Raw genomic sequence first — 1,111,379 nt, forward strand, 5'->3', positions numbered from 1 at the left:
GACTCCTGCTATTGGACAGATTCTACTCCTGGCCTTCTGAGTCCTTCCTGTGTGACTACAAGCAGTAATAATGCACAGATGGTTGGATGTCCCTTCATCTGCCTCTGGCAGGGCTAACCTGAAATTAGACTTGCCAGAGGCTGGCACACTTCAGGCAGGCACCCAAAACCTTGTTCTGCATCTGTAACTCGGGCTGCCTGCAGCCCATGTACTTCAGTGATTTAGAAGAACTGGAAAAGGCTCTGCTCCAGCAGGAACAGTTCCCCCATGACATATCAGCCACACTTGGCAGTAACCTGCAAAACATAATCCATATCTAGTTACTATAGTGTTGTCATTAGTGGGTCTTACTACTTCTGGTACCCTGTGGACTTATGAACTGCCATTTTTCTTTTAAAGGCGAAATTGCAAGATGAAGAAAATAGTCACATTGTATTTATGTGGGGCAAAAGTATCCATGATGGCTGTTCAACCCGGATCAGACCTTTCCTGTTTTAATATCTATGTGCTTTGTGTAAATTCTTGTGTAGGCTGCATACCGAATACCAATGGCATTGAAATAGCCATGGCATGGGACATAGTGTCACATGCACTTAGCACCCCCAAGGCATCAAGTGCACAAAGTGCAGTCAGCATTGGTAAAATTAAGATGTTCAACTGATCACTATATCCTCCTGCCTCTTTTATCTCCTCTACTGTTCTGAAGCAATGGGCCCTGGAATCCTCAGTCTCCTTGCTGTCAGGAGATGAGGACAACCGTGGTTCCAGGAAAGAGGTGAGGATGCTCCATTTAATGCAGAGGGTTTTTTGTTTTTACTGTTTTACAGAAAATTAATGATGTGTAGATATCAAACACCATTTAAAGCAATGTGGGGCATGAGGACATCAAATCTGTGACATAGACCAGCAACACTGGGTCTCATTTACCACCTCAAACTTGTGGAAGCAGAATTTGGGGTCTACTGCACCAGACCAAAGCTGGTTCCCAAATGAGATCCTTTACTCTGGATCACTCAAAGCCAAGGACTTCTAGACCTTCTAGACCTGTGGGAGCTACAAGTTCTAGCAAGTCCATGAATGGATATGGAACCAGATGTCAAGAAAAGGAACTCGAGGAACATCCTATATGTTCTTAAGAATACACAGCCCCACGAACAATGCAGTTCATGAAAGATTTTTCTTTTCAAGATTTGGATTCAAAGTAAAGTAAATAGACAAAGGGTGCAGAATAGAAAATGTGAACTGCAGTTGCGCATTAAACAAATCCCAGGTAAGCGCCTTCATTCGTGGTCAGAAACTAATTGGGGGTTAGAGCTCTGAGACAAATTAATTCTGTTTGAAGAGCAGGTATGAGATGGTTTGTGCTAGAACTCACACATATGGGTATCTGTTGTGCTGAATATCTTTGGTGGGGAGGAGGAATTGTGTTAGGATTATATTAATCCAATTTAACCAAACTTCAAAAACATTCTCAAAAAGAGCTTCTTTTGGATCAAAGGTTTATTGTGAATGACAGAACACTGAAAAACATATTAGTTTACAGATGATTTCTTGATACATGATACATTATATACCTTATTTTAAAAGGATCTGTGATGGTGTGCTGCATAAATACATATAGTGAAAATATATTGTTTCTGTCCTTCTTAGATATTTTTTGTTTTCATAATTCAGCCAATTAAAGTATAAATTAGCATTATAACCACTCTATCCACACAATCTCAAACTATTGCAGCTAGAAATAGAGGAGACTGAGCCATGCCTTCCAATGTTTTAGCAGCAATTATATGATGGTTATAACTGTTCATCTCAGAATGAAAATTTCACATTACAAACACAGATACTGTATAACGTTTTTGGCAATGGAGCAGCTAGCTTTGTTTTGGAACAAAGCTATTTACTGTAATGCCAGACCTTGTAAGAGCAATGCATCTATTAATGATACTACAGAGTCAAAGAACTATAATGGAAGGTAACATGTTAATGCATATGTATCTGTATGCACTTATATACACACAAGCATATATGTGTATATATGTTCAAAAATAACATTGAAAAACTTTGCAGCAGTTCATTTTTTTAAACACAACTTAATTTGACCTCATTACTAAAGGATTACTAGTAAAATCTTCTGTAGTGCAGCAAGTCAATACAATACACTTAGTGCAGAGAAGTTAAGGTTCTCGTAGTGAGGAGGCTAATTTCAGATTTCATGGGAAAGGATCAAATACAGGATCACCATAGCTCCGACAAAGCACAAACAAACCCGTTGCCACATACGTGTGAACGAATAAGGACATTTCTCTTAATACATTTTTTCATATACTGCTTCAGACAGTGCTAACTTAATTGTTTGCATTCATGCTCATTTGATGTGTTTCACCAAGCTTTGTCTGGCACCAGTCTGTAAACCATTAGCAGTTTAACTACAAAAGTGGGTTCCTGTGTTTCAAAGAGATTTTAAAACCTACCAACTGAGCTTTTATAACACTGTTATGCCTGAGCTGAGAACTACTCCAAGGGCTTTGTGAAGTTCTCTGGGAAAAGTCCCTTATAGGTTACTGCATCTCTGTACTGCAGCCAATCAGATTCTTTAATGCCTGTCAGCCAGCCAGCCTCCTGCAAGGTAAAAGGGAGAGTTTATAGGCAGACAGCATTTTATAGGTGCAAAACTGGAGGATATGTTGAGGTCCTTTTAAAATTCATAGTGTTTAATATTAGGGGTGTGTTGGGGGGAACCTTCTAACCCCAACAAGTTAGAGAAAATACGTGTTTTTCCTTTCCAAACACCCTAAATTCTCCTCTTTTTATGCAGGATAGTTCACTGTGGTTCCTATAGTGGAAGTTGGTGATGGCAACAGTTCCTGGGTCTGCCACTATTAAAGTACCTCTAAGATCCCAAAACCATGTAGCCATTACTTGAAACTTTTCCAAAGATTCAGGCTGAGGCAGACACCTGGCACTGAAAACTTCACACCAAATTATTACAGTTTGGCAATTAACTAACTGAAAGCAGGGTCTTTCAGGGACCAGTGTTGGGGAAACTTAACTTTCTGTAGTGCTAACCCACTCTCCTTATAATATTAATTCAGCATCTTTCAAAATATATCCTCTGCTCTCAGCTCCAGATCTTTTTGGCTAGGTCAGTGCTGCAGCTGGGAGTGAGCCTCCCAGCCTGGGTAGACATCATACTTTAGGTGTGCTTCAGCTAGCATGTTAAATAGCACTGCGGATGTTGCAGCTCCAGTGGAGACTTGGCCTAGCCCCCTGAGCTGCAGCGTTCACACTGTGAGCTAACATGAAGCAGTTCAATTGACCACAAAGAGGTCCATGAAATACAATATATTGAACTGCTCCTATAACTTAGGGCAGCAGAGATTGCTAAGCAAATAGAGAGGAGATGTTGAGCATCCATGAAAGAGACAAAAATAGATGGAGTTGGGTGGGGGGAAGAAGAGAGTGGGCCAAATTTTCAGTGTCCTCAACTAACCTATAACTTTGCAACTACACTGTTGTTGTTTCACATGTTAGGCACTGCAATTCGACGTCTTCTGTGCAGGTCTCATCGTTATAGTCTAACTTTAGGCATCCTTCTGCCAAGTGGAATCCACAGCCCCTAGTTAGGCACCCAGGCTTCCTATACAATGAAGGAGGAGAGCCTAACGCCTAGGTTGGCTGGTGAGTCTTGCCACATGCTCAGGGTTTAGCTGATCGCCATATTTGGGGTCGGGAAGGAATTTTCCTCCGGGGCAGAGACCCTGGAGGTTTTTTGCCTTCCTCTGCAGCGTGGGGCATAGGTCACTTGCTGGTGGATTCTCTGCAGCTTGAGGTCTTCAAACCACAATTTGAAGACTTCAATAACTCGGACATAGGTTAGGGGTTTGTTATAGAAGTGGATGGGTAGGGTTCTGTGGCCTGCTTTGTGCAGGAGGTCAGACTAGATGATCATGTTGGTCCCTTCTGACCCTAAAGTCTATGAGTCCTTATGAGTCTATGAATGGGATTCACAAACACCAGCATGCTGACTTCCCTAAGCCAGCCAGTAGGAAATGCCAAGGAGGGGTGCGTGGCTAAGCCCTAGCCCTAGCAAGGGACTAAGAGCTAGTCTACACTAGAATCACTACAGCAGCGTAGCTCTGCATGCTTTCACAAAATAAAAAAAGGGAGAGAAGAGGTTGTCTCTTATATCCATAGCTCAGTGGTGTGCCTGATTTGGAGTAGAAACTTGAACACAGGTCTCCCACCTCCCAAGAGAGTGCCTTCACCCAGGGCTATTGGATATTCTGGGCTGGGGGTCTCTCTGTCTCTTGTATAAATAAATAAATATTCATTGGGCCAGAGAGTGACTCTACATGCCTCAACCACTGGCTTTAGGTGGGAGATGTGGCTTCAAGTGCCTGCTCCACCTCAGATAGGGACAGGTGAGATCTGAACAAGATTATTCCCATATTGTGTGGGACTACGCTAACCCCTGGGCTATGGGCTATAAGAGGACAATATCCTCCTTCTGTGTTTTGTATGGGGTCCAATCCAATAGACATGCACTTCGGCAGCCTCTGAGCAAGTCCTCCAAATCAGGCCCTTCAGGCGAAATTGTGGCTGTGGGGATTAGGCAGTGGGTGTCAGGTGATTGTGCACACAACCAGAAATGTAGGTACGTAGGGGACTTCAACTGACAGAAACCTAAGTGCCTACAAGGTTAGCAGGTTTTTTGGGCTCTAACATCTGGACTTTAAGATTTAGGGCTAGATCCACAAAGGGACTGAGGTGCCTTATCTGAATATGCAAGTGTCTGTATCTGGGCCATTTAATTTTAATCATTTTTGCCTACAAGTGACTGTACTTGCAAAACGGTGGGCACACTTAACTGAATCCAGAATAGTGTAGGTCCCAAATTAGAGGCTGTTTTTAAGAATATGATCCAGACAGTCACAAAATAAGGAGACATGGTGGAAACTCCTGACATTGCATTGGGATTATTTTCGCAGGGTGTACATGTAGAGGTTGAATGCTTTTGATAAAACTTCAACACCATAAAAAATTACATCCAATTATTCAATGGCTTTCTGAAGCTTCTAGTCAGGGGTGAAATGGCTTTCTAATTTAATCAGAATTGAGTACCACTGAAGCAGGTAAGAATGACAACATTTTAGACTGGTAGTGAAAGAAACCAGGATAAATTTAACTGAGAAAATACCTTTCAAGCATGTGGCACGATTGAGACAGAAGGGGCAGTAGTAAATGACAGTTTCCTGATCATAGAGGGAGGCAGATTCTGCTAGGAACAGGTGCTGACTAGAACTTATCTTAATCAATTCAACTCAAGTATATTAGAAAAACTGGAGTCACCAGGATCAAATAAGCACGAAGTGTGCTTGTTTGATATGATCTGAAACTATGAATCAATACTACCAAATATACAAGAAATATGGCTTTAGATGGGCCACTTTCAAAAGAGGAAAAGTGAACAGCTGAGATGAAAAAAAAGAAACAACTCAATCTTTTTTGTCCGTCACTAGGGTACGTTGTGGTATTATATTAAGTTTAACGATGATGATAAACATGAAGGGTAAATGTGCACTGAATAATAAATGCTAACTGAATTCAGAAACACGAAAATATAAAAATCTATTTTCTCCCTCAATACACACAATTTACTCCAATTAATGCTAATAGGATTTTTGTACAAACAATAAGAGAATAATATACCTTTATAGATTAACCCAGAAAAGACTAAGCTTATACTTAATACTCCAAGAAAAAAGAGTTAAGGAATATGGCCCAGACCCTCAGAAGTATTTCAGTGCCTAACTTCCATTGACTTCAATGAAGCTAAGGGCCTAAGTAGCTTTGAGCCTGATTCTGTCATCCTCACATTTAGTACCTTACTCTGAATAATGCCATTGAAATAAATGGGACTGCACATGGAATAAGGTACTACTCAGTTTGAATCAGGATAGCAGAATCTAGCTTTATAGGAAGAATGTAGGGTCATGCTGAAAAACTATCCAGTACAGTATACTAGAAATGTAAGAGAGAGAAATTATCCTGTTCGTATATTAAAGCAAGAAATCAGTTGATAACATTAGCACTTCTTAAAAGGAGTATTACGAGGACGCAATGTTGCAAACGTGCTTTCAGGAATAGTGCTCAGCATTCTGAATAGTTCCACAGAAGATAATAGGATTATTTAACGTTGTAAGGAATATTCCCAGTACTATTTACTTGCAGGATCAGGCCTCAAAATGACAGAAATATGTTCTTCATATCTTCCCCTACCAATGGGAAACTACTCAACAATAAGAAGCTTGGTAAAATAGGTGCAGTACCTTCCTTGAACCCTTTGAAAAGTAAAATCATTTCTCCACTGCCTACGGAAGAAGGGGTATGTGTGTGTGTGTGGATCCATGTTTCAAGCAAAGCTGAAGAATGCTTTTTGTTCAAATCAAATTGTGATCTGGAGCTATGATCTCATTCGGCCTTATCCTTTGGGAGTCTTTCTATTGACTTCAATGGGCATTAGATGAAGCCAAAGTTTAGAGTACAAAAATTGTATCTGCTATTTAAAAAACATTTTATTGTACTATTGCAAATGTTTGGCATTTAAATGAAATTAAAACATCTTTGCATGTTCCAACAAAATGAAAACTCTGTTGCCAATCTTTTATCAACAACATGAACACTTTTTTGGGGCAGGGGGTGGAGGAGGGGAGCTTATCCTCCACAGTTTATACCACTGGAGAGTTTCGTTGAAGCTGCCAGGTCTTTTGCCTGGGTAGGAAACCGCAGGATTAGTAGAAGTTGATATTTCCAGAACCAATATTGTAGGAGATTTAGACTTCCAGAGGGAAGAGTTAAAACTACAGAGTTACTATGCATAAATTGGTTGTAAGGTTACACAATTTGTGAGCATATTGCTCTATGGCCTAATTTGTATTGATCTAATCTGTTCAAATCTATATGAAAAATGCCAGACACTAGACTACCAATTTTGCTGCAATGTTAAAACAAGATTTATAGTGATCTAATGCACTATATGTATGCATCTACTATGTGTAAACGAGTGTGTGTGTGAGAGAGAGAGAGAGAGAGAGAGAGAGGTAAAACCATGATTTAAAGCAGCCCAATGAAATCTAGAAGAATGTTGGTCCATAATGAAGGTTAAATCATACCATCAATACATCTACTGCATTTCCAGGTTATAATCAACATTGCCTTTTACTCGTAGATGAAAATGAAGTAAAGACAGTTTTAGTCTTACTATGCTCTAACAGTGACATTTTAAATGACTGCATTTCTTAACAACTCTAGACAGTTAGAAATATCTCCAGGAAAAGAAAAATAGCAAAAGAAATGGTTCCTTGGTTGTTTACCTGGTCATCTGTGGCCTCAGAAGGGATTACTAGTACAGTATCTCCTCGTTTTAAGTTAAGCTCATCAGTATTAGCTGCCTCAAAATCATGTAGCACTTCAACCTAAAGAAAAGAATACAAAACATGAGGATGTCATCTAGGGAAAGTACTAAGAAAAATTAAGTAGAAACAAAAAATCTCTTTCGCAACTCACATTTAACAATGTGCACCTGTACTGTGCTTTCAAACCCTTAAACACACTGCCATGGCATTGCCTCTCTTTCAACTGATATCACTGCACATACACTCCATTTTTTTTGTTTGATAAGTCTGTTAATTCCATGTTTTTCTATCTCTTCCATGAAGAAATTCACATATTAAATATGAATGTATTCACTCATTCCTTCAATGACAGGTGGATCCCCTCAGCTCAGAGGGCTCTGGAGGATTGGTGATGCTGCAACATCCCATAAGTACTGCTGCTTGGACAAATCCTGCTGTCCTTATTCATGGAATGGCATCACTGGAGGCTTTCCCGAGGAAGGGTGAAAGGATTTGGCCACCCTATCTTAGGCAAACTGAATAGGGACTTAGAGTGATGCTAATGCCCTAGTGATATCTGCTGTTCTGGGCTTTTGATCTTTTCCTGAAGCAATCCTCCTTGTAAATAATAGTGAGGAAAATGGTATAATTCCAGTGGTCAGTTAGAGGTGTGGACTGGAAAGCACTCTTGTTTTCTGGTAAATTAGGGCTATGATATTTCTCACTTCAACTAGTAATTATTGACAAGATGATCCATTTGCAGAGCTAAACTGTTTCTTTAATTAAATAATTCCATCTCCATAAGTAGATACCCTATTCTAGTTTCTTTGATGGCAACTAATCCCATGGCATCACTGCAGCAAAGCCAGGAATAGTAATGTGCAATCTCACATAACTCACAAGAGTTTGGTGAAAAATAGAGGAACACTGTCAGTGTGTCTTAAGTCATAGTCACATGACATGTCTCACTCTGACCGTTATTTTTGAAGTTGGCAAAGAACGTTTGTGTATGAGAACAGAAAAAAACAATCCAGAATAACTTGGCATGACCATGGCTTGTTATGGGACAGACTGAACTATCCAAATTATAATACAGAGCACATGAACTTCATTCATCTTTGCTCAGCTTATCTACTAGTCAATCATTCTGAAATAAGAAACATCAGATACCTGGGAACCAAGAATCACAAAGGTTCTTGGCAGCCAACAAACACTTAGGGCAGAATTTCTCAGACCTGCCCACTGAAATATTATGCTTTTCAGCACGATCACTTTAAAAGCTACTCTAATAATATGTGGACTCCTGGTTGCATTGAAGTCAATTGCAAAAGTTTCATTGACTTCAATGGGACCATGATTGCACTGGTAGATTTTCAGGCCAGAAAGGAACACTTTGATAATCTAGCCTAACCTGCTGCATAATGCAGGCCATAGAAATTCTCCCAACATATTAAAATATTTTCATTGCTCTGAATAGATTGGTGCACTTGCATATTTGATTGAACGCCATAATTCTACATGGATCACGTTTGCACATAAAGAACAGTGCAAGTAAAAGTTTTATTTCCCCCTTTACATAAAAAAAACAATTCAAGGAAAAATAGCTTGACATTTTTGCTATTTAACCACATAGCTGTCAGGCTAAATAAACTGTGCCCCTGGATATACTTACTTACACTTGATGCTAGGTTTAAAGGAATGTTTAAAATAAGAGTGACTAAATACTCAAGTAGACCTTAAAGAGAAAGCCAGGTGGCATTCCATGGGCTGCATCATCTGCTGACACAGGCTGTTCTTCAGAGGATGTAGTTTGGATTTCTTCAATGGTTTTCTGCTCAGTTACAACCTGGGAAAGTTCACTGGCATCACTTTCAATGCCCTGAGTGCCAACATCTTCCACAACATCTTTGGATTCATTCACTATGATTTCATGTTCCTCTCCCTCCCCTTCGTTGTTTGATGCTGGCTCTATTACTAGTGAAGGGATGCTGCTGACTTTCTCCTGGAAAAAAAAAGAAAAAGAAAAAAGAGAGAAATGCTATGAACGTGATTAATTAGCCTCGTTAGCACTGACCCTCTACTTGGTAAGGCAACTCCTATCTTTTCATGTGCTGTATATTTATACCTGCCTACTCTATTTTTCACTCCATGCATCTGATGAAGTGGGTTATAGCCCACAAAAGCTTATGCCCAAATAAATTGGTTAGTCTCTAAGGTGCAACAAGGACTCCTCATTTTTATTTCTAAAAAGTATGAAACAACATTTTATTTATTTGCTTTTCTGTTTATAAGAGAAAATACGGATGTATTTTCCTCTCATGCACAGCTGATCTTCTCACTGATGAGAGCTATGCTAGTGCATCTAGGGGATAATATCCTCCCAGTTTGTGACTGGTGGTCTCTATTCCTCCCCATGTCAATTTCTGTCTTACTCCCCATGGATTATAACTGTCACCATAGCAGACAATAAAACACTCTGCACCTTATTCTGTTTTCGCTTAGCCCCCTGTCCAACTTCCAGTGAAATTAATGGGAGTACTTCCACTAACTTCAAAGTTCTTTGGATCGGGCCATAACACTGCCGTAAATCAGAAGTAAATCCACTTATGTCAGTGAAGTAACACTAATGTAAACTTTGTGGGAGATCAAAATCAGGCACGCTATATTCACTTGCAATAGTTTAAACACCAATTAAAGTTCTCCCTGATTTACATCAGCATAAATGAGAGAAGAGACCACGAGAAGCTCATTACAATCATGTTAATATAAGAGCCCTATTCAGACAGGATTTTAGGCAGCTGTCTGGGGTGTGCAACCCTCTAACGGCTGCATTGGCCAGCTATTCACCTGACCAACATATCAATACAGCCTGGTGCTCATGGGAAATAGCTCTCCCCCAATTCTGTAACATTGGTCATTAATGTGTGTGTGTGGTCATTAATGTGTGTTGTGTAAATGAGTTTCCCAAATCTCAATCTGTATCTCTTCTCCCAACCCCCCATCGGGAAGCAGGTAGAACAGAGAATGACCAAGTCTATCAATTGTTTATTTTACATAGTCTGGGTTAAATATATCCCCAAACCCTACATAAAGAGAGAATTTGTATTGATGGGTCACAACTGTTCTGATTATTATTAATTATTTGTACTGTGGTAGCACCTACAGGCCTCAACTTCATTGTGTAAGGCATTGCATAAGCACATAACAAAAAGCAATCCACAACCTGAAGAGCTTGAGACAACAGGAGGGTGATTGAAACAAACAGATGTGAAGAGCCTAAGGTAATCGTGACATGAAAGTCTTCAATCCCTAGAGTGCCAGAGTAACACCTGGGGTCTTTTCTTTGGTCTCCAGTTGCTGAAAAGCTGGAAGCTGGCCTGACCATACACATCCTTGCAATTTATTTCTTCTAGAGTTGCATAGGATTCATAGACTCATAGACTCCAGGACTGGAAGGGACCTCGAGAGATCATCGAGTCCAGTCCCCTGCCCTCATGGCAGGACCAAATATTGTCTAGACCATCCCTAATAGACATTTATCTAACCTACTCTTAAATATCTCCAGAGATGGAGATTCCACAACTTCCCTAGGCAATCTATTCCAGTGTTTAACTACCCTGACAGTTAGGAACTTTTTCCTAATGTCCAACCTAAATCTCCCTTGCTGCAGTTTAAGCCCATTGCTTCTTGTTCTATCATTGGAGGCTAAGGTGAACAAGTTTTCTCCCTCCTCCTGATGACATCCTTTTAGATACCTGAAAACTGCTATCATGTCCCCTCTCAGTCTTCTCTTTTCCAAACTAAACAAACCCAATTCCTTCAGCCTTCCTTCATAGGTCATGTTCTCAAGACCTTTAATCATTCTTGTTGCTCTTCTCTGGACCCTCTTCAATTTCTCCACATCTTTCTTGAAATGCGGTGCCCAGAACTGGACACAATACTCCAGCTGAGGCCTGACCAGCGCAGAGTAAAGCGGAAGAATGACTTCTCGTGTCTTGTTTACAACACACCTGTTAATGCATCCCAGAATCATGTTTGCTTTTTTTGCAACAGTATCACACTGTTGACTCATATTAAGCTTGTGGTCTACTATGACCCCTAGATCTCTTTCTGCCATACTCCTTCCTAGACACTCTCTTCCCATTCTGTATGTGTGAAACTGATTGTTCCTTCCTAAGTGGAGCACTTTGCATTTATCTTTATTGAACTTCATCCTGTTTACCTCAGACCATTTCTCCAATTTGTCCAGATCATTTTGAATTTTGACCCTGTCCTCCAAATCAGTTGCAATCCCTCCCAGTTTGGTATCGTCCGCAAACTTAATAAGCGTACTTTCTATGCCAACATCTAAATCGTCTAAATTGATTCAAGGCCTAACTTTCACAGGTGCCCGGGGGGGAGGGATTTTCAGAGGCATGAAGGGCAGTTTGGTACCCAACTCCCAATGGGAATAAGTGGGAGTTAGGCCTTTGCTACCCTGTGTGCCTCTGAAAATCTCCCCCATTGAGCACTCACCACTCCTATTGACTTCAATGGGAATTACGTGTGCTCAGCAGCTCTGAACACCAGTGCACTTGATCTTATTTATCTCCAGGGAAAAAAGAGCAGTTAGATAAAAACACATCTGAAGGGTCACAGAGCTCTGTTTAACAAGCCACTGCTCTTCAGATTTCTAGCTAATGGAATGAAACAGCTTCTGCTTATCTTTAAGATTAATTGAATTTGTTATAAACCCCAGAACACATCTGAGAAGTGTCTATCAATTGTAAAGTCATCAGAAATGATTTATGGCACACTGGGCCAGATTCCCAGCTGGTATAAATTGGCATAGCTCCATTGAAGTCAGTGGTGCTACTCCATAGCAGTGTCACTTAAAGCAGAATGGAGGCCAATATGGACAGATACGTCATCAGCTCTCCTGAGAAGGAGTGTTGTGGTAACTCAGGCCAGGAGACATGGACAGTCCAGTATTTTCTTTTGTGTAGTGCTTCAGAAAGCATCTCAACATCTTACCTGAGCCACCTCTGCTTCCTTCTCTTCTATTTTAGGTTTGTCACCTTCATCAGCTGTTTCAGCTGCAGCAGCACCTTCACTGGCTTCAGTTACAACAACATTTTCAACTGCACCTGCATCTTCAGTTACAGCCATCTACAGCCAACAGAAAATGGAAACCGTTCAGCCACAGCCATCATTCCGGACAACAGCTATTCACCAACTGCACCCAGGCCACTTTAAAGAGCTCCAGTCTTTGATCAATAGATAGATAGATATAAAACTGGCATCAATTTGCTTATTTAGATCCACTAGATAATAATAATAATGAGATATACCTCATAGAACTGGAAGGGACCCTGAAAGGTCATTGAGTCCAGCCCCCTGCCTTCACTAGCAGGACCAAGTACTGATTTTTGCCCCAGATCCCTAAATGGCCCCCTCAAGGATTGAACTCACAACCCTGGGTTTAGCAGGCCAATGCTCAAACCACTGTTGGCTTTATTGTGATCCCACACTGGTTTTATACCAAGGTAATGCCACTGATTTCAATGGAGTGTTTCTGTATTTACATCAAAGTAAATACAAAGAGAATCATGCTGTTAGATGCTATTCTGCACCTTATGATTAAAGGTGGGAAAAACCTGTTATGATGCTTCCTTAGTATATTTAGCGGCTTCAACAAAAGTTACTTCTTCAGGGACAGTTTCCTAAGGCATTAGCTAAAAGAAAAATGGATTAAAGGCATACGGCTGCATATTGGGACAGCTCCTTACTGGGCACAGATATAAAACACATTCTACAATTAAAAAAAAAGTTTTAGAGTAGAGTTTGAGGGCTCATTTGCCTTAAAGCTGCATTGCTGGAGAATGTGCCTCTAGGAGAGGGCAGAATGGGTCTGCACTGCACTTTACACATGGGTTTGGCTGGAGAAGGCCATGTTCAACAGGGCTGCAGCTCTATAGGAACCCAGCAGCAGAGGCTCTCCATGGAACATAATGAATGGATGCCCTGGCCACATCCCCTCCCCAGCTAGTGTCATCTGCTAAGGGGGCTCAGCAAAAATGAAAATTCATACTCCACATCCAAGCAGCTTCATTATGATATTTCTGTTTATCATGCCATAGTGAAATTGGGGGTAAAAATGATTCCCTTTCCCCTCCACCACTGCATCTAACAAGTTGCATTTAGCAGAATAGGCTTTGGTGGCTAAGAGCCTGATAATCCTTCTTACTTCAGATCAGATAGCTGCTTCATGGATAAGGCTGATCACATCCAATCTGAGTTGGCTGCCATCATTGCTGGACATTACACTGGTCCCTGCCATCGTTAACTCTTAATGACGCTGGTAAACAAATCTTTCCACTTTTCTTTACAGAAGATAAGAAAAGCTAAAATATATTGTGTGAATTTATAGAGAGACTTTAATTTTAATTGCATTTGACACAGAATCAAGTATACACCGCTTTAATGTGCAACCAGATCAAATTACACCAGCATACGTCATGGGACTTGTGACTAAAGACATCAGGTCAGGCCTTCATTGTACTACTGATTTCAGCAATCTTGCTTCAATAAGAGATTTAAATAAACAATAGTTGTAAAAACCCAGAGAGAAGGTAATGTGGAGAGATGGGGGAGGCAGTGCATATTAGATTGATTTTATACACTATGCTTCTAACAAAATTCTATAGAAATTGATCCTGCTATCTGATGTTATCAGAATCAACACTTCTTTTCTATTTATTGGATTTGTGCAGTCCATTTTCCATGAAGGAAGCAAGTTCTAATTTTACAAATATCAGTCCTAAAATACAGTACACTGAAACAGTCAGACTCTGACGGCCCTTTGTCATAAGTCTCCGTATGTCAGCATGCATCAAAATAGAATGATAATTCATTCTTGTGACAGACTATAACAAGAAAAGATGGGGGTTTGTTGATATTACCAGAGTAAGTGGCAAAAACGAAGCCATTTCTCTCTATCATATCTCAAAATTTTGGATTAGCCCCTTAGCTATTTCGGATGAAATCCTACCTCCATTTAAGTCAATGGCAAAATTCCCATTTACTTCACTGAGACCACTAGCAGTGGTGCATAATACAGGTATTTGTATATCTACATATGCTACCTGATTTCATATTGTAAACAAGCCCTTCTGTATACAAGAAAGGTGTAAGTGAGAGGAGAAACACTGCCCAAAGTATTTACTGCTGAGAGAAGTCTATGAGTTAATAGGATCTAGTCCATAATGTTTGACTTGAATAGTGCATGCCAGTTTTCACTAACTTAAGATTGGTCTCAATGGCTGGATTTAAAAAGGGACTGGATAATGTTTATGATCATTAATTATACTTGTAGCTAAGTAAGCTAATATAATGCTATGTGGAACTAAAGCTCATGCTTTAGGGAATAAATCCATTGTCTGCAGACGTCTGGATGGATTTCCCATGTACAGAACTGCACAATTGGCTAAACAAATAATGGTGAGAGTGTGTGGGTCTCTCTCTCAAGCATCACATACCACCTTCTGCTGCAGGCAGGATACAAGACTCGATGAATAGAGTTTGGCAGCTATTATGCATTGAACAAATATTGCCAATTTAAATATGAGATTTGATGCATATGTGTGCAGGGCGAATGTGCCATGCAAGAGAGGTTGAGTTTACATATACACTATATTAGAGAGCTTGATGAACAGTTACATTTTGAAGACATTAGTCAGCTTGCACTTTGTGGACAGTAAGGGATTTCTTGAATACAAGGTGCTGGAGCAGACATATCAAGAGTGACAAGCAAAATGCTCTAAAAGAAAGATAGTGTTATATTTGGTATTATTTCAACCCTCAGATTTAGAGAACTGAGGCTTGATTGACCACTATATTACTCCATTGTCATGCCTATGTAACTATTGATTTCAATGCAGCTATGCTGGCATAAAATTGGAATAATGCAGTGGTGAATTGGGCCTAAAATTTTCTGTTTAAATGGGGGAAAAAAACAGCATTACACTTCAGGGCTTGATTCTCCATTCACGCCGATGTAAAGCAGTAGCAACTCTAGTGAAGTCAGTGAACCAAATTCTACCTTCAGTTACCCTGGAGTAAATTTGGAGTAACTTTACTGATTGTAGCAGATTTACTCCAAATTTACACCAGCATAACTGAGAGCAGATTTTGGCCCATTGGAGTTACAATCATCTAAAACCAGAATGAGCAGTGAATCAGTCTATGATATTTTAGCAAATACTTACATACCAGAGTACAGAAACTTATAAAAAGAGAGGTAGTTAGCATCTTGCAGGATTGGACCCAAATTGAGGAGTTACCAGAGTTCACAGTTTCCTTATTTTTCAATCCTTTTTCCTATTTCTGTATTTAATTTCCAGTCACTAGTGCTGAAATCCTCATGTTACTCTCACCATAATTTAAAATGCATTGTCAAGGTTGCACTTTAGTAAACAAGGATCCAGAATAAATAGTATATGTTCTCTCACACATATGAGAACATAATCTAAAACAAACAGTTGAGCAGAGGGTACCTGGTCTTAAAGAGAAATTTAATATTTCATTAAACTTTGTAGTTGTTTTTAACTATATCTAATGAAATGCCCAATTTGTGCTTTAGAAAATAAAGTTGTAAGATAATTATATTCTAACTTCTGTTGCAGTTTAGGGCTTAGCATTCTAGAAAAATGGAATGATGAATGAAAGCAATTTTTAAAAAAAAAAGACACTATTAGGAGCTCAGACAAATAAAGCCACAGGAAGTGTTAAAGCCATGCAAACTCCATAGCAGCATATTTTCTGTTGATTCTGAATGTGAATAGAAACATGTCACCTTCTACCACATAATCACATTCATACCTGTCCTAAAATATTTATGAAGTATACTACTGCAACAGATAGGTTCTAAAATAGGTCTCAGTTGAACTGACCAGTTCTATTGGCCTGCATATTCATAACACGGAAACCAAAAACCAACACACACAACTTTGTGACATTTTTCTTGAAATATTAAAGAACATATACCCTCCTACAGCTGTTCATATTTACCTCACTCCTTTCCTCAGCAATCCCAGTTGCCTCCTTTTCACCTGCTGTAACAGCCTCCTGCTAAAAAGGAAATATGGTAAGCACATTAATTTAGAGTTTTTGGTAACAGAAAAGTATGCATTAATAAAATGTAATGGCAGCAGGGCATGTACTGGATGCAACAAAATGAATAGCTGAAGCTTATTCAGATATTGTCTGGCAAAACAAACCATTCTTATTACAACGCAGCATCAGAGCAACAAGTCAGCATGGCTTAGAACTAAGAAAATTAATCGTTTTCTCCCTCTTCATTGCCATTATCATGCTGAGAATTTGAAGAGCTCCATTATTACTTTTTTATGGTTATTCTCACAGTAATGTTAGCTTTGAAAATTTTTTGATAAGTACCTTCCCCAGAGAACTGCTGACCTTCTGGATTACAGGAATCTCAAACTTTTCCTACAGCTGGCTACAACGGTCGTCGTCCCCGCTCCTCGTAACCCAACAACATTTAATTAATATTTTCCTCTTGGGATTTCTCAACAATGAGACATTTCTCAACAATCTTTTTGATGCTCGTTGGACAGTGATTCATTTAAGTGAACTATGCAGAAAGCAATGCTGTTGCACAGAATGTATTGTTTTTCCCAATTAACCAAGGACTGGTCTGCACTACAAAGTTAGGTTGGCTTAAATACATTGCTTAGGGCTCTGAAAAATTTCATGCCCTGTGAAACATAATTAAGCCTCTCAGAAGAACCTCTTCCATTGCTGTAGTAACTGTCCACACCCCAGCAGCACATCTGTAGCCATGTTGCTGTAGTGTTTCCAGTGTAGACATACACACAACCTACTTTAAGGTCTGATTCAATGGGGCTCAAACACATGCCTAAAGTTAAAAGTTAAGAATGTGATCAAGTGCTTTGCTGAATAGGGGCCTCAGATCTTTTCACAAGGTACTCAGATGTGTTAGGTTTTAACTGAGTTAAAAAACTACTATGATGTAACTGGCTCCCCATACCTGGTATTTTCTTCAGTGTAGATGGGATTTAACACTAAGGCCCTCTAGACAGGAGGAGTAAAACTGTACTAACTGCAAGACCTGTTGGAAAACACATGACAAGTACATTTCTTCCAGAACTTTTCTGGACAACCATTTCCTAGCTGTTTTCCAGTTCTATTGTAGCATGCACAGTTTTAACACCAAGATAGACACAACTGTGGACAGGCTATATAATCTACCTTCACAGAAAATTTTTAGCCTGCTTTCTGAATGTGGGGCTAACACAGTCTGCAACAGTATTGTGTATGAACACAAAGCATGTTACAGTTGTGTCTGGCTACAGCCATAGCCGAAAATAGTTTACACAAAACAATGTAGACAGAGTCTCAATTAGCAATCTTCACAAGCCTGTAATTGTCACTCCAGAATTGCACAAACTTCATTGGAAATGGTTGTATTTTTTCTTAACAAAAGGATGCTGTGTTATTTCTGAACTCCATATCAATCATGTTTTTTAATCTAATCTTCTAGTATTGCCTGCAGTCATAAGCCCTAAACATGTCCAGATGCCAGGGCAAGTCAATTGCTATCAGCTGTGTTACTATGGAAACCTCTTACAGCTTTAGCTTGTTAAAATTACAGTGTTATATAACCCTTTTTTTATTATTAATTCTCCTTTGAAGCTACTAAAGCTGACTTCTTGAATTTTTTTTATCTATTTACACTGCAATCATGAGTGAGAATTTAGATGCATGAATATATGAACAAAGCTTGATTATAAAATTATAATTTCTTATAAGAAGTAAACACACACACATGCACCAAGTGCAATTTTCTGCTGAGTTGACTTACACATTTTTTTTATATTGATTATATAAAAACGGGCTCTCTCAAACTGGCACTTTTGCTGATTAGTACCCTGCCTTTTTGCATGCTTACTGGGAAACTTATAAATGTATGCCATAACATACATTTTTAGGTCAACTTACCTTCAGAGGTGCCAACCTTAAACACCACTGTGCACTCATCTAGAGATGTGAGCATGTCAGACTTGACCCATTTCTTTATTTTAAAAACATACTGCACTATTATATAGTCATAATCCCAAACGGCGCAGTTCACAATAATTATTGCATTAGTGTAGAATACTCTAGCATTTTTATAATGAAGTGTTCACAGAGCTTGCCTTATTTCACAACTCTTACTATTCAACTGAAAGTTTGTGGCCTAGTGGGAGGAAGGAAGTGTTTAAGAGAGAATGTGTTGGTGGGAACCCATTATGACAGGTTAGATCACAGAACCCCCCCTTGGGAGCTGACACCTGATGTGCCAAGACCACTTCTACCCCTGCCTTCCCTGACAGCTTGGGGCCCCAGCAACCATGTTTTGCTGAGCCAGACACTCCCGTCTGCTCCAACAAGGACCCAGGGTCTGAATTACTTGCCCCACAGCTGCAGGTTTACCTGAAAGCAGCTAACAGAAGTGTTCTGGTCTTTAACACTCAGATGCCCAACTCCCAATGGGGTCTAAACCCAAATAAATCAGTTTTACACTGTATAAAGCTTATGCAGGGTAAACTCATAAATTGTTCACCCTCTATAACACTGATAGATAAATATGCACAGTTGTTTGCTCTCCCAGGTATTAATACATATTCTGGGTCAATTCATAAGTAAAAAGTGATTTTATTAAATACAGAAAGTAGGATTTTAGTGGTTCTTCTTCGAGTGCTTGCTCATATCCATTCCAGTAGGTGTGCGCGCGCCACGTGCACGTTCGTCGGAGACTTTTACCCTAGCAACACTCGGTGGGCTGGAGTGGCGCCGTTATGGCGCTGGTTATATACTCCTGCCGGCCCGCCGCTCCTCAGTTCCTTCTTACCGCCCATGTCGGACGTTGGAAGTGTGGAGCGCAGCGTGCTGTCCTCCACCTCCCTAGCGATTCACTCATCTTTCTTATTGTATATAGTTCGTTTAATTGTAATTAGTTAGTCTATTTAGTAGTTCAATTTGTGTAGTGTAGATAGTTTGACGGGATTGGGGATTAGCCCCTTTCCCCACCCCGGTGCCGGGCCCATGCCCGGCTCACTGGGCTTCAAGCCGTGTGCGGTCTGTCGTCGGCCGATGCCCACTGGTGACCCGCACGAAGCCTGCCTTAAGTGCTTGGGCGAGGCCCATCTGACAGACAAGTGCCGGATTTGTAAGGCCTTTAAGCCCCGAACCAAAAAAGAGCAGGACGTTCGCCTCAGGCAGCTGCTGATGGAGGCAGCGCTAACTCCCCACTCCTCGGCACCGGCACCGGCACCGAGATCAGCCGCTTCATCGGCACCGGAGCAGACCTCAGGGAAGACTTCGAGTCACCGGCCTTCTCCGGCACCGGCTTCTACCCAGCACCGCTCGAAGTCACCTACGAGCAAGAAGCGCAAGCCTCCTGCGGCGGCCGTGCCCGCACCGCAGTCAGAGCGCTTAGCCAGACCGGACCGCTCGGCACTGCCATCTGCCGCGACGTCAACTTCCGCTGCACCGTTGACTCCGGCCCCAGAAGAGCAGTCGAGTCCAGTGCATACCAGCTCCCCGGCGAGAGCCGCGGTTGAGCTTGTCGTGCCATCCACTCCGGAGGCGTTCTCCGCAGCACAGGACCTGATCGCGCTAACGGAGCCTGAGCTGCCTCGACCCCCGGCACCGCCGGTGCGGGTCATCCAATCCACAGGCAAGCCAGCCCTTGTCAGACCTTCCTCGCCCGGCACCATGAGACTTCGCCACTCTTGGTCCCGATCCAGGTCCCCGGAGACGCTCACGGTCCCGCCATCGTTCTCAATCATGCGGCCACTCGCAGTCCCGGTACCGCTACCCATCACGGTACCGGTCGTACTCGTGGTACCGCTCGAGGTCCCGGTCGCCGTCCGGACACTACCGGCACTGTTCCAGGTCCCGTCATCACTCACGGCACCAGGATTCTCGCAGCCGCTCTCGACACTACGGCTCCCGGCACCAGTCGACCTCCCGGCACCGAGTTGGTCGCAGGTCCCGGTCGCAATCTCGGCACCGTAGAGGGTCCCGGCACCGCTCTCCGGCACCGTGTGGAGACGGTTCCAGCGGACGCAGGCACCATCACTTCACGGTCTCTGCACCGCCATGGCCATCTCGTCCACCATCAGTCTCCTCTCATGCCAGATCGGCGTTGTACAGGGACTCGGACAACCAGCAGGACCCTCAGCAGTGGTCCTTTTGGACGCCTTGGGCTTACCATCAAAGCCAAGGTGCCCCATATCCACTGCCGTGCTCGAGGCCCTCTGAACATAGGGCGCCAGAGGCCACGGTGTGCAGAGCCCCTCCAGAGGATGCAGAACATCTCCCAGCTCTGGGCTTGGATGTGCAAGACCCACCCCAGGACATCCCACAGGACCACGACTCACTTCAGGACCCAGTGGTCCCTGGGGTCTCCTCCTCTTCATCACCAGATGAGGCAGTAGTGGGGACGTCCACATCTGGACCGCCACCAATTGATCTCCGCTCGCACCAGGACCTCCTTCGCCGGGTCGCTCTTTTTAATATAAACCTGCCAGCGGAGGAAGTTCCTGATGTGGAAGACCCAGTGGTCACCATTCTGTCAGCGGAGGCTCCGACAAGGGTTGCCCTCCCCTTTATTCGCACCATACAAGCTCGAGTGGATACAATCTGGCAAACCCCGGCTTCCGTTCCACCTACAGCCAAAGGGGTCGATCACAAATATATGGTCCCTTCCAAGGGGTACGAGTACCTGTATGTACACCCTCCCCCTTGTTCGTTAGTGGTTGAATCTGTTAACGAGCGAGAGCGCCATGGTCAACAAGCCCCTGCGCCTAAATCGAGGGAAGCCAGGCGCATGGACTTGTTGGGAAGGAAGATCTGCTCTGCAGGGGGCCTCCAGCTCAGAGTGGCGAATCAGCAAGCCCTCCTGAGTAGATACAATTATAACACATGGGAGTCGGTTGGGAAGTTTATCGAACTAGTCCCGCAGGATTCCTGCCAGGAGTTCTCGGCTCTCCTGGAGGAGGGGAAAAAGGTGGCTCGAACCTCCCTGCAGGCCTCGCTAGATGCCGCTGATTCGGCAGCTAGAACAGTTGCCTCAGGGATCGCCATGAGGTGCATATCGTGGTTGCAGGCGTCCGGTCTGCCACCACAGCTGCAATACACTATTCAGGACCTACCATTTGATGGTCAGGGCCTGTTCTTGCAAAAGACAGATCCGCGCCTCCAAAGTTTGAAAGATAACCGCATGATCATGCGGTCCCTCAGCATGCATACGCCACAGACCCAGAGGCGACCTTTCCGCCCTCAACCTCAGCGTCACTATCCCCCGCCTCGGCCAAGACAGGACTTCTCCAGAAGGAGAGGCCGTAACTCCTGCAGACGCCAATCGGGCCCGCAAGGGGGTAACAACTCTGGACCCGCCAAACCACCGGAGGGACCGAAGCCAAACTTTTGAGGGTGCGCTCGGGAGCACCGTACCAATTACCTCCCAGGATCCTTTTCAGTTCACCAACCGCCTTGCTGCATTCTTCCCTGCATGGTCCCATATAATATCGGACCGATGGGTTGTCAGCACGGTCGAGTGTGGTTACCGCCTTCAGTTTATTTCGTCCCCTCCTTCCCACCCTCCCTCCCCGTCCCTCTTCAGGGACCCCTCTCACGAGCAACTCCTTCTGCAGGAGGTTTCGAAGCTCCTTGCGTTGGGAGCTATAGAGGAGGTTCCGGAGCACCTAAGGGGAAGAGGGTTCTATTCCAGGTACTTCCTAATTCCCAAGGCGAAAGGGGGCCTCCGGCCCATCCTGGACCTGCGAGCTCTGAACAAGTTCATCACGAAGTTCAAGTTCCGCATGGTGTCCCTGGGAAACATTATACCCTCCTTGGATCCCGGAGATTGGTATGCTGCTCTCGACATGAGGGACGCATATTTTCATATTGTGATTTACCCCCCACACAGAAGGTTCCTTCACTTCGTGATAAACCGCCACCACTACCAATTTGCGGTCCTTCCCTTTGGCCTCTCCTCGGCCCCTCGAGTATTTACAAAGTGTATGGCAGTAGTCGCCGCCTACCTCCGCCGCCATCGAGTTCACGTTTTCCCGTATCTCGACGACTGGCTTATTCGAGGGACCTCCAAGGCTCAGGTTGCCGCACACGTAAGCGTCATCAAGGACCTATTTTCCCATCTAGGTCTGATCCTCAATCTGGACAAGTCCATTCTGCTTCCTACGCAGAGGATAGAATTCATCGGGGCCATGCTGGACTCCAATCTGGCAATGGCCAGTCTACCTCCACAGAGGTTCCAGGCTATAGTCTCTCTCATCCAGAGGCTACAAGCCTTCCCAACAACCTCTGTCCGGGCCACTCTCATCCTACTCGGCCACATGCCAGCGTGCACTTTCGTGACAAGGCACACAAGACTACGCATGCGCCCTCTCCAGACTTGGCTTGCCTCGGTTTATCGTCCGCGCAGGGATGCCCTGGACATGGTAATCACAGTCCCAGCAAAAACCTTGGACTCCCTCAACTGGTGGCTGACACCTTCCCTGGTGTGTGCCGGTCGCCCGTTCCACCCACCGCAGCCTTCGGTGTCGTTAACGATGGACGCTTCATCCCTGGGCTGGAGTGCACACTTAGGGCACCTTCACACCCAGGGCCTTTGGTCCTAGCAAGAGATGATGCTGCATATCAATGTTCGCGAACTGAGTGTGGTCCGCTTGGCATGCCAAGCCTTCCAACACCATCTACAGGGCCATTGTGTTGCGATTTTCAAGGACAACACAACGGCCATGAATTACATAAACAAACAGGGGGGCACACGGTCTTCTCCCCTTTGCCAAGAGGCGATGCGACTGTGGGACTTCTGTATAGCCCGCTCGATAGACCTCGTAGCCTCCTTCCTTCCGGGAACCCAGAACTCTCTCGCAGATCGCCTAAGCAGATCCTTCCTGTCCCACGAATGGTCCATCCGTCCAGACATCCTCCTTTCTGTATTCCGGAAGTGGGGCTTTCCCCAGATAGACCTATTTACCTCCAGGGAGAACAGGAAATGCCAGGTGTTCTGCTCCCTTCAAGGCCGCTCCCGGGGCTCTCTCTCGGACGCGTTCCTGATCCCCTGGAAGGGACATCTTCTCTATGCCTTTCCACCCTTTCCCCTAGTGCACAGAGTCCTGCTCAAGCTCCGCAGGGACAAGGCCAGACTGAAACTAATAGCCCCCGCATGGCCAAGGCAACACTGGTACCCCATGTTGCTCAATCTATCCCTAACGACTCCGATACCACTGCCACTCTGCCCGGATCTTATAACGCAGGACTTCGGCAGGCTTCACCATCCAGACCTGCAGTCCCTGCACCTGACAGCGTGACTACTGTCTGGCTGAACCAATCCGAGCTCCGCTGCTCTGCCCAGGTCCAACAGGTCCTTTTGAGAAGCAGGAAACCCTCCACAAGGACGACATACCTCGCCAAGTGGAAGCGGTTTTCTCTTTGGTGTGCACAACGTTCCCTAGTTCCAGAGGCCGTTTCGATCCCTCTTGTCCTGGAATACTTGTGGTATCTCAAGGAGCAAGGTTTGGCACTCTCGTCAATAAGGGTGCATTTAGCCGCCATCTCTACCTTCCATCAAAGGGAGGCGAACAGTTCCACCTTCTCTCACCCAATGGTTTCGAGATTCCTTAAGGGTTTGGAGCACCTATACCCGCCGGTTAAGCCTCCTTCCCCTACCTGGGATCTCAACCTTGATCTGGCTTGGCTCACAGCCCCACCCTTTGAGCCCTTGGCCACTTGCTCGTTGCTGTACCTGTCCTGGAAGACGGCCTTCCTGGTGGCTATCACTTCGGCCAGGCGGGTTTCGAGCTCCATGCTTTGATGGCGGACCCCCCGTATACCATCTTCCACAAAGACAAGGTGCAGCTACGCCCGCATCTGACTTTTCTCCCCAAGGTGGTCTCGGCCTTTCACATTAATCAGGACATTTTCCTCTCGGTCTTCTTCCCGAAGCCGCACGCATCAAGCAGGGACCAACAGCTTCACACCCTGGATGTCCGTCGAGCCCTCGCCTTGCTCGCCCGTTATTTATAGCAGTGGAGGAGCGTATGAAAGGTATGCCTGTATCGGCGCAGAGGCTCTCATCATGGGTAACGTCCTGTATCCGGACGTGCTACGACTTAGCCCACATCCCGATTGGCCGTCTTACCGCCCACTCTACTCGGGCTCAAGCCTCGTCGACCGCCTTCCTGGCACACATCCCCATCCAGGAGATATGCCGCACAGCTACCTGGTCGTCAGTGCATACATTCACCGCTCACTATGCGCTCGTGGCCCAATCTAGAGACGATGCCGCCTTTGGCTCAGCGGTTCTGCACTCCGCAACATCTCACTCCGACCCCACCGCCTAGGTAAGGCTTGGGAATCACCTACTGGAATGGATATGAGCAAGCACTCGAAGAAGAAAAGACGGTTACTCACCTTTGTAACTGTTGTTCTTCGAGATGTGTTGCTCATATCCATTCCACACCCGCCCTCCTTCCCCACTGTCGGAGTAGCCGGCAAGAAGGAACTGAGGAGCGACGGGCCGGCAGGGGTATATAACCGGGGCCATAGCGGCGCCACTCCAGGGGGCGCCCTGCCGGCCCACCGAGTGTTGCTAGGGTAAAAGTCTCTGACGAATGTGCACGCGGCGTGCGCACACCTACTGGAATGGATATGAGCAACACATCTCGAAGAAAAACAATTACAAAGGTGAGTAACCGTCTTTTCCAAGTAGTAACAGACAGAACAAAGTCAGTCACCAAGCAAAATAAAACGCAACGCGCAAATCTATGTCTAATCAAACTGCATACAGATAATCTCACACTCAGAGATGCTTCAGTAAGTTTTTTCCTCAGACTGGAGACCTTCCAGGCCTGGGCACAATTCTTTCCTCTGGTACAGCTCTTGTTCCAGCTTAAGTGGTAGCTAGGGGATTCTTTATGATGGCGCCTCCTCCTTTGTTCTGTCCACCCATTTATATAATCTTTTGCATAAGGTTGGAATCCTTTGTCCCTCTCTGGGGTCCCAACCAGTGATTTCCCTACACCCCCCCTGAATTTCCCCAACAGCCCCCCCCCCAGTTTTGTGAGCTAGTTACATACCAGTTTAGTGACTGTTTGTATAAGCTTTTAAAGTGTGTATTAATGTTTCAGTTTAAATTCAGATTTCCAGTGTATGATAAAATATGTGTAACTGAAAAAGTATAATAGATTTGAAAAGTATGAACATAGACTAGCTTCCTTATGCAGCTGTTGTTTTTTATGATGTCAGTGCATTCATTTCGGTGATGTTGGCCAACCTAATAATTTCAAATGATGATTTGTAAGCGAAGTCTAAATGAGCTCTCTCTGACAGCTAGTGATGAGCTGGGGCTGCATGAAAAGGCTTCAGGGCCAGATCATATTTACATTCACACCTAATCTACCGAGGTATCCAGCAAACAGAGCTGTGTTGTCCAAGTGATAGATTCTGCCTGGGGTTGGGTTACAAACCACTTGAATGTGGGGGGAATGAGGGATGAAATGTTGTTCTTGTTGTATGAGTAAAGGGCAGTAGAACTGTACTTAGCCTGTGATGATTTGAAGGCATCAAGAGAGAGGGTGGGGACCTGTCCCTCTCCACGGTTTAAAGACAGAGCTGATTAGGCTCCATAGTCTTTTGTTCTGTTAAGTGACCACTGCAGCTGAAATCACTGACAATCAGGTCTAAGTGCTTAGTCCTGTTGTGCGGACAGTGTTCCTGTGGTTACAGTGTTTTTGTGTAAGAGACAGCCTTGACTGCACTAGCAGTGAACGAGGTTCCTGCACTGAGAGCTGGTGGAACCTCAAGAGACCAACTTGCAGAGGTCACAGTGGCAGGTGGCAGCAGAAGGTGACTGCACAGGGCCATTGGCAAGAGAGCGGTGGAGTGAACAGTGGCACAATGAACAGACGTGGCCAAAGCAAACAGTGAGCAGCTGGAGGAACAAGCAAGGTGCCTTCTCACTCCCCACCTGGGAGATGAACTCATGTGAAAGCACCTCTGAACTCTGAGTCTCCACTGACCAAGGACAACACCGGTGAGTGGAGTGCAGTGGAGGGAAAAGTGAGGGGCATGTTACATAAACATTTGTTTGTTGGACTATATTTTAGTCACTTTGCTCCAGAATGCTAGATTTGTGACTGGGAATGGAAACTTATATAAATATGTTTCCTATAGGCCAAGATTTTTAAAATGCATTATTTGCCAAAGTTGTTAACTCACATTGTTGCTATCTTGAGAGGTCATTATGTTGGGGAGTTTCTGCACTAAACATTTTTATTATAATTAATTTTTTTACATAAGAATGGTCATACTGGGTCAGACCAATGGTCCATATAGCCCAGTACCCTGTCTTACAACAGTGGTCAAGGCCAGGTGCTTCAGAAGGAATGAACAGAACAGGTAATCATCAAGTGACCATCCCCTGTTGCCCATTCCCAGCTTCTGGCAAACAGGCTAGGGACACTCAGAGCATGGTGTTGCATCCCTCCCCATCCTGGCTAATAGCCACAGATGGACCTGTTCTCCAGGAATTTATCTAGTTCTTTTTATAATCCTGTTATAGTTTTGGTCTTCACAGCATCCCCTGGCAAAGAGTTCCCTGGGTTGACTTCATATTGCGTGAAGAAGTACTTCTTTTTGTTTTTTTAAAACCTGCTGCCTATTAATTTCATTGGGTGACTGCTAGTTCTTGTGTTATGTGAAGGATTAAATAAAATTTCCTTATTCACTTTCTTTGCACCAGTCAAGATTTTGTAGACCTCTATCATATCCCCATTAGTCCTGACTAATGGGGATATGGTGCCTGATGCAGTCCTGCTCTGTATCAGTGGCACCAGGCCAGACAGGACTGCATCTCTCATTTCTGAGGTGGTTTGTTGGTCACACAGAGCCCAGGAAAAAATAATTACAAGTGTCTTTCCCACCAGAAGCAAGTTTCAGTAGCGCACAAAGTTCTGTCTGAAATGCGGACAGGCAGGTTAAAAGGGTTCCATTAGTCATCTCTTTTCTAAGCTGAAAATTCCCAGTCACTTTAATCTCTCCTCCTGTTTCATACCCTTGATCATTTTAGTTGCCCATCTCTGTACCTTTTCCAATTCCAATATATATATTTTTAGGATGGGTGACCAGATCTGCACACATTATTCAAGGTGTGCACGTACCATGGATTTATATAGAGGCAATATGATATTTTCTGTCTTATTATCTATCCCTTTCTTAGTGATTCCCAACATTGTTTGCTTTTGTGACTGCTGCTGCACATTGAGTGGACGTTGTCAGAGAACTATCCACAATGACTCCAAGATCTCTTTCATGAGTGTTAACAGCTAATTCAGACTCCTTCATTTTGTATGTATAGTTGAGATTGTTTTCCAATGTGCATTACTTTGCATTTATCAACACTGAATTTCATCTGCCATTTTGTTGCCCAGTCACCCAGTTTTATGAGATCTCTTTATAATTCTTCGCAGTCTGCCTAGGACTTAACTATCTTGAATAGTTTTGTATCATCTGCAAATTTTGCCACCTCACTGTTTACCCATTTTTCCAGATCATTTATGAGTATGTTGAACAGTAATGGTCGCAGTACCGACCCCTCAGGGATACCACTATTTATCTCTCCATTCTGACAACTGATAATTTATTCCTACCCTTTGTTTCCCATCTTTTAATCAGTTACTGATCCATGAGAGGACTTTCCTCTTACCCCATGATGGCTTACTTTTCAAAAGTCAATTTAAATTAAATACTTTTTTTTAAAATGTATATATTTTTAGAAATCGAGACCTGTCGTGTTTTGGTGTAACTTGCATTATTCCTTTGTTAAATTTGCATAATCCTAACAACATTTACTTTAGTCATATCTCTTTTATATATCTCATTGGCCCTGACACCCCCCTTGTAAATTCGAACACCCCTCCTAATTTCAATTCCTAGGGAAACCACTGGTCCTAACTCCCTTCTTCTCAATGGAAAGACACCAGGTTAAAGATGGTGACATAATCACAGGGCTTGTCTACATCAGAAAGTTGCAGCGCTGGTGAGGGAGTTACAGCGCTGCAACTTTGAAGGTGTACACATCTGCAGGGCACCACCAGCGCTGCAACTCCCTGTTTGCAGCGCTGGCCGTACTCCCGTTTTGTCTCGGGTGTAGAGGATCCAGCGCTGGTGATCCAGCGCTGGTAATCCAATGTAGACAGTTACCAGTGCTTTTCTTGACCTCCGTGGAAGGAGGAAGCCTCTGGTAATCAAGCTGGTTTCCTTTCCCGGTTTGCTCTCTCGGTCCCGGAGCCACCCAGCAAACCGCAGGGAAGGAGACCTGCTTGCTCGGTTCCGGGACCGAGAGAGCAAACCGGGAAAGGAGACCAGCTTCGCCGCGGTTTGCTCTCGCGTTCCCGGAGCCAGCCAGCAAACCGCAGGGAAGGAGACCTGCTTGCTCGGGGTTCCGGGACCGAGAGAGCAAACCGGGAACGCCGCGGTTTGCTCTCTCGGTCCCGGAGCCAGCCAGCAAACCGCAGGGAAGGAGACCTGCTTGCTCGGGGTTCCGGGACCGAGAGAGCAAACCGCGGCGAAGCTGGTCTCCTTTCCCGGTTTGCTCTCTCGGTCCCGGAGCCACCCAGCAAACCGCAGGGAAGGAGACCTGCTTGCTCGGGGTTCCGGGACCGAGAGAGCAAACCGGGAAAGGAAACCAGCTTCGCCGCGGTTTGCTCTCTCGGTCCCGGAACCCCGAGCAAGCAGGTCTCCTTCCCTGCGGTTTGCTGGCTGGCTCCGGGACCGAGAGAGCAAACCGCGGCGTTCCCGGTTTGCTCTCTCGGTCCCGGAACCCCGAGCAAGCAGGTCTCCTTCCCTGCGGTTTGCTGGCTGGCTCCGGGACCGAGAGAGCAAACCGCGGCGAAGCTGGTTTCCTTTCCCGGTTTGCTCTCTCGTCCCGGAACCCCCCTTGAAGCCGCCCAACAGCGCTGCAGTGTGGCCACATCTAACACCACTTGCAGCGCTGGTTGCTGTAAGTGTGGCCACTCTGCAGCGCTGGCCCTATACAGCTGTACTAATACAGCTGTAACAACCAGCGCTGCAAAATTTTAGATGTAGACATGGCCACAGTCACTGCAAGACTTCATTACTCACTTGCCAGCACACACACATACAGGAAGACTTACAGGTAAAACAGAGCAGTCTGCAGTCAATTGTCCTGGTTAATGGGAGTCATCAAGATTCCAAACCACCATTAATTGCCCACACTTTGCATAATTACAATAGGCCCTCAGAGTTATATTTCACATTTCTAGTTTCAGATACAAGAGTGATACATTTATACAAATGGGATGATCACACTCAGTAGATTATAAGCTTTGTAATGATACCTTACAAGAGACCTTATGCATGAAACATATTCCAGTTACATTATATTCACTCATTAGCATATTTTTATAAAATCACATAGACTGTAATGCCACACCCATAAAAGCCCATTTGCTAGGCACAGCACCTTAGCAAGAAAACATTTAAAAATAATGGACCAGATCCTCAGAGGGTGTAAATCATCTTAGCACCACAGAGCTTTTCCAATTTACACCAGAAGAGGATCTGCCCTAACATTGCAGCTGTTTTCTTGTCCCACAATCATATCAGGCCCTGAAGTTCAAGAATGAGTTTGGTCACTTGTACACGGTCCTGTGAAGGGCTTGATCCAATGAACATCCTTTTACTTGCAATGTGATGTTCAAAAGCATGATGAGGTGTTAAAGCCTACTCCCAACACAACTTGTAGAATATATATCTTGGTCCCATCTCTATTGGTTTTCATTCCTGTGGAGTATCTTGTCCAGAATCTCATGATAGCAAATGTTATTTTCAAAGATGCTTTAATATTAATTTATTGATATTTTATCTTTTGACCATTTATTTCAGCTAATATTTTCCTTGATAGCATGTTAATATCCTTGATGCTGTCATTCCTATCTGAGTTTCTGATCTTCTAAGTTTGGCTACCTCACTGCTATATATTCCAACATGTGATGGAATCCATTGAAAAAATCAATGTATTGCCTTGCTCTCTGATCCTCTGAACCTCCTTAGAAACTGTATTGTTGATAGCATTCCGATTTCTTGAAAAGGAACTGAGGATTGCTTCTTGCAAGTCAACAATCATGAGAACATCCACCTGTTTTTTTTTTTCATTTTTGAATGCACTGAGAATAGCTTTCATTTCAGCCATATAATTCAAATTGGTATCCTGACCTAATGCTCTCCCTTGTACTCTCTCCATTGAGGTTACCAAATGTAGACACACAACCACCATTCTTGAAGTATTTGTCTGACGAACCACTGGTGTATGCATAAATCTGTTTGCCTTGTGACTGACACTGCTGGATGGTCTTTTCTTCCATTTTCCTCAGTGAAACCAAGTCCAGGTGTTCCTTCGAGCAAGGTTTCAAAAGAAAGAGCTATTTACCAAAGTAAATAGGTTCACATGGAGGAATTAATAGGCATACAAGATCCTTCATGCCCTTTACCTTCCTATCATCATGAAATGCTGCTGTTTCTTTAATAGCCTTTAAGCCTCTTTTGAAACAAGACAATCCTTTCAGCCTTGATTTGGTTTTTCAGTTTCTCAACAATGACATTCAGGTAGAGAATGAAGATTATTTCCATACCAAATTAACTGTTCTTTGCCATGATTCTCAAGAGGTTGAACATCAGACTCGCAGATTGCTGTTGGAGTAGATGTTACAGATGCAGTTATCAGGTGAACTGCAGACGACTGCACAATGTCAGTCTTGGCAAGACTACTGGGGGCAAATGTGTTACTAGAGAGATGAGGCATATTCAAGTATTGGGAGATTATTGTTTTCAGAGACCTAATACAAGAACCCCAATTGGTACTGGAGTTACATCATGGATGTTTCAGTCTCTTCTTTGCTTTGACTGCCATATTTGTGGTCCAAACCTTAGTTCTGTGGCCAAGGTCATTCCAAAATATACAAGGTTCTTCTCCAACAGCAATACCTTCTCCATCCAATAGTATGGTAAATGGACTTTTTTTGGCTGGACTCAGCTGGAATATGTTCCTCTGCCTGCCTAATTACAATTACCAAGTTGTCATTCAGTTCATTCTCCATTACAGCTATTTCATACATGTATGCATCTGATTTCAAGCAGCCTGGCAGTTCAAAGGAGCTCAGCAAGAAAAGAAGAGGACTTAAAACTGAGGCGTGAGGAATTCCCACACTGACTGGTCTTGTCACAAAAAGTAACATTTAGTCTTACTGTTGTTTTCCTGTACCGTAGCAAATCTCTTATCCAGAGGCACGTTTAGCCACAAATTCCCATCTCTCTAAATCTCACTCAGAGCTTATCATGCCAGACTCTACCAAGTGCTGAACTGAGATTTAAAAAAAAAAAAGAGAGAGAGACTCTTATTGATGACTGTGGTGGCTTTAGTTGGAATCCATCAATAACAGGCTGACAGAAGGCCACCATCAGGTCCAAAAGTTGAGTGAAAGGCCTGCATGCCATTTGGGTACATTCTAGCTTCCCTTCTTTTAGAAGCCACCATAGGAACCTTGATTGTGCCATTCTTTATATTATCTTATAGAAGTGACTAGTGAAAGATACAAACTGCTAGCTTCCTGGAGAAGAGGGATCCCTGCCAGTCTTAAAAAGAGGAACAACAGTTGCTGACTTCCACTGTTTAGGTACTTTCAGTCGTTTATGCCATCCAATAACCTGGCTTTAGCCCTCTTCCCAAAGTGCTTTATCATATTCCATAGATAAGGTCCAGTCCTTGGGATTTGCTTGGTTCAAACTTCCTGGAGCTCACATATAAGAGAGATCTTTTTGAAGCTAAGATACTCAGTTGGATATGTAGCCATTGAAGGGTTAAAATCCATGTGCATTTTATATAACAACCTGGTATATGGATTGTGCCAGCTCTTTTCCAGACCCAAAGTCCAGAGTTTGGTCAAGAGACCAGAGGCCTAGTAAATAGTGATTAGCTAAGAGAAAGCTGGGGTAAACAGATAATCTGGTTTTGCTAAAATAGGCCTTGTCAGCAAATTGCCAGGTGTTGGAGCTAAGAACTAAATAATTGTATCTTATTCAGAGTTGTAAATTGAACAAAGAATCCCTGTTCCTATTGTGTCAGTCTCTTCTGTAAGGAACGTTCTTCCCACAGATCCAACCTTGAGTTTATGAAAATTGGCACATGTCAGTATAAGATATGGCATCCTTCCACCTCTCTTCCCAGGGACCAATGCCTGCCTTAAGACATAAAGGAGACAACCTATATTGCCATGTACTTTCACTGTTTCTTTGCTTTAACCCCTAGAAATGTACCTGTTGGACAGTCAAAGGAGTTGCTCCATTCTTATGGACCCCAAATCAGAATTCAACATATATATATTTTATACTAATAACATTTCATCAAAGTATTAATTAAATGTTAACTTGCTAACTTAAGACCATGGGCCGAGACATTATGTAAGCTTTTAATCATTGGCTAATGTGCTATCTTGTCTTGCTGTAAAACCTACGCCATCACTTTCCCCCGCCCATGGAAAATCTATATATTCTATTGTATTCAATTAATTAACAGCGTCTCTGAGCCTAATAAGCAAGGTAACACTCCGCCAGCGGTGTGTGTAATAAACTCCTATGCTTGGCCTCTACACAGTGTGGACTTATGTGCTTCAGCCATGATTTTAGATTCTCTTGGGTCTTTCCTCTTGAATAATCCATCTTGTGTTTTGCACCAGCTCTGTCCTCATCTTTACATGCCAGTATGCTATTTATCTGTCACAGTCTTTCTCACATATATGTCCCAGAGCCCTCCATTTTAAAAGAACCTCATGCTCCAATTTGGCAGCTGCAATTAGTTGCAAGCACAAAATTTTGACCAGAGTTAATTGCAGGTGCAGTCCATGGCACTTCTATACCTAACTATCTCATTGCACTCCCAAATCATAAATTGTGTCCACAACTAGATGCAGCCACAATTTTGTAACCTCAGATTGAAGGCTGCTTTTAAAAATGAAGCCCAATGTATATTGAACTCATTTTGTGCTTGCCAGGATTGTAACAGGTGAGAGTCTCATGCATAGTTGAACAGAACTATGTAAAAAATATAGAATTTAGTTTAGACTGACTAATTTAAGGGAGCGGGCACCATGCATGCAAGCATTACCAGGGATTTTCACAATGAAAATGTTGGTGGCTTCAGAGTGCAGCCACCAACTCTTGCTGCTGGCCACACTGACACTTTTTCCTAAAATATTTATTAACCTGAGGAAAAACAAATAAATATGCATGTATACACACATCCAGATCATTGTAATGTATTTATGTAGGTTATTTTTGTGGACTCAGTAAAAAAATTAGTGCTGTGAAAATTGATATTTGTATGTTTGTTAATATCACTTTTCACAGTAAGTCCTGGCAAGCTAAGACCTGGATTGAGGTGTGGGGAGTGAGGCAGTGGGCGCCAAAGAGGACGGATGGAGGGGTAGGGGCTGAGGAAGCAGAGGCCAGGGGAATGGATGGGTGCCCCTGTCACCGCATGGTTGGAGGTGTGGGTTGGCGCCTTGGGCTGGGGGGTCGGCACCCTGAGCCATCGCCCACTGGAGCCCAGGGTCAGCGCCCACAGTTGTGTGGCCTGGGCCGGGGATCAGTGCCCATGGCTGGGGATCAGCACCCACTGCCACACAGCTGGGGATTGGCACCGGGAGCTGGCACCTGCTGCTGTGTGACTGGGGATCGGTGCTTGGGGTCCACGCCTGCTGCCGCACAGCCAAGTCTAGGAGTCAGTGTCCTGGGCCAGCACCCGCCAGAGCCTAGGGATGGTGCCTGCTGCTGCATTACCATGGCTGGGGATCAGCACCTTCTGGAACCCAGGGTCGACATCCAGGAGCAGTGCCCGGGGTCAGCGGCCAGGGCTGGGGGATAGCTGCCTGTGCGGTTTGGGGTTGGCACTTGGGGTCTGCACCTGCTGCCGCACGGCCAAGGCCAGAGTTCAGCATCCAGAGCCACCACCTGCCAGAGACCAAGGCTAGTGCCGGGGATCTGCACCCAGGGCCAGCAGCGGCTGGAACTCAGGGTTGGTGCCCGGAGTCAGTGACTAGGGCTGAGAGCTGGAGCGCATGGCCTGGGACCAGTGGCCACCAGCGGAATTGGGGGTCAGTGTCACACAGCCAGAGCCAGGGACTGGACCCCCCACTGCACAGCCAGGGGTTGGAGTCTGAAGCCACATGGCTGGACCCCTAATCTGCAGCCAGGCTCCGAAAGTCCCCACCGCCCAACCACCTCAGGGCTGAAGTCCGAGCCCCGCTAAGCCCCTGATCCCCCTCACAGGTAGAGAACTCACCTTGCTCCTTCAGCATTGTGCCCCACCTGTCTCCAGAGATGTGCAGAGTGGCACATCTGGGGGCAACAGGGAGGAAGGGTAGGGGCTGATGCTTTGCCATGCGCCTCTCCCCCCAGCACTGCCCAGGATGCTGTTGTGGCCATAGGGAAACATCCTGGTGGCCGCATTAGACCCAAGGCACAGGAAAGCTCTCTCAGAACTACTAAATGTAACTAATAAAACAGAGATCTCTAAATAGCTCCCGCTAAACATCAGTGCGTTCCATACAACATACAAATGGCTAGGAAATGAACATAATAAGGTTAACTAACTTTTACATTAAGACACCACATTGTTGTCTTCTTCATTTCAAATCCAATCTCTTTTTCCCCTGCATGTAGCGGAGTGTCTTGAATATGAATTACTACTATATTTGGTGGCATATGCTGACGTTTTCAATTAATGCACCTCCTCCCCACATGTGCAGCAGAACATCTGCCCAAAGAGCATTCAAAACATACAGCCGTGCTCAGTGTTGTGGCTGGTGTTTGGCTGAAAATGTATTGCAGTTTGAATGTGAAAAATGGACACAGTGGAAGGAGCATTTTTAAACAGAAAAAGAAACAGTACAATGGCTAGTGTACCATGTGCTTTTTTACATGGTATTCTATTTCTATCTTTGACTAGGGCATAGAAATAGGTGGCAGAACTGTCTCCAAAGAACTGTATTAGCGATGAGACTGCCCTTCCTATACCAATGTAAGCTGATGATGCCTCTGCTTTCCCTGGTGCTACAGAACACTGTTCGAGGATAGCATTAGTGTACATATTGCACCTTAGAATGCCAACCACTTCCTTCCCCGCAAAAGTGAGAAAATAAACAACAGCTCAATTGTTGCCGACAACTAATAAAAACCTGCAGTTGGTCTATGGCACTTCAGCCCTGAAGGACAAAGGAAGGAGCATGAAGTAAGTTCCTGTACTGCACTGACATAATGAGACACTGGAATAAGGACACAGGGAAACACAAATGGATGAATGGCTTGGTTTTTTCTCCTTTCACTCCCCGCATTAAGTATGTTTGTTGAAGAAAAAATAGAGGATGAAAGAAAAAATACTCATGTATCTGACTGCAGAAAATACCAGACTGATTTTTCAAGAACTATTCACATCTAAGGGCCATTTGTGTTAGTAGGACTTATGCCTGAATAAATAGTACTTCAGGATTTGGCCTTTGGAAAATATACTCTTATAATATTACTGAATGAGACCGATTGGTATGAATCTGAAGCTTAGTATAAGTATCAGAGGGGTAGCCGTGTTAGTCTGGATCTGTAAAAGCGGCAAAGAATCCTGTGGCACCTTATAGACTAACAGACGTTTTGCAGCATGAGCTTTCGTGGGTGAATACCCACTTCGTCAGATGCATGTAGTGGAAATTTCCAGGGGCAGGTATATATATGCAGGCAAGCTAGAGATAATGAGGTAATTCAATCAGGGAGGATGAGGCCCTGTTCTAGCAGTTGAGGTGTGAAAACCAAGGGAGGAGAAACTGGTTTTGTAATTGGCAAGCCATTCACAGTCTTTGTTTAATCCTGAGCTGATGGTGTCAAATTTGCAGATGAACTGAAGCTCAGTAGTTTCTCTTTGAAGTCTGGTCCTGAAGTTTTTTTGCTTCAGGATGGCCACCTTAAGGTCTGCTATAGTGTGGCCAGGGAGGTTGAAGTGTTCTCCTACAGGTTTTTGTATATTGCCATTCCTAATATCTGATTTGTGTCGGTTTATCCTTTTTCGTAGTGACTGTCCAGTTTGGCCGATGTACCTAGCAGAGGGGCATTGCTGGCATATGATGGCGTATATTACATTGGTGGACGTGCAGGTGAATGAACCGGTGATGGTGTGGCTGATCTGGTTAGGTCCTGTGATGGTGTCACTGGTGTAGATATGTGGGCAGAGTTGGCATCGAGGTTTGTTGCATGGATTGGTTCCTGAGCTAGAGTTCCTACGGTGCGGTGTGCAGTTACTGGTGAGAATATGTTTCAGGTTGGCAGGTTGCCTGTGGGCGAGGACTGGCCTGCCACACAAGGCCTGTAAAAGTGTGGGATCATTGTCCAGGATGGCTTGTAGATCCCTGATGATGCGTTGGAGAGGTTTTAGCTGGGGACTGTATGTGATGGCCAGTGGAGTCCTGTTGGTTTCTTTCTTGGGTTTGTCTTGCAGTAGGAGGCTTCTGGGTACACGTCTGGCTCTGTTGATCTGTTTCCTTATTTCCTCGTGCGGGTATTGTAGTTTTGAGAATGCTTGGTGGAGATTTTGTAGGTGTTGGACTCTGTCTGAGGGGCTAGAGCAGATGCGGTTGTACCTCAGTGCTTGGCTGTACACAATGGATCGTGTGATGTGCCCGGGATGGAAGCTGGAGGCATGAAGGTAGGCATAGTGGTCGATAGGTTTTCGGTATAGGGTGGTGGTAATGTGACCATCACTTATTTGCACCGTGGTGTCTAGGAAGTGGACCTCCTGTGTAGATTGGTCCAGGCTGAGGTTGATGGCGGGGTGGAAGCTGTTGAAATCGTGGTGGAATTTTCCCAGAGTCTCCTTCTCATGGGTCCAGATGATGACGATGTCATCAATGTAGCGTAGGTAGAGAAGGGGCGTGAGTGGACGAGAGCTGAGGAAGTGTTGTTCCAGGTAGGCCATAAAAATATTGGCATATTGTGGGGTCGTGCGGGTGCCCATAGCGGTGCCACTGATCTGGAGATATATATTGTCATCAAATTTGAAATAGTTGTGTGTGAGGATAAAGGCACAGAGTTCAGCAGCCAGTTGTGCTGTGGCATTATCAGGGATAGTGTTCCTGACAGCTTGTATTCCATCTGTGTGTGGGGTGTTCGTGTAGAGAGCCTCTACATCTAAGGTGGCTAGGATGGTGTTTTCTGGAAGGTCACCCATGCATTGTAGTTTCCTCAGGAAATCAGTGGTGTCGTGGAGATAGCTGGGAGTGCTGGTGGCATAGGGTCTGAGTAGAGAGTCCACATATCCAGACAGTCCTTCAGTGAGAGTGCCAATGCCCGAGGATTTCCGCAAATGCATTTGTTGTTTCTAAGTGTTTACTAAACAATTTGGGCAATCAATTTTCAGGCAAAGGATGGTTTTTGAACAGTTCCCTTTGTCTATTTGTTATTCTTTATATGTGCGCAATTTATTATTTAAGCCATGTCAAACTGATTCTGTTCCCTCACTTGGGGACTGAAACATTTTAAAACATGAGAATAAGGATTAAAGAATCATAAGTAAACAACAACAGCTACTACTCACTATGAGTTCACCCTCCACAAGAAGCCCCTTTGACTTAAATGAGAATATTCAGATAGCAAATTTCCCAAGATATGCATTAAATTATAGAGGGACTTATCCATAAATCATATCTATTTAAGGTACCTGCATCGCCATTTTACAGATGGGAACTGACGTAGAGAGAGACTAAAGGCCAGATTTTTTAAGGGTACTGAGGTACCTGAAGGTTCAAATATGTGCCTAGTGGGATTTACAGAAGTGCCATTGAAATAATTGACTTCAGGTGCTTCTGTAAATCCCACTAGCTGCATATATGCATCTTTAGACATCTAAATAAATACCACTGAGAATCTGTTTCAGAAGGTACATCTGTACTGCCAGTGGACTGCTGGCAGCAGCGAGGCTCCCAGCCTGGACTGAGAGAGACAGGCTAGTGGGGCTTGCACTACCATTCTAAAAACAGCAGTGTAGACAGTCATGGCTTGGGCTGGAGCTTCAGAGCCTGAGACACAACTTCTAAATGATGTCTACGTGGCTACTTTTACAGCGCTAGTGCAAGCACTACTAGCCCGAATCTTCTGACACAGGTGGCTTGCTGATGTGAGTGGTGTCAATACCCTAAGCGACTTACCAAGGCCACACAGGAAGATTGTGGAGGAGCAGGGACTTGAATCCCAGTCTACCAAATCAGAGCTTAGTGTCCTGATCACTGGACTATCCCTTCCCTTCCTTCAAATTAAATGAGACCCACATTATTGTTGGGGGAGGGGGGTCAGGCCCCAAATAATTGGCAACATGGCGTGGGGTTAAAAGTTTACATTCTCAGGCCTGCCATCGCCCTCGAATTACCCCTTAGATGAATCAATATGTTCCTTTAAAGCTAGCATGAGTATATGTAATCATTTATCATTTTCTTTTGTTCTTTTGTTTATGGTATAAAATGTAATCGGGCAAAGGGGGGCTCTGTAGTGTGGGTAAAGGATATAGTTTAATTAAAGGATCCGGTACTTAATGAATTGTAAATGATGAATTGTGGCCCCTGTGAGCATCTTTGTAAACAAGTGGGGTATATAAGGTGGGGAAGAGGATAGTGATTCGTGCATGATCTGAGATTGTATATCTCTTTGCATCTTATTTGACTCAAATAAAGATACTTGCTTCTCCACTCCGGTGTGGTCATTGGGGATACGCACACCGGGCAAACGAACCCCAACTGTTGCCAACCCTGCAACAGCTTTGGCGACCGCGGCAGGACGTCAGAGGCTGAAAATTAGCCTTGCCCGGACCCTCTCCAGTGGCCGACGGACTGAGACAATCGCTGATGCCCAGCGCGTACCGGTTCTTTCACCGGTGTTTTCAAAGTCTGGTACGGTCAACCCCGGGAGGCACAACGGTGCAACGCCCCAGAAGGTGGAGAAGCTTTGGTCCCGAGTAACGGTGAGGAACCAGTCTCAGGGATAAGGTAGGATACAAGTTAAAAGGTTTAATCTGTCACCTGCTAAGACCTGGGAATGCCCAGGGTCTCCCGGTAAGGAATGGGACAGGGACAGGGACAGTCACAGGATAAGGTAGCGTGCACGCCTCTAGAATGCATTCTGGTTAATTGGAAAATCTTTGGAATGGATCCACTAACTAAGGGTAAACTAAAAAGATATTGTACAATAGACTGGCCTCAATATCAGCTGGAGGATCAGGAACGGTGGCCAACAGAGGGTTCGATTAATTATAATACGATCCTCCAACTTCTTTTATTTTGTCAGCGAACTGGTAAATGGAATGAGCATATGTATGGTCAGATATTTATGTCATTATGGAACAGAACAGTTATTTTGAAGCAGTGTAATTTGATTCCAACAGGCTTAGGAAAGAGTTGTGAAAATGTTCCAAACTCCACTGTAATGGCAGGAGTGGGGTCCCATTCGGCCACAGCACCCCCACCGTATGGTGACAAAGTCCCCTCACCCCCGCCAATTGAGCCCTCCACAGGTTTGTACCCTTTAATTACTGAAACGAGAATCGCTCGCAATGCTACGGGTACTCAGGATGCAACCACTATGCAGGTGTACTCTCATGTTCCTTTTAATCCTGTGGATCTAGCGGCTTTTAAAGCGCAGGCAGGGGAATTCTCTACCAACCCCTCCTGATTTATTTCAGTTTTTGAAGGCTGTCTGGTTAGTCATAAACCTGACTGGGATGACTGCCAGGTACTTCTGCGAACACTCCTCTCGGAAGTAGAGCGGAACCAAGTTTTAGCTAAGGCATGGGCAGAGGCAGAACGGAGACATGAGCAAGATCCAGAGGCAAAAGATCAGGTCCCTTTTACTGACCTCCAGTGGAACCCTAATAAGCCTGAAGGTATGGGTCCTTTAACTAATTACAAAGAACTGTTGCTGTTTGACCTATGTCACTCGGCAGTTCGCCATAACAACTGGGCGAAGCCTTATGAGATAGTACAGGAGCCAAAGGAGAGTCCGGTAGCCTTTCTGCAGTGCATCTGGGATGCAATTAGACAGCATACAACAGCCAACCCTGAGAGCCCGGAGATCGAGGCAGTCATAAAGGGTATTTTTACCAGTCGGGCTGCCCCAGATATTAAAAGAAAATTACAAAAGAAGGAAGATCTCATGGGTATGACTATGGCTCAGATCCAAGAAACAGCTAACAAGGCTTACAGTCTTCAGGATGTAGAGAAGGAGAAGAGGCAGGTAAAAATGATGGTCACGGCAGTTCAGGCTGGCCGAGGGCGGCCCCCTGTAGGTGGAAGGGGCCGTGGATACAGGGGTAGTGGTCGAGGGCGCCCTGGTTCCCAAGAAAGACGGCTGGGTTGAGAGCAGTGTGCACTCTGCCGACAGGAAGGACATTGGAAGAATGAGTATCCAAACCGGGAGTGTATCCCCCAGATAACAGCAGGGACCCTGACAGATTAGGGGGGTCAGGGGAAACGGATTACCCTACCCCCGGAGCCCCGAGTAAAAATGAGGGTAGGAAACACCGAAAGGACTTTTTGGTAGATTCAGGAGCAGCCCGAACTGCTGTAAACCAGCCCCTCCCCTTGCCCATAGAGAGCTCTCTGGTGGTAACCGGGGCGGTTGGAAAAGCAGCTTCGTGCTCGGTTTATGCTCCTGCTGAATGTGCTCTGGGGGAGAAGACTATTTCACACCGGCTTGTTTATCTCCCTAAATGCCCCACTCCGTTGCTAGGACGGGACCTCCTATGCCGGTTAGGGGCTACGTTGAACTTCTCTCAAGATGAAATTGTTCTCACTCTACCCCCTGAAAATGCCTGGGTTATGGTTTTGGAACCAGAATCTGAATCTACAATTACCTGCGCCTCAGAATGGGAGGAGTGGGAAGGCCAGGTGTACCCTTTGGTCTGGGCTTCAGGGACCCCAGGAAAAGCTGCTCATTTAAGTCCTATAACGGTGCAGCTCTTGCCAGGAAAGGGGCCAATTTGGATTAAGCAGTACCCGATCAAGGAGGAGGCCAGGGAGGAACTACAGAAAATCATAGATAAATTCCTGCAGTGCGGGGTATTACGGGAGTGTCACTCGGCTTGGAATACCCCTATCTTACCAGTCCAGAAACCTGATGGTAGTTATCGATTGGTGCAGGACTTAAGAGCAGTCAACGAGCGGGTTAAGACTCTACACCCCCTCATGACCAACCCATATACGCTGCTAGCCTCTGTGGGGGGACAGTATTCATGTTTCTCAGTTCTTGATTTAAAGGATGCCTTTTTCACGATTCCGGTGGACACACAGTCCCAGGAAATTTTCTCCTTCGAATGGGAAGACGCGAACAGGAATAAAAGGCAGCTGTGTTGGACGGTGCTGGCACAAGGATTTAAGAACTCCCCCACTCTCTTCGGCCAAGCTTTATCTCGGGACTTGGAAGAATGGGAAAATGAGAATAAAGTCCTTCTCCTGCAGTACGTTGGTGATTTATTAATAGCAGCAGTGGGACTAGAAGTATGTCTCCAGGCAACCGTAAGTCTTTTAAACTTTCTTGGGCTGCGAGGGTATCGCGTGTCAAGAAATAAAGCCCAAATTGCCCTCCCCGAAGTACGTTACCTAGGCTTCCAGATCAGACAGGGGGAATGCCAGCTCTCAAGGGGAAGGCTTTAAGCTATTTGTCGAGTCTCTACTCCCCGGAATCGCAGGCAGCTCAGAGCATTCCTGGGAATGGCAGGATTTTGCCGCATATGGATTCCAGATTTTGGACTACTAGCTAAGCCACTGTATGAATGTGTTAAAGGGACCGATCAGGAACCATTTTACTGGACAACAGAGGCAAATAATGCCTTTACCTTAATAAAAAGAAAACTGATGGAAGCCCCAGCCCTGGGTCTGCCCAATCTTTCTAAGCCCTTTCAATTGTATGTACATGAACGAAAGGGGGTGGCCCTGGGACTCCTTACACAGTTATTGGGCTCTTGGAAACGTCCAGTGGCTTATTTCTCCAAACAATTGGATCAGGTGGCTAAAAGGTGGCCGGCATGCTTACGGGCAGTTGCAGCTACAGCTCTGGTGTTAGAGGAAGCAGAAAAACTAACTTTGGGGGGGGGCTGTTCAAGTATACACTCCACATATGGTCCAAGCCTTACTGGACACAAAGCTCACCCAAGCTCGGGTAGCCCGGTATCAGGCTAAGCTCTTACAGAATCCCGAAGTTACCCTGCAGGCTTGCCCCTCCCTTAACCCAGCCACCTTGCTGCCAGAAACAGAGGGCCAAGAACATGACTGCTTGGAAGTTATAGATGCCCAGTATTCCAGCCGGCAGGATTTAAAAGATCAACCTCTTCCTAATGCAGACTATGAGTGGTACACGGATGGCAGTAGTATTGTTGTAAATGGACTTAGAAGGGCAGGCTATGCTGTTGTGTCTCTCCATGAAACTGTGGAAGCAAAAAGCCTGCCCCCTGGAACCTCAGCCCAACTAGCCGAAATAGTGGCTTTAACTCATGCGCTTGAATTGTCAAAAGGGAAAAGAGTTAATATCTTCACAGACTCTAAATATGCTTTTGGTGTACTACATGTCCACGCAGGTCTGTGGAAACAAAGGGGATTACTGACGGCTCAGGGCTCCCCGGTCAAGCACGGGTTACAAATTCTTCGGCTTTTGGAAGCCATACAACTCCCCTTAGAGGTAGCAGTAATGCACTGCAGGGCTCACCAAAAGGAGGACCACAGTGTTAATCGAGGCAACGCCAGGGCGGATAGAGAAGCCAAACGGGTTGCCACTTTAGAACTGGGACTAGCCGAGGGTGTCCACCTTCATGCCTTGATTCCATCACTCGGGGACCTCCCTACCTCGCAGTATACGAGGGAGGAGTTAGAATGGGCTGAATCTCTTGGGCTTCAGGAGGAAAAAGGATGGTTCCATTCCACGGAGGGAAAGGTCCTGTTACCAAGGTGTATGATGCGACCAGTATTACAAAAACTACACCAGACCTCCCATGCAGGCAGGGAAGCTTTGACCCAGCTTGCACAAAAGTATTTCATCACCTCAGGACTTCAGCCCCTAGCGTCCCAGATACCTGCGGAGTGCCTTACTTGCCAGAAAAATAATCCTCGACCAGGGAATCCAGTTATACCAGCTACCCTAGAACCCACTCCGGGCCCCAGGCTAATGTGGCAAATTGACTTCACTGAACTTCCTCGAGCCCAGGGGTATAGATACCTCTTCGTCCTGGTGGATCATTTCAGTGGGTGGCCTGAAGCTTTTCCTTGCTGAAATAGCACTTCTAAGACTGTGGCTCTTAAACTTGTTAAAGAGATTTTTCCTAGATTTGGCCGGCCTCGATGGATGGAGTCTGACCAGGGAACACACTTCACCTCAAAAATTGTCCAGAATGTCTCAGATATCCTCCAGCTCAACTGGAAACTTCACACCCCTTGGAGGCCATAGGCCAGTGGAGTGGTAGAACGCACTAATCAGACACTCAAAAGGCACCTAGCCAAAATATGTCAGAAAGCGTCTTTAAAGTGGCCCGATGCCCTACCTTTGGTTTTACTCCGCATTCGAGCTCTTCCTAAGGGTAGAACTGGTTTAAGCCCCTTCGAGATTATGTTTGGAAGGGCATAGCCTATGAATGCTACCCCGATCCTACTAGGGGAATGGGAGGTTGGGTGTGGATATTTGTCTCAATATATGTGTTCTCTGTCTGCTGTTCTATGTTCTCTTCACAGGTACGTGAGGGACTCTCAGCCACTCCCTTTGGATGCACCTGTCCATTCCCTACAGCCTGGTGACTTCGTCCTTGTCCGTACCTGGAAGGACGAACCCCTCCAGGAAAAGTGGAAAGGACCCTATCGCATCTTACTGGTTTCCCACACGGCGGCAAAAGTAGAGGGACACAAGAGCTGGATTCACTATTCCCGACTAAAAGCTGTACCTCCACCGCAAAATCCAGACACTAAGCGGTGGACGGTTCAGCCTACCGGAGCCGGAGAATCGGAAGATTTGGGACTCAAGTTATTGTTTAAACGCCAATAACTCTAATTTGGCTATGTTTTTAGTACTTGTATGGGTGTTTACTGTTTCTGGACAGCTGGCCCCTTTATCCTTCCGCTCCCCGGAAAATAACTGGTGGGCCCTCTTAGCTGTCACAGCCTCTAATTCTTCCCACTTCTGTGTAGGGAGTGGTTACACTTTGGGGTCTGTATTTACTACTTGTTTTGTGGGGGTGGCTATGCCTTTACAAGAAATTCACAAATATACTGAACTTGCTGGTTTCAATATTAAATTGATACCTGGGCATCTGGTTAAGTTTGGCTCTACTTCAAATCCTAAGCCCTATACGAACCAGCATCGTCTTCAGATTAGGCTAATGGCCGTGTCCTCAAATGTTACTTCCTGTTTTACTATTGTAGGGGCACGGAAGGTTGATACTAATTTAACCAACCATGAGATGAATTGTTCTGTTTCCCCAACCCAGACTACTTATTTTTTCGCACACTTATACCTTCCCCGTGGGTGGTTTTTGCTCTGCAGACTAACTATGTCCCAGCTAACAGTTCGGGAGGCCCTTGTTCTCTCGGACGATTAACCATGGGGGTGTCCCTGGCCATGCTCTAGTTTTAAAGACACCTGGACCTACCCGAGCCCGGAGGGCTCGGCGTGGCCTGCCTCTGGACGAAACATGTGATTCTAAGGTAAATCTGGTGTCTAAATCTCAGGCTATAGCCCTTGCTACTTCATTGGTCGGAGTCCCAGGCCTGGCCTTAGATGCAGAGCTCCGGCTTGCTAAAGTGGCCTGTGCCCTCGCCAAGCCCATTAATCTAACTTCCACTTTAATCTCTGACTTGGCCTCGGAACTCACAGGAGTCCGAGAAGGGGTACTTCAAAATCGCGCTGCAATAGATTACCTCCTAAGGCATAATCATGGCTGCGAGGAATTTAAGGGTCTCTGTTGCTTTAACCTTTCTGATCACAGCCAAAGCATTGAAAATAGACTAGCTAAGTTGCGTGACATTGTCACTCACATAACGCAACATAGTGACAATGATTGGTGGGGTTTTTGCGGTTTTGGTAATTGGTTTGGGTGGCTTAAAAGCATTTTTAGCTCCCTGCTAGTAGTGATAGCGATTGGTTTGCTCTTCTGCTGTGGTCTGCAGATAGGAGTGCCTTGTTGTAAAAGTTGTCTGTCTGCCCTCCGTCAGCCAACAGAAATGTACCCTCTTAGGGCAGTCTCGCTACCAACATCGGGTGGCCTACCTTTTAACCTTATTCTAAGTAATGAATATGAGAAAACTCAACAGAAGGCCTTTGAGTATTCTCAAAGGGGGGATTGTTGGGGGGGGGGTCAGGCCCCGAATAATTGGCAATATGGCGTGGGGTTAAAAGTTTACATTCTCAGGCCTGCCATTGCCGTCGAATTACCCCTTAGATGAATCAATATGTTCCTTTAAAGCTAGCATGAGTACATGTAATCATTTATCATTTTCTTTTGTTCATGGTATAAAATGTAATCAAGCAAAGGGGGGCTCTGTAGTGTGGGTAAAGGATATAGTTTAATTAAAGGATCCGGTACTTAATGAATCGTAAATGATGAATTGTGGCACCTGCGAACATCTTTGTAAACAAGTGGGGTATATAAGGTGGGGAAGAGGATAGTGATTCGTGCATGATCTGAGATTGTATATCTCCTTGCACCTTATTTGACTCAAATAAAGATACTTGCTTCTCCACTCCGGTGTGGTCATTGGGGATACGCACACCGGGCAAACAAACCCCAACTGTTGCCCCCCCTGCAACATTATGCTGGAAAATTTACCCTAGCCCCACAAAGTGTGCAATACATGTCTAAGGTACATTTTTTGGCACAGCGTGGTCTGACAGGAAATATACTACAGGCAAATTGCACCTATTGATGCCGCCACTATAATTGGAGTGTAATGTAAAGCCAGAAGAGAGATGTAGTGGGAGAAAATTTACAAATATAACACAAATTTTAAAAAAATTCACACAGATAAACTGAATGCAGGACTGCTATTGAGGAATGTTTTCATCTATGGTAGCCTTATCGAATGTTGGCCTTTTACCTTTTATCTATTTTTTTCCATAATCTTAATCTTCAAAAACTCTTCTTAGATCACATATTAAAAGCTATTTTTCTAAAGTAACATTTGCTTCTCCCACTGGACCAGATTCCAACAGTAAATCTACTGCATGTTTTATTAACATCAGTGGTTCATTTCTTATTTCCCAGATGACTCCTTTTTTCAAATGAGCAAGAACTTAGTTTCATTTACAAAACAAAACAAAAAGGAGAAAACCTTAACAAAACCATTTACCTGCTACTTAATATCTATCATCTGTCTTCTGAATTGCTACTAAGTTTCCACACTCTCAAATTATTTGTCTCCCTCTTTCACAATAACACTGTAATTTCTGCCTCAGCAGTACCATATTCTAGCAGAACATGAATTAAAAACTGCATGTGACATTAAGCAGCAAAAAGGATTATGTAAAAGGGTCATTTCAGCCCACTATGAACGAGTGGTGACTGCAGTTACAGCCTGTCAGTTAATTAGCGTTCAAGGTGTATAATAGATTTTATACTTTCACTTTGCCTCAACTGAGGATAAAAAAGGGGTTAGCGATCTCTTCTTTCGGGAAAATAATTTATGCAAATATTATTTCCTTCCATGAAATCCCTGTAAAAAGACAAAATCAAACCAATTTTAGAAACAGCCTCTTAAGGTTCATTATAATCTGCTCTTCAAAACGCAATTCAGTTCACTGAAATGAAGAAGAGATCAGGGCTAATGGTTAATTTTCCCCCCTCCTCATTTATTCTAAACTATCACATTTATTAAGAGGATAGGCATCTTAAACCAAGGTTTGACAAAATGCTGTGTCTCAGAGACAGGCTGTTTCACTGTTTGCCTTTCCATAACATTGACACGTTATTACTGTGATTTATACCAATTCAAAAGAAAACACAGACAGGAGGAGCAGACACATACAAATTGCAGAGGCTTAATGTTTTTTATGAATAATTGTAAGCAGCTGATTCTGAGCTCACTCTGGTGAACATCTGGAGTAAATCCATGAAAACCAATAAAGAGTTAACCAATGTAAATAAAACTAGAATGAGGCCCTAAAGACAATGCAAGGGAGCATGGGGAAGTAAGGACCCACATGCAGCTACATTATGGCTACCAAGATTGTGACTCCAATTCTCTTGTAAAGCACAGCCCTTGCACTACCATAGACAAGTGGCCAGGGTAGGCATGGGTCAGGGAGGATGAATACATGGCTTCTGCACGCTCCCCCCAACACTAAACAGGCCACTGGACCCAGCCAGGTGCAAGGGGAAAAAAGTACACTAAACTCTTTTCAGAGTTGCAATAAGTTACTTGTTCTCCCACATCACTGAGCTTAAAGGGTCAACCTAGCTCTTAGTGAATACCAAGTATTAATCTGCAGTTGAGACTGTGTGAATCAAATAGAGCTGACATCCGGATTCTTGATCTTACACCACTGAGTGAAACTCAGGCCATAGGTACACGTGGTTGGTATGCAGTACCGGCCCTTCTCTCAGGTCCAGAGCAATTTCTGCAAAACGTAAGCACCTTGTTTTCTGGCTGTGAAGAACGCCTTCTGCATGTGAACTAAGGCAGTGATAAAATACATTTACATGAGTCTGAAGAGAACCTGCATGAAACAGTAGTTCTAAAAAAAAAGGTGGACCACCGCATTTTGACTATTTCAATATAAACAAACCTCCAGCTATTTTCTAGGCAGTGGCCAGAGTACGGGTTGGTAGCATGATTTTGAGTAGAGTCCTACAGCACATATGATAAGGCCTGTTCACTGCAGTACATATGCCATAAATAACTTCTGTAGATGATACCGTTTGTCTAGGTGCAGACAAGTGCTGTTGTGATTTCATATAGTCAAATAGGAAAAAGCAGATGTCCACTTCCTCTATCCCTAGTGAAATGGTGGATGAAGGAAGGACAAATCCTGCTTTTACTAATAAATACCTAGCTTTACAAAGTAGGTAGCACCAGAAAATGAGGCACAGAAACTTGACCATGTCACCTATCAGGCCCTCTGATTCTCCATCCAGTGTCCCTATCTCTGGATCAAACTGCTTCCTGAGGGTCATAAAAGGTGAATGAAACACTCATCGACTTCAGTGGCAGAACGACGGACCCATAAAACAATTCTTTTCCTGTCTAATTCTGGGTCATGTGTCTGCAACTGTCCACAGGAAGATTCCAAACTCAGTTATGGGCCTCAGTGAACTGGATTTTTGGAGCAGTTATGTGGAATATCAAATAATTCTTTGGATTATTTTACTAACTCTAAAAAGGAGTGATTAAAGTGCCTTCAAATGAGGGTAATACCTCAGATGGCTTCCAGCCAAAGTCTTCTCTTCCCACACATAATGTCTTACAATCTATCTATAAGTGAGTAAAAAGCAATGGTGATATAATCTGATTTAATAACCTTTAATGTGAGTTGTGGGAAGTCAGGATTTGGCCCAGTGAATACCTGTTCAGATTCTAACAGTGATAGACCACTAGTTACTGACCTGGAGAAAGATAATGGTGCCTGTGGAAGCAGATACACTATTACGCTGGCAGTCAACAGAAATGGATGCATTTTTCTTTAGACCATGGATTCTCACCACTGGGGTGAAACCCTCCTGGCCTTTCCATATTGCTAATAGCAGGGGTGCCCTGGATAGATGGAAGAGGCCCCAATGGGTGCCCCATTATGGAAAAAGGGAGATCCAATATGGAAAAGACTGAGAACCACTGGCTTAGAGTACCTCTTGAAATATAACAGCTTGGCTAGAGAGGAGAGGGAAACAGCTTAGGCAACCTTGCCGTGGTTCTCTTTGAGAGCCATCATCTTTTCCCACAATATTTGACTCCCATTTTTCTGAATGTTGACTTGTAAGATCTTCAACTGGATACCCTCAATTGGTTTTGAAGCTCAGTTCTCCGGCTGGCTTCTCACATTAGGAGATTTTTTATAAACCTGTGTTTTGGTTTCTATTAGGAAGCAGTTCATTGTTCAATCAAACAACATTCCAGATGTACATTAGCCCAGTACTTATCTCTCCACTTGATCCTCTTGAAAAGAGAAAAGCATTAATAGTGTCATCTATAAATGGTATCAATTCATTTCCCTGGTTATGTTTGTCTGACAGTTACAATATCTGAATCCACAGCAGTTCAGTTGAACTTCACTCTGAAACACCAGCCATAAGAGGAATTACATATTAGGGTAAAAAGGCACACATAGCTTTTGGAAAGCCTGTTCTGACATGGGAGGCCAGAACAGAAACCAGCCCTAAAACTAAAGAGGATAAAAATGGAAAGGATGGCTGTAATGAACGCAGTGATGAACAAAAAATGTCAGATGAAAGCTGCAGCATATGAGGTATTGGTCACTCACCACACATTCCTTTGCTGGCTCACTAGGTTCAGCAGGCAGAGCTTCCTGTTCAGGAACAGCCGCAACAATAGGAGCAGTGGCAGCAACAGGAGCAGCAACAGGTGCAGCAGCAGGGGGAGAGAGGGGTTCTTCAGCCTGGGGTTCCAAAGATGGAGCTTCTTCTGCCTCAATCTTATTTAGTATTTTTTTAAATGAAAAAATCATTCAAGAACATTTGAAATTGGGGAACGGGAAAGAGTGCACAACTACAGTTCTGTATTTATTATAATTCTCTTTCCGTGGTAGCTGTCATAACAGGCTTGATCCTGCAGACCCATGCTTCAGAGAGGATAGCAGGACTGGGCCTCGTAACAGTAATTAACCCCTAGCATTTTCATCTTCAAAGCACTTTATGTGTATTTAACTGATCCTCACAACATCCCTCTGAGGTAGGGAACTGGTATCCTCCCAGTTTTAGAGGTAGAAAATGAGGCAAAGAAATTAGATGACCTGAACAAGAATATTCTGAAAGTCTGTAGCAGAGCCAGGACCTGAACTCAGAGCTCATAAACCCCAGTCCAGTTTCTAAACCACAAGGCTATTGTAACTATGAAATTTTAAAACAACCCCTTGTTCTTTTATATGCAGTTTTGACTGTTCTGAAAATAAATGGTCCATGTTCTGTCTATTTATGCTGGCTGTAGTCATACCAGACAGCCGTTTATAGGAAGCAAATATCATGGACCGAAACAATTTGCATTCCTGCTCTTTTCCAGGTCCAGTGTCTACCCTTTCTCACATTAACATTTTATTTAAGTCTGGTAGAATTAAAATAACCAGTTAACTCCACACCAGTCACCTATGTGGAATCCATCTTCTGAGCTATGTTACCATGATTTGGATTCTGTCGAATTTTAGCATGCATTTGTTGTTAGCATAAGGATGCGTCCAGGAATACCAGTCCTGGCACAACCTCAATTCTGCAGCAAAGTGCCACCCCCCAAAAAAAGAGAAGGATTTTCCACCTTTCGTAAGACAGGTTCCAAGTAATTAACGTAACAGCGGTTAGTTTGTTAGTAAAAATACTTAGGGCAGGATTTGTTCCATCTAGAACGGGAGCTAAAGGCTGGGCTCACTTACACAGAATAGCTAGCTCAACCAGACAAAATAACCTTAATGGATTAGTCCATCATGAACAAATTACTCTGTACGTTGCAAAACTCAGAAGTTATTCAGTTCAGTCAAGCATTTTTCATTCACATTTAATAACACCACACACTTGGGTAGAAGGTCTCTTGTGATATAAAAGGTAGCCTCTATAAAAGTCTCTAAGAGATTAAAACATTTTCTTTTCCAATATTTTTCAAGTAAAATCAAGAGGTCTTTACTTATTTTTCACTCAGTCCTTAAATAGGCCAATTCCCACTGCAGTCAATGGAAGTTTGCCTACGTAAGGATGTCAGGAGTTGGCACGGTATAAAGACACATTCATTATATTATACCATGCTGTGCAGCACATTTCTATGTAATGAATTAATATTACGGTATTTCACAAAAAAGAAATCAGAAACTGGAATGAAAAACACTAGACAGTTCTACCTAGGGAGTCCACTAATAAGCTTCCTGAGGTTTAATACTATAAGTAAGACTTAGACAATTGTTATAATGCAGATTATATTGATTTTCTTCAAGTTGCTTGCACACAACAGGATTTATCAAGTAATCTGCAGTCTATTTGCCATGTTTGAACTTCAGCTAAATACTGCCCAGAGTACACTTATTGAATGATGGAAATACATTATTTGATTACGTTTCTGGATATATGCATACGTACTGTACAAAAGCTGCACCAAATAATATTCTCAAACTTTTCCTGTTTGGCAGTGGTATACATAGTGTATGTCTCTATTTCCTATTATGCTGACACTTCATATTTTTCACGTCGCCTTTAGCTAAATCAAGACTGCAGCAGAATATTGGTGAGAATAAATTGTCTACCAGAGCATGGTCACTTGCACAAACATTTCTAAACCCCTGTATGATAATAAAAATGAATGTGTCAGATTAAATATATGAAAAACCACTGATCAGAAGTAATATTTCCAGCTGGATAAATTATGACAAAGATAATGTATTATTGTAACAGAGAATAAAGTTGGTGCCATTTTGGGCCAGCATCTACTTGGTTAACATTGCACAGTGGTGTTTATTAAAACCCTTTCTTGATTGCAATGTCTGCATAAGTTATAAAAAACGAATATAAATTATGTGCAAACTGACCAGTGCTGTTATATTATAAAACTAAAATTCTAAAAATTAAATTTGGAATATTTAAAAACATCCCTTTTTAAGATGCTAGGTGCAGGGCAATGTTTCTGGTTGTTGTGGGTTTATTTTGTTTTGGTTTGCTTTTGTAGAAAAATGTTTGAGTGGGGAAAAGTTCACAGCTACACAGAATCCTTAGTCCAACTTTGCAAGAAAAAGCCACAAGATTTAAAAGATGGGAGCACATCAGTGCAATAGATGCATTTACAAAAACACAACACAATATTTTATGGGACATTTAAAAAAAGAAATAAAATCCACAACTTACCAAGTTATCTACCACATTCTGATTTGATTGTACTGTGAATAGAGAAGTGTCCTAAGGACATACAAGAAGGAAGCAAGAAAAAATATTTTAGTAGTCTACCAAAGGCTTGGTCAGGCAACGCTCTCATTGACTTCAGAGCTTTACGTAAGTAAGTGAGGGACAATCAGATACCAAAACAGATCATTTTAATAACTTTACCTCAAATGTAGACAATTAAACATTCTGGTTTTTTAGAAATACTTTATGGAAGAATGAAAATTTATTAAACATTATCCTGATGAAGGCACAGAAGTGTAGAACTGAGTTCACGGTCTCACAATACACCTAACTTAAAACAGCTCTATTAGAGAGACAAGGTGGGTGAGGGAACATCTTTTATTGGACCAACTTCTGTTGGTGAGAGAGACAAGCTTTCGAGCTTACACAGAGCTCTTCTTCAGGTCTGGGAAAGGCACTCCACGTGTCACAGCTAAATGCAAGGTGGAGCAGATTGTTTAGCATAAGTAGTTAGCACACATGTAAAGGACCATTCAAGGTAGAGGGATGAGAATCTGGGGGCAGGTCTACACTACAGCAGGGATCAACACTCTGAGATCGATCCACCGGCAGTTGATTTAGCAGGTCTAGTAAAGACCCACCAAATCGACAGCAGATCGCTCTCTAGTCGACCTCTGTACCCTACAGAGTAAGGTAAGTCGACAGGAGAGTTTCTCCCATCGACCCCCCCCGTAGTGTAGACTCTGCTGCAACTTGACCTAAGGTATGTCAACTCCAGCTATGTTATTCACATAACCGGAGTTGCATAGCATAGGGCGACTTACTGTGATGGTGTAGACATAGCCTATGATATGTTTTTAAGGACAGAAGCACAGAATTAGCAGTCCGGGGGGGGGAGGGGAGGAGACTACAACAAAGGTGGCTATAGCTCACCTTTATACTCTCCTGATTATGTGCTGTTCTGAGGCCTGGACTGGCTAAATTATGGCAGCCTGCCCCTATCTTTCTATGGGAGGCAGTACTGCTCAGAATCTCCACAATGTTGTCCTGTGGCCCTGCTTACCCCCAGACATGCTCCCAGCACATCCCCTATATAAAACCTGGATTTATGATGGGGTTCTTGGAGGATAATCTGAAGCCATCTTCCTCAGTTCCTGCACTGAAGGAATTCTCCCTCGGCTGGATGGGGTTGTTAGGGCTTCTTTCAACAAGAGAAGAGTCTGGCCAACATTCATTTGAAAGTCCCACCCTAAAATTTCAGTGTAAATTTAAAATCCACATGTAATGAGGCAGATTTTTAAGTATTGGCCTCCATTTTTGTGTTTGTAATTATTTGTTCTATTCTGTTCTACCCTGCTTAAGTTCTTTTCAGTACCCATCACATAGTTATCTTAGCAGGTGAAGATGCATAGATGTCCCTATGATGTTAACTGTCCCACCAAATAATTGTGGATGCAAAATTGCACCAATAATTTTTTCAGGTGCAAAGGTGGAAGACAGCTTTTAAAATCTGGTCCATTATATACAGTCAGGTCATTTACAAAATACTAAGGACAAATTCTGGTCCTACTGAATTCAATGAGAGCTCTGATTTATTTAAGTGGTACAAAGATTTGGTTCTGTAAGAAATTAATGGTGACATTTTCTTCCCCACTGATTTTCTTCCCCTTCCAGACCCATTGTATGGCTAAAAAGGCTAGAGCAGCATAAAGGGGCATTAAAAGCCCCAATTCCGGCTGTGGGAGTTGGAAGCTGTCATAAACAGGTAGTTAAGGGTTAATGTCTCTTTTACCTGTAAAGGGTTAACAAACAGGGAACCAAAAACACCTGACCAGAGGACCAATCAGGAAACAAAATAAAATCTCGGTGGAGGGAAGCCTTTGTTTGTGTTTTTTGGGTTTTGCTTTGTTCTCTCTGGGTCCTGAAAGGGACTAGACGTGCAACCAGGTTTCTTGCCAATCTCTCTGCTACAGTCTCTTATATATTCAGAATAGTGAGTATTAAGTAGGAAAGGCGGTTATAGTCTTTTGATTGTTTTTTGTATTTGCAAATGTGTAGTTTGCTGGAAGTAATTTAAATTGTATTTTGCTGGGGGGGGCTTCTCTCCAGTGTCTATAAGCTGAAAGACCCTGTAACTTTTACCATCTAAATTAAAGAGATAGAAAAAAAAAGTAAAAGTTTTCTTTTTATTAAAAGTTTTGCTTTTTAAGACCTGTGTGTTTTTTTCTCCTTGTTAAGGCTCAAGGGAATTGAGTCTGTACTTACCAGGGAATTGGTGAGAGAAGGGAGGGGGGAAGGGTGGAATCCCTTTGTTTTAGATTCACGGAGCTTGAATCTGTCTCTCTCTCCAGGATAGCCCAGGGGGTGGGGGGGGAACCTGATTTCTCTGTGTTGTGATTCAAGGAGTTTGAACCATGGTGATCTCCTAGTGTACCCAGGGAGGGACAGATCTGGGAGGAAGAAAGGAAAAGGGGCGGGGGGGAATGGTTTATTCCCCTTTGTTATAAGACTCAAGGAATTTGGGTCTTGGGGGTCCCCAGGGAAGGTTTTGGGGGAACCAGAGTGTATCAGGCACTCCAAGTCCTGATTGGTGGCAGCTTATCAGATCTAAGCTTAGAGGAATTCATGCTGGTACCCCAACTTTTGGACTCTAAGGTTCAGATTGGGGAAATATACCATGACAGAAGCTAATGTGCCTTCTGAGGGCCATATCACAGGACTTAGTGTAAGGGGGGTGAGTGTGGGAAAGGCAGGAGCAGAGGCACAGCACTGCAGAGATTCCATGCAGCACGGTGGTGGCCCATAGGGTTGCCCAGGGATGCTGCTGTATCTTAGATAGGACCCAGGGCTGACAAAGTTATGCTGGTGGCCCTGGAGCAGCCCAAGATTGTGAGGGTGCAAAGATCACTTAAAGCAACTTTTCCCCATCATATTCCACTTTTGCTGCACCTCTGCCCAGCACCGAGTAAACACCACTAGTAAATTTCTGTGGTTAACAAATAATCTAGAACTAACTTCCTTACTGGAAATCAGATTTTAAAAAATGAACACAAAGGTGTACACACAAGTGTAAGAGTTGGTGGAAGAATATGAAACCCACACTTAACATTTTGGGGTCTGAGTAAATTCACTTCAAAAAAATTCAAAACACAGTAGCTTATTGGGGGAAACCTTAGCCCCATAGAAGTGGTGGGAGTTTTGTCATTAACTTCCATGTTGCCAGGATTTCTCCTGAAATATTGGTGCTGTATCAGTGACATTTAGAATGACCAGACAGCAAGTGTGAAAAATCAGGACAGGGATGGGGGTGATAGGCGCCTGCATAAGACAAAGCCCTGAATATCAGGACTGTCCCTATAAAATTGGGACATCTGATCACCCTAATGACATTGGGTATGTCTACACTGGAGTCATGGGATGCGATTGCAGCTTGTATAGATATACCTATGCTAGCTTTACTCAAGCTGGACAAGCCCACCCAAAACCCTGGTTAATTACTCATGGGGTCAGCGTATCATAGAATCATAGAATATATGGGTTGGAAGGGACGTCAGGAAGTCATCTAGTCCAATCCCCAACTAAATCATCCCACCAGGGCTCTGTCAAGCCTGACCTTAAAAACCTCTAAGGAAGGACATTCCACCACCTCCCTAGGTAACCCATTCCAGTGCTTCACCACCCTCCTAGTGAAAAAGTTTTTCCTAATATCCAACCTAAACCTCCCCCACTGCAACTTGAGACCATTACTCCTTGTTCCGTCATCTGCTACCATTGAGAACAGTCTAAATCCATCCTCTTTGGAACCTCCTTTCAAGTAGTTGAAAGCAGCTATCAAATCCCCCCTCATTCTTCTCTTCTGCAGACTAAACAATCCCAGTTCGCTCAGCCTCTCCTCATAGCTCATGTGCTCCAGCACCTAATCATTTTTGTTGCCCTCCACTGGACTCTTTCCAATTTTTCCACATCCTTCTTGTAGTGTGGGGCCCTAAACTGGACACAGTACTCCAGATGAGACCTCACCAATGTTGAACAGAGGGGAATGATCACGTCCCTCGATCTGCTGGCAATGCCCTTGCTTATACAGCCCAAAATGCCATTAGCCTTCTTGCCAACAAGGGCACACCGTTGACTCATATCCAACTTCTCGTCCACTGTAACCCCTAAGTCCTTTTCTGCAGAACTGCTGCCTAGCCATTTCATCCCTAGTCCCTATGCTGAAATCCAAACTGGCTAGATTAAAGATAACTTGGGTATATCAACATGAATATGCCCATTATGTATGATGTTTGGGAATGGAAGGGGTAACTCATGGTCTGGTATTGTCCTCCACTCCTTACGCTTCTGGCAGTTTGAGACCCGCAAAGCTTAAGGCCAGTCCTTGTCCACCCTTGACAACACAGAAAATCTCTCAAACATGTTTATTTCTTACCTGTGTGAATCCATTAAATGTGCTGCTGGATGCCTAATAGAAGTGGAAAGCAGAACAAATATAATTAGTTTATTAACTCAGAGAATAATTTTCTTAGTTGAAAATTTAAAAAAATGCCAAAAATACATCAAAAATAATATAAAATAAAATAAAAAAAGATGAAGGGCAAGACAATTAGTGAGAGAAGCTACTTGGTAACATTTTAATAGGCTAAAAAAGACAGAATGATTGCTCTTAGGATTTTGAAAAGACTGTGGGTGTATTTTTTTAGAAAATATAAAATACAAAAATGGGCTTTGATGGTTTAGAGCTGAATCTTATTTTGGATAGTTGCATGAGAAATTTTCAACAAGATTAGCAAGGGGTTTAGAGGAGGCAGGGGGAACATGTAAATGGACTGTTTATAAAACACAGGGTTAAGCACAACCTAAGGAACTCTTTTTCTAGACTATGCTACACACTGGGGTAGGTACCTCTTCTTTATCAGCCTCAATTTCCTGGTACAATAATCCATATCTCCGGTTAGCAATTTCATCTTCAGATAAATCTGAGTTGTTGGTCTCATTGTCTTTGGGACTAGTTGAACTCTCAGTGCTAGCATTTCTGGAATTTCCCACTTGAAACAGAACCAAGGGTCTAGCTATCTCCTTTCTTGGTCCAGAGTTGCTAATGCTTGCCTGCTCCCCAGATAAGCCTTGTTTTAAAGATATCTCCTGATTTTTATTGCTTGCAGTTACACCCATATCTCCCCAGCTATTATCTATACTTCCCAAGTCTTGGGTAGACCATTTATCACTAAAGCTTGGCCAGGTGTTTTCCATATTACTTTCCTCTGAGTCTTGTTGCTTAGAGGAAAACGGCCAGTTATCAAATCCATTTGTTTGGCCATCTGACAGACTAGAAAACCCCCAGGGATCCTTATTTACTGTGGGATCCCAGTTTGCCAGCCAGGGATCTGTTTCCAAGGCTCCTTCAGGGACACTAATGTTACTACTATAGTCTTCGGTCACTGCAGGTGCTGACCTAACTACCAGTGGAACTTCCACATTATTTAAACCAGAATCACTGCACTTTGCATTAGCTTTGTCAGCTGACTCAGGCTGCAGTGCCAATTCTTTTTCAAAGGGTATAAAGTCAGCTTGACCTTCATCAGCAGCACTACCATTTTGGAAGGTGCTGAAGCTATTGTCTTCAGTTTCTTTAACAGACTCTTCTGCACTGAATGATTCAGCATCACACAGAACTTTTCCAACATCTGCAGTGTCCTTTTCACAGTGGTCTGTAACATCTAGGACAATATGTCCTGTAACATTTATGCACTCCATGGCTGTCCTCCCTCCAATAACACTGCCAGCATGGTCTAAGTCATCCAAACACTCTGTTTCATGGTCACAATTCCAGTTATCTAAGAGATTCTCAGGTTCAACATCAGCACATTCTACATGTTTACATGTGTTCTCTGCTATGTTAACCCCATCTTCCAACCCTGTACTCAAACTTCCAGGAACTATTTCATCTATCTCTTGAATGACATTTACCCCTTTAAATTTTATTTGCCCATGATTTTCCAGGTCAGTTTCCTCAAGGTAATTGTCAACAGTTGTCTCAGTTTGCTCATTATTATATTCTGACTCCCATACAGTTTCTATCTCAGTGTTTTCTAGGATTTCATGGTCTCGTTTTGCTAAGCCCCTAAGAGGTTCTACTTCACTGTGTTCTTTATTTTCATAATCTGTCTCTTCAAACTCCTTTGTATGTTTTATCTCCTTGAAGTTAACAGCTCTGGTCTCTACCTTTTCACATGGCTCCACACCTGCCCACAGAGACTCTTCTTCCTCTTGCTTCTTCTCCTCTGCCTTTTCCACATCATATGGGGATTCATCCAATAAGCTATTAGTTCCAATGATAGGCATCTCACAACTGGATTCATTCGCTAAAGGCTGATCAGTCTCCAAATCTTTGCATGGGATATTTCTAGCATCTGAATGTGCCTTCAGTGAAGTCCTCTGATTTTCATCTATAGAAGATGACCCTGGTGCCTGATCCTCCTGCTCACCTACAACAGGCCAAACACTAGCAGACAATGTACCAGGGGATTCTCTTGAGGTTTGCTCTGCCTCAGGGAAAGGCAAAGCACCACCTGCAGTGATCTCCTGGCTGACACTGGCTGTGCTAAGTTCTAGGCCCCAGTTGAGTGAACCTAGATCAGTTTGGGATCTGTTAATATCTTCTGTTGACCCATTGTTTGGGGTTTCCTCCATGACCAGGTTACACAGGGAAAGACTTTTTGAAGAATCAGGCTTTAGGCAAGCAGAAAAGCAAAGAAAAGAACAAGATGAAAAAGATAACGACGGACTTGATGAGACAACACAACATTCATATTATACTATAGTAATTTTAATTTAAAGATAAAGAATGCAAAATAAGTAAATCAGTTTAAGGAAAAGTTATGTGGTTTGTAATATTTAGAGACAATATCTAGCAATCTAAAGAATGGTATTGATAGATGAAAGAGAGAACTATATTACATCACATTGATTAAAAGATGAATCTAAAACAGTTAGAGGTTCAGGAGGTTTGCTTACCGGTTGCACCAGTTCACTGCTTGTCTGTATGGAAGAAAACCATATAAATAAATAAATGTAACACTAAACCCTGTGGTTTATCTAAACTGTTGTTTTGTTTTGTTTCAGTGCCATATGGATTACCAATGGTTATGGACCTAGCAGGGGCTGCTCAGAGCTGGCTGATCACATGGGTGCTGGCTCTCTTCCATGTTTCCAGCTGCTAACTCACATTAGTAGCTAAATGTATATTAAATAGTTTTCTAACATTGTTGTCCTATGTAAGTAATTTCTGTGCTTGTCCCAAGGATCTCATTCCATCACCAACAGAAAGGGAAATTGCTCTGCGTGATCATGAATGGGATGGCAAGTGATCCAAAAGACAATAGGTCTGGTCTATGCAGTGTAATTGTAGCTGTGTTGGTCCCAGGATACTAGAGAGACAAAGTAATACTAGAGAGACTGACAGTGGGTCTGATGTCATTTACACTAGGTCCCTTTACACAACTCCCTGGCAGGGGCCTTACTGTAAAATAGATCTGATTCTCTGTTACCATCCACCTTGCACAGACATTTGCATCAGTGCCAAATGGGTGTAAAATGCTGCCAAATTAAAATGCCAGCTATTTACAAACACTTTGCACTAGTACAAATGACTACACAAAGCGCAGGGCAAAGGTTAATCTGGCTCAGTTTGTCTGTTAAGAGGAAGTTCATAACATAATAAAGCTTGTGAAATCCCTGATCTAAACTATTTAACAGTGAAGCCCTTGTCAAGCTTGTTACTTGTTTTAACAGGAGTGGAGAGAACTAGAATTAGCTATAAAAAAGAAAAATATTGACAAGCTACAAAGGAAAAATGTGAGACACGCAGACTTACAAAAAACATCTACTATTCATTCAGTGCTATAACTTCAAGAGGTTCTCATGGCATTTACACTGGCTTTGAAATTAAAAGTAAAAAATTAAATTCTAACTAATATGTGTAAACGAAACCTTAATTTTTCTTCTGGACTCTGATTAATCCTCCCTAAGAAGCAGAGATGAGCATTATAAAAGCATCACACTTGCTATCTATTCATGCAACATGGCTGCAAAATTTTCCTACTTAATGGCTTGAGTCAACAGAAAAGATCCATAGATTTCTGCGCTACTTAAGTCTGCACAAGGTCACAGATTAGAGTTCTTTGGTTCCTCAGGCAGTCTAGACAGCCATCACTTTGACAGAAGGTAGGAAAAAAGCTCATGAAAATGAGCCCTCTTCTTCCTGCACATCATTATACCTGTTTCAGCAGCAGGAGATGGGAGAAAGAGCAATTGCATTTTTCTATAGCAGTGGCTGATTTTCTAAATACCAGCTGATGGTATGTCCACTGTTACTTTTAAATTTACTGTATTTAAAGATCAATTCTCTCTCCACCCCTGAATTTTGAAAAATAAAAAATTAGGTGGCTATTAAAAGGAAGTTCAAAGGAAACAACCTCAGCCATCTGAAAACAGATAACCAGTAGCATCCAATAGCTATTAAATACATGAAAATAAAAGCAGAAAATTGCTGTAATCAGCTTGACTGAGAGAACCCTCAGTACAATTTCTCAATATAAATATCTCCTCTTCATTAGCACTGCTCAGAAGCTGAGGGTCTCCTTCCCTTCATATAAAATTGCCTTCCACCTCTGTGACCAGATACCCTATTTCTGGCCCCAGAGCTCCCAAACCCAGTTTGGTTTCCCTGCTGGCCTGTAATGCACCCCAGGAGGCTTTGCATGGTGCGCCTGAAGCAGTGGACATGAGGCAAAACTTTCTGCGGTCTATTACTGCTGCTGCTGCTGCAGGGCAAACAAATGGAATCCTCAGGAGTGCTGAGGATATTCATGAAAAACTAGCACAGCAGGGACGTAGGAAAAAGATGTAAGGCCAGATGCTCAGCTCATATAAATAAGTGCAGCTCCAGGGAAACCAACTATGCTTACTGACACTGGTTGAGGTTCTAGACCATTTACTTTTGTCTCTCTTTGCTTTACACGGGATGGGTGAGGAAGAATTGTACATATGAATCCCCTGCATATGATACATCTGTTCAGCTGGTAATGCAAGACTTAGAGAGAAGGTTCACTTTAAATCATTTAAATCTGGGAGTTAATTTCATCCCAAGAGGGAAACACCAGCATGATAAGAACAGCCAAACCTTCCTTATACATGTCAGAAACCCTCTATGTGCATCTTCAAAGAGACTCCCAAATAACATTCCCTAATGGCTTTATATGGTATTCGGGATGGGATGAGCAACAGCTCTTGGGAGTGGAGCAGTGGCTGCACCAATGTCATAAATGTACATTATTAAAATAGGATTTTGGCTGATTAATTCGGCTATGGGGCTGTGGTAGATCTGGCTGAAGATCCTATTTCCTTTTAAATTAACCCCCCAGAAAGATTGGTTGTATATGAGCTAGATGATAAAGGTCATAAAACCTTGTTAATATACCGCAATTTGTTGTTTGCACTAATAGGCACAATAAATCACTTTAAATTACCTTGGTAAAAATGATTTTATCGGACCCTGAATCACCAGCATGGCAATTTTAAAGCCAAAAAATGTCACAAGTAGAAGAATCCTATTAACCTGGATGACTGTAGCTCTTTGTTTTTTGTTGGCCAAATAATAAAGACATTTTTTTCCGTCCGGTCCTAATGGTGTTAGGTGGGCTTCACGTACTTCAAAATATTTTGGCATTCTCTATAAATGCTTCATTTTGCCTTATGTGAAAATGAATACAAATCTTCTAGAGTGCTACAGAATCAGAGGCACAGAAACATCTCAATACTCAATGATAAATATTAATCTTACCGTCCATAAATCCCAGGGCAATGTCTGGAAAAAGGGGGAAAAAGATATTGTTGAAAATATTGTTTATACACTATATGTTAGAACTTCTCTGCATTGTGCTGTAACTATACCCGGTGCTTAAGCACAGCCTTAGGATATTTTTGAGGCTGAGGGAGGGCAAATTGAGGGTTGTGATAGTTCCTACTGCAACAAAACTGCACTTGTTCAGTGAGATCACACCACTATGCCTATGACTGGCATGCATGGAAAACTTCAGGTAGGGAGGATAGCTCCACCAATGGCTATAATCAGGGTAGGCAGGGATCCTGACTATAATCAGAGGCTATAATCAGAGGCCAGGGACACTCTGAGTGTCCCTGGCCTCTGTTTGCCAGAAGCTGGGAGTTGACAACAGGGGATGGATCACTTGATGATTCCCTGTTCTGTTCATTCCCTCTGAGGCACCTGGCACTGGCCACTGTTGGAAGACAGGACACTGGGCTAGATGGGCCTTTGGTCTGACCCAGTATGGCCATTCTTATGTTCAGAAATGGAGGCCAGCTACTTGGATCATCAACATAGTCATCAATAGGTACACAATTTTTGCGAGGGACAGTTGCTTGTATAAGCCAGAGATCTGGCTTTCCAGTCTCTGGAGAGTCTTGTCACAATCCCTGTGCAAGTCAGGGACGTATTGTTTTATTTTACAGATGGGGAAGCAAAAGCAGAAAGATTGTGAGTTGACCAATGCCACAGAGGGAAATAGTAACAGAACCAGGAATAGAATTTGGGAATCTCTTGCTTTCAATCCCTTTCTCAGCACACTGGATTTCTATACCTCTGAATCTATTAAAACATTCTTCCTTGTGAACAGAGATGATAAAAGTTAGCAGCTTATCAGAAGAAGGGCCAGCCCAGTTGCATGGCACAGAAGGGAGAAAGCTTGTAGTGACTTTAGCAACATTAGAGGCAGGATGGGTGTCTCTACCTCCCACAGCTATTAAATGATCAAGATTCCTTTCAAAAGATCAAGGGATATGTGGCCATGGTTCCCACAGACCTTAAAGAATAATTTTGTGTGGCTGTTGTAGCAACCCAGGAAAAACCTATGGCTTTAGGTGAAATCAAGTGGCAAACTTTAAACGCTCACAATTGGTTTGCACTGGTTTACATACTGAATGTTCTCACCATAAGCAAAAGGGCCAGCGATGGATGGAGAGACAGATGGATGAAAGAAAGCTAAGTTTAATCCTGACATTAATATTCCCCAAATCCAAAGGGTTTTCACTGGTCTCAAAGTGTGGCTGGGACACTTTACAATAGATAAAACTTATGCTCCAAAGAGGGTACAAAATAAAAACACAACTATCAAAAAAAAAATCAAAAACTGTTTTGAGAACTGCTACTAAATATTTGCCTAACTTTGAGGATGGAGCATATTGCATTTGCCTTCCTGTCTTGCTAAATGCCTTCACTCTAAATTTTATGAACGCCTGAAGCAAGTCTTCAGCTTATGTAATGAACTACTTCAATTTTTTATGACTACAAAACCCTTTTAATAAATCAAAACCAATTACTTCAGGATCCAGCTTTACTGTGGATGAACAACATCATCCAGTTCTCAATTAGTTTATTCCCAGATAAGTATTTCTTTTCTGGACATATCCCAATTGATAATTATCCGCATGCATCTTAATAGTCTATTAGCTAACTGTCAATACTTTCCTGAAAAATTATGGGCCCAGTTCTGCAACCTTTGCTCAAGGAAATGATCAGACCTATTGATGCTAAAAGTCCCATTGACTTTAGTGGTACTATGTATGTGAATGAGAAATAATTGTAAAGTCAAAGTTGGAGGGGTGCATCCCATGCTGGTGTCTGATGTTAGTACTACAATTAAGGAGCTACCAGTATTTCCATTAGAAACTCTGTTTTGAGTTGTGGCTTTTTTGTTAGTGACAATAGTGGTGTTTGGGGAAATTTCTTTGCATCCTTTTATCTCTCCTCCCCCACAATGTAATAATCTTTCCCAATCTTAAAACTCCATGGTGTGAAGGCAACACAACTCTGGCATGTCAGCAGAACTATTTCCCCCAATTCTACTATTTTAAAAAGCACAAAAATTAAATTCCACAACAGTGGTCTTTCTTAGGCTGATGGAGATGTCTGTAGACACACTCCAATAGCATTAACTTGACTGTTCAGATGCAAAATACCAACTGCCAAAAGAATTTAAAGTAACATTAATTCTAAGGGATGTTATCTCATTCCCATCTGAGGAAAAGGTGGATTTAAGATGTTAAAGTCAGGCACTTGTGGGTGATATGGAGATTTGACAGCTGGGTTGTGTGGCAGGACTGCGTGCTCTGGAAGACAGGATACCAGCAGGGCTCAGAATGAAGATCAGAATGTTTCTCTGGCTGGGTTTATTAGCTGGGGATGATAGAGACTAGGTGCTTGTGGGGTGCATGTGTAATAATTACTGTGGAGAGAAGGGACAGAACACAGAGGGTGGCCTGGACTGTGAGGTGTTGGGAGGTGGGAAGTTACTGCTGGAAGAGCTCGCAGACTCAAAGCTGGAATTTTCTGTCAACATTGAATGCATAAATCTAAATCCAAGGATTCTATTTTTTACAGGGAGGGAAATTAAACAACAAGCAGGAGGTGATAAAGCTCCATGATAATTAAACATTGAAAACTGCAATGAGAAATCTGACTTGGAGTTTGAAGTGCTGATACTGTGATGTTTTTCTGTCCCCATATGTATCAATGGAAATCATCACAGATCTATTATATAAACAGGCGTGCTCACCAAATAAATTAATTCAGAGAGAGAAAGATCACCAGAAAACCTGGATTGTCTCAATCACCTGCCTTGTCTTCTCGCTCCTACAGCACTGTTGAGCTCCTGACCAGTTGATTTAGACTCTAACTACATGACAGTTCAAACCATGTCAGGCCAGAATCACACTGAAACGTGGTCCTTGCTAGCAGTATGTTAACATGGTTTCTCTGTCTGCTGTACAAGAGGCAAGTCCATGCTGGCCAGAAAAATTCTTATCACCTGACTAGCAGTAAGTATATTTAGAAAGGATTCTATTAACATTATTTAGGATCAGTACAGACAGAAGCTTAAAATTGCAGCTTCACTAGGTCAAGCCAGCAACTCCTATATCACCCATAATTCTGCTGAGGGAAGCTACCTTCAGTCAAGATGGCAGTTCTAGATCATTGTATAGTACAGAATAATTCTTCCCTATAATATCCCACATGAAAACATGTGAGACCATTTTATTTTCTTTTTCTTATAGTCATAACTAAAACACATTTATGAAAAAGAAAGCCAGTCAGGTCGTATTCTGTACTTAGTACAAAGACTCCATCACAGCATAGTGGAAGTATGCTGTCCCTATAAAACTGAGCGTCTCCAGAGCCACATCAGTAATAGCTGGATTTATAAAAAAGAACCTGTTAGCAAAACAGGCTTGGGAAGATTACAACATTTCTTCTGAGTTATTCTATGGTTTGAGAAAAAGTATAATGTCAGAGTCAAAGCCATCAGTTACAGGTGGCTGCTCTCCTTAACTATAATCTCATGTTAGACTGACACTTCTCTCTCTCCGCTACCCTATCACCAAGTTGTACTGGTATTGCTGAAGTAGGAAGATGAATGGCTAATGAGAACTCAGGGAGATCAAGTTTTTCAGAAATTGTAAATCCATCATTCATTAATTTGTGAGGCAGATGTTTGTTACCAAATTCAGCACACACTATTCCTGTATAGCATACCTCTAGCAAAGAAATACCTGAGACATGGGTGAGTGGGTTAGGGTTATTCCTGTTGATACCACTTCTGGCTTGAAAGGGTCAAAGTCCAGATCTAGCAAACATTCCTCTTTCTTAGCTTCAGGAGCTTCATTCTGTTGGAGAAGAGAAACCATTGAGCTATCCCCCCTAGACAACTATAAGAGGTTGTCTCTACTACAAGCGCTAAAGCAGCACACCTCGTGCTGCAACTGTGCCACTGCAGCACTATGGTGTAGATACCTATGACAGCAACGGAAGGGACTTTTCCATCACTGCAGTAAATCCACTGCCTCCAGAGGTGATACTATGCCAATGCAAAAATTCTTCCACCGACCTAGTTGTGTCTGCAGTGCGGTTCGTCAACCTAACTACATCACACAGGACATGACATTTCTCACAGCCCTGAGTGATGTAGCCAGGTTCAAGGTGACCTAAGTTTAAGGTGTAAGCCAGGTCTAAATTAATGCTGTCTTCACCAGGTTAGAATCCTTGCGAAAGGTGGCACTGCATTTTTGTCAAGAAAATCGAAATATTACTTGAACTGAGTCTGGAATCTAATTTTGTTTTTCTTATTTCTGTTCACACCCTCTTGATCTTATATAAATGTAGGTGAAAATATTAACTCTCAAACATATACCACATTATTTCATACGTTTTATATTTGTACACAGCATACCAGACCTAGGCTCAGATTTCAGACCATTTGTCCCTATAATTGCCATGACTGTGCCTGCAATCACAATAACTAAGTGAAATTTATGCATGAACATTTTGCACAACTGATTTTTGTTATAGGTATTTGAACCTACACCATTTATTTTATTTTACAGTATAATTAGACTAAGAAATCAACTTATCTTGTACAGTGCACTGTTCTGTAATTAATATTCACACAGGTCAAAACCAGAGAAGGACCTGATTCAGTTGGGGATGCTTTGCATGAATACATGCAAATATATATTTTGCTTTCACTACACACAGTCATGGAGAAATCTGCACAAAATCATAACTGATATTGCAGAGTGTCACCCTCCCCTCCCACCTCCCCTTTATTTCCCTAGTCAGAATCAAGAGAGAAAGATTTTTTTCCTCCATGATTTTGTTGAAAGCCCATAAATTAGCCCAGGATTGCTCAAAAGTGTATTTTGGGATATTTGAAAGCATTAGGCTTTAAAAACAGAACAAGGCTGAATTTTTAATGAAACCTGAAATCAGATGAGTGTCGAGTTTAGTTACAAACATTTCACAGGCCTTTTAGTTGTAGCCATCTTCAGCAAATCATATTTCTTCTTTTTTTCAATATGCCATCGCTGCCAATCCTTTTGAGACTGAACAATATGTATAACTCATTCAGTGATACTATAAAAGATCAGCATTGCATGCCCTCTGCACTCAGAACCCCAACTGACATTAATAGTATTCCCCCTCTTGGAGAACTGGAGGATTTGCAAGATTAGACTCATGTTGTAGCAACCCATCATCTCTGAGACTGACCTGTGAAGGAGTCGCCACACTGATTTCTGGTACAAAGTTGTCCTCAAAGAAGCTGATGATATTCTCCTGCTGCAGCTCCTTTGTGGGTGTGAGTTTAGGCATCGGTGGGACAGGAGGCCCTTTCCTCAACTAGGCAAAGAGCAAAAATGTCACGAAGTAAAACCTTAAGGCAGGTATAATGGAATTACTTTTAAGTTCTAGGTAGGACTAAAATAAACAGTTCATCTTAAATATGTTGGGGTTAGATTCTGATATCAGTTGCTTTAGTGCAAATCTGAAGTAACTCCACTGACCTCAGCAACTCCACTGTTGTAATTCAGATCAGAAACTCACTGACTGTTCAAAATCATCTGGTTTGAAGGAAGAAAATATTTTAAAAAATAAATCTCTCGCGTCTACGGGGACTCCAGTTGAGAGGATTAATACAACAGCATTTCTTGGCTTAAGATTCAAACTATTAGGGTAATAGGCTGGAAAACACTTCACCTGCAACACAGTAGCATCATTTGCACTGCAGTGTTGCACAGAAACTTAACTCTCTCATTACTTGTTTGCTTAAACTTTCTTCAGTTTCTGTCACTTTTCTGACTCTTGTTCACCCATTATTTAAGGCTAGTAATGTTAAGTCGCTGGCAGGACTGGGAACTAATGTCTTTTTCCCTAAGGGTACGTCCAGACTACCGGCCGTATCGGCGGGTTAAAATCGATTGCTCGGGGATCGATATATTGTGTCTAATCTAGACGCGATATATCGATCCCCGAGCGCGCTTATATCGATTCCGGAACTCCATCAACCCGAACGGAGTTCCGGAATCGACACGGAGAGCCGCGGACATCGATCCCGCGCCATCTGGACGGGTGAGTAATCCGATCTTAGATATTCGATTTCAGCTACGTTATTCACGTAGCTGAAGTTGCGTATCTAAGATCGATTTCCCCCCCCAGTCTGAACTAGCCCTAAGACTAAGGGAATGTCTATGCTGCCCCGCAGTTTGGACCATGGAGGTGTGAATAGCAGTGTGTTCCAAAGCGCTGCGTTGTAACTCCCCTAGGTGGACGACAAAAGGTGCCAATCATCTATATCAAAACATTTTTCTTGACTGTGGCTTCTTATCCAATAGAAAATATGTAAGATTTTCTTTATTTAAAACTACAAGTAAGCAATCCAGAATGAAATCAACTAAAGGCCAGTGATTTAGCCTGAAGTTACCTAGACCCTTTTGGTAGGCTAGTTACAATACTGTATATATTACTGTTCAGGAGGAAACTTGAGTGCCTATAGAAAAATCTTATTTTACCCTTGTGCCATTATACTCTAGTTTGACACAAGCTGCATAATCCAGGCTTCACCCTGACACAGGATTTGTTAAATTTTGCAGTTACAAAAGTTATTTGCTGTGGTGACATGTTTCAATGTGAAATAATCTATTGGTAAATAAATATTTTGGAATGTTCTGTTTTCCAGGGAAACCATCCAGTATATTGTCTGGGATAGAGTACATTGCCACAAAACTACAATTTTTTTAAAAAAAGTAATCTTTTTACACTTATTAATTTTTTTAAAGTAATCTTTTTACCCTTATAATTAATTTTAGGGGGCTACAAATTTCAGATGCAGCCATCAAAGGCTTGTGCTCTTGAAACTCTCATATATGAAAGAATGAAAAATAGCAGGTCTTTTAGGACAAGTTTTTAATTTTTGTCTTGTGGGTCCTGATTCGAAGCTGAGTGAAGTCAATGGGAATCTTTCTACTGACTTTCTGGGCTTTGCCTCAGGCCCTTAGAGCAGAATCCCATCAAAGACAGGCAAACAAAAACAAAGATAGAACTCATGGTCCTGAATCAGTAAAGCATGCAAGCAATCGTGTCTCTAATCAGCAACAGCACTTAGTATGTGCTTAACTTTAAGGACACATTTATGTCCCATTGATGTTAATGAAACTACTCACCTATGTAAGTTAAACATAGGTGTATGAGTATTTGAAGGATTGGAGCTGATAGCATCACATGTATTTTAATCACATTTTCTCTCTTTTAAAATATATATAATATATTAATTTGTTCATAATTTTCTACAACCACTGCAAATTCCTACATAAACAACTATGGAGTGCATGGATGAGGCTTAAAGAGGAGAAGGTGTTATTTCAGGACAGAGGGGAAACTTTAGGTCAGAGAAAGTTTGTGGAGTGAAACTATATTAAGCATTTGAGAACAGAAGGATGGGGTAATATAGCAAACTATTTCCCCTCAGCATCCCATTAGCTCAGGGTTGAGCAAACCTTTTGGCCAGAGGGCCACATCCGGGTATGAAAACTGTATGGCGGGCCATAAATACTCAAAAATTGAGGTTGAGGTGCAGGAAGGAGTCAGGGCTCTGGCTGGGCCTACAGGCTCTGGAGTGGGGCCAGAAATCAGGAGTTCAGGGTGTGGGAGGGGGCTCCGGGCTCAAGTAAGGTGTTGGAGTGCGGGATCAGGGCTCCAGCTGGGGATGCAGGCTCTGGGGTGGTGCTGAGGATGTGGGGCTTGGGGTGCAGGAGGATGCTTCAGGCTGGGATCGAGGGGTTCGGAGGGCAGAAGGGGGATCAGGGCTTGGGCAGGGGGTTGAGATGTGTAGGGAGGCTCAGGGGTGCAGGCTTGGGGTGGCGCTTACCTCCCAGAAGCAGCAGCATTTCTCCCCTCCAGGTCCTACATGGAGGAGCAGCCAGACTGCTCTGCATGCTGCTCCGTTTGCAGGCACCACCCCTGCAGCTCCCATTGGCCACTGTTTCCCGGCCAGTAGGAGCTGCACAGGCAGCGCTTGAGGCAGGGGCAGCACGTGGAACCCCCCAGCTGACCCTAAACATAGGAGCCGGAGAGGGGATATGCCTCTGCTTCCAGGAGCTGTGTGGAGCAGCCACCAACCCCGCTTCACAGCTGGAGCATGGGAGCGGGACAAGCCCCAGGCCCTACTCCCCAGCGGAAGCTCGAAGGCCGGATTAATTCAGCTGGTGGGCCGGTAGTGGCCTGCGGGCTGCAGTTTGTCCCCCCCCAGCATTACATCCTCAAGTTTAGCTATCAACATGGCATTAACCAAATCAAACAGTGTTGACGTAATTGACAACAGGAATTTTTTTCAAAATGCCATTTTGCTGTGTGGCTGAAATGAGAAATTATGCAACATTTCTTAAAATCTGGTTATATTTGTCCTTTTTTTATCCTGATCGACTAAAGCATTTAACATACATGTGTAACTAAGTATTTGTGTAGTCCCATTAACTACCTACTTTCTTAAGTGTTTTACTAGATAGAGTCTTTAATGACGATGTACCCATGAATTCTGTGAAAATAACTGTGATAAACAGCATCAAGCAGAGAGGGAAGAAAAGATAACATTCAGGGTCTACAGTCAGGAACTAACAAAGTCTAAGGACGTCTACTGTACTGTGGGTCTGAACAGCATTGTTTCCTGCACTGAGGAGAATCTGGTGATAGACAGCAAGCAAGCTGTGATGACACATTTCTTACAACATGACACAGAAAAAGTGACAAAATAAATCAAATCATATTTATTCTTTAGGAAAGGAAACTATAATCCCTCTGAATCACAAAGATAAAAATAGTCATGGTAAATCCATAGTTTGGACTAATACCTAATATGATATCCATGCCTATGAAAATGTAAAAAACAGGCATATAAATCTTGGACAGACCCTTGGATGATGTAAAGCAATGTATCTCCAATGAAAACAATAGGGCAACACTGAATTACACCAGCTGAGGATTTGGTCCTTCAGTGCTGCAAGTAGACTCTGAGTTAGAGGCAAGCAGTGTGCAAACACAGTCTTCAGAGTCAAATAATGTCATGAAAATACAATTATTTTTTAACTGTTCCCCATATAAAAAATAGGGATTGCCCCATATACTGCAGTACCACTATTTTACATGTCAAACTATTGTCACATTTTTACTGTAATTTTAAAAAATGTAATTCCATACTCTCTTTCTTTTCATAAGGGAATTAGCTGTGTTGTGCTTGTTTTAATTCAACTTTAAATGCTGCCTTAGTATAGAAACTATATGCTTGATATATGTGTAAAGTATCATGTACAATTCTTACACTATTGAGGTTGCCATTAATGAGTCTGATTCTTATCTCACTTACACTGATGAGAATCATGCATGATTCCACTGAGATCAAACTTCTCACTCTAGTATAAAATCAGTATAACAGGACAATCAGGTCCAATAAGTATTTTACCAAAAATTACCACAATAGTACAGTATTTGAGCTACTATAATTATTCCTTATCCCAAGGAAAGGACAGATTATGGTATCTCAGCACTGTGTGGTGACAACGTTTGGTTAATGTTGACTTTTTAATGGCAATGCTGTGCGTAAATAGTCAATAATACAAGAAAATGTAATCTACAATTCTATTTTTGTATTAATACACATACATGTTTTTAAAAGTTTTTCATATGGTAATTTATGTGCTAGATAGATCTAATTTCCATGAAAACCCTGAATATGCATCCTTTTAAAGGTTCTATTCACAAGTATCTCAACACATACATAGTTCAATCAGCACCACTTTCTAGTCTCAATCCATTCTCCCATCACTTGTTATTAAGATCAATTTCAACAAGCACCTGCAACAGGGGAAACAACAGCTGGGGCAACTCCTGGTGTCACAGCCTTTCCTGACAAAGCTGCGTCAGTGCAGCTCACCATCACTCTTCATTTTAATTTAGAATCACTCCTCCTGCACTCCAGCACTCACCATCCAAATGTAAATCTCACCCGATTTATCTGCTATGGAACCTCCCACAATAGCTCATCTACATCTGTGTAAGAGGCCCGCTCTCCAGGTTAGCTTTGCTCCTACCTGTGAAGGTGATTTAGGCCGAGCTGGTGCAGGAGATGAAACAGGTGCCAGTGTATGACTGGGACTAGATGAAGGGCTAGGCAGGGGAGAGGCCTCCTCAGGGGGTGATGGTGTTTTCGCAATACGGAGTGGACCTGAGTCACTAGATGAACACAAAGTAACAAGTTCTGAATATATCATGAGGCTTCACTGACTCATGAGTTACATTTCCGAACCCTTTGAGAAATGTAGGTTTCTGACTCTGTAGCCTCAAATAATGATATTTTTGACACAATAGTTGAAATGCATCCCTGACATCAGGGATGTATTTGGACCCTTATATAATTAAATAACTAAAACAGTGATTAAATTAAATCTATCAATGAACTATAGTGTCAAAGGAAATCCTTATTTTCTAGAGGTTGTTTTCTAGAACATCTACTGTTCTCATGCCAACATCTTCAAAAAATAGAGTCCTTACATTCCAGAAGATTCTGTATTTGAAATGATTTCTCATGTCAGTTTGAAAGTACAACAAAATGTGAATGACAATTATTGTCATTAACTCATTAACCAATTTACTTTACACAGCTCACAATCTAAAAGGCTCCAGTGATATACAATCCCAGTTCAAAGCTCAAAAATAAACATTAGTAATCATACAGAACAACAGCTATAAGACGAAATTTAATCGAAAACCAAAGTGTACTACTAATTATAGGGCCACATTTTCAGCTGGTGTAAATCAGCATAGCTCAGTTGATTTTGTGAGTGCTACATCAATTTATACCAACTGGATCAGACTCAAAGTCTGAGGGACATTTTACTGTCTAGAGATTTCTAAAGTCTAATATTGAAGAAAACAGATTTTTTTCTTCTATAATTAATGAGCCTACAGTCTACAGGGTTCTATGAGCACAGTATTCAGTAAGAGGAGAACCGGCCGTACGTATCTTTAGGGAGAAGTGAAGCATTACATGATTGAGGAGACCAGCCACAATCATGTTCTTAACACTAAAGCAAAACAAATTTATTCTTGGCAAGAATATATTTTAGCTCACACTCACCACCTCTTTCTGTGGAAATATTAAAATAAAAAAAAAGGAATATGCAGTTATTAAAAAGCTCCTTCCTATCTATTTTATTTCCCTTCAAGGTAGTGTATTCAATGATATGCTGCTTTAAAAAAATTTTGTTTTCCTTCTCCCACCCTCTGAAGAAAAGCTCAAACTTCATTGCGTTCTTTATTTACTCCTTAATAAAAAATAACTCTCTTATCCTGAAATTACCCTTTCCTGAGTTCCTGAACAAGCTTTTGGAATGGCAGTAAAAAAACGCCCTCAAAGAATCCATCCAGATTTGACACAAGATCTAGTGCATGTTGGGACATAAGATATTTCAGAGTGTGCACTGTAGTTAATTTTATGCAGGCTTTCGGCAAAAAAGTTAGACTCAAGTAAAGCTGTTGTTTTTCAGCTTAATGCTGAATCTTAGTATAACAATAAAAAGTTTCCAAAGTAGGGTTACAACAGTATTCACACAACACCATAATGTAGTAATCCCCCCCCCCCCCCCCCAAAAATATTGTGTGTCATACTGGAAGGTCAAAAATACAAGGTTGTTTAAATAAATTAGAAAAAAGCCCATATTGCATTAACCACTCTCTCTTCTGGCAAGAGAAACTTGGCAAAGGAAGAGCAGGGGAAGCAAGGGTCTATTTGTAGGACCACAGCTGGCTAGAATACGGGTATATATTAATGCTAGTTTTAAAGTATTTTTATGAAAAATTCCTAACGGAAAGTGTGGTTTCTGTAAAATCAAAGTTTCTGCAAGTGCATCATGGGAGGTGTAGTCCAACCAAGAAAGTCCATAGGGAAGAATGGGGACATTAAGGAACTCCCATGAGGCACTGTGGCAGCTCACACAGATGCAGATTAATGTCGAACAAACCCAAAATGAAATGTTTGGATAATTCTGAATAGACATTTTTCTAACCTTTGCATTTTGTGAAAGGTTCCAGTATTTCAATTTTTCCTTCTGATTTAGGGTGAAAACAAATGTTGAAATATTGGAATCTCCGTTGGGACAGAAATTCTGTTTTTTGATCAGCTCTAATTAATGCTAATGTAACACTGTTTTAGGGGCAAATTAGCACATTGGTCAAAATTTAGTTCCACAATTGCTTATGCAAGGGATGATGGTTATAAATGCAGGAATTATATATTCTGTCTCTCTAAAACTTCAATTTTTTTCTATAGATCAGTACTATTCATTTTACACTTTGTGCCTTTTCATCCCATCATCATTATACAACTGAAAGCAGAAAACACATTTCTGTCTATGCCAGGCAGAGAGGCAGGAAATCATGCTGTGTGCAAAGTAAAAGTCAGGAGACAAAGGATCAGTATCACTAACCCCAAGTGTTCCAAAATCATGAGCTAAGCTCCCATAAAGCATAGAAATAATTTTGTATTTTATATATATATATATATATATATATATATATATAAAAAAGTTGGAGCGGGGATTATTTTAATTTGCCTTTCAATTTTTGAATCTTTAGGGGCACTTGAGCTGTGTACTCAGGCTTTCCTCAGCAACCATGAGGGTTAAAAACAGACTTGGTTTTTAATTAAATCTGAGATTCTCACCTACTCAACATGGCTTCAGGAGCCATGGCTTTAAGAAAAACACCATGTATTACAAGACTTGTGGTACAATAATTAGACAAGAGAACACTGTTGTATATTCCACGTATAAGAATGCAAGGGCCAAATCCTTGGCTGCTGCACATTGGTGTACATAGATGAAGATGTAGCAGTACCACATGCTATAGGTGGGTTGACTATTTTGGAAAGGTGAAAGCCCATTGTAATTTCATAAACAATTTATTACCTGGGTGCTCCTTGGATGGTAAAGGCCTTGTCAGCATGCTGATCTCCCAACTTGGTCATCACCTCATACAGTTTGTGGCATAGCTGAGAAGAAAAACATTTCTCTGTGAAATGTGATATTAGGTTAAATGTTACAGTATTAGATAAAAGTACAGATGGTAAGCTTGGTTTAGAAATTGCTGACTTCTCTAAAACAACATAGACCTCTTCAGATATACCATAGTGCCATGTTCATTTAGGGCCTGATTCAAAGCCTACTGAAGTTGTGATGATTTGGGGAGTCTACGTACAATTTATTCATTCTGTATGTGATTATGAATTCCATGTGTTACTCTAACCTGCATGTGTAGTGAGTGAGCCATGGCTGTCAAGGACACTCTTGCATATTCACACCCTATCTGGATGAAGCTATGGAACAAATAAAAAGTTGTTAACATGAATGGCTCCCATTCAAATGAGAACAGCGTAGGACATTGGGTTGTCTGAAGCCTAGGAAACCAAGTTTTCTTCAACTTCTCTGCAGTGTTCCTTGGTTTGAAGGAATGGAATTTTCCCAGAAGCAGGACAAAGAACCAAGTTACTAGTACTAGCTTTTAACAAACACAGACTGAGTGTTTGGGGTATGTCTACACTACGGGATTATTCTGATTTTACAGAAATCGACTTTTGGAAACAGATTGTATAAAGTCGAGTGCACACGGCCACAGTAAGCACATTAATTCGGCGGTGTGCGTCCATGTACCGAGGCTAGTGTCAACTTCCGGAGCATTGCACTGTGGGTAGCTATCCCATAGTTCCTGCAGTCTCCCTTGACCATTGGAATTCTGGGTTGAGATCCCAATGCCTGATGGGACCAAAAATTTGTCGTGAGTGGTTATGGGTAAATGTCATCAGTCAATCCTCCCTCTGTGAAAGCAACGGCAGACAACCATTTTGCGCCCTTTTCCCTGGATTGCCCAGGCAGATGCCATAGCATGGCAACCATGGAGCCCATTCAGCCTTTTTTCACTGTCCCCATATGTCTACTGGATGCTGCTGACAAACATGGTACTGCAATGCTACACAGCAGCATCCCCTTGTCTTTGCAAGTTAGCAAAGACAGTTACCAGCCCTACTGTACCGTCTGCTGCTGTCATGGGTGCTCCTGGCAGGCCTTGGTGAGGTCGGTCAGGGGTGCCTGGACAAAAATGGGAATGACTCCCCAGGTCATTCTCTTCTTTAAGTTTTGTCTAATGGAGAGTCAACCCTGCCTAGAATGTCAGGCAATCCTATTAAAGAACCAGAGAGGCAAAGAGCCACTCCAGGTCAGAGCCCCAGACATCCCGCAGAAATGATGAGCTGCATGCCATTCTAGGGGATGCCCCTGCAACAACGCCACCAGTTGCTTCCCTCCTTCCCTACCCCTCCTGGGCTACATGGCTGTTATCTCCTCATTTGTGTGATGAAGTAATAAAGAATGCAGGAATAAGAAACAACACTGACTTTATTGCCTCTGCAAGCAGAGATCAAAGGGGGGGAGGGGAGGGCAGTTGGCTTACAGCAAAGTAGAGTGAACCACCATTCTGCACTTGCTCAGCCTATAGCTGAAAATGGGAATCTGTGATAAGCACTAGGATAGAAGCACAGGCAGGACTGAATCTCTATTTGTGTGTGGGCCTTTGGTTGACACTGGTAAAATACAAAATGTCCCAGGATATGTATTTTGGGAGACAGTTCTAAACAGCAGCTTAATTTTTTTATTTGCAGCAAAAAGTAGAGGTCTAAGTATCTGATTGTGAGCCATGGGAGTACGGGGTAGGCGCAACCGCGCGGTGCTGCTGACTGGGAGAGCAGCCTGAGGCAGAAGCCTCCAGCTGCCACGATATTCCAGGCATGACTGAATCTCCATTAGACAAAACTTAAAGAAGAAAATGAACTGGAGTCATTCCTATTTTTGCCCAGGCGACCCCGGTAGACCTCACCGAGACCAATCAGGAGCACACACGGGACGACGATGATGGATACCAGTCTTACTGTACTGTCTGCCATCCGCAAGGCAAGGCAAGGGGATGCTGATGTGTAGCGCCGCAGCACCGCGTCTGCCAGCAGCATCCAGTAGACATACGGTGACTTTGAAAAAAGACGAGAAACTAGTTTTTTCCCTTTGTTTTCAGGGGGAGGGGGGCGGGGAAAGGCTGAAGACATATACCCTGAACCACCCGCGACAATGTTTTTGACCCTTCAGGCTTTGGGAGCTCAGCTCAGAATTCAAATGGTTTTCAGAGAGTGTGGGAACTGTGGGATAGCTACAGTCGTCAGTTGCCCCCCCTCTGTAAGCATCCATTTGATTCTTTGGCTTTCTGGTATGCTTGTCTCAGCTCCTTAAGTTTCATGCAGCACTGTATTGAGTCCCTGTTGTGGCCTCTGTCCACCATACCCTTGGAGATTTTTTCAAATGTTTTGGCATTTCGTCTTTTGGAATAGAGTTCTGAGAGAACAGATTCATCTCCCCATATAGAGATCAGATTCAGTAACTCCCGTACGGTCCATGCTGGAGCTCTTTTTTGATTCTGGGACTGAATGGTCACCTGTGCTGATCAGCACTCCACACTGGGCAAACAGGAAATAAAATTCAAAAGTTTGCGGGACTTTTCCTGTCTACCTGGCCAGTGCATCCGAGTTCAGATTGCTGTCCAGAGCGGTCAAAATGGTGCAATGTCGTATAACTTCCAGAGGCCAATACCGTTGAATTACAGCCACACTAACCCTAATTCGAAATGGCAATGTCGATTTCAGTGCTACTCCCCACGTTGGGGAGGAGTACAGAAATCGATTTTAAGAGCCGTTTATATCGAAGTAAAGGGCTTCGTTGTGTGGATGGGTGCAGGGTTAATTCAATTTAACGCCGCTAAATTCAAGATAAACTCGTAGTGTAGACCAGGCCTGAGTGTGTCAGGGAGACAAAGGAAGCTTAGGGCAAGCTTTTGAGGAAGAGGCTTTTGAGGGACAGGGACAAAGGGACAGGCTTTTGAGGGAGAGGGGATTTCTTTGATTAAAGAATCAGCCAACGAAGAAGGGAGCTGTCTGCAATACAGAGAGAGAAAGCAAGAGAGAGAGAGATTCCATGATTCAATAATTAATTGACATTTGTAAAGTGCTATAGGGTATTTCTTAGATGAAAAAGAGGCCAATTTTATAGCATATTTTGGTTTGTGTGGAGAGCTCCTGAAGAAAGTCTTATTAACAATAGAGTGCTGTTAATTACCAGACTCAATCCACAGGTTTGCCCTTAATCCACCCTGGCATACTAAAGAGATGAAGCAGAACTCACCCTGTACCAGTACTGTAGAAGGGTGTGGGTTTTACCATTGCATACAACTAAAGTGCATACCTCTGGAATTCATATTCAAAGGAACAGGCTATTTTTTAATTTTTGGAATATGATGGGATCTCCAACCTGTAAGAGGACAGTGGTTGGGGATTTCAAGTGTGAGGAACAGTCAAGGTTACGGTTGGACCCTTACCTGAAAACTTGGTTAGTTTCTAGCATTTCTTTAACTCTCTCTCTCTCTCTCACACACACCTGGTCTGCACACAGTTATTGTACCAGTTTAACTATATTTAAATTTAACTGATTTGGGGGTGTAGACAAGCTCTTAGTCACTGACTTGGTGAAGTATATAAGCGTATGATCATAAGTGTCTTACTGAAGTTACTCTGTTTGCTTGAGAACCATGGACATAATGATAAATTGCTGGCAGCGTAGGAATTCACAGAGGTAGCTCTTGAAAGAGGAAGCCTCTACCATGGCCTCTTGCACTCGTGGAGCTGATGCAGTTTTAAAGTTAATGCTAGCACAAGGTGCTCAGCAACCTTGCCCCATTAATAATGTGTAAGAGGACAGTATGAAGGAAAAAAAAAAAGAGAGGGAGGACATTCTACAAAGAACTTTGCAACTGCAGTTGGATTTTAATCCGACAATGTCAGGGACATTACTTTGGCATAGTGTGAAGAAGTGTAGTGAAAATTCATGTTAATACTACACTGTGACCAGGGATCAAGGCAGTAAGGACAAATTCTCAGATACATCGCTGCAATATTTTCCATGCTCCCAAAGACAACATTTGTTTGTTGCATAATTCACACAGCACATTCAGTTTTACTTACCAAAGCAATTTCCTTGTGAAATTTGGCTTCAAGGCTGGATATATTTTTGAAAGTGTTCACGTAGAAGCCAACTCGTCTGAGAGAGGATGACAGAGAGAAAGGAAAAAAGACGGGTGAAGAGAGAGAGAAAATGAGCTGTTCATTTCTTTCAAACAACAAGCAACATTCTTTATTGTGTCCTGACCATTACAGACTCATAGACTCATAGGTCAGAAGGGACCAATATGATCATCTTGTCTGACCTCCTGCACAAGGCAGGCCACAGAACCCTACCCATCCACTTTTATACAACCCCTAATCCAGGACTGAGTTATTGAAATCCTCAAAACTGGTTTGAAGACCTCAAACTGCAGAGAATCCACCAGCAAGCGACCCATGCACCACGCAGCAGAGGAAGGCGAAAAACCTCCAGGGCCCCTGCCAATCCGCCCTGGAGGAAAATTCCTTCCCGACCCCATATATGGCGATCAGCTAAACCCTGAGCATGTGGGCAAGACTCACCAGCCAGCACCCAAGAAGGAATTCTCTGCAGTAACTCAGTTCCCATCCCATCCAACATCTCCCCGCAGACCATTGAGCAGACTTATCTGGTGATAATCCAAGATCAATTGCCCAAATTAAACTATCCTATCATAACATCCCCTCCATATACTTATCAAGCTTAGTCTTGAAGCCAGATAAGTCTTTTGCCCCCACTACTTCCCTCAGAAGGCTGTTCCAAAACTTCACTCCCCTAATGGTTAGAAACCTTCGTCTAATTTCAAGTCTAAACTTCCTAATATCCAGTTTGTACCCATTCGTCCAATTGAACGGAATATTAAACAAAAAATTGTATCTTGATTCACTGATCATGTAACAATCCTGAAGCGGTACAGCCAGAGACCAGATTCTGCCACCCTTGTTCATGCTGAAGGTTACTTTCTTCCCCACATGGTCCCATTTATGTCAGTGGAAATACTTAGGGAGTAAATTAATACTCAGTGTGAATAAGGGTGGCAGAATCTGTCCCGTAGGCATCATCTCTGAAGTTAATATAATCAGTGCCCAAGATACAATGATAATTATGTACTGTACATAAGCTCCTACCATGTTAGCACAGAATCATTATTATTATATATTTATAGTAGAGTAGCCTCTACAGAGCTCCAATGGGAAGAGGGCCCCACTGTGCTAGGCACTGCACAAAGACATAGCAAGAGCCTTCATGCATGAGAGAGAAGAACAAAAGGGACAGGCTTTTGGAATTTAGGCCATGTCTACACTATGGGATTATTCCGATCATCCCATAGCTATCCCACAGTTCCCGCAGTCTTCCCTGTCCATTGGAATTCTGGATTGAGATCACAATGCATGATGGGGCAAAAACAGTGTCGAGGGTGATTCTGGGTAAATGTCGTCAGTCAATCCTCCCTCCATGAAAGCAACAGCAGACAATCATTTTGCGCTCTTTTCCCTGGATTGCCCGGGCAGACGCCATAGCACGACAGCCATGGAGCTCATTCAGCCTTTTTTCACTGTCACTGTATGTCTACTGGATGCTGCTGACAGATGCGGTACTGCAGTGCTACACAGCAGTATCCTCTTGCCTTTACAAGTTGACAATGATGGTTACCAGTCATATTATACCATCTGCTGCTGTCATAGGTGCTCCTGGCTAGCCTCTGTGAGGTCAGCCAGGGGCGCATGGACAAAAATGGGAATGACTCCTCAGGTCATCCTCTTCTTTAAGTTTTGTCTAAAGGTAGAGTCAGTCATGCCTAGAATATCAGGCAAGTCTACTAAAGAACCAGAGAGGCAAACGGACACTCTGGGTCAGAGTCCCAGACATCCTGCAGAAATGAGCTGCATGTCATTCTAGGGGCTGCCCCTGCAACAACGCCACCCATTGCTTCCCTCCTCCCGCACTCCTCATGGGTTACTGTGGCAGTTATCCCCCCATTTGTGTGATGAAGTAATAAAGAATGCATGAATAAGAAACAACACTGACTTTATTGCGTCTGCAATCAGAGATAAAACGGGGGGGAAGGGGGGAGGCAGCTTCCAGTTGCTATGATATTCCAGGCAGGACTGAATCTCCATTAGACATTAAAGCAGGGGGGAGGGGAGCACAGCCTCCAGCTGCTATGATATTCCAGGCAGGACTGAATCTCCAGGAGACAAAGCTTAAAGAAAGGAATAACCGGGAGTCATTCCCATTTTTGCCCTTTCGCCCCCAGCCAACCTCACCGAGGCCAGCCAGCCAGGAGCACTCACGGGATGACGATGATGGATACCAGTCATATTGTACCGTCTGCCATCAGGAAGGGAAGGGTTATATAAAGGGCTTCGTTGTGTGGACAGGTGCAGGGTTAATGCGATTTAACGCTACTAAATTCGATATAAACTTGTAGTGTAGACCAGGCCTTACTGTCTAAATAAACAAGTCAAAGGGTGGGAGGGGAAAGGCGAGGCAATCAGAAGTGAAGTAACTTGCCTTAGGCCACACTGCAAGCCAGTGGCAGAGCCTAAAATAGAACCAAGATCTCTTGGATCTAAGTCCAGTGCCCTATCCCTTGGACCACGCTGCCTATTCAAATTATAGTAATTTCAGATCCAACAGATAAGAAACATGTTCCCCAAATCTGGAATACCCATCTAGTTGCTGGTCTTACTGAAACAAGAATATATGTTGTTTAAAGCATTCAGGCTTTAAGCAAGCAAGAAAAAAATGGCAATGTCTATTTTTCACAAGTCTCATGCTGAGCTCTTTCAGTCTCACTACAGTAACACAGTGAGACAGGTAAGATTAGCAAATAATACTATGCTCCAAGACATTAGTCCAGCAGTATCTATCTCACATAGGGCTTCTGTGGTGGAGAACATTATAGTATCCGAGTGCTCACAAACATTAATGAATATATTTTCACAGCAACCCCATGAGATGAGGTGGCATTATTTCTATTTTACAGATGGGAAACTAAGGCACTGAGACATTAATGTCAAAAGTATACACTAAATACATTTCTACCACGATATAACGCTGTCCACGGTAGCCAAAAAATCTTACTACGTTATAGGTGAAACTGCGTTATATCAAACGTGCTTTGATCCACCGGCGTGTGCAGTTCTGTCCCCCTAGAGCACTGCTTTACAGCATTATATCTGAATTTGTGTTATATCGGGTTGCGTTATATCGGGGTAGAGGTGTATTGGGTGATCAATTTGAAAATCTAAGGGTCTTTTGAGGGCATTTAACATTGTATGGTTCTTTTTTGTTCGGAACATAGTCTCAAAGACTTCAGTTGCAGTCAGCACTTCTGCAAATCTGATCTCCAGGGTGTCAAATTGGGCATCCAGAAAATGAGGTATATACAGTTAGTGACCTCCTGTGAAAAGTTTGGTTCAAGTCACTTGCACAGAATTGCATAGGAACTCTGTGACAGAGACAAGGATAGAATCCATTTCTACAGACCACCATTCAACTGTCATAATCACAAGACTGTCCTTTATCTTCCTGCATTACACCTTCCAACTTCTGGAACAAATGAGCTTCATTCACTAAACAAACCTGATTCATTCTCCAACCACCATCCATCTCTTCACAGGCTGTATATGTACAAAAGTTGATGGCAAGCGATAAGTTTTAAAAGACAGATGCCTAAATAGAGCATGCAAAATATGCACACATATGTAAAAGAAAATAATTATGAATGCAAAATACACAACTGTACATGCATGTAGGTATTCGCATAAAGATGTTTGTAAGAGCAATTAATTCTTCTGTGTGTGTATGAACAGTTTTTGAAATTGTTTGAATTTTTTTTAATTTGGTCCTGAAAATGTGTCTTTGGCTTATATTAGTGCAGGGAAATCTGAATAACCCTAAGAGCATAAAAACTCCATTTCTCGCCTATTTGGAAATTCCACATGCAATTTCTCCAAATTTTCACCAACAAAAAAATCGCCTGTGGGCTGAGAATAAGCCTGAGAAATTTTATCCCAATAGGGCATTTTTTCTGGAAAGTGGTAAGTATCTAAAAAAATGAGGGCTTTGAATGAATGTGCTTCCTGAACCATGACTGTAGGCTCAAATGTATATTGAAATTCTATCAACCATTTAGTCTAGTTAGAAGGTAACAGACACACCGTAATGAAAAGGACATGTATGCCAAAGTGTGTGGTGTGGACTTTTGGTTCTGTGTATAGTTGGTTGGGGTTTTTTGTTTGGTTTGATGTTTCTTTTGGTAGCCTGTAAAACAAATGTATTGAGGTGATAAGTGCCTGAAAGTATGAACAGCACAGAAAAATGTGAACTCATCTCACTTTAAACAGAAGTGTAGAGGACAATAGTAGACAGAAATTCTGGCTGCCGCAAGCATCCTTTTTCAAGTCTCATTTGTTAAATAATGTAACACTCTAATGGGACGTTTCTCTATCATTCTTGTTCACCAGCCTATTAAATCTAAAATAGAATACCTGCATTTTATAACTATTTATCTCTTTCTGGTTCTTTTTAAATTGTAACTTGTAACACAGGGACTGCCATGCAATTTTAAAGAAAACAAGCTGCTAGAGATGCTCAGAAATTATGGTTCTGATACTGGTTCTGACACTGGGGAGTTGGACCTACTTCATTTACTGGGACAGCCATTCTGTGACACACATTAAAATTCAGTGGACGTTGGGAGACTAATTCTGTTAGGTTTTTTGAAAATTATGGCCTATATATGCAAGTTGTGCAATTACCTTGACCATAGAGATGGAAGCTCTTCTTGTAAATCAATATTAAAGTCTTCAAACACTTTCTGTGCTTTTTGAAACTCTTCTTCTGCCTATAACAAAGCAAGACATGTTGGCTTTTATTCTCCAAACACAGTGAAACTGCATGAATCTGTTTTTCTATTAACAAAAGAAGAGAGTGTAATTCAAACTACTGTTGTTTATGATAGCTGTATAAAATTCACTTGTTTCATTTTGCAAAGGCTACTGCAAACATTTTTGTATTGTTTGGCTTGCACAGGTTTGAATCTCAGGCATTTCTGGTTCCAAAGAATACAACCAAAACCGAAAGAAAAAGTCACCTCTTTTTGTGTCAAAATATGCAAAATCACAAGTTCCAGGAGGTTTCAGTGGAAACAATAAATTGGCCCAGCTTTACTGTAGAGGTTCAGAGCTTCTCTAAACCTTTGGGTGAACCTTTGCTGAGTCTTGCATTTGTAGCGAAACTGAAAACCAGCAATTTTCCAAAGAACTCACATTGTAACATTATTTTCTCAGTTTTACTATTTATACTCTTTCTTATTTATTTACAGAATGATAGACAATATTCTGAAGAATGTAATAATCCAGGGCAAGATCCTGCAACCCTCATTCACATTAGCAGATGCTGTTAAATCAGTGGGACTACACATATGATTATGGGCTGTAGGATGAAGCCATTCATGGTGGTCTCATCTCATAAAGGGTGCAACTGATCCCTGTACAAAGGGCAAGCACAAGGCCTATGCACCCCTTAAATCCCACTGCAACTCAAAATAGGACTTAAATGGGACTCACTCCTGCAAGATGTTGAGCACTCTGGCCCTGATCTAGCAAAGTGCATAACGTGTTTAAACATCAGCATGCGAGCAGTTCCATTTTCTGAAATGGAAGAGAACAGACTTTATGCTATCCACTGTGCAGAAATAAATGTCACCCGAATTCAGGACCTCTGCTGCCAGTAACATTATTATTTAAAGACATACCCTACCTTTGTAATTCTGCTTTCATCTCTTCTTTTTGAGCTCTGCAAGGCTTCCAAGTGATGTCTTGCACTGTCATAGTCCACCAGCTTTCTGCTTCGCTTTGCAATGCGAGTCTGCAAAAAAAATTCAGCACTGTTTTGCCACACATCCAAGCAACCTGAGAGGGAACTTTAATTTAATTAGCTTTAATTTGTCTGATTATTTACTCTCTCAATTGCAATCTAAACTTTATTTATCATAGTATTGCACAGTGAAAGCACATTTGGTGAAAGAGATAATTTAGGTAATTTATTATTTTAATAAGGAACCTATTTATTGAGAAATAAGGGTGTGACAAGAGATGTGTGCATGGAGAGTTTGCAGGACAGGAATCTCACATATCAATTTCATAATATATGAACAGCACTGTGAATGGACTCATTAAGCTATACTATAATGGCATCACAAACTAAGTTCCCTTTCATATTATACAGTGAATTTAATGATTAATATATATTAACTTTTTTCAGAGTTAGGAAAAATGCTGAAAACACACTTCTCAGTATGACTTATTTGAATACATAACAAATACATTTAATTTTGACATCACATAATGGGAATGCTAATTAAGTCACTGTAGGTATCATAGGACCTGTCATAATACTAAAAAAGGTGCCTTGGAAAATTGCTGACACTACAGTAATTCATATTGTATATAGACTCATAGACTTTAGGGTCAGAAGGAACCAATATGATCATCTAGTCTGACCTCCTGCACAAAGCAGGCCACAGAATCCTACCCATCCACTTCTATAACAAACCCCTAACCCATATCTGAGTTATTGAAGTCTTCAAATTGTGGTTTGAAGACCTCAAGCTGCAGAGAATCCACCAGCAAGTGACCCATGCCCCACGCTGCAGAGGAAGGTGAAAAACTCCAGGGCCTCTGCCATTCTGCCCTGGAGGATAATTCCTTCCCGACCCCAAATATGGCGATCAGTTAAATCCTGAGCATGTGGGCAAGACTCACCAGCCAGTACCCAGGAAAGAATTCTCTGCAGTAACTCAGATCCCATCCCATCTAACATCCCATCACAGACCACTCGGCATACTTACCTGCTGATAATCAAAGATCAATTGCCAAAATTAAGCTATCCCATCATACCATCCCTTCCATAAATTTATCAAGCTTAGTCTTAAAGCCAGATATGTCATTTGCCCCCACTACTCCCCTTGGAAGGCTGTTCCAGAACTTCACTCCTCTAATGGTTAGAAACCTTTGTCTAATTTCAAGTCTAAACTTCCTAGTGTCCAGTTTATACCCATTTGTTCTTGTGTCTACATTGGTACTAAGCTTAAATAATTCCTCTCCCTCCCTAATATTAATCCCTCTGATATATTTATAAAGAGCAAGCATATCCCCCCTTAACCTTCTTTTGGTTAGGCTAAACAAGCCAAGCTCTTTGAGTCTCCTTTCATAAGACAGGTTTTCCATTCCTTGGATCATCCTAGCAGCCCGTCTCTGAACCTGTTCCAGTTTGAATTCATCCTTCTTAAACATGGGAGACCAGAACTGCACACAGTATTCCAGATGAGGTCTCACCAGTGCCTTATATAACGGTACTAACACCTCCTTATGTTTGCTGGAAATACCTCGCCTGATGCATCCTAAAACTGCATTAGCTTTTTTAATACCCATATCATATTGGCAGCTCATAGTCATTTCCTTTTATAATACTGTGGACCAGATCCCAGGCTGCAGCTAAAGAGAACAGGTCACAGCTCAGGAACAGGAGTGGGACTTTATCTCACCTTGAGCACCCAAGACTCTAGGTTATCCTGGTGCTAATGTAGTCCCTGGTGTCAATTATAGCAGGGGCTGAATATGCAACCCTTACTCACCGCTGAAGATCATCCCTTCATAAGGAAGCTCTGGCTGTGTCCCCCTTTTCCTGGCTACTTTTCCTATGTCAGCAGCCTGGGGAGTCTGAAGTCACTAAGCTGGCTCTATGCCCAAGATGCCTCAGTACTACTGAAATCTTCTAGTGGCTGGCTAAAATGACTTCAGAGCAGCTTTGCACCAATGGCAAGACATAAAGTTGACCCAGCATATCAGAGGATCTGCCCCTGTGTCTCAAATGAGACTGTAAGTAAACTTGCCAGTTATGGTGGTGATTTTTGCAATATGGCTGCCTGTTTTATAGAAAGTCATTGAGTCCACTCTTTCCTTTCAAATAAGTGCTGAACAGCCCTTAGATGACAATTTTGAGAGTCACTATAAGCATAGGCCTGATTCAAACCAGCAACAGAGACGCAAAAGGACTAAATTAATCACAGGTACGAGTGGCTGCACCTCAGGCAGTCAATCATGGGTGTAAGCTAGAGATCCAGCTCCACAGTATCTGAAGCCATCCAATCTGGCTATGGCTTTTAAAAGAGATGGTGTTAACATAAGCTGGCTACAGCTTTGATGGTATCCATAAAAGTAACACATCAGGATGTTTGATTACAAAGATTGCTCCAAATTCAGTTCAATTCCCAATTTCAATACATTTTGAATAGCATTTCATTGTGAAAACAAAGCTGAACCTAGCATTTCTTGAAATATCAGAACACATGCCTTTAACAAGTACCACCAATAGCTGTAGCCAGTATTGACTGGCTTTAACTGAGTCCTGTTTTAGTGTTTACTTCAGCTGTCAATGCCACAAAATGGTAACATTAAATTTCAGCCAATCACAGTAGAAACGAAACATTTCTGCCCTTCTGAACAAAGCTGAAATCTTTATTTATTTTTTGATGCTTTGGAATAAGTATCCAACGGATGGCATCTGCCTGGCAACTAAATGTGTCAGCATTTGAAAATTTACGGTATCATTCAGTTATAACATTCTCCTTCCTCATCGTCTATTGGGTTAGTGGGCTGTTTTCCTTAAAGTCTCATCTCTTCTTTAGTCGTGTGCTTATTATGCACTCCTCCACTTTAACTGTTGATCATCACAGCCATGCTCCAAGGCTCCAGCCCAACACAGCACTTAAGCATTTGATTAACTTTAAGCATGTTAATAGTCCTATTGTCTTCAAGTGTTCAACTTTGTGATTCAGTGTTTTACATTATTGAAATTTCATATGATTTGGGTGCATGCTACTTTGAAATTCTTACAGGGAAGACAGAATTAAAAGGGGACTTGGGGAGTGTATGTTTTAATTTGTATAACAACAGTCTCTACTGAGGTGTATTGCAAAGCTTTTGTGATTGATCAAGCCACAGAAACCATTTATTGCTTCAAATTCAACAAAGAAAACAAGTGACTCAAACATCCAGAGGTGCATCTAACAAGAAAAGAATAATGACAGAATTCTTCTGATTCTAATAATTCTGCTGTAACACTTTGGGCTCAAGGCCTTGCTTCAGCACTGATGAAGTCAGTGGCAGTTATGCCATTGACTTCAGTGGGAGCAGAAAATCCCTACATAAAAGTCTGAAATACAAAGGCTAATTTAAGAACATTAAATGGTGCTACTGCATAATACTTAATTTTGTTCACTCAAGAAAATAGCATAGACTATGAATGGAATTTGCTTACAGAATTAGATGTGTTACATTCCATATGAGAGCTGGCTTCCTGTATATTCTTTATTTCATTTATCTCATGATTATGACTCAATAGTAATTGGTAACCTTTTAATTCTTCCCTCTATAAAAATGTATTACTGTACTTTGATATCAGGAAACTGTCCCAGGTATGTGTCCAGGGTCAACAATGATCCATCCACCAGCTTTTGATGAAAGTCTTCCCAGAGCACATCACATTTCTGTAAAGAAAGATATGAGATACAGAGAAACACAGCTGACAATCACTCAAAATTTAGGGGAAACACTTATGTAAATGGTAACACTTAATTCTCCTGGAATCTTATAAAGTTCTTCCTGCAAAAATCAGAATTTAGTTGTGAAATGGATAAAAAAAATTCAATGTGAGTTTTAATTTACAATAGAATAAATTTAACTCCAGTAATCAGTTTAAAATGTTGCAATCTTCAAAGTAATAGCAGTCTTGGAAAGTCATGAATCCAAGCTTTGCAGGGTTACTACTGGTTTTGATTTTTCAGTAAAATGTATGGACAACGGAGAAATTGGGTTTATTTTATTTTACAGTATTTTATTTTAACAGTTGTTTTTTGGTTGAGTATTCTTCCAGACCAGGGGAAGTCATATATTCCCCATATTTGTTTCTCTCTGCCTATCATTAATAGAGCATTTTGAAGGCAAATGCCTGGCACAAGTAGTTCTCCATCACAGAACTCAAAGGATCTGTAAGTCAGAAAATTTGGATTCAGGCTAGAAACCACTGCTACTCCAACGGACAAAAAGTCCCATTCTTCACATCAACTTCACATCACATCCATTCTTTGCATCAGCTGGGGGCTAGCTCACACCCATGTAAAGTCATGGGGGAACTGCCAGAATATGCTCCTTGGAATTCTCCTGTCATTGAGCATGTTAATGCAGCTGGACTGATCAGGATTACTATGGAGAATGAGTGACATCTCATGCCAGATGCAAAGTTCTGCTGCTGCTGCTACAGATTAGTGCTTTTAAAATCTCCTGGAACTTTGTTTCTCAATCTTGGGATTTGAACACGTGTCAGGGAGGTCACAATCACCCTGCTCTTCTCATGTTTCTAAATGGGAGGGGGATCCCACCTAGATCTCACCTAGATAAGAAGGAAGTTTTGTGGTAATCCTGGTATGGGAAGAGTGAGAACCACTGCCCTACAGGATCCATGGGCAAGCAGCAGTCCTGAATGCTATTTTCTAGTGACACTGTTTACTCATTCTGTGCCACAAGACAGATATATTGTAAATGCAGTATGACACAAGATGCCAGAATTTATTTTATCTATTTCCTACCTTAATTGCAGACTCATATGAATAATACTCCATTAATAATCCATTAATCACACTTAAAAATCCATATTTATTAACACAATATTTAATTACAGTTGTGTAAAAAGCAGCAAAGCATTAGATCATAGCAAGCAATAGCAATTATGGTACACTGGCATTTGAAAATAGTTTGCTGCAACACATTTTAGATAAATTAAAATCTTGGAGGTTTTCAAAAAGTTAATGGGACTGAAAAGCACTTGCTGAATAAATGATTAGTGCTTCAAATCACCTTCTCTCCTCACATAAAGATCAAGGTCATTTAGATGGAACAATTTAGGAATAATTGCCTGTGGACTTGACAAGGTAAGTGTATTCTCCTAAACTGTATTTTCAGCAATGCATAAATCCATAACATCACCTCCAAACTTCAGATTAAATTGGAAGAGACTCAGCTGTAGAAACTACAGTGTGTCATGTGTTACCCTGTTTGAGACCATACTCACACAGGTGGGGAGATAGAAGATTTATCCTGTATGTAACAGAGACCAAAACTTGGCTGTGTTCTCAGGTAAACTACTGGGACTCCAGGGTAACTCCTCTTAAATCAGTGAGAATACTTTGGATCTACACCAGTGTGTGGTGGATCTGCTAAGCAGGGGACTACAACTCGCATCACCCTCTCTCAACTGCACTTCCCTACCTATTTCCATTATTGGAGCTCAGGGGAAAACATATCAGAGGGGTAGCCATGTTAGTCTGGATCTGTAAAAGCAACATCTGATGAAGTGGGTATTCACCCACAAAAGCTCGTGCTCCAATACGTCTGTTAGTCTATAAGGTGCCACAGGACTCTTTGCTGCTATTATAGGGGAAGATCATCAGGGTTGTTCATTTCTACCCACCAAGTAGGCCTCGTACCTCTGGCTCCTGCCCTTTACATCCTGCCAGCCAAATTTGCCATTTGGAATCCCATTGCTGACACCAGTGTAAATTACGAGGGTTTCTTAGGACTGGCCTACACCAAGTCCATAAGGTTCCAGTGGCATGCCAGGTGCACCAAGATGCAGAGGCAAGCACTGCGGTCTTGTAGGTGTTAGCCCACGTGGGATTCAATAACCACTCAGACCCATGGCTAAGTGAACGGGTATTTTACAGGGCTGAGGGGCAAGGAAATGGTTGCAAATACCCTAGTTGTAGAGGCTTAAACAGTCACAGTTCAAAGTGAGCAATAATGGTTCTTATTCAGGTCCCTGGGGCAGTCTAACTGAGAGACTGGGCTCTCCATTCCTAGTGTCTGAGGTGCCATCTTCAGTTCAGTTTCCATTCAAGCAAACAGGAGCTTGCAGACTAGTCTCAGTCAGTGTCCCTCACTGAGACCCTTCTTGTCATGGAGTCTCTGGGCGATGCTCTAGAACTGCTCCCCACAAAGCCAGTCAGGACTTTGGAGAGCCTCCCCTCCCTTGGAGCAGACTTTTTCAGGGCAAGAAGCTCACATGCCTTTACCTCCTGGGTCTCCCCTTGGAGCATTTAGCATCTTCTGCCCCTCCGTGTGCTTCCCACAGTGAGCCCGTCCCAGTGGGGTCCTGGGGAAGCCGCAGGGTCCTGCACCCCCACTTTGCAGTCAGATGTGACTCTCAGCCAGCCAGTAAAACAGAGGTTTATTAGATCACAGGAACATGGTCTAAAACAGAGCTTGTAGGTACAGAGAACCAGACCCCTTGGCCGGGTCCATTCTGGGGGGCAGTGAGCCAGACCCCCACGTCTGCACTTCATTCCTCATCCCCAGCCAGCTCCAGACTGAAAACTCCTCCAGCCAGTCCTCCTCTGCTCAGTTCCTTTCCTGGGCCAGGAGGTCACCTGACCTCTTTGTCTCCAACACCTTCATTTGGCACCTTTGCAGAGAAGAGGCCTAGGCCATCAGCAGCTAGGAGATAGAGTGCCAGGCATTTAGGTGCACTGGCCCTTTGCTCTGTAGCAATCACACACCCTTATTCTACCACCTAGATACTTAAGAACTGCATAGGAGACACTGAGGCACCAACACAGTATTCAGAGAAAACATTAAGAACATTCCCAGTTTGCCACACTTCTGCACTGGCTTCCTGCCCAGCTGCTGCTGTTCTCCTATGCATACCACACTAACCTGCACCTGGCTGCAATATTAGCAGCCACAACCTGTTCCACATGCATTTCTGTATACAGTTCTTGAGGAATCTGCTCTGAATTCAGCTTCTCTGCAGCTCCCTTCTTGCCATGTGGCTACTGCCTCCCAGCAGAGCCCAGACAGCTTTTAGTTCAGGATCTTTCCCTTACCTGGCCAGGGGAAATGGAAATGCAGTGGGATGGGGGACTGATGTGAGTTGTAGTCTCCTGCTTAGCAGATCCATCACACTGGTGAATCCAGAGTAACTCTTCTGGAATCAATGGTAATACTTTGGATTTATAATAGCGTTTATGAGATAAGATTCTGTCCCCAAGTCCAAAATTAGCAATGATGTAAATGGTAATATAAGCTATATGTCAGATGTAAGTTGTTCAGACAATAAATTTAAGTGGGTATAAGCGGTGAATTAGTATAACTTACACTGATTTGGCATTGTATGTGTTTACAGAAATGTAACATATTCCATTGGCAGGGAGCAAGGTGGGAGAATAGCAGGAAAAGCAATTAAGAAGAGAGTTTGTATTTGTTTTTCCTGCTACAACTCCAGGGGTGGCTCTAGGGATTTTGCTACCCCAAGCACGGCAGGCAGGCTGCCTCCGGTGGTTTGCCTGCAGAGGGTCCGCTGGTCCCATGGCGTCGGCAGGAGGTCCACCGAAGCTGCAGGACCAGCGGACCCTGCACAGGCATGTCTGCGGGAGGTCCACCAAGCCGTGGAAGGCAGCCTGCCTGCCGCACTCGCGGCGCCAGCAGAGCGCCCCCCACAGCTTGCTGCCCCAAGCACGTGATTGGCGTGCTGGGGCCTGGAGCCGCCCTTGTACAGCTCCCACACTTAATACCAGATCAGTACAAATTAATTTATAGTATAATTTACATCAGTTTTCTGACCAACTTACACCCTCTTGTCATCAGTAAATTTGCCCATAGACTTCCATGGGATTTAAACTTGCTTACACTTGCTTCCTAATTTGGCCTCTAATATTTATTACACCCTAACAAAAGAAATTCAGTAAAACCACCATCACCACAAAGCCTGGTCCAAAGGTAAAAGGGTCATATTCTCCTCTCACATTGTTGTAAATCTGGAGTAACTCTTCAGTGGAGTTATTCCAGACTTGCACCACTGTAAACAAGAACAGATTCTGGCTAGAGAAAAGTCAGTACGCAATCAGGTATTATCTCTCTTATAATTAGTCCGACCATATCTGAAATACTACGGGATGATCATGAACATTCAAAATCTTATAAACATGCATATAAGATGCCTCGCAGTAGCTGGTCAAATAACTGTTATTGAGCCTCAGTCTGCTCTCACTTCCAGTACACTGAGGTAAATCTGGAGTAATTCCAGATTAATGAAGTTAACAGAATTACCTGGGTTTTAAATGAGCGTTAGACAGACAAGAATAAAGCCATTATTTTTTGAATGTCAACCAAGTTTTAAAAATAAAAATAATTATTTTGCTGCATTAAGATGTAAATATGGTTCATGGAGTGTTTTCTGATTACTATGAGATGCTCTCTAGGAGCCCTACAATTACATTCTGCACAAATACATTAGAACAGTAAATGAGGAACTCAGTGACTTAAAGTTAGTATTTCCATTCTTTGGTTCAGACAAATCTATTCTCAACCATGTTTCTTCACATTCACACCTCTTACCTCTCCAACCATTTTCACATCTTCCCGGCCATACCATTCGGGCTCATATACTTCATGAAGAGACTCTGTAAGCTTCTTAGAGGCCTCTTGCATGCCTAGGATTTTGCAGAAAAACAATATATTATTCTACGCAACACAGGGAATAGTGGGTCAAATTTTTATTTATTTCCACCTTTCTCCCCTTCTCTATAAATAGGACCCTACACAATTCATGGTCCATTTTGATCAATTTCATGGCCAGAGGGTTTTTTAATTCATCTATTTCAGATTTTCAGATGTTAACATCTAAAATTTCATGATGTTGTAACCGTGAGGGTCCCAACCCAAAAGGTAACCAGAGGTCAGACTGATCTCCCCCCACCTGAGAGTGGCCAGTCATGGGAAGGACAAGTCCTATCCCTCCTAGCCTGGCCAGGACTCACAGCTAGGAGCCCTCAGCTGGGGCTCTCCCAGAAGCAAGAGAGAGACAGGACCCACCTCCGCAAGCCTCCTCTGACTGCAGAACCTCTGGTGCTGCTGCCCAGCCCCAGAGCTTCCTGCAGCATGTGGAGGCACCAGAAGGTGATCTTCCTGCTGAGAGTGGCTGGGACTCGCAGCTAGGAGCCCTCAGCTGGGGTGTTCCCAGCAGCACAGGGGAGATCAGATTTCATGGGGAATGGCTTATTTCATGGTCTGTGACTTGTTTTTCATGGCCATGAAACTGGTAGGGCCCTATATATAATGCTTGTTGGTGTGGTAAGAATGTAGCTTTCAACAAAAAATAAACGTTCATGTTCAGGGCATAAACCAGCCACTAACTACCTGGAATTAACAAGAAATGTCCTTTATAGTCTTTTATGAGTGTGACAGAATAGGGTATCTTTGTATAAAATTATGAACTCCATTTTGTATTACATGCTGAACATGTGTCTAAACTGTTCCAAGGCAGCGTATTGAATTACATTCAGATAGAAGCTTTGCCCATTCAGATAGTGGCTCTGCCCAGGAAAATCACTTGAAAACTTGCTGAAGGACTGTCACTGAGAAGCCAACAAAATGGCAATCTGTAGCTATCAGCTTCGAATGCGCTCAGCCCCTGGCTCACCCTCATGGAACAACATTTTTCTATGCAGATGGTGCTAGCATGAATGGGGGATGGGGCTGAAGCATGCCAGGGGAGCACATGGCAAGCAGGCAGAGACACTGTTCAAGAGAGCATGCTGCTCTGTGCAAGAGGCCAGCCACTGTAACACCTAAGCAGGATGTGCAGGAGAGACTCTACCCAGCCTGAAACACCGACTCGCATCAGGGGTGAGATCAGACTGGGGAAGGTGACATTCCAAGACCTTTTGTCATTTTAAAAATCTGTAAGTCTTGAGTGCTTTGAAGAGTAAAGTGACTTTAGTTAAGAAATTCCTTTGCTAAACCTGTGTTCCTTGCTTTCTTGCCACATTGTCCCATGCTGCATTAAACAAGTAGCTCAGAGAGACCACAGCCTCAGCAGAGCTCTGTGGGAGCTTGTGTACATGACTGGTAGTTGGGAGCTTGGGCACAGGTTTCAGGGTTTAGGGTAGCTGCATTGCAGTCCCATGTCCCCAGGAAGGGATCAGACAAAGGGTCTGAGCCTGGAAATGTGTGTAACAAACCCAAAGCTAGAAGCAGTGACTATAATTCTGTCCAGACCCAGTTGGCTTGAAAGCACATGGGACTCAGTGAAGGAGTCCACTTGCAACAGACTGGTGGTCATACAGAGGAGTACTGTGCCAGGCTGTAACAATGAGATTCTAATACCCTCCTTTGACCATTGGCCACTACTGGTGAGAAGATAGTAGACTAGCTAGACCATTTTAATCACTCTGTAATATACAAAATGTCTGATTTCTTCTCACTTACATTGATGTAAGTAAGAAGCAACCTTCACTGAAGCGAGCAAAAGTAACATCAGTCTAAACCTGTGAGAGGAGAATCAAACCCAGATCAACTGGTCTGACTGAAGTAGATGGGAGTGTTGCTGTTGATTTTAATGGTGGATGAAATCCTGGCTCTATCTGCAGAAGTGAACTGACCCTTCTTGAGATGCCCTTAAGGGTCAGGCCAACATTATAATTACACACAAACTTTATTTAAACTTTTACATAAAACCTGCTGAAATGAGCTGAATTCCAATGACAACAAAAGGGAATGCTTGAAAAAAATTCAGCTTTTTAATTACAAAAAAATTGCCAGCCAGAATCTTTGTTTGCTACAGAACATCTGCTCTGCCTTGGAAATAGCTCTAGTGTAAGCTTTAGAATTAACCCTTAATTGACTGGATATCAGAATAGCAGTGAAATTTCGATATTCCCTGGAAAGAAATACAGACGTTACCCCCTAAATCTGGAATAGCCTGAAACTCCTGTTAGAATACTCCAAGGAAGGTATTTTGTGATCTGCTCAGTGACCCTCCCACTCATTGCTCACCGTTTAAAAAACACATGGGACACTAAAAGTAAAATGACAAAGTACTTTTCTGTTTACAAAAATGATTTTCTATGGGAGCTTTTGCATTCAATCTTGCACCATTAAATCCATGGGTGTCTTGCCGCTATATGAGCAGGCTGAGACCAAGGAATGCTGGAGCGCCTCAGGGCTCTGAATGCTAACAGAGGTTTGTGTGGAAGAGGGTAGGAGAGCAAGAAAGGGGAGAGAACAGGGCCAAGCCTCATCCCACCCCCGTGGCAGGCTGGTGGAGCTGGCTGAATGCAGAGTGGCACGTTCGCTGCATCCAGAGCAATAGGAGACACTGTGTACAATGCTTCACAATGCTCCGACTGGGCTTGGTGCATCACTCCCAGTGCAGGACTGTTATTTAATGCCACAATCTAGCCCAGAGTGTTCAAACTGATGGTAAGGGCTTAAGGAGGATTTCCCTCCCTCTGCTGGAATTCACTCTTCTCTCTTGATATGGCTACCCGATCCTTGCTAGGAATGATGCATCACTGGACCTTAAAGATATTACTGATTTTTTTAAAACGTGATTTAGAATCTACCAGACAAAATGAAGAGGATTTTCAAATATTTTAGTAGAGCCCTATATCAAATCCTCTTTCTACTGGCATAAATTAATTCAGCCAATAAAAAAAAGAAACAAAACAGCATTGTTGCTTTTAGGAATACTGTGTTCTGACCATTCACTCAATAAAAACGCATATGTCAGGGAGGGTCACACATCCTTACTCACACTTTGATCCACTCTGAAACATCATTCTTCTGCCCTTGTGCCCTTGAGCACACTGCGTACTACGCCCACAAAATATGTTCCTGCAGTACACACACCAACAAAGCCCTGATCTTTATATTTAGCTGCTATTCACATTCAACTGAGCCACAGATATGATACTGTACAAACAAAAATCAGTGCTGGGTATAAGATCATCTCTATTGACAAACACTTTCTTTTAAACATTATATTTTATATAAAAACAATAAAAAGCACATAAAACAATATATGTATAAATAGATGCACAAGAGGAAATAGCAAACAATAACAAATACCAATAACAAAATTCAACATTCATTATTTGTAAAACCTGAAAAAACAAAACAAAATGAAAACAAACCAACCAATCCTGAACATGTAGATATTATGCAGGGCATCAATTATTAAAATGACTAAATAGATAAATAAGTGAGAACATAACCTACGAGTATCGTGGATTAATACACACACAACTGCAAAACTGATCAGACATTCTACTATTTTTTCCAAGCAAGTCATTTTTTTCCATTAATGCAGTAGCAGAAAGGACAAATATTATTTAAATGTTGCAGATCCTAGTTATACTTCTGTTTAAAAAAAATGTAAAGGACTCTTTATCATGCTTGGCCTGTATCAAAAATACACCAGAAAAGTGCAAATATAATATTTTATCAATGTCCAATAATCTGTTCTTTCCCCTTATTGCTGTAGACCCCATAGACCAAATTCAGATGTAGCCTAAGATAATGGGAATTATACCTAGTTGCACCACAGTGCTAAATTTGGCCTTGTGACTGTGATTCTTGCCTCCTGACTATAGTTTTTATGCTATATTCATTGCTATATTCTTCGTGTGGGTCTATATATGTACAATGATCTACAGCCAGGCTTTCAGCATATGGCTTCCCATTTGAATATGTGCACACAACTGGCTTAGCATGAACTCACAATCTCTAGGGATTATTGATTTGTATTCACAATCAATATTTGTCATATACTGATAACTCTTATGTGTTATTCAATACTGAAATTAAGAGGATTAGTGACATTCCTAGGCTGTGAGCTGTCTCTCTCGCTCTCTCTCTTAACTGCTGTCACTGAGAAAGATAAATTACTTTTAAAAAGCTATTTAAGTTCTGAGGAATGGTAAAATAATTTGTACCAATGATGAGCGGTTCACAATTCATATTTAATATCAATTGTTTGAATTGGTATTGCTTGTTCTTGGTAATTGGATCACTTACTATTTAATCACTAGAAATGATTAAATAATTGAGTTACTTAGTAAAATAACCCAGCTATTGAGGGTTATATATCTTTCCTCTGAGAGCCTCGCATGGTTGAAATCTATTCCCTCTTTCCATGTAGAAGAGCCACCTTCCCTGGGTCTTGCAAGGGCTCTTAGGAAGATTAGGGATCCACACATGCAGAAGGACAAGCCTGAAGGCAGCAGGGCAGGCATGGGAGGGAACAAGTCTGCCCCTACCTACTCTAGAAGTAATTTGCTTTAAACATTATAAAGCATGAAGAAACGGAGACCTTCCAAGATGTGATGCTCCCATGGATGGGTGTTTCCAGAGGCAGCAGGGTATCATAATGGCACAGCATCCATGAAACCAGGCTGCCAGGGAGCCCAAAGCCAGCAGACAGCCATGGACAGGGTTCAGAGGAAAACGGTTGCTATGTGTTGGGCCCTGAACTCCAGTTGCTCCCTTGTGATCTACACATTCTGGGGCTGACCTCCTTGTGTTCCAAATGGAGAGCCCTGCTCAATCTATGAGAAATTTCTGTACCTGTAGCTTGAGCTGAGCAATCTGTCCTGGCTCCTAGTGTTTTATTACTCGAGTGGGGAGGGGTCTTTTCCAAGTGAGGTTCTCAGAGGAATTAACAGGGTTCTTTAGTAAATCTTATCCAAAAGACAAATTCTAAGAAATGCAATGACTAACCTGAAGTAATGTATGCTGATGTATGATAGGAGCTCATCTGTCAGCCACAGAATGTGAGAGCTTTCCTACAGCTCTTCTGAAGACCAGCTGTGATTTCCATGTCATATCAAATGATCAAAGAAAGACAGGGCTTGACCCCATCACTTTGCATCCACAAATAACTGCAGGTAAACGTCTACAGGCCTTTGTGTACCTTGCAAATAACTTAGGGGTGCAAAAGGGAGGTTGATTTAGGATTTATTTAAAATTCAGGACCATTAAATGCAACATTGATTAGAGCCAACTACAACATCTCTCTGGCTTTTGAAGAGCTCAGAGATAAAAATCCCAGAGAGCCCTGAAGGCATGTGATACTAGAGAGGTTTGAGGGAAGGAAGGAACCCAGCCATCAGATGAAAAAAGACGGTTACTCACCTTTGTAACTGTTGTTCTTCGAGATGTGTTGCTCATATCCATTCCAGTTAGGTGTACGCGCCGCGCGTGCACATTCGTCGGAAAACTTTTACCCTAGCAACTCAGTGGGCCGGCAGGTCGCCCCCTAGAGTGGCGCCACCATGGCGCTCCATATATACTCCTGCCGGCCCACCCGCTCCTCAGTTCCTTCTTGCCGGCTACTCCGACAGTGGGGAAGGAGGGCGGGTGTGGAATGGATATGAGCAACACATCTCGAAGAACAACAGTTACAAAGGTGAGTAACCGTCTTTTCTTCTTCGAGTGATTGCTCATATCCATTCCAGTTAGGTGAATCCCAAGCCTTACAAAGGCGGTGGGGTTGGAGTGAAATGTGGCAGAATAAAACTGCTGAGCCAGAGGCTACAGCCTCTCTTGACTGCTGAACCAGGGCATACTGCGAAGCAAAGGTATGGACCGAGGACCAATGGAGCTTCGCGACAGATCTCGTGGGTAGAAACACGAGCCAGCAAGGCGGCAGATGAAGCCTGAGCCCTGGTAGAATGCACGTTGATGTGGCTTGGGGAAATATGAGCCAAATCATAACAAGTGGGGATGTCCGGCCATCACCCCAGATGAGATCCTCTGAGAGGAGAACAAGCAAGCCCTCCCTTTGGCCCGCTACCGGGATAGAGCTGGGGCACCTTAGGAAATGGTTCTGTCAGCACAATATAATGCGAGCACTCCACAGATGTCCAAGGAGTGCAACGGTTGTGCCCATTGCGTTGAACTGTGGGTAACATGAAAAGCCAAAACCACCTTAGGGAGGAAAGCCGGGTGCGGTCATAACTGCACCTTGTCATTGTGAAACCTAGTGTACGGCGGAACCCCCGTAAGAGCTCTGATCTCAGAGACCCGTCTGGCCAAGACTAGGTTGAGGTCCCAGGTCGGGGCTGGGCGGCGCACCTGAGGGTGCAAGCGCTCCAAGCCCTTGAGGGACCTCGAACCCATAGAGCGTGAGAACACTGAACGTCCATCTCAGCCTGCTGGAAGGTAGAGATGGCTGCTGAGTGTATCCTCAGCGCTGATACCGCCAGGTCCTGCCGCTGAAGGCCAGAGGCAGGCCAAACAGAGGGGATCGAGACCTCAGCAGGAGCAAGATCGAGCGTATTGCAGCTGTAAAAGAAACGCTTCCACCTGGCCCGGTACGTTGACCAGGTGGAAGGCTGCCTGTCACCCCGACTCAGGTACGCAGCAGCCACCGTGAGGCGAAGAGGCTGCAGGTCCGAGTGACGAAGCCTGTCGTTGCCCTGAGTGATGAGGTCTGGGCTGACAGGCCGAGTAACGTGGTATGTCAGCGCTGCCTGGACCATTCTGGAGTGATCATGATGATGCACGCTCTGCCCCTGCGGAGTTTGAGCAGGACCTAATGAACCAGTGGGAACAGTGGGAAGGCATAATGCAGTTGGCCTTTCCACGGCATCAGGAATGCGTCCAAGATCGATTCCGAGGAGAGATCTTGGAAGGAGCAGAACACCTGGCATTTCCTGCTCTCGCGGTGAGCGAACAGGTCTGTGTGAGGAAACATCTCCACTTCCGGAAAGCGGGACGCCTCACATGGGGCAGAGTGATCACTCGTAAGGCAGGAAAGACCTGCTGAGGCAAAGAGTTAGGACGTTCCAAACGCCTAGGAGAAAGGACGTCGCCAGCTCCATCGAGTGGGCCATGCCAAAGACCCGGAAATGGATGGCCTCCTGACAAAAAAGGGGGGGGGACTATGTCCCCCCTGAATACTTATGAAGCACCTGGTCGTTGTGTTGGCTGTAAACACCGAGATACAACGGCCTCGCAGCTGCCGCTGGAACCCCTGGCATGCCAGGCGGACTACTCTCAATTTTTGGGGCATTGAGGAGGAATGCCAGCTCCCTAGAAGACCAAAGGCCTTAAGCTCAGAGGTGACTATGAACACTCGAGCAGAGAGATGAGGCGTCCGCCGTCAGGGGCAGTGAGCCGGACTTGGAGAGGACGGAGGCGGAGCTTGGCGTGTTTGGTTACAAACTTGCGGGCAACCATGGACCCAGGAGACTGAGACAAGAACGAGCTGAGGTCGTTGGGAAAGCCTTCAGACCTCAGATGATTGTTGCCATCGCCTAAAATCTCAGTTGCGATAAGCAGGCTCCGGCTAGGTAGGAGACCAGGATAGCCCCTAGGGAGCCCAACCTCTGCGTGGGGACCAGAGTGGATTGCTCTATAATAAACAGCAGGCCTTGACCTGTGAATAAGACCGTGGCGATGCCCACGCGCTGAGTGGTTTGTGTCTCAGAGTCTCCGTGGATAAGCGAATCGTCCAGATACGGAAAAAACGCATATCCGACATCAGCGACGGTAGGCGGCGACTATGGCCGTAAACCGGGAGTATTGACAGTCGGCTATAGAGCGGAGGCATCTCCCGTGCGGAGGGAAGATGGCATTGCGAAAGTACGCGTGCTTCATATCCAGGGCGGCACAGTAGCCCCCAGGAGGCAAGGATGGAATAATGATTCCCAGGGATACCATGCAGAACTCCAACCTTATCCTAACCCGGTTGAGTCCGTGCAGGACCAAGAAGGTCTGAGACCTGTGTTCGAGTGGGGGACTAGGGCATAACGGGGGTAAAACCCCTTACCCCTTTCGTCCGCTGAAGTGGGACAGGGCTGGAGCAAATTAAAGGTGGTACCTATGCTCCATCGTGCGCAGGACCCAGCGATCTGAAAGTAACTGGGGCCATGCCAGGAGAAAGCGGGATCGGGATCCCGTCCTGCGACTGGTACACCGCCCTCAGGTGAACCTTGGAAGGTCCGTCTTTGGTCCCAGTGGTAATTGCGAGGGACCTTGACTTTGGCTCTTCAGGGGTCCTGACGTTCGTCTGCGACCACCTTGGCCCTGCCGTTTGCCAGAGTTCTGCCTCTGGCTAGGCACAGAGTATGGCGGCTGGGGCCAGAAAGGCCTGCGTTTTGTCGCTGGCGTATACATGCTGAGACGCATTAGGACCCTATTGCCCACCAGATTTCGCAGTCTGGGGCTGTCTCTGCCGCGAAGATGCCTTTACCAACAAAGGGTAAATCCTGAATGGCATACCGCAGCTCCGGCCGGAGGTTTAAAACCTGAAGCCATGAAATGCACCTCACGGCGACACTCAAGGCCAGAGTGCCGGCCGCAGAGTCTGCTGCGTCCAACGAGGCCTGGAGGGACGCTCTGGGAACCTTCTTTCCCCCCGTCCTCCAAGACGGCAGCGAACTCCAGGTGGAAGTTTTGAGGGAGAAACTCCTTCACTCAGGTGCTATAATTATCGCAGCTAAGCAAGGCTTGTTGCTTTGCTACCCCGAGCTGCAGGGCCCCTGCAGAGTACACCTGGCGGCCAAGCCTGTTCATTCGCCAAGCCTCTTTCTGCTTCGGGGCTGGCGCCCGCTGGCCATCATATCAGGATCGTGGTCCTGAGCATAAAATCTGCGCATATGGGATGACACGGATGCGTGTCCGGACGGCCATGGAGGTACTAAAAGAAGGCACAGGCAGAGTCTCTGACTCACTCGGACCTTGCCCAACTCGGCACCGGGGACCGGCATCGGGAGGCGTATCGGTACCTGGAACGAGATCCAGACCCGCAACCAGAACGGTGTCGGGAGGTCGACCGAGATCTCGAGGCTCGGAGAAGGGCTACAGGAGTCAAGGTACCTGCCCCGGTGCCAGAGGTCGGAACGGTGCCGATAGCGGGTCGGCGAACGGGATACCGACCGGTGCAGCGAGTGTGACCAGTACCGAGGAAAACAGCACCGGGACTGCCAGTGGTGTCCGGCGTGCCGACAGGACTTGGAGTGTCTGCGGGACCGTGATCATGAACGGTGCCGCTCTGCTGTGCTGACAGGGGACAGTCCCCTGAAGAGACTGTATTACCCGTACCGGCGGTGCCCGGGACAGGCAGCACTGACTCTGTCATGGCACTGAGAGCCCTCGCCGTTGGTAACATCTCCGGCGTGAAGGGAACAGCAGGCTCAACCACAGTGCGTACTGGGGAGCTGTCAGGCACCGGATTCGACGGCCCTCGTGGGACCGGGATCCACGGTACCGAGGTCATCAGAGCTTCGGTAGGTGTCGGTGCCGGGCGAACCGAGTTAGATAAGCTGTCTGGCTGCGGTGCCGTCAGCACTGAAGCAGCGGGAGTAATACGCTCAACCACGGCGCATGCCGGGGAGCCGTCGGGCACCGGATTCGATAGCCCTTGTGGGACTGGAATCGACGGTGCCGATGTTGTCGGTGCCTCAGAGGCGTCGGTGCCGGGCAATCCGACTTAGACTAGCCCTCTGGCTGCGGTGCCGTTGGCATGGAAGCAGCCGGAGCAGGAGCTCAACCACGGCGCGTGCCGGGGAGCCGTCAGGCACCGGATTCTACGGCCCTTGCGGGACCGGGATCGACGGTGCCGACATCATCGGTGCCGCAGCAGGTGTCGGTGCCGGGCGATCCGACTTAGACTAGCCCTCTGGCTGCGGTGCCGTTGGCACGGAAGCAGCAGGAGCAGTAGCTCAACCACGGCGCGTGCCGGGGAGCCGTCAGGCACCGGATTCTACGGCCCTTGTGGGACCGGGATCGACGGTGCCGACGTCATTGGTGCCGCAGCAGGTGCCGGTGCCGGGCGATCCGACTTAGACGAGCCCTCTGGCTGCGGTGCCGCTGGCACGGAAGCAGCAGGAGCAATACGCTCAACCACGGCGCGTGCCGGGGAGCCGTCAGGCACCGGATTCTACGGCCCTTGTGGGACCGGGATCGACGGTGACGACGTCATCGGTGCCGTAGCAGGTGTCGGCGCCGGGCGATCCGACTTAGACGAGCTCTCTGGCTGCGGTGCCGCTGGCACGGAAGCAGCAGGAGCAGTAGCTCAACCACGGCGCGCGCCGGGGAGCCGTCAGGCACCGGATTCTACGGCCCTCGTGGGACCGGGATCGACGGTGCCGACGTCGTCGGTGCCGGGCGAGCCATCTTAGACGAGCTCTCTAGCTGTGGTGCAGTTGGCACAGAAGCAGCAGGAGCAGTAAGCTCTACCACGGCGCGAGCCGGGGAGCTGCCAGGCACCGGATTCCGTGGTCCTGGGGGACTGGAATCGACGGAGCCGAAGTCATCGGTGCCTCTGCAGGTGTCGGTGCCGGGTAACGCAACTTAGGCGAGCTCTCTGGCTGCGATGCAGGTGGCACGGAAGCAGCGGGAGCAGGGGGCTCAACCACGGCGCGTGCCGGGGAGCCGCCAGGCACCAGCAGGAATCGTAGGCTCTCTCGACCTCGGAAGAAGGGAGCGGTGCCGAGTCGACATCGGTGCCGGCGACGGTCGGTGCCGAAAGGCCTTGGTAGTTACGGCGGGGTCCGGTGCCGAGGAGGCGCTTCTGCCCGCCGCTTGAACATCGCTCGGCGCCCAAGGTGGAGGGGTAAGTGAAAGTCCCGCACCTTTTTGTTCTCGGCTTAAAAGCCTTGCAAATGGGGCACTTATCTGTCAAGTGTGATTCCCTGAGGCACTTCAAACAGGAGTCATGTAGATCTCTCTTCGGCCGCGGCTTCTGGCAGGCCGGGCCCCTTTTAAAACCCGGTGAGCCATGCATGGCTCCGGCACTGGGCTCATGGAAGGGGCTACTTCCTGAACCCCGCTAACTAAACTAACCATGTTAGCAAAGAAAACACGTATAACCATACAAATATATATATAAAAGGGTTATAACTGCATAATTATATATGAGAAAACGAGTAGCTAGGGAAGTGGAGGTCAGCTAAGCCGCGCTCCACTGTTCCAACGACCGACACGGGCGGTAAGAAGGAACTGAGGAGCGGGTGGGCCGGCAGGAGTATATATGGAGCGCCATGGTGGCGCCACTCTAGGGGGCGACCTGCCGGCCCACTGAGTTGCTAGGGTAAAAGTTTTCCGACGAATGTGCACGCGCGGCGCGTACACCTAACTGGAATGGATATGAGCAATCACTCGAAGAAGAACTATAGTAATCAGGGAAATTTTATCCACTCCCTTAATCCTCTACTCTATGGTAGTACTAATATAGGTTGAATAGATGCAGCGAAATGTAGTCACAATGATACAGAAATGCAGATGAGGTGTAGCATTCTCTTACTAGCATCTCATAAAATCAAATATTCTACACTTATTTAACACAATTACCTTATTCCTTCCAATGGTCACCAGAAAAGAGCAAGATCCATAGAGGGATAAGAAGGGCCTGGATAGGCTAAAGCCAAGAATTTAGGAAGCACCACAGAGCTCAAGGAGGAGCATGAATGCTGTAGAAACTCTTTTCTTTTAGGAATGTGCATTATTAAAATTCAGAAATGATCTTTTTCTTTACATTAAAATGAATGAACAAAAAATGGTCAAAGAAGGGTCATTTAACTACATATTGTTTGAAGCATGCAGTGACCTGCTACGGCTTTTCCACATTTAACTTCTAGAATCCTATGATTCTAATGTCATTGAGTAAAATTAAATTCATACCATGGCAGCTTTCTGCCAAATAAGAGAGAAAATCCTTTTAATTAGAGCTTCAGTGTTTCAGTTTGTCCACCTCCTCAGACTCAGATGCTGTTCTGCTGTATTTATATCTTTGAAAATAGCTACCAGTGTAATCTGTTCTGATAAAGATATCAGCCGTCTTATCAAAAATGTATCCATAATTAAAGAGCAGCAATTGATGCAGGCTATGTAATTCTGCTCAGAATTTCAAATGTCTGTTTCTGTCTACCACATCAACTAACAGTATTTCTGGACTACAGAAACGCCTCTAAATATGACTAATTATTAATTATTTATTGCTACTACTGTAGTACCTAGGAACCTCAGTCATGGACCAAAATCCCACTGTGCTAGGCACTGTGCAAACACAGAACAAAAAGACAGTCCCTTCTCCAAATATACTAAGTCACTGTATACATTCTCTCTGTTAATATGGTTAGAAAGTGCTGACTCATCTCCTTTGTATAAGTCCCTATACTAAAAGATAGTATAATTGTTTGTTGTTGTTATTATTTATTTGTTGAACTCCAACAATGTGTCAGCACAGTAAAATACATAAAATGAAGTTCTTCAAGGCAGGGCCTGTCTAACAATTCAAGAACAGTTGTTATACTATTCAGTAAGTGCAATTGTGAAAAAGTAGCAGAATTTCCATATATGCCTCAAATGTCAGCGTTACAAGATAATATTATCATTTTACAGTGAAGGCAGTGACCAGCTCAAGAACTATACACTGATCTATTATTTGCTTTGCAGTGAACACCCTCAACTCGTACTTGTGTGGGCTGGAATGTTGCAGTTTCAACTAATGCAAATTTTGACATTAGGTTGAAGAATGTTCAGCAGTTTCCTCATCACTGATGTGACTGGACAATCTTCCGATGCTTTTTCTAGGAGCTCATCTAAATCTTTCGGCACAGCTATAAGCATAGGGCAACACAGAGCACTACAGCCCTTGGAGGAGTACCAAGGCACAGGTGTCTCTGAAGTACAATTCCTCTGGTACTCCCTGTTCTCTGCGGATGGAGGAGAATAGTGCATCGGGTGGGGGGAAGGAGGGGGAGATGAAGGGAGGGGATTACTCCTGACTGACTACACCTTGTGCTCAGTTGCTCACTTTTGGATGAGCAGTCCCTGTTCCCCACCCACACCCAGAACAGGCTCCACATAAGTGCTATATGGCCACACTAGGGGAAAAGGGATTATTCCCCTTTATTGCCTGTGTGGCCATGCAGAACCCAGGCACAATTTAGTACAGTGTAAATATGGGGTGTTGTTACCTTCATGAAATAATATGGTTTATTGTTTGCATAATCTTAGCATAGTACATTTACAGCAATTCCTCATTACATATTCAATATCAGTGCCCCTTTGTGTAACATTTTTAACAAGAGCTGCTATATGTCTGCCTTGGCAAAATAGATCATTTTGTGCTAAATATTATTCCCAACAAGGACGCCATTTGATGCTAGTTGTGATTATGTTACTTTTCTTGAGATGATCACTGGGAAGGTAATGATCCACCCAAACTGATTTCATGCATCATATTAGTAATAAATTGAGTTCAAGAGATTTTCAAATTTAGACAACAAGCAATGTTATGAGAAACATTCGAACAGACCAGCATTACTGATAAAGCGAATCAAGAACTTTCACATAAAGTTAAAGTAAATTCGGTACAAACGGTAGTCTTCGTCAAATAATGAAGTAAATAAAGGCTGTTAAGGGGCAAAACATTAAAAAATAAATAGAGATGAAGAGGAGGATTGTTGTCATCAGCACAGACATCAAAGCACCGTGAAAATAATCAGCCTACATCGATGAAAAATGATCTGGCTAACAAGCAGCCACATCATAATTCTTTCACTAAATATATGGCTGGTAATGTTAGGTGTCTGAGTAATTATGACACAATACTAGCACCAGGCAGTGCCAAAAAAAAAAAAAAGGAATTCATATTCCTTCCAACTGTAAAATAGTTTGTTCTGATCTAGATACCAAGGAACATCACATGCCTGTTATATGACTTTTTTGAACAATGCCTTGCACAATTAGACAAACAATAAATGGTAAACAACAACTCGAGCCATTCTTTTTACTCCCATATTGTGATCCTCATCAACAAGAATTTCCTAGAATATCCATGTCCTCTGAAACTTTGTTATGACTTGCAGCAACTGCAATAAGAAATCCTTTGAGCACTGTTGCTAGCTGGTCCATGTTAAAGCATCTTGGGGATGGGGCCATATAAAGAATCAGGAAAACATTATCATCTCTCTAACAGCCTCCTCCTTTTGCTATCCCCAGAGAATCAGACTCCAAATATCTTCAAAGGTTTTATAGAAGAGGCAATTACAAAAGAGAAACCTATCTGCAGGGAGTAACTGTGTTCAATGGGTTGGATTTACATGTCCACTAGGATTTAAACAACTCGGCTTTATCCCTGATGTTTGGCTGATGTGCAGGGAACTTCTGTGGAGAGCATAGAAAACAACTCAGGTCCAGGTTTGATCCCAAAAGAAGAAATTATTTTTTCTTTGGTAGATGAAAGGTAATATATCATGGACCCAACAGTCAGAAAGGTGTGATAAACCTCAATGCAAAGACTTAGAGCCTGAGTCAGACTGACCAGGAATGAGAGGAAATGATCCACTGCTTGAGCAGAAATGTCTTCAAGCATTATGGCTGAAGAGGTCAAGTGCAGCATTCACGACTGGTAGCATGAACACCAGTGGCCTCTATTGGGGCATAATATTTTCTGGACACTATCAGTTGTGAAGTGAACAACAGAATGCAAGCTCTGGTTTTTGCTTGTTCTGCATGCTCAAATGGGACATGAAAAATATATCACTTATCTGCATAAGGAATAGCATGCAAAAAGTGTGTGCAAGGCTTCACGCATGTAAAGAGGGGCCACACATTTTGAAACTCAGAGCTTAGATCACAGTGCCAATGCAAGATACCAAATCAGAAATGAGGAACCATGATGAGAAAAATGATCTCTCTCACTTGACCTTTTCTGTTGGGCAAGCCACACAACTATACTCTGATTCCCAATTCTGTATTTAAAATTAATTCAAAACAGCCAATTTGTTTTGACATCTTTTTACAAAAACTGTTAAAAAATAAATACAAATATTAAGCCTCATAAAAAGTTACCTTTGATGGCAGCTAAATATCCGCGCAGCTCTCTCTGGAGCCTGGAACCTTCCGCCTGAAAAAAAGAAAGACATGAAAATAGAGGTTGTATATCTAGAATGTAGCTGAGCAAAATCCACATACCTCCAGAATGGGCATTTTCCACCAGTGTCTCATGTGCTTTAAAATACATCCATATAACAGTTATTTAAAATAACTGAAAGTGCCTCTAAAGCTTAATTAGCAATAAAAACCAATTTCAGAAAATATCCATCAGATCATGCCACATTATGACTTATTCTAAACATTACATACACCCTCTTTGTGCATGTGTGTATATGTACACACACAGATAAACACACGCAGACGTTGGCTCATATAAATCTTATGCACCACTTAAACTATCATTTGAGGTCTTAGTTGGGGGAATAGTCCTTGTGCTGGCCCTCCACACAGAGAAGAATTCCAATTAGCAAGAGGGTCATGTATTTCAAAGCCAAGGTCTGGTCGACATGTATGATATCCTATCTTTTCCCTAACAATGATGAACATGTAATTAATTAAAATCCAGAATCTACCTGCTATTGAAGTCAATGGAACTACGCCAGTTTATATAGCTGAAGATCTGGCCCCAATTGTAAATCTCATAATAGTTTGGTAAAGGGATTTCAAAAATAATTTAGAAGTTTTTTTACTGGCTATTGTAAAAAATAAAGTCATTTTACCCTTTACATTATTTCTAAAGGTCTTTTCAATCCTTATTGCACTATTGGCAATTTTTCAGAAAATTGCTGCCGTAATGGCACTAAATAACCACTGAAATGTTAGTGGAAACTTAATATTGTTCCAAAAGGATAAAGCACTCTAAATAAAAATACTTTGGCAATACAATCCTACAGTCTGCTCTGAAATCTTAACTGTTTCCTTTGCAAGTACATCAAGGGAATCTTTCTTTATCTATTAATATCCTTTGAGAATCCCAAAGATCATATGTAAGAATACTGATTGGTGTACTTTAGCTGTGATTGTAACACAGTTCATGCTTCATACTTCAGAGGAGTATATACAAAAAAGAAAATCTGTCATATTTTAGTGTCCTTAAGCATACTTCAGATCCAAAAAGCTGTTCTTTAGGATACTTTTCATATTCTGCAGAATTAGGAACACCTTTGATGTATATTACTGCCAATATCCTTTAAATAGCTCTTTTGAAGCTATCTTTTAAGAATATTAGCTTGCTGTCATATTTTCTCAAGTATGTCCGAGCTCTGCCTAACTGAAGCATCAGTTGTGTGTTCTGAGCTTTAATCATGTTTTTATTACGAAAGTTAGGCGCCACTTTTGGGAGCTATCTGAACGTTCTGGGGGGTGGGGGGTGGATCTCAGCTGGTGTACACTAAAATCAGTGGAGCAATGACACTTCACACCCATTGAGGATCTGCCCTTAGGTGCCTAAAGTGCGCATAAATGGCTGGGATGAGTATCTCTTGTGATTTTGTCAGATTAGATAAATACACAATTTAAATGGTTTAATACAAATTATCCTCACTGAAAAAGGTACTTTTGAAATGAATGTACTGTTGGAGTGTGAGCTATGTAGATTAAAGTTGTTTGTTTTCTGCAGAATTGGGCATTATGAGTGGCTGCAAAAGCACAATTTTCTATGCTGCCTGTAGACTGAAACTGGTGGGGAAGTTGTCATCACAGTATCAAGGAGGAGTAGGAGCTATGGGCCACTCTACTTACCTGACCCAGGGAGAGGAGAGGAGTTTCTCCTCTGCTTTTAGCAGAGAAAGAGGAGCTGTGCGCTCCCTCTGATTTCACCACACCACCAACCTGTCTGGTGAGAGGAGAATTCAGTTCCCATTCATAATTTCTTTACTGAGACAGTTAACATGGGTTCTAGTCCAATTGTAACAGTGAGATTTTAGATGTAGACACACTTCTACTATGAACCAGATTAAATCCCCCATCTCGTATCGCAAACAGACGGTTAGATTGTAAAGACTTTCAGTCGTTCATTAACTTGATGGATTTTACTCAGTGAGAAACAACTGGAAGGTTCCATAGCCTGTTACCAATCCTCTGAGCTATCCAGGTCCCATTTTAAGTACAATGTCTATGTACTGTTCAGAGGTAAACAACAGAATTGTATATGATATACTACCACAGTAGTAGAATAACAAGTACGCAACAAAAGATGCGGTAGTGACACAAGTTATTCAGGAAATAGTTTCCAATTCCACATACTATTTTAGGATAATATCACAAAAACTATGTAATATTTTATGACCAGTCAGTAAAGGTCATGAGTTGCCAGTGACCACTAGACATACAGACATATGAAAAAAGGTCATATTTGATCATATCGACTGTTAGCATTATCCTTCTGTATGAACAGTCAGAACTTAAAAGGTGCAGCTCTCTCAATCTATGCTATTTTAGGGCTCAAGTCACTGACGTATCTAAGCAACAAAGAACTCCACCAGCAAATATTCTATGAGACACAGCCAGTTCCAACTTTCATTAACACCAGTAGCAAAAGGCCCACAGACTTCAATGACAGGAGAATTAGGCCTTACTAGACAAAAAAGCAAATTTGCTTCAGAAATCCTCTGCCCTGTCAATTTTACAGTGTAGCTGTTGGTGAAGATATTTGATCAGCTAACAAACTGTTTTTTCACATAGTGAAATCAATGCACTCCTCTCTTGTCCCCACTATCATGCACCCTCTGTACTGTGAGCAATAAGAACAAAGAGAAATGCTTTGGCATCTTGTTTTTCAATTTTAACCACATCTCATATTTTTCCCCTCTGTTCTTTGAATGTTCCCATAGTCTTGTCTTTCAATTTTAAAGGGTTTTCTTTTCTATTCTTCCAGGTTACGCTTATGGTGCTAGAAGCCCTGGAACACTTCAACAACACCTCACATCAGACATGAAACTGAAATTTAAACCATGCATTTAAGGATGAAGTCTAGTGAAAGAAAAATACAACTATAGCAAAAGAAAAAAAACCCACTAAATTTACTGCTGTAATGAATGTGCTATGACGGATATATGCAAAGGATTCCCCTTCCTTTCTGAGCCATCACACTAAAGCATTCGCTAGTTCTGAAATCATTGTTGCATGAATTTGCATTAAGACAATCAGTCTATCAACTTTGTTAATTGAGATGTAGCTTCCAGAAGGAAAATAACTGGCATGTACCAGTCTGCTGCTGTATTCATCTGTAAAGAGTGCACCCAAAAGAGACTTTAAAAACAAATCATGTCTTATTTATTTGCAGACACTGATATCTATTTTACCATCATTGTATACAATAAAAACATGACAGCAAACAGAATATTAGTTTTATAATACATAAAAACAGACGAAGAAAAAAAACTCAAAAAGGATAGCAGAATCCTCACAATCCAGTAGTTTGATGTCAATCAGAATATTACCATTAGGCCACACATTGTCAAAGTTAATATATATGTTCAGCATAATCTCATAGGCGATCTCATTAGATTGCACATACTAGTGATATGGGATGCTCCACATCCAAAATAATACCATTTGACCTATCTCTTACTAAAAAAACAACACAAAACTCTACTGTGATGTCCAAAACAGTAACTTACAATGGTGTTTTGGACAATTATTGTATACAAATCCTTGGTCTTGGGGTCACACATCACTCTCTTCTTCTCTTTTATTCACCAACCCTGGTGTCCTATTTTATAATCAGCAATATCCTGTGGTCAACAAAGGCACGAGCACCTTGGGGCAGGGGTCAAGCACAGACAACATGTTGAGGGAGGCCAGGAAAATCCTTGACTATTATGGAACCCCTAACCCTCCATAGAAATGGGGCTCCATGGTCCCTTAAACCAGTAATGAGCCCTTTAAATGAAAAATATAAATATGGTACAGTAGGTAGGCATATTTTGAATCACAAATTAAAACACTAAGGGGCAAATTCAGTCACATGAGCGACAAAATTGGTGTAAGACTCTGGAAACTTTTCTAGATGTGGAGGAAGAAAATTAGAAATGGAGCTGCAACTGGAAGGTTCTGCCATCAGACACATTAGAAATGTCTCTTCCCCTCCCCCCTTTTAGTATGTGAATGTCACTGCTTCGTGAATTTAGGAAAATTCCTTAGTATCAGCTTACGGAACTGTTACAAAGCATCATTGTTTCACACTTTCTTTGAACAAGAAAGATAGGGACATGATTTTCTTAATCATTTCATTTACAAGATGCAGCTACAATGCAATTTATGCAGCAAGGCTGAAAGTATCACGTATTTGATATCTGAAAGAAATAAATCATCTGAACTTAATGAAAGTCAAGAGCATCGTCTACCACCTGATTGCCACAGGTGCAGATTCCTTGTTAAACTGTGAGGCAGAATTACAAAAGGGTTAATCAATTATCTAAGCCTAACAGAACATTGTCATTTTATAACTAAATATGTCTGGTACAACAGTTCAAATTAAGGCATTTCCTTTGTCAGTCAGCTGACATGCTTTATTGAAATATGCAGTTACTAGTCTTAGCAAAAAAAACTAGGCTGTCATCAAGGGCTTCAATTTGCATACATTTTAGATGAGGACTGACATTCTTTAGAGACATCAAAGTATGAATTTAAAGAATTGTTAACAGCAGGGAAAGCTTGAAAAATATAAAGGACTAAATCCTACCCATTGGTATGCATGGTAACTCAATGGGAGGCACTCAATGATATATTCTTCTGTCTCTTTTCCACCAGCCAGCAGAGACTGGATTCTTTTATTTTTCTTTGGTGATGTTACTGTGAGAAGTCTAGGTTGAAAGAGAGGTAGGATTTGAATGATAGAATCAGAGAGTTTAAGGCCAGAAGGGACCACCAGATGATCCAGTATGACCTCCCGTGTATCACAGACCATCGACACCACCCAGCATCTGCACACTGAACCCATCAACTGAAATTAGAGCATTGGGAGATGAAGCTATTGTGTGCCACAAGCACACCAATGCCCAAGCACCACAATGGCAGACAAATGATTAAGTGAGAGATATTCAGATGATCCTGGCAAGCAACCTGTGCCCCAGGCTGGAGACCAAGTAGAAAACCTGGCAAAGTCACTGTCAATCTGACATAGGGCAATATTCCCTCCTGATCCCACATATGGCAATCAGTTGAGCATGTGATCAAGAACTAGCCAAATGAGCAACTGAAAGAAAGAATTCTCAGTACCACCTCACGCTGTCCAGTGTCCCATCTTCAGTTAGGCCATTTCTGATGCTTCAGAAGAAGAAAAAAACAACAACAAACCACAACAGAACTCACAACAACAACAACCCACAACAGAATATTCGGGGGGGGGGGGGAGTATAAGATTTTAGAAACATAAGATATAAACTGGAAGAGACCTTCCAGGGCTGCTGAGCTCAGCCCTCCCTCTCCACAGGCAACCCCATCATACAATCATAAATTTGTCAAGCTCTCTCTTAAAACTAATTGTTTGCCCCCACAACTCCTACTAGGAGGCTGTTCCAGAACCTCACTCTTCTGATTATTGGAAACCTTCCTTTATTTATGGTCAGTTTGTATTTGCTCTTGTGCCAACATCATCTTTTAGCTTAAATAGCTCTTCTTCCTCCTTGGTATTTACCCCCCGATGTATACACAGAGATCAGTCATAGCCCCGCTCAGCCTTGATTTTACTTGGCTAAATAAAGTGAACTCTTTCAGCCTCCTCTCATAAAATAGGCTCTCTATTCCCCTGATAATCCTAGTAGATTTTCTTTGTACCTGTTCCACTTTGACTTCATCTTTCTTAAACATGGGTGAACAGAATTGTACACAGTATTCCAAATGAGAACTTACCAGTACCTCGTGTAATGGCATTGATACTTCTCTATCTGAACTGGAAAAACCTCACACAATCCATCCCAGGATCACATTCGCCTTTTTTGGTAACCACATCATATTAATGAGTCACAGCGATCCTGTGATCAACCAACATACCCAAGTCTCTTTCCTCCTCTGTTGATTTCAACTCACGAGCTCCCAGCTCATAGCAGACATTTTTATTATTAAATCTTAGATGCATGACCTTGCACTTTGTACTATTAAAATTCATCCTATGTCCGTTTCTCCAGATGGTAAAACTATCCAGATCTTACTGTACAATATTCCAATCCTCCTCTCTATTGACGATGCCCCCCAACTTAATATGATCAGCAAATTTCATGAGCGCACTCCTACTTCATTTGCCAATGTCATTAATAAAAATATTTAATAAATCCCAAGACCAATCCTGGAGGAACTCCACTAGTAACCTCCCTCCAGTACGTACACATCACAACCTTTCAGCACAATCCACATTGCTGATATACAAGACTGCCTTGCTACCTATACTTCTCTCTCTCTCTCTTTCTCACTTGAGCAGTTCATAGCCGTCAATACCTGTATTCCAGTCATGACTGTTATTCCACCATGTTTCTGTAATCCCTGTCTTAATGAGGAGAGAAGACACCCCCAGTAAAAGATGATCTTATTGTAGTGCTCACTTCTTCTAAGCATTACCTTCTCACCCCCAACATCACCTCAGACTTTCCAGTCTTGATTTTTGTAAAACGAACCTACACACAAAGTCTAATATTAAAGACGTGCCATTCACATTGCTTGCACTTCCCTTATCCATTATATCCCACTAATTAATTATCTCATAAGATTCTTATTTCTTTATTATATATGAATGGGAAATGTATGGTGCTTTACAGTGTAAGTCTGTGATTAGTGTAATGAAAGAAGTGGCAAATTCAGGCATCGAGAGGATGAGATGAGCTGATACAGAGAGAGCCTTTGTTAAAACACAAATATCTGGGCTAATTAACCAAAGTTTAAAAAAAAAAAGCACCTCTTCTTGACAATTTAGAAAAGGCACAAATGCACTAGTACCTCTTAGATTATGAAACAGGTTTTCCTTGATTTGTCCTGATAGAAGTCGACCACAGAAGTCAATTTTTTCACATCTTATGTTTACTGCCTACCATATACTGTTCCATTCAGGATATTCTACTCATGGTATTTTTTGGTCTCTAACGTCTATATCTTTTTCCTGTTTTCTAATGGAGATAACTAGAGGTCTGAGCCTGCATTATTTATATACCTCAATCTTACACTGGAGTCAAAGAAAATGTTGGGTATGTGAGGAATGCAGGATCAGACTCTAAAGTGTGTGCCTGAATATAATCTATATCTACATGCAGTGCTATATAGATCTACACTTTCTATAACTATACTTTGCCTCTGTATCTATACTTATATCCTAGCTATATGTGTACCTATATGCATTTATGATCTATATCTAAATGCTCTGTGTTAGTGGGCTTCTTAACAAATGTACTTTTTATGCTCATTTGCTTTAATATTTTTTAAAAAAATTAAAGAGTAATTGGGCCATGTTGGGGGGCAGTGTTAAAACATTCCATATCCACCAGGATAGATCTGCTGAACTGCATCCCCTCCATTTGTCAAAGCCCAGATATTGATTAAGTCTCGTGTCTCAGTGGGCAGATACTTGAAGTGTTCCTTAACTAAGATACAACAGTATGTTTGATAAACACTGAATGATAATTTGACTTAAAAAAAAATCACAGCAAGGTTTTTTCTTAGAGAAAGCAACTAACAGTCATTAAAAAAAGGCTGAAATATAACAGATATAAATCACACATCCAAGAAGTGTCAAGATGCAATCTAAATTAACCTTTATTTGATTAAGCTTTCTATTTAGATTTTGTAGGAGTGAACATCTAAAAAGCCCCACCCAAACCCAACCAACTACAGTCTCATGTGAATTGTGGAATTCATTAGAGAGTAGACAAGTATCTCCTGAAAAAATAAACCTATGAAAGTACAGATTCTCCACTTTCCTGAGATCACGCCTAGTTGGAAACTAGTGAGACTGATATGGGATTTAATTGTACACTTGGTCACCTAGTAGTCCTGGTGAAATGCACAAACAGGGTGCGTGTTTTTGAGCTTTCATGCCTATCAGTGTGCCCATCGTGATCATGCATACATTTTAGGACAAAATGATTCCCCGTGGCGAGCAGGAATGCATTCCTCCTCCTTCCCTGATGACTTGCAGTGTTTATTCCTATCCTCACTGGACTCAGTGGTCAGCATGCATCTCAGCTGTGCCATAGGCTTGCTCCAGGGCAGGTGTCTGTTAGCTGAACAGGGGACTTTCACTGATCATCAGTTTTGAGAAGAGGGAAAAATAGATTAAATATTCTTTGGACAGTCTAGCTTTCTGCAGAGTATCCACTGGGAATCACTTTTGGCATCACTCTGTTTTAGGAAAGAAGGCTATATTAACAGACAGAGATATGGGAACCCACATGTAAATCACATATTTTTCCTCACAAAATACTAAGTGTCACAAGTTCTCTGCAGTTTTATGCTGAGATTTTCAAAACTGTAAGGGAATAATACAAGTTAATGGGAATTAGACTTCTAAATCACTCTGGCAGCTTTGAAAAATCTTGTTTTTTGACTGGCCCCTTTTTCCATCCCAAGCCCAACCATAGGAGTGAGTGTGAAATGGGCTCTACCCTCATCATGATGCAGTACAGATTTAAGATCTATAGGTGGGGTGCCCAGGCATGCCAACAAAACAAAGGTTGCTGTAGAATTTCAGTTCAGATTAACTCCAGGTGACTAGAGTACATATTGGTGCCCTCCTTCACCTTCATACCTTTTAGTCTCTGACTGATACTGAGAAAAGGGCCACAAGGACCCTTAGTTAGCTACCAGGTGATAGTTTGTTACTCTTCATTCTCTTAATAAAAATTGTGGGTTAAGAACCAGATTCACAGCTGGTGTAAATCAGTGTAGCTACATTGCTTTTTCATCAGACGAGGATCGGGCCTTCATACTTTCACCAAATGATTTGTTTGAGAGCATTTTCTTACCACAGGGTGGCAGCAGCAACAACAAATGGTAGCATAAAGCACGTGCATGGAAACTTGGAGCTAGATCCTCTGCTGATGTAAACCACAGTAGCTCCAGTGTAGTCAATGGCACAACACAGAGTTACACTAACTGAGGATCTAACATTCCTCCCACACACATCGGCCCCCAACCCAAAGAATAGACCAACTAGGGACTTTTTGGGGATCCCATAATATATACATCAGCCAAGAACAGCAACTGCCCCAACCTGTCCCTCACGTGTATAATGTGAATTTTGTAAATCAACTAAAGGAGCAAGCTTTGCTCAGTGAAGAAAAGCCTCTTTATTTTCTCATAATTTTATAAACCAACAACCGGAACACTAGACATTCTACTTAATTTTCATCCTGGCAACATTTTATTTTCTAACAGTGAGTGGTGGATAGGCTATGTTTTATTTACAGCCTAATGAAATACCTGTAACTTCTGCAATGGAAAACAAAACACAAATGGTCTCACATACTGATGGAGCAACTGAGCAATTAAAGATGCACAGGAGACATTAAACAGAATATTGATCTGTTATGAATTATAATGCTGGCATTATTCTGATTAGAATACACTTAGCGACAAGGGAATCGCGGTTTAACTTTGCATAATATTAGTCAGCAAGTAATAAATTCTTTCCATGAGACTGGGATCAGAAAATAAAAATTAAGTGCAAGATGCACTTGCTTGAACAATAGAGCAGAGAAAAAATTTAGGCCCAAATCCTTCATCATGTTTATTAGTACAATCTCCCACTAGAATCAGTGATATTTTTGCCTGAGAGAGGAACATGCAAGATTTGACACTTGTTATTTTTACTTTAGGCTTGATTAAAAGGCTAGGCATGTTCACAATTAGCTTGTGCAGAAAGGAAGAAATAAAGCTTCAGGAATTGCTATCTTTTAGTATACAGAAAATTCTGTGTTCTATACGAACCTATTCACGGTACATGAGTTCTGTTTAATAGTGACAACTTCCTTGTGAGATGGGCAGTTTTCTTGTTTGCATATCAAAATAAAGATAAGATATAAATATGTTTTATGTATTGTTTAAAATCCAAATCTCGTTGCTCTGTGCGAAGAGATCCTGGGTCAGTTTTGGTATCCAGCTTCTTCTGATTCATAGGACTTGGAAACTATGTAAAGACAGCCTGCTCTGTGCCTGCAAAAAATGAACTGACTCATGTTAGCCTGTAGTGATTCATCTGGCCAATTCAACAGCTGGTTTGATAGGCCACAAAGAGGCTTCTATTCTGTAGTCCTCAGTCAAGAGGTGGATGGTGGTGGGTAAATCTGAAGGAATTCAGGAATTCTCAGAGATCCTAAATCAGATAAAATTGGGGGGGGCAGAGGGGAGCTCAGTTCAAAGTGCCTCCAGACACACCATACAGTTGACTTTTTTGTTCAACGACAGCTTTGTTTCATCAAGGTGCATAGGAGATTACTAAAATTAAGCATGTGGTGATACTCACATGGTTAAGTATCTTGCTGAATCTGAACCTGAAGGAGAGCTCTGTGTAGCTCAAAAGCTTGTCTCTCTCACCAACAGAAGCTGCTCCAATAAAAAGATATTATCTCACCCACCTTGTCTCTCTAATGTCCTGGATCTGACAGCGCTACAACAATGCTGCAAACAAGAAATGGCCTTGGCTAAAGACTGGATGACCCATATGTAGATTTTGATGAATGTATATATTGATGGCAATGAGGCTGCCTAGCAGATCTCAGTACAGGGGAGACAACTTCCTTTCCTGAGTCTGTCAGTGCTCCAAAGGACTGACTTTGATGCTTAATGAAAAGAAGATTATTTCTTCCATCCATTTTGAGAATCAACTCTGTGACAGTTGTGAGAACTGCTTCTCTGCGTTAAAACTAGTATACTGGAAGTCTTCTCTGAGGAGACCCAACTTCAAAAACTCATCTGATTGGAAATAGTAGCTATTGGCACACCTATTTTAATGGGTAGAAAGTATAGTGACACCTCCAGCAGGGGTCTGGGTAGTGCTGTATGGAGCAGAATGATGTCCCACGGCAGTTTTCCGTGAGCTTGTGAAAAAGGGTTGTTGCCCCAAGGAAACATTTAACGTTGGGATTCCTTTTCTTGAGCATGCTGATAACAGAAACTTGGCCTTTTTGCTTGGATATTCTTATACACCCACATTAAAGTCCTTCTGATGGAACTCAAGACTATGTTTCATTTGTTTACTACGTAGCTAGATAATGGACTTTGTGCCAACCTACAGAGTAAGTTATAATTTTTTTTACTTCCTTTTATAATTTTTTTTAATTCCTTTTTGGGTCTAGGAGAGTGAAATCACTTCATCCAAGTATTCATTTTGAACCTGTCTGGTCCAAGATCAAGAACAGTTTTTTGCAACCATAGATCTCTTCCATGAGACAGAGATTTCAAAAAGTCCAGTGCTAGGTTCTTCAGCCAGAAAGGAAAACAGTACATCCCTACTTTTATACTGTCCTGGGGAGCAGTGATGATGGTGGAGAGGCACAGAGCAAAGACACTGCCCAGTCTTATGAGAGGTCATTCACTACGTAGATCTTGACAGGGCACTTTACAGCTGTTTCCAAGTTGCAAGAAGATGAATCATCAGTTGATTAAACTGACTTACAATGAGAGAGGATACTTCTGGCTGCAGGTTCCACTCTGCTTAATCCAATCCTTAGTCATGTAAGGATTGGTGTTCATGTCCTCCTTTATGGGCAGTACATACAAAGATAGGAAACTTTGCTCTGCCAAGGATAGAAGTTGATTTTCTCTGTAGGATAGGGCTGATCATGTTCTTCCTTGCTTATTTACAAAAATGTCATGACCAGAACAGGTCTGTTATCCATGGAAGCAGCAGTGCCCTGAGACCTCGGTGCATAGGCTGTGGAGCAATGGGGAGACACCACAGCCTGACCACTTTGAATGGGAGTGGGGGATCTGGTCCAAAATTGTCAGGTCATAATGCCACTCACTCAAAGTTTTAGGGGATGAGCGGGTGGACTCATGTGCCTGGGGTCCAGGCTGCTGGGGGGGGGGGAGGAGAAGGGTTCCTGAGAGAGGTAGAAGGTCAGGCAGGATATCTGTGCCACCCCTTCAACATTAAATAGTACTCTGTAGCTCCTACCTCAGGAATCACTATGTTCTAGCTGGTGGATGCTGTGCTCTGTCTCTGGTACCCATTTCCTGGATTGAAATGGGATCTAAATGAACCTTCCTCCATTATCCCCAGTTGGCCTCTGACCTAAAGATCCCTCTGCCTGGTTTGCCAGTCAGTTAATCTCTTAAAAATATCTGATTCTCCGCATTCACCAGTTGAGGGAGGGGAGAATTTACAATGGGACTATGATCTCTGCCAATGGATGTGGAAGGAATAACAAATAATACTGGACAGGCCTTCTATGCACTGTAGTTCACTGAAGCATGTCTGTGTCTGAGATCAGAATTCCCAATAGGCTCCAATAGTAACTGGATTTTTGTTTCTGTTTATGGTTTTTGTGGCCATTTTCAGTTAATATTCATCTGAAACAAGACTTTGTACCAGATAGTATTCTTCCTCAGCCCAGCCCTTTGATGGACTTCCCTGGTACCATTTGTCTGTGTTTATTATGAATCCAACATATTCCAGAAACCATATGATTCCGTGGTTAGTTTCAACTCTCTCTGTACAGAGTTCTGATAAGAAAAATTATCCAGAAAGAGAGAAAAGTGATTTTTCTTCTTCTTTAAGCCATTATTAACACTAACACATTCCTGGAAGAAATGTTAGCATTGCCAGCATGTGCAGGACCTTAGGGTGTCATAACTAATCTTTTTTTTTTTCCGGCAGGTGAGGTGGTCTGTTGCCACCTGAGAATTTTCATGCCCACAAAGGGGACTGAGGTGATGTCTTCCTGGAACTGGCTATCTGTGATGGGCCAGTGTATTGAGAACGCCATTCTTTCAGTTAACATCTTCCCTAGCTGGAAACACTGGGTCTTCGACCATCAGAGGAGATAGCCACATTTACCTTCAGAAGTTACACGAGCTTGAATTTGGGCTGATGTTCACTGAGGAACATTCTAGCCTTATAAAATGTGGGCTAAGGGTTAGACGTAAATAAATGGTGGGCCAAGAAGAGATCCCTTGCTTGAGATGCCTGGTGCCTGCTTATGGAAACAAAGCAGGCATTGGAAAATGGTGCTGTGTCCAGCGCTGGCCATCTGCGGTTTATGGGGAAAATGGATGGGTAGGGCCATCAGAGGCATGGCCGCTAATGTAGGCTATAGGAACCCAGGCACAATCTTCCATCTGGCTTCATGCCTCTAACATAGAGAGAGGCAGGGGAGGAAGGAAAGTTGCTTGCCCCTGGAGCCAGTTCTTTCCTGTTAGGAAAGAGGGGTGAGATGACACTGCCTGGATAAGTAGAAGTATGGACTGCATTCTGCCCACAGAACTCATCAAGCTCCCCCAGTGAGACACGTGATAAGGGAGGGAGAAAGTGAAACAGACCTTTCTTTTATCCTCTGGCATTTCTCAATTTGGCTCTCTCGCTGAAGCCTGCATGGGCACCAGTGGCTGCAAATACCTCAGAGGGGAAGCAAAGCTGAAGGGACAATTTCCCCAGAACTCAAATGCAGCCCTAGGGCACAGCTGGGAATCAGATGGATGCATTATTGGGCCAAGTTGCTAGTCATAGATTTTAAGTGAAGTTTGGAATTTCCCTTAAAATATTCTCTGACAAGGAGGTTTGGTTGAGCTGCTTTGAAAGCTGAGAAATGCTACATTCATCAGAATGGGTGTTAATTCAGATGCACAATGATAATATTTTATATCTGAACTTTGTCAACTATTTCCCTGTTGATCAAAGCAAGGACAAACCAAGAGGAGGCATATTATGAAGACCTATGCAAATGGACAGGCTTTTGTTTTTCCATAATCAAGCACCAGGAACCAAGCAGAGCCTATTGGTACATCTGAACCCCACTGAGGGGGAATGAAGCCCAAGGAGCCCAATCGAGCTCAGAGAGCATGCATGATCAAATTTTGAACATCTGCACTATCTACTCAAAATGATGTCAATCTGGAACATCATGTGGGCAGGGCTTATTGTGTGGGTGGAGATTAGAAGAGGAATGCTAATCCTTTACCCCTCAGTTCAATCCCTTGCCCTATGTTATGGTTATGTCCTGATTTAGTGCTATCTAGATTCTGCTGTGCCCATGACTGCTCATTATTTACTGACTGTCCACCAAAGACTGAGAAGATAAATAAAATTAGCATCATCAGCCTTGTTTCCCCATTGCAAGACTTCCCATCAGGAAAATACCACTACAACAAATTCTTCAAAAACAAATTATTTTGAGACAAAATTTTGCTGAAATAGGAGATTCCCCCCATCCTTTCATCTCCTTTCTTAATTCTCCTTCTATTACTAGAGTTATTTGGCTAAAAATTACATCTTACAGGAACTTTGTTTCTTAACAGGGCCTCATTCCTCTCACCTTTGCTCCAACTAAAGAGAAAACATACACCTCTTTTTTTGACATCACAATTAATTGCCATGCAACTAAAATGATTATGGCTCCCCACTCAACAATAAGCAGCTACAGAGGAGGAAGTAGAAAAATGTCCCATGTTAATGTAAATGTCCCTGTTAAAAATACAAGATCCTTGCATGGCCCAGCAGCTCCCAGCACTGCTCTCTGCTTTGGGCCCAGTGGCTCATGGTACCTCCATCTCCCTCCGGGTCTCAGGAAGGTGAGCGAAGAACCACCCTCCCAGAACAGTGACTGCTACTGCCTCCCTTCCCTTCAATGGAGGGATGGAGAAGTGATGATCCACCTGGCCAAGAAATTCCTGAAGCCTCCTGTCATAAACAGATAGCTAAGGGTTAATGTCTCTTTCACCTGGAAAGGAGTAACCTGAAACACCTGACCAGAGGACCAATCAGGAAACAAGACTTTTTCAAATCTGGGTGGAGGGAAGTTCGTGTCTGAGTTCTTTGTCTTTGTGTTCTGCCTGTACTCTCTCTCAGCTATGAGAGGATTTCTGTCTCCTGCTTTCTAATCTTCTGTTTCCCAGTTGTAAGTACAAAAGATAAGATAGTGATTTATAGGATTTTTATTTTGTATTTACATGTGTATAGTTGCTGGAATGTGTTAAATTGTGTTCTTTTGAATAAGGCTGTTTATTCATATTTCTTTTAAGCAATTGACCCTGTATTTGTCACCTTAATACAGAGAGACCATTTTTATGTATTTTTTTCTTTCTTTTTTAAGACCTGTTGGAGTTTTTCTTTAGTGGGGGACTCCACGGAATTGAGTCTGTAGCTCACCAAGGAATTGGTGGGAGGAAGAAGTCAGGGGGAAAATAAAATCTCTGTGTGTTAGATTTACTAGCCTGACTTTGCATACCCTCTGGGTGAAGAGGGAAGTATTTGTGTTTCCAGGACTGGAAACAGGGAGGGTGGCATCCCTCTGTTTAGACTCATGGAGCTTCCTTCTGTGTCTCTCTCCAGGAACCCAGGGAGGGAACACCTGGAAGGGAGAAGGGAAGGGAAATGGTTTATTCCCCTTTGTTGTGAGACTCAAGGAATTTGGGTCTTGGGGTCCCCAGGGAAGGGTTTTGGGGGGACCAGAGTGCCCCAAAACACTCTAATTTTTTGGGTGGTGGCAGTGTCATAAACAGATAGCTAAGGGTTAATGTCTCTTTCACCTGAAACACCTGACCAGAGAACCAATCAGGAAACCGGATTTTTTCAACTTTGGGTGGAGGGATTTGAGTGTCTGAGTCTTTTCTCTGCCTGCCTGTTTTCTCTGAGCTTTGGAGAAGTAGTTCTACTTTCTAATCTTCTGTTTCTAAGTGTAAGGACAAAGAGATCAGATAGTAAGTTCTACGGTTTTCTTTTCTTTGGTATTTGCATGAAAATAAGTGCTGGAGTGCTTTGATTTGTATTCTTTTTGAATAAGGCTGTTTATTCAATATTCTTTTAAGCAATTGACCCTGTGTTGTATCATCTTAATACAGAGAGCACATTTGTATGTATTTTTCTTTCTTTTTATATAAAGCTTTCTTTTAAGACCTGTTGAAGTTTTCTTTACTTCAGGGAAATTGAGTCTATACTCACCAGGGAATTGGTGGGAGGAAGAAATCGGGGAGATCTGTGTGTTGGATTGCTAGCCTGATTTTGCATTCCCTCTGGGGGAATAGGAAAGTACTTTTTGGTTCCAGGATTGGGAACAGAGAGGGGGGAGTCTCTGTGTAGTTTCACAGAGCTTGTGTCTGTGTATCTCTCCAGGAGCACCTGGAGGGGGGAAGAGGAAAAGGATTATTTCCCGTTGTTGTGAGACTCAAGGGATTTGGGTCTTGGGGTCCCCAGGGAAGGTTTTTCAGGGGGACCAGAGTGCCCCAAAACACTCTAATTTTTTGGGTGGTGGCAGCAAGTACCAGGTCCAAGCTGGTAACTAAGCTTGGAGGTTTTCATGCTAACCCCCATATTTTGGACGCTAAGGTCCAAATCTGGGACTAAGGTTATAACATGGTGGCAGCCGGTGGGATCTAGACAGAATCCAGAGGCCAGTGGGAATATTGTATTTTTCTTTTCTCTGCTAAGGGCTTTTTAGCAGAGAGAGAAACAGTTGGTTTTAAAAGGGAACCAGAGAGAATTTTTTTTCTGCTCTCTCTGGCAGTTTGTGGCTTGCATGTTAAGCGAGAAGCCATTAAGAGACTGTTGAGGGTCTTTTGTCATGCAATAGCCCTCCCATTAGGAGGCAAGTACCAGCACTTATATGCATGCAAATAAAGTGGTTTTTCTGGTTTCCCTTCATTGAACATTAGCTAGAGAGAGAAAGGGAAAAAAGCACTGTTGCTAGGCAGACTTCAGGAGAGAACAAAGCCTGCAGTTCAGAAGATAAACACCGGAGGGCACCCCAACACAAGAAAACAGGAACCATGCCTTCTAAGGCAAAACTAGACGCCGGAGAACAAATCAAAGAAGCTGAACACAGGCGACAGATGGAGATGAAAGAAAAGGAAGAAAGCATCAAACTGGCAGCCTTCCAAAGAGAACAGGCAGCCCAAGAGGCAGCACACAAAAGAAAACCATAGAACTTACTATCTGATCTCTTTGTCCTTACACTTAGAAACAGAAGATTAGAAAGTAGAACTACTTCTCCAAAGCTCAGAGAAAACAGGCAGGCAGAGAAAAGACTCAGACACTCAAATCCCTCCACCCAAAGTTGAAAAAATCCGGTTTCCTGATTGGTTCTCTGGTCAGGTGTTTCAGGTGAAAGAGATATTAACCCTTAGCTATCTGTTTATGACAGGCAGCTTTACCAGGTCCAAGCTGGTAACTAAGCTTGGAGGTTTTCATGCTAACCCCCATATTTTGGACGCTAAGGTCCAAATCTGGGAATCGGTTATGACACCTCCACTGCTCCTGGGTCTCAGGGAGAGGGGAGTGCAAATCCTTTACCTCAGTGGCTCTCTGCACCACCCTCCACTAATTGCAAGGACACTGAGCAGGAGCCCAGCTGGGGCTGGCCAGCCTGGAGCAAGTGAGGTCAGGGAGGAATGAGCAGTGTCTGTATGGGAGTATTAGACAGCAAGTGTGAAAAATTGGGACTGGGGTAGTGGGTAATAGGAGCCTACATAAGAAAAAGACCCCAAAATCGGGACTGTCCCTATAAAATCGGGACATCTGGTCAACCTAGGGGGTATGTCTACACTACGGGATTATTCTGATTTTACAGAAACTGTTTTTTTAAAACACATTGTATAAAGTCAAGTGCACGCGGCCACACTAAGCACATTAATTCGGCGGTGTGCGTCCATGTACCCAGGCTAGTGTCGATTTCTGGAGCGTTGTACTGTGGGTAGCTATCCCATAGCTATCCTCCGCCCCTTGGAATTCTGGGTTGAAATCCTAGTGCCTGATGGGGCAAAAAACATTGTCGCAGGTGGTTCTGGGTACAGCCTCACCCCTCCCTCCCTGAAAGCTGCAGACAACCGTTTCATGCCTATTTTCCTGGGTGAACTGAGCAAATGCCATAGCACAGCAATCATGGACCCTGCTGAGCTCAAGACAGCAATCATGGATGTTGTAAACACCTCGCACATTCTTGTGCAGTCTATGCTGAACCAGGAACTGCAAAACTAGCCGAGGAAGAGGCGGCTACGGCAGCGCGGCAATGAGAGTGATGAGGACATGGACACAGAATTCTCTCAAACTGCGGGCCCCTGCGATTTGGAGATCCTGCTGGTAATGAGGCAGGTTCTAGCCATTGAATGTTGATTTTGGGCCCGGGAAACAAGCACAGACTGGTGGGACCGCATAGTGTTGCAGGTGTGGGAAGATTCCCAGTGGCTGCGAAACTTTCGCATGCATAAGGGCACTTTCATGGAACTTTGTGACTTGCTTTCCCCTGCCCTGAAACGCCAGAATATCAAGATGAGAGCAGCCCTCACAGTTGAGAAGTGAGTGGCAATTGCCCTCTGGAAGCTTGCAACACCAGACAGCTACCAGTCAGTCGGGAATCAATTTGGAGTGGGCAAATCTACTGTGAGGGCTGCTGTGATGCAAGTAGCCAAAGCAATCACTAAGCTGCTGCTATGAAAGGTAGTGACTCTGGGAAATGTGCAGGTCATAGTGGATGGCTTTGCTGCAATGGGATTCCCTAACTGTGATGGGGCGATAGATGGAACCCATATCCCTATCTTGGCACCAGAGCACCAGGGCACCCACTACATAAACCGCAAGGGGTACTTTTCCATGGTGCTGCAAGCACTGGTGGATCACAAGGGACGTTTCACCAACAACTATGTGGGATGGCCAGGAAGGGTTCATGACGCTCGCGTCTTCAGAAACACTACTCTGTTTAAACGGCTGCAGCAAGGGAATTACTTCCCAGACCAGAAAATAACAGTTGGGGATGTTGAAATGCCTGTCGTTATCCTGGGTGACCCAGCCTACCACTTGATGCCATGGCTCATGAAGCCATACACAGGCAGCCTGGACAGTAGTCAGGAGTTGTTCAACTACAGGCTGAACAAGTGCAGAATGGTGGTAGAATGTGCATTTGGTCGTTTAAAGGCGCGCTGGTGCACATTACTGACTCGCTCAGACCTCAGCCAAACCAATGTCCCCTTTGTTATTGCTGCTTGCTGTGTGTTCCACAATCTCTGTGAGAGTAAGGGGGAGACTTTTACGGCAGGGTGGGAGGCTGGGGCAAATCACCTGGCCGCTGATTACGCGCAGCCAGACACCAGGGTGATTGGAAGAGCACACCAGGAAGCGGTGCGCATCAGAGAAGCTTTGAAAACCAGTTTCATTACGGGCCAGGGTACGGTGTGACTTCTGTGTTTGTTTCCCCTTGATGAACCCCCCCCCCCTTGATTGACTCATTCCCTGTAAGCAACCCACCCTCCCCCTTCGATTACAGCTTGCTTAAGGAAATAAAGTCACTATCGTTTATAAAGCATGTATTCTTTATTAAAAAGTCATTATAAAAAGAGGGAGAGAAATGACAAGGTAGCCCGGGTGGGGTTTGGGAGGAGGATAGGAGGGAAGGAAAAGACCACTAAAAAAATTTCAAAATAATGACAGCCTTTTGGTTGGGCTGTCCACTGGGCTGGAGTGGGCAGGTGCACGGAGCCTCCCCCCACGCGTTCTTACACATCTGGGTGAGGAGGATATGGAACATGGTGAGAGGTGAGGGTGGTTAAACAGGGGCTGCAGCGGCACTCTGTGATCCTGCTACCATTCCTGAAGCTCCACCAGACGTCGGAGCATGTCAGTTTGATCACGCAGCGGGCCCAGAGTTGCACCCCACCACCTCTCATCTTCCTGCCGCCACCTCTCATCTCGAGCATCTCTCCTGTCCTCACGTTGGTCCCTCCCGTCCTCATGTTCTCTGGCATCTTTCCTGTACTTTGCTACCACGTCCTTCCACTCATTCAGATGAGCTCTTTCATTGAGGGTCACTTCCATGATTTCCGAGAACATTTTGTCTCGCGTCTTTTTTTTCCCCAACGCCTTATCTGAGATAGCCTTCAGGATGGAGTAGGGAGGCTTGAAAAATTTGCAGCTGCATGAGGGAGGGAAAAAAGGGAGAGAAGTATTTAAAAAGATACATTTTACAGAACAATGGTTATACTCTTTCACGGTGAACAACATTATTCACCTTACATAGCACATGTGATCTCACTACAAGGTCGCATTTTGCATCTTAATATTGAGTGTCTGCGGCTCTGGTGTTAGAGATCTCACAGACGCAGGTCCGGGCAGCAGAATTCGGCTTGCATGCAGCCATGGTAAGCCACTGTCTTTTGGCTTCTGCACTCTTCATATATCCAGCGCCCTCCTTTACCAAATAGCAAGCAAAGCCCGTTGAGTGCTGCTTCTTTCCTGTTAACATGCAGCAGCAGAAACGCCCTCCCCATCCAATTCTCTGGGATGATCGCTTTACCCCTCTCCCCACTGCGTGGCTAGTATCATGGAAGATCACTGCTAAACACCCCCCTCCCCCGCCCCCCACCGTGTGGCTGGTAGCAGGGAAGATCCCTGCTAGCCAAACGTGAAAAAGCTCAGTGCCAATCACCCCCCCCCCCTGCTTGGCTACCTGCAGGGAAGGATTTCTTTTAAGTCACAGGCAAACAGCCCATTAGGAATGGTCATCTCTGTCCCCTTAATTAAATTCCTGAATTTCAACCAGGTTACCATGAACGATATCACTCTCCTGAGGATAACACAGCAAGATAAAGAACGGATGTTGCTTGAATGCCAGCAAACACCGGGACCATATGCAGCTAGGCTTTATCATGCAATGATACCAGATTACTTGCTACATGCATGGCGTGGTCAAGTGTCCTACCATGGAGGACGGAATAAGGCTGCCCTGCCCAGAAACCTTCTGCAAAGGGTTTGGGAGTACCTCCAGGAGAGCTTCATGGAGATGTCTCTGGAGGATTTCCGCTCCATCTCCAGACATGTTAACAGACTTTTCTAATAACTGTACTGGCCGCGAATGCATCCCAAGTCCTCAGGGCAAATTAATCATTAAAAAAGACTTGCTTTTAAACTATGTTTTATATTTACAAAAGATACACTCACCAGAGGTCCCTTCCATGGCTTCATTGTCTGGGATAGCGGCTTGGGTGGGCTGGGAGGGTAATTCCGTCAGGGTGAGAAAAAGCTCCTGGCTGTTGGGGAGAACTAAGTGCTGTGTGCTCTCTGCAAACTCATCCTCTTCTTCCTCCTCCTTATCTTTCCCATCCGCAGAATCCTCAGGCATGGCTGAGATTACCACCCCCACCTTGGAATCCACGGACAGGGGTGGGGTAGTGGTGGCGGACCCCCCCGAGAATTGCATGCAACTCAGCGTAGAAGCTGCATGTTTTCGGCCCTGCCCCGGACCTTCCGTTTGCTTCTTTGGTTTTCTGGCAGGCTTGTCTGAGCTCCTTAACTTTAACCCGGCACGGTACTGAGTCCCTGGCGTGGCCTCTCTCCATCATGACCTTGAAAAAACATTTGAAAAAATTTCCATTTCGTCTTTTGGAACGGAGTTCTGTCAGCATGGAATCCTCTCCCCATATAACGATCAGATCCAGTACCTCCTGTGCAGTTCATGCTGGAGCACTTTTTTGATTCTCAGACTGCATAGTTACCTGTGCTGATGAGCTCTGCGTGGTCACCTGTGCTGGTGAGCTCTCCACGCTGGGCAAACAGGAAATGAAATTCAAAAGTTCGCGGGGCTTTTCCTGTCTACCTGGCCAGTGCATCCGAATTCAGATTGCTGTCCAGAGTGGACACAATGGTGCACTGTGGGATAGGCCAATCCCGGAGGCCAATACTGTCAAATTGCAGGCACACTAACTCTAATTCAAAATGGCAATACCAATTTCAGCGCTACTCCCCTCATCGGGGAGGATACAGAAATCGGTTTTAAGAGCCCTTTATAGCGAAATAAAGGGCTTCGTTGTGTGGATGGGTGCAGGGTTAATTCAGTTTAACACTGCTAAATTCGGTATAAATGCGTACTGTAGACCAGGCCTGGAAGATACACCAGTGAGTGGCATGGGGAGGGACTGATTCAGGGTAGGAATCACAAACATGGACAGTCTCATGCTCCCAAAACCAATTTTCAGTGCCATACTAAAATGTGGAGGACCAACCCTGATGCTCCCCTAGTCCTAGTTACATCTCCCATGAGTGAGTTTCTGGGTTGTAAGAGGGGGTATGAACAACCAGAGGTGATGGAGATACAAGTCAGTCCCTCATGGCTTCTCATTTAATGTGGCCATTTCACCATGTTAGCTCATTTCTAATGGGGTTGTTTTTATAGAAAACTTCTTGATACAGATGAACTTTTTAAAAAATAAATTTGTTATTTTCACTTACATATGAAACATTTTAGATGAATAAAACAGATCTTTTGTATCTCGAGTACATTCAACAACAGATCGAGAAATATAACTTATTGGGCCTTAACTATTTGAGTGTCTTTATATGTGAGCTAAACCGCATGCAAAGGAAAGGACAGAAAGACTATGGTTAAACCTCTGGAGACCTGGATTCATACTTATCTTACCTAACAAATGAAACAATCTTGGTAGAATTTATCTAATTCTTAATGGGCATTAATTCACACTAGAAAGCTGCCAGGGAATTCAGTATAATTAGTCACCTCTGATCAGTATAGCAAGGAGTAATAGAGGTTAGAATTTAGAGTACATTGTAAGCAGTGTAGATAATAAGGTCTTTGGGACAGACAGCATGTCATCATATGTGTACCGACAGCACCTAGCACAATGAAGCCCCAATCATGATTGGCTGCCTGGGCACTGTCGTGAAATTAATATTTATGATAATAATAATTAGTATTATTAATACATCAAGAGGGCAGTTCAGGAAGAATACACACTATAGTCTATAACATCCATGTTCAGCTCCAGACTTTGACAATTACTAAGTCTAATATAGCCAAGAAAACAAGCAAAGAAATCACACAAATATGTCTCCCCTTTTTAAAATACAATTACAGTTTTGCATTTGCAGTAATAATTTGGGTCAGATTCTGTTCTCAGTTACACTGTTGCACATCCACAGTCACTCCAGTGAGTTACATTGTGTTCAAGAGAGCACCTTCAGCTTCAGAATGGTGTTGCATGAAATCAGAACTTGGCCCTTTATTACAAATGTTGGGCCCAAGCCTGCAATCCCTTTGCAAGCAAAACTTGAACTGAGTTTTGTTTATAGGAAGACTGCTGTATGCAATCCTTTAGCTGTAAACAGGGCCAGCGCTTGCATTTACGCAGCTTAGGCAATCACCTAGGGCGCCAGCATTATTAGGGGGTGGTAATTTGCCGGAGGGGGAGGCAGGTGGCTCCGGTGGACCTGCCGCAGTCGTGTCTGCAGAGGGTCCGTTGGTCTGTGGCTCCAGTGGAGCTGCCGCAGGCATGCCTGCGGACTGTCCGCTTGTCCCGCACAGCTGCGGCAGCTCCACTGGAGCCGCGGACCAATGGACCTTCCGTAGAAATGGCTGCGGCAGCTCCACCGAAGCCGCGGGAGCGGCTCGCGGGGCGGCGAAATGGCCGTGCGCCTAGGGTGTGAGAAACTCTGGCGCCGGTCCTGGCTGTAAATCTTCATACAATGTGTCTGACCAGTTGCCCGAAAGCATGTTCATCATAATCAATGAATTCAAATACACCTCAATTTTTTCATGATATACAAACCAAACAAGTAACTGACCTCTTGTCGTTTGAAGTTTTGAACATATTCTTCAAACTGTTCATCTTTTGTTTCATCAGCTTTCCCCAGCTTTTGAAGTACCTAAATTGGAAAGAAGGGGAAAAAAAGAATAATTGCATTATGTCTAGTAAGGAGAATATTTAAGAGTCACAGTAGAACAACATCATGACTTTAACTGCCTCTGTTCTCACCAGAGCTGCTGTTATGTTTTAATGGCATTTTACTTTTTAGCTGTGGTATGCACTATAATATACAACTTGTCTCCAGAGTACATATATGATACTACTACCTTTGCAAAAAATAAAGGAAGATTATAGACACAAAACTCTACAACACTGGGGGGGAGGAGAATGTGTGGAGTGCTTGCACTCTTTTTATGAAGCAATACATATTTCTGACACTGAAATAACCCAAAGGTTCAAAGAAAGAAAGATTTTCTGGAACCATCAGCTTCAGTCAAAGTGTGATGGAGCAAAAATAAAAATTCATAGACCTATTCTACATCTTATGACTCACTCTGTGTTACACTATTAACATGATCCTGATTTGTATGGCTCTTAACAAGAAATACAGAGTGAAAAACTGAAAATCACAAATAATAATTATTTTAAACTTGTACTAGAATTGGTATTTAGTCCTCCCATTCATTCAAAAGTACTTATTATGAGTGTTATATATAATTGATTTGTAGCAAGGCTAGTCATGTGGTAATATTTTGGAAAACCATGCAATCCTACTATACTTTTCATCTGTTTGACTACCTACATGCACTCTATTATTAAAATCTCTCTCCTCAGCACTTATTTTAATATTCCAAACAAAAGTTTAATTCTTTCCCCCCAAATGTGGAATTTCTCCACAATGTATTTATTCATATACACACACGGGGTGAAATCCTGGCACCACTGAAACTGTTGTACCAATTATATTAGATCAGTAAAAATCAGCAGGATCTTATTAAAGGGGAAAAGGCAAAGATGCCACATTTATTATTATAATAACAATTTATTACTAATAACTAATATCTTAATTCTTATACACACACATTATACCTATTACCTATACACACACACACACATTATAATACCTAATACCTATACACACACACATTCACACACACACATTCACACACACACACACACATTCATCAGGTGTTCTGCAGCTGCTGCATAGTTACCAGTCCTGAAGATAGCTTAAGTTCATGGCTTGATTGTGCAGCTTGGGTTCGTAGTTTGTGGCAGCTAACTGGCCAGGAAAGCTGGGCACAAGGCTGAGCTGGATCTCTGTTGGGCAGGCACTGATGTTCTTCCATGTTGGCAGCAGAATATTACCCAGATTTTCTCATCTCACCCTTCTTTTTTTATAGGCTTTTAGTTTGGATTCGAAGTCTGTAGGTCTTGCTGTGTCCCGCTGCCTCTGGGTTTAGATTGATCACCCATCAATTGCAGGCGTGACTTTCAGCCTTGGACCTGGCTTTGATCTTCCTTCTGTTGTTCTGTTGTCCTTTTCTTTTTAGGGTGGATGCTTCTTACTTTGTTTAGGGCTGTTGCCTAGGTCTTCAGCCGCTGGTATTTGAACTTTATCTCATCAGGACAGGCTGGGGCTGGAGGTTGATTCCATCATTCATACATACCTCATTCACACATCTAAACTAAACTAATAAGATTACACCAGGGTTTGCAAAAATGAAGGTTGGAGGAAGCTTTTACAAAATGGAGTGAGTGTTTTAAAATGGGGTTTGAATTACAATATGGAACAGAAGTTACAGTGTAGGCAAGTGTAGTGAATGGTTAACAGAAGTTACATAAATAAAGTGAACAATTAAAAACAATTTCATTTATCAGTTCTACAAAACCAATGGTAAAACTGCATTGACTACAGAGAGGCCAAGATTTTACCCGCGGTATGTAGCTGTTGGTCCTGCCACTAAAAATCTTCAAGAGTTTCCTATATCAGAGGACAAGAACAAATGGCAGGGATGGGCAGAAATATAAACAATTAATTAGCAACATCTCCTAATCTGCAGAAAACAATTACTTTATGCACCTGATCCACTCATCATCATCATCTCTCTAATTTCTACTAATTATGCCTTGGACTGGTTAGAGGCCACAAAAACTGGGCAAGTAAAGGAGAACAGAAGTGCAGCATGGCTGGTAATGATAAAGGTGAATGCAATGTATGACAGATATGACAATACCCTGCAATATCCTGACAAACCTTAAACTTCATTCAATAAGTATTTTAGGAGTTCACTGTATTAAAAATGCAAATGTTCATGTACTATCGAGGGAGTGTATGTATTTCCATGGGGGCGGGGGATCTCAGCCCCCTAGGAACTAAGTGGAGGTTGGTCAGGTAAATGATTTAGGTGGGTGGTTAGGCAAATTCACTCAGAGCTACGATCACCTGAAGAGAAGCTCATCTATACTGGTTCAAATTGGATTTTCTGGGACCAATAGACAAATAAAGGATTTTTGGTTAAAAAGCAGAAGTTAAAAGTGACTCGGGGCCTTCCTTCTGATGCAGCAAAGAGACAGGAACCTCTGGTTCAATGGAGGGTATATCGCCCAATCCTTAGGGAAGGACTTTCAAATACTGAGACCCCATAAGGCTGATGGTGCTTGTTCTGAGCTGAGCTTGTGTGAACTTGTGACCACAAGAGAACCCATAGGTAGGGTTTGAAGGACTGTTCACTGGCCAGAGACCTTATTGGAGTTGGGATGATCTGTGGAAAGCTTATTAGCATGCGTGTAGGTTCTTCCATTGTGTTAGTAGGTTTTCTCTGAATGCTTTCATTTTAAGAATAAATGTGCTTGCTTACATACAGCTGTGTGATAACCTAACTGTGGCAACCACGCTGTGTACCATCTCAGAGAAGAGAAGTGAAGCAGGCCTGCTTAGGCAGTCTGTCTTTTGCTGAGGCTCACACAGTATAGTCAGGGAACTGTGCAGCCTGCAAATACCCTTAGGATTGGAGGTCCAGGTCTCCACCCAAAAGAGGTGACAGCTGATGAGCCAAGGGTCTAGAGTAGATGCATTCGTTGGACCACAGAGGTGGAATACAGGTGCAGCTACCCTGAACAGTGACACAATGATTATGATATCGCTAATCCACTGAAAGCAGTTTCTGACATCTCCACTATAGGCAGATGCTGAAGAGATGGCAGTAGGGGAAAATAATTTAAAAAGCTAGTAGTTTACTGGTCTTAAGCACATTTTAGATTTTTGTTCATCTCAATGGTCTTTTTTAGCCTGTTCTGACTGGTCACTGGGAGCATCAACTTTCCTCACCAAACACTCACCAACTTCTTGTGCATCACATCTTTATGCACGTTGACAGAAGAAAACTGAATCTTTGACAGATGGAGCAAATGAAGCCACTTGAATCAGATCTAGAAGGGAACCTGATAAAAGCAGCCACGTGTCAGCTACCAAAGGCAATTATATAGCCCACATTACTGTAGTATCTGAGTGCCTCAGTCTTTTAATGTATATATCCTCACCACAGGCCTGTGAGGAGGGGAATGGGAGAAGTATAATTATTTTAAATTTTACAAAAGGGGAGCTGAGGGATAGAAAAGCTTAATGACTTGCCCAAAGTCACACAAAATCTGCAGCAGAACAAAGATGCAAAACTGGATCTCCTAAGTCCCACACTAGAGCCCTCACCACTGGACCATCTATCCAATCTCTCTTTCTTCAGGATAACGATATTTTCCTGAAAACAAATGGTATTGCAGACAAATAGGAGAGGGAGCATGGGAGACCCAGAGGCACCAGAGAGGTACATTTTAGTGGGACCAGGTATGGGATTGCAAAGTTAGGGGGAAAATTCAAAATTTTTAAGAATATCTTGATCTATGAAAGAATGTCACATGGGACAGTCACATTTTCTATACAGCTCTGACTACTGACCAGAGTAATATATTCAAGTCATACGGACATGAAGTTAGCAGGTAGAATAATTAGAGACTCAGTTACTTGTAATAACCAAGTGAAAGCAAGGTTATTGCAGGGAATTGACTTGCCTATATAAAGAAAAGTGGGTATTTGCTTTAGACTGTATTTACCAAATGAAAGGTTAATAAACAATGAAAAAAATAAAGTGCATCCAATTAAAAATGTATAGCAAGGACATACCATTAAAAAAATGGGGGGGAAGGTTCATTTGCAATAAATACAGGAAGCAATCATGAGTGCACTGTCATCCAAGGCATAAGAGCAACCATTTTCTAAGTGTGTTGCTCAGCTCTGAGCATAAATTTCAATGAAATATAAAACCAAAATAGTTTCATTAACATACAGCATTGATGGTGAAAATGATGATATTCCAGAAACAGGAGTCATTACGTTGAGTCTCTTTGTACATTTACAAAACAAAGCAAGAGTCTAAAACAGATTGGTGTGTGAATCGGTAATAAATGAGCAAAAAGTGAATTTAAAAAAAAAGATATTAGAGTTTGCAATGTAATCTTAGGAAAAGTATACAAAATAATCAGAAAGTATCCAATTTTCTAAGGGGCACAAAAGGTGCAAAAGCAAAACCACACAGGCATGTCATATAAGGACAGATACCACTTCACAGAGTTTGGAACAGTGGAAAAGGAAGTCCTGGGTCTGCTCAGGTTAACAGCAATTTGCATATGCAGATGACCAAATAGGCATATAACTTGTAAAAACAAGGATGCAAAAGAAATTATTAAAATATTTGATGAGATGTTTAATTGACTAGGTTCAGGATATAGCTCCTTAATAGGACTGTCAAGTGATTAAAAAAAGTAATTGTTATTAACTACACTGTTAAACAATAGAATACCATTTTTTTTAAAAAATGTTTTCAAATATATTTATTTCAATTACAATAAAAAGTGTATAGTGCGCACTTTATATTTATTTTTATATAAAATATTTGCACTCTAAAAAACAAAAGAAATAGTATTTTTCAATTCATCTAATACAAGTACTATAGTGCAATCTCTTTATCATGAAAGTTGAACTTACAAAAAATAACTGCATTCAAAATAAAACAATGTAAAACTGCAGAGCCTACAAGTCAACTCAGTCGGACTTCTTGTTCAACCAATCACTCAGACAAACAAGTTTGTTTACATTTGCAGGAAATAATGCTGCCCACTTCCTGTTTACAAGGTTACCTGAAAGTGAGAACAGACGTTCATATGGCACTATTGTAGCCGGTGTCACAAGATATTTACATGCCAGATGTGCTAAAGATTCATATGTCCCTTCATGTTTCAACCACCATTTCAGAAGACATACGTCCATGCTGATAACAGGTTCTGCTCAGTAATGATCTAAAGTAGTGCGGACCAACTAACAGTGCCATGTTAATTTTCATCATCAGGGTCAGATGCCACCAGCAGAAGGTTGATTTTCTTTTTTTGGTGGTTCGGTTTCTGTAGTTTCTGCATCAGCGTGTTGCTCTTTTAAGTCTTCTAAAAGCATGCCACACACCTCGTCCCTCTCAGATTTTGGAAGGCACTTCAGATTCTTAAACCTGGGATCAAGGGCTGTAGAAATCTTACATTGGTACCTTCTTTGCATTTTTCAAATTTGCATTGAAAGTGTTCTTAAAATGAACATGTGCTGGGTCATCATCCGAGGCTGCTATAACATGAAATATATGGCAGAATGTTGGTAAAACAGAGCAGGGCATATATAATTGTCCCCCAGAGAGTTGAGTCACATTTAATTAATGCATTATTTTTTTAATGAGCATTATCGGCATGAAAGCATGTCCTCTGGAACAGTGGCTGAAGCATGAAGGGGCATACAAATGTTTAGCAAATCTGGCACGTAAATACCTTGCAATGCTGGCTACAAAAGGGCCATGCAAATGCCTGTTTTCACTTTCTGGTGACATTGTAAAGAAGAGGGCAGCATTACCGCCTGTAAATATAAACAAATTTGTTTCTCTTAGCAATTGGCTGAACAAGAAATAGGACTGAGTGGACTTGTAGGCTCTAAAGTTTTACATGTTTTCTTTTGAGTGCAGTTACATAACAAAAAAAACCCTACACTTGTAAGTTGCACTTTCACAATAAAGAGATTTTACTACAGTACTTGTAGGAGGTGAATTGAAAAATACTATTTCTTTTGTTTATCATTTTTACAGCGCAAATACATGTCATCAAAACGAATAATATAAACTGAGCACTATGAACTGTATTCTGTATTGTAATTGAAATCAATATTTTTGAAATTGTAGAAACATGCACAAATATTTAATACATTTCAGTTGGTATTCTATTGTTTAACAGTGCAATTAAAACAGTGTCTAATCATGATTAAATTTTTTAGTCATGATTAATTTTTTTGCGTTAATCATGTGATTTAACTGCAAGTAATCGATAGCCCTACTCATTAATATAGATATCAGCATGCCACATAAAGTCCCATTAGTACTGAGAATAAAGTAAAAGCAGAATTTGATCAGATAGTAAAACTAGACGTTAATGAGTGAACAAACACCAGTTTCTTGGATTAGCAGTATGGTCACCATGATAAAACTAAACAATTCAAGAATCTGTATAGACCCAGACAATTTGAATAAGGCCATCAAATGAGAATCCTTGCAAACAAACAAACAAAGAGTTATAAAGAGGACACATCTAGTCTTCAAAATGAAAGATTATTTTCATTTTTGGATGCAAGCCAAGGGTTTTCTCAGGTTTAATTCAATACAGTAATGTAAAATTCTGCATCTCCAACCGCCCTTTTGGTAGATATATGATTGAGCAACTGTCCTTCTAGATTCCCTGAGCAACTGAGGTCTATGAAAGCAATGTGTGTTCCAGACCTCTGAGGACCCAGATTGGACAGAAGTAACTGTTAATGACCTGCTGATTTGGGACACCACGAGAAGCCTGCAGAATGTATGTGGAATACAAAAGCAAGGGACCTCAAAACGCACTGAAACAAACGATAGATCAAACTGAATGAGATTAGTTCTGAAGGACACTTGATGACAGGATAGAATGACATTAGCGTAAATGGCAAGATAAAAATTTTTGAGAAGTAAATAAAGTTGTCACAGAAGCACCAAAATTTAGAGCCCAAGATTTCAGTTGATGCAAACTCACATTGGCTGGGGGCTGCCCCAATACAAAACATATTTCCAATAGCATATACTTTCAAGCACTGACTAAAATACAAAAGAATAAAAGAAATTCTGGCAATAGTTTTGAGCTGTGAGCAGTTTCATGAATATATTTATGCACAGAAATCGGTTAAGGTCAAAACAGACCATATGCAAGCCATTTGACAGAAACTGAAGTGAATGTATCACAAATACTGCAGAAAAAAATCATGAAACCATAAAAGTACTTGTTTGATGTGAAAAACAGGCTTGGAAAGGAGCTTCTTATAATGGACATGTTTTCAAGAATGCCTATTCCTTAGAAAAACAAGAAACTGTAGGAGAAGGAGTCTGAAGTAAATGTGACTGTAGTTCAGTTGTACCCATTGCCAAACTAATATGTGACAGCTCAGAAGGGAAACACAAAACACAGAATGACTCAACTTCACAACACCCTAAGAGTAACTCTAAACCAGTGGTCACTAACCAGTAGATCACGATCGACTGGTCGATCCTGGAGCCCCTTAAAGTCAATTGTGATCCCTAAAAAACTGGCAGCACAGTGGGACTAAGGCAGGCTTGCTGGCTGTCCTGGCCCTACGCTGTTCCTGGAAGCCGCCAACACACCCCTGAGGCCCCAGCGGGGCGAGGGATCTCTGCGCACTGTTCCTGCCTGCAGGCACTGCCCACACAGCTCCCATTGGCTAGGAATGGGGGACTGTGGCCAATGGAAGCTGCGGGGGCAGTGCCTGCGGAGAAGGGCAGCACGCAGAGCCATGTGCCCCCCGCCCTCCGGAAGCAGCATGGGGACGGGGCAGGCAGGGAACCTGACTTTGCTCTGCTGCACCACCAACCGGGCGCCACCCAAGGTAAATGCTGCCCAGTGGGAGCCTGCACCCCTCCTGCACCCAAACCCTCAGCCCTGAGCCCCCCTCCGGAGCCAGTACCCTGTACCCCCTCTTGTACCCCAACACTCTGCCCCAACCTGGAGCACCCTCCTGCACCCAAACTCCCTCCAGAGCTTGCACCACTCCCCCTCTCCCCCAGGCTCATCCTGGAGCCCCCCACACACACTCCGAACCATTGGCCCCAGCCCAGTGCCTGCACCCCCCTCCCGCACCCAATCCCCACCCCAGCCCGATGAAAGTGAGGGAAGGTGAGGGAAGGTAAGCAATGGAGGAAGTGGGGATGGAGTAGGGTGACCAGACAGCAAATCAGGAAAAATCAGCACGTGGGTGGAGGGTAATAGGAGCCTATATAAGAAAAAGACTCAAAAATCAGGACTGTCCCTATAAAATCAGAACATCTGATCACCCTAGGATGGAGTGAGTGGGGCGGGGCAGATCCTGGGTTGCACTTTAATTCAAAAAGTGACTTTGTACATAAAAAGGTTGGAGATAACTGCTCTAAACAGATGACCAACAGAACATCTTGAAACATAGTTATTTGGGACTATGGAGATGAAATGGTTTCATATGATTGGATTCTGCACAAAGGATCTAGTATCATAAAACCACAAAGAATCAAGCTAGAAAATGCTATGCATAATCCACAGTGCCAATGTGGTATTGATAAGCATCAGACTAAAGTCAAACATGGCCTGCTATAGCCAGGCATGAATGCTGTCTTTGAAGATATTCTATCCAAGCATGAAATCTGCAAAAGAACCCGATCCAAAGCCCACCATCTCTCATTTACATCAATAGTCATTGAATGAAGCCCTAAACAGAGAAAATAGAATGCAAAAGAGCCACTGAAATGACAGGAAAATCCTGATTTATGACAATTGACATTGGGGCAACTACAACAGAACTATACATCAGTAAACTAGAACAAAAGAAATATTACAACAAAATTGTCACACAGTTATCTCTACTGAAAAGGGGAGTAGGACAAGGCAGTTTGTGAAGTGCTTTGGTGAACCATGTTATGGTATCTAGATGTAAGATATATCTATGTATAGAGTGCAACAAGATTTATTTCAACTGTTGCTTTTCTGTTTGGCAAATTTCAGAAAAATGTCATGTGTTGACATGATGATTCCAAGAACAATTTTGTGTGGGTCTGTTAGGTATCCTGGCCCTGATTCTTTTTCAGTAATGATGCCTCTACGTGAAAAGAAAGGAAGGTGTGAGTTTCCTGATTGTTTTGCCTTCATTTATCTTTTAGGATTAAAAACAATTACACTACCATTATTCTATAGACTTAATAAAAAACAATCCCTTAGACATCGGCTTAAATTCTTCCTGCTATTGTTTATTGCAGACCTTATGTAGTATAAAATACAAAAATAAGTATACTTCAAATTTCTATAACAACTTCCACTGAAATATCTCAAAGCGTTTTTAAAGAATTATTGAACTAAGCCTCACAGTACTCTAGTGTGGGGAGTATTATTTGTTACATATAGGGAAACAGACACAGAAAGATCAACAAGGCCATATTTTCCAAATAGGTACCCAAAGAAATCAAGTCATTTATTTTAATGCCTACTCTGAGGCACCATCATTTAAAATTTTTGGCCTATTGGCTATATCACATAAGAGAGTATTAGCCTGCTTTTACTTCCAGCTAATCAACTTCCAGCTAATCAATTTAGCCTTTTAGCTTAAATGGTAGTCATGTCCTTTGGAGCGTGATTCAATTCCAGTCCTGGCCAAACCAGGAGGTCATACATCATGTTTTATAAAAGTTAATAACTTAATTAACTGGCTCTTAGTATCCAAAACATATCTAAATGAGTAAAAATGTTCATTATTTAATTAGGATAAAATAGACACATATGGAAATAGCATTTTATTTTCATTTCAACTATAAATGAGACGTCTTTGGTCCAAATATGGCCTTGGTTTCACCAGGCACAGCTTTCATTGCCTGCAATAAGAATTGTGTCTGATTATCCCAGGGCTGAATTTCATCCTTCGTTTTCTTCATTCCTATCACCTCCAAGAGCACAAGGTTATTCTTGGACCATATTAGTATGTTGCCATTGCTTTCTGGCAGTGCCATCAGCTGATGACTGCAGAATGTTTGTACAGACCTCCATTTTCATTAATGCGTGGCTGTGAAAAAATTCATTTGTCATTTATTCAAAGCTAACATCTGTCAAACCATTTCGAACACAACACATACACTTCAGTGTTTATCAAAGGAGGGCTGTGAAATGCTTGGAAGAATATCAAAGCAAACCTCTTTGTTGGGTCTAAACTTTTGGTGAACTTTGGAGCCAAAAAAACACCCAGACTGGCCGTCTCTGCATAATCCTTTCTGAACCTTTTTTTGAACAAAGCACTGACCTGCAAACTACTCATGACACCCCCTTCCTCAAGTAGCCATTAGCCTTTATCTCTATGCATTTACTTGTTAAACTTGCTCTTCCTGTAAAATCTTGATTGATTATGCATGACCATTATCTTTTATTAATCACTTTGTTTACTTCTGTGTATAAATATTGATGCTCACCCCTAATAAAGGGGCCACACTTATTCTAAAGCTTTTGGGGTAGTGTGTGCCCGTTGATCAACGCATTTGTGTCTGGTCTCTGACAGAATTGTGGGCCCATATTCCAACTCCGCACAACCTCGGGTGTTGGAGAGGTAAGTGAGGACTTGCTTTATTACCTAACAATTTGGGGGCTCGTCCGGGATTCCTTCTGGTGCGGTACCTCTGTCCAGTGGTCGGACCACTCATATATGAATTGGCAAGGCGCCACAGGAGATTTCTCCTAGCCAATTCAATATTGAGAGGTCGTGTATTGGACAGCAGGGTAAACGCCAGTTGGAGGGCTCCTGTCAGACACCATGGGTCAAGGGACTAGCGTGCCTCTTGAGAGTCCGTTGGGGATTGTAAATAAGTTATGGAACGAAGGGAAACTCCCAGTACAGACAGGAATGTCTAGGAAGAAGTTGTACACACTATGTGTAAGGAATTGGACTGGGTATACCGCGGTATTGGCCGACTCGGAGATGAGGTGGCCTTCGTATGGCTCTTTCGAACAGGCTGCCTTAGAGGAGTAAAGAGCCAGATCGAAAAAGACCATCCGGGACAGTTATGTTACTGGTTTTGTTGGGACACAGCAGCAGAGCTGTGGAAATCTTTAAAAATTATGGCAGTCAGGTACTCTCCCGAGAGTGAACCCCCTCCAGGTTATTTCGATGAAGGGTGTAGACCACGGCGTGTTTTGACTCGTCAGCTGGTCCCCTCTGCACCTGCCCCTATTCCTCCGCAGGGGGAACTCTCTCCTTGTAGCAGAGGGGAATCTGCAGGATCCCAGATTGGAATTTGTGCAGAAGGATGAGGAGGAATTGGAGGGGGCCAAACCTCGGGAGGAGTAGTTACTAGGCTTAGGTCCAAGCAGGTACAGCAGGGTGCATGCCCCCCCCCCTGAGGATAGCCCAGAGGATGTCTCTGTCAAATCTCTTGCGAATAATAAAAGTATGGTTATAGAGATGCCTTTACAGGTGCACGATCACCTTATATGAGCAATGATGGACGATTGCAACATGCTAGTATTGTGGAATATAAAGGATGGCTAGAATGGGATTTGAAAAGAGTGGGGACAGTTGTCAGGGTCTTTTGGGGAAAATCCCCGAAAGATCATAGAACTTCTAGAAAGATTGTTTTTAAGTTATAATCCTACTTATACGGATGTGGATCAGTGTTAAGTAGAGTTTTGACTGGAGAAGAACGTAGTAGATTGTGGATGGCAGAAAGGACATGGGGAGATAGCAATGCAGCTAATGTTACTTGGATGGATAGGCGGGATCTGGCCGCTGGCTGGAATCCCCTAGACTGGACTCAGCTAAGGCTGACTCAGCTGCGAACAGATAGAGAGCGATTGTTAGAGAGACTCAAGGAAATGGCTCGCCGCTCGCCTAATCAGGCTAAGTTCATGCAGATTTCGGCAAGGAATCTGATGAGCCGCCCAGAAAGTTCTGGTCGAGGCTATTGGAGGGGGCCCGAATGTTCACCTCAGATGGATCCTGAGAGAGAAGCAGACCACCCTACTCTTATTTCATTTTTTGTGAATCAGTCGGTGCCCCTGTAAGGGATTACTTCTTAAAGTTTCGCCCTGGTTGGGGAGGTGAGTCAGTCACTTCAGTGTTGGAAGTAGCTGATTTTGCCTGGGAGAAAGAAAGGGAAAGTAGTAAAAAGAAAGAGAAAAAGGAAGAATATAGCTGATGGCTTTAGCTTTTCACGGTGGTGTTCGAGGCAAAGGCCGTGGCCGTGGCAGGGGATTCCAGGGTGGCCCGGGGAAGAGGGTCCTGGCGACCCCAGCCATCAGGAAATTGTTTCAAGTGCGGACAGCCTGGTCACTTTAAACGTGAATGCCCCTGGGGACGCCCAGAAGGTCCTGGCTGCATCCGCAGATGCTTACACAAGTGAGGAATACACACCCTGCACCACCAACTCAGCCCATCCCCCAGGCCTGGATCAACTATGGAAAACAGCAGCAGCCGCAGCAAACTCAGCCTCCTCAATGACGGTACCACCGGGGGCGAAGGCAAACAATGTGATGGTCTTATTTCCTTAATGTTCTTTAGCCGGCTCCTTTCTCACTTTCTCTCCTCCCAGCGAAGAGCCTCGTTTAACCCTTTCAGTTCCAGGGACTGCCTGTCTCTTTCCTCATTGATACTGGGGCTACTTTCTCTCTTTTAAATCATGCCCCCTCTCCCTGGCTATCCTCTGAGGTTAAAACTGCGACTGGGGTGGAGGGCAACCCACAGTCTCTGGGACTCACTTTGCCTTTGAATGTTATTTATGCTGATAAATGTTTTTCTCACCGTTTTTCTTTTTTCCCCAGCTTGTCCGAATCCCTTTGATGGGCCGGGATTTACTCTGTAAGCTTGAGGCTACTTTAACCTGCACTCCTGAAGGGGTTAGGATTATTAATGACAGTGTTAGGAGATTCGGCCCCTACTCAGGGTAATTGGGGAAACACCCCCCTCTCTCTCTCCCCTGACCTCACTGACTTGCCTTCAACCCTCTGGGGAATTTCTGACACTGATGTTGGCCTGCTCCTTTCGGCAGAGCCCGTAAGGATTCAGGTAAAGCCTTCCTTAACCCCCCCCGTCAGTCCCTCAATACCCCCTGTCGCTGGAAGCCCGGGAGGGCATCCGCCCCATTATTGAGGGATTCATTGCACAAAAGCTAGTCCGCCCTCAGCGCACTCCCTGTAACACCCCTATACTGCCTGTCAAAAAGCCTCCTAAAAAGGACGGAGACCCTGTTCGTTGGCGCTTTGTACAGGATCTACGAGTTGTTAATCAGTATGTGGTCCCTCTTCATGCAGTAGTTCCTGACCCAGCTACTATCATCAGCCAAATCCCCTGGGATGCTGAGTGGTTCACTGTTATTGACTTAAAATCAGCTTTTTTCAGCATTCCTGTGCACCCAGACTCTCAGTATCTCTTTGGTTTCACCTGGGAGGGACAAAGTTATGTCTGGCAACGACTTCCTCAAGGCTACAGAGACAGCCCCACGATTTTCAGCCAGTGCCTCCGCCACGACTTGGAAGGTTTCACCAGTCCTGCAGGGATCCACATTGGTCCTATACGTAGATGACATCCTATTAGGTAATCGCGGAAGAGAAGCTGCCCTCCGCATCGATGGTAAGGCACTTTTATTATACCTACACACCAGAGGCCACAAGGTAGACCCTAAAAGATTCAGTGGGTCTCACAGAAGGTCCGATATCTGGGCTTCCTGTTAACCCCAGAAGGAAGACAGATGGACCCAGCCCGCATCAAGACTATTCAAAACTGCCCTCTACCGAACACCAAGAAACAACTTCGAGGTTTCTTAGGATTAATTGGCTTCTGTCGCCCCTGGTTGCCGTCCTGCGGGGGAGTTAAGCAAACCGCTCCACGACTCACTGCTAACCTTGCTCCTGACCCTTTGCAGTGGTCCCCGGACACTATTCAAGCCTTTCAGTTACTCAAGGACAGTGTGGCCTCCTCCATGTCTCTCCGCCCCCCCAATTACAGCAACCCTTTCACCTTTTTGTCCACGAGAGGGGCGGAATTGCTAGTGGTGTCCTTACCCCAGCTGAGCGGGCCCCACCATTTCCCGCTTGCTTTTTACTCTCAGCAAATCGACCCTGTCGCTCAGGGAACCCCATCCTGCACCCGGACTCTGGCAGCAGCTGCCCTGCTGATCACAAAGGCAAAGAGCCTAACCCTGGGTCATTTTACCACGGTTTGGACCTCTACATGCCTTGTCAGCCCTTCTGCGTAGGGGCACAACCCAAGTCTTTTCGGCCCATCGTCAGCAACAGCTAGAGGCCGAACTCTTAGAAGACACTAACCTAATTTTTGAAAGGTGTGGACCCCTTAATCCAGCTACCTTGCTTCCTGACCTGCCAGTCCCCCAGGACCAGCACGACTGTGTGGAAGTAGTTTACAGCATCTTACAGATAAGAGACAACCTGTTTGACGTGCCACTGGACAACCCCGATGCATCCTCTTCTCGGACGGAAGCTCCTCTATGTTGATGGCAAGCGTTTCACTGGTTATGCTGTCACCTCTGAATGGGACATTCAAGAGGCCGCCTCACTGCCAGGCAACTGGGGAGCCCAAGCCGCTGAACTCTATGCCCTGGCCCGAGCTTGCCAGTGGCCGCTGGTAAGACCGTTACCATTTTTACTGATAGCAAATATGCTTTTGGAGTTGTGCATTGTCATATCCACCTCTGGAAGTTTCGAGGTTTCCAGACAGCTGCCGGTAAACCCATTCAGCACCTCCCCCTCATCCACAAGCTTTTGGACGCCCTCCAAAAACCCTCCGTCCTGGCTGTAGTTCACTGCCGGGCCCATACTAAAGATAGCAGCCCCGTTACCCGTGGGAATGCCCTGGCTGACGCCTCCGCCAAGAAGGCTGCCACCTTACCTTTAGCCATGCCCACATTGGCTATTGCAACCTCCTCCTTTACTCCACCGCACCCCGTACCAGTACCCGCTGCTGAACTAAAATCATGGGAAAGCCTCGGGGCCACTCTGGTCAAAGGGACCTGGCTTATGCCAGATGGCCGAGCCTGCCTCCCTCGCTCCACATACCCTGTGGCAGTTCGCTGGCACCATGATAAAGGGGGGTCACTACGGCACGCACGCCCTCGTGGACACTATCGCTCGCTTTTGGTATGCTCCAGGCATTCAACCCTATTGCCTATCAATAGTGAAAGCATGCAGCACATGTCAGCGTAATGGACCTGCTCCACCTCTTAACAAAATTAAGGGTGGAAGACCCCGCCTGCTGCTCCATTTCAACATCTTCAAATTGATTTTGCAGATATGCCAAAGGCTTTTGGAAAAAAGCACCTCCTTGTTTTGGTTTGCCCTCTGACTTCCTGGGTCGAAGCTTTTCCTACTGCTAATTGTACTGCTGCCACGGTGGCGAAGATTCTCCTTAGAGATATTGTACCCCGTTTTGGCATCCCTCTTGTGCTCGACTCAGATCGCGGACCTCACTTTACTGGTCATGTCCTTGGCCATTTAGAACAAGGACTGGGCATTTCACACTCCTTTCATACACCCTACCACCCCCAGTCTAGCGGGAAAGTTGAGCGTATGAATAGGGAACTTAAGTTCACATTGGCTAAATACTGTCAGGAAACAGGATTAAAGTGGCCTCAGGTACTTCCCTTGGTCCTGTTTCACCTTCGTACTCGCCCAACCCGCGCATTGGGATTATCCCCCTTTGAACTGCTCTATGGACACCCCCCTTTCAAAGGCGGGGCGCTACCACGTGCTGATGTTTCACTATTGGGAGGGGATCATATGACTGCGTGTCAGTTTCTCTCCCTACAGGCTCGCCTCCGTACCCTTTGGAAAGCCTCGCAGTTTTCCCAGACCATGCCGCTGGAGGAACAAATCCACCCGTTCCAACCAGGGGACTTCGTCTGGGCCAAAAAGTTCGTTCGTGACGACACCCTCCAGCCAAGGTTTACTGGACCCCACCAGGTTCTTTTGACAACCCAGACTGCAGTGTTCCTGGAAGGACGCAAATCTTGATCCACCACTCCCACGTCAAGCCAGCCGTAGTGGACCACAGTGACGGACCAGCAGCTCTTGTCACCACTGAGGACACTGCCTTCGACCAGTGGACCAGCTTACCTCTCTCAGACATTAGACTTAAATTAACTCGAAAAAAATGAGAGGACCCTTTATTCTGACAACTGTATGTTTTTTATGCTTTTTCAGTTTATTTTCTGCTTATGAAGATAATGCTTTTATTAGATATTCCCATGAGGTTAAAACTCGTATTTTAGGAAATAGAAGTGATTGCTGGGTATGTACTCAATTTCCAGTAAATGCAGCACAGGGACTCCCCTTCACACCCATTCCCCTAACCACTGCTAATATGACTTGGATGCCACCGACTAGAATAAAAGATCCAGTCCAACCCAATCTTACATGGGACAAAACAGAAGTGCCAATTAACAAATATCTCAGGGTAACCAATCAAACAGGATCACTGTGTTTTGTTAAAGAAAAAGGGTCAACTTTTGTGGGAACAAGTAAATGCAACATATATTTTAATGGCACCGCCTTTAGTAAAATCTTGGCTTCAAGCCTTGCGCATCCCACTTATCCCATATGTGGATCCCTCACCCCGATCCAACCTTTTCAACTTTTTCATGGAGGGGCAGGTTTTCAGAGTCAGTTTTTAAAAAGCCCTGCTCAGAGCTCGAGGGTGTCCAACTAATTGTTAAAGGATACACAATTGCCTTCTACAACTGCTCAAGCAGTACTACACTGCCCTTTGAGGACAACACTACCAAATTGTGCCTCTGCAGTTCACACAACGACCCCTCTGCGTTACCAGGGGAACAGTGGTACAACGGGCGGTGGGTTACCTCCTACTTTGAGAAATGGAATACCCAAAACGCATTATATGGAACATACTGGGTGTGCGGGCCCAAGGCTTATTATTTCCTCTCCCCTGATTGGGCAGGGTCATGTTATTTGGCATGGCTAGCACCGCCTTCTCGCATCTCCCTCACCCCCCCTCATTTTCCCCACGTTCGTAACATCCGTGAAACTGACAGAGATATTAATCTCCGTGATGGTTTGTCCTGGCAGCGGTGGGCTGATCACACTAGCTTGAAGGGTGCTATCATCCGTCTACAGGGACTATTAGAATCTTTGACCAATGAAACTGCAACCCTATTTGAGAACCAGGCCGGGGAAATGTCCCAGCTGCGCCAGTTGGCTTTGCAAAACAGAATGGCTTTAGATATGATGTTAGCAGCCCAGGGAGGAACTTGCGCCCTCATAAATGAAGAATGCTGTGTTTTTGTAAATGACACCTACTCTGACACTTTTCAACGTACCAAACACCTAAGGGAAATGGCTAAAAACTACTCCTCTGGCCAGCCACTTATGAATTGGTGGGGAGCCTTATGGAATTGGCTGCCCGGATTTGGGTGGGTTAAAAAACCTCTTGGTGGGTGTTGTTGGGGCCATGGTAGTCCTTATAATACTGTGTTGCTGTATTCAGTGTGTCCCCTCCCTCATAAACTCATGTAAGTCAGTTTATTCTTTTCCCACTTCAGCTAAAAGCCTTACTCTCTTCGAATTGGCCCAGGCTGAAATTGCCAAGCGGCCCTTGAGATCTTGAAATAGGGTGTAGCTTTTTGATTAATAGTTATCTCAAAGCTACAAATGGAGGAATGTTGGGTCTAAACTTTTGGTGAACTTTGGAGCCAAAAAACACCCAGACTGGCCGTCTCTGCATAATCCTTTCTGAACCTTTTTTTGAACAAAGCACTGACCTGCAAACTACTCATGACACCCCCTTCCTCAAGTAGCCATTAGCCTTTATCTCTATGCATTTACTTGTTAAACTTGCTCTCCTGTAAAATCTTGATTGATTATGCATGACCATTATCTTTTATTAATCACTTTGTTTACTTCTGTGTATAAATATTGATGCTCACCCCTAATAAAGGGGCCACACTTATTCTAAAGCTTTTGGGGTAGTGTGTGCCCGTTGATCAACGCATTTGTGTCTGGTTTCTGACAGAATTGTGGGCCCATATTCCAACTCCGCACAACCTCGGGTGTTGGAGAGGTGAGTGAGGACTTGCTTTATTACCTAACATCTTCACTGACAAATAACTGCTTTTTGTCCCCTTGATATTTTATCAAGTGACTTCCTATAACAGAGCTACTTCAAGCATGCTGGAGGACTGCATTTAGCAACCCTACTAACAGAGTAGCTGAATCAGCAATGATTATGCACTGGACTGTTTTTCAAATATCAAGAAGAATCACTGACATGTAAAGCACAGAACCAATCTGGAAAGCCTGCTCCATATCACTAATGAACAAGCTATACCCTCCAGTCCAGACTGTGTAGGACACTTTTCTGATTCCCCTCCCCCCCCCCCCGAAATTATATGTTCTGAAGATGACACAGAGGAGAAAAGATGATAAATTTACACCTGCTCAGTCACATAAAACACAGAAATGGAAAACTGAAGAAAAGCAGCTAACCTCACATGCCCTCCTCCTAGACATCATACATGCAGAGCAAAAAAGTGCTCTAAGGCAATGGTTCTCAACTAGGGGTACGTGTACTTCTGGGGTTTTGCAGAGGTCTTCCAAGGGATACATCAACTCATCTAGATATTTGCCTAGTTTTACAATGGGCTACATAAAAAGCATTAGCGAAGTCAATACAAATTAAAATTTCATAAGACAACGGCTTGTTTATATTGCTCTATATACTATGCATTGAAATGTAAGTACAATATTTATATTCCAATTGATTTATTTTATAATTATATGATAAAATGAGGAAAGTAAACAATTTTTCAGTAATAGTGTGCAGTGACACTCTGTATTTTTATGTCTGATTGTTGTAAGCAAATAGCTTTTAAGCGAGGTGAAACTTGGGGGTGCATAAGACAAATCAGACTCCTGAAAGGAGTACAGTGGTCTGGAAAGGTTGAGAGCCACTGCTCTAAGGAAAACTCCCAATAACCTATCTTAACTGACCTGTTTACACTGAGCCCAAGGCTTCCAGTACAATTTTACTTGACTTTTAGCTAAAGATTCCTTCTACCACAGCACCAAGTTTGTTGAATTAATGCTGTAGAGAAAACCTGACTTCTTTTGATAAATAGCAGCAAATCCCTTTGCTACTGAATGTCGCAGTTCATGCTTGGCTCCTCTGAGCTTTAGGACACCAAACACTGCAGTGGCCATCAAGGAAGGAGTTATGCTCCTGAATAATTCACAGCAGAGGTATCTGCATTTCAGTGGTGTTGTATGGACATAATTTGCAGAGTACTATGGGAAGCTCCAGGATAAAAGGCTCTGTACAAATATAAACCTATTGGCTGATCCATTCTCCTGAGTAAGGAAGCCTGAAGACTTACTTTACTGATGGCTGAATTTCTACTGTTCATCTTATGTCACTCTTTGTTAGTGTTTTGTGTATCATAAAGGGCCATGGGAACAGTTAGTTAACAAACAAGAACAGTACTTCTATACTATCCATACAAGCATAAAATACTGTGAGGTTAATCAAAATGAGAACTGAAAATGTGAGCTTTGTACACAGCCCAAATGACAAAATGTGCAAATTATGCCATGGAAAAATTAATGACTATGATAACCTTTTTATAGGAATTACAGAACACAGTTATAGATCATTCTGCAGATGACATAAGGATGCACTAGGGAGCAAGACTGAACAAGTGTCAGCATAACAAACAAAAAGTAAGGCACAAGCTTTCTGGACTAGCGATTGATTGGTATATGAAATAATCAACGTCATTCTTTGTATGAGAGTGGAGCAGCAGTATGGATTCAGAATACTTTGGAAGACGGACTTGAGCCTGATTAATATTTGATGGTAATGACAATCAATACCTGTTGGTATTTTCAAAGATTTATTTAAGAGGTGTTTACGGATTTTTTTTTCTTAGGTTAAAGATGCATTTAAGGAAAGCAGTCACTTGTTTAAACACAACAGTGTATTGTTGGGCTGGGATGGATAGACCCCAAAACATATATGGCAAACAGGAGGTTAACACCTGCCCTGTGTAAATAGGCACTCTCATAAAATCTAACTGGATTATCCAGGACGGCAGCCACCTGCTAATGTGATTGTAAGAGATCCAGCAGGAGAGCACAGCTGGTCAGCAGGAATTCAAGGAGAATCGGGAAGGAGATGAGCCTCTGACCTGGTTTCCAGGTCAGAGGGCAGGGATACAAAAAGTATGGTAGTAGCAATGTCTCCCCAGCAACTTTTTCTATTCACTGTCTTTCTGGTGGCTGTCCCTCAATGTCTTTTTACAGCATTTAAAATAGTATTCGTCGCTCACCTGCTAATGTTTCATCAAATACTTATCACCTGTGTGCTGAAAGTATGCAGAAGGGTGCTGTCTACAACAAAAGAAGTCACAGAAGTTCTTCAGGGTCCTGAAATCTGCCGGGTCCAGTATGCACACATTAGGAAGAGAGCTGAATAGAAAAGAGAAGAGGAGGAGAAGCCATAGAGGCATCTCAAAGAACTGGAGGAGCTGCCTACTCTGCTTCCTTTTGCTACCGCTGTTTCTGCACCTGTAGGTGCTGCCACTTCACACAAAGACTGATCCGATCCTTTTTGACTGAACAAGAGCATGCTGTGATATCCCAAACCTAACTGCCCAACCACATAGCAACAGCATAACCAACTGCATTTCTATGCCTTTCATTACATCCCAAACAAATCACAAGTCCACTCCTGGGAATTAATGAAAATCCAAATAAATGATCTCACTCCTGTCTGATACTTGCTCATTTGGCTGAAAAGCAACTTGGATGTTTCCTATTAGTGTGACTACTGAAAGACTATGTAGATCAACAGTATATGTAGTCTTGCCACACTGATGTTTAAATCCATCCATCACAGCATATAGTTCTTTTATCCAAAAATTCAGTATCTGCCCACTTGATAGTCAGTACTGACCAAAACCAAGAACAAAAAACTAATAACCTAACCCAGCTACTCTGAATGGTCTTAGTAGCACATTTCCAATGCTTTGGACAGAGCACTCTATGGAAGAGCCACTACTGGCAAAATCTCTGTCAAAGACCACAGGAATATTGGCAGGAGGATGGAGTATATGATCTTTATAGAACTTGTCCAGCTCTGAGTTGCATGGGTCTATGACTAATAACTTCATAACGGAAATGAAATCTAGTACAAAGTTTCTTTTTTTTAAATATATATATATATATTATATATACACACACACACACACATACGCACAGCAGAGAACTATGAGGAAAAAATTAACAGACTGATAAATTGTGTCTCCTCCACAGTAAGGACCATGCAGTTTATCCCACTTAGTTAACTTAACTTAGTACAATTAACTCAGTACAATTTATCTTCCTGTGGTTCTGAATAGCAGTACCTGACTGGCAAGATGTTATCTCGAAATGAATCAAGTTTCTCTTGTGCCAAGAACAGATCATCACTTATACAGCCTTAATTTAATAATGGCAGGCACAGTTTTTTCTCTCTTAATTAGACATTCAACTTCTATTTGGAAAAAAAAAGAGAGAGAGAGAACTCAGTCATTTCCAAATTTTATTTCTGAATTTAAAACTTCAATGTACCAAGCATAAGAGGTTTCTTTATCTCAGTTGGGAGACAAATAAAACTGTTTCATTTGGTTTCTTTTTTTAAATCACATGTCAAAACTAAAGAATATTTTAATTATGATGGACCTTGAATTTAAAACTCCACTGTTGATCATATCAGTCTCTGCTGAATCACAATATCTATTTTGCACCTTCATGTTACTTTCTGCAGGTCCGCTGATATGGTTTTAGTGGACCAAGCAACCTGTAAGTAAACCAATCTTTAGATCTGAAGTCATGGTGCTTTTTAACATATTTCTGGCTTAAATCGACAATGTGGCATCTGGTTCTTAAACAGCCAAACCCTTCCCCTTGGTTTTAGGCAAGTCCACCAACCTGATCTAATTTATGTCCAAGGTTCCATGTAAGGGCTGGAGATTGTTAGGATGGTATTCACATGTTATTTAGCTGCTAGAGAAGGTGAGCTATGGTAACCTGGTGGTAGAAATGGTCAGAAAATTTCAGGAAGGTCAACATTTCTATGAAAATTAGCAAAAAAAATATTTTTATGAGCTGTAACTGATGGTGACTTTCCCATTTCCCAAGATAGTTCTCTATAAGGCTGTCTGCAAGCATTTGAGGGTCTGCTCAGATTTTTATATTATCAGATCAAAGGTTCATACTCTTGGACCCAACCAGATGTCCCGCATTAGCTGCTGTGTATCTACAGAATTGGCCACTAATTTTCATGGTGTAACAGTTTGGCTTGAAATGTAATCTATCAGTACAACCTGGTCTGGTGGTGAAAGCTAAGGCTGAGGCTATTAGGAAAGACACAGAATTGGATCCAGAATATACAGTAAGAATGTACTAATTCTGTTCCACCAAAACGTTGCCCTGTGCCCAGTGGCGATGGAAACTCTCAGCCAAGGACAGAGTTGTGTTTTGGAGATTTAGGGCAATCATTCCTGGCACCTTCCACATGTATATAGCTGAGGTACATAATGGACGTAGTAATTTTGTGAAAATGAAGGCAAAACTCTACAGCATGGTTTGGCAGACAGCTCTAGACTCAACAGTTAGCTGCATGCCATGCCAGCACAATCTGCCACCACATACAGATTTGTTCCAGCCAGGACATGTTGATTTCAGAGAGGTAACAGATGACAATTGTGTTTACTAGTTTGGGATACACATTCCAAATGCACTGAAATGTGATGCTTTCTCTACTTTACATCTCAGACTCTTAATGCTGCGTAACATCAGTTTCTCACTCACTGTGACTTATCAGGTAATGAGCTTCCTTTCACCTCTGAGAAGTTACCAAACCTTTTTTCAGAGTAACACTATCTGACGTACCATCTTTCTATGGTATCACTCACCACTGAATGAGATGGCACATTAGTGCAGCCTTTCAAATAGCCTGGGGTAAATATCCCAATCACAGTGAAAAATTAGATGGAGCACATCCATCGATTTAAAAATATAATTGATTTAAATCCATTGATTTAAAAATATAAGAAATCTTTGAAATCACAGGCCCAGATCCACAAAGGCATTTAGGCATCTAACTCCCATTGATTTCAATGGCACCTAAACTCCTAAAAGTCTTTGGGGATCTGGACCTGTGAGATTTCTCAGAGCATTCTCAAAAAATATATACTGATCCATATGAATGTTTGTTTATTTATAATGAGATTGTGTGGTGGAATATTTTCATAGCTATCCACAGGCATCTTGAGGCATAGTGCCTATGAAGCGGTAATTACAGTAGCAAACTTGTATTATATAAAAAAATATATATTTCTGGGAAAGGATTTAGTCTTCTCAAAGAGACATCAGACTTCACTTTCACTCCTTTAATAAATTCCAAACACTGAACAATTTTAAAGGTCAAATGAGACGTCAAGGAAACAACAAAGGCAATTGAAAACAGCTCCATTAAAATGTATTTATTACAGTTCTACTTTGCACATTACTTGTTACTAAGAATATTTTTGTCAAAAGAGTTTATGTGCTCTTGCTGCTACTCTTCACCTGAGATCATAACCTTCTGGGTATTGGAGAAATTATTAAAATGTTACAAGAAGGATTGTGACTTCAGGCAGGGAATAAGTAGCAAGAGTGGATTAATTGTTAAGAAAGATTCTATTTTCATACCTATGGCAACAACATAAAAAAAAATTAAGAGAGTAAAAACTATAGTTTTAGTAATAGACAATGTTTTCATAGAATATTTGTACTTGATGAACAAGACAGTGACGAGAGTCATAGAGAGAGGGTTGGAATCTTGTCAGGATGACATGCCTTGTGTTGTCTTGTTGAAGGCAGAGGGGGTGGAGGGCAGGGGTTGGACAGTGATAGGCAGAATGTCTTGAACATTGGCACCAAATGGGCACAAAACAGAATTTTATTGCAGGAGAGTCTATTTTTCTACCACAGCAGGCAATCTTGGGCATATACATTATGATTGACACCGTCTTTAATTAGGTGATGACCTCATTTTTTTCCCCCACAGGATCTTTGCTTCATTCAGTGCACTGTATGGACCTGCTCTTGGGATGAATCAGGTTTGTATGGTAAAAGACTGTTGTCTGAAGGACCCTTGACTCATTTGCTGCAGAAATAGGAATGTGAATGAGGAAGAGGACTGCAGGAAGAAAAAGGAGGAATTTATGGTTAAACTCATTGAATGATGCCTTGGAGAACCGAATTCTTTCTCTGCCTGTGTCACAGAGTTGGGCAAGTCACTTAAACTAAACTTTTCACTGGTTGTCACTAACTGTGAGTTCCTCATTTTCAGAGTGCTGAACTAGAGACCCTGAGGTCTGATTTGCAGAAAGGTTAAGCACTCACAGCTGCAACAGAAGTCAATGCAAGCTGAGCTCTGAGCATACAAGTGCTATGAAATGCCACATTATCTGCAAAATGTGGTCCTAGAGGTCTCAAATTGGGCACCTAAAATTAGTGGATACAGTTCTTAATCTCTGTGCCTCATCTTCCCATCTGAAAAGGGGAATAATCGCACCCTCTCATCTCACAAGGGGGTTATGAAAATAAACTAATATTTATGATGCACTCGGATACAACAGTGACAAGCACCATAGAAAAGTTTGCGAGGAAATAAATATCTTCAGAGCAAGGTTTGCATTGCACGCAGTAAATAAGACCTGGAGACACATACTGAACAAGGAGGCAACAAAACATTGATTATTAAGTGAGCACTGTCTATTCTGTGCAGTGAATGAGGCGGGGGTCTCTGGGGAAAAATTGTACGTATGTAATTCAAGACTGTATCCTAATGCATATACACAAGGGGGCTGAATTGAGCAGGTACCTTTAATTCTGGCATTTCCTAACTTTGGAGTGCTTGATTTTGCTACCCCAATAATGTTCTTTGAATGTGGAAATGGGTGTGGGGCGTAATTTAAAAAAATTTCTCTCTCACACACACACAGACGTTAATCCTTATCAGCTCAGCCTCCTGTTTCCTCACCTATTATTTGTAGCTCTCAGTTGCATGATTTCTGCATGATGGTTATTGTGGACAATTTCCACCATTTGCACCAATTTGTCTGTCTCAATGTAGGCGCCATATTTCAGTGGTCTTATTTAGTCAAGACTTTGGACTCTGGCTTTTCTTGGCCAGCTACATCCTAATGAAGTTGGCCCTCTTCTGTAACTTATGCTCTGGAGATGCAGCCTCAGAATCTATCCTTCTCTGGCTGCTTCTCTGCAGCCACCGTTGACATTGTGTTCCTGATTGATGAATGTGGACGTGGACAAGTTTAGGTTTGGATCAGTGGAATGCAAAAAATTCAGGCAGGTTCAGCTTTTCAACCAAGCTGATTATGCATCTAACAAAAAGGCTTTCTGTCCTGTCCAGCGTGTTTTTCTGAACAAAAACCTACTAACAAGCCCTCTGGTGAGGACACATTTTCTATAGAGAGGCATTATGAGGAGGGGTGTGTCTATCCGTACTGGAAAAATCTCTGCCATTCCATGCGTTTCTCCTTAGCTCAAACATGGCTTGTTGACGCTCTCACGGGGAAGAGGTCACCCTCCTCTACAGTGACCTTTCAACAGGCCAAGTCCTGAGGTTTCTACTTGGGTTTAACTATCCTTACTCACGCAAATTCCACCTGAGCTAGAGAGAGCTCACCTGAGTGAGAACAGAGTTAATAGGGAGCAGGGAGCTCCGGATTTGGCCCAATGTTCATGTTCAATAAACAGGGGGTTAGAGAGAGCTGGTGTATTACTGTATGTTTCTCTAAACAAAAACTCACCATTGTAATGATAGTTTGGTCTCTGATAGTTACATGGCAAGGATTTATAAACCCATTAAAACATCCTAAATTGTTTTAAAAAAAATAATGTACGAAAAATGCACAAAACGGATTCATTGTAATGCTGTCAAACAAAAATTCCAGCCATGGGCCAGAGAGTAACTGATGCATGACTCCATGGTTTTTAAAGCACTTAGGTTGGCCACCCCAGATGCCACTCCTTAGAAACAGCCCCAAATGTGAAATACAATAAGAAAGAAGTCTTTCATTAGCCACCCTAAACGTAGAGGTGCCTCTAACTGCTCAGCATACAATCTGTTCACGGTGATGCTGCAGCAAGGCTTGCTGTCAAAGTGCTTTGGCTGTTCTTCAATGAACAGAAGTCTGTAACAGACAGGTAATATCAAACAGCAGAACAAGACATCCTTCAATAAGAAGCAGCCACAGACAAGCTGTCACTGAAAATCAGTGGGAGTATGGTACATAGCTGGAGTCTATTCGTTAAATTAGACTGAAGGAGACATTAAATTAAAAGGGTTCTCCTCCTCCCCCACCATTTACTGAAACTGCAAGGTATCATGTTAAAGTCCCCCCTCCTTTACTTGGGGTACGTCCACACTACAGCTTAAAATCGATATTAGTAAAATCGATTTTATAAAATAGGTTTTATAAAATTGATTTTACGCGTCCACACTAGGGCACATTACTTCGGTGGTGTGCGTCCATGGTCCCAGGGTACCATCGATTTCCGGAACGGTGCACTCTGGGTAGCTCAGTAAAAGAATGGGACCAATAACTTCGATTTCCGTCCACACTAACCCTAAATCGATTTAGTAATATCGATTTTAGGGTTACTCCTTTCATTTAGCTGGAGTACAGAAATCGATTTTAAGTGCCTTGTAGTGTGGATGGTTACAGCGTTAAATCAATTTAACGCTGTTTAAATCGATTTAACGCTGTAGTGTGGACCTGGCCTTGGACACAGTGCTCTATTTATCCATAGCTCAGAACAATCTGAAACAATCCATGTATTTTGCATTCAGTAGTTAATGGCAGAATTGGGAGATAATTGCCACTTTTTGCTGTCTAAAGTTTTGTGTACACATTTTTGCCTTATAATGCTGCCCTCCTGGATTTTCAGTGGTTTTACAAATCAGTCATAATTTAAAAAAAAAAAAAAAATCTGTGGGACTTAATTCAGTGGTGAGAAAAACAGTGTCATACAGTGAAAATGAGGTTAGGTGTGAAGTGGGGTTAGGCATGTATAAGCTGAAAAGCAATGCAACCTGCATCAAAAGAAATATTTGTCATTTCTGCACACCCCTAATCAGAAGGTATTTGTTCATCCGTGACTAAACGCTTTTAATGCCTAATCCAGCAACCCTTCAGTATATCTAGGTACTTATATAGCCCCATCACTTTACCGGATCAACATATCCCATGTATTTTTGCTTACAAAATTCCCTTGAGGTTAGGAAATATCTCCATTGTACAGATGGGAAAGTGAAGTACAGGACAGAGTCAATGATTCCCCTCTCCAGTAAATCCCACACTAAATAATCTGGGAAATGAGCCCAGATCTCCTGTGTCACAGTTCAGTGCCTTAACCACAAGATCATCCTTACTCATTGAAGGACCAGCACTGTGCATCCTAAAAAGTAGAGGCTCACTCCCAACAAATAGTTCTCACTTGCACACACAATCCTGCTCAAGGCAATATGAGTGAGGACTATGTGAGTAAGGGTTTTCAGACCCAATCTCAGAATGCCCCAACATCTCTCCTTGACTTGACAAGCACCCAGCATCTCTCAGAAGGCATTCAACACCTCACTGGAGTGGGATCAAATCACCAGAGCTACATACACGAGTAAGGATTGCAAGATTGAGCTCTCTATGCATCTTTGTGAGGCCTGATCCTCTTTCTGCTGGAGCTGTGCCATTTAGTCAAGTGAGAGAAAGTTCAGAGACACAACTAAGGCTCAGTACTGCTCACTTCACTCATATGAGTAGATCCACTGAGTGGGTCTACTACAAGAAGGATTTAGTTTTATATAATTGCAGAAATTGTTATTAATAATGCTAATTCTTTAATTTCTGCTGACACGTAGCAAAAAGTTTAAGACCAATTTGATTAAAGTTATGAGTGCAAAAATAAATATAAGATTATAGGTAGTGAATATTGTTTTTGTATTTATGCAACTTAGCTTATTTATTAATTATTATTAATATTACTTTAAACTAATAGCTGAAACTTTCAACTGTGCAAAATGGCTCCTGCAGTAGGTAGCTTCATTGCAAAGACATTTTTTAAAAAATATTTTGATTATGAGCTTAAATACAGTATGCTTTTCACATAAGAAAACATAATGGCTTTGAAGGGCAACCAGAACTGTACCTGTTTTAAAATACTGATAAATACATTTTTAACCTCTAAGAACCACTAACAGATTAAAAATGCAGTGCAAATTCCAGCATTTTGTTAATTTATTCCTACATTTCCTTCCTGTAGGCACTGAAGCACTCAGAGGGAAGTACTGTAGGAAACATACCAGGCACTTATGTATATATAGGTTTTTATTTAAATCTATAAAGAAATCATTAGAGTCTGTCCTGTGATCACACCATACTCTGTGATATTACAAAGGCTTGTTTAATTGAGAGACTAGTTTATATACCTGTAGAACATGCTCCATCATGGTTCATATGACTAGGATGTATAATTCAAGAAACTTTCATATATTTCCTTCATGACACATAAGGTCCTAATTCAGTCAGGTACATGACTAACTTTAAACACAAGACCCACTGAAGTCAATGGGATTATGCATGTGGTTAAGTACCGGCTAAACTGAGAATTAAACCCTCCACAGAAGGATCAATACATCTGCTAACAGAGTAGAGTGTTTCAGGTAAATAGTGCCAGACTTTAAAAGACTGTAGATTAATACCCTGATTAGCCTGATTACATTGTTGCAAGATCAAGTGGTTTGGTACAAAAGAGAATAAGATCTAGAATTCAGTTATCAAAATGAAAACATGGTCAAAATAACATCTGCATAGGAAAGAAGGAATTTTTATTCTAAAAAAACATGGACTAAAACCAGATTTGGGTTGTATAATACAGAGCGGTCACTCGCAAGTTTTAACAATGTGAGGATCCACATTTGTCATTCACTGTATGTGTCTTGTTTTCCCTTACAAATTAATGCATTAAGCTCTGAAATGTTCATTCCAAAATGTGTTCTGAATGACCCTGCCTGACAGTGATCTTCAGGTGTAGGAGTGTGACTTCTGTAAGTAAAGACAGCTTTTTCCCTGGGCTCCCTCATTAGCTGGATATTGTGGGGTGTGATTTAAAAGGTATTTAGAATAACAGACAACAGTTTTTAAATATCAGGATGAAGGTGGATATATAGCCAATCTTGGTTTTTATTTAAAACAGTAATGATTTTAAGGGTTTGGAGGCCCCTCACAGCCCCACTTCAGCCCCTTTTGACCCTGGAAACCTAATCTCCTGGTGAGAGATATTATCAGCAACAAGAGCAGCAGAGTCTGTCTGCAGACAGAAAAGCGAGCATGGTGTCAGACAGAAAGCTTTAAGACAAGCAGCCCCCAGGGGAAAATTACTCTTTCCCTCAAAGAATCTGGCAGCTAGGGGATAAGATGACAATGCTGGAGGGTTACCCATTGGGAGAGACAGGAGGGGAGAGATGGGACAGGTCCCCCTATCAGCACCCTTCCCCATAGCCAGCTATTCCTACCTCCAGGCTACCTGATTCTTGCAAGGTGGGGGGAAGGGTTGATATGGATCTCCCCATTATCCCTGCAGTGACTCCTCTCTGAAGCAGCAGATGCTTATGGAATCTAAAGGAGTTTCAGCTTCTCCCCTTTCCTCATTTTATCCCCTTGCTGCTGATATTGGCATCAACCCTACGTTAACTTAAATGCAATCAGGATCACACCTATAGACAGCAACTCTTGGAAAGGGCTTTCAAGAAAATAGATGGCTAGCCTCAAAGCCCTACCATTAAAATTTTATGAATTATTGTAAAGTAAAGACCAACAGGATTCCAGCTTTTTTCAGTATTTATCCAGCTCACCCCAAAGTGAAGGTCTGGAAAGATCTCATCACAGCAATCCTTTTCAATATATGGTAGTTGTAGGAAGGTAAGGCTCAAAGGGATTTTGAGAAGTCATCAAGTTCAGCCCCCTGCACTGAGGCAGGACCAAGAACATTTAGATCATCCCTGACAGGTGTTTGTCCAACCTGTTCTTAACAACCTCCAGTGATGGGGATTTCACAACCTCCCTCAGAAGCCTATTCCAGAAGTTAACTACCCTTGTAGTTACCTAATATCCAACCTAAATCTCCCTTGTAGCAGATTAAGCAAATTACGTCTTGCTCCAATTTCAGCTGACATGGAGAACAATTGATCACCATTCTGTTTATAACAGTCCTTAACATAAACGAGCAATGAGGTGTCACTTTTTTTTGCAATTAGATTACCCAATTAAAAATGCAGTCTATTAAACTTTACATATAGGCTTTGCCATCTTTGTTATGTCTACACTATGAGGTAGGGCTGTGATTCCCCTACTTGTGTACATATACTTGCACTATTCTTATCCAACTAGTGCAAGTAAAAAGAGCAGTGTAGCCATGGTATCATGGGCATCAACAGCAGCAACATGGCTTAGTTCTGCCAAGTTTGTATTCACCAGTGGCAGACAGGTTTGTACTTGGCACAGCTAAATTGGGCCACCGCCACTCAAGCTATCATGGCTATGCTGCTACTTATATTATACTCACATTAGGTCAATTAGAGCTAGCGCAAGTATGTGTATACAAGCTAGGAATCACACCCCTACCTCATAGTGCAGACATAGCCAAATGGAATGTGAGGTTGTTGATACAACTAAAGTAATTATAATTCCACTGAAGAGGTTGGCAGGAGCAGGGGGAGAAAAAAAGAAAACACAAGTTTATTTCTGTTAATATTGCTGAAAGAAATAATCCTGGCATTTGTTACATAAAACTCTAAAGATCCTAGTCCCTTCCATGCCATCAGTTAATGAGGGATTGATTCCTGCAATGTCCTTTCCTAATACTACTTGGGGAAGGAGGTCTGGTTTTCCTCCACCTACATAGGCTATATAATTTGCGGCGAGCATTCCTGCCATATGTGCAATTTCACTACATTCAGACTATGCCTCTAGTTATAGAGAAAACTTTTACAAATCTGGCAGAGCAGTAACCCTTTAACGGGAAAAAAGTGTCAATTAGCAGGACTGCTTAAGAGGTGAACAAACAGGCTGATGACAAAAAATAACAGAGCTCGCCCTCCTTTATAAGCTCTTCACTCTATAGCAGGGGTAATCAATTATTTTTTGTCAAGGTACAAATTTCTTTGTCAAGGTCCAGACTCCAGAAAAAAATAATACAAAAACAATAAGAATACTGATAATAAGCAAATAACAAGATGTCGTGGTCCTTTCAAAAGCATTTGGTAACCCAGATTTGGCCCACAGTCCACCTATTGACTACCCCTGCTACACAATAAAGCTAAGGCAACAGTACTCTGACTCCCAGCTTCATTTGAAGTTCATTATATATAAACTATCTCTTTACAACAATTAACATCATGGGTCTCCAGTCTGGAGGAGGAGCTGGCCAATATATCATCATCAGTAAAAACTACAGGTACTTCAAATACATAAATCATAAATAGTCAAATGGATCATTAAACTGATGTTCAGCTCAAACCAGATTAACATTAACTAATTAACTGTTCTCATAATTTAACGCTAACAAATCTCTTCATCATAATATTCAACCCCTAAATGTGTGGAACATGCTTTAGCTGCCACAGACCTGAATGTTGTAGACTGTTTAACATAGGGCTGAGTCAAGTATGGGCCAAATGTGACCCATGGGATTACAGGGACCACAGTGCAATGATGCATCCAAGTGACCTAGACTTTGTCGGTTCCATTAAAGATTATGCTGTCTGCAGTCTACACTATTTTATGCAGATTCGTAATATAACAGGATCCTGAAGGTTGTAACTGATGTGGCCGTCCACTGGACAAGGTCTGGATGCCACTGGTTTATAACCTTAGCCATCCTCTCAATATCCTGAACTCAACAGTTTACATGGCATCTCTGCCACAGGTATAATCTAATGTAGTCTACGTTAACTTGCATGCAGTATAGGAAATAGCTGATGTGTTGCTTTGAAAGTACTCTAAGGAACCACTGATGGCCAGGGATTATAAAACTATAATTTTACCATTCACTTGCCTATCAAAGACTCTCCAGAGGTATTTATTTGCTCACCTCTAAATTATGATAGGAGCTGACATATAATTTACACACAATAGTGTCTTGGATGATCTCTTTTAAACCTGTCTGGCCCTTACCATTTATATACCAACTGTTCCAAAGTGAGGAGAAATAACCCTTCAGAACATATATCAAATGCATTGCAATTCACCTTGAGTTAACTTGTCGCAACCAAATTAACAGTCATTGGAAATAATCTCCTTGTCCCATTCTACACCAGGATGGTTAGAACACCTTTAGACATATGTCTCTGACAACGTTGCCACTGTCTTCTGCCCATAAGTATAACCTGCCCATAACTCTTTCTTTGTATAGGAATATATAAGCTCTGGTTCCAATATCAAACCAAGTTTTATCCCACATGTGGGGGGGGGGTCTCCCCAAGGTGTCTCCCAAAACAGTTTCACTTCTGCTCTTGAGGAACTTAGGCAAGTTCCTGTTTTTTAAAATTCATGATTATTTTTCCTCTCCTACTAACAATCAAATGCAAACACTGTCAAATACAAATCAAAACACGTCAAAAGCTACTGCATTTTTTAGGCCCCACATCAAGTTAAGCAGAAATTGTGAAAAACTCTTGAACACACAGCAGGACTTTTACATTGGCACTCCCAGCCCTTGTTCATTTTCCACCAGTCTCATGTCAGTCTGACTCATACTCCATGTGACTGACATTCAGTTCAAGCAGCTTTGAAGAAGGATGAGGAAAATAAAAGGAGGTAAACTACTATATTAGAGCAGCGTCACTCAACTTGCCAGTCAGAACAGACAATCACAGAAGGGTTGCAAGGTATTGCAAATTTTATTACCATCTAAAGCAAAGAAAATTTAGCTCTTCCATTCCCGCTATACCTTTATCCTTCAAGGTCAAGCCCTCCACCCCCTTTCTCTCTCTCATACAGAATTATATAGGCTTATCAATGTTATCACTGATCATTGTATAGTAAACGTAAGACTAAAAATATTTGACTTCAAAGAAAGACGTGGCAACCTGAAAAAGTTGACACACACTTCATTAGGGCACACTCTGTCCATCCTTCTGAGACAGACTTGCAGCCACACTATTTTATGCTGTGAACTTGTCAGACTGCATAACCTAAGCACGGTCAGGCCTGGTCAGTACTTGGATTGGTGACCTCAGAGGAAATCCTCAATGCCGCAGGAAATGGAACTGGTCATTTAGTAGATGACACTCTTGTTCAGAGTAAAACTGAACTCTCTACCTCGGCAGATTGTTAGAAAACTAACTCTATCAGTTAACTCATACGATTAACTCAAAAAAACGAACCATGATTTAAAAGTTTAATAACTAATCATGATTAATCACAATTTTAATCACACTGTTAAACAATAGAATACCAATTGAAATTTATTAAATATTTTGGATGTTTTTCTACATGTTCATATATATTGTATTCTGAATATATATTCATATATATTTTCATATATATTGTATTCTGTGTTGTATTCAAAGTGTATATTATTTTTATTATAAATATTTGCATTGTAAAAACGATAAACAAAAAGAAATAGTATTTTTCAATTCATCTCATACAAGTACTGTTGTGCAATCTCTTTGTTGTAAAAATGCAACTTACAAACGTAGAGGGTTTTTTTTATTACATAACTGCACTCAAAAACAAAACAATGTAAAATTTCAGAGCCTACAAGTCCACTCAGTCCTACTTCTTCAGCCAATTGCTAAGACAAACAAGTGTGTTTACATTTACAGGAGATAATGCTGTCCTCTTCTTATTTACAATGTCACCAGAAAGTGAAAACAGGCATCTGCATGGCACTTTTGTAACCAGCATTGCAAGGTATTTTCATGCCAGATATGCTAAACAGCCATAAGCCCCTTCATGCTTCAGCCACCATTCCAGGAGACATGCCTCCATGCTGATGACACTCATTAAAAAAATAATGCTTTAATTAAATTTGTGACTGAGCTGCTTGGAGGAGAATTGTATGTCCCCTGCTCTGTTTTACCTTTATTCCCCCATGTATTTCCATGTTATAGCAGTCTCGGATGATGACCCAGCACCTGTTGTTCATTTTAAGAACACTTCACTGCAGATTTGAAAAAACAAAGAAGGGGCCAATGTGAGATTTCTACAGCACTTGATCCAAGGTTTAAGAATCTGAAGTGTCTTCCAAAATCTGAGAGGGACGAGGTGTGGAACATGCTTTCAGAAGACTTTAAAGAGCCACACGTTGATGCAGAAACTACAGAACCCGAATCACCAAAATAGAAAATCAATCTTCTGCTGGTGGCATCTGACTCTGATGATGAAAATGAACATCGCACTATTAGTCGGTCCTCACTACTTTAGATCATTACTGAGCAGAACCTGTTATCAGCACGGACACATGTCCTCTGAAATGGTGGTTGAAACATGAAATATGAATCTTTAGCGCATCTGGCATGTAAATATCTTGTGACATCGGCTACAATAGTGCCATGCGAATGCCTGTTCTCACTTTTAGGTGACCTTGTAAACAGGAAGTGGGCAGCATTAGCTCCTGCAAATGTAAATAAATTTGTTTGTCTGAGTGGATGAACAAGAAGTTGGATTGAGTTGACTTGTAGGCTCTAAAATTTTACATTGTTTTATTTTTGAATGCAGGTTTTTTTGTATGTACTTCGACATTTGTCAGGTTTCATTTTCATAATAAAGTGATTGCACTACAGTACTTGCATTAGGTGATTTAAAATACTATTTCTTCTGGGTTTTTTACAGTGCAAATACTTGTGATAAAAAATAAATATAAAGTGAGCACTTTGTATTCTGTGTTGTAATTGAAATCAATAAATTTGAAAATGTAGAGAACATCCAAAAATATTTATATACACTGTATTCTTGTTTAACAGCATGATTAATTTTTTAAGCGATTGACAGCCCTAATTAAAATATCAGTGATTTAAAATAATAAAAAGAATCAGTGAAACAGAACATCAGGAAAAGAGGACCACAGAGATATCTGGGGTAGGCTATTCTTCCATAATGGAAATCACTTAAATGGAGTCTAGAACCCCATTTATATTTGTGCAAGTACCTAAAATTACTGTGTGTAAATCACATCAATCAAGAAGCAGCTTGATGAAAATAAAAAAAGATAAAAGCATTCAGTGTCCAGATCAGAGCAATATACTGAAGATCTCTGAGACACTGTGCCTTAATGAGCATTAAGAAATGTCAGCTGCATGGGAATCACAGCGGGAATACTCAATATGCCAGCTTTACTACAAGAACAGTTACATTCTAAAGTGTCTTGCAAATTATATGTGCTCCACAAAACAAAACAAAAAAAAAATCTAAATATGGATTTAGAAGTCTAGCCAACCATCTCCCCCACAATTTTAACTTTGTTTGCCATTGTCCCCTTTCTGGGTGTAATTTACCCCTGCACAGACACACCTTTCAGATTTTTAATTTGGAATTTGTTGTGGCAAAACTTGCCACTGCCAGAAAAAAATGAATAAGAAATTGAGCTTTGAGACAGAATAGCTTGCACAAGCATCAATCAAAATCCAACTGGGCCATTCTGAATCATAATTTAAAAATGAAAACTTCTTCAAACCATTACTATTCAAGAAGCTACTTACCTCCCCATCATATAATTCAGCTGCTCAAAGCTGCACAAATTCAACTACAACTTTCAAATACTTGAAAAGCCCTGGCAACATCTGGGGTTGGAAAATAAACTGCATTCAAACTTCAAGGATGTCATACTTACTTACTGCTTTGGACTCTGCAAAGTAAAAGGAATTATATTTTTGTATCCTAGATGACCCTTATTGCAGTTAAGTTTTCTCCTTACCATGCCACTTGAACATCTAGCTTTGTCATTAGTGCAACATCACTTATGAGTTATTTCTCCATCTTAAAGATCCTAGATTTCCATAGCTTACCTAATTTGCCTAATAAAACTGGCCACACCACCAAATAGCAACTGAGAAGCAGAGTGACTGTAGTAGCATCACAAGCTGCATTAGCAGCTGCTGAGTTGTGCTAATTCCAGCTGTAGCGTATACTCCCTGATGGGCCAGCCAAGTTGAGTTAAAAACACCACCACAGTTGAGTGAAGGGGTTGTGTGTGTGTGGGGGACTCAAGATATGGGGTAATACTTGAGTTAAAATTCAGGTTAAGATTGCAATGAAGATAAGCCCTTACTCCTTTTGGAATCAGATCTCCTCTCTTTGCTTATTATGAAGTACTGCAGAACGGCACATACACTGGCGAATCTAAATACAGTCAACCCAGCAAACAGCACATAAGGATATGGTGCTTCAAAAACATATGGCAGAACAGAATTTTCATTAAGCAATAAAGCATAACAGAAAGGGTGACTGGCTCCTAATCCATCCCAGAAGTACCACATTGCTAAGTCTTTATTGTGAGATCAAGGGAGGCTGTGTTCCATATATTGCAAGATGATGTGACAGTGGCATCTCAGAATGTTAACATTAATTTGAGGTGAGAACTGCATCATTCACAGTGATTAAATTATTTTGGGACAGACCAATCTGACCAGCCAACCATTTTAATACGTTTTAGTAATCTATGAGAGAATCCATGCAAGATTCTGTGACACTAATCATAATTCCCCTGTCAACCAAAGACATGAACATTATTTTATTAAAGCATAATTCTAGGGTAAAAATGGCACATTTTTACTCAACAGATCTGCTCTCTGTGCCTTTCAAAGTCATAGCTGCTTATTTTTCTCAATAAAATACATTTTCACTACATTACATTCCTCTTAGCACTGCAGTGCTTATACATCTACGGGAAGGAGTACACTGGATTCTATTCTGTTCTGCGATTGTTCACACACTTTAAGCAAGTTCCAATTGCAGGTTCTTTATTGTTGTTAATTGTAAACAGAAATAACCCATTCTGGTTTTCAGATTAAGTATGGCATGCTGTCAATTAGAAAAACTATTGTTTTTTTGTAAACTGAGTAGATTTAATCTGAAAATCATACAGACACAGCAAGCATGGAACTCAACTATGGCATTTTCACAGAGTGGGTTTTTTTTCAGAATACAGCCATACTTGGAAAACATTAGAAATTTCTAAAACTTTCTGCATGATCTACATCAGTGTGCAAGATTTTTATGCAATAACAGATATATGGCCCCAGTGAGAAATATACAGTTCTTCTGAAGCATATGCTGCTGTCTTCACGCAATTATTTATGGAGACTTTAAATTTTCCTTAACTCTCTCTCCACAAAATAAGAGGATAATGCTGGATGACAACAACACTGATCTGGAATTTGGTTAGAGTTTTTCATATCATACAAAATGAAAAGAGAATGATATAGAATCAAAGCTTTTAAATCTGGAAAAAATCTAAACCTATCATTCTTGACAATGTAGGATTGCTCCCTCCAGTATGTTGTCTGTTGTTCAGCCAGTCTAGTTTTAAATGCTTCAAGTGATGAGGTTCCTACCCCTTCCCTTGAAAGGTTATTCCACAGTCTTAGAGGAAGGAGAAACACATATTACTGCACCAGTGAGTAAACCATCATTTTGAAAATGTAGTTGAACAAAATGAATGCCTCAAAGCATCTTGAAGGAAGAAGCAGAGGAGAAAAGGTACCTTCAAAACAGAGGCTGTATTTTTAAATATGAAGCAAACACCACATCTGTGAGGAAGAGATTATATAAGAAAATAAAAACAAAATGTCTTAATGCCAAACAGTAGACCAACTGTCTCAAACACTGGAAGTGCTTTCTTATCTTGATTACATTGCCGTCATGTCAAACAAATGCTTCATAAATATTCCAGTAAAAGTTCATAATGCAGAATGGAATTTTTATTCTGTATCTAAGAGGTGCTTTCAATATTTTAACCAGGGTTTCCCACAACATTTTTTCCTTCTTTACTTGTGATAAACCTTATATAAAAGGGAGTGTGCTCTTGCAAAAGGAATGGTGAGGGACTGAGGAATCTATTCAATTGTTTTCCCATTTTACTGTAACCACTGAGAAAGGCAACATCATGTAGCAAACAAATATACTGTGTCTGTCTGTTTGGTGTCTGGGACTAGGACCCTTCACAGAGATACAGCGCTATTTTGCTGATTTACCGTAGTAACTGTACCAGGTGGGTTTCATTAGTTAGTCAGGAATATAAAAGGATTGGGAGTTTTTCAAAGACTGAAAGAACTATAGACAGAGGATTCCTTCAGGGAAGAAAACTTAGGAACAGCTAAATACAAACCATGGTTTATCTTCTTAATGTAAGTTAATTTAAAAAAGGCATACCCAGGAAAAGGATAAGTTTGGAAAATAACCCATATGTGAAAAGCAGCCTGGAACACTACTTATAGAGTTCTCTTGCTGGAAATGTGTATACTTTGTTCCTGGAAAAGGTACTGGCTATACTGATGGTGGAGCACAATGTTCAGTTTATAGAATATATTACTACAACTGATCATAAAATTGAGCCCAATTAACAATATATAGATTATAGAAAAAGACTAATTTGTACAGATGCAAGACTAGATTGTTGCTGAAAAACAGAGTCCAAAAGCAGATCTCCAATTATTTTTGATGTTTTAGGTAGTGTCCAGTGTCTATAGTTCTCACTTGCCTTCAGCATTTTTGGGCTTTTGCATTGGAGGAAGGTGACAGAGATGAGAGCTAAAAAAGTATCTTAGTTACATACCAGATCAACAGCTACAGAGACAAATCCCATGTCTATCTAGTTCAAAGAAAGGTCTTATTATGAAAACAGGACCATATTTTTAACTCAACTTTACTGAGACCTCTGCTTTGAACCTTCCAAGCTTCACTCATCACAGGACTGGACTGGAGGGAGATCAAAGATAGGTTGGGGCTATGGCACAACTGAGAGTAGCCTCAGAGCTATTATATCTTGTGCCCAACTACATATGACCTCAAGAGACTCCTTCAGCAGTTGGAAATTGCAGAGATGTAGACCACATCCCTCTTCCCCCTAGGAACAATCTTGTACTCTGGGGGCCAAGACAGGAAGATTATGTGCCACTGTGCCATAACTATCTCTTTAGGAGATAGGGTAAGCTAGTATTGTGCCCTGTTACCCCATCATCCCAGAGAATGGTCCAGACTCTTTGCGACGCTACGGATCCCCTTCACAACTGTGCTTGCAGAACAGGTATTTACGTGTCTCAGTGACATAAATTGTGCCCAGAGATTGAGGTCACAGAATGGAAGGCTAGCTTTTAAAAATCAGTGCATAATATCAACAAAAGTAAAAGAATGGAACAAACTGGGAAACTGTGTTATTAAAGTACTGGTAATAGAAAGTCAAAAAAGATAGTTAATGATAACTAGCGTTTTAGCTGAGACTTTTAGTAACTTTGGCCCTAATTCAGGAAAAGTATCTCTATTCAAGAAGGGTGCTTAAGCACGTGTTTAAAAGTTACGTGCTTTGTTGAATCAGAGCCTTTGTGATTAATAATCATGCAGACTTTATTCATACGAGTTATTCCACAGACTTCAAATGAGTTTGTACTCAATTTGCACATGGGTAAATGATTACACAAGCTTCCAGGCAGGGTAGAATCAGGCCTTAGGTGTAGTTTTTAAGATCATATATGTCATTGGGATACTTGTCTCATTCACATACATTACAAGCAACCATGCACATATATAACAGGCAACCTTTCAGAAGTGGTGTGCCAAGTTCATTCTAATTTAAGGTTTCGCGTGCCAGTAATACATTTTAACATTTTTAGAAGGTCTCTCTCTATAAATCTGTATTATATAAATAAACTATTGTTGTATTTAAAGTAAATAAGGTTTTTAAAATATTTAAGAAGCTTATTTAAAATAAAATTAAAATGTAGATCTTATCAGTTTAGTATGATCCTTCCCTTGTTTTTCCTTGCTGAGTTTTCCAATGTGGGCTACAGCAGGGGATGACTGAAGAGCGCTGGGTAGAGGCCAGGAGCAGAGCCCTGGGCTGGCTGCCGGTATCCCAAGCTGGCAGTGGGCTGAGCGGAGCCAGCGGCCGGAACCCCAGACCAGCAGTGGAACGAGTCGCTCAGCCAACCGCTGGCTCTGCTCAGTCTGTTGCTGGTGTGGGATTCCAGCAAGGGTGAAAGTAACTTAAATTTCTTACAGGTACTGTCATATTGCAACCCCCTTCGGGGGGAGGAACTCAGGGGCTGGGGATGTGTGGGTGTTGCGGGGAGCACTCAGGGCAGGGGATGGTGATGTGGAAGATGCAGGAGTCAGGGCTGGGAGCATAGGAGGTTCAGGAGTCAGGGTTGGGTGGCATGAGGGCTCAGGGCAGGGGGTTGGGATGTGTGTGTGTAGGGGGGAAGTCCTAGGGGAGTGGGGGCTTGGGGCTAGCCTGAGACAGTCCCGTTTGCAGCCAAGTTACCTGGATGGTGGATGGGTCCCTGCCCCCATGCTGTTGCTGTTCCTGTTCCTGCCAAGGGACCTGTGGGCCAGCTGTGTGGGTCACTGCATCTGCAGGCAAATGGGGGGCAGTGGCAGAAAACCCCCTGGGCCTGCCGCTCCCTTCCCCTTCCCCCTCCAGGAGCCGCAGCTGTGCACGCCGCAGGGACGGCATGTGCCTGCAGCACCCTGGTATCCAGCCACAGTGGCGAGAGAGGGGCAGCGGGACAGGCTGGGACGCGGACATCTCCACTGTGCCTCCCGCCAGCCCCTTTCACTTGCCTGACTGACTGCTGCTTAGCCTGGTGCATGGGACTTCCAGCGCCAGCCTGCAGGAGAGTTCCAGCAGCCAGCAGGACTGCAGCTGGGAGCGCGCCACAAGCCATGCCTCCAGTCACAGCGGACCACCCCAGCATTGGCCAGCTCCGAACGTGCACGCTCCGCCTTACTTTCACTTTTAGGTTCTGGCTGCCAGCCCCTTGCCAGCTGGGGTCCCGGCAGCCAGGACTCCATCTGGCAAGGGGCCGGCAGCCGAAACCCCAGAGCAGCTGCAGGCTGAGTGGGGCCAGTGGCTAGGACCCCAGAGAAACAGCGGGCTGAGTGGCTCAGCCCACTGCCGGTCTGGAGTTCCGTCCGCCGGCTCCTGCCAGCCGGGGTTCCAGCCGCTGGCCCCACTCAGGCCGCTGCCGGCTCGGGTTCCATCCATCCAGGCCAGCAGCAGGCTGAGCGGGACTGGCAGCCGGGACCCTGCGCTGGCAATGGCTGAGCAGGGCCAGGGCCCCGCTCAGCCTGCTGCCAGTCTATGGTTCCGGCCACCGACTCCTGCCAACGGGGTCTCAGCTGCCGGCTCCGTTCAGCCCACTACTGGCCTGGGGTTCCCTTCACCCAGTCTGGCAGCGGGCTAAGTGGGGCCGGCAGCCGGGACCTCGGCGTGCCATTAAAAATTGGCACGCGTGCTGTAGGTTGCCAACCCCTGCTACAGACCATGAAAGCAACCTGGTATCTGAGCACATAATGAAATGGACATTTTCAGCTCATGTAGAGATATTTCATTGGAAGAATGAAAACCACATAGCACAGGGATCAGCAAACATTTTGGCCCAAGGGCCATATCTGGGTATGGAAATAGTATGACGGGTCATGAATGCTCACAAAATTGAAGGTTGGGGTGCGGGAGGGGGTGAGGGCTTCGGCTGGGGTTGAGGGGTTGGATGTGCAGCAAGGTGCTCCGAGCTGGGGCCAAGGAGTTCTGAGGATGGGAGGCGGTTGGGGTGCAAGCTCCAGGCAGTGCTTACCTCAAGCAGCTCCTGAAAGCAGCAGCATGTCCTCCCTCTGGCTCCTACATGGAGGCATTGCTAGGCAGTTCACGGCTAATGGGAGCTGCAGGGGCAGCGCTTGTGACGGGGACAGCCAGAGAGGGAATATGCCACTGCTTCCAGGAGCCACGCAGAGCCACAGCACGCACTGAGCAGGGCAAGCCCCAGAAGCAACTCCCTGGCAAGAGCTCAAGGGCCAGATTAAAACATCTGATGGCCTGAACACGGCCTGTGGGCTGTAGTTTGCCTACCCCTAATATAGCACATCTCATACTGATTATTATGCAGTATATGGGGATGATGGTTAATATTGGTTGGAATAGCAATTAGTGAAAGAATTCAGCTGAAGACCTTAGTTTACATTAAAAAATTAAAAATTGTTGCAGAAATATCTAACCAGCTGATAGAGTTGTTAGCATGACTGAAATCTTTGGGCTTTTCTACACAGAAACTTAGTGAATGGCAAGCCAAAGTGTGAACACATTTGGATGCTCCCGACAGCAGATAGGTATCTCACCTTGGTGCTCTGATTTGTTTTGAAACTTGCAGGGTTCTAAATTAATAACAAAAAATACTATATTGGGCTTATCAACATGAAGACTTAGTGCACAACAAGCCAGGGCGCAAATCTACAGCATGCTAACCTGCTGCACGCTAACCTGCTGTGTGGACCCTGCTACGACTCACTAACACATATGTAGAGCACTTTGACATACTGCAATGGTTTAAATAAAGATGTGACTTTAAACTGATTTAGCTAACCCAGTGTCAACATCCCTGTGGACACACTTATTCCACTTTAAATCAGGCTTATTTCTGTTTAAATTAAAGTTGATTATTTGTTTAAGCTAAACCAAAATAAGACTGTCCACACACGGTGGACACAAGTTTACATAAACGGGTTTAAAAACCAATTAAAGTCAAACTGGTACAATTATCTCATGTAAACAGGGCTTTAAAACATTAAGCAACACAGCACTCAAGGAACATGGAACGAAGTTTGGACATTAACAATCTGTAGCTGGAGGAAACATTTTGAGGACTTAATTGAAAAATACATTTGAGTAATAAATAAGTGAAGAAATCACATATCTGATCAAGCATATTATGCTGGTGGAAAAAGACTATATTATTCACAATGAATTATTCACTCAGGTGTAATTAAAATACATATTTGCATTCTCCAGTTCTCATTTATACCTACTCTAAGGCCCATTTGCACTCTCAGGGAGGCTAATTTTGGCCTTAGTATAAACGAAAATCAGGTCCACAGAGAGGTAAAGGAAAGTAATTTCAGATTTCTATGGCTTCTCATGAGAATGATTCACAGCAGTCTCATATTCTTTGTACATTACTTCCCTAAAGTTTGGTTCAGTTAAGCTTCCTTTTCAGAAGGACAAGATATTGTTTTAATGTCTCTCTCCCCATCTTTCTCTCTCTCTCTTAACAGGGTCAAATGATCAATAAACTACAAGTTGGTAATATAGAGAAACATCTGAAAGAAAATGGCTTCAAGAGAGCAGGCCACTGATGCAAAATATGCCTATTCCAACCTTAGTAACAGCCAACAGCAAGAGTAACAATGAATTGATGATCTAGACTTTTCATATGGAATAAGTCTCACGTGAGAAATCACAATACTGTATAACATTTTACATCATACTTTTACCCCTATCCCCCCACATACCCATAAGGGGGTGGGGGAGTTATGGATTAAATACAACTCTGTATTGAAGCTCTTATTGTGGCATTAGGAAAGGCCTGAATTATCAAGGCTATTCATTCAACAGGCTTTTCAGACAACTCTCCACAGCCTAGGGTTGCCATCTGTTCAGGTTTTCCCAGCATTATCCCTTTTTTGAGGTAGCCATCCTGGGAAATCTGTAAAGGTGGTCAGTATACCTTCCCAGCGGTCCAGTTTTATGAGCTCAGGATGATCCCACATGTTCCAGGTTTTTTGTACTCAGAGGAGCAACCCTAGCCACTCACACTTACAGCATTCCATTAATGAGTTATGAAGTACTGGTTGCCAATGAATCCAAGCTAATGATTGCTAGCAAAAATTCAGATCACATTCAGTAACAGTAGAAAAGAAAACTGTTAAAATTTCTCTCTCTCTCTCTCTCTCACACACACACACACACACACACACACACACACACACACACACACACACACACACACGATGAAAGCGGTAGAGATTCACTGAAACTTTGAAGTCTTAGCATGGAAGGCGAAGAGGTGGAGGTGGGGGGGAAAGAGGAAGGAAATACCGTCTTAGGCAAAACCAGTGAATGAGCTCTCAGATCACATTTTTTCTCTCAGGGATTTATGTAATGGATGTGTGAATCAGAGCTGTGAAAATCTAAACCTTTCCTCAATCTCAGGGGTTTATATTAAACAGAATACATCACTAGTCACATCATTTAGCTCTAATTCAGCCACATATTGCAAGTGCCCAAAAAGAAAAAAAGTGTTTGGTTTTGGAGTTTCTCCTCCTCTCTCACATTGTCTCTCCCTCACAGGCACAAAGGCACACATTCCTCCTCTCTCTCTCAGTGCTCAGTAGGGTGACCAGATGTCTCCATTTTATAGGGACAGTCCCAATATTCTGGGCTTTGTCTTATATAGTTGCCAGCCCTATTCTGAGTTTTCACACTTGCTCTCTGGTCACCATAGTACTCAGTATGTTCTGAAATGGAACACAAAAGGTTTCTCCTTTTGGACTGAACCTCACAATGAAAAAATTCATAAGACGACTAAGAAGGGAAAGTGAAGATGCAAGCCCAAGCTTGCAATGAAAATGAACACCAAAGAAGTATGTTGTGTTTGAATTTAAACTTTCAGGGCATGCACGTGGCATTGATTCACTGAGGTGTCACAAATCTCTTGTTTCACAAAGCACTGCCCACCATCCATCCTACAGAAACTTAACTTGGGAAACAGCAGACAGCAAAATGGGTCAAGAAATCATACTGACTATGATTATTAAAATACTACTTCAAAGCAGAAATATACCATTGATCATTTGACTGTTATAGGCTTTTTCTTGAAGCTCTCAAGGAAATTAATAAACATTAAGGGCCAGATTCTGGTTCCTTCTGCTCAAATATGGAAGGCTGGGGTGGGGGAAGAGTTTGGAAGGAAACTCTCCTTCTTATTCATCCACACAAATGACAACTACACTCCCCGTGTTTGTGTTCCCTGGCTGCAAACACAAGGCAGTCATAGCAGCACAAGGGGCACTGGATAATCCAAAGGAGGCCTATGGGTCTGACCCTTTCTAAAATCAGCTGGTGGTTCTCAGGACTGGCACTGAGAGGTGAGGGGGAGGGAAGGCTTGCTGTAATTCTAACACACACACTCCATCTATGCCCCCTCAAGGCATGATGCCTCTCTCTCTCTCTCTCTCCCTCCTCTGCAGGTGGAATGCCTCCAGCTATTGATGTAATGATTGGTCACAATCCCTTTCATGCAGTAGTGGCTTTGCAAGCTGCAACACAGCCCTAATTAAGCCTCTCATCATCCTACAAAATATCTAAGTATTGTCATGACACTCATTTTACGGATGGGTAAGCTGAGGAGCAGAGAGTTTAAATGACTTGCCCAGAGTCACACAGCACATCAGTGGCAGTAGCAGAAACAGAACTCAAGGGTCAGTCTTCTGTCTTTTTCAGTGCAATCTACAGCCTGATTTCAAAGGATATTTCTGTGCTACAGAGAGTATGCCAACATAGCTATACCTCCCTCAGCAACAGCAGCTAGGTCCACAGAAGCATTCTTCCACTGACCTAGCTACATCTATGCTGCGGGTTAGGATTGTCACATTCCTGATCGATATTGACCTAAATTTTAAATGTAGACCGTGCCTAAGTAGATTTCTAAGTGCAATCTATCATACCTGAATAAAAGATTTAAATGGTGGCATTCCTCCACTAAATACAGTTGTTTATTAATGATCCTTTGATCTCCATTTTCTTTTCTCCTTAAAATGATCTATTCTAGCTGTACGTATTCTGTTCAAATCAGAACATTTTGGGAAAAAATTGAAGATGAAAAACAAATTAATAAAGAACTAGACATTTTAAGGTTAAATGATACTTAGTTAAAAGTACCACAAACATGTTTCTTAGACTTTTTTCCAACAAACTACCAAAAAATAAACCCATTAAGCACTCTTAGCTCTGTACAATCACAAACCTACAATTGCAATTTCCTGGCAAGGATTCTTCCTTTAAAAATAAATATGCTGCAACTGAGAAAACAAATCATTCTTTTAGGGATAACTTTTTTCAGAGGCGCTCTTTTAGTTTGAAATTGTATTCATTGGCTTTGCTTTGATGTTTTAAAAAACAAGGAAAAAACAGTTACAAACTACCTATCAACCACAAAAGCATATGAATATATTTCACTCCACAGTAACTAATACAATAAAAATTAAGTATGATGATGACATGCAGAATATGCACTACCTACATTCTTTTGGATAACTCTTTGTAATCTAACCTGTAGCACTCAAAATATTCGAAGACCTGTTAATTTTAGCCATTTACTTCAATAGTTCTGAATTAGCTTGACACTTCTATAGACATATATGATTAATTACTGCATTTTCATTCAGGATGGAAACATACTTGGCCAAACTCTGCCCTCATTTAAAGTGAGGTCAGGGAGATTGCAAAGACATCAGAGGGCACCCAGTCAGTGGCAGACTGGAGAGGAAGAGACATGGTTGGGGAGAGGACATGACTCGGTAAGGGGCACTGGTGTATTTATTCCTGGTGAGCACTCTTAGTTTTTGAGCTGGTAAGCGTTGGTTAAATTTTTCAATGTCTGGGGCCAAACCTGAGAGATGCTGAGCATTTCCTGTAAAAGTCATTTTGCACTTTCATGTGGTACTTATCAACTTGCATAATCAGGCCCTTCCAACTGGGCAACTCCATTGAGCTTGGCAAGGTTACCTGGGTGCAAGTGAGGGAAGAATTTGGTCCACTGTAACTATGTATTTTGTAATCAGTTAAACAGTTTTATTCTGCTTCCAGGAGTAGATGGGGTGGCTTAGTGATTTTACTACCAAAGGGGTATTTGCCAAATAAATGTCAAACTCTCTCTGCTGGAGATGGCTACAGGCCATACATTTGGGTACATCCTGATCTTGATGTCCACTCATAGGTTGTTTGGTTTAATGGGCGTCACACATGCATCAAAACAAGAGTGATATCCCTTGGATTCTGACTTCATGAACAGGGTTAAGAGGAAAACCTTCAGCACTAAACCAGCACACTCATGGCAGAATCAGTGGCATGCTATTTTTGCTATGCAAGTAGTAGTTTACACTGGACTAAATAGTTAAGGGCTCCATTGTGCTTTTAAGGTAGAGCCCTACATTGGGTGCAGCGTGATGATGCACCATCCTCGGACTGTCTGTTGCAGTTCCAAGGGATTGTAAATGGGGGTGGAGAGTGGTCCCTTTGAAAGGGTGAACGGACCACTTCCCTTTCTGCCCTGCCATCTCCACTAGTCAGTAAGAAGTGGTGTCTGATCACAACCTTGGCCCTTCTCTATCACAATCTGGACACTATAGATAAACTAGCTACAGCAGTGCCACACTGGGCCTTGTGAAAGGATATGAGAGAGTGGGGCACTGCATTGCACTGTCTTTGTGCTTCTCCAATCCCCAGTATAGAATGGTTTGGACCCCCAGCACAAGTCTGAGGCCAACTCAAGGTTAGGGTGGTTTCCCTATGCCAGTAGAATCCCCATCTGTCCAATTTGTGTGTCTTTATGGTACCTGTGCATTGCCAGAGAAGCACACAGTGACTGTATCTGAGGTCTTTCTATGGTTCTCTGTACCCTCCTCTCCATCTTTTCATAACAATGCAAACCCAGACCCAGAAATAGCCTTAACCGATCTTTTTTTTCTGATAGAGAAAATTATGGGGAGAAAAATACTTTTACAATTCATATTTAAATACTAGGTTTTGTTTACCAATTATGGTTAAAAAAAATTCTGATTGGAGAATATTATGGTCATTACAGAGGGTAAATTATCTCTCTGGATGTGAGTACACACAGCTTCCATTAGCATTAAGGGGAGCTACACAGGTGCACCCAGGGAAGAATAGATTCTATCAGATATGCAAAAGTCACACAGAGTTAAAAAAAAAAAAAAAGTATTTCATGATGTTTCCCTGCAGGGATCAATTATTCTAATGGTGTATCTCTTACCTAAAATGGGCACAAACATAATCTTGTTTAAAAACAAGTCCACAGTCATGACAACATTCAATTTCAAGAGTATGAGGGATAAATATTTATAGATTTTTTTTTTTTTACATTTTGCAGTATTCATGCTCAGACCTTCATTAGCAGACCATAATGTCAATGCAGGAAGAAAAAGTTCAACAGAGCTTCCAGAAAAAACAGTAACATCACATTTAATTTCACTAACACTTTAAAAGCTGTGTACTAAAAAGACAACTCTCAGAACACAGTCTTACTGGTGATATTTTTGGACCAATTCTTATCTCACCCCAGTTTTACACTAGTGTGACTTCAATGAAGAATTACTTCTGTTACCTGTGAGCACACACACCTGGCAGTTTCCCATCTGTACAATAAGATTTTTGCTAGCTCTGTACTATAGAATCATACAGTCCTTCACCATAATAGAGCAAAGACATGGGAAGGCTACGGGACATCATCCAACCTATAATCTTTGTCTCCAGAATAGTATTTTCCTTGTTGCAATTATTATTTGTATTACTGCAATGCTTGGAGGCCCCAGCTGAAATAGGCTGTCCATATACACAGTAAGAGATGTGAAGGCCTGTGGACAGGGAGTCAGGAGACCTGTGTTGTATTCCCAGCTTTGCCACTTACCTGGGCAAATCACGTTACCTTCTTCAATTTTCCCTTTCACCTTAGTTTCATTTCCAATTATATCAGCACATCAATAGCCTGAAATTGTTTGTTTTGTGATGTGATAGAACCTTGCTAGTCCATACTTGGCTAATCTTTACACCTGGACAAAAATATCGGTCCATCTTTCTTTACCTCTCAGGGAAGATTTAACAGAAATAACAGAGGCAATAGTGATTTGCTATAGCCCTACGGTCTCTCTCCTTTTTTTATGCAATTCATTACAAAACATTAACTTGTATATTATGAAGTTTTATAACAAATAATTAAAATTGGCCTATATTGATCAGAATCAGTTAAAGTACATTTGGTGATATTTATTAGCTTTGCTGTGTTATGTGTTGATGTTCTCACTACTTTGCAAAATGCATAATTTGCAGTGGGTTTACCTGTCTTTACTGCATAATAGTCGTGTTCTACTGAAATGCACATGCAATCTGCTGTTAATATTGCATGTTTACTTTTTATCAGCAGAGTGGGTCCAAATTCATAGTTAAGCTATTTGAGAGAAAATAAACTAGTAGGCTACAAAATGTCTTTTCTCCACAGTGCTCAGCTCCAGCTCTCCCACAGGAGAGCAGCCAATAGTGAGACTTCAATTTAAATAGGAACAAACATCAAAGTCAGGAAAAATACTTAAATAATTAAAATTTCTTCTCAGACATGAAGAGTATCATTATATATAATAGAACTAAGGACCAACAACAGCCTGGAGTACAAATTCTGTATTTGATGAAGGTTGCAAGTCCAACCTGTAGTGTCTATGGGAGGCATGAGATTGTTCTGCTCATAAAGCCTTTGCCCATTCAAATGGCCCTTTCTGCCTTCAGGAGGTGAAAGCCTTTGATAATACCTGCCTTGAAAAACAGTTTTTGATCCATTTTCCTAGTGATGATTTTGATATTTTCATCTCTCTTGATCTGGGGTGAAGAGTCACATGACAGACCATATATTTTCTCAAATTGTTTGTTGTTCTTATGGTATATAGCTGAATTCTGCCCTCACATCCATTCAAAATCACTGAAATCACTAGATGAATCAAAGTAAGTGAATCTAAGCCTGAGTTAGTGTAACATACCGTTCCCTCCCTCCCTTGTGTTACATTGACTCAGAAACTCACACATTTACCAATCTTGGCCCACTCTCACTGTGTAAAATGGGGTATAAATTGATGCAACTCACAAATAAATGGGGTCCTAAGACAGGCGGGCAGCTAGCAGGAGGCTCTAAGAAAGTGTATCTTACAATAATCCTCACCAACATGTTATTCCAGCACCTCAGATTGTAAATTACACCAAAATAGATTAGAACTCAGCTATACCTCAGTAACTGTAAGTGGATCTAAGAAGGTCTAATGTATACTAGCTTATACATAACCTTTGCATGTGGATCACGAATGCAAAAGTGAGGTAAATTTTGTGGTTTTGCGACTCTGCTAACATTGAGATTGTGCCCTGATATTTCTTTTTTGTGCTTCAGAAGAGGACAAAACAGGGAGCTCCTTATCTTCCACTATAGCAGAATATTGCATTCACCTGTAAAAGCCTTCAACACTGCTTTATCATTATCAAATATGCAAACCTTGGCCTAAGGTCATTCTTGGTGCTACTGACACCATTGTGAGTTGAGATCGGCCTATGATCTATCAAATGTCATAAAGGTAGCTCCAAAATTCCTCTTGCTAATATAACAGGTAAGAAAACGAATGTAAAAGGATAAACAATATTGGAAGAGTAACTGTATTGGTTCAGAGGACAGTTTAATCAGAGACTGAAGAAGTACATTCAGATACCATAAAAGGCAGTCCTGATTCTGGTGGCTATAATAAACTTGAAACCCCTATAAAACAAGTCACAGATGGGTGAGTCCAAATGGGAACTTCTCTGTCCACTTGAAGCACACAATTAAGGGGTAGATTGTGATCTACAGCTGCAGCCTGCATTGAAGAGAATGCAGAGGGGTGCTCTGCAGAAGCTGCCACCGCTCCTTCTGGGATTCATGCTGTAGCTGCTTCTCCACCACCTGCTTTTCATAGGTGTAATCATGAGAGACGGGGGTACAAAATCAGGAAGATGAGTCTCCCTTGTTTTTTACTGTTTGGCTTATGCCCTTCTCAGTGCAGAGTAGGACCCATGCATTCCCATTCTTGCCTCCTTCCCCATCCCCACTCAACTATTTTTGTATGGCTGCAACACTGCTCTCTTCTATACTGGATTTCAGAGATGTGAGGTGACATGGCTTACAGGAATCAGTGATGGTTTTACCTCTTGTGATATAAGATATTTGCCTCCTGGTATTCCCCCTCTTTCCTTTTGCACATAAGAGAACACTGTAAATATTTTCCAGCATTACTAATCCATGTGGTTGTAACATCTGAGAAACAGAGAAACACTGAACTACATTAACCGTTTATTCATCCCCAGAAAACCAATGCTCATTTTATTTTCCCTTTGATTCTAAGTTCCTTGAGCTGAAACGTGACATACATGAGCTCAGTAGTCTTTAAAACTGGAAAAAACTATGATAGCAATTTGCTTGCACAGTAACTGAAGGGAAGATTCTTCTGGTACATTGACTCATTTCATTTCAGCCTAATGACCATGCAACCTTATTTGGAAGAACTATACCAAATTCTGACGTCCTCTGTGGGGAACTAATAAGACAAAAGGAAGCTCTGAAGGAGGCACGCTTTTGCCCTTGATACTACATCTATGCTGAATACCATTGTGCCTGATGTACCAAGTGATATCTTGCTTCAGTATCTGACTCACTTTAACACATCTCAGAACTCCATAAATTCTTATGTCTGAAAGGCTCTATTTGTCACTCACTCTCTTCTTAGCCCATTTAACCTCCTGCTGTTTACTTAGGTGTTCCCACATCCCCTTGTCCGTACTGTCATATCCCCTAAAAGGAGCTGCGAAGGATCACAGTCCAATGCATAGTCCAACCTGCGGCTGGCCTGGGGATCATTTGCTCTTGAGGTTCCAAATTGTGGCTCTCGTGGGCAACTGGGATAAGAAAAAAATTGTTAAATTAAAAATGCACCCAAAGCAGTGCCTTGGATAGTTCAGCTGAAAAAGTTTGGGAAAGTTACAAAAAGTGGTAAAAGACAAGAAAGAGAGAGAGAAAAAGCAAGCAAATTGTGGACCTTTCTCACTCGGTTGCATTAAATGACAAAAAGGAAAAAGGGGGTGGGGGAGAGATTGAAAAGCCAAAGAAAGAAGTTTTGAAATGTCTGGTATTAACCAAAAAACTTGAAAAACTGGAAACTTTTCATAGAACTTTTTGGTTTTGAAAAAAAGCTATGTTTTCACTAAAAAAACAGATTTGAACAAAACATTTTGAACAGTTTCCAAGTCAGCTGGGCTCAGAGGCGTAGCGAGCGCCCTCCGTACCCTCCGACCAGAGGGGGCCCCGCAAGGAAGGGGGCCCCTAAAAGTGGCAAAAAAAGGTAAGGTATAACTAGGTAAGTGACATTTATTGACGCTATTGCACAATCCATGTTGGTTTTACTGACAAAACTGTGAAGTCATTATGATACATCATAATGCTATTGGCTATATCAGTTGTCTGTCAGTCAGTTTCGAATTTTAGTTGGACCCATTCAAAGAATGTGTATTTGCGTTCATAATGGCGGTCAGCGGATAAATGTTATTAATTTAGTTGTTTAGTTTTTTATCGTTTCCAATGCAGAAGCGTGCTTTGTGATGTCTAAGAGAATGTATAAGAGTGGAGCTAGTAAACGAAAGGCAGCAAAAGATGCCGAGAAGGAACTTGAGAAAATTCCAAAGTTGTCAACGTATTTTGCGCTGCAATCCAACGTACAGGTACAGGCACATGAAACGGACAGCGCTAGCAGCGACGAATCGTATCCAGAAGTGCTTCAAGTGAGGTCGAAGGTGAAGCCAGTTGTTCTACCAAACAAACTGTGACAGATATTCCAGCTGCTGCCGGGAAAGAAGTATCTGAATCTGAACCACTGACTGATGATCCAGGAGATTGGCCGTCTATAATATCGGACAGGCAAGTGTGTGACATTGTTGCACATGGCCCACTGCAGCAGAATGAAAGTTACAAATTTTCCATTTAACTAGGAAAGACGGAGGTTCACAAGTACTCATTTCTATCAAACCATGGCAAATGGCGAGAAAATACCAGAAAAATTACCTACAAAATCTCCACCAAGCATTCTCAAAACTACAATACCCGCACGAGGAAATAAGGAAACAGATCAACAGAGCCAGACGTGTACCCAGAAGCCTCCTATTGCAAGACAAACCCAAGAGAGAAACCAACAGGACTCCACTGGCCATCACATACAGCCCCCAGCTAAAACCCCTCCAACGCATCATCAAGGATCTACAACCCATCCTGGACAACGATCCCACACTTTCACAGGCCTTGGGTGGCAGGCCAATCCTTGCCCACAGACAACCTGCCAACCTGAAACATATTCTCACCAGTAACTGCACACCACACCATAATAACTCTAGCTCAGGAACCAATCCATGCAACAAACCTCGATGCCAACTCTGCCCACATAGCTACACCAGCGACACCATCACAGGACCTAACCAGATCAGCCACACCATCACTGGTTCATTCACCTGCACATCCACCAATGTAATATACGCCATCATACGCCAGCAATGCCCCTCTGCTATGTACATCGGCCAACTGGACAGTCTCTAACGGAAAAGGATAAATGGACACAAATCAGACATTAGGAATGGCAATATACAAAAACCTGTAGGAGAGCACTTCAACCTCCCTGGCCACACTATAGCAGACCTTAAGGTGGCCATCCTGCAGCAAAAAAACTTCAGGACCAGACTTCAAAGAGAAACTGCTGAGCTTCAGTTCATCTGCAAAATTGACACCATCAGCTCAGGATTGAACAAAGACTGTGAATGGCTTGCCAATTACAGAACCAGTTTCTCCTCTCTTGGTTTCACACCTCAACTGCTAGAACAGGGCCTCATCCTCCCTGATTGAACTGACCTCGTTATCTCTAGCTTGCTTGCTAGCACACATATATATACCTGCCCCTGGATATTTCCATTACATGCATCTGAGGAAGTGGGTATTCACCCACGAAAGCTCATGCTCCAAAACGACTGTTAGTCTATAAGGTGCCACAGGATTCTTTGCTGCTTTTACAGATCCAGACTAACACGGCTACCCTCTGATACTTGGCGAGAAAATAAGACGTTCATGGTTAATGTACTCAGTTCAGAAAGATGCCATTTTTTGTTTTTGTTGTAAATTATTTGGCACTGGCGACATACCGCTACGTCGTGGAACATCTGCTTGGAAAGCACTGTTCAGCAGCATGAAACAGGCAAAAGTCATCAAGACTGTATGGTGAAAGGTGTTTGACCTTCGTGTCAGGCATAGTAACCGTACATCTATTACCAACTCAATTGCAAGCTTTTCTGAAAGAAAGAGATTTCTGGAGAAATGTGTCAACGCAATGGTTGATGTCATTATTTTCTTGTCCGAAAGAAACCTGGCATTTCAAGGAAGTAATGAAAAGCTCAGCGATCCTTCGAATGGCAACTTTTTGGGACTGTTTGAATTGCTTGCAGAGTATGATACTGTCCTCAGTGAACTTTTACAGAGGATTAAGAAGGCAGAGACACATGTTCAGTACCTCAGTGCACAGATCCAAAACGGCTGATTCACTTGTTGCCAGTAACATTCAAGAGGCCAACATAGCGCAGCTATAAAAGGCAAAATATTATTCAGATTATTTGGACTGTACTCCTGACGTGTCACATGAAGAACAGATGTCTGTGGTGTTACCTTTGTTGAATGCAACGGTGAAGATGGTGTCAATATTCGTGAAGCATTGTTGGTTTTCTTAATGTTCATGATACAACTGCGAGGGCTTATTGGAAGCTTTTCTTGAAAAGGCAAACAACTTAGGAATAGACATTGCTGACATGAGAGGCCAAGCTTATGATAACGGTGCCAATATGAGAGGAAAGAATAAAGGAGTTCAAGCCCGCATCTAGAAATAATGACCGTGCCTTGTATGTACCATCTGGAGCTCACACTTGGAATCTTGTTGATCTCAGACGGCGGCAAAGTCATTGAAATATGCCGTTGACTTTTTCGGATCTGATTAACAGAATATATGTTATCTTTTCTTCTTCACCTTCACGTTGGGATACTACCTATCAAGAACATATGCCAATAGTCTGTTAAAGGATTATCGGACACTCGTTGGAAGTCGAGAAATCGATGCTGTGAAGCCATTGCGTTTATCACCATGAAGAATTGTGCAATACTTTGTCATCTTTGCGAGAATATGCGCTCGAAAAGAAGATGGCAAATACAGCAACAGAAGCTAGTGCGCTTTTAGACCATGTTACTACGTGGCCTTTTGTTCTGACTGTGTACATGTGGTACAATATACTATTTCACGTCAATAAAACCAGCAAATTAATTCAGTCACCAGAATGGTTCAATTGACGTACTGCAGGCAGAAGTCGGTGCTACAATGAATTTTTTGGAAGACTATCAAAATACAGGATATAACTCTGTGGTCAAAATGCACGTGAAATAGCAGAGCATATTGGTATTGAGCAGGTGTTTCCAGAAACCAGGGTGCGACGTAGAAGAGAATATTTGATTACGAATGTGCTGATGATTCGAGTTGTCTTTCTGCCAAAAGAAAAATTCAAATCGCAGGTTCTTTATTGTTCTTACTGATCAGGCCATATCTTCTGTTCGCACGATTTGACTAACTCGTGGAGCGGTGTAAGTTGTTTGGATTTCTGTACAACGCTAACAGCCTGAACAGTGTCACAGAGAAAATGAACTGGAGAATCACAGCAAAAATTTTGAAAGAAAAATGGAAGACACTGATGCCAACGAACTCATAATGGAATGAATCGTTTTATTTATGTCATCAAGAAAGAGAGAGGACTTGTCCACGGCAAACAATTTTTTAACATACATATACAAGAACAGCCTTCAGGAGATATATCCGAATCTTTGCATTTGCATCAGAATTCTTCTGACCACACCAGTTACTGTCGCTGGTGCTGAAAGGAGCTTCAGCAGAATGAAACTGATCAAGAATATCCTGTGCTCAACCATGGACAGATGACAGGCTTTCTGCGCTGCAGTTATCTCAATCGAAAACAAGATTGCCAGATCTCTGGACTATGACGCATTGATTAACCAATTTGCGGAGAACAAGGCTCGAAAGAAGCGCTTTGCGTAAATACAGAATACATGTACACTGTAGGCCTATGTATACATAATATGAACACTGTATATTGTATAAAATAAATACCGCATTCCAGTTTCTGCATTGTAAGGGGCCCCGGACATATGTTCGGAAGGGGCCACGTTCTTTGTTTGTACAGCCCTGGCTGGGCTACAAAAGTAGAAGTGAGGGCAGATGTAGGGGTAGGATTTTATATTTGTATTAAAGGCCAGAGTTTATTTTGCCAGCCACCCTTTTTGAATAGAAAAAAGGAATAACCCTCTGGGGCACTGGTAGAAACTGCCAGTATCTGCACTGATGTTAAGGCAGGGACAGACCAGAACAGTCCTTATGACTGATTATGGTCATCCTTTGTTTTAGAATAAATTGTATTATAAAAGATAGGGTCTTGTTTCCTATATGCATTATAAACTTTCTTCTAGTCATTTCTTTGTTTTAAGATTTAGTAAGTAAAAGACAGGGTCATATATTGTCTCTATGTTAATTAAATTAAAGGAATGCTGAAGGCCCGAGCCACAATGCAAACTGTTTTAATTATGAAATTTAGTAAGGTTTAATTTCTAATTGCCTTTTTTGCAGAACATAAACACTGATGTTGTACACCTTTGAAGGTGTCTGTAAGGACTGTATAAATGAGAAGTGCATGCATCAAAAAGGGGGTAAAGGCCATTGTCGGAGCCAGATGGTGAAAAAAAAGAAGTAAACAAATTTAGCAGACTTATCAACGCTAAAGAACCATCAATGCACATCCATGACTGAGGAGAGGCAAATTGATGACCCTGAGGTGGAGGCTGGCACTGCTAAAAACAAAACAATTAATTAAATCAAAAGGACAGAATGGCCCTCCTGGATGGTGCTTTGGAATGTTAACATCAAAAGATAACACCAATTAAGAAGTACCGGTCACAAAATGACACAAGCAAAATCCCTAAACTTCAGAAAAAAAAAAGAACTGTAAGAACACGATGCTTTTGCCATGGGACTTTGGTCCATCTTGCCACAACTCCAAAAGCATCGGATCATGATCAACAGAGCGCGGCTCCCCTCTGCAACCAATCTGGCTGGCCGCTAGATCAATCCAGACTCTGAACTGGTAACTATAAACATCGACTGGCAGGACTGTGTGTGTGTGTGTGTAATTAAAAAGCATATGCTAACTGCTGTATTCTCAATAAATGCGCGTGTTACCTTCTCCCCTATAAAGTCTCGTGTGCTTTGTTTGAGCATAACACAGAATCTTTCCCTTGTAAGCCATAAACATTGAAGAATGGGTTTTTCAATGAAAAAAACATTGATAACATGGAAAAAGCCATTTTCTTTAGACTTCTCACTGAAAAACCACAAAACCAGAAAATTTCAGCCAAAAACCAAAGCCTTCCCAGTTTGTGGTTTTTGTTCTCCACATAAAGCAGACACTTTTCATAAAAACTTTAATTGCATCATAAAAACAATTTTCTGTAGAAAAAGCAATTTCAACAGAAATTTTCCCCACTACCCATAACAATTAGGCTTTGTCTATACTATAGATCATACAAGAGACAACTGTATCACTGCAGCTGCACCACTGTACGGTCTCCTGTGTAGATGCTTATTGCCAGTGGGAGAGAACTCTCTGGCCAGCATAATTAAACCACCCTCATGGGCGGCAGTAGCTATGTTAGCAGGAGAGCGTCTCTCACCAATTTAGCGCTGTCCACACCGGCACTTTTGTTGGTGAAACTTATGTCAGTCGGACGGGGTGGGGGGGATTTCTCACACACACCCCCATTTGACAAAAGTTTTGCCAACAAAAGTGCTAGTGTAGAGAAAGCCTTATATTCATGTACTTCCAGACTTACCCCTGAGGAACTTTGGCTGTCCTGTCAATGCAGAGGAGTAACTTTACTTAGGTCAATGTCTATGGCCTGGTCTACACTACGCGTTTAAACCGATTTTAGCAGTGTTAAACCAATTTAACGCTGTACTCACCCACACAATGAGCCCTTTATATCGATATAAAGGGCTCTTTAAATCGGTTTCTGTACTCCTCTCCAAAGAGAAGAGTAGCGCTAAAATCGGTATTACCATGTCAGATTAGGGTTAGTGTGGCCGCAAATTGACAGTATTGGCCTCCGGGTGGTATCCCACAGTGCACCACTGTGACCGCTCTGGAAAGCAATCTGAACTCCGATGCACTGGCCAGTTAGACAGGAAAAGACCCACAAACTTTTGAATTTAATTTCCTGTTTGCCCAGCGTGGAGCTCTGATCAGCACGGGTGGCGATGCAGTCCCCAATCCAAAAAGAGCTTCAGCATGGACTGTATGGGAGATACTGGATCTGATCGCTGGGGAGACAAATCTGTTCTATCAGAGCTCTGTTACGGAAGACAAAATGCCAAAGCATTTGAAAAAAATCTCCAGGCTATGATACAGAGTCCACAGCACAGTGCTGCATGACAAGCGTAACGGAAAGCCAAAGAATCAAATGGACCCTCATAGAGGGAGGAAGGGAGTACTGAGCACTCCAGCTATCCCACAGTCCACAGCAGTCTCCGAAAAGCATTTGCATTCTTGGCTGACCTCCCAGTTCCTGTAGGGTCAAACACATTGTCCGGGTGGTTCAGGGTATAACTCGTCAATTTATCCCTGCCCCCGCCCCGTGAAAGAAAGGGAAAAAAAAATCCGTTTCTTGACTTTTTTCCATGTCATCCTATGTCTACTGAACGCTGCTGGTAGACGCGATGCTGCGGCAGTAAAGAGCAATATCTGCTCCTCTTCCCTCTCCGGTGGCAGATGGTACAATATGCTTGCTATCTGCTGAGTGCTCCTGGCTGGCCTCAGGTGAGGCCGGCCGGGGCACCTGGGTAAAAATAGGAATGACTCCAGGTCATTCCCAGTAGATGGTACAGAACAGCTGGTAACCATCTTCATCATAGCAACGAGGGGTTGAGCTCCATCAGCCCCCTCCCTTTCATGTGTAAAGAAAAGATTCTGTACTGCCTGGACTATCATAGCAGCAGGATGCTGGGCTCCTCTCCCGCACACCGCTTAATGTCCTGCCTGGACTAATAGCAGTTGGAGGCTGCCTCCCCGTCATTTTATCTCACTAACAAGTCAGTGTTTCTTATTCCTGCATTCTTTATTACTTCATCACACAAATGGAGGGGACACTGCCACGGTAGCCCAGGAAGTTTGGGGGAGGAGGGAAGCAACAGGTGGGGTTGTTGCAGGGGCACCCCCCATGAATGGCATCCAGTTCATCATTTCCGCGGGATCTGACACGGAGCAGCTGTGCTCTCTGGTTCTCTGATACACTGGTTCTCTAGTACACTTGCCCCATATTCTAGGCAGGACTGATTATTTTTAGATACCATAAAGAAGGGATTGACTCAGGGAGTCATTTCCATTTTTGTCTTTGCGCGCCCGGCTGACCTCAGCCAGGGGCACCCATGACAGCAGCAGACAGTACAGAACGACAGATAACAGTCATCTCAAATGCCGCAGCAGATGGTACAGAACGACTGATAACCATCTCTGCTGTCATGCAAAGGCAAATGAATGCTGCTGTGTAGCGCTGCAGTAACACCTCTGTCAGTGGCATCCAGTACACATATGGTGACAGTAAAAAAAAGCTGAACGGGCTCCATGATTGCCGTGCTATGGCGTCTGCCAGGGCAATCCAGGGAAAAAGGGCGTGAAATGATTGTCTGCCATTGCTTTCCCAGAGGAAGGAAGGAATGACGACATTTACCCAGAACCACCCGCAACAATGATTTTTGCCCCATCAGGCACTGGGATCTCAACTCAGAATTCCAAGGGGTGGGCGAGACTGCGGGAACTATGGGATAACTACGGAATAGCTACCCACAGTGCAACGCTCCAGAAATTGACGCTAGCCTCGGACCATGGACGCACACCGCCGAATTAATGTGCTTAGTGTGGCCGCGTGCACTCGACTTTATACAATCTGTTTTACAAAACCGGTTTATGTAAAATCGGAATAATCCCGTAGTGTAGACATACCCTAATTCTATTTGGGAACCTGGCCATTCCCCTTGTATTCACTTTACAGAGCCTGAAATAGGCTAACATTTCCTGACCAGTGAGCACTATGCAAGTACTTATCTCCAGTTCTATAGTTTAAGAATGCAATAGGTTCATGATGTTGCATGGTCCCTCTTTGTATTCTCCATAATGTGGTGGGTGCAATGGAATGCTTACCTATATAACACTGAGTTTTAATGACAGCAGGAGCACTCTTGTGTGCAAATTTAATTAAAAATAATAATTCCAAAATCTCCCATATTCCCAACGGGAACCCAATAGTACACTACAGAAATAAACCTCAGAGCTAGAATATTACCAAAATTTAAAAGACAAAAGCTTTTTTAAAAAATGGGAACTGAAGAAAGTTTCCTTCAGCCCCTTCACAGCAGAGGTGGAACTTTTGGCATTGGCAGAAGTTAGCATCTGGGCTGCCTGTGGTTGACAGCTTTGCACTACCTCTCCTTCCGCAAAGAGAGAGACGACGTCCCTATACTGAAAGATATCCGGATATGCACAACAGAAGAACAACTCCTTTCTTTGTCCATAACAAGACTCTCCACTGCGAACCTCACAATATTTCGAGAAGGTAATATTTTATTCCACAACAGAAAAAAACAGAGCAGGAACATTCTATTCTTATTCCAGCTGTCCTACCACACAGATAGCTCAGTGTTTTCAACCTGTCGTCTGCAGACCCCTGGAGGTCTGCAGTCTAGGTCTAAGGTTTCCATAGGGGCCCACACCTACATTTTAAACTTTTTAGGGGCCTGCAAATGAAAGAAAACCATTGCAATTAAAAGGCCTTTTTTAAAATAAAAAATATTATTTTTTTAAAGGAAGAGAGAACAAGAGGCATATGAATGTTAATTTAAATTCTGAGTGAGAGACCCTGAGTGAGACAGGTGAGAAAACTGGCTCTCTAAGACAGCTTTCCACTTCCATGGTCCTACGGCCACCTAAGGGCTACTCTCTATTACTTCAGCTGGAGCAATCTCCTGGAATGGCATTCTGCCACAGGAGGATTAGCCAGACTGTGCATTCCAATCCTGCTCCTGGCGAAACTCCCCCAACATCAGGGACATTGGTGTAAAATGAGTTGAGATCCTCAGTTTGAAGCGTGAACCACATTAAGTCCCTTTTTCACCACAAGCAAGAACCCAGTCCTGAATTGTTAATAACAACCACTGCATCTTACAGCTTTCAAAGCTACTATAATGTCGACCATAAATCATGAAAGTGCTAAATTCTGGTCAGCATGAGGCAGGTGCAGGAGGAGAGACTAGGGAGATTTCTTCTCCTTGTAAAAACCTCATAAAGCTTGATCAGAACTTCATTACAAACTGTGGCACTCACTTCAGGATCTCCAACTATAATGAATTAATCCAACCCAGGTGGATGTGCAGACAATAGTTGTATTGGGTTACAAGGCATGCCTGCACTGTAGCATCCCCTAACGGCCATGCATACTGTAGCAATTGCTCCCTGCTTCAATTTCTAGGAGAGGTTTCCATACTATAAACCAGTCATTACAATAGGCAGTAGCTGGCACAATTTCTGGCAGTCTTAGTGGACAAGATAAAGACTGAATAAACCCGCCCCTTGCACAACTCTCAATATGGGGACCACGAGGACTCTTGGAAAACAGAAGGGCACTCTGAGGACCTTCAAGATGTCAAGAAATGAACAAACAATCTCAATTCTCCCCACTCTACCAAAACAAAAAAAACTAAGACACAAAAGCCCCAAACTAGAAATACATCAGAGAAGGAAAATGAACAAACACGTGAACTGCTCCAGAGCATTCAGCTCCTGTAGACAATTCCTCCAAACAGAAAGGAGTGTGGGAAAATGAAAGTCTGCATTGCTCAAAATCATATCTGAATTCCTGCTCTGGGATGATGTTAAGAGGACAAACAGTCTCAAACACAAGTTGTATTATTCACAGGGGCTTTGTCAAATAAAACTGGTTTACTCTGAATAACAACAGCTCCCAGCAATTTATGGTATGTGTCAGTCATTACTGTACCCCCACAGAACATTGTGAGGATTAGTTAGTAGTACAGCATGTCTGCCAATGTAAGCATCTACATAACAGCTGCTTAGTTTTTATTATTATATATCCTGGTTACTGATGTTCAATTTATTTGAATTGGTGGAAGGAAGCGCTCCAAACACGATGCTGGAGACCAACTTATTGGTGCCAAATACATTGAAGAAATTCCTAACAAAAGTTAATCTGCGTGAAAATACCCCTCCTTGTGTTACTGACAGTCAGTGGGATCTTCGCTGATGTGCTGTGTTACTGCTGGTTTGTGACCACATTCTGACACTTCCATGATAAGAAATACCTTACTCCAGGAGTACTCCCACCAAACCAATGGAACTACTCATGAAGTGAGATGGTATTCAATAATGGCAAAGGTAAGGTTATCTGAAGCTGACCTTAGTAAGCTAAAACTCTGTGTGGGCTTCATTAACTTACACATTCAGTTAATAAAATAAAATAAAATAAGATAAAAAGTAGCAAATTCTGTTTTCAGTTACATTCATGTAACCTCACTGATTCCAGTGGACTTTTGCAGGTGAATCAAAGACAGAATTTGGCCTACAGTATGTATAATTTATTCATTGGCTCAAATTCTCAAGTTTTCCTACAACACTACTTCCACTTCCTTTTGAGCACACACCTCTTGTATCTGATATCCTTTTAGGGAAGCACATCAAATTTTATTCAGCAGAATGCCCACATTGCATAGCTTTAGTAAGGGAACACCAGACCAGCCTCTGAATTCCACTTTTTCAGCTCACTAACCTATCCCATGAGATCAGTGTCCAAGCCCTGGATGTCAAGTGTTATCAAGCTATCCAACAATTGTTTCCCTTTTCTAGTCTTTGGGCCAGATCTTCAATGGTATAATGTGGCATCATTCCACTGAAATCAGTTCCACTGAAATATGCAGATTTACACCAGCTAAACCTGACTTTTTTTTTTTTTTTAAACACAGACATATACACACAGATTAAGGAAAGCTGCAGATTCTTAGGATTTGGCTCAAATGCTGTACATCTCTGACTATACAGCAAATAGAATGCAACAAGTAAATACCATGGAAGTGCTTCTCAAATGACATGAAAAGGGAGCAATCAAACTACTTGTGTAGCATCAGGCAAGCACTATACAACTGATTGGTATAAACAGGCAAAGAAAAATTAGCAAGATTAAAAACAGTGACAGACGGCCCCAGACTGATCTGTTAAGCCCTCTGCACTTGTGAGTGGGCGTTTGTTGGGGTGGGGGAAGCAACCAATAGGCTGATGGGAGTGAGTCTGCTTGCAGTCCTTGGGAAATTTTAGCACAAAGTCAATGCTGGGCATTTTCCTGGATTTGCACGTTCACTTAAGTCTGCTGGCATAGGTACAATTAGCTGCATACTTCACGGTATCAGCAAAATATAAAACTGCTGATGAACAGAATGTGCATTTTGTCTTATTGTCATTGCCTGTATAAATCAATACTAAAAGGGGAGGTCAATTAGGAACTATTTAACCCTGAGTCAGATTCACAGCTTCTGTCACATCATAATTCACACAAGTTAGTAGAGCTCCACTAATTTACAACAGTTGAGGATCTGGACCCTTTCTTTTAACACTGACTAAAAATAAAATGCTGCTGACCTTAGTACATGCATGTATACACATTTGTAGGTATGTACTAGAGACAACTCTAACAATTAAAGGTTAAACGCGGCCCTGTGCAGAGAGCTAGCACAACGCCTATGCACTATTTAGATCTTTAATGGTCCATTGGTCTTGTGCGAGCTTTCTGCACTGGGCTAAATTTAACCCAAGGAAGCCTGATCCCACTGCCACTGAAGACAACAGGAGCAGAATCAGGCCTTTAAAAGGTAATCCATACTATAAATCAGGGGTAGGCAACCTATGGCATGTATGCCGAAGGCGGCACGAGAATTGATTTTCAGTGGCTCTCACACTGCCCGGGTCCTTGCCACCAGTCTGGGGGGCTCTGCGTTTTAATTTAATTTCAAATGAAGTTTCTTAAACATTTTAAAAACCTTATTTACTTTACATACAACAATAGTTTAGTTATATATTATACACCAGCATTTCTCAAACTGGGGCTGCCACTTGTGTAGGGAAAGCCCCTGGCAGGCCAGGTTGGTTTGTCTATCTGCCGCATCCACAGATCCAGCCGATCACGGCTCCCACTGGCTGCAGTTCACCACTCCAGGCCAATGGGAACTGCTGGAAGCAGCACGGGCTGCAGGACATACTGGCAAACAACAGCCAGTGGGAGCCGCGATTGGCCAGACCTGCAGACGGGGCAGGTACACCCCCACCAGGGCTTTCCCTACAGGTGGCCCCAGTTTGAGAAACACTATTATAGACTTCTAGAAAGAAATCTTCTAAAAATGTTAAAATGTATTATTGGCATGCGAAATCTTAAATTAGAGTGAATAAATGAAGACTCGGCACACCACTAATGAAAGGTTGCCAGCCCCTGCTATAAATACTACTAGACAACATCAAGTGCACTTCTATCTACCTTAAATGCAGTTTGCAATAAGCAAAAGCTTAGGTATTGTGATGGAGGTAACTATTATTTCCCTCTTTTCTTCAGACAACACTCCCATTAATTCAATGGAAGAATTATTCATCTGCAAGATCAGGTTATTTTTAAAAAAATGCAAAGCACAAAGGAAAAAAAAATATTCGCTGGCTGAAAAGTTAGTCTGGATCATATGCTGCCACTCTTACATTGAATAGCACCTTAATCTACATATAGATGCTTTTATTTCAATGGGACTACTCAAGAGTAAGATACCTCTCAATGCGAGTAAGGGTGGCAGAATCCAGCCATTAATGTTTAAAACTATAGAAAATGATCATTTATATGAGAAGACATTTTCCTGTCTTAACCAATACAAACAGATCACTGCCTTTGCTGATGAGTGAGTATGAAAAACAAGAATGCTACCAGTCCTGCACTAAAGGATCAAAGCCCAGATGGGAACACATGCATTTTATCACGTCTCTGGTAAAATTAACTACTGCAGGATTTTACAGAACGAACAGAAGTACACACCCACATATTCCAGATTAGAAGCCAACACATTATTGAAAATATCTCATGTTTACATAGTATGAGAGCGGAGTAAGTGGGCATGCATGACATTTGCAGTACATACAGATTCTGCTGACAGAGCTATTAGATATTAATTGTTGATATTTTTTTAAATGTGATTTTTTTCCAGGTACAGCAATAAAAACAATTTTACACCAGACATGTCAGCGTTGACCTATGTTCTAGAACATTAGAACTATAGGCCCCTTTTTTCTCATCCAATGGCCTATGCAGAGATTAACAAGAGACCAATGCACTAGTAGTCTTCTTTAGTCTTAGATAGCTTTGTAACTACTTCAGTGAATTCTCAGCCAGAGTATTTATATTTGCTAGGCCTCATTTGCCAGAGCATTATTCCAGTTTTACACTAATCTAACTCCACTTATATCAGACCCATCATCAACGCCTTCTAAATTTTACACGATTTAAGCGTCTTGTTTAATCATCATAGCATCAGATATTAAACAGCCACCTGTTCATATCTGACGTGTTATAAAAGTACATATTGTTATTCTCCATATCTAATACATAGAAATAGGGTAGAAATGTTTACAAGGAATTGAAGTATATGTGCTGTTCATAGACTTGCCAACCCAGTATTTATCCCTTTCATCCCAATTTCTAAAAAAAATTAAGGACATTCTATGATTTCATAAAAGCACACCCCCTGTTAGTAAAGGAATTGCACTTTGCCAGGGAGTCAGGAAGATCCGTGAAAAGTTTGGCCATGCTCCATCAGAGTTTGATTCCTCCTCGTGGCATGAGTGGGAAAGCTGAAGAATTTGGCTAGTGAGTTTATATCTTGTCAGTCTCTTGGCTGTCCACAAGCGCCCCCTCTTTGAGGGCCCAGTCCAGCTATGACTGCAGTCAGCTGGAGTTTTTCCATTTGCTTCAGTGGGTGTTGGATCAGGCTATATGTATATAAGCATACATCAGAAGGTGAGACATGAATTCCTCTTCCCTCCCTCCTTTTTATTGTTTTTATATGATTTAGGACATTTTTGTTGTTTGCCTCTTCATCCCTGAAACTTGTTGATTTAAAATTGCTGGTTCCGTAAGCTCCTGGCTGGTGTACAAAGAACTACCAGTTTGAGTATCAGAGAACAACATGGCCCCACAGCTTTCTTGGTTATTATTACATCACCAGAGCAGTTATGAGCTCTAGTCATGGACGAAGATCCGATTGTGCTGGGCACTGTAAAACACAGATGATAGATCCTGGCCCCCAAGAGCTTCAAATCTAAGTATACAACAAGGAGCCACAGATAGATACAGACAGACGGGGCAGTACAAGTAAACCATGACGCCATGTCGGTTAGCATGACAAGCAGTGGTCTCAGTGCCCCAGTTGCTATCACGGGTTTTGGAGGCATCATGGCAAATAAGAATTTTGAAGAGGTATTTGAAAGATGATAATGATGCAGTGCATATTTATGGAGAACTCCTCCCAAGTGTGAGGGGCACCCTCCCCTTACTATGAAGTAGGTATCATATGGTCTCAAATGCGAGCATTGGATATGTGCCCTGACTGAGGTATGAGATAGTGTTTTATATGGGCCTGAGCTGTGAGTTTTTTCCGGTGTTCCCCTCTCCATCCCCCAAACATTGCTTTTGGACACCATTCTGGCAGGTGTCCACTGCAAGATTGTAGCCGGTTAGCCTCATATCTTACCCCATACTCATGTGCAGAGTGAACAGCCTACAGATCACTGCGGTGGTGTGAGTATGAGCACAGTCTGCAATGCCTAGCCAGGCAAAACTAGCACTGAAAAAACAAATTTAAGAAAAATTATCAGAATGGTGTTGAGCACCCAGAACCGTAAATGAGATCAGCAAATATCTGTGGGGCCTTAGTACTTATGAAATCTGGGCCCTAGGTAAACAAGTTATGTAGAACATAAACGAAATATACTTGTCACAAACTTTGCAATATTGTGACAGACTGTTTCAAGGTAGCATAAAGCCAGCCATGTGATACTTCCATAACTAAACTGTGTTGTAGATATGGACATAGGCACCATAGGGGTGGTGTATTACAAGGCAGGAAGGAGCCCTGTGATTTGAAATTGTGACTCTTTGCTGAAAATGCAGTTTCATTTCATTTCCATTTTAAAAAAAACAACACCTTTAATGAAAACCAAGCGCACACATCACAATCCACCAGGGGTGGTTTGGATGAGGCTTAGTGACAATGCCCTGCCTGAAGCAGAGCTCAGAATGCTCTATTTCAGGCAGAGCAACAGAGGAATAAGGAATCCTTTGTATTTGTGACCAACTTTCTGCTTACAGAATGATTTTGCAGTGGATCTAATAAATGTCAGTCTTCAAGACACATTAACATGCAGTCAAAGCTGCTTCAGGTATTTCCACTAATCAGTGTTGTGTGAAACAGAACACTTATATAATGGAGGCGAAAATTATTTCCTTTTTCAAGTGGTGGAGAGAAGTGGTTACAGTGGCTGAACACTATGGCCTCCATCCTGCAAACAATTCCTTCTGGGTTTCGTGCTTACTACCAGGAGCAATCCCAGTGAAATCACTGAGACTACTTCCATTAGTAACTTCCAGACCTCTGAATCAGTGTTTTCAGGACAGGCCCTATGACAGGTATTAGCAAAGAGGCGCTACTCTGGTCACTGTGTGTCATCCAGGAATTTAAACAGTGTGAGAGAGGATTAGTTGCCCCAAAAAATGCATGTTTGTGATCTTGTGGTATCCCAATTTTAAGGGGGTTATAACAAACCTGATAGAATAGTATCCCCTTTAAAATACACATTTAAATGTTGCCCAGTTAATATTCATTCTATATTTTTCACATGCAGTTAAATTATATTTTTTCAAAGTAATCACTGTAACAACAATGAAGCCCTCACAGCACCCTCCAACCATGAACCTTTCTACTCCAGTATCACTCAAGACAAACCTAACCAAACAGCCTAGTTCTGTAATATGAGACAGAATGTTTTTCACTTGCAGTGTCGCTGACCATGGCCATGGCATGACCAAGTAAAAGTTTCCACATTGTGCTCTTCCACAGTGCTTCAAACTTGGAATCCCTATTAGGGTTAAGAGACCGATTCAGTTTCCTGCCCATGGAACACCTGTGGAGTTTGCCAACAAGGGATCCATTTTTGGTGGAGGTTCCTGAGTTGGGCATACCTGTTTACTAGGTAAGAAAGAATCAGACTAGTAACACATTTTACATAGGCCACCAAACAATAACCCATAGGCAATTCTCCTGGGTCCTGCAGTCACACTTAAAAATGACTCTTGACTTATGAAGATGTCATCAAAACCAACACCTGGGTGTGTGGAACTAACAACTGCTTAATGTCTTTCCTTAATTTTTATTCAATTTGGCAATCATTCTCAGCCAACTTATGAATCACCATTTGGATTTTATTCTAATAAGAAACTTCGCAACAAAAGATATAGAAACTATATTTCAGTGGTTCCCAAAGTGAGGTCTCCAGACCCCGTGAGTTATGCAGGGCTCTGTCCCTTGAACCAGGGCCAGAATGCGCCAAAATGGCATTCTGGCACTTTTGCCACATGAATGATGCCATTTTGTTCTCGAGTGGGAGCATTTCAGTAGTACTCGAAAGGAAAGAGATCTTGGATAACTAGGCAGATGGCATAGGAGTCCTTGGTGGAAAAAAGTTTGGGAACCACTGCTACATTTGAAACAAACAATGCTGGAAATCTTATGTAAAACATATCAGATCAGCAAAAGTTTCAGCCTGTTTACTGTCTTTGGAACACACTATTCTAAGCCCGGAATTAAGATCTCACAGCAACTTTTAATGGACATAAAATCAAAGGCTGAAAACAAATTCAAATGCTGTGGAACAGAGACTGCCATCTACACAATGTTCAGTCTGGGGAAATGTTGCCATTGAGCTAAATTCTAAGGTGCTGATCAAGAAAACTCCACTTAAATCAGCTGCACTTTTTCTCAATTTAGGACCAGACTTTAACCCCAGTTCACTGCTGAAAGCTTTGACTTATCTTTTGAACTCATTTCACTAACTTCCCCACTTCCTAGCTAACTTGCTCTCTTTTCGTTAGCTTCCCCTTCCCTTTCAGAATTCCACCTGAGGTATATGTGCATGGTAGATTTTCACATCATATTTGGCTTCCCATCCCTTTCCCAATTAGTGGACCTCTGACCACCCAAATATGAAACTGTGATAGCAGAATATCATGGGTCAAGAGAACCAGGAGCAACCAGACTTGCCAACTCTCACAAATTTAGGGCTTAATCCTGTATCCATTGCAGTTAATGGTAAAGCTGCCATTGACTTCAATGAGACAGAAGCAGGCACTTATTGCAAGTCTTATGGTATTTATTGTATTTCTTAAAGCCCCGGCTGCTGAAATCAAGAAATTGCATAAGAATCTCAGCTTTCATGGGGAAAGATGTTTTTAACTCCCATGGTTACAGAGAAAAGTTTGAAAATGTGAAGTAAGTGCACCTTAACAGACTGCAGAAAAAAAAACCCCAACATTTTAAAAATCTCATTATTTTGGGTGCCTGACATGACTTTTGAAGACTTAGGGTTGACCATTCTCCATCCAGCACAGAGCCGTTAGCGCAAGATAAATAAATAGCACCAAATAAGCCAGTTCTAGCTGTAAATGGATTCTGCATTTGAGCTAAGAAGTACTTTTGCTGCTAATCCTACAAAAGAGGAGTAAGAGAGAAGGAGAGACTCAAAAAAAGACCAAAGGATAGGAGAAAAGACAGACAGAGAAGACAGGATAGGAGAGACATCTGGAAGATGAAGAGACAAACACAAAAAGGAAATTTTAACAGACTAATCCTAAAAAAATGGGCATGTTTAATCACGAGAAAAGAAGCCTGAGTGGAGATCTAACTGCAGTCTTCAAATATGGTAAGGGCTGTTAAAAAGAGGAACTAAGAACATAAGACTAATGGTCCATCTAGCCCAGTATCCTTTCTTCCAACAGCGGCCAATACCACATGCTTCAGATGGAATAAACAGAACAGGAACCTAGCCCCTGTCATCCACTCCCAGCTTCTGGCAATCAGAGGATAGGAACACTCAGAGCACAATGTTGCATCCTGACCACCCTGGCTAATAACCATGGATGGAACCATCCTCTATGAACTTTTCTGGATCTTTTTTGAACCATATAAGTTTTGGCCTTCAGAACGAGTTTTACAGGTTGACTGTGAATTGTGTGAAGTACTTCCTTTTGTTTGTTTAAAACCTGCTGTCTATTAATTTCATTGGCTAATAGTTTTTGTGTTATGTGAAGGAGTAAATAACATTTCTATATTCACTTTCTCCACATCAGTCAAGATTTTTTTATAGACCTCGGTCACATATCCCCTCTTAGTCATCTCTTTTCCAAGCTGAAAAATCCCAGTCTTCTTAATCTCTCCTCATACAGAAGCTGTTCCATACTCTTAATCATTTTTGTTACCCTTCTTTGTACCTTTTCCATTTCTAATATATCTTCTTTGAAATGGGGCAACCAGTGGAATAGGCTTCTAAGGGAGGTTGTTGAAACCGTTCAATGGAGGTTTTTCAGAACAGGTTAGACAAAGATCTGTCAGGAATGATCTTGCCCTGCCCTGAATTAGATGACCTATTGAGGTTCCTTCTAGCCTTATATTTCTATGATTTTATTCTTCTAACCTCTGCCCACTCATTTTCACTGAGAATTATTTGGGGGAAAGTTTAGAGATGAACTATCAGAAATTATATTTTGGCAGCCTGTAGACTACGAGGTGATAAATAATTTGTTTGGTTTCTGCTAACTAATCCAAAATGAGTTTTAGGATATAGTGAGGGAACTATAGTATCTTTGTTTTCATCATGGGAATTCCCTTTGCATGATTAGAGAGAAGGTGGGTGAGGCCTCTCACCAACAGCAGATGGTCTAGTAAAAGACATTACCTCACTCACCTTGTGTCTGTAATATCCGGGGACCAACATGGCTAGAACTCCATTGTATACGACTATGCATGGTTACACTTTCAGGTATTTACACACCAACTTTTCTTGAAATCCAAGTAGTGACACTATTTTTCATCTTAGAGTTACAGATGCTGTTTCTGACTTCCTTCCAGATAACTTAATATGTGGATATAAAACTCAACACTTTCCATTCTATTTTGATGATTTTCTATCTGCCTTTTCCTCAGATAATGGATCTGTTCTTCTAGTATCATCCTTTTCTGACAACAGAATCTAGTACCCATGAACTCACTCTGGTTGCAGCAACCTTCTCTGTAGAATCAAGCATGCCATATCTGGAGTTCCAATTCCTTTAGTTATTAAGCCTTGTTTTCAAATGCCACTGGCTCTGCTGCTCTCTCAGAGTCTCTCAGTTACGCTAAAAGCAACTTTTAGCATAATTACCCGACCTTCCCTGTTTCTTCTTTTAGATGAGCCACAACTTTGGAAACAATAGTACCTAACCATCTCTGAAGTAACTAGCTTTAAGGTTAGTCCTTTATTCATCTTCTCTTCGGATCTGATGATTGAACAACCCATTTAGGTTTTCCTATTCTTTGCACTGACTTTGATCCTCACTCCTCAGTTTCCTCTCTGTTATCAGTATCTGTCTGATGCATATCTAAACATGATGTACATGGTATAAGCAATTCAATTCTTACCTCGATAAACAGGACCATCTACTTTCCCTTGTGTTTTTAAAAAAAAGACAAAGTTAATGTTTGTAATTATCCACCACTTCTACTGCAACAAAACAATGCCATGCTAACAATAGACTTGACTTCAGTGGAACTACTCAAGTGCTTAGAGTTAGGCTCAATCTACACGCATATGCCGCATCAGCTTAAACAAGGATGTAATTATTTTATTATTAAACCTGGTTTACAGGAACAAGTTAAACAACCATTAGCCAAGATTAAAACTATGAAACGCTGTCCTCACACAAAGTTGCACATGTTTAACCAAACATCCCACTTTTAATTATACAGGTGTGTATAGACAAGCCCTTAGGTACATAGAATCACAGAAGTATAGGACTAGAAAGGACCTCAATAGGTCATCTAGTCCAGCCCCCTGCACTCAAGACAGGACTAAGTAATAACTAGAGCATTCCTGATATGTGTTTGTCTGACCTGGTTCTTAACCTCCAAAGACAATTTGTTCCAATGCTTAACTACCCTGACAGTTAGGAAGTTTGTCCAAATGTCCAACCTAAACCTCCCTTGCTGCAATTTAAGCTCATTGCTTCTTGTCCCATCTTCAAGGATTAAGGAGAACAATTTTTAACTCTATACCTTGTAACAACGGTTTATGTACTTGAAAACTATTATGTCCTCCGTCAGTCTTCTCAGACTAAACAAACAGTTTTTTCAATCTTTCCTCATAAGTCATGTTCTCTGGACTTTCTCCAATTTGTCCACATCTTTCCTGAAATGTAGGGCCCAGAACTAGACACAGTACTCCAGTTGAACGCTTATAAGCACACAGTAGAGCGGAAGAATTACTTCTTGTGTCTTGCTTATAACACTCCTTCTACTACATCCCAGAATTATGTTGTGGGGGTTTGTTTGTGTTTGTTTGTTTGTGGGGGGGAGGTTGGAAACAGTGTTACACTGTTGACTCATATTTAGCTTGTGATCCACTATAACCCCAAATCCCTTTCTGAAGTACTCCTTTTGTATGTGTGCAACTGATTGTTCCTTCCTAAGTGGAGCACTTTGCATTTGTCCTTATTGAATTTTATCCTGTTTACTTCAAACCATTTCCCCAGTTTGTCCAGATCATTCTGAATTCTAATCCTATCCTTCAAAGCACTTGCAATCCCTCCTGGGTTGGTATCGTCCACAAACTTTATAAGTGTACTCCCTACGCCATTATCTAAATCATTTATGAAGATATTGAACGGAACTGGACTTAGAACTGATCTCTGCAGGACCCCACTCAACAGGCCCTTCCAGCTTGACTATGAACCATATGCTTAAGTACCTTACCGAATCAAAATCTATCATACTCATTTTACAGATGAGATAACAGATCCATTTCCCCCGAGACTTAAACATGATTATTCTCTGAAAAGTATCCTGTACAATGGAAACTTACTCATCAGTTCTGCTTCCCATGTGTATTCAGAATCATATCTGGTTACTTCATAGACAAAATCAGTTTTAATTATTTTGAGGGTATTTTCACTCATGTTAGCTCTGCAGAGCTAGCATATATATGGGACAGTGAAATGGACTGCACTATATGCAGGACTGTGCATTATCAACAGAATTAACTGTGGTTAACGCCACTGTGGACAAATTTCAGCCTTCAGTTACAGTTGGGTCATACCTTTGTCTTCTGTGGAGTTGTACAGATATAGGTGAAGGCAGAATTTGGCTTCCAGAATAGTGGTCCTTATTATTGAGGACAATGAGTTGGACAAAAAGAAAATAGGGCTCACTCTTCTTCAGAGAAATCAGTTTTTATTCCCTCAAAATCCTAATTTGTTAAAGATATTTATTTACTGAGGCAGAATTTTACAAATCAATACCTGGTAGTAGCAAAGTTGACCATTTCATAAAACAAAGAGAGAAAGAGAGAACTGGAAATATATGAACTGAAAAATGCCAGCTTCTTTTTGACCTATAAACGATAATAAATATAGCTGGTTTTATTAACAGTATCACTTTTGCACAAGCCTCCCTCTCCGTGTACATATAAAGTGTTAATTCCTGATTGCACGATTGAGTCACTGGACCTAGTGATGCTCTAAAGCACAGGTTAAAAGCTGCTGAAGCTACAAGAAAGGAAGTTTGACTATAGCTCCACGGGGGCGGGGGGCTATGTGTGCGAATGTGATTCAGAACTGAAGATTAAAGGGAATGGATAGCAATGAGGATGCCGAAGAGTTGGGGAGAACAGGGCAGAGGGTCACATCAGGTGAGTAAGTTACAAAACAGAAGCAACCAGAGAAGAGGTAGTGGAAAGGAGTGGGAAAAAAAAACAAAAAAAAAAGGATACCGAAAAGTGGTGGAGAGAGCAATGGACAGGGCACTGGACTGTGAGTCTGGAGACCTAGTTCTAATTTAGCCCTGCCACTGCCCTGCCATGTGACCTAGGGAAAGTCCCTTTATCTCTCTGTGCCCCTACTTCACCTGCCCTCTTTTGTCTGCCTTGTCTATTTTGATTGCAAACAAATAATAAGAATTATGCCCAAAGAGCTCACAAAGCACTTAGCATAATGGGCCCTGATCTTGGATATAAATAAATAATACAAATAATAAAGTTAATTAATGAAGAGTCAGAATCTCAGGACACTGTGACAAGCAAGAACAACAGAACATTTTGGTGTGTGAGTTTTCTCACAGTGCCATAGGTACTTTAGTAATGTATTACATGCATCTTTAGAGTATGCCTATGTTTTCTATATACAATCCCATTGGCTGAGAGGCTTATGTGACATAAGACAATACAGCATTATTGCCTTCCTAGTGGGTCAGTGGTTTCCGATTCTAGAAAGTATTGACCGTCTACCTGTTCTCTGAGACAGAATCAAATTATGTTGTGTTCAAAACCAGGAAAGGCTCACTATGGTACAACACAGCATGGTTAGGGAAAAGAGACCCTGTCTTTAAGATGCTGGATTCTCCAAGTCACTAAAGTTTACTTTTTGGCAGCACAAGTTGAACTACTTAACCCAGCTGGATATTCCCCATAGAGAATTTCCCTATATAGGGAGAACTCTCTGGCAGTGTAAAGCTGACAGAGGCAGTATTACGCCTCCTACACCAGCTGCTCCTCCAATCTCTGGTAAAAGTGGGAGAAAATGTGTGGGAGATACAGGTCAGGGTAATGCAAGGGTGGAATAGGGTATGGTGGAAATGAGCCCCACTGTGTCTGATCCCCCAATAGCATAAGCAGCACAAGTTAGAGCAGCAGGGGGCCTACTCTAACTGCTTTGTGGGGCTGAGCATCAGGGAGCCAGGTCATCTCCCTGTGGCCACCACTGCAGAGGAGAGCTGGGGTCTTAAAACGTATTCTGCACAATGATGCATTGGAGGTACATTACCCTGTTGCTTCTAATGCTTGTTAATCAAAGTGAGACGTGGAGGGCTGGGATGGGATTATGCCAAATGGCCTGAAAAAAAGATGTAACGAAACATACAGCACTAGCAGATACAAACAGCGATATTCTGAGCACACATGAAGGGCTCTGTTGGCGCTTTTACACTCAGACCAGTGGTAGAGGAGATGGCCCAGCTGCACTGCAGGAGTAGCTAGAGGCACACTGCCTACAGGGTGCGAAGCAGACAGAATGCCTCCACAGCCACAGAGGAAAGAGGCTCAGAAGCATCTTTTACACTTCCTTTTTTCCCAAATGCAGCTCATCTGCCCCTCCAGCACTAGCTTCTAATCACTAGCCAGTCCCTCTGGGATAATGGGAACTCTCTTGCTGTGCAAGCCCATCTCACTTGCGCTCACAGAGCCGGAGCACAAGCATTTTCTTTGCTCCCTGCATGCACACCCACCCAATCACACCTTCACCCCAGGTGTCACTCTGTCACCCATCCCAACTGAAATGTCACAGAGAAGCAAGTGATCAGCAAGGTTCCATTTACAGTTCATGTTCCTGGCTGCTGGGGGCAACTAAGGCTACTAAGAAGAGAGACTTATTCATCCTCCCTGCTTCCACTAATGGTTCCTTCACCTCACAGTATCTGTCAGTCCAGTGCAGTAAGTCAGGCAGTGGGGAGAAATGACCAGATCCCACTCTCAGGAGAAGAACGTTAGTGATTGGGGTTAGACAATATGTGAGGACAGGAGAGATGGAGTCTGATCGTGGAGGAGCCATATTTACCAGAGAGGGGAAAAGAGAGGATCTGGGTTGGACAAATTGGTGGGAGACAGACAGAAACAGAGGGGTGTCATTGAAATGCATGGGGAGCAGGGAAGACTGAGCGGGAGAGGATCAGTTGAAATTTTGTGGAGAAGAAAGACCAAGATGAGGGCAAAGAGGCAGACAAAGAATTAAAAAGCACATAATAATAGTACCCAACAACTTGTTCTCATTAAAAATCCAAATCACACCTTTAGGTATTAGCCTGGCCAAATCTGAGGTAGAGAAGAGATTCCCTGTACCCCAAAGGGAGGGTCTGAGGCAGAACAAGAAGGCAGCAGAAGCATAAAACAAATGTGGAGGAAGAGAAAACGTAAGTAGATGTTGAAGGCAGAATAGCTAGAGAGATTTTGTGAGGCAAAACACGGAATGGGTACAGTAGAAATCTGTGTATTTTAAGCAATAAAACTATATGCAAACCTTGAACAGAGAAGCAAAGACATATCTCTGTCTGGCAACATCATAATCTACTCTGGCTGCACTCTTGCACATTATGTTGTCACCAGACCCACTGATAAAATTCATTTCCTTGTAAACCAAAAATACATGGTATTATTGACATTATACACACATACACAAACAAACAACACATATGTTTTATGGCCCTGATTCGGCAAAGCACTTAAACAATTACTTAACTTTAAGTGTGTGCTTAAATTCACTACTGTATTGGACCTAAGTGATGGTGATATCCATTGATACACAGAATCATGAGATGAATTATATTTTTCATGCAACTCGGACCAAAACCTCTGAATAACTTCAAAACAGTGGCTTTCTCTATTTAAAAAAACAAAACAAAACATTGGGCCAAACTGCAGGATGGGCAATATTTACTACTAGACTAGTGACTGGTTTAAACCCCAATATCTGGGGGACTGATTGGGGACAGATATACAAGAACTTTATGCTGTTTGAAAGAGGAAAGTTTTAACAATAGAATACAGACTTGTTTTTAGCATGTGACGCCTCAGATAGTACATCCTAAAATGAGGACATTATTATATGTGGGAGTTTTCTACATTCTATCTGTGATACATTTTTTTCTCCCTTGAAGCTCTGTAGAGTTGCATACATGGTACAAAGAAAGTCGAGATATAGGCAGAGCGTTATGAAAAAGAGCATCAGTAAAATAATTTTTAAAAACTCCCTACAGCACTTACGTAAAACGCATAGCGAATGCAGAGAGTGTGAGTTAGAGGTTTTATTGGCATTCAGCTGGGATGAATTTGCCACGCACATGTAATATGGCTAGAGTAACCAGACAGCAAATATGAAAAATCGGGACATGGGGTGGGGGGTAATAGGAGCCTATATAAGAAAACGACCCAAAAATCGGGACTGTCCCTATAAAATTGGGACATCTGGTCACCCTAAATATGGCTGTCACAAACTCATGCTGGTAAAATCTTTACACTGCACTATGCCAACATATATTTTCTCCATATACCTGTATATGTTCATGCACAAATATTTTTTCTGCCCAAATTCAAGGTTTATATTTATATTTCCATAGCTGCAAGAGATTTAAAGCTGGAAAAAATTATATGGCACATTTATACTCACAGGGTTCAATTAATAAGGCTCAATTTGGATATCCTGCAATAACGACTCTTGCAAATTCCCTGTTAACTTCAGTGACAGTTTTCTCTGATTAAAGACTGGGATCTAAATCCTTTAACAACTGAAATGTAATTAGCTTCAGGGGTTTTCAGTGTCATGATGACTAATTTTTTTTTAAAAAATGAGGAACACGATTACATTTCCGAACTCCAAGCAATTGCTAATGAGAAAGCTGACATGAGCCCTTAAAGCAGTCTATGCTGTGGTCACTGTGGATTACTGACACAAGTGATTTGGATGGTAGCGAGAACCACCTCGTTCACAGGAAGGCTCAAGCTGCCAAGTGAACCTGGTGAGGAGGATCACTTTAGCTCAAGAGGAGCTTGGGAGGATATTAAAGGAAATACAATCCTCTTACAGTATTGAAAGTGTGCATGTGTGGAGGTGGGGAAAAGAGATAGCCAAACCTTTATTTCTGTGAACAGATCAAGGCGACAGATGTATTCCTTCTACTGTGCTGCATTCTACTAGGCAACCATTTGGCCTAAAATACTCCCGATATTTTGCCTCTCTTTAATTACAAGACCCATGGACCAGACCCTCACTGTAGTTCTATTGCCTTTGAGGGAGCCATAGTAGAGAACATGCACTGAGGATCTGGCCCAGTTGTGTTCTCTGAATGCCAAAGCAAGATTATTATCCAATAATTTTGCAAGTAGATGAAACCTTGGAATATTCAGTGTAGGGGGGAGGGAAACATTGGAGTAAAACAAAATAAATCCACTTTAGTCGCACAATATTTATTATGAGAAAACTAAGGTTGATTGATCTGCACAATGGTATAAGAGTATTTCAGTCAAGATGAAGAATAAATGGGCCAGTTATATTATATAATATCTGACCTCAGAAGCTTTCCTGTCCTTAAGGCAAGAATACCGTCTTGTTACTTGGCAGTTATCCAAAGTATTTGTTATACAGGCATTTAAAATTAAAATGATAATGGTTCCCTGGATTATTTTACATTCCATAATGAATCGAGATGCATTTCCCTGTCCCTTCTGTCATTATACACGAGTCAAAGAAAGCCTAATTGAAGAAGTCTATGTTAAAACAAAGGCAATTCACAGTATGTGTGTTGTAATTACTGACTTTGTTTCACTGGAAACACTGGAGTGCACACATCGATTAGAGTTCACACTTCCCTCCTGACCTTTAAGGAAGGGCACACAATATTGCCTCAGTCAGGCCACACAAACATTAATGGGGGCTGTCTTGTCTTGTGGATTTTTAGCCATTGTCTAGGGATCTTGTTTGCTTAAGACTAAAGAAACAGGTTCTTTCCTCTCTTGCCCTAAGAGGGTCAAAACAGACATCAATTTTTCCTCTCCTCTCCCTGCTTCTTAATTCCATCTCAGTAAAATGTACAAATGCATCCCACCCCCTAGCTATGAAACCAGAGGCAGCTGCAGCCCCTTCTCCTGCCCGCCACACGCCTATAGCTAAAGATGAGCGTTAGCAGCACAAAGGCGGGTGGGGGATTGACCTTTGCATGGGCAGCAGAGGGGGTGGACAACTAGAGTGACCAGACAGCAACGGGGAAAAATGGAGGCACTTTTTTTTTGGGGGGGGGGCGGAGGGAGGGAGAATAGTTTTGTATTCAAGACAAAGCCCCAATGTGGGGCTGGTCACTCCGTGGCTGAAGGAACCACCCAGCCACTAATGAACTGTCAGGGCGCAGCGTGGGGCTGCTGCAGCGGCTCCAGCTGTGTGTGCAGCTGCCTGGGCTGGCTTCTCCGGTGCCATTGCTTCTGCAGCCCCCACCCCCCAGCGATGCATTTCCCAGCCCCCAGCCTGGGAAGCTCAGTCGCAGCCCCTCGCTGCTGCTGCTTCCCCGCTGCATCCATCCCGGGAGGCGTCCTCCGCGCGCTGCCTCCTCCTCCGCCCCAGTGTAAACTGCAACCCTCCAATTGCACCTGTTCTCCCCCCCGCCCCGAGGCTAACAAGCCCCCTAGCTCCCCGCTGACCTTCTCCTGCGCCCTGTTCAGCCGTTTCTGGACGTTTTTGGCGAAGATGCCCGTTTTCATGTCGGCCATGGCTGCTGGTCCAGGGAGCCTGGCGAGGCGGCGAGTCAGGCAGAGCCCAGCGGCGGAGGCAGAGCGCGAGCGAGTGAGCAGGAGATGGGGAGGGGCTGGAGAGACAAGGTGGAGGAGGGGATCTTAAAGATACAGAGAGAGGGAGAGAGAAACTGGTCCCACGGCCCCCCCTCAGGGCTCAAGGGCAGCCGGAACTGAGCTCCAAGCACTTTCCCTGCCTTTAAAAATCTTCCTTCCTGATGCTCTCGAAGGAGAAGAAAATGGTAGAAAATATCGAAAGGCAGAATCAGCAGGCAAGGCCAGCATTGGGAATCTGCAGGTTCATTTAGTGAGGAGGCTATTTACTCCAAATGATATGCATTCTTCCTTAAACGGATGCTATTAATTTATACAACAAGGGGCAGCGAAAAAGAGGTGAGGTGAGGGAAGTAGTATATATAGCAGCGCTCCTGCTGTGGTGGCTGACAACACCATATACTAGAATAATATCATCACCTTCCACTGAATGAGAGCAAAGCACTTTAAAGAGATTGTTTAACTCATCTCCTCAACACCCTTCTGGGCAGCTGAATATTATCCCTTTTGCAGATGGAGAAACCAAGATAGAAAGATCAAGGATTCTCTTTTGAAAGGTGTCCCTCATTTTGGGTGTGTCCACTTTTTGGCCACCCAAAAGCGAGACACCACAGGATCCAATTTTCAGAAGTGCTGAGTGTTGGTCATTGATATCAAATGATGCTGTGGGTGCTCAGCCTTATAGCACAACATTTTCAAGCTTGGATTCCCATAGTGAGGCATCTAAATCTATATTTAGCCACCCAATGGCATCTAGTGGCCTCATTTTCAGAAGTGCTGGGCACTCAGTACTCTGATTGGGTGTATTCAGTAACATGAGCTTCCATTGCCTGTGCTCTGCATATCTGAATATCAGGGAACATCTCTAAGATAACTAACATGGGGCAACCAGGTTTGAAAATATTGCCTCTATCTAGTGTAACAAATATTTTTAAAAAATTAAGTTCTCAGAATTAAAGGCCACTTGTTGAAAATTGGGGCCTAAGTGGCTTGCCTAAGGTCAAAATCAAATATGTGGCAGAGCTAAGAATAGAACCTGAGTGTCTTCTGCCCTACCCACAAAAATATTTATCCTGCCCTGAACCAGTTATCTAAACAATCCTTAAAACAACACTACTCAGCACCATGACCTGAACATCAAAACTTGTCTTTTAAGTCAGAGAAGCCCCAGTCCAGGAAAGTACTTAAACACTGCCTCCGACCCTCTCTGCTAAGACTTGCTTAAATCCGTCAGTACTGAATTAAGCACATGCTTGCCTGACCTGAAACCAGAGCACAGCAACACAGTGGCATAGGGCAAGCATTACTGTGCTCCAGGCTCTGCACCTGTGTCCCTTTTTCTGCATCAGGGCCGGCGCTTCCATTTAGGCAACCGCAGATTTGGAAGGGCGGCAGGCGGCTCCAGTGGACCTGCCGCAGGCATCCCTGGTGCCACTCCTGCTCTGCATGAAGATGCTGTTCTACATTTGTAATGCTTTTCATTGATTTTTGAAATGTTTACACAAATACAAGCCAGAAGGTTGCCATCACCATAAAACAAATACAGAAATGCAGAGGTAAATGCCATAATCAAACATCTTTAACTACAGTCTCCTAGCCACTGAAGTAGTAAGATCATCCATGTCCCAGTAACTGCATACTTTCTCAATATCCATCAGGTGTCAAACTTCCATGACAAAGCTCCCATTAACTTCAGTGGGAGTAAGATTAGGCATTTTGGATGTACAGATAACAGCCCATTTATTATTTACTATCTTTTAGGGGCTAAGGCTTTCTAGACTCAGAGATAAACATAGTCCATGCCCTGAAAAGCAAATCCACAGAATACACCAGCAGAAACCAAAAAGAGTATATTTTATACAGTACATCACAGTCTACTAATGTTAGCCAGATGCAGAGATCAGAACAAAATCCCAATGTACTCAGTTCTCCCAAACAACTCTGAAGTAATTTTTAACATCTTCTATAAAATTTGTTTTTGTCTGGTTTTGAGTTTGTAAAAGGATTGTACAGCTCTATTAACTAATGGAGCTTGTTTTAACTTGAACTGTGTGTGTGTGTATTTTGCTTATTTAGTCATAACAGCAAGGTACAGCATAGGAGCACCTTGGAGAGGAAGTGCATTCAGATGCTAAGAACAAATAAACAGTTTTAGTTCCACATCTAACACTGGATCAGGCTGTTCGTGCAATACAAAGGACGGGGGTATGTCAAGTGCCACTCTGCAGCTGCTGGTATGCTTCTTTTGTGACCAGTTCTCTGCCGTGAGAGGAAAGACGTTTGACCTCAGGGCCCCACAGTATAGATCCTAAAACAACTCTCTGTGCTGGTTTGCAAGGAGCATGATGGTATGCAATGGGAGGAATACCTGCACAGATTTCTTTCCTTCTCACATAGCAGAACTGCATTGGTTTTCCTGCATCCAGGCACTTCTGTGGCCTTGGAGAGCAGGCAGAACGTGCCCTCCTCAGTATACAGTTTATTAAACTGCTATGTGAGAGCAATGCCTTCAATATACAACTGCCATTGTGGTTCTTTTTTAAGGGGACCTTGTCAGGGTAAAATAATTAAAAAAAAAAGCTATCTTCCTTCTTTAAGTTATTAACTCCTTTGGCTGAAAGAGAAAGAATTTGAAAAAATTAATAGACTGGTTTTTCTTTGTGGGTTGTTTGTTTGTTTACTATTTACACTGTTTACTCTTTGGCATTTATCTCAGTTTGGACAATGAAAATGCCATTCAATTTTATTTGTGTTTCCAGTCAGTTTTATATTTTAGCTCTCAGACACTAACACAAAATAACAAATGTTTAGGTTGCAAAAGTGGCACAGGATGTTTATTTGCTTTTTTATGTTTCCTTGGGAATTTTAATAAAAATGCATCCATTAAAATAAAATAAGTCTTGCTAGATGACAATCACGGATTCCTCAAAAGGGAGGTCAAAGACACTTACACATACTACTTCTTTCTTAATTCAATAAAAGTAGGGCCAGATTCTCAGCTGGTGTAAAATCAGCTGGTGTAATGAGAGAATCTAGTCCATAATTATCAGTTTTCTAATATCACATGAGAGATGGAAAATACTGCAGCACTCTAACTTTACATTTTGCAGCAGACCCCATTTAAATGTATATTGTTCTGCACAGAATGTCACTTTTCATTTCTGTAATGCCTTTCATCCAAGATCTCAGACCATATTACAGACACTGATGTACTAAGCTTCACAACATTTCAGTAAGAGGTGGGCAAAAGACATGTATTCATCATGTTATTCAACACCAGGATTGCACTTAACTGATTACAGCAGTGCAAGATGACAGTTTGAGACAGGACATAAAGAATACCGTATCTAAACGAAACTGCAGGATTACCTAGGTATTGAAGCTGCATTGAAATTGGGGGGGTTGAGAGGCAGAATATATTTATGAGAGTTAGATTCCTGTTGTGACCATTAGAGGAGCAGTTATGAAAAGCAACACAGGATGTTTAATGACCACAAGTGTAGATTACTTCAATTTTAAACTTTGTCTGACAAAGAGCATCTCCACTGCTCCCTAGCATTATACTAGCAGACTGGTTCAGCGGTGACTCAAAGGGAAGAGGGCTACTTGCAGAATCATAAATACTACTTCCTGCAGCACCTGGACGCTTCTTGCGGTTACACCATGAACGTATGACTCATCTTGTCAGGATCACAGCACAAGGAGGTAAGGCTATAGACAGTAACCTTGAACTAACCCAACAGTAACTGTAATGAAAGAAACTGAAATATTAAGGAATAGATGGGCTAATTACTTGAGAATCAGTCTATGAAATTTCTGATTACTTAAGGATTTAGGCAATTACTTTTTATTAAAACAATTATAATTTCAGCCAAATTTTTATACTTTTCTGCACTCATGTGTCATTTTACTTCACTCCTTACAACTTCAGATTCATATTTCTCTCTGTTTTAGTATGCAGGTATACACTGAACATGTATATAAATTCTGGAACAGAATACTGATTATATAAGTGGAAGGAATTTTATTAGAACTGACTGGGAATTTTTCAGGTTTTTTTTGCAAATTAAAAAATGCCAGTTCATCAACACTGAAAGCAAAATGGGGGCACTTTAGACAAATTCCTTGACTCAAAAAGTGTTGAGAATAAAAGTTTTGAAATTGTTGAGACATTTTTTGTTTTGACATTTTTTAAACTAAAAATTCCAGTTTACTGGTTCAAAACAACATTTTGTTTCAAAATTTAAGCTAATTAGACCCCCCCAAAAGCTTTTAAAAGAAAAGGCTGAAACTGAAACTAAACATTTTGAACTTAGCAAAATGAAATGTTTCGCCCTGAATTGTGGGGGAAATATCAGTTTTGCATCAGAAATATTTTTAAGATTTACACTTTACATCCTGATTCAAGGTGGGGGAAAACATTGAACTCTTGACAATAGTTGTGGTATAGGAAAATCATTTCCCACACAGCTGTATATTTTGTCTTATAAAGTGCTGCGTGTACCATTTTAACTAAACTTTATTAAATAATCATTTGAAATTATCTTCCTGCAGTGAGATACATAAAGCTATGAATTTGAGCAGGATTTTAACATCACTCAACATTGGCCTAACTCAGTTCCCACTGAAGTCATTTTACAATTAGCTTCAATGAGAGCAGAGGTAAGCCATCTCTGAGTGCTTCTAGAAATTCATCTATAATGTTCCTATCAGAGAAGAACTACTAGTAAAAGGGCTTGCAGCTCTTATTTACATGAGGAGTTCCATTGGTTTCTATTTCTATGGGATTCTTCATGGGTGAAATTTACCCCCGCACACAGGTACATAGAATGTGTCTCTGCCTTCTGCACAGAGATATATCTCATCCCTTCTGAAGAGTATGGGCTACAGGATTTGGCTTCAAATAAAACCGTCACTCTAGCTGTAGAAGAAAGAATACATGGATGAAAACACTATAGCATTAATTCGAACCCCTCCAAATACAATCCTGAGCAGGCTTTTGTATGTGACAAATCTGAGGAAGTCACAGATTGAAGTGTCACTAGAGGAGGTTTTGGAATTAATTGATAAACTCAACATTAACAAGTCACCAGGACCAGATGGCATTCACCCAAGAGTTCTGAAAGAACTCAAATGTGAAGTTGCGGAACTATTAACTAAGGTTTGTACCCTGTCCTTTAAATCGGCTTCGGTACCCAATGATTGGAAGTTAGCTAATGTAATGCCAATATTTAAAAAGGCTCTAGAGGTGATCCCAGCAATTACAGACCGGTAAGTCTAACGTTAGTACCGGGCAAATTAGTTAAAACAATAGTTAAGAATAAAATTGTCAGACACATAGAAAAACAAACTGTTGAGCAATAGTCAACATGGTTTCTGTAAAGGGAAATCGTGTCTTACTAATCTATTAGAGTTCTTTGAAGAGGTCAACAAACATGTGGAGAAGGGGGATCCAGTGGACATAGTGTACTTAGATTTCCAGAAAGATTTTGACAAGGTCCCTCACCAAAGGCTCTTATTTAAATTAAGCTGTCATGGGATAAAGGGAAGATCCTTTCATGGATTGAGAACTGGTTAAAAGACAGGGAACAAAAAAGATATTCTAGCACTAGAAAAGGTTCAGAAAAGGGCAACTAAAATGATTAGGGGTTTGGAGAGGGTCCCATACGAGGAAAGATTAAAGAGTCTAGACCTCTTCAGCTTGGAAAAGAGGAGACTAAGGGGAGATATGATAGAGGTATATGAAATCATGAGTGATGTAGAGAAAGTGGATAAGGAAAAGTTATTTACTTATTCCCATAATACAAGAACTAGGGGTCACCAAATGAAATTAATAGGTAGCAGGTTTAAAACAAATAAAAGGAAGTTCTTCTTCACACAGCGTACAGTCAACTTGTGGAACTCCTTACCTGAGGAGGTTGTGAAGGCTGGGACTATAACAATGTTTAAAAGGGAACTGGATAAATTCATGGTGGCTAAGTCCATAAATGGCTATTAGTCAGGAAGGTAAAGAATGGTGTCCCTAGCCTCTGTTCATCAGAGGATGGAGATGGATGACAGGAGAGAGATCACTTGATCATTGCCTGTTAGCTTCACTCCCTCTGGGGCACCTGGCATTGGCCACTGTCGGTAGACAGATACTGGGCTAGATGGACCTTTGGTCTGACCCGATACGGCCGTTCTTATGTCCTTATAATCAGGCACGAGACACAAGACTGAGACCTGTGCCATAATATGAAGTCCAACAAAGGACAATTAATATGTCTTGAGATGTTTTATTACTATGCTAATATCGGTAGGTTTACTTCTTAAAATGCATTCTTGAAATGTCATTAAAAATATATTTTAATAAAAATAATGAGGGGGTTAGGCAGCTCCCTTGGGCACTAAGAGTGCTTTAGATATAATCATTCAGATAGTACCAGTATCTTAGGACTTGTCTACTCTGGAAAGTTTTGTTGATGAAACTAATGTCAACATGAAAAATATCAACAAAATCAAAGTTGCCAAAGCAAGTCTACATTTGCTCCCTCTGTCAGCAGATAGTGTCCACATTCGGAGCACCATTGTCAACAGCTTTTGGAATTCACAGAGCAGCTGCATAAAGTAGACCATTGCTTTTGGACTAAGGAAAAAAGCACTGATTGGTGGGATTGCATTGTCATGCAGGTATGGGATGATGACCCATGGGTACAGAACTTTAGAGTGGCAAAAGCAACCTTCATGGAGCTATGTGGTGAGCTGGCCCCCGACCTGCAGCGCAAGGACACCAGAATGAGAGCTTTTGGTAGAGAAGCCCTTTTGGTAGAGAAGCATGTTGCAATCGCTGTGTGGAAGCTGGCAAATCTACTGTTGGGGCTGTATTACTCCAAGTGTGGAGGATAATAAATTGCATCCTGCTGCGGAGGACCATAACTCTGGGAAATGTGCATGAAATAGAGGATGGCTTTGCAGAGATGGATTTCCCTAACTGTGGTGGGCAATTGATGGCGCACACATTGCAATTTTAGCGCCAGACCACCTTGTCTCTGAATACATCAATAGGAAGGGATGGTGTTGCAAGCGCTTCTTGATTACTGAGGTAGTTTCACAGACTTCAATTGCAGGCTGGTCTGGAAAGGTGCATGATGCATGCATCTTCAGGAACAGTGGCCTGTACAGAAAGCTGCAGGCGGGGACTTTCTTTCCAGACCACAAGATCACAGTGGGGGATGTGGAAATGCCCATAGTAATCCTGGGAGACCCAGCTTACCCCTTACAGCCCTGGCTCATGAAACCTTTGTCATAAACAGATAGCTAAGGGTTAATGTTCTTTTACCTGTAAAGGGGTAACCTAAAACACTTGACCAGAGGACCAATCAGGAAACAAGACTTTTTTCAAATTGGAAAAAAAAAAACCCCTCCATGTCATAACATATTTCCCAGATTTGGACCTTAGCGTCCAAAATATGGGGGTTAGCATGAAAACCTCCAAGCTTAGTTACCAGCTTGGTCCTGGTAAAGCTGCCACCACCCAAAAAATTAGAGTGTTTTGGGGCACTCTGGTCCCCCCAAAAACCTTCCCTGGGGACCCCAAAGACCCAAATTCCTTGAGTCTTACAACAAAGGGGAATAAACCATTCCCCCCCCCTTCTCCCTTCCAGGTGTTCCCTCCCTGGGTTCCTGGAGAGATACACAGAAGCAAGCTCCGTGAATCTAAACAGAGGGACTCCACCCTCCCCGTTTCCAGTCCTGGAAACACAAGTACTTCCCTCTTCACCCAGAGGGTATGCAAAGTCAGGCTTAGTAAATCTAATACAAAGAGATTTTCCCCCTGACTTCTTCCTCCCACCAATTCCCTGGTGAGCTGCAGACTCAATTCCCTGGAGTCCCCACTAAAGAAAAAACTCCAACAAGTCTTAAAAAGAAGGCTTTATATAAAAAAGAAAGAAAAGGACATAAAAATGGTCTCTCTGTATTAAGGTGACAAATACAGGGTCAATTGCTTAAAAGAAAAATGAACAAACAGCCTTATTCAAAAAGAATACAATTTAACACATTCCAGCAACTCATAGACTCTAGGACTGGAAGGGACCTCGAGAGGTCATCGAGTCCAGTCCCCTGCCCTCATGGCAGGACCAAATACTGTCTAAACCATCCCTAATAGACATTTATCTAACCTACTTTTAAATATCTCCAGCGATGGAGATTCCACAACTTCCCTAGGCAATCTATTCCAGTGTTTAACTACTCTGACAGTTAGGAACTTTTTCCTAATGTCCAACCTAAATCTCCCTTGCTGCAGTTTAAGCCCATTGCTTCTTGTTCTATCATTGGAGGCTAAGGTGAACAAGTTTTCTCCCTCCTCCTGATGACACCCTTTTAGATACCTGAAAACTGATATCAGGTCCCCTCTCAGTCTTCTCTTTTCCAAACTAAACAAACCCAATTCCTTCAGCCTTCCTTCATAGGTCATGTTCTCAAGACCTTTAATCATTCTTGTTGCTCTTCTCTGGACCCTCTCCAATTTCTCCACATCTTTCTTGAAATGCGGTGCCCAGAACTGGACACAATACTCCAGTTGAGGCCTAACCAGCGCAGAGTAAAGCGGAAGAATGACTTCTCGTGTCTTGTTTACAACACACCTGTTAATGCATCCCAGAATCATGTTTGCTTTTTTTGCAACAGTATCACACTGTTCACTCATATTAAGCTTGTGGTCCACTATGACCCCTAGATCTCTTTCTGCCATACTCCGTCCTAGACAGTCTCTTCCCATTCTGTATGTGTGAAACTGATTGTTCCTTCCTAAGTGGAGCACTTTGCATTTATCTTTATTGAACTTCATCCTGTTTACCTCAGACCATTTCTCCAATTTGTCCAGATCATTTTGAATTTTGACCCTGTCCTCCAGAGCAGTTGCAATCCCTCCCAGTTTGGTATCATCCGCAAACTTAATAAGCGTACTTTCTATGCCAACATCTAAATCGTTGATGAAGATATTGAACAGAACCGGTCCCAAAACAGACCCCTGCGGAACCCCACTTGTTATACCTTTCCAGCAGGATTGGGAGCCATTAACAACTACTCTCTGAGTACGGTTATCCAGCCAGTTATGCACCCACCTTATAGTAGCCCCATCTAAATTGTACTTTCCTAGCTTATCTATAAGAATATCATGCGAGACTGTATCAAATGCCTTACTAAAGTCTAGGTATATCACATCCACTGCTTCTCCCTTATCCACAAGGCTCGTTATCCTATCAAAGAACGTTATCAGATTAGTTTGACACGATTTGTTCTTTACAAATCCATGCTGGCTATTCCCTATCACCTTACCACCTTCCAAGTGTTTGCAGATGATTTCTTTGATTACCTGCTCCATTATCTTCCCTGGCACAGAAGTTAAACTAACTGGTCTGTAGTTTCCTGGGTTGTTTTTATTTCCCTTTTTATAGATGGGCACTATATTTGCCCCCTTCCAGTCTTCTGGAATCTCCCCCGTCTCCCATGATTTCCCAAAGATAATAGCTAGAGGCTCAGATACCTCCTCTATTAACTCCTTGAGTATTCTAGGATGCATTTCATCAGGCCCTGGTGACTTGCAGGCATCTAACTTTTCTAAGTGCTTTTTTACTTGCTCTTTCCTTATTTTCTCTTCTAAACCTACCCTCTTCCCGTAAGCATTCACTATACTAGACATTCCTTCAGACTTCTCAGTGAAACCGAAACAAAGAAGTCATTAAGCATCTCTGCCATTTCCAAGTCTCCCGTTACTGTTACCCCCTCCTCATTGAGCAGTGGGCCTACCCTGTCCTTAGTCTTCCTCTTGCTTCTAATGTATTGATAAAAAGTCTTCTTGTTTCCCTTTATTCCCATAGCTAGTTTGAGTTCATTTTGTGCCTTTGCTTTTCTAATCTTGCCTCTGCATTCCTGTGTTATTTGCCTATATTCATCCTTCGTGATCTGACCTAGTTTCCATTTTTTATATGCCGCCTTTTTATTTTGTAGGTCACGCAAGATCTCAAGGGTAAGCCAAGGTGGTCTTTTGCCACATTTTCTATCTTTCCTAACCATCGGAATAACTTGCTTCTGGGCCCTTAATAGCGTCCCTTTGAAAAACTGCCAACTTTCCTCAGTTGTTTTTCCCCTCAGTTTTAATTCCCATGGGACCTTGCCTATCAGCTCTCTGAGCTTACCAAAATCCGCCTTCCTGAAATCCATTGTCTCTATTCTGCTGTACTCCTTTCTACCCTTCCTTAGAATTGCAAATTCTATGATTTCATGATCACTTTCACCCAAGCTTCCTTCTACTTTTAAATTCTCAACAAGTTCCTCCCTGTTGGTTAAAATCAAGTCTAGAACAGCTTCCCCCCTAGTAGCTTTATCAATTTTCTGAAATAAAAAGTTGTCTGCAATGCAGTCCAGGAACTTATTGGATAGTCTGTGCCCCGCGGTGTTATTTTCCCAACATATATCTGGATAGTTGAAGTCCCCCATCACCACCAAATCTTGGGCTTTGGATGATTTTGTTAGTTGTTTGAAAAAAGCCTCATCCACCTCTTCCGCCTGATTAGGTGGCCTGTAGTAGACTCCCAGCACGACATCACCTGTGTTTTTTACCCCTTTTAGCCTAACCCAGAGACTCTCCACCCTTCCGTCTCCTATGTCCATCTCCACCTCAGTCCAAGTGTGTACATTTTTAATATATAAGGCAACACCTCCTCCCTTTTTCCCCTGTCTATCCTTCCTGAGCAAACTATACCCATCCACACCAACATTCCAGTCGTGTGTATTATCCCACCAAGTTTCAGTAATGCCAATAATGTCATAGTTGTATTTATTTATTAGCACTTCCAGTTCTTCCTGCTTATTACCCATACTTCTTGCATTTGTATAAAGGCATCTAAGATACTGGTTTGATCTTGCCTCCCAGCTTCGCCCTGACCCTCCTTTCTCTCTGCCATTATAGCCCATGCTCCCTCCTGTTTCCAACCCATCTCCCAGGTCTTGTTCCCCACTTACCTGTGGGCTTTGCTCACCTGTCCCCGTCGAACCTAGTTTAAAGCCCTCCTTACTAGGTTAGCCAGTCTGTGCGCAAATAAGGCCTTTCCCCGCTTCGAAAGGTGAACGCCATCTGTTCCTAGCAGTCCTTCCTCAAATAGCATCCCATGGTTGAGGAAGCCAAAGCCCTCCCGGAGACACCATCTTCGCAGCCAGGCATTCACCTCCACGATGCATCTGTTTCTGCCCGGACCCCTACCTTCAACAGGAAGAATCGAAGAGAATACCACCTGCGCTCCAAACTCCTTAACCCGTACTCCCAGAGCCCTGTAGTCACTCTTGATCTGCTCAGCGTCACACCTCGCAGTATCATTTGTGCCCACATGGATGAGTAGCATGGGATAGTAGTCAGAAGGCCGGATAATCCTCGACAAAGCCTCTGTAACATCTCGGATACGGGCCCCTGGCAGGCAGCATACCTCCCGGGATGAACGGTCAGGGCGACAGATGGGTGTCTCCGTCCCCCTCAGCAGAGAGTCTCCAACCACCACTACCCTACGTTTCTTATCAGTGGTGGCAGCAGACCTCCCAGCCTTAGGGGTACGTGGCTTCACCCCCTTCACTGTTGGGGGTGATTTCTTCTCTCCTGTATCAAGAAGAGCATAACAGTTATCTTTTACCACAACAGGAGGGTTCGCAGCAGCGGTGGAGCACTGCCCGCTGCTAGAAGTAACCAGCGGGCTGTGTCCACCCTGAGCCTCCTCCTCCACTGGTGTGTCGGTAGTCCTGTCAACTGGGACAGCACCATCAGCTGTCTCCACATGAATACTGTCCAGGAATTGCTCATGGACATAGATGTTCCTCAGCCTGGCCACCTCCTCCTGTAGCTCTCCCACCTGCTGCCTGAGAGATTCCACCAGCAGGCACCTTTCACATTGGATGCCACCCCCAGCCTGGATATCAGTAAGTGGAAATTGCAAATTACAGTCTTTGCAAGCCCACACAAGAATCTGGGTAAAAGCATCCATGCTTTGGTGCTCTGTCTGGCTACAGGCGCAGGTGGAGGAGACAGAAGCAGTGCTGGCACAGGTGTTGCGGGTCCTCCTCACCATTGTAAGCTTCCCTCTGTCAAACTCTCTCAAATTCCCGTCTACAGTTCCCTGTCTGCTCCTCTCTGCTGTAAACAGAAAGATTTTTGATGTGGCTCAGGTTATGGGTTCAGGGGACCAATGGGTCACAGATGAGACCGACAAGGGACCCTCCCTTCCTACTCCCCTTCCAAACTCCCTTGCAAAACTCCCTGTTAGCAGCTCCTGTTCGCTAAACTACACACATGTAAATACAAAAGAAAACAATATAAACCTATGGTCTTCCTATCTTTGTACTTACAACTTGGAAACAGAAGATTAGAAAGCTGGAGATAGAAAAATCACTCTCATAGCCGAGAGGGTCAGACACATGACAAAGAACAAAGAATTCACACACAAACTTCCCTCCACCCAGATTTGAAAAAGTCTTGTTTCCTGATTGGTCAGGTGTTTTAGGTTACTGGTGTTACCCCTTTACAGGTAAAAGAACATTAACCCTTAGCTATCTGTTTATGACAACCTTACACAGGGCACCTGGACAGCAGCAAGGAGGATTTTAACAACAGACTGAGCAGGTGCCGCAAGGTAGTTGAATGTGCCTTTGGCCATTTGAAAGCTCACTGAAGGTGTCTCAATGGCAGGCTAGACCTTACCAAGGATAATACTCCCATGGTCATAGATGCGTGCTGCACTTTGCATAACCTGTGTGAATCTAAGGGTGAAATGTTTGCTCAGGTGTCACGCACTGCGGCAGAGCACTTGGCTGCACAGTTTGAACAGCCAGATGCTAGGGCTATCAGAGGAGTCCAGAGGGCTGCTCTTAATGTCAGAGAGGCTTTTAGGAACCATTTTGACAATGCGGGGCACTAACACAGGTCTGCTTTGGAGTTGCTTCCCTGGTGCATCCATGTACAAGCTCCATGCAACAAAATGCTTGAGAAGCTTGTTCCCAAGATTGAATTGATTGATATACACTTTTGTAGGACACGCAATAAAACGCTGCACCATTAAATACCTTAGCCTTTATTTATTGTTAAAAAGGGTAAAACCTCACAACTGTGTGTAGCTCCAACTATCATTGTGCAAGCTGTGAGAGGGGATGGAGTGATGAGGAAACTCAGGAGTGCTGTGAAGTGAAAAGGAATGTGTGGGCATATAGAGGGGTGGGGTTGGCAAAGAATTGTACATGTGCATGTGCTGCAATGGAGGTTAACCACAGATCTGCTCAGTTTGCAGCTGTATCAAAGACATGAGCTTCTCTGTTTGATCCTCCATAGCTTTTATCATCCGCTCTGTCGCTTGCCCAGCAAATACTGCATTGGCTTCCCAGCACTCTTTGCGTTTTCTGGTCTGTCTCTCATCACGCAGCAACACCTCCCAGAACATGGCTTCTTTGCTGCATCTCAGAGTCTTCCTTGTCTGCCTAAGCAGTCAGCAGGGGTGTGTGGTGTGTTCCTCAAGGTCTCTGCTGCTGTGGACGTTGCACAGAAGAGGGATTGTTACATTCCAGCAAACGATTGAAACATTTCAGTAACAATCACTTTCTCACTGACCCTAGGCAGGCACACAGCTCTGCGAGTATCTCAATCATGGTGAGGAAGGCGGTTGTGCATATGGACCAAATGGTCATGGCTTGCAGGACAGCAGGGCAGCTTTGCAGGGAACTCATTCTAAAATTATCACATACTTTTTCACAGGTGGCCAACCTGCTTGCTGACATCTCACTGCTGTGGGTGAGCAGGGAAAACAGGGCACAACTACTGCATGCTTGTGGCTCTCACCCCAGTCTATATGCAGCTCAGTTATGTGTTGCTTTGGTTCCAGCTCCAGTGATTGCTAAATGGCATGGTACAGTTTCCTACAATGGGGGAACTAACAAGGCTGCAGTCCCTTGGAATCTGCAGCAAAGTATTAAGTACCTCTTGGAAACTTTCCAGAGCCTCTCTCTGGAGGATTCCCAGCAGGTCTCGATGTCCATCAACACCCTGTTTGGCCATGCAGATTAGCTACACAGGGCAGTGTCCAGCTCACATAAAGCACTTCCTGCTTCCCACTTTTTCATTCCCTACTCAAGCCATGGCAACTTACCTGGAATCTCATCTGCTTCCTGTTCCCTGTAGAGCACTTCTGTAGTGGAGAAAAGTTCCTGGTTGCCTGCCTGCCCCACTGAGTGACCCTGATGGGAGCTCCACATCCTCTTCTAGCTCCACTTCTTCATTCAGAATTTCAACCTCCGGGTTACCCCCTCTTTCTGCTGCCTCCAAAGTATCCACGGGGCTATCGGCAATGGAGATGGGGTGACCGCCGAGGATAGCATTCAGCTCTTTATAGAAGTGGCAGGTCTAAGGTGCACCACCGGAGCAATTGTTTGCTCCCATGCTTGTGGTACACCTACGTCAGCTCCTTTCGCTTCACTCTGTCTGCTGCATGTCCTGATCATAGCTCATAAGCCCTGAGAAATTTGCCCATGTGTGTCCCAGTTCCTATGGGTCAATCACAGCTGTGACTGAACAGACTCCTCTTCCCATATATTGATCAGATCTAACAGCTCAGTGGTGGTCCAAGCAGGAGCACGTTTGGTGTGATAGGCAGCCATGTTTACCTGGGAAGCTACCTGGGAAGCTCACATGGGAAGCCAGCAAGCAGGAAATGAGATTTAAAATGCCCATGGCTTGCAAGAGGGAGGGGCAGGTTGGCTGCAGGGCCGCAGAGTTCAAACCACTGACCAAAGTGGCAGCATGAGAATTGTGGGACACTTTTGGAAGCCAATTTAAAAAAAAAAAAAGGCACACTGTCTGCCCTGGCTGTTTGTCAACAATAAAGGGAGAGGAAAAGTAAAAAGACTGTCACAGGGGTGGAAGTTTTTTGTCGCCAAAGCTAGGCCTTTTTCTTGACAAAAGTACCATTGCAGTGTGTACGCTATCGCTGTTTTGTCGCCAAAAACTGCCTATTGGCGACATAACTTGCCAGTGTAAACAAGCCCTTACTCTAGAGAGGCTGCATAATACACATCAAAGGATTCATAATGAATTCTGGATCAGGTGTTGACAATTTGATTGATCATTCAGAACTCATATTTTGGCTATGTGCTGAAATATCTGACTTTAAAGGAAAAATATAGGAAATATTCTAAAAAAAGTCAGAATGTTGTATGACATTCCTGACACCCTGGGTTTTTAACAGGACCAATGTTTTTTTAAAGTTAGGCCCAAATTGCTTGACAACAGGCTCAGATTGCATCCTGCTAGTGCAGAAACTCTCAGGCCAGAACTAGTGAGACCCAACCTTTGAATAAGGGCAGAGGACCTTGTGAAAGAATGTTTTACTGTGTTGTGGATCTACTGAGACAGAATAAACTAACTTCTTTTTTCAGAAGATTCCCCCCTTCTTAATAAACAGTCTCCTGCTGTTTTTGAGTGGGGGATCGGGAACTACATCTGCTTCACAGGGGAATAATTCCATTGGTACTTAGTCTCTGAAGCCAGATGCACATTAATTAGAAGGTGCAAATTACTAATTCATCCATCTGTACACAACTGGTGAACGAAACTGAAGATAACTCATACTGAAAAATGAACACTAACCACTTCATCATTGTAATTATGTGCTAACATGCCCATCAGGGACATTTCTTGCTAACCCCTAGTAGACAGTGGTCGGTTTATATCCAGAACTGTTAGGCTTATATTCCTTGTAAATGTTATCCTATTTAATATAACTCAAGATATTCCGTTTATATATTATACGTATGTTTAATCCTTTTTACAATCTTACCAAGCCCTTTGCTTCAGTAATATACTGCAGCAGAGAGTTCCCCAGGTTAGTTATGCATTCTGTAAAAAGCCTGTGATGCTAATTAATTGCATTGAGTGCCTGTTTGCTCTTGTATTTGGTAATAAAGATACAAGATAAGGTTTTCTTTTCTTACACATTCTATTATTATTAATACACATTTATACAGTGTAAACCCACCTTTGTAAAACCACATGCTTGCCACTGTGGGTCCCTTAATTGGGAGGACCTTAGGAAAGGAGAATCTCAGCTTTAACTAAGCAAAAGTAAGCTTATAGTTCCTTTCCTTCTGAAGATAGCCTTGACAGTATAACAGATGCAAACCACTGTAGACTGATTGCTAGAGTTGAAAGCTTGATATTGATTTTCCTAAAGAGCCGCAAGTTATTTATAGTCTTTTCATAGCCACCCCGAGTTGGGTTTATGGGTTTGGAAAAACCATGGGTCAAGATGTTCATTGACCTCAGCCTCATTGACTTCAATGGAGCTATGATAGTTTACACCAGCTGAGGATCTGCCCCTAGCTACAGGTATCATTGGGAGACCATAAATTGGTTCACAGATGTAGGGAAAGCAGTACTGCCCAGACTACCACTAATGGTTCTAGGACCACTACTAGCCCCCTCTGTTGAGAACTGAGTGTGACTTCGGACCACAGGAATGATAGTTTAATAATGAGAAGCAACATAGTCTAGTGGATTTAGCAAGGGAACAATCCCAGCTCTGACACTGATTCCCTCTGGGGCTTTGGTCAAGCCACTATGGGCAACACTTGCATGTCCATAGGGGCTCTCTACAGAGTCAAGTGTTGCAGCAATTATGCTTGGTTTATATTTTCAAGCTTTTTTTCTACATAGAGGCTATTTTTTCTTAATACAGCTTGTTCTCAATTGCTTCAACTTGTCCATAAATCTCTTCTGTGTCTTACAAAAATCTTTAAATAGGGAATCATGAGCTTCCAAAGAAGTCTACATGCATCAATTTTGCATTGCACTTCTGGAATATTTGTACTCAGGTGAATTTATTTTTATACATACACTTGCACTTATACAATACCTTCCATCGGAGGATCTCAATACACTTATATCAACATCAGTACATTGGACAGTTACTATGAAAATCTCATCTTGCACTCAGTCAAATCTTTTCTTTACAACTGCATCCACTGTCATAATTAAATCCCAAAGCCTCATGCATAATTCTGGCATGGAGCAGGCCCCAAGGCCGACCAATGAAGCTCTATTTGCTGATGGTCTAACTCAATCAATAGAATGCTGTTTAGTGTGGCTAGTTTCTCCTTTGACTTATTTTAAAGTTATTGTCCCAGTTTATTGGATGTTTGCTGAAAAACTTCTCTCTTCAGCACTTAAAAGTGCTATAAACAAATAGTCTTTGACTTAGTGTATGTGCAAAGTGTTGGACAGTCTATAAATAAATTTTTGAGTAAGAGGGAAAAATATAGAAAAACAGGAGTGCTAAGAAGCCCACAGGGAGAAATTACAGTTTAAGCACATGAAAAAATCCTCCTCTGATGAGATTTTAGTTTTAATTTACAATGTCACCTGAAAGTAAGAACAGGCATTCTCCTCAAGTGGAATGTGACCAGGATTCATCACCGAATTTGGTCCACTAGTTGGATCATTAGCTTCCCCAGCTTGGGTTAGGTATAGATGGAGTCCCCATGAACGCTGATCCATGCCTCCCAAACAAACAGTAAGAACTAGAGACAAGCTAGTACACATCCTTCTCCTAGCAAGGCTCTCTGGCATGCCTTCTAACAATTTCTGATCTGGATCACCCCAGCTCAGTTGTATACAGTGTACAACAGAAGTTCGCAAACTGTGGTCCGCAGACCACCAGTGGTCCATGAGCTCCATTCAGGTGGTCTGCGGATAGTTCCCGCTAAGGTGCGCGCCTGGGTAGTCACACATGAGAGAATGAAGGGCCACCCACCTAATCAGTGGAGCTGTGCAGGCATGGCTCCACTACTTAGGTGCCTGGATCCTGGAGAAGATGCACATGTAAGGTGAGGTGCTGGTCTGGGACACACAGGAGGTAGGTGGGAGGGGACAGTGGGGTGAGAAAAGGGGGTGAGGGGAATTTGAGACATGCAGGGCTGTGGCTGCCGGAGAAAGAGGCCACTTTCCCCAGGTCTAGGGCTGCGGCTGCCAGGGAGAGATGGCCCTCCCTCCCAGCATCAGCTCTGTGGCTGCTGTGGTGGGGGAGACACACTCCTCTTTCCCAGTCCCAGCTCGGGGGCTGCCATGGGGGGAGGGAGGAGAGGAGAGAGAGGGAGAGATGCCCCTCCTTCCCAGCCCCTGTTTGGGGGCTGCTGCGGCTGGGGAGAGGGGGCACATCCATCACATTAGAAAGGTAAGACTATGGATATTAAAATATGAGTTGTGTGCTTTTATTTGTAGAACAAAAAAAGTTAATTATAAAGTTTTTTTTTTAATATAGCACTTTTATCCAAAGCACTTTACAATAGTAAGCTAACGGTACAAACAACATTTGGAAAGATCATTAAGTGGTCCGCTGAAACCCTCAGCAATTTTCAAGTGGTCCGTGAAAAACAAAGTTTGAGAACCACTGGTTGAATAGCATATTAAATAGCTTTACTGAAAGCATATTTTTCTCTACTGCTATAACCATTAGCATCTAAAATACCTCTTAATCTATCAGAAAAGCAGTTCCAATAAGTATCACTATAGGAACCAAATTCTACAACTATATCTGGCTTCCTTGTAGTTATGTGAGATAGTGACTTTTCTCTTTCTCTCTCTCTCTCTCTGCAAAAATCTGTTCAGCTAATAATGTTTTACAAGTCTAATTTTAGAACCCTATCTCCACATCTTTCTTCAACAGTATTCATGGTAAAAGTCATAACTGTACATCATCTAAATTCAGTTTTGACAGTTCTCCCCTTTTCAAATCTTGTATTGAGGAGCTGTTCACACACTGTTACTGTTCTCTCCACGATACCACAGAAGTCATGCACAGCAGAAGACAAAAAATCCAGTTACACAAGAATTACATTTTCTAACCATATGTCTATTCCAAACAGTCCTTTTAAAAGGGAAACTACAGTAAATTCATAATTAAACCTTGAACAATTACATGATTACACACACACACACAAATTCAAAGACATTTTAAAATGCCTGCTCAATACTTTTTATAATGAATACTAATGCTTTGTACCTTTATGATCTCCCCAAAGATACAGTACTTCACAAATACCAGCGAATTAAGCTCCACAGCATCCTTGTGAAATAGGAAAGTACTGTTAATCCCATTGTACTAGGGGAAATGGAAGCACTGGGTCACACAGGAGATCTAGGACATTGAGAAAGAGAGCTCAGATTTCTGGATTCTTAATGATGTGCTTTAGGCATGATTTCCATTGGATGGGACTCTATACCATAAAAGCTTTAATGTGTGGTAAAAGCAGGAGACTAAAAACTGTTTTCAAGTACACTTCACTGTGCACTGAAATATTTTATCTGAGTATAGCATTGTTCTAAAATGATATATACTGTACATTTTCTTTTACCTTTTCTATTTTCTTCTAAACTTGTTCAAGTTTTTTTAAACTGAGGACCCACTCCCACTCCCTTTAAAGTCAATGGAAAAATTCCTATTGACTTTATTGGTGTAAAATGGGGCTTTAAGAGGGTTAATAGCATAAATGCAGAGTTAATAGTTCAAGGAAGTGGAACAGTCACTAGGCTGTAAGGATAAACTGGGTGTTAACTGGTTGGCAAATACAACTTACCAGGGAGCTCAGAAGGGATGATAGGGTATTAGTGAGTAGTTTCATGATAGAACAGGGATACATGTAGGAAAACAAATGTTTCAATACACACTGAAACTTACCTGGCAACAATTTTGGCTCCTGCTGTTTTTATCCATTAAAGTGTGGAGTAAGTTTCCTTTAGTCCTTCTCTGAGGCCATGTCTACATCTAAAATTTTGCAGCGCTGGTTGTTACAGCTGCAGAGTGGCCACACTTACAGCAACCAGCGCTGCAAGTGGTGTTAGATGTGGCCACACTGCAGCGCTGTTGGGCAGCTTCAAGGGGGGTTCCGGGAACGCGAGAGCAAACCGGGAAAGGCGACCAGCTTCGCCGCGGCTTGCTCTCGCGTTCCCGGAGCCACCCAGCAAACCGCAGGGAAGGAGACCTGCTTGCTCGGGGTTCCGGGAACGCGAGAGCAAACCGGGGAAGGAGACCAGCTTCACCGCGGTTTGCTCTCGCGTTCCCGGAGCCACCCAGCAAACCGCAGGGAAGGAGACCTGCTTGCTCGGGGTTCCGGGACCGAGAGAGCAAACCGGGGAAGGAGACCAGCTTCGCCGCGGTTTGCTCTCGCGTTCCCGGAGCCACCCAGCAAACCGCAGGGAAGGAGACCTGCTTGCTCGGGGTTCCGGGACCGAGAGAGCAAACCGGGGAAGGAGACCAGCTTCGCCGCGGTTTGCTCTCCCGTTCCCGGAGCCACCCAGCAAACCGCAGAGAAGGAGACCTGCTTGCTCGGGGTTCCGGGAACGAGAGAGCAAACCGGGAAAGGAGATCAGCTTGATTACCAGTGGCTTCCTCCTTCCACGGAGGTCAAGAAAAGCGCTGGTAAGTGTTTACATTGGATTACCAGCGCTGGATCACCAGCGCTGGATCCTCTACACCCGAGACAAAACGGGAGTACGGCCAGCGCTGCAAACAGGGAGTTGCAGCGCTGGTGATGCCCTGCAGATGTGTACACCTTCAAAGTTGCAGCGCTGTAACTCCCTCACCAGCGCTGCAACTTTCTGATGTAGACAAGCCCTGAGTAAATTTCTGCCCATTTTTATAAGTAATATTTTTAAATGATAGCTGTGTGTCAAACAAGATGAAATGATTCTGGAATTAAAACACACACACACACACACACACACACACACACACACACACACACACACACACACACACAAGTTTTCCTTTATAGTATAAATTCTGAAGTACCAGTGTTTTGTTGTTGTGTTTTGTATGGACAATGATCCCCAGTGCTCAGAGATCTATGGAGATTTATATAAGTGCTTTACAAAGGAGGTTAAATATCACTTTTCTATTTTTCAGATTCATACATGGTATGTCTACACAGCCTGTGGCAGCAAGCCTTCCAGTTCAGATCAACAGAGTTAGGCTAGTGAGGCTCGTGCTATAGTGCTAAAAATAGCTGGTTAGACATTGTTTTGAAGTTGAGGCTCAGTCTTGAGCTCAAGCTCTGGGGCCTAGGGAAGGGGGTGGGCTTCAGAGCCTGAAGTCCAGCTGGAATTACAATGAATACACAGGTTTCAGAGTGGTAGCCATGTTAGTCTGTATCAGCAAAAACAATGAGGAGTCCTTGTGGCACCTTAGAGATTAACACATTTATTTGGGCATAAGCTTTTGTGGGCTAAAACCCACTTCATCAGATGCATGGAGTGGATAATATAGTAGGAAAAAATATATATACAGAGTACAAGTACACCCCCATCTTTTCATGTACTCTGTATATATATCTTCCTACTATATTTTCCGCTCCATGCATCTCATGAAGTGGGTTTTAGCCCATGAAACCTTATGCTCAAATAAACGTGTTAGTCTCTAAGGTGCCACAAATGCCTACACAGCTATTTTTAGTGCAGTAGCATGATCCTGAGCCTGACTGCCCAGGCTGGGAGGCTCACTGCTGTGAGCTCCATAGAAGAACCTACAAGGAACTTGCATATATTATGAAACTGAACCATTTGTGACAGCTGTGTCAGCAATGGGCGCAGGTGAACTGATACTAAATGTGGTTCAACTGCAAATGTAGATAAGGACATACCATGGTCTTTTTTCAGCAACTGAGATTAAACCCTGTGATTCAATGGACAAAGAAATCAGGGGTGAAATCCTGGCTTTACTGAAGTCAATGACAAAGCTCCCATTAACTTCAAAGAGTATCTAAAAGGGTGTCATCAGGAGGAGGGAGAAAACTTGTTCACCTTAGCCTCCAATGATAGAACAAGAAGCAATGGGCTTAAACTGCAGCAAGGGAGATTTAGGTTGGACATTAGGAAAAAGTTCCTAACTGTCAGGGTAGTTAAACACTGGAATAGATTGCCTAGGGAAGTTGTGGAATCTCCATCGCTGGAGATATTTAAGAGTAGGTTAGATAAATGTCTATTAGGGATGGTCTAGACAGTATTTGGTCCTGCCATGAGGGCAGGGGACTGGACTCGATGACCTCTCGAGGTCCCTTCCAGTCCTAGAGTCTATGAGTCTATGAGTCCAGGATTTCACCCTAGGTCTGCTGACTCTTAAACTTTGTCTATACTGCTATCTTACCCACTGGGTAGCTGCACCAAGTGAAACTGGGGTATGATGCATAGGTGCAAACTATGTCTATACAAGGGGTATACACTGATGCAGCTACATCTGAGGCTAAAATTCTAGTGTAAATGTAGCTTTATTCCCATTTCCCGACCATTCTTGCACCATTACATTTAAATCATCTCCATCGTCTGAGAAGACAGGCAACAAGGAGGAAGTATTAACAACTCAACAGTGGCAGCAGCTGAATTAACAATGAAGTGCCAAAATCATTTAAAACATCTTAATTACACTGAGCCAAATTATTACAACTGTAGGGCCAGATCCTGACCTATTAAAGAAAATTGCAGGAAAAAAACATTGACTTTGGTGGAAGCAGGATCAAGGCCCTACTACCCAAAATTAAATATACCAGTAATACATGCAAGCATCTTACAACAACATGCAAGCATCACGGTAATCAACAACACTACAAATTATTGTAATATAACAAAAAAGTAAATTAATAACGATTTGATATATCCAGTTAAAACAATTACACCACAAAGCTCAATGGTCAGCATTTATTATTTGTATTGTCGTAGCTCCTAAGAGTTCCAGTCATTGACATGGTCCCCATTGTGCTAGGTACTGTACAAAAGGCCAGGGACTGGTTTTTTGGTCTGATGAGCTTACAATCTAAGTATAAGACAAGAGACAACAAATGGATATAGACAGACAGGGAAGTACAGGGAAATAATGACGCAATAATGATAATGAGCCAGCCTGTTGTAACGTAAATGTGAATAAATATTTTTCAGTTACACTACATAACTCATTGAAATACTGCAGAATACATGAAAGTGTATATAATACTCAAATATTTATGTATTTTATATATGTCATAAATGTTATCATAGTTTTACTCATATTGATTTAGAGATGGGGACTGCTAATAACAAGGTCTCCATTATGAAAACTGTTCATAGATGTCATAGGGCTTTTGTATTAGGCTATTCCAAGGCCAGTCAATGAGATGCATTTGTTGACAAGATACAGCGCACAGCTCTTTTGGAATATTTATTTCTTTTTTAAACTATTTTCATAAAGGGGTTCTGAAATTCTAAGCATAGAGATGAACAGTATTCAACAGGAAATAGGAGAAATGGAGTCTAACCTCATATTGACACCTACTTCATGGTGCAGATAAAGGTTATGAAAAGTAGCTACTGACCATCATGTTCATAAGTGAGATATTGTATGTATCTTTCAGGAACAGTATGACTAACTCAATCATGTTAAAAAAATACAAGAGGAAAAATAGCAAAAGGTGCTCGGGTAAAATCCTTCAGTCTTGTATCGGGATTCAACAGGAGTTAAGGACTGTAGAATTAAGCCCAAAAGGGTCCAAGAGCCTGCACAAATCTATTGTCCGGGTCCTTCAGTCAGATCATGGCAGCCATTTGGAGCCCTGTTCACATCATATTTCACTTCTACTATGCCATCTAAAGGAAAACGTCAACTGGTAATGGCTAGGTAGAAGGCCTGCTGGAATTGCTGATATTTAATCTTGTGTGTATTTTATTTTAAATTACAGTAATACCGAGCAATCAAGTTGCGCACATAGCTTATTTATGGAACCACTTGTTCTTTTCTGTTACTCTTATCCTCTCTAGTGTTTAACACACTCACTCATCAGGTCTAGAGGACCTGATCCAGCAATGAGCTCCATGTTGGTGGATCTTCTGAACCTGTATGGAGTGCTTTACAGGACTTTGGGGCCTATTCCAAAGCTCACTGAAGTGAATGGAAAGGCTCCCATTGACTTCAATGGGCTTTGGCTTGGGACTTCAGACTGTCAGTTCTTTGGGTCAGAGAATGTGCCTTCCTATGTATTTGTACAAAGGGGCCCTAATTCTGATTGGGGCTTTTGGTCACCAGATCAGTAGAAACAGCAAGACAAACAATATTTCTTGGTATGTGATTGTTTTCATTGCATTAATAAACAGTTTTAATCGCATTAATAAACAGTTTTAATCAGAAAGCTACAATGAAAACCAGATTAAAAGGAATAGTTGCTATAGAAGTTCGAAGTATTATTATTAGATAGATAGAGTCTATAATATGAGGCAGGAGAAGTCATCCAGCTTATAACCAGGAACTATACCAACCGTGCTGCTAAATGGACTTTCCCCCTTTACTTTCTTAATACATTTTAAGATTAGTTCCATCTGTAAATTTAGTACATCTGTTTGCTTTTTTATCATAGGGTTTTTTTATTTTATGTTGGAGACCAAAATACAATTTTGTTTCTTGTCCATTATAAAAGGAAAGTTTGAACTGTAACTGCAGGTGACATGATATAGGTACAAGAGGAGCATATAAATAGTGTAGTGATTCAAAAGTCATTATAAATCTTTGCCATAGTTTCTAAAATAATTGTCAAAGATAATGAACTGGGGTGTTTACAACAGGAATCAAACCAGATAAATGTTGTTTGGTGCCTAAAAGATAAGACTGAAACGGGAGGTGGGGAGATTTAGGATGAATATCAAATGATGCAGCAATATGCAGTTAAACTAGAATAGTTCAGACAGATGGCCAGAATTATGTGATGTAAGTCAACTGCAGTGAGAGCAGTCATGGTGTTGATGTCAGAAACTGGATGAATATTGTTCATAATTATAATTTCAAACATTTATTTTTTGTTTGTAATTTAAAGACGACACACAAAGAGTGGCGCAGAACAGACAGGAGTGGCGGAGCCTTGTTCATGACCTAAGTGACATCTGGTGGTGCAGGAAAGATTGAGATTCAGAATTTGCTTTGCACTATGTTTTGTCTGTTGAGAGCACAGCAACATTGGTCATTGATCAAAGATGAGGTGAAAAATTTATGTCTCTATATTCATAATAGATAAGTATCTCTCTTTGGTGTTTAGTAAAATCCTAACATTTTCATGTAATATCAAAATAAATCAGACTATAGAATTTATGACTATGCTAGAACATTTGTCATTGGAGCAAGATATTAGGAATGGTCATTTCTTAGTCCTACGAAATTCTATGCATAATGCCAAATGGAGCAAGATAAGACAACACTGGACAAGATTTGACATAACTCCAAACTAGACAATAGCCACAGAAATTTTCCCAAAGGATGTAAATAGAGTTCATTACATTTTTTTTGTCCTTGTTTCTTTCCTATTTATCTTAGCTATCTTGAGTTATGCAAGACTCAGAGAGACTTTGTAATGGACTGTTTTAATTTGCGTAAAGGGTTTGATCCAAAGCCCATGGAAGTCAGTGGAAACACACATTCTGACCTCTATGAGTTATGGTTGAAGCTCACTATTGACTCAAGTTTTAAACAGAATGTAGATGAGAATACACAATGCATGCAGCTAATCATAGCTAGTAGGGTGTACCACAGTTCTGGGCAACTGCACCTGTATTTCTCCTCAGTAGTCCAGTAAGGGCACCCACTCTCAGCTTCCAGCTCCCAGCTGTTGCCTCTCTTGGGTGCAGACCCAAATTTCTCTCGCTTCTGACTGGGGTATTTCCAGGCAGGACAATTCTCTCGCCTTCACTGTGTTATTCACAGCACAAACAGTCCTCCTATATAGACCGGCTTGCTTTCTCTTCATTGACTGATAACAGAGGGAGTACTACTGCTATAAGTTATCACACTATTCTTTCAAAGCAAATCTATTTTATTCTTAAGGTAAACCATTACAGAGAAAACAATGAAAGAACTTACAGTTCATACATGTGGTTTCTTTGTGATCACAAATTCATCATAGCTTCAGCTCTCAACAAGCACCCAGTTGTTGTATGAGGCCTCAGTAGGCCAAGTCCTTCCTATCCTCTGCTAAGGATTGGGGCCTTCCATGGCCCAAGGGTCCTGTCCTTTTTCTGGGTCAGAAAGCAGTCCCTGAGTCAGCCTAAACTCAAGGCTTTTTGTTCAAAAATCTTTCCTTTGTTGGTCTCCGAAGAATCCAGTTTGAACTAGTACATGCCTGTCTCCTCAAGGGGGTGGCTTCAAAGGCTTGATAAAGGAATCCCCTGTCCCTACTAGAGGAGGTACATACAAAGCCACAATAACACATAATTACATTTTTCATACATTGTACCCCAGAAATATTAACCCTAATTTAATAAACTTTATTGAGTTACATTAAATCTTATCTTAATTCCATAAAGTTCATTCAGGATATGACAGGATTTGTCGATTGATAACTATTAGTATATATATACATATATATATACACATATACATACATATATATACATACACACACACATACATATACACACACACATACATACACACAAAAATTTGGAAATATGTTGACATCCACTGTACTATATATATATATATATATAGAGAGAGAGAGAGAGAGTACAGTGGATGTCAACATATTTCCAAATTTTTGTATCTCACAAATGATTATTTCAAAACTGATGCACTTGAATCAGAGATTGAAAATGGTCAGTTAATTACTAGTTAATCCAGCAAGAAAACAGATCTGCCATCAACTCACTCTACACAGCCATGGTTGTACAGTTCCATCATTTATATTTGCTTAGTCTTTGGAGGAATCTTACACAATCAGGGATTATCAGAACATTAGAAAACACTATTCCAACTGTTAGCTCAAAGATGAGAACCCAAATAAAAGGTGGAGAAAACACTTCCCAGGGGAATAAAATCTATAATTCAAGAAACTATATTAGTGGCACTTCCTATCAAGGGTATGTTGATAGTTTATAATAAAAGTTTCAATAAATAATTAATAGATACAAGCAGAGCTGTGTAGAGCATGGAAGTTCCATTTAGCAAAGGATTTTGAGTTTAAAAATATGTCTGTTCTGAATGGGAACGAAAAGCAAAAATGTATAATGATGGGGAAAAAAATTCAATTCAAGTTGATCAAAATGTTTTATTTATAGGTTTATTGCTTCATTTTGCACATTATAATATTTAATACAAAATAAAACTCAAAAACAAAGATTGGCTTCAAAACAAAAGAAATTACATTTCATTTTTGACATTGTTGGAACTCTCCCTTCCCCTCCCCATTTCATTCCGATGATAAATTCTGGCAAAATTGGTCCAATTTCATGAAGCATTGTTCCTTAACCAGAACTAGATATTCTGACCGAATGGTGTTCTAAACCAGTGGTTTTAAAACTTTTTTTTTGATGGACCACTTGAAAATTGCTGCGGGACCATTTAATGATCTTTCCAATGTTATTATTGATAGCTAACTACTGTGAAGCACTTTAGATAAAAGCACTACATAAAAAAATCCTTAATTAACTTTTTTTGTTCTACAAATAAAAGCATACAACTCATATTTTAATATCTGTAGTCTTACCTTTCTAATGCGATGGATGTGCCCTTTCTCAATCGCTGTGGCAGCCCCTGAGCTGGGTTGAGAAGGGGAAGGGTCTCTCCCTCACCACAGCAGCCACAGAGCTGATGCTGGGAAGGAGGGCCGTCTCTCCCCAGCAGCCATAGTCCTGGAACTTTCTCTGGCCACCGCAGCACTGCACCTCCCAAATTCTCCCACCCCCTCTTCTCATCCCACTGCCCCCTCCCACCTACCCCCTATTCCTCCCAAGGCCACCACCTCACATGTACATCTTCTCCAGGGTCCAGGCACCTAATTAGCTGAGCCATGCCTGCGCAGCTCCACTAATTGTGTGTGCCGCCACCCAGGAGCGCACCTTAGAGGGAACTATCTATGGACCACCTGAATGGAGCTCACAGACTACTGGTGGTGAGACCCTCTGTTTTAAACTATTATAGCCACATTAGGAAATGGTGGTATGGATGGCTTCCAGCCACCTATTGACCTATGGGACTCTATAGCAACTGAATAACCATTTATTAAAATATCTATTGATTGTTTATTAATTCTTTATAAACTATTGATGAGTGTGTCCTTTATAGAAAGTGTGACCTTATATTGCATTATAGATGTTTTAAAAACAATAAGACTCCTGTTGTAGGAGACATTGAAAAGTGTTACTTTTCAGCAAGTTCTCAGAGTTGCTCATGGTACGAAATAATGTATTGGAATGCAAAGCTCCTGGAAATCCCTGCAGTGAAACACTGCATGTTATTTTCAGCAGCTGCCTCAGTCTGCAGTTATTGTTAAGATATGAAAGAGTTTGTTTCAGTTAGAATTCCTGCTGCCAACTAACTAATAAAACAAACAAACAGAGAGAATTACTTCTGTCAGCAACATTCAAGCTCAACCACACTCCTAGCAAAATGGCATTTACAACAAAATAAGAACATAACTAAAATCTCATTGAAGAGTTTTGGTGACACTGTATCCCATTATTAGAATCTTGCAGCAGTTCTCTGTTGCCAGAAACCCCAAATTGAGTTTCCTTGTATTGCATCACTGAGTAACAACAACTGAAGCCTGCACTACACGCAGATATGTACTGATGGAATTATGTCAGGAGTTTGGGAGTTTTACTGAAATAGTTATAAGAATACAACCCTTAATATGTATGCAATTAAACCAATTAAACGATATAAAGATGCCTAATACCTATGTAGTTTATTCCCCTTCCCATATGAGAATAAGCTATTTTTAAAAGTGCCTTTATTTTACTATAACTGCATCCATACTAGAAGACTGTTATAGTGATACAAATTTTATGTGTAGACAAGGCCTAAAGCTTTTTGTGTTTAATTGCAGGCTTGTTACAATATCTCATGCCACTCTGGTACCAACACAAACTCTGCAAAATCAATCAGCCATCTTAGAAACAAGCTGAGCTCTTTTCTATTTGCACATCTCCCCAGTGGAAAAAGACCTGGTCGCCAAGTTTTCCCACTCAGTGACACCCAGGCTACTTCATTGTCTTGAAATTGTTCCCTCGGTGACACCTTTGCAACACCACTCCCACATCACAGTGTTTGGAATTGAGTCAACAATTCTGTTGCTGATGCACACAATTCTAGCTCACTCTCTTAGCAACATTTGCTCTGCAGGTTTATCTGTCTACCTTTTTATGCTGTATCCATCAGTGTGGTAAAAGCAGACAAAAAACCTTATTTTTGTCTATAAAATAAGCAGATATGAGCAAAAGCACACAGGAGGCAGATCTATTGAATAAGAAAGTATCATTTTTCCAGTCACTTTTCAGAGCTGAACAGTAATGTCCAGCACTGCCTTGCCTAGCTGCTGTCCTCTCACAGCCATGTGCAGTGTTGCAGCACGTCTGACTCAGTTTCCCGCCAACAATCATTCAATTCTGTGCCTGGTTTTCTGCCTTCTGAGAACAGTGACCCTAGCAAAGATTTGACAGTCCCATGACCTCTTTCTTCTGAAGTCTTTACTGTCCCCTCTCCTGTAGGAAAAACCAGGCCCACCCCTCCTCTGGGTTTCAGCCCAGGGACTGCTGTATGAACCAGTTCCTCCCAATCCCTTGCTTCTCCTGTAGGCTTTTCCCAGACTCACATTCTGATTCTCTCACTTGAAGTCCAACTTCCTCGGCAGCGTCTTACCATTGCTGAAGTAGTCACCTGTCTGTGGTCTCTCTGGCAGCCCTGCCTGTCCTCTGTTCTGCAGCTTTTTTCATTCCCTCAGCTGTTACAAGTCCAACCAGTATTTCCCTCGGCCTGCGCCGCTTCCAGCAGCTCCCATTGGCCAGGAGCAGCTAACCGCGGCCGCTGGGAGCCATGATCGGCTGAACCTGTGGATGGGGCAGGTAAACAAACCGTCCCGGCCCTCCAGGGGCTTTCCCTACACAAGCGGCATCCCAAGTTTGGGAAACACTGCACTATAACTTTTATGTTGGTAAAATAAAATGCAGTAAATACCACTCTGACTTTCAGGTCCAACCTAGATTAGTTATGCAGTTGTCTTTTGTACATTCAGCATGCTTAACAAATGTTGTCAATGTATTATAAACACAAGCTCTCTTCTCAGCCCACTGGTTGGAATACTCCTTTCCATAATAGTAGTACCTATATGCTCCCAATTAAGATCAGTACTCTATTGTGCTAGACCTAGTAAAAGAGAGTTCTTGGTCCAAGGAGTTAATAATCAATGCAGACCAGACAGAAAAAGGAAGTATTTTTTATCCATTTAATAGATGGTAAACCGAGTCACAGATTGGCCCAAGGTCACACAGGAAGTGTGGCAGATCTGTATTTACTGCAAAACCATTCCTGTCCTGCTATTCTAGGAATGGTAAGGTGTCAGAAAGTGGAAGATTACATATAATCGAGTAGGTAAATCAACTAGGAAAGGTACTGAGGATAATAGCTAGTTATCTGCAAAATCAGTAAATAAAGAAATGTCTTTAATGGGGGAGGAGGGAAGCGATAGAAACTACAAAAATGTATCTAAGAAAGGAACTAGTTACTTTAAGTATCAGAGGGTAGCCGTGTTAGTCTGGATCTGTAAAAGCAGCAAAGAATCCTGTGGCACCTTATAGACTAACAGACGTTTTGGAGCATGAGCTTTCGTGGGTGAATACCCACTTCCTCAGATGCATGTAATGGAAATATCCAGGGGCAGGTAAATATATGTGTGCTAGCAAGCAAGCTAGAGATAACGAGGTCAGTTCAATCAGGGAGGATGAGGCCCTGTTCTAGCAGTTGAGGTGTGAAAACCAAGAGAGGAGAAACTGGTTCTGTAATTGGCAAGCCATTCACAGTCTTTGTTCAATCCTGAGCTGATGGTGTCAAATTTGCAGATGAACTGAAGCTCAGCAGTTTCTCTTTGAAGTCTGGTCCTGAAGTTTTTTTGCTGCAGGATGGCCACCTTAAGGTCTGTTATAGTGTGGCCAGGGAGGTTGAAGTGCTCTCCTACAGGTTTTTGTATATTGCCATTCCTAATGTCTGATTTGTGTCCATTTATCCTTTTCCGTAGAGACTGTCCAGTTTGGCCGATGTACATAGCAGAGGGGCATTGCTGGCATATGATGGCGTATATTACATTGGTGGATGTGCAGGTGAATGAACCAGTGATGGTGTGGCTGATCTGGTTAGGTCCTGTGATGGTGTCGCTGGTGTAGATATGTGGGCAGAGTTGGCATCGAGGTTTGTTGCATGGATTGGTTCCTGAGCAAGAGTTATTATGGTGTGGTGTGCAGTTACTGGTGAGAATATGTTTCAGGTTGGCAGGTTGTCTGTGGGCAAGGATTGGCCTGCCACCCAAGGCCTGTGAAAGTGTGGGATCATTGTCCAGGATGGGTTGTAGATCCTTGATGATGCGTTGGAGGGGTTTTAGCTGGGGGCTGTATGTGATGGCCAGTGGAGTCCTGTTGGTTTCTCTCTTGGGTTTGTCTTGCAGTAGGAGGCTTCTGGGTACACGTCTGGCTCTGTTGATCTGTTTCCTTATTTCCTCGTGCGGGTATTGTAGTTTTGAGAATGCTTGGTGGAGATTTTGTAGGTGTTGGTCTCTGTCTGAGGGGTTAGAGCAGATGCGGTTGTACCTCAGTCCTTGGCTGTAGACAATGGATCGTGTGATGTGCCCGGGATGGAAGCTGGAGGCATGAAGGTAGGCATAGCGGTCGGTGGGTTTTCGATAGAGGGTGGTGTTAATGTGACCATCACTTATTTGCACCGTGGTGTCAAGAAAGTGGACCTCCCGTGTAGATTGGTCCAGGCTGAGGTTGATGGTGGGGTGGAAGCTGTTGAAATCATGGTGGAATTTTTCCAGAGTCTCCTTCCCATGGGTCCAGATGATGAAGATGTCATCAATGTAGCGTAGATAGAGAAGGGGTGTGAGTGGACGAGAGCTGAGGAAGCGTTGTTCCAGGTCGGCCATGAAGATATTGGCATATTGTGGGGCCATGCGGGTGCCCATAGCAGTGCCACTGATCTGGAGATATATATTGTCATCAAATTTGAAATAGTTGTGTGTAAGTATAAAGGCACAGAGTTCAGCAGCCAGTTGTGCTGTGGCATCATCAGGGATAGTGTTCCTGACAGCTTGTATTCCATCTGCGTGTGGGATGTTTGTGTAGAGAGCCTCTACATCCATGGTGGCTAGGATGGTGTTTTCTGGGAGGTCACCAATGCATTGTAGTTTCCTCAGGAAATCAGTGGTGTCGCGGAGGTAGCTGGGAGTGCTGGTGGCATAGGGTCTGAGTAGAGAGTCCATATATCCAGATAGTCCTTCAGTGAGAGTGCCAATGCCTGAGATGATGGGGCGTCCAGGATTTCCGGGTTTGTGGATCTTGGGTAGTAGATAGAATAACCCTGGTCGGGGCTCTAGGGGTATGTTGATTTCTTCTGGTGTTAGTGTAGGGAGTGTCCTGAGTAGATGCTGTAATTTCTTAGTGTATTCCTCAGTGGGATCTGAGGGAAGTGGCCTGTAGAATTTGGTATTGGAGAGTTGTCTGGCTGCCTCCTTTTGATAGTCAGACCTGTTCATGATGACAACGGCACCTCCTTTATCAGCCTCTTTGATGATAATGTCAGGGTGGTTTCTGAGGCTGTGGATGGCATTGCGTTCTGCACGGCTTAGGTTGTGAGGCAAGCGATGTTGTTGTTCCACGATTTCTGCCTGTGCACGCCGGCGGAAGCATTCAATGTATAGGTCCAGGCTGTCATTTCGACCCTCAGGAGGAGTCCATGTGGAGTTCTTTTTCTTGTGCTGTTGGTGGGAGGGCACCCGTGTATCAGTGCACTGTTCAGTGTTGTCCTGGAAGTATTCTTTGAGTCGGAGACGGCGAAAGTAGGCTTCCAGATCACCACAGAACTGTATCATGTTGGTGGGGGTGGCAGGGCAGAAAGAGAGTCCCCGAGATAGGACAGACTTTTCTTCTGGGCTGAGTGTGTAGTTGGATAGATTGACGATATTGCTGGGTGGGTTAGGGGTACCACTGTTGTGGCCCCATGTGGCAGGTAGGAGTTTAGACAGCTTACAGTCCTTTTTCCTTTGAAGAGCGGTGAAGTGAGTAGTGTAGATCTCCTGTCTTGTTCTATTGAAGTCCGTTTGTATAAAAGTTTGGTTATTAATGAGAGTCTCCAGGTTGGAGAGCTCTTTTTTGATGTTTTCCTGTTTGCTGTATAGGATGCTGATCAGGTGGTTCCTCAGTTTTTTTGATAGAGTATGACATAATCTCTCACTGTGGTCTGTGTAGTATGTAGATAGCAGCGGATTTTTTACCTTTAGTCCATTTGGTATGATGTCCATCCGTTTGCATTTGGAAAGGAAGATGATATCTGTCTGTATTTGTGCAAGTTTCTTCATGAGGTTGATGGATTTCCATTCCATACGGCTAAATGCAGTGCCTTGCATGGTGTCAAGTATCAGAGGGTAGCCGTGTTAGTCTGGATCTGTAAAAGCAGCAAAGAATCCTGTGGCACCTTATAGACTAACAGACGTTTTGGAGCATGAGCTTTCGTGGGTGAATACCCACTTCCTCAGATGCATGTAATGGAAATATCCAGGGACAGGTAAATATATGTGTGCTAGCAAGCAAGCTAGAGATAACGAGGTCAGTTCAATCAGGGAGGATGAGGCCCTGTTCTAGCAGTTGAGGTGTGAAAACCAAGAGAGGAGAAACTGGTTCTGTAATTGGCAAGCCATTCACAGTCTTTGTTCAATCCTGAGCTGATGGTGTCAAATTTGCAGATGAACTGAAGCTCAGCAGTTTCTCTTTGAAGTCTGGTCCTGAAGTTTTTTTGCTGCAGGATGGCCACCTTAAGGTCTGTTATAGTGTGGCCAGGGAGGTTGAAGTGCTCTCCTACAGGTTTTTGCCATTCCTAATGTCTGATTTGTGTCCATTTATCCTTTTCCGTAGAGACTGTCCAGTTTGGCCGATGTACATAGCAGAGGGGCATTGCTGGCATATGATGGCGTATATTACATTGGTGGATGTGCAGGTGAATGAACCAGTGATGGTGTGGCTGATCTGGTTAGGTCCTGTGATGGTGTCGCTGGTGTAGATATGTGGGCAGAGTTGGCATCGAGGTTTGTTGCATGGATTGGTTCCTGAGCAAGAGTTATTATGGTGTGGTGTGCAGTTACTGGTGAGAATATGTTTCAGGTTGGCAGGTTGTCTGTGGGCAAGGATTGGCCTGCCACCCAAGGCCTGTGAAAGTGTGGGATCATTGTCCAGGATGGGTTGTAGATCCTTGATGATGCGTTGGAGGGGTTTTAGCTGGGGGGCTGTATGTGATGGCCAGTGGAGTCCTGTTGGTTTCTCTCTTGGGTTTGTCTTGCAGTAGGAGGCTTCTGGGTTCAGATCAGCCACACCATCACTGGTTCATTCACCTGCACATCCACCAATGTAATATACGCCATCATATGCCAGCAATGCCCCTCTGCTATGTACATCGGCCAAACTGGACAGTCTCTACGGAAAAGGATAAATGGACACAAATCAGACATTAGGAATGGCAAAAACCTGTAGGAGAGCACTTCAACCTCCCTGGCCACACTATAACAGACCTTAAGGTGGCCATCCTGCAGCAAAAAAACTTCAGGACCAGACTTCAAAGAGAAACTGCTGAGCTTCAGTTCATCTGCAAATTTGACACCATCAGCTCAGGATTGAACAAAGACTGTGAATGGCTTGCCAATTACAGAACCAGTTTCTCCTCTCTTGGTTTTCACACCTCAACTGCTAGAACAGGGCCTCATCCTCCCTGATTGAACTGACCTCGTTATCTCTAGCTTGCTTGCTAGCACACATATATTTACCTGTCCCTGGATATTTCCATTACATGCATCTGAGGAAGTGGGTATTCACCCACGAAAGCTCATGCTCCAAAACGTCTGTTAGTCTATAAGGTGCCACAGGATTCTTTGCTGCTTTTACAGATCCAGACTAACACGGCTACCCTCTGATACTTGACACCATGCAAGGCACTGCATTTAGCCGTATGGAATGGAAATCCATCAACCTCATGAAGAAACTTGCACAAATACAGACAGATATCATCTTCCTTTCCAAATGCAAACGGATGGACATCATACCAAATGGACTAAAGGTAAAAAATCCGCTGCTATCTACATACTACACAGACCACAGTGAGAGATTATGTCATACTCTATCAAAAAAACTGAGGAACCACCTGATCAGCATCCTATACAGCAAACAGGAAAACATCAAAAAAGAGCTCTCCAACCTGGAGACTCTCATTAATAACCAAACTTTTATACAAACGGACTTCAATAGAACAAGACAGGAGATCTACACTACTCACTTCACCGCTCTTCAAAGGAAAAAGGACTGTAAGCTGTCTAAACTCCTACCTGCCACATGGGGCCACAACAGTGGTACCCCTAACCCACCCAGCAATATCGTCAATCTATCCAACTACACACTCAGCCCAGAAGAAAAGTCTGTCCTATCTCGGGGACTCTCTTTCTGCCCTGCCACCCCCACCAACATGATACAGTTCTGTGGTGATCTGGAAGCCTACTTTCGCCGTCTCCGACTCAAAGAATACTTCCAGGACAACACTGAACAGTGCACTGATACACGGGTGCCCTCCCACCAACAGCACAAGAAAAAGAACTCCACATGGACTCCTCCTGAGGGTCGAAATGACAGCCTGGACCTATACATTGAATGCTTCCGCCGGCGTGCACAGGCAGAAATCGTGGAACAACAACATCGCTTGCCTCACAACCTAAGCCGTGCAGAACGCAATGCCATCCACAGCCTCAGAAACCACCCTGACATTATCATCAAAGAGGCTGATAAAGGAGGTGCCGTTGTCATCATGAACAGGTCTGACTATCAAAAGGAGGCAGCCAGACAACTCTCCAATACCAAATTCTACAGGCCACTTCCCTCAGATCCCACTGAGGAATACACTAAGAAATTACAGCATCTACTCAGGACACTCCCTACACTAACACCAGAAGAAATCAACATACCCCTAGAGCCCCGACCAGGGTTATTCTATCTACTACCCAAGATCCACAAACCCGGAAATCCTGGACGCCCCATCATCTCAGGCATTGGCACTCTCACTGAAGGACTATCTGGATATATGGACTCTCTACTCAGACCCTATGCCACCAGCACTCCCAGCTACCTCCGCGACACCACTGATTTCCTGAGGAAACTACAATGCATTGGTGACCTCCCAGAAAACACCATCCTAGCCACCATGGATGTAGAGGCTCTCTACACAAACATCCCACACGCAGATGGAATACAAGCTGTCAGGAACACTATCCCTGATGATGCCACAGCACAACTGGCTGCTGAACTCTGTGCCTTTATACTTACACACAACTATTTCAAATTTGATGACAATATATATCTCCAGATCAGTGGCACTGCTATGGGCACCCGCATGGCCCCACAATATGCCAATATCTTCATGGCTGACCTGGAACAACGCTTCCTCAGCTCTCGTCCACTCACACCCCTTCTCTATCTACGCTACATTGATGACATCTTCATCATCTGGACCCATGGGAAGGAGACTCTGGAAAAATTCCACCATGATTTCAACAGCTTCCACCCCACCATCAACCTCAGCCTGGACCAATCTACACGGGAGGTCCACTTTCTTGACACCACGGTGCAAATAAGTGATGGTCACATTAACACCACCCTCTATCGAAAACCCACCGACCGCTATGCCTACCTTCATGCCTCCAGCTTCCATCCCGGGCACATCACACGATCCATTGTCTACAGCCAAGCACTGAGGTACAACCGCATCTGCTCTAACCCCTCAGACAGAGACCAACACCTACAAAATCTCCACCAAGCATTCTCAAAACTACAATACCCGCACGAGGAAATAAGGAAACAGATCAACAGAGCCAGACGTGTACCCAGAAGCCTCCTACTGCAAGACAAACCCAAGAGAGAAACCAACAGGACTCCACTGGCCATCACATACAGCCCCCAGCTAAAACCCCTCCAACGCATCATCAAGGATCTACAACCCATCCTGGACAATGATCCCACACTTTCACAGGCCTTGGGTGGCAGGCCAATCCTTGCCCACAGACAACCTGCCAACCTGAAACATATTCTCACCAGTAACTGCACACCACACCATAATAACTCTTGCTCAGGAACCAATCCATGCAACAAACCTCGATGCCAACTCTGCCCACATATCTACACCAGCGACACCATCACAGGACCTAACCAGATCAGCCACACCATCACTGGTTCATTCACCTGCACATCCACCAATGTAATATACGCCATCATATGCCAGCAATGCCCCTCTGCTATGTACATCGGCCAAACTGGACAGTCTCTACGGAAAAGGATAAATGGACACAAATCAGACATTAGGAATGGCAATATACAAAAACCTGTAGGAGAGCACTTCAACCTCCCTGGCCACACTATAACAGACCTTAAGGTGGCCATCCTGCAGCAAAAAAACTTCAGGACCAGACTTCAAAGAGAAACTGCTGAGCTTCAGTTCATCTGCAAATTTGACACCATCAGCTCAGGATTGAACAAAGACTGTGAATGGCTTGCCAATTACAGAACCAGTTTCTCCTCTCTTGGTTTTCACACCTCAACTGCTAGAACAGGGCCTCATCCTCCCTGATTGAACTGACCTCGTTATCTCTAGCTTGCTTGCTAGCACACATATATTTACCTGCCCCTGGATATTTCCATTACATGCATCTGAGGAAGTGGGTATTCACCCACGAAAGCTCATGCTCCAAAACGTCTGTTAGTCTATAAGGTGCCACAGGATTCTTTGCTGCTAGTTACTTTAAGTTATTTCCTTTACCTAAACTCATTTTGTAACACCACTAGATTTGCCTTTTTAAACCCACAGTATTAGTATAACTTTGTAACACTGAAATTAAGCACATGGGACCATTTGAAAACAAATATCTACCCATTTAAAGGGCATTACAGCACCTGGGGTTATAAACTCTTTATATCAAAAGAGTATCTAAAATCCCTTGTATCTCTGTTTTGTTTTGTTTTAAAAAACCAACATGATTTGGAAGTAGATCTTAGTTTAACAACAACAGGTTTACTATTTCCTAGAATGATAGAAGAAATTCTTAAAATGTTTGCAGTGAATGCTATAAATGACCTCGCTGCAGAGCTATTAAAGTAACTTTGTGCACTGAATGAATATAAGCAGTTAGAGACAATCACAGCCACTCAAAAGGAAAACTAAAATCCAGTGGATTTTATACTAGTATTCCAACTATCAAGGGCCTCATCTGGAGTGAAATCCTGGCCCCACTGAAGTCAGTGGCAAAACTCTCAGTGATTTCACTGAAGCCAGGATTTCAGCACAAACTTCTGTAGCACCCATACTGCAAACACTCTTACCTTTAAACATGTGAGTGGTCGCACTGAAGTCAGTGTTTGGTGGATTATAGCCTAGAGCTCTGTCTATGCCCAGGAAATCTGGGAAAAGATTTCCACCTGCTGTATTCAAAGCTCTCATGGCTTCCAGTGGCTTTATGGCTTCATTAATGTGGTGTGTAAAGTGTTGAAACTTTGGACGCAGCAGGCTAGTACACTCATGCAGCTGCAGAGGTACTAACATCAGTGGGGATTTTCTGTGAAATTTCCTAGTGTAGACAAGACCTTTAACTCCTCTGTAATCACTGGTGGCTTCTTACACTACATAACAGTTGGCAAGCCCAGAAGGCAGCTCACATGCCAGGCAAGCCATTCATTATGCATTTCGCCAGATCACCATAACTTCATTTGTTTTTAAACATGAAAATGAATCGTAGAGTGGAGTCTTCACATCAGTGAGTGAAGCAAGTTCTGTGCTTTTATGAAGGTCTAAAAGAGCTGCATAAGAGCTTGTTTAAATCTGAAAGTGACTCATGTTTGAGACAGCATCTGATTGCTGGCACAAAGCAAATGCACAACAGCCTGGTCGACACACACTTTACTAGCACACCCTTGTGGGCTGGGGCATTTCTACTGAGTTAGTTATACCAGTGCATTCCCAATTTTGGGTGCAGTTAAACCAGTATAAAGGAGCCTTACACAGTATTACCAACTCAAAAACCATACATCAACCTCCCTATCATGAGATTGACCCCCCCGTCACAATTTTTTTTTAAAAAAAGATTATGTTGTGGGCTTTTTGGTCTGTCTTTTGGTTTTTGAATTCCCCTGCCCATCCCCACTGTGCATAACAATTAGTGCTGCCCATTCTCCCAAAAGTTTTGGGTCAGGTAATTTTGGCCCCTACTCCAGGAGTTCTCAACCCCATCTGCCCTCCCCCTGCTCAGCAACTAATTCTGTCCCCAACCTCCAAATCACTCCTGTCCCTGTTCCTCATCATTCCAGCCCCTGCCCCCAATCAGTTCAGCCCCCCTCAACTCCATTGGTTCAGTGCCCCCAAGTTGCTCCAGCCCCCCTCAGTTCAGCCCCCCAGCCTCACCTCTGCTCCTCCTGGGCTCTTCACCCTGCTCCCAGGCCTGGGGGAAAGAGAGCTGCAGCAGGTTCCTCTCTCCAGAGTTTTTTGTCTCATGGCGAGACAGGCTCCAGCCCCAGGCAGAGGCTGTCACTTGCAGAAAAAAATTGCAAGAGCATGTTTCAAACAGTAAAACTTTTCTGCACGGACAAAGCTTATAATTTCTTTCTTACCACCACCTTTTTCTTAAGATGCAATATCTTCTCCCTTCATTCCACTTTACTCTCTCTCCCTGCTCCCAAATATATATATATATGGGAACAAGTTTTTCAGGCATCCAGCTTCAAACTTCATCCCTCATCCTGTTCGTCATTGTTGTAAAAGGGGCCAATGGCCACTTGTTATTAGCCTGGTCTACACTTGGGGGATGGGGGAGGGTCAATCTAAGTTACACAACTTCAGCTACGTGAACAACATAGCTGAAGTCGACGTACTTAGATCTACTCACTGTGGTGTCACAGTGGGGCCTTAAAGGGATATCATGAGGCAAATGTCTCCAGTCATCTTGTCAGAGCTGTGGCCCAGAGTGTGATGTGGCACTATGGGGCTTTTCCTAGAGATTCCAAAGGCTGTGGGCAAAGGACTGGTTGCAGGCTGTGTGAGATGGAATGAATAAACCAGGAGATGTAGTTCTGAGAGACCCTGAAAGGAAGCAGAGGCAGGAAGCAGACCTTTCCTTAGGCTGGAGGGGCTCACTGAGCAAGGAAACTGCCTGAGCACTGTATATCCCTACCCTGGCTCAGGGAACCAGAGGTGTGGGTGTATATTTCTGGCTGTAACCAAGACATAACAAAAGTAAATGGACTAAGCTCTCATGTAGCAATATCTGTAACACATTCTGCCATTGCCAGTTGGCTTGGAGACTCCCTCCTATCCTGGTGAATGACGAGCAGGCCTCAATCGCACATGCCTTTTGATTGGACTACAGCAATGCAATATACTTGGGCATGACATTTTCAGTGTTTAGGAAACTGCAGTGTTTCTTCCCCCCACTACACAGGCTACCATAAGCACATCACACCAGTTCTCCACTCTATACTGGCTTCCCATAGAATTTTTAAGAGAGTTCAAGGTCTCAGTCCTTAACTTCAAAGCACTCCATGGCCTGCGACCAGGGTATTAATTAACACTCCAGTGTGAAGTCCCTAGTTGACAACTTCATTACTCTTGAACTGGAGCTCTCAACAATAAGAATAAAGCTCATCTGCACAGGAGCCCAAACTTTCTCTGCAGGATGGGCCAAGACTGTGGCATGAATTTCACCAGGAACCAAGCACCATCACACACCTCATCACTTCCTGCTCCAAGTGCAAGGTGCATTTCTTTGACCTCGCCTTCTCTAATAAACTTATAGCAGGATGTGTGTTTATGTATATGTAGATATAATTTTTTTTTAAATCCCCACAAGATAAACTACTGCATACACTTCTCCCTTGGGGACAGGATAAGAGAAAACACACAACAGATGTTAGTCATATTGCTTAATGCCATTCTGGAAGGTGTTCAATACTAACGTGATGTAAAAACCTATATAGAATAGAATGACACCACACACACATTTCCAGGCTCATGGTCACTCATCCAAAGAAAGATCACTACGCCAGGCCCCCAATTTTGTGTGCCTGTTCAGTTTAAGTGGCAACCTTTTTCTGCCCTGGTCTCCTGTGTGAACTCAACTCACGGATTAGTTCCCTGTTTGCCAGAAATTAGCCTTTATACACCTGGAAGTTGTTGCTAATATTTTCCACCATCGTGTAGCAATGGCGGCAACAGTTAGTGTGTAAGGATGGAGCACTTGAGGCTGCTGGCATTCCAAACTCCATTTCATGCAGTCTTGGACTGAACAGGATTACATGATGTAGGATTTAAAGTGCAGCCAGTCACCTGGCCCCTTTTTATGGTGTTCCTACCACTTATGTAGCTGAACAGGTGGTAACAATGGTGGGAAATGTGAGCAAAAATGTATTGTTTCAGACACAGCTAAAATGTGTTAGCTCTGCAAACCTAGACCAAATTCCAACTCAGGGACATTATGTAACATATTTATACATTTCTTACCGAAAACATCTAGTTTTAATGCGGAAAAAAAACTTTTATTTGATCTTGTTAAAAAAAATCCAAGGTTGGTTTGTGTTGCTGGTATAGACTAAATGCTTTTCCTCATAGCATAACACGCTTAAAATTTCACTTAAAATACCACAACTGATCAAAAAATCTAGAAACTAAGAACTATTGGTGGTATGTTTATTTGCTTTCAGTGGACAAAATGTTTCTTCCATCTACAGAGCTGGGATGATTGTAATTGTGCTGCACTGGAAATTTGGCCTCCCCACAAAACATGGGGACGCTGGAAATTAGCAGAATCTTTGCTTTACAGAGACCAATCTGATAAATGAGTGAAACTTGGATCATCAATTCATTGTGTTGTTAAAATGCAGAGACTGTCTGCTAATATATGAATACTTTGGAAAAAAGCATACACAATACTGTAATGGCTTTGGCTAAAGTGTGGCAAAATAGCCTTAATTCACATGAGCAGGCTCGACAAAATATCTATGTAGACATTTTTACAGCCACCTTCTCCCCAACGCAGGATTCCACAAACCACAATATTGGAACTGAACAAAATGTAGATGACATCACTATTATTATTATTATACTACAGAGAACAGAATCCCATTGTATCGGGCATTGTACAAATACACTGTCTGTGTCCTGAAGAGCTTAATAGTTTAATAGCCAATAAAGACAAATGGCTAATGCTTTTGAATAGTCTGAGTGGACTTCAACAGGTGCTAAAGTGGTTGAGTTGAACCGTAATCTCCACACAGGCTTTACCTCAACCATCTTAGAATTTGTTAGTTAACACATGTTCACTAACAGGTTCTAACAAAATGCCTTTTGCACTAATTTAGAGCCCTTGGTTTCCAGATTGCTCTGCCCACAGGATGTGCCTCTCTGCTACTAAATCTCACCTTAAACATCAGATTAGAAACCTGCATGGGAAAGCAAGTCTGTTGGGATTACACCCGGAAGGAGGCAGAGGGGGAATCATCATGGAGGCAGAGTGGAACAAAGAAGAGAGATGGACTGGCCACAGTGGTTAGGGGGGCAGAGAGACAGAGGGCATCAGCTACAATGGTTGGAGGACTAAAATGAGGATATGAAACCAAGCACACACAGGGTTAATGTTACTTAGAGATGTACACTAAAAGCTAGCAACTATATTTGAACATTTTATGTTAATTTGTCTCACAAACATGCAAATAAAATTCCATTCCCTTCTGACCTAGTCCTTTTCCATTTGGCAAACCCGTTACTTTGGCAGAAGTAACACTGAGTGGAAAAAATAGAGAGGTTCATTTATTTCTCTGATTTAGTTGGGGGTTGGTCCTGCTTTGAGCAGGGGGTTGGACTAGATGACCTCCTGAGGTCCCTTCCAACCCTGATATGCTATGATTCTCTGTCTGTGCATTGCTATTGGACACCAGTGCTAAATATGTATGAGTATGGGGCCCATCTGTGTGCTAGCAAACTCCTGAGCATTGTTTCGCCTTTGTATGTAGCAGGAGTTCACCACTACAAAACACTAGGGAGTGTTCTGGTAGGCAGGGCACATCTTATCATTGCAATATTTCCATGAACACGGCAGGAATTTATTCTTGGCAAGAGAAGTGCATTAAAAATAAAAGGAGAATCTGGCAGGTTATATTAATTCAAATACAAGTCAGAATTGGGGCTGAGAAGTTTGGGGCATCCCTTTTAAATATGTTATTAATGAACAAACACTAGCCCAAAAGCAGCCTTTCCCACTGTCAGCTGCTAGGAAGAAGGAGAATTGCAGTTTTCAGTAGAGCAGTCTCTGGAACCTGGTGTGGTGATGCTTCCCCGTTGCGAGGAGATTGCTCTGTGGTTAATAGATAATGGTCATCAGATGACACTCAAGAATATGTAACCTAGTTACTGAGTTTTGTGCAATCAATAAAACTTCCCACTGTGCACTAGAAAGGGCTTCCGCTGTGTGGCTCCTGACATCAACTCTTAATACCCATCATTCAAATCAACCTTTGCTGAAGTTAAAACTATCCCTCTGCCTCTAGGCAGATAGGAAAGAAAGGGAGCTTCATTCTTTTTCTCTTCTTGCCTCCCACAACTTGCTCTCCTTCCTCTGTGCCTGCTATCGAATATGGCAACGCTGCCTCTTGTTCCCACCCAACCTGATGGCCCTTTCCCACCTTAGAAGACTTGTCCACATTTGAAAACATGTGTCATGTTTAAACGCCATTGGAACCTTCGAGTCAATTGAGCTGATGTGTACGCTGACTGCGAAGCCTGCTCAACAAGGACAGATAATACAGTAGAACATCAGAGTTACGAACACCTCGGGAATGGAGGTTGTTCGCAACTCTGAATAAAACGTTATGGTTGTTCTTTTAAAAGTTTTCAACTGAACATTGACTTAATACAGCTTTGCAGAAGAAAAATACTGCTTAATTTAAATGAAAAGCACAGAAAGTTTCCTTACCTTGCCAAATCTTTTTAGTAGTTTATGTTTAACACAATACTGTACTGTATTTGCTTTTTTTTTAGTCTCTGCTGCTGCCTGATTGAATACTTCCGGTTCCACATGCGGTGTGTGGTTGACCGGTCGGTTCATAATTCTGGTGTTTGTAACTCTGAGATTCTACTGTATTCTTCTCACATCAGCTAATAGAATAAATCCTCCTTGGACCATAGGTTAACCAAGAATAGGAGCCTGCCAGTCATTCCAACACGTCTCTACTGTTAGCAAGTATTCCAAGCTACTATGAAATTACCCAAAATCTGGCACATTACAGGCTCTTGCTGCTCCATCACTGAACTGATCAGAAACAATCAGTAGTGGAGGCTGCTGAATGTAGTGGGAGATAGCAGTGCAGAAAGTATTTTCTTAACCTATGTGACTATGTTCCTCGTCAATTGCTCAGACAAAAACTGACCAGATTCTGGTCCATTTAATTGGTGTCCAGAATGCTACAGGAAGCAGCACTGAAATAGACTAGAATCTGATAATTTTAAACTCTATTGCTGTCTGAACTTTTGAGGAATGTTTCCCATGTCTTCCTGGTGGAGTGAGTGGATTTTTCAAGTCGTCATGTATACAGACAGATGGTAGGGGAGGGAAGGATTTGTTTTTGTAGCTAAGGCACTTAGATTGTAACCTCTATGGGGCAGGGACCATCTGTTCGTTGTTTGTACAGCACCTAGCACCAAGGGCCATGACTGGGGCTCCTAGGCGCTACAATACAAACAAGCAAGCAATAATAATGAGACTGGGAATTAGGATATCTGGATTCAGTTCCTGGCTTTACCACTGATTTGCTCTGTGATGTTGGGCAAGCCATTTAATCTCTCCATGGCTCAGTTCTCCATCTGTAAAACTGGAATATTTTTCCCCTCAGCCTGTGTTTTGGAGTTGCTGTAGTACAAATAACAAAAATCTATAGTAAACCCCCATTTTTCCACACTCCTTTAAACCATGTTTTCCTGTTATCCAAATTGAGGTGGTATTGTCATCACCTATCCAATAACTCCCTGAATTTTAGGAATCCCATTTTTTTGTATGTGTTGATGTCTTAAACTTTTCAGATTCTTCTTCAGTATAATTTAATTTTGCATTATAGCAATAGGAAACAAGCATTGACTTAAACAGCAAAAAACAAAAACAAAACGACCCCCCCCAAGCATCTAAGAATTTATCTTGTGCCAAAAAAGAAAGAAAAAAAAATCTTTCATGCCAATAGTCCATGGGAGTTACAAAAAGCAAGAGATGCAAGAATAAAAAAAGTTGGGACAAAATCTCTAATTTTAATGGCTTGCTCCACAAATATGATATTACCCCCTTTATAAATTTAAATTCTACTGGGAGTAGAGTAATTGATTTAGAGTCTGCATTCAGGAAATATCTGCCTCAATAAAGTATATTTCAGCTAAATACAGGCTGTGAGGATATGTGCATTATTTATAACTGTTCAGTGAAAAGCTATGCTGAACAGGGCCCTGGAAGGATCCAAGCCAAAGCTGTGGGGTAAAACAGGAAGAGGGACAAGGGCAGGGATAACCCTGTGTTCCTTATTCCATTCAAGTTCCATGTTCAGTGTGAGGAATTGTCACACTGAAAACAGTGAGTTAGGTACCTAAATGCCTTTGAGGATCTGGGCTTCTCTACCATTGTCACATGACACAGGGACATAGCTCCCTACCTTCAAACCTGCCAATAGGTGACATAATCCACTGAAGCATCTGACAAATGTCTGAAATATGGAACACCTGTTCTGTGTTGAATGTTGCATCATAGTGGATAGAATAAAATGGATTTAACATAAAACTTCTTTTTAAAAAAATGTCTCACTCTGTCAATCAAATATTCCAGCTTTTTAAACAGAAAGCTGGAAAAAACAAATTCCATTCTGTGCACCCATAAGGGCCCTCTCAACATACGTCACCAGCAGAACTCAAACCATGGACCTTCAGTTTTCCAGCACAGACCTCCACCCCTTCTGCTAAAGGAATAACTGTTGTTCTTTAGCTGGACCAGCCGTAAAGGATGATGCTCCACACTTCACCAATGGGTAACCGCAATTTAATATACAGTGTTAAAATATTGGGGGGGGAGGGAGGAAAATCAGGATTGCCAGGTTCTATTCCTTGCCTTGGGAAGGGAATGTCATGGACAATAAAATGTCCAGTGTTTCTGTTTGTTTAAAAAGTTTAAAATTATATGGTGCATGTCCCTATTAATGAAGAGCACTTCAGAAAACGGCCCCCTATATGGCTTGTGAGTTATTCTGTAAAGCATGGGTTGTTTTGCTGAAATCTCATTACTCTGGGGTTCTCCCTATTGGAATGTTAGCTGTACTGGAGCAACTACCCCCAGCTGGGATCATTCATCTTGGAAAGTGGAAGTGCTAACGTGTTAAATTAACAGCATAAAATGGTACTTTACAGAAACTAGCTATGGAACAAGCTCCAGAAGAGAGAAGACTAACCTAAATACGATACTCTCCAAAGCACACTGAAAGACGTGCTTAATTGCCAAAGCCTTTCTCATATAAAGAGAAAACAGAAAGAGCAGCAGGAGACAAAATAAAACAAAAACAGAAAGCAGCGATTCCAAGAATCAGGGAAAGGTGAAGAGGAGAATCCACTATGAAGTCCTCTACAGACACTGCTGAACAGATCAATATAACTGGGTTGAGCACTTGGATACTTTAGAAAGGGAAATCAAAGAAAATTAATATTAAAGAAAGATGAAATTGGGATAAAGACAGGCTTCACTTGGATACTATTTTCTAATTTTTCTGGATGTGATAGTACTGGACATGCAAACTGGAATGCGATAAAGGGCCACGAGATACTGCACTCACAAGCAAATTCCTGGGACTATGAAATCCAGAGAATGACACACACAATGTATGAGCACAGGATCTGGATATAAATACAACCCAGAGCAGTGGGAGAATGTCTGGCTAAACGTACTTAAAGTTTTCCAGAACGCTTATATTAAAACAATTCATTTCAATACAATGCAGAGAGTGCACACAATGCCACAACATATGAATGTGCTTCTGGCTTGTATAATGAAAAAAAAAAAGATGCTGTATTGTCGTTGCATATATATTTCTATTGTAAAAGAAATCAGAGAATTTTAAGAACTGGTAGAGCTGTCTGGAAGACGACAATTACGTTTCTCAACAGCTCTCAGGATTTCAAAGTTTGGTTTTGTTCCAGTCCTTCAAACACTTTTGCAAAATATATTGTGTATCAAAATAGTGGCTCGCACTCACTGATCAGATGTGACCAGACAGCTTAGTACATAAAGCACCTTCCCAGCAAAAGCTCTGTTGAAACCAGTAAGTCTCTGCTGGCTTTGACAAAATGCTGCGTTTTGACAAAATTTCATGTAATCCAACATGTTCTGATTAGCGCTAAGATTCTGCGGACAAATTTGGGTTTTAATATTATTATATAAAATATCTTCATAATCAAGGCTCTCACCATAGTAACCTGATTCTGATTTCATTTACACTAGTGTAAGTCATTAAAATTGGGCCATATCCTGCTTTCCTTGACTGTTTGGGGTGGCTTTCAGGACCATGATGGGACAGGAATTTTGGCTAAAGGCCAAGCAGTTTTGCCTCAAGATGATCTGATAGAATTTCTCTTGGCCTACACCTTTAGGGTAGGCTGCAAGGCCTATATATTTCCACTGACACTATCCTTTACTTTTTTCCAATCTCACTCCCCCATTTTGCCTCATTCCAGCTGTCAGTCTGGGAATCAATCCCTTTCATAGGTGGGGCAATTAACTTTTGGGGACAGAGGAAGGGAATGTTTCGGTTTCCATCATAGCCTGACAAGACAAAGAAAATGGGAATTTGAGCTGCACGACTGAGTGATTTCTGTTTTATACTTGTGTGGTCACTGGTGAGAATGTGGGAAGCTTGGAAACAAGTGCCCTAATAAATGGATGAAATTAAATAAAAATATACATACACATTAGCCCTATTCCTTTCAGGCATTACACAAATCACACAACTGAACAAATTAGGTGCTGAAATGGTGAATTTAGCAATATCTGCAAGTAAGCAACATATTGTGAAAAACTGGAAATCCAAATGAAACCTTTCATCTAACTAAATAAATTAAATTTCATCTGTATTGCGGTAGCACCTAGGAGGCCTAGTCATGGACCAGAACCCCATTGTGCGAGGCACTGTACATACACACAAAACAAAAAGATAGTCCCAAAGAGCTTAGTGGAATATCCTGCAGTGCAAGGTGGACAATAATCAACTTTGTTCAGTGGAAACTCAGTAGGCCACACCATATAATCTTCACAAAATATCAACATCAGCCAAAGTTTAACAGGCAATATTGCAGTGAGGTATCATATTACTAAAATATATGTATTATTACAAAACCTACCTTGCTTAGCTGTTGTCTGCCTTCATTTGTTTGACAAATTTGTAAATTAGGGTAATTTGCAATGAACATCCATGATAACATTTATTTCAAATATGACCAGGGTGTAGGTCAAAATGGCCCTAAAGGGATGGTCATTTTTGTACTTCAGAAGTATGAATCTGCTCTGAAAAGTGACTAAAAACTGAACATTAAATATGCACAAAGGCAGTAAATAAGAAGAGTCATAGCTGCTGACTTCAGTGATATAAAGTAATTGCCTTTTACTTCTGTTAGCCCTGTAGCCAAAATAGCTGGGTGGGCTGCATTCTGCAGCATCTTGTGTATGAACAGAATGCTAACTAAGTTCTAAACAGTTACACCTGTGTACTACACTGAAGACAACAGGACTGTAGATACCACTGAAGGTGTAATAAGATGAAGAGCATTGGGCACTGCACAGTGTCAAGCCTTTATCTTTAGCGATGATATGGGGAAGGAAAGACCCCAGCTTGACCTGTACAGTACAGGACTGGCATGTACCAAAACCTCTTTATTTATGAAAAGAGCACATCTGATATGGAGTCAGTGAACTAACAATAGATATGAAACCCAGGCTGTCATTTTTACAGTGACTTTAAAATCTTAGGGTGAAATCTTGAAGTAAATAGCAAAACTCCCATTTACTTCACTGGGACCAAGATTTCATCCCAGAGTCCAATCACAGACTTCACTGAGAATTGCCTGCATGCAACTGACAGGATGAACAAGCCTTTAAACCACTGATATCCCAAATGCGTGGTTCTCAAAATAAAACAGGAAGACTGAGAAAATTAACTGAAGCCTGATCATTACTGAAATACATTTCCCTGGACAGTCCACTTGAGTAAAACAGGCTGAGCCATCCCTGTCCACCCACAATGCAGTACTGCAAAATTAGGTGCATTACAAGGTCTGACACTTTCCTCTGAAGCACCCGGCCTTGGTCAAAAGCTGAATGATAAAGGACTAGATTGGAATTGTTGCAGTGGATCATTCCGATGTACCTTTATAAGTTAGCTTACCTTGGCCTGAAGTGGGAACTGCAGAGACATTGATAAATTGACAGCTCATCAAATTTCACTGGAACATCAATAAATATTTTCTAGTCTCTGCTGAAATGTTATGTAACTTTTTACAGCTACTTCTCAGCCCAAACCTGATCTTTAAAAGAAAAGCACCTAGGTTGCTGAGTATTTTAGGCCTTTTCAACCTTTTTTTTCATTTGCAGACCCCTGAAAAATTTAGAATAGAGCTACAGAACCCTTTGGAAAACTTAGACATAGACTGCAGGCCCCGAGGGTTCTGCGGACCACAGGCTGAAAACCAGTTTTAGACATTAACATGTTTTAGACATTTTATGATTTAAAAAGTTTTTAGAAAAAAAAAAAAGATGAAAAACCAGCACTGTGCATGTGAGAGGGCACCCCTCACTTAGGGAAGAAGGTAATGAGCTCTTCTGGGTTCAGCCAGCACTAACTAGATACACCTGCAAGGCTTGTTCTGTCTGGAGGGAGGAAGCTTAAAAAGTGAAAGCCTGCCACAGGAAGGGACAGTAACTGGGGAAGACTGCTGTGCCTCAGAGACAAGTGATTGCAGGGAGAGAGATCAAGGAAGAGGGAGACAGTTGCTGCCCCAGCCGCCTGAGTCTGCCTTTATCAGGTACAGACCAAATGTTAGCCCCCTCCTCCAAAAAAAGGGGGGGGGGAAGAAGTGCTGTTTAAGGACGGACTAACCCTGATTAGGACAATAAAAAGCCTACAGACAATCTGGGACCAAGAGGGGTGACAGAGATACTGGCCAAGAGGCTAAGCACCTTTCCTTCCACTTTCTTTACTTTGTTCCTCCCTGCCCTTAGAGAAGGGGAAAGGAACTTCTTTTTGGACAGATCTTATACACCCACAACAGGGGAAGGACTCTTGTGTCAGAGAAAGGAAGCAACTCAAATTGTGGTCTGGTGGGGACTCAATGGGCATCACCCACTACAGGGCATTTCTTAATGATTCAAAATTAGCACATTTATAGTTCTGCAACATGAAAAGGGTGGTCTCTGAATGAAATGAAAGTGAAAGAAGCTTTGGTCTTAGAGAACATTGTGACTGGTGATCTATGCATGGATTTAAAATTGCTTGCAAAATGTACAGTGTGTGCAAGTCTATAACACAAGCATGGTCTCAAGTGGCAGCAGACTAGCAATTCACGTCACTGAACACTACTAAGCCTTATGGTAAGACCAAGTTGCAGTAAATAAACAACTTCTTTTTTAAATTACGATAAAATTCTGATCTAAATGACACCATGCTGCATAAATATGGGAACAAAGGAAATGGACCTAGATTTAAAAGATCTATATAGTTTGCTTGAGAACATGTTCGAAACCTCTATTTCAAAACATACTGCAAAACAATTAGATGGCAATCACTTTGGGTGAAAATCACCACCGAGATCACAGGCCTCAGGGTGACGCCTCATCATAGTGTGATCAATTCCATAGGATCAATTCCATTGTTTACACCTTTGGCTTCTTTGAAGATACTAGTTTTAATGCAACACTTACAATTTTATTTCCAATATTAAGTGATATACAGCATTACTATCACCAGAGGTAACAAAGCCCATTTATAATGTACTTGTAAAGCATAAACGGGACAACAAAGAATGAAGCACTGATTTGTTAAATACTCTGGGCCACATCCTCACATGATGTAAATTAGCATTGATCTCAGTGGAGTGATGCCAAATTACTTCAGCTGAGGAGCTGACTCTGTCACTTACGAAGGTGAAAGAGTATAGACAAGAGTGATCAGCTGAAGAGCTCATATATACTGCACACATATTTTACATTTTAAGTATACTAGTAAAGTGGCAATAACTCTGAAGAGGTGGTGTCTGTATAATTTTTTCATCTTTTGAAGATCGATTCCCCCTTGGACCTATATGCTGTATGTCAATAATAAAAACAGAGCCTCAGAGAAACAAGAAAAATATCACTGCATTTTTGTTGGCATCATAAACTATAGTTATTTGACCTTCTCTCTTTTGATTTATGAAGCTCTTGGAGATATTTTCTTGTAAAGCCCAGATGTTTTTCTATATTTGAGCAACTCAAGAGAGATACTATAGATATAGTTATTAAGCAACAGACTAAAGATGCTCACTGGTAACATTTAAAAACTTTCCAGTTTAAAAAAAAAAAAAAAAAGGATTTGCTTAACATAGTAAATACCTATATAAATGAAAGTACCATGGAGGTCATGTCTGCAAATGACATAAAATAACCAGTTTCTAATGAGATGGGTGAAAATATACAGTTACTGGAACTTATTAATAACTTATTTATTTAGGTATCAATTCAGGAAGGTACTAACTTCCTAACTTTAAGTATTTGAGCAGTCTCACTGAAATCAATGAGAACTACACATACTGACCTTGCATACAAACATCTAACTGTGGTTTCGGATTTGGTTTCAAACTGTGGTACACGTATTCTGTAATACAATGTGCCAAGAATAATCTCCAAATTCAATTGTTTCCATTTAGGTTTATATTTTCATTACTTACTGAAGAACAAGGATATGACTGGTGAAATCTGCATTGAGTAATAAAGATATTTCAGATGAATATATATTGTTTTTGCCACTTTTCTTTCTGGAGATATAGAAGGAAATTTCAGTAAACTGGATACTTTTTTAAAATTTGTTTTAAATCACACTCAGAATTATATATAATCTCTTAACAGCATCATCATCAATGGCATTGCTTAGTGCCACAAAACGGTTCTCAGATGTGAGAGAGGATATGGAGCATGCTATTTTTTCATCTCCAAGATCGCACTGCCAGGTCCTCTGTGCTTAGCACTGCATATGTTGCAGAACTGCAATGGGGACATCTGGAAATTTAAAAGAAAGGTACGTTAGTTAGATAGTACTCTGTATTCTGCAACAAAACAATTGTTATATGAAAATTTACCTCAGAATTTGGGAAGGTAAATGTAAGTCACTCCATGAATCCTATAGCTTTCTAATGAGTGCATAACTCCTGTGCATGTTCGCACATACACATATATATAGGAAGGCAGTAAAACAGAATGTATTATGCATGAAATAATTATGCTTGGAGCCAAGAAGCAGTATATTCCTCCCTGATTTTGCATGTGCTCTAAAAGACACCCTTCAGAACGATGTGTATGTATATAACAAACATATACTGAAGCCCAATTCTGCCCTTATGAGGATTAAATACTTATGCAAACAGCTATGTGCAACAAAGACAGCACAAATTACTTGGCACGCTGTCCTCAGTCTTTTGAAGATCTGTGCTGGTGGATCTGGCTGAGAGTGGATTTCTGAGCCACATTCCCAGATGGTGTGGATTGGCATAGCTTCACTGATTTCAAGGGAGCTAGGCTGATTCGCACTAGCTGAGGATCTGGGCCAGAGTCTCTATGTTTTCAAACATTTTTTTAACTCCTGCTTTTTTACCCTCATAAGTTCCTTACTTTTGCATTATTCTTCCTCCAATATGCCCTACTATGCCTGTATGCATCTAACAGGCTTCCTATAACTATAACTGACATGGCACCAAACAGCAACTGCTCAGCAGAAACACCGAGGACCAACAGCTAAACACAAGAATATTAAGACTCCTACAGTAGCATTTACAATAAAAGTTAACTTTTTAAAACAAATCCCCGTAAATATTATCTAGCCTTCTTTGTCCAGGAACAAAATTTCAGACTGGCTTTTGGCATCCTGGCCTTTTAGCCAAAATTTAACTACTCTTCAGATAATACAATTCACAGTACGGTAATTATTGCTAGTAAATATTGTCTGGTCCAACAACAAATTGCCAACAAATAATTGCTTTTAAGAGAAATATTTAAGAGGCTTTATTATTATGGGAACATGCTAGTAAAATAAAGATCTCTGTGATAAATATTTAAATATACAATTTTTGATGGGCAAATACGGAGATGCCTTGTTTAGTTTGTTACATTTGCTAGAGGGAGTAGTTCTTTAGACAATGACTTCACAACAAAAGAGACAAGTAAAAATATCTAAAATTTCAATTGTTTTTCCTGTTTTATTAACTTTCTGAGGCTTTTATTTCCAAATCCCTGTCCAATTTATTTATTTTATATATATAAATAAAGTTATTTATTGTGTTTTCACTCTACAGCCAAAACAATGTAATTCAACAGATAAAGATAAAATTCTCAGTAAAAAAGTGAATATAAACAAAGTTATTTAAATATTTATTCACTAAAACATGAAGATGTTTTCCTCTCCAGATCTAATCAGTGAATGTAAGTTTCTTAAGAATTTATTATGGAAGTTAATTAAATTAAAACATATTTTAGAGAGCTGCTATGGAAAAGTTTAAAAAAAATCAAAGAGCTCTTTCACTAAGTCTCTGAAACGCATTTCGTATTCAGATGTGAGAAAAATCAAAATATTTTTCTTGTTTGAGAGCAGCAGTTTTCATTTAAAATTATATGTATTTTGGTTGCAGTTGGGTTAACCACCCTTCTCCTAGACACATACTGAGATATAGCCAGAAATAATTGTAATAATCATTTTATAATTCCCGATAAACATGTGCCCTTCTCTGTGGATGGCAAAAGCAAACCATTTGTCCTTGATGAAGGTGATCTCTCATACCCACAGAGATTAAGTTGGTTGCTTACTGTGCTAGGTATAGGGAGGCACTCTTTGTGAAACATATGCCTGCAATGGAACACTGTCACACTGAAGGATTTGGATGCATCTGGGGGAAGAAAATAAATGCATTACAAGGAGACAGTGAAACAAAGGAGCTGATGGTTATAATAATTTACCTCACCTATGCAAAAGATATTGATACATTCCATTATTTATGCAGAATAGTAGTAACGTCTTACATTTAGGTAGCGTACTTCAGCTTAATGTATTCCAAAAATTGTTTAGATTATTATAGGTGGCTCAGATAGTGCCAATAATTAATACTGCCCAACACTTTCCATCATGAAACACCATTTTTTAGTGCTAATAACTTTGTTAAACTTGATCCATTTGGGCTGAAATTTTCTTTACTGCATGTCTGCCTAAGAAAGATTTTTTTTTTTTTTTGGTGATGGGGAGGGAAAGAGGGAATGTCAGCTAAAACAGTTCAACCACTTCTGAGAACAAGGTTATGGAAAATACATTGTTTTGCCCGTGTTAAAAAAAAATCTACAACTGTTTGTTGAGAAGCTCTTGCACCTCTGTGATTTGGAGCAAGAACTTTTAATTTGGCAAAGGGCTGCTCTGCAGTCAAGGACGTGCCTTTTGATGTCCCCATGAAAATTTGCCAAGGTATAAGCCTCTGAATAACTCTTATAGTACATATTTTGTCCATAAATACATACAAGAATCACTTCATGGATCATCAATATGCAGTTTTTAATGTATTAAAAATAGGTGGCCAATCATCACTGGAACATCCTCCCCTTCCAGATTTTCTACCACCAGAGGCCTGTGCTAGGCTTGATGTTGGTGGAGGTGAACATAGCAGAACTACATTGTGAATCTAGTCTGACAAAACCATTTCAGTTTTACTTTCTCTTCTACGCCACGTCAACATCAATTTGGCAAATGATGAAAAAAAAAAACTGAAATGAAAGTGCTTCCACGAATGCTCTGTGCCACTGCTCAGTAGCTGGCTTTTTCACTAAGAAGAAAGTAATCTTAGTCAAATACTTAGCCATAAGTATTCTCATCTGGAGGGCTTAGGCCAACTTATTCTATTGAATCAAGCTATAACCTTCTCATGCTGAGGAACAAGCAAAAAAACAACTATACATATTTTTTGTGCTATTGCACCCTGCCAAAATATATATCTTTATAAATAATGCTTCACTGAATTTCTATTTTCAGGGCTAATCTCAGAAAATGTTTTAAAACTGCAATCTGTTATAAGATACAGTAACTCCTCGCTTAACGTTGCAGTTATGTTCCTGAAACATGCGACTTTAGGCGAAATGATGTTAAGCAAATCCAATTGCCCCATAAGAATTAATGTAAATGGGGTGGGTTAGGTTCCAGGGAAATTTTTTTTCACCAGACAAAAGACTATATTTTTTATATTTATATATCCACACATATTATATACATATATATATATATACACACACACACAGTATGTTTTAAACAAGCAATTTAATACTGTACACAATGATCATGATTGTGAAGCTTGGTTGAGGTGGTGAAGTCAAAGGGTGGGATATTTCCCAGGGAATGCCTTACTGCTAAATGATGAACTAGCTGAGCCCTCAAGGGTTAACACATTGTTGTTAATGTAGCCTCACACTCTACAAGGCAGCACAAATGGAGGGAGGGGAGACAGCATGGCAGACAGAGACACATACTCTGTGTGTGTGTGTGTGTGTGTGTGTGTGTGTGTGTGTGTGTGTGTGTGTGTGTGTGTGTGTGTGAGAGAGAGAGAGAGAGAGAGAGATGAGCATTGCTCCTTTAAGTGCACTGACCCCACTCTAAGTACATTGCCTTTTTCAGTATATCAGCACGTTGAGACAGCGGCTGCTGCCACCAGCAAGCTTCCTCCGTCCTGAGCCCTGTCATGTCCCCCTCTGGAGGAGACGGGGTAAGCACGGCGGGAGGGGGACACCCTGATATTAGTACCCTTCTTTACCCCATTCCCTGGGCACAGTGAGCAGGAGGCTCTCGGGAGCAGCTTCAAGGCAGAGGGCAGGAGCAGCACATGGCACTGGGGCTGAACTGCTGGCAATTGGTAGCCTGCTGGGTGACAGCTGCACAGGGAACTTAGGGGAGCGGGGAGCTAATAGGGGGCTGCCGGTCCACCCTTATTTCAAGCCCTAACCAGCTTGCTCCAATCAGCTGCTCTTTCTGCAAGCAGTGGACAAACAATGTTATAAGGGAGTATTGCACAACTTTAAACCAGCATGTTCCCTAATTCACCAGCAACATAACAACAAAACAATGTTAACCAGGGCAACTTTAAAAGAGGAGTTACTGTAAGTGAAAATATCTTAGCACTGAGTGAAGTAATATGTTTTCAAATGCTCAGATTGTAACAGGTTTATTCCACGAACAACAATATTTTTTTATTTAGATTTCCTAAAAAAGAATTCTCTCCTCATAGGATCTCTTTCCCTCCAAGCGTCCTACCTGAAGGAAGTATAGGGGAAAGACACGATTCACAGATATTCTCCTCTGTAAGAAAACAAATATTTAAAAATGAATGACAAAGAACATTATGTTATCATCATGCCTCAAGCAGACATGGCCCTGTCTTTACTATAGAAATTCCAGCATCCAATGCTGCATTTTGAGGAATTATTTATAATGCTCTATGCAGTCTATTAAAAATTTAAGTATGAAATAGAAGCAGCCTTATTGTCACCATGAAAATATGTAGTAAGGTGCTTAAATTCTGTGGAGAATGTACCATTTAAACACAGTCAGATCAGAGCTGTAAACTCACAGGAAGAGCTTTGAAAGAGGTTAAAAAATATATGGCTGTTTTTTCCATGTACAGTATGCTGTGTCAGAAGCTCTGATCCTCTGACTTTACAGATGTCAGGTGTCCTTGTGCTGGAATTATCCCTGCATTTCCTTGGAGTTATACAACGGCTGATTTTTTAATCATAGGTGCTTTTGAAATAGTTTTAAGTATCATTAAAAGCTGTATTGTAATTTCTTGTTTAGGTTACATATTCTGATTAACAGAATATTTGTGTAGCCAACAGATCCCAGGAGGCAATACTTTTTAGTTTGATCAGAGCAGAGACTACTTGGATCAAGATAAAAGTACTTACACAGGGACCTGTAGTTTCCAGAAGCTAGCAATTCCTCATTAAAGATGAGGGCTAGCAGCATCCCACTCCATTTTCTGTAAATTAGGTATGAGGCCCAGGCCCTTGGCAGGCTTCCAATATTATCCTTGGTTGGGCACCCATAGTCTAAAAGCAAAGAATACTGCTCAACAGTTCTGAAGATTACCGTATTTTGTTTGTACCCACCATCCACACGGACACCTTTCATTTGAGTTCGGTGCATTTTCTTCAATAGCGACAGTGAGTCTGCAACAAGTATCTTCTTGCATCCCTCACGTAGTAAAATCTATCACAAAGTACACAACCAGATATGATTAAGTCAAGTCAATTACTATACATGCAAACGGAGAAAACTGTACTCAGATCTTGTCATACATGATGAGGCCAACTTTAAAAACTTTTCATTTGACTAATAAGAAATGCCACCTCAGTACTTGAAGCATTCTCTATATCAGTGCTTCGCAATTCTAAACCTTGGGATTCCCTGTGAAACTAAGGCTTTTTCTACACTACGAGGGGAGATCGATCTAAGTTACGCAACTTCAGTTATGTGAATAAAGTAGCTGAAGTCGACATACCTAGATCTAGTTATGGCGATCTAGTCACCACACTATGCAATGTTGATTGGAGATGCTCCCCCATTGACTCCCCTTGCGCTTCTCATTCAGGTGCAGTACAGGAGTCGATGGGAGAGCAATCTGTGGTTGATTTAGCAGGTCTTTGCTAGACCTGCTAAATCGACCGCTGATGCACCGATGGCCACATGTCGAACCCCCGGTAAGTGTAGACAAGGCTAAAAAAGGTTCGATTACCTTCTCCCTGAAAATATCTAAGCAAGCAAAATTTGTAACCATAATCAAACCACAAGCAAAGCTCTGAAGTTTCAAAAGACAAACTTAATTAGAAAGGAGGGGATGGGAGGGGGTCAAAAATTGTAAATACCCACTCAATTCAATATAATGGATGAACTTGCTTATGATAAGGTTCCAATGGAAGAAAATCTAAGGGAAAAAGGAGATCAGGAGAGCTGGCAATTTCTCAAAGGTGCTACAGAACACTATCCCAACATGAAGGAAAAATATGTGGAATACTAAGGCCACTGTGGCTGAATCAGGAACTCTTTAATGACCTGAACATCCAAAAGGGATTCTACAAAAAGTGTAAATATGGACAAATTTCTAAGGATGAATATGAAAGAGAAGCATAAACATGCAGGAACAAAATCAGAAAGGCTAAAACCTAGACCTACCAAGGGACATAAAATGTAATAAGAGGTTGTATAAATACATTAGGGAGCAAGAGAAAGACCAATAAAAATGTAGGTTGTCTACTTAGTATGGATGGAGAACTATTAATAGATGACATCACAAAGGTTGAGGTATTTAATGCCTATTTTGTTTCAGTCTTCACTAAAGATGTAAATTATGACTAGATACTTAACACAATTAATATTAACAAGGGGAATGGAACATTAGGCAAAAGAGAGAAAGAACAGGTTAAAAAATATTTACATAAATTAGATGTATTCAAGTCAGTGAAACCAGATGAAATTCACCCTAAGGTACTTAAGAAACTAGATGAAACAATCTTGGAACCATCAGCAATTATCTTTGAGGCCTCAAGAGGGATGGGTAAGGTGCCAGAGGATTGAAGAGCAAATATAGTACTTATCTTTAAAATGTACCAGTCAGCCTAAGTTCGGTAGCTGGAAAGATAGTGGAACAAATTATTAAACAACCAATTTGTAAGCACCTAGAGGATAAGAGCATTATAAGTAATAGTAAACATGGATTTGTCAAGAACAAATCATGCCAATCAACCTAATTTCCTTCTCTGAAAAGGTTACTGGCATAAAGGATAGGGTGAAGTAGTAGAGGTAATACATCTTGGTTTTAGTAAGGCTTCTAACAGTCTCCTATGACATTCTCATAAGCAAACTACAGAAATGTGGTCTAGATGAGATTACTATAAAATAGGTGCAAAACTCCTTGAAAGACCATACTGAGAGTAGTTATCAACGGTTCACTGTCTAACTGGGGTGATGAATCTAGTGGCATCCTGCAGGGGCTGTCCTGGGTCCAGTACTATTCAATATTTTCATTAATGACTTGGATTATGGAGTAGAGCACATGTTTATAAAATCTACTGATGACTCCAAGCTGGAAAGGGTTGCTAACATTTTGTAAGAGGATTAGAATTCAAAACAACCTTGATAAATTGGAGAATTGGTCTGAAATCAACAAGATGAAATTCAAAACAGACAAGTTAGAAAGGAAAAAAAAATTGCTCAACTACAAAATGAGGAATAACTTGCTTGCTGGAAGTACTTCTTAAAAAGGATCTGGGGGTTACAGAGCATGAAAAATACGAGTCAACAATGTGATGCAGTTACAAAAAAGGCTAATTTCATTCTGGGGTGCAGTCACAAGAGTTTTATATGCAAGACCATGAGGTAGTTGTCCTGATCTGCTTAGTACTCGTGAGGCCTCAGCTGGAGTACTGTGGACAAATTGGAGTGCTTTAGGAAAAATATGGACAAACTGGAGAGATTCCAGAAGAGAGATAACAAAAGGATAAAAGGTTCAGAAAAGCTGACCTATGAGGAAAGGTTAAAAAAAATGGCCATGTTTAGTCTTGGGAAAAGAAAACTGAGGGGGAACTTAACAACAGTTTTCAAATATGCATAAGGTTGTTATAAAGAGAATGGTGATCAATTGTTCTTCGTGTCCACTGAAGGTAGAACAAGAATAATGGGCTTAATCTGCAGCAAGGGAGATTTGGGTTAGACATTAGGAAAAACTTGAAAACTATAAGCAGAGTTACGTACTACAATAGACGTTCAGAGTTAGGTTGGGGGTTTTTAAGAACAGGTTAGACAAACACCTGTCAGAGATGGTCTAGGTATACTTTGTCCTGCCTAAGTGCAGTGGGGGACGACGCTGGGGGGAGGGTGCTGGACTACATGATCTATTAAGGTCCCTTCCAACCCTACGTTTCTAGGATTCTAGAATCACATTGGAGCCTTCTGGCCTTATAATTTTTAATTTATGAATTCAGCTCATCTAGCTAGCAAGACAGGTTAAGTGAGCCACCCAAGATGAAGGTATCAGCAAGGGGACAACTCATCATTAAGGAAAATTTTCTTCAGCATGTTTGTCCACATGGATTCCCTTCTTGATGCGCACACTTCCCATGAGCACAAGATCAGATTCATTTGGTCACTGATGTCAGCTGGAGCCATGACTGCACCCTGCATGTCCTTGCTCCCCACCCTCCTCCAAGGGCATACAGGGCTGAGCAAGGCGATCAACAACCTGGGTGTATTCCTGAATGATTTTGTCCTGTTGATGTAAGACAACAATGCCATTACTACATTGAATGTGTGAAGCTAGCTTCCCCTGGGGTAGAATGAGGCTTAGGAAAGAAATGGGAGTTGAATGGATTGGTTTATGGGGAACTCTGACACAGCCTTGGGCAGAAACTTGAGGTGAAGTCTGAGAGTGACCTTGTCCTTATGAAACTGTATAAGGAGTACCTGTTATCTTCCCTACCCGTCAAGCTGATGTAATAGTTATTAACAACAGCCTTCGTAGACAGGTGGTATAAGGAACAGGTTGCTAAAGGAGGACCCATGGCCTTACCAGTACTATACTGAGGTTCTCGAAGAGGGAAGGGCCTCCCACATGGAAGGAAAAACATGAATGATGTCCTTAGGGAATCTAGCCCTGGAGCATGGGAAAAAATTAGTATTGCCCTGGATAGGAGGGTGATATGCAGATATTGCTACTAAAAAGACGGTTACTCACCTTTGTAACTGTTGTTCTTCGAGATGTGTTGCTCACATCCATTCCAGTTAGGTGTGCGCGCCGCGCGTGCACGTTCGTCGGAAACTTTTTTACCCTAGCAACTCCAGTGGGCCGGCAGGTCGCCCCCTAGAGTGGCGCCGCCATGGCGCTCTATATATACCCCTGCCGGCCCGCCCGCTCCTCAGTTCCTTCTTGCCGGCTACTCCGACAGTGGGGAAGGAGGGCGGGTGTGGAATGGATGTGAGCAACACATCTCGAAGAACAACAGTTACAAAGGTGAGTAACCGTCTTTTCTTCTTCGAGTGATTGCTCACATCCATTCCAGTTAGGTGACTCCCAAGCCATACCTAGGCGGTGGGGTCGGAGTGAGAAGTCGCGGCACGGAGCACTGCAGTTCCGAAGGCCGCATCCTCCCTCGACTGCTGGACCAGGGCGTAGTGGGAAGCAAAGGTGTGGACCGATGACCAGGTCGCTGCCCGACAGATTTCCTGGATGGGCACACGGGCGAGGAAAGCTAGCGACGACGCCTGCGCCCTGGTAGAATGCGCAGTCACACGGCCCGTAGGGACATGGGCCAAGTCATAACAGGTCCTGATACAGGACGTAACCCAAGAGGATACCCTCTGGGAGGAGATAGGAAGCCCTTTCATACGATCTGCTACCGCCACGAAAAGCTGGGGGGATTTTCGGAAGGGCTTAGTCCTCTCTATGTAGAACGCGAGAGCCCTACGGACATCCAGCGAGTGGAGCTGCTGCTCCCTGCCTGAGGAGTGAGGTTTTGGGAAAAAAAACCGGAAGGAAAATCTCTTGGTTGACGTGGAAGGCTGAGACCACCTTGGGCAGAAAAGCAGGGTGTGGTCTCAGCTGCACCTTGTCCTTGTGGAAGACCGTATATGGGGGGTCTACCACAAGAGCTCGGAGCTCCGACACCCGTCTAGCTGAGGTGATAGCCACTAGAAAGGCAGTTTTCCAAGAGAGGTAGAGCAGGGAGCAAGTAGCTAACGGCTCAAAGGGGGGCCCCATGAGCCGGGACAACACCAGGTTAAGATCCCAGGTTGGAGCAGGGGGACAGACGTTAGGGAATAAACGTTCCAGCCCTTTAAGGAATCTCGACACCGTCGGGTGAGAAAAAACGGAGCGACCGTCCGCACCCGGGTGAAAGGTGGAGATAGCTGCTAGGTGGACTCGCAACGACGATAAGGCCAGACCTTGCCCTTTGAGGGACCAAACGTAGTCTAAGATTTTGGTTACCGAAACTTCCATAGGGCGGAGATTTCTCTCTACGCACCAACAGGAGAAGTGCTTCCATTTCGCCGAATATGTGGCTCTTGTGGACGGTTTCCTGCTGCTCAAGAGCACCTCTCTCACAGGCGTGGAGCAGCGCAGCTCGGAACCAGTCAGCCACGCAGGAGCCACGCCGCTAGGTGCAGCGACTGCAGGTCTGGGTGACAGAGGGTCCCGTGGTCCTGGGTAATCAGGTCCGGATGAAGGGGCAGGGGAACTGGGTCGGCTATGGCCAAGTCCAGCAGCATGGTGTACCAGTGCTGCCTGGGCCATGCCGGGGCCACCATGATCACGAGAGCCCTGTCCCTGCGCACCTTCAGGAGGACCTTGTGGACCAGAGGGAACGGGGGAAATGCATAGTACAGGTGGGTTGACCACTGGATGAGGAAGGCATCCGCTATCGACCCCGGCTCCCTGCCCTGAAAGGAGCAGAACGCTTGGCACTTCCTGTTCCCCTTGGACGCGAAGAGGTCCACCCGGGGATAACCCCACCTCCGGAAAATGGAGAGAGCGACGTCCGGGCGAAGGGACCACTCGTGTGACAGGAAGGATCTGCTCAATCGATCTGCCAGAGTGTTCCGTACTCCAGGGAGGAAGGAAGCCCGGAGGTGAATGGAGTGGGCTACGCAAAAGTCCCAGAGTCGTATCGCCTCGTGGCACAGGGAGGAGGACCTGGTGCCTCCCTGCTTGTTGATATAGTACATGGTCGTCGTGTTGTCCGTGAACACGGCGACACAACGACCCTGAAGCTGATGACAAAACGCTTGACAAGCAAGGCGGACCGCTCTCAACTCCCGCATGTTGATGTGGAGCCCCACCTCCTCCTGGGACCACAGGCCCTGTGTCCGCAGGGTCCCTAGGTGGGCCCCCCAGCCTAGATCTGAGGCATCCGTTGTCAGGGATACCGAGGGCTGAGAGGGGTGAAAGGGAAGACCCGCACATAATACGGACTGGTCTAACCACCAGCCGAGAGAATCTAAGACCTTCTGGGGGATTGTGACTAACATGTCTAAAGGTTGCCTTGCCGGCCTGTAATGACTGATAAGCCACAGCTGGAGAGGCCTCATGTGGAGCCGAGCGTAGTCGGTCACAAAAGTGCACGCCGCCATGTGGCCTAACAGGGTTATACATGTCCTCACTGACGTCAATGGGGCTGACCGCAAACGTTGAACGATCGCCGCCATGGTCTGGAACCGTTGCAGAGGCAGCGAGGCCCTGCCCACAGTGGCATCCAGGACGGCCCCGATAAATTCCACCTTCTGCGTGGGCCTCAGAGTGGACTTGTCTGTGTTTATCAAGAGGCCCAGACTTGCAAACATGGCGGTGATCATGCGGACATGGCTGTTGACCTGCTGTTCCGACGTGCCCCGAATCAACCAGTCGTCCAGATAAGGGAACACGTGGACACGGTTGCGCCGAAGATGCGCCACGACAACTGCCATGCATTTTGTAAACACCCTTGGGGCCGTGGACAGGCCGAATGGGAGGACTGCAAATTGATAATGAAGAGCCCCCACAACGAAGCGGAGAAAGCGTCTGTGGCGCGGCCAAATGGCAATGTGGAAATACGCGTCCTGCATGTCGAGGGCGGCGTACCAGTCTCCCGGATCCAGGGATGGAATAATGGTCCCCAGGGATACCATGCGGAACTTCAACTTCACGAGGTATTTGTTGAGTTCTCGCAGGTCGAGGATAGGCCTGAGGCCCCCCTTGGCCTTGGAGATCAGAAAGTAGCGGGAATAAAACCCCTTGCCTTTCTCGTTTTCCGGAACCGCCTCTATAGCTCCTTTGCTGAGGAGCGTCTGCACCTCCTGCCGAAGGAATTGCTCGTGAGAGGGGTCCCTGAAGAGGGACGAGGAAGGAGGGCGGGAAGGAGGAAATGAAACAAACTGCAGGCGGTATCCCGTCTGCACCATGCTTAAGACCCAGCGGTCCGATGTTATTTGGGACCACGCCGGGAGGAAAAACGAAAGGCGGTTGGAAAATGGGAGGGAAGGATCCATAGGGGAAACTGTTACCGCGCCCTCGGGCGCACCTTCAAAATGAAGGCTTAGGACCAGGCGGGGGTTTTGAGGAGCCTTGGTTCTGCCCCCCTTGGTTCCCAGACTGCCTGCGCCTGCCGTTCCTGCCGCGGCACCTGTAAAGGTCCTGCCGCTGGCGGAACTGGGAAAACGGCCTACGTTGTTGCTGTTGTTGCGACCTAAAGGGTCTATGCTGCGTCACGGGGGTGTGCATCCCGAGGGACCGCATAATGACCCGGTTGTCTTTTAGACTCTTGAGTCTGGGGTCTGTCTTATCAGAAAACAGGCCCTGGCCTTCGAAAGGAAGGTCCTGTATAGTGTGCTGGAGCTCCGGCGGAAGGCCGGAAACCTGCAGCCAGGAGATGCGACGCATCGTAACTCCTGACGCGAGGGTACGGGCAGCCGAGTCCGCAGCGTCCAAGGAGGCTTGTAAGGCCGTGCATGCGACCTTCTTGCCTTCGTCCAAGATGGCCGTAAACTCTTGGCGAGCATCCTGTGGCAGCAGCTCCTTAAATTTGTCCACTGCCACCCAGGAGTTAAAGGCGTATCTGCTCAGCAGGGCCTGCTGGTTAGAGACCCTGAGCTGCAGCGCCCCAGCCGAATACACCTTACGGCCAAGGAGGTCCATCCGCCTGGCTTCTCTGGATTTGGGGGCTGGAGCCTCCTGGCCGTGACGCTCCCTATCGTTCACCGATTGCACCACCAGTGAACCAGGAGTCGGGTGAACATGTAGATATTCGTATCCCCTAGAAGGGGCCATGTACTTTCTCTCGACTCCTTTCGCTGTCGGAGGGATGGAGGCCGGGGACTGCCAGATAGTATTGGCGTTGGCCTGGATGGTCCGTATGAAGGGCAGGGCGACCCTGGTGGGAGCATCAGAAGAGAAGATGGTGACAATTGGATCCTCTATCTCCGAGACCTCCTCTGCCTGCAGACTCAGATTTTGAGCCAATCGCCTGAGGAGGTCTTGGTGCACCCTGAGATCCAGCGGGGGGGGACTGTTAGAGGAGGTACCCGCCACCGCCTCATCCGGGGAGGAGGATGATGAGACCCCAGGCACGAGAGTGTCTAACTGAGGGTCTTTCTCAGCCCTCGCCTCTGCCTCCGGAGCCGCAGCGGAGTCCTGCTGTTTGGACCCTTCCTCCCCTTCCGGGGAGGGAGGGGGGCGAGACAAGGAGGCTTCAGGGGCCCTACGCTCCGCAGTCGCCGGTCTAGCAGGGAGCTGCTGGGGGCCCTGGGCCTGATGGTATGCCCAGGGTGTCCAGAATCCCCACTGTTGTGGGCCTTGGTCTTGCAGCGGCGGATCACCGAACAGCGCCGCCTGCCGGTCGGTGCCCAGCGCATACCCGCTGTCCGTCTGGGAGGATACGGATGGCTGTCTCGAGGGCCATGGTGGGGCCGACCCCGGATGGTAAGGGTCTGCGCGGGCCGGCACGGAGGATCGTCTCGGTGCCGGGGACCGGTGCCGGGAGTCATATCGGTGCCGGGACCGGGATCGGGACCGGGATCTGTCACGGTGCCGGGATCCTGATCGGTACCGGGCGCCGCTTCGGTGCCGGGACCTGCCACCAGCTCGGCGCCGGGAGGTCGACCGGGACCTACCACCAGCTCGGCGCCGGGAGGTCGACCGAGACCGGGACCTGCCACCAACTCGGTGCCGGGAGGTCGACCGGTGCGGCGAGTAGCGTCGGGACCTGCTCCTGGAGTCGTGGTGCCGGTGTCGCCGACTGGAGCCTGACCGCGACCGCCTCGGTGCCGACCGTTGCCGCGAGTGCGACTGGTACCGCTGAGGGGAGCGGTGCCGGGACTGCGAGCGGCGTCGGGATCTGGAGCGCCCAAGACGTCGGGACCTGGATGGCGAACGACTGTCTCTGGGCGGCGCCGACATCATGGGCTTGCCTCTGGACACGACCCGCACCGGAGGTACCGGGGGTGGCAGCCGAGTGGGCTCAGTCAGGGCAATAAGGTCCCGAGCCGAGGCGAAGGTCTCCGGTGTGGATGGGACCACTATCTCAACCCCAGATCTCATGGGGGAGCTCGGCGGCACCGGACTCAACGGACCCGCCGGGCCCGGAGTCAACGGTGCTGACGGTGCCGGCGGCGCCGCGGCCGATGTCGAGGCCGGGCGCTCAAGCCGGGTCTGCCTGGCCGGAGTATCAGACTTCGACGGCCTTGGCTCTGACTCCAGTGCCGGAGAGGGTCGGTGCTGAGGAGTCTTCTCGGTGCCGGAGCGATCCGGTGCCGGTGCCGATACCACGGCCTGCGAAGCCGACGGGTCAAGTGCCGCCTCCATTAGGAGAGTTCGGAGCCTCTGATCCCTCTCCTTCTTTGTCCTCGGCTTAAAAGCCTTACAGATGCGGCACTTGTCGGATCTGTGCGATTCCCCGAGGCACTTCAGGCACGCTTCGTGGGGATCGCTGGTAGGCATGGGCTTCTTGCAGGCCGCACACTGCTTGAAGCCCGGCGAAACAGGCATGAGCCTGACGCCGGGTGCCGGGAAGGGCTAAGCCCCCGGCGAAGAACTACTTAACAACTATTTAACTAAACTATCTACTTAACAAACTAATTAACAACTATAATGGAACTAGAGATGAACGAAGATAAACGATAGATAACTAGGAGAGCTAGGGACGTGGAGGACAGCTATGCCGCGCTCCACAGTTCCAACGACCGACACGGCGGTAAGAAGGAACTGAGGAGCGGGCGGGCCGGCAGGGGTATATATAGAGCGCCATGGCGGCGCCACTCTAGGGGGCGACCTGCCGGCCCACTGGAGTTGCTAGGGTAAAAAAGTTTCCGACGAACGTGCACGCGCAGCGCGCACACCTAACTGGAATGGATGTGAGCAATCACTCGAAGAAGAATGGACCCTTATGGAGCTGCTGGAAAGCCCAGATATGTTTCATGACTAGCAAATAGTCCAATAATTGCTGGAACTGGTGATGTCAAGAGAGAAAGCTGATATTGAGATGCTGAAATAGAGAACCTCTTCTATTTAGCTTTGTAGGTCAGTAATTGTGGTTCTAATTAACACACACTGGCACAGTGTGCAGAGAAAAGGTGGATGCTGCAGGAGTTCAGTCTCATTTCCACAGGTGGCAAGAAAGATAGCTGAGCCTGCTTGGCCCTTTAGGCATTTGCTGGGGATGGGGAGGGCACAAGGATATCTAAGGTGCAGGCATAGCCCCAGCAGACACAATTGGCCAAAAGAAACCAATCTTGTACGATTGGGGTGCATGTGCTCCAAGAATGGAATCCATATGGACAATCAGTGGAAGAATTTGCACTTCTGCTCTAAATTTGAAGACTCAAGTTAGTATGTTACCAAGATGAAGGCTCCTCACTTCCATAAGAAAGAAGAGTTTGCTGAGAAGGGATAATAAATCCTATTGAAAATACTGATGGCTCCATTTCAAATCTGGAAACTCCAGGCATGCTCTGACTCAGATAGCCAACACTTCTCAACCAGGAGCAATCACCCACACCAAATGGAGAGCTGCACATTGTCTATTGCTGGCTCTCTCAGTCCTCTGCCTTTTATAAGTGACAGCAGAAGTTAAACCTTGTCATGGCCCCAAGATCATCCCACAATGTCTTCATGACCCCAGAAAACGACTAGAAGCTGCATCATGGGGCACCTTTTTAATCACCAAGTAAGATTTTGCTGTCTTCCCACAGAGAGCATAATTCTTTTAAAATACACCACCATAAGAGCTGTAGCCTTCCGCCTAGCTCCCTTGCTCCTCCTACACCTCACTTCTCACCCCTACAAAAAGGGAGATGGGCAGGCATTTTCTTACAGTGCCCCACCATTCCAAATCACTTATATCCTCCTTTCCCAAGATCCTTGTCTTTCTCCTCCCAGGGGAAACTTCCTTGGCAGTTTAATTCCCTCACCCCAGCCAATTTGTACCTCTACTTGAAAAAAAACAAAAACAAAAAACAAACAAAAAAACCCACCTAAAAATGGAAAGAGAAAAAGGGAACCAATCATGTTACTATGATTCCTTCTACATCCTCCAAGAAAAGACACTTGGGAACACATTACATGTAATAAATGTTTCCAAACATTTATACAGAAGCTTTGGGTGCCAAGAAAATTAATAAAAGCTTTAGCTTTCATTTCTTGTTAGTGAAAGTCTTAGTCCTTCTGAATTTCTCCAATGCACTTCATTAGATGGACATTATTGTTCAGCACTATTGTAAAATGCAAGCTTGGAATCAATGGTGCCAAATCATGTACAATATTATTACACAGTCCCTAACGATGCAGAACCAAGGAAAAGGACGTTTAAATTTCCACAACATGAAGCATATTTATGCAAATTTAACAACTCTGAATAAGTCACAGGTTCCCATTTTTCTGGATGGTTTGAAATAATTAATTTCCATGAAACCAGTTTTCAAACAGCACTCTTGGTCACAGTTTTTAGTTTGGTAACAAGAGAATGATTGCACCATTTCTTCTGATTATCTGTACTCTAAGAAAGAATGAACTAATCTGGAACACTCAGCTGTATATCTAATTGAAAGAATATATCATAGCAGAGTGAATTACAGCTAAGAAGTTTCCAAAAACTGAAATCGCATACTCTCAGGTGCAAATGAATTATGTAGGACCTCCCAAGAATTAGCTAATTATACATCTGAAATACATTTTTAAAATTCATAGACAATAAATCTCTAAACATTTTAAATTGGGCATGCCACTGGGCAACAGACATATTCTTCAATACTAAATACTTCAAACTGTTAAACAGGGCCGGCTCCAGACACTAGCCTACTAAGCACCTGCTTGGGGAGGCACCTTGGGACAAGGCGGTGCTTGGGGTTTGTTTTGGTTTTTTTGGTTCGGCTGGGTGGTGCTGGGGGGGAAGGGCGGTGCTCGGTGGGCTTCAGCGGTAGGGCGCTCGGGGAGGGCGAGGACTTGGGCGGCGTGGGGTTCTCGGGGGCAGGGTGGTGCTCTTTTTTTTTTTTGCTTGGGGTGGCAAAAATGTTAAAGCCGGCCCTGCTATTAAATCATACAACCTCGAAGCACAACGAACCAAATTAAGTTCTACACTGTATAAAAAGTTTAAAATAGTAACCTCTAACTTTTTAATATCTGCTTTATTTCTCAAGAGACATCTGATTCTGATCCTATGGTTTCTCCCCCCTCTTCCTCCAAAAAGGACCACAGTGAAAGACAAATTCCACTTAAACCATAGAGCAGTGGATTAAACTTTTAAAAAATGTTTGGAGGCTTTTTTGACAGAACAGCTGGATGAAACAATTTTGCAGAACAGGAGCGTTCCCCTATTTAAAATGTTATAAGTCTTCAAGCTACCACATAAGGATTCATCACTTATATTTCAGGTGTGTGAATGACAAAGCCTTAGGAAGTCTAAACTACTATATGTAGTCCATTCTCATTGCCAGAAGCAATTATTGAAAACAGGACTTTAAAGGAGTGTGTTTGCTTATGTAATAGAAATGAGTAAAACAAATTAAATCAGAAGAAAAAAAATCAAACTATTTGGTACCTAAAAATGTAAGCAGTATATAAGTGTTGAGAAAGAAGCTTTAGAATAGATGCAACAGTAGACATATTTATGGCTATGGAAAACCTGTAGAAGACTCACTGTCAGACCTTATTCTGCTAATAATTTAATAAAATAGGCAAGAAAAAAATCACAGTGCAAAGAGGTTCTATGTCAGAGCTCAAAATTCCACTGACACAGATTCAGGGAGTTTAAAGACAAACTTGATAATTTAATAACTACGGTATGTACAGAAAAGAGAAGCAATGGAAAAAATAAATGTTTTTAAAGAATCATTTGCCATTATTAGGACGAAAAGGGCATATAGGTAGGTCCCATTAGACAAGATTGAGCTACATTCACTAACAGTGAAATACGGGGAAAATTTACAAAGAAACCATAAATGCAGCAGGATCAAATTCTCTTAGAAGACAAAAAACGATTATTCCTCTGTAGCAAAAACCCCAGGAACTCTTAACTTCTTTTCTAGAAAAGGATGAGATTATTAAAAAGGAAAAAAAAGTCAGGAGAATGAAACAAGAAGAAAAATGTGAAACTGATACAGTACCTTTCACTTTATTTAATAAATAACCTCATGAACCAAGCCCTTTGAAAGTAATGAAAATTTCATCCTCTGTTTCGGTCACATTACACTGCATTAAGGTAGATACTATCAGATAATTTGATTACCAGCCACACCGACTTCCATTTAATTGATAAAGGTCTGATTCAGCAAAATAAAGATATCCTCAAGTCCATCCCTGTTCAGGAAAGCATTTAAGTATGTGCTTAAATTTAAGGGCATGATTAAATGCCATGAAAATCAATAAGCACATGCTTAAATTATTTCCTGAATTGGGGCCTAAATGAGTTTAAATCTCTGAATGAAATCATGGAAGAAAGAAGACCTGTCACAACAAAACACACACCATGTAGATACGTTATCAATAGACACAGGTAGGCTGCACAAGTTGTGATATGCCCTCTAGCGGTCACTCTTATTTATACTGTATTTAGGACAAAATAAGAATGAGGTGGATGGAAATAAACAGAAAATATCCAAAGTAATTTTTCCAGATGTTTTTTTAATCAGTATTGAACCAGTCATGATAGAGAACTTAGGTTCAGTCAACAGAGATAAGAAAAAAAGGTAATAGTACCTGAGTAGTCAGAGTTATTAAAAATACTAAATAAAAAAAAAGTGGTTATATATTTGATATAAACAAAACAAGATCATAGAGTAAGGGATGTCTTCTGCACTATTCTTCTGATACTTGTAGCAAAAAAAAGGGAATATGAATTAAAATTATTTTTAAAATCAGATATATACCATCTTAAATTTATCACAATGAGGCATATGCAACATTTGCTAATTTCTGTGATTAATGTAAACTAAATTCGGCATCAGTACATCCTGGAAGCTGAAGAAACTCCTTTTTTATCAATATGGAAAAAGAGATGTTTAAACTGTGCAACAAGTGACTGAATAAGAAGAATATTTTTACTGGTCCTTTCTACATCAGAACACTGTACATTCTAAAAGATAGGTCCACAAAATTCATGTCAAAATTTCCATATATGAGTGTTTAAAGTTATGCACATAAATTCTATTTAGGCACTTGTAACTTCCACCATCATTTCTAGTAGGGAAGAAACAGACCAAAGTTTGAGAATTTTGGGTCAAGAGACTTTGCTACAGGTGCAGAGCTAAGGTTATTTGGACTCATCCGCTGTGCAGGTCCACAGTTTCAAATGTTTGAAGTTCTTCAAAGAGTAACCTTAAACTTGAAGTTTTAAACAGAGGATTTTTAACAACAAAAATGTTCTTGTACTTTTAGAATACTTGCACGCGCTCCAGGTTAACCAAGTGTAGGTCTGGGAATTTACACTGTACACAAGATTTTAACCACAATAAAATACTTTATTCAAAAGAAAAATACTTGACATTGGTATTCTAACAGAATGTAAGGCTTGCTGCAATATAATAAATGACAGTGGGTTGATTGGCAGGGAAATCCTCTATGATACAAGTTAAAGTGTAAATTAGTTATCAAAGACATGCCATCAAAATTCTTCTACATACAGTGTTTAAAATTAAAGATTGTTTTGGCTATTTGTTGTTTTCCAAAAAGGACTGAATGTTTTAAAACAGCTGAAAACAAACCAGGAATTACAAATAGTAAATTATTGCTTTATTAACAGAATTTCAACGTAACTTCATGCAATTTGGTATGCCTGCCAGAGTTCTGACTGTGATTTAATTATATTTCAAATGCTGGCGGCAGAATAGCAATTTATTCTCTTTTAGATAAACCTCCGCTCGTAGGCCTGTCACTTTTGATGCATGAGTGGACACTTAATAGAATGCACAATTTTATGGCTATATAAATTAAAATGCAGTTGCCAGTAGCCAACTTGATTTATGATTTAATATTCATCTCAGTGAAGAGTTAGATTTAAAGAGTTAGATATAAAATACAAGAACTTGCAAGTTGTGGCTTTAGCCTACATTTTATTCAATTTAATACTTCTGGAAGAACCTGAAGAGCAGCTCTGTGTAAGCTAGAAAGCTCGTCTCTCTCACCAACAGAAGTTGGTCCAATAAAAGATATTATCTCACTTACCTTGTCTCTCTAAAGTACTAACTAGCAGATAAATACAAGTTTTAACATATCTGACTGTGAGTTTATTACATAGTAAGGCATAAAGATGGATAATATAGGATTGAACACTTCTGGTGGTGGTGATCATGAGGTAGGAAAGTGTCATTTAAATCTCTAAAGCTAGGGCTAACTAAATAAATCCCACTTTTAAGTTATCACTAGTTCATCTTCATCCATGATACCAACAGTGTGAGTGGCCACTGACCTTTTCAGTACACATCATGTAGGGCTGCTCAGGGTAGGTGCACCATCACTGTCCTTAAAGTACAAAGGACATCTGTGACTTGTTTATAACAATGCACACATCACTCCTATGGGTGGCACTAACTAGTGGTAAGAAGAGTGGGAAAATCTGGGAGGAATGTCTTATCAGACAAGGCTTCACTGTAGCTGAAGCAAACATCCTCTCTCTCGGGCTGGATGGGGAGAAAGGGGAGAGAAGTCAGCATTATTCCTCCCTTTCTGGAGGTGAGGGAGACTGCCCTTCCCACTATTAGATGACTGGCTAAGATAGACAGAATGGAAGGATGACAGAGACTGTGTCATACTGAAATGAGGTGGCATTAGGCAGAAAGAGACAGGTGTTTTGATGGAGAAGGAAAGGTAAAACTGGAGTTAGGAGATACAAAATATGGCTAAGGAAGAGAAATTGGCAGAGATTTTGAAAATACTAGGGGACAGGGAATCAAATGGGGGAATGAGGATTTTAAGGAACCTCAAAGTCAGCACCTCCACAAAGACTAATTAATCTTTTTTTTTTTTTTTTTTTTGGCACTCAGGTTAATAGAGTCCCATTACCATCATAAAAATACTAAAAGATGCAAAGGATTAGCAGCTTATCTGTACAAAGTAGTTCAAATTAACCTATCCTCACTTTTTCCAGTACCATACATACTGCAGTCCAGAAGAGGATTTTTCAGCTTCAACACTTGAAAAATATTTATGTTCATGATAAAAACAAAGAACTTAATTATGGATATGGTGCTCAGATATTACATCTTGCCACATCTTTTAGCACGTGTGCGCACACACACACGCCACACAGACACACCTTAGTTATCCATGAATAAGACTACCAAAAAAATTACTATTCATTCTATCACCAAATAATGGTGTGGTATAAAGATGCTTGCCCTCATAGTTGTGTTCCTGACTGCCACACAGTGAACGGCATGGCATTCAACTTATCTATCTCATCATATAAGGATGATGGGCTGAGTGGATCATGTTGAGATATGAACCGGTGTTTCCAAACAGACAAAGCTGGTCAAATCTGATGCTTAGCACTTATCATAACAAATCCCAAATATGTGTGGCCTCTGTACTAACTGAGCAGTGCCTGGACCAATCTCTGGCAAGGTTCTTCAGGTGAGCTGATTTATATTCCATTTATGTCCATCACTGACAATCTTATTGTGCCACTGACGCTTTTGGTGCTCAGGGGCTCACCAGCTGCATAGCGGCATTCCTTGGTACACAGACTTTAGAATTTATTAGTATTCCATTCTTATAATATGTCCATACCAAGAAAGTGTTGATGGAAGCAATTCCTGGGTTTGGCTTTGGATATGGGCACTTCCTTATCTTGTCCTGCCACTTCATATGGGGCAGCTGACTAACACAACAAGAACAAACGTCAATATGGTGTTCTTGTGCCTTGATCAGTGCCCACATCTCACTTCCACACCACAGAATTGGTATAACCGTAGTTCTATTGGATCTGCAGTTTTGGAACAAGTGATGTCACAACGTTCCTCACACAGGTTGCTGAAGGGCATGAAACATGGTAGCAGTTGCTGCTATATGAGGTCTATGAGTCTATGAGCATCCACATCTTTTGAGCATCCTCCAGCACTGTCTAGAATACTGCCCTAATATTTAACAGCTGACAGCTGCTTGATTTCCTACCCAGACAGGTCAATATTAGTTGTAATCTGGAGGCTAAATTTGGTGATAATGGCTAGAAATTTAGTTTTATCTGGACTAATAACCAGACCCATGCATGTTGCTTCTTACCTGACTGGATCAGCCATCAGTTGTGGCAATTCACCGGTCTGAGCCAATGGTGTATTCAAGATCCCAAAGCAGAATGGGTGTCCAGTTCAATGCCACCAACAGCTGCCTCCTCAAGATTATGCATCAACCAATCAATGCCGATACCAAACAATGATGACAAAATATAGCCTTGCCAACCTCTCATGGAAACAGGCAGTCATGCTATGTATCTGCCACTGACTCGAACACAGCTTCCTGTTCCACTGTAGAGCTCTTCTATTAGTGACACACTCTTCCCAGAGATGCTGAGATGTCTCTTGAAATCCCACAAGCTTGCTCAATGCACTGAAACAAAGGCCTGAAGGACGTCTATATAAATAGCATTGTGCATGACTTATTAAATGCAGCTATCTTCTCAAAATGATGTCTCAAAGTAACAATCTGGTTGACAATGGAACAACCAGACCTACAGCCACACTGAGTATCCTGGACTTTGCCACCAAGTGCATTGTTGATTCAATACATTAACATGGAAGTGAAGACTCTCCCTAGAACTGACAATAGCATAACACTTCTATAGCTGCTACTTTCAGCCTCATCACCCTTTTTGAACAGAGGTAGAATAACCCTCCTTCTTCCAGTCACTGGGGATGATACTAATATGCCTGGGAGAGCCTTTGCAGTTACAGCACAGGAATACTGTCACCGGTCTTCAGATACTTAGGAGTAATGCTACAAACCCTTGGTGTCTTCCCAGACTTCAGTTCATGGACTGCGATCTAGATCTCCTTTTGGTTGAAGTAGATGGCTCTATGGAACTTCCTGCCCCAAAAGTGGAAGAGGGACTGCAAGTGGCGGACATCTTCCAATTGAGGCAACTGATCCATCAGACTCTGACAATGTTGCCACTCTGATTCATTTTACTGAACAAGCTGGTGCCACCTTCCCTGGCAGACATTGTAAAGTTGAATGCAGGGTGAGGAGATAGTGACTGTCAGTAGCCTGTTCTAAAATGGCTGAAATGTGAGTCGACCATCACAATTCTTTATCTTTCGTACACGATTTGTTGACTTTCTGAAGTCGAACCCATTCAGCCTTAGCTTTTACACTCGACAAATGTCTTTGAACACCCAAATTGGAGCTTTGCTTTTTCTTTAGCTCCAGCTGGTGTGTACATCTCCTCACTGATCCATGGATGATGTTTGTAGGGCTGAAGCCCTAGCACTGAGCTTGCAGTGGCCACTAGTGACGACCTGAAACATCACCTTTCCTCATCAGATGACAGCGTGAGAGACTTAAATCTCTTATGCTTTAGGCAGTTCACAACAGAAAGCCATCCGATAGCTTGGTTGCCATAAGAACTTTTGGTTGAATGGGGCCAATTTTGGCCCTCTAACTGGTCATCTTCAAAGTTGGAGATGCACTTTTTGTCAGCAGAAGATGATGGATTAGAACACCTGACTATCTCCTAATTTCAAAAGATTGTGTGGGTTTGTACCAGAGCTGGTAAGGAAATCTAAAAGAATGAAGATTGACATTTTATACTTACAACTCAACACATACACTCCCACAAGTGCAGGAAATTCACTCATTACTCACTCATTTTTTATGTCAAGAGTCATGGGGGATAGAAAATAAGGGGGCCATTTAGTTAATACCATACAGATAAATACTATAGGAGTATGACAGTTTTTCCTTTTTGGAATCAAAAGAAGGTTTTGCCAAAGCCGGCATGGTCTCTAGGGTACCAGTGTGGAAGTCAGGAGAATGGGTTCTGTTCTCAACTATGCCACTTCTTGTGCGGCCTTTGAATAAGGTATTTCATCTCTGTTCTCTGTTTCCCAATTTGGAAAAATGAGAAATAATTGTGAGTAAACATCATTAACATGCTTTTAGATAAAAGGATGAAAAATGTCAAAGACCTGAGCATTTTTATTAATAATAAGGTATGGCAAACAGATAATTTGGTTTGCTACACAAATTTGAAGAGTCAAATACATGAGGCAAGATCCTCAGCTGTATAAATCAGCATAGTTTAATTGAAGCCAATGGAGATACATTTTCCATTGCTATAAACTGAAGTGACACATGGAATCCAGACCTTGTTTGCAAAGGTGCATTTTACACCATCAATGTAAGTCTTTTAGCAGCCGTCTTATTTCAAGCAGTAACTTATAGTGTTAGTCCCTGTATTGTTGTTATATTATTTTCTATACAGCTGTAATAGCACACGAAGTATAAATTTAATTAAGTCCCCCTAACCTCTATTAGCTCTATGTCACAGAGGTCCTCAAATCTTTTTCCTTCAGAGGACGCCACAACATGATATAAAAAACTCCATGGCCCACCTGTGCCACAATAACTGGTTTTCTGCATATAAAACCAGGGCCTGTGCTATGGGCAGCAAGCAGGGTAATTTCCTGGGGCCCCATGCCACAGGGGCTCCTGAGAAGCAACACTGCTCAGGCTTCGGCCTCAGCTGCAGGTGGCAGGGGTCAGGGCCCTGGGCTTCAGCTTCATGCAGTGGGGCTTCGGCTTTCTACCCTGGGTCCCAGTGAGTGTAATGCTGGCCCTGCTTGGTGGGCCCCCTAAAACCTGCTCATAGCCCCCGGTGGGCCCTAGACATCTGGTTGAGAGCCACTGCTCTATGAGATATATATATTTTAATCCTAGAACTATCTGGATCTATTAAAAATGAAATCACTTAAAAACCACAAAGCGTGTCAAGGCTAATAACATTTATCCTAAAAGAATTTATTTAAAAGCTATTTGAAGACAAAAATGAAAACAGTAAATTTCTTTTTAAAAATGTACCCAACATTTATAGCATATTAAATTAGCTTTTATTTAAGCCGCTTAACATGCCAGGTATGTTATGTAAACTGCATCTCTAGTGTTATTTATGGTACAGGTCAGGTCATCATAGTCCACTGTGACTTGAACAGAACGCTGTAACAACAGAATCAGCAGTGCAGGGTAGCAGAGAGTCATATCAGCAGTGAAGAGGTTACTACATGAATGTTGCATCTAGTGTAGTATTTAGAAGCTATTTACTTTAAAAGCAATTATATCCAATGAAATCAGTGCAAATCACTACAGATCATAAGTGACTATGTACCGCATATACTCGTTCATTAGCCGTTCGTTTATAAGCCGACCCCCACAAAACGGATAGGTAAAAATAGCAAAAACTGTATGACCCTTTCATAAGCCAACCCTATATTTCAGGGGTTGGAAAACTTTGGCTCCCAGCCCGTCAGGGTAAGCTGCTGGCGGGTTGGGATGTTTTATTTACCTGGAGTGTTCACAAGCCCCTCAGCTCCCAGTGGCCATGGTTTGCCGTTCCCAGCCAATGGGAGCTGCGGAAAGTAGTGCTACTTCCCGCAGCTCCAACTGGATGGGAACAGCGAACCATGGCCACAGGGAGTCAAGGGGTAGCAGGGGTAATGGCAATGGAGGCATGGCTGAGCCATGCAGAGTACATGGAAATCCACTGGAACCAGTGGGTTTCTACTAGGCATGCCTCTTTTCCTGCTACCAGTGTGACTGTGTCTACGTTGCTATTTACACTCACGCTAGCTCAGTGTCAGCTAGCACAAGTATGTGGACATGAGCAGGAGAATCACACCCTCAGCTCATAGTGTAGACATAGCCTGAGTCAAAATAATGCAGTGCCACAACCCAAGCATCTCAATCTAAGTCATGATTGTCTAATTTAGTCTGTGGCCATATCCGGCTGGACAGTGACAAAGTGGTTTTTCAGTTCCTTTGAAGCAGAATACCACAGCAGAGATAAAGAGAGCACGTGAGCTGCATTTACCTGTAAATTGTAATCCTGGAGAATTTTCACCAGTGAATCTCTCAGATTAGGAATCTCCATGCCTTCCTTAATGCGGTGAATCAGAAGAATGGGGTCAACGTGGGTACCAATGTTGTTTAACAAGCCAGTAATAAAAGCTGTAAAAAAAAAAGATGCAAAAAAGTTTTAAGATAAAGCCCCACTAAAATGCCCAATACTAGAGTGCTGTGATAACAGCCAATAGTCTTCTGCTGATTTTATGACAGCTCTTTCCTTAAAAGGCAATGTTAAGTCACATTCATATTTCTTTCACACATCTCTCGAGTCAGGCAAGAGGACATACTGTGATTGGCAGACTAACACGAAAGTCTTTGAGCCTCTGAAAAGGAAACCCAGAGTATTTAATTGGCCAAGTCTTCAAAAGACAACAAAAATAACACGCAAATTTGAAATTATAGTGTGCCCATAGCTGAATGTTTTTGGGCACCTGAACACATTGAACCAGAAAGTTAATTTCAATGCATGATTACTTTGGAAACATGGGATAAAGAATTAAATATTTTTCAAGCACTTCTCTGAACCTTTTCCCCACAGGCGTGAAATGCTGTTTCATGCAGTGCTGAGGGCCTTTTGCTCCACCCCCTTTGCTTTTTGGCCAATCAGCTGCCCAGATGGAGCTCTGGGAAGGAGTGCAACTCAAGATCTAGCATCTTCCTTCTGCCCAGGAATTGTGCAGGTCCACTTGAGTGGCTGCGTACACAGGCAAAGGAGGCTGGTAAAATTCCCAAGGTGATGTGGGTTTTTTCCTCCACTTGCTCAGGTGTTTAACTCCTGAACATTTCATCTTTAAAAACCTTCACTCCTCAGTAGTTAGTAACATACTTGATGATGGTTTTCTGCCCATCAAGTATCGGACTTGAGAACACAAAACTCATCTCTTGCAGGTTAAGAAATGGTAATGATTTCTGGTTACCTGGTACTGGTCTGAATTAGTGGCCAAGTGGTGTAAAGCTCTGTATCCCAACAATAATCTTATGAGACATTCATTGCCTGGGAAAAGGGTGCCTAATCAAGATAGTTTTATAGCCTTGGCTTTAGAAATTCCAAAAGAAGACACACTCATATATTGTAGATAGCTTTAAAGATTCCCCAAGTGATTTAAATTCCCAATGATATATTCTCTCCTGAATAAGCGCTCTAATAAAAAATGATATTGTGTTGACATTCTGTCAGTAATCTCGCTGAGCTGTAAACCCAGAGCAGATGCTCAGGACAGGGCAAATGGGAACCCCTCCACAAAATAATATTAAAAGATCTTTTGTTTTCACCAGACAAAGTAAAGAATTCAACACATTTAATCTGTTGAAAGAGCAGAAAGATCTAGGCTGATCTTTATTTTCAGAAATTTGCAAACTGACACATACACTATATGAAAACTTATAAAAAGCTCAACCTTTCTGTCAATGTAGCCTGAAGACCAACTTTTCAGGAGGTATAAAAATATACCCTCACTTCAGACCAACTTAAAAGAAATAAAATATTTCATTAATTTCTGTAGGTAATAATACACTTACTAAAAGTTGTAGGATGACATCATATGCTTAAATGCTTGCTCTTTCTCACCTCTAGATACTGCAATACTAGAGGATTTTTTCCTCAGGATGCAAATATTAAAAATTATTACATTGCAATACAACCTCTTGCACTAGGTAACCTGGCATGGCTCCAGAAAGAATTAGAACATATTCTTTTTGCCATGCACAGGGATAATTCAATTCCCCCTGCCCCAAGCTTACTGCATTTCACCAAACATACATACAAAGCTGCCTGTAGCTTATTCTGCTTACGTGGTTTGTCGATAGAATATAAAATGAGGTCTTCCCATAGTTCTCCATCATCTTGCTCCTTGGCAAATTCAATAGCCTTATCTACATCATACAATTCTTCCATTATCATCTTCAGTGCACTACGGCTATTCCCCATTCTGCCTAGAAGAAGAAAGGAATACGGGAATTATAAAAACCACAGAAGAAAAATGTGCAGAAAGCACCCTGTGATAAACATCTGTACAATTTATACTGTTCCTGGTTCACGAACAAGAGGGTGAAGTCTTAGACCCCAATTCAGCCAAGCACTTAAGCACAGGCTCATTTTAACCACATACTCAAATCCCTCATTATTCAACAATGTATTTAAGCATGTGCTTAATTAAAGCTTCTGCTCAAATCACATTATAGTAAATAGGATTGTAGCACATTTTAGTGCTTTGATGAATCTGGGCCTTAAAATTTTGTTATAACTACACAGAGGTGGGTTAAGCAAAGTGATGTTAATTCTCTCTCTCCTGCACTGCAGGTACATCTAAGGCAGAATAAGTCTAATTTTATTATATACATATACATACACACACGTTCTCTCTTTAAATGGACTTCATCTTCCAAAGATGCTGGACATTCATAGCTTCAATGACTATAAAATGGACTTGGATTACAGTGGACTGAACCATCTCTTGTATTGAGTAAACCTATTAGTTCTTTTCTGAAAGCAAGAGTTCCTCTGCACTTCCAGCATACATACATAACATTTTTCATAGTAAATGAGACCCATTAGGTAAATTTTCTGTTCTATTGTCAGTTCTGCCCACCACATTTTTAATACACACAGACTCCACGGCTGTATGTTACAATTCCTCTCATCCTGAAGAGGGTTCCCCACCCTGCTGAGAGAATTACATTACACGATAGAGTACTTTAAAAATATATATAAACAAAACAAAAGTCCAGTTTTCTTGCAGGATAGGAGGAATTTGAAGTTCCAAGACTTTAAGCAAAATTGGAATGAGCTTGGCGGAAGGGGCACAGCTGGGGTGGGGGTGGGGAGAAGTCGCTGCCAGCTTCAACCCCACTCTGCTCCCAGCTGAGGCTCACAGACCCCCAGAGAGCCACAGACCCACAGTTGAGAACCACTGCTCTATCATATCCCCCCTTAGTCGTCTCTTTTCGAAGATGAACAGTCCCAGGCTTTTTACTCTATCCTCATATGGAGGCTGCTCCATACCCCTAACTTTAATGTATCTATTTTGATATGGGGTGACAAGAACTGCACATAGTTTTCATGATGTGGGTTTACCAGGGATTTATATAGTGGTATTATGATATTTTCTGTCTTATCTATCCCTTCCTAATGGCTCCAAACATTCTGTTAGCTTTAACTGCCACTGGACCTTGAACGGATGTTTTCAGAGAACTATCCATGATGACTCCAAAGGTATGTCTACACTACCCACCGGATCGGCGGCAGTGATCGATCCAGTGGGGATCGATTTATCGCATCTAGTCTAGATGCGATAAATTGACCCCCCAAGCGTTCTCCTGTTGGCTCCTGTACTCCAGCGCCAAGAGAGATGCAGGCAGACTCAATGGAGGAGCGGCAGCAGTCGATTCACTGCGGTGAAGACACCATGTTAAGTTGATCTAAGTACGTCGATTTCAGCTATGTTATTCACATAACTGAAGTTGTGTAACTTAGATCCATCTCCCCCCACCCCCAAGTTTAGATGTCTTTCTTGAATGGTAACAGCTAACTTAGACCCCATCTTTTTGTTAGTATAGTTGAGATTATATTTGTGCATTACTTTGCACTTATCAACACTGAATTTCATCTGCCACTTTGTTGACCAGTCACCCAGTTTTGTTAGATTCCTTTGTAACTCTTCACAGTCTGCTTTGGTATTATCTTGTAAGTTTTATCATCTGCAAACTTTGCCATCTTACTGTTCACCCTATTTTCCAAATCATTTATGAATTTGCTGAACTGCACAGGTCCCAGTACAGATCATTGGGGGACCTCACTATTTACCTCTCTCCTTTGTGAAAACTGATTATTTATTTCTACCCTTTGTTTCCTATCTACCAGCTGTTGATCCATGAGAGACCTTTCCTCTTATCCCACAAATCCTTACTTTGCTTAAGAGTCTTTGGTGACCTGGTCAAAGGCATTCTAAAAATCCAAGCACACTATAGTCACCGGATCACCTTTCTCCACGTTTGTTGACCCCCTCAAAGAATTTTAATAGATTGGTGAAGCGTGACTTCCCTTTACAAAAGCTGCATTAACTCTTCCACTACATATTATGTTCCCCTACGTGTCTGATAATTCTGTTCTTTACTATAGTTTCAAACAACTTGCCTGGTATTGAAGCTAGGCTAACTGGTCTATAATTGCCAGGATTGTCTATGGTGTCTTTTTAAAAATCAATGTTACATTAGCTATCCTCCAGTCCTCTGGTACGAGGCTGATTTAAGTGAGAGGTTACATATCACAGCTATTAAGCTTTGCAATTTCATATCTGAGTTTTTTCCGAACTCTTGGGTGAATACCACCTGGTCCTGATGACTTATTACTGTTTAAATTTAATCAATTTGTTCCACAACTTCCTCTACTGACACTTCAGTCTGGCACGATTCCCCAGATTTATCCTAAAAAGCGAAAAAGGATGGCTCAGGTGTGGGAATCTCCCTCACTTCCTCTGCAATGAAAACTAGTGCGAAGAATTCATTTAGCTTCTCTGCAATGATACTGTCTTCCTTGAGTGCTCCCTCAGCATGTTGATCATCAAGTGGCCCCACTAATTGTTTCACAGGCTTCCTGCTTCCGATGTACTTAAAAATAATTTGCTATTAGTTTTTGTGTCTTTTGTTAGTTGCTCCTCAAATTCCTTTTTGACCTGCCTAATTATACTTTTACACTTGACTTGCCAGAGTTTATGGTCCTTTCTATTTTCCTCCATAGGATTTGACTTCCAATTTTTAAAGGATGACTTTTTGCCTCTAATAGCCTCTTTTACTCTGTTTAGCTATGGGGGCACTATTTTTTTCTGGTGCTCTTTTTAATTTAGGGCATATATTTTAGTTTGAGCCTCTTCTGGTGTTTTAAAATTGTTTCTATCCATCTTGCAGATATTTCACTATCATGACTGTTTCTTTTAATTTCTGCTTAGCTGCCCTCCTCATTTTTGTGTGGTTTCCCTTTTTGAAGTTAGATGCTTCTCTGGTGGGCTTCTTTGGTATTTTTCCCCTTACAAGGATGTTATATTTAAATATATTTTGGCAGCTACTACCTAATAGTTTGGCTATCTTTACCTCTTGGCCCCTATCCTCTGCTCCACTTAGGACTAAATCAAAAATTGCCTGTCTCCTGGTAGGAGATAGATATGTAAGGTAGTTTTACTGACTACACACCAACTTTGTCTCTGGGAGAATAAGTGTGTTAAATGACAGGACTTAATGCTGTGTGCATACTTTCACAGCACAAACTTTACGACAAGATTAAAATTATGTCGCAGTTTACTACAACGAAAGTTACTTACTCAGAAGATAGACGGTCTCTTCTACAAAGTTCCTCTGTTGGCAGATCTCAAGAGCCTTAAATTTCAGAGGGGGGGGGAAGAGAGAGAATATGGAGTACCATGCCATAATTTATCATCAACAAATGTTACAAAGGCCAAAAGATACTTTTCTATAAAGATGCATTACTCATCTGGACAAAAGAACAGCTCCACTAATATACATTGGCAGAGCCTTCAGAATTAATTAAAAGAAGAGACTTTTTGGCACATCTTTCCCTCAGATTTTTTTTTCATTTATCTGGAGGTGGAAGGGGTAGGGTTCTTAATGCTACAGTTTGGGTTATACCCAGGACTCAGACTGACAAACATCCTCAGGGCTCACATTTCTGGGGCAAGCAGGGACCATTTGCAACAGATCAGAGGAGGGATTCTCACTTCTTTTTCATAGCATGGATCACATCTTAGTATCATATCTTCCATTCCAATCACACAACATCCAAAAGGCAACTACAGTAATGGTTTACATGGAAAAGTAATATTAAAAATATTTTAGATGCTTTTATGTGATTTAGCAGCTGGATACAAGTAAGGAATTCTGTACCATATGACCAGCAAGCTCTCCATCAATGTTCCAAGTCTGGGAACTACAGGCCATTGGAAAGAAAGGTTCTGGCCAGAGGACACTCACTCCTGATCAACTAACAGAGAAAGTAGCTCCTCCTCTTCCACATCCTGAACTGGAGAAAGTCACCCTGAAACTAGTCAGCAGGTAGAATGAAGAGACCAACATTTGCAGGTACTCTAAAGAAGTTACATATAGTACAAAGAGAAAGGATGGGTAAGAAGACAAAAGAGGAAACATATCAAGTAATCTGTATTAATAGACTAAGCGATAATAAGAGTCAAGTTTTTTAAAATAAGGTTTTCTTTCATCCACCCAGGGAAAGTAGGGCAAAGGTTAGAAGATACATTAGTAGGCGTTTACTCAGACATCAGTAAGATTGGAGGATGAAAGTCAACATCTTTGCGGTGGTACCCTGGGGCAGCAATGCTGATGGCAATGGAGCTATGCCAATTTATACCAGCAGGGAATTTGATTCAGGGAGATGAAAAGGAGAATGATACATGATTAAATACAGATACAAGGGTGGATTAAGTCTCCCTCCCCCTCTCACATAGTTCTGTATGGACTGAAACACAGAACAGAGAGAAACAGACTTCCTGGCACACTCAAAGTCAAACCAAGAAGTTCTCCATACTATCTACAGATAAAAACCCAAAATAAACAAGTGAATAAGGGTATAAGCACAGCTGACCAGTCTTTTTCCACTGTGAAAGGAAATATAAGGTAAAAATAGCCAGGTCTTCAATATTACTGCATCTATAATGCTCCCTGTAGAGGGAAGCAGAGAACATAAATTCTTTTGCAGTTTCTCTCATACTACATCTGTGAAATTGCACTTGAATAACAGTGCTGTTTTCCTCTCTCAGAAAGGTTTTTAAGTAAGAAAATAATTTCCTCCTGGCCAATTTATCATTGATTGATAGTGAGAGATTGGATTTATGCATCTATAATACGAGTCTATGGAATTTATACAGGACATCTGGTTAATTGGAGAGGAAAACACTGGTAAATTGTAAGTTTTTGTTCCTCATGATTTCTCAGCAGTGTGAAGGGCTAGAGTGATGGTAAATTCAATAATGTTATTTGTAAACTGCTTTGGCAATTTTTCTCTTTTCCCTCTCCACTTTCTTATTGAAAATGTATTTAGTAAACGTAAACCAGATCTGTTGAGTTTAAGGGACTTTCATTCGAACGCAGCGTTCTTTTCTCACACTTAAAATCCACTCTTGCACTGCCCATTCCATGATCCTCCCAAGTCACACCATACTCCACCTGCAGCCAAGAAGCAAAGCAAAATGGCTTCAGTTGTGTACCTGCAAAATTTGTGCACAGCGTTTTTTTGCTGCATCACTTGTGTATACAGAGGATAGAATATATATAAATAAAATGTCATTTGGCCCAAAAAACTGAAGCACAAATGGATCTTGCACATTCTATGAATGTAAATTCTATCATCTGTATCTGTAAGTGGTGATGCACAAAATCATATGTGAAAATGATTTCTGTGCATACAAATGGAATCTCAGTTGTAACCCACTTAAAATTCATACTAAAGTATTTAAGAACTACAGCACCTATCAAATAGAACTTCAGACAGATCCAGGACTCCTGCAATAATGCACCAGGCCGTGACAGACCTAAAAGAACAGTTAGGTTTTTAAAAAAATATTTAATTTCATTTATTTTGTATACTAAGGCACTTCATTACCTTCAGACAGAAGGCCACATTGTGAGTGTAATTAGTCTTCTAGATTGACAAACAAGTCTGAGACAAGCTAATGTGGTATTTTTTTGTGTAACAACAACTTCCACCAGCTCTATAGTGCTGCTACTCTAAGGGCTTGTCTTCACTACCGGGGTAAGTCGACTTAAGGTACATTATTCACATAGCTGCAGTAGCGTAACCGGAGTCAACATAGCTTAGGTTGACTTACTCTAGTGTCTTCACTGTGCTGCATCAACAGGAGATGCTCTCCAGTCAACTTATCTTCCTCTTCCCTGAGAGCTGGAGTACTGGAGTCAACCGGAGAGTGCTCTGCTGTCAATTAAGCAGGTCTTCATTAGACCTGCTAAATCGACACCCAAGCAGTGCCCATCTCCATGGTTATGAAGACAAGCCCTGAGAGAATATCGCCCAAAGTCTCTGATGCGAAGGAAAAAGGGTTTTTTGTTACACAAAAAGTAAAGCAAGAACAGCACTGGCTTATGAGTTTATAATGTCAATTAAATGAAAGGAGAACTCGTAAAATATTTTGCTTAAAAATGTACAGATGATGTAATTATTACATGTACACACGCTGAGAGTAGGGGTACCAGATGTCCTGATTTTACAGGGACAGCCTCGATAATCAAGGCTGTGTCTTATACAAGCGTCTATTACCTCCCAACCCATCTCAATTTTTCACACTTGCTATCTGGTCACCCTAGTTGAGGGCCACTTTAGGGATAGGTGACCTGGGCAACCATCCAGGACCCCAAACACAAAGGGTGAAATCCTTACCCCACTGAACTCAATGGGAGGTGTTATAGGTGAATTGTTCCACAATTTCCCTTGAGAGAGTGGAAATGATTAAGAAAGCGGTACCATGATGGAAATATGGTCAAGCAGTTCAAGCAGTTAAAGCACAGGATGAAGAGTTAGAAGATCTTGGTTTTGTTTCAGGCTCTCCCAGTTAGACAAAAGCAACACTGATTAAGGTACTTAAAAGCTACCTGGGTCTCTGTAGTATGAGGATAAGAAGGACTTACTCACCTCAGATAGTGTGTTCTGTGGTTTTGTTCATGCATATTTTGTAAAGTATTTTAGAATTCTCAGACAGAAAACGCTATAGAAATGCAAAAAAATGGTTACCTACCTTTTCATAACTGTTGTTCTTCGAGACGTGTTGTTCACATCCATTCCACATTAGGGGTGTGAGAACCACGTGCACTAGCATTGGAAACTTTTCTCTTAGCGGTACCCGTCGGGCCGGTGGGGCTCCCGCCTGAATGGCACCACTGCACCGCGCTTATATATATCCCTACTGGTCTGACCCCCTCCAGTTCCTTCTTGCCGGTGATTCCAACAGAAGGGTAGAAGGGCAGGTGGTGGAATGGACGTGAACAGCCCATCTTGAAGAACAACAGTTATGAAAAGGTAGGTAACCATTTTTTCTTCGCGTGCTTGTTCACGTCCATTCCACATTAGGTGAATTACAAGCTTATCTTTGGAGGAGGGTGGGAGTCACGGAACAATTGATCGGAGGACCGCCCTGCCAATTGCTGCGTCCTCTCGGGCCTGCTAGTTGACCGCATAGTGGGTCGTGAAGCTATGCACCAACGACCAGGTGGCTGCTCTGCAGATCTCCTGGATCAAGACTTGTGCCAGGAAGGCCGCTGAAGCTGCTTGCACCCTGGTTGAGTGGGCCGTGACCGCCGGGGCCGGAACACCTGCGAGGTCATAACACACCTGAATGCAATCTATAATTCAGGAGAAGATTCGGTGTGCCAACACCAGGAGGCCTCTCATCCTCTCAGCCATGGCCACGAGCAGCTGTGAGGATTTACGAAAGGGCCTGGTGCACTCCAAGTAGAATGCCAACACTCAACAGACATCCAGGGTGTGCAGGCTGCGGTGACTTGGGTCTGCATGGGATTTGGGAAAAAACAGCGGCACACAAATGTCCTGGTCTCGATGGAATTGTGAGACCACCTTTGGGAGGAACTTGGGGTGTGGATGGAGCTGCGCCTTGTCTTTATGAAAACCGTATAAGGTGGCTCCGAAGTAAGTGCCCTCAGCTCAGATACCCTTCTGGCCGAGGTGATGGCCACCAGGAAAGCCACCTTCCAGGAAAGGTGGAGGAGGGAGCAGGGAGCGAGTGGCTCGAACAGGGGCCTCATGAGCTTAGAGAGGACTAAGCTGAGATTCCATGGAGGGACTGGGAGACGTGAGTAAGGGAACACCCTCTCCAGTCCTTTAAGGAACCACCCCACCATTGGGTGGGAGAACACCGAGCCCCCTGAAAACCCAGTGTGGAAGGCAGAAATGGCCGCCAGATGCACTCTGATCGAGGATGGGCCCAGCCCCTGCTGCTTGAGAAGCAGTAGATACTCTAAAATGGTCGGCACCTGAGCCTGGCATGGCTGAACGTGTTGGGGCCCACACCAGCACGAGAACCTCTTCCACTTGGCCAGGTAAGTCACCCTGGTAGAGGGCTTCCTACTACCAAGTAGATCCTGCTGCACAGGAAGGGAGCACTGGCTCTCCAAAGCATTCAGTCACAGAGCTTCCACGCTGTCAGATGCAGTGATTGCAGGTCAGGGTGGAGGAGCCACCCTCCATCCTGCGTGATGAGGTCCTGGTGCAGAGGCAGGGTTCCTGGGGCTTCCACCGACAGCTCCAGGAGCGTGGTGAACCAGTGCTGGCGGGGCCAGGCCAGGATGATGAGGATGACCACCACCCTGTCTGTGCGCACCTTGAGCAGGACTTTGTGCACCAGAGAAAGCAGGGGAAAGGAGTATTTCAATTCCCCTCCCCATGGGATCGCGAAAGCGTCTGCTATTGAGCGTGGGCTGCTGCCCTGGAACAAGCAGGACTGTGGGCATTGGGCATTGTCCTTGGTGACAAACAGGTCTATCCGGGGAAACCCCCACTTGTGGAAGAGCAAAAACACGACGTCCGCTCTGAGCATCCACTAGCGTATGCGGTACGGCCTGCTGAGGTGGTCTGCCAGTTCGTTCCACACCCACAGGAGGTATGATGCCTCCAGGTGGATGGTGTGGGCTATGCAAAAGTTCCAGAGGAGGAGAGCCTTGTGGCTGAGCAGCGAGGAATGGATTCCGCCCTGCTTGTTTATATAAAACATGGTGGTTGTGTTGTCTGTCAGAACTGTCAAGCTGTGACCACTCAAAGTGGCATGAAAGGTCTGGCAGGCTAAACGAACCTCCCTGAGCTCCTTCACATTGATATGGAGTGACCACTCTGCTCCTGACCACAAGCCCTGAGTCCTGAGGTCCCCTAGGTGAGCACCCCATCCGAGGTCCGATGCATCAGTCACAAGTGTCAGGTCCAGCTGTTGTGCGGCAAAAGGGATGCCTTCGCAAACCACTGTCTGGGACTGCCACGAACACAAGGAGTCTAGCATGTCCCCCAGGGCTGTTACTACCAAGTTCAGGGGGTCCCTGCCTGGGCAGTATACATGTGCGAACCAAGCCTGCAGCGTCCTGAGTTTTAGTCTAGCATGCTTGACCACATACGTACATGCTGCCATGTGACCCAGCAGCCTCAGGCAGCATCTGGCCGTTGTAGTGGGAAACTGGCACAGGAAGGTCATTGCCTGCTGGATGGCCAGGAATCATGATACTGGAAGGCTCGCCTTTGCCTGTACCGCATCTAGGGCTGCCCCTATGAATTCCACCTTCTGCACTGGAATGAGGGTGGATTTGAGCATGTTGACCACAAGTGCGGAATAGTCTCAGGACCACCTGTACGTGGGACCGAACCTCCTCTTTGGACCGGCCCACCAGGAGCCAGTTGTCGAGGTACAGGTAAACTTGAATCCTTTGCCTCCGTAAGAAGGCTGCCACTACCGCCATTCATTTTGTGAACACCTGTGGGGCCACAGCTAGGCCAAACGGGAGAACCGTGAACTGGTAATGTTCCTGGTTCACAGTGAAATGCAGGAATTGGTGATGCACCGAGTGGATGGCGATATGAAAGTATGTGTCCTTCATGTCGAGGGCAGTGTACCAGTCTCCTGAATCCAGGGAAAGGATGATGGTGCCCAGACAGACCATGCAGTACCGTGCCTTGACCAGGAACTTGTTGAGTCCGCGTAGGTCTAGAATGGGTTGAAGGCCTCCTTTGGCCTTGAGAATGAGGAAGTATCAGGAGTAGAACCCTTTCCCTTTTAGGTCTTTCAATACCATCTCTATCGCCCCTGCGTCTAGGAGTGTGCAAACCTCCTTTTCCAGGAGGTGCTCCTGAGAGGGGTCCCTGAAGAGGGAAGGAGGGTGGGGGGTAGGCAGGGAGGAGAACCGTTTCGCACCATGCGTAACATCCAACGGTTCGATGTAATGCTGGACCAGGCACAGGAGAAATGGGCAGGCGATTCAGGAAACAAGAGGAGGGATCCAGTGGTTGGTTTGGTATGCTGTCCTTGAGCGCACCTTCAAAAGCCTGGTTTAGGGCCCGGCTTGGATTTATTTTGGCCTTGGCTTTGGCCCGGCCTATTGGAGCTATTGTTGTTGTTGTTATTATGTTACCTCCTGTTATCCCTGCTTCACCTGCGGTAGGGCTTGTGCCTAGGACGAGGCTGGTAGTGATGCTGAGGAGGTGGTTGTGGCTTGAAGGGCTTCCTTTGAGTCGCCAGAGTGTGCATACTCAGCAACTTGAGTGTAGCCCTCTAGTCCTTGAGGCTATGTAGCTTTGCGTCCATCTGGTCCGAAAAAAGCCCGGACCCTTCGAAGGGGAGGTCCTGGAGTGAGTTCTGGACCGCAGGCGGCAGACCTGACTCCTCGCTCTGCTAAGTGTCGCATGACCACCCTAGACACGATTGCTCTGGCTAGCGTATCTGCCGAATCCAAGGACGCCTGGAGAGAGGTCTTCACTATGACCTTGCCTTCATCCACCAGCACCATGAACTCCTACTGGGAACCCTGCAGGAGGCTGTCCTTAAACGTCCCCACTTCCGCCCAGGAATTGAAGTTATGCCTGCTGGTTAGCAATCCTAAACTAGAGGCCCCCCTGAGGAATACATCTTCTTGCCAAACAGGTCCAGGTGCTTCACTTCCTTGGCCTTGGGGGCCGGGGCCTGCTGCCCATGGTGCTCTTTTTCATTTCCCGCCGAGACTACCAGGGAACATGGGCTTGGGTGGCAAAACAAGAAGTCACGCCCCTTTGACAGGGCGAAGTACTTGCGCTCCACACCTTTGGCTGTTGGAGTGTTGGAGGCTGGGGTCTGCCATATGGTCTTATAGTTCGACTGTATGCTCTTAATGGGCAGAAGCATTATTCTGGGTGGACTCTTGGGCTCAGGATGTCCACCTTGGGGTCCTCCTGCTCCACCGTCTCCTCGGCCTGCAACCCAAAGTTACGAGCAACCTTATGCAGCTGCTCTTGGTGGGCTCTGTGGTCTATTGGTGGAGGCCCTGCTACCGCTCTGCCTGCTACCGCTTAATCCGGGGATGACGAGGAGGTCAGCAGCTACTCAGCTTCCTCCTGCTGGTCTCCTTGGTCTCCTTCCCCCGCGGGAGGGGATTCCAGCTCGGGCCAGGACAGCTGACTTTGGGCAGCACCGGACTTGGTGCCAGTCTCTCCAGTCTCTCGCTCGGCGAAGGTGCAGGTGCTCTGGACACCGTACCTTCCTGCATGGAGGAGCGTTGATGCAGGGACCAGGACCGGTGCACCAAGTAGCTCTGAAGGGAGCCCTTTGCCACTGGGTGGTATGCCCAAGGGGTCCAGAAGGGCCAATGTCCTGGCGGTCCTAACTGGGGTTGCCACCAAGCCTGGTGTTCTCTGTTGTCCGGTGCACGTAACTGTATTGGCCCGACTTAGCGCTGGACTCCAGCAATGCCAAACGTGAAGGCCACAGCGGTGCCATCGATCTGTGCCAGTGGGAGGTCAACGAGCGGCTTCTTGCTGATCGGAAATAGTACTGGGACCGGTGCCCCTGCGACCTGGACCAGTGACTTCTGGAAACCTTCGGCGATGACCAGCTCACCTTTGCCCGGTACCGGTCTTTGGGGGGGCTGCTGGAGAGCGTCGGGTCCCTTGCACTAACCCTGTGCACTGACTCACCTCCGGTACCGAGACTTCTCTCTGCATCGGGGTAACAGAGTCCACAGACTAGGAGCTTGACTGGGAACAATGCCAGGAGTGATGCCGGGACGGTGTCCTCGAATGGTGCACCATTGCTGGCTTTCCCCTCGACAGCACCCCGGACCTGGGTGCCGGAGGCTTCTGCTTGGTCAGGAGGGGGCCCACTGTCAACAGCCCAATGTGGTCCTTCGCTGCCTCAAAAGGTGTCAGGCATGGAGGGTTGATCTATTACTCCCTCGATCCCATCATTCTCACTGAGTTCACTTGGCGCTGGATTCAGTGGGACTTGTGGTGCCAGCGCCAATCACGTTCTTCCTGGTGCCCAGTTCCTTAGATGGTGCCGGTCTCCTTTGTAGGGAACATCCGCGCCCTTCCTTTGGTTTAGTTTTGGGCAGCACCGGGGAGGATGAGCGGCTTGTGGTGCTTATCTGGCACTAGGTCTCTTGCCAACTCTGGGGCACTCCGCACCGAGGAGGCTGGAGCCAGTGTTGGGTGCTCCAGTCCCAATGGCTGTGGCACGGCCTCCATTAACAACTGCTCCAAATGAAAGTCTCTCTCTCTTTATTTCAGGCTTAAATGCCTTGCAAATCTTACACTTCTCTGTTTGGTGTGCTTCCCCCAGGCAATGTAGACAGGAGTCATGGGGGTCACTAATTGGCATAGGCTTGTGGCATGTGGCACAAGCCTTAAACCCGTGGCCCTGTGGCATGCCCCGCGGCCTGGGACAGGTGCTGGAAGCCTCCAAGCACCTAATCTGTTAAGTGTCCAAAACAAGGGAATGCTAACGACCTGATAACAGTTATGTACTCTAAAGCTAAGGGATTGCTTCTCAGAGCAAGAGGTTGTTCCAACACTGCCATGGACCGTAACAAGGAACTAGAGAAGTTGGGCCAGCAGGGATATATATGCACGGTGCAGTGGCGCCACTTGCGGGGGGGATGAGGGGCGTGGCAGCCCAATGAGAGCTGCTAAGGGAAAAGTTTCCGACACTCGTGCACACGGCACGCGCATACCTAACGTGGAATGGACGTGAACAAGCACTCGAAGGAGTAGTAATATTACATATATACCCATACTGTCTGGCCTTGAATTGAATATCACTTGTTTGACCTTCTTGTTGAAGAAAAGCTTGCTGATCACTTTTAAATGGAATATAGTATTGTGTATGCTACTTTATCTTTTGTGAAATAATAAGAAAAATATGGCAGAGGAGATCAGAGATTCAAACTGTTACAATTGTTATGGATATACGTATTTATACATCTTCTGAAGCAAAGATTATATAAACATTAATTTTCTCAAACATGGTTTATTACCCAAAATAGACCTTAACAGTTCCTGCTGAAGGAGCATTTATAATTTAAATCCACGTTCAGAGTACGTTATAAAAATGCAGACCATTTCACATGGCGAAATCGCTCATCTGGCATTGTTATGAACTCTTGTGCCAGTTATTTTCCTATGAAAAGCTTTTTCCCTTAACAGCTAGAAGTAAAGGATAACTATGAAATTAGCGTAATAGAGTTCAGTAAACTCTTGAGCCTAGATGCAATACAAGGGAGCCAGAACCAACAATAGAGTAACACTGAGTCTTACGCCCAACCCTATACCCTTCTGCTAGGCAAATTAGCATAACAGGGGTTTATTGTTATATTGTAATTAACTGTAAGCAATCAAATTATTTGTCTGAATTTTGTAAAACTAGTTGCAGTCATTGTACACCTACGTGTCTGCAAAGTTTTTGTATATTCATGATCACTGCACCTACAACCATGAAACACTTATGAATCATATGTTGTACATTATACAAAGTCACCTATAAAACTATAGGTGAAATATGAATCTCAGATGCTTATCTCAAAAATAAGGCAATATGTGCACGACATCATGATAAAAATCTGGCCCTATGAAGATGCTGCTGATATAAAAAAAAATGGAGAAAAAAATTATTATTGGTGCTCACAATTTTTAACTTTACTTCAGGGAATCTGTTCAAAATTAATTTAGCAAGAGATTTTTTTCTTCAAACTTCTTTCTCTAAAATAATGATACACTGAGCCATAATGGAACAACAATTACTTGCACTCCTCATAGGCAGGGCTGGTAGCCTCACCTGTTTATTGAGGTTGCTCAGCACTTTCCATTGTCAGAGCCTGTTTTGCTTATAACTTTGTCAAATTTTAACAGCTTGGGCTGAAATTTCCCATAATTATTATTATTTTTAAATTTCAGCCAAAATGATTCAGACAAGATCAAGGTTTTGGAAAAATGTTGTTTTGCCCTTGTTAAACATTCTAGCAATCTTTTCTTTAAAATGCTCTACAGGTCCCATACTTTGAAACAAGGACTTGAAATTTGGCACGAGAGCGACCTTTGTGTCATGGATGTGCCTTTTGCCATCCCAATGAAAATATGACCATATTTGGATAAATTAATTATAAGCCCTTGAAAAACTGCTGTTCGCACATGCTCAGCAGAGACTTGCTAGAGCTTCACAGCTAAACAGCTAAACACTGGGCATGCCCCAGCCCGGGGTGGAGAAGGACTTCACTTGCAACTGCAGCTCTAGACTGCTGCATGCCATGCTGGGGCTGAGCACAGTAACTGAGAGCAGGGAACCTCTCTCTCTTTGCTGTCAATGACCCCCTTGCGATGCCCAAGCAGTGCAAAAGCAGAGAGGGAGAAGAACCAGATGGAGGGGGGCAGAGAAGTTGGATTCCTGGGCGGGGGGGAATGCGTCAGGGGGTGAGGAGAAAATGGGGAACTGAGAGTTGGGAAGTGGAGCTGACGGACTGACTGGGCAAAGACAGAATGGGATAAGACTAGGTCCAAGAGCTGCAGGGGTCCAGAGAATTCACTGACTTTAATGTCAGAAGGGACCATTACATAATCTATTCTGTCCTCAGAAGACACTGAATGGCTGGGCAAGGAGAATGGGAATCAATGTGCGTGGTGGGGGCAAGGAGGAGAGTTCTGATGAGGAGAAGTCAAGGTGTGAGAGGACAACTGGAACTAGCTGCGCAAAAAGATGTGGACAAAAAGATGGGTCGGGGGAGGAGAGGCAAAGACTAGATGAGGGGCCCTTGGAGGGGGGACAGAGAGCCAGTAGGGACAGGAAACATAAGCATGTGGGCAACTAGAGGCCAACAGAGGGCAGAATTGAGCAAGGAAAAGAGGGAGACTAAAACTGGGAGTGGAGAGTACAGTCTGGAGGGGACAGGGCATAAGGGCGTCACACTTGGGGGGAAATAGGTAGAAAAGCCTATGCTAACTAGAGTACACTCTCCTCCACGAATAGAAGCAGGATTTCACAGTCTCCCTGTGAAATATGTATGTGATCATTTCATTAAAGACTATTATAATGCATATGCATAAGATGGCCAAATTAAGATTGCATGGACAAATTTAACAGTAGCATTTCCTTACTTTTGAGCACTTGACTTTATAACCTTGGTAATGTTATTTTTATATATTATTTAGATTACACATGCAAAAACGAAGATTCCAGGAAGGTCACTTTCTGTCTCACTCTGAAGCCTAAAATGTTTATAGAGTCAGTGTGAAGTGATGGAAGCAGCTACAAGCTCCTTTTGTTCAAAATATCACCAGACTGAACTGTCACTGGGTTCTGCAGTTTGTTACCATCCAATTTTTAAGTTCTCGCCATTTTGACCATATGAATTACACCCACATGTTGTTTAGCTACAGTAAGACATGTTTCTATGCCATGCCAAGGGCCCTAGACCATTGCAACATCAGAGGAAATTCAACTAATCATCAATCTTACTCCATAGTTAATCTGCATGCAACAATTTCATGGTTATATAAGGGAGAGTGCACAAATGATGGATTACTTGACCCAACTACCTAACCCATATGCCCAACCGTCACCAATACAAATCTACCAGCACAAGCTCCCCGACACAAATCAACACAACAACCACATAATCAGCATATACGGTAATCCCAATCACACAGTCCTTGACTGCAGCACTCCCGCTTCATTTGCCATCTGCACAAATCCACACAACTCTCCTAGCACAGCACAACCCATGCACAAATCAATACAACTCACCCACACCACCAAAACAATCAGCACATGCAGTAATCGCAAAACAGTCTGTTGAATCAGTGTGAAGCAATGAAAACAGCTACGAGCTTGATTGAAAGCTCTTTTCTGTTTAGAACATCACCAAAGTTAAATCATCACTTGGACCTGTGGTCTGTTACCATCCATTTTTTTAAGTTGTTAGCCATTTTTGGCTTTTTTACAAATGACACTATCAATTACATCCTGTGATAGCATGGGTTTTCAGATTCTAGTATACGAATGAAGTAGACAAGTACTGCACTCATTTTACAAATCAGCCAAGTGAGCCACAGAGAAAAAAGAGATATACCTAATGCCACAAAGGCGCCGATCCCGCAAGCAGGTATGCATGCGAGCAACTTTACTCATTTGAGGAGTCCCATTAAAATAAATGAGACTTCTGATGTGTGTAAAGTTATGTGAGCGTACACGAGTTTACAGGACCAGGGCCAAAGTAATCTGGGAACAGAAACTCTTGTCTCCCACTTGCTTGATGTAATCACAAGCCCGTATTGGCTCTCACAGGCCATGTGAACCTTTTGGAAAAGCAAAATAAAACAAAACTGAGGCATGATTAAGTTAAGTGAGGCATGCTGCAGCACCAGCCAACACTCTCAGCACCCCAGACCCTGCCCTCCTTCCAATGTTTCTTCCTGTGACAACTCCCACAATTCTTTGTGGCTAAAGGATTGTGCAGTTTGGTAGATCACAGGACAATTGTGTCTCTTTTGGGGTAGTTGAGAACTAAAGCTCAAAGCAAATGACATTTCCCACTCCCCATCTTCAGTTAATGACAGTCATACAATCCAGGCTTAGTCCTAGGCTGGGACTGTCGGTTTTCTCCCTGCATCTGCTCTGAGTCCTGCCACTGATAACAAAGAAATACCCTCTGGCACCAGCCTTCAATCAGGAAGTGAAATCTGGGGCTGGGTGTGTGTGTTTGTGAGGGGTGGGCTGGGGGAGGGAAAATCACAGTCTGGATCTCAATTTAAACAGTGAAATGAACTTTTGGTTTATTAATGCCATTCCCCTCTCCCTAATACACGTTAAATAGACCTTTACACATTTATAATAGCTAACTAAATACATCCAACTAAATTACTAAAACTACAGCTTTATGTGCCCTGCTTTCAAGCGATAAAACTAAGCCCTAAACTTTGCAATATGATCCTTGATTTCTTACTACAAGCCAGAGCTACATAAGGACTGTACACAGGCCAACAGCTAACCTATATATATTCAGCATGGAAAACAGAACTCAGGACCTTCTACTTCAAAAAGACATAAGCCTCTGTTTCTTGAGTATTGGAGAAACCGTTAGCTGTCAGTATCTTGAGCAGTTCTCTTTTGATCCAGTAGAGGGCAGTGGCACACACATTAACAAATTTGCAATGCAGCAAGCGGCTGACATACCAAGCCAAGAAAGACATCTCTCAGATCTCTGGCTTACCTTCTCTAGCGGACAATGTGTGCTGTCTCTGAGAAACGGCAGGAGGTTTGGACGATCGTATTCAGCGTAGAGACTGATCTGTTTTTCATGGTATTTCTGTCCTTTATGATGGTCTCTTTTGAAAAGCTTATGCAAATACTGCATGAACAAAAAGTATCAGAGCCAAACATTCATAAAATAAATTCATAATACACTGTGAAACTTTCACCACAACCATATTAGTAACTTCCTTGAGACTGAACCAAAAAGTGCATTGGACGATAGAATACAAATCTTTAGGTTTTTCCTACAGTACCTCCATTATAGCTGTATCCCAGGCCAGCTTTGCTAAGCAACTATTTCTGTCAGTACTTTGAGATAGGTGCTTTCTTTGTTACTGAGTATGACATTCTTTCATTCATAAAATTATTGCATTTTCTATTTCACCAAAAACCTAGGAGAAAAACATTATGGGAAGCTTTCTATTTTTCTAGATAAGCTCAATTGATTGGATGACCATGGGTCAAGTTTTGTGAGAGAGATCAAATGAAAAATACAGCATGCACGTAATGGGTAAAACATTAAATAAGGTATTTCAAACTATAAATTAACTGCACGTGGTAGAATGTGTGAAGCTCCTCCCCTCTGGAAAACAGGAATTATGAGAGGATTACTTTAAAAGTTATTTTTATTCGAAGGGAAGCAGACACAATATTTGAAACTGATGCAGCCTCTTAGCTGTTGGGCATGCAGTTAATCTTCTTTGCTTTATAAGGCTCTTTGACACCAAACTACACTTAATACATGTGTCTGCTATAATTAGATGTCCATTATACAACTCAGTTGACCCCATCAGGTTAAAGCTTTGACCCCCTCCTATCTACAGCAGCAACGGTTGCTAAATAGGACAAGCTTCCCTCCCTAATACAGTTTAAGGTTGATGGTGTAGTTCTGCATGAAATAAGACAAACACTTTATGGAAGTTATTGCTCTGGAAATCCAAATGGTTCACTTTTTCTATCAAGCAGGGAAATGCATCTGTAAATTACACTCATATTCCACTGTATTAGTTGGAAGGAAAGCATCATGCTGGGCAACACTTCTATTGTAAGGACGGGAGGAGGGATGCAAGGGAAAAAGTAACTGACAGTACAACTGGGCTGCTTTACAGTCCAGAACCATAGGTGACGGCCCTCAGTACGGCATGAGGAGGGCAGAAGAATTCATTTAAAAAGAAAATCATTTTACTGTTCTACAAATGTCTTTGGGTCAAAGTTAAAGTAGAATGGTCAGAGGAGCCAATCTGTGTCTCATCCACTCATGTAGCTCATCTCTGGCTAAAAGACTTCGATGTCGTGTACCTTCGTTCCCTGCTACGGCAGTAGGAGATGGATCTGCTTATCAACAGCTAACCGTATTTATAAAGGGATGCCAAGAGAGAGCTCCAGCAGAAAGTTTATTCAGCTCAAAAATAAACAGCAAACACTAATATTTACCACATGTTGTAACTCAGGTCTGTTTTCTAATTCTTCTACAACTCTGTCAATCTAAAAAAAAAAAAAGAAAAAAAAGTAAACACATGGGTTAGGAATCCTGACAGTTATCTGACCTACAGAACTGAAAGAAAGATGTGTAGCGCAGTCAGCTGATGACAACTCAGTGAAGTGTTTATACTCACTGAAATTTTATCTTCATTATCCAATAGCATGTCCACAGCTTTCTGTAAATGAAGTAAAAGGAGTACAGCTAAGAATGGGTATGCAAAAGCAGCATATGATATCCAGAAAGACTCTTATTGATCATCCGGATATTGTAGACACACACGTTTCATTTGCATTCATTTGGATAGCAGTCTGCAAAATGTCAGTATTTAAAGGGAGAAATTAATTTACTTCAAACTGGAATTTATCAAATATTCCACAGAATACTTTTCATAAGCTCCTGCATTCAGTGGAAGTCAACATTACATGATGTATGTCAAGTATGCCCACCACATCATGGTCCCCAGAAGACTGCAGCCCTATTGCAGCAGAATCATTGTAGTAACACTGTAAAAAGGGACAGGTTGGCTACAGATAAGGTATGTATAGGAAATCCACACCCCAGTGTGGCATGCAGGGGCACAGAATGCAAATGATCTGCATATTGCTGTGTCCCCCAGCACACAAAACCCCAAAAGAAATCGGGGGGGGACACACGCATCTCTTCACTGCCAGCGCAGGCAGCTCGTCTGTTCCAGCGTGCCTGGAGCAGCTTCAGAGATGCAAATCACTGCAGGCGGGGTGTGCGTGCCTGTGGGAGAAACACTGATCACCATCAGGGGGCGGGGCTGGCCAACAAGCAATAGAGACTCTGTCCCTCTCTCTTGACACTGCAGCTCAAGGGGAGTGGAGGAGGGTAGGTCTTTTTGTTATGCAGGAACAAGGCTCTGTCCCCGAGGCAGAAATGCAGCAGCCTGCCTGCCGGCCTGCCTAGTAAAATGTAACTTCTTGAGAATTGAAAAAACACAATTAAATATTAGTATCATGTTACTGAAAATTGTCTGTTTTCAAGTTAAAGAAAAAAGCTTTTGTAAAAAGACAAAAGCGACATTTTGTTAAAGTTGTGGTTGATGGTTAATTGATTATTCTCTGAGGCAGATATGGAGAAACCTGTCTACATAGTGACAAGTATCAGAGGGGTAGCCGTGTTAGTCTGGATCTGTAAAAAGCAACAAAGAGACCTGTAACACCTGTCTACATAGTAACATTGTTAATTATTCTATTGTTAGTTAACTGTTCTCATTCACAGTCAACTTCCCCAGCAGCATAAAAACCTGTACAAGTTATAAGACCCCTACATTGCCAGAGTGATGTAAAGCCCTATAAATGTCAGTAAGGGAATCAGCTAGGAGCAGCTATTCACTTTCTCACTTTTTTTTCCTGTGCCAAAGTGGCACAATGGGGTTAGATTTTTACCTACTCATTTTTTAAAACTAAAAGACTTCTGAGGGTAAATAAAACATTTACCAAGCAGTCAATAAAATGTCAGGACAATCAGAACCAAGCACTTCCCAAAGTACCCAGCTAGGCCTAATGATTAGCAAAACTGTATGACTTTCATGTGTGAAAGTCTGAGCAATTTAAAATGACATTCTTGCCTCCCCCCCATCCCCCGTTTGGTGTTCTGTGATGTAATTTAAATGAAAATCCAGGATTATAACTGGAATGCAGGGTAGTAGTTACCAAGTATTTTGTAACTTAACTTTCATGTATTTAGGAAATGCTGAATAGTTAATGTGACTTTTTTCTGTATTGTAGTTTTGGTAAGTTATTTAAACAATTGAAACTGGTGTGATTATATTGCATTATTTTGACAAATAAAATTTGCAGAATTTTGAATTTTTTAGTGCAGAAACCCCCAATAGTAAGGTGGGCTCCAGGCAGTACTTAATTAATAATGAAAGAGATACTGGGGCTCAAGCAATTAGGTGCCAGGGCTGATCCAGCAAACCCAGGGGTGTTGGGGCTATGAACTGACAAGTCAAGAGGTGCCAACGCTCAGTCCTGGCAAACCCTGGCACAAATTAACAGGATAACTTTATGTAGACCAGTATATGGGCAGGCATAAGCACATCGGGGTGTGGCCAAATGGATCCAATTTTGTTCCCCAGCACCACCACCACCACCGGAAATAATCTCATGTCAAAATCCTGATCTTCAGACATAACCTACTGTATCTCTCACGTGAAATCACAGACCCACTGTACTTAAACACTTGTAAAGACAGAACACCAAGAATGATACCAAGCATACCAAAGTCTCCGTTTCTGCCTCAAGGCTACAGCAGCAACAGCAGATGGGCTGCAGATTCAGCTCATGGATGGGGTAATTTTCATCCCTCAAAGCTCAAGTCATTCATTCACCAAGAAAAGTTCATCTGCCTGCATTCTAGCCAATTTCAAGGAAAGAATACTAACTTAGGTTGGGAATTAGGTTGATCATCTTGTACTTTTGCAAGCAAATTAGTCAGCAGCATACAAAGAAAAGTGGCAAGACTATCTAAAATGTGTGTGTGAGGTTAAATCCACTTCCCCAAATGTTTATTACTTTTTGGCTCGCTAACCTTCCTAATTTGATCGGAAACACAGCAATAGTCTTACAGCAGTCAAAGTCCTGGGTGATGCTTAATAGGAGATCTGCGGCTGAAGGAAAAGCAGAATACAGAAGCCAATATCCACGATGGCATTTTGAGAGAAGGATTTTGTTCTCAGGGATGTATGATGTTATTTTTGTTTTCCTGACTCCAGATGATGCAAATATAGTAAGTGCCTTCACGTCACCTCCAAATGCGTTTAGCCATAGAACACAATCCCATTTCTATAGCATTCTGTTTAACAGGCATTCACTTCTGACTTTGAGCCATAAATATTTCAGCAAGAGATAAAGTATCATTAAAAATCATCATACCTCTGAATCAAAATCCATGAGAAGAACAATTTTGTCTCTGATAGAACTGAAAAGATTATGTTTATGGATCAATTGGAAAACATCTTTATGTCTCAGTGTTAGGTAAATTTCAAGGGCTTTGCCATAGCGCTGGTCATAGGTGTATCTGAAAGAGATAACGTCATGACACACAAAGCCATCCACATTTGAAATTAAGAAAATCATGCACTAGGATGAAAATGGACACGTTACTTGTTTTGAGGAACAAAAATATTAATAGTTTAAATAATTCACTGAGAAAAAACATGGGCAATATGATTCTCAACAGTTTAGTAAACTAGTAGCCTGATGTGATTTTTGTTCCATCCCATTGCTCCCCTCCATTCAGTGAAGCCCCCAATTTCATCACCCCCAAGCCCCACAACCACAGCCCTGTCCTTTTGGTTAAGGACAACTAAACAGAGCTCACTGCAGAGGCCATCAGTGCTACTCCTTAAAAGGTGGGAGGGTGCATCATAGAGCAGTAGAGATATATGGTCCTCTGTTCAGAGGCTAAACATGCAGCACCTCTTAACCAGAAAGAGAAACTGGGTACGTAGTGCAGAGCCCTAACACTAAACCAGATCAAGTTAAAACATATTTTCCAGTCACACATTTCAAAGCTAGTCTACACAGAATTTAGTACATTTGAAATAGAGGACAAAGAAATGCCACTGCTTCTCTCTCTTTATGAAATACACACTGGTTACAAAAGATGCTTGTTCTAGTAACACAAAAGAGTGATGGGGGCTGTTTGTTTTGGCAAAGGAACTGGTAAATTCAATCTTGCACCAGAATTCCTTGACTTTATTTTTAACTCCCTTTATCGAATGAAAAGGAAATAGTAAAGAACTGCTAAGGATTGCAATCAATACCTCTATACAGAGAAGCTGGAACAGAAAGCGGTTGATATTTCAAAAAATGGATGATGGTAATTTCAATCGAGGTAGGCAGTCAAATGCTAACAGAATATATCATACCATTCAATAAACATGGTCTTGCACCGTTCGGTTTATATAAAGGAGTTTAAAATGCACTCACAATTCCGCAAGAGTTCTGAGCAAGGTCCTATTCTGTGGATCTTTCTTCAGGTGATCCACTACTACTTGAACTATGATCGCATTGTTATAAAGATCTCCAGGCCACTCTTTTATCAGCATTGCGAAACCCTAAAAGTGGAAGTGATCATTGATTAACAGAAATAGAAAGAGCTGACTAAATAATATTTCAGCGCAACGAAGTCTCAGCTAGACTTCTAAAATTGCACCAGCCATTTTTCACCCACTTGTGGGCATCCACAAAAATATGAAATTGAGGGCACAAGTTTTGCTTTTTTTAGGCCCTGATCCTGGATAGACTTGTGAACATATTTAACTTTATTCACATAAGACTTCGTAGGACGAGCGACAGACAGTTTCACCACCAGTATGCCAAAACAGAATCCCTCATGATGTACTAGGAGGCAGTTTACTTCGGACAAAACAGATAAATTTAAGTAATTAACATTGCTTTTAAATGTGGAATAACCAAAAAGATAAGGATAAATGTTCAGACTTCCACAGATACACTTTTACTGACAGAGACACACAGTCCACATTTTTATGCAAAAAAGGTAGGACCTTCATTTTTAAGGCCCATAGTGTACACACACATCCACTGAAAAAAAATGATTTGCATATTTATGTGCACGTCTACTGCGATTTGTGCACATGCAGCTTTCTGAAAATGTAGTCCAACACAACGTCGTAAAACATTCTCTGACCCAGGCAGCTTACCATGAAAGGTCTCTATCCCACAACTTGTTACACACAAGTGGATTGCTGTTTTGTCATAGAGCCCTCTCCGGTCAATGGGGCTCTGCATGGTCATAGCACTCCACACTGCATAAGTAAGTACCAGGATTGGGATGCAAGGGTCTGATCTTATGAGGCACTGAGTGACTCCTGTGAGGGACTGAGTGCCCTCAGTTGAAGACAGTCAGCACCTCTCAAGTTCCAGCTCTAAGAGAGAATACTGTCATTACTAATACCATTTTAAATAATTGGCTGTAGTTAAATTGCTACATTTCAGAATCACCAAACTACTTGGACTGAGACTGAAGAGATATTCTGGTTACTTCCAGAATACACAAATCACAATCTGTTGGCCATTTAGCATCCTTACTTTACCCTCCATTCACCCTTTTCCATCACCTTTGGGTTTTTTTGTCTTCACAAATCATATCATGCCATTAGACAGACAGTAACCTCTTTTGGACTCTATATGTTTTGTAAGGCTCCTAGCATACTTTTGTGTTGTTAAACAAATGAATAATAATGATTATTATTAACCAGACTCAACACTTGGGTCTCTAAACAAGTGCACCGATAAGTATTTCAATGTTTATTGCAAACATTATTGGCTTTCATTTTTGCTTTGTTGTTAAATCTAGCACCAGTGAGCTATTTGACTACTGTAGAGTTTGCTACCAATTTTCTAAATTGCTCTTTAATGATATTCTAGTAAAGACTATTACACATGGATGTGTTGGAACACAGTACCTCATAGTCACTCTCCAAAAATTCATGCAGGACCATTTCATAGATGAGAGGCTTCAGAATTGGATCCCGTCTTGGCAAATAACGGCTAATTGCCTACAGGAGGAAACAGAGTAGCATGGGGTTAAAATAAATTATTGTGCTTAAATATCCTCAGATAGATTTCACAAAAACGATTCTTTCCCAACAATTTGAAGTATAAAAGCAAGAATACCCCTTGGTAAACATTAAAAGTACTGTAAATTCAGATGTTAAGCAGTTTACCTTAAAATAGCCCCGATCTGAATTCCATTACTCACTTGAAAGAATTTTCATGAGAAAAAGATGTAGGTGAGATTGGAAATCTGCCCCAGTGTCACTAAGCTTTTCTTCATGTTGCAATGGGGCAGTGTGTCACAGATGCATCTAATTGTTGAGTTAGTACTGAGGATTATTTCTGTATTGGTTTACAACTTTTGGGTACACAAGCCATTTAGTCCAAGCTCATTGGCTTCAGCCATTTGAAAGGAAAATCCTATATGTTCAAGTTAGGAGTTAGCACCTCAGGAAAATCTACTTGGCTAAATGTGCTACCACATTTACTGAAAAGGTATTAAAGCACTCATCTGGCACAATAAAGTAAACTTACTTTTCAAGGTATCATCTCACCTGTCCAAACAAAGCTTAAGATGGGAATAAGTAAAAACAACTACTGAACAACTTGCAAAACTAAGTTATAATTCCAAAAATGGTCTTTCCACCAAACACTGAATACAGTGGTTCCCAAACTTTAACAACCTGTGAACCTCTTTCACTAAAATGTCAAGTCTCATGAACCCCCCTCTAAAAATGAATATTTCCAGGAGATTTGTTCCTTTATCTGAGTATAAATTATAAGAACAGTGATCTTGGAAATATAATATTTGTTTTTATGATATGCTTGTTACACACTACTTATTATTATTATCATTACAGTATTTTTATTACATTATGAAAATGGCAACACTCTTCCAAGATCTCACTTTCGTAGCTTGTATCACTTTGAATAAACCTGTTACAAGACAAGACTTCTATGCTTCATCAAGGAGTATCAGATGTGAAACAGCATAAAGGTATTTAAGAAACCAACTCAAAGAGTTCCTCCTATGCAAGCATTCAGATCTTGAGCAGTCCAGGCAAACAATGCACATTACAACAAAGCTTAAACTTGTTCTTCATAATAAGTTTAAAAACAATACTAGTTGTCTATCTAATTTTAAAAACAGCCAAAAATATTCACCTCCCTATCCATTTCTTATAAGGAGTCTTGAAGTTTAAATCTCCTCAGTGTGATAGATATGCTTGCTTTGATCTGCTTAGCTCTTGGAAGCCCAGGGGCTCTGAGCTGCTGGCCCCATGCTGCCCAGGATCCTTAGGGTCAGCTTTGCCCACCATTAGGGAATGTTTTCCCCGAGAACCCCTTGTAACATTTCACGAACCCCAGTTTGGGAACCACTGACTGAATAGAAGGGTTCGATCCTATAAAAGGTACTTAAGAAATTACATCCCAACAATCAAGAGACAGGAGCATGTTCCAGGCGTGAAATAAGTTCACGTCATGTAATTATAGCACAGCATATTATTATGCAATACAGTTCTATCTAAACATAAAGTGATATTATAGCAATAGGGTTTACATTAGCAGATTATCAATGCACAGTATAGATGTGTTGTGACTGTGAGGCACATGGCTGAAATACCTTCAAGTCACCAGAAAAGTTCACTTACAACCTGCTAAAACATCTGCTTAGGTACAGGTCAGAAAATGGGACATACCACACAACCAGGCACATTTTTTTATTGCCTTTTTTCATCAAAACTTAATTTTTGTTGCAATCCTCCAAACAGCACTAATGCTTATTTTGAGTTGATGGGACACTAGCTGGGGGTGGCTCTGAGTTACCACAGATAATTCTTTCCTAGGTGTGAGTCTTTCCCACATGCTCAGGGTCTGATCACCATATTTGAGGTCAGGATGGAATTTTCCATCTGGTCAGATTGGCAGAAACCCTGAGGATTTTTTGCCTTCCTCTCCAGTATGAGGCAAAAATCACTTGCAAGTTTAAACTAGTGTAAATGCTGGATATAACTTAAAGTCTCTAAATCATTATCTGAGGACTTCAGTAACTCAGCCAGGAATTAGGGGTCTATTATAGCAGTAGTTTTCAAACTGTGGGTTGTGATCCAGTATTGGGTTGCAGAATGTAAAGCACTGGGTCACGGTGGCTTTGATCAGCACTGTGACCGGGCTGTTAAAAGTCCAATTGGCGGTGCTACCCAGTTAAGGCAGGCTAGTCCCTACCTTCTCTGACACTGTGCTGCGCCCTGGAATTGGCCAGCAGTAGGTCCGGCTCCTAGGCAGGGGGCCCATGGGGCTCTGCGCGCTGTACCGGCTCCGCACTGCCACTGGCCGGGAACTGGTGCCTTTGTACAAGGCAGCAGCAATCAGGGCGCCCTGCAAAGTTTCCTTGCTTAGCCTTCAGGGTCAGCCCAGGTGGCAGGGCTCGGGGACCTGGGCTTCAGCCTCATACAGCAGGGCTTCATCTTCCTGCCCTGGACCCGAGCAAGTCTAATGCCGGCCCTGCTTGGCGGACTCCCTGAAAGCAGCTTGCGGTCCCCAGTGGGCCCAGAATCCTGGTTGAGAACCACTGTTCTAGATGACCTTTGTTTCTCAGTAGCCACTGGGAGCTCCTACTTTCTTTTGGAAAATCTAAGTTGGAAATGTTAACTATAACAAACTGGGCTCCCATCCTGCAAGCTGCCCTACACAGGCAAGCCCCAATACTCCTACAGAGACCCTGTGTAACAGAAAAGGGATCTGGAAGTAGCATGACAAAGCAGGTGTACTCGGGGTGGGGACTGGGAAGGGAGAGGTGATTTTAACTGCGCTTCTCATACTTCTACTCTGTTCTTCTCTACCCTGCAGCTGCCTCCTAAACAAGGGCTCTTAAAAACAAAAATAACTGATTTACATCTCAATACAATCCTTAGATTCCTAAATACAGACTCAGTGCAAAGCAGCCCAGCCACTTCTTTCTCCCTGCAGCATGGACACAGCACTAGAGCAGCACTTTTCCCTTTGAAGTCCCACTGTTATCGGAGGGACTTCAAATGGAAAATGCTGCTTCCTCCTTCAGTTTCGCTTCAGCACCCAACAGGGATAAAGAAGCAGCTGAGTTGCTTTAAAATGCACTTAAGCTGAACTAAAGGCTAAGTTAAAGTTCCTAAAGTCATTATTTTGTTTCAATTTGTTTCAGATCCCTAGTTGAGGTGGGGAATTTAGGGGGAAGTAAAGGACTTGGGGATGGCAGGATTAAAAAAAGAGACCAAGGGATTTGGATGTCTTAGTAGTCCTGCACCATTTGACCCATTACAGAAATGGAGTTTGCAAAAGGGGAAAATACACAGAAATAGTCTTCCTCCCCTTATTCCCTCTTTTAAAAGTCAGTATACGGCCATGACATCACCAAAAAGGAACAATGAGCACATCAGCATATGGAGGCCAGTCCTGCAAATTCTTAAAGCCCCTTAGGATCAGCTCAATTGCCTGGACAACAGCATCAGCTGTTAGCTAAACAGATTGTCAGCTAAATCATTAAGAATGCTTTCCCAGGACTCCATTAGAAGTTGATTGGCTTGTGAACTAGGGGTCTTAGCTCCAGCAAAATGCCTGACTTCAATACTACAGGATTCGTAGTCTCTGAATACGAGGACCAAGGGTCTTAGCTATGCAGTAGCATTCTCGGATACAGGTCACGATCCATGAAGAGATTCGCTGAGAGGAGACCTGGAGCCCCTTCATCCTATCTGCCACTGCGCCAGAATGGGAAGAGGTGCTCTGTGGGATAGCTGCCCATAATGCACCACTCCCAACACCACTGCAAATGCTGCAGATGTGGCATTGGTGACGCCTCCTGCCATTTCTGCCCTGCCTGCGCCCCAGCTCCTGGCGAGAGGCTGGTAGGGGCGTGGGGCCGTCTGCGGCCGAAACTGCCTGCGCTGGGTCACAGGGGTATGCAAGCCCAGTGAGTGAAGCGTGGCCCGCGAGTCCTTTAGGCTGTGCAGACGCTTGTCCATCTTTTCTAAAAACAACATCTGCCCCTTGAAGGGGAGGTCTTGAATGGTCTGCTGGACCTCATAGGGCAGGCCCGAGACCTGGAGCCAGGCTCCCCGCCGCATGACCAGGCTCTTGGCCAGGGTGCGTGAGGCTGAGTCCGCCGCATCTAGGGCAGCCTGAAGAGAGGCTCGGGAGATCAGCTTCCCCTCCTCCACCAGGGCCGAAAACTCTGACCTTGAGTCCTGGGGAAAGAGCTCCGTAAACTTTGACATGGCTGAACACATGTTGACCATATCGACTTACAACTGCCTGTTGCTTGGCAATGCGGAGTTGCAGGCCTGCCATGGAGTACATTTTTCTGCCAAAGAGGTTGAGTCTTTTAGCATCCCTGCTCTTTGGTATTGACCCCTGAAACCCGATGCTCCTGTTGGTTGGCCGCATCCACCACCAGGGAGTCCGGGGTTGGGAGGGTGTGGGTGTACAAGTGTTTGTACCCTTTAGAGGGGACGAAATAGCGCCGCTCCGTTCTCTTGGCAGAAGGGGCCAGTGAGGCTGGCATTTGCCATAAGGCGCGGGATGTATCCACTATGGTCTTTATCAGTGGGAGAGCCACCCGGGAGAGCCACCCTGGATGGCCCTGAGGGAGCCAGGATGTCTACTACAGGGTTCACATCCATCTCAATTTCCTCAGCTTGAATTGCGAGGCTCTGAGCTGCTCGCTGGAGCAGTTGTTGGAGGATTCGGGCGTCCTCCAGGGCCGGTGCCGCAGCCGTGCCCGAGACTGCTTCGTCCAGAGCGGAAGACTAGGAAATTACATGGATCGGCCCTTCCTCTGGTGCGTGCAGTCCTTCGGGGTCCTGCAGCACAAGGCACTGTGGTTGCGGGGCCAGTTCCGATTCTAAATGCGGCACCACGACCGGTACCGGGGTCGCCAGTGAGCGGCTTGGCATACAAGGCGGTGCCTGCTGAGCCTGAACTATAGCCATTGCTGGTGCCACTGCCCGGACAGGGGGTGCTGAACTTGGATATGGCACACCCCTGCCTGGTGAAGGTGCCGGTGGAGGAGGCAGCTGCGCTGGGGCCACTGATGCCAAGGAGACCGAGGCCGACCTTGATCGAGGAACAAACGCCTGGCCTACCAACTGGTGGTAGGCCCAGGGGGTCCAAAACGGCCACTGCGAGGGCGGATGCCATTGCTGCTGCCACTGTGGGTAACGCTGGTGGCTCACCCCCGAAACCGATCTCCTGCTTCGCGACCGGCTGGAGCGGTAAGAGTCTGTCTCTGAGTCTGAAGTCTCTGAGTACGAGGACCTGTGGGGAGCAGCACCCGGGGCCGCTGGAGAGCGGTGCTGAGGCAGTGGGGAGCCTCTTATCTGATCCGGTGCCACCTTAGCGCCGCGGTGCGGGGAGGGAGGTGACAGCATGGCCGGCTTGCTCCTCGATTGTGCTGGGGGATGGGCCAAGGTAGGCAACTCCCTACGGTGCGGGGAGGCCGGCGCCGGGATTCCCATCAAGTCTGAGGCCACCTTGAACACCTCCGGTGTCAAAGGGAGGCACAAGTCTCCGCTGAGGTCCGGGGATCTAGGCCGGTCTGGACTCGACTGCCCTCTCTGCAGTGCGGGAGTCGACGGAGCAGTCGAGGGCTGTAGCCCAGCCTGTCCGCTTGCACCCGCGGACGGCGTCAGCCTCGAGTCCTGGTGGGGTAACCGTTCCCTCACTGGCTCTCTCTTCTTAGCGGGCACCAGTGACGGCGAGCGGTGCCACACTGAGGCCAACTTCCTATGACCTGACTCCGTCCGGTGCTGGGTTTTAGACGACTTGGACTGGACCCTAAGTCCTGATGCCGGCGTCGGGGCGCTCCATACCGAGGAAGATATGCCGGGCACCGCCTTGGCCGGTTCCAGGTCTGAGAGAGGCTGCAGGGCAGCCTCCAACAGGAAGACCCAAAGTCTTTGAGCTCTGTCTTTGAGAGTTCTCAGGCGAAAGCCTCTGCAGATAGAGCACCGGTTCTTTGGTGGCTCTCTCCAAGGCACCTCAAACAAGCAGAGTGCGGGTCACTCTTGGGCATGAATTTCCCGCAGTCCTTGCAGAGTTTAAACCCGGGGGACCCGGGCATGCCCCAGCAGGCGATGAAACCTGGGGGGGGGGTGACCCCCCAACCACTAATAACTATATACAATGATCTAAGTAAACTAACTATAACGTAACTATATACACGGACTATACACAAGGATAGGACACTGCTAACTTGCTATGCGCAAGAGAAGTTCCAGCTAGCCGTCACCGGCGGTAAGAAGGAACTGAGGGGGTGGAGGGTCGGAGGGCCCCTTTATAGGGTGCTATAGTGGCGCCACTCCAGGGAGCGCCAGGGCCGACCCTATGGACACTGCTAGGGGAAAATCTTCTGGCTGGCGTGCATGCGGCGCGCAGACACCTACTTTAAATGGACATGAACAACCACTCGAAGAAGAATCTTAGTTACATTACCACTTTGCTCATTTGCACATGACATTAATTTGGAACATTTCTTATACTTCAGATAGCACCTTACACATGGAAGCATTTTATTTTTTTAAAAAGATACCCCTTTTTAAATTAGTAATTATATCATGACAGTAGACCATGTATATATTTCAGAGCTCAGAACCTAACACCTAAGGTGATTTAATTCCCTATTTAGTGTTGCAAAGCACCTTTGTCTCAACCTGTAAGCATAATGTCCCAAAATACATTAGAAATAGTTACATTTTGGATCAGCTATTTTATTCAATGTGTATTGATTACAATACATAAATCCTGACTGAAATTAATAGACAAATATTTCAATGAGACACAAGAGAATTCAAAACCGATTTCATGAAACAGTCCAGTTAGGATTGGCCAGACTTCATTAACCTTTTGTAGCAGTCAGGTACCATAAAAACCTGAGGAAGACCATATAAAATTGTAACGGGAAATGAAAAAAGGAATATGCTGGAACTGCAGCTTGAAGTCAAATAATGTAACCTATTACAGTTTATGTTTTTCTACAGTCTGCTTTCAGAGGAGTGAAAACAGCCAACTGTTTAGAAAGGCAGTAATTTAACAAAGAGGTTTTTGCAGCAAACCTGCAAATATTTTTATATTTTACAGTCTGCTGGATGACATAAGTGGAGACGTGAAAACATCCACTCTAGACATTCATGTCCTCTCTCCCCTTAAAAAAAAAAAAATCAAACCGGGGGGAGGAGGGGGAGAGACAAAGCATATCACCTGTACATGCGCTCAGGTCCCTTACTGGATTGAAATAAAGAGGGACAAACATGAGATTTCATCTTCCAATGTGGCAATGTGCACCAAACCACTAAGAACTCATAAAAACGGTGCTGTTCTCTTACTAGTATGACTCTACCAAAAAAAACCCCCAAACATTTCTAAGAACTGTAATGTTGAAACACCTTCATTCTTTGAACAGAACTAAATGGCTCAAAACCAGCAAAGAGCTGCATGCTGAGAGATCTTAATAATATGTCCTTTTTGGCTCATTGAGCTTGAATAGGAAGACATAAAATTCAGAAATAAGTGTGTATGTGTTATCAAAGGGAGAGCGCATAATGTTTTCTACTCGTTTGGGAGTGACTGCATTTCAGCCTAATGTTGTGGGCAATTTATTAACTGAGAATCTTACAGAGAATGTGTACTCTTACAGTAGTTTGCAATGCTAGTACTGGCAAGACACAAGTAGGGACAGAATGGTCTCCCTCCCCCTGCTGTTTTCAATGTCCAACAGAGGGGAAATCTGTCACTTTACAACTTAATTATTCTTTAGTGCTGCAAGGAAAAATCCTCTCAACAGAGGGGGCTCAGAATTTTGTGAAGCGATGGTAAACCAGCAAAGGAATTTCACTATGGATTTTCAAAAGGTCCTTAAGGGTGTTTGAAAATCAATGGGAATAACCAACCTTGGGCACATATGAAAATCCCACCCTCCATAAATAAATACCCCTTTATGTGGGTTAAAAAATATGTTGGTAGGTACATAATTGTGCTACACTTCAAACATTGCTTCACATATACGTATTAACCTGTACGAGAACCATACAACTGCTGTCCATAGATTACATTTTGACTTTAAGAACTAATTTGCAGCAGGCTACAGCATCTTGGGTGTGCATACTTGCATATTAGATACATACATAAAATTTTGGCTCAGTGGATATCACATGTGTTTGGTCAACTTCAGCCCCCATAGAATAAACATGGTCAGACCAAACACATCAGTTAAGAAATATGAGTTAACCTACCTTAAGTTGTCCTATTTCTTTAAACTTATAAACTTCAAATTCCCAGAGTTCTGTGCTTTTTCCTAGTATTTTCTGACATTTTCTGAGAGAAAAATGGCAGCAATTACAAATAAAGTTACATGTAGGGATGAACAAAAAACATGACTGTGTTGGCTGTGTTTACTCCCTCCACCCTCCAAACCAGGCACCTTTCAAGGCCCTGTGTTTTAGCAGTCATTATTCAAATAAGGTGTTCTGGACACCACTTTCTTCAGAGCATATCAACACTACTCCTTCAGCATCTAGAAAGGGTCAGTAGAGTAACAGGAGTGGTATTCACATCCTCTTTTCCAGTAGCAAAATGTGTCATCCCAGCTCTGGTGCCAGCCACTGCTGATCCAGGACCTGAACTTTATTCCCCAGATAATCGAAAAAACCTCAGGAACATTCTGCTACTGTATTCCATTATTTGGGTGTCATCAACACAGGTAACAAATCTGCTGTTTGTGGTCTCCTATGAGCATGAAGAAAACTTCATCAGTTACACAGATTGCTACCGTTATCAGCCCATCTACAGGTTAGTTCTCAATTAGTAGAGATTCTAAGCAATTGCAGCTTCCATTCATTTTCTGGTCTTCAGCAGTTCTAAAAACCAGAATTGTTTAAGTGCTTATATATGGATTTAGGCACTTTACTTCATGTAGCCAGACCTGAAACTTTTAGTCTAAATAAAGTGTAAAGTATAATTATTATTGTGAATTATTTTCTGAGCATGTAACAATACTGAACACCGATAAGTCTATAGTACTAATCAAGTGGATTCAAATGATAGTTTAAATAGCAAAGATATAATGTGGTCTAGAAGAATTAAATCCCACTCTTAAAATGTGTGTACTATGTTTCTAACAGCTAAAATGATTTATGTGATTAGAAAGATACAAATCAAAGTAGTAAACTTGCAGTTGTTTCTATCTATATAAATTAAAGGACAAGGGTAAAACAAATATCACAGGATTCCTATGAATCAAGGATTGCTTTATCTATTTCACACATGAATTATACATAATCATAAGTTCAGCAAAGACATTCCTAAATATATTACCTGGCAGCCAAGTCATACTCTCCTTTCTCCACTAGATGATTTATATAGGCTAAGCCTATGTCCTAAAATAAAGGGAAAAACGTAAAAATGTGACAAACTAGCTATAAAAGTTCCAAAGTCAAACATTCTTGAAGAATCAAGTGTTTAACTGCTGTAATAAACCTTTCAGCTCTGTTTACATTCAGTGGCTTGTTAGGTCAATCATCAGTGCTTATATCTCAGGGATCTCTCCTCCTAAGCCCCCATTCCCACTTAGAAATAAGCAACTGTACATAAATTACATTGAAAAAACTCACTTTAAAATCTCATCTCTTGAACTTATGACTCTCTTTTAAATAATTTCTCATGACTTCTCTAATCCTGAGTTGAATATACTACTTCCTGAGTCTTGAGTGGGGCTCAAAATACATATCTAGACATTCAACAGTTGAGTCACTTAGATCAAGGATGATAAAATGTTGACCCTGACACGGGACACTTGCTGCATCAACAAAAAGAAAGGTTTGGTGTATGGGGGAAGAGAAAAGCAGTGCATCCGCCAAGAACATAACTCCAAGCAATGCTCCATAAAGTAGTGGAATTACTGATAATTTAACAAGCTCCTCATTTTATTACAAAGAAGTAGGGAAAGGAAACTAGGTTACAGGCTTTATTAGCTAAAAAGCACAAAATCACACCAGTGCTATTCAAGCTACTTTAGAGATCTGTCTGCATTTACATAATAAATCCTATCTCAAGAGTTTATCCCATTAGTCAGCTGTCAGTTATCTGCTGTGCCTCAATTGAGACACTACTCGGTACTTTGGCCATTAAAAAAAATGCATCCATTTATTATCAGATGTGATCACATCAGCGCTCAGAAATGATATCATCAGAACTTTACACAGGTGAAGCCGATGGGACTACACACAAGGTTCACTGAACAACTTATGTCAAGCAATAATACGGAAAGGGGCTGAGGGTTCTAACCAGTGAAGGAACTATGTAAGGGATTCTACCATAGTCGTGCTTAGATTGGGGTGGCAAATAGAGGCCAGTACGGGAAAAGCGTATGGGGACTGGATTTGTACTTATGCAGATCAGGTGACCCTAGCATCCTGTGTAAGTGGTGCTGAAGGGGTGGGCCACTATGACAACCTACAGAATCCTTGGGAGGAGCTTACTGTTACATGACCCTGACCCCTGCTTAACTGTATATGCTGAATATATTTTGCCATTTAATCCCTGTGGAACTTTACCTGTTTTGGGCCTGATCCAAAGCCCAGTAAAGTCAACTGGAATTCTTCCATTGATTTCAGTGGGATCTGGATGAGGCCCAGCAAGCTAATAACTGTGGCTGCATGTGCATTAATTGGATTTCATCCTAACCTAACACATTTTACAAGCCATATATTAATAGAGCATTTCCCTTTTTATTTTCTGGCTAGGACTTGCTTTCCTGTTTCTATATTTCTTCTGAAAAGGCCACAGGCAACTAAAGTATGCAAGGAACTGAAATACCTGCCTGTTACATTCTGGTGATGCCATCAGCTCTTAAAGGGGAAAACAGACTTTTGCATTCATCTGGGACAAGTAAAACACTTTCAGGCTATTTCTAAAATGAATTTATTTGTAAATTTCAGGGTACACTTGCAATTTAACCAATAATTAAAAATCTCAATCAGTGCTTTGTGCTTATTCTTTAAATACCACATTTCACCTTTAAAAGGTCAGTCATCAACTCAATCTCTAAGTCAATTAAAAAAAAAGACTTTTTGATTGGACTGGTTTTGGGTGATTCACAGTATTTTCCTATTTTACAAAATATCGCTATTTCCCCTTATTGCTGTGTGTAAGACCACACAAGTAACAGGGAAAATAACTTTACAGGAGTAAAAAGTGACTACTATGCAAAAGGCAGGGATTTTAAAATAGCTTCTGGGAGTTAGTGCCCATTTCCCACTGAATTTAAACAGGATTTAGTGTCTACCACCTTCCATAGGTCCCTTTGATCATCCTAGCCAAGAAGGTATTGTCTTACGCAGAAAGTAAAGCTGAAAAAGAAATTAGTTTTTCTCTAATGACTTTCAGGTACTATAATATTAGTTGTTAGCCAAAACAACAGCAGGTAAAAAAAACAAAACAAAAAAACAGTAGTACAATTTTTAAGTTCACCATTTTGTGCTTCCATTCTGTGCTTTGGGACTGACCTCAGGAATCTGAACATTGGTTGGAAAGTGTATAATTATTGTCTGGAATAATGTGGACAGACAAATATAATAACCAACATTCCTGTGATGAATATAAAGCACCATGCAGTGTTCTAAAGAGAAAAACATTTTTATTTTGAAGATTTTAAACTTACCAAAATCCTGTGTTTTTTTATGGTCTTCTGACTGATCTCAGCAGCCATCAAAGCCTCCTATATTCATATGACAGAAAAGTGACATACAAGCCAGATATACAAAACTTCTACAGAGAAAGCTCTAGGACTGAATAAATCAAACCCTTTTTATTGTGCCTTGTGTTTGAAGCACTAGAATTTTTAATGCCATGGTTGGATGAACAGCTTAGAATTCATACTCAAACAAAAGCAGTCAACCAAAAAGAAAACTACTTTTGTTTCCATATGGGTTCACTCCACATTGGTATATTAGTATCAAATTTCAAGACTATGACACAATATATAATGCAATACCATTAGATAATGTTCAAACAAAAATTCTCTGCTAGAAAACCTATATGAAAAATCTGTTTGAGAAAAGATACAATTTTTTTTATTATACTCAACCAAAATACCTTCTCCAGTCAGAATGTTTTTTTCATTGTTTAATTTGTAATTCTTCCTTTAACTGCTTCAACGTGCAGAAACAGACACGGCTTTTTAAAAGCAAAATGAAAAAAGTGAAAGCTTAATTTAGATTACAACACAAGCCAGTCACTGATTATTAGCCTAGGAGGGCTTTCACCAAGACACACACAGCTATCACTTGAAAGGTGCTTGAGTCTTGTGGGACCCACTGCAGTGTTTTGCATAACTACAGAACTGCATTCCAAATTTTGAATGTATTCCTCAGGAGAAACAAATCCTATGGAGGTTTTCAAGATAATCTGCATCAGGGATATCAAAATTTAGTTAACCACAGAAATACATGCCGAATGGGGATGAGACTTATGTTCTTTTTTCCTAGATGTCTGTTTTGAATTTGACTTTAAAACACATGCATTCAGCTTATTAGTAAATTTAAATTAACCTTTGCAAATTTCTTTTAACAGCCTACATAGTCCTCTGATTCACTGCCGGAAATCAGAAACCAGAAAACTTGGGTATTGTATTCATATTGCCTATAAGTTTCCACTTAAAGACACACTGCAAATTCTGGAACCAATACTAGGTGCCTAAGATCAGTATTTAGGCACCTAAATAAATGACTAGATTTTTTCAAAGAAACTGAGCACCTTAGTTCATAGTGTAGTCACTTACCACTGCTGGTGTTCAGCAATTTTCAGAGTCTGGCTACTGTAGGCACCAAAAATTGTATATTTGGTCCTAAATAATTTAATACTTTAAAAACTGTGCCACATATAAAAGAAACTACATCTTAGCTGGAGCTGTATGTGTTACCCTAATATATCAACCCTCTTTCAATATCTAATGCCTCAGAACGGAGACTTCTGCTGCAACTAAAGTGAACCTCTTTTCTTCAATCAGTTTGGATGAATCCACAACACACAAAGAATATCTGATTCCCAAGTTCATTTCTTCAAAGCCAAATAGCATTGCTAGTTTTAGTGACATCTAAAACATTTTGAATTGGACACAGACATACCCTTTCCATCAACTACACATTTAGGCTCCAATCTTGCAAAGATTTACACAATGGAACGGTATTTGTGAGTAAAGCTACACACATGCTTATGTGATTGCAGGATCAGGAACTAAGGTTAAAATAAGGCCTTCCCAGTCATATGGGATGGCAACATTACTATGGAGAACAAGACTTTCAAACATAAGAAATTAAAGATAATGTGATAAAAATTACTTCGTATTTCTTCTTTTCAAGAAGCCAGTCAATGTGGTCATCTTGGTCCCGCTCTTTAGCCACAACAATATCTCTTGGACTAATAATGTAAAACAGCGATTCGCCCTCTGAATGCTCTGCAAACACATGACATTTTTAGTATTTTATTTTCCTAAAGAAAAGCCTTGCATTTTAGTTCATCTTTGGGAGAAAAAAAAATGAATAGAGATGCAACCAAGACAGCAAGAATATGACGATTTTGGGTACTGTATGCTCCAATAAATTAAAACTGATTTAAACAGCAAAATAGCTTTCAAAACTCACCACAGCTTATTGAAAATTCTGATTCATCCTTTATGTATAAATGTTATGATGGTTTAGAACACAGAGTTATACTGTCAGAGGACTACTATACGACTTAGTCTGCAATAAACCCACCTTCCCTATCAAAGTCAAGACCATCAAAAACATAAGTGATAGATGCCATAACCCCGGGGGACTTGGTACATCATTACAGCAATGCATTTGCAATGCTGTAATTTAAGAATATATATGGCATATATATATCTATAGGGAGCATATATATATGGCATTCACCAACAGTTTAAACCCTTAGTTTGATTAAGCTTCACGTAAAAATTCACTCAAAAAGGTAAAATCTTGCATAGAAGATGACTGCTCAAAAGGGCATTTCTTTCCCCAAAGCCTGGAAAAAAAAAATCTCCTCAATATTTTGTAGACACAGGGATGGAATTTGCCATAACGCTATCTATATCTACACACACAGGCACGCACTTATACACCTGCAGAACAATTTTTGTACACAGTATATTCTAAACCATCAAAAAGTTCATACATGATAGATGAATCAGAATATTCATTGAACAGTGGAGCACCATAGTGGGGACCAGTTTTGTGTTTGGGCACAGGTATAAAGCAGCCCCAATTCTGTGATGGGAACACAATGGCTTGGAGACTGGCAGAGGGTATACTGCTTTTGCAATTAGTTAAGGGTATGGATGTGCATTCAGGTTTGGCAGGCCTACTTTGATTTGAAGGTGACTGTATGAGATACTTGCTGCTGGCTAAGATGTTTAAATCAGACTTGGCTTTGGGACTCCAGAAGGAACCATTATGATCAGTGCTTAATTTGTAATGAAAGAGGGGCTGGGACTCACAATTTTTTGTATTTATAACTGATGCAGCAAGCCTAGAGATGCCAGGGCTCAGCCCTGGCACAAAGCACGCACAGATTATTATCCTCCTGCATAACATAGGCTATATAGTTTTACCCAATTGTTTCTGCATCAAGCCCATAACTTTTGTTTGAACTGGAGCATGCCTGTTTAGAAAGACAACCGATCTTGATCTGAAGACTTCAGGCAATGGAGAAACCACCGCATCCTTAGGTAAGTTGTTCCAATGATTAAACTGCCTAAAAAATTGTGCCTTACTTCTAGTCTGAATTTGTCTAGCTCCAGCTTTCAGTCACTGGATCTTGTTATTCCTCTGTCTGCTGGATTAGAGAGAGTCTTCTATCATCAAATTTCCTCTCTGTATAGGAGACTGTTAATAGTCCTTGTAGCTCTTTTTCTGAACCCCTGCCAAATTTATAAACATTCTTTCTGAAGTGCGGACACTAGAACTGAGCACAGTATTCCAGGAATGGGCTTATTTTGCCATATACCAAGTAATGATACCTCCCTACTCCTACTCCATATTCCCAAGGATCACTTTTAGTCCTCTTAGCCACAACATCGCACTGAGAGCTCATGTTCAGCTGGTTATCCATCAAGACCCCCACATCCTCATCAGAGGCCCTGCTTTCTATGGGATATCCTTCATCCTGGAGATCTCATATATGACCTTGGGCAGTCACCTAGGATGAGATTTTTAAAGTTATTTAGGTGCCCATAGATACAGATAGGCTGTCCATAGGATTTTCAGAAATGCCTAGTCATCTAACTCCCATTGAAATTAGGTGCATTTAGATGCCTAAATACCTTTAAATAGCTAGCCCTTAGTGTCTCTGTGCCTCAGTTCCCCATACGTAATATGGGGATAACAGCACTTGCCTACCTCACAGAGGTGACGTGCAGATAACACGATGGATAAAAATCTATGTTTTCAAAAATGGAATTTAAATAATATTTTTATTTAAATAAAATGCAATTTTTAAATAAACGTATTTAAAATTAAATTTGAAATGATCACAAAAATGATTACTATCCTGTTCTGTAACTATTGTTCTTTGAGATGCATTGCACATGTCCACTGCTCTTCAGCTGCGCGTGCGCCAAGTGCACCAGAGCCAGAGTCGTTTTTAACTTAGTCCAGGCAGGGCATGCGCCTTCACATATTCACATTGCTAACTGATGGTATAAAGAACAGAGCTGCCCCTGACCCCTCTCAGTTCCTTTTGACTAGATAGACTCCTACATCGCAGGTAAGGAGGGTGGGCTGAGGAATGGACATGTGCAAAATTTCTCAAAGAACAGCAGTTACACAACAGGTTAGCAACCGTTTTTTCTTCTTTGAGTGATTGCACATGTCCATTACACTTCAGGTGACTCTCAAGCAGTTCAGACTAGATGAAGGTTTGGGAGTCTAGCTGAACAACTGAAGAGCTACTCAACCAAAGTTGACATGGTTTCTGGATTGCTGGGCTATAGTAAAGTGCTTTGTAAAAGAATCCACTGATGACCAAGTTGCAGCTTTACAAATTTTCTTAAAGGTACTCGATCCAGAAAAGCTGCAGAAGCTGTTAGGGATCGTGTGGAGTGAGCTACAAACCTGCTTGGTGGGGGTACTATGGCCATGTCATAGCATAGACTTATGCAAAATGAAATCCACCATTATATCCTCTGCATAGAAACTGGGAGGCCTTCCATCCCCTCTATAACTGAAATAAACAGCTGGTTAGACCTTCTAAAAGATCTAGCCCTGTTCAAGTAAAACATTAATGCCCTTCTGATATCCAAGATATGAAGCCTCTTTTCATTCTTATGAGAACATGGCTTAAGAAAAAAGGATGGTAGGAATATGGCTTGATTAAAGTGGAACTTCCAGACTACTTAGTGAGGGACTTTGAATGAGGACATAAATATACTTTGTCCCTACAAAAAAACATGAATGGAGGGTCAGCAACCAGGGCATGTAACTCTGTCACTCTCCCCATGGAGGTAATGGCCACAAAGAATGCTACCTTCATAGACAGATATAACAAAGAAGTGATGCCCACTGGCTCAAAAGGCAGACCTATTAGCATTGCCAGTACCACACTGAAGTCCCGGAGAGTCGTGGGATCTGCTATTAGAGATGTAAAGCCTGACCAAACCCCTTAAGGGTCTAATGGTTATAAGGTTAGAAAACACTGATCCGCCCTCTGTCGGTGGGAGGAACGTGGAGATAGGAGCCTGATTGTCTTCATAATGGCTCAGGATCTGCTAGGTGACTTGGCAGCAGGAGGAATAGTGGAACATTTTGAAATGGGAGATACACCACAGAGATTCCAAAAAAGTCAATCGGGTGGCATAGGACCCAAGCCATAACTGTTCCATGGGTCTTGGCCTCTGGAACATCTTCCTGTCAGATAGGTACTAAGCTCTTCCTGATGGTGGCGATGACTGATGTGGCTTTCTGTCATGGAAAGGTGGTGCATACAAGGTAACCTTGGACTCCAATTTATATCCAGAGTACTCTGACTGCCACAGCGGTGCCGTGCCACTCTGTGCCAGAGACTGAAAACATCTGCCAGATAATGCCAGTACTGAGAACAACATACTAGGCTTACAACTGGGTTGGACAGGACAAGAGTTGGACCAATGACAGTGGGGAAAGACTTCAGTAAACAAATCCACGTGCTCAAACTACCAATCACTGATGAAAATGAGGGGGTCCACTGATCAATTACACCAGTTGGTAAAGGCAAATGCACTGCCCTGATGGATCTGCTACGGGAAAAATATCTTCTCTGGTGCACTGGGCACACATACACGTGAAACAGAATGGACATGTGCAATCACTCGAAGAAGAACCTACATTAAGTCTCAAACTTATAATCCACTAAAATAATTTACATTGTTTAAATTAAAGAAAAAAATTAAGCTGGACGTGCTTACCACCAAGTTTTTAAAAAAGCCACACCACTGAGCTTGTAGAAATCACTGGCTAAACACCTGGAAGATGAGTTTGTTGAAGTGCTAAAAAAGCTCTTGACAACAGTAGCACCTTCTACAGGTGCACAGACAACATTTTCTTTATTTCAATTTATTCAACTAGGTCAGTTTAACGACTAGTTCATTCAAAACTAAGGAACCAATTGGGAGTTGAAAAAGCAGAAAAGCTTGCTTTCCTCTTCCAATCTCCATGAAAAAAATATAGGTACAAGAGGGTAAGATCTACTAGTTTTAAAATCCCGAAGAATATGGTGACCAGTTCAATTCATTTACCACAGACAATACTTCCTCTGTTTAAGTAAGTCAGTTAGCTTTAAATGCAAAACATGTTTAATATGCTTTCTGATAAGCTTTATTTTTCTTATGTATCCAGCACTTAAGGTAGTTTTATTTAATAAAAAACTAAAATGCTGCTTTAGTGTATTTTTAATTTAATTTGAATTTCCTTCCACTCATAGCTTGACACATCATTCACCATTTTCTAACATTATAAAAAAAATATAATCTGAATAAAGGTAAATTAAGCTATATAAATCTGCATAGATATAGTGTATTCTCCTGGTTAGCAGGAAGAAATACCATATTTAGGGTAAAGACTATATTTAGTTTCAAATCAACATGTCTTAAAAGTTACCAACTAATGGGAATCAGTCTTTCTTTAGGAAAATAACTAAAAAGTACCAGTGTAAAACACAATTAAGATCAATGATTTAAATCACGGTTTCCTGCTTGCTGATGTAAATCATGATTAAAATAGGTGATATAAATTGCTTTGATTTAAAACCAATCCACCCTGGCGGTTCAACACATTAAAAATTACGAGGAACACAGATTCTATTGTAATGGGGGCCATAGAAGTATCTCAGATAGCCAGAGAATGCATTGTGGTACTAAGTCAAATGCCTTACAAACATTTAGGTAAGCTGTTAGTGCAGTTACCGCTAATCAGCCAAATGTGTAATCTCATCAATAAACTATATCAAGTTGTATGACAAGTCCTATATTTCTATTAAGCCTGTTGATTAGCATTAATTATGCTACCCTCCCTTTAATTCTTCATTGATGGCATCCCATATCCAGCATAGAACAGAAGCCCTAGTCATGGACCAGGGGTTCATTGTGCTAGGTTCTGTACAAATGCAGAAAACAATTATTTGACAAAATTAGTTAACAGAGGTCAACCCAGATGTTGCGGACAAACCTCATTGGCAGCATTGGTACAGATGGCATTATTTTGTGGTTAAATTATAATTTAATATATGTAATCTACGTAATTAAATATTCTCAACATATAATACCTACAGGATATCCAAGCAAATGCAACACAGTCCAGGGAATGTTATGTTGGAACTTCAATTTTTTAATATCTTGACATTTTGTAATTTTAATTTAGCAACCTTAGCACTGCATTAAGTCATATTTGTGCAGTATACAGAACAATTGCCATACATAGATATTGACAGAGGCACTAGAGGATAGGATAGCAAATTAATGGTCTGACTTCTACAAGAGTAATTAAGCAAGGCTATTGTTACCAAAAATAAAATAAAGACAACAAAAAACTAACAAGAGTCATTGAAACTTCTCACCTAAATGATAATCTCTACATTCGTTTTCTTGGAATCCTCTAACAGTCAGAGCATCAGAGGAGATCTCCTCACAAGACTCAGGTAGGGGTTGAATAATATCCAGTCTAGGTCTTGCACAACATTCCATTTCCTAGGAAAAATTCAACCAAAAAAATTTGTGTTATGCAATGTGTCTTCTTTATATCAACTGATGGTCACCTGAGAACAAGATTTAAATACAAATTTCTGCCACTGAGTTTTCCAGAAGGATACCCATTGTTGACAATAGACATGCCCAAATTGTCAGTATCAGACTTAACTTCCCAGTTCTCTGTAGCTATGACATGGTTATCACCACAAGAAACAAACAGCTGAAATCTTCCTTCACTGTGTTTAGTGAATGTATACAATTATGACACCATTGGAGGAGAGTGGAGTAAATTTTCTGTGAATGGAGAAAAGGGGAGTGGAAAAAACTTTCCACAAATATGCATTCAAATTTGAAATCAAATTTCAATTTAGCCATGTCTTACTATCCTTTCAGGTTCACTTTTTGCAAACAGAGCTTTGTGAAAAGTGATTTTAGCTCAAATATTCACCAGATATGAACATCAAATTGTGTGTTCAATTGTAAATTTTGCAGTTCATAATTTGTGAGCTGTTGATTAGTTTTGGAACATAAACCACATGGTAATTATCCTATTCTTTCTTTGGTTTTCCCTTAAGTTATGTAACCAACACAGAGCAAAATACATGTCACAAATGACTACATAATTCAAATTTTGCATTCTGTCAGCTACATAATTGTACATTAGTGATTCCACAGTTAAGGACACAGTGAGATTTGCACTTACATCAAAGATTAAAAATTGTTTGGTATGTATGAATAATACCCTGTACCTTAACCAGACACACAGCAATTATAGCATGGAATTAATTTTTTAAGCATTCAAAATTAAATCAGTTATCTCAGACTGATTAAACAGATTTTTAAATGGGCTCTACCGCTTTTTTGTGGGAGTGCATCCAACCTTATGTTTGGTTCTGTCTAGCAAATAAAATTCCTGATTTTTGAGATTGGAAAAGTAGCTTACTTCTAGATGATAGCAAACGTTACTAATGTATAAATTTGTGATTTAACAGCACTACTCATAATTCTAACGGCATCACAATGATTGTCACCTAATATATTTATCAACCAATGGATTTCGAGAATCTGAGTTTTCAGTTAAAAAAATAAATTAGTGGGCTAGATCTTTGGCTGTGTCCAATCCCTGCAGAGCACAGCCCCACAAAGGAGCAGGTTGCAGCAACCTGATTCTGGGCTTAATTGTATACTGGAGCCAGCCCCAGGGTTATTTTTTTTTTTTTGAAACAGGGTGGATTTCAGTCTAAATTTATCCTTCAAGCGTCCAGTCAAAGTAGGAGTATATTAATCTGAAAGTAATCTAGAATTCTTGATACACTGATGAGCTTGAGTAATGGGAACATAGGGAGTCTGTTGTGGATATTTTTAGGTGAAGTGGCATAAAGTTTGGGATTGGACTTTCACCTGTGATTAGTTATTCTCTGATTTTGGGGTTGGGGAAACTGCTGGCTTTACAGTCTTGCATTTTTAATTATGTCAAGGCCCCAGCACTGCCACTTAAACAAACAAATAATCAAACAATAAATAATGGAGTACTTAGTGATGATGCTACCTACGTTCTCCCATCAGCATAGATACTCCACATGCGTGAAAGGTGGCCCTCTCGCTGATGCAGCACTGCCTACACCAGTGGTTCAATCAGCATAACTGCATTGCTCAGGGTGTGGATCTTCTACACCCCTGAACAACATGTTTATACTGATGTAAGTTTGTAGTGTAGACCACAGCTAAGAAGTGGCCATCTTAAGTCACTGGTTCAAATCTAATCCCAGTTTGTAATGACTGAAAGATATTTGCCAGTCATGAAATGAGTTGGTGGGCTCATTAGTTCACAAAAAAACAGAATTCTACAACACAAATCATCACTGATGATAACTGTCACCCTTGCTGGCAATCACAGCAGAGACACTTAACTAATAGGTCCCTGAGATTGAACTACTCTATTACCCCTTAAAGACATGGCCCTCTCCAGGTCACAGCAGAGGTATATAGGCAGGACAGCAAGAGGAACCCTTCACAGCATCTGCTTGCCTTCTGTATGTTTGCTTTGGCCAATAAGAGAGGTTCAGTTTGATCAGCTTGGCATCTTTCAGATGCTCTGCATTCGTGTTTCCAAAACCACAAAACAAATGCAATTACATGAAAAAACTCTCTCTGCTATGATCTACTGTTGCTTTACCAGAAATTCTCTCTTTCCCTCCTTGTTCCCTAAAGCAGTCAGAATTTCTTTCATCTTTCCCATTTACTTCTTGCTTTATCCCAGCTCTTTTCTAATACTACTTTTTCATTAAGAATGACTTCCAATTTCCTTGCTTACTAGCATTTCACCCTTCCATTTCCTTTTTCATTTGTTACCTTGCTTTCTTTCAAGAGACTCTCTCTCACACCAGAGGAATTACTGTATTAGCTCTCTCGGGAAAAGCTGCTGTGGCATTTTTTTTGGCCTTAAAAATAAATAAACAAATAATCTGACATCCTGCAATAGGGCTAGAAGCTAACCCTATTGATTTCAATAGACTTGAGCATTAGTTTGAGCCTACAGCATTTCATTGCCTAGCAACATGTGCACCAAGTTGCTTAAGGTTATTATAGCGATGACTGTCTAACGCAGGCACACTATCAAAGAGATGATCAAGAACACCTGCCACTCTCATATGGGAGCTTCAAGGGCTTTCCTTTCCCCACTTTTTACTGTGTATTCTGAAACAAATATATGAAGCAGGAATGGATGTTTCCCTCCTGGTACTGATGTTAATTCCAAGTACTATATATTTATAAAAATATACAGTGCACAAAACAGATGTCTCAGAGGCGAAGGAAACAATCAACTGCTCTCCCAGTAATTTCCACTGCTCCGACCACACTGACTTCTATTGTTAGAGCTGATCAACTTCACTCTCTCATTCCTGAAAATGCACAGTGTCAGCAAGTTGCCCTTCCTTTCAGCTGGATGTATCCTTCATTCTTTCTCATACACAAACACCAGAAAAGATTGAGAGAGAGGCTTTCTTTGTCCTTCCCAAGGAACAAAGAAGACCAGACAGCAGGGCCTCTAAAAGATAAATACACCAGTCTTCAACATAACCTCTGTAGATCTTATTTTATAGGTCAAGGAAATCGATCCATTGTTCACTACAGACTAAGCTAATGAAGAATCATTTCACAGATAATCATTGTGTCTAACTTAAACCTGAGGAGATTTTGCACTGCTGTGCAACTCTAACACCAAAGTAATTACCGTTTTCTCAGAAACCTCCTTTACGTATGAAAGCACAACAAGCTGGTCGCAGAGAGGTGCAAGTCCACTGATGTAGAATTCAGTATCGAACTGGAAAACTGCAACACAGGAAAGACACAGATTTATAGAAGAGCATGATCCACTCTCCAAGAAAAACATGGAACTGATTTTCAGAGGTGGCCAGCTGTGCATGCTCAGCATCTCAAATAAATCCAGCCCAAGGTATATAACAAGCCTACAGTACCCCTTGTTAGACTCACTGGGTGACAAAAGATTGCAACTTGCAAACGAAACTATATTAAGGGTTAGGAAAAGAAACATCTTGGGCTCCATCATATGCTATTAATAAGACATTTGAAATAAGAGGGGTCATGTGGATTTTCAGTAGCTGATCGCATAATACAACAGGACGCAGAGCTAGAGGCAGAGTTAGTGCAGTTTACGCAAAGTAGTAAGAACATTCTCCTATGGTCATTAGATTGTGGAAACTCACTTAGTGGTGCCCCCTAAAGCTATCAGTGTGATATATGAGAATCCTAAGATTATTATATCATCATCAGCTTAAGCTTCAATGTGATATTTATAAGCAGAATCAAGATTTAAAAAAAAAAAAAGAAAGAAAATGTTAGCTGATATTTCCTTCTTTGGCCTGATGCGTAAAACTGAACATGAATTTCCAAGATCACTTCTGAACCCAGGGAATTTGAATGCTGATTGTAATTGTGCTCGGGGATGGGGTTTCGAAAGACAGTTGAATGTTTATTTTTTTAAAGAAGTTTTGTTTCAGTATACAGTGAACCACAGCAACATTTACCTCACCTGAAATTGAAATAAATTACCTTTTTCCCCCCTTACTCAGTTTACATTTGTAACATTTAACATTAGGGAGCATATTGCTGCTTATTCTCTCTTTGATCCTTGACCACCACATGGGTGACATAAATATACACAGAGAAGAAGATCTGTAAGTGATTGCATTTGGACTAGTAAGGTGCATTTTGTATAACCCTAGATGTAGATCCAGGGCACAGTGATTTTCATTTCCATTTTAGAAGAATCTGAGCATAGATAACGAATGTGTTACCACTAGTTACCACTAATTAAATTAGAACAAGAAGGAAATGCACTGTAATCTTGAGTGATAAAATAAAGAAAGGACCATAAAATAAATGGGGAGGAAAGAGGAGAAATAATCTTCCATTAAGTAAGAAAAACCGCTGTGAACTCAGAGTTAAATGTAACATTTGTCTCTAAAGGAATAAGCAAATATATACAGACACTGTGACATCATTGTGGGATGAATGCATCACATAAGGTTAAACATTCAAACAACAATATCCCTTGGTAGAATATGCTGACATTTTTAATCCTCTATGCAATTATTTTGTTCTGTCCTGCAAGATTGACAATGCTGCTCGGAATATATCACGTTTTGAGTGCAGATTTTAGAAAAGACGGTTACTCACCTTTGTAACTGTTGTTCTTCGAGATGTGTTGCTCATATCCATTCCAGTTAGGTGTACGCGCCGCGCGTGCACATTCGTCGGAAAACTTTTACCCTAGCAACTCAGTGGGCCGGCAGGTCGCCCCCTAGAGTGGCGCCACCATGGCGCTCCATATATACTCCTGCCGGCCCACCCGCTCCTCAGTTCCTTCTTGCCGGCTACTCCGACAGTGGGGAAGGAGGGCGGGTGCGGAATGGATATGAGCAACACATCTCGAAGAACAACAGTTACAAAGGTGAGTAACCGTCTTTTCTTCTTCGAGTGATTGCTCATATCCATTCCAGTTAGGTGAATCCCAAGCCTTACAAAGGCGGTGGGGTCGGAGTGAAATGTGGCAGAATAAAACTGCCGAGCCAGAGGCTACAGCCTCTCTTGAACCAGGGCATACTGCGAAGCAAAGGTAAGGACCAAGGACCAATGGAGCTTCGCGACCGGTCTCGTGGGTAGAAACACGAGCCAGCAAGGCGGCAGATGAAGCCTGAGCCCTGGTAGAATGCACGGTGATGTGGCTTGGGGAAATATGAGCCAAATCATAACAAGTGGGGATGTCCGCCATCACCCAAGATGAGATCCTCTGAGAGGAAAACAAGCAAGCCCTCCCTTTGGCCCGCTACCGGGGCAGAGCTGGGGCACCTTAGGAAATGATTCTGTCAGCACAACATAATGCGAGCACTCCACAGATGTCCAAGGAGTGCAACGGTTATGCCCATTGCGTTGAGCTGTGGGTAACATGAAAGGCCAAAACACCTTAGGGAGGAAAGCCGGGTGTGGTCATAACTGCACCTTGTCTTTGTGGAACCTTCGTAAGAGCTCTGATCTCAGAGACCCGTCTGGCCAAGACTAGGTTGAGGCCCCAGGGCGGGGCTGGGCGGCGCACCCGAGGGTGCAAGCGCTCCAAGCCCTTGAGGGACCTCGAACCCATAGTGGGACACTGAACGTTCATCTTAGCCTGCTGGAAGGTAGGGATGGCTGCTGAGAGTATCCTCAGCGATGATACCGCCAGATCCTGCCGCTGAAGGCCAGAGGCAGGCCAAATAGAGGGGATCGAGACCTCAGCAGGAGCAAGATCGAGCGTACTGCAGCTGTAAAGGAAACGCTTCCACCTGGCTCGGTACGTTGACCAGGCGGAAGGCTGCCTGTCACCCCGACTCAGGTACGTGAGGCGAAGAGGCTGCAGGTCCAAGTGACGAAGCCTGTCATTGCCCTGAGTGATGAGGTCTGGGCTGACAGGCCGAGCAACGTGGTATGTCAGTGCGTAACGAACCAGTGGGAACAGCGGGAAGGCATAATGCAGTTGGCCGTTCCACGGCATCAGGAATGCGTCCAAGATCGATTCCGAGGAGAGACCTTGGAAGGAGCAGAACACCTGGCATTTCCTGCACTCGCGGTGAGCGAACAGGTCTGTGTGAGGAACCATTTCCACTTCCGGAAAGCGGGACGCCTCACATGGGGCAGAGTGATGACTCGTAAGACAGGAAAGACCTGCTGAGTCAAAGAGATAAGACGTTCCGAACGCCTGGGAGAAAGGACGTCGCCAGCTCCATCGAGTGGGCCATGCAAAAGACCCGGAAATGGATGGCCTCCTGACAAAAAAAAAAAAGGGGGAAGGACTATGTCCCCCCTGAATGCTTATGAAGCACCTGGCCATTGTGTTGGCTGTAAACACCGAGATACAACGGCCTCGCAGCTGCCGCTGGAACCCCTGGCATGCCAGGCGGACTACTCTCATTTTTGGGGCATTAATGAGGAATGCCAGCTCCCTAGAAGACCGAAGGCCTTAAGCTCAGAGGTGACCATGAGCACTCGAGCAGAGAGATGATGCGTCCGCCGTCAGGGGCAGTGAGGGCTGGGGCGGATGAAACCGCATCCTGTCCACACCAAGGAGGGAGTTAGCCACCACTCTAGGGAGCCTAAGGCGTTCGAGGGAACGGTGACTACCATGACCATTGGCTCCCTGTCCAAGCGGTACGCCGAGGTGGGCCGGACTTGGAGAGGACGGAGGCGGAGCTTGGCGCTTTTGGTTACAAACTTGCGGGCAACCATGGACCCAGGAGACTGAGACAAGAACGAGCTGAGGTCGTTGGGAAAGCCTTCAGACCTCAGATGATTGATGCCATCGCCTAAAACCGCAGTTGCGATAAGCAGGCTCCGGCTAGGTAGGAGACCAAGATAGCCCCTAGGAAGCCCAACCTCTGCGTGGGAACCAGAGCGGATTGCTCTATAGTAATCATCAGGCCTTGATCTGAATAAGACCGTGACGATGCCCACGGGCTGAGTGGTTTGTGTGTCAGAGTCTCCTCGGATAAGCGAATCGTCCCAATACGGAAAAACGCATATCCGACATAGCTACGGTAGGCGGCGACTATGGCCGTAAACCGGGAGTATTCACCGCTGGCTATAAAGCGGAGGCATCTCCCATGTGGAGGGAAGATGGCATTGCGAAAGTACGCGTCCTTCCTATCCAGGGCGGCATAGTAGCCCCCCGGAGGCAAGGATGGAATAATGGTTCCCAGGGATACCATGCAGAACTTCAACCTTATCCCAAACCGGTTGAGTCCATGCCGGACCAGGGAGGTCTGAGACCTGTGGTCGAGTGGGGGACTAGGGCATAACGGGAGTAAAACCCCTAGCCCCTTTCGTCCGCTGAAGGGGGACAGGGCTGGAGCAATTTAAAGGTGGTACCTATGCTCCATCGTGCGCAGGACCCAGCGATCTAAAAGTAACTGGGGCCATGCCAGGAGAAAGCGGGATCAGGATCCCGTCCTGCGACTGGTACACCGCCTTCCGGCGAACCTTGGAAGGTCCGTCTTTGGTCCCAGTGGTAATTGCGAGGGACCTTGACTTTGGCTTTTTAGGGGGCCTGACGTTTGTCTGCGACCACCTTGGCCTTGCCGTTTTCCAGAGTTCTGCCTCTGGCTAGGCACAGAGTATGGCGGCTGGGGCCATAAAGGCCTGCGTTTGGTCGCAGGCGTATACATGCTGAGACGCATTAGGACCCTATTGTCCAGCAGGCTTCGCAGTCTGGGGCTGTCTCTGCCGCGAAGATGCCTTTACCAACAAAGGGTAAATTCTTTCCCCCGTCCTCCAAGACGGCAGCGAACTCTAGGTGGGAGGTTCGAGGGAGAAACTCCTCCACCCAGGTGCTATAATTATCGCAGCTAAGCAAGGCTTGTTGCTTTGCTACCCAGAGGTGCAGGGCCCCTGCAGAGTACACCTTGCATTCGCCAAGGCTCTTTCTGCTTCGGGGCTGGCGCCCGCTGGCCATGATATCAGGATCGTGGTCCTGAGCATAAGATCCGCGCATATGGGGTGACACGGATGCGTGTCCGGACGGCCATGGAGGTACTAAAAGAGGGCACGGGCCGAGTCTCTGACTCACTCGGACCTTGCCCAACTCGGCACCGGGGACCGGCGTCAGGAGGCGTATCGGTACCTGGAACGAGATCCAGACCCGCAACCAGAACGGTGTCGGGAGGTGGACCGAGATCTCGAGGCTCGGAGAAGAGCTACAGGAGTCAAGGTACCTGCCCCGGTGCCAGATGTCGGAACGGTGCCGATAGCGGGTCGGCGAACGGGATACCGACCGGTGCAGTGAGTGTGACCAGTACCGAGGAAAACAGTACCGGAACTGCCAGTGGTGTCCGGCGTGCCGACAGGACTTGGAGCGTCTGCGGGACCGTGATCATGGACGGTGCCGCTCTGCTGTACTGACAGGGGACAGTCCCTTGAAGAGACTGTATTACCCGTACCGGCGGTGCCCAGGTCAGGCAGCACTGACTCCGTCATGGCACTGAGAGCCCTCGCCGTTGGTAACATCTCCGGCGCGCAGGGAACAGCAGGCTCAACCACAGTGCGTACTGGGGAGCTGTCAGGCACCGGATTCGACGGCCCTCGTGGGGCCGGGATCCATGGTACCGAGGTCATCAGAGCTTCGGTAGGTGCCGGTGCCGGGAGAACCGAGTTAGATAAGCCGTCTGGCTGGGGTGCCGTCAGCACTGAAGCAGCGGGAGTAATACGCTCAACCACGGCGCGTGCCGGGGATCCGTCGGGCACCGGATTCGATAGCCCTTGTGGGACTGGAATCGACGGTGCCGATGGAAGCAGCCGGAACAGGAGCTCAACCACGGCGCGTGCCTGGGAGCCGTCAGGCACCGGATTCTATGGCCCTTGCGGGACCGGGATCGACGGTGCCGACGTCATCGGTGCCACAGCAGGTGTCGGTGCCGGGCGATCCGACTTAGACTATCCCTCTGGCCGCGGTGCCGTTGGCACGGAAGCAGCCGGAGAATTAGCTCGACCACGGCGCGTGCCGGGGAGCCGTCAGGCACCGGATACTACGGCCCTTGCGGGACCGGGATCGACGGTGCCGACGTCATCGGTGCCGCAGCAGGTGTCGGTGCCGGGCGATCCGACGTAGACGAGCTCTCTGGCTGCGGTGCCGTTGGCACGGAAGCAGCCGGAGCAATACGCTCAACCACGGCGCGTGCCGGGGAGCCGTCAGGCACCGGATTCTACGGCCCGTGTGGGACCGGGATCGACGGTGCCGACGCCATCGGTGCCGCAGCAGGTGTCGGTGCCGGGCGATCCGACGGAGACGAGCCCTCTGGCTGCGGTGCCGTTGGCACGGAAGCAGCCGGAGCAATACGCTCAACCACGGCGCGTGCCGGGGAGCCGTCAGGCACCGGATTCTACGGCCCGTGTGGGACCGGGATCGACGGTGCCGACGCCATCGGTGCCGCAGCAGGTGTCGGTGCCGGGCGATCCGACGGAGACGAGCCCTCTGGCTGCGGTGCCGCTGGCACGGAAGCAGCAGGAGCAATACGCTCAACCACGGCGCGTGCCGGGGAGCCGTCAGGCACCGGATTCCACGGCCCTTGTGGGACCGGGATCGACGGTGACGACGTCATCGGTGCCGTAGCAGGCGTCAGCGCCGGGCGATCCGACTAGACGAGCTCTCTGGCTGCGGTGCCGCTGGCACGGAAGCAGCAGGAGCAAGACGCTCAACCACGGCGTGTGCCGGGGAGCCGTCAGGCACCGGATTCTACGGCCCTTATGGGACCGGGATCAACGGTGACGACGTCATCGGTGCCGTAGTAGGTGTCAGCGCCGGGCGATCCGACTAGACGAGCTCTCTGGCTGCGGTGCCGCTGGCACGGAAGCAGCAGGAGCAATACGCTCAACCACGGCGCGTGCCGGGGAGCCGTCAGGCACCGGATTCTACGGCCCTCGTGGGACCGGGATCGACGGTGCCGACGTCGTCGGTGCCGGGCGAACCATCTTAGACGAGCTGTCTAGCTGTGGTGCAGCTGGCACAGAAGCAGCAGGAGCAGTAAGCTCTACCACGGCGCGAGCCGGGGAGCTGCCAGGCACCGGATTCCCTGGTCCTGGGGGACTGGAATCGACGGAGCCGAAGTCATCGGTGCCTCTGCAGGCCGGATAACGCAACTGAGGCGAGCTCTCTGGCTGCGATGCAGGTGGCACGGAAGTAGCGGGAGCAGGGGGCTCAACCACGGCGCGTGCCGGGGAGCCGCCAGGCACCAGCAGGAATCGTAGACTCTCTCGACCTCGGAAGAAGGGAACGGTGCCGAGTCGACATCGGTGCGGGCGACGGTCGGTGCCGAAAGGCCTTGGTGGTACCGGCGGGGTCCGGTGCCGAGGAGGCGCTTCTGCCCGCCGCTTGAACATCGCTCCGCGCCCAAGGTGGAGGGGCAAGTGAAAGTCCCGCACCTTTTTGTTCTCGGCTTAAAAGCCTTGCAAATGGGGCACTTATCTGTCAAGTGTGATTCCCTGAGGCACTTCAAACAGGAGTCATGTAGATCTCTCTTCGGCCGCGGCTTCTGGCAAGCCGGGCCCCTTTTGAAAACCCGGTGAGCCATGCATGGCTCCGGCACTGGGCTCATGGAAGGGGCTACTTCCTGAACCCCGCTAACTAAACTAACCATGTTAGCAAAGAAAACGCGTATAACCATACAAATATATATATAAAAGTGTTATAACTGCATAATTATATACGAGAAAACGAGTAGCTAGGGAAGTGGAGGTCAGCTAAGCCGCGCTCCACTGTTCCAACGACCGACACGGGCGGTAAGAAGGAACTGAGGAGCGGGTGGGCCGGCAGGAGTATATATGGAGCGCCATGGTGGCGCCACTCTAGGGGGCGACCTGCCGGCCCACTGAGTTGCTAGGGTAAAAGTTTTCCGACGAATGTGCACGCGCGGCGCGTACACCTAACTGGAATGGATATGAGCAATCACTCGAAGAAGAACAGCTAATGTCAGAAACATTATCTACATAATATATCTTGCTCCTGACATTCAATTTAGCATTTAAGGACTGAAAGGAATACTCAAAGCAGAGAGTAAGAACTTGAATAATACAAAATAAAATGGACAAAGAAAAACATTGGTTACAAGGAGGGCAGAGGAATATTTATTGACAACTTATCAAATGGTGGCTAAAGAAGAAGTCTACTGCTCTGAGAGACATTTTTAAAAGATAGGATTCAGTTTGAGGGAAGAACATGGCACTTAGTGACATCTTTAGAAGGAGAACGGGTAAAACATTCTAAATAATCTAAATTCCATTGACTTTCAAACGAGACTACAGTTCCTAGAGTAAATTAGGCACTTTTGAAAATTTTACCTGATTTGTCCACCAAGTGGTGAAGATGGGATAAACCAAAACAGCTGTTGGGCAAGAATGTTGCAGTAAGTTTTGTTCTCTGAGTTTCATTTTTCTGGTTTCAAGTTCAGCTTCTCTATAGCTCATCCTCCTCAAGAGACCTTGTTGAAATACAATGCTATAGTTCTCTTGCTACGGCCTTGAACAAAGAACATCTAGTACAAATGCTTCTTGTTTAGCTGATAAAAGGCTTTGAAACAGCTAATCAAAATTAGGAAGGAAATGAAACTAGTTTTTAACAGTACATGAGAGACCATGTATCAGAAAGCAAGGACTCAATGGGAACTCTGCCTTTTTGCGGAAGTACAGTGAAATAGTCCATATGAGAATCCTATATTTGTACTCAAAGGCAGCAGTGTGCCTCTACAGTTCACTGTAATTCTTTTCCTGAAGTTATATCATGTCCTATGGGAACAATAAAGAGACTATCTACTGACTGAGAATGCATTCAAATGACATTCTACTAAAACATTATTTCACTTGAGTTTCTATAGGAGGAGCACTTTATAGGATATAACTGAGACCAAATGTCAGCTCCTCTGTGTACTGCAGACTTGGCATCAGTATAAGATTTTGCATAGGATACACAAGATGGGTTTTCTACCTGGATCTCACAACCTCAAGGAGGGTTACAAACTGGTTCCATGGCTCACAAACACCACATAGGTAGGATGGGAGAGAAGGTGGTCTCAAAAGGTGGTTGTAACATGGGAAGGTTCAGAACTAGTGGGGCGTCTGACGAAGTGAGTATTCATCCACGAAAGCTTATGCTCCAAAATGTCTGTTAGTCTATAAGGTGCCACAGGACTCTCTATTGCTTTTCATAGATTAAAAAAATCACTAGTCAACCACTCTTAACCTGGCCTGAAAGACACAAACCAAAGGACTAAGGATTTTCACTATTTCAGTGTAGAATATGATTTCATTAGCTAGGGTTAGGGCTGATTAGTACCTGTCACTGAATTAGCTGGGTGTGATCAGAAAGCAAAAAATATAATGCTAGATAAAGCTAGGGTTCTATTAAACTCTTCATGATTAACAGCTGTCACTTTACTGGATATTGATGTAGAGTGGAATCAAATGGAAAACTTGCTCTTAAACCAAAACACTTGTCATTACTTTAGACTCTCAAATTAGAAATGGAAGAGAACAATTAGGTCCATCCCCTTGGCAGTGCAAGATAGTCCCTATATTAAAAGATGCAGTGCACAGTATAACATCAGCAACACTGAGATCTACTGCATAACTGTACTAGCCAGAATACACAGCATTTATGAAACATTTACATCACTTTCGTGGAACTAAGCAAATCTTTACCTACTTCTTTCCCAATACTGCTGAATATTTAACTTTGTGAAATGTAGCAACATATTGTAGTACTGCTGAAAACATTCCATACTTTTTATCTCACAGCAATGAAGTCATCAATGGGAACATTTCCCACCATTTACAGCATATATTTGTCCAGACAGAGGCCTATAGTTAGGGCCCTACCAAATTCATGGTCATGAAAAATGCCTCATGGACTGTGAAACCTGGTCTCCTCCCATGAAATCTGGTCTTTTGCATTCTTTTACCCTATACTATACAGATTTCAAAGGAGGAAAACCAGCATTTCTCATATTGGGGGCCCTGACCGTTGCAGGGGGAGGGGGGGGACGGTCGCAAGGTTAGTTACTTATCGGCTGCCTTCAGAGCTAGGTGGCTGGAGAGCAGCAGCTGTTAGCCGGGCGCCTAGCTCTGAAGGCAGCAACCCACCAGCAGCAGTGCAGAAGGGTGGCAATATCATACCATGCCATCCTTCCTTTTGCGCTGCTGCCTTCAGAGCTGGGTGCTGGAAATTGGTGGCTGCTGACTGAGGGCCCAGCTCTGCAGGCAACAGTGCAGAAGTAAGGTTGGCAATACCATACCATACCATCGTTGCTTCTGCGCTGCTGCTGGCGGCAGTTCTGCCTTCACAGCTGGGCTCCCAGCCAGCAGCTGCTGCGCTACAGCTACCCAGCTCTGAAGTAGGGGTAGCAGTACTGCACCTCACCTATAATAACCTTGTGACACCCCCCCAACTCCTACAATTACAAGAATGTGAAATTTCAGATTTAAATAGCTAAAATAATGCAATTTATGGTTTTTTAAAAATCCCATGACCATGAATTTGGTAGGGCTCTACCTATAGTCCTCAAGGAAATCACATAGAATGCTTGTCATCTTTTGCCGACAGATTAACAGAATTTTAACAGCTAAAAATGATAGCCTCAAAGGTGAGCTTTGCTTCACAAAAGTACATTGAATGGGAAACTATGGGCAACTTCAGCAACCAACAGGGGAAGAATATGGCAGCCTTCAGATCACAGTATTAGCCTCACTTATTTCATCAGGCATTTGGCTAATTATTAATATGGCTTTTTTATCATCATGTGAGGCTAAAAAGGGGTAATAGCAGTATTAGTCAACATGGGTTTATCATATGGGTAGTATTGTGTTTTGTTTATTTATTTTTATGGCTTAAGATGAAATGCTTACATAAATAAACAAACAAGTGTCCGGAGGTGTTATAGATCAGTTAGAACCTGGACTTGGAGTAAGAACCTGGGGTGAAATTCTGGCTATCATGAAGTCTTTAGGAGCTCTGCCACTGACTTTAAGGGGACAGGATTTCATCTTACATTTTACTCTCAAATACCACTGAATGACAGTGAACAAATTGCTTATCCCTTTGTGTCTCAGTTTACTCCTCTGTAAAACCAGAGCAATCCTTACCTACCTCAAACGGATTCAAAGAGAATTACTTAATGTTTATGATATGTTGTGTGATCTTTGGTGAAAGGCATTATGTAAGTGGAAAATATTAATTATTTCCTACTCTTTAAAATAAGCATCTTATATTGCCTTTTAGGTCTTTGCTGAGGAAAGGATCCCTATTCAGGTCAGTGCATAAGCACATGCTCAACTTTATGCATATTTAGAGGAATTAAACAAGTGCTTAAGTTCTTTCCTGAACTGCAGCTGTAGCATAAAAAAATCTATGTTTTTATGTATATGCTAAAACTCTAAATGAGTGTTAAAGGTTTTTTTTAATAAAAAAGTAATGCAGAAGCAAACGACAATGGGAATGGCTTAGTGCAGTGTAACAAACAGCAAGAACTCTGAAATCAGACGGAGTAAGCACTGAGATCAAAAACTCTTAAAAGCTCACAACGGTCTTTAGTCCAAGTTAAGCTTGTAATTCAAAACCAATACTTTCTAATCAATATGGTACCTTCACTGTGGTAACTGACAGAGCTTAACTGAGACAATCAGCTCATCTAATAAACAGTTACCCAAGCAGCAACATTTGTGGAGTTTATCTAAGAACCATGCAAGCAGTGAATTGCAGCATTTAAAAAACCAGACAAAAAAGATAAAATTATTACATCATCATTGCTACTAAACTGAAAGATACCAAGTTACTGCTGCAACATATGCCTGAACATCTGAAACCTGTCCAGATGTTTGATTTGATTTCTCTAAGGCATAAACAAGGCATCAGTATTTTAAAAGGAGAAGTACAGTTAGAACAGTTTAGTATCATTTTTCTCTCATAGTATGGGATAGCCTGGTTTAGAAGCAAGACAGATGCCACCTTTATTTCCTGACTGTACTACCATCAGGAAACAAACCATCACAGAATGGGATGACGAGAGAGAACTTGCTTTATAATACTTGGCATCTTTGCTTCCAAGGTAAAAGTTAAGGAGCAGGAGTTGTTCAGTTTCCTATTCAACAAGCTGTAAGCCACTGTAAAATGTTTACACTCTCTTGATGCCGATATAGTTTGTACTGTTACAAACACATGAACTTCTGATGCACTAGGAACATGACTCTAGAGTGGTGCAAATCTGAGCATTCTTAACCTTCAAGGAAGAACTGTTATCAGTCCTGTAGGTATCTTGAAGAGCAAAGATCCAAGTGTGATGCGTCATAGTCCACCTCTGGGATTCATTCATCATGTGAAGTTTGGGCGGCGGGGGAGAAGCCTCAACATGACAACAGTTAGTATGTTTGGTTATTTGGTTTGAGTTTTTACAAAGTAAGATGCCCAGATGTTAGGACGAAACTTGTCATTCAACCACTGATGGTAGTTTCTTGCTCACTGAATTTCATTTGCTTTAAGTTCTGTGCACTGAATGCACATAGTGTGAGTACAGTATCTTACTTGACATACTAATGTTTTCTGCCAAAAATCAAACTGGTTGCTGTGCTGTACACTGAGATTACCAGATCTCATTATCTAATACCTCAAAGTAAAATTTAAACTACAATAAAGCTGAAACTGATGCCACTGTATGATACAAGGTTCTTTAGAAAGATCTTCTAAAAGGTATCAAAAGCTATTGTAATCTCTATTGAAACTTGAACAAATGATGCTCCCCAACCTTATGCCCATATTTTAAGAGTGTTGTTCAGAGCATTCAGCAGAGCTATCTCAGTGCTGTGACCTGAAACCAGAAAGGAAAATCTCAAGCAGATTCTTAACAGGTAAGTGAGATAAAACACTGATCTTCAAATATATACTGAAGACACTGTGCTGAAAGAGGTAAAATCAAGAAGTTCCCTCCACAAAAATCTCTAGCCTTCAGACATGTGTCTAGGCAATTTGATAAGAGCCTAACTTTTTTTTTAAATGAAGTTCCAGAAGACAGAGTCAAGTAAGGTCAACTACCTGTGTATATATTACAGTCACACCTGAAAAACTGAAAGCTGTTTTTGATCATTTATCATATAAACTATCCCATTTTATTATTTTCTAAAGGGGAAACCCAAAAAGCTTTTGGGTACTGAAAGATCCAGATGATCTGAGAGTGGAACACAAGGTTAAACTTCTCCTTCTACTTATGATTTTCTCATAAATTATATAGTTCAGATGATTCTGTAGGGAAAATAGAACGGTGTCAATAAACATGTTTTGCAATCCTTGTAAGTCAGTTAATTTTCAGATATTCCATCCTCTCAAAGTATCCAGACTTCTTGCATCTGCAGATGGAGTCTGAGGATCATCCTCGTTAATTTTCAGAATTTTTCTTATAGATCTAACCCAATCAGTACTAGTTGGTAAATACAGTAATATATGAAATTATGACATTTGCCTGAAATCACTATCAACATGAATAGTACAAATTTATTTCCTGTGGAATCACTTGGTTCAGTGTCCTGAAGTTAGACAACAGACAGTGAAATCCTGCTCAATGGAAATCAATAGGAATTTTACTATTGATTTCAAACAGGGCCAGGCTGGAAACCAATTTTGTATGGAAACCAATTTTGTCTAATCCCATGCCCTCATAACAGAGAACCAGGTAAAAGCAGGGGTTCTCAAAGTGTGCATGCATTGCTTCCACATATCCACAGAGTTGGTTTTGTCACAATGGGGTGACAGCTTTCACTCTTTCAAGAGGTTATGCTTCCTGCTAGTCACAGTCCAGAATAGAAATATCTTCCAGGGACTCTGGGGGCTTTTTAGTGTTTAATTAAACAAAACAACCACTCCCTCAACCTTTTTTTTTCCATCCTGCTTTGTACCCTGCTTCATGCATCTGTTTGTCAGGGTTTTTTTCCATGTATATTCAATGGCGACCAAAGTTACACACATGACCAGAACTGAAAGGGTAGCAAAATGGAGGCAGAAGCAAACTACAAAGCAACCTGAGGACATTGGAGCATTAGAGGTTGCACAACACTGTGCCCAAGAGACAGAAAATGGAGGGTGGTGGTGAGCAAGGTAGTCAAGCAGCACATAGCTACCTGAGAAGATGTGGGATTGGGAAGTTTGGAGCTATGGCACAACCAATCTGTTTCAAGAAAAGGGCCACAACACGAAGTTTCAGACTCATGGGGTTACAGAACTCTGAGCGTTCCCAAAACAGAGTTAAGTAAACTTCACAGATTAAAAACAAGAAGGCCTTTGTGTTATTTCAAATTGCTACCTCCAAATGAGACACAGAGAACCTAACTGCTACTGCAGTTATTCATTCTGAAATGAGAAAACAAGCCTTCCAAAATTACATAATATTGACATTTATCTGTGAAAACCTTTTCTCTTATTTTTTAAAAAGACACAATTTGTGGGGTCATACTTATTTCTACATAGCGGCTGGGCAGGTCTCGCATTTCACTGGCATGCCGTTCCTTTACCGAACATATCTAGAAAACAAAGATTTTATTCAGTGCTATTCATCTCAAACTATGTTGCATTTTGAAGCACTTAGAGATATATGCATTATTAAAGCTTTAACATAGCCTGGGCTTTGCATTGTTGTAAGCTGGGCAATTACTATTTACCATTATCACTTAGAAGGAGACCATTAAAAACTGATGGAACTGCAAGAAAGTGCTACTGTAACCCACAGCCACACAAATAAACGTTGGAGGAGAAAGGAAAAATGACTCAATTTAAAGTCTGGTTGCTGTGGTTCATACAGATTAATAACTATGGGCTCAGTTTTTGTGTCACCTCCTTCTTCCATTGAGTGGCCCCTCAAGCTTTTCAGTGGAACTAAAGTACTGCTCACTCTGAGTAAATACGGCAGAACCAGGCCCTGTCCATTTGTTTAGCTGATTTACAAAGCATTCTTGGTCTAAGTGTATGAATGTTATGAAACTGATACAATTTGCAAATATAAAAACAGATGCAAAACTTTTAATTAAACCTCATAGTACAGAAAACTCTTCCAAGATTTTAATGTCACAAAAAAGCATTTTTTTTAAATTATGCGTTTCCCATCTCACTATATCCTCCCCCATACCATTTGCTCATACTAGCCATTTTTAAGTTTCCCACTGAGCACTAATATAGCACTCTGTTATTAGAAAGCATCTAACATGCTTGCAACAAACTTATCAGGTATGAGTCACAGCAAATCATACATGTCTCCAGTGCACGTGTTTAAAATGCAAGCTCCCTGCTAAAACAGGATTGAAAGAAAAATATTCCTTTCCACTTCCATGGCTGAAGGAAACTGTGTGTCCATTTCAGCAGTCACAAAAAACCCACCTCATGACAAGCTGTTTCTGCTTATGTTAATAAAAATAAATGAATTCGACAACTCTCTAGGTGCTTTCAAAAGAGGTAATCTCTTGAAGGCACAGAAGAGAAAAATTTCCCCGGGGATTATACACACCATATGTACAGAGAAATCTGTCCGATCACTGGTGTCTGTCATTACTCCTCCTCATGAGGGTCAGCCCAATGATATTTCTATGGCCACAGGAGTTCTGCACACAGTTGTCAAACCAAATTCCATTCTTTTCAATTGTCTTTGCTTTTCAAAACTAATCTTTTGTTTTTCTGTCTGTGATAACAGCAAGCATTTATTACAAGGACACGTAATTATACCTTTACTGAAGTTCCCCAGCCAATAATCAGTGTTAAATTATCCTTCCAGCAAAGGCTGCAGGGATACATATCTGGGCGAAGACTTATATCATCACGAGGCACATTGGTAATTCTTTGCTTGGAGATCATGTCAAGTATCTTCACACCCTGGAAGTTAAATACAATCCACTCTTACTTACTATGCCATCTCTCCTACAAACTGCATCTCAAAACATTTTGTGGTGTTCGGCATTACACGACAACATATTCAATCTATGGCATAAGTTATAGCTCTGTCAAAAGAATGTATGGAAGAAATATGTAAGTGTTCAATATTAAGACCAACACAACCTAGGAGAAGAGAAATTAAAGAGGTACAAGCAAGGGAGACATATTTTAACCCATTTAATAAGTGGTAGGATAGGATATAGAGACACAGTAATGAGGAAGAGAAAAAGTAGGCAGACAGCAACATCTGAGACAGAAGGCGCTCCAGAGCAGAAGGATCTTGTGGAATTGTGGGAAGGAACAGAGAGAAGGCAGGGGCTGGATGTGCAGATGGAGTCAGGAGACGAAAAAGAGGAGCATCAGCGAGGCATCAGCACCACTGAAGTAGAAGACAATGTTTTTTAAAAGCAAGCTAAACTCAAAATTTAAAAAAAACAAAAAAACGAAAAAATCCCTCCACAACCAAAAGAAATAGAACATACCTAGTAGAAAGCTGCAGTGTTTCTTTTACTAAGTTTGCTAGCAATTACCCACTCTAGACGGAGGAGCCTAGTGAGGTTTGCAAATTTGTCTGGATATTTTTGAGGAGAGCATGACCAGATACAGGTAAAAGGTGCTATTGGTTAAGCCTCTCCATAACTGTTGCTAACAGCCAAGGAGGAGACTCCACAGAGGTTAATGCTGTTTTAAGCAGCATTACCTCTCCCAGTGAGATCTCTTCGGCTTTATCTGCAGGCAGAGAAGATGATGATGCTACAAAGGACGGCCAATCCCCTGCTCCAGCATCTCTGAGACCAGCCCCACCTTCAAAATCTTGCTGAGCCACGCTGGGGAGCACTAAAAATTCCCTAGCATGTGTTAACATAGAACTGTTTGAAAAAGAACAAGTTAGTGCACCACACACTAATGAAGGCCAACATTTACACCCATCTGGTGAAGACTAAAGCACTGTGTAGACAAGCCCTTAGTCTTTTAGCTCAAACTGAAAAAGTTCATGCTCTTAGCTCTGGAGGTTCCCAGTAGATAAACCCTGTGTTGCTTAACTGTAAGCCTTGTAACTAGCTCATGCTGTCTGTGGCTCAGGCACAGAGAATAACTATAGATTCAACCTAGTGGCTATTTCAGAATATCAGAGGTCCAAAAGATTTGTACACATGTCAAAAAGAACACAAGGGGAGAAGACGACCAACATGGTAACACAGAGACAGTTATGAGGACACAAAAGGCATTCTATAAAGTGGACTCAACAGTACGGAACACTAACTGCACTGGATAAGGAGTACATTGGAAATTAAGAAGGAAAACAAAGGGTCAAGAGTCAAATATATTAATCTTCTGGAGGGCAAGCATCATTTCACTTTCAACATAAGGAAAAGCCTGGCTGTGACCTTTTTGTCTCTGATAGATGGCGTTCAGCATGTTATTAGCATTCCATGTTCCTATGTGGTACTCTCCAGAGACACCTCTCTTCAACTGTCAGATCTACTCCCAGCAGAGTCTCATAGAATAAATATTTTAATTGCATGGCTCTGAAAAGAATGGACCATCAGCAGTGGTCACGCAGGAAGGCGAAGCAGCCATTGAAGCTGCATTCTCCAGCGGTAGTTGTCCAGAAGAAGCATGTCACCAGTACATCCATGCAGCAGATCTGGCAGGCAATGCCTGCTGATTATATATAAATTAATTCTAAAAATGGATCAGAGCAACTACTGAAAGAAAGTCATTGAATACTTCAGCTTCAAAAAGTAACTAATAGAAAAAGGGTAACATATTCAAAAGGGCTAAAATCCCATTTTCATAAGTGATTTGGGTTCCTAAGTGCCTAAGTCACATTTGAAAATGAGACTTAGCAGCTTTTGAAAATGCTACCCACACTATTAGTGACTATTGGGCTTTGGCATTTTACTCAATTTAGGCCTTGACCTTGTAATTTGATATGCAAATGTAGGTGAAATTCCATGGTCTGTGTAATCCAGAAGATCAGACTAGATGTCTACAGTGGTTCCTTTAGGTCTTAATCTATGAAATTATTAGTAAAAAGAGCCGATTTTCTGCTAAATATTTTCCAAGGAGGACTCCCAAAGGCCTATCCCAATTAGGAATTTAAAATAAATACATAAAAAAAATAATAATAAAAAAGATTGCACCCATGGAACTACACTGATGTTACACTGGTGCAAACCTCAATGTAGACACCATTCATCGGTTTAAAGTAGGGCTCACAATAATGTGATTCAGTATGGCGGCTTCTCAGTGCAAACAGCACTGGTGTCAACCCTGCTTTCCACAGGGGCAGGGTGCATCTCTAATAGGGGTTTGCACAGGTATAAGTCTCTGCAGTCCTTCAGAAGAATACAGCAATAGTCAGTGTATTGAAGAAAGAGAGAGAAAATGTACACACCTCAAAAATACATTCTTCTCAATGTTTGACCGTTAATATTCTGAATAATGGAGACAAATGTTTTAATAGATATCAGAGTAGTTTATAAAAGGAGCATTCTGGCAAACTGACACTTTAAAATGCTTCAAGTATCGGCCAAACTTGATGCAACAATACCAGGTAATTTTCCATGTATATTTACCAGAGATGGCAGATACAGTAGTAAATACTTACCATATTATTGGCCCAAGCAATTAAGTGTCCTCTCCACTTTACATTTCTTATGTTTCCTTCTCCTTCATGTAAAACAGAAGGCTTCCATCTGTTCATCCAAGTCTTCTCATATAACAGCAACTGTGGAGGAGTATAACAAAACCATAGTTCTGTGAAGTAATGCTGTATATAAAATGAAACTTTTTTTTGATTAGTAAAAGTATTTCTAAATCTTTGTGTTTGAATTGGAAGAGAAAAAAAAGTGTCATCCAACCAAACAAAAAGAGAAGCAATAAGGTCAACTATTTTAAATAGTTTCCAACGTCAAAGCAATACATTTATTATTTCAGAATTAAATCTACTTTAATAATATTAATCAGCTCTTATATGGCACTTAAATGGCTTTGGAAAGGAAGGTGTAATTATACGTGTGTCATAAACAGATAAGTAAGAGTTAATAGAACAGAAGTACTTCATATCTCTTTTCCCTGTAAAGGGTTAACAAGATCTGTAAGCCTGGCTGTCACCTGACCAGAGAACCAATCAGGGGACAGGATACTTTCAAATCTTGAGGGAGGGAAGTTTGTGTGTGTGCTGTTAGTTTTGGTTGTTGTTCACTCTGGGGGCTCAGAGGGACCAAACGTGCAACCAGGTTTTTCTCCAATCTCTCCGATACAGGCTCTTATAAGTTCAGAATAGTGAGTACTAGGTAGATAAAGCGAGTTAGGCTTATGGTTGTTTTCTTTATTTGCAAATGTGTATTTGGTTGGAAGGAGTTCAAATTGGTATTTTGCTGAAAGGATTTTAATTTGTACTTGTATACTTAGACTGGGAGGGTATTCCCAGTGTCTATAGCTGAAAGACCCTGTACCTATTCCATTTTAAATTTACAAAGATAATTTTTACTGTTGCTTCTTTCTTTAATTAAAATCTTTTCTTGTTTAAGAACCTGATTGTTTTTTTACTCTGGCGAGACCCCAGGGGACTGGGTCTGGATTCACCAGGGACTTGGTGGGGAGAAAGGAGGGAACGGGGAGAGAGAGGCTAATTCCTCTCTGTGTTAGGATTACTGTCTCTCTTAGGGAGAATCTGGGAGGGGAAGAGAGAAGGAGTGGGGAAGGTGCATTTTCCTTTCTGTTTTAAGATTCAAGGAGTTTGAATCACAGTAATCTTACAGGGTAACCCAGGAAGGGGAAGCCTGGGAAAGGCAACGGTGAGGGAAAGGGTTTACTTTCCTTGTGTTAAGATACAGAGGGACTGGGTCTTGGGGTTCCCCGGGCAAGGTTTGGGGGGGGACACCAGAGTGTACCAGGCACTGGAATTCCTGGTTGGTGGCAGCACTACAGGTTCTAAGCTGGTAATTGAGCTTAGAGGAATTCATGCTGGTACCCCATCCTTTGGACGCTAAGGTTCAGAGTGGGGAATTATACCACGACAACCTGTCATAAAGGTGGGGAAATCAAGGCACAGAGGGATGTGAAGTGATTTGCTCAAGTGTCAGCATGTAAGCGAGAAAACAGAGAATAGAAACCAGATCTTCTGACTCCAGTCCACCAATTTAACGATGGGACCATTACTCCTTTCATCCAATAGGAGATAAGACATAGCTTTTTATATGTATGGCATAACTAGCACCACTCAAGCAATGATATGTAGGCTTCAATCCCATGATCTGATCCTTACAGCCATGCAGAACCATCTTTATTTCAATGGGGCTGTACATAGGTATATAGGTCCACCCATGCAGATTAGATTGCAAACTCTTTGGGAAAACAATCTTGCCTTCTGCCTATAAGAAAGATTTCTATTATATTTAAAAAACATATACAAAAATTTTAAAAGCAGCAAAGAGTCCTGTGGCACCTTATAGACTAACAGACATATTGGAGCATGAACTTTCATGGGTGAATACTCACTTCGTCGGATGCATGTGGTGGAAATTTTAAATAATTTTAAATAATTTCTGAAATTGGTAAGCACTTCACAACAAAAGAGAAATAATTCTCAACTAAATGAAGATTGTTTCCAGGGTAGCCCAACTCTTTATCCATTCCAGTGTACTCTCAGTACATTTGTATTTAATATGGTTTTTAACATTTCTGGAGGTGCTGTCAGTTTATTAGCAATACATGAAAAAGTCGAAGTCCCTACCCTAGAGAGTTTACAGTTTAAGGTCCCAATCCTACCAACATTTATTCACATGAGTAACTCGACTACTTCAATGAGTAGCTCATGTGCATACAACAGGACTACTCATATGTAAAGTTATTCCCTGCAACGACTCATGCATGTATTGAGGACTAACTCAACAAACTAAAATACCAAGGAAACATTTCAAATGCCAGAAACTATTACAGACAACCCTGACTACAGATGGAACATTTTTTCTCTAAATGCTTAAATGATTTGGATGATCAGAGAGGATTGTTTTAAAAACACACCTTTATCAGAAACAAGGCTTCAGGTGATAGCTATACAGACTGCATGTCTTTTGAATGACCACAAGATGGCACCAAAGACAGATATTTCCAGAAAAACTTTGATTGGAGGCAGAAAATGGAAGTTTTATCAGCTCGTTTTACATGTCAAATGCACTGCAGAGAAAACACTTTCTAACGTAACACATGCTTTACAATCTCTCCATCCTGAAAATGAGATAATTTCACTAACAGAGCCTACAAAGTAGTGACACCTGTCAATGTCTTTGGATAATTGTTTCTTTGTTCATATAATCTATGAACAAGTCACAAACAAAAGAACTTTAAGTGGTATGAATCATTTAGCTTGGCTGCTTTAATATAAAGTTAAGCTAAACTGAAAAATGACAAGAGAACTTTAATATAAGGAACTCAGAAATTGCTCCTATTGGTGGCTATATAAAATTGGAAATGTTTTTGCTAATTTACGTTATATTAAAGAAAGGCTTGATAGGAAAAAAAATAAAGTTATTTTTCAAGTTTTTTTTAATTCTTTTAAGTTAAAGTACTTCAAGTGTGTGATATTTATTTAACTAGACAAAAGAGTTGACTTTATTATTCATACCAGTATTAAAAGTGGCTACATTTATATTGAACAATATTGATTCCAAACTGAACCCATTTCTCTTTGTGAACAGATTGTGATCATTGAAAATATTTTGTTATTCATAAGTATTCATTGAGTTCCCTTGGAAGAACACTTTTAAACCTTCTCTCTGTTATATGTGGTTTTGTTAAGGCTCCCACAGTGTGACAAACTTTTAAGATTAGAGAATTATGAACAATCAACAGTAAACTTGTGTACTTTTGGTACAAGTTTTCAAGTGTTTATTCATTCACGGTAAATTCCTGGCACTTTCAGAATGTATGATCTTTAAAATACATGCTGCTGAATAAGAACAAACTGAATATATTTATAAAAATATGTACAAATCAGGGTTTAAGGACAGATACATCTCATTGTTTGGTCCTATATGTTACCTATTGTTGGCCAAACACACTGGAAAAAAAGATGAGGTTTGTAACAAGAAATTACAGTAACTCCTCACTTAACGTTGTACTTATGTTCCTGAAAAATGCCACTAAGTGACATGATGTTAAAAGAATCCAATTTCCCCATAAGAATGAATGTAAATGGGGGGGGGTTAGGTTCCAGGGAAATTTTTTTGCCATATATTACAGTACTATAGTTGGGAGGTGCCCCTGCCTTACCCCACACAGGCACAGTCCACTGGCACAGTCCACTGGCACTGGAGACAATGAGGCAGGCAAGGATGCTGAAGGTGTTGTAGGCTAGGAGAAGCACGTTGTGCAGCAGCAGCGGCAGCTTCCCCTAGTGTGCAAGCACCAGGGGCGGGGGGCTCAACTCTTGGCCCATCCATGACACCGCTTCCCCCAAGTCCCCACCTTTAACTTGCCTGTTCTTCCCCTCCCTCCCCCTTTACTCCACATGCCGCATCCTCGCTCCTCCCCACTCTCTCCCCGCCTCCTGCCCACGACAATCAGCTGGCTTGTCGCGTTCAGGAGGCAGAAGGGAGGCGCAAGGACACGGCGCGCAAGCTCCCCTGCCTCCTGAAAGCTGCAACCCAGCTGATTGCCGCAGGCTGGAGGCAGGGGAGGGACGGGGGAGGTGTACCGCATCTTCGCTCCTCCCCCACTCCCTCCTGCTGGCAGCAATCAGCTGGCTTGCAACATTCAGGGGCCAGGAGGGACAGGGGAGGAGTGAGGACTCGGCGCACAGTCTCCTCCGCTCCCTCCCAACTCCTGCCCACGGCAATCAGGGGAGGGAGGGGGAAGGCGGTGACCCGCAGGGTCTGCCAGCGGGCAGGAGGCGCTGGGGGGGAGGGGCGTAGAGGAGCTGATGGGGGGTTGCCAGACGTGGACAAAGCAGGCAGCCAAACAACGTTATAGTGAAGCATTGCACAACTTTAAATGGAGCATGTTCTGTAATTAAGCAGGGACGTAAGATCGAAACAATGTTAAGCAAGTGGACGTTTAGTGGGGAGTTACCATAAATTAAAACAAACAGCAAAGAACTGATGGCCATTATAACAAATGATTTCCAGAGTTTCTGAGAACGTCTCAATTCCAAGCCTCCAAGGGAACTGTGGGTGCCCAACACCTCTGAAAATTAAACTTAATACTTTAGAGAAATTTAAGATTTCCAGAATAAATGTGTCAAGCATCAGAGTGGTAGCGATAATTGTGATAATTTTTACTTATCAAAAAAAAGTGATAATTTTTGCTTACATTAATTCATTCAAATGGTGCTAAAAACTTTCCTCAATATAAATTTGGCAGAAAAAGTATTAATGATAGATTTGAAGTTCAACTAAATGCTATTTGAATGTCAACTACTTCCTAAACCATTATACAGAATAGGCAATGTTACATTATTTAGACCCACAATACACATCAACTTAGAATTATTATATTACGGTAGGCAATGCCTTTATGAATTCTTAATACCTATTTAAACCCACCTGCCTATAGTGAAGAATATTTTTGTGGGAAGAAAGGGGGAAGGAACATCTACATATTGCACCATGGAAAGCCTGTTTTGAAATCTCACCCCAAACACAACAGACAACCCCTGCCCTGAATAATTTATAGGCGTAAGCCCCAAACACTTACACATGTGCCTACCTTTGCGCACATTAATAGTTCTCCCATGAAATGCAAAACAAGTGTTTGCAGGATCAGATCCTACAAAGACAAAGGCCAGGAGAAAAGAAGAATTGCTATCCCCATTTTGCAGATGAAGAAACAAAGACCCTGCTCAGGAAAACGTCCCCATCCAGGACAGCACTTGCACATGTGCCCTGAGTTAAGCACATGCATATGGTGTTTTCCTGAACTGGGGCCAGAGATGAAGTGACTTGCTCCATGTCACGGAGTCTGTAGCAGAGGAGGGAGTTGAATCCAGTCTCCTAAATCTCAAACCAGTGTCCTAATCACCATTTCCAAAAGTACAACAGTAACTAATACTGGTGCCAACAGAAAGAACCCCTAATCTAGTGGCTTCAATAAGACAATATTCTTCTCTGAAAAATGTTATACTAATTTAACTGCAATAAAACTATACACCCTATTTTACTGACATTTAATAAAATCTCTCTCTCTTTTCCTCAAAATACAGCCACCGTGAGACTCACTGAACATGAATGTTCTACAAAGCATTTTAGGAGTTTGTAATCCATTCAGCATACTTCTCTTAAAAGCAGTTGTTAATTTATTTAGTTCATCTTCCACACAGCTACAATATTGAATTGTCATTATCACAACACCAAAAACAATTTAAACTCAATAGGAGTTATGTAGAGAGAGAAAATAAAAGTTTCCTAGACAGGGTTTCCCCTGCCATCTCTCTTTTTGGTTGAGGAAAGTATTTTAGGGCTTTACTTCCCATAAATCCACTTTCTGGCAGCTAGACTCTCAGTATTTATTTTTCAGCAGCAACAGCAGCAAAATCACTTCCTTGCATTTTCTACAATATCCTTCATTCATCTCTCTGTTTTGTACTGACAGATCTCTCTAGTTCTTTGTTACAGTATAGCAGTGTTTAAGATGCATATCCCAACATCTCCTACTTGTATAATGTATCACAATATAATATGGCTGCAATAAAACAAGCAAGCTAAACCTTCTTTGACATCATCACATTGGGTACGGGACTTGACCCCTCTTTCCTCACCGTTACAGAGAAGGGGTGTGCAAAGCTCTGCCACACTTCTTGGTTTCACCACTTTGTTTCTTTTATGGTGTTTTAATGAAAGACTCCTCAGGATTTTTCTAAATGTTGAATAAGGATCCATATGCCCATATTCAACCACTGTGCTGCTAACTGTTGCAACAGTAGGAGAAGCCTGCTGAAATGTATTTATTGGTAGCTTTTTCGATGGGATGAGCAGAGGACTTTTTTATGTTAAAACTGAGTCAATGTAATTCAACTGGATTACTGAACACCATTCTGTGTATCTTGCACTATTAATACATCAGCCTTCTTGGAGAGAGCTCAGAACTCTTCTGTGGAGTGCAGCCACTAAAGAGAATAGACTAGTGTTTTGACCTAATGGTGCCTGTCGTGCAATTAGCACTAATCCTAATTACATGTAATCCCGGTCTTTAAACTATGTATAGGAATCCTCAATCATCTGAATAAAGATATCAAAAAGACTACAGCAACAGCATTGTCAATGGGATGAAATTTAAACTGATTTTTTTCCAAGCTATCAAATACTATTTTCATAACAATTAAATGAAAAACACTTTTTCCACAAAAACCAAAAGTTTCAAAGGGAACAAATTGTTCTGTACAGCTAATTTATATATGCAAAATGTGGGATATTACCAGTATCTATCACATAAAAATAACATGTTCAATTTATGTAGTTATTTCTTCTTGAACATATTGAAGAGTTTTACAAACATTTGCACATTATATTTGACACTCCTGCAGTGGATGTAGGGAAGCAGCATAGCCATTTTTTTTCAGTATCAAATAAGAGAGGTTAAGTGACAAACCCAAGGTACGAACACACATTAATAACCCAACCTAATACTGTACACTAAGATTTATATTTAACAAGGAATCCAGAATCAGTGAATGTTATATATGTATAGTGCAAATAAACATTCTTGTTATAAATGGCAATGAGCTGGGTGGATTCAAAGAAGTCAGCAGAGGCTGTGGCCAATAAACAGAGGGCCGTTTCTCCCAAATAATCTGTAACTAATAACAACATAACTGTGAATAAATTCCATAGCTTCAAACCCAGGAGGATTCAGGTAGACTATTTCTACTGCATTAAATCTTAATTGCTTTAATTGGTGGATTCTACTTATCACCAGCACACAAACTGCCAACAGCACGATTTCACCTGAAAATCCAAACTTCTCATATTAAGTTAATTATCTTGTATAAATGCATGTGTATCTTTCTACACTTCATGTATTTTGATCCTTTATGTCTAGAATCTCAGGGACAGCTGTTAAATATTTTTATATACACACATACATGGATTAGAAATACGATTCACTTGCATACACTACACAAGTGAATTCTAATTCTCTCTCTCTCTCTGTGTGTGTGTGCCTGAAGATACATATTGTGTTGACTGAGGGGAAAAAGCCAGCAAGTTACATATATATAATATCTGTTTACTAAGTGAAGAAGACATCACTACTATTAGAGCACTCATCTATTGAATATCATTACATATATCGAGTACATTCAAAAACATCCTACATCCTTGTGAGTAAGTCATAGTTAGAAATTACTTTGGCTTGGTGAATGCTTCAGCCTGTACCCTGTTTAAGGTAAATTAGCCAGTGCCTGGACACAGATTGCTATAGTATCTGCTCTTACTTCACTTAAACTGGACCCCTCAGTATTTACTGACTGACATTTTACAGCTTACAAAGCAATCTGCCTTTCTTGTCTGGTACTCCTCTTCTACACAACAATGCAATGCCAAACAGCTGACTATCTGGTTTCTAAAAATGGACTATGCTGCAAACAGCATACTGACAATTTAATAATTTGTCAAAGTAGTCCAACCAGCTATTATGAAGTACATATTGTGGGTTCAGAGGTAAAGGTCATCTGATCACTCAAAACGCAAAGTTAAACTGTATTTGCTGACACTAAAAAAAACAACAGAATTAAAAATAAAAATATCTAAGACATTCTGTGGCAGACCTGCTTTTAACATACAAATTTCACTGCCATGCTTGTAATAGCAGTTGCAGCTTTATGAGAAGAATGCTATTTTTCTTCCTGTATGAGAATTGTTCAAGATCTCTATTCTATTTCTGTATTAGAGATTGCCATAAACTGGAAGTGAAACGGAATTAAGAATAACTTGTTTGCGATGTGTCAAGCAGTGGAGCCTATGAACGCTGCCCTGGAATTCTAGTACTGAAAAATTAGTTTGGGGGTTTAAACTAAGTGTTTGCCAAAATGCCAAAGACTTTTCGCTATTGTTATGGCATGCAAGATAAAGGATCTAGTGTTCAAACTTGGGAGCCTAAATTAGATGCTCTTTAAAAAAAAATGCTTAGAAAATGTATTGGGGACAGCCATGTTTGAAAATTATTCCTGGTATCTCCAGCCTCTCTAACAACAGAAATGTATGCCTAATTTTTTAAAAACTGACTAGCAATTTTGAGTACCCAACTTAAGACATCTTAAAGGGACATGATATCCAGAAAGAAGTTGGCACCCTTAGCCTAAAAATTACACTCCTTTAAAAGGTGTTTCCTGTTGGGCGCCCAAAAATTGTGGCACTCAAAATCACTAGTCACTCTGAAAATGTAAGCCCTAGAATTAAGTGATTGATTCCATGAGGTGATGAACACCCTTATCTCTTACTGTTTTCAACAGGCTTGTGCATCAGCTGGAATGTGCTAAGTGTCCACACCATCTAGTAAGATAGGCCCACAAAATCTTAATTAACAAACATATACTGGATCAGTGTAGGTAACAGTGGAAAGCATCGGTAACTAATCAATATCCTGAAAAGTGCCTTCACTAATCACTTTTTGATATTGGTCAAAGCACAAAGTGTAAAGTCTCATCAATGGCTTTACCAAGAGGAAGAGGTCAGAAGAGCAGAGCAATTTAAAGTACTGTATCTTTGAACAAGAAATAAGTACCCAATAACATGATTTGGAATTTACATATCTTTCAATCTTTCTTCTCAGTTCATTTTGCCTCTAACACTCTGAATACGCGGGATACTTGTGTTGTTCACTTAACCAGTAGGTTAGTAAACACCAGCATTCTAAGGGTTAAGTGAAGAATACCTTTATTTCAGCTTTACCACCCTCATTAGCTAGCTTGCACCCTGTTATTTGTAAAGATTAGACCCTTTTTTCCAGGCAGAAGTTTACTGTCTCCAATAGCACACTATTGGTCTTTTCCCCTTGCCTTGAAGCTCGACTGCCTGCTCTGGCCAGGCATGCCCTGTTATTTACAATATATTATTATTATTTCAGGGTCACCATCATTTGCCAAGTGCTCCATTCAAAACAGTACTGCACTTAATTGCAGAGTTAAGAGAGGACAATGTATTTAGTACCATACCTATCGCCTGTACTTGAGCTAATATCAGCACTTCCATAAAACATCTACACTTTTCAGGAGAAGAAAAAACATTCATTTCTAAAAACCTGTTCCTGGCTGACAATATGGGGGCAATTATTTTATCCACATTTTCAAGAATTCTGCATTTCTTATTCAGATGAATAGGTTTAACATTGTAGGATCTATATATTACAATTTGTGTAAGTAACAGATTGGCTTTGCATTTTAATTTGACCACAGCACAATCTTTTTTTCTTTTAAAAAATCTCTGAAGTTATTAAGTTCAGTAGCTTTGTAGAGCTTGCACAACAAAAATAAAACTTATTTCAATGTCTAATCACTTTAATGGCTTCTAGAGGAGCCACTGTTGTTTACTAAGTACACTGGTGTTTTTAAGATATGCTCATCCACAGCACCACACAGTGAGTCCCACAGGTTCTGAAGATCCACTCAGTGCTGGGATCAAGATTTTATAATTACATATCCTTAAACCCAGCACATTACATCTGCAGGTGTTGCCACAGCCTAAGTAGAGTGCCGGGAGTTAAATCAGCCTTCGGAGACAGCAGCAGGGAAAGCGCTGCCATGTGTTCACACTGTTAGCTTCAAGGGTAGTGGCATGGCTACATTAGCAGCTATTGCGACGCCACAGAGAGCAGTGCATTGTGGTAGCTATCCCAGTGTGCAAGTGGATGCAGTGTGCTTTTCAAATGCAGGGGTGGAGTGTGACAGGGAGTCTGTTGTGTGTATGTAGAGGGAGAGACAATGTGTTTTGGGGGAGTGTCAGCATGCTGTCTTGTAAGTTCAGATAGTGGCAGTGGGAAGGTGAAACCCTGACATCAGCCCCCACCTCTCTCTCTCTCTCTCTCTCTCTCTCACACACACACCTGCCTCGGCAGCAGCAGCATTCCACAGTAATGGTTTGCTTTGTGTCCTGGAGCAGATAAGCATGCCAGCTGTCAGAAACGGAGCTTTGAAAGGGGATATCTGTATGCCTGCAGCTAAGTTCAAAACAATGACCAGAGTGGCCACTTGACTTCAAGGGATTATGGGATAGTTCCAGAGGCCAATCACAGCGCAGTAATGTAACAGGTCATCCACACTGACACCCCGGCACTCCAGCCCTGGCACAGCAAGCTCTATGCTTCTAGTGGAGGTGGATTACCAGGCGTGCTCCAATTGCAGAGTCTAGGCGCTCTAAGTGCCTTGCTAGTGTGGACACCTCAGGAGTTAAGGTGCCTGGGGCTCATTTAATGCACTCTAACTTGCAAATGTAGCCAAGTCCTTAGATGTTTTTTCATGTCTATAATTTGCCCACAATATTCACATAATGGATTATAATAGCTCCTTGGACATTATGAGATATTATGCCATATCCTTTATGAAGGACTGATTTGTCTCAAAGCAAATAGCTTTAAGGAGGAGGCAATTAATAAACATAGGCGCTGATTCAGCGTATTAAGTGTAACACTAAAGCAGGTGCTAAACTTTAATATTAACAAAAAGGGATGGAATTAAATGCATATTTAAGTGCTTTTGAGAACAGGGGCCACAAACTCTACTAAAATAGTGGACAGTGGATAGACCAATGGAAGCAAAAAAATTCAAGGAAAAACCAAACAAAATGATTACATATTTGTTCATTAACTGTTGTTCTTCAAGATATGTTGCATATGTCCATTCTACTTCAGGTGTGTGCATGCCAGAGGACCAAAACCAGAGGTTTTTTTCTCATAGCTGTATCCATCAGGACCAGGAGCGGCTCTATGTTTTTTGCCACTCCAAGCATGGCAGTCAGGCAGGTTTGGCGGCAAGCCTGTGGGAGATCCGCTGGTCACGCGGATTCAACGCAATTTGTGCAGGTGATCTGCCGGTCCCGCGCCTTCGGCGTACCCGCTGCCGAACTGCCACTGAAGCCGCGGGACTGACGGACCTCCCGCAGGCGTGCCACTGAAGGCTGCCTGACTGCCGCCCTCACAGCGACCACAGGCCGGCCCTGGCGGCTTGCCGCCCCAGGCACACGCTTGCTGCGCTGGTGCCTAGAACTGCCCCGATCAGGACAGCACATGCACCATGTTCACATTTGCACTGCTAGCTGAGGGTATAAAGGGGTGGAGCCACCTTAACCCTGCCCTCCATTTCCTTCACACCCAAAGCCTGTATTTCTTGAGACTCCAGTATAGAGGAGATGGAGTGTGGGCCATGGAGGGATCAAGCAACATCTTGTAGCACAACCATTATCAAACAGTTATGTAACTTTTTTCTTTGAGTATTTGCACATGTCCATTCCATATCAAGTGACTCTCAAGCAGTTCAACATGGAGGAAGGTATCAGAGTCTACATAAACAAGGACCACTTTCCCAAATCTAGCATCATTCCTTGAGGCCTGGGACAAAACATAATGAGTGTTGAAGGTCTGAACAAAGAAACACGTCACAGCTCTGCAAATGTCACTAAGGAGTATGTGACCTAAGAAAGCAGTCAAGGCTGCTTGTGCTCTTGTAGAGTATGCTAAAACTCTTTGAGGCAGTGGAACCGTAGCAAGATAACACAAACGGATATAGGAAGGGATCCAGGAGAGCCTCTGCAAAGCGATTGGTTGTCCTTTTATCCTATCAGCAAAAGAGACAAATAACTGTGGAGACACTTGAAACTGCTCAATCCTGACCTGTTAAAAGGCTAATGCCCTCTGGACATCCAACTTATGGCATTTTTACTCATTTTTATGAGTGAGGTTTCAGGAAAAAAAGGTTAATAAGTATATAGGCTGATTTGGATGAAAAGTCAAACACTACTTTAGTGAGAAATGTAGGGTGTGGACACAAACTAACTGTATTTTTATTTTTAAAAAAATGTATTTGCATTTAAAGCTCGATGTTCTGCTGCTCCTGGCCAAAGTAATAGCCACTGGGAATGCCACCTTCTTTGAGACAAGAAAAATGGTACACGTAGATAAAAACTTAAAAAGGGGGGGCCCTATTAAAACCCCAGTACCAAATTTAGATCCCATGATGGTGTGGGGTCTTTTATAGGAAGGAAGAGCCTGTCCAATCCTTTTAAGGATCTAACAGTCATAGGGCTTGAAAAAACAGACCTTCCTTCCATAGGAAGATGAAATGCTGAGAAAGTTGCCAAATAAACTCTCAGAGAACTGGCAGAGTTCTTCTTTCCTTTGCATGAAGCAGGTAAAACAGAATACACTGTATGGGATCCTGTGAAGGAGAGGTACATTTGTATTGCGACCACAGAGAACCTCCTCCATTTTCTAAGTTAAGTGCTCATGCTAGTTAAGAGAACATTCTGAACTTCAAGGAAACAGTATACTGGGGAGTTAGCCACTGAGCAACCAGAAGTCAGTTGTAGGCTGAGAAGGCTGGAATGCAGAGTCTGCTCATGGTGCAGCAAAACTATGTCTAAGACCTAAAGAAGAGTTAAGGATTTTCAAAGGGAGACACTCAAGTGTTTGGCGAACCAATGCCATTGAGGCCAGCCTGGTGCTATAAAGATTAGAATGTGTGATCCTGTCTGTGTTTCCATATAAAATTCTTGCTACCAAGAGAATGGGGGGAAAGCAAATAGAAGTTTCCCCCTCCAGGAGACTAAAAAGACATTTGTCAATGACCTCAGGCTGTTACCTAATCTCAAACTGAAGAGGCAGCCTGCTCTGTTGGGAGGTGAACAGGTCTATTTCTGGCATTCCCCAGAATCTCTGCTGAATGTTCTGCTCAGACGATCTGCCAGACTGTTTTGGACCTCTGGGAAGCAAGCATAATTGCATTCTTAATGCAGAAAGTCCAAAGGTTCAATGCCTCTTGGCAAAGGGTTTTGATTTGTCGCCTCCCTGCTTGTTCAAATGGAACACAGTAGCAGTGGTGTCCATGATTACTCTACATTATAGTACAACTTCTGATGGGGGGAAGAAAAATCTGACAGGCCAAGTGAACAGCTCCAAGTTCTCAAACACTCACATGGAGAAAGATTCTGATCTGACCAGACTCTCTGAGTCTGGAGGTTCCCTAAGTGAGATGGGAGATGAAGCATCTGTGATGTCCTGGAGGGCACAGATGGGGCAAAGGGAACCCCTCTGCTTACACTGGCAGGGTCTAGTCATCATTCCAGCGATGACAAAACACTTACTGGTGTGCAGCAAAGAGTCCTGTGGCACCTTATAAACTAACAGACATATTGGAGCATGGGCTTTCATGGGTGAATACCCACTTCATTACTGGCATGGAAAGTCAACATCTCTGCTGGATTATGAGGGTAGTGATAGAACGACTTCAACCACCTCTGCATAACTTTGAGGTGAGATCTTGCATGTTGAAGCACATATGTACAATCTGCCATGTTGTCTAGAAGTCTCAGGTAATTCCTTGCTGCTGTATGGGGACAAGCCTTCAAGTCCCTGTACAGGTTGACTATCACCCAAAACCTGGCCTCACTGAAATATACTCTCGCTGTGATAGTCGAGAACCGCTCCTTGTTGATCAACAGCCCTAAGATGCACTACAATCACTGCCATGCACTTTGTGAAGACTCGAGGTGCTGACGAGAGGCTGAAGGTGAGGACCATAAACTGCTAATGAACAGCTGCTATAACAAAAACCACCTGCGACTCTGGTGAATAGCCACACAGAAACAGGCATCCTTTAAAGCAGAGGGCAGAGAACCAGTCACTGGGGTCTAAGAATGGGACAACAGATTCTAGTATAACCACACAAAACTATCTTTTTTATGTATTTGTTGGGGGTTTGCAGGTTTAAATTAGGTCTGAGGCTTCCCTTGGACTTTGGAATGAGAAAATAAACTGGAACCGAATCCATTTCCCTGATGTTGAGGAGGTGCTTTCTCTGTGGCCACTAACTGTATCAGAGACAGAACTTCTTGAATTGTAACACTCTCTTGAGAATTATCCCTGAAAAAGGATGTGGGTGGTGAGTGGGTGGTGAGAACAGAGGTAAATTGCAAGATACATGCCAGTTCCACTCACATTTAGAACTCACCACATTTAGAACTCACTTGTTGTAATGCGAGTCCAAGCACTTACGAAGCGGAACAACCTACTCCCAAAGGGAAGGGAAAATCAGAGTGAGCGGTATGCTGGTCTCAACTAAGGAATCAAATAGACTGTTTCAGTGCTACAGACTGTTTGTAGGTAGCAAATGGCAGAGGAGAAGGTGATTGAGTCATATGGCCTAGATAGGTCCAGCAAAGCTATCTATTCTATCCTGCAAGATAAGCTGGACTAGAGTGTATATGCCTGAAGACTTTAACGTTGCTGTAGAATCTTTAAGAGAATGCAGAACCTCATCTGTCTTTGAAAATAATTTTGGGCCTTCAAACGACAAATCCTCCTTTGTCTATTATGTTGTACTTTGGTTAGAATGCCAGATGATTATAGCTAAGGAGAACCTACCTGGAGCTGGCTTAGTTCTGAACCTGGTATCCATCTTCTTGTCTGATTCTGTCAGGGACTTAGCACTCAGACAAGAGAGCCTCTTCTTGTTAGAAGCATTCGACTTCTGCTGCTGCTTGTGCGGTAATGGAGACAGAGAATCATACCTTCTCAACAACACAGAGATGTCACCAAACCTGGCGTATGCTCAGAGCTGGAGTACACTCTGAATCCCTGTGTACCAACAGTTAGGTGCCAAGGATGGGCACCAAGCTGCCTTCATTAGGATGTGTTAATCAAACGTGCCTCCACTTTTTAATCCTAGTCTTAACCCCCTCCTACAGATAGCGCACTTATGTCTCATGTTCTTCTCCAGACACAAACCAGCGGGAGTAAGGATCACTGACAGGCACAGGTTTGTTACATTCAGAACAGAGCTTAAAACCCATGTTCTTAGGCATGTCCCAGATCAAGCTTAAAGCTCAAAAAAAAAAATGAAACAAAAATGTTCCTAAAATGAGTACCACTAATTACAACAATAAAATCTAGAAACATTTTATCTAACGGCAAAATGTGAAAGAGTACAACAAGGACAAATGCTCCAACTATCGACCGCAGGTGGTGAGAAGGAACTGAGGGTGTTCAGGGCAATTCACCTGTTTATGCCCTTAGCTAGCAGCATGGCCAACCACAGGGCACACACTCTGCCTCACTGGGAAAAAGATTATGGGAAAAAGATCTCTGGCTCTGCCACACTGGCTTGCAGACACCTTTAAATAGAAGGGACATGTGCAAACATTCAAAAGGTAAACATCCTTCACTCTTTCTGAAATGACTATATGAATAATCAGGCTTGGCAGAATTAAATTTTTAGGATTTTATCATTTATAATATCAGGCATGTTTGTATTTTTATCTATTTAAATTTTCAAAGCTGTGCAATATTATGGGTTTTAAGCATTTTTTCTATTTTTCTATTTTCAGCTATTTAAATTTTCACAGTTGAGGGAAATGATGAGGGTTCAGTCGATGGGTAGGAGGTCAAACAATTATTTAATGACAGCAGACACTGAGATTCAAAAAGTTAAAACTTTATAACCATTAACATACAAATGGTCAAAATCATATGTCAAAATATAAAAAATACATGGCCTGAAATCAAAATCTAATAGGTTCTCAACCATCATTTTTCTTACTTTGCCTTCCTGTAAATTTCAATTCTCTACGGAAATATTTTCGGTTTGCATGTGTATGGTGAAAACAACATTTATCAACATTTACTGATACAAATCTAATCCTTTCAAGCCTATGTATAATGTAACTAGAAGAGAATGAAAAAAAGTGGGAGTACTCCATGCAAAGTCTTTCTTCAACAGCTGCCTCTCTGCTCAAATGATCAGTAGTGAAAAAGTTAAAGATGTTAGCATATAAACTATTATTAGGTACCAAAGTTAAAATTCTGCAGGGATGGGTGGGGGTATTTCATGATTTTCAAAGCTATTATTTCTATATGCTACTCAACAGATAACACCGCAGTTGGTCATACTGAAATGGTTTTCCTCACATCTGAAAGGCTACATTTGGGGGTTGGGGGTAAAAGAAAGGTTCTGCCGAAACTAATGGGACTACTCTAATAGTGTTGGTAATGCATGCCATCTCTGCTCTAACCCGAACCTGCAATAGATTAAGATCCAATTGTGTAGGGCCTGTATGTTCAGAGCTCATTACAGAGCCGGGTATGATTTTGCAAAGACTGCATTTTTTGTGTTGGGCCACAATCTTAAATTTAATTACAGGGTTTTAAAAATAAATATATATATTAATGGACTAAAATTAAAAATTTCTAGGGCTTTTTTTTATTATTATAAATGTTAAATATAATATGCTAAGATGTCAGTTAAAGTTTTTCTGAAGAGGAAAGTTTTTTCTCAGCAAAAAATTAATAGGAAGAGGGGGAAAATGGGCATGCATTAGGAATCAGTATACCATTTCCCAGAGGGCAGAATAAAAAACAGCCTGTCAAGTAATCAAAGATAACCAAAGAGATGTGTTAAATCCCTGATGTTTTTTTCCGTTCGGCATCAGGTGAATCCAAGTTATTTTACTACCTGACAGAGCTTCCTCATTTCTATGAATTCCCAGTTTCTCTCTCTCCACATCACCATTAGCACCACTCAAACGCTTGGCAACTTGGTTGTTGGGAGAGACATTCAGTGATGTGCATTATCTAAAGCAGTGGTCTCTAAATGGTGGGTTGTGACCCATCAGTGGGTCACATGAAGGTTCTAAATGGTTTGTGGGCCCAGTGTGGACAGGAGGCTTGGGGGAGGAGGGGAGAGGGAAGAAAAGGTTGGAGACCTAGCCCACTCACACACCCACCACGCTGGGCTGGGCCTGGCTCCCCACTCTGGGCTGCAGCACCATTCACTTGAACTTGGCCTGAAGGGACAGCCAGGCCAAACCTGGGTGATGCTATGACCCCTTGCGCCAAGTTGCAATGCCCTGAGTGGGGAACCATGCCCAGCCCTGTGGAACAGGAGCTGCCGTTGCACGCTAAATGCCGAGGGAGCTCATTCTCCAAGCCTTCCACACACCCTGCCTCCGCTCTGCACCAAGCTGGGATTTGGGTTGAAGTGCTAGGGTAGAGGGTGCTGTTTGGGAACCACAAATCTTAAGGCTGGCTTAACCATTCATATCACAGCTATTTTATTTATTTTAAATATGAATAACAGTAATAAATTTTACTGCTGATGGAAAAGAGGTTATTAGCAGCACTAGAATTGCTGCAACATCTGGCAAGGCAGATACAGTTTGATGAATCTAAAACTGTAAATGTTCATTTTTAATTCAAAAGAAAGGGTCACAATAAATGGCTACATGAACGTAACTAATCACCAAGTTGCACTGTTTTAATATTTTTTTCCTAAAATGTACACTGAATGATATAGGGTCAATTCTGGAACATACGGACAATGATGCTGGATGTCAAAATTACATTATTTGGTAGGTGAGGAATGAAACATCTTAGTATTAACTTTAGAAAGACCAAATTGCCTGGAACCAAGGGGTACAAAAAACAGACAAAAAAGTCCATCCTTGACACACAAAGAAGTTTAAAACTAAGGGGCCTAAATTCTCTCTCACAACTGATTACGTACTCCATTAAAGCACAAAAATGAAAACCCAAGACCGACTTAAAGGACAAATGTATTATGACCCAGTTTGGCATACATTGTTTTTATTCATACAGGAAAGGAACAGAGCCAGAAAATAATATATACCACAGAAGATAACACTATGAGCCAAATTCTGTTTTCATGTCAAAGGGTTGGAGGTATGAAGAGAAATTGGCCCATGAAGTCCAATTATTCTCATCAACATTTTGTCAGAACACAAAACTATTTTTATTATTATTAGTCTTAGTCCTTGTTTTTAAATCATTGAAGTGTCCACATTTAAAGAAGAAGTGGTAATCTTTCCCTTTAAGGCTTAACCTTATGTATTTTTGTTTTGTTTTTCTGACAGAATGGATCAAGAGAAGGAAAAAATTGCTCCTCCCTTCTAGGTTTTCAAATTGATACACTTAGTAATTTTTTAAATATATTTATATATATTTATTTTAACAGAGGAATCCATAAATATAAGAGGAAGGGAAGAGAAGATGTAAAGTCATCTATAATATTGAGACAGCTTACCTTTTTTCCTCCTGTTACAAACTGTTTGCAGTGGGATCTTACAAACTGAGGGTGGACAGCAACAATCTTTAAAGGGGGAGAAAAAGTATAATTGCTGAAGTATTTGTTTCTCTGTTAAATTGCGACATTGATGCTGTATCAACTGTCACAGTATGCAACCTTCACCCATTATGGATTGTTACAGCTACACCTCTTTTACTAGGCAGAGAGATGAAAAATGGGTCTTTTTGCATTAAGATGCCATGGAAGCTCCCAACTGGCCAAAACTCAGTATTGTTGGAAAAATGTTATCATGGTTCTCTTCCATAAAACAAAATCTTACACCAAAAGAACTGCCCTCTTTCCCGCCAAGAAAAAGCCACCTGGCTCTTCACACAACCCTGCTATTGCCGTTCTCTGAGGACAGCCAATTTGTCTATGATAAGAGGAGCATAACTGAGGTTTCCCCTTACTACAGAGGGCATCATCATTGGGACACCATCATCCACCACTTGAGCCCAGGATAGATTTAAGATCCTAATCAATTAAAAAATATTGACCTAGCACTTATCACAACCATTAAAATTTATAATCGCAGATCTACACAAAGAGGAATAGGTTAAGACAGGAAACTGAATCCTGACAATTTCCCCCTCACACTTTGTTTTTTGTATTTTAAAAATGACAATACCACCCTAGACTGTACAAAATCTAGATCAGCTTTTCTCCAACTTAACCAGCTCAAAAGCTTTTGGAGTGGGACAGATGACTATTTTCTAGAGATTTAAACAACATTACGGCAAAGAACTAGTTTTTTTTTTTAAGCAAAAGAATCAGTGTGACCCTTATTTTATTAAAAGCACCAATAATGTAATTGTTAAGGATTAAATAAGTACTTACTTTAATAGGACAGTCAAATGTTTCATGAAATTCTTCTCCTGAATACAATCCAAATACCTGCACCTAAAGAGACAGTTAAAATCAAATAATAATAATCAAATAATAATCACTCTGACAAACACTGAGAGGTGAATGAAAATGCTAATGCTTAACATGCTTATTAAAACAATGCAGTACACTTAACAATTCAGAATTATCTGAAACTTCCTTGGATTCCATTAAGGTCTCTTATGAAACTAAACAGTACCAGAGTGCTTCTTTGCAATTAGGTTTTACAAGAACCACAAGAAATAAGAGTTCTTTTTGCTTTAGGCTGATCATTTCCGTTAAAACAGATACTAATTTAATAGATATGAAAAGCATTCACATATTCTTAATAAAACTCAATGGAACATACATTAAAAGCTTTTCTTTTCTGAAAAGCTAAGTGCCTTTAAAAAAAAAGTTAATACAGTTCAGCTTCAGAGATGCTTCTTAGAATCCTTCAAATCTTGAAAAATCTCCTCTGGACTATAAAGCAAAACTAGCATGAAATCTAAGGCCTAGTGTACACGATAGAGTTAGGTTGACATAAGGCAACTTACATCAACCTAACTCTGTAAGCGTCTACACTACAATGTTGCTGCCCACCACACCGACCTAATAACTCCACCTCTGCAAGAGGCATACCACTTAGGTTAATGTAGTTAGGTCAACACCGTGCCTATGTAGATACTGCATTGCTTACATTGACTGCTGCGGCCTTTAACAGCCCGAGCCCTCAGCTCTGTCATCCTGGACAGCCCGGCTCTGGAGGTCATCCTGGGGCAACAGCTCCAATGGTCAATCCTGGGTGGCAGGGCTTTAGTGGACAGCTTGGGCTGTCAGCCCCCACAATGCCCCTCTTAAGTTGGTGTAAGCGCTCCTGGTGAGGACGCACACCACCAGCAGGAGGAGGATAGTGTGAACACGAACAACTGATTTAATTACTATGTTGGCTGTAGGTCAACCAAACTTAAGTCAACTTAATTGTGTAGTGTGGACATGCCCTAAACACCATAATTTTCATGGCCTTTCCTAAAAGCATCCAGCCATACTATGTTTTTTCTCCTTACACTTAGGAATTCCTTCTATGAAAAGGTCCCTCTACTCTTCTAGTGAGTTGAAGTAACTGTTGGCAAATGCTATTTAGTAGTCACCACTGCAGTTGCAACTATATACAATAAATGTTCTCCTTCAATCAGAGCCAAGCACACTACGTACAGCTACGGCAAACAAAACTATATTCATGACAGTAAAGATGTTTAATAGATTTTAAGAACAGAAAAATGTTTTCTTCTCTTTAAAGAATTGATGAGAATGATCGAAGCCATGAATGCAACAGAAATGATTTTTTGCAATGAAGATAGAAGATTTATCTTTCTGTTTTGTTATATCTAAATAATGTCAATAATCATGTGAATGAAAGGTGAAAAATATTCCTGGAGAAATGTGGATAAAGACAACACAAAATGGAATGAATGGAAAAAGAAAACATTATCTTAAATCCTTGTAAGTGGCACTACCCCGGCCTAGCTAGAGAAAGAGGAGAAGGGTGCACGTGTACGTGGGGATACTTATTTCAGCTCTGTAGATCTGGGGGCTAGAAGCTATAACGGATTCTCCTCTCTGCTTCTAGCATGCATCATACACACTTGAGATCCCCAAACATTTCAAGTGGAGGAATGAAGGAGATGTTCAGGACACATATGCCAATGACAGAATGAGTCTTGGAGCTCTCCAGTAAAAATATATTTACCAGTCTGTTCAAGAGATGCTCTTCTGGACCATGGCATTTTCTTACATACTGTTTGGGCTAATTAATTTAGTCCAAATTTATTTAGCTCAGGGTGTGGTTATCTTGTAAACAAGGAGCAAACAACAGTAATATTTAATAATCACTGTGTAAGCAAATGAGCGGCAACAGTATACATACAGACTTGGACAACAAACACTAGTTTTCCAAGACCCACAACCCTCTCAACAGATTTATTCTGCCTATTCAAGGAAATGGACTCAATTCTCTCACTGGCTTTTTCATTTTTGTCTTTTATGACTGTAGTTGCCCCTCAGGAATCTTTCAGAAAAAAGTAACAAGATCTTTAGAATAAAGCTGGACAGCCACCAGTGATGAGCCAAAGAAACTTTAGTTCAGTATGTCTCCAGGAATATCTACTCATGCTACGAGACAACACTAAGAGCTAGAGTTGTGATTCCCCCGCTCCTGTACACACACTCGAGCTAGCTCTCATCAAGACACCATGAATATAAATAAACAGCACAGCTGTGATAGCACAGTCAGCAGCAGCAGAGGCATGGCTGAGTACATACCCACTGATTTCAGAGGAGGTTGTACTTGACACAGCTCAGCCGTGCCTGTTCTCTGCTACCTGTGCTACTATTTATACTTGCACCAGCTCAACGACAGCTAGCAGAGGAGCTTGGGCTGAAGGCAGAACTGGAGACAGAGAGGAAATGAGGCCAGAGCTGGCCTGGGGGTGGAGAAGAGGGCAGAGTGGAGCTGAGGCTAGGGCCGGAGCTGGGATGGGGGCAGAATTGGTTGTGGCTGGGCGCAGAGCAGGACTGAGTGGCGCCCCCGCCTGCCCCCTATGGGGGCTGGCCTGGGCTTTGCTGTGCAACCCCCCAAACATTCCTCCATGCCCCCTAGGGGATATGCCTGACAGTTTGGGGGCCACTGGTAGAGATGAATGGGTGATATTCAAATTGAGATTGACTGTACACCTACAATAATCTTTGGGGATGGAGGTTATTTTGGGGGTGGGGAGGGTATCTTTGGGCAATTGGCATAGCACCTCAGATTCAACAGAACAAAACAAAATAATCAGATGCAGGCAGAGGAAGGGAAGGAGACCAAGGAGAAGGGAGGAAAAATAAGCGGTTAAAACAAGAGAATCTCTTACCCATCTGACAAAACAGCCTGTATATTTCTTTTAAAAAGAACCACACACCACCACGCTTCTTAAATTAATTAAAACCGAATAACTAAAATTAACATCAGCACTAGCTGCTAGAATTATAATTGCTCCAATAAATATGTAGCACTGTGTTGTCCATGCACACAGTGATACGTTTTCAAAATTTATATTCGTTCAAAATTTGGAAGTAAAATGGATCCAGTCAATTAAAGGGAAAATAACCCCACATTATAAAACGTATATTATGTTTACTCAGGGACCCTATAGATAAGTTTATTACTCCTTAATGTCTTTTATTCTACAAAGAGAAAGTGATTCTTTTCAAATTACAAAGCTACATTGGATTTATCTAGTTCTACCTTCTGTCTCCATTCAGTTTATCACATTTTTAGGTAGTCTAAAAAGCATCCCACACTGGGAGACCATTTTGTTTCACAAATCCTCTGTATCTGATTTTATAGACACCCAAGAATCCTGTGGCACCTTATAGACTAACAGACGTTTTGGAGCATGAGCTTTCGTGGGTGAATACCCACTTCCTCAGATGCATGTAATGGAAATATCCAGGGGCAGGTATATATATGCTAGCAAGCAAGCTAGAGATAATGAGGTCAGTTCAATCAGGGAGGATGAGGCCCTGTTCTAGCAGTTGAGGTGTGAAAACCAAGAGAGGAGAAACTGGTTCTGTAATTGGCAAGCCATTCACAGTTAGTCTATAAGGTGCCACAGGATTCTTTGCTGCTTTTACAGATCAAGACTAACACGGCTACCCTCTGATACTATAGACACCCAGTATCTCTATATCTGATTTTACACTCACTTTCTGGGCCTTAAGTATCCCAATACATGGACCCTTATACTTAAATGGGTAAAAATGACTGGACTGACAATCCAGTGCTTCCAGATGTAGTTGTTCAGTTGGTTTATGTGGGGGTTTCAAGTCTGAGACTCTAGCTCTAGAATGCTCACTGATACCAGGTCAAGTGGGCCTGGAAATATTTCATTGCCCTCCCCTGACTTCTATGACTAACTCAGGGCCAGTGACCTTCCTCAGTCACAAAGGCTGGCCCAGTGCCAGGTTGAGGGTGGGAGAAGTAAAGAAGGAAAAATGGTTAAGAAAAATAAAGTGTATAATTTAGAGGAATACAGAAGCGACAGAGCAGCTCATCTCAAAGTCTTCCTTCAGAAAATGAATCATACTCTTCGACTGTGTGCAGATTGACTCATGTCTGGGGAAAATACATTCCTCACCTTATGCAAAGATCTTTACCAGGGACTGCCTATAAGACTATACCTGTTCATTAATTAATAAAGAACACTTGAGGCACTGTAGCTGGTTCAAAATCCACAGAGATTGTTCTTTGTTGCACTTTTATAGCTGAAGCAGATTCAACAGAATCAGATTTTTTGATACATATGTTTATTGACTTTATCATCTGCATATATGTTTTGTACCTACACAATTAGCAGTCAGGAGGAGGTGGCACTCTATAAGTACTTTCTAGCCAGGTCTCCTGTAAAGGTTGGTGCTATGGGAAACTAGCTGAAGCTTGACTGATTCAGGAAAACTAAGATGAATTTCCAGTTCTGCTACAATCTTCCTATGTGTCCTTGGGCAAGTCACTTTATCTCTCTGCGTCTCAGTTCCCCATATGTGAAATAGAGAAAACAATGATAAAAATTATTGTTAATTGTTATTGGGATAGAGCATAGGAGCCCCAAATGGACCAAGCTTCCATTATGACAAGCATTGTACAAACAAGTAACAAAAAGAAACTCCTTGCCTCAAAAAGCTTATTAAGTAAAAGACAAGACAGACATCCCTTTCTCTGTCTTGTCTACTTAGCTATGATCCTGCAAACACTGTAAAATTTTGCACAGTGATAGTAGTCCCATTGAAGTCAATGAAACAACTCAGTGTGTAAAGTTAAGCATGTGTATAAGCCTTTGTAGGATCAGAAACTTGGATAGCAAAGCCTTCTGGGAAGGGACTTTTTTCTGCTACATGTATGAACACCACCTAACTTTGGTTGAGGATTCTAAAAGCTAATGTCATAAAAATAAAATATTAATAGTAGTTGTATTTTCCATACTGCCCCACTGCTGAGGGACAAGAGTAGTGTTAAGTAAAATGGTGAAAAAGAGGCCAAGCAAGTTGCATAGATTGTCTATGGTTTGATTTATTTTTTTCCTGCGCACATTGCATTATTCACCCTATTGTTCTTTGGATTCCTTTACAGATTAATTACTCTTCTGGGAACAAGCTCAAAAACCTTTGACTTCTGAAGCTTCCTAACCTTGGAAGTCTCCAGATGGACATCTCCCTGCTCAATGTGGAGAGATATAATGTTCCTGGTCTTCAAAAAGAAAAAAGTGTTCAATATAGCACGCATACTTCAACACTTAACTAGAAATGTGCCCGAATCAGAACTGGATTGTGAGACAGAGGCTTATACTGTCTTTTATGTGTTGCATAATTGTATCTGCCAATGAGCATTTGGAGTCACAGGAACAAAAGCCTGACCTAGATTCCTGGTTAAAACATAATTCATTTTCCAAAGTAATAAACATTTTCTAAATAAAGCCATGTCTTACAATGCACATTAGAAAATAATTATTTACCGAATATTCAGACTACAGTATGTGCATTTCTGAAGATTCTTAAAATTTAATTTACAATTATTGAAATTAATTTAGTGAACCACATTTGTATGATTTAAGGCCGCATTATGTTATATTCTTATTTCAACTCTAATCCACAGACGCATCACAGGAGTAATTACAATGGTGCATTATTTTTTCTTTCCAAAAACATTTAAACCCAACAATACTAGCACAACATATATGATTACCTTTAAACAATTACTGACCCTTCTATTATCTTGCTTAGATTACATCACCCTTGCTGAGTTTCTCACAGGCTGCAAAATTCCACAACCCTTTTTGACAGGCACTAGTATCCCAATTACTGGGTCAAGATACTAACATCAAGATATCTTTGGGAAACACTAGGCTTGCATATATAAACTGGCTCCATGCATGAGAAGCAAAACTCATTTTTTTAAAGTAAATAGAAATTAAATGGGTTTGTTTCCTCTTTTTCCTATCACAAGAGCCAACATTAGTTTTAATTTACTGATCCTTAATGGATCAGCAGATTAGGATCACCAAACCCTGTCAAACTAGATTAGGGAAAACCAAGTTATACTCAGTAAGTGAGATAGATATTAAGAACTGATTTTTAATGCACTGTGTCTACTAGCAGTATTATTTTCAAGAAGTTTAAATACACCATGTGCATTAGAATTTTTTCACTGCAAACCAACATTAGAAGAGACGGCCACTGACTTAAAAAAAAAAAAAAAAGACATTCCTATAAGTGGAAAATCAATCACTAAAACCACTAAATGTCACAGCTCAACATTCCAGGGAAGCAATGATAATTGTTAGTTATATACTGTACGAATGAATGATATATGTCCACAGTCTAGGAAGTAGGTGCCAGTTTTTTAGGACAGTACATATATTGATTTTGCATTTATTTAATGTGGCCATTGTAAGACACTTTATTCTTCTGATAAACTATGATTGCTTATCAAAAGATTCTATAATTCAAGAGAAACATTCATAACGTGTGAAAATGAAAACTAGCAGCCCACAGAAATCATGCCACAAAATCCAATTTTGTGGATTTATAGCAGAAAGGCATTAAACTACTGTCTTGCAGGAGCAGCAGACTAGTCACTGAAGTATAACTGGCACAGCAGTAATGATTAAGGTGACATGTCCTCCTGCAACAGCTGTTAATCAGCTTAATACCGGTTACATTATTGACATTCTTGTGATTACTTTTCCTAAGGCACATTTGTGCAAAATATATTTGACTTTAATTATGAGTATTCATAGGTGAGTCCAGTTCCTGAAATGGAAGATCAAATTACTTCTAACACGGGTATTTACTGCATAGATATCATGTGGACCCAAAGTTTAGTATACAAACACTGCCTGGTGCCTCTTTAAATATGTAGGTGGTTTAGCTGTACCTTGCCATCTTCTGAGCATATGCCCATATGTTCTCCACTTTCATCCAGGCTGATCTGATTTATCTTCACTGGGCTCTATAACAATAACATGTAAACTTTAAGAAAAAGTTGCATCAATGTTCAAATACCTTGCTTCCCCCCACCCCCCAAGCATTTAAGCAATAAAAATCTCTCTAGTGTTTTAGTTACATGAGTTCAAGAAACAAAAAAAAGTCTTTCTATACCAGCGCTAAAACACATCTTTGTTTCTAGTCTTGTGCCTAATCCAGAAACTTGACATTTTTCCTTATTACCTACTGCAGGGACTTGGAGATGTATGTAAAATGCCATACCTGTACAACATACTCATTATGAGTCTCTCTTGGCATTGAGCAAATTTTTAAGAACACTTGAAGAATGTTACATCATAAGACTTCTCAGTTGTTCCAGTTTGGTCCATGGTGGTAACAGCAATAATTTTCTCCCTATAAATCTCTGTTCTTTTCAGTTCTACCTTTCACACTATCTTCAAATACACAGCACCACTTTGTATGTAATTTAACAGAAGCATCTGTCCTGCCCTTCCCTTCAGGAGTATTTGTTACATTATTTGAGTACAAATGTTTAACATCATACATATGCACCAGAGTATTTCAATCCAACAAGTAAAAGCACATCTGACTATACTCAAGTATGTAAAACTTTATTGTGCACTATGCCAATCACAATCCCATGTACTGCCTAAGTAACAAATAAAAAAAAAGTCTCATTTCTTCTCTTGTCACTTGAGGATCTTCACCTACCATTTTCAAGATCCCTTAGACGTTTTAAAAGACTCTGCAAAATTGTCATGAAAATTTAAAATAGCCCAAACACAAAATACACTCACTGAAACACTTACTATAATACTGAAATTGATATAAAAATGAACTGTATATTGTACTCACTTGTGGGGGGGAAAAAAAACACCCTACCTCTTAGCAGTGTCTACACTAGATAAGGGAACCATCTGTAATTGCACTACCAGGATAGCAGTAATATAGTGTGTCTAATGCCAGTCATGCTATTTCAGATACAGTGTTGTTGTGTGTCCACACTTGCTGTTATAATTATACTGTCTTGTATCACAGTTCCTGGCTCAGCAGTCTAGAGGAGATATCTTAAGGCCTTCTGGGAGCCTTTGGGAAGTTTAAAGGAATTAGGAGGAAAAGGAATCGAACTCTGGGATATTCAGTTCACTGCCCCATCCCCAATTCTCCATTATTACCTTGGAAAGCACCTGTACACAGTATTTCTGGTTAGGTCAGCATTTCCATTGTAGGCTGCTCTAAGTAACCGCCTCAGATTCAATTACTTATCTATTCAGCTATGCACAGGTAGCTGCAAGCCTCTCTGCCTTCTCACTCCTGTGTGCATAGAAGACATGATGACCTTTGGTTTCATATATGTTCTGCAAAATACTACAGGCAAGTATCACAATTGCTACATTAATCACTAACATGGTCATTCAAGGAGAGTCATCTCCACTGTCAGCTCTGTCTCCCAGAAATTTCATCACTATTCTGTATGTGCTGAGTATAGAGTTGAATCAGTATCTCTCCAGATTTATGTAATCTGGGAATGGTTTCATTAAGCGATATGCAATGATTCACAATGGAGATAAACACACCATTAATGTCAATGTTGTCAGGTGAGATCAGAGTCCCTTACTGCCTCTGTTTTCAAAAACTCTCACATTATACCTTTTGCTTGCCTACCTCATGTACATGTCCACCAGCCATTTTGACCTGTGAAGGCCCACATCACCCATCTTTGAGGGGCACTCATATCTATTAATATACAACTGAGCTAGGGATGGGAGGGGATACAGAATGGACAGATGGGTTCCATCAACAGCTTCAGCTAAGTTCAAGAATCCCAACTGTTTCAAAACCCTGAATGATCTCTGGCACGCTGGCCACCTTGAGCACATTCTCCTGCAGCACACTATATATTGCCATACAAACTTCCACCATGTCACTCCCCATGGGCTTCCTAAACCCAAACTGGTGCTCAAATCAATGAGCAACTATTCCAGGGAGCCAACCACCACTGGGCAAACTGCCACTCTTTTCCACAGGAAGCTGGGCTCCCAGTCTGGTAGATTGGCACAGGAATGATGGGGCTATCTCAGCACACAAAAGTCTCCTTTATCTTATATTATGCAGCCACTACCACTCATTGCAGGTCTCGATAACAACTTGGTCCCACCAGTGTTGTTGTGGTCCAGGCCCTAGCAGTACTCCTGCTGGTGAAAGTTATCCTCAAATATCACACATAGCTGATAGTCCCAGGTGTGGGAAGTGCAGAACCACTGCAGCAATCCTGTCAACTGCTGGCCTTGATCTCTCGCATCTTCACCAGTAAAGTAGGAACATCATCTCCATTCTTAACTCAGCCATGAGATTGCTTTTCTAAACTTCTCTTGCTCAGCTAGCAGCGAGAGTGGTCATCTTTTCTTCTGTTTAAAGACAAGGCCTAAGAAATGCCACTTCAGGCCTCCTCCATGTTCTGTGCTACTCAGAAACATGTCTGGCTTGTTGGAATTAGGTATTGAAGATTCAGTCCAGTGTGTTATGAAAGGGGCACATTTTCTGTTCTGAACTGGATCTACTGTTGTTATTGTCACAGCTTTCTTACAAAGGACCTTCAAGCCCCTTATCTCTTTGATGCTAGAATACCACATTGGCCATTGTCAGGCACATGGTCCTAGACTAAATTGTAATGAATGAATTCAGCTGTCCCAATATCTCTTCATCTTTATACATTGCCAAGTGTGCCCGCATGTCAGCCTCATGACAGCTGCCAACACATGGCCTACTCTTGGACATGCCACCAAACAGATTCAGAGGCATCTGACTATGTGAAAACAGCACATGACTGAGCCCCACAGTGTGCACAGCTCTATTTGTACAGGTACGTATCCTCCCTCTGCAGTGGAGTCCAGAAAACATTCCAGATACGTTACATAAGCAGTGACAAGTGCATTGTGGTAAGGAAACAATTCTCTGCATAGCTACGGAATCAGCAATTTCCACCCACATGAGCATGGCACTGGCAGAATATGGTACAGTGGAGTATCACATGATAATTAGCTTTGCTCAAAGCATACTGGTAGCTAAAAGACTTGTGACACATTTGGGTGGATGCGAGGCATGCTTTCAAGGGCACGCTTAGAGGGCACCAAATAGATGGTGAGCAAGCCAAATATCTTTAACATAAGGGCCTGGTGTGAATAGAAGTTTGCAAGCTAACTTTGCAGCATTTAGATTTTTCTCTCACTCAGCAATGTTCTCCACATCTTCACATTTTTACACTGGGCTTTGGAGCCATTAACATATTAATATAAAAGTGAGGTTATGGTTAAAGATGTTATTGTGTAAAACCAGAATCTAATCACTCAACTTGCCTGCTCTGTGTGTGTGTGTCTTATGATCAGTTTGCTTTCATGACAAAAAAGTTATTGTTATTTGCACTACAGAGAGACTACAGCTATAGAAGATCAAAGTGGATGTAATCAAAATCAGATATACTTGCTGCTTGTCAACCAAACTGGTAGCTAAGTTTCAACTGCAAAGACATTATAACTGGTGATGATGCACAAAGCAGAAAGAATGTGGACTGATTTTTTAAAAAGCTCAAGTTAAATTTGTGGTGTCGGCCAATGGAAAATTCTCCTTACTTGAAATCTCAACAACTGTAACCTGGAGGTCAATAAGCGGTGATAAACACGGAACCTCAAAACGTTGTATTCTTTTTAAATAGTCACATTTGACTATTAAACAAACTTCTTAAAATAAAGAATTACCCATAAGTTAAAAAAAAAAAAAGATATCCTACACAAGAAACTTGAGAGTCCAGAACCAAATAATAATCAAGGCTGCAATTGCCAAAGCTATGTTCCACCTGTCAACCATCCAAAACTTACATAGAGTTACCTAGCACTTCAATTCAGACTAGATAGCAAAAGGCTACATATGTTATCTAAACTGATGCACTTCTAAAAGTGACTCCAACTCATCTTTTTTTAAAATCAGAAGCCTTATAAACTGTATTAGTGTATCAACCAACCATGGCTCAGTTTGCATTTAGCCATATTCATATTCTGTCAGTTTGTAGAGAACGTTGGTTTTTCAGCAAACAAGAAACGCACAAAGTCATTGTACATTCCCCCCAGCCCCCCGCGCTTAGTCCTAAGTTTCTTCATTACATTTTATAGTGGAGTAAAAAAAGTCACATATGTAAAAGACCAGGAAATAAAATAAAAACACTATATGCACATGTCTTTATTTACTCAACCATCACCACACAGGTATAGCTGCCTTCCTTTATTTGTTTAAGCTTGATATCAACTGGTGCATGCAGCAGTTTTATTGGTCTGGCATTAATGACAGGTTTTTAAAGTAGAAAGGGAACAAACTCCCTATACAGAATCTGTCACCTTTACTCAACATAAAGGTTAAAGAGGAGGAGCTAGTCAATGGTAGGAAATATACATTTATTCATTAGCTTATTAAAATGTGAAAAAAAGATTGCACTACCCAGTGGGATCTGCAGTAATTTTTTTAAGTGGATGGATATCAAAGGAGAAGAAAATTAAACGAGTAATTTATGAGCTGCTTTTTATTTTTATAAATCCAAACATTATAAGGAATGGAAGCAAGGTTCAAATCAAAAAATCAGTAATACCAGTATTATTCAGTGAATAGTTATGGTGATGCTCGGGCCCTACACCGCAAACATACTGGGCACAATGTTTTGAAGTATGACAGATAAGTGTTTGCAGAATCAGGTCCTTAGGTTCTAAACCCTTTGGTACAGGAACCATGATTTGTTTGTTTGTGAAACTTATGGTACTATATAAATGATGTTAAACCAAATATTTAAAAACATGGAACAAAAGCAGTGTGCTTTAACTCTGGCAGGAAGAAGGATCCACTCCAGTTATGAAGGACTCAACTGAAATGATTAACCTCAGAACAAAATCAGAATCTCAAAGAAAGTGTGCTAGTTGCCGTGCAGGAAGGGGAAGTGTCTTTAGCTGAATTTCCATTAGCTACAGTTTTCTTTCTGATGGAGACATGTTTGGAATGCTAGACAATGTAAGTAAGTTTGACTGTTCAAAATCAATAATGCCAAGCTGACACTATGGAACAAAAAAAATGTTACCTCAATGGGAAAAAAAAAATGTTTAGGGGAAGGAAAAAAGACCAGTGAGCATCTTCTATATAATACAGGCTTTTGCAAAATCCTGAATTTGAAGGAAAGGAAGTCAAGTAACTGCCAACAAATGCTCCTCATGTGATAATCAATTACCTAACGTAAAATGCCTGAAATAAACACACTTAGTATGGATTATGTCAGCTCTTCAATTAGGAATAAATTCATGGCCATTCAGAAAGCCTCTTTTAATTGTGTTCTTTGTGGCAACTCCTTCTCCCTTGACACTCATCATCATCCCACCTTATACTATCAGTCCCCCAATGGTGAACCTGAGAAATCAATCTGCTAATGTATAATTTGTAAAGCTCCTCTGACTAACAAATGGATAATTGATTCTTTCACAAATGCTGCATCCCCATGGATATGAAATGGAATGAATAAAAAACATAAGACTGGCTTTCACTTGAATTCTGTGAGACATGCAATATTTACAAGCGAGAACCTAAATGTTTTAATAGTTGTCTGTGACTTCATGCATTTTAGCCACGGGTAGTGAGCAAGCAATACACACATTATGGGTGTGAAAAGCAATTTAGGGTTCGATCACACTTATGGAAAAGGAAAATGAGCTTTAAGAAGCCCTCACTGATAATATACCAGAGATAAGAAGCATTTCCATTCAGTCTTTAAAAAGACTTTTCTTAAACCATTCATAGCTTAACAAAGACACAACCTAACCCAAGGTTCAGTACCATATAAACACTTCCAAAAAAAAAGTATTCATAGTTCTTTCTGCAATGCAAGATGATCATCATTTCTGGGTTCAGGCATCAACTGCGGTGCTAACACAAGACTATTACACAGGCAAGAAAAAAAACAAACCCAAAACTGTCAGTTCCTGTATCCACAGCCAACCCTCAACTACTTGCTGAGATTTAATCTTCAAAAACAAAATCCATGTGTCTCCTTCTGGTGCTTTTGATTATTTTAATAGTTTATATCTGTGCCCATCACCATGGCATTAGGATGCATTGTAATACCAAATATGCATACATTTCCTGCAATTTACAGAAATCCTAATTCTCAGCCTGGTAACAGCCAGCCCACTTTCACACTGTAAGCTCTTTGGGATAGCAACCATTATTGGAAACTATTACAACACATAGTCAAACTTGGTTGAGGCCTGTAGGCACTAGCACAATGTAAAGGATTAATGAGGAACCCCTCCCTCCCCCCCACCCCAAAATGCCTCTGTAGTTATGATGCCATCAAGCAAAGCCCTGTCCAGAAATACAAACCTTGTGCACTGTGCAGGATGAAAAAGCTAGCTCTGGCAGGGCATTTCATGGAACTGCCTTGGTTTCCCCATTCATAAAGGAGACTGATATGCACTTCAACTAGTGTGTTGTAAAGATTAGTTAGTTCATGCCTTTAAGCAGCTTAAACATAAATATGGCTGCATAAGTTCTTTCTACTGGTGAGTCTTGACAAAACTACATAACCTCAATGGGGAGTGACAGAAGGAATCTCATTAAATCTACCTTGTCAGAAAGCTCTCTCCTTTTGGGTGCCTTTCCAGGTTGTGAAGTGATGGTGGAGGAGAAAAGGGAGAAAACCTGGACGACTCTCTCACCATTCCAAGAAATAGACCAACCATCTCATGTGTTAAAGTGAGAAAAGACGGTTACTCACCTTTGTAACTGTTGTTCTTCGAGATGTGTTGCTCATATCCATTCCAGTTAGGTGTGCACGCCGCGCGTGCACGTCTGCCGGAAACTTTTTACCCTAGCAACTCCAGTGGGCCGGCAGGTCGCCCCCTAGAGTGGCACCAGTATGGCACCAGATATATACCCCTGCTGGCCCGCCTGCTCCTCAGTTCCTTCTTGCCGGCTACTCCGACAGTGGGGAAGGAGGGCGGGTGTGGAATGGATATGAGCAACACATCTCGAAGAACAACAGTTACAAAGGTGAGTAACCGTCTTTTCTTCTTCGAGTGCTTGCTCATATCCATTCCAGTTAGGTGATTCCCAAGCCTTACCTAGGCGGTGGGGTCGGAGTGAGAGGTCGCGGCCTGGAGCACTGCAGATCCAAAAGCAGCAGCATCTCTGGACTGCTGGACCAGGGCATAATGCGAAGCAAATGTATGAACAGATGACCAGGTCGCTGCCCTACAGATTTCTTGAATGGGCACTCGGGCGAGGAAGGACAGCGAGGATGCCTGTGCTCTGGTAGAGTGAGCAGTTACACGGCCCGACGGAAGTTGGGCCAAGTCGTAGCAGGTCCTGATGCAGGACGTTACCCATGACGATAACCTCTGAGAGGAGATTGGCAGCCCCTTGACCCTGTCCGCTACTGCCACGAATAACTGAGGGGACCTGCGGAAGGGTTTTGTCCTGTCCATGTAAAAGGCTAGCGCCTGTCGGACATCTAGCGAGTGAAGCTGCTGCTCCCTGTGGGACGAATGGGGCTTAGGGAAGAAAACTTGGAGGAAAATCTCTTGGTTGACATGGAAAGCTGAGACCACCTTAGGAAGGAAAGCAGGGTGCAGCCTCAGCTGTACCTTATCCTTGTGGAAGACCGTATACGGTGGGTCCACCGTGAGGGCCCTCAGCTCTGACACCCTTCTAGCTGAGGTAATGGCCACAAGGAAGGCGGTTTTCCATGAGAGGTAAAGCAGGGAGCAGGTAGTTAATGGCTTGAAAGGAGGGGCCATGAGCCAGGACAGGACCAGGTTGAGGTCCCATGAGGGGGCCGGAGGGCGAATTTGGGGATAGAGCCTCTCCAGCCCCTTCAGGAATCTCGCCACCATGGGGTGAGAGAAAACAGAACAGCCGTCCACGTCAGGATGAAAAGCGGAGATGGTAGCGAGGTGAACTCGTAGGGACGACAATGACAGCCCCTGGGTCTTAAGGGACCAGACGTAGTCCAGAAGAGTGGTGACGGGAACCTCCATAGGACGAAGAGCTTTCTCTGCACACCAGCAGGAGAAGCGCTTCCACTTGGCTGTATAAGTCGCTCTGGTGGAAGGCTTTCTGCTGCCCAAGAGAACCTCGCGGACTGGGGTGGAGCACCGCAACTCAGAGTCAGTCAACCATGGAGGAGCCACGCCGTGAGGTGGAGCGACGGAAGGTCCGGGTGATGGAGCCTGCCGTGGTCCTGCATGATGAGATCCCGATGAAGAGGTAGGGTAACAGGGTTGGTCACTAAGAGGTCCAACAACACGGGGTACCAGTGCTGTCTGGCCCATGCTGGAGCAATGAGAATCAATTGGGCTTTGTCCCTGCGCACCTTGATTAGAACTCTGTGAATCAGGGGAATGGGCGGGAAAGCATAATGGAGGTGTGTTGTCCAAGGGATCAGGAATGCATCCGCGAGAGACCCGGGCTCCCAACCCTGGAAGGAGCAGAATGTTCGACACTTCCTGTTCACCCGAGATGCGAAGAGGTCTATCCGGGGACGACCCCACCTCTGGAAGTGAGAGAGGGCGACGTCCGGACGGAGGGACCACTCGTGTGAGAGGAAGGATCTGCTTAGCCGATCCGCGAGGGTATTCCGCACTCCGGGAAGGTAGGAGGCGGACAGGTGAATAGAATGGGCTATGCAGAACTCCCAGAGACGTATCGCCTCCAGACAGAGGGGAGAGGACCTGGTGCCGCCCTGCTTGTTGATGTAGAACATGGTCGTCGTGTTGTCGGTGAACACCGCAACACAACGACCGTGGAGGAGATGGATAAATGCTTGACAAGCAAGGCGGACCGCTCTCAACTCCCGTACGTTGATGTGGAGGTTGATCTCTTGCGGGGTCCACAAGCCCTGAGTTCTCTGAGTGCCGCAGTGAGCTCCCCGGCCCAGGTTGGAAGCGTCTGTGGTTAGGGATGCGGAAGGCTGGGGCAGATGGAACGGGAGCCCCGCACATACTACGGATCGGTCCAGCCACCAGTGTAGAGAGTCCAGCACTGCCTGAGGGACGGTGACGACTGTATCCAATGACCGTCTGGTCGGTCGATATTGAGTAATCAGCCATGTTTGAAGAGGTCTCATGCGGAGACGGGCGTGGGCTGTTACAAACGTGCAGGCCGCCATGTGGCCTAATAGGGCCAGACACGTTCGGATTGAGGTCAGCGGGGCCGCTCGCAACCGGAGGATAATGTCTGACAATGACCGGAACCTGGGGAGGGGTAACAAGGCCCTGGCGAGGGTAGAGTCTAGCACAGCTCCGATAAACTCTATCCGCTGCGTGGGGAGTAGAGTAGACTTGTCGGCATTGATTACGAGGCCCAAAGCAGCAAAGAGGGTGCTGATCCTGGTGACGTGATCTCTGACCCGTTGCTCCGACGTACCCCGGATCAGCCAGTCATCCAGGTAGGGGAAGACGTGGATATGGCATCATCTGAGGTGAGCGACGACTACTGCCATACATTTTGTAAATACCCGTGGGGCCGTAGAGAGGCCAAATGGGAGGACCGCAAATTGATAGTGCTGGCGGTCGGCCACAAAGCGGAGGAAACGCCTGTGATGGGGGGTGATAGCAATGTGAAAATAGGCGTCCTGCATATCGAGGGCGGCGTACCAGTCTCCGGGATCCAGGGACGGGATGATAGTTCCAAGGGACACCATGTGGAACTTCAACTTCACGATGTACTTGTTGAGTTCCCGCAGGTCGAGGATGGGCCTGAGACCGCCCTTGGATTTGGGGATCAGGAAATAGCGGGAGTAAAACCCCTTGCCCTTCTCGTTCTCTGGAACCACCTCTATGGCTCCTTTGGCCAGGAGCGTGTGCACTTCCTGACGGAGGAATTGCTCGTGAGAGGGGTCCCTGAAGAGGGACGGGGAAGGAGGGTGGGAGGGTGGGGGTGAGGAAAACTGCAGGCGATAACCGTCCTGTATCGTGCGTAGGACCCAGCGGTCCGATGTTATTTGGGACCACGCCGGGAGGAAAAAGGAAAGGCGGTTGGAAAACTGTGGGAAAGGATCCGTAGGGGAAACTGGTGCTGCGCCCTCGGGCGCACCTTCACAATGAAGGCTTAGGCCCTGGGGGGGGCCTTAGCGGAGCCCTGGCTTTGTCCCGCCTGACCTCCCGACTGCCTGCGGCGGTTGTTCCTGCCCCGGCGTCACGAGGGGTCCTGTCTCAGGCGGAACGGGGGGTATGGGCGCCGCTGCTGCTGCTGGTTTTGTTGCCTGAAGGACCTGCGTTGGGTCACCGGAGTATGCATTCCGAGCGACTTTATGATGACCCTATTATCTTTTAGGTCCTTCAGCCTAGGGTCAGTCTTGTCCGAGAACAGACCCTGGCCTTCGAAGGAGAGGTCCTGGATCGTGTGCTGGAGCTCCGGCGGAAGGCCGGAGACCTGCAGCCACGAGAGGCGCCGCATGGTGAGCCCGGAAGCCAGGGTTCGCGCAGCCGAGTCAGCGGCATCAAGGGAGGCCTGGAATGATGTTCTCGCCACCTTCTTGCCCTCGTCCAGGATGGTAGAAAACTCCTGGCGTGCGTCCTGTGGCAAGAGTTCCGCAAACTTCTCCGTCGCTACCCAGGTGTTAAAGGAGTAGCGGCTGAGGAGGGCCTGCTGGTTGGATACGCGGAGCTGTAGAGCCCCTGCCGAATAGACCTTGCGGCCCAAAAGGTCCATGCGCCTGGCCTCCTTTGACTTAGGCGCAGGGCCTCCTGTCCATGGCGCTCCCTGTCGTTCACCGACTGGACCACCAATGAGCAGGGAGTCGGGTGAACGTACAGATATTCATACCCTTTAGATGGGGCCATGTATTTCCGCTCCACACCCCGAGCGGTCGGGGGAATGGAGGCCGGTGACTGCCAGATGGTATTGGCATTATTTTGTATAGTCTTTATGAAAGGCAAGGCAACCCTGGTTGGTGCATCGGCTGCCAGGATGCTCACCACTGGGTCCTCCAGTTCCTCCACCTCCTCCGCCTGTAGGTTTAGATATTGAGCCACTCGGCGGAGGAGATCCTGGTGTGCCCTTAAATCCAATGGCGGGGGGCTGGAGGAAGAGGTACCGGCCACCGCCTCATCCGGGGATGAAGATGAGGAGATTCCGGGCAACAGAGTCTCCACAGAGGGTTGTGAAAGGGGCTGCACCTCGGTATCCTGAGGGAGCTCCGGGTCCCGGGAAGCGTCCTCCGTTTGCAGAGAGAGGGGTGGCCTGGACACCGTAGCCTCCGGTGGTCTACGCTCCGCCAATGGACGGGGGGTGATGTGATGAGGACCTTGTGCCTGGGCGTATGCCCATGGGGTCCAGAATCCCCACTGTGGATGTCCTCGATCTTGCTCCGGGAAGCGGTTTTCGTGCCTGTCGAGTGTCTTGTCATAGGCACTATCATCGAGGGAGGAGACGGAGGGCTCCGTAGCAGGCCAGGGAGGCGCTGAGCTGGAATGGTACAGCGCCGGTGCCACGAGTGATGTTCCCCTCGGTGACGAGGCTCGATGCCGTGACTCATACCGGGACCGGGACCGAGAGCGGCGTGAAGACCTGCGCCGATATCTCAATCTAGAGCGGGAGCGATGTCGATGTCCAGAGCGGGATCGCGACCTTCTGGAAGCCCGGTGCCGAGACGGCAATGGAGACCGGGACCTACCACCAGCGCGGTGCCGGGAGGTCGACCGGGTTCGGGACCTGCCACCGGTTCGGTGCCGGGAGGTCGACCGCGGTGCCGAACGCCGAGGTGAACGACTCCTGGAGGCTCGGTGCCGATGGTGTGATGAGGCTGATCAGGACCGGCCAGATGGTGATCGGTGCCGCGAGTACGACCGGCACCGTCTGGGCGACCGGTGCCGGGACTCCGAGCGGTGCCCCGAGCGTGAGCGGTCGCGCCTTCGGGGTGATCGGCGTCGGGACACGGGAGAGGACAGACGAAGCATCGGCTTGCCCTTGGATACGATGCGTCCCGTAGGTGGCAGCTGTGGTTGAGTTGGCTCCGTGAGAGCAATCAAGTCCCGAGCCGAGGTGAAAGTCTCCAGCGTTGACGGGAACCTTAGCTCGACCCCTGATCGTATTGGGGAGCTAGGAGGAGCTGGACTCGACGGACCCTCCGGGCCCGGAGTCGACAGTCCTGCAGGCGGTGCCACGGCTAGGGTAGGAGCCGGGCGGTCCACTCGGGTCTGCCTGGGTGTGGAGGCAGACGTCGAGGGACGTAGGTCTGTCCCCAGTGCCGGAGATGGTCGGTGCCGGGGAGTCTTGCCGGTGCCGGCGCGGTCTGGTGCCGGAGCCGAAGCGGTGGACTGCGCTGCTGGTGCCGGAGAGAGAGCCGCTTCCATGAGGAGGGCTCGGAGACGTTGGTCTCTCTCCTTTTTAGTGCGCGGCTTAAAAGCCTTACAAATACGGCACTTGTCACTAATGTGCGATTCCCCCAGGCACTTCAGGCACGCGTCGTGGGGGTCGCTTGTAGGCATCGGCTTCTTGCAAGTCGAGCACTGTTTAAATCCTGGCGAGCCAGGCATGGGCCTGGTGCCGGGGAGGGCAACAGCCCACCCACAGGCAACGTTCAATAACTATTTACAAAAACGTAACTAACTACAACTATACTGAAAAGGTAACTATAACTAACTGAGAAAAAAGGTTTTAGAAGCTAAACGACGAGGAGAGCTAGGGATGTGGAGGTCAGCGAACCGCACTCCACAGTTCCAGCAACCGACACGGCGGTAAGAAGGAACTGAGGAGCGGGCGGGCCGGCAGGGGTATATATCTGGTGCCATACTGGCGCCACTCTAGGGGGCGACCTGCCGGCCCACTGGAGTTGCTAGGGTAAAAAGTTTCCGGCGGACGTGCACGCACAGCGCGCACACCTAACTGGAATGGATATGAGCAAGCACTCGAAGAAGAAATAATACTTTCCCCCACCAGATCAGTATTTAATCCCAGAGTTTGGAATGTTGTCAACTACTTCTAAGGGCTTGTCTACATCAGAAAGTTGCAGCGCTGGTGAGGGAGTTACAGCGCTGCAATTTAGGAGGTGTACACATCTGCAGGGCACCACCAACGCTGCAACTCCCTGTTTGCAGCGCTGGCCGTACTCCCGTTTTGTCTCGGGTGTAGAGGATCCAGCGCTGGTAATCAAGTATAGACACTTACCAGCGCTTTTCTTGACCTCCGTGGAATAAGCAGGTATCCCAGCATACCTGAGGAAGCCTCTGGTAATCAAACTGGTCTCCTTCCCCAGCTTGCTCTCGCGCTCCCCGAACCCCGAGCAAGCAGGTCTCCTTCCCTGAGGTTTGCTGGGTGGTTCCGGGAACGCGAGAGCAAACCGCGGCGAAGCTGGTCTCCTTCCCCGGTTTGCTATCGCGTTCCCCGAACAAGCAGGTCTCCTTCCCTACGGTTTGCAGGGTGGTTCGGGGAACGCGAGAGCAAACCGCGGCGAAGCTGGTCTCCTTCCCCGGCTTGCTCTCTCGTTCCCCGAACCCCCGAGCAAGCAGGTCTCCTTCCCTGCGGTTTGCAGGGTGGTTCAGGGAACGCGAGAGCAAACCGGGAAAGGAGACCAGCTTCGCCGCGGTTTGCTCTCGCGTTCCACGAACCACCCTGCAAACCGCAGGGAAGGAGACCTGCTTGCTCGGGGGTTCGGGGAACGAGAGAGCAAACCGGGAAAGGAGACCAGCTTCGCCGCGGTTTGCTCTCGCGTTCCACGAACAAGCAGGTCTCCTTCCCTGCGGTTTGCAGGGTGGTTCGGGGAACGCGAGAGCAAACCGCGGCGAAGTTGGTCTCCTTTCCCGGTTTGCTCTCGCGTTCCCCGAACCCCCCTTGAAGCCGCCCAACGGCGCTGCAGTGTGGCCACATCTAACACCACTTGCAGCGCTGGTTGCTGTAAGTGTGGCCACTCTGCAGCGCTGGCCCTATACAGCTGTACTAATACAGCTGTAACAACCAGCGCTGCAAAATTTTAGATGTAGACATGGCCTAAGTAAGTTGAGCTGAACCCAAGGATGTACTCCTACCACCCAAATGTCTTGTACTGAAAATCTTGTGTTAGAAGAAAAAGAAAAATCCAAAGCCATGCATTTTATATACCCACACTGAAGTCTTGATGCACTGGGCTATCTAGAACAAATCTTACGTAGCTAGAGTGTCATTGACTTCTGTGACTGCACAGGAACAAGCAACCACTAGTGAATCCTGATACCACATCAGGGCTTAAGTATAATTTACAGAAAAGGGAGAACCTTGCATTCAATCAATAAATCGATTGATTGATAGAATCTGAGAAACTTCATGCTGTGGCATGAACTTTGAAATATGAGGATTACAAATATAAGCAGTTCTTCACTGGTAGAAAGTAGTATGTTGAATTTTTCAGATTCAAATTTTAATCTGAAATAAATGTATTAAACCCATATCCAATAATTTTGGAATTAAGGTATTGTAAAAAAGTGAAAATATTTGCTTAAGTGCATTTCTTGTAAAGTTCTTGCATCTTCATTCTCCAAATAAAAGCTCAGAAATTGTATTGTGAGAAGGAAAAAAGGAGTAGCAATGTTTGGGGCTTTGAATAACTCAATATAAGCCATTATTTCTTCTGCAGGGAGGGGAATTATCTGCAGACAGAGGGAGAAAAAGATCATGAACGTTTGTCTAAATCTAAGAGCGAGGATGAATAGGAAAATGTTTGTCTAAATCTCAGTATGTGTTAGGGGAGAGCAAGACAGATGGGAAAACCTATGGTGATTTCAATATTTTCCATTTCAGTGAATTCCTTAAATTTTGTTTGTCAACCATGAGCACAAAAAACTATCCAAAGAAAAATTAACAAGGAATCTCTCTAAATCTGGAGCAGATTTAGATAATCAGTATGTCTGCCTAGGAATGACAAAATAAGGCACTACTGTCAGAAATAAATCTACTTGGAGAGCCTGATGCTTGATTTCTAGCAGAGTTTGGCTTCTGTCTTATTTCTAACAGATCCAAAATGAAGTCCTTCATCTCTTGTAACACTGATGGCCTTAGGCCCATGTGACCTATACAATTGCATAGAGCCACATCTTTCCAGAAGCCCTGCGCCAAATAAAGACATCCAACTTATAAGCCCTGATTTACCATCCATGGTCTAAACTTTGGTGCCACCAGGTTGATTCAAAGATTAAATCCACTAAGTCTAACTCTACTTCTAGGCTACCCTATTTATTATACAGAAAAGTCACCAGAGGAAGCAAGGCCTCACAAACAGAGGTGTGATGAGGGGATGAGAGGCTTTGGTAACATCTGAGTGGAAGTTACTGGCTATCAAGGATATGAGCAGGTAAGATGACACAATATAGAGCAGGTGGTTATAAATTCTTAGAAGTTAGGAACAGTCCTGAATCTGCTTTCTTCTAATTATTTTCATTAGACTAATGCAGTGGTTCCCAAACTGGGGTTCATGAACCCCTGGGGGTTCACAAAATGTTACAGGGGGTTCTCAGGAAAAAATTCCCTAATGGCAGACGGAGCTGTCCCTAGGAACTCCAGGCAACACGGGGCCAGCAGCCTGTAGCCCCTGGACTTCCAAGAGCTAAGCAGATCAAAGCAAGCATATCACACTGAGAGGAGATTTAAACTTCAAGACTCCTTATAAGAAACGGAAAGGGAGGTGGATATTTTTAGTTGTTTTTAAAAATAAATCAGCAGTTAGTATTGTTTTTAAAATTATTATGAAGAACAAGTTTAAGTTTGTTGTAACCTGCATTGTTTGCCTGGACTGCTCAAGACCTGAATGCTTGTGTAGGAGGAACTCTTTGAGTTGGCTTCTTAAATACTTTCATGCTGTTTCACATGATACTCCTTTATGAAACATAGGAGCCTTGTTTATAACAGGCTTAAACAAAGTGAACAAGCTATGAAAATGAGATCTTGGAAGAGTGTTGCCGTTTTCATAATGTAATAAAAATACTGTAATGATAAATCATAATAAATAGTGTGTTTAATAAGCATGTCATAAAGACAAATTTAGTATTTCCAAGATCACTGCTTTTATAATTTATACTCAGGTAAAGGAGAAAATCCCTGGCAATATTCATTTTTAGGAGGGGGTTCACGAGACTTGATGGTTTAGTGAAAGGGATTAAAGTTTGGGAACTACTGGACTAATAGTATCCCACTATGGTCAACTTTAGTTAAATATTCATCTCAGAATGTTAATTTCCTGATCTGCTCTTGAATTAAGAACTCACTTTGAGAACTAGCCAAAGCTCAGCTTTAATACCTCTGAGGATGACTGAAGTTACTTGGAGAAATGGGCTAATGATCACGTTTGCAATCCTTACCCCATTAAAGTATTCCATAGAACTGTGTAGCATTTTACTGTGGGGGGGGGAGTGGAAAGTGTGAGAAGTCCTATGGAATCACAGTTTATCCGTAATTTGAAAAGTAACTGATGGTAGAGATATATGAGGTCAAAGTGCACATCACAGTACAGAATTTTTCTCCTGCTATTATTTTTTGGGTGCTCTGACTAGTCTAGTTTTAAAATGTCACCAAGTAATGGGGCTTCTACTCCTTCTCTTAGTAGACTGTGCAATCTCTTGCCAATTTTGCTACTCTGAAGGTTTTCAAGTGTATCTACTCTTTCCCCTTGTTTGGCCAAAGGAAAGTAGAAAGAACTCCCTTACAGAGCTTGCCATCCCTTCTTATGGATCATTTCAGCAACACAAAACACTCATCTCTCCCTAAACCCACCTCAGGAACTGCATCACTTGTACCTAATCCCAGCTCACAGCATACAAGAAAAACTAGATTTTTTTTTCTATTATGGTTTCTGTTATTCTCCATCATTGGAGATTTAAGAGCAGGTTAGACAAACACCTGTCAAGAATGGTCTAGATAATTAGTCCTGCCGTAAGTACAGAGGACTGGTGTAGATGACCTCTTGAGGTCCGTTCCAGTTCTGTGATTCTATGAAAAACCAGTTAAAAACAGAAGGACTATATAGAAAATCCTCCCCCGTCCCAATTCCTTAAAAAAATACATTAGAAATTGGAGGTCTGGGGAAGTGAGTTTGAAATATTTCTAAGTTTTAAATGTCTGAACCACTGGAAGAATCACTACTGGCTTAGTACTAGTTCCCTGATATTTTATATCGTTTTCACTAGCTAGTTGATAGTGATTGGAGGTACAAGAGAGAAAGATACCTTTTCCTGATCAGACTGTAAAAATGTTCCAAAACAACAAGAGGACGTGTTATTTTTGGAAGTCCACATTTGAGGAAGGAGAATAGCTATGCTGCCTCCCACAAAATGCAGAATGACAACAGAAATACATTTTTGTCAGACATGCATCTCTGATAAACAGGATAAAACACAAAAAAAAATTAAAATAGAAGCTTCAACATCCACCTTAAAAAAAAAAAATCAAAATAAAGTCCCTGGAAAGCAAAGACTATTTCGCGCCATTGGAGCTATCCATAGAGAATTTTGGCCAGAGCCTGAAGTGCCAAGCACCTCCTGTGAAGTGCTGAGTGCCCTCAAATCTAACCAACTTGAGTGGGACTTGAGGATGTTCCACACCTCACAGGACAGGAGACAGATTGAAACCATAGTTCTTTTTAGTTTAGCCAGCTCAGATTTTCCAAGAGTTAGTGACATCTGAACTAGAGGTTAGAGAGGGTGCAGTGTTGCACTGACATTGCCAACTACACAGAGGGCTTCAAGACTTCACCAACAGGAAGTTTTGAGACCCAGCAAAGAAAAAGAAACAAACAAACAAATCTCTCATGTAACCTTAAAATACAGGAGGATAGATTTAAGAAGGACTATCTGTGTAAGTCATTTTCTAAAGGTGAATTGCAGATTAGGAGCCTGCTCCAACGGTCACAGAAGTCAATGAGAGTCATAAATACTGGATCAGGCAGAAGCAGATCCACTATACAGAAATGAGTCTCTCTCTTACCTGAAAGGAAAATAAATAGAAATCCTCCTGATGTATTTCAAAATAAAAGCATTGGGGCAATACAACTTGAAGCTCAGGTCACTGGCTACAAATAAAATGCAGTTTCCCATGTACATTTTCAGTTATTGGCAGTTAGATATTTGCACAAATGAGCACTGAAAGGATACATATGAAAACAAATCTCAAGCTTCCTGCTTGTTGAATTCATAGGAATTCTACATTGTTTGGTCACCAGAGGACCAATTCTGGAGTTTCCTTTGGTTTGCAGTTATATCTGAAAAGCACAGACCATGTCTGGCAGAGAGATCCTAAGTGATGATCAACCCACCTTTCTCATTCTCAGAAGGATCCTAAGCTAAATATGCAAACCAAAAAGGTGGTGAAGAATGAGAGAGCACTCACATGAGAAGGGACTCTGAATCGTGCACTGTAGCCTACTGTATGTGGCATACCATATGCAATATCTTAACTGTGATAGAGAAAACTAAATATAAAGCTGAATTGATCTCAAACAATTTCTCCAATGCATTTACATACATATGCATCTATTTCAACATCAGGCATAGTAGGGAAAGGATCTCCACTATACTTCATTTAGCATTGACAAACCACAAAAACTAAGTCTCCATTTGTTTCCCCCTCCCCCACCCCACATATGTATCATCTATTTTTCTATCTTCAAAACTCCAGTGTCATACAATGCCTGCTTACTTTTAGTAATCCATACAAACTACTCTGTAGTTTCGAGACAAAGGATTGCATTTCTGAGGTGTGAAGATACAGAGTTCCAAAACTTTTCTCTCCTCTTTATTTCCTGGTGGGAGGGATCAGCCAACTCCTGAGTGCCACAGTCAAGGACTAATTTGAAAGTAACTACGGTAGCTATACAAGTCATGTTCAGGGCATTAACATCTAAGAACAATCTGAATTGTTTGAGTTTAGCATTCTACTGGGGCTACAATAAGAAACAACTATATACCCTGTCATGTCTTTTTAAATAAATAAGTCATCTTCCAGAAGGGAAACTGTATTAGATCAACAATACCTTACCTTCTGTGGGAATAACATTTTAGTTTTTCCTTCATGTTTTGTTCATTGTGTTATGTCCCTGTTATGTCATTATTTTTATTCTTAAAAGAACAGCATTTTTTTTTTAAATGGGGCTTCATCATTAATGTCACCTTAGATAACAAGCACTGTCCTCCAGGAAGGATTCAGTTCATTTTTACTTTCTAACTAGAAAAAACAGTTCCTAATGCAAATATTTTATTAATGCCAGAACTCTGAATAATTCTGACTAGGCACACAGGACCCTGCCTTATCTAGGCAGGAAAATGGCTGTTTCCAATATAAGATGCAGTTTAACAAAAGGAAAACAGTTCTGGAAATCAGCAGTATACTAGCTTCTTAAGAACCAATCCTGTCCAAATCCTCCCTATGCTTTTAAAGGTTGTTAGGATTTAGAAAACGCACATCTATGTAATAAGTATTCTCTTTGCTAAAAGACAGCATTGTGTGAGTCCTAACACTGTTCAACTCCTACTACAGCAAATGCTGTAGCTAAACTATTCCACTGGCCTGGTGGTCCAGCAGCACATAGATGGAGCTCAGGAAGGGGAGGTACATGGGGGTTCAAACAGGAGTGGGGAGAGGAGATGGTCACTCATTAAACAAATGCATTTTGCCAGTCAATTCTTGAATTCCTAAAAGAAGTTATGCTGGGAAGTGGTGGTCTCTCAAATATTAACAAATTGTAGATGTACAGCAACCTATTAGCAGCTTATATTTTTAGGAACTAAGCTTATTTGGAAAGCATAAGGAGAAGGGAGTGAAAAGATACATTCATAGTTATTATTTAACCTCAAAAATAACAGTTTGTTATTTGTAGTATTTATTTTAAATAAAGAGATTTTCAAAAGCTAAACTAGTACCCTCTGGAAATACTTTTCCCTCTAAAATCAAAACTGAAAGAAAAGGCAAAATAAAAGTATAAATACTCTTTGTGTAAGTTTCTTCAAAAAATTATAACATTTATAATTTCAAACTTAATTTTCTCCTATCATTGAAAAAATGTTGTAAACTGCCTAAAAGTTAAGTACAGTGTTTTTTAAAGTGTTACAGGATGCAGCATAAATCCAGGGAACATATGCAGTGAACCTGGATGATGATAATAAAAGAAAAGGTCTGATGGCTATTGTGCTTTCCGTACAACCTGACATTGTTATTTTTGTTCTAAGGAAATGAAATATCAAGAGACTGAAAAGGAAATATGTACATTTACTTATTAGAAGAGTAGTAAAGTCTTCTATCGGATTTAACATTTTTTGAGTTACTATGTGCTTTGCAAGCACACATACAGAGAGAGAGAGTTTTCTTTTATTAACAAACCTATATTAAAGATAGCATCTGTAATCTACTTACAATTTAGCATTATTTCATAATATGAGAATTAACTGTATTTCTGGGGGTAATCCTTAAAATGAAACTGGATTTTAATACATTTTCCACTACCTAGATCTCTTCCTATACTATGAAGCAGAAGACCAAATTCATCAAGACCTGAGTGGGAGCTGCCAGCTCATTAATAAATGGCATTAGCAAGTTCCCCTGACAGTCCTATTCAGCCATGTTGAGCTGTATGGTAGGCAGATCTAATACAAAGTCTCAGACTGGATCAAGAAATGACAAAGAGAGTTCAATTGCTATACAAGCAAGAAACAAGAAACCGACCCACTAGAAAAGTCAGGACTCAGTAAGATTAGAGCTCTAGGAAGGTGACATTGTGTCAGGAGAAGGACAGGGCGATGTGTGTTTGAGCAGTAACCAAATAGTTGTAGAAAGGCAATTTAGTCTTAGGAGGTGTGCAGTCTGTATAGACAGACATTGTGAGAGGGGTGTTAAAAGTATAAAAGGAGGAAATTATGGTAGAATGGAATCAATGGGTGAACAGACAAACTTCACAATCTGACTTGGATTAATTTAACCTATAAAACATATGCTACTATTTACGATGGTTGAGATTTCTGCTACCGCCACAAAAAAGTTGATACATGATGGCCAACAGTATTTAAGAGATGAATGTAGGCACACTACTAGATGTTTTAATAGCTGGCAAAAAACCCAGATGACACTATTTGACATCTTTATATACCAAACAGTAAAATTATTGCAAGCTGCAAGCTATGTATTTGAACAAAAGATGTACTTTACTTTTTGTTGTTTTACTTAAATTTATGAACTACTAAAACTAAGCATATAACAGCAATAATAATAAAAAGAACACAGAGTTTACTGTGTCAGTCAAGTTACATTAAAAAAACCTAAAGCATCCTGCTGATTGTAATTTGGCTTCCTTGTAAGGCTCTTTTTTTTAATCCATACTAGTACAGGAATACTGCACTTTGGCTTCAAATTAAAAATGCCATAAAACTGTGGTTCCGATATTTTCTTATATTGTGGACCACACTTTAAGTCAGAGGTACTCTCAAGAAACAGTTCTTCTACCAATTCTAATTTAAAACCTTGTCTGCAGCACACCCTCCCATGATTTGGCTCCTATTAATTAATTAATTGATAAATAAATAAAGGATGATGATGAGATTATGGGTGAAGGGAAAAAAACCACCTATCTGGTGCCAAAGTTCCAACATCTTTTGTATTGGTGCAGTTTATCTCCTTTTCTTGGACATAAGATTTACACATCCATAATAAATACTTCCTGTAGCCTGCAACCACCTCCATGTCAGTCTAACCTTTTTGCTTCTCCTACTTCCAACATTTATTCCAAAAGTATGTGCGAATTACATGAAGATGATATGCAGAATACCCATAAGAGCTTTTTTGTTTTTACCTTCATTGGTCAAAAGAACTTTAAACCCTAGAACAGTCCAGTGGCCATTAGCTGTTCTGTCTCATCCAGCCAAGATTCCCCTCCTATCTAGTAATATGAAAAAGGGCAGGGTGGTCATGACTTCTGCCCCGGAAGGGTTCTGCAGCGGGCCAAACTATCAGGAAGAATCACTTGAAAACTGAGAAGTTTCAACAGCTTTCCAGATCACTTGAAAATATTCCAATTCACCAGCAATAAACTGTCCAAATTTGGGCCAGGGACCATCTTTTTGTTTGGTATTTGTAAAGCGCCTAACCCAATGGGGTCCTGGGTCATAACTAGGGCTCCCAGGCACTAGGTAATACAAATAAGAACAAAATATGATCTATCACTATGTGTTATAGCACTGGAAAAAATCTATACTCATAAGAAGGTATATAAGTTACTCCTAGGTTTTTAGCAAACCTGAATGATCTGAAGTCACTACAGAAGTGTTTTAAATAGATGTTCTATACTATTCAGGTGCCCTAGTTATTATATAATTGATAGTCTTAAAATCAAAGTCCAAAAACATTTTCTTTAAAATCCAACAAGAACATCTCCTACATTAAGGGCCAATCCTAAATCACTCAAATCCCTAAGAGTTTTCCCACTGCTTTAAATGGGAGCAGGATGGGGACTTAAAGCTGTGACGTCCGAGGAATAAGAAAATAGAAAACTCAGCTTGAGCCAGATGCTTGCCCTTAATTCACATTAGAGAGGAAATAAAGTTGAGTCCTGGAAGGGCGATTAGTTTATGTCACAAAACTGTAATCTTGTTTAAATACAATACTTGTATTAATTTTCCTTAAAAAAATAAAAGGCAGATCACCCTTTTCTTTTTTTTTTTGGAAGGACAGATTAAGCATACATCCACATCTACACTGCCATGCACTGCAAAGTAGCCAGGAAATTCTGGTGGGCCCTGTACAAAAGACAGGTTTTCCAGCTAATTGGTCTTTACCTTTAATTCTGGTCTTTTGTTTCATTTCATTTCACTACTAAATCTTCTTTCACAGCCTGACAACGCAGACTAAAATTATAAAGTAATGAACAGAGACTTTTAAGTAGCCTATCAAAACAAGTGACACTCTGTGACTAAAACAAAACAATACAAAACTAAAACTAAAACAATACAAAAAGTTCCATTCAGAGTAATATCATCATGGGAAATGATTGCCTAGGAAAGAGTACTACAGAAAGGGATCTGGGGATCACAAGCTAAATATGAGTCAACAATGTAACATTATTGCAAAAAAAAAAAAAAAAAAACCAAACATCATTCTGGGTTGTATTAACTCTTCCACTGCTCTGCACTGATTAGGCAAGAGCATTATGCCACGTTTCAGGACAAATTTGGAGAAAGTCCAGAGAAGAGCAAAAAAAATGATTAAAGGTCTAGAAAACATGACCTATGATGGAAGATTGAAAAAACTGGGTTTGTTTAGTCCGGAGAAGAGGACTGAGAGGGAATGTAACAGTTTTCAAGTACATAAAAGGTTGTTAGAAGGCGGAGAGAGAAAATTTTTTACTCCTTAACTTCTGAGGATAGGACAAGAAGCAATGGCCTTAAATTGCAGCAAGGGCAGTTTAGGCTGGACATGAGGAAAAGCTTCCTGTCAGGGTGGTCAAGCACTGGAATAAATTGCCTAGGGAGGCTGTGGAATCACCATTGTCTAACCTGCTCTTAAAAATCTCCAAACACCTGTCAGGGATGGTCCAGATAATACTTAGTCCTGCCATAGTGTGGGGGACTAGACTACATGACCTCTTGAGGTTCCTTCCAGTCCTATGATTCTATGATTATACCATCAAAAGTTAAAAGGTATCTTATTCAGAGAAGAATGCTGCATTATGTCTCTTCAGCCATCGGCTGGGTTCTATTTCATCCCTAGCAACTGCATCTAGAACACAGCAAACACTGCTGTTTCATTGCAGAAGTTGGGTTCTCTGTTAATAGGAAGTTCTTTCAAAGCTGTGTCAAGACAACTGAAGCCTCAGGTTATCCTCAAAAGCCTTGGAATCATTTGTTCACAACCTACTGAGACATCAGGTACATTGGCAGGACATCTGACTTCTCTCAAAACAAGGAGGACAACCAGCTATTGGCCAGGAGATGCTGAATCTTTAGCAGGACTAAGTGCAACTATTCTAGAACTGTAAGAGCAGCAAAGAATCCTGTGGCACCTTATAGACTAACAGACGTTTTGGAGCATGAGCTTTCGTGGGTGAATACCCACTTCCTCAGATACATGTGGTGGAAATATCCAGGTCAGTTCAATCAGGGAGGATGAGGCCCTGTTCTAGCAGTCGAGGTGTGAAAACCAAGAAAGGAGAAACTGGTTCTGTAGTTGGCAAGCCATTCACAGTCTTTTTCAATCCTGAGCTGATGGTGTCAAATTTGCAGATGAACTGAAGCTCAGCAGTTTCTCTTTGAAGTCTGGTCCTGAAGTTTTTTTGCTGCAGGATGGCCACCTTAAGGTCTGCTATAGTGTGGCCAGGGAGGTTGAAGTGCTCTCTTACAGGTTTTTGTATATTGCCATTCCTAATGTCTGATTTGTGTCCATTTATCCTTTTCCGTAGAGACTGTCCAGTTTGGCCGATGTACATAGCAGAGGGACATTGCTGGCATATGATGGCGTATATTACATTGGTGGATGTGCAGGTGAATGAACCAGTGATGGTATGGCTGATCTGGTTAGGTCCTGTGATGGTGTCGCTGGTGTAGATACGTGGGCAGAGTTGGCATCGAGGTTTGTTGCATGGATTGGTTCCTGAGCTAGAGTTATTATGGTGCGGTGTGCAGTTACTGGTGAGAATATGTTTCAGGTTGGCAGGTTGTCTGTGGGCAAGGACTGGCCTGCCACCCAAGGCCTGTGAAAGTGTGGGATCATTGTCCAGGTTGGGTTGTAGATCCTTGATGATGCGTTGGAGGGGTTTTAGCTGGGGGCTGTATGTGATGGCCAGTGGAGTCCTGTTGGTTTCTTTCTTGGGTTTGTCTTGCAGTAGGAGGCTTCTGGGTACACGTCTGGCTCTGTTGATCTGTTTCTTTATTTCCTCGTGTGGGTATTGTAGTTTTGAGAATGCTTGGTGGAGATTTTGTAGGTGTTGGTCTCTGTCTGAGGGGTTAGAGCAGATGCGGTTGTAAATTCTAGAACTAAAACAAAATCACCTTTGAATTTTTAATATTGCAAGAGACAACCTGTTTACTATTTTGTTCTGTCACCTTGATTAAATAAAAATTGTTAGGTCAAGACATCATATATATGAGGACTTATAGAGGTGACCTAAAAATAATTACCGTATATACTCATTCATTAGCCCGTTCGTTTATAAGCCGACCCACTCCCCCCAATGGATAGGTAAAAATAGCAAAAACTGCATGACCCTTTCATAAGTCAACTCTATATTTCAGGGGTCGGCAAACTTTGACTCCCGGCCCGTCAAGGTAAGCTGCTGGCGGGTCAGGATGTTTTGTTTACTTGGAGAGTCTTCAGGCATGGAACCCCTCAGGTTTTCTATGGCTGCAGTTCGTCGTTCCCAGCCAATGGGAACCGCCACTTCCCGCAGCTCCCATTGGCCGGGAATGGCAAACCATGGTCACTGGGAGCTGAGGGGCTCCATGCCTGAAGACACTCCAAACATACAAAAACTACAGTGTATTAGATCAAGGATCAGCAACCTTTGGTATGCGGCCCCCGGGACGGTTTGTTTACCTGCCATGTCTGCAGGTTCGGCTGATCGCGGCTCCCACTGGCCGCGGTTCACTGCTCCAAGCCAATGGGGGCAGCAAGAAGCAGCACGGGCCGAGGGATGCGCTGGCCGTCACTTTCTGCCACCCCACTGGCCTGGAGCAGCGATCCGCAGCCAAACCTGCAGACATGGCAGGTAAACAAACCGGCTCAGCCTGCCATGGTGCTTACCCTGGCGGGCCGTGTGCCAAAGGTTGCCAATCCCTGTATTAGATATTCAATTCAATGATTCTATAGAGTTTAAAATCATCAGATTTTGGTGTAGACCCATTTATTGGCTGGGGGGAGAGATAGCTCAGTGGTTTGAGCATTGGCCTGCTAAACCCAGGGTTTTGAGTTCAATCCTTGAGGGGGCCATTTAGTGAACTGGGGCAAAAATCTGTCTGGGGATTAGTCCTGCTTTGAGCAAGGGGTTGGACTAGATGAGGCCCCTTCCAACTCTGATATTGTATGATTCTATAAGCCAACCGCCACTCTTTGATGCATCACTTTTTTACTGAAAATATTCGACTTAAGAATGAGTATATACGGTAAATTATATATAAAAAAGCCCGAGCCTGGAAGGGATGTGAAACAAATTTATAAAATTCCACAACAAAAGGGGTGTCTCTTAAATATTTCATAATTTTTAAAAAATTCCTCCTGTCTCGATGGTCTCAGAAATGTTACATGGTAAAAAGATTTCAATTCTTCCTACCAAAAGACTGCCTTAAAACATTATTTAAATTTGTTTTCTGCATTCATGCATCACCTTTGCAACATTAAATATTAAAAACCAACCCTACTTATAAAGTGGCTCTTAGAGGGGGAAAATATAGGCTGAGCACAGGACTTCATTGGCAAAGCCAAGACTAGTTACCATATTTGTTTTAAACATGATGTTTATTAAAACACCAGGGAAAGAGGGCATCTATTTTTGCCCCCAAAACGTTTTTTATTTGTTACTTAAGTAAATGTTTGCACAGCTTTCCTCATAGCTACAAGTCCTTAATCCACAAGATGTCAGCTGAGGCAATAATTATATTAATCAACTGTAGACAGACAAAAATAAAGATGTGGAGGCATTTGGAATTAAGAGGCTGCAAATTACTTCTGCACAATCCTTTGTCAGTGGAGTTATCAGGGTGGGTTTTTTCTTTTGTTTTTGGCATTTTAGTCATAATTTTCAAAGTAGTTGACAGATTTCATATGACTCAATGCACTGAACCTTAATACAAAAGAACTCCAGTTTGTCAAATACAAGTGCTTTGAGGATGCATATCAGTTAACCTTAAGTGCTTGTCACCAACTGAGGCCTTGGCTACACTTACAGTTCTGCAGCGCTGGTAGTTACAGCTGTGTTCGTACAACTGTGTAGGGCCAGCGCTGCAGTGTGGCCACACTGACAGCTACCAGCGCTGCAGTGTGGCCACATTTGCAGCATTTGCAGAGCTGTTGGGAGTGGTGCATTGTAGGCAGCTATCCCAGCATTCAAGTGGCTGCAACGTGCTTTTCAAAAGAGGGGGGTGGGGTGGAATGCGACAGGGAGCGTGGGGGAGACAGAGAGAGTGGATTTTTGGAGCTGACACTGTTCTCAGCTCCCTGCCTTGCAAGTTGTAAGGACTGGAAGATACACAGTGCCTACCTTCAATCATTTTAAAAGTTTTGACCTTTCCCCCACCTGTCTCTTATTCACTAAATGCTAATTATGCACTCCTAAATAGCCGTCAGACCACATAAACAGTTGCTCAACATTACCCCTCCCCCCTCTCTCCTCAAGCAAACAGTTTTGAACATTCCAAAGCAATTCTCCTGCCTTCGCTGGCTCGCTCGCTGGAGCACAGAGCAGCTGTGTTTGTTTTTTAGCAAGTAGCTACGGGGAGATCCGAGTTCAGCCATTCTTCTGGTTTGTTGTGGACAGGAATTCTGGGATACCTCCTTATACCCCGGAGGCCAATAAAAGCGCTGGTGGTGTCCACACTTGCTGACCAGCGCTGGAATCGCTACACCCGAGGCAGACCAGGTGTACAGCCAACACTGCAACCAGGGAGTTGCAGCGCTGGCTGTGCTTTGCAAGTGTGGCCACATCCTGAGTTGCAGCGCTGTAACCCCCTCACCAGCGCTGCAACTCTCCAGTGTAGCCAAGCCCAAAGACAGCTATGCTGGTGAGACCAAAGGCATCCTAGGTGACGAGAAGGGGTCTGTACCAGGATATTAGCATAGCATTTACAAGATCACCAAATTGCAGGGCCTAAACCAAGAAAACACATCTCATATAATCCTGCCTGCCTGAAGGCCTCAAAACCTGCTGGGGCCTAGTGGATTCCTTCTACTCATTTTTCTTAGAACACAGGATTTTCAAACTTGAATAGACCACTGGTTGACCTCAGGTATCCCATCACCAACAGTGGGCAGTACCAGATGCTTCAGGAAGATGGTGTAGAAAACTTCAGCCCTAATCCTGCAAAGACTATTAAACATATGCTTAAAAATTACACATTGTAAGTATTCCCATTGACTTCCATGGGATTACTCCCAGAGCATAAAGTACATTATATGTTTAAGTCTCCACAGAATCGGAGCCAACACATTCATGGCTTATGGAATAACCTGCCCAGAGGGAAAGTTTCTTCCCTACTCAGCACCTTACAGAATTAAGAGCCCTAGAGGTTAAAAAAAAAAAAAAGCATAAACAAGAATGCAAAGAGCCCAGCTACTTTCAAGAGCTGCCTGGTTTTAATTTACAAAGTATTATAGGAAGGTACTGAATTACTTCAGTTTTCAATAGAAAGCACACAATCAATATTAGTCAGTATTAGTCAGATTCTGCAAAGGTACTTTCCACATCTCTTGCACGTTTGACAAAGTTAAACAAACAGAAGAACTATACTGCAAGAGTCCAGTCTTCCAAAATCAGCCTCACATTTTGAATCAAAATCAATGTTATTCATTATGATACAGAAAAAAGTGTAATGTAGATAATTAGGCTCCCATATGTATATATTCCTGAGGTTGGGAAGGAGCGAAAGGAGAAAAATGGAACGGAAAAAATGGAAAGTATCAAGGGAAAACTGTGAGGAAACGTCTCGTTTATTTTGCATAACAATCACATAAGTTATCTGTCAGTTTTCAGAGGAGTCTAAGTGACAACAGCCTCTAGACTATTTTTTCCTCTTTCAACTCAGAAATGAGTTTTCCTAATAGTGGTTAGCTTAGTTAAACTAAAGGGCAGAGGTCGGGGGGTTTTGTGGTCCTAAAGCAATATAGTCAAGTCTCTGTCTGAAATATCTTTACCTACTATCATTCCCATCAACTCCTAAGATTACTATAAATGAGAGTACTGTGTGATTTCAAAATCTTGTCTCTCTCACCAATAGAAGTTGGTCCAATTAAAAAAAAAAGTAATCTAGATACACAAGGTGGGTGAAGTGTTTTGATTTTTTACTCCCCCCCCCCATTTATTTTTTGCATTTGACAATATTTTATCTATGGTAATTTTCACAGTCTCTCCTGATAACCAGTTTTCCCTGTTTGTGTAGGTCTTTCACATAGTGACAGGGAAAGAGAAGAATATTTTTAAGATACAGCCATGTTTTACTGTAAAACCACAAAAATGGCAGACACACTCAGGGGCACAGATATTACCTGAAATTACTTAATTTATTTCTTTTAAAACAGACAGACTTTGAGTTGTTGGTGTCCTTTTAACTATACTAAAAGGAGAAAGCTGAAGCTATGCTTAAAAAATATCAACTTTTTAAAAAGATGTGTGAAATTTTAGTCTTGAACTTCTTAATTTGCCAGGGTTGCAGATGATTCCAAGATTGTTACAATCTGAAGTAACATTTCTTTCATGAGGAACCTTATCCTACTTACCTGAACAATCTTTTTCTTCAAATAATAAATTCCACCATTCATTATAACAGGCCTTCAGCCTATTTACTCCTCGGAGACAGAACCCAGCAAAAGCCAAGCTTAACTAGCTCTCCTTACTGCAGACCATTTAAAAAAAATCTAAAGCCTTTGAAGGGTATGATTGGGTGTTACTGTGTGACTCTCTCCTTTCTGAAAAGATTTCTTCTCTTCACAACCCTGTGGAGGGCAAAATGGTAGACAAACGGAAAAAGAAAGGGGAAGGAAGGCTGTCCTGTTCCTTCTCCATCTGATGGTTATGTCTCTATATTCTGTAATCTAGCCATTTCAGACACAGTTTAGACTGGACGGCAGTGATTTTGGCATGGAAAGAGGCACATCAATGAGGACAAACTGCCTCAGTAGTTGCAGCTCTCCATCCTGGGAAACAGCATTCAAGAGATTGTACACTAAGCTTGGGAAGGGTACTTCAGAGCTGCGACAGTTCACACACATGCAGCCCTCTTTGCTTTAGAATGCCTGGTGATTAATAAAATGTATTTTATTACTCTACAATTTTGAACCCACATAACTCTGTCATATCAAAAACAATTTTAAAAGGAATCTTAAAAGGCACCTCTTCTCCTAAACCTTGCTTAACTGCAGCTTTTCTATTCTCAACTGCTGAAGCATTACAGCTGCTGAACAAAGTTGGAAAAAAAATTCAACATACTAAAACTGAACAGGAACAGTGTATTTTCCCCACACATACATACTGTTCTCAGCCCCAAGAGCAATACAACCGATTATCCTTACAAATAAACAAGACCTGGAAAACTTCAACCTGGAATAGTAAAATTTTAGGAGAGTTATAAGCAAGTGCGAAAGAGATTTTAGAATAGAAATGCTTAAGTAACCTACCTTAATTTTACTATAACAAACATAAAACAGTAGCTGTTGCTAGCATTCTGTGGTATAAAGCAAACGCACACACGCACGTTTTGAGGGACTGGGTTTTTTTTACACCTCTATTTCCTGGTAGGGCATCCATATTATTCTTAGTTTCTGACTCTGCCTGGGATCTGTGCAGAGAAGCCCTTATGCCCATGCAGTGCACTCTACTGAAATCAACAGGGCTTTGTGCAGGCATGTGGATCGCCTTGTAGGATTGGGGCATTAGCGATCACTAGTTGTAGGACGGGGAGGAAGTGGAGACTTGCAACAAGAGGAAGTGTTTCAGGCATGTAACACACAGAGTCCATCTGTGGGGTAGATAGAACTATCAGGCGGATGCATTTCAGGCCTGAATCTAGGGGAAAGACACTAACTGATTTTAATAGGCTTTGGATCAGTCCCTTAATGCGTAGCTTAAAAATGAAGATATTGGGATTTAGATAAAATTCTGATCTGCCTCAAATAAATCAGATTGGAGTAAAATTACAAGTGTGTGTCTTTGGCAAATTGCACCTGTGTAAAGTAATCAGAACATGGAAGAGAACCAGGCAAAGCCCTTCTTCCCCTGAAAGTATTTTGGGTAAGTTCTACGGCTTGTGTCATAAAGGAGGTCAGATTAGATGATCACAATGGTCCCTTCTGGCCTTGGAATCTATGAATCTATTAAATGCAGTCAGCATCTACCCTGCTGGGCTGATGGAGCACACACAGTTAACCTGACTTTCACTAATCTCAAGTAAGGTCACTGTCAATCTGACCACTATAATATATAAAATTTCCTTCAAAGGCTGTTCCTAGGAGATTTTTTTTGGTGGTTTTTATTTTTTTGGAAAGAATTGTGTAATTAGATTGTTCAAATATAAAAATATAACCTTTCACCTTTCATGTGCAGCTAGCTGTGTCAGCTTCAGAACATATGTTCTATTTTGCAAACATGTCGGCATCTTGTGATAGATACTTTGACAAGAGCTGACGCTGCTTTTGAAAAAGTGATGTCTGCCCACTGGAATTTGTGATAATGCTAGAAAAAAAAAAAACTTTACTAAAATAAAACAAAGCAAAAAGAAAGTAACACACACACACACTCAAACCCCCCATACTTTAAAAACGTGCATTCAATATCTTAGAACACAGCTTTAAATTCAACATTTCATTCATCCTCAATGATTCCAGGAACAACAATAAAAAAAAAAAGTCTGCCTCTTCTCCTTCAATCAATACAATCCCTTAAGAGAGTCTAAGCTTCAAAACATTCACATAAAATATTAGCTTTATATATTTGCAGTAGATAAACTGAACTAGCAAGGCAATCAATCAATTTTCAATTACTTTTGGCATCTTGATAAGATGATAGCACACATAGTAACAATCAACAAGAGTTGGTTAATAAGTCGGCTAATACCTTAAGGAAGTCAAGAGCCTCTAGAGGAGGTAGATGATTATCGTTAATTACAATCACAAATATGTATTTCCTTTTCTGTAGTAATGATGAACAGATCCTACATGCAATCTGAGATGTGTCCACATAAGACAATGTGTCTTTTTCCATGTTTCATATTCATCCTCTCATATCAGGAGGAGTTTTTTAAATGTATTTTTAAAATTTCAGGTGTACTGAGACCAATAACCTTATTTACTATTTGGTACATCACGATATTTTGCATCGCAATACATTTTTTCTAAATTATGTTTTACTTACAATATCAACCTTTTGGGTGATGTTTCCCTGGACATCAAGTAAATAAACCTTGCCATAATGTGTGCCGAGTGCCAAAAACTGTGATAAGAAAAAGAGAAAGAGACTGATTAAATAAATACATTGCAACTTTAAAAAAATCCCACCAGGTAAAGAACTCCAGGATATTCAGCAGATTAATTTTTTAACAGCAACCTAAAAGACAATATTCTATGGACGAAGCTTAATTTGGATGCAACTAAAGAATAAAACAAGGCTTGAAGCCCATATTATTGTGATCGTGCAAGTTAGCTGTCAGAATGAGTCATGGGAACCCTCATCTACTGACAACTAATGGTATGTCTGCACTTTATACATATTGCCTGATGGACTGTGGCAGCAAATTAAAAATGCAGTGTGAAAGCAAGGGTAACACATGCTTAAAAATAAAGCTATGGAAATGATTAAGAAGCTTTTTACTTTTAATTCTTCTTTGCCAATACAATAAATATTCAAAAACAAAGCTATCAACTATTAGGCCCTTATTACACAGAATCCCATAACATGGAAAGCTATTTAAAGATCCAATGCATTTAATATTATCCTGATTCTTTATTTTCTTTGACACTAATATTTTGACGTTTAATGATGCATGCATTCACCCGCCATTTTGTACTATGATAGTCTAATTATGACAAATCATTTCTCAACAAATACACATAACTACACATTTATCTGATAGATGTAAAAAAGCAAATGATTCCAGGAGACCCACAGTTAGTTGAACTGTGTGAACTAACCCTAAACAAATCAGCAGAAACTTCGGGGCTACTTGATATATGACAGATGGTTTTTCCTTCCCCCCCTTCCCACTTTTCTTTTTTTTCTATTTAGCATTACTCAAATGGCCTAGCCTCCTAAATTCTCTGTATTTCTCTGCATGTGAGCATGCTTCATTGCAACCAGTAATGAAATGCTCAAATTTACAAGCACTACTAAGCATGTCAGTCAAGCAGCACACTCTTTAAAAAATAACCTTACAGAAAGTCAAGGTTTAAAAGGATTTATCAAAATGGAATTGCTTAAAATGAAATTTCAGTTCAGGCACTTAAAATATGAAGCTACATTAAAGAGGAGTCAAAAAAAAGGGAAAGAAGGGGTTCATTAGAAATTCATCCCCTGCAATGCCTTTCACTCCTGCAAGGTTGCCTTTTTTCAGGAAGAAAAAAGTCCCCCGGGTAAAAAAATCAATACTGGTTAATAAAACATCAGGTGTGCAGACATAACTAGGTATGACTATTCCACTGCATAGGCCTGCTTGAATGCACCAGGTGCCAGGACGATTAGTCATCCAGTGCAGATAGCGAGCCTGGTGAAAATATGATGCTATAGCATTGAAAGAAAAAATAATTCCAAGGAGAAATTAGTCTGACTATATAAGCCAGAATTTGGGATTCCCAACAAAGTCAAATTGTTCTAATCAGAAGTATGCGTATAATAGGACTACAATTTCATTTATGCTAACTCTTTTGTATGGTTTTCCTTAACCTCCACTTCATCCCTGGGAGACGGGAGGAAAGCTTACACTCTACCTTTGCTTTTAGGCTCTCTGTTGTAATAGACCAATTCCCAAAAGACCAATCTCCTAGCTTCTAATAATATTGATCCTCCTCATAAATAGTGTATCTAGTTTGCTAGAAATCTAAGAGTGTTTGGATACTTAAAACAGCCTTACTGTAGTGTCACTCTTTGTGACCCTATAGTTAAGGTTGGTATTCTGGAAATTTCCATACATAAAATTCTATTTAAATCGGTTGAGTTTAAAAATTCACGTAAAATTGAAAAAAGATCCCAGACTAGGAGGAGTTTCTTTCCAATTTTCAAAACATCTGTTTGATTTTAAATCTTTAATGTTTAAGAGAGAGACTCAGAGTTTTTTGTTCATACAGTTAAATTTAAAATGTAACAAATTTAAAACAAGAACTTTCACTACCCTAAAAAGTGCCTCTTTAGCAGCTGCGCCAGTATTCTGAATAAAGAAACACTCAGCACAAGTCTTAATCTTGAATGTATAACAAAACAACATATCACAGATACCCCAATGATAGCTGGTATGCTGCCATTATGGTCTGCCAGAAAATATATACAAAAATACAACTGTAATATTACATTTTTAATATATTATAACACCTTTTTGATAGGAGTCATTAAAGTCATACACTTTCAAATGTACAACACCTTGTCTTTAATATTTTATAACAGCAAAAGAAAAAAATTGCTTAGTTGATGGACACAGAGTTACAAAAACCGTAGTTGAAGTTGCCACTCCATCTTCTTCTCACAAAACTGTACTTTTATTCTCATCAGTGCAAGCCCTTCTGTCTTCAGTGTTCTTTGGCTCCTGCGTCTTTTAGACTAATGTTATTAGTACAGGTTTTGAGTCGCACCCTCTGGTCTGAGTTTACTGAGCGTAGGTTGCTTGTAAAGGATTAGGAATAAATATATTTTAATTATTTTCCTGTTTTATTAACAAAATCTCAGTTGTCTTCTACAGATGAATACCTGCTCCCACAAAATCACTCCCTGGCAGGACTGAGTTTGTTTGAAATGATTCAAAAGATGCTGAATTCTTTACCTGATAAAGTATGGTTGGGACTGCATCTTGATACTAGACCATGATAAGTTGACAATTAGAACTAAATCTCACAGTAGCTCATATAAATATTCCACCTTACAAAATATGGAATTCTTACCTCTTACCCCAAGAGGGGAGGGGGAGAGGGAGAGAAACAGTGTCCAACAAGAGGTTACTATTAAGTCAGCTCAGCTTGTACTGTACTTAGCTGAGACGATCTTCAGATTTGTCAGTTCCTTAACCAAAATCTCTAACTTTTTTGATAAAGATAACATATAAACAGACAGATATTTAAAAAACAAGCAAACAGTTAGTTCATATCCACACTCAGAAAAAATAAAAAGGTACCTTTTCATGCACGGTCATGCAACTGGCTGCATCCTTTTGGAGAATTTCAGTCACTCCATTAGAAAGCCTTTCATACTTCAGCTTGGGTTCTTCTTCACTCTCATCTTCCTATGTTATTAAGAGTTTGGGGCAGGGGAGGGGGAAAAGAGGGGGGGTTTCAAGTTTAATTTAAATACCAAATACTCAGATTCCCCAAATACTATCACACAGCAACAGCCATAGATGGTTCTCTATGATCTCTCAACAAAACAGCCACTATACTTCACATTCCAATTACTGGTACCAGAGTTCTGGGTGCAACTAAATACAATACTGTAAATAAGTAAATTGATACAGTTCAACTGTAAGAGGCACTTAATTGATTTGTAACAAGCAGGAAAAATGTACATGGGTACTTTGTTAAATAATGTTACTCATTCCCAATTAAGAAAAAAATAAAGTATGGATATGGCAAAGTTGGTGATAACAAAAAAGTATGCAGCTGTAGCCACTTTTAGCTCCGAGTTGAAGCATGCACATTACAAGAAACCTGAAGACCTTTACAAGATGCTGCACCTCGGTAGGAAGGACAGACACAAAATGCTGTGAATAAAAATAAAAATATCTACTAGCAATGTGTTACCTGTATCAGACATGTCAATGGGTTTTATGTTCAAACAAACAAAAAGTAGAAATGTTGCTGCAAAACTGTTTGAGAAAAAGATCTGGACACAATAACCTTCATATGGATAAACTGTGATCTAGCACATTTGTAGGACCTCAAACCTACCCTATTGTTACCCTTTAAACAAACTATGTAGTTATCCAACCACCATTCAGGACTGAGGAAAGGCACATAAAAGTAACAAAGTGAATTGTTAGATATGAGAGAGAGAGAGAGCGCGCTAGCCGATCAAACCAAAACAGCCAGTCATTCTAGTTGTGTACCTTCTATAAATGAATGCTCAAGGTTCAATACAGAGTTTAGGTGTTTATACCAAAATGCCCTACTGCTGTTTTTAATATATATATTTATTTCAAATGGATACATTTTATGTTTAATAGCTTCATTTGATACTATATGTTCCAAAGCATCTTACTATGAAGTAGTATATCTACAATCACATCTCCCTATTCTCAATTAGAATGAGAACACCACTATCAAAAAGTACAAATTTAGTGTATACACACTGGATATAGTATTCTTTTTCACTTTCTGCCCTCAAACTGACGTGTATCATTGCTGTGCACTGTTAAAACAGCTCTGGTGTTCCACCCCACTGATGAGTGAAACGATTCTAATACTGACTTTAAAAAGGGGCGTAGGAGATTCAATTAATATTCATAAAGCATAATGAGAGCCTCAGACAAAAGGTGCTATAGATGTGCTTTTTTTTCATGTCTAATAATAAGTATAAACACTATATAACTCCCAATGGAGAAACAAAGAAAACCAACAGTATTTCATTTAAGCCTTTCACACCAGTCTTTTGCTATACTAAAAGCCAATATGATTACTTAATATACTTAACTACTAAGACTGTTTAAACTATTATCTCCAAAGTTATCATATATGTTCCTTTCCAGAAAACACAATTAAATATGAAACCATGATAGAAATTCAATATTTCATACCACCAACTTACTGTATACATGCTAGACTAAAAGGTTCTTTTAAAATTTGTTCGAGAGTTTTATGGCTGCATACAAAAGGAATTAATATAGGGATGTCAACGACCATGACATAGTTGTCTGAAGTGAAATGTCAAAATGTCCAGCAAGAAATAATTTTATTCAGTAAATCCAACATTGAACAAAGTTGTTACCAGTCAGAATGACAATGTCAAATTAGAGTGCTGTATATAAAAGTCAGCTAAGTTACCTGTGCTTCCAAATCCTACACAGATGAAAATTGTAATTAATATATTACTGTATTTCTTACATTATTACAAAAGACTACACTTGAAATGCATCAGTGATCTGTGCATCCTGACAAATATGTGAAGTACAAATTCAAATCTAGGCAAATAGTCTTTGTAATAAAAAATGTTGCTGAAGTCTGGACATCATATGTTCAACCAATGTGAAAAGTTAATTCTAGTCTCTCGAGTATTTTGCATACAAGCATTCACCCATGGGCTGTTAGAGAGAGTTACTGTAAATAAGTTTTGTCTGTCTTATTTATGAGTGGAAACTAAATATTTTTTCCTGCACATGCATATAAAATGTATATATACACTTTCAAAACTCAGTGTACTGAAGCATTCTCCCAGGCTTCAAGAAAATGTATACAAAATGAAAACTTCAAATTTTAGCCACAATGATGTACCCACTCCATGCTTTTCTTACAGGTATCTTTTATGTAAAGTAAAAGTCAGCAAAAGGCGAATTTAAGAAATTTTTGCCTCAATGTAAAAAAAGGAAATGAAAAATGATTTGTGAAAAAAATATAAGTTTACTATCACATTCTAAATGAGAGAGAAAATGTCAAACACATTTAAGGTATTTGAGCTTAACATCTTAGAAATATTTTCTTATCAGGAAAAGCTTTTATGCAGCCTGAACTTCTAAGGTAAACACAAGCCAGCATTAATAAAAAGCAAATCAATAATTTTTGTTAAATTTTAATAATCCTGCAAACCTACAAATAAAACCATCAGCAGCCTGAGTTGAGATGACAGTTAGCTGCGTTTCTATGACAACCTGGTGGAATAGTACAAGTCCTAACTCGCAGCAAAGCTAAGATACGAACAGAGTGACATTTACCTCATACAAGAAAACTCAGCTTTCCAAAAAAAATCAATCTCTCAACTAACATGGATTTTTACTAAGTGTATGACACTTTTAATTAAGACACAAGTCCTTTAAACCATCCTAGGACTCAAACATTTGCAAATAAATTTTATATTACTGTTACTTGTACTGTAGCTTGACATGTTTTTCACATTTTTGTTACCCAGAGAACTAATGTTTTATAACACTTACAGGGTTTTGAATTTTTTGTCAAATATATTTGTTTAGTATTATTCAAACAGCACTTGAAAATATCCAAAGTTAGAAGGTTTAAAAAAAAAAAAAAGTGCTACACAAGAAAATTTTTGAAGCTCTCTGCAAATGAGACATTTAAATCTTGGTTGAAGTAAAACAAAAAACGCTGGAACAGCCATGCTACAGTTTAACTAATTACCAATTTGTAAACCACAGGGAACATCATTTTAAAAATTATTTTCCGCTGGCTCTTCTGCTGTTCCATTTCCCTTAGATTTTCTAATTCCGAGAATGAAAACATCCAGTATATGCTGTAAAGATCTTTTCCTCTGTATATTTCCCACTGAAAGCCATACACAAAACTAACACTATGAATAAGATCAACAGAACTCCTGTTTACAGCTGTATCCTTTGTTAATATGGAGCTCCTTACGTGAAATGGGAAGATGCTCCTCTCTCCATTCTTCAAATCTATCTGTATATAGTAATCTACCAACTCTTCAAGAGTCAAACAATATAAAACTACAGAGAGCTAAAAACGTGGCAGTACGTCTTAAGAAGGCCAGTTTAGTTAGAGGAAGACACTACTCGGATTTCTCAATACTAGGTTCATAACCTAACTCTCTTGAGATATTCTGAATCAGTCTTTCCCAGCTTTGCCTACAGGAAGGACTGCAGTAGAACCCAATATACAGTGAAAACTGACATAAGGACCTTACAAAGATAGTCTCAAGAGAGAATCCGTGGGCAGTTTCTTGCGTTACTACATTAGTGTATATTCATTCCTGCAGCAAAGGGTTTGCCCAAAGGATAGTCTGTCACATGGACTATATGCTCTACTGGTTATGGATGCTCTAATTGTGTTATGGACACTGACAATGAAGTGCCATCCTTCCTGCATAATTTGTCATTATGAGTTTCAAAGCCTACCTAGCATGTTGCAAATAAAGCCTTTCATGGAAATAAACTTAATCAACATCCTTTGTCTTTGGTGCATAGCTTCTAATGGATCCAGTGGCCCCTTACAATTCTAGGCCATGATCCAGCAATGCATTTGAACACATGCATAACTAAGCACACAGCTCAGCTCACTGAAGTGACTACCATGTGACAATGCAAATGCTCAAAGTTACTTACTGAAAGGCTTTGCTGCAAAACACGGTTTTTAGCAGTGCACCTCAGACCAGAAAAAGTAATTTCTCACCACCAACTCTCGCCAGACTATCTTTCAAATAACTTCTGATTTCACAACATGTGAGCAACTTCAGTAAAATGCCATGTTTCAAGCTAGACAGGAGTCAACCAAAAGATGATTTCATACAGAACATTTGATTAATTAATGCTTAAAGAATATGAAGGAAGAGTTAGGCACTGCAATCCTATTAAAACCAAAAAGAAGACATCTGTAGACAAGTTTTGGACTTAAAATAGTGATCACTGTACCACAGAGAAAAGAAATTTGAGCTAGCTGGGTATTTTATTGACAGGATTTGTGCTACACTTCTGGCAATACTAGTTTAGGAGTTGCACCAAGATTCTAGAGTGAAGCCAATGGAGAATTACCACCTTCAATTATTCTCCCCACTTGTTCTCAGTCTAGCATAAATGTTAAGAGATCTTCTTATGGTTATGCAGAGTGCATAAAACATACCCTTTGTGAGCTGGCTCACAGTAGTTTCACTTGTCGCAAGAATTCTTCAACAGATAAAGAAAAATTACAAGACTTCTGTACTTTTAAACAGTATCCAGGGAGAATTACTTGCCTTCCTCTCTATACGGAAGTACAAGTTCATCTAAACACATCTAGCAGAATTCAGTTATCTAAGCAATCCATTACTTTTTGGTCAGCTCAAGGTCCCATATCAGGCATATTAATTTGAGTGGTCACCAACATATAAATAATTTCTGTACGCTCACTTCTAGGAAAATTATGCATTAGTTAAGTTTGCGTGTGTCTTTGAAAAAATTCCCACAGCTGATTTGGAAGGAGTAGGGTCCTATAATCACATGTACCACTTCTAAGAGCAACATTCACAGGAATTCAGATATCAGCTCTGCCAACAGTATTAAGAGCATAGCGTTAGCCTAGGCGGGATAGGCCTCCAAAACAGTGTTTTATCCCGAAAATTTAAAGGATTCCCAGCCACCACAAAACATGGCAGCAAACTCAGAGCTGGACAACGGATTGTACACACATCACCACTACATATGAGTATCTATCAGATTTGAAAATGCTGGAGTCCAGGTCTTGACCATGTGCACAGAGGGCGTCAGTACCAGAATTGAAATGAATCTATTGCTCTCAGCCCACGAGACCATGCTGTATCTCAGACTATTGTGTGTCACATTGGCCAGTCAGCACAGGACATGGCTCAGCCACAGTCGTGACACACCCACATGTAGTGGTGATAAGACTCTAATGTGAACTGTGGGTGCTCAGCAACACTGACATTTGGCAATGCAAGAATCCATAAAGAGCTATTTTCCACATGCCTCACTATGATGCTCGTTAGACTGGCTCTCACACCCAAGAACAGAGGAGGTAGTTGCAATGTGCAGCGGCAGTCAAAAAAACAAACAAAATGTTGGGAATCATTAAGAAAGGGATAGATAAGGCAGAAGATATCGTATTATCTCTATACAAATCCATGGCAGGCCCACACAATGAATACTGCATGCAGATGTGGTCACCCCATCTCAAAAAAGATATATTAGAATTGGAAAACCTTCAAAAAAGGGCAACAAAACAGGGCTATGGAATGGCTTCAGGATGAGGAGAGATTAATAAAACTGGGATTTTTCATCTTAGAAAAGAGACAATTAAGGGGGAATCTGATTGAGGTCTATAAAATCATGACTAGTCTGGAGAAAGTAAATAAGGACGTGTTATTTTCTCCTTCTTAAAACATAAGAACTAGGGGTCATCAAATGAAATTAATAGGCAGAAGGTTTAAAACAAACAAAAGCAAGTATTTCTCTGGGGTGAAAGAAATATTAAATTCTTACCACTACTGAGGCCAGCTCCAGCCTTGGAAATGGGTAGGGACTCGGGCAAAAGAGGCGGAGCTGACCCTTGCCACCAATTTAAAAGATCCCAAGGCTCTGGCCGCCACAATAGCAGCCGGAAGCCCCAGGCCTTTTTAAATCACTGGCCCTGGAGCAACTGCCCCTTTTGCCCTCCTCTGTCTGCAGCCGGAGAGACAGCAAAAGGGGCAATGATGTTAAAGCACTGCAGGAGCACTTTAATGACGTTGCCCCTTTTGCCTCCCCCAACAGCAGCCCTGACGGTAGGGTCCCTACCGGCAGGGCCGCCAACAGGTGGGGGGAGGAGGGAAGGGGCAGCAACGTGTTGCCGTGGCAGTGCTTTAACCTGGGCTGCGTACGGGACAGTACCAGCTTCTTACCGGTACATCATATCGGCCCACTTTCACCCCTGGTATTTCTTCACACAACGCAAGGTCAACCTGTGGAACTCTTTGCCAGAGGAAGTTGTGAAGGCCAAGACTATAACAAGATTCAAAAAGAACTAGATAAGTTCATGGAAGATAGCTAATCGATGGACCTATTAGCCAGGATGGGCAGGGATGGCATCCCTAGCCTCTGTTTGCCAGAAGCTGGGAGTAAGCAAAAGGGAATGAATGGATCACTTGATGATTACCTGTTCATTGCCTCTGGGGCACTTGGCATTGGCCACTGTTGGAAGACAAGATACTGGGCTAGATGGACCTTTGGCCTGACCCACTATGGCCATGCTTATGATAGCATTTTTACTTTTCTAGGTAAGGAATCGGATGATGTGGGTGAGGATATTGCACCTGTTCCCACTATAATAATTGGCAGTTTGGCTACTGAATTCAAAAATTTAACAAAATTGACCAGAGGTGAGGATGCCACACATAGTTATATAGTGATGTGGCATCGATATACATAGATTAATGTTTGTATAGGGATATGGAAATTAATTGATAGGTATAAAGCATTTTGTTGCACTAACTTTGCTATCATAGACAACCACCTCAAAAACAGCACTAGGATGTGCAACATGATTTTGAGGTTCTCTGCAACTCAGGGTGCATGGACACTTCATGCTGGAGATCAGAGATCCAGCTGGACAAGATGTATGCTCGCTAGCTAAATCACTACGTATCACCCTTTTATCGTCTGTCCTGTGTTAGGATAAAGCTTCAAGACTTTTTGTTCTTGTCCAAAAGACTGAGGGGCTTTCTCTGCTTATGAAGGGTGAAGCTGTGTTGTCAGGATTAAGATCATGATTTGTCAATTTTTCTCAATGCACTCAGAGAAATATTACTATGATATACATAAATACAAGAATTTTGGACAGGAAAAATAGACATTTAGTGGCCTTTCATGTTCAGAATCCTAATTTGCTGGACAGCCAAACAACAAATTGGACTAAGCTCTAAAGTAAGCTATTCTATTGCTCATCCAGTTGAAGCTAAAATGTTGAGAGGTAGTGGGGGGACCAGCCTGCAGATATATCAGTGTTACTCCCATATGTAAGACTATGCAAAACCCATTCACGCTGGTAAACTTATTTCAAAGAAAGAAATAATTCCTTCTAGTCAGAAGTGGGGGAAGAGAGATGAAAATCAAACTGTTGTGACTGGAAAATTTTAAAAAGCAGGGAAGGAATGACTGGACAAGTTAACAGGTTAACAATAGAATACAGAGACTTTCATCTGAATCATCAGTTCAAATTCAGATCAGGCTGATACCGGCAAAAAGTTATTACCATCTGATGGCTATTGGGAGGCTTACCAAAATGAATTTGTAGCTTCAGGCCAGTTCCTAGCTGACAGACGACCATGTTAAAGAAGAACTCCACCGCAGCTAACAACCTGGCTGGTAATTTCAGCAAAGATACAAAGGAATGAGTGCCCCTGAAGATTATGCCATCCTCTAAACACCAGAAGGGACTCTTTGGGCAAGCGCTGAGAACCACTGGCAAGATAGTTTGAAGAAATGTACTCTACTTCCCCAGTTATACCTACTCCACAGGCAAAGAAAGGACAACTTTCTCTCTTTCTCCAGGGCTGACGACATAGCACCTTTTTCATTGTGGACTAAGCTAGTTAAAAATGAAATTGAAATAAATATTAAAAACCCTTGCAAGCTTCTAACCTGTAGAAGAATAAGTTTGTATTAATATGACTACAATACACTGCTTTTCTGAGTAAAGAAATGAAGTGAATCACCTCCTATGCAACCCCAGTATGGTTCTTCATAAGCCATATCATCAAAAATATGCTGAACTTTGGCAAATACGGATCAGGCTATCAGGAAAATTGGTGAGAGGAATCTTTTCTTCTTTCTTTTCTTCTGATGGATTTTCTGCTGAGGATTGATTTAATCCATTGGCTTCTTTGGGGAAAATGTAGGTATACTAAAGCAAGGAATTACAATGATATGGCTGCCCATGAATGAATATTAAGATGGTTGCATTCTAAGGATGAAATATATAGACGAAAGGAAAAGCACACAGCATTTTATTTCTTTTCAGGACTGCCATGGTATAAAGAAAGTCTCACAATATGTGTGGAACACCAATTCTAGATTCACCCCTACAAGTCTAGACATAAGCCAAGCTGTGAAGTAGAAGTACAGAAGACATACTGCAGATGAACAATCCTCATAAGTAACATGTAAAAAAAATATAGTCCACAAAAGTATTTGGTTTCACTTCAGCTGTCTATTTGTTTTTTCTCACTTGAAGTTTTGTGTACCCCAAATCACTGGGAATTATAAAACCACTTCAACTGCATACAATAATCCTAGTCACTCTAATTACATAAGAGCAACATAAAATGGCTTGTTGTATTTTTGATATCCCAGACAAGTTCCAATAGGGAAGGAAAAGGCTAAGACAATTCAAATCTGAATGAAACTACACCTTTCCACTTGTATTTCCATTTGCTGAGTAAGGAATTTCAACAGAACCATTTGTTTCCCTTATGAACACTACTTGGGCACTAACTGTTGCCATCTTGTGATCTACTGCATATGAATACCCTACAGTGCAATTTTGGGAACAGTCATTTTTGAAGTTTCTTTTAACAACTCGCTGAAATGTGAAACAGGTTAGGAAATTATTGAAAAAGAAAATTCAGTGTTGCGCCATCCACATCAATGAATTAGTGTTTTGGGAAGGCCACATCTGCACACACTGTTGACACAGTAGCTTTTCAATTGCATTTAATTTATGTAACATGCAAGGCAGTATTTTCACCTTTTATATATTCTAAAACACACACAGACAGAAGAACTGGAACTTCTGTTTAATATTAATAGCTCATTAACTGAAGTATCTAATTTTCACACAAGAACAGCAGATTAGAAGAATATAGTAATATAACCAGTAACCCATTTTTCTTGGAAGTCAATCCTATAACGCTGCATATTATAATCTTTGTCACTGCAAACTTGTTTTTAAAATTAATGTATGGAAACATTCCATTTAAACGTCAATATATTATTTACAATGCTCATCCCACTGACTCAAACTGATAAATTATTTGCATGATACATTTTCTCATTAGCAGAGGAGTTTTTTTTATTGCATACCTTCCCTTTCTCCACACCCTATTTAAAAGGCTGGTTTCACTTTAGGTATGCAGGAAGAAGTGAGCTCTCTCTGGCTAGCGAGCATATATATATATATGAGAGAATGAGAGAGAGAGAGAGAGAGAGAGAGAGAGAGAGAGAGAATATATAAAACTTTTTAAGAAGTTCACATACAGTACTTTTTTACTTGTAGACCTCAAAGAACTCTCTCCTGGCCATAAAGCATGTCTACACTGCCCACGCTGTAACTTGGGTAGTGTAGGCATACCCTAAAATAGCCCCCTTTTACAGATGGGGCAGGAGAGGCATGGAGAGGTGAAGTGGCTTGCCAAAGGGGAGACAGCAAATTGTCAGATAAAAGGAGCTGAAATACAAGAAATAGTAAAGATGCAATCAAGGGGCTGACGTAGTATCTGAATCTACTTTTAATTCATTTTGTGTCAAGCTGATGGTGCCGCTTTAATGACAACAGTAGTGGAAGAGCCCATCTGTGCTTGATGCCCTGTGCTAAGGGAATATTTTAGTGGGGAATGTAGCAGGGCTAGGAAATCTCTCTCTCTCTTTTTTTTTTTTTTTTTTAAACCAGTCACTGCGTTTACTTGAAACATTTGTAATTAGGTCCGGATCAGTTAAGAGCAATTTAGAAGACTAAGGAGTTCAGTATAGAGGTACATCAGCAGCCCTCAGCTGTCCATTTTCTGAGTTTAGTGGGAAGACGTAAATATTAGCAGGCATGCACAGAATGTAGTCAAAGGTTTACAACACTATTGCAACAACAATTCCATTAAAAATAAAATCGGAAAAGAATCTGAATACACTTTAAAAAAAAATAAACATAGCCAAACTTCAAGAGACCAACGAACAGGAAGCTTCTAATCTCAGACACTGAAGTACTTATATGATCTTCATCATAGCAGCATCTGAGCATTTCATAATGATCACTGGATTTTTTTTTAATCCTTACAACACCCCTATGAGACTGGAAATTATTATTCTCATTTTACAGAGGGGAACTGAGACAGAATGTAGTTGAAGTGCTTGCCCAAGGTCACAGAGAAAGTCTGTGGTTAAGACAGGAATTGAAGGTCTCTTGAGCCCTAGTATGGTGTGCTCCAAATCATTCTTCCCACTCTATAATGTGCAAATCATCAAGTTAACTGACAAATCTCCTACTTCCCTTGTGCAGACCAGTGATAATTTATACTGATGGAAAAATATATGTAAGTTGGTGGATAAGCATAATTATTTTGTGCACCAGACATTCACTGAAGGGAGAAGTAACATTCACATTCGCTCATAAGATTTCACAACGATGCCATAGATTGCCTCATGACTATGTCATATTATGCAGATACTATGAGGCAGTTCAGCTAATAAGCCTTGTTACTGGTTGGCTATAGTGATACAATCCAAAACAGCACTGAGGTCCAGAGTGATAAACATCAGGGTACTGAATATAAACAAAGTTCAAGTAGGTGCATTGCACAAAAGAAAGCTTTTGAAATTTCCAAAAACAGGTGTAAAAAGACTCTTTGCTTAGAAGAGAAGATCCAAAAAAGATCTATGTGTGGGTTCTGCAATATAAGCTAGCAGCAGAACTACTGCAGTATTACAGTCTTTTTTTTTTTTTAAAAAAGCAACCCCCAAATGGTACATTACATCATTCAGTGCAACAGCATTTGCTAATAGAAAACTAAACTGCAAAGCCAAGGCACATCCTAGCTGAGTATTATGCTCAGCTCAAAAAGTCAGGGAAAATATATTTACCTCTCAACTTAATACTTTGTATCACAGATCTATTAAGAAGCATTGATATAAAGCTAACAAACATGTGAGAAGATTTACATCAATTAGGTACCAAAATCTAATCAAGATTTGGTTGGGAAAAAACAAGCTCAGTTGTAAAAGTAACCACTTACAGCTATAGGTACACTGCAGGAAGGAAGACTAATATTAAATCTGAGAAATCTTGCTTCATGCTGTACATAATTTATTCAGACTTTCTTCTCCACAGTTTATGATCAAAAGTCAGTCTACCTTCTTTTTTTTTTTTTTTTAAAGGCCTCATCAAATGTGACAGCACTCCAGGTGCTGTAAAAAACATCAAATACACCAACAAAGTAGCATCATATGTAGAACGTTTCTGTGAAACAAACCTGTTCAATCTAAAATGTAGCACGCTTGATTGTTTTATGGGTTGGGAAAAATGAAGTATATGTACATCATATGTGCCATTTTAAAAAATGGCAGAAGTTTAAAAAAAGTTAGTTCTTCAAGATTGCAGTGAAAATACTTTGCAGCTAAAGTACTTTTTTCTCTCGAGAATTAAAATACCATTTTAGATATATTGTTTGCCCACCATATCATGGAAGAATAAATAGTAGACTGTCTACATAAGTAAAAGCTCATAATACCCCATATATATATATAATATGAAATAAGAGTAAATTGTAGTGTAGTTACAAAGAAAGATCTGCTACAATTGCATAGTGTTGACACAAAAAACTACCACCATCATCACTGAAAGGTTTGCTGAATATGAGGATATGTACTACCTCTACTAATTTATACCTATATGCTTTAGACATTCTAATTCAAAACAACTGGAAAACATTAAAACAAATTTAAATGGCCTCAGGAATTCAATTTACGGGATCAGGGGAAACCAGATTTGCAATGAAGAGCTGTGTGACACCACACAGGCAAAACAGTTATTTTTGCAAAACATCACATCTGAGATCCATTGTGATGCTCTGCCATTGATTCTGGTCAAACAGCATCTTAACATTCATTAAGGAACAGTTAACTCAAAGCAGACCATGCAGGTGGGCAAATTATTAGCAGTATATTTTCATTTGTTAAGAGCGGACAATGTGTTCAGTTTTGACAGACATACAAAATGGAGAGAGTCCTTGTCTCAAAAGCTTACAATCTAATAGAAAAAAAAAAGACAGCAAAATGGTGCTGTGAAGTCATAGCATGGACTAACAGAAGAGAGTTTTCTTCCTTGTGTGCACACAATTCGGGGGAAGTGGAGGAGGAATGGTTCAAAGAGGGATTTGCAGTCCATTCTAACCCTATGATTATTCATTCACTCTTCCCACACCACAGAAGAAGATTTTTGCAAGAAGTTAAAGCTTAACATGGGTAATTACACCTTAATTCCTCTGATAAAAGTGCTAATCATTTGCAATTGCGCCTTACGCCCAAGAATCTCAAAGGGATTAAAGCTAACATCAATAGTCTGCCATTAATTTTGTAATTAATGTAGTGGTAACTGCCGATAATAAATCAATGTATAAACCAACATACAGAGAATTAAAATGGTTTTCCCTAGTCATATAGGTTAATCTTGCCACTGGTTCAATTAGTCCAGTCCTCTGCTATAACCACTAGATAACACTGCCTGTCAATCCCAACTCTAATCTCATAACAAGGTATTATGTTTAGTATGAAAAAAGAGTGAACACACAGGGACACGGACAAACTAATCCATGACCATACACATTTCACATCAAGAGAATTAAAGCAGAAATTCACCACACTTAGTCTTCATGCGTTTGAATGGCCAGCATATATCACTGATGATTATGCCGGAATGATCATAGGAAATGGTTTAGTCAAAGATGTGGACCTCTAGGCATGGACATGTTTCACTAGTTCACTCCAACACATTTTAGATATTGTTTCCAGGCTTCTTGTAACAGCTAAATAATTAAAGACAACCCATCACTTGTCTTTATAGAAAAGAACATAAGAACGGTCAGAGTGGGTCAGACCAAAGGTCCATCTAGCCCAGTATCCTGTCTTCTGACAGTGGTCAATACCAGGTACCCCAGAGGGAATGACCAGAACAGGAAACTACCAAGTGATCCATCCCCTATCACCCAGTCCCAGCTTCAGTCAAAGTGAGGCTAAGATACCATCCCTGCCCATCCTGACTAGCAGCCATTAATGGACCTATCCTCCATGAATTTATCTAATTCTTTTTTGAACCCCGTTATAGTCCTGGCCTTCACAACATCCTCTGGCAAGGAGTTCCACAGGTTGACTAGGTGCTGTGTGAAGAAATACTTCTTTTGTTTGTTTTAAACCCACTGCCTATTAATTTCATTTGGCGAAAGCATAATTCTTGTGTTGTGAGGAGTAAATAACACTTCCCTATTTACTTTCTCCACACCAGTCATGATTTTACAGACCTTTATCACATCCCCCCCTTAATCCTCTCTTTTCCAAACTGAAAAGTCACAGTCTTATTAATCTCGCCCCATATCCCTAATCATTTTTGTTGCCCTCTGAATATCCAATTCCGATATCTCTTTTTGAGATGGGGCAACTACATCTGCATGCAGTATTCTAGATGTGAGAGTACCATGGATTTATATAGAAAATATCATATTGCCTCTAGTTACTCCTTTCTTAATGATTTCCAACATTCTGTTCGCTTTTTTGACTGCCACTGCACATTGAGTGGATGTTTTCAGAGAATTATCCACAATGACTCCAGTATCTCTTTCTTGAATGGTAGACCCCACCATTTTATATGTATTGTTGAGATTATGTTTTCCAATGAGCATTATTTCGCATTTATCAACACTGAATTTCATCTGCCATTTTCTTGCCCAGTCACCCAGTTTTGTGAGATCCTTTTGTAACTCTTCACAGTCTGCTTTGGAATTAACTATCTTGAATAGGAACCAGAATTAGGATTTGATCCTTTAGGTTCTTTCATACCTTCCCAACAGGACTGAGAAGGAGGTGGATATTACTCTGTGTATTTATGGACTAACATAAAGGTGCACTGCCATAAACTGGTTGAAAGATTTTGATATGAGTAATTTTGACAATCGTTTGAACCAAATTTAACTAAGGGGAAAAACTGTGAAAGTATAGATAAAAATTGCAGTCTGTTTTTTGCCCAGCTCCATCTTCAACAATTATTAAGGCTACGATTATGTCACAGAGGTCACAGAATCTCTGACTTCCCATTGTCCTCCGTGACATTTTCTGTCCCTGGATTGGAGCTTCTAGACAGCCCCTTCCTGCCCCGAAGCTCCCAGCCCCCACTCCAGTGGGAGCATCCTGCAGCTGTCCAGCTGGGGTAGGGAGACACCCCCCCATAAAGCTAATCAGCTGTGACAAGCAGCTAGGGGACCCTGCAGTTCCCAAGCCTTGGTAGGCAATGGGAGACCCCCAAGAGCACCTTGGCACGAGGGGACCCCGTAGCCGCCCAGCCTCACGGGCAGAAGGACCCCGCAGCTCTGACTCCCCACAGCAGCAGGAGATCCCAGAGCTCCCACTGACTGCAGCAGTGGGGGACCTGGGAGCCCCAGGAGCAGTGAGTGCTGAACCTGCCTCTTCATTTTGTCAGGGATATTTTTAGTGAAGATCAGGGACAGGTCACAGGCTTCTGTGAATTTTTCATTGCTTGTGACCTGTCTCCAACTTTCACTAAAAATATCCCTGACAAAAACTTAGCCTTAATAATTATTTATGCAGTGCTGTAAACATGCATGGTGCTTTAGAAAAGTAGACAGATGAGATCCCTTTCCCAAAGAGCTTTAAAACAACAAAACACAAAAACACAGGCTAACAGTTCAGATTCAGGAGACTGAGAAAACAGCACTAGAGAGCAGGTTACTGTTGTGCATAATGGGTTGCATCAGCACATAGCTGAGCTACATCCCATGCAGCCCTATCTCCCATCACTATCACGGGCCAATCAGATCCAGGGGCGACAAAATTCCAGGAGTTTTGCTTCCCAAGACTGAGTCATGAAAGCCCTGTCTCAGGTAGCTGCTTCAACAGCAGCTGAAACTACAGGCAGAGGGAGCGGGACAGCAGAAGGAGGTACGAGGTTGCTGAAGTCAAGGAGTGAAAATACCACAGCATTCCCTTCAGCCAGGAAAGAAGGAGAAAATCCAGCCCAGGATAAATACAGCCATCACAGTCACCAAGGGAAGGAGAGTTCGGCCCAGCACAGGGGACTCAAGCCCTCCTGACTACAAACTCACTCAACAGGAGAGTCAAGACCACCAGCAAGATCCACTAAGGGACTTGAAAGCCTAACCACAGCCAGTGCCTGAACCCTAGATCCCAATCTCCAGTGTAGTTAACACCCCTAGGTGAAAAGCAATGTTTCTATCACCACCATTTCATTCTAGTTTTGAGCATTGGGAGCCACTTTAAGCTATCTAATCGATAATGGGTGAAAGTCATCCACATGCTCAGGCAATGGCATGATAGCATCTGTCCACCACCTTATGAAGTGAGCTTGGGAGAGCACTGCCACCTATTCCACTCACTTTCCCCGTCCGCAATTTGACCTTTGTGTCTACATACAATGCAAAAATTAGACTAAGTACTATACATTAGACTTCCACAGTCGCATCCAAGAACTAAGTTTGGATGTACTGCACTGGCATAAGGAGAAAAGACTTGGATTCATTTCAGCTCTCTTTCCTCTGCTCACCCAATAACACCGCCTGAATACTTACATTCCTTTGATGGTGCAAACATTTCAAGTCGATAGACCAATCTTATTTCAAAATATGATCTGACAAACATTTGCTGAATAAACTAAGACTAAATTTAGGCTCTGAAATCATTAAAAATCAGTTGCATTTCTTTAATGTAATATACTATATAGAAATGACATTGTCAATCACATTTTCATTTGTTTAAAGCAGAAATGCCTGAATTTAAAGTTTAATCTTCTAACATCATTCACTTTATTAAAATCTTGTGATCCCAGGCTTTAATATCAAGTTTTATTTTTATTTCTTTTTAAAGGGTACACTTTCACTATTAATTTGCCCACAGCTCAAACCATCTGTTAGAGAACAAGCACAGCTTCGCTTGCAAATAAGCGGCTGCCAAAATAGAAAAACAAAAAATAAAACAAGACCGAACCCCCCCCTGCATATTGACAAAAATGCAGTTTAAACACAACAACCGTGAGGCCTTACCTGTACACAGCCTTACCTCAGAATCATCCGTAGATTCTTCATTAGACCTGATTTCCTGAAAGCGATAAAAAAAAGCATGAAGAAGAAAATTTAACATATGTGCAGAGCAAATTATAATTATCTTTACTTTTTTAATGCTACAAGCCTTCTTATTAGAGGCAAAAAGTCAATAGAGTTTCAAGTGATTCTGAATGTGTCACAGATGAATGATTATCTTTTCTGCTTTTCTTGTTTATTCATACTCATTCTGTGTTTAGGACTTGTAATCTGGTGCCACACTGAGGGTATGTCTACATCTACAATTTTGCAGCACTGGTTGTTACAGCTGTATTAGTACAGCTGTATAGGGCCAGCGCTGCAGAGTGGCCACACTTACAGCAACCAGCGCTGCAAGTGGTGTTAGATGTGGCCACACTGCAGCGCTGTTGGGCGGCTTCAAGGGGGGTTCGGGGAACGCGAGAGCAAACCGCGGGGAAGCAGGTCTCCTTCCCCAGTTTGCTCCACTGTTCCCCGAACCCCCGTGCAAGCAGGTCTCCTTCCCCGCGGTTTGCTCTCGCGTTCCCCGAACCCCCTCCCCGCAAGCAGGTCTCCTTCCCCGCGGTGTGCTCTCGCGTTCCCCAAACCCCCTCCTCGCAAGCAGGTCTCCTTCCCCGCGGTTTGCTCTCGCGTTCCCCGACCCCCCTCCGTGCAAGCAGGTCTCCTTCCCCGCGGTGTGCTCTCGCGTTCCCCGAACCCCCGAGCAAGCAGGTCTCCTTCCCCGCGGTTTGCTCTCGCGTTCCCCGAACCCCCCTGCAAACCGCGGGGAAGGAGACCTGCTTGCTCGGGGGTTCGGGGAACGCGAGAGCACACCGCGGGGAAGGAGACCTGCTTGATTACCAGAGAGGCTTCCTCAGGTATGCTGGGATACCTGCTTATTCCACGGAGGTCAAGAAAAACGCTGGTAAGTGTCTACACTTGATTACCAGCGCTGGATCACCAGCACTGGATCCTCTACACCAGAGACAAAACGGGAGTACGGCCAGCGCTGCGAACAGGGAGTTGCAGCGCTGGTGATGCCCTGCAGATGTGTACACCTCCTAAGTTGCAGCGCTGTAACCCCCTCACCAGCGCTGCAACTTTGTGATGTAGACAAGCCCTGACAGTCAGTAGCACTGGTTAACTGTAATGCTACTGTTGGCTACCCTAAAGCAGACAGGAACTAATACCACATCATTCCAGAAATGTGCATCATCTAAGGCTCTAAGCAATAGTCTGGTGCTTGTGAAAGGTTTTCCTTCACCAGCACTGGGCAATCAATCTTGCAAAGCAATATCCAGCATCTCAGCCTGCGGGACAGAACTGCATGCTCAAATTATCCACAGGCCAACTTCTGTATTTAGCCACTATTTGGCCATTAATTCATTGGCTTATTCTTAACTGGTTAACTCTTTTAAACAGTTTCCCAGAGAATTCTAATGATGATGCATATTAAATAATAACTCTTCCACTTATGCACAATTCAGACATAGTGCCTTGCTCAGATCTGCCAAGAAACTGTGCCTTTAAAACATCTGCCTTTCAAGACAATGAATCTTACCATCCTACAAAAAAGAGAAGAGCCTACTCTTGCTAATCTCTCACCTGTCCACTGGTGAAATCTGCTGATGCCATGCCTCCTCAAAGAGGTCAGCAAAATGAAGATTTACTTAACGTATTTATAGTTATCAATAGCAATAAAAGGTTACAACTAATATGCTGACAGCAAACGTAAGCATTTTCACAACAGCCCATGATATAAACGAAGAACGAACAAAAGAGAAAAAGTATTTCAAATCTTATAAAGTAATATTTTGACTATAAGATATTTAGGTACAGCATTTCATGAGAGACAAAGTTACAGACAATGAGAAAAGAGATGAAGGGGAAAGAAAATCTAATTCTGATGATTACCAGTATTTCATCTTTAGTTTGTTGGTCACATATATTTATTTTCGTGCTATAAAAATGTGTTTTTGTAACCTTTAAGCACATAGCAAATGCCTTCTCTGCACGATTGAAGATCACTTTTAGTAACCAAGCAAAACAGTTTAGAGAGGGGAAAAAGTCACATTTCCATTTACTGTTAGTGACTCCATACAAGGCATTACCATGCTTACAGTCATCTGCCTTTCCAAGCTTTATTCACTACAGCCAGACTCACCACTAAAATATTGTTTATTTTCTGTTCAAGTCACGGCATGGGGAAGGGCAGAAACAACGTACTATAAAATGGGGGTAGAGGTGAAAAAAGAAAGGAGGAAAATCCTGACATTCCTTCAAGTGGAGGTTTGAAATATTTTTTGCCCATTGTCTCACGTCTCTTGGAAATGGTACAGAAAGCTCAATTCAAGGAGCAGAAATTCCAATCAAAACATTTAGTGAAAGCATTTTGCAAGTTACAGTCAGTATCTTAAAAGAAATTCCATTCAATAAAATATTTAAGTCCTAAAAATATAGAACTAAATTATGGTGACATGCAGAGCACTAAACAAGAGACATGAGTTGAACCACTGTACAGCACAAGGTGCAACACAGAATTTATATTGCACTACAGTATGTTATTAGATTTAGAAATGGAGGGACTGCCTTTGTTTCATGTACAGCACTAAGCACATCATCAGTAATTAATAAGAGAAACTATATGAGAGTCACAGTTCTGATATTCTCAGTATTCCCAAAAGGTTTCCCTCTTCCAAGAACAGAACTTATAAACCGAAGAAGGTATATAGTACAACAACAATGAACGACTGTGACTCTATGAATGAGAGTAACTAGGGCCCCAGTCACACAAGCAGTAAGTTCCACATGGGCAGATCCCTGTGCCCTCATGGGGCTTCATTTCAGCCAATGAGGTTCCACAAAAGCCCAGAAACCCACCTGCACAGCATAGCTCCCAAGATATGGGCAAAAAAATACCAGGACATATTGTGCTACATCACAAAGGACTTCAGAAGTTGACTCAAATCACTTATCTATGTAAATGCCATAAAAGTGATTTTACTTAGACGGGCACTCAGATACCATTGAGATGAATGCTATTAATAACCTAAACACACAGTACATACACAAGGGGAGGAAAGCCACACAAGCATATAGTCTACATCCAGGGGTGCAATATTATTTCTAAAATTTACAGCTCTAACAGTTTCTTAAAGGAAATGCTGAACAAAAATTAAAAAGGAAATCTTGGTTTGGGAAGCTAATGAACAGACTCTGCATCACCAGATGGGATGTTGGCAGTGTTTTGGGATGTTTAGAATTGACAGGTACTCTGCAAGGAGCTACTCTGAAAAGCTTTCTGCCTGACTTCTCCCATTCCCACAGGTAAAACTGGAATAGTAACCGCAATCATGACTACAATGGGGTTTTGTTGGGATGGGATTTTTAAATGATGAACCAAGAAGATTATCCCAAATTCTATTTTTTATTTTTAAAATAGTCTCCTAACTGTGAATAGAAAATCCCTGATGAGTAGGTGACCAGAATCCCAAACAATGACCTAATAACTATCACTGGCAGGCCTCTCACACTTTGGGGTGGAAGAGGAATGAGGGGAAGGTCGAGGAATTAGCAGTGGTATTGTATATTTCAGCCAATTGATTTTCAAGAAGCCTAAAAATGCAGAAATGATACACAGATGAGAAAACTGGGGAAATTTCAAAGAATTCCTAACCAGTATAGTTAACTTCTGATTTGGCAGGCTTGATAATGCATCTCATCAAATGCAGACTTCTATCTACATTGTTGTGGGAGGGTTTTCCCTTTGCACTACATGCCATCAACTGACTTTAGGCCTATAACTTAGATAGGCAGGGAAGGAGAATCACAAAACCTAAATTCCGATGAAAGTTCACCTGCATGCACACACTATTTATAGTTCCTCTCCAGTGGAGGGAAACCCAAACATAAATCACTGCATCTTCTACATGCGAAACTTACCTTAAGCAAAAGTGAAAAGACCACTCTCATATGATAGTCCATAGGGAGAGAAATGCAAACAATTAAATCAGACTGTTTTAATAATCAAAAGATGTTAATTAATAAAAAGTAAGGATTTTTAATATGATACTTTTATATTTGAATGTGCCTTCCTGGGGTGCACTAATTATAGATTTTAGTGACTGAGACAATGGAGAGAATACAAAGGAAACTGCCTCGACCAACAAAATTCACAATATTGTAGAGGAGGTGTATATCTGATATGCAACCTATAAATATCAACATTAGGACCAGCCTCCTTCAGATAATTTAAATTTCTCCATAGTTACGAAGTAAATCCCAGGAAAATAGTTCTCCTAAGCTTTATTATGCCCAACAAAAAGACACCAGTCACACTGCCTAATAAACTGACAAAAAGTGTGTGTGGCAGTGGAGAAGATATGGAAAAGCCAATTTTCTGAAGCCTTTAAGCAAATTATATTTATAGCTATGAAACTGCTATACTTGGGCTGAGAAACTTTTTCTTAAATCTATTTTATTCTTGTCTCACGTACGGGAACCACCCAACCCCAAACCATGTTCCATGGAGAGAGTCCTTCTGAGCTGAAAAGTACTATGTGTAACAGGTATATTAAAAGAAGGTCTAGAACAACCAAATTTTCAGCTGCCTCCCAGAGAATATCCCACCCTTCCCCATACTCATTCCCCAGCTTCCAGAAGAAAATCTCTCTCCCAACCAATTCGGATGAACTCATTTCTTTCTTCCACCTCTGCATTCTTGATCTTCTTCTGAAGTGAAACAGCCCGCATGCAACAATCAGCTGTGTGCTCACACATGCTACCCTGACATTATTACATCTGTCCCCAGATTCCAAAGATCCTGCCTTAAACCCTACCTGCCAGGGTTTATTGTAACATATTACATTAAAACTAGGCCCCACTCCTGCCCACATTTAAATGTATAACTTTACACAGGAGTAATCCCACTGACTATACACTTAAATGTTGACAGGACTGGACCCTACACATAGACTACTGCCTATTACACTATTTGAAAGGCTATTACTGAAATGATTACCACTTTTCCTTGAGTCACATACTAAATTCTAAAACTGCTGCACACACAGGCGGAGAATGAGGTTCTTCAGCCTCAATCTTGCCAGGAGCTCAGCACATGTTGACCCCTGGACTCACTTCAAAGAGGCTTCAGGCATGCAGAGGGTTTGAAACATTCAAATTGCTATTGTGGAGGAGACCTGAAATACATCTAGTCCAGAATCCCTGTCTGCCACTACTACTAGATAATTCTAAAGTGCAAGAACCCTGCAATAAGCAGGCATGGGATAATCTGCTTCCACCCCTCCCCGCCCCATTAGGTTTCATCCTGATATCCAATAGTTAGAGACTGCCTTAAATTCTAAGGCATGAAGTTTAGCATCTCTTACCCCCACCCCCCAAAAAAGTTATCAGTTAAGATAACTCTGGATATTCCGGTTATACATATAAATGTCCAATCCTTTATTGGATCTTGCTAAATTCTTGGATCTGTCAATACGTGCACTACACTGGATCAAGACCCTAATGACTATCAAAAGTTTGTTTTGTCATTTGAAGATTTAACATACTTCCTTCTTTGCCCTCAGAATATAAATGTTGTTTTTTTAAAGAAAAAGAAAAAACATTTAAAGGAAACATAGCTCTGGTCTACACCATGGAATGACCATGAAAGAGATTAAATTTTGGACAAACTCTAAAGACAGGTTTCCCTGTACAATACAGTTCCCAAGAAGAGGATTTTCTCATATAGGGTAATATGACCAATTATAAAAGTAATTTTAAACAAATTGTTGGTATATAATATTTAAGAATAGCTCCAACCCAAAAGTCACCAATAATCTTCTCTTTAAAATAATTTAAGAAACCATAATATTGTCTCCTCATACCCAACTGATTGAGACTGATTTGAAATATTACTAAAAACTTAAACAAAAGCATAGCCACCAAACTCAATCAATAAGAATTTGATATAACTAATAAATGAGTGGTATTTAATATCCAATAGCTTTATAGAAGTCAAACTAGTGCAGCGGGTGATTTCATGCTCATAAATCTGGGACTTTAAGCTATTTTTATGTGAAAATGAATGAGACTACAATATTGATTCTGAACTTTTGACAGAGATTAACAGGGTTTCAGCCTCAGCATTAAATGCACTCAGGACCACACTGTGCTGGCATCTTCAAAAAAAGATACAGAATCGCCTGCAAAATTGTGCACTAACCCTTTACACCTCTCCTGTAGCCACAAAGCCCTCCAGTTCTGCTTCCCACAAACATCCATTTCCCAATTCTACTCCTGCTGCTCCTCCCCTCATCCCCTCCTGCTGTCCCTGCCCCCCCCCACAACCCTCCCCATCCCTCCTGCTGCCTCTGCCCCCACAGCCCTCCTCCCCATCCCCATGCTGCCTCCACCCCCCATAACCCTCCCCCGAGTCCCCAGCCCTCCCACTGCCTCTGCTCCCCACAAATCTCCCCCAGACCTGTCCTCTCCTGCTGCTGCCCCCTACAGCCCTCCCCCAAATCCCCTCCCCCTGTTGCTGCCGCCCCCCCGAAGCCTCTCTCTTGCCCTTCATCGACTAGAAAACGCAGTAGTGTCTCCGCTCCCGTAGGCTAACTCCTCCGCGAACAGCAAACACTGGGCTCCCCCTGCGCAACTGGTAGTGCTCGCTGCGCCGGCACAGCCTTTACCTTCTTCTCTGCTTCCGCCATGGTGCAGCCACCTGACAGTCATGTGAGAGGCCGCTGGAAGTCAGAGGGCCGTGGAGGCAGTTTGGGTAATGTAGTTTTTCTACTTCCTCTGCTTCTGCTGGGGTTAGGGCTCGCAGGGAGGCCTCTGCACCTGTGCCTGCCTCACTGGTGCACAGGCAACACCAGACCTTAGTGCAAATGTCTTCACTTCTTGCACTGCTAGCCACAACCATTGAAAGATCAGGAGCTAGGCCCCAAGCAATTATGAGATTGCTTTAATAATTACAAGTGATTAGAACAATAATAAACCTGTTGTTATTTTGTTGTGGTTTTTAAACCGTTAGGGCAAACCTGGCATTTTCATTTTTTTCTCCTCAACCATGAAGGCTAGAAACTTCCTATTTTAAAATGAAAACTTGAGACCCTGATCTGTTGACATGATTTCAGAAGGTGGGAGTTTAAGAAAAACATCAATTAGGAGACTTAAAATTTAATGAAGCGAGCAGGAATCCTGCCCAGTTCAGCAGGGATTAAAAGTTGTTGCTATCTAACAGAAGTTTAGTAGCCCATATATGAGATGAGTTTGACAAGTTACAGCTCCCATATCACAAACTCACCCCCATGCTTTGCATTGGATTGCAAGTTCTTCAGGTCAGGGACCAATTTTTACTATGTGTTTGAACAGTGTCTAGCACACTGAGGCCCAGCTCTTAGTTGGTTTCACTAGTGAGAGCTCCTGAAGCTGGGACCAAAATCGCCTTCCTCCAGTATTGCCAACTCCCATTATTTTTTTTGCTAGTGATATGATTTTGGCTGTGCTAGAGGCCAGTAGGGAGAGAAGTGAAGCTCTCACTCTCTAGCAAATTTGAGTCCTGCCAGTGAGAGAGCCCCCTATAAGAAGCTATCTACCACATTTGCCCACTGCTTGGGGCAGGGCAACCAGTCAGAGCTGCTGTAGGAAGAGCACACTCTCTTTCTCAGTGACCACCTAACTGTGGTGTTTAGATGCTACATGTGATTATTAGAACTGGGAGCACTGGCTGCTGGGAGTCTGAAAGGACAGGAAACACAAAGGAGCGGGGAGCAGTTGAGGAGGCTGAGTGAGAGTTACAGAGGGTGCAGTAGTAGCTTGGTAAAGAGGTTTCTGCTGTAAAAATGAAGTCCTGTTGAAGCTTGTTAATAACTTGCCTGGTTGATAAAACACTAACACCATTCTCACAAGAGGGGAAGGGGGAGCAAAAAATCCAACAGCTCAGCATAGCTTTGCTGCTCTCTCTTTCCTCTCCCCACTGTGAGCAATGAGGACAGTCCCTCTGATCTCCCCACTTCCTGTCTGCAATACCTGGCCATGGAAGGCACAGTGGAGGGTGGTGAAGAGACCTTGGAGTTGACACACCCCCTCCAGCCTGGAAGGACTCAAGGGACCCTGCTGCAGCCCCCCTCAGTCCTGAGAGAGGGAAGTGAAGCATCCAGGAGGAGCAGAGGTGAGGCTGTGGGGGTAAACTCAGGGTGCTGGGGCCTAGATGGGACAGAACTGATTTAGGGGAGGTTGAACTAATGGGGCAGGGGATGAGCTGAATGGGTGCAAGGGGAGATGGGCTGCACTAATAGGGGAAAGAATAAATTTCTGAGCAGGGAACAGGCAGATGTCCGAGTGAGAGTACGTGCAGCAGAAGTCAAAATCACCTGACCAATAAAACTGGGTGAATGGGCAGCACTAATTGTCACACAGACTAGGGTGGACAGAATGTGTTCAAAAATCAAAAGAGCACAACATAAGCTTTTTTAAAATCCCATGATTTTGGTGCCAATCTCATGATATTTTGGAGTCTCACTCATGATTTTTGATCTGTTGAAACAACCTAGCTTCTGCAAATTTAGAGCTGCTGTGAAGAAATGCAGTGTCAGTTATCATTTTAGAGTTACTGTAAAGAACTTTATACCTTCAGTTGGCAATGCAAGAGTCAAGATGTCTCTTCTGTACCTGTATATATTTAAATAATTTTCCTCCTTAGCTATAAAAGTTAAATGTCTATTTTATTTTATTTTTAAAAGAGTTGCCTCTTTGAAACTTTTAAGCTAAATGCATCCTAGAATACTTAAGTATCAGAGGGGTAGCCGTGTTAGTCTGGATCTGTAAAAGCAGCAAAGAATCCTGTGGCACCTTATAGACTAACAGACGTTTTGGAGCATGAGCTTTCGTGGGTGAATACCCACTTCCTCAGATGCATGTAGTGGAAATTTCCAGGGGCAGGTAAATATATGCTAGCAAGCAAACTAGAGATAATGAGGTCAGTTCAGTCAGGGAGGATGAGGCCCTGTTCTAGCAGTTGAGGTGTGAAAACCAAGAGAGGAGAAACTGGTTCTGTAGTTGGCAAGCCATTCACAGTGTTTGTACAATGCTGAGCTGATGGTGTCAAATTTGCAGATGAACTGAAGCTCAGCAGTTTCTCTTTGAAGTCTGGTCCTGAAGTTTTTTTGCTGCAGGATGGCCACCTTAAGGTCTGCTATAGTGTGGCCAGGGAGGTTGAAGTGCTCTCCTACAGGTTTTTGTATATTGCCATTCCTAATGTCTGATTTGTGTCCATTTATCCTTTTCCATAGAGACTGTCCAGTCTGGCCGATGTACATAGCAGAGGGACATTGCTGGCATATGATGGCATATATTACATTGGTGGATGTGCAGGTGAATGAACCGGTGATGGTGTGGCTGATCTGGTTAGGTCCTGTGATGGTGTCGCTGGTGTAGATATGTGGGCAGAGTTGGCATCGAGGTTTGCTGCATGAATTGGTTCCTGAGCTAGAGTTATTATGGTGCGGTGTGCAGTTACTGGTGAGAATATGTTTCAGGTTGGCAGGTTGTCTGTGGGCAAGGACTGGCCTACCACCCAAGGCCTGTGAAAGTGTGGGATCATTGTCCAGGATGGGTTGTAGATCCTTGATGATGCGTTGGAGGGATTTTAGCTGGGGGCTGTATGTGATGGCCAGTGGAGTTCTGTTGGTTTCTTTCTTGGGTTTGTCTTGCAGTAGGAGGCTTCTGGGTACACATCTGGCTCTGTTGATCTGTTTCCTTATTTCCTTGTGCGGGTATTGTAGTTTTGAGAATGCTTGGTGGAGATTTTGTAGGTGTTGGTCTCTGTCTGAGGGGTTAGAGCAGATGCGGTTGTACCTCAGTGCTTGGCTGTAGACAATGGATCGTGTGATGTGTCCGCGATGGAAGCTGGAGGCATGAAAGTAGGCATAGCGGTCGGTAGGTTTTCGATATAGGGTGGTATTAATGTGACCATCACTTATTTGCACCGTGGTGTCTAGAAAGTGGATCTCCCGTATAGATTGGTCCAGGCTGAGGTTGATGGTGGGGTGGAAGCTGTTGAAATCGTGGTGGAATTTTTCCAGAGTCTCCTTCCCATGGGTCCAGATGATGAAGATGTCATCAATGTAGCGTAGGTAGAGAAGGGGCGTGAGTGGACGAGAGCTGAGGAAGCGTTGTTCCAGGTCGGCCATAAAGATATTGGCATATTGTGGGGCCATGCGGGTGCCCATAGCAGTGCCACTGATCTGGAGATATATATTGTCATCAAATTTGAAATAGTTGTGTGTAAGTATAAAGGCACAGAGCTCAGCAGCCAGTTGTGCTGTGGCATCATCAGGGATAGTGTTCCTGACAGCTTGTATTCCATCTGTGTATGGGATGTTTGTGTAGAGAGCCTCTACATCCATGGTGGCTAGGATGGTGTTTTCTGGGAGGTGACCAATGCATTGTAGTTTCCTCAGGAAATCAGTGGTGTCACGGAGATAGCTGGGAGTGCTGGTGGCATAGGGTCTGAGTAGAGAGTCCATATATCCAGACAGTCCTTCAGTGAGAGTGCTAATGCCCGAGATGATGGGGCGTCCAGGATTTCCAGGTTTGTGGATCTTGGGTAATAGATAGAATAACCTTGGTTGGGCCTCTAGGGGTATGTTGATTTCTTCTGGTGTTAGTGTAGGGAGTGTCCTGAGTAGATGCTGTAGTTTCTTAGTGTATTCCTCAGTGGGATCTGAGGGAAGTGGCCTGTAGAATTTGGTATTGGAGAGTTGTCTGGCGGCCTCCTTTTGGTAGTCAGACCTGTTCATGATGACAACGGCAACTCCTTTATCAGCCTCTTTGATGATAATGTCAAGGTGGTTTCTGAGGCTGTGGATGGCATTGCGTTCTGCACGACTTAGGTTGTGAGGCAAGCGATGTTGTTGTTCCACGATTTCTGCCTGTGCACGCCGGTGGAATCATTCAATGTATAGGTCCAGACTGTCATTTTGACCCTCATGAGGAGTCCATGTGGAGTTCTTCTTCTTGTGCTGTTGGTGGGAGGGCACCTGTGTATCAGTGCACTGTTCAGTGTTGTCCTGGAAGTATTCTTTGAGTCGGAGACGGCGAAAGTAGGCTTCCAGATCGCCACAGAACTGTATCATGTTGGTGGGGGTGGCAGGGCAGAAAGAGAGTCCCCAAGATAGGACAGACTTTTCTTCTGGGCTGAGTGTGTAGTTGGATAGATGGACGATATTGCTGGGTGGGTTAGGGGTACCACGGTTGTGGCCCCATGTGGCAGGTAGGAGTTTAGACAGCTTACAGTCCTTTTTCTTTTGTAGAGAGGTGAAGTGAGTAATGTAGATCTCCTGTCTTATTTTAGTGAAGTCCGTCTGTATAGAAGTTTGGTTATTAATGAGAGTCTCCAGGTTGGAGAGCTCTTTTTTGATGTTTTCCTGTTTGCTGTATAGGATGCTGATCAGGTGGTTCCTCAGTTTTTTTGATAGAGTATGGCATAATCTCTCACTGTGGTCTGTGTAGTATGTAGATAGCAGTGGATTTTTTACCTTTAGTCCATTTGGTATGATGTCCATCCGTTTGCATTTGGAAAGGAAGATGATATCTGTCTGTATTTGTGCAAGTTTCTTCATGAGGTTGATGGATTTCCACTCCATATGGCTAAATGCAGTGCCTTGCATGGTGTCAAGTATCAGAGGGCTAGCCGTGTTAGTCTGGATCTGTAAAAGCAGCAAAGAATCCTGTGGCACCTTATAGACTAATAGACGTTTTGGAGCATGAGCTTTCGTGGGTGAATACCCACTTCCTCAGATGCATGTAGTGGAAATTTCCAGGGGCAGGTAAATATATGCTAGCAAGCAAACTAGAGATAACGAGGTCAGTTCAATCAGGGAGGGTGAGGCCCTGTTCTAGCAGTTGAGCAGTTGAAAACCAAGAGAGGAGAAACTGGTTCTGTAGTTGGCAAGCCATTCACAGTCTTTGTTCAATGCTGAGCTGATGGTGTCAAATTTGCAGATGAACTGAAACTCAGCAGTTTCTCTTTGAAGTCTGGTCCTGAAGTTTTTTTGCTGCAGGATGGCCACCTTAAGGAGCTGACTGAGGAGATATCTGAGCCATTTGTAATTATACCTCTACCCCGATATAATGCTGTTGTCGGGAGACAAAAAATCTCACTGCAATATAGGTGAGACTGTGTTAATATCAAACATGCTTCCCCCCTCCATTCCTTGTTCTCTGACTGCCCCCTCCAGAGACCCCATCCCTAATCATCCCCAGGACCCCAGCCCCTACCCAACTCCCCTGTCTCCTGACTGCTCCGACTCCTAACCACCCCCCACCCCCACCCCGTGCCCTGACAGGCACTCACCAGCAGCGGTGGGAAGCGGAGCAGCCCCAGCCTGCTCCACTCCGCCACCTCCCACGCGCGGCACTCCGCTTCCCACCGCAGATGAATGTGGGGGGCGTCCTTTCCCCGACCTCCCCACACTCACTGGCGGGGGGAAGCGGAGCAGCCCAGCCCCAGCCAGCTCCACTCCATCAGCTCCCAGCTGTGGTGCACCACTTCCTGCCGGGCAGCTGAGTGCAGGACCTTTCCCCAGCCACCCCACAGCAACATGGCTGGGGCCAGGGCAAGGAAAGTGGAGTGGGCTGGGGCCACTTAGCTCTGCTTCCCGCTGCTAGTGAGTGCGGAGAGGTTGGTGAAAGGACGTCCCCCCATACTCACCTGCAACGGGAAGCGGAGCACTGTGGATGGGAGCTGGTGGAATGGAGCAGGCTGGAGCTGGGCTGTCCGCTTCCACCGCTGCTGGTGAGTGTGAGGGAGATCCCTTCCTCCAAGCCCCCTTCCCAGAGAGACACGGCTGGGATGAGGAAAGCAGAGTGAGCTGCTCCCGGCCCCCCGCTAATCCCCCGGGCACTCTGGGACTGTGGGTCCCATAAAAATGCCCTCCCACAGCTCCTGGCCCCCAGACCCTGGAGGGAAGAGCCCCTGACCACCTTGAGACCCTCTGCTCCTTATCAAACCCCTCAGCCCCAGCCTGGCCCAGCACCCTTGACATGCTGCTCTGAGCAGCATGTCAGAGCTTTACTGCCTTGTATGCAAACCCGCCTTATATCAGGTCGAGTTGTATTGGGGTAGAAGTGTATCTCTGAAAAGCGATGGAAGATGGGAGAGACTCCGGAAGACTGGAAAAGGGCAAATATAGTGCCCATCTATAAAAAGAGAAATAAGGACAATCTAGGGAATTACAGACCAATAATGGAGCAAATAATTAAGCAATCAATTTTCAAACACCTAGAAGATAAGAAGGTGATAAATAACAGTCAGCATGAAGTTGTCAAGAACAAATTGTGTCAAACCAACCTGATAGCTTTCTTTGACAGGATAACAAGCCTTTGTGGATGGTGGGAAGCAGTAGATGTGGTATATATGGACTTTAGTAAAGCTTTTGATACTATCTCGCATAAACAAACTACGGAAATACAACCTAGATGGAGCTACTATATGGCGGATGCATTACTGGTTGGAAAATTGTTCCCAGACAGTAGTTATTGGTGGTTCACAGTCATGCTGGAACTGCATAATGAGTGGGGTCCCGCAGGGATTGGTTCTGGGTCCGGTTCTGTTCAATATCTTCATCAATTACTTAGATCAGTGGTTCTCAAACTTTTTTTGTTCGCAGACCACTTGAAAATTGCTGAGGATTTCGGCGGACCACTTAATGATCATTCCAAATGTTATTTGTACTGTTAGATAACTATTGTAAAGCGCTTTGGATAAAAGCGCTATATTAAAAAAAAACCTAATAATAATTAACATTTTTTGTTCTACAAATAAAAGCACACAACTCATATATTAATATCAGTAGTCTTACCTTTCTAATGTGATGGATGTGCCCTCTGTCCCCGCCACGGCAGCCCCCGAGATGGGGCTGGGAAAGAGTGGGGTCTCCTTCTCTCCCCCGCCGTGGCAGCCCCCGAGCTGGGGCTGGGAAGGAGGACATCTCTTCCCGCCAGCCACAGCCCTGGAGCTGGGGAAAGTCACCTCATTCTCTGACCACCGCAGCCCTGCACATCTCAAATTCCCCACACACCCTCTTCCACTTCACTGCCCCCTCCCACCTACTCCCTATTCCCCCCAAGACCACCACCTCACCTTACATATGCATATCTTCTCTAGGGTGCAGGCACGTAACTAGTGGAGCCATGCCTGCGTGGCACCACTAATTACGTGGGTGGCCCTTCATTCTCTTGTGTGTGGCCGTCCAGGCACACACCTTAGAGGGAACTATCCGCACATCATGTGAATGCAGCTCACAGACTGGACCACAGTTTGAGAACCTCTAATTTAGATAATGGCATAAAGATTACACTTATAAAGTTTGCGGACGATACCAAGCTGGGAGGCGTTGCGAGAGCTTTGGAGGATAGGATTAAAATTCAGAATGATCTGGACAAACTGAACAAAATGGGAAATGACTGCCTAGGAAGGAGTACTCTGCGGAAAGGGATCTGAGGTCAGAGTGGATCACAAGCTAAATATGATATCAAGTATCAGGGGGTAGCCATGTTAGTCTGTATCCACAAAAACAAGAAGAAGTCCGGCGGCACTTTAAAGACTAACAGATTTATTTGGGCATAAACTTTCGTGGGTAAGAAACCTCACTTCTTCAATCCACAGTGTAACGCTGTTGCAAAAAAAGCAAACCTATTCTGGGATGTATTAGCAGGAGTATTGTAAGCAAGACATAAGAAGTAATTCTTCCACTCTACTCTGCCCTGATTAGGCCTCAACTGGAGTATTGTGTCCAGTTCTGGGAGCCACATTTCAGGAAAGATGTGGACAAACTGGAGAAACTCCACAGAAGAGCAACAAAAATGATTAAAGGTCTAGAAAACGTGACCTATGAGGGAAGATTGAAAAAATTGGGTTTGTTTAGTCTGGAGAAGAGAAGACTGAGAGGGGACATGATAACAGTTTTCAAGTACATAAAAGGTGGTTAGAAGGAGAAGGGAGAAAAATTGTTCTTCTTAAGTTCTGAGGATAGGACAAGAAGCAATGGTCTTACATTGCAGCAAGGGAGGTGTAGGTTGAACATTAGGAAAAACTTCCTAATTGTCAGAGTGATTAAGCACTGGAATAAATTGCATAGGGAGGTTGTGGAATCTCCATCATTGGGGATTTTTAAGAGCAGGTTGGACAAACACCTATCAGGGACGGTATAAATAATGCTTAGTCCTGCCTTGAGTGCAGGGGACTGGACTAGATGACCTCTTGAGGTCCCTTCTAGTTCTATGATTCTATGATAATATAGGCTAATAAGAGTAAAGTATCATCACTGGCACTATTAATAACTGCAGCATACTGTATATCATCATAATTCTTAGCCTCCTAGCATTGTGTGGTTGCAACTATGCTGCACTCTATGGTTACTTGGAATTTCCCAGCAATTGCAGTCACAGACTCTAATGCTGCTGCTCAAAAAACACAGGCCATTACCATTTGTTAGAGGAGACTCTCTGTTAAACTCTCTCTATTATTATAATCTATGATGCATAGTTTTACAATTATGTTACTGTACAGTGGAGGATGGTGGTGCAAAAACATAAGCAAGTTGACTGCAGTATAAAAACAATTTAAAAATATCTAAGATCTGGGACAACAAGAAAGAGCCTGCCCCATCAGCTTTCAACAACTGATGTTAATGCTTTTTCACAAGTAGCTTTATATTTTTAACTTTTTTTTAATTCCATATGCTGTGCTGACATTTTAGACCCCTTCCTTTTGGGTTGGTGTGACACATATGTGGTTTCCCCTTCATGAGGTTCCATGGCATAACTCAGGCCATTTACCTTATCTTGATTCTGGAATATATTTAACTGAAGTAAAACCAATTCAAGACTAAGAGCTGGAGCCTGAATATATATACAAATGTTCATTCGCTTCCAAGGGATGTATGTCCACATAATGGTTGCATACTCAGGCCCTAAATTGTCAGAAAACATTCTCCCTGACATATGTCAATATTTTAATAAATGCAATCTTTTTTTTCTTGTCTTAACATCAAGAGGGTCTTTTCTCGTATGTGGATTTTAAACTGATCAGTTGTGTCTACTGAACCTAGGAATACAGAGTGAAATCCTAGCCATATTAAAATCAGTGGCAAAACTCCTATTGTCTTCACTGGGGCCATGACTTCACCTTAATATCTCATGCTCAAGCTATCTTATTTACTGTTTGAAAGTTTGTTTACAGAGAAAAGAAACAGCCTCCAATATATTTTTCCAGATTTAGAAAATCGAAAGTTGCTTCTGGACTGAGACATTTAAAGCAAGTTTTAAAGTAGAATGAATATTAATAACTGACTTATAAATGCCTAAAAGTAAAAGTCTGCAATGAAATGACAGAAGACCTGGCAAATTTTTGTACTCTAGTTCATAAAAGAATATATTTGTCACAAAGAAAGCAGTTAAAGAACAGCTGTTCTTGTTTTGACCACACATAGAATAAGTGGTATAAACAATGCAATTTACTTACAATGTGCTTCTTTCTTATTTCTGGCAGAAAAGCACAAAACTAATTTTTGTTTGTTCAGACTTAAAGTATGAATTCAATCTGCCATGATTACAAGTGTTTATTGTGTCAGGAAAATTTAATATTTTAGCACCTGATTCTGCCTCTTGGGAGGTGCTGAGAACCATCAGCTCCTAATGTCATCACTGGGATTTGAAAGCCTTCAGCACCTAAGGCATTCAACATCCTGCAGAGTTCGGCCTTTATAGAGCATCTTTCATTTTCAATCAACATTTGGTAACAAAATACTTACCTACACTTTAGTATAGATGAAAATGCAGTACTGTATAGGGGGAATGTTCTACTGTGCTAAAACGTGCAGCAGAAACTACTGCTGCATACATTTCCTCTGTGTTGGAGGAGACACTACCTGACAAAGTGAGGGTGTGAAGGTTTGAGACAGCCATTTAGACAAGTATGACCATTTGGAATGCAGGTGTAGATTCTGAGCACATCAGAGTTTTGGGTTAGGCACATCTTTAGAATCAGAGTGATACTCTGGCAGTACTGCTAATAGAAAAGAAAGAATGCTTTTCATAAGATACTCAAATAAGGGTTTTAACACTATCACAGTTGGATTTTTTTAAGTTTGGACTATCTCCTGTAATACAGAATTTCCAGCTATATAGAGTTCTGTAGCAGTCACCTAAAAGGATGCTGATCCTCTGGTGTGCTGTCTACCAGGTATTCAGTTACAAATCTGGATTTCCAATGCTCTAAAGTTCCGAAGAATTTTGATCTGGATTTTTGATCTATCCTCTTATATAGATGGGAATTGTCATTGGAGTATAGGTTTGGATCCGTGTTCAAATTCCAAACACCACCAGAATGCAGATCTTGGGTTTTTGCTTTCCTTATCTCTGCCTTGAAACATGGCAGTAGCAAATATCCATACCACTTCCTAGATATTGATGTGTCTCAGGTGCTAAGAGCACTCAATCTCTTTCAAGTAGGACTGATTCAAATAAAGAACTTCAGCTGAGTTATCTCCCTCAATCCCTACCACCACTTACATTGTTAAGAAAGCATGGGTTAGTCTATGAGTTAATAGTGTTTTAAAACACTAAGCCTGATAAAATGTAGCTAATATTGTCATCGAAAGAATAGAAGTTCAAAGGCTTTTCTTGTTTTGTTTGTGTTTGGCTTTTACAAAGAAACTTGCAAAGTCTTTCTCTTTATCACATACCATCAAAGAATTATTTTTTGAGTCTATTCTCAAATTGAGCTGTAGCTTCTATGAATTTAACCTTGAGCTTCTTATAAAATGCCATGCTTCATAAAATGTTTGTATTTCACATGGTAGCATTATCTTGTTTTGAAACACCACCCACCCACCTTACTCTCTTAATACTTTTTAGTTCACTTTTAAAAATATGCTTTATGAAATATTTCTTTAAATTATTATTTGAAAAAAATGTAATAAACCTTTCAATTACAAGTGAGAAATATCATGCACTTTTTTTTTTATGTTTAGGGGTTAGATTGTGATACACTTATTGTGATTTAATAGCACCTTCACTCACAATTGCTCCCATTGACTTTAATGGGAGTATTCATGGGGTAATATTCTATGCAATGAGGGTAAAGCTATCGCAGTCTAGTCTGGCCCTAGTGAAATTCCTGATCCTGTAAAGATTTATGCAGATGCTTAACTTTGTGTACTTTGAGCAGTTAAGTTTCAGTCAATGTGACTACTCGTATGTATAAAGCTAAGCCCATATATAAGTCTTTACAGGATCACCATCTAAAGTTATACATAGTCATTACTTCATAATCACATAGTGCCATATGATACCATGACTTTCATACTGAAGAGCTTAATAATGTCAATCAAAGTTAATGTTCTAGGGTAAAATTTTCAAAAGTGCCTAAGTGATGTAGTAGACCTAGGTCTCATTGACTTTCACTTTAGTACTATTGGTATCACAGGTGTGTATGTATGTATGTTAAATGATATAAAATACAATGTGTGAATGTTATATTATTTGTATTCCTTAAACAGATTTAAAAGTAACTGTATCATTAAAAGGACCAGGTAAAAATGGGGACATTTATTACATACATATCCTGCCTTTACATGGTATTTAACAATTATACTAAATTATCAACACTTATCGCAAAAGTGAAGAGCATGGACAACAACATGACTTTTATTACTTATACTTTAAGCCAGTAGATTTATATTCTCTCTAGTTAAAAGAGTTTCCTCAGAAGTACTCTGAATTATCTTCAAATACTCAAGAAATAACATCCCTCTCTCTGATTTTTTTTTTTTTTTAATTTCTCAGACTAACTTTATTGCCTGGTACCCTCTCCTGCTAGGTAAAGCGTACAAAGATGAAAAAGCATGAAGAATAGTAAACAACATAAAGCCTGTACAATTATGTATTTATTAAAGACAAACAAGGGCTAAGTTGAAAGGGGCACTCTGAGACCTCTTAAAAGCCTAACTGTTCAAAAACATAAAGGATCAGGGAAACGGTGTGAGTCTGAGATGGAGAGATGATTGTATCACAAGATAAGGAATTGCTGCTGTTTAGTTGTTTGAAACTAAAATATATGAGATACAGATGAACTGTGACAGGTTCAAAAACCAGCAGAACCACAATAGTTGTATTATGTAATGGAAGTGGAGAGGCCTCACGAAGAAACTCTGAAATCCCTTGGGTTCATGGATCTACACACCCTGGTGGCCTTTTCAGAGAGACCACAGAGCAGAGATTTGTGGACAAGCCAAAGGACTGACAGAGGATATAGCTAGTGGATCCAAAATCAAGTAGCCACAAGCCCATTGTAGACAGGGGGTAACAGTGGCCCATAGCTGTAACTATCAGACCATGAAGTATAGTAACTACTAAATTCCAGAAGATGCCCCACTCCCTGTCTCTGGGTTGGTGGATTGGGTTTCTGTTCAAAACCTGTTATCTTACGCTTTGTGTAGGGGATCAAAATTTAATTCTAAGTGAGTGATGGGAAATAACAAACAAAATTGGGAATTACCTTCCTTCTGGATTTACTAAATTTTTATTGCCCGTGTTTCGGTTCCGTAAAACCCAGGATGGGTCTGGGACTCACCTTATCTGAAACCCAAGGACTGAGTAGGGGAATAAATGGTTTCAAGTTGCATCGGTGTCTATTTCAGATAGAAATTATTGATGAACAAAACCAGAAATGTTTCTGATTTTGCAAACCCTTGTCTTTTGTTTTATTGGGTCCAACAGAGTCCAGTTTTCTCTGAATTCCAAAATTCCTTATTTGTGAAAGGGATTCAGAAAACTGTTTCCAATTCTGGCCATCTGAGTTAAACAATACATGTAAATAGCAGCAAGTGAACCTGAGTCGACGTATAAGGAAATGTAATTTATAAATGGGCAGTGCTTACATCTGAACAGCTTATAAGTAATGTACATACAGTATATGAATCAATATGACGATTAGATGTGCTGAGCCTCAATGGAAATTTTGACCGAATGAAGTCTTTTACACTATTTTCTAGGGCTGCAGCATCTGCCACTTGTACAGAGGAACTATATAGTCATACGTGAGGCACCAAAGTTTGTCTCTAGAATAAGTTAGAACTAGAATAACTGCAACATCTCAGATATTACTGTGTAATAATTGATGGTAAATTTTAACTTTTTAATGGTTACAATTGTAACTGAGGAAAGTGTTGACTGTTCTCCGACAGGAAAAGCACATTCTGGGCCTCATTCTTATTTCCCTTGCACTGAATTTACTCTGGTGTAACTCTGTTCACTTCACTGGAAGTCTTTTTTGACAGAGGCATGGGCACTATCTGTTTGTATCTCTTTCACTTGCTTTGATTACAGAGAGAACCTACAGATCGCACATACATAGAGAAGAAGTAAACCCCAAAAAGCTATAAAGTGGGATTTCTAGAGGAACTAACCATTTATCTAACTTTGCTCCCACTGAAGCCCATGTTTGACTTCCACAGGAGCAGAGTTAGTTCTATGCTGAGCTATTTCAAAAATTCCATCCATTGTTCTTCAAACAGTTAGCATAAGAGATACCAGTATTAAAATGTTTGCCTAAAAATAAAAAATAAAATCATTTTGCTTCTGGTTGTTTTATCTCTTGTCTTTGACCCACAGGGGTCAGATCAATCATTGGTATCATTTTTTCTGTTCTTTTTCCTTCATAAGTATTATTTCTAATTTTTTCTCTGGTCTTTCATGGCTTATTCTGCTATTGCAGATTTTTAATGATATTAGTGTTAATGTTAAATAGATCATAGGAAAACAAAATATCTATAATTTGCAATGAGAAACATTTGATTTCTTCTTTTGACAGACACTTAACCTCAAAGAAAAGTACTTAGCTTTCCACTTACCTAAATATTGTATGTACGGGTTCTTATTTTTCCACACAGAAAATGATTGATGAGGTTATCAAAGTCCCTACCTTAAGAAGTACTGCTCTTTTTCAGCTCATAATATTATGGTTATAGATTTGGGCATATTATTCTAGTATTTTAAGATAGAGTAAATTTTCAACTTTACCATATTTTTCTACCACTTAACTGAGATTCAGAGAGTGAAAGAAAATAGAAGACTAAGGAACAAAAATGAAAAGAGTGGGTCAAGAAGCAGGATATATTGATTACTTAAGGCCCAGCAATACCTCTTCTCAAGTAGTTTGGTATTATTACACACATTAATATTCAGAGTGAAATATTACCTTCATTTTAGCTAATGGGAGTTTTGGCAAGGACTTCAGTGGGGCTAAAGTTTCACCTGGGGAATCCAGGATGCCCAATTTCCTGTTTATTTGAGCATTAACAACATTGAATGGGAAAGGAAATGACACTACCCCTTGCCTGTAGAAGATGTTCCTCCAAGTCAAAGTTGAGGCACATGGCTGGCTAGTGTGGAGAAGAAGTCTGTTCCATAGCTATTCTGTGGATATAAGGGTGACTTCATTTGCAGACATGGGAATATAACTGCTTTCACAAGCACCACATTCATTCTGAGCCCACTATGCTAAGCTGCACTCTGGGACTATCACTGAACTGCAGCAATGTCTGTACAGGACATGAATGTGAAGCAAGCTGGTCTGCTCTTGATTCAAATCCTGGCTTGTGATGTACTATCTTGCAGTGTAGACGAGCTCTAAGTAGTCTAATTAATATAATGTTGTGGAGTAAATGGAATTAAAGTGGTGTAAGATGTGGCATCCTGGCACTGGTGTGAATACTTGACAGGATACCATCAACTTGCAATGTCCCATTAATTTTAGTGCCACTACTTGCATAGTAATAAGCTTGATTACGAGTGAGAGAATCTAGTCCTTTATTATTAAAAGGAAGGAAACCTATATAACAAAATCAACACAGTTGTTCACTAATGCTAGTGCTAATGCTTAGGGTCAGAGTCTGATACCTTTACTCTTGCTGACTAGTGCTTTATTCCATGAGGAGTCCCACTAACTTTGATTAGGACTGAGGTCCTAACTCGATTGAACTGACCAGGATTACTCATGGAGTAAGATGCTACTCAACATGAATAAGTGTGGGAGAATCTAGCCTGGCCATTAGTAGCAGTCCTCAACTGCCACAGTGAATTCACTTTTTCTTTGCGCTCTCCAGTTATGTTAGCACAGAATTACCTCAGACACCATCTCTTTTGGGACCTCTGTCTGAGTGTGACCGACGTGTACAAAATTATTTACAAATTTCTAGAAAGTGTACAATATTTGCAATTGCTACATGTCAGCACTGAGAGCTTAATTTTTATTTACAGTAATGCTCCTTTGCTGTGCTCTTGCAGGGAAAAGGGGACTTCATGTGAGAAAAAATTACATTTATAGCTTCTTTATGCTGCCAAAGTAGTGGAAAGAGGCCCTTAGTGTAAATGAGAGTTAGGCCCTGAGTTTCTAATTTTTCTCCCTTAGTCATACATTCCCATACCTATGAGACACACTTTCAATTTACTGAAAGTACAATCCTCACTGAGATTTGTGTTTTGTGAGGCTCTAATCATAGCGTTGCTTTAAAAAAATTCTCATAAAAATGATTGCTTCCTTCATTACATCTTTACCCGCTTGTTTCAGTTCTTTCCTGTGCCTCATACAAATAGGTTTTCCTTCTTATCTTTTCCCCTCTCTTACATCCCCTCAGGATTTGACCCTAGACCACATAGCTGAAGTCTGACAGTTCACCCCAGGACAATCTTTGATTATGAAGCAATGTCAGAGTCAAAATCCAGATCCCTGGCGTGCAGGGTAGTGCCTTTAAGTGGCGCCTGAGGTAATATACAGACTATTTAAGTACTTCCTCTTGCCTCTGTCCACCCTCCGAGTGAAATATCTTTTCAGTGAAATAAATTTTGAAGGAATTCCATTTTGATCTGGGAGACTATCAAATACAGGTAATATATTTGTAGATTTAAGCTAATTAAAATATAAGAATATCCATGTTAATGATATGCAAATACTCCTGACTTAAAAAATACCGTACTGCTCTCCTACCCCCAACTCAGAAGTACAATTAATGAAAGGTATTAATGAAAGTCATGGTCCCTATTTAGGAAGTGATGCATCTTCAAAAATGTCAAAAGATACAAGTATTTTGGAGACAGAAGGCATTACAGCTTTTACATGAATACAAAACATTCCTGCCGCATATGGTTAGAGTATAAAAATGTTAATAAGATGATTGCTGTCTACAATATATGTGGATAAATACAGCTGCCACAAGGCAATAATAGGAAAATATGCCCAAAAAAACAATTTTTGAATTTGCAGTACACTTTTTCCATTCTTCTCATTCTTTAGATTAAAAGCAGGTATTTTGCAGATGATCAGGCTTTCCTGAACTCATGGGTCAGATACTGAGGGACAGTGTAACCATTGCATGCCAGGTGTTCAAAGCTGCCATTATTCACTCCACAACAAAATGAAACTTTGCATTTACTTTACTAAGACAGGCCATCTGTGCATCATTAAGTAGATTTTAATACAATGCTGAGGAACAGTCTTGGTTTTACATGTGGCTGCAAGTGTATCAGTGCTGTCTGTGAGAGGTGACAGGGCTACCAGAAACTGTCCTCTCCCAAATGCTTGCTACCATCCAGAGAGGCACCCAAAGCACTTGACAAACATGAATGTATTTTAGCCTTACAATGACCCTGTGAAGTAGATATCACAATCTCCATTTTACATATGAGGAAACTGAGGCATGGCACCATTGTGGGACTAGCACAAATTCACACCAGAAATCTATGGTGAAGCAGGGGCAAAACCCAGGTCACCTGACTCCCAATCCTATACTTCAGCCACAATACCTTCTTTCCTTCAGCATTGTCTTTTTCCATTAAGCAAATATTGATTTGCCTCCCGTGCTTGAAAATGGAATAGAAATTAACATAGCTCTTTTTTGGTTACTTCATTATTTGTGGATCCTGTGGGAACAGTATTTATTAGTTACCTGTCTTTGCTTATCCAGTAGGGACACTGAGAACATTTTTATTTGTTTATTTTTGATATGTGTTAAAGAGTGGCTATTAAAAATGTTTCTCTGTGACAAAGTGACAGCTTTTTTCTTTAAATATTTAACCTCAAGCAGATTTTCTAGCCTCCAACATTTGAAAAAGAAAATACACTTCAGAATGAACAGGACTAGTACACTCAGAGATTTTATTACTTGTTTTTTTGAGTATCCTGCTCCTTATTATAATTATCTCTTTAATTTATGATAGTGACCACAGTGTGTTAGGTGCTTTCCAAATACATATGAGAGGACACAGTTCCTGCTTGAAACCAAAAACTTTCAAAATCAACATGTTATCTAATTTGAAGTCATCATAATGCTTGAAGTAAGGAATGAGGAGTATCCAGGGAGAGACGAAAAAATGTAAGGGAGTCTCCATAATGAGAGCTGGAGGTGGAGCAGCATGTACTGGAGAATTACTAATATACCTAGTATTAGCCCTGAAAAATCAGCATTCTACTTATAGAATATGTACAGTCAAGAGATATGGGACATTCCTCAATATATTCTGCTAATTTTGAAGATTGGGACAAAATTACATGAGAGTATCCAGTAACAGACCCAAATGTTATAATCTGAAGTGATCTTTGTGAGCCCACATATTCAAGTAGATACTGAATGGAAGTCAGGAGAGCTGGAGTCTCTTTTCTTGACTTACTATGTGATGTAGAAGAAGTCACTTAACCACTCGACCTCGGTTTCCACATCTGTATAATGGGAGTATTAATACATACTCTCCTTTGCGTGAAGCATTTTGATATTTACAGAGGAAAAGTGTTAAGAACACTGATCCAAAGCCTTCTGAAATTAGTGGAAGGCCCCTGATTCTGCTTTCTTTACTTGCTGACTTACTTTTCAAGTTGCCCCACTGATCTCAATGGGATTACAGAAGGAGTAATAAATTACTTGACATAAATCAGTGTAGCAGAAACTATTCCTAAATTATTATTATCATTGCCGTTATATAAGACTGTTGATAAGATTGCAAATTCAGTTTGAATTTACAAAATAGCAATACAATATATGTATTTGTAATGTTTTACAAGATCAAGGTGAAAACTTAGATGATAGAGAAGAAAAAACCCAGCATGTTTCCTTAACACCAAAGAGCAAACTCTGACAGAAACAAGCTTTTAAAAAAAATCTTACTTCTCTGAAGATAGATGAAAAAGATCAGGAGTAACTATGTCTCATTAGTAGTAAATATAGTCTGTGGCAATCCATAGTAAATTTGAGGTTGTATCTTCTAAGAAAATATTAGGCATCAAAGGTATTTAGTTACACTGTTTTCCAAAATTTTTAAAAGTGTTTAATTTTTGTTCAGGCTAATAAATGAAATTACACTGACTTTTCTATGGAATTCTAAAACCTTTCTTTGTGAAATATAAGGTGAGAGAGGGTTGTAAGACGAATGACAGTTCGGTTCGTTATTCAACAAACAGCACAACAAATAAAAGGTGTATTTTCAGAGCACACTTCATTTTCTTTTGCTTGAGATTATACAGCCTCTTTTTGCTAAAAGACATATTTTTTATTAAGATAATATTTTTTCCTAATCAATATTTTTTTAACCTCTGGGTTATTACTTTCTCGAAGGCACTTTTTATTTTATTTTGTTCCCTAAATTGGTCTATGTAGTTTATGAGAAATCTGCAGAACAGACGTACACTAATGTTTACATTAAATTTTTCACATGTTATTTACTGTGGTTGGGCAATGTTTGTCTTCAGCATGCTTTGCAGTTAGGCATCAAGCACTTGAAATGTGTGTTTAAATATAATTGGGAGAGAAGAGAATAAGCCATTGGCAAAATAGTATCACATGCACTATGGACTAATGGTTAAAGCAAAAGAATAGGGGCCAGAAATGTGCATTCTGTGCCTCCTGCCTGTGCCACAGTTTTCCTGTATGATCTTGTGCAAGTCACTTAACCTCCTTGTGCCTCAGCTCCATCATCTGTGAAAAGGGGCTAATAACATAATGCCACTTAGCTATCTTTCTAAAGTACTTTGAGATCCTCAATTGAATGGCCTATGCACCTGCTAAATATTGGTATATGAAATTCTTCTGGTTATAGAAAATAAATTCGCTGCTCAGATTTTTCACCTTTCTTCTTCTTTTAGCACAGTAGAGCTGCAGAAATTCTAAATAATTATTTCCATATTAGTATAACCTATCCTAGTGACTCTTTCAAACCCATCCTTCACCCTTTCCAAGCTGTACTTTTGGAGCACACTACAGATGAAATTCTTAATGAAGCAAAAATCCTACTGACTTGAATAGAAGCTTTGCTGGCTAAAGAACTATAGCAGTGGCTCTCAAACTTTTTTACTGGTGACCTCTTTCACATAACAAGCCTCTGAGTGCAACCCCCCGTATAAATTAAAAATACTTTTAAATATATTTAACACATTGTAAATGCTGGAGCAAAGCGGGATTTGGGGTGGAGGTTAACAGCTCACGACCCCCCCGTAGTAAACTCGCTCACGACCCCCCCCCGTAATAAACTTGCAACCCCCTGAGGGTCCTCACTCCCAGTTTGAGAACCCCTGAACTATAGGACTTGGCCCTACAATGTCTCTTATGGAATAGCCCTCCTCCGTCTCTCATACTGGTCATCCAGTCCTGAATGTATATCCTTTAATCAGCTGGAAGCTGTACATCAAAACAGAGCCTTTGATGTTTTATTATTTCTTGTGCTCTGGCCAATACAGAATGATGAACACTATTTGAAATTGCTGATGCTGCTGAAAAAACATACTACAAAATATCTCTTGCTATCTTTTGTACTTGATTACCAAGCTAAAGGCAAGACTTCATAATAAATGGCAAATCATGATCACTCCCTTTTGTATATCTGTCATCTATCTTGTTAAGAAAAACTTGAGCAACTTTGACAGTGTTGAGAAACATAATTCAATCCAACTTGTAAAACTTTTAGTTCGCTCTCTCATTTGGATAACCTGCTATCAAAGTTATCCACAAATCCCCCAGCTTTTCAATGTGTGCATTCCTTTTTTCTCTGATATGCATTACTCTATTACTTCTTTGTATCGCTACCATAAACCTGAGCACTCATGTTAAAAAAACAGAAGCCTTGTTCTGATCTCATGCTATTTTCTATCCACTTGTGTTGTTATGCTGCACCCATTCCCTAAGCTGGGCTCACTTCCTTAACTTCAGTAGTCATTTCTGATCTACCTTTGTGTTAATTGAGCCCATTTTCTTCCTTTCTTTATTTTAAAAATGATTTATTTATAAATATTTGAAATTTTCCAAAAGTAGAATCATAGACTTTAAGGTGAGAAGGGACCAATATCATTGTCTAGTCTGACCTCCTGCACAATATAGGCTGCAGAATCTCACCCACCCACTCCCGCAACAAACCCCTAACCTATGTCTGAGCCATTGAAGTCCTCAAATCATGGTTTAAAGACTTCAAGGAGCAGAGAATCCTACAGTATGTGACCTGTGTCCCACACTGCAGAGGAAGGTGAAAAAACCCCAGGGCCTCTGCAAATCTGCCCTGGAGGAAAATTCCTTCCTGACCCCAAATATGGCGATCAGCTAAACCCTGAGCATGTGAGCAAGACTCACGAGCCAGACACTTAAGAAAGACTTCTCTATTGTAACTCAGATCCCACCCCATCTAACATCCCATCACAGGCCACTGGGCATATTTACCGCTAATAGTCAAAGATCAATTAATTGCCAAAATTAGGCTATCCCATCATACCATCCCCTCCACAAACTTATCAAGCTTAGTCTTGAAACCAGATGTCTTTTGCCCCCACTGCTCCCCTTGGAAGGCTGTTCTAGAACTTCACTCCTCTGATGGTTAGAAACCTTCATCTAATTTCAAGTCCAAACTTCCTGATGGCCAGTTTATATCCATTGGTACTGAGCTTAAATAATTCCTCTCCCTCCCTGGTATTTATCCCTCTGATATATTTATAGAGAGCAATCATATCTCCCCTCAGCCTTCTTTTGGTTAGGCTAAACAAGCTGAGCTCTTTGAGTCTCCTTTCATAAGACAGGTTTTCAATTCCTCGGATCATCCTAGTAGCCCTTCTCTGTACCTGTTCCAGTTTGAATTCATACTTCTTAAACATGGGAGACCAGAACTGCACACAGTATTCCAGATGAGGTCTCACCAGTGCCTTTTATAACGGTACTAAGATCTCCTTATCTCTACTGGAAATAACTCGCCTAATGCATCCCAAGACTGCATTACCTTTTTTCATGGTCATATCACACTGGCGGCTCGTAGTCACTCTGTGATCAACCAATACTCCGAGGTCCTTCTCCTCCTCTGTTACTTCTAACTGATGAGTCCCCAGCTTATAACAAAAATTCTTGTTATTAATCCGTAAATACATTATCTTGGATTTTTCACTATTACATTTCATCCTATTACTATTACTCCAGTTTACAAGGTCATCCAGATCTACTGGGATAGTGTAATATCCCAGTAGTAACTGCAATGAGAATTTATACAACTTAAAGGTTTTTGTGTGTGTTTGTATAAATAATAAGACATGCTTAAAAAAAGTGCTAGGCAGGTTTTTAATTGTGAGATCTAGGTTAAATAGAGTAGATAGAGAAGTCTCCAGCACAGTTCATGGCACAAAGGTTGGATCCGGATCCAAACTTTTCCAAAGTTTAGAAGCATTCATATTTGGAATTTTGGTTCAGCCCTCTATAAACAGAGGGACCTGCCTGGAAATTTGGCTCAGGTTTCAGAGTTAAACTTTTCCAAAGTCTGCTGTTTGTTTGTATCCAAGATTTTTATATGGGCTCATCTCTTAGAGCATGAAGTCATTGGAGCCATCAACTTCAAAGGATGTTGGGTCAGGCCATAAGATAGTATAATAATTAACCACATTCATAATGAAAATGATTGTGTGCCCCTCTTGCCACCCCTTTAAGGATGCTTAATTGTGTCAAACTTGAACAAATGACCAGGGAGTGAGACAGTCTGTTTAAAATTATCTCTGGGGCAGAATGAATTCATCAGTATAGCATGCGGTATCATTGGTATTCATGGCAGGACAAAGAAGTCACTAAATCACTAGTGGGCAAAGGTGGATTGATTGCTCCAAATTCAGGAAATTACAGTCTTCCCCAAACTTTCTGTGTTTCCAAATATGACTAAGCTCTGATCTGATGGAGAAAAAGCCACAGATTCAGGCTCCCACAATGGTCCTTCAGTTCTACATTACTTGTTGTATTACACAGCGTAGTGACTACTCTGAAGTGCTGGCAGAGTTACGGAAGCATTTAAAGGATAATGGCTTATAAGGTAAGGCTCTGATCCTGTAATGAACACTACACGTGAAGACCCTTTTATCTGTATGGAGCCTCCTTGAAATTAATGGTTCTCTGCATGGGCTCAGAAGTCTATATTGGACAGAGCTCCTTCCAGAACAGAGGCATCAGAGACCAAATTTTCTTAGCTCTATCCAGTCAACTCCTGTGTCATCACTGCCTGGGAGAGGTAGCCTATCTACTTCAGCCATTCCAGTTTCTGGCAGTAAAAGAGAGACTGACATTCTGAGCCCATATTTAGTAATGGTCAGTCCACCAGGGTCACCACTAGTAGATTGTAATATATGCTGGATACCAGTGGTTCCACCTGTCACAGCAGCCAGAGTTCACTAGGCTATAAGGGAACCTCAGAAGTGCCTCCTTTCCCCTGGCTAGGTGGAGTGGTGCAGGAGCTGCTATGGTAGCTCTGTGCCTTCCAAGGATCCCTCCTATCCCTCCCTCCTATCCCTTGGGTGACTGGCTGATCAGGCTTTAGTGCTGGTTTACTCTGCAGGAGCATTGCAAAGCAGCTCCTATGCACCAGACAATGAAGGCCACAACATTAAAAAACATGAATAAAGTTAAAATTATACCTGTTGTAAAAACTAGCAGTCTCATAAGTTAAACAAGATTTTCTCCTGTCTGAGGTTGGAAAGAATTTTTATAATGGTAATACTTCCTTTCTCCCAACATGTACCTGCCCTCTTTAAACTGTAAGCTCTTTGGAGCAGCAACTATCTCTCACTACATGTATGTACAGTGCTTAGCATAACAGAGGTCTGATCTCAGTCAGGGCCTCTCTTGAGGGTGTGTATTCTGATGGATGGATTCACCAGCCATGGAACAGAAATAATGCTCCAAGCATTCCTCCTTTTAAAGCCCTTTCCAGAAGGCTTTCTTTATTATACACAAAATGATCCCAAAACAAAATCGACTGAAAAACACTGGGCAATAATCCCCAGTGGCTTTCTCAATTCTATACAGCCAGTATGGGAGAAGGGACACTTTCTCTGTAGACCCCCATTTGCCCTTCCTTTTATAGTCTGCCAGTGCCTGTATCTTGTCACAAGGTAGTACTACAGTAATAATAATAATAATTAATAAGAAATCCTAGTCATTTTCTTTTCCCACTTCTTCCTCCAAGGCATTCTGTTTACTCTGTGTCTGTTATTTAGATTTACTCTTTGGAGCAGTAGTACATTCTCCAACTTGGAAGATGTGGGACACAGGCGTCAAGTTTAGCATCTACGTGTTCTTCTAAAACCTTTCTTTGAAGCAAATCAGTGTGTGACGTACCTTCCAAGGTCAAGTTCAACTGCAGGAAATCTCCAGCTGACAAAGGTATATGAGATAACCGATAGAGGCACAGGCTATAGAATGAGAGGCTGCAATCAGTGAACACTAACCTACAACTTTCCCTTTGAAGCACTAACGCAGGAAGCTTCTGCAGTCGTCTAGGCTTCTCAGGAATTGTGTGATGTCTGTGTGTTTTTGTGATACATTAACAGAGACTGAGCAATGAAGATACATAACAAGGGCCTGCTCTCACAATATGCTGAGCTGTTAAGGGCCATCAGCACCTCATAAGACTGGGTCCCAAAAGAAGACATGTTTAGGGATTATCTACACTTGAAAATGTACTGAAATATCTATTCTGGAATACTTATTTCAGTATAAGCCCACATAGAACTCATTCTGAAATAAGAGTACCTTTTTCTGATTTAACTTAATCCATTTAGATACTCTTTATCTTGGGGGGAGGGAAGCAGGTTAAAGAAACAGGGATGAAAATTTGAGAGGCCCTTGAGGAACAATCTTGTGCCTCTGCTGACGGGAGCACAACCACCATGCTGCTTCACCAGCATATGTCTGTCTTCCCTTTGCTCAAGTAAATAGAGTTCTGCTAGCTTGAGTTAGACAAGCACGATTTGGATTTTTCTTTGGGCCTGATCTAAAGCGCAGGGAATGTAAAGAATGCCATCCACTTCTATGGGCTTTGGATCACGCCCTTTGTTACTAAGATGTGATATTGAGTTGATCATGTAAGTAGAACTGGTTGGTTGGGTGTTTTTTACCAAATTCAAGCAAATGTTGAAAACAGTTAAATATGTTTGTAATCAGTGTATCAGTCTTTACCATTCTGTTACCACAAAAAGCCTTGGCTTGCTCAAAGGAGGTGAACTTTGAGAATGTAACAAATAACTTCCCCGTTCTATTTTTATGATATACAGTTTAACCCTGATGCACAGAAGCACTACTGTTTATCAGCGATAGATTTTTTTAAGTTGCACATTCTGTTAATTAATGTTTTTTTCCTGGACTTGTACTTATCATTTTGGTCCTTTGATAATTTAGAAAAGGGAGACAGAATAGCTCTTAATATGTCTCCAGTTAGACACCTAAATAATGAGGCACTCAAAGTCAGTGGACAGATGCAGCAAAAATTCTGCTTCTAAAAAAGTAAAATGACAATACGAAAGTCACAGTTATTATGAAAACAGCAAATACAGTCACTAGAAACTAGGACTCTCTTAGATCTAAAGATGGCTATTGTCCACAGGACAGGAAGGTCCATAATTCTTCTTTTGAAGTGGCAATACAAAAACTTTCTAGCAGTTTACAATTTGAGTTTAGACATCCTCTTTATAATCCTCTTTTCCCTCTGTACACAGTACAAACCATATTAAATGCAGAACCGGTTCACTGCAGATAATGGTGTTTTCAACAACCTTTAACCAAACACTACAGTTCAAAAAGCCTAAAATAATTGTGAATCTTGCACTTAAACTATTACAGATCTAGGAAGTAGAAATGTGAAACATGCCAATCTGTGTTTGCAGTGGAAAAAAATATTTAAATTCCAATCTACTATGCTTTGGTTAACAAAAATAATTACTTTATCTTACAAGAATAGCAGCCTGTTCCCTTCAAAAATCCCCAAAATGTCAACTTAGAGCAGGTCATTAAAAAGAATGAATAAATAAATAAAACAAACCCCACACACAATACACGCCATATCCTGTGATCTTGACTAAAGTGAGTAATCTTTACTCATACTGGTAAGTGTTGAAGGACCAGGTCCTGTTTCATTTAAATCTTATTTTTAATTTCAATCATACTTTTGTCTTTTGAACTTTTTTTCAGATGGCTTTCTGACCATCACAGCACACTTGGTGATAGACATAAAGATAGCAAAATGTTCTTTCAAAGTTCCTTGACTCTGCAGTTGACTTTTCATGCTACATGAAGTCCACTAGGGACTTCAGTATGACTGTTGACTTTACATGGAAGATGTTCAGATACTACCAGGGTGGGTGTCAGGATAAAAGCATAAGATCATTTTAATGTCTTGGTTTGGTCTGAAGTCAGCTTTGTCTTTTTGGTGTTAATAAAATCCCTTCCTGGCCACTGGCGTTACTACTGAGAAGTTTTAGGGTCTGCGGGTCAAACCAATATAGGATTATCAATGCCATTTCTCACTTTGGATGTCTCAAACAATAACAAAACCAAAAAGCTGCTGCTTCATTCAAAACACTTCAGGAAAATCCACTGAGTTGCTGGTCCAATAACTTTAGAAATGGTCATGTGATTAGTTCATCTTTTTCCTCAAGTGGTGGGTCATCATTTTTAAAATGTCCACCAAAATATTCAGTAGGTGGCTCATCTCTTCCTGTTGTTCAGATGATACAAATCTTTCCTTCTCCAAAGCAGGCAATGTAGGTGCCTTTTAAAACACTTCACTACTTAACTGAAAAAAACTGTGTAGCCCACTGAAACTTTTCTGAACCCTAGCAGAGTTCACTTCTTAATCTAAAGCAGAATTCCAAGGCTGTTGTGTTGGAAAGCCAGTCATTAGCTGCGTGTCACTCAGTTGACCAGTGGTAATAGTGATGTCAACATTGATTATGAATTCTGTTGCAGAAACAACTGTTTCTCCCACAACAAATCTGCCAACCATTAGGATTTATGAATGAACAATTGCAGGTTTCTGTTCAAATTTTGAATACATATATATATTTGTTTCTAAGTTATAAGTTTAGAGATAATCAAGGTAGGCTGGCAAAATAAGGAGGATTATACATGTCATCTAAATAAGGTTACTAAACTAGATCTCAGGAAATTCTGACTTCAGTGGGAATTGTGGGTGCTCAGCATCTCATCGGATTGGATCCATAATTCGAAAATCAACAAAGTTAATTTTGGGATTCTGAGAGATAGAACAGGATATTTTTATCCCTATTTTAACAGATGGAAATATACTTTATAATTTTTTGTATTGAGTAAAACATCATAAAACAGCCACAGTATTTTGAAGTCTGAAGCATCATAAGTATTGCCAAACTCCAGTTTTCAAAATCATGAGTTGGGCTACACCCCAGAACATCATGAGACTGACTTTAAAATCATAATTAAAGAACTATATATTGGGTTCTTTTATTTGTCTTCTGGATTTTGAGCCATTAGGTTTCTCTTGGGTCACATTGTCAAGCTTTTCTCTGTAACCATGAGGGCTAGAAAATCATTTTTTTTTCCAAATGAAAGATTAGAATTTCATGTAACAAGATGCATCTGACGAAGTGGGTATTCACCTACGAAAGCTCATGCTCCAAAACGTCTGTTAGTCTATAAGGTGCCACAGGATTCTTTGCTGCTTTTACAGATCCAGACTAACACGGCTACCCCATCTGATACATGTAACAAGATGATCTCCATGAGATGGAAATACCACTTATTTTGAAACCCTTGATAAAATCATTGGTAACACCATCTCCTCTTCCCCTCCTTGCCACACATACTCTCAACAACACTGTTGTGGCACATATGTGTCATAAGATTTTTTCCCCCAAGCCTTGTTAATGGGTCTTCCAACACTCCTAGAAATACTATTCACGGGTAAGCCAACATAAATATGTTATACTGTGTCACTGATATTTGTAAAATAATAACAGTCTGTACTTAATTAAAATAAAGGTCTAGGAGCCAGATTTTCCTGTTTGTCAATGCTCTAAATGACACAGAAGAGGGGAGGGCCATCAGGCAGCCACTTATAATTCCCTGATCCTGGGGGCTAGTCTGTGCTATCCTTGGCTGCTGTAAATTATGTCACTGGTGTATGGTCCCGAGGAGACCGTACCCCAGCTAAACATAGGTATTGCATAGCTGACCCAGCTGTATGATCCACACTTCCCCAGAAGCCACTTCATGCCAGCTGCATGTGTTTTGGAACTCTGCAGCTTTGGAGGGGATGAGGTCTGAAGGAGTGGAACTGGGAACTACTTTTCTGCATAGCATGAGCCCCTCAGGATTAGGCAGGTGGTGGAATTTAATGCAGGTAGAAGCTAGAGTGACTCCACCTCTGTTCTTTTTTACTCCTCAGAGAGAGTGTGGGGTGAAGGTAGTGCCAAGTACCAGGGGAATAGCCAGAGGAAGCATAAATACCTTAGTAGCCTCTCTTAATTCCAGTCACTTGTCACAGAAGAATGAGGATCCACCATTTTAAAAAATACACAGCGGTCTAGCTATTCTTAAGTCTAAAGTGGGTGGGAAATGCTGTCAAGTCAAAATGGCAACATTCTATACCACCTTTGCATTCACTTTATGCAGATATAAATGACTGCATGAGGTGTAAGGCAATGGAGACTTTCAGCAAGGCCTGTGCTCCAACAGATTTGTGTGCTGGGGTGCAGTTTATGTTCCTAAGTGCTTTTCATTTATTTTTTAAATTTTAATTTAACATGCCAGTGGATCAGAAGGGCTGATAGGAGTGATTCTCCCTTTATTCACCTTACAATGGTAGACGGAAGGAGGTCACAACGGACTGGCAAGAGAGCACTAGCCAGGCCTAACAGCCACTGCAGTGTTGTGTATTGACAGGGAGGTCCATTTATAGCAGTTTCTCTCCTTATGAGTGGTGTAAGTTTGCAGTAGATCACCGAGAGGAGTTCCCAGGAGATGAAGTAGGGCAACCTCCAGACCTCACAACTCTTTCCCAAAATAGCTATAGCTGAGGTTACTGGAGCAACCAGACTGGAGCCCAGAAGACTCTGTGGCCTGCCCCAAACTGGACCCACCCACTGGGCCCAGAAGACTCCTCTTCCCCATTCCAAATAGGGAACAACAGCAGAAGCAAGGAGGAGTCTTTACATCCTCCTGAGAAAATTATCAACTTAACTCTGATGCTAAGACACAGGACATTTCCCCTTCATTTGCTGAATTGCCATTGGATGATATTCCCTCTCCATCCTGCCCCTCTCTCAGCAGCACAACCGTTCAGTTGCCCAGCCTCACATTCCTTGCTGTACTGTTTCTCAGCCTCCCTCCTGCCTCTGTCTCCTCTTCCTTTTCTAACTCCCTTCTCTTCCACTTCCTTTACCACTAACCAACTCCAACATGCCTTTTCTCCACTCCCACTTTAGCTCAGAGCCCCCCATGCTATAACTAAATTTGGGATATAAATAAAACAAATAAAGCAAATATAACAAAAGTGCATCCAGCTAACATGACATGCTAATGACCACCCTGATCACATTACTTGAATGCTGTGTCCTTTCCACCTACTCTTCTTCTGATCCTTGTCTCTTTTGATGGTGAGCTCTGTGGGTCAGTGATTGTGTCTTACTGTGTCAGATACTGCAGCATCTGATACAATGGGGATGCAGTTCTAAATGGGGCCTGAGGGTACTACTATAATACAAACGCCATAGGAAGTGATGATAACAGTCTTGCTTTAACTGATTGATAGCATACATGGATTACACAGCCTCCAAGACTTAATTCTTTTTTCACATAGGTCATAGGGTATGTCTACACTGCACGTAGGCCTTGGCTACACTGGCGCTCTACAACGCTGCAACTTTCTCGCTCGGGTGTGAAAAAAACACCTCCCTGAGCGCTGCAAGATACAGCACTGTAAAGTGCCAGTGTAAACAGTGTCGCAGCACTGGGAGCACAGCTTCCAGCGCTGCAAGCTAAACCCCGTGAGGAGGTGGAGTACGTGCAGCACTGGGAGAGCTCTCTCCCAGCGCTGGCGCTGTGACCACACTCACACTTCAAAGCGCTGCCGCAGCAGTGCTTTGAAGTTTCGAGTGTAGCCAAGCCCATGCCAGCTGGCTAAGGGGCTATTTAATTACAGTGTATATATTCAGGCTTAGGCTGCAGCCTGAACTCTGGGCCCCGCCCTGAACATTTACACTGCAATTAAACAGCCACTTAGTCCAAGACCCAGGAGTCTGAGTCAGCTAGCACGGGCCAGCCACTTTTTTTAACTGCAGTGTAGACATACCCTTGGTGTCCTCTGCTGGCCAATTAATGTAGTTTCTATAGCCTTACAGGAATTATGTTCTTGCACTGCTAACTAGATCTGCCAGGGCAGCTGTGGGTTTTGTTGAGTCTTGTATAGTCAGGTGTGCAGATGTCTCAGGCAGATGTCCATAATCTGAACTTCTGGAGTAGAGCAGGAAGGTCACTTGATTGAAAAAATTGATGAATTTTCATTGAAATTTCAAACTTTTTGAAGTGAGTGAACTAAGGAAGGGAGCAAATTAGAGAGGGTTAGGCAACTATCTAGGAAGAAAGTACAAATCTGTATTAGGATAAGGGGAAAATCAGGGAAAATTGAGTGGCTGGCTGGTGGTAGGGCTTTTCTGGGCTACCAGTATGAAACAGTAGCCAGTCTTCTTCTTCTCCTTCTACTGCCTCAGTGATGGGGTACTGAACTCCAAGAGTTGAGGCCTTCTGAAGCTGCTCACTCCATATTTCTAATGTAAGCTTTTCTGGATGGTAGAAATTGGTAAGCCAAAAGCATATTAGTCAAATCCTACAAGAGAAGTACATTAAAATGGACTGGAAGTTAGTTTTCCATTAGGCTCAGGGGAGCACTGATTTGAGGGCCCAAACTCTAGCTAAACTAGTGGATGTCTTGGCATGCATGTTAAAAGACTCTGGTTCTTCTTTATACTAAGGCTGCTTTAACCTGCTCTGTCAGGGCAAAAGGGCTTTTTCTTGCATGTAAGTTGCATTAGTTTTCTCTTTAAAGCCTCTTTGTACTGACAGTGATGTAAAGGGATCTTGGGTGTAAATAAGAATGAGGCCCCATGTGTTTATGTTTATAATGAGATGAACCATCGTACTAAGAAGTAAGGGTTGTTTGTTTATTTTTAAACAAAAATATCCCTTTCACTTTAAACGGTTGTTTGGTTTTGTTGGGGAACGTATAATGAAAAGTATGAATTTGCTCTGCTACATAGATAGTATCAGTGTCTATCTCATATCACCTGCTTGTTTTCTTAACTCACAGAAGGCTACGCACACTAGGGTTGCCAGGTGTCCGGTTTTTGACCGGAAAGCCCGATCAAAAAGGGACCCTGGCGGCTTCAGTCAGCACCACTAACTGGGCTGTTAAGTCTGGTTGGCAGTGTAGGCAGGCTCCCTACTAGCGTCTCCTGGGAAGCTGCTGGCTCTCCCTCTGGCTCCTAGGCAGAGGGATGGCCACGGGGGCTATGTGCACTTTCCCCACCCTCAGCACCAGCTCAGCTGCTCCCATTGGCCAGGAACCATCGTCAATGGGAACTGAGGGAGCAATGCCTGCAGGCATGGGCAGCACACAGAGCCACATGGTTGTGCCTCTGCTTAGGAGCCGGAGGGAGATACCAGCAGCTTCGTGGGAGCCACCTGAGGTAAGCACTGCCAGGAGCCTCTACTCCCTCCTGCACCCCAAACCCTAGCCCCACCCCAGAGCGCCCTTCTGCACCCCAAACCCTAGCCCCACCCCAGAGTCTGCACCCCCAACCAGAACCCTCGCCCCCGCCTACACCCCAACTCTCTGCCCCAGCCTGGAGTCCTCTCCTGTACCCCAAACCCCTCATCTCCAGCCCAACCCCAGAGCCCATACCCACAGCCAGAGCCCTCACTGCCAGCCCCATGCCCCAGCCCAGTGAGAGTGAGTGAGTGAGTGACAGAGGGATGGGGATGGAGTGAGTGGCGGTGTGGCCTTAGAAAAGGGGAAGGACAAGGGGGTTCAATTTTCTGCAAAAAAAAAAAAAATTGACAACTCTATATAATAGTACTAGATTAAACTCAATAAGAAATTTAGGGACTGTTCCTGCATTGCTTACGTTCCCAAAACTTTCACTGATGCACAAGAAATGAAGAATTGGGCCCTGATTTCTTGTTTTGATAGTTTATAGTGGGAAATCCATGATGATACATTTGAACAATGGAACAACCTATAAGCCATTAGCAGAATATTTATCTTTATTCCTAATATGAAATTTTTTTCATTCAATTAAAAATTAAAACTCCACAGTAATCATATAGATATATATGAGTATATGTATTTGTGTGTACGTACACATATTACCAAAATCCGCTTGTTCTAATTGTATTCTTATTTGTTATGCATTTGTACTGCTATCTCCTGGCTAGAGTGAAATTGATGTAATGTGGTGTAGGACTCTCTATTTGATTACCAAATCTCATTCAAGCAGAGTCAGGTCACAAACCTCCAATGGACAGATATGTGTGAGTTTTCAATCAAATCTGACAGAAATTAATCTGAAGCTAACATTTCCCTCTGAGATATTTTTCTTGTCTGCTTGTGCACAAAACACTAGCCTTTTCCTTCTGGCACCTCTTAAAGAGGCCCCTGATTTTAAGGGAATAGCTTCTCCCTTGTTGTATAGTAATAGGGTTTGATTTTATATAGGACAACGTCTTTGAAACTTTCAGTATCCCACCAGTGAAAACACTTTTGTGTAAATTGGTTAGAACTGTAACATTGGTTGTCTTTTTTTTTAAATCTGAAGGCATTTACCTTGTGGCTGCAGTCTGCTTCAGACATTTTATTTTATTTCTATAACATCACATGGTTACCAATGCACAATTTCTATTGTTTTGTCTGATGTATCTATTGTAGGTGCTTATTGAACAGGGGCAAAAGAAGGATAAAGTCATACAGAGGTTTGGGACTGATGTGTGTGAAGCTTTAGTAAGCGGGGGAGATATGTGGAGAAACTGCAGTTATATAGATCCATTAGCCTGTGTAAAGGTAGCACAGAGGTGGCGAGGAGTGGTTATGGAGAGTTTTCATTGCTATTGTGTTTCCAGATGCAGATTCAGTTTCTCCCAACCACTACAGAGGATCTTCTGTTTACTCAGGTTGAGTACAGGGAATAAAGACTTGGTCCTTAATGAACAGTAATGATGCAGCAGACTACTAGTGTTTCTGGTGAAAAGACAGAAACCTGTTTGGCTTGATTCTACATTCTTAACTGAGAGGGGTTCATTGGGAGGGGTGTCTCATTCATCTGCATGGGAGGTGCTAAGTTACCGTTGTGCCTCCCTTATTCTAGGGTTGCTGGAGGCTGGATAGTGTGATGTCACTACCTCACTGTTGTTCTCCAAAGAGTCCTCCAATGCAGACAGATGTTAAGATCAATAGTCTTGGATATTTATATTCTTTTTAAAGCACAAAAATACATACAATAATAATCATCTTTATGCCCATCTTCATACATCAGAAAGGAGCAGAGAAGACCACAAATGTCCTTTTTTCTCCTTTGCAATTTGTTAGAACCTGCCCTCAGACTTGTGCAGAAGAATTAAACACCAGTTTCAGCATTTAACTTCTAATCAGTCAGTATCTGCAATCCTTCGAAATGCGTGGCTTTCCAGTATCACATCCCATTTGTTTGAGTGACAGCAAAAGAGGTGGTACTTTGACCAAAAGGAAGCATGTCTAGCAACTGTAAAGTTCTTCCTTCAGTGAACATAAGTTACTGCACACCTTAGCTAAGATAACACACCCTTCAGGTAATCTACTACCTTTGAACTTTGATGGAACTCCCTTTGATATTAATGGAGTTGCATGCATGGGCTGTTGAAAATAAATGATGCTTAAAGAGACACTGTCAAGTAGTTTGGGTCCTAAATTTGGCAGGGGGAAAGGGTTTTTGGGGTGTTTTTAAACAAAGTGTTTACAAAGCCTAATATAAACAAATGATTTTATTGAGAAATAATTGAATTAAAATAGTTCTTGGATGAATTTTATCATTCGCTTTCTGTGTTTCCAGTCCAAGTACTGCAGCATTGTACATTGGAACCTGAAAGAGAAACTGATTGGAAATATAGGGGACACTGACCAACCTATTTTTGTTGCCCAAGCTAAATGAAATGCAGCACCAACAGCAGAAACAGTGAGAATCAATTCTGATTGTTAAAAGTCTTTCAATTTTATTCTCTATGGTGGTTAGTAACACAAGAGAAATATGTTTTTAATACACAATTTTTTTAACCTGACAATATCCTTTAAAAACACAGACCTGCAACCCTTATTCATGTAAGCTCCATTCATGTGGTTGAAACTACTAGCAGTGCCAGGGCTTTGCAGGACAAGGATTCTGGGTCCCATAACCAAGTGACTGGATTACACAGTACCATATAGGTGTTTTAATTTGTGACACATACAGTCTTGGTACATTTCATTTTTGACAGTCTACGTATAATTTAGTCCAGGTCACCTTATAAGTTGTCTGATGTAGATGTCTCAGTGGATTTGGTTCTCTCTTCATTCAGTGATAGCCTCACAAAAAAAAACCAAACCCCCTCCCCCCAAAAGTTCATCCAAAATGCTTCCCACGTTACAGAAATTTAAACACTCTCAGTTAATGCAAATCAACATAAATTCATTGATTTCAATAGCATTATGCTGATTTACACCAGCTGAGGGGTTGGCCCTTATTCTTCCCATTTAAGCACTATTAATTTTATGTGATTTTCATAATTGTTGAGAAGTATAGTCCATTGATACAAAACACTTGTAATGTTGCTTTGTTTTCTCTAAATATGGCTGTTTCTTTTCATAGCAGTTTCTGTTGAACAGTTTGTTTCCCATTCACCAACTAAGTCCATTCTGTTCCTGAGTGTTGGTAAACAGACAAGTGTTCCAGTGTAAACGGGCAATCCATGTCAAACTCTTCTTCACTGCTTTTCCATTATGCCATTATTTGGGTTTGTTCTTTTCATGGCACCTCTTCATCTGATACAGCGTACCTCTCACTAGAAGTTTATTAGCATCCATGTCAAGAAAATGTGTAAAGTCTTCCTCATTCAAGACTGATGGATGCAAACAGGCAGAGAACAGAAGCCACAAGCAATCGGTAGCATTTCATTGCCATAGTAATACCTCTAATTGTAATTGACAGGGTAATTAAAACCTAAAGATATGCCAACAAAGCAACTTGGATAACTATGATCACCCCATGAAAGTGGCACGTCACACATTGTGTACAATAAGATTAAATTGGTTCTCTTCATTTTGTCTCACTTAAGCAACTGTCCCAATTATCTGCATCCTATTAAGCTTCCTTTGACTATAAAGATAAATTTAAAATAGTCTTTGTTTATATTTAACTGTTTTAGAGTACTGTAGCTTCCTCACCCCAGACCAGAGTCATGAGGACCAAGCTGCCTGGGGACACTGGGTCCCAGCAGCTTTTCCACACATACAGGCCATACTACTACTCCTGGGGTAATTTTGTGCCAAAAGATTAAAAATTGTGCACACCATATTTCAAAATTCTGCATATTTTATTTGTCAAAATAACAATATAATCACACCAGTTTCGATAATTATGGTAGTTTATTTCAAAATACCTGTCCGCAAGTATATGTATAACAATACAGACAATAAAAAAGATTAAGGAAATGTTTTTTAAATAAACAGATTCCTTATTAATACAGAACTTTGAGTAATAATTCATTTAAACGACAATACTGAAACTTATTTTCCACCCCCCTCAAAAGCAGCGCAAAGGCTTGGGGGAGTCAGGAGTAATGGAGGAGCTGAGGGAAGTAATTGATAGAAAGCAGCCTGGGAGTGAAAGTGCAGGGTTGTTGGGTGTGGGTGGGAGAAGCATGGAACATGGGTTTTCTTGGTGATGGGGTGGGAAGGGATTGTTAGGGAGCTGGGGAGCTTCCCTCATGCAGACCCTGGCTGACCCCTAGCCTCTCCCAGTCAGGCACATCTGCCCCATCCCTGTGTGTCCCTTCATCCCCTTCCCCCATACCCTTGTGTCCCTGTGCCCCCACTCAGGCACCCTCTCCCTCATGTGTCCCAGCTTCCCCACCCCCATTCAGCTCCTGGCTCAATGCTGTCACCCCACAAACTCCTGTACCCCTGCCCCAGTCTGTCCCACCATTAGCCCTTCTGAACCCCAGTCTGTGACCCCTCTGCAGCCCCATGTGTCTCACTCTGTCTGGTCCCCCCCCCCCCCGTGGGCAGGGCACTGTGAAGAGGGCAGCCTCTGACCACTCCCTCTCCGCTGCTGGCTGCTCCAGCCTGAGCCGGCTGCCCTCTCTTCTGGTGCCACAGCAGCCCCTGATGGGTTAAAAGTGTAATTGCAGCACAACCCCAGCAGAATCTGTTTTCTGCGAGGAAAAGAAATCTGCAAGGGACGTGAATTCTGCATGCATGCAGTGGTGCAGAATTCCTCCAGGAGTAACACCATTCACAGTCTCTTCATTACTCAGATCTTTTGACAGTTGAGCACTAGCTTCCCCAGAAGGCATCCACATCAGCAGCACAGTTGCACACTCCTCTTCCTTCTGGATCCTGGCCTGCCCCCACTTTCTGTTCCTGTTTCCCCCATCTCAGCTCTTTCCCTTATCCCTTCCTCCCCTGCTATGCTCAGTGCCACCCTGCTCCTGTCCTACACCCCCTCCCTAGTTCCAGTTCCTGTCCTCGTCCTCTCTGCTTCTCTCCCTCTTCACCTGCCAGTGCTACTTGGGCAGCAGCACAGGAGAGAGGCTCTCTGCTCTGGTCCTGAGCACCACAGGGTATGTCTTCACAGCATTTTGGAGCAAGCCTTCCAGCCTAGATTCACAGACTTGGGCTCACAGGGCCCACAGTAAACCACACTCTAAACATGTCTGTGCAGATAGTGCTTTGGAGTTGCAGCTCAGGCTCTGAAGCCACCCCTCTTCCCAGCCTTTAGATCCCAAGCTGCAACTTCAAAGTGCTGTCTATACAGCTATTTTAAGAGTACTAGTGCAAGCCCTGCTAGCCCAGCCTGGGAGGCTTGCTCCAAAATGCTGTGTAGACATATGCACTGTGGCCCTTGGTAGCCAAGAAGGAGCAACTGCAAGAAAGTCTTGCTCAGCCGTGGACCCCTATATATATATATAGAGGGATATACCTATCTCATAGCGCTGGAAGTGACCTCAAAAGGTCATTGAGTCCAGCCCCCTGCTTTCACTAGCAGGACCAAGTACTGATTTTTGCCGCAGATCCATAAGTGGCCCCCTCAAGGACTGAGCTCACAACCCTGGGTTTAGTAGGCCAATGCTCAACCCACTGAGTTATCCCTCCCTACATTCCTCCTTCCTAAGTTGGAGCATGCTCAGTCACTCTGTTGGGGTGGTGCACATGCAGTTCAGTTGCAATAGGAGTTGTGAAGACATGGAGCATATTAAGGGCAAATGGAATCTTCAGAAAACAGAGCTGTCAAATTCTAACAAGTCTCTACTGAATATATGCCAACTGCATATGATGGGGTCTCCTCTATTCACCACTCAGCAGCGCCTCCTCGTGGCTAATCTGGGAAATTAGCTCTGCCTGGTCTGATGCCACATCCTGCAGTTACTCAATCTGTCCTTTCACTCACTTATTGCATGGCCTCTCATGAGCTAGGAGCTGCAGCACTTTCCTCTTCATGGCCTAGCCCTTCAACTGCATCACATTCAAGTTCTCCCCCCTTCCAGGGTATCATCAAAGTCTGCTTCCAGACTGCTTCCAACCACGCTAGATGGGCTTGTAGGGGAACCCAGGCACACCCTTTACATTGGGTTCCAGTCCCAAAACCCTCACCCCACCAGTTCTGGGTTTTTACTCTCCCAGCCCTTACTGCTCCTTTCCTGGACTGCTTCCTACTCTGTTCTTACAGCTTCCTACCCTTCCCCCTTGTATCCAGGAGTAAGGCTATGGGGAGGAAACCTGCAGTTAACCAACTTCCTCTCTTTATAGAGCCCACTCAGCTCCTCCCCCAGCTGGCCTTCCTGAGCAATTAGGTCCTAGACACCCTGGGTTTCCTCCAGGTGCAGGCCAAGGTTAAGTGGCCTACTTCACCCATTTCAGGCCTGTCTGGGGTGACCACCCCATCACACTGCAGTTTTTCAGAGGCATATAATTTAAGCAAATTTGGGCAGATTTTCATGTGGGTAGTAAAAGGCACATCTGTGGTATAAGGGATTCTCCACCCCCTACCAAATTTAAATTTCTTGTTGCAAGGCCTAGGGTGGTGGAGCAACTCAACAAAATGGCTGTAATAATTTTGTAACAATGTTTTTCCCTTTGAGATGCTTTTCCCTAAATTCATTCATAGCAAGGGCTGAACTGTTTAAACTGAAACTTTAAACAAAAAGTCATCTTGAAGCAGACATCATGCATAGAAAATTTCAGCCTGAAGGTTCAAGTTTAGCTAAATTATAAGCAATTGAAAGCAGAGTCTTACAATGGAAAATATTAGATAACCTTCACTATAAGCATTGCTTCAGCTCTGACTATAATAATAATAATAATATAATTAATTAATAAACATTATCTAATGAAACACCTCGCCATGTGCAAAGGAAGATAACATACAGGTCACCCCATTGACAAATGATACCAAAACAAACAATGAGTAATATTACATAATTGATATTTCATAGCTTTGGTCTAACCTGTCATCTGCTCAGACCTGAAATTTAAAGTGCATGAGAACACTATGAGTTGACTACCAAGGAAGCACTTGTCTCTGTAAGATAACCCACTCTAATGTCGTGAGTTGCCTATTTGTACCTATCTGTGATATGTCTTTTTGTATGACTGGTGAAATATGCAGACCTGCAGCTTGAGGGACTTGGTGAATATTAATATGTATTGTTGTCTTCACCACACACATTTTTTTTGCCTATGAGGATGCCTTCAGTATTACTCCAATATGCTGTGTATTGTGTATGCACAATGTACCTCTGTATTGTTCAGCATACGCTACTGTGAGGAATGGGTATGAGAGGGGAAACAAATATGGAGTGATCATGGAGTTATTCATCAGTCAAGCATACTGTGAAACCACACCTATTTCCCCACATGCACACTGACATAATCACAACATTATCTCCATTAAGAGAAAGTTGGAGAGAGATATCTATGCTTGAAAGGTATTACTATTTTCATTTTAAGCAGAGGAATTCCAAACCTCTCCCATGTTTTTGGAAGAATACAGAATGGGAACTGTTTACACAAAAAGTAGTACAGTAAATATTGGTCAGGTGATTATATTGGTCACAAATAAAAATGTAAAAATAGTATCAGGGAATCATTCTATGCAATATAGGAATCACTTCTTGCTTGTTCATATGTTGGCTGAGTTGCTTGAATCCTGTTGTTTCAGCCAAGTATTGTTAATTCCTCTTACAATGAAAATCATAATTTCTTTTGTGATCTACATTATTTCCAGTAAAGAAATGGCTAAAAAGAGCATTGTCCCAAACACCACAGGAAGATGCCTGGAATATGGTTTAACTATTAAGTAACACATTTGGGAACAGTCCAGCAATAACTCATCCAATGCAGGTCATTCTTCCTTTGTAATCTGTAATCTGTTCCACCTGGTGTCAGCTCCCCTCACCCAGATAACCTGGTCCCAGCACTTTTATTTGGAAGCCATTGCCCTCCCCTCAGGTTAAAGGAGTGCGGAAGAAGGGTTTAGACTCATAGACTCATAGACTCTAGGACTGGAAGGGACCTCGAGAGGTCATCGAGTCCAGTCCCCTGCCCTCATGGCAGGACCAAATACTGTCTAGACCATCCCTAATAGACATTTATCTAACCTACTCTTAAATATCTCCAGAGATGGAGATTCCACAACTTCCCTAGGCAATCTATTCCAGTGTTTAACTGCTCTGACAGTTAGGAACTTTTTCCTAATGTCCAACCTAAATCTCCCTTGCTGCAGTTTAAGCCCATTGCTTCTTGTTCTATCATTGGAGGCTAAGGTGAACAAGTTTTCTCCCTCCTCCTGATGACACCCTTTTAGATATCCGAAAACTACTATCATGTCCCCTCTCAGTCTTCTCTTTTCCAAACTAAACAAACCCAATTCCTTCAGCCTTCCTTCATAGGTCATGTTCTCAAGACCTTTAATCATTCTTGTTGCTCTTCTCTGGACCCTCTCCAATTTCTCCACATCTTTCTTGAAATGTGGTGCCCAGAACTGGACACAATACTCCAGTTGAGGCCTAACCAGCGCAGAGTAAAGCGGAAGAATGACTTCTCGTGTCTTGTTTACAACACACCTGTTAATGCATCCCAGAATCACGTTTGCTTTTTTTGCAACAGTATCACACTGTTGACTCATATTAAGCTTGTGGTCCACTATGACCCCTAGATCTCTTTCTGCCATACTCCTTCCTAGACAGTCTCTTCCCATTCTGTATGTGTGAAACTGATTGTTCCTTCCTAAGTGGAGCACTTTGCATTTATCTTTATTGAACTTCATCCTGTTTATCTCAGACCATTTCTCCAATTTGTCCAGATCGTTTTGAATTTTGACCCTGTCCTCCAAAGCAGTTGCAATCCCTCCCAGTTTGGTATCGTCCGCAAACTTAATAAGCGTACTTTCTATGCCAGTATCTAAATCGTTGATGAGGATATTGAACAGAGCCGGTCCCAAAACAGACCCCTGCGGAACCTCACTTGTTATACCTTTCCAGCAGGATTGGGAGCCATTAATAACTACTCTCTGAGTACGGTTATCCAGCCAGTTATGCACCCACCTTATAGTAGCCCCATCTAAATTGTACTTTCCTAGTTTATCTATAAGAATATCATGTGAGACCGTATCAAATGCCTTACTAAAGTCTAGGTATATCACATCCACCGCTTCTCTCTTATCCACAAGGCTCGTTATCCTATCAAAGAATGCTATCAGATTAGTTTGACACGATTTGTTCTTTACAAATCCATGCTGGCTATTCCCTATCACCTTACCACCTTCCAAGTGTTTGCAGATGATTTCTTTAATTACTTGCTCCATTATCTTCCCTGGCACAGAAGTTAAACTAACTGGTCTATAGTTTCCTGGGTTGTTTTTATTTCCCTTTTTATAGATGGGCACTATATTTGCCCTTTTCCAGTCTTCTGGAATCTCCCCCGTCTCCCATGATTTCCCAAAGATAATAGCTAGAGGCTCAGATACCTTCTCTATTAACTCCTTGAGTATTCTAGGATGCATTTCATCAGGTCCTGGTGACTTGCAGGCATCTAACTTTTCTAAGTGATTTTTTACTTGCTCTTTTTTTATTTTATCTTCTAAACCTACCCTCTTCCTGTAAGCATTCACTATATTGGACATTCCTTCAAACTTCTCAGTGAAGACCGAAACAAAGAAGTCATTAAGCATCTCTGCCATTTCCAAGTCTCCCGTTACTGTTTCCCCCTCCTCACTGATCAGTGGGCCTACCCTGTCTTCCTCTTCCTTCTAATGTATTGATAAAAAGTCTTCTTGTTTCCCTTTATTCCCATAGCTAGTTTGAGCTCATTTTGTGCCTTTGCCCTTCTAATCTTGCCTCTGCATTCCTGTGTTATTTGCTTATATTCATCCTTTGTAATCTGACCTAGTTTCCATTTTTTATATGACGCCTTTTTATTTTGTAGGTCACGCAAGATCTCGTGGTTAAGCCAAGGTGGTCTTTTGCCACATTTTCTATCTTTCCTAACCATCGGAATAGCTTGTTTTTGGGCCCTTAATAGCGTCCCTTTGAAAAACTGCCAACTCTCCTCAGTTGTTTTTCCCCTCAGTCTTGATTCCCCTCAGTCTTGACCTTACCTATCAGTTCTCTGAGCTTACTAAAATCCACCTTCCTGAAATCCATTGTCTCTATTTTGCTGTACTCCCTTCTATCCTTCCTTAGAATTGCAAACTCTATGATTTCATGATCACTTTCACTCAAGCTTCCTTCTACTTCCAAATTCTCAACGAGTTCCTCCCTATTTGTTAAAATCAAGTCTAGAACAGCTTCACCCCAGTAGCTTTTTCAACTTTCTGAAATAAAAAGTTGTTTGCAATGCAGTCCAGGAACTTATTGGATAGTCTGTGCCCCGCGGTGTTATTTTCCCAACATATATCTGGATAGTTGAAGTTCCCCATCACCACCAAACCTTGGGCTTTGGATGATTTTGTTAGTTGTTTGAAAAAAGCCTCATCCACCTCTTCCACCTGATTAGGTGGCCTGTAGTAGACTCCCAGCACTACATCACCCGTGTTTTTTACCCCTTTTAGCCTAACCCAGAGACTCTCAACACTTCCATCTCCTATGTCCATCTCCACCTCAGTCCAAATGTGTACATTTTTAATATATAAGGCAACACCTCCTCCCTTTTTCCCCTGTCTATCCTTCCTGAGCAAACTATACCCATCCACACCAACATTCGAGTCGTGTGTATTATCCCACCAAGTTTCAGTAATGCCAATAATGTCATAGTTGTATTTATTTATTAGCACTTCCAGTTCTTCTTTCTTATTACCCATACTTCTTGCATTTGTATATAGGCATCTAAGATACTGGTTTGATCTTGCCTCCCAGCTTTGCTCTGACCCTCCTTTATCTCTGCCATTATAGCCCATGCTTCCTTCTGTTTCCGATCCATCTCCCAGGTCTTGTTCCCCGCTTACCTGTGGGATTTGCTCACCTGCCCCGTCGAACCTAGTTTAAAGCCCTCCTTATTAGATTAGCCAGTCTGTGCGCAAATAAGGCCTTTCCCCTCCTCAAAAGGTGAAGGCCATCTCTGCCTAGCAGTCCTTCCTCGAATAGCATCCCATGGTCGAGGAAGCCAAAGCCTTCCTGGCGACACCATCTTCGCAGCCAGGCATTCACCTCCACGATGCATCTGTCTCTGCCCGGGCCCCTACCTTCGACAGGAAGAATCGAAGAGAATACCACCTGCGCTCCAAACTCCTTAACCTGTACTCCCAGAGCCCTGTAGTCACTCTTGATCTGCTCAGTGTCACACCTCACGGTATCATTTGTGCCCACATGGATGAGTAGCATGGGGTAGTAGTCAGAAGGCTGGATAATCCTCGACAATGCCTCTGTAACATCTCAGATATGGGCCCCTGGCAGGCAGCATACCTCCCAGGATGAACGGTCAGGGTGACAGATGGGTGTCTCCGTCCCCCTCAGCAGAGAGTCTCCAACCACCACTACCCTACGTTTCTTATTATCAGTGGTGGCAGCAGACCTCCCAGCCTTAGGGGTACGAGGCTTCTCCTCCTTAACTGTTGGGGGTGATTCCTTCTCTCCTGTATCAAGAAGAGCATAACAGTTATCTATTACTACAGCAGGAGGGTTCGCAGCAGGGGTGGAGCACTACCTGCTGCCAGAAGTAACCAGCTGCCGGTGTCTACCCTGAACCATCTCCTCCTCCACTGGTGTGTCAGTAGTCCTGTGAACTGGGACAGCTACGTCAGCTGTCTCCACATGGACACTGTCCAGGAATTGCTCATGGATACGGATGTTCCTCAGCCTAGCCACCTCCTCCTGTAGCTCTCCCACCTGCTGCTTGAGAGATTCCACCAGTAGGCACCTTTCACATTAGATGCCACCCCCAGCCTGGATATCAGTAAGTGGAAATTGCAAGTTACAGTCTTTGCAAACCCACACCAGAATCTGGGTAAAAGCATCCATGCTTTGTTGCTCTGTCTGGCTACAGGCACAGGTGGAGGAGACAGAAGCAGTGCTGCCACAGGTGTTGCGGCATCGTAAGCCTCCCTCTGTCAAACTCTCTCAAATTCCCGTCTGCAGCTCCCTGTCCTCTCTGCTCTGCTTTAAACAGAAAGGTTTTGGATGTGGCTTGGTTTATAGGTTCAGGGGACCAATGGGTCACAGATGAGACCGACAAGGGACCCCCACTCCCTTCCTACTCCCCTTCCAAACTCCCTTGCGAAACTCCCTGTTAGCAGCTCCTGTTCGCTAAGCTCCCTGGTCGTTTGTCTCCTTGCTGCACTGGCTTCAAGATTCCCACCACCAGTCCTCACCTTCTTTAGGGGATGTCTTCTAATCTACTTCCAATTCCAGTTTATCAGGGAACTGAGCCCGTAATTCAGTGAGTATCTGCACTGGGCACCTGCCAAGTTGTAAAAAAATGAGTTTGACAACCTAACCTATCCACCAGTCTGGTCTGTGGCATGGAAGGCAAAAAACCCACCCTGCCCAGGTCATTCGGGCAATGAGGGGAAATTTTCTCCTTAGTCCCCAGAAGGCTACTAGCATGGTGCCAATAGCAAAGCCCAAAAAACTCCATGAGAGATGGGGATTTTCTTCCCAGTGCTTTCCCTTGGAGGTCTGCCGGGGCCAATAGGCTTATGCAGCACCCCTCTGTCCAACCAATCCACAGAGCCCCCTCCCGCCTTCTTTGCGCCCACGAATAGGTGGGGGAGGGGGTTGCAATACTTAAAGAGGCCAAGTGTTTTTTTTCCTAGTCTAGCTCAGACAGTCCCACCTCTATGGCTGGCTGGGCAGGGGCGCTGTGTGGATTAATCAGGAAAGAACTACATAGGACTGTAAAAGCCAAAATGAGGCACAGAAAAGTGGCACAAAGAAATAAAGTCCCAAATCCAGGAAAAATACTAACTCTGTGTACCAGATTGACATATACAGAAAGATTCTGTTCTCAGCCCCTGTAAATATGAAGATTAAGTTTAAATAAGAGGAGAATTTGGCCTATGGGGAAAACCCACCTCCCCGCTATATCTACAAACACAGATCAATGAAAATCAAAAGGCAAACTACAATATAAGTTGTGCTGCCCAGGCTGCACAGAGATCCACTGAAAATTTAGAGTTAAGCACATTTACCTTCAAAAATTAAAGAACTGGGCCTTATGTATTTAACCTATTAGCTCTGGAGAGTAAAGGGCCAGTGTTCTAATGGTAGCACAGCTTGTTCTAACAAAGTTGTGCTCCATAGTGGCAGACAGAGGAAAAATAGTCCCCTTAGTGTACTGTTGCTGTAAGAAGCATGAGGTATCTATTTTGATTCTCTAAGGAGAACTGCTGTAAGAAGTTCTGAGTTAGCATTTAAGTAGAGGCTTAAAAAGACTACAGTGAAACTAGACAAGCCTACAGTCTGCTTATCTATCAAAGGACTAGCAGTTCCCATTTCAGGGCAGGGCAAGAAAAGCAATAATACATTTTGAACAGAAGTGAATTTGTCTCTAAACCATGTTAATCATTACCAAAAAAATGATACTCTGCTGTAGTTTTTAAATTTATATTTGCCTCTTCCAAAACATCTATTCACCAGGAAGAAGGTACAGAGTTTATTAGACCATTGCTGTGTCAGTATCATCATGAGCAGATGTCGAAGAGTCCAGGAGCTGTGCTCAGAGACATTTTTCCAGCAGGTGCTCAATAGCAGAATTACTGCTCATTTTAAAAAATTCTTATTGTTTCACCTGAACAGAGGAAGAATGTTGCAGAGAATTTATCAGAAGATGAAAGGAAATAAACTTTTAAAGAGGGAGAAAATAAAGTTAATTAGAACTGGTATTGTTTTATTGTGTTTGGGGGCTGGGAGGTACTGCTTGTCCCAGATTTCATGGATCTCATGGGTCTACCATGTACATAGACTGTGCGGTGCAAAATCTCACGGGCTAAATTCTGCTTTCAGTTACACTGATGTAAATCCAATAAAGTGAATGGTCACCTTGGATTTATACCTGTGTAATTGAGAACAGAATTTTGTCAGTTGAATTGTATTAATGTAAAGGGAAATGCCCTTGAATGAGTCATTACAATTATTAATGTGTTAATTATTTATATTGCAAAGGTGACAATCAGGACTGGATTCCCTTTGTGCCAGGTATGGTACAAATATATAAGAATGCTGTGCATGGTTCAGCACAGCAATGGATTGTCATCACAACACAACAAATAAATTATTCTCTCAATTACACCCAGGGAATTCCATTGACATCAGTGGCATTAAGAAGTTATAACGGAGAACAGAATGTATCCATTATGTAAACAACACAAATTGTGCCGCATCACAGCATTGCAGAGTTTGTCATTTTTGTCCTTCAATTATATATATATATATATATATATAATTTTTTTTGCAAAGATGGGAATCTTAGCTCATTCTTCTAAATACTAACTTGAGCTCTGCTCCTCACCTAGGATCTGTACTATGGCATGAGCTACCTTGTTCCCTCACTTGTTATTTTCTTCAGTTTGTTTAGTGAGAATAGAGCTAAGTTACTATGTTGAGGAGAAAAGAGAATAGCAGTCAGGGGAGAAACGTATTATTCTGCCACCCCCAACCTCACCCCAAACACAAGAAGAAAGGGAAACACCATCAACAAGTGTCTGGGCATGGCCAGGGTTTGGCCTGGAGGTTGCACAGTGAAGTTGTGGGGGATGATAGCAATGGAGGTGCCGGGGTAGACCCTTCAGACCACAGGACAAAGTAGTCACATGTGAGTGGCAGATGCTTGCAAATGCAGGCAAACTTTGCTGAGGGAACAGGCCAAATGCATTACAGAAGTGAGAAGAAATGATGGATGGCAGAGGAGAATCTCCGGGCTGTTAGGGTTAATACTAATGTCAATAATGGAGTTCTACTCAGAGACACCTAACAAAGGACGTTTTTTAAATAGATTTTCATTTACTAGAAGAGTGAATTCTAATTTTCATCAGTCTTTGTAAGCTGAGTGGCAGCACATTTCCGAATTTAATCAAAGAGTTCCTCCTTGCAGGTGTGTATATACTTGTGAGTGTGATAGAGTCTTTGTGTGGTTTGCCAGCTAGTGTGTGTTTGCATGAAGAGGGTGTCTGTATATCGGAGGGGGTATCAGCTTTGTGTGTGTGTACAAAGTGAAGTGTTTGTATTAATAAGGAAGGTGTGTCTAGGTCACAGTGTATGCTAATAAAATCCCTGCAAAAGTAAGTGTAAGAGGTTTGTTTTCTTAGAGACGTTATGGAAATTTGAAATGAGTGTGTACATTTCCGCTGCAGAAAGGCTCTTCCTGAAAAGAAACATAAAACAAACATCTTCAACTTGCCTTTCAGATTCCTGTTTGCCTTTAACAAGGCTGTTTTTGTGGAGAATGCTCAGGCAGCCCCCTCTGCTCCCTTCCCCAGTCACCAGCTATAGTTTATTTTACTCACACTGATTATACTGATGATGATTATGCCCTTTACAACAATAACTATTTTTTGAAAGAATCATCTTGAAGAATGAAACCGCAGCAAATTCTAGATTGACTGAAAGGCAACGCATGGTATTAGTTTGATGAGTTTTCTTCCATGGATAAGGAGGAACAGATAAGATTTCAGCATGAGTGGTGTATTTTAATTATGTTTAGAAATGAAATGCAGAGCAGATGTTGGAAGTACTATTTCAAGTGCTCCTTTCCAGCTCCAAAGAGGAAATTTCCCGTGTTAATATTGCACATATCTTACAGTCCTTGATAGGAAGAAGTTTTTGTCCCATATTTTGTTTTTTTGATTCCTTGTATGTACCAAAGTCGAAATTCTTTTTTTGTATCTTCCACATTTTCTTTGAAATATGCTGGAAAACTTTATTTCTTCAGTGTTTACTTAGTAATTTTAAAATAACTGTTATAGAGGAACTGGAAAATGCAAAATCAAATTGGCACTTCTCTCTTATGTCCCCCACTTTCCCACAAACACTCACTGACATGCTGTTAAGTTTTAAGCATTCCTGGTGGTTGGAGTCTTAATTATAAATCATTAGAAAAATTAGACCAGCAAATTCAGGAAAAAGCAGGACCTGAAAATGTGATATTTATGCAATTTTCATCTTTCATGACTATATGTGTATTTTATGACTAACAAATTTATTTTGGAGATTTCCAAGTGGTTTTTCTTAAAGGCATAAGTGACATTACAATATCTTTTGAAAAAGAAAATTATTTACAAAAAAACTAGTAAGAACCTTGTTTTAACTGGAAAGAGTATGAGACAAATATTAGATGTAGGTACTGCTTTTTACTCTGACAATTATTCAAAACCAGCTTATTTACAGTAGTAATGTAACTGGAATTTTAGAATGAGGACAAAAAGATGAAGCTTATATTTATGTTGAACAGTTATACTGCAAAAACGTGTAAGGGCTGTTATTTTAATATATTGCCAGATAACTGTATTGATCCTGAAAGGGTTAAAGTGCTACTGGGTTACATTAATGTCACCCTTCAGCAATCACTGCCAATAATACATCAGCAATCAATGCTGTAACGTGTTGTTCATAACACTCAGCTTTTGGAGACAAGTGCATGATATATTTTGACAAGAAAGAAAAAAAATTGTCTTGGAAATTCTTGCAAATCTTAACTCAGAAAGGAAGATATATGAAACAAACTGCTTCCATTAGAAAAAATGGTAATGTTTGCCATCATAAGTAACAACATTTATGTCAGTTCAGCGGAGCAGTGAACGAACCAAAACTCTGCTAACCTTCAAAATGGAAAGGATTCTGTGAGTAGGATTTACATAGTTTGAATATTTTATATTTTTAGTGCTCATCACAGTTCACACAAACTCATACGTAAATATGTATTTCCAATCAGCAAATGTTCAATGGGTGATGGTGGGATACAATGGGGACTATTTTAAGCTTTTTGTTAAGGGCACCAGTTTCACAAACCCACCCCCCTTTTTTTTCCTTCTAGTTTTTACTGGTTTCAGATTACTTATATATGGACATAAGAGGCACAGAAAGACTGTTCACTTTGACAAAAAAGAAACTTAAAGAAAACCCACAAAAGAATAACAACGGAGAAGTAGAGAGAGAACACAAAGGGTTAAAGTTCTGACCACTGTATCCATACATAAAATTATATATCACATTATCTAGAAAGTTTAGGCTTAAAAAAGAAAGCATTAGTTTAAAATACCTCTAAGGTTTATTAAATCTTTAGGCTGAAGATTACAGCAAGTGTTTTGTCTTTGGTGAGTAGCTGTTTGTCTCACTTTATTTACTTGGTATTGGGTATTTGTCAATGTCATTTCATATCTGCAGAAAATTCATGCGTTGTATGGAAGTATGTATGTGTGTGAGTGTGCTGAAGGTCACATGACTATTTCATCCTATTTGGTGGAGCAGCTTGACTTTTTTCCCTTGCTTTTGGTGATGGTTGTGAGTGCAGAAGTTGATTGACAGATGCATGCCAGAAACCCCCATTCTCCTTTTCAGAGACTACATATGATGGATTGCGATCTTTCAGCTCAGCAGGACACAGGGACCATGCAAGCTGTAATTGGTCAGGTATGGAGTCAGCCATTTCTCAACTCCCCTTTTATTTTTTTCACAAGGGTCTAACCATATGATTCACATAATTCATATTTACAGTACCATCTTTCTATCTGTATCTTCAGCTACCAGCAAGTGTAGTGCTGAAAGTGAGAAAGGCAAAAGACCATATTAATTTGGCCAGGGAATCACTAGTTAAACCTAAAAAGGTGATGCTTTGCTTTAATAATCACAGTTTATAATTTAGTCTGAGCTTTGTCAATATTTATTTATTAATTTACCTTTGTATTTTGTCTAAATATACTGAAGTAGAAGAAGTGAACAGTGAAAGTATTATGTTTACTAATGAGTTGCTTCATATTCCTAATGCTGTTCATTATTTCTATATTGGCTGTATTTTTATACTAGAGGCTGTGGATTTTTTTGCTTTTACTCCTAACCCAGATAATGTGTGATTGAGCTTGGTAAATGTAGTAGTCTTTGCTGCTGCAGAGGGGCAGCCTGCAAATTAAACACTGCCACAATCTGAAAGGTCCAGGTGGTCTGCTCGTGCTTCCTAATGCAATCCAGCACAACAGCTTTAATAAACAGCTCTATTTAGTTCTCCCTCCCTGTATCCAGGGAAGTGAACTGGTCTGGGGCTGCTGTGATGAAATGCCAGAAGAATATCTCTCTGAGGCCTCACAAGCTGATTTTTAGAGCTTTTCCGTTTTGTCGTCTTTGTCTTCCAAATGGGTCAGTGAGTCCTTCTCTTTCTGTTTTGTGATTTCTGATAAGTCTAGTTTTATGTGTGTGTGTTTTAAATGTTCTGTTTTGAGCTTAACCAGAAGAGAGAAGAATCATTGTCTTTTCATTTGCCTTCAAATAATAACCTGGAGTGGTGATAAAGAAATGATAGTGTCCTGCTGTATAGGAAGGGCTGTTTCCCTATGAGTGCAATAGGAGTGGGAAGAGGGTGTCTGATTTTTTGCTAACAAAATGTTAAGTACTCAACACTTTCTCATTAACCATTGACTCATAAATCAGTTTCTGGTAAAGGATATTTATGAACTCTCAAAAGTTTGTTATTTTTTTGCATATGTTTCCAGCATAGTGAACACATGCTGCTGAAGTAATGACATAGTATTTGTGTTCCCTGTATGTTAATTCAGTGGTAGAAAAACACATATCTTACTATTTTCAACTAAATTAGAGCAAAGCACTGAAATCTCTCAAAGCATATGGTTTATTAATATAATCATATCCAGTAATGCACTTTTACATGGAAAATGTTAGATACGTAATACCATGTTTACCACAGACTCGTATTGCTTTAAATATTTTAAAAATAGAGAATACATTTGTTATTAAAGATCTTCCAAACATTAATAGGTTTCTGTTAGGCACTTAAAAAGTGGCACTTTTTTGGCAGTATAAGATTGCCTGAAAAAATATATTTTGGAGAGTGCTATTTACCTTTTTGTGGCAACTTGTTCAGTGTTAAATAAATATATTTTATGGTATTAAAGCAAATGTAACAGTAAGGATTTACATATGTACTGTTGACAGAAAATGTAACTTGAAGGCTTGAAGAATCGCAAAGCTTGTGATAGCTGCAGTATCATCATTAATGTAACTTTTTCCATGCATAAGTTAACTATATTTTATTTAATGCTTGTTATATTTATGAAAGTGATTTTTGACAATGGAATGAGTTTGTGCATATTACTTTTGTGTATAATGTTTAATTTTCCTCACTTAAAAACAAAGTTAGGTGAATGTTTGAAAAAATATTTATAGTGTGCTGTTGTATGTCATTTTCCAAAAATCAATAATGAAAGCATGCACTTAAAATAAAAATTTCACAATTTCAGGAGCTAACTTTCTTTTTTTGGTGTTAATTCAAGAGTATTTTTAATCAAGTAATTAAACAGCTTATGTTTGAGTTACAAATGTGTTCCAAGCATTTTTGCATATGTATGTGTGGATGTATGTGCATATAGGATGTGTACATTTATATCTATATATATGTCTGTTTACATACATATAGTATTTTCAAATCTATTTATTTTAGTTTTCATAAATTCTTCTCTTAATTTTTTTATGAATAGCTACATGCTAATACAGAATAAATAGTTACAAAATTTGAAAAGGTTTACCCTTGAGTAGAACTGCGGATATATGGTTTTGGTTTGTTAAGTAAAATACATTTAAATTAGGAAGCATAAAACAATCATGTTCTTTAGCTCATATTAATGAAAATAGAAATATTAATTTTCCTGTGTGTCTAAAACGTTCAGCTGATAAAAGGAGAAAATAACTATCAAATGATGTGACCTAAATTCCATAAAATCTCTCCAAAATTACATGTACCATATATCCTTTATTACTGATAAATCATAAAGCTATGAATATTCTATACATATCAATATTTTAAAAAATGAGCCTTTCATTTGCTCCAATCATAGTGCTGGAAAAAGTAGTTGTTATGAGTTCTTGTTAACTTTTGGGGACCCAAAATTAAAACTTTAAAGAAATGTTTACCATTAAATCTTTTCATTTTGGAACAATATTTTTCTCTGGCTTTAAGAACCAAATTCTGTTGGTGATGGCAATGCTAGGCATATTATTGTAGTGCTAATCATTATCTAGTAGCTGGGTTTACTGGCTCCCAGAATTGCTTATATACCTTCCCTCTGGATTTTTCCTCCCCTAAGCAAGCAATTAAGCAGCCAAGTACTCTGAAGAACAACCTCCTTGTGTAGTGTGTCAAGATTTAGAAGCTCATTGCTCATTGTGATTTTGATTCATAACTGGAGTGTTTGGAATCAAACCTGATCTTTGACAGTACCTTCCTTACATGCTGAACCATAATAGCAGTTTAAAATTATTCTCCATTTATCCTTATATAAGAACATTTAAGTAGATTCTGAACCAGTCTTCCCCCTTTACCCTGAGACTGCCATAACTGGTTACTAACTGTGTCATCATCTAATTAATTGTGCTGTATCTTTCTACCTTGTGTGTTCACTAAATCTTTACTGCACCTTCTTTTATTTTTTTCTTGTTTTGTTGCAGACCTGAGCTTGTGAGTGACAGGTTAGTTCATCAGCATTACAGCCCTCCTGTTTTTGTCTCATCTCATGCAGACAGGTCACTGTGTCCAATCACCCTTCTGGCTTTGTTGTCCCCAGGGGAACCAAGGCCAGCCTGCCATCTTGATCCAGAGGCCTGAGGGCCCAGGCTGGCTGCACATTTGTGTTCACTGTTTTTTGGAAATATAGTAGAACAGAGAGATATGAAATTAGATAGTAATAAAAACAAATGAAGTAAATTAGGTGAAAATCTTCAAATAGGCAAGAACTTGTCAATATTATTAGTATGTTTGGGTTGCCTTTCTTAATATCAATCATGTTTATATATTTCCGTTCTATCCTCCCATATGGTCTCATAATCTAACAAACACTGTATATGCAAGAGTAAACACATGCTCTTTTTCCATAGAGAGTTTGGCTCAGAAGACCAATTTATGAGATTGATATCTCATACATTGTACAGCATAGCTGGGTCCTCTTTAGTTTTTACTTTGTTTTTAGTTTGTTTGTTTGAATTATTTTAAGAAGTGGGATACCTTGGAAAAGAAGTCACTCATTTCAATGATTTACTGGTCACTTTTTACAAGATTGATCTAAGTGTCCAAATTAGTGGGTTTTGTTTTGTTTTTTAATGCTGATTAATGCAGGCTAATTTTTAACCAGTGAAGAGAATATCTATATTTTAGTTTGTCTTGAATATTCATTAAACAAGTCCTTGAGTACTCCTACAGAGAATCTTTTACTGGTCAAATGCACATTCCTATTTCTAATCTGAAGGACACATAAAACCTTATTCTTTTAACCAAAATAATCTTATATATTTAAGCATTATAAACTTATATTAAATACATTTTAGGAATAAACCCTTTTTCTACATTTTGGGCCATTCCTGTTCTCTCTGGCAAAATTAGTCCCATTATGGTGAGTAGGACTGCTTGCATGAGTAAGGTATCTGACCCACTGTCTACTCACTGACCTACTAGTGGAGAGAGACATTGTGGTCTTATATGGCTTCCAATAATTGAGTTCTGTCATTGGAGAGAGCAAGTGAGATGCTTATGGACAGGTAGACATTAAATCTTATTTTCAGTATTGCTGAAAACAATGTAAACAGAAAGAATCATGTCTAAAAAGATATTTTTAATATTTATGTACACTCTGGTACTCTGATAATGAAGCATTCCATCTCCACAGAAACACACTCTTTTATATGCTCTCCAGTACAGTGTGTCCTTAAGAATTATTGTTGTAAGGAGATGGAGGAATGTGGCTGTAATATTTTACAATATAAATATTTGTTGTAGAGGAGTTTGGATCTAGTTAATTTAATATATGTAAATTCTTTGGTCCTTGTCCTAGATTCCAGCAAAAGAATGCATTTCACTGTTGACTTTTCCTTTTACAGTGCAAAAGATGGATTTTTATCATTTTCTTTCATGTTTCAAATTATTTTCCTGCTTTCACACCAAAATCAGCTTTTAATTGATATCAGCCCTCTAAAAACGTTATCAGTATTATTTTCTTTCGTAGTGCATTTCTTTTTCTCTCTTTTTCATCTTGTGTTGTGTTGTCTAGCCTGTGACTTGGTGGTTGAACCCATTTATGAAGTCAAATGTTTAAAGAGCGGTGATTTAATATTCATCACTATTTTAACCGTAAAGAAAAAACAATGCACAGGATATGACCTTTAAATTGCTGGGCATGCTACAATCCTTCAGTTGTGTAGATGTTTATCTTCTGGGAATCCATTTACATTCAAGTCCCCTTGCTGTGGTTCCTTGATTCTAGCCTGATAAACTAAATACCAGTCTGGGCCACTTTTCCTATGTGTAGTACATGGAAGTGACTGTGTTGAGCCTCTTATCTTACACTGACCTGTAACTGTAACAAGGCTTTTATTTTTTGCCTCTGATCTGGACTAAAACTCAAATGGAAGAAAATAAAAGACAGTTGAAGACAAATGTATATAGCTTTTCCAACGCAAGAGGAGGGCATGGTAAAATATCCTCTCGCTGGTGAAGTACTTCTTTTAGTGGTGCCTGTTTTTGATGCCACTTATTACGCTATAATTACAACACCTGTGTTGCTGTGTCATTCTGGGGGGGTCTCACTCTGAGAGGCCTTGATTTAGCTTATGCATGTGCGTAAGTCTCATTGAAGTCAATGAGAATTCAGCACGTGCTTTAAGTGTAAAATGTGCTTAAGTGTCCTGCTGAGTTGGGACCCAAATCCTTACACACACGAGTAACCCTTAGTTGTTCAAGTAGTTCTATACAACAGTGAACTCAATGGAACTACACACAAGAATAACAGTATGCAGGATCAGGCGCTGGCTGCCCATTTGCAAACTGTCATTGCTCATAAATTCAGAGAAGTCTGATTTAAATGCCAGCTAAATAATTACAATACAAACTGTTGTATAATTAGAGGTGACTATTAGGATTAAAGAGAGTAATTTAAGGCTCTTGAACATTTTTATTTTTCATGAATGTCAGGGCTACAGGTAAATAGACTATAGCTTCAGGCTTTTTGTTTTATCGCTGGCTTTGAAACCTCTCTGATATGTAGGACTATGTCTTCAAAAGAGAGAGATTAGCTGTTGATATTTGCTACTGATTCTCTGTTGACTGGTAGTGCAGTTGCACAGGAGAGTTTTATCTAACTGTGAGATCAAAAGAAAATTTTGAAGATCAAGAGACTTTTCTAAATTCCTAGCTATTTTGAAAGTGACTGTGGGAGGGAGGGGAAAAAGCTTTATACCAAAGCACTCTTTTTTGTCCAATGGTATAAATGAATTTTCTTAAGCAATGTAAAATAAAGATCATAGTTATTGAAAATGGATAATTGCATATTAAAGATATATGTACTGTTCATGTCTTTTATACAACTTCTTGGCAAAATTAAGTCCTGAACCTGCAAGCTCTTAGGCACCATCTTAATTTTACTCTCATGAGTAAACCCATTGACTCCATTGGGACTACTCATGGGCTTGGAGTTAAGCTTGTATGTGTTTGGAAGGTTGGGGCCTTACAGCCAGATATTGCAAACCCTTACTCACAGTAGTCCATAGTCACAGCGGTAGTACCATTGCTGTCCTGCAAACTGTGAGAAAGAATTTACTCTGAAGTCCTGCTCCTTTTAATATCAATGATAGTTTTTCTTTCACTTCACTAAAGCGATCTACAGCCAGTTTGGAAGTAAAAAGTCTTGATCCTGCAAATTTGTATCACTTGAGTCATGTGATTAGTTCTCTTGAGGGCACTTGGACTACTTGCCTGATATTGTCTACTTGTAACTGCGGTATTGGGCTCTAAGTTAGGAGTAGCTCACAGATAACAAGGGGTATTCTAAAGAGAAACAGGTCCTTAAGCAAAAGGGGGAAAAAAGTTAAAAACAAACCATATACTATTTCACTCACTGCCTCCATCAAGTAAATTTTGTTTTACAAATTTCAAACATTTTCAGGTATCTCATGCTTGTGTGTTTAGGAGACACAGTCAAGCTCTGTAATGGCGCTTCCAAAAAAATAAGGGCACTAATAATAGACAAAAATGCTTTTTAGTAACCTCCTGCTATGGAAACAAGAGTTTCATGCAAGAGACAATAACAGAACATGAGCCTTTTCCAAGCAGATTAAGTGAACTGGTGATAATATGCAAAACAGCTGCTGTTAAACATATTACAGTAGATTATTATTGACATATCAGAATATTGTCCATTTTACTGAATTGCTTACTTCAACTGCATTTCTGCATATTGGGCCAGCTTTTGAGCTAAAAGCTAAGTCAGCTTTAGTTAGGCTTTAGTCAGGCCATACTCACACTGAAATAAATAGGAGTTTTACTGGAACAAAAATCTAATACGAACTTGACAATTTAGCCCATGTTTGGAAGATATATTATTAAAAAATACCAGATGGACTAAGACTAAAGCAACAATATTTACTATTAGTTCTTTGTTTCAGAGTGTGGCCTCAGTCTTGTTCTCATTGTCCAAAAATCCCATGGTCCTCAGTTGGAGCCAAATCAAGCCTATTATTGTTAACCCATAATATGATGCAGATGCTATCGGGCTCAATTTTCTTATACAGCTCACAGTAGAGAATTTTGCCTGAGCGTAGACCAAACCCTAACTGTAAAAGGTGGGTAAAGATGTAAATAACATTGATATTTGTTTAAGAGAAATGTTTCCTTTAAACAAGTATGTAGTAAAAAAAGATACAGTAATGACTCTTATATAGTTCTCTTATATACAGTATACAGATACAGATACAGTAATGACTCTTATATAGTTGGGATTGGCCCAAACCCGGAGAAGGACCGAATACTTACATAACACCTGCAGTTCCCATTGATTTCAGTACGAGTTGCTGTTGTTCAGCAGAGACTAAGTACTGAAAGTTCCTTAGTCCCTTTCTCAACATGATCAGGCCTTAAAATCTCAGCAGGGGAAGCTTTCATTTATTTTTTAATTTTGATACCACGTGATAAAGAAGGAAAAATAGAAATGTGTCTTATACTTAAACTAAAATTAAAGGAAATCCTCTCTAGAAGAGGAGTGGCTAGTACTGGTATATTAAACTGGTCTAGGGAAACACAACCACTGTAAAAAGAACAAGAGTACTTATGCTGAAATAGATTTGTTAATCTCTAAAGTGCCACAGGTATTCCTGTTCTTTTTGCAGATACAGACTAACACGGCTGCTACTCTACAACCACTGTAGGATTCCTTGCCTAATGTTTTACCTTCTCCACACCACATCCATCCCACTTTGTGTACAAAACGTGGTTCACGTTAATCAGATGGATTATACAAAGCAGAAATAATATCTGCAAACAAGACAATATACAAAACAATAATATCTGCAAACCTTACTCCTTTGGAGTAAAGGTTGAAAGTTGTGGCAAATGTAAAAATGGCTTCTAACATGGATGAATAAAGCAGAGAACATCAAACTCATTTCACTTAGTGTCGTTCATGACGATTTATCATTATAGTCAGGGCAAACTGTGGTCTCAGAGCTGAAACAATTTTATCCATTTAAAAAAAAAAAAACAACAGAATGTTCCAGCTTGGTTCTTATATCCTTAGGGTTGCAATATTGAATTCAGAATCAGGAAACTTAATCTTGCAGCCAGATTTGACAAGATGCTGGTTGAATGGTAGGCAGAAATGATGGTTTGTGGGGTGTAATGCCCAAGGTCAGACATGAAAAAAGGTAACAGGGTTTTTCCACCAGGTTTGAATGCAGTATTTACCTACCCTTTACCCCTGCCAAAAAAGGCAAGAATTTCTTTGTGCACAAAACAATGAGCAATGTTCAAAGGTTTCAGATCCAAGCTGAAGATATAAAGAGAGCAGTCTTTAAAACAAGTATATGAGGAGAGGAACTGCTCTGAACATTAAGTTGGCTATTTCTTTGTGGTATTACTTACATAGGCACTGATCCTGCATGCACTTAAGCATGTATATAATTCACACAAATAGTCCCAATGAGATCAGGGGGCTGCTCGCATGAGTAAAGCGACACATGTGCTTAAGTGTAGGCAGGATTGAGGCCTTGGAGACAAACTGGCTTCAATAGAATTTTCAGACAAACTGGGGGCCAAATTGGCCTCAACCCAATGTAACTCAGCATTTTAGGATTTGGGGTAGTTGTGAAAATGGATACATTATATCTGAAATATAAGATTAGTACTGGTAATTTATTTTTGGTGTTCCAAAAAAGTGTATCTAGTTTTTGAGTGGCCAAATAAAAAAAAATTACAAGATTCGAATTTCTTCCCTGCAAACATTGTTTTCAATTTACTATTAAAATCACAATGGATTCTGAGAAAAGGGGAAATTGAAGGTAATTCCAGAATTAGGGAATTAGTGTTGCTTTATAAGACACTTCAACTAACAGCTAGTAGAAACACTATGTTCTCTTCTGTTCAGGTTCTGATACCATGTGCATCACCATGGTTATTAGATCTCAGCATTTACATTCTGTAATCTAGTGTTTTCTAAACCCTTAAATCATCATATATTTCTTTAAAAGGTTATATCCAGCAATGGATTGTATTGTGAAGCACACTTTGTCTCTTTCATGAAGGACTGTCATAAACAGATAGTTAAGGGTTAATGTCTCTTTTACCTGTAAAGGGTTAAGAAGCTCAGTAAACCTGGCGGACACCTGATCAGAGGACCAATAGGGGGACAAGATACTTTTAAATCTTGGTCGAGGGAAGTCTTTGTTTGTGCTTTTTGTTTTGTTTGTTGTTTGCTCTTGGGGCTAAGAGGGACCAGACCTACACCCAGGCTTTTCCAATCTTTCTGAATCAATCTTTCACGTTTCAAAAGTGTAAGTAATAGCCAGGCAAAGTGGATTAGTCTTATGTTTGTTTTCTTAACTTGTAAATGTGTCTTTTTGCTGGAAGAATTTTTACCTCTGTTTGCTGTAACTTTGAAACTAAGGCTAGGGGGGGAATCCCTCTGGTCTATATGAATCTGAATACCCTGTAAAGCATTTTCCATCCTGATTTTACACAGATAATTTTTACCTTTTCTTTCTTTAATTAAAAGCTTTCTTTTTAAGAACCTGATTGATTTTTCCTTCTTTTAAAATCCAAGAGATTGAGTCTGAACTCACCAGGGATTGGTGGGGAGAAAGGAGAGGGGATGGTTAATTCCTCCTTGTTTTAAGATCCAAGGAGTTTGGATCAGTGTGAAGCCTCTCAAGGTAACCCAGGGAGGGGAAAGTCTGGGGGGAAAAGGAGGGGGATGGTTAATTTCTCCTTGTTTTAAGACCCAAGGGGTTTGGGTCTGGGTTCCCCAGGGAAGGTTTTGGGGGAACAGAAAGTGTGCCAGACACTAAATTCTGGCTGGTGGCAGCGTACCAGATTTAAGCTAGTAATTAAGCTTAGAAGTGTTCATGCAGGTCCCTACTTTTTGTACCCTAAAGTTCAAAGTGGGGGAAAAACCTTGACAAGGACACTGAAGAAATGCATGCTGTTGTTATAGTATTTCTTTCTTTCTTTTTACAAAGCCACACAATTTTTTTAAAATTAAAAAGTGCATAGTGTGTATTGAAAAGAGAATTTGTAGACTTACATCATGATGTCATTCACCAATAGAATTTATTTATTAGAAATTATTATAAGTTTATACATAGATGTCTACTCTGGCATTTAATAAACACAAAAAGACATCTGCCAGAGAAAAGAAAAAAAAAGAAAAAAAGACAATTTTCTTTAAAAAGTATTTGATGGAAGTATATTCTAAGGGTCTGTTTCTGATCTCAATTCTGCTGATATAAATAAGGAGTAACTCCACTGAAGTCAATTGAGTTACACTGGTGCAAACATGACCAGCATCAGTCTCTAAACTAATAGGGTCAAATTCTGCACTCTTTACTCATGGCTTGTCTACACAGTTCATCAATGCTCAATACAGGGGTGTGTCTTCCCTAGTTCATTTTAACATTAGAGGGTAATTTTAGTGAGCACCAGTGGGATCTACATGGATCAGTTAGTGCACTTCCAAAATCACACTCCTGTCATGTGCATTGCCCCTCTGTGAGGACAAGCCCTCAGGTAAATCTCCCACTGAAGCCCAGGGGACTGACTGATTATAGACTGTATGATATGACCCACAAACAGCCCAGCAAGAACCATCACCAAACAGGAGGATGGGAGATCAGAAGGGAACACCTTGTGCTATACCACTTAATTGATGTTAATTTTAGCAGATTGATAATCTCAATCAAATGCATTATGATTTTTAAACTATTATATTTTTGAGCTACCTACTCAACAGATTGCAATGGTTTAATTGATTACATTTGTTAACTCGCAGGCTTCAGTGTTGCTTTCCAAGACAACGAACAATGGTCTAGATTTTCAGAGCATTATTCTGTTAGTATTCCTGGATGTTAATGTTAATAAGAAACTTTTTAAAATTTCAGACCAAAACTGGAAATATATTGAAATAGCTATTTTTTTTGGGTTTGCAGTTGTCTTTAAACTTCTAAAAGCTCCCTATATTCCTTCTTTCTCCCTCATGATAAACCTCTTTCCAACAGACATGACTCCCTCTGGAACTGTTCAGTGCTGCTCCTTGTATGAGGCTTAAGAGTTTCTACAGAGTGCTATGAAAATCTCTCTTTGGCATTTTGAGAACACTGCCTCCACAGTGCTCATGTTCTCCAACAGTCCGAGAGAAAATTATAGGCTTGTAGCTTTGAACAGCTCTAACACCTCCATACTTTGGAGCAGGGACTTGATAATTGGCAGAGCGGTGTCCTTTTTTCAGGGGTATTACTTTTCCCTGTCATAATCCATCAAATTTGGCCAAGTTATAAACCTTTAAAAAATGGACTTTGTATGTGCTCAGCAGAGACTTCTTTGATTTACCAGCTAAAGTCTTTGAAGATTCCATCCACACTGAGCATGTTCCACCCCAAGATTGAGACTCCAGCCCACTACTTGTTTTACTTGCCTTTGAAACATTAATTTAGCCCCTTTCTGCACGTGCCTTCTGATATGTGCTTTAATTACATATTTACATAATATATTTTTCCCACTGGATCCTGCCTTATTCCTCCTTTGGGGATGAATCAGAGTTGTATAGTTAAGGACAGGGCTGGCTCCAGGTACCAGCGTAGCAAGCAGGTGCCTGGGGCGGCCAATTAAGAGTGGGACGGCACGTTCAGCGGCAATTCAGCAGTGAGGCTGTCACTCCCTCTCAGAAGGAAGGACCTGCCGCTGAATTGCCACCGTAGAAGAAGTGGCGGCTTTTTTTTTTCTTCTTCCTTCTGCTTGGGGTGTCAAAAATGCTAGAGCCGGCCCTGGTTAAGGAGGCTGTTGTCTGTAGAACTCTTGCTTCATTGGTTGCAGAAGTTGAAAGGTGTATAGTAAATGAGGTCATGCATTGCAGGAAGAGAAAGAAGACAATTGAATACTGCCTTGGAGTACTTGATTCTGTCTGTGTCTGTGCCACAGAGTTCTTACATGATACTGGAAAGTCACTTCAATCACTCTTTTCACAGGTGGTCACTAATTGGGTGTTCCTCATTTTCTAGGTGCGTGATATGAGTCCATGAAGCCTGATTTGCAGACATGTAGAATTAGGGTGACCAGATGTCCTGATTTTATAGGACAGTTCTGATATTTGGGGCTTTTTCTTATATAGGCTCCTATTACCCCCCCACCCCTGTCATGATTTTTCACACTTACTGTTCAGTAGAATGCTCACAATTGCAACTTTAGCCAGTGACAGCTTTGCTTTGAACATATAAAATGCTATGTAATGCTAAAGTACAATGAAAAATCAGGTCCTAGGTGTCTCAAGTTGTGCACCCAGCCTTAAGCTCGCTGCATCAGCTCCCAATCTGCAAATCTGAATAAGAATACCTCCTCGTCTCCCTGGGCTGTTGTGAAAATTAATTTATTAATATTTGTGAAGCACTCAGATACTAGCATTGAGCGCCTCAGAAAAGCCGATGGCTTCAGAGCAGGGTATGAATAGTGTGCAACGAACAAGAGATGTGGCCACATGTTGAACAGTGAGGAGAAAACAAAATATTGAATCGCTGTTGATTATAGCAGCACTGTCCCGTGTGTGAACTAAATGAAACAGGGCTTCTGTGGAAGGCTGCATAGGAAACCTTAAAGATAGCATTTCAGTCGTTTTTTATGGTAATAGTAGAGAAAGACGGAGAGAGAGTATTGCATGGTATCAGTTGTTTTTAAATCACTTTCAAATGCATTTGTTAGATATTCTGGTTTTGCTATAGTGGTTGACCTTAAAACTTTTCCACTTTTGCCTTAGATAAATAGATACGGTTCCTCCAGAATTTGCCAACACTTGGGTAACTCACTGTATTTTATCTGTCTTCTAATAGGATCCCTTACCATGGTATCAAAGGCAACTGGGGAGTTTTTAAGGGTGACCATTGTATACTGAAAGTAACAGTCATTACTCAGTCCTTCCCTCAGTAAAACTTTCATCTATTTCAATAGGAGTTTGCATGAGTAAGGATTGATGGCCTGATTCTCCGCTGCCTTGCACCTTTGCATAGTTATTTACATTCTTGTAAAATGTTAGGGTTTCAGGACCAGGTCCTTTATTTTCCAAGTATAGTAGCTAGAGCTTTGTGTTCACTGAACACTGCTCCTTACCTTCAAAGTAAAAGTTTCAGGTTATATAGACAAATTATCATTTTCAGTTGATTTTTACAGATATAATTGCTGCTTTCAGCAGCACCAAGCTACTTTTATTCTGACATTCTATCAGTTTCCACTTTCTTGGGGGTAATTTTCTAAGAAACGTACTTAGCTCTCTCCACTCAATGTTATTAGCAATTGCCATTGTAAACTGAGCATAATTTTGTAGGAATATATCATGATACTGAGGGGGAACCGGGAACAGACTATTAGCATGAACTGTGGGGGAGTGTATGGGGGAGATGTGTGGAGACCAGCAATGAGCTGTCAAAATCTTAATAACTGGTTCCCTAGCAGGTCTTTGGCAGCACTTCGGTGGTGGGTCCTCACTCACTGCGGCACTTCGGCGGCGGGTCCTTCAGTGCCGCTGAAGACCCGGAGCGACGGTGAACAACCGCTGCCAGAGTCCTGACGATGACCCAGTAGGGAACTGGTTATTAAGCGCTGCCCAGTGAGTACAAGCCCTTGTCCTCCCAGTGTAACTGCCCCCCTAGGGCCCCACCTCTACCCAATTCAGCCTGCTCCCTGTCCCCTGACTGCCCCGACCCGAAAGACCCCCAGAACTCCCACGCCTACCCAACTCCCCCCATTCCCCATCCCCTGACCGCCCCCCAGAACCCCGCCCCCTCCACCTGCTCCCTGCCCCTTATCCAACCTCTCCTCTTATCCCCGGCCCTGCCCCCTTACCATGCTGCTCAGGGCAGCGTGTATGGATTCCGCACGGCCTGCTGGAGCTCGCAGCTCCCCCCCCTTACCATGCCACTCAAAGCAGCAAGAGCTGCAGAGCTGCTCAGGAGCAGTCCAGAGCACTGGCGCCAGGCTCTGCGAGAGGGGGGAAGGAGTGGGAAGGGCCAGGGGAGCCTCCCCAGCCAGGAGCTCAGGGGGGCTGGACAGGACAGTCCTGCAAGCTGGATGTGGCCTGCGGCCCAGAGTTTCCCCACCCCTTTAACAACTAATTCTAAACCGACTTCTAAATTTAACAACCGGTTCGTGTGAACTGGTGCAAATTGGCTCCAGCTCACCACTGGTGGAGAGGGAAGGGGGTAATTGTCTGAAAGGAAATGTGAGGAGGATAGCACAAAGATAGGCTGGTAGTTGCTGGGTGGAGGGAGGATCAGGAGTGATTGGAAGGAGTGGGGAGTGTGAGAGTTGTACCTTGACTAGAATTGGGAATTTTAAAGATTTTTTTTTTAAGAAATACAATATTCTATCGTTTTATTACAGCATATTAGTAATGGGTTAAAAACAGATGGTGGCCTGGCATAGGCTGGGGAAAATTGGGACTAATAATCAAGATTAGGATGGGTGAAGGGCTGGATGAGACTACAGTAGGGGAAAATGGGCTAGGGATTATATTAGAAAGAACTGATGAGGAGGGAGATATTTTTGAAATATTTTTGAAATATGAGTTTTAATTTTGCAACTAAGGACGTTGGTGATAGAGAGATTCCTACAGTGATTTAAAATACTAAATGCTGGACAAGATGTGTGCCCCATGAAAATAAAGTTGAAGTTGTGACATTTGAAGAAAAGAAATGATGATTGATTCTGGAGTGCCATCGCTGTGCTTGGCACAGTCACAAATAAGGACAATCACAGTCTCTGTCCCAAATATGGGACAGTTTTGTGGCCAGACTTTTCCACCATTACTAGAGTGCACTCTTCTCTGTGACTAGTTCCCTAAATTTGATATACAAAATGCAGGTCAGAAACATGATAAATATGTAGACGGTTCAACCAGGTGTAGTTCAAGTATTTTGCGGGGGGGGGGGTGGGGTGCAAAGGGAGAGGGTAGTATCTATCTTTCCACTGAAATATTTAAAGGCTTCACTGGAGTCTTGATTTTCAAGAATGGATTTGCATAGGGGATGGAGGTTCTTTAGATTAAAATGGGAGATTGTACCACAGATGAAACACTAGTGTATATAACTTTTTAAAAGGATGAGCAAACAATGAAATTACTGTACCACATCATATAAGAATGTAGTCTTCATCTTTTTATTTTCTCAAAAGCATCATGAAGACTTTGAAATAAAAATAAATGATGATGTAAGGCAGGTTTTTAAAAGCACTGAGCATTGGCCTAAGTCTGCTCCCACTGATGTCAACTGTAAAATTCCCATTGACTTCAATAGGAGCAGAATTAGGCAAATATTGATTGCTCTTGAAAATCCCATCCATAATTTACTGAGTTGTATCAAGTAGTTTGCATCACAGTACAGCCAACATGGCTGGATTCTGAAGAGATGGTCTATAAGATCTGTTAATTTAACCATTTACCATTATTTGTAGAGCAGAGTCTCATTTTTAGATTCTTTGAATAATTATATAAACATTATATTATGTAATGATTTCCATCTTTTAAATGTATTTATGTATTCCAGAGTGATTAATTCACAAACATAACATACAAGGATCATTTCATCCACCACTGAGGTGAAACAATGCAAATGTTTAACAGCACACAGCAATTTTACATAACAGCTTGGGACAAGAAGTGAGGAATATCTTATCCAACTGCAACTTCTCAAGGAGTTTAAGCAGATTGTGACAATTTCAGCTTTGAATTTGGCCAGGACAGCAGGGCTAGCAGCGCTATTTTTGCAATCCAGTTGGGGGTTCCTTTTTCACTTTGAAAGGCAAAAAAAGAAAATGTTTCTGCAAGTCACACTTCCATGAATTTTTAAATCATATTTCTTATATAACAGTGGCTCACAAATCCATTATTGTTTATATGTATTAAGTAATTTTGCTAGCATTTTTAATTTGTTTGAAAATATGGTGAAATAGCTTACCCTGCTGCATTCACAAATCATGGGAGAAGAAAGAGGAGCCAATATTGGGGAATAAAATGTCATGTAAATCTTCTAATGTACTATTTTTTTTAAATAGAACCTTCACTTGTTCAAATCTTGCACATTACATGTAAAAAGAAATGCATGATAAACCAAACATTACAAATTTCACAGACATAGTCTGACATTCTGTATTGCTAATCATGCAAAAATTTTGGCACCAAATACAGACCCATGCCCTGAACACAGTCAGGGCCACTATATATACTGAAGGTCTAATCCAAAACTGTTGAAGTCACTGGGAAGTTTCAATGGATTTTGGATCAGGCCCAAGGTAAGTAATTAATTATTATTTTAGTAGTAGCTGCCTGTTGTATTCACAAATTACCTGTGCCATTTCTGAGAGACTCGACTGTTTCCTGGGAGTCCCTGAATATTCTAAAATAGTCCTGATTTCACCTAGCTAGAAATAATGTATTGTTCTTTTTAAACAAATTTGAACTGACTGCATTACATGAGTGACAGAGTAAAACACCACCTTGCTGCATAAAAGGACACCATACTGGAAATTTACTTCTATATATACAATCCAGTGCATTTATCCAAATCTAATGGGCTGTCAAGCTGAAAACTAAGGTAAGCCTTTCCCTAAGGCTCTGAACTAAAAGTAAAATCCTGGCCTCATTGAAGTCAATGGGAATTTTGTCATTGACTTAGTGGTGCCTGAATTTCACCCAAAGAATCTACAGTAGGAACTAGAGTAGAAACTCCATGATATCAGAGGGACTCTTCAGGGATCTGCTCTAGTGGATCCCAGTGTAGGATTGAAGCCATAGAGAACTTTGCATCTTCAAAGAGCTGTATATTAATTCATCCCAATGGCATACCATGAAGGACAGGACGTTTTAAGATATACTCATTACTTATGGTGTAAGGAACCTCAGTTCCCACAGAATGCATCTTTTCTCTTGTCCCCTTTCACTTTTTTATGTTGTAGTAGCTATGTTTTACAGCCATATTCTACATCAGCTGTGGCACTAATACTCCCATACTGTCTTACTGTTTAATAGAACTGGAACTAGTATATAAATTAAATATTTTTTTTAATATTTGTTTTCTTGAAATATTTTTATGTTAGGATCTAGTGACATTGAAAAGTTACTCCGCAAAGGAGTAGACAAAGATGCTGACTCTTCCAGTGGAGGAACATGGGCTGACTTTAAAGAGATTTGATTTACCATATTGAAAGGTTTTAGAGGTTGCTATATAATACTCTGCTCAAGATTGGATCCCAATAGTATCTTCTATTAACACTTTTCAGATCTCTTCATCTGATGCCATGGTTTACACTAGGAATCTTGGGACGAGGGGAATTCTATGGGTATGTCTACACTATGAAATTAGGTCGAATTTATAGAAGTTGATTTTTTAGGAAGCGATTTTATACAGTCGATTGTGTGTGTCCCCATTAAGCGCATTAAGTCGGCAAAGTGCATCCACAGTACTGAGGCTACCGTCAACTTCTGGAGCATTACACTGTGGGTAGCTATCCCACAGTTCCTACAGTCTCCGCCGCCTGTTGGAATTCTAGGTTGAGCTCCCAATGCCTGATGGGGCAAAAACATTGTAGCGAGTGGTTTTGGGTACATGTCGTGAGGCACCCCTCCTGTCAAGGTATGTTTCCCACTTTGAACTTTAGCGTCCAGAAAGTGGGGACCTGCATGTACCCTTCTAAGCTTAATTCCTAGCTTGGATCTGATAGCGCTGCCACCAACCAGAAATTCCAGTGTCTGCTACATTCCCTGTCCTCCAAAACCTTGCCTGGGGAACCCAAGACCCAAACCCCTTGGGTCTTAAAACAAAGAGAAATAAACCATTCCCCCTCCTTTCCCCCTCCCAGACTTTCCCCTCCCTGGGTTACCCTGAGAGATACACTGATACTTCTTGGATCCCTAAACAGAGAGAAATTAACCTTCCCCCCACCTCCTTTCCCCCGACCAATCCCTGGTGAGTTCAGACCCAATCCCCTTGGGTCTTAAACAAGGGGAAAAAAATCATTCAGGTTCTTAAAAAGAAAGCTTTTAATTAAAGAAAGAAAAAAGTAAAAATTATCTCTGTAAAATCAAGATGGAAAATGTTTACAGGGTCTTCAGCTTATATAGACTAGAGGGACTCCCTCTCCCCTAGCCTAAGATACAAGTTACAGCAAACAAAGGCAAAAATTCTTCCAGCAAAATACACATTTGCAAGGTAAGAAAACAAACATAAAACTAATCCGCCTTTTCTAGCTAGTACTTACTATTTTGAACATGAGAGACTGTTTCAGAAAGATTGGAGAAACCTGGTTGCACGTCTGGCCCCTCTTAGTCCCAAGAGCGAACAACAAACAAAACAAACAGCACAAACAAAGAATTCCCTCTACCAAGATTTGAAAGTATCTTGTCCCCCGATTGGTCCTCTGGTCAGGTGTCAGCCAGGTTTACGGAGCTTCTTAACCATTTACAGGTAAAAGTGACATTAACCCTTAACTATCTGTTTATGACACCTCCCTCTGTGAAAGCAACAGCGGACAATAATTTCGTGCCTTTTTTCCATGTGGGCGCCATATTGCTTTCAGCAGATGGTGCAGTAGGACCGCTAACCGTCCTCATTGAACAACCACTTCTGTGGCCACTCTGTTCTCCTGCTCTGGCCGCAGACGGTGCAATAGGTTGGAAAAACTGGTCTTCCAACCACCACTTCCGCTGCCACTCTGCTCTCCTGCTCTTGTCTCAATCGATAGCGAATTTCTCCATGTTGGCTGTCGTGGGTTCCCGCTTCCACTGCAACTCTGCTCTCTTGCTCTCCTGCAGATGCCATACCATGGCAAGCAGGGCTGGTGCAACCATTTAGGTGAATTAGGCGGTTGCCTAGGGCGCCAAGATTTGAGGGCGCCAAAAAGCGGAGCCCCCCCAAATTTTTTTAAATGGTTGCAGCCGCTGCTGCTGTAGAGGTAGTCTGAGCTGCCCGTGGCAGCAGCTGCCTGCAGCTGGCAGCCCAGGCCGCCCTGGGATCAGTGCGCCGCCGCGGCAGCCCAGCAGCCCACGGTGCCCCCCGGGTCCGGGAGCCGCCGCGGCAGCCCGGCAGCCCACGGTGCCCCCCGGGTCCGGGAGCCGCCGCGGCAGCCCGGCAGCCCACGGCGCCCCCCGGGTCCGGGAGCCGCCGCGGCAGCCCGGAAGCTCATGGCGCCCCCGGGGTCAGGGAGCCGCTGCGGCAGCCCAGCAGCCCAGGGCGCCCCCGGGGTCAGCGTGCCACCGCGGCAGCCCGGCAGCCCACGGCGCCCCCCGCGTCAGGGAGCCGCCGTGGCAGCCCGGAAGCCCGGGGCGCCCCTGAGGTCAGGGAGCCACCGTGGCAGCCCGGCAGCCCAGTGCGCCCCCGGGGTCAGCGTGCCGGCGCGGCAGCCCGGGGCGCCCCCGGGGTCAGGGTGCCGCCGCGGCAGCCTGGCAGCTCGGGGCGCCCCTGGGGTCAGGGCGCCGGCGCGGCAGCCCGGGGCGCCCCCGTGGTCAGGGAGCTGCCGTGGCAGCCCGGCAGCCCCGTGCGCCCCCGGGGTCAGTGCGCCGGCGCGGCAGCCCGTGGCGCCCCCGGGGTCAGGGTGCTGCCACAGCAGCCCGGCAGCCCGTGGCACCCCCGGGGTCAGGGCGCCGGTGCGGCAGCCCGGCAGCCCGGGGCGCCTCCGGGGTCAGGGCACCGCCGCGGCAGCTCGGGGTGAGCCCAGAGGTTCGGGCTGACGGCGGCTGCGCTGACCCAGGGGAATCCCTGAGCTGCAGGCAGAGGCTCAGAATCCCTCTCCCTCCCAGAGCAGGGGCTCCAGCCTCTGCAATTTTTCTCGTTGCCCAGCTGGGCAGAGCTGTGGAGGAAAGCGGCGGCTGCCCCCTGGCTCAGCCTCCACATCAGCCCCAGCAAGGGGCACGGAGAAGAAAAGAGCCTCAGCAGTGGTCTGGTGGAGCGGAGGAAGAAAGAGGACCCCAACGCTCATGCATTGGGCAAGGTAAGCAAGTGCCTCCCCACAGGTCAGCCTCAGGTGCCTGTGCTCCTGCCCTCTTGGTCCTTGGCTGGTCCCTGCTCCTGCTCCCCTTGTGCCTGGAGGGTTGGAGAGAACAGCAGCCTGCAGATCTGAGCTGCCCCAGTGCCCCCAGGCACCCCCCTGACCCATCCCCCCCACAGCCCTGACCCCCAGCTCCGAGCCTAGTCCTTCTGAGCTGGAAACCCCCTCGACCTCATCCCCCCCACAGCCCTTACCCCCAGCTCTGAGCCCAGCCCCTCTGAGCTGGACACCCCCCTGACCCTATCTCCCCACATCCCTGAGCCCAGCCCCTGTGAGCTGGGCACCCCTGAACCCAGAGCCCAGATCCCCACCCAGCTGTGGGCAACAACAGAACCACCCCCAGGCAGCAACAGCCCATTGGTACCAACTATCACAATCACCCAGCAACTGCCCATTATGTAATTGCAAATGTATACATACCATTACAGCTTTTAATGTTTTTAAATAATGTATTTAGTTTATTTTCAAATTATTACAAATTAATTTTTGAATGTATTTCACTAGTTATTTTTTACATGTCCTAATACATGTTACTATAGTATTGCAAATGTTTTATGGAAGGGACCCCCGATTTTGCTTTGCCCAAGGCCCCCTGAGTCCTCTGGGCGGCCCTGTCTGAGTTTTAAGCCCTGCTGCTGTGTTTTGCCTGCAACAGGCAGGCCTAAGCCTGTGAGTGACCCCCATAGCAGCTGCCTAAAGAAGGGTGGGGGAATCATGCAGAAGGAGCGTGATATTTGTTTGAGTTCTCTCCTCATGGAGGCTGTGCTCCACTTGGTGCAGGACAGCAGTCTCAGCAGGATTCTAGGCCCAGCACCTTGCCTCAGTTTGTAGATTTGTAGTGCACCCATTACCGGGCTCAGTCTGGCACCGCTACCCCTCACCAGTGCCCAAGAAGCAGTCAAAAAAGTTGGATGGACTGGTTAGGTTAGTTGTCGTGCTGTTGCTTGGCCAGTGTAGAGATTACTGAATGCATAGTATTCCTCTGTGATGTTCTGTCCTGAGCAAAATTGGCATGTTATGAGGTAATGCCTGTGAGGGATAGGTGTCTGTTTATGTATCCAGCCATCATGTCTTAGGTCTTCTTGGGGGGGAGCTTTTCCATCCTGCTTTCATTGGTGACATCTGTGATGCTCTGGGAGACATCTATGAAGACAATACTCTGACAGGATCATCTGGCAATACATCATGAGTTGATGCAAACGCTCTTACAAAAGCCATTTCTAGTTTCAAGTTTCTTGTTTCTCTTGTTTTGTGGTATGACATATTGCTTGAGATCAACATAACTAGCAAACAACTTCAGGCAAAAGAATTTGATATATGTGATGCCATTAATCAACTTGGAGAAACCAAGAAGTTTCTTGTGGGCCGCAGAAGTGACGCAGCCTTTGAGAAAACATTGGTAGATGCAGCTGAACTTGCGGAGCAGTTGGATGTACCGGCACTTTTTGAACCAGATCCAATCCGTATTAGAAAGAAGAGGAAGCAGTTCACATATGAAGCGGATGACGAACCTATTTATGATCCGAAAGAAAAATTCAAAGTGAACTTTTACTTTGCAGTCATTGACACAGCAATACATTCGGTTGAAGAAAGATTCACCTTGATGCAGCAAATTAGTTCAGTATTTGGCTTCATATATGATGTTTACAGTTTGCAAAATAAAACACCAAAGCAAATTATGGAACATTGCTTGAATCTGGAGCAAGCTTTGCAACATGGTGAATCCAAAGATATTGATGCCTTTGACTTGTGCAGTGAATTGCAAGCTATTGCAAGATGAGTCCAAAGGTGAGTCATCACCGCAAGATGTATTGAACTTCATATGGGAAAATAAGCTGACAGATAGTGTCCCTAACACAGTTATTGCTCTTCGCATCCTCTTGACTCTCCCAGTTTCTGTGGCCAGTGGTGAGCGAAGCTTCTCAAAGCTCAAGTTGATAAAAACATATATGCGAACATCAATGTTGCAACAAAGACTTGTTGGGCTATCTACCTTGTCACTAGAACATGACATTGCTCACAGCATTGACTTGGAGGAACTTGTTTCTAAATTTGCTAAACTTAAAGCACGGAAACATAAATTCTAAATTATAACATGTTACTCTGTGACTGTGTATTGTGTATAATGTATGTGATTTTTGGGGGGAGGGAAGGGCGCAAGATGGAAGTTTCGCCTAGGGCACAAAATATCCTTGCACCGGCCCTGATGGCAAGCATAGAGCCCGCTCAGATCACCGCGGCAGTTATGAGCATTGTAAACACCTTGCACATTATCCTGCAGTATGTTCAGAACCAGAACCTGCAAAAGCAGGCAAGGAGGCGGTGATGGTACTTTGTGACTTGCTCTCCCCTGCCCTCAAGCCCCAGAATACCAAGATGAGAGAAACCCTCACAATTCACAAGCGAGTGGCAATAGCCCTCTGGAAGCTTGCAACACCAGACAGCTACTGGTCAGTTGGGAATCAATTTGGAGTGGGCAAATCTACTGTGGGTGTTGCTGTGATCCAAGTAGCCAGCGCAGTCACTGAGCTGCTGCTATCAAGGGTAGTGACTCTGGGAAATGTGCAGGTCATAGTGGATGGCTTTGCTGCAATGGGATTCCCTAACGGTGGTGGGGTGATAGATGGAATGCATATCCCTATCTTGGGACCAGACCACCTTGGCAGCCAGTACATAAACTGCAAGGGATACTTTTCAATGGTGCTGCAAGCACTGGTGAGTCACAAGGGACGTTTCACCGACATCAATGTGGGATGGCCAGGAAAGGTACATGACGCTCACATCTTCAGGAACTCTGGTCTGTTTAAACAGCTGCAGGAAGGGACTTACTTCCCAGACCAGAAAATAACCATTGAGGATGTTGAAATGCCTATAGTTATCCTTGGGGACCCAGCCTACCCCTTAATGCCATGGCTCATGAAGCTATACACAAGCAACCTAGACCAGGGGTAGGCAACCTATGGCACATGTGCTCAAGGCGGCATGTGAGCTGATTTTCAGTGGCACTCACACTGCCTGGGTCCTGGCCACCGGTCCGGGGGACTCTGCATTTTAATTTAATTTTAAATGACGTTTCTTAAACATTTAAAAAATATTATTTACTTTACATACAACAATAGTTTAGTTATATATTATAGACTTACAGAAAGAGACCTTCTAAAAACGTTAAAATGTATTACTGGCACGCAAAACCTTAAATTAGAGTGAATAAATGAAGACTCGGCCACACTTCTGAAAGGTTGCTGACCCCTGCCCTGGACAGTAGTAAGGAGCAGTTCAACTATAGGCTGAGCAAGTGCAGAATGGTGGTAGAATGTGCATTTGGACATTTTAAAAGCTCGCTGGTGCAGCTTATTGACTCAGTTAGACCTCAGCATAACGAATATTCCTATTGTCATTGCTGCTTGCTGTGCACTCCACAATATCTGGAAGAGTAAGGGGGACACGTTTATGGCAGGCTGGGAGGTTGAGGCAAATTGCCTGGCTGCTGATTACGCGCAGCCAGACACCAGGACGGTTAGAAGAGCACAGCAGGGCACACTGTGCATCAGAGAAGTTTTGAAAACCAGTTTCATGACTGGCCAGGCTACGGTGTGAGAGTTCTGATTGTTTCTCCTTGATGATAACCCGCTCCCCTGGTTCACTCTGCTTCCTTGTAAGCCAACCCACCTCCCCCCTTTGATCACCACTTGCAGAGGCAATAAAGTCATTGTTGATTCAAAATCATGCATTCTTTATTAATTCGTCACACAAATAGGGGGCTAGCTGCTAAGGTAGCCCGGGAGAGGTGAGGGAAGCGGGAAGCATCAGGTGGGGTAGTGGAGGCAGGGCTGGTGCAACCATTTAGGCGACCTAGGCGGTTGCCTAGGGTGCTGGGATTTGGGGGGCGCCATTTTCTTCTGCAGCGACCGCGGCGGCCGGATCTTTGGCCGTCCCAGTCACCTCCGGCATTTAGTTAAGCAGCCATGGCATGCTCGGGGAGGAGGCGGGGCAGGGGTGAGCTGTTTCACTTCTCCCGTCTCCCAGGCTTGCAGCGTCAATCAGCTTAGGCACCGCAAGCCTGGGAGGCGGGAGAAATGAAGCAGCAATGGCGTGCTCGGAGTGCTTGTGCTCGTGTGTGGAGCAGGAGTGAGCTGGGGCGGGGCGGGTGCCTCAGGGCGGAGGGTGTGGATGGGGAGTTGCTGCGGGAGGTGAGCCTCAGGGCAGAGGGAGGGAGCTGCTGTGGGGGGGGCACCTCAGGGCAGAGGTGGGGGGGGTGCAAGGTGGAAGTTTCGCCTAGGGTGCGAAACATCCTTGCACTGGCCCTGGGTGGAGAGTAGGAGGGAAGAAAAAGGCCACACTGCACTTCAAAACTGATTGAATGCTAGCCTTCAGTTGCTTGGCAGTCCTTTTGGGTGCAGTGGTTGAGTGCCCAGATTCTGGGACTCCATGGTCACCTCTGCTGCTGAGCTCTGCATGGTCACCTCTGCTGATCAGCTTGCCATGCTGGCCAAACAGGAAATTAAATTCAAAAGTTTGTGGGGCTTTTCCTGTCTACCTGGCCAGTGCATCTGAGTTCAGAATGCTGTCCAGAGCTGTCACAATGGAGCATTCTGGGATAGCTCCGGAGGCCAATACCATCAAATTGCATCCACGCTACCCCAGATTCGACCCGACAATGTCGATTTCAGCACTAATCCCCTCACCGGGGAGGAGTACAGAAATTGATTTTAAGAACCCTTTAAGTTGACAAAAATGGCTTCTTCGTGTGGATGGGTGCAAGGTTAAATCGATCTAACGCTGCTAAATTCGACCTAAACTCATAGTGTAGACCAGGACTATGATTCATTCCAACTTTCTACAGGGCCTGTGGACACTGCTTACATAAGTACCATTACTCCTCTACTCCCAATCCCAGTTCAAGCCCTGTTTCAGATACAAATGAAAATGTTCCCTGGCTAAGTTACTGCAATTTGTGGTAGGAGGTTCCTGGAGAAGATCTTGTAAAACTCAAGGCTGCAATTCTGGTTTCTGTCTCCATCCTTACTGCTGTTTAAAAGGTCAGGATCCCATAACATTGCACAAACCTAGCATTTTGCATTACTGTATATGTAGTTAATTTTTGTACTGATGTGTTTGTGTGCATATGTGTTTTTGTTTGTGTCTGTATCTGTGTATGTGCACGCAGCCTGCGTGAGTTATTGTTGTTGCAGGAACCATCACTTTTGAATGTCCTAACGTATGTGGATTTCAGCTGTCAAATATATTTTTCCTCCAATACTGTGTTCTGCTCTGAAATTCTTTTTAGCTTTTTTTTAAAAAGTAAAATAAAATCACATGATGGGTAACATTGATTGATTACACTGTGTCTGACTGAAATTGGGAGAGAAATGGAGAAAAAAAGTGGCAATACAAAAAAAAATATCTAATTGATCACTATCAAAATGATCCAAAACATGGAGTGTTTATATATATTGTATGCATTTAACATACATATTTTCTGTGAAAAGTGTGTGCGTTCCCTTGTCTGATGGAAACTTGTGATTGAGAAAAAGTTGTAACACTTGAAGATAAGTATTGTGAGTGTGAAGAACAACTACCTAATGTTTTACTACAGCTACCTAATGTTTTTCCATAGCTATCATAGTATCTAAGGCCCAATGCAGAAAAACATTTAAGCGCATGCTTAGTTTTAGGCATGTGAGCAGCTCCATTGACATCAATGGGACTGCTCATGTGCTTCAAGTTAAACCTGTACTTTGCTGGATCATGGCCTAAACTCTGAACAGGGAAATTAAGTTGGCATAACATTCTAGTGTTCTTCATAGGGGAGTTTTGTTTTTGTCTTTCCAAGACTCTAGGTACATAATTTCCCATGTCAGCTTGAACACAAACTTTGTTGGGATCAGTGTTTAGTCATCCTAACCTGAGGTTTGATTAACATAAATATAAAAGTTCATTGGAATAAACACAACAGCACATTTGTTTCAGTGGGAGATGTAACAGATTTACATAAGTTTACTCTAGCTGGTCCTGTACCAGCCACACAAGCAAAAAGATATTCCATGTACTCATCTGAGATGCTGTCTGTATCTAAGCCTCAAGACAGGAAGACAGACAAACTTTTTATAGTCCTTACAACCTCTGATCAAATATAATAGAAAAGGACTATCATCCATCTAAGTCATACCCCTCACGACAAAAGGAACTCATAACCCCCGGCCTCTTTTTCAATCGAGGTTAAGACACCTTTGGATATATATTTTGGTAACTTTTGTCATTATCATATGATAAAAAGAATGTTGCTGCCAAGATGGAGAATGACATTCATCCTGATTCATAGGGATTTGTGTATTGAGTTAGCTGAAGGGGTTTAATCTGACCAAATAATATTTAACTCAATTTAATTTTTTTTAAACTGAGTTTTAAATTAATTTTTAAAATCTCATGTATAGAATGATCTAAAATTGTGCTGTGGCTATGGTGGTTGGAAGGATATGGTATTTGATTAAGTTCATCTCACTAGGTCCCTCTTGTACTGCTGAAGTCATAAACGGGTATTTCCTTGACTCAGTTGTTCAGCAAGCATCTCATGCCCCAGTGAGGTACTTTTCTAACTGTGAATAAATAAATACAAAGAAAATCTGAAGAATTTGCAGTTTTCTAGATGTACTGACGTATTTTATAAATCATTTCATGTGTTTTAATAGGTAATTTCCCCCAAACAGACTTGCAGTTATAGCAGGATCATTTTTATTTGTAGATATTTGTTGTCTATTGCTATTATTTTTAGTTGTGCTAGTAGCTGTTAATAGAGAGATTTGTTTAAAAAGCTGTCTCTGAAACTCTAGAAGATAAAAGCCAATTATCATAAAATTCCAAATGAGGTCCCATCACTTGCCATATTTTCGCTTAACTGGCTCCAATAAAGAGGCAGTCCCAACCAACATACTATATTCCATACATTTGCTAACCTTGAAAAATGACTAAAATTGAAGCTCAAGTCCTAAATTTAGATGGTCCCATCAAGGAAAGATAATCATTCACTAGTGTTTTAGTAGCAGAATATCTCACCTTTGAAGTTTGCCTCCAAAATAAAGTGCCTAAAAACTCCAAAATAGGATGTATTCATATACAACTCAACTCAATGTTATATTTATTCAGTGTTCATATCCTTTAAGAAAAAAATCTCTCTGAAAAACTGCACTCTGCAAGTATTGCATCCAGACAAGTGATCCTAATAGTCATCTTAACTCTGTAAGCTACATACTGTAGCTTTCCCTTGAAACAATGGAAATTGCAGGAAAGCAGGATCTTCTACTGAGGTAGGGCCAGGAGACAGAACTGTGCCTTTTCTAGGAAAATAATCACTAATATTTCTTATATCCCTCACTTAATTGACCATGAATATTTTGCTTTAAACATTCATAATACTTTGGTAAAAAGTATGCTGAAGTCTTTCTTAGAACACATCACTCACATGAAATTAACAAAATACAAATGGCTTAGCACCATTTTATGATGATTGAGATGAATAGATGGTAAGATATTAACATAAGAATGGCCATACTGGGTCAGACCAAAGGTCCATCTAGCCCAGTATCCTGTCTTCCAACAGTGGCCAATGCCAGCTGCCCCAGAGGGAATGAACAGAACTGGTAATCATCAAGTGATCCATCCCCTGTTGCCCATTCCCAGCTTCTGGCAAACAGGCTAGGGACACCATCCCTGCCCATCTTGGCTAATAGCCATTGATGGACCTATTCTCCATGAATTTATCTAGTTCTCTTTTGAACCCTGTTATAGTCTTGGCCTTTGGAACATCCTCTGGAAAAGAGTTCCACAGACTGATTGTGTGTTGTGTGGAGAAAAGATGGTTTGAGCATTGGCTTGCTAAACCCAGGGTTGTGAGTTCAATCCTTGAGGGGGCCCCTTAGGGATCTGGGGTAAAAATCAGTACTTGGTCCTGCTAGTGAAGGCAGGAGGCTGGACTCGATGACCTTTCAAGCTCCCTTCCAGTTTTAGGAGATTGATATATCTCCTGTTATTATTAAAGAGATTAAAAGTAGTGTTAACATTTTTTCCCTACTGGAAGTTGTTTAACTTGATTTTGTTGAGCTATCCACATTGTGAGGATGCAGCCTTCCCCCTCACCTCACCTCGCCCCACCCCACCCCACCCCACCTACTTAAATAAGAGGTCATTCAAATTGTTTTTTTCATGGCCTTATCTATGGGCCATGATGACTTGATTCTTGTGAGAGCTGAATACTACTGGGATGTGTTGCAAATGATCCCACCACCATCCTTGAGAATGGAGTTCTCCCTGTTTTTCATAAGTGAAACTACAATGCTAGAAAGCCTAAAGAAGGATTGGAGATTTGGGCCAAGATTTTCCAGCAGTGACTAGTGGGTTAGCGTGTTCCATTTTTGGATGCCCAACTGAGACCTAACTTTCAGAATGTGATGAGTGCCTCACCTCTAAAACTCAGTCTTTAAAGGGTCTAGAGTTGGGCACTCAAATTGAAGCATCCCAAATTACCATCCACTTTTCAAAATCTTGGCCCTAGAGTAGGAACTGATGAGTGAGTTTCCAAAATTTTACCCCAAGAAATGGAAAATACCAGCAAATTCAATAGGCCAGGACTGAACATCTGGGTTGTACTCAGACACCCTCCACCCCACCCCCATTTTTGAGAGCTCTGGAGTAAATAGAGTATTGAAGGCATACACAGCACATTTTCCCGAAAGTTTGTTCGTTTGTTATCAGTCGCCAGCAGTGGAGGCTATTATATATTTTACTGTTCATTCTTTTAGGCAAAGCTGCAGTGTGAAATTGAAGGTGTTGATTTTCTGATGCGGGGTTCACTGGGATGTGTAATGATGTCATAACAAGTACACTGAGGACAAAAATAACATATTTAAAGGTAGAGATGGTGAACATTTTTTTTAGCCATAGTCTATCAATTTAATAAATTTCTTCACAGCAGTAAAATGAAGGGCAAAATACTAATTAAAGTGAGCTGTAATTCTCTTCAAGTTTTTGGGTATTGTCTCTCCTTGGTGAAGTTATTGTGCGAGTTTCGCAGTTTTACCATAGCCTATTTAAAATGTATTGATTTTGTGTAATTGCAAACAATTCTTAACTCCTAGTCATAATCAAGTTAGAAACATCTGAACAGTACATTAAAATCTGTATTTTTAATTATTGAAGGTGAAATTCATCCCTGTGCAGTGGGACCTATGTACCACTTAAGTCCCTCTTAAGTCTTATTTTGAGCGCTTAAGTGGGACTCAAGTGGTTCATAGGCCTTGTGCTAGTTCCTTGCACAGGATTGGATTTCACTACATGTCCTGTAATGGGCAATGTGTTTTGTGTCTGGTATCTGAATGTGCTGCATAGCGAAGGAGTGCTGTGCTGAGTATGTACATGTTTATTTCTTAGATGACAATGTGATTACATGTTCTCAGTATGTTGTTTTTATATATATCAATCTCATGTAAAGTGGTACTCAGATATCTTTAAATGTTAGCATAAATTTCAGCAGCCGAAATGTCTAGCCTGAGTCTGTCACCTACATGCTGTATTGTGGATTTTAAAAAATGGTGGTTTTTTATAAAAAAGATCTCAAAACATCTAAGTGTAATTTAAGAAAGAAAAGGCTTTGGCATGTGTGAAACTTGCTTCTTACTTTGAGAAGGGATTAATTGAAATCCCAAGTGTCAGTTTGACACAATTACCAAACATATTGTCAGATCATGAACAATACTGTCAAGTGACAGACTTGTCTGTAGGGTACTCCCTCCCCAAAAGAAAAGCCCTTAAAACCATGGGTTGAATAAATATTTTGTGTTTTCTGTCTCACATCAGGACTGTTTTGAAGTGTGGATGGCAATTTGACAACAAGCCTCTCACAGCCACTTCTGTAAATATGAGACAAAAAGCAGAGATAATGTTGGGTGATTTTCTGAGTGTTTTGTAAATTAGAACAATTATTGTACAGAAAATAGTGCTTCAAATCCACATTGTCATTCATTTAAATACAATAGTCCAGGAGCGTGGCAGATGCTAAGACCCTGTAAAGGAGTACATGGCTTTTTTGTTCTAGTTCTAGGTTGTGGTGCTAAAACCCTGCATTAAAAATTCAGGGTAATTACTGTCGAGTCAAAATGGTAGATGGGTATATTTAGCTCCAGTTAGGAGGACTGCAGAGAAAATCTTAGGAGCTGCCAGGCTCAGGAAGTAGTACTTTAGGCTGAGATTTGTATTGTGGTATTTGGCTTTGGAGAAGCCAAATCGCAGGAGGCTTTTGAAGTTGGTTTAGCAGCTGTAGAGATTAGTTCAAGCAGATATCGCTCAACTGGGGAGGAGATAAAATGGAGCCTGGCTGCGGTCACCCATCTTCCCCAGCACTCCTGGATCCAAAATTGTGGAGGGCAGACCTACCTCTCAGGGGATGCTAGGACCCATGTATTCTATCCTTCCCCAGCCACGTGGCCATTGCAGGGGAGAAACTGTAAGGAAGAGAGAGCGAAAGACTGAAGCTGGCACAATAGATGCAGACAGCAGATGAAGAAGGGACAAAGGGACACACTGAGGATGCCATCAGACTGCTTTCTTGCAGTTTTTGCTCCAAATATTCTCTCCTGTGATGACTGGTTGTTTGCTCCAACCTTTCATGCCACTTCCCTCATAATCTCCAATGCCCTTCATCCGGCTTTCCATCTAGCGAATCCCCTCCTGCCATAGCAACATACCAAACCAAAAATAAAACATGCCATTTGCTGCTATCATATTGTTCACTCTGCTTGAGGGTAGGGATGGTATTTGGTCTGATAACACATGGTAATGTGTGTTGAGTAGTTTCTTCACTGTAAGGAATAACAAGTAATTTATTATAAGCACAGTCATATGTTGAGTTATTAGCTCTCTCAAGCAAGGCAGGGTTGTGCCTGGTCAGTACTATCCATGGAACTTTTTCAGAGTAGCAGCCGTGTTAGTCTGTATCCGCATAAAGAACAGGAGTAATTCTGGCACCTTAGAGACTAACAAATTTATTTGAGCATAAGCTTTTAGTTTTAGTTGGGGGGCTGAAGGTAACGGCTAGTGGCGTTCTGTTATTTTCTTTGTTGGGCCTGTCTTGTAGTAGGTAACTTCTGGGTACTCTTCTGGCTCTGTCAATCTGTTTTTTTCACGTCAGCAGGTGGGTATTGTAGTTTTAAGAATGCTTGATAGAGATCTTGTAGGTGTTTGTCTCTGAGGGATTGGAGCAAATGCGGTTGTATCTTAGAGCTTGGCTGTAGACAATGGATCATGTGCTGTGTCCTGGATGAAAGCTGGAGGCATGTAGGTAAGTATAGCAGTCAGTATGTTTCCCGTATAGGGTGGTGTTTATGTGACAATCGCTTATTAGCACAGTAGTGTCAAGGAAATGGACCGCTTGTGTGAACTGGTCTAGGCTGAGGTTGATGGTGGGATGGAAATTGTTGAAGGTGGCAATTTTGCAACAGAAAAGCTTCAAAAACGGACTCCAACAAGAAACTGCTGAATTTGAATTGATATGCAAACTAGATACTATCAACCTAGGCTTAAATAGAGACTGGAAATTTTCACCGTAGTTTTAATTATTTTCACTTCCTTTCTTAAACTCTTTTGATGTTTAGTGTTAAACGGTGCTACTTTTCCACCCTTGAAATGGTTGGTTTGGCACAACACGGGTGAATCTCAGAAGCAAGTTGGCAAGAGTCTGATTTGCTGGCCAAGGTTATCAAAGATTATGGCTGGAGTCAGTCTTCTCTGACTTCAATAGCTAGTATAAAGTCTGGAATCCATTGGAATGGAAACTACTGTAAGATATTGCCATACAGATTGCTGTTGTGTACACCTGAGCAAAATGAATGTAAAAATTCTCCTATTCTGAACTGGTAGCACATGACGCTTGTTTGCCTAGATGTAAATGACTATAGGAGGTGCAATGCGGTGGAGAATCGGGCCTCTGTCATTAATTATATCTCTTATTTTTTGCAAATCAAATTTTGTATATAGTACATGAAAGTTTTTAAGCATTTAGTAAAGAAATGTCCTGCGGTTAATTCTGTAACTACTATGGGGTGTCTTGTGAACAGACCACATAGTGAAGATAAGGCATTCTGTCCTGACTGAGGTTACTTATGATTTCTACAGGAAACTAGATACTTGTGCTGTAGTGTACAGCACTGAGCTAACAGTATAGTGTTATTAAAAAAGCAAAACTTTCTGCTCTCATCTTCATCTTCTACTTTATCCCATGCTAAAATGGAAATGTGAACTGACTGAACCCAAGGGACCATCTAGGTAAATCAGTGCTGGCGTAAAGCCAGAAAAATAGCATTACATTTCCATACAGGGTCACAGAATCTGACTTCCTGTCATAGGAGGTCCAACAAATATTGTAGCACATTTAAATTGCTAGGCTTACAGTTAAAATGTTTAATTATTGAAGCGATACCTAATCAGCTGAATATTGCTAAGATCTTTATAACACTATAATCTAATTTACAGTATTCAAGGCAGTGATATATTAATCAGACTAACTGGTGACTTTCTGATATTATGCACTCGTACTAAGGGAGGGTGAGATGTTGCCCTGATTTTGAAGCTCCCTGTTAATCCACAGGATAGATGGTAGCATAGATGCCTATAGATCACCATGCCCAGCCTGTTCAGTTAAAGGATTAAAAATGAAATCTCAAGTTTTATTTCACTGTGAACTTTTCCCCTACAAATGCTAATTGTTCTAAATGAAGAAAGAAAAGCAGTTCTTATGTTATCAGTCAAAACATATATATATCTAAGATGCCTTCCAGAAGATTTGCTTCCTTGCCTGAAAATGCCTGATTAACGTTACACGCTTAAAATACATTGTTGGGTGCCGTCTATGCAGACGCCACACAGACCCTCCCCCACCTCTCTTGATTTTTGTGCTCTGATGGTTTTCCATCTTTGTCTGCGACAGATGAGATTCAAGGTGAGAGAGAGAACAAATCCTGTAAGGTAATTCTGTCACTCACCTCATCTTCATAATCTTTCCTTAGCTTCCTCTGCCTTCTAACCCTGGTATTGATCGTGTCACAGGCTACAGCAGACCAAAGCAGGGGGCTGAAAACCTTTCCGAACAGCAGTTGCCAGTCTACCTGTTGCAGCTTGAAGAAGAAAAGCATGCTGTGAAAACAATCAGTGCATTTGCTTTAGATCTAAGTGATTCCAACTAGGTCGATGCTTCATGCTGATGTGTTGAAAACATTTAAAAAATTTCTCAGAGTTTGATTTCAACTGAAACATTTCAGCGTGTGTCTGACTCTCTGAATTGTTATTTCTCACTAATGTAGCAGACAACTGTTTTCCACCATAGCACAAATCAGTAGGGAAACTAGGCCTTTTGTCTAGATGGATTTTATTTTGAATGTTATTGTGGGAGTGGAAATTACTTGCCCAGTTTCACTTTTATGCGCTAAAGCTACTGTACATTGACCCTAGGGTAGTAGTATTTTATTCCATGAAGAGAAAAAGAGGTAATCACAGTTTTACTGTGTGTAAATGGGAGAATAGCTTCACTGCATTGCTTTTATCCCTGCATATGAATTTTCATTCAGAGGTAAACTTGACCATTCATAAAAACATCAGAAGTGTATTGTTTTCTTTAAAGCACATCATGCCTGCATTCAGAAATAATTGGCCTGATTCTCTCACAGTTTGGGATCAAGCAGCAAATGAGGCATTGCTAAAAAGAGCTATCCTCACCCAAATTAACATTTATTTATTCTCCAAGAGTGACAGGAACTCAGGACAACATTTAATAATAACAGGTTGTTGCACACTTAGTGTCTAAACGGCAGGAAAAAAATCATGAAGAAACGATCAGCTGCAGCAGGCCCCAATCTTGCATCCTTTGCACTCCCAGAACATGCTTTGGAGTCTGTAGGAGGTTTGAATATGAAGAATGATACAGAACTGGGCTCTTAAGTTTTGTTTCTTTGATGGGCTCCATGGGAGCAGATTAGTAGAACTCCAGCACAGATTCTACTTCATCACACCTCAGTGCACTCTCCTGTCATTTCATGTGCTCCCTTCAAAAAAAACCTTTTTCTTCCCTGGGCCTGTTGTTCTTTTTGGGACATCCTGTTTTGTTTTGATTTGTTTGTTTGTTTTTAAAATTATTATAATTTCCCCACCAGTAGTGAAATCTCCCAAGTGTTGTTGCCATCTCTCCTATTCACTGTCACACCACACAAAGAACATTCTTGTGTTTCAGCAGGAAATAGCAAACACTTACCTTTATGTATTTTATTGAGTGTCAGGATGCCATCAGAAAGGGGTGTTCTGAAAAATTAGATTTTTGTGTTCAAAGAAAATGAAGAAACAAACCAAAAATGCTGTACTTATATCTGGAGTGAGTGGTATTTCCCTCCTCTCTGAATCTACTTTCCAGAAGCAAAATTAATTTAGTCCCTGATGTATCGGGTACTAATGGATTTCATACTTCAGCACATATATTACTGTGCATTGTGCAATTGCCAAAAGTTGTCATTTAAGTGGCTTTAGTTTGCAACTGTGTTAGTTCAAAACAGTAAAACAAGTGAAGTCTATGTAAGTGAAGGTGAATTGAAGTGTCGTCTTGGCATAATTTCATTCATTTTACAAATGAACTCTGTGGGTGTGCTGTAGAAGTTCTAGTTGCACTTTACATATTTTACCAAGAGCCTATTTGTAAAGAATTGTTGTACTTAATTTGTGTATTCGAGTTGTCACGTTGCTTTGTTGTGTATTTCCCCCCAGAGCAGTGGGCAGAGTCTAAAGAAAAGATAACTGTAGGATTATCATAAGAAGTTTATGCTGGCTCATGAGCGAAGAGTAGCTAACTAAGAATTTTCTCCAGTGATCCAATATGGATATTGGGAAAATATCTTTCTTTGCCCATAGATGTACTCGATCCTGTAGACTTTCCTCATGAGAGTTGTTTAGTTGAATTCAATGGGAGTGCCCAAGTGAGTTAGGTTTTTTTAGGCTCAAGCTCTTAATGGTCTAGGTAAAGCTCTGAGTGGTTTAAATGAGCAGCCCTCCACTCCTGTTGACTTGGGTCCTGATTGTAAGAGGTGTTGAGCATCCCTAACATCATATTAAAGTAAATAGAAGTTGAGGGTGTTCAGCACATGTCATGAATTGGATTAATTGAGTCACTTTAGTATGACCTAGTACCTTAAAAGATTAGGCACTGTTTCTGGTCCTAGTCCACTGGTCCCAGTACCCTAACCCAGGAAAAAATAAATTTTGGTCCTGAAAGATGCTGAGCACTTATTGCAATATCAGTGGGAGCTGAGGATGACCAGCATCTTACAGGATTGAGCTCTTCCACAGTAGCTTGGAAAAATGAAACCCCATCAATAAAGAAGTCCTTTCTAAAGCACTCCTTACTCCAACAGTGACAAAAGGAACAGATGGCCAAACTGCTAAGGAAAGGCATAGAGCATGAGCAGCAGGCAGTAATTGCAGCTGAAAGCCAGCTTTACAAATCCCCTTCTTGCCTTCCAGAGATGATATTTGCATAGAAACTGGAGCCTGCGCCACTGGAGCAGGCAATGAGCTTTACAGAAAGGGCCCCAGAACAAAATGTGCTTTGTTACCTAATTCTAAAAGGTATGGTCGTTCGCAAGTCAGAAGGGAAGCTTCTTGGGAACTGGCAATAGAACATATTTACAGTTACTTAGCCTGATCCAAGGCACACTGAAGTCAACAGGAGATGGTTCAGGGAGAGTCTAAACTGGAGGGGTTATTGGTGTCGCCTGGCAGAGTAACCAGGCAGGTGGAAGCCAGGGTGAGGTCACTGTGCTAGGGTCAGGGCTCTGAACCAAAGCTGCGCAGCACAGAAGCACCCAGGATTACAAGGTAGATGGTGACAACCCCTTACTGATCTGAGTGAACCCCCACAGTGTTCCACCAGGTCACCAGGAGGGATTAAGGAATAGTTGGTGCCTCTCCCAATATCTCAGTTAGCCAAGAATATTCCCTCCAAAGTGAGAGTCGAGGAGACAGTAGGGGAGTTGGCTGACAAGCACAGGAGTTAGCTGAGCACTTTGGACTGAAGTTGTCACCCAGTAATGAGACCTGTTGGCCCAAAGACACCACTGTTGGGACAATTGGAGGTAGGAACGGGGGAAGAAAGGGGCAGCAGTGCCCTCTTGCAATCTTCCCCATGAAAAGAAGTGGTTTTGGGGAAGCTGTGACTGAGCACCTGATATCCCACAACTCTGCCCCCCTTTCCCTCAGACAGGGTTTCAGACAGGCAATAGCAGCTCCCACAGTGGGAGGCATGAGCTCCCTAACTCATTTTGAGCCTTCATGGGCCCCAGCTATGGGATGCCCCAACAGCTGTTTCACGCTCCCATGGTATTGGCCTGACAGGCCTGACGACTGTCCACAGGATTAAGAAGCTTCATTTTCTTTTCCCTGTGCTTCCATCCTTCCTTTTTACACAACCTGTCAAGCTGCAGGGTTTCAGTTAAAAACATACATTCTTTACTGTGGAAAAAGTTGATATAAATGAAGGAAATAATTTTCTTTATCCTTTAATCCTTTATTCTTTTGCATTTTTAAAAGTTTATTTACTTCCTGCAGTGGGCTGTCTTGAGCTTCTGCTTCTATGCTATGTCAAGACTTGCTTAAGCTTGAAGGTTTTTAGGCTCAACCAAGCACTGACAGCACTATAACAGAAGCTAATGCCTGAGTCTGCCAGTTTGATGAATTCAATAAACTTATTGAATTTATTTTAACTATTAAAAGAAGTTGAGGGCTATATTCTATTCTTGCTCTTTGTTTGAAACTCCCATTGACATTAATGGGAGTCTCGTGTATGGAATTAGAGTGGAACATGGCCCTTAATATTAAAAAGACTTGTCAATCTTATGCATTAAATAATTTGGAGTTGTGTCATGATGCTTTATTCGCAAGGTCATTCTCCACGTACCTCTTATGCATTGAAAATAAATTCCTTGCAGTAGCTGCAATGTTGCTAGCACCCTGATTTTTAAAAAAATGAAAATATTTAAAAAATCTAACTGTTCCCTTTTATGCCATCCACCTACTTCTGTATTGTATTTTGGTTGGTCAACAAAATAAGACAGGTCACTTTCACTTTGGTTTATAGTCAGTCTTGCTTTCCAGTGTTCATGCTAGTGTTATTGGATTCACAGTGCTTCAGAAGGAAACACTTAATTCCCCTTAAATGCCTTTCAGTTTATTCCATGTATGTTTTTAACTAAAACATGCGTGTTTATATTAGATCTCTTGCATTTTTAAAATTGTGATGCTAAGTCTAGTCTCTTGATCTAACTCTGCCATCACTAATATATGCACAAACTGAACAGTAGGTAACTGGTTAAAATGAATCTTAATTTGTGATCCTGTAAAGTTATATGAGTAATCAATCACTTTTCTTCTGTATTGAAAATCTATATTCAACTTACATTTCTGGAACATGAGCTCCGAGCCTGCGATTATACCTGTGTGATAGCCCCTAAGCCTTCAACGAATTGACGTGCTTCATCTCTAACTCTGTGTGTCTCACTGCACCTCCACATCCATGTCTCGCTCAGCCCCTTGCATTTCACCTACATGCCCTCTTGCCCCTTTTTCAGTTTTCCTCTTTGCTATCCAGTACCCTTTATACCCTTCTATGTCCTCCTAAACCCACCCTCCTTCTATCTCTCCGTGGCACATGCCTTCCTCTCCATTCCCCTCGTTGGGCCCCTGCATACCTCATCCTCTATGCCTCCTCTGGTACCCCTTCCTGCCTTCTTTCTTCTCTCGTTCTATGCCCTCTCCTTTATGCCCTTCTAATTCCCTGCACCACCTCTATAGGCAGCACCATATGTACTATCCTGCACTACCCTCTTCTTGCCTAGTCCAGAGCCTCCCATTCTTGAAGTGTACAGCTTCATTTCACCTTCTGTGTACCCTCTAGTCTATGTACCGTCTGGTTCTGGCCTCCATTTTTACCTCTCCCAAACTCCTCCCCTACCCCTTTCTCTCCCCACACTCTCTACCTCCACCTCTATTTCCCAGATAATGCTCCCCCGACCTTCAGCTCAGCTTACTAGCAGCAAAACCTGAAGTCCAGCAGAAGGTCAACTTACGCCATACCAATAGTTCTCTATAAGTCTTTTTATTTTATCCACCTCCCTCCCCTGATTTCACCTAAAGAAATAGAAACAAAACAAAAATACTACAAGGCACTTTTCCTCTGCTAAGGCCAACAAAACAAAACTGAGTTGCTAGGCCAAGACTGTTTGGAGACATAAAGACCCAAAAAAGTTAGGCCATTTTTCAAAAGTCAAGCACAGGGATGTTTTCAAAATGCTATAACATTAAAACTCCATTTCTGATTTCTATCAAACTTCTCAGAAAAGCACTACTCGTGGATGATATGTGGCATTCAGAATTAAACATAAATTGTCTCCTTTTTTATAGAAGTTGGGGGTGATGGTGTACAATCACAACCTTATAATGGAAAGCAAGTTTTGGCCTTAACTACAGCCCACAATGAGCTGTACATTCCCTCAGTATAATTTCCCAGAGCATAAATGATGCTCAGGCAGAGGCAGAAGGAAGTGTCATGATATACTTTCATTGGGATCGTGCAAACACTTCCAAATGTTCACTACCCCTCTGGAATCAGGATTTACCTCCATTGCTTTCTGTTCTTAGAAGACCATAGAAGTTCTATTGGCTAGCCAGAGGCTGGCTTCCCATTGAGAGTGCCATTATGTGGTTTTGACAGGACAAATTTTCAGATCCCAAAATTGGCAAGTAAAATATTGCATTAAACTGAGTTCCATGTACACTGTTTTAATATGAAAAACTAAACATATTTTGCCCAGTTCTTTATTTCTTTTCTGCCCCACACATCTCTAGTTAAACAACAATGCACTTATTTTGGGTAAGCAAAAATACAGCTTAAAGTACTGTTCACAAAAAGAATATCTTAATCAAATTTCAGACACAGAAGTATTTATTCTGAGATCTCTACTCCTGCTTCTGTTTCAGTGGAAAATGAAAATTCACTTTTGCTGATTAAAAACTATACTACTTAAATTCCAAGAGAGACTCTGTCAGTGCAAACCAAAAGGGGCCTGAATGCCTGTCAGCTCCTCCCCACCCCGAACTCTGGGATTAGGATCCAAACTTTGGAGGTTGGGCCTGTTTGAACAAATCCCTTCAAACTAAAACCAATGATTTTCATGCTGCTCTGGGTCAGAGTCCATCACACCCCTAACACTTGGCATGGATCAGAGATACGACTTTGGGAGGAAACAGTCATTATTGTATGCCACAAGAATGTACTGATGTATATTTTATAGAGTAAGAATTGTGGTTCAAAAACACGTTGCTTGTTACCACACTTACAGGGACCTAACATTGTAGATCATGGGTCACTGCCTGAAAGAGGGGAGGCTTATTGTAACACATGTAGGTATATGCTTGGATACATATTGTAATTCGCGATAGAAGTAAGAGCAAGGCTCCTTTTCCTGCCAGTTCCTATAGAGTACTTTTGGAATGTTATAGAAAGGTCATGATTGTTCAACCTGTTCTTGGTCATTTAGAATTTATATAGGGGCTATATTTTAATTAAAATATCCCTGTTCAAAAACATTTCAAATAAACAATAGAAAATGAGGAGAAGAAAACAGGAGACGTACTCATATGATTTTTTTGTGGGAGAGTCTAATAACTGGGGTACTTTTGGACAGACGATATTTTACATAACATTTCATCTGTCATTCCATTCTCAGCTATATAATATGGGCCAAAATCATCCCTTCATTGATTTAAGTGAAGTTACAGCAGGGCTAAAGTTGGCCTACATTGTCCATTTCAACATGAATCCGGCTGAAGTTGAACCCAATCTTACTAGTTCTCAGGTGGGTGAATAGAGGAAAATGGGGAGGTAGGACTTCTAGGTTCTGACATTGACTTGCTGTGTGGCTTTAGGAAAGCCATCTAGGTCAATATTTTCAAACTCGGGTACCTAAAATGAGGCATCCAGTTTTGAAAATGTTGGTTAAAAACCTTGGTGTACCTCAGTTTCCCATGTGTAAAATATGAACTATTTTTATCCTCTACCACAGTGGTTCTCAAAGCCGGTCCACCGCTTGTTCAGGGAAAGCCCTGCCAGGCCAGGCCAGTTTGTTTATCAGCCGCGTCCACAGGTTTGGCCAATCACAGCTCCCACTGGCCGCAGTTTGCCGCTCCATGCCAATGGAGGCTGCAAGAAGGGCAGCCAGCACATACCTCAGCCCGCACCGCTTCCTGTAGCCCCCACTGATAAGGTGCCTAAAATTGGAATGAACTTTTTTAATGCATCCACTGTACATATTACTACCAGTGTGGAATTCACAGTACAACATTTCTGACAAGATTCTCTTTTCCTCTGCAACATGAAGAAGCAGTTATCCACAAAACATTAGAAAATTCCATTGGCCATGAGTATGGCCCACCTTTGGCTTGGTTATATGGTTAGGTTGTCATTATGGGCCAAATCATCAACTCAGCACCACGAATGCCATTTCCATGTATAAATCAGACAACTGAGTACAGCACTACTACCCAGTCTGCAAGTGCAAATGCCAGTTGTGTGTGAAGCTTTGGCAAAGCTTCTGGGTACTATTATTTGTGTAAACAGCATGTTTCAGGTTTTTTTTTTCTTCTCAGCTGTGATGTTCTTATCAAATGGCTGTAAAGTACCTAGCACAGTTACAGGTGCTATATAAATTATAATTAACTTGCTATATTTGAAAATTTAGCTATATATGCACAGATGCATAAATGTATATAATTACACCTAGCATGGTAAATGTGTGTATATGGAGGCAAACTGCAGGATATATACAATGTAAGAGTGATATAGTAACAATCATATATGTGTTCATGGATGTAATGACATTTCCCTGTATCACATCTATCAGGTTACAAGCAGCTAATAATTTTCTTTTTCTACTCACAGCCAAGCATTATAATGGCACATACCCATAAATCAACATCAACATGGAACATTGCTTAGAAAATGTAAATGTATGTGCCTTGCAGAATGATCTGAGATTACAAAAATATATCAGAAGTCAAAAGTAGCTGGTGGAGAAATGCTGTGTCTTTAGTTTATTGAGATTGTTTGGAGGGTCCTAATGTACTGTCACTGAAAGAATAATTTTTCCTTTACAATCTACTTAGCAAAGATTTATCGATCCTTTTCCCCTTCATAGAGAATTACTGATCCATTTTAGAAAATCAGATTTTCACACCTTTCATGAGTATGTGCACAGCGGAGGTCCCTTGGGATTGCCAAGGAAGTTGACTTTGACATGAAATCCCTAGGTACTGGTGCACAACAGCCTATAGTCTCATCACTGATTTGTTACACAGGGTGGTAAAATACTTTTATACATTTATAGAGAAATGGTTGCACTGTAAGGACTTATTTTTCCATGCGAGTGGATGTATTCTGGGTACTATTATTTGTGTAAACAGCATGTTTCAGGGTTTTTTTTTTCTTCTCAGCTGTGATGTTCTGAACAGTAAGGTAAGATAAAAGTTGTTGAAATTCATGTTGCAAAGCAGTAGGGTACTGTAGAATTTTTCAGTGCATGTGTAAATAACTTTCTTCAAGATGTGTCTACTCTCTGTCCTCATTATAGTAGTATCCTAGGTAGCTAAGCATTAGACATGTTATATTGAAGTATGCATCATAATGAAGGTGATTTATTATAATTAAAACAGCATAGAGAGAAGCTTTTATTAGACATATTGTTTCACGGGAGAGCTTAATAAAGAGCATTATTATTAGTTATAGATCTGTGTGAAGGATGTTGTTTACTGAGAGTTATGTGAGTATTAGTCAAAGTCTGAAGTTGCTCATTTGAGCTGTCCACTGTAGGGGGAAAAAAAGCATTCAACACTGCAAAGGGAAGAATTTTAAGATTGGTGGGGAGAGAGAGACAGAGACAGAGAAAAGGAAATGCCGAGTGCATGAAGTGTTCTCTGCAGGAGCAGTTCTAGAATATTTTATTACATATCTACGGAGACAATGGCATGGACGGTAAGTAGCTCCTGTCTCTCAATATAATAATGCACATAAAGTCGGGGTCAGATTGGGTTCGCTCTGGGCTTTGATTCTGCAGAAGGTCACTAGGGGAATCGATGGACAAAAATGAGACCCGAGTTTCATGCAATCAATGAGATTTTTCTATTTAAAGTGGACACTGCTGGGTGTGAGTCTCAGAGCTTCAAATGTGGTTTTGCTCAGCTTTAATACATTAAGAGTAAGATGCATTGTAAATGTACTGTTTGTTTTAATAACTGTGCTGGCACACTGGGTGCATATCCAAACACATTAGTCTTGCAAACTCTATTGTGAAATTTTATGAACAGAAAAATAAACAGACAAATTAGCAGCTACTTTGAATGTTAATAACTATTAGTTTTTTCTCTGGCTGTGCAAAACTGTACCTGCCTGGGCATTTAGATAACATTTAAATAAATCTAAGAGCTACTAATTTATTTGACTTTAAAAAATAATACTCGGGCTTCAGATGTTATATAAAATATACTCTTGGCTGTTCATTTCTTAATATCATATGCTCCATAAAAACATATGTTTAGTTTCCTTCAGAAGATTCAGTTTTCCACAGATCACTAAAATTATTATTAAAATGCTACTTAAGAGGGAAAGTAGATACTTGTTTAAATTCTTGGGACAACTGTGTGTATAATTTGTGTCCTTTAAAGTTTCAAGCAGCTGAAACATGTTTATCATTTCCTCTTTATTGTATGAAATGATCTCTCCAGAATGAAGGAAGCAATCAGGAAGGGTGTGATCAGTGATTCTGACATAGTTGGAATAAGCAGGCAATAACAAATAATTGACTGATAGCAGGGATTTATGTCTGTTACTGAATGAATGAGAAATTAAGGAACATTATGGGCCAGTTTCTGATCGCTGGTGCAAGTCTGAAGTAACTCCACTCAAATCAGTGGTGTTATTATGGATTTTCACCAGTGTAACAGAGATCAAAATCTGTACCTGTTTGTTTCAAAGCACATCTGCTCTTGCCTTGTGTTTTGTGAATGAAAGAACTACTTATATCTGTGTTTTAAGTGAACTATTTATTTATAATTTTTATATTTTTCTTTTAGAATAACCCCCCACAACCGCTTTCTGGACTCCCATCCTATGCCCCATGAATCCAAATATAAAGGACAGTTCATGCCACAAATAAATATCCATCAGATAAATAAGAAAAATAAACCCAAACCCCTGTATCTCTGTCCCATCCCCCCACCTTCCCCAGTAGAATGGGATTTTTATATGAGATTAAAAAAAAGTTGTAATCAATGACTGCAGGTACAACCCCCAAAATAAACAAACGAGCAAAAGCCGTGACAGTCTTTTTCATTCAAATATTTTAAAATGAATTAATTGAATATTTTCAAGAAAATCATTGACAAGTGAAGGTTCTGTACAGCACAAGTCTGAATTTGTCTGCTAAAATTGGAAAAATGCCCCAAAGAAGACTCAGTGGACAGAAGTATATGCAAGAGAACAACTGAAGTTTCTGCTTCAGTGTAATTTCTGTTAGCAAGGTCATTTACAATTCAAGCAGAACATATGCTTACCTGAAATGATTTGTTTATGTTTTCATCTGTGCCCTTTGTAGGAACACTTCAGTTTATATTATTCTTATTTAAAACAAACACAAAACCTTTTAACTAGTCTTTAGTGTTGTGTTTTTAAAACATGTTACTGATTTAGACCCCTTTCAGATAAATCATTGACAATCTCTGGAATCAAATTCACTGACTGATTTAACTTATTTATTAAAATACACCAGCCACAAAAATCCCTTGCTGTAACCATATCCCACTATCAAATAGGTCCTGGGGAGTTAACAGGAGCAAGCAATCATAGGTGGATTGCATACACTCATAGACATAAAACAAAAATGAGCTGCTGGATATTGTATATAAAACCTAAAAATAAATGAGGAATCATTTAAAAACAACAACAACAAAACTCCATGTTTCACTTAATGGACCTCACTGACACTTACAGTGAATTATTTTTCATATTTTCCCCCACCCTAAAAACCAAGATGGGGATAGGACCAAATTCAGCCTGGATATAAGTGGACACAACTCCTATTGAAGTCATTGGAAATTGTACCAATTCACACCAGGTTTGATTTTAGTAATTAAGATTCTGGCCTTCTAGGTTCTTAGGCCTGATCCAACGTCCAGATCAGGTCCTCTGTTTTGCCCTCATTTGCATATCAGGAATGCAGTCCCATAGGTTCCCTCCTTTGAGGTGATGAGTGTCCTGAACTCTCTCAGGAGGTGCTCTGCTTCTTGCGAGATAAGGCCACAGATGGCCAAATCTTGTAGTCCTGACTCGGGCAAAACTTCATTAGATTTTATGCTTTGGGAGGGTCTGAAGCCTAAATCTGTAGCTACAGAATCCTCGCTGAAACAATTAGGCGTTCCATCCATGGACTAGCCACAGGACTGGGCTCTGAGTAAGTATGTTAGAATATATCATGAACAGACCTCATACGTGTGCCTAATAAAGAGAGTGGTGCTTGTGACTCTGTCGTTTAAAATACAATAAGTCTGTTGGATGTTTTGTTGTAGATTTTGGTTCGCTTTTCAGGAACGGCTGCCAGATGAAATGCCAAAAAGGAAACGGAAGAGTGTAAAAGTAAAGATGTTCTGTTCAAATGAGCAATTTCATATTGGTCTAAATTCAAGTGTAGTGCATGGGGATTTAGCTTTACAACTCCCATTAACATCCAACATAACATGCTAATGTATCACCCTGAAGAGTTACCTTGTTCTCTTGCTTTTATATAGTCTTATTTAAAATTTTGGAGTGAGGGAGGGAAGGGACACGTAAATTAAAGCTTCCCACAGGCATTTTTAACTTGTGCAACCAGCACTTACTCAACAGATCACTCTAGGTCTCGCTGATCTTAGCACCATTACAAGGGTCATATTTTCACACAGATGAACCATTCGTGAGCAATTTCTCCAATGTGTTTGACACAAACATTCTTTTCTTTGATATTGGAGATATAAGCCTTCTATTTTTGTCCTAATTTTTTTCCCCCAACAGACATATTTATCGAGGCTCTTGTAAGGAAAATCCTACTTTCCATTAATATTTGACTCTTTTTCTTTCTCCCTTTTCCAGGTGCTCTTGCTAATAAAGAGACTCAGGATCTCACTATACATGAACTTGTGTGTGCATATATAGATAAATATGAGTGTGTGTGTACACAAAGAGATAGAGAAAAAGATGTAGATATATAAAACATATACTTTTTTTAGTAGACTACAGATCAACAAGTAGCATTTATTGATCTGTTCTTACAACAGTTCTAGTTCCAGGGAAGATTTTGATTGATTATCCTCATCCAAACTGAGCTCTTTCCCCATCTTTCCAGAGTGTTCAGTGGCACCAGCAGCAGACAATATGGAGACAAACACTTTCTTTTTGACTGAAAAGACCATACAGAGCATAAACATAGGTCGATAGTGAAGAATTATTTCAAATGTCCATTTCCTATTTCCACCCAAGTAATTTCTGAGGGATCCCTGCTTGTAGGGACTTATTAGTCCACCTCTTGGGCTGAAGAGAATGTCCATCAGCTGTCAGTAGTAGCACTGATATCTTCAGGCCTTCATAATACAGAATGAGACAATTACAAATTAAAGCATTGAGCGTAGGGGAGAGGGAATACCTTTCTGTGACAAAAGAAGATAAGAAGATATTACATGTTAAGACTTGTGCTGTTCCTTTACTGTTTCACTAGACAAAAATCTTTACCTCTTAAGTTAAAACACTAGTTAATGTCGATGTCAAGAGAGTCATACCAAGATTCATACCAACATTTAAAGCTTGGAAATGATCTATTAAGGGGAAACAAATCAGTATTCAAATAGCCTTACAGTTCAGACAATCTTAATGTACACATTCCAATGCCTTCCCCCCTAAATTTTTCCTCATAGTCTTAACCTAGAGGCTAGAAATCCTCTTACATCCACTCACCTTACATTTTAATATGCAAGTAAGAGAGGCCTAACTCTCCCCAATTCCAACTTCCTGCTGTGGTCAGCAGACCACACAAATCACATCTTAATCTACTGTTTGATTACAAGATAAAAATAGAAACAGTCACCCCCAAGCTCCCTCTCTACATGGGCTGCAATTGTCACGAGAAGTCTTGAAAGATTTACTATTGAGTTCACTATAAACTCCCCTAGGGTAAGTCAGAGACCCCATTTTGTAGACCTCATATACTCCATTACTCAGTCCACTGTAGGCAGGTAGACTGCAGTTCTGAGTACCTTCAAAAATTCCATTTAAAGAATTTCATTGTACCCCTCAAAAATGCTTTTCCTGTGCAAAATTTTAGGACGGGACATGAAAAACAGAACTTCTAGATGATTTACATCTAGGTATTTAATACTGTACTACTCACTGTGATTTCTGAGGCCTTGGTACAGTATGGTTCCATAATCAGCATAATTTGTAAAGGCTGAGAACGTTTTGACAAATGTTCTTCAACTGAAGAAAAAAGATTGGGTATCCATTCTGCAACAAATCCATTGTTGCAAAGGAACAAACAGAACTGCTAAATAAGCCATATGTGCTTGCAGAGTTGGAACTAGCACATCAGTCCTACAGCTTCGTAAACACAGGCCTCTACCACTTGGTCTAAAGGAAGTTCTCTGTTAACTGCCAGTTACAAAGAACCCTTGATTTCTCTAAGCAGCAGCCAGCCTCTAGATGGCAATATGCTCACTGAGAACAGATGCGATCCTCATGCCTTTTCCTTATAAACGCCATACACAGTAGTCCGGTCCAGATCTGACCCACATCCCCACTAAGCTTTGCCTTCACTCTGTGACTTTACAGATGTACCATAAGAAATGAAGCCCTGAGGCAAGGCTTAACGCACAGATAGTTCTCCACAGACCCTCACTGAAACTGGTCTGTTGTCAAGACTTTTCACTGTAGCCCACTCACCTCAGACATGCACTCAGTCTTTTCTTTTTCTTTATTGGATCTAGTGCTACCCAGTTGGTCTAAGTCTATAAGCCTAAAGGTTTGTACCTCCACACAGAGTCCTAGTGCATATGAAAACCCCTCTCTCACACGCAAGCTATAACCATTATAATTAGACACAACACTTTGATCATAATCTCATAGTAAAGCCTGTGCTTTACTATTTCAAGCATTTTAACTCTGTGTCAAGTGTGGAGAGCTAGTAATAAGCTGTCTTGAGCTACAGGGAACCAGAGAGACATTAGTCACTAGTGGAAAATTTCAGATCACCGTAATTTTTTCACTACATGCAACTGAGAACAGTTTGACCAGTTTCCTTCAGACTTAGTGTAAAATTTCTCCTTGGTCTTCAGAGTGTATTTGGCATTTTCAGGACAGATCGATTTTCACTAGCCGAAGTAATGAGATTTGAGAGATTGGAGGGGCACTAAAAATAGGACTTAGAACCTTGACTGTAGAACCAGAATATGCTCTCTAATATGGTTGGAAAGAAGGAATCTCCACATTTGTACTTAAAGCGAGATTCTGCTTTGAGAAGTGTCTGTATAAAAGTGGTGCTCCTAACTCAGCAAATCTACTTTGTATATGTATTCAGATTAATGTGAACTTTTGACAAAGTAAAGTTTTACTACTGTCAGATCTGCATAACTAACAGAGCTCTGAGTGACTGTAATGGATTTTGTGGTGCAACATCAACAACAATCTACGTTCTATTTGATAGGCCACCTTTGCAATCTCATTGATTTCAATTGATGTGCTAAAATTACACTTGTAGAACCCCACTGAAAGGAGAAGTATTAGAATAAGTGTAATGTGGGGCATAATTTATTACTGGTACTGATATGGTTCATGAAGCAGAAAGGAACACAACTTGATTTTCAGATCTCAGGCTGAGTTTGCAAATGAAGGAAAAAACTTACCTTTTAACTTGTAAACTGAGCAGAATTGATATGGAGCTCCTGAGGCAAATTGATGCAGAAATTCACATCATCTTTTTTACACTTTCAAAGTAGCACCATAGAATATCAGGGTTGGAAGGGACATCAGGAGGTCTTATAGTACAAGGATTGAACTCAACCCTGGGTTTAGCAGGCCAATGCTCAAACCACTGAGCTATCCTTTCATTCAGTTTGCAGTGCAGAACTCTTCCATAGAATCATAGAAGTAGAGATGGTTTGAGTCAACTTGCTTGGGGGACTGCAAGAGATATCATTACCACTCTTGTACTTTGTCAACTCTCTCCTTTACACTCCCCATTGCTTTGCCCAGTCTGGTTTCAATTGACTCAAGTAATAGGGCTTGTGAGAATGTTCTAATCTAGTAATGTTTTCTTCCTCTGATATTCATCCTGCACTCTCCCTTTCTTAGTTCCATCCTTTTCCTTCTAGCTACCTCCATGGTCTACTCAGAACAACTCGGAACAATTAGGCCATGATCTTGTAAATTCTTACACACATGCTTATTTCTAATGAGTTGACTCATGTGAGTTTAGTTAAGCACATGTGTGAATGCTTAAAGGATCAGAACCTTATGTAGTTGAAGGGTATAAGCACTATAAATGGCTTTGATATATCCGTAAGCCATAATTTAGCCCAAATATAAATATTTACATTTTATTTATAGAACAAATCAGTCCCTTTAACTGCGTAACCAGTTTTGTTACTCTTTTCTGAATTCCTTCCAGTTTGCTGTCATCTTTCTGGAGGGAGGTTCCTACAAGTGCATGCAACATCTGAGGATCTATGGTAGAGCTGTGTAATTCTTTGCAGAGAGGAACAGTCACATGCCAAGTCTGTGATAGGACACCTGAACTCAGACTAATATATCACCTGACTTTTTTGCTATTTCTTTGCTATTTTCAGTATCCAGCTTGTATCCCAATATAATTTCTAGGTCTTATTTATTTGTATTTTTGCTTTGCAGTTTTATGTATCTTCTGCCTATCTGTGTGTGCGTGTATGTGCGCATGTGCGCTTTGGTTATTATTCCCCTATGTCCCTAGACTCCTTAAGTGATTTAGGTACTTTTGAAAATACGACTTAGGTTCTTAAAGGAATCAGGTGCTTTTGAAAAATTTGCTCCAGATGTATTAGCCATTATTTTTTTACATTGGTTTTCATTTTGTACTTTCTTGTCCTAATTTTTGGCATATTTCCCTTTGTATTTTTTCCTCACTGCATAAAAAATGCAGTGGGGGCCAGTGAAAAGGGACTTGGATTAGGGTGAGAAGATGGCTCTATTATATGATCATGGTTGTCACTTGAAAAGTTCTTTTCCTCAGTTTCCCCATATATACGATGGAGATAACAAATAATTTTCTTATTCCAAATCTGGATCAAATGTTAAAATCTGAAAAAAAATTCAGGTCAATTGAAAGTTTCATTTCAATAATTTCAAAACATTTCATTTTGATTTTGAAAATTTAAAATTTATTTCACTAATAATTGGCTTCACTTTAAAAACAAAAAAAATAGATTTTGAACAGGAAAAATAATTTTTTCATTTAGAAAATGTCAAAATGAAACACTGATAGTTTAAAAACTTTTTTCAAACATTTTTGAGTCAAAACAATTATCAAAGCCAACTCTATCCTGTGAAAAGTTTCACTTTGAACAAATTGGCATTTTCTGATTAAATAACATTTAATTGGAACTTCCCTTATCAGTTCTAATAATGATACTTAGTTTAGTTGTAAAGTGCTTTTAGGTGTATGGACTAAAAATGCTATGTAAGATTTAGTATTATCTCTGATATAATACATGTATTTAAATTGATTGTTGTGCTTTCCTTATAAAAGAAAAGGAAGCAAACTTGGCTTCCCTGGATTCCATAGTGCCTTCCTTCTAACACAGCGAAGCCTCCTTGCTAACCTCTGTGTGCTCCAGGTAGCGAATTCTGGAAGAGCCAATTGTGTGGAAAATGTTGAAAATGGAGGGCAGGGTCTATACTACAGCCCAAGTCGCTATAATTTATGTCTCCTGGAGGTGAGCCATAAGCTGAGACCCCAAGTGTTATGCTGTCCACACCAGCTTCCACTTCTCGGTGAGGTGCAGTAATTACATTGACAGGAGAGTGCTCTCCTGTCAGTACAGCATGTCTTCACCAGATGCAGCTGATGTAGAACTGTAGTGTAGACTTGCCCTGAGAAGAAGAATTGTTTTATGGTTAAGGCACTGGATTGAGTCTCTGGATGATTCAGTTCTTGGCTCTGCTACCTTGGGTAAATTACTTAATTTCTCTGGCCTGGAGAGATTCAAATGGAAGTTAGGACCCTAAATACCTTTGTGGATTTAGCCTTTGTTCCTTAATTCCTCATGTTTAAAATGGGGCTAACAATACTTCCTTTCTTCCACTCCTTGCTTGTATTTAGATTGCAAGAGCTGTCTCTTCCTACATGTATTTAGGTATGTGTCTGTGTCACCCACCCACTCACTCATGACCTGTAACCTCTGGCTGAAATCCTCAAATCATGATTTAATGACTTCAATTTACGAGAGTCCACCATTTACTCCAGTTTAAACTTGCAAGTGACCTGTGCCCCACACTGGAGAGGAAGGTGGAAACCTCCCAGGGTCTCTGCCAATCTGACCTGGGGGAAATTCTTTCCCAAACTCAAATATGGGGATCATTTGGACCCTGAGCATGTCAGCAAGACCAACCAGACAGACATCTGGGAAAGACTTCTCTATAGTAACTCAGAGTCCTCCCCATCTAGTGTTACAAGTCCCTCCTACCTCCATTGTGCTGTAACATGCCGCTAAAAAAGCTCAGGTTTGTTCTGCAGTTCCTAAGCATTGGAATTTACTGAAGAATGAACCCTTCCCTGCAGAATCTAAGCTTTTATTAAATATATATAAATCTTCCAAACATAAACCAGTGCAATGTTTTCTTTCTCAGTCTGCAGACTACCTGAAATAATAGCTGATGGGAACTCCCCATTCATCTAGATATGGGATTAACTCTAAAACCTAACAAGGGTGATTTAAATGTCACTCATTTCACTTCAGCTCCCTGTATTGGGAGCATTCAGCTCATATGTTTACCTCATGATCCCAAGCTACATCCTATACTTTCTCAAGTACCAAAGGTACACTTCTTTCTGCCAAAGAACAAACCAACAAACAAAGTAAAAAACCAGAACCTAAGGATTGTATGGAATTTAATTGCTCATATTGTTAAATCATGTATCTACATAATCTTATTACTTAACCTTTATCCTTCTCCTTTCCCTGTTTATTATCTCTCACTCTTAGTTGTTTTGTCTCAGCTTACTGGTGCTAGGGTCAGACTGGATCACTGGTGGAGAATCAGGAATGGTGCTCGGAGTGAGTGTAGATTGTGTGGGTATGTCTAGAGAGCTACACAGAACATATGCATCTTAGACCACTACTGCAAGGTAGCTTGCTAGCTGGTGTGAGAGGAAGTGAATTGGATCCCAAAATGGAGAGTTCAATTTAAGCACACATACCACTTTAATGGCTCCAGATTCCTAGCAAATTGCTGATTTGTCTCAATGGGTAATAGTATAACCCCCTCACTTACTTTTTGTTAGCTGTTATATTGACTGGAATTCATTACTTCCTTCATTTTTAATGTCTGATTTTATCAGCCGAGCCATTTTAGGAAGGTTGCTGGTTTAGACTCACTCTTCATTTTATTAATCATTCTCCTGTCTAGTATTTATTCTACCCTGATGTATTTTTAAAGCTTCTTTTAGTCCTCATATGTCTTTAACCCCAGCATTACTTGGCTTTGGTCTTCTGACCCTATATTCCTTCGTTCAAACTTTAAGGCATTTGGATATTCTGTGCTTTAGGAATTCTCTGTCATAATATTGATATGCATTTATAATTCACCTGTCCTGCTGTGAAGAAGGTAAATAAGGAAAAATGGTACATGTGCATAGGTCCCAATCTCACTTTCCCTGGACTAGAGCTCAAAGTATTTAATGTGAAAAGATGTATGTGTGCATAATCTAGTGTACTGCAATTTCTTGCACATCTAAGGTCAGTGTGTAGTCTACCAGTATTCTGCCCTTTTGATTCTTTGGATGCACAGGTGTAATGATGCCATGTAGGAGAAGTGAACCCTGCTTTACTAGTAAACCTGTATGAAGGCATGTGGATGTAATACTTACCTTGCACATTATGTTGGAAAGTAGCAAACACTGTGACAGCAATTTAAGTGGCATTATTCTGCTCCCTATAAATATTCCTGAGTTGTGAGAGCAAAAACTATAATACTATCCTAGGGAAAGAGAAGAGCTTTTCCCATAAATACTGTGGCTGCTGTTGCAGTAATGGGATATCAAACAGGCAAAATTGTATGTGTTGTCAATGGCTACGATATAATTTTATTGACTTACACCGTTTAAAGTGAAGACATGATGTTAAGCTTACATAAGGTGTCTCACTGCAGTAATTGCATACCAACTTGATTTTAGGGGGAAAAAAAAGAACATTTTAATATCCACATACGTTCCTGGGACAGCCTACATTTACATATAGTGATCATAGGTTTATGATTAAGTGCTCACATACTATGGTGATAAGAGCCATACAAGTACCTTGATAGATAGATGAAATGTTGTAAAGGGCATGAATGGATCCCACCGGATCCCAGGACTGGATTAATTTAAATTTAGGAATTTGAATCTTTTGTAAAAGGCAAGCAAACAGAAAAGGAAAAATGTGCATAAGTTATTTGCTTTGCACATCCCAAACCTACCTATGTTGCTTGTATTCTGCTTTTCTGTAGGCTCTTCCACCTAGATACAAAGGTTTCTAAGGGGCTTGTTCTGCTAAATATACCGCCCTGTTGGAGCTGCCTATTAGCTGGTGAGCTGGCCCTCTATTTTTGGGGCCAGGCGCTGCCCACCTCCCCAAGTGAAGGGAATGAATCCAGGAGTGCCACATGATGAGTGCATATGACTCAGAACCAGGCCTGCTGAGAGAGATAAAGGGCAGCCTGACTCCAGTGAGGGTGAATTTAGGTAGAGACTCCAATGAGTCAGATAATTGTGTTGTACAGAAGAGCTCTTGCTATCTCTGAGTTAGAGGGCCTGGGTGGTTTAGGCCTGCAGAGAGCAGTAGCCAGCTAAGAGAGATTGAGTGGGAAGGAAAGCCTCTGTGGGGTATAGGACTAAGAATCCTGCACTAAAGGTTATGACCCAGAAAGCAGGGGTAAAGATGTGCTATTGTGAGCTTTGCATTGAAAGAAGAGGAAAACTGCAGTGTGAAGGCTGATTTCCTAGGGAGCAAGGAGAAACTGAGGGAGTAGCAGGGCCTGAAACAAGACTGAGTAAACCTTGCTACTTTTGCTTTTTGCATTGCTATATTCCTCTTCAACTGAATTTGTTAATGCCCTTTCAAAATAATAACCCCCAGAGCCATCCTATGACTAGCTATAGTAATCAGAACTGTACAGAATACTTGCAACAAAATCACAATAGTTAAAGCAGCTGATGCTCACTTGCTCCTGCATTTCGTTAGGAGCCCAAACATTGGCCTTGGCTTACTCAATGAACCTGTGCTGTGTATTGTGGTTTCAGCTAGCCTCATGTCTCCCATTGCTCTGCCTAGCGGCTAAGCAGTTCTCCTTACCCCTTCTCCAGGAGCTTTGCAGAGAGGACAGCCAGGCTAATGCCTCTGGGATTTCTGTAGGATTTTGGATAGCTTTTCTACTCATTCTTTTTCTTTTTTAAACTTTTTATTAAGGTGAAGTTACAATGAAATGTGAATGTTACTCAATCAGAAAAAGATTAATAGTCAGATAACCTGGCTAAAGATTCTGGCTTGCTGGGTGGGAAGTCTCCTCTGAGTACTCTAAAAAGGGTGACCAAATTTCTAAATACCTATCCTCTTTTTTCAGAGTAGCAGCTGTGTTAGTCTGTATCCGTAAAAGGAACAGGAATACTTGTGGCAACTTAGAGACTAACGAAAGTTTATGCTCAAATAAATTTGTTAGTCTCTAAGGTGCCACAAGTACTCCTGTTCTTTATCCTCTTTTTGGTGCTTCTCTTGTGTATGTACTTGGTGTATACATTACAAGGCCAGTCTGTATTTTACTGTACCACAACTCTATAGAAGGACGAACGTCATTATTCCAATAATGTCCAATACAAAGTATTGCTGCTAACAATAAAAAATAAATTCATGTGTCATTCTATTTAAAATGTAGATTCTTTACTGGAATATTAAGGAAGCAGGTCAACAGATCTCTAGGAAGTCAGCATTTTGCCACAAAATTAATCTCTTTAATAATTTCCTCCCAAAATCATCTAATTCTGGGATGCAGCCACCACGTATGCAAGTATGTTTCTCTTTCTCTGCAACACCTCCAGCAGAATTTCTTCTTAGGAGCCAAAATATGCCATCTGTACAGTAATTTATAAAACAAAATTTCTTTGAGTGACTCAGATTGAAGAGAGAGATCCCCTTTCACATATAGACTCCCACTCATCCAGATAAATTTATTTATTCAGCTCTCTTGTCCCATCTTTTCATCGGGGTGGTTTTCTTTTCAACATCTTTTACAATCAGAATTGTATATCTCTTAGAAATTAAACCTTTTGTTCCAACTTGCTCCTGGGTCAACTCCTCAAAGGTGGTTAAAGGTTTAGATAGAGCCATATCCGGATTTCACAATAAGGTGTTTGATTTGTAAATATCGACAATATAGCGTATTTGTATTATTTACATACTTCTTGGCATGATTTCAAATCAGGACCCAGGAACAGCTGTTTGAACTGAGTAATCTCTGCTGTTACCCAGAGTGACTAGTCACTGATATTTTCTAGGGATAAATTCCTGATTATTAATGAAAGTAGCTAAGGGGAAGGGCCTCAGCAACAGGAATTTAGAAGAATTGTCCAAAGCTGCTAAGAGGTCTGGAGGAATGGATGGCTTCTTCTTTTTGGTGATGCTAGTTTCTTTGTAGCCCAATAATTACTATGAATAACTATATTTGGGACTCCAGTTTTAAGTTTTACATAGAGTTTGCCTGGGCTATTGTTAACTCAACTGATCACATCTTTTAATTGTGATGAATGACATTCATTCCTTTTTTATATTTTGGGGGGTGGGAACAGCCAGGCAAATCTTCTGCCTCCCTAATTCTTTTGCAGGGTCTTCAAGTTGAGAGATTGGAGATAGCTAAGGGTTAATGTCTCTTACACGTGGAAAGAAGTAATCTGAAACACCTGACCAGAGGACCAATCAGGAAACAAGACTTTTTCAAATCTGGGTGGAGGGTTTTTTGTGTGTGAGTCCTTTGTTCTTATTCTTCTGCCTGTCCCTCTCAGCTATGGGAAGGATTTTTCTATTTCCTGCTTTCTAATCTTCTGTTTCCAAGTTGTGAGTACAAAGATGGTTTGTTGTTTTGTATTTACATGTCTATAGTTGCTGGAGTGCTTTGAATTGTATTCTTTTTGAATAAGGCTGTTTATTCAATATTCTTTTAAGCAATGACCCTGTATTTGTCACCTTAATACAGAGAGACCATTTGTATGTATTTTTCTTTCTTTTTATATAAAGCTTTCTTTTAAGACCTGTTGGAGTTTTTCTTTAGTGGGGAACTCCAGGGAATTGAGTCTGCAGCTCACCAGGGAACTGGTGGGAGGAAGAAGTCAGGGGGAAATCTGTGTGTGTTAGATTTACTAGCCTGACTTTGCATTCCCTCTGGGTGAAGAGGGAAGTGCTTGTGTTTCCAGAACTGGAAATAGAGAGGGTGGACTCCCTCTGTTTAGATTCACGGAGTTTGCTTCTGTGTATCTCTCCAGGAACACCTGGAGGGGGGAAGGGAAAAGGTTTATTTCCCTTTGCTGTGAGACTCAAGGGATTTGGGTCTTGGGGTCCCCAGGGAAGGTGTTTGGGGGGACCAGAGTGCCCCAAAACACTCTAATTTTTTGGGTGGTGGCAGCTTTACCAGGTCCAAGCTGGTAACTAAGCTTGGAGGTTTTCATGCTAACCCCCATATTTTGGACGCTAAGGTCCAAATCTGGGACTAGGTTTATGATAGAGGCCTATTGTTGGAACCTAAGAAATGCCCCATTAGTGAGGTTTTCCAAGCAACTGCAAAGGCCTCAAACTCTGTTTACTTCTTTGCTGACTCCTGATGGTGGCTGACATTTGTCCCTTCTATGGCTCTTTTTAAGACCTATCAGGTAGCAAGTTAAAAGATGAGAGAGATTGATTTATGTTGTGAAGATTAAGTTGACTAAATGTGCTTAGGTGGTCTGATTGCTCAGTAAGTGAGGATATAACCATCTACTGAAATCTGAAGCAGGTAAATGTGGATGGAGAGGAATTTCTTAGGGTGGCATAAGCAATAAGTGGCAGTAATGGGATAAAATTAAGAAAGGAAAATGTATGATAGATATAACAAAAAAATTTTTAACAATGAGATCTCAGAATTTTTAGCGATCATTGTGTTGGATTCTTAAAGCTGGTCTAGACAAAGCACTAGAAGATGTAGAGTAGAAAAGAATCTTGCATAGGTCTCTGTTGAGATGGACTGGGTAATCTTATAGGTTCCTATCCCTATATTCAAAGCATCAAAATCAGCACCTTTTGCATTACTCTATTATCCCATTTTACAGATTGCAGCACTCTGAAGTAATTTAAGGTATTTCTTTATTCATTTTGTGTAAGCTGGTGTGTCCGTATGCATGGATTTTACAGGGGTATTGGTGCTATTTTGTGTAACCCTGCATGTTGCAAAAACGATGTCTTGTGAAGTATTTTTAGGGTACTATTCTGTGGGAATAAAGATTTCTATTTATAGTTTGAAAACCATATCTGCTTAGTAAAAATGGACTCTGAAGCCTAGTACTCATGTTGACTAGGTTGGAAAAATAATTTTTAAGAGACTGATGTTTATGAAATTTGATATGGACTTGCATTTATTAAAGTAACTAAAACCAGACCTCATTTAGGGCTCGGTCCTTCACCATCAAAGTCAATGGGAGTTTTGTCATTGATTCAATAGCTGCAAGATCAGGTCCTTAGCCTAGATTGTTGGTCACCATGCAGAGTTAGCTGCCAAAGCTAGGGCGGATCCTGCTCCTATCAATGTAGATGGCAATATTCCAAATTGACTTAAATGGGAACAGGATCAGGACCCTTGTTTTTTAAAAATAGGTTTATAATACAAAGGGCAATATCAGAACCGTCAGAAAGATTTTTCTGCAGTTTCAAACAGAAGGAACTCAAAGGCGTTTGTCACTTTGTGTTCTCTAAGGACAGTGGTGCTAGTTTCTCTTTAAGGGTGAAATTGAACAATCCAGCAACATTCACTAGTTTGAAAGAACAAGAGCAAGCAACAAAAAACAGCATTGGAATGGCACACTTTTGCTTTGATCAGATATTAACCCATCCCTCTTAAAATATTTTGTTTAGATGGGCTTTCCTGAAGGAACAATAGGAAAACAGTGACCAATAATTAGAGCCTTGCACGGTTAAAAAAAATTTATTGGCATCCCATCGGCAAAAATCGTCTGCAGATGTGGATATCTGCAGATATAAAGCAGATATCCACAGAATTGCAGGGCGCTAGCTATAAAATTTGGATCTACATCCATCTGCAATCTGCAAAAATGGTCAACGGATATAAAGCAGATATCTGCAGATATGCAGGGCTCTGCCAATAATTGTCTTTTTTTATTAGTGCACAGTATGGAATAGTATTGTGTGTAGGAAAATACTAGTATACCTAAGAAATGACTTGCTCTTTGCTTAATAATAATCCAATCACTGTAATTACCTCTAAAAGTGATTAGTGAATGAGTGCACAAGCTCTTTTCATGTTGTAAAGCATTCAACAACATTGTAGGCTGCTTTTTATTAAAGTGCTCCTGTAAGCCTGCTGAAAAGGATTGCTACTTTATGTGATATTTGACATAACACACTTGACACAGTAAGCAAGACATCTTGAGAATTTGCAGCTCTACCTGCAGCTTTTGATGGATTAACACCCATTCCAAAAAGCATGAAGCACATAAGAACATAAGAGCGGCCATACTGGGTCAGATCAAAAATCCATCAAACCCAGTATCCTGTTCTCTGACAGTGACCAATGGCAGATGCCCCAAAGGGAATGAACAGGCAGGTTATTATCAAGTGATCCATGCCCTGTCACCCAATCCCAGCTTCTGGTAAACAGAGGCTAGGGACACCATTCCTGCCCATCCTGGCTAATAGCCATTGATGCATCTATCTTCCATAAAAGCAGCAAAGAATCATGTGGCACCTTATAGACTAACAGACGTTTTGGAGCATGAGCTTTCGTGGGTGAATACCTACTTCGTCGGATGCATGTAGTGGAGATTTCCAGGGGCAGGTATATATATGCAAGCAAGAAGTAAGCTAGAGATAACAAGGTTAGTTCAATCAGGGAGGATGAGACCCTGTTCTAGCAGTTGAGATGTGAGAACCAAGGGAGGAGAAACTGGTTTTGTAGTTGGCAAGCCATTCACAGTCTCTGTTTAATCCTGAGCTGATGGTGTCAAATTTGCAGATGAACTGAAGCTCAGCAGTTTCTCTTTGAAGTCTGGTTCTGAAGTTTTTTTGCTGCAGGATGGCCACCTTAAGATCTGCTATTGTGTGGCCAGGGAGGTTGAAGTGTTCTCCTACAGGTATTTGTATATTGCCATTCCTAATATCTGATTTCTGTCCATTCTAATAGCAGATCTTAAGGTGGCCATACTGCAGCAAAAACACTTCAAGACCAGACTTCAAAGAGAAACTGTTGAGCTTCAGTTCACCTGCAAATTTGACACCATCAGCTCAGGATTAAACAGAGACTGTGAATGGCTTGCCAACTACAAAACCAGTTTCTCCTCCCTTGGTTTTCACACCTCAACTGCTAGAACAGGGTCTCATCCTCCCTGATTGAACTAACCTCGTTATCTCTAGCTTGCTTCTTGCTTGCATATATATACCTGCCCCTGGAAATTTCCACTACATGCATCCGACGAAGTGGGTATTCACCCACGAAAGCTCATGTTCCAACACATCTGTTAGTCTATAAGGTACCACAGGATTCTTTGCTGCTTTTACAGATTCAGACTAACACAGCTACCCCTCTGACACATGACATCTATCTTCCATGAATCTATCTAGCTCTCTTTTGAACCCCGTTATAGTATTGGCTTTCACAACACCCTCTGGCAAGGAGTTCCAGAGGTTGACAGTGCATTGCATGAAAAAATACTTTCTTGTGTTTGTTTTAAACCTGCTACCTATTGATTTCATTTTGTGGCCCCTTGTTCTTGTATTATGAGAAGGAGTAAATAACACTTCCTTATTTACTTTCTCTATACCACTCATGATTTTATAGACCTCTATCATATCCCCCCTTAGTCGCCTCTTTTCCGAGCTGAAAAGTCCCAGTCTTATTAATCTCTCCTCATACAGAAGCTGTTCTATACCCCTAATCATTTTTGTTGCTCTTTTCTGAACCTTTTCCAAATCCAATATATCTTTATTGAGATGGAGTGACCACATTGGCATGCAGTATTCAGTATGTGGGCGTACCATGGATTTATATAGAGGCAATATGATATTTTCTGTCTAATTATCTATCCTTTTCTTGATGATTCCCAATGTTCTGTTTGCTTTTTTGTCTGCCGCTGCACATGGAGTGGATGTTTTCAGAGAAATATCCGCAATGACTCCAAGATCACTTTCTTGAGTGGTAACAGCTAATTTAGACCCCATCATTGTATATGTATAGTCAGGATTATGTTTTCCAATGTGCATTACTTTGCATTTATCAACATTAAATTTCATCTGCCATTTTGTTGCCCAGTCACCCAGTTTTGTGAGATCCTTTCATAGCTCTTTGCAGTCTGCCTGGGACTTAACTGTCATGAGTAGTTTTGTATCATCTGCAAATTTTGTCACCTCACTGTTTACCCCTTATTTCCAGATCATTTATGAATATGTTAAATAGGATTGGGCCCAGTACAGAGCCCCAGGGGACACCACTATTTACCTCTCTCCATTCTGAAAACTGACCATTTATTGCTACCCTTTGTTTCCTATTTTTGTTTCCTATCACAATAGCCTAAACTTCTTAAACAAAAGCAAGTGCCCTTGCAGATGATTTGGTGTCCCCTATAAAGTTGCATGACAGGTAAAAGTACACCTCTACCCCGATATAACGCTGTCCTCGGGAGCCAAAAAATCTTATCGTGTTATAGCTGAAACCGTGTTATATCAAACTTGCTTTGATCTGCCAGGGTGCGCATCCTTGCCCCCCCGGAGCATTGCTTTACCATGTTATATCCGAATTTGTGTTATATCGGGTCGCGTTATATCAGGGTAGAGGTGTATATTAAATTCAATTAAATAAATATTTAATTATGAATTAATATTTTGAGATAGGAAAAGGAGACTGTGAAATCCAGCTGTTGATATAGACCTGCTACCAAGAAAAGTTACCCCGAACACCAACTACAAAGATTTTTTAAAAAACAAATAAATAAAAGTTTCACACATTTTATAAATGGGAAAGGCTTAGAAATACAAAAAGAATGGTGTTATTGCTTTGCAGTATTTGTTGCAGTATTAAGTGTGTTTAGCAGTTCTAAGCAGGTTTTGGTGTCAGACACGAGACCCAGCATAGAAGGAAAGATTTGGAATGCTCGTTCCTAAGCAAACTGCAGCAAAAGTGGTGCCTTTAGTCCTTGAACATGGAAATGTGTGTGGCTGTGAAATCAGATGAAGATTTCAGTCTCATACTTCCACAGAGACATTGTTCTGGTATAATTTACTGTAAAGAGAGTGAGTATAGAAAAGGAAATGAAAAAGTGTAGGTTTGTGCTTCTCCACTAGCTGCAGAGGGTTAGGAAGGGCAACTTTATGAGAGCAAGGCCTTTCAGTATTTCCCCTGTGACTTCTGCATTGCATATTAGTATAGTGAGATGTGCAGGTTGAGATAGACTAAGAGCAGCTTCCAAGAGAAGACAATTTATTTAATCACATCAACAGTACTAAATGCCAGAGTTGGGCCTGAGTTCCAAAACTGGGATTCAAATTTCAAAGTCCTCTACAGGTGAGGAGGAGTATATCCATGCCTTTTCACACATTATTGACTGAGAGACCAGCTGTAAAACTTGGATCTGGATCTGGATTCTTTGACAGTTTTTGGATAGGGTGTTTTGGTTAAGGCCTGATTGTCTATATAAAAATGAGTTGAGTAGGTCCTGCCTGCATATGATTTTTGAGTCGTGCACAAGAACAGCAAAAGCAGCTTCAAACATGATTTGGATTAGGGTGTGAATTGTTTGCAAAAGCAGTGTTCACACCTGGGTAGTACTAAATAATAAAGTTGGTTGGCTTTTGTTTTGACAAATCATGTTGTTGAATAACGCTGATTCATCAAAACCAAAATATTTTGTAGAAACAGAATATTGGTTTCAACAAAACTTTTGTTGGGAAGATTTCTCAAGTCCAAGGGAATTTCTGGTCAAAAATAGAGAGGGACACCTCCCTTCCCCAGGACCAGAATAACCAAAAACCAAAAAAGTGGTTAGGGTACTCACCTGGGATTCAAAGCAGGGACTTAGTGAACCTGGGTGTCCCACATCTTGGATGAGTGCCCTAACCGCTGGATTATTGAGGGAGTTTCTCTGTCTGTCTCTGGTAAGATGAATATTGAATTATTTATACCAAGTGAAAGAGCAGGACACACTGAGTGAGAGAGATTGAGTCAGATCAAGGACTTGAACCTGAGGTATTGGCTATTCTGCGGTTGGGCTCTCATGTGTTTTTGTGAATAATTTAGAAAGATCTCAGTTTCATTTTGATGCAGAACAGATCCAAGTTTCAAAACACTTGACACTTTTTGCAAAACGGAATTCTGGTTTTCCAGCCGGCCATACTAGATATATCTCTTCGATGTCCTGAGTTCCTCTTGCGGCATCTAGACAAGCTATTCCTAGCGTCCCTCTCTTCTTCTCGGCATGCTTCCTGTGTGACCAAATCTCAAAAATTTAGTGCAAGTCTTATATGTGGTATTTCTTGATGCCCCAGATCCTAGAATCCAGTAATTTTGGTAGAATCTCAAGTTTCGTTTTTCGCAGAGAAAAGCTTAAAAAGGTGACCCAAGTGCACCAAAAATTTAAAAAAATAGACCGCAAATAAAAAGAATCACGTATAGTATATATCTCTGATGTTCAGAAATCAGGTTTGGCAATACTGGCAACCTAACTTTCCCTCAGGAAAGACTAGCACTAATCATCCTTGGATGCTTTGTAGTTCTTGGTTCCAAAGGGGCAGTTCCTCAGAAACAAAGGGCAGGTGACCTAATTACTTGAGGCAGAGATAATATTCTTAATGTTGCTGGGACATAAGTGTATGGTCTAGGATGAACTAAAGGGAGGATGAATCCAAACCCAGGAGACCTTGTGCACAGGCCACAAAAGATAAATCAATCAACCAAACAACAAGCAAACAAAACCCTCAAACCACATGTTCCACAGAGCCACCAGGATACAATGTAAGATCACTCATGTGAGAGTAATGCTCTGATTTGGTACAGAGGATCATGTCTCTTTGCAGTGGCTGACCCTGAGACCATAACAGCTTGATGCTTACTCACTTTAACTCAAGTGAGAGGCCTCTGTTTTGGGTAACAAAGCCCATTTATTCAATCCTTCCAGACAACTGTGGCACCTGTTTATTATATCAGGATAGAATGGGTAATTTTTTCTAGGAACGATGAATAAGTACATAAACATCCTTGATCACATGTTTACTGAAGGCAGAAACCATAGTTGCCATCCTGGTAAGGAACAATTTTCAAATAAATCTTCAAATAAGCTGTGGTTGAAAGGGCCATTGGAAGGTAGTGCATGCACATTCTTGTGAATTTTAGGTTAATTTTAATATGTTTGTTTATAATTGGGCCACAAAATAGATCCAGTTTTCTAGAAGGTCTATTATGTTTGGCATTACTTCTCCCTTCCCCCTCCCTCCCCCCCTCAGGTTACTAACTGAATTCTCCCCGTTCCTCTTTATAATTCTCCAGATTCTCCCCCGTCCTCCCAGCTTAGGTTGGGTGATGGTGACGTGAGTTGAAGAGCAGTAGTGCTGGAACTAGGGGTGCTGGGGGTGCTGTCACACCCCCTGGCTTGAAATAGCAATAAAAAATGCCAACTACGTGGTTTCCATGTATTCCATCAGCAGCACCCTCACTACGAAAATTTGTTCTGTGGAAGAGTCAGGCTTCTAGTCCCAGTGCTTGCATGTTGGCTCAGTTCAGTATCATCCTGCTTGTTTCCTTTCCATTGTATTGCCTCTGGCACAGGCGTGGGCAAACTTTTTGGCCTGAGGGCCACATCGGCTTTCGTAAATTGTATGGAGGGCCAGTTAGGGGAGGGGGTCGTGGCCCGGCCCCCACCTCCTATCTGCCCCCCCCTCCTCCAGGACTCCTGCCTCATCCAACCCCCATGTTCCCTGATGGCCACCCCCAGGACTCCTGCCCTATCCACACACCTCCACTTCCGGTCTCCTGACCACCCCCGGACTTCCCACTGCCCCATCCAACCCCTCCTCTCATTCCTGATGGGCTCTCCCCGGAACCCTGCCTGACTGCCTCCTACCTCCCTGACTGCCCCCTGCTGCCCCATCCACCCCCTCTCCTTCCTGACTGCTTCCCTGGGACCCCTGCCCCCATTCAACCCCCTGTTCCTTGCCCCAACTCCTATCCACACCCCCGCCCTCTATCGACACCTCAAACTCCCCTGCCCTCTGTCCAACCCCTCCTGCTTGCTGCCTGGAGTACTGGTGGTTGGCAGTGCTACAGCCGCGCCACCGCCACCACGCAGCACAGAGACTGGGTCAGGCCGGGCTCTGCAGCTGCGCTGCCCCAGGAGCTCACAGCCCCGCCACCCAGAGCATTGCGCCGGCAGCAGAGCGAGCGAGCTGAGGCTCTAGGGGAGAGGGGACAGCAGGGGAGGGGCCAGGGGCGAGCCTCCCGGGCCAGGAGCTCAGGGACCGGGCCATAGTTTGCCCACCTCTGCTCTGGTGTGTGGTCTGAGCCTCTGGCTTTCCAAACTTGTTTCCAGCTCCCTAGTCTCCCAGCTGTCACTTCTAGCTTCCTTTGCTAGCTACCCAAATTTCTTCCAACTTTAATTTCCTACCTGGTAGAGGCCTCTCTCTCCCCGACCAATGCCAGGCATGTAGGAGGATAGTGTAGATGTGCACACCTCCTCACTTCCCCTACTGATTACTCACTCCAGTTTCTACCCCCATTTCCTCCTATTCCTGAGAATGGAGGAGCTGGAGGATGGACTGGTGAGCGCTGGCGTTGGAAGGAAAGGAGGGAGTTGACAGGAGGACAAAGGGGACCTGGGTGAGGGGCACAGTAGGACAAGAGGTCTGGGAATCACATGAGAAACAAGGGGAAACATGGACAGAGCAAGATAAAGGAAGGTTAGGAGCAGCATTTCTAACGAAGACTCTGAGATTTGGAAAGGGGCAAGTGTGACAGCAGGGTGGGGCAGAGAAGAGCCTGAAGCATAGTAGCTTGTGAGGTAAAGTTGGAGTTGTGGGGCTCAAATACCTGAAGGAAATGGAATGAGAGAGATGGGGATACAGGGGAAGAATTCAGGGGTGATAAGAGAGGCAGATACCTTTGAGGAAATGGAGTGAGCAGAAGCAGGATAGCAGGCCTGCCCCAAAAGATGTGATGGCTATGTAAATGAGATCTGACTTTTGGTAGCCCAATGAGAGACAGGTACAGAGCAGCAAGGAACCCGTAAGGGGACTGTGAGAATATAGAAGAAGCCTGCATCCTATCCACAAGAGCAGTCCCTGTTGAAAGGAGGCAAGACCACAAGAAAAACTCCTCTCAGCACAGAGTTCCCAGAGCAGAGAGGCAGCTGCTTGGTATGTGGGACTCAAGAAAATTGGGATAACATGGGGCACTTCAGGAATGTTGATGAGTGTGACCGTTCAAAAGAATAATAGTCTCTCTCTGGCTGTCAGCCTACCGAAGCTATGCAAGCCTCCGAGATCTGAATATTTTGGCCTTGGTCCTACTAAAATGATTAGGATCTTTCTAGCTCAGGAGAGAAAGATAACCTTATGTACGTCACAAGAATAAATCACCTCACAACTGGAGGGACAGAGTGGTACATACTGGAGGAGGAAGATTAATAATTGGGATAGGGCACGACAATGCTCTCTATTCCTAAATACTGTAATTAAATAAGACAGTGTAGCCCAGGTAACTGGACACCAGGTCTAGAGCTGTTTCCTCTTCCTATCAGCAGTCAGTGAGAGGAGCAGTAGCCTCAACTCCGTGGGGACAGCATTGGAAGTAAAACATCTAGGCCATTAGGTGTATGTCATGGCAAGGGATTCCTACAGGTTGTGTGGTCCAGGATGAAGATTAGATAGGGTATATTGTAGAGAGTGAGAAGACAGGGAATTCATTTGCAAGAGTTCTTTTTACATCTTGCTGCTCTGGAGCTGGGACCAGAGCTGTCTTCTCTAGCAAGTTAACTTTTCTCCTCAACAGTGCTGCATGTTGTGGAATCACTATTCACATCTTATTCAGCATAGGATGCCACTGGTATTGTCAACTGGTTTAGGAGATTTAATATGTCTGAGTGGATTTATATTATATTTTGAACTAGAACTTAATTACTACACTTGTATTCAGGTTCCTATTTTGTGCCCACCACCATGGAATCTGAGTGTATTCCAGAGTTTAGTAACATCTGTCATGTGGGATTCTGTCTTTCACACTTACTCTCATTGGTGGGGAGTGGGAGGTGGGAATTGTTCTTTTTTTTTTTAATGTGTGTCTGCTGTGCTTTTTATTATTGAAGGCAAGGTCAAAGTCTGTCTTGTACTGGAACAGCACTTAAAGGGACAATGCCAAGTCAAATTTAACTCAAAAGTAAATTTTTAAAAAGATTTTAAAAAGTATAAGGCCAAAAGTAATGTTTCCAAGATAATTTCCAATAGAAACTGCATTTTAGACAAATAAACATTCACTAGCAATCTTTGCATCCAAAATGTGCAGTATTTTACTAGTTAATGAGGACTATGAGGATTTTACTTGTTTATGAAAAAGGATTTTGCCTGGAAAAAACAAAATTGAAATGGACTCATCTATTTTCACTGACTAAGCTAAGAGAAATGGAACAAAGGAAACAAACATGATTTACTTGGGGATTAGGTCCTGATTTGAGCAGGGGTTGGACTAGATGACCTCCTGAGGTCCCTTTCAAACCTGATATTCTATGATTTTAACAGCCTGAATGGTGAAAAGAGTCTGTTGGGAAATGAGTCTTTTAAAAATTACTTTTAACCAGACACACTACCTCCTTTAACTATAGGCAGGATGTTAGATGCACCGTTGAGCATCATCTGCAGAAAAATGACACCAAGATTGAAGCTTATAAAGAGACACATCAGAGAAAGGGGAGATGGAAAAAGGAAGAGGAAAATAAACTTGAAAATTTCCATAGTGGAGGAGACAAGAAGATAATTAATGTAAAGCCTTCAATAGAACTAAAGAGGAGATCATTTGAAAAGTACAATTCAAATCAGAAGGTGAACATGCTGGAGACATCAACATCTTACTCAAGGCACCATAAAAGGAGAGAATGGTTGAAAGTAATGAGAGTTTTAATAAAATCAAATGTGGGTGTAAAGAGAGAGATTTGAGCCCAAGAGAGAAGGTCCTAAACCCAATATCAAGTCATGCTCATTTTACATCAGGCTAAAAGTGGTTAAGGTGGTTGTGTAGAGATTAGAGAAGATGATGTTCTCCATAGCTTTGCTGAATAAAGGAAGGATAGATAGCAAGTTGCAATTTGTGGGAGGGTGTTGAAGTTGAATAAAATTGTCTTAGAATGGGTTTCGTAGTTATAGTTTTGGATGTGTCAGAGAAAGAATACCAGTGATAAAGTGGCAGTAGCAGACAAAACAACATTTAGGGCAGCAGGAGGTGACAATTGCAGAAGTGTCCAGTAAGAGGTGCTCTTATTTGTAAAAGAATGTATCATTATGGTACCTCTAGTAGTGATAAGGTGATGGTCATGATACTACGTTGCAGGTGAATCAAGGGAAAATGAGATACTAAAAGCTTTAGTAAATTACGTCAAATACCAGTTAAATTAATCTTCTCCTTAGACAACATTTATAAAATACACCCTGGTGAAAATCTTGTCAACCCAATTATCCCAATCTTGGAATAGCCTTTACCCAAGGCTATCTACTTCAGCTGTCCTGATTAATATACCATATAAAAATACATTCTGAAAACAATGAGATAAAATAATGCGCTGATTAAAATACAGGCATAAAGATTTACTGGTTTTCATATTTATTGTATATTTTATTTGGAATTTGATCTTTATTTCTTAATTTTATTTAACGATTACTGTGTTAAAATATTGGTGGTCCCTTCTGGCTGTAAGTTCAATGACTTGTGCTCAGAATGATGCACCTATTTAACACCTGATAATAAACCACTTAATGACTGAACCCCTTCCAAATTCTCAGTAAGTGGAATTTTAGCCATTCATGTCCCAGTGAAGACATTAGTCACTGTCACTTGCTAACATTATTGAGGCCTATTTTACACACAGATTTTCTGCTGGTAAAACTGGTTTAATGAGGAGTGAGATTTTTTCCCCATCAAAATAGTTATACTGGGGCAACCCCTAGTGTGGACACAATTATACAAGTTTAAAGATGCCTGACATTATGATAGCTTATTCCCTTCCTATCCAGAAATAAGCTATGCCAGTATGATTGGTGTACCAATGTCTGTACGAGGAGGGCAGTAGTGCTTTGTATAGTTTAAGTGCTACGCCTTTTGTGCATAGACGTTCCTAGGTTTTCTGGGAGCTGTTGTGTCAAAATAAATAATTCTCCTGAGTATGTCCCAAACAGAGCTCATTGCAGGCACAGGGCCTTAGTAGAGTATATTATATTCCCTGTTAGATTACCAAGTAGTGAGATATATCTCTTTTTAAAGGACTATTTTTACATTATACGAGTTTTTAACCTAATGACAAACATGTTTTAATTGTCATGGTTGTGGCTATTGGTTTATTAAATATAAAGTCTTTGCTGCTGCTTTTAAAACTTCTGAGACAAACAGGGACTTCAGCTTTATTGTTGTGACAAGTAAGACTCTAAAACAGAATAGTTTTTTTGAGTAAAAATTAATACAGATATTGTAAATTGATAGAGTTGTGTCAGTTATAAGAAAATGATGAATATTATACTTTTAAAGGATTTTTGAACTTATGAATAGAAATATAAAGCAAATAGTTTAAAAATAAGAGCAGAATATAGTCAAAGCAAATTTTAATATTTACCTTATTTAAAAAAAGGGAATGATGATAGCAGATCTCCTCAGTAGAACTATAAACATTTTATTCTTTACTGCCTTCTTGTTCCATGTACTAAGCACTTTATGCTGCTTCATCTTACGTTCCTGGGTTTTCCAGTTTTGTTTATGGAAAGCTAAAACTTACTATATAGCACATGGTGTGTTTTGTGATCTATACAGTTTCCTGTGTTAGGCTGTACGGTGTAACATTATCTTGTAACCTTCGAAAGAAAAAGAATGGAAGTAACATCCAAAGACATTTAGGAGCAAATCCTGCCTCCTCCTCCAGCACAAACTCCATGACTGTAAGGAATCCTAGTCCACTTTGATTGCACTGTGTGGAGCAGAATGCTGGGCCCCAATGCATTGGACCCAGGTCCCCGACACACCATAGATATTTGCTGTGTGTGAACTCCCCGTGTTCCAGGGCACAGCCCATGGAGCTGGGGGCTTTGTGCAAAACAAAGGAGGAATGGGCTGGTGGATGTGTAGCTATGGCCACTCTCTCCATGGAAAGGACAGGAGCTATAGACTAGTCTCCTGCAATTCTGAGGCTGTAACAACAGCCACAGATTAACTTACGAAACGAGTTATCATCTTACCTCTCAGGCCTCCATAGGTTTTTGCATCACTCAGTCCAATTACTGTGTATGGGAATTATGATTTGCTTTTGTTGCATATTTTACTTTTAATTTGATCTTGTAACAGATAACATCATAATGGTATTTAACCATCTTTAAAATCACTATGAGAGAGGCACATTTCCATTTGATTAAATGCAGTGTGATTTGATTAAATGCCTGAGAACAACTTGGAGCAGAAATGATATCTGTTAATTTAAATTTAAAGCAAATTTTCACATAACTCCCTTCCTGCCCTCATCACCTCTACCCTTTTTTTCATTTAAGCCTTGTCTAGACTTACCTAAGGGCTGTGTGAGTGGTCTGCCATTGGAGCAGACCCCTGCACACCCTCTATGCTTATGGAAAAGGTCATGAATTGTGCACCAGTTGGCAAGGCTACTTCAGAGGCAAACTGGAGGCTGCACTACAGACCAGGGTAGGAGTTGTCAATTCACATTTAGACAGTCCATTGACTTTTGTTTCTAAATCTTCTGTTTTAATGATAATTATCAGAATTCTGAATATTCCGGTTAGCCATATAAATGTCTAATCTTTTTTCAAACTTGCTAAATCCTTGGTCTCCAATACCTTGTGGCAATGAATTCCACCGGCTATCTATACCTTGTGGCAATGCATTCCACAGGCTAACTATACCTTGTGTGGAAAATGATTTCCTTTCGTCATTTCTGAATTTGCTACACTTCAGCTACACTTCAGTTTTATTCTCTTTGTTCTTGTGAGATGAGACGGGATGAGTAATTCCTGATCTACCTTCTGTCCATTATTATTTTGTATACTTTGATCATGTCCCGTCTTATATCATCTTTCTCAGGTAACAGTTCCGATCTCTTCAATCTCTCATCATACATCTCAGAGCCCCCTCTCTTTCTGCTGTAACTTTTTGAAAGGTGGTAACCAGAATGAACACATTATTCCAGGTTGAGGGTGTGCTATTGATGTACAGAGTGGGTGAAATCCTGATCCCAGTTAAGTCAATGAGAGCTTTGTCAATAACCTCAGTGAGGTCGATTTTGCCCAATGACATTATGATATTTTCCTTATTATTCTCCATCCCACTCTTTATAAACTCAATTTGAAAATTTTGTACCTCATAACTTTCATCTGGAAAACCACTGGCTCAGGTCTCTTCCCTAAATTGTTGGCAATCCTCAGATAAGCTGTGTGGACCTGTGGGCAACATTAGCTTGTCCCAAAAGCATTTTGATGATACATTCAAATTTTGTCCTGGATTAAACCTGAGCGATCCTACTGAACCCAGTGGGGTTGAACAGATGTAACTGAGGGCAGAATTATCGCCCAACACTTTGAAACAGTGTATCCTACTTCCTCAGGTGACCTTTCACTTGAGAATCAACTACGAAATACTTTATATGGCATATAAAAATAAAAGGCATCTGTTGTATATAATGCAGAATAAGTGTATGGTATAACTTCTTTTTATAAAATTAGCAACAACAAAAAATCTATGAAGTGTGGGTTTTCTCCCCAAAAATATCTAATCCATGTTCAGATTCTTACCCGCTAAGAAATACAGTAAATAAAATGTTAATAAATCACCTGCCATTTAGCCTGACAATGTGGATTGACCGCATTGATTAAATTGATTATATTTCATATATTTACAATATGTAGACACAAGCCCAATTTATTTTCTGAAGAATTCAAGGTAGGTATCATTGGTTTAAAAAAAAACAATGGAGTAATGTTTGTGGATGCTATCTGCAATAATCTAATGCTGACAGAGAGCAGTATTTTATTTAGTAATTAACAGTGTAAAGGGGAGAGAAGCTGTCATGTTGGTTCTTAAGCTGGGAAATGTGATGAAAGATGATATCTGCGATCTCATCCTTTCCACTTGTTTAGGATTGTCAGGATGAGAAATGTCAGCATTATGAAAGCTCAGCTCTGCTCTTGATATGATAAAACCCTTCAAAAGCCAGTCTTTCTCTCCCTCTCCCCCTCCTTTCTCCCTCTCCCTGCACTTGCTTTTTTATTTATCCTGTTTTGTTAGATGGCAGAAATATAATTCTTTTCTTTCTTCCTATTATAAGCCACCATTTTTGTTTTATTATATGTTTCACAACCCCTAATGCCCCACTGAAAATTACTTTGTTAAATGACAGTGTTTCAAAGCCATGAATCCTTTCCACCATTCCCTCAGAGGTTTGAAACAGTCAACAGACTGTAAAGAATAAATAATAAAAAAGTATTGATTATTTTGATGACTCTGAGATTCAATTAAGTATTAATTTTGCCCTCCAGTGGACCTATCAAGGTATTCAAAAGGGAGGATTCAGCTCAGCTAAATGCGTGCTGAGTGCTTCAGCCTTAAATAGGGAGAAAATGTGTTTACCTACAGTATTTGAAGAGGAGTGCATTGATGCACAGAGTCCAATATTTAAGTGCTGTGCAAATTAAGCCCTGGTGACAGTGACATTGTTTTCAGCGATATGAGTATTGACTAAAGAAGTGCATTTGATGACAGCTTAAACTATTTGTATTGATTAACATTTTCATAGATTATCATGTGTCATATCAAATTCACTTTTCAGCCATGAATACATTAAAAAAACCCATAGGCAAACATCGACCAATGTGATGATGGGACATAAGGAACATGCTAACCAACCTACTTGCACGCTGGTCACCTGTTCTCTGCATAAGAACCATTTAGGCATGAACTTTGCAATAAATAGCTGCTAGATAGCGCAACAAGGTCACTTGTTTCTTTTCTTTTTTTGCTTTTGAGTCTGGTTTCTGAGCTATAACGGTATTATACATCTTAGTTTGCAAATGGAATAATTGAGTGCACTTGGAAGTAATATCTGACCCCAAAATGCCCTCTGAATGAGCTGAAGATAAAACAGATCCAAATCATCAAGAACCAATTTAACTAATATATATAATTTTTTTATGGGAGTGTAATGTCCCAAATACAAGAATAATTGCAAACATTGTGTGTAAGTATCTTCACTGATTTTATCTTTTAAAAATTTATGTCTGTATATATTGCTTTTTAAAAATGTGTTTATGGGCTTTTGGAGCAAAGTATCCCGAAAGCAAGAATAGTTAGAAGAAATATATCTGTATTGAATGTATATGATAAAATGGCTATTTGTTGCTTTGTATTTTCACTAAAACATTGGAATGATGAATATTGTTGTGTATGATTTGGTTAATGTTATTCAAGTGATGATGCTTCTTTAAATCCCTCTGGATCATACACCAGGTGCTACTCTTCTGTGTTGTTGAAGCACTCGTGCAGCGATTTTATTTTCTTACCACGTTAAGAAAAGAGGGAGGTGTAAACACACACACACACACACACACACACCACAATTAAAGCTGTGTTTCTTATGTTGCTTTCATAGAAGTTTTTCTCCAAAGCATGCTGAATCTCTCACATGCTAGTTGAGCTTTAATAGGGTGGGGAGTAATGGAAAACTCATTGGATCTGTAATAGCTCTTCACTTGACTGCAGCCAGCAATAACAGCAGGAGCCGCAAGAGATAAGAGAGTGTATGTGTGAGAGAGAGAGAGGGGGGAGTGGGAGAGACTATACGCGCACCAAAGCTGCCACTTTTTTCCCCCTCATTCTTTCCCCTCCCCCATCCTAGGATCCAATGATAGCTGGACAAGTCAGTAAGCCCTTGCTGTCACTGCGGAGTGAAATGAATGCAGAGTTGAGAGGTGAGGACAAGGCAGCTACTTCAGACAACGAGCTGAATGAGCCCTTACTTGCGCCTGTGGAATCAAATGACAGCGAGGACACTCCCAGCAAGCTCTTCGGTAAGTCTGTCTAGGTATTTCATTTCAGTGTTACTATGTTGTCCGGAAGAGCAATTCCCCCCCGCCCTTTATTTTATTAGCTTAATTTTGTTGTAAGACCAGGGAGTAGCTTGGAGTCTGCAGGTGTACAGCCATATGCTCTGACTTTCAACTGGGTAACAGAATGACAGCGTCATGTCCTGAAAACTTTTGTCAACAATGAACTTATTCCATGCAAGTTGTAGGCACTGCAGATTTCCTCTTGCTTAACGGTCTCTAATATAAACACAAATAAACGATCCTGCTTGGTTGTGATCCTTTATTAACATTTATTGCCTAAGAATTGACTCCAAAATTTCAGTTTTTCACAGTCTCTTCTGAGGAAGTAAACTAAAGAGTGTCATTATATCTAGTAAAGTGAAAGCTAGGAGAGAAGAGAACTGAAAATTGTCCATAGAAAACATTGTGTATTAAGTAAACAAAGGATGCAGTGAGGATTGCTTTCAGGTATAATATTTTCACAATTGAAATTAGAACTAAAATTTTGCTACGAAAGGATATAGAGGGAGAAAATACATTTTTGCACTGTATCTGATGGCTAATGAAAACACAGCCTTTCAGGTTTATTTGTTTCATATCCAAAATGAGAGCAGTGAAAGTGGCATTCCAGAATAGACATCTGTCATTCAAACAGATGACACCCTGTAAGCCAACTCAAGCAACTGTGATCTCTAATCAGAAAAGGGAGTGGAGTAGTTGAGGCGCATGCTTGAGTGATAGATGTTGATAGATGTCTGTGCTGGAGCAGCACTACATGGTACATAGTGACATTTTGGTTTTAGAGCAGTTGCTTCTGAAAGAGTTCCTTTTAATTATATCCATTTGTGACTATATACAATTCTTAGATGGAATGGAATGCATTCTTACATTTTACAAATTCTCATAGCTGGAACTTTAAGGGGAAAAGATTTTGTTTACAAGGAAATGCAGTTTTGAGAGAGAGAGAGCCCATTTTCTGAGATTCAAGTTATGATTTCATGATCTGTACGGAATCTGTAGCAATGTTCAGATGTCTATACCCTAGATCTTATAGGAAAAACTACAAAATGATCTTTACAAAAGATATGTGCAATTTTCTTTTTAAAAGATGTCCTTTAATATTATTAGAAGCTACACATCTTCTGCAGAATGTTTTATTAAGTAACTTCATTCAAGAGAGAGTGAAATAAACCTTCACATTTTAATTTCTAGAATACAGTAGTGACCACTATGGAATATAACCACACAGTTTTAAGAACCCCACCCCCTCAATATTTTGTTTTTGTTTCCATGGAAAACAGAATTTCCATTAGCAATTTGAATGTTCAGATTCCATATAATAATCATTTTAGTCCATTTCATCAAGAACAGAATTGTGATGTCTAAAATTCAGAAGGCTAATACGTGTGTGTGGTGATCTAAATATCTTAAATAATGTTCATGTATTTTATTTGATCAGGTGTTTATGTGGCAAGAGATTAATATAAAATATCTCAAGGTATGAAAATATCCTGAAAATTTGTACTTAACCTGAGACTACCAATATGTCTTTGCAGTCTGGTTTTGTTCGGTTATGTTATATGTTTTAGATTAGGTAAGATTTATAATAAAGAGATGTTCCTGAGTTGTCAATTTTGCATGTTTAAATACCATTGAAGAGCACCTAAGTTGTTTCCTTGTAGTTGCTGTGTAAGGTAAAAATAATGTACCATGATCTTTTTTCCTTTTGGATTGTAAATGATTAATTTTGCTTAGCTGCAAACCATAATGAAAAAGATGCAAGTGAACATACTGTGCATGAGTACTTATTTGTGAGTTTAAGGTGTCTGTTACTCTGCTTTCATACTTCTAACAAGGTATCACCAAAGTAAATAATAGCAGAAGCAAATAGTTTAACTACCTCAAAGTGAACTGTGTAGCATTTCTCTGGGCTTTCTCTTTAAGCAGTAACCTTTACCAATGAGTTGTTGTAGCTTTGGAAATGTAAAAGACAGGACAATGGGACTATTCAGCAGGATGAAACTGGATGAACTTATTTAAAATAAAGGAGTTATTCAGCTGATGTAATACAGTTTATTCAGTGATTCAGTGTTTAATTGCTTTCTTTGAAAAATATGACACACAAAATATTGTGCTATTCTAGAGCAGCTTCTCTGTTTAGAAATTTGAATGGCATGTTAGGAGTGCACACTCTGGGCCTTACTTTGCATTCTCTTATATGCTGCGTGTCTATGATTTGCATAAATTGATGCAAAAAGTGGCATTATTTCTCTGATAATTTTCTTTCATATGAAACAAGATTAGCATTCCCTGAGTTTCTTATCTAGCATTTGGTACACATTGTGGGGACATTTGCCAAATACCTGATAAGGAGGAGCATTTTCACAAGTGAGGTGAGGAGACTGGCCCATAGATGAAAGTTACATAGATGGTCTTCTTCAAATTTTGGAATAATTGTGTGTACTAGCTTACTTCGAATGACCAGCATTGGATCTTCCCATGTCTTGCTAAACTTAGCAGCATTTTCTGGGTCTTATTTTTATATAGAGTAACTGATTTTATAATAGTTTGACTATATCAGGCACAAATAGTGTTTTCCTCCGCCTCAGTTATGAATGTCTCTACTTCCTAGTTTTCTTTTGACAGACATGGTGGTGGTTGTTGTTATTGTTATAAGTACCTGCTTCCTTCAAGAATGTTTCAGAAAATGCATACCCCATTTTCTACAGTATCTAGGGATGGAATAATGGGGATAAGATACCTGTGGCCTGCACAAACGCACTCTCTCTCTCTCTCTGTCTCGTTCACTCTCTCTGTCTCCTTATTGCACACACTCTCTCTCTTTCTCCTTATTATAGTATCTCACAGTAATGGAGAAAGGAATATTCATATCTTGTTTTGCTAGAGCATAGAGTAACTAGTATTAGAAATGACTCTTCTCCAGCAGCAAGTTCAGTTTCAGGTGGTGAAGATGGATTAAGATTGACTATACTCATTTTTGGCATGTGAAGGATGGTGAATTTTTGGCCTAATCCTATCTCCTAAATGTATACTTTGCCACCAGTGGCAGAGGAGGTGAAGGCATCAGCTTTTCAGACACCAGGAGCACAAGTCTGACTAGAGGCAGCTGTCCCACAAATCTTAAGCAATTCCAGTCTGAAACTCTGAGCCAGGTCCTTAACTGGTGTACCTCCTAATTTATAGCGGCTGAGGATATGGACCTTTGTCTTTATGAGAGAATATCCCCTTAAACTCGTGGTCAAACCAGTTACTAATGCCATTGCTTTTTTTGTTTTTAGAAATAAACGTCTGTTCTGTAATCTTTCGATATTGTCTGTCTTACTAAACCAGACCTCATAGACTTATGTATCTATGAACTTTTGACATCTTTAGAGAATACTTTTATGCAAATCTTTAAATGTTTGAATCATGTCAAGCAACAGTGGAAAAACAAGATAAGAGATACTGCTGCAAGTGCAAAATTTCAGAAAAGGACTTCAGTGTTCTGTAACATGTTACATCAGAGGTAACATTTTGCTTAACTTGCAGAGTTATAAAAGCTACAGTATACTTATCAGATATAAATCCAGATTGTGTTGAGTAAAATGAAATAAGGTAATTTTACATGATATTAAGTGGCATATTATTTAATCTTGTAAATATTGGAGAAGAGTTATCTCCTATTTCAGTCATGACTCCTTTATGTTAAGAGCCAAATAGAAGCATAGAATGTTTATTAAGTCATTGACTACTTTGGTAGAGTACTGTCCTTAAATCAAGTAGGTTTATGTTGCACTGTGCTCCAAATTAATGACACAGGGACAAATCCTAGGATCCTTATTAGAGGAAGCTCCTATTGATGTTGATAGGAATTTTGCCTTAGTAAAGACTGAACAAGTACTAGAGGATTACATTCGAAATTATTTAAATCCTGCAAGATGTTCATTCAGTATCTTGATGACTTCTGTAAAATGTTTAAATCCATCTGATAAAAGCCTGATAACGGGGAATAAAAACTTATTATTAGCGTTATACAGTTTCAATAGTTGGTATAGAGAGAGATGTGGAAGCAATATGTACTGCACATAAAAATAATATGTGCAGGCTTGATTCAACTCAGTGAAAGCCATTGGTAGTCACTTTGTGGACTTCCTGTAACACAGAGCCTAATCCAAGTTCCATTGAAGTCCATGGAGTGATTGCCATTGGCCTTCATGGAGTTGGATCAAGTCCTTAATGGGCCAGATTCATTCCTGGTGTAACTCAGTTGCTGATAATGAAGGTACAGCAGGGACACATTTACAGCACATTAAGATCACTTACTCAAATATAAAAATTTAATCATTTTGGGCCTGCACATATGTTTTTACACACCTTAAACTTTCTGTGAAATTAGAGATTTTGCATGGAATGCAAGATCAAGCCTAATGCTCATTTAGCATAAATGTTGCTTATTTAATTTTGCAGCATTGCAGGATGGATTGCCAACATTTCTTCTGCTGGCAACACTTCATTCTGTACAAGTTAAATCTCAGGCTTGCTTTGCTTCTATCTATCTATCTATCTAGATATGTGTGTTTGTTAATTTCCCATTTTTAAATACTGAAAATTAGTTTTGACATTTTGGTTTCCTTTATGGTATAATTATGCAGGATTTAGAATTTTCTACATTTTTACTTGTAAGTGTGCTTCTGTGTGACAGTGTTCTTGTGAAGCAGGATAGAAGTTAGAACAGTAATTTTGCTTAGCTAGAAAATCTGCTGTATGTCTCTCTTCTCAGAGCCTCTTTTGCAGAAAAAACATTCATTATGTGATTTATTTTTTAAATTGTCATCCAGGTTGGCCTGATTAGAATTTATGGCACAAGAGTCATTTCAGATACAAAGGATGAAAGCCTAAATTGTCTTTCACTCCTTGAGACAGTGGCCTCTGCAGGTCAGAGCAGAGGTCATTGTGAGGAAGCTCACATTGGAGTCATTAATATGGTACCTAGCCTGTAGATAAATTACAACCTTCACTCTAGCATCACCCTTTGAATCATTGTATGTAAGAGTCCATCTCAATATTTGTATTGGAACCCCTTTTTATAAAGGGGATTTAAAACCTGATCAGAAGATATACCTGCACACAGAACCTTGGCCTACAAAGGTTTCAGTCCAGAAGGATTTTTTTTTGCAAGTTTCAGAAAGATCCGTTTGACAAATTTGATGTGTTAAAAGTGCCAAAAAAAGTATAGTGTGTGTTTTCTTAAGTGAAAATTTCTGTTCTCATAGTTCATATTATGGGCCAGATCCTATCAATATTAAAAACATAGCCTTATTTCAAGCAATCCAACCATTTGAAAATTGTTTACTTTGCATTTATAGGTTTCTCCTCAATTAATATTGTTTTATTCAGCATATCTGCAGTGTGGATTGATGCCTTTTGTCGTAAGGCGTTGTGTCAAATATTCCTACAATTGGTAAAGTATATGGGCCCAATCCTGCAAACGTGTGTGTGTGGCCATCTTTATTAACACAAGGAGTCCCAGTGATGTTAATGGTACTATTTACATGAGAAAAGTTAATGGTGTGCATGTTTGCAGGATTGGGCCACAACATAGGGTCAAAAATCTTCCCTCTAAATCATACCTTAATATGATTTTTTGATCAAATAATGAACATTTCTAAGAATAATGGCTTGAAACTGTATTGAAGGGACAGACTAGATTAGTTTTAAAGAATATATTGGACAAGTACATATGTAGACAGTTCTTTAAACACATGTTTTAAAAGCAGTCATGGAGTTTTAATTTAAAAAATAATAGATTTATGGTATATTAACTTTATCTTTAAATAATGTTAATGTTCTGACTCCGGTTACTATACTCCCTTGATTTGTGGTGGTGTGCCCATGGATGTCAGTGAGGGATTGCATATATGTTTGCCCATTAAAACCTAATGAAGCTATTTAGACTATTAAAACCCTGAGGAGGAGGAAATTGTGAAAATCCATCCTTAACTCATCCTTGGTATTTCAAGAAGCTCAAGCAGCTACTGTACCTACAACTGTACTTAATGCAAAAAAAAAAAAAAAAAGGCAGATTTTGATGCAATAGAACCTGATCCTGCTCTCCTTAGGTCCAGTAGAAGCAGGATTGGGCTCATTAAGAACAAAAGTTTCAGCCTTAATCATTAATTCCCTTGATTTTATGGATACAGATCATCCCCTTATTGCTCTTTGGATATGTCTATCTATAACATCACTTTTGACAGAAAAAGAGTAATTAAATTTTTAACAGGAAATGCTTATAATCCTAGTGGATTAATAATACTGTGCTGTTAAACTTTTGTGAGCTGAGGTTTGTACATGTCATCTGTGTTTGTGAATCAAGGTTCACATAATTATAATGTGTTTATGTACCCCGTGTAATTAATTACTGGGGAAAAGGAGTAAAGGATATATAAACTTTCACCATAGATTGTAGCTTGAATGACTTTATATCTTGAAATGCTTCATTCTTAATTAGTTGATTTTTTTTCATTTTGGTTTTTTGCCTTTTTGAAAAAAATTAATACCAAACAAATTTGTTCCTTTAAAAAGTGACTTAAGTGGCTGGCTGTTTCAAAGGGAATTTGGTTGTTACTAGACAGTAAATGGATAATTTGTGAGAGAACTGGTATTTCCTTTGATTGAGAACCTTGCCGGTTTATGTTTTGAGATTAATAATACATCAGACATTCACACATTAAAAAGGAAGCAGACGTGATGAAGAAAAGGAAGGAGAATTCGATGTTTCTGTTGGACTTCTTATGATTATTCAAGTCCTCCATGGGAATGAGCAATCCAGCCAGAGGAGAGATCATGTTTGCCCAAATGTACAGATGGCACCACTTAACACCCCTCTTGATTTTCCTATGCTAGAGAAAAAGATAGCAAAATGTTTATACCAAACTGGCACCTTGTCAGGGGGCAAACTGTATAAAGTTTCCTGCTGTCAGGTTAATAAATTTTTTTAAAATATCCAAAGGCAGAGAAAGCTGTAGGAAGCTCATAGTAACAGTTGCCACTCTCCTGTGGATCATTTTTCTCTTTAAAATCCTGTGTAGCCCTGGATTTTTCTTGTTGTGTTCTCTGCCTAGGTTTTGTTCTTTCCTGACACACTTGTAGCTCTTCTTTGTTTTATTTTTTTTCTTTGCTAAGCTTTTTTTCCTTGTGACTTTCCCCCATCTTTTGTTGGGGGTCAGAGGGTAGGGAAAATTGTCTCTTTTTTTGCCTTTACTGTATATATATTTTCAGGTTCAGTCGTTTATACTTTGACTGGCTCCAAAAATAATTTCTGAAGAGATCAGTGGTGTAAATGACAAAATTACATTAAAAATAAAAGCTAAATCACAAAATTAGCAATAAGTAAAGAGCAAATGAGAATTAAAAATTTATTTCATTCACTATTAATTTGTGGTTTTCAACAGGGAAATCACTTCTAGAAAAGGAATGCTGAGCGAAAATGGATTTATAATTGTTGATGTAAATTCCTATTTTCTCTCTTTTGCAGTATAGAAGTCAGACTCGATAATAATATGAAATAAGGGCAGATTTGTACTGTGACATCTCCTGCTCTGTGTTGTGAAACTGTTTTGACGCTATCAGAAGCAGGACTAAGCCCTTTTAGTTTGAAAGTGGAGGTCATCTAGAGAAGAATAGTACTGTATCCAGTATGGCTAAAGAAAGCTTGCCCTTCTCAGAGATTGAAATTGGGTTTGCTTTGTAAGTATTCCAAGGATAGAGGAATCCGCCTAATCAAGATACAACCCTCTGAACATGTTTATTTAACATTAAGCTACCACTTGTCTATTCTTAAAGGTGGTATGAATTTCCGTTTTTATTTTTGAATTTGTAGAGGGAAGAATTCTTTATCAGATGTCCTTTACTCTCTGAAAGGCAAACTATCATTTTAGATCCTGAATGGTTTATAACTGTCGCAAGAAAAATGCTACAGTGGAAAGAATAAATCCCTGAAAGCCACACCAAGAAAATAAATTTCTATTTAATGTAATATGAACAAAAATATTAGTTACTGTGACCAGAATATCATTTAAACATGATTTTTAAAACACAGTGTAGTATAAAACACAATGATGGTTGAAATGTTATACATAGCAAACAGGAAATGAAAAATCAATATTCATTAATAAAACAATATTAATTATCACAGGTATCTAGTGTTATAACTGAAGGCGGCAAAAGTATTTTTTTAAAGACTATAGGAGGAAAGAGTTCAACAAAATTGTATTTAGTGGAATTTATAGTTATTTCAATAGTAACTTTAAAAATACTCTAATGCTTCAGTTCAGAAGGCTATTATTAATAGTGCTATTTTAAGTAATTTACCTTTCTCACTACATTCCATATATCTCAGATGGACCTGCTTTTTGAATCTCTTACATGCTTTTTAAGATACTAACTAAAACATTATTAACAGTGAGTCAATTCTGCTCCAATTGAAGACAGTGGGAAAGTTCCACTTGCCTATACTGGAAGAAGGATCTGGCCTATTAAGATTGTGGCAAAGGTGACAACAGCCAAGAAATGCAAAGTTGAGGCTGACTCAATCCTGTAAAAACAAAGCAAAAACCCCTCTCTTTACCTTTCCACTTTGTTCCCCTCTTTCTTGTCCCTCCTATCTCTTTCCTTCCTCATTTTGTGTGTGTGTGTGTGTGTGTGTGTGTGTGTGTGTGTGTGTGTGTGTGTGTGTGTGTGTGTGTATATAATACAATATAATATAGAGTGTGTGCATGCATATGACCCATACATAGGCCAAGTTCTTCCCTCACTATTATCCTGTCTAAATCCAGTGATTTCAGTGGATTTTGCCTGTTACCAAAAAGTACTATAATTTTTCATATATTCAGAGAAGCATATGAAACTCACATTATTCAGTTGAGAAACTGGAACTGCTTCATGGTAAATATGTCCTGAGGCATTTTTTAATATACTAGCATTACATTTTAATAATTATCTCTAGATATTGCATAGTATTTACCAGAGAGGAAGAAAGATCATTCAGATTCATTCTATCCTCTTGAGTAAATACCTCTCTGGACAGTTTTTATTTTTTATTTTGCAAGTAATAGGTATTTATACATAAATTTCATATAGAAAGACAACGTTTGCTCAAGAATTTGAGTAACAATAGGAAACCAGATCCTGCAAGCTCACACAAGAGCAGTCATTACATACACAGATAGTTAGATTAACTTAAGTGGGACTTGTTCATGTGAGTAAATGTATGTCAACCCAGGCTCGTATTTAGCCAGTGTTAATGTTCTGTACACAGACTTCTATATTTTTTTTTTATAATTTTGACAGATGATATCGATGTTTGGTTTTAAGCATTTTTTATTTTTAATCAATTTAAATTTTCACAGTTGTGGGAAATTAGGAGGTGGGTCAGACAATTACAGAATTACATTAAGATTCAAAAGATTAAAGCTTTATAACAGTTAAAAACACAAATTGTCAACATCAGATGTCAAAAGATACATGGTAAATAGCCTTAAATCAAACTCTTAAGAAGTTCTCAAGCAGCATTTTTATTACTTTGCTTATCTGTACATTTCAATGATAAATGAAAATAACTTTGGTTTGTGCGTGCATCTTGACATTGACATTTACCAATAAAAATCGAATCTTTCCGAGCCTAGGTATATATATTTACACATTTTTGAAACTTTTGTTTTTTTAACCAAATAGGCTAGCATTTATGCATGTTAAAATCTATAATAAAAGTGTTTTATTTAGTCAGTACATTGTAAAAGCAATATTCTGGGCTCTGGTGTAGGTATGTCCTAATGAGGTAATCTGATCCTGCCCACTATAATTCACAATTGCAAAACATCCATTGACTTGAATGGGAACAGGATCTGTCCCATTGTGTGGCGGAAATTATATATAATATCAGAAATGATATTATCATTGGCAAAAGATAAAACTTGTTTATAACATAATAGAGTTTGTGGTATGGGGAGAGCAGATATATCTGATTTTAATAACGAAGCTTTTAAAAATAATTAATGACTTCAGGATAAGTGTTGTAGAAGCAAAACTTCATTGCAAAATGAACAGTGATCGAGGTGAAAATGAGAAAATGTCCCATCTCAAAAGTGCTTGTAAATGTGCAGGCTTGGTATTTCTCTTCCTTTCTTATACTTGCTTGCATCTCATAATATTTGGGACTGCAAGCCACAAATTTCTCCAAAGGAAGAATAAAATTTATAACTGGAAAAATCTTGAAAATGGAAGTATTTCATCTTTTGTTATTTTTTCTAGTCCCATTTATTTGATCTGTTTAGTACACACATACGCACATTATATACATTTAATCATGGAACACATCCACATGAGTCATTTCAATCTTTTTCGGATGACAAGTAGGAAGGAAATTCTTGTGGTGTTCTGTTTTATAGGGTTTGATGCATCACTTTCAGACTTTTCCTATTTTAGCTGCCTGGATACAGAACACTGAACAACCTTCTCAAAACAGTCACTGACCAAAAAAACCCCAAAACTTTCAATCGGTACTACTAGCTCTTTGCTGTGTCTTTGTTTTAATGAAATAAGGAATAAAAGAGAAGGGCCAGATGAAGCAAACCCTTTCCTTGTCTGAGAAGTTCTATTTATCACACAAGTAAGGATTGCAGTATTCTTCTATAAGGCCCTTCACAGCTGAGGAGTTGGATTTTGGAGAGGAGTGCTCTCAGGCTGTTGTTTCACGTGCAGTTGTTTCACGTGAGTTGAGGATGGTTCATTTCTCTTGGGCTGTGCTTTTCACCTTTCAGGATCACTGCCTGTGAGACAGATTCTCAGCTGGTGTAAATTGTCATCATTCTGTTGAAGTCACAGTTTACATTAATTGAGGATTTGTCCCCTATTTTTAGACTTAATCCAACTGCTAGTGAAGTCAGTGACAAAATTCCACTGGTTTCAACAGGAGCAGAATTTAACAGTTGGAAAAAACGTTTTTGTAACCCACTGCAACCTTTTCTCCTTCACTTCTTTTCATGGAACCCCTTGGTTCATACTGCAGGACTTTTCAAAGCTGCTCTAGTTCAAAACAAGCTAAAACTGATGAAAACTGTTTAGTTTGCCTAAAAGTAAGTTTACCACTGTTTTGTTTTGTTTAGTGTTTGTCTGATGTTTCTGATGGTTGTAATAGGTTGTAACGAGAGTTGCATGTCTTGTCATCTGTGATGTATCAATATGGTTTTATAATGATACAATAACCTGAACCCTGTAACTGTTTATGAGCCATTTAGAATTCTTATGGATTCAGAGGGACAGAGGCCTGAAAAAAAGAACTTGACTGCTTTCGCAAAACGGATTCTGTGACAGGAAAAATTAGCATGCCTGTGATTTAATTGCTAAGGAATCATATTGATCTGTTTTGTCATTAAACTTGAAGGTTTAAAAACATCAAACTGGGTGGAGGAACAAAAAATAGTGATGTAAGGCTCTGGAATGTACAGGTAAACTGTACCATACTACTACTGATATTGATTTGTTATGATTAATAATTATGTTTGTATGCATTACCCATGTACTGTATCCATAATAGTGCTTTTTTTAGGGCAGAAGAAAATTGCTTGTTGTTCTTTATTTTTCATTGACTGTTTTAGTCAATGATAAATAAAGAACTTTAGCAGCAGTCTGAAGCCAGTGAAGACAAGACCAGAAAACAGAAACTGTAAGAAATGAAAGTAATGAATAGCAATGTGGCAGTATATACACACAAAAATCTCAGTCATCTTAACATTTGTAATGGTGCTAATTTCCAAGTGCTTTTTAAAATATGCTTCCACATGAGCTCTCAAAACCCATAAAAGCCTGGCATGTAAAGTAAATTGTTTGTCACTTGCTGACGACCTGCCATATTTATTGTCAGGAGAAATGGACATTAGTTGGAAAAGCAGTTGTTAAAGGCCAAACAATTTTTAAAGATGGCAAAGATGTGCAAGGGTTTTCCTTTTTCTAACAATGAGCCACCCCTTCAGACATCAAAAGACAAGATAATAAGACACTTCAAGCACAATTCAAGATTATATTCAACATCTAAAGGCTCATCTCTTGTCAGTTTGCATTTACTCTCCCAGGGATGTGATGCTTCTATCATCATTCTGTCAAGAGGAGTCTGGCAAAAGCGATGAGGGCCCCTCATTTCACATACTTAGTGTTTTTTTATCAAATAGCCTTCACTCATTCTGATTCAGCCAAAATGGAGGGATAATTTGAAGAAGGTCATGCACAAGTACAAAAATCTTCTATTGATTTGTGTGATTAGGAGGCATTAAAATTGCACGTTTATGTTAGTTTCCAAGATGTTTTGTCAGTTTATTTAGCAATACACTTTTGCAGCATTAAAAAAGTGATTTTTTTAAAGTGCTAAATGAGTTTGCACAAAATAAACACACATTTGAATATTCAGCAAAAAACATTTTAAACTGTTAGCTTTCTTATTTTTTAAAAAAGTCATGGTTAAAATAGATTTGAAATACAACCAGACTTGATTATTGTCTTTGCTGTAAAAGAAGCATTTATGCAGGGGGAAAAATACCAGTTGTTTAGATACTGCACAAGTGAAGGGCTTGTATCCTGGCCCCATTGAAATCAACTGGAGTTCAGAGGAGCCAAGATTTCACTCTAGAAGTCAAATGGAGTTTTGCTTGAAGTAAGGACTGAAGATGTAGGTCCTGTATGGCATATGCACAATATATATAAAGGGAGACCTTTCAAAACATGTTTAGACACACTTTTGTGTAATGCAATAGTAATTTATATGATAGTTGAATACAGATGATACAATTTTAAACACACGTGAAGGCTCTGATCGTGCATACAGCTGTTCTCATTGCATCCCACTTTCTTTGGCAGCTCTCTGCACCTGTGTGCCTTCATTAGCATATCGCTGTGCAAAAGTGAGATGAAGTGAAGATTTATATTATAGCTGCTGTGGGCCGGATCCTCAGCTGGTGTAAGTTTTCATAGCTTCACTGAAATCAAAGTAGCTATGATAAGTTACGCTAGTTGAAGATCTGCCCCCTAAAGGTCTGTCTATACTGCAATTAAACACTCGAGGCTGGTCCGTGTCAGCTGACTTGGACTCATGGGGCTCAGGGGAGGGGGCTTTTTAACAGTGATGTAGATGTTCAGGCTCAGGCTGGAGCCCTGGTTCTGGAACCCCATAAGGGGGAGAGTTCCAGAGCCCAGGCTCCAGCCCAAGCCCAAATGTCTATACCACAATTAAACAGCCCCATAATCTGAGCCCCGCGAGCCCAAGTCAACTGATATGGGTCACCCATGAATGTTTAATAGTAGTATAGACATATCGTAAGTGTTTGACTGTTTGCTCTGTAAACATACAATATGACTCTATATTTGGTTATTCGCAACACCTGTTGCAGTTCATTATTATTTTTTTTCATTTCTGTTTTTCTTGAGGGTTTGAAGGAAGAGAGAGCCCACACAAACACAACAGCTGTTTTCTGGTTCCTGTTTTATAGGGCTTACTATATGTGACCGTTTGAAGAGCAAGTTGTTTAGTCTTAGTAAAATATTGTTTGTAGCAATTTGTTACGTTGTCTTTGTTTTCTCAGATAAATAGTGCTCTGCTTAATCAAACAAAAACCACTGTTTATCTGATTCTGCACTCCATGGTCAAAAACTCTACTGAAGTCAGTGGGCCAAATCCTGCCTACCTATGCTGCCTCACTATAGTCTCTGGAGTTTGCCCAAAGTTAACAGAGGTCCCTTAGAATTTTGCCTGCATAAAGGAGAGTAAGCACCTGCAAAAGGTGAAGGATATTAAATCCGTTTAAAACAAACAAGCAAAGCAACCGTTCAGGCTCCTTAGATTTTCAGGCTAAACAATAATGTTGGAAGCTCAGTGGGCTTTTTTTATTTGTTTTTTTCTTTCTTGTTGGATGTCATGAATGAAACTTTTCTGAGGATTTCTTTATGGTGTGTATTATATTCATGTCGTTTTAGATCTCGATGCCTCTCATTTCAGAACTTCAGTGCTTGTTTTGTTAGGAATACGAGAAACTGACAAGGAGAGGCGTGAGTGGTGTGAAACTGGTTTCCTCATTCCGGCTTGTTTCAGATTTAAACAACAACAAAGATAAAAGCACCAGTTCCTGCAGTCATTATGAGTTTTGCTTGAGATGGGCTACAGGATACAAGCCAGCACTTCACGGACTGGATCACGCAAGGGACTGAGCACCCTCAGCTCCTGTTGAAATCAATTGGAGTTGAGGGTGTTTAGCATCTCACAGGGTGTTGTTAAATTTAAGTCAGAAATTTCTGCTTATCATCCATATCTTTAGTGCTGTGGGATACTGAGCCAGGTGCTATGAACAAGCATTCAGTTGGCCATGTGGAAGAATTCTCCTGTACTGTTTGCCTTTTCACAACACTGAAAGAAAAGCTAGACTGCAACAGTGCTGAAGTCCAAAAGTTTTTATCGGGCAGGGAGCCTCAAGGGATTCAGGAAGCTGTGAACAAATTGCCAAAAAGTTAGGAGGAATCACTACTAACCTGTTGTCAAGTTACATTGACTACTTCCACATGAAATGGTACAGTACTTATGCTGTAATACAGAGTGACTTTTCAAAGGAATGTACTATCCTATTTATATGTGTATATAATAAATATATTATTTCCTTATGCCTATATTGTCTGGTAGTCATAAAACATCAGTTTGTATACAGACATGTTCATTATATCAGCCACCCATCACCCAATCTATTATGTCTTGTGTGTACAAAAGTGCAGATAGCCATAGGAGAAGCCTTCCCACTTTCCTTATGTATGGGTTTACCCATTTATGTAACTCACTTTCTCTCTGCTAAATTATTCTTGGTGTGATTTCTCTGTAACTGGTTTAATGTTAATGGTACTCTCTGTCCATCTGTTTCATTTTGCTGAACTCAGACTTAGCTCTAGTCCACAGACAGGTTAGCACAGCAGTTTTAATACTTTTTTAGCTGAAACCTCACCTACCCCTTTGAGTTACAATTTTGGTTACACTGCCTGAACTCAGACAAAAATAGACACATGCGAAAGTATGCTTGATAGTCTAATCATAAATCTAACAGAGACCTTTATACAACTTTAATTAAATTACCTACACCTGTAAGTTTCATATTCACAGATACTTACCAATGGTACAGCCGTGCCTTTCTCAGAAGCAGGCTGCTTCTACCTTACAGCCAGGCTGCATTGCCAGGGCAGGGCCAATACCTGCCCCTCTCCCCTTGGGTTTTCAGGGTGCAGGAAGGTGTGTGTGATGATTTCTGAGGGTGGAGCCAGTGCTGGGCAGGGAGGCTGCCGGGAGCAGAAATCGACACGTCCGCAGTGGATGTTAACACTGACCCACTGGCAGAGTGGCCCACTGAAGTGAGTTGGGAGAGGAAGAAGTGCTCCCTCCCCACCCCCATGCAGGCTGGCCTGGGCCCAGCTATGCAGGGCTGGCAAAAGCCACCTGATGTCGCCGCTTCTACCCCCTACCAAAAAAAATGTTCTCTACATCTCCATAGGGGGGGCAAGCCCACAGGTTGAAAACCTCTGGGTTAGCCTCTCCTGAAAGAACGCTTGATATTCTCTGCACAGGACTCTTATTGTCATAGTGTTAAGGAATTTTGTGCAAAGTCTGAAGGGAAAATATGACCCAAGGGCAGCATGGATGAAGTAGTGCTGGGTCAACACTATAGCGAACCAATGCAAAGCTAAGCTATATAATAAGTTTGTATTTCTCAAATAGAAGTTTAATCTCCAACCGGACAGGATTTATTTGTTGATCCCTTTTGCCCAGCTCCGGACAGTTCAGTCCCATTTCTTTGTGACTTTTGTCAACTGGGGATCTTTTCTGAGGCTCAGGGACCATTTTTAAAACAGTCTTTCCATTTACATTATTTCTGGTTAAGTTGTCCTCTATATTTGTGTTCATTAAGTGCCAGATCCTGCAGCATTGAATTTAGAAGAGTTTTTTGTTACTGAGTCAATGGAAAAAGAATTGGGACCTAAAATTGCATACTGAATCTTTCCTGTGATGGACTTCCATGCTTTTATTAGATTCCTCTTTGTTATGTCCAGTGGTTGGTCTATGAACCTCTGCTATGTGGAGTTTTTAAACCTTGTAGCTTGTGAATTGTCCGGAATTATTGTTCTGCTTGATTAGCTAAACAGGTCTGTGAAAGTCTTTTTTCAATGGCATACTGAGATGAGTTCCCAGGGAAAGTTCCCTTGAATGATATTGGAAGTACTCACTCGTAGTAAGCAATTATGCACATACTTATTGTGGGTGTCTTGGGTTTGTAGCCAGCCTTATCTGTTTAAGTTGTATTCATATTGTGCCTGACATGCTGGTACTACATGCAGTTCTCTCCTCTGAAATGACCTGTTGCTCTAGGATGGCCTTTCTATTAGGACTGGTGCTGTTGCATCAGGAGTTGTATCTCTTCACCTCAAATACAGGTGTGCTGCTTCTGGCAAGCAACATACTATTCTGACATTTATAGTAATCCCTGGTCTGTGCTCAAAACTCCAGTTGGCATCCACGGGAGTTTGGTGGGAAGATGGAGGGAAGTACACATGATGAGGTAAAAGGATGATACCAGAGAATAGTTTATATGTTCAGTAATTTATATCTAAACATTGTACTTAAAAATAAAATACTGTGCAGTCTGTTACAAGATTTGATAGTGGGATCCAAGAAATGAAAAGAATTTCCCAACTCTAAGATAGTGGTCAGTATTTTCAAATGCTTATCATATAGGTGGTGCTGTAGGTAAGATTATGTGAGCTTCTGCCTATACTTCAATAGAGAAATAAAAATCGATGTTAGCTGAGTGTAAAGTCATTATAATGGCTTGTACTGTATTAAGCACAGTATGTTTTTTCTGGGCTACTGTGTTGTAAAGGCTTATATGAGCATTGCTAGTAGTTCTGAGGTAGAACAGCATGATGAGAGGGAAGTTAGCATACAGAGGAATGAGATGGAGTGACCTACAATTAGTTTACACCCAAAAAAGTATTTCAGGCAACATAATTATTTAAAAATAACCTTTAATTAAAAGACTAAAAGGAAAAAGCCAGATTCTGTCTTCATTTATGCTGACTTCAATGCACACAAAAGCCTCGATCCTCCAAAGACTGCAGGATGGAGAATTACCTTTACACGCATTAGTAAATGACGTTCATGGAAAGATGCATGTATGTCAAATTAAGAACCTGCTCAAGTCCCTGCAGGATCCTGGCCATTTGGGGTAAATGATATGCAAATAAGTAAGTGATTGCACAAGTTAACTTTTTTAGATATTCAGTTTTCATGCATAAGTGCAAGTGTGAGATTGTTCATAAATCTGTTTTTGAAGGCATAATTCAGCCTCTGCCTCTCCATCTAAGTTTTTATACCATGCTCATCGTCCTGGTGTCTCCACTCAGCCAATTCTTGTCCAACAAGCAGATAATTAAATCATTAATAAGGTTCTAGAAAATGAAATTCAATAGATAACACGAGATATCAATCCCAGTCAGGCAAACGCACACAGAGATGCTGTACTTATCCTATTGTGTAAATGCTTTCATGAGTTTTCTTTAGAAGTAGAGCTGCTGTTCTGGTCTTGTAGGATTATTGAAATTATTGAACTGATTCTTAAATAAATAATGAACCCCATGTCTATGAAATAAAACTTCTGCATTTTGGTATCTTTACCATTTTTCTTAAGTATCAGGGGGGTAGCCGTGTTAGTCTGGATCTGTAAAAAGCAACAGAAAGTCCTGTGGCACCTTATAAACTAGCAGACGTATTGGAGCATAAGCCTTTATGGGTGAATACCCACTTCGTCAGATGCATGTGTGTATTCACACATTGACAAAGTGGGTATTCACCCACGAAAGCTTATGCTCCAATACATCTGTTAGTCTATAAGGTTCCACAGAACATTTTTCTTACGTATTTTTTACTCTCTTCCTTTAAAATACCTAAATTAGTTTGTAGAGTCTTTGCCCCAGTGGTCTGCCAGGGACAGGAGGGGTCAGTGATACCCCATCCCCCACTGAAACAGGCCACAGTGGGCATTCTGAGGGATTAATGGCTGGCCAGGGCTGGCTATGCATCTCCTCATGTCATTCCTCCCAGAGTTCCCTAAAATCCAGTGTCAGGCCTTCTTAAGCTGTTCGCTGGAGCTCACCCTCCCTGTTTTAAAATGGATCCCTTGTATGAAAAGGGGGCATGGAAACGTAAGACAGCCTCTGAAGATATTATGTTTCTGCTCTGTTTACAGTGGGGATATGACCCACACAGTTTGTGGGGGAAGGGGAAGATGCTGCTATGGAGATGGGGCAATTCATATGTGGAGGGACCCGGGGGCATCATCCAACCCAATGGTTACTTTATAAAGCCATTGCCACCAAAGCACTCAGGAATACATCACAATAACACAAAATCTAAAACCTAATAAAAGGAATTGGCACTGGTTAAAGTCTGAGAAATCAGAGGGGAGGCTTAAAGAGGAAACAAAAGTAGTAATTAGAGATATTCACCCCAAAAAACTTACCTTTAAATAATAAGGTTGTAATTGTTTTGGTGGTAGCTTTTTTTTTTTTTCAAACAGGAGTAGGGAAAGACTGAGGTGAATGTCAAGAGAACTGATTTAATCACAATAAGACCTCCACAAGGAAAGCCTATTGACTTAAAATAAGTGTGATGGTTGAACTTGTGGTGTTTGAATGTATATACTGTCAGGCCAATGGTCAGGAGGAGGTTTTCGTGGCTTGGTCTTTTGTTATTAAGATCTGTTAATACTGAGTCCTCTGTTCCTTTAATCATGAAGGATTTTAGAACCCTTACTTACTGAACATCTAGGGTTATCTTTACCGCTACTCAAATGTAACCACCTCTGTGGTGAATGTACCAGCAGCAATATGCCTCCATTTTAGGAGATGTGAATAATAATTTACCCAGCTGAAACTGTATGTTGAATTTTTTATGTTGGTGGTATGTACAATATCCAAATAGGAATTTCCCCGACAAACAGACTACTATAACTCTAGACTTACTAAAAAGGCAGTAGGATTAAGACATTGTCATGGTATAATTCCCCACTCTGAACCTTAGCGTCCAAAAGATGGGGTACCAGCATGAATTCCTCTAAGCTCAATTACCAGCTTAGATTCTGTAGCGCTGCCACCAACCAGGAATTCCAGTGCCTGGTACACTCTGATCCCCACAAAACCTTGCCCGGGGACCCCCAAGACCCAGACCCTCTGGATCTTAACACAAGGAAAGTAAACCCTTTCCCTTACCATTGCTTCTCCCAGGCTTCCCCTCCCTGGGTTACCCTGGAAGATCACTGTGATTCAAACCCCTTGAACCCTGAAACAGAGAGGAAAATGCACCTTCCCCCCTCCTTCTCTCTTCCCCTCCCAGATTCTTCCTGAGAGAAAGTCATCCTGGCACAGAGAGAAATCAGCCTCTCTCTCCCTCTTCCCTCCCTTCTCCCCACCAATTCCCTGGTAAATCCAGACCCCGTCCCCTGGGATCTCACCAGAATAAAAAAACAATTAAGTTCTTAAACAAGAAAAGCTTTTAATTGAAGAAAGAAAAAAAACAGTAAAAAATTATCTTTGTAAATATAAAATGGAATAGGTACAGGGTCTTTCAGCTGTAGACACTGGGAACACCCTCCCAGTCTAAGTATACAAGTACAAATTAAAATCTTTTCAGCAAAATACCAATTTGAACTCCTTTCAGCCAAATACACATTTGAACTCCTTCCAACCAAATACACATTTGCAAATAAAGAAAACAACCCTAAGCCAAACTCGCTTTATCTACCTAGTACTCACTATTCTGAACTTATAAGAGCCTGTATTGGAGAGACTGGAGGGAAACCTGGTTGCACATCTAATCCCTCTGAGCCCCCAGAGTGAACAACAACCAAAACTAACAGCACAGCACAAAAACTTCCCTCCCTCAAGATTTGAAAGTATCCTGTCCTCTGATTGGTCCTCTGGTCAGGTGACAGCCAGGCTTACTGAACTTGTTAACCCTTTACAGTCAAAGAGATATAAAGTACTTCTGTGCTATTAACTTTTCTTATCTGTTTATGACAGACATGAAAAGCATTTAGGGATGTGATGGAATATATGAGACCCAGTCTTGCTCCAGTTGAAGGGAATAGCTTAACTCCCATCAGCTTTACTGAATATGGAGTTCTAGATTCATCTCTGCATTCTGGCTGCTTTGAACTGTTCCGGCAATGGAATACTGCCCTATATTTGACTTAACTAACTGGTTAAGCCAGGCTTACATCTTATTTTGCATCATGGGGTGGTACAGTTCCACTAGAGTATATGATCAATGAATTTGATTAAAAGTTGGTAATTTGACCAGCATAGGAGCTAATCTTAGAACCATATTGTGGTATTAGATCAGAACTGACTCACCGTTACTTCCTGCATTATTTAACTTTTCTTTGGAGGCTTCCTCTGCAAGTAGTAACTGGATTCAAACTTGCCTGATTTCAGAGAGGTGACAGATGAGGATTGACATGTTTGGAGCTGTCATACCTTTAGTCCCAGATTTGGACCTTAGCGTCCAAAATATGGGGGTTAGCATGAAAACCTCCAAGCTTAGCTACCAGCTTGGACCTGGTACTTGCTGCCACCACCCAAAAAATTAGAGTGTTTTGGGGCACTCTGGTCCCCCTGGAAAACCTTCCCTGGGGACCCCAAGACCCAAATCCCTTGAGCCTCACAACAAAGGGAAATAATCCTTTTTCCCTTCCCCCCCCTCCAGGTGCTCCTGGAGAGATACACAGATACAAGCTCTGGGAATCCAAACAGAGTGACTCCCCCCCCACCCCCGTTCCCAGTCCTGGAACAAAAGCACTTTCCTCTTCACCCAGAGGGAATGTAAAATCAGGCTAGCAAATCCAACACACACAGATCTCCCCCTGATTTCTTCCTCCCACCAATTCCCTGGTGAGTGCAGACTCAATTTCCCTGAAGTAAAGAAAAACTCCACCAGGTCTTAAAAGAAAGCTTTATATAAAGAAGAAAGAAAAATACATACAAATGGTCTCTCTGTATTAAGGTGACAAAATACAGGGTTAATTGCTTAAAAGAAATATGAATAAACAGCCTTATTCAAAAAGAATACAAATCAAAGCACTCCAGCACTTATATTCATGCAAATACCAAAGAAAAGAAACCATATAACTTACTATCTGATCTCTTTGTCCTTACACTTAGAAACAGAAGATTAGAAAGCAGAAACTACTTCTCCAAAGCTCAGAGAAAGCAGGCAGACAGACAAAGACCTCAGACACAAAATTCCCTCCACCCAAAGTTGAAAAAATCCGGTTTCCTGATTGGTCCTCTGGTCAGGTGCTTCAGGTGAAAGAGACATTAACCCTTAGCTATCTGTTTATGACTGACTCACCGTTACTTCCTGCATTATTTAACTTTTCTTTGGAGGCTTCCTCTGCAAGTAGTAACTGGATTCAAACTTGCTTGATTTCAGAGAGGTGACAGATGAGGATTGACATGTTTGGAGCGTTCATTTATATAGACTAAATTAAAGTAATCTCAAATCTCTTTAACTGTGTGTTGTCTTTTTACCAGATAGTAAAGTTAAAATACATGTTGCTTGTTTTTAATGTATTCAACCATCATTCAGAAATAACTTCATGCATTTTACTTTGTTGGATTGTTATTACTCCACAGAAGGAATTGCTAGGATATACTCTAGCTGACTACACAGTATATTTAGTCCCAAAAAATCATGGTGATGCACTAACCCTGTCCTTCTTACATATGTTTGCTACAGTGGTTGAGGGTTTTTTTCATAATGCAGGTTTTTTAAGTCCTAGCCATACGTATTAGGTGGATCACTAATACACATTTACAAAATACATTCAGTTTGTACTTTATCCTGAATTTCTGCTTTTTCTCTTGTCATAGACCCTGGCTCTGTATTTATCAAACTAAGTTTAAATAAAAACTCAAGACTATCAAATAACAAAGCCAAAACATGCCTCATAGCAGAATACCCAATATTGGTGTTTAAGCAAAACAGTTACGTAACTAAACACTATGTAGGGGTGACCAACCTTCATCAGATGGGTGCCCAGGTGGTGGACTGGGGGAATGTCCTGCAGACATGTAGTACAGCTGAAACTATTCAATAAGCAGTCATGGAGCAACTGGCAATCTCTCTCCGCAGAGTGTAGTGAGTTAGCTGGTGGCAGGGCTACCTCTATGAAATGCCACTTAAGCCCTATGATGAGGCTTTTAAGATGAATAAAAACTGCCTTAAAATAAGTCCTGCTGGGGCATGTAGAGCTCATCAGCCCTGGTAGGCTGCTCATCTAGGAGAAGGAAAACTCTGATTTCAAAACAAAGGTGTCAGGCTTGGACAGCTGACCTGTAAAGCTCATCCAGTAAATAGGATCATCTGAACTGTTGTCCATGTCACCTGTATCCCAGAGGGCAATGGCACACTCCACAAGCAATGTACAACAGCCTTGCCTGCTGTTGTAACTGGGCCAATGGTTGCTAAAGTTAAAGACGCTAGTAAGATGAGTAAGCTGAGATGGGCAAGTTGGAATATAGGAATGCTGTTTGGAAGAAGTTTGAAGCTATGTGAGGATTTAAAGTGGAGAAGAGTAAATGTGTCAGGTATATGTACATAAGACCAAATGGAATCGTTGCAAAGCCAAGATGCTGGTGAAGGGTTACAAAATCTACTACTCAGGGAGTTCAACCTCCTGAAACAGTGTTAGCATTATTCTGGATGAAACCATACAAAAACATGATTGAGGTTACCAGAAGTTTGGGCTGACTGATGAGTGTTTAAACTGTGTTGGGAAGAGGTAACTATCCATATAGTAAGTGGGTATGACCACAGTTAGAAGAGGATCAGACGATAAAATAGGAGTTTCTTGCTGAGATGTTCTGCCTTCTTGGAAACATATCTTCCAATGAGAAGATAATTATCAGAGCAGATCTAAATGCACACATTAGAATTGCAAAGCCTGGATAGAAACAGTCCATTGGACCTAGAAGCTCTATGGGGAAATGGTCCTACAGACTTGTCTGGCGCTGGACTTGAGTGAACTCACATGCTTTCAAAAGAGGGAAAGCCATCTCATAACTTATGCCAGTGGGAGGACATAAGTCCAAAATTGATTTATTTCTAATAATGAGAGAGAGCATTAATAATAAATTGTAAGGTAGTACTTGGCGAATGCTTTGTGAGACAGCGCAGACTTCTTATAGACTTCAGAGTGCACAGACCTCAGAAGCACTGACCCCTGGGGCACTCAAGAGGCCTAAGTGATAGAAACTTTAAAATGTCTTTAAAGCAGGAGTAATGTGTAGATTTCCTAAGTACCCACAGGGATGTGTGGAGGACAGATGATTCAAACTAACATAAACTTTACTGGAAATGGTGCATTAAGTCTTAGGAGTGATTACACCAATTCCCAAACAGGGTCGAGGGGAAGTGGTATAACACGAGAGATTTGGTGATGGAATCCTCAAGTTAAAGAAACCACTGAGGAAAAAAAAAACATTAAAAAAATGGAAGTCCAGTGGCTTGAGCAGTGATAAGGAGGCAAAAAAGAGGCCAAAACAAGTGTTGCAACATCTGAAAGTGTGTCCTGTGATGAGCTATATAACCAACTAGAAGGACATAAGGGAAAGAAGACAATCTATAGACTTGCCAAGGTGAGAGAGTAAATGATGAGGAATGTGAGCAAGTTTTCTTATAGTAGAAAGGAATATAGTAAAATGGTGAATCTATCAACAAAGTTTGGAGTGATTATGTTCACGTCTCCGTTATATGAATATATGAAGGGAGCTGCCTTGGAACATGCTTTTTGCTGGTGACTTGCCTACACTGCGTCCGACAAAGTGGATGTTCACTCATGAAAGTTCATGCTCCAATACGTCTGTTAGTCTATAAGGTGCCACAGGACTCTTTGCTGCTTTTATTTTGAAAGAGTGATGAATGAGGAGAACCCAAAGGAGTAATTAAGAACATGTAAATCAAACTGATGCTAGATTACATACAGATGGAGGAGTTTACAGAGGCACTTAGGAAAATGAAAAAGGAGAGAGCACCTGGGCTAGATGACATACCAGTGGATGAAGTGAAGTCATTGGGAAATGAAAGCATCAAGTATCTTACAAGTTTGTTCAGTGATATTCTCATGAAAGGGAAGGCACCAGATGAATGGCAAACAAGTTTTGTGGTGCCTGTTTTTAACCATATAGGCAATGTTACACTGTGTGCTAATTATCACCCAATGAAGCTGATGTCACATGCTTTGAAAGTATGGGGGAGAAGATTATTGAAAAGTGTCTGCATGGAATGGTTGAAATTTGGAAGGGTCAGTATGGATTCATGCCAGGAAGGAGCACTGATGCTATGATTGCGCTATAAATCCTCATGGAGAAGTTCAGAGAAAAGAGATGGGAACTAGGTATGGTCTTTGTGGACCAGGAAAAGGCAATGGATTGTGTACCAAGAAAACTAGTTTTGTGGAATTCGCAACAGAGAGGTGCACCAGAAGGATATGTCCATATTAGCCAGGATACATATAACAGAATGACTACCATAGTCAAAACTAGATGGAACTTCATTTCCAGTAAACATTGACTTGCATTAGGGGGTCAATGTTGAGCCCCTTTCCTGTTTGCAGTTGTCATGGATGTGACAAGTGAGACTATATGAAGGGAGCTGCCTTGGAACATGCTTTTTGCTGGTGACTCAGGACTTGTCTACACTGGCAAGTTTCCGTGCAATAAAGCAGCTTTTTGCGCTCAAACTGCAGACGTGTACACACTGCCAAGCCACTTTGTGCACAGAAACTCCTTCGTTGCAGTGCTGCAAAAAAGCCACCTTGACAAGAGTCATAAGGCTATTTGCGCAGAGGCTCCAGCACTATTGCCAGTGTAGACACTTGATTGCTTTCTGCGCTGTAATTGGCCTCCAGAGCTGTCCCATAATGCCTCAAGTGACCACTCTGCTCATTGTTTTGAACTCAGTTCCAGGCCACAAAGCAAAATATTAATGTGGAATGCTCATGCTGTTGAACACAGAGGCAGGTGTGGAACGGGCTGCATTTAGGGTGAACACTGGTGAGACGGAAGCTGTGATAATGGAGGGAAGAGGACTCACCATAAAAGAAGTCACAGGTATAGAGCTTAGACGAGTGAAAGAATTTAAATACCTCAGATGCATAGTTGCTGACGATGGTACTTTCCTGAGTGATGACAGCATTGTACTCGAGCTGTGTAGTGCAAATAGTGGAAGCTGACACCACTTCTCTGTGGCAAAAAGATGCCAATAAAGTTAAAAGGAATAGTGTACAAAACTGTAATTCGACCCATCTTAATACACAGAAAGGAGACATGAACAGCCACAAGAAAGGAAATCGGTATGCTCTCCACCATCAAAATGAAAACGTGGAGACGGTCAAATGGCTAGACACTTCATGAAAGGGAACTAAATGAGGCTGTAAGGAGTCTAATGCATATTGCTCCGATTGAAGACAAATTGTGGGAGCCTAGGCTACAATGGTAGGGCACATCCAGTGGAGCATTTGCAATGATTGTATATGGTGTATGATACATGATAGCAGTTCATGGACTAGATATCAGTGGACCTCAGAGAGACCAATCTCCATGACAGCCTGACATATGATCAAGTGTTTTTGAAGAAGGCCATAAAAAGGAGATGATATAGTAATACATGTTTGTGATCAAATGTTGGAGTGTTTTTACATAAATTAAATTTAACACATGACAAGGGGAAGAAGGAAGTGGCAAGGAAGAAGATGAAAGGTTATGTAACTGAAGAAGAGATATATTAGACTCGATTATTCCGTCATTCTTACCAATGTAAGTCAAGAATAACTCTATTGAGATACATGTAGTTGATCCTCCTCCCCCTCCCCAACCCTCCCCCGGCCACACACACAAACAAGCTAAGTGTGTGATTCCCCTGTTTGGGTACATATAGTCGCGCTACCTCTTATCAAGCTAGCGCAAGTATAAATGGCGGTGTCGCCACAGTAACACTGGTGATGGCAACGAAGGCAGAGCTGAGCTGTGCAAAGTACATACCCCTCTGCTGCCACTCCCAGTGCTACTGTGGCTCTGCTGCTATATTTGTGCTAGCTCAATGTTAGCTAGTACAAGTATCTATATATGAACAGGGGAATCACACCCGTAACTCATGCTGTAGATGTATCCACAGAGGATGTAAGTAATTCCTGCTACAATCAACAGGCGTTATTTGGATCTGTCTCACAGCGAAGTTGGCTGCCTAATTGCATCAGTCTAAAGATGAGAGAAGAATCAGGCCCAGAGCTGATTTAAGCCTTTTGTAGTCATTTACACCTGAGTAAAGTCGGTGTAAAATGCTATCTGATCGGGATGGGAGTGTTTTACATCCAGTTTGCATAGATGTAAAGGACTGCACATGGAACAAGGCAGGCCCATGAGCTCTTCTATTTGGGGTTTACATTTTTATCTCAAACACAGCACAGAAATATAAAAACTATAAAACCATTTATTTTCATAAGCATGTATTGCCGTAAGTCACCATTTTAGTTGACATTCTCCACTTTTTATTGACCTGTTTTGTGAGAAATGGCACATTTTGTAAACTAGCTAATAACCTTTGCTCTTGCTGCTGGGAAGTTATTGAAGTACATTATGTTCAAAACTGAAATTAAATGTGGTTACACAATTAAAAATGACACATTTGTAAATGTAGATCATTTTATAACATTGTAAATATTTCATTTCTTTAAAAAGACTCCAAGATTTGATCACAAATATGTATTTATTAATTTCCTTTTTGCACAATAAGGGGCATATTCTCCCCCTCTTCATTGACCTCTTTAAAATGTATGTTTTACAAGTCTAGACTCAACCTTGCTTGCTCCAAGAGGTGCAAACTACACTTCCTGAAATCCAGGAGTAAAGGGAATTTACCCTACCTCCTTCACCTTAGGGTTTTACCCAGATGAAGAAAACTTCCAAGTTCTTCCCATGGTTGCTTTGGAGCTCAGGTGATAGAAGCTACAACCAGAATCTTCTAGTGACTCGTTTGATGCCTTTCTTTCGGAGAGTGCTTAGTGGTACTTCCCTGGGGAAGAGGAAATTGCAAGCACCTAGTGAGACTCCCCTGGGGACTTTCCAGTTTTCACTGGCTCCTGTCAGTATGAACCATGCTGTGAATCTTGCCCAATGGATGATATTCAGCCCACTACAGAGGCCTGCAGAAAGTTGCCTCCACCACTTAATCTCCAGACTCAGCAGGGGTTTCTTTGGTGTAGAGGGACTTGTGGAGGCCCTCTGCACTTGGGTGAATTTCATCCTCTGATGCATGATCAGAGTGTTAATTGAGTAAGTGAGTATGGTGGTGAGGAGTGGGATTGTGGCTGAAAGAATGGTACAAATTCTAGGCTGTGAAACCTCAAATAAAAGTTGATTGAACATCAAGGATCTTGTGCTAGTCTTTCTTACAAACAGGGCCCTAATGAAAGGGAAGGTTCTTCCCTGTCTGATAGCTGGGGTAGACCTTTAAAGTAGCTCTGTTACACAAAGGTGGCTTCCCTGGATGAGAGCCCCATGCTGGAGCTCATCCAGGGGGAAGATAAAACACAGTGAGCCAAACATTGTCCTTCCATTCAGACCAATTAGTATTTAGATTGGGCTAGTCCTCCCTACCCAGTGGTATTGCACATGGAGGTTATTCTAGCCCTATGGCTATACTCATTTCCATAGGATGTATGGCCCATTTTTAGGGAATTGGGAGGGCAAAGTGTCCAACCAAAAATAGGGTTTTTCCTCCCTGCCAGCCAGTTCTGCAATTCCCAAGCGTGCAGAGTGTTTTGTTTTTTCAGTCTTACTCAGCAGGAAAATCTTTCTTCTGGGTCAATTAGCCTACTGTGTATTCAATATCCAAAGCCTGCCTCCTGCAGCATGTGCATCTCAGAAAGCTTCTGTTATATTATCCTGGACAGAGCCCTATGGCAATAAATAGTTGTTAGAGATTTGAATAAAGATGTATTTGTTTATGAAATTAACATTCTGAATGACACTCTTCTTCATAAAAATTATTTGCACATTTAAAAAGTATATACAGTTGCAATGGTACATGCTAGTGAGTGAGAAAATGATGCTGGAAAAAAATTATGTTGGTATTTACACCTTTCATCATGAAAGAATTTTAAGTTAAATAGACCCTTCTTTGAGTTTCTTAGTGAAAGAGCTTTCCAATCAGTCTTGGAAGAAAATCATCAATATATAGTAAAATGCAAGAATAGCTCCTCAGGAATCTGTGTATAGAAATTGTTGTGGGACATCACAGTGCTGCTTTTGATTATTTTTGTCATATTAGTTAAAGCCAAGTCTTCCTTTAGGACAGTGTTTCCCAAACTTGGGATGCCGCTTGTGTAGGGAAAGCCCCTGTCGGGCCGGTCCAGTTTGTTTACCTGCCGCGTCTGCAGGTCCGGCCAATCGCGGCTCCAAGTGGCTGCAGTTTGCTGCTCCAGGCCAATAGGGGCCGCTGGAAGTGGTGGCCAGCACATCCCTCAGCCCGTGCCGCTTCCCACCACACCCATTGGCACAGAGCAGCGAACTGCGGCCAGTGGGAGCCATGATCGGCCAGACCTGCACACGCGGCAGATACGCTAACCAGCCCGCCCCAACAGGGGTTTTCCCTGCACAAGCGGTGTCCCAAGTTTGGGAAACATTGGTTTAGGATTATTGTCCTTTTAAGTGAAGTAGTTAGGAAAACATGTTCCATTTGTAATACTCACAGTTGATACAGCTCCAATGATATCTGGCTAGGGTGAGCTGGTAGTGATTGTCAAAGGAATGAACTTTGTGTCCAAGGAATATTAATATACTGTATTTATGCATAAAAAAGAAGTTAGTTGAAATTTACATAACGCTTCCTGCACCTGCTTGAATGAACTGTTAGATTATTGTATAAGGCTGACTCAGTTAAAATGTTTCAGCTTCTGCCATTCTCAGTGGATTAGTAAAAATAATTGTGTGATTTGACAGAGGAATTTATATTGTATTTGAGATTCTTTGAGCAAACACTAGAGAGTGAAAAATACATTACAGACCTGGTGAGCCAGTGAACGCGGGTAATGTAAACTAAAGCAATGATACAGTTTATGGAGTTGTTTTCCTTTTACTACTTGTGAAACATCTCCCATTTTAATCTGTTAAGAATATATAGAATCTGTGGTCTAAATTGATCAATGAATTTTATTTAGTTGTAACTATCACGCTATATTAAAAAGGAAAATCCATTACGTTTTTCAGGAACAAAATTAAACTTAATCTCGGAACACACATCCAGTTCCACCTTCAAACTTCACCACATTTATATATTTAAGAAGGAAATGCTGTCTTCCTGGTATTTGTTTCCTTGGCTCCTTAGGGTCTTTGTGATGAGTGGAAGAAGTTGCATTTTTTATTAGGATGGGATACAGTACAGCTAATCTACCCAACTACTTATCTTCTTAGATGTGTTCCTAATTAAGAATGCAGTATCCATTGCTGTCACAAATGTTAGCTTCTAGATTCCCACAGCTGTAATAAGAGTTGCTACAAAGTTGTTATAACCCATACAACTAAGGGTCATATGGAAGAAAAAACAAAATAAGATTGAAAAAGCAAAGCACATACAGAACTCTACTATGTGTTTCCCATGTTAAAAGGTAGGGTTATACAACATAAAGGTTGAAATCAAGCACTCTGAAGGATATAGAAAAAGTAGAGTTGAGGCTGAAAGCTCAACCTTAATTTACCGCTCTGTGATTATGCCATTAAGAATGATCTTCTGTTACATTATGATAAATTATTTGTCATTTTTAAACTGTTGCAAATATTTTCTTTGAACTTGGCTTGGACTTGGTGAAACTTTAACTCTGAATCACCCTAAACGTTGAGATATCTTTATGACAAAAATAATACTTTGGATTTAAAAAATGCAATCCCTTCCCTTCATACAACCTCTGATCTCTGTGCACATTACACATTACACACATTAATCAATTAAACCTCAGAATACCATTGTGTATTATCTCCCTTTATAGATGGAGACGCTAAGACACACAGGCTGTGTCTACTCTAAGGAAATTAGGCTAAAAGTTCCTACCATTGCCAACCGTTGTTCAGCTCCACAGATGTTAAACAGGCCAGATTCTGTTTCATTTGAAATCAGTAGGGTTACTTGAAAAGGCTGAGATTTAACAAGATACTAATCACATACCTAATTTTAAGCATCTGAGTCCCATTGATCGAGTACTAAAGTTAGGGATGTGAATCTATGCTATAGTAAGGTACTGTTCTGCATGAGTCAAGGTAACAGAATCTGGACCAGTGTTGGGAACCCCCATGTAGACTGGTCACCAGGTCTCTCAGTACGATCTAATTAATATGTTGTTTAAAACATTAGCCACCTGTCAACAACAAGGCGCCCAACTTTGCTAACCGTGATGGAGATGAACCAATCTTAGCAATTGTGAGAAGGAAATACAGCAAAGTAACACACCTGACAAACACTGTGGTTCAGTGGGATATTATTTATATGGGTGGCCCCATTGGTGTGGTAGATGCTTAGGGATGTTCCTAGCAGTCAGACATTAGTTTTAATCCTAGTTCTGACACACACTGTGAGTCCATGAGTGAATCACTTAACGTCCAATTCTACTGCATTGAAGTAAATGGGAGTATTTCTATTTACCTTAGTAGGAGCAGGCTTGAGCCCTAAATTTCTAAAATGATGATGACTTACTTTTGTGAGGTCTAACTAAATGATGTTTGTGATGTGCTATATGGGTCTGGTCCAAAGCCCAATTAAGTCAGTGGGGATCTTTTCATTGAGTTCAACGGGCTTTGCGCTTATTGGGTCAGACCCATAATACTAATGGAGAGTCTGTGGCAGAGGTGGAGTTAGGACTCAGAAATTTTGGTCTATGAGCCCTGTTATCACTTCTCCAGATGGCATTTGGGGTATCAAAAGGAAGAGAATGTATATGTTTAGATCAGATCAGCTATTTCACTGTACAGTTAAGTGCCTAATCCTATAAGATTCAGACTTTTAGCACCAACAAGTTCAACTGAACTGACAGGGCATTTTGAGAGTCAGACCTTACGGTGGATCCTGGGACCAGAACACCCACTAGTTTCATTGATCATTGCAGCTACTCAGCATCTGTCATGATCAAGCCCTTAAAAAATTACATGTGAATCCATGATTAAGTTTCTGTCTTAAAAGTGAATACTGTTTTCTGGTGTCTAAGCAGCTCAGCATATTTTCAAATGGTCTAATTTTGCCTAGTTATAAGTTTTTATAGTTTTAAATTTCTTCCAGATTTCACAAATAAAGGTTTGGCAATTTTGAAACTAATTATTAATGTATTTTGGTTTATAAAATTATGTCAGATGGTTAATAAGCACCCAGGCTCCAACTACCATTATAACATCCACAATTTACATTCACATGTAAATAGGTTTGGAAGGTTTATATTCACATATAAATAGGATATTTTTATTGGTAAATGTTGATTTCACTCTGCACACACAAACTAATGAAAAAATATTTTAATCAAGAATTATCAAAATTTACAGATAGGCCAAGTAAGAAAATTGCTACTTGAAAAATTATTAGTGTGATTTAAAGATATAGACTTTTTATCTTTTGACATGGGATGTTGACAATTTGTGTTTTAACAGTTATAAAGCTGTACATTTTTTAATCTCAGCATTTACTGTTGTTAAATAATTACTGTCTGATTTCCCCCATTGTCTGACCCCCCCAATTTTCTGCAACTGTGAAAATTAAAATTAATAATTAAAATAATCTTAAATATAAATGTCGATATTATATGTTGAAATTATCAAAAATTAAATATCAAATTCTGCCAATCCTAAATATAAATTATATTATAAATATTTATACAGAGGAAGAGAGACAGTGAGATACCATAGTAGGTTTATGTCTACGTAAACAAAGCTCCCTTGTCAGAATTCAGTCATCTTTATCGGCTGGGAGGTGATCGTGCTAGTGATGATGATCACCTTCCGGATAATAGTACATAGTTATCCATCTCATAGTAATTTAAAGAGGAGCTAGAGCTCATCCATCTTTTTCAAAGGGTTAGAATGAATATTTGACTGTAAGAATTTAGAATTTATCCTTCGTGGGTCAATAGATGGGTTAGACTTTTTTCCCTTTTAGACGTAACATACTGCATTTGTATTTCATGTTTCTTTAAAAAAAATAATAAAGTGGTGTGCTATATATACTAATAAACAACATGTTTCAGACAGAAATTATGTCCACAGGTTGAGGAGAATGTGGACATTTTTATGGGGTAAATTGAAGGAATTATTTCATTTACCTCTTCTGGGGAGTCCAGCAGGTGTCCACAGTAATAGAGCATAATAGTGGAGTTTGTTTCTGAGCCAGTGTCCTAGCTGTATTATGGTTAAAGGGAAAATGTCTTTTATTGAGTCACTTCCTTTTGTTGACAGTTCCTCATTTAATTTTGATTTTAATTAATTTATGACTGTATAAAGAATGTTTTATGTCGGAATTTGCTAAGTGTACATCAGTTAAATGAGATCTTTACATAGCACTTCAGCTTGTGAAATGAAAACTGTTTCTCTTTAGTCATATATTGCATGTATAGAGTATCTTTTAGCCCAAAGGATAATAATAGCTTTATAAGTATAATAAATGGATATACAAACCATAACTGGGGATCGCTTCACTCACTTCTGAAACATAGATTATGTTTAACAGCACACAATAGTGCTACACTGTCATTTCGGACAGGAAATGAAGAATACCACGTGCAGTTAAAGTTGCGGGGGCATTTTGGTGGATAGAGTGTAATTATATACTGAAGTTGGATTTGGTTCTTAACACTGTCCTCTATGACCTGCTGTAGAATTATGCTCCAAACTCTAAGGTGTGTCCACACGAGGGAAAAAAAGATGTTAGGTAATGTGGTAACTAAAGTGTGGTTCAAAATAATGCAGTTTGTAGTTTTTGCACATATTAGTAGGTTGAGGTAAGCCCTATAGGAAAGTGTTGGCTTTTCCTCAGCTACAACTGCCTTATCTTCACTAGAATTTTACCTCGTTAGTTGTTTTTTTTTTCCTAGTGAAGGCCACATCTGAGCTTTCATTATATAAAAACTTCCCTACCTTAACAGTTGTAAAGAAAACCTCTGATGTGAATGTAGTGTAAACTGATGCACTGACATATATCTGAAGTCTGCAAACCAAGTGTACCAACAGCTTTAAAAGAGTAAACTTTGCAACGTAATGCTGACCATGTAAGTGGCATTTTAATATTGCTAATCATTTTAGCAGTAGCATCCAGCCAATGTATTATCTCCACAATTCCAATCTGCCCTCCAGGCTTCCTTGAAGGCCAAAAGTGCCTCATTTGTTCCCTATCTGACTGCCAAAGCCTCCAGCTTTGCCTTGAAAACTCCTCTGATCTGTATTTTCGGGACAAAATTCTGCAGCTCTCTGAATATTAAAAACTTAGGAGCAGCCTGAAATTAATTAAATGTATTATCAAATTAAACAATCAATATTCAACTTTATTGTATTGTTTGTTTTCATATTTAATTAAATGAAACCCTCAGTGTTTAAAATTGATCTGAACTGCCACAAAATTTCTAGTATACTCTTCTGGAGTAGCACTGAATCCAAGTCTTTTGCCAGAGAATTTATATTGTCATGGAGCACACCGAATAAAGAGAATATGCTGAGTACAGTTCCTAAGGTAAAACTGAAGAGGTTTTGAAGAAAGAGAGTGAGTGAAAGGCACTCAGGCTGAAGGGACTGCTGGAGGCAGGCGTGGGAAAATGAGAAAAGGTGTATAGTTAGTTATGGGATCAGACCAGAAAAGCAAAAAAGAGCAAAGATAATCTAGTGGCTAGGGTATTAACCTAGGATTTGGGAATCCTGGATTCAACCCCATGCTCTGCCACAGACCTCCTGTGTGACCTTGGGCAAATCACTTAGCTTCACTGTGCCTTAGTTCCCCACCTCTGACATGGAGGTAATAGCACTTCCCTACTTCACAGGTGTGTTGCAAGGATAAATACATTAAAGATTGTGAAGCACTCAGATACTACAGTAATGGGCCCATATAAGTACTGTAGATAGGTAAGTTGAGTTGGTCATGAGCATCTAGAGATGAGGTGTAGCCAGGGGCAGAGTTATGCAAGGCGCTGAAGGTGAGGTAATAACTTTATATACTGTATTATATTTCTAGCAGGGATAATTTGAGCTTTCTTTGAACTGAGCTTTATTTTTCTTTCATTTTATTTTTCAGCTACGTGTACTGACATTTGTACAGTCTCACATTTGTCAGTGCGAAATCTTGCAACTTTTCGTTATTTAACAATGTGCTTGTGCGTATATATGTGTATGTATATATATATACACACACACACACAGAGTGTCTCTTATATTAACTTCAGCAACGTACAATTAAACTTCACAGATATGATGCAAAAGAATACAGTACGTGCTTGTGTGATCTTAGTAGAAAATTTTATCTAGGAAATGGAAGTAATTTGGGGTGAGGCTTTAACCATTTGATCTAAAATTTTCCATGTATTGTGACTGCCTCAGGCTGAATTTTTTAAAATTTTCAGCAAAAATTATTCAACTATTTCCTAGAATTATGTTGTGGGGTGGGGAGGAACACATTGTTGTGCAAATGTTGTTTGGTTTTTTTTAAAAACCTTTCAATAAAGTGTCACCCCAGTATCAAAGAGCTGCCCTTAGCAGTCTCAGTGAAAATCCACTCAAATTTGGCAAACTCTGAAAAAACCATCATTTGCAAATACTCAGTATGGGGTTGATAAACGCTGGCAACCAAATTCTCTGAAGAGTCAGTCTGCACTGAGCATACTCCAGTCCAGGCCTGCGGGGGCTGAGCAGAACTTTTCCTACAATTGTTCCTCCTGTTTCTGGAGCCACTGTGGCATTTGAACTATAAGATGGGAGACTCTTTCCTGTGTGAAGTAGCATAGGGTAGGGAGGGGGAAGAGAGGCTGTAAGAGGGGTTCTGGGACTGTCTGGGTACAACAGGAGCAAAGGTTGACAGGGACAGGACCAGGGGTTAGATGCAGAGCCAGGGCAGAGAGGTCATAAACCATTAGAATATACTCTTTCAAGAATCTAGAATAGAGTTTGGGATTACTGAGGGCTGGTCTACACTAGAAAATTAGATCAACCCAGCAACTTCACTCAGGTGCAGAATCCACACCCATGAGCAGTGTAGTTAAGCCAACCTATGTTCCTACGTAGACAGCACTAGGTTGATGGAAGAAAACTTCTGTCATAGCTACTGTCTCTCGGTGTGTTTTTACCTACACCGACAGGGGAACTAAGCCAACAGTCTAGAAGACACTATCATCCATAAGCCCTTTTGTAACTTAAAAATGTTCTATTGAGTGATTCTGATCTTGTTTACACAAAGTTAACATTGATTTAACTCCCTTGACTACTCGTGGTACATCTGGTTGAAAGCTGAGCTTACAAAAGGCCCCTGGAGTCCGATCCTGCAAGATGCTGTATGCTCCCAGGGAGGTGCTGCACACCCTCATCACCCATGGGAGTGGATAGGAATTGAGGACACTCCTCATCTCCTTGAAGTTGCTCTGCATCTTGTAGGATAAAACCCTTAACTTCCAATTTCCTGCAAGTAGGCTGGTCCTGCAAGTACACCTCACCTATAACTCATTGAAGAGAGGCCAGGTATGCAGGATTTAGACCAGGGGTAGGCAATCTATGGCACGGGTGCCGAAGGTGGTACGCGAGCTGATTTTCAGTGGCACTCACACTGCCTGGGTCCTGGCCACTGGTCCAGAGGGCTCTGCATTTTATTTAATTTTAAATGAAGCTTCTTAAACATTTTAAAAACCTTATTTACTTTACATACGACAATAGTTTAGTTATATATTATAGACTTATAGAAATACACCTTCTAAGAACGTTAAAATGTATTACTGGCATACGAAACCTTAAATTAGAGTGAATGAATGAAGACTCGGCATGCCACATCTGAAAGGTTGCCGACCCCTGATTTAGACCATCATTTGTGCAGTTTACAATACTGTTCTCTAATGTAATTGTTTAAAAATATATACTTTTTCTGTCTATTGTACACTGGAAAACATGACATTCTGGTTTTGCGTGCTTGTGTTTTTGTGGTACTTTTTAAAATATGCATGTATAGCATGTGTGTTTGTACATCAGTTCCTATATTTCAGAAGAAACCGCCAGAGAGAGAGATGGAATCCAAAACTAGTTGGTATTTTTAAACTGAAATTAGATTAGTTGCTTTGATTATTCGATTGTGAGCCCCAAGTTATATTTTAGTGTCCTTCACCCTTTCCTCCTTTATTATTTATAACCCACACTTTTTGAGCAATGACCAGGACTAATCTGTAACCTTCTGTCCTTCTGCTTGATTCGCTCTCTTTTGAAACGCCAAGATAGAAGCGAACATTCTCAGACTTTCTGTTAAATATAATACATACATACAAACACATACATACATATATATTTATATATATAAATTCCATATTTCTGATTCTGCAGTAAGAGTTATTTGAGGATTTGCTTTTTTAATTCATTCTCAGTAGAGTTGTTTCAAAGGAAAATGTGAAAGGATGAAGTATAAATTTGATATTCATTGTACTATAATATCTCTCTCACACACATGTGCCTGCGTACCAAATAGTTGTATTTGGCCATCTTGATTGTTAGTCTAATGCATGTGGGGTTTTTCATGGTTTTTGTTTCCCATGCAATGTTAGCTGCACCTAAATAAATATAACAATTCATTGTGCTCATTCTGCATCATAAAGAAGTGGGGCATAAAACAGCATTAGTGGTGAATCCCCTGAGGATCCAAGAACCTCACGGGGGTCTGGTCCTCTGAATGGTCTCTGTCACTCCCTAGCAGCTAATGACTGAAACGGGATCCATTGCCACTGGGAGCTTTTAATTTCCTTACCTTGTACGGTTTGCCCTGATCCAATGCAAAGTGACAGCTACCATTTCAGTATAGCTCATTAACAGCTTTTCCACAAGACAGCAAGTACCACAGCTTCATATGAGCTATATGCCCATGAGCTGCGTTCATGAAGGCTACAACTCAGCCTTTGGACAAGATGAAAAATAATGTAGTCGCAGGCATAACAAATACCTGGGGAAAACAGAAGCTATATTTAATTACCGTCTGTACTCCAGAATAGCTTGGGAAAACTTCAGGCTTCTTTTGCTTGGTGAAGATCCAGTGTCAGCATTCAAAGCACAGAGAGCATGTAACAAAAAAAGCTTTCCAGAAAATTTAGAATATGTCAGGGCGAGGCAAGAATTCACAAAAATAATTGGAAAATGAAAGTTAGAATTCGCAGATTCTCAATGGCACATGCAAGCGGATAGAATATCAAACTTATGCCTGTCAAGAGCTGACAACTAAGACTAGAATAACTTTTGTGCATTACGTGTATTTTGTGTTTATATTAAAAACAGCAAGAGGCAATTACATTCTGCATTACTTCAGGTAAACCGGACCTCAAAAATGAATGATAATCTTATTTTACATTAGGCATGTGTCTGTATAGCATGTGCAAATAAGGATAATGTTGTCAGATTGGTAACAGCTTTGAAAATGTCTTTTTCTTTTTTATCATTTTAGAGAGTCACAGGTATAGAGATAAAAGAGAGAAGGAAGGCTAAGCCTCCAGACATCCTCTTTGCACTGCTCTGGTGTAATGGGACCATAAAGCTGCTTGGGATTCCCCCAACAGGAGGGAAACCCATCCATTTCAAATCCCTCCGGTGTAGGGGGAGTAGCAGGAGAGAGATAGGAGGCCTGGTTAAAGCCTGCTGGTCTCTGGTGATCCTCAGCTGGCATAAGAGTCCCATAAAGGGTCCATATAAGCATGGGGTATAGCAGCCATGAGACTGCTCTAACTTGTGCTGTTAACTCCAGGCAACCTTAGAGATGGTGCTGGGGAGTATATAGGTGACATATATAAAACTACCTATGCCTCCCTGTACTTGAGTCCTGACTTTGAGCACATTTTGACCAGACCAACAAGGAGAAATTGAACACCCTCAACTCTGATTGACCACAGTGAAAACTGAAGGTTTTCTGCATCTCTAGTAGTTGCTCATCAGCAATTAGAGAATTGAATCTACAGTGGAGGTGGTGGTTTATAACTGCATAACAATGGAAAGACTCGGTACCACAGTTAGGAGAAACATTAAACTTAAGCATAATGCCACAAGTCAGTAAGGTGCAAACTCCAATAAGTTATATGGTTCAGCCTCCTGGGTATCTGAGTCAGCATAATTAAGTGTAATTGAGAAAACATTGCCAAATTTCTGAATATTGGTAATCTAGGCCTTTTGCCTCACCCTTACTTCTAGTTGTTAGTGAGATTGATTTTAGCCTAACTACCGTGAACAGCTTTGATTAGACACTGGTAACATCAACAGAAATTATATAGTGTCATTACAATGAGATGCCTGGGCCAAAACTTGTGATGGGTTTATAAAAAGGCTGTAAAATATGCCAAGTGAGGTAACAGATTCATTTTAAAGGTAGCAATGGGAAGTTCGTGTGCTGAGATTTTAAGAAAAAAGTTCATGATCAGGCAGGTGTAATTCCCAGTCACAGTGGGCGGGAAGTTGGAACAATATGATCGCAAACTAGGAGTGCTGCACAACTTGGCGTGTGGAGGCCAGTCGCAAAGCTGCTTATTGACAGCACACAGTGCCTATGGCAGGCAGGGAGTAATACCCTGAGAAAGAGCTAATCTCACAGCTTCTCAGGACACTGCACATAGGGACCCAGATAGTTGAGGACTACCATGAGCCACCAGTCTGAAAAATACTGAAAAAGTTTGTTTCATTTACATTAGAAAAGAACTGAAGCATTTTCAGTTAACAATGTATTTTAAATATTAAATACGTAAATGTATTCATTATGTAAAATATGCTACTGTATCTCATAACTTCGACTGTCCTAATGGCTGTGTTCCCTTTCCTCTTGCATTCTTATTTAATACTTAATGCAAATTATTCTTTTAAATATCAACAATTTTGTGTAATAAAAAGTAAGTATAATTTACAACATGTAACAATATATGAATCTTAAACCTGGAGTCATATATTTGCTTAAACAAATCAGGTTATATCTTCTGCATATGTACACTTGATTTAAAAAAAACTGAAACAGCTGAATATATTCAAATTGTTTAATAAAACCAAGTAAAGGGAACTTTTAAATTAATGCTACATCCATTGTATGTGGACACTATCAGTATATTTTGCTAAATATATTGCTATGAAAAATGTAATGTATTTTCAATACAACAGTATCATATATCCAAGTATTAGACCCAAGTTCTAAATTCATAATATTTATAACATTTTCAATATTGAAATGTTTGGACAACAGTGTATTTGGGTAGGATTTTAAGATTCTTTCTTCAGGCAAACTGACAGAGGTAAGTTTGGAAGGGGTCTACTTTATTTTACAATCCACTTTTCAGCAATTAATACCAATATAGGGCTGCCTTAATGGGACATTCCTTTGACGTACACTTTTACTGGTCACACCCTTTTTCCAACTACCCTCCCCTTTTCCAACCACAGGATCCTTAAAGGCTTGTCTACCTGCAGAGTTGCACTGATTTAATATAAGGTGGGACTTTTAAAACTGATTTAATTAAATTAGTTCACAAGGCTGAGTGAACATTCTCATTTCTGTTTCAGCCAGTTCTTATTTTGCCAGCCTATATTAATTAGAACAACTTATGCCCAACTGAAATAAACCACTCTTAAACTGAATAAATGTTGCAACTGAAGAGTCTGTGTAGGCAAGGTTTAAGTTAAGTTTGTATCATTGCACAATCCCAAATCAATGCAAAATAGATTAACCTGATACTTTCCAGTAGTAATTCTATCATAGGATTTTACACAATCATGGTCAAATTCTCCCTTCTGTCTGTATGCAAAACTCCAAAGTAGGTCAGTGCATTCCATGTTCAGAACAAGGGCAAATGGCTCATTGTGAGCTGACAGAGAAGACTGGAAAGGACCAGGATCCCATCTGACATATCTGGTTGCTGGATTAGCTTTTAAACAACTTTTGAGAGTGAGTTGCAAACCTTTGGTATATTACCTATCACATAAATGAGGAGAAATCTGTAAAGTCTGTTTCTCATGATCAATTGCAAATTACTTATTTACATACACTGCTCAAAATTGTGTTTCACTTCCAGCTCTAATTTCTCTGTAGGATCACTAGAAAAAACCCAAACAAAGAACTACTCTGTGCCTTATCCTGGGACCTTATTCACACACCAGTCTCACTGAAGTCAATGTAGAAGGATTGCAGGAGTGCATTAAATTCTAGAGTCAGATACTACCCATGGAGGTGCATGGAGAATCCAGTTGATTACAATGAGAGATAGATTGGATCCTGGGTGGTGTGCATACCTGAGATCAGTATTTGGTCCAAAGCTGGAAGAAAACATGCATGACTGCATTTTCCGAAATAAGCTATAAATATGGACACGTAAGAATGTGCGTCTGAAATGAGCAAGCTGTGTTTGCTCATACAAGTTGAGCTTGTTAAGAGCCTAACTACCTAATTCAATATAGCCAACCCCGAGTATTCAAAAATTATGAGTGATTTAAAAATCATGAGATTTTAAAATTGATAATTTTGGGGTTCTTTTTATTTGCTCATTGGGTTTGAGGCTTTAGGGTTCGTGGTTTGAAGCCTTTCTCTGCAGCCAGGAAGTCTTAAATCTTCCTTTTTAAAAAAAAACAGATGCTGCGATTCTCATGCACTCACATGACTCCAGCAGTTGGGCCTTTAAGAAAAGTACTAAATATCACAAACTGGTAATGGAGCATTTTGCACATTCAAATATAGTTTATGTACCCACATGTGAATGTGTATATATGTAAAAAAAGGTAGGCATGCAAATTTGGACACTAGGCCCCTTTAAAATATTGTTTTCTATTCTTTTTTTGGTTGGGAGGAGGATATCATGTTTAGAATTAGGCAAAAAAAAGTGATGTTCAAATCAGCAGAAAATTTAAGTCTCATGAAGGAAAAATATAGCTTGAGATGGGAGTTTAGTGGTTCTTTTGCTGTGTAAAGACCTATTCTCAACAGGCCCAAGCCAAACACCCTCCATTGGAGTCTGATTGTGAGCCTCTGATTCTGACTGGTGGGCAGTTGCTCACATGATTAGTACCATTGACTCCAGTGGGACCACTTGTACGATGAACTGTTTGTCAATGTTAGCAAAGGGTTCATGAATCGGCCCTTAATGTCTCTCTTAGTTCTTTTTAAAAACTAATGTAGAAGGAACAACGTAATTGTAGAAGCAGAAGGAGCTGCTGTTGCATGAGGTCATCCAATTTGCTGTCACCTTTCAAAAAACAAACCAACAAAAAACAGTAACCTTTTGAAAAATGCACTAATGTGTGCAGCTTGACTGTCTAAGGGTATTTTTCCCTCCTAAGATTTAAGATTAGGTTATTTTAAAATAAGTGTCGACATATCTGGTCTTAATGATATATGTTTTTTTTAAACCATGGCATTGCCAGAGATTAGATTGAAAAACCCCAATTGTTTTGTTTTAGTTTTTTTTTTAAGATTTAACCAGATAACTGTGTAAATGTTTCCTGGGTTCTTTTTGGGTACTAAGCAGTGTGTCTGGGTTCGGTTGTTATTGCTGCAAGAAAAAGGAAATAGTATTTAAAAAAAACCATGTAATTAAATGACAACACTTGGGATTCCATTTAGTTCACATTACAGAAGGAATTTAGACTTTCCCTGCTACCACCTGCTGCCAGGCCGAGCGGTGAGCATTGTTACTGTGTCTTACAGATGCAGGTGAACTTAGTGCTAAACCACTTTCACAGTCCAGAAAGCGTGACATTCCTTGTTACCAGTGGGAGGAAAGGCTAATTGAGAAGTGTGTATAAAAGCTGTAATGAGTAGCATTTACATGTATTGATTAGAAGTAGGGCCATCGTCTCTCATTTATCACCACCAGCAGCTGTGAAATTTTCCCCACGTCGATTGGCACGGCTCATATTCCCGCTCCTCTAGTTCTTTATTGCTTTTTCTCCCCCCCTCCCCTTCTGAGCCAGAATGCTGATCCACCAGCTGGAATGGGCTGGTGATTACTCCAGCTACTCCACCAGCTGCCACAATTGCCAAACCGCTGGAGTGAAAAATTCCATCCTGCATTTCCGATTTTTTACATTACCACTGCATAATCATATTTGACGAATAATTAACCTGGGTTAATACTTCAGGGAGCCATTTGCAAGTAAATTGATAAGCTGAGTGCTGTAAAGGCTCATGAGGGCTAAAGGCTTTAGGCAGCTGCACATCACAGCCCACTGACTAGGCTGTTTTAATATGTGTGCAGCTCCTGACCATCTTAATTAAGAGTGACCTGTGGGTGCTGTCTTCCATACTACTTAAAGTTAGTGCGACTCGGGCGGTGCGGGGAAGTGGGAGGGGAGAAAAAACTCAAACTGAACTCTGTTGTATCTGCTTCATGGAAACCGGGCACAGCCCATGAATATTTGCACTCTTCCCCCTTGTTTTAATAGCTAATTTTCTTGTTTAGGATAAAGAGCGGTATCCTGAACTAGTAAAGCCAATGGAAATTTTGCCGTTGACTTCAATGGGAGCAGAATCAGACTGGGCTTGGAAGCTGGTTCAATATGACGGACAATAGTGGCTCAGGTCAATTAAAGAGCAGGAGCGTGCCCTTTTGAACATGCATAGGTGTATATTTTAAGTCACAGGAATATTCTTTTTCAAGATTAGTGTATTTCCTTTAGGCCCGATCCTGCAATATCAAAATCAGTGGCAAGCTCCCACAGATTACAGTGGTTCAGGATAAGATCCAATATGTCTTCAATAAGCTACCACTTTCAAATAATGGTTGGGGTTTGGTGTAATTCAGCTAGGGACTAGGAAGCTATTTCTCAGTGGCTTTCAGTTGGTTTTTGTGGGAACATTACTTGGAGCAGAACATTTTGGTTTCATTCTTTGCTTTTAACTCAGATGCTGCTACTTGTTTCTGATTTTTTTTAAAAATACATATTTATTTGCATAAATATTATATAAAATTTCACTTACAGGACACACTTAGCCACAAATATAAAATAATACTGATAAGTGGGTGAATCAAGCAAAACTCCTGTTGTAATGAACAATATAACATTTGCAAAGTTTTAAAAACCTTATTTTAAGTTCAAGTTGAGTGCCCTTATCTTCCTAGCTCTCTGTGGCTGACCTCTGAGCTGATAAGTAGTCCATGTTCATTCCCCTGGTTATGCTGTGGTTTTTGTCCCATTTGTGAAAACCATTGCACTGAGCATCTTAGCTGATTTCTGTGGCATTTTCAGAGTCAACAATTGGGGCCTTTAGTTCAGAGCATGTTACTGTTCAGATAGTTTTTTCTCTTCGTTTTCTCATTTGTTTTTTGCTCTACCACTATAGGCAGTCTGGACATTTACAGGCAAATACTGTTCCTGATGGTGACCTCTAAAAGTAGCTGAACCCAATGGTTCTGGAGCACATCTTTGGACAGACCATGCAGGGAGTCTCGCCAATTCTCAAGGGTTTTTTTGAGTCTTATGATATTTTGTGATTTTCTTAAAATCCATTTTCTATCTTCTGTCCGAGACCAATGCAGGTTCGAGTAAGGATTTGATTGAGAGAGGAAAATCAAAACGAAAACAGATTGTAATTCAAAACCAAGTGGTTGTTTATTAACGGGGATAAGTTGCAACTTGGGCTGGGGAGGATTACTTTTACCAACTAACAGTACTATCAGAACAAGAATATACACACAACTTGAAACAGTCTATTTATATCCAACAACAAGAAACCAAGCAGTCTATAATCAACTGCTCACTAAAATCCAGAACAGATACACAAAACTAAGTAAACTGTGCGCACATTAATTGAATACTATAAAAAATATACCAACTAACCACAGTAGCAATTAATACAACAACTTGAATCTCATATACTAGATACACAACTCGGTACCAAGTAAGGGAGGGGAAAAAGGGAAGAAGTTAAACAAACAGAGTATTTACAGCACACTCCAGGCGCAGCTGACCAGCTGTACAGACACCAAGGGAATGACGACTTGGCGGGAAAATAATCCAAAAAAGAAAGCGAATCGACATGACCCGAGCCGGCTAAATCCGGAGGAGACCCTGGCTGAAAGAGTGATCAGGCCTTTCAGCTAACTCGCGGATACTCCTGCCGTTTTTGGCGCAAGACTTAGTTTTATTCGAAGACTCTTACCCGTATCAGTGTCTGATTGGTCCCTAGCTCCTTCACCAAACAGGTTCTGAGCTGGTGCCCTCTACATCAATGGGAGCTGCACCCGGCACACTACTTTTGCACACAGCACCAACATGACCTTTTGACCGACAGAGGGTTTAAAAACAGGCACACTGGTATTTTTGCACACAGCACTAGCCTGACCCTTACGTGACAAGGGAAAAGAGCAGGAATAGGCACACGGCACTATAATGTTGCACAGGTACCAATGTGACCTTTTAACGGACAATTGGCCAAACAGACGCCATGTTTGAGCATAGGCTTTAGGGCTGCGACATCTTCATGTGATTGTGAGAGAATCCCAGCTTTTATTTTAAAACAAAACATAAATTATTGCCCTTCATAGTTGTAGAGAAAAGCTTGAAAATGTGACCTACATGCACACAAAAGGCTCAGAAATCTGAATGTAAAGAAAAAGAAGCCAACACTTGTTTAAATACTATTGATTTTTGGGAGCCTCAACTCCTGAATTTTTGAATGCTTAGGGGTTGGCAATCACAGAGTCAGACCCCCTGTATATCATGGGGCAGGGTGGAGTGTTTTGGAGTAGTTGTTCACACGCTGGGAGGGGAGGGAGAAAGTCTATGAATTTTATGCAGATCACTAGCCAAAATCCTTGCATAGGTGGCACATAGAAGACCATGACTAATATGCCTGGAGAACAGTGGGGCTGTGCAGATGTTCCACACACTCACTGAATGGCAAGAGTCTCAATCCTCCCTCCTCTATAGGTAACCTCCCTGTGCGAAGTCCTGATACATAGGCATTTCACAGGAGATGAGAACTCGGCTCTTTATGGGTCCTATCGCTATTCCTTTGAAGATATTAAAAGATCAAGAAAAATAACTAATGCAGCATGGTGAGCTATTTTACCTCTAAATGAACGTAAAATCTACTAGAAGTACTTTTATTTAATAAAAATGTATCTTTTAAGGCTTTAACAGATGAATGCGCTTTTTCATATTATCATTCGTTAACCCAATCTACATGGAGGATAGAAATTGGATTATTTTGAACAAGACCTTAAAATTGAGGCTCTGTCTGGGGCCAGACTTTTGAAAACCTGGTCTCCCTCTTGCAGGCCAACTAATTGTGGGAGCAAATCAGGTAGTAAGATGTTAAACTACAGTGCTAAGATATGGACCTACAGGTCGTTTGTGGGCGCTCACATTTCTTACAGGCTTAATTGCATCCTCCAACAGGGCGCCGCGGCATTAGCTTCACTGAATCTTATCCATAAATATCTTACATAATTTTTTTAAAAGAATGGGGCTTTGTCCCAGTGTCATATGCCAAAATTTCCCCTGTCGTCCTGCTGTTGTGCTTAACATTATGTGCAAGTCGTCCACTTGGTTGCTACCAATGGCCCAAGAACATGACTCACTTTTATGGCAGTGTGTTTAATTAGAAATCTCTTTAGTGTTTGGATTTTTTGGATGGAAAAGCACTATTTGAAAGTACGATATTTTTTCTATTTTAATGGGGTTTTTATTCTTATAAACAGAGATTTGAACAGATGTATTTTTATATATGTTTTCATCATACGTGATTATTGGGCCAAATCCTGAGGTCCTTACTTAGACCCTCATCATATACCTGGATTCACTACTGCAGACATATGCACCTGTGTGGAGCCCTTATCAAGGGTGGAGGGTTTGCAGTGGGGGATCAGATTATTGGATAAAGGACTTAATTTTTATTCAGTTCTTAACCAGTCAAAACTCTTATTAAATCAAAGGGAGTTTGGCCAAAGTGCTGAATAGAAACTGAGCAGGAGCCTCAGGATCTGGCCCATTCACGGTCTTGTGGAAGGAATTAGTTTTTCAGTTTGTATTGCTCACCCGCCAACCCCCTCAACAATGCAGTCTTGTCTTTCTTTTCATTTGCATATGGCCAAACTGCTATCTTTCTTACTGGCTACTTAGCTAACGGCTTTTATGCATTTTCTCTTTAAAACCTAAATAAGAATTGCATGTGATGACCTGGTGATTTCAAAAAAATATTCCAATCGTGCTGTATTCCTCTGATATGTGAGCAGACTGTTCCTAAAGTGGAGCTTGTGTGCATGCGAGACAGAAAGTCAGCACTAGGCATTTGTCACTGTGTGAGGTAATGCAAGGGAAAGCAGTTCCTTTCAGAGCTCAACTGTAGCACTAAGTGAAATCAATGGCCAAACAATCTAACACAATTGGTCACATATTGATAGAATTAAACACCGCTGTTAACGTGACTTGTCATTGATCTGACAAAAACAGAGTCCAGGGTAAAAGTCGCCTGAAGCCTTTAGACTCTGTGTTTATGTAGCAAAGGTTGGGAAATTATTCGCTCCATCTGCTTCTAACATAATTTTTTATTTTCACTGACAATATTCTTCACTCTAGAAATACTTTCAGAACTTTAACCTCTTCATTGTCAGAAACAGGGGAGGGAAACTGGTCTGCGCAGTTAAAGTTCTGATGTGGCGTAGTACTGTCAGGCTGAATACGTGCTGAAATTCCATTAAAGGAAGTTAGCTGTAAGCAGGTGGAACTTCATTAGTCAGTGGATATATTCTAACTCACACAAGGGCTAGATCAGGCGTGTAAACTAAGACAGTGGAAAATAATGCACTGACTTTAGTTGGACTAGTTGCATGAGGCAAGTGCACAGGAGTTGGCCCTCCGTGGGTGTGTGCGCCTCACAGTCCTCTGTTGGATGACATATCAGACATGTTCAGTGTGCAGTCACATTGACATACAGGGACTGGTTTACAGACAATAGAAGGCCAAATGCCATTGACAGTTTTTTGAGGAATTCTCCTCTAGCACCACTTGAAGTCTGTATTCTGGGAGTCAAATATCTTAGGTTTTATCCCTTATGCTGCACATATGTAGTTCACCTGAAGACCATAAAGTTTGTATGTAAGAAGCCAAAGCATATCACGGTATGGAACCTTCTAATGAATTGTAATAATTGCCTTACTTGCTATAAATAAATACCTAATGTATGTTTCAACTATCTTAGTATATTTTCCAAAATATCTTAGGCCAGAAATTGTTATGTAGTCACCTTAAAGTTATAAGTCTTAGTGTCGTAGACATATGCTTTGGGCTTGATCACAGAGCTGTTAATACTTTCTAGACTGTGGTGCAAGTAGAATTCATTTCTTACCGATGCACTGCACCAGCTAAAAGGGGGGCACATGATGCCTACTGGTAGGGCGTACCAGGCCATACCACCAATTTGCATCACTGTATCTAGAGCACTATACTGTGGTCAGCAGCTCTAAGTCACAGGACGCTGTATATATAAATACATATCCTATCAGTAACTCGTAGTCACTGCATGTCAGCACCACACTTTGTTGCCATTCACAATACCAGGGAAGGAATTTTCACCTGTTCTGTGCAAGACATCACATCTTACCTCTCTTTTCATGCCGGCTCGCTTTGCTGTTTGTTTCATTTGCCAGAATTTCTCCACTGTATTAGCAATTACAAATATTTGATTTTTCTTGGTAGTTAAAAAATATATTTCTAATGTAATTTATTTTTATTCATCTCTAGACTGCTGCTAAACACCAGAAATTCATGATGGTTACGGTATTAAAAACTCAGCTAGGTAGAACATTCCAGTCATGACCAGGAATGTGTTTGCTGTGCTGCTGAATGTGCCAGAGATCATGTTTTAACATTCAATTGATCTGAAAGGAACATTAATGGAGGACCTAGCACCGCAAGTACTGTTTGAGTACTAGCAGCAAAAGTTGCTACATACCTGTTATCTTTTTCCTTTCACATTTTGGTTTGCTAGCTAACTAAAATGTTGGATGATAAACATCTCCCAACATTGTTAGCAGTAGACATCAATGACGAATTGTTGTAGCCCATGACAGCTCTGATGGTAAGATTTGCTGTACAGTAAGTGTCCTAGGCACTCTGAGGCAAATGATCATGTCTCCGCTGTTGACACGCCCTGAGCCTCCCTTTAATTTTATGAGTCTTTCATAAACTTTGAGAAAATGTTGGAGGAGGGAAAGAGAGCCCTTCAATTTAAACAGCAACTGACTCCTTGGAATCAGAAGAGACTTCTGCAGCTCATTTGTTCTTCTGGGAACATTACAGAAGCAGATGAGTGCTTTCTGCAGAATGTGAGTTTTCCCAAGTTTATTAGCAGGAAGGTGCATGTTATCTTCTCAGAGGGACAGCTGCAAGGATACCAGTGCACTTGTCATTGCATTCTCTTAGAAACTCTGAGGGACAAAGTGACTGTGCTAATCCTTTTGATCTATGGCCAGGCAGCGAGAGAATCCAGTCTCAATTTCATTTGATGAGTCTGTGAAATAATAATGTAGACTGGCAATATGAAACACAGAGAACATCACCCCACATAACAATCTAATGCCATACCTATGAAAATTCCCAAGAGAATGTGGTATTTGAGGCTGCGTGTAAACATTAAGGGCCCGGTTCAGGGGTGAAAGAGTCCCACTGGGGGAAAGTCTGCCTGGAGGGTACATTGATAGTGGTATAAAGCACCTGCAACCTCAACTCCTTCGGTGGCTCTCAGGAAGCCATGACACAACCTAAGTGTGGGCAGAACTAGCAAGGCATGAGGCAAAACTAGGTTACACAGGAGATGTGCTAATTCAATGTATCCCCAAGCAGACACTGCTAGCAGGACTTCTTTGGAACCCTAGCAGATTCCTAAAGATCTCTCCCTTGGCAGAGCTCCTTGGAGAGGGCAGCCGTGCAAACACTGCCTTCCTTCACATGGAATGAATCCTCCCTTCCAGTGCAGCAGCTCCTCTTTGCATGACTTTCGCCTGTCTGTGCCGGTAATGTGAACTGAGCCCTATGTTTGGAAAGTTCTACAAGCTTGAGAGGCACCAGCACAAAATTCCTGTTGATGGAGGCAAGTCCCCAAAATTGCCAGCCATGAGCTCAATATATAGAGCAAGAACAGGAGTTCTCCTGCGTCTTTCCACTGGATAGATGGGACGGCTTTAGAAAAGTATGTTGGGATTATGATGAGGGTGCTTAGGACACAAATCTATTCAATCTGGAACAAATGATGTAAAATGGGTTCTCTGAAGTTCTCATAGTGTGGCCCCAAATCAAAACAGCAAATATAGTTCTACCTACCCATCCATTTGTTACAGGCAGTTTGAGAACATTTTGTAAGCTATGTGTGGGTGCATATATTGGCTTTTCAGTAAGGGGCAAGGGACCTTCAAGAGTCTTCTTTATGGTAATGAAAATTTCTCTTGGAGAGAATGTAAGGGGCACATCAATTTAAGAGACAAGTAGAGCTACAGAGAAGTTCCCCAAAGTGGTTTCTCAGCTGTTTGCTTCTTTGCATTGCCATGCCTCTAATTCGGAATGAGCTTTTTATTAAGGTAGTCATTGGAAACAGAAGTGGCTTAAGGAAATCAAAGACTTCATAGTCACTTACTGGGCCTATCATCAACACATACCTTAAGTTCTAAAGTATTGTCCCTCTCACTATAAGTTTTAATGAAATCCTCAAACTTAGCCTGGGACTTGTAGTATTTGTTTGGGTGTCAGTGATGAATATGTTTGCATTGAAAAACATTGGTGCTCAGAAATCTGTTCAAAAGACATATCAATTCCTTTTTTTTTTGAACTCCCTCTGAATAGCTCGCTTTTAGAGAAGAGGATCAGAAACAGACTCTTTAGCTAGAAACCATCTCCCTTCACTAGTATAACAAACTTTAAAACTAAATGAAGAGCTAGTTAAATAACTGGATATTACTCTCACATTGACAGTACTTGTAATGGTCTTGATTTTGTTTAATCACTTTCACTATTGTTTATATATACTACAAGAGAGTTAAAATCAGATTTTTTAGATATACTTATCATAATGATATACTGTGGCCACAAGAGAAATTTTAAACTATGCTTCCAGTTGAATGAGGTTTCTTTCTGCTGTCTTTAGCGTTTCATGTCCATGAAATGTTTAGCTTTTATTACAGTTTATTTTTACAGACTGGGACTGAACGTTTTCCATTAACTTAGGCAATTGGCTGAACAAGGACATCTCTTTAGAAGTGGTTGAGAAATCCATAATAAATTATCATAGACCTGTGAAGCAAGCTTCATAATAAATTTGCCTCAAGTCCTATCTAGTACCTAGTCCTGCAGCTGGAATTCATAGGAACCCTGCTTGGCATGTCTTGGAAGAGAGCCTGAAAAAACTTGGCATACGAGAATATATAAGATAAAGCCATGAGCATCTTCCAATACTTTTTTTTTTTTTTTTAGAAATTTTGTGCTTAATGGCCTCAGCTATATTTGTCATGCATAGTATTCAATGAGTCTTTCAGTGGATTGACATGATGGAATATAGACTGGCCAAAGAAATGGATGAACCCTTAATTGTCTGTGATCCAAATGTTTCTGACAGTGAATACCAAATTATTAGTCGACCACATAGACCCTGTTCGTACAAACATTTACACATGTCCATAATTTTACTCACATGAGTAGCCTCACTGATTTTAACAGGAATATTCACATGTAGAAAGGTACAAATGCACATAAGTGTTTGCAGAATTAGGGTCTATATGGCTGCTAATAATTTGGTATTCACTTTACTGAGGCTACTGTTTGAATTCTTCATTCTGTCAAACCAGGCACCTTAGTAATCATGAGTCCAAATGCATAGGGAACCATAAAGACCCCTAATAAAGATCCTAAAATAACTTTTCTATATATAACATTGTTATAAGATTAAAGTAATTTATCTTGGGACCTACTAAGACTAGAAGTGAGAGCTGAGACTCTTCTCTTTCAGCATAAAGTATTCAACTTGATCACTGCAGTGTCATGAAAGATTGGAACCTTAACCCTGTCACTGAAGCAAGAATGGATATAACTTGCTTTGGGTCTTGGACCAGTTGATTTTGGGTGGAAATTCCATGTTTTTGGGAGATGACAAAGAAGGAGAAAGCATCACTCTGGCAGTTTGATTTCTTTCTGAAAAAGTCAGCTGCTTGAAGCTGATGAAGGTGATTGGAAAGTTACAAAAATGCCAGGAGAGTTAGATTAGTGAGCAGAGGGCAGATGATGCAGTAGGAAGTAAGTGATAAATAAATGTATCACATGCTTTTACAATTTCTCATAGATACAACATCCATATATATCTTTGTATTATTGTTGTTACTATTATTTAATATTTGTAGTCCAGTATCATATAGAAGCCCAGTAAGGATCGTGGACTATTGTGGCGGGTGTTGTAGAAACCAAGAAAAAAGGACAATTCCTTCCCTGAAGGATCAGTCTAATTTAAGACAGTGATGAATATAACAAACAGTAGAAAGGAGCAGCTGAAGGAAAACAAGAGAAACAGCAATAAAAGGATGAAGGGCTGACCATGGGAGGTGGCAGGTGGGGGGGGAATAAAATCCTGGCCCCAAGCTCAGTCCCCTCCCCCTGCCCCCCCCAAAAATCTGTAACGTCTGTGTAAATAAAGTGAAATTGAAATGGGAGAGCATGGGGCCTCAGCGAACATGATGTACCAGGGCTGACATTTCTATCAACAGGTGGGTGAGTGTATCTAATATATAAAATATAGATGTGTGTATGTAGATGTGGGGGTGGAATACTGTGCACCTAGACATATACAGCAGACAAAATTCATACCGTGTGTAAGGAAATGCAACTCTTCATTGACTGGAGTTGCACCTGCTTTACCCAGGTGTGAATGTGGCTTAAATCCTATCATCCCGGTGGGGACCACAGTACCTGCAATCAGTGCTAAATTCAGGATGTTTTTGTATGTGCCCAAAAGTCAACCATGATACTAGTGCTTAGTGCTGCTATCACAGTGCCATTCCTGCCCTGTGGAGGAAGCTCCTCTGGAGGGGCAGGATTACCAATGGGTCTAGCAGCAGGGATTATTTATGTTGCTGAAATATAGAGTTGCAAACTTTAACAACAAAACCTATTACTTACATAAACCTGTCCACAATGGGCTGCTGAAGGAAACCCTGCTGCTGCTCCTCCAGAAATGTTAGCAACCATGGACTGGATCCTGCGAGATACTGGGTACTCTGCCCCTGATCAGTGAAGCAGTTAAATACATGCCTGATTTTAAGTGTGTAAACAGTGTGGCTGATTTTGCTGAATAAGACCCAGAGTGCCCCCAAAGACCTCAGTATGTGCAGTACCTCTAGTGAACCCATACAACAACTTTTGCAGGGCTCCAGGCAGCGGGAAGTGATTGTCCCCCCTTCCCCTCCGCCGCAGGAGGGGCTCTTCTTGATTTGACTTACATGCTTAAGTGGCATGGGTGATCTAGGCTTAAAGAATTAAAGAAACGTTAATATTTGAGTTGAATTAACTATCAGTATAAAGAAATAACAAGCAATTATTTTACTCTGTATCAGTAATTAAAATTACTGATTTCCAACAAAAATAAGTAACTCAAAATAATTGCTAAAAAATTACAATTATTTTGCTTGTTTTCAGTAATTACTAATTTTTCTTTCAGTGCAGTTCTGATGATGTGAAGGTGGGAACATACCTCTTTTCCAGCCACTTGCTAACATACAAGGTGGATAGTACATATATAGACCAGAAGGGACACAGTTTGGCCTAGGTGGGGCTCTTAGATCCTGGCAAAATGCATCAGTAGCATTGTGGTTTACTTCTCAATTTTACTGATAGACTTCAGTTTTGTTTTTTTCTTTGTGTGTGTATGTGTTGCTTGGTTTTAAAGAGACATGTGGCCCACTAAATAGAAATGGCCATAATTACTAGAGGTGTTGTGATATCTGTTACTCCTGGGGAAAGTCTGTACCAAAAAATTAAAAATTCTGTGCATAATATTTTAAAATTCTGCATGTTATGTGTCAAAATAACACAATATAATCATACCAGTTTCAATTATATGGGTAATTTATTTCAAAAGACCTCTCAACAAATATGTCTGTAACAATACAGAGAACAAAAAAGATTCAGAGGTTTTTTTTTGGCAAATGATTCCTTACTAGGTATATTAATTAGGGCTGTCAAACAATTTAAAAAATTGCGATTAATCACGAGATTTAACAAAATAGTTGCCGTTAATTACAGTTTTAATTGCACTGTTAAATAATAGAATACCAATTTGAATCTGTTATAAATAATTTTGAATGTTTTTCTACATTTTCAAATATATTGATTTCAGTTACAACACAGAATACAAAGTGTACTTTATATTATTTTTTACTACAAATATTTGCACTATAAAAAAGATAAACAAAAGAAGTAGTATTTTTCAGTTCACCTCATACAAGTACTGTAGTTCAATCTCTTTATTGTGAAAGTGCAACTTACAAATGTAAATTTTTTTTTATATAACCACACTCAAAAACAAAACATTGTAAAACTGTAGCACATACAAGTTGAAGCATGAAGGGACATACGAATGTTTAGCATATCTGGCATGTAAATGTCTTGCAACACTGGATACAACAGTGCCATGCAAATGCCTCTTCTCACTTTCAGATGACATTGTAAATGAGAAGCGAGCAGCATTATCTCCTGTAAATGCAAACGAACTTCTTGTTTGTCTTAGCAGTTGGCTGAACAAGAAGTAGGACTGAGTAAACTTGTATGAGGTGAACTGAAAAATACTATTTCTTTTGTTTCTTTTTACAATATAAATATTTGTAATGAAAATAATATAAAGTGAGCACTGTACACTTCGTATTTTGTGTTGTAATTGAAATCAACATATTTGAAAATGTAGGAAAACATCCAAAATGTTTATAATAAATGTAAATTGTATTCTATTATTTGTTTAACAGTGCAATTAAGAGTATGATTAATCAGTATTTTTAAATGGAGTTAATTTGTTTTGCATTAATTGTATGCATTACTGCAATTAATTGACAGCCCTAATAGTAATACATAATGGAGAGTAGTAATTAATTTAAACTACAATACAGAAATGTATTTTCCACACCCCTCAGAAGCCGTGCAAAGGCTTGGGGAAATCAGGGGTGACAGAGGAGCTGAGGGATAAGGATTTGCTGGGAAGAGCCTGAGAGTGAACCTATGGGGTTGTTGCATGTGGGTGGAGAAGTGTGGAACAGTGGGGTTTTGGGGGGGATTTTTAGGGAGTTGGGGAGCCTCCCCCATGCAGACCCTGGCTGACCCCTAGCTTCTCCCAATCAATCAGGCATATGTGACCCCCCCGTCCCCATGTGTCCCTGCACCCCCCCATCCCCATATGTCCCTGCATCCCCACTCAGTCACCCCTCCTCCCCTTGTCTCCATGTGTCCCTGCTCCCCCACTCAGCCATCCCCTCCTGAGGTCCCCATGTGGCCCTGCACCCCCACTTAGCCACCCTTCCTCCCTCATCCTCAAGTGGCCCTGAACCCCCTCAACTAGCTCCTGCCCCTGTACCATGCAGCCCTGCATCCCGCCACTTCCCACCCCCCATGTGGCCCTGCACCCCCACCATCCCCATGTGGCCCTGCACCTCTACTCAGCCCCTACTCTAGTCTGTCTCCCTAGCCTCTCTAGCCTTTCTGTACCACAGTCTGTGACCTCCATAACAGCCCCATGTGCCCTACTCTGTCTGTCTCCCCTCGTCCCCCCATATCCCATGCTTCCTCACCTGGCAGGGCGCTATGAGGAATGCAAACTCTCACCTCTCCCTATTGACTGCTGACTGCTACAGATGGCTGAGCCAGCTGCCATCTGTTCTGGCACCACAGCAGTCGCTGATGGGCAAAAGGTGTAATTACAACAGAGAGTATTTTCTGTGGAGGAAAAACAATCTGTGGGGGACATGAATTGTGTATGTGCGCAGTGGTGCAGAATTCCCACAGGAGTAATCTGTAATGATGTCTGCACTGACTCTGGATTCAAGATACCAAATTAACAAAAAATAAAAGGTCTTCTGTTCTGGTTCCCAGCCGGCTCCCATCTGTAAGCACATCAGACTAATACTGATCAAGGTTACACTGAAAGAGAAGTATAGAATGTCAGCTTTATATCAGTTCTTATTGTCAAGTAGAATTGGTTGAAATGATCAACTTTTTGATGACATTTTTCATAAACACCTTTTTGCTGTTTAACTTAGAAAGTGGTGGAAATTTTTGATAAATTTTCATTTAAAAGTTTTTGTAAACTTTACAGGGAAAATATTTCTGCATTTTTGGACTGATTCTACAGGCCAGCTTTTGGAAGATTTATTATCATCATCATCATCATCGCCTAGGAACTCCAGTCATGAATCAAGACCCCATGGGGCTAGGCGCTGTACAAACGCAGGTCCCTGCCCCAAAGAATGCACAATAGTTTTAGCAAATAAAAAAAAGACTTTTGTGGGTATGATGGTGAAATTAAACTATTCAATGAGAATAACAGTGTAAAGAGACTAAGGAACCTGTTCTGCTAGGTGCAGAGCAACTCCTGGAGGTGCTAAGTGCCCCCAATTTTCATTGACCTCAGTAGGTCTGGAGGGTGCTCAGCACCTTTGAAGATTGGTTCCCTTCATTCTGGAGCAACTGTGAAGGTGGAGAGAAGATGGAGGGAATTTGTTTAGGTCAGTACTTCTAGCTCATATTGGGAATGGATGACTACTTGTTTTTCCTTCACCCTCCTCCCCCATATAGTCTTACGACAGTGAGTACTGTAGAAGGGAGGAGAGCAGAATACACACATCAGCAGAAGTATAATATACATTTTGCATACATAGAAATGCAAACAAAATAGGAATAGCAAGATGTTGATGGACAAGAGAAAAATTACATCAGTACTTTATACATCATCTTATTGGTCTGTTTTTCTTCAAGCATCATGATGAGATTAGTGCTACATGCATGGAGCTTCCTGAGCTATTGGAGGCAAGATTTAATGATTGGTGTACAGGAGTATATCTATAAAAATCATGATGAGAGTCTCTTTGCTAGCCTGCCTCATAGGTCTTTTTTTTTTAAATTGGAGATATACCAATCTCCTAGAACTGGAAGGGACCTTGAAAGGTCATTAAGTCCAGCCCACTGCCTTCACTAGCAGGACCAAGTACTGATTTTTACCCCAGATCCTGAAGTGACCCCCTCAAGGATTGAGCTCACAACTCTGGATTTAGCAGGCCAATGCTCAAACTACTGAGCTATCCCTCCCCCCTGGTGTGAGGTTTGAGTAGCTATTCAGTGTTCTGAAGAACTTTAAAGAGCTGTAGAGCTGCTACATATTGATGATATTCATTATTGTGGCCCATCAGTGTTCCATAATGTACAGGAATAATCTCTTCTCACACTGTCACCTGTCTTTATTATATATTGTTTGTTTTATGGTAGCACCTAGAGGCCCCAGCCATGGGATTGAGGCCCTATTATGCACTGTATCAGCATATTGTAAGCAATAGTCCCTGCCCAAACAACATACAGCCTAAGTCAAACATATGCCTAACTTTAAGCCTGTGAGCATGAAGGGTAGAAGACAGAAAGTAGTATTATACCAATTGTTTAAATGGGAAATTGAAGCACAGAAGGATGAAGGCCCTTATTCAGCAAGAACCATTAGCATGTGCCTAATGTTAATTCCATGCGTAGCCCCAGTTCTTTAAATGGCCCCCTTAAGGATTGAACTCACAACCCTGGGTTTAGCAGGCTGATGCTCAAGCCACTGAGCTATCCCTCCCCCTACCATGAAGTGTAAGGGGGATTAGGCCAACCAGCAGTGCCCTAGTGAGAAGGATTCAATGCCAGTAAAGTCAATGGTTTAATGGACATCAGCTAGAGTCGAGGAAATGGAGGCAACATGCCTATACAAAGGCTGTACACCATTGCATCAATTTGAAGCTTGGCAGCAGTACTAGTGGAAGTTAATATACTCCAGTAGAACAGGGGTAGTTATTACTGCCCAGTTGGGTGCTCCACAGCATCACTTGAAGCCGTATGGCTGTCTTGGCTTCTGCAGTCTTACAGCCTCCAGTTATCTGCAGAGCGATGCACCTTCTCCCTGCCTGCTGGCTGGCTCTGGTTCTTAAAAACATAATAGATTCCTTTCCTTCTTTACCAGGTTTCTTTAAAAAATTAATCAATCCATTATCATGAACAAGTGGAACCTTCCTAGTTTCCAAATCCTAGTCAGAGCTGTTGGGGTTAGTTTTCTCTCCCATTAGAGTGTTTGTTTCCTAGAAGAGGAAGAACGTGGAAAGAACAAGTTGAGTAACCATGCACATCATGACAATAGATAATAGTGAGCAGCTTTTCTGGCCTTTGCTGCTGAAGTGCTGCCACTCTTACTGACAAAATGGGCATAGTTACTAAGAAGAATAGAAGAGAGTGTTGAGCTCGTACAAAGGAGAGATTCAAAGCATATGTACTTACAGAAATTTAGATCAGCGTCTTCCCAAGACAAACATTTGTATTAACCAGTTCTATTATATATCTTTAGAAAACTTAGTTTCCCACGTTGCCTTTTGTACACTACGTTTGTGTCAAGAAGGTGCTTCTAAACTAAAATATGCCTCTTCATTTATGACACATTGTTATTTAGTCTGCTTCACATTGAGCCTGCATAAGTTTCTGTTGCTGGCTTCTTTGGGAACAGGATCAGGCCTTGGAGTAATGATGAAGACCCGGTTGCTGGCAAATTCTCACTTAAGATTTCCTTGGGAGCTTGAGCATGTGTATATCACAATGATTGCTTTAGTTCTTCCCATTCCCCTCCATTTTTTGGTGCAAATCCCTCATATCAAGGAACTGACTCTGAGAGATGCTGAGCATCTACAATTTAGTGTCTCTCATACATAGGTGTTCCCTGCTTTGCTGTTGGTCCACCACCTCAACTCTGTGATGTTGAGTTCAGCTGATGTTCTGTTATAATTGGTGGGATGCGGGGATGTACCTGTTTTGCATAGGATCAGTTAGCAGACACTTTCTGCAACCCCCCCCTCCAAAAATTTTCCAACCAGCCCTAGTATGGCCTTTAAGAAGATAGCGCTAATTTCTGTTTTCTAAAAGCCTAAGGACCTTATATTATCCACCCCTGGTATAGTTGACTTTTATGGAGTTTGCTTATACCAGTGACAAATCTGGCCCTAACTGCAGGTGTTCTAAATATCCTTTTTCTGTGCCACCAAATACACACAAATACATTGACAGTGCATTGACTTGCATTGTAGCCTCAAACATGATATTTTCTCTCCAAATTCCAGCTATGACAGGTACAGTGATATTTTAGTATTACATTTTAGGAGACTGGGGAAAAATATGGGATAACTGAAATGACACAGGAGAGATCTGAGATTCTGGGAGTCCCCTCACTTTCAGACTTGTACAGATGTTAGACATGCTGTAGTAAACATCAGGAGAATGAGTAGAATACCAAAGAGTATTTAAAAGTAAAAACTGTAACCTTCCTTCTAATTAATTCACTGACTTTGAATTTGCTATTGCCCTGATTGTCTCAAGGAACTAACTTCATGGTGTGGTCTAATTTCTAGAAAGTGAAATAGATATTAATAAATAAATAAATAAATACAGTGCATGCAATTTAATGAGTACTTTAGCTCACTTTTATAACCACGCTAGCAGGCCTACTGCAAATTGCAGATACAGCATTTAGCTTCTGAATGCAACAATTTATTTAAAAAATTGACAGTTCAGATGATTATTTCTTTTATTATTGGCCATTTAGAGTGCTAAATACTTAAGAGTATACTAGAAACATTTTTTAAAGGATATGTACACCAGTGCAACCAGCTGTTAACATATAGTCAAAATACTTCTCCTTTCCATATGCATTGCTCTGTCTTGGGAAGCCTTTCAGGCATCTTTTTAATCCCTTTTTGATAAGGAGGAAAGGACTATTTTTGAAGATTAGTTTTGAATGGTAAAATTTTCATTTGAAAAATAAAATCAAACTTGCTAAAAGCATCCAGGCTAATTCTGAGGGCTCATTCAGTATTCTGGAGAACTCAGTAAATACAACAAGCACAATGAATGACCTCTTTTATGCATGATCTTTTCCATATGTTTTTGCGTGTGTATTGTCTTGATTGCCAAATTGGTCTTATATCATGGCAAAGATTGTTTTCAATACACTTTTAATTGATGAAAATAATCCACACTTCTTCCCACTATTTGGTATTTAATCAAAGGATGGACTAATTGAAGAGGAAGTGTGATTACTTTTCAATACACTACATTTGTTTCCTCACTTTCCCTGTTATTTACTCTTCGTTTTAGTGCACTGATGTTTTAAATTTGATATGCAAATCTTTCCTTTATAATTGTACTTTACGTGTAGCAATATGGGCCTCATTCAACAATCAGAGTCAGTGGGAGTCTGTCTTGACTTCATTGAATGGTGCATCAGGCTCTGAAGTCTGAACTCTTGCTGGATTGGGACCTCCTAGAAAAGAGGCTTTCAGCGTATTTGGAGTTCTGTGTTCAGTGTAAATCTGTGTTGTCCTGCCGCTTGTGTGATCATTTGTACCAATGGCATGTCAGAATGGTAGCATTCAACTACATTCACTTTGAACTGTTGTAAAGGAGAGCAAAAGGTGCAGGGCAAGAGAGAAATTTTCTTTTTTTAATCTTTACGGTTCCTATCACATCCAGCCTCAGCTATTGACTTCTTCTTTGATGAGATGTCCCTGCATGTAGCCCAGCTTTGCTGTAGTATCAAGATAGCTACGGGACTCTGCTGAAGTATGATGCTGGCCTTTGGAGGCTCAAGAGAGTGCCTCTTTTAAATATATCTCACAGTTTTGCAAAGCATTCATTAGTAGTATTTTATTTCTTGAAAGATATAAAATATTTTAAAAGCCTTTGCACAACTGTGGTGTCTATTGTCAAGAGATACTTCTGGCATTTCCTCAACAGGCTCCAAGATCCACTAGGGTTTGGGGATGGAGACAATGTCATAGCATAGTGCACATTCAGGTGTCACATCAGAGTGGGAGCCAAAGACAAGAAAAGGACTGGACTTCCCAGGATCTAATATCTCTTTTAGTCTAACTATAAGAGTAATTAAGCATATAATCTTGCCTATAATAAGGAACTTTGTAAAAATATGGTGCTCAATCCTGCAATGTGCCTCTTTTAACACACACTAGTGGTGAAACGAAGAGGAAAAATAAGTGGCATTTGTCCCTTCTTTTTCTGTTTAAGATATTTTAAGAAAGTCGGAAATATTTGGTTTTGTTTCTCTAATTTTTGTGCTTGCTTTTTTACCTTAGAAATATCAGGAGTCATCCTTGTCATCTTGTCATCCTTTAATTGAAGGGGTGTTGAATCTCTTAACAAATTAACCTTTTCCCCTAATTGTTGTGTTATTGAGCATTTAAAATAAATTAGCATTATCAAAACCAAAGAATTGAAAGCCACTGCCCCTATTGATCAGGTTCCATTTGCTTCATATCTGTGATATCATAAACCTGTTGCTTCTCCAGTAGTCTTCCAGCAAAAATAAATTTCTAATGTAAAAAGAAATAGAAAAGAACTTTAATAAAAAATAGAAAATCTTTCAGGCCCTCTTCATACATTCTAAAGAAGCAAACATGAGCTAATTTCTTTTTCCTTTGTAGTTCTTTTAAAGTCTGTTTGATGTTAGAGGCAGATCATGCAAAGGAATGTTTCTTACTTCATGTGATTAGTCCTTATTAGGCTCAATCCTGCAAACTAAAACATGAGTAACTTTATTTAGATGAGTACTTCCACTGATATCAGCTACTCATTTGAGTAAAAGTATTCATGGACATAAATATGTATAGGATCAGTCCAAACGGGGCTGCTCACTTGAGTAAAGAATACTCACTAAGTACAAGTTTCGGATCAGCACCTTGCAGTATCAGCCCCATTATTTTGCAAGCCTTCTTTTCAGGACACACAGTGGAAAACAGAAGCAATTTCTTTCATATCGGGTATCAAAATCCATTCAGATTTCCTACAAGAGTCTACTTTATTTCTACTCTATTAAATGTAGTCTTGCTTGTCCTAGTATCAATTGTGTGTGTGTGTTTTCTGAATGTACCCTTCTTTATTTATTGTAATCTGTAAATATTGTATTTTACAGACTGTAAATTAGATACGTGATTTAATGCAGTGGCAGAACACAAGACTGTTAAAAAATGCCCAATTCCAGCAGGGAAAGCCACAGGATATTTAAAGCCTGGTGCATATAATGTTAATATTGCATTAAGTACAGTGTTATTGCACAGGATGCTTATTGTTAATGTCTGTGGGGAGAATCAGTTCCAAAGATTTCAATTTCAATAAACTGATTATGCAGTTCCACCATATGCAATTAGGGAGGTAGTAATGAAATGGTTATAAGGTCCCTTGCTATTCTGTTGTTTCTTAATTTTGTAAATAACATCAAGAGCATTCTGGGGGGAAGTGCTTATGTATTTATTTAATATTGATTTTTTTAAAATGCACATTTAACATTACCAGTTATTGCAAACCCACTCTCTACGATGGGAAGAAGATAAGCTATTTCCACATTATTAAATATGGGATGCCAAGGGAATTAAGGAATGTTATCCTTTATATAAATATATTAAATATTAATGAATGGTGATTACAGAAATTAATTTACAGCTGCATTTAATTTCCAGATAAAAACCTTTTCATGGTTTCATTCCTTGGTTGCAAACGATGGATATTTAAAACATATCCCCTTGATAAATAGCGTGGATGACTGCAGATTGTTCCTGTCTTACAACTGGAACACTGCATGTACTTCTCAGGATAAGAGATACAGGGTGAAGTGGAAAGGGTTTGAATTCAATCAGTGTTCTACCCATGACACAACAAACATCTTGCGGGATGTATTTCCTGAAGGGAAAAATAGTGAAATTCAGGAATTGAACAAAGGTTACTTCAGGCTCGATTCTACCCTTTTGGAGGGAAAAAATTCATCACGGCTCAAAAAAAAAATCTGATTTGTCTGCTTTCCCCAGGTTGTATGGTATGGATTAAGCTTACTGTATGTCAGTGCAGCACAGTTGTTTTGTGTACTTGTGGCCACACTTATTTTAGGTTTCTTGGGAAGAATTAGTTTGGAAATTGCTTGAATTTATTTCCTGTGGAGCTTTCTGCCTCTTTCAATCAGTTCCCCACTCCTCTGTTGGCAATAATATGTGTTCTGAATTGATTTGTGCCTTGTTTTTGGTTTGGTTTGAGCTCCGAGTATTTCCTCTAGACACTGGACTAGGACTCCAGAGGTGAGGGTTCAGACTTCCGGTGTGACTTGATCTCTCAGTGCCTCTGATCCCCATCTGTAAAAAGGAGGCTAATAAAACTTCCTTTCTCACACCCTGTGTCTTGTTTAGATAGGCCCCAATTCAGGAAAGCAGTTAACACATTCTTAGATCCATTTCTGTTTATATTTGCCTGAAACAGGGCCTTAAACAATAAGCTCTTTGGGCAAGAACCTGTCTTTGGATATTTGTGCGTGATCATTGAAGTGTTCTTTGGAAACTGTGCATATCTAATGCCAGAATGTGGCCTTAACTCCTTAACTAAAGGCTATATATGTGTGTGTATGTGTGTGGTTCTGTCTGTCTGTTGGGGGCAATGGGAAGGTAAGGGTTAGGGAACTCTGCCAGATACTTTTAGCTTTTTCTATTGAAGGGGAGTAGAAATTTTCATTTGCTCCCCTCTGGAATGGGCGAGGTTCATGACTCTTAAACTCTGGAGGCTGTGTGGTATCTCAGCACATCTCCCTGCCTCTCATTATTATTATCATTTATAATTGCCATAGCACCTAGGACGCCCAATCATGGACCCTGTTGTGCTTGGCGCTGTACAAACATAGAACAAAAAGATGGTTCCTGCCTCAAGGAGCTTGCAAGCTAAGTCTCTTACTCCCATCATCTAGCAGCACAATTTCTCAGGAACCCTGCTCTCTTGACTGCTTCCCGTCCCCTCCCTGCTCAGGGGTGTTAAGTTTACAGAGGGTGAAGTAAGCATAAGATGACAGTGAGGGTGGACTGTGCTTTAGACAGACTAGCCCTCTTGTATTCCCATGGATCCTTGACCCCATAGCATACATGCAGAGGGGGTTCCACAGGAACAGGGGAAGGGAAGGGTGCTGCTAAGCCTCTGCTTCCCCATTTATGCATTCTACCCCTATTTGTACCCAGTTTAGTTTTCTCCAGCATGGCAAGTAAAAGACACAAATATTCCCTCTATTTTAAGTTATTGACTAATCTGTTTTGCTTTCGAATAGGCATGGGACATCATTTTGATTACTTTATTGGGGACATTATATCACATCCCCTCCCTTAGTCAACTATTTTGTAAGCTGAACAGTCCCAGCGTTTTTAATCTCTCCACAGATGGAAATTGTTCCATACCCCTAATCATTTTTGTTGCCCTTTTTTGTACTTTTCCCAATTCTAATATATCTTTTTGGAGACAGGGCGACCAGAACTGCATGTGGTATTCCCAGTGTGGGCTTACTGTGGATTTATAGAGAGATGTTATGATATTTTCTGTCTTATTATATATCCCTTTCCTAATGGTTCCTAACAGATGTGCCTATTATTATTGAACATTTATCTTACAGCAGAGCCCAGAAGTCCCAATCAGAACCAGGGCTCTATTGTGCCAAAACCTAAGCAGATAATTCCCTCCCCCTCGGATATTATAAACTAAGGCCTTGACATTGCAAGGTGCTTTGCCTGGGTTTAGGGGAAGGAGGAGTGTAGGTAGGTAGGCTGAAGTAGGTAAGGGTGGCTGAGAATCAGAGGAGGATATGCTCATATCCTGCTCACAGTATGAGCTACAGAGAACTTTTTAAGAGCTTTCAATCCCAAATTTGCAAGGGTAGAGACTCAACATTGCAGCAATTGTTTATTAAGTGAAGGGGTGATCTGGAGAGGTAGACCCACAGGAACCATGCCCTCTTTGAACCAGGCAGAGTCACCATTGGACGAGGCATTCCTGCCACGGGGTCCTTTCAAAATATAATTGGTGAAACTTTTTGAATGTCAGTTGGCAGCCTCCATGTATCCCCACGGATGTCCTCAATGTCATGGGTCATAGGGCAACACAGTATATCACCTGCTCCATGGACAAATAGACACAACTAGAAAATATGCAAGAATGTCATACCATACTGCAATTCTCCTCAATGCTGGACTTTGTGGGTGAGACTTATGTCGCTCTGAGCAAATAATGCTACATTCCAGAAGAGACAGCATGAATAGGATGAGTATATGTGATCTCATGTTGGCCTTTGTGGCTGTGGTGGGGCAGTATCCTGGGTTATGCCACAACTTACTCATCTTGGAATAGTCGCCGGACCAGCAGCTGGCACTGGTGGCCCCGGGGACTGCCTGAGCAGCCATTTCGAGGGCAGCGAGAGCAGCAGTGGGTGAGAGGTCCCAGATCGCCCCCCAGAGCAGCACTCCCCTGCCCCCCCAGCTAAGATTTAGTCAGAGGTATGTAGTACAAGTCATGGACAGGTCACGGGCTGTGAATTTTATTTTATTGCCCATGAGCTGTCCATGACTTTTATTAAAAATACCTGTGACTAAATCGTGCCAATCGTCTGCCCTCACGTACACTCTGAGCATGGATAGGATAGGACATTGATGTCCAACACAATAGTCATAAAAGAGAGCATTTGGCATCCTAAAAATGAGGTTATGGCCACTAATGAGGTTGGAGGCACTCTATTAAATGACCCTGCAAAGGTGGCTTGGATGTTTCTGGAATGATGTATACTATACAGTGTTGTCCTTGGACACAGAATGGTCTGACAGCGATGAATTCATCCCTTCTGATAATGAGGAGGTGTGTGAGGAGATCTGTGGGGACGTAGATGGAGATGGCAGAGTACAACCATGGGACATGAACCCTAGCTTAGTATTGGGTCCATACAGGACAGGCTTATTAGCCACTGAGCAGAAAATGACAATTATTTGGAGACAATGGACTTGTGAAAGGTGTGCATAGGAGAAGTTTATAAGGGAGGGTAGTGAATGAATCTCTATATAACTCAGTAATGCCAATCATGTCAGTCGCAGTCACATTGGCAAGTATATTTATGGTTCTCATTGTGGATCATGGTGATGGAGAAGTGTACCGTTACTTCCTTGATCCTAGGCTGCTGAAACAGTGACAGTTCTTGTGTCTTAGAAGTTGAGTTGACTGCCGCTGCATCTGAAAACAGGGATACCTGGAAATGCAGAGTGGCTACTTCACTCACCTATTACTCAACAGGGTACTCTCATAGACTCATAGACTCTAGGACTGGAAGGGACCTCGAGAGGTCATCGAGTCCAGTCCCCTGCCCTCATGGCAGGACCAAATACTGTCTAGACCATCCCTAATAGACATTTATCTAACCTACTCTTAAATATCTCCAGAGATGGAGATTCCACAACTTCCCTAGGCAATCCATTCCAGTGTTTAACTACCCTGACAGTTAGGAACTTTTTCCTAATGTCCAACCTAAATCCCCCTTGCTGCAGTTTAAGCCCATTGCTTCTTGTTCTATCATTGGAGGCTAAGGTGAACAAGTTTTCTCCCTCCTCCTGATGACACCCTTTTAGATACCTGAAAACTGCTATCATGTCCCCTCTCAGTCTTCTCTTTTCCAAACTAAACAAACCCAATTCCTTCAGCCTTCCTTCACAGGTTATGTTCTTTAATCATTCTCGTTACTCTTCTCTGGACCCTCTCCAGTTTCTCCACATCTTTCTTGAAATGCAGTGCCCAGAACTGGACACAATACTCCAGTTGAGGCCTAACCAGCGCAGAGTAAAGCGGAAGAATGACTTCTCGTGTCTTGTTTACAACACACCTGTTAATGCATCCCAGAATCACATTTGCTTTTTTTGCAACAGTATCACACTGTTGACTCATATTAAGCTTGTGGTCCACTATGACCCCTCGATCTCTTTCTGCCATACTCCTTCCTAAACAGTCTTCTCCCATTCTGTATGTGTGAAACTGATTGTTCCTTCCTAAGTGGAGCACTTTGCATTTATCTTTATTGAACTTCATCGTGTTTACCTCAGACTATTTCTCCAATTTGTCAAGATCATTTTGAATTTTGACCCTGTCCTCCAAAGCAGTTGCAATCCCTCCCAGTTTGGTATCATCCGCAAACTCTGCCTGTCAGAGGGCATAATGTTGCTGTGATCAGGCCAGTCTGTGGAAGAGGGACTACAAAGAGATGTGCTATCAGATTAGGAGAACTCTGGGGATGTCAGACACAAGAACAGCAAAATCAGGATTTAAAGGGGTATCTAGTATAAGACTGGGGCAGTTGGGAGACTATGGATTAGTGCAATGGACGTCAAAAGGATTGGTTTAACGTTTTGTGGGGCTGTGCCTATGTCATCACTAGTGCAGGTGGTGGCATCTACTCATATAAAGTGCATGGGCAAGCTTTAGGAAACGTGGTGTGCTTAACTGGTATGTGCCTGATCCAGAGCCCATTGAAATCAAGGGGAGTCTTTCCCATTAAAATCTGTGAGCTTTGGATCAGGTCATAAGGAAGCAAATGATTCTACTTTCTGCCTTTGTGGAGAATCACTGGATTTCAGTGCGACAGGGAGTATAAACCCCGCTCTAGGACAGAAGGGCTTACAGAACAGCTCTGGGCCCAGATGATCCCACGAAGCTGCACCTGCAGAGCATGTTCCAGATGGAGGTGGCGTTTAAAAGAAAGTCAGACTGCTCAGAAGGGGGCTGTCAAAGCAGGGAGGAGGTCCTGCCCTAAGAGCTCCTGATAAGGATTCCTGCAGCATCCCCTCTGGGCAAAGAGGAGCCTGTCTGCTGGGATTGAAGGTGCAGTTAGTACCTTTTCTTCATTACCTGTTGCTACAGACTGCAAAGCTTAAACTATAGAGTCAGGAGGTAGGAAGTGGCCCAGAGAGGGCAGCCTTAAGGTGCTCTTGAGTGCTGGATCTTTGGTACCCCTCACGGGGCCCTGGGCCTGAGCCCACTGGAGGGAGATGGCCTGGGCTCCCTTACCAATCCCACTCTGCATTAAAGAGGAACTGACTCCATAACCACTAGGCCAGGCTTCCATCAAGCACCAACCAACAATCAGGACATGGTAAATTCCATGGAGGGCAGTAGTTCCCCTTGTACTGTAGACCCCCTAATGTGGGTCAAAGCCAGGGTTTGTCTGGAGAGGCATCTGGCAAAGCGCCCAAGCAGCATGCTCCTTTCTTGTTTCTGTGGAAATTAGTGTTGGAGCATTGAAAATTTTAAATGCTGCTGAGTGCTCAAACCCTGTACAAACTCACCTCCTCCTCACCCCGACAACCATCCCATCCCATCCCATACTTGACACCATGAAATATGTTGGTCAACAAACAGAGTGAGTGTCAAAGGGAGCCCTGAAGATCATTCAGGATTATATTGGTTTTTAACATTGATTCAGAGACATGTGTTAGAATACACAGTGCTACTTTGGATTTTAGCTCCTGGCTTGCTGCCAGATTTATTCCCAGACACAGTGTGTCACACTCTGCCAGCCTGAGTAAACAATGGCTTTTGGTTTTGGAGTTACCATTTCTTCTTGCTGTTGGTTAAACTGCACCCCAGGATCCTGGAGCTATTTGAAGAAAGGCACCGGGTGTCTGTTTTGCTGTGCTCTTTGGGACGAAAGGATGCTGCATTAGAGCAATAGTTTAGTGCAAAAGCTTCTGCTGGTGTAAACTTAGACCCACCAGCTATTCCGCCCCTTGTGATGTAAACGTGAATCTGAAGGCAGTCCCAAGTACTAAAGCAGCAGGTGAAATACTTTGCAAAAATAGAGGTCATAGGCCCTGAAAGTGCAACTGCTTTAACTACGTTGTGATGTAGTTATCTGTTAACGTTCAAATGCTCTGTCTTCAAAGAAATGGTCTAGTTTTTGTTGAGCCTAAGTAGTTCATTTTGGATTACCAGCACCGCATGTCACAAGATCACGTGAGTAACCATGACAGATTCAGTGCACAGCACTGCATTGTCAATACAAGTAGCTGTATGGTTTGGAGCAACTGAGAGCAGGAAACATTGGACAAGACAAAAATACCTTTCTGCAAAGTACTGATTTTCTTAGGAAATTGCCAGGTGTTTAAACCTAGTTATGTACAGTACTTTTTGCAATGCACTAGGAGCTCAATTCAACTCTCATTTAAGCCCCAGCCTAGCAAACCACTTAAGCATGTGTTTAACTTTAAGCCTGTGAATAGTCTCCTTGGAGTCAATGGGATTACCTGCATGCTTAAAGTTAAATATGTGCTTAAGTGCTTTGCTGGATTGGGGTCTTAAAGCCCATTCCTGCCAACCAGCACATGGAAGAATTGAGTGCTGTAAGCTCTCACCAGAGTCAGTGAGAGCTGAGGATACTCAGAACTTTCCGGGATTTGGCCCATTAGCTTACACCATGAAAACTCCATGCTCTTCAGTACGATTCATGATGCAAATGAATGACAGAATTTAGTGCAGTGTGTCTCAATTCAAAAGAAAGATTGGAGATGTGTACACATTGTAACAACTGCACGTGGCTTTTATGGGAAAAAGTTGAACAAATACTTGTACAAAACATTTATGGGAAAAAGTAATTGCAACTTTCTATTAAAATAGCTTTTGCTCCTTCTGTGAAGTAGATTGTGTTAATGTTTAGGTACTTGTTTAACCATATATCAGCAAGGTGAAGTCCCCAAGGAATACAGGTGAGGAACAGAAATGCAAATTGGGTTTTTTGGTTAATTTGCACAAAAATATTGAGTGGTCTCACATCAAAATGAAGGTATTTAACATAAATATTGGAATTCTCTCCCTTGTTATAGATGTAGTCATCATTTATTATTGTTTATTACTTTATGTGGTAGAAAATAGATCAGCTTGATGTCATGGTAACAATACAACATTCTTGCAGACAAATGGCCTCAGTTCTTTTTCCTGACAGGCCCTGGCAGCATGATAGACTGACAGCATGAGCCAGAGAGGGGAAGTGGAGGGTGGGTTGGCTCAATGGTAAGAGTGCCTGAAATCACTGGGGATACATATGAGCCAGGAGAGTAGTGGGGAAATGGGCTTGGGGGCAATTAAAGGCAAGGCTATTGTGAATATTTCTGGGGAAAGTCCTGATGTATTACTTCACAGAAATGTCATCAAGGTATGTCACACTAACCACTAAAACTTTGAATGAACAGTTATGACCAATACTTTTTCCATCACACAGTCAGCTGTAGAAAATCAGGGAAACTTGAATGAAGGATGGAATCTCAGCCATAACTGTGAATTCCTGGACAATGTTAGTTCATCATATATTTCCTTAGAGTTGTTACATTATGAAAATACCCATATGTTCTTGATTTGCAGAAAAAAAGCACAGAAAGGGGAGAAATAATAACAAAATTCCATCCAAAGTAAGGGTGATGAGTTTCTTTGTGCCTATTGTAGCGTGAGGTCACCAAAAAATCTAGGTATAGCAAACTGTAATAGGCGTCACTTTGAAAACTCATTGTGAAGAACCCAGACCCAAACTTAGTTGGGAAAAATCCATAACAATGTGCCCTTTCATCTCTTTAGAAGGGCACTATCTAAATACTAAGGTTGATAGGGGAGATTGAAGGGGGATATGGCCATCTTTACGATAAATCCAGCCATTCATACATGTGTCATAAAACATTTTTAAACATTAAATTGTGGGAGGAGGGAACACATTTCATGTGCACTACTGCATATCGCTTAGCACAGTGGGTGAGATTCCTGGCTACTCTTCCCAGCCCCTTTGCACTTCTTCCATGGTACGAAGAGGCTAGAAAGCTGCCTTAGCGTGGCAGTTGAGAATTTCCCTTGAATATCCCTCTTACTGACCTCCCTGGTGTTGGGGACAGGAGGAGTCATGCCTGGGGAGAGTACCATGTTCTAGCAGTCCCTGGTTGCATAGTGAAAGCCCCTTGAAAGCAATTACAAGCTGATGCACGCTGAAGCAGCTCCCAGGTTGTTCTGATTTGCCTTGCCATCTAGCTGCCTCCAGGATTGTGGGGGTGGAAATGTGTTGGAAAACCATCTTTGTGTCCTCAGATAGTAACATGAATACTGTAGCTTTGTCATCTTTCTCTCTTGTTGAAACACTCAAGAGACGTTAATTCCACCTTTGGGAATAATAATAAATCAAACTTCTGCCTGAGTTACAGGTGTGCAAAACCCACCTCCACCTGACCTGTAAAACATAAAAGGCCAGATTTCAAGACACAAAGCATCTCAAACTCAATCCTTATACACTTAAATTTGTCCCACAATGAACTTTCCTGAGAAAAGTTATAAACCACTGAAAAATTGGGTTTATAGTGGCTACGCTGATGCAAAGTAAATTGAAGTTATGCAAACAGCTCAGGTATAATCTTAGTACAAGACTGCTGAAAATTGCTAGCACAACTGAAAATTGTAAATACAATGGAAGGGATTCCAGAGTTTTGAGGGCGGGAGGAGATACATCTTTGCACGTTTTTTCAGTGCCACTCTCTGCCCTGCTCAGAGGGGATAAAATGATATGACATTGGGAAGAAAACTACCACACAGAGCCTGCAGTTATTGCTGCGTTGAGTGCTTATACAGCAGCCAGATTGATCCATTTCTAGGCAATGATCATTATATATAGTTTTACAAAGAAAATGCAATGCTTTCTTTTAAGTTGTCCTTTCTGATAGATGTTATTATGCTGTATCTTATTGAATTATATTATATTTCATAACTCTGTTGAAATATTAAGATATTTGTGTCTCTGGTAACTACAGTAGAAGAGAGTAGATATGATACAGCACTGGCAAATGCTACCTGATTTTTTTATTTTATTTTATTGAGGAAGAGGTATATTTGGAAGATGAATTGTACCTAATGAACTAAATTCTGCTCTCAGTTACATCCATCAAGTTAAGAACACAATCTGGCCTGCTATCTCAAGTGACAAGTAAGCATGTTGAAAACTGCATTATCAAAACAACTTTGGTGGCTGGATTTTATCATCCCAGTAATCTGATTTCCTGCCCTATTAACATTTTAATGCTTGGATATTTTTATTCATAGCACAAAAATGCATGCTCTGAAAAATGTGGATTGAAAAGATAATTTATGCATTTCTATTTTGGGAATTTTTGTTTACTAGTAAAATTGTTAATTGAGCCAAGAATGTCTCTCAGGACCCACTCTGCTGTCTTTTCATATCTCGAGCACCCTTTAAATCATTGTTGTACTTTCTGTTCAATCAGTCTAATAGGAGAAGGTGCACTGTTTAAAAGAACAGGAGAAAGTTGTGTTAGCAAGCAGGGGAAAGCAGAAATGTGACTAAAGTATAACTCATTCTCAACAAATGAATCTCAAATGTTGCAATGTAAATGTAAAAAGCGTGTACATTATGAGGGGCCCATAACATTTAGTTAATAGATCACCACATTTCATTTCATGAAGTCTCTCCTTACAGGCTTCTGTTTAAAACAGTCCCCAGTGCATACCCCAGAAAAACTAAAATGTTGTACCATTTTGCTAAGGGGGAAGGTGGGGAAGTGTTGGCTAGTCCTTTCCTCCATTAGTTAAAAACATAGGACCCAAATTGTTTGAGAGTGCCTTATTCTGGGTCTGATCCAAAGCTTATTTTACTCATTCGGATTATTTCCATTGGCATCAAGGGACTTTGGATCAGGTCCTCTGAGAGTAGATCCACTGGTTTCAGTAGGACAGCTTGCAGTGCCAGGTGCTACTTAACGAGAAGAAGAGTGGAAGAATCTAACCCAATGTTAGGAGCTGTGCTGCCCAGGGGGAAAACATGCAAAGGGAAGGGTTGGGAGTATCACAGAGACTGTCTCTGCATGAACATTACAGCCCTTTATAGTCACCCTGAGACCTGCAGGATTTCTTCACAGTACTGGCTGTCTTAGAGGGCCTCATCTTTGCCGGCTCCCAGATCCCATCTATCAGAGCGGATGATGCTGTAGAAATTGTGAGGTTTCAAGGCTTTACATATGGGAGGGCCTGATCTTCTCCTGAACCAGTTGTCCTAACTGGGAAGGATTTAGAAGATGATTCCAGTGCCATCCCATCAATAACCCAGGGGTTTCTGCTGCTATGCAATTGTTGGCAGAGAAGGCTGGAGTGGTATCCTTGATCCAAGCAGTCTCTGCCTCCCCTGCACTGTGAAATGGCATTCAAGGACAATTTGACCCAAAAGGTAACTGCAAAGTTACAACATATGTTAGCAATGAACCAAGAGCGACATCAGAACAAGATGCATCCATCAATACCAGATCCTATATACAACCAGTTAAGGGGGGTGCAAGAAGAAGATACTGCATCTATAAGTGTAAGTCAGGCTGTGGGTGTATATTAAGGATTTAAATCAGTTTGAAACATTCTGCCCAAATTTGTGGCTACTACAAATAAAGCATTTATAGATCTCAGATGGGCTATTATATTTATCCTGCATGGCATGCATAAAAATAATTTTGAATGGAGAGTCTGTATGGTGAATATATAATTAGATAGCTTTTGTGGGCATGTTTCTGTTCCTTATAGATACAGAAGGATGTCTTTGGAGCCATCCCAGTTTTTTCATATTTAGGAGATGTACTAGATCTAGAATGAAAATCCACAAGAAAACTTAATTAGTGGAGTAAAATGTAGTGCACTTGCCCTGCAGCCAATTTTTACATCACAGCAGCTTTGATGTTTGTTTTTTTTCCCCGTCCTAAGTACTAAAAATTGAAGTTGATCAAGTTATGAACTTAATCACATAACAGAATTAGATAGTAATCTCATATTTCGTACATTCTTAAAAAGAACCAAATAATCTTAAACAAATATTCTGATTTAAAATAAAACAGCCTAGCTCATTATTTGACACCTTGCTTGACTCGTGGAAGCAGCTTCTCCTACTGGAACCATCCCACTTGAAAAAAAAATGGAACTACTCACTCGAGTAAGGGTCTACAGGATCTGGCCCCTTGTTTGCCAAGTTTTAGCCCAAAGCAAATTTTACAGTCAAGATATAAACTTGTAAAAATGGGGTTTATAATGGAAATGCTGACACAGCCTTACCCATAGAGGCGTGAGCTGCACAGTGCTATAATCGAGCAGTGCTGTTTTGACAGCAGTTATATGATAATGCAATACAGGCCTGAAGCACTTTTAGCTAAGTGTATCAATACAGACCTAATTTACTTACTACTTCATGTAGTCATTCATATTAAAAATATATTATGCACAGATACATAGATCAAGACATTTTCTCTCCTACTCGTTTATATAAGACATATATATGTGAAATTACACAAAAAATAGGCAGAGTGTTAAATTGCTGAGGTGGTGTTTCTTAAGACATTTTTGCTGGCCACCCTTTACTGAACAATACCATAAGAGCTATATATCCTTCAGAGTGTTAATATGTAACCAGAACAAACAGAGGACATAGGAAAGGTGGAGAAAAGTTAGATATATAAGCGAGAAAAAGTGAGTTATTGATTTTATTGACTGGCCTGTTAACTTCTGACATTGCAATAAAGCCTTATTTATTTGTGTACAGAAGACTCAATTACATAGATACATATCATTTTAACAACTGGGTTATTTACAGGAGAATTGCAGCTTCATAAATAAAATAGACCTGAATTTCTCAAGCTGATGTTTATCCATTGTTAACATTTAGGGAGTTGTGATGTCCACAGATACTCTTCAGAGAAAAGTAATTAGAATAGCATTACATGAAAGCAAACTATTATAACAATACAAATGGAGTACTTGCTATATATACTAAAATGTACAAGAGATGTTCGGAATGACAACCAAACTGAAATCTACTGTAATATTGCATCCTGTTTACCTTATGTATGAGGGAATTTACAAGAAGAGTGTTAATTGTACACAGCATATTACAGGGTTGCGGGGGTGGGCGTTTCTAGCACTTGTTTTCAATACTATTTTAACTGAAAGAACCTTTGGCATGATTATAACTGATGTAACTTCTGTTTTTTATTTTTTAATTTCTCTGGCTTAAATCTAAACTTTTCTTGTTGAGGCTAAATCCACTGGATGAGTTACTATTTACCTATTTATCTTCGGTTTGCCATAGCATCTTTCTAGTATCTAAGGGAAAATGTTTAACTGAGCTTATCATGAAACTGGCAGACTGGATGATTACTAACAGAAAGATTTGTTAGTGGCTAAAGGTTGATAAAAACAACAAGGAGTCCGGTGGCACCTTAAAGACTATGGATACATACATATGTATGTAGATACGGACTAACACAGCTACTCCCTGATACTTGACACCACGCAAGGCACTAAATTTAGCCTGTTGGAGTGGAAATCCATCACCTCAACAAAAACTTGCACAGATACAGGCAGACATCATCTTCCTCTCCAAGTGCAATCAGATGGACATCACACCAAATGGACTGAAGGTATATCTGTTAGTCTTTAAGATGCCACCGGACTCCTTGTTGTTTTTGTGGATACAGACTAACACAGCTACCCCCTGATACTAAAGGTTGATAGTAATCAAAAGTTTTCTAACTGGTGATAGCCTTTTTTAAATGAACCGTAAAAACACCTTAACGACTTGCACCTTTGTCATAGCAAGGATAGAAAGAGAGAACTAAACAGGCACTGAAGTGGATATGTCCTATTTAGCCTCCTGATCACGAGTAGGTGAGCAGAATTTGACTCTGCTTCAAGGATGCAGCAGTGTGGGGAGTTGGGAACAATGCAGGGAAACACACATTTGTAGCTGCATGTACTTGAACCATTCTGTGGATTCAGGCCAGGGAACTGTCAGTTTTAGCATCTTTCAGAGGCATTATGTTTTCCCAAAATGTAAAGTTTCTTAACAAATAAATAACATAGGGCCAGATCACCAGCCCTGCTAATTCTCCTTTGTGCCATTCTGATGATGCAAAGATGACATAAAGTTGTCCTGAGTTGGAAAGTGAGGCTTTCTTCAATACAGGGGAACTGTACCCAGCATAAAGTCCAGGGTATACAGGCTCTGTGTCACCTCTTCTTACCCACTAGCATAGGGGCATGGTTAGGGAAGTGGCTGGAGCATGCTGCATTTGGACCATCCCTGCCAGTTTAGTCTGTCTATTTTAGATACTTATCTGACTCCCATTACTGTAAATTCTCAGGTTCTCACAACCTTTAAAGTACTTAGCCTCACAACACACTTGCAAAGTGCTATTATCCCCATTTTACCCAAGGTCACACACACAAAGTCTCTGGTAGAGTTGGGAATTGAACCTTAAGTTTCCTGATTCTGAGGTCAGCATCTTAACCACTGGACCATTCTTCTCTTAGGACTGGCAATTACAAGCTGGAGAACTTCAGAGGAATCTTGAGACTATGCAAAACTATGCCAAATCATTCCCATGTTCCTCCTATGAGCAGGGAGGGTAAGAGAGGGTGGCAGAAAGGTGATGAAAAGCACCTTTGCTCCCCATTTCAGGTGTGCCATGCAATGCTCTGGCATATCTGAGGCTCTAACCCCTTAATTGAATAGAGGGTTAAGGCACATAGATTTGTTTTCTTCTAAAAATTACATGTGGCCCGATTATACAGATAATACAGTTCTTATCAAAATGCAGAATAAAAAAAAGAGTATCTTCTTAGAAACCACATTTTCTAACATATGTGTACAAGGAATTAATGATTTTTTTGCCAGCTCCAAATTATGTTTAGTAGGCACGTATGCACAGTCTGAGATCTGACATAATCCTCAAATAAATAATGACAAATGGAAGTTGATGCTGGTTTCGTGTTGCTGTGTAATGGAGTTAAAATAATGACAGGACAATAATATAATAGAATTCCATGAAGCCCTCACTCAACGTGACTTTAAGTGGAACTAAAATCTTAGAAATGAGAGGACAATAAAATAATGCTTCGTAAAAAGGATCAAAGAATAATGTTACCTAAGTCTATTAGTGACATAACACACTATGAATGCACTTAAATTAATAGCATCTTTTACCAGTAGATATTTTTCAATTACTGTAATGCTGAAAAAATAAACAGACCAGTAATATATAAAAAGGGATATAAAAATCTGATTTGTAAAAATCTGATCTGAGGCATTTTCATGGATTGGAAACTGTAGATCAATTTATATATTCCATAGCATTTAATTCCCATTAGTAGTATCATGGTGCCCTCTCTCACTTTTTGAAGAAAGTTGACTGTCACTTGGTTTTTTGGCAAGGCTAGATTATGCATCTTTTTTTGCTTATTTCCTGCCTGCACAACATGTTGTTACAGAGAGGTCTTGCCATGACAAGGTGTTACTAACCAGGGGATCTTTCACTGTGATTCCACACATTTCATGCATTATGACTGTCGGGAGACGTGCCTGCTATCTGCAAAGCTTTTTAACCCTATACAATGCTCCCTGTTCTTGAATCCTTCCTCCAGGACTAATCCTATACCTGTGGAAGTTGGTGGGAGTTTTGCCATTGGCTGAAGAGTACTCAAAATCAGGTCCAATAATAGGAATGATGTCAGAGATTTTTTTAACACACTTGCTTCTTTCACATCTTTATTCCCTCACATATTTTTATGTGTATCCGTACCGTATGATTAGGGAACACAACTGTATGAGTTCCCGTACAGGCCTTTCGAGTGCAACTCTCTAATAAATACCTTCCCAGATTTTTCAAGCTCGTAGACTGTCCTTTGGGTCTTTTGGTATATTTAACTGTTGGGTTTACAATGAGAATAAACAGCTGTTGCTGCATTTTTAACCTCAACTCAACCAGACTCAGGCTTAGAGCATGAACCCAGCCTGCAACCAAATGGTCCTGAAAAGCAGACAAACTAGAATTATTTGGAATTCCTCATGAAATCCCACTGTAAATAATTGCTGCAGTAATAAACAGTCCCAAGTTAGTTTCAGTCCAAAAAATACAAGCTCTTGAGACACTCATTCTTACTGCACTTGAAACATTCATAGGTTACTGCAGCCATTTTCATTTGAAATAATGGCTCATCTGCTGTGACACATCATGAGATCTTGCTATAGGTATCAAACAGCTGAGCCAGCTTTTTGGAGGCAGTGAGGGTTTAGAAATTTGTGGGTGGGAATCTTCAGTGGTGCATTTGTGGCTATCTATTTCTAAAGTAGCCTTTTAGCTTGTAATTTAGGTGGATCTGGGAGCATGGGCTCATGTCTACAGAGCTGCTGCTGCTCCCCTGGCTCTCTGCTATGCTCCTTCAGTATGCATCTCTGTGGGGCTGCTCTTTCAAGAGTCTCAGTAAAGTCTGAACAATTGAACAACCTGTAATGAGACTCTTGATAGAGCAGCCCCGGAGGGCTGCAGAAAGGCCATAGCAGAGAGGGAGAAATTGTTAAAAACAATGCAGGGATGAGACCAGACAAGTGGACTCAGCAATGAGAGCTGCAGTTTCATAAGCCACCATGGTCCCAGTTTAGGACAGTCTGGTGGAAATGTGGGGTCAAACAATTCCAAAGAAAAAGAAATCGCTCCCAAACCCAAAGTAAAACTTTTTTAAATTTAGGAAGGTTTTCCAAAGCTTCTGACTTCTACTTCAAGCATATTTCAGAACTCTTTTTGCCATCTCTAACCTTTACTACAACCCTGAAATGGCAACTTTTTTTAACGAGGGTTCCTTTAGGTAGCCTCAGGGAGGAGTAGTAAAGCACAGGGGGTGGGAGGTGAGGTTGTGACACCCCAGTGGGAACTTAGGAAAGCATTCTGCCTCAGGTATCACACAGGATTTGTGTGAGTGCCAAAATGGGAGCATGCCAGGGTTCAAGGTTGGAAGCATGGAGCTGTTTTCCCTCCAAAACAGCACGTCACTTGTGACGGAAAACCAAGATGAACTATTGCTGTCTGTTCCCTGTCCTGGAATCCCAGCCCAATATCAAATTATATTACCTGCTTGTACTCCATTATCATGCCTAAACTGATGTTACATGCTGTATCTCTTTAACTTTGCTTAGGATAACAGGGATCTTGCACACCAGAGCTGGTTGATGGAGTTAGCATGCCTTCTGCTGAGAGGTGGGTCTGTAGGAGTTGTAAATGCAGGAGCTTTTAATGGATTTAAATGTATGTTGCATGCCTTATTTGGAGATTCTCTATTAACTGAACCACACCCACTGCAGCTCCCTTAATCCATTCACCCAGGATTGGTGGGACCCTCAAGTTATATTTTATATTTTTGCAGCATCTTTTCTCCCTACCCATTTTTCTCCTCTTTTTTTAAATTCAGACAGGATGTTGGAGCTCAGAATTTCACATCGCTAGGCGGAATGAGGCTTGCGGCTTTCCTCTTTGGGAGTGAATCAGTCATCAGAACTTCTGAAAACAAATATCTAAATCAGGCCAGGCAGTAAAAATGTTCTTGTACACAGACACACACACCCCATCGAATGTTTACATAAACCCTATTGTTGTATATCAAAATGGTCTGATGCTGGTAGCTAAACCAATATGAGTGAATTGTACAGGTCCTCCCAGACAATGGCAGTGTCAATCTGATAATGTCCACACCATCATACGGTCTATTTTGTTTGGGAGGGCTAGAGGTAAGGGCTGGGGCTGGTTGGGGAGCTTATTACAGGGGGAGGGGTGGCTTCTATCCTGTAGACCAAGTAAATATACATGTATAAATGCCATAAACATCATAAGGAAATGATAAATGCCAATTAAAAAAAAAGGCAAACAGTGGCAGTCGCTCCAAATAGATGTGCTCTCTTTGGCATTTAGTAAGCTTGCAGGAACTGAGAAAAGAAAGTTTAATTTAAAGAAGCCTCCTGCCCTGCTTAGCTAGGGATCAGCTGCCCAACATGAAATAATAATGCATTCAACCGTCCATCTTCTAATAAGTAACCTTTATCATCACTGCATTCACCAGTGCTAACAGCACGCAGTGGGTATGAAATGTTGTATGAATTCAGGGAAAACTGATAGGATATTTGTGACCTTAATGTGATTATCTTTGTGCTAATGCATACAGTAGAGAAGAAACGACAACACTCAATATGAAGGGTCCAATTCATAAAAAATGCATGTACCATTAACCGGGGATATGCACTGTAGTTACAGGGTGAAAAAAGTGGAATGAGCCTATTTTGAATAAAGAACATGCTTTTGCAATTATATCCCTTCCCCTTGTCTGCAGTAGCAATGCTTCTTTTCCCACATGAAGCATGTCAAGTGCAAAAATAGTTTGATATAGGGTCTAACAATAAATGTGTGTTTATTTTATTAAATGATTTCAGTTAGGGAAAAAAAGGGGGGAGGGTGGGAGGGAAAGGGGTGGAGGAGGAAGAAAGAGAAAAAGAAGAGAGAGGAAGACTGAGCTCATGCTCTGGGAGTCCACCAAAAGTATTCCACAGGCCAACTTCCTTTGTCCTTTAGACAGTCAAGTTTGGTGGACAGTCAAGTTTTCCGCCTTTATGCCATGAACAAAGGACTAGAGTGACCACATTTTGGGAAGGCACTAGGAAGTTTGGAATATGGGTTATTGGACTCTGTCCCTCATAATGTTGTGTAGATGCTGGAGCCGCAGGTTGGGACACGTGGGTTCAACAGTTCCTAACCCAGAGTTACAAATAAGCCCTAGGTTAACAAACCCAGGATCTGCTAACTTGAGTTCTACTAACCCTGGGCTTACATTCCAGTGTCGACATACCCAGTGAGATATTATCTGTGATGTGAATCACGTTCATAAACTAGCAAAGAGTCCTGTGGCACCTTATAGACTAACAGACGTATTGGAGCATGAGCTTTTGTGGGTGAATTCCCACTTCGTCAGATGCACGCATGCGTGACATGCATCTGACAAAGTGGATATTCACCCATGAAAGCTCATGCTCCAAAACATCTGTTAGTTTATAAGGTGCCACAGGACTCCTTTATAAGGAGTTAGTTTGTAAGGTGCCGCAGGACTCTTTGCTGCTTTTACAGATCCAGACTAACACGGCTACCCCTCTGATACTTTTCGTAAACTAATATGCATTATTACAAGTCATGTACCTCACAGTGTTTTAGGCCTGATTCAGCAAGGTGCATAAATGTGTGCCAAGCATGTGACTAGTCCCATCGATTTCCATGAGTTTCCTCACACTTTCGAAATCAGACATATGCTTTCATGCCTTGCTGAACTGGAGCCTTTTGGAGAACATGATGTTTCCCACGAAAAAACGAGAGGATGAAACAAAGATCTCTGCGTAGTCAAAGGCAAGCTGGATTTGGAATCTGTGGGGCAGTCTGGAAATTATGCAACAGCTGTATTTACATTTAAGATGTAGGGTTTAGTTATTAAATATGAAATGAATGATAAAATGAGCACATCAGCCCCGTGCTGTTTAGTTGGATATCACATATAATTTTATTTTTGCTCTCGTATATTCAGTTTGAAGATGCCAGAGACATTGTGTGGACAGTGCCTAGCTGCATCATAGATGTTTTCAGGAGTAAACTGGGAAAGGGGCAATTGGGACTTTTGGTGCCTGGGGAGGTGTGGGAGGCAATTAGGGATTATGCAAGGAACACCTTAGTTGGATGTTGTAGTAAAGTGATCAGCAGTGAAAGAGTAACAGTTTTGGACCTTTAAATGTCATTTAAGGTTTCATAGTTAACAAGCCATTGATATGAACTGGGCAATTTGCAGCCCTCAAAGCTATTGTTTCAAGCTGTCTGCAGACTCAGGAAGCAACACTATGAGGACTCAGTCGGTTCATATTTTTACAGATTCTTGGTGGTAGTAGAAATATTTTTCTATATGAAAGCTCAGAAACTGGAGCCCAATACGTCTGTTAGTCTATAAGGTGCCACAGGACTCTTTGCTGCTTTTACAGATCCAGACTAACACGGCTACCCCTCTGATACTTTAATCACAAGAACATCTCTCTTATTAAAACCACACTTAGCACCCTGGTAATTCCCTTTCCCTTCCATCCTTTTCCTCTTCTTTTCTTTATTGCCTCTGTGTTTTATTTGGTATTTTAAGTGGGTGGTTTTACATTATGTTTTCATGTTATTTTCATTTGGGTTTTTTGTCATGCACTCCAAACACCTTGGCAGGTTAAGGGGCTGCTTTAATAATTAATTTGGTATTAATAGTAACATTTATTAATTATTAAAACTGTATCTAAGTTGGTTCTTGTGTCCAGCAGCTCCCCAAACTGTTAGCATGGTATTACTGAGCATGCTTTCTGAGCCTGCCTATGAGAGCAGCTCCACTAGTAAACCTGTGCTCCTGCTCCCCTAACCCTAACCCTAACCCGCACAAGATTATTTCTGTTTTCAAAATGGACCACCTCACCCACCATCTCTCCTCTCCCTCAACCCAAATGCCACAGCTTTCATGTATCAGGGAGGAGACAAATCACCCCGAATGACATTGGACAGGGTGATCAGTCACCCTCCCTGCAAGTGTAATTAGTCTCGTAGATTCGCATAGATTATAAGGTCAGAAGGGACCATCATCATCATCTTGTCTGACCTCCTGCAGATTGCGGAGGACACAGGTGAGGACACAGCCTCCCCTAAACATCATGGGAAGAGGGGATAGCTGACTCAGGTGTGGTGCATGATTATTAATATTTATGTATTTATTATTTAAGATTTTCAAAATTGGGAAAGGAAAAAGGTGAAACCTAGGAATAATACCTAGCTCTTATCTAGTACTTTCCTTCAGTAGATCTCAAAGCACTTTATAAAGGAGATCTGTATCATCATCTCCATTTTACAGATGGGGAAACTGAGGCACAGGGCTGTAACGTGTCTTGCCCAAGTTCATGCAGTAGTAGAGGTCGGAAAAGAACCCAGACCCCTGACTTGTAGGCTGATGCTTTATCCACTAGGCTACACAGCCTCCCTCACGTGAGAAGGATTTAAGTCCAGAGCACTCATGCCATTACTTTCATCCCAATATCACAGGGTTGGCTAGAAGGCCTGCCATTCACAAGATCTTTTTCTGTAGAGGCAGAGAGCCTGGTGCGCCTGCATATAGCTCCCACTTAGTAGCCGGTCATTTAACACATGCAGGGCACCCTGCAAACACCATCCAGAGCTTCTCTCACACTGCTAACCTTTTCTGTTATAATCCCTTTCTGTTGTTATCCTGCTTTATTCTCATAGAGGTGTTCTGAGGCTTAATGAATTCATGTTTGTACAGGGCAGTGATATCCTTGTGAACGGACTGTACAGTTGTTGAAGTTGATCTAACAAGAGGTAGTGGCACGAATCCAGACGTTGGGAAAATAACACTTCGACAAAACTTTTCAAAATAGCCAAGGTCCCATCTGCGTAGGGAGGTCACTGAGCCAACAACAATGAAGGGTTTAAGAGCTGCTAAATTAAAACACAGGGGAGAGGACAATCCAGAGCTCGTGTGGACGGAAAGGCTAGAAATCTTGCTGCTAAATAATGACGTATGAGGCCTTTCTGGTCCATCCTCTATGATTCTGTGAATCACAAACAGTAAATATAACGTGAGGTACTCTCAGTACTTTGTTTTGTTAGCTGAATTCTTCTAGTATGGCAGAATCTGCCCTGCTAATTAAGGGAAATAACACTGTAGGGAAGGAAGGAATCATAGCATTCTACAAACCTTTTGTGGCTGTATTTTGCCTTCCTGGATGTCTTTGCCGGGGCTTCTCACTGAAGATAATAGGTGGCAGAGAACAACTTCTGTTTGCTTGGGTGATGCAGCGGAACCTCCAATCACCCAGAAATTCTTGCTCTGCCACATTTACTCACCACTCAGCCAATAAGCTGCAGATTTCCCTCCTGACTTTGAAAGAAAACTTGAATCTGGAGTGGCTGCTGTAGCAGATAGATTATGAGATGGGCCTATAAAACTAAGTACACTACATGTGCATGAGAAAAATAAATATGAGCATGAGGGGAAGCATGCCTTTTTGATCCTGAAAAGACAGCATGCATAATTTCATCTGGAGACTGTGTAAGACTTCATTCATGCACATGAAATTGTATGCCATTTCAGCGAGACTCCTAAACTGTGTCGAAAATGAGCTGGAAGAACCAGGCACAACATTCATGCACTGGAATAAAAACAGATGCAGTGTCTTAAATAAACAGCCGTAAAAATGAATGAAATCCTATTTGATTGCAATTAGTGCAATGCAATAAGAAAACGACATAATTATAATTTAATAGTACTCTAGTTTTATTGTCTGATTTTGTATGATACCTTTTTACAAACTGCTTCTCACAGGATTAAATATTGCAAGTGACATACAGTATACATAACAGAAAATAGTGTTTACCAAATAAAAAATGTATTAAAACACAGACTCACTTCATTGGGAACATTAATGAGAGTAAATGCTGTGGGATCAGGCCCTTAATTAATTAAAATAGGATCATGTACTAACAGACATTTGGTTGTTGCTTTGCACTTTCTCTGAAGTCTTTCCATAGGAATTCAGTGACAGGATACAATATTAGGAACTTGTTTCAGTAATATCGTAATCCAAGACAAAGCTCTAACTTCTTCAAGCAGGCAAACAAAAACAGATATTTAATTTTACCTCAGTGGGGGGATAGTCAGGACCATAGGACCTGAGTCTTTGATGTAATATCATTCCTTGCATACAGCTGTCATATGAAGATAAATAAAGAGCATGCTGATATGTGGAAATAAGCTTAGGCAAAGTGGTGTTTATTCATAATGGATCTGATCCTGCAGTACCTGTAGAGGCAGGAGTCATGCTGAAGGCAGTTTGCGTTTTGCCTGAGTGAGGACAGTGTTATGCATATAAAAACACAGATTGTATACATTTTCACAGTATCGTGCACATCCACTTAAATTCCATGCTTTCTAAGCATCGCAGGTAATAAATCACACACAAAAAATGTAGTTCCTAAATCTCTTCATGCATGTTATTCGGCAGTTGTTGGAGTCTTCACCAATTATAATAGGTCACCTTACCCCAGTTATTAAATGACAGTGGTCATTAAAATGCCGAACCTATTTTGACAGACTTCACTTTATAAAATGTCAAAAAGTCTGTGTGATTTTATTAGTTGGTTCCAATTCAATTTAGAAATTTCAATAGAACGCTTGTAAGTATTCCCAAAGCAATGTCCATTTTTGACTTTCTGCGTGCACACAAAAATATTACAAATTAATCAGATTTCTGCATAATGGTTCTGCACATTTATTGCCTAACCCATTATAAAATGCTGTTGTGATTGACATATCGCAGTAGAGATAGAAGTCAATTGAATAGTATGTAGCAGTCAATTTTATTTGTACCTTAATGTGATGAAGGTTTTTTTTTTCACATTTCCATTATTTATAAGTCTGTCCCCTTGGAGAATATATAGAAGAATTTGTTTTAAATGAGCTGATAATACCTTCTTTAAAATTTATAAGTATGACAGAATCATATCCTTTTTTTCCGTCACAGACCATGGCATGCCAATAAACTGGTTCTGAATTGTCTTGCACTTGCTATTCATAGGACAAACATTGGAAAAGGGGATCTTGTTAAGGTTTACTTAGAATTGGATTTCAACCATCCATCAGAAAAAAAATAACAGAACAAAAGCTACTGTGCTGACCAGAAATCCCAAAATTGTAGACGGGAATTTTCTTTATTTAAAACTACAGTGCTCCGGCTGCTGCTTTAGATACTTGCTGTCATTTCCTTCAGATACAGAAACAAAAAGTGGGCCTGATCTTGCAGTCCTCCTTGAAGAAGTTGTGAGTCAGTGTGAGTTCTGCCCTAGTAGGGACTGCAGGGGTGAACTTTAAGTTTGAAAGCCTATTGTTGACCATATGTTACAGTTATTGGGATTTGTCTGGTGTTTTTCAAATCTCTTCAATGATCTTCAGCAAAATCCTGATAGAGCTATACTTGAAGGTGTTCTATGCTCGGCATGTTTGATTCAAGCACAGAGTTAGTGCTGGTTTTTGATTGTCTCAATTAGCACCGAAATGCCTTGGTTATGACAAGCTCTGCTTTACCATATATAATTAGAGAACAAGAAGAAAGTGCCTTTTAGAGGCATGTTTGTGCTCAGTTTTTGTAATGCCTTTTATCATGAGTGGTACAGGTTTCTCTGGATCAGTATGTGGCCGAAAAAAAAGAAGCAGATTTATTGAGATATAAAGTAGATGTGACTTGATTGTGTCCCAGATAATTTTTGCTTTGAGAAATTAACATAGCTGTTGCTCACCTAAGCATAAAAATGCAGTTGCCACACACACACAGAGTATTCATGTACTGTATGTAAATTGATGTATAATGCAATCCACATTAGCTGAGTTGATGATAGCTTCAGTTTCACTGCTGTCAGATTTCTGTATCTCCCTGAATGAGCTGGCTGGCCTGAATGAATGTTAGCATAATTTATGCAGCTGATAAGTGATTTGAGTGCTTGCGTTATTGATAAACCACTTTAGCATATCATTTACAGCTTGATATTATGTGACATCACGGTAAAATTTAATATGCTGATCCCTGGGCTAGATATTAATGTAGAGCTTCTCTTTGAATTCTAGGGGCCAGAGGAAACCCAGTGCTGTCTGATACAAGCACAGCTGATCAGCATCAGCCCAGTCAGTCCCACCCAGCATTCCCTGTTGGGCCCCAGGTCAGTACCTTTCATTTAGCCTAATTAAAACTGCCGTTTGATTAAAGTAATTAAGAATGAATGAAAATTACCTGACCGTATAAATATAGAAAACATGTTCATAAATTGTTTGGCTGAATTCTTATTACACAAACGTACAGAGAAGATGTGGATGTGACACATATTTTTAAAAAAAATATTCTGTATATGGTCTTGCTTTAAAAACAAACAGACAAGGTTTGTTTCTATGTTTTTCCAAAGAGTAAAATGTAAATGGTTTTTGTGTTCATAAAATGAAGTTATTTGAACCTTACATCAGTTACTTTGGAAGTACAGGTCATGATTTAATATAAAAAATAGTTAATGCAATTTTAATGCAAGTTTAGCTTATTGGATTTGACAATCCTGTAGTCACATACAGCTCCTGCATTAATAAAGAAATCCATTCATTATTTTTTAAAGCCAAATGTTTTTTACAGTAAGGTGTGGGTGTTATACTGTTGTTCTGAACAGTTATAAATTGCTTGATTCTCTGTGTCACTTTGTATAGGTATATCTGCATTCAGTCAATTGCCCTGGGAAGGCAAGCAGATACTTGATGTTCCAGTCCACTTTATAGTGCAGTCTTTGAGCATCCCTTGCATCACATAACTCCTGGAAATTTTGCAACTTTATCTCTGGGAAGTGTTTGAGTTTAAATTCTTGTAGATTTGGTTGAATTTGGCCTTCTTGAATTCATAAGCCATCTTTGAGGTATATACAGTAAATTTTTTACGACCTTGATGCAACTTAAGTCAAACTCTGATTTCAGAAATCAGTGAGTTCGATATGATGACCAGGGTTTCCAGCCTCAGTCTTCAGGATCTTCAAGGTTTTTTGTGTTGGAGGAAGTGTATGTTATTACATTAGAAGTGGCGCATTGTTATTGCATGTACGTTCTGTAACATTATAGATCATCCCAGGCACATGTACAATGATACTGGTGCTATTTCTTATTCAGGTGCTTACTGTATATGTTTCATTACAGCCATTACTGACAGCTCAACAGTTAGCCTCAGCGGTAGCGGGGGTGATGCCAGGAGGCACTCCAGCCCTAAATCAACCTATCCTTATTCCCTTCAACATGGCTGGACAACTGGGTGGTCAACAAGGACTGGTCCTAACTCTGCCTACAGCTAATCTCACCAACATCCAAGGGCTGGTAGCAGCAGCTGCAGCAGGAGGCATTATGACTTTGCCATTGCAAAATCTACAAGGTAAACCACGTCAATCCGTATTTTCACAGGTAGAGCCATTTGTCCACAAAAATGTTATTCTTGATGCCAAATCTTTATTGAAAATTCAAAACCGTGAATCTTTTGGAATACAAAATATATCCTGAAAGGTTACCAAATCTATACTGCATTTTCCATAAAAATTTTATGTCAGCATTCTTCTCTCTCATTCCACAGGCCAGTACTATGAGATCCTGGAAATAAGTAATTGGTCTGCTTATTATACTGGCCAATGGCTTTAATTCACTGTTCACTTAAAATTTTAAAATAGCATTATGAACTTGAATAAGATTGGCCAATGCTGAATCTTAGCTGAGAGATTAGGGAAGAGTAAAGGAAGAGGTGCAGCTAAAAGCTTAGTATCAGGATGTGGTCATTTAGAGGTATCTGTTGTTTGAGTTTCATATTACAAAAGCATCTTTTTTGTAACTGCTGTTATACTCTCCAGGATGTGTATTGCTGTTTCATACTCCCATTGATGGTACTTTAGCCTTATACACCACAACAGTGCACTTTCCAACCAACAGGCCCTCTAAGAGCAAACCAAGCACAGTGGCACTTGCATTCCACTGAAAAATTAGTTCCCACTTTCTACTGGTTCTTTCTAAAGTGGTCTAGGTTATAATGAAAAAGGCATGCCATGTTAAAGCTAATTCTCTTGCTACAGCTACCAAAATAAAGTGCATGAGTGTCAGTTTAAAATAAAGAGGCTCTTGCATCCGCCAAGGGCACATTACTCTTATTGTGACTGTTATAGCAACATATGTGTGCATGGAGCTTTATAGGAAAATTTAAAGAACAGTCCCCATATTCTCAAGTGTGGTGCAACCACTTGGGGCTGTGCTACATAGTACAAGCATAAAGTGGCACTAATGATATCTTTTGGTGACACAGAGATGGTGAAGTGGCTCCTAATCTCTACTGGTATTATAGGGGGTGTGGCCAGGACTTCATTACTCCACTCTGGTCCCTGGCTGCCATTTCAGCCCCTTGTGGCCATTGAATGCTATTTAAATTTAGAATAGACACCATACCTGACTCAGGGCCAGGGGAGTACAAAGTTCACCTATGCATTCCCCTGCCCCCATGTCCTGAGCTGTACTGTGTTCACCTTAGCAGAGAGTCTGGACCTAGAGCTCTCTGCCCAATTATATTTATTATCTTAAGTCAGACTGAAAACCCAGCACAGTGAAGTAAAATGTAACTGTTGTTGTTTTGTAATGTTCACTACTCCTGGTGCATGAATGTGCCTTAACAATAACACTGCTGCAGTCAAGGAGTTTATCTTATATTAAGTACAAAGGAATTTACTTATTGTTCTCAATGGTGTTTATTGCTTCTTAGAAGGAGGTTGCTCATGAATTGAGTTGCACAATGGACAACAGGCAAAGTGTTAGCAAAAAAAACCCGTAATGAAATTGCAAGAGTAGTTTTAATGGGGAGGGACACATCTTATATGAAAGTGATGGAGGGTGTGAGAGTGAAGAATCAAATATAGATTTAACTCCCTCCCCCTTTTTTCTTTCCTGACCTAAGTGTTGGAAAAAGTTTCCCAAAGACAAAATGGAAGTTCTATTAAATGAATGCTCTACACAGCACTTTAAGTACTTTTTAGTGGATTAAATTTCAGTTGCTGCTGATGACTTGATGGATTGTTTGAAGCACCAATTTCTACAGATTGTGAAACAGAGAAGAGGAGAGACAGTTAATGTGTTGAACAAAACTGTATGCCTAGTACTCTCACCTGTTGGTGCAGCTACTTGCCTTTACCTTGTGTGTGTTTTAAAGTTTAATGTCAACAGACCTCTCTTATCATAGTTGTAAATGGTTTTCACTTTAATGTTTAAAATAATGTCTCTCTCATACCATTAAGCTATACCGAGGAACCTGTCATTCATAAATCATAGATGAAAAGGACACACTAATGCACAAATTTTGCTTGTTTAAAATTTGAGAGTGCATGTAAAGTAGGGAATTGAAGATTAAAAAAATAATGCAGGAACAGGACCGGGTAAAAGCAGAGATAACAAAGTGAAGGGAGGAGGCCTTTTAGAGTAGGTAGATGATAAAATCTTAATGAGGAAACAGGCATTATAAAAATGTATCCCTCCACTCAAGAGTGTACCAGCTTATGGGTTCGGTGTATATAGTATTATAAATAAACATAAGTTCATAGAACTCTTACGTCATGAATTCATTCTGCTTTGCTAAATTGGATGGTATGGCCTAAGAGCTGCAACCAATGCACTTGAGTTCATCAGCCAATGAGTATATACACCGAGATCACTTTTGAAAGCACTGATCTGATAAGTTGTAAAATTTTCCCCCAAAACCTTGACTAAATAGTTTTAAAAGGGAGTAAGGGGTAGGGCACAGATTCAGTTAAAATGCCCACCTTTAACCATTTTCTCCCTATTACTTTCCCTAGCAGCAACAAAATTGTGTGACTTTAGTGGAACCAATAAGTACAGCAATGCTGAAAACTTAGTTATCTATGTACGTATATGGCCCCCATTGTCATAGAACCTGAGCGCTTTACAACGGGAATGTATGTATCCTTACAACACCCCAGTAAGGTAGGGCCGTGCTATTATCCCCATTTCGCAGATGGGGAACTGAAGCACAGAAGAGAAGGCTGTCACACCAACAGTGGTGAGACTGTGGGAAGGGGAAAGAGGGAGCAGATGCTAGACAAGCAGAGGAAATGTTGTCTACTATTTAGGCCAGAGGTCGGCAACCTTTCAGAAGTAGTGTGCCGAGTCTTCATTTATTCACTCCAATTTAAGGTTTCGCATGCCAGTAATACATGTTAACGTTTTTAGAAGGTCTCTTTCTATAAGTCTATAATATGTAACTAAACTATTGTTGTATGTAAAGTAAATAAGGTTTTTTAAAATGTTTAAGAAGCTTCATTTAAAATTAAATTAAAATGCAGAGCCCTCCGGACCGATGGCCAGGATTCAGGCAGTGTGAGTGCCACTGAAAATCAGCTTGCGTGCCACCTTCAGCACGCGTGCCATAGGTTCCCTACCCCTGATTTTTTTCATCTTTAATTTTAGTCCATTGCCTCTAGCTCTCCTTTTGCTTGCTACTGTGAACAACCTTCTCAGCTGCTACCTTTTCAATTAACCTGTAGCAGGTTCACTTAGATCTTCATCCCTCCATTTCTTAGCAGACTTGTCTCTAGGCTGTCCAAATTCAGTTCCCTGAAATTCTGTTCTCAGGTCAGGTTTTTCTAAACATTTCTGTCATTTTAGTTGTCCTTCTCTGGGTTCTCTCCAATCTAGTAATAGCTTTTTCTTAGAGCCTCAGAGCTCAGTAACACTCTGCCTGTGGATCAATTATTCTGCATGGAGATGCCCTCTCTAATATAGCTGTCCATCTGCCTTAGATATCACATTATAGCACTGAACACTTGATAGTTTTGTTGCCCTCAGGTCTGTTGAGGAGTGTTCTGTGAGGGGCTGCTGAAGGGCCTCAACTTTGGTTGAATTCACTGGGTATTGGGAATGCTTAGCAATGCCAGAAGTTGCTAAGGATCTTACTTCCTCTCTCATTTACTTTCCCTTTACATCCCCATGGCACCTGTTGCAATTGCTTTGATGGAAATTAATTAATATATTTAAGTTGTCAAGTATACCAGCTGGAAATGAGAAGGAGCATCCTGGAGCCAGCCAGCTTTCTCTGAATCATCAGCATGTGTTTCACAGACCACCAGTGGTCCACAGACAGCACTTCGGGAACCTCTAGTCCAGTGCACTTGTCTCAACTATATATTATTTCAGGTTTAATGCAACTATGTTGCAGAGTCCTTTATAGTTATGGAGGCTGAATAATATTTGAATCTCCCAGTCAGCTGCCAAGAGGAATCAACAAGTTTGAAATTCTGGCCCCATAACACTGAATCTTATCTGTTTTATTTTCACTGCAAATTATAATGTTTCTAAAGTGGATGCTAATAATTTATTTGTAAGTCTGAATTTCTCAGTCCCAGGTTCTGAAAGAAACAAGAACAAACTATCTCCCCAAATCATTAGTGAAAGGCCTCAGAGCTGAAAGAAAGCCTTGTGTGGCTGAAAATGTGAAATCATTAAATTACATTATTTAAACAGGAGCAGGTCATATTTTTTAACTGCAATACAATGGAGAAAGAAATACATTAAACAGCTGGAGAGCTGGAAGATAGCCATTAAAATACACTGATATGGTAACACTTGACATAGATAATGGAAATTTTTTTTTAAAAAGTCATTATTTACCTACAGATCTGATCAGTCAGTGTAAAGAAATACAGTGCCAGAAAGGCAAAATGTATTGTTTACATTTATTAGATCTTGTTTCATCTGAACTTAGCAGTGTATCTTTAATTGCAGAACAGATATAAAGTAAACAATATGCACTCTCTTCATTCCCCATGTACATGCAGCTTAATAGTCAGATATTGGATAGATATGAAAAACAAGAAAGAGACAGAAAAGAAATAAACTACAATCCTCAATTGCTCACTGATCTAGAGTCCAGATTCCAGTTTTTAGAACATTTTCCTCTTTTAACTAAAATGATGCAGTCCCTATTCATTTGTATTCCCCTTCAAGTAACATGAAATAGCTTTCAGAGCCTACAGAAAGTCTCTGTTTTACTTATGTATTTTAATGAGCACCAATGTCAGTAATAATCAAAATGATGTTTCACTTAGAAGAATAGTTTATTCTCAGGTACTTTTGTACTGTACTAACATAACCAGAACAAGAATGACAAGGATCAAGAAGAAGAGCTACACTCAGTAGCAATTTCAGTGAAGCCCTCAGTCCAGAACACAATCATCACTATATGAAGGCTGTATATAATACAGTTGCAGTAGATAGGATATGGGATTGGGTGCCGGGAGACCTGGGTTCTATTCCTATCTTTGCCACTGACTCACTCTGTAGCCTTGGACAAGTCACTTTATATCCCTTGCCTCCCCACCTACCAAAAATTGGGCTACTGTTCGCTCACCTTTGTACAGTCCTTGCAGATGAACAGGACTATTTGAGTGGTAAGTAATTTTTTTACTTGAGAACTGCCAGCTGTATGGAAGATTTAAAGGAGAGAGGATGGTCCATCTTCTAAAACTGATGAAATTAATGGAGAAGGTGGAGATGGGTGGAAGGAATCATCTCTTCAGGACTTGCTTGCAGAAAGGAGGGGTCAGCCACTCTGTACTACAAACCTCCTTACCTTTGTGGGTCCAGGGATTTGTGCAAGGTGAGGGAAAGGATTTGAAGGAAGAGGGCACATATTCCATTTGGGAAATCCAGACAAAAGTTAATACAGTCCTAAACTGTATGCATGCTCCTGCAGGTTAAGGCACTTCCTTTACTACCACCACATCAGGATTCCCCGACAACCTGAATCCTCTGATGCCACATTGCAAGGGAATTGGAGGTGAACAGGAATCCCTGAAGCTGGAGCAGAAACCGCACAGAAGACCCTATGCCTCTGGCAGATCTCCCAAGACTCTCAGTGTTGCGGGGGGGGGGGCTAGCCCTTTTCTTCTTCCATGGGAGAGGATCATAAAGCTCCTCTCCAAAGAGAATAGGCTATCCCCCCGGAAGGCTCTACCTGTGAGTTTTCCTACAGAAGGGAATGATCTGGCCCAATGTTATTAATTGCTCATCATCTCCAATGGCAAAACAGTAGCTTCAGAGAGTGAATGTGAAAGGTTCAGGGCTTCATTAGTTATTATTTGTTATTTATTGATCACTATGAGAGTGCTAGTGATTTATTCTTTTTATTTTCTGCCCCATAAGTTAAAGACCTAACACCAGAGACATTAAGATGCAGTAGCATTAATGTTCGCATGCTCTCTTGTTGATTTCCAACAGACCTATGCCTACCTTTCACTCCAGTACTGCTAACAGTTGTGGGGGAACATAAGTGAGATATAGAAAGGCTGTGCCAATAAGATTAATTCTAAAACAGGATTGATTACATTCAGTCCAATGTCTGAAGCCAAATTCTGGCAGCCTGTATGCAAAGATGCCCTCTAGAAACACATGCCAAGCAGCAGATGGGCAAGGCAAGAGTTGCGCTCTCCTGGCTCCAGCTGAAACACCTGGTTTGGCCACTTTGCAGACACTGCCAAAGCATGCGCTGTAGGCTGGGAAGTGAAGGATGACTCGAGTATGAGATGTGAGTGTATGGAATATACCCCATTGTCCACCAATAACTAGTCCCCCATCCAGGGGTGAAAGTAACATTGAACACTTTAAAGTGGTAGCGCTTTAAAGTCAGCTGTGTACGGGCCACTACCGGTGGCTACTTTTTACCGGTACGCTATATTGGCCAGTACCAGCTTACTTTCACCCCTGCCCCCATCTCAGACTGATACTGCTCCTGTCAGGAATAATATGTGCGCAAGGTTGTAAATGGGGCTGTTGTCAGCCAGAATATCTGTGCATTTTAATGCTGTTTTTGAAATACTTTTTGCACCTGTTTCAGGGGCCTTTAATCTTCTTGAATTTAGGCTCTGACAAATTTAAATTAATGTCCAGAAAATTCCATCATGTAACATTAAACTCTTAAATTATTGCAGTTACAGAAACAGTGAAATTCAGAATGAAATCCTAGCTGCTACTTGCCACTTTCTGCCTTGCCTCAACATTGTAGTGTGCATGCTACATATCCTGGTGGGTCATATACAAATAGAATGATACATCCATATGGTATACACGCATGTATATATACACTGATTTTTGACTCTAGCAGTAAGTAACGGAAGGTGAATTAAGGATGGATTACTGTGATGGATTTGCAGCCTTCACTCTTAATTTCCTTGCTTTGGTGGAGTTAAGTCAGACATGTATAGTCCTTGTGGTTTAACTTCCTTTGTTTTTCAATGGAATTTGTATTAATAAAGTCCCTGTGATTCACGTTATAAAAACTTCCTGGCTAGAAACTTGTGTTCCTGATAGACCAGCAAGACTCTAATCAAGTGCATATATATTTAGGGAATCATAAAAATTACAAAGTCTTTATTGACCAGCTGAGTTTACAGGCATTTTTAATACAGATTTTGAACCCATATATTGTACAAGTTAATAGCGTAGAAGCCAATTTTTAACGAAATTTCTTTAAAATCTGTCTGGTTCTGTGTCATTTACTGGAGAGAAAGAAGTTGTGTGGGTTTTTTTTTAAAATTGTTGTGGAAAGTGTTGAAGCTGAATTATGCCCTTCTTGCTAAACGTCTCTATGTGAATTCAACTTTAAACATTTTGCAGGGCCTTTTTAAAAAATTCTGCATGCTGTCAAAGTTGATCTAAAAATGGAAACTGGGCCTGCATGGGAGCTACTCTTCATAATGTGGTGCGCTCTGGGGTTGTTTCATCGATGAAGTTCAGTTCCCACACCAGTCCTTACACTTTTGACAGTCATGCATTGTAAATGATTTGGCAATCTATAAGTGCTGATATAGGCCTAGATATCTCAGCATGTGATTAAAAACTTACAATCCAATCCTACAGTCCTGCCACATGCGCAACTACCCATTGACTTCAAAGAGGAGTGCCAGACCTGCTCCAATTGTTTCAGACCCTTAGTATGCATTAATTTCATACGGGTAATTGTATTGTATTGTTGCCTTTTCGATCTGAGCAATTAGTCAAAGTTCAGGGCCCTGGGCACGTTCCAGCTGGGAGTAGAAATTGATCATGGAGTTTGGTATTTTCTTTGGTGCAGTCTTGTTTATTTACAAGGAACATACAAAATCCCGTTTCTCCAAAAGCAGGAGGAACCAGTAAGAAAACAAACAGTTTCTGAGCTTAGAGCACCGAGCCTCTTTAGCCAACAGCAGACTCAAAAGCTCTCTCTCTCTCTAGCCTTTTTCCAGGTCATACACTGTGCTCACAGGCTGCTGCTTGGCTTTTTTACTGTTTGCCTCTGTTCTCTCACACATACAGTCTACTCAAAACAATACTCAGCAAAAGCCCCTCCACTCACCCATTCAAAAAGTCCTGGGCAGGTTCACATAACCCTTTTGTCTCATATAGAGTTTTGGAATTAACTTATCCTTACAGTTATGCTGATTGAAGTGTATGTTCACACCCAATCAAGCTCAGTGAGGATTTAACTCAGCTCATAACAGAGTTACATCCAGCTTATAGTAGTATGCAGTTAATGTGTATTAAGTGTATTCAGTATGTAAATTAATAGTCAGTAATGCTGGATAACCTTTGTTTTCATAAATAACAGTAAAACAGAAGGAACAGATACTGCGCATCTGCCATAGGTTTCTGTATCTCAGAGTTTGAAACTTACTTATATTCAGTGTTAAAAGGCCTAGTCCACATTCTGATCTATGCACATGAACACAACCTTGAAGCACTGGAGCGTTAATTGAACAAGAGGGACCTGAACATGGAGTGTGAATATAGTATATCATATAGAGGGAGTGCTAGGGAAACATGCTGTCACAGGATAACAGTCTCTTGCATCAACACAAACATTGGAGCGAAAAAGAGACATTTACAGAATTAATTTCAAAGTAGGAGACTACGCCAGGTAGGGAATTGTATGCTCCCTGTCTGTACTTAGTATGACTGCAATTCCATTGCAGGATTCCAGTGCCATCCTAAACCATGGAAGTGCTTTGAGGAGGTTCCTAGGATCTCAGAATAAAATAGTAACCTCCGTTTATGAAAACTAGATGGACACGTAGATTGTGAGCATTTGAATTGTCCCTCTCTGGGCGAGGGGGGATAGGTAGATAGTTCCCCTACATGCAACAAAAGCAATGATCCTAGTCCTCTAGACTTGAGAGTGTTTTGAGATCCGCAGGGAAATTCCCTGGACCTTGGGGCATCAGCTCTTCTTCATGGCAGCACAAATTACTTGGGAGTGGTACTTCCATAACCTCCCACTAGATTCCACTTCCTATGCCCAGGGAGTCACCCCATAAGGAAATGTTGAGAGAGTTGGCATACTAGGGATTTGGGGGGTCAGAGGAGATTTTATCATCTTCCCCAGGCCCCCTCTGCCTGCCCACAGCCCTCCCTCCCCAAACTGCGGAGCCCTAACCTTGCTGGGAACCCATCAGAGAGTTTCCCACGGGTCTGGTGCAAAGGTATTGCCTCCCCCTTCAACTTGAAGGGGCCAGGTCCCATTTTGTTTGATTCCTGCAACCTTGCACACGGTATTATAGTGTATAGAGCCCTTAGAATACTACCGTCTGATGAACAGCCATGTGAGAAAACCTCACCTCACTGAAGTCAATGGAAAACTTCCAATGACTTCACTGCAGCCAGGATGTTAGCCAATATTTCTGAATCTCCACCACCTGAAGCATAGAAACCACAGAGTACATGTATCTTAAATGCATTTTGTGTTGGCACAAACTCCCAACTAACATCACATAAGTCACTTTTTGGAATTAAGCAGGTGTGCACTTGATGAATTTTATAATACCTTCTTTCGTTTCTTTTTTGTATTTTGTGGTGATCAGTTATTTTATATTGTACACAGTTAAAAAAAATATTGTATTCCATGTCGAGGCAAGATGATGATCTTATTTCTGCTGATGTAGCGCCATTGAGTTCAATTACATTGCTTTGCATTTACAGACTCTGGCCTGTTGGTATCTTTCCCTTTTTGTGTGTCTGCCTTTGTCCTCTTTCCTCACCCAGCCCATATGTTCCTGGTCTTTGTCTCTCGTATCCTTCACCCCAGCTTGACTTCTGAAATTATTCATGTGCCAAAAGGTACCGAATATATATTTTTAGTGTTTTCTTGACCATTATTGCTTTTCCATTATATCAGTAGTGAAGAATAAGAAGGATTTTTTATAAACTGGTGTTTACAAATCAATTATGTGCTTCCATGTATAACCAATGTATTAAGTGTCCCTATATTAGTAGGAGCAGTAGCAAGAGTAATGCACTCTAGCTAAAAAGCAATGGAATTGATGTAAATGGCTTATTTTCAGGGCTTCAGCTAAGAACCTGAAAACTAACTTTTTTATTATGTTCACATGGAAAAACCACTCTCAAGGAAGGGTTTAGAGTTTATATGCTGCCAAAATTGTGACTATAGCAGTGTGAACAATACCACCAAAATATTTTTCTTTCCGATTCTATCATTTAAATGTAAGCCTTTCCTTTCTTATACTAACCCATGTTGTTTGTGCATTGTAAAAGAAGACAACATTCTGTTATGCAACAATGTAGCATAATTTAAAAAAAATGTTTTGGCTCAGCAATTTTTTTTTTCATTTTACTGCTAAAAGAATCAGTTATTTTGATCTCTTTGTTTCACCTTTCTTCAGCATTTTAGTGGAAGCTGTGGTACAGAATTATATCTTCTTAAATTACATTTACCCAATGTGTATGCACCTGTAGAGTTGTATCCAAAATTAAAACCACATCATATTTGTTTCATTTATCAGTAGGTTAGCGTAAGACTGTTATCAAGTGTATTTTTTATATGTTTATGTTCCCGTGTGTGCATTATTTTAAAATTTCTTAGCGGTGTGTGTATATATATATACAACATTTGACATGAGATCATTTGAGTTTGCTATGTTTGTAAGATAATGCACAAGGGAGAAAGTTATATTACATAAATAATAGAGATAAAATTTATACTTCCGTATATTTCAAAGCTAATGCAGCCAACTTACAATGGAATGGTAACATGAAGACACAGTGCTATAATTTGATTGATTTGTTTTGACAGCAGCCAAATAATTGAGAGTGAAAGGTGTCAGCACAGATGAAATATTATATAAGCCACATTCAGAAGGCAACCCCAGCAGCAATAGCAACTGGAGTTTTATTTCCTTTGATATCGCACTGTTACTCACTTCCAGTTTATTATAAAACAATGAAAGGTACACAACTTTACCAGCAAGGGAGGCTTTTATGGCGAGGGTAGAAATAGAAGTTTGTCAGGTACTTGAACAATAAATACTGACAATGGGATTTATGATGGATGCAATATACAAGGGTAAATTATCTTAATCTTTCCCCCTGGTTTTCTCTTTTTTTAAATCCCTTTTTACAGGCTACTGCTTATCTGGCATCTTACCTCTAGCCTGGAGGGTAAGTGATTCCTTCTAGAGCAACCATCAGTGTCAATCTACGGATTGCCTAGCAGGGGATTGCTGCAAGTGCACAGTTGCTGTTACCCTGAGACTTGGTTTTAGTTCACCTCTTCTGCACAGCAAACTAACCCAGTCTAGCTAACCAAAACAGGCTTACAGTAGGCCATAACACTGCACTACTGGGAACATGGAGAACTACAGTATCTTTTGAGCCTAGCAGTGAATAAGACTATGATAGTTCTGTAAAGAAGGTAGCCAAATAGACAACTGAAAAGGATGGCTAGACGCAAAGTGATCTAAAAGTTATGGCTGGGATTTGTAAATGCACCTATGAGAGTTAGGTGTCCAACTTCCTTAAAAATCCCAGCCTACCGTGCTTCCTCTCTTAGGCCCAAATCCTGAAGTCCCATTGACTTTAGTGGGAGCAGGACCAGACACAAAAACTCAAGTGCAGAATGGATTGAAATACATATGCCCTGCCACTCATTTGAGAAATGTTCTGTTAAAAAGACACAAGCCAATGGTGAATGACAGCGGGCTCTCTGTAATGAGCTCTAGCTCATTCAAAACAAAATGAACTATGACAACCATCATGTTAACAAGATCACGAACCCTTGTGGCGTTGCAATGTAGCATCTAATCTATAGTCATATCTATACCTATACAAATTTAATTATCTTACTTAAGAAAAAGTAAATAATAGAATGGGATGGGATGGGATTTCCAGTGCAGAACAGTTGATACAATGTCACATTCCATTTATTTTATCTTTTTCCCCCAATCAGATCATGTCCCTTAAAAATGGCACAGAAGAGATTCAGATGAGCCCCAGCATTCAGGAACCCAGAGCATTCTAAACCTGCTTGCAAAACAGGGGGGGAAAGTTCTCGTTAAAGTGGCTGAAGCCTAGGAGGAGCTGAATGCATTTTGATTGTTTTTTATTCTTATCTTAAATAGCATTAGCACTTTGAAAATATGGTAATTGGCAACTTAGACATGGAAAAGCTTTAAAGAAAAGAAAAAGAAAGCAAAGAAGCACAGCCCTTGTCCCCTTAGCCAGACAGCTAAAAAACCAAACAGGTTGCTAGTGTTTAAAAAAAAAAGGCAGCCAGTCAACCAACTCACGAGCAAGCCACCATATTTCTGTCTGATTAGTGGTCATGCACTTTTGATTGGCTCATTAGAGGACTGGAAGGTTGACTGTACGTAACCATTCAAAAGTCTCCAAAAATGTAATCCTTACACTGTGAATCCCTTTGGAGACTTCAGTATTGTAAGTAGCTTCTTTTTCAGTTTTCTGTTTGGCCTAAAGTAGGCAATGTGACAAAGCTCTGCCTCTTTTTGTACCTTAAGTAATTGTTTAGAATGACTACAGAAAACAGCCAGTTCTAAATTACATCTGTGATATGCAAGCACAGAGCCAAATCCTGGGGCCTTTAACATGGTTTTCACTGAGGCAGGCCACTCCCATTGAGTACAGTGCTTGAGTCCGATGCCGTTGACGCTAGTGGGAGCTTTCTTGGGTAAAGGCTGAGTTAAAGACCTCAGGATTTGGTCAGCAGTGCGAGTGAAACCTGGAAGTTGTTCAGTGAGAGGACACTCTAAAAGAGTGCTCAGGCAGCTTTCCCTCACCCCATTGACACACTGCATTATGAGAAAAAGCCCCACTTACCATGGAACTTGTACTAAGGATTGTCAGAAGCACTCACCCTTATTCAAAGTGACACCCTCAGCGTCACCCCCGAGCTAGAATGCCAATGTCAGAGTGCTTGAAGAAGTTGGGATTCAAGTCAGTTTGTACTCTGCTGCTAGTAGCACAGACGGAGTGGTGCGAAACAGCAGGGAAATGAATGGTAGAGATGGAGACACAACCCAGAGCTGAGGCAGAGAGAAAAATGTGGCAGTCGCAGGTGGAAAGAGGATGGGAGAAAGTGAGCAATAGCAGAGGGAAGGGAAAGGGCTGTTCATGAAGGGAACCAGATCCAGTTAGGGGACTTGGGGAACACATATATCTCCTCCCTTGTGCTTCAGACCTCCAACTGACTGACGGTATGTTTGCACTTAGAACTGAGGGTGTGATTCCCACCTTGAGGAGACACACACCCGCATTAGCTTAGATCAAGCTAGCATGCTAAAAATAATGTAGCCATGGCAGCAGGAGCTTATGCAGCTACAGGTCTATCTTTAATGCACTAGCTTCATCAGAGCTAGTGCAGGTCTGTCTCCTCAAGTTAGGAACTGAACCCTCAGCTCGAAGTGTGGCTGGACCCTTAGCAATGCAGGATGATGCTTCAGTTGCATCTCTCTGAGTGTATAGACATCATTATAATTCCAATGTGTTCTAGGGAAGCCAGTGAACCACCTCCCAGGACACCAAACTGTTCTATTGTTTTGTTTGTCCTTCACTTGAAGGTTTGGTGCTTAGGTACCATGGTGATAGGTGGTTTGAAAATACATTTTTACATGGCATATGGATTGCCAGCAGTAGGAAGCTAAAATGTAGCCCTGAGAAAAGGGCAATACAAACACTCAAATCCCTATTATTCTACTTTCAGCCCTGATCCTGCAATCAGTTAGGTACATGCTTAACTTGAGTGGTCAAAATGGAAGCCAATGGAGTGCTTACACATGCATACTTAAGCACATGCACAAGTATTTGCAGGAATGAAGCATTATTACTTAAATGAAAAGAAGTAAATAAAATTTCACAGGATACTATTTTCAAAAGACTCCTTGGATAGTTCCGTAAAGCATTTCTTATAGGTTTATTTTTAAAGGGCCCAATCCTGCTTACCTCACACACAAGTCCTATTGACTTTGGTATGACTGATTGCAAGATTTGGTCCTATATTTCAGTTATGCAAGGCCCTTTTAGAATTCTAAACCAGCGATGAGTCACTTAAAGAATACTCAGTCATTCAACTTAGATTTTTTATTTGTACTCAATAATACAGTAGATGACTGAAACACAGTTCAGAGTTAAACATACTTTCTGCAAATTTAGTGCATTTTATAGTGTTGCTTCAATTGTGGCTTACGATCACACATTCTGTTAATTTTGTCATGACAGTTATTTAGCTATAGATAAAATCGTGCTGTAAAAATACACCTGCTTTTTTAGAAAGGAAAAAAAATAGGAGCACTTAGATCTTATGCCAGACTTTAATGTAAAATTAATTCCTTTAAAAAGATTTTTTTTTAAAAACGCACAACATTTTTCTAATGTGCATTAAGAATGTTGGAGAATTCACTGAAGCATGTGCTTTGAGCTTTCAGGAGCAATCTGTAGTCAGGCATTTTAAATGAAAATTGATTTGTGATTTACATGGTCAGTGGAAAGAAAATTAACTTATGGAAGGTTGTAATGAAATATTAGACAAGTAAAAAAGTAGATGGTGATCTAGTGGAACTAAAAGTCCCATCTGGAAGAATTCTGTGACATTTTTACATTTATCTGTGTTCTGCATGAGTTGTAATGTTAGTGGTAATTTTATGGGACTGAACTGAAATGAAAAGGGTGTTATCACAGATTGCCTACAATATAGGATTGTGTTCAGTGGCGAGTCCTGTATCCTTTTCTCCATTTCCTATAATATGACTCATTGCACTTTTTTCAGCTACTGTTGTTGAATTCATTCAGCCTTTTACTTGAGGTTATTAAAGAAGAACATCAAATGCTCACAAATACAATCTAACAGCACATTTAAAAGCAACACTGCTGCTTTCACTTACTTCTGCATAGTTGAGGCAATGTCTAGGAACGAGTCTGTAAATGTACACTAAAGTAGCAAGTGCTGCCAGTGTAAGCTTTTGCCCTATATAGAAAGGTTGTGGTTTTCCCATTTTAATTTATTGTTCATCAGTGTAGTAATAGGGAACAGAAATTAAAGTTTCCTCCTGACAATGCATCATGCTGTTGTTACGTTTTCTTTCCTCATCTTTGAACTCTGATGTTAAATGTGTGACATCCATTTTGCTCTTGCTGTCAGCTTCTTGGAGATGAAGAAAGAGGAACATGTCATCATAATGGGAGGCCTTGCTCCCACCACTTCCTTCTCTTTATTATAGTGGAAAGTCTCCTTCCTGTTTCAGTGTCATGAGCTGATTAGGATTGAAAAAGAAATTTTGGTGCTGGGTTTTAATGCGATACTCTGTGACTTTTCCTCTGTCTGTAGTCTCCATGTCTGACAAATGGTGTGAGATTTTTACTTCTGATTTACCATATTCTAGAGCTGCAAGTGTTTAAAACTGTTAGGGTTCGACTGACCAACACGTTTTCAGCATGTTTTAAGATCCAATGAAGTCAGGTGCTCAACTTCTGTGCTGAACTGGGGCTTTAATTCCCCAGCATGGAGACTTAACTCTTTAGGGCCAAGTGAAAATTTCATTCTTGGCATTAATCTGATATGTTTGAAAAGAGAATCTCTTCCTGGGAATTAGTCCGAGCTTCTGCTGCTAGGCAGAATGGCTGCCTGTCCTATCAGACTCTGTCAAAAATAGAATACACACCGTTCCCTCTCACAAAATAGAAGTGCAAGACCCTTTATGTAGCAAAACTACATTGTATTTCAGTGTATATATTTCTTTCTCTTTAGGACATTTCAGGGCCTGATTCTGAGTAGCGCTGAGCACCCACAATTCCTTCCAAATTCGTCTGGGAGTTGAGGTTGCTCAGCATTGTGCAGAACTGGGTCCTTGCCAAACAAACTCAGACTTGTATAATTGAGCCTTTTCTCTGCTTTCTTTCTTTTTTAAATGTACATTGGAGAATCTAGTTTTCAGATCCACAGTATGCTTATCAGCTTCAACTTAAATATTCTTAAACACCAGATAGTAGCATTGTAGTCACTGGTGCCAATGTATTTTTGAAGCAAATAGTTTAAAATACACCCTGCTACTTTGCCAGTACATGCCTTTCGTAAGCATATGTGAAAGGGGAGAAATATCACAAACAACATATATGTCTTTCAATAAAACTATGTGGCTAATGATGGTGGGAGCAGACTTTCTAATCACAGGATACTGTTAAGGTCAATATTAGGTATTGGCTTTCCGTCCTGTCCATCTGAAACAATATACCATAGCGAATGCAATCAGTAAATGGTGGTAAATGAACCTTTTAGAAACATTAGCATTCCAGAAAGACAAGATTTGAGAACAGATGTTAAGTGGATCCTGCGGTTTGTAATTGTAGCCCTGGGAATAATTATCCTAATAATAGCTGCTAACCCAAGACCCTTTCTCCGGTGTCTATGTATGAGTTAATGATTGTTGTTCTGAAGAGTGTATTTTTGGTAGATTTGCAGTGTGTGTCAGCAAGGTAAAAAGGCCCCTGGGAGGGAGACTTAGGCTCTGATGATCTTTAGGGTCCCCATTTTTACTGACCACAAATACATCACTGTATGATCAGATAACGTCTCCACAGACCACAAAGTACTGAATAGTGGTTGGGGATATTTGAATGAAGAGATCCATTTCATCATAAAGTTCCTGATTTGTAAAGTTAATCTTAAGTACATGTAACCTCAGACAGATTGCATTGGCAAAAAGAGGGTTTTATTTTGAGGCTGTGCTTTAAATAAACCAAGAAAGCCAGTTTTTCCATTATGTTTCTTCCTGCCCGTAGTTAAGTGGAATCTATTTCTGCTGAAGTTAATTAAAACCTTTATCCTCATCTTTAACATTTTGTAGGCATTGGAAGTAAAGGGCTAGAAAGTTCATTTTACATAGAATGCTGGGCCTGATTCACTTGACTTTTCTGCCCTTTCAGTCTAACCAATATAAAAATATACCTCAGAAAAAGATGTTATGTATCTAAATCCTATAATTTCCAAAGATTCATTACACTAATCTAGCCATCTTCTAAAGACAGTATACAGATGCCATAGGCCTTGTATCATTAAAAGTTGCATGGTTTGAAGGATGAACTCCAGCAAGATCAAGATGATGATAAGTGAGTGAGAGCAAAAATGTGAAGAGAGCTGCATGTCTTTAAGCCTCCCATTTTGTAATGGAAAGAGACTGCTAAGGTTTAGTGTACTTCAGAATATTGGGGCACTGATCTTGATCTGATGGGATGGAGGAAGACCAGGTCCTCCATGGCCAGAAATGCATGTGGTTTATTTTTTTCAAACATTTTAACAATGTCATAAAATTGAGTTTGTGGATCTTGTCATTCAATATTTGGCTACCCCAGGAATCCTCTCTAAATAGTAGGTGAGACTAGAAAGCTGGATCCCTGCACAGCTGCAGCGGTTGCTTTCCCATGGAACATCACCTCAAAAATAGAAGCAGCCTGGCTCCCCACCACCCGGGAGGGGGACGAGCCCCTCTGGATGCCAAAGTGGGTAGAACCAGTGGAGCTTGTGCCCGCCCCCCAGAGGTCAGGGCACAGGAAAGGAAGTACAAAAGCCCAACCCCAGAGCTCACTAGAGGCCCGACCACCTGAGAAGCCAGACGCCTGTGGCCTAGCTCCTGGTTGGGAGACTCCTGCAGTCTGCAATCGACCCGAGGACTGGCCAGACACTGACCAGACCCCGGAGAAGCTGTTAAACCTGCCTGTGGTAGCCCATGGTGCTTGACTCCTTGGAAGACTCCGTCCAGACACAGGTACCTCTGGAGGGGGAGTGTGGAAGTGGCCTGGGGGCAGCCACCCTAGTCGGCTGCTGCACACCCAGAGCCCATGTCCATTGTGTTGCGGTCAGGATCCCCACTGACGCAGCAGCGGGTCGTGTACCGCTGCTAGGGCCCCTGGGCTGGGACGCAGTGGAGTGGGGAGGCCTGTGTCCCCCCTGCCACCTAATGTGCAGGTGGCAGTCTCCCCCTCTCCCTGGTCCTTCGGAGCTAGGACCTGGGCCTCCTAAACTTATTTGTCTGCTCAGCCCCTGCCTGAAGGCCTAAGCCACTGACTCTCTATTGCCCCGCCCTGACCCAGGATCTGGGCCTGCATATTGAACTGTTTGCTCCACCCTACCTGAGGGCCTGAGGTGCTGACTGTTTGCCGCCCCACCAGGCTAATTCCCCAACTCATGTGACCTAAGTAGTGAGGCGGCCTGGTTCCCTGCCACCCCGGAGGGGGACGAGCCCCGGCCAACCCCGCTACAGAACTCCATAAAGCGAGCTCCCCTCTAACCTTCACCAGCTGCTGCTCACACTCCAGCTTCCCCACTGCAGCCATCTCCAGCTGGGGAGGGGAGCAAAGCCACTGATGGGGAAATCTAATACAGTTTTAACAGATTTTAAAAGGTGGTACTTGAATAATCTTTAGTGTCTACAGAATAAACTCAGTGAGATCTGCGTAGGTGGCTCATTTGTGCTCTACAGAATTTATTTTGTAAATAAATTGATTCACTTTCTGGTGTGTTTTTGTTGTTTTTAACTTTTAAGAGAAAATATTGCACCAATGCATGATATAGAAATGCTGGCATCTTTTTTAAATTTTCACTGCTAATGAATTTTAGCAGTATTGCAGATACATGGGGTAAATATCAAACTTTTTTTGTCAAGACCAACGCATTTAATGGAAAAAAATCTAAAATGGAAATGTAAAGAAATACAGAAAAAAAATTAGGTCCATGCCTTTGGAATTGAGGGAAAAGCCAAATTATTAATTTTTTTAATTAATAATGATAATATTTTATACTAACATAAGTTACAATTTATGGGAAATATACCATTTAAATTTATTGGGTTATTAGTGACCTGGAAGAACAGTGGTGGATTAGCCATTGGGTTAACGAGGCCTATGCCCAGGGGCCCCGGCCAACTGGGAAGCCCTGGAAAAATGGTGGGGTCAGGGAAAGCCTCCGTGCCCTGACCCTGCTCCCTGGCAGGAACACAATGGGGACTGCAGATGGAAGGGGTAGGGAGGGGCCCCACTTTCTCTGGCCCATGGAAGAAAACATAAAATCATTACTGATTCAATTTGCAGATGACACAAGAGGACAGGTCACTGATTCTGAGCTATCTGTATCTCTTAATGAACTAGGCACAAGCAAACAGTATGCATTTTAATATGGCTAAATGTAAATCTATACATCTGGGAACAAAGAATGTACGCCATACTTATACAATGGAGGACCTTATACTGGGAAGCAGTGACTCTGAAAAAGATTTGGGAGTCATGGTACATAATCAACTGAACATGAGCTTCCAATGTGATGCTGTGGTCAAAAGACCTAATGCAATCCTGGGATGGATAAGCAAGGAAATCTCAAATATGAGTAGCGAGGTTATTTTATCTCTATATTTGGCACTTTTGTGACCGCTATTGGAATACGGTGTTCAGTTCTGGTACTCACAGTTCAAGGATGTTGATAAATTGGAGAAAATCCACAGAAGAGCTATGAGACTGATTAAGGATTAGAACACCTGCCTTATAGTGATAGACTCAGGGAGCTCAATCTATTTATCTTAACAAAGAGAAGGCTAAGGCTAACTTGATCACAGTCTATAAATTTCTACATGGGAACAAATATTTTATAATGAACTCTTCAGCCTAACAGAGAAAGATATAACATGATCCAATGCCTGGAAGTTGAAGCTACACAAATTCAGATTGGTAACAAGGCATACATTTTGTATAGTAAGAGTAATTAACCGATGGAACAATTTACTAAGGGTTCTGGTGGATTCTCCATCTCTGACAATTTTTAAATCAAGATGAGAGGTTTTTTCCTAAAAGATATGCTCCAGGAATTATTTTGGCCTGTGTTATACAGGAGGTTAGACTAGATAATCACAGTGGTCCCTTCTAGTCTTGAAATCTATGAATTTATGATAGGGAGACTCCTTTAGAAAGACCCAGAAGGGGAGGAGAGAGAATAAACCAGAAGCTGAAGAAACAAGTTTTTCATGAGCAATGAAGATATTTCTTAAAATTCCTCCAAAACACTTCAACTTTGCTTATTAATTGTTTGTCCAAAATGGCTAAGCTGTTTTTAGTCAATAGGAGTGATGAATACCAAATATATTTCCTTATCTGCATCATGGAAGATGAGGCAGAGATACTGATGACTCCTGATCAGAATAATGTATATAAAACTATGAAGAAACTATCTGTCAAAGAACCTGAGGATGCAAATTTCACTGTAAAAAGGTTCAAGAAAAGAACCCAAAATAATAAAAAAAAATCTGAACAACAGATAGGTTTGGGGGCAGGAAAACAAGAATGGAAAATTTGTGGTGGATGAGGTCACATCCTGGAAGGCATGCTCATCCTGATAAGCTATATGCCATAAATTGCCGGGGGGGAGGGGGCGGGAAGTACCACGTTACGCATATATTCAAAGCAGGTGCAGATGATGTACAGCAAAAGTACTAGAGAAAGATTATGTTGAAAAAGAGTACAAGAATGAGGAATTGTCTGCTGTAGAAAATGGCAACAAAATTGCAATGTCTGATTATAAGAATGCAGAAAATGATCCAAAGAGCTAGAAAAAAGAGACATCTACATAAAAATGACTATAGAGAGGCTGGTGTCTGTTCATGTCAGTGCTGAGAATGAGCTTCCACCTGTTCTGCCACCACATTCTAGTGAGCAGCTCCTTATGGAAGATGATAATCATTGCTCAGTAGTGGATTCAATAGCAAACTTAAAGCACAGCACATATAGAACTTTCACACCAGCCAAGCGGACTGAATCTTACGCATCTGAAAGACTTAAGACCATGGAACTTGGTAGAACGTAGAAGCAGTTATTTCATTGGTGGGAGACACATTGGAGGCTTTGTTTTGGTCCTATTCTAAATTTCAAAAAGATTAATCTCACTGGAGATTTTGCCAATTGCAGTTGCTGAAGTCAAGAAGTAGGAACTTTTTTTCCACAGACCCAGATCTCTCATTGTTCATGGACAAGGCCCCAACTGGAGCTTTAGAGAAAACTACCCAAGTTCTGCTCAGATTTATATCCAAGATAGCCCATGGACAGCTGTTTGGAGTTGGATCCACCACTGATAGATTTGATGACACAGAAGGGGTGACTGTCTGGTCCGGAAAATCTTAATCTACACAGAGATGGAAGGTGTGGAAAGAGAATCAAGAGAAGGAAAGAAAAAGATTCAATCTAGAGTCAAGGAATAGGAGGAAAAGGATCTAGTTAAGAAAAGAGGCTAAGCATGAAGCTAACGAGCAGGAGGAGGGAAAGATGGGGCTAAGCCACAAGATAGATGGTGAAATCCTGGCCCTGTTGAAGTCAGCAGCAAAATTCCCTTTGACTTCAGTGGGGCCAGAAGTACACTGAAAGAGGGAAAAGATCAAGCCTAAAGTCATACAGAAGAATAAAGCACAGTAAAGAGCCCGCTGAATGTGAGGCAGAATAATTCTTCCTGTAGATTTGAGAGTTCGAGTGGTCTGTCCTTGTTCCTAACTTTAAATGTATGGCTATGTCTCATCAATCTTTTCCCTACAAAGGCACTAAGGCCTTGTTTACACTAAAGGGAAAGGTTGATCTCAGCTACGCAATTTGAGTTACACGAATAGCGTAATTCAAATCGACATAGCTTAAATCTACTTATTGTGGGGTCCACACTATGCGACATCGACGGGAGATGCTCTCCCATCGACTCCCCTTACTCTTCTCGATCAGGTGGACTACAGGAGCCGATGGGAGAAGTGATTGGCATTCGATTTAGCAGGTGTTCACTAGACTCACTAAATCGACCACTGATGCATCGATCCGCCGCAGTGTAGATTCTCCAGTAAGTGTAGAAAAGCCCTTACTTCAGTTTTAATATGCCAGGGCTGGTGGAACTTCAGGCTTATGATTAGTAAAGTATTTCTCTTTTGTTGCAAGAGCATGTGCATCTTTGGGTCTGTTGATTTTGCTTGTGTCACAACTTATTATTTAAATCTCATCATGATGCCTAAGGGCCCCAGTCATGGACCATAATCCATTGTGCTTGGCACTGTACAAACACAGCATAAAAAGAACATCAGATATCTTATAATCTAAATATAAAACAAGAGGCCACAGATTGGGGTGAGGAAATACATGGAAACAATGAGACAATATTGGTTAGCATGATATACAATGGTATCAGTGCATTAGCAGCCTAACTGTTGTTTTTGTTAGGCATCACAGCAAAGGAGGGTTTTGAAGGAGGAGAATCAGGTGGCTTTGCAGATGTTTATGAGGAGTTTCTCTGAAGTATGAGGGGTAGTATGAGAGAAAGCTCAAAAATGCTTCTTTGAAGATATAACAAGTGTTCATTGGAGGCTGACATTATTGTCTGATCAGTGGCAGTGCTGACATTTCGATATTGGATATGCAGTGGTTATAATTTTTCCCACCAGAACAAGAGCATCGTCACAAGGAAAGATAGAGGAGAGATTAACAGAAGACAATGCTTGTTAAATACTCTTAGAGCTGTTAATATAGTTTATTTCTAATTGCAAATGAATTTGGGCGGAAGGGGATGCAGATTGGATAGGGACTGGTTGTTTTAGTTTTGTCAGTAATGGAGTAATGAAGGATTATTGCTATCTATGCCCTGACCCTGAGCCTGATTCAGTGTTACTGATGAATAGCAATGGTAACCTTTGGAATGCCCACACAATGAACTGCATCAGCTCTACTGCCTATTGGGCTTTCTGAGCCTGTGGGGAATGGAAACGGGAGCAAGACTTGCCCCTCAGTTTGTAAATCAATTTGCAAAGCACTTGAGTATGGCTACTGCCAGAGGCAAACTGTTATTTAATTGCAAATCATTTTCACCCTGCTATGTAGGGCACATACATAAATTGCACAGTGCAGTGGTGGGTAATCTCAAGAAGGTTAAAAGTCTTCGTTCAGATAAGTATCCAAAACTTCTGCAGCTTGTCCAAAGTTCACCTTACTTTCTTTAGTCAGGAAATCTCATGAGAACAGACTTTCTCAGAGTATTTTCAGCAGGAATTTCAGCTAAACCAAAGACGTTGAGAGGTTCCTCCTCAGTATTTGCTGTACCTTGTCATAAGGAAACAGAGTATGTTAGAATTCAGTGGTAATATGGCAGAATTCCTTTTATTAAACATGTTTTGTAGGTGAACTGAATTCCACTGGGAAAATATACAGATGATTTTTTTTTAAATTGATGCAGTCTTCAGACTGTTGAAAGTTATGTAAAGGTTTCCTGAAGCAGAACCTGTAACTGAGAGAAACAAATATGCATATAAAAACCCTGCTTTTTCTTTTAACTCTGAAAGAGATTTTAAACAATTATGTTCTTCTTGTTTGTTGTTGCTTCCTTGTTACTCTGGTAAAAGAATTTGCCAGTTTTTTAATTACGGAAGCTTATCCAGGCATTAAACCTGACCTGTATGTATGTTTGTGTTTGTTATTTTTTCTGAAATGCACGACTTTAAAGAGTTAAGCACCAGGCTCAGCCCATATGGAAATACAGCGAATTTGAAATTTACTATATGCTGTTTCTGCTTTTCATTTTTTACCGTTTCACACCTTGTCCGCATCTCGAGCAAGCTTGTAAGTTTCCAGTGCATACATTTCTTGTGATGATATATTGTCCTGGTGGAAAATTTCATTTACTGGCTGTGCCCTTTGCTGAACCTGTTGCTAGTCAGGGAACATGATAAGCGTATAAGTAGCATGCTACTTCATTTATCATACATCGTTTTAGACAATCAAATATCTCATATACAATTCTGCATTCTGCACCAAAGGAAACTACTAAAGTGCCGAGGGAAAAAATCTACAAATAATTGTCAGTTATAATATATAAATGTATCATCCTAATAAAAATTAATCATAGTTTTATACTAAAAGGTGTAAGTGCCCTTTATTTTTTTTATAGCCTCAGTAACCACATGCTATCAAACATTAATAGAAATATCTGGCTTTTGTGATTTGGTATGTCACAGAATTGAAAGATATAAAAATGCTGTTTTTAATAATTGAATTACATTGCAAAATATATCACAGGCTTGAAATATACAGCCGTGTTAGCATTTTTAGTTGTGCTCGTGTTCCTCTAAATATTGCCTATAAGTTTACTAAAATAAAACCATGTTTAAAAAAAAACTACAACAAAAAACCTCCAGCATTTAGGAAAGTTTGAATTAGAAGGAAAATTACAGAAAAAAATTAGGTTTGTTGTCTGATGCTTCTCAGCTCAGGCTCAGCCATCATCTCTTTGTGTCTCTTGCCCCTGGGTTCCCTCCAGAACCCCTACCCCTGGGCCAGCTCACTGTACCCTGCAGGCATGGTGCTCACTCTCTGGGTCCTTTTTGTGCAATTACCTCCAGTCCCTGGTGCTGCTCTTGAGGGCCAGCTACAGGGTGCTGATGGAGAGCAGACATCCAGAACTGCACTGTTTGTCTGCTGTAACAGGTGCGGGGAAAAGGACGGCTAGTCACTTCCTTGAACTGGGCTCTCCTGGCTATTACTCCCTAGTAGTCGCTACCAGCCTCTCCTCTTGGGCAAAATTCCCCCCTGCTCTGTGGCCAACTTTGTCTTTTTAAGCTCCCCTTCTCCAGGTAGAGCATGCTCTGTGGATGCACCTAATTCGCACTTTCTGAATGCAGAGATGCCCATTAGGATTGCTGCAGTGAAACTGCGGGAGGGGGTAGGAGGGAGGGGTGTCCCATCAGAAGCACCAATGAAACAAAATGTATGTGTCTTGTTTTCTGCTTTTAAAACAATAGGTCATGCCTTCCTAATTTCAGTAACTTTTCATGTATTGATTTCAAAGCCTCTTCAGACCATCATTACAAGATTTTACTACCAGCTGCTTTTTATGTCCAGCATAAAATAATCTAGATCTTGTCAGAATGTTGCATTTGAAATGTTGAATGTAAACCTATGATTTAGGTGAAGCAGTGCTTACACTAATTACAACCTTGATCTAGAATATTAGACTATGGAAAGTACAGTTTACATGTATATAGTACCTCTCACATTGCATGCTTTTAAAACTGAATCTAAAAAAGTCACTATACCTACCATTCACATGTATCCATTTCTAGTGTGGAACATAGCTATTTCATAGTGCACAGCAACACTGCATGCTTGTTTAGAAGAAGAAATGGAGAAGACTGTCATACTCAACTTAAATGTCAGGGAAAATTTATATAAGCAGAGTTTAATTTCCTGAATTATAATTTGACTAGGTCATCGGAGCTGTCACTTCTGCTTTTGAAAAAAGAATAACGGGCTCTTCGATAAGCACAAGTAGCTAAAACACTAGTTTTATATCTCATCTGAAAAAAGTCGCCTACAGCAGTACAGTGCCCTTTAATACCATTCTGGAGCATTGGGTGAGTAAATGTACAAGGCAGAGTTTTACCAGCAGAATCCCTAACACAGTTTCCTTCAAATCAGTGTCTTTTATTTGGAGATCTTCCATTGAAATCCTAATCAGGGCTCACCATCATAACTTGTGAAATCTAAGGAGTTTTCACCCACAGGTGGTATAAAGTGGAAGTTGGTTCATCATTCTTGTTACCATGCATTCAAAGTTTGCAAAGAGGATCTGGAAAGGCCTAAAGCAAAGAGGTCAAGTAGACCATTCATTCATTCTGCTCATGGAACATAGAGTGCACACACTGATTGCATCACCCATTTCCAGAGAGCCTAATCTCCTGCCAACATAGTGGTCTGCTCTATATTAAGGCCAAGGCAGGCAAGGTTGAAAGGCATAATGTCCCTCCAGCACGTATGAGCAATCCACAATGTCTTTTCCCTCTGACTTTTGTTAGATCAAATGCATAAACCTGGCAGGCTGGTATGGACTCCAGCATATAGAGCAGATGGCAAAGCCACCAGAGCCAGCATCGTGTCACTTGCGAAGACATTGAAGGCTGGTTGGTCTGACAACTGGCATGTTCATTTCTAACATAATGAAACTGCTATATGCCTTCAGTGCCTAGCTGCTGTTTCATGTCGAAGCATCCAGTGTGGTGCTGTTACATCTGTGTCCCAGGTTTCAGAGACATATAAAAGGACAGAAGCCACTGGTTCTTGATAGATATGCATCTTAGTTGACATCACAGAGGCTTCCAAAAATGTGCATAACACCTGTAATGTTGTTGATTCAGTGTTTCATGTCAGCAAAGCAATCTCCCTTCTTGTTGACAACAGAGCCAAAATATTCAAATCAGCTGACGAATTCAGCTATAATGGGTACAGGTAGAGATCCATCAGTCACTTACATCAATTTGGTCTCCTTCCAGTTGATTTGAAGACCAAACTTACTTGCTAGTTCTATAAATATATTCAGGGCACGGGTGAGATTAGTTCATGAGGATGTGAATATAGCCGCATCTTCCAGGTCTGTTATGCAGAAGTCATGCAGTACTACTCCCCAGTATGAGGTTAGTTGACAGCTTCCATCATTTGGTCAATAACAGTGTTGAACAGATGAGAGCAGCACACACCTTTGGCAGATTCTTATATTCAAATCTTGGGCATACTAGCAACTAAGTGCACTCAGCAATCACTTTGGAGGGGCACTTCTACAAGAAGATTGAGGAGGTTGCCAGGCACATGATCTTCTTACAAGCAGAGCCAAAGTGAGCAATGAACAACAGAGTCAAAGGCAGCTTTTAAACCAATAAAGGGTATGTACATCTCATCCTTCTTGCACCAAAACTCTTGGGCATTTTCAATAATTTGTCTAATGATAAAAGTCTGTTCTGTGGTTGATCAGCCAGATATAAACTCAGCTTGCTGTAGATGTTGTAGATTCCTTACAGGAGGCTCAACATGTGCAAGAAGAACTAGCATAAACAGTTTGCTTGGAATGGAAAGCAAAGTGATGTCACAGTGATTGGAATGCGCCGGAGCAATAATCCCATAGTGCCAGTCATTGGGTAGTTTCTCATGAATCAGTACTCTTGTTGATAATATGGGTCAGCTGCTCCAAAATGGAATCCCTACCATGTTTGAACGGCTTGGCAGCTGTACCATAAATACTGGCCGCATGGCCAAATCTTGAGATTATAGGTACTTTGAACCTCCTCAACAGTGACATCCTCTACACAGAGGGGTGGTCAGTTTCTGTAAGTTTAAATGACTAATGGAAGGCTTGATTTGAGTTGAGAAACTTCAGTTTCACCATATCCATGAGCAACCTGTGGTTAGTATTGCCAACTTTGGCACCCCTGAAACCCAACAATGGACAATTGCACATTGAAAATAACACACGGATAGAGAAATTCAATCAGTATGAAAACATTTGAATGTTCCTACATTGTACTGGTGTACAAAGTTACACTATTCTCCACATACACAATGTACTTCAGCCCTGAGAGAGGAGGCATGCAACTTTAATATGAAGCTCAAATCTAGGATGAAAGCCTGTTATGGGAAGGGGATTTGAAAGTTTGTTTATAAAATGTAACTCAGCATTTCTTTTACCTTTTGAAATGCAATGGTTAAAGCTCAGGACTGTGTTTTGTTCCCACCAACTTACTGCGTGACCAGGACTTCATGAATGTCACTATGCCGCACTGTGACCATTCAGAATTTCATGGAGAGAGCAGGAAGAGAATTCGGCATCTCTTAATGCAGAATGGCAGGCCCCTACCCCTTGAGTTAAACTAGAATTACTGTAAGCAGCATGAGCCCTATGGCCCCCATTTGAGTATTCCTGATTCCAGGTATGCTACTATGTGTGATAGACCCAGGCCAGTTGGGTACAGCAGAATAGCAGAAGGCAGATATACTGGAGGAGGTATGCTACTATGTGTGATAGACCCAGGCCAGCTGGGTACAGCAAAATAGCAGAAGGCAGATATACTGGCCATTGGATTAACAATTTTCTGTTCCCTGACTGACCAGAGCAGGGGCTGCTCCAGGCTAATGAGAACACCTGACTCTAATTAATGCCCTGCTGATACTATAAAAAGGGCTCACTCCAGTCAGACAGGGAAGAGCCAGGGAGCCCGAGGTGAGGAAGTGCGGCTGAAGGGCTGGTTACTGAAGACACCCTCAGACCATCATTAAAGGAGCCCTAAGATAAGGGTGAAGAAGGGAGAAGCAGGAGAGCTGTGGGGAAGTAGCCCAGGGAAATGTAGCAACTCTGGCAGTGAAAGATTGGCTGCCAACAACTGCTACCATTAGTGTCCCTGGGCCGGAACCCAGAGTAGAGGGTGGGCCCAGGTTCCCCCCAACCCACCACTACAGGAACATCTCCTAGGAGGGGAAGTCAGGCCCCTCTCAGGACAGGAGGCTGAACAAAGACTGTGGGAGTTCTCTCACCAACCTCCTTGCAGGCTTATGATGAAGAGGGCTCAGTAGACTGTAACCCTGGCCCTAGTGAGAGAAGGGCTACGTGGAGGGTCACAGTGAGCCACTGAGGCTAGCATAAACCACCTAGAAGCGCAGGACCCACAGGAGCAAGATCAGAGCTCTGCCACATATGCTAACAGATTTATTTGGCATAAGCTTTCATGAGTAAAAACCCCACCCACGAAAGCTTATGCTCAAATAAATCTGTTAATCTTTAAGGTGCCTCCGGACACCCCGTTGTTTTTGTGGATACAGACTAACACAGCTACCCCCTGATACTTGCTACTATGCTAGCCACCATATAACAGCACTCTTTATTATATTTTATTATTATAGCTTGTGCATGCAAACTTTGGGCAAATGAGTGCATTATTCTATATTTGCTGCCTTTCTGTGATATTTGAATCATAAGAGCTGGAGCTAGAAATCACACAAACTCCAAAATATATTTATCTATACAGATGTCCTGTTTATTTGTGTACCATACCTAGAACAACTTGAACGGAGAGAAATTATAGAACAGCATCCACTTAATACAGGAACTAAATGTTCCTGGATTTTTAAATAAAAATAACAATTGGAGTTCTCATTAATGAGTTCTCATCAGTGAGCCCAAGGAAAGAAACACTTAATGACATTTAGTGTTCAGAAAGTGGTGTGCTACATAAATGATCAGTAATTGCTGTTGTCCCTGAGGTGTTTCAGATTTTGTTATTCCCATCAAATCAAAAGTTATCCGTTTTTTTTAAATTCTAGCTAATACATTTGAGAAGCCTGAGTAGAGTGTGGGGGTTTGGCCTTCCTGAAAGGATTTCTGAATTACTTTGTCATAATGGCAGTCAGGCTCTCACTCAGGAAGGTTTCATTCTGTCTTCAGCTGCAGATTTTGTTATTTGACTGTGTGTGTATATTTTTGTCTATTATATGTGGATGGCCACTAAGATTCCTAGTCCATGTAGATATCACCATGGTACCTGCAGGGGAACAAAGATGACATGTTTGACAAAGTGCAGGTCGGGCATTTCATATCAGAACCTAACATGCAAAAAATGAAGAAGAAAAAAAATGGAAGTGTCCATGTGACATAAAGGAGACATTTCTAGCCTTAAAACTCCCATTGGTCATGCTCAGCAAGTCACAGGATGTGCCTAGCATACTGTGAGATCTGCCCAGAATGCAGACCACTCCTTCTGATGTTGAGTGTACTGCAGCTTCCTTGCCATGCTATCTTTCGACTACTTGGCACTACCCTATCATGCTAAAAGCGTAAAAGAGGCTCACTTGCCGTGCATATCTCAAGCTACGGATAAAACACAATACTTTAAATATACTGGATCCAGGAGATACAAAATCGTAATGGGAAGTTAATTATATTGTGGATTAAGAGCAGTCAGGGTACCCCAGACAATGACATTTTCAACTATTTATTTGGAAGACACCTGTGGATTGCCAGTTAATTTTGCTGTGGGGAGTTTGCAGATTTAAACATATCCATTAAAGATTTATGTGGTCACATAAAAATTACCCTCCTTTGTGTAAGAATCACACTTTACTCTTATATAGTGCATTTTGTCCAAGTATCTCAAAGTGGTTTACAAACATTGTTTCACAATATCTTTGGTAGATAGATACTATATCCATTTTATAAATGGGGAAATAAAGGTACTGAGAGGTTCACTGGGAATAGAACCCAGAGTCCCCTCTTCTAATCACTAAACATTTGTTCCCTTCCTTTGCTTGCCCACACTGTAATGGTTCGTAAACATAGAGTGACCCCGCTTGAATATCTAGGATAATTGAGAAGAGATCTCTGGAAAAAATACAGACAACAATAACTAAAATAATTTCCTTTACAAAACAAAAGAAGTATTAAAGACCACTGTAATTCCTCTAATGCATTCCTCAGATGCACCTTGATTTCACTTGCAAATGATGAGGGGATTGTTGTTGGTTATTTGTGTTACCATAGTGCCTAGGAACTCCAGTCATGGACCCCATTGTGCTAGGTGCTGTACAGAACAAAGAGACTGTCCCTGCCCCAAAAAGCTTACAATCTAAGTATGAAACAGAAAACAACAGAGGAGTACAGACAGACCGATGGGGGAATACAAGAAAACATGGGACAGTACAAGTTGGCATGATGGCAGTGGTCTCAGCACACCAGTGGCCTAACCATTGTCAAGTTTTTTTTATACGTATCCTGGCAGAGGAGTGTTTTGAAGAGGGATGTGACGGAGTACTACAAAGTAAGCTTTGCCAATGTTTATGGGGAGGTCCTTGAGAGAAATCATAAAGGAGCTTGTTTGAAAATTTAACGTGTGTGCAATGGTGGCCGGCATCATTGGCTGATCAGAGGCGGGAATCTAGGGATGTTGCTAGAAAATAAGAGATGACAGGTAAAGTGGGGATAAACTGTGAAGGGGCTTGAAAATGAAAATAAGTCATTTATGTTCGCTGCAATAGAGAAGGGGGAGCCAGTGGAGGGATACAAAGAGAGGGCTGATGTGATTGAAGAGGCAAGCTAGGAGAATGATCTTTGCAGCAGCATTCTCAAAGGATGTGAATGGGACAAGATTGCATTTGTCTATGCCAAAGAAAAGGATGTTGCATTAATTGAGATATAAGATTATGAGAGCTGGGATGAGACTTTTACCTATGTGATTGGATTGGAAAGGCCATCTCTTCGAGACACTGTGCTGAAAGAAACTGAAAGGTTTAGACATAACCTTAACCTGAGGACCTAGAAAGAGGTCTGTGTTAAAGATGGCACTCAAGTTACACATCAGAGTTTCAGGCAGGATTGTGCGGCATCCACAGTGATTAAGAAAGGAGGGCTTGGGGAGAAAGATTAAGAGCTCTGTTTTAGTCATGTTGACCTTGAGATGTTGGCTAGACACCCAGGAGGAGATGTCGGAGAGACAGACTGGGATTTAGTTGGGACATAAAGAGACAAGTGTGGAGTAGAGAAGTAGATCTGTAAGGCACCAGCATAGAGGTGGAGGTAGAATTTGTGTTTGCAGATGAGATTACCCAGAGATAACAGAGGGAGAAGAGAAGGGGACCAAAGACAAAGCTCTGAGGAACCCTGGCAGAAAGCTGGAAGGGAGAGATGAGGAAGATCCTCCAAAAGTCATGCTGAAAGAGTGATTACAGAGGTAGGAGAAGAACAAAAGCCAAGGGAAGTCAAGATTTCAGGTAGAAGAGCATGGGTCAGTGGTGTCATGGGCAGTTCAGGGGGGATGCGGATGCCGTGCAGTTCTTAGACTTTGCTAGGAAGAGGTCACTAGAGACTATTCCAAGAGTGGTTTCAGTGGAGTGTAATGGGCAGAACCAGATCAGAGAGGGTTTAGGGTAGAATTGAAGGAGAGGACCTCGAGACATCTCTTGTAAACAGCATGTGCAATGAGATGGGGCGGAAGTTGAAGACATAAGTAGGGTGATGGGTTTTTTTTTAAGACGGAAGGGATTAAAGCATTGTATTGTGAAGGGAAGAGCCAGAGGAGAGTGAGAAGTTAAGGGATAGAGGATGGGAGGGGGATGCGAACGGCAACAAGGGAGATCAGGAGATGGATAGGATGGAAGGCAATCACTAAGGGCAAATGAAGTGGTTAGAGGAGTAGAGTAGCTGAGAAACTTCTGCATCTGGGATATAGAGGGAGGGAAGACAGCCAGGGTGAGAAGAGAGCACATCAATTTGGTGTCAGTTTGCTCTTGGAAGAAATTTATGAGATCCTATGCAGAATGAAATGAGGGGAGCAGGAGAGAGGGTTTGAGGAATAAGGTCAAAGAGAGGCAGAAAGACAGCTGGATTTCAGGCATGGGGTCAATGTATTTGAGAAATAGAGTTGTTGAACCTAAGAAGAGGGCAGAAGTGAAGAGGAGAAAATGAATTTGTAAGTGAGGAAGTCATCCTGGTGCAGAGTTTTCCACCAGAGACCCCTGCAGTGCCAGAGCAGGATAGAAGGGAGCGGATGTTGGGAGTGAGTGAGGGCTCGGGATGGCAGGATGTCTTGTGTGAGCAGAGAGGGCGGAAAGATTAAGGATAGAAGAGAGTTGAGCATGGAGAGACTCAACAGCCATATGGATGGAAGAAAGGGAAGAGAGAGATGAAAACATGCAGAGTCAGACTGCTGATCAGAGGTGAAAGTAAACCGGTACGGTACAGTACAGCGTATTGGTAAGAGCCAGTACACAGCCGACCATACTGGCAGAGCCACTGATGAGGGAGGCCAAAAGGGCAGCTTCCCCGGTAATTTAAAGCGTGTGGGACTCGTGGCAGTGGCTGGAGTACCTGGCCCTTTAAATTGCCGCCAGAGCACCAGGGCTCCCGGCTGCCACTACCATGGGACTCCAGTGGTGATTTAAAGGGCCAGGGGCTCTGGGCCACTGCTACCATGCCAGAGCCCTTTAAATCAGCGGCAGAGCCTCGGGGTAGTGGTACAGCGCTTGGGAGCCCCGGGCTCTTTAAATTGCTGCCAGCCACGCTGAAGAGCTGTCTGGGGGAGTCTGGCCCCAGCCCTGCCCTTCCGCCCAAGGCCCCACCCCTTCCAGTTGAGCCTCCCCCTCACCTTGCTCAGGACCCCAGCCACTCTGCATACCGGTAAGTCCCTTAAATTACGAATGGACTGGAAGTCATGGAAAGGCTGAGCAGTGATGTGAGGAGTGAGGCTGATGGGCAATGCTGAAAGAGTCCAGGTGACTGTCATAACAGGGGAACTTGGCAACAAAAAGATCAGAGAGAAGGTGATGCTTGGTGACGACCAAGTCAAATGAACAGCTCTTTTGGCAAGCAAGAGAGTTGAACCAGGGCTGCAGGTCCTGAAGAGGCAAGGAAGTGTGCAAATTTGAGGTCAGATTTTGAGGCATCGATATGGAAGCTGAAGTCACAGAGGCTGAGTGTGGAAAACTGTGAGGAGTGGAAGACAGAGAGAGCCATAAGTCAAAATCAGGAAGGCTGGTGGAGGAGGAGTTTGATGGATGGTAGGTGATAGCAACATGGAAGAGAAGAGGAGAGAAAAGTCAATGCAGTGCTGTTCAGAAGAGTAGAAAGAGTGGCAAGTGGGAGGAGGAAGAGGTTTGAAGCAGCAGAAACAAGAGCAAAGAAGTGCAACACCCGCACCAGGGTCTGATCTAGGGCACAGAGTGTGAGAGAAGGAGAGGCCAGCTACAGAAGCAGTGTCAGACAAAGGGATGTAGGTCTCTATGAGAGCCAGGAGCTGGAGGGAGCAAGATATGAAGAGGTCATGGGTGGCTGTGATATTTTTAGAGATGGAGTGAGCATTCCAGAGACAGCAAGATTAGGGGAAGAAGGGGGAGTAACATCTTTTCTTTAATTTTCTCTCTGCAAACCGGTACTTAAAAATAAATTCCATCTTGGAAGAGATGCACAGCATTAAATTAACTAGCACTTTAGCTACAGGCGGTCAAACTACCACTTGCTTTCTCAAGCTGCAAGTGCAAAGAAATGAATAGCAGCAGCCCTTTGCTGGCCATCACTTCCCTGCAACTTGTCTTTTGTAGCAACCACTATCAAGCCTGGTGCGGCTCTGATTTTCAGTAGCAATGGGCTTTTTAAAACTGCCACAGCCACTCTTCTCTGGTGTCCCCTGCCCCTTCCCCAGTGCAGGAACAGCAATGGCAAAGTGGGTAACGACCAGCTACATGTTACACCATTCCATAGGTCCTGAACCAGCTGATTTAACTATTGTTGTGTTAAAGCCCACCAACCATCCTCTGACGAGTTAGACCACTTTATTAATTTGGGTATGTCTACACTGAAAGGTAGAGGCTAGCCACCCGAGTACGGGCTTAGGGTCTCGGATGGGATCGTACCTGAGGAGGCTAGTGGCTGCAGCTACACTTCTGTTTTTTAGTGTGCTAGTTTGGTCGAACTAGTTCAAGTATGTCTGTTCAAGCTGGAAATTACACCTCAGATGCCAACACATTGAAACATGAGTTCAGAATGTTAGTTACATGATAGAGATAACAAACAAACACCAAAACCTATTGACTTATCTATTTGTCAGATATTTTTGTGTGGAGCCACGCAAAAATTTGTGTAGCTCTCCAAATGTCTTTGTTGATCCAGTGTGGAAATTGAGAGCGTCTCTCAAAGGTTCTTTGTCTAAAATCACATGTCGTATCAGTGTAAAATCTGTTATGTACGTATAGGGTGATTGATTTAGTAATCCAATAGGTCTTTTCCACTCCTGCTCAGATGATCCTGAGGTGTGATTGTTTGTGTTGTGCATTGGGCAAATATTAATTCCACATGAGTGCAAGAGATTAGAGGAGGACGTTTTACACTGCCCTCCAAATATACTTGTGCTGCATTAGGGCCCAGTTCTGCCACCGTTATTCATGTTGAGTAGTGCCTTATTATGTAATATTACTATTCCATTGTTTTCAGAGAGGCTGCTGGCAAAGTGAGACATTACTCAGCATGACTAAAAGCAGCAGAATCAGGCCTTTTTTCATCCAGTATTTATTTTCTTTGTTTAAGTGGAAGTGTATTTAATTTAAGAGCACAACAATTTTATAAAATGCTGCTGTTGAATGCAAAGCCATGTAAAGTCCAGAAAGACACCCTAGCGTAAGGCCTGTTTTCAGTCAGAGACCTTTTTCAACAAGTCACAGGTTTGCGCCACATGAATAAATGAAAAGAGGTGTGATGATGTGTATTTGGGATATTATTTTTCCAGTCATTTCAGTGGTAATTGAGGCAATTAAAGATTCTTTTTCCCATGAAGATCTCAAGAGCAGTCAGTGAGTGAGATTGTGTGGGTGGGATGAGGGGAACAGTGGAGAGTGAATGAGGAGCTGTGAAAAATGGTAATCAGATGCACTCAATATAAGCACAGAATATTGTAGGACATGTAGATTGTAAGGAGATTAGAAACCATTGAAAGGTTAGAACTCTCCATGTTCATGACTAGTCCCATTTATATCTGGTGCTGTAGTCAGCAAAATATTTCTGTATTGATAGATAAACTGCCTCATTGGAGGTTTCTTACTAAATTCAGTTCATACCTAGTATCATTTACATTATATGTACCAAGCTGTTGAGTATAAAAATGAACAGATGTACTCTACTGATCTGCGGTATTTGATGTTACAAAATGAATTCACAGTCTTTACAGCATTTGCATTCATGAGTTACAGAGACTTCATGAAATACCCTTTAATTATTCAGCTACCTATTAATTACTGAACTGGAAATAATGGTAATTTCTCATTCACTCATACAGCTTCAACTAGCATCTCTGCAGTGAAAACTTTGTAAATTTACCCATCCGCTGCTGAGTTGTCTCAGTCTGTCCAATTCTGCATCTCGCCTTACCTCTCTGGCATCATTTTGGATGTCTAGATGTCAGCTTAAACTTAACATGGCTGAAACCTGAGCTCTCTCCACTCACCATTCTGTTACTGTTGACAACACCAACATCCTCCCCATTCATTCCTCAGGCCTATAATCTGGAGGGAGAGATAGCTCAATGGTTTGAGCATTGACCTGCTAAACCCAGGGTTGTGAATTCAATCCAGGGGGCTACTTAGGGATCTGGGGCAAAATCAGTACTTGGTCCTGCTAGTGAAGGCAGGGGGCTGGACTCCATGACCTTTCAGGGTCCCTTCCAGTTCTATGAAATAGTTATATCTCCATATTATATTAACTTCCCTCTCCCTTATCCTGCACGTCCATGGCATGTCCAGATGTTGCCACTTCATCTTACAAAGCATCTGTTATTTTCTCTCTATCCCTTCAATTAATTCAAACTCTTGTTCAGACCCTTGCTATCTTCCATCTTGATTATTGCAGCATTACCTTTCCTAATACCCCATTGTCCCTATCCAGTCCATACAAAACTCAGTCACTATAGCCATCAGTCTGACCAGATCACCCTTCCCATTTTGAATACCTTTACTGCTTTCTCCTCCAATGAATTGTCTGAGTTTCTTGTCCTCATCTTCAAGGCCCTATTTAATTCTGAACCTCTCTACTTTTCTGCCCTTTTCTCTCTCTTCACATTGACTCCATCCCTTCCTCTCCACCAGCAATGCAGCCTCAATATGCCATGTGTCTGCTTCTCTAACAAACACCCATGAACCCTCTTCTGTGTTGCTCGATATGCATGGAATACCATTCCTGACCTGGCTCGCAAGGTCTCTCTCCTTATTCATATCCCTCTTGAAGACTTAGTGGACAGAAACACCCACAAGTATCAATAACAGCAGGACTTTAGACTAATCTGAGATTGTCTGTACATCTTTGTGTTCATGTATAGTATTTCCAAGATCACTGTGCCTTTGTAACTACGAATTATCAGGCAGTGGCTGACCCATTTAGTTGTTTGTTGCTTTTTGCCTTTTCCCCACCCTCTATTGCTCTGATCTGTCCTTTTCAGACTGTAAGCTCTTCAGGTCAGGTACCATAACCTCTTTTGTGATTGTACAGCACCTTGCATATTGAGGGCTCTATCAGAAACAAATAACAACAGTTTGTGCCACACAAGTGGTATGTTACTGATGGTTTTACTTATTTGTATTGCAGTGGTATCTAGGGGAAACAATAAAGGATCCGGGATCCTTGTGCTAGGCACTGCACATATATGCATTACAAAGACGGTCCCTGTCCTGAAGAGTGCACAGCTGAGGCTATGTTAAAATGCAGTGGATGAGACTAACAAACACATGTGGGGAACAGGGTAACTAAGACAAACAAGGTATTGTACATCAAGCAAAAGTCTCAGCTCATCATCTCCTTACTCATTGTCAACCGGGAGAAATTGTAGGCACAGTGGCTCAGGGAAATCTTAAAAGAGGGATTTGAAGGAGGCTTATGTAGTAGCTTTGTGGCTGTTTCCATGGAATTCGTCCCATGTGCAAGGTGTGTCTTGGGAGAAAGCGTGGAGGTTTTGAGTGAGATGCAGACTGGTGGGTGACAAAAGCTGCTTATGTTGGCAAAGTCAAGGCATAAATTGATATCACAGAGCGGTAATAGATAAGAGAAAACTGGTGGGGGATAAGGGGGAGTGGAGAGACACAAAGCACAAGGGACAGGGTGTAGGTGGGCTGAGATAGTGGTTGCAGCTGGGCTGGGATCCACACATCAGGGATGGTAGTCGGTGAGCAGGGTTTGGCAGAATCGCTAGAGCTGGGTTCAGTAAGCAAGTGCTGGATCAAAGCCAGGCCAGGATCAGAGACTGGAGATCAGAGGGTAGTATCAGGCTGCAATCAGATCAGGCCAGAGTTGGAGACCAGAGATCAGAAATAGTACCAGGCTAGAGTCAGGAGGCAAGGGTCAGGGTCAGGCTGGGATTGGAGACCAGAGATCAGGAGTTGAGGTGAGGTCTGGAGTTGCAGCAAACCCAACATCTGTGTTGTTGCCCAGTCAACTACCTCCAGGATTACACAGAGTGGTTGGCCAGTCCGAGGGCCTCAGAATACTGTCATTCTGAGTTCCTTGGGTGGTACTTCCTGCAGCACCTATTTTGCCCATTGCTCGCTGGGTGGAGCTCTGTGTGGCCTCCAGGTGGCACTGTGGGAACATCAGCTGTCCTAGGCTCCCCAGGTCGAGATTCTAGTCCCCATGTGCTTACACGAAGAAGCTAGTAATAGGGTCAAAGCCACAATCAACGAAGATGATCTTAGCAGTAGCTTTGGTATTGTGCATACTATATCATAATTCAAACTCTTCAGTCAAACTGAATCAAAAATGGATGGGAATTTCCTCAACACTAGAAAAATGTTCATTCTAGTGGAGTTAATGTGGGTTTACACCAGTGCAACTGAGAGCAGAATTTGGCCCCTAGACTGTAAATTCCTTAGGGGAGGGACTTTGTCTTTGTATCTTGTACAGTGCTGAACATATTGGTGCTCAAGTGAAGTGAATGGCTCTTTTGGTCAGTGGGAGAGTTAACGGAGGGCTGCAGATTCTGAATAGGTGAGGGGGAGGAATGGTTCAGAGGTGGTCAGATCATAATCTTCATTGCTGCTGTTCTTAGTTCTCATTATTAAAGTTTTAAAGTATTGTTGTATTAGTAAGAGTTCTTAATTATGGCGCAATGAGAAACTTCCACTCTCTTTCAACAATATCTAGCAATGCCTTTTATTTTACTTATTTATTTTTAACCATTTGAATGGAAAGTCATAAGACTAGAATTGCATTAGAGTAGAAGCATCTTTCCAATTTGAAAAGAAATATCTGCCTCCAGTTTACTTTGGATCAGGCCAAATTCTGCTCTGATTTACACTGGTGTAAATGAGAAGCAGCTGCACTGAAGTCATGGGTGTTGCACTGGAGCTAATGGGGTCAGAAACAAGCTCCTTATCTTCACCTCAGCATTTATCTAGTGATAAGAGACCATTATCCTGTGGGAATGTTCTGTTCCATGGATGTTTTCCTTTTATTCTACATGCCTGGCAAGGAATGAAAGCTAATGAAGATTAACATCAGTCTGTGAATGGGGTGATGTTAATTCCTTCCAGAAAGTTATCTGAGGCAGTGAAATCTATCTGCCTGTCTAGGTACTTACATGGCCTCTGTCTCTGTAGAATCTGAGCATCTTGCCTTCTACCAGCCTGACTCTACTCAAATGGCGACTACCTTTTCACGTCATGAATCTCTTTGACTAAGACCACACAGAAATGATGGTAAAGATTCAAAGTACATTTTTACATGGCAACTTTCTTTCTGCAATTCTCTTCATTTTTGTTTTGTCACTGTGGAAACTCATGGTAAATGAAGAGAAAGACAAGAAAATTATGGAGAAGTTTTACAGTTTAGAAAGTTAACTTCCTAGAAGAGTTGGTTTCATTAACCTCAGATGAAATGTTCCCTGAACATCTCTGCAGCATGTTGTGACATCTGTATGCTATGTAATCTGCATCACTTCCACATACTCCTCTGTTACGCCAGATGTTTGCATAACCTTCCTCCATGACAGCAAGTGAAGACAGACAAGACTGGAATTTATGTGACAATACCCCCACTATAAGAAATATTGCCAACCTGCATGTTCCCTGTTGTTTTCTTTCTGCAGCAGGAAGAAGTCAGCCCTAGCATTTGTTCAGAGATATTATACTTGAGGCTTGACAGCCACCTCCTATAGGTCTTCTCTGTGGCTCCACATTCACTAGTTCCTATCAGCATCAATCAGTTATCTACCTTCTGATTCTGCAGGTATTGTCTGTCTCTCCCTGCTTCTCAGAATGAGCAGATGAAGAGCCAGCTTCCCTTTCACCAGAATTCTTTGAATTTCCTTCCCGTCTATGAAGACTCTATTCAGCCCACCTGCTTGTAGCAATCAGTGTGCCAGGTATCCTTCTACATTCCTTAAAGGCCAAAATTGTGCAATCCTTCGTCAACACAAGACTCCCATTAATTTCACAGGAATGTTGCACAAATAAAGGACTTTGGACCGATCCAGAGAAGTGCTGAGCACGCACAATTCCTAATGAAGTCAGTGGAACTAGGCCCTGAGTAGAGAATGTTAAATAGGGCTTTATAGCGGGTTTGCTCCCATGCCTGTTCAGTTTGTGTGGATGGAAGCTGCTTGTTGATGTCCCAGGTTCAAGGGGTACCGAAAAAAAAAATATGTGGTGGCAGTTTTGGTTGTAAATCCTATTCACAATTGATATTCCGCATAAGGCCTCAGCTTAAAAGTGGACTAAACTATATATGTATAAGCTACTTGGAAAATGGTGAAAAAAATTCATGGAAAGGAATTTGGTTGAATTCTTGAAAATTCTAAAAATGTTAACCAGTTCTATTTATCCATTGGGATGACTCCCTTACTGATTTGCTTTTGGGAAGGTACTGTAGAACACAGCTCACTGATGGCTCAGCCACTTGTGAATTCCAGTAAGCAATCATTCTAGATTCATGAAAATATAGTACAATTATTGTTCCAATTGTGCATGCTATATTCTCCATGCCATATATATGCCTGTGTCTTAAGTAAGACAGTTGCTGTCTTCGGTTTTTGTGGGTCTCAGTTTTAATTTTTATTCTGGATACGTGTTTGGATAAGCCTATGTGTTTTGTATGAGGAGTTCTCTTTCTACAGTCTGTGTTTGAAACAACACTCACTTGATGTGTTTAATTCCTTGAAAATAATTAGAAATTAATTTCACATCAATGAGTATTTTCCAATCCAACTGTGGAGGCTTGCATGTGGAGGCGGGGAGGGTTAGGGGATGGGAATGATGGGTATTTCATAATATAATATATTAACTGTGCTGTGGAATTTAGGAATTACTGCTTGCAGAATTTGGTGGTTAGAGCCATCCATTTTGGGTCCATTGTGCTATAGAATACAAGCTGCTCTGGGTGTAATAGCCCCAGGCTGTTGGGAAAACACCTCTCCTCGCTCTGTGGATTCCTGGCCTATACAGTGCATGCCACAGAGTCTGGAGGAGGAGAGGGGCAATGTGGTGGTGGTAGCCAAGTCTCATCCCATTCCTTAAAGGAAGGGTAGAGCTGCACTAATATGGTCCCCTCCCGCATAGTTCTTGGCAGCATAAAACCCCTCTCAGTTGTTAATATATATAACATAGAGCTTCTCGCTTTATCCTTTTTTATTATCTATAGTAATACTTTTACTCATTCCAAATGAATCATTAGAAGCCTAAAAGACATTGCCCAAAGGTATTATAATAGCATTTAATAGACTCTTTCCCCCTATTCTAAATTGCAAAAAAAACAACAAAAAGTCATGTCTGTTCTACTCAGGAAACCTGTCATGATGGCGAGCACACACTTAGTTCATAGGCACCTTCTTTTCTTAAGCTAGGCTATCAGAGTTTGTTCCTCATCTCAAACACTGAATTTCACTGGTCCACAATTCTGACACTGATTTCCCCATACAAAGAAGTCTCTATTGGTTCTAAAAATAAATAAAGCATGTAAGATGTTTACCCTGGTATCTAACTACATCTTCAAACCAGATTTTAAAATGCTTTCTAGGATTTTTTTTTTCTTTTTTTCATTAAACTCCATCTTTGTGGACCTTCGTCTTCAACAGACAGCATTAGCATTTTCAGCTATGACTGACTACATGATCTTTGGTGTCTGTTATCCTCCTATATAAAAACAGATACTGTGTATGTCTTTTTTTAAGACTTACAGCACACATTGCATTTTACTCTTTTAAAAATCACATCTGGGAAACTGAGAAGCTTCTCTTGAAGGATTACATTATAGCTTTGATTTTTATTTATAAAACATAAAGGACTAATATATATCAGTTAGGACATTTTGCTTCCAAAGTGCATTGTAGCAAAATAATTGGAAGGCAGTTGTGGTGTGAAATATATGGCAGCTTTACAGGACATAAAAAGCAGCTTTTTCTTTGTAATAGTGTAATTGCCTTAAACCCCACAATCATAATTGTTATCAAAAACTAATCCCAAGGAAAGGCTAATATAAGGTGAGCAGACTATTATAAGAGCTCTAATACACTCTATTCCTTGAACGGCAAATGCAGCCCCTCAATCTCCCTGTGCTTTTAGTGTCAGTCAGAGAGCACTCAGTCATTTCTGTGCATCAAGCCTGCAGTATTGATTTTTCCACTGACTGAAACAGCCATATAAGCATAAATTTTGCATGAGGCTTTCACTTTGTAGACTCTCCTTTGGTCAGATGACACATGATGTGAACATGAAGACTGTATAATAACAATGCATGGTCAACCTGCAGGCATTAAAGTGTGGTCTCTCACAGCTTTGAAGGACAAAAGCTGGGATGGTGCATCTCTGGTATGATAGAAAACAAATATCATTTCCATCTTGGCAGTCGGCATTCAATTTTATTTTCTGTTTCTCTCCTACACTTTCACGTCTCCCTTTCAGAGAAATAAAACCCTCGCATACATACACACGTGTACATACATATAATATCCTTCTCAACGATACCTGTTCCAGATAAAAATCAGCTTTATGGAAAAGCAAAGCTGTGTAATGACTGTATATCAAACATGAACTCCTTCCTCCACTTTGCTTCTACATTTCTTTGTTGTTGTTGCTGCTGTTTTGTTTTGTAGCTGATGCCATTTCTTTTAAGTCAGCCCTTGAGACTAAATATTGTACAACAGCATCTGATAACATCTTGTATCATGCTGAAAAGGCCTTATCTAAAGATTCGGCCCCATGATAGACAGCAGGAATGAAAACACTCCTTAATAGCAACATTCTATTCCTCTGATTGCTGCCGGGTACGAGTTCCTCCGCTCATTAATATTCTCATAGTCGCTTTCTCTTGTCTTTTATTGTTTAAATGTTCAGTTTAAACTATATTTATCCTGTTATAGGATCATGTCAATGGAACAAGACAGAAGAAGTAATCCTAACTAACGTGAGTCTGAAATAACACCACAAGGAGTAATTTCTCAGGAACAATGGCAGCAGTGCATTAGCTGTTGGTTAAAGTGCATTAACTACAGCCAATTGATGTGATTAATTTATAATATAACACAAGGAAACCTCTTAAAATTAAGTTGAATTGACCTAAAGGAAAATTTACCTGTAAGCAAAAAAGCCTGCAATTGTAGTCAGAGAAAAGAAGCGAGCCATTTCACTTCAAATAACAACCATAGGAAGAGAGAGGACCCCACTGTAATGAATAATTGCAAATGAATTCTCTTTTCTTTTTGTAAAAGGATATCAGTGTAGTTGACTATTCCAAACTGGGCGAAATACTATAAACATGGCTACTGTTGCCCTTATTTTTATGCAGAATCCAAATAAATCTTTAATGTTTAAATAATAGGAGTTAGTCTAGAGTGCACATGGGCTGGCATTTGGCATTTTAAAGGAAGATGATTATGTTTTTATTAGAATGTGCACTGCTAAGAAGAAACATACTTTGTCATTGAGGGTATTTTAGGAGTTTGTTTGCTTTTTTTGTGTTACCAAGGATGCAGTATAATCACACTACCATTTCTTTAATGAGAAAAGTATGAAATTGTTTGTTTGTTTGTTTATGTATTTATTATATTTTTAGGTTGAGTGTATCACAGGAAATGTTTCTGTTTAAAACCAAAGCTATTGAGGTGACCAGTATTCTATGAAATGAGCTTTTTCCAGATTGGTAATGAAAATTATGTCGCTTGTGAGCATGAGCTCCTGGAGAGGAGCCTGTTAGTGAGCACGGGATATCAAGAGACAGAAGAACAGGGCAAGGTTTTGTTTGTTACTTATAGAATAGTTTAAGGACATATACTCACTCATTCACACATGCACAGACACAAACAGAGAGAGAGAGATCTCTCACTAACACACACACATGCACAGACACTCTCTCTCTCATATTCAAATTTAAAATGCCCAGCTACATGAGAGAAGTATGAAAGTTGTAGTGGAAAGTGAATAAAGTGCTGCTGGATGAAACAGGGAAATAATAGATAATAACAGAAATGATCAAGACAAGATTTTCAGATGTGAGTGCATTGTTAGGCTCCTAAATCAATATTTAAGTATCTAAACAAGTAATCTGATTTTCATAAGTGCTAAACATCTAGCAGTTCCTGTTTTCTTCAGTGGGAGCTGCTGGGTATTCAGCACATCTGACAACTACCCATTTATTTGGATGCCTAGATGTACTCTCAGGAGCCTAACTTTAGACACTCATTTTAAAAAAAACTTGACTGATCTAACCTAGCAGAGGACTGAAACAGGTTGAGGGTTTCTTCCTCATGCTTGTTCCATGGTTACTCTGTGAATAGGTCAGAATATGAACAAGAGCTGCTAGACAACTCTCTGACACCACATTCTACAGACCATTATCCTCTGACCCCACTGAAGGTTACCAAAAGAAACTACATCATCTGCTCAAGAAAATGCCTAAAGAAGCACAGGAACAAATCTACACTGACACACACCTAGAGCCCCAACCAAGGGTATTCTACCTGCTACACAAAATCCACAACCCTGGGAATCCTGGACACCCCATCATCTCAGGCATTGGCACCCTGACAGCAGGATTATCTGGCTATGTAGACTCTCTCCTCAGGTCCTATGCTACCAGCACTCCCAGCTATCTTTGAGACACCACTGACTTCCTGAGGAAACTACAATCCTTTGATGATCTTCCAGAAAACACCATCCTAGCCACTATGGATGTAGAAGCTCTTTACGCTAACATTCCACACAAAGATAGACTACAAGCCATCAGCAATAGCATCCGCTATACCATCACGGCAAACCTGGTGGCTGAACTTTGTGACTTTGTCCTCACCCACAACTATTTCAGATTTGGGAACAATTTATACTTTCAAGTCACGGGAAAGCTATGGGTACCCGCATGGCCCCTCAGTATGTCAACATTTTAATGGCTAACTTAGAACAACACTTCCTCAGCTCTCGTCCCCTTACGCCCCTACTCTATTTGTGTTACATTGATGACATCTTCATCATCTGGACCCAGGGGAAGGAGGTGCTTGAGGAATTCCACCAAGATTTAAATGATTTCCACCCTTCCATCAACCTCAGCCTGGACCAGTCCACGCAAGAGGTCCACTTCCTGGACACTACAGTGCTAATAAGCAATGGTCACATAAACACCACCCTATACCGGAAACCTACTGACTGCTATACTTGCCTCCAGCTTTCATCCAGACCACATCACATGATCCATTGTCTACAGCCAAGCGCTAAGATACAACTGCATTTGCTCCGGTCCCTCAGACAGAGACGAACACCTACAAGATCTCTATGAAGAGTTCTTAAAACTGCAATACCCACCTGGTGAATTGAAGAAACAGATTGACAGTGCCAGAAGGGTTCCAAGAAGTCACCTACTACAAGACAGAACCAACAAAGAAAGTAACAGAATGCCACTAGCCATCATCTACAGCCCCCAACTAAAACCTCTCCAACGCATCATCAAGGATCTACAACCTATCCTGAAGGACAATCCCTCACTCTCACAGACCTTGGGAGACAGGCCAGTCCTCGTCTACAGACAGCCCCACAACCTGAAGCAAATACTCACCAGCAACTACACACCACACAACAAAAACACCAACCCGGGAACTAAACCCTGCTACAAACCCCGGTGCCAACTCTGTCCACATATCTATTCAAGTGACACCATCATAGGACCTAACCACATCAACCACAACATCCAGGGTTCGTTCACCTGCACATCTACCAATGTGATATATGCCATCATGTGCTAGCAATGCCCCTCTGCCATGTACATTGGCCAAACTGGACTGCAATCTGCAGGGGGTCATACTAGATGATCATGATGGTCCCTTCTGGCCTTAAAGTCTATGAGTCTATGAGTCGCTACGCAAAAGAATAAATGGACACAAATCTGACCTCACGAATCATAACATTCAAAAACCAATAGGAAAACACTTCAATCTCTCTGGTCACTCAATAGCAGACTTAAAAGTAGCAATTCTTCAACAACAAAAATTCAAAAACAGACTGCAACGTGAAGCTGCAGAACTGGAATTAATTTGCGAACTGGATACCATCATATTAGGCCTAAATAAAGACTGAGAGTGGTTGGGTCATTACAAAACCTAAACTTAATTTCTCCAGTACTAATTTCTCCCTACCGCTACTCACACCTTCTTGTCAACTGTCTGTAATGGGCCACTCGCTTACCACTTCAAAAGTTATTTTTCCTAGCTTGTTATCCTGCTGTTAATTGATTTATCTTGTTAGACTTACCTCACACTTGGTAAAGCAAGCCCCATCCTTTCATGTATTTATACCTGCTCCTGTATTTTTCACTTCATGCATCTAATGAAGTGAGTTCTAGCCCGCGAACACTTATGTCCAAATAAATTTGTTAGTCTGTAAGGTGCCATAAGGACTCTTTCTTGTTTTTTTCTGTGAAACATGTGAGTATCAAAATAGAGAAGAATGAGAAGAGAAGGAAAATCTGGATGGCTCAGCACATTTTGGGATAAGATTTGGATCCTCTCACTTATTAGGCTTCTAGTTCAAACCCAGCTGAGCAGATAGTCACCAATAGTTGTTGTCATTTGAGAGCTGTTCATTGAATATGTGAAAAAGGTTAATTTCCCTCCAAAGTAGCTTTGGATCACATTGGCTGGGCAGTTGAACTTGTAATGCCACTGTCCAGAATGCAGTTCTTCTATCTAGCTTCAGTCACCAAGAATGATAATCTGGTCCTTGTCATGAGCATTAAATTCACACCAAGAATGGACTTCAGAGTGGCTGGATACTGCCATGTGCTGTTGCATCTGGGGGAATGAGGACTCTGGTTTATGGCTAACTGGGCTCTGCCTTCATCAGACCGGTAGAGGCAGGAGCATTTCAGGAGTGAGATTTTTGTCATTCAGGCTTGCAGTCATGGTGCTAAAATGCTTACATGTCATGGCTCCTGTACTAGCTAGTACCGATCCAGATTAACAGGATCCCACATCTGGATTCTCAGTTCTTCATTATGTTGCAATAGTCATCTGTCTTGCCAACAATTCTGTTTAAACTTTCTCCTGTGGCTGTACTTTGAATTGAGCTTTCATGCTATTAAAAAATGATAGCAACTCCTATTTGGTTTTATTCAACCCATTTTTCTCTTTCATAATGTAATCACAATTTAATTTGTTAAATCATTATTTATTTGTTGAGTGACTTAAGCCAGTGGAAGTTTGGTTCAGATTTACAGGGGAAAGGAGTTTTCAGGAGGAGTATATATTAAACCATAAAGGGTTATTTGTTTGAGGTTTGTGTGTGTGTAGGGGGTTGTTTTTTCAGAATTTGTCTTTGTTTTGGAGAAAAATTGCAATAAAAATCTGAAAAAATGAAAAAATAAAATTGAGTTCACACTCTTGTAGAAGACTTTAAGCCCTGTTACTTGCCGGTCTTTTCTTCAGCATGTGTGAATGAGATAATGTAAATTGTATAAAGAGGACATGAGTAGACAGATTGAAACACTTTATGGTTGGTAGGATTCACAATGAAAGATTAGAGGAGCAAAGGCTCTAAACGAACCATCTGCGGAGTCAATAAGATTCTACTCATTGATTTTAGTAGCCTTTGGATTGGGCCTTTAGCCCTGAGCCTGAAAAGACTTAAAAAGATGCTTAACTTTCTGCACTTTGGATAGCCCAGCTGAAGTCATAAAATTAAGCATGTACATAATTCTGCATAGGAGTGGAACCTTAATCTGTAGGTTGGCTAATCTATCACAAGGAGGCAGATGCTAGTTATTGCATGTATAACTCCACTGATTTAAAAAAAAATTGTGTAACACCTTAATCCTGTAGACACACATGCAGGATGTAAGCATTTGAATAGACCCATTTAGGTCAATGGAACTAATGCTCGTGCTTAAGCAAATGAGAGCAGGATCTGGACCTATGTCACCATCTCAGATGGCTCCCTGTGTGACCTCAGTAAAGTTAAGTATAATGACAAAGAAAACACAAGACAACATTTCAGTCTGTGATGCTACCACTCCAAAAATTGTCAAAAAACTGCAACAATGAGACACATATAACTGTATATTCTTTGAATGTTTCAGTGAACAAAAGATCAACAATATAATATTAACACCTATTAGCACTTTAGTTTCCCCTTGAGCCTCTGAGATTAAGTCATTTAAAAGAAAAATAGAAGTGTAGTATTAATTTTCCAGTGGACCCATTCCTATTTCCCCTTAATTTTGCCTTTGACTTTCATGGGAGAAGGGTGGGACCCAAACTTACCATTATGCCCCTTATGACTTGATGCTGACCTTGGGAAAGTTGCCAGTAAAGTGAAGAAAAGAAAGGATATCTGTACCTCTAAAACTATCATGTTTGAAGAAAGGGCAGGTGACACGTGTTCTTTGAAAAGGTAAACACAAGAACTGGTGCAAAAATTGGCAGAATATTCAAGAAAACAAAATAGTGAAAACCCCACTACGAGCTATAGAGCTGCTTAGAAAAACTGTGCATTTTTTTCCCTGTTTCAACACATTTTTCAAACAGCTCTAGTGTAAAACAAGAAAACTGATAGTATATGACCTGAATCCTGTAATCTTGAATTATGTGTGAAAGGGTTGCAGGACTGACTAGTTAATATGGTTTCCCTGGAATTCTAGATTATGCAAGACTTTCACATTTCAAGACCTTGGCCTTGCTATCTGATGTGCATGAGTGGCCCATAATCTAGAAAATAGTAGGCAAGTCCTAAAAATGTTCTTCAACACCGATTGAGCAGGTATAAGGGTCCACCTAAATGAAACAGATTGGAGGATCACAACCTGGAGGCTTGATTCAAAGCCCACTGAAGTCAATAGGAATAGATCAGGTGCTAGATTTGTAATTTATAGGGCTGGACCTGATTTACAGATGGTGTAAATTGTGTAGTTTAATTCATTTCAACAGTACTAGGTTGATTTATACTGAGAATCAGTCCAGCACTATCTATATTACTGAAAAGAAAATGATATAAAATTCTAAAACCCAATTAATTACACGTGATTTGCATCCAGATCCAAAGTCCAGTAAAGTCAGTGCGAGTCTCTCCATTGATTTCAATGAGATTTTGATCAGGACCTTAGACACAAACACGAGAGCCAAATTCTGCTTACGTCTGTAAATCCAGAACAATTCCATTTATTTCAGTGGCATTGCTGTGGCTTTACACCAGTGACTGAGAACAGAATGTGGCCTATAGCACAGAGAATAAGGAGACAGGTCAGAGAGCTCATTTTCCACCAACAGAAAATGCTGTAGAGATAGGAAATAATGAGAAATTCATAACAAAGGCGTAATTGTGTGGAAATAAGCATCAGGATATTCCAGGTACACACATATGCTTATAAAAGGTTGATAAATATCATCCCTAAAATCTGTATAGCCAAATGTACTAGCCAAACAAAATAAAGAGTGAGATATTCTCGCTATTTGCTGTAAGAAAAGGAGCTCTTGATAATTCTATTTTCTCAAGCTGCATGAAGGTAAAGAGGAAAAAATAAGTAATAAAGAGAGAGACAGTTAAATTAAAAGTCCAGAATTATAGAATTCCTCATCAAATCCTCTTCTGAGTCTAATGAATCATTCAGTTCCTTTCCATACATCTTTTCTAGTTCTCTCCTCCGGGCATTTAAAATTGCTTTGCATCATCGTAGTCGTAAAAAAGAAATTTATGCCCCTCACAAAGGATATGAAGTTTTGCAGGAAATAATATAGACATGTCCAATTTAAGATCAGCATAATCCACCTTTAAAGAAATAAGTCTTTTCCTGAAAGCCTGAATGGCTTTAGCAGTATCTAGATAGATCGATATATGCTTAGATGGATACAAAATTCCCTCCATATCAGGCTTAAAACTCATCTTTGTTGCTCACATTACGGAAAATACATGATCAAAATAAAGGAGTGCATTTTTTGTGGTGGTCTTCACCCTTCCTGGGATTTGAAAAGGAATATGAAGTGTCCACACTAGTTTTGGAGAGGTGAGGATCAAATTTAGTCTCCAGTATAATCTTGAGGTGTAGATTCCTAGGAGAGAGTCCCTTCAGGAAGACCCTAAATCCTTAAGGTAGAGTCCTTGCTGGAATTTTCTAGATTTGAAATTATTTGTACTTGTGCATTATTTTCTATTGAAACTTCTGGGTTAAGGCTCAAAGCTATCCAAGTCCATTTGTATGCTATGAAGTCATAGTATCTTTAAAAATTATCTTGATTCAGTATAAATAAGAATACTTTTCACGTGTATGGCACTTTTCACCCTAACTTCTAAAAGGGTAGATAACAGCCACATTTCTGAGTTGGGGAAAATTAGGCACGGTGAAGTAAAGACAGTGTGGGATGCCTGAATTTTTAGGTGCTCAGCTTGAGAAGTGTGTCAGTTTGAGAACCCAAAAATTGAGGCACCCAAACTGATGGACATTTTTCAAAATGTGACAGGGATAAGTATATAACTAACTGGATACACACATACACACACACCGCACCTCTCGAGCTTAGGTGGTCTGTAGAATGGTATCCATGTAAGCACTGAAGCCCTTTGGGTCTCTCCACGGTTGAGGGTGCATTTTTAGGAAATCAGGTGTAATTTTATTTGCTGCCATGCTATCACTACTTCTATGACCCTTACTGAGGTAGGGAAGGGAGCAGACTGCGGACACAGATCCAAATTCAGGTCTCGTTTACAGCAGTATCACTCTGGAAGCCAATGGAGTCATTTTTGTTTACACTAATATTCTCTTTCCCCTGCCTCACACATTCTGCAGCAGCAGAGAAATTGGAAACTAGGATTTGTTTGATGTACAGACTGGTTTTAGCAAAGGATTCAAGCCATTAGACCACAGGACTGAACCATATCTGCTGACTGACACTATTTTTGGCGTGTTCTCTCTACATTATGCTATTCTTACTGATAGGGAGTGCTATGAAGATTCCAGAAGTTTCAGTTCTTTGACACATCGGCCACGTCCAGACTAGGTATTAAAATCGATTTTAGATACGCACTTCAGCTACGGGAATAAAGTAGCTGAAGTCGAATTTCTAAAATCGAGGTACTCACACCGTCTGGACGGCGCGGCAATCGATGTCCACGGCTCTCCGTGTCGATTCCGGAACTCCGTTCGGGTTGATGGAGTTCCGGAATCGATGTAAGCATGCTCGGGGATCGATACATCGCGTCCAGACTAGACGCGATATATCGATCCCAGAGCAATCGATTTAAACCCCGCCGATGCCGCGGGTTAGTCTGGACGTGGCTAAAGGAGACCTAGTCTCAAAAACAAGACAAAACTCAGTAGCTTGCAGCAATGTGAATATATGTAAAAGTCCAGCATACACAATTATTTCAAAGATTCATTTGGTTATGCAGGAAAAAAGGAAATACGGGTTTTCAACAAAACAATATAATCTGAACTAATCCTTATTCAAAAAATAAAATTAGTCCTTTAAAATTATTTACGTTTGAGCTGGTTGTTAATGACCATCCACTTTTTAATATAATCACGCTTGTGCATTTTCAAGAATCTTTATTTAAAAAGGCATTGACAACTTGGGAGCAGTTTAAGACAGAGAATAGAAAATGATTTAAAGGGTTGGAGGTACTGATTTATGACAAAAGATTAAAATAATTGAGTGTGAGGGCAGGGAGGGATAGGTCAGTGGTTTGAGCATTGACCTGCTAAACACAGGGTTATGAGTTTAATCCTTGAGGGGGCCACTTAGGAATCTGGGGCAAAATCAGAACTTGGTCCTGCTAGAGAAGGCACAGGGCTGGACTCAATGACATTTTGGGGTCCCTTCCAGTTCTATGAAATAGGTATATCTCCATATTAAATATCCCTACAACCATGTAGTCTTGAAACAATTTCTTAGCAAAATAAATACTTCATTTTTTTTAATCAGTATAATTAGGAAATTTCTAAATTAAGATTTAAAATTTAGAAAATTGGGATAGTTGCAAAATGGATAGTTTTCAGTCTGAAGACTGCTAGGGCCCAGTTCTACTATCTTTACATGTATTGAGAAGTACCTTGCTCCTTGTATAGCTTCACTGGAATCAGTGGGGTTACATGCAAAGTAAGTTTAACATTAGTAAAGATTGCAGGACTTTGCCTGTAGAAATTGAAGATGGGTCAAACAATTTGGGAAAGTTATGATCTGGATATAGTTCTGAGCTTCCATACTTGTGCCTGTCATTAAGGTATGTCTACACTTAGTGGTGGGGGTGTGATTCCCAGCTCACAGGTGCAGGCATGAACCCAGGAGGATTCATTTGCAGATTCAAACCCCCTAGGTAAGATGCCTTATCACTGAAGCGAGGACTTTTTCATAAAGTTTGCAGAAGTCACAGAATCCATGACTTCCAATGATATTCGTGATATTCGTGGCCCACAGTAGCCAGGAGCTGCAGGGTCCCCCGCCGTCCGTGGTGCCATGAGCTGGGGGACAGCCGGCTGCTGCAGATGGCAGGGGGCCCCCACAGCTCTCAACCCACCACAGGCAGAGGGGGGCCCCCCATAGCTCCTGGCTGCCATGGGCAGCAGGGGACCCTGCAACTCTAAGCAGGCCCCTTTGGCTGCGTAGCCACTGTGGGATGTGTGGGGACCCCACAGTTGAGTTCCCCATTTTGTCATGGATATTTTTAGTAAAAGTCATGGACAGGTCACAGGCTTCAATGATTTTTTCTTTATTGCCCATGACCTGTCCGTGACTTCTATTAAAAATATCCATGACAAAATTTTAGCCCTACTTATCAGTTCTGATATAATCAGTGACAACACTGGCACTGATGCCATTGATATTACCACTGATGCATAAAAAATGAAGTAAATAAAATACATCAATGAGGAGTATGAGGGGACAAAAATCAGAATTTGTTAATTGGAAACAAAAGTCAACAAAATTGAAAACATTTCAATTGTGAAATTATTAAGTTGACTTATTTTGTTCCAATTTTTATATTTAAAATATTTAATATATTTCATATTATGTATATGATACATATAGTTAATACTATATTATAAAGTCAAAACTAGTTAATCAAAGTAATAGCATTGAAGTGAAATGTTTCAACATTGTTGCAAACATTTCAATAGTCCTTAATAAAAAAAAATGGAATTTTCAGTCTGTGGGAAATGTCCAAATCTCAACTTTTCTTTCTGATTCGGAACAACTTTTCTAAAATGTCAGAACTTCTCACAGCTTGGAAATTCAGATTCCCAACCCCAAAATCGAAATAGACAAGACAAACAATGTAACAGTCTAACGTGTGTATGCTTTTCATGTGGCATAGAGCTCTCAACGTAAGATAAAACATTTGAAAAGAAATTCACCTTTTGATTTTATTTAATCCTTGTGAAAGTTTTTTCTCCTCTTCCCTTCTCCTTCCTCTTTCTTCTCCCACAATAGGAGAAGCCAGGAGCTTCTATTGGCTAGGTCCTGTGGGACCTAGTCGAGAATGCTAGATAGCCCTCAAGTCCTATCCTCTTATGATAGGCATAGTAACAAATATTCAGCCCCTGCCTTCTTTCATTTCTGTCGTCTAGCTATAATTCATCTTTTAAAAAACCATACACATCCCAAAGAACTGAAGTACCGTAGTTATGTATATTAATATTCAAATTAATTGATCACAAGCAACATATATTGTTCTTTCACTCTTGTAATTTTCACCCTCTATGCCTCTTTTCATTGTTTGTTTTCATCTTTCACTGTATGTCCAATTTAGATTGTAAGCACCTCAGGGCAGTGACATGTCATTTTATTTCTCTATAAAGCATTTGGGTCCCTTGTGCTGCTGTATAAATAATAATAAAAATAATACTGTACAACATCACTCAACAAGGAAATGTGTCAAAAAGGATCCAAACTAGTGCTTTTGATTAATAACACCACTACCTCTTATTTGCTTCAAAAGGATTGTGGAGGTGCATTTCCATAAAAATTTGGGGAAAAGAACATGAGAACTTTAATGACTAGAGGAATTGGGGGTGGGGAGGAGGGTTCAAGCTATAGCACCACAGGGCTTTGCATCTACTTCAGGACTGGGCCTGCGTACTGTACTACAGTCTTTTTCTATCCATGTTTACTTTTAAAATAAACTCTTTCTTCACATGTTTCAGCCTCTTTCCTGGGGATTACCATTGTCATCCTATGTATATCTTTCAGAGAGAAAACTTAAGAGCCAAGTGGTTCAGTTCTGGTCCCTAGGAGTTATAAAATAAAGTAGGATTGTCTTATTCTGTTTGTTTTCTGAGGAAATTTCTTCTTCTCAGTAGCCAGAAGTCATAATTAAAATTAAATTGGCATGCGAATGACAACTGGGAGTTAAAATTTACCAGATGTCCAAAACCCCAAATTCTACTAGTGCAAAAGGAGACTTTGTTAGTTAAAAAAATCATCCTGGTTCAAAAGTAAAGTGAAAGCGCCAATAAATACATATAAAAAATGAGTAACAAAAAAGGCAAAAGTTGGCAACAAGGACTGTATACTAGAAGTAATGAAATGGTGACAGTTGAAAGGGAAGCTAAAGATTTCATTGAAACATCTGTGGCCGGTAGCATTAAAGACAATAAAACAGATATTTTTAAATATACAGCAGGAACAAAATAAATCTTAGTAATGGTATATGTACTAGACACGGATGGTAAAATTCTCAATAATGATGCCGAAAACGCAGGAAGTGTTCAATCCATATTTTTGTTCTGCTTTCAGAAAGAAGCTTGAGATCATATTCACAATTTACAATGATAATGAAATACTTTAAGTAATTAGGGAGGATGTTGAGCAGCAACTGCTAAAAGTTTACATATTTACGTCTGCACGACCAGATGATTTGCTTCAAAGAGTTTTAGAGGAATTGGCTGAAGAACTCTGAGCCACTGATGCTGATATTTAGAAAATAATAAAATACTGAGGAAGTTCCAAAGGACTGGAAAAAAACAAAATGTTATGCCAATATTTGAAAAAGGTAAACAGATTACCTAGATAACTATATAGGACAATTCATTTGACATCAACCTGGGCAAAATCATTGAAAGGCTGATAAGTGATACAGTCAGTGAAGATAGCAGTAAAATTAATACCAATCAATTTTATGGAAAATAGGCCTTGTAAAACAATCTTGGTGTTGTTGTTTGATGAGGTTACAAGTTTGGTTGACAAAGGTAATTCTGTTGACATAATATGCACGGACTTTGTCTTCACTGACAAAAACGATGTGTTTTTTACAATGAGATAACTGTCAGATGTTAGGTGTCTCAATGTAAAATCCAAGTGGAGACAAAGCTTTATAGTTTTTACCCTGCTGTAGCTGTATGAGGTCAAATATGGGTGATAAGGTTTAAATTTTTAGCAGTGATGGTAATTACCACTGAAACAACATACATAAGGGTGGTGGGTTGTCCAACACCTGAAGTCTTTAAATCAAGATTGAACGTCTTTCCAAAAGCTATCTTCTAATTCTGTGGTTCTCAACCAGGAATACATGTATCCCTGGGGATACTCAGAGGTCTTTTGAGGGTACATCAACTCATCGAGATATCTGCCTGGTTTTACAACAGGCTACATAAAAAGCACTAGCAGCACAAACTAAAATTTCAGACAAGACAATAACTTGTTATACAGCTCTATATACTATACACTGAAATGTCTTATTATATTCAAATGATTTTATTTTATAATTATATGGTAAACTGAGAAAGTAAACAATTTTTCAGTAATAGTGTGCTGTGACTTCTGTTTTTGTATCTGATTTTGTAAGCAGTAGTTTTACGTGAGGTGAAACTTGAGGGTACATAAGACAAATCAGACTCCTGAAAGGGGCACAGTAGTCTAGAAAGGTTGAGAGCCACTGTTCTAATTCAAACAGAGCTTATGAGCTTGATGCAGAAATTAGTGAGTGATGTTCTTTGGCCTGTGTTATGCAGGGGTCAGACTTGATCACCATTGACCCTTCTGGCCTTAAAATCTATGAAATTATAAAATATTTTCAATCTTTTACCTATCTGATTCCTATTTATTTATTTGCATTGCAGTTATTGCTGGAGATGTCATAAACAGATAGTTAAGGGTTAATGTCTCTTTTACCTGTAAAGGGTTAACAAACAGGGAACCAAACAACCAGGGGACCAATCAGGAGACAAGATACTTTCAAATCTCGGTGGAGGGAAGCCTTTGTTTGGTTTTTTTGGGTTTGGCTTTGTTCTCTCTGGATCCTGGAAGGGACTAGACGTGCAACCAGGTTTCTTGCCAATCTCCCTGTGACAGTCTCTTATATATTCAGAATAGTGAGTATTTAGTAAGAAAGGCAGTTATAGTCTTTTGATTGTTTTCTGTATTTGCAAATGTGTAGTTTGCTGGAAGTATTTTAAATTGTATTTTTGCTGGGGGGAGGCTTCTTTCTAGTGTCTATAAGCTGAAAGACCCTGTAACTTTTACCATCTAAATTACAGAGATAACTTTTACTTTTTTTCTTTCTTTTTATTAAAAGTTTTGCTTTTTAAGACCTGTTTGCTTTTTTCCCCCTTGTTGAGGCTCAAGGGAATTGAGTCTGTACTTAACAGGAAAGGAGAAAGGAGGGGGAGTGAGGAGGGGGAACCACCCTGATTTCTGTGTTGTGATTCAAGGAGTTTGAATCACGATGATCTCCTAGTGTACCCAGAGTGGGAAAGATCTGGGAGGAAGAAAGGAGAAGGGGAGGGAAATGGTTTATTCCTCTGTGTTGTAAGACTCAAGGAATTTGGGTCTTGGGGTCCCCAGGGAAGGTTTTTGCGGGGACCAGAGTGCCCCAAAACACTATATATTTTTGGTGGTGGCAGTGTATCAGATCTAAGCTGGTAATTAAGCTTAGAGGAATTCATGCTGGTACCCCAATTTTTTGGACTCTAAGGTTCAGATTGGGGAAAGATACTATGACAGGAGACAGGTTTTGTTGTTGTTGTTGTTGTTGTAAGTTCAAAAAAGAATTGGTTAGGGTCAAATTGAATCAAAAAATGTCATAAACTTCCAGTAAATTGAAAAAAAATCTGTTTCCAGTTGGACAAAACATGTTGACTGTCAATCATGGTGGCAAGTCACACTCATACGTAATGACAATGGATAGTCCATGGTCCAGGAAATGAGACTGAGAATGAATGTGTAGCCGGATGGTTAGGGTACTGACCTAGAATGTGGGTGACCTAAGTTCAAATCACTGTTCCAATGACTATTGGACAATTGATGCGAAGTGGAACAGCTTCAACAGGAGAGATTGAGAGAGGCCTGCCCAAGATAACACAAGTGGCTAGGGTATGCTTCTGTACAGTGGGAGGAGACCCAAGTTTAAATCTCTTCATCACATCCGGGAGAAGAGGAAATACAGTGACCCTAGGTCTCCCACATCTCAAGTGAGCGCTGTGAGCACCCGGGTAAAGATTATAATGGAGGCCACCTCCTCTGTCACAAGACATCTACGTTCCAAAAGACATTGTTTGGACAAAAAGAACAGGAGTACTTGTGGCACCTTAGAGACTAACAGATTTATTTGAGCACAACTTATGCTCAAATAAATTTGTTAGTCTCTAAGGTGCCACAAGTACTCCTGTTCTTTTTGCGGATACAGACTAACATGGCTGCTACTCTGAAACCTGTCATTGTTTGGACAGAAACTATTTGGTGAATTCATGTAAAATTCACAAATAGTTTTGGGTCGATCAAACTATTTGTCTGAAAATGTTCACCTAGTTCTACTTAGAGCAGTTTCTAGAGCCCTAACAAAGCCCTAACAAAGTGGCCTCTTTGTGCTAGGTGCTATACATACCCATAACAGGAAACAGCCCCTTCCCCAAAGACCTTGCAGTCTAACTAGACAAGGAAGACGAAGGGTGGGAGAAGAAACAGAAGTACACATCAAGGGTAGGAATGAGAGTAGAATCAAGGTCTCCTGAGTCCTAGCCCAGTGCCTTATCCACCAGACTACACGGCTGTGGAGCTCAGTGGTGCTACTCATGAGCTTAACATTAAGTACATACATAAATCTTTGCAGGATCAGGGCCTAGGAATTTGCTTTCCTTTGTATCTAGTTATCTGTTCTGAGTTTTTGTTATATATCAGTAAGTAAAGTTCCACCTAATACTGTACAGCTTTGATCAGCCAAATCACACTTACTCAAAGCTCCCTGGTGCCTCAAACAAGGCCACATCCTTCATATCCATTATTACTTATTTTGTTAAGTGCTGAAGATGTGCTCAGGGCTGTACGAGGAATAAATGTAGAGAGAGTCCAGGCTCTTCAGGACCTAAAATACAAAAGACAGATGTGGAGAAGACAGTGGAGAGTACTATCTTAGATACATGGGGTAAGCTTTTCAAAATAAATGTATTATTATTTTAATGATGGTTACATGTTTGTGGTTCTCATAAATGAAGTGAGACTGTAGGACAGGTGGGCACTGGGCCTTGGAGCACATTCCATGCATAGGAGGGCACAAGAATGCAAGTGGCAGAAGGACATAGAAAGGAAAGTTGAGACTGGCATCCTGGTGGAGCAAAGAGGTAACTGGGATATGTGATAAAACATGAGATCTGAGTTGTTGTCCAGGGTGTAGTTGTGAAGAGCTTGGAAATAGAGAAGTTTAAACTTGACCGGGCAGTCAAGAAGGAGCCAATGAAAATTATTGGGCTCAAACTGGCATTAGAGAAGAAGAGTTCCCTCCATTGCAAAAACTACTGAGTAAAGTTCTTTGTCCTGTGAGATGCAGAAGGTCAGACTACGTGATCACATTGGTCCTTTTTGGTCCTAAGATCTATAAGAACATGAGAACAATCATACTGGGTCAAACCAATTGTCCATCTAGCCCAGTATCCAGTCTTCCAGCAGACGCCAGTGCCAGATGATTCAGAGAGAATTAATAGAACAGGTCAAGTTCCATCCTTTGCTATCCAGTCCCAGCTTCTGGCTGTCAAGAACACCCAGAACATGGGGTTGCATCCCTGATCATCTTGGCTAATAGGCGTTGATGGACCTATCCTCCATGAACTTGTCAACTTCTTTTTGAACTTTTCAACTGTACTTTTGGCCTTCACAACATCCCCTGACAATGAGTGCCACTGGTTGACTGTGTATTGTGTGAGGAAGTACGGTACTTCCTTACATTTGTTTTAAACCTTTTGCCTATTAATTTCATTGGGTGACCCCTGTTTCTTGTGTTATTTGAAGGGGTACATAACACTTACTTTCTTCACACCATTCATGATTTTATAGACCTCTATCATATCCTATGTTAGTCAGCTCTTTTCTAAGGTGAACAGTCACAGTCTTTTTAATCTTGCCTCATATGGAAGCTGCTCCACATTCCTAATAATTTTTGTTGCACTTCTCTGTACTTTTCCCAAGTCTAATCTTTTTAGAGATGGGTGATGAGAACTGCCTGCAATATTCCGGGTGTGGGTGTACTCTGGATTTATTTATTTATCTAGTGGTATTATTTATATTCTGTCATATCTATCCCTTTTCTAATGGTTCCTAACATTCTGGTAGGTTTTTTTGTTGTTGTTGTTTGTTGTTGTTTTTTGACTGCTGCTTTTTTCAGAGAACTATCCATGATGACTTCAGGATCTCTTTCTTGAGTGGTAACAGCCAATTTAGAATCCATCATGTTTTATGTATAGTTGGGATTATATTTTCCGATGTGCATTATTCTGTATTTAGCAACACTAAATTTCATCTGCCAGCCCAGTCACCCAGTTTTGTGAGATTCCTTTTTAAGTCTTTGCAGTCAGCTTTGGACTTAACTATCTTGAGTAGTTTTGTATCATCTGCAAACTTTGCCACCTCACTCTTTACCCCTTTTTCCAGCTCATTTGTGAATTGTTGAACAGGACTGGTCCCGTACAGATCTTTGGAGGACCCCACTGTTTACTTCTCTCCAATCTGAAAACTGACCATTTATTCCTACCCTTTGTTTCCTATCTTTTTAACCAGTTACTGATCCATTAGAGGACCTTCCCTCTTATCCCATGTCTGCTTACTTTGCTTAAGAGCCTTGGTCAGCCTGTAATTGCCAGGATCGCCTCTGGAGCCTTTTTAAAAAATAGTGTTGTATTAGCTAACCTCCAGTCATCTGGTACAGAGGCTGATTTAAGTGGTAGTTTACAGACCACGATTAGTAATTCTTCAATTTTAGATTTGAGTTCTTTCAGAATTCTTGGGTGAATACCATCTGGTCCTGGAGACTTATTACTGCTTAACATATCAGTTTGTTCCAAAACCTCAAGCTGGGACAGTTCCTCAGATTTGTCACCTAAAAAAAGAATGCCTCAGCTGTGGGACTCTCCCTCACAATAAAGACTGATGCAAATAATTCATTTAGCTTCTCTGCAATAGCCTGGTCTTCCTTGAGTGCTCCTTTAGCGCTTTTGATAGTTCAATGACCCCACTAATTGTTTGGCAGGCTTTCTGCTTCTGCTGTACCGTATATACTCAATCATAAGCCAGTTCATTTATAAGCCGACCCCGCCCCAAGATGGATAAGTAAAAATGGAAAATTTTTATAACCTGTTCATAAGCTGACCCTATAATTCAGGGGTCAGCAAACTTTGGCTCCAGGGCCATCAGGATAAGCCACTGCTGGGCCAAGATCGTTTATTTACCTTGAGCGTCCACAGGCATGGAGGTAAACCTAAGTAAACAAAGTGTCCCGGTGAGCCAGCTGCTTACCCTGACAGACCGATACAGCAACTGGTGGGGAAATTGTTTTTTTTTGGGTGGGGGAAAGCTGGGCATCAGGGGAGTAACCCCTGTGACCACCCCCCACACACATGACCCACCCCTAGCCCAGGATCGCCACACTCTCCCCATCCCATCCCTTCCCACCTTATCTGGGGAGGGCCAGGGGAGGATGGCTCTGACCTGGCTGGAGCTGCTCCAGCAAGCTGGGCAACGTGGCCGCAGCCTGCTCCAGTGGGCCAGACCGGTCGGCTCGGCTGCAGCATGTTCCAGTGGGCTGGGCCAGGTGGCACAACCACAGCGTGCTCCCGGCGGGCTGGGCTGCACGGCCACAGCCTGCGGAGCTGCAGCTGTTTCGGAGGCTGGGGGGAGAGCAGCGTGACCAGAAGTGTTGAGATTCTGGCCCTGCCTCTTCCCTTCTAGCTGTGCTGCCTCTCCTTGCTCCTTCTGTTTGAGGGAGGGGCTGTGTCCCACCTCTCCCTCTCTATACCCACTCATAAGCCAACCCCCTTCTTTGGTGCTTCTCTTTTTTACTAAAAAAATTCAGCTTATGAACGAGTATATACGGTACTTTAAAAAATGCTGATAATTTGTGTCTTCTGCTAATTGTTCTTCAAATTCTTTTGTCGCCTGCCTAATTATACTTTTACACTTGATTTGCCAGAATTTATGCTTCTCCTTGTTTTCCTTACTAGACTTGACTGTGACAAAAGAAGAGAGTGACCTAGGGGAGAGATGTCTATTAATTACATTTAAGATTCGCAAATGATCTAAAACCTCCATTATCCAAGTTTATTCAAAGTCCCTCATGTCTCCATGAAAATCAAGCTTGTACTGTAGTAAATCTTTTGCTTTCTGTTTATGAAATGTACGTAGTAAATGCAGCTATCTATCTATTTGCTGGTAATTTCAGCTGGTAGGAAATATTTCCTATCACAGGTCAATGTGATTTCCCATATAGTCTGATTCAGTAGCACTCTGGCTGATTGCTAATTCTTTCATCTCAACCTCCAGAGTACATGTGAGCTTGAGCTCAAATTATCGTTAACAGCTTTTGACATTTTGGATGTGAATAGCTACAAATTGTTTTCTGGCTGATTTGTGCATCTTGTACTTTGGGTAGAGAAAAGGAAATTTGTAATGTCATAAAATAGCCTAGGTGTGCAGAAAGCCATGACAGCTGTAACCATCTTGCTACAAATTTTATACACACAATGAGTCAACGTACCAAGAGAAGGGACTGGAAAATAACTGAGCTACTTAAGGTAATTGTACTACTTGTAGAAAAAAGTCATGTATCGTATTTATAGTATTTGTAGCCATTCAGAAAATGTAAATTTATTGTTCTTGACCTAACTTTAGCACACTATTCAAATATTTTTATAATGCCATTTGAAGGAGAAACTCATTAGTAACATAAATTGCTCCAGTGCTTCAAGACCCATGTAACTTGCTTAGTCATGATAGTTATTTGATAGCAATATCTGGTAATCACTTTATCAAACAACAGTGATTACCCAGATGCAGTATTAAGCGGATGTTGAGGGAGTAGTACAGCTTGATAAAGACAGAGCTACTCATTATTACACTAAGTTCTGTGGATTTCATCAGCAGTAAAATGGCAAGCTTTTTTCAAAACAGAAATATTTGATTCGTAAACTTGAGCATAAAATTGCAGATATGTTTCCTTAAAAAGCAAGCTCTGCAGGCCATAACTTTGCCACTTTTTCCTCCAAAATAAAATACAAAATTCTTTGCCATTTGTTTGGTTAAGGATGTCAGCTTACTGGCCACTGTGTTTTCAGTGAAAAAATGTAATGGTTGGCTAGAGTTATATCTGCAGCAGAAACTGGAGATCTGATGAGAGAGAGAGAGGCATATACCCTATTATGGAGAGGTGGTAGCTTCTCAATAGTTAGGACTGAAACTTGCATTCCTTTGTAAACTTGATAATACCTCCACCTTCTACCCATCACCACCTAAAATCTTGTGTTTAAAAAGGTCCCTTCTGCTTCAAATTTTGTTTGGAGTCCATCTGAGCTGGGTCTCCTTCAGGCATTTCTGCATGCTTAGAAGACTCCAGGAAATGAATCCTAGCCCTATGCCACAAATTTGGGGAAGGAACTGGCTCTCTCTTCACCTTATTCTCCTGAGTTTGAGGCACCAAGGCAGCATCACAAAACCCCTTCTTGGGGAGGCCACTCACAACCGTATCATCACACTTTCCTATATAGGATGTATGTAGTAGAATATTTACATGCAAATGGTAGTAATATGAAATGGTATCTTTCCCCCATGGCAATAGTACTGCTTTGATGCCAGTGGAAAGAGAAGGAGATGGAAAGTTAGAGCTATGGAATGTTAGAATATACTTACAACCACATGTGGAGTAGATATTCTTGTGAAAAGTGTGTGTGTAATCCACAGGTTTATAATGAAAGGCCAGCCTCAGCTATAACTATACATAGACTACCACCTCACCATAGTATGGTGTGTGCAATAAAGTGGGAGTGATACCACACTAAAAGATGTAATGTAGACATGTCCTTAAAGGAGACTAAGGCATTTGGAATTGTAAGGATTCAGATAGAAGTAACTTGCATTAAAAGCCACACAAATAGGCTTGTGTAGATAATACTCAGCTGTGCTGCCAGTGTGGCTGCTCTCTGCATTACACCCCGACTGAGTGAAAATTACATTTTCTAAAAGAAATGTGGTGGAATCCATTCAAGTTAGCAGTCTGTTTGGAGATGAAATATCCTGTTCAAATCTTTTGAGCAATGCAAACAGGATTTTCAGATTCCTAATACATCTTTCTATCAAACCCAGAAACCACTCTGAGCATTTAGAGTTGAGGATCAAACATCCAATATCAGCTCAAACTGGATGTAGTTGATAACGTTAAAGCGATCAGCCCACTGGAGTTTTGATCTTTAATTGTGATAGTTTATACTTGGAAATTATTGTAGTCTTTTGAGGTGAGTTTGTGTTGTTTTAGCTGATTAAATACTGTCAGTAATGAAATATTCAGTTGAATACTGAGGACTAGACTTGAGAGGTGTTGAGTACCTGCAGCTCCTTCAGTGAGGAGTTGCAGGTCCTTGGTGCTTCTCACTATCATGCTATTCATTGGCAAAAGTTCTCAAACTGTGGTTTGTAGACCGTTCCATTCCCATGGTCTGTGGATAGTTCCCTCTAAGATGCGTGCCTGGGCAGCCACGCACAAGAGAATGAAGGACCACCCACCTAATTAGTGGTGCCATGCAGGCGTGTCTCCACTAATTATGTGCCTGGACCCTGGAGAAGACACACATGTAAGGTGAGGTGGTGGCCTTGGAGGGAATACAGGGTAGGTGGGAGGGGGTAGTGGGGTGAGTAGAGAGGGTGGGGGAGATTTGGGACATGCAGGGCTGCAGTGGCCAGAGAAAGAGGTGACTTTCCCCAGCTCCAGGGCTGCAGCTGTTGGGGAGAGACAGCCTTCCTTCCCAGCCCCAGCTCGGGGGTTGTCGCGGCCAGAGAGAGGGGGCACATCCATTGCATTAGAAAGGTAAGACTACGGATATTAAAATATGAGTTGTGTGCTTTCATTTGTAGAACAAAAATAGTTTATTTTTATGGAGGGGTTTTTTATATAGCACTTTTATCCAAAGCACTTTACAATAGTTAGATAACGGTACAAACAACATTTGGAAAAATCATTAAATGATCTGTGGAAAAAAGAGTTTGAGAACCACTGACATAGATGAACTGAGTGGATGGTCTCGGGGACAGTTGTCTAAACAGCATTAAGCTGGCGCTCTTGTTGGCAGTTTGAATGGCCTTGGAGATTGAAGTATCATTGCTCTCATAAAGATTGGTACCATTGAAACAAGGTAGAAGCACACTGGTGGAGGTTAGCATGGGGCAGCTTCCACTGCTGCTGTCCATTCTGTAACTGTTAAGGTGGATAAACCAGGTATTATAGTCTCCAGCACTGTGAGTGTAACATCATGAACAAGTAAATAAAGAAATAATAGAAACACACAAAATAAAAATTAAATTTGTATTTGGGACACTCTTTAAAAGGCACTTTGAGAAATATATAAAATTTCTATACCTCTTCCATAGGAGGAAGACTTGTGATCAAATCTCTGGGTTTCAGATATTTGGGTTGTGCTTCCTGCTCTGTTGCAGACTTCCTGTGTGACATTGAGCTAGTTGCTTAATCATCTTCTGCTTCAGTTTTCCTGTCAGTAAAACAGAGATAATATTCCCTGCAAGTAGGGAAAATGAACTCATTAATATTTACAGGATGCTGAGATAATATGATAGTAGTCAATAGAAATGCCTATAAATAAATAAAATAAATATCAAAATCTCTTTTTGTCCATTTTCTTACATTTTATAACTTTTAACTTTGTGTTTTGCTTATGCTATGTTAGTCATTTCTTTCCAGCCAAGGAGAGCCTGACAACATTTTTTGTATATTATAAACTGCAGCGAAGAACATATACTTAGCAAAATTACCCAGTCCATTTGCTCTGAGCAGTAGCCAACTCCTTTTCACTTCTGTTATGACAAGAAGAACGCTATACCCAAGAAAATCATCGACCTCCATTTCCACCTTACTTTTATTTGGCAGAAAACAGTCAAGTTTGCCATTGGCTTTCTCCAGTCCATTATTCGGCTCATATGGTATGAGATCACATTAAAGAAGATTGTGGCAATTTGTCTCATCTTGTTGTGAAAGCACATATAGTCCCTACAACTCAAGCTGTACTTTAGGAATGGAGCCTTGAGTGGATTTAGAGTAGGCTGAGTAAATATGTTGTTGCAATTAGGGCTCAAGAATAAAATGCATTCAGTATTATCTGCCCCCTTAGTATTTGAGTTTTAAAAGTAATTCTCCCTACCCCCATAAAATCAAACCCTATGAGGTAAAATAGAGTGCAAATGATTATCCCATCAGGGGCCATATTCTTGCAATGATTTGCACCCTGTGCAAGTGTACTAAAATTGTTGGCTATGTCAGCACAGAATTTGACCCATAAACTTTAAAACTATCACTCAGACACCAAGGGGGGAGGGAAGGATAGCTCAGTGGTTTGAACATTGGCCTGTTAAACCCGGGTTTGTGAGCTCAATCCTTGAGGAGGCCAAATGGGGTAAAAATCTGTCTGGGGATTAGTCCTGCTTTGAGCAGGGGGTTGGACTAGATGACCTCCTGAGGTCCCTTCCAACTGTGATATTCTAAGTGGTGCTACCATCTTGTGGATCTTTTGCACAACAATTCAGGTGTATCAATTGCATACTAGTCTAACAAAAGATGCTTCAAAATGAGAACTCCCATTTCTTTCCCTGCAGTTGTAGCAATCATGAGTTTACATGTATAAATAGTACTTTCTTGCATTTCTATAGCACCTTCCATCCAAGTTCTCAAAGGATTTTACAAATTGTAATGACTTTAGCCTCATGACTCCCCTGTGAAAATGTTAAGTGTTAGTGAACCAAATTGAAGTCCATAGCATTACAACAGAAAATTTGACTATGCTTATTGACACTTGTACAGGTAAAGAAACTGAGGCACGGAGGTGCTGCACCTGCAGGTCCTGTTGACTTTATCTAAAGTTGTGGGTGCTCAGAACCTGTGAAAATTAGACCCAAGTTGTCTCATGTTTATCACCCATCAACTGAGACATCCAAATGCAATGGATGTTTTTGAAAACGTTGACCTTTGTGACTTGCCCAAAGTCATATAGCTAGTCAGTGGCATATATGGAATAGAGACCAGCACTCCTGACCTCAACCTCCCACTTTATTTACTATATCCCTCTTCTCCCTAAAACAACCTGAAAGGTCACTTCATGCTCTATGTTTTGTGAAAAAGCCGTACACTCTGTGTTGCCTTTTTAAATGCTGACAATTATAACTATCAGTTACTAACAGAACTATGGGAATTCAAAGCCACAGTGAATACACAGCAGTCGAACTGTCTAAAGCAACAGTCATAAAATTCCAGTTATCCAGGCTGTGTTTTTAAGTGGTGAACTGCAGTGGCAGAATGCTATCTGCAGAGTACTAGTTTTGATTGCTAGGTGCTTTGAGACTTCAGGGAGTTCCAGTAGGGCTGTTTGCAAGTATGTTGCTATTGATGCAATTGGAAGGGTAGCCATTGGGTTAATTGCACTGAGTTCTAATGGACAAAGATATTAAGCTGTTTGCATTGGGTGCATTTAGAAATCTGATGCTGCACCACCGACACCAATAGGAGTTTGACATTGACATCAATGGGTGCAGGGTCAAGCCCTTGCTACATATCACCATGTACACATATTGTACAATGAGGATTCTACTGTAGGTTGGTTACCAAGGCTCCAACAATCAGAATGGCTAAAAACCATTTAAAAAACACCAAGAGATGGTTAATGATTATGAGGAATGTATTTTATTTGCAGTGTCTCTTATTTAACTGGATGCCTCTGGAGACAGGCTTTAAACAGTAAGGTACTATCTCAGACTAGTATGCTAGATTTTCAACTCCATTAAAGTAAGCTTCCATAAACAGACATCAATTACAACCAGTTTTAAGGGGTTTAAAATATAATCCAACAGTGCTGCTTAACTAAATGAATCCTGAGAACTGATCTCCAGTGAATTAATACAGTGATATCTGGAGAGCTCACTATGAATCTGAGTTAATGACTAGAGAAGATCAAATTAATTACAACTGTCTCTGAGGACCTGTGAGGAAGAACTCTCCCGCATCAGCTAAAGTTTGATTAACTCTTTGGGTACCAAATCTGGAGTTTCCACACATTATTTTTTAAGCAAATACAAATAAGACCGTGGAAATATATGGCCTGATTTCACTGCTCTACAGCCAAAATGCTTCTGAAATAAATGTAGTCCAACTTTACTAATTCTGGGTCACTGAGAACGAAAATGATGCTTAAAATTGTTGATTGGCTCTAGTTTTCAAGATATGCTATTGGGTCAGTATATACGACCCTTGACTTGGGAATGGCGGAGGATAAGTGAGTTATAAAGGGAAGGGATCTCAATTTAAACCTGAAATGACTAAAATACATCTTTGACTGTATCTATGAATAAATCTATGACTGGGTTTGGACAGTACTTGCTTTTTAGGCAAAACAATGAATGATGCAATCTGAAGCTGGTATTGCATCATACATAATATGAATTGCATCATGTTATTCCTAGAAGTCATGGATGATGCAATCATAACGAAGCTTACATCACTCTGCTGAACAAATTGCCCTATGTCAGCTCTAGAAATCATAGTGTCGTGCTCTCTTATTCGTCAGTGTCTGATTTTGCAAAGGGACACATTTCGTTTAGCCAAGTGAGCAGAGATGCCTCATACTTGTGTGAACAGTGCAGATAACTTCTGCTATGTTTGTGGTGAAGTGACGTTTGCATCACAAAAGCGCAGGTCTAACCACTATGTTAAGAAAGCCTATCACCTTTATTTTGGCTGCAAAATTGGAGATCAGGACAAGAGGTGGCCTCACACATATGCTGGAACACTTGTGCAAACAAATCTTCGCCAGTGGTTGAACAGGAAAAGGAAATCTATGCCTTTTGCAGTGCCAATGATTTGGAGAGAGCCAACAGATCATACTAGCAATTGTTACTTCTGCATGGTGCCTCCGGTTGGGTAAGGTGTGTCAAAGAAGAAAGAGTGGACTGTGCGTTATCCAAACATTCCATCAGCTATACGCCCAGTACCCCACGGAGAAGGATTGCCGGTTCCTGATGCACCAGAATCATTCTCACTTGAGTCAGACGAGGAAAAGGAAGAGGATGAAACTTCTGGTCCTGAACCATCAATGTCACAGGACCCACATTTTCTCCCATCCTCCTCCTCTGAACCACACCTCATAACACAAGATGAACTGATGACCTTGTCAGGGATTTGGAACTACCAAGAGTAAGGCAGAGCTGTTGGGCTCCAGATTACAGCAGTGGAATCTCCTGGCAGGCTATCAGGGCAAATGGAGCCCATCAATGCTTGCAGACTATTGCTGGACAGTGACAAGAGATGCTCCATTTAATGAATACAAGAGACAGCCAAGAAGCGCCGAGTAGACACTGAATAGGACTAAACTATGTACATAATGGTTTTTTGCCTTTTGTTTCATAATAAATTTATTTATATAACCCTTTTGCTAATTTTTAAAGTGTTACATAAACAGGACAGGTGAAATATTATCATGTAAGCACCATAAACACATGAAAAGACCTAGGTTTACAATTTATGATTAAAACTCTACTATCTACACAATATACATAGACATAAAATGTAAAAACTTAAATATCTTAGAAACAGTAGCCAATCAATGGTTTAATTGTCATATTTGAATTCAGCACATCAAAATACATAATAAATATCACATTTTATCTTTGAGACGACTTCTCAAAAATTGTAGACCAGTGTTTTCAGAGGTGAGAGCCATTACAGTGGGAGCTGGAGGTGCCTCTGAAAGTCAGGAGGCCACCAAAAAAATGAGGCTATGTAACTGTGTTATTCCTATGGACTGTATGTTTGTCAAATGAGACAAAAAATAATGTCCAGCTAAAGGTATCACAAGGCAACAGAGTCACCATTATTTGTTATTATTTGTTAACAGGGGAACCATCAGAGTTATTAGGTCCACATTTTAGCTAATCATACAGGAGTCCACAACTTATTGATAGGAGTCCCTGTGAGACTTTGCACAAGCTTCTCTCCCTCCCTATGCCCCATATAAATCAGTCTGCAAATAATGTATATAATTTTAAAAAGTGCCAGAAGAAAGTAGGATTGCTCAAATGATCAGTAGTAGGATATTAAGTCTAGGCTATCTGTTTGAAAACAAGCCTAGGTTGATAAACATATTTCAGTCTGATGGCTATTCACTGGCCTATGTGAAAAAGGTGCACCTGTTCTGAGTGGAGAGGTGTCCACATCACAAACATCAGAGTCACAATTTATAATAATTGGCAGAGAAGATTACTGTTTCACATGGGCTTTATTTAGTTATGGCACCTCCTTGCACTTCCATTCCCTATACTCTTTGGATAAATGCTTCATTTTGCAGGGCTGTCAAGCCAATATCCTTTATGAGCGCTGAAACAACCCAAAATGTAAATAAAGTCAGTGGAGCTTACAACCTACAATAAACTCAAACAGGCATAGTATGCACAAGAATCCTGCATTGTAGCAGAGCCTTTTAAGTTTTTAACGTAAAAACTGAGCAGACAGGCCCAAAATAGGAAGAGCCATTTGCCTTTCTCTAAATACACACATGCTTGTGTCTCAGTAACAGATAGGACATACTTTGGGCCTATCGACCAAGACAATGGCCTCTTGGTGTTGCAGACTTAAATCTGTTCCTTTTAACATGCCTTTCAGTTATTTTGAGGTTTAGAGAATGCTCTGCCTTCCTCAGATTCAGCAGCTATTTTCTTCAGTCCTTGGTTGTTCCTGTTGTCTAAAACAGAAGAAAAAATCTGCAATGCATTCTTCCTTATATTGCACTAGAGAGCTGGGGTGTACTTCTGTCAAGCAGGAGACCTGATCTTAAGGGCTAACTAATGGAAAACCAGGCCTATTGAATAGAGGATGCATCTGTTTTAAGGAGAAAAGATGCTAGCTAGCTACCAAACTGCTAAACAGCATTTATAGAAGGTTAAAGAGGAAGGCTTACACATCGTTGTAATGCATTCACAGTTTCAGGAAACCCATCCAGTCCAGTATTGTCTCAGCCTCTAATTAAAGGACTATGGATATGGTCTACACTGAAATTAAAAACCTATGGCTGGCCCTTGCCATCTGACTCGTGCTAAGGGGCTCAGGTTAAGGGGCCTTTAACTAAAGTGTAGATGTTCTGGCTTGGGCTTGGAGTCCAGGCTCTAGGACCTTGTGAGGTGGGAGGGTCCCAGAGCCATTTTATAATGTAGTCTGACCTATAACATTGGCCATTACATTTCCCCCAATACCTATGTATCGAGTCCAATAAACCTGTGTTTGGCTAAAGCATGTGTTCCTGAAAGGCATCTAGCCTGATTTGAAGACATCAGATGAAGAATCCACCACTTCACCTGGTAGTTTTTTCCAATGTTTAATCACTGTGAAATTTCTGCTTTAGTTCTCATTTAAATTTGTTTGGGTTCAGCTTCCTGCCACTGGTTCTTGTTATGCCATTCTCCACTAGATTAAAGAGCCTTTTTGTACCTGGTATTTGCTCCCCATGAATGTACACTGTAATCAGGTCACTTTTCACTCTTCTTTTGATAGGCTAAACAGATTGAGCTCTCTAAGTCTCTCACAGTAAGGTGTTTTCTCTGGCCCTCATATCATTTTATAGCTTTTTTCCTGCACCGTCTCCAGTTTTCCAACATCCTTTAAAAAACATGAACACTGAACTGTATTCCAGTATTGGTCTCACCAACAACAGATACAAAGCAACTCCATATTCATACTCACTAATCCCAAGGACTGTGTGACCCTTTTTCCACAGCATTGCACATGGACTCATGCTGAGTTGCTTGTCCACTTAGCCTCTAAATCCGTTTCAGAGTCACTGCTTTCCAGGATACAGCCCTCCATTCTTTAGGTATTGCCTGCATTCCTTGTCCCTGGAAATATAATTTTGTGTTTGGCTGTTTTCACCAAGCGATCCACATTGCTCTATTTGACTGCCCTGTCATCATTATTACCACAGCTCAAGTCTTTGTCTCATCCACAAATTTTATCAGTAGTGGCTTTATATTTATATTCAGATCCCTGATGAGCATGTTGTATAGCATCAGGCCTAGTACTGGTTAGTTCCACCCTCTCCACAGATAGAAGAATTCAGAGGAAACTGTGATATGAAATTCTTATAAAAGCAGCAAAAGAATCCTGTGGCACCTTATAGACTAACAGACGTTTTGGAGCATGAGCTTTCGTGGGTGAATACCCACTTCCTCAACTGCTAGAACAGGGCCTCATCCTCCCTGATTGAACTGACCTCGTTATCTCTAGCTTGCTTGCTAGCACACATATATATACCTGCCCCTGGATATTTCCATTACATGCATCTGAGGAAGTGGGTATTCACCCACGAAAGCTCATGCTCCAAAACGTCTGTTAGTCTATAAGGTGCCACAGGATTCTTTGCTGCTTTTACAGATCCAGACTAACACGGCTACCCTCTGATACATGAAATTCTTGGAGTTTCCCATTCCCTCCGCCAGTTTTTCCCAGCTAGGGGTGAATGAGGCCCACAGCTTTAGTGAACTCTAATAATAGTGGTAAAACCTGCAGCTTCCCTAGCACATTACCCATGAGGGGCTTTGCAGAGTATGCTTAGAGCTGTGTAGTGACATCTATTGCAGTTCCACTTGTCAGTCAGAGACAATATGTGACCTTTAGTTTGCGTATCCCTGCACCAAAACATGGAGACGTTCAGGAACACAATTCTGGGTCATTCCACAATCATGTAATCTTAGAATAATAGAAATGTTGGACTGTAAGGGACCTCAAGAGGTCATCCAGTCCAGGCCCCTGTGCTGAGACAGGTTCAAGTGAACCTAGAGAATCCCTGACGGGTATTTGGTCCAACTTATTCTTAAAAAACTTCCAGTGATGGGAATTCCACAACTTCCCAGGGAAAGCCTATTCCAGAGCTTAACTACCGTTAGAGTTAGAAAGGTTTTCCTAATATCTACCCTCAGTCTCCCTTGCTGCAGATTAAACTCATGACTCCGTGACCTACCTTCAGTGGACATGGAGAACTATTGATCACAGTCCTCTTTATAATAGCCCTTAACATAGTTGAAGATTATCTGGTTCCTCCCTCAGTTTTCTTTCCTCAAGACCAAACATGCCCAAGTTTTTTAACCTTTCCTCATAGGTCTAAACCTTTTATCATTTTTATTGCTTTTCTCTGGGTTCTCTCCAGTTTGTCCAAATCTTTCCTAAAGTTTGGTGCACGGTATGGGACACGTTACTCCAGCTGAGACCTCACCAGTGCTGAGTAAAGTGGGACAGTTGCTTCTTATGTCTTACATATGACACTCCTGTTAATGCACCCCAAAATCATGTTAGCCTTTTTTGCAGCTGCATCACATTGTTGACTTATATTCTATTTTTGATTGACTATAACTCCCAGATCCTTTTCCGCAACACTACCACTTAGCCAGTTATTCCCCATTTTGTCGATGTGCCTTTGATTTTTCCTTCCTAAGATAAAGTACTTTACACTTATCTTTACTGAATTTCTTCTTGTTGCATTTAGACTAATTCTCCAATCACCGCTTGCTCTTCCAAAAGGGTATGAATCACACTACTAAAATTGAGAAAATTTTGTCAAAGTGCTTTAATAAGTATTCCTTCCCTTACGACACTCATCTCCTTTTGGCTGTCATTATTAGTTAGTTTTATGGCATTATACAGTGGGGTACACAGCACTTTACAAGCAATAAAATATACGACATAAAAAAGTGGGCTATGAGTCTATTAATTTGAATGGAAGATGTGTCTAAAACCTCTGGACTGGAGATAATATTGAAGTAAAACCAGTATGATTTTGCTGAGAGAGAGGACAAAGTTGACAACAAATCTGGGTAATGTGGATGATGGTCATGTTGTCAATGTTGATAGAGTGAATGGAATTTGGCAGGGAATAAAGCTCATTTTTGACTATAAGGGCCTCAAGGCATAGGCTTGTCATGTGTATTTCTCTGGCAAGCATCATGCCTACGCATGGTTCTGTATAAATAATACATTTTACACATGGTGATACTGAACTGGCAATGAGGCCTCCAAGAGGAGGCGACATTGGAAAGGCAGACAAAAATGCATGATTGGTGAAGGGGTGGGGAGAAGAACTCTCTTGGAGCCATCAATGTAGAAGTAATAGCTGAATTCAAAGCAGCGAATGAGAACACCCAAAAATATGATAAAGGAATGCTGGAGACGATGCAGAAACAAGGACGAAAGGAAAAAGATTCCATGAAAAATGGTTGGTCAGTTAAGAGAGGATCCTGGAAGTAGAAAGTGATGGAAAACCAAGGAAGAGTGTGTAGAGAAGAAGAGATTAATCAATGCATCAAACAGATCAAGATCTTTGATCTTTTGCTTACAGCCATCCTGAGTGGTAATCTTAGATCACTCTTGTTCACTGTTACCATACGATAATGTGACTAATGCAGCAAGTATTACCACCAGTTGGCACTTCATTACCAGGGCTGACTATAAACAAACAAAAAAAATAGTTTCAGGCTGTCGAGGGTTAGTGGCAACATGACATGCAAACTACATGTTGTCTTCCTCCTGCCGAATACCTAATGTGTCTCAGCATCAGCCAGGTGATATATCATTTGTGCTAGTCTAAACAAACAGAAAAGAATCCTCCTACATGGATATAAGAGGCTGGGTTCCGCTTTGTGTTCAGCTGGTGGTATGAATAATTTTTATAGCCAGGGAATGATTCTATAGTCAAAAATTATATAAAATGCTTCAGCTCTTAGTATTCTGCCAGCTAAGGGGACGCTGCTGATGCAACTCTGTAGGCCGCTACGGATTATCACAGCAGCAAAATCACTACAGTATCCACTTAATCTCGCTGGAGAAGCCTGCGTGAAGTGCCACAGAATTCCTATCAGTATCATACCTGGAGTTCTCAATTCAAAAGCACTGTTTCTGATAGAAGGCAATAATTTACTATAATAATAGAGGTAAGAAGTTCAGAAAATTCCATCTTTGATTTTTACTGGACATTTCTTGGAATATAACTGTTTTCCAGGTTTTTTATTAAAGAAAAACAATGTTTACATTGATAGTTTATTAACAATACCGTTATGTCTGAAATGGAAACAATAAGTCTTTCTGTCACTCTTGCAGTTAGTTAGTCTGGTGAGTAGAATAGAACTGCTGAGATTGCATGTGGTGTATGTGACACTCATTACTGCTATTTAGATAGCATGCTAAGTGCTTTTCACATAAATTCAGTAGGAAGGCAAGATCCCTGACTCAAAGAGTCAGTAATCTTAAGGCTCCAGTCCTGCAAACACTAATGGCAGTAAGCACTGTGCCTGGGGATGAGTGGTCCCATGGAGTCATAAGAACATAGGAAATGCTATACTGGATCAGACTCGAGATCTATCCAGTCAGTGATTGGTACCAGATGTATCAGAGAAAGGTGCAAGAAACCCTGCATTAGACAGATATTCATGACAGTAAACACTGCACCCAGGACGTGTTTGCAGAATCAGGCCCTAAGTAAACAAGGCACAGATGAATGATAGGGATGAAAGGCAACAAAAGACCATCAGATTGAGTGGTGGTGTTTAACATGTGTCTTGTCAGTTCTGTGAATTTTATTTAGACGTGTGTTATCTTTATTAGTGTTTCTGATGTTTATTTTGCTTACGCGTCTTTAAGGGGAACACCAGATCCTATAAGACTCATGGAGGAAGTGTGCATTGAGGAGAGAATTAATGGAGGAGAGAATGGAGGCATGGTAGACAAGAGTAGGGAGGATTTTCTCAGCAGAAGGAGCTGCTTGGAAGAGGATACAGAGATCAGCATGAGGGGAGGAAAAAATCATATTGGGGACAGTTAGTCATGGAGCTTGGGACAATTGGAGGGGGTGAATAGTGAGATGAAAGAGTTAAACTGTAGAAGACTGCTGCTGCTTCTACAAGCAGATAGCAAGTTTCAAGCCGTCTAGGTAAAATTAGGTTATTTTGTTTAAATAATCACATCAGCCACTTTCCAGTAATTTGCAACATTTTTAAACCTTATTACACCCTGTCATTATTCCTTTCGTACAAGGCACCATGAAATAGATTGACCTTTACACTAACTTTAGATGTGTGAACCCTATATTTAGTCAAACCAACAGCTGCCTCAAGAACAATAAAATATAAAAAACAAAAAGAAACAATTGCTGTGCAAGGGCTTGGTGTCCCCCCTTCTACTTGTAGTCACTATGTGCAGAGTCAGTAAAATTATGTATTGGATAGTCCTCCAGACATGCAATACAAATACCATTTATGCCATTGCACAAGAGGAGCAGAAGGCTCATCAATACAGCACAACCAATGACCTTCCAGAATAATTACCAAGATGGTTCTGTTCTCCCATCCAGTATCTTGTAAAGAAATTATTGATACTGCTGGGACATGTTTAATTTTGGAAATATTCAATATCAGAGGTGTAGCCATGTTAGTCTGTATCCACAAAAACAACGAGGAGTCTAGTGGCACCTTAAGGGCTGACAGATTTATTTGGGCATAAGCTTTTGTGGGTAAAACCCCCACTTCTTCAGATACATGGAGTGACAGATGCATGGTCATTCTATGCATTCTTCGGATGCATAATCACTCCATGCATCTGAAGAAGTGGGTTTTTTACCCACGAAAGCTTATGCCCAAATAAATCTGTTAGTCTTTAAGGTGCCACCAGACTCCTCATTGTTGTTTTGGGAAATATTTAGTTACATTCTATCTTGCTGTAGCACATCCTTCTTGTTCCAATGTCTGTGTTGTGGGAGATGGATATCACTCTGGTCATCAGTTAAATACTGTATAAAATTTAATATGCCAATGAGATAGAACTGGAAGACACTCTAATGGAGTTTTGTATGGATTTAGTTCTGTTCTGTAAGGACCCAAACTTCAGTATTAAAAGTTATGCCAATCATACTATTGAAACTTGCACACACAAAAAGACAGTTACAGATACATATTGGTAAAAACAGTAAGTATGACTATACTTTACAACTGTACATTTAGTACATTCATAACTAATTATTAAAAGGGTCTGTTCTTCCTTGAAAAACTAACTGAACTACATAATTGAGCAACACAACAGGAGATTAAATGAAATGTAGACAAGTGCAAGATAATGTACATTGGCAGGAACTATCTAAACTATACATATTTAATGACAGCTTCTAAATTAGATGTAACCTATCAGTTAAAATGTTCAAGAATTGTTAAGGATTGCTGAAAGGATATGTGTGCTTATTACACAGTGCAAGCCAAAAAGGTGAATAAGATAGAGGCTGTATGAACAAGGGAATAACATAAAATATTAAGAGTGAAATCCTTCAGTCCTTAGGCAAAATTCTCATTTTGAGGCCTTTGGGAGTTTTGCTTGAGTAAGAACTAAGGCCAACATTTTCATACTTGGGTGTTTAAAAGGCTCTAATACTGACATAATTTAAGCATGCACCTATCTTTAAACAGGTGATTAGTCCCATTTAAATCAGTGGGACTACTCAAGTAGTGCGAAAGTTTAGGTATGTCCCTAAGTACCTTTTTGAATCAGGGCCAAAACCCCAAATCCATATTTAGGCAACTACATAAGCAAGTTGAATTCCCGGGGGGCTGAGCAAACACAATTCCCAGTTACTTCAGTGGAAATCTTAGCTCCAGCTTTAGATCCAATATAAGGTCTGTCACTCTTTCCTAGCACAAGAAAACTCCAGCTGCAGTTAGAACAAAATGTCCCCCATCGCACATCTTAATTGACCAGGTGCATTCTGGGAGTTTTATACCTTCCTTTGAAGCATTTATATCATTGGCCACTACTTCAAAAAGAAAAAAGCAAGAAGTAGAGGTAGGACATTCAGCACATAATAGATTTTAAATTACGGCTTAAATTAAAAATGATGTCCATTCAAAGTCATCTTGGTTAGCTGAGATACTCTGTGATACCCCAGAATGCATTGTTTTGTGACATTCAGCTACTGCTCAGTCCTACTGGGTTTTAAATCTAGCCTTTACAGTATCAGATAAGTGGCAGTATGTTATCGTATGGTGCAATTTGTAAAATGTTTTATCCCAGGTGGGATAAAGAATTTTAAAATCTTGTCATCAACATAATAAAAAGATGCTGCTTCCCTGCCCCCTTCCAAAAGCCATTTCCATAGTCCTGTGGGACAAATGCTAGCTCTGGTATAGCAGAATAAGTCTGGAGTTCTGGAGCATGACATACAGGGGGTAAATGAGGGTTATTTCAAAGGAGCCATGTGCTGAATGTGCCTTGCACTTGTGTCAATGAGCATATAAAAATACAGTTACTTCATTTTTGTTAAAATATTAGCAGGTAACTTTTAGCTTATTAATACAAAACAGTTTTTAGCTGAAATAACTAGGTCAAATTCTTCCCTGGTATAATGAAGTGCAGTTCCATTACCTTAATGTGAATTTAACCTGCTTTCAGCATGGCAGAATCTAGCCTATCATGCAATGGTTCGGGTCCATTCTGAATGTGTGTGGTATACTGCGTAGATTAAGGGTAAAATTCTTCCCTCAGAAACGTGTCCAAAACTCCTGCAGTAGTCCATGAGAGTTATGCATCGGTATATGACAACCCTGTCTTAATATCCCAATGAATAACAGCTCACAGCAAAAAGGTTCAAAGCAAAATATTTTCACCTGCATTTTCTGCCTTCCTTAAGAGGAAAAGAGAATTGAGATGTTTTCCTGGCTGTATTTTAGTGAGTGAGCACTGTACTTTAGATTGCTGCTGACCTTGCTGGAGCCATGACCCCCCAAGAGAGACAAGTGGTGCTGAGAATGACTGATGGGTAATATTTAAGATTTCAATACTGTGCTAGGTGACATCATAGGTGGATGCAGACTCTTGAAAACATTCTGCCAGCAGAGAATGAACAACAAGTGCACTGTGAATGGGCCTGATCCTACTGAAATCAATAGGAAAACTTACACTGACTGCAGTGTGAGCAGGATCAAGACTAAATAGGATAAGAAGACATTAGGTACACAAGTAATTAGATAGTCTCCAATGCACTGACAGTGAACCAGTGACACCAACTCCTTCTGTATTTGGAAAGTGCCTCACACTACTGTATTCTAAATAATACATAATAATTCAGAAAACCAAATATAGATTATATTTTATTCTTGCTGTCTCTGGTTTGGAGGCAGAGGCTCATCATTAATATTTTCCAGTCACTACCTGTGTATTAAAAATATATATATTTGATGACTTGAACTCTCTGGAATGTGGAGGCAAAGTAACAAAGGAAACAAAAAAAATCCTAAAATCCTTTGCTTTTTGAAGTTTCTTTTTACAGTGCTTGGCTCTATCATTTCATAAGGGAAATGGTGCTGCCAGTCCTGAAGAATGCTGCTCTATTTGCAAACATTTTTCGCAATGAATGTGTTGGCAGGAAATTTTTACTGACAGGTAATTATGACTACTTTAGCACACATATGACCCACTATCTGGAAGACAGTTAAAATTATAAACTGTTCATAGATTTACTAACCCCATTGGCAACACCGAACAGCAGTAAATACTTAATTTGAACATCATTTCTTAAAATAGTGGTATTGCTACACATGCAGAAATACAAAGCTTCCTTTTGAAAAAATCTATTTCAGATCTCTGCATATTAGTCTTCAAACACTGCTTATGTGCATTCATGACAAATGAAAGTAGTCATATTAAATCTCCATTTAATGTTAAAATGGAAGCAACAAATTCATACAATTCAGAGCTTTCTGCTCTCAAGTTCTTATAAAACCCTACAAATTCTGAGAAATTGTTTCTGTCCACAATCTTTTCCTAAGTGATTTTGTATGTAGTTGTCTGGTCTCTCTATGCCTGATGCACAAAGAATATTTTAAAACAAGGTAGACATTGGGATCCATTCTGTAATGGAAGTTTTGCCCAAATTATAACTGCATGATCTGACTCATAGTCTGAGTATTTATGGTTCTTTCAATTTAATGCAATAAAATGATAGTACTGTGCTTTAATGAAATAACATTGGTCCCCTCTTTACCCTTTGATCCATAGTTCTACATCTCACAATTCCACAAGGCTTTTTTTCTCCGCAAGATACAGACACCAGTTTCCTTCAAGAAAGTCCAAAAAGCTTCAAAGTGCAGAAGCAGAAAAACACTTCAGATGCCCTCTTAGCTTCCCAGTTTCCATATACCATGTTCTGTGAAACTGAAATAAGTCCCTAAACAGTGACCAAAAAGGGAATCATAAACCTTGGCCCAAATTTTCAAAACTGACTAGTAATCTTAGGTGCCAAAGCTGTTTGGTGCCCGCTTTCGGACACCTTAGAAGGGCCTGATTTTCAGAGCTGAGCAGTTTGTGAAAATCAAGCTTCTTAAGAGTGTCTCAAATTGGGTACTAGTCACTTTTGAAAATGTGAGCCTTTTTTTCTTTGGGGAGAGAGACAGCCTGTACTGAATTCTGAAGACTTGCAAAGTGAAGGTCTCAAATACTTTGTCTGTAGCAGATAAAATCAAATTGTGGCTTTCAACAAAACCATGGTAACTGGAAAGTTTTGGAGACAATTAATGTTGGGTGTTTAAATGCTAAAACTTATTTTAATTTAACAAAAATGTGTTAAAATGAAGATGGTATAGATAGCTTTATTGTGTGGGCCCCCGTGTGATGTACTTAAGATTATTTTGAAATCAAAAGAGAATCTGGTTGGCTCAGAGTAAGTAATGAAGTAAGTTAGTTCCTCCACATGGATGGACCCTTACATTCACGTGGTGTCCCACTGAAGTCAGAGGGACTCGGCTTAGATGAAGGGTCTAGATGTGCAGAACAGTAGATTGGGGCTGATAAAGAACAAGAGTAATTGTAATTGATGGATGCTTGTTCACCATGTGAAAAGAATTTGTGCCAGATCTAGCCTTTAAAGTCCTGAGCTCCTCGTTTTTAGGAACCATATAAATGTCAGAGAGAATTTCAGCTTTCACTGGGGGAAAATGCATGTGACTAGCCTCTTCTGCTGCTAAACAAATAGTAAAACAATTGTTAGGTTGGAAAATTTATGGCAATTTTTCCTGAAAATCACAGATTTATTTTCATAGTCCCCCAACACAGACTCCTGGGCTCATTCTTTAGGAAGTGCCAAGTCCCTACTCATTGGTTCATTGCTTTTTTGTGGCAGCTCTGGATTGATTTCTGGCTATGGAGGCCACACAGGCTGCCATCACTGACACTAGGGCTTCTGTGAGCTACCCTCTACCTGCCAGCACAAACTGGGCAGGTGAAGTGTAGATGAAGAGATAAGTCAGCATGACCAAAATGGAGACACTGCTTTGAGCTGTTACGTGTTACACCAGGGCTTCTCTAAAAATGATGTACATCATGGGAGATTAGTCAGATTATATATTGATGATACCAGGCCTAAATTCAGATAAGAAGAATGTATCCAAAGCACCGAAAAAGTTGATTAACATACATGTTATAGGGAAACCAAGCCACCCACAAAGAATGACACTGGGAAACCATGAGGAGGCAAATCTCAATGTAATGAGGTTCAAGGGAAAAAGTTCAAAAAGCAGAAAACCTGAGAAACTATGACTTTGGGGGAAACAAAAAAGTAGCAACCTCTGTACAGAAGATATGGTAGGACACCCCAACATCCCTGGAAAATGTTCTCAGCCCAAGAAGCTGAATGTTAGAAAAAGGGATGCTGTGCTTTAATTATATGTCTCTGCACATCATGTAGAGGTGAAAGAAAGAGGAGAAAAAGAATCAGAGAATGTCCAGCTTAGAAGTAGTTAGGGCTGCCAATATCTGATCATGAGAATGCAGAAAATAGCAACAAAGAAAAAGGGTGAGGAGACAATGTTCCGTAGTAAAATGTTCACAGCAGACACAGGTACATGGCTGTTGACATCTCCATGTCAGAATGTTGAGAATGGTGAAGAAGAACCAGACAGGAAGGACAGGTCCACAATAGAAATAGCTCTAGAGCTGCCAAAGTCCAGGTGAGGCAGTCCTGAGAACAAAGTTCCACCGTCTCAGTCATTCTGTCCAAATAAGGAGCATCTTACTAAAGATTTCTAGTCATAACTCAATAGTGGATTCATTAGCAAATATAAGAAATCCAAAATAGAGAATCAGCTAATCTACCATGTCATCCATTAAAGTTTATAGATTATCACTGTGTTCTTCAAAATTAATAAATGTTTCTGGAGCTTAATCAGGGAGATATACTGGAAGGCCCTTAAAAAGCTAACACTATAGGTCTCATTGCACCTGAAAGTTGTGCTGACTCTCTGTGCCTCTTCCAGGTCACCACAAACAAAGCCCTTCCCTCTGTTGTATCTGCAGGGACCAGCCTCTTTGTTCTCTCTATTCCTGCCTGTGTACAATGCAGCACTTACTATCTCTCAGCTAAATGGTGCCATAGATGTTACTGAAAATAGCTTAACTCTTAAAATCTGTGGACACTAGACAAGGCTGTAGTTTGTCAGCAGAAAGCATCCTAGTTTGGCAGTAATCTGCGATGAATCTGAAATGTGTCAGTTGCAGCCGTTCTCGACACAATATCATGGATTTGTTGTACTATTTAGCTAAATGGCATGTATTAATATTTTAGTGAACAAGGCCCCATGCAAAACCCAGCTGGGAACACATAATCAGTCATTTTACTGACTGAAAAGAGCATCTCCCAGACAGTGCCCAACTCTGGTTTGCATTTACTCTTATCTATGCACTTGGCCAGACCCCACTATGCCACTTCCCAGATTAGTGATATAGAGCAAATTCAGGTTTTATACTGACATACTGCAGCACACACACAGCAGGATGTCCGCTCTGCAGCTTGGCTCGAAAATCATAAAACTCACAAGTGCCATGAGTGATATTTTTTAATGAAGCAGGATCTGCCTGCTTTAATTCCCCCATCCTCATCCCATCCCACAGTTTCAGTTGGATGCACTATTTTTCATTGTTAGAACTGGCTGAAATCCAGTTTTATTTCCACAAAAAAAATGTCAGACAAAACGATTTCATTACAAAAAAATTCAATGAAACAATTCAAAACAGAATGAAAATTTCCTGTAAAAGCAAAAGGAAAGTTTCGTTTTGTTTTGGATTATTTTCATCAAGGACTTTCTCAAACGTGAACTGCTTTTGTAAAATGTTTCAATGTTGACAAAAACTGCATTTTTGACCCACATAAAAAATTGGGGGGAGAGGAACAGGTGGAATTTCAACCAGCTGTATTCATTTCCCTAAACTCTTGCATGATCTTGCGCACACTGAAACGGCAGTTTAATTCCACCAAAGAGCTGATAGATGAGCTGATTACTGTGGGCAATTACTCTCATTTGTCTATCATTTTTCCCACAGTTAGCGCCACTGAAGTGAATTAACACAGGTAACTTTAACTAGTATGAAAGATTGTTCCTTATAAATTAAACTCATGGTTTAAAGATATTAAAAATATTTTAAAGGTCATTTTTCTAGCTAAAGTATGCCCTAGGTATTAGGGACAAAAGAGCACTTTGGAAAATGTAGGCTTTCTCAGCTGGGTGAAGTTATGTAGATATCTACATAGTATATGTACTTATTTCATTTTATTGGAGTTCTCTCTCCTTTTTCAGTTGAGTTTTCACATTCTTTCTGCATTTGTTTTTCACTCTGTCCAGTCTGTAATTTTTTTACACTCTGTTTTTCACTCTGTCCAGTCTGTATTTTTCGTTGTTTTCTATCTATCCTTTGTTGCTCATTATTTTCAAAATCTCCCCACATGGACCAGAAACTGAATAAAGTTCAAGTCTTAGGCAAGCTTTTGACACACAAATGTTTTTGGCTTGGAAATTAGTCAAATATTTTTCCTACCCCAGTAATAATACGTCCAATGGATTTAGGTACCTATAGGCACCTTACTTAAAAAATGTTGGCCTATATCTTTAAAGATGTAGCCCAAAGCCATGGAAAGAGTTTGAATAATTCCAGTAAGACCACAGCACAAAAACCATAGTGAAATACAGTAATATATATATATATATGAGGTCTTCATCACTGCAGAGATTTTAACTGGAGGGATTAGTTCTGCTTTCAAGCTTTGAAGAACTTTTTAGAGTTCTGATTATTTTTTTAAAGTTATGAAAGAAAGTATTAAGGGTCAAAATTTCAAACATGGGTGCCTATAAAACAGTTTATGTACACTAAGTACGAAAGCAGTGTTGTCTATTGCTTTAGTCGCAGCTTTGGCATTGTCTCACTGTGTAACCTGTCAATTCACTTATTCACTTTGTCTCAGTTTATCAGTTAGTAAAATGAGTTGAATAATACTTGCCTCCCTAACACTAAAGAGTTACTGATCCTACTCTCGCTAAAGTCAGTGACAGTCCTGCTAGCTGACTTTAGAAGAAGTGGAATTGGTTCTGTAGTGAGGCTTAATTTGTTTTTCTTATAAATTGCTGTGAGATCCTTTTGCGAAAGGTGCTAAATTACAAAGATAATTGCACACACAGAGTGGTATTTTCTAGACATCATATTTTTATTGTTTAGGTAGGTTTGAAAATGTATTCCCAAATGTCCAGCTAATACATCTCCATTCCCTTTCACTTGGATATAAATAAACATCCATTAATTTAGATATTTAGTTCTCTTTAAGGAAATGATTGGTTAAGTTTTCATCTGAATGAGGCTTGTATAAATCAAGCTCACAGTAAATCAATGGATGATTTCACTATTAGCATTATTCCATTGGTGCACAGCTTGTAATTATAACACCACCAAAAAGTTATTCTTTCTTTAGAGGACTTCAAAATATTATATCTTGGGTTTTTTTAAGGATTCCATATGAGATGCACGGATATAACCATGATTCAATTACCTTGCTGTGTGGGCTTTGGACCTGCTTTGATTTAATTACATTTTTGTTCATCCAGACGTTTATGCTGCATGCATGTTTTCAAATCATTCTCACCACAGCAGCAATTTTCCAACTTCTCTGTGTGAGAAAACAATCTTTAAAATTGTCCTTGCTGTGTAGTGCTTAAGAAAGGGAATAAGTACATGAAGAAGAACCTCAAAGATATGGGCCATGCTTGAAGCACAGTTTCATTAATACTGGATGGCAGGAAAGGAGCCAAGTCTCAGATAATGAGGAAGGAGTTGCAATTTTTTTTTTAAAGCTATCTGGTGACAGGGAAAACAAAAATGACATTCAGCTGACGAATGAGCGGAGTTTGACCTAGCCTTTTGACCCTTGACAATCAATCTTACCTGCTGCTTCATAAAGAATTATAGCTGTGCCACTCACATTGGACTGGATTTTTACTATTCCTTTTTACTACTTTGTTTTTTTTTAATGCATAGTCCAAGAAGATAAATGTATGTGGTGTATACCAGAGCACACAAAATATAGGATTGTCCTGGGGAGAAAAAAGAGAGAGAGAAAGGCAGATATTGAGGTTGGGGTGGATTGGAGGGAAGGCAGCAATAAAACCTCAATTTGCAAATGTCAGGGATGTCTTGGGAGGGAGCAGTTGGCTGACATAAATAAACAGCAACCTGACACCCTCTTTCTAAGTGTGCCGTAGGCTAGGTGATGTGTCTGATGCAAATAAGTGGGTGGAGCTGCTGTCATTGTTACGTAAGTCTATGGGGTGTGACTGCAGAGACCAAAGGTCATTTTCTATTTTGGAAAGAGGGATTCTGGGCTATAGGGGGGCACAACAGACGGTGGCTGAAGATTACAGCAGTCTTTCACTGCTGTGTTATGGAATGCGTAAAAGAAAATATTGTAGTTGTGAAATATGAACTCTCCATTCCTTAATAAGAACAGCAGCACAGTAATTGTGGGCTATGATCCAGTGTAGCAACTGTGCAGAAAGCCAGTAAAAGGAATCTTAGGAATTATTTATGATTTGGGGGGGATTTTTTGCTTTTACTGTTTTATTGCAGGTTTCATTGTGATGTGCACTATCATATGTTTGTATTCCCTCATTATTGGAAAGGGCATTAAGTCTAGACAACAGAGCTTTTTGTTATCTAGCAGAAGTGGCAAAGCAAGCACTGAACATACCTGAGTCATATGTGAAAAGTGAGTCAGTGAGAAAGAAAACCTTTAGAACTAAGAGATAAGAGGCTACATTCGGCTCTTGGTTACACCAGAATAAATCCAGGGTAAAGCCATTGATTTCATTGGCATTACCCCACATGTACAGTCTGTAACTCAGAGCAGAGTTTGCCCTCTTGTTCTTACTAACACTGGTGATGGATATATTTATTTGCAGCATTTTTGCTTTGAGACACTAAAACTAAGACTAGTCAGCAACAGCAATGTTATTGCAGTTCACCACCTATAAGAGGTGACCACAGGGAGTTTTTGTAGCTTTTATAGAGGAAAAGATTCTTTTTTATTGACTGTGCTTGCAACTTAGGTAAAGGTTCTAGTCTCATAGTCAGAGGATAATGGCTGAACATTTATCTGGGCTGCATACTGTGAAATTTAAAGACGCATAATTTGTATGTGCTTGGTCATAGAACACTCAGAACTGTCGCAACAGAAAAAAAACATGGATTACATACTGTTTAAGTGCATCTTTTCCTTTTTATGTGAGGAGACAATTCTGCCTTGTCCCGTGCTTGTTCAGGTTGGGAAGAAGAGGTTGTAGAGGCCAGGGACAAGATAGGTCACAGCCTACCTGCTCTCTTGAAGTAGGCACCTACCAGGGTTTCACAGCCCGGCATGGATGTGGTCAACTGGATTGGGTGTGGCCTCAGCTCCTACACACATGTTGTTCTCTGGAAGCAAGTGCTGAATGGAATGTATGCTGCTGCTTTTTCTGAGCAGCAGTAAAGAGTGCTGGGGAGTATGCTGCCTGCTTGACCTTTTGAGTCTTTCTGCTCTGTGTAAGAAGAATGCCCCGAGAACACTCCAGTTGATCACTACCTCTTTGTCCCCTGTCCCTCCATATGTGTCCCTTAGTGGTGCAAAGGTTAAATTTTGTCTATAGTTAATTATAAATAACAGTTTTATTATCTTTAAGAAGAGATGTTATTAGGGCTGTCTAAAATATCCCTTGGTAAGACATGAGCAGCACAGAACCATCTTGGCCTCTCCCAGCATATTACAACTAAAGCAATAAATCTTTAGTTGTAGCATATTCAGAAACCAGAATGAATGAGCCTTAGAAGTGTTATTTTAATTATTTTTGTGTCGCTGGTAAGTAGAGTATGGAGGGCATTTTCCCCTTAATCTTGTGATTTCAAAAGTAATGAGCTTCATTGCAGACAGAAGAGACATTTATACAGTAGTTCAAGTTTCATAAACAAAATAAAAGTCTCTGAATAAAGCAGTGCAGTCTTATTAATGGAGGAAGTGAGGTCAGTGGTCTTCACAGTCTTAACAAGATGACAGAATTTATGAAGCACCGCAGTGGAAGGATGTAGTTACCTGCAGTCTATTCATATAATAAGCCCACTTGGGGCCCATAGTTATTCCCCTTGAATCTGTTTTCCTTTCTTCATTTTCTTTTGTCATCTTTCTGTTCTGTGGCCTTGCTTGCTGTGCTGGAGGAAACACTTTGTTACCTTTGATATCTAGTTGGTGAAACTTTCTCATGGATTTTTATTGTTGTGGTCATTAGCTTGTGTGGTTTAGTTGGCTCTGTTGGTGTGTCCCAGTTTTATGAAGAAGGTGGCTGTAGTTGTATGTGTTGGCTGTCAGTTCTAGTCTTCCAGGAGATCTGGAATTTAGTTTCATCGTTTGATAACTTTTAAAATCTGGTGTTATGTAAGTGTGTATAAGTTTCTAAGTTGAGAGTTCATTTTAAAAGGCATTCTAATTCTTAAAGATTTAAAAGAAGTTGTTTATTTCCCTGGTGTCTATGAACATTCCAAACTCATACAGAGATTTTAGAGTAAAATGAAATGAAATCTTCCCTTGAAACATGTTTTAGTGAAGCCAGAAATTTTTATCCAAAAATATACCCCTTGTAGAGATGAGTGAGTGAGACAATAAATTCAGGCTTTTAAACCACCATTCCATAATTTAGCATGGTATCTAAGATGACTTTATAAGATGATAGTTCCTATGCAGACATAATACTTTGCACTTCCACATTCCATCAGAGGATCTCAAAGCAGTTTACTTCCTTTAATGAATTTAGCCTCACACAGAACACTTCTCTGAGGGAGGGAAGTAAGTTTGTTTTATTCCCCATTTTACAGATGAGGCAAATGAAAGAGAGAGACTAGTTAACTTGCCCAAGGTCACACATGAAATCTGTAGGAGGTCCAGGAATAGAACTCCTAATTTCCAAGTTTGTGCCTTAACGACAAGTCTAACCATTCTCCCTTCCTGTTTTTGACGTGGCTTCCTTTTGATATGAGTTGATTTGAAAGCTGATTTTTCAGGACACTGTGCCCTTCTGCATTACAGAATTGTAACATATGTGAGAACAGTATTTGTCACTACAACACGTTTCATTTATAATGTTTTGTTTGTGTGATGATTTGAATTATTTATTTTATTTTCCGGTAGAAGACTTGATCACTTACCAGCAAATCAAACATTTGGCAGTGTTTACAAATTATGAAAATGGTTTCTGATTAAACTGTTCCACTGAGAGAGTAAAGTTTCAATTTAATATGTAAACCATGGGCAGGCTTCTGAATTTCAGTGGAAAGGACTGTTCTATATCATATGTTGTGTTTTCATGGATACAGTGACAGAAGGCATCAGATCATCTGAGTGGTGGTGAACACATTTCTCCTGTTATCCCATCTAGTGTACCTTCAGAATGCTCTTATGTGAGGACGATGGGGTTAAACTGAGATATCTCAGTCCAGTGACTTTCAGCTTGCAGAGCTGCAGTTCTGCCTACAATGCACACACTTAGACTCATGGATTCATAGACTTTAAGGTCAGAAGGGACCATTATGATCATCTAGTCTGACGTCCTGCACAATGCAGGCCACAGAATCTCACCCATCCACTTCTATAACAAACCCCTAACCTATGTCTGAGTTATTGAAGTCCTCAAATTGTGGTTTGAAGACCTCAAGCTGCAGAGAATTCTCCAGCAAGTGACCCGTGCCCCATGCTGCAGAGGAAGGCAAAAAACCTCCAGGGCCTCTGCCAATCTGCCTTGGAGGAAGATTCCTTCCCGACCCCAAATATGACGATCAGTTAAACCCTGAGCATGTGAGCAAGACTCACCAGCCAGCACTCAGGAAAGAATTCTCTATAGTAACTCAGATCCCAACCCATCTAACATCCCATCACAGACCACTCGGCATACTTACCTGCTGATAATCAAAGATCAATTGCTAAATTAATTGCCAAAATTAGGCTATCCCATCATACCATCCCCTCCATAAACTTATCAAGCATAGTCTTAAAGCCAGATATGTCATTTGCCCCCACTACTCCCCTTGGAAGGCTGTTCCAGAACTTCACTCCACTAATGGTTAGAAACCTTCATTTAATTTCAAGTCTAAACTTCCTAGTGTCCAGTTTATATCCATTTGTTCTTGTGTCCACATTGGTACTAAGCTTAAATAATTCCTCTCCCTCCCTGATATTAATCCCTCTGATATATTTATAAAGAGCAATCATATCCCCCCTCAACCTTCTTTTGGTTAGGCTAAACAAGCCAAGCTCTTTGAGTCTCCTTTCATAAGACAGGATTTCCATTCCTCAGATCATTCTACTAGCCCGTCTCTGAACCTGTTCCAGTTTGAATTCATCCTTCTTAAACATGGGAGACCAAACCTGCACACAGTATTCCAGATGAGGTCTCACCAGTGCCTTATATAACGGTACTAACATCTCCTTATCTCTGCTGGAAATACCTCGCCTGATGCATCCTAAAACTGCATTCGCTTTTTTAACGGCCATATCACATTGGCGGCTTATAGTCATCCTGTGATCAACCAATACCCCGAGGTCCTTCTCCTCCTCTGTTACTTCCAACTGATGCGTCCCCAATTTATAACTAAAATTCTTGTTATTAATCCCTAAATGCATGACCTTGCACTTTTCACTATTAAATTTCATCCTATTACTATTACTCCAGTTTACAAGGTCATCCAGACCTTCCTGTATGATATCCCGGTCCTTCTCTGTGTTAGCAATACCTCCCAGCTTTGTGTCATCCGCAAACTTTATTAGCACATTCCCACTTTTTGTGCCAAGGTCAGTAATAAAAAGGTTAAATATGATTGGTCCCAAAACTGATCCCTGAGGAACTCCACTAGTAACCTCCTTCCAGCCTGACAGTTCACCTTTCAGTACGACCCGTTGTAGTCTCCCCTTTAACCAGTTCCTTGTCCACCTTTCAATTTTCATATTGATCCCCATCTTTTCCAATTTAACTAATAATTCCCCATGTGGAACTGTGTCAAATGCCTTAATGAAATCTAGGTAAATTAGATCCACTGCGTTTCCTTTGTCTAAAAAATCTGTTACCTTCTCAAAGAAGGAGATCAGGTTGGTTTGGCATGATCTACCTTTTGTAAAACCATGTTGTATTTTGTCCCAATTACCATTGACCTCAATGTCCTTAACTACTTTCTCCTTTAAAATTTTTTCCAAGATCTTACATACTACAGATGTCAAACTAACAGGCCTATAGTTACTCTGATCACGTTTTTTCCCTTTCTTAAAAATAGGAACTATGTTAGCAATTCTCCAGTCATACGGTACAACCCCTGAGTTTACTGATTCATTAAAAATTCTTGCTAATGGGCTTGCAATTTCATGTGCCAGTTCCTTTAATATTCTTGGATGAAGATTATCTGGGCCCTCCGATTTTGTCCCATTAAGCTGTTCGAGTTTGGCTTCTACCTCAGATGTGGTAATATCTACCTCCATATTCTCATTCCCATTTGTCATCCTTCCATTATCCCTAAGCTCCTCATTAGCCTTATTAAAGACTGGGGCAAAGTATTTATTTAGATGTTGGGCCATGCCTAGATTATCCTTAACCTCCATTCCATCCTTAGTGTTTAGTGGTCCCACTTCTTTGTTTGTTTTCTTCTTATTTATATGGCTATAGAACCTTTTACTATTGGTGTTAATTCCCTTTGCAAGGTGCAACTCTACATGGCTTTTAGCCTTTCTCACTTCATTCCTACATGTTCTGACCTCAATAAGGTAGCTTTCCTTGCTAATCCCGCCCATCTTCCACTCCTTGTAGGCTTTCTGCTTTTTCTTAATCACCTCTCTGAGATGCTTGCTCATCCAGCTTGGTCTACAACTCCTGCCTATGATTTTTTCCCCCTTTCTTGGGATGCAGGTTTCTGATAGTTTCTGCAACTTTGACTTGAAGTAATTCCAGGCCTCCTCCGCCTTTAGATCCACAAGTTCTTCAGTCCAATCCACTTATCAAACTAAGCAACATTTTGTGGAATGGGAAGCAGTGTTTTCTGTTCAAAGAAAGGCCTGAATAATGTAAGAGTATAACTGATCATCTGGAATGTATTTTGCATAGCCACTGTGACCAAATGTAAAAATCACTGTAGCACTTGTTAAACAAGTAATGCTTCTGGCAACCGGGTAGCAGGCAGTATAAACCATTTCCTTCAACGTGTAGTATTAAGATCATTTGTTGAATCATAGAAATTGGTGATGGAATGGACTTATTAGTTTATCTGCAGAGAGCTGGCTAGCTGGCCATGTGTTCCTGCCCCCTCCACTTTATTTTCAGCTGCTAAACTGCATTAAAACATCTGCAACTGCATAAAATACTTTTTCTAATATGCTCTTCCATGTAAGCAATTGTTGCCGTTAACTATAGGATGTTATGCACTTGTGAATCAGAGCTCATGAGGTCTGCAGGACATGGAAGTGCATATAAGACAATCTTTACATTAAAATGAATTCTACACTATGAATGTTTAAGAACCCCTGCCCAGCTTAAAATATAGATATGATTTTGTCAAAGGCCGGTCCAGGCACCAGCGCAGCAAGCACGTACCTAGGGCGGCAAGCTGGGGGGAGGAAGGGAGCAGCCTGTTGGTCGTCATGAGGGTGGCAGTCAGGGAGCCTTTAACAGCGTTTCTGCGGGAGGTCCGCCGGTCCCGTAGCTTTGGCGGTAGTTCAGCTGTGGGGACGCCGAAGGCACGGGACCGATAGATTCCCCGCAGAACCTCCACCAAATCCGCGTGACCAGCGGACCTCCCGCAGAAATGCCATCAAAAGCTCCTTGACTGCTGTGCTTGGGGCGGCAAAAAGCATAGAGACGCCCCTGATTTTGTAAGCACTTTACATATGCCACTCCCATTGATATAAGTGGGTCTTAAGTGTGCTGTGTGAATACTGACAAAATCCTGAGACTAAAACTAGTGAATTCAGATCAGTGATATTTGACACTGCATTGTTCTCAGACAGTCAGATGAACAAGGTTTTGTGAACACAAATATTTGATCAAATTCACATTCACGTTTATGCTCTTGTTTGTGTGCTCACAGAGTCCAGAACCATTGGCATCATCACAGCTGTCTAGATTGTAAAGGAGCTACCCTTTTGTACCACTGATCGTGGAAGGAAGCTGTGACATACCAGGGTATAATCCAGACCAGTGGGAGGCTGTGTCACCCATGCCCTGTGACCTGGGGTACTTTGCAATGCCTTGCTGCTGTAGGCTCCAACCTGGACTGCTCACAAACAGCCACCAGCATGCAGGTCACTGCCAGATGTGTTTGTGTAAATGCAGCTGCAAGTGGCATGCTGGCTATCACCAGCCTCGGTTATACTGCAGGATGACCCCAACACACTCCCGGTCCTGGACTTTCCCCCAGAAGTGTAAGTCTTTTACTGCTCAGGCCTCTCCTGGACATTCCAAACATATTAAGTCCTTTATTCTTTTAAGGGAATATTACACCCGTGTATTTCCTTAAATGGAGTTACCCAGACACTTAACTTAAATACACTGGATTAGATAAAACAATAAAACAAGTTTTTTAATAACAGAGATTTTAAGTGAGTACAAGTAAAGAGGCATAAAAGTCAGAAATGGTTACAAGAAAAAATAAAGAAAAATGCTTTCTATTGCCTAATTTAACAAATTATATTATAGCCAAGCAAGGTTTCTCACCACATGCTTCCAGCAAGATTACTGGCCAAACTCTTCTGGTCAGAACACCTCCAGAGTCCAACAGCTGTTTCTATCTCAGGTGCGAAGAATGTGATGGCAGGGAGAAAAAGAGGCGTGCCTTGGGGTTTTCCCCCTTCTTTTTATAGTTTCAGTCCTCCTCCTGAAAAACATTTCCAGCTGAGAACCAGGAGACAACAATCTGTGTGGAAGAATGTTCCCTTTTCATCTGTTTGAGCTTCCTTTGTTTTCCGTTCCAGCTTGATGACTCTGTTCACTGCTTCAATGCAAATTAAGGCAATCACACATTCCAAGGGGCTTGTCTACACTGGGAGTTTACAGCACTGCAACTTTCTTGCTCAGGGGTGTGAAAACACACACACACACCCCGAGCACTGCAAGTTTCAGTGCCATAACATGCCAGTATAGACAGTGCATCAGCACTGGGAGCCATGCTTCCAGCTCTGATAGCTATGCCCCTCGTAGAAGTGGATTTTTTTAGAGTGCTGGGAGAGCTCTCTCCCAGTGCTATGCTACAGTTACACAAGCGGCAGCACTTTAAAGCTGCCAGTGAAGATGTGCTCTTAGTTTAGGACAGACCTGTTTACCAACTTCTGCCTGGACAGGGCTGTGGGGTTTGGAATATGTGTTAATAGCATCATACAGGGGAATCTTATAACTTCACATATGATTTTGCCACATGTATTTTATCAAGACAATACTGACCTGAAAATTATGTTTTTAAATGATACCTTACAAGGCATAGCTTGTACAAATATTATTACAATAGGGTGTGAGTACAGTGGTGTATTCCATCACAGAGACTGCTGGAGCCTTTTATTCCCAAAGACCTGGCTCTGTGCAGGAGGAAGGGCAAGTCAGCTAGTAGTGGTGCTAGCCATAGCTTTTGCTGCTGAGGCTCTTCTTTTTCCAGAAAGCTGAGACCTTCTTGAAGAGCCATTCTCCCAGGATATTCCCTAGAAAACTCCAGCTCACAAGGTGCTCCTGGAAGGGAAGTAAAGGAGGACAGTTGGGGCCGTGTGGCACTGAGCCCTGGCTCTGTACCAAGAGCAGAGAGCCAGCTTGGATACAAAACCAAAGAGAGCCGTATTAAGTTCAGCTTCACTGAAAACACACCAGTGGAAAAAAAACCAGGGTTGCCAAATGGGAAAAGTTTAAAATTGACAAAAGAAGAAATGTTCCTTTCCAAGCTTGTGCGTGGGCTATTAAAATCAACAGAGTAAAAACAAAATGCCCTGGCACTGCAGCTGAAGAGAAGAGTTTTGCATCTCTTTAGTTAAAAGTTGGCAAAACAAATCTGACGTAATGGTTTCAGATTTCTGCATGTGCTCATGGTATATCTTTTGCTTCCTGTATCACCATCATAGTTCACACAGTTTGAAATACACTTTAAATCTTTGATTTTTAATTTAAAAAGTTAATATAAGCAAACCAGAACACATTGTAAAATTGTTTTGTATCTCAGTTGAAATTTGTTCGTAAAAATCCTTTGTTTCGTACTCTGTTTTTTATTTTAAAATGCTCCATTTCGATACAGACAGTATCTTTATTCTAAAATGGCATAATAATAATAATGAATCTTCAACATTTACATTGCATTTTTCATCTATATTTCTCAAAGGGCTTTCCTAACGAGGATAAGTAATCACTCCCACTTTTACAGACCGGGAAACTCCAGAACAGAGAATTCCCCCTAAGTATCAACACTAAAAACATTAGTAACTTCTTCAACCACATCCAATATTCTAGTAATTGTCAAAATTTCCTGAACTATCTACAATTAAAAATTAGATGTTAACTTTTCTTTTGGAACAGTCCTAAAGAATTGAATAGAAAGTTGTAACCTTTCTATGGAATTTTTGAAACATTCTACAGGATTTAATAGAGAATTATGTGCCTGTTAATAGCCTCTGTAGGAAGGCTTTAAAAAACCTGTAGACAGGCTATATTTCTGTTTTCAATTTTATAAATTCTTAGAGTAATTTCTACAGAATATTCAATTTGTAATGGTTTCATCCCTATTAAATTCTATGGGACTTTTCTGTAAAAAGGGAATTCACAGAATAGGTTTTTAATATTCATTTCAGGTTAGACCCAAACCAAAATTTTAATATTTATTAGCAGCAGTAATGTGTTTATAGATACACACTATGGCTGTTAATAAACCCGTGGTTTATAGGTATATGTCTGTGTGCATATGTTTGTGTGTGTGTGTACATATGTGGGCAGTTTGTCTGATTGTTCAAGGGGGAGGGGTAGAGGCTACTCACAAGTGACACAGCAGCGAGCAGAATGTTTTCAAACTGCAGCTAGCGCTTGAGTAATCAGCAAAGCACATACAGCTGGTAGGGTCTAAACCCTTAATTAAAACCATCCTTTAGTATCCTATTAAAATTAAGCCAATAGTGCCTAAACGAGTGCATTAGGGATTAGCTCCCTGTGAGCTCCTTGGAGCATCATTGCTATAGGGCTCAGTTTTGCCTCCCTCACACTGAGTGGTGCTATATTCCACAAGTAGTCCCACTGATTTGCATAATAAGGTACCAATCAGCACATATAAAGAGCAAAAAGCTTACGCCCTGAATTAGTACACTGGACAGTAATAATGAATGATTTTTCATTCAATTTGCAAGCCTGCCATCTGTGTTCACATTTTTTTCCCATCCAGAAATGCCCTACAAAAATGAATGGATTATTAACTGAAATGTCTTTTATTAAATGTTTGTGTAGCCCTTTTATTTATAAATGCCTAATCGGTTGCTATGGGAGAAACTTGTAGATTAACTGCAAAAAGAAGATTTAGCTGCATGTAATGCAGGGGTCGGCAACCTCTGGCACATGGCTTGCCAGAGTAAGCACCCTGGCGGGCCAGGCTGGTTTGTTTACCTGCCGTGTCTGCAGGTTCGGCCGATCGTGTCTCGCACTGGACGCAGTTCACCGCTCCAGGCCAATGGGGATGGCAGGAAGCTGCGGCCAGCACATCCCTCTGCCTGCGCCGCTTCCCACAGCCCCTATTGGCCCGGAGTGGCGAACAGTGGCCAGTGGGAGCCACGATTGGCCAAATCTGCAGACGCAGCAGGTAAACAAACCATCCCGGCCCGCCAGGGTGCTTACTCTGGCGAGCCATGTGCCAGAGGTTGCCAACCCCTGAAATGTAATGTCTTTCAGTTCATCCAAATTTCTCATGGCTTCTTTGTGGTATACTAGGGAACTAATTCTAATAAGATATAGAATAGCACCCAGGGTTAAGTGGCATCTTTCATATATCAGGAATCCTGATTAGAGCTAGGCAAATAATAGATTCTTTAGTTTACTGGCAATTTCAAATAGTCGGGGGGGGGAGGGAAGTTTCAGATCAAACGAAAATTGATTTTTTTTCCAGAATTTTCAGCGAATCAAAAAGAAAAAAAATTGTTTCAGGTTGAACACAATGTCAATATGTATTATATGGATTTCAAGTATTTGCATACATTGCATTTTTAATAAAGTTAAAGGAAATTTTAAAATAAATGTTTTATTTTGAAAATTTGGAACAAATATTTCAGGTGGGGGATTGAATTTCTGTTTGTTTTTAAATGGACAATTCAGTAAAATCAGTGTCCCTGATTCTACATTTCTCACAAAAATAAGTTTCAACCAAAAAGCTTTGTCCAGCTCTAATCCTGACAGGCTTTACAGAGCAATGAATTAGGTATTGCAGTGACTATGTAGACAAATGCAACAGCCATTCTGGGTTCCGCAGTATTCACACTTTCTAATCTTGTTGAGAGAAGGAAGGTTGGACAAAACACAGGGGTACGTGCCACTCTTTTTGAAAAAGGCTAGAGTGTGTCCATTGGGCACAGCTCAGAGAGGGGCAATGCAGAAGCACTTCTAGGGGGAGCACCAGAAGGCAGAACATACCCACTTCTTTATGGGGAGCAGGCTGTTCTTCCGTGCCCCATAGTCAGGTGCAGTGGGGCAGAACAATGGGCTTGCTCTTTCTGGCCTCCTTAAGAACACCATGTACCTCCAGCAAGCAGACAGGTGCAGGGGGACTGGAACTCTGTCCTTCTGCAAGCCACACGAGGGGCCACTGCCCCAACACCCTGCCACCAGTGGGCCACTCACCCACTAGGCACCTGTGTGAGGACCAGGCAGAACCGGGCCAGCATCATTAACTTCCACCCCGAAGGTGACCATAGACAAGCAGAAAGAGCGAAATACTATCCAAACCAAAAAAGGACTAAGCCATTAGGTTTACAGTAATATCAGTTGTGACTACCTTAACTGATGGCTGCCCTACTGGACAGTGATACAGTAAATTCCTCCTGTTAAAACAAAAATCCCCACTACTGTGTTCATTTGTACTTATTTCAGTAGCAGAAGCATTTATTTTGGCAGTAGAATAATACCCTTTATTTGCCACGCAAAGTTAGGTAGGTAGAGGCATCTAGGGGCTCAGAGAGCATTCATTGCTATTTGAGAAGTAGAGCAGGGGAGACAATTTGAAGAACCAGGGGTCAGGTAGAAGCCAGGCATGACAGCTCTCTGCTGAGTACCCAAAGCAGCAACATCCTTGGGGGAGGAGGAGGACAAAGAGGCCCGTATTCAGTTTTCCACTCTCTTGACTTTATATCCACTCTCCCGTTATTGTGAATGAAGTCATGAGCAATTGTTCCTTTTGCAGAAGAGGGGTGGCCAGCAACAGGGTCCAGAACTGCTGTTGATGCCAGTGCTAGACTTTGTTTTTAATCTATTTAGAAATGAGTAAAATAAACAGGAGAAAAAAAATAATGGGGCCCCTTACACCTACTAAGGAATTGCTGCAAACAACAAACAAAATCAGCTAGTAATGTTGCAGAATATTTTGAGAAGGCAGGTGAGGGCCTAGCCCCTAAACAAAATGCTCCTTGCATATGCTTGCTTTGTTTTAATTTGACATATAATTGTCAATGAAATGAACCAAACAAATGAACAAAGCTGAAGAGAACAAAATAAAGTTACTAACAGGCAGACAGCAGACTCATTATGTCGGGCAGCAGTGAGCTAAGATATAATCAGGTAGTTCCCGTGATGAGTCTGGGGCTCTCAAGATCTGGGTTCACTTCCTGGCTCTTTCACAAACGTCCTATGTAACCTTTTGCAAGTTATTTAATCTCTCTGTGCTTAATCCCCCACCTGTAAAAGAGGGAAGTTGTGCTTCCTTTCTCTGGGTACGTCTACACTACAGGATAATTTCGATTTTACATAAACCGGTTTTATAAAACAGATTATATAAAGTTGAGTGCACGCGGCCACGCTAAGCACATTAATTTGGCGGTGTGCATCCATGGTCCAAGGCTAGCGTCCATTTCCAAAGCGTTGCACTGTGGGTAGCTATTCCGTAGCTATCCCATAGTTCCCGCAGTCTCCCCCGCCCCTTAGAATTCTGGGTTGAGAGCCCAGTGGCTGCTGGGGCAAAAATCATTGTTGAGAGTGGTTCTGGGTAAATGTCGTCAGTCATTCCTTCTTCCGGGAAAGCAACGGCAGACAATCATTTCGCGCCCTTTTTCCTGGATTGTCCTGGCAGACGCCATAACATGGCAACCATGGAGCCCATTCAGCTTTTTTTTTTACAGTCACCATATGTGTACTGGATGCCGCGGACAGAGGCAATACTCCAGCGCTACACAGCAGCATTCATTTGCTTTTGCATGATAGCAGAGATGGTTACCAGTCATTCTGTACCGTCTGCTGCCAGGGTAATTTGGCAATGAGATGACGGTTATCTGTCCTTCTGTGCTGTCTGCTGCTATCATGGGTGCCCCTGGCTGAGGTCGGCCGGGGGTGCAAAAGCAAAACTGGGAATGACTCCCGGAGTCAATCCCTCCTTTATGGTTTCTAAAAATAGAGTCAGTCCTGCCTAGAATTTGGGGCAAGTGTACTAGAGAAGCAGTGTATCAGAGAGTACAGCTGCTCCATGTCAGATCCCGCAGAAATGATGAGCTACATGCCATTCATGGGGGGTGCCCCTGCAACAATCCCACCCGTTGCTTCCCTCCTCCCCCAACCTTCCTGGGCTACCATGGCAGTGTCCCCCCCATTTGTGTCATGAAGTTATAAAGAATGCAGGAATAAGAAACAGTGACTTGTTAGTGAGATAAAATGAGGGGGAGGCAGCCTCCTGGTGCTATGACAGTCCAGGCAGGACATTAAGCAGTGCGGGGGAGAGGAGCCCAGCATCCCGCTGCTATGATAGTCCAGGCAGTACAGAATCTTTTCTTTACACCAGAAAGGGAGGGGGCTGATGGAGCTCAGCCCCCCGTGGCTATGATGAAGATAGTTACCAGCCGTTCTGTCCCATCTACTGGGAATGACCATGAATCATTCCTATTTTTACCCAGCGCTCCTGAGGCCAGCCAGGGGTATTCAGCAGTTATCAAGCATGTACCGTCTGCCACCAGGGAGGGGAGAGGAGCGGATAATGCTCTTCACTGCTGCAGCATCGCGTCTACCAGCAGCATTCAGTAGACATAGGGTGACATTGAAAAAAGTCAAGAAACGATTTCTTTCCCTTTTCTTTCACATGGGGGGGAGGGAGTAAATTGACGAGCTATTCCCTGAACCACGCCAGACAATGTGTTTGACCCTACAGGCATTGGGAGCTCAGCCAAGAATGCAAATACTTTTTGGAGACTGCTGTGGACTGTAGGATAGCTGGAGTCCTCAGTCCCCCCTCCCTCCCTCCATGAGTGTCCGTTTGAGTCTCTGGCTTCCCGTTACGCTTGTCACACAGCACTATGTAGCCTGTAGATTTTTTTTTCAAACGCTTTGGCATTTCATCTTCTGTAAAGGAGCTCTGATAGAACAGGTTTGTTTCCCCATACAGCGATCAGGTTCAGTATCTCCCGTACGGTCCGTGCTGGAGCTCTTTTTGGATTTGGGACTGCATTGCCACCCGTGCTGATCAGAGCTCCACGCTGGGGAAACAGGAAATGAAAATCAAAATTTCACGGAGCTTTTCCTGTTTACCTGGCCACTGCATCCGAGCTGAGATTGCTGTCCAGAGTGGTCACAGTGGTGCACTGTGGGATACCGCCCGGAGGCCAATGCCATCGATTTGCGGCCACACTAACCCTAATCTGATATGGTAATACCGATTTTAGCGCTACTCCTCTCGTTGGGGAGGAGTACAGAACCCGATATAAAGAGCCCTTTATATCGATAAAAAGGGCCTCATACTGTGGATGGGTACAGAGTTAAATCGGTTTAACGTTGCTAAAATCGGTTTAAACGCGTAGTGTAGACCAGGCCTCTGTCTTGTCTGCCGAAATTACAAGTTATTCACTGCAGACTATTTAAAACTATTTACAGCACTTAGCACAAGGTGACTCTGATCTTATCGGAGGACTGTGGTAGTACAAATGATAATTAATACTGAATGATCATTAGACTGTTCTTCATTCCTGTTCTAATTTTTTAATTGAATTAATTGTGTAGTTGTGATCAGGGTAATAAGTTTGATCATGCAATGTGCTGAGTTTCGCCTGAATGATGCAGAGTGCCCAGTCTGCTGCATTGCCTTTAATTTTACATTGGTGGGGGGAGGCAGATACAAAGGAAGTTAGATATTATAATGGGGAAGGCGCAGCTCTGTGTTGTTGAGTCTAGACCCAAATCCAAGACCTTAATGGCTAACTTAATTGCATAGCTCTGCAGGGAAATGGAGCTGCCTCTGTCAGTTTTGCATCTGTGCCTCCCACTCCCTGTTGATGCTTTGTTGTTTATAAGGAATGGAACATTATTGAACCAGTGTTTTCTCTGCTCCTTGTTACACAGACGTTCTTGCCTTCTTCCTTTATTCAGTGATTTGCACTCATCATTGTTAAGCCTACTTCTCTAGCCACCTGGAATTTGGACCTTGGAATGCAATACTCAGTTTTTTGAAACTTGAAGAGTTCTGAATACATACATGGAGTTGTCTCATGTCTCTTAGCTATTTGACTAGACAAAATCAACACTGATAGTGTCTCTGTAGGTATGTCAGAGCATGCAGTATATTAGAGTCTATCCACTCCATATTAAAACATGATTATTATACATTTGTACTACAGTAGCATTTGGAGGCTCTTGAGGTCATGACTGGGGCCCCATTGTACAACCTCCTAATCAGAGCCAGTCCCTGAAAGCTACTTAACACTCAAAGAATGAAAGAAAACCTGTGACAGTGCACACATTTAAACAAAATTCCACATACTCAAGTATTTCTTATTTTCAGAGGCTTCCTATATTGACAATAGGAAATGACAGAGAACACAGATATAATGAAAGTCTGTTAGATAAAAGCATCTCATCATACCAAATCATCTCTGAGGCACAGTAGCCTCTGCTACATATGTTGGTCAAGGCTGGTGGGAAGTGACACCCTCCTTTGTCATTCCCAGGACTCTTCCACTAGCTGAGCTTCAAGGCCAACCTTTTAAACCCCCAAACACTTTGATCTAGTGTTCCATTGTATTGTACAAAACAGTATGTTTTACTTACAGTAACTTCACTTTTAGTTAAGGAAACATGATTCATTTCAAAGACTTTCTTTGAAGAGACTTCTAATAATTTCTGATGTTCAAAAGAAGCAATACTATGGGTGTACCTGAATAAATATTTCTTTGTCAGGAGACCCGTGTGCCATAGACAAGTACAGAACTCTCAATTGCAGGAATACTGTCCATAAGAATGCAAAATCCTTTTTTAGAATTTCCAGACAGCTCAACAAATCCTTCTTGCTATGGCCCTTGTACCAGTGGAAATGACCAGGCACGCATGGGATATGGACCCACCTCTGCATTTCCTGGTGCTCAAAACTGAATTCGGCACAATCCTTCCCAAGCTCCCCTGGCATGGTATGGCACTCTACTTGCATCCACCACAAACTAGTGCCTTCAAGGCACAGTCTGGCCTGTAGTCTTTATAAATGCCATGGGGATTTATATCTCAGAGCCACATCAATGTTATAACACGGGAAACAGATATGTAACAAAAATTATAAACTACAAGCGATAGTATTAAAATCAGTACACATTCTGTGTGCGTGTGCTGCCCACTCATTATCCGGGAGTCTACTGGGAGCCGCCATCATCATCTTGTCAGCAGAATCCCTTGTTTTCCAAAATAAATGAGTCCAATGTGTGAGCTATTTGCAGTTTCACTGCAAAGACAAACACTACCAATAAGGTCATAGGCATTGCTATATTGGATCAGACCCAAGGTCCATCTAATCCAGTGTCCTGTCTTTGACCGTAACCAGCTCCAGATGTTTCAGGGGAAGGTTTAAGAAGGCCTGCAGTAGGCAGATGTGGAGTGATCTGCTTCTCCCAAAGGTCTGAGCCTAATCCCTAATAAGCTATGTCTACACTTACACCATATGTAGAGTACATACACTACATGCCCTCCTAGCGCAGGTATAAACAGCAGTATAGATGGTGGGTCACAATGTAGGTGCGTAGAATACAGCCATACCAGAACCTTAGGGTACATGCCCTGCATGGCTCTCTGTGCACCCAAGCAGTGCCTTCCATGTCTAGACTGCTATTTTTAGCAGCATATTTTTCCCCCTGCCTCCCTAGTGCTGGAGCCTTTCCCCACTGCCTCCCTCCTCCCAGAACCTTAATTGACACAAGTAGCTACACACTGCAGTGTAGATATAGCCTGCTTTTCACTGTGACATGTAGCTGTGTGTACCTACACATGCTGCCCCTGGTGTAGGCCAGGGCATAATGAGAGATTGGTTTTTTCTCCCTTACAATAAACTTCATTACCATTAATATTACAACTCTATATATTCCTTGTAATCATATAACCACTCCCTCATGTATAAGGTTCTGTTTAACTTTATTTGTTTATTCCTTATTTGTCTAGTACTGACAGTGTTTTCAGTGCTGTCAAAGACACAAAGATAAAAGCATCCTCTGTCCCAAAGAGCATATTGGCCATGACCCTGATCTTGCAAGCTGCAGAGGCTGAGTAGACTCTTGTGCCCGTGTGAAGCCACAGTAATCCCATTAGTGCTCAGCATAGGTATAAGGGTCTGCCCACAGGGAGCAGTTCACAGGATTGGGGCCTAAAAAGAGACAAAATGACAAAGTGGCAAATCGAGACGAGTAAACAACTTTGAGGTATTTGGGGTTTGTTTCTTTTTAAGTACTTTTTCATTATGATCTCACTCCTTGACCATCATACATTCCTGTCTCTGCTTCTGTAGGTATTTGTGCACTAGCAGACTAACATGTGATTCCTGTGAAATGGCATGGCCTAACTGCTTTGAGAACACACATCTGGTTCTGTTGGTCCTGGAGAGGATTTTTTCCCTCTTAGTCTTCCAACTTTTCCCTATAAATTTTTTTCTTTGAAAGAATCCTGAAGAAATTCCCAAGAAATAACAGGTTATCCTTTGTATCCTGCCTCCCGATGATGAAAATGAACATTTTCCATGAGCTCAATAGGTTCTGGATTGTCCAGCAGGCAGGAACACCATGAACTTGCACATTTTTATATTGTATCTGATGTTCAAGACACTGCACTTTTCTATCATTAAATGATCTGGGTCAAATCCTGCAACCCTTATTCAGGCAGAAACCTCCTATTGGCTTCCATACAGAACTGACGTCAAGAATCCTTATTTGGCCTATTGTGCTTCAACAGAAGTTTAACAGAGGCCCACATTTTCACAAGAGATTTTTCATGTTCACAAAATCTGGAGCTACCAGATCTAGATGATGTTTGCTGTCTGTGCTTGACACCCAGTGCCTCTCCTTTGGTAATTTAAGCCTTTGCACTGCCCTCAGAGGTTCTTAAATTGTTGATCACTGCATGAAAGTCTCAAGATGATTTCCTGTTTGATCTCTCTTGCCTTGGTGATACCAGTATCCAGGATGATATTTCAACCATCCATACAGTATGAGCCTAGGAAGCAAATGGCTTATTAAAGTCTAATTTCTCCTGCTTGTTCTTGCCTTTGGGCATTTTAAATAGGTTAATGCAATTTTTACAATACTGTCAAGGAAATTTATTTTCAAAATGTTGTCATAAACCAGGAGAAAATAGCTTCTAGATTATCTCAAAGCAGGAGCTATTCCAAATGCAGTTGCCCTACTGCCTAGTCACGCCTCCCCATCTAGAACTTTTTCAATGATTCCAGTGTATTATTGTACATCTTAAAGTTTGGTAGGGAAAAATGTCAGGTTTATTAAATACTGTGGTCATTTTTCTGGGAAGTTCCAGTATACATCAAAATATTGAGACATCACAGGCACCTGATAAATTATGATGGTTTTCTCCGTAATACTTCCTTTTTATTACCTGTATTCTTGAAAGTGAATTTAGTGTTCCTGAACGATCCTGAATTTGACAAAGGTGGAAAGTAAAGCTCTCTGCATATCTGCAGAGTTTGTACAACAAGACATTGGTGATGCCTTGCCTTCACCTTGAGGGTTCACCATTAGGCGAGAGCAGATGACTTGGTCTCCTTCCTCTTTCAGTCCTCTTGACTGAATCTGCAAATAAAGGTGTCAATTGGTGACACCTATAGTGGTGGTTTTTTATGTTGTTGCCGCTTAGTATTTTTGAGACTGTCAATGTGTTACATAGAAGCTACCTTGTGACATTTTTCCAAATGTAAACAGTATATATACAAGGTGATGCCCACTTCATTTGATTGAAAGTAGGGCACCCTGTAACCATCAGAATGCAATGACTTTGTTCCCTGTATTCACGCCGGCTGGATTTGAACTAGTGGGTTAGAAGTAATATGCTCTGTATTCTATTACTAATCTCTTGAGCCATTATGTGCCACCCTTTCCATATTTTTTTTACCAGATGCTAACATAAATAAAACAACCCTTACTTTCTCCTCAAAAGGAAAATCTAAGCATATGCAAAAAGTAAAGTGGGTAGATGGCTAACCCACCCCTTATTACCCCTAGTAGGAAAGAGTGTAAACACAGGCCTGCATTAGACTATTGAGTGTGTGCATTCAATCTAGAAATCTGTTTTGAAGAAGATATACCTCATTAAAAGAGAAACAACAGGAAAAAGCAGGCCATGTCAACTCAGACGCAAGCTCAGATGCTTAAGTTAGTTACACTTTTTAGTTTGAGGCAATGTAAATCCGTTCTCCATTATTGGGGAAGTGGAAAAAGACATTAGCCTCTAAAAGCAGCTAGAGCTGAGTTCTGTGCTCAGTCAAATAGGAAAAGGTATAATGTATGATTTTCTCTTTTTTTCCATTGTACATCGCATTACATTTTAGTCCATTGTACATCACATCAAGGCACTGTATAACATCTGCGCAATTATGCAAATATGAGGCTTTAGGGAAAAATAACAATAAAGTATTCCTTCAAACTCCCACAATCCCTTTTTTCCCTTTACTCTCTCTCTCTTTAATCAGACAATATGTGGAATTCATCCACAAGAACAAATTCAGAATACAAGTTGAAAAACAAGAGCTCTAATTTGATTTTAGGATTAGGCTTGAGAGATCTTTGGAATCTGAATTTATACTGTGAATGGGGTGTTACATATGGGTCTGAATCTGAAAATAAATATAATTAAACTTTTGTAGCTTTGTTAACTTTTTTTTTCAGTTGCTTGAAAAAAAATTTATAAATTTTTCTTTTGCTATTGTTGACAGAGCCCTTCTTTTTGCCTGTACATACTAACTGTGACAAATGAGGCCCTACTCCTGTTCCCACTGAAGTCAGTGCAAGCAGAACTGGGACCAGAGTATGTATAGTAGGTGCCATGACCTTCATTTTTCCTGCTACAGCCATGAATCAGACCTTCTCTCCCTTAGACTCGTGGAGCAGAATGAATCCCTGGTGTAAATTCATTGCCTTCAGCATAGTTACATCAGGGATGAATTGGACCCATTGCATCAGCTTTAATGGCTAAAGTTACCTGCCAGTTTCCTACATGGGTGATAGGTGGATGAACAGGAGAGGTGAAGCATGAAAGGGCCTTCCCCACTCCTCATCTTACAACATCAGGGCCCGGCAGATTATGTTGGCCCAAAGGGAACTGGGAGGTGCATGGAGAAGCCTAGCCATGACCTTCCTCTCCACTAGAGCAGAACCGGCAACACCATTAAGGGATGTAGTAGCAGGAGCACTGGGCAGATCAGAAAAGCAAGCCGTGGCTGCTGTGCTGAGCAGGTACAAGTCGGTCCCTAAATGTTTTTCTGCCCCTATAGAGTTTTTGTGTTAGCCTTTTATGTAAAGTGGTGATCACTGAAACATGTGACCATCCCTCAGGAGATTTACCAGGGCACTGCAACAATTAAAGATCCATCATAATTGCCACACAGACCAGTTCAGCACTAGGGTGACTGCAACTATATCACACACGTTCGTAACTAGTTTGTAATATGACAAGATCATATTGTACTCACAATGGAGACACTCAGGTTAGAAAGTCAGCTTGTTTCTTTTTGTCTATAAGCATAAATACATGTTACCAGCTTCCTTTTCCTAAAGGGCTGGAACTGATTCCTTAGATTCATACATAATATCAATTCAATATGCATTTTTCATTAATAGAATTTGAGATGAATTCCAGTTCCTGTGGGTTTTCCTCCTCCTTGTTTACAGTTTAGATTCAATATAGAAAATGTTAGCTCATTAAACTTCTCTCTCCCTTAAAATGATTCATTTTACTGTTTCTTTGTTGAATAATGGAAAAGACGGACCTTCTTCAGGACACTTTTTGCAGAAATTTGATTTTGTTTGTCTTAGATAAATACACAGTTCTGAAGAAATAAATTAATACTTCATACTTATCGCCAAAGTCCTAGTCAATAATTAGCACAGAAATCATCATAAGATTCCTGTGAAGTAGGTGAATACATGTTATGTTTTACATGTTTATACACAGCAGCTTAGTGTGTGGCGTAGACATCCCTGAGTGTATTTCTACATTGCAAAAAACCCCAAAACCAAACAAAAAGGTATCAGCGAACTCAGAACTCAGGTTAACTGACGTGGGTTGCAAGGCTCATACTAAGGGGTTAAAAATAGCAGTGTGAATGTTCTCACTTGGGCTGGAACCCAGGCTCTGACACCCTCCTCTATTGCCGGATTTCAGAGCCCAGGCTCCAGCATGAGAGAGAACGCCTACACTGCTATTTTTAGTCCCGTACTGTGAGCCCATGTCAGTGACCAAGACTCTGAGACTCACTGCCATGGCGGAGAGGGAGTTGGAGGGAGTGCAGTGTAGATGTATCCTGAGTAACTTAGCCAAAGCCACACAATGAATCTGCTGTCAAAGTGAGTGCTGGATCTGGCATCCAGTCCCATGCTCACTACCTCATCACACTGCTTCTCACAAACTGCATATGTAGTATAAACAATGGGGTTTGTCATGTGTTTATTGCTTTCAATTAAATCATGTAGTTTGTCTACGCTACTTAGCTTTTATGACTTATATACCTGTCTGACATTTGTCACTTTCTTCAGCGCTTGGAGCCTGGTGGAATTTTAGATGATACAAGAGTGGTGTCTGTTTCCAAGAGTCCTTCCTCCAATTCCACATCTGTTTGTTAGTCAGTGAAAAAGTTGTTTATCATCATCATATTAAGAAAACCAAATCCCTACTTTTACCTCTTCAATGTAATTTATAACTTAGTAAGACATTAAGTGTTACCTCAGAGAGGATTTGTACAGAGCTCTTCCAAACAGACAAGACTCTATTGACTCAGATTGCCAATAGGCAAACAGAATAGGAGCCTACTGCCTCCTCCATCTCCACTTGTTTCCACCCCCTCCCATCCCCAGGGCGAATAAAGTGTCAGATTCTATGGGAGTATCATAGAGTATCTGTCATAGGAATTTATATGGTTACCATTACTATAGTATGTGAGCGCCTCAGAATCTTTAATGTCTTTATCCTCACAATACCCCTGTGAGGCAGGGACTTGCTATTTATGCCCATTTTATAGCTGGGAGACTGAGTCACAAAGAGACTCAGTGACTTGCCCAAGGTCATACAGGAAATCTGTAGTAGGCAGGGTATTGAATCTAGGTCTCCTAAGCCCTGGCTAGTGCTCTAAGCACCAGACATTCTTCTCCAGTATGGTGCCATTCAACATGAATAAAGGTACCAAAATCTGGCCCTAAGTCACAAGGTCTAAGACAAGAGGGGGATTTGGTTGGTTTTATGGACTTTGTCTCTGTATTATTTGGGTTAAGGAGAAGAGAGGACATGAAGGTAGAAATGTTTGTAAAATAGAAAAATAAATTGTACTGTTTTTCAGAATATGCCATCAAGAAAACACTTTAATGAAGATTTAATTTGAAACAGTAGAGTGCTGAAGCTGGCCTAATGCATAGCTTGTTAATGGAGGTGGTGCGAACAGGAAGACATAAGCTGCTTGGCTAGCCAGTCCATCAAATTAAATGACTTCTTTGCAGGGTTTGAAGTCACTGCTTTAGTCACAAGCGACACATTCCTTTCAAGAAGATTCATAGATTTAAAGAAATTTTACTTCTTCAGGTGTTACTCTCCTAGGTTTAAGCAAACAGTTTAACATCAGTTCCATTATCTGTTTCCCTAGAGCGTGTGCTGTTACTTCAGTTGCACTTCTGTCACTGGCAAAAGTCACATTTCATTAAAAGAAGCATTCTGAAATTAAATAATATGCTCTGTCAGGAAAAAGCTCTGAAGCCAGTGTCCCGTCAGCAGCAGTGCAGAAGTAAGGCTAGCCATACCGCAACGCCCCCTACAATAATCTTGAGACCCCCCCACAATTCCTTTTTGGGTCAGGACCCCTACAATTACAATACTGTGACACTTCAGATTTAAATAGCTGAAATCATGAAATTTATGATTTTTAAAATCCTATGACCATGAAGTTGACCGAAATGGATCATGAATCTGATAGGGCGCTAGTTATAGAATTGGGAGGAATGCAGCTTCCATGCAGCCACCACTCCCCTTCCTACGCAAGAGGCTGGGGAAAGGGCAGGCAGGGACAACGAGTGGGGGGAGCCTTGACTCTGGCACTCCTGATGGCCAGGAGGGGGAAGTAATCTGTGCAAGGTAAAAGGCTGATGTAGATTGCTTACCCCTGGAGCAAATGTACCTTCCTCCCATAAAAATGTTTTATGTATTGCAGACTGTATTAGTGCTAACTATATTTTCATATAATGGAATCAGAGTTGCCTTCCAACATACATGTACTCTCCACTCTTCATTTTCATATGCTAGTAGAAAAATCTTAGAAGGTTTTTTTTAAATTACCCTCAAGACTTTGAGTCATCTAGCTCATGGTTCTGTTTTCTAAAGTGGTGGGAGCATACAGTTACTGGTCCCGGTTGGTGTGTCTTGCCTGGTGTATTATAATCTCCTTTAATTTGATGGTTGCTCTTTATTTTTATTTTGTTGTGTTTAGCTTCCATTAAACACTTACTTGTTTTCCTCTCCAACAGCCCAGTAATAGGAATATTTTGGCAGCAACATTCATTATTCTCCACATTCGCCACTTTAAATACTCCCCATGTCATCTTGTCAATATTTGCGCGATCTTCCCAGTCACATGTCCTTTGTTTTGTTCATCATCACTTGCTATGTTCAATGGTTACTCAAAACAGACATAGGTATCTAAGTAAATAGTAGTAAGTATTTCCATCATTATAGCTCTCAGGGGCTACAGTCAGGTCTTTTCAACTCAAGCTTTTTCACATCTTACATCCAGGACAGGTGTTGAATTTGCTGTTATCTCAGAAATCATTTTCCTTGCAACTTAGGTTGGTGAGTGACTCCTTCTCTTCCAAGTCCTCACTTTTCCTTGATTTAGCTGCAGTTTAATTTCCTTTTCAGTTTGCTTTTGATGTGAGACATACATACATGACTGTAATTCATGTAAATACACATTAGTCATTTGATTCTCTTTGTTGATTGAAGAATACCTTATATTATTTCAGATAAATTAGGAATAAAGGAAAGGAGTGATGAAAGGTTCTTGCCAAATGCTGCCCACTCCACCATGCATCCTATGTGGTTTATACTTGCCTGCTCTTCCTCACTCGTTTCATGCCACTTTACCCATGCAGTGACTTCAGAAATTACTCCAAAACCTCAGTGTCATTTGTAGGGCATACATACCTAGAAAGCTGGAATAGGGCTATCAGCATGAAAAGAAAGCTGAATCCACTTTGTTTATTTGACAAATCTACAGTTGAACCTGGTAAACAATGTTTCTTGCCATGAAATGTAAATTATATTTCTAAATAATACGCTTGATTCACTCCAAGGTTACTTTGGCTTCCATTGGTACAACACAGGATGGGGCATCCTGGTGGCAACAAGACCCCCTGGACAGTGGGTTGTAGTAGTGAATGACACTTACAACCTCCTGTCCATTGGGCTCCTGCCGCCGGCCAGTATAGCTCCAAAAGTAATGGCTGAGCATAGGTAAATGGACTCTTGGGACATGTGCTGATTCAGTGAATCATCTGGGCAGCTGCATCTGGCACAGCTTCTATGGAGCCCGGCTTGCAACTTAATATTGCCCTCCACATATGAAGTCCCCAATGCAAACACTGTGTGCCCTCCTCCATGACTGGATTCCCATTTGCCTAAGATGGCCCTGCTGGCACTAGGAGATTCCTTGTGTTCTTTATGCCAACAGGGTGAACTGAACCCGCACTTTTGGATGCTTTTGATTGAGGGCACCATACTAGTGAAAAAGTGATATTTTTGCCACCAGCAGATGAGAGCTGTGTCTACCAGGCTGGCAGTAATTCACAAGAGTTTTACAGCTTTTAGACTGAATGATAAGGTGGACTCAAAGCTCAGAGGCACAAGTGCATTTTACTGTCTATTTTTATTAGCTATGCGCTGTACAAAAAACAGCACACCTGATATTTTATCTCCTGATACCTACCATATAAATACCATGTGTCGATATTACAGCTTTGTTGTGTCATTGCTCATCTTTTCAGGGAATGCTTTATTTTATACCCCTGATTCTCTCTCTTTCTCTATGTAGTGGCATCAAATCATGCTATGGTATGTGTAACAGCATCCCATCAGCCCAGTCCTCTAGTCTTTACACAGGCAAAATTCCCACTGACTTCATTGCCAGGTTTGTCTGAGCAAAGATCGCAAGATCAGGTTCCAAACCTACACATGGGCTCACCGGATGGGTGTTTTATCTTTGACGTCAGTTGATTTCACCAAAGAGCTGCACTAGCAGAATTGAATCCTGGTTTTCTGGGTGAAATATTTCTTGCAGGAGCCTGCACTGTGTTATTCACAATGGGCCAGTTCCTGGACAGGTTGAAATCAGTGGGAGTTTTGCCATAAACTTCAATTGGACCAGGATTTGGTCCCGCATATAATTCACCTAGTAAGTGTCTCCGGAGTATCATGTATAATTGGGTTTAATTTTTTAATTTGTAGCTACCTCATCCCTGAATTCCCAGCTTCAGCAACTTCAGCATCTTCAACAGCTCCAGCAGCAGCAACAGCAGCAGCAGCAACAAGGGCAACAACAGCAACAAGCTCAGCAGACACAACAAGCTCAACAACCGCAGACGCCACAACAGCAGCAGCAGCCGCCACAACAGCAGAACCAAACGCAGCCCCAGAGCCAGACCCAACAACCGCCAGCCCAGCAGGCCTCAAACTCCCCTCAGAAACCCAACCAGTCACCAGGACATGGTCTTCCATCTCCACTCACTTCTCCAAATCCTCTGCAGGTACGATGGTCCCTGGTGAATAGAAATCTCTACTGTGTAGCGACGAATAGTAAATTTCTCTCTTCTGGAAGGCAGCAATCCACTCGTTGCGGGGGAAATAAAATGCACACTGCATGTTCTGAGCATACACACTGATCCGTGTCAGCTAATTTGAATCAATCCTTTATGTGCATGCTGCTTATAGCCAAAAGCCTGCACTTGTTTTGTTTTTCTAGTTTCCCAAGTGAAATTCCTAGACTGTTTGCTTCTGAAGGGCAAATATTATCTTTTGCTCCTGAAACAAACATCGTAAGCTCCTAGATGAAACAGGCCAAGTTCTTCTCTGGTGTAACTCCACTGGGTTCGTGGGTGTTATAGCAGAGATCAATTTGGCCCACCAATCGCACCATCTGCTATTTTCTGAAACAGCAACAAAGTCAGCTGCCATTTAAAGTTATTATGCTCCCCAAAAGATCATTATTGTACATTCAGAATTCTGCTGTCATAACGTAAGTGTTCAGCATGATTTAGCTTCCACTGTTTCCAAACAGTTTCAAAGCAGAGGGTAGGAAAGATGTCCTTTCTCTCATCTCTACATTTTATCATTAGTCTTATTGAGAACAAAAGTGAAATTAAACAATATTGAGACTCCTATGGCGGACCACAAATCCAGGGTGAATTCCATCCTTAACTGCTCACCCTACTGTCATGTCTGAAATGCTGGGGTCAATAATAGTTACAGTGACTCATGGCTCTTTTTGTTGTTCATAAGACCTTTTGTTGACATGTGGCTAGACATAACTGTGCCTACTTGCAGAGACTAGGCCTCATTCTTCTCTCAGCTACTCTGGTTATATACTGGTGTAACACCATTAAAGACAGCGGAGAGCTACTCCTGATTTACACCAGGGTGAGAGGAGACTCAGGCCTGCAGTCTTGATCTAAAGACATCAAGAGATGGAGAATCCATCACTTCCTTTGGTCATTTGGCTACAGTACTGCAGACAAAAGACTATATAAAAAGGCATAACAAGAATTAATGTTTGGGAGTTAGAGCCAAAGAAATCAAATTAGAAATAAGGCACAAATTTTAACAGCGAGGGAGATTAACCATTGGGACAGATGACCAAAGGAAGTGATGGATTCTCCATCTCTTAATGTCTTCAGATCAAGACTTAGAAGAGATGCTTTAGCTGAACACAAGTTATTGGACTTCACATGGGGCAACTGGGTGAAATTTAATAGCCTGTGTCTTAGAGGAGTTCAGACTCTAATGGTCACTTCTGGCCTTAAAATCTATGAATGTCAGCTAATGTGTGCACAAATTTCAAACAGCCAGCTACAGCTTTATCTGTTGGGGAGCAAGATCTCACAATAATTTCAGTAGTGCAGGAACAAGCCCTGTGTGCCTAATTATTGCACTGTATATAATACAGTGTGTTCAGTCTCCTGGTGTTTGGAAATCCCTCAGATTTGTAGAGGTAACTGAAATAATAGGCTTACGACTCCATCAAAGCCACTACGATCCCATCGGGCACTTTATAATTAATTAGATTCATGACTCTAAACTAGACTTGAAAAGGCATTGGTGGATATTAGAACTTTTGTTCATAATATTTCTTAAGACGAAAAAAGTATATAGCTGTATTCCAGCCAGAAGCAGGTGAAGAAGCAGTGCTCAGATCCCAATTAGGGTTGAGTATGATGGGGCCAAAGCCTTGCAAGCAGTTCCAGAAAGTTTTGTTTACAAAAAAACACACTCTCACAAGATCAGTTGTTCTTACTCGAATTTCATCATCTTGGATGCAAATCCCACAAGAGCAGTTTTGACTGCACACACAGCTATGACTGTGAATACACACAAGGAGAAGATCTCTGGATTAAAAAGGTGCTGTTTTTATACAGTCACTTTTCAGAGTAGAACTGTACTTTAAACAATGGCTAGAAATACTGCAAAAAAAAGGTCTTTGTTTAGTTTATTTTATAAACTTTGCCATTACTCTTTTTATGCTTTGTCCACACTGTGGTTTCAGGCCTGTTCCCCTTGCATCTTTAACTCTATAGTGATTTCACTATTTTCTAATGCTTTTTACACAATTAAGACAATTGGTTTAAATGAGGCACTCAGCCCTGTCCGTGCTGGCCAGTCAGATCATATGCAGCCTCATTGAGACTAAACTGCATAAAAACTGTGTTTTAAAATGGTTCAGCTAATACACTAAAAGTCCATTGGAGACAGGTCCTTATTCTGTGAACCTTTTCTACAGCAAAGCATAATGCTGCTAGAGCTCCTACTGGTGTATTGTGTTAAGGGCTACTTAGGCACTACTTAGTGCACAGTCCATCATGTTAGAGAGGACTCTGGGACTCTTTAATATGCAGATTATTGACACATAGAGACAGAAATAGCTCCAAAGGAGCTGCTGTTACATTTTATTGTCTCAGTGCAGCTGCCATGCATGCACACTAAGTACATTTTTATATGCTACTAAAAATGCCTGTTAGCTATTTGCTTTGAAGTTACTGTGCATTTGGTTTTCTAAACAAAAAAACCCATTTTTTATTTCTGTTTGTTAATTTCCAACCTATCTCAAATGCAGCTGAGTCAAAACCAGAATCTTTCAATCTGAGAGCCTTTACATTTTGTGTGGGCTCCTATTTCAGTTCCCCAGATCCAAACCCAGTTGCTGGAGCGTTGGCTGCAGATCAGATCCAAAACTGCAAGGGGCATATTTCCCAGTTCTGGTAAAGGGGAATCCAAATCCCGGTGAGAACAGTTCCTCCTGAAATTTCCACTAGGTAGGACTAAAATCTAATGAGAACTGTTCAAGAGATGTCATCAGCATTGAATCAGAACTTAACCCTTAGCCATGATGTGGCCTCGAACCTTAAACTGAACTTAATCTGGATATGAACACTCCCTCCTAGGCCCATGTCTGATCTAAAGGTACAGACCAATACAGCCTGCAAAGTTTTAGCTAAACAAAGTCATTTTTCACTTGGAGGAGCACAAAGAAGCATGTCACAGTAGTAACTTTTCTTTGTGTGAGGTACTTATATGGCCTCCATTACCATAGTATCTGAGCACTTTGCAATCTTTAATGTATTTATCCTCACAACACTTCAGGGGTAGGGCAGTGCTATTATCCCCATTTTACAGATGGGAACTGACTTGTTTGAGCTTACACCAGAATACTGTAGTGGAGCACAGAATTGAACCTGGATCTCTTAAGCCACCAGCCAGCATCCTAATCATTTCTTTCCTGCCTCTTGCTCTCTCCATCTGTTTAGAATTCCTTACATTTAAACCTAGCTGACCCATTTTTTTATTTTAATGTGTTTTTAATTAATTGTATTTAGTGCCGCTGAAAAGTGCCAGACTCAGGAATCTAGCACTCATGTTGATGTTACTCTGCCAGTCCTGTTTCAGGGATCTTGGTATGTGTATCAGATTATAACATGGGGATGATGATGGTTGTGCGCCCCCATCAAGCCAGTCACAGTCTGACCTGGGGATTTTAAGGGGTAGCCCTAAACTCTCACCCTGCCTTGAAGAGTTTGAGTTCTTGATAAGTTTAAGTATTTCTATGATCATTTCTTTAACCATTAAAATATGGCTACTCACAAACAAAATAATTCTCTTCAGAAATGTTGACAGTTTCACACAGGGCCGGCTCCAGGCACCAGCTCAGCAAGCAGGTGCTTGGGGTGGCCAAGGGGAAGGGGCAGCACGTCAGGCTCTTAGGCGGCAATTAGGCGGCGGGTCCCTCGGTCCCTCTCGGAGGGAAGGACCAGGCACCGAATTGCTGCTGAAAAGAAAGCGGTCCGATGGAGCTGCCGCCAATCACGATTGCAGCTTTTTTTTATTTTTTTGCCGCTTGGGGCAGCAAAAACCCTGGAGGTTTTGCGGCCAGTTTTTGCACATTGACAGTCAGACTAAAATCTCTGATTCAGCAAGATCCTTGACCACATGCCTAACTTTATGCACATGAGTAATCCCATTGATTTAGCCAGCGAACCTTTTCTACAACAGAACATAATGCTTCTAAACCTCCCAAAATGTATTGCGTTAAGGGCTAGTTAGAGAACAGTCCATTATGTTATTCAGTACTTTGGGATTCTATAACATGCAGATCATTGATACCCATACAAATGCCTCCAAAGCAGCTGCTGTTACATTATAACTTCAGTAGGACTACGTGCATACTCAGAGTTAGAGGTGTGTTGAATCACAGCCTAGACTAATGGTAAACTCCTTTTCATCAAGCAAAATTTAACCTTTCAGACCCAAATCCTGCAGTCTGATCTGCAAAGATGAACCTTTACACCTGTGTTTATCTGGGTTCAGGGCTGGGTCCAAAGTTTTTTTTCCTTTTATACAAGTAAATTAGCAATAGCATACAGCAGATATTTGGCATCACCTTATATATCTACCTTATAATACCTGCTTAGAATGTATGTATGTTTGTTTGTTTGTGTGTCTGATACTTTAACTTAAAAATCGACCTGGAACTAAATTCAAAAATATTACAGCCTCTAAGGTAATGATCTTTATGAACTAGAATGAAATAGTTTTTGTTTGAGGAATATTAAGGGAATAAAGATCAACTAAGTTAAAATTTGACAGCTTAAATTTCATTTCTGAATTCTTGATTTTTCATGTGGGTTTTATCTTCCTACATTATTCAGGATCTGTCTGAGAGATATTAGTTTAGAACAATGCAACCTCAAAAGATTGTCATGAAAAGCCAGTAATTCAGAAGGATGATTGTGTTTGTTTCAAAAACTCTGAAGGATAACAACAATTATATCTTGAAATGTACAGATGCTGTCATGTCTTCAGAAAGAAAATTAAATGAAAGTGACTTGCTTAGGTATACCTGGGTGAGGTGCTTTCTCTAGCTGATCAGAAATTAATAACGCTGATACACTGCACACTGGCTAAAATTCTCAGCATGATTTTTGTCAGATTGTTCTGTAAAATTGCAGTATAATTCTATTGCTGTCCTTTATTCAATTCAGTGGACTGGATTGCATTTACAAAAAATATATATTATATTTTAGGAAGTCTTACCGCTATTTTATAATAGCATAGGAGAAATCCTAGTTTTGGTTATTCCACTCTGTGGGCCTGGTTTTGCCCTGACTACTGAGGTGTTACTCCTGATTTACATTGATGTGAGTGAAATAGAGTTGAATGAGGTCCATAACTAATCTCTAAAGGACAATATACCAGATGAGAATTGCTGGAGTGGAGCTGCATTCAACCTCATCCCAGGAGATCCCTTACATACCCTTTTTACGCAGACTTGAAAGGGGGTAGTTGGTGAAGGAGGAGGTCTTGGGTATGGGTTGGGTTTTTGGGTTTTTTGGTTTTACACCATCTGAGAGCAGGGGACTTCTCCCCAAGATAGCTGCTGTCAGATTCCAGTTGCTTTGTACCAATTGACGAGCACAAAGGAACCAGAACAGGGAAGCAAATGTATCTCATTTGGGACACACAGCAGAAGACTTCAGTTCTATAAAATTATTGACAGCTTGGAATAAATATAATTCTGATCCTGGATGAAAGGGACACTATGCCTGTTTTTGAGAGACCTCTGTGCTGAAATTTCAAAGGATAAACAGCTACCTGTTAATGGGCAAATCCAGAGGACTTGCCATTCCATGAATACTTTTAGGAGCCCTCAGGTCTTGATGATTTGCAATGTATATTCAACTGAGAGAATAACTTAGTCCATTATCGGCTTGGCTGCAAAAACAGGACACTTTGTGTTGACAACAGATGTTTAAATCTGGCCCCAAAGACAAGGCTAGCTACTGGTTGAACACTGACCCAGGTGTTTGAGCATTATGGATCAGTTGAACCCATCCACACCTATATCCTCAAAATAAGATCCCCACTGTAGGTGGAGAAGGATCCCAACTAATTTCCACTGCTCTGCTCATGGGCAAAGTTGAACAGATAAACAGAAAATCCCCCGTGGAGAGTCCCAACTGTAAAATTATTCTGACTGTATTAAGAACTCTGTGCCAAACCACCTTTTTGTCATAGAAACCTACATACAATAACTGAAGCTGAAGAAGGAAGATGATAGATAAAAATAAATAAAAAAGGGGGTGGAGGGGAAGAAGTGGGGGGGAAGTGTGGATGACAACAAAAGCCCTCCAAATAAAAGCAAACCGTAGGCTGGCGAAAGCAAAGTCTTCTTCAGATTAAATTTTCATGCTAATCTTAAATAATGTATTTGGCACCTCAATATTTTTATAACAAAGAAACAGAGTCAGAAAGACTGAAAAACTCAGCTCTAAATGAGGGAGAGTATGTACACAAACGCCCGGGGCTCCAACAGGCAAAAAAAAACAAAAACAAAAAAACCCCACAAGTATTCAAGGGTTAGTTTCTCATTAAAAAAAAAAAAAAGAGCTCAATCCGACATTTACTGACATTTCCAGGAATTTATTACAAATCTTTGAGATCCAGGAGGAACAACAAAGTTTATATTGCTTTGAGAGTGGCAGGGAAAATAATTAATTTACAGAGGATGTAGTTATTGCCCTGTCTTTCTGTCTGTCCATATTTACAGTTCTCAAATTGTTGTATACTCCTTCCATTCATGTACTCCAGATTACTTAAGATCTGGATTCTAATACCCGTAATCATACTGGGTATCACCTTTCTGGCTGACTAGTCACACTGAAATTAATTGGATCACTTTCAGTGTAAGGTACTACTCAGTGTGAGTAAGGATGGCAGAATCTGGCCCCAAATGGTTGAGAACAGCTTGACAAAACACTATTTTGTAAAGATAAATAGTGAAGGAAGTACAGAAGATGTGAACTGCTCCTCTACATAGGATTGGGGACCGGACTAGCTGACCTCTCGAGGTCCCTGTCAGTGCTATGATTCTTCACTTTCAGTACTGGTTAGAAGTGAGATAGTGTGCCTTTACAATACAAGAGGTGATAGAGATATCAGCTGAGAGTTTTAATGTGAGTGAATTTGTCAAATGATGCAGCAATCATAAGTGGGTTTCCAAAAACTTTGACAAAGTTTTTGCTTTTTTACTTTCAAATAATAGCAGGTGGTCTCATCCATAAGAAATGTAATTAACTGGCAGTCTCTCTCTGAAAATGATTTTTCCCCGCATTCAACGAGTGTCATCCACAGCCATTTGCAAACACAAACTTTGAAAGTTTGCTGCAAATAGACGCGATACTATCCTACCTCATTCCAAACAGATAAAGAACATGTCATTGTTTCATAGGGTTGCTTTTTCTACTGAAAAATATACACAGCTGAAGCCGTGTTCCTGAGAATTCTGATAAAATTGAAACTATTTTTTGTGTGTTTGGATCAGATCTTCATCTGGTTTAAATGGAGCTATGCTGTTTTCACCAGCTGAGATCCAGCTCCTTGTCTCAAAATCTCTACTGAACAATTTTGTTGTCACAGATTGCAAGTACTCATGCACAGCCCATCCCAAACCATTAATATTGCAATTCAAGGGCCTTGTTCCCACTCTTGCTAATTCCTTAGCTCTCTTGTCCCCTTGCTTTTGCCACCACCACAGTTCTTCCTCCAGATGTGCAGTCCTTTAGGGGTAGGGTAACTTACAGTATGCTGGAGAAATTCATGCATTTCCAAAAAGTAGCGGTAGCCTTCTAGGTCTCCTCTCTAAAATTGCTACCGAAGCCAGCTCCACCTCTGAGTCAGTCAAAGCTGGTTATTTTAAAGCTAGATAAAATAAGTGTCAGGATATCCTTATCAGATAAAATTTACTGTGTTTTGGTCATGCTTGCATGCTATACAGTAAGTGACAAGTTCACATCTTTCATATTAATCTCTGCCCTCCTTGTTTCCCTGGAGGATGAAAAGGAGGAGGAGTATAATACAATACTTGGAGCTTATACACTGCCTACAGAGACATTAGAGAATTTTCACACCTGTCTACAATGAAGGTAGCTCAAAGGCTGCACCCGAGGGGCAGGGCCGGCTCCAGGCACCAGCACAGCAAGCAGGTGCTTGGGGCGCCCAACGAAGAGAAGCGGCACGTCTGGCTCTTCAGCGGCAATTTGGCAGCAGGTCCCTCACTCCCTCTTGGAGCGAAGGACCTGCCGCCAAATTGCCACCGAAGAATGAAGCGGCGGCAGTAGAGCTGAAGTGCTGCAGATCACGATCGTGGGGTTTTGAATTCTTTTGCTGCTTGGGGTGGCAAAAACCCTGGAGCTGGCCCTGCCGAGGGGAGAGTGAGGCTATGGCTACACTAGAGAGTTTACAGCAGCACAGTTGCATCAGTGTAGCTGCACTGCTGCAAGCTCTCTAGTGTAGCCGCTTTAAGCTGATGAGAGAGAGATCTCCCATCGACTTAATTAATCCACCCCCAACGAGTTGCAGTAGCTGTGTTGGCGGGAGAAGCTGTCCTCCTGACGTAGCGCTGTCCGCACTAGTGCTTAGGTAGGTGTAACTTATGTCGGTCAGGGGGCTTATTCATACCCGTGAGCAATGTAGCTTATTCTGACCTGAGTGGTAGTGTAGACGAAGGGCTTGGCTACACTTAACAGATGTAGAGTGCCATGAGTTAAACCAGACTTCGGAGACGGCAGCAGGGAAAATGCTGCAGTGTGCTTACACTGTCAGCTGCAAGCGCACTGGCGTGGCTACATTTGCAGTTCTTGCAACCCCACAGAGAGCAGTGCATTGTGGTAGCTATCCCATTGTGCAAGTTTCTGCAGCGTGCTTTTCAAATGGTGAGGTGGAGTGTGACAGGGAGTGTGTTGTGTGTTTATGGGGGGAGAGACAGTGTGTTTTGGGGAGGCAGAGAGTGTGTCAGCATGCTGTCTTGTAAGTTCCGACAGCAGCAGACCCCTCTCCCCCTGCTTCTCTCTCTCTCTCTCACACCCCCCCCCAAATGCCTGCCTTGGTGGCAGCAGAATTCCACAGTAATGGTTTGCTTTGGTCCCGGAGCAGATAAGCATGTGGGCTGTCAGAAACGGAGCTTTGAAAGGTGATATCTGCATGGCTGAAGCCGAGTTCAAAACAATGACCAGAGTGGCCACTTGACTTCAGGGGATTATGGGATGCTTACGGAGGCCAATCACAGCGCAGTAATGCAACATGTCATCCACACTGACCCCCGAGCATTTCAGCTAGGGCGCAGCAAGCTTTATGCTTCTCGTGGAGGTGGATTACCAGGAGCACTCCAGCTCCAGAGTCCAGGCGTTTGCCAGTGTGGACACCTCAGGAGTTAATGCGCTCTAACTTGCAAGTGTAGCCAAGCCCATAGCCTCAGACTTGGCTGAAGAAGAATTGAAGAAGGAGCCCAGCTGGACAGGGGCAGGCTGAGCTTGTATAAAGTTGAGAGCAGGAAGTTGAGAGCAGAAGGGGGCTGCAGGAAAAGAGACTTCAGTTGCTCTCTGGGCACAAAAAGGTGGGTAGGAGGAGACCCAGGGTGGGATGGATCAAAAAGCCCTAGAATTCCATCCCTGACAGAAGGGGTTTAAGAGGAGTTATGGGGAAGAAAGCCTGTGGAAGACAGAGTAGGAGAAAGCCCAAGTGCTGATACTCAGAGTAGCAGGTGGGCCTGGGTTGCCCTACCAGCCACTGGAAAAGTGGCACAGGACCAGTGAAGGTGGCACCTGGACAGTGATCTGGAGAGACTTAAATACCCCTGATGGGGAAAACTATATAGTGACCTGGCCTGAGGGCTGCGTCACAAAGAGAGAGCACTGCGACTCCAAGGGGCGCATCCAGTGATGAATGAACTCCATTACACTGCCAAAATTGCCAGACTGAGAGTTTTGGAGAGGAAGTGCTGCATTCACAAGAATTCACCAACTGCACTGGAGCACTCCCCTCAGCCTCTCTACCCATTCTGTCCTTGCTCTCTAGTTTGATCCGACTGCCAATAAAAACATAGACAAAATTCCCTTGGTGCAGAATTCAGTGGTGCAAGATTGGACCCTCTATTTGTAACTTTCTGATTTGGTTATCTTAACCATTGTTAGTGTATTTGAGAATCCCAACGGGGGCTCTGACTATTTCAGCCCTATGTGGAAACAACATTTTGTCTTAACCGATAGATAGGTAGGGATCAGCATCACATCACAGTTCAGGTTTCTGCAACAAAAAGTACATTAGTGCCAAAAGAAGTATAGTTAAGGGTCCTCTTCTCTTCACAGCTGGCTTCCTCCACAGCTTACTACTGTTTTGGTAGTTGAAGCACTCGATCATCACATTGTAAGGCTGCTGAATGCTGTATTTAAACAGAACAAAGAGAAGTTTAAGAGTTCTGAAAAGGAATATATAAGAGAGTGTCTTCATTCCCTGAGGAGAGCTCCTTTCAGTTGGAGCACTGGCTACCTGGTCCATCCAAGTATACTCTGCAGGTGTTGTTATTTTCAGAAGTGCAGAGAGCATCAGTCTCTGACTCACATTTAAAGTGAAAGAAATTAATCTTCAAGCCAAACAACTGGCATTATTAACACCCCAGAGGCTGAGTCTAATACAGGAAACCATTTGCCAGAGAATTCTTGAAAGCAGGGGAAAGTAGAGCTGGCTTGCCGAGCAATTTCTGGATTCTGAAAGGAGAGTACTTAATAAACTCCCTAAAGCAACTAGAGTATTTAGTAAACTGTAAAAAAATAAAAGCAAAAATATTCCCCAGGGCAAATTTTGGAAGTGATCCATATCCCAAGAAGTCTTAAATTTCCAGAGCCTCTATAAGTGGTAGGATGGCTGTTCCTGTTGATGGCACAGCAAGCCTCAGGGATCCCAGTGACAGAAAAATCAACACAGCTCGGAGATATTCTTTTGTAGCCAATGGAACTGTCTGTCTGTCATCAGTGTATTAGTCTTATGTCTCCTACTTTTCGTCACTGGCTCCAAAAAGTTAATAAGAACCTAGAAGAAGAAGAATCCCAGAACCAGTGGCTTATTCCCTCCCTCCCCCATACACACACATTTTTCACACAGCCACAAGACTCTTTAGGTGAACATCTTTTATAATATAGTTCTTACAAAAGAATCCAAGAACAGAAAAGCAAGGGTCCAATGAACAATGTACCTGCTGGCTACATCCAAGAAACCTCTTTCCACTCTGACACTAAAGGTGAAGAGTTTTTATATGTAAAATATACTAGGGAATGGCATCACTTTACAAAAGAGGCGATGGAATAAAGCCACTTGAAATCTCCAAGCCACCTCTTGATGCACATTTATTGGAGACAAACTAGAGATATTATAATCACAAGGGAAAAAACAAAAGGACAAGGAGTAGAGATTAGGACTGGGGTTTTCAAAGCTCCTAAATGATTTAGCAGCCCAAGTGTCATTGAAACATGTCCTACTATGTCACTTAGATAGTTTTGAAAGTCTCATTTTAGATGATGAATAACGGGTTGCCTCCAGTTCTGGCAGTTTTGTGGTTCTACGAACTAAAAAAGTTATACAAGAAGGTAAGAACATTTTCATTCTTGTTTACGTAATGCCCCACAGATTTGAGGATATCATAAGCATTCTGATTATGGACTTCACATAGGGCCTTTCCAGAGGAACAAAGAACCTCCTCCTATAAGTGCTAAATGCCCTCAGTTTCCATTCAGCAATTAACACCTCATAGGATTGGGCCAAAGGGCACTTTGTTCTGTTTAGGGAGTTACTGCAAGTAGCCTGTTTTTAAAATATATTGGAAGCCCTCAGTCTTTCTAACCCTGTGAGAAACATTTCCTTCTGCTTGGAGGACACATAGCAGGGGTGCTGGAACAATGTGTACAGTGGGGGGTGCTGAGAGCCATTGAACCAAACTGTAAACCCTGTAGATAATGGAAACCACTTCAAGCCAGGGGGTGTGGCAGCATCCCTAGTTCCAGCAGCACCTATGACACATGGACCAAGTGAAAACAGGCAAATGGTATGAAATTCTCCGAGTAGCTCACTGAGTCTGATTGGAGAGCAATATCCTGCAGATGTCATAGAATTAAAGCTTCATCTTCACCTCACAAGGCTTGCTTGGCTTTCAGGTGCTGACATAAAGAAACGGGCAAAGCGCTCTGCTCCGGGCTTTTAAAAGTTTTAAAGTAAGTCTTTTCAGCAGCACTATGGAGATCTCTCCAAGTGTCCACCTGTGGATTCTCTTGGCAGCTGTAGAACATTTAAAGAAGGATGAATGTTAAAAAAAAATAATAATGATTTTTTGTAAGCCGGAATGTTTTGAGAGAGTGACTAAGCACAGTCCTGAAGATTATGAAATTTGCTTAAGTGTTAATGGGTTGATTGCTGAGTTAGAGTCTGCCGTCTTTACTGGAAATTGATTGACTGGTGCTGCAGGTCTTCACACTTTATGCTCGGATTTGACTCGAAAATTCTGCCAAGTCTTTTACTCTGAAATTTATCTTAATTAGATCTGAAAGACCTGCCACAGCAGAATAGTCACACCGATTAAAATGAAAAACAGGAGAAATTACTGATCAAATTAATCATAATGTCGGGTTACAGCTGTAGGTCTGATGTAATTTGCCACTCCAGTGAGTTACATCGGCCCAGGCACAGGAAAAAGAGCTGGCTTTACGCTGATCCGTAACACCAGGCAGCTTTGGGCAGCCCATCAGGACGCTTATTCCCTTCGTTCTCTTGGCTTATTCTGACCTCAGTACTGCAACTAGAAACAAATAAGCCAAAAAAGAAATTTCCTTTTATCTGAGTGGTTGCACTGGAAAGGTGAGCTGTATGAATCTTACTTGTTACATTTTCTCCTCTCCTCCACCCTTTTACGTTCATTTAAAGTAACCAGCAATTGATTACACTTAGAATGAAAAATCAAAAGATCAGAGGGCATGACATATAGTTCCAGCCAGGAAAAGAGTCCTTTTAAAAGCTCCAACTCGAAGAGTAGCTGTTAAACTAGGTACAAGTTAAATAAATGGAGATAAAGCAGCATGTGAGAGAAGGGAAGTCCTGGCAGATAATCGATCAATAATCAGACTTGACATCTCACTGATCTAGATGAGCCTAAGATTTATTTTTAAATCATGTACTTGCCATGTATTGCATTGTGTTATACAATAGGTAAAAAAAATAATAAAGGACCAACTCCTGGTTCCATTGAAGTCAAAGGGAGCTGTACCATTGGACTAAGAACTGGCTCCATCTGTTCCTTTTTAATCTGGAAATCAGGCTGAGCATCTCTCAGGAGAATGCCTGTTCCCATGAGATTTCTAGCATCCTTGGTGTCAGCTCTCCTTGAATGATTTTTAGAACAATCTGTATTACAGTACTTAAGTATATTTGCTTCTGATCCCAGCCAAAAGCCGGAAGAGAAGAAGTGTGCACCTATTAAAAAAAAAAAAGGGAAAGAAAGAATGAAAAGAAAAGCTGAACGTCAAAAGAATGTCAGGCCTGAGCTGAGCTGGGAGTATTTGAGAGCTTATGAAAAGTGAAGTACTGCCAATAAGCTTCAGTCTTGATGTACAGTAACTCTGCAGATTGTGTGGTGGTATTATGTTATGACTAAGTTGACCATAAACCTCACTTTTACATAGGATGTCCAAATGTGCCAAGACTTATCAGAACACCTAAAACATCTTGGTGTTTTTGGTTGCTTTTTGTTTTTTTTTCTAATCAGTTAAAACAACTGGGTTTTTTTACGTTTGTTCACGATTTATTGCTATACTGAGTACAATTTGATGTTTTTGCCTAGAACAAACAGTGCAGTGGAACAAGTGTTCAGTGAGATGAATAGTGTTTGGAATGAAGAGAAAAGTATAGATGCTATCAAAGCTGTTATTTTCCTCAAAGTGAGTGTTAGTGACACTTGTTCAGTGTTTCATGACAAACTCACGTAGAACACTAACTTGCTAGAATAAGTCCCACTCTGGGAAATATGTAGTTGCATCAGAAGGTGATAGTTGCAACACCACTTTTGTATGGCTATTTCATGACCCTAAAAATGTTGCCACAAAATATGTCCATTTTTAGTTTTGCAAACATGATCACTAAAACGAGTCAGGAATTTTCTGTCACAATGATTTTTTGATGGAAACTGCAGTTTACATATAATCAAAACTTTCCAAAGGAAATGGTATAATTTTACATCAGGAAAATCTAAACAAAACATTTCATTTTGGGTCAGCCTGAAGAAAAATATTTCTATTTGTTAAACAGAACCAAAATATTTCATTTTGAGTCAATTCAACATTAAACCACATCTGCTTAGAGTGGTACAGTGCCTTAGGAGAGTTGTAATTCAGGTCATTCATGCCCCCATTCTTTCCTGTGAGTCAAGGGCCGTATCTGGACTACATTTCCCATGATGACTTGTGGTTTCCTTTCTGGCTGAGCTACATGATATCTCATGGGAAATGTAGTCTGGCCAGGGAGCCCTGCCCAAAGGGAAGAATGATTGCATGAGGCACCTGAATTAAAGTTCACATGAGGCACATCACCAGGATAGGCAGATTCCGTTTACTGGCGAACTGACTCAAAGCAAAATGTTTTGATTCAGTTCAACACGCTGAAAAGAAACATACATGGGAATGTAGAAATGTTTTGCTTTGATAGAAAATATTGAAACAAATCATTTTGACACTTTCTAATTGAAATTTTTCAGAAACCTTTTGATAATACAACTTTTCATCCCAATTTGGGATGAAAATAATCGTTGAAATATCTGAATTTCCTGTGGAACAGAAACTCTGTATTTCACCCAGCTCTAAGTGGTCATCGTAGATATGGCCAAATGGCCCCTGAGGACTCAGATTGAAAAAAACAATTTTATGTCTGTAACAGAAATTGGGATTTGAAGCCAAGTTTCCAGAAGTGAAAAACTAAGTGCATTAAATCTGTGCACCAAATAGCGTTGTTTCACAATGTTTTTGACTGCTGAAACCGTTGAGCTAGTAAGGGGGGAGGAAAGGTAAGATTATTTTATTTTATTTTAAAAAGACTTGTGCTTAGCCCACTGTTGCAAAATCATTGCACACTCATAACAGAGAAGCAGTCAGGCTCAGGCGATCCAAAGATTTTTAAAAATGCAGGCAATCGAAAACACTAAAATGACACCCAAAACTGTGGCTCAGTAACAGCAAAAAATTTACTAGCAAAGTAATTGTGTCATGGTCTAATTCCCCACTCTGAACCTTAGCGTCCAAAAGAGGGGGTACCAGCATGAATTCCTCTAAGCTCAATTACCAGCTTAGAACCTGTAGCGCTGCCACCAACCAGGAATTCTAGTGCCTGGTACATTCTGGTCCCCACAAAACCTTGCCCGGGGACCCCCAAGACCCAGACCCTCTGGATCTTAACACAAGGAAAGTAAACCCTTTCCCTCACTGTTGCCTCTCCCAGGCTTCCCCTCCCTGGGTTATCCTGGAAGATCACTGTGATTCAAACTCCTTGAATCACAAAACAGAGAGGACAATTCACCTTCCTCCCTCCTTCTCTTTCCCCCTCCCAGACTCTTCCTGAGAGAAAGTCATCCTGGCACAGAGAGAAATCAGCCTCTCTCTCCCGCTTCCCTCCTTTCTCCCCACCAATTCCCTGGTGAATCCAGACCCAGTCCCCTGGGGTCTCACCAGAATAAAAAAACAATTAGGTTCTTAAACAAGAAAAGCTTTTAATTAAAGAAAGAAACAGTAAAAATTATCTTTGTAAATTTAAAATGGAATAGGTACAGGGTCTTTCCGCTATAGACCCTGGGAACACTCTCCCAGCCTAAGTATACAAGTACAAATTAAAATCTTTTCAGCAAAATACCAATTTGAACTCCTTCCAACCAAATACACATTTGCAAATAAAGAAAACAAACATAAGCCTAACTCACTTTGTCTACCTAGTACTCACTATTCTGAATCTATAAGAACCTGTATCAGGGAGATTGGAGAGAAACCTGGTTGCACATCTGGTCCTTCTGAGCCCCCAGAGTGAACAACAAAAACCAAAACTAACAGCACACACAAAAACTTCCCTCCCTCAAGATTTGAAAGTATCCTGTCCTCTGATTGGTCCTCGGGTCAGGTGACAGCCAGGCTCACTGTTCTTGTTAACCCTTTCCAGGCAAGAGAGATATGAAGCAGTTTTGTTCTATTAACTCTTACTTATCTGTTTATGACAAAGTGGTTCTGTGGATTTCCTTCTCTCTGTTGGCTGTCAGTTTACTACCCTTTGTAGCTAACTTTCCTTCTTATTTGTGGTCTCATCCTGCTGCTATTTAAGTCAGTTGGAGTTTTCCTGTTGCTTTTAGATGGAGCAAGGTCAGGCTCTCTCTGACATTATGAAATAAAAATCTAACCTTATGGAATTATAGCCTCATCCTTTTTTAACCCTATCCCATCCACAAAACATGTTTTCAATACAATCAATGTGTGTATTTACAATATTTACAGTACATGTAAAACAAATACAAAACCCCACAAAACCATAGAAAACAAATCCATTCTAAAATGATTGCTATTTCTCTCCAAAGAAGTTTAGGGTGATGTGTATGTTTTAGGGAAATCATTGGTATTTTAAGTTTACATTCATGGATAGCAATACCATTCATGTGTCCTGTGGGTCCAGTCCTGCAGTTTTTGTGACAAAGGCCTGCAGGAGTGGGACTTCTGTTTCCTCTGCATAGAATATGAATGTTCTGAATGGGGTTTCACTCTGTTCTCATTATTGATACTTAAAAAAAAATTTCTTGTAGAGTTAACATTCTAAAATTAATATTCACAGGAAGAGCAATGTGGTCTAGAAAATAAGGCATTGGAGCAGCCATCAGGATACCTTTCTTGTACCCCCAACTCTGCTACTGACCTGTTATGTGACCTTGTGTACATCACTTCACCTTTCTCTGCCTCTGCCCCCTGATTTTCTCTGATTCTCCATTTGTCTGATCTATTTAGAATCTGGACACTCTTCTAGAACTACAGTCTTTTACATTGTGTTGGTGCAATGCAATGAGGCCTTGATCTCGGTTGGGTCCTCTAGGTATGACTATAATACAAATCATACTCCTACAATAAAAAGCAAGAGAATTCAAGCGGTTTTGTAGGCCCAATCCTCCACCCTCTGATGTTTTGCCACTGCTTTCAAAGGAAAGAGAATCAGGCCCCTGTTTTGTCTTCACGTATGAATATGTTGAAGTTTCTGTCAGCAGCTGATCAGTGTGCTGTCAGATGCTCTAATGAAAGGTTTTCCCAAAGTTAATTTTCCTACTCGTAATACAATAACTAAATTTGCTTTAACACTTGAAAAAATCCATCCATACTAAAGAGAATCAGTTGCTTAATCCTAAAATTAAAGGTTATTGCATGCAGGAGAAAATAATTACATGCTCAAAGTATGGAAAAAAGAAAACTTTTTTTAATATGTAAGTATTTGTATAATTAAAGACTAATCAAGCATGAAGGCTGCTGACTAAACCAGAAAATGAGATTGTTGGCAAGCAATATTGTAATGTAAATGCCATTTTTGTTTAAGTACTAAAAAGCTGGAGGAATGATATCCTGAAAGATTAAAAGCAAACAGCATTGATAATAAACATTTATCAGATTTAAAATGCAACACAGAGATTTATATATTTTACATGCAAGATTTATTTACATTGAAATATTCAGTCACTTTTCAAAGGGTTCTTAACACCTTCACTTTAAAAATTGTTGAAAATGCAATTATTCACTAGGAAGAGCAGCAACTTTTTAGGGAGCAATCCTGCAGACCCTTCCCCATGCGAGAAATCCTTAGGCAATGGAAGGCATTGGAACGGCTCATGCGAGTAAGGGTTTGGAGGATCAGCCCTTTGGGCCGTAGGGTCAGAAGTACAATTGTCTTTAGGTTACAATTTTTTCAAAATCTTACCTTTTTTATTTTTTAAGGCACAAAGAGTGCTCAAACAAACACAAATTCATGTCATGGGACAAGCTTTTCCTAAAGGATTTACTGAGGGCATACCTACATGCAGCCATTGCACCAAAGTAACCAACACTTGGCTTTAAAGAACTGTTTTAGTTAAATCTGTGCAACCTCTTTGTGTGGATGCTTTTAAACCAACCCAAGGGGGTTGCTCTCATTTAACTAAATCAATTTAGAAACCAGTTTAGTCACATCGGTGCCGCCTAAATCTCATCCTCATCAAGACAATGCAGTGAGAAGGCAAGAAAATGAGCACCAGTTCTGCCTGGCTCTACCCTTTCTCCCTTCACTGGATTGCTTTCAGAGTTAAGCATCACTCAGCATGATGGTGGGTAACAGAATGATGATGAGTAACAGAATCAGCACCTGAGAGGGTCTGAACTTGCTACAGTTGAAGCCAATTCAAAACATCTATGACATCTGCAAAACATCCTTTGACCTCAGTGAGAACAGGATCAATCTCCATAGTGACGGGATCTTATTAGACAACTCACCGTAAGCTAATGATGGCCTTGGCATTAGATCAACTCCTTTCTGTTTCAGTGTGATGAACTTTTATATGTAAGCTGCTGTTCTCTCAGTGCTCAGTTGCCATTTAAAATGAGAATTCTCTCACCTGATTATGAGTAAGAGCTACAATGGTATGGCCATTGACAAAGATGTTCAGGAAACTAACCAGAGAGAGTTTTTGTAAAGTCACATATAACATTATGAAATTTTGCCCTATCGTTGTACAATTCCACATGATATCCTTTGGGGTAGAGGCATATGGGCAAATTAAAACTCCCCAAAACAGAAGCCTAAAGCTAGTCTCTTAAATAAGGGACCCAGTTTTTGAAAGGGCTGAACACTGAGCAACGTCCACTGACTTCACTGTGAGCTGCCGGGTGCTTGACACTTCTAAAAATCAGGCGACTTATTAAAGAACCAATTTATGGACTTAGGAGCCAGAACTTTAGGCGAGTATTTTTTTTTTTTTTAAATCTTGGCCTTGGCTGTCAATGTCACAGGGAACAAAGAGAAATTTGTTTGTAAATTCCAAAATTAGAAGTCGTTCAAATAGATATATACAATACCCTGTGTGTGTTTGCATTACTAAGGCCTTGACTACACACAAAAGTTATACTGCTTTTACTACATAGTATAGTTCAGGCTATGCCACTCCCCTAGTGAGGATGCAGTTATATTATATGAAGATGCTTTATAATGGTATGGCTCTTCCCATAAGCTAGTAACCTTACTGGTATGACTGCATGCACACAAGGGGATGTACCCGTATGTGTGTCAGAACCCTATACCTGAGTGACAGATAGCATGATAGCCTTTAGGCTTGCTGCTGAAAATCTTTATTTAATATATTTTTCTCCTAAATGTGATAGTAATATGTACTGATTTTCTGAATATTACTGAGCATGTCAAAGATGTGACAGTTCACTAAATGTTCTCTAACTTTTTACATAACATACTCCTGGATCAAGTGTATGACATGATACAGTTTTACTCATTATTTCTGGGAGAGGGAATTGCCAAGTGGAACATGGTGAAATGCAAATTCTTTCAAGACCAAAGCACATGCTTTCACAAGTCATTAAACTACAGTGTCTTGGAACACAAGTGGAGATCTCTGTGCTACTTTTCCTAGGGTTCTACAGGTCAAAGGGGGAATGGAGTCAGCAGAAAGAGAAGCAGTCATATACAGAAGTGTCAGCATATACATCTGATCTGCCTTTGTTACGGTCATTACTTATGCAGCAGCCATTATTGCATTATGAACTAGCCACACTGCATTATGAACTAGCACACTGACTGATTTCATAGCAATCTCATCTCACATAACACATGTTAATATGGAACGCCTTTGTAAATGAATTCACCCCAGAATGAAAGGTAGAAATACTACCTGTGTGGCTTTATACTCTTTGGAAAAACATGTTGGGTGCACAACACTTTTGAAAATGAGGCTACTTACCAGGGTGCCTATATAAAGACCTATGAGCCAAACTTTAAGTACTCAGTTTTGAAAATCTGGCCTGATTGTCTAAAGTGTTTTCTTTTCAAAGTGATAAAAATAAAGGGTAAAATCCAGGCCCCAGTGACTTTTGGCTAACCCCAGAGGATGTAAGTCTGGAAACAGGCCAAATACCACCCTTGTAATGCCTCTACTTCATTTGCCAGAACCGCCCAGTAAACCTTGCTTGCCCTTGGTCTCCTAACTTGAGTCAGTAGCAACAGCAAGGGCTAGGCTGCTGGGCTCCATATTCAGAACAAAGGTCCTTGTTGTTGTCTTCAGTGCTAGCTAAATCCTTTTAATGATTCTTATTCAGAGCATGTTAGTTTTGGTAGCTGCTTCCTGGCAGAAAGACTCCCATCACCACCCTGAAAATCAGTCTGGACATCACAAATACTACCCAGACATTTAAGCAGAAAAAGCTATCTCCTGCAGTTACCCGAAGGCTGCTCACTAGTGGAGTGTAGTCCATGCAGTAGGGAGCTGTTTCTTAATTTCCGCCAGGGTCTTCCATCCTATCAATGATAATGAGCTCACAAGGAGACGCCTCATTAAGAAAAAAGAATAAATCAGTGCACTTCCCACTCCAGACCTTTTTGATCTAATGAGAGGTGATTGCCTAATGGGTGTTCTGTGCAACCCTGAGAGCCACACCAATCAAGTGGCTTAACCCCCCGCCAAGATGATTTACCCCAGTAACAGGTTTGTCAATGGCCAGTGGGAACAGGATGACCAGATAGCAAGTGTGAAAAATGGGATGGGGGTGGGGGGTAATAGGAGTCCATATTAAAAAAAGCCCCAAATATTAGAACTGTCCCTATAAAATTGGGACATCTGGTCACCCTAAGTGGGAACCACAGTACCACCCTTGGTAGGTGGCCCGCCTACCATATCCTACAATCCATTGCTGTCTGAGATGCCTGGCAACCCTTTTTCTGTGCTCTTGATTCTATAAGCTTGGTTATAAATTAACCCTTGAGGTGGTTGTCCGTCTTGTTTGAATGCAGATGATCAGTTTACAAACTAAAGGGTTCCAAATAGAGCTGAATGAATAATTCACAGCGAATACTTTAGTCAATGAATTTACTAATTTGTGTTTGAGAATTGGCTGCCAGCCATTTATCATTATCTCACATTTATCTGCTATTCTAAATTATTTGCTGAAAAATTCTATGGTTAACTATTGGATTGTAGGTTGTTCACAAACAGTTCATTGTGAGTGTTCCAGATTTAAGCCTGTTAGTTTGTGGGTGGACATACAGGTCTTGTGGTATTGTGTCTGTTCCCTGATTGGATGAGAGCTCTTGCAATCTTAGCATTGCATGTGCAGTAGGTTTTATGTCAGCGTGGTGAGGCTTGTTTGTTTGTTTCCGTTTTGCATGTAATGTTTTAGGTTATTTTAAGGAAATATTTTTAAAGGATGATGGATACACCGATATCAGATATTAAATACATATTGTATATGAATATGATTATAGCTGGTCAGAGTTTTTATAAAGACTTGGTCTCTTGTGAGGATAAAGTATAAACTTTGATATATGTGTCAGAAATCATTTTAATAAAGCTACAGGCTGAACTTCTTCTTGACAATAAAGTTAAAATAAATCCCAAAATAAATAAATGTCCCCCTATCTGTACCCGTTCTGCTGCCCATATCCAATGCAACTGAGATTTTTATGAACAGAACTTGACTTCTAAAGAGACCAGTTCTGAACAGAAGGTAAAAAAGAGAAATTATAGTTTCTGAAAGTAAAGCTTTAGCTTTAATGCTGTGATAAAGATTTTCCACCCATGGCCCTTTAAATATTGAACTTGGACTATAAAAATATCACTTCTTATTGATCACATGGTTATTAAAGTCAGTCAAATGCTCAATTTATATGTCAAACACTTGTAATATTTCCTGTAAATATTAGAACAAAAGAAGAGGATGATAATACCATTGTGTGCAGTCACATTAGATTTATTCAGCTTTTCATCACTGAGAAATAATAAAACTGTCATCAAGAATTACATTAAATTGCCAATCATTTATCAAGACTGTCTAACTTCATTTACACTTGCATCATATATGCAGAGCATGTGTGTGTCAGTACATGTGTATGGATACACTCAAATATACTGTACATAACAGAGATGTATACTGTATATAGTGTATATTCTCCGTCTCTCGTCGTTCTCTTTTCCCCACCCACCTTCTTTTCCCCCTCTCTCTCTCATGCACAGATTTTCATCTCTTGAAAGGCACAACCTATTTGGATCTTAAGGAGAACAAAGAAATAATTAATATCTGTTGATTTATTGTAAGTGTGAAAGGCAGATTTTAAAGCACCTTCATTATATATTGCTTCTAATGACATTCAAGAGAGCTTACAGGGGAGGTCAGAGTAGATATCCTTAGATCCCCCAGGTTCCCCCAAGATGCCTTTCCATAACCAAATGCTTTCATATGAGTAATCGAAAGAAACCTTTAGTCAACCACTGGGGAGTCTTTACAGCCAGGCTTCGATTGGAGTCTGAGTGCAGGCCTGTGAGCAGGAGGTGTTTATAAGCATTTCTAATGGCATTTTGATGTACATGTACAAAATTGATGTCGGAAGGATCATTGTAAAGTCCCAAACAGTGGAATATTGAGGACATTTTCAGGTGGCAGTCTGATTCTGGCTGGGTGAGCCCAGTATATTTTCTCATGTCACAGTTGATTAGGTTCACAGGGAAGTGGAAAGAGTAAAAAATTCTCTTATTACTGCAGCAATGCCATATCAGCCTCTTTTCCCTTTGAATGCAACATTAGTTTTTGTCCAGAACTCTAACTGCTTTCTACAGTTTGGGGAATTGTAAAGCAGAAACAATTTTCCCAGCTAGGCTGACCTTCACAGTAATGAGAAATGACTGGAATTTCTCTCTATTTCTCTAACATTTGAGGGGGGATGTGGGGGGGTGGGTAGGAGGAATATGTTTGTTTTACCTGATATTATGTTGTGGGTGTCTATTTGGCACTTTGAGCCTAATTTTTTTCCATTCAGGAGATTACATGGACTGTTGCACCATCTGACCCAGTAGTCAGACCGCAAGTGTATTGAGAAACGACAGTAATGCACTTTAAGCCTTTTGTTATCACAACAGATATGGCGTTTTGTTTTGGTCATTAAATGAATGTATATTTTTCTGATGGGGATGGCTATTGTCATTTACTCTCCCACACTTATTTCAGGTGGTAAGTAATGGTCTCGAGAAACTTAAAATTCATTACAAGGCTAAGATATGATACAGTCTCACATGCCCTTGGAGTGTAAGATGAATGCACACATTCCAAATGTACCCTGCAAATCTCGTGTTATCGTACTATATTATGAACCAACTGTTGGAGAATGATGGGACAAATCTACTTCAATAAAATGCCTATTCTCATGCAAAAGTGTAGGAAAACTCTAAGCATGATGGGAGCAGCAATAACTAAAGGAAACAATGGTTAGATAACATGGTATTGTAGCAGCATATTCACAGGGCATGTTGGGAATAGGTGTGTTTTCTTTACTTTTTGAATGAGAATGGGCATTTTATTGAGCCAGATCTGTGCTGTCATTCCCCCAAGAAGTGACCAGGACTGACTAATAGGAGACTTGGGCCATTTTTATTTTAAATTGTCTAAAGACAACATATAGGCTGGGATCAGTATTGACAGAGGTTTTTGTGTCTGTATAAATTAGCATGGACAAAATAGTCCAAATTAAATGGCAGTGGCTCAAGCCTTTGCCGCAAATCAAACTGAATCGAACATGAACAGTGTAAGTACAAAAACATTTGGTGGTTATTCCCTACATTTTTTCTGGTTCTAGCTAGTCCAATCTATGGAAATGGACAAATACCACAGGAGAGGCTGCCCCTGCCCTCTTTCTAGTCTAGATGCAAACAGGAAGTACTAAAATTCTCACAAGACTATGACATCTCACACGATTTCCAGGATAAGGATTGTCCAAACAAGTTGAATAAACATCCTATAAACTTTCAGATGCTTGACCAAACCTGTAGACCAGGTTTGCCCATGAGTACCTGAAACATTAAGAAATTAACCTTTGCTATCAAGTCCCCTTACCAACTTTGCAGTCAGTTAATATTTGAATTATACAGCTATTTGGTTAGGTCACTATATTCACCTACATTTTAATTAACTAGGCAGTATCTCAGAAAGCCTGTGTAGCAAGGAGAGCTGTGCATGCTTAGGCATGTAGCAGTATGTCCTTTCCAAAAGGAATCTAAGGGTTTGTCTACACTGGGCGGGGGGAACCATGGCAGTGAGTCTCAGAGTCTGGGTCAATTGACACAGGCTTGCGCTATAAGGCTGAAAATAGCAGCGTAGACATTCCTGGTTGGACTGGAGCCCAGGCTCTGAGACTCTGCCCCCTCACCATGTTTCAGATCCTTGTCTCCAGCCCAAGCAGGAATGTCTATGTTGCTATTAGCCGCCACATAGTGCGAGCCCAAGTCAGAGCCCAAGTCAGCTGACCCAGGCTAAGAGACTTGCTGCCATGGGTTTTTTTTTTTGTTTTTTTTTTGCAGTGTAGACATAGCCCAAGTGTCATCAGTTTCTAAATATGGACCCAGAATTTAAACCTTCAATTTCACACATTTAGTTATCCATAGTGTGACAAAGTTCCTCCTCTACCTTGGTGGGTCCTGTGCTTATTGGCAGATTTGCTCACCTCAGTAATCTCCCCCACAGTCTGGATCAACTCCTCCTGTGTCTGATCAAGAGTTGGGAAGTTTGGGGGGAACCCGGGCTCGCCCTCTACTCCAGGTTCCAGCCCAGGGCCCTATGGATTTGCAGCTGTCTATAGTGCCTCTTGTAACAGCTGTGTGACAGCTACACCTCCCTGAGCTACTTCCCCAAGGCCTCCTCCAAACACCTTTTTTATCCTCACCATAGGACCTTCTGCCTGGTGTCTGATAACGCTTGTACTCCTTAGTCCTCCAGCAGCACACCCTCTCATTCTCAGCTCCTGGTGTCTCTTGCTCCCAGCTCCTCACACGCACTTCCTCTCCTCTGGCTCCTCCCCATCTGACTGGAGAGAGCTCCTTTTAAAACCCAGGTGTCCTGATTAGCCAGCCTTGATTGGCTGCAGGTGTTCTAATCAGCCTGTCTGCCTTAATTGGTTCTAGCAAGTTCCTGACTACTCTAGTGCAGACCCTGCTCTGGCCACTCAGGGAACAGAAAACTATTCACCCAGTGACCAGTATATTTGCCCTCTACCAGACTCCTGCACCCCACTGGCCTGGGTCTGTCACATAAGATAAATGATACAGCAGTTGTCACAGCTTTTCTGTAATACACTAACTGAAATTCTCAGTCCTTTCTAATGAGAAACATCGGGCTGCATCCTGGGCCCCAGGCCATCTGCTAGGCACCAAACCAGCAGCACAAAGCAGTCAGAAACCTGGTGGATCCATCCCCTTGGGGATTCCCTCTGTATAAAAGAATCACTGGGTGGCAAAGAGCAAATAGGTACCTAATGGGATTTACCAAAGCACTTAGGCACCTAACTCCCATAAGTATCAATGAGAATTAGGGACCTAGGTGATTTGAATTATGTCACTAGGCAGCAAGCTGTATCTTTAAACATCTAATTATCTTTTAAAATCTGGCCCTTAGGCCAGAGTTTACCCAGAATTTTTTTTCTTGTGCTTTCTTTCTAGAGTCCAGATGCAAACATTACTAGAAATCAGAGTTTAAAACCTAATTCTATTCTCAGTGAAACAATGACCATAATAATAATAATAAGTAATGATATTTTCGTATAGTCTCTTCAGTTGTAGATCTGTCATTTACAAAAAGAGAGAAGTATCATTATCCCCATAACAATAATACTCATTAATTTCAATTAAGTTCAATATGGGCTCTATATTTTTACTGACAAGTCACAGAACAAAGTTTTAGGCCCATTCTACCCTAAAGGATGTTGTTTATTTAGATTTTAGGAAGTTTACACAGTCTGAATCTATTAGTCAGTGCAGTGGTGGCACAAATTAAACTTTCAAATTAGCTCAAGATATAAAATAATGAACACACTTCTGTAGTACCATTTTTCCACATGTCCTAATGCCTTCCAACACCCCAGTGAGTTAGGCAAGTATGATTATACCCATTCTACAGGTGAGTAAACCGAGACTTAGGAGGTCCTATCTAGCACAACACATAAACCTGTTCTTGAGTGATGTGCTAGATCAGGGCATAAGTAACTTGACTAAGGTTTAGCAAGCAACTCAGTAGCAGAAATTGAAATAATGCCAAGGAAAACTAACTCCTAATACTAACATCCTAGAATAGTCTAATGCCCAGATGCATTTCTGCTTTTGTTTTTAACTACATTGCATTAATGACAATCCACAGTGTTGACAACTGACTTTCTCTGACCTGTTCATTCGTTCAGAAATATCTCTGTGTCTATAGCTTATTGATTATGATCAAGGATGCAATGGAAATTGATGGAAATGTTTCCTTTTCATTGTTGTAAACCATTGTGGGGGAATAACTCATATATTGTATATTCAATTTTCTGTTAAACAATTTGCTCCACCCCCTAAACCCTAGCTGCAGGTCTTTTAGGCCAGATGTTTTTGAAGGTCGCAGCAACCCATCTTCAAGACAGTGCTTCATTCTACCTGTGTAGTTTACTGTCTGTGGTGTTATCAGCAGGGACCATCTTCATAGAACCAGGAAAAAATACACAGGCTCCCAAAAATGAACAAAAAACAATTTTTTAAAAAGACCGAGACAGATCTATAACTCAAAGTGACCCTCACTTTTTTAGGATCTGAGAATCAGTGAAAAGTTAGCTTGCACCCACAGTTTGATCATATCCTTTTCCTAAAACTCCCAGTTGATTTCTTTGCATAATCCTGGCTCCTTTTGACGGACTCAAGAACCATTTTGATTTGGACTAGTCATACAGTTAGACATCTACACTAGTAAATATTTTTGGACACTACTTTGTAAAATAAAATAAAACTAAGACAATTTCTTTACCTACTGTTGTGTATTTGGTTGTTGTGGTAATAGAACCTTGTTGTTGCTATGGCAACCGAGTTAGATTATAAGGGATAGCCCAGCCAGTTTTGGCTGGTTTGGTTAGTTCAGTGTGTGGCAATAAATGGCTACTTTTAAGGTTTACAGCTCACTGTATCTCAAGTGATTTCTTCCTAAAACTGCTGCCTCCAAAGATACAACAAAGTGGCGATGAGGTAGGGATTCCTGTGCTGTCCCAGCAACAAAAGGAAGTAGAAGTCAAGGTACAAAAAAAAAAAAGCCTCTTTGCTGGTGGAAGGGCGTGAGAACTGGCTTGTTTTCACTGACTGTGCAACCTGAAGCTAAAACCATGGCTACACTTACGGGGCCGCTGGAACCTTTTGAGGAGATTGTAGTGCAATGGCACATATATTGAGCGTTTTGAGCTTTTTGTTATTGCAAATGACATTACAGAAGAGACGAAGGTGCCAATATTCTTAAGTGTCGTGGGGACTAAGACCTACTCCCTGCTATGCAGCTTACTACATCCTGTTAAGCCTGAGACCAAATCTTACAGTGACTCTGTGGAAATTCTGGGGTCCCATTTTTCTCCAAAACCACTGGTAAGTGCTGAAAGATATTGGTTCCACAAAAGAGGCCAAGAAGAAGACAAAACAGTTGAACAATTTGTAGCAACTTTAAAAAGACTTGCAGAACGCTGCGAATATAAGGAGATATTAAATGATGCCTTACGTGACAGGTTAGTGTGTGGCCTGCACAGTGAAGCTATAAAGAAGAGCCTATTGACAGAGGCTCAGCTTACCTTACAGAAGGCTGTTAATATTGCGGTCTCTATGGAACGGGCTACAAAGGAGGTGCAATACATCGTGCATCCCCTAGGGTGCATAAGGTGTCACAAGAACCTACCCACAAAACCGTGCGGAGTCAGGAATGTTACCACTGTGGTAAGCCAGGTCACCATGCATCAGAATGCTAATGTAAGGACCTAGTGTGTTGACACTGTGGCAAAAAGGGACACATTGAGTGTGCCTGTAAACAAAAGAAAAAGAGTCCTGTGGTCTGGCCGACCAAAAAGGGAAACCTGCATACCCTAGAGCACATCCAGGATGACCAAGGAGACACCTCATTGCAAGAAGAAGTGCCACTGCACATTTTGTCTTCGGCAGTGAGCTCACATGAATACTTAGTAGTCTCGTTGTTGGACGGCAAACCTATACACATGGAATTGGACACCAGTGCAGCCATTTTGCTGCTCTCCAAGACCTTGTATAAAGAAAAGCGACAGCATCTTCCACTTAAGGCAACAAAAACGTGTATGGGAGACATATATGGGAGAAGCTGTGCCCATGTTGGGCACAATTGATGTTAAGGTGGAGCTCAATGAACAGGCTGCTAAATTGCCACTGTTTGTGGTGAGAGGTAATTATCCAGCCTTACTGGGTAGGTCTTGGCTTATGAAAATTCAGCTGAACTGGGCAGAAGTGCACAGAATAACTAAAGAAGAAACCAGTCTGACTGCTATACTAAGGAAACATGCTGCTGTTTTTGGAGAGGATCTGGGAAGTATGAAGCAAGTCACTGTGACATTGAACATTAAACCTGACGTTCAACCAAAATATCTGAAAGCCAGAACTGTGCCATATGCCATCAGGCCAAAAGTTGAAGCAGACTTAGAGTGCCTGGTCACAAATGGAGTCCTAATACCAGTTACCCAGAGCCCATGGGCAACTCCTATCATTCCAATAGTGAAGAAAGATGGCTCTGGATTTGCGGTGATTTTAAAGTCACTGTCAACCCAGTGTTGTGTGCAGAGCAATACGCACTTCCCCGCATCGATGAGCTCTTTGCGAGACTGGCTGGGGTACAAAAGTTCAGTAAGATTGATCTGAGTCAAACGTATTTACAGATGCACATTGATGAAAAGTCCCAAGAGCTGTTGACTATTGTGACGCATAAAGGGCTTTATCAATACTGTCGCCTATCCTTCGGAATAACGTCCACTCCTGCCCTGTTCCAGAGGGCTATGGACCAGATCTTGTGTGACTTGCCTGGAGTCCAGTGCTATCTGGACGACATCCTGGTCACTGGAAGGAATGGGGAGGATCACCTGAAGAATTTAGAGGCTACCCTACAAAGACTGGAAGAGTATGGCCTATGAGTCTACAAAGACAAGTGTGAATTCTTCCAGCCCTCCGTTGAATATTTCTGACACATTGATGCTATAGGTTTTCATAAGCCCCTGCAAAAGTTAAGTCTATTGTGTAGGCTTCCCCTCCTTGAAATGTTAGCCAGCTTCGCTCATTTCTAGGACCATTGAACTATTATGGAAAGTTCATCTCACAGTTAGCCACACTGCTAAAACCACTTCACAAACTCCTTGGGCAGAACAAGGCCTGGAAGTGGACTAAAGCCTGTGATGTTGCATTTAACAAAGCTATGGGTGTATTGCTAAATTCTGAATTTCTGACACATTTTGATCCATCCTTACCCCTACAGTTGGCCTGCAATGCCTTCCCTTATGGAGTGAGACCGGTCGTATCACACATTATGCCTTCAGAAGAAGAGAGACCTATTGCTTTTGCTTCATGCACTCTAAGCAAAGCAGAAACTAACTATGCCCAAATTGAATGTGAGGCATTGGGAATCATTTTCGGAATTCAGAAGTTTCATCAGTACCTGTTTGGGCAGAAGTTTACTCTTCTCACAGACCATCGACCTCTGACTTCAGTTTTGGACCCCACACAGGCATTCCCCCATTAGCAGCTAGTCGTATGCAAGGGTGGGAATTGTTGCTTTCCGCACACACATATGAAATCAAATATAGGAAATCCACTCTGCAGGGCAATGCGGATGGTCTCTCAAGGTTACCACGGCCAGTCAAACATCAAGATATTGCCCAGAAGGAAAACTTTTACTTTGATCAGGTAGAGAATACACCCATCACCGCTACTCAGGTAAAGAAGGCAACTCGAGTTGACCCAGTATTGTCCCAAGTTATGGACCTGGTGATGCATAGAACATCTTGACGAACCTCTCCAGTCTCACTCAACCTTGTTACCTACATGTCCGGGAGGACAGAGTTATCAATCCAATCTGGTTGTTTGTTGTGGGGTAGATGAGTCATTATCCCACCACCACTGAAATCACAGATGTTGAAACAGCTACATTCTGGTCACTGTGGAATAGTGCTCATGAAGGAAATTGCTCAAAGCTATTTTTGGTGGCCTGGATTGGATATTGCTATTGAAGAGAAGGCAAGAGCTTGTATGTCATGTCAAGGTGTGAGGAATGCACCCCAGTGGGCACCCCTACACCCATGAGTCTGGCCTGAAAACCTGTGGCAACATATTCACATTGACTTCACTGGTCCCTTGAAGGAAGCATATTCTTGGTGGTGATAGATGCTCATTCTAAAAGGCCGGAAGTCTCTATAATGCAGTCCACTACTGCAGAGATTATTATCCAGAAACTACGGGAACTATTTAGTTGTTTCAGTCTGCCAGAACAACTTGTGAGTGACAAGTTCATCTCTCAGGAGTTTCAAAATTTTATGAAGGCAAATGAGATACGCCACATCACTTCAGCACCATATCATCCATCCACCAATGGATTAGCTGAAAGATCTATGCAGACAATGAAACAAGCTTTGAAATCAGCAAGGGGACAATTATCCATTCAAAAGCGTCTGGACACCTTCTTACTATCCTACAGAAACACACCTTATGCTATGACCAAGGCATCCGCGGCCTTTCTAATGATGGGACAACAGCTGCACACTTGCTTTGATCTGCTGAAATCTTCTGAACAAATTGTGCAATATCAGCAGCAATATCAGGTCATCAGACGGGCACCTAGAACAAAATACTGAATCTTTAGCCCAGGACAGCAGGTTTTGGCTAGGAATTTTACTTCTGGAGCTAAATGAGTCCCTGTCACTGTCATCGCTCAAACAGGACCTGTTTCCTACACAGTCCGTACTGCAGAGGATCTCACCTGGCAGTGACATGTAGATCAGTTGTTGCCAGGTCATACCAGTCCTCAGGACACATCTTCAGATGAGTTGCCTGACTTCACCACTTCTGGCAAGACACCAAATCAAGAGTCGCCTGTTCCTGACTGTCCCCCTCCATTACTGCTGGGGGCTGAGATACCCCTCTGCCCGGAACAGGCTGATACCACATCCTCAGCCATTCGCGCTATGAACCCTGAGCCCATTATCAGGCCTGCGCCCAAGGCACTTTTGCATGCATCACCACCAGAAGTCCGCCATAATCCACCTAGAGACAGAAGGCCTCCTCAATGGCTGGATTTTTAGCTAGGGTGAGCCCAGGGTTAGGGGGCAAAATAATCCCCAGAGTTTAGCCAGGAATGGAGGCAGTCTACCCTCCTTTCTCAAGTTTAGTGTTTGTTCTATTTAGGGGATGTTCTTATTAAGGGGGGAGGAATGTATTGTGTATTTGATTGTCATGGTAATAGAACCTTGTTGCTGCTATTGCAACTGAGTTAGATTATTAGGGGATAGCCCAGACAGTTTTGGCTGGTTTGGTTAGTTCAGTGTATGGCAATAAATTGCTGCTTTTAAGATTTACAACTCTCTGTCTCAAGTGATTTCTTCCTAAAACTGCTGCCTGCAAGGATACAACACCTACAACTTCCTAAAGAGAATAAATAGGAGAGATAACATTTTTCCTTGTGTAGTATTCTGTTGTGTTCATGATTCCCTATACCTGTTCTAATTAATATTTCCTTCCATAATCATCCCTTATAAGGACTTCAGTTACATCACCAGAACTGGTCAATGGATCAAATTGGCCAAGGGAGCACTGCTCAATATGTTTAATACTTGTCAATATTCATTGCAAAATTGACTACCTTAGTCTGTATGTTGGTGCAGCACCTCTGCCAGCCCAGCAGCATGCTGCACTAACTCCCTTCAGCTTGCTTCAGCTTATTGGAATGTCAGTAATGTCTCTCCATGCTCAGCCATCCTACTGGTTTCATAACCTTCATTCACTTCCACACAAAAAAGTGATGACAATGATGTGTTTGTGTTACAGTAGCACCTACAAGCCTCAACCAATATCAAGGTCCATTGTACTAAACAAGCACAAAATCTGAGCTTGTCCTTTCCGCAGAGAGCTTAAACTCTAAACAGGCAAGAGAGAGAAGAGAAGTATATTATTGCCACTTTACAATCTGTTGTAAAACACACTATCGTGTTGTGCTTGAACTTCCCCCTGTAGATCCTTGTGGCGCACTCTAAAAGGTACCTAGTTCGCATTAACATAGCCTACATGACTACCTTTTAGAGCACGCCAGCAGGGTCTATGCAGAGCAGCTAGAGTGCAACACACTAGGGTACTTCAAGAATCACACCCCTTTGGCATGCTTTGCCACGCATTTAGACAAGCCCTAAGTCACAGACAGATTGACATTCCCAAGGTCGCACAGGAAGTCTTGAGCAGACCTTGGAGTTGAACCTAGATCTCCTGAGTCCCGGTCTCTAAAGAAGGACCAATCTCTTTAAGAAGTGACTTAAACTATGTTTCTTAATAACAGGTCCTATATTAAAACATTACAAAAGTAAAAAGGCAATTTCTTTACCTTTCAGTTTGAGTAATGGATTCCTCACTGCCTAACACTAAACCAAGTTCTGTTTATAATATACAGTGTTTGGATCAATTTTCCAGAAAGTAATGATGGGGAGTTGAGGGGGAAAGAACTTTTATTAATTCAAGATAGATTTTGCTTTCTTTTTTGGCTGATAACTCATAGATATCAAATGGATGTTTTTTCAGGGGCTAAGGCTTGGCACGGTGCTGGGCCAACTAACTAGAGACCATGCTATATAGGTAATGTAATAGTAAAACAAATTGAGTTTCCAGACCTTCATGCACTAAGAAAAGCAGGAACCAGAGAGGAAAACATCCATAGTGTTACCCAGTTCATTCGCCGATTTGCTTGCTGATCAGCACAGGAACCCTATTTTAGATGTGATGTGATTTCTCCCTGAAATAAGCTGTTTGTGGTGTTCTTTGAGCTATTACTATCTGAATGCTAGTTTACAAAGTTCTTGAAAGACGGCTTCATTAAAGAGACATTCAGAAGATGGTAGGATTGTTTTGTGTTTTCTCTAAATGGAATGTGATTTCATCTGCATCTGGCTGATTTACTCAGTCTAATTGTGTTGCTTTGCTTTTGAACGTTTTATGAACTCCCAGAGAGGGAGACTATTGACCCCTTCTTTAAAATTTTGTGATGAGCAGATATGTAAATATTAGTCCTATTGTTAGTAATAGTGGCCATAATAGGTTTAAATTCAGCTGTTCATTCTAGGAGATTAAATCTTTTCTTTACTCTTTTATAAGCATAAGTAGAGCTTTACTGGAAAGACCAGGGGTCCGGATTTACTCAGTCTCTTTCCAGTTGTGATATTGGACAATATGATAGTTTTAAAAGAACTACAGTACTACAAAATACCAGTGATGTCAATGAAGAATGGCAGAGGTTAGTCTTTTTAAGAATTATTTTTAATTACAGATCATTTTGAATTAAGATATTAAGATTTCAAATGGGTGTGCCTTAATACGATACCTAAAGGTAGGGCAGTAGTCCTATTCAAGTAATGGGACTTAAGCACATCATTAAAGTTAAATGTATGCTTAAGAGCTTTCCTGAATTGAGGCCTTAGACATTTAGGGCCCAGTGAAAATCCCAACTGAGGGTATGTCTACACTATGGGATTATTCCGATTTTACAGAAACTAGTTTTTTTAATCAGATTGTATAAAGTCGAGTGCACGCAGCCACACTAAGCACATTAATTCGGCAGTGTGCGTCCATGTACCGAGGCTAGCGTCAATTTCCAGAGTGTTGCACTGTGGGTAGCTATCCCATAGCTATTCCATAGTTCCCACAGTCTCCCCCGCCCATTGTAATTCTGGGTTGAGATCACAATGCATGATGGAGCAAAAACAGTGTAGCGGGTGATTCTGGGTAAATGTCATCACTCAATCCTTCCTCCGTGAAAGCAATCATAGACAATCATTTCGTGCCCTTTTTCTCTGGATTGCCCTGGCAGACGCCATAGCATGGTAACCATGGAGCCCATTTAGCCTTTTGTCACTGTCACTGTATATGTACTGGATGCTGCTGACAGATGCGGTACTGCAGTGCTACACAGCAGCATTCATTTGCCTTTGCAAGGTAGCAGAGATGGTACCAGCCCTATTGCACCGTCTGTTGCTTTGGAAATTGGCGATGACAGTTACCAGTCATATTGTACAGTCTGCTGCTGTCATGGGTGCTCCTGGCTGTCCTCACTGAGGTCGGCCGGGGGTGCATGGACAAAAATGGGAATGACTTCCCAGGTCATTCCCTTCTTTATGTTTTGTCTAAAAATAGAGTCAGTCCTGCCAAGAATATGGGGCAAGTCTACTAGAGAACCAGAGAGCACAACCGCTCCAGGTCAGAGCCCCAGATATCCCGCAGAAATGATGAGCTGCATGCCAGTCTAGGGGGTGCCCCTGCAACAATCCCACCCATTGCTTCCCTCCTCCCACACCCCTCCTGGGCTACCGTGGCAGTTATCCCCCCATTTGTGTGATGAAGTAATAAAGAATGCAGGAATAAGAAACATTGACTTTTTAGTGAGATAAAATGAGGGGGAGGCAGCCTCCAGCTGCTATGATATTCCATGCAGGACATCTCCATTACTCATTAAAGGGTGGGGGGGAATAGTCTAGAATCTCCATTAGACATAAAAGGTGAGGGGAGAGGAGCTCAGCCTCCAGCAGCTATGATGAGGACAGTTACCAGCCTTATTGCACCATCTGCCAGGACTGAATCTGCAGCACACAAAGCTTAAAGAAGGGAATGACTGGGAGTCATTCCCATTTTTGCCCAGGCGCCCCTGGCCGACCTCACCGAGGCCAGCCAGGAGCACTCACAGGATGATGACGAGGATGGCTATCAGTCATATTGTACCATACCATCTACCACCGGAAGGGGAGGGGAGAAGATGCTGCTGTTTAGCGCTGCAGCACCCCATCTACCAGCAGCATCCAGTAGACATACGGTGACATTGAAAAGAGGCGAGAAATGATTTTTTTCCCTTTTCTTTGAGGGGGCGGTAAATTGATGACATATTCCCTGAACCACTGGCGACAATGTTTTTGACCCTTCGAGCATTGGGAGCTCAGCCAAGAATGCAAATGCTTTTCGGAGACTGCAGGAACTGTTGGATTGCTCGAGTTCTCAGTCCTTCCCCTCCCTCCATGAGCATCCATTTGATTCTTTGGCTTTCCATTACACTTGTCACACAGCACTGCGTTGAGTCCCTGCTGTGGCCTCTATCTATCATAGCCTGGAGATTTTTTCAAATGCTTTGGCATTTCATCTTCTTGAACAGAGCTCTGATAGAACAGATTTGTCTCCCCATACAGCGATCAGATCCAATATCTCCCGTACGGTCCATGCTGGAACTCTTTTTGGATTTGGGACTGCATGGCCACCTGTGCTGATCAGAGCTCCATGCTGGGCAAACAGGAAATGAAATTCAAAAGTTTGCGAGGCTTTTCCTGTCTACCTGGCTAGTGCATCCGAGTTCAGATTGCTTTCCAGAGTGGTCACAATGGTTCACTGTGTGATACCGCCCGGAGGCCAATACCGTCGAATTGCGGCCACACTAACCCTAATCCCACATGGCAATACCGATTTCAGCACTACTCCCCTCGTTGAGGAGGGGTACAGAAATCAGTTTAAAGAGCCCTTTATATCAATATATAGGGCTTTGTTGTGTGAATGGGTGCAGGGTTAAATCGGTTTAACGCTGCTAAATTTGGTATAAACGCATAGTGTAGACCAGGCCTAAGTCAATGGATAGACTCACGATGACTTCACTAGGCTTTAGATCAGTCACCTCATTGTCCATTTTATGGTCCTAAATGTTGATGTGAGCATCCCAGGGAGGAAATTGAACATCCTTTTAAGGCACCCATATTTGAAAAGTGCGTTGTGATGGATCTGGAACTGCTCTGTAATTTATTAATACTTTATGTTTGCTGGATGAATACGTGGGGCTAACTCAACAGAGGACTGTGTTGGAAAATGGACAGAAAGATGAATATGGCTCAAAATAAAACACTACTCAGCAAATATTTGAGAATTATTAAGGGACAATACCAGAACTATTGGCTTTATGGATTCTCAATCTCCTGCTGCACCTACAGGCCTGGCTTGGACCAGATGGGCAAAATCCTAGGAATACAGGAGAACTAAAGAACTCTGGGAGGATTAAAAGGGATCCTCTGTCAAGAGAGGACTGTAGTTGTTCAGGGGAACCAGACTGAGACACAGGGACCCACTAGGGGTATCTGGTGAAGTTAGGTCTGCCCAGGTTACCATCAGGGGATGATAGAGCTTTAGAAAAGATAAACATGTGTAGACTTTATTGTTTTAAAATCCTTTTTCTCTAAACACTGTTGTCCTACTGCAAAATAAAGAGTACTTTGGTTTCCAGAAGGCTGTCTGATCACTGTATATCTCTGGTCATCGACTCCTAAAGGGAAGAACTGCAGGTGTCCAAACTCAGTTGGACTTGCTAGGTAATCACAGTTGATATGCACGGTACCAAGTGTGGGAGAACTGCAAAATTCCACCTCAAGATAGGTAAAGGCACAAGACCTAAAACACGAGGGCATGCATTCAGAGAGACTAGAAACAGGACAGGCGGGCTGGGAAGGAAGAAGGATTTCCTATCCCATGAGCATTTCCAAGATTTTGAACATGAGCATAAAAGTTGAAGTCTCAAAACTGTTTGTGAACCAAAAATGCAAAATAATTTTTGGACTGGATTAATCAAAACGTTTAGTTTCAGTTATTTTGAAACTTTTTATTCCGACCTTTTAATTTTTTTGACATTTTTTTACTATAAAATTAATTCAGATTCCAAAATAAAGAATAATTTCATCCCAGTTTTGAAAATTATTGAAACAAAACAGTGCAACAACTACAAAACTGCTTCTTCAAAATTTTTATGAAATGGAAAATACATCAAAACTGATCTTGTCCCACAAATGGTTTTGATGAACCTGCATTTTCCAACAAAAAAGGTTTAGTCAAAAAATTCCCAACCAGCCTTAGCAGCTATCTTGGTAACAGTGACACAGGCTTATTGTATTTATTTTAAAGGCTATTTTTAAACAGGATGTAGACTTTAGTGATGCATTATCACACATTTTTCTTCTTTTCTAATGTAAAATAGCCTAGAATAATTATCCTGCTATTTTGTAAAACTAAAAATAACACTAGCAAAAAAGTGTGTAAATTTATTCTGAATGCTTTTAAAATCCCTACATATAGATTAAAGGCTCATCTCTTACACAGTTGACTTGTATATGCCTATTATCTTTTCCCCTAGATCCTCCACACAGCAGGATAGGTGTGTAGGCTGCATGATATTCAGACAAATGTCAGAAATACATGACTGTTTTGATGTATCCGTATTTTTCTCTCTTCTATCCCTAATGCTGGATTTAGTGTTTTTATGATGTTGTATATTGAGAGTCTGATTTAAAATAATTATTCCTATAGTCATTCTTGTGATGCTGCCTCTTTCTTTATGTTCTTCTCTCCCTTTCCCACCAAATGTTGATGTGTTAGAATTAGTTATTTCTTTTATTTGCTCAGTGGTGCTTTGCATTTGTAAGTATAATTCAAGTCCTGTAATTTTCTTTCTCTTTGGTAAGATTAATCTCTATATAATATTTTTTACTTGTGTTCCGCTTGGATAATGGGAACTTTCCCAAAATATACATACAATACGTTTTTTGTGTTTTCTTTGATATATCAGATCTGCTATATTAGGTAGTGGCCTATATTAGGCTGTTATTCTTTAGTTAAAATTTATAGAGCAACCTGCATCTAATACGCTTTGTGAGCACAGAAGGATTTTTATTTGCCCTTGTGCCGTTCTTTCACACATATATATTCTTGCCCTTTCGGGGCTCAATCCAACAAGACACAGAGCAACTTCTGGAGATGTTGAACACCCTCAATTCCTATTAAAATCAGCTCCCTACAGGGACTGGTCCCAATGTGAATTATTTATTTATAATATTTTCTGTTTGTTGTCCTTTTGCTGCCATTACTTTTTGTAGTTCTGCTTCCAAGATATTTTTTATATAGGGTTGCTTACATTTTCCCCAGGTGAAGGAACCATGGCTTTCTCCCCTTTGTATTATTTTGCAGGTATTCTATTATATTGTTTATTCATATGTTTATCTACTTAATCATATTTTTAAGTTGCTGGATGTAAAATCATGAGGCCTGACTCTTCTCTCACTGACATTGTTGTAAGCCAGGAATCACTGCTGCGGTAAAGGAGGGCTCCCCTCTGTACTAGGTTGTTCCAAGCTCTTACAACCTTCGATGAGGCAGAAATCGCTCCAACACACAGATTGTGAAGTGGTTGTAGAGTTTCTCATCCCCAGTTGCCAGAGATGACCAAGGTGTGTTGCAGCGGGGTGCTTAATAAGGTACAAACCTCCTGGTTAGGGAGTTGTTCTCTAGTTGCTCCTTAAAGCATGACTCTTTATGTCTATGTCCTCACTCTACACAAATATATCCCAGCACCTTTATTAGCATGTATAGAACATCAGTCTTATTTCAGAGCCCAATAAAAGGACTAGGGCATAAATCCTACAGGCCGGAAAGGAACTTGACCATCATCCATCAAATAGTTTCAACTTCCTCTCCTGCCTCAGCAACTTGGTCCCTGATTCAGGCACCTCCTTCCCCTAGGGCTCTGGTCAATTCTTACATGTGATGCCAGATTACAAGTCTGTCCCCCAGCCCTTAGTTCATCTCTTACATGCCGTCCTGCACAGTCCCTTCTCCAATGGCAATCCATCTTCCTGCTGCAGGATAGTTGGCAGGGGAAGTAAGGGCGGGATTTTATTGCCAGCTTTCCTACCAACCAGGGCTGTGGGATGGGTGTGGTTTGGAGAAATGGTCAGCTTCTTCTGCGTGCCCATCCCCAGGGCTCTGGCAGCAGGGCCAGCCCCTACAGCATTGCTGCTAATCTACAGAGTGGGGGCACCAAGCTTCCGTTGAAATCAGTGAAGTTACACTGCACTAAAACTGGTGGGAGACAGAATCAGCCCAGTGGAGAATGAAGACCTCTGTCCACAGAACAGACACAAGGGCCAGTGGTAGAGTCCTCTTCCCCTGCTAAGTCAGCACTACCCCTTTTCTGGAGAAACCATTGTGAGGGAGGATGCCTCAGTCTCTATCGTCATTCAATCCCAGCTGTATGCTGTGGCTACAAACCTGAGGGCCAGTTAGTGCCAATTATAAACAGTTTTGTGACACTCAGCAGTTCGGCTGTTTTGGGTTATTTGAATTTTTTTCTGACTTTCTGTTACTTGTAACAGCTGTGTGAGGAGGCTCATTTATAAAGTGTGTGGTCTTTTCTGCATGATGAGGTACAATGATAGATCTACAGCTTAATTCAGCATAGTATGAGTAAGGATAATTCATTATAAACATATAGGTTGATAAAATCAAGGTATTGTGTCTGACATTCACTGGAAGCATTTCCGTAAACAAAGAGCCAGAAGAAGTAAAGGGATTCAGTGTGGGTAGAAAGATTCAGTAGCAAGTTGAACAGCTGATTTATCTCATGACAAGTGTCTGGACTGTTAATGATAAAATTAGTATTTTCTGGAGAATATACTTATGTTGTCAGGTAACAACCTCAGAGAGAATACAAGGCTTTCATTTATTCCGGAGGTTCTGATAACATATAAATCAGCAAAGTGAAATCAATTATATATAAACAGCAGCGATGCAGACATGTGTAGTACAGAATGAAGTCTATCATATGTGAAATACAGTGCAGCCTCCAATAGGCACCCTCCTGTTTTAGGAAACCACTTTGAAATGTCCAGTTCCAATTTTCATTACCATTTTGTTTGTTTTTTTAGTTAAAGTCCATCTCTATTAGATGACCAACTTTTACTAATTTCTTGGGTGCTAACTCACCCACTCCCCTCTCTGTACAAAAATGCCTTCCACTGATGTTGCTTATACTTATTATTTGTATTCAGGTAGTGCCTAGGGGCCCCAGTCAAGATGGGGACCCCTTCTGCCAAGTGCTGTGCAGTGCATGTTAAGGGGGCTGGCCCACATACAGATGTGCACTGAAATAATGAAATTCATTTTGTTGCATGCCTTTTGTGATTTTGGCGCAAGTGTATGTAGTCTAGCCCAAAGATACCATCTAGATAGACAAGAAATACGAAGTGTGGGAGAAAGGGGGCATTCTTATACCTATTTTACAGATGGGAAACTGAGGCACAAAGAGATTAAAGTAACTCAGCCAGGGTCATACAAGAAGTCCGTGGAAGATCTGGGAACTGCATCTAATTTCTGGAGCCTTAGGCAAGTGCTTTTATCACAAGACTGTCCCTCTTCCCATGTGGTGTCTGAACACAGTTCACAGAGATTCACCGTATGAAAAGTTTTTCATATTCACACTTTAAATGTTAATTTTCTAACCATGAATTTTCCTTTTAAATGAACTCAGTGAAAGGCTCGTGTTGCTTTCCCAAATGCCAGTGAGAAGAGACTTATTGCTGCCACAGGCACCAATGAAAAGATGTTTTCACTCTCGCTAGTGTAAATTACTGAGAAATGAACTTGTAATTACTGTATAAAGTATCCTGTTTCCAACATGCTTTAATATCTATGAAGTTTGCAATTAATTTTTCGGTAGCTATTGTCAAGGAGTCAAATTCCAGCCCACTGTAAGTGGGTGCAATTCTGTTGACTTCCATGCAGTTGCATCTACTTACATTGATCCATGGTTCTTAGAAAGGGAATCCATTTCTAGAATTTGTGTGTACCATTGAATGCAAGAGCAGAGGGCTACATCTGACTTCAGTTACACTGGTGTAAACCCAGAATAACTCTGTTAAGAATTATTCGGGGTTTACACCAGTTTAACTGAGATGAAAATCAGGTCCAGTTAGATATTTGGAGCTGAATTTGTGGCCCTGCTCTATTTCCTTTTGCACCTCTGCTGTGGCACAGAGGGAAGGAAAATCTACCATAAAGCTCTGGCTGGGGATATCCCTGTGTGGGGAGGTGTAAACCTGGCAGAGATGACTCCTGAAGCCATTGGCACAGTGACAGTAGCTGGACAACCTGTAATCTTCAACTGGCATATGGTCCCAAGAGGCCAGAGAGAGAATAAGGGAGTCATAACTGGCAATCACCTCTCTCTGCTATGCCAGTGCAAGGTGGACTCAGCAGAAAACATGGCTCTTAGAGTCATGCAAGAGAAACAACTTTTGTATTAGCTTATAATGTAACTTTTACTTTTCTAAAAACTGATGCTATATAAGAAACATTAAATCATTGGTTTCCCAGTAATACACCGTATATATAGATCTGCCAGTTCTTCTAGAACTTGGGTCCTCAAGCATCTTGTTATGGGTTGTCTGATGGGCAATCTGGCCTCATGTGGTTCAGAATGTAAACTTAGTGGGGTTGTGTATGTCACCTGCCTCTTCTTTATTTGTGGCCTCGGTTTCTGTTCTTTGAACAGCATATAAATTGCATCTACATTTTAATCAGGAAGATAGACTTTGCTAATCAGTGTTGGGAAAGGGAAGGTAATTAAATGGGAAAAGACTGTACCTGCATTTTCTGTTCAATCAAAATATAGCTAATACTACCGCAGTCTTGCAGTGCCAAACCCATCCAATAAGTGTTTGTTTAGCCCAATTCCAGGGATCTTCCTTGCAGTTGTTGGCTGACATTTGAACCTGGTAAAAATGGGTGCAACTCCTTTGAAGTCAACGGAGTTGTGTTTGTTAAAACTACATCTGAATTTGGCCCCTTCTCTTCTGCAGAAAACAAGAGTTAAGCACTGACATAGTTTGAGATAAAATCATGGCCAAAGGGATTTGGAAAGGGCATTATATGCTCACAATAGGAGTCATTTGCCTTTTTTTCAAAACGTTACCTTGAGGTTTTTCCAGGACCGTGTTGTGCTCTCAGTTTGGAGAGTGGAAATAGGTGCATATACTATAGTCTAAAGGAAGCATTTTTACTGTTGTGTATATATAAGTAATGTCTTTTTGTGCCAAAGCTTGCCTTCATTTAGCTCTTGCAAGCATAACTGCAGTGGCCCGAGTTCTTCTATGTCCAGGTTTCTACAGGTGAAATCCATAGGGAGATAATAATGTATTTGCAATATTTATAGGTATAGTGCCTCTCACATATTTTCTTTCTTGAAGAACTAGAATCTCCTTGTGCATGATTCTTTTTAAGGACTAGTCTGTAGGGTACTATTCAAATCAAGCCAAAAAACACCCACAAGGATGCAGAAATATGCAGAAGTACACATGGACTGTAAATTAGGGAGAAGTATTTCTGTGGTCCATGTGAGAGTGACCTGCTGCTGATACATGTAGTGAGATTCCCCACTGACTTACCCTCGTATCCGGCTGGTTACAACTCTTGTGCTTTTGGGTGTAAGTTATAGCAGCTTCCCCAGGCTACCTGGAATGTCTCTGCAGGGGCAAGCATAGCTCAGTGGTTTGACCATTGGCCTGTTAAACCAGAGTTGTGAGTTCAATCCTTCAGGGAACCATTTAGGGATCTAGGGCAAAAATCTGTCTGGGGATTAGTCCTGTTTTAAGCAGGGGATTGGACTAGATGACCTCCTGAGGTCCCTTCCAACCCTGATATTCTATGATTCATGGCTCTCTTGCCCCAGCCCCACCTGTGGCTTTCCCCTCACACCAGTGCTTGCGAAGGGGTCCACAGTGGATAGTCTTTTGGCCCCCTTCTGCAGTGCCTGTCCAAAGGGAATCATTCCCCAACTGGAAATGAGGCTTTTAGAAACCCTTTATACTGCTCCAGCTCTTTTACCCAGCATAAAAGGGACTAGAACAAGGAGTATCTCACCCAATGGGCCTGATTCACATCTCTCACTGGTTATATAATGGCATATCTTTTTTGACTTCATTGGAATTATTTCTAATTTAGACTGACACAAGTGTGAAAAGAGGCTGGTCTTACATTGGGAACACTTGATTCAAGTAAAACGTCAGTGTAATCAGCTGATTCCAGAATTTTAAATGAAAATGCAATCCTGTGTACCTCTGTACAGGAAGTCAAGGAACCTGATTTTGATCCCATTTATACCTGTTTAAAGCTAGAGTAACTCTGCTGACTTCATTGGAATTACTCCAGATTCACTCCAGTGTGAGGGAAATCAGAATCAGGCCTCAGAAGCTTGGAACTTATATTATTTTTAGCACAAAAATCCTTTGTTTTGTAATGCACAAAGAGTGCCTGAAGGGACCATAAATATTTTGTGAATCTGGTCAATAGATAAAAGTAGAAAATACTTAGAACATGAAGAAATTCATCTATCTATCTACTGACAGTGCCTTATGGAAGAACAAGAGTCTATGTACAATAAGGCAATAATGTGGGATTTAATGAAAAAGTTACAGCTTTTCGGGTTGTTAGCTGAGCTGCTGCAGAAAAAGATGGTAGGTAGTTTTGCACATGTAGCAGAATTTTTTGGTGAATATCTGTGAGTAGATCTTCTCTGGTAGTGCACACAGCTGAAATTATTATAAATGATAATTATAATGCCATCCATCTGTGCTGTCAGCCATTAACAAATACAGAATAACTTACGTATTATTTCTGAAGTGCAGACATTGTGTTCGACATCGCACAAGACAGAGAGAGACAAGGGCCAATAATTTGCCATGACTTATACCCCATGTGACTGCCTTAAGATCACAAAAAATAATTTACTTCTGGCATGAAATCATTAGATTTTAAATGTATCTATTCTGTTTTACTGTCAGCTAAACACAATCAGAAAATAATGCTAGAACAAGCCTCATATTTAGGATATGATCCTGCAAAGACTCTTAAAGTTAATCATGTGCATAAGTCTTTGCAGGACAGTGGCCTTAGATTGTAAAATCCTTGGACTAGGGATTTTATGAGAAATTATCTATAACTCATCCTTGTATGTCATATTTTTGTACTGCTAATAGCAGTTGTTCTTTACCTCAAATGGTAGGGGAATGTGCTTTTGGTGCGAGAGGATCTCAGTTTTATCTGCTTTGTTGCAATGAAGTTGTGCATGTAGCACAATGTTAATACTGTAGCAAAGTCCTAGATTGCAACGAACAGTTACTCTATGTACCTTGAACAGTATTTCCGTTTGCTATGTCAAATTTCATACTGTACATGTGACCAAATCATTAGATGACATTTTAATTTGCAAATGTAAAATGTATACATATACAGTTTTGAAATGAATTAGGAATTAATACGGCAACACCACACCCTTATGAACACCAATTTAATGCTGTCTTTACTGAACACCTAGATGGCAAACTTAATTTGTCATCAGGTCCAAGACTGCAGCAAAGTAGATGAGAGAAAGGAGATCAGAGTAAAGGAATAGAATGGAGAGAAAGCCCAAGGATAAAACAGTGAATGAAAAAGAGAATGCAGCTCTTAGGGGAGATATGGGGTATAGATACGGTTGTGCAAAAAATATTAAGCTTCTAGGAACACTGATAGAGTTAGAATAGCTGGTAAACTGTGTTCTGTGTACCTCTCAAAAGAACATTAACAAAACTCCACCTGGAATTACCTTACTGTTAAGGGATGAAACTGAGCCAGCCCCAGCCCCATGCAGCATGCCTAATCGAGCTCTGAGAGTGAGCTGTGGCAGGACTTACAGCTCATTTTGGTAGCTGTTTGCTTGCTGACACCAGATCAAATGGAAGTGACTGAGAAGGAGGGTTCTCTGCAGAAACCTGTTGTACATGGCTCCATTACAGCATTAACCTTTCAGCATTTCTTCTTCTGTAGAAAACTGTGGTGGGGAAGGTCATTGTCATGATAGATATACACTCAGTATCATTTTACATGTACCTTTATGTACTGAGATTGCTGTTGATGAGGATAACATATCCACCCATGTATGTGTGCAGAAGCTGTGGATTTTCTGTGTTATAATTAATCCTATCTCTATTCAGGGCATCTTAATATACTCTCCAATATATGAACACCCTGTATTATAGTTAGAGCCAAACTAAAGCTTCTGGAGGTAGAGGCATCCAGATGTTGCTGCATCTTAGAGGCAGTGGCTGGAGGCGTTATACCTGTATACGGCAGAGGCAATCATGTAATGCCTTTGTTGATACTGGGGGAGAGCATGCTTATAGGCCTTCATTGCTGCATCTTTGGAAAATGAGGAGCACATGTTCTCCAGGCATTGTCCAACGTATTGGGGACAGAGAAAGGTCATCTACCCACCTCTCTTTATACCACCTTGGCTGAACTAAACGATGGCTGCATCCTGCCTCAGAATGTTACTTGGGGAAGGAATTCCTAGCATCCTCACCTTTCTCCCTGCCTCCCTCAGGTCACATGTTCTGTGGTACCCGCAGCTTGGCTTTTATATGTGTTTAATCAGATTGTGATTTTCATTCACAGGGCTTCGGGCAAACCTTTTTGTCAGTTTTGTTTTGTGTGGGTTCATGCCTCTCAAGTTTTGTTCCGAATTTTGAGATTTGAATGAGCCCAAAAATTCAAAGCAAAATTCAGCAGAAATTGAATTTCAACTGGTTTCCCACCAAATTGCACATTTTCCACACCAAACCAGTATTTGGAGATAGGCCTTTTAATGTCTTTGACACCAGGTAAAGTTTTTGTTTAATTTTGCTCCTGTGGGTATGTCTTGTGGGCAGCAGCTCAGCACCTGATATTCCTGGGGGAATTCTGCGCCACTGCGCAATGCAGAATTTTGCAGAAATTAGCATTGTGCATGCAGAATTTCCTTTCCCCCTACAGAAATGGGCTGCAATGCTGCTGGCCACCATTAGGGATCACTGGACCCGGCAGAGCCCAGCTTGCACATAAAAGACTTGCTGTGGGGAAGGGGAGGGAGCTAGAGAGTTCCTGGCAGCTGCAGTTTCCCGCATACCCTGAGGGAAGGAGCAGGTGATAGATAGGGAACTCCGTGCAAGCCTGGGACTGAGCATCAGGCTATTTCTCCCTCTGGATCCTAGGGGTCTGGGGTGGAAGAGGGTGGGTGTCTGGGCACATTGGGCTCTGGGGGGAGAGGGAGCAGGTGCCTGGGCTCTGAGGGGGAGATGGGGCAGGTGTCTGGGCAAGGGGGGACTCACAGCTGGGATTGGGGGGAGAGGGTATGGGTATCTGGGCCAGGGGACCCCGCGGCTGTGCTTTGGGGGGGAAAGGGTGCAGGTATCTGGGTCAGGGGGCCCCATCACTGGGTTCTGAGGGGGAGGGGCTTGGGGTTTGTTGGCTGGGGGGGCACTGTGGCTGGGCTTTGGAGGGGAGGGGGTTGTGGGTGTCCGTTCCCCTGACTTGGCACAGTGCGTGGAGGAAGGGGCCAGAGAAACTGGAACTAGGTTGTCATAGGGGTTTCGTTAACTCTCTACTCCTGGGGGAATCTTTATGTATCTGTATTGTTACAGACATACTTGCTGACAGGTATTTTGAGATAAACTACAGAATAATTGAAATGAGCATGATTATATAGTGTTATTTTGACAAATAAGGTTTGCAGAATTTTGCAGAATTTTAAAATACTCTGTGCAGAATTTTTTTAAATTTTTATTTATTTATTTATTTTTGGTGCAGAATGTCCCCAGGAGTAACCTGAGAAATTATTCAATTAGAGAGACTGAGTTGCCGATTCCACAAGGAACTGCACCCAATCCAAAATACACTCCAGCTTTGAGGGAGTAAGGGTCTCGAATCAGATGAGAACTTTTTGGTTGGCCCCTATCTTTACCAACAATTGGCCTATGGGGCACTCAAAACTTATCCCTAGTGTGCTTGAATCTTGTCCCAGGTTTGGTAAAAATAAGTATGTGAATTTTGGTGAACCTGAATTTGAATCTGAAGCCAGATAGAAAGGACAGATTCCCCACAGCTCTAGTGCTAGAGTGTGATCTTGCTTCTGTTGAAGTCAACAGAAGTTTTCTCATTGGCTTATGTGGTAGCAGGTCCATTATGTGAGATTATTACATTATAAATGTTATATTCCAAGAGTGGAAAACGTAGCAAAGATCTCATCACATCATCCAGTTTATAATCTTAAACCAGGGCATTGTCTGACTTTCTCGTAGATTTCATTCATACAAGTATGTCCATATAAATTAAATGGAAGTTCTGTCTCTCACTCTCTCACACACACACATGCAAAGGAGTGAAGAATCCTGGATTCTTCATAATATTCTGCTTTGTGAACCAGTCTTCAGTGAAATAGTGCAGAGCGTGTGTGTATTTAAATAATGAGTTGTATTACAAGGCAAAACATTTCAGAAAGATTTACTCAGATATCGAGACATAAAGGATGACATTTTCTTAGTGTGGCCTCTGTTTGCATCCACATCATTTTTGGCATATTATCACTTGTGCCTGCAAATCATCAAATTTACATGTAGACATCCCATTTGTACATTTAAATTAAAGGCAAATAAATGGTTTAGATTAAAGGAATTAATTTGTTGTGTCTCTCGTGTGACACCTTGCTACAGCCAGATTGCTGAGACTCAAGGGCCAGCCTCTTATCCAGGGGGACAGAGGGCAATTTCCTTTTGAAGAGGATTCATTTTTTTGGTAACAAGGGAGCCCTATGGTAACCATTTTTCTTGAGTAGAAAGAATCTTTCAGAAGTTTGATAAATCATTCTAAAATAGGCCATCTTAGGAATCAAGGAACTGCAGTAAATTGAATTCAAGTGATTCTACCCTCTTCAGAAAGTTTAGGAGTTTCCCTTAGCATATATTCCTACTATATATGTCAACTACTTCAGAAAAGTATAGAATTGTGGTACGTACCTTGGTCCTAATGCTCTCACTAACACTAGTGTAAATAAGCAGTCATTCTGTTGTAGTTAGTGGAATTACACTGGTGTAAAAACCCCTGTTTACAGGAAGTTTATGCCACATGTAAGGATGAAATTTGGTTTTGAAGAAAGTGGTTAACCTTAAAGGGCCAGATCATTAATTGGGGTAAAGAATGCAGCTCTAGTAACATAAATGGAACCACACCAATTTACCCCAATGAAGGATTGGCCTCTAACAAATAAGTAAATTTAGACATCCAGGAACTTACATTATTGGAGGTAGGTGCCCAATGTTGTCATTTTAAGGCATTCTGTCAGCTACTATTCCTATTCCTAACTCCTTTTTTACTCTTCCAGTATCCATGTAGCTGCCTGAAGACATATATTTACTTTCTTTTCTAGCTTTGTTCTTTTCTATTTGTCAAACATAAGACATAGTCGGTCCTGAGAAGGGCTGAAGACTCTCAGCTCCCCTGGCAGGACTGGATTCAAATAGTATTCCTCTTCCCAATTCCCCTTCTCCTCTTTTCTCTTCTATGTTAAAGAAGCAAAGATCAACGTGACTGGAACGATGTCCATTCACTTCCCTGTTCATGCACTATCATCTTCATCGTTCATATCTATAATAGGGTGCAGAGCTGTGGGAATGGTGTCTGTTGTTTAACTGCTTTGATGTTGATATCACATACAGAGCTTTTTTTATAACAAACTCAGGTTGTGGATTTGGGGTTCTGATTCCAATTTGACCACATTAGACATTCTACACCTTGTTTATAAAGATAGTTTGGTCATTTTTGAGGCATACTCCAATGTCTATGCTGCATAAGTGATACCAGGATGCACATTAGAGCTGTGTTCTCTCCAGCATCTCAGGTCGTGTCGCTTTGCATTGAATCAAGTCATGTCACATCAGCAATATTACTATCAGTACTTATTCCTGATAGGCAATTCAGCGTAGATTTGGACAGCAAATATCCCAGCCACTATAATTGTATATAATGAGCAGATTAAGTATCTGTGAAAAACAGATATTTTAAAGGTCCCTAGCAAGTCTGTGCCTTCAGATTTTAATACCCAATTTCTATCATTTATGCTATTGCATATATCTGAATGTGTATTTACATATAAATATTTTATAGATATGTGCATATGTTTAAATGTCTGTTTTGCCTGTACAGAATTGTTGTTGTCTACAGTAACTTGAAAATACAAATTCAAACAATTTTAAAGTGTATATGTTTCCCTTGATGGACTTTAGCAGTATAGATGTATAGTATAGTTATAGGCCTATCATGTAAATCTTTATTCAGACATTTTTTAAAATAACAAGTGTTGACAGATTGTTTTCAGATTTGGATGGAAAAAAGGTTTCCTTCCAACATTTACCTAGCAAGAGTTTATCTTCAAAGAGTAGTGCAAATTTAAATTTTATGACAACCTTTTTATTAGACAGTCTACACCATTGTTCATTTAGAAATATAAAATGTTGTAATTATCCCATTATACAAAATCCAAGAATGGATTTTAAAAAAAGAACAAAAATAGCTTCCACTGACTTTGCTAGGATTTAAAATGTACAGGGGTCCCAAATGTCAGACTAGAGTATCTTTTTGTACATTTAATTTATTTTATTTAGTTAACTAGATTTACATTTTGTGCTCATCAATAATTTTCTCTTGAGGTCAATGTATCTATATATACACAACACCTCTGAAAATGAGGCTACTTTGGTTTAGGAGCCAAAAGGTGAAGTAAGCTTTGGCACCCAGATTTGAAATTTATGATTGTAAAACTCTATAAATGCTGAGTGTTGCTATTATTATTATTATTTCTACAAGAATTTATCTGGAGCTTATCCCTGTGACACTGAGGTGCCTTACAAGGGCTAAGCTGAGACAACCTATAGTGTCTTTATGAGATTCTATCAGAGATTTTTAGATTTTGCAGGGAGCCAGGTTGCAAAGTATTAGTGCCACGTATATTACAAAAATTAAAAATGTAAATCTATGCTCTAGTGAGATATTTGGGAGCAGAATCAATGGAAGTCACACAATTTCAAAGGAAGTGGCAGCTGCTCAGTACCTCTGCGAACCAGGTCACTTTTATTTAGGAGCCTAACATCAAAAGTATATCTACACAGCATTTTGGAGCAAGCATGAGCAAGCCTCCCAGCCTGCGCTGACATACGGTCTAGCAAGGCTCACACTAGTGCTCTAAAAATAGCTGACTAGACAGTGCTTTGAAGTTGTGGCTTGGACTGGAGCTCAGGCTTTGAAGCCACCCCTCTACCTAGGCTTCAGAGGTTTGAAAAATCGTGTCCTACCTGTTTAAGGTATTTGAGGTATATGAATAATTATATTGTTACTATAAATGTGTTAGTTATTATTAAAGATATACTGATTAGTAAAGCAATGATGATATGGGTAATAACAATAATGAAGACACAGCAGAACTTCCATAAAAAGGCCATGCCAACCCTAAAACATACTCTTCCCATTCATCTGTTCCATAACCCAGTCAACCGTAATCACACCTTTTCTTGCATGCTTCCCCTAGAAAAAAGAAAGGGAAAATAGGTGATTCTTTCAGTGTGCTCTCAAGGTCACAAAAAATTTCTGAGCCCTGGCATAAAATGCAAATGGCCTTCAGTTATGGCAGTGCTACAAGAGCAGGTGTCATTATAGTAAACTTGTGATGGCCTTGAGCCAAAAATTTCAGTTCCACATTCAAACTTCTTAACAATACAGATAGGAGCCTGCCACAAAATTCTCACTAAAAGTCATTTCTGAACTCATCCCAAGCTCTGGGGATGTTCAGATCCAGGATTTGGTTGGGTACCATCTAATAAAGCATGGATTGTTTATTATTTTAAACAAATACCTTTCAGTGATTGGATATTTTATTGCCAGATGCATGTGAATGTGCCAGATCAAGGTTACTTCATTGGCTATTAAAACTATGAAGTTTCTACTGTAATTTCAGTTTTAGATAGTGACCAGAAATGTGAGAGTTTAAAAAGCCCACCTAGGAAACAAGCAGGCTTTTGTAGCATAACCATTCAAGCTGTTACTTTATAATATACCCACTCCTTCAGTGCTACATTCAAGTGAAGTCTCCTCACCCTTCACCCTTTTCTACAAATAGTTGAAAAACCGACACATCCTTATTCTCCTCATCTATTGATATTACATAAAGTGATCATACGATAAAGTTGACAGGCCTAGTTTTTGATACTATGCTTCAGTGTCCTGAAATGTCTTCATTTTTCATTTCATTAATCAAACCATTTGCATTCTTCTTAATATTTGTTAAAGAGGCATTGCTTTACTTAGTAGAATTTAACCTTTCTTTACCAGTGCAGTGGAATGAGCGTGCACTATGATGAATACTTCGGGCATGTCTACACTACGGGATTATTCTGATTTTACATAAACTGGTTTTGTAAAACAGATTGTATAAAGTCAAGTGCACGCAGCCACACTAAGCACATTAATTCGGTGGTGTGCGTCCATGTACTGAGACTAGCGTCGATTTCTGGAGCGTTGCACTGTGGGTAGCTATCCGTAGCTATCCTATAGTTCCTGCAGTCTCCCCCACCCACTGGAATTCTGGGTTGAGATCACAATGCATGATGGAGCAAAAACAGTGTCGTGGGTGATTCTGGGTAAATGTCGTCACTCAATCCTTCCTCCATGAAAGAAATGGCAGACAATCATTTCGTGCCCTTTTTCCCCTGGATTGCCCTGGCTGACGCCATAGCATGGCAACCATGGAACCCATTTTGCCTTTTGTCACTGTCACCGTATATGTACTGGATGCTGCTGACAGACGCGGTACTGCAGTGCTACACAGCAGCATTCATTTGCCTTTGCAAGGTAGCAGAGATGGTTGCCATCCCTATTGCACCATCTGCCATTGTAAATTGGCGATGAGATGATGGTTATCAGTCATTTTGCACCGTTTGCAATTGGAAATTGGCGATCACGGTTATCAATCATTTTGTACCGTTTGCAATTGGAAATTGGTGATGATGGTTATCAATCTTTTGTACCGTCTGCTGCTGTCATGGGTGCTCCTGGCTGGCCTCGCTGAGGTCGGCTGAGGGCACATGGACAAAAATGGGAATAACTCCCTGGGTCATTCCCTTCTTTATGTTTTGTCTAAAAATAGAGTCAGTCCTGCCTAGAATATGAGGCAAGTCTACTAGAGAGCCAGAGAGCAAAGCCGCTCTGTGTCAGAGCCCCAGATATTCCGCAGAAATGATGAGCTGCATGCCATTCTAGAGGGTGCCCCTGCAACAACCCCACCCGTTGCTTCCTTCCTCCCCCAACCCTCCTGGACTACCATTGCAATGTCCCCCCATTTGTGTGATGAAGTAATAAAGAATGCAGGAATAAGAAACACTGACTTATTAGTGAGATAAAATGAGGGGGAGGCAGCCTCCAGCTACTATGATAGTCCAGGCAGGACATTAAAGGGGGGGGGAGGAGTGCAGCCTCCCGCTGCTATGATAGTCCAGGGAGTACAGAATCTTTTCTTTAGACAGGAAAGGTAGGGGGGGCTGAAGGAGCTCAGGCTCCAGCTGCTATGATGAGGACGGTTACCAAGCGTTTTGTACCGTCTGCCAGGAATGACAGGGAGTCTTTCCCATTTTTACCCAGGTGCACCCGGCCGATCTCACCAAGGCCAGCCAGGAGCACTCACGGGCTGATGACAGTTTTCCACCATTTTGTATCGTCTGCCATCAGGAAAGGAAGGGGAGGGGATGCTGCTGTTCAGCGCCACAGCACCGTGTCTACGAGCAGCATGCAGTAGACATACGGTGACATTGAAAAATGGCAAGAAACAATTTTTTCCCTTTTCTTTCATGGGGCGAGAGGGGGTGTATATTGACGAGATATACCTTGAATCACCCCAGACAATGTGTTTGACCCTACAGGCATAGGGAGCTCAGCCAAGAATGCAAATGCTTTTCGGAGACTGCTGTGGACTGTGGGATAGCTGGAGTCCTCAGTCCCTCCTCCCTCCATGAGCATCCATTTGATTCTTTGGCTTTCTGTTACGCTTGTCATGCAGCATTGTTTAGCCCTGCTGTAGTCTTCTGTCTATCATAGCCTGGAGATTTTTTCAAATGCTTTGGCATTTCGTCTTCTGTAACGAAGCTCTGATAGAACAGATTTGTCTCCCCATACAGCTATCAGATCCAGTATCTCCCGTACGGTCCATGCTGGAGCTCTTTTTGGATTTGGGACTGCATGGCCACCCGTGCTGATCAGAGCTCCACGCTGGGCAAACAGAAAATGAAATTCAAAAGTTCGCGGGTCTTTTCCTGTCTACCTGGCCAGTGCACCGAGTTCAGATTGCTTTCCAGAGCGGTCACAATGGTGCACTGTGGATACCGCCCAGAGGCCAATACCATCGATTTGCGGCCACACTAACCCTAATCCAACATGGCAATACTGATTTCAGCGCTACTCGTCTCGTCGGGGAGGAGTACAGAAACCAATTTAAGGAGCCCTTTATATCGATATAAAGGGCCTCCTTGTGTGGACGTGTGCAGGGTTAAATCGGTATAATGATGCTAAATTCGGTTTAAACGCGTAGTGTAGACCAGGCCTTCGGAGTGAAAAGAAAAGTCAAATGAGTGTACATGCTATCACAACCGATATTTTGCTCAATGTAAATAAAAACACTTGTTCAGATTTTCTTGGTAAATTCATTTGGATGCCACATTACTGGAAAAAATACTCCATCACAGGGAATATGTACAAGTTGCTACCACAAGGAGTAGGCATGTGTTGCTGTTGGGTAAGAAGCTGGTGCTAACGACATCAGCATGCATTTTTTAAAATGCACTTTTTAATGAGTATTTCCAAACACTACAAAATGTTACTGCAGAAGAGTACCAGTTTACTCTCTTAATTTTACAGCATTCTTTTAATAACGTAGTTCCATTGACTTCAGTGGAGTAACTCCTGATTTACCCTAGTGTAAGAGAGAGCTCAGAATCAGATCCATAGACTTTTCTTGCTGAGAGGTTATATTTGGGACATTCGGAAAATGTATTGAAGCAACTTAGATCCTACAGGGCTCCTTCTCATAAGAACTTCAAGATAAATTCATTAACAGGCACTGCGGCACTCTTGAGAAGTTAGGCCTGTCATTTTAAAGTAAGCTCTCCATGACCTGCTGCTACAGCTGCTGCTTTGAGTGGAAGCAGAAACTCAGGCACTGGAAGTGACAGCTCTGAAGAGCCTCAGCATTCTAAGTGAAATCACTATTTAAAAACTGAAACTAATACTGAAGAGACCTTTAATGGGATCTTTCATAATATATTTCTATCAATAAGTGCTCCCAAGTGCTAACGTCTGCATTCAGAAATAGCAGAAATCTCTCAAGCCGGAGTTGGAAGAGGCTAATGGGTATTATTTTAAAATTAGAGCAAGGTATAATATGTCAGATGTTATCCTGTTGTCCAAATAATTAGGATAAACTTGAGTTCTCCATCCCCAATTTGCATCAAAGTTTAGAAGGAATCAGTTTGTGAAAGTTTGAATCTCCCATAAACAGCTTGCAACAGCTCCTGAAAATATTCAAAGGAAAATCTATTATTTTAAAACTGATTTAGGGGCAGGTTGGGATATTCTTATTCACATTTGGTAGAACCTTATAAAGCTGGTCTGAAAGCAGATTTTCCATCCTGTGGAAACAAAGCGAAGTTTTGGAATTTATTGCCATTCCCATCAAGATGCAACAGAAGACCTTTTGAAATGTTTCCCAAAAAACAAGACCAAGGCTTCCTCCCGCCCCCCAAAAAATAGCCTAGTGATTAGAGTACTCCCTTGAGAATGTGGGACACCCAAGTTTAAATCCCTGCTCTGGCTGATTTGGAGCATGGACTTGACCTCCCACATCCCAGGCAAGTAGGCCAACTTTTTGAGAAAGACAGACACACCTCTACCTATTCCCCTTCCCAGTGAAGATTCCACTGGAATCTTCCCATGAAAACTTGGTTTTGATGAATCAGCATTTATCATGGTCCCCCCACTTACTTATCCATCTCCTCCACCATTATCACACCATTATCTACAGGGCAGGCACAAAGATTTGGATTGATCCTTAGGGGTAAAGCTAAATGAAACAGGCACATCATTCTATTGTATTACATGTCTCAGATTATTACAAAGTATAGCTGCTCAAAATCAGTCTTCTGTATTCCGCCACAGGTGTCGTGGTCCCTGCATGGACTGATTGGAGGCGAGAGCTGACGTATTCTCTCTCATTCAGTATCAGAAGTTTGACTCTTGCGTCCAATAGCTCCATGATTCCAGCCTCCATCGCCCACTTGTTAAATTTTCAAACAAGCAACTTTGTGTTTTCTCCTTTGCTACCCCTCTCACATGGGATGTGCTTCTGTAACCATGTTCTGTAACAACACCAACTTATTATCCACCTTCAAATATCTCCTTAAAACTCTCCTCTAGGGTGCTGAGGACCACTGCCTGTCCTCCTGAGCAATATTGTCTTATTGTTGCCTTGTACTCCCCTATCGGGCCGTCTATATCCATGTATTGTCTTTTGTCTTATACTTCAATTGTAAACTCTTTGGGGGCAGGGATTGTTTTTCTTTCTGTGTTCCTACAGTGCCTTGTACAATGGGATCCTGGTCCAGGGCTGGAGCTCCTAATATGAATCATAATAAATAACCTACTTTTCTATCTCTGCATTCTTAGATGAGGATGAGAAAATGTAAAAGTGAATAAATATAATTTACTAAAGTAGGCTAGTTGTCTGTATTCTGCTCCCACACATCTATGGAAATTATTTTTAAAAAATGAAACGATATATCTCAGTGATGATAAGAAACTTCATTATACATCCATTGCATAATGGATTAATGCCTCATGTGATACATCAGTGGAATTTAGCTCAGTGTTCCTAGCAGCAATATTCCAGCTGTTTGAGAAATTTGTTTTTTTACTCCAGGTGGTATGGTAAAAAACCCAATTCTATATCCCTTTTACTTCCTGAACATATTTTTGAGGCACATACCTAGGACCAGAATAGATCATGTACTTGTTGTTACAAAGGGTTTTTGTTTTGTTTTGTTTTCAATAAACCTTATTCAAATACACATAAAAACAGAATGAAGGCTAAACAGGATTTATCATCATACATTTTCTCATCTATGGCATTTTCTGTTTAACCCACTAGAACAGTTGGGGGGCTGTGTAACTGGGTGTCTCTTCAGAATTGAGGAGGAGAAGAGGATTCCAGTCTTGGGCTCTAAACAAACAAATGAGGCTCAGGTCCATGCAGGGGCACTGGAACAATTTGTATAGTGGAGGTTCTGAAAGCCATTGAACCAAACTGTAAGCTCTGTATATAATGAAAACCACATCAAGCCATGGGCTGCTGCCGCACCTCCAGCATCCCTAGTTCCAGCACCTATGGGTCCATGCCCTGATCTCTTTTTGCCACCTTTTTGAAGATCATTTTCTTCACCTCCTTCCCACAGCCTGCCCAATCCTTTATGTTTCTTCCCTCTTTGCCTGAAGGAATTTAACACTATCTGGGTATCTTCCCTCTTGGTGCAGAGTAAACCTCCCTTCCCTTCTTGTAGAACCTTCCTACAGCCTACCCAATCCTTTATGTTTCTTCCCTCTTTGCCTGAAGGAGTTTAACAACATCTAGGTATATTCCCTCTTGGTGCAGAGTAAACCCCCCTTCCCTTCTTGTAGATCAACCATCATCATAGTGTAACCACGCTCTTTTATATCTTTATCTTCACAATACCCTTGTGAGATAAGGAAGTGCTATTGTCCCCATTTTCCAGATGGGGATTGAAGCACTGAGAAGCGGAGTGACTTGCCTGAGTCTGTGGCAGAGCAAGAAATTGACTGTGGGTCTCCCAAGTTCTAGGCTAACACCTGAACCAGCTTTCATCTGGTTCAGAGATGTTCCATTCCAGAAAGCATGTATCTGAGAGATACCGTCTAATCCAGGGGTCGGCAATCTCTGGCACGCAGCTCATCAGGGTACTTACCCAGGCAGGCTGGGCCAGTTTGTTTACCTGCTGCATCAGCAGGTTTGGCCGATTGCAGCTCCCACTGGCCGTGGTTCGCTGTCTCAGTCCAATGGGGGCAGCGGGAAGTGGTACAGGCTGAGGGATGTGCTGGCTGTGGCTTCCCGCTGCCCCCATTGGCCTGAGATGGCAAACCGCGGCCAGTGGGAGCCACGATCAGCCAAACCTGCCAACGTGGCAGGTAAACAAACTGGCCCGGCCCGCCAGAGTATTTACCCTGGTGAGCCACGTGCCAGAGGTTGCCGACCCCTGGTCTAATCTCTTGTACCAGTCTGTTTCTCCAACAATTCTTCATCACCAGAATATTCCCTAGCACATGTGGCTTGGTTTATATGACTAGTACCAGTCATAGGACATCTGAATCCCCAGTGAGACACTTTCCTCTGTATTTAAACATGTAATTGTTCTTTTACAAACCCAAGTGTTGCTTAGAATGTCCTTATGTGGGATTTGGACATTCTGTTGAGATGACCATTTGAAAATTGGTCCATCAGTGAAAATGTTTTATGCATGCTATGTTGTATATTGAGCATGTCATTATGGCAGAAGAAGTGAAATATGCCGACAGCTGGAGAATTGTATGTGAACCCTGGAATTAATTATTCACAGACAAAAACAAATAATAACTATATCAATACATTTTCCGTGGTTTTGCAAATAGAAAGCTGTTGAGATGGTTATTCATTTTCAGTTGACATCCGTTTAACTTAATCATAGGGTCAAGTTCCAGACTGTGATTTGTGTTTGTGTTGAATGTATATTCCTTGAATGTATAAACCAGTAGAAGCAGCGGGTTTTTCTCATATTTGGGTTCAGTAGTTGAGCTGAAGTAACACTAAGCAAGAAGACTTATTTCTAATCTTAATGGCAAAACTTAAGGTCTAATCCCATTCCGTTTAAAGTCGAAGACTGAACTTTCATTGACTTCACATAGATGCAAGATTCAGGTACCTAGATTATGCACCTAAGAAGGAAATACAAGTATAACTCCGAACAATAAGACAATTGTGTTCTTCAGGACAATGGAATTTCCTCTGGGATTCTTAGATACAGTCATTGTCAAAGGGACCAGTGCATCAGAAATAAAAACCTCTCTGAAGAAGTACTTAAGATCTAGGGATTAACTGGAGTATTCCCCTATGTTAGTACTGTAGCATTTATATATTCATCTAGCACTGTGTTTTGTGTGCTTCCTTGCTCATCAGTGGTTTTACCGTGATCTTTTCTTGTTTTTTTCAGCTGGTTAATAATCCACTGGCAAGTCAAGCAGCAGCGGCTGCAGCAGCAGCAGCCATGGGCTCAATAGCAAGCTCACAGGCCTTTGGCAATGCACTCTCCAGTCTTCAGGGGGTCACAGGTCAACTAGTCACTAATGCACAAGGACAGGTGAGTTGAAGATGGAGAAAATGGTGAATTCTTATGGCAGATTGATCTTTGGATAAAAATGAATGTCTTTTGCATGACAGCAATTTGTAAGTGCACATATTGAGAATAAATAAATAATGTTTACCAGGAAAGGTAAGGAATAGAAATGTTTAGGACTGGGGTGGGGTGGTGTTAGAATGGGGAATTTGTTTTTTAAACTGAAAATGGTTTAGCTTTTGCTTTTCTAATACAATCTTGGGAAGAGATTACAAGAATGTAACAATGTGGTATTTTAAGTGTGCAGATTTTTGCTGAGTCTCACTTTGCTAATTCAAGAACCCAATAATTCTCACCAAAAAAAAGCAGGTCACTCCCCACTTCTAAGCACAGATTTAATAACAGAAATCTACGCTGAGGTCTTATAGTACTAAGACTGCATTATTTTTATAAACTATACCATTTATTAGTATGTAATAAAGTGTTCATAAAAGATATACCACCCTAGTCAAAATAAATTAACAAAGCATATTTTGTAATACAGTATCTTTGATTTAGTATGATTATTTGCTCATTGTTTATTAAATCACAAAATTTAGCAACCTTTAATGGATCTGCCAGTCATTAGTGCAAATTCAAGAGGCTCTGTTGTCTTTTAAAAGCCTTTTAATACTGTGTTTTAAACACAATAATTTGTACATTTTTAAGCTATCTAAAAGGGAAGTTTCATCATATCATGCTTATTTACAGAGTTGCTTATTTGTCTTAACTGAAGCTGATATCATTCTGGTCCTGCAATATGGCCCCAGTTCAGAAAGGTATGCACCTAACTTTAAGCACATGAGTGATCCCAGTGACTTCATGTTCTTAAGTACCTTCCTGAATCATGATCATTGACTGGCTTTATCCTCTCATCTGTCAGTAACAAAAGTAATGTGACTATTTGTTTCACAGCAAATAGTATTAGAATAGAATCATGATAATAAGGGTAATAATATAGTTTAAGATTACTACTGCTAACTTGGTACTCTATACCAAAAAACAAACCTGTTATTAGACGAGATACTACTAAAATGAAAAATTCAAGCTGATGCCAGACACTTCAGTAGATGTTTGATGGACTGGTACAGCCCTGCATATCAGTTATTATAAAGTTTCATTCTACAGTTCTTGACTTATAATTCAAAAAAGCATAAATTGTAAGTTCTCCTTTCTTCCTCATAATTTTATGTCACTGAGTTTTTTTTACTGGAGACAAAGGTTACATTTTTTTCTGACAGTAAAACAATTCAAAACAAAAACGGCATCCTCAAACTTTATGGGGATTTTTTTCTACATAATACATAAACAAAGATGCATCCTGAGCTTTAGTCTCCCCATCTAAGTCCCAGAAAAAATGCTGACCTTGTTATATTTACTGGGTGGGTGCAGAATTGTTCCATCACTACCCCGAGGGTTGAACGATGGAGCTTGTCAAAGTGAGGCCTTATCTAATGAATCATCTTATCGCAGGTGCACACCACACATATTAAAGGAGGATTGTATGAACAATGTGCCCTCTACAATAACCTTTCAATGTCTACTTTAACCCTTGTTTCAATCCCTTTTCATCAAAGGATCATTTTATGCAGCCAGCTTTAAATGGAGGCTTTCAAAAGCCTATTAAGATTTCTGGAGGCATGGGGTATTGGTATGGAAGAAAAGTTGGTTATAATACCTATAATTCATAGTGAGATCACTTCCATCTAGAAGACCTGCTTCTTTATATGTGTGCTCCAGAAATAGTGCATATCCTTCTCTCACAAGAGACCCTTGACTCCTAAAATGTAAATTGTAAGAGTTGAAGATATACATCCATGTCAGTTTTTCAGTAGTTTTTCCTTACATATTCTCTCCAGAAAACATGTAAATGAAATATATACGTAAGTCGTGTGCTTAATGAATTAGTATTATGAACATATCAGTGAATGAAACTGTAGTCAATTGGGCTAGGGTCCTGCTATTTATTCTACAGGTAAAGTAAAAATCTAATAATTCCACAGGTTTCAGAGAAAGAGAGGGGCTCAGAAAAAGAGTCTTTTTCTCTATTGTTAAATAAAAGTACAGTGTATTTCTGTCTATTCAGTTCTTTGGGGCAAGGACTGTCTTTTTGTTATGTGTCTGTAGAGTGCTTAGCACAATACAGATTTGGCTCATAGCTGGGGCTCCCAGGCACTATCACAATGTAAATAAATAATAATCATGATAATAATAAAATATAGCAGCCATCTCCACAATAGTCAATTGCTTATAGCATGCTTCTGAAGCTATCCGTCCATGTAAAATGCATATTGCGTTTTAGACTGAAGAGTTCTGTTGAGTCTGCCCTTGCCAATTAATACTATTCTAGCAAAGCAGCAAAAATGGTGCATCTGACTTTTAAAACTTAATCCATAAGTGAGTAGTGGATTTGGGTACCTCTGCTTTTTTGAGTGATCAACCTGAGACCCTTTAAGGGAGTTTGACTTTCAGAAAGTCCTGACCACTTGCCCTCTGAAAATCAGGCTCCTTCAAAGAATCTCAAGTTTGGAACCACAAATCACTAGTCATTTCTGGAAAGTTAGGTTCAAGTGATTTACCATTTGTATGTGCAAACATATTAATTGTAGACCCCTTCTTTTTCTTAAAGATTTAAGTCTTGTATAATTGTCTGTCTGTTGACTAAATATATGGTGATCCTTAATCCCTTGTAACACAGTGACATAATATAGGTCAAATCTGAGATCCTAATGCAAATCTAGGGGAAATTACCTTTTGGGTGACATATGACTTGACCTTTAACTCCAGCCATTTTTATGTTCCGAGTGTCCAGATTATACAAGTGTGACAACATTTTATGTAGCAAATTTGTATTGATTTAACTTTGGAATTTAAAAATGATGGTATGCATTCTTTTCTTATGTCACTACTACTTATTTGAGAAGTCTGAGTTTTTCACAACCAAGATATCAGAAGAGACATTATCATTTGGATAACGTATTTACATCAGCTGATTAGTTTGTTATAATGTAAGTGGAAAAATCTATGTTAATTGTCTATATTCACAGGCAAATTAGGTTACTCTGTCTTCAAAGTTAAGAAGCCCATTTGTACAACAGTACTGGGCTTCTGGCACCACTTTTGCATTTGGAATTATTTCAGATGCAGAAAAATAGAATATTTATATTACTCTATTGCATGCAGAAGAAAGCATAGACGTTTTATGTTTTAGCTGTTGGTATTGATATTTTGGAAGGAGGTAATGCCCATTGAATCCCTAGCTTTTAAATCACTACAGATTCGAAAGCATGCTTTATGGTGATGGTTACTACAAAGGCTACCCCCAGCCCAGTTTTCTACTTGATTAAAATATACAGCCATATTCTACCCTCAGTTACACTCATGCAATCCTGTTGACTTCAGCAGGGTTTACATGGGCTTGAAGTGACGGTGCAATGCAGCTTAGGAAGTTCAGTCATTTTATAACAAGAACTTTTTAAGAAGAAATATATTCATTTTGTCAACCCGAGGGATTGTAAAATAGAAATGACACCAGAGAGTGGAAGAACATAGCATGTTAAAAAAGTGAAATCTAATAACTTTATAAAACTGTGTTGTGATGAGGAGAAAACAAAACCAGCTAATTTTCCTTTTTTGACATTCATGTGAAAATAATGTCAGTGTTAATATACATGAAAAATGAACATGTTAATTATACAGTGGATTTAAAGAATGATATCAGTATCATTTAAGAATACCATCTAAAGAACACAATCTACATTGAACATGTGCCTAACTCCCTGGATATGAAAACCTTCTACATATAGAGAACTTTAGGTGCAATCCACAGAGCTTAACATACATAACTATCTGTACAGCTTTTTAATCTGCAATTAGTTTGCAAAACTAAACAGAGAGAGTGGCATTGTTGATCCAATTTGATAATAAATGTACTTTGGTTCTCATTATTCTGATGAGAGGGCACACATTTGCTCTTTGAGCTTCTTGATAGTAAATGGTGCTAATGAGGCCTGATGGATTCCCTGCTCCTAACAAAGCTCTCAGCAGTGAGAGTGATTACAATGGAGATAGATTTGATGGGATGCGCTCGCTTTTGTAGTGTCTCAGCTGCTGACACTCTGCGACATAATCAGGTCACAGAGCTGGTCACAGCCATCAGCGAAAGCCATAGTTCTATCCCTCATTATTAAAGTGCATTATTCAGTTCCAGGCCTTCACAATACAGCCAAGGGCCCTTTTTTTTTTTTTTTTTTTAAGCATCAGCTCTCAGATACAAGGGTTAATAAAATAAAATACGCCATCAGCTAAAAAATTAATAAATTAAAGAAATGGAAATAAAGCATTCCCTTTCAAATTCATTGAAGAGTCACAATTAAATAAGCTGGGGAATTTTCATGACCCTGTGCTGTATATGGTACAATGTAATATGCCATGAGCAATAAAAACTGGGGAAAGGATTCCAGGGTAGGATTGTGACACTCTTTGTAGATTGATTTGCTAAATTCTATAGTATCTCCCATTCAAAAATAAATCTCTCTCAATGCAGCCACTTTTTATTTATGTATTTTTGTTATTTTCATGTTCTTTTGTAACTCTTCTTTTCCTTGCTGTGGCAAGCACTTGCCTGTAAACTGAGTTTACAAGTGACATTTTTGATGACTCTCTTGTCTTCTTAAAAAATTGAGGATAGTAGAGGCATCAAATTAATGTATTTAGTCCAAAACTGGATTATAAATTATAAGGCACAATGTTATAATTGTTCTATTTCTGTAAGACCGTACAATGCCCTTCTTTTGAAGAATGCAATATCTGCAGCAAAACAAAGGAACAATTTCAGATAAGCCAATAGAAACAGAAAGACCGTTCAGAGTCACAGATATCCCATATTTTAAGGAAAAGATTCTAATTTCCCCACAGTAAAAGAAAAAAGATTCAGAAAAAGGAAGAAAAATTCAAAAGGGCACTATCCATAGAAGCAGAAAGACCGTTCAGAGTCACAGATATCCCATATTTCAAGGAAAAGATTCTAACTTCCCCACAGGAAAAGAAAAAAGATTCAGAAAAAGGAAGCATAGAAGCAGAAAAAGGAAGCATAGAAGCAGAAAGACCGTTCAGAGTCACAGGTATCCCATATTTCAAGGAAAAGATTCTAACTTCCCCAAAGGAAAAGAAAAAAGATTCAGAAAAAGGAAGAAAAATTCAAAAGGGCACTATCCATAGAAACATCCCACCACCACCACAACTCAGCATATTTGGATACTAATTCACTCTGCAGAAGAGGGCTGCTTAAAGAGGAGGCTGCAACTCTTTGCTCCAAAACCTCAGATCAAATACTGAGGTGAACGCAAACATCTTTCCCAGAGCCGATTCTTCTCGCTCTCAAAGAAGGCTGAAAAGAAGGAGCTGAAATGGGAAGCTAAATCACACATACTGCAAATTAGGAGCTACAGAGGGAATACCATTGGAAGAGAATTTACATGGAACCTACTCAATAATTTTGTGAAGGCCCAAAAGATATGGAGGAATCAGAGCAGTACTGGGCCTCGGGTCAAGTCTCTAAAAAGATTTACAAAAGATGGTAAAGGTGCATATGGAGACCTCTATTGACATGAAAATAGTCAGTATTTATACATTCCTATCCAGAAGTGCCCTTTACATTTCCTTAATACACATCTTACGAGACTGGCTACCTGCTTGACTTTGCTATCAGTACTGGGAACACAGACATATCTCAAAGAACAATCTATTTGGCATCTTTGAGGGGTAATAAGTATGATAAAGGAGAATATTTTCATATTTAGGGAAAGACATGCCAAACCCATATCAACCATTCAGATGGTTCTGAGATCACCAAGGTCATATTCAGAGGTCAGTTCAAAGGTCACAGTGAGACTGCTGGGAATTCAGGTCTCTTTGTGTCCACCCCATAACATGCAGAACCACTTGAAGTGTGGCACATCAGCTCAGCCTTTCAGAGGTGACTGCCCCTATAATATTCAAGAAAGTCTTCCCCTCAAAAAAGATGAAGAGGAAAATATAAGCCATGGACACATGCATATTGCAAGGGGAAATGCTTATATGATATAGTGACTCAGAGTCATTGATTATTCAAGGAGGCATAGAGCATAAATTGACTAGTGTTTGTGAACATTTCACTGGCACTTGAAAACAAAAAGGATGAGACACAAAACAGGCAAACCCTGGTAGTGACAGAGAACACAACAGCAATGGCATACATTACAGTCAAGGGAGAGTGAAATCTTGGCTCCACAGAAAAGCAGCCCAACCGATGAACTTGGAAGAGAAAAACCTTTCATCCCCGAAAGCTCTTCATGTTAAATGAGAGGAAAGCTGCAGCAGCAGTTGGCTGAGTCACATCATGGTAGGCAGGAAGAACTGAATTTTCGTTATGTAGCATTTGAAGTGATAACTCAGCACCTGGATACCCTAGTTATGGACTTCTAAATGAAACACCATGACAGAAATTCTTCTCCAATAGAAAGGATTTGTGAGCTCTGGCCATAGATCTAGAAATGGCCCAGAGAATTCCTGTATGCCTTTCCATTTTTTCACTTCTATCAAAAGTTGTACAGAACATTCAAGGAGAAAAAGCTGAAGTCATCCTGGTTGCTCTGTACTTCAGTGGACATTGGATCAGACCCTTAAAGAGTAAGAGTTTGTCTTTTCTTTGGTAGGAAAACATAATAGTCATTGGTAGCAAAGGGAGCTTTGTGTGCATGTGTATGCTAACTGAGTACGTACCAAAAAGAAAAATGGGTTTAAAAATACCTTTGCTGATGCTATTCAAGATATCTAATTTTTAAAGGACCTTTTCACTGAAATTTGCATTTTATGCATTAATTTAAATAAATATTACCTCTAGGATAGCTAGTTCTTATAGAAAATGAATGAATGAATAGTCATATGACAATGGCAAAGAATCACAGAAAGAGTTTCTTTCTTTAGACACAACATGGATTTTATTAAAATAAAGAAAACAGTAGAATCCCTTAAACTACTCTCTTGCTCTCTCTGTTTCACTGTGGACATTCTACACAGAACCTTGTCCAGTTGTCCCTCCTGCATGGCTTCCTGCTGCATATTTAAGGAAAACAATCCACCCATCCTCCCAGTTTAAAAATCCACTTCTCAAGAAATAATTTAATCCCAAGACATGATGCACCCCAGTAGCCAAATAAACATTTATTTTCATTTTTGATGCTTCAAATACTCTGACAGCCAACTTTCAAAATAAATGGTTTGTTTTAGAGGTGGGATGTGTCATATTAGCATCCATCCAACAGATAAGAAAAGAAAAATAGATCAGAGAGTGAATGGAACATCAGGCAGACAGTTCTAGCGAGAGATGAGAGAGGCCAGGTACGAGTTATAATGTTTTAAAAAATAGCTAGCTATCAAGAAAGAAATTGTATAAATAGGTCATTGCAGCCCAACTGGAAAAAAATAAGTTTAATTTTAACTTGTTAGCCAGAGTCTCCAGAGGCCTGATCCTCTCTCCCCAATCCTTGCAGGATACGTATATTAAGCCATGACACAGCTTATTTGATGCAATGGATGGCTAAACGGACAGGCTGAAAGTGAGAAGCAGGTGATATCAGACTCACATAATGCAATAGTGTGGGTCCAAAGCAAGAAGCAGCACCCATTTGGCATATGGTGTTAGTGTAGGGTTGCCAGTTGAGGTTGGATGTATTCCTGGAGATTTCATCACATCTCCCAGACAATCCAGGAGGGTTGGCAACCCTGTGTTAGTACCATCAGACAGAGCCCATCATAGAAATGATCGCAAGTAGTCTAACTACAGTTTGGGAATTATTTACAGGTTATCAGTTGAAAAAACAGTTACATAGTTTAATAATGGCTTGATTTCCTGCAGACACAAATCTAAATATTAATAAATGTGTGTCTATAAGCAGCTAGATAGATGGTGCAATAAGGCACTATCCTTTCACTGCTGGAAACCACCACACAATTTGATACGCTTGGCAGTCTCTGAACAAGAGAACCAGGACTGGAATACTTAACTGGTCAGGAAAATTGAGGTTTATTAGCAGAACTGTGTGAGGAAGATTGCACAGCTCCTGCCCACAGCATGCTTGCTCTGACTTGTACTCTGTTAGCCTCTCATATTTATTAACATCAAATTCTGTACCCTCTCCAAAATTTTTACTTGATGTTTCAATTTTTAGTAGTTTAAATTTGATCTCAGAGCATTAAAATAGTGAACTGTGCATTTTAATTCTACTCATGCTATTTGTTTTATATTTATAATCTCTCACACAATTATTGCAATTTACAATGAAACCTTATATATTAGTGGTTAGTCTATCTTGTCCAGTAAAACATTTTCCACAGTGTGATCACACCTGCAGATGACCCCTCCCCTTCACATGTATATGTGTCTGTGCTTGTGTGTATAAACACACACATACTCTCACTTCATCTCTGTATTATGTACATCCATATCTACACATACATGTATATGTATACATTTTATATGTATGTATGTATCTTTTTGTGTGTATGTAGATATAGGTGTACATATATGGGTAGGGTTGATATAAATAGAGAAGAATTGACTAATGATGCTATAAACCAAAGTAATATAAATTCTCATAAACAAATGTCATTTTTGTGGACATTCTTTAAAGCAAGATTCATTGCAATACGCCTTGTTGCGGTGAAAATCTTAAAGGATATCTGCATGCACACCCACATACTGTCTTCTGTTTCTCATCTACTATCTCATGTTTTGTATCTACTTTTTCATTTTGGATGGAGGAGAAGAGAAAAGAGAAATTTTGGCCAGTCATCAGAGCAAGACTTTTATTAAAAATGTTAATGTATTTTTAATATCCATGTACAACACACCACATTTAGTCTTTAAGATTTCTTCTGAAAGAAACACACAGCATAAGGTATATGGTACTCAGTTTATCAGCATTAGATAGATGATGAAAACCCTACCAGGTTTGGAACCTGTGTCTTTTGGGGAATCTAATTTAGAGCTCACTGAAAATTTTCAGAATTTGCAATTCTGGACAAATTTTTTTGGTCAAATTTTCAAAAAGGACAGCATTTTCGCAAAAATTTTAGCCTGCTTTTTGACCAGCTCTAGTCTAATTATGTCAAATCTGATGCTTAGGCTACTACACTATACATGTTGTTCGTAAACAAATTTGTTAGGTTTGAACAGTGTTTTATTTCTGTCTATCATATACAGGAATAAAAGCTAGAGTTGTCCCTATGAGAAAATTCTTACTCAACAGTATAATGTGTCCAGTATTTCTGAAACAAAATCACATGAGTAAATGTACTACAACAATTCCCTTTTTTCTGAATACAGATGAAAACATAGATGAAATATTATTGAGTCAAGCTCAAATTCTTACAACCAGATCCATCGATGGAAAGGGTAGCTGGTAAATAGCATTTACTGTGGAAAGTAGCACCCAGAGCTCCCTCCTGCCTTTTATTTCTCCTTAAAAATCATATGCAGTGAAAAGACAGAGCAAACATGAATGATGCATGCCTGATTCACTAAATCACTATAGTCTTTGGCAGCCACATAAAGGTAAAAATGTTTAAAATGGCATTATACTATCCAGAAAATGATGCAAAAGGAGCCCTCAAAGAATACAGACGAAGGGGAGATAAATGAGCATCATGTCAAGAAGGCAATTTCTCTCACTGAGTTTGTACAGAACATGGAAATCTGACTTCCAAGAGATGGTTAGGGATTCTTCCTTATAAATCTTCAGTCTAGAATCATTCCTGAGCATTTAAAATAATATCAACAAAATTAGTTCTTAAGAGCATTTTAAGTTATTTCCTTCCCAGGGAAATGTGTCAAGATATTACCAGCCAAGCTGAAGTCATTTAATGGAAGAATCACTGTTTCATATTTGTAAGTATATTAGACAATGGTGAGCAAACTGGTTTGGTTTTGTCCATAAGTTGAACAGAAGTTGCATCCTCGTAAACCCTTCTTAAGATGTAAGGGGGTTTATTTTATTTTAGCTGTGACTTGCAAAGGGAAAAAAGGTATTTTGCTGATGAATAAAGAAGGCCTAAGTGTTTAAATAAAGAAATAAATCTGCTTTTTGTTAGCACATAGAAATTCACATCATGAGTAACATTTTTCAGAAGGGCCTATGTGACTTGGGAAGCCTAAGGCCTAATTTTGAAAAGTACTTTGGATTTAGTGCTGAAGTCATTTTTTTAAATGTGACTTGGGCGCTTTTGAAAAGTTTACCCTTGGGCTCATAAGTCATTCAGATTTTTTTGAGAATTGTATTCCTTGTGCACTCCATTCTTCCTGAAAGTCTGTATGGATGACTAGAGCACTAGCAGGATTACAATATCCAAAGTACCAAGGAATTGAAAGCTGAGCAATTAAAAAATGGAGTGATACTTATTCAGACTTTTTAAAACGATGGATTCTCTTTGGATTTGGTGTAATTTTGTTAACACCTACTTATCTCAAACACCTGGATAAGCAACTATCGGGAAAGTTCTTTCTGCTCAAGATTCAACACCTCTGACCCTGCACTTAAAGTCCGAGAAATTGTTCCACCCATTATCTGGTCTTCAAAGAAGATCATTAGTAAAATAGAGAAGACAAGACTTGATATTCCTGAGATTTCTGTGGTTAAAAACAAGTCAGCATTTAAAATAAAAAATTGAGGCCAAACATGAAGAAACAGAAAAGGGCACAATCCTGTATTTTTGTAGCTCACCTTTTAAATTTCTGTGCATCTCTGCTCTTGTTTTAGATAGAACAAGAAAGGGGAAGTAATGAAATTTTGGAAAGGGATGGTTTCACTGTATTTCCAGCATAGTTGAAATCAGCAAGTACTAGAAATTTCATGGGAGAGCCTTGGCACATAGAATTTCATCCCAATAAAATACACCAAGGAGTTCACCAAGGAGTTTACATTTCAATAAGCGGATTCTCATCTGAGCCAAATTGGCCAGACTTTTGAAGTTCAAACACCACAAGTATTACGAATACCTGAAGAAGATGGAACAAATCCTTTTATTATGTTTCTTGTCATTTATGGCAGGATGGAAGACGCATCCCGTAACTTAGGACCAAATTCTCTGCTTGTGTAAATGAATGAGGTCAAGAGAACTCCACTCATTTATACTAGCAGAGAGTTTGGCCCTTAATCTTACATTATTATACATTACATTATTAATAGCCATTCAGAAAAATTTTAACGAATAAGGTGGCCTTTTTGCTAAGACGTAGGACATGGTCCAGTACTCTTCAATGTCAGTGGAAGGACTCACATTGACTTCATAGGACGTTGGATCAGGCTCTTACTACGGTATCATTTTAATGAGTAGGGCTGGGATTTTCAATAGGACCTATGGAGTTAAGCGCCCAATTCCCACCGACTTGGGTGCCAAACTGCCCTTTGTGCCTCTGAAAATCTCCCCCATTATGTCCTCTGCCTGGCAACTGTATCCTGTCCTCAGTTGACTCAATGTAATAGACATTTTCTTCAACTCTAACAACTAATACCCGCTGATCCCCTGACCTTGCCTGGCACACAACAATATGGTTTATTCTTAAGCATTTGGTTTATACGCATTTACAGTCAAAATCAAACCTTCAGAAGGGGAGACAGGAGATAAGGAGTTTCAATTGTTTTGTTATCCTAGTTATCTCATGTGGCTCAGAATAGAATCTCAAACATGATAAAAAAAGCACTGTGACTTTATATTTTGTCTTATGAACATCTGAAGAAGGGGAGGGAAAGACGAGTATCTAAGCGAGTATGAATGGTTTGAAAGGCTGCACCTAGCTCTCTTTACCTGCATCTGTTTTAAATAAATAAATAAATGAAAGCCATGATGGTCATGGATAAGAGTGTAGATTGTTCACCTATGAAAAGGGTGATGCAATTTTTATGGGATAAACTCATCAGCATAATTCTAATGAGTTATGGTCTTTGTTGTGAGAAATGAGAAATCCTGTGGTTTTGCCCTAAAGAACATTAAAAAAACATTACTGGCAGGAAATTGAAAAAGTAATATGTGTTTGAATGAATATGACAACTTTTTTCTGATAGAGCAGATAGATAAATGTCACATACAAGTTTCAAAATACATTTAATTTTGCCACTACAATGGCTATCTATGCTCTTCATAAAATATATATAAATCAGCTTTGAATCGTAAAACTTGATTGTGATAAACAAATGGATATTAGATAACATTCTCTTTTTTAGACTCCTATTTCTTAGTCAAGGTTCTTTGTTGTTTACACTTGTTTAAACTTTCATTTCTGATCTGAGCACCTCAGGCAGTAAATCTTATGCAGGTTGGAGTTAGATGGCCTCCCCTTTTAATGTGAGAAATACTTTACCATTTGGGGTTCTCAGCACCTCCTAATTCCCATTGATTTCACTGATAGTTGTACTTCCTCATCATCTCTCAAGATAAGGTCATGTATGAGAAACTCACATGGCTGTTTATAGTAAACTGGAATGGGGTTGGGAACCCTAGCAAATAGGGAACATTTTCTTTAAAAAAAATGTCCCCATTGGGCAGTGAACTTCAAATCTGGGGCTGTATCCTGCATTTCTTGAGCACCAGTGATTCTCTTGATATCAGTCTTAAAGTAAAAGGATGTTTTGGGTACTCAAGGAATGTACTTAGACTGTAAGCTCTTTGGGACTATCTCTTTGTTCTGTTTTTGTACAGCACCTTGAACAATGGGATTCTAGTTCATTACAGGGGCTCCTACATGCTACTACAATACAAATAATAATACTAATAAAGCAATGAAAGAGTGGGCCCTAAAGGTTGAAACCTGAACAGAGGTATCCAGAAGGTTCATTAAGGCTTTCAGAAACTGTCGTTGTGCCTGCAGATGAGATAGCTGGATGTTTAAGTGTTGTGATCAGCCACTGGTTATTCTAAATGGGATTCTAGTTCATTACAGGGGCTCCTATGTGCTATAATACAAATAATAATACTAATAAAGCAATGAACAAATAAAGCAACTTATTGAAAAGTCATTTAGGACAAAATCCTACTCACTTAACCCATGAGTCATACCTTTGGCTTCAGTGGAACAGCTCACCTGAATAATGCAAGTAGTATTTAACCAAATATAATAAGGAAAAGGAGAAATACTCCCCAAATTCCTCAAACTTCAGTTGAAATTGAAACTTAGTTTCAGACAAGGCAAAAGAAAATCTTTTAAAAATTAGCACTATTTTTGGACACTAAGTAACCATTAGTATTTTGAAGGGGAAAAGGGCACATTATTGACTCAGCAATGTTGTTTCTGTAGTGATGGAGGAAAGTCCTACAATTTGGTTGATTTATCTTATTTTAATGCTTACCTTATTAATCTACTACAACAGAGGTCCTCAAACTGTGCAGTGTGCTCCCCAAGGGGACATGAGGAACATTCAGGGGAGCACATCTGGGGCCTAGACCAGCCCCCATGGAGGGCAGGGAAGGAGCGCCACCCAGCTCTGCTCCTGAACCCAGCCCTGGCTGCCCGCCCGGGGCCCCAGCTGCCAATCCCATGCCTTCATGCCCAGGGCCCCAACAGCTGACCTTGGCCCCCAGCCAAGGCTCTGCTCCCAGTCCAGTCCCTGCTCCCAGCTGTGGCCCCAGCCTTGGCCCCCTTACCTCTGTCCATGTCCTCCCCTTCTAGAGCACCCTGGCTCAGGGGAGGGGGAGCACAGTGGTAAGGGGGCACAAGGTACAGTGTTTGGGGACCACTGTTTTACATGTTGCACTTAAACAGACAAAATGAGATCTTCACTCTTCATAAGCAATAGGCCTGATTCTGAGAAGTGGGATCCAATTTTGATGTCACATTTTTATGCCTTTAGATAACCAATGGATGATCACAACACTCAAACATCCAACTAGCTCATCTGTAGGCACATGCAGGTAGGAGCAGCACCAGGGTTTTGGCGCCCTAGGCGGGAGTCCTTCCACGCTTCCAGTTGTTGGCGGCAATTCTGCGGCGGGGGGGTCCTTCCACGCTCCCGGTCTTCGGGGCACTTCGGCAGCGAGTCCTGGAGCGAGTGAAGGACCCACCGCAGAATTGCTGCCGACAACCCAGAGTGCGGAAGGACTCCCCACCGCCGAATTGCCACTAAGGGCGGCAAAATGCTGCCCTCCCAAATCCTGGCGCCCTAGGCGACAGCCTAGGTCACCTAAATGGAAGCGCCGGCCCTGCATGCAGGTAGCTGGATGTCTCAGTGCTCACACAATTAAGTGAGGGTGCAAAAATCACAGAAGGCCTACTTTTGGCTTTTGAAAATCAGGGTCAATATGTTTTTGGTTAAAACTTGACTTCCTCTGCAAAAATAATGAAAAAACACATGCAAAAATTGAGATTTGAGATAATGAATAATTGACTGAGGTATAATGTTATATTGTATTATATCTACATTGAAGAAGATTCTGATCTCACCAACGTCAGTTTTACCCAGTCTAACTCCATTTATGCAGGGCCGCCCGAGGGGGGGCAAGTGGGGCAATTTGCCCCAGGCCCCGCAGAGGCCCCGCGAGCCGATCCAGGTTTTCAGCGGCACTTCGGCGGTGGTTGCCGCCCGGTGAGTACAAGCGCCGCAAGCGGTGGAAAAAAAAAAAGCTGTGATTGGCAGCACTTAGGCTGCTCTACTGCCGCCGCTTCATTCTTCGGCAGCAATTCGGCGGCGGGTCCTTCCCTCTGAGGGGGACCCACCGCCAAAGATCCCCTGAATCCTCTGGGCAGCCCTGCATTTACGTCAATACATTTACTCATGATTTACATCTGGTATAAGTGAAATCAGAAATAGGCCTGATGACTTCATGTGAGTGTAGACCCAAAATAGATGTGTGTCCAGTAAGAATGGACTGGACTGGAACAACGTACTGGCTTCTTCCTTTGGAGGCTTGTCAGTTTCCTTGAACTAAGAAATTTCTCTGGTAGATGTTTACTGCTGAAGGACAGCATAATCATGACTCAGTTAGTATAAGGAAATGGCTGTTGTAAAAGACTCTTTAGGATCTCAGTTATTTAGTCACCTCATGCTGCTAAGGTCTAGGCCAGTTTTATTTCTCTCATATTTTGAAAACAAAAGACCACCTTGCATTTTAGAGCCAAATATGTTTGCATATGATTTTGCCTCAGTAAAGGAAGTAAGACAGAGGATTCTGGCTTGAAACAAAGCAATGAACATAATTATTAGTGATAATTATTTTTGTATTCCTTGCTAACTTCACTGACACGTTTATTTTTGGATCCTGTATTATGGTGGTAATTAATCGCTCTTTTTTCTCTCTAGCCTCTTCCTGAAACTTATTGGCAACATTTCTGTATCTTTACGTATTCAAAGCATCAAAGAGCTCTCATCTCATAATGCATTTTACTGTGAGCTGTTTTTTGAGCAGGCAGAAATATTGATAGTTTTCTAAGAGTCGTTAATACATCCTGCTGTATCTTAGAAGTGAGCAGACTGCATGACTTGTGAAGATGGAAATCTACTCTTAGCCATAATTAAAATGTTCTGTATATGAATTGCAATGAGGTAGGACTGTGGTAATTTGCACTTCACTCATCCTCACGCCTCATAATTCACACACACACACACACACACACACACACACACACACACACACACACACACACACACACACACACGCACAGAGTGGTTTGTCTCTGGAGCGTCTAGGCCACCCCAGATGTGCTGACATGAAGAACTGAGCCAGCATGGAAGGCAAAGTATCTGCTACTGCTACAGATAAAGACAAGCACACTTAGACTCATACTAAAATAATTAAAATAAAACCTCAATATATCAGTTTATAGCCATAGTAGACGACTTCACCACTGTAGCAAGGGGGAACTGGAGAGGAAACTGTCTCAGAACTGCTATTCCAACCCTTACTTGCAACTGGGACAGCACAGCTATTATAGCATAAGAGAGTAGTAAGTAATAGTTATAGCTGAAAAAAAGAGCTCTGTTATAGTTACTAGGGCTAGCCATTAATAGTTGACATAAGCACAGGAACTAAGCCAGAGTATTACATAATGCTACACTGTAACAGGGATTTTGGGTTTCTCTCTTCTGTCAGGTGTTGACCAGAACAGAATTTTTATTTAGTCTGTTAAGCTATGAAAAGAAAAGGTCTTCTCTTCCCTTCTACCTGTCAGCTCATGTGCAATGGATTAATGATGCATTTGATGACATGACATAGACTATACTTAAGCTATTACACTTATGATGTGTGATACATACACTATTCCTGCTAAAACTCAAGCAAAAAACTAATTTAGGATGCTTTCATTGAGATAGTCACCTTGTATATGCTATACGCTTTCCATTGTGTAAAACCTTTCATTGAAAAATCTCAAACAACTTCTCAAACATTATGTAAGTCTCACAACACGCCTCTCAAGTAGGGAAGTATTATTATTACCCTTTTAAAGATGGTACACTGAGGCACACTAATTAAGTGACTTGCCCATATCAAACAGCAAGTGACTGGCAAAGCAGAGTATACACACCATTGCAAATCCTCTACATACCTAGTACCCGATACGCATCCATTATTCATGCAAGTAAGTGGTCAATCCTGGTTTTTAATTCAGCAAGAAAGATAGCTCTTTTTCATGATTATTTTTCAATCATACCACTTTGTCCCATGGTCCTGTCAAATCTCACAAGCAAAGCAAGGTTAGGTATGGCTTATATTTGGACAGATGATTTTTAAGGAATGTGCAGGTACTAACATAAGTAACAGTCATCTCTCAGTACCGTGGTATGTTGTGAGGAACCAATGGAGGTGCTGTATTGCTAATGAGCTATAAAAGAAACCTTTGTCACGCTTGTTCTCAAGCGTCACTTTTTGCAAATGTTGGGGTATAGAACCCTGAAGTCGTGGCCATTTTCCAGCTCCATTAATTACATTCAGCCTATCTATATTCTCCTTCCATTTCCCATTGAATGAAATATTCATTTTCCTTTTTCTCCTAAAACTCTTGTATAGGTTTGCTATAACTGCCAAATTCCACCCTACATGTTTTTCAGTGGTGGGTGGTGATGCTTCTGAACAATTTATATATCAATTCCTAAAGCCATTTATGTGCTATAAAAGATTACACTTGTTTAGATTGTAAGCTCTTCTGGGAAGGGAAAAGTGCCTTCCAGTGTGTTTTCCCAGCGTCTATTTCAATCTTAGTTTGGGCCTTTGGATACTATCACAATATAAATCATTATTAAATAATAAGACCAACAGTTTTACTCTTATTTACCAATTTAGAGTTTCGTGTAATATCAGACACAGTTCCCGCCTCAGACTGACTGTGGTTAACTCTGATTTCCCCCTTGTGTCTGTTGGCTTATGTCACTTTAAACTTCCAGCTTGAAAATTATTTCTAGATGTTCTTCAGTAAATATTTTACATAGTGGCACAAATTGATAATGAGGAAGCTGAAACTAGATAACTCAAGGATTTAGTGATAAGTTCAAGGTGAAAGTGATCCTTTCACCTTGAACTTATTGGTTCAGATCTAACCGTGGTTTGCTGTGCTGAACATTATTATCCCCTGAAGGTGTTGTTTTGTGTTTGATATGAACTTGAGGTGCTGATTTCAGCCTATTTCCTGTGTGAACAAGTGCCCAAATAAAAAATACACACTTGCTACTAATTGACACCCGAGTTATCTGTCTTAGTAGAGAGGTCAAGACTAGAATATATTTGAAGAATGAAATATCCTCTGACCCCTAGAGATGGCCAGTCTAGATTGGGCTTAAAACTCCTTTCAAAAGCACAAAAATCACCAATATATAAAAATCAAAATATACTAAATAAGAGTTCTCAGCTCTAGTTTCAACAAATTTTCACAGGAAAGTTAAGCCACGTGTAAAACAACTTCTACAAGGATAATATAGAAAATCAAAGTAGTACACTGCTGACACACCTGCTTAGCCCAAGCATTGCAACAGCAAGCTGCTGTTTAATCTCCCATGTCCACTTCCACGCCCACTGAAAATGTGGTGACAAGCCGGAAGAGGCAACAGGAGATAACAATAAAGTAGCAGCATCAAAAACTCCCCCCCGACGCACACACACAGTGGCATTAACTTAATGACTGTTATTAAAAAGGAAATGTCACAACAGGAAGCTTGAAAACAGCATCTGAAAAAATGCACTGGCTGTTGAAAACACTGTCTTTTCATGTTCAGCTAAATGAACATCTCAATACTAGATTTTATTTTAAAATTCCAAGAATAATGGGCAAGCCACTGCCCTCTCCCCAACTCCTGATTCTGACCTCCAGAGTTTGTCTCCATGTTTTCTGCTATAATATGTCCTGTTTGCTAGGACTTGGATTCTCTCATGGTGGTAATCAAGTCCAATCTTTCGGCTGCAAGGCATTAGCAGTAGTAGTAGTAGTATATATTTATATTATGGTAGTGCCAAAAGCCTTGGTCAGGATTTGGGGTCCCATTGTGCTGGGCACTGTATAAACACCGAAAAGAGACAATCCCTGACCTGAAGGGCTTATGGTATAAAGACACAAATCAAAGAAGGATAAGGGATATGGATACTGCTAGATCTCTTATGCCTGGAACCTGGAACTTGCCAGTTAAGACATGGACAGATTGCAAAGGAATCTGCTTTTTTATTCAGCTGCTGTGTTGCTTCTTGCTCCGTCACACTCTTCTGATCTACTATGAGGGATCTTGATACATAGTGGTTAGGCATGGAACAGGTTTGAATAAAATGTGCTGCTAAGCCATTTGTTGCAGGATGGTATGGTACAGATGTAACTTGTTGACGCTGTTATTTTTCATGAAAGCGTGGAAATCCACTGAAACAAATTATGGACAATTGTGAGCAAACTGGTTTGGTTTTGTCCATAAGTTGGACAATTGTTGCTTCCAATGTGACCTGGCAGTCCCATGCAAGCAAAAAGACTTTGTAGAACTAGTATGGTACTTGCGGAAATTGTGGATGACTTGCAGAAAGCTTCAGGCCACTTGAAATATCCATTCTCTACTCCTAGAAAATTGGTACCCAAAGATGGGCCTGTGAAATCCAGAAGAGTTTGTTCCCAGGGAGCAGTTAGCCAGTTCCAAAGATGAAGTGACACCAAGCCAGCCATATTTTGCATCTTCTGACAGCCAGAACAGTCCTTCACTAACTGTTCAATCTGTCTGTCAATACCTAGCCAACAGACATACTCTCTAGCCAATGTCTTCATCTTGACTACACCGAGTGCCCTGTGTGCAGCTCCTCCAGGACCCTTGTCTGTAATTTTGTAGGAATGATGGCATGAATTCCCCACATCAGATGACTTTGAGCAACTGTGATTTCATTCCTCTGGTAGAAGAATAGCCTTATAGTCGCCACTGATTCTGTCTTCCAGTTTTTTAAGGTAGCTTCATATACCTCTGCTAAGTTAATGTCTTTGCTCATTTCTTGTTTCAGTATCAGCTGAGTAAAAGGAGTATGCCAATCTGTGCCACATTGAACATTTCAAAAGCTGTAAGTTCATCTTGTTGTGTGGAGCTTGTATCCAATAGTGCTAGTCATGATAACCCGTCAGCATTACAGTGTTGAGCCGTTCCCTTAAATTTGACATCATAGTTATAGGCCCCCCAAAATAAAGCCTATCTCTAAACACAAGCAGCAGCCATTTTTGGATTGCCACTTTTTGGGTTAAAATGGACAAGGGTGTATGATCTATCATAAGCATAAACTTTCCTACTATAGAGATAATGTCTAAATTTCTTAATTCCCCGGACCAGACTTAAGACTTTGTGGTCTGTCTGGGCATTGTTGTGTTCTGCTGGACTCAGGGATCTGGAAGCAAAAGCAATAGACTGTTCCTGACCATCAGGTATCACATGGGAGATCACTGCTCCATTTCCGCTGCGTGGCACATCACATGCCAAGGAGATTGCTAGCTCCAGGTTGTAGTGAATTAACATTTGCTGCTTTGCCTTCTGGAAAGCCTCTTCACATTGCTTAGTCTGTTTCCAGCATTTCTCTTTCTGAAGCAACTGATTGAGTGAATACAACACTATTTCCAGATTTGGCAAGAATTTATTAATTTAAGTAATCCAATGAATGAACGAACCTGTGACACATCTTCAGGGTAAAGTGCCCTCGTAACAGCTTCAACTTTCTCTGGTGATTTATGTAGTCCTTTTGCATCTATGATGTGTCCACAGTATGTCACTGCTTCCTTGAAGAACTGTGACGCGGTGAACTAGGCCCAGAGGCCCCCTACTGGAGGCCTCAGGGTCCTACCACACTCTTTCTCAGAGAGGAGCAGAAGAGAACTCCCCCAAGTGCCCTAGAGTAGTTGCAGGGAATTAACCAATGAGGGAGGCTGCAGGGAGCAGCTAATCAAGGCCCAGCGGACTCACATAAAAGGAGCTGCAGGGCCAGAGTCAGTCAGTTCCTTGCTGGAGCCAGAAGAGTGCAAAGGGTGCTCCTGGCTGGCCAAAGGGAACTGCAGCATCACAGACAGATCAGTGCTGGCAGGGATTGGGGAAAGAGAAAGCTCTTGGCTGGATGCTGGGATTGAGTAAGGACTGAGCCCAGGGAGGCATACAGGAAGGAAGCAAGGAAGGGAGGAAGCCCTGAAGATATGGCTCCATACCATGGATGGGACTATTTTAAGAATAAGCCCAGGGAGGACTCCAGAGATATCAACAGAGGGATACTGGGATAGGCTCCTGGTGGACTGTATACTCCGGAAGGGGCCTGTTCTATTTCACATACAGACTCTGTGTGTGACTTGGATGGAGGGCTGAGTCACTGAAAACCTGCCTGAGAAACTACCGACAGGGGTCACCACAATCAGAGAGAGTGCAAGCACATGCAATGGACCAGAAGGAGGCACTCATAAGAGGTGTGGGGCCAACCCATTACAAAATCTAACATTTATCACAGTTCACCTGTAATCCATATTCTTCCAACCTTTTGAAAACGTGTGCCTCATTCTTCAAATGATCCTCATCACTGGATCTGGTGACAATGATTTCATCTAAATATCAGCTACAGCTTGATATTCCCTGGAACAGATGGATACCACTCCAAATACCAGTCAGTTTACTGGAACATGCCTTTTTCAGTGTTGATGGTGAGGAATTTCCTCGACCCTTCCTTTATTTCTATTTGCAGTTTGCTGAATTTCTTCCCTCTGGCCAGTGATAAGAAAATATCTTCAATGCGAGGTAAGGGGTTTTGTTCCATCCAGAGTACAGGATTAATGATCACACAAATAGTCACCACAAACCCTTACTGCATCATTTATCTTCATGACAGGAACAATGGCTGTTGCCCATTCACTCCACTCAATCTTGGTTAGTATGCCCATAGCTTCTAAACGTTCCAGGTCCTTGTGAGCTGCATCTCTGATGGCAAGTGGTACTTGATGAGCCTTGAAAAGCTGAGGTTTTCCCCCTTCAGATGTCCAATGCCCTTCTGAAACACTGGCACAGCTCTGAATAAAATCTCTTCCAGCTGCTGTTGTGAGCTAGCCCACTGATGGACTTGAAGAGCCTTGATCAATTGCCAAACCAAGTGAATACTGTTCAGCCACTTTCATCCAAACAATGCTATTTTTTTCCCAATTTTATGACACAGAGGTCCAAGTTGTGACACTGACTATTGTACTGTACATTTACCATGTGTACTTCCAATAGGATAATTTTCTGTCCTGTGTACATATTTAGCATAATGTGAGGCCATTGCAACTTGCTCTTACTAAAGGTTTCCAGGGATTCTTTTTGTGGAATCACAGACTCAGCTGAACCCATATCCAGCTCCATCATAAGGGGTTTACCATTCACCATAGGTGTCTCCCAGATACACACTTCAAGGCATGCATTGCTTAACTGGGCTACGTCATCCTCGCTGTTATCAGCTCCTGCTTTCAAATGGGCATCTTATGGTGTGTTTCTGGTCTCTTCTTCTTGTCATTTGGTGTTTTTTTTCTTTGTGGAGGACCTGCAGATGCTTGAATGGGCCCCTTTTTGCCACAGTGCCAATGGCCTCATGCCAGAAACAGCAGTCAGTTGCACTATATCCACCATTGCCACAGCGACAGCAATTTCCCTGTGACTTTGTCTTGTCTTTTCACCTTGGAATATAATGCAATTTGTGTGTAGAGTGTCTACTCTTACCTATTGATTGAAACTCATTTTGACTGTGTCAGCACCTCTATAGAAGTAGCTATCTCCATAGTTCTCTTGCATGTGAAAGTGGTGGTTGGAAGAAGATGCTTCAGGGTTGCTTCATCTCTGATACCACATGCCAATTGATCCCTCACAGCAACTTACAGGGTATTTCCAAAACTGCGGTGTTCTGCTAATCTTTGTAGTGTAGCTCAATGCATCATGATGTTTTCATCTTCCTGCTGGCTGTGCTTAAGGAATCTAAAGTGCTCAGCTATCTCCCAAGGTTTTTCTGCAAAATGCTCTTGTAATATTGTCACTAACTCAACAAAAGTGTTGCTGCATGACTTGTCTAGAGACGTCAGACTGCCACATAGATATGTCTTGCCATCCGTAGAGTTCAGCAATGCAGGCATTTTCTTGTTGTAGAGTGTCTTGGACCGCAAAATACTGCTCCAACCATTCTATGTACATAGGCCAGTCTTCTACTGTACTGTTAAATGTGTCTAGCTATAGGGATATTGAATGCTCCCTTCCTTCCCTCAGTAAGGCTTGCTGCAGGGGAACCATGTACTGCACCACACCTGTGTCAGCCCCTCTCCCCACACGGCCACACTCACTTACAGGCTCCCAGTGCTGAAGGACAGTTAAAACAGCCAGTTACAGATAGCAAATACTTAATCACAGCAATAATTTGCAAGCAGTCCATATGCTGAAATGCATTTGCATTAGCCATTCATTGAAGAGTTTTAAACGATGAACAGTTTTGTAGAAACCGACAGGTATGGTGTTCTTAGCACCCAGATATCCAGTTGAATTCAGCAGGTGCTCAGGCACTTTTGGAAATCAAGCCCTTAAAGACTCTTTATGACTAATTCAGATTCTCATAACAAAAAAAGGGGCTACATTTGTTCAATAAACTGTTCCCTGAGAACCAGCTTAAACAGAAACCCTGCACAACTTCTGACTTTTATTTGGTCTGTTTTATTTCTTTAAGTTTTTGCTATGTGAAAACCCCAACTGTGTTTGATGAAAAGAGACATTTCTCTGACTACAGACGTCTCCCCTTTAATAGAGCATCATTACATTTACTTGAGAATAATTTCAGCACATCGTTCCTGCTACAAGGAAAAACAAAATCTTATACAGTGTAGTGTTACTATACAAACACTACTTGCTAAAAAAAAATTGCTGCAAAAGTAGGAAGGTGGAATGTCAAACTCAGTGTTCCATTATGATACTTACCATGAGATATATGAACAATGCTCAGTCTTGAAAACCATAATTCTTTATATGCAATGACAATCCAGAGATGTACTTTCATAGATGCTTGGCTGTAGTTTCATTATCTGATGCCCCAGTCTCTGGAAGAGCATTCTGTTGTATCATGTTTTCAAGCTTTCTCAGCTTCAAATGCAAATATGTGTGATATAAACTATTATCTCTTTGACTCCAGTAGGCACCGTTAGATTCAGTCAGACTGCTTTAGTTTTTACACCCACTCTCTTGATCTTTAAGGAAGTCTATATTAGTGTAACTTACATACTCAGGAGCCAGAAAAAGGTGCCAGTAGCACTCATTGACTTGAACTTACATCTTATACCTTCCAGATCTTCAGTATGCAAAGTACCCAATACCGTAGACTCCCATACATACTGGTAGAGTTGATGTAACTAAGAATGTGTGAATCTGACGGAGTCCAAAAGAGTCACCTCAAAATCCTCACCCTGCTTTACTCTGTCCCTTACTCTCTCTTTTTATCCTCAAACTATCTATGATCATGGGACAGTGACTATCAGGAAAGAACCCTTCAATTAATGCAAAAAGATTCTGAAGGCAATTTATTAACCTGTAGTAAATGCATCATACTGTAATCAAACATTGTGCTGTGTACCATAGATTACAAGGACTTACCTCTTCCTGCCATATTTAATACATAGTTTTGGTCTTATAGCGTACTTGGAATAATTCAAAATCTCAGAGTTGAAACACTGAAACAAGTAGGCATAGATTCATTGCTAATGAGATGTCTTGTTATCCTGTTGGTCCCATCATCAGTAGGCTTAAAGTGACTGGCAAATGTTCAGTAACTTAAAATCCCTTATACATTTCACTCATTTCCACTTTTCTCATTCTTCTCTTAATGTGTTACAGAAATGTAACCTAAGATAAGATATTCCTTTAACTTGTGCAGCATGATGCTGATGACCCTTCTCATTTTGGTTATTGACTGAATACAAACAGTTTTCTCCATTCAAAAGTAAGAAAGGAAATACATTTAGATGATACTTTAACTCCCAATATGTTGTACGTTGCAGGAAGCTTAAAAACCTTCTTGCGTCTCAGAGAATGAATCATGTGTTGCAATGTTACCTCTTGCAGAGCTTAATGACTCATGTACCACAACGGTGTGATGACAAAAGTTATCTAACTATGTTATGGCCACTGAACTGATTGCAGAATGGGCCAGCAAAGTATTCATATGGACATCTGATTCATGCCTGGGGATCGTCAAATTGAAGACCAGCTACAGAATGTGCACATTTGTGGATAATCATCTTGCTATACTACCTTTTAGTTTAACAACATTTCATCATCTTCCTGCTAAAAAGTCTGTTTCACTCTGGAGTGGATGATTTTATCTCAGACATTGTTGATACCAGATACCTCAGAGGCAATGCGAAGGATTGACAAGAAGCTTACTTGAAGAAAACCTACAGTGATGGATGTTTGGGACTGAAATGATGAAGCTGGAAAGTCATGTATTGTATTTTGTGCCTTTATGTACTGGCTGGCAATATTTGTTGGTGCTATTTTGCACTCTAATAATTATAAGTTACTTTTAACTCCACAGATAGCAAGGGTAAGTTAAAGCTGCAGTGGAAATCTAAGGAGATGAAGATGAAAATCCAAGGATCTGCCAAAAGAGACAACAAATGAAGTCAGCAAGAAAATGCAGGCCTTGCCAAGGAAGTACAAAATGACTAAAGCATTTCCAAGCTACTCTAGAATGCCATTGGTAAGGAGATAATATAATTCACTTTACAGTGGCCATGCAATGGATTTTATTCTTGCTGGTGTGCATGGCACATCATATTTCTTAGGCAAGCAAGATGGAGAAAGTGTGTTATCAGAATGGGGGAGTTGATGGATAGTGTTGTTTTGTATCACTATTGCTTTTATCTTTTGGCACACATTAACGTCCTTGACACGTTACCTTTCAGACGAAACTCCTAAGTGTGGTGTTTCCCTGCATCCAGGCAGATCCACCACAGGGCATGCAGGAGACCAAAGTCACACATGTAGTAGATATTTATTCAGTGACACCCAGAAAGCTCTTGGTGGGTGATGAAATAATTCCTGAGGATTACCAGGATAGAATGAGATACAGGAATTGCCACCATGTATCACTATGTATCTTTGAGAATGAACTGAAGGCTTACAAGAGGAGGGCTTTATCAGTGTGACATAGACTCCTTCATCCCCTTCTGTGCAGTCTCTGGATGGTGTGGAGAATGCCATGGCTGGCTTGGCTAAGAGGCTACACATGAACTCAGGCATCACATGAGAAGAAAAAGAGCCTACTAGCAACCACACCAGTGTATTCTATAGACACTATGAGTTAGCTGCTATGTGAGCAATAAATATATTACTGCAAGTATACCAGTTTTCCACAGCTGGGGAATGACGCTCCCTAAGGTACTGATCACCTCTAGCAATTGAAACAGGAGTTTCACATCCAAGAGCAAAGACATTTTGACTGTTGCTGTTCACTTCTAGCCATGAGAACTCTTCTGGCCACTGACCTTGGTTGCTTGAACCTTGGAAGACTAGCGCAGAGCAAGAGTCCTTTTCTACACAACCTGTTGCAAACCATGGTGATTTCACCATCTGACAACTATTGAGTGCCTTGTGAACTCCAGGAAGAATATACAGCATTGAGCTCCACTCTAAAAATAATTGTTATTTCTCTTTTTAAATATTTCTGTTTATTAATAAAGCTACTTTGTGTTCAGTTACACTATATTGTCTTTTCAATATTGATTTGGGGTTTTCATTCTGTTCTATTAGCAGCCATTTCTCCTCCCTGAAACCGAATTAGCAATTCTCACTACTTTAAGTAAGTGTATGTTTTTCACACATATTCTCCTTGTGGTTTGGGATGTTAAATGGTTTTTATGTACATATGATTCTGGGTTTTAGAACAGCTTTTCCATTGATTAAAAGATCAAAACTGTATACGTTTTTCAAGTGCAGTGTGGCACACTAATAAAGCCAGGCGATAAATGCTTTTGGGCCCTGCTACTGAAAAAATCTCAGCATTTCCCTTCTTTAATACTTCACAACAAGTTTTCAAAATGAGCAGCAGCATTTGCTTGGCAGCAACCTTTGGTTTACATCAGAAACAGCCCAATGAAGCCTGTCTTTGCCTTTATTCAGCTGTTTCTGAACAGAGACAAAGGCAGATGTTAAACCATTCATTTTGCCACAATTTGCCATCTGCCTTTGGCTGTGCTGGGGAAGCAGCCAAACAAGGTGGCATGCCTGTTTCTGACTGAAGATTAATGCTTGTTAGATAAGAACTAATAATAAAAATCCAACACATGATATGTTTTAGAACATAATAGTCACTTTTAAACAAATTTCAAACCCCAATAAATGTAACAGCGGCAATAGGAAAAGATCCACTGTTGGGAAATAAACAACTATTATTATACATTTAAACAAAAACACAGTTCTATAGATGAAGTGCAAATATGTGCACTATTAGCCACTCCCCACAAGGGTGGAAGCAGCAGCTCTTTGGCATCCTCTCTTTGTGTTAGCAAAAGAATTGCAAAAACTTATACACCATAGCCTAAAGTTGCTAAAGGTACCATAGCCTGGAGGAATGAGCATAAGGATTCATCCTGACTCTGCCACTGATTCACTCTGCGGCCTGAGGTAAGTCTGTTTCCCCATCTGTAAAATGGGGATAATAATGCTCTCTTATTTTGCAATGGAGACAAAATAATTAATGTTTATGATAAAACTCAAATACTATAGTGAGTTAAAAAAAAAGCCATGAGAAAGTGAATAATTCTGTATTCATTGCAGGCTTTAGAAGGTATGCAGTAAATAGGTTAGGACGACTAATTGAATGACCGGGATAAAAATTGTGAATGGCTGACTCATTCCCTGAGCATTATCCATCCTGTGTACTGAGTGAGGCAGGAATCCTGTGGAAAAAGTAGTCTAGAATCATGTAGTTAAAGACTGTATCATAACGCCTACACCTCAGCATGCTTGTGTGCCTAAACTTATAGGGTAACTCAGTATTGTGTATCCTTTCCCCACTCTGTCTGGCTGTGTGTGTGCAATACACAGAGTACAGTAGGGTGTGAAACACACAACACATATTGATCTCTTTCTGCTTCTGACCTTAAAAAGTGTGGTCTTCAGGACTGTCTGTCTATAAATGTCCAGCTGCAATCCAAGAAATGCATTTTAAATTTGGGTGCAAACATATCTATTAGTGATAAACCAGAGCAGCGTTTTGTACCTTACAGGGATTCAAACCTTCCTGGTTAAAGTTATAGGCCCAACAGTAACATCTCAAGGCCATGTCCTTTACTGACATGGTGAAGTGATGAGATCCCTATGCAAATTTTCTGCTGATGAAGTGAAGAAGGGTTCTTCTTCCCATTTGTTAACACTTGCTGAAAGTGAAAGAATATATTGTATAGCCCATAAACCTTGCAGGACATATGAGCAGGCTGATATGCTGTGCTCTATGCTATCTTAATTATGATGAAAGTCAGACCCTTTAAAATAGCTTGTGGTCTACTAATTATTCAAATTAATCCCCACTGGTTAATGAACTATCATCCCCTCAGAGACTGTAGCATAGGTGCAGCTCAAATGAGGATGCCTGAAATAGTATCGTCTGGAGAAAGATGCACTGCTGGAGCAGATCTAAGTTCAAAGTCTCACTCTGCCAATAATTTGCTGTTTGATCTTGGTCACTTCACTATCTCAGTTTCCCCATCTGGTTATTTAACTATCTGCCTTACAGGGATGTAGTACGGCTAAATTAGCATGTCTGTACAGTGCTTTGAGCATGTAAAATATACCCTGGTGTCATTATTTAGTTCAAATTGGTGGGTTGAATACTCCATCTGGCCATCTCACAGAAAAGCTAGTTCAGGGTGGAACTTTCACATTCTCTTCTGTCTTCACTTTGAGAAATACAATTTTTGTCTTAATCTTTCTGCTTTTCCCACCCCATGCTTCCAACCCCTGATTTCTTCCCAGAATGTTTAGTCTAAGAAAGAAGGCATGTCAGTATCACCCTGGACAGAACTGAATGCCACTGAGTCATATGTCAAAGCACAGTCGATGGAGGCCTGTCATTCTTCTCTGTTGGAACTCACATGTTTTATCTCCTTTAATTTTCAATAGACCCAGGGTCTTCCCATTGTCTTGCTGTCCCAGATAATATTTCTGTGATCTGGCCACCAAGCCACTGGTATTCTTAATAAGCAATTTTTAAGCTATTTTTACAGTGAATTGTGTTAAAACTTATACCACACTTATACCACATAAAAGTTAATGACACAGAGCGCCTTTGTAAAGCACTTTGAAATCTACAGATGAGACGTGTTATTTGAGCACTAGGGTGGCATTAGTATTATTTTCCATTGATTTATTCAAAATAGCTATTGAAGTCAGTGGGATTTGCACCTGTTCACGCTGAAGATAACTTTGGCCATTCAGTATCTTGAAAAACTTTTTTTTTTAAATGAGCCTCACCTGAGGTGTATTTGTGTGCTATAATATTTGTGAAAAGATCCTGCTACCTTTCATTCAGTACACGTCTCTGTCATCTTATCTGTATTTCAGTTTTACAGGCATGTTAATATTTCTGCTCTAAGCTCAGGTTTCAAATGCAAGAGAGGTCCACTCAGTCCTTCTTCCTTCTGAGGTATCTGCCTAGAGTTCAGTGCAGATTACCGTGTGTGGCTCTTTCAGATGAGACCTCAGAAACTGAGACCCAGTCTTTTCTTATGGACCTTAAAGACTCTGAAGTGATGGGTAAATAACCCTTATAGTAACTTATACTCCTTACACCAAAGGCTTTTAAAGTACTAAGTACTAAAACTAAGTAGCCATGATATAAGAGGTAAGGTCCTTTCATGGAGCAGTAACTGGATGAAAGATAGGAAACACTCTGGTCTACACTAGGGCGGGGGGATTGATCTAAATTATGCAACTTCAGCTACATGAATAACGTAGCTGAAGTCGACGTACTTAGATCAGCTTATGGTGGTGTCTTCATCGCAGTGAGTCAACTGCTGCTGCTCCCCCATCGACTCTGTCTGCACCTCTCACGGTGGTGGAGTACAGGAGTTGACAGGAGAGCACTTGGGGGTCGATTTATCGCGTCTAGACTAGATGCAATAAATTGACCTCTGCTGGATCGATCGCTGCCTGCCGATCCAGCGGATAGTGTAGACATACCCTGGGTAGGAATAAATGGTCAGTTTTCACAATGGAGAGGTGAACTGTGTGGTCCTCCAAGAATCCGTACTGGGCCTGCTGTTGTTCAACATATTAATTAATGATCTGGAAAAGGGGTGAACAGTGAAGTGGCAAAGTTTGCAGACAGTATAAAATTATTCAAGATAATTATATCCAAAGCTGACTGCTAAGTGTTATGGAAGAATCTCACAAAACTGGGTGACAGGGTAACAAAATGGCAAAACTCAATGCTGATAAGTGCAAGGTAATGCACTCTGAAAAAAAAATAATCCCAGCTATATGTATACAATGATGTGTTCTAAATTAGCTGTAACCACCCAAGAAAGATCTTGGAGTCACCCAGGAAAATTCTCTGAACACTTCCACGCAGTGCTCAGCAGCAGTCAAACAGGCTCAAAGTATGTTAGGAACTATTAGGAAAGTGGGGGGGGGGGGAAGACATAAAATATCATAATGCCACTATATAAATTAATGGCATGCCCATATTTTCAATACTGTGTCCAGTTCTGGTCAGCCCCTCTCAAAAAGGATACAGTAGAACTGGAAAAGGTTCAGAGAAGAGAAGCAAAGGTGATTAGGGAAAATGGAATGGCTTCCATATGAGGAGAGACTAAAAAAAATTAGTGCTGTTCAGCTTAGAAGAGAGACGATATGATAGAGGTCTATGAAATCACAGATAATGAGGAAAAAGTGAATAGCAAAGTGTTATTTACCCTCTCACACAATGCAAAAACCAGGAGTAACCTGACCAAATTGATAGGAAACAGGTTTAATACAAACAAGAGGAAGCACTTTTTCACACAACACACAACTAACCTGTGGAATTCATTGCCATGGGATGTTGTGATGGCCATAAGTACACGGGGGCTCAAAAAAGAACTGGATAAGTTCATGGAGGATGTGTCCATCAATGGCTATTAGCCAAGATGGTCAGGGACACAACCCCATGCTCGCAGTAACCCTAAAGCTCTGACTGCCAGAAGCTGGGAGTGGAAGACAGGAATGGATGACTCCCTAATTGACCTCTTCTGTACACTGCCCCAGAAGCTCTGGTACAGGCCACTGCTGGAGACAGGATACTAGGCAAGATGAAACATGGTCTGACTCAGTATGGCAGCTCTTTCTGTTCTCTGTATCCCCTCCAAGTTTGGCTCCCTGTGCCATTTTTTATAAATGTAAGGTTTTGCCCGTTTTATTAGTCAAAATGTCAGTGCCCCCCACCCACAATCTTTGTGTTGTGCTGCTTATCGTCAGCCAGAATTTACCTGCTTTTTGCTGATCACTGAAGGGTGGGTGTGTGGGGGTGTGTGTGTGAGAGAGAGAATTCTCACTGAAATCAACAGGAGTCAAGGGTGCTCAGCACTTTTCAGGCATAAGCCTTTCTTTTATTGAGCAATTTGGGATAACAAGTGAACATGTGGGGAAAAAAGGACAGTCTTTGGTTTACCTGATATAAAATGCATATATATAAAACAAGTAATAATATATAATAAATATTTGTGTTATGTGTAGATTTTTACCTATTGTTTTGTTTCTTGTAGATTATTGGAACAATTCCACTGATGCCTAATCCAGTCCCATCAAATCAGGCAGCAGGAGGAGCTCAGGGCCTTCAAGTGCAGCCAATTACCCCACAGTTATTGACCAATGCCCAGGGTCAGATCATTGCTACAGTCATTGGAAACCAGATACTACCAGTGATCAACACCCAGGGAATAACACTATCACCACTCAAACCAGGCCAACAGGTAAATTATCTATAGCTTCAATGATTTCAAAAACAGCCGCAACAGAAATAACCATCTGCTCCTTACTCACTTTCATAGCCTTTTTCAGAGTTCCCTGTTTTGTTACCATTCTGTCTCACAGAATGAAAGGTATATTTTAATTATATTCAGACTCATTCAGGCAGGAGAAAAAATTCAAAGAAGTAGTTTCGCTTTTCTCTCTTATGAGCAAAGTACTTCAACCAGTAATGTGTTATTCTGAAAGGAAAAATTGTTGTCTAAAGCTGAATGTAGTGACTTATATTGCAGGCACTTCCATAATAGTTCATTTCAAAAAGACAGCAAGTTTCATTTTCCTTTTAAAAAAAAAACCCAGGCTATTCACTAACTTCCTCAGTTAAAATATATATATGCGTGTATGCACAAAGAAAAACAAGTGAAAAAATGTCATTCAGTATAATGTACCATGCAATCCACAAATTTGAGGATGGATGTAGCAACCTCATGTAGTCCAGAAAAGGTTCTATAGCTCATTAAATCCTCATGATTTTCTAATGCTCTAAAGGCAAGATTAATTCGTTCTTGCCATGTTTGTAAAGAATGAAATGCTGTCTGATCTTTTCATCTGAAAAAGGAAAAGCCAAGTCTAGAACAGAGCAGTGCAATGATATTAAGCTGTGATTGCCAAGAGAAGTCATATTATGAAAGGGTCAGTCATTTCAATAGTCAAGTTACTGTGGTGACCATGGTGGTGTTGTTATTGAACCTTTGTTTATTTTTAGACACCAATAAGTCTATCCCTACCCCAAATACTAATTAGCTGTTCCATGTTTGTGAGAACTCTAGGATAGCATGAACTACAAATTAATCTCAACTGTGCCTTGTTTAGCTTGAAATTTAAAAAGCTAATGAATTTCTAAGATGGCTCTTTTCTTAGGTCTCATACCTTTATATGGCTGCACCTTCTTTTGCCAGCCTACTCTTTTGGTCATTTAAGGGAGGAATTTTCAAAAGTGCTCAGCATTGGCCCAACTCTACTCCCATTGCAGTCACTACTAAAACTCCCATTGACTTCAGTGGGAGCAGAGTTAGGCCAATGTTGAGTGTTTTTGAAAATGCCACCCTTAAATGTTTAGTAACAGATGAATGTAAAGAGCACAGGCCATATATTCCCCTGCAGTGGAAAATCTGCATATGGGTTAGGAAATGCAGCAGGTTTCATCCCTCAGTTTCCTTCTGTTTGTCCCACTTGTCCCTGCCTGCAGGTATATGGGATCTTGGGGAGCAATTACCACACAGGTGGGGTGCCAATTAATTTCTTTATTAAAGGAAAAAGGAAGTGATGGGAATTTAACAATGAAATACAATGGGATGGGGTGTATAGGGTGTTTACAATAGACAATGATGGGGGGGGTTCTCATTGAACAGTGTAGGGAGTTCTAACAGTGGGGTACAGTAAGTGGGGTTCAGCACAATGGGGTACAGTACAGTCAATACGTGTATCAAAAAGAAATGCAAAATAAAATGGTAGTTTCTATATAAAATGGTCAACAATCTTAGATAGAATGTATTAAGTGGTTAGTGGCCTTATACACAATGTAACACAATGGTATCAATGCTAATACGAAGTATATTAGAAAAGTGGAAGCAACCAATGGGGTGTTATAATTACAAGTAAAATGTGAATATAAGTGAACTTATGCGAGGTAACCATATAAAAGAAAAGTAATGACTTAATTTGTGAGGCTAGGATAGCAGATAATCTGTCAAGGAACAAGAGGGGGGAGGGGAGTGAATGATTAGTGGCAACTGATGAGAGGAGAGTGTGGCTGGAAGCAGCGAGGGACTCTGAAGCCCTGCAAGGTAAGGACAATGGAGCTGCGTGATGGTGATCTTCGGTAGGGGAGGGGCAGCGGAGAAGTGTAAAGAAGGGCTGGAGAGAGGTTTAAGCAAGAAGCGGACACCAAAAACAAAGGAAAAAAAGCGGCAAAGGGTTTGGGAAGTTTCACAGGGGGAGAAGCAGCAAGGGGTTTGGGAGGTTCGGAGGGTGATGCAGACGCGGGGTGGGGGCAGCAAGGAGTTATAACAGGGAGACACGGAGAAGCACACAGAGGGGGAGATTGGAGCGGGGGGAAAACGGACACGAATTCAAGCGGCAAAAACCTTGTTTATAGACCCGGAGAAGTACACAGAGGGGGAGGTTGGAGCGGGGGAAAAACGGACATGGGAAAGTTCAGGGGGAGATCGGGACAGCGGGAAGACGAATTTAAGCAGCAAAAACCTTATCTAAATTAACCAACGACTAGGCAAAACAACAAATATCACAATTCTAAGCAAAACTATAACAAGCAACTGTACGGAGCAGTAAACTATAACAAGGCAGGTGAAATTTACAAGCTCTACAGTCTTAACAAACTATGACTTATTAAACTAAAAAAACCAAAACCTATGGTGCACCTTATGCTATAGGGAAGTCACAGAGGGCAGAGTGGTATGTGCCCAGGATACAGCTCCCAAGGAAGCCAAGGGATGGTGGCTGAAGCCAAGGGATACAGCTGAAGCAGGGAGCCCCGAGGCAAAGCCCACAGGAGCAGAGCTTAGCAGTGGCACAAACTTATTTTTAGCAGCAAAGCCCTGCGGAGTTTAAGAGAGGTTTTAAGACACAGACCAAGGTTTAGCTTGAGTCTGTGTGCTGGGGAAACAGAGCCAGCAGCTAAAATAATAAAATAAAAGTAGGGAAAGTTTCACAGAGGGATTCTTACCAGTCCCCAAGGCAGCAGCAAAGGCAGAAGCATCAGCAACATCAGAAGAAGCAAGGAGGGCTCGGTACAATCTCAATAATCAGGAGATCTCTCAGGCAGCAATTCGTTCTTCGTGGGGGGGTTCAAAAAATGGGGGTACGCTCAAAAAATAAAATGAGAGCAGAGAAAGGACCCCCCAGAACCCCAGCTGATCAGACCAGGCAGCAATGTAGGAACCTTTCTGATGTTTGTTCCAAAAATGTCTGTTTTTAAAGGCAAACTCAGGCAGTTTCCCACCAGTAATCCTGATACGCTCCCTCTGTCACAGGGGAGGAGGCACAGGAAAAAACCAGGCAGGTGAGCACAGAAACATGTCTGGGCAGAGTCCTATGCAATAGGTGACTCAAAAGCACATGAGGCCTATGACTCATGCCCAGGATCTTAAAAACACAATAGGTCTTGCAGCTCTGGACATTGCCTGCCCTACACCGAGCCCAGGTTCAACAAGGTGATAACAGGATTAACCCTTTGAACAGGGCAGTGCTCCCATTTAGCACACAGCACAAGTGGCAATCCCTTTGAGAAGGGCAATGACTCTTGTTAAACAACTTAAGGGGCCCTCCCTTTGAGAAGGGCAGTGGCCCTGGTGAACAACTTAACAGCCAGGGCAGAGTGGCCACAGAAGGAGAACAAAAACAAAATGGAGTATGGGGAAATAGGGGGATAGCTGTAACAGACACCACTGAGAGAGCAGCGCTTTCCCTCCCTTTGCTCTCCTGAGATCCCCTGGGAGATCCATGGATCTTAGGACAACCATGGAGCACAGGGGCCTGTTAGCAGAGGTCTAAAAAGCATCACAACTCTGCCAAGCCAGGTTCCTATGGAATCCCGGCTGACTGCTGCAGAGCGGGGCCCAATTCAAGCTACAGCTGCTTGTGGTACTAGATCCCCCACAGTGGACAAGAAAGGGATGGATGGCAGTGGAGCCAGGGCCTCATCCCCTCCTCTGCAATGCTGATGGAGTCAGCCTCACATGGAGAGAAGCACAGTGCCTCTATGAACTGTTGCTAGGTGGTGCGACTAGTTGCAATGGGACAGTCCAATGGCTGAAGAGCTGCTATCTGGTCTTACCATATTGTATGTCAGTGGTTCATCCTGCCCAAGTGCCTTGGTGTGAGCATCATAAATGCACAAGGACAAATCATCAGCTAGTATACTTTGTCACAGCTGCACTGAAGGCAATAGAGCTATGACAGTTTCCACCAGTTGAGTAACTGCTACATATTGTACAATATAAATAAAAAGAGTTACTATAAATTGCCTACCAATAAATGAAGGAGACACAGATATATGTTAAATAATGTATTTGCTTCAAGTTCTATTGAAGAGGAAGGTGAATCTTTAAAAGCAAGCAAACGAGTCCTTGGAGGGATTTTATTTTCAAAGGTGAAATAACAAATATTTTTTCAAGATTTATTTAAGTAGCGGTTTTTCAAAAGATCAGCAGCTCCGGGCCCAATCCCACTGACCTTATTCAGTCAAACTCCAGAATTTCAGAGGATTGCCCTGAGTAGTTCAGCACCAAAAAAAATCTCTGTCTTAAATCTATGGTAAGCTGATGTCAAATGTCCCCCTCAGTGCGGATATAAAAAAACGTAATACAAAATTACCGGTATATTAAAAATACTATAAAATTGGTATTTTGATCGGAGCTACAGAAAAATAGTTCTGTGGGTTTGTGCTCCCTCTACTGGCTCTTCAAGCTTTTACCTAAAGCCCCCAGCTAACGTCAGTGGCATTTTTGGCATTGATTTCAATTGGAGCAGAGCTAAGGTCTGAGAACCTAGTCCTACAAGTTGATAGTGCTGATGCTCAGATAAAGAATCAAATGAGATGTAACAATACTGGCTGTTTGAAAAGTAAATGGGATTGCACAAGGTATAAATCAGTACTCAGGGCTGCCCAAAGGATTCAGGGGGCCTGGGTCTTTGGTGGCGGGGGGCCCCTGCTTCGGCGGGGGCTCCTTCTGCTCCGGGATCCACCACCAAAGTGCCCCAAAGACCCACGGCAGGGGCTCCCCACCATTAAATTACTGCAGAAGACCCGGCACTTTGGCGGCAGGTCCCGCTTCGGCCCGCCGCCAAAGACCTGGAGCGGAAGAAGCTTCAGGGGCCCAGGCCCTGCGAGAGTCTTCCGGGGCCCCCAGAGCAAGTGAAGGACCCCACTCCAAGGGCCTCAAAAAACTCTCATGGGGCCTGGGGCAAATTGCCCCACTTGTCCCCCCACCCCCATTTGCGGCCCTGTCAGTACTGAAGTTACCCTGTTATCTGCCAGACATGAACCCATCACAATTTTTGGCTGTGGATATGAACCTTCCCTCGGGCCAGGGGTGTTTCAGTCCAACATTTTGTTTCAACTCACCTCTACTCCTCTGCTATAAAGACTAATTTTCAGAAGAGCTGAGCACTCACAACTCCATATAAACTCAGTGGGAGCTGCAGGTACTCAGGATCTTTGAAAATCAGACCCATACTCAATTTAGTAGATAATTTTCAAATTTCTTAAAGTGTATTGGGGAGAAAAATTGCAAACCATTTTTTTTAAGTTTTGAGAGTGTAAAAATAAATCAGTGAAGTAAAAATGATGTATTAAACTAGGGTTACAGCCAATTTCAATTCATCATGCAACTTTCCATCCTCTTGGAAGCATGGCAGTTAAGGAAACTCTGCAAGTTGTGTCAGATATTCTTCTGCGGTAGGATCTGACTATTCATTCAATGGCTGTCCCAGTCAGTCTTCACAGTGGCTCTGAGGTTTCCTCTGAATCTTTCAGCAGACCCACGAATGGTTACATAAACTGTAAGCCTTCTGGATTTTCTCTAGATACACGAGTCCATTATAAAGTACAGTCAAACAAAAAAGACTGCTGTAGCTCAGAGCAGTCTCGAGCCCTCAGTGACTGTGTTTAATTTTAAATATTTTTCTATTATATATTTATATTATATATGTTCCCATTGTGAGATAAAAATATATGCAATCCTGTTCAACATATTCATAAATAATCTGGAAAAAGGGGTAAACAGTGAGGTGACTAAGTTTTCAGATGATACAAAACTACTCATAGTTAAGCCAAAGTTGAGTGCAAGGAGTTACAAAGGGATCTCACAAAACTGGGTGACTGGGCAACAAAATGGCAGATGAAATTCAATGTTGGTAAATAGAAAGTAATGCACATTTGAAAATATAATCCAAACTGTACATACAAAATGATGGAGTCACAAAATTAACTGTTACCACTCGAGAAAGAGATCTTGTGGATAGTTCTCCGAAAACATCTGCTCAATGTGCAGCAGCAGTCAAAAAAGCTAACAGAATGTTAGGAACCATTAGGAAAGGGATAGATAATGAAATAGGAACTATCACAGTGCCACTGTATAAAACCATGGTACTCTCACACCTTGATGTATTTTGAACTGAAAATATTTCTGCTCTTATTTAGGCACCTGCCTGATTTTTCAGATTGCAGAGCATGCAGCAGTTCCTTTTAGAGTCAATACTGCAAAGCTTATTTGTGACTATTCAAATTCAAAAAGAAAATTTGATTCGACCATATTCACATCTTGTGCTGCGCAAATAATGAAAACAGTGATTGGCTAAATAGCTTGTTCATAAATCTTTGTAGCTTGTGTCAAGTACGTACCTTGTTAGCTTCTTTCTGTGTTTTTTAAATTAATGCCTTGCATTTGCAAGTGGTGTCCAGAATGACAGGAGGACAGGGTTAGAATTCAAAACAACTTTGACAAATAGGACAATTGGTCTGAAATCAACAAAATGAAATTCAATAAAGACAAGTGCAAAGTACTTCACTGAGGAAGGAAAATTCAAATACACAATTACAACATGGGGAATAACTGGTTAGACATAATACTGCTGAAAAGGATCCAGAGGTTTTACTGGATCACAAATTGAATGTGAGCCAACAGTCCAATGCAGTTGTGAAAAAGGCTAATATTCTGAGGTATATAAACAGGAGTACCATATGTTAGATATGGGAGGTAGTTGTCCTGCTCTGACCTCAGCTGGAATACTGTGTACAGTTCTGGGCACCCCACTTTAGCAAAGATGGGGACAAATTGGAGAGAGTCCAGAGGAACAAAAAATAATAAATGGTTTTGAAAACCTGACCTGTGAGGAAAAAACTGAGCATGTTTAGTCTTGAGAAAAGAAGACTGAGGGGAGACCTGATAGTCTTCAAATATATGAAGGGCTGTTATAAGGAGGACAGTGATAATTTGTTCTCCATGTCCACTTAAAGTAGGATAAGCAATAATGGGCTTAATACATACCAAGGAAGATTTAGCTTAGATAGTAGGAAAACTTTCTAACTATAAAAATAGCTAAGCACTGGAATAGACTCCCAAGGGAGGTTGTGAAACCTCTTTCATTGGAGATTTTTAAGAACAAGTTAAACAAACACTTCTTAAGGATGGTATAAGTATTCTTGGTCCTACCTCAGTGCAGGGGATGGATTTGATGAACTCTCAAGGTCTCTTCCAGCCCTACATTTCTACGATTCTATTCTATTATTCTATTAATATGTTCATGCATTATTCACCCAATTCTACATTATATCCCAAATGAATGTGGGTCTAAATTATTCTGTTGTATTTTAAAATTCCATCTTACAATTTTCTCATAAGAGCCACCGGACTTGCCAAAGCCAATCTATAGTCGTTTTTAATTAAAACCCTCCAGGGGCGGCCACAGAAACAAAGGAATTGCCATAGCATAGTGGGCCAGTGGCCCATTTAGTCCAGTATCCTGTCTCTGACAGTGATCAGCACCAGGTGCAGCAGCGGAAGATGCAAGAAACCTTACAATGAATAAGTATGAAATATAGTACTCTTAGTGGAATTTCTTTTCTAAATCCAGGCAATGAGAGTAAAATTTTCAAAAGTGCCTAAGTCCCAGTTAAAAGACTTCAGCTTCATGTAAGAACTTTTTGAACTTTTTGTACCTTTAGTGATTATCTTGTGCTCTGAGTATGAGGGTTTATATTGTTTATATACTTTCTAGCCTATCTAATGTAACTGTAGTTGACTTAGTTGTTTATAGGACTGTCTAATGGATTTTTGAATCTTGCTTCGTTCTTGGCATTGATTTCCACTGGTTAATTATGTGTTGTGCAAAACATTATTTCTTTCTATGAGCTGTAAATATATTGCTTTTTAATTTCATTGAGTGTCACCTTGTTCTGTTATAAGAGAATAAATAGAAGCTTCCTATTTATGTGCTCTGAACTATTCATTATTATATATACCTCTATCATGTCACAGCCTATCCATTTCTTCTCCAACCTATATGAAATAGTTGCTATTTCAAAGTTTTTACTGTTTTCAAAGATATTATCAGTTTAAGCATATACAGTTGCCTATATATATATATATATATATATATATATATATATATATATATATATATATAAATAAAAGAAGAATTTTACTAGAACTAGTAATACCTTTCAAAACACTGAAAATGTTTAAAGTGCACTTGTTGTAGGCCTCATGTTTTAATCTCTCTGCATAAACAATTCTTTCCATGCATCTAAAACATTTTCATTGCCCTCCTCTGAACCCTTTTCATTTCTGCAATAACCTCTTTGAGACTCTGTAATAAGAATTGAACACAATAGTAATGATGAGGTGCATCTGCAACAGATATAATGGCATTATAATGTGTTTGGTATGATTCTTTGTCATTCTCTTAATACAATCGAACATTTTGTGTGCTTTTTTGATCACCAATGCTCTTTGAGCTGGTGTTTTCAGTGAGCTGTCCACTGTGACACTTACATTTTCCCCCTGAGTTGTTACAGTTAATTTGGAACTCAATGTGTGTGAGTCACTGAAATTATTCTTTCTAATGTACCTCATTTTACATTTATCTATAGTGTATTTCATCTGTCATGGTGTTTCCCAACCATGAATCTTAGGTCCTTTTGGAGTTCCTCATGGTCTTCTGAACTAACCTAAATCATTTTGTGTCACTTGCAAATTTTACCTGGTCATTTTTCACCATATTCTCCAGGTGTTTATTAAAATCATACAACAGTTGTCCTAATAGGAATCCTTGGGGCACCCCGTAATAACCTCCCTCCATTAGAAAATTGACCATTTGTTCCTACTCCTTGTGTTTCCTCTTTAACCAGTTCATAATCCAGGACAGAATTTCACCTCATACCCCTTGATTACTTAGTTTCCCCAATAGCCTTTTGTGAGGGACTTTATCCAAATCCATAGCATACTGACAAGTGCATCTTTTTTTTAAAAAACAGCCACTTAGCTGTTGTTGTCCCAGCCTGTTAACACTAATATATTTCAATACTTGGAGGACCTCAATAATGGGGTCTTTTCTGGGGCTTACCCCAGCCATCACAATACTCTTCTCTGAATAACTGACTTGCATGGGTTTGCACCAATGTAACTGATAGGAGAACTTGGCCAATGAACTGTAGTTCTAAATATATCACTTATGTTGAAAACACGCTCCAATTCATGTATCACTTTAACACAATATTCCTAATAATTGGTGCTATCATGATCACCTGTTCACCTACAGCACATAGAGTACCTGCTAAGGCTGCTGTGTTATTTTCTAGTCTGCTTTAGGTGAGATAGTTACTTTTGCATTTAATGTACTTTCTTGCTAATTCCTTCTACGTAGCAGATTCAGTAAATCTGGTATGTAGTCTGACTTGTCCTCAGTCTTGTCTTGTCTACAGTGCCTGTCAGAACTTTTAATATTCATGTATCTTACAGCACTAATGACCTGGGGACCTGCTACACTCCAACAGGATAAAATGTGCTGCAAGGCAGCATTCTCCTACATATTCTGCACCTCCCATCATTTGCCTGTATGTTCCAAATTAGCTGTTGCTGAAAGGCTGAGGACATCTCTCAGATGGGACTGTGTTCATTTTTTGTACATCTGTTTTCCAATTTCAGGCCAAGGAAGTTTTCGTCCTGCAGCTTCTTCCCACCAGATCCACTGTTCCACCTCATTACCACAACTCCATGCAATCCCTTGTTTTCTTCTCTCACATTAAAATCTAACTTGCTCTTAATCATTTCTTTTCTGCTGTGCTCTTGTTGCTTTGTTGTTTTATGAAGACCATGCTCTTCTTTCTCTGTGTTTCAAGCCACTAAATTGTGGTGTCTCAGTCTAACTTCACTCTCTTCCTTTGCTTTTAATAGTATCTGATTTTTCTTGATGATGCTGTTGACACCAGTTTCTCTCATTTCTTCATCAGTTGCACATCTGTGTCTCTGGCACACTAGTGACATTCTCCATAATCCTTCAGCCAATTACATGGGTGAAATAGTAGTGTAATTTTGGGGTAGAAACAACTTTATCCATTATAGCTGTTTTAGAGTGGTAGAATAAGGCTGCAAAATACTCGCAGTAACCTTCCAATAAAACTAAGGATTTCAGAAGTCTGCAAGGTCACCTATGTGTGTACCTATGGCTTTCATCACAGTAGTATCTGAGAGTGTCACAACCAATACTGTATCTGCAAAACATCTCTGAAGGATGACAATATTATCCCCATTTTACAGATGGAGACATGAGGCACAGAGAGATTAAGGCTTCAATTAACTTAATATTAAGCATGTTAGTTGATATCATTCCCGTTGTGTTAAGCACTTAAGTATGTATTTAAGTCTAATTGATACAATAGTATTTTTATTTCAGTACTGATGGTGGGCCAGGGGATTGAATGCTGCATTAAAAGTATATTTTTGTACAAAAATAAGTATGTGTAATCAAACAACCAACAAATTGTTGGACGATATATGTATGTATAGGTATATGTATGTGTGTGTGTGTAAGGATGTGGATGGATGGATGACCAGATAGATCAGGGATAGGCAACCTATGGCACACGTGCCCAAGGCGACACGCAAGCTGATTTTCAGTGGCACTCACGCTGCCCGGGTCCGGGCCACCAGTCCGGGGGGCTCTGCATTTTAATTTAATTTTAAATGAAGCTTCTTAAACATTTTAAACACCTTATTTACTTTACATACAACAATAGTTTAGGTATATATTAAAGACTTATAGAAAGAGACCTTCTAAACGTTAAAATATATTATTGGCATGCAAAACCTTAAATCAGAGTGAATAAATGAAGACTCGGCATACCACTTCTGAAAGGTTGCCAGCCCCTGAGATATATATGTTCTAGATGGGGGGGGGGGTTGTGTATACAGATATATACTTATACAAACTTTGGCAGAACTCCAGCTTTGTCTCGGGGGGTGCTGCTCTTCTAGGCAGTTAGGCTGGCCTCAGAGGTTTGCTGGGACCCTCAGTGTAGCCTCTCTCCCCACCTAGAGGCAAGGGTTACAACTTACTGAGCCACCTTCATCATTGGCTAGTCTACAGGTTTGGGGTAAGAACCCTCTTTAGTCCCAGTCTTCCTTCTCAGGGAGCGTTTGTGGGGAAAGGGGGAGGTTGGGGGAAACCCAGGCCTGCCCTCTTCTCCGGGTTCCAGGGACCCTAACTGGCAACGGCAACAGGTAATTTCCTTATACTACCAGAGCTATAGCCATTCCCAGGGCTACTTCCCCAAACGGCTCCTCCTAGCACCTTCCTTGGTGTCTGACCACGCTTGTTCTTCCAGGTCATTTACTGCATACCTTCTTTCTCCCAGTGATCCCATAACACGCCTTCTTATTCTCAGCTCCTACCAGCCAGCCTCTCTGAAGGGGCTTCCTTTTAAACTAGTCCCAGCCAGTTCTAAATGGGCGTCAGCTGATCCGATTAGCCTGTTTCCTTTGATTGCTTCTAATCAGTTCTTAATTGGTTCCAGGTGTCTTATGGAGTCTGCCTGACTTAATTGCTTCTAGCACCTTCCTGACTGCTCTGAGGTAGCCCCTGCCCTGGTCACTCAGGAAACAGAAAACTATTCATCCTGTGTCCAGTGGGTTTTCCATCTACCAGACTTCTGCACCTAACCAGTCTGGGTTTGTCACAATACATATACCTTCCTCAAGGAATTTGTTGGTTGTTTGTGGTACATCAGCAATAAAAATCTGGCTACTGATCAACTTTCTCTTTAACCTGATTTACTGTGGTCACAGGCTGCATTTTACAACTCAACAAGTTGGACTTTGAGTGCAGTTCTGGTCCCACAAGCAAAGCTCAAGGAATAGGGCGTTGCACAGGGGATGTAGGCAGATGATGTGGCGATCGAATCCTTGTCCCAACTCAGGTATAGGATTCAATACACCTGCATGCTCTATCCACAGCTATGAGTGTTCCCAGGCTGTACTAGTAGCAGTGCCCTGCTGTTCTCCCTGTGTGAAGGTTTGACGCTCAGGTATGGCACAATGTGTGACCATACCACACCACTTTCCAACATATACACACACTGTTCGGCTGGGCATTGTTTGTAGAATCCCCCAATAACATGCTCCCTAGACATAAGATGGTTATAAGTATATTTTGAAATGTCAAATATGGGTCTCATTCTGCAGTCAAATCCACTTGTGTAAAATCTTACTCCTGTGTAGAACTCCACATATGAGTGAAGCTCTGTGTATAAATCTATTTGCAAGACTGGACCCTCTGAGGGGTGGATATAGAATGGGATGCTGTGTGCTTGTACTTGTTGTGTGTATGCTAAATTTAGGCTGTGGGTACAGTGTTTCGGTCTGAGTGTGCCTGCTTTGGTGTAGCTTGATTGTGAGTGGGATTGGTGTGGAGATGCCAGCATGTAAGAGTGTGTTTTTGCAGAGCACTGCAAGATTAATAAATTGTTTTTGAATGCCATGCCTGTATTGCAGGGGAATAATATTACAGTATCACTAGTTTCTGAGGCCTAAAGGAAATTAAATAGAACACCTCTTTAATAGTGGAGAATGTGGTACAGACACTTATTAAGGCTGGTCAAAATTTTTGATTGAAACTATTTTCCATGGAAAATTGGGTTTTTGACTAAATGAAATTCTTCACAAAAGAATCTGCTTTCCACTGAAAATTTCCATTTTTCATCAAAATACTGGATGCCTGAAACCCAAAATATTCTATAGAAAACTGAAATATTTCAATTCTAAGTGTTTCCTCATGGAAGTTGTATTCAGGTGCCTTATGCTCCCATTCATCTCTGTGAGCTGGACTTCATCTCTCACGATGTGCTATATCCATGATATCCTCTTACCAAGAGGAGAGCCTGTGGTGCATCATGGGATATGTAGTCTAACCAGCAAATACAGCCTATGGAGGGGAATGGGACATCAGTCACCCAAACTACAACTCCCATGAGGCATAGTGGTGGCATTTCATCATTAGGATGGTTCATATTTTGATTTTGTGACAAAAATTCAATTTGTCTGTGGACAACTTTGACAAAAAACAATTTTTCATTTTTGTCAAATTTTCCATGGGGGGGGGAAATTCTGACCAGCTTTAATTATATTTCTCAAGAAATACTACTTACATCAGAAAAACTACAGTACTCTATTTTTATTACCAAAGTCTTATTTTTAAATTTTTCATACCATTCTTGTCATTCCTGTTAGTCTCACCTACTCTGTCCTTTTCCTCGTGCCTTTCTCATCCCTTTCTTTTCTTGATTGTTTGTCTGTTTCTCTTCTCTCAGAGTTCCTCTCCTTTCACCTTTTTCTGTAGGGCCATATTTTTCCTAGATCTTTGTCCATACACCAAGTAAAGTCAATTTCAGTTCTGTTGCAGTCTGGGAGCAGACTGTTTCCCCTAGTTTGGGCTTTATTTTCTCTTCTCTCACTCCTCTACTCTCATAGTCTATACAAAATCATAGCACGGTCCTACAATTTATGTTCCACAATTGACTTGTAACTTTCTGGTGCAGGTCAGAAGATCACCAATTTCACCTGTGGGCCTTATTGTATTTACAGCCAACAATCCAGATGTGGCAAATATCACACACAATTGTTTGAGTGATAAAATTCAGTTTATGGTCATAATTCTGTCCTCACTTATGCTGGGCATAAATCAGATTAACTCGATTGATATAAAGTTGGTGGAAGAGAGATAAGAATCTGTCCCTTTCCCTATATGCACTTTTGTGAAAATGCAGTCATTATTCCTGTAAAATATTATGCTCCATTTTGACGGTTTTCATGTTCATCTTATTTCTGTGGCTGCAGCACATGCAGGTATCCCTGCCAGATTCTGATCAGTGTTGCATACAGTAGTCATTCTCTGTGTGCCCTCTACATCCACCTACGCAGAGTGACACATACAGCAACAGCTGCTGCAATTTCTATACACCCTTCTGTCTTAGGATGGAAAATGTAGAATAGTCATAAATATCTCTCATGGTTTACATACATGTCCAAAATTGGAAAAACATCAACTCTTTCATTAGCTTGAATTGATTGTGTCATCTGGAAAAGTCAGAGTTAAGCAAACTGCCGTATTCGCAATCTAATCATCACCTCTCTTTAAATCCTATTTCTGGAATGGAAATTATAGTCGATGAGAACAGAGAGAGTACTTTAATGCAATTTCATGTCATAGAACACCATCATTGTTCTTTAAGCTTGACATTTACAGCCCACCCATCACACCAGTAAAACAGGGGGTTCGCAGGAAACTATACGGAAGGGAGAGAGGATGGAATCTACCCTCTACCTGTGGATATATGGGGTAATTCTCCAGCCTTTCTGCCAGGACTGGAAGAGAAGCCATCCACTCAGAGGCACTGCTCCTAAAAGCACCCCTCTGATGTGGCTTATGCAGAAGGGATGCAATGGCCAGCTCTGCCATATTCAGGAAGTGTAAAATTCTCCCTCCATGAGCTCCTTCCTACCTCCCAGCATTACTGCAGTAGTTTCTGCTGTGCTGGGGGCGTTTCCATGGACATTTTGCCCATAGGCAAAATCCTCTCCAACTAAAAAAAAATCTTTACGGGTATTTGATATATTGAGATCTTTGAAAGTTGCAAGTGTGTCAATCACATCCTTGGCCAGTATAACTCTGATAGGGCTTGAAGTTATTTGGAGAAAATCCAGTTGTTTAACTAAACCTCAAGACTGTGAAATGATTTTGCTTTTTAATCCATAAGGAAAGCATAGTAGACTAGAGCTGGTAAATTGACTTACACAAGTAAATGAATTAATTATTAAAAAAAACATGATTTCCCCCTGTACCTCCAATTTTTGAATTGTTCTATAAGAGGAATAAGTACATTAAAGTAAAAAAGATGCAATATGTGTTCCAAAGGAGGTGGTAAGCGACTTTGGATTAGATCAAATACGTCTAACAGGTATCAGTTGTTCTGGGTACTTTAATTGTTTCTCTGTTTAACGTCAGTCTTTTTGTGTGTATGTGGAATGTACTCCTAATTTTGGGTGCTACTAAAGATACCAAAGAGACCTCTTACCTGAAGTCACTTGTTCAGTAAAATCAAACAATATTTTTCTTTATGCACCTTAAAAATTCAAATATAACTCATTCCTCCTCAACAACACCAAGTGGTTCTTTGTTTCCTCACTGTGAGGACTCAGGGCTAACAATTAACATGACTTATGAGTCCTTTTTGTTCATTTTTGTAGTCTTTTAGGCCTACAGAAAGAATCAATATGTTATAAAGCAATAATAAGGACTTGTTATCTTAAGATGATATATTGTGATATTTTACTGTAGTCTAATAAGGCTGTGCCAGGTTATAATAAATCTATAATATTAGGATGTAGTAAGGCTGTTTTATATTATAGAATAATGTATCCCACCTTCATTCCAGGTAAAGATCTCCCCTTGAATTTGTTGGGAGTTTTGTGTAAAATCAATGGGACAGAATGACCTCACTGAACATTAAGCGGAGAGGGTGCTGTCTGGCTTGTTGGAAAAGGTGTGTTCCCCTTTAAGAGCTAGGAAGTGATTTGCGGTGTCAGTTCCATAGCAGCTCAGAGTGGGGGTGCTCACCCACCCCCGCCCCCAGGTGACCAGAAGAAAAGGGGGACTGTATATGTCTATGCTGGTGCAGGAAAAGACCTCTTTTACCCGGACCAGGGAGAGCAGCATGCACCCTCCCACCTATGAAGGTAGTTAAATACCAGGTTTTGTCATAATCCACTGTGGGCATTATGCCAATCACACCTTTCTCGGAGGGATGGGAAGGAATTTTTCCATCAGCCCCAGGTCAGCCAAGGTGATGTGAGGAGGAGGATTCGGGCAAAAAAGAAATCAGAGTTAGGTTATGATGTTGCAGCTCACTGTGTAAGCATGGGATGGATGTCCAGTGCTTGTACTCCGTAGGGAAAGGGGTATGTGATCAGATAAAATGGATTGGTTAAGAAGGTATTCTTTAAAGGAGTGGAAACAAGGGGGGCTCTGGGCTCTTATGACCAGTACGTCAGAGAGTCATCCCTCCTGCTCCTTTATAACCCCCCCCCTTAACCTTCATTTGAGGAGGGGATGAGGTCCCAGCAGAGAGCTGGCTGGGGACCAGGATGGGTAAAGAGGGAGGGCAGACAGCAGCCCTCCCCTCTTGGGTATGTGTAAATGTTTATGGAATTACCTGCACTATACAATTTTATCTGCCGGGTACTCCTGGACATTTAGGAATAAAGTTGCAGCCTAATTGAATAACATCTAGTGTCTCCTGTCTTTCTTCTGGCATACTCGGACAATGGTCTTTAGCTTTTCAGGCCTGCATAAGAGTCCATTATTAGGAGAAAGGGTCTGATTCTCCTCTTGCTTCCTCCAGTATAAATCAGAAGTATCTCCACCAAGAGAGAACAAGTTTGTGGACTAAGGAATAATAAGGCATTACAAATAATTTTGAATCATTGGTTAGTGTCATAAAATGGACTATTCCTTTATTTATAGCCCCCCATAGTCCCACTCTGAAAGGACCCGTCCACCTTCATGAAACCACATTGACTTACACAGGGAATTAGGGCTTGCCTTCATGGATCAGGTTGTAGGCTAAGGGCTTACATTGATAAAATCAGAATCTTGCTGGATGAAGCAGGAATCTCTCTGATACTCATTTCAATAAAGAAAATATATAACGAACCTCTGAAGTTTTTAGTAGTAGAGAAATTATCTGATTATATTAAATAAAATGGGAAGGGTGGTGGTTTGACGCAGCTCAAGCTGCCCCTGTCAGCCCTTTGTCATCTAAACTTTGCACATGGTATTATATACTCATTCAGAGTCAACAGTTTCTTTGGGAAAGTCTCTGATTGCTAGTAAATTTCTAAATTTTTATTCTTACATTTTAACATATAGCTCCATCAGCCCTCCCAGACGCAAGTGGGACAAGCAGCCTCACAATCCAACCTTCTGCATTTGGCTCACAGTCAAGCATCTATGTCTCAAAGCCCAGTGCGTCAGGCTTCCTCTTCTTCCTCCTCATCCTCCTCCTCTTCAGCTTTGAGTGTTGGCCAGTTAGTCAGCAGTAAGTATTGCGCCCTGGCTCTCTCTATTTCTCCTATCTGTTTGTTTCCATTCTTGCTTATCTTCTTTATCTACCTTTCCTTCTTATTCATATAATGGACTGTCTGTTGCTAACTGGGGTGAGCTTTGCCAATAAGAACTACTCAGTGCTGTGATTCAAGGGGCCTAAGAAATCCAAACCAGACTAAAAATGGTCATAAAAACTGTAGTAGCCCTTGATTGATTACCCTAACTGTGGACAAAGTGGCAGCCTATCCTCATTCTTAAAACTAAAAGGTATTTCATGTTGTGCCAGCCTCTAACTATGTGAGATCAGAATGACACCTACATGGGGGGTGGACTACCCAAAAATCTGCCTACTGTGGGGTTTATACACCTTTCTCTGAAGCATCTGTTGCTGGCCACTATCAAACAGTATGCTTGACTAGATGGATCTTGGATCTGATCCAGACTGGCATGTGCAATGTTCCTTTAACCAACCTAGAAACTGAAGCTGGTGCAGAATATAGCAGCCTGCTTATTAAGTAGTGTATCTTTCCGGGAAAATATGACACCAGTGCTCAATGGTATGTACTGGCTGCCTGCCGGTTTCTGGATATTAAAGTGAGGTTTATTTTCCCCCAACAGCTTCAATGGGACAAGATCAGGAAAACATGAAAACATGTACAAAATATGTGACGCCCTTAAAAAGTTGCCTGAGATAACTAAAGACTAATTTGTGTGTGGACCGAGTGTGTGAACTGACTGACTTGTGTGTGGACGGGGAGTAGCCGGACAGTAAGGGTTCCCTTTACTCACCTGTGTGAGCTGCCTTGGCCCTGAATTCCAGCTATAAGTGGTAAGAGGCTCCATATGCCCAATTATTCTCCATTTGGGCAAATGGATGAAGCATGGGCAAGGAATGAACAAAGCCTTGGCTCCATCGCTACCCATACATTGGCTGGCATTGCTGAGACAGTACACCAAGGATAATAATTTAGGACCTGACCCAATGCCCATTGAAGTCAATTGAAAGCCTCACATTGACTTCAGTGTGATCAGTCCATTACTGCTCCAAGAGGCAAGAGTAAATCAGTACCTCATGTGAGGAGCAAGGGAGGAATTGTGGTCCTTTAAACAACAATTTGGTCCCTGTCCTGCTCCCGAGACAGTAATGTACCCACTTTCTAAAAGCTCCATCTAGTCTTGAGCTACAATTCAGCCCTAGGTCATTGTAGCGCAGTAGGAATTTGCGGTATTTATTTCAGGTATAATTAGTGAGAATATTAACACTGCAAATATTCATGTGCCCATGTCTATTTATAAGAGGCAAAAGAGGCAAGTTACTTAAGGGTGACATCGGTGTGATAATCTAATGAATTACTTAGGGCAAGATTTTCCATCCTTACTCACATTGAGTAATAACTTACTCTACAGGTAGCCCTACTGAAATCCATGGACTAAGGTGCTACTCAACATGAGTAAGGGTAACAGAATCTGGCCCTTCATAGCTTCCAGTGAAATACATTTTCCATGTTGTCTGTTTCTGTTTGTTTTTCATTCTATGTATATATTTTCTTTGTGATTTTACATTCGTTTTCCCCCAATATGTTTTCTAAAATATTTCAGCCTTTTTTAAAATTTCTGTATATTTTCTCTAATTCCATCTTCTCTATTATAGATTATCTCCGATGATGTCCTGTGATACCTTTTTATGTTTCCCTTTGTGTTTCATTTTTCTTTCCTATCTCTCTTGCCTGTCTTTTTCCTTTAAAGGTTTTTATTTTAATTTTATCTTTTCGGGTCAGATCTTGCAGTTGTAAGTCCTCATTCAGGCAAAGCTATTTGTTTAAATAAGAGTTTGGCCTGAGCAAGGACTGCAAGGTTCACTCCTGGTTTTTTTTTCCCTGTACGCTGTGCTTATCCTTATTCTCTTATCCTGTGTGTGTACTCTTTTCTCAGATAATTCACTTCTTTCTTTCTTTCTTTCTTTCTTTCTTTCTTTCTTCTCATACCCCAAAAGAAAAAACATTAAGGGTCATTTTTCTCCTACTTCCCCTTCCAGTTCCCTAACCTATAATTCTTCTTTCCTTTCGTTTCTTGATCTTTCTCACCACATGTTACTATGGATACCATATCCCTCTTCCTCACACTATGGGACCCATCTCTCCCTGAATCCCATTTCCTCTTTGTCTATCTATGTTTATTACCATAGTATCTGAGCACTTCTCGCAAATAAACAAACTACAACTAAGCTATTTCTCTCTTCCTTTTCCCCTCTCCTGTGAGCCCACGTTTCCCGACTGCATTGTCTTGTCCTGCCTCTCCTTGCCCTATTTACTTTCTGTTGTCCTTACCTGGCCAGCTACCCTCTATTCTGTCTTCCACGGTGAAGAAGTCCTTACCCACATCTTCCCTCTTGCTGGTGTTCCTCACACCAGGACTTCTACCTTCCCTCAGGGTGTGTTATTTTCTCTGCACTGTTTTTTGTCCATTACTACACAGATAGGAACAGATTTGCACTCTGCAGGAGAAAGCAGAGCAAACCCAGGCCTTACTTAATCCCTACAGAGCTGACACTGGAAGGAAGCATCCCTGAAGAAAGAGAAAAGCTCTCCAAGGCAGGAGAACAGGAAAAAATCTGTAGGAGCTTTTGAATCCCCTGGTTTCACACCAGATTCTCTCACCTCCTCTCCCATTAATGCCTCCAGCACCAGAAAGGAAATTCCATGTGGCGTCTTCTCTGTCTCCTCAAGTGGAGGGGTTCCAAGTGTGCATATTTCCCTGTGGCTCCTTCTCCTCTCAGCAGAAGGTGGTAGCTCTGCAGCCATGGTAGAGCTTCAATCTAAACACTGATACTATTGACCATGACAATTCCATAAGACAGGCATATACCCCTCTTTCCTCATTGGCACTGTACTATCTACTCCATGCTATCGGCTGGATTTAAAAATCAGCCGCCTTCTTTACAACGTAGAATGAGAAATTTGCATTAAAACAGGAGGGAAATTACAGACCTAGCAAGAAAGATGGCAAGAAAAATCTAAACTGGCAGTAGTGTGAGAGGGGCCTGAGCCATTATAGATGATTGTGTCAAAGGACACACAGAAAAACCAATATACTGCATATATGAGTCTGACTGAAGTCAGAGGAGTCTTTCCATAGACTTAAATTGGCTTTGGATCAGACTCTAAATAGAAATCTGATCAAATCTGATCCAAAAGCTACTTTCTGCAAAGTTCAGGAGTGGAAGAAAATATTCCAGTACTTTCCAGTACTTTACTCAGACCCTATGCCACCAGCACTGCCAGCTATCTCCGTGACACCACTGATTTCCTGAGGAAACTACAATGCATTGGTGACCTTCCAGAAAACACCATCCTAGCCACCATGGATGTGAGGCTCTTTACACAAACATCCCACACACAGATGGAATACAAGCTGTCAGAAACAGTATCCCTGATGATGCCACAGCACAACTGGCTGCTGAGTTCTGTGCCTTTATCCTCACACACAACTATTTCAAATTTGATGACAATCTATATCTCCAGATCAGTGGCACCACTATGGGCACCCGCATGGCCCCACAATATGCCAATATTTTTATGACCGACCTGGAACGACACTTTCCCAGCCCTCGTCCACTCACACCCCTTCTCTACCTACGCTACATTGATGACATCTTCATCATCTGGACCCATGGGAAGGAGACTCTGGAAAAATTCCACCACGATTTCAACAGCTTCCACCCCACCATCAACCTCAGCCTGGACCAATCTACACGGGAGGTCCACTTCCTAGACACCACAGTGCAAATAAGTGATGGTCACATTAACACCACCCTATACCGAAAACCTACGACCACTATGCCTACCTTCATGCCTCCAGCTTCCATCCTGGGCACACCACACGATCCATTGTCTACAGCCAAGCACTGAGGTACAACCGCTTCTGCTCTAACCCCTCAGACAGAGACCAACACCTACAAAATCTCCACCAAGCATTCTCAAAACTACAATACCCACATGAGGAAATAAGGAAACAGATCAACAGAGCCAGACATGTACTCAGAAGCCTCCTACTGCAAGACAAACCCAAGAAAGAAACCAACAGGACTCCACTGGTCATCACATACAGTCCCCAGCTAAAACCCCTCCAATGCATCATCAGGGATCTACAACCCATCCTGGACAATGATCCCACACTTTCACAGGCCTTGGGTGAAAGTCCTCGCCCACAGACAACCTGCCAATCTGAAGCATATTCTCACCAGTAACTGCACACTGCACCATAGTAATTCTAGCTCAGGAACCAAACCATGCAACAAACCTTGATGCCAACTCTGCCCACATACACCAGCGACACCATCACAGGACATAACCAGATCAGCCACACCATCACCAGTTCATTCACCTGCATGTCCACCAATGTAATATACGCCATCATATGCCTGCAATGCCCCTTTGCTATGTACATTGGCCAAACTGGACAGTCTCTACAGAAAAGGATAAATGGACACAGATCAGATATTAGGAATGGCAATACACAAAAACCTGTAGGAGAACACTTCAACCTCTCTGGCCACACAACAGCAGATTTTAAGGTGGCCATCCTGCAGCAAAAAAACTTCAGGACCAGACTTCAAAGAGAAACTGCTGAGCTTCAGTTCATCAGCTCAGGATTAAGCAAAGACTGTAAATGGCTTGCCAACTACAGAACCAGTTTCTCCTCCCTTGGTTTTCACACCTCAACTGCTAGAACAGGACCTCATCCTCCCTGATTGAACTAACCTCGTTATCTCTAGCCTGCTTCTTGCTTGCATATATATACCTGCCCCTGGAAATTTCCACTACATGCATCCAACGAAGTGGGTATTCACCGACGAAAGCTCTTGTTCCAATACATCTGTTAGTCTATAAGGTGCCACAGGATTCTTTGCTGCTTTTACAGATCCAGACTAACACGGCTACCCCTCTGATACTATTCCAGTACTATCCCTGTCTACTAATACAATCCCTATTCTAAAGACATCACATGACAGTAACATGCCATTTCACTGACACAGATACCAGCTATTCTCTACCATGCATGTCAGATCTTTTTCTCCCCAGTTCGTGTTTTGCACGATAGGTTTTGATTTCCATTCCCAAGGAGGAGTTCAGGCTAATTCTTCCCTAGTCCAAGATCCTAGTGCAGGAAATGATCTTCACAATGAATCCACTCTTGCAACCCTGCCATAGCACAAGAGTCCAGTTGCAATAAAACTCAGCACAACACATCCATAATCATGTACAAACAAACAAGCTTTAGCTTCTTACATCCTTTATCCTTTCCGTCTCAACAGGCTTCAGTCTTTCCACCAACTCCCAGCAATAGCTATAAATACCCTTAATACTGAGTTTGCTGCTTTCAGAACTACATTTAAAAGTGCTTTGGAAATGACTGATTTGTCCATTGGTCTGTCCCCAGCATCCCCACTCAGAGTCCTAAAGCAAAGAAAGGAAAGAAATGGAGGAGGCCATCATCTTAATGCCTTGTATCATTTGTATCACTCAGGGGACTCTTCACAACTTATTGTGTCAGTGGGGTTATATACATTTCTGAGACGATTTAGAAAGCATAAAGGACAGTTAGGCTCCCAACTCCCATTTGTGTCTTTGAAAATTTCCCCCTTAATAACCAGTGTGGTATGTAAGTCATGTGTGTAGAGCAAGTAGGAATATTTCAAACATTTATGGGATAACGGTTAGTTTCTGTGAACAGTCGTACTTTGTAAACCTGAATGATCTTAGTTATATTTACACACACTAACGATATATACAATTTATACATATATATTACACACACACACACACACACGTATAATGCATGTGTATATGTATATGCACATACCTTCATGAAATACATATAAGTCCTAATTTATCTGATATACTGAGCACATGCAGCCCCCACTGACTTCAACAGGAGTTGCATGGTTGAGTGCTCAACACTACACACAAACACACACACACACACACACACAAACACACACAAGGCCCACAGTATGGAATATAAACCTCTGCAATTTCATTTTTAAAATTCAAGCTATTTTGCAACTATAGAAGAGAAAAATAGCATTGTTTCTGATAAAAATTATTTAGGGATTTTATTATTATATTTTAAAACATTCTAATCATCACAGGCTAAATTGATATACTAAAAATCTCTCTCTTTTTCTCTCATTGGTCTAAGAGCTGTTTTAGCTGGAGTTTCAATCCTAAGGGAATTTTTACATCAGATTATAAACCCCTGATAATGAAAGCTTTGTTACTGTAATACTGACAAGTCCTTAACTGTAGCAGTACTAGCAGGAGCCACTATAATATGGTGTTCAACACAGTAATGTAGTCTAGCACAGTCCTTGGACAGCTACTTGCATTTACAGAAATTGATGGGTTATTGTGCTGAAAACTTTTCACCTAAGTCTCAGGAATGAGGTGAAGAACAATAGAGATGTCTTGCTGGGAGAATGCCTTTACTGGATGCAGGATTGAACAAGACTTTGAAATCTTCCACCATCCTAGTCCCATGCTGTCTCCGGCTTGGTGAATGCTTTCATTTAGCCAGGGATCAGTAGCTTGGGGGGGGAAAGTTTCATTCTCCAGCTGTTGTGTCATTTCCCTTGATAAGTCCTAAATTGACCGAGTTATCCAGCACCAAAGGAGCCTTCCTATGGCAGACATCCTTTATTATGTGCCCTTTCAGGGACAAAGGCTTCTGTGTCAGTAAACTGCTATGTAGAAAAAGGACAAATTTATTCTCACAGCTTCATGAGCATTACCTTCTGGGTCTAATGTAAAAGTAAAATATTGTGCAGCACTACCATCTAAAAGACGATGGCTGACATTGCAAATACTCTGCTGCTTGGTTGGCAACCTGATGAGGTGCAGAATGTAAACCCTGAAAGGATGTTTTCCCACAAAGACGTGTTTTAAGCACTGATTATAAAATTAAGATGTTTCGAACAGAAATATTTGGATGGGATGGGCTTGAGTGATTTTTTTGGTTTTTTGTTTGGTTGATTTGTTTGCATTTGTTCCAGCTAAAGCAGAAAAGACTTAATTTCAGATTTAAAGACTCAGCCCATTTTCATCAGTTGTGCACATTTTAAACTCCAAAGGAAAAACAAATGCCAGCCCCTTGTGTGAGCCAAAGATAATCAGAGACGACTGTGAGCGTTATTTGCTGAAACTGGAGGAGATTTTCAAAGGCAGAAATGGTAGTGAAGAATCTAAGTCCCACTGACTCAAAAAGTAATAGCAACAAAAATTTTAAGTACATCAGAAGCTGGAAGCCTGCTAAACAACCAGTGGGGCTACTGGATGATTGAGATGCTAAAGGAGCTTCGAAGAATGATAAGACTTTGCTGAGAAACTAAATGAGTTCTTTGTATCGGTCTTCAAGACTGAGTATGTGAGGGAAATTCCCAAACCTGAGCCATTCTTTGTAGGTGATAAATCTGAGGAACTGTCACAGATTGAGGTGTCATTAGAGGAGGTTTTGGAACAAATTGATAAACTAAACAGTAATAAGTCACCAGGACCAGATGGTATTCACCAAAAAGTTCTGAAGGAACTCAAATGCAAAATTGCAGAACTACTAACTGTAGTCTGTAACCTATCATTTAAATCAGCTTCTGTACCAAATGTCTGAAGAATAGCTAATGTGACGCCAATTTTTAAAAGGGCTACAGAGGTGATCCCAGCAATTACAGGCCGGTAAGCCTGATTTCAGTACTGGGCAAACTGATAGAGACTAAAGTAAAGAACAAAATTGTCAGACACATAGATGAACATAATTTGTTGGGGAAGATTCAACATGGTTTTTGTAAAAGGAAATCATGCCTCACCAATCTACTAGAATTCTTTGAGGAGGTCAACAAGCATATAAACCAGAGGGATCCAGTGAATATAATGTACTTAGATTTTCAGAAAGCCTTTGACAAGGTTCCTCACTAAAGGCTCTTAAGCAAAGTAAGCTGTTATAAGATAAGAGGGAAGGTCCTCTCATGGACTGGTAACTGGTTAAAAGGTAGGAAGCAAAGGGTAGGAATAAACGGTTAGTTTTCAGAATGGAAAACAGTAAATAGTGGTGTCCCCCAGGGGTCTGTATTGGAACCAGCCCTATTCAACATATTCATAAATGATCTGGAAAAAGGGGTAAACAGTGAGGTGGCAAAATTTGCAGATGATACAAAACTATTCATGATAGTTAAGTCCCACGCAGACTGTGAAGAGCTACAAAGGGTCTCACAAAACTGGGTGACTGGGCAACAAAATGCAGATGAAATTCATTGTTGATGAATGCAAAGTAATGCACATTGGAAAACATGATCCCAACTATACATATAAAATGATGGGGTGTAAATTAGCTGTTACCACTCAAGAAAAAGATCTTGGAGTCGTTGTGGAGAGTTCTCTGAAAATATCCACTCAATGTGCAGCAGCAGTCAAAAAAGCAAAAATGTTGGGAATCATTAAGAAAGGTATAGATATAAAGAAAGAAAATATATCGCCTCTATATAAATCCATGGTACGCCCACATCTTGAATACTGCATGCTGATGTGGTCGCCCCATCTCAAAAAAGATATATTAGAATTGGAAAAGGTTCAGAAAAGGACAACAAAAATTATTAGGGGTATGGACCGGCTTCCATATGAGGAGCGATTAATAGGACAGGGACTTTTCAGCTTGGAAAAAACACACCTATGGGGGGATATGATAGAAGTCTATAAAATCATGATTGGTGTTGAGAAAGTAAATAAGAAAGTGTTATTTACTCCTTCTCATAACACAAGAACTAGGGGTCACCACATGAAATTAGTAGACAGCAGGTTTAAAACAAACAAAAGGAAGTAGTTTTTCACACAACACACAGTCAACCTGTGGAACTCTTTGCCAGAGCCTGTTGTGAAAGCCAGGACTATCACAGGCTTCAAAAAAAACTAGATACGTTCATGGATAGATCCATCAATGGCTATTAGCCGGTATGAGCAGGGATGGTGCCCCTAGCTTCTGTTTGCCAGAAGCTGAGATTGGGCAACAGAGGAAGGCTCACTTGATGTTTACCTGTTCTGTTCATTCCTCCTGTCGGAAGACAGGATACTAGGCTAGATGGACCTTTGGTCTGACCCAGTACAGCCATTCTTAAGTTCTTACAAAGTAGGCACCTACTTGCCATTTATGCCTTTGAAAATCTTCCCTACTACCTTGAAATGAACTGTAAATACCTTGGTCTGAAAACTTGGTAGTGTTTTAGTGATGAAAATAATTAAGAATGTTTTGTAACTTCTGACAGTACCAGTCTCTCTCTGTTAGGGGAAATAAATCCAGCTTGCACTTCCCAAGAAAATGCAGTAATCCTGGACGGCTCAAATGTAGTATGAAGTGTTTACACAATTTAAAAATATTTCAACAGATCCTCAAACAGCCACTGGTGAGGTGGATGGGGTGAATTTGGAGGAAATCCGAGAATTTGCCAAAGCTTTTAAAATCCGGCGCCTGTCTCTTGGTCTGACACAGACTCAAGTTGGCCAAGCTCTAAGTGCCACAGAAGGCCCAGCCTATAGCCAGTCTGCCATCTGCAGGTAACAAGTTACATAATAAGCTATATTCTCCTCTCTTTGTTCTTAACTGTGTTTATTATTCTGGCGTATACGACTATTTTAATCATGTGTCCTTAGAATTCATTAATTACTTAGACTAGCAAATAATGTTGGTATCTGGCAGATAAACTGTACTTACTGTGTGCCTCTAAAACAACTTTTGTCTTTTCCTTTTTTAACAAAAAGTATGAAACAATATATATGTTCCTGGCATTGAGACTTAATTCAGTAGTGGAGCTGGAAACCCTGCTGATGCTGTATAAGCACCAGCTGACCCTTTTCATACTGTGCCATTTTCTACAGATAGGGTTACTGAACAGATATTTCATGGCTGCATCCCTGCTAAGTTAAAGCCTGTATTATTGTGGTTCGCACTTCATATACAGGATGTTAATAATGATTTACCTAGGCAACACAGAAGGGAGAAAAAATTTACTACTTGGTATCTTGCAAACTTTCTAGTGTTAATCTTTTTATTACCCAAGTGTTTAAAAAATGTACAGAAAATGAGTAAGAATCTGCTCTAATCTTAAGAAAAAAAATGATGCAGTCTTGATGGAGTTAAAGTTAAGTAGTCAGAAGCAAACACCATGTATACATGTATGTATGTTACACTAATCCCATGTTTATGCATGAGGTAACAAACACACTTAGGTAACAACTTTTTCCTCTTGGGCAATGCCTTATAGTCCTCCTCCATCAGTGAAAGCCAAGAAACCAACTCTAAGCTCATTTAAGTGGATTTTGTTCTTGGTGATCCATGAAATGCTCTGTCTTTTTATCTGCTCTTTATACTTTTAATGTATTCCCCATAGGACGGAAGTATACTTTTCCTGCAGTTTAAGACTGAGGTTATAAATAACATCAGTATGGGGTAGTGAGCTTGCAGCTCACATTTTGCTCAATGATTTTCCATAAAACCCATTGATTGTTGTTAAATACAAAAAGCTCCATAGGATCCTCTCACTTCTATGGTCTCCCCTACTGTTTTTTCTTATAAGATACCTCCCTGTAGAAAATAACCTTTATTCAGTCTATACAAGGATACTACTGCTGGGAAATTTGTTTCAAGACTTGTATATTGTTATACCAAACAACGTGTACTGAAGCATCAACACTAACAAGCAACACCAATGATATGGATGCTATTGCTGCTTGTTCCTAAGCATTAATTTTATTTTTTCTGTATGGTCAGTTGGTAAAGAACGCCTAAAACAGAAAGTGTTTTTAGCAATTGCCAATTTGTAGTAGCTGTAGATTGCTTTTTAACATGCCATACTTTAAGTTTATAAATTGAAGTTTGCTTTGCTTATGTTTGGTTTATTTTCTTCTTGTCCCTCCCCCCACCCCCACCCCCGTCTCCCAACCTTTAACATGCAGATCCCAGTAACCTGGTTGAAATCCTTTGAATTACAATGAAAAAAGGATTACCCGCTAAGTGATTATAATGAAAAACACAGCTATGATTAAGTTAGAAGTAGATAGTTAATCAAGGGCCAGAAGTGGGGAGCCTGACAATGCGTATGGACTTACCCCACTCTACTCAGTAACCCCATTGAAATCAGTGGGTGTATTTGAGGAGTAAATCAATGCTGAGCCTGAGTAGCAGGTTTGGAATCTGGCCCCAAATGCTTGCAAGGTTATAATTTTTACCTTTTCCTCTCCACCTTTTGAGGCATCCCATTGGGATGCAATAATCTGTAATGACTGTGCACTTCTTGTTAAGCACAAAAGCAGGCCACTTCAATAGCAGTAACCCCTTCCTCAGAAATACTGAGTTCTCTCTTTTCCTTAATGATAAAAAAGCAGCTGCTATATGAACTTCATGGGAAGAGGATAAGCAAGTTGAATTTCCAACTCACGTGCCCTAGGGGAATACCTAGGTGCCATTTGCAGCACATTCCACTTTACTAACATATTCTTCATGCAAAAATAAAATACAATACATATCAATATTGGTGTCGAGTATCAGAGGGGTAGCCATGTTAGTCTGGATCTGTAAAAAGCAACAGAGTCCTGTGGCACCTTATAGACTTACAGAAGTAGTGGAGCATAAGCTTTCGTGGGTGAATACCAATTTCGTCAGACGCAATATTGGCACTTTCCTAACTTGTGACACAGTTATAAAAATACATTACGCAATTAAAATATCACCGAAGAGGGGAAAACCTGGCAGTCCATACTGCCATAGGAATATAACCACCTATTATAAATTTTCTGGAGCATTGGTTATTCCCCTCAATGATTTGTGTGTAAGATATTATATTTGCTCCTGGAATGTTTTCGAAGCTTGCCACATGGTGCATCCAGAATTTTCGGTAGTTGATGCTGCACCAGCAGTTACAGAATCCCAGTTCCAGACCCTGGGTTAAGAGGCATAAAGACATGAATTCAGTCTGCCTCCTCTTTTAAAGCATCTTCTGATTACCAAGAGCGGTGGCACTTTCACACCATGAGGACTGGATAGTGCAATCGGATGCTATGCAGTCATGTTGCTTTTCAAAAGCATTAAATATTCTAAGGTCCGGAGTGGAAACAGGGGCTGGGGAAAATACAAATGAATGATGTTATGGAATTTGATTAAGAATTTCAAATGTAAAGCTAGACAAAATGATAAATCAAAGCAGCAAGGACTTACAATGAAGACTTGAAAAGTGAAGTTAGTTCTTATAGGTTGTTTTTGAAAGAATGAAAGCTCCGTGTGGTGTTTCTTCAGATACTTCTCAATATTTGTACATCCTGATCTGAAATCTAATGAAGGACTTTTGATGGCAAAACGATACATAGAAGACCTCATTTACAGGAAATGATATCATTCCAGCACAGTTTGCAGATATCCCACAATAAACCCAGCTTGGTGCCACAGCATATTAGTGTACTATTATGCTGGGTTTCATTCGAAAGGCATGAGTCTGCCTTAGCATGTTGTGGGGGCATTCAGGATAATTACGATGTGTCCAGCTGCTTGAGCCAAACACTACAGTAGATATGGGAGTTTTTTTCCTACCCAGAGAAGGGACACAGTGTTAACTTGCATACAGTGAAAATTGCTTTAAAAAAATGGGAAAATGAAACCTGAAATTCAGAGGCTAGCAGCCACTATTGCTTTGTATTACTAAAGCTGTGGCATTTGGACAATATGGGATGGAAGGGTAAACAAGATAATTAACAACGAATAAGAATCAGTTGCCTTTGATGTCATTTCCTGTAATTAGGTTTAGTCTTCAGGCATTTGAGGATCATGAAAAATTGATCTTGAACTACAAAAACTGAACTTTATAGCCTGTATTATGTTGCTTACTGAATTCTTGGTATTTTGTCACAGTGCTCATTTGTGTTTTCTTAATTATCTATCTTACTATACCTAGATATATGATGGCTTTCCATTGTAATCCATTGTAAATTATCTCTGCCAGTCAATTAGTCAGGCAGGCAGGAAGTCCCACCCTGGCAGAGCATCAGTGTAAGACTCTTCTTTCTCAATTTTCCCTCAGACACACCATCCTGAGAAGCCACTTTTTCCTACCACAGGAAGCCCAAGAGAACACTATAGCTAGCAGTCTGACAGCCAAACTGAACCCTGGCCTTTTGTATCCTGCCAGGTTTGAAAAGCTGGACATCACCCCTAAAAGTGCCCAGAAGATAAAGCCGGTGCTTGAGCGGTGGATGGCTGAGGCTGAGGCCCGCCATCGAGCAGGTATGCAGAACCTGACTGAGTTTATCGGAAGTGAACCATCCAAAAAGCGCAAGAGGCGTACCTCATTCCCACCACAAGCTCTTGAGATCTTGAATGCCCACTTTGAGAAGAACACTCATCCCTCTGGGCAGGAAATGACAGAGATTGCAGAGAAACTGAACTATGACCGGGAAGTAGTTAGAGTTTGGTTCTGCAATAAGAGGCAAGCACTGAAGAACACAATTAAACGTTTAAAACAGCATGAGCCGGCGACAGCAGTCCCTATGGAGCCCTTAACAGACTCTCTGGAAGAAAACTCCTAAAAAGAAGAAAATAAAAGAAAAGGAAACATACAAACAAAAATTTAACCATTTGGACTCTGAAAATGCCCATTCATCACCCTTGTAAGTAAAAGACTGAGAAAACTACAAGATGGACAGAACAGTTTATAAATGTCCCTGGGTTTTCCTATATAAAAACAAAAAACAAAACAAAAACAAAACCACCAAACAAAAACAAACAAAATACACAGCACTTAGTGTGTGTGTGTATTGTAGAATTAGCTCCCACCCACCCACCCACCCAAAAAAGCCATTTTTTTAAATGGACTTAAAGCAAACCAAATAACTGCTTACTTCTTTTCTGTGTATTATGAAAATGTGAATATGTTTTAAGGAAAAGAAAAAAAAAGAAAAAAAAAACTTTTATCTGTTTAAAAAAGAATACAAGTCTGCCACCTGGAGGAGTAATTGTAGCCTTTCAGGTATCAAGTGCTGATTCACTATGAAAACTATTAACCAAAGTCAGAAACATGGCATTGCAAACTAGATTGTTAGTCTACTCTTTTACAAGCATAAAATTGTGTTATGAGTTTTTACATTTGTACTTTACAAAGAGAAAAAATAGTACAATTCATTTCTTCCACCCTTTGTCACACCCCCTGCAGGTGGATATAACAGATGTTAGCCATTCCATAGTGCTCACAAACACACATACACACACACACCTTTTTTTATCTACACAATTTTGCAACCTTCAAGTGTTTGTGTGCCAAAATGACTTTCTTTTTATTGTGAGTTGTAGGGTTCAGTATTTTCCCCCTAAAAGTGTAAAGTATTGATTTCTATTTTGATTTGTCTAACACTTTTCCTGCCTCTTCCCCCAATACTGTTTAAAGATTTTTAAAAGAAAAGTGAAACCTAAACACTTTTATATAGATTATGCTGAAATGCAATAGAGGACAAAGAAGGATTAGAATTATGTCTGAGGAACTGTCAGTGTAGCACACATGCTCAGCGTTGTGCTCATTGTCAACAGCATGGCTCCTGATTTCTCTGTCCTTTGGCCATGAACCTGGAGAGGTTACCAAAACTAATTTTGTAATATAAACTACACACTCGGTTTGATACTGCGTCTATGTTACGGTTCTGTGTGAAGCAATTTCTCTCCAAAGTCTGCTAGCCAAAGAAGTTTCGTGAGAGTCTGATGAAAACAAACAAACGGACAGGCCAAGAAGTAGTGAGGACATTTTGATCATTACACCCTTATGGACTGTTTTACTACTTTTATCTTTTCTGCCTTTCTTTTTTTTTTTTTTTTTTCCTCCTGGCACTGATGTTTTCCCTATCAACTGCTACTCTTGGAGTGTGTGGGGGTTTGTGTGGGTGTGTACTGCCATGGCAAACTAAAAAACCTAAACAATCAGGATTTGGGAATAATGCATTGAATATCATTTGGGAATAGGGAAGGGGGGGTCACATGACATTTTTCATCTAAAAATTTTTTTTTAAAGGCAACTTATCTCACTCTGTGGCTTCATTTCCTGATGGACTTGGCATCTTCTAAAACTCTATGGTCATTGGATCCAAGAGTATATCAAGGCTCAGAGAAGAAAAAGGACGTGGTATGAACCTCACCTGCAAAGCTCATATGTGGATCCAAACTTCCTTGAAATTCTGATCCAGGGTTGTGGGTTGCGCTATTGTAAAGGTAGAGGCCACATCCTGATCTGGACTTTCCAAAAGTTCACATGTGGGAATTAGGTTCAATCTATTGTACAGATGTAGAGTAAAATTCTGCTCTCAGATATGCTGGTATAAATCCCAGTTAACTCCACTTACTTCAGCAGAGTTGGTCTGGACTTTTGAGAGTCTAAATGGGATCTGAATCCATCCTAGAGCTCTGGAACCTGCAAATTACACCTGCAGAATTATTTTTTTCAAGAACTCAGGGCCTGATCCGAAACCCATTGAAAGCAATAGAAAGACTCCCAGTGACTTCAATGGGCTCTGGATCTCACTCTCTCTGTTTTATTGATAGAATTCACCCTGTAGTATAAAAAAATCTCTGCAGGGCCCATGGAATTTTAAGGGTCCAGAGATCACCTTCCATGTGTGGCACTGCATCCAGATCTGAGCTGCTCAAAGAGTGATGTGGATCCACTGTCCCAGGTTGGACTCATTCTCGTGAATACTTTTTAAGCTTTAAACTTCAGCAAAACGTATAAGGATATTTTTTGTTGTTGTTTTTTCTGAAGTGAGGGAAAGGATTGTTATAGTCACTTTTCCTGCTGTTGAAATGTAAATATCTGTGAAAAATAAAATCCTACTGTTAAGTGCAGGTAAATTTTGTAAGGGGAAATAGAAAATAAAAATCCCTAACCCAAGCTGTGTATTCGAAGGGATGAGCGAAATAACTTCATAGCAACATCTGCTCCTCTGGGTCGTCTTTTTTTTCTTCTTCTTTTCTCATCCCTAAGTATACCTATATAGCTCGTTAGCTAATTAAGATAAAGCTGTGGTATGTATAGTTATGGCTACAACTGAATTTATACAATGATCAGGAGACCACTCAGAAACCAGCTTGGAAACTATGAAGAATAGACAGCGTTTGGAAATGGATGCTGGTAAAGTCCTACCTGTCTCTTCAGTATGCGACTAATTGGACTACAGCTTACCCAGTCATTAACACCAGCAACGTGATCACCCATTCCACCACCTCTGAAACTCCACAGACACATACAAAATCAACAGCTCTGGGACCAAAATTGTCATCCTTGCTCTATCAAAAAACTAGAGTTCATCTCTCCCAGGAGCTGCTCTAAATTCTGCAAAGAAAAAAATCCCTGAGAAGGAAAGTTAACCAAACATTGTATAAAGGATGCTAAATGTTTAAAAATATGCAGGCAGCAGTTATATAAGGTCTGGTCTGTTCAAAAGTACTTACTGGAAGGATATAACTAGGACAGTGAAAATGTAAAATAAATATAAATCGCCAGTTTGGAACAAGAAAAATGAAGCTCATCCCACAGTCTTCAAACTATTCATGTGTGGTAATTTTTTTTTCAACAGCTTTCAAATTTTGTATTATTTTTTGTAAATTATTTATAAGGTATTGTAATGCTTCTTGTATTAATTTTTTTAATGAACAGATTTTTGCTATAAGGCATATATGGTGCCTGAACAGATTCTTAGGAGATAAATCTTTTTTGGGCCATGTATATTGTTTTATTTACATTTCCATTTGTAAACAAATGTCATATATCAATTATATTTGAATACCTTTTAAGTTTCCATGTGACAAAAAGGTAGGCTGCTACCAACAAATGAAACAAGAGACTTTCTAGCAATGTATGATTGTAGAGCGGTTTTGCAATTTGTTTAAAAGGAGATTTTTTTTAAAAAAAATTATTATTATTTGACTAATGAACCACAAGTTAAATTTTTGTTCTGTTTTTATCTTTTTATGTTTTCCACTAAAAATTATTTTGAGCAATTTAAGAACTCAAATGCATTCAAAGGGTTCCAGTTTCTTTATGTTATAACTGAAAAAAAGAGAAAGAGAGAACAAGAAAGCAAAAAGGAGCTAGGAAGGAACAAGTAGAGGCGTATCAAAGAACTCAAGCTATAACCAAAAAGAAATATGTAAAATGCCTTTGCTCGTCTTCTCAATGCTGGACCAAAGCTCAATGTATGTAGGTATATGCACATTGTATAGATATGGCTAAATGTTGCTGACAATCTCTCAATACTAAACTGTTACTATTTAAAAAAAAGAAATATAGAAATAAAACTGTTCATCAGTGTTTTACCTCAGCACTCTACTTGTACCCAGTTAATGACCAACATTCAAATAAGAAATAAAATAAGAGAGGAAACTGATTTCCATGTCAATGTTTGACTGTAAAATCTGTTTGGATAACATTTTGTAATGAGCTTTTTGTCATGTGATTTGCTTGTTTCCAACTTGAGATTATGTGGGGCACATTAGTTTATTTATTGTTAAAAAAAAAAGTGATATTACTATTTCTTTTTTGTCCAATGTGCTATAATCTACAGAATGGTCACCAGGGTCACTTATGAAGCACTGCAAAGAGATCTGCTTTTCCATGCATGGAGCATGCAGCAGGAAAGATGACAGTACAAAATGGACTGTATTGTATTATTTAAAAAAAAAAAATTTGAAAAGGAGTTGATTTGGTGGACTTGTGACCTAGAAGCCAAACTGGATATTTAAAAGCTCCTTACTGCTCTGACTTTGAAACCAAAGCTGATTTATCTGCACAGGTTGCTTAACATTTAAAAAAAAACTGACAAAAACGTACTTAATCTAGAGCAATATCTGTATGGTCAGTAAAGCTGCACTTTGTGTATTTCTTAACAGCTTCAAGATCTGTCACTTTTAATTTGTACCATAAAAAATAAAGAATTGTTTGACATGAAAAATAAGCTTGTATCATGTTTGTCTAAAAATTCATGCATTATTCACATGATCAGAGCTCATGTAATTTCACATCAGCTCAATACAAAAATAGTTAAATGCTTGAAAGAAAAAAAATCCAGTTGCTGCCATTGGATGCACCTTTATCTGCATGTTTCTGAACACATAAAATATTAACTTCTCAAGTGGGCATCCAGGTTAGCATTAGCGATATCTAGGGCCCTACCAAATTCACAATCCATTTTGGTCAATTTCACAGTCATAAGATTTTAGATTTCATGATTTCAGCTATTAAAATCTGAAATTTCATGGTGGTGTAATTTTAGGGATCCTGACCCATAAAGGAGTTGTGGAGGGACTGCAAGTTTATTGGGGGCAAAGGGGTAGTACTGCTACCCTTACTTCTGTGCTGCTGCTGATGGTGGCACTGCCTTCAGAGCTAGGCAACTGGAGAGCAGCAGCTGCTGCCTGGGAGCCTAGCTCTGAAGGCAGAACTGCCACGAGAAGCAGCACAGAAGTAAGGATGGCATGGCATGGTATTGCCACCCATACTTCTGCGCTGCAGCTGGCAGGGCACTGCCTTCAGAGCTGGGTACCTGGTTAACAGCTGCCACTCTCCAGCTGCTCAGATCTGAAGGCAGCATGGAAGTAAGGATGGCAATACTATGACCTCCCCAAAATAACCTTGTGACCTCCCCAACTTTCTTTTGGGTTAGGCCCCCTCAATTTGAGAAATGCTGATCTCCCCGTGAAATCTGTATAGTATAGAGTAAAAGCAAGCAAAAGACCAGATTTCATGGAGAAGACCAGATTTCACTGTCCGTGACATATTTTTATGACCGTGAATTTGGTAGGACCCTAGTAATATCTTAATAATTTCTGTATAAATATGGGATGCAGGATAGAAATGATGTTTAAAGAATATCATAGTCATTCAGGTAAATTTATATCATCCCCGAGGCCAAATGAAACACAACACATATGAAAGTTAAGGCTAGAACCATTGAATCTTCCAGTGCACCACAGCTCCTATAACAAAGCAAGGTAAGTTTAGGAAAGAAGAGAGTATAGCTGACTGGCCTGATTTTAGCCTTCTATATTTGTCTCGAATGGTTTCTCTCACATTTTTTACGTAATTTATATAGCTTCACTATTCAATTCTTTCTTCATCCTTTGTGACTATGGTATAGGGTAGAAGGAAGACGTTCAGTTAGAGTGGGTTGAAGAAACTTTGACAGAACCATATTCCTCAGAAAATGCCATTCAATCAAAATCAAAATGCTTCACAAAATTGGGTCAGTTTTGTTGGAATTTAATTTTGGAAGAAAACCAAAAAAAAAAAAATTCTGACAATGTCAATATTTTCAGAACATTTTGAATTTTTTAAATTTTGTATTCACATACATTACAATACACAATTTTACAGAGTCAAAACTGGAACAAACTATCTCATTTGGAATTTTCTTTCATGGAGAACTCTGAACTGTTCTGCTTTCAGTTCCATTTGGAACTAAGCCAGATTTCAAAATCTCAAAATCCTTCGTGAAACTGGACTTCCATTGTCCTCACAGCAATAAGAGCTCCATATGAATGGTAACGGACAGAAGTTCGTCTGCACTGGAACATCACGGCTGTTTGAACATACACCGCAGTAATAGCTGCAGCGCCTTTTGTGTCTATTTTGGGCCAAATCACAGCATAACTGTTCCAGCACAAGTGTGTTGGGTACAGGAAACCCTTTCCCTTCTTCTGCTCCCATGATGTGACCATCTGCATTTCCAGAGCACAGAGGGTGGAAGCTGGGGAGGGCTAGATGGCGGGCTCAGAGAATTTTGTGCACCAAAAGAGGGACTGAACAGAGATACTGTGTTTATGGCTTATTACAACAATCTGTAACCCACTACCCCTTCTTTTTGTCTTATGACTGCACAGTTGTTAATGGGCCACTCTCCCTTGACTGGCCCTTAGAATATGTACTAACTACTTATGCTAAACAGTCTGGTCCACCTTGCATTTAGCAGTGACACTTAGGCCTTGTCTACACTGCCACTTTACAGCACTGTAACTTTCTTGGTCAGGGGTATGAAAAAACACACCCCCACACACCCCCGAGCACTGCAAGTTTCAGTGCTGTAACGTGGCAGTGTAGACAGTGCACCAGTGCCAGGAGGTGGGGTTTTTTTTACAGTGCTGGGAGATCTCCCCTCATAGAGGTCCCAGGGCTGGGAGATCTCCCCTCTCTTCCAGCGCTGGTGCCATGACTACACAGCCACCTTGCCACAGCAGCACTTTAATGTTGCTAGTGAAGACGTACCCTTAGAGTACCTTTCCCAGACCTGAAGACAAGCTCAGGGTAGCTCAAAAGCTTGTTTCTCTCACCAACAGAAGTTGGTCCAATAAAAGACTAGACATGCTCCCAAACCAGTGTCAGTAGAAGCCTCTGAAATGGCTTCAAAAAATCTCAATCAGTTTCCCATCCCTAAAAGACAAATTCCTAGGTGCTTGACTATACCTTTAGGCCTCGGAATATGCAGAGCACTGGGAGGCAAATTGCCCTGGAGGCATAATTCCTCCTAGAACTCTGCATTTTGTGGAGAGGCAGAGTGTCATAAACAGATGGTAAGGGTTAATGCCTCTTTTACCTGTAAAGGATTACGTTCACCTAGCCTAGCTAACACCTGACCAGAGGAACCAATGGGGGAACAAGATATTTCAAAAGGAAGGAGGGAAGTTTTTCCTTTGTTTATAGTTTCAGTTTCAGCCGGAGTGGAAAAGATCAAGGAACCAGCCTCTTATCAGAGTAGTAAGTTTTAGAAAGGACTAAATAGGTTTATGTTTATTTCTTTGTAACCTGTCTTATGCAATTAGAGGTAGAATCAAACTGGGTATTTGTGTATTATTTTTTGTATGTGTAACTAAAATTGTGCCCAGGGGAACATCCTCTGTGTTTGAAATCTGTTGTCTGTGAGAATAGCTGGTATGCTAGTCTCTCCCAGAGGGTTTTCTTTTACCTTTCTTTTCTTTAATTAAAAGCCTTCTTTCTTAATACCTGATTGATTTTTCCTTGTTTTTAGATCCAAGGGGATTGGATCTGGACTCACCAGGGATTGGTGGGAGAAAAGGGGGGGGATGGTTAATTTCTCCTTGTTTTAAGATCCAAGGGATTGGATCTGGACTCATCAGGGAACTGGTGAAGGAGTCTCTCAAGGGTACCCAGGGAGGGGAAGGTTTTGAGGGGACAGGGAGTGATCCAGATACTGAAATTCTGGATGGTGGCAGTGGTACCAGATCTAAGCTAGTAATTAAGCTTAGAAGTGTTCATGCAGGTCCCCACATCTGTACCCTAAAGTTCAGAGTGGGGAAGGAACCTTGACACAGAGAGTGGATGAATCTGCAACACTGTGACACTTTCACTTGACAATGCATAGGTATTGCCTGCATATTGCCCCTGCACCTCCCTGCAGATTTGCTTCATGGTGGCAAGATCTGGCATGTAGCTTCTGCAGTTCCCACCCCGTTACCCAGAGGTGAGACCAGGTGGCCGTGTAAGGGCAGGGGAATCCTTACACACCCTATTCCCTGGGCAGCCATAATGAGACCAATCACAGTCTAGTGCTAGAGCTGGAAAAACAAAGTCCTAATACTGGATCTGACCACATATGAGTTCCACTTTTTGCAGCAGAGACATTCTCTTCTGCTGACTTTAACTTCAATGAAGTGAAAGCTCCGGAAGCAAAATAGATTCATCAGGAAGGAGTGTTCTCTAGCGACTTGGCTACCTTTTTATCTGGGGATTCACCGTGTTAAGCCAGTAGGCTCAATAGGAATCATTGCTGTTTGAGAGGGTGATGTTCTTGAAAATAATTGTGGAGTACGTGTTTTTTTCTCCGCTCTACACACTGGCATGCTTTCTGTCTCAGTCACAATCGGTTACTGTTGCATTGTGCAGTGCTCTGTGCAGAAAAGTTCAGGACTGGGTAGTCAGAATTCCTCATTTCCCTAGCTCCCACATATTTTGAACTCAGAACCAGGTAGCCAAGAGAAAACATCCCATACTGGTTCAATAATGTCTGCCACAGACATCTCACCAAAGCAGTAGCAGGGAGTGTATGTACTAGCCCAGTAGGAGATATGATATGTATGATATAAAACCTGTCAGTTTCTTGTGTTGGTGAAAACCTCTGAACTTGCCAATATGCTAATATGAATGTGCTAATCATTTCCATCACTTCATTGCCCCAGATACCTTCCTGTACCACTCCAGGCTCCAACCCAACAGCCATTACTGTGAGCGGGGCCTACGAAACAAAACTCAGATCTGGATTCAAATCTGGATTCCAAACACCCCTAAAGTTTGGATTATGGATTTCACTTGAGCTCATCTTTCTCTCCTCGCACACACGTGTGCGCACACACACACAGAGTAATAACCAAACACAGCTGTTTTGAAGATAATTGAAGCTTTGGTCCTACTCACATAAGTAAGTTATTCACATGCATAAGTCTTTCCAGGATCAGGCCCTGACTTAAGCACTCATAGGGCAATATTCATATATCTCATTATTTTGTATAACATTCACCACATAACTTTGTTACATACTTTATTATTTTTAAAACACAAACCACTGAGGGGAGACAATAGCTTTCCACAAAAGTTAGATGCATGCACTTTCTAAGTTCTACCCTAGCTACCAGTGTTGGGATAGTAAATCACTGCCATAAGCATAAGGTACAAAAAGCTAACTGAAGGAGTAGTTCTGGGAAATAGTAGATCATATACAAAAGTAGGGGCTGACAAATACTGAAAAAAATCCACAAATAGTCCTTCATATTTTTGCACAAAATTGTTTCAATTTCATTCACATCCCTGCTGTGTTTACTCTTTTGGGATATTCTAGCAAATGTGCGAACTGGTAAGTAGTGCTCATAGACACCTCAGATTTCCAGTGAATACAGAATTTAAAAAATCATAATCAAGAGTATTTGTACTTGATTCCAATAATTATTTCCCTCTCCCATTAAATTTGGGAGCAGACCTGTATAATGTGTCCTATGTTTCTAAGCACCACAGTTCACATTTCAAGGATCAAAAACACACACACACACAATCTCTAGAAATCAAGAAATCTTCACAGCAATTATTCTGAGAGTAATTTAGAATAAAGACTACATTTGAGAAAGTCACTGTGGTCCTTTGTTAACAGCAAAAGAGGCAAATTAACTGAATATGTTTTTTGTTTTGAATTATTAGCTCAGCTGTGTGCTGTAATAAAAAAGGCTATCAGCACTTGGTATCAACAGAGCTGAGGATCACAGCAGGTCAAGCTTATGAGGAGTCTGTATTATTTATAACATACTTTCTTTTACTGTGGTTAGAGGTGTGATATCAAAAGCCAGTCCCGTGGCCTCACATATCAACTGAAGATGAGAAAATGACAAGGTAAATTTATATCTGGAAATTACTTGAATTTCATAATAAAAACTGAATTCTGCCCTTTCTAAAGAAGCTAATATAAAAAAAAAAAGTTAAACATTGTGACTTAGAATTTCTTTAGAGGACCATACATACTTTTCCTAAATCAAATACAAACCTGGCCCCCATATTCTGTAATTCATCCTTTTGAGAGAGGTTTTATGAGTGGGCTGAAACCCCTTTATAGATTGATTGATTGATTGATTGATTTAAAACCATGCTGAGATTGATGGGTGGGCATGCATCCTTCAATTTACAGTAAGGCTAAATTAAGCACAAGCTCCTACATAAAACCAAAGGGTTATGTGACTTCCTCAGGAGTTTTGGACTGTATGGGTGGAAGGGTTTTGCTGAGGACTGTTTCTGGGGAGAAGGGGTGAGTGTGAGGGAAGGCAGGCAGAATCCAGAACCAGCGAGAGAGAGAGAGAGAGAGACAGGCAGCAAGAAAGCCGAGCAGCAGGTGTGACCCTGGGAGAATCCTAGTGGAAGGTTCTGGGTCATGGCTGCTGTCTGAAAGAGGCATGGGCTATAAGCCAAGAAGCCATCCCATGGTTTTGGTTCCTCCTGCATTTAGAGAAGCAGGACTTTGTACATTCCTTATAAATAAACAAGGCAACATCATAGAACATACCGGACTTCATCATCACTATTTACTCCCAGCTGGAACATCCCAGGGCCCTGAATTTTGACTAACCTCTTGGGACAACAGAAGGAAAAGTTATATTTTCAAAAACGTAGATAGTTCATGAGTGCTCCTTTATTTTAATATCATGTGCAGTTTACATTTTGTTATTTTTAATTCCATCCAAATGGTGCAATTCTGTGACATTTATGATCCAGAAGCAGAGGCCCAGTCCTGTACAAAAATAGTGCACCAGGATGGTGCATGCAATCGCAACAATTGCATAAGTAAGTAATCATTTTTGCATGCAGTTAAATGCCTAACTAGCCAATTTTTCACGGTATTTACATGCATATTCACAAGAGTGTAGGAATTTGCATACTGGCTCAGAACAGTGGTCTATCTAGTCTAGTGGACTGTCTCTCACAATGGCGGAGAAGAAACCCTGCAGTATTTAGCTGAAAGAAGATTTCCACTATTAGTGCACTGAAGGAGCTATTCAAGTTACCTGACTTCGGATAAAACCTGTTTATAAGATGCTGGCGTTATTAACAAATAAAATACACTGTGGTATTTTGACTGAGGGTTTTTATCACAAAATCTTTAGATCATTAATGCATACAGGAGCAAAATCAGCATATCAGATTTACATCCATTAACTTCAGGAAATTCAGGTCTGTTTAAGGCCACTTCTGCGAGCAACTGGCAGCTGAATCTGAGAAACTGGATCAGACAATTTATTTTGTATGGCTATCTATAACAATGTGCTTGAGCGAATGAGGGGTTTTACCTCAACTTGCTTGGTTGCCCAGCTGATTGACTTTGGAGTAGGTCTTTTGCTCAAGTATGGATTCTAGAATTGGACAATGTTTGTACATCTCCTTTTAATGCTGGTTGGATACTTCAAAAAAAAGCTATAAATCTCTCTACCTTCAACATGTCTGTGCTAAATAGGTCAATCTAGGGCAGCAAAGTCCATGCCCAATTTAATTTATAGGTGTAAAGGCTGATCATCCCTGATAGTGAGGTTTATGATCTCCCAAGAACCGCTGTCCTCAGCGATCCAGACCTCCCAGGTAGGAAAACATATTCCCCTCCCAAGGAGTGTAAGAGTATTTTGTGAATGCTGGTGAAGACATACTCGACTCCCAATTCAGAGAGTTGTCTTTTAGGCTGGAGTCAGCTTCACTTACAATCTCATGACAATCCCTGTGATTGGAATATGTATATCTATATCCCCACAGCACTAATTTCCTGGTTTTTGAAGGGGGAGACTATTCCAGCATCGTGGTAGCATATCATGCTGCAGCACAGGAGATCTGAATAAGGCTCCAACTACTCACTCCTCAACCATTGGCAATGAGAAGAATGGATGCATTGTGCTGGTGCTATTCCCAACACCAAGAAGGTAAGAGTGCCATCCCCGACTACTGCAATGGCTTCCAGGGTCCAAGCAACACAGCAGCATTATGAAATAATTCTTTCATGTGCTATAGCTAGAGGATGCAGTGGAGCTTTAGTCTCTGTTACAATCCTTAAGCCATTTTTGTGCTGTGATAGGCAAATGCCATCCTCCCATGGGCTGCTGGCATGGGTTTCAGTTGGATTAAACATGTACTTTTATAAAAGGTGCACCCATCTCCCACACTTTAGTTTCATAAGCCTAGATCCTGACTGAATTCACTACGGTAGGTAAGGGAAAATACAAAGTTAGCTTGATTGCGCTGAAATGGGAAGGCCAAAGGTTTGAAATGAGTCATAACCCTTCTCACCTCTTTTTTGTTAAAGGTAAACTTCAAAATAAATTGTATATCGACCTGGATGGAAGTTTTCCCTCCACACTGTTCTTACAGGACCTCCCCAGTCACAGCCAGGACTGACTCTAGGCACCAGCAAACCAAGCATATGCTTGGGGGTGGAACAATTGCAGGGGCGGCATTCTGGGAGGTGGGTTTTTTTTTTTTTTTGCTTCAGCAGTTGCACTCTCAGAGGGTTTTTTTCTTTTTTTTTTGCTTGGGGTGGCAAAAAACCTAGATCCGGCCCTGGTCACAGCCCCTCCTTCCCTCTGCTTTAGAGGGAGACAGTGATTAGCGCTAAAAAGATTCACCTGCCATAAGAGTCAGAAAACACTGTTATGTGTATTATCAAAGTCCTAGCACTTTACTGTAGGGAAATTCAACAGAAGTGCCTTGCATTCCTATGCAGGGTCCTAGGACCTGCTACTTTGTTAAATACCCTTAATAATACTTTTTCCTCTGGTGACACAAAGACAATTAAATTTGTTCTGAAAAAGAAAAAGATTTTTGAGGGAAATTCCTTTCTGAAAGCAAACTCCATATTCATCAAGCCAAAGAGAGAAAATTATACAGGGCTGCCCAGAGGATTCAGGGGGCCTGGGGTCTTCGGCAGCGGGTCCCAGAGCGGAAGGACCCCCCCGCCGCCGAATTGCCGCCAAAGACCCAGAGCAGAAGAAGCTCCAGGGTCCCCAGCCCCACGAGAGTTTTCTGGGCCCCCTGGAGCGAGTGAAGGACCCTGCTCCAGGGCCCCCAAAAGTCTTGTGGGGGTCCATGCAGGGCCCGGGGCCTGGGGCAAATTGCCCCACTTGCCCCCCTCTGGCCAGCCCAGAAATTATAAGTGAGTTCCAATAAATAAATGAATTCTCATTAATGAAGCTCAGAGAGTGATGGTTGGTTATATTAGCCAAAGGAATTGAAGCGTGACATTCTTTTTCATCGACACTGAAATAGCTAGCACCAAACTCTTAGCGTCCCAGTTCTGATGATCACTGTAGCAGCATAAATCCAGCATGTGTTCACTGAATATCTTGGGCCTCCTATTACTTGTAAAGGCCTCTTTGTGTATTTCATATATATAGATATAGGCTTCTCTAAACTTTTCCCCAAAAAGACTAACTATAGGGATATTTGTTGGTTCAATAATTATACTGATATTGCTAGCTTCAGGTTGCATACTGCTCTATCACAACTGGCGTTTATGGACTACTGCCATGAGGTAAATATTTTAGAGTTGTACTCAGAAGCTAGAGGAAAAATGAGGGCCATTATTATTTCTTCTACAGGTTTTATGGTGGAAAAAAGGGCATTGTAGACAATGATTACTCAGTAGGTTGTGCAAAAATCATTGCCAGAGACTAAAAAAATCACCTGCTATGCTGTGTTCTTGGCAGTACAACAAACATTCGACATGGACCTTTTTATAAGTAATATTAATCTTTCCTGCTGGAGGTGTGTTTTAAGTTGGCACTGTTAATGCACCATCATGGTATGACGACATGTTTAAAACATTTAAAGGCCATTCCATATTTCAAATGTTTTCCAGCTGGGGGGCATACTACATCTACATGTCCTTTCCCCCTGTCCCCAGAACCCCCAAGGTGTGATTTGAGTCATTTAGCAGAGGGGAGGCTATGGTCTTTAGAAGTGGATTCCAGATTTCTTCAGAGACAGAGAGAGAAAGAACGAGAGAGAGAAAGAGTGTGTGTGTGTGTGTGTGTGTGTGTGTGTGTGTGTGTGTGTGTGTGTGTGTGTGTGTGTGTGAGAGAGAGAGAGAGAGAGAGAGAGAGTGTGACCTTTTCAGATGTGGACATTTGAGTTAGGTCCAAAATCCATTCCTGAATTGATGGTTGACCCACTTATTCTTTTTAAAAGAAATGGTTTTGCTATGTTATTTTTGATTGTAGATGCATTTTTAAAGCACTAACCCCTAAATTAGAACTCAGGAGGTTCCAGGCTTCCGAATAGGCTAGTTACAACTAGTCTTCAGAACAAGAGCAGTCTGTACCCCAAAATAAACCTTAATAACAATTTATTTTAATGTGCATTTTAAGGGCAGAACTGCAGCAGCAGGAGACCAGGTCATAGTTTTGGGGTTGTTTCTTGTTTGCTTGCTTGCTTTGTTTTTGCTGATTTCATTCCTTACACCACAAGCTAATTATTTTGTAAGTATTTTTTTTCTTTTCATCTTTTCATCCCATACAAGCATGGATTGATTTTTCTTCTTTCCTAGCCTGCAGCAAAGTAAAATGCACACACAAAATAACCACATAAAAGTCTAACAGCTTTTTCAGAGTGTTTTCTTATATGTCTTCCTGGAAGAAAATTCACAGAGAGTTTTGTGTAAGATATTTCTATAGTAACTCACCCTTATAGCATTTCTAAAACAAGGAAATGTGTGGGTGTGGGTGTGGGTGATTTTGATTCTGTGACATTATACTATAAGCAGTAACAATGACAGTAAAAATTAGCTAAAGCCGAGTGAACAGTGGAAAAATTACTTCTGCATACATTTGTTGAAATTCAAAGGTGAATTTTGATTAGATTTTGTTTGTGACCCTTTTGCGCCTGTGATCTGTGAACATTCATGGCCTTCCACTTTAATGGCCTCTATATTTCTACATCTTAAGCTCAACTATTCATTGCAAGCAAAGTTCAAATTATGAAAGTCATAATTGGCACTGGCTTTATTAATTAATTTGTCAGAGGTCTTCCAAGGCCCAAATGAGGCAAAGAAGACAAAGCTTAGAAGGAGCCAATGTCATTGCCCGACTTAGAAATCAGGTGCTTCTGGCTACCAGACCTGTGTTGCAGTTGTGGTGGAATAATTCCTGCTCAGCAGCAAATTCCATGCTTTCTGTTGTGAAATGGATGACAATCAAACACAAATTGTCCTGTCAGGATAGTCTGTCACTATTAGAAATTACTTGAAGCAATCTACACTGCAGTTATTTTCCACTGCCCAATACCATCTAATAAAATAGAACTATTTACATAAGGGGTACATAAATTACTTTATTTAACTCTTAGAACTCTGCCATGTTGCATACTGTCAGCCAAATGTGTGCTTGGAATATTATAAGTATATATCCATGGCCTCCAAAGGATTCAAATACTGTTTGTGTTTGTCTTTTGGCAAGTGACCAAAGAAAATAAAACTTTTTTTAAGCCATTCTATAGAATGGCATAGAGAAATATATCTTTGTGAGAGAAATCTATAGGGTCTATAAAAATCTATGAAAAGATTCTCGTTTCCTTTTAAATTATATTTTCATAGTACGTTCTGTGGAACCCGGTCACACATCTACAGAGCTCTGTAGTTTCATCTTCATTAAATTCTATAGGACTTTTCCATAAGGGCATATTACCTTACTATTTTCTCTGACACCCTTTCAAATAATTTTCCTTATCGTCAACCAATAAAGGCAATATGGAATCACTGCAGGCTCTCCTTCAAATGCACTTAGACAGCAACCACCAACCATGATGCCAGCAAATGTATCTCTCCCTTTTAGATCATCTTGAGGCTTTTACTGTTTCCTCGCCCTCCTTCCCCAGGGCAAAAGTCGTTAAAGTCTCAAGCCAAAGCTGGCCTCTTGGAGCCATGAACAAAAGGTTCAGATGAGCACAAAGCAAGCTGGAACAGGTCTTCAGGGGCTGAATGTCTGACAAACTAAAACATGCATCTGCTGATCCTCTTTGTCAGCTCTTAGGAGACCATGTTTTAACATTTACAGGTAACTGAATGCTGCCATTTCCAATACACTTACAGTACGATCCACTCACATCATTAACGTTAGAGACTTCTATGGATGTTAAAATGCTGTTGACATTTAAAACATGCCAGCTCCAGTCTTATAGCCAACATAGATGTCTGCATATTTGAAAATAAAGTTGCTCAGTGCTGACAATTCTCTAGGAGTCTGGTGTCCAGCATTTGTCTTGGGAGGTATTTTATTAATTATTATCATTGGTTTTATTTATTTATATTTTATTATGTTGCAGCAAATAAATGGAAAGCTGAGGAAAGACCCAATTTTACAAGCCCTCCCTTGCAATTTCTGACTAGGAAACAGGCGGTATAGTATATGCAGTAGCCCTAAAGATAGGTCAGAGTCAGATGTGTGACATGTATGTCAGAGCTGGGAGTGTATCATGGCAGCGGGGCAGAGCATGGGGTATAACACAATTGAAGGTGTGGCAAGAGTAATGTTTGAAATGGCTGCATTTTGTCAGTATTAGCCAGTAGAGTGAAATCCTGGCCCACTGAAGTCAATCAGAGTTTTTCCATTGTCTTGAGTGGGGCCAGGATTTCATCACAGTATTTGACTTGTCAGTTGGCCTTCACTATAAACTACAAAGAAACAAGTCAAGAAGCTATCAAAAAAGTATCCCAACAAGTAATTGTCCCAGTCAGTCTGAGGCTACAGACGTCGTACAGTTACTGATTCAGCACAATGCGATTGTTGTTCAGTTATAAAATGCCCTCTGACTGGCTGTTTGTCTCATTTGCATAATCAGTCTGTGACATTACATTCCATATTACTTATGAAAATATGTTTATAATACAAATATGACGTAAATGAGATATACAACAATGGAAAAGCCAGTCAGGACTAATGGGCCACTAGCAGAAGCAATGGACTAGGAAAGACCTTAGTCTTTCTGTGGATGCTGGAGACAGCCTACGAGCAATGGCTGCCACAGCCATGCAGAGACATGGTTCCGAGTCACCCCCTTTGGAATTTTTAACTAGAAGACAAAGGGTTCCTGTCTTGCACAAGAGCTATATAAGGTAGGGGAGTGACATCATCAGAGTTCTCCGATCTCCTCCTCCAAAGAGACACTGAAAAAGACCTGGAAGCAAAAACTGAACACAGTGGAGAAGGGTTGAACCCAAGCTGGAAGGGTATCTAGCTTTGAGTAATAATGCCTGAGGTTTCAAGAGGGACACCAGTGCAGCTGCCTTTTAAGATTTTCTGTAATCTGCCTGCAACAATATCTAGGGTGAGAAATACTATTTGTAACCAATTTCTTTAGTGAAACTAGTTTGTTTGCATGTTTGGTTTCATTTGCTTAGTAATCAGCTTTATTCTGTTTGCTACCTCTTTTACCACTTAAAATCTGCCTTTTGTAGTAATAAAAATATAACCCAGCTTCTGTCATTTCCAACTGGGGTTGGGGACAGAAGTTGTGCATACCTTCCTCCACACTGAGGGAGGAGGTGGATTTCATAATATACCTTTGGGTCTGCTCTCCAAGGGAGGTGGACACCTGAGTGCTGAAGCAAGTCCCTTAAGTTGAGCCTTCCCAGAGCTGATCTGCAGCTGGGTATGGCCCTGCCCATGTGTGTGTTAGAGGAGGCTTTAATAGCCTGGCTCAGCAAGACAGGGGCCCATGCTGGCAGAACAGATAGACTCAGTGGTATCTCAACACATCAGGTGACTTCCTAAGGGGCATAACCCATCACACAGTGGATGGGTATTTCTCAGTAACAGAACTATAGGGTTACCATATTTCAAGTGCCCACATAGAGGATGCTGCCATGGGGAGGAGGAGCTGGAGGGGAGAGGTACAGTTTCTATAGCAATACCATAATGTGATGTTCCCCGCTGGTGTTGTCTGGCCCAGTGATCTGCTAGGCCACTCCAACCCTTGACTCTGGGAGCCAGCCTTACCCTGCTCTGCTGTGAGAACCCTCACTCCTGGGCTGTTCACACACAGCCTTTGGCATGTAAGCTACTAGCCAATATCTCCAGTCCCAGACACAACCCTGGGAACCTCTCTCTTGCAGTGTCCAGTTATGCCCGCTGGACGCTGCAAGCTTATATAAATTCATCAGTTTAACAAAGAAATTGATATGTACTAGGCTTGTTATCCCAAGAGGAGTCTCTGACACACTGCAAACCAAATGCACTACTTCAGGTAGAATAAACAAACAGATGTATTAACTATAAAGATATTTTAAGTGATTGTAAGTCAAAGCACAACAAATCAGATTTGGTCAAATTAAATAAAAGCAAAACTCATTCTAAGCTGATCTTAACACTTTCAATGTCCTTACAAACTTAGATGCTTCTCACCATAAGCTGGCTCTTCAGTCAGGCTCTCCCCTTTGATCAGTAGTTCAGTCACTTGGTGGTGGTGTCTGTAGATGTAAGTGGAAGAGAGAGAGCATGGCAAAATATCTCTCCCTTTTATCATGTCCTTTTTTTCCTCTTGGCTTTGCCCCTCCCTCCACCGCTGATCAGAGTCAGGTGAGCATTACCTCATAGCAGCCTCAAACTGACCGAAGGAAGGGGGTGACTTCCTTGAGGGTCTAACAGATATTTTTTTTGCTGCCTAAGCCAGTGTCCATTGTTCCTGTGAGACTGGGCTGGGTTTGTCCCATCCATGCCCTGATGAAGTGTGAACTGACTCTCTGTTCTTGGAGAGTTTTTGCATGGGCTTGCTTTAAGCCATGAGGATACATTTTCAGCCTCATAACTATATAGATGAAATTATAACCTGACTATAACATTACTGTAATGATTGCTATAACATCACTATAACAACCATGCTCAGGGCATCATGAGCCTTCCAAAGACACCCAACATATATCTTTGCATTGGATACCACACAATCATTTTATAAAGATGAACATGGGGGTATAGGGTGTTTCCCTGAGGTACAGAGCGTCACACATGCCATGTTACCCTTCTACACTGCTGCAGACTGGCAGCTCTGTCTTCAGAGCTGGGCATCAGGACAGCAGGCGTCTCTTTCCAACTGCCCAGCTGTAAAGGCAAGTCAAAAGGACGAGCAAGGAAAAATTACAGACATTTCTTTGTATTTCAAAAATCCACCCAGATGGAGATTGGAAAACCAAAAAGCAGGTCACGTCTGTGAAACCTGGGTGTATGGTAACCCTGTGAATATACAGACCTCTTAAATTTCACTGGCTACTATTATCCCTCGCTTCTGACTGACTCAAGTCATAATTTTCAAGTTGTTTGCCAGCAACAAATATGCTGTCTTCTCACTCCCTTCAGCTAAACCAGAAAATCACCATCATTGACATGAATGTAAGAGGAAAGTAAAATACCAAGAAACAAAGAATAGGGGATTGTCCAGGAGCTGGAAGAGAGAATTAAACAATCAAAACAGGAGTTTAAACAAATGGTTCATTTCCCTCCTTCTGCCTCATTACTATCTCCTGCTGTCCATCTCATGCTTTCCCTACCGGTCAGGCAAATTCTCATCTCCAAAATAACGACATATACAGTGTTGGTATTTCTTGGCCAAGTTCTACTATCCTTACTCGCACTGACTAGTACCTCACTCTCCCAATGGGGCTGTTCACAGCATAAGATATTACTCAATATACAAGCTTATTTACAAGGGAAATTTACCAGCAGAATAATGCCAACATAATTATAGCTCTATAATTACATCACTAGAACTCCCATATGAACACGAAGTCTGGAATTAGAGTGTCGTTCTCTGGTTTTAACTTATGTGGCTTTGGAATCACTATCTGAGCGCTGTCTATGTAAAATCTAAAGCAATAGTGAAGTCTCTGGTGGGCTTCATGGAGTATCTGGCTCTCACATTTATGGATAGACATTCTGTTGGGGGTATTCTATTTTATTTGCTGATTGTATTGCTTGTTTCAGTTTTTTTGATGTGGCATTTGGGTAGATGAGGGTGCCAATGTCATGTTATTCTTGCTACAGTGGAAAGGCCCTTTTGAAGAGGAAGATTTTGCAGAGTTTCCTAAAGGTGGTCAGATTCTAAATTGACCTGACCCCCTCTGGAAGTTCATTCCATAGCTGGATCCCTTTAACAGAACACTGTATCCCCAGCTCTCACATGCTTTTCCCTTGGCTCTGAGATCAGTATTGTCCCAGAAGAGTGTAGCTGTCATGGTGGTTCAGAGATCAAAATGTGGTTTTTAATGTAACTGAGGCTTGATCCATTAATTTCTTTGAAGATTAGGACTTAGCTTTTAAATTTGTATCTGAAAATGACTGGGAGCCAGTGGAGGGACCTGAGCATGAGTCTGATGTTCTGGGGTGGGGATAGGGGGCTAGACCATGAATAAAGTTGCATTCTGTACCAGTCAGAACTTGTGCATCATCGTCACATTCTGCTTCAGATACAGTGAATTATAGTAATCCAACCTGAAGATGACAAAAGCATGGCCAGATTCTCATCCGAGAGGAAAGGATGAAGTTTCCTAGCAAGATGGAGGTGAAAAAATGTAGATACTGATGCTACCTGGTCAATCTGGTTACCCCACACCATTCACACTTCATCCAATTAACTTAATAGATGCAGGGATTTTTCTCCAGTCATGAAGACCCTTTGTGATGATGGGAGAACCTAGAGTGAAATCCATGCCCCACTGAAATCAACAGAAGTTTTGCCATTGACTTCAGTGGTACCAGGAGTTTACCCCTAATGTCTATATCTTACATGTATCTCCACTTTCAGATCTCAGAGTATACAGTCACACTACTCAAATAACACCGCCTACTATCCAAACTGTAAAGTGCACCAGCAGGAGATTCAGGAAGTTGCAGAGTTAGCAATTCTCCTTAAGAGGAAATATATTTATTCCATTAATCTTGACTCCAAAGGATGAATGACAGTTTTGCTCCAGAGTCTCCAAGCTACTGATGACATGATGGGTTATTAATTTTTTTTTTTACACCAACTCTGGGGAAGACAGTGTGGTGTGAGGTAGATAGGGCATGCAACTGGGAGTTTTAATCTCAGCTCTGCCAATATCTGCTGTCTGACCTTGGTATTGGGATTCCCGTTGAGACCTTTTTCACCTAGCTTATCCAGAACACCTTGTCCAGTTCTGGGAGAACACTTCATCCAGTTCCCTAGGATCCAAAACACACAGGTTGATTCTGGATTTCATCACTCAGGTTCCTTTATTTGGAATATGGCAAATCAGACTCAAGAGTATGGGATGGGCATAGGGTGTACCTCACATCCAGAGTTACACAGCAGACCTCTTCCTTTATATACATTTACACATTGCATTGCATTTGCTATGTATTACTTCACACATTTTTTGATTGATGTGGTTACTTTCCAGGAACCAATTCCTGTACAGCATGCTCAGTCTGTGTGCTTTTCACATGGAACCTGATCTTCACATTCCAGGTTTATCTTGTCCATAGTCCCTAGCACTAGTGTTGCTGCTTATCTTAACTAACACAGACCTCCTGATTCCAGCATATTGTTTGTCAAGCCCCTACTTACAACTTCATCTTTCATTCACCTTCCCAAGTATGCCCATTAAGACATGACGCAAGTTACTTATGTCAGGTCAGGCCTGCACTTGGGCAAGTCACTTCCCTTCTCCTGTGGGAGGGATACTCCTCTTAACTACAGCCCTTTTACACCAGCAGTATTTAAAGATCCACTGACTGCCAGTGTCTGGCAGGGGAGAATTCCCTCAGATACAAATGTTGCATAAGGGGAGCTTAGGTTGCTCTTCAAGTTTCCATCTGCAAACTCTGATGTGGAGGACATGTCAGGCTCTGGGGCCACAACATGTAACGCTGTGGGGATTCTGAGCAGCACTGCCACCTTCCACAGCCAGGAACAGGCTGCCATACTTATGCAGCCCAACAGGGCTAGCACAATGGAGCCCCTGTTTTGACTGAGTTCTCTAGGAAGTGCCATACTATAAATCAGTAATAATAGATAGTGAGCTCAGATTTTAAAGCCATCATCCTAAGCCATTGAAGACAATGGAAATGGGCTATAGATCGAGTCTTCTATAACTAGTCTTAATCCAGGTGGATGTAGTAAAGGGCAGTTAGTACATTACCAGTTTTTTCTCTGGGTTTTATTAGTTATTATTAATTATTATATTATTATTCTGTTGAAAACTAAATTCAGTCATGAACCAGTTCAGCACTTATATTAACTTCATCTTTTAACTGGTTCAGTATGTAACCTTAGTTCCCATTCCAAATACAAAAGCAAAATAGGCATGGCTTTAACTCCAGCTGGCACAGGGCTAACCTGTCACACTTAGGCTTTGTTGTCATACAAAACTACATTAGTTTGGCAAGTGATATAGTTACATTAACACACCCCTCTCCCTGCCCCCCGTACACCTTGTATGACAATCTTAAATAGGTTTTAGAGTGCCTTATTTCAATATAGCATAAGTTGGTGAGGAATCAGTTAAATATAAGGCATTCTTGGACTGATTAAAATGTCCATGGAAAGGATGGGGGATTGCTTCAATGTAACAAAATCATCTTCTAAACTAATTCTAAGCTAAAACAGTACAATGTTTGTGTGTAGACAAGGTGTAAGTCTATTAACCAGTTAGCATTTTAACCACTTGATGGCTGGAAAGCATTCTCATTTGAAAGTAACTCAGACCTGAGATAAATTTGATTTTTGCTCCCATTCAAAGACTGAAAGTAGTTTGACTCATCTGACAGTGATCACTTTGACTTTTATAAAGCATGTGTTATTAAGTACTTTGCTAACATACAGAAGCACTTTCATAAGCAAGGAAAGAGAGAAGCAGCCCTCTTTCAAACTGTCTTTGGAAAATGAAATGAAAGTAGAAAAAAACTGAAGAAAGCAAAGAGGTCTCTAACAATAAGAAAGCTGTCTTAAACTGTTCCAATATATGATTTTAGTTCTCACCTTTATGCCTAGAAGTACTTTTATAAACATTTGTAGCCATTTAAACATATTGTATCACTCAAAACTTTTCACACAAAAGCCCTCAACCCTAATCTTTTAGTTGAAGCCAAACCACATTTATATTGGGCTCTCCAAAGAATTCCAAAAATAGTATCATGGAGAAATATAGCATTGCTAGAGTTCTGAAGTAACTAACACTGACTTGTTTTTTAAGATTGTTAGTAACCTGAATTTGGACCTCTTGCATCTGGGTACCTGTGACAAAGTGCTGAGAGCCAGTAGCTGACCCAGAACTCTGATCACTTAAGCATTAATTATCTCCACCAGGAAAGACCTGATGGAGGAGAGTAATTAATTGTTTAAGTAGACTGGGGGTTGATGAATGAAGGAGCTATTTATGCCCCCTACAGTAGAGTCTAGTTAAAAGCCCAGAAAGCAGATGCAATGCCTGGAAGGCTAGCAGAGTCCAGAGAAAGGAATGTCTCAGGGTGATGAGAAAGATTTGAGCATCAGGAAAAGCTGTAATAGACTGACTGCACAGGAGCATGACGTTGGTTTGGTGAAGCTAGTAAATACAACTCTAAACGGTGATAACAAACCAAAAAACATCCAAGACTGTTTGTGAGGAACTCCAGGGCAGGAGAGGAGCCTGCCTCATTATATTACCCCTCTAACTTAAGTTTTGTTCCATGACTGGCAATGATACTACATGTGTTTGGTGTCTGGATCTCCAGAATAATCTGCCCTGAAATGTGGTTGTTGGGAACTTAAGCCTTGTTCTAGCAAAGTACATGCTCAACTCAATGCATGTAAATAGTCTACTTGTAGTTAATGGAATTATTTGTGTGCTTATAGTTAAGCAAGTGCTTTGCTGGATCAGGAACTTAGATTGGACACAGGTGAGAAAGAAACCTTTCAGAAAGTAATCATGGGGTCTGGAAAATTGGCCACTACCAGCAATGTAACAACTTTCATCCAAGAATTTCAAAATGCTTTTACAACTGTTTACTAACAAAGGGCTTGTCTTTTCTGCAAAGTTAACGAGTTATAAGTGAAGTGGTGCCCCTAACTCAAGTCCCATCCACACATAAAAACCCTTACCTCCAGAGTAGTGGTGCTTTTAAACCTGAGTTCTCTGGCCCAGCAGGGATATAAGCTAAAGCTTGAGTGAGCACAACTCATCAGCTGCTAAGAAGTCCACTCTGCTGAGTTGACACAAGCCAGCTCCCACTCACTGTGACTCATCCTCCAGTGCCTTCCCATAATTCCCCCCTTGTGCCTACAAAAGATGGACAAGTTCTCCTACAATTCACTTGGAAAGAATTCCTAGGGTGTATCAGCTTACTTCACCACTAAAAACCATGGGATGTGCCCCCAGAAGTCTTAGCACCACACACGAGTGAGTGCAGTGCCAGCATGGACACAACTTAAGTGTGATTTTGCAGTGTGGCCACTCGCACACTAGCAAAGATAATTCAAGAGGAGTAATTCAGATAACTCAAGTTAATTCTGCAGTGAAGACATACTTTTTGCCTTATAACATCCATGTGGCTTAAGTAGGGTTTTTTACAAATTAATAAAGTCAAACACAGATAAGTATTTTAGCAACTTCCTGCTTTAACTTTAACATGAAACACAAATGCATCCAAAGCCACTTAATTGCAGGGCTGAAGTTATCAACTAGAGTTGTAAACCACTTTGCTGCTCTGCTTGTTGACTGAGCATGGAGAATCAGATTCCATGGTATTCTTTTAAGTTATTCCCTGTCATTTTCCTCTCTGGGGTCTTTTTTTTTTCCCTTCTCTTTGATTTAACATGGGCAATGCTAGAGTTACAGCACCCAGAAAACTGCAAAGAGGAGGTCTACAGTTTTTAAATCATAACCATCTTGTGTGATGCACTCTAAAAACAAAAGTATCCTGTATTTATTATTGTCTGTATGTCATGGTTGGAGTAAGGAAGAGATTTAAATGCTTTTCTATGTAGGTTTCCTCCATTAGGCCCAGAAGGGCTGTTTTATTCCTTTTTTTCCCTATAAAACTGAAAAGTATCTTGTTGGAAATCTTCTTTTGTTTGTTTGTTTGCAGAAACAGGGTCTCAGAACTTTGTGCGCCTCCAAAATGGCAGACAGGGAGGAGGGGAAGGGTTATTCTTTAGGTCATATAGCAATGTTCCCAGTATTATGCCATTTCTAATGAAGAAATCATCAGCAGAGACACATGGTTATTCTTCTGCAAAGATAGTTGTGCAAGATGCCTCAAACCTCTTCCATTTCAGCTTCAGAATAAAGGAACAGGATTGGCACCTTGCCTTGTCTCTTTTAAATATATGTATTGCATCTCATCTGTGAGGAAAGAACTTTAACCTGGGCGTAATGATTATACTGCATTATTTTGCTTTTGCAGTGGTACCGTTCAAAAAAAAAAACTTTCTTGGGTTTCTATTAAGGACCTGGCTCTGATGGCATCTTCTTCACACCTAGTCCCATCAATATTCCTGCCCACAAATGATCTCTGCCTTTTTTTATTCTGTTCTTTTTATTGTTTCACAATGGGTAGACATTTCATCTTTCCTGTTTGTTGTATTTACAGAGTAAATAGATAGAACAGATGTATAATATACAACACGTGGAGAAGTAGACACAAAGGAGTTGATCCTTTAGGAGACACTAAAAAAAGCATAAGTCTTAGAAGTTAGATTTTTGAGGCCAAAGACAAAAAACCCTTTTGGTAAAGGAGGCATTTTTATTGTTTTTATTTATTTATTGGAAAGTAAAATATCATCACATGAAAACAATGGCTGATACTAGATATGCCATTACACTTGTACATTATTGGCCTTTTGGAAAAAAAAATGTTGCTATAAACAGGATTTCACAAAGTCATGTGTTCTTTCAGAGACATTGCCAGCTTACATTACTTCTAAAGTTAGAAGGCATCTCTTTGCCCATTCCAAATGATCAGAAATAAAACATCAAATAGTAAATGCCCCCCTAGTGACTGACTATACCATTTTCTTCCCTTTTCTCCCCCCTCAATCACCCTCACCTTCTACTTTGCAGAAAGAAAAGACAGTAAAAGTTCCTTCTGTGAGTTGCCAAGGTGCTCTCAGTCCATTGTGCAGAATCATTGTCAGGTTAAATTAGGGAGTACAGACTCCATGAGTGTAAAAAAATCAATACTTGATGGAAGATTGCTCCCCGGAAAATCTGTTTTGATTCCAGGATTAATTCACGACCAAAGGCTTCTGCAAAATGACATGCCATTAGTCAGAAAATGAACACATTCTACCCTTCAAATTGGATGGAAATATGTCAGGTGATTGACCCATTCATTCTCTTCGCTCTCTGTGCAGAAAGAGTAGGTGTGGTAGCTGTGAATTAGGCCCGCGAAACTGGTCCATTTTCTAAGCTCTAAAAAAAAAAAATGAAGTCCAATGTGAATTGTGAGTATTCTCTAGGCCATTGTTGTAAAGCTATTGCAAATGCATTCCGTCAAGGTAAATGCATTTGTCTGGAAGCCCTGACTCTCCTGTGTTTTCTAAATCTCAGAATAAACCATACTAAAAATCTTAAAATAAAGCAGAGATTTTTTCCCGCTGCAAAAAAAGGCTTGCAATATTAATGACAATGTAATTTGTTTGCCATATATACAGTAACACTCCATCCCCCAGCCCTTACCTACCAGTCTCTTCTAAAAAACTTTGCAAGAGACAAATGCATGTGCTTCACTGTGCTATCTGTTCACAGTTTCTAGGCCTCTTCTGATATCTGCAATGACAATACAATTCAGACCATGAACTGTGCAGGTGGCCTTTTTGTTGACTTCCTATTGCTATTCAGCCAGTGCACATCTCCTCTTTGCAAGGTGCCAAACTCTAGGACAAAAGGGCTTTTTAATCTCTATCTTTATATATTCTGGGCCTGAACTATGGCTACTTATAGTGGCAAAACATGCTGAATGTGTGGAACAGAAGGGTCATGACATTAGATATTTGTGTTTATTTATTTATCTGATATAGAATCACCAAGGTGAAGCTAACCTCTTGGTTGACAGACTTTTCTAGTAGAGAAAGTCATCAGTTACAACAGCTGACTATTGGACAGCAGATTTAGGCCTCAGGTCAGAGCACTGGAGAAGCTTATCTTTGTCACTCACCTTGACTTGATTAGAATCCTCTTACGGTGGAGTAAGCTGAGATATAGACAATAGTTCTGAAGCCTGTATTAATAAAAGTAAAAATGCAGTGCAGGTGTTGGGTTTTCAGAAACAAGGAGAGTGACTACCAGCTAGCTCTTCTGTTTTCACTTGCTTTAGAGAATGCTACCAGCATGGACTAGGTGCTGCATTTCTGCTTTAGGAACAACTTGGGACCTTTGTTCCAAAGTGAGCTTAATCTGTACAAGCAGCGTGGAGGCAAGTGAGTCAAGTCACCACAAGATATGTCAGTCGAGTCCAATGTGCTGCAACAATCTAATCTACTCTAATACAGCTGAGCATCCTATCTGTTCAAATCGGGGACCATGAAGGTGTGTCAAGTTGGGCATTCAAAAATTGAACACTTCCCCCCCCATCCCCAATCACTAGTCACTTTTGGAAATCTTGGGCCCTATACTTAAATAGGGAATAACTGCATTATCGCCGCCATCATGATGCGTTGGTAAATGTTGGCTTTTTAATGGTGACCCCTGAAGTTTAAGCTTTGGGTAATAGGACCTAAAACTGCACTTATTGATAAGACTAAAGTGATCACCTCTTACTAGACAGTCAAGGGCATGGATGCCATTTTATAGAACTTTTGAGGGAGTACTACAAGCAACTTATCTGTCTGCTTCAAATGTTCAGTAATATCCCATATACCACCACAGAACATTCTATTCATGCACATCTCCAGCTGTATTCTGACTCAAATTTTGAAGAAACCATATTTCATACACAGTGGGTCATTCAAGAAGATGGTCCCTAGCATGATCAACCAGTTTTGCAAGGTTTTTTGGAGGAAGGACTTGGCTAACATCATCATCCCTCATCAGGTCAAGTATGCTATACCTCCAGTCAAACTTCTCAGCATGATCTACTGGAGCAGTGTGAAAAAAAGTCTTCTTCTAGCAGAGTATCTTCAAAATAGTTGTTAATGATGGATAATAATACTGAAGGTAACAGAGGGTTTCCTTTTTCTCTGGTACCATAGTGAAATAACTGACTTAGTGATCCCCAGAAACAAATATTTGAACCTTAACTCTGACATTTAACCTAAATTCCTGGGAGTTGGCCCTTGTCCCATAGGACAATTACCTTTACTAATAGTCTATTGCAGTGTTAGCAGTCTTTGCAAGCCACAGTAAAACTTGTAGCTATCTAGTCAAGATGAGAGAATCCTACCTTCTATTGAATTAGGACTTGCCTACACAGTGAGTTAGTGCGTGGCAAGCTAGGGTGTGTATCTACAATGCAATAGTTTGCCATGCACTAACTTTCCATGTGGTCAAAGATACAGTGCAGTGGGAGTCCTGGAGTGAGGCTGACACACTCCAGGACTTTCACTGTTCCATAGCAGTGACTGCACAGGACATTAGTGCACAGCAAGCTGATGTGTTGTAGATTCAAACCTGGTCTTGCCACACACTAACTTGCCCTTAGTTTTCATTCTTTCTTGATGTGAACCCCTGGAGATAAACAGAATGCATACATCTTGAGAAGAGGCTCAAAGCAGCAAAAGAACAGAACCTCATTTGGTAGGGCTATGATGAATGTTGACTTGTGTGTTCATTGCATGGGGCTAGTGCTTAATACTAAAGCCCAGATTCGAATCTCATAATGCACTTAGAGCAGTCAATTGGGTGTAGAGACCTTTGAGTTCTACACCCAGATCAGCCACATTCTCCCTATATAACCTTAGATAAGTAACTCAGTCACTCTGTGGCTCCATTCACTAGGTCAGAACCCTGATCTCATTGATTTCAGTGGGAGAAAGAGCAGGTACCAAAGTGGTCTGAAATCATTGCATGCAAGGCATTATGTAGGTGAAAAATTCCTTGGAGGCAAATACCGTATGGCAGTTTTAACACCACGTCTTCTTCATCTTTGCAGTTCATTCAGCCCAATATAAGGATATTGCTATGGCAGGTCAACCCCTGTGGAGCATGAGGTTTTGCAAGTTTCAATAGTTTGAGTTGCAGACCTTGTACAGTAAATACTGCTCTACAGCCAAAATGCTTCTGAAATAAATGTAGTCCAACTTTACTAATTCTGGGTCACTGAGAACGAAAATGATGCTTAACATTGTTGATTGGCTCTAGTTTTCCAGATATGCTATTGGGTCAGTGTATATGCCCCTTGACATGGGAATGGCGGAGGATAAGTGAGTTATAAAGGGAAGGGATCTCAATTTAAACCTGAAATGACTAAAATACATCTTTGACTGGATCTATGAATAAATCTATGACTGGGTTTGGACAGTACTTGCTTTTTAGGCAAAACAATGAATGATGCAATCTGAAGCTGGTATTGCATCATACATGATATGAATTGCATCATGTTATTCCTAGAAGCCATGGATGATGCAATCATAACGAAGCTTACATCACTCTGCTGAACAAATTGCTCTAGATCAACTCTAGAAATCATACAGTGTCATGCTCTCTTACTTGTCAGTGTTTGATTTTGCAAAGGGACACATTTCTGTTTAGCCAAACTGAGCAGAGATGCCTCGTACTTGTGTGAAGAGTGCAGATAACTTCTGCTATGTTTGTGGTGAAGTGACTTTTGCATCACAAAAGTGCAGTATAACCACTATGGTTAAGAAAGCCTATCACCTTTCTTTTGGCTGCAAAATTGGAGATCAGGACAAGAGGTGGGCCCCACATATATGCTGCAAGCCTTGTGCAACAAATCTTCGCCAGTGGTTGAACAGGAAAAGGAAATCTATGCCTTTTGCAGTGCCAATGATTTGGAGAGAGCCAACAGATCATACCAGCAATTGTTACTTCTGCATGGTGCCTCCAGTTGGGACAGGTGTGTCAAAGAAGAAAAAATGGACTGTGTATTATCCAAACATTCCATCAGCTATACGGCCAGTACCCCATGGAGAAGGACTGTCGGTTCCTGATGCACCAGAATCCTTCTCACTTGAGTCAGACGAGGAAGAGGAAGAGGATGAAACTTCTGGTCCTGAACCGTCAATGTCACAGGATCCACATTTTCTTCCATCCTCCTCCTCTGAACCACACCTCATAACACAAGGTGAACTGAACGACCTTGTCAGGGATTTGGAACTACCCAAGAGTAAGGCAGAGCTGTTGGGCTCCAGACTACAGCAGTGGAATCTCCTGGCAGGTTATCAGGGCAAATGGAGCCCATCAATGCTTGCAGACTATTGCTGGACAGTGACAAGAGATGCTCCATTTAATGAATACAAGAGACAAGCCAAGAAGCGCCGAGTAAACACTGAATAGGACTAAACTATGTACATAATAGTTTTTTGCCTTTTGTTTCATAATCAATTTTATTTATATAACCCTTTTGCTGATTTTTAAAGTGTTACATAAACAGGACAGGTGAAATATTATCATGTAAAGCAACCATAAACACATGAAAAGACCTAGGTTTACAATTTATGATTAAAACTCTACTATCTACACAATATACATAGACATAAAATGTAAAAACTTAAATATCTTAGAAACAGTAGCCAATCAGTTGTTTTAATTGTCATATTTGAATTCAGCACATCAAAATACATAATAAATAGCACATTTTATCTCTGAAGGAGACGACTTCTCAAAAATTGTAGACCAGTGTTATCTGTGCTGTAGTTACACTAGCTGTATTTTCCATACATTTACTTACCACTGACCTCACATAGTAATTATACTACAGACACAATGTGCATGAAAATAATGTTTTTGTAGTTACATGAATCATACACTATAGTACCCCAATTATCACATTTTTGCTACATGTAAGATGCCAGCGTTATCAGTGGAGTCATTTTGGCCACAGAGTTGGAAGCGGGAACAGACATTTCCCTTCAGCAACAGAAGACCAAATGGTTCCCATACAAGTTCCTTTCTCCTCAACCCCCTTAAAAAATATGATCCTATGCAACTTAATTTACTCCTGGGGGAATTCTGCACCACTGCACATGGGCATAATTAATGTGCTGCACTTTTTCTTTTTTCCCTGCGGAAAATCACTTCTGCTGGAAAGTTGCTGCTGTTCCACCTTTTGCCCATCAGGGGCCGCTGTGTCACTAGAACAGAGCAGCTGCTCCCCAGAGGGGTGGGAGCAGGCCCCGCTGCCAATAAGGAAGGGAAGATGTTGCATGCGTGACAGCCCCCAGCCTGTGGGGCCAGGTCAGGAGATAGGCAGTATGGGGGAACAGACAGCGTAGGGGTCACAGACTCAGGTTCCTGGGGCTACTGAGGAAGGATAGACTGGGGTAGGGGCTCAATGGGCGTGAAGGTGCTGGGCCACATAGGGTCAGAGGGAAGGGGGTGAAGGGTCACAAGGGGAAAGAGGGTGGCGGAGTGGGGGTATGGAGACATGGGGGGTGCAGGGCCATATGGAGGGTGGAAGGTGGACTGAGTGAGGGCATAGAGACACGTAGGGATGGGGGAGAAGGTACAGGGAAACATGAGAATGGGGGAGGGGGCTGGCTAAGGAAAACAAGGACACACGGGGATGGGGAGGAGGTGCAAAAGGACATATAGGGGTGGCTGAGTGGGGTGCAGGGACACGTGGTGGTGGGGGAGTGGCTGAGTGGGGATGGACATATGGGGACAGGAAAGGGGGTGCAAGGTTACATGGGAGTACAGGGACACATGGGGATGGGGCAGATATGCCTGACTGAATGGGAAAGGCTAAAGGTCAGTGAGGGTCTGCATGGGGGAGGCTCCCTAATTCCCCCCCCCCAAAAAAACCCAACCTGTTCTATACTTCTCCCATCCACACCCAACAACCCTCCAGATTCACTCCAAGTCTCCTTCCCTCTCCCTCAGCTCCTCTGTTACCCCTGACTCCCCAAAGCCTTTGCACTGCTTCAGAGTGGGGCAGGAAATATGGTTCTGTACTGTAATATAAATGAATAATTCAGAGTTCTGTATTTATATGCCTAGTAAGGAATCTATTTGTCAAAAAACATCTCCTGAATCTTTTTTGTTGTCTGTTTTTGTTACAGATATACTTGTTGATAAGAAGTTTGAAATAAATTACCAAAATAATTGAAACTGCTGTGATTATATTGTGTTATTCTGATAAATAAAATATGCAGAATTTTAAAATATTGTGTGCAGAATTTTTAATTTTTTGGTGCAGCATTCCCCCAGGAGTATTAATTAGTTTGGTCTTCTCCTGCTTCTCTTCCTACAATGCTCCCTTTGATTGGCTCCAGCCTTATACTGCAGCACTCTTCAGACAGCCTGCTGAGTTTCGATGCATCTGTTAAACCTTCTAGTCTCTCCCTTTCCCCTCTTGACTTCCCTGCATGTGAAATCTTCCCATGCTTGCCTCTTTCTCTCAATATCTCCTCTCTAAAGGTATGTCTACACTACCCGCCAGATCAGCAGTAGCGATCGATTTATCGGGTATTGATATATCGCTTCTCATCTAGATGTGATATATCGATCCCCGAACGCACTCCCGTTGACTTCGGAACTCTACCGGAGAGAGCGGCAGTAGCGGAGTCGACAGGGGGAGCCGCGGCCATCGATCCCGCACAGTAAGGACGGGAGGTAAGTCGAAATAAGATACTTCAAATTCAGCTACGCTATTCCTGTAGCTGAAGTTGCGTATCTTACATCGACCCCACCTCCTAGTGTAGACCAGGCCTCAGTCACCTTCCCCAAACCCAATCTCTCTTCTCCAAGAGCTCCTCACTCTCATTTCCAAGCCCTTCATTCTCCCTTCACCAAACTGCCCTTATCTTAGTCTCTTGCCCTCTATTTTCTTTTCCCTTTCCCAAAATTCCTCCTGTGCCTCTTCTTCCTATACCTGCCCCCCTTTGTGCCAATCACACATAGCTATCCCTTTTGCCCCTATTTCTCCATACCTGTGTGCTCCCTTGTACCTGTCCCTCTCCTATCCCTGTACCTTTCTTCTATCCCTATCTTTCTTTTCCCTCCCACAGCTAATCCCCCCTTGTCTGTGTTCCAATCAGCCCCAGAACTATTCCCCTTCCATTAGCCCCAGAACTATTCGCTGAGTGTGGGAGAGGGAAGGAGAAGCTGATGCTCCCTCATGTCCCAAACAGTTCCCTCCTGCAGACTCTCAGAACTGGCAGGAATCAGATAAGGAAGGAACTGAGCTCACTGCATGCTAGAGACTGCAGGTTCCTGCATGTCTAGCAGGGATGTAGTGTCACCTGCTCACAGGACGCTCTAGTTGCAGCTTCTTCCAGCCTAAGGACACTATCAGCTGAACAGCTGATCAACATCCAGCAGCGTGATGGGCAATGCTGGTTATGTGCCGCTACCCAAGCAGCCTCAGATTCTTCTCTATTTGTTTTGTTACCTCTTCTCCCTCCCTTTCACTGCCAGCCAAAAGTTGAAGGAGGGGAAGGGCATTATGGGCCTATTCATATAAATAATATCTGTTTATTAGTAGCAATAATACACTGGCACATTCAGCAAAATTCAGTCTTCAGTGTATTGTACAAGTAACCAAAGTGTGTGCACAGGTCTCCACCTGGGCCAGAGGGAGAAGAATCTACTTCCTCTGATTAGATATGATGATGAAGTCCTTTAGTGGCTTCCCCAGGCCCGAACACCACCAGCATGCAGGGCATGTTTGCACATTACAACCTACTGTACAGGAGATGAAGACCATCTGTATGGATTAACACCATCCTTCCTTCCTGTGCAGTGGAATTCAGTGTTGTCAGTTCTCAATTTTTTTCAAGTTTCGTGATGCTATGTGATTATCTTAAAGCCCTAGTTCCTGGAGTCATGGCATGTTGTTGTTTTTGTTTAATAAAAGAAAGTTTCTAGCCCTCACCCTTGCAGAGAAGAGTTTGAAAAATGAGCTCTAAAGATGTTCAAAAACCAGAGAACAAGTAAAAAAGCAATTTCTAAGTCAATCTCATGAGGGTTTTTTTGGAGGAGAGTGAGGGGGGCTACTCATGATGTTTGACTGCTTGGAGTTGGGAATTCTGAGAACTATTCTTGTTTTGCTACCATCAGGAAGGGACCTCCACAACCTCAAAGGGAATAGAGTAGGACAGAATTTTTCCCCTAATCTGTGACATAGTTGTTAGTGAAGGCAGGGGACTGGACTTGATGACCTTTCAAGGTTCCTTACAGTTCTAGGAGATAGGTATATCTCCAATTATTATTATTATTATTGTGTTCCCCCCACACACACTCCCTTTGTAAATACAGATGTAGTTTTACATTGGTCAGTCTATATTAACACATATACTTAAATCAAATCTCAGTGATATGAAGGAAATTTACATTTTATTAAACTATATAAATGTGACACTCTAGTCAGGACGTTCAGAACTGTAACCCCTCTGCCTCAGCAAGAGAGAGATTTGCTGTAGCTTAAACTGTGTGTCAGCTCCCTGCCACACCAGGAAATTCTCCCTGTTTTTCCAGCAAACTCCTTGAGACTCTGTAAGGCATAACCTTGCCTAGCAGGTGACAATTAGTTCCCAAGTTCCCCAAAGACGTCTTTGTGCTGTGTCCAATCCCTCTCACTGGACACTCACAGACCTTAGCCTCCAATGATAGAACAAGAAGCAATGGGCTTAAACTGCAGCAAGGGAGATTTAGGTTGGACATTAGGAAAAAGTTCCTAACTGTCAGGGTAGTTAAACACTGGAATAGATTGCCTAGGGAAGTTGTGGAATCTCCATCTCTGGAGATATTTAAGAGTAGGTTAGATAAATGTCTATTAGGGATGGTCTAGACAGTATTTGGTCCTGCCATGAGGGCAGGGGACTGGACTCGATGACCTCTCGAGGTCCCTTCCAATCCTAGAGTCTATGAGTCTATGAGTCTATGAGAAATTACTAAGTTTGCTGCCTCCCAAGAGACGGAGCACACACCAACCTATTGGTTTAACTGAAGACTCACATTTTAATTCAATATAGCAGCACTGAGATAGTTTATAGTAATACTAAGAATAAGTTTATTACTAAAGAACAGAGATTTAAGTGACACTAACCAAGCAAAAAAATTACCAGTATGGTTACAAAGAAAATAGGGCAAAAACCACTTTCTAGTGCCTAAAACTAAATTTTAGCAAATTACAATCTTTGCTTGAGCAGTTTTCTCACTTAAATCAAGTTCCAGCATCTCCATCGTGCCAGACCAGAGATCCAACATTCACAGAATCAGATGGTGCTGTCCCCTGTGTTCCCTAAGTGATGGATAAATAAGGGGTTCTCTCCCCTTCCTTTTATAGACCAGTAAATCTTTGAAATGTATTCTTTGAAAGATAAAAGTTCCTCTCCCTTGCTGGAGTGTAGACGCCATGCTGTCTTCCTCATCCTTTGGTCAATTTGCTTTTTCAATTGGCTTCATCATTTTGTTTACCTTACATGTAAATGTACTTCAATTGTCTCCGACCTCAGGTTACACTGGCAACACAGGCAAACTGGCAAAACAACATTCCTTTGTCTATGACCAATTTGTTTATCCACTCTACTTAGATTGCTTGGTTGGAATATATTTTAGTAACATATCTCCAGCCACACACATATTTTTTTACACACTAACCATACATACATCATACAATTATATTAATAATCGGTGTGTCACAATTTTTATGTGATACTTTACACAACCCTGTTTGGCTAAATATTCTGACAACAGTGTGTTGGATATGCCTTTGCCAGTTGGAGTAAAGGGGCTGTTAGGCTCACAATCTATATAAAAATATTCCCTGCTTGTAGAACTGCTTTAAAAACAACAACAATTAACTCATAAACAAGCAGCAGTTTGGAGATTTTCAGTTAAGGTTATCTACTGAACATTTTATTAATTCTCAAGTATAGAATGTACTAGTAATCATTCTAAGTTACTTGACTAGTACAAGATACTACACATAAAGGTTTCCCACACTTACATATTCCAACAACAACAAATTATATGGACTTCTTTCAAAGTGACACATACTTGTATTTGTATCTGGTACATGCAAAATAGCCTGTCCTTGCACTCTAACCAGTGTAACTAGTGAAGGTGTTTTTTTTTCATGCACATGGTGACTATAGTGTAACTGATGTAGATGATAAATACATGTATTAAAAGGTATAATTACCATATATTTTGTAGGGCCTGACCTTGCGCCTACTCACTTCATAGAGAGCCGGATCTGGGTCTTGCCTGAACACCAACCCAATAGTATTTTAGCCTGATTTCAGACCCATTATATTAAAAATAGTCATCAAACCAGGAAGCGGTCTCAAGATACCATCAAAGTCAGTGGTTCTCAACCTTTCCTATGCCTGGTCCGCCACCATCTATCTAGCCTGGTCCTCCCTCCCCTTGAGCATCATGGGGAAGGGCAGGTTGGTCTTGTCCCTTTGACACCTAGCCATGACCCTGCTGAGGGTCATGACTCCAGGCTGAGAACACCTGATCTAACTGCTGTGCCATATGAATGACCCATCAACAGCTTTTTAAAGAAGTAGTGGCAACTTGCAGGTGGGACGAGTTTTGCTTAAACCTCAGAAACAATAATTCAGTTCTTATACACTGAACTAGTTTCTATCAGATGTTAATGAGTTATGAGATTATTTTATCTATTCTTTATTTTAGAATAAACCACCAGGAAGAAATTGTATTTGAAAAAGGAGAAAAAAAGTGGGAGGAGGGAGAGTTTAAGTGGAGCGATTCCAATTTGAATTTTCAATGAATTGTCAATTGAAATTTAGATTCTGAAAGGCCTAATACTTGGTCTATGTTTTCAAGATAGCCTAATAAGAACTATTACTAAAATTACCATTAGAGGAGAAAATATTCCCCACAGCATCACATAAATAATAGTTCATTCCATCCTTCTGAAAGTCTGAAATAATATGACTCTAAAAATATAATAGATTGGATTTGTTCTTTTATTAATAATATATAAAATTCTGTAAAAGTCCCTAGTTAAATTTTGATATTACACATTGCATGTTCATATCTTAATGTAGGTATGTAGTGGGGTGGTCACCCTAGTCCAGCTCTGAAGGGGTTAAAAACAGCCCTGGGAAAGGGCTGTTCCAGGGAGCCAATAGGAAAAGGCTGGGAGGCAGCCAATCAGGGCCAGGCTGGGCCCTATAGAAGAACTTCAGGGCCAGAAGGCAGGGGAGTCTCTCTCCAGCCTTGGAGGGAGAGGGTCTAGCTTCTGGGGAACATGGTACCTGAAGCAGGCAGCGCTGGGGAAAAGGGCAAGAGGAGCTGGGAAGCACTAGCCTGGCAACCCCCCAGGCTGCAGGCCTTGGTGAAGGCCTAAACAGGTACTGGGGCTGCAGAGGTGCAGCCTGGGAATAAGCAGAGGCAGCTGGTACAACCCCCTTGTCAGTGATGAGTGGCCATTACAGACTGCAGTCTTCCCCAGGAAAAGGGGCCTGGATGATGACTGACAGTAGCCACTGAGGCAAGGTGGGCATAGAGGGCTGGGGGTTCCCCTGGGAGGGGAGACCCAGAGAGTGTGGGTACTGCTGGGGCAGAACCCTGAGGTAAAGGGCACGGGGGTCTGGGAGGAACACGGGGCCAGCAGCAGGTGAGACACCAGCCTGCAGAGGGCGCTCTATGCGCTGGAAAAGATCTAATTCCCAGATGACCAGCAGGAGGTGTTGCACCAGTGAGTCTTCGCTCTGCTACAAGGTACTATTTGTTTTGAATTAATGTAGTTATCCTTTCCAATTTTTCTTTCTGGATACAGCAGTATTTTACAATTGCCCTTCCTAAATAGTTAATTAGTTATTAGTAAGCCTTGTTTAGACAGGATTATTGTTGCTTGTCCTTACTTATGTTCTACTTTACTAGCTCCTTGCTCCCATTTATTGTAATGTTACCAAAGACCTTCCTGGCCTCAGTTCAGCAAGCACTGAGGAACATGTGTACTTTTAAGCATGCAAGTAATCCCATTGTTCTTAAAATAGTTGGTTTATATTCTTGTTATTGAGATTTAATCACCCTTTGGTAAAATTCATCCCTCTGCAAATGGTGGCTAGAAGGCCTAAATATTTTTAGGAGTTCTGGTCTGGCTACCTGTTGTTCCTGAGCATAAGTAAGGATATATATATATCTGTAAGTGCCACTACCATACAAGTGTTTGGAGACATGGGATGTTCTCCAAACCATCACTGAGGACAAAGTTTTCTCCAGATTTTTCTCTCACATACCAAGAGTCTCTCAAGCCTTGCAGAACACAACAATAAACCTTCAGTAGGACGGTCCCTATCCTTGACAGGTCAGCTCATACTGCAATGGCCTAGAAGAAGAATGGGATACATCTCCCTTTAGGGTGACCAGATAGCAAGTGTGAAAAATCAGGACAGGGGCGAGAGGATAATAGGAGCCTATATAAGAAAAAGCCCCAAATATCAGGACTGTCCCTATAAAATAAGAATAAGAACTGTTCCAGAGTAGATTCTATGAGCATTTTAACTAAGATGTCTCTAATTTCGTTAACTAGTCCCAATACTTCCACATTTTATTTCTTCAGGAGAGCAAGAGCATTTAAATACTACATGGATTCCCAGAATAACACTTCATGAAATACACTGAATCATCCACTTGAAGATTATTCATTTTCAATCTCACCTTTTTTCATCTTCTGTTTCATTTTCTGTTTTCAGCAAAGCTGCAGTATTTTATCCCAGTCAACAGTTTCAAAACTGTGAATAGTTTGTTTTACCAACTGCTGGCCAGAGATTGACAGTAAGGCTCTATTATAGCAAAGGGCTTTTTTTCACACTGTATGGTGGATACTTTGTGGGGGTCTCTTCAAACCATCGGTCACGTAATAAGCATGGCCTTTATTAGATAATACAATATACATTTATACACACATTTTGCCAGAAAAAAACAGGAATAGAAACACTGGCCATTTTCTGATCTCAGTAACACCGATGAATTTCTGGAGTAATGCAACTGACGTCAATGGAGTTACTTTTAGATCCATGTTACTGAGTTCAGAATCTGGCCCAATATATAATATGCAAAATGCAGCCAAATAGCTATTGCTGTTAGAAGCTTGTCTTCTGTATTTCCTCACTTCATGGTTTTATCTGCTGTCTAAATGTCACAATAATGAAGTTAATTGCCTTCTGTGTGATTTCCCCACCCCCCCAAAAAAAATTGTTTGTATTTAATAAAGTTAGCATCTAAATGAAACTACCTAGCCTTTAAGGTTCATATCCTATTGGGGTAATAAGTTGGAGCAGGGAGTAAGTTGACAGCCATTGATGTTTAGCTACAGACCCTTTTCTGCCAGGTTTAGTTAATAGGGCAGCATCACATCTGTTTCCTTTGTGATCCGTGATGCCTGTAATTGCCCACTGGAAAAATGTAGAAACAATATTTATTTATAAATGAAAGTTGAGACCTTGCAGCAGATTGTAAATGCAGACTTGCAGTGAGTCTCTAAAAGTGTAGATTACATGGATTTCTTATGTCCACAAAGGCTAAAGCTATATCACTTTCAATGAAAATCTTTCTTATACTGTCTGATGCTAACTGTCCCAATAACAGTCCCTATACCTTTTATATTTGGCAGAGAGACTATGAAGTGATATCCCAAAAGGAGTGAGGCTTTTTAATTTTTATTTTCATGCTGTTTAATACAAGCACAAAAAAAATCGTTGTTTGAGAGTTCAACCTTATCTGGTTGTTATTAATAACCTACTATTATAAAAAAGTTTGTGTCAGAGGCTGGCTGGCCCTTTAAGGGTAGTTGAACTCAGCCATGCCTGTGCTGGATTAGCTACCTCTCAGACCCGAAGCCAGTCCTGATTCCTTTGAAAGGGCTGGGTGATTCCATTGAAAGGGCTGAGAAAGGAATCCTAGTAAGTGAGGGGAGTTTTTGTAGAAGGATTTGAAGGAGACAGTGAGGGGAGTCCAGTGAAGGAGCCTGGGATTCAGGACTCTATTTCAAAGCTCTATCGCCAGAAAATTGTAAGGTAGCGTGTGGGAGGTGTTGGTCTCTGAGTTAGAGGACCCCAAAAAAGGAGCCCAGGAATCAGAGCTTTAGCCCTGAAATTTAAATGTAATCCAGAAGAAACTGAGAACTAAGCCTGAAAAGTGGGCTGAAGGGGTGTGGTGAGAAAAGTACTTTTGATTTTCTTTGGACTCTTCTTGTTGTGAAAGATGATGGAATTAAAAGAGTGACTGAACTTGGGGGGGAGGGCTGAACTATGTGAACCCTTCGGAGAAACAGAAAATGGAGGTAGGGAGTGCTATGGGACAGGCAGGTGCACTGATGCTTGGCTAAAAATCTTTGTTTTCTAAGCAAGCTCAGATGTGACATTTTTCCCCCAGCTGCTTTTAATTTCTTTGAGAAATAGTTTCTTTGGTTCCTAAAAGAGGAGTGTATCCCTGCAGCAGTTAAAAATTCAGCCATTTTTGCTGTAGAGTTGTTGAAAATGTGTAGTTAGAATTTCATCATGGGTGGGGGGAATTGTGTGTGGATCATACAAAAATGGTTTAAGAGCATTGGCTCAGACTTTCCCAGCATTGCTAGCTTGAAACATTCAAAAGTAAATCAGGACCCACAACATCATAAGATTAGCTTTAAAATAATCAGATCTCTTTAAAAATAATAGTGGGTTCTTATATACCTTGTGGTGGTAGAGTGCTTGGTTTGCATTTGTGAAGGGTTTTTTCCCCTCTGCAAACATGAGGACTAGGAACTTTAAAACTCAAGTTGTTTAAAATTAAAGCTGAACTTTGTAGGTAATGACCTGATTCCAGCAGCTGAGGCTTTAAGAAAAACACCAGGTATCACAAAATTTATGATAAAATGGTGGGAGTTGGCAATACTTTTCCTTCTCTCACCTATATGTGCATGCACAAATATATAGCTAGGACTTTTGAGTAGAGGCTAAGCATGGAAAACTTTGGCCCCAAGTTGAATGTTTCAGTAAGAATATATCATTGTGGTGGGGGAAATTAAATCCTTAACCTTAGCTAGTACAAATAGCACCCACTACATAATTTCTGTCTCTGCCTAATCTACCTCTCTCCCTAGATCACACAGACCATATAGAGCTATCTATCTTCCTATTTATATGGCTCTATATCACCATTGTACCTGAGCTCCTAACAAATATTTAAAAACAGAAATAACAATATCAATCACTTTCCCTCTTGCTTCTCATCCTGTAGGATAAATAGCATGAGTAGTTTATAGATTTGGTTTTTTATGCGTATATATAAAACTTACTGAAGGAAAGCTAAGATGAGTTTTGGGATTTGCTCTGAAAGTGATGAGGTCTGTGGTCATTCTTATCTCTCGAGTGATTTAGATAGGACAGGTCCAGCTCTGGTGTAAATTGTCTCTCACACATGAGCCTCCCTCCATTGTTTGACAGTTTCATGGTTCCAGTGGAACATGCTTCTGGTACAGGAAGTGATGCTTGTGGAGGGAGAGAGGAGATTTCAGGCACTGGACTCTGTATTTAGTGAGAGGGTGGAGCCTTTAAAGAGATGGAATCACCTTTCAGTGAAAGGATCCACTTAAATAATAATTGCAGCTGGCTGAAATCTTTCATTTAAAGCTCTTAATTTACCAAAAAAATGGAAAAACAGTAAACGGGGAATAAAAAGGGAGTATCGAAACATGGGGGGTGTCTGAATTTTTAATTCTGAAAAATATTTCATGAAAAAGCTTGAAAATTTTGAAAACTTCAGTCTTTTTGTGCAATGTTCATCAACTAGCTGTAATCTTCATATAGAAGCATGTTACTATCTGTTATGTGCCTGGCTGCTCTGCAAGGACGAGGCCCACACACACGCGGTGAATTAATTGTCTTTAATGAAGGTTAAGTGACGCACCCGCAACAGGGACTCCAAGCGTTGCTGTCACTGGGATGGGGAACCCAGCGCACAAAAAAGCTCGGCCTGGTGCGGAGTCCAACTATGCAACTAATGGCCCACAGCAATTATAGCATCATGCTAATCCTGTGCAAAGCAGCACATACATATGCAATTTGGGGCTTTCCATCAGCAATGACCGCCCCCCCTGGCCTGTGGCCAAGGGCTTTCTGCAGTTCCTCATAAACACCGGGGCTTCCCACACGAGGCAGTTCTAACCAGCTAGAAGCAGCACCCGCTGGCAGACTATGTCCTATAATAACCTGTCCTTGAGAAAGCGCAAAGCCCTAACTAGGCCATGACAAAGTCTTCCAGGGTCCCCTACACTATCTAAGATCAAAGACTCATTCGTATAACTGAAAACTCCTGTCCTACTCCCTGTGCACCTACTCTGAAGTAGAGAAACTGCACATACATAAGCAAGGCTGCAGGTAGTTTTCCATGCTTTGGTTTGTGCCTGCTTTCTCCATGCCCATGCTCCCAGCCAGCTGCACTGCCTAATGACAGGAGTGCTAAAAGTCACAGGCTGCAAGTTCAAGTATGCTGCCTTCCCCCCCAAAAAAAATTTAAAACTAACTAGAAAAATTGAGAACATGACTATTGGGATAAGCATGTGAGATGTTCAGCAATGATCCAAAAGTTGCTCATTGTAAGCTATTTCAAAGAGTAGAACATAATTAAGTAGCTGGAGGATAGAATGCATCCTGGTCACTGACATCACCCATGAATAGGACATCTAGAGAGAAGAGGAAACCAAGGAAAGAGTCCTGAGGGATACTAACAAGAAGTAGGAAAGTGGCAGAGCAGACAGTGAGGGAGATCTTAGAAATAGCAAGAGGGGAAAATTAGAAGAGCCCAGAAACATGAGAACCTAAGGAAAGGAAACTGCTTAGGAAAGATGAGTGAGCAACTGTCAAAAGGAGCCAAGAAATTAGAGGATGAAACCAGACAAAAGGCTCTGGGATTTGCCCCTGAGGAAGATCTTGGTGACCCCTAACGAGCAGTTCAGTTGAGTGGTGAGGTCAGAACTGGAAAGATAGAGAGAAGAGCAAGGAAAATTAAAGAGCTGAGTGACTAGCTTATTAGGAGAGATTCTCTAATCACATTTACCAAAGTAGTACAAATATGCTGTAGGGGAAAATCATGGGGAATGGACAGGATAGTTTAGCATGTATCTTCCATGTCTAGTTTCTATAGCTCTATGGAAATGTAAGTCACAGAGAGTAAACTGAACAGGAACACTTAGTTGAGGCTACCACTAGAAGCCTCAGTTGTGTTTGAATTCCAAAGGCTAAAAAGAAAAGTGTTCTCACCATTGCAGCTGGGACTGGATGAATATCTGAGCTGGACTAGTTTGCCTTCTCTCAGAAAAGGAGAGAGAAGAGTGTTAGATCTAAGCAAGCTAATTGGAAATCAAGTAGCACAAGAAGCCACACTGAGCAGCTCAACCCTCCTCACTATTTCCCAACAAACTGTCCTTGTTCCAGCAATCATTCACAGTGACATTCCAGAGAGAACAACTAATAGAATCACAGCAGTCTACCTGTATTATAACAGGAGGGGACAGTGATTACTAGAGGAGAAGTTAAACAACTTGAGTTTAAGTGATGCTTTGGCTCTTCCAGACCAGATGAAAGACTTCAATGGACTTAGGAGTTCTTGGCTTCAAAACTACCCACTGCCAACCGACTTTCTGTTGCTTTCTATACACAATAATGCACCACTTGCTCAAGGAAAAAATGACTGGCACAGTCCCAGTTAGTGAGACTCTCTGTCAGTATTGCAATCCCCCAATATGCAGTATGACAATAGTGTCAACATGACATCAATTAAACCATCATGTAGTGTACTTGGACAGATTAAGTAGTAATAGATGCCACCTGGTGTTATTGACTGTTGCTTTTCTGCCAAAACTTTGGTGTTGGAACGTGTCATTTCTCTTTCAATCAATACTTTTTCCTCTTACTTTACACAACCTGTTGATAGGAAAAGTTGCAATGCTAACTGTTACATGGCTAACATGAAAGTGGAGTTCTATATTTGTTACTTAAGGTTCACTGTTTACCAGCATAGTCACATTTAGAATGCTGACATTCAAATGTATAAACCCAAGGTTCTACCTCTTCTTGTAAAATGTGTATGCAGACCAGATGACAAAACTACAACTTTACAAAGAAAACAAGACAGCCAGTCAGGGCCAGGCTGGGCCATATATGAAGGGCTGCTGAACAGAGCAGCTTCAATCACTCCCTGGCATTTGAGGAGTGGGGACTGGCTGCCCTGAAGGAGGGAGAAGACACAGCACCATGGTCAGAGTGGTGTTGGGCAGATCAGGGGAGCATGAGTGAGCTCCTGTCCAACCGCTGCTGACTGGGGTCCTGATACAAGGGCAGAGAAGGTGTTAGGGCTGTGGGGAAGTAGCCTAGGGAAACAAATGGCAGGGGTTGGAGATGACACAGTGCATGACTGCCAATATACTCCCCCCCTCCCTTTTGGCCCCAGTTGCCACTGACACAGGTGGCTAGATCCTGGACTTCAGCTTGCCACTGAGGCAAGTGGCTGGACAGAGGACTGCCGCCTGCCTCTCTCTCTTCCCTCCCCTGGAAAAGGGGGGGAAGAGAACTGAATAGGGCACAGCTGGAGGGCTGTGTCCAGAAGAGGACACTGTGGTCCTAAGAGCGATATGGCTCCTGATAGTAGAAAAAGATGGCGGCGAGACACCACTAGATGAAGCCGCATCAGTGAACCAGAGCTAATTCCCAGGACAGTCAACAAGAGGTCCTTCAGTGGTGAATTGCACCCCTGTTGCATACATTCCCCACAAAAAATTGCTGAAATACTTATGGGAGATAGAAAAATGCAACTATTTGCAGATTTTTTTTTTAAAAAAGTACTCTGAACACTACCTGATAAGGTGAAAATCAAATGTCATCACTTGTCTTTAGGAAGACTTTCTCCGTTTCACGCTGATACCCCTGGATGATACCAATATGTTCATCTCAACTTATGAACTAATGCCCCAATTCTGATTGATATCCATGCAACTTGACTTGCATCCCAGTAGCTCCTTTGGCATCAATGGACTAAATTCATCTGCTGTGTAACTCCAATGACATCAGAGTTGCAGGTGGGATAAATTTGGTCCAATTTCTTTGTAAGACCAGGGCACAAATAACCAATGGGGTGGGGTAGGCAAGAGAGTTATTGGAGAAGGCACTGCATAACAAAATGCACCTTTCATAAACATTTACTAGAATTTCTGTTGATGACCATTATTATTTTAACTTCTTAGTTCCATTACAATATCAACATAGTAAAACTGTAAGGTAAAAGCAGAAAGCCAAATTCTGCCTTGGCTACACCTAGGTCCATCCACTGAGGTGAACATTGGTCCTAGGTCAAGCACTGTTGCTTGAAAAATAAATATGATGGTAGGGTGGCAATGTGGACAGAACCATGGAAGCCAGAGGGGGAGAGAGAAGAATTGCAGAGCTGTACAAAAAGGACTTGGTGTAGATTTTCTTAAAGCTTATTATTGAATATGTAGCATACAGATTCCTATGTTGCCTAACAACTTTCATGTAGGGCCAAATCAGGTGGACATACTTGTTAAGTGTAGAGCTTATTAATCTGAATCCTAACATTGCCCTCCTTATGGTAACTTTTAATTAGCTTTGATTCTCTTGAAATCCCTCTCACATAGGGACTGAGAAGGGGTCACGTCCATAGAGCTGCTGTAGTCTTGCAATCCCTGGCTGCAGTAATCATAAAAATCATAGACATGTCAGACTGGAAGGGACTTTGATAGGTCATCTAGTCCAGTCTCCTTCACTATACTATCTGGACCACCTTGACCCATGTTTGTCTAACTGTTCTTAAAAACTTCCAATGACTAAGATTCCACAACCTTCCTTGGTAACTCATTCTAGTACCTAACTACCCTAACAGTTATGAAGTTTTTCCTAATGTCCAATGTAAATCTCTCTTGCTGCAATTTAAACCCATTACTACTACTTCTTCTGTCATCAGTGGTTAAGAACAGTTTATCGCTCTCCTTTACAACAATCTCTTATGTACTTCAAGATTGCTATCATGTCGCCTCTCAGTCTTCTCTTCTCCAGACTAAACATTCGCAGTTTTTTCAATCTTTCCTCATAGTTCATGTTTTCTAGACCTTGCATCATTTTTGTTGTTCTCCCCTGGACTTTGTCCATCTTTCCCAAACTTAGTGCCCAGAACGGGACACAATACTTCAGTTGAGGCCTTATCAGTGCTGAGTAGAGTAGAATTACTTCTCATGTCTTGCTTACACAGCACTCCTGCTAATACATCCCAGAATGATGTTCACTTTTTTGGAACAGTTTTACATTATTGACATATTTAGTTTAGCCTCTATAACCCCCAGATCCCTTTCTGCAATACTCCTCTTTCACAGCCATTTCTCATTTTGTATTTGTACAGTCAATTACTCCTTCCTAAATGGAGTAGTTTGCAATTCACAGAATATCAGGATTGGAAGGGACCTCAGGAGATCATCTAGTCTAACCCCCTGCTCAAGCAGGACCAATCCCCAAACAGATTTTTGCCCCAAATCTCTAAATGGCCCCCTCAAGGATTGAGCTCACAACCCTGGGTTTAACAGGCCAATGCCCAAACCACTTGGCTAAATTGTCCTAATTGAATTTCATCCTATTTACTTTAGACCATTTCTCTAGTTTGTCAAGATCACTTTGAATTCTAATCCTGTCCTCTAAAGTGCTTGTAATCCCTCCCAACTTGGTATTGTCTGCAAACTTTATAAGCATACTCTGACACTGTCCAAATGGCTTATGAAGATATTAATGGAACTAGATTCAGGATGGATTCCGATGGGACCCCACTCTATGTTCTTTCAGCTTGTTTGTGAACCATTGATAACTACTGAGTGGGTTTTTCCAACCAGTTGTAATTCTGTCATTATGGTAGGTTTGTTTAGGCTATATTGCCCTAATTTGCTTATGAAGTCATGTGATACAGCTCCACTTTAGTAAGGCTTTTGATACTGTCTCACATCTACTGCTTCCCTCTATCCACAAGGCTTGTTACCCTATCAAAGAAGGCTATTAGGTTGGTTTAACATGATTTGTTCCTGACAATTCCATATTGACTGTTACATATCACCTTATTTTCTAGGTCAATGGTTCTTAAACTGGGTTGGGACCCCAAAGTGGGTCATGACCCCATTTTAATGGGGTCGCCAGGGCTGGCTTAGACTTGCCGAAGCACAAGCCCCACTGCCTGGGGCCCAAGCCTAAGCCTCAGGGCTTTAGCCCTGGGCAGTGGGACTCAGGTTATAGGTCCCCTGGCTGGGGCTGAAACCCTTGGTCTTCCACTTTGGAACCCCCAAAGCAGAAGAGCTCAAGTGGGCTCAGGCTTCAGTCTGCCCCCCTCCTGGGGTCATGTAGTAATTTTTGTTGTCAGAGAAGTTTCAGAACCGCTGCCTTAGAATCATGAACTGATCATGAAATGATCACTTTCACCAAGCTGTCTTCCATCTTCAAATTCTCAACTAGTTCCTCTCTTTTTATCAGAATCAGCCTCTCCTCTGGTCATTTTTCATCTTCTGCAATAAAAAGCTGTCTCCAGTGAATTCCAGGAACTTGTTGGATAATCTGTCCTGCTGAATTATTTTCCCAACATATGTTTGGGTAGTTGAAGTTCCCCATCACCACCAGGTCCTGTGTTTTGGGTGACTTTGTTAGTTTAAAATAAGCCTCATTCACCCCTTCTTTCTGATTAGGGAGCCTATAGTACACTTGTACCTTGCCAGCACCCTTGTTTTTATCCCTTGTTATGCTTACCAAGAGACTTTCAACAGGTCTGCCCCCCCCTTCCACCTCAACCTTAATGCATATATTTTTAATATACAAAGCAACACCTCCTCTCTTTTTTTCCCTGCCTGTCCTTCCTGAACAAGCTCTATCCTATACTAATATTCCAGTCATGGGAATTATCCCTCTATCGAGGGCTGTTGCAAGTATTGAGGTTGCTGCAAAATGTCCTGGGGATGGACTGGCCTTTGACCGACCCCAAGATTAGGTGCCTTAGATGCTCCACAGATCCTGAGCCAGGAAGAACTCAGCTAGACCCAAGGGATTTGTCCATTGAATATAGCTACATCCCACTGACTTTATGATATTTATTTTAAAAGTTGAAGTTAGTTGATTTCTTTGGGATCACTCACAGTAGTAAGCACTATACATGATAGTAAGTGCTTGCAGAATTGAGTCTGTAAGTACTTCACTGAAGGAATACTTTGGGAACCCCTGCTTTGTATACTTATGCTGAAAGGTGCTGATTAGAACACTTCCAACTAGCTCTACCAATGTTCTTTCCATTGGAAAATGCTGATAAAGCAAAATGTGCTGTAGCACTGTTTGATTTCAGTGACAATCCCAATGGAAACAAGGCAGGTTTCTGACAGAACCCCATCTGCCCGGGCCATATCACTTTCCCACCTTCCCTCCTTAGCAATCCACCTAGTAGGGGTGATGGGGTTCTTGGCTCCAAAGTTCCCAGGTTTGTGGCTTTAATGCAGAATGCACTCCCAGGGCATCTAGGGTCCTTGGCTCCAAGGCAGTTCACCAGGCAGACTGTCTTAGAGCCACAGCTTCCAGCTTCTTGGCAGTTCAGTAAGCCTCAAATGACTCTTTCAAAACAAGATTTTAGAATTCCAATTCCATGGAAAAAATTTGAAATTTCATTTTGGAATTAAATTTCTTTAATTTTAGCACTTCCTGCAGAGCAGGAACTCCAGTTTCTGACCAGCAGCAGATTCATGGATCCAAAGACAATCACAGAGCTTGCTACAGTCAAACATCCTCCTTCAGACTCAACAAAAGGAGCACTCAGTGCCCTTTATGTAGTAAAGCAAGCTGTGAATACAGGGTCCCACCCAAGGACTAGGCTGTATAGTAGGTCAGAGCTAAGCAGTGTGGACTATGGGATTTCTCTGGTTACAAATATAAACATTAGAAGAAGGTTGGCAAAAATCCCGGTGGTGGTGGTGGTGCTGTACATTTGCTCTCTGCAGTTTTTTAAAACTTGCATGATACCAGTATACACATTTAATGTCTTATCCAGACTCTCTCATGATAAAAATTGGCAAGAGGGTGGTATTGCTGGTATATCACAGGGCCCAGTTGTCCATTGCAGATGTACATGCATTTCATCTCCAGGGATGATTTAGTCTCTAGCTTATAAATTTTTTAAACACTTAATCTAATTTATGATACATTCATTAGTGCTTTTTTTTCCTGCATAAGCACTATCATGCTTTCTCTGCTCCCATCTAAAAAATAAATTAACCTTCTCAGGGACAGGAATACAAAAACACTGCATAATGAATACAATAGACACCAAAAATCATTGCTTTAAAAAAAAATCTGAAGTAAATTCCAAAAAAAGATTACCTATAGTTGGTGTGAAAAATAATGCAAGCAAGTTTTGTTGGCATTATTTTTCACACCAAGTTTTAGTCTAGAGTTCAAGAAAGCATGACCTTGAAAAACCTGAAGATTGGGTGGCTCCAGAGACTGATGGTAGAGCCACTCACCTGACTAGGTTGCTAGCACAAATCTCTCCAGGGATGCTATTGACCAAAAGTCCTTACTATCAGACATCTGTTCTATAACTTAGACTGGCTCCACGGTCTAACTGAAGCACAATCTAATACTCAGCTCAGTGTCATTTCTCTGCTTGTCTGTAATGCAATAACTTTTGAAAGCCACATATGATCAATTCCAAAATTGCAGAGAGTATTCTTGGTTGTGCCCACATATGCCCTATTGATTTTGGTGCAAATCAGAATGCTAGAAAAGCCTGATTGAAAGGAAAAGCCGGGGGCACAGACTACCTGATGCTCTAGACAGAAGAATCTCTGCTGCTGCCTACACAGACCAGAGGCAGCAACTTAGGCTGCTGCATGGGGAAATTGTAGCTTGGACTCTAACAAAAATAAGAGAATGTTGGGGGGAAAGTGGAGACTGGGCAAGGGGGACATAAGGACCCAGAGTGGGAGGAATGGAGATGGAGGGGCAAGGAAAGAAGGGACAAGTGGCAGCTGGGAGAGCAGAGAGCTGGAGAGGAGTAGGGATACATTGTCTTGGCAATGCTGGAGGAAGGCAAAGCAGGGACCAGCAAGGGAATGGGAGGTAGTTGGGAGTGGTGGTGATGAGGGAAGCAGAGACCCAGAGGAGAGGAATTGGGTGGGTGGAGGGGAAGAAGGGACTCTAAGGCGAGTGTGTGTGGTGGGAGAGAGGGAATAAAGGAGACATGGACTGGAGAAGGGAAACGGGGCAGTGAAGATGAGGGGGACAGGAATGGAGGGTGCACAGAGCCCCTGGTTATGGGGGAGGGAGTTGCAGGGAGTCCATGAAATGGAGGGAGGAATAGGAGGATAGCACACAAGGAGCTTGTGGGAGAAGAATAGAAGAATGAAAGGAGTCCCTGGTAAAACCAATATGCTTGGCACACGAGCAACAAAGCATAGAGTAGATTCTGGTCCTGAGTCTGCAGGGTAGTGTACCCAATCCCATGTGCACATACATATAAACCAGAAAGCCAACTACTGCCCTTGTGACAGCATCCTATGAAACTATTTAAACTGAGAGAGAGCTGAAAGGAAAAGCATGTACAGGTCTGTATCATCATATGCGGGGGTTCCGTTCCGCGGTTAGCGTGTAAAGCGAAAACCGTGTATAGTTAAAATTACATTGAGTTCAATGGCAGGTGGAATTGCCTGCATTACAGGTACAGTATTAAAATTAATATTTTTCTCTTTTTTGGGTTTTTTTTTTTTGGTTTTTGCTGACCACCTAAAGCTGAAATCGCGCATGTTAAATGCATGTAAGATTCGACAAACCTGTAATATGTGCAGGGTTCTTCTAATGCAATTGGAAGCGCTGGTACAGTACCCAAACCTCAAGCTTAAGAGTGCTGTATAAGGGCTGGTATGTTGGTAGAGTAGGGAGAAGTCGCAAGTAAATAGACAACCAAGACAGGGAGATCATATATTGAATTTGAAATTGAAAAATGTGACTAATGTAAACATACATAGTTACAAAGCTACAGAATTAACGAACTTTACTAGATACATGTAACAGCTTTTGATAGTCTACATTTAGAATCATTATTTTGTATATAGTGTTATGTCATAGGAAACTGACAGTGATTAAAGGAAATTAATTGTGATACACTACTCTTTGACTTCAAGCATTCTGTAATTGCAAACTAGGACTATAGTGAAAAAACACATTTCCATTGACCAAGCCAGAAGGTTACCCAGAAATCACCTATTACAAGACAGGCCCAACAAAGAAAGTAACAGAACGCCACTAGCTCCTACAGCCCCCAACTAAAACCTCTCCAGCACATCATCAAAGATCTACAACCTATCCTGAAGGACGATCCTTCACTCTCACAGACCTTGGGAGACAGGCCGGTCCTCGCTTACAGACAGCCTCCCTCAACCTGAAGCAAATGCTTACCAGCAACTTCACATCACACAACAAAAACACCAACCCAGGAAGCCAAACCCTGCAACAAACCCCGGTGCCAACTCTGTCCATATATCTACTCAAGGGACATCATCATAGGGCCTAACCACATCAACCACACCATCAGGGGCTCATTCACCTGCACATCTATCAATGTGACATATGCCATCATGTGCCAGCAATGCCCCTCTGCCATGTACATTGGCCAAACCGGACAGTCGCTACGCAAAAGAATAAATGGACACAAATCTGACATCAGGAATTATAACATTCAAAAACCAGTAGGAGAACACTTCAGTCTCCTTGGTCACTCAATAACAGACTTAAAAGTGGCAATTCTTCAACAAAAAAACTTCAAAAACAGACTCTAATGAGAAACTGCAGAAATGGAATTAATTTGCAAACCGGACGCCATCAGATTAGGTCTGAATAAAGACTGGGAGTGGATGGGTCATTATAAAAACTAATTTCCCCCTACTGTTACTCATACCTTTTTGTCAACTGTTTGAAATGGGTCATCCTCATTACCACTACAAAAGTGATTTTTTCCCTCCCTTGGCATTCTACTGTTAATTGAATTGTCTTCTTAGCACTGACCCCCCCCCTTCTATCTTTTCATGTGGTGTGTATATATACCTGTTATTGTATTTTCCATTCCATGCATCTGATGAAGTGGGTTTTAGCCCACAAAAGCTTATGCCCAAATAAATTGATTAGTCTCTAAGGTGCCACAAGGACTCCTCATTGGTTTTGCTGATACAGACTAACATGGCTACCACTCTGAAAAATAATTCATAATGATAGTCCAAATTGTCACTGGTAGATCATTTAATAAACAACTATATATACACTAATTTCCACCCAGTAATATAACTCATTGATATTCATCCACACTACATACTGTTATGTGAAAATGTTCATTTCATTATGGGTTCAGGCAATTAGGAGGAGGATATTTTGGGGGGTGGCATCATTTTTATTTATGAAATTTCTGCACAGTGGCCATAGTTTAAGAAGCAAAATTCAAACTTCAATTTTTTTCTGTGAATGAATTTTCAGCTGAAAGGAATTTTGAATTGTGAGATTTCCAAAATGGAAATTTCAAAATGCTGTGGGTTTTGGTTTAAAAATAGAACCATTTTTGAGGAAATCTGGCCATATCCTAGTGTAAGTGCACTAATAAACAATTAGACCATTTGTTTGCTTTATAGTAAAGAAAGGGTACTTCAAGTGGTAGCCAGGCATAGGACTCGTGCTTTGGAATCCTTCCCTGCAAAAGAACTGGTACTCGGTTTTTCCTACTCTAGCTCTTATTTCCTCTTCCTGTTGTCTCCATACAACCGCTGAGGGAGAAAATAACCTATCTAGCAATTACAGTTTAGAACGTTAACTTTTGCTACCCTCTTATTGTTTCTTTGGTTTGCCCATCCCACAATGTCGTTCAATGGGTTACCAGCAAAATCTACTCAAGTTCAGAGGCTGCTATGAGACCGTATGGCCCTACGTACGTAAATCCTTAACAAGGGTTTAAATGGAACAAAGGGCTTCATGTGTGTCCTCTGTACTGGGATGAATTTCACACATTGTGACCCAGAAGTCTGCATGCAATTAACTATCTCCTTATTTAACCTGGTGTAATAGTGTTAATATCTAACACTGCCAGATGAAAGACTGTAGAAGGTTATAATATCTGTATCTAATTATAGCCCTTTTTAGCACATGAAAATACAGAGCTCAGCAAGTTCCCCTCAATCTTCAACCAAGTGACATAATCTCTGGTTTTGGATTTAGCAAAATGCCTACTCTAAAGTCTTTCAGCGCCATCTTGTGTTCATAGTTGTGACTTTTTAAAAATTTTAATATACCTAATGATCTTGTATGGCGGCACCCTTTACACTTTTTTCTGTCTACTGTTCTTATTTAGTCAGGAAAGAAGCATGTTTTCTCAAAGATTTGTTGTATGGCAATGCAAATGCATTATCTTCATGGTAGCACCATATACCACTATGAACAGAAAACAGTGTACCTGTGGCACTTTAGAGACTAACAAATTTATTTGAGCATAAGCTTTTTGGGCTACAGCCCACTTCAAAGCTTATGCTCAAATAAATTTGTTAATCTCTAAGGTGCCACAAGTACTCCTGTTCTTTTTGTAGATACAGACTAACACAGTTGCTACTCTAAAAGAAAACAGTGTTACCTTTACGGTGACCCAGATCATGTTTCCTGGGCCAAGTCTGAGTAAATAGTCTTGGTCTGGGATACCTCTGTGGCAGTCAGGAGACAGAGATTTCTGCAGTTGTATTCCAATTAGCCCACCTTCATAGGGTTTTAGGTGAGTTCGATCCTAGATCAATTGGTCAATAGAGAGGAAGGATGGTCCAATGGCTAGGGCATCAGACTGGGATGTGGGAGATTTTGGTTCAATTCCTTGCTTCCCTCTGTCCTTCCTGTATGACCTGAGGCAAGTTACTTCATCCTCCTGTGACTCATTTCCCCAGCTGGGGATTTAGCAGTACTTCCCTGTCTCTCGGGGTGCTATAAGGTTAAATGTTAAAGATTGAAGGGCTCAGACACATAAGTACCATAGATATCTTGAATCCATATAGCCCTCAGATCCATTGGCCCCATCACTACACATTAGAGTGGATGGAATACATGCAGAAGAAGTGAACAACAAGTACACATGATTCACTCCCTGTCAGGAAGGACAATCTCACAGAATTGCTTGCAAACTCAGTAAATGATATTGCATAAAATAATGCTGATTACAAGTTTTATGTATTTTAATATAGGTTCTTCTAAAAAGAACATGGAACATAGGATCAGTTTAGCCAAATCAAGTTTTTTGCAGTTTTGAAATGTTTCCTTTGCCTGTATGATATAGCAATAGCACTGTTTCATTAGTATCCAAATATCAATACATGGTGCATTTTACTAGCATGCACTTTTCTTCAATCATGGCATCCTCAATGATATTTCCCTACTAGGGCTGTTGTCATGCATTGCTTGCTGTTGTAGTGCTGCTGATTAATGATCAAGCTGTAAATTAAGGGGCAGTTTCTGCAACCTCACAGTTGAGCTCCATTTCATTGCATAGTCCACTACTATCAGCTGACCTACAGCAGTGAGGAATGAAAGGGTAATCCTGCCAAAAATAGCTCCATCTTTAAACAAGAGTCTGGTCTCAATATTCTATCACCCATTCTACCTGGGGAGACACTGTTATGGTGGAATCAAATGGAGAATCTGATCCGGTGCCTATGAAGTCCATAGGAGTCTTTCTCTTTAATGAGAGCAGGACTAAGCCTACAGTTAGAACAATCTCTGAAGAGCAATGAAAATGACAGACCACCGCCCACCTGCTGCATACTCATCTGATGTGGAGGTCTCTGCAGTCACATAAAAGGTGATGAGGATACGAGCTATGTGAGGAGATGAGGTAAGAATGGATTTTTTTTTAATGCACTCTTTTCATCTCCACATGCAGCCTGGAGAATGATGGGTTTTAAAAGACAGCAACTGTGTCCTCCTAACAATTAATATCTTGTAGATTTCTTTATTTCCTAAACCATAGCATAAAGAGAGACTTCTGGTTCCCTTCAACATATGAAAGTGTGATATATTTTTTAAATTTTTTTCCTCCCCCTTGACTACAATTCATTTGTCTATCATTTTTTCCCTTATTAATACAGCACTTGGCTTTGTCCAATACAGCACCTGATCCCCAGCCTAGTACAGTATGTCATTTTGCATTTCACACAACTCTTTTCCATTCAGTAAGTAAATACATTATATACCAACAGTTCACAAAAAGTTTTCTCAGAAGGAATCTTTTCTCCTTTTAGTAGGAAGGGAACCAACAAAACCCCAGATCCAACTACTGTGATAATTTATTACCTTTTCTTTCATGACCTTTTCAAGGACTGCATAATTCCTCTGGGATCTCCAGTTTCCAAAGGGAAAATGAGAGAACCAGATAAGATTCCATGCCAAAATATTTAGAGACAACCATGTCCTTGTGTAGCTTAAGTAACTGAGCTTGTTTAGAAGCCATCAGATGCATGAACAGACTCAGGAGGATACAGCAACCCAGGTCAGAGGCTGTCATAACATTTTTTCCCAGATCTGGACCTTAGCGTCCAAAATATGGGTGTTAGCATGAAAACCTCCAGCTTAGGTACCAGCTTGGACCTGGTATCGCTGCCACCAGCTAAGAATTATACAGTGCCTAGCTCACTGTGGTCTCCCCAAAACCTTCCCTGGGGGACCCCCAGACTCAGATGCCTTGAGTCTTACAACAAAGGGAAATAACCCCTTCCCCTTGTTTCCTTGTTACTTCCTCCCAGGCTCCCCTCCCTGGACGACCCTAGGAGATTCCCTGCTTCCAGTCCTGAAAACACAAGTACCGAGAGATCTAATCTCTCCCCCTCACCCAGAGGGTATGCAAAGTCAGGCTTAGTAAATCTAACACAAAGAGATTTTCCCCTTGACTTCTTCCTCCCACCAATTCCCTGGTGAGCTGCAGACTCAATTCCCTGGAGTCCCCACTAAAGAAAAACTCCAACAGGTCTTAAAAAGAAAGCTTTATATAAAAAGAAAGAAAAAAGGACATTAAAAATAGGCTCTGTATCAAGTTGACAATATACAGGGTCAATTGCTTAAAAGAAAAATTAATAAACAGCCTCATCCAAAAAGAATACAATTTAAAACATTCCAGCAACTACACACATGTAAATACAAAAGAAAACAATATAAACCTATTGTCTTACTATCCTTGTACTTACAACTTGGAAACAGAAGATTAGAAAGCCAGGAGATAGAAAAATCACTCTCAGAGCCGAGAGGGCACAGACACAAGACAAAGAACTCACACCCAAAACTTCCCTCCACCCAGATTTGAAAAAGTCTTGTTTCCCGATTGGTCCTCTGGTCAGGTGGTTCAGGTTACTGTTGTTACCCCTTTACAGGTAAAAGAACATTAACCCTTAGCTATCTGTTTATGACACGCTCCCCAAATTGCAGACAGTGGGGAACCTCACTGGCGGCGATTTCCTCCTAGAACTTTAAAATAAACAGATTAATACAACACATGCACCTTTACATATACCACTAAGTATATAACTAACAGACTTTTACATTTTAAGAACACTTTTTAACTACTGGATTCTGGGAAACTCTCACGGGAGAGAACATCAGCTACTTTGTTAGAAGCTCCTGAAATGTGCTGAATTTCAAAATCAAAATCTTGGAGAGCTAAACTCCAACGAAGAAGTTTCTTGTTGTTCCCCTTGGCAGTATGAAGCCACTTTAGCGCAGCATGGTCAGTTTGTAGCTGGAACCGCCGTCCCCAAACATATGGGCGTAGCTTTTCCAGGGCGTACACAATGGCGTAGCATTCCTTTTCATTGACTGACCAGTGACTTTCCCTCTCAAGACAGTTTCTTGCTGAGAAACACGACAGGATGGAAGTTGTGATCCGTTGCCTCCTGCATGAGAACTGCTCCTCTACCACGCTCAGATGCATCCGTGGTTACTAGGAATGGCTTGTCAAAGTCCGGGGCCCTGAGCACAGGGTCAGACATGAGCGTCGCCTTAAGTTGGGTAAAGGCCTTTTGACACTCATCAGTCCACTTAACTGCATTTGGCTGGGTCTTCTTGGTCAGGTCTGTCAGTGGGGCAGCGATTTAGCTGTAGTGTGGTACAAATCGCCTGTAGTACCCAGCCAAGCCTAAGAAGGATTGAACCTGTTTCTTTGACTTTGGGACAGGCCACTTTTGGATAGCATCCACCTTGGCCTGTAGGGGGTTTATGGTTCCTCGACCCACCTGGTGTCCCAGGTAAGTCACTCTATTTTGGCCTATTTGACACTTTTTGGCCTTAACAGTTAGTCTGGCCTGCCTGATGCGCTCAAAGACCTTTTCCAGGTGTAGCAGGTGTTCGAGCCAGGAATCAGAAAAAATGGCCACATCATCGAGGTAGGCAACTGCATATTCGCCCAGTCCTGCTAGTAGACCATCTACCAGCCTCTGGAAGGTGGCGGGCGCATTTCGAAGACCAAAATGAAGGACATTAAATTCATACACCCCCACATGGGTGACGAATGCTGACCTTTCCTTGGCAGGTTCATCTAGCGGTACTTGCCAGTACCCCTTGGTTAAGTCTATTGTAGAGATGAACTGGGCATGTCCCAACTTCTCCAATAGCTCATCGGTGCGTGGCATTGGATAGTTGTCCGGACGAGTTACCGCATTTAGCTTATGGTAGTCCACACAAAAGCGTATTTCCCCATCTGGTTTGGGTACCAGAACCACTGGAGATGCCCATGCACTGGTAGATGAGCGGATTATACCCATCTGTAGCATGTTCTGGATCTCCCGTTCTATAGCAGCTTGGGCGTGAGGAGACACCCGGTAGGGTGGGGTTCTGACTGGGTGAGCATTACCTGTATCAATGGAGTGGTATGCCCGTTCAGTCCGTCCTGGGGTGGCTGAGAACAATGGGGCAAAGCTAGTGCACAGCTCCTTGATTTGTCGCCGCTGCAGACGTTCCAGGGTGGTTGAGAGGTTCACCTCTTCCATGCCACTGTCTTTTTTCCCGTCGTAGTAGACACCTTCAGGCCACTCAGCATCATCTCCCTGGACTGTAAACTGACAAACCTGTAAGTCTCTGGAATAGAAAGGCTTGAGAGAATTAACATGGTACACTCTGGGCTTTAGTGAGGAATTGGGAAATACTATGAGGCAGTTCACAGTTCCCAGGCGCTCTTGGACCATGAATGGCCCTTCCCATGATGCTTCCATCTTATGGGCCTGTTGCGCTTTCAAGACCATAACCTGGTCTCCTACCTTGAAGGAACGCTCTCTGGTATGTTTGTCATACTAGGCCTTTTGCTCTTTCTGAGCATCCTTTAGGTTCTCTCTAGCAAGGGCTAAAGAGTGTCGGAGGGTGTTTTGTAGGTTGCTTACAAAGTCCAGAATGTTAGTCCCTAGAAAAGGGGTAAACCCCTCCCATTGCTGCTTCACCAACTGTAATGGCCCCTTAACCTCATGGCCATACACAAGTTCAAATGGTGAAAATCCTAAACTGGGATGTGGTACAGCCCTGTAGGCAAACAGCAACTGCTGCAACACTAGGTCCCAATTATTGGAGTGTTCGTTGATGAATTTACGTATCATGGCCCCCCAAAGTTCCATTAAACCTTTCCACCAGGCCATTGGTTTGATGGTGATATGGGGTGGCAACCAAGTGGTTCACCCCATGAGTTTCCCACAGTTTTTGCATGGTCCCTGCCAGGAAATTAGATCCTGAATCTGTAAGGATGTCGGAGGGCCAACCTACCCTGGCAAAAATGTCTGTTAGGGCCTGACACACAGCATTAGCCCTGGTGTTGCCTAGAGCTACTGCTTCCGGCCATCGGGTAGCAAAGTTCATGAAAGTCAGTACGTACTGCTTTCCTCTGGGTGTCTTTTTTGGGAAAGGACCCAGAATATCCACAGCTACTCACTGAAATGGGACCTCAATTATGGGGAGTGGCTGGAGAGGGGCCTTGACCTGGTCTTGGGGCTTTCCCACTCTTTGGCATACCTCACAAGACCGGACATACTTGGCAACGTCCTTGCCCATCCCCTCCCAGTGGAAGCACTTCCCCAATCTGTCTTTGGTTCTGTTCACCCCAGCATGGCCACTGGGATGACCCTGGGCTAAGCTTAAGAGCTTCCCCCAGTACTTAGTTGGAACCACCAACTGTTTTTGCAGCTGCCATTCTTCCCGGTGTCCACCAGAAACAATCTCCTTGTATAGAAGTCCTTGGTCTATAACAAACCGGGATCGGTGAGAAGAGCTGAGAGGCAGTGGGGTGCTCCGTGCTGCCACCCAAGCTTTCTGAAGGCTGTCATCTGCTTCCTGCTCAGTCTGGAACTGTTCCCTTGAGGCTGGGGTCACTAGTTCTTCCTCAGACTGGGGACTTGGGCTTGGTCCCTCTGGAAGCGATGTAGGTGATGGGGTTGTTTCCGTTGCTGGTGAACCGCTCTCCGCTGGTGCACCTGAGGGTATTTCAGGCTCTGGCTGAGCCTTTTGGGTATGGCTGTCTGTTGCTTCTGCCAGTTCTGGCTCGCTGGCGCCCTCTGGCACTGAGTTTGAAGATGTGGTTGCAATTGCTGGTGCTGGCTGCTATTCCAGTTCCGGGCCTGGGACTGGAGGTGCTGTGGCTGTTTCAGTAGTTGGCATGGAATCCGGGTCCACCACCTCTGTCTGGGTCTCTGGTAACACAGACGGGGCGTCTGTGGATGGCTCAGGAACAGGAATGGGTCTGGAAGCTTGCCTGGTTTGGCTACGGGTAACCATTCCCACTCTCTTGGCCCGCTTCACCTGGTTGGCCAAGTCTTCCCCCAGTAGCATGGGGATGGAATAATTGTCATCGACTGCAAAAGTCCACATTCCTGACCAGCCTTTGTACTGGACAGGCAGTTCAGCTGTAGGCAAGTCTACAGGTTGTGACATGAAGGGGTAAATTGTCACTTGGGCCTTTGGGTTGATGAATTTGGGGTCTACGACGGATTGGTGGATAGCTGACACTTGTGCCCCCGTGTCTCTCCACGCAGTAACCTTCTCTCCACCCACTCTCAAATTTTCCCTTCGCTCCAAGGGTATTTGAGAGGCATCTGGGCCTGGGGATCTTTTGGGTGATGGTGGTGTAATGAACTGCACTCAGTTGGGGTTCTTTGGGCAGTTGGCCTTTATATGTCCCAGGTCATTACACTTGAAGCATCTTCCAGCTGACTGGTCACTGGGTTGAGGTGAGTTACTGGAGACTGGTGAGGTGGAAGAATAGGGTGTCTGTGGCTTTCCTTGGCTTGTAGGTGGGGTCTTTGGCTGCCCTCGGTTGTAGGGTTTATTGTCGGTGTGCCCTCGGGGGTATTCGTTCCCCTTGACAGTAGCTTTCTTGCTTTCTGCCACTTCCATCCATCTGGCTCCAATCTCCCCTGCCTCGGTGAGATTTTTGGGTTTTCCATCTTGTATGTACCGTGTTATGTCCTCAGGAACACCATCCAAGAACTGTTCCATTTGTATGAGGAGGTGCAGTTCATCCAAGGATTTAACATTGGTTCCTGATATCCAGGCCTCAAAATTCTTTCCAACGTAGTAGGCGTGTTTGGGAAATGACACATCTGGTTTCCACTTTTGGGTTCTGAAACGCCAACGGGCATGATCTGGGGTTATCCCCATTCTGTATCTGGCCTTGGTTTGAAAAAGTTTATAGTCATTCATTTTCTCCTTAGGCATTTCAGCTGCCACCTCTGCTAAAGGTCCACTGAGCTGTGGCCTCAATTCTACCATGTACTGGTCTTCAGAGATGCTGTACCCAAGACAGGCTCTTTCAAAATTTTCCAAGAAGGCCTCGGTGTCATCACCTGCCTTGTAGGTGGGAAATTTCCTGTGCTGTGGAACAAGTATTGGTGAAGGGTTGTTAGGATTGGCGGTGTTCTGTTGCTTAGCCTTTTCTAATTCCAGGGCTTGCCGGTGGGTTTCCCTCAGGAGTTCCAACTCTCTCCTGTGGGTAGCCTCTTTTTCTCTTTCCCTTAGCTCCATCTCTTTTTGTTTTATTTCAAGTTCCTGTATTTTTTTCCATATCTCACTTGTGCTCTGCGTCTTCGATTTGTTCCTCGGTCCCCATTTTTGTCTTGGAAGGCATGGTTCCTGTTTTCTTGTGTTGGGGTGCCCTCCGGTGTTTATTGTCTGAACTGCAGGTTCTCTGTTGCCTCCTGGGGTCTGCCTAGCAACAGTGCCTTCTTCCTTTTCTTCCCCTAGCTAATCTTTTAAATGTAAAGTAAACCAGAAAAACCACTTTATTTGCATGTGTATTGTGCTGGGTACTTGACTCTCAATGGAAGTGCTATTGTCTCACAAAAGACCCTTAATAGTTCCTTAATGGTTCCTTGCTTAATATGCAAGCTACTGCCAGGAGAGAACAGAAAAAAAAATTTCTCTCTGGTTCCTTTTAAAACCAAACCCTCTCTGCTTAAAAGCCCCTAGCAGAGAAAAGAAAAATATAATATTCCTACTGGCTTCTGGATTCTATCTTTCCCACAACGCTGCACACCATGTCATAACATTTTTTCCCAGATCTGGACCTTAGCATCCAAAATATGGGTGTTAGCATGAAAACCTCCAAGCTTAGGTACCAGCTTGGACCTGGTATCACTGCCACCAGCTAAGAATTATACAGTGCCTAGCTCACTGTGGTCTCCCCAAAACCTTCCCTGGGGGACCCCCAGACTCAGATGCCTTGAGTCTTACAACAAAGGGAAATAACCCCCTCCCCTTGTTTCCTTGTTACTTCCTCCCAGGCTCCCCTCCCTGGACAACCCTAGGAGATTCCCTGCTTCCAGTCCTGGAAACACAAGTACCGAGAGATCTAATCTCTCCCCCTCATACCAGAGGGTATGCAAAGTCAGGCTTAGTAAATCTAACACAAAGAGATTTTCCCCTTGACTTCTTCCTCCCACCAATTCCCTGGTGAGCTGCAGACTCAATTCCCTGGAGTCCCCACTAAAGAAAAACTCCAACAGGTCTTAAAAAGAAAGCTTTATATAAAAAGAAAGAAAAAAGGACATTAAAAATAGGCTCTGTATCAAGTTGACAATATACAGGGTCAATTGCTTAAAAGAAAAATGAATAAACAGCCTTATCCAAAAAGAATACAATTTAAAATATTCCAGCAACTACACACATGTAAATACAAAAGAAAACAATATAAACCTATTGTCTTACTATCCTTGTACTTACAACTTGGAAACAGAAGATTAGAAAGCCAGGAGATAGAAAAATCACTCTCAGAACCGAGAGGGCACAGACACAAGACAAAGAACAAAGAACTCACACCCAAAACTTCCCTCCACCCAGATTTGAAAAAGTCTTGTTTCCTGATTGGTCCTCTGGTCAGGTGTTTCAGGTTACTGGTGTTACCCCTTTACAGGTAAAAGAACATTAACCTTAGCTATCTGTTTATGACAGAGGCACTAATAAAGAAGACAGATGATCTGCAGTGCTTTCTCCTGCTGCAGTACAAACTGAGATGTGAGTCGCTCCTGCTAAATCATTTGATGATATTCCAGCACTTTTGGAGAAACTAATATCTTTGCCTTATAGGCAGTGTCCTGAATGTGCCCTAGATCAAGCTTCAGAAAGCATTGTACAATATGGAGAGAGTGATTCTGCTGCACTATTGCTTTCTCTGCAGCAAGGCATTTGCTTTTTATAACTGGGCAGGTTAAAATGATATCACTTATTCAGTCAAGTACTGGGCACTACTGACAAGAGTTTAACATCACTGATAGTCTGTTAGAACACTCTTTTTGCATCCAGTATCCTAAGGCCATTTTGTAATGAGTAACTAGAAGACTTCTCCATCGTCTCTATTTGAGATGCACTAACGTGAAGGAACAATGACACTTTTTTTCCTAGCTAAAAATAATTGGAAGGGCTGCACTCGACCAGTTTCCAACATACATAGCTTGCTGCTGCCTCTGCTTTCAGTGCAAGCTTTGTCTCATTGACAGTTTGCTATTGCTGGTATCAATAATTTAAAGCCACAGACACAGGCAAGCTGTAAATAATTTAAAAAATATAATCCATGTCCATCCCTATTGCTGGAGATCAGTTGGGAACCACATTTTTATACACATTTATTTATACTGAGAAACTTGTACAATAGCTCCCCAACAGAAGCTAGAAAACAGCTCTGAATAAAATAACATTGTCATATTATGTTCTGCAAAGCAGAAACCTTGGTGTATTGCTGAATATTTTTTTTATTATTATTTTTTTTTCAGCTAACTAACACTGGTGATTGTTCTGGGCTAGTAAAATACAGCTCATCTAAACAGCAAGCCCTGAAATTCTGTCTGTAGGAATAGTCCATAGAAGAATGGGGGCATCATCAAGTCATAGAAAAGCCTTAAAAATAATAATTTGACAAAGACCAAACATATCTTGCTGCTCACAGGAATGTTAGACAAAAATATATAGAGTCAAAGTGTGAGCAAGACGTTGCAACTCCCAATCCTTACTCCAAGCAGCATGTTAAAAAGAAAAAAAAAAAACCTCAAAGTTACAGGTGTCTTGAATTCCTTTGAGGTTTTTTGTTTGTTTCTTCTTACATAGTGAGAAATTAGCCCTAGACTACCTGTGTGAGTAACGATTGCTCAGTAGGGTCCCTGCTCTGCTGGCTTTTTATGATGAAGAGTCTAAAACTCCTGCTCTATACACTGGGGGGAAACGTCTATGCCAGGAAGTCTTCGTGATATCTTTCTGTGAATTGCTACAGTAAGTTTCACAGCTCAAGAAAGAGCAAGTGCCTTGTATCAGATACCTAGTAAGCTAGCCAAAAGGAGGCAAACTAAAATATCTGCAAGAGTAAGAGAAATCCTTTAGATTAGAACCCATATAAACTTCTAAGGATTCTGTGGGTTTCAGTTTCTAGAGTACACAAGTCAATGAAGCTTTCCCTTTTCTGTCAATCTGATATCTAAATGAGAACATAAGAACGGCCATTTGGGATCAGACCAAAGGTCCATTTAGCCCTGACATAACCTTATTCCCAGATTCTGGACCTTAGCGTCCAAAATTTGGGGGTTAGCATGAAAACCTCCAAGCTTAGTTACCAGCTTGGACCTGGTACTGCTGCCACCACCCAAAAAATTAGAGTGTTTTGGGGCACTCTGGTCCCCCTGAAAAACCTTCCCTGGGGACCACAAGACCCAAATCCCTTGAGTCTCACAACAAAGGGAAATAATCCTGATTCCCTTCCCCCCTCCAGGTGCTCCTGGAGGGATACACAGACACAAGCTCTGTGAAACTACGCAGAGTGAGTCCCCCTCTCCGTTCCCAATCCTGGAACAAAAGCACTTTCCTCTTCACCCAGAGGAAATGCAAAATCAGGCTAGCAATCCAACACACAGCTTTCCCCTGATTTCTTCCTCCCACCAATTCCCTGGTGAGTACAGACTTAATTTCCCTGAAGTAAAGAAAAACTCCAACAGGTCTTAAAAGAAAACTTTATATAAAAAAGAAAGAAAAAATACAAATGTTCTCTCTGTATTAAGATGATACAACACAGGGTCAATCGCTTAAAAGAATATTGAATAAACAGCCTTATTCAAAAAGAATACAAATCAAAGCATTTCCAGCACTTATATTCATGCAAATACCAAAGAAAAGAAACCATAGAACTTACTATCTGATCTCTTTGTCCTTACACTTAGAAACAGAAGACTAGAAAGTAGAAAGTACTTCTCCAAAGCTCAGAGACAGCAGGAAGACTGACAAAAGACTCAGAGACACACTTCCCTCCACCCAAAGTTGAAAAAATCCGGTTTCCTGATTGGTTCTCTGGTCCGGTGTTTCAGGTGAAAGAGACATTAACCCTTAGCTATCTGTTTATGACACGCCCCCCAAATTGCAGACAGTGGGGAAGCTCACTGGCGGCAATTTCCTTCTAGAACTTGAAAATAAACAGATTAATACAACACATGCACCTTTACGTATACTACTAAGTATATAACTAACAGACTTTTACATGTTAAGAACACTTTTTAACTACTGGATTCTGGGAAACTCTCACGGGAGAGTGCATCAGCAACTTTGTTAGAAGCTCCTGTGATGTGTTGAATGTCAAAATCAAAATCTTGGAGAGCTAAACTCCAACGAAGAAGTTTCTTGTTGTTCCCCTTGGCAGTATGAAGCCACTTGAGTGCAGCATGGTCAGTTTGTAGTTTGAACCGCCGTCCCCAAACATATGGGCGTAGCTTTTCCAGGGCGTACACAATGGCATAGCATTCCTTTTCACTGACTGACCAGTGACTTTCCCTTTCAGACAGTTTCTTGCTGAGAAACATGACAGGATGGAAGTTGTGATCTGTTGCTTCCTGCATGAGCACTGCTCCTATACCACGCTCAGATGCATCTGTGGTTACTAGGAATGGCTTGTGAAAATCCGGGGCCCTGAGTACAGGGTCAGACATGAGTGTTGCCTTAAGTTGGGTAAAGGCTTTTTGACACTCATCAGTGCACTTAACGGCATTTGGCTGGGTCTTTTTGGTTAGGTCGGTCAATGGGGCAGCGATTTGGCTGTAGTGTGGTACAAATCGCCTGTAGTATCCGGCCAAGCCTAAGAAGGATTGGACCTGTTTGTTTGACCTTGGGACAGGCCACTTTTGGATAGCATCCACCTTGGCCTGTAGGGGGTTTATGGTTCCTCGACCCACCTGGTGCCCCAGGTAAGTCACTCTGTTTTGGCCTATTTGACACTTTTTGGCCTTAACAGTTAGTCCTGCCTGCCTGATGCGCTCAAAGACCTTTTCCAGGTGGAGTAGGTGTTCGGGCCAGGAGTCTGAAAAAATGGCCACATCATCAAGGTAGGCAACTGCAAATTCTCCCAGTCCAGCTAGTAGACCGTCTACCAGCCTCTGGAAGGTGGCGGGTGCATTTCGAAGGCCGAAAGGAAGGACATTGAATTCATACACCCCCGCATGGGTGACGAATGCTGACCTCTCCTTGGCAGGTTCATCTAGCGGTACTTGCCAGTACCCCTTGGTTAAGTCTATGGTAGAGATGAACTGGGCACGTCCCAACTTTTCCAATAGCTCATCAGTGCGTGGCATTGGATAGTTGTCCGGACGAGTTACAGCATTTAGCTTACGGTAGTCCACGCAAAAGCGTATTTCCCCATCTGGTTTGGGTACCAGAACCACTGGAGATGCCCATGCACTGGTAGATGGGCGGATTATACCCATCTGTAGCATGTTTTGGATCTCCCGTTCTATAGCAGCTTGGGCATGAGGAGACACCCGGTAGGGTGGGGTTCTGATTGGGTGAGCATTACCTGTATCAATGGAGTGGTATGCCCGTTCAGTCCGTCCTGGGGTGGCTGAGAACAATGGGGCGAAGCTAGTGCACAGCTCCTTGATTTGTTGCCGCTGCAGACGTTCCAGGGTGGTTGAGAGGTTCACCTCTTCCACGCCACCGTCTTTTTTCCCGTCGTAGTAGACACCGTCAGGCCACTCAGCATCATCTCCCTGGACTGTAAACTGACAAACCTGTAAGTTTCTGGAATAGAAAGGCTTGAGAGAATTAACATGGTACACTTTAGGCTTTAGTGAGGAATTGGGAAATGCTATGAGGTAGTTTACAGCTCCCAGGCGCTCTTGGACCGTGAATGGCCCTTCCCATGATGCTTCCATCTTATGGGCCTGTTGCGCCTTCAAGACCATAACCTGGTCTCCTACCTTGAAGGAACGTTCTGTGGCATGTCTGTCATACCAGGCCTTTTGCTCTTCTTGAGCATCCTTTAGGTTCTCTCTAGCAAGGGCTAAAGAGTGTCGGAGGGTGCTTTGTAGGTTGCTTACAAAGTCCAGAATGTTAGTTCCTGGAGAAGGCGTAAACCCCTCCCATTGCTGCTTCACCAACTGTAATGGCCCCTTAACCTCGTGACCATACACCAGTTCAAATGGTGAAAACCCTAAACTGGGATGTGGTACAGCCCTGTAGGCAAACAGCAACTGCTGCAACACTAGGTCCCAATTATTGGAGAATTCGTTGATGAATTTTTGTATCATGGCCCCCAAAGTTCCATTGAACCTTTCCACCAGGCCATTGGTTTGATGGTGGTACGGGGTGGCAACCAAGTGATTCACCCCATGAGTTTCCCACAGTTTTTCCATGGTCCCTGCCAGGAAATTAGACCCTGAATCTGTAAGGATGTCAGAGGGCCAACCTACCCTGGCAAAGATGTCTGTTAGGGCCAGGCACACAGTGTTAGCCCTGGTGTTGCCTAGAGCTACTGCTTCTGGCCATCGGGTAGCAAAGTCCACTAAAGTCAGTACGTACTGCTTTCCTCTGGGCGTCTTTTTTGGGAAAGGGCCCAGAATATCCACAGCTACTCGCTGAAATGGGACCTCAATTATGGGGAGTGGCTGGAGAGGGGCCTTGACCTGGTCTTGAGGCTTACCTACTCTTTGGCATACCTCACAAGACCGGACATACTTGGCAACATCCTTGCCCATCCCCTCCCAGTGGAAGGACTTCCCCAACCGGTCCTTGGTTCTGTTCACCCCAGCATGGCCACTGGGATGATCATGGGCTAAGCTTAAGAGCTTCCCCCGGTACTTAGTTGGAACCACCAACTGTTTTTGCGGCTGCCATTCTTCCCGGTGTCCACCAGAAAGAATTTCCTTGTATAAAAGTCCTTGGTCTATAACAAACCGGGATCGATTAGAAGAGCTGAGAGGCGGTGGGGTGCTCCGTGCCGCCGCCCACGCTTTCTGAAGGCTGTCATCTGCTTCCTGCTCAGCCTGGAACTGTTCCCTTGAGGCTGGGGTCACCAGTTCTTCCTCAGACTGTGGACTTGGGCTTGGTCCCTCTGGAAGCGATGTAGGTGATGGGGTTGTTTCCGTTGCTGGTGAACCGCTCTCCGCTGGTGCACCTGAGGGTATTTCAGGCTCTGGCTGAGCCTTTTGGGTATGGCTGTCTTTTGCTTCTGCCAGTTCTGGCTTGCTGGCGCCCTCTGGCGTTGAGTTTGAAGATGTGGTTGCACTTGCTGGTGCTGGTTGCTGTTCCAGTTCCGGGCCTGGGACTGGAGATGCTGTGGCTGTTTCAGTGGTAGGCATGGAATCCGGGTCCACTGCCTCTGTCTGGGTCTCTGGTAACACAGACGGGGCTTCTGTGGACGGCTCAGGAACAGGAATGGGTCTGGAAGCTTGCCTGGTTTGGCTACGTGTAACCATTCCCACTCTCTTGGCCCGCCTCACCTGGTTGGCCAAGTCTTCCCCTAGTAGCATGGGGATAGGATAATTGTCATAGACTGCAAAAGTCCACATTCCTGACCAGCCTTTGTACTGGACAGGCAGTTGAGCTGTAGGCAAGTCTACAGCTTGTGACATGAAGGGGTAAATTGTAACTTTGGCCTTTGGGTTGATGAATTTGGGGTCAACGAAGGATTGGTGGATAGCTGACACTTGTGCCCCCGTGTCTCTCCACGCAGTAACCTTCTTTCCGCCCACTCTCAAATTTTCCCTTCGCTCCAAGGGTATTTGAGAGGCATCTGGGCCTGGGGATCTTTGGGGTGATGGTGGTGTAATGAATTGCACTTGCATGGTGTTCTTGGGACAGTTGGCCTTGATATGTCCCAGTTCATTACACTTAAAGCATCTTCCATCTGATGGGTCACTGGGCCGAGGTGAGTTACTGGAGACTGGTGAGGTTGAAGAGTAGGGTATCTGTGGCTTTACTTGGGTGGTATGTAGGGTCTTTGGCTGTCCTCGGTTGTAGGGTTTATGGTCTGTGTGCCCCCTGGGGTAATCGTTCCCCTTGACAGTAGCTTTTTTGCTTTCTGCCAGTTCCATCCATTTGGCTCCAATCTCCCCCGCCTCAGCGATAGTTTTGGGATTTCTATCTTGTATGTACCGTGTGATGTCTTCAGGAACACCATCCAAGAACTGCTCCATTTGTATGAGGAGGTTCACGTCTTCCAAGGTTTGAATGTTGTTTCCTGTTAACCAGGCCTCATAGTTTTTTGCAATGGAGTAGGCGTGTTTGGGAAATGACACCTCTGGTTTCCACTTTTGGGTTCTGAAGCGCCGACGGGCATGATCTGGGGTTATCCCCATCCGGTATCTGGCCTTGGTTTGAAAAAGTTTATAGTCATTCATTTGCGGCTTGGGCATTTCAGCTGCCACCTCTGCTAAAGGTCCACTGAGGTGTGGCCTTAATTCTACCATGTACTGGTCTTCGGGGATGCTGTACCCAAGACAGGCTCTTTCAAAATTTTCCAAGAAGGCCTCGGTGTCATCACCTGCCTTGTAGGTGGGAAATTTCCTGTGCTGTGGAGCAATAATGGGCAATGGGTTGTTAGGATTGGCTGGAGTCTGTTGCTTAGCCTTTTCTAATTCCATGGCCTGTTGGTGGGCTTCCCTCTGGAGTTCTATCTGTCTTCTGTGGGCTAACTCTTCTTCTTCTAGTTTTCTTTTGTGTGCTGCCTCTTTGGCTTGTTCTTCTCTTTCTTTCATCTCCATTTGTCGCCTATGTTCAGCTTCTTTGAATTGGTCTTCGGCCCTCATTTTTGCCTTAGAAGTCATGATTCCTGTTTTCTTGTGTTGGGGTGCCCTCCGGTGTTTATCTTCTGCACTGCAGGCTCTGTTCCCTCCTGGAGTCTGCCTAGCAACAGTGCTTTTTTCCTTTTCTCTCTCTAGCTAATGTTCAATGAAGGGAAACCAGAAAAACCACTTTATTTGCATGCATATAAGTGCTGCTACTTGCCTCCTAATGGGAGGGCTATTGCATGACAAAAGACCCTCACAGTCTTCTCGCTTAACATGCAAACCACAAACTGCTAGAGAGAGCAGAAAAAAAAAATTCTCTCTGGTTCCCTTTTAAAACCAAACTGTTTCTCTCTGCTAAAAAGCCCTTAGCAGAGAAAAGAAAAATATAATATTCCTACTGGCTTCTGGATTCTGTCTAGATCCCGCCGCTGCCACTCATGACATAACCTTATTCCCAGATTCTGGACCTTAGCGTCCAAAATTTGGGGGTTAGCATGAAAACCTCCAAGCTTAGTTACCAGCTTGGACCTGGTACTGCTGCCACCACCCAAAAATTAGAGTGTTTTGGGGCACTCTGGTCCCCCTGAAAAACCTTCCCTGGGGACCACAAGACCCAAATCCCTTGAGTCTCACAACAAAGGGAAATAATCCTGATTCCCTTCCCCCCTCCAGGTGCTCCTGGAGGGATACACAGACACAAGCTCTGTGAAACTACGCAGAGTGAGTCCCCCTCTCCGTTCCCAATCCTGGAACAAAAGCACTTTCCTCTTCACCCAGAGGAAATGCAAAATCAGGCTAGCAATCCAACACACAGCTTTCCCCTGATTTCTTCCTCCCACCAATTCCCTGGTGAGTACAGACTTAATTTCCCTGAAGTAAAGAAAAACTCCAACAGGTCTTAAAAGAAAACTTTATATAAAAAAGAAAGAAAAAATACAAATGTTCTCTCTGTATTAAGATGATACAACACAGGGTCAATCGCTTAAAAGAATATTGAATAAACAGCCTTATTCAAAAAGAATACAAATCAAAGCATTTCCAGCACTTATATTCATGCAAATACCAAAGAAAAGAAACCATAGAACTTACTATCTGATCTCTTTGTCCTTACACTTAGAAACAGAAGACTAGAAAGTAGAAAGTACTTCTCCAAAGCTCAGAGACAGCAGGAAGACTGACAAAAGACTCAGAGACACACTTCCCTCCACCCAAAGTTGAAAAAATCCGGTTTCCTGATTGGTTCTCTGGTCCGGTGTTTCAGGTGAAAGAGACATTAACCCTTAGCTATCTGTTTATGACAAGCCCAGTCTCTGTCTTCTGATAGTGGCCAATGCCAAACGCCCCAGAGGAAATTAACAGAACTGGTAATCATCAAGTGAGCCATTCCCTGTCACCCATTCCTAGCTTCTGGCAAACAGAGGCTAAGGACACCTGGCTAATAGCCATTGATGGACGTATTCTCCATGAATTTATCTAGTTCTTTTTTGAACCCTGATATAGTCTTGGCCTTCACAATGTCCTCTGGCAAAGAGTTCCACATGTTGCTGTGCGTTATGTGGAAAAAATACTTCCTTTTGTTTGTTTTAAACCTGCTGCCTATTAATTTCATGTGGTGACCCCTCGTTCTTGTGTTATAAGAAGGAGTGATCTTGGTGAACTTCCTTATTTACTTTCTGCACACCAGTCATGATTTTATAGACCTCTATCCTATTCCCCTTAGTTATCTCTTTTCCAAGCTGAAAAGTCCCAGTCTTATTAATCTCTCTTCATATGGAGGCCATTTCATACCCCTAAACATTTTTGTTGCCCATTTCTGAATCTTTTCCGATTCCAATATCTTTTTTGAGATGGGGCAATCACATATGCATGCAGTATTCAAGATGTGAGTGTACCATGAATTTGAGGATGGCATTATACCTACATAGTAATATCAAATGGATTCAAAACCATCTAGGGTTAACACCATTATTTTGAAATAATTGGTTTTATTGCCAGTTTTCTTTCAAACTGATTCAAGTTTGGTGTTCTCTTGCTGAGACTTGTTTTGGGTTTACTCTGCTCAGGCTGTTATAGTCTAGACAGAATCCAACTTTAACTTCAGACACGGGAGAGTCTCAATAAGCTTCTTGCTTACTATCTGTCTGATCCAAAGCCCATTGAAGTCAGTGGGAATGTTTCCAATTACCGGTACTTCAATTGGATTGAACATTATGCATCTGATCCTGAGAGATGTTGAGCCTAACCCATTTTTCAGGCTATAGAAAACAGAATGTGATTCCTGTATTGGCCAGAAGAGATCACTGCATAACAAAGGGAAGTATTCCTCTCCTCCAAACTGAGCGTACTACATCCTCATTATGTTCCGCCACAAATGGTCAGGGGCTCAACTTCACTCCTGAATTCAAATCCCCATATGTCAGCCTGACCAGACAATTTTACTAGGTCCAGAACCAAACTTTGCATTTAAAAAAAATTAGAAATATTTTTGGTTCCTCTGCATAGTAAAAATATAATTCCTTACTCTAAAAGGCCCTGATGAATGCTTTCAACACTGCCCCACAACTCCCATTCAATTCAGTGGAAATTCAAGGCCTTCTACGTCTTGCAAGATAGGGCACAATATGCAGTCACTGCTGCCTTGTTGGATTGTTCACCAAACAGATTGAAACAAGATAGCACTACCAGCTGACATTTGGCCTTCTCCAATTCCTCCTAAGGGAGTGTGTAAAGTCTGGGTGTAAACAAGATAGGTATTAGCAGCAGGGGAAATCCTAGACTGAAGAGTATTCTAGGCTGCTATACAAATGCACAATGGGATAAATTAATATGTGATGTCATTTAACCCTTTGTTAATTACACGGTGTGAAGGAGTTCATTCTATAGTGAAGACAGCAAGGAGGAATATTATGGAGCATGAATTTCAAAATCAAGTTGTTCCTGTTTAAATGCCAAGATATTTTTTTTAAATCTTGGGCCTAGAACAGACCCATCTAACTCAAGACACTGAAACTGAATTTAAAAAATAAACTGCAATACACTCTAAACGATTATTTACATTTTCAGATTTAGTCATTAGTCTTTTTAGCTATTCCATATAGCTAGGGTTAAATAATACTGTAGAGCTCCAAAATCCATAGATCTCCAAGATTCCATAAATATGTTTTCCTAATGGGAAAATAATCATGCTAATTAAATAACAGAGCTAGCTTATTTATTCCTTTTGTTTAATTTAACCAAAAAAGTCCCTCTGCATTGCTCAGTGCAGAATAAAGCATTTCTTTACTCAAAAAGGCATTCTCCATTTTTCAAGCATGTTATTAAATTAGTTCTGAACAAGTATTTACAAAGTTGCTCCTAAATTATTCACCCTTTTCACAGGCATCCAAGACAAATTCCAATTTATGTAGTTCCATTCCTGCTGCCCTCAAACTCTTTCTGAAACTTCACTGCTCCTCTTAAATTGTAGTGTAGAATTGCAGGGACAGAATACCTGGCATGCTCTACCACAGAGATGGTTGTCCATCAATGCTGCATTAAGGATTCAGTGTATAAGCAGTCTATCAAGTGTTTTCAGAACCTCCAGGATGAAGGATACTATATCTGTACTTTAGATTCTTGTGAACAATGTGTCCTAATAGTTTTACTGGAACAATGAAAGGTTGAGGACTATTATTTGATGCCCTCCCAATTGTTTAGCTGTTTTATTTCTATGGTACTCATCATGGCTTTATCCTGTGGCCACATTACTTCCATGGTGTTCCTGCAAGGGGAGCAGGAACATGCTATTCTGCTAATATTTTCAGTCACTTCTGTTCTTGAGTGAGAGAGAGTAGATGGGAGACTGGAAAAAGAGCCAATGGCCTTCAGGACAAGACTATTGGAAGAAACGTACTCTGGATTCTGGGAATCAAGCATCCCTTTCCTGGAGATGGAATGTAGTAAAGGACACTCTCTTCACCACAGGCATTCATACAGCAGGGCCAAGTTTATTCATCCCCAGCCCTTCTGCACAGACAGCATTGTTCTGCAGAAATATTTATTTCCTGTGAATTAATTTTGTTTTTCCATAATCTGACTGACACCTACAGGCCAGAAGACAGTTCTGCAAATGAAAGAGGATTTTTGTAAAGAATATATTTCCTTGTCCATTCAGAGTGCAATTATTTGTGACTGTCTCATTAGTACAATCATAATATGCACTATCAGAGCCCTGAGTTTACACACATTTCCCCCTCTTTATTTGAAAAGGTATAACCGGTTTCCCAAGTCTCCTTGAAGGATGCATGGATATTAAAATACAGTGCTTTGTGTCCATGGCTATTGGAAAAATTACAGTCTAGAGACAAAGGTGACTGCTTTTAACCTGCACAAATTAAAAAAAGTATTTGCAATGGAGTAAGGTATGCTGTGACTTCTGGCTGCCGGTGCCCTGTGGTAACAGTGGATTTCAATTGCTATGGGCTTGTATAACCTGGAGCCTGCTTCTCCTCTCACACTAACATGTTTTGAGAGTGACTCCATTGAAATAAAACACTTGTTTTGTAAAACGTGTTTAACTGAGAGAGGAGAATCAGATTTATGGAATGCAAAATAACAACACTCCCTGTTCTCCACCCACCCAAATTAAGAACCTGAAAGTGTCAAAGCAAGGGTGTCAGCAGGAAATCAAGAAATGGTATAGATGCACTAAAATGTTAGTGGTCTGTAGTAAAACACAGGGGTGAGCTGAAGTTCTTATTCATTTCTGCACTAAGCAGGGTTCTTTAACCTATCATCATGCCACTGGGCTCAGCACTTCAAAAATTTCAGTACAAGTAAGACAGCTTAAATAGAAGAAAGCAATTTTAATCAAGGCTGACAAAAACCAGCCTCAGATCTCATTAATGTACAGTAAAGACTCCCTCACTGGCAAGATCAGTATTCTGTGCTGTTGGTCATACTCCTGATACACTGACTGGCTTTTGCTCATTGTGTTATATGTAAGTATTTATATTGTTTATCATGTTTCTCCTGTTTTCACTCCCGTCCCCATAAAATACTTGTGGGTTCATGGGTCCAAGGACTTCTGAGTGGGGAAGAGCAACCTAGAAATATGACCATGCAAGTTACATTTTAACTCCCTGGATCTGGAATTAGGAGTATAGCTCTGAGTAGGGGCTCAAGGCATAGTTAGATTTATTTTTAGAATATGACCTTTAGGCAGATTGAACCCAGCCTTCTTGCTGTCATAGGCAACTGGGCCAGATTCTGCTCCTATTCCTTGCTTTCAGTATTGAGTAACTCTGTTCACCAATTCACTAAGGTTATTCCAGATTTATCTTGGTGAACTGAGAATGGATTTGCCATGGAGTTTCAGTTCTGCTTCCAAAACCTGTTCAAAACACTGAATGCCACCTCCCATTCTTTCTCATCAGATATTATCTAGCTTCCATGAAATAATTTAACCTCCTCTGTATTTTTCTTTTGCTTTTAGAAGGACTATGCTCCCCATCCTATTTTATTTTATTTATTTTATCCTCTGGGGCTATGCTTCAAGGCTTTCTGTTTCACAGTAACCTAAATGGGCTGTCTGGTAACATACAAACAGTGAGAGGAGCTTCCTGAGTAAGTTAATATTTTTGCTTCCAGTTTTATTTCAGGCTGTATGGGGTTTTGTTTTGTTTGTTCCCCTGTCCTTGGTTATATCACTCCCACTAGCCAAATCATGCAAGACAAATAGAAACAGGACAGATACAAATATTAGCTGGCCCACAAGTCGGTATAAGGATTATCAGAGATACCCCCAGGGCAAGGTATCCTGTACTTGACTTCTTTCCCAAGCATTTGGCGTATCCGTTGTAAAGACAATCTCCCTAAAGGACTTATGATCTGACTCCTATTCATAGAATCAAAGCAGTTAAAGATTGCTAAAATTATTCCATTATTTAAATTCTAAAGGATTTTTCAGTGATGGCACAACCAATGTCTGACTTTACCAGTTCCAAACACTGGTTTCAAGAAGGAAAAAAAACAAAAAATGGCGAGATCTGGAGTCTAGCTAATCAGTGGCATAGTGGTCAGTCTCCCCACCTGTCCTGTAGGAAACCAGAGTGCAGCTATCCATGGGGAGCCAATTTGCTACACCATGTCTGTGGGTGCCCTGCAGTGGGCGCTCCGGAGGCTAGAGAGCTAATTCCTAGAAGTCACCAGCAGGAGGTGCCACAGGGTGAGTCCCCACGCTTACAGGGCCTCTATCTTTATAATAAGCTGAACCAAAGCCCTGGATCCTAACCTCATCAAACTTTGGAAAAGTTTAGTTCAGGCCTTTCCCTAATCTCATTATTTCCAGTTATAATTTCCTTATAGTACCATAAGCAACTGCTTTTCCTTTTCTGTGTTTAATAGTTCACCTTTCATGTTTAATATTTCACTTTGCTCATTCAGTTATAATATATCATCATCATCTGCATGCTCAAAGCTCAGTGATCAAGGAACATCTGAGAACTACAATGCCAAATGAAGACCATCTAGCAGGGGTAAACACAAATGAGATGTAAGCCAAAAATCTCAATAAACACTGATTCACTATCAATCTACTATGTATGCAAACAAAGCAACAGAATAATTATTTTGCAGTGAGTGATGTTTTGCCAGTGGGACACTGTGCACAGCGTGATTAATTTTCACAATCTAATGATTTCCTCCTTCCCCAAAAATTTTTTTATGAAACTCTTTATTTTGCAGCATAAGTCTTAAACTTCTTTCAATACATTTGTTGCACTTTTTATCTTACTGCACCGTTGTGTGTAAATTTGTATCCTACCAAGAAATGAAACCTTGTTGTATTAACTTTTAAAATGTTCATGTTCTTAGCTTTAGGTTACAGAGAAAAAGCATAATATAAAAAGGGGGTATGTAACATTATACTGAAGGTTGTGACACCACTTTTCATACAGTCTCTTAACATATGGCATTCAGCCATAAAGATTCAGTTCAGGGAGAATTCTACCATATATTCTGTAAGTTGAACTCTACCATAAACTCTATAATTAATAATACTAATAAATAATACCTAACTCTTATTTAGGCTCACTTTTTTTCTCCCTACAGAATATAAATAACTTGTATCCTGCAGAGGAAGAATCAATCCATGTTACTAGAGCCCAAGCAAATTTCTCATATAAATTGATTAGTCTGATGTGAAATTATTATACATGCCATCAGGTGTATCAACCCTGCACGAGGCCAACCGGAAGCTGACCAATCACTGCAGGCCCAAAAGACCAAGTCTCCTCCTCGCCCCTGATGTAATGCTCCAAGTGATGGGGACCAGGGCCGGCTCCAGGCACCAGCAAAGGAAGCAGGTGCCTGAGGTGGCCAATAGAAAGGGTTGGCACATCCGGGATCTGTGGTGGCAATTCGGCGGTGAGTCCTTCTGTGCCTCGCTTCTTCTTTGGAAGCACTTTGGTGGCGGGTCCTTCAATCTGGTTTTCCTTTTTTTTTTTCCTTCGCCGCTTGGGGCAGCAAAAAAGCTGGAGCCAGTCCTAATGGGGACAGATAAAAGGAGACATCCCAGCATAGGTGCTGGAACTACGGGTGTCAGGGGTGCTGGAGAACCCCCTGACTTGAAGCGGTTTCCATTATATACAGGGTTTGGGTCAATGGCTCCCAGCACTCCCACTATAAAATTTGTTCCAGCACCCCTGCAGCGCAGCCTAGTTGGGCGGAGGAGGAGGAATGACATGTGTTGCAGGCTCCTACAGAGGAACCATCGACTCTCCAGATTGCTGAGGCTGTGGACCTGGACTATGCTGTAGAGGGACAGGCAACCACGGAGACTGATGGAAACATTGAGCTGCTGCCAGCTGAGGAGATGCCCAATGTGGGCTTTATGCTAGGAAGTGACCCAGGGTACATGTTTAGGAGCTAAGGCTTGAACTCTTCATAGGGAGTGTACCAGCATCATAAGGCCCATGCGTCAGAACCTGGTGTGGTAGGGTGGGCCTGGCTGCCCCAACTCCAGCCCCCTGCACTTGCTACTGTGCGTGGCTGCTGGGGACTCTTGATATAGACTGATTGTTTGCTCCAGCCAGGGGATCAGATCCCCCAAACTGCTATCGTTTGCCCCAGCTAGGAGGCTCAGGGGCTATAGACTGACAGTGTGCTCTGCCCTACCCAGGGATCTGCAGTTGGTGATTGTGATCAGTTGACTTACAGCCTATTGTCAAGATTCCCTGCTATCAACCCCCACTGGACAGACTGAGCTCCTGTAACACCAAGGAAGTTCACTTTTCTTCATTAATAATCTATTGTCATCTATTTGGCGTGAACCACCAGACATACATAATTTTTTGAACATTTTAAAAATCCTTCCTACACAAATAATGCCTTTCAGTTAAATACTAATGACTAGATTGTGCCTTGCACTTAAGCACAAAGGTTGAAAATCTGCCCTATTGATGTCAGCAGACATTTTGCCATTGACTTCAATGAGGTCTGGACTTCAAGGACTGCACCAGGCTAGCACTGCAAGGGGGATGGGCAAGAGGCAAAGCCATGTCCCTGATTCCTCACAAACTTGCTATCGGAGCTAGCTGGCTGCAGAGGGGAGTAAACATTGCCCCTTCTTAAAAATGGCAGATCAGGAAGATCCAAGAGACAAAGTACAGTCTACCTAGAATTGTTTCATTCTCATGACAGAATCTGTCTTTTTTCCTGATAAAATAAGCTTAAATACATAATGACTTATCCACTATTATTTTTCTTTAAATATTACTGACTGTAATGAGGAATTTGGAATGAAGAAATTAAACAAAAAACTCCCCATGTGTATTCAGAGCGAAGGGATGTAATTTCAGTAGCACTATAAATTAAGGGTCATTTTTAAATTATTTATGTTTAATGAATGAGTAATGTATGCTGCTATATTATTTAGTAACTTAGCGTAAAGCATGCTAGTGAATGTTATAATACTGAATTCTTATCAAGGGCTTTAACTTGTAGATAGTCTTACTCATGATCTGTACTCCCCTTAACAGGGGTGCCTGCAAATAGAAAAAGATCTAGCAACTTAAGAGTTATGGGTCTGAATGCTGACTGAGGAGAAAAAGTGGCGTCCAGCACATAACTAATAGACCCCTGCCCCGGAACCCCACTGGAGGAGGGGTCTAGCTTTCATTGTTTTATTAACAAGTAAGATTAAGAGCTATTTTTAGCTCTGAGCAAAGTAACAATTTTAGATGATGATCAAAGAGTTTAGTAGTAGTAATCTTGTTTTTGTTTCTTTGTGTTACTATAGTGACTAGGAGGGCCAGGCATGGACCAGGACTTGAACAGCACCTAGCACAACAAACACGGGAAAAATGCTTCTCTTCCTCATCCCTACACACAATGTCGCCCACTGCGGGGTTCTGATCTCAGTTGGAGCCCTGTAGACACGACTATAATAAGGGTCAAAGACATGATTCAAACTGGATTTGTGCCATGAATACAGTAGAATTACTGTGAAGTAACGTTCTTCTGTATAATCAGTACCACATTACAAGAACACTAGGGCTGCAAAAAAGTGCTTAAAACTTAGGAAATGTTAATTTTGCCCCCTGTGAGTACATAAACTACTTTCGCTTCCCCTCCCCCTCAAAGTCACCATCTTGTGCATACAGCTGTAGCAAAGCTCTATTATTGCCCATCTCACAAGTACCATTTCTTTTCAAACCAATTGCTTGTGTATGCCTAATTTCTACAGTGGGATGAAGGTTCGGCAGCACTACTGCCCCAACCTTTCTCAATCTCCTGTGCTGCTCCTCACCTCTGCCACACACACAGAGTACACCCCCTTTTGGCCTGCAGATGTGTGCAGAGGGGTTTATGGACACAGAAGCCAGTTCATCATACAGAGCAAAACATCAGGTCGACATCTCCTCTGGCATCCCCGTCAAGTTCCTGATTAGAGCTGGTTGGATATTTACAAATAATATGTTCAACAAATTTTTGTGCCTTCTGTAACTGAAAAAATTAGTCATGCGCTTTTTAAAATTACTTGACCAGCATTGTAGGTAGTTGAATAATATTCAAATAAACTGTGATTTCCTTCTCCCCATCAATCATTTAATAAGTTATTAGAATATTTTTACAGTATTCTACCAATTCTAGCCCCAGTGATTTGGGGTTCAGGAAGGGAAATGTACGCCATCAATCCACACTATCACAGGAACATAGGACTGCCAGGGACCTCTTGAGTCACTGCATTCACAAGCAATGCATCATACTGTCCCTCATTAAAGACAGTTGTGCGGAATGTAAATACTACCAAAAAAGAATTGGAGGGAAAAACAAAGAGATTAGTTATTTATCATCCAACAATAATTTGACTCCTTTCTTTGCAGGGTGGAGAATTGCAGCAATTCGGTATCAGATCTGCTGTATAGTGAATCCAGTCTAAACTGCCAGGAGAGGGAGACAATGAATGGAATAAGACAGTAGAAAGGATTGAATGCTGATGTCAATTAAACCAGATCCATGAAATCAATGAGGGGTTTCAGTGGTTCTTCATAGCCAGTTCAGTTTGGTATGCAGTGGAAGGTGTCTGTTTTATTGTGATAATAAATTTCAGACCACAGGGAGTAGAATATTGGCATTTCAATCAGGCAACTTCACAGACACGCAGCCTGCTCAACTCTGTGTTGAAAGCTTTATGAAAGAGAGCCTGTAGGATATCCAAGAGATTACTTACAAGATTCTAAGGGATGGAGTTGAATGAAAACCTTATAACAGGGCCTGGAGTCCTTATTGATGTGAATTTGAAATATGCTCCTGATCTTTTTGGAGTCTCTACAAGAGACACTAAGATAGCAGAGTAAAAATACTTACCTATAAAACACAAACACACAAGTATATACTTATTTTTTGACATACAAACTTTAGGTGTCATCCTTTGAGAATTGAAAATCGGTGATGTTTAGAGTGGGTAATTCAGGAAAGCAGACATTGTCAAATGAGTGGATGTGGGTGTGAGAGATGGGTAAATATTTCAGGTTTTCAAGAAACCATAAATTATACTGTATCACTACCTTAATATATTCTGAGAATTTTCTTTTGACATAGCATTCTATGAGGATAAAATGTAATCCTCAGTACATCAGTAAAGTATTTATAAACTGCTTGCTCTCATGCCATTAGAAAAAACAATGGTAGCAATTTCACGCGCTAAATAGGTTTTCTGAGAAGCTGCAGATTTTGCTTAGCTAAATTATTGAATCAGTCTTTTTACTAAAATGGAAATGTTTCTGCTAAAAATCTTGAAGAAAAGATGCTCCTGAGAAGAATATGACAGCTCTTAAACAGTGAGAATTAAGTTAATTAGGCTATATAGAACACCCTAAACCATCTCTAGGAAATTTCACTTATGCATTTTTGCTATAGTTCCCAGTCAGAATTGAATGTCAATCTTACCTGATAGTTCATCTATAAATAATACATATAAATATGGACACTAATTCCCAGGCACACGACATTCTGATAGCTAGTGGAGAGATGCAGTTAGCAGGGCAGCTAACAGAGAGGAGCTGCTAGCAAGACGGCAGAACCCCACGGAGAGGCGTGGCAATCGGCCCTTGACCTGAGCAGCAGAGCATGTAAGATGCCCCCGTACCTCCCCCCATTCCACTCAGGCTGGGAGGTAAACTCTGCAGATGAATTTATGAACTCTGGGGCTGCACTGACCAAGGACAGAAACTGTGGGAGGGATGACTTTTGGGTTGCTGGACTTAAGACCCTGAGGGGAAAAGAATACTGCCAAACTTATTTGGGGGTAGATCTTTAGCTCATGGTTTGTGTTATGAATCCTGTTTGTGGTGTTTCCCCACATAATGCCACATTGTTTCCCTCCTTTATTAAAAGGCTTTTGCTACACTCACTCTGCACTTGCGAGAGGGGAAGTATTGCCTCAGAGGTGCCCGGGGGGTGGTATGTAATTGTCCCACTGCTCTGTATCCTCCTGCCAATAATGAGATGTGGGTGCCCAGCTCTCATGTTGCCTACTCCCCAGCCTTCCCTCCACAGGCAGCTCCCAGGCTGCTGCCTCCAGCCTGCTACTCCTGCTCACATGCAGCCTACGGGTACACTACAGATGCTATGGTGGCCGTTACAGTGCTGCAGTAGCACCATAGTGTAGACATGGGCTACAGTGACAAAAAGTTTTTTTTTTCTCATTGATGTAGTTAATCCACCCCCTCAAGAGGCAGTAACTAGGCTGATGGAAGAATTAGGATGACCAGATGTCCTTATTTTATAGGGACAATCCCAATATTCAGGGCTTTGTCTTATATCTGGTCACCCTAGGAACAATTCTTCCACTGACCTAGCGGTGTCTATAAGGGGCTTAGGTTGCCTTAACTATTTCCCTGCGTAATGTAGCTAGGTAGACCTAAGTTTTAGGTGTAGAGACCAGGCCTATCGTTCTTTCCTGAGCCTGGTCCCTCTCTGACCTCAGCATATTATTTATTTTTCTTGTACACTGGTGATTATGGAGTGTTCTACTAGCTTGATGTTGAGCTAGGTAATTCAGTGACCTCCACTGCCTAGATCCTTTCCCTCCAGCCCAATCAGGGAGGATGGAAGATACCCAGTAGTGACTGATTTAATAATTAAGCTAAGCAAAATCTGCAGCTTCTCAGAAAACCTGTTTAGCACATGTGAAATTGCTACCATTGTTTTTTCTAATGGCATGAGAGCAACCAGTTTATAAATACTTTACTGATATGCTGAAGGCTACATTTTATCCTCATGGAATGCTATGTCAAAAGAAAATTCTCAGAATATTTTAAGGTAGTGATACAGTATAATTTATGGTTTCTTGAAAACCTGAAATATTTACCCATCTCTTACACCCACATCCTCATTTGGGTTGTACACTACTAGGTGCTTGGAGCTAGTTGCCTTTGGTTGGGAAGGCAGCCCCTCCCTGCCTAACTGCAGTGCTGTGATGTGGAGCTGAATGTTGCAAAACAAGTTATGAGCAGAGTTGTATGTCTACATAAATACATAACCACAGTCTGTAGACATATCTTATAAAGACCATCAAATTCAGAAAATTACAAGCTTTCATAAAAAACCCAACTCAATATTCTTTTATAGTACACACATTTTATATACTCAGTTAATTCAACTGCTTATTCTTTAGGGTTCAAATCCCCTGTTCTCCTCTTGGGGTGTCTGGACCCTCATTGTTACAGTATGATGATGAGAGCTTGGGGAGTTAGTTGGTTTTTGGATGTTGAGGTCTTGTTTTTGCAGCTCTGGAGAGTGAATTTTCCTAGATAGTTTTGTGGTATCATGCATTTCACAGACACAGCTCAGGGTATAAAGTGACCCTGTTCTATCCCCAGTTCCCCTTATGCTGTTCACATCGGAGCATCAGACACATTAGTATTGTCTCCACGGTGGCTTTAGGCACTACACAATCCATATGGACAGTGCAAGAGCATCATGAATCATCACACAGTCCCTGTGAGCTAAACTGTGGGCTCCATGATCAGCTTGTGCACCAGGTAGTCCCTGGTGACTGGCAGTGGCAAAAAAAAAGCTCCAACAAGGTTGGTTTCCAGAGACAGGACACATGCAGTGTTGCCAGCTCTTGAGAATTTTAGCATAAGTCTCAAGTAGGATACCACGCACGGTAACCAGGCTTTTGGTGTCCTGCCGAAAACCAGGCACCTGGACGCAGAAGCCAAAAACTGGTCTGTGCGGGTAAAATCCAGGCAAATGGCAACCCTAGTACAATATTTGGTGTTTTTAGAGCCCCAGCTCCTGGAGTCAAGTGATTAGATGAGAATCTCAACTTTTTCTTTCATTTTGTATTTCTAGACCTCATCGTTTTGGAGAAAATGTGAAAGCATGATCCATGTGCACCCTTAAGGCTCAAAAGGCAAAGCAGAACTCGTGTTTTAGTCACTCCTTGGTTTATCTTTAAATCTTATTATTTTTAAGTCTGTCTCATGACTGGGAGGGGCTGGGAATGCCGATGTTGCCGGCAGATAACTGCCTGAGGCCAAGCAACAGCGGGGGGGTCCGTGACCTGGTGTGCCGCGCCAATAAACACACCAGGGTGGAGAAGCAAACCAAGTTTATTTGAGATCTCAAAGCGGTGCAGGGAGATTGACTCAGATCAAGCACACCTAAAACAAGCAGTCTGTTCCTTTATATCCATGAGAACTTTTCTCACTGACTAGCAATCCCCCGTTTCCCCTCCCTCCTCCTCCTTCCTCCCCCTGTAGCAATTACGTAAGTGCAGGTGCATTAAGTAATCTTGGCCATGGCAGCTCGTTAGTAAGTTTTCCTTCTGCAAGTTATCTTGTCCTTCTGCTAAAGGTACACAGGCCTCATTATTTCTGCTTTAGACCAGTTAGAACTGTTGCAACTGATAACGGCTGTTACACCTGGCCTTTTAGGTCGATTAAAGTTCAAACATGGAGGGACTCTTGTCTGCTGAGGCCTAAAACCAGGAAGGCTCCATACTCTTGTGGCCTTCCACCCTCCCGAGTTACGTAGGGTTATGCTTAGTGACACCAACACCGACATACACTTTGAAGATTTGACGGTGACAATAACAGGGCTATGAACGCGCGCAGGTTTAAGCCCCAGCCAGCGCCGATGCAGGAGCAGGGCTCGCCTCCCCCCCCCCCCCTTTTTTTAAATGAGGCTGCGGAGAAATAATTTTTGCCCTTACTAAAGATGGCCGCCAACCCCTCTCCCCCATTATCTCAAGTGCGTGTGAAGCCAGGCGGCTGTCTGTTAAGATGGCCGCCGTTTCCCTGCATTCTCTGCCGCGGGGTTGGCAGTGAGGCCGCCCTTAGCAAAGATGGCTGCTGTCCCACGATGCTTCCAATGGCTGTGAAGGTAGCGTGCCCTTAGACAAAATGGCCGCGCTCTCTTTTCCAACAAGGGCTGCGAGCAAGGCGGGCTGCTAGCCCTGGCAGAAGAGTCTGTGCTCCTGGTAAGGGATGATCGTGCGGGGGTATCAGGTTGAGCGAGTAGGGGCTGGAGGGAAAGAAATCTCAGTTCCCCCGCCTGCTAGTCCCTTTGTGTCGGACTGAGGTTGAATATGTCTCTATATAATCAGGCACAAACTGGGAGGGGGAAGCCTTCCACTAGAGAATTCGGAGCCCACCACAGCAGTAACAATGCCAGCATGTGGCACAGATCGCTTCCTTGCCAGGGGCGGCTCCAGGCACCAGCACGCCAAGCTCATGCCTGGGGCGGCAAGCCATGGGGGGGGGGCGCTCTGCCGGCGGACTTCCCGCAGGCTGCCACCGAATCCGCGGGACCGGGGACCTCCCGCAGGCAAGGCGCCGAAGGCAGCCTGCCTGCCGTGCTTGGGGCTGCAAAGTACCTAGAGCTGCCCCTGTTCCTTGCACTTCTGCCCGTGTGGGAAGTAGACCAGAAATACACACACAACTGAAATATCTGTGCTGGGGAGTGGTTTGTTTTAATCTCATGCCAGTGAATTTACTTCTGTCTGGTGGGATTTTTCACCTCTTTGGTTTGATGATAGTCCTCAGTACTGCCAACTCGGATGCCAAGTGTTTGGTTATGACGTCATATTTCTTGATACACAGTGGCTGTAATCCTGATATTAGCCAACGGTCTCAGCTTTCACTTAAAAAAAAAATTCTAATCCTTATGGTTGGGAGGAGGGATGACTCTAAAGGCTCCAGCATTAAAAGGCAAATAAAGTGAACCCAAAATATGTTATTTTTAAGGCATTTAGATTTTCAGTATTTTATTTTGAGGTCTCACTCATAATTTTTAAATGCTTGGGGTTAGTAATACAGTTTATCTCTCTTCTGTTTCCCTGGTGTGGGGAAAGAAATTGAGTGAAGCACACATGACAACAGAAACTATCTTCTCCTTGCATATTGTGCTCTTTGTCTCAAGTGTTTATTAGGAAAGCATTGTGATAATAGAGGAAAGGTGTGATTTTTGGGAGCAGGAGCGCATTGAAGATAACATAGGAGTCTGTATATGAAAATCAGTGTCCTCACACCTCTCTTATCAGTTACAGAGGAATGCAGGTGGACAGATATATCTGTACTGTATATATCTCTCATCAATTTTCCAGTTTGTCTTATTGCTTTGTCTCAGAAGAAGCAGGGTGGAGTAATAGATGGGGCATTGGAGTGCAATTACTATTTCTGTCCTCAGGTTTTCCTTGTGTTGTCCCATAATGTGTGGCTCCCGTTATCCAGGGTGCCAGTCCATGGAGCATTCTTCTAAATTTCAGCCAGTGAGCAATCCTCTCTTACTTTCTTTTCAGTTCAAGTCAATTGATGTCTGACCTATTGGACCTCTTTTCTTCCTGTTTACATGATCTTTCTTTCCTTTTGCCCCTGCACTTTTTTAATTAGTTTTTCCCATTTTGGGGACTGCTGTGAAACTACTCAAGGGACCAGTAAAAACAGGTTATTTAGTGGTGGTGGTTTAATTAAACTATATTATTTGGTACTTATATAGCACCTTCCATTCTGTGATCTCAAAGCGCTTTACAAACATGAATACCTTAAGCTTGATAACAGTTTTGTAAGGTATCAATATGTGTATTACCAAGGTTTTCCATATGGGGAAACTGAGGCATAAATAAATTAAGTGAATCCGTTTGGTGATATATGTGACTTTGCACAGGAGCCAGGATTCTTGGATCCCCAGTCTTGTCTTTTAGCTATAGACTCATAGACTCTAGGACTGGAAGGGACCTCGAGAGGTCATCGAGTCCAGTCCCCTTCCCTCATGGCAGGACCAAATACTGTCTAGACCATCCCTAATAGACATTTATCTAACCTACTCTTAAATATCTCCAGAGATGGAGATTCCACAACCTCCCTAGGCAATTTATTCCAGTGTTTAACTACCCTGACAGTTAGGAACTTTTTCCTAATGACCAACCTAAATTTCCCTTGCTGCAGTTTAAGCCCATTGCTTCTTGTTCTATCATTGGAGGCTAAGGTGAACAAGTTTTCTCCCTCCTCCTGATGACACCCTTTTAGATACCTGAAAACTGCTATCAGGTCCCCTCTCAGTCTTCTCTTTTCCAAACTAAACAAACCCAATTCCTTCAGCCTTCCTTCATAGGTCATGTTCTCAAGACCTTTAATCATTCTTGTTGCCCTTCTCTGGACCATCTCCAATTTCTCCACATCTTTCTTGAAATGCGGTGCCCAGAACTGGACACAATACTCCAGTTGAGGCCTAACCAGCGGAGAGTAAAGCGGAAGAATGACTTCTCGTGTCTTGTTTACAACACACCTGTTAATGCATCCCAGAATCATGTTTGCTTTTTTTGCAACAGTATCACACTGTTGACTCATATTAAGCTTGTGGTCTACTATGACCCCTAGATCTCTTTCTGCCATACTCCTTCCTAGACAGTCTCTTCCCATTCTGTATGTGTGAAACTGATTGTTCCTTCCTAGGTGGAGCACTTTGCATTTATCTTTATTGAACTTTATCCTGTTTACTTCAGACCATTTCTCCAATTTGTCCAGATCATTTTGAATTTTGACCCTGTCCTCCAAAGCAGTTGCAATCTCTCCCAGTTTGGTATCGTCCGCAAACTTAATAAGCGTACTTTCTATGCCAACATCTAAATCGTTGATGAAGATATTGAACAGAACCGGTCCCAAAACAGACCCCTGCAGAACCCCACTTGTTATACCTTTCCAGCAGGATTGGGAGCCATTAGCAACTACTCTCTGAGTACAGTTATCCAGCCAGTTGTGCACCCACCTTATAGTAGCCCCATCTAAATTGTACTTTCCTAGTTTATCTATAAGAATATCATGCGAGACTGTATCAGATGCCTTACTAAAGTCTAGGTATATCACATCCACCGCTTCTCCCTTATCCACAAGGCTCGTTATCCTATCAAAGAACGCTATCAGATTAGTTTGACACGATTTGTTCTTTACAAATCCATGCTGGCTATTCCCTATCACCTTACCACCTTCCAAGTGTTTGCAGATGATTTCTTTGATTACCTGCTCCATTATCTTCCCTGGCACAGAAGTTAAACTAACTGGTCTGTAGTTTCCTGGGTTGTTTTATTTCCCTTTTTATAGATGGGCACTATATTTGCCCCCTTCCAGTCTTCTGGAATCTCCCCCGTCTCCCATGATTTCCCAAAGATAATAGCTAGAGGCTCAGATACCTCTTCTATTAACTCCTTGAGTATTCTAGGATGCATTTCATCAGGCCCTGGTGACTTGCAGGCATCTAACTTTTCTAAGTGATTTTTTACTTGCTCTTTTCTTATTTTCTCTTCTAAACCTACCCTCTTCCCGTAAGCATTCACTATACTAGACATTCCTTCCTACTTCTCAGTGAAGACCGAAACAAAGAAGTCATTAAGCATCTCTGCCATTTCCAAGTCTCCCGTTACTGTTTCCCCCTCCTCATTGAGCAGTGGGCCTACCCTGTCCTTAGTCTTCCTCTTGCTTCTAATGTATTGATAAAAAGTCTTCTTGTTTCCCTTTATTCCCATAGCTAGTTTGAGTTCATTTTGTGCCTTTGCTTTTCTAATCTTGCCTCTATTAGACAGAGCATCTCCCCTCCCTAAAGATTGAACAAAATAATACTAAAAACTTTGGAAGTTGTTGCTTACAATGAAGACTGCATATTGGAAGTGGAGTCCATAAAACAGATTTTGCTGTAATTCTCTTTACCCATTTTTTGGGTGGCTGAATTTTCTGGATTGCATATATCCAACCAGGTAAGTAAAGCAAACATTTTAACCTCTCTATGCTTTATTCAGTACAAAAGTTAAAACAACCACTTAATCTTTTAATTTTTAATAAGCTTCAGGTGGAAACTGATAATCCTTTTACTCAAAATATGAAGAAATCTTTCTATTCGAGGCATAAAATATCCTAAATAGATTGGTAAGTTTGATCTCTATATGTGTGTTACTGTTATTGGGAACAAATGAAATTAAGAGATGGCTGAAATTATGGCCTTGCAAGATGACTTTTCTTTGACAGTCTGACTTTTTTTTATCTATACAGGTGTACTGTGATAGTAAAGTGCATCCAGGTTCTAGATCTCTGGTTCTTTAGTTACTTTTCCTCAAAACTTGTACATGCTACCTGTGGTTTTAACTTGATGCTCAGGAGGAAGAACTGCTCAGATTCTCACACTTTTACCACATGTACTGGAATCCTTGTTGTTACTACTACAATGTCGTGGGTGCAAGCTGCAGTCAGCCGGCCCAGTGAAGATGTGTTTGATGAAGATGCTGATGAACTGCACCTAATGCAGAAAGAATGGAAGAGCACCATGGAGAAAAGAGTCAAAGTAATTTTTATAACCATTACACTGTTTTAGTAACCTTTTTGCTATTTTCTTTAATACATAAATTGATACCTGCATGAGTGATTTAAGCGGAAATGGAGGATGGCTGTTTAAAAGTTATTGTAGATCATTTGTTCCATATGAACTAAAAACTGAGCAAGTTATTAAGGAAATGTACCAACCAGAACACACTTGAGATTCTTTTAGGGGGAGAGTGCCTGCAAATTGAGAAATTGTAGCCAAAATTCTGCATATCTAATCTGCGATTGGTGCGTAATTTATTTATGTTTGTTACACCCCCAACTACTCATGGGTGTTCTTTCTATAAATTCCTGAACCTCAGTAGGAGGTTATATCATCAGAGGTAAAAATATGCAAATTTAGTCATGTGACTGTTCAATTTATTGTTGGAGATCACAGCAATAGCAAAACAGTCCCTGGGTGCCTGCTACAGTTTCCCTTTAAAAAGACAGAAGTGGGAGGTCAGGTTGGCAGGAAGAATCTTCTGAATTCTAATCTCAGTGTTGCCACTGGCCTGCTCTTTGGCCTTGAGTACACTTGCTTTGGCTATAAAATGAGGCAATAATATGTTTCTATCTCCCAAGTGTGTTATGAGTATTAATTGCATAGTACATTGAACATGTAAAGTGACCATATATATTGAAGTATGTAAAAGGTTGTTACAAGGAGAAGAAAGGAAAATTGTTTTTTGTAACTTCAGAGGATAGGATAAGAAGCAATGAGCTTAAATTGCAACAAGGGAGATGTAGGTTGGACATTAGGAAAAACGTCCTGTCAAGGTGGTTAAGAACTGGACTAAACTGCCTAAGGAGGTTATGGAATCTCCATCATCGGAGATTTTTAAGAGCAGGTTAGATAAACACCTGTCAGGAATGGTCTAGATAATTAGCCCTGCCATGAAGGCAGGGGACTGGACTAGATGACCTCTCGAGATCCCTTTCAGTTCTATGATTCTATAAATGCCACATGTTATGAGGTATCTGGTTCATCTGGCTAGAGAGAAAGATATGGAATGTAACCAAAACAAAGTCCAGACTCAGGCCCGTTGTTTCATGATAGGAGATCTGTGTTTGTAAATTTTGAGTGATATAATTAAACAAGGCAAATGAAGATGTATGTATGAGCCATATTTTAGCATTTTTTTAAAATATTGGAAATCATCACTTAAATCAATGGCAGGTCCAGATTAAAAATCAGTAGTTCATTGTAGCCCTATAGTAACCAATATATAATAATTCCTCTAATTTGCCTTCCTATAGAACTGAAAATAATGGCGAAAAATTAATTTTTATGAAGGCTCATGTTAACAAAGAAATCCTAAAATCCTGCAGGGTCAAGACGGAGGGCAAAACTCCAATTTCAACTGGTATTGTATTAGACTCTCAGGATTTGATCTCATGCCATTTACTGGATAAGCTCTTAGTAATGTAGCATCACTATGAGTCATGGTGCCAGGAATATTAAACTTCCACTCTTGGGTGATCAACATCTGATTAAAATAACAGGGTGGGGAAGCTATGGTCTGGGCCATAAATTAGGGAGGGTACTGCTGGGGGACTAGAGCAATGGTTTTAAACCTGTGGTCTGCAGGCCATGTCTAAGATTTCCAAAGGATTCTGCACCTTCTTTTGAAATTTTCTAGGGATCTAAAAAATGAAAACAGGTTGAAAACCACTGGACTAGACAGAGCATTGTTCTTTGAAAAAGGCATCTGAATTTTTGCTGCTTCAAGGAAACTTTATTCTGCTGTTTCAAGATACTCCTGAGGCTAGCTCATTGTATAACCACATCTGATATTTTCATAGTTGAAATTCCACCATCTCCAATTTCCTTGAGCAGAAAATAGTACATCTCAGAGAGCAAGTTCTATGTTTTCATTTGTAGCTTCTCAGCCTGCCGGTGATGACTACTATCCCTTTTTTGTGGGTAGATGGTAAAAGGGGTTCGGAAACTTTTTTGCTGTTGAAATTTGAGCTTGTAGTATGGAAGAAGACAAGAATTGCTGTTCTAATCCATGTTACTATGTGTGTAGAACGAAGATAGATATTTACCGTACAATTATTTTGACCTCACTGCATATAATTCTGAAAAAGGGAGTCAAAATGACCATGTTTATAAAACACTAAGAAAAGTTTTTGTTCTTTTAGTTTTATGACTCTCTCATTTCTGCTGGACAGTACAGTATACAAGTTTTGCATGCATCTAGCCAAATTAGAAAGACACATTCCAAGAAACTCAATGTTTGTATAGATTTCAGCTCTTGTATTATTTCCTGTAAAATAATCTCTGCTTGTAGCTGGATTACTGACACCAGAAACCTTTCGTCTTGCTTACAGGAAGGCTATAGAGATGGTGTTGAGGCTGGGAAAGAGCTTTCACTTCAGCAGGGTTTCAATCGGGGTTACAAACAGGGTGCTGAGATGATGATGACCTGTGGCCAACTCAAAGGGACCCTTAGGTAAATATTGAAGCTTTGAGATTGTGTGGTGTGTTTATATGGAAATCTGGATCTACTGTTTTGTCAAATGCTGAGAAGACGCAGGGTAACACTTTCAAAAGTGACTTTGGAGCTGAAATCCCATTTTAAAAACTGACAGTAAACTGAATTTAGACTCCCAAGTCATCTATGTGCTTTGGAAAATTTTACTTAGTCACCTCATGCTTCAGATTATATTACGTAAAATATTCATAAAATGCCTGTAGCTATGCTATGAGTATCAGCCATAATTTTTTAGGTAGCAAAAAAGTTGGTCTTGCGTTTTAATCAAAACAGTCATCCTAGAGGTCAGTCTGATTTTCTCTGGTAAGGGCTGTGGTCCTGTCATGAGAACCCTGCCTCAGCATTTGTCTGACCCTTGGCTCTGTTAGCTGAGACATCCTTGTGAAGCACAGTTGTGCCCTTGTTGGACGCAAGAGTATGTAATCCAATGCAACCATCACATGCTGTCGCAGAACTACCACCAGTGCAACAGATGCTACTATGTGATACTAGCTATTGCTATTACAATTATTCTTCAGACCAAAAAAATGTGGTGTGGTAATTCTTAGCCCTCCTCCCATTCCTCACTTAAAATTAACAGAAGATAAGTGATTCAGTGAGTTATCTGAATCCACACTTTTGGCTGAACATTCAGCTCTTCCTGTTGAACTTTCCTGAAACACATGTGCATGAAATGTACACACAAAAATGGAACGAGTTTTTTACTTTAGTCACCTTTTCACCCAACCTCAAGCAAACATGCAACTCACTGCAGGTGTTCAGAATCACTTTTATTTCCACTTGTTTTGTTTTTCTCTTTAGTGCACTCTTGTCTTGGTGTCACCTTAATGGGCAAATTTCTGCTTTGCTGAATAAGATAAGTAACCTCCTGGCTGAAGTTGGCAGGTATGAAGAATGTCTGCTTAAGTATATGAATTCTATCAGTCCACAGCCCCACCTTGGAGACATACTGGATTCTGTTCAGGACATGGACCTTGATCATATAATTCCAGTGGAGAATGAACTTGATGAAACTGAAGCTGGAAAACTCTGTGAAAATGAGTTTGAGTTGAGTGAAAACTCTTGCAGGAGTAATGGTGGGGCTGACTCCTTGCATTCTGACAGTGGCAGAAGGCCAAAAGAACACACACATTCTGAAAGGCCAACCCTTGCTTGGCTTAAAAAAGAGACCCTCTGTTTAGGAGAGCACCTAGGCTTGTCACTGGACATATTACAGCATGTCCAAAAACTGGAAAGTTAACTTTTTTCTTGTGCCCAATGGAATCTGATTCTAAGAATAAACTTGACAGGCTTGTATTTTATTTGTGGCTCAAAGGTTGGTGGTCATACTAGTCATTTAATTTCATGGGAATGTAGTGATCTGATTCTAGTGTTTCCCTTTAAAACGTAATAAAAAAACCCTTGCTCTCATCATATTCTGTCATACCTCAGTGGTTGGTAACAAAAAAAAAAAAAAGTTGCTTTCACACACAAATTTAACTCGCATAGGTGGAGAGTACTTCATATACCCAGATGCATAGCTGTCTAATTCAGCAGCGGCACTAATGTGTCTGCTACTCTGGGAATCTAACATTTTCCTCTAATTTATTCAATTAATATTCTATTAATATTCTCTTTCAGAAAAGGAACTAAATGATTCTTGAGTCTTATGCCTAGAAAACAGTTGCACCTAGAGTACCAAAACTAAAAGTAAATATTGCTATTAAGTTTAGAAGATAGTCGGGGTGGAGAACTCTTTTGAACAAATGGGAACTGCATATACAGAAATAGGCAGCACCTGCTCCTTTCTGTTTAAATATTTGAGTGATGTTTTGCCAATTTAATTAGTTCAAAATAGAACAAAGCCTTGCATTACATCAAATTGTGTATCACAAATCTCTGGTGTACTTAGCTCTGCTTTCAGAGCATCACTTCACTGAAACTGGTTGCAGTACTTAGGACAAAACTTCATCTGAAGCAGGAGGTTAAAACACAAAAGGCTCTCCCTTCACCAGTGTTTTACTAAGCTGTAAATATTAAGACTGGGCAGTTAACTTCAATTTCTCTATTTAAAGTAGAACTGTAGTGTACTTGAGCATATTCCTTCCTAAACCAGTGCCTGCCACCTTATACGTGTAACTTTCCAAGAAAGCTACTTAAACTAGCAAAGGCAAGAGAATCAAAGCAAAACTGCATTCATCTTGAATATCACTTTAAAATCTGTCACTGGATATCAATTATATAGTAGGAAAATCTTGGATGATTTTTGCCACTTGGGGTAAGGCATCTGATTGTCAGAAGTTTTAAAAAAAAATTGCCACCCAGTTATGGCATTGTGCATTTGGCTACGTACAATAGAGCAGGGGTCGGCAACCTTTCAGAAGTGGTGTGCCGCGTCTTTATTTATTCACTCTAATTTAAGGTTTCGCATGTCAGTAATACATTGTTTTTAGAAGGTCTCTTTCTGTAAGTCTATAACATCTAACTAAACTATTGTTGTATGTAAAGTAAATAAGGTTTTTTAAAATGTTTAAGAAACTTCATTTAAAATGCAGATGTCCCCAGACAGGTGGCCAGGACCTGGGCAGTGTGAGTGCTACTGAAAATCAGCTCAGATGCCGCCTTTGGCACATGTGCAATAGGTTGCCTACCCCTGCAATAGAAGATGTAGGCCAGTTCCGCTATAGGTGTAAGGTACTCAAAATGCAGCACAACTATTGTGTGAAGTGCAGAACCAGAGTACTATGGCAGCTCTCTGCAGAGATGGGGCGGGGGGGGGGGGGCAGATTTTGTGGCTTGCTTGGCAAGTGATGAGGGTGAAGCTGTGGAACCTCACTGTGCCTTCTGATGTGGTTATGCACAGCAGTGTCTGACCCCCTAATTCAAAATATGGGTAATACTACCTGTCATGCCAAATGAGTGAAGTTTTGCTTGTGTTGGTGAGGAGAATTATTTTCCCTCTTTTTCATCCTCATTTTGGGTATTGCAGGATACTAAAATTTTTGCCATATCTCAGGTTCTCATCTTCCTTTGAAATATCAGCATTATCATAATCTGTGGGAGACAAGAGCCTGGATTAGATGGACAGGGAATCTGCATAAGCGTATGTCTACACTATGGGATTATTCTGATTTTACAGAAACCGATATTTGGAAACTGATTGTATAAAGTCACGTGCACGCGGCCACACTAAGCACATTAATTCGGCGATGTGCGTCCATGTACTGAGGCTAGCGTCGATTTCTGGAGCGTTGCACTGTGGGTAGCTAGCCCATAGTTCCCGCAGTCTCCCCCGCCCATTGGAATTCTGGGTTGAGATCCCAGTGCCTGATGGGGCAAAAAACATTATCGCTGGTGGTTCTGGGTACAGCCTCACCCCTCCCTCCATGAAAGCAATGGCAGATAACCATTTCACGCCTTTTTTCCTGGGTGAACTGAGCAGATGCCATACCATGGCATGCATGGAGCCTACTCAGCTCAAGACAGCAGTCATGGATGTAAACACCTGGCGCATTCTCATGCAGTTTATGCTGCGGCTACGGCAATGCAGCAAAGAGGACATGGACACAGAATTCTCTCAAACCGCAGGGCCCGGCGCTTTGGAGATTATACTGGTAATGGGGCAGGTTCTAGCCATTGAATGCTGATTTTGGGCCCGGGAAACAAGCACAGACTGGTGGGACCACATAGTGTTGTGCGTGTGGGACAATTCCCAGTGGCTGGGGCACTTTCATAGAACTTTGTGACTTGCTTTCCCCTGCCCTGAAGCGCCAGAATACCAAGCTGAGAGCAGTCCTCACAGTTGAGAAGTGAGTAGCAATATCCCCCTGGAAGGTTGCAACGCCAGACAGCTACCGGTCAGTCAGGAATCAATTTGGAGTGGGCAAATCTACTGTGGGGGCTGCTGTGATGCAAGTAGCCAAAGCAATCACTAAGCTGCTGCTACGAAAGGTAGTGACTCTGGGAAATATGCAGGTCATAGCGGCTGGCTATGCAGCAATAGGATTCCCTAACTGTGGTGGGGTGATAGATGGAACCCATATTCCTATCTTGGCACCAGAGCACCAAGTACATAAACCGCAAGGGGTACTTTTCAATGGTGTTGCAAGCACTGGTAGATCACAAGGGATGTTTCACCAACATCAATGTGGGATGGCCAGGAATGGTTCATGACGCTCGTGTCTTCAGGAATGCTACTCTGTTTAAACAGCTGCAGCAAGGGAATTACTTCCCAGACCAGAAAATAACAGTTGGATGTTAAAATGCCTGTAGTTATCCTAGGTGACCCAGCCTACCCCTTGATGCCATGGCTCATGAAGCCATATGCAGGCAGCCTGGACAGTAGTCAGGAGCTGTTCAACTACAGGCTGAGCAAGTGCAGAATGGTGGTAGAATATGCATTTGGCCATTTAAAGGCACGCTGGTGCACATTACTGACTCGCTCAGACCTCAGCCAAACCAGTGTCCCCTTTGTTGTTGCTGCTTGCTGTGTGTTCCACAATCCCTGTGAGAATAAGGGGGAGACCTTTATGGCAGGGTGAAAGGCTGAGGCAAATCACCTGGCTGCTGATTACACACAGCCGGACACTAAGTCAATTAGAAGAGCACATCAGGAAGCGGTGCACATCAGAGAAGCTTTGAAAACCAGTTTCATCACTGGCCAGGGTACAGTGTGACTGTTTGTTTCTCCTTGATGAAAACCTGCCCCCTTCATTGACTCATTCCCTGTAAGCAACCCACCTTCTCCCTTCGATCACAGCTTGCTTTCTAAGGAAATAAAGTCACTATCACTTAAAAATCGTATTCTTTATTAATTGGTTATAAAAAAAGGGAGAGAACTGACAAGGTAGCCCAGGTGGGGTTTGGGAGGAGGATAGGAGGGAAGGAAAAGGCCACTAAAAAAGTTCAAAGTAATGATAACCTTTTGCTTGGGCTATCCACTGGGGTGGAGTGTGTGGGTGCATGGAGCCTCCCCCTACATGTTCTTACACATCTGGGTGAGGAGGCTATGGAACATGGGGAGGGTGGTTATACAGGGGCTGTAGCAGCACTCTGTGATCCTGCTGCAGTTCCTGAAGCTCCCATCAGATGCTGGAGCATATCAGTTTGATCACGCAGCAGCCCCAGCGTTGCATCCTGCCACCTCTGAGCTTCCTGCCACCACCTCTGATCTTGAGCGTCCCTCCTGTCCTCACGTTCACTGGGCTCTTTCCTGTACTCTGATACCATGCCCTTCCACTCAGATGAGCTCTTTCCTTGCGGGTCGATTCCATGATTTCAGTGAACACTTCGTCTCGTGTCCTTTTTTTCTGCTGCCTTATCTGAGATAGCCTTCAGGACGGAGGATGCTTGAAAAATTTGCAGCTGCGGGAGGAAGGGAGGGAAAAAAAAAGTATTTTAAAAAAAGATACATTGTACAGAACAATGCTTATACTCTTTCACGGTGAACTACACTATTCACGTTACATAGCACATGTGATTTGAGTACAAGGTCACATTTTGCATCTTAATATTGAGTGCCTGTGGCTTTGGTGTTAGAGATCACAGATGCAGGTCCGGGCAACAGAATTCAGATTGCATGTGGCCATGGTAAGCCATTATCTTTTGGCTTCTGCAGCCTTCATATATCCAGTGCCCTTCTTTCCCACATACCAAGCAAAGCCCATTGAGTGCTGCAGCTTTCCTGTTAACGTGCAGCAGCAGAAACCAAACTACCCTCCCCATCCAATTCTCTGGGACGATCACTTTACCCCTCCTCCCACCATGTGGCTTGTATCAGGTAAGATCCCTGCTAGCCAAACACCCTCTCACCCTCCCCCTGCTTGGCTAACTGCAGGGAAGGATTTCTTTTCAGCCACAGGCAAATAGCCCAGTAGGAACAGCCACCTCTGTCCCTTTAATTAAATTCCCGTATTTCAACCAGGTTACCATGAACGATATCACTCTCCTGAGGATAACACAGCAAGATAAAGAACGGATGTTGCTTGAATGCTGCCATTCGCTGGCAGGGACCATATGCTGCCAGGCTTTGTCATGCAGTGATACCAGATTACTTGCTACTAGCATGGTGTGGTCAAGTGTCCTACCATGGAGGACGGAATAAGGCTGCCCTCCCCAGAAACCTCCTGCAAAGGCTTTTGGAGTACCTCCAGGATAGCTTCATGGAGACGTCCCTGAAGGATTTCCGCTTCATCCCCAGACACGTTAACAGATTTTTCCAGTAGCTGTACTGGCCGCGAATGCATCCCAAATCCTCAGGGCAAATTAATCATTAAGAAACACTTGCTTTTAAACCATGTTTTATATTTACAAAAGGTACACTCAACAGAGGTCCCTTCCATAGCTTCATTGTCTGAGACACTGCCTGGGGAGAGTACTTCCGTCAGGCTGAGAAAAAAGGTCCTGGCAGTTGGGGAGAACAGTGCTGTGTGCTCCCCGCAAGCTCGTCGTCCTCATCTTCCCCGTTTGCAGAATCCTCAGGCATGGCTGAGATTGCCCCCTCCTCGGGCAGGGGTGGGGTAGTGGTGGCGGCCACCCCCCTAGAATTGCATGTAGCTCAGCATAGAAGCGGCATGTCTGCGGCGTGTCTCGGACCTTCCGTTTGCTTCTTTGGTTTTATGGTAGGCTTGTCTGAGCTCCTTAACTTTCACACAGCACTCTACTGAGTCCCTAGTGTGGCCTCTCTCCATCATGGCCTTGGAGACTTTTTCAAATATTTTTTCATTTCGTCTTTTGGAACGTAGTTCAGCTAGCATGGAATCCTCTCCCCATATAGAGATCAGATCCAGTACCTCCCGTACAGTCCATGCTGGTGCTCTTTTTCGATTCTCAAACTGCATGGTCACCTGTGCTGAGAACTCTGCGTGGTCACCTGTGCTGATCACCTCTCCATGCTGGGCAAACAGGAAATGAAATTCAAAAGTTCGCGGGGCTTTTCCTGTCTACCTGGCCAGTGCATCCGAGTTCAGATTGGTGTCCAGAGCGGTCACAATGGTGCACTGTGGGATAGCTCCCGGAGGCCAATACCATCGAATTGTGGCCACACTAACCGTAATCCGAAATGGCAATACCAATTTCAGTGCTACTCCCCTCGATGGGGAGAAGTACAGATTTCGATATTAAGAGCCCTCTATATCGATATAAAGGGCTTTGTTGTGTGGACATGTGCAGGGTTAATGCGATTTAACACTGCTAAATTCAATATAAACTCGTAGTGTAGACCAGGCCAGAGTTGCAGATCTTTAAGGCATTAAATATACCAGGTAACAAAAATGAAAAAAGGTTTATTCTACATTTTAGGGGAAAGCCAAAATGGAAGCTAGAATATTGTAACAAGGTTATCACAGGACCAGAGTCCTTTGTGGATGGAAATTTTAGCCTCATTGTAGGCCTTGTTAACTCATTAATATTTAATTCAATAAAAAAAACCTTATAGTGCACCATAAGATTCTTTTTTAAAATGCAGTTGCCATTCTTTCCCCCTCTTTAAACTTGTATAAGGTGCTTTCTGCTCCTACTGCCTTGCATACCAGTTTCCCTGAAATCTGACTTGGCCTTGCCCCTCTACTAAAGCTCTTATAAAGTTACCATATCTGTTATTCATTCCCCTGCCTTTTCTACTGAGACATGATTGATCACAGTCAGGCTTCAAAGAATGCTTTCCTGCTCCATCAGCTGTTTCCAGTTAGTTATATTTAGTGCTTAAATATTACGTGTACTCACAGCATGATGTGATTATAAACATTATTGAAAGCATGCAACTTAGACCTTACATTTTACTTTTTATGGACAAATACCTGTAAGCAGTATATTTGGTGTGGTAAGTTTGTCAGGTCTGAGACTAGTTGAACAGGGGACTCTGTGCCAAGGGGTCTGTGTGTCACAGGCATATTAGCCACAATTTTCTACACACTACTCCCATAATCAGCCACATTTCTTATGGCTGTCTCCTTATTTATCCTAACACACTGCATTTGTCACTTTCTGTTGTTGATCTTGTTTAAGCTGACTGCAAATTCTTCTGGGCATGAAGTCTGGTTTTGTTTAGTAAGTCAGTATTCATTTGTTCAGTACTGTCTTATGCACATTTATCACTATATAAATCAATTCTAGCACCTACAAGACAAGAATGCTGAGGAGGACTTCTCACTATCTATTCCTGTTTTAAGTTGCCACTACATAAGTTTTCATCTGGTTGAAAGCATGTTTAGTCAGAGACCAAAAACAAATTTGGATGGTTTGCTTACCACCTGCATTCAGTGGATTTAAAAGTAGTTAAAAAAAGAAAAAGGGAGAGACACTCACCATAATTCTGCTATAACATTTTTGTACTCCAACAACTGAAGTTTAAGTTTTCAAGCCTAATAGTAGGCTAATCCTTCATGAATACAAGTCATGGGGCAGAATTTAAAACTAAAAAATTACACAGCCATCTATTACACACCTGTATTATCCATGCCCCCCTGTTACCCAGAATTCTTTTTGCAAAAAGAGGACATTAAACCATACAGGAGGAGGCAAAGCTTTTAATTTACTACACGGTTCCACTTTTGAGTGAAATTAACATGGGGAATGGTGCAAATAAATAAGTCAAAACTCATTTGCATCAAATTGCATTTGTGCACAAAATAGCTTACTAGCAGACTGTTTCAAACAATAGTTCTTTTCCCCTTCCACCTTTCTTACAAATTTTTCAATTACATTTAAAAAAAAATGTTAATGCAACATTATGGTTTAATAAATGGAACCGCACAAAGAAAACAAAATCTTAAGGTTACAGCAATATAACTTGGCCACATTGCATGTTATATGTACACCTAAAAATATTTAACCACCAACAAAAACCTAAATAACTACATGCCCATATATGCATTATGGGTTAAATTAAGGTTGCTACAATAGTGATAATTTGACTTTTCAAATTTGTATTTATATTCTCAAAAAAGTATTAGGTTTTTTTTGTATTTAGCAACATGCAGGGTTAAAAATATTTAATTCTAAGAGGAAATCCTGCTAGACTGAAGTATTGATCTTGCCAAGTTCTCCTCTACTGTTTCTTGAGAATATCTATTGATTGATCACACTACAAAAAAGTGACATGGAACCACAGTAAACATCAGATGAGTATTTGCTTTAGTTATACTGATACATCACAAATCTCACACTCAATACTGGCCATGGAGCTGCTTGCCTCTATGCCATCACATGAATTTTGCATGCTGGCTCCAGAAATATTTGCTCCGGTACTGTTAGAAGACGCAGTTTGCTTGCAGGTCACTTCAGGATTTTGCTCAGAGGTAACTTCCATATTTTGTATTTCACCATCAACTTTCATTGTGACAGAATTCTTGAAAATAGCTCTCATGACTAGAGGGACAGACATACAACTGAGGGAGGAAAAGGAGTTGAGAACATTATTCACTATGTTAACCACTCAGTCTCAGTCACTGTAAAAAAAAAAAAGCGCAGACTAGCTTGCTGAAGTGATCCATCTTTCTGTGGGAAAATACGGATTATTGAATCGAATTATCTTAGTGTAACTCTTCAGTTAGCTAATATGGCTTCTCATTCTTAGATATCCTGAGGACTGCATGAAAGCCTTGGTAAAAAAAAAAAAAATTTAGGATTTCCCCTTAGATAGTTCCAAGTTTGGGATTTAGGATTTTACTTTTAATGAGAGCTTAAGTTGACAGCATTCATCTTACAATTAGAAAACTAAAGTTTTTAGATCATTCTCATGCTTTGTATGAAGTTTTAAAAGAATACAGTGCCTCAGTCCTGACTTCTTATCCACATTACGGCCTTTTTACCAAAAAAAGGGTGTTTCTACCATCTGTACCACTCATAGGCACTAACTCCGTGGGTGCTCCGGGGCTAGAGCACCCGGGGAAAAATTGCACCAACCAGCAGCCAAGCTCCCTGCCCCAGCTCAGCTCACCTCCGCCTCTTGCCCTGAGCATGCCACATTCCTGAGTCTCCTCCCAGCGCTTGCCACTGCAAAACAGCTGTTCGCGGCGTAACAAGCTCTGGGAGGGAGGGGGGAGAAGCAGAAACAGCAAGCTCGGGGAGGAGGCGGGAAAGATGTGGGGTGGGGATTTGGGGAAGGGGTTGGAATGGGGACGGGGGCAGGGGGTTGAGCACCTATCGGCGCCAGCAGAAGTTAGCGCCTATGGTACTAGTTCAGCTGAAGCAGAATTAGCAATAGCAGGAGCCCAAAATGTACAATGCTCTAGCTGCAGCAGCAGTTTTCCATATCTTGTTGCTTAAATTCATGGTTCAAGTCCAGCCTACATCCAATTTACTGCCAATTGGACAACTGTTTATTGACCTGGATGAAGTGAATTTGTGGTCCCAGTCCACTCAGTGTATGCATGTTCATTCCACAGCAGCCCCACACAATTTGGACCCCTCATCTCAGTAGAGATGGGAAGAACTGAATAGACATGGAAAATGAATTGCTCACTCCCCAGAGGTGGTGCCCTCTAGAACACAGTAGGCACATGATGCTAAGACAGCATGGGAAAACTTGCACTGCAGCTACTTCTGCTGTACCGGTTGTGACTAAGCAGATGTATCTACAGCTGAGCATTGGGCCTCTTTTAAGAGGATAAAAAGGAATATCTTTCAAAATGTTTTTTCACTTCCTACTGTAAAAAAAAGTCTTAGTTGCAGACACAACATATATATCACTCATTCAAATTGGGCAAATGAATAAATATGATATGCAAAGAAAAGTGACACCTTTCTTTGAGAACTAAAATATACGTTAGTCAATGCAAAGAATCTTTTGTTTTGTAACTTTTTAATAAACAAGTTCATTTGATCATAGGGATGGTAGTTTTTACTATTTCTGAATATGCATAAAAATTACCGCCATTAATAGACAATTTAGGTGTGACCCAAACATTTTAGAATAGAACACTTACCGCTCCATGACTCTTGTGATAAAGTCATTGCAGCAATTTAAAGTTACATCTTGAGGATGTGTATGAAGACTGCATCTGATTTGTCTGGAGCTCAAGACATCAGCTACCACTGAATAGGAAAAAATATGGACATTTCAAAATTGTGTGTGTTTACAAAGGTCTAGCGATATTATTTATAACCCCTGAGTATTTACCTTTGATCCAAGTATGGAAATTAAGACATGTAACATTAAATATTAATGGTTATATTTACCATAATAAACAGAATGTGCTCATATAGCTCAATTACTATTGCTGTAGGAACTATAAGGCCCCATCCCACTGATTTCAGTGGGGCCCCATGGGCGTATTGCAGTGTCAGTATACCCGTGTTCAATGCATTGCAGAACTAGAGCCTTAATTCTGCTACATTTCCTGACTTTTTGTTTTGAACTGGGCAACCTTAACAAAGAATTTCCTGTTTATTTATATACATAAACATGCAGAAGAGTAAAGTTTAGGAAGAATGAGATTCACAGTACAATTGAAACCCATGTCTTGATAGAACAAAGATATTTTTAAATGTGATACAAAGAAATAGTGTTGAATATTCCACACTTACCACAGGCTAAACTCTCCCCCATAGGATGCTGGAATGAGATGGAAAAGCTAGTGCCCTTTTGTGGAGACACTTCAAAATAAAGCAGCTCTGAGCAATCTGTAAGGCAGTAACTTTATTTAATAACTTGGTTTATTTAAACTTAGCCCCACTTAAGTGAATTACACACTAGCCATTCAAACGCTGACAACTCAGAATCTAATTATTGTCACTCTGCAGTTCAGTTTGTGCCTCTGGAAACTAAGTATTGGGTCAGACATGGGTGTGCTACTCAAAATATTTAACCTACAGAGAGCCCTACACAAAAAACTAAGGATGCTGATAAGAATTTAGTCATTTCAAACAATTTGTAAATAGCAATGGATTTGGAGAATGCACCTGCTGTACTGGTGATATCCAACTTGCAAATACAAAACAAATCAGTAGACTATTAGAGAAACACACTGTACTTCATAACATACAATTTACCTTCGTTTATAATGTTCTCCGAGACACAGCTGCCAATAAGAGTGTTATATGCCACTTGATGACGAAGAATCTCAATTATAGCAGGCACACACTTTGGATGGGTAAATGGAATTTTACTGACCAGGGCTCCTGTCATACCTGATTTCTCTGAGCCCTTATTTATGAAATAACTGTGCTTCGGGCAATCTGGAAGAGACTGACGAAGACATACCTATTTTTGTGAGGAATGGAAACTTGGAAAGGCAAGATGGCTAGTCTTGATACCAGAATGTTACAATAGATCTGGTATCAAAAAAGTCTTTTGTAGAGCACACATTTGTCAAGTCTGAAATCCCTGTCCACACCTCAATGAAAATATCACTCAGAAACTGAGTCAACTGAGACCAAGCCCCTCTCCTGCAAAATACCTTTCAACACAGGATGATCTGCACTGAGCTGCATGCCAAGAGACCGTGAGTTCTAGTCTCAGTTATTCTTGTGAGGGCTGTTAATAAGGGTGGTGAAGGTCATAGTGAAATTAACAGCCTTTTACCTTTAATTTAGGAGAAGCTAGTATCATTCAGTCATTAGAGAGATAAAACAGAAAGAGGATATTTCAGGCCAAGCCGTGAACAGAGTGCTCTCACTCAACAGACCCTAATCTCATACTGCCTTTCAGAAGGAATGTGCTTAGCTGTGTTATCTCTTGACAACACTTTTCCCAGAGTCAGGAATCCTGATAACCAGTTGTGACGCATGGCTAGAAAAAGGGTTAAACATCCTGCAAAATAAACAAACCCCAAAAGACATGTGAGGAGATAATGTTTGTGTTTTTGTGTATTTACATATGTATGAGTAGGGCAGACAATGTAATCAACAGTCCCTGTCTATGCTTCATTCTGATAAGAGTTCAAAAGAAAATCCTAGCATTTAAATGAATTGTAAAGACGGGATATCTCTGTAGTCATCTCTCTTTAAAATGTATAGCAAATAATTTCTGAATGGTGGAAGAAATAGCAAATTGCCTTATGTTAATTCTATTGTCAAGTACCAATGATTGCCCTCCTTCAAAGTCATGCTAGTTACCTTTTGAACTCCAGCTTATCAAAAGACATGAAATTGTATAAAAGATCTTTGAGTCCTGATTCTGTCATCTCAGTTCTGCTTAGGCTTCTTCAGGGGAAGTTTGAGTCAAAAGACTGAAGTCCCAGTTATGCTGGTACATCCTGAATATGATATTTGGACATTGGACTATAAACTGATCTGGAATATTCAGTTACATAGGAGGTAATATGTCTGATCCTTTGGGATTGGTAGAACCTTTTCTTTTATATGATGAAATAAGATTTACAGAAATTTTCATCATATTTGATGTGGGTATCTGCAGGGAGGCCTGAGGCTGGATCACTTTAAGGGAACTGTGTTGTTTGGACTTCTGAGTAACCAGGAAGGTAATAAATAAGCTGTTTTATGCTGGCTTAGTAAATCTAAGTATTGGAATATCCGCCAGCTTTATGGGGATTGTCTGCCCCATTCTCTGCAGTTCACCCTAATTAAGTGATCACAGCTGGCTCCCCACTAGGACCCCGGTCACACCACTGTTCCATACAGTCTCACAAATAGTTGTGTAACCAATTGGCAGAGCACGTATTGCATCTACAACCTAGGGGTGGTCCAACTACCAAATAACTTGTTTCTGCCACTGATTGCTCCTACAGCTAAATTAGAAGAGGTTTATGGGCAGCTACAAAGGGTGTGGGTTCAAACCCACCTAGTTACACATTTGAGGAGGAAAAGGGTGATATCTTTTTAGTGCAAGGACTTTGGAATAATTGCTGAAGCAATTTTATTTTGCAAAACATATTTGGAAGTTTATTTAGATGCGATATTTGTTTTAATGTAATTTTAGAATATATTTGTGCAGCAAGTGAAGGTATGATTGTAGCGAGCATAGGAAAATCCACACTAGCATAGGTAAGAGTGGTAGTGAACATGCAGCAGCTTAGCCCACCTTAGCACAAGCCCTCTGGAGACCATGGACACTTACTTGGGTTGCTGCACTGAAGTCTGTGCTGCCATGTCTTCACTATTGTTACCCACACTACAATCACACCATTTGCTGTCTAGACATAACCTTATTGTTTCTGTCTTGGTCAAATGGGAGCTGTTGCTTTAAGAGCAGGGCAGGGCACTTAATTGAGTGCATATTAAGGAGCAATTGGGCAGAGGCAGGTGTAGAATTTTACCAGTGTGTCCAGGGGGCGGGTGGGGGGGAGAGAGACCCTCCCTGTTTAAGCACCAAAAAGTTCAGCACTTAATTTAATAAGCTTATTTTTCCAGAAAATAAAGTTTCATTCTTGAACGTGTAAAATTATCACTTGGTAGGAAACTGGATGCCTTAGAGCACTGCTAGTAAACTACAGAGTCTCTCACCCATAATCTCTACAGAGCTGTGCTGGATAATTGATTTCCATCTAATGGATATGTAGTGGCCTCTAAAGAGGAGGACTTTGGTGGGTCTCAGTTGCAGCTATCATATTATAAACTCGCACTGCAAAACAGCCACATGGCAGAGCCCAAGAACTACATGGGTCATGTAGTTATCCCTGTTAACTGTAGAGCAAGTGTCCTCTTCTCCAACTGCCTCATCCCCCTCCCACTTTCAGAATTAAGGAATGCTAGAAAAGCAGATGTGGGAAATTTGCCCTACCACTGCTTTGTAGATAAACAGTGGCTTTCACCTGCCAGGGCTGTCCTGCCAACATCTTACACCAGTCTTTAAAATTTATGTTTAGGTTATTTTCAAGTAATTTCTAAATATGTAAAATAGCCTCAGTCTAGGAGCTATCATAATACTAACTATGAAACTATTGTTTTTAACCACTATGTACCAAAAAACAAAACAAAAAACTCCACAGAAATCAGTTAAATTTATGTATAATCAGATTAACTATAGGAGTGACTATTTTTTTTTTACACTCTTCTTTCTGCCACTCATTGTAATAAAGACTATAACAAACAGTAAATTCACTACTCTTACTGTTATGCAGTAGGGAATTCTATTTTTAATCAGATTTAAAATGGAGTGACATGATCTATGCTAAAGAATTTAAAACTGAAAATCTAGCTGGGAAGCATCTTGGATATACTAGAGAATCTCAGATTTGAGACCAGTCACTAACAAATTCTGCTTCTGAAGGAATTACAGGGAAAGTGGTAGACAAATTTATTTAGGGTAAATGCTTTAAAAACCACCACCACCCACATACAATTCATAGGACTCCAGTTACTATACACAAAACAACGTCTCCTTTATCACCTTTATAAAGGTGTCAAATTGCCTTTAATTATTTAAAAGTAAGGAGATTGACAGAGTTAAAAAAATTGGAATAATATACTCCCCGATGGGCATTCAGTTAAGTCAGGATTCCTGAATACTGGCATTGCTTACGGATAGACAAAAAGTGTTTAGTTAACCACATAAATGCAGACAAAGAATAAGAGCAAAATCAAAAGTCAGAACATACATACCACAAAGAAACAAGAATTATTCATGGCCAGATCTTCCTTGTACTCATCATTAAAGGTAAATTGAACAATCAATGCATGAAGAGAAGCTAGCTTCAGTCCATCAATTGGAATTCCTAAAGCCAGGTCATTTTTAGATTAGTATTTCTGAACTGATTTGTAGTTATTAATGAGACATGGAAAATATTTGTTCAATTTTTACAAACAGTCATCATAAAGAAGATAGGAAAGTGTATACCCCCATTTTACAGATTGGGAATTGAGGCACAGAAACTTGACCAGGATCACACAGGAAGTCTATCATAGTTTCATATTAAATCCTGATTTCTCATGTCCCAGTCCAGTGCCTTACTCACAAGACTATCCTTCCTCCTTATATTGTCATTTCTATTCTTGGTCCTCTGCATATTATTTTCCAATGTCAGGTCACATTTACATGATAGCACATTAATAATGTGCTAATCACATCTGAGCTGATAGGAATACTAATCAGAGGATTTTCTTTCACAGAGAAAGTAGAAAATCTGGACGCATCTCCTGCAAAATTAGTATGAGGGAGGTAAAAAGGAAACAAGCTATGTAGAATACTCAAAAATAGTTAATCTTACAGATAATTAAACATGCCTGTAAACTTCTGTATCTCTTGAATACTGGATGAGGACATAGGAAAAGGCCGATGAAACGACAAGAAAAAGCAAGCTGACAAATCCATGCTGAGTTCATCAGTCAGCGGTAAAAAAGTAGGGCTGCTGAGGAAAAAAGGGTAGAAAGGCAAGCTTGTTAAAGACGACACTGGTGTGACAAGGATTCTTAGTCCCCAGGGTAAAATGAAGACACACATGGTATAGATGATTCTCTTCCCACCTCAAGAAAAATCTCCTTCTGGAAAATGCAAGTGTAGACTAGATGTCATAAAGCAAAGTCTATGTGAAGACTGATAGAGAAGGAAGGTGAGCCACAAAGACAGAGCAATATAAAAGGATTCTAGCGATAAATTAGTGCACTATGGTTCATTTTCAGTGAGGGTAAGAGGGGAGTTTCCCCTCAAGCCTACCCCTTGTATTACCTGTTCAGACAATCAGATTAAATGATGCTGCCCTAGGAGTGGTCATGCAAACAGTTTAAAATATTACACAGTTTAATTACAATACACTTAATTGATATACCCTAATTCAATTTAAAGTTAGGGGCTTGATGCAGGAATTACTGGATGAAGTTCTATGGTCTATGCTGTACAGGAGGTTAGACACAATTGTATCATTGGTCCTTTCTGATTTTAAGATTTATGATCCCATGGAATTCACAGTTAATATGAACTTGGACATAATTTTAAACTTTTTTTGAAAAACAGTCATCTGATTATGCAGAGTATTCCCAAGAGGGATAATGCCATCAATACAGTAGTGTTGCTCTTGTCTAACAGTGGGTTTGCACCTCTGTGATATGATCATAGGATCAATACAAATGATGTCAGGGTTTAATACCAATGATTTGAAAGTCCATTTATATGTTCAGAAATGTCAATAGTGCCTTTGAATCTCACCCATCTCCTGCCTGAGAATCCACAATTAACGGAGAAATGGGAAGTTTGTGTGTTGTGTTTGAACTTCCAACAGTTACAAATACTTTGGTTCCACATACTTGGGAGCCTGAGGAAGAGAGAAGACAGGTATGAGTCAGTGCATTTTTTCCCCCTTTATGAAAATATAGATGAACGTAGTGCTGGTGAAAGGTGCCAGACTAGAAGGCCTGGTGTCTTCCAGTTATCTATAGTGCAGGCACAACCTAGACAGCTACAATGCAAGATCTCCATCATCATCTAGCCGATGATTACTTCAACCCAAATTGCCAAAGATGCCAGTTTGACCATCATAGCTGATGCTCTTTTGTGACATGAACATGTCTTCATTAAGGACCAAAGGACCACCAGTTCCATTTCACACAGGTCACTGAATGATATTTGGTTGCTACCATGCTAGTCTTAATTAGTACCAGCAACCTGGAAGTGGCAAAGTCTCCAGTTTCCTGAATCATCATGTCCCTGCACTAAATAAGTGCATCAAGTGTATGCATCTTTTGGACTGTTAAACAAGCAGTTTACAAATTAATTTGTTCCCATCTTAGTGCCAATCATGAAGAACCAAAAGATACAGAAATGTCATTCTAGTTGTTCCACTTACAAGGAACTATCTTGCATATGAACTTGGATGCAGTGAAACCTTAAATTGTTTTCAATTCCATTTAGCGACCTTCTGCTAGAAAGGGAACTTGTATTGTAGAAAGATAGTTACTTCACTATGCGAGTTCACACTTTAACTACACTGGATTCTTTTCAGACTACAATTGTAAAAAGTCAATTCCAGGTCAAAAAATAAGCTAACACTATTTTAATCTTTACTGCTTATCCATTTTTACCAGGATTCAGCTCTTCTTCCAGAACTTGATAGGGAGATAGATAATATTCAATGTTCATAGGGGTTCCTGAAGTAGAATTAAAAATTACAATTGCTTACTACAAAACATTATCAATTTTGAGCTGGCAATACAAAAAAAAAAATCCTTGAGAGAACTGGGTGCAAATGTAAAAACTCAAAATTATATATAATATATTTATTTGTAAGTAATTTTCAAGTCTAGTGTTGAATTGTATTTTACTGCTAAAATATCAATGAGTAAAATGTATAGAATCAATTTAATCTAACCTTTTGAAAGTTATATTATACTTCAGTTGTTACATCGCCTCATATTCAAACTTGAAAAAAGACTTAATTTAGCAATATTTTAATCTGTTTTCTTAATACTAGTATTTAAATGTTAGAATTTGGAAAGAACATCCAACTGGAATACAGAAATAGACAAAGTTTCTTAAATTGACTCATCTTCCCCGGGGAGGAAAGAAAACAATAATACATAGACGAGGGACTTTCATATGGCTCAGTATAGCAAAAGTATGTATTGAAGATACATTTTATGAAAATGTCTGAATTCTGAGAGTTAAAGCCCAAGGCCCCTGTTGACTACAATCTACGATGATCTAGAACAAGATGCTAAAATCCATCGGTTCAAGTTAGTCCCCCTTTTAGGCAAGCAACAGTATCTCTTTTGCAACTATGGTGAGTCTCATAGTTACTCCCAAAATTCCCCAAATGACATCAGAAAGTTACTATCACTGTTTTTAAGATGGTATGATAATCAGGCTGCTGGAATATACTGCTAGCTCTGTGGTCCCCAGAGCATCTTTTCATTACAGTAAACGTACAGTGCCTGTAATACAGAACCCCTGTCAAACATTACTTCAATACAAATAATAAATATAGCCAATGATGCAGCTCAGTACTGAAGAATCTTTGCTGTGAGCACACTGTTTACTCAAGTTGGGGTTTGTTTTTATAAATCTAAACAAAAACAAAAAAAAATTACCTCCAGTTCTTTGCACAAGGTGTCCTGCTTTTCCATGAAGTACTTCAGTAACTCTGTTTACATCCTGTGTTCTAATTTTTTTACAAAATACACACTGATCAGTGGTTCTAGAGTAACAGTGCTATTTAAATCAATATAAAGCCATTTCATTCTATTAAATATTCTCTCTTCTCTTTTCATTGCCTTGGCTTTAGGTTTTGTGCAGTTCTATGGTAGTTTTCAGAAATTCTCTCTCAGGCAACTCACTACTACCCTACGTCTCTCAGTGGCATCATGCACAGTCTCAATGCTTGGATTTTCAGCTTCAGCTGGGGCCCACTCTGCTCCCTTGTCTAGGCTTGCTGCATATTTAAAATTTGACATGTTTTGGTTTTGTACATCCCTGGATCTAAAGGGAGAGGTGATGAAAATACTGGAATGACAGACACAGACTAATGCAAGGGCAAGGTAGGAGGAAGTATGATTAAGTGACTTGGATAAACTGGAACTCAAATGAGACTCACACACATCAATCCACATACAGTGCAAGTATTAAATAATGAATTGCAAAATGGTAACAGGCTGAAAGATCTACTCAGCTGTACAAATAGCTTACTCATCAATTCACAGTTAACTGCTCAGGATATTTGCTGACAGATTTGTGACTAGTGAGGACATGGCATGTTAGCTCAAAAAGAAATGACCATTCTCTCAGATATGCAAGTCTGAGAACTGGACAAAGACAAGTTATGCATTGGGACAGCAACAGGGTACCTATTTGTGAGATACAGTGCAATTTTAATATGAATAAATTTGCAACCCCATTTCGCTAAATACTGAGCCACATATTAAGCTGGCATAAATCACTTTGTTTTCAAAATCAGTGGAGCTTAAACCAGCTGAGGATCGGTCTTCATTTCAGAATGCCCATTTGTAGTTTACAAACCACATACTGTAACTGTGCATCGGCAGAGGGGAGAAGAAACTTCCCTGTTTACAGGCAATCAGGCTGTCCATACCCCCGCGCAGTTACCAAGGTATGAATCCACAAGTGAGCCAACAAAGAAAACAAGCCCAGCTATAAAAGAGGAAGAACAGAGAGGAAAATGGAGGCAGAAAGGTCTGAGATAGCAGAGGTGCAAAAGTCTCACACCAGGCTGCCCCTAAGAAACTGGACAAAGGAGGCAAAAGACAACTGCAAACCTAGAGTTTAACGGCTGATAGACTTAATTTAGGTTAATTTATGGAAAGGCCTAATGAGAGGCAAATTGAAGGAGACCAGTTCGAAAAAAGCTGGAACCCTTAGAGAGACTACACCAAGGGCAGCAAACAATGTGGTACCAGAATTGGGGACTGACCTCAACTGTCCTTGCAGAAGGAGGAAGCTTTTTTATTTTTATTTTTTAGAAGTTATATTTATATACACACATGCAGAAGAGCTATGGAGGTAAATCAGCTCCAGCAATGGCTGGCTGACTCACAAGCAAAACAGCAGCAGACACAGCAACAGCTGTTTGAACAGATGGCAGAACTAGTACCAACTGCTGCTACTCAGGGCTCCGCCCATAGAGGAAATGTGTCTCCCATACTTCAGGGAGCCATTCCAGTCCAGACACTTTCCACAATGTTAACAAACGATGACCAAGAGTCATTCTTGGTAATTTTTGAAAGGGTGGCCATGGCCTCTCAATCACCCCCAGCCCCATGGGCAATCAGCTTGCTCCATTCCTCATTGGAGACATCCAGGCAGTATACTGGGGGCTAGACGATGCAGTGCCCAGAACTATGAACAAGTCAGGATGGCCTTATTGCGTAAACCACAGGAGAACACAGGCAGCTGACTGGTTTCTGGACAGGATAGGTTACAGGCAGCCCTCTCAGGGTCTGTGGGTAAGATTTCCCTGAAATAGCAGAACCCATCATTTTAAGCAGTGAAAGTTGGAAGGAGGATGCTTCCTTCCCAGCTGCTAGAAGACAAAAGACAGACTCGATAATCTGTTACTGCTATCGACAACAAGTAGCATTGATAGACTATGAAAGGGTGGATCCCCTGTGGACACAGGAATACCCCCCCATTTTGCCTTTGAGGCAGACTTGTTGTATTGCATAGATCAGGACAAGCAAGTGCAGGAGATATGGACACAACTACTAATACCCCAGGTATATCATCGCAAGCGTCTAAATTTAGCTCACGCACCCCATGTGCGGGACATCTTGGAAAGGACAAGACACATTCTAGGATTCTGGCCTGATACTCTTGGCCAGGGGTCCTTAAAGAAGTCAAGAATTTCTGTGCATCATACCCCAAATGCTAAATTAGTGGCCACTAAGTGAGTCCAGCAGGCTCTATTAGTATCCCTTCCTTTGGTGGAGACCTCATTTGAATGAGTAGGAATTGATCTTATAGGCAGAGCCTCTGCTAATCTATTGGGGGCCCTAAACAGGAATGTTTGCCCTGCCAACATGCAAAATACTAAAACAGTCAAGTTCAGGGGACCCCCTTAAGATGCTTGGGGCCCAAAGCAATTTGCTTAATCTACTTATGCCTAGCACTGGCTCTGCTTATAGATCCTCTACAGAAGAGCATCTTTGGACACCAACATATACTTGTTATTGTGGACTATACCACCAAATACTGGAAGCCATGCCACTACGGTGAACAAATGCCAAGACTATCCCTGTCTCCACACAGGTAGAGATTCCCAAAGAGATCCTGACAGAGCAGGGAACAAATTTCACATCCTGGCTGATCAAAGAGGTCTGGGAACTACTGAAAGTCAAAGCATTACTCTCATCTGTATACCATCTGCAGACGGATGGCCTAGTGGAAACATTTAATCAGATGCTCAGGAGAATGCTCAAGAAATTAATTATCCAGGCCCTCGACATTGGGACCAACTACTCTTGACCCCCCTCTCCACCATCAAGGAAATACCTCAAGCATTACCAAGCAAATTGCTATCTGGGTAACCGGCAAGAGGCATACGAGACCTGGTATGGGAAACATGGAAAAGCCAGGCTCTAAGAGCGAAAAATATAGTACAATTATGTCTTCAAGTTATGGGAGCGATTGGAGGTTATGGGGCATAGGCTAGAGAAAACCTCAGAGAAGCATAGGCACAATAACAACTACATTATGAGAAAGGGGCACAAATGCATGCCTCCCAGCCAGGCAACAGAGTTCTACTATTACTTCCAAGCTCTAAATCAAAGTGAATGGCCAAGTGGCAAGGTCTCTATAAGGTGATAAAGAAGGTAAGAACAATGGACTATTTAGTCAGACAACTGGGGGGGAGGGGGGAGAGAAGGGGCGGGAAAGGAAAAAGGAAAAAGTTTACCACATAAATTTGCTGAATCCCTGGAGAGCCAGGGAAAACCTCTTCCATCATGCTGAGGAACCAGAATTGGTACCCTAAATTAATGACTACCTAAAAAAAAAAAAAAAAGCGCAGTGCCCCTCAAAGAGCCTAAACCAAAAGGAACAGGCATTCCAACTGGTGGCCGCTTTTTCAAAAGTATTTTCAGCATCACCCCGCAAAGACGTCCATGGCCCACCATCACATTAATATAGAACCTGTTAAAGTAATACAGGCAGGGCTCTGACCAATCCCCAACAAATTGAGGGGAACCATCAAGAAAGAGCTCAAGACCATGTTAGAACTTGGGGTAATAGCGGAATTCCAAAAAGTGACTCGAGGAGTCCTATTGTGCTGATTCTAAAGCCGGTCTGCTCACTGCATTTCTGTGTAGACTTCACAGAGGTGAATGCAGTTCCAAAATCTGATGCCTACCCCATGGTAGATGAACTCTTATACTGGTTGGGAGAAACCTAGTACATTACCACTTTGGATTTTATGAAGGAGTACTAGCAGATCCCCTTAAGGCCGGACTCTCAGGAGAAGACAGCTTTTCTGTGCTGCTTGGCATATTTCATTTTAAGACAACACCCTCCAGATTACATAGGAAAGTAGCTACTTTTCAACAGTTGATGTGGTAGGGTACTTGAATGACAGTCATTTATAGCAAGAATTGGGATTCCCATCTGAATAAGGAAGCCTCCATTCTCCAGTCCCTGAGGGAAGCCATGTTAATGGCTAACCCCGTTAAATGCCCAATAAGAAAACAGGAAGCCTGTTATCTAGGGCACATGGCTGGCAGACAACAAATCTGACCATTGGTGGATAAGATTCATGCCTTACAGGCATACAAGACCCTCGCTTCCAAAAGACAAGTCTGGGCCTCCTTAGGTATAGCTGGCTTCTACTGCCAGTTCATACCACATTTCACCAACATAGCAGTTCCGCTAACTGATCTAACCAGGGACAACCCCTAAGACAGGTTTTATGGGTGCCCACCTGGGAAAGGGCCTTTCAAGAGTGAAAGGACATACTCTACAGACACCAAGTGTTGTATTTCCAAACTTCAAGAAGCAATTCATATTGCAAACAGATGCATCAGAGGCAGGACTAGAGGTAATCCCTTCCCAAGAGGTAGATGGAGAAGGACACCTGATAGCATACATCAGTTGGAAACTTTCCTCACAAGAGGGTATACTTGGTGATACAAAAGGAAGGCTTGGCTGGCAAGTGAGCGAGAGAGAGACCATAGTACTAGCTCCTAAGAAACCAATTCACATTAGTTACCGATCATGGCCCCTTGCACTGACTGAATGTAATGAAAGAGGTGAACCCAAGAATAATGAGATGGTACCTGTAATTACAACCATAAGCCTTCTTGTTACAACACTGAGCAAGAAGTTTGGATAGAAATGCCAATATTCTGTCACAAGAAGTAATCTTCACTAGCCAAGGCTAGGCTTTGGCCGTGAGGGTTTACAAATGTGGTTTACAAACTCTTTACTGAGCATAGGCAGACGGGAGAAGAGTCTTCCTCGCTTATAGGCAATCAGATGACCACATCCCCACACATCTGCTAGAACTGCCAGTTGTGTAGGCATGCACCCACCGCTGGGACCAATAAAGAAAGCAAATCCAACTACAAAAGGAAGGAGAACAGAAAGCTGGCTAGATCGTCGGGCTCAACGGGTAGTTATCAACGGCTCGATCAGTAGCATAGCTAGCGGGGTTCAGCGGAAGCAGCCGCTTCTCCTCAGCATGTTTTCAAAAAGCTGCACCTGCTGGGCCAGCGCTGGCGGCAGCATGGCCGGAGGAGCCGTGGGGCGGCAGGCGCGGAAGCGGCGCCTGCTGGCCGGTGCTGCCAGCAGCACAGCTGGAGGAGCCACAGGGGGGCGGCAGACGCGGCCAGAGGAGCGAGGGGGCCGGCTCCTCGGCTCAGGGCTCGGCAGCCAAGGGCTCCTGCCCCACCCCACCCCTTGCTAATGTGGCGCGCAGGGGAAGGCGAAAGGGCCCCTGTGCCTTTAAGGCCACCTGGCTGGCAAGTCCCGTATGAAGCGCACCAAGCGCCAGGAGCAGGCCGGGGACAGGCGGCAGCGCAGGACGGAAGGTGAGCTGGGGGGGGTCCGGTGCCTTTAACTGGGGGGTCCGGGTGAGGGGCTCCCCGGGGCTGGGCCCGCAGGGCTGGGGCGCAGGCCATGCTGTCTGGATGGGGCGGGGCCCTGGCACGGCACAGGAGCCTGGAGTCTGGGGCAAGGGGGACAGGACCCCGCAGGTGGGGCCAGTCCACACAGCCCAGCGAGGGATACCTGCAGAGCGCGCTGGGCAGGAGAGGCTCTCCTGGGACCTGGTGGGGTGGAGGTGGGGGGGTATTCGCACCACCCAGGAAGCCCACAGGAGTCCTGAGCCAGTCCAGAGTTAATCTGGGGGGGAAACGGGAGGAGCCAAGGGAGGCATGGCCAGAGGAGGAGCCAAAGGAGGGCACCTTTTTTATGTTTGCTCCCCCTACACTTAAAACCTGGCTACACCACTAGGCTCTATGTCTAGTTGGCAGCTGGTATCAAGTAAAGTGCCCCAGGGGTTGGTTTTGTTCAACATCTTCATTAATCATCTGGATGATGGGATGGATTGCACCCTCAGCTAGTTCATAGATGACACTAAACTAGGGGGGGAGAAGTAGATACACTGGAGGGTAAGGATAGGGTCCAGCGTGACCTAGACAAATTGGAGGATTCGGCCAAAATAAATCTGATGAGGTTAAACAAGGTCAAGTGCAGAATCCTGCACTTAGGATGGAAGAATCCCATGCACTGCTACAGGCTGGGGACCAACTGGCTAAATGGCAGTTCTGCAGAAAAGAACCTGCCGTCTACAATGAACAAGAAGCTGGATACAAGTCAACAGTGTGCCCTTGCTGCCAAGAAGGCTAATGGCATATTGAACTGCATTAGTAGAAACATTGCCAGCAGATCGGCACTGGTGAGACCACATCTGGAGTATTGTGTCCAGTTTTGGGCCCGCCCCCCTTCCCACTACAGAAAGGATGTGGACAAATTGGAAAGAGTCCAGCGGAGGGCAACGAAAATGATTAGGGGGCTGGGGCACATGACTTATGAGGAGAAGCTAAGGGTACTGGGCTAATTTAGTCTGCAGAAGAGAAGAGAGTGAGGAGGGATTTGATAGCAGCCTTCAACTACCTGAAGGGGGATTCCAAAGAGGATGGAGGTAGGCTGCTCTCAGTGGTGACAGAACAAGAAGCAAAGCTCTCAAGTTACAATGTGGGAGGTCTAGGTTGGATATAAGGAAAAACTATTTCACTAGGAGGGTGGTGAAACACTGGAATGGGTTACCTAGAGAGGTACTGGAATCTCCATCCTTAGAGGTTTTTAAAGCCGAGATTGACAAAGCCCCAGCTAGGATGATTTAGTTGGTCCTGCTTTGAGCAGGAGGTTGGACTAGATGACCTCCTGAGGTCCCCAAGGGAAGTTGGCACCATGGCAAAGATTTCTGGCTTCCCACTGGGAGAAAACCCAATATCCATGTATACTGCTGTGAGCAATTCTATTATACCACTTTCATAATTTCATATTGCAAAATAAATAAATAAAATAAAACCAAAGGCCCTATGTACTCAAGATTACCTGTACAGAAGGGACATTGAATAGAGATCTTTTTCCAAAGACTGCAAGGCAAGATATACCTTAGCTTTCATGTCACTAGGAAAGAAAATACAGATTATTAAGAATTAAATATTTGACAAATAAAAGCTAATTATATTTAAGAGATACAACCTATTTCCTGGAATTTGATACAGATTTGACAGGCCATCTAGAATCTTTCCAAAGGCATCATAATTCTTCATCCTAACAATAAAGAACAATTATTACAGCCAAAATACCTAAAGATGAATGAAACACACCATACAGCTTTATATAGGGAGGTGGAAATATTTCATACAGTGCATAGAGACAGTGACGTAAACCTGGTTGTAATATTTGGCATTTCACAACGTTAAGACTTTTTAAGAATATATCAGGAAATGTGAAGTCTTGACTCAAGCACAAAGCAATGCAATTAAATATGACATTACTTAAGTATGCATCACTGAAAGCAATCAACAGGCATGGTATATGTATCTGACAGCTGGAAATGTAACTTATCAGCTAGAAACATCACTTCTTGACATTTCAATACAGTTAGTCGTGTACTAACACTCCCCCATAATACAATAAACCCATAGATAGTTCTTTCATCAAAAGATCTCCAGGTTCTCTATTCACACTATATCTCCTAACACCACTGTGAAATAGACAAACTTTTAAACAGTCTGAATGGGTAAATTGAAACACAGAGAATAAGCAACTTCCCCAAGGATACACAAAGTCAGCATTAGGGCCAGGAATATGACTCTAAATCTCCTGATTTCACCACCAAACCAAATTCTCTCTCCAACCAGAAACTTACATAAACCATTTATTTTATCTCTGCCTCAGTTTTCCCCATCTAAAACATGGGGATAGCAATACTTCTGTACTTCACAGGCACATTTGTTAATCTTATTTCACTAGTGGTTTGAGGCCCACAAATGTAAGATGTTATAAAAATGAAGTATTAAATGTAATACTACTTAACAGGGTCCACCATTAGCCAATTAAAGACCATAAAGTAATGAATATCTGAGATGGAGTTAGATTGAATGGCATACTCTAACGGGGTGGTTTAGTGTACTTTCCCCCTTATCACTACATATTGTAACTACACATCATTACCTTTTAAGATCATAATTAGGAGCAAAACATTTGATGCACTTTATAAAGGTACTACTACCGCCACCAAAGGTGAGTGAGTGAGAAAAGAAAGTTTTGAACTCAACTAGCTATATGTATGAAATTAGAGATACTAATCGTTCAGTTTGAGACAAATAGTATTTAAGATGCCCAATGTGCAATGCAGGCTCCCAGGTAGAAGGAAGACAAAGGATATGTCTGTCCATTTCCTACCCATCCTTGTCCTTTTTATTCCAGAAAAAAAACAAAAAAATCCTTATGTGAGATACCCCAGCCACTGAAATATACTCATTGGAAAGAGCAGTTGACCAAATTTGTTTTAAGTTTGTTATAAATATCTAATGAGCTTTTCAGCTGGTCTTTAAAATGAAGGTCACTTTTGGAACAGGAAATGTTTAGACAGGTCAAGACATATTTGGCAGTAAGAATTTTTAAATCCATTGCACAACATTCTCTAGAAATATCACTAGTGGGAATGTGAAAACCCTTTCTCCCTTCACATTATGAAAAAGAAAAAGATTATTCTGCCACAGTAGAAGATTGATGAAGAACTGAAGAAAGAAGAAAGAAGAAAAAAATAAAAATCGAGGGAGTGTCAGTTCAGGGTCTGAATACAACAAAAGCTAATCTACGTAGCAATAATATTTGGAAAATCATTTTAAGAATCCATGTTTCATTACTAGCCAAAAACCATAGTTTGTACTATTTTATATGTATTGTCCACTCTTTAATAAAGAAAGGTTTAAATTGTGTTATGCAGTCCTGCAGTCCTTATAAGATAAACATACATTACATGTGTTCAACTGATAGAAAGAGCCAATACACATTGTTGAATTTAATGGAGCCGCATCTGCTTACACAAGCAGTTACTCCAGAAGTAAATATACCTTTTGCCTGCAGTTATTTTCTAAGCTGTGTTTATATTTCCTCCCCTTTAGTTTACAGACTATAAAGAATTAAAAACAAAAAAGTCCTCCAATATGAAGCATTAGGGCTGATTTTTTAATATTTTTACTATAGATATGTTTAAACAAGGACATTGATAAGAAGAAAGAGGAAATTAAAAACAATCACTTTCTGGTTTCATACATACATCTCTCTCTCTCTCTCTCTCTCTAAATATATATATCTCAAGTTTTCAGCAATATGTAGCTTCCTGATATTAGGTTGTTTAGAAGAGAAAAAACTCTTGTACTATTCCCTTTAAAATACAATGCTAACTTAAATGTTTCCAAAATTATTTTCAAAATAGGTTCAAGACTATTAAATAATTTCCTTCCAATCAGCCAAGGAATTCTAAGCAAGTCTATACCTTAGAAACTGCACTAGATCATCACAAACCTAGAGAAAAAAATAAAAAATAAAATTAATTAAAAGGTCAGACTTTCCTAGCACCCTTCCTAGCACCTCTGTAAACATTTTACTGGTGACAACATTCTTCATTTCACTCAATAAAATTTCCTTCCAGAAATCAAAATATTATATAGTTAGTTATGCCAAACTCTTAATATGAGAATACTGGGAAAAGAGAGTGGCTGTGTGACTGACAGCTACCCAAGATAGAATTTATCAAATAAGTTATTTCTAAAATCCATTTGACAGTTTTGCACGAGTGAGTGATTGTGGCGAGGTTCTCTGAATATGTACTTCCATTCTTAATAAGATAACCCAACATAAATGACAGATTTTCCTTGCTAGACACATTTGTTCCGGTTTATTTTGAGTTAATTTGTATTATTTTCAGATTTTTGGGCTGACTGCCCTGAAGTCCTCCACACTTCCGTTTAGCCACAGAATAACAGCACTGGCAGCACAAGCTTCTCCACTTTACCCACCAAGTTGTTTCACCTAATAATAAACAGCAGCACCAATGCTTTTAGTACACAGTGATGTTATTAATATTTTAACAAGGGACTCCCAGAAAAAGAGACTTCCCTGTAATAATCCCGATTAGCAGGAATGTGTGCATGTGTATTGAAGATGGCTGAGAAATCCTCATAACAATAATTAAAATATCCCCTCTGGGAATACATATTAAACTGCACTTTACTGGAATGTTTAGCACCTGAGGAATATATTTAGTATGTTGTACATAAGTGTTCAACTTTTGTAGGGCTTTAAGAAGGAATAGATACCTGGTGGAAGGTCTGGATGTAGCAATATTTAAAGAGGAAGTAAGAAGCAGAGAAATCATCCCACTCTTCCCTTATGCTTGGTGGTAGAATTTTAACAAACAACAACTCACAAGAGCGCCCTACAACACATTATAGTACTCTGAAGATGTAAAACGCAGTACAAAAACCATTATCTAACTAGGAGAATAGCTCAGCCTGCTTACCTGTTGAATCACTGTCATTTAAAATGCTAAAAAGGATTCCAAGTACCAATTGCTATGTGGACTCTTGTCTTCTAGGAACTAGAGAATCATTATCAATACATTTAGGTATACAGGTATATTTATGCCAGCTAGTGTAACAGTCAAATTGAAGTTTGTTCAATAGCAGAGAAGTATCTTAGTTGGTGTTTTTCCAGCCAGTTACAAGGATCCCATTATGAGTCACTTTCAGAAAAAAGAGCCATAAGAAACAAGATTATGTTTTGTTACACAAGGAGCATGATAACCAACCAACCAAACAAAAAAACAGATCAACTTTACCACAGGAGCTTCTCCAGGGTGAGCCAATTTTACATCTATCACCTTTCCATCTTTCTCCAACTGAACTTCTACATAGAACATGTCTGATGTTAAATAGCAAGCTGTTCCATTGGGGCTTATGTGAAGTTTCAACCTACAGAAAAGGAAGAAGCATCGTCTACCTGGAAGTCTTGTTGTGTGAAGAAAGAAGGCCAGTTTATTTTATTTGGAAATGTTCACTGCTCTAAGATAGCTGTTCCTTGGCTTAGCATCTGATAACTATCCAACCAGAGAATGTACTTTTGGTCTTCTCTTCTTTGATTTGCATTATTAATAGTATTTAGCAAATATTTACCTTAGTCTTTGCATGGCTTCCACCAGAACAACCACTTCTAAGAATGCCACAAATAACTCATTAAGAGGAAACAGTTACATATCCTCTTTTTGTTCTACATAACACAGCCCATTAGAAGGTCAATCCAAGAAAGTTCACAAAATGTTAAATCATCCATATGGTAATTCTCACTGGATTTGAGGTAGTTCGTTTAATTTACATTTAATGCATAAACAAACTTACCCCCTTTGTTTGGATAAAAATTCCAATCTGCTCATCACAGTAGACAAAGATTTAGCTGAAAAGGGGAAATTATTTAAATCAGATTTCAATGTACTAGAAAAAATGGCAATTATTTTGCTTCAGAAAGTACGATTTAACTCAGGGACAGGCAACCTATGGCACATGTGCTCAAGGCAGCATGTGAGCCGATTTTCAGTGGCACTCACACTGCCCAGGTCCTGGCCATCGATCTGGGGGGCTCTGCATTTTAATTTAATTTTAAATGAAGCTTCATTTTTAAAACCTTATTTACTTTACATACAACAACAATAGTTTAGTGATACATTATAGACTTAGAGAAAGAGACCTTCTAAAAACGTTAAAATGTATTACTGGCATACGAAACCTTAAATTAGAGTGAATAAATGAGACTCAGCGCACCACTTCTGAAAGATTGCCGACCCCTGATTATACTAGTATAGATAATACAAGAGATAACGTCTACCCTCTGTGTTTATACAGTTTCTAGCACAATAGAATCTTAATCCTGATTGGAACCCTCTAATCGAGGTCGTGCCCAGTCAACCACCACTCCTCCTACATTCCCTCCATCCTGATACAGGCAATTGCATGGAACGTTCAATGATGGATTATGAATTTTCTTGCATCTTGTTACCATTTAAAGTTCTCTGTATCTTCTCCAAGCAAGAGAGTAAAGGATGATGTGGGGTAACACTAACAGAACCTCGAGGTAGTTTATCCTAGCACAATATGGGAGGAAAAAAAGATAAATTGCAAACATCACCAGTTAAAAAGAAACTGGATTCTGTGTATGAATTAGGAAGATTCAAACCCAATCCAAAATAAAAGCAGCAGCTATTTCACTCCAAAAGGAATTCTGTAATTTCACATGGAGGTGAAAGCAGTTCACCACAGCTCCAATTCTGCAAACTCTTATTCATAAAGTTACTCGTGTGTAAAAGTAATAATAATACCCAGCTCTAGAGTAATCCCACTGAATTAAATAGGCTGAAACTCTTAACACTGTAGTAATTGACATACAGCTTTTTTAAATTATTTGTATTACCATAGCACCTACGAGCCCAAGCTGTGGAGCAGGACCCCACTATATTAGGTGCTGTACAAACAGAACAGAGAGCTTGTAGTCTAAGTACTTAAAATAGCAAAGGGACTGCTATCCATAAACTCTTTGGGTCAAATTCAGGCCTTGTTTGATAATCTGAACTACTTTCACCAGGCTTCCTAGGGGCCAATCCAGAAGTCTTTATTGAGTTCTTGGCTTCAGGAAGAGTGTGTCTGAGTAAAAAATGAATGAGCAGTAACTAAGGACTCATTTGCGTAAGCATTTACAGGATCAGGGCCGAGTCCTATCTGAAAATGTGACATTAAATAGAAATTAGGACCTCCAAGCCTCCTTGCTGGCAGGCACTGTCTAAAGACCTCCAAAATCAATCAGCAAAATTATGTTCCCATTTTTGTTAAGTGGGTATTTTAGTTAAATAGTAATAAAGGGTATAGGAGGACATGGACACAAATGTGATTTGTTCTTTCTAGGCAGTATTCATGACTGTGCTGGAGCCACCATTGTTTATACAAGGAGACACTTAAATAGAGTAACCAACGTGGAGAACCAAAATGACTAGTACCTTAAAAGTTAAAATTATAAAAGATAATCTAAGTAGGAGCCTCCCAGCTGACCCGCAGTCCCCCATGAATGGCCAATCCTGAGTGCCTTACGTAGGTGCTAAGCCAGCAATGATTTATGCACATGCTTAACTGGGACTATTCACATTGCAGAGTTAAGGGTGTGTCTAAGTCTTTGTGGGGTCACAACCTTCGGGCTCAGTCATTCTTTACTGAGGCCAACTCCCACTGAAGTCAAAAACTGAGAAGGCCTCAAGCCCTTAAGAAGTATTATGAAAATTGCTAAGATTATCAAACAAGGCCTGCATTTGGCCTAACATTGTTAATGGAAAGCAACTCCCTGCGTGGTTTTAAGGTATCCACGTCAATTCTAAGAAACAGAAATCAGGCTTTCATAGGTGTAAGAAAGCTCCATGAAAAAGCTTTACCTTAAAAAAAAAAAAGTCCCAGAAAAATTTCAGATTAGAGACTTTTCTGTTGTTTGCCCTTTGGTCAAAGACCCTCATCTTATCCAGCTGCCAACAAACTTGCTGATATTTCTTACCATGCAAAGACGTACAAGTTTCAGAGTTTCAATCCAGGGTTTTTGTGCATATTTTAGATGCAGCTTGTCCATTAAAGCATTTATTGAAATAAGTTTCACAGGATCTGGAAAATATTTTGAAATTTTCTAACATGCAATACTGTATTTTACAGGTTACTTTATCAGTAAAAAGAAAATGGGTTGTTCATTATACCTATTCTACTTAAACTGTATAGATAAGTTCACAGATGTTGCACTTCAAGTAAGGAAACAGAGGAAAGATGGATCTGAATTTTGTATACAATAATTTAATCATAATAGGCAGTGTTGACATTTCTCAGGGTGCATTTCTGTGTGTTAGCTTTGTTTTTCTACATTTTTTTGTGCAAGCAAATGTAGACTTCACTTCCACGTGGACAGAACCTCATGCCGACATGGAGCTTATTGAAGACTTAATTAGCCTACAGAGATGGGCAAACAGGGGGCAGACCCTGTCTTGATACCTGGCACAAGGGGCAGCAGCAGAGGGAGAAAGGCAGTCCCTGACAGTCATGGATAAGGGAAAACAAAAACCACCTCTTGGGGGCTGTCAATGGAAAAAGGAGACAAGACAACCCCGGGGCCGGTAGTGACATGCGAAGAGGAGGGGTGGAAACTGCAACAGGAACAGGATCAGGACCAAGCGCAGGAACCAGACTGAGATCAGGGCCCCTGCAGTTAAGCCACCACAATGCTACACCTCTTGACCAGGCACGGAGTTCAAGGGGATGGGTATAGAGGAGAGGGGTCCTCTATGAAGTCAGGCCAGGGTACCAGTGTAGACTTGGCACCCTCAGTCACTCCCCCCCCGCCCCCACACACAACAAAGCAGCAGTCACCACCACAGGAACAGAGAAGATACAATCACTCAGTCCAGTAATAGTATCCCCTTCCACAATGTCCTGCAGCAGCTCCATACACAGCTCCCCTTCGTCCTCCAGGACACCGCCAGCAGCTGAGAAGCAGCTGCAGCCAGCTAACCAACTAGCCAGGAGACCCAAGGATGGTAGCAATGGTGGGGTCACTCATTCCTCTCTGGAGAGCAGGCCACCAGGGCGCTTCAAACAACAGCCAGGGAGACAACAGGAGGGGTCTGTCTGACCAGGGGAGAAGCAGGGCAACAGTAGCTGCCCCAACCGCGAGCTGATACCTGACCCCACACTGATCACTTTAGCATTAATTAGGTCCACCTGTAGATTATGAAATGGGTATAGGAAGCATTCAAACTGGCTCCACCTCTGTGGCACTAGATGGGGATCAGTGGTGGGAAACAGAGCCCAGGCAGGAAGGTCTAGGAGCTACCCTGACAATAAATGTCACTTGGTGCAACCAGGAGCATTCCAAACACAAAAAGAGTAAAAGTCACTCCCAGTAGTTGGAGAGGGGAGTATCTTCCGCTCATCCTAACTGATTGAGCTCATAGCCACATTGCAAACTTTCTAGAATAATATCAGAAGGGAGGAAATTCCTCTTCCCCCACCAGCTCACAGGTGGGGATAATAGAGGGGGCACATCAGAGGGGCTTTTTACACACAGCTTTCCTAGTTGTGCATGATGCCGCTGCGCACAGCTGCCTGCCCCCACTGCATTCAGTGCAAGCACACTACGCACGTGGGAGGGATCTGGGGCAGGATGTGCAATGTACCCACAGAATACAAGCGGCCCGGACTGGAGGGGGGTGTTTGGTCAGCTCGGAGAGGCTGGGGGCAAGCAGGAGCTCAGATCCCAAGTACCTAACATGCGGAAGTAGTTTGCGGGTAAACAAGACAACCACATCTTCCCTGTCTGTTCAACTCCGCGGAGCTGTAAAAGCCCCAGCCTCAGGAGCGACCAGAGCCTCAGCCCTGCTGCGCCTTCCTCTCAGAGCCACCTTGCCCCCGGGCCATCCTCATTTACCAGCCTCCTGGGACCCTGCCTCACTGCCGCAGGAACCTGGCTGGGGCCAGGAGCAGAGGGACACCTGCTCGCTCCTCTCCTTGGGACTGGGGAGATGCTGCATCCTCTGCATCTCCAGGCTGTTTGCTGGGATGGGTGCTCAGCCGCTGGCGCTCCCCCCCCCCGGATACTTGCAGCAGCAACTGTGGCCCATTCACTGGAAATGCTTCCTAATGAGCCGGAACCAGAGGGCACCTGAAGAGCCCGTGAGTCTCCCCCACACCCAGCGTAGCCCGAGCAAGAACTTTCCCCCAAGCCAGGGGCTGCTGCTCTGTCCAGTAGCGCAGACAAGCTGACCGAGGGAGATTTTAAATGTCTCATTCACACACACAGTAAAACCCTATCCCCGCCCCTTCCCGAGAGAGAACCTAACACACGGCAAAATCCCCTCCCACCTACCTACTCCATCCCTCAGAAGGGGGAAACGGAAACTTATGACAGCAAAGTGCTCGCCCCTTAGCCCAGGCTTAGGAGAAGAGACACAAAGCAAAAGCTTATCCGTCCTATTGTTTCCATCCCGAGATAACAGAGATTGCAACACTCCCTGCAACACCCCATCTCCCTCCCACTCAAGGATTTTCCTATACACCTTCCCAGTTTAGTCATTTTCCAACCCCTCCCTGTAAATTTGAATACCCCCTCTAATTTCAGTTCCCCAGGGAAAGTACTGTCTCCCATCCTTTTGCACCCCAGGAGGGAGACTATATAAACAGATGGGGGAGGAATTCATAATAAAGCAGTTAAACTCCCACACCAGAGCTGACCTTCCAGTCTAGGAGCTGGAGTATAGGATGTAACCTTCCATGCTATTTGCATGGTGTCCAACTGCCACTGGATTTGTGGCCCAGTGGCTGTTCCCCAGGCCAGCTTCCACTATTTCTCTTCATACTTCCTCTGTGGGCCTCAAGGACCCGCACCACGCCCACATAGAGCACAAGGGATGGGCTGTGGTCCCCTAACACCAGGTTTAATCTCAAGCACTGTCCTTAAACTTCATCCCTAAACGGAGGAGTTATGGAGTCTTTGCTCTGAAGGGCAGCCCAACACTGGAAGGAATGCAGGACTGCCTGAAGGTCTCTTGTCTACATTGTATGGTATTGTTTAGATGTATGGTACTATTTGCCTTGTTCTTTTGTTTGTTTTGAACAATGCCTTCACACCATTATCACCACTCATACTGTGAAGTCAGACTCATAACATAAAAAGGTACTGGTCCTGCAAACACTTAAGTGCATGAGTAGGATGTGAACAGTCCGATTGACTTCAGTAGAATAACTCCAAGTTATGCAGTAAGCATTTGCAGGATCAGGGCCATGGGCCTAGTTTGGAGGTGGCAGGGGGGCATTCCTCCCCCAAAACTGCAAGCATTGAGGTGGCTTGGAATTTGCCCTCACCCACATGCGGCTCCTTTGACCTGACTGGAACTCCCCTTCCCCCTCCAATACAGGAGTCAAAATATGCCTATGATTGGGGCCTAATTGTCTTGTGGGAAGTGGGACAAACCTTTGAAAATCAAGGCCTTATCCCACAAATACAGGTGCCCAGAACCACAGAATACAAACAAATGTATTTTAAGCATGCAGTAGGATGAAGTTACATGCTTAAGTCACAGTTTGCAAAATGAGGTGCTCAGTTATGCTGAAGATGTAATTAAGTGTATGCCCAGCCACCCAATTGTACTCTTTTATTAGGTATACTTTAGTCTCAGCCTCTGAAGAGCTACAGTTTGAAAATTTTTGAAGTGACTTCCAATATAATTGCCAGCTTTACCTGTGAAAAATAGGGCATCTGTTGGAAAAATGCTGCCAATTTTTTTTTCAACAATTACAGAGAAATCATTCTTTGGCTCAGATTTGTCTGAATTTCTTACTGAAAAGCAGGCTTCCTACAAGAACTGTTTGATGGCCTAAGTGAAATGAGTTGAAATCTCAATCTAATTCTACTGAACATAGATGTACATCACATAATACACCACAACAATTAGCAGTACTGAGTACTTCAGTGATAATTTTCATCAGAGAGGCCAAGGCTCCTGGGCCTGATCCAAAGCCCCCTGAAGTTAAGAGAATTTTTCCATTGACTTTGATGGGATTTGATCAGGCCTTGAATGAGCATGCAGAGTGAATTGCCCTCTCACCCTGTAAAAGAGAATGCCTTCAAAATATAGTGAGAAGGCTTGTGCTGCTTGTCTTCTCTGGTAGCAGCTGAGGAATATAAGCCTCCAGTGCTCTCAGTCTAGCACTGTTCATAAGCTTAAAATTCACTTTAGACATTTTTGTAAAAGAGGATAAAAGAATCTTTTCTACTGGGTTTGAATTTTCATCACTTTATTTAGATATTATATTTTGTGCTGCCTGAATATGGATGTCTTGTTGCCAACCTTTGTAGGGATGCTGTTTGTCTCGGTGCTTCTCTGCTTGGCTACATAAAAATAATAATGTGCGCTACCATTATACATGAGTAAGGGGAGCTTATATATTGATTGAAAGCTCCTCACATAAAGCTACTGTTCAGAAATGTACAGAACTATTGTATCAAGTTATATGGAAGAGCAGAGTTAGAAATGTTAAATAATTAAAAAGAAGCCAGTTATAGAATTACAAAAAATTAAATGATTAAGCTGTGTCATTAAAAAAATTAAAGGCAGCAGGCCAAACTCTATTCTAAGTACATGACATGATTGGAATCGCCATACCAGATCACAGCAGTAGGCCCCCATCTAGTCTAACCTGTCTCCTACTGTGGTAGGTACCAGCAGCTTCTGATGAAGAAACCTTGCAGCGAGTAATTGTGGAATAACTTCCCAGCAAGGAAAGTATCGTCCTAAATCTGAATAGTTAGAAGTTGGTTTATTCCTCAAAGCTTGTGGTTTATATCTCTTCCAGAGCTCTTTTATAAATTAGTAATTACTATTATTACTCTGTTTGCTGTGTTGTTGTAGCCATGTTGATCCCAGAATATGAGAGAGATAAGGTTGTTACTCTGGTTAGTCTTGTTATACTTTTCCAAATCCTGCTAAGTTCCTGGCCTTGATCTCTTGGGACAATGAGTTTCACAGGATAATTGTGCATCCAATGAAAAAGTACTTTCTTTTATCAGGTTTGAATGTATTACCGTAGTTTTCCCATTTCATTGAATGTCCCCTTGTTCTTGTTTTCTGCAAAAGGATCAATACACATTCTCAGTCGATACACCAGCATGAATCCAAAATAACTATTGGTTTCTGTGAAATTACTCCAGATTTGTGACTGTGCAATAGGGACAAAGTTTGGCCCCTTGTTCACACTCAACAATATTTTTAATAAGAGCAATTTGGAAAAGGTTTGGAGATTTTCATTTTTTGTAATATAATGGTAGTGGATTGTTTGTTTTTCTATTAATAATATGCCAAATATAGAAACTTTGCATATGAATCTTACACATAAACAATAACTCAGTAACACATTTCTTATCAGGCTTGTTCAAATACTTTCTCAGTTCTTTTCCCATGAGAGGAAAAAGCTCTTTCTATATGTAAGTCCTCAGTTGGATAGTGATAGATTGGAATACAAAAGCTGCACAGTAACTTTACATAAATAATTTAGGACAGTGGGTAAAAGTCACTGTGTACATTTGAAACTACAGAAGAAATTTAGGTATGCAAAATATGATTGCCTGAACTGATATTTGGCCAGGATATAAAGGTTAACACCCTATTCTTTCAAAAAGTGCCATGGAACATAACATAATCAGAAATGGTTAGAACCTAGTTTTAAATATCATTCAAAAGACAGAATAATGCCCTCTAGCATCTTGCTGGAGCACTGGTCAATATCCACCAAAACTACTGAACAACCAACAGCATTTCCTAACATAGCCTGGCCAGTCTTCCATTTTAGCACTAGTTAAACTCAACCCTGCTTAGCTTTCAAGAACAAGGTCACAGCCTAGACCTTTATGGCTAAAGGCCATAAACATTACACTGTAGCTTTTAATCTTCCATTTACTCACTACCTCATATCTACAATTACAGATATAAGTACTTTGTACATGAGAAAAGGGCTTTTTCCGAGTATCAAAATCTCAGTGCCTATATTTCATTTCACTCAAACTATATAGGCGGATGGATTCAATTTCACTTCATAACTTATAGAATCAGCCTCTTAGCACTCTAAGTCTACAGTGTGAGCCACTTAACTCTGCTAAGCTTTGGCTGCTTTTCTCTCACCCATCATTATCACACAATCCCATCTATTGGAACGCTAAGGCTTTATAGACAGACATGGGACAAAAATAGTTTTGTGGCAAATGATCATGAATGTAAAAATGAAATTACACTAGTTTATCTAATAGACATATTTTTCAGTCTGGGAATAATTGGGAAGTGTCAAACATTCCTGTATGGCAGCATTACTGTCCCCGGGTATTCATTGCTTGGATCGCCTTTCCCATGTTGACGGGCAACAGCCATAATTCGTCTCCAGACTCTGGTGTGAATAACCTCATGAGTGAACATGGCCAGGCTTCATTATATATATATCATTATATATATATACACACACATACACATACACACACAGTTTTCTTTGGCAAGGCTTTAGGGGCCACGGGAATGACTGATTACTGGTACAGGAACTATTTTCTTGCTCATCCCCCAATCTCCCATCCTTCTAACCTTTACTACAGAATTTAATTAAGGGCCAGATTCTATCGCTTTGTATTCATGTACCTTATTAATTTGAAATCAGTGGAACTACTCACAAATGGCCTGATCCAACAACCACTGAAGTCCATGGATTAACTCCAGTTAAATGCAATAGGCATGCAGTCAGGCTCAGATTAAGGTATTTGTGCAGAATTGAACAGAATTAAAATTACAAGGATATATTTTAGGTCCAAATTGAAAATGTTACATCTGGAAGAGAAAATAAATGGGAAATCAAGGGACAGCTGAGATGGAAATTCAGGCAGGGCAATAGGTAGGAGGGATAGAGATCACTTGGGAGATAGAGGGAAGGAGGCATGGTGGTGAAACTTACAGAATACATGGTGCTTTTCATCTGTAGCTTTCAGAGGTCAGTATCATTATTCCCATTTTACAGATGAGGAAATTAAGGTACAGGAGGGAAAAATGACTTGCCCCAGAGGTAAGTCCTGAATCTAGCTTTTAAGATTAAATCCAGTACTCAATCCACTAGGGCACACTAGAATAGGAAGACATGAAGGAAGAAAAAAGTAGCTGGTGAAAAATAATGGACTAACACAAGGGAAAAGGATGTAAAATAATTAGTGATAGAGTTAAAACATGAATAGGAAGAAGAGGAAAAAATGGAATATAGAGAAGAGAAAATACAGCAATAGAAAGGAAAGAAAAAAGAAATGCAAGAAAATAATTACAAATTTAAGAGCAGAAACATGTATCTATTTTATTTACCATATTTTTATGGTATTATCATGGTAGAAAAGGGACAGCTGAAAGGACCGAGGGTCTACTTTAAGCCTGTGGACTTAAGCTATGTTGGGCTGAAATGTTCCGGTTGAACTTGACTAGGATCCTCTCTCTCTTTCTCTCTATATGCAGAGAAGAAGAGAAACTGTATGTGATGTGTATAAAAGTGTTATTGGTATAGTTTTGGGATGGACATATTATTCAGGTGTGATGAAGCCATGAGTGAGTAATGTAGGTCACTCCAAACCAGTACCAGTAAAATCTTTATACCATACTTACTGTCACATCATCTCTATGTGCTATAAACTTACAAAGTAACTATTAACTAATATCTTTCCAGAAACTCATAACATTTTCTCAAATAGCTTTTATAGTCATAATAATGTTGCAATTTCTATGTTCAGATTTCTCACAGTCTGTCAAGAGCTATATCCCATTGAAAGTACAGGATTCCTGACAATCTAGTAAGATGAAACTACCCTTCCTAGCCCTGATGATTCATGAAATATCTGACTTTAAACCAGCCAGTACTCCTGAACTAATTATTTTACACTGCGTCTCAGGCTTCTGAGCTTCTCAATACACTCAAAGAAGAAAACATTTTGGGACAAGAAAAATGGCTTTTATTTGAAGTGTAACTGAAGTTTTGGAATGCTAGAAGTTATACAGCAGAGAGAGATTACTGGGCAGAGTACAGATGATAAATGAAGTTTATCTCATTACTCTGCAATTTATTACAGTAATACCACCACATAGATTTGAGATGTTCACAATCTGGACCTGAATTTTGCATCCTGAACATATCTAATCTTTATTATTTGTTTGCATATCAGTAGCACCCCAATTGATTGATATCCAGATCCCGTTGTACCTGGTGCAGTGCAAAAGCATAAGAGACCATCCCTGCCCTAAAGGGCTTACACTCTAAATAGATAAGTCAGAGAAAGGGAGCGAAGGGAAACAGAAGCCCAGAGAGATGAAGGCCAAGATCCTGTAAGGTATTTAGGTGCTAACATCTATTAATTTCAACAGGAGTTAGCCACCTAAAGACCTCTGAAGTGACTTGTCAAGATCCCACATCTGAGCCAGACAACAGAAATGAGATCACTTGAGTTCCATTGTAATGCATTATCCACTAGGCCATGTTGCCTCTCTCACTGTTACATTGTTAAAAAATATTTTAAAATGTTCATAGCTATACAAGCAATATTTTGATTTATTATTATTAATGCCTAATACTGGACAGAGGAAGATGAAACTTTCTAGCCATTTACATTGGGTAAGACTGCTTCAGAACACACAGTCCTTGAGATTTGTGGTTTATTTCCTTCAATACTGTTGCTTAAGGTGTCAATCTGCAAGCAAACCTCCTCCTACACATTTATTACTTTAAATATAAAAGGTATGTTAAACTTAATATAATTGTGCACAGTCTTAAAAGAGGAAAAGCAATTCATACATAGAAAATACTACCACCCTCATAGTGATTGCAGTTCAGCAATACCTTCCAGTGGGAATGCCTGCCCACCCACAGACTCACAGCAGATCCCCAGCATATACATTTTCTGCTGGAATAGGAGGTTGCTCTCAAAAGCAGTCAGTGACTCTGTCCTCTTTCTATTTTTGCTCCCTAGATAAATGGAATCTACTCAACCCTGATCGATTTATTGAAATCTTACAGGGAAAATTGGCATTTCTTGCATGGTAAAGCTGCACAGACTGCATTTTCTGATGAGAGTGGCTCATTCATGTATGTCACCAGAACCCTGAGCTAAAATTACAGTCTTAAATTATATATATTTTGTGTGTGTATATATACTGTGTATTATAATACAAAGATAAATTGAAAGAGAAAAGCTTTTGCGGCTTTGGATTTTGAATTCTGTACTCGAATAGCACAGCAGGGCTTATCACAGGCACTATGGCATGATCTTTATACTGCATAGTATCAAATTATTTAAAATAACTGAAGTTCTCAGTGTAGCATTCTTACTGTTTAAATTATTATGCAACACCAGACCTGACAAATATAAAATTGTCTAAGTCTGTGGTTAGTAACACACTAAACATTTCCATGAACATTTTGTACACACACATACATGCTAGTACATGTGCTGGGAGACAAAAACAGACAATTGCCACATGCCTAGAAATCCTAGTTCACAGCTGTAAAGACAGGCAGGACCTGATTCTTACTGCTTTGCACCTTGTGTTTTAAACTGGTCCAGAGAATTTTAATAGACTTTCACAGAAATATTTTTGTTGATCTTATGTTAGAAAGTTTATTTTTACACTCCCCTAGCACAGGTGTAAATAATTATGCAGGTTCAAGGTAGGTGAGAATCAGGCCCTTGGTTTTATAGAAATAAGTTCTTACAAAACCTAGCACCAAGAGAAATATTTCCATGACATTTTTTTAAAATCCCAGTGGAACAATTTAACAAACAAACAACTCAATAAGTGTTCCACTGAAGCCTTTGCAATCCCACATTTGCATGAGAACCTGAAAGTGAAATTTATTATTAAATGACTCTAAGCAAATGTAAAATTGACTAATCTATTTTCATTTTATAAACTGAGTGAAATGCAAAAATTAAACAAACATAAATAGTGAAAAATATTTGTTTTGTAAAAGCATATAAGGGCAGATTAATTGATATATAAATCTAGTTTAAAGTGGAGTTATATGTTAGAATGGGATGCTGAATTCAGTGGGAAATATGGAAGCTCTATGTTTTCCTTGAAGATTCTGTCTGTGTTTTAGAACTGCAGTAAACTCTTATCTTGTGTTTTGCATGCATGCCAATGTTTAATGAACCAGAGAAGTACAATCACTGTTAATGTGTGACCAGATGGCAAGTTAGCTGTGCTCACATTTCCCACTTTTCAAAAATATTCAGTTTTAAATCAGAAAGAGGAAAGGGATATTGTGAAATAGGTTTTGTTACCATGAAATATAAAACCTTTTAGTTTGGGCTGCAGGACAAAAATGACATTTGTCATCTCAAATGATTGACAACTAGCAGAACTATGACTATATCAAACTGGCAAAAGAGTCAATAAAATCATAGATGTTTATTTAATGGGAAAATAGTTGCTTTTTTAGAAGTGATCCAATTCCCACTACAATCAATGAAAAGACTTCCACTGACTTAAATGGGATTTCCATTGACTTCAGTGGGAGAGGTCTGTTCCTTCTATGAAGTGAAGGTGGATGATTACCTGTTAGGGGTATGTTTTCACTACCCGCCAGATTGGCGGGTAGCGATCAATCCAGCGGGGATTGATTTATCTAGTCTAGATGTGATAAATCGACCCCCCGAGCGATCTCCCATTGATTCCTGTACTCCAGCACCATGAGAGGCGCAAACAGAGTTGACGGGGGAGCGGCAGCAGTCGACTCACCATGGTGAAAACACAACGGTAAGTCGATCTAGGTATGTCAACTTTAGTTACGTTATTCAAGTAGTTGAAGTTGCGTAACTTAGATCGATCCCCCCCAGAGGGGTAAGGGAACACAAAAGGAGGAGAACAGTTGCAGTGTACCGTACTGACTCACATTACTGGTAGAAGCTCCTTCATAGCGACAATGGACATTTGGAGCTCCATGGGATTTCTGGGTGCATGGCTGACTGGAAAGAGATGGTGAAACTAAGGAGCAGACATTCTAGGCAGCATTAACATCTGATTCACAGCTTCTCCCAGCTTCATAACAGGAGGTAGTGCAAAGTTGCAGACCAGAGGACCAACAACAGCACAGCGCTGACTCAGTCACAGTTACATGTGAGAAGACCTTGGCTATATTGACAGAGACACAGTGGCAAATATGAACAACAAACACAGAGATGCATTTTAAGTGGTGCACTGCAACTTTATTAAACTTAACACAGAGGAGGGGCGCTACCCACCCTGTCACCAGACCTTATCTCCCAGGCATGTTAAGTGGTCAAGTTCAGGGGTTACAGGATTCCCACCATGTAACTTGGGGTAGATTCTCCTCATCCTACCACTAGGACTCAGCTCATTATTTTGAGTCCTGCCACCCACCACACGCCACTCAAGGGGCACAGGGAGTACTAAAGTGGGGACCTCAGCCCCAAAGACCACAAGATCTTCCCCATCCCCTGAGGCCCATCAGTGAAATACCAGGTCTTTTACTTCTGGGAACCATACCTTTCAGCCTTTTAACCACACTAGAAACCGGCCACAAGCTGCAATGAACTATCATTAATTATTAAATCCTATTCAACTTCAACTGCACCTCCAGAATCTGGCGAGGAAAATTAAAAACTTCTTAGGCCTTTGCCAATTTGACCCCATAGGAAGAAAAAAGTTGTCTCTGACCCCAAAATAGGTGATCTGTAGAACACAGCTCTGAGGCTATCAGTCCAGGACAAGGAGGGTAGAGTTGCTGAAACAGAGCCAGAAGAGACTTTAGATGGTCTGTGCTAGGGTTTAAATTAATGAAAAAGGGCAAGGGACCAATCAGCTCTCTTCCTCCCCAAGCTAGTGAATGGGTGGCTAGAGAATCTGAAGGGAAGGGACACCTTGCGTCCCCTCTGCTTGTGTTCTTCTCCCTTGTTCAGCAGGGGCTGTCCCAAATGAAGCCAGTGTCATCAAGTTTCCCACCTGTTGAGGTGGGTGGCTGGCATTACCAAAGAGCAGGCATTCTATACAGATGCTCCAAGATCTGTAGGCTTGGGATCCCCTGCAATCCCTAGGCTGTGTCCATCTGGAAGGTCATACTCCTATTCCTTCCATGCTGCTACTATTCCCACTCCTAAACAGCAGCTAATGTATGAATTTCTCCCCAGGGTGAAACATGCAGAATGTTTTGCATCTGTTTTCCTCTATCTTCCATAGATTTGGCGATATTTAGCCCCAGGTTATCAGATTTCTCTGATTTAGTTTTGCAGGGTCAAAGATAAGTCAGTTTGTGTGGATGAACACACTCACAGGATTGAGCATTTTATTAGAATGACTTCATTGGAATGTTCCCATGCTGTGATATCCTACCATGCATTTTCTAAAGCTCTATGGGAGATGCAAAAATTAGCTCATAATAAACAGGGTGGCCAAAGAAGCTATATCCCAGGGAAAGATTGACCAAACACTGGCTAAATGCCTAGGATTTGACATTGTGGAGAAAAGTGAGCACAGAGAGCAGCATTAAATGATTATAAAATATTCAACAAGCAGTACAGCTGGTCAAAATATTAAAAACAATTTTTTTTTGCACATCCTCCCTCATTATTTTTGCACAAATCTCCCTCCCATCACCATCCTCTGCATCCATTGTTGAAACAATGTTCAAAAATTTTTAGCCAGCTCTAATTATCAGTGATATCCTGAACTGACTAGACTACTGAAGTATTACAGTTTGATAAGCCAAATATGCAGACCAGGTACTCACTTTCGATAATATAACAGGGTTTAGTGTTTACGTAATGGGACTAAATTGTGCTGTTCTTAATTTTGAAACAAATTTCTGTTTAAGGCAAGGGTTTATTAGTACAAGATATGGTTATTAAGGAGTTAATAAGGAGCTCCCCTGAGATATTGTTATAACACTGAAATGTGATCTCCTTCAATTATCCCTGTGTTTCACATGGCTACTGTAAATCATTCTGCTCTGACTGGGCACTGAGTGACCACAAAATATAGAACCATCTCAACTTCTGACTACCCCTTCCTTCTTACCTTGTCACTGCACCTAAATTCAGTCTTTTGAATATCTTTCCTCTGCTTCTCCTTCCCCTTGAGGAAAGCTCTGGTCTTTCTTGCCCTCACTAAAAATAATAATCTTTTTAAAATTAATGACATGTTTGCCAACCTGTTCCTCCCAGTCTCTCTCTCTCTCTCTCTCTCTCTCTCTCTCTCTCTCTCACACACACACACACCACCAGATGTCAAAACCCACTGAAAACACACTTTTGTTCTCAACATTTTATGACAATATAATGAAAGATTTCACCAATTTTGGTTTAAAAACTGAGGTCTTCTCAGATATGACCCTTATTTTCTAAACAGAAGTTTATAGACAGACCATGGTTATCTTGATTAATTCTCAAGCCTGAAAAGCCTGTTCTGACCATAGTAAGATTTCTGGCTGATCATCAGAGTCAGGTGGGTATCTTAAAAAAATCCACCAGTACTCACTCTAATAGAAATCTAATTTAACTTTAAATGTGTAATATACAAAGAAATCAAGAGAGTTAGTTACTAATATGAACAGATGATGTAACTTCCAGCATCTTAGATATGGAAGTATGTACACATAAAGTAAGTTTACATGCCTGCAGTTAAAAAAGTGATCCACTAATGGAACCAGAAGATTGCTGATGATTTGCACCCTACACCTGATCAAGATGGCTGATGTGTCATGCTATATCTAGTATTTACAAGTTTTTCATTAGAAAATACAATCCAGCTTTGATATGAAATCTCATTTTGAAAACTAAGAAATAAATCCACTAGGCTGGTTTTGGCCTATAAATCCCTAAATAGCCTGGGTCCAGCCTCCAGGAGAGACCGCCTCTCTTTCTATGCTGAACTGCCAAAGTTGTGATCAGTGCAGTCACTGAGGCTAGATACCTGTTGGTTTTGTTTTGTGTGCAATTGTCCAAGTTATTGCCATGTATAAAGGGGAGGCTCGGTTAAGGGCAGACTGAAAATCAGGCTATGTTCTAATCCAAAACTATGTTGCTGCTAGTTAACATCTGTGCTGACTTCCTGAGTACCTGCAGGAAATACTTTAAGAATGATTGGATTCGGAGCTTGGAATGCATGCTTTTCCCAGTTTTCTTTTTTCCCTCCATATTGTACTTTTTGAATTCTTACTGTCTATCTTTTCTCATCTATCTATCAAGCTATCTTGGATTTTTTTTAACTGCTTCTTAAGTCAAATGCCAATCAACAATTAATGATAACACTGAGCATGCCCTAAACTTTCATATTCTCACAGTGAGAAGTCCCTTGTCCCAGTGTGCATACCTGGGGATTTCCTTCTTCTGCCCTCCTTTTATTATTGCCCTCTACTTTCTTATGTTTAGGGCTATTTTCTAATAACTGCACGATCACTTTCAAAGTCCTGTGTGTTGATCAAGTGTTAATACTTGTACTATTATATAATACAAGCCAATTATTACCACTTCACAGATGTGACATTTATTATTTGTCTCTAATTAATTTGTGATATAGTCTGAAACCTTTAATAGAATTGAGATAAAAATAATTTAAAAACACACACAAAAATATGACATTTGGGGCTCAAATTATACTTAGCAGTAGGGTTCACTCCCAGCACATTGTGGAGAGTTTGGGCAGAAAACCCTTTTATGCAATTTAAAAGATTCAGAAGTTGGAAGTTAGATTGGGGTGGGCAGAAACTGTGGAACTTTACTGATGCTCCCCCACAGTAGTTTGTATATTCTGTTGAAAAGATCAGGGGAGAATGAATTAATAACAGTGACATTGCAACAGGACACAATTCTATTCCAGAGTTAACGCTGTATTGAGCCGAATGGGGGCAGTACACAAACTATGAAGAGCTAATTCGACAGTCCATCTGCAGGTCCAGGAAGGCAGCACTGAACTGGGACATTTTTCTTTGCAAAAAGTTATTAAAAGGCTGAAAACATTTGGGGGGGGGGGAGAGAGAAACGGAGAGGTGGGATTTCCTCCTCACCCCACAGTGCAGCGTATAGGGCGAGAGTGTGAACACAAGCCACGCCCCTCCACTTCACAGCCACGCCCCTAGTCCTTCCCGCGCCTGGGCGCGCTCCCTTCTACCCAGCTCCTCCCAAACCCCGCCCCCAAGCAGAATTAGCTCCTCCCCTTCCGTTCGCGTCCCCATTCAGGCTCCGCCCCTCCAATAGCCCCGCCCCTCCGCCCCAGCCTATTAGAGGCCGCGGCCTCGCCGTTTCACTTTGAGCACTGAGCCCTGGTGCCCCGTTTCCCCCGGAAGTCGCTGCCTGCCTGGCTCCACCCCTACCCGGAAGCAGGTTCCACCCGGGCCCGGCCGGCCCCCGGAAACAGCCCTGTGTGGCGGGTGCTGGTCTCAGCCCCTTCGCGGAGCCAGAGTCTCTCTGGAGCTGGGCGGACGCTTCCCCCGCCCCCCTCAGCCCAGCGCGTCTCTGAGCGCGGCGGCGGCGGCGGGCGCGAGACCCCTCAGCAGAGCCGCCACCACAGCCAGGCAGGTGAGTCCGAGTGGAGGGGGGCGCCCCCCCAGCTTCCCCCCGACCGAGCCCTCCCGGTGTGTGTGACCCCGGGAGATTCGCTCCGGGGCTTCACCCCGCGCGGCCCCTCCTCGGAGACTCCGGCTGCGGCGCCTCAGGCGGTTTCCCCGAGTCCCAGCCCGCTCGCGTCACTGGGGCTGGGTAGGTCGGTGCCTCCAGCAGGGCGAGACCTGAAATTCCCGTCCCTTGAAGGTTAAAAGCCTCCCGCCGCCGGCGCGCTGCCCCTCACTTCCCAGAGCGGATTCCCGGTCGGCCCGGCTGCCGCATCTCGCGCTGGGGCTGCCCCGGCTGGGGAGGCTCATTCATTCCCGCCCGCCGTCTCTCATTTGCCGTCCGGAGCTGGGCGCTCCCTGGCCAGGCTTGGCGTGAACGTGCTGGGCTGCCCGCTGCGGGAATGGGTGGGACCTTGTCCCAGAAACTCGTATCCTTGATCTTGTTAGTTTGACGTGTGCGTGTGCTCGGATGAGGCTGGAAATGAGTTGCCTGAAATATGGGTATTTGCTGTAACGCCTTAATAGTTTGATTGTTTCACTCGTTTTAAAAAATGGCTTTAAGCCAACCTTGTATTTGTAGCTCAGCCACCTGGGTTACTCAAGTTTTATTGTTCTAGTGTTTAAACAGCGGGCCACACCTCTGCTCTAACAATGGAGAGCGCCTATTTTGTCCATGTAGGAATGCTTTTTGTTGTTTTTTTTTTCTAGTATCTAGTCTTGCCTTCAAAAAAAGGACTGAGATCTCTGAGAGCAACTGAATTCTAGGGTGTTGTCTTCATCACAATCTTAGGCTGCCTTTAAGAGCCGTTTACTGTAAAAACTTAATTGCCAGTGGTTCTTTTGTTGTGTTAATCTTAATTTTCTTGATCTTAATTATAGTGCCCTGCATAACAACTATAGAAAGGAATACTACGTATATTAATGCATTTTCTAAATTCCTAAAACTTTACATTTCCATTTGCTGATTAGGCTAGTAGTAATTCAGTCTTGTATCTATATATAGCCTTGCATGTATTTGAGAACTGATTTGCATAACTTCAGCCAAAAATACTGAGATTTTTATTTTATATTTGAATCCCTGCAGAAATCCAATTCCAACAGCCTTGTATTCCATGATTTACTGGTGAGGGATATATTTGTCTGTAGTGATCCAGTGTTCAAGTGTGGTAGGGTTCAATGTACATTAACCAACTCTGATGCTGAGCACTGATTCTTTTACTACAATATCCTGGCTTGTATGCAAAAATATGCATTGTAGCAGTATCATTGAAATGTATTGTTAGGGATTAATCAACACTTATGGCTCCTGAGTTGGAAACTACCTCAAAATTTCATATCATATCTCAGAATTTCTTTTCAATCTGGAAAATGATTACAGCAGGTGATGCCCTCACAAGAGGGTTGGGTAATATACAACCCCTCCAACAGTCCTCTTTATACAATGCTCAACATCAGTAGAAATGTTCACATCTGGCTTTCTGTACAAACATGTCTGTCTAGCAGCCAAATGTGCTGTTAATATTTCTAGCTCTGTTTCCACAGCAACATTTCACATCTAGGATTTTAAATCCGGCTGTGTGGGGTTAATCAAGGTTGAAATGCAAAGAGGGGTTTATCCAGAACAGTGAATTGCTTAATTTCAGGAGCAAGATACTTCAGTAGTTTGTTTAACAAGGGCTATCATTAGACTGGTAGTTAAAAGAAATGTGGATTTCTCTCCCTTTCCCCATTTCATTCATTGAACAGGAGGCACCTCAACAAATTTATATTAAACTTCTGCATAAGTCTGAGTAGCTCTAATAGAAGGAGGGAAATACTGAGTGACTCCTGAGGATTTCCTTCTGGAAGTTTAACGGAGGTTTTCCTTTATTTCACTCATGTGACCCTTTGTATTAAAGGTATCAATTTCCACCCTTTAGATTACATTATCTCAGTGTTGGGGCTTCTGTTTTCTGTCCCCCATTTTTATAGGGACAAATAATAGTGACTCCCCCACTCCTAAAAAATAAAACACCTGGCAAACAGAGCCATTGGTAGAGTGAAATAACTGGGTTATGCAAGACATAATACTGAATTACTGTATAATTGACTCATCTGAGCTTGCTTTCAGTCAGCTTGGGTTGTGCCTAGTTGAGGAAAAGGATGCAGTTTCATGGTGCATCAATATACGTCTTAAGAACTAGACACATTTCAACAACATATTTAGCATGTTAGGCTGTCATATGTGCGGAAAGTTGCTTATGAGGACCTTTTTGGCAACTGGCAGCATTCTTTCTCTGCAACCTCAGAATTCTAACAGAGGGGAAGTGATAAGCACAAATACAGGATTTTGTGTAGAATCATTAGTGACTGCTAACTTGGCAAAAGAATAACTTTGGAATTTGGTCTGGGATAAGTAACTGTTAACACATGTCTAAAGAGCATCTACTAGCCAACAAACTTGTATACTAATTCATGTGTTTAGGATAGACTTCTAGTACATCTCTAATTCTCAGTGTCAAGCTATTAAAGTGTGCTAATTTGCCTTTAAAAATTTATTTTAAACCACATCAATTGGCTAGGCTATAGCCAATGTAACAGCCTACTCAATATTATGGAAGTATAATTATGTTACATGTTGTAGGTGTATCACTTCTCTAAACTTAGGTTTCAGTGAGAATATATTAGCAAGAACAAAGTAAACTTGCATGACATTGTGGCAGATTTACTAAATGTAAGTTGATAGCTTCCCCAAAACATCTCATATGTTCTGATTTTCTTTGCTAGAATCATTAGCTATTTCATGATTACTCTGGCTTTTTGGGGGCTTGGGGAAAATCTACTCTTGGCAAGTAGGAAAGTCTCATAAGCAAGTACTATTGGCTGCAGTCTAAATTTTCATTTAAATGTTTCTAGCCCTTTGGAGGGGGTAAAGGAGGGAAACCATAGCCTCTCTAAGGGCTTGTCTACATCACAAAGTTGCAGCGCTGGTGAGGGGGTTACAGCGCTGCACCTTAGGAGGTGTACACATCTGCAGGTCATCACCAGCACTGCAACTCCCTGTTTGCAGCACTGGCCGTACTCCCGTTTTGTCTCGGGTGTAGAGGATCCAGCGCTGGTGATCCAGCGCTGGTAATCAAGTGTAGACACTTACCAGCGCTTTTCTTGACCTCCGTGGAATAAGCAGGTATCCCAGCATACCTGAGGAAGCCTCTGGTAATCAAGCAGGTCTCCTTCCCCGGTTTGCTCTCGCGTTCCCCGAACCCCTGAGCAAGCAGGTCTCCTTCCCTGCGGTTTGCAGGGGGGTTCGGGGAACGCGAGAGCAAACCGCGGCGAAGCTGGTCTCCTTCCCTGCGGTTTGCTCTCGCGTTCCCCAAACCCCCCTTGAAGCCGCCCAACAGCGCTGCAGTGTGGCCACATCTAACACCACTTGCAGCGCTGGTTGCTGTAAGTGTGGCCACTCTGCAGCGCTGGCCCTATACAGCTGTACTAATACAGCTGTAACAACCAGCGCTGCAAAATTGTAGATGTAGACATACCCTAGGTCTGCAAACAGCTGGCTCTTGTGCCTTTTACCAATGCTTCTGAAATTCCATAAGCCACAAAAGTGAACTGATCAGAGACAAGTTGATTTTCAGTTTCTCAGATCGCTATGGCAGCAGTGAAACTGACAACAATCAAGTCAGTTTTGTACTGCAGGTTCTTGCAAAAGCTCAGAATAGCATCAGAAGCAGGGGTTTTGAGGGAAAATCTCATATCAGGTAAGGTAGGGGGAAGGGTAGAATGTAAGAAATCAGCACCACCTTTTTGTGGACTAAATCGAGAATTGCCTCTCCCCTTGTTGGTTCCTGTACCAGCTGCTCCAAGTAGCAGTCATTTAAAGTATCAAGAAATTTTTGTCTCTGAATTTCATCCTGAGGTGATGTACCCAGTCAGTATGGGGATAACTGTAATCTCTCACTATTATTGAGTTCTTAATTTTGATAGCCTCTCTAATCTCCCTTAGCATTTCATTCAGTATCGTTGTCCTGGTCAGATAGTTGACGATACATCCCCTACTGTTATATTCTTATTAAAGCATGGAATTGCTATCCATAGAGATTCTATGGAACATGTAGAATCAAATGAAGTAAAAATCTTAATCCACATTTTCTTTCACATATGATGCCCGTCCCCCCACATGACCTGTTCTGTCCTTCTGATATATTTCCTACCCCAGAATGATTGTGTCCCATTGATTGTCCTCACTCTAACAGGTTTTTGTGATGCCTATTATATCAATATCCTCCTTTAACACAAGGCACCCTAGTTGACCCATCTTACTTATACTTCTAGCATTTGTGTACAAGCACCTTTAAAAACTTGTCACTGTTTGTCTGCCCTTTTCTGATGTGTCAGATTCTTTGTGAATTTTCTCATTTGGTCTGGCCCGGCCCATACTTTATCCTCTTCCATCCTCTCCTCTTGACTAAAACCTAGAGAATCTCTATCAATAGACTCTAAGTCTCTGTCCGATCCACATGCTCCTCTGCAGCTTTCTCCCATCTCATACTTTTAAAAACTGCTCTGCAACCTTTTTAATGTTAAGTGCTAGCAGTCTGGATCCACTTTCGTTTAGGTGGAGCCTATCCTTCCTGTATAGGCTCCCCTATCCCAAGTTTCCCCAGTTCCTAATAAATCTAAACCACTCTGCCCTACACCATTCTCATCCATGCATTGAGACTCTGAAGCTCTACCTGGCCCTGGGTGTGGAACTGGAAGCATCTCTGAGAATTCCACCATAGAGGTCTTGGATTTCAATCTTTCCTAGCAGCCTAAATTTGGCCTCCAGGATGTCTCTCCTACCCTTCCCTATGTCACTGGTACTGTTCCAAACCTGAGAGCTTTTATAAAAATATAACTGGAAAAGTACTGCACACTTACCGCCAGATTCTGCAATCTTATTTGCTTTGAGTAATCCCTTATTCTGTTAGTAACCCCATTCAAGCCAATGAGACTACAGAATAAGGCCAGGTCTATGCTTGGAAAGCTTTGCCAGTATAGCTATACCAGTGTCTTATACTAGCAAAGTGCTTATAGTTGCACATACAGGTATACCCCAAAAACTGTACTTCTGTCAATATATTTCATCCCCCAAGTGAAATTCTATACTGAGAAAAGCAGTCTTGCTGGTATAACTTCATTTACACTAGGGCACTTTGCTGGCACAGCTGTCTGTTGCAAATTACATTTCAGACTAACATACCCATGTTGGTAGAAGTTTATAGTGTAGATGTGGCTTGAGTTAACTATACAAACCAAGGCTGGCAGAATCTGGCCCTTAATCACTTTGCCTGTTTGTTACTCAAGGTGAGTATACAACATGAAGCACATTGGAAGTCAGATACTAAACAAATCAACCAGTGAGAATTATCTTGGCATGAAAATTATTAAAGGACATTTGTTCTAGCAAGTTATTGTTAAGTGGAATGTTAGCATTACCAGAATTTTCCATTGTTAAGTAATACATCACTTGAATCTTTGAAGCTTTTGCTTCAAAACTTTAAGCACAAAACTAACTCTTTAAACCTGTGAAATTCTGCCTTTATGGCTGGCATCTGTAAGATCAAGTTGTTGTTTTTAAAATCTGTAAACTGATCAGGGCAGAGATTCTTACTATGTAATTGCACAGACTTTGTCCTAGTAGGGCCCTGATGATGACTGGGGTCTGAATACTACTGTAGTTGAAATTTTGACTTTTTAATCAAGAGTGTAAACATGCAGTCAATAAGCTAACCCATCATAGAACAGATGAGCAAACGATGCTCTTAAAGGTTGGAATCACAAGTCAAGTACACTATAAAATACAAACTGGTAAGCATATGACTCTACTTGTTTATAGCTTCTAGTGAACGGCTGAGTTGCTTGTGCTGCGAAGTCTAAAGCTGACAATGTAAATCCTTTTAGTCTTATTGAACAGTATTGTTCACAATAGAATATTCAGTACAGTTCATAGGAGTGCCACCTACTTAATTGCTAGCACCTCTTAAGTTGGCACCTTGAAAGGAGATTTCCACAAATATCCAATGCACTAATCAAGCATAACTCAGCCACTTTGAAGTATCTGAACTCACTGTCAAAGATGGTATAGAAGCAGGATTCTTGCTATACAAGGTAGCAAATAGAGACTGACATTTCACGCCGTATGCTTGAGTATAAATATGATGTAACTGGAATACGCTTTATGATAACTGTCTCTTGTAAGGTATCATAACAAAGGTTATAACCTACTAAATATATCCCTCCTAGTTGAATGCATCATTCTTGTATCTGAAGCTAGAAATATAAAGTAACTCTGGGGTCCTATTGTAATTATGCAAAGCGTATGCCATTAATGACTTAATTTTGATGTCTCCCATTGACTAGCACAGTTGGTTGTAAATGGTTCTGTTTACTTGCAAACTTTCCTGTGGTCATGTAAGACAGCCCAGGAAGAATAGAGGTGTGTGGGGGGAGGGAGTCTCACAGGACATGTGGCCATGTCACATGATGCTGAAATAATCTTAAATCTGGTACTTCTCCATTTAGAAGGAGGGATGTGGACCCAGAGACACACACAAGTCCCACCTTGGACCAAAACTGTAAAAGGGGGTAGAACAGAACAGAGGTGGCTGCCAGTCATGAGAGAACCCCTAATTACCACCTGAGCTAGAACTAACAAGAACTGTACTGGGGAAAGGATTGGGTCCAGACTAGGAAGGAGTCTAGTCTGTGAAAGAAGCTTATTGGAATGTCCCTGAGAGTGAGATTTAGCTGTAAAAAGTTGCCTAATATGTTAGGCTTAGACTTGTGTGGTTTTTGTTTTTTGCTTGGGAATTTACTTTTTTTCTGTTGCTTCAAACCACTTAAATCCTACTTTTTATACTTAATCTTGTTTGTTATTGAACCCAGAGTAAGTGATTAATACGTGGGGAAGCAAACAGCTGTGCGTATCTGTTATAGAGGGAGGACAATTTGAGTTTACCTTCTATAAGCTTTATATAGTAAAATGGATTTATTTGGGGTTTGGGATCCCATTGGGGTCTGGGTGTTTTGAGATAACCTACTGAGCAGTTTTTCGTTAAAGTCTGCAGCTTTGGGGGTGTGGACCAGACCTGGGTCTCTGTTATCTGGCTAGCATGTCTGGCTCAACAAGATAGGGTTCTGGAGTCCAAAACTGGCAGGGAAAACAGGCTCAGATATAATTCTAGCATGTCAGGTGACAGTCCCACGGGGGCCTCTGTGACCCGGAATCTGTCTCAGACTAGGAAGAAAACTGAAGTGGTGATTATAAGGTACCTAGATGCACTTGAAGAGGACTGAGCTCAATGATAAAAGTAGGCTTTAGGGTTTCTGAAGAACAGTCATGTTGGCCAAATGGCTTCTTTCTGTTGAAGAAATTCGCCCTCTAAAAGGGGAGATTCCTGTGGGGACTGCAAAGGGAAAAAAAGTGCTCTACTTCTAAATATGAAGTCCTTTCCTAATATTGTGCAGCACAAGATCAAGAGGAAATGTCACTCATATTCAATAAATCAATATTTTACACCTAAATGCTGTGGGGACTTCTGCGGTGGAGTGCTATTTCTTTCTTGAGTGTCCTTTTTCTGTTAAATACTAAAACTGCAGTGTGTGTGAATATAAATAGGTGGGGATAAGGAAGTTGTACCAGTGTGAATTTTCCTTCCTCTTTTATTGGCTTATCTCAGTACTCATTTGGTTTATATTAACTACAGCATAATAGTGGAATAGCTGAATAGACTTGTCTGAAAAAGGCTGGGTTTTAAAAAGCATTTTGAACTTATTCCTATCCCCTTTACTCAAAACATAGTCAGCTGATGTTAAAACACACATATAGCAAGGTAAGATGCTAGTAACTCTGCGGAAAACAGGTTTTAAAATTCAGTAGTTTTTCCTAGAAACTTCAGCTTTGATCTTGTAATAGCATCTGCCCAGGTAGATGTCGTCATTGCATTATCTGGACCCAAGTTTCTAAATTAACTTCATGTTTTTGATGGGAAATCTTCTTCTTTGGAAACTTGCTGCTGAGTAACATCGAACATTAAGATGAAATGTTGGATAACTGACAACAGTTTGAATCTGTCCTAGGACCAGCACTTTATCAGTACTCTTTATCCTTTTTATGATAACCAAGAAAAGGGAAGAACATGTAACTGTTGGAAGACTTCATAATATCAAATTGGTTTCTTCCTCTTGCTTGATATGTAAACTTGTATCTGATCGGTTAAAATGCTGTGTGCGAATTGTCTTTTAAATGAAAACCACAATTTTAGCATGCACATCTACAGAAAAATGTAAATTTCATGACCCTTGAATTAGATGAGAAATACACACACCATGGCATAGTATCCCAAGTCAAACTATGAAACTGAGTTAACTGATTCTTTCCAGATGTCAAATAAGACTAAATTGTGTCTTCAGAAAAGGAAGAGTAATTTTTTTTTTCCCCAGTGTGAGTCTAGTCACATGGAAAACTAAGCTAATTTGCCCCAGCATGTAAGAAACATGTAAATACAGATGAAGCTTCTGGGCTCTACAGCTGCTGAAAATGTGCTTTAAAACTTTCTCCTTCACTGTAACAACTCCAGAACTGAAAATCTAATCAAAGATGACAACTAAAAGACTCTCTTCTAAAACTCAGATGAGGTCTGACATTTTAAAGTGTTTTTTAAACTGAGCTACAAGTGCAAGTTAAATGTTGATTGCAAGAAGTGGCTGGAAAATTGACTTAGTTTCTCAACTTTATTTTGGCCATCTACTTCATGTTTGAAGAAATGGATAGCTTTAGACAAAAATCATTGAGTGTCAGATATGTAAAACCCAGCATTCTTTTGTCTTACTGGATGTCAGGGTATACCCACCCAAATCTGAACTCTGGGGTACCCACATGAAACACCCCTCCCACCTTTCCTGGTGAGGCTTGAGAATAAAAAATGAACCAGTTGCCTTAGCAGTGTGAGCACAGACAAACCCCTTGTCTAAGGACTTTGGAATCAAAGGATTTTTTAAAAAATAAATTTTATTAAAGGAAGAAACACATCTGAAAACTTAGGCTTTAGGGATTAAAAACCAAAAATAAGTTATTTGGGGTTCAGCTGAAAGGTTACAAGCAAAATAAAAGCACCTTGGGTTAGCACAGAGAAATCCACAAACCAAAAAGGTTCCTAATCGCATCTGTCTTAACTTTTCCTATGCTATTTACATTTCTTGGGTTCCAAATGAGGCATTTCTAGGCATGATGCAGACGATTTTCCATACCTGGCTTAAACCTTACAGCTTGTTGCTGCCTTCCCCTCTCTCCAGCCTGAGACAGACCTCCTTCCCCTCCCCAGTGGTTTTTCAATTTTGAAAGGGTACAGCCTTCCTATTGGTTCCCTGGTCAGGTGCCAATTCAGGCTAAACTTCTCTTAACCCTGTACAGCTAAGGCAATTAGGGTACAGCTGCTAAGGAGGATTCTATAGCTACTGACTGGTGGCTGGGTGTCCATAAAAGGGAGCTGCCCCTTCTAATTTATCACACTGGACGTTAATGGAGTGCATTGCCAAGTAGAGATAAGTGTCAGGACCCTGTCTCACTCTGTCCTGCTAGCAAAAGGAGGCAACACATGTGGGAGGAACTTGATTAAATTATAGACTGAACTGTAAAACTTTGTTTTTAACTATGGAGTTCTTGAGTGCTTGCACAAACACTACTGTCATGACAGATGCCTTAAATATTTATAGTAAATGGAATGTTACCTAGTGGATAGATTTATAAATTATAGCAAAGAGCATTGAACCTGGGTCTTAACTGACATACATAGTGACCTCATTAAGGGAGCATGTTGAAATACGTACTTTGCATGACCTTATTTAGTCTTCTCTTCAGGAATCTGTATTTTGCAAACTCATTTTCTACATCCAGAAATGCATGTGAGGGCAGGAATCAAATATACACTTGACTGTTATTCATGTAAATAAGCCTATTAAAAGTTGTGTATATTAAAAGTTGTGTATATATGGCTTTTCGTCAGGATCGCTTTTTCAAAGTGAGTGACCTGTCTGAAGGTAAAATTGTCACATCGGTGTCCAGGTAGATAAGTTGTTTAGTTTTGGCTTAAACATGATTGCTTCTTGATTTCATCTGTCTGGCTGTACCTAAGTTAGTTGATCCTTAGTGTAGTGTGACTGTCCTATGGAGGATCCTGTTTGCCTTGTTGCCTCTAAGTATTTATTTGCAGTAAAAGTATTAGATCATTTTAATATACTGTCTTAATATGCTTCAGTTTAACTGTCCAAAAGTTTAACCTTGTCATGGAGCAAGACAAGACCTAATTTCTGACACATGAAAGTAAAGCATACTTATTTATGCTTTTTCTCTGGTCCAAAGCTAGGACAAATTGATAAGTCTTGCATTCAAAACCTGGGGTTAGGGGAGGGTACCTTAACAAAAGCACTGTTTTTGGAGCTAGCTGTAGGCTGGAGCTCAGGAGCATATCATGCACAGTTGGCTTTATTTAGGCTTTTAGCATCCACTTCAGAATACACCAATCTAATTTAATTTATAAATGCTCTCGTTTGCAATTACAAAGTTTAGGGGTTAACTCTTGGAAAAACAGTTCTATATTGTAACAGCCACTTATGTCTTCCAGCTCAGACTACACTTAAAATCCATTTGGAGTTTCTTAAGGTTTCAGTAAGCAGGAGTCAATGTATTTGATGGAAAACGTAATTTTCAATTGTGGAGAGGAAACTGAAGCAGAACTGATTCTACAAAAACTTTGTATAAAGCAACCTTTCCTTGACTTTTCCACTAATTTGAAACCAAACATACTCCAAGAAAACATGCCCCTTTTCTCACCAGAATGAAAAATCTGAATTGCTCGTGGAAGTAGGTTTAATTGAAACTAATATTTCCAAACTTCATGTAGGAGAGAGCCATTTTGCAAAAAAGGATATCCAATAAGCCCAGTCAGAAGACTGAAACTAGCTTTCAGCTAGGTGCAGTACTGGTTTAATACAAAGTCCCAGCACTTGGATGTGTGGCATGTAAAAGCCTAGCTAGAAATTCAACTCATGTTCATTCCTTCTCGTCCAGCACCAATACTAAAGGTTCTGCAGATTCTATGGCTTCTATGTTATGCCTCTGAAACCCAGTGAAAAGAATGAGAGTTTGTACAGGTGTAAATGGTGGACTTTTAGTAACTCTTGCATGAGAAGGAATAGAATTTAGCTTGCATTTTGGTGGTTGGCTCTATAGCATTAGCAGGATTAAAACAGTGAAAACACTTGAGTTAAATAAGTAGATGACTGAAGGATGGACTTGTGTAAGAAGGTGGCATTTAAGTAATTTTCAGAGTAGAAATGCTTTTCATAAACATCTGGTCTGTGTCTAATGTGGCTTACCTTATGAATTGTTATGTTTTGGGGCAGAATAAAACGGGCATTTTCTAGTATTAATTATAATGCAAAGTTTGAGATGCTAATCTGTGATATGCACTAGGGTATCATGTCTGCTAGTGGTATAACCTTGTTCACACGTGAAAGGTGGTGGTGGTTTCTCAGAAGAATTCAGTCTTCTTAGGCTTATGGCCCTTCAATTTAATTGAGAGCTGTTTCACTTCTCTGCTTCATTGCTAGTGTGAGACTATCTGTGCTGTCATTCCGGAAAAGAGATGGAGCTGCTCATTTTAAGTGTAACTTGTCTTTTAGTTTGCTTGCTTACTTGAAGAGTATAGAGTGGTCTGTTTGCAAAACTGAGATGAGCCATGTAGTCTGCTAGGCCAGGTTGAGAACTTACTAACAAGGCTCTTTCCTGTTTATCCTTGGATCTCTAAACCCTTTGGATTCTCTGATGGGGGGGGGGGAGGGCAGGGCACTAACTCAGAAAACATGGCTTTAAAAAGCCAGCTCTGAGGCAATCAGAGGAGTTAAAACAGAGCAGCTAACAGGAGATGAGGAATGCAATGTTTAGAATACTCTAAACTAAAACCAATATCGCATCCCCTGATCCAAAAAAGAGGCAGGAGGGATAGCTCAGTGATTTGAGCATTGGCCTGCTAAACCCAGGGTTGTGAGTTCAATCCTTGAGGGGGCCATTTAGGGATTGGGGCAAAAATCTGTCTGGGGATTGGTCCTGCTTTGAGCAGGGGGTTGAACTAGATGACCTCCTGAGGTCTCTTCCAACTCTGATTAGTCTGATTTTGTGACCTTGCAAGAGTAAAAATAAGGCAGCAGAAGTCCAGCAGCAGTGTGGGCTTTCCAGTATATTACACTGAATGCAGCATGATGGATTACCTGCCTTGTGGGCAGGTTGTGCCTATGGTAAAAGCAGATCACAGCTCTCAGACACAGTACAGGCTTGTGAGGCTAGAGTGTCTGAACTGAAGAAGCTGAGGGAGACAGAGTAGTAGATCAGGCTTTCAGGGACAAAATAGAATGCCAGACTGTGGATGGGACCAATGTCTGTGCTGTTGAGAATTAAAGTATGAGACCATCAAGCTAGAGCAGAGGGAAACAATAGTTGGGACCCTTCTTCCAGATGTCATGGTATCCCCTTGCACTGAGAATGCCCCTTCATGGAGATCCATGTTACTAGGAAGAGCCAGGTAGTAACTGGATTTGGGATGACTGGAGAAGGGAATGGTAGATTGCCTGCTTGGTGTGAAGGTGGTTGATTTCAGAAGACTTCTAGACAGACTTAGAGGCAGTGCTGGGGGGGAAGCCTGTGGTTGTGGCACCCATAGGGGAATGTATCCTGAAGACCAAATGTAGGCTGCTAGGTAAGAAATTGAAGTCCAGGACCTCCATAGTAGCTGTGATACTGACAGACTCCTAGGCCTCACTGAACATTGACAGATGTGTAGCTGAAAGCCATACTGGCTCACCCATGTGTTACCATTGTTAAAATAGATGTTGAGTTTTTAGTGTTCAGACTTGATGAAATTCTTGTAGGATGCTCCATGTATTGATCTGTAGCCTACAGTATAGTTATATTGAGTGTTTGCATTGTAAACCTCTAATTGTGTAATTCACCAAACAGGAAAGAATAATATTAATAAAGTGCTGGTCCTGCTTACAACAAGGCCCACTGAAACCAAATGAGCCATTGTGAAACATCAAAGGGGAGAGACTTTGATTGCTCCCCCAACACCCACAAAGATGGGACCTGACCTGCACATAAACTCATCCTATTAGCTTGAACTCAGGGGGAAGAGAATAACAATGTCTCACAAAAAGGAACTGTATTGCTATGCTGCTTGGAATTCAGAGTAGCATAAGCAAGAAATCCCCAAGCTGCTTAGTTTGGCTTAGCCATAAGGGACATATAAAGCTTGCATGTATAGTAGCTACTTTTTGAAACCTAAAACTCACTTATGTATTTACCTGCTTTAACCTTGTAAATTACTCTAATTTCTTAAGACATGTTTAGTTGATTACTGGCTATAAGTGTTGTCTTCGGAGATCTGGGATGCAATTGACCTGGGTTAAGTGACTGGCCCTCTAGGACCGGGAGTAACCTGAATATTGTGAATTTTGGTGTAAGGGCCCATGTATCACAAAGGCAGGCTTGCCTGCCTGACACAGACCTCAGTGCCCAGGGGAACAAACTCCATGCTAAGGCTGTTATGGGGTTTGTGGAGTTGACATATGTTACTAAATTGATTTTATTGTTCAGTGCCCTTCTTGACAGTCTGCTCTGTGGTTGACACTCACTGTCATAAGACAGCGTGACAGTAGCATTCTTAGAAATGCTTCCAGTTTTATGAAGACAGGCAGAACTGCAGGTTAATGCATGAATAAGATGATAGTGTAGGAAGGAGAGTTTGAGATTTATTCCAGGTTTCAGTGGTAGCTGTGTTAATATGTATCAGCAAAAGAGTCCTTGTGGCACCTTAGTAACAAATTTATTTGGGCATAAGCTTTTGTGGGCTACAGTCCACTTCCTCAGATGTATGAAGTAAAAGATACAGGAGCAGGTATAAATATATGAAAGGATATGGGTTGCTTTACTAGTGTTAAGTCCATCTAATGAGAGAAATCAATTAAAAGCAGGAATACCAAGGGAGGAGAAATCCTTTTTTGAACTGACAAAGTGGCCCATTACAGACAGTTGACAAGGTGTGAGTAACAATAGACAGAAATTAGTATTAGGGAAATTTTAAGTTTAGGTTTTGTAATGACCCAGCCACTCTGTCTTTATTCAGGCCTAATCTGATGGTATCTAGTTTATGAATTAACTCCAGTTCTGTAGCTTCACATTGGAGTCTGGATATTTTTTTGTTGTTGTTGAATTGCCACTTTGAGGACTGAGTGACCAGAGAGATTGAAGTGTTCTCTTACTGGTTTTTAAATGTGGTAATTCCTGATGTCAGATTTGTCCATTTATTTTGTATAGACACTGTCTGGTTTGGCCAATGTACATGGCAAAGGGGCATTGCTGGCACATGATGGCATATATCACATTGGTAGATGTGCAGGTGAACAAGCCCCTGATGGTGTCCCTTGACTAGAAATGTGGCACCAGGGTTTGGTTCCTGGGTTCCTTCTTGTCAACTGTCTCCCTTGGTATCCTGCTGTTTAATTGATTTATCTTGTTAGATGGACTTAAAGTGAGATTAAGAGCTGGTTTAGGTGGAGCCCATCCTTCCCAAGTGGAACAAGACTGCTGGCATGTAAAAGTGAAAAGGTGGTAGAAATTTTTTAAAACTAAGTATTGTTGGAAAACACAGGTGTGAAAGAGCACAATCAAGGTGCTAACAGAGCAGTCAAGGATGGTGAGGCCATAGCAGAGAAACTAAGTTATTTATTTGCATTTCTCTTCTCTACAGAGGATGTAGGGGAGATTCCCCCCACATTTGAGCCATTCTTTTTAGGAGGAGACAGATCTGAGGAACTGTTGCAAATTGTTCCAAAACTTCCTCTGACCTCAAATTGATGAATTAAACAGTAAGTCACAGAGCAGATGGAATTCACCCAAGAGTTCTGAAGGAACTCAAATATGAAATTGCAGGACTGTGGTGCATATTCTATCACTTAAATCCACCTCTGTACCCAGGGCTGGTGCAACCATTTAGGCGGACTAGGCGGTTGCCTAGGGTGCCGAGATTTGGGAGTGCCAAAAAGCACCCCCCAATTTTTTTAAATGGTTGAGCAGCCGCTGCTGCTGGGACAGAGGGAGTCTGAGCTGCGGGTCCCCCGGGTCAGGGTGGCACAGCCAGCAGCCCAGGGGGTCCCCTGGGTCAGGGCGGCGGCAGCCCAGGGCTGCCCAGAGAGGGGGGCAAGAGGGGCAATTTGCCCCAGGCCCCGCAGGGGCTCCCACAAGAGTTTTTCGAGGCCCCTGGAGCAGGGTCCTTCACTTGCTCCGGGAGCCCCAGAAAACTGTCGCGGGGCCCAGGCCCCTGGAGCTGCTTCTGGTCCTTGCTGGTGGAAGGACCCCCCGCCGGTGAATTACCGCCGAAGCAGGACCCGCTGCCGACATGCAGCCCAGTCTCTGGCGGTAATTCGGCAGCGGGAGGATGTGGGGGCCCTTCCGCTCTGGGACCAGTCGCCGAAGTGCTCCGGAGACCCGCGGCAGGGGCCCTCCACCACAGAATTACCGCTGAAGACCCGGCTGCACTTCGGCAGCTGGTCCCGCTTCGGTGGCAATTCGGCAGTGGAGGGGCCCCGCGGCAGGTCTCCAGAGCACTTCGGCGGCAGGTCCTGGAGTGGAAGGGCCCCCTGCCGCCGAAGACCCCAGGCCCCCGGAATCCTCTGGGCTGCCCTGGCACGCCACTGGCAACCCAGGGAGGTCCCCTGAGTCAGCATGCCGCTGCCGGTGTAACAAAGTGACAACCCCATGGACCAGGCAGCAGCAATTCCTGAGCAGGTGCACAGATGGTTACGTTACGCGGCAGAAACTACACCTAGCTGCAAAACAGGAGAGTTGCTCAAAGTGTCGTCACACTGGCAGCCGCCAGCCCAGGGGTTCCACTGCAAGCAGTCCTGCTTGGAGAGGATGCGGAGCAGAGGTGAGCTGGGGTGGGGAGGTACCGCAGGGCTCCTCAGGCCAGGGGGTGGGCAGCAGCCACGAGGGTGGGCAGCACACTTCAGGGCCGGGGAGTGGGGGTGGGGGTGGGGAGCTGCTGCAGGGGCGCAAGGTGGAAGTTTCACCTAGGGCACGAAACTTCCTTGCACCGGCCCTGTCTGTACCAGATGATTAGTTATTCTCCAATGTGATGCTGACTTTTTTTTTCAGTAAAAGGTTCCACCGGCAATCCTGGCAATTTCAGGTCTGTAAGCCTAACTTCAGTACCAGGCAAATTGATTGGAAACTACAAAACCAACAAAATTATCAGCTGTGCATGTTGGAAGAGTCCTCACGGCTTTTGTGAGGGAACATGTTTACTAATACATGAGAATTTGGTTGGGGGGGGGTGCCAAGTGTGTGGACAAAGGTGATCCAGCTGATATAGTGTACTTGATATTTCAGAAAGCTCCATTAAACAAGGGCCTTCATCAAAGGCTCTTAAGCAAAGTAAGCAGTTGTCATGGATAAGAAGGAAGGTTCTCTCATGGATCAGTAACTGGTTAAGAGAGGAAACAAAAGACAGGAATTAAATGATCAGTCTTCACAATGGAAAGCAGTAAATAGCAGGGTCCCCCAAGGATCTGTACTGGTTCCTGTCCTGTTTAACATATTAATAAATGATATGGGAAAATGAGTGAAAAGTGAGGTGGCAGAGTTGCAGAGAATACTAAATTACTCTAGATCGTTAATCTAAAACTGAGTGCAAAGAGTTATAAAGGGATCTCTTGTGACTGGGTGAAAAAATTGCAGATGACAGTCAGTGTTAAGTTATGCATGTGGGGAGAAAAAATCAACTATGTACAAAATGATGGGGTCTAAATTAGCTGTTACCACTTGAGATCTTGGAGTTGTCATGGATAGTTCCCTGAAAACATCTGCTCAGTGTGCAGCAGCAGTCAAAAAAGAACAGTGTTAGGAACCATTAGGAAAGGGATAGATAATACAGAAAATATCAGTGCTGCTATATAAATCATGTTCCCACATCTTGAATACTGTGTGCAGTTCTGGTCATCCCCTCTTAAAAAAAAAAAACATAATAGAATTGGAAACCATGCTGAAAAGGGCAATAAAAATTAGGGATACAAAACAGCTTCTGTATCAGGAGAGATTAGAAAGACTGGCACCATTCATCTTAGAAAAAGATGACTAAGGGTGGATATGAGTGTGATCTATTAAAATAATGAATGGTGTGGAGAAAGTGAATAGGGAAGTGTTTGTGTACTGTAAAGGGGCAAGAATCAGGAGGTAGACATTAATTGGGTAACAGGCTTAAAACAAAAGGAAGTAATTTTTCACACAATGCACAGTCAACCTGTGGAACTCATTGTCAGGGGATGTTAAGGCCAAAAGTAGTACTTTTTTAAAAAAAAGAATAAAGTTCAGGATGATAGGTCCATCATGGCTATTAGCCAAGTTGGTCCTTTAAACCTCAAATTTAGTCTGATAGGGGTTAAACTTTTTCATTCAAGCAAAGTACAGATATTGGTATTAATATTTGTGGTGGTCAGTAATTCACATCGTTCCTGACTTTGGGGCATTCATAGTGTATCTAACTGTTAATGTTCCAGCATATTACTTTGGAAAACTAAATAGTAATAGTGTTAAAGCAATTGGGAGTCTTCAGAAGTTTGTCAACGTGACATAACTTTTTGTAAGTATAGGGATGTGGAATAAAACTATTTTCATGACACTATGACAATACTCTAATTTTGAGAAAATGAGATGATTGCACATGCCTCTACTTCCTGCCGTTCAAATAGAGGGGAAGCAAAGCTTGGGCAACAAATGTGCATGTCTTGACCTAGTTTAAGTATATTCATCCTGGAAAACAAATGAGGATCTTATTTATATGCTCCCCTTCTTTGGTCTTTCCTCTTGCATCTAAACATGATTAACTTCATGGCCACATGACTGTACTTTCATAATTCAAGATCAGATACCCATGTGTGTTACAGTATTGGAGGGGTAGCTGTGTTAGTCTGGATCTGTAAAAGCAGCAAAGAGTCCTGTGGCACCTTATAGATTAATAAACGTATTGGAGCATGAGCTTTTGTGGTTGAATACCCACTTTGTCAGATGCATGCTGATGCTGTCAATTAATCGCTTGAGTTAACTGCGATGAAACTCAAATTAATCACACTGATAAACAATAGAATACCAATTGAAATTTATTAAATTTTTTGGATGTTTTTCTACATTTTCAAATATATCCATTTCAATTACAACACAGAATGCAAAATGTACACTACTCACTTATATTTTTGATTACAAATATTTGCACTGGAGAAATGATAAAGGAAATATTTTTCAGTTCACCTCATACAGGTACTGTAGTTCAGTTTCTTTTTCATGAAAAAAAAACTTATACAGGTATGTGTTTTTTGTTACCTAACTGTGTTTTATTTTTGAGTGCAATGTAAAACAAGTCCACTCAGTCCTACTTTTTCTGCCAATCACTAAGGGCTGGTCCACACTACGGGGGGGGGGAAATCGATCTCAGATACGCAACACGTAGCTGAAGTCGACTATCTAAAATCGGATTATTCACCTGTCCTCACCGTGCGAGATCGATGTCCGTGGCTCCCCCTGTCGATTCCACAACTCCGTTGGGGTTGATGGAGTTCCAGAATCGATATAAGCGTGCTCGGGGACCGATATATCGCGTCTAGATGAGATGCGAGATCTATCCCTGAGCAATCGATTTTAACCCACCAATACGGCGGGTAGTCTGGACGTCGCCTCAGAGGAACAAGTTGATTTTTACGTTTGCAGGAGATAATGCTTCCCACTTAATTACCATCTCACCTGAAAGTGAGAAAAGGGGTTTGCCTAGCACTGTTGTAGCTGGCATGGCAAGATGTTTACATGCCAGATGCGCTAAGGATTCATATACCTTTTCAGCCATGATTCCAGAGGACTTGCTTCCATGCTGACTCATTTTAAAAAAAAGTTAATTAAATTTGTGACAGTTCTCCCCCCAAGGAGTTCAGTGTGTTTTCTGTGCTGCTTTACCCACATTCTGCCACATTTTGTTCATGTTGTAGCAGTCTTAGGTTATGACCCAGCACATCTTCATTCTAAGAACACTTTCATTGCAAATTTGACAAAATGAAAAGATACCAATGTCAAATTTCTAAAGATTGCTACAGCACTCGACCCAAGATTTAAGAATATGAAGTGCCTTCCAAAATCTGAGAAGGGTGAGGTATGGAGCATGCTTTCAGAAGTCTTACAAAAGCAGCACTCTGATGCAGAAATTACAGAACCCAAACAACCAAAAAAGAAAATTGACCTTTTGCTGATGGCATCTGCATCAGATGATGAAAATGAACACATATCAGTCCACACTGCTTTGGATTGTTATCAAGCAGCACCCATCAGCATGGACGCATGTAATCTGGAATGGTGGTTATAGCATCCAGGGAGGACATATGAATCTTGAGCTCAACTGGCATGTAAATATCTTGTGATGCTGGCTTACAACAGTGCCATGCAAATGCCTGTTCTCACTTTCAGATGACATTGTAAACAAGCAGGCAGCCTTATCTTCTGCAAGTGGTAACCACATTTGAGTGAGTGGCTGAACAAAAAGTAGGACTGATTGGACTGGTAGGCACTAAAGTTCTACATTTTGTTTTTGAATGCAGGTTCAACTTTCACAATAGAGATTGCACTACAGAATTTGTATTAGGTTTTTTACAGTGCAAATATTTGTAGTAATATCAAGTGAACATTGTTCAATTACAACACAGAATACAAAATGTAATCAATATATTTGAAAATGTGGAAAACTTCTAAAATATTTAAAATTCTATTTAACAGCATGATTAGTCACACTATTAATTGCAATTTTATTATTCATGCTTAATTTTGTTAGTTTGATAGTTTTTGTGCTGTGCATATTACACTCAACTTGATGAAATCTATTTGACCTTTCATTGATTGACCAACAATAGACAGTTTACCAGAATTTCAAGTAATTGTGAAGTAGAACTGGTTAAAGGACTGCATTCTGTAGCAGTGTAACTAACTCCTGCCGTGAATAAATGGCCTGTGTAATTTTTGATTTTTGTGTTTAGGTGTTATCCTAAAGCAAATTTTTTTATTCTGTTAGAAAACCTATTCTATACAGTCTTTGGCAGCCAGTGTATACAAAGCTTTTTTTTTCCCCATTGCCGTTAGAAACTTTCACTCTAACTCTGATACCCAAAATAGTCCAAAAATTTGTGCTAGTATCATTTAGTCTGAATAGGATAGCAGGACATCAGAAACTTTACAGCTTGCTCATTGGGACATATGAGAAGCAAACTGGAAACTCCCTGCAGAGCTTCAATTCAGATGTTTGAATGATTTCCATTTCTCGCAATGTCATATAAATTATAAGTATTCTCGGGTTGCCATTCCTGTTAACTTGCAAACTCTATCTTCAGTATATATGTTAAGATTTGAGATTCCTCTTTATGCACTGACAAGCCACCTGAATGTGTTACAGTAACTGAAAAGTAAACTCTGATACTAAAAATGTAATTTTCATCCACAACATTCTGCAGTTACTGATCCCATAAATGCCTTTGATTTCCTGCACTTTATATGCAGGGTTAAGATTTCCACAGCCATGTTTTCTCAACAAAAAACTGTCCAGGTTTGCTGCGAGACAGTCACAGCAAAGGAATTTCCATAATTTTTAGTTACTTCTAAACTATGCAGTGATCAGCTAAATCTTTCTGTCACTGGGGAATTGGACATCAGTAGTCATGTGTCCACGAACAAGAATGTCTCAATTTCTAACTCCATGCTTTTGTACTACTTAGCTTTCAAGGAGTCAAAATAAGATTAGATATTGGGTTAAGTAGGATAGGGATACCAGACTGAGATTTTACTGTGTTCATAGGTACACAAAAGGGGAGTTCTGAGGTGCAGGCTTGAGAACACACCAGTATAACCACTTGAAAGAGCTTTCTGGTAAACTTGAATCCAGAATACATTTATTATAGACTCTCTAGGACTGGAAGGGACCTCGAGAGGTCATCGAGTCCAGTCCCCTGCCCTCATGGCAGGACCAAATACTGTCTAGACCATCCCTAATAGACATTTATCTAACCTACTCTTAAATATCTCCAGAGATGGAGATTCCACAACTTCCCTAGGCAATCCTATTCCAGTGTTTAACTACCCTGACAGTTAGGAACTTTTTCCTAATGTCCAACCTAAATCTCCCTTGCTGCAGTTTAAGCCCATTGCTTCTTGTTCTATCATTGGAGGCTAAGGTGAACAAGTTTTCTCCCTCCTCCTGATGACATCCTTTTAGATACCTGAAAACTGCTATCCTGTCCCCTCTGTCGTCTCTTTTCCAAACTAAACAAACCCAATTGTTTCAGCCTTCCTTCATAGGTCATGTTCTCAAGACCTTTAATCATTCTTGTTGCTCTTCTCTGGACCCTCTCCAATTTCTCCACATCTTTCTTGAAATGCAGTGCCCAGAACTGGACACAATACTCCAGTTGAGGCCTAACCAGTGCAGAGTAAAGCGGAAGAATGACTTCTCGTGTCTTGTTTACAACACACCTGTTAATGCATCCCAGAATCACGTTTGCTTTTTTTGCAACAGTATCACACTGACTCATATTAAGCTTGTGGTCCACTATGACCCTTAGATCTCTTTCTGCCATACTCCTTCCTAGACAGTCTCTTCCCATTCTGTATGTGTGAAACTGATTGTTCCTTCCTAAGTGGAGCACTTTGCATTTATCTTTATTGAACTTCATCCTGTTTACCTCAGACCATTTCTCCAATTTGTCCAGATCATTTTGAATTTTGACCGTGTCCTCCAAAGCAATTGCAATCCCTCCCAGTTTGGTATCGTCCACAAACTTAATAAGCGTACTTTCTATGCCAACATCTAAATCGTTGATGAGGATATTGAACAGAGCCGGTCCAAAAACAGACCCCTGCGGAACCCCACTTGTTATACCTTTCCAGCAGGATTGGGAGCCATTAACAACTACTCTGAGTACGGTTATCCAGCCAATTATGCACCCATCTTATAGTAGCCCCATCTAAATTGTACTTTCCTAGTTTATCTATAAGAATATCATGTGAGACCATATCAAATGCCTTACTAAAGTCTAGGTATATCACATCCACTGCTTCTTCCTTATCCACAAGGCTCGTTATCCTATCAAGGAATGCTATCAGATTAGTTTGACACGATTTGTTCTTTACAAATCCATGCTGGCTATTCCCTATCACCTTACCACCTTCCAAGTGTTTGCAGATGATTTATTTGATTACCTGCTCCATTATCTTCCCTGGCACAGAAGTTAAACTAACTGGTCTGTAGTTTCCTGGGTTGTATTTATTTCCCTTTTTATAGATGGGCATTATATTTGCCCTTTTCCAGTCTGCTGGAATCTTCCTCCGTCTCCCATGATTTTCCAAAGATAATAGCTAGAGGCTCAGATACCTCCTCTATTAACTCCTTGAGTATTCTAGGATGCATTTCATCAGGCCCTGGTGACTTGCAGGCATCTAACTTTTTTCTAAGTGATTTTTTTACTTGCTCTAAACCTACCCTCTTCCGTAAGCATTCACTATATTGGACATTCCTTCAGACTTCTCAGTGAAGACCGAAACAAAGAAGTCATTAAGCATCTCTGCCATTTCCAAGTCTCCCGTTACTGTTTCCCCCTCCTCACTGAGCAGTGGACCTACCCCATCCTTGGTCTTCCTCTTGCTTCTAATGTATTGATAAAAAGTTGTCTTGTTTCCCTTTATTCCCATAGCTAGTTTGAGCTCATTTTGTGCCTTTGCCTTTCTAATCTTGCCTCTGCATTCCTGTTATTTGCCTATATTCATCCTTTGTAATCTGACCTAGTTTTCATTTTTATGACACCTTTTTATTTTGTAGGTCACGCAAGATCTCGTGGTTAAGCCAAGGTGGTTTTTTGCCACATTTTCTCTTTCCTAACGATCGGAATAGCTTGCTTTTGGGCCCTTAATAGCGTCCCTTTGAAAAACTGCCAACTCTCCTCAGTTGTTTTTCCCCTCAGTCTTGATTCCCATGGGATCTTACCTATCAGCTCTGAGCTTACCAAAATCCACCTTCCTGAAATCCATTGTCTCTATTTTGCTGTACTCCCTTCTACCCTTCCTTAGAATTGCAAACTCTATGATTTCATGATCACTTTCACCCAAGCTTTCTTCTACTTTCAAATTCTCAACGAGTTCCTCCCTAATTTGTTAAAATCAAGTTTAGAACAGCTTCCCCCCAGTAGCTTTTTCAAATTTCTGAAATAAAAAGTTGTCTGCAATGCAGTCCAGGAACTTATTGGATAGTCTGTGCCCCGCGGTGTTATTTTCCCAACATATATCTGGATAGTTGAAGTACCCTATCACCACCAAATCTTGGGCTTTGGATGATTTTGTTAGTTGTTTGAAAAAAGCCTCATCCACCTCTTCCACCTGATTAGGTGGCCTGTAGTAGACCCCCAGCACGACATCACCTGTGTGTTTTTTTTACCCCTTTTAGCCTAACCCAGAGACTCTCAACACTTCCATCTCCACCTCAGTCCAAGTGTGTGCATTTTTAATATATAAGGCAACACCACCTCCCTTTTTCTCCTTTCTATCCTTCCTGAGCAAACTATACCCATCCACACCAACATTCCAGTCGTGTGTATTATCCCACCAAGTTTCAGTAATGCCAACAATGTCATAGTTGTATTTATTTATTAGCACTTCCAGTTCTTCCTGCTTATTACCCATACTTCTTGCATTTGTATATAGGCATCTAAGATACTGGTTTGATCCTGCCTCCCAGCTTTGCCCTGACCCTCCTTTCTCTCTGCCATTATAGCCCATGCTCCCTCCTGTTGTTCCCCACTTACCTGTGGGGTTTGCTCACCTGTCCCTGTCGAACCTAGTTTAAAGCCCTCCTTACTAGGTTAGCCAGTCTGTGCGCAAATAAGGCCTTTCCCCTCCTCGAAAGGTGAAGGCCATCTCTGCTTAGCAGTCTTTCCTCGAATAGCATCCCGTGGTCGAGGAAGCCAAAGCCCTCCTGGCGACACCATCTTCGCAGCCAGGCATTCACCTCCACGGTGCATCTGTCTCTGCCCGGGCCCTTACCTTCAACAGGAAGAATCAAAGAGAATCCCAAAGTAGCTAAGAGTTCTCAATTTGTTCTAGACACTTTCCCAATAAGATGGGGAGCTTATTCCAGCAGGGGAAAAAAATGGCATCACTACCATGAATAAAGGGGTTTCCTTGGTTTACATCTTGAGCAAGTAAAGAAGGGAATGAGGTCCTTGTAAAGAATGGGTGTGCCTAATTTCCTATGAACATAGCCCAAAAGGGAAGACTAATCTCAGCAGGTATAGGGCATTAAGAGACCTTAGAGAAGAAATAATTGAGCAACTCATGTGAAAAAAATCCTACCAGAAATCTTTGTAGAAACTTGAATAAACTTCACATTGTAATTTATCCCAATGGGTCAGATGCCTACATTTATAGCTAGTTCTATTTTTGTTGTTTTCTGAAACTTTTGTCTTACTTACTATTGTCTAATACAAGGAATTCTCTCATACAAATGAGAAGATTCTGAAACTAACAAGTGTGCATCATGCTTCAAAAAAAGCTTAACGTACCCAACCTTTTCTCCTAATGGACTTGTTGAACCTAAATTGGAACATCATGCTGAGTGGGAGGACTTTTTTCTGATAAACTGGGAGGCATTTTTGGAGCCTGTGCTTCTCAAAAAATTGTTAGTGCAAGAGTTAGGCATGCATCAAAGAGGCAAATATGCATTTCATAGTCTGTAAATTTTTCCTGTAACTAATGCATTTAAGCACTATAGGAATAGGTTCTAATAAAGCTTTAAACACAATGTAGTCAGTCTCTTTAAATAGTCCCCATCAGACCTTTGTTTCTACCCAATAATGCCAAAGAGGGACATTTCCTGAAGACTTGCAACGTATTTCAGTGGTTCTCAAACTTTTGAACTGTTGACTCCTTTCACATAGCAAGCCTCTGAGTGCACCCCCCCCAATTAAAAACACTTGTTAAAATATTTAACACCATTAAATAAAGGTAAACAAAGCATCTTGTGGCCTGCCAGGGGCTTACCCAGAACAAGCTGCAAACCAAGTTTGAGAACCTCTGGTTTAGATGATGCCCTTTTCACTGTTCTCTGAACTGTGGCCTGTCATTTTCCTGGTATTGAGATGCATGGAACAGAATGTGGAGGTAGGATCTGAGTCTCTGTAGTGAATAAGGAGATGAGTGAGCATTGTGACTTGATTCAGTGTTGTATTTTAGTACCAGTAATGGTTGCTACACAGGATACCTATTTCCACAAAAGGAAACTAAGTTAAGCCGATTTGAGTTCTTTTTCAGCCATAAATGCACCCCTTCCCAATACCACACACCACAACCATAAGTATTACTATTTTTCACCTTTCCTGCATATATGTATGCCCTTACTAGATGGCTTGTTTCCTCCAAACACAGCCAGCTACTTCAGAGACCTGCATCTAACATTGGGAAGAAAAATATGGTAAAGGGCTCTGTGCAGAAGGGAATGAGGGAAGGCAAATGTCCCTCAGGTAGACAATGCACCAGACCCTACGATGTACGCTGTGGTGATAAGTGTCTTGCCTTAATTTCCTTGCTTTTGTAAGCTTATCAGGGGTGTGTCTGTGGCAACTCTAAAGGTTCAAATGAAGCTTTTTTATCTTTTTAAAAAAAAATCTTACTGGGTTTTTATTAATAGTTAATGGGGAAATGGACACAGTCAGCTACTGCATTATCCTCCTCGTAGGTCTGTTTTCCATCAGGAGCTGCACATGAACTCTTCTGTTGTAGAATGAAATCAAGTGTAACTTATGATACAGCTTTGTGCGCCCAGCCCCCATCAATCAGGCTTGTGTGCAGTGTGTAAGCTTTCAGTTAGTGTGGATAATAGCTAAGTGACCTGAATCCAACATTGGAAAAACTACCCATTGCACCAGATCTAGTTGGGACAGACCTCTTTACCATAGCTTATGCAGATAACACTTTTTTTCTATGCCAACAAAAAGTGGGCTGCCCAGAGAACACTTCAGCCAGAGCCCTGATTTTTATACTATTAGAAGTATAAAAATCAAACTACGTGAATTCAAAACTGTGAAACTTTACACCAGTTGGCCACCTAGTTCTAGAGGAAACACCATAAGTCCTCTGTCAAATGTGACCATAAGTATGGAGCTGCTACCAGGCACCTCCATAATTTGCTGTGGTTTCTCAGGTTTCTTCTAATATTGGTGCTTTTCAGCTTTGTCTCATGGAGTTTGTTCCAGAATGTCTTTCCGTGGAAGAATGCAAACTAGACTCTTAATCTACTGTATTTAACTCATCCCTCAGGCCTTACAGGTGTTCAGCACATGCCAGTTTAGTTAACTGCTGTCTTCTGGATCACTAAGACCTTAATACAAAAACTGAATACTGACCTTGGAACTCCCTTTTCCACAGCAAAATTTGATCTATTGTAATAGTATATGACAAAATTAAATTCTCTGGTAGGACTTAAACTCGGTATAGCAAAACTTGTATCTAATCTTGAACATCTCACCCATTTGTCGGAATGCAATTCATTGGTACTTACCTGAAATGGGCTGCAATAACTACGCGGATGGAGTGACTCAAAGAGCACAGTGTTAATTGGTTAGCCAATCTGATTTAAGTTGGCACCTATTTCCTTGATTCAAGCAGTTGTGCTTTTTCCTTTAAAGAGACACTAACTATATCAAGGGTTTTGAAAATGACTTGACTACAAAAAAAAACCTTGATAGTATTTTAATTGCAAATACTCTACAATGTATATGCAAGCAGAATAATCCTTACACTAGACTATAGAGAACAATTACAAAGTAGTATCTCAGAGTAACGTGAAATTAACAATTTCTCTTACTTCCAGGTATAGTATTCTTAAAGTTGTGTTGCTTTAGTAGATAAGACTGTTGGACAAATGTGAATTTCCTAGTTGATTGTCTATTTAAAGTATTGCAGATGCCTTCAAAGACACTGTAGTCTAACAATCAGAATTTCTTAGGTATTGGTGTTGATTATGGCCTGCAGAAACATGAGCATGTCAGTAGCTTCATTGAATTCAGCTGAACTACTCAGTGTCTGTAGGAAAGATTTTTCTTAGATACAGATTAGCGTGAAATGTCCAGTCCTATTTGCCATGTCTAAGACCATGTCTACCCATAAAACATTGCAGCAGCGCAGCTGCACCCTGTCTGAAGACTCTCTCTATGGGAAAGAGCTCTCCCATAGGCATAAAAACCCACTTCTGCAAATGGCAGAAGCTATGTCGATTGGAGAAATTCTTCCGCTGACATGGCGCTGTGCACACAAACGCTTACGTTGGTGTAACTGTTGCTTAGGGGAATGGCTTACTAACAGCCCTGAGTGACAGAGCTTATGCTGTCATAAGCTACAACTATGCTACAGCACAAGTGTCTTTATATTTTTGTCAGGCTTTAAATGTATACATGTCTTCATCCTAAATTGACTGTAAACAGAGAAATCTTGTCAATCTACAGCTGAGGGATAGTACAACAAAATTTCTATGTCTTAACTAGTGAATGTGTTATGTCTTTTTAGATTGTGTAAATCTAAGTGGGAAGGGTAACTAATGCCTTACTTGTGTAGATAAGCTGAATATATTTGCTATATCTCTGTCACTCTGCCTCACATCTATAATTAGTACAGCAGCTTGCTCAGACTTCCTTCACTTAGATAACCTTTATGGGTGAAACAATTTAAGCCACTTAATTTTCAATTGCATTTTCAGAATTCTTTGACAACATAATGAATAGCGTTACTGATGTGATCCAGAGGATCTCAGGTTTTTTTAGACAGCCTGGGAATGAAGCTTCAGTTGACATTTTCCATATTACATTTTTAATAACCTCTCAGTACATGGGCTCAAACTGAAGTGTTCATATGCACTTATGAAAATTACTTTATCTTAGCAGTTAAACTAATGAAATGTACTAATCTGCAAACAAAATGGCAACTCTACACTGAAACTTAATTGTAGTGTTAGGAAGTCTTCATAATCTGTTCAGTACACATTCATAATATAGTACATGACAATACTGCATAAAACCAAACTATTTTGTCATATGAGTAAGTTCATTGTCATTGTTTACCTTTGCTAGTTAGCAAAACTTTAATTCATGTTTTGCTAAGTTCCTAGTTACTGTGAACTTGTAAAGCTCTAATGTGCTAGATCCTCTCCCTTCCCCTGAAGTGTAGCAGTCATTAATGCACTGTCTGAAGATGAGTTTGAGACTTGGTATTTTAATCCAAGGAGCAATGGAGAGTGAAGGGATCAAAACACTAATATTTAGAAAGATGGAAATACTTCACTTCTAAAACAAGAGGGGGTCTACTATATAGGAGTGCATTGGCTGACTCTAAAGGGAACAGTCCAGTCTGCCAGGATGGTACTCGCCTAAACCCTCAGGAAGGGACTGAACTAAAAGAGCACAAAGATCTTTTGTTTGAATGACCCCTTGCTGGCTTCCTATAATACAGGAGTCAGCAACCTTTCAGAAGTGGTGTGCCAAGTCTTCATTTATTCATTCTAATTAAAGTTTCACATGCTGGTAATACATTCTAATGTTTTTAGAAGGTCTCTTTCTATGTCTATAATATATAACTAAACTATTGTATGTAAAGTAAAGGTTTTTAAAATGTTTAAGAAACTTCATTTAAAATTAAATTAAAATGCAGAGCCCCCAGGACCAGTGCCCAGGATGCGGGCAGTGTGAGTGCCACTGAAAATCATCTCACATGCTGCCTTCAGCACGCGTGCCATAGGTTGCCTACCCCTGCTATAATACATATGAGTTTCATTGCTGTACACAATTGGGTCCTAATCCTGCAACTGTTTGCATGGGCAGAATCCATTGAAGTCAGTGAGTTGCAGGGGGTCTACATGCATGTAACAAGATGTGGAATTGAGGCACGAATAGCAAATGCTAAGTACTTGGATGCATGGTAGTAGCATTTTGCATCATAAGAGTGCAGGTTGATTTGGTTCTAAACCAAAATATACTTCTAGCTCTTCCACCTTTTTTTGCCACAACTATGCCATTTGATGGTAAGAAGTTAAGTTGTATTCAGATCTGGGTTTTTCGTTTTCCATTCAAAGACTACACTAACTGCACTCTTAATTTACTAGGAGTATATTTTGAGTACTTATTATTGAACTTGTAAATTCCCACAAACCTCTCTCTTCCTTCCTTTGATGGAGTACAGCTTGTTTTCTTGTGATATTGACTTATGTTTTTGTCAGATCTTGTTTAAAAGTGTTTCTAGTTTTACAAACATACAAATGACTCTTGCTGCACTCCACAAGCAGGTGACATATTTTAATATCTAACTCTTGGCTAGTTTGCACTGCTGTTTCATGGGAGAGGGCTTTCCTTGCTATTTATTGATTTACCTTTTTAAAAAAATCTCCAGCATCATTGTAGTGAAGATAGTAGGAACCGGATAGACATGCGGCGCACACCCTACCTTCACTAAAAGAAAACTAAGGGTAACAACTGAATCAAGTTCCTTGAATACATATGTCCCTGAAACTTTACTGGTAATCTGTTTAAACAGTACACAAGCACTAACTAATGGAAGTACTTTATTACCCCTTTCTAGATTCTGTTTACTTCTGTCAAATAGCTGCAATCCAAAGATGGCTGCAAATAAGCCCAAAAGTCAGAATTCTTTGGCTTTACACAAAGTAATCATGGTGGGAAGTGGTGGCGTAGGAAAATCTGCCTTAACACTGCAATTCATGTATGATGAGGTAAGAATCCAACTTAACAATAAAAATGTTTTGCATCCTACTTCATTTTCAGAAAGAAATGATGATGAAAGGGCTAAGTAGCTTTAAGTTTATTGGTATGATCATTTAAAACTAGTTCTTGAAGAATTCCAAATAAACTAGCTTGAAGAATTGAAAGCTTTATTATATGAATTACCCATTAAGTTGAATATAAAAATGTTGGGGTGGTTGTTTGGGATTTCTTGAATGCACACTTTCACTTGATTTATAATCTCAAAAAGGGCAATAAATCACCAATTTTTTCAAATCCCCTGTCAATTAGCCCTCTTACAGCTCACTGAGTAGTATTCCCTTATTTGAGCCTTGTCACTAATGTTGTTGGAGCTGTATTCAAGTTTTTAAACTTCTTCAAAAAGCTTTGGTTCTCCTATTATCAAAACTGAGGTTTTAAGTTCGTTTTGACTATTTCAGCTTTAACAGTCTCTTCATTTACAAATTCTTGATCATACTTGAGGGCATACTTGGAATGAGTAACTCTAATCTAGTTTTTGTGCTGTTGCAGAAGCTAGTGTGCTTTTCTCCCAGTCTTCAGTAATCCTTTCCAGACTCTTTGTATAAACAACTATTGTATGTTCTAATGATATCCACAGATTTGCAGGGTTCCAAGGATATCTGGATGCAGATTTTGTATCTGCACAGGGTTCTAGACAAGCTTTATCAAGGAGACTTGGTTCAGAAGTGTAGCACACCTATTGGGGTGCTGCTCAACTTCTTTGAGAGAGAGATTAGTAATAGGATTCCTGTTCTCCCTTACCACTTAGCCAATCAGTGGTAGTATTTTGCATTGACAAATAGTCTTGGGTCACTTCTGTAATGTGCACCATTGGTGGCAGTGTAGGGTATTGCATAGCTATACTCCACAGTGAAAAGCTAGCTGCATCCACAGTGCAGTGTGTAGCTACACATGTTGGGGAAAGGCTTGGGAGGCAGGGGGACACTACACTGCTAAAAATAGCGCTGTAGACAGGGGCAGTGCTGCTTGAGCATATAGAAAGCCACATAGGGTACATACCCTAAGGATTCAGGCATGTGTTTATTGCCTAAGCAGTGCCTCATGGTCTATGTTGCTTTTTATGTTCATGCCAAAGGGAAGTGCAGTGTATGTATTCTAAATGCCACCATAAGGAGTGTACAGTATAGACGTACCCTTAAGTGACTTGAGTACTTGTAAGAAATATAAACCAATATTCCAACTCTGATCAAAATCAGCTTGACATTCTGATATTACCCAAGACAAAAGTATGCTGCTGATACTCTAGAAAACTATAGAAACTGAGACAAGAGGCCCTAAATTGTGTGAATTTTGTTTTGGGGGTAATAGCAGGAAGTGAAAACCTCTAGTGCCCATACAGCTCACAAGAGCATCTTATTTTGCTGTCATAAGATGGGCTTGACTTAATTTTGTCAAGTCTTCATGTGACTGTAATATAGATACTCTTCTGGCCTGAATAAATGAGCAATGTAGCTTTTACTGACCCAGAAAAATATTTCATCATGTATTTACATTAAAAATCCAGATGGAGATGGTGTAGTTTCAACACTTATTTGGGAATATTAATATGGTTTTATCCTATACTGTTCTGTGTTCAGTTTGTGGAAGACTATGAACCCACCAAAGCAGACAGCTACAGAAAAAAGGTAGTTCTGGATGGGGAAGAGGTCCAAATAGACATATTGGATACAGCAGGCCAGGAGGACTATGCTGCAATTAGAGATAACTATTTCCGAAGTGGAGAGGGATTTCTGTGCGTCTTCTCTATCACAGAGCTGGAATCTTTTGCAGCTACAGCAGACTTCAGGTAAACTGAGGAAATTACACATTTAAATATATTTTTGTGAGTTCATAAAATAAGATCTTGATCACCTGTCAGATTCCTCTTACACAATAACTTTTATTGTAGTCTTTTGCTGTTTCATAGCTATGAAAGTTTGAATAGACTGCACTCTTGTGTATTGTCTTGACATCTGAAGACTTACAGCAGCCATGTGTTTTTTCCTATGCTGATCAGGTATTTTTGGCACGTCTTTAAGATGCTATGAAACAAATCTTTAGTACTACTGTCGGAGCAGGTACTTGTCAGGGTTCAAAAAAAGCTGCCTTCCTATGTAATTCAGTGGCTTTTTGGCACTTAAACTGACTTGTAAACAGATGCACTACTATCCAAACTGGTGGGCCTGACCATAGTTACTGATAGCAGTAAGCACCAGACTGTCTTGTAGGCTGCACAGCTGCTGTGCAGTTTGTATCCTAAACTTCATTTGTCCCAGGGCTGTTAGTTTTACTCTCTGCTGCTTCTACCCATTGTTCTATACCATGCTCCTTTTTTGGTTCTCTTCTCTGTTTAACCTGTCAAGTACCAACAGGAGCAAACAGAGGCCAGTGACTGCACATCTGGCTGCTATGTGCTAGAATATATGTAGTACAAAAGGTCACACATTCAGTTTTCAAACAGAAACTAAGTATCCTGGGGAGCAGCATGTGGCAGGATTTATCCTCCAAATTCCTGAGCTCTGGCTAACAAGCTTTCCATACTCTAAGACTTGGTATTATTGGCTCTAACAATAGTTACTGTTGGCAACATTACACAGCACTTCACAACCACCTCGTGAGGGTGGTTGGATGAACATCAATAACCATGGACAGCAATAGAAGCAATATTCTAAGGATAATGAGATTACTTAATAGTAAAAGCATTTGAGTTGAAGGTACTGAAGTATAGTTGATGCAATCTTGTTTAATCCTGCAAGCCCCACCATTTGGAGCTGCCGGGGATCAACAGTTGAGTTAAACATTTGCCTTCTGTATTTGGAAACGAAGTGCCATCAAAAACCACTAAGTAGACATTCCATTTTAACCAGCGTCTTCAAAATAAACAAAACAAACTTCCCCCAGACAATGTAGCAAGGCCAGGCCAAGAAAAGGGGTAAATAGCTCTTCATAGATATTTTGTTTTCTCTTGGAAGAGTGTCAAAATTCCAGGGGCAACTAATGTAAGTTTCCTGGGGAGACAGCCCACAAGGTTCCAAACTGGTAATAGGGCAGAAGAAATGCAAGGCACAAGCAGTCAATCTTTTGATGCATCCTCTTCAAGTGAGGGGAAATGATCTGACTAGGAGTCTGTGAGTTGAGGATGAAACTAATGGATGGTATGATACTATTGCTAAAACCATAATTAAGATGCTAAATTAAAATTCTACCGTAATGTCAAGAAAATACCTTCCTCTTCAGTTGTGCATATCACCATCCATTCAATCTGAAAGGATGTGAATAAACCATATGAAGAATGTCCAGGCCAAAGCAATTTTAAAGAGCAAGAAGCTTTCTTTAGTTCAGAATATGGTAGATACCATTATAACTTCAAGGCAGTTGCAGCAACATATTACAATAAAGTTTCCCTGTCAGAAGGGATTCACTCCCTTCCCCCTCCCCCCCCCCCCCCCAAAAAAAGACCATGCAGACAGAAAATCTGAGTCTTGTAATTTATGCAAATAGCACTAGGCTTCAGCAGTAGCTGCAGAAACAAGTTCCTTACTACATGCTCTAGAACAGTGGTTCTCAAACTTTTTTTACGCAAACCAGTTGAAAATTACTGAGGGTCTTGGCAGACCACTTAATGATCTTTCCAAATACTGTTTGCACTGTTAGCGAACTACTGTAAAACACTTTGGATAAAAGCGCTATACAATAAAACTTAATCTTTTTTTGTTCTACAAATAAAAAGCACACAACTCCTTTTTTTAATACTAGCAGTCTTACCTTTCTAATGCTATGGATGTGCCCTCTCTCCCCCTCCTGCTGTGGCAGCCCCCAAACTGGGGCTGGGAAAAGTTGACTTTCTCAGGCTGCTGCAACCCTGCACATTCCAAATTCCCCCATCCCCTTTTCTCACCTCACTGTCCCCTCCCACCTGCCCCCATTACACCTAAGGCCACCAACTCACCTTACACCTGTCTCTTCTCTGGGGCTCAGGCACCTAATTAGTGGAGACAAGCCTGTGCAGTTCCGCTAATTAGGTGAGTGACCCTTCATTCTCTCATGTGCAGCCATCCATGCATGCACCTTAGAGGGAACTATTCACAAACTACCTGAATGGAGCTTGTGGACCACTGGTAGTCTGCAGACCATAGTTTGGGAACCTCTGCTCTAGAACTACTTCAGCTTGGTCTAATGAAACAAGAACCTGTTGCATCCCTATTTAGAGTAAGAGTCCCTTCTTTAATTAATCTGACACTAAATATACCTAAATTTTCTAGAACCCAGCCAGAAATCTGGATAAGGAAACTCATTTTGTTGAAATTAATTTATTTTAGAAGTGTTGTAGAAGCAAAATCAATACAAATATATGCCTTATTGACCATATGAACTGTATATTAATTTTAAAAATGCTCTCAGGCATGCAGCACAGTAGGAAATGCCAAGTATGGGTGATAGGTTACATAATTGTAGTAGTAGTGAAATGATAACTTAAGCATTAAATAAGCATTAGTAATTTATAGGTGCTCAGTTAAACTGGCAAGTCAAAGGTCAAAAACCTCTTTGAAACATTTTAATGTTGTGAAAAGTGTCTGAAGTGCTCAAGGGAGTAGCAGAACTGGATTGCCTATGTGTGTTAAGCACTATACCAATCATAAATGGTCTCTGGCTCCACTTCCAGTCTAAAACAAGAGAGATTAGGAATGGGGTAACACTAACACAGTAAGTGCCTACTAGACCAGTCTTCATGGGTCAAAACAACATTGGTACTGGAAATCAGAATATATTAAGGAAAACTTTTTTTTTAAAGGTGGCCTGGAATGGAAGAGGGGATATGGGTGTGTCCTTTCTTGATGCTTTTGACAAATAAGGGAGGCGTGAATGGTTTTCAACTACTTATTAAATTAAAATGTCAGATCTTGTCTGCTGTGCAAAATTGACTAGAACTAGTGAAATGACACGCTGAGCTATATAGAAGAAGAAATTTAGTCATCAAAACAGTGTTAGTGCAACATTTACTTAACATGACTAGCTTCAGACAAAGAATGTTTGTTAAAGATTGAAAAACACTACCCTTCAGCTAAAGTGAATTTGCAATATATATGCTGAAACACTCAGCAGAAACAGAGACCAACCCTTGATATTTGTGATTGGGCATGGAGGGGAGGGGTTGCAGGATAGAAAACTTAATCCTTTTCAGCTCTTCTGTAAGACAAAGAATAGTCTATTGGAAGAAATCTCTAGAGCAGGTTTCACAGTTTAGTATTAATGCTAAAAGAACACTACCATGCCATGTTTGGGAGCTGTCTGCATCTGAGCTCCTGGGCATTCCTGATCAATCTGAAGGAATGATAGTGAGCAGAACACCAAAGAAGGACATTGTGACAGGAAGTTTGGAAACTTGATTGCTTTTTCTGTAAAACTGTGGCTGGTCAGGGCACAGAGCTCTAACAGGGCACTTTTCCCAGATTCCCTTTTGCAGAAGCTGTATACACTTGTGCTATACATGTGGGATTTTTAGTGGTTGCTAGCAGGTTCTCTTCTGCTTTTTCTTCATGCAACTGAGTGGAATCTGTTGTAGCAACTGATATGCCTTAGTTATTAAAGGGAATATCCAATTTATCTAACATGCATAATACGTCCGTGCTTTGAGATGCAATTGAATTTCACACTTTTTTTTAAAACTCCTGTTTGTATGTCTTCATCTAGAAACTTATTGTTTAGAACTGTCTGCTTTCAGAGAGGATTTGAGCAGGATGTTGGCATGGTCTGAGTTTCTTGTAGGTTAATTCTTGAAACAGCTCAAGTACACGATGACATTACTAGCAGGCAGGGTGCAGAACTGATTGAAGGATCTTTGTTCAGAGTTATCAGTGGCTCTGAACTGGGAAGGCATATCTAATGAGGTCCTGTGGGGGTTTGTCCTGGGTCAGATCCTATTAAATATTTTATTAATGATTTGGCCAATGGAATGGAGAGCACTTGTGGATGTCACCAAGCTGGGAGGGATTGCAAGCACTTTGGAGAACAGGATTAGAATTCAAAACCATCTTTACATACCAAATCTTCAATTTGTCATGTAATCAAAAGATGAAAATTCAGTAAGAATAAGTACCAAGTACTACACTTGGGAAGGAAAAATCAAATGCCCAACTACCCAAATGGGGAATAACTGGCTATGTGGTTAGTACTGCTGAAAAGATTATAGTGGATCATAGTTCGAGTGAACAATGATGCAGATGCACACTGCACACCCTCTAAACTTTCTAAAAAGTAAATGGGCATTTATTGTAACAAGGTAAAAATTAAAAATGCTACCTTTTTGTGAAATTTTCTGGGAATAATACCTCTGTAGATTTTAATGTTCTTCCTTTCCTCCTCCTCCTCCTCCTCCAGGGAGCAGATATTAAGAGTAAAAGAAGATGAAAACGTTCCCTTTCTGCTAGTTGGTAATAAATCAGATTTGGAAGACAAAAGGCAAGTTTCTGTAGAGGAAGCAAAGAACAGAGCTGATCAGTGGAATGTTAACTATGTGGAAACTTCTGCTAAAACGCGAGCTAATGTTGACAAGGTAATGACCTTTAAGTACAAAATATTAAAAACCAAGGTTCTGTAAAAGCCCTGAATCTTTCATGGATACTGCTTTCCATATCCACTTTCACATGTCATGAAAAGCTAAATTTAATTCTTGTGAATAATCCTGGACTAGCTGCTGTAGAGAACTGTATCTCCTTTAACCACTGAACGGGTACAGCAATGATAGTGGAACTATAAACTTCCTTGCATTGCCCCTTCAGTGTGCTTCAACTGTGTTCTAAAGGGGCACCCTCAAGTGTGATAGCTGAGTTTCCATGCACTCTTTCTTTCCCAACAGTTTGGAACTGAACAGACTACCAGTTCAGCCATTGGATGGTGACAGTTTAACAAACTTGGCTAGATTTGGAAGGGGTAGTTCCGGAGGTGACAGTTTGATTCTCATTACCAGTTCCTTGAGACAGCCTATCTTGGCCTAGACGTTTTTTGTTTTTCAGTACTTTTCTAAATATTTTTGAATGTGACCAGGAGACTGGTAGCCTCTAGGAAGGAAAGAATGCTGGCATGCTGTTCATTGACATTTTGAATGGCTTTATAGGGGAAGGATTCTGATCTCCTCAGTCAGAGGATATCTGGGCATGGGCAAGAGAGAGGATGAATGTTTCATAGCTTAGAATGTACTGAGAGCTGCAGCATGAGGGTCAAAGGACACAGAAGCAGCCTTGTTCAGAAATGGGCAAGAAAAGACATGCATAGTCACCATCTTATTTTGAGGCAAAAGCAATGAGATGGGGGACAATGCTTGAATCTGGTCTCCAAAAGTAAGACTGGTTAAATTTCATGTTCAGAATTAAAATGTCTTGCACTCTAAATTTCAGTAACTGTTTTGAAATGCACAGTATCTGGTTGCTAACAGTATTTTGCCTTGTGGAAAGCAAATGTATTAAGAGACAAGGGGATTAAGTAGCATAGATTAATGTGCTAACCTCTCCTTTCTGGTGACCTACATACAAATCTAATCACTCTGTTGAAAAATCCCCAGTGGAAATCGTCATATCTAAGATGTCAGTCAGGTCACCAGTTGCAACTTGATGGCCTAACACGGAAGGTGGACTGTTTTGGAATAATTGTCTACCATCAATTTGTTTTTCTTTTTCTTTAACTCCTAACTAGAGCAACTGGTTATGCAACAGTTTTTCAAATGGTAATTTTAGCGTCTTTGGGTCAGTGGCTAGGTGCAGTTCACTTACATGCAGCAAAACACAATCCGGTCAAACTTCGGTAGATCAGAAATTGGTATGTACTAGTTCTTGGTGCATGGAATTGCAGCTGGTATCAATCTATATAACCTTACAAAATTGCCAGTTCAGACACAATCTACCTGTGCATCTTTTTAATGACACACAACAAATTTTACTTTAATGCTCCAGCTCTCTCAAGTTCAACACATGACCTGCCATAAAGGGAACTATATCTCCAGCTCTATAACCACTTAAACAATGGCCATTACAAGTTTGAAGTTTTTCAGACCTAGTGGTGAAATGGCAACCAGCTCACAAAAAGTAGAGTAAATTACAGATCCCTGGCAGTGGACAAATCAAAGGAATAGCTTGGTATGTGACACAAGGGTCTCCAGTCATCCAGAGTCTGAGTTCTGCGGTCCACAATAGAGATGTGCTGGCAAAGCTATACAACATGCCAGGAAGGCTCTTGGCTCTTAAGTGCATTTGCAGAAGTAGGTTAAATAGGCAGCTAAATACTGTATCATTTACTTAAGCAAGTGGACGATTATGTCACTCTCATAGCACAGATTTAGATACATGGGTAACTCAAATCATAGTTAGAAGTAAAGGCCATTTTATCTTAATGAAAATTTCATAGTGTATATAGCTGTGCTGATTTTTGTCAAGGAAACCTAGATATTCTTTCCTCAAACACGTTAGGTGTAATACAGGTAACAGTCTTGCTCATTGTTTTAATCATCACTTGGATCACATACTAATTTCTTAAATGTAATTCTATGTAGAACATAGCTATGGAACAAGAGTACTGTAGTGGGATATACAGTACTATGGTTTTCTAGCGCACTCTGCTCTAGTTGAGCATAGAGAACTTCTTGCCAAAAGAAGAACTGCATAGAATTGGGCAGTTTGTTGCTCTCATGTCTAAAGTCCATTTGCAAAAGTGAGAATAACATTGTAGTAGCACCTGGAAGCTGACCAGTTCAGTGACCCTGTATGCTTTGTGGTGGTGGTGGCCATTTCACGGAGTCTTCTAGAAGCAGAGTCTTATCAAAGCCTGAATTGACAATGGGCTCTTGAAGAATTGCGTTCTGAGCTGAACGTGTAGAGGTCTCAAATTTCTCCAACGTGCAGTTCCATTCGCCTTCCAAAAGACTTGCTTTTGAGCTGTAACTTAAGGGTGATTTCTTTTAAAGACTGTTTACTTGAGGCTTGATAACCATCAGTTTGCATTGGATAATTAAGTTGTTTCTAGACTGGTGGTTTCTTATGAACTCTAATCTCAGGAGACCATACTGGGTCCTCCAGAATATGGGTATATCCAATCCTCAATAGAACTAATTGCATTTTTAGACTAAAATATGGATGACCCCAGAAAACAGATACTAAATGTTTTGTTGTAAGTATCTAATATGACACTTTTTGCAAATTAGATGTTTAACTTCTGCCTGTCTTCACCATCTGTGTGGTATTGTAATGTGAAATGCAAAGGATTTTTTCTTCCATCTGATTAGTATGAAATGGAAATCTCATGCATGGGGGCATGGTATGGCAGAGTTGTGCTTAGGGAGCTCATAAGCAACTCAGGAGCACATGCAGCTCAGTCATGATAGGGGGTAGGTAGCTTCACTCCCTAATCAGGGAAAAAAAAACCCAAAACCCTGCGTATCCTTTTGAAAACTAGAAAGAAGGATAATTCTTGCAGGATTTGCTTAGGGCTGACGTATCCCTTTTACCTAGATGTACTGTATTTAGCTGAATCTGATCCAAACACATGATCTCAAGTAATCATATTTATGTAAAGTTACAACATGAAGGCATGTTAATTTAGATAAGTGCATTGACATGTAAACTTTGATTTTCTTTTTAGGTATTTTTTGATTTAATGAGAGAAATTAGAGCCAGAAAGATGGAAGACAGCAAAGAGAAGAATGGAAAGAAGAAAAGGAAAAGCCTAGCTAAGAGGATCAGAGAAAGATGTTGCATTTTATAATCAAAGGCCCAACTCCTTTCCTTCCTTGACCATGCTAATAACCATAATTTATAAGCATGCCATCAAAGGCTTAAATGACTGAAATTTAACATTTTGGAAATGGTAATGTATTACTAAAAGCATGAATTGGAACTGCACAGTTAAATTCACTGAAAAAATTTAATGTGGCCTCAAGAGAAGCAAAGTTCAACCCATTTCATAATTGCCTACCTTCACTGTTCTTCTGAATGTAGTATTTCATAGGCGGTCTTTCTTTAACAGTAAACAAAGGAAGAATTACTTTGTGGTTTCTTGTAAAGCATAAGTTTTGTATCACTAAATCTTCAACTTTGTCTTGTCTTCTACTGCCTTGCAAATTACAATTGTGAACATACCAACCTGGTATACAGCTGTTTTGCCATTATGAGTTATGCAAATTATAGAAGAGAAAATGATTCAGGCAGTGTATCTGCATACAGTTATATTGAGTCATTCCTATGTGGGTCTGCATTATCTGATTAATTTAAAGTGGTGTAAATTTTTAAATAGAAACATTTGAATATGCCTTAATTTTAAAAACCTAGAAATAGCAGATTACGTAGTTAAGGCTGTATTTTCATCTTGATGCATCGAGACTGATGCATCCCTATGCATCAATGTGGGAGAATATCCTTTAGTGTGGAGTGAAGTTGTGAACAGTCTTGGTAACTAGCTATCTGCTAGCAGTGTCTGATCTTAATGTGTGCCATACTCGGGATATTTTGAATAGCCCAGAGCATATTGTCACCTGTGATTTAATAAACAATATGGTAGTTTAAAGGCGTTGGAATTTACATGTACGATTGAGGTTACAAGGCTGTATGGCAGTTAAGCCTGAAATGGGCACTTACCACTTACCGTTTTGCAAGTAGTTTAATGTCTGTAGGTGTTGGGATTTTTTAACTCCCTGAGTTGGGCAGAGTGGAGCTCATTCAGTAGAGCTAATGTGTTTTGCATTAGGGTGTTTGGGAAATTCTGGTGTCATCAGTAACTTCTTCCTTTGTCCTCATGATACTAAGCTATGGGACCATGATGTGGTGGTTTGGAAGCTACTTGAAGATTTTGTATTGTTTAGTCTAGTTGGTGCTCATAATGGGGAGCATTGTAGCAACTCTTTCTAGTTAATGTTATCAAATATGCTTTGCAGTACAGAAACACGTACTATCTGCATCCAAATTCTCCTCCAAATAAAATGTATTGCCTCAGCTGCTTCAGAAAACAAATACTAGCACACTAGTACAGTGTTAAGTATCTTCTTGCTAAAAGTAAGCCAGGATTTGAGGCTTTTGGACTCTCTTGAGAAGGAACGGGAAGATTGATTCCATAAACTATTTTATACACATGTAAACCAATAACTGACAGTCCAAAATGCATTCAAGCAAACTAAGTAACGTGTACTTTACACGCTAACAAATGATACTGTAAAGACTCAACTCTTTAAAAATTACACTTGTCCTGTTAAATATTTATCCATAAGGAATTTTGTGCATACTTAGTAGACTACCATGTGCAAAATTAAAGTGACTCATGTAACTATAGCCAAGTAGGCCAGTCTTCATCTTTACTGTGTACTCATTTTCAGTGTATTTAACCAGGGAGTCTAATCACTAACGCTGACTTGGCTTTGAGAACTGTGTACTGGGAACTGAGGTGTAATGAAGCTAATGGACAGAAGAAATGTCACTTGTCTTAGGCTGATGCCTTACCCAATTCTTTTTATTTGCTATTTGAGCCATTGAAAGACAAATAAACTTCCATTTTTTAAGTACTTGTGCAATGTTAATTGATGTAAAAAAAAAAAAAACTAAGTTGTGTTCTAATATGGCCACTGACACCATCAGTCATGGAGTCATAAAACTGAGTATCCTAGATGTTTTTTCTACCATTTGTAAACCAAACTGAATTCTACCCTAACTCTACGTTAGTTAGAGAACAGACCTGAGTAATAGGTGCTGCATTTTGTGTAATACCAGTTTACCCCTTCTGGTGTCAACAAAGGAATGCCAAGTAGCAAGAGACTGTAAAGTTGCTCTAAAGTAACACTACACAAATAATACTAAGAAAACAGGATGTTCTTCTACACTAGAGATCTAGGTAGGCCATGTATGTTGGAATTGTAACAATATTTCATAATTGTGGGGGAAAGCTTGCTGAAGTTTAATTCTTTGCTCTCATAAAATCAAGAGAGTGTAGACTTATGGCGAAGGCACAGGAGGATCTGGATCCTTTTCCTGGCTTTGCCACAGACAGTCTTCAAGTTGCTTAACCTCTGTGCCTGTTCCAAGTGCGTAACTGAAGATTTTCATGAAGTATTGTGACCTTGTCTGCTGGAAGATAAGACAGAAGTGCAAAGGGCTATAAAGTCAATTGTCCACTGGCTTTTAAACATCTAAGGTCCCTTCATTTCGTTCCTATTCAGTACTCCATTGTGGCTAGTATGTAATCCTCTATTTACTGTCTTAAGAAGCAATCCTATATTCTAATAACTCTGGCTTAATACTAATCATGCATTCTAATCTTTCTCAGAGTTAAGCTTCAATATTTTCATGCTAACACACTGCTAGTCCTCATGCCATCTATTGTTAGGGAACATCTGCCCCATGCACAGGAATATACTACAGCTTGTGATAACTGACGAGGCTTGAAAGTATTTAACTTCAGTGCTTTTAACAATCACTGCCCACTATTCTACAATACTTACGGATGGTGTGAGGCAGAGCCCACTAAGTAGACAAATCTTGTCAATGGGCATAACTAAAATAGACTTCCATCACTTCCTAAGACAACTTTAGATAAGTTTCTTGTAAGAAGCACTTTCCCATCAAAAGCCAAATGTCCTGGAATTCTTTTTGGGACACCAGTCCCACAATGACTCCCCCATGTTGAAAGTTGTGATTAAAGAATAACCCACATTAAGGGCTGTGTTCAAAAACAAAGCAGCAAATACGCAACCTGTACAGCTGTATTGTTATACGTTCCACTATAGCAATCTTAGTGGGAAAACTTGCTTTAAGAAGTCTCAAATTTAATAAGACAGTTAAAGACCCATCAAACTCTGAACTTTAAGTCCTTCTTTGCTGGCTAATCTCAGATACCAGTGTGATTGGCTAGCAAATTATGTAGGTATTTGATTCTCAATGGGAGGGGAGGGAAAACTTTCTCATTGCTAGTCTGTCCAATATTACTGGAAACACAGGGAGCTTGAAGACTCAAACTTCTTGGAAAGACTGAAGTGTTACATCAGGAGCACCAGTGAGGTAGCTACTTATAGCTTGAACTTTCTCCTCCATATGATCCACTCTATTTAAATAATCTTTTCTCCATACAAAAGATGAGCTGCAGCATTATGCATATTCTTTTAAAAAGCGCTTTACTTTGTCCACAGCCCCTGGAGTCTCTGGGCAGCTATCAAAACTGAGGCAAGAAATCAGATTTTTAGTGACCACTTAAAATTCAGAAAGTAAATTCCTGAAGCCAGTTGGGGGGGGGGGGAGGCAGAGGGAAAATCACAACAGAGAAATTATCTTGTGAAAAACATTTATTTGTAATTTTCAGTTACCTCTGGAGGATTGATGCCCCTGCAAACCAACTTCTGGGATACACTAAGCTGGAGTGCTAGAGAATAGCAACCAGGTTTAGAATGACATATCTTGTCAGGTTCCAATCAGTTTGAATGCCTTGACACCCCAACAATTTCTCCCTCCCCCCCCCAACAGAATTGATTTAACAATCTAGTCAGAACTCTACAGTATCAAACTAAACATAGGTTTGGGGTGTTTTTGCTTATAGGCAAACCAGATAGCCATGTGCAAAAATCATGCACTTGTATTCAGATAGTTAACACGGCGCTGAACTGGTTAAGTTGTTTTGCTATTCCTGCGATAGGTTAGTTATAGCTTTTTCCAGAATTGACGCATGAAGCAACTTCCTGAAGTTTTTCAAAACTCACCTTCCTACTCAAGCATTTTTATGGGAGGTCTACATTCATGGCTCACGCTGAACAGAGGAACCACAGTGGCTAACCTTGAGGACAAGCTAATCTTTGGCCTCTGAAATTTTCTCAATTGTAAGTATTAGGACTGGTGAGCACTTCCAGTTAACTTTTTTGTAAAAATGCTGTTTCATGGCAATGTACCTGTTGTCTAAATTTTTTGTTGGGAAGGTTTGAAGTCCAGGGGGAATCTCACTTAGGGCTTGGCTACGCTGGAGAGTTGCAGCGCTGGTAGTGGCTTTACAGTGCTGCAACTCACCGTCCACACTTGCAAGGCATGTACAGCGCTGTATCTCCCTGGCTACAGCGCTGGTTGTACTCCACCTCGGCCTGGGGAATAACGACTATAGTGCTGCTGATGCAGCACTGCTCCGCCAGTGTGGCCACAAAAGCGCTGTTATTGGCCTCTAGAGGTATTTGGCGGTATCCCAGAATGCCTGTTCAGCCACTCTGCTCAGCAGTTAGAACTCTACTGCCCTGGCCCCAGGTGACCTACCCTTTAAATGCCCTGGGAATTTTAAAAATCCCCTTCCTGTTTGCTCAGCCAGGTTTGGAGTGCAATCAGTGAACCTTTCCGGGTGACCATGCCTCCACGCACCAAACGAGCCCCAGCATGGAGCAATGGCAAGTTGCTGGACCTCATCAGTGTTTGAGGGGAGGAAGCTATGCAGTCCCAGCTGCGCTCCAGATGTAGGAATTACAATACCTATGGGCAGATATCACGGGCCACGCTGAAAAGGGGCCATGACCAGGACGTGCTGCAGTGCAGGGTTAAAGTAAAGGACCTGCGAGGTGCCTATTGCAAAGCCTGCGAGGGAAACCGCTGCTCTGGCGCTGCCCGCACGACCTGCCATTTTTACAAAGAGATGGATGTGATACTTGGGGGTGACCCCACCACCAATCCGAGGACAATGATGGACACTTCAGAGCGGGGAGGGGAGGAGGAGGAGGAAAGCAAGAGTGAGGGTACTGGAGTGGGGGAGACACCCCGGAGTCCCTGGAGGCATGCAGCCAGGAGGAAGGTAGCCAGTCACAGCAGCCAGTACTTGGAGAACAAAGAGGAGTGGGTTTCTGGTAAGTGGCTTTTATTTTCATGATGGAAATTTTTTGGGAGAAGAGGGAGGGTTAGGGCTGCATGCATACCTAGATGCGGAATAGCGCATTGATGTGGTCTATCACATTGCGGTAATCGGCCTAGGTAATCTCTTCAAAAGTTTCAGCCAGAGCGTGGGCAATGCGGTTGCCCAAGTTTATTGGGAGAACTACTGTGGTCCTTGTCCCAGTCAGGCTAATGTGTCCACACCACTGTGCCGTGAGGGGTGGGGGCACCATTGCTGCACCCAGGCAAGCTGCATAGGGGCCAGGGCAGAATCCACATTGCTGTAGAAGACCCTCCCGTGCTTCCCATGTGACCCGCAGCAGCGAGATCTTCCAGGATCAACTCCTGTGAAAAATGTTGAGGTAGTGTTCAGTGTAGGTGCCCCCGGCAGCTGTTTGCTTTCTCCAACGTAGAGAAACCCTGAGGACTGTAGAGCCCTGAAGCAATCAGTCCCTCTTACTGTTTCGGGGCTCCCGTGGTGTGCACTCTTGGGGATGGGAAAATTATGCTATTGTGAAGACTGTTACACTCCTTGACTGCATGGGAATAACTGTCTCGTATAAACAATACTGCGTCTGTTAAGTTGTTGCCTTTTTTGCCTTTACAGAAGCAACCTTGAGATCTCGGCTGCCCATGTTATCAATGTCTCAAAGACTACAAAACCTCTGGAAGAAGCTGTGAAAAAGCAAAGACATGCTGCAAGAAGTTATGAAGCACTCTGTCACAGAGAATCAAAGTGCAGGACTGGAGGGAAAGGGAAAGCAGGATCCACCAGAAGAAGGCAGCAGACAGGAAGAAAAGCATAGAGCAGCTAAGCATCCTGGCACACCAAGCGGACTCTATCTAGGCACTCGTAGCCATGCAGGCAGAGCACTACTGTGCCCACCCATCCAAAGCTCTTTGCCTTGTGCCCCATTGTCAGCTCCAAATCCCCTTCCCCAGCATCCAGGTTCTTACCACCACCAGCTGCCTCCAACACCTGTATGTTCACCAACCAGCCCTGAGAACTATGACCCTTACCCTCTGCACTCAACCCCCATCACCATGCAGTATAGGCATCCTGAAGTGCAGCAGTCATTGCACAGCACTCCAGACAGGACATATTCAAACCTGTAACTGTACAATTCCCCACTGCACCCCCCCCCGCCCTTTTAGGTTCCCAAAAAGTTGTCTGTCAAAGTAATTTTCTTTTCAATAAATGAATTCTTGGCTTTGAAAACAGTCTTTATTATTGCAGAAAGTCAAAGATAACTTAGCCCAGGAAAGAAACAGGCACGCAAATCAGCTTAGGAAACAGATTCCTAGTAACATGGTAACCACTGCACTTCGCTCCCATGCAAGGCACCAAACATTACTGTTGGTTTTCAGCCTCAAATTCCTCCCTCAAGGCATCCCTAATCCTTGAAGCCCTGTGCTGGGCCTCTCTAGTAGCCCTGCTCTCTGGCTGTGCAAATTCAGCCTCCAGGTGTTGAACCTCAAAGATCCATGCCTCACTGAATCTTTCACCCTTCCCTTCACAAATATTATGGAGGGTACAGCGGGGGAAAGTAGCATCCCTGCGGTTATATCCACCTAAGTCCAGCTTCCCATACAGAGATTGCCAGTGCCCCTTTAAAGGGTCAAAAGCACACTCCACAGTCATTCGGCATCAGCTCAGCCTGTAGTTGAACTGGTCCTTGCTCCTGTCAAGGTTCCCTTTATATGGTTTCATGAGCCATGGCATTAATGGGTAAGCGGGGTCTCTAAGGATCACAATGGGCATTTTGACGTCCCCTACTGGGATTTTCCGGTCTGGGAAAAGTCCCGGCCTGCAGCTTCCTGAACAGGCCAGTGTTCCGAAAGATGCGTGTCATGCACCTTTCCAGGCCAGCCTGTGTTAATGTCAATGAAACGCCCATGGTGATCCACAAGCACCTAGAGAACCATGGAGAAATACCCATTCTGATTAACGTACTCGGATGCTAGGGGATGGTGGTGCCAGAATAGGAATATGCGTCCCATCTATTGCCCCTTCACAGTTAGGGAAACCCATTTGTGCAAAGCTATCAACAATGTCCTGCACGTTCCCCAGAGTCTCAGTTCTGAGCAGGATGAATTAATGGCCCTGCAAACTTGCATCAACACAATTCCAACAGTCGACTTTCCCACTCCAAACTGATTCCTGACTGGTAGCTGTCTGGAGTTGCCAGCTTCCAGACTGCAATAGCCACCCACTTCTCCACTGGCAGGCCAGCTCTCAATCCCCTGCCCTTGCACCACAGGGTGGGGGCAAGCTCACACACAGTCCCATGAAAGTGGCTTTTCTCATCCGAAAGTTCTGCAGCCACTGCTCATCATCCCAGACTTCTATGACGATGTGATCCCACCACTCAGTGCTTGTTTCATGAGCCCAAAAGCGGCGTTCCACGGGCTGAGCATTTCCATGAATGCCAGCAGCAATTTCGTGTTGTATGCGTCAGGCGACTCGCTATCATCGTCAGTCTCATCACTTTGGATCTTAAGGAATAGCTCAACTGCCAAATGTGATGTGCTGGCAAGACTCGTCAGCATACTTCTCAGCAGTTCAGGCTCCATTTCCCACAGAAATCGCACTGCACAGAAACAGTTGAGAGAGTCAAGGTGGTGCCAAACATGGACAGAAAAACTGATTGCTGGGATGTGAAGCGATGCATCATGGGGGTGTTGGGACAGGAAGCAGAATTACCCACCCCCTTCCCACAACCCACGGCGCAGAATGGGAAGAGGTGCTCTGTGGGATAACTGTCTGTAATGCACCACTCCCAACACTGCTGCAAGTGTGGCCACACTGCAGTGCTGGTAGCTGTCAGTGTGGCCACACTCCAGCGCTTTCCCTACACAGCTGTACGAAGACAGCTTTAACTCCCAGTGCTGCTCACCTGCAAGTGTAGCCAAACCCTTAGACTTGAATTGAAAACCTGGCCATCTTGAGACCATTTTGTTTTGCAGAAAAGCTTGAAAGGCGTTTGTTCTAATGCAGAACAGAAAACTTTAGAAACCTTAAGTTTCTATGTTATGCTGGCAAACAGCAGCATACAAATACTAGCAAAAGATATTCTCTCACACAGCTACTAAAATAGCAACTAGGTTCACCTAATAAACAAACACAGCATCATGCCAAAGCAGCTCTCTCTGCTTTGGATGGGAGTAGCATCCCATCAGTACATTGAGCAACTGTGGGAGAGAAAGGTGTAAAATTTTTGATCAAGGAGATTGTGGCAAATCCATGCACTTACAAAGTGACATTGGATCTTGTTCCCAGAGCCGACAGGACCTCAGTTATTAATGGCCATGCAGGAGACCTGCATACAAGATGTATAGTGCCTACAAAGGATGAAAGGCTGAGCGCATTCTGTCATGGTCTGGAACTGATGGCTTCCATCCAAGTGTTTCAGACTTCAAGCTAGAACACAAACCTGTAACAATCCAGATTTTGTACATTTATAATTTAATTCAAATAACCCTATTAAGTTAGAGGGAAAAAACACTTAAGGCAATTATGTTATGAGGCAGCATGATGTATTGTCAGAATGAGAGGTAGGAGTACTATTTACAACTCTGCAACTGGCTTACTGAACCAGCTACATAGCCTGTTTCCCAATCTGAAAGCAACAGAGTATTACTTGCCTCTGTAAAACAGACCCACACATGGCAGAATCTAAACACACTACATACCTTGCATTCAAATATTTCTAAATTTCTTTTTGTCAGTGACTTACTAAAAGCAGTACTTAGAGTTGGCCAGACTCAATTCCATATCATGACAACTGCTATTTATGGATGTAAAAAAGATCACCTTTCAAAGGTAGGCTTGTAGTTCAGAATCAGTGCAAGGTGATATAAGAAGGATTAAACTACTGATGTGTGGTTTTTTCAAAACCTTCTGAGTTTCATTTTTTGCAACATTAAAACCCAGTGCTGATTTGGATCCAAGTTCCACTTTTATTCAAACTCCCAAAATTCAGAGGGATGAGAGTGACTAAGTGGCTTTGATTTGGGCCATCATTTTTGTTGTATAACAAGGAATTGGGGGGGGGGGGGAAGGAAGAGGTTTAAGGATGCAACAGCCTGCTCATGAGTAAGCAGATTAAAGGGACTCTTCAAACTGTCCAAACACTCTGGAAAATGTTCTGTCACTTCCTTTCCACGACAGAACATGTCCAGTTAGCTACACAGAAGCTTGGGGAATGGGGAAAAGGAGGATAAATTCTTTGAAGTGTTCCACCACTGAACAGTTCACAGAAATAGGAATTTCAGAAGAAAGAAGCCTTGGCTGGCTAAAATCTGCTACAAAATATTTTGAAGTGACTGGAAACTATTGTATGAAGCAACTTGTAAATTGTTGCTTTAGGTACCTAGAGAACTGAATTGCCTTTTAAAGGGCTTGCTGTGAAGTGAACCCAAAATTAAACCATTGATTTAAGCCCTGGTATTTAAAAAGATTAAATCTTGTTATAATATTGTAACAATATAGCACTTGCTTCAAAGTGCTTTGAAAGGTGGATGGGTATCCCTGGCTTTACAGATGGGAAAACTGAGGCACAGATTATTTGCCCAAGGTTAAAGCAAGTCAATGTCAAATTAGGAACAGAAGCCAGTCCTGTTCCCTATCCCCTGGACCACATTGCTTCTCAGATATGGTGAAGAGCTGTCATTGAATTAAGCTATGACCATATAGGTGTGGCAGCAGCTTCCTCTGTGTGGCCTCAGATTAATGTATTTGTCTTAAAAGCACCCTTATCCCAGTTTGTTTAAATAAATTTAAATGCTTTGGTGTGTAATTAGACACCTTAACCTCTATTCCCTTCAATTGTAATTATTGAGTGTTCAAGCAAGTCGTCTACTTTTGGCAAGAGACTCTCAGGATGTGATTTTTTTTAATCTCCCACCAAAAAGAGTGCACCAGAATGGGAGGGCAACACAGTGCACCCTTCAAAATACTGCCTTAAATGATTTCTTTCCTCTTTGGTGTCTGCTGTTGCTCTCCTCTGTTTCTTTGGCAGTATGGATAATTCCCAAGAGCTTTGTGGCATAGTGCATCACTTCAAAATAGTGGCTGCAGTAAAATCATAGGGGCTTATTTTCATAGTTACTGAAGAGCTGTGGCAGCTGAACCTGTTCACAGGAGGGTTTCTGCAGCAAGCAACCTGCCATCTGCCGGCCATTACTAGCCAGCATAATACAACCCTGAAGCAAGTCTTTGGCTGATCAGGATTACAGAAACAAATGAACTGCCTCAATCTAATTCTTTTGCCTTATGCCTCTTATTTTGGAAAGAGTAAAACTGAGCTTCTTACAGCTGTGACAATGTTACGTGTTACTCAGCTGGTAAATTCAGCTTCCTACCTGGACAATGGATGTCTCTTGAAAATATTTGGTGGCACAAACCTATAAAAAGGGAATGACTACTGCAATTTACCTAATCTGGCCTATCATGAAAGGAGGGAGAGTAGTCTGCCATTAAAATAATACAGTACTGCAGTATCCAAACACTACTATTCACTATAGTCATACTTCAGGGTATTGGCCTTTTCCTATAGAACACCATCATTATTACTATGAATAGTGGTTAAAGCAAGGGAACATGGGTATTACCACACCCCTGCTCCATCTACTCCAGTATCCTATTGCTAACCATGGCCAGCACTAGATGCTGTGGGACCCTATTGTGCTAGGGCACTGTGTAAACAGAATAGTCCCTACCTGGAGGAGTTTACAGTCTAAAAGATGAGTCACATGCACATGTGCTCACACACAAGCAATTTCCTCCTTCCTATTCTCAAAACAATCCCCCTCTCTATCCAATTGACCGTCAAATTCCTTCACAGTCCTCATTTACCCTGTCTGGGCCCCCTAGGAACAGACTCCATCTGAGGGCTTGGCTACACTCACACTTTACAGCTGTCATAAACAGATAGCTAAGGGTTAATGTCTCTTTCACCTGAAACACCTGACCAGAGAACCAATCAGGAAACTGGATTTTTTCAACTTTGGGTGGAGGGAAGTGTGTCTCTGAGTCTTTTGTCTGTCTGCCTGTTTCCTCCGAGCTTTGGAGAAGTACTTTCTACTTTCTAGTCTTCTGTTTCTAAGTGTAAGGACAAAGAGATCAGATAGTAAGTTCTATGGTTTCTTTTCTTTGGTATTTGCATGAATATAAGTGCTGAAATGCTTTGATTTGTATTCTTTTTGAATAAGGCTGTTTATTCAATATCCTTTTAAGCAATTGACCCTGTGTTGTATCATCTTAATACAGAGAGAACATTTGTATTTTTTCTTTCTTTCCTTTAAGACCTGTTGGAGTTTTTCTTTACTTCAGGGAAATTGAGTCTGTACTCACCAGGGAATTGGTGGGAGGAAGAAATCAAGGGGAGAGCTGTGTGTTGGATTGCTAGCCTGATTTGGCATTTCCTCTGGGTGAAGAGGAAAGTGCTTTTGTTCCAGGATTGGGAACGGAGAGGGGGAATCACTCTGTGTAGTTTCACAGAGCTTGTGTCTGTGTATCTCTCCAGGAGCACCTGGAGGGGGGAAGGGAAACAGGATTATTTCCCTTTGTTGTGAGACTCAAGGGATTTGGGTCTTGGGGTCCCAGGGAAGGTTTTTCAGTGGGACCAGAGTGCCCCAAAACACTCTAATTTTTTGGGTGGTGGCAGCAGGTACCAGGTCCAAGCTGGTGACTAAGCTTGGAGATTTTTCATGCTAACCCCCATATTTTGGACGCTAAGGTCCAAATCTGGGAATAAGGTTATGTCATGGTGTAGCAGTGGCGGGATATAGACAGAATCCAGAAGCCAGTAGGAATATTATATTTTTCTTTTCTCTGCTAAGGGCTTTTTAGCAGAGAGAAACAGTTTGGTTTTAAAAGGGAACCAGAGAGAAGTTTTTTTTTCTGCTCTCTCTAGCAGTTTGTGGTTTGCATGTTAAGCGAGAAGACTGTTAAGGGTCTTTTGTCATGCAATAGCCCTCCCATTAGGAGGCAAGTAGCAGCACTTATATGCATGCAAATTAAGTGGTTTTTCTGGTTTCCCTTCATTGAACATTAGCTAGAGAGAGAAAAGGAAAAAAGCACTGTTGCTAGGCAGACTTCAGGAGGCAACCGAGAGCCTGCAGTTCAGAAAATAAACACCGGAGGGCACCCCAACACAAGAAAACAGGAACCATGACTTCTAAGGCAAGGATTGACGCCGAAGAACAAATCAAAGACGCTGAACACAGGCGACAGATGGAGATGAAAGAAAAGGAAGAAAGCATCAAACAGGCAGCCCAAGAGGCAGCACACAAAAGAAAACTAGAAGAAGATGAGTTGGCCCACAGAAGGAAGCAAGAAGAAGAAGAGTTGGCCCACCGCCGAGAAATGGAAAAACAACAAAAAGAGAATGAAGAAAAGGAAAAACAGAGAAAACATGAACTGGAGATGGCAAAAGCTGGGCTGCATGTGCCAGCCAACCCTAACAACCCGGCGCCAATTATTGCTCCACAGCACAGAAAATTTCCCACCTACAAGGCAGGTGATGACACCGAGGCCTTCTTGGAAAATTTTGAAAGAGCCTGTCTTGGGTACAGCATCCCCGAAGACCAGTACATGGTAGAATTAAGGCCACAACTCAGTGGACCTTTAGCAGAGGTGGCAGCTGAAATGCCTAAGCTGCAAATGAACGACTATAAACTTTTTCAAACCAAGGCCAGATACAGGATGGGGATAACCCCAGATCATGCCCGTCGGCGCTTCAGAACCCAAAAGTGGAAACCAGAGGTGTCATTTCCCAAACACGCCTACTACATTGCAAAAAACTATGAGGCCTGGTTAACAGGAAACAACATTCAAACCTTGGAAGAAGTGAATCTCCTCATACAAATGGAGCAGTTCTTGGATGGTGTTCCTGAAGACATCACACGGTACATACAAGATAGAAATCCCAAAACTATCGCTGAGGCGGGGGAGATTGGAGCCAAATGGATGGAACTGGCAGAAAGCAAAAAAGCTACTGTCAAGGGGAACGATTACCCCAGGGGGCACACAGACCATAAACCCTACAACCGAGGACAGCCAAAGACCCTACATACCACCCAAGTAAAGCCACAGATACCCTACTCTTCAACCTCACCAGTCTCCAGTAACTCACCTCGGCCCAGTGACCCATCAGATGGAAGATGCTTTAAGTGTAATGAACTGGGACATATCAAGGCCAACTGTCCCAAGAACACCATGCGAGTGCAATTCATTACACCACCATCACCCCAAAGATCCCCAGGCCCAGATGCCTCTCAAATACCCTTGGAGCGAAGGGAAAATTTGAGAGTGGGCGGAAAGAAGGTTACTGCGTGGAGAGACACGGGGGCACAAGTGTCAGCTATCCACCAATCCTTCGTTGATCCCAAATTCATCAACCCAAAGGCCAAAGTTACAATTTACCCCTTCATGTCACAAGCTGTAGACTTGCCTACAGCTCAACTGCCTGTCCAGTACAAAGGCTGGTCAGGAATGTGGACTTTTGCAGTCTATGACAATTATCCTATCCCCATGCTACTGGGGGAAGACTTGGCCAACCAGGTGAGGCGGGCCAAGAGAGTGGGAATGGTTACCCGTAGCCAAACCAGGCAAGCTTCCAGACCCATTCCTGTTCCTGAGCCGTCCACAGACGCCCCGTCTGTGTTACCAGAGACCCAGACAGAGGTAGTGGACCCGGATTCCATGCCTACCACTGAAACAGCCACAGCATCTCCAGTCCCAGGCCCGGAACTGGAACAGCAACCAGCACCAGCAAGTGCAACCACATCTTCAAACTCAACGCCCGAGGGCGCCAGCGAGCCAGAACTGGCAGAAGCAACAGACAGCCATACCCAAAAGGCTCAGCCAGAGCCTGAAATACCCTCAGGTGCACCAGCGGAGAGCGGTTCACCAGCAACGGAAACAACCCCATCACCTACATCGCTTCCAGAGGGACCAAGCCCAAGTCCACAGTCTGAGGAAGAACTGGTGTCCCCAGCCTCAAGGGAACAGTTCCAGGCTGAGCAGGAAGCAGATGACAGCCTTCAGAAAGCGTGGGCGGCGGCACGGAGCACCCCACCGCCTCTCAGCTCTTCTAATCGATCCCGGTTTGTTATAGACCAAGGACTTTTATACAAGGAAATTCTTTCTGGTGGACACCGGGAAGAATGGCAGCCGCAAAAACAGTTGGTGGTTCCAACTAAGTACCGGGAGAAGCTCTTAAGCTTAGCCCATGATCATCCCAGTGGCCATGCTGGGGTGAACAGAACCAAGGACCGGTTGGGGAAGTCCTTCCACTGGGAGGGGATGGGCAAGGACGTTGCCAAGTATGTCCGGTCTTGTGAGGTATGCCAAGTTGCTGATGCACTCTCCCGTGAGAGTTTCCCAGAATCCAGTAGTTAAAAAGTGTTCTTAACATGTAAAAGTCTGTTAGTTATATACTTAGTAGTATATGTAAAGGTGCATGTGTTGTATTGATCTGTTTATTTTCAAGTTCTAGAAGGAAATTGCCGCCAGTGAGCTTCCCCACTGTCTGCAATTTGGGGGGCGTGTCATAAACAGATAGCTAAGGGTTAATGTCTCTTTCACCTGAAACACCTGACCAGAGAACCAATCAGGAAACTGGATTTTTTCAACTTTGGGTGGAGGGAAGTGTGTCTCTGAGTCTTTTGTCTGTCTGCCTGTTTCCTCCGAGCTTTGGAGAAGTACTTTCTACTTTCTAGTCTTCTGTTTCTAAGTGTAAGGACAAAGAGATCAGATAGTAAGTTCTATGGTTTCTTTTCTTTGGTATTTGCATGAATATAAGTGCTGAAATGCTTTGATTTGTATTCTTTTTGAATAAGGCTGTTTATTCAATATCCTTTTAAGCAATTGACCCTGTGTTGTATCATCTTAATACAGAGAGAACATTTGTATTTTTTCTTTCTTTCCTTTAAGACCTGTTGGAGTTTTTCTTTACTTCAGGGAAATTGAGTCTGTACTCACCAGGGAATTGGTGGGAGGAAGAAATCAAGGGGAGAGCTGTGTGTTGGATTGCTAGCCTGATTTGGCATTTCCTCTGGGTGAAGAGGAAAGTGCTTTTGTTCCAGGATTGGGAACGGAGAGGGGGAATCACTCTGTGTAGTTTCACAGAGCTTGTGTCTGTGTATCTCTCCAGGAGCACCTGGAGGGGGGAAGGGAAACAGGATTATTTCCCTTTGTTGTGAGACTCAAGGGATTTGGGTCTTGGGGTCCCAGCTGCAACTGGGGTGTGAAAAAACACCCTCCTGAGCGCTGCAAGATACAGCGCTGTAAAGCGTCAGTGTAATCAGGGCAGCAGCGCTGGGAGCGCGGCTCCCAGCGCTGCACGCTACACCCGTAAGGGATGTGGTTTACATGCAGCGCTGGGAGAGCTCTCTCCCAGCGCTGCCGCTCTGACTACACTCACACTTGCTTTGAAATTCCAAATGTAGCCATACCCTCAACTTTGAATGTTTGGGTATGTCTACATCTACAATTTTGCAGCGCTGGTTGTTACAGCTGTGTTAGTACAGCTGTATAGGGCCAGCGCTGCAGAGTGGCCACACTTACAGCAACCAGCGTTGCAAGTGGTGTTAAATGTGGCCACACTGCAGCGCTATTGGGAGTGGTGCATTGTGGGCGGCTATCCCACAGAGCACCTCGTCCCATTTCTGCGCTGTGGCTTGTGGGAAGGGGAAGGAAGTGTGATTGTCTTTCCGCTTCCTGTTCCTGTTCCAACGCCCCGTGGTGCTTTGGTACACATTCGGAGCAGTGTGGCAGCATTGTGATTGTACAGCGCTTTTTCTGCGTTTTTTTTTTTAAAATGGATCCTGAGCAGCTGACGACCTTATTGATGAATGTTGCCAGCACATCGTGCTTGGCAGTGGAGCTATTCCTTCAGTTGCAAAATGAGAGTGAGAGTGACAGTGACAGTGAGAGTGAGGAGTCAGACGATGATATTGAATCGCCTCACTGTGAAGACAGTACATTGCTTGTGGCAGTAACAGACGTGCTCAGCTCCGTGGACCGGCGCGTTTGGGCTCGGGAAACCAGCACTCAGTGATGGGATCAAATCGTCCTGCAATCCTGGGATGACGAGCAGTGGCTGCAGAACTTTCGGATGAGAAAAGCCACTTTCATGACACTGTGTGCTGAGCTCGCCCCTACCCTGCGGCGCAGGGACACAAGATTTAGAGCTGCCCTGCCTGTGGAGAAGCGGGTGGCTATTGCAATCTGGAAGCTGGCAACTCCAGACTGCTTCAGATCGGTGGCGAACCAGTTTGGAGTGGGAAAGTCCACCGTTGGAATGGTGCTGATGCAAGTTTGCAGGGCCATTAATTGCACCCTGCTAAGAAGAACCGTGACTCTTGGGAACGTGCAGGACATTGTAGATGGCTTTGCAGAAATGGGGTTCCCTAACTGTGGAGGGGCAATAGATGGGACGCATATTCCTATTCTGTCACCACCCCACCTGGCATCAGAGTATGTTAATCGCAAGGGGTATTTCTCCGTGGTTCTGCAAGCGCTTGTGGATCACCGTGGGTGTTTCACTGACATTTACTCAGGATGGCCTGGAAAGGTGCACGATGCACGCATCTTTCGGAACAGTGCCCTGTTCAGGAGGCTGAGGGCCGGGACTTTTTTCCCAGACCGCAAGATCACAGTAGGGGACGTCGAAATGCCCACTATGATCCTTGGAGACCCCGCTTACCCCTTAATGCCATGGCTCATTAAACCATATACAGGGAAGCTTGACAGGAGCAAGGACTGGTTCAACTACAGGCTGAGCCAGTGCAGAATGACTGGAGTGTGCTTTTGGCCATTTGAAAGCTCACTGGCGCTGTCTTTATGGGAAGCTAGATTTGATGGAAAGCAGCATCACCGCTGTTATATGCGCATGCTGCACCCTCCATAATATTTGTGAAGGGAAGGGTGAAAGATTCAGTGAGGAATGGACCTCCGAGGTTTGACGCCTGGAGGATGAGTTTGCTCAGCCAGAGAGCAGGGCTAATAGGGAGGCCCAGGAAAGGGTTTCAAGGATTAGGGATGCTTTAAGGGAGCAATTTGATGCTGAGAGCCAACAGTAATGTTTGATGCATTTGATGTGCTTTGCTTTACCTTGCTGTGTAATATTTACCACTTCCATCAACAATAAAACGTAGTGAAAGAAATAGAAAAAAAAACTTTATTCAACATACAGTACATAACAGGCAAGGGGGTAGGGGTGGTGGACTGTACATTTACAGGTTTTAATATGTCCTATTTTGATCAATATTCACTGTCTGCTGCACTTCAGCATTACTATGCTGCAGAATAATGGGGGTCGAGTGAACAGGGTAAGAATTATAGTTATCAGGGCTGGTAGGTGATCTTATAGGTGTTGGGGGCAGCTGGGGATAATACGGAACTGGCTGCTGGAGAAAGTTGTTTTGTGGAAATACTGGGGAACAAGGAAGAGAGCTTTGGGAGGGCTGTGGGTTACCACGGTACATATTTGTCTGCATGGCTACAAGAGACTCGAAAGACTCAGTTTGGCGAGACAGGAGGCTTATCATCTGCTTTGTGGTTTTTTTGGCAGACCCTTTCTCCTGCTTTCTGTTTGCCTCCATTCATGTACACTCTGTCTCCATTCATACATTTTCTCTCTCCATTCCTCTGTATTCCTACTTTCTCTGTTGTAGTGGCTCATAACAGACTTGATCAATTCCTCTTTTGATTTCCTAGGATTCCGTCTCAAGTTCTGCAATCTACGTGAGGCCGGTGATACGGCTGCAGTAGTCAAGGTCCCTAGAAAACAGAGATAGAACCATGTAATACACAGAGGCATCATTGTTTATTATCACAGTTTGAAGGACTTTTTAGACTTTTGGTAGCATCCTTCTCACATACCTCAAATAACACAGAGAGGGCAGGCAAGCTAAGTCATGGCGAGCAATGGGGTGAGTGGTTTTGCCCCGATTTCCCCTTGGGAGTGGGAATTGACCACTGGGTCACTGGGGTTTATCAGCAATGGGTACAGGGGGTAGCTGGTGTCCTGAAGAAGGGACAGTAGTGAACAGGAAGGTGGTGGGCTAGCTGCTTGGGGGGGGGGGGGGGCTCTTTGGTCTGTGTTCACGCCGTCCTGACGGTGAGTGGGGGGGGAAACCGTGCTGGATGCCTGCTCGGAGGAGGGGTGGGGAACACCAGAGCACACCGCGTGGCTGCCTACGTGCTGGGGGGGGGTGGTGGTAAGCACAGGAGCACACCGCGGGGCTGGATGCCTGCTTGGAGGGGGGGGTTGGGGAACACCGGAGCACACCGCGGGGAAGGATACCTGCTTGGAGGGGGGGGTCAGGGAACACCGGAGCATACCGCGGGGCTGGATGCCTGCTTGGAGGGGGGGGTCGGGGAACACCAGAGCACACCGCGGGGAAGGATACCTGCTTGGAGGGGGGGGCAGGGAACACCAGAGCACCCCGCAGGGAAAGATATCTGCTTGGAGGGGGGGGCGGGGAACACCGGAGCACACCGCGTGGCTGCCTACGTGCTGGGAGGGGGGGTGGGAAACACGGGAGCACACCGCGGGGCTGGATGTCTGCTTGGAGGGGGGGTTGGGGAACACCAGAGCACACCGCGGGGAAGGATACCTGCTTGGAGGGGGGGGTCGGGGAACACCGGAGCATACCGCGGGGCTGGATGCCTGCTTGGAGGGGGGGGGTCGGGGAACACCAGAGCACACCGTGGGGAAGGATACCTGCTTGGAGGGGGGGGGGTCGGGGAACACCGGAGCACACCGTGGGGCTGGATGCCTGCTTGGAGGGGGGGTCGGGGAACACCAGAGCACACCGTGGGGAAGGATACCTGCTTGGAGGGGGGGTTGGGGAACACTGGAGCACACCCCGGGGAAGGATACCTGCTTGGGGGGGGGGAACACCGGAGCACACCGCGTGGCTGCCTACGTGCTGGGAGGGGGGGGGCGGGGAACACCAGAGCACACCGCGTGGCTGCCTACGTGCTGGGAGGGGGGGTGGGAAACACGGGAGCACACCGCGGGGCTGGATGCCTGCTTGGAGGGGGGGCCGGGGAACACCAGAGCACACCGTGGTCTGGATGTCTGCTTGGAGGGGGGGCTGGGGAACACCAGAGCACACCGCGGGGCTGGATGTCTGCTTGGAGGGGGGGCTGGGGAACACCAGAGCACACCGCGGGGCTGCCTAAGTGCTGGGAAGGGGGGTCGGGGGAAACAGAGCGCCATGGGCTGGGGAACCGCGAATCTGGCGCCCTGCACTCAATTATCTCTAAACTCTCAACAGGGTTTCCTACTGCCAGACATATCACTGCTGCGTGTTACCTGGGAAGAGAGGGAGGGTCTTCTACAGGAATGTGGATACCGCCCTGGCCCCTATGCAGCTTGCCTGTGTGCAGCCATGGTCCCCCCACCCCTCGCTGCACAGTGGATTGGACGAGTTAGTCTGACCGGGACAGGGACCACGGTGGCTCTCCCGATCAATTTGAGAAAGCAAATTGCAAACGCTCTTGCAGCAACATTTCAAGAGATTACCGAGGCAGACTACAGAGACGTGATAGAGCAAAGCAATGGGCTATTCCACGTTTAAGCATGCATGCAGGCAGCCATAACCAAAATTCTCCTCTCCCAAAACACTGAAATCTACTTACCACGAGCACGATCCTCAGCTTCCTCCTCAACATCAGCTTCCAGCTGCTGCGACTGGCTAGCCTCCTCCGGGCTTGAGAAGAGTTCCTGGCTGCATGTGTCTTGGGACTCCGGGGTGTCTCCCTCCATGCCAGTAGCCTCACTGTCTCCGTCCTCTACAACATCCCCCACTTCTCCCTGCTCTGAACTCTCCATCGTGCTCCTAGGATTGGCAGTGGGGTCACACCCAAGTATGGCATCCAGCTTCTTGTAAAACCGGCAGGTCGTGGGGCAGCTTCTGAGCGGCGATTTCCCTCATGGGCTTTGCAGTAAGCACTCCTCAGCTCTTTAATTTTTACCCTGCACTGCAAGGCATCCCGTTCATGGCCCCTTCTCATCAAGGACTGCGATATCTGCCCATACGTATCATAATTTCTCCTTCTGGAGTGCAGCTGTGTTTGCACAGCCTCCTCTCCCCAAACACTAATGAGGTCCTGCAACTCTGCATTGGTCCATGCTGGGGCTCGTTTGGTGCGTGGAGGCATGGTCGCTGAGTGATTGATAGATTAATTGCACTCCACACCTGGCTGAGCAAACAGGAAGGGGATTTTTAAAATTCCCGGGGCATTTAAAGGAGGGGTCAGGTGAGCACAGGGCAGTGGAGTTTGCTTGATTACCACAGAGGCTTCTTCAGGTATGTTGGGATACCTGCTTATGCCACGGAGGTCAACAAAAACGCTGGTGAGTGTCTACACCTGATGACCAGCACTGGATCCTCTACACCCGAGGCTTGACCGGGTGTATGGCCAGTGCTGCAAACAGGGAGTTGCAGTGCTGGTAGTGCCGTGCAGGTGTGTACACATCCTAAGTTGCAGCGCTGTAACCCCCTCACCAGCGCTGCAACTCTGTAGTGTAGACAAGCCCTTTGTGTCCCTGCTGCTTCCCCTTCCATGTAGGGGAAACACCACTTGAGGTGATGTGTGGTGGTAGCTGTATACAGCTGTGTATCGTTGCACAAACTGAAAGGCACTCTAAAGGCACAACTTACTACTTGTCTAGATCAGATGTCTCCTTTTCCCATTTAATTAGCTTGGTAGAGTTCAGAGCTTTTTGACCCTTAAGTTGATTTGATCCTGTTTAGAGCCGGGAGAGGTCACAAGGCTGATTTACTTTCTAGTCCACTGGGTTGGAAGGCAGATGTACACTGGCAGTTTGTGCTGTGGAATGTGAGGGGAATGACAGAGGAGTCTGCCCTGTACTGACCAGAGTGCTTCAGGGGCCATGATTTTGACACTCCCATTGGCCTGTAGATGAAAGGCAGCCCTGAGATCTGGTTATACCTATAGAACAGATGTAGCAACTGCCCCTCTTACAGTGGGGAAAGCAACATTTCATGTCTCACTCTCCTCACACTTGTATTCTGGCCAGGTGTTATGGAAGCCTTGCGATAGCACACTGTTCTCCCCCCACCCACCCGCAAATCAGCCTGGGCACGGAGCAGGGAAATCTGTTGGGGGGGCATGGAAGGGAAGTCATTTCTCTGCTTCCTTAATCTTCAGGTTGGAAGCAGGGATGTCTAGCAATAAATTGGTTCTAGCCTAACTTCTGGGCATGAAGGGCCAAGAAATTCAAAGGGTTGACCCAGAATCAGGGGAGATGGTGGCACTACTCAGCTCCACTGCTTTTAGTTGGGATAGCCCATCTTATTCCCCACATTGTGTGATTGGATACTAACAACACCACAGGAGAGTGAAATACATGAAGCTCCAACACTTTACAGAAGGGGTTGTAGGTAACTGGTGGCTGGTAGTTCGGGCAGTGTGCCCTTTATATTTCCAAATGTCAAACACTTTGTAAATTTTGATTTGTATTGTACGTTGGAATGTTCTAAAATATTTGTACACTTTCATTTGGGGAGCAATTTCAAATCCCCACACCAGTAAAACAAAATGTAGTGAAAAGACTGACTTCTGCAATGTGATTCCTTTTCTACAGATGGGGAGTTGGAAGCACAGAGATGTGCACAGTAAAAGTTGCTCAACTATCAGGTGCCTAGTTTAACCAAACTTGGGCATATTCTAATTCTCAAATTGGATACAATACCCCAGAATTGAAGCACACACTTACAAACATTGTGCTCGAAGTGACTGACATGGTGTTATACGGTTACTGGGTTGTAGTCAGAAACTGAACGCAGACTCGCTACCTAAGACCCTGACCTCAAATCTTCCTAAACCATTTGTCAGACAGACAGCACAGTAATGGTTCATAATTGAAAGAATGTATTTGCAAATGTAATGGCTAGAAACATTTTATTTTTTAAAGAAAATCTTTAATTCTGTCATATCCGTTTGTTTTTTGAATGTGTGTGTGTGTTTGGGTGTTGTCTTCACTGCTCTTCCCTTCCCTTTACAGTACCATAAGTGGGGCAGGTTTAAGCACTTGGTTGCTTTCTCACTCACAGGATGTGGAACATAAACTGCAGCACACCAGTCAGTGTACGTGACACTGAATAATAATAATTACCTAGCAGTTAAGTAGCTGTCAGAACTCAATGCACTTTACAAAGGATGTGGGCATCATTATCCCTATTTTACTGATGGGGGGAAAACCTGAGACAGAGCTGTGAGGTGACTTGCCCAAGGTCCCACAGCTGGTCAATGGCTAAGCCAGGAAGAAGGCAGTATAGTCTTTAGCTCCAGCTAAATAGATCTCCAAAATAATTGGTTAGTTTTTGTTGACTAGAATTTGGCTGATGTACATTTTAATATAATTTGTGCTTTTTTAGTTTCTGAAACTAAGAACTTAGCGTTTGTGTGTAGAGTGGAGGATTCTGCAATCCTTCTATTGAACTGATTCACTAACGGATCTTGGTCAACCCAAACAAAGATCCTGGAACAGGAGTCTTCCTATTCTATCTCATCACTGCTAGAATGGCTGTTGAACTGGTTATGGGATGTCTCAAATGCAGCAATTAAAAAGAATGAAGCCCTTCTTTGATAGCTGTTGGCTGCATCATCACGAAGTTTCAGAAGGGCTCCTTTGTTCAAGACTGACTTGAGGAACCAGTCAGTAATCAAGAGTGCCAGGAGCCCTCAGCAAGCCTGTAAGAGAACTTTATGGCACCTAATAATGTTAGGGAGGTTGGGGGTGAGGGATTTCACATGCTACTTTGCTGCTCCTTGCAAAGCTGGTTTGCATTTATTGAAATGAGCTGACAACAAAAATAAGTGCAACAGCTTCCATGGGGTGTGTATATTTAAACCAATAATAATACTCTGCTCTTCACTGTATCTCAAAACTTTACAAATTAGTGCAACAGCACCTATAATCGATTATCTAAACCAATGGTTCTTAAATTATGGTCGGTGGACCACCGGTGGTTTAAGGAGCACTGTGCTGGTGACCCGGTTAGTCACATAGTACGGGCTCCTTTTTGTGTTTTATTGTTTCCAGCTGTTAAATAGCATTTTAAAAAAGTTCAAAATATTACTTTCCTAGTAGGACTTTTCCACTTAAATTGTTCTAGTTGCCACTGGGCTATTGTTTAATTCTGGCTGAAAGGAGGGTGGTGATTGTCTCATGGACAATCTCTTTATTAAACTGTGGTCCACAATGTGAAAAAGCTCAAGAACCTGATTGAAACAAATGCTCACCACCAATTTTATTTACAAATGAAAGGCCATGCCACAGCCCTGTGTCATGGGAGTACTCCTGTGACTATGGGTTGTAAAATAAAATGCTGATTTGTAGAGCTGCTTTTGGTTTACCTTAAACAGTTTATTTTGATGTTAAATCCTTGTGTATTTAATCTCCCTTCCCATGAATTAGATTAAGCCTCTTTTGCTCAAATCATTTACTACAGTTACAATTAATTTTAAAACAAAAACAAGGAAACAAACAAATGGGAGGAGGGGAACATGAAGAAACAATTAGATTTGCTCTCTGCCTATTAGCGTCTTTCATTCCTCCCCCCTTCCTTTGGGCACTGTGAAAGGAGCGTATTCCTCCCTTTAGCTTGAACCTATAGCTAGAACAGCTGGGTGTGTAATCAGAAGGCCCTGTTCCCCCCACACCCTGTGCTGTGCTATATAAACAGGAAGAGGATACTGAACCAAGACACCGGGGAGTAGAAGCTATGTAGGCTGCAATGGGTGGTGGCTGTTTCCTCTCAGGCTGTAGGGAGCCTGCCCTAACTAGAGACTGAAGTGTTAGTTTTGGGATCTGACCCCAGGCTCTAAGGTGAGGACCTTATGAACTGTTTGTTTTCTCCTGATGTGAAACCCTTTTGAAAGGTACAGAGGGAGACAGCCCAGAGCTTAATTGGTTTCCCGACACATTGGGGCTGTTGCTTTTGTTCTCACGAACCCATGCATACATGCTTCCACTCAATTGGTGCATAAATTGCTTTTGTTTTGCACATGGGTGTGAGATTGATTGTATTGTCACTTACAGCTGCTTGTCCTTACAGAACGTGGCTAAAACTTCCACTGCAGTTGCACTGGCTTCTGAAGCCTCACGCTTCATTTGGTCCATGGTTTTGATAAATGGTGCCTGAAGTCCAAAAGGGAGTTTGGCTGTAATGTTTGCTTACACCATTTAGCTTATTTTTATTTAAAACGAATCAGAAAAGAACTGTACTTGGTCAGGTCACATATCAAAGGTGCTGCTAAGTTATTCTATGCCAATGTTAATTCATAGGCTTATGTGGTGCTCACCTTTGTGTGAACTAGTGGCCTTATGTGAAAGAATCTTCTGTCTACATTTTCAAAAGTACCCAGGGACTGTAGGAACTTCAGTTTTTGGGTGCCCAGTTTGAAGCAACTTAAATGGGGCCATCTTCTGAAAATTAGGCACCTATGAAGCAGCTTAGCTTGGACACCCAAAACTCACTTACCATGTTTAAAAATATAGGCCCTTATCCCACTTTACAGGGGGCAAACTGAGGCACTAAGTAGAGTGACTTGTCAAAGAACACGCATGAAGTCTGGTACAGCTGTAGCTCCTTCTTGTTTTCCCCTAGAGAATTGGGTCTTCAGCCTTTCTGAAAAATCAGGCCCCATAACATCTGAGATCCAATACAGTCACTAGATCACAGGCCGTTTTTACCTCTCTGGAGGTAAAGATACATTGTAAAGAAATGTTCAGATCCCTCCCCAGAGAGGGTCAGACATACTGATGTTTGTTTCAGCACCAAAAGAAGTGTTAAAATTCCAAGATCAACTCCCTTTTGATAAAGGTGCATGGACAACGAACTAGGCTTTTAGAACTTTATGTAGGTTTAATTTCATAGCTTCGTTGTTGTTGCTCTACTGCCCTCTAGAGAACTTTTTCAGTAAAGCAGTCTTCAGAAATATTTTTAGAGAGAACTCCATAATTTTAAAATTAGTCACTGTACCTTTCACGCTAGCTGGCCGAGGCTCAGCGTTAACATCACACTATGGCTTTAGCTGAAGTTGCAAGCTGCCTGCTGTTGCCTCACTTGGCTGCAGCATGCTCGGGTGAGTCAGTCACAGCACTCACAGTTGCCAGAGAATGCATTGTCTTCAGCAACTGCATGCCCATGATGGCAGCTCAAAGGTGTTGGGGAAGGGAGAATGGGCAGGGGAAACTTAAAGTAACTCTCCACTAAGACAATGCAGAGGAAGGTACATCTCTACACACCCAAATCAATACCCTTGAACAACACCTCAGCTTGGAACTCATGAAATGTCTCATGCTGATACTTTGAGAGACATAAATAAAATCCTCTCTCCAAAGAGCAGGCTCGGCCTAACTGAGGGCTGTGCAGGCTTCCCTTATCCATGGGCCTTTGAAGGAATATTCTGAGGGCTGCCGGGGTACTTCTGTCTCCCTTTTCACAGAGTTGTTTGCCTTTCTTCTTGGATGGCCAAATGGATGCTAGTTTTGTGATGCAGGCTGAGGAAGGGTGTCCAAAAAAAAAAAAAAAAAGGAATGAGGTATGGAAAGACTGCATTGTGAGAGGAAATTTAAATGTGGACTATACTGACTAAAGAGGAGAGAAATCAGTGGTGACATGATAGAAATATATACACTGACTTAAATATAGATGCAATAATTAACTTAGAAAAAACACCAGGAGCTCTTGTTCCCCTCTCTCATAATTCTAGAACAACAGGCTATTCAATATTAAAAGACAACAAATTTCACATTACAAATATTTTGGCTTTTTACTATGTATCACTGTGCCAGGACCAGCAGGGTCCAATGTGGGACTGCTGTGCTCCTTAACTCTCCAACCTGGGTTCTCTCCACAATGTTTTGCCAGTGACAAGTAGCAGCAACAACCCCTCCATGTGCTGTTATTACTTAGGCACCAGCATGCAGAGGCACACCCAGTTAAGTTGAATGAAGACTCCTCAAGCCTCTCATAAACCGTACACAGCAAAACACCTGCAAATCTCCCAAGCCCTGCACCCCAGAAATACCATCTTACACTGCCCAAGACTTCTCTTGAACAGTGCAAATGTACTAATTAGTTCACCATTTCATCAAAGGAAAGTGGGCATGCCACCAGCCTTTGTAACCTGAGCAGATTTCCCAAGCATGTTAGAAAAACTGGATAAAACATTAAAGTAAGTTTAACTCGCAATGGAAGATATGTGCCTACATATCTTTTGAGGATCTGTGCCTAACACAGTTTTCAGTAGGTTATAGGATGGAGTAAAACAAAGCCTAACGAAAAGCAACTCAGAACTGCAGCTGTCAATCCTTCTAATGTGTATATTCAGAAAACCTCCACCCCCCCCCCCACAAAGAGCACTGTAATCTCTAAGCAAGACAACAGCATCCTTTGGACATGAGCTGGTCAATAAAAGATCATAGAAAATGACAATAGTGAAGATACAGTTGCCTCAGCCAGGCATCTCACCTACTTGCTTGCAAGAATGAACAGGTTATAAGAAATATAAATAAAACAAAGATTTAGGAGCAAGTCTCAGTTCTGCTTCGAGACACATAGGCCTGTCTACTGCATCTATTTTGTAAAAGTGGTTGGAGCACTTTCTAGATATATGGTTATGCAGCTTGCTTACATAGGCCTTAAAAATTTGCTCTTGGCATTTAATTTACTAAAGGTATGGCTACACTTACAGTTTTGCAGCGCTGGTAGTTACAGCTGTGTTAGTACAGCTGTGTAGGGCCAGCGCTGCAGTGTGGCCACATTTACAGCACTTGCAGCGCTGTTTGGAGTGGTGCATTGTGGGCAGCTATCCCACAGAGCACCTCATCCCATTTTGGCGCTGTGGCTGGTGGGAAGGGGAAGGAAGTGTGCGGGTCTTTCCGCTTCCGGTTCCAACGCCCGGTGGTGTTTTGCTACACATTCCGAGCAGTTTGGCGGCATTGTGATTCTGCAGCGCGATTTCTGCGGTTTTTGTTATAAATGGAGCCTGAGCTGCTGAGGACCTTGCTGATGAATGTTGCCAGCACATCACGCATGGCAGTGGAGCTATTCCTTCAGCTGCAAAGTGAGAGTGACAGTGACAGTGAGGAGTCAGACGATGATATTGAATCGCCTGACGGTGAAGACACTAAATTGCTTGTGGCAACAACAGACGTGCTCAGCACCATGGAACGGCGCCTTTGGGCTCGGGAAACAAGCACTGAGTGGTGGGATCACATCGTCCTGCAATCTTGGGATGACGAGCAGTGGCTGCAGAACTTTCGGATGAGAAAAGCCACTTTCATGGCACTGTGTGCTGAGCTCGCCCCTACCCTGCGGCGCAGGGACACGAGATTGAGAGCTGCCCTGCCAGTGGAGAAGTGGGTGGCTATTGCAATCTGGAAGCTGGCAACTCCAGACTGCTTCCGATCGGTCGCGAACCAGTTTGGAGTGGGAAAGTCGACCGTTGGAATGGTGCTGATGCAAGTTTGCACAGCCATTAATCACACCCTGCTAAGAAGAACTGTGACTCTTGGGAACGTGCAGGACATTGTGGATGGCTTTGCAGAAATGGGTTTCCCTAACTGTGGAGGGGCAATAGATGGGACGCATATTCCTATTCTGTCACCACCCCACCTGGCATCAGAATACGTTAATCGCAAGGGGTATTTCTCCGTGGTTCTGCAAGCGCTTGTGGATCACCATGGGCGTTTCACTGACATTTACTCAGGATGGCCTGGAAAGGTGCACGATGCACGCATCTTTCGGAACAGCTCCCTGTTCAGGAGGCTGAGGGCCGGGACTTTTTTCCCAGACCGCAAGATCACAGTAGGGGACGTCGAAATGCCCACTGCGATCCTTGGAGACCCTACTTACCCTTAATGCCATGGCTCATGAAACCGTATACAGGGAAGCTTGACAGGAGCAAGGACCGGTTCAACTACAGGCTGAGCCGGTGAAGAATGACTGTGGAGTGTGCTTTTGGCCGTTTGAAAGCCCGCTGGAGGTGTCTTTATGGGAAGCTAGATTTGGGGGAAAGCAGCATCTCCGCTGTTATATCCGCGTGCTGTACCCTCCATAATATTTGTGAAGGGAAGGGTGAAAGATTCAGTGAGGAATGGACCTCCGAGGTTCGACGCCTAGAGGATGAGTTTGCTCAGCCAGAGAGCAGGGCTAATAGAGAGGCCCAGAAAGGGGCTTCAAGGATTAGGGATGCTTTAAGGGAGCAATTTGATGCTGAGAGCTAACAGTAATGTTTGGTGCATTTGATGTGCTTTGCTGTACCTTGGGGCACAATATTTACCACTTCCAGCAATAATATAACGTAGTGAAAAAGAAAAAAAATCCTTTATTCAACATACAGTACATAACAGGCAAGGGGGTTGGGGTGGTGGACTGTACATTCATAGGTTTTAATATGTCCTATTTTGATCACTATTCAATGTCTGCTGCACTTCAGGATTACTATGCTGCAGGGTAATGGGGGTGGAGTGAACAGGGTAAGAATTATAGTTATCAGGGCTGGTAGGTGATCGTACAGGTGTTGGGGGCAGATGGGGGTAATAAGAAACTGGCTGCTGGAGAAAGTTTCCCAGTATTTCCACAAAACAACAAGAAAGAGGGCTTTGGGAGGGCTGTGGGTTACAACGGTACATATTTGTCTGCATGGCTACAAGAGACTCGAAAGACTCAGTTTGGCGAGCCAGGAGGCTTATCATCTGCTTTGTGGTTTTTTTGGCAGACAATTCCTTTCTCCTGCTTTCTGTTTGCCTCCATTCATGTACACTCTGTCTCCATTCATACATTTTCTCTCTCCATTCCTGTGTCTTCCTACTTTCTCTGTTGTAGTGACTCATAACTGATTTGATCAATTCCTCTTTTGATTTTCTGGGATTTCGTCTCAAGTTCTGCAATCTACGTGAGGCCGGTGACCCGGCTGCATTAGTCAAGGTCACTAGAAAAAAGAGAGAGAACCATGTAATACACAGAGGCTACATTGTTTATTATCACACAGTGAAGGACTTTTTAGACTTTTGGTGGCATCCTTCTCACATACCTCACATAACACAGAGAGGGCAGGGAAGCTAAAGTCATGGCGAGCAATGGGGTGAGTGGTTTTCCCCCGAGTTCCCCTTGGGAGTGGGAATTGACCGATGGGTCACTGGGGTTTATCTGCAATGGGTACAGGAGGTAGCTGGTATCCTGAACAGGGGACAGTAGTGAACAGGAAGGTGGCGAGCTGCTGGGGGGGGGGGGGGGTAGGGCTTTGGTACGCGTTCACGCCGTCCTGCTGGTGGGGGGTGGGGGACACCAGATCGCACCGCGGTGCTGGATGCCTGCTTGGAGGGGATGCATAACACCGGAGCACACCGCGGGGCTAGCTACGTGCTGGCAGGGGGGTGGGGAACACCGGAGCGCACCGCGGTGCTGGATGCCTGCTTGGAGGGGGTGCATAACATCGGAGCACATCGCGGGGCTAGCCACGTGCTGGGAGGGGAGTGGGGAACACTGGGGCACACCGCGGGGCTAGCTACGTGCTGGGAGGGGGGTGGGGAACACCAGAGCGCACCGCGGTGCTGGATGCCTGCTGGGAGGGGGGTGCATAAACCGGAGCGCACTGCGTGGCTGGCTACGTGCTTGGAGGGGGGGGTAAACAACAGAGCGCAATGGGCTGGGGAAACACGAACCTGGAGCCCTGCACTCAAGTATCCCTAAATTCTCAACAGGGTTTCCTACTGCCAGACATATCACTGCTGCGTGTTACCTGGGAAGAGAGGGAGTGTCTTCTACAGCAATGTGGATACCGCCCTGGCCCCTATGCAGCTTGCCTGTGTGCAGCCATGGTCCCCCCACCCCTCGCTGCACAGTGGATCGGACGAATTAGTCTGACTGGGACAGGGACCACGGTGGCTCTCCCGATCAACTTGGGAAAGCAAATTGCAAATGCTCTGGCTGCAACTTTTCAAGAGATTACCGAGGCAGATTACAGAGACGTGATAGAGCAAATCAATGGGCTATTCCACGTTTAGGCATGCATGCAGGTAGCCGTAACCAAAACCCTCCTCTCCCAAAACATAAAAATCTGCTTACCCCGAGCACGATCCTCAGTTTCTTCCTCACCATCAACTTCCTGCTGCTGCGACTGGCTAGCCTCCTCCGGGCTTGAGAAGAGCTCCTGGCTGCATGCCTCCTGGGACTCCAGGGTGTCTCCCTCCACGCCAGTAGCCTCACTGTCGCCTTCCTCTACACCCTCCCCACTTATCCCTGCTCTGAGCTCTCCATCGTGGTCCTCGGATTGGCAGTGGGGTCACACCCAAGTATGGCATCCAGCTCCTTCTAAAAACGGCAGGTTGTGGGGGCAGCTCCTGAGTGGCGATTTCCCTCATGAGCTTTGCAGTAAGCACTCCTCAGCTCTTTTATTTTGACCCTGCACTGCAACGCGTCCCGTTCATGGCCCCTTCTCATCAAGGACTGCGATATCTGCCCATAGGTATCATAATTTCTCCTTCTGGAGCGCAGCTGTGCTTGCACAGCCTCCTCTCCCCAAACACTTATGAGGTCCTGCAGCTCTGTATTGGTCCATGCTGGGGCTCGTTTGGTGCATGGAGGCATGGTCGCTGATTGACTGATTGAGTAATTGCACTCCACACCTGGCTGAGCAAACAGGAAGGGGATTTTTAAAATTCCCGGGGCATTTAAAGGAGGGGTCAGGTGAGCCCAGGACAGTGGAGTTTGCATGATTACCAGAGAGGCTTCTAAGGTATGCTGGGATACCTACTTATGCCACGGACGTCAATAAAAACGCTGGTGGGTGTCTACACTTGCTGACCAGCGCTGTCCAGCGCTGGATCCTCTACAGCCGAGGCTCAACCGGGTGTACAGCCAGCGCTGCAACCAGGGAGTTGCAGCGCTGGCCGTGCTGTGCAAGTGTGTACACATCCTAAGTTGCAGCGCTGTAACCCCCTCACCAGCGCTGCAACTCTGTAGTGTAGCCAAGGCCTAAGTTTGTAGTGATGCACAAACCTCTGTGGCTCAGAGGAGAGTATAACTGGATACCTGAACTATAACATGACCTCTCTGAGAAGTCAAGAAGTGATGCAAAAAGACTCAAATGAACCTCTCTATTACTTGATGTGATGGCATTTCTCACAATGCTTCTGCTAATTGGAACTATTTCACTACATAACAGTAATCAGGAAAAAAAAAAAACCCACAGGGTGAAGTACAACTATAGCTGTGATCTTGAAAAGACAGCACCTAGGCTGGATTAACAAGAGTCAATAGTGCCATAGCCTCAGCCAGTTATTATGAAACATTTATTACTGCTGTAAATTTACAGAGTACTTGTTAGAGCCGGAACATGTTTTATCTATATTCTATCTAAATATACCTTACCAAACAAGGAAAGACATAGACCAGCTTGTTTGAATTCTGAGTAGGAAGTGTAGTCCCCAAAGGAAGGGAGAGGTGACAAATTCTGAATTCAACTAAAAACATAACAGCGTGAGAGTAATGTCACAGGTGTGAAATAAGGGGAAACAGAGGATATCATCCTAGCCCCATCCCTGCTGCTCCAAAAAATTAGCAAGGGAGGCAGTGGCCACAGTCCAGAGGGACTCTGCTTGATTGTATGCTCAAAAGAAAAGCCCCACTCACAGAGAACCTCCCTATCTCACTTCCTGCTGATGTACAGCCATCTCGATCACTGCTAGGAGGAGGTCCAGCAGGTCTCAAGACTTTGTAGAGCCACGAATAGGCTTATTTCAGGAAAGGTGGGCCTAGGCTCACCCAAAACTAAGGACTGTCCCATCACCCTAGGGGGAGGGATCATAAGGTCCAGAATACAACAGATTATGGGGGTCAACACATGAGAAAACAGGAATAGGAGTGAAGGTCAAAGGGTTAAGAATTCAGAAGGGGACACTGAGCACACTGCCCCACTCTCCGGGAAGGAGTCCAAGGAGCTAGTGGAAGCCATCTAGAGGAACTCTGTCCAGCTGCCTGGAGTAACAAGGGACCAAAAATAGGCCCTCACAATTGCAGAGTACCTCGCTGTCCAGATTTCTCCTCCTAAAATGATGGATGGCCATCTTGAACAGGGCTGAGGAGGACGATAGTCTGTACTGTTCACAACACTTATTGAGATTTTCATTCCAAAAATGAAAAAGAGGAACTACGTGCTGAAGGTAAGAACATGCTAGAGCCTCTCATGGGGATGTGGAGGGAAAGGCAGGTGTTGGAGATATCAGTGAATTGCATCAACAATATGCCCATACTCAAGATATAGAACAACAGTTCATAAGAGGGAGCATTTGTGGGTATAAATTGGTGAAATCCTTACCCCCACACTCAATAAATTACACAGCCATAAAAACTCAACCCTCCTAAGGTCAAGTTTTATTAAGAAAGAGTAATTCAAATAACATTATATAAACTCTAGTCTTCTAAGCCTTCTCCCCAGGCACAGTTGCTCTTAAGGCTCTTTTGTTAGGGTTCCACCTCTCTTGTATTCAGGTGGAGTTTAATGGGTTGCACCTGCACCAGTGAGTAAACAATGATGAAGCTACAGTTCTGGCAGGTTCCAACACCCACAAACAGGGTGGGGCTGCAAGAGGATCCTGTCATCCTTACAGGAGATTATTAATGAGAAGAAAGAAAGGAGGGGTTTCCTGTAGAGGTGTATTGTAAAGATGCATTTGAAGGAAGAAAAATGAGTGCTTAGAAAAGGACTATGGTGTAAGGCAAGATAAAATAAGATGTGTGAATCAGAGACAGGAGAAATGAGGGGAAAAGTAAGGCATATTGCTTAGGAAGTGTTTGTGGTGTGGAGAGGGTCCTGGTAAATACGATCTGAGAAGTGTGTGTGAGATTGTGGTTGGGGCTTGAAGAGGGGAATCTAACTCTTTAATTTGGTATAGTAAAGACAGGAAGCCAATAGAGAGATTCAAGAATTGACATGGCTGGAGCAATGGGAGAGAAAGGTGACTCTAGCAGTGTGGTTTTTCACACCAATTTCAGATAGGAAAGGCACACAGGTCAGTGAATAGACATTAGATAGGGAAGACAATCAGGAGAGGGTTATAGTTAGTCAAGGATACAGAGATTAGGAGCAATTTTCCCTTTAATTTGTTTATGTCCATGTGGGGAAAGAATTTTATATGCACCAATATGGAGGTAATGTGTGGCAGGGGTGGGTTTGAGGATTCAAAGTTTGGGAGGGGGCAGGGCTGGGGCAGAAGGTTTGGGTGGGGGGGATGAGGGCTTTGGGTGGGGGTGCAGGGTTTGGGGTCCAGGAGGGGACTCAGGGCTAGGGCAGAGGGTTGCAATGAGGGGTTTGGGGTTCAGGCTGCCCCCGAGCCAGAGAACTCCCCCCAAGGTGAGTTCTCTGGCCCCAGACCTCTCCCCGCTGGCAGCAGCTCCGAACCAGGGGAGAGGTGCCTCGCCCCACTGGCAGCAGCTCCAGGGCTGGGGGAGAGGCCCGTGGCAGCCGTGCATACCCCAACTTGCTCCCCTCCCTGTCCACTCCTATCTCTCTCCTTTCCAGGCCCCTGTGACGGTGCACCTGCATGGCCCTTTATAGCCTGCTGCATGGCAGCGCAGCTTAGAGGGAATTTAGATTAGGAGGGAAAAAATAGAAGTTCAGTTTTAGAGACCTTGTTTGAAATAGGGGCTGGACTTGCAAGTAGAAATGCTAGAGGCAGCTAGAGATAAAAGACTAAATGAAGCAGCTGAAGAGAAGTAGAAGATACTGGAACAAATTATAAAATAATCAATTTGTAAGCCCCTAAAGGATAACAGGATTATAATAGCCCACGTGGATTTGTCAAGAACAAATCATGCCAAATCAGTCTAATTTCCTTCAACGGGGTTACTGGCCTAGTGGAAAAGGGCAAAGCTGTATATGTGGTGCATCTTGATTTTAGTAAGGTTTTTGACACACTCCTACATGACATTCTCCTAAACTAGGGAAACATGGTTCAGATAAAATTACTATAAAATGGGTGCAAGGTTGGTGCAAGGCGATACTAAAGGAGTAGTTAATGACTTGCTACCAAAATCGAAGGGAGGTATCTAGTGGTGGTTCCCAGAGGTCTGTCTGGGTCTGATACTATTCAGTATTTTTGTGAATGACTTGGATAATACAGTAGAGGGTATGCTAATGACACCAAGCTGGGAGGGGTTGCAATAACTTTGGAGGACAGGATTATAATTCAAAACCACCTTGACAAATTGGAGAATTGGTCTGAAATCAACAAAGTGAAATTCAGTAAAGACAAGTGCAAAGCACTTGACTTAGGAAGGAAAAATCAAATGCAAAACTACAAAATGGGGGAACTTGATAACATTATTCAAATAGGTTAAGGACTGTTATAAAGAGGATGGGGATCAATCATTTTCTATGTCCACTGAAGGAAGGACAAGAAGTAATGGGCAAAATCTGAAGCAAGTGAGATTAGATTATATATTAGGCAAAACTTTCTAACTGTAAGGATAGTTAAGCACTGGAATAGGCTTTCAAGGGAGTTTGTGGAATCCCCATCCCTGGAGGTTTTCAAGAACATGTTAGACAAACACCTGTCAGAGTTAGTTTTGGTTAGGTATACTTTGTCCTGCTTCAGTTCAGGGGGCTGGACTAGATGACCTCTCAACGTGCCCTACAGCCCTATAATATTATGATTCTGTGATTTGGGAATCATCAGCATAGAGGTGGTACTGAAGCCAAGAGAGTCAGTAAGATGATAGGACATAGACAGAGGAGGACAGGAAAACTAGAACAGAAAGGTGCAGTGGGGGAGGAAGAAAGATTGAGATTTCATTAAAGATGCTGAAAGTAGTGGAGGAAAAATAAGAGAACACAGATGAGAAACAGTCTGAAAGGGAACAGCAGACATGCATGCTTCACTTAAGCAAGTGCTTAATTCCAGTTGAAACTTAAACGTGATTAAGTGCTGTTCTGAAGAAGGATACTTTCCTGAACTGGGGCCTTAATAGTTACACAATTAAGTAGTTAACTTAGTAGTTATACAATTGTCATCCATTTGTGATTATAATTTACAAGGATTTTGGTAGAAAACAATAGAAAATCTGTCTGTTCCTGGACTTATTTTTAAGAAGGTTCAAGCTTCCCATAGCTCTTCTGTTGTGTAATTTATTCCTGCATTTCTGTTTTCTTCTCATCACATCATGTGTCCAATTTTCCCAGGCAATAATTAATTTTAAACTGGATCATGGGGAATACTAAATTTTCTAAAAAACTAATAGTTTATTTTTGCCAAACTCTCAAGTGGTTTTCAGCATTATTATAACACAGGCACAATAGGCCTGACAATGTTTGGTGCCCTCTGGCCATTTTCTGTTGTCACAGCTGGTCCCAAGCAGCTACAAAACAGCTATAAACCCCCTGGTATAGAGAGGACCTCTTCCACCATGCACAGACCTAGCTCTACGCCTGCACCTAGGAGAAATGCCAGGGGTAGGCCTTGAGCAGAAGGATGTGTAGCCAGTGTTCTTACACTCCACGTATTTGCCAGCCGCTGCAAGGTCCTCAGAGGCCATGACAGCCAAGCTGCAAGTGAAGATTGATCTAATATGTGCTGGGGACTTCACTAGCTCTCAGTAGCAGAATATAAAAAGTACAAGTCACCACCCCTCTTTAGTCCCTGTGCTGGCCTCTGCACTAGTACAAGGATGAATCAGGTCCAATGTTATTGAGAAGACAGCTAGACTTTTCATCTTCTGGTTGAATGTGTTTGCTTGTGTATTGGACTTTTTTGTTTCTTTTCTTGAATCGGGAAAACGTGCAAACAAGAGACCATGTGCACTGCAATTTAAGATGCTGACTGAGCAATGGGGAAGAATGAGCTGTGCTGGATCACAGAAAAAGAACAAAGATGGAATTAATAGACTCAGGAGCAGCGCCAGACTTTCTGGCGCCCTAGGCAGAATTCGGGGGGCGGCATTTTGTGTGCTCCCCAAAGGGCACGTGGGAGCTTCCGATTCCACTCCCATCGCTCCGCTGAAGAAGGACCCTCTGCCAAAATGCCACAGGCGACAGCGGCAGTCATTGAGCTGCTCAATTTCCTGCTGCTGTTTTCCGCGGCACGTTGGCAGAAGGTTCTTCTTCGGCGGTGCAACGGGAGCGGAACTGGAAGCTCTCATGGGGAGCGCACAAAATGCCACCCCCCCGTACCCTGGCGCCCTAGGCGACCACCTAGGGTCGCCTAATGGAAGTGCTGGCCCTGAATAGATTGCAACTCTGCAGATCACTGGTTTCAAAGTGACAATCCCAGATGGGAAAGGTTATGAAAGGCAGTCTAATGGGAAAAATGGAAATGTTAGTTATAAGCTGTATATAGAGTCACAGTCATAGATTCACAGATTCTAAGGCCAGAAGGAACCATTGTGATCATCTAGTCTGACCTATTTAATGAAGGTCATAGAATTTCCCCAAAATAATTCGCAGAGCATATCTTTTATCAAAAAAATTCTCAGTGACGGAGACTCCATCACAACCCTTGATAAAAATGTTCCAATGGCTAATTACCCTCACTATTAAAAACATACACCTTATTTCCAGTCAGAATTTGTCTAGCTTCAACTTCCAGCCATTGGATTGTGTTAGACCTTTTTCTGCTAGACTGAAGAGCCAATTATGAATATTTGTTCCCCATATAGGTACTGATAGACTGTAATCAAGTTACCCCTTAACCTTTTCTTTGTGAAGCTAAATTGATTGAGCTCCATGTTTTCTAATCTGTTAATCATTCTCATGGCTCTTCTGAACTCTACAACTAAACAATATTCTTGAATTGTGGAAACCAGAACTGGATGCAGTATTCTAGCAGTGGTTGCACCAGTGTCAATTCCAGAGGTAAAATAACCTTTTTACTCCTACTTGAGATTCCTCTGTTTATGCATCCCAGAATGACATTTTTTTTTTTTGGCCACAGCCTCACATGGGGAGCTCATGTTCAGCTGACTATCTACCATGACCCCCAAATCTTTTTCAGAGTCAGAGCTTCCCAGGATAGAGTCCTTCATCCTGTAAGTATGACCTACATTCTTTGTTCCTAGATGTATACGTTTATATTTAGCCATATTAAAATGCATAGTTTGCTTCAACCCAGTTCACCAAGCAATTCAGATTGCTCTGCATCAATAGCCTCCATTGTCTTCATTACTTACCACTCCCCTAATTTGTGTGTCATCTGCAAACTTTATAATTTTGGTTTTCTCCCATGTCAATGTACCTACATTCTCCTATCACCTAAACACTGGACAGATTGATAGATATTTGGTAGAGTTACAAAAACAGAATCTTATGTCGACCTGGCAGTTCAAATATGATCATGGCAAAGACACAAGAATTTCATTGTTTTTGTGTTGGCACCCAAAAGCCCCACTTAAGATCACCCTAAGTGTCTTACCCTATTTTTGCGTTAACTGGCCCATTAGGAAAGATCACTGCCAATGCAGGGATAGATTTTTCACCTTTATATAAAGCAGAAAATCACTCTTGACTTATTTGTGAGAGGAACGTTAAATGCGTGATCATCAAGAATTCATAGGACTTGCTTTGACTGAGTTCTGTAGAGAACTAGCAGCACTTGAGGGGTTAAATAAACCAGGAAGCTATATTGATGATGTAATATTTTTATCTAACTTAAACATTTCTTTAATATTAGTATACAAAGAAATATAGGACTTTGGGAAAACATTTGGATTCAAACTAAATGAGGTCAAATCTGAAACCCTAGCTATAAATGTGCAAGACTCTGAAAAGCCTTTCCTCTAGAAAATATTTGGGTACAAATGGGAAGCACAGTCTATTCAATATCTGGTAATTCAATTCTCAACCTAGAACAGTGCTATGAAATAAGACGTAACCTCCTACTTCAACAAATTAAAATATCTGCCATGGTGGAGAGAGTACGCAAAATTTCTTGGTTACGAAGAATAGTCGCAGTCAAAAATATTTTGTCAAGGCTATCTTTCTTGTTTCTAAATCTTTCTGTGATTGTCCCAGATAAAATTCTAGCCGGAATACAGAAGATGGTGTTAGAATGTATACAGAATAAGGAAAGACCTGAGTGCAGATACTTTGTACATCCCTATTAAGCAGGATGGACTAGCTGTTCCATATGTTATATCAAGCCAACCATCTCAAAGCATTAATGGATTGGAGCACTTTACCCAGCAAAAAAACAATCTTATTGAACAAAATAATTATGGCAGTATAAATATTGCTAGGCTATTAGGGACTAATAAAACATCATGTCCTCCAGAAGTATGTACATATTCTTTAGCAAAAGCTGCTCTGTGGGTTTGGAACAGAACTTGACATAAATTTTTGCCTCACCAGTTATACCCATTGCAAATACACCCCTACCTCGATATAATGCTGTCCTTGAGAGCCAAAAAAATCTTACTGTGTTATAGGTGAAACTGCGTTATATCCAACTTGCTTTCATCCACCGGAGTGCACAGCCCCGCCCTCCTGGAGCACTGCTTTACCTCATTATTTCCAAATTCATGTTATATTGGGTCATGTTATATTGGGGTAGAGGTGTAATTCACATCTTAACCCAAATCATGAACCAGAAAGTTTAAGATATTAGGAGAAACATGGCTTACATAGGGCTGGTCATTTATTCAGTGAAGAAGTTTTTCTAACTTTAACTGGCCCACTCTCCTCTGAATCTTTACTATCAAGTTAGGCATTATTTTTCTCAACTTTCTAGGAAAGTTGTTTTATACAGAAAAGTGAACTTCAATAGAAGCAATGCCAGCTGGTCAGGTTCTCTTTTTTGTTTCTTTAATTATCAACTTTTGCAGACAACTTTCCTAACACAAAAAAGAAAAAAAAATTATAGAACACACTGGAAAAGGATCTGGACAGACAGATTATCTGGGAGGAATGGGATTTGATCTGGAAAAAGAGGCCCAGCTACCTCAGACTGTAGCATGATAAAAGAAAATATGCGTAAAATACTATTTCAGTGGTATCTCATACCAGTCAGATTAAAATATGAATGGGGAAGTGTTGGAGAAATTGTGGAGAAAGATTTTATGCATATACAGTGGAAGTGTCCAGTCAGAGCATTGGGATCCAGTCTATAACCAAATATTACAAATTATTGGATAGTTATTACTAAATAATTGTTTGGTAATCCTCCTGGGGTGTCATGGTAGAAATGGCTACACACAATGAAAAGAAGCATTAATCTCTCATCTGCTACTAGCTGGTAGGCTACTGAGAGCCTCTCATTGGAAAAAGAGAAAAATAGTGCAACTCAGGATGGTTCAGAAAAATGGGAAATTGTGGAAAAAGTAATGTACCAATTATGTACTGAGCAAAATAGATAGACAAATAAATACTTAGATATTGGTTTACCATTTTTTCAATAGTCAATCAAAGTACACTCCTGCAAAACAAACCGCCAGACCTGTCCAATTTTTTTTGAATATTAATGTTTGACAGACATGGTAGGTTTGTTAAATGTGTGTAATTAGAGATGTCACTCAATTTAAGAAAATCAGCAGAAACAGCATGCTTTGGGTAACAGAATAATGCTCACTCTGTAATATGCAATGCCCTCTAAAATAGAGATCTGATGTTTATATTACTGTGTAATGTTTCTCTAAACAAACACACACTTTTGTAATAGTTATTGTTTTGTGTCTTATTTACAGGGCAAGGATTTGTAAATCTGTTAACTTACTAAATAAATCCCCACTTTTTTAAAGGGGGAGGGCGAACATACTTCCTTCCTACAGGATGTGTCGCATCTATAGCTATGTATCTTACTGTATTCCATACCTTCACAACACTAAGAAATGGCCTCCCTAATATGAGAATCCTTCCTTTGGGGTGGGGGTGAGTGGGAATGTTTGGCTTTACTTGATATTGTGTTATGAAACCTTGATAATGATAAAGGACTATTTGGGTTGGTTCACAGAACAAACAGAGCCCAGAGAATTAGTAAGGATGGCAGCAGGCAAGAGAACAGCATGTGAGGTTTATTTAAAAGTGAACAATAGCAAGGTAGCGAGAGACTGATAATGCTAATGGTGCCTGATTTCCCTTACTGTGATGAAAAACAAAACCTGCTCATAACTGGTTTTCATTTTACTGTGCACCAGCAATTGAGGTTTACCTTGAATGGCAGCATTGCACCCTATCTCTGTGGAAAGAGTGACTGTTTCACCCCTCACTTGTCAGCAAGTAGCACAGATTTAAAATTATCCCACCCTAATGCTAAATTCTTGCAAAAAAGATATTCTTCCTAGAGGAACTACAGGGAATTATCCCATGTTTGTGCTGCTGCAAGTCCTTTAAACAGCTTTTCAAACTCTTGCTCTGTTGCTGGTATGACACTTCTGACCTAAAAAAAGCATTTCTCCCTTCTGGCCCTGGAAACAGTATACCAAAGGCAAGAAAAATATTATGAAAGAAACTTCTATGTGATCTATTCCATTGATGTGTTCAATCTTTGGAAACCACTTCATAGGCGTAAAGAAATCCTTACCAAATCAAGTTTTTCCATCTTTTTTCTTATGCTATAGTGTAATGTAAATTCAGTGCCTTATTGAATCTGACACTTCACAAGTGTCTTGTTCTACTTTACCATGTGCTTTTTATTTCTTTCTTTAGTCACTGCAGAAAATTAAACATTAAACTACAAATCCACTTTTAACAAGCTTTCAGAGATGTCCTGATTATAAAGAACAGTACTCCCAGAGGACTGATATGTTCACAACAGGAAGAACGCTTCATTGCAGTAACCTTATAACTTTTTGAACGCATCATTAGATCCTGCCCCACTCTTAAAAGAACAAGTAATTTGCAAATGAGGGCAAATTTTTTGGGGCGGCAACTGCAAAGAAGTTATAATAATACAATATCTCTTCCATCTCTAACTGTTGTGATCCTGTGAAGTCTAGGAACTTGTCACTATTAGATTATATATATAAACTCTAAACTAATTTATTTGATTAAAAATCAGTCTTTACAGTGCTTAAATTGTTATAACCTCCTATGACTTTTCATTTGATATTTACTTCATTATGATTATTTACCCATCAGCTGAAGTATAGTGATTCATTGACACCCTTGGACCTTCAAAAAAAGCATAGGTCAACATTCTGGGCCTATTTTTTAAATGTTTTCTGTCATCTGACCTTTCAGCATCACAAGTTTATTATCCACTTAATTTTCAGATTTCCACACTGACTCTTTATCCTCTTACTGCTATTCTATCTAATCAAATCCTACCTAGTCAAGTGGAGCACACTTGTTTCTGGAGTTTAAAATAGTTGATGCCATCTTCTAAGACAGAAGTCCCCAAACTGTGGGGTATGCCCCCTCCGGGGAGTGTGGAGGAATATTCAGGGGTAGGGTGGGCAGGACCAGCTCCCTCAGGGGACAGGGAAAAAGGTCGGACCCCTCCAACCCCAGCCCTACCCCCAACTCCTGGCCCTGGCCCTGCCCCTGCCCTCAGCATGGCTCCACACTAGGAAAGGGTCCTGGCTGCTGGCCCCCACTGTGGCCAGGCTGCGGCTCCGCTCCCAGCCCCAGGCTGCAGCTCCATTTCTGGCCAAGGGGCCAGGCCTCATCTGGATCTTGGGGCAGGAACTGAGCGCACCCAGCTGCAGGCCACTGCAGCTCCATCCCTGTAGCAGACCCACTCCCAGCTGCAGCCCTAGCCTTGGCTCCTTACCCCTATCCATGTCCCCACCCCCTGAGTCACGGCCCTGCTTCTGGCCCAAGTCCAGGGAGGTATGGACAAAGGGGTAGGGGGCATAACTCTCAAAATTTTGGGAACCACTCTTCTAAGAACTATTTGCTTTAAAAGTGCACAAAGGTTATGCCTGATATATGACTTAGCTGCAAGTTAGCTCAGAATTGTTGCTCTTTGGTTCCAGGATGGAAGATCTTTCTAAGCATCTGTGCTCATGATCTCAAGGAAATTGTATTCCAAAATCAAGTTTGAAATCTGGTCTGAATAGCTCTTCTCTAACGGGTTTTTAATCATTTTAACTTTAAATGATAAGTTCATTACATTTGCTAGCCTTCCACAGTTGGTTTGTTCTACAATGAAAGTCATACCTTTCAGATGCTTCAATTTGTGTGGTATGCATCAAACTTCTGCAAAAATCACCTTTGTGTGTTGTATCTTTCTGCTTCTGAGCATGTTTGTAAATGTATTTTAATAATATCAATAGCTGTGCCTGTTTTTGTATGTAACAAAAAAAGTTTAACATTTTCAGTTCCATCTGTTATAAAACTGCTATTACACGTAAAACGTTTTCTTAATCATTCTTCAATTTATGTTATTTTTCTCAATGTAACAGTTCTGATATTAGGAAAAAGTTACCAAATGTTCAACCATGATGATTACATCTGTGGCCAACAGCCAACTCTGACACCACCTACTTTAAAGAACCCAAAAGACCTTGCACTACAATTAACTTAAGAATTTCAGGATATCAAATCCTTCCCCCAACAAAGCCAAGAGAAACTCTACAACCACATTCCCCATAAATGCACAGCAGGGTCCTTCTACATGCTTCCCAAGATAAACAAACAAGGAAACCCAGGTATCATATCTGAACATAGCACTCACTGCACAAAGGGCCAGTTTTCTCCAGGAAACAACTGACTTCTTCCCGAAATGCCACAACATTAACAACTTCCCTTAGAACACTATATACATCAACATCCCTCACTATGATGGCATCGCTGCCCGCCTCAAATATCTATCAAACTATAGGCAGTAGACAGATACCTGCCCCAAACATATTGCCAACCTCATCTATTTAATCCTCATCTATAACTATTTTACATTCAACAAGAAACTCTGCAAACAGCCATGGGTGCTAGAATAGCTTCCCAATATACCAGCATCTTCCTGGGCCACTTCACGGAAGAATTTCTGGACGAATGCACCAGGAAACCTATGAAACACCTGAGATACATCAGTGATATTTTCATCCTCTGGACAGATGACCTAAACTTCTTCATAGATATCCATCACAACTTCAACCGCCCACCTATCTCTCTCACCCATCAAACTCCCTCTAGAACACTCCCACTCCAGCATCAATTTCCAGGACTTCACAGTCAGCTTCAACAATTGAATCCAACAGACAACTATACACAAGAAACCTGTGGATAACCAATTATTGCCCAAGTGGCTAACTATGTGGGGAGATGGACTTTGTTAACCCTCAGTTTGAGGTAAAATTAATGAATGTCCGTCCCAGAATTTCATTTGTCCTGCAGCATCTCTCTATTTCTATTCCTCATTTTTAGAATGTTCGTTTGGGGTACAGGTAAGAAACCTAGACTGGCTCTGAAGAAATTATAGGTTCCTCTATCTCTGGGAGGATTTCATTTTCCCAACTTGGAAAATTAGATCTCCTTTTTGTTAAGCCAGGCATTTTGTGGATTCAGATTTACCAAAAACTGGTATACCCTCTCCCACTTTCAGGCATCGTAGGATCACATTATTATAGATTTGATGGCTCCAGAACATCCACAATAACAGCTGTGAAGCAAATTTGGTCAAACTTGCGTGGAGAGTTCTGCTTCCATCCATTCTTCCACATTGAGGGGGCTCCATGGAATAATCCAATCCTTAAAAGTGGTGGCAAAACATTGATGTGGAGAGATTGAATGGACAGAGGAATGATGACTGTGATGTGGCTAACCTACAACTTAAACCATTTGTAGGTCTTCACCAACAATTTCACTTTTCCTGCATCAGAGCATGGAAATATCTCCAGGTAAAGCATTTACATATGAATATAATTGGAGCAGATGCATTGGGAACGCCAGAACCTTTATTATTTTGGAGGAAAACTTCCTGGATTTGTTCAGCTTTTTTATTCTAGCCCAAAAAGATCTGCCAAAGATTGATAATTTGAGACTTCCTTGGAATAGAGGTTTGGATACACAGCCATCTCCAACCTAATGGAATACAATTATCTAATGTTTAAAAAGCAACTATTGGTTAGAGAACATGGTTTATTCACTGAAAGACACTTTTTTGAAAATACTGGTCCCCACATCGAGTAATGGGCAAATAAAAGCTGACTAGTGTTGGAAATTTAACTCCCTCAGTGCTATATTAGCTTACATGTTTTGGGTTGTCCCTGTATCAACAATTTCTTATGAGGTGGATCAAAGGACCAATTTAATATTTGATGCTAAGTTGGAGCCCTCCCACTTAATGTTCACTCTTGGATATATTCCTGATAGGTGAAGATTACCTGATAATAAGGCAGCGTGGTTTCAATGTGCAGCTTTGGTTGCTTAAAAAAAAAACCCTACAAAAATGGAAGTTGATTCCCACCAAATCCACCACTACCGATATAACGCTGTCCTCGGGAGCCAAAAAATCTTACTGCGTTATAGGTGAAACCGTGTTATATCGAACTTGCTTTGATCTGCTGGAGTGCACAGCCCCACCCCCTGGAGCACTGCTTTACTGTGTTATAGCCGAATTCATGTTATATCGGGGCAGAGGCGTATTAATGCCTGGTTCAGTGATACAGCTGACCTTGCATCTACCAAATGACTAGCATTATGCAGAAAGGAAATGCCTGAAAAACTGAAAACAATTAAGCTGACCTTTTAGAGGTCTATGATTAACATGGAGCCTGAGGATAGATTCTGATTCCCTTTCCCTCCCTTTATCTATTTTGTCTATTGTAATGATTCTTATATTTCGGTATATTTGTTGTATTTGGGAAAATATAAATTTATTAATAAAACCCATTGATCACTAAACAATTCTCTTCACAGATTCAGTAATCATCCCAGACACACTAAGAAATCTGTTGTTTGCAACCAGGCACTCAAATACCACAGAATATGCTCTGAGGAGAAAATCCAGGAGACGTATCTTAACACATTTCAAATCGCTTTCACTACACCAGCATACTCCCTCAGAGCAGCACACTGATTCATGGAACGGGTCCCCCAAATACTCCGCTTCAATACAGGGGAAAAACTAACCCCCCATCCCACACTGGAACCCATAAGGGCTATCATAAAAAAAGTACAACCCATACTCAATAGGGACCACTTCCTGAAAAAAAACAACCTAACATGTTTCTGCAATCCCCACTTCTGGCCTTCAAACAACTGCCCAGCCTTGCCAAGCTCATCATCAGAAGCAAGCTCCCTTCAGACCAAGGCTCACTAAGTCAAAGCGGCATCAGAACTTGCCAGAACAGTAGATGCAAAACCTGAAGCCATATCTCCACTGCTACAGTGAGGAAGTGGGAGGGATAGCTCATTGGCCTGCTAAACCCATGGTTGTGACTTCAGTCCTTGAGGGGGCCACTTAGGGATCTGGGGCAAAAATCAATACTTGGTCCTGCTAGTGAAGGCAGGGGGCTGGACTTGATGACCTTTCGAGGTCCCTTCCTGTTCTAGGAGATAGGTATATCTCCAATTATTATTATTACACAACTTTCACAACATGTGGTACCTCATCCAGTGCACTAAATACCCCAGTAACAACTATGTGGGTGAAATGAGACAATCACTATGATTTTGAATGAACACTCAAGCTACATCTACATTACAGCTTATGTTGGCATAACTTGTCATTCAGAAGGGTGAATAAATTACCTCAAGAGACATAAGACACACTGAAACAAGCGACGGTGTAGACAGCACTATGACAGTGTGAGAGTTTCTCCTGCTGACATAGCTACTGTTGCTCATGGGGGCTGAAGTAGTTAACCTGACAGGAGAACTCTCTCCCATGGGTTTAGAGTGGCTATATTAAAGAGCTTACAATGGCACAGCTGGACTGATGCAGCTGCAGCACTGTAAAAATCTCTAGTGGAGTACACTCATTACAATACACTGTAACCCATTAAACCTCCTTTATGCTATGACTACCCACTTTGCCTTGAATGGTCTATTCCATGTGTGCTATCTCCTTATTAAGCTTAACAATCTGTCCCACCTTGTATTTAGCAATGACAGTCAAATGAGCGTATCTTTCTTAAAGCTGAAAAAGAACTTGGTGTATGCTCAAAAGCTTGTCTCTCTCAACATCAGAAGTTGGTCCAATAAAAAACATTTATTACCTCGCCCACCTTCTCTCTTTAATATCTTGGGACAATCACAGCTACAAAAACACTGTATACATAAAATTGCTAGGACACTTAAGACTGCCAGCTACTAAGAGCAGAGGGGAAATGCTTGACCTATATCCTCCCCCAAACATATTTTTTAAACTTTCTTGCTTGCATGTATATTCTACCACAGCCTTGATTTCTAAGGAAACACTAGCACAATCAATATCTATTTTAAAAGTGAAGATTGCCATGCCCAAATATTCCAAAATAACGAGGCAGTCCCCAGATTTAAGATTGGTTTAAAATCCTAAGCATTTTAAAAATAATGCATAATTCTACTTGTTTTCTGGTTTTTATACTTTAGGACTTAAGTTTTCAATTTTTTTCTCTCTCTGCAACACAAAAGTTAAAGAAATCTACCCTAAAGAACGCTAAGATACCAAAAGACCTGAACAACTGGCACATAAGACAATCACCAAATACTTGCAACAATTATGATAGTCACCAGAGCTGGAAAAACCGCAAGAGCTTGTGTTTATATTTAAAGTTTAAGTGCAGACATTGTTAATACAGATCATTCAATGCCTCTGTTAGGTGGGGTCATCTCCCGGATTATGGTAATGAGAAAGCGTGTCCCCAGTTCCACTGAGCGGAAAAACAACTCAGCTGGTGCAGAACTTCTCCCCCGCTGTTCACCACACTGAGTAGGAGAGGCGCAGGAGGAGGCCCGTGTGTAAATGCAGCCAAGGATTACAGCGCTGGCTACTCTCGGGCTGCTGCTCTCACAGCCTGAGTGCGCACAAGGCTCTGGGCTCGAGAACTCGACCCGCGCCGCGTTACGCCGAACCACCCACTGCTGCCGTTCAACACGGGATGGGCGCCACAGGCCCGAGCCTGCAGCAAGAACCACGGGGGGGGGGATGGGAATCGTTTTCCCTGCAGGGCGAATCCTCCTAGTGACAAATAGCGATACCGCCCACCCCCGCAACGGGAAACTCTTGGATGACCTTTCACCTCTCAAAGCGGAAGCTGCTGCTCTCTTCCCCGCGCTGTAGGCGGAGAAGTGGATTGGGCTCTAGACCCGGCCGGAAGCTACGCATGAAACCTTCCGGTCGTGACGTTCGGGGGGAGTCTCTCGCGTGGTGTCGATAGTCTCCCGGCCGGCGACGGGGAGAACGCTCGCGCTAGTGAGCGCCCCCTCCCCCGTTGTACGCGCGTGCGCAGTGCGCGCCGTGTCCCCTGTGTGTGTGTGTCAGTCGCACAGCGCCGAGGCCTGTCGATCGCTGCCCGGCTGCGAGCGACGGAGGCGCCGGGATCGAGCCGCCGGGAGTGCGCGTAGCTGGGCCACCTGCGGCGCGACATTGACCCTGGGACTCGAGAAAGAGCCGGGGGGGGCAGCGCGGCCCGCAGGCGCCGCCGGAGGGACCGAGAGAGGCGAGCAGCAGCAGCCGCTGCCGGAGGAGGAGGAGGCGGCGCGGGCCGGGATGGACTGAG

General features: G+C 41.6%; 7 protein-coding genes across 19 annotated transcripts; 4 read left to right on the forward strand and 3 right to left on the reverse strand.

Annotated features, from left to right (window-relative positions):
- Positions 1–802: 802 nt before the first annotated feature.
- Positions 803–213,024, reverse strand: AMPH (amphiphysin). 2 transcript variants are annotated; one of them, XM_030551375.1, is made up of 22 exons: positions 212,778–213,024; positions 132,964–133,044; positions 109,278–109,332; positions 94,029–94,123; positions 89,033–89,128; positions 85,339–85,446; positions 84,336–84,421; positions 79,611–79,686; positions 75,466–75,548; positions 72,592–72,733; positions 67,724–67,852; positions 66,229–66,342; positions 62,444–62,467; positions 59,617–59,640; positions 57,032–57,064; positions 52,606–52,656; positions 50,034–50,204; positions 16,443–16,499; positions 12,408–12,542; positions 9,130–9,396; positions 7,374–7,475; positions 803–2,619 (listed from the first exon to the last, which is right to left on the reverse strand). In XM_030551375.1, the coding sequence occupies exons 1-22, from the start codon at positions 212,844–212,846 to the stop codon at positions 2,512–2,514; spliced, it is 2,106 nt and encodes a 701-aa protein (XP_030407235.1). In that variant the 5' UTR covers positions 212,847–213,024; the 3' UTR covers positions 803–2,511. The 2 variants fall into 2 exon arrangements, with proteins under 2 accessions (XP_030407235.1, XP_030407234.1); XM_030551374.1 differs by having other exon boundaries at positions 16,443–16,502; positions 212,778–213,023.
- LOC115645997 lies at positions 42,090–44,304 on the forward strand. The gene has a single exon (XM_030551376.1). The coding sequence runs from the start codon at positions 42,702–42,704 to the stop codon at positions 43,845–43,847; it is 1,146 nt and encodes a 381-aa protein (XP_030407236.1). The 5' UTR covers positions 42,090–42,701; the 3' UTR covers positions 43,848–44,304.
- A 50,955-nt stretch (positions 213,025–263,979) lies between the features above and the next one.
- Positions 263,980–443,536, reverse strand: VPS41 (VPS41 subunit of HOPS complex). 7 transcript variants are annotated; one of them, XM_030551378.1, is made up of 29 exons: positions 443,452–443,536; positions 436,764–436,802; positions 420,231–420,338; positions 417,272–417,349; positions 385,124–385,198; positions 378,127–378,189; positions 377,248–377,313; positions 358,615–358,734; positions 355,794–355,940; positions 354,535–354,601; positions 340,239–340,336; positions 336,874–337,003; positions 331,128–331,243; positions 329,450–329,506; positions 327,106–327,167; positions 326,025–326,106; positions 317,670–317,762; positions 316,171–316,298; positions 315,112–315,256; positions 312,342–312,383; positions 312,160–312,210; positions 310,685–310,822; positions 296,743–296,797; positions 293,222–293,362; positions 291,396–291,532; positions 270,474–270,573; positions 269,620–269,664; positions 267,144–267,223; positions 263,980–265,346 (listed from the first exon to the last, which is right to left on the reverse strand). In XM_030551378.1, exons 1-29 carry the CDS (start codon positions 443,470–443,472, stop codon positions 265,266–265,268), a joined length of 2,565 nt encoding a protein of 854 aa, XP_030407238.1. In that variant the 5' UTR covers positions 443,473–443,536; the 3' UTR covers positions 263,980–265,265. The 7 variants fall into 7 exon arrangements, 6 of the variants coding, with proteins under 6 accessions (XP_030407238.1, XP_030407237.1, XP_030407239.1 ...); XM_030551377.1 differs by lacking the exon at positions 443,452–443,536 and adding an exon at positions 440,705–442,468; XM_030551379.1 differs by lacking the exons at positions 385,124–385,198; positions 443,452–443,536 and adding an exon at positions 440,705–442,469.
- A 1,332-nt stretch (positions 443,537–444,868) lies between these two features.
- On the forward strand, positions 444,869–884,476 carry POU6F2 (POU class 6 homeobox 2). Of its 3 annotated transcripts, XM_030551384.1 has the most exons (11): positions 444,869–444,935; positions 492,400–492,471; positions 565,369–565,540; positions 651,560–651,651; positions 652,658–652,886; positions 763,606–763,904; positions 822,061–822,207; positions 853,466–853,672; positions 870,672–870,840; positions 880,276–880,444; positions 883,957–884,476. In XM_030551384.1, the coding sequence occupies exons 2-11, from the start codon at positions 492,409–492,411 to the stop codon at positions 884,459–884,461; spliced, it is 2,052 nt and encodes a 683-aa protein (XP_030407244.1). In that variant the 5' UTR covers positions 444,869–444,935; positions 492,400–492,408; the 3' UTR covers positions 884,462–884,476. The 3 variants fall into 3 exon arrangements, with proteins under 3 accessions (XP_030407244.1, XP_030407243.1, XP_030407245.1); XM_030551383.1 differs by lacking the exon at positions 444,869–444,935 and having other exon boundaries at positions 492,367–492,471; XM_030551385.1 differs by lacking the exons at positions 444,869–444,935; positions 492,400–492,471 and having other exon boundaries at positions 565,350–565,540; positions 884,065–884,476.
- An 84,422-nt stretch (positions 884,477–968,898) lies between these two features.
- YAE1 (YAE1 maturation factor of ABCE1) lies at positions 968,899–977,327 on the forward strand. 4 transcript variants are annotated; one of them, XM_030551387.1, is made up of 6 exons: positions 968,899–969,048; positions 972,642–972,816; positions 972,903–972,985; positions 973,109–973,397; positions 975,752–975,873; positions 976,717–977,327. In XM_030551387.1, exons 4-6 carry the CDS (start codon positions 973,206–973,208, stop codon positions 977,153–977,155), a joined length of 753 nt encoding a protein of 250 aa, XP_030407247.1. In that variant the 5' UTR covers positions 968,899–969,048; positions 972,642–972,816; positions 972,903–972,985; positions 973,109–973,205; the 3' UTR covers positions 977,156–977,327. The 4 variants fall into 4 exon arrangements, with proteins under 4 accessions (XP_030407247.1, XP_030407248.1, XP_030407246.1 ...); XM_030551388.1 differs by lacking the exon at positions 972,642–972,816; XM_030551386.1 differs by lacking the exons at positions 972,642–972,816; positions 972,903–972,985.
- A 7,074-nt stretch (positions 977,328–984,401) lies between these two features.
- Positions 984,402–1,008,429, reverse strand: LOC115646003 (mediator of RNA polymerase II transcription subunit 1-like). The gene is made up of 11 exons (XM_030551390.1): positions 1,008,332–1,008,429; positions 1,006,799–1,006,883; positions 1,006,144–1,006,198; positions 1,005,588–1,005,720; positions 1,004,244–1,004,272; positions 1,001,786–1,001,860; positions 992,936–993,041; positions 987,886–988,081; positions 987,421–987,516; positions 986,820–986,928; positions 984,402–985,280 (listed from the first exon to the last, which is right to left on the reverse strand). The coding sequence occupies exons 1-11, from the start codon at positions 1,008,401–1,008,403 to the stop codon at positions 985,031–985,033; spliced, it is 1,206 nt and encodes a 401-aa protein (XP_030407250.1). The 5' UTR covers positions 1,008,404–1,008,429; the 3' UTR covers positions 984,402–985,030.
- A 15,258-nt stretch (positions 1,008,430–1,023,687) lies between these two features.
- Positions 1,023,688–1,065,424, forward strand: RALA (RAS like proto-oncogene A). Its single transcript, XM_030551391.1, has 5 exons — positions 1,023,688–1,023,910; positions 1,053,707–1,053,857; positions 1,055,487–1,055,695; positions 1,060,267–1,060,441; positions 1,063,516–1,065,424. Exons 2-5 carry the CDS (start codon positions 1,053,744–1,053,746, stop codon positions 1,063,636–1,063,638), a joined length of 621 nt encoding a protein of 206 aa, XP_030407251.1. The 5' UTR covers positions 1,023,688–1,023,910; positions 1,053,707–1,053,743; the 3' UTR covers positions 1,063,639–1,065,424.
- Positions 1,065,425–1,111,379: the final 45,955 nt, after the last annotated feature.

Source organism: Gopherus evgoodei, chromosome 2, assembly GCF_007399415.2.
Source record: "Gopherus evgoodei ecotype Sinaloan lineage chromosome 2, rGopEvg1_v1.p, whole genome shotgun sequence".
Classification (NCBI taxonomy): domain Eukaryota; kingdom Metazoa; phylum Chordata; order Testudines; family Testudinidae; genus Gopherus; species Gopherus evgoodei.

Bases quoted from the DNA above. Each gene is read 5' to 3' on its own strand.
- VPS41 (XM_030551377.1), bottom strand. From the start codon at position 440,746: ATGGACTATCATATGAGAGTGGTCTTTTCACTTTTGCTTAAG. The intron at 377,314-378,126 runs GTAAGTACTTAT...CCCCCTTTAAAG, and splicing joins CATTTGACTGTCCTATTAAA to ATTGTTGCTGTCCACCCTCA. The intron at 316,299-317,669 runs GTACTGTGTTCC...TTCCACTTTTAG, and splicing joins TTTTGGAGAGTGACTATGAG to GGTTTCGCAATGCTGATAAA.
- RALA (XM_030551391.1), top strand. From the start codon at position 1,053,744: ATGGCTGCAAATAAGCCCAAAAGTCAGAATTCTTTGGCTTTACACAAA. The intron at 1,053,858-1,055,486 runs GTAAGAATCCAA...TTCTGTGTTCAG, and splicing joins TGCAATTCATGTATGATGAG to TTTGTGGAAGACTATGAACC. The intron at 1,055,696-1,060,266 runs GTAAACTGAGGA...CTCCTCCTCCAG, and splicing joins GCAGCTACAGCAGACTTCAG to GGAGCAGATATTAAGAGTAA.
- LOC115646003 (XM_030551390.1), bottom strand. From the start codon at position 1,008,403: ATGGACAAGCTGCATCTAAAATATGCACAAAAACCCTGGATTGAAACT. The intron at 1,005,721-1,006,143 runs GTAAGTTTGTTT...CCTTTTCTGTAG, and splicing joins TTTTTATCCAAACAAAGGGG to GTTGAAACTTCACATAAGCC. The intron at 987,517-987,885 runs GTAAATTGTATG...ACTGCCTTACAG, and splicing joins GGAGAACATTATAAACGAAG to ATTGCTCAGAGCTGCTTTAT.
- POU6F2 (XM_030551383.1), top strand. From the start codon at position 492,367: ATGCATGCCAGAAACCCCCATTCTCCTTTTCAGAGACTACATATGATG. The intron at 565,541-651,559 runs GTAAGTCTGTCT...TTTGAATTCTAG, and splicing joins CACTCCCAGCAAGCTCTTCG to GGGCCAGAGGAAACCCAGTG. The intron at 853,673-870,671 runs GTAAATTATCTA...TTTAACATATAG, and splicing joins CACTCAAACCAGGCCAACAG to CTCCATCAGCCCTCCCAGAC.
- AMPH (XM_030551374.1), bottom strand. From the start codon at position 212,846: ATGGCCGACATGAAAACGGGCATCTTCGCCAAAAACGTCCAGAAACGG. The intron at 133,045-212,777 runs GTCAGCGGGGAG...TTTCCAATTTAG, and splicing joins TGAACAGGGCGCAGGAGAAG to GTACTTCAAAAGCTGGGGAA. The intron at 79,687-84,335 runs GTAATTGCACAA...ATCCTCTCTCAG, and splicing joins CTTCCATCTCTATGGTCAAG to ACGAGTTGGCTTCTACGTGA.
- YAE1 (XM_030551387.1), top strand. From the start codon at position 973,206: ATGCTCAGGAGGAAGAACTGCTCAGATTCTCACACTTTTACCACATGT. The intron at 973,398-975,751 runs GTAATTTTTATA...TCTTGCTTACAG, and splicing joins CCATGGAGAAAAGAGTCAAA to GAAGGCTATAGAGATGGTGT. The intron at 975,874-976,716 runs GTAAATATTGAA...TTTTCTCTTTAG, and splicing joins CAACTCAAAGGGACCCTTAG to TGCACTCTTGTCTTGGTGTC.
- LOC115645997 (XM_030551376.1), top strand. From the start codon at position 42,702: ATGGTCCAAGCCTTACTGGACACAAAGCTCACCCAAGCTCGGGTAGCC.